Below are 1,153,433 nucleotides of genomic sequence, written 5' to 3' on the forward strand. Positions count from 1 at the left end.
ATGCCTGGTTTACTGTCATTTCACCAAGTGCACTTTGACTAATCTATCTCACAGTCATCACCATTGTATCTGAAACCCTGACAAAATTATATAAATCCAATATGTTTGGGGTTTTCTTTTGTTGTTGTTCCTTAACATCTTCTAATAAATCTAGAAAGAACGCATGCTGAAATCTTTGATCTCATATGTAAGAAAATCAAATATAAAATGGGAGCGCACAATATCATTTCTCTGTATTTACAAACTTGGGGAAACTCATCCATCTTTCAGCAAAGAAATGGATTATTGGCAAACTAAAATGGCTGAAAGTGTTTCGCTACCTTTGACCAAGCTATTTCAGGGTGATTCATTTATTGCATTAAGAGCTATTAAAACAAAATTTAAGATCCCTGACTTTCCACTTTTTTCTTTATTTCAGAATTAGAAATTTTGCTGCAGTGAGGACAATTAAATCCCATATTATTACAGAGCTGATCAAGTAAAAAGACTTTTTATTTTTCCATAACTCTTTCATGGATCTTGCAGGCAGATGATATAGAGCATTAGGAACTGGACTGACACCAGAGGTGAAAGGCTCGCTAGCCCAATCTCAATCTCTTTAGCTAAAATATTTTTAAACCCATGAAAACATGCAATAATTATGTTTTTCCACAACTTGGATTCACATGATTATTAATAGGGGCCCAATGCACCCCAGTGCTTTTAAAGGGAATCAGTTCTACAGTGCTTTGTTACCCCCAGTTACAATCACTTGCCCATAGCTCCTTATTATCCAGAGAGAAAAAGAATAAAATGTAGTGACTCCCCATACATCAATGCTTTCTTCCAACGACCTTGCTCCCTAGATATACAAAACAAGTAAGCGAAAAAAATGCAAAATAGAAGCTTTCAATCTTCTCCCATCTTTTAGGAATTCCGTACTCAAGGGCCTAGTACAATCCCTACACAAAAAAGGGGGAAATTTGAAGTGTAAAGTCCTCAGAACAGTTACCTTGCCATTTTTTTAACTCGTCTGTAAAACACCAGTGGGTTTCTGTAAATAACCAGTGCTTACATGTGTCTGGTCAAAAGAGTTTGCTGACCCGCAAATAACATTTCTACAGCTAAATTCCTAAGACACACACATTTCAACCATGCCTGGGAGGTGGGGACCCTCTCACTGGTTGCATTCCCCACCTCCCGGGATGTAAGCAGCCAATCAGATCCGCAGCAGAAAGTAGGCATAGCTCTTCTCAGGAGCAGAAAAAGCCCAGGCCATCTCTGCAATTGAGGGTGACTCTGCTCCTTCTTCTCAGTCTGTGAGCAAGTGGATAATTCTTCTGCTCTTCTCCCACCCGTTTGTCCTCCCTGCAACACCCAGCCTGGGATGAGGGAAAAGAGTCCCCATGGCAGCCCACTTCAGGCTTGAGAGAGGGGGTTGAAGAGCCCCAGGAGCTGCAGGGAGAGCAGTGTTGAGGCTGGAGGGTAGGGAGAGAAGGGCAGAAGATTGAGGGCAAAATTGATTGAGAGCTGGAGGGACAGAGCAGAGGTGGGGCAGAACTGATGTGGGAGTAAGGGGACCAGCAAATGGGATATCACTTTCCTTTCTGTAGAACATATTAGACCTCCACTTTTTTCAGACCACTGTAAGCACTGAAAATAATGATATTAAAAGAAAGGGGAAAATATTCACTGGTAAGTCCTTTAGTTGTTATCTTCTTCTCATCACCTTATATTGTTGCAAATCTTTCTTCCATTTCTTTGTTCTTTGACTTCCTACTCTAGAAATCTCTCAGGAAGGAAGTGAGAGGACTGGGTCATCATATATATGTGTGTATGGGTGTGTATCTATCTAATCCAATCTATATACACACACATTATATATATATATATATACACACACAGAGAGAGAGACAGATTTTTGCTTCCTTCCATCCTAATGGGCAGATCTATAGGGCGGTATGTCATTACATGCTCTCTCTATGTCAACACATACAAATCCTGGAGCATGTTCTCTCCTAAAGCCCATTTATTGTTCTTTGTTGAGTATAGTGATTGTCCTCAGCAGTGCACAGAATAGGGAAGACAATGCATGCCACAAGGCACTTACCAATACCATTAGACACAGAAGTACAGTCCACATGAATTAATACACAAATAAATTAAATGATATATAAGTCCCAAAGTATAAGTGAGTGTTCATGCTTTTTTCCCCCCATTGTGTTTCCCTGTGTTGGTGCAGGGTGGGGATTTTCCTTATCATCACAGGTGTAAATTCAGCCATGATCAAATTTGCTGATGATGGAAGAATTGGAGTAATAAAACAACAGAAGTGGAGAGAAGCAAACTGCAATGTGACGTGGAAAGATTTAAATAGTGGGGTAAAGGCAATGAGAAAAGTAAAGTGATACAAATAAAGACAGAAATAAAGAGAGGTAAAAATGAGGGAAGAGACATCTGGAAAGCAGCAAGTCCCAGAAAGACCTGCAGGGAATAGTAGCTGCAAACTAATTAAGAGCTCCCAATACAAGTCCGTTGTGAAATGCTGTTTATTTCTCACATCTTTATATAAGGAGATTCCATATTCATTGTTTATAAGTGCCTATTCAGAACTGGAATAGGCTGGAGTTGCAGAAAACCATAAAATAATTGCAGTGTTGTGAAGCCATTTCATTGCAACATGTCAGCATCATGTATTGATGCAGCGCCACAGTGCCAGGGTCACAAAACAGTATCAGGACATTACACCAAGTTTCTGTGTCTTTTTGCCATTGTTAGATATCCTTTTCTATTTGTGGGTGCCTCTTCTTCTCCTCCAGTTCCATCACTCAAGTAATGGGGAAGGCTCCTGATCATTTCAGTCTGTTTCTTAAGCCCCACCATATGCGGGCTTGCATGTACCAAGTGTGGGGAGTGTTCCTATGATCAGTATTGCTCACTCTGTTCATTCCAGTCAAACACTGAAGATTCTTGAACAACTGCATACACTGCCCCAAGAGATGCAAGTTGAAAAGCTTTGTCTTTAACTTCTTGAGCCTCAGACTAAGTTTTGTTGTCTTTAAGGTAATATACAGGAAGGAAATTAATTAGTCACACTCTCAGAAAATATTAGGATAAGAAGCAATGGCCAGAAACTAAGGAAGGGAAAAGTTGGGCTAGTTATTAAAGAAGGTTCCTAAATGCATAATAAGGGTTAAACACAACCCTAATATACACAGGGACAACTGTATTGTCTTCTCTGGAGTTGTCCCAACTTACAGCAGGCTGAATTGGTCTCAGAGTAATTGGTCAGCAAAAGAAACTCCCAGGAGAATGGACTGAAGCACTATCAGCACAGACATTCAGGAAAAGTTTACATAAGACCAATGACACAGAGTTGTGCTAGATCAGTTTTACCTCCCTAATAAGAATAAGATTAAGACTATAATATCAAGTGTGGAAAGAAAATGTGTGTGCCAGAGTATCAGTTTCCTAAGTATTTAGTGGTGTTGGACATCTCAGTGGTATCTGGGATAGATAAATAAATTTGCTAAATAGGCCACATGACTGATCCACTCCACCATTCTGGAGTAAGAGCTGAACCCTGGTGTTACCGCACATATAGCTGAAGTCTGCCTTTGGCTACATGTGGGAGACTTCTGCTGACATCAATAAGAGCCAAAGGCACATAGGCAAGGGCAGAACTTGGCCCACAGTAAAAGCATCTTTGGAAGCCAGTCAGTGTTGGGTGGGGGGAAACGGGAGGTTTGGAGGAAACTGACTGGAATGTAAGGGGAATAATGATTTCCTGCTCAATTAATTTACAAGATTTATCCTATTACATATCAATTAAATGTATATTTAAAACATGTAATTGAAAATGTTACTAAAATATGGAAATTGCACTTAAAGTAGGGAAATTTATTTTGTCCTACCTTGAATATCCACGGCTGTAACTTACTAAATGGGGCATGAAATGATTTAAATGTGTGGCTTCAGTTTTGCCACTTTTTATAAAACTAGCATAAAACATAAGCATCATGCTTTCGTAACAACCACAAGTCAAAGAAATGTACTGAAAAATGTTTTTTACCATACAAACAAAAGGACATATCCACTGACATATGAAATACATAATAAAGGACAATGTGTAGAGGAGAAGCAAGGAAGATTCTTTAAACTCCATAGCTATATATTAGACTATTATTTAATCATTATTTTTTATATAATGTCATAGTTATGCATGGTGTTTTGCAGAGCAAATAAAAATGGGAGATTTAATCCTCGCCCTATTGAAATAAATGGCATAACTCCAACTGATTTCAATGGGACCAGGATTTTTAGCCAGGGTCCCTACTTTAGGAGATTACAGTTTGGGGCCCTGATCATGCAAACACTTATGCACAAAACACTCAGTGATATTACTCACATTCGTAAAGTTACTTACATGAGTAAGTGTACTCAGAGTTGGCGGTCTATCTTAGACAGGACAGGACATGACATGATGTAGGAAGAAATGACATCAGGAAAGCAGAGGGAGGTTTGTACAGGTGTTAAAATGTTGTCTGATCATATCAGGAGCATATTATAATTCCCTTTTCTGGTTAAGGTTTTGTTATTTTGTTTTTATTCTGCTTTAATTAGGTTAAATTGGGAATGGGATTGTTGGAGAGACTGAGCATTTTGAAGAAGGATTACAAGAAGGGGGTTGTGTGGGATGCAGGATGATGAAGTACATGCCAGGTTCAGTGGGAAGCATAAGAGAAAGCACAGATGTATTTGTCTGAAAATCATATAATGATAGGGTTGCCAGAGAGCAGGAAGGGCTAAGAGGGAACTGAAATTAGCAGAACACTGAGCCTGAGCTGGAGAGTTGAGGGAGACAGGGGACAGGTGTAAGAGGTGCAGAGGTATGTAGAGATGTGAAGATGAGAACACCATCTTGAATGTGAAGATATGGAAACCGTGACTCTAAGAAGAAATAGACCTAGTCAGAGCAATAGGAGAGAGCAGCATTTCATAGAAGCTGGGAGCCAGATACACCAGAAGGGAGGAGGGGGAGATCTCTGAGACACTGACAAAATTGGAAGAAGTTGCAAAGGAATTTATCAACAACCTGGATGTGTGGATTAAAGGAGAGAAAAGTCAGTATTACACTGAGATTCTGGGAGTCCCATAAACATGTTGGAATTATCTACAATGATGGAGAAAGAGGGAATAGGGAGATTTTGGAGGGGACAATGAAAGATTCTGATTTTGCAATGCTGAGTTTATCAGAAAGGCTATAAACCCTTATGCTTAAGGACATAAATCACCCCTAACTAACAGAGGATAGGAAGAACTGTCCCCTATAGGCATACTATTTCATAACTGCCATTTCATTTTAATGTCCCAAGTATCTGGTTCTAACCACTGACAAGGGAACACTAGACTGGATGGACTACTGGTCAAATTTGGTATGGTGATTCTTATGCTCCAGTAAGGAAGCCATTGAAGAAGTGGTTTAAGAGGTAGGAAGAAAACCAGTCCAAAACCAGAGTCACAAACCCGAGTGAGGACAGGGTTTAAGAGGATGAATATGAGAAATCTGAAGGGACAGAATAGAAAATATTAAAGGCCTCTAGAAAATGTCAGTGTTAGTTTATTCTGAATTTGATTTTGAATGCAGAGGCCTTAGCACAAATGCAAGTATCCCCCAAAGGGAATATTAAGCATATATACACACACATATATATATGTATCTAAATGGATCTTTAAAATATTGAATATTATAAAAAGGTTTAATGAAATCACATTTTATAATTGTAGTCATGATGACTCTTAGGAATCTCTTTAGTTCCTTTTCTATCTATGAGCTCGGTTCAGCAGAACGATTCATGGTCTCTCATGGTACATGAGCATATGAAGGTCATGGATTTGGACTCCACACCTGGCTGAACTACTCAGCAGAAATGCAGCTGGGCCATGGAAACCAATTTTGCTAAATTCAGCAGGTGTCCCCAGTACAAAGCTGTGAGGGACTATGATTTCATTTAGACCAGTTTCTTTAATTCTATTCCCCCTGTACAACACTAATTCAGGTTGGCCAAGAAACAGCATTCCATAGTGGTAAAAATTTAACAAGAAAATGGATTAACGCCCTCCAAAAATCATAGATTGCTAGCTGGGTGCCCAGAACTGTTTTCAGGTTTGCTTTAAATCACATCCTCTATAATCACAAAGGGGTCCTTCACTTTCTCAGCAAGGACTCCATGACCTCAATCGACATTTTATTAATGTGTAGCATTAATCTTCCAGTTACTGCATTCAGGATTTTAGAGATGAAAGTAGTTGCCAATCAGCTTTGAATAGTTATTTCTGCTTATATGGATATCAGCCAATGTGATACCATGATCTGAGGTCATTTTCCAGATACAAGTGTATAAAAAATATATGATTCCAAATTTGGATGTTTGTGCACATGTAGAAGATTATTATTGTTAATAATAATAGTATTTCATATTTGCTTATTATGTTAGCATTATGCAATACACAAAAATCAAGAAAACCTTTCCCTTAAAGACCTTAAGAGATCAAGACAGAAATAAATTTGTTTTCTTTTCTTTTTTTAATTTACCCCCTTAAATATAATAAACTAATTTCTTAGTGTTTTTACACTATACATACACTATAAAATACAGAAGAAGTGTTTTTTAGAAGAACTTTGAATAAGTAGAGAACACTGTCCTAATGGAAACTGGAATTGGGAGAACATTTTGCAAATGGCAGCACCATGGATAAAGGAAAAAAGACAGGAATGGAAGAGGACATGAATGGGGAGTGAAAATTAGAGTAGAAATTGGGACAAATTGGTCTGGAACTAAGTTTGCTGAGCCTGCAAATCTCATATATATTTCTGCTGAACTAGCCTTCTAAGTAATAAAGTACTGCAAGTGCATGGACCAAGAACAGCAACATAATTAATTTGAAATTAAGATACACCAGCAACCACACCAATAAATTGATAAAGGGCCTTTTTTTTTTACTGGCATAAATTGGTATAGCCCCATTTAAATCAGTGGAACTGCCTCGCTTTACACCAGAACTTGGCCCATAGGATGTATCTATCAGACAGCGCCATACTGAATGTTAAGTAAGAAGGTATTAAATATGATCATTATTTTCTTTCACTGACAGTGCATGGCATCTAGAGCATAAGCAGTAGTTTGGAGAGCTATGTCACATTTTCAATTACATGGAACTTACGGATAAACCCAGTTTGCAGGTTATTGTTGATCTGGGCCTTTAGTTCTATTTCACAGGTGGAAAGATCTTCAAAGATTTACCAAAAAATCCCAAACCCAATTTAGCTTCTGATGGAATCTGAATGATAAGCTGTTGAGGTAATATCTGCTGTCATTTAAACCCGCTAGCCCCACTGCTGCTCAATTGGCTGCTCAATATATATGACCATAGAATTTGAAGCATTGTTTCTGAACTGCCTTATTATATGTATATATAAAGCCTAGTAATTATCCCAGGAGATATTTTACAGGAATAAACGTTGCTTATGCATAAATGCACATTATTTGACTCCTTCTACACTGATTCATCTTCTCCAAACCAAATGTATACAACACAGTTACATCTGGGCCAATTTTCCCAGATTGAACATTTAAATATAGTCTTGCTTCTTATCCAAATTTCCATATTATGTTTTCTTCAGGCATTTAGAAGTTATGTTACAACTATCTGCAGCAATAATTCTTGATTTCATAAAATGCAGAGTTTGACAGGCAGTCCAAAAGTCTCCATAAATTAATTGTAATGCTTGCTTCTGCAGAGGTATTGAAATCCTTTCTTGTGATCTGTTGAATCACACTTCCTTTGTTGTTGTTGTCGTTGTTATTGTTCTTCTTTGCCTTTTTAAGTTGAGGAAGTCTTGAGAAAACTGGATCTCTTTCAGAACACAGAGGAATGCACTTCCTTTCAATACAAGAGCATGTACTGAAAATACTTTTTCCATTCTAAAATGTTTCTGTGTTTTTAATAAATGTTGCTGACAACTCCTGTGAACCAACTGGAAATAGCAATGAGTCTTATTGAAAGGAAAGATTTTGTTACAGAAAATGTTGATCTTTTTTAGGGTTCATGATACATTAGCCCTAACTAGCTCAGGACCATGCAAGATGGGGTTCTGAAAGGCATTCACCATTTTACCCCTTGAAACTGCTTCTTTACTCTGCTGAAAAACAGGTAAAACAGGAGGAGTGTAAGAACCACATCTTTCTTCCATCAATACTGCTTCATGGTCAGCCATCTGGAATTATTACTGAGTGATTCTTGGATCATCACTGCAGCGAGCAGGAAGTCAAGTCCTGAAATCAGGTTGTTGGTCCTCTAACAAGTAACACTAATGACAGTACAACAAACGTTCACCAAAGGGACCTGTCTGTTAGTTTTCAGAATAATATTAATGTACAATACTAAAGTATCCACCAAAAATAATATAGATTGTGAGTTAACGATCTGATCTGAGCAACAGGCAGTGTGTTGTTGCACTGCTACTGGAGCAGACTGGGACAGAGATTGTGACTCATTAAGTCACCGTGGCCTGGAGCCACAAAAGGAGTTAGTGTCGCAGTGTCAGTGTCACAATCCCTAGCTTTTATGTGCCTAGAAAGTCACAGCTATTCACAAAAGTTGCATGTGGAGTGATAGGTGCCTAAGAATGGAATTCAAAAAAGCTAGCACATTAGTCAGGAAGCTGCCTGAACTAATGAATGGGAGATGCTGAACAGAAGGGGGAGTGCTAAGCCCCAACCCTCTCATGGAGCTAGGCACCTAATTCCAGTTTGCAGGGAGGCTCCTATCTCTGCTTGCGATTCTCAGCTGTGAACCTTCTCCTGGAGTTAGGCACTTATGCTGTGATAGCCAGAAGCTGAGGAGAAGGAGCACCTCCCTCATAACTTTTAGCACAGCAGTTAAGGTACTCACCAAGGAGCTGGGAGCCCCCCCAGCCCAAGGCCCTCCTCTGCCTGAGGGGCAGAAGGGATTAGAATAGGGGTTTGCAATCTCTCTGGTGAGTGCCCTAAACTGTGGAATACTCTGATAGGTGAAGCAGTCCTCTGTCAATCTCTCATGCTGAAGCTGTTGCGCTGTGGCTCAATAATTAAAGAGTCATTTCAGCAGAAGGACTGGACCCTGGGTCTCCCACATCCTAGGTCAGTGCTCTAATCACCAGTTTCTCATACTCTATCTCTCCCTGGTCCTAATGACTCCAAGTATTTTTTTACCAAGGCTTGTATGCTTCCCAACATACCTATGCATACACTGCCTGGCACATTATGAGAAGCAGAGTCAAGGTTCTGCACCTAAATTTTCAAATAGCAAACATTTTCAAAAATGGGTGCTTAAATTTAGGTTGCCAAATCAATATTTAGGCAAATAAATTAACTGCTTAATATTGTGGCAGTAAACAAGGTTTTTATTAATAGCTTAAAGCTTTTGACATGAAATCCCCCATACCTCCATTAACACTATAGCTCTGAAATCCATATTTAGACACCATAATAAGTGATCTAATTTTCAAAAGTGCTTAGCATCATGTAGCTATCAGTCTAGATGAGCTAACAGTTGCTCAGCACTTTGGAAAATCACACCACTTCTCTAGGTACCTAAATATAGAGTTAGGAGCTATACCATTAATGGAGTTGGGGGAGGTCTCATGCCCACATGGGTTTAAGAAGTTAATAAAACCCTTGATTACTGCCACAACATTAAGCGTTTAATTGTGGTTCAAGATGTTATATGCCCAGAGCCCTTAGGTTGCTAATTACAGTTACAACTGCACTATTAAAAAATTCCCTCAACTATTTATTAAGTATAAAGACAAATAATTAAGGCAAAATGTTAGAGCATTTGAAATTTGACAGTTGACCGGAAGGCACCACTTCACTACATTTGCCAGCTCATTCATGAATAAAGAGAAGAGGGAAAAAAACATAAATTGAGGACATAGAGGGGATTCCTTTAAAATGTTCTTTATAGTTTTAGAGATAGAAAAGTTTTCAGAGATGTTCCTTATACTTAAAATGGGGAACACAGCTAGAACTGGTAATAGGTAAAGAACTGGCAAGAACTTTGTAAGAGCACCCAGTGGATGGAGAATTCATGTCTTCTTACTGCCATCTTTCAGAGGAAAACTCTTGAAGAAATTCAGTTTTGCCATTGTGAAGGGTGGCAAATTGTTCTAGCTCTGGAGTTAACCACAGGAAAATATCCAGAATGAGGGAGGGTTCTCCTTGTATGCATTTTCCCCTGAAATGTCTGCCACAGCCTCTGGAATGTTGAACATGGAAAAGTACTTTCTACTGTAGTACAACCTCAATATTTTATGGTCAGGTTGGTCATCTCTTCAGACCTAGATCCCTTGTTCAATCAGTAATGTCTACTGACAGCAGCTGAATCGAGGTACTCTGAATTATTAGTACCCATTCGAAAGAAACTAATTTGTTTGTGTTTAATGGGGCCTCTGACAAGGAAGACCCCACTCTGTCTTTCAGGCACTTTTTTGCAGGATCTGTGGGATAGGTAAGTGTAAGAAGATGTTGGTTACAATACCATTAATTTTCTTCTCCTCCACATGAGACTGTTATTGATAAACGTTTTGTGACAAAAATCCCTGTTTCTTTTCCATTAAATAAGGGTTAACACCCTGCTAATACCTCCCATGTGCATAGGTTAAATTAAAAATGCAAGGCTGGAGAATGACGTCCCAATCATGGTGGCTAATAAACAATATAAATATCTGTTTAATAGTTACAAAGATCAAAAGTCTTTGAGAATGCAGAATCAGACATACAAGCCAAATTGTTATCTATGCCCTTGTTGGGACAGCGTGCAAGCAACCTAATATGCAGTGGGACTCTTCAGGCTGTACCAGCCTTTAGTATTCTGTAAGAAACTCTGTGGGCTAGTGTAGGGCATGTGAGGCCTTGGCCTCCCTACAGCCTTAGTTGCAGTGGACTTCTTAGTAGAACAATCTCTACAACTGCTGGGCCTACAACAGTTAGTGGCTCTTGTACAGAACAAGCAAAGGTAAGGGGAAGAGGTTCCCTGCAAACTCTCTCCCAGCCTACGTGCAAGAGCTTCTGACAGTTTGGCCTCACTTGTTATAAGGCTGTCTGTCTGCTGTTTTGTCACATTAAAGTAGGTTTGTTTCTCTTATCCCTAGAGTACTCTAAAATCTCAAGAATGAAACTGTGAGAAGGAAAACCTGTTGGTTGACTACTCCTTTTCCCTTAGTGCTTCCCAATTGGTTAAACTTTTTTTTTAATCCCTCTGATTGCTTCTGTAATAAAATTGAGATTTGGAAAGACTGGGAATAGACCAACTAGGGAGTCCAGTAGCCTACAATAACCCTTGCCAAAAATCCTTTGTGTGACAGAGAGCAGACATCACTGTTTGATAAGTTTTTGCTATGAAATTCCCCTTGGACAAGAAAATGTTTAAGGTCAAATCCATGGTATCTACACTGAATGCCAGAAAGTGTAAACTAGGAAGAGACAGAATGAATTTTTTTACTGTTAGCAACACACACACACACACACACCCCGGAGACTTATATAGAGAGATATAATGTGGAAGAAACTCTCAGCCTCAGAGGCCATTCTAACCCTATTGAAATCAAGATACAGTCTAAGGGTATGTCTACACTACGGGATTAATCCGAATTTAGATAATTCGGATTTGAAAAACAGGTTGTATAAAGTTGAAATGAATGCGGCCACACTAAGCACATTAATTCGGTGGTGTGCGTCCAAGTACCGGGGCTAGCGTCGATTTCTGCACTGTTGCACTGTGGGTAGCAATTCCATAGCTATCCCATAGTTCCCGCAGTCTCCCGCGCCCATTGGGATTGTGGGTTAAGATCCCAGTGCCTGATGGGACAAAAAACATCGTCGCAGGTGGTTCTGGGTACAGCCTCACCTCCTCCCTCCCTCCCTCCCTGCATGAAAGCAACGGACGGCAGACAACCATTTTCGCGCCTTTTTTCCTGGGTGGGTGAACACTGCAGACTCCATACCACGGCAAGCATGGAGCCCGCTGAGCTCAAGACAGAAGTCATGAATATTGTAAACACCTCGCGCGTTCTCGTGGAGTTTATGCTCAGCCAGGACCAGAAAAATGAGGCGAGGAGGCAGCGGCGGCGGCAGCGCAGCGACAAGCATGATGAGGACATGGACACGGACACGGATACAGAATTCTGTGAAACCACAGGCCCCGGTGCTTTGCAGATCATGTTGTTAATGGGGCAGATTCTATCCATGGAACGCCGATTCTGGGCAAGGGAAACAAGCACAGACTGGTGGGACCGCATAGTGTTGCAGGTCTGGGACGATTCCCAATGGCTGCGGAACTTTCGCATGCGTAAGGGCACTTTCATGGAACTTTGTGACTTGCTGTCCCCTGCCCTGAAACGCCAGAATACCAAGATGAGAGCAGCCCTCACAGTTGAGAAGTGCGTGGCGATAGCCCTGTGGAAGCTTGCAACGCCAGACAGCTACCGGTCAGTCGGGAATCAATTTGGAGTGGGCAAATCTACTGTGGTGGCTGCTGTGATGCAAGTAGCCAAAGCAATCACTCAGGTGCTGCTACGAAAGTTTGTGACTCTGGGAAATGTGCAGGCTATAGTGGATGGTTTTGCTGCAACGGGATTCCCTAACTGTGGTGGGGCAATAGACGGAACCCACATCCCTATCTTGGCACCGGAGCACCAAGCCACCGAGTACATAAACCGCAAGGGGTACTTTTCAATGGTGCTGCAAGCACTTGTGGATCACAAGGGACGTTTCACCAACATCAACGCGGGCTGGGCGGGAAGGGTTCATGACGCTCGCTTCTTCAGGAACACTACTCTGTTTAAAGGGCTGCAGCAAGGGACTTACTTTCCGGACCAGAAAATAACCGTTGGGGATGTTGAAATGCCCATAGTTATTCTTGGGGACCCAGCCTACCCCTTAATGCCATGGCTTATGAAGCCATAAACAGGCAGCCTGGACAGGAGTCAGGAGCTGTTTAACTACAGGCTGAGCAAGTGCAGAATGGTGGTAGAATGTGCATTTGGCCGTTTAAAAGGTCGCTGGAGATCATTATTGACTCGCTCTGACCTCAGCCAAAGAAATCTCCCCATTGTTATTTCTGCTTGCTGTGTGCTCCACAATCTCTGTGAAAGTAAGGGGGAGACCTTTATGGCAGGGTGGGAGGCTGAGGCAAATCGCCTGGCTGCTGATTACGCGCAGCCAGACACCAGGGCGATTAGAAGAGCACACCATGAAGCGCTGTGCATCAGAGAAGCTTTAAAAACCAGTTTCATGGCTGGCCAGGCTACAGTGTGAAATATCTGTTTGTTTCTCCTTCATGAAAACCCGCCCCCTTTATTGACTGATTTTCTGTAAGGAACCCACCCTGCCCCTTCCCCCAGCTTTCTTTCAAACCAAATAAAGTCACTATCATTTAAAAATCATTTATTTTTTATTAATAGATTAGAAAAAGAGGGAGGGAACCCGGGTGGTATTTGGGAGGAGGATTGCTGGGAAGGAAAAAGCCACAAAGAAAAGGTTAAAAAAATGACAGCCTTTTGCTTGGGCTGTCTACTGGGGTGGAATGGGAAGGTGTACGGAGCCTCCCCCCCCCCCCCCCGCGTTCTTACACGTCTGGGTGAGGAGGATACGGAACATGGGGAGGGGGGAGGGTGGAACAGGGGCTGAAGCGGCAGTCTGTTTTCCAGCAGCCGTTCCTGAACCTCCACCAGACGCCGGAGCAGCCCCAGCGTTGCATCCTTCATCCTCTGGTCTTCCTGCCGCCACCTCTCATCTCGAGCGTCTCTCCTCTCCTCTCCTCACGTTGGTCCCTCCTCTCCTCACGTTGGTCCCTCCTGTCCTCACGTTCACTGACTTCTTTCCTATACTTTGAAACTGTTTCCTTCCACTCATTCAGATGAGCTCTGTCACTGCGGCTGGATTCCATAATTTCCGAAAACATGTCGTCTCGCGTTCTCTTCTTACGACGCCTTATCTGTGATAACCTTCGGGATGGAGGAGGGAGGCTTGAGGAAATTGCAGCTGATGTAGGGAGGGGAAAAAAGAGAGAATTGTTTTAAAAGCTACATTTTGCAGAACAATGCTTATACTCTTTCACGGTGACCAACACTGTTCACATTACATAGCACATGTGATTTCTGTGCAAGGTCGCATTTTGCCTCTTAATGCTGAGTGCCTGTGGCTTTGCTGCTAGAGATCACAGGTCTGGGCAACAGAATTCGGCTTGCATGCGGCCATGGTAAGCTTCTGCGCCCTCCTTTCCCACATACCAAGCATAGCTTGTAGAGTGCTGCAGAAGCCTGGCCAATCTCAGCCAGTTGGGGGGGGGGGGGCAGTGTGGGGGAGCTTGTCTGGGCCCCTTCAGGCAAGTAGAGTGCTGCGGTTTTTCTGTTAACATTCAGCAGCACCAGAAAACAAACTAACCACCCCCCCCCCTCGCCATGAATTCTCTGGGATGATCGCTGTACCCCTCCCCCCCACCGCGTGGCTGGTATCAGGGAAGATCCCTGCAGGCACCAAACTAACCCCCCCCCCCCGCCGCCGCCCCCCTCCCGCCATGAATTCTCTGGGATGATCACGGTACCCCTCCCCCCACCGCGTGGCTGGTAACAGGGAAGATCCCTGCTAGCCAAACGCGAAAAACTCAGGGCCAATTTCCCATCTGCGCTTGGCTAACTGCAGGGAAGGATTTATTTTCCGCCACAGGCAAACAGCCCAGTAGGAACGGCCACCTCTGTCCCCTTAATTAAGTTCCCGTATTTCAACCAGGTTACCAGGAGTGATATCACTCTCCTGAGGATTACACAACAAGATAAAGAACGGATGTTGCTTGAATGCCAGCAAACACCGGGACCATACGCTGCCAGGCTTTGTCAGGCAATGATACCAGATTACTTGCTGCAAGCATGGCGTGGTCAAGTGTCCTACCATGGAGGAGGGAATAAGGATGCACTGCCCAGAAACCTTCTGGCAAGGCTTTTGGAGTACCTCCAGGAGAGCTTCATGGAGATGTCCCTGGAGGATTTCCGCTCCATCCCCAGACACGTTAACAGACTTTTCCAGTAGCTACAGACTTTTCCAGTAGCTGAACTGACCGCAAATGCAAAGTCAGGCAAAGTAATCATTAAAAACCGTTTGCTTTTAAAACAAGTTTTATATTTTAAAAGGTAAACTCACCTGAGGTCCCTTCCATGGGGTCAGAGTCTTGGGTACTGGCTTGGGAGGCTTGGGAGGGTACTTCAGTCAGGGTGATAAAAAGATCCTGGCTGTTGGGGAGAATGGAGTGCTGTGTGCTCTCTGCAAGCTCATCCTCATCCTCATCCTCCTCCTCTCCCCCATCGGCAGAATCCTCAGGCGTCGCTGATGAGACTATCCCCGACCCAGAATCCACGAACACAGGTGGGGTAGTGGTGGCAGCCCCCCCTAGAATTGCATGCAGCTCGGCGTAGAAGCGGCATGTCCGCGGCTCTGACCCGGAGCGACCGTTTGCCTCCTTTGTTTTTTGATAGGCTTGTCTGAGCTCCTTGACTTTCACGCGGCACTGCTCAGAGTCCCTATTGTGGCCTCTCTCCATCATGCCCTTGGAGATTTTTTCAAAAGTTTTTGCATTTCGTCTTTTAGAACGAAGTTCTGCAAGCACTGAATCCTCTCCCCATACAGCGATCAGATCCAGTACCTCCCTCACGGTCCATGCTGGTGCTCTTTTTCGATTATCAGCCTGCATGGTTACCTGTGCTGATGAGCTATCTGTGGTCACCTGTGCTCTCCACGCTGGGCAAACAGGAAATGAAATTCAAATGTTCGCGGGGCTTTTCCTGTCTACCTGGCCAGTGCATCCGAGTTCAGATTGCTGTCCAGAGCGGTCACAATGATGCACTGTGGGATAGCTCCCGGAGGCCAATACCATCGAATTGCGGCCACACTAACCCTAATTCGAATTGCTAAAATCGATTTTGGCACTACTCCACTCGTCGGGGTGGAGTACAGAAATCGATTTAAAGGGCCATTTACATCGAATTAAATAGCGTCGTTGTGTGGACGGTTGCAGGGTTAATTCGAATTAAAGCTGATAAATCCGAATTAAAGTCGTAGTGTAGACCAGGCCTAAGTAGATAAGCATTTTCACTTCCACGAACTATAGGAATTGGATGACAAGTGTCATAACTAGATTTGGCAGGAATTTTGCATTCAACCTTTTTCAAGAAAAAGAAAGAAAGAAAGAAAATAGCTTAAGAAAAATTGACAAAAAAGTTTTTGGTTTTTCAAAATTTTCCAATAAATTTCAAAAATGAATGTAAATAGGGAGGTTTTAGATTTGTTGTTTTCCCATTTTCTCTCCCTACCCACTTCTTTCTTTCTTTCTTACAGAGTAGCAAAATGAAAAAGGGAAAAGTGAAAAACAAAACATGGACATCATTCATTTTAGTGCATATTATGGCAAAAATCAGAAAAAGGATGGGGGGAAAGGCAGGAAATGAACGTTTGAAATTTCAAAAATTCTATTAAAAATACTTTTATAAAAAAAACTGTTCCATTTTGAGCTCTGCAAAATAGAAAAACCTTTAAAATTAATTCTGTGTGTGAGAGAGTGAAATTGTTTTTCTATTTTCAACCAGCTCTGCTGCTAATCTGGTAAATAAGTAAAACAGAAACCAAAGACTTTAACCTAATATATCATGCATTTCTACAAGAATATTATGCTTTTTAAATTTTTTGAACTTATTTTTTATTTTATTTCAGTAGCTAGCAAGCATACTGCATGAATACTATTGAAAGTTTTGCTAAGGTCTGTTTTTGCAAATTTTATATTATATATTTATTTACAGTTGTTTTAAGACTTCAAGTTTTTCAGGTTGTCTATGTGGAAGGACTGGGCATTCATTAAAGAGTTTTTGGTCTAATGCTTGCAAGTGGATGGTAACCCCACTGAAACATAAATATAGAGCTTATCCATCTCAAAGGCCTGTGACTCTCAACATTCTGATCTTCTCTATAGTAAGGAAGGCATCTCTGCCTAAGGCCTAGTCTACACTGGGGGATTGATCTAAGTTACGCAACTTCAGCTACGTGAATAACGTAGCTGAAGTCGACGTACTTAGATCTACTCACTGCTGTGTCTTCACTGTGGTGAGTCGACTTCTGCCGCTCCCCGTCAACTCTGCCTGCGCCTCTTGCGGAAGTGAAGTACCAGAGTCGACAGGAGAGCGCATGGGGATCGATTTATCGTGTCTAGACTAGATACGATAAATCGACCCCCGCTGGATTGATTGCTGCCCGCCAATCCAGCGGGTAGTATAGACATACCCTAAGTTTCTTAGTAAAGAGTGAGCTTTGAAAATGAAAAACAGATGCATCACTTCTGTCATGAATTTTAAGAAGAAAAAGTCAGTGATGAAGAGAAGAAATTATTGAACTGCCTGTATACCAATTCTAGAAACCTGGGTAACAAATAAAAGGCATTCAAATTGCTCGGTTATGAGTATAAATTCGATCTAGTTGGTATTACTGAAACATGGTAGGATGATTCACATGACTGGCACTCTGTATCAAAAATAACATTGCCAATTTCCAAGTCACTGGTAACGTGAATGAAAGTGATTTTGAATGCTTATGGATCAATGTCCTAACAGATAAAGCACAAGATGGGGTATTAGTTGGGGTGCTATACCCCACCAAATCACCATAATGAACAGGATGACTTTCTCCTTACACACTTACCTATAATGTGTAGGGTGGGGGGAAAACCCTGCACTATCATGGGGGACTTCAAACTGAGGTTTCATTCTGCCAGTACTAAAACATCCTTGCAATTTCTAATATTATTGATGACAATATACTAACTCAAGAAGTATTACAAACAACACCAGGGAATTCTTTATTAGACCTTGTCCTAACAGATAAAGAGGAACTGATCACAGAAATAAAAAATAATGGTAGTTTAGGTACAAGTGACCATTATTTGATCACATTTATAATGTGCAAAGAGAATAAAATCCAGACCAGCAATATACACAGACACTTGGTGCTTTAATGGGGCCAATTTCACAAAGCTGAAAATAATTATGAGTGAAATCATCTGGGAGGAAGAATTTAATCAAAAAATGTAAATGATAATTGTGAATCATTTAAGAAGATGTTATTAGATGCTGAAAAACCCACAATTTGACAACTGAGAAAGAAGGCCAAGCTGGTTAAAAAAAAAATTACTTAGTTTAGTGCGAAAGTGAATGCAGCTATTTTTTACACACACACACACACACACACACACACACACACACACACACACACACACACACACACACCAAATGGAAGAAAGGTGAAACTGATAGTAATGAATATAAATCAGAAAGTAGGAATTGTAGAAAATTGATAAGGGAAGCAAAGAAATGCAAGGAGAAAATTTTGGTCAGCAGAGTTAAGGACAATAAGGAGTTTTTTTTCAAATATATTAGGAAGAGAAAGAATCCAGACAAGGTATTGGTCCATTACTAGATGGAAATGGAACAATTATCAATAATAATTCATAAAAGGCAGAAATGTTCAATAAAATTTCTGTTCTGTACTGAGAAAAGTACAGGTGACATAGTCTCATCATTTGGTGATGATAATGCTCTTTTCTTTCTACTAGGATCTCTGGAGAATGTTAAACATAAGCTATTAGAGCAAGACATTTCTAAATAGCAGGTTCAGATAACTTCATCCAAGAGTTTTAAAAGAGCTGGCAGAGGAGCTCGCCGGACTGTTAATGTTGATTTTCAAAAAGTCTTGGAGCACTGGGGACGTTCCAGAAGGCTTTGAGAAAGCTAATGTTGTGTTAGTTTTGAAAGGGTAAATGATTAATTACACTGCTCTACAGCCAAAATGCTTCTGAAATAAATGTAGTTAAACTTTACTAATTCTGGGTCACTGAGAACGAAAATTAGGCTTAAAATTGTTGATTGGCTCTAGTTTTCAAGATATGCTATTGGGTCAGTATATACAACCCTTGTCTTGGTAATGGCGGAGGATAAGTGAGTTATAAAGGGAAGGGATCTCAATTTAAACCAGAAATGACTAAAATACATCTTTGACTGGATCTAGGAATAAATCTATGACTGGGTTTGGACAGTACTTGCTTTTTAGGCAAAACAATGAATGATGCAATCTGAAGCTGGTATTGCGTCATACATGATATGAATTGCATCATGTTATTCCTAGAAGTCATGGATGATGCAATCATAACGAAGCTTACATCACTCTGCTGACCAAATTGCCCTATATCAGCTCTAGAAATCATACAGTGTCGTGCTCTCTTATTTGTCAGTGTTTGATTTTGCAAAGGGACACATTTCTGTTTAGCCAAAGTGAGCAGAGATGCCTCGTACTTGTGTGAACAGTGCAGATAACTTCTGCAATGTTTGTGGTGAAGTGACTTTTGCATCACAAAAGCACAGTATAACCACTATGGTTAAGAAAGCCTATCACCTTTCTTTTGGCTGCAAAATTGGAGATCAGGACAAGAGGTGGGCCCCACACATATGCTGCAACACTTGTGCAACAAATCTTGGCCAGTGGTTGAACAGGAAAAGGAAATCTATGCCTTTTGCAGTGCCAATGATTTGGAGAGAGCCAACAGATCATACCAGCAATTGTTACTTCTGCATGGTGCCTCCAGTTGGGAAAGGTGTGTCAAAGAAGAAAAAGAGGACTGTGCGTTACCCAAACATTCCATCAGCTATACGCCCAGTACCCCACGGAGAAGGACTGCCGGTTCCTGATGCACCAGAATCATTCCCACTTGAGTCAGACGAGGAAGAGGAAGAGGATGAAACTTCTGGTCCTGAACCATCAATGTCACAGGACCCACATTTTCTCCCATCCTCCTCCTCTGAACCACGCCTCATAACACAAGGTGAACTGAATGACCTTGTCAGGGATTTGGAACTACCCAAGAGTAAGGCAGAGCTGTTGGGCTCCAGACTACAGCAGTGGAATCTCCTGGCAGGTGATGTTAGGGTTTCCATGTTCCATGACCGTCAAAAGGATCTTGTCCCATTCTTCTTCATGGAAGGTGATCTTGTAGCCTGCAACAACATGGATGGTGTGATGGCAGCCCTCAACATCCTTCACGATCCAGATGAGTGGAGACTGTTCATTGATTCATCGAAGACGAGTCTTAAAGCTGTTTTACTGCATAATGGCAATGTTTTGCCATCAATTCCAGTTGGTCATGCAGTCCATTTGAAGGAAACCTATGACAACATGAAACAACTTTTGAGGTGCATAAACTATAACCAACATCAGTGGCAGCTTTGTGGCGATTTGAAGGTTGTTGCTCTCTTGCTTGGTCTGCAGACTGGATACACAAAGTACTGCTGTTTTCTCTGCGAATGGGATAGTCGTGCAAGAGATTCCCACTACATCAAGAAAGATTGGCCACTCCCACAGTCATTGGAGCCTGGGAGGAAAAGTGTTCAGCATCCACCACTTGTTGAATCAAGGAAGATTTTGTTACCACCCTTACACATCAAGCTGGGTCTGATGAAGAACTTTCCAAGGCCATTTACAAAAGACAAGCAGCTTTCAAGTACTCCGTGGAAAATTTCCAAGGTTAAGTGAAGCTAAGATAAAGGAAGGTGTCTTTGTTGGTCCTCAAATTCGTGAACTTCTTCGAGATGATGCATTTGACCATGCACTGCGTGGCAAGGAAAAGACGGCATGGAAAGCCTTCCAGTTAGTGGCAATAAATTTTCTCGGAAACAACAAGGCAGACAACTACAGGTTGTTGGTGGAAAACCTCCTAAAGGCATACAAAAGCCTTGGTTGCAACATATCACTAAAGACACATTTTTTACACTCTCATCTAGATTTTTTTCCACCAAACTGCGGAGCAGTGAGCGACGAGCAGGGCGAGTGATTTCACCAGGACATCGCAACAATGGAGAAACGCTATCAGGGCAAATGGAGCCCATCAATGCTTGCAGACTATTGCTGGACAGTGACAAGAGATGCTCCATTTAATGAATACAAGAGACAAGCCAAGAAGCGCCGAGTAGACACTGAATAGGACTAAACTATGTACATAATAGTTTTTTGCCTTTTGTTTCATAATAAATTTTATTTATATAACCCTTTTGCTGATTTTTAAAGTGTTACATAAACAGGACAGGTGAAATATTATCATGTAAAGCAACCATAAACACATGAAAAGACCTAGGTTTACAATTTATGATTAAAACTCTACTATCTACACAATATACATAGACATAAAATGTAAAAACTTAAATATCTTAGAAACAGTAGCCAATCAGTTGTTTTAATTGTCATATTTGAATTCAGCACATCAAAATACATAATAAATAGCACATTTTATCTCTGAAGCAGACAACTTCTCAAAAAATGTAGACCAGTGTAATCAGCAGAACATGAGATTCCAAGTGATGCAGTGGCCAAAGAGCTAATGCAACCCTGGGATGCATAAACAGAGGAACCTCAAGCAAAAGTAGAGAGTATATTTTACCTCTGTATTTGGCAACGGTGCAACTGCTGCTGGAATACTGTGTCCAATTCTGGTTCCTGCAATTCAAGAAGGATGTTGATAAATTGGAGAGGGTTCAGAGAAGAATTATTAATGAGAATTATTAAAGGATTTGAAAACATGGCTTATCATGAGAGACTCAAAGGGCTCAATCTATTTAGCTTAACAAAACAGAAGGTCAAGAGATGACTTTATTACATTCTGTAAGTATCTACATGGGGAACAAATATTGAAAAGGGGGCTCTTCAATCTAGCAGAGAATCTTCCAATCTACCATGATCCAAAGGTTGGAAGAAGCTAGACAAATTCAGACTGGAAATACATTGTAAATTTTTTGACAATGAGGGTGTGACCGTTGTCATGGGGGGGGGGTGCACTCTGAGATTCCTCAATTAAGGAAAATTGCAAAAAATGGGGCAGACAATCCCCAAAACTGGTAGTTATTCCTATACTTAGATTCACCAAGTCAGCAACAAAACATATTATAAATAGCTTATGGTTACCCAGAAGTCAGAAATACAGTTCCCTGAGCTCCCACCCAGACAGCCAATGATGAGGATTACTGAAAATCTTGTTCATCATATAAAAAAATTCTACCAATCCCAAAGGATCAGACACATTTTCCAGCAGGTTAATGCATATCTCTGATCTTAACCAAATACATGCTTACAGCCAATTCTTATTAATAAAAGAAAAGAGTGAGAGTATTGATTAAAAGGTCATTATATATACAGATATTAATAGAGTTCTTCGGCCAGTTTCATAGTAGAGTTGGTGAGCTTCGAAGTTGCAAACAGTCCATAGTTCATAGGTTACAGTCCAATGTCCAATATCAGCACAATCCAGAATGGAACTAGAGATCTCAGTCTTGTGACTCAAACTTCCCCGATGAAGCTTAAGCAGATCTGAGATGATAGGATCAGGGCCCTAGAGTTCTTTTTATAATTGTCTAGCAGCCTCTTGACAGCATGCATTCCTTGGGTGAACAATAGGCAATTATCTTAGTTTTGAAGTAGAACTTCTATTTCCTAAGCATCACTGGATGCATCCGAAGAAGTGGGCTGTAGTCCATGAAAGCTTATGCTCTAATAAATTTGTTAGTCTCTACGGTGCCACAAGTACTCCTGTTCTTTTTGCGGATACAGACTAACAGGGCTGCTACTTTGAAAACTGGTAATTAGCTAAATGGATTAACATAAGGCAACTGCCCATCTTCAGCCATTTACAGGTAGTTTACTACAAACTTCAAAGAGAAATAAGAATGATATTACTACATTCACAGTTCATCTAAATGTTAACATCTTCTTTTGATCCCTGAATTAACAGAATACAGCGATAGACAGGAACTGTTTGGTTACATTGTCAACCTCTAACAATATATCTGTAAACACGGAAAAGACATAATATGTCTCTAAAGTTTTAATCTGGATCAATTAGCCTGCTAGTTGTGTAACCCTTTCTGGTCCTGTGTCACAGAGGGTAATTAAGAGACGGTTACTCACCATATGCAGTAACTGATGTTCTTCAAGATGTGTGTCCCTTGGGATGCCCCACTATAGGTGCAGCAGTGCCCCCTGCACCTGGGATTGGAGATCTTCAGTAACAGTGCCCATTGGGCCGCACATGCATTCCTCCCCATCTTGAACCATCGGCGACATATATATATGCTGTGAGCTCCGAAGCAGAGGGGAGGAGGGCAGGTAGTGAATCACCCATAGAGACACACATCTTGAAGAATGTCAGATACTGCACATGGTGAGTAACCTTCTTTTCTTCTAGGAGTAGTGTCCCTGTGGATGTGCCACTATACAACAGTGCCCCTAGATGGAAGACTGGGGCTTCAGAGTGATGTCCAATAAGGAGAAGAGGGTGGTGCTTCCTATTTGGGCATCTGATGCTCCATTATGGGTAATTGCATAGTGTTGGCTAAAAGTATCCGCAGATACCCAGGTGGCCGCTTTGCAAATGGCAATGATCAACACAGTGTTGAGAAAGGTAATGAGGTGGAGAGTGAGCGAGTGGAATGTGCTTGAGTTCCAGGTGGAGGTAGCTGGTTGTGCAGTTGATAACAAAGGTGTGTGCACTGTGAGATCCAGTTGGAAAGAAGTTGTTTGGATAGAATCGCTCCCTTCAAACATTCGGTGACTGAGAGAAATAGGTGTGGTGATTATCTGAAAGTTATAGTTCTATCAAGGTAAAAGGCTAATGTCCGCCCAATGCCCAAGGTGTGTAGTGTCGCTTAATGTTGATTGTTATGTGGCTTTGGGCAGAAGCAGGGATGGTGGATAGGCTGATTCAAATGGAAGGAGGGCACCCTGGATAGGAATTCTGGATGCGTGTATAATGTTACTTTGTCCTTAAGAAAAACTGTGTACAGTTTCACGGTGGGTATGCCATGAAAGCCCCTATTTCTCCTACTTGTCAGGCAGACGTGATGGCTATGAGAAATGCTTTAATGGAAAGATGATGTAAGAGCACGTTGCCATGGGCTCAAATGATAGTCTGGTGAGACAGCGCAAGATGAGGTTGGGATGTCATACATGAGGGTAAAGTTTCAAAAGAGTTTTAAGGAATCTCTTCATGAGCAAGTGGGTTTATATGGAATAGTGATCTATTTAGGGGTGGAATGCTGTGATGGCGGCCAAGTGCACATGAACAGAGCTTGTAGATAGGCACGATCTTTTAAGATCTAGAATATAATCTAGAATGAGTGGTAATGGGGAATTAATTGCTGAATCATGATTGACTGCACCAGAATTGGAATCTTTCCCATTTTTGGAGGTACGTACGGTGAGTCATGTCATGTCTGCTATTTAAGAGAACCTCTTTTACTGCCTCTGAACTGGTCATCTCTGAATCCCCAAACCATGAAGGAGCCATGCCTTCAGATGAAGGAGACATGAATTGGGATGGAGGATTCAGCCTGAATCCTGCAAGAGGAGGTATCGACTCAATTGCATGGTGATCGAAGAACACACCACACCAGGAAATAAGGATACCACATTTGTCATGGCCATGTTGAGGCTATGAGGATGACTCGGGGTTGTTGCACCTATATTTTCTGAAGTACCTTGAACAAGAGGGAAAAAGATGGAAAGGCATAGAATACTGGAGCATCCCATATAATAAGGAAGGCATCTCCCAGACACCCATGACCTAGACCTGCTCGTGAGCAGAAATTGAGGGCATTTGGCATTCTCTTGTGTGGCAAAAAGATGTATATGGGGAAATCCCCAGCGGATGAATATGCACTGATAGACTTTTATATCTAATTCCCACTAATGGTCTTGTGAGAATTGTCTGGTCAATGAGTCTGCCATGGTGTTCTGGAGTCCAGGCAGGTATGCGGCTGAAATGTTGATGTCACGCTGGATACATCAGTTCCACAATTTCAATGATTCTGAGGATAGGAAATAGGACCTCGCTCCGCCTTGTCTCTTGATGTAGAACGTGCAGGCAATATTGTCCGTCAATACTTTTATGGTCCAATGTCTGATCGGTGGTAGGAAATGTCGGCACATGTTGTGAACTGCTTGCAGTTCTAAAAGGTTGATGTGCATGAAGGATTCTTTGGGGGACCAACTTCCCTGCACTGTGTGGGTCTGAAGGTATGCTCCCCAACCAATTAGGGAGGCATCAATTGTTAGAATCAGGGATAGTGCTGGTTGGAGAAAAGAGACCTCCATACAGACATTTTGGGGTTGTCTCCACCAGTGTAATGAGTCCTTGATCTTGATAGGCATGGATAGAAGTTTTTGAAGACTGTGTCTGTGAGGTACATACACTGTGCGCAGCCATGCCTGGAAACAGTGCATGTGTAACCTGACATGTTTTACCATGAAGGTAGCTGCTGCCATATGGCTGAGCAGCTGGAGACATGTCCTGGCAAAGAACTGCAGGCTGGTTCTCCTGGTGGATACAAGGTCGACAATTGTAGAAAGTCTGTGAGCACGAAGGAAGGCTCTGGCCTGTATCGCATCCAGGTATGCCCCAATAAACTCCAGATGTTGTACAGTGTCGATTTTTGTATAAAGAACAGGAGTACTTGTGGCACCTTAGAGACTAACAAATTTATTTGAGCATAAGCTTTCGTGGGCTACATCCCACTTCTTCGGATGCATAGAATGGAACATATGTTGAGGAGATATATATATACACACACACACAGAGAGCATGAACAGGTGGGAGTTGTCTTACCAACTCTGAGAGGCCAATTAAGTAAGAGAAAAAAAACTTTTGAAGTGATAATCAAGATAGCCCAGTACAGACTTCTCACACTTGATAAGAAGTGTGAGAGTACTTACATGGGGAGATAGATTCAATGTTTGTAATGGCTCAGCCATTCCCAGTGTTTATTCAAACCTAAATTGATTGTGTCTAATTTGCATATCAATTCGAGTTCAGCAGTTTCTCCTTGGAGTCTGTTTTTGAAGCTTTTCTGTTGTAAAATAGCCGCCCGCAGGTCTGTCATTGAATGACCAGACAGGTTAAAGTGTTCTCCCACTGGTTTTTGAGTATTATGATTCCTGATGTCAGATTTGTGTCCATTAATTCTTTTGCGTAGATATTGTCTGGTTTGGCCAATGTACATGGCAGAGGGGCATTGCTGGCACATGATGGCATATATCACATTGGTAGATGTGCAGGTGAACGAGCCCCTGATGGTATGGCTGATGTGATTAGGTCCTATGATGATGTCACTTGAATAGATATGTGGACAGAGTTGTCATCGGGCTTTGTTGCAAGGATAGGTTCCTGGGTTAGTGTTTTTGTTCAGTGATGTGCGGTTGCTGGTGAGTATTTGCTTCAGGTTGGGGGGTTGTCTGTAAGTGAGGACAGATCTGTCTCCCAAGATCTGTGAGAGTGAGGGATCATCTTTCAGGATAGGTTGTAGATCTTTGATGATGCGCTGGAGACGTTTTAGTTGGGGGCTGAAGGAGACAGCTAGTGGTATTCTGTTATTTTCTTTGTTGGGCCTGTTTTGTAGGAGGTGACTTCTGGGTACTCGTCTGGCTCTGTCAATCTGTTTTTTCACTTCTGATCCATCTTCTTTCGTATGGCATGAACTGCGTTGGGTTCAGATGGAGCCTTGAGGAGACAGTTGTCTAAGTATGGGAATATGATGCTGTGTTTGCATAGGTAGGCTGCCACTACCGCAAGGACTTTGAAGAATACTCAGGGCGCTGTAGAGAGTCCAAAAGGTAACACCTTGTATTGGTAATGGTCAGTCTGCAGGATGAATCTGAGAAATCGTCTGTGAGCAGGGTGTATGGCGATGTGAAAATACATATCTTGGAGGTTGAGTGCTGAGAACCAGTCCCCCCTGTTCCAGTGCTGGGATACTGCTTGATAGTGTGACCATCTTTAAGCATTGCGGCTGGTCAAACTTGTTGAGGTTTCCTAAATCTAGGCTCAGTCTCCAGAAAATAGTGGGAATAAAAACTTTTCCCTCTGTGCTGGGATGGTACCAGTTCTATGACTCCCAAATGCAGAAGGTGATTCACCTCTTCTCATAGAAGGTGTTCATGAGAAGGATCACTGAAGAGGGCATGGGGTGGGAGGGACAGTAATGGAATGGAGTATGGAATCTTTGTTGATTATTTCCAGGACCCACTTGTCTGAAGTGATTTGCCACCATGATGGATAAAAAGGGGCTAAAACGGTCACCAAACTGGTGGGTTGTTAAACATGGTTGCAGCAACTGGAAGTGGGGGAAGCTTCTTGCAGCCTCGACCAAATCTTCAAAATTGTTTAGACGAAGGTGTGTGACAGGTAGACCCCCTAAGGCGGTGTTTGTCTGAACTTCAGAGGGGGTCTCTTTGCTTTGTGACTGAACAAATTTAGTCGCTTCCAATCCCTTACATAGGGGGTTGCCCTAGGCTCATGTTGAATCTGGATCAATCAGCCTGCTAGTTGTGTAACCCTTTCTAGTCCTGTGTCCCAGAGGGTAATTAAGAGAGGGTTACTCACCATGTGCAGTAACTGACGTGGGAAGAGGAGAAGTAGCATGGTGGTGTAATCTCTTTCTCCATTTCTTCCTGCTGTTCCTCCATCGTTACTGAGTTAACATCAGGTGGTTGAGAGATGGAGGAGGATGACAATTATGCATGTTTCTGGCTCTGCACTACGGATGGTTTGGGAAACTGTGCCCTGTACAAAGCCCATGGGTCACTGTAGAAATATGAAGGAATTGGTATGTGGGTTTTCACCCACAGGAGTCTGTACCAGGGCCCCGGTTTGGTTCCAGGGTCTGAATAATGCAGACAAGCAGAGGATTGTCTTTGTGGGTGTTCTGGATATGCAGGTGGAATGGAGTACTCTTCATCCTCTTCCTCGCTGGGAAAGGATGGTGCAGGTCTCAGAGGTGAAGGGGAGCAATGTTGTGACTCCATAGAAGAGGCATGAAGTATAGGGAGCTTCTTACAGTGGAGCAGAGACTCAGGCGTAGCAGAAACGACAAGGTGGAGCAGACAGGAGCATCATTGGCACCAGTGGTTGTTTGGAAAGTGAAGGAACTATTAGTGCCAAGGGTAGAGTGCATTCCCTTGAGTGGTCAGTGGATGTAGATGGCTTAGTTGGTGCCAAGAGCGTGCCCAGTGCTGAGGGTGTTGTCAGTGCCAAGGATTTGATCAGTGCCGAGTGGTCGGTGCCAAAAGACTTGTAGATACCAACATTGTTGTCGGTGCTGAAGCACCTGAGATTGTCTTGGATGAGGCACTTGGTACCGTTTTTGGATGCTCTTGCACTGTGCTTCTCAGTCCTGAGAGACAGTGTGTCTGCCTGTGGTCCTGCCCATTGAGGGTCCTTGGACTTCTGTTTAGCTCCAGTACCGGAAGTACCCTGATGGCTAAGTCTCAGCCCTGAGGATGTTGAGCCTACTGGTCTCACAGGGGATGGCTTTTACTTAGGTAGTTCCTTGGCAGGCAATGTAGTGATCCGTTTTTTTCCTGTCTGAGCAGGAAAGAGAGGATTTCCTCTTGGATGGCCATGGCGAGTGGGGATTGGCTGATTGAGCTGAGGTAGAGAGCCACCCCAGAGAGGTATCAGAGCCGGGGTACAGCTGGGCATAGAGAACTCTCCAGGAGGAGAATTTTCAGTTGGAGTTCTTTGCTCTTTTTGGCCCGGGAGGTCAAGCTGATGCAATGGGTGCACTTAGGTGTGACATGGCCCTCACCGAGGAAGCAGATGCACCATGAGTGACCATTGCTCATGGGAAAAGCCTCCTGATAAGAAAGGAACCTCTTGACCCTAGGAGATCCTGGCATACTCCCAAGGGGGAGAGCTCCCAATCGGGGAGGGTTTAAAACAGGTAAGAATAAGGTAATGGGGAGGGAAAAGTAACTAAAAGATTAATTTTTTTAGGGGGAGAAAATGTACAGAAATGGCTAATCACTACTAATGTAAGGTAAGTTAATGAGAGTACATTTATATATTCTCGTATTCTATATTCTCTATATATTCTTTTTAGGTGACCTCATCCTGTCCCATAGCTTCAGATAACTCCTTTTTCCTGAAGGTTCCCACTCCCATGTCTCCACCCATAATCTTTATACTGAAAGCTCCTTCTGATCACCACCAATGCCCTACTTCAACATTGTGTGGTGTGTACTGCAATCTGTGTCAACTCTTTTCCCTCAGTGTCCTCCCTCCCTATCCAGTCTCTAAATAAATCCTTTCCATTTTTTTCTTTATAATATAACCACAGTCCATCCTTCCCTTTCTATTGTATTAGTCACCTTGGTTAACTCCCATTTTGATTTCTTTAAACTTCTCTTTTCTGTGTACACCTATCCTCCATTCCCAATTCTTACAAAATTCCTCTGATAAAATTGTCTTCCTCCCTTGACATTACAACCTTGAAACTCATAATTTGCTTCCTTTCTTTAATCACATTACATCTCTTAATTTTGCCCCTATATAAATCTCGCCTGTCATTTACTTTTGCTCCCTATTTTCTCTTTCGTTGCAGTTTCATCTCTTGTCTCATTCTTGGTCTTCTTTACTGCTGCCCTCTCTGTTTAGAATAGTTTCCAACTTCTTTTCTACCAAATGCTCCCTGAACCTATGTCATCATTAGTGCCAAATTTGAACATCTTATTTGAGGTTAAATAATAAAAGGTGTTGTTGTTTTTTTTAAGGACCACACTTCCTATTTGCTTTCCTCTGACATTCTCCCCGCCCCTTCTGCTCTTCCCTGTTGGAAGGCCCAGCTGTCTGTTGCTCTTCATTTTGTTCTGAAGGGTCTTCACTTTCCCTCCCAATCCTTTGGCTGAGATGCCTGGCACTCTACAACAAACCCCTAAGCGGCATCCTCTGAAATTATGGATGAAGGCAAACATTAATGGGTATATCATATGGGCGAATGTGAAGAAGCTTGCACTGCAACATATACTGACCCCAACTTCTGAATACCAAGGGTATGTCTACACTTAAAACACTACAGCTGCACCGCTGACAGGAGTGGCTGTCCTGTCAGCATAGGTAATCCACCTGAGAGGCGGTATCTAGGCCAATGGAAGAATTCTGTCTTCCATCGACCTAGCATTGTCTACACTGGTGGTTAGGTCAGCATAGGTATGGATTTTTAGTGAGAGACATAGCTATGCTGATGTTAATTCCCAGTGTAGATCAGCCCTAAGAGGTCTTCATTATCCAGTCTGGTCAATCTATGATGAGAAAGGTGGATGGAGAGAAGGGGTGGGTCTCTGTGACTGCGGGACCTTTTAATAGTCTTCTGTCCATGCATAGTTCTTCTGAATCATGTCCATTGACTTTTGGACTTCTTCTTGAGGTGGTGGGCTTTCTTTGCTTAGTGTCCCCCACTGGATCCCTTTTGACCATGTGACCTGCCCCCCATGTTATGGATAAGCAACAGGAGATTAAGTGACTTGTCCAGAGTTACATAGGAAGCCTGTGCAAGAGTCAGGAACTGAATCCTAATCTTCTGCACTGCAGACCTGTACTGTAGTCACCTAGATGATGGGAGAATCAAATGAAACTATTAAAATATCTGCTATTAAAATATTAAATTATTCTATTTTATGGAGAATTAAGTGTATGAATTTCAAATTTCTATGAAAAATGTAAATAATAGCATATGAATAAAATATTAGATACATGAACAACAGGGAGAAATCAAAATATTAAAAGTAAAATAAAATCAGATAAATTTAGCTGAACAGAAATTGTACACATAGTCATCAAAAAAGATAAAGGAAGGTAAGTAAAGTGTAGCACACAGGTGATTTAAATTAATAGTGGAAATCATGTCTATAAAAAAATGTGGAAAAGTACATGAGAAACAATGAAACATGACAGGTTTCAGAGTAGCAGCCGCTACAATGAAACATGAGCAATCTTAAAAATTCCCATCACTTTGAAAGATTATAATAGTTCCAAGAGCATTCCCCATACGAAAGAAAGAGATGGGAGAATCTTTCAATTCAGTCAAACTTTTTAAGTGCAGGTATTATAGAATCATAGAATATCTGGGTTGGAAGGAACCTCAGGAGGTCATCTAGTCCAACCCCCTGCTCAAAGCAGGATCAATTCCCAATTAAATCATCCCAGCCAGGGCTTTGCCAAGCCTGACCTTAAAAACCTCAAAGGAAGGAGATTCCACCACCTCCCTAGGTAACCCATTCCAGTGCTTCACCACCCTCCTAGTGAAAAAGTTTTTCCTAATATCCAACCTAAACCTCTCCCACTGCAACTTGAGACCATTACTCATTGTTCTGTCATCTAATACCACTGAAAACAGTCTAGATCCATCCTCCTTAGAACCCCCTTTCAGGTAGTTGAAAGCAACTATCAAATCCCTCCTCATTCTTCTGTTCTGCAGACTAAACAATCCCAGTTCCTTCAGCCTCTTCTCATAAGTCATGTGTTCCAGGCGCCTAATCATTTTTGTTGCCCTCCGCTGGACTCTTTCCAATTTTTCCACATCTTTCTTGTAGTATGGGGCCCAAAACTGGACACAGTACTCCAGATGAGGCTTCAACAATGTCGAATAGAGGGGAATGATCACGTCCCTCGATCTGATGGCAATGCCCCTACCTATACAGTCAAAAATACCGTTAGCCTTCTTGGCAACAAAGGCACACTGTCGACTCATATCCAGCTTCTCGTCCACTGTAACCCCAAGGTCCTTTTCTGCAGCACTGCTGCCTAGCCATTCGGTCCCTAGTCTGTAGCAGTGCATGGGATTCTTCCGTCCTAAGTGCAGAACTCTGCACTTGTCCTTGTTGAACCTCATCAGGTTTCTTTTGGCTCAATCCTCTAATTTGTCTAGGTCCCTCTATATCCTATCCATACCTTCCAGCGTATTTACCACTCCTCCCAGTTTAGTGTCATCTGCAAACTTGCTGACAATGCAGTCCACGCCATCTTCCAGATCATTAATGAAGATATTGAACAAAACCGGCCCCAGGCCCCCTTGGGGCACTCCACTTGAAACCGGCTGCCAACTAGACATGGAGCCATTGATCGCTACCCGTTGAGCCCGACGATCTAGCCAGCTTTCTATCTACCTTACAGTCCATTCATCCAGCCCATACTTCTTTAACTTGCCGGCAAGAATACTGTGGGAGACCATATCAAAAGCTTTGCTAATGTCAAGGAATAACACATCCACTGCTTTCCCCTCATCCACAGACGCAGTTATCTCCTCATAGAAGGCAATTAGGTTAGTCAGGCATGTTTATATCTATCGATGACAGTACTTCAGTCATGTGAGTTATCCCACCAAGTCTCTGTTATTCCAATTACATCATAGTTCCTTGACTGTGCCAGGACTTCCAGTTCTCCCTGCTTGTTTCCCAGGCTTCTTCCATTTGTGTATAGGCACTTAAGATAACTCGCTGATCGTCCCGCTTTCTCAGAATGAGACAGGAGTCCTCCCCTCTTGTGCTCTCCTGCTCGTGCTTCCTCCCAGTATCCCATTTCCCCACTTACCTCAGGGCTTTGGTCTCCTTCCCCCGGTGAAGCTAGTTTAAAGCCCTCCTCACTAGGTTAGCCTACTTGCGAAGATGCTCTTCCCTCTCTTCGTTAGGTGGAGCCCATCTCTGCCTAGCACTCCTCCTTCTTGGAACACCATCCCATGATCAAAGAATCCAAAGCCGCCCCTCCGACACCACCTGCGTAGCCATTTGTTGACTTCCAGGATTCAACGGTCTCTACCCAGGCCTTTTCCTTGCACCGGGAGGATGGACGAGAACACCACTTGCGCCTCAAACTTCTTTATCCTTCTTCCCAGAGCCATGTATTCTGCAGTGATCTGATCAAGGTCATTCTTGGCAGTATCACTAGTTGCCATATGGAGAAGCAGGAAGGGGTAGTGGTCCGAGGGCTTGATGAGTCTCGGCAGTCTCTCCATCACATCGTGAATCCTAGCTCCTGGCAAGCAGAAGATCTCTCGGTTTTCCTGGTCGGGGCGGCAGATAGATGACTCAGTCCCCCTAAGGTGGGAGTCCCTGACCACCACCACCCGCCTCCTTCTCTTGGGAGCGGTGGGCGTGGAACCCCCATCCCTAGGACAGTGCATCTCATGCCTTCCAATTGGTGGAGTTTCCTTCTGCTCCCTTCCCTCAGATGTATCATCTAGTCCACTCTCCGCATTTGTCCAAGTGGAGAGAACATGAAAACGGTTGCTCTCCTGTATCTCCATTGCTGGTACATGGTCGCTCCTCCTTCTTCTTCTGGAGGTCACATGCTGCCAATTTTCTTCCCCGTCCTTCTATCCCCACTGCGCAGCCTGCTCTGATTCTTCAGAACGTTGTGCCCATAGAAGCATATCCTGACATCTATCCAGGAAATCTTCATTTTCTCTTATGCAACGCAGGGTCGATACTTGTTTCTCCAGACCTCGAACCTTCTCTTCCAATATGGAGACCAGCTTGCACTTTGTCTGTACAAAGTTGCTTCTGTCCTGTGGAAAAAAGACAAACATGGCACAACCTGTGCAGTTTACAACAGCTGAACTCTCACCCTCTATATTACTGTACTTTGCAATTGAAGTCCAGAATTAGATTTTCTGTCACAAAATAAAAATGTATTAAATGTAGTTACATTATATTTTCAATAGCAACCAATAAGACATATTTTATACTTCCACATACAGTTGTGTGTGCAAGTGTATCCCATTCTAAGAAGCATTCACAGAAAAACAACCTTTCACCAGGAAATCAGTTTACATTATCTGTCCATTTCTGATCCCATTAAATTCCATTACAAAACTCCTACTGAATACAATAGGAGCAGGATGTAGCCCAATTTGTAGTCATGAACAATTATGTATCAATTTAAACCCCATGCAATTCGATGGAGTTCCACAGGATATAAATCAGAACAGAATTTGGCTCAACATATATTTAATGCTCTGAAATGCCAGTATCATTTAATTTCAATAACCAAAATTTTAGGAAGGAAAATCAAATTAGAATAGAAATGTACCCACACTAAATTAGATAAGCCAATAGAACAGGGGAGTCTCATCTGAATGTTATCCTCTTCCTTCCTCACCTAGATGCCTTCTCATTGCAGCAGTTGGTTGTTTGCAACTTTTCTTGTTAGACAATCATGTGTTAGATGCAATATTGCTCATAATTACAGCAGTCACAATCCTATTGCTATCATTATTCCTGTAATTTGTACTTACATAAATGTAAGCTTATTGTTGAATGCAAGTGATGTCAACCCTCATAATGGATGGTCACTGTAATTATAACGGAATTATAAAAAGAAAATTGCTTTTTAGCCAGTATTATCTTGTCAAAGATTTCATCTCTAACTAGTTAACTTGACAGCTTTACTGAAACTTTGTATAATTAAATTCTTGTATCATGTAGCTGTCTTGTTTGATTTTATTTCATACTGCATTTTTAATTAATTTAATTAACTTTATAGCCTGATTAACAATTGGCATGCTTCTAATGCAGATCATTTATAAAACAGATATTAACTGGTGTTCTAATCAGTCTATCTCACTATACATTCTTTACAGGTTGCAATCCTGACCCATGACTGAAATTAGACTGAGCCACAGAAATTTAGATTCTTGCAAAATAATATAGGATCATTGTTCCTTTTCTAATTCCAATCTTTTTTGAGATATATTGGAAATGGAAAAGGCACAGAAAAGGGCAACAAAAATGATTAGGGGTATGGAATAGCTTCCACATGAGGTGAGTTTAAAAAGACTGGTACTTTTCAGAGACTACTAAGGGGGATATAATAGAGGTCTATAAAATCAGAACTGGTGTGGAGAAAGTAAATAAGGAAATGTTCTTTACTCCTTCTCATAACACAAGAAGGAGGGGTCACCAAATGAAATTAGTAGGCAGCAGGTTTAAAACAAACAAAAGGAAGTATTTCTTCACACAACACTCAGTCAACCTGTGGAAATCTTTGCCAGAGGATGTTGTGAAGGTCAAGACCATAACAGGGTTCAAAGAAGAACTAGATAAGTTCATAGAGAACAGGCCCATCAATCACTATGAGCCGGGATGGGTAGAGATGGTGTCCTGTCCCTAACCTCTGTTTACCAGAAGCTGGGAATGGGTGACAGGGGATAGATCACTTGATAATTACCTATTCTGTTCATTCCCTCTGAAGCACCTGGCTTTGACCATTGTTGGAAGACAGGATATTGGGCAAGATAGACCTTTGGTCTGACCCAGTATGGCCATTCCTATGGTAACCAGAAATAGAAAAAGGACATTGAGAGCATCAACTCACTCTCCTTGTAAAGGCAGTGGATTATGGAGTGGGAGCACGAGGGAAGTTTTGTTTTCCAGAAACAAAGGAGCACTACTTCAATTAAAATGCAAAAACAACTTTTTTGTTAGGAAATAGTTAATAGAGTGAAAAGCAGGATTGGGGCCAAATTGTATAGCTGATATTCAGGATTTTTTTATTTTATGTTTATTATTATTATTACTTTACTTATTCACAGCATACATCTCATGTTGGCAATAGAAACCTCTTGCTAATATCGAGTTGTCTGCTTATGAGGAGAGCCATAGGGTACTTCCTTTTTAATCGTTTTAACGAGTTAAGGTCCTACAGTGCCTCAGCTGCTATTGATCAATGAGTTTCTCTGAAAAACTTTGAAATCAGCACATGGTGGAAGTTAATGGAACACTGGGACAGAAAAAATGTCAAGTTAAAAAAAGGAATGAATGACAAGGGATCTGTAACAAGTAATTTACTTGTTTGTGCCGTGTGTAAATATATTTGAAAATGGGATGTGCTGCTGCTATTCATCGTCAGTGCAACTTTGCTTTGTTTGGCAATAAAGATAAGGTATGGATAAACATACATTTTATCAACTTTTATTTACTGTTACTTAGACCTTTTCATTATTTTGTAAAGCATCTTAATACAATTTGAATTCCATTAGATTAGACACAAATAACTAGAGCTAATTATTTTAACATGCATTGGTCAAAACTACATGATATTACAGCCTATGGCCTTATTTTCTATTACAGCAGTTTTACATAATATTATGTCACCTTAATTGAGCTAAACCAAAGATTCACAGCAATAATGGATGTTAGTTTTAATTTCTTTAAAGCACGTTGATTAAATTAACAGCCTTGAGGCATCCCAGCATTTTGTTGTGACAGGGTACTAGTCTTTCTGGTGTTCAGAAAGAAGAGCATATTTGATAGTACTTAAAAAAATAATGCTATGGCAACTGGCTATCATCATGCTTTTACTTTGCTTGTTTTCAAAGTATGTATAGGAGATATTGGTTTGTGAATGACATGCAGTACCACACAATATCCTCTAGATGACACTGTTTACTGCAGTTAGAAGACTTGCAAGGCTATAGAAACAAGAGCCGTGAATTAAACAGAATAAAGTGATAAACTGTCTGAGCCTAATCCTGCCCCTGTTCATGTCTAACATCAATAGCCAAAATATCAATGGCTTCAACGGGAACAGGAACAGGCCCACTATTTGCCTATTTAGTTTAGTGAACTTTTTTTTCTTTTAACAGAAAAGACTGACCTTTAAAATTGAGAAAAATAGTTCTTATCAAAACCTAAACTATGAAATGAAATGTCTCTTAGGATTTTTAACGTGCCTCCATGCCACTCCCAGTTAATTATCCTGACTGGCTTTGTTAAATAGTGACACTATAAATATTACATTTTTTTCTAACTATTCTTTGTTCTGTGGTCTACATTCATTGTAGCACAGCAAATTTACGTTAATTAGATCAATTAGCCTTATTTAGATGTATATGTCTTGAAGTAGGATTAATTATGCTAGTTTTGTGTGTGTGTATGTGTGTGTGTGTGTATGTGTGTGTGCTTGTTTGACCTTTATAGTCAGGATAATAAAGACAATCTCTGACATTTCTCTGAAAGAAAAAAGTGATAGGAACTCCATCTTGTATTTCTCCACCACCAAACACTTATTGGGTAAAATTTTGTAAAGTGTTTAAGTCACTTAAGAGCTTTGGAAAATGTTACCCATTATTTTCAAAGATCCCATACAGTATGCTTTGGAGTTATGAGGGCTACATTCTGCTGAGTTACCAGAAAAACCCCAGTTATGTCAGGGTAACTGAGAAGAGAATTTGCTCCTTTGTACTTTTAATCCCAACTATTCCTTGATTACTGCCACCTGAGCATTACCATTTGTAACTCTATCTCCATGCTGTATTAATAAAAATAACATGCACCTTTTGCCTGAATTTCTACGGGGTCTAGGGTGACCAGACAGCAAGTGTGAAAAATCGGGATGGGGGTGGGGAGTAATAGGAGCCCATATAAAAAAAAAAAGCCCCAAATATCGTGACTGTCCCTATAAAATCGGGACATCTGGTCACCCTAGCGGTGTCCGGATTATCAATATGTTATTTTCACTCCAGGACCCAGATGTTAAATGGAGACACAGGCCCTGATCCTGTACTGAGTTTTGTGTGGGTGGAATCCTGTGTTAATGTACTAGTCATCATTCCAGACTGTAGGCCTAGGACTGCAAACACTAGGCTTTCGATTCACAGAGGGGTTTAACTAAGTTCAGTCATTGTAGGTGTGTTAGAGGCTTGAGTATGCTTTACCCATACATCCAAAGAGAAATCCTTACAGCTGGCTGCTTCTATCTATCAAACCAGCTCCTCCCTCACAATAAGTTCCAGGATCTCCCTCTTCTTCCCTTAGATATTTAAGGTAAGTGCAGAGGTGAAAGTAAGCCGATACGGCCCAGTACGGCATACTGGCAAGAGCTGGTACGATGTGCTGGACTGGACCAGCTTCTCCAGCGGTGATTTAAAGGGCCTAAGGCTCCAGCCACTGTGGGGAGCCCCGGGCCCTTTAAAGCGCTGCCGGAGCCCTGTTGCCGGAGCTCTGGCGGCTCTTTAAAGGGCCTGGGGCTCCCTGCAGTGGCAGGAGCACTGGGCCCCTTAAATCCCCGCCCGAGCCCTGCCGCTCCAGAGTAGCGGCGGCAGGGCTCCGGCGGGGATTTAAAGGGCCTGGAGCTCCGCGGCGGCCGGAGCCCTGGGCCCTTTAATTTGCCCCTGAGTCCCAGGGCTCCCAGCCACCTCTGCAGCTGGTACTCTGGGGTGATTTAAAGGCCCTGGGGCTCCCAGCCACATCTGGAGCCCCAGGGCCTTTAAATCTTGAAATACCCCGCCTCTTCCAGTTGAGGCCCCGCCTCTTCTGGTTGAGGCCACGCCCCCGCTCAGAACTCCAGAGTACTGGTAAGTCCTTTAAGTTACTTTCACCTCTGGGTAAGTGCTGGGCTCACTGTTGGAGAGCAGGATATCTGTTTGTGGAGAAAGCAAGGGAGACTGACTAGAGGTGACTCTTTACGAACAACGTCGGCCCATGTCTGCTAAAGTTACTTGAGCACATGCTGAGGTTTGCAACTGAGCGTCAAACCAACTTGATAGCCAATACTTTTGTGATTTGAGTAGAATATTCTCCACTGCACTAAAAAAGACCCTACATAAGGCACACAACAAAAATAACAAGAAGCAGCAATGTGAGAGTTTTCTCTTAAACATTCATATAGTTCTCATATATGTCTACGCTACAGCAAGTGCCATTGCAATCAACATAAATTTGCACCTTTTTGACAGGCTCAGCTTAGAGGCTGTGCGTGGAATAGGCATGACAACTGAACTAGCCTCAGATCCCTAACAGTGGTCCCCCCACTCAGAGCTGAAAAAACATCTAGTGGAAAAATATGGGGACATTTGCACTGCTGAGCCCTGTGCTATACCTTTTGTAATTGAACAAAAGTCTTCAGTCCTCTGGCCTATGAAGCCGACTACTTTCATAAACACTACACTCATTTTAAATATGTATTTTAACAACTTTTCTATAATATCAATTTCAAAATTTCCTATTTCTGACAACATTCAGCAGTGTTTTAATGACCCAAACATGCCTGACCACACTCTTTTCACATCCACTACACCTTCTCCCAGGAACTTATGCCACAAGAGGAACAGTCCTACCTCTTAAGGCTCCCTGTGTTGTTACAATCAGGAATAAATAACTGAAGAGTAACCCAAGTGAGTCAAACAGTAATTGTAGGCCAAATGCTGCTCTCAGTTAAACTGATGTCAATCCAGAGTAACTCCAAAGACTTCATAGGAGTTACTCTAGATTCATTCCAGGGTAACAGTGGAAAACAATTAGCTTTGTGATTATTGCTTCCCATTAGTATGATAACATCTGGAGTGGAATGGAGAGGTAAATCTGAATTTATAATGAGTGATATACTTCAAAATGAATTACAGGTAAAAAGTCCTCCCCAATATGGGCTAGAAGAGAAGCTTAGCTATATTTTGCATATTATGCTTCTCTATTTCCTCCCCTAGCTTCAAATATATCTCATTAGGAACTTTGATCCCAGTGGGTTTGCTTTTCTATTATATGAATATTCCATCTTCAGTGATAAACAGTCTATGGAAGCTGAACACAAGGAGATACACTAAATGAGAGAACAATTTAGAGATACACATAAAATGCTAAATGAACTGTATACCTTATATAAACTTAATGTGTTGATTTCAATGGAAAAATGTCATTAGATGTACAATAAAAAAATTAAAGGATTTCCACATAAAACTAGTGACCAAAATGATCCAGTGGGAAGTAGGCTTTGTCTCTGCAGCACCTGGGTTGGGTATGAGGCGATCAGGGTTAACATTTCAGACAGAAGGCCCTCAATCTTGTCTAAAGGCTGTTTGGGCTTTAGAAGGATAAGGGGGAAATGCAGGATGTGAAGGAGAATCCAAGTACTGGGCCCTGTAAGTACATCTGAAAATAAAACCTCTTGGCATATGATAGCAAAAACAAACATTGCCAGAAAACGTAGTGGTAATTCTGGGAAATTTTGAATTTTGCTTTCCTGTAATTTAACTCTCTCATTCCCAGCATAGACCAGAGGAATCTTCTCTTACCCCAGGCTTTCAGTGGTTGGACTAGCTGCTCGGTGGCTTTAAGCTCAGTGCCTGTGAAGCTTTGCTATGAGTCAGGGAGGCCCAGTCCCACCTGTATCTAATCTATCTGTGTAGACAAGGCTTAGCAGCACCATAATTTGCTCTAGTCTGGTTCCTCTCTTTGATGTTTCTTGTGACAGCTAGAAATTTGACAAGGAAATCCATTACTGATCAGTCTGTGGTATGTTGTTGCTGTGATAATTGTGTAAGCACGACTGAGTTAGATAGGTGCTTGCTTACCTCCTAAAGCATGTTGCCCTTGGAGTAACAGATACATTGATAAGGAAGAGGGCAAAATGACGAACTTCTATTGTGTTTGTGTTGAAAAAATCTATTGTTTGTTTATATGGGAGGTAGGACCCATGATTTATTAGTAGAGATTAGGGGAAGCCACGGAAATCCACCATCAATTCCGTCCCCCAAGCTGGTTCCTGGCTCCAAATATTCAATAACTTCCCAGCAATAGAGAGTACCATCCCATCCTCTATATTTTTTTCCTGTGGTTTACATTATTGTTTGCTAAATACACCTCTACCTTGATAGAACGCTGTCCTTGGGAGCCAAAAAAATCTTACCGTGTTATAGGTGAAACCGCGTTATATCGAATTTGCTTTGATCTGCTGGAGTGAGCAGTCCCTCCCCCCCGGAGCACTGCTTTACCGCGTTATAACCGAATTTGTGTTATATCGGGTCGCGTTATATCGAGGTAGGGGTGTATATTACAACACCCTATTTACCTTGCTTGTAATCTTTGTGTAGCTTATGCCTTTCTAAAGAATTTTCTTAGTCAATCACTGGATGGGATAGTGCAAATCATGGAGCTTGGGGAAGCCAGACTCTGGAGTTAAGGCCTTTTCCATAGATTTTGAACTCTTCCCCAGACTCTAAACCCGTGTTTCTCAAACTGGGGTTGCCGCTTGTGTAGGGAAAGCCGCTGGCAGACTGGGCCGGCTTGTTTACCTGCACCATCCTCAGGTCCGGCCGGCCGATCGCGGCTCCCACTGGCCACGGTTCGCTGCTGCAGGCTGATGGGAGCTGCTGGAAGTGGACACAATAGGCCCCATGTCAAAAACCATAATATAATACATTTTCCTTAGACATGTTAATTTAATTTTTGGACCCTTGGTTTCATTCATAAGTTTAGGAAAGGCAGAAATCAGAAAACTACGATGCCAACTCATGCCCTTAAACAAAAAGAAGTCATGCATCTATCTATCCTTGAAATCAAGGGTCTCTATGTTGGATAGATGTAGTCCTCCAGCGGATGTATAGTTTAATCAGGTTGCACCATTCTGATAACCTTTTACAAATGGTGATGTGTGGGGCTGAGATAGGGATGGAGACTGAAGAACAGAAAATATTTAGCATAAAATGCAGAAGTGATATAAAGGATGGTGCAAATTTCACCTTGATAAGTGAATGTGATTGAGTGGACATTGGTCTAAATTGCATGTTATTTTAATGTGATCAGCATGAGCAAGGACAGAAAATATGGGCTTGAAGCTGGAAAAAGTTATGCAGAAGATATAACAAGGCTCTTCCTGCTTGTCTCATTTTGATCCCAGTTTTACACCTGTGTAACTCCATCGATCAGATTTGCATTATCTTGTCAGGGGAGATTATTATTACCCAGTGAAACTTTCTTCAGATGCTATTTTGTCTAAAAGTCCTTAGAGCCCCAGGTTCCTTCTGCCTTTTTCTTTTTCACACATCTGAACAATGTCCCTCAGCAAGCTATGCAAGTTATTTGCAAGTCTTGGAACATTTTCTCCTTCCACAATAACAAATTGGTTGTATTCTGCTTCTAGATTCTGATTCAAAAGCTACTTTCATCAAAATAAATGACATGAAGGTGGCAAAGAATAAAATATATTTTTTATGTGCCACATGTAATTACATCCCTTTTAAGTGGCCAAATAATTGCATTTTAAACTGTACTTGTTTATTATTCTCTTTTTGCCATTTCAAAATTGATTTCCATTGTTTTTATTAAATAGTTGCCAGAGCCCTGGGAGGGAAACATACTCCTAAGCAAACAATTCAAGTCTGTCCATTAATCTGTACCTTTAAATAAACAGCAATAATGAATGAGAGTTCAGCACCTTGTTGCATTGTACAATGACAGTGATTAAACACTGGCACTGCAAAACGCCAGTTTTCAGCTTTTGCATTTGGAGACCAGTTAGAGCCATGAACCTGACATTTGTAATCTTTGTCAGTCAAAAAATATGGCAAATTCAGTTAAATTTAGTTCTGTCATTCAAATGGAATAAAGGTTGTCACCTGCCCCTTTTGTGATTTAATTACCCAGGAATGAATTTATTTTCCTGAAGGGAGACCCATTAAAAGGGCCTGATCCTGCAAACATTAATCGCCTGACTAGTCCCATTGGCTTCAATTATTCAACATTAATTGACTTTTTATTGCTGTTTATTTAAAAGTTCAGATTAATGTACAGACTTGAATTGTTTGCTTAAGTGTTTTTCCCCTCCCAGGACTTGGACAGCCATTTAGAAAAACCAATGAAAATCAATTTTGAAATGGCAAAAAGAGAATAATAAACAAGCACTGTTTATAATGCAATTATTTGGCCTCTTAAAATGGTGTAATTACATGTGGTTAAATAATACAGAAATATATTTTTTATTGAACTCAGTGGAACTATTCATGAAAGTAAGGGCTCAAAAATCAGGCCCAAGCACTGTGGAGAGGAAGACAAGTAATTTTTTAAGGAGCTTCCCACACGAGACATGAATAAAAAAGGAATCGTAAAATCTAAACTATCATGTGGATAAAATATGAACAAAAGTAGAAGCAATATCATCTTTACAGCTATGAGGAGAAAACAACAATACAACTGTTAAGATCTCTTAAGCTATATGGTCCCTTCTGTATATGGATTTCCCTTGGTCTGCACAGAAAGTGGGGACAGCATCCTTTGTGGCATTATTTGGTGAGGTTTTGGGAAGTGGGGGTGAAGCAGGGGACTCCCTTATTCTGTGTCATTGCCCTTGTCTTAGCCTCTGGATTTGCCTGTGGAATTCCAGGAGTTTGCCATATTACTCAGCAGCAGTGGAGGGAACCAGCCAGTCATGGGATGAGAAGTAGAGGCAAGTTTGAACAAAGTGGAGGCAAGAGCCCTCTAGGTAGGATCTCCTACCTCCATGGATCAGTAGGATTCATAAGGTGGGAAGTCTTGCCCTTTGCCAACTCCACTGGACTCCAAATCCCCACTTTTGAGGGGTCAATTAAAGGAGGAACCTCATAAGGTTTTCCTGGCAACCTCCACTAGGTCTCTGCAGGACTGGCAATCTCACTCTGAGTTATTCCCTAATTATGATTGAAATTCAATTGAATTTGGTAATTTTTAATCAGTATTTCAAAAACAAAGCCTCCAAATATTTGCTAGCATACAATATTTCATTTAAGGACATGGGGAAATCTGTACTACATTTATTTCATTTTCTGCTATGTGTTAAGAAAGCAGGCACACCATAAGTACACTAGGTTAAGCTCTGATGCACATCGTGATGGCATGCAGTAGAGGAGCTCATTCACCAAAATATGAATCAGCAATCCATAAAAAATGTTAATGTTCTTATAGGACTGTCCTGGAGTCTCCAGGAATTAAAGATTATGTCATGTGATGAAACCTCCAGGAATCTGTCTAAACAAAACTGGCAACCATAATAGATGAAAAGGCATTATGCCTCCATAATAACAGACCAGGAGAGGCAATATGAGGTATAAAATGATCAAGTGACCATAGCCAGTTCAGTGAAGCATGATAGCATTTTATGCTCAACAGTCCAAGATTAAAATCTTTAGTTAGCTAAGCATAATGTGAGTCAGTTTCATGTATAATGTATTGTGTGAGCCTGTGTGATACAATGTAACCAATTCCACTTAGTGCAATTTGACTATAGCTAATACAGAATAATTGGAGTCAGTTTCTAGCATGCTCCAGTTTGAGTCAAATATGATATGGAAAAGAACTTGATACATAATAATATGAAGAGGAGAGACCATATAATGCAGTGAATGAATAGTTAATATGCTAGAATACAGAAGGCAATCTAATAGGTTATAATGTGATTAGGGGCCTAAATACTCTAATACGTAGACAAAAGCCTAATACATTATGAAAAAAATAGGAGACTATTAAAGAACAGTATAAGTAACAGTACATAGCTGAACAAATCATAACACCAAATACTATAGTTTTTCCAAAAATAAGTGTACTGGGAGGAATATTTATTAGAAGATAAAACATGGCTCTTCAAGAAAACATTAAAATAAGGACTTTTTAGAGCCATTCTTCACATTTAAAAGTCTGTATAACAATGTACTGGGCAATCCTGATTCCTGTGCCAGAATACCGACTTTTATTAATTTTCTTTCTAGAAGATTAATAAAAGTAGTTATGACAGTTCTAACCCGTTTTATACCAGGAGTCACGATTTCACAATTTATTGTACTATACTAATGCAAACAGTGTAGTCTGAAGACCTACCTTTTCCAAGAGGTTAACAAAGTCAGATTAGTTAAAGAACAGCAGCATTTTACAGCAAGTACACAAACATTAACATGACAGATTGTATTTCAAGCAAACATCACTGGCTTTTTAACATATTCAGCTTCTGAAAAGAGCAGACATGTTTTAACTTTTTTTGACTTGTGAATGTGTTACATTTAAGTCCAGTAGCCATTAGTTTAATCAAATTTGATTATTTCTCTTCCTAACCCTTCATAGGGCTAACCTTGTGTACATGTGGAGAGCTCAGTTATGAGCACAAGATAATCAGTTCTGACTACAAGTTAAAGTCATCCCTAAGCAAACAGAAAACTATTCAGTTTAGCAATAAAGTTAAATAATTATTATTAGACTATGTGATGTGACTACAATGTGACTTTGAAATGACTGTAGTGTGATTAGAATAAAAATGTTATGTGTCTGTGATGTTTCTAGAAGGAGAAAAACGTCTGTGATGCCATACCGCTGTGACATGACTCGTGTCAGAAAAAATGCGTGCATTATTAATGAATACATAGGCACAGTATTTCAGGAGCAGAATATGTTATGCAAAATGCTAGTAGTTCTAATTATCTTCTTTATTAATAGTTGTACTGCTTTGTACTGTAATATGATGAAGGAATTAAATACTTAATTCTTTCACAGAAAATTCTTTCTAAATGTTTTGGCAGTAAGGTTACTCTTTCTTGTCAATTCCTTGACTTTTGATGCTAGGGCTACAGCCATCCTTCCTGTATTACATAATGAACACTTTTCTTTATTATTAGATTAAGTTCTGTTTGCTCCCATTACTTAATGTCATCAAAACCAGAATCAATTATTTGTGTGTGTGTAATACAAACTTTTTGGACACAAATATAAAACAGAGTGACAGGAAGGTTTTATCTTTACACAGCATGTGATTATCGAGACTGCAGCGTTCATGCACGCTTATATCAGGAGTATCTGCACCAGTGTGACTACCAAGGGTGTTTATATATGTGACTGTGAGGATCAGGATGTACCCCCTACATATACAGTAAATGCCTATATTTAATTGAAAGCATTGGGTTTCTGTATTTGTACATAAATACACATATATGGAAACCTAATACACCAAGATAGAAGTCTACATATAATTGGTCAAAGATATGCAACTTAAAATGGGCACAGTATGTTTTCATGGTATGGTTTTAAGACCTGAAAATCTTATATTGATGCTATTCTTGTTTTTATATACATAGATTTGGTGGTCATAAACAATACCATAATTACTTATTGTGGCCATTTTAACCTGACTGTTAAGTTTCGTAGGTGTTAGATGATATGGTAGGTAAATTCAGGCTGAGAAAGGCTAGGGATTCAAAAAATATTCAGAATAAAGGTTTATTCATGCTGCAGATGTTGAAGAAATGCATTATGATCCTATCCTTGTGACACTTTTAAAGGTAATTAATTGCAGAGTAGGTTATCATTTTATTATAGCACTGTCTTCCAGGCTGGATGGACAAAGTAAATGCGTCACTTACAGGCTAGAAGAGATTATTGTTTTTATTATTAATTAGACAATAATGAAGAATGTCTTTCTGTTCAATATTGCAGGGGATAAAAAAAAAAGGCATTTTCTTAGAAAATTCTCCTCTGAGCCTTCAGAAAGGAAAATGAGGAAGGTATACAGGAGTCAATGGGAAGCGAGACTGAGCTGGAGTCAGAGAAATCTGAATTATAGATGAAGAGGCATGTATTAAATATAAAGTTGAAACAAGTTGAGGAGGACCAGGGAGCGATATTTTATACAGCGAGAGGAGAGATGCCGGCCGAAGAGAGCCCTCCAGCAACTCTGAGGGGGGAGTTTGACGCACAAGCAGCAGTACCCTGCACAGCACCGGCCTCCTGCGGTGTCGGAGCTAGGAGAGCGGGCAGAAGCGGTGCACGGTTGGGGGGCGGGGAAGTCTCCCCCTCCCCTGTTAAGAGCAGCTGCCCCCACCAAAGGAGACTGCTCCATGAGAACCTAAGGCAGCAGCTTTATCCGGGGGGCAGACTGGGCTTCTGCTCTCAGCCAATCCACCCCCGCTGCGGTTGCTGAAAAGGCTGCACCAGCTCACGCCATCCGGCACCCCTCATTCTCCCTCTCCGTCGCACTGGTGTGACTGGGGACCAGGGGCTCCCCGCTCCAACGCCGCGGCTAAAACGCATGAGGCCCCTCGCGTGGCTCCCCGCAGGCTAACTTGGGGCGTGCATACGCCGCTAAAGCCAGCAGAGAATACGCCGAGCGGAGGCCCCCGCCCCGGCACCCCGGGGCAGTTTAGCACCGTGCAGGGCAGTGCGGTCGACGGCCGCCCCTGTAATCTGGGGCCGCGCTCCCCTCCCTCGCATTGCAATCCAGGAGCACACAGCCACGTCCCGCCGGCAGCATGCACGGACTCCCCTGCCCACGTCTGGAAGGCAGCGGCGGCAGAAGCCTCCTCCCGCCCGACCGGCAGCGGCTCCGAGGGCTGAATCCAAAAGGTCCCGGCTCCCGCGCCATCCCCCCCGCGTCTCTCGCGCTCCAGTCAGCCGCCGCCGCTGCCCGCAAACCTATTAACCATTCCGCGCGCCTGCTGCAAGCTCCGCTCACCCTCCTCCTCCTCTTCAGCTCCGCCTCCCCGCAGCCCCGGCTGCCCGACCGACGCGCCTGGCGGCCAATGCCAGGGCAGCACCGCTCCAGCCTCCACCCCTCCCGCTGCAGGCCAATCGGGTGCCACAGGAGGGGGGGCTTAGCAATGCTCACACCCTCCCTCTGGGCTTATTGAGAGTTATATCAAGAAATTTCAGTTCACAGAGAGAGAGAGAGAAGGAGAGAAAGAAAGAGACACTAGGAGGGAGAAGGGCAGGGGAAGCGCTGTAGCTTCCTTCCATCACTAAAGCAATAACCTATTAGGATTTTCTTTGGCACCTATCACCCCAGAGATGCAAAGAAGGAGAGAGAAGCCTCAACCAGCCCAACTCTGACATTTCTAATAAGAACTTACAGACTTAACATGCCTGCCTCTCTACACTGAGGAGACAGGAATGGAAAATGTGTGCAGTGTAGAGTGGAAAATACCCCTGATCTAAAGAAGTGCACTGGGTTTTGTGCTTGCTGGTTGGTTGTGGTGGTGTATGCACGTTAAGCACCAGAAGGATCGTCGCCGGATAGAAATGAAACGTGGAGAGGATGACTAACGACAGAACTGTGAATTTGTTCTCTGGAGTTGCTAATTTCCCACCCCGAAGCAACACATTTCGCAAAGAGCAAACGTTTGGCTGCTGCTGATTTCTCCAAAACTGGTGGTTTAGCAGATGCTTTGTGCTGTATGTGTTGGATCAGATCCTTGCTGAGCCGCAGCAGATCGGCAAAGGTACACAACCAGTGTAAGTGCAAAGTTACACATGCACCGTGCCTCTGATTTTTTTTTAAATACTAAATGTATTTATCTAGGTAGAGAATCTGTGTTTCTGATTCAGTTGCTGTTCGTGGCAAAGGCTCACCTACTCGGCTGTCTCTGCATCCCTACCTGCATCACTCTGCTGGAAGTGATCACAGGCATCAGCTAGCGTGCAGCTTTAATGCAGATAAGATGTAGTGCTTAGGCGCTGACCAGTTCCACTAAAGTATGTAGATGCCTGGAGCCTTGCACCATTTAATTTGCGGTTAATAGAGCATTTCGGCAGAAGTCCTTTTTTTTTTACCTGCATTATCAGTCTGCAGTATTTATGTGTGGCAGCCGCTAATAACATCCTGAGGGGAGATCAGTGTCAGTGGTAAAAGACTGCACCTTTTCCCCTCCTCCTGTGATCAGAACATATTTTTTCCTGCATGTTCTTTGCAAACATTTAGGTTGCTTCTAAGTTGCATTTTGAATCCCCAATCCCTCTGAATTAGAATGTTTTAAAAATCAAATAAAGTTTAACGTTATTAAACATAAGGTGAAGTAGCCAACATCTGGAGATGAGACACCGAGCTTACTGTGTAAGAAACTGTGAGTCCTGTTATTGTCTTTTTAGTTAATAGGGATGTGAAGTAGCCAGTGACGACTGCTGCTGCTGCAGCATGTCCGGGTGTTTATTTCCCTGTACGATAGCAATAGTGGGGGATGCAAGGCACCAGGAGGAAAGAAAAATCTGGTTAGCAAAAAAAAAAAAAAAAAAAAAAAAAAAGCACGGAAGGAAACAACAAATTACGTTTGGCAGCTGACATTGCAGTTAGCACAGAATCCTAGAGAAGTACGGCAAGGTTTTTCACTGGCACCAAACGACTGGGTGGAGGGGGGAAAGCACATTACTGATTATTTCACCAAGTGCTAACAAACGATTTGGAAAGTACGTGTCGAAACTGTAGCTGCCTTTAGTACGGCAAGTAGTTAATTCCATTCTCGGTATGTGCAACTAACGGGATATTGGTGCATTCGTCCGGGATTGCTTGTAAAAGGGAGAAGCAGGGATATGTACAGCGTGCAAGTGTGCATTGCAAAAATGAGTAGTAGTTTTTGGTGGTTGTGGATTTGTTTTTTGTTTTTTTTGTGAAACAATAATGCTCGTCTGTGTGATTGTGTTGACAGTTGCTGTCTCCAAATAAGAAATGAGATGTAATGCATCCTGCAGTCCATGCACGCCTCCTCTTGCAAATCGTGCACCATTCCTCCGTGGAAACCTTTAAATCCTAAAATCCAGAAAAAGAGAATAAACACATTATCATGGACCTGAGGGATTTTTACCTGTTGGCTGCTCTGATTGCCTGTTTAAGGCTGGATTCAGCTATAGCTCAAGAACTTATTTACACTATTAGAGAGGAGCTGCCTGAAAATGTACCCATAGGAAACATACCAAAGGATCTGAACATTTCTCACATCAATGCTGCCACAGGGACCAGCACCAGCCTTGTCTACAGACTGGTTTCTAAAGCAGGGGATGCCCCTTTGGTCAAAGTGTCCAGCACCACCGGGGAAATCTTCACCACGTCTAATAGAATAGACAGAGAAAAACTCTGTGCTGGAGCCTCCTATGCTGAAGAAAATGAGTGTTTTTTTGAACTTGAAGTGGTGATTCTCCCCAATGACTTTTTTAGGCTGATCAAAATAAAAATCATTGTAAAAGATACCAATGACAATGCACCTATGTTTCCATCCCCTGTCATCAATATTTCCATACCTGAAAACACGTTGATCAACAGCCGCTTTCCAATTCCATCAGCAACTGATCCGGACATTGGTTTCAACGGTGTACAGCACTATGAACTGTTAAATGGGCAGAGTGTCTTTGGATTGGATATTGTTGAAACTCCGGAAGGAGAGAAATGGCCTCAACTGATCGTACAGCAAAACTTGGATAGAGAGCAGAAGGACACCTATGTGATGAAAATCAAAGTAGAGGATGGAGGAACCCCTCAGAAATCCAGCACAGCCATACTGCAAGTCACAGTAAGTGATGTCAATGATAACAGGCCAGTTTTCAAAGAGAGTCAGGTGGAGGTTCACATACCAGAGAATGCCCCAGTAGGCACCTCTGTAATTCAGCTTCATGCTACAGATGCAGATGTAGGAAGCAATGCAGAAATCAGATATATTTTTGGTGCCCAAGTTGCCCCTGCAACCAAAAGGCTCTTTGCTTTAAATAACACAACAGGGCTGATTACAGTGCAGAGGTCCTTAGATCGAGAAGAGACTGCTATTCACAAAGTGACAGTGCTGGCCAGTGACGGTAGCTCTACTCCTGCTCGGGCAACTGTTACCATCAACGTCACTGATGTAAATGATAACCCTCCTAACATAGACCTCAGGTACATTATAAGTCCCATCAATGGCACAGTATACTTATCTGAGAAAGATCCTGTCAATACAAAGATTGCCCTAATTACAGTTTCAGATAAGGACACTGATGTGAATGGCAAAGTGATCTGTTTTATTGAGAGAGAGGTCCCATTTCACTTGAAGGCAGTTTACGACAACCAGTATTTGTTAGAGACCTCTTCCTTGTTGGACTATGAGGGCACCAAAGAATTCAGCTTTAAAATTGTTGCCTCTGATTCTGGCAAGCCCAGTTTGAACCAGACTGCCCTGGTAAGAGTTAAACTGGAGGATGAAAATGACAACCCTCCAATTTTCAGCCAGCCTGTAATTGAGCTGTCAGTTTCTGAAAACAACCGTCGTGGTCTATACTTAACAACTATTAGTGCCACAGACGAAGACAGTGGGAAAAATGCAGACATTGTTTATCAGCTTGGCCCTAATGCCTCCTTTTTCGATCTGGATCGAAAGACGGGAGTTTTGACAGCCTCCAGAGTTTTTGACAGAGAAGAGCAAGAACGTTTCATTTTCACTGTAACAGCAAGGGACAACGGCACCCCTCCTCTGCAGAGTCAAGCGGCTGTAATTGTTACTGTGCTGGATGAAAATGACAACAGTCCCAAATTTACTCATAATCACTTTCAGTTTTTTGTATCTGAGAACTTACCAAAGTATAGCACTGTGGGAGTGATCACAGTGACCGATGCAGATGCAGGGGAAAATAAAGCAGTGACCCTTTCCATCCTGAATGATAATGAGAACTTTGTGCTGGATCCTTACTCTGGAGTTATAAAGTCCAATGTTTCTTTTGATCGAGAACAGCAGAGCTCGTACACCTTTGACGTCAAGGCCATTGATGGAGGACAACCTCCTCGCTCTTCTACAGCGAAAGTAACAATAAATGTCATGGACGTTAATGATAACAGCCCAGTTGTCATCTACCCACCTTCTAATACTTCTTTTAAGTTGGTGCCACTCTCAGCAATCCCAGGCTCTGTCGTAGCAGAAGTATTTGCTGTGGATATAGACACTGGAATGAATGCTGAACTTAAATATACAATTGTAAGTGGAAATAACAAAGGTTTATTTCGTATTGATCCAGTGACAGGTAATATTACTCTGGAAGAAAAACCAGCTCTTACTGATGTGGGGCTGCATCGTTTAGTGGTCAACATAAGTGACTTGGGTTATCCTAAATCCTTGCATACTCTTGTGCTTGTATTTTTGTATGTAAATGACACTGCTGGAAATGCCTCTTATATTTATGACTTGATACGTAGGACTATGGAAACACCCTTGGACCGGAACATAGGGGACAGTAGCCAACCCTATCAAAATGAGGACTATCTTACTATCATGATTGCTATAGTGGCAGGTGCTATGGTTGTGATAGTGGTGATATTTGTCACGGTTCTGGTTCGCTGTCGACATGCATCTAGGTTCAAAGCGGCACAAAGGAGCAAGCAAGGTGCTGAATGGATGTCTCCCAATCAGGAGAACAAACAGAACAAGAAAAAGAAAAGGAAGAAAAGGAAGTCTCCTAAAAGTTCTCTTTTGAACTTTGTTACCATTGAGGAGTCGAAACCTGATGATGCTGTTCATGAACCTATCAACGGGACAATAAGCCTTCCAGCTGAGCTGGAGGAGCAAAGTATAGGAAGATTTGACTGGGGCACAGCACCACCAACAACCTTTAAGCCTAACAGTCCTGATCTTGCTAAGCATTACAAATCTGCCTCTCCACAGTCTGCTTTTCATCTTAAACCTGACACTCCAGTATCAGTGAAAAAGCATCATGTGATTCAGGAACTTCCGTTGGACAACACCTTTGTTGGTGGTTGTGACACCCTTTCCAAACGCTCTTCCACTAGTTCAGATCACTTCAGTGCCTCAGAGTGCAGTTCCCAAGGAGGCTTCAAGACAAAGGGCCCCTTACACACCAGACAGGTAAATGAGCACTTTTACTGGTCTATAAGTACTGCATACAAGTGCCCAATCAACCAGTATTAAAGTGCCAGTATGTCTTTTGTTTAGGTCTACTTTTAGCTTGGTTATAATATGGAGAGAGAAAAAAACGACCACTTTACCATCTGTCTGGGGACTTGTAAAATGCCTCTGATATTTCACAGTTTTAAGAGTCACTGATTATTAAAAAGAACTACATGTGCACATATACACACGCATGCAAACACACACACACACACACACACACACACACACTCACATATCTGTGTGTGCATAAACAACAGATCAGAAATGGAAATAAATTGTTAAAAGCTAAATTGTTTTCCCAAGAGTGTCCCAGTGTAAAGGTTACTGAAGAAGAAAAACTGTGTTTTCTAATATGCCAAATTCCACTCAAAGAGAAAATTTGGCTGTTTCAGGATTAATGTGTTACTTTGGGGATATGTAAATTCACTTTTAAATTTCAAGTGAGGCTGGTTTGAGTGTCTTTTATATTTCAAACTAGTTTGGAATATTGTTAAGTTACTGTTGTTAAAGGGGTTCTTATTTTTTCACTTACAAAGATAGCAGACTTTCCAAGGAACTTCATCTGTGAAGCATATGGTTTGTTGGTAGGATATAACTAAGCCATAAGGAAGTCTTCCTTTGTTTTGATTTTTAATTATTTTGTTGTTATAAAGTAGAGGGTCTAATAGAAAGTTTTTTGCATATTTTAAAAAATGGCCAAAGTATACTTTCAAAAGGAATGCATTTGCTCTAAATACAACTTAATTATGCAGAAAAAATCAGCCCATTGTACATATTTTCTCATCTTAGTTATGCATAAGTGATCTGTCACAACTCATTTTAAACTGTGAAATATGCCATATGAAAAGGGATTAGGAGGCTGATAAACTCATATTTCAACCAAATCCAGCATTAGTTTTTCTTAGGTCTAATAATTCCTTGCTAATAAAGATTTAAATGCAGCGCTGTCTAATTTATTTCATTGATGCTTGTCTTTTGCCACTAAATTAGAATGTCAATATAGCCTGTAGATGGCACTAAGGTACTGTGTCGCTTGTGCTGGCCAGGTGCCAATCCTGCAGTAGATAGGAAATGGGGGAGGGAGGATCAAAGTAGTACTACAGCCAAAGAAACCTTTTGTTTAATCATAGTTGCACTGGAGCAACCAGTAGTTAAATTTACGGGTTTGCAAAGCAGCTTCTTAGTGCTTAGCTTTCACTGCACCAACTTTCTAAGGTTTAGCAATCAACTTCATATTACTGTAGGCATTGTAATCTTCAATATATGGTGATTTGTCTGAATTTATTAGGGGTCCACAAAGTACGAATCTTAGAGCAGCAGGCAAGGAACATTTAAACTTGTCTTTGCAAAAAAGATTTTGTCAGTAGCAAGTTTAGGACCAAGTAATTCCCTTGCTGTTGCATTAGCCTTATCTAAGATGAATGTGATGTTCCCCAAACCATGTCTTGACTTTTGGGTGTCTGTAAGGTGTCATACTAACAAGACACCTTGTTTAAAACAGCACTTACAAGGCATCTGCTGTCTAGGTAACTACTCCAAAAACCCTCAATAGACTTGAAATGAGACACGGAAGAAACACTTAGAAAACTCTCCACACAAAAATCTGTCTTTCACAAGGACTTTAAAGCACTGTAAACTCTCAGAATGTTTTATGCACTACAGTAGCACTCCTGTCAGCATTTTTTTTTTTAAAAATGCTGATTTAAAAACCTCCAGTGCAGAGCAGCTCTAGGTAATCTATGGTTGTTCAGATGAGGGAATACACTCTTCCCCCATTTTAGTTACAAATTTAAAAACCTCCTTCTTTGGTGTTCAGAGGTGCTGTTAATTTAACTTAAATTAACTTCCCATGTTCTGTTAAAAGAGTCGCTCTTAATCCCCTTCAGCCTCCCAAAGAAGTTAAAGGAAGTTAAGCTCACTAAAATGATTTACCTGATAGAATATGTCAGCACTGAACAGTGACGCTGAATGTGGGCAGAAAACCTACAGGCAACATTTTCACCTTATTTTTTGTTCTTTACATTAAACAAATGTTGCTTGAGTTTTAGTAATAATACCAGTCAGTATACTCACATTCTTGTAGTATGGACCTGATTCAAATCCTGTTGTAGGCAATGGAAAGATTCTCATTGACTTCCATGGATTTTGAATCAGTCTATAGAAGAGGTATAATGTTACATGGGACTGAAAATGCATCTATATTTTATTGTTCTTTTTATAGAAACAATTATTATAATTGAGCTTTTCCATTCATAAGCCTGATTTTTTAAAATAGATTTTCCAGTTGATCAGTGTTACAGGAACTAAGGTTTTTGACCTTATAACATTTTCTGATGGTTGAGTTCAGCCAACAGTGGCAGCATGAGTTAGCAGTCTGGTATTTCTCTATCTATGATCTCTAGAGTTAGGATGTATCTTTGCTACTGTTCCCTGTGATGATGCAGAAATTAAATATAGTTTCATAGGTATGGGTTGTTGGGTTTTTTAAAAGCCTTGTTGATATAGAGTATGTCCTTAAAGTAGAATATAACATTTTAAATAAAATCTTTCTTATAGAATGTTAGATGAAAATAATGTAAGATCTGAAATGCATTTTTTAAAGTCCTTTGTGAAAAAAGTGTTTAATTCTGTGCCATTGTACTGTTTTCTTGCATTTAGAATTGAAGATTTCTGTATTTTATGCTAAAAAGCTATAGCAAAGCGGTCACCTGCATCTTGTATAGAAAGTATTTCTTTCTGTAATTTGGAAAGGGTCCATGAAATGTTGCAGAGAATGTTGGAATAAAAAAGGGAGAAGGTTAGGGGAATACTTACTTGAGAAAAGTTATCATGATATATTTTCCGTTAAAAATGTTATTTGAGATTATTATCCATGATGAAAACACATATACATAGCATTAGGTACTGCTGATAAACTAAAATCCATGTATTCAGGCAAAACTCCCATTGACTTTAAGTCATCTGCTAGGACTGGATCCCATGATAAAATCTTTCATTTTCAGAATACTTTGTTGAGCTTTAGCTATGTGATTGCCATTAAATCCAATGGGAATTGCTTGGCTAAACTTCTGTACACCACTTTGAATTATGCTGGTTGGTGTTTCAAAAAGTGCCCAGTATAAAAAACCAAAGCCCTCCCCAAGTGCCTATGATGCAGAACACCTGGTAGCTTCTCTGAGCAGAGCACTTTTGAATACTTGAACTTGGGAGTGTCTTTTCAGAGCTAATTAACATAATTAGGAGCACGAAAAGAATGTTCCCCACTGTCAGCTCTTGTTGCTCAGATTTTGTAGTCACTAATATGGCCCATGAATAATACTGAAATCTGTGCAGGGTGTTCCATCAGTGTTCATTTCAGTATTCAACTGAATAAAAACATTATCCAAAATATTGAGCCAATGCATCAAACAACTAAGTACAAAATACAGCAGAAGACAGTATGTTGCATTCTTGTATGTGAAAGGTTTTCTTTTAGAAAAACCCTACTCAGTGCCATAATTTTAGCAATAGGATAAATGGTGAAATGATAGACAATGAAAGTCAAATCACCATGCTTTATTCCAATTTTACACTAATGTAACTCTGTTCCGACAAATTTGGAAGGAGTTACACCACTGTAAAACTGCAGTAACATAGGCCTAAAAACCTTACATTAATGTCAACGTGTAAGTTATGAGCAAAGACTTCAATTCATGAAAGCATTCCTATTCAGAATAGCACTTAAGTGTGTGCTTAACTTAAAGTGCATACATATATCCCATTGAAGTCAATGGATGTAAGCACAGGATCAGAGGTAGTCATCTGCTTAAATGTTGTCCTAAATAGGGATGGACTACAGTACACGCTTAAGTACTTTTCTGTATCTAGGCCAAAATTAAACCCTTTCGGAAATGTATACAATTCCACTGAATTCAATCAAGGTAAACAAGCACTGACTTTGGCCCTACATTTTCAAGCACTCAAAAGACAGAAAATATAAAAATGTAAGGTTCTCATAGTAACCTTAACTTACACATTACTCATATTGCATATTAAAGTATATATTTGACTGCATAACAGTAATGCAACATATTCTGTGGGGCCAATTCTTTGCTCCTTATTCAGTCAATGGGAGTTGTGCCTGAGTAAGGAGTGAATATGAAGAATGAAGGCTCAGTATTATGAGTGAAGATCACTTAAGCTTGCTCTGTCAAATGTAATTTTTGGCATTCTTTGACTTTGGTGTGTTTAAAATTTTAACCTGAAGCCTTTGTATTTAGTTTCTCTATTTTTTAAGGAAAAAAAGATTAAAACACTAATGCATCTAATGTGTTCTTCCACAGTTGCAAAGTTGAAAGTGTGTGCAACTGTGGTAATCCACAGTGAAATAGCAGTACAGAATTTTTCATACCTTGTAAAGATTACCATTACGTATTCATAGCATTCCATAGTCCCGTAAATAGTATTGTTCTTAGTGGCAATTTGTTACTGCAGATGCGCAAAGTTGCATTTTCTATCAACTATAATTTCATTGTTTCAATTATTTATGCTTATGGTTATTTTATTTTTACATGTTAACCTGGACATTAGTCCATGGTGAGGACTAGCCACTGAGAGAACTTCAACATATAAAATTCAGCTGTTTTTGAGTTATGTATGTCTTAAAAAAACTGGAAATGCTGAAAAAGTACAATATATTTTTCCACCTTTGCATAGCTCAAAAATAGGATAACAGATTTTGCTCAAATGGCTAAAGAAATTTATCTTTGAGCTGAGACTAAGCATGGAAAATTTCAGCTGAAAAGGAGAGTTTTCCAGCAAGTTAAGAGCATGTGAAAATTCATGGTTATAATGGAAATTTGAACATAACCCTAAGCTATAATACTGTTTTCAATTGTAGCACTGTAAATGCTAAGCTATAATAAGGAACATTTTGTGTATACAGCTACGTACGTTAAAAGCCTAGCAAGCCTCCTTTCTCTTTAAATCGGTTTTCCATGCAGAGAGTTTTTGTCTGAATCACTGCAGTCTGTTCTCACCTGGATGTGCAATGCCTAACTTTCATAAATGCTAATAAGAATCACATCACACACAGTAGAGAGAATAGGATCCTAAGAGTTTAATGCTATTGGAGTTTTGTGATACTGTTCTTTTGTGTTTAGGGACAAGAAGGGATCTTTCTAGTTACTATTTCAGATTTTCAATTCCAAAGAATCTATTCTTCTAGCAAAACCATATCAGCCACACTTTATTGACAGCAATTTTATTGTAGCTAGAGGCTTTACAGTAAGCTGTTTATTGCTGTTCCCTAACTCAGTTGACAGCAATTGGGGAATTAATTTTCTTGCCCCTGGTGTGCTTTCTTGGATATAAACAACAGATGTTAAAGATATGAAAACAGTGACCCATTTACATTTGACAACTCTTTAAGTACACAGTTTACCTGTGTGGATTACGCAGAAGTTCATATTGGGGCAGAAAACAAACACATACAAAATTTAATGTGAGGGAATGCTAAATAATAGGTAAAATTGCTCCATCGATGCTATACTATATATTTTCACAATAGAGTTGTTTATCCATATATCAAGCATGTAATACACTGACATGTATTTCATATATACATACACACACACACACATATATCAGTATTTCATATATACATACACACACACACATATATCAGTATATCTAGCCAAACACATACCCACACTCACAAACACACCTATATATACAGCTCTCATTTACGAAATTGCCTCCTCAGTGCAGTCTCATTGTGCCTGCTTACTGTGGGCCCCATCTGACCCATCTGGTATTCAACATACTGAATATCATGTACCAGTCAGAAAGCATTATATTCTGAAAAATCTAGTAATAGCCACAGATAATATTTGGATTTACTTAGCAAATTCCATCTAAATAGATCCTAAAATCCTTTAAAACCTTTATTTATTCATTCACCTCTGAAGTGCAGCTCTCTCTGGTACTTCCTTTAGTGCAGGTGTTGATTCAATACAAACACAGAGGGAAAAAGTGAAACTAAATCATCAACATTCCCTGCTGCAGCCTTTGTTTTTCCTTTTAATTCACAGCCTGTGGTGGAACATCTTGAGGATGATCTATAAAATCATATATGCCAGATATATCACTGTAGACAAGTTTTCTCTGATTTACATCCCACTCAATCCCATTAACAAGAAGGGTATTATCCAGGGTGTAAATCATGGAGGAATTTACCCCATATCTATAGTCATTGGCGTATTTCTATTAGAAATCAACATGAAGACATAATGGGCCAATATTTTTCTCTAGCCAGGATTCCAATCAGCAAGAAACTTAAGATTTGTCTCAATTAAAGCATATGACTAGTCCTAACAGGGCTTAAGATTGCTTAAGATTTAGCATCTTACAGAATTGTGACCTTAAGGGCTTGTCTACACTCAAAAGTTGTACTGTGTTAACTATACCATTATAGTTTGAGTGGTATAACCCTCTTAGTGTGGATGCAGTTATATCATTATAAATATGCATTAAACCAGTATAATTTCTGTATGGGAAGGGAATAAGATAAATTGGGATAAGGCACCTTTATAGTGATATAACTGTGTCCTGTACCAGTATAACTATTTTGGTAAAAAAACAAAAAACAAAAAAAAAACCCATACTTCTAACTAAAATAGATTACTGGTACAAACTGTGTGTAGACTAGGCTCACACTGCATGGATGTAAGTCAGATAAACATAAGGCCCATTATCTCTTTATGTCTACTTCATATTGTGCTCATTAAAAAAAATGCACAGGGTGTAAATCATGGAAGAATTTGGCCCATTTTGTCAATTATCTCCACATTTTTAAAGCAACCTCAGTCTAACCTCTGGTTTTGGGAGCACAATGAATTGTGAGTGAAAATACATTCAGTTGTTTGATTATCTGATTTGTAGGCATATTCAGGTAATTAGGTGTCTAAATGCTAGCAGGTTCACCTACAAAGATCGTGCCTATAATTTCCCCTTTCATTTTCTATTTCAACAGTTAGCAAGGTTAGCAAGAATGAAAAGTTATTATAAAACCTCTGTGTATCTTTATAGTGTTTCTGCTATCATACCACATGAAAAGTGAAACTTGAATTGTTCACCCTTTGTCAGGAGATTATCTAGCATTATTTCAAGTTGTCATGCAGTTGCTGTAGTTTACTGTGAAGTCTTTTTGTAGTCATGTTATATTTTGCAAAATACCACACTATATTTTGCATTAGTAAAATCTCTATGTCACTTTGTAGTATTGTTTTAATTTAGAATATGCATGCTCTGCCTACAGGAAGAACGCAACGAGCTCTCGTTTACAGACACTGTTAATAGTAAGAATTAAAAATTTGAGGCCAAATCTTCAGCTGGGGTAAATCAGCATAATACTACTGAAGTAAATGAAACTCTGCTGATTTACCCGAGCTGAAGATCTTGTCGGGTATTTTTGTTTTTACAAAAAACTAGGGTGTGGGGGAGTAGATGATGTCGATTTAAAATATCCAAACTACAAAATAGCTCTGAGTAAAATAAATGTGGGTTTGACTGAACTCCAGATTAATCCATTTTGAATTCAATCAAACACAATGCAAAAATCAATCTATTTGTCTATCACCTTTATTGACTTCAGTGGGAGCAGGTTTTGGATAGCATCTACAAACAGCAACAAAGACAAAATAAAAACAACAACAAAGAAAACAAATATTTCTGTTGACTAATGGATGGAAGGTGAGAAATACAAAATTTTTTGTGTTCATTGAAATCAATTTGTAAGTTGCTCAGATGCCAGAAATGATAGGAATGTTTCAAGATGCCCAGATTACCACTATAATAGAAGATCTGACTGTCTATCCATCTATCCATCTATCTGTCTATGCATCTATCTAGAGTTTAATACTATTGTTGTTTTAAGGTGCTAAGTGCAGTCTACTTTTGTTGAAGTCAATAAGAGTCGAAAGAAATTATTTTGTAGAAAGTGTTCCGCATCTGCCAGTGTGAGGTATTTTTATTAATATTTTTAATTGTATGATTGTTTGTGAATCAGTTCCTGAGAAGTGTATACAAATATTTTTCTATCAGTAATAATGGTTACTTTTTAGCCTTATATAGTGATATTGTCCTTAAAATACAAACAAAACCCAAACAAAAATCCTTATTTCAGTTGTGAAAGAGATTTACCATCAGCCTGACCCTGTTGTTGATTCATCCAGTTGGAGATCTGTTTATTTATTTATTTATTGACATCATTCAAACTTCTGAAAACAAAATAACTTTGGATATCTTTACTGTAGATGCCCGTCTTGGTTACGATAGCTATACATTCAGTGGCTTCATTCGAACTGTAAAGCACAGAAAGTAGGATACCTTCACATTTTGTACTGACTCCAATGTTGTGTATGAGTTTTTGGGCCTGATCCTTCAAGCCTTCTGTATATGTTAATTTCAACACTGCAGGTTCAAGCCAAAAACTCTCAGTGAAGTCAATAGTAACACTTGCAGGATCTGGCCCTCTGTTTATGAAAGTATATATATGTCCATAGTGTGTATGTATAGAAACACGCACCCAGTATACAGTAACATTTGAAAAGCTCCTCCTCTGTCGAGTCAATGGAAAGATTCCCATTGACTTGAATGGACATTGGATTCAGTCCTATGTGCAGTTAGGTCTCTTCTTGTAGTAAGTGCATTGGAATGCAAGTTATTTTGGTTTGCAGCCTTCATACCAGGGAGTGAGCTTCCTATGTTTTGTCTCACTGTAAATGATTCCTTGATACAACATTTTATGAATTTACTATCACTATAAAAAGTGTGCTATAGCTTTCTGGTATATAACTAGTAGCTACACCTCTATCCCGATATAACGTGGCCCAATATAACATGAATTCGGATATAACGCGGTAAAGCAGCGCTCTGGGGGGGACGGGGCTGCACACGCCGGCGGATCAAAGCAAGTTCGATATAATGCGGTTTCACCTATAACGCAGTAAGATTTTTTGGCTCCCGAGGACAGCATTATATCGGGGTAGAGGTGTATTAGAAAAAAATACTATTCTATTCAACTATTCAAGCCATTGTGTTAAAATATTTCCCGTATCTCTTTTTGTGCATGTGTCTGCAGCTGCCTGAATTTTCAGTCGCTTGTCAGTTTGGTTCACTTTAACCGTGTCAGAAATACAGGTCAAAATATCAGTAAAGTGTTGGTCTAGTCGGTAACAGGACTTGAAATTGCATTCAGGTTGTGACAACTGTATCCTGAAACATGCCTCACGTTGAAGTCTTCAGCATTCAGAGCAGCAGGAGGTAGACTGTGCACCAATAGTAAAGCTGTAGTCATCCCTATATTTTTAACAACTGCCAAATAAATAAATTAATTAATGAAATCTGCATCTGTCTAAGGGATAGTAGTAAACCTCACCTGTTGAAATGTAATCTCTCGTGTACAGGAGATGGACTTTTCTGTTTGAGATTTCATCAGTTTTTATTTCAGAAAGCTGTTAAATCTGTCAAACATTTCAGATGGAAAAGAATGCCTGCCTTTTTTTTATTTTTTTTTTATTTTGCCTTTGTATGCTACAAGAGCACAGGGCTGTCAATCACCAGAAATACAGAGTGAGACAGGATAGACATGTTGCCATGATTGGCATTTTATTTTTATTTTACAACTCCCTTTTTCTTCCTGAAACCAAGATTAGTTAAAAATGGCAATGCCTGATTATTACATGGCCTTCCTGTGAAAGTAGATGAGGTGGGGATATGGCCAAGGGAAGCCACTTATAATATGCTCTGGTACAGTTGTTCTTGTCTCCTGGAGGCATCCTTTTGAAAGGGGTGGTTCAGTCTAGGGGGTTTGTGCAGCTGTAGGTAAGTAGCACTGTAGAGCATTCAGAACTGGCTGTTCATTTAAGCTGTTCGTCTATCATGGATCTGTTTTTGCATCCTTAGCCATTATGTGAATGAGATGTGAACATACTTGCTGTGTTTTCTTCTTTTGGGTGTGTGTGTGTGGTATTGATGCATTAAAGTTTACCTCATGCAGTCCATCACATTTAGAGTGATGGAGTGAGATCATTTCTACATGGATTGCCTAGCAGTCATGATGCATAGTATGGCAAAGGTGCAGTCAAGGGCTTTTGGAAAGCTACTTAAATGCCATAAAAAGTAGTTTCCTTTATCCACTTCTCTTGAGCTGGCTAGTTTGGATGCCCTCTGTCATTAGAAGCATCAAATAAAAACAACAAAGTGTTGGTGTGGTCAGCTTTGTGTGACCTCATTAAAAATCAGTGCACTGGTTACTATCATGTGATTCCTCAAAGTTGTATATTGCAGACTAAGAAACTGTCAAGTTACTAATTGGTTTTCAGTAGATTTTAATAACTGCTGCACTTCTTGCTGTGATTGTATCCTTTGCTTCTTGTTGTGATGGTATCAAAGCTATCTGAACATCTCCAAATTTTACTATTACCCAACTTTGCTAATGTGTAGGCTTTGGCCTTCTTCTGTGCTTTAGCAGTTGATTAAGAAATACTTTAATCCCTTGCAGGGTACTGAGAAACTAATGGCTTGTGTAGTATTTTAGTCTTTAAGCTTCCATCGTAAATGGTATGAAAAATTGAGTCACTTGGCTGATGCTTAAATATATCTTCCCCTTTTACTAAATTATTGTCACTATCATTTCTTGTTTTTCTTTTTAATACTCAGAAAATGAAATTTGGAGATATTTATTTTTGTAGGAAGTGTGCCTGCACATATTAGAAATCTGAGATTTCCCCCCAAATGAATATTATCAGAGAAATGATACACAAATGATTTCCGTATGATCTGTTATTGCACAGTGAACTCAAAAGCATAGACTGTAGTAAGTACTTTAAAGGAACTAAGTGGCTTCTTTAAAATTTGAATAATAGAGTGCTTTTGGAGGAATATTTTTATAGAATGTTGATAACGTGAAGTAGAATGCTTTCTAATCTAGATATTTGCTTGTACATGTTCCTACATTACTGTATTTTTTTTTAAAACCCCCCATCAAATTAAATAGAGTGATTTAGGGATGCTAATGAAAATCAGAGGAAAAAGACAGAGAACCCAGCCCTGCAATACTTACTCTGGAAAAACTCCCGTTGAAGTTTGCAGAACTGGGCTGAGAGAATGAGGGAGAGGAGAGAGAAACTAAGGCCTAAAAATACTCATTATTTGTGGGTGCCTCCATTTTCAGGTGCCCAGCTTGAGATAACTTGATATTGATTTCCAGAGGTGCTAACTGGTTGCTGCTCCCCTTACTTGCATTTGGAATTGTGGGTGCTAAAAGTCAGACTTCTATGTTTCTCAAGTTGTGCATCCAAAGTTTGAGGTATTCCTAAAGTAGTGGACAGAAACTGTTGAAAATGTAGTGCTAATTAGATGAACAGAGACTGTTAGTTGTGGACAGTCGTATATGCTTATTTTAAAATTGATGAAACCTGATTCACTTGTATCCTAGATTTGATATGAACCCCATGACCTCTTCTAGGTATAATAGGCCACTAACAAGGGCAGGCTACTAGTATGATCTGGTAAGGTAACTTCCATGAATCACTTTCTTTCTGAGTATTTAGGACCTAAAATGTATGCCAGAAATGTTTGGATTTTGGAGTTTAAAATGTTGCCCTTTTTGGAGAGCTATGAAATATTTATTTTGAAGTAGCCTGCTGGAATCCATTGGCTAGTTCTGTAGCCATACTATATTTGTGATAGTTGAGGCAGGCACACAAAATATCTCATTAATGTTTTTTGGGCAGACTCTGTTGATACCACACTGGCAGAGGGCAACATCCATGTTAGGTCTGGTGTCTTGCTGAGATTTATGAAAGAGGATTGATTCAGAAAACAAAGCAGACCGTACAAATTGAGGTTCAGTAAGTGGACAGTACTTGAATTCAACAGTTTACCAGGAAGATTGGGATGAAATCTGAAAACACTTATGAAACCATACGGCTGTCATTTGGCTAAAAACTCAGTGTGTATATCTGAACTTTCAGGAAACAGAATAGGTCTATTAATAAGAAAGCAGGCAGGAAATGCCGGCCACTTCCCGGAGCCGCATGGAGCCAAGTAGGGAGTCTGCTTTAGCCCCACTGCGCTGCCGACTGTACTTTTAACAGTCCGGTCAGCAGTGCTGACTGGAGCCACCAGGGTCCCTTTTTGACTGGGAGTTCCAGTCAAAAAACAGGTGCCTGGTAACCTTAGATGATTCGGGAGCAGGAGGAAAGGGCATGTCTGGAGTACTATTTCTGCTGCTGATGACATTTGTGATCTGCCAGTTGTTACTTGTAGACATCTCTTTGGGAACCATAGCCAGTGAGCATAGTGTAAAGCAGCCTCAAGATTGCACTCCATTATGCCAGGGCTGAAAGCACAAAACCAATCTCAGAATCAGGCAGCTGTTCTGGGTACTTTGTGGTCTTCACCTGAGAATCCAGGCCAAGGTATCTAGGGCAGTTCTTTTGGAAGGCCTAAATTAATCATATTCCTTTTTAAACAATTGATATTAATTCTGTCCTAATTTTCAAAGCTGTAAGGGTTTTTTGCCTGTTGTGATTTCTTAGTGGGCTTTCATTACTTTTGCATCTATACAGTTTCACAGATAATGACAGGCCCTCAAAACCTGCAGAACATTGCATGTAACATTGCTTCTGCTACTATTTACCACTTCATTAGCTTTTTCAATAGTGAAGATAAGTTAGCATTTTGTCATGAAATTTGAATTGCCAACTTGTCTGACTGAAACGCATGAACCAAGGCATAATAACTCTCACAAAGTGCATTAACGCTTGCACAAGCAGATGCAATCCCCTAAGAAAAGAAAATTTGTGTGGGTTTTTTTTTGTGATGGTGAAGTCAATTTTTTTTGACATTTTCTCCAGCAAATTTTGCTGCTTTGCTGAATATCTGAAAATACAATGGGAGACATTTAGCGCTTGTCTAAGTGGGAGCAAATCAACTGACTGCAATAAACTTGATCAGAGCTACATTTGTCCATACAGTTCATACATTACACTTTAAACGTAATTGAACCACCGGACCAGTTTCAGTGTGGTTTTTGTCTTAAAGTTATCAGGCCAGATTCTCACTAAGGACTTCTTACATCACAGGAAAGTGTGCACAATGGTGATTGATACTCACTATAAGGCATCTTTATACTGCCAAGTGGTGGTAAAGTGGCAGTTGGCTCTGACTTTGCTACAGAAAAACGGTGTGGTTTTATACTGTGGTAGCCATCTTAAAATAAAATTGTAGTGGAGATGGGCACTGTGGTTTTTAATCTGTATGTAACCAGTTGAGGTTAACATTAGGTGTGTAGGTTTCAGAGTAGCAGCCGTGTTAGTCTGTATCCGCAAAAAGAACAGGAGTACTTGTGGCAACTTAGAAACTAACAAATTTATTAGAGCATAAGCTTTCGTGGACTACAGCCCACTTCTTCGGATGCATATAGTATAAAGTATATGCATCCGAAGAAGTGGGCTGTAGTCCACGAAAGCTTATGCTCTAATAAATTTGTTAGTTTCTAAGTTGCCACAAGTACTCCTGTTCTTTTTATTAGGTGTGTAGTACTGGGATCAGCTAGCTACATTGAGGACTTTAACCATCAGTAGCTGTCTCACATTAGATATCTCAATGTAAAAACACCCCCTTTTTTCCCCGTGAAGATAAAGCCTTAATGTAAATGAAAATCACGCCTGATACCATTAAGGCAGACTTTCACTGAATTTGGTCCCGTGGTTCATGGAGTGAAATAACATTACTTTTAGGTTATCAAATTTCTCCCCAGTGACACTAGCGACAGAATGCCTTAAAACTCCTGCCAGGCTCTCAGCACCATCTGTTACACTACTGATATGTTTCTCATATCAGCTTCAGTGTCAATGCCATACTTCTGCAAACTATTCATTGTTGCGTCAGTGATTATCGCTCCATTCAGTGAATTTAACTCATTGAACCCAAACAAATGCAGTAATCTCTAATTTCACTAACAGAGGTAACTACTCATAGCCTTTCTCTTTTACACCCATAGCCTTTCGCTTTTACACCGTCCAGAAGTTTTGCAGTTTTGACTTCTGTCAAAGTTTTTTAAAGTTTGGTGATGGTTAGAAAAATCACTGTAAAAATAGCATCATTTTTCTCAACAGATCTATTCCTTGTGTACATTGAGAGTCTGTTTTGTTTGCCTTTTCTAAAAAACAAACAGGCAAACTGTTTATTGCTTTTAATTCTGTTAGCACACCAGCACTGTAATGGCAGAGAGAAAGTTGTATCCTCTTCTGGCTCACGTATTATCAACCATATTTTTAACCAAGATACAATTGCAAAATATTTATTACTGATCATTATGCCTGAGTTAGAACAATCCCAGTTTGATTTGCAGTGTTAGCAATTAGAGAAAAAAATGTTTGCCTGTAAATAAAGCCCTTTATTGCTTTTCAGTAACTCCAGCTCCCAACACAGAACCCCATGATGCCATTCTTACCATCATTTTTTTTTTTGGAGTATCATCACACTTCAAGGTTTGCTAGGCCCAATCCTGACCTCATGCTTGAGATTCTGAGGATTAGAAGGGCCTGATCCAAAGCCTATTGATATCAGTGGGAGTCTTTCCATTAACCTAAATGGGCTTTGGATAATGGAAAGACTCCCATTGATATCAATAGGTTTTGAAACAGGCCCTTTGGAAGGGCAGAATTTGGCCCACTGAACTACTCATTTTTGTGCTGTTCAGCTTCGGTATCACTAACCAAAAGAGGGGTTGGATTTTTGCTTAGCATGAAAACATTGGGACAAGACTTTCTTCACAGTTACAGAATGAAGAAGGCAAGCAGGTCAGAATAAATGTGTTGTTTTATACCTTGTGCTTCAACTTTTTCCTTTTATCTCTCTTGTATCTCTTTGAAAAAATTCCTTTACAATATCTTATCTCTTCGCTTTTGATCTACCTCATAGCCATTTTTTAAATGTAGTTTCCACTTCTGAACATTCTTGGTAATTTGCTTGCCTCTTTATCCTCCACAGATGCTCCACCCATCTGAGGATCCTCTCCTTTATAACATCTTCGTTGCAAAACTGCCTACAAGACAGTGAATCTGGTTCACAGTCAGTACTTACTCAGCAGGAGACATTTCTCACTCACATTTGATACCTGCTGGCTGCTGCTTTCAATTATGCCCTATACTGGAGAGCAGAACTGTTGAAGTAACGGAATCAATGATGTAATCAAACTAGTTAAAATGCTAGCAGGGTAGCTACAGGGTTCTGGACATTGTCTAATTCCTGCCATAAGCAAAATAGTGACAAGTCCTGCTATTGTTTTGTTGCTTTTTTAGATGGCAAAAAAGTAGACATTTGTTCATTATATTGCGAAATCACATCCCGGGATATTGTTGAATCTGCCCTGCAGCTAATTATCAGACGATTGTAGGTAATGAAAATAACCTTTCCCTTCCACTAGGAATATAGTATTGATCAAGTAGATGCATTATTTTTGTGTGTTCCTGGTCCTGTGGTACATATGGATTTATTTGATATGAATTAATGGTACTGTTTCCCAGAATTTGGGTATTGGTGTTTTACCAGAGGAAGGGGCATTTAATACATTGCATCTTGGCACTGAGAATGACCAGAGACAGTAGGCCTATTTCACATTTACACTAAGACTATTTAACAATGCTGTGGTTGTGGAAAGGGGCCTTAAATTGGGTATAAACACAATTTACCCTGGGTCTAATTCTGGTCTCACACTGGTTTTCCATTAATGCAATTCTAGTTACATCACTGATGTTATCCTGTGTGGAAGAGTAGAATCAGACCCATAGCCTCTCTGCAGTTCTCCTCCTCCTCTTTCTCACACACCCCACAGCACACATTATATGGGAGGAAGGTTCTACGGCCCTTCTGGAGCCCTCAGAATCGCCAGCATAAATTTTTCCCCTTCGCATCTTCTTACCGCCATCCTTCTTCTACTGAGGCTGCCTGGATGGCAGTCCCTTGGGCACTCTTGAGTGGTTGCTGTTTATTAATGTGAGGTATTCTGTCTCTTTGAATAGCAAGAATGCAAGAAAAGAAGGGTAAGTCCTTCCCCCATAAGGCAATTCAGAGCATGACCAGTAGGCTGGCCAATTTATGCTATTGTAATAATATCTTCACTTCAGGGCTGTATCTAACATCTAGCTCTGTCTTCTGTGTTTTGATTGTTTTATCATGAGGTTTTCCAAGTATTATATACAGCCTTTAAAAGCTAGAGCTCAAACCCCACTTCTGAAGAAGAACGTGGTATCAGAGGACTAACAGTAATACAGATCTAAGTAGTGGTGTGATTCACTAGAGGTGATCTGCAGTATAGTGAGTAGTTGTAAAGGCATTGTAATAATCTCTGATGTTACATGCCACTTGTTGTCATGCCCTACATTTTTCCTCTTACATATCTCCTGCATGCAATTTCCAATTGGGATTCATTTTAATGTATCCTTAATATGTTCCTTAACATGTTAATGGCACTTTAACATCTTAAGAAAAGAGGGCCAGTGCCAAAACTATGGAAGACTCTTTAACCAACATACTAGTTTAAATAATTCAGCACTCATCGTTTTAAGACCCAAGTGTAGATGTAAAAATTAGATGCATGTTTGGGGAGATCACTACTGTCAGACTTCAATCTTAAGGACATAAAGAAGCTGTACACTTAACACAAACTTGTACTGTTTTGAAATATCAGAGGGGTAGCCGTGTTAGTCTGGCATGCGTCTGACGAAGTGGGCATTCACCCACGAAAGCTTATGCTCCAATACATCTGTTAGTCTATAAGGTGCCACAGGACTCTTTGTTGCTGTTTTGAAATAGATGCCATGTGTGAGAACAGAATGTCAAGTTTAGTGTAGGAGACCTGTGGTAATTTAATGTAGTGTAACAAAACAGTGACATCCATTATTTTAAATCCAAGACCATCAGAATTTCAAAGTATGCTTCTCCCGCTTACTGTGGCAATGTACTTTAGAGGAGGCTTTAGAGAAATTACTTGACTCTTAGGGCAAGTCAACACTACAGCATTACTTTGGCACAGCTGCACTGATGCAACTGCGCCAATGCAGCGCATCTGGTGAAGACGCGCTATGCCGACAGGAGAGCAGTCTCCCGTTGGCATAATTACTCCACCTCTGCGAGAGACAGAAACTATGTCAGTCGGAAAATATCTCCTGCTGACATAGTGCCGGTGTGGACACCACTGAGGTCGCTGTAACTTGTGACGCTCAGGGGGGTGTCTTTTTCACACCTCTGAGTGATGTAAGTTACATCGACTTAAGTGGTATTGTAGATCAGCCCTTAGAAAAACACTATCAAGAGGAACTTGGTTTGTCCCTTGTCTGGATTGGAGTAGCCATTTTGATATATTAACCTGAAGACAAAGGGCCAAATCATGGTGTGCTTACTCAGGTGAAACACTCATTTGCATCATTTAGAGTTTTGCTTGAGTAAGGACTGTTTTCCCATAATCACTGAGTTCCTTGGACAAACCATTTTGACTCTGATCCAGTAAAGCAGAGCAAGTTTCTTCATCTGGCACATTAAATGGAAGCTCTGCTAGAAAAGGAAATGTAGTATTTTGCCTTTGCATTTCAATTGAGTCAGAATTTATTATTTTAAGCTTATAGGGTGATAAGCATCTCCAAGCAATGTAACATCATTTACAAAGCCAGGTGACAGATCGCTTAAATACGAGGATACAATTAGGCATGTGGATTCTATTAATGACAACAAAAATAAATGAATGTCATGTGCAAGCTTCCCTGTGCAGTTCTTTCAGATTAACTCACTTCTGACTTGCAGCACTCCTGCTGTTCGAGTCTGGGATCTTTCTTTGACGCAGAAAGTCTTTTATGCAAATTTGCATGGTGGGCAAGTATCCCAGAGAAAATAGTTTAAAGTCTAAACCCACTTCCACTTTTGACCAGATTTAGATTTGAACCAGTATAGCATGTATAGCAGTGTGCAAGTAGGACCTCTCACACACAGTTTTTCTTAAACGACCCAGGTCCTGATTCTCTTCTCACCCACTGCATTGATTTCAGTGGAATTACTCATGATTTATACCAGTGTGAGAAGAGAAAGAATTAGACTCATGATTTCTAAAACAAGTAGGGGATTTTTTCCCACTTGCATTCAAGCTTGTGATAAACTCTTAGATTTGTGCCCAAAAATATGAAAAGAAGTCACCAGCTGTTCTGCAGCTCTTTAGGCAATTATCACTGAACACACACCATGGTTCAAAATGCCATGAGCACAAAGAACTGCAGAAAGCAAAATCTATGTAAATTGCAAACAAACAAGTGATGCAAACACTAATAGTACTTCTTGGTTAATACATATTGATTGTAAAATCTAAACAACATTTCAGTAATCCAATAAATGTTTCGATTTATATAATAAATGATTGGAGGGTTCATGAAAACAGAATGTTTGGAAATGAATTTCTCTCTGAGCAGTATTGAATATATTCTATTTATGGATCCATAATATTTGTTAAAGAGCTTAGTGAAACCAGTAGACACAACAGGGCGGGCATTAGGCTGAGATCATAGCAGCAGCTCCATGCTTTGGTTGCTGTGAGAGTCACAAGAAGAAATAGATCATGTTGAATAGGAAGTGAGAAATAGTGTAATCTGATGATTTGGTATTTTGGCAGAGTTCCTTTCTTACTATCAATTAAAGGAGATATTTAAGACTATACTGAAAAACTTGCCATTGTTACTGTGACATTATTTTTGCTATCATTCATGGATTTGACAATACAAAGCAAAAACGTTTGTAGATCATGGAAGCAGGAGAGGGCAGAAGGACTTGGACACTCCATTGAGTAGCTCAGTACTCTCCACCTTTAGGATGCAGTGTGATTGGCTGGAACAGTATGCCTGCACCAGGCCTCAAGTTGGAATCCGCATGTTCAGGGTGCCTAGAAGTAAAGATGATTGCTTTCCCTGATAACTTTTTGCCCTGATTTCACATTGTTCTCCTGGGTCCTCAGAGTCTAGGGGCTGGATTCTGCCATCTCTTGAAAACCAGTTTATGGGACTTTTGTGACTTTAGCACTTCTTATGCTGCAGTGAGCTTAAGCCCTCCTCCTGCTCTGGGGACTTTGGCTTCTCTGCATGTTTGCTAATGGCAGGGAGCATGACGATATTCCCCCCTCTCCTTTGGGCTACTACTCACAGTTAGTTACCTTTGTTTTATTTCACAGAAAAATAAATGCTTACAGGCAAGACTCATTAACTTTGTGAAGTAAAACAAATGGGGACATAAGTAGTTCTCTGGTATCTCCTTTGACTCGCATTGTTTCACCAGAAGATAACTACGCTAGTTGATGAGGAGGGCTGGTGTAATGTTCAGCAGAAACTTCTATCTTCTATGTTTGAACACCAGCAGGAATTCCAGGCCTGATTCTGATCTCTTTTGTGCCGGTGCAAATCAGGAGCAAATCTAGAGAAGAAAATAGGGATACACTGGTGTAAAACTGATAGATGTGAGAGGAGAATTGGGCCTTCTGCACAGAAGTGGAGGTTTTTTTAAACCTGGTGTTTTCAGTATGTTAGTTTAATTTGCATCGTTCACAGAATTTCATCTATTTCTTACACATTTGTCTTCTTCCTCAGATCCCCCTAGGGGGGAGGGACAGCTCAGTGGTTTGAGCATTGGCCTATTAAACCCAGGGTTGTGAGTTCAATCCTTGAGGGGGCCACTTAGGGATCTGGGGCAAAATCACTACGTGGTCCTGCTAATGAAGGCAGGGGTCTGGACTTGATGACCTTTCAAGGTCCCTTCCAGTTCTAGGAGATAGGATATCTCCATTAATTTTTATAGCTCCCTACTTTTGCAGGAGGAATACATATAAATGAAAGTGTGTGCTCTTTAATAAGAAGTAGAAGTCTTTACTAGGAGGGGCTGAGATTTGGCCTGACGTGATAACTGCAAGAAGTAAGCTTGAGAGAAGTGAATCCTGCTTTTTTTGTTGCCATGGTGTTGTTTGTCACTGTGGGTGTTACTACTATGTGGACTTCAGCGGGTAGGTGGCTTAGACAAAGGCTTGCTCGGTAAAAGATACAGCTATGGAGATACAGCTGTAAATTATGCTTGGACCAGCATTGTGGAATTGCTAGCACACATTGCACTTCTCTGTGGGCTGGTCCACACTAACCCCCCACTTCGAACTAAGATACGCAACTTCAGCTACGTGAATAACGTAGCTGAAGTCGAAGTATCTTAGTTCGAACTTACCGCGGGTCCACGTGCGGCAGGCAGGCTCCCCCGTCGACTCCGCATACTCCTCTCGCGGAGCAGGAGTACCGACATCGACGGCGAGCACTTCCGGGATTGATCCCAGAAGATCGATTGCTTATCACCGGACCCGGAGGTAAGTATAGACGTACCCTGTGCCTACAGGGGCTGTTGTGACCTTGGATTAAGTCCATCCCCAAGGGAGGGCATCTGCAGGACAGCACTACCCACTGCTGTGCCAATTCCCTGCTGGATATCAGGCAGAGTGGAAGATTCAGGACACTTGCCCTGCTGCAGCTCCCTTCCAGACAGATTTAGTCAGTCTGCACTAGAGCTGGGTGAATAACTATTTCCATTTGGTGGCAGTTCTGAAAAAATAATGTTAATAATAATAATAAATTGGCTTGAGTCAAAACAGATTTTTTTGGAAATTCCTCACTACTTGGTCCTATTTCACTTGCCTTGATTTCAACGGGAGCCCAGTCATCTCAATGGAGCTTGGCCCACTATGTGTTCATTTTTTCACTAATTTTCTCCTTCCTGTGCTTGCTCAAGATGCCCTCCATTCCTAGCATTTCCTCACGTTCTTTCTGTGCCTGATAAGTATGCTTGCTTTATTTGTGTTTAATAATAATACTAAAGTTTCTGTTAGGAAGAGTGACTAAATGTGAATTTTCCAGGCTGGGAAGATGCGTGTTGTGTACGCATAAGGGAGTGAGGTGGGGCACAGATTGGGGAGTGAGTGCTGGTACTATTAGGATGAAAAGAGGGAATTTATATCTTTTAAAAGTATGGGCCGAATCATATTCCTCTGTAGATGCATGGAAGATATTCTGTAAACCCAGAGAGTTGATTGTATGTATTGGGGGGAGGGGAGAGGCAGTAGAGCTGAGAAAGGAGGAGGAGGTTGAAGAAAGAGTACATTCTACCCCCACTGGATCTGCAGAAATCAAGGTGGATGGATAATACAGCTCCAGGTTATCTTTCATATAGGCCCCCTCTGCAGTGAAAATCCCCTTTTAGGGTATCCCCAGGGCAAGCGCTGGCTGCAGAAGCCCTGATACCACAGCTTCAAGAGGTACCAGGGAGTGGGAAGGAGGCATAGAACCTCTACATTGATGGCCTCCACCTTTATCAGATCCTGCAGGAAACAGGTTTGTGATGGACTTTGTCACCTTTTCCATGGGGAAAACCCCAGTTTTTGCCCTATCACATCCCCACGACATGTCTCTGTATGGAAACCTTCTTCCAAACCTGCCTGCAGGAAGTTTTGCCAAGGGAGGAGGTAATCAGGATATCTTCTTGTAAGGCTCTCTAGACATCCTGGAGCACTTTCAGCCAGTCCGGGGATGGATACTTGACCTAACCATAGTCGCTGGATAATGCCATTATTCTAGAGAAGCATTTTTTTAGTAGGATCCCTGCAGCTTTGTCTAGAATTAATATTCCCATTTGCTTCTTGTCTCAACAAATACTCTTCATACAAAGTGAAGCATCTAATGTGCTCAGATTACCTAGACAACATGATAAAATGAAATTTGGATTAATAAAGGAGAAAGATATATATTCATAGTAGTCATTTTGTAAAGATAATAAAAATACTGGAAGGTCAATGATGTCGCCTATCATGAAATAAATTGTGTTCACATTGTTTCCAGTAGACCCAGTTTAATTCAAAAATGTTTAAAAATTTGTTTTTGTATTACAGATTAAAATAACCAATTCACTGTTTAAATGGCCTAGGTAGCACAACATGCATAGTTTTTCACTGCAGATAACTACAGGATAATAACACCAATATTAAAGAAAAATAGTGCTTGGTGGATTTTTGTTTGGTTAATTCTGTGTTGTCTGTGGGTGCAGTATTTTCATGCACAGATTCTCTTAATGGAACAGTATAACAGTATTCATTGTCACACATATATAGTGCTTTAGATGGGAGGGAGACCTTGAGTGGGAAAAGGAACTATTAGTTTTGAAATCTAAAACTGCAAGTTATGAGAAGCGGAGTTGTTGTGCTTGATTCTTGTTTACATGAAGGCCAATTTACACCACTTAGGTAACATAAAGGAGCATAAAATTAGATGTACATTATATTTACACTCATATGAAGACCTATTTACATTCTCAGAGCTATGCTGAATGTCCTTAGTATAAATGAGGCCCGTCAAATATAGATAGTAAATAGTGATATATAATCTAATATTATTAGGTAGCTAGTGTCCAACATAATGAAAATAAAAATAATACACTAAATAAAAAAGAAGTATTTCACACATAGTTTTTGAAGTATTTTATGAAGAAAGGTAAGTCTCAATATCCCCATTTTACAAATGGGGAAACTGAGGCACAGTGCAGTGAGTGGCACAACGTCACAAAGCAGGTCACTTTCAGAGCCAGGACTAGAATATAGCTTTTTATTAATATGCGGAATGATGCACAATAGGTGCAATGAGCATTATGTAGAATAATTAATTGAATGAGGTGTACAATTGATGTTTTCATGAGGGAAAACTTAGCAAGGTGAGGGATGAGCATGCCAGCACTGGCAATTGCATCAGCAATTTTTTGCATAGCACTGTCAGGGACTACTATTCTAGAGACAAAGCTGTTTGATTAATCAAATCAATTTTCCACTGTAACAATGCAGAGAGGTTATGTCTGCCGGCAATCTAATTTGAAATCAAATGTTTATGGATTAATGAACACAAGACAATTGCTTCCAAGCTTCTTTTCAAACAAAAGATCTTAGGTCCTTAGAAATGTGGATAAGTAGAGAATCATTAGCCAGGGCTGGCAGTATAAATAGACCTCAGTCCCCAAACAAACTTTCTTTACAACCAAAAAAAAAAAAGTCCTTGGGTTGTTATTTATTTGGTTAAACCGTAGGGTGGCATAAATAAGGGTAACTCCATGTATTTCAGTGAATTGGGTCCCTCAAGTTTAAAGGAAATAGGAAACGAATACATGGTGTAACATTATAATTCAATAACATTGAGTTCCATGGAACTATGCCTTTTTACATCAATGGAGGATGTAAATCATAATCTCCTTCCAAAAAAGAAATCCAGGCCATGTTTTGGAATGACCCTTTTGCTAATATCTATTGGAAAATTCAGCCTCCCTTTTGTACTCTTACGTGAGGTTATTCATGACATTATCTTTAAATTCCCCAACCAATTGACTTATTATAAAAGGAAACATGTAATCCACTTGAGCATAAAAGAAACTTCTTCTGCTTTTATAAGAAACAACTCTGAATTAATTCAGGTACCATTTTGTGTTCCCTTTGGTCCCTTTCTTCCCTAAGAAGACTATTTGCTTTGGTTTGATACTAAATTGGTGGTATCTAAATGCTCCCCATTGAGTTAATTTTGCATATTGGAAAAAGAAATCTTTGCTCTGATGTTTTATGTCATCCCCATGGTGCCATAGACAAATAAGAAGCATATAGCTCTTATTGAGTCAAGAGAATAGTACAACTTCTCTGAAGAAAATTGGCTGGCTTTCACTCACTACATAAAAAATGGTCAGTTAAACACAGAAGCAGCTGGAAGTGAAAATCCTCCTGTTGTCAAAGGTGAAAATTAAACTTCTTCCTGCCTTGACTTGCTCCTTCTCTCTCTAAGATTATTTTATCTTTATACTGTAATGTTTATACAACTGGTTAAGGCGAGCCTGCTAACGTGAGCTGCTTGGACTCAGTTTTACAAGTTTTCTTCACTTTGGGTAGCACTTGCTTGATGAGTAGTTTCATTGATTTCCACGCAAAATGTACCTGAGTCTTTGAGTTTAAATTTTAAGTTTTCAAAAGTGTTCCGCACTGGCCTATGTTTGCTTCCATTGAAGTCAGTGACTCAACTATTGACTACTGACTCCAGTGACAGCAGAGAGGCCAGTGCTGAGTGCTTTGGAAAATCCCTTCCAATGACTCCTGTGAGATGACTCATGTGAGTAAGTGTCACTCAGTATAAGGGTCACTGAATCAAGTTCTATGGGTTTTGTGAAGGACTTTATCTAAAAGTAAATGAGAATAAATGAGAACATTTTAAATGGACACTTTAGTGGGGGAAGAAATAGTTGAGAAAAATTAGACAGAAAACATTATGTTTAAAATCTGTTCAACAGGTACTGCAACCTAAAATGTTGTCTGCAACTATGTAAAATATTGTTTTACAGTTTAAGTGATATGTTGCATTGGGACAAAGCTTCTTGCATTGCATTGCATTAAGCAACATTGTCTGCACATCTCAAGCAATTGTTCTTATCTTAGAACATTTCACTGACTCTATCTCAAATTATTTTCAGTGGTGGTGTAGCTGTGGGTTGGTCCCAGGATATTAGAGAGACAAGGTGGGTGAAGTAATATCTTTTATTGGGCAAACTTCTGCTGGTGAAAGAGACAAGCTTTTGACCTACACAGAGCTCCTCTTCAGATCTTCGAGCTACATTCAGCTCTTCTGGGAAGATCTGAAGGGGAGCTCTGTGTAGCTCGAAAGCTTGTCTCTTTCACCAACAGAAGCTGGTCCAATAAACATATTACCTCATCCATCTTGTTTCTCTGTATCTCACATTGTTTTTACTGCTTCTTTATAATTTCAGAAGTTATAACAAATAATATCCATGGCAAGGTGAATAGGATGATATAACAATTGTCTCACAACACTATGCATATATAGAGTAGTGTATAAGATGGAGCTAGGCTGTTCTCAGTGGTGGCAGATGACAGAACAAGGAGCAATGATCTGAAGTTGCAGTGGGGGAGGTCTAGGTTGGATATTAGGAAAAAATACAAGGCCCTGGCTGGAATGATTTAGTTGGGGTTGGTCCTGCTTTGAGCAGGGGATTGGACTAGATGACCCCCTGAGGTCTCTTTTATGATTCTATCACTATGAGACATGTAGGGAGCTTTGCATCAGGAGAGTGAGACAAAGTTATTCTACTGCACCAGGAAATATGGCTTTGTACAACTTGCCCAGAGAACATCAACATATAGGCAATATATGAATGTGTTACCACAGAGTTCGGAGTCTCTTTCAATACATTTAAGAAGACCAGCTTTCTTCTCTTTTGAGAAATCCCAAACTACTTTTCATCTTTATAATACAAAAATTGGCTAGAGGTCCTCAGCTGGTGAAAATTGTCATAGCTCACTAAAGTGTTTGGTGCTATGCTGATTTACATCAGAGGAGGATCTCTTCTTATGAGCTTTGGAAAAATGTAATTTTGTGGGATTAAAAGAAGGGTGCAGACCATTTTATGGCAATGAACTATGATATGGGCACTGTTCCACTTCCACTGAAGTTACTGGAAAAATTTCTGCTGGAGTCTTTGGATCAGATCCTAAGAGATAACAGTTTGCAATTGCTTAGGAATGTCATTAGATCAAAGGGAGATAAAAGACAAAGGGCATAACAAGTTGTGAACTTTCAACCTCTGACTGAAACAGCTTACAATATAAATTAGAAATAAAAGAGCAAGGGAGTCAGTGGATGTGATATGGAAGGATGAGGATTGTAATAGTGAGAGAGCATGCAATATGTTCATAGTCATGTCTGAATCTCATTTGCTACTGTTAGGTTTTATTATTATTATTTTATTTATTTATTTTATTTTTAGTATTTTCTTTTTGATATAATATGGTAAAATTTGGGGGCAGTGTGTGGAGGAGTTCAGGAAAGGAGCCAAATGGAACTTTCCTATCATACTACAATGGCAGATCTTTCCAAACCTTCACTCTTAAAAGCTCTGTCTACATTAATCCTGGAAATGCACTTGTCAGAAATGTGTTTCAAGACAGTGCATGGTGCTAACATTTCCCCAGTGTAGCTAGGGCTTTGGCATCCGTGTGATTTTTTTTTAAAATTGTGCTAGACTAGAGAGATCATTATCAAGAGCACAGATTTGTAGACTGGTTTACAATGATTATACCATGGCTTAGCCTTGTCTACACTGATGAGAGAAACTATCCTAGCACCTCATATTTGAATATGGCATTGGCTATCATAAGCTGCAGTGTAGACTGGGGTGATCTGTTCAGAAGGACCCACATTACTTATCTGCACTTAAATACTTCTGCTAGAATCAGCACTGGATAGAAGTTTGTCTTTTGCCTGCCATCTCTGTTCTGGTGAGCAGCATTTCTCAGTTGGATACAAACTCTCTAAATATATTTAGAAATGTATTATTTTTATACTCCCATTACCACAAGAGGCATCCTGCTGTTTTATACAGTGTTTTGAATATGCCAGCCTTATGTTGCTGGTTTCCACAATGGCACTTTTTTATATGTGCTAAAATATGGCCACCTCATGTTAAGCTTCAAATATAATCCTTGAAACTGGTCATAAATAACGTTTACAGTGTTCTTATCAGTAATGAATGTGTTAAGTATGGTTTAGGTTTGAATGGAGTAACATCAGATTTAAGTATAATTCTACATTGCAGAATTTTGTGCAGGTTAACCTCTGTGCACATTACAGAATAAAATAAACTAGCTCAGTGATCTAGAAATGGTGTACACTGTGCCCATGGGTGAATGAGATTGATTCTTGCAACAGTCTGCTAACAAACTTGTTTAGTGTGTGAAGTGCATGTAGATCATGTAATCAGATTCATGGCTGCTGTTCTTATTTAGGGCACAAGGTGTTGCAGATTTCTAGAGAATAATAAAATACAATCTTAATTTAAAATATAAAAAAAGAGAAACCATACATAGGAGCTAAAATAAATCAATTTCAGACACCTAAGATATCAGAGGAACAATGCTTTTTAGTTTTCCTGTATTTTGATCATTACTGTTTAGTTATTTTGAGGTTGATTTACTTATTTATTTTTGTTTATTTCAGAATTAAAATTCTAATGAGCTCTCATATGTGGAAGGGAAAGTTTTTACCTAATTAAAAAATGCTGTTAAACATGTCACTGAATGTGGACCTTAGTGCAGTTAATTAGCAAACAAGCTTTTATTGCAGAGTTCACTAGATGATCAATCATAGATTTTTAGATAGTTGGATTCAGCTGTTAACTCTCCCGTCACTGGAATAAAACCAAGCTTTACAAGTTTTAATTCATCAAGCCAATCAAAGAAAATAAACAGTGTTCTCTGATATGTGTATTTTTAAAAAGGGTGAATTGACTTCAGACCAAATGAGACGGGAATAGAAATACTCTGTGTGTGTGTGTGTGTATGTGTGTGTGTGAGAGAGAGAGAGACAGACAGACAGACAGGAACAGTACCATTTATGAAGAATCTCATATTTAACTAGAACAACCCTGAAAGGGAATGCTCTCGGTAATCGCTCTTTAACAGATTCAGGTGGAAGAATGCCAAGTTTTTTTTGTTACACAATAAGTGCAATCATGTGATAGAGTTTCCAGTTGGGAGTTGAAAACTGAAAACCTGACATGCATAAGTGAATGAAGCTGCCCTATGTGATGTGTTGATTTAGTATTTTTCCTCCTTAAAAATACAGCTGGAGTTCTGCCTTTGTCTGGGAACTGAACAGACAAGGCTATGTGAGACGCAAAATTAATTTCGCATTGACGTTCTGGATGTTGGTGATAATTTGTACTGACATTGTGGCTATTGGTTATTATTGTGACAAGCAGGCTTGATCCAAGTGGACATTGTAAGAGCCAAATTTAATAGACTTATCATTATAATTTTCTGCCTTGAGGACAACAGAGACTTTCCAATGTCCCTTTACCACAACAATCATGGATTACAATATAACAAGTCCACAGGATTGGGGGAGGATTGAGGGGATTAATGGTGTATGACAAAATTGCACCTAAGGGGGAAAAGTCTGTAGCAGTTTCTCTATGGTGATGTGGTAGACCAGGCAAATTGGCAATTGCTACTGATCTTTACACATGCATGTCTTCAAATAAAGTGTGTGAAAGTCAAGCGGAATGCAACTATGTGGCTAAGGCTGTCACAATCATTTATGTCATCAAATGCACAAATCACTTAATACTATCGTTTTAAGTATTTCAGTGATCAACTACATTAAGCATCAGTAGATTGTAGGCATTGCACTAAATCATTTTATGCTCTGTTATAACCTCTTATCCTGCTAAACTAAATCCTAAAAAAGATTAAAAATGTAGGGTTAGGCCAAGTCTCTTTAAGAATAATTAAGGAATATAATTCCTGTTCAGTAGGAGTGTTCTAGCCTCAGAATGTTAGAAACACTGATATTAAAATAGGTTTGTTATCTGCATTTATTTGCTGACATGCTTTTAAATAAGACCCCAGTTCCCCATCCCTTTAAAAATGTCCATCTCACAGCAGAATATATTTTAGCCCTACTTCTCATGGAATATGAGTATATTAGTAACAATATTGGCATAAGCAGGGATTGCCAGTATTGGGTCTGGTTCTCCTCTCACACGGTTGTAAAACAGGAGTCAGTCTATTGACTGCAATGCAGTTACACCTGGGTGAAAACAGAGACTAGGAGTATGACACTTGTTCTGGTTTGTGACAGGAAATCCTGACTCTTCATTTCAAGCATATTTAGATAATTAGAACTAGATGCTTTTCTCTTTTCACTGGTGAAAATTTGGAGTAATTTCTTAGACTTCAGTGGCGTGGTTTTAGATTTATGTTGGTGTAAATGCTGGCAGAACCTGGCCCTAGAACATCCTTCTTCCATGGAAATTACTGTGAGCGCTTCATTATTAATTTAAAAAAACAACAAAACAAGTGGTTAAATGTTGATCTAGCAAGAACTATACAAGAGGGACAAAATTAGCGAAAGAAGAAAAATCACAAACATTTATCAGTGGCTGAGGTCATAGCTCATGTGTTTTGAATCATTTAGGAAGTGCTTTTGCAGCAGTGCTGACTGAAGGTCATGTTGCTATTTAGGCTTTTTGCTAGTAGGCCAGCAGGCAATTCATTAATTCCATTAGCCATCCACTCCGCGGGCTGAGACGTGCAGATGTAATTGTCAACAATTCCTACAGTATATTTAAGCTGTCAAGGCTTCTGTTATCCTGTTTGGCGATATCAGTAGAGGCAGGGAGGGTTATTTCATGTCGTTTAAAAGCAGAAATAAAGAGAACTTTGTACTACAGAATCTATCCTAAAAGATTTCAACTTCACTGTTAACTTAAAGTGACATTCCAGCACAGAAACGCTGAGTAGATTTCTAACTGGCAAAGTTTCTGATTTTTTTTTTTAAATGAGTCTCGAAGCCATTACAGTGTTCTCTCTAAACCCAAACCTGTATTCTTTCTAATAGCCAGATGGACGAGTTCTCTTCTCGTTCCCAATGGCACAGTGATCTATACAGTTGCCCCAATCCTGCACACTGCTCAATGTGGGTAGATTCTAGTGCAGAGTACAGCTGAAGCCAGTGGTGCTCTGTGCAGGTTTCCTCCCGTATGGATCCAATTGCCCGATTGGGGCCTATATTTTTTTATACCAACATTTCGCCCTAAAATTTCTGGTCAATAAGTGAGAAGAAAAAGTGACAAATGACAAACATGTTTAGTATATATTCTTAATATTAACTGGTTGTTAGTTGCTTTGATGGCTTTTGTGTCTGAGTGATGGTCAGAGCCAGATGTTTAGAAATGAGAGGCAAGCAGGGCCGGCTCCAGGGTTTTGGCCGCCTCAAGCATCCACAAAAAAAAAAAAAAGCCGCGATCGTGATCTGCGGCAGCAATTCGGCAGAAGGTCCTTCGCTCCTAGCGGGAGTGAGGGACCGTCCGCTGAATTGCTGCCGAATAGCTGGACCTGCAGCCCCTGTCCGGAGTGGCTGCCCCAAGCACCAGCTTGCCAAGCTGGTGCGTGGAGCCGGCCCTGGAGGTAAGGAGATATTTCTGATTTATGAGCCCAGTCAAAAGTAGATTTTATCTGCATGTGTGTGTCTGCCCTCCAAGCGAGGCACTGTTACCAAACAGTGCCCTGCAGAGAAAAGTTTATTTTCTCACGTAGAAGAGACCATTACCTTGAAAAGATTGCAAGACTGCTTGGAGTGAAATGCCTCATATTTAACTGTGATGCGTGAGTCCTGGAGAGGTACACAAGAATTTAACTTGCTCTTCTGCTCTAGTAGCCTACATAAAAATAGCCTGCTCTCTCTTTAGATCTTAATATACCATAAAGCCTTAGTGGCATTTAAAAATCTTTAACTTTCAGTTAATATACATTTCAGCATGTTGCTTTTATTTTAACAATAATGAATATAAAGCTGTGCTGTCCTTTGCCATGCTTTGAGCTGTTCAGATAACGCACCGCAGGGTTGTTAGGCATGACTCAAATAGGCCCACTGTGCGCTATTTGAATGGAAAGTACTTCTTTTCATTCATCATTGCTTAACTAGTTTTCTGGTTATGTGTTTCCTAAACTTTCTGAATGACACCCCTATGCCCACAATTCCTAATTTGTTTAAGGTCAGTGCCAAATGCTTGACACTCTGTTAAAGCTTTTATTCCTTAAACTCTGTTTGTAAAATGGTCAGGTTGCTGCTCATTTTCTGATCTTGCAATAGAAAATGCATTTCACGTATTTCTGCAGAAATACTTTGTCACTGTGTAATAGATGATTATTCTCTGAAAGATGAAAAAATGTGGCAGAGTCTGTCTGGGAAAAGGTTCCCCCTATTGTGTGATATAATGTATGAGTAATCATAAATGTAAAACACTTGATGTGACAATTTCCTATATAATTATTATTCAGTAGTTAGTAGGCACAGTATACTATATTACTCCTGTTATATATTTATATGGTGGACGCTATGTATTCATAATATGGTTTAACATGTTGTATGCGTAGTATCTACCCATCTGAGGGATATTCTTCCCCCAGGCTGACAATTGAAAACTGGCAGTGTTCTTTTCTTTTCTTATGAGCCACTACAGGGTAGAAAAAATTTAAGGATAGCAGTGTATTTACTTCTTCTTTACAATTCCGATTGTTGAATCTCTCTCTCTCTCTATATATATATATGCAAGAAATAGCTGAAAAAATCAGGTAAAATGTTTCCATGTTTTAAAGTAGTAGTAGATGCCATTGCTATGTATTTATTACAGGCATAGTTTAGAAGAGAAGAAGATGCTGTCAATGATTCTGGAATATTTTCTTCACTGTAGTGGCCACTGAGTTGAATGGGAATTCACTGATGTGTATAGTAATGCATCTTGCAATTTATCATTTCTAATCAGTGTTGGGCAGTGAAAACCAACAAACTGTCCCTTACAAAATGGACCTTTGTGCACTCTGATTTGATTTAAGAATTGATTTCATAAAAGAAGGTATTCAAATAGTTGTACATTTAAAATGTATTAAGTTCCATTTTTCTTTTGCTATATTTTGTAAAATATTTTCAAATGTAAACAGTATGCCTCTCACACATGTCAAATCAAAGTCCTACTATTTATTCAAAAATATATTTACCTAATGTAATTGGAAGCTTATTGCACTCTCATAAATGTATATATTGTGACTTCAAAAGTATGTACTGAACTTTTGCTTAAACTACTAGTATGTGGATTTCTTTCAAATTTATTTTTAATTAATGATATTAAGGATAAGGTCCTTTACTATATGTACTTTAAAATTCACAATAAAGTTTCAGAATTTGTTTTATACAATGCTGAGGTTTTGTGTTGAATTTTATTATGGAAATCTACTTGCATTGATACCTTGGTAAGATCCATTCCTCGAGCTGCGTGTGTAAATCTGCTTCACATCATAATGATTTAAATCGGGTCTGTCATATGAGAAATGGCCATATCTCCATTCAGTGAAGAGCAGTCTTCTTTTAAATAGAGAAAGCTGCTCTGCTGAAGAAAGGAACTACTGACACCTATGTAATCTATGCTTGAGAAGGCAAAAGCCAAGAATTCGTAGTATTTCAGTGTACTGGGCTCAGTGATGAGGAAATATACAATAACTGGTGGGTCTGTTCTAGCCAGAAAAAGGTACAGAAGAAACTAGGTGGGCTAAAGGAATAAACATGGAGGAAAACATTTAGGTACATTGGGCATATACTAATGAGTATATTAATTTAAAAATTCTAAATCACCATTTTATAACTTTCTATGAATGGAAAAAATCATTCACAGATTTACAGTGTTCAAATACACTGTTCACTCGGTTTTATAGCCTTTCATTTTTACTCTTTACCTAGCCATTGTTTTTAATGCTCTTTTATTAGTTACTTAGTAGTTACTTAGGCAAAGCTTTCGTTGACAATCTGTGAGGATTTCTCCTGCGTAAAACTGTTTTGGATCAGCCTCTTAAAAGCTCCTAATTTTTTCACTTCTTTTCTCTATACCCTTTTTAAAAAATGACATTGTTTTGCTTATAAAACCTCTCAGTAGTTTTTTTCTTGACAAAATATCATCACCCATTTATAAACATCATCAACTGATTGGGACAGCTATGCTCAGGAATATAAGTTTTTTTATTTCAGCTAACTGCTGTGGCAGAGCTAGCCAAGAGCACAACATGTTATATTTTTTCCCTGGGAAACACAAAAAATTAGGGACATTAAAAAAAATTATTGACAACACATTCTTAGGGCCTGAGACTTCTCCCATTAAAGTCCACAGTAGTTTTGCCATTCATTGTAGTGGGACTGGGATCAGGTCCTTAGATTTTATAGATGGAATTTTCAAAAACACTCAGTGTCAGCCTAACAGTGCTCCCATGGATGTCAGTTTGAAAACTCCAATTGATTTCAGTGGGAGCAGAGTTAGGTGAATGCTGAGCAGTTCCCCCTATACGGAGATATATATCCCTTTACAGTGCAGTTATTCACATTTAAATTTTTAAAATCTAGGAACATGCCCATTTCAGTATTTCTTTCAGAAATCCAAATATATTTTCTAAACTCTGGTTCAGCCAACTGTTGGCTAATTCAAATGGAGATTTTGTAATAAGAACCTGGCAGAGTTATTATGTAATTGAAGGGTCAAATTCTGCCATCCTTTGTTTCCTATATGTATGGTTCCCAGTAAAATCCAGGTCAACACTGGATCCCAATGTAGAAAACACTTTGGCCAAGTCACTACTGACAAACAACTTTAATAGAGTTACACCAGTGGAGAATTTGGCCCCCTCTCTTTTTTTATAGCGTGATTCCTTTAAAAAATGTGAAAAAGAAAGTTGAATTGTCATTTGAAAAGCTGAATTTTAAATTCATGCTCTTAAAACACCTTCAGGTCATTGCAGAGATACCTAGTATCTCCATGCTTTGCTGTTTCTGCAACATTTAGTATTATTTGCATAATTAAAGCTATGCTATGGACAGCCTCTCTCAACATGCTCAGCTGAATTAAAACCCTGACACTCCAACCAAGAGAGAAGCAAACATTTTTCATCCCTAAAATGGAAAAGGATATTGAAGTAGTCTCATTCGAGGAAACACTCAGGACCAACAGGAGGTAGGCTGGATTGTCTGTATCTTGCAAGTATAGCCAGGGTCAAGGAATAACACCGGTGCTATTCTATAGCATAAATAAAGATGATTATTCATACTTTTCAAGAATTAATGTCATACCATAGTCTATTGCCCATTTTCATGCTACCCATCATCAGTTCTGTCTGTCTTATTTCCATGTCATTCATACTGTGATTGTCTTTTGATGAATGTCCTTCTGTTGCAGGCTGTTACTGGTGTTCACATTCCCTCTCCTCCTTTTTGCCATATACTCTAATATCTTATATTTTAATACAAGTGACAATGGTAAATGATTTGTGTAATTTAGATCCAGATCTCATAGTCTCGACTCAAGTTGGTGGGCACTTCTAGATCTTACGAATGGTCCTGTTGATTTCAATATCATACAGTGCTCCTGTGAGTTAGTGCTCAATAACATGTGAAATGTTGTGTGATTTGGCTCTTAATATATTGGTTCACCTATGCAGAATTTGCACTTGGTAAAGGTTACATTGCCCTTTGTTCATCATTATTCATGCTGTTAGGGGCAGAAAGAATTAAACCTGCTGTCCCTGAGCAATGGGCCCAATTTTGATAATAAAATATCAGTTTTACAATACTGTAACTTGATAGGTATAATTTCTCCTTCTATCCACATGTGTGAGATCAGAATCAGAGCTTGGTACTGTCCTCATACAAACCAGAGTGCAGGCTCAAGATCCAATTTTTCAAGTCATAGAATCATAGATTCTTAGAAATGTAGGACTAGAAGGGATCTTGTGATGTCATCTAGTCTGGCGCCCTGCACAGAGTCAGCACCAAGTAAACCTAGACTGTCCCTGCCAGATGTTTGTCTAACCTGTTCTTAAAAACCACCAGTAATGGGGATTTCACAACCTCCCTTGGAAGCCTATTCCAGTACTTAACTACCCTTATAGTTAGAACGTTTTTCCTAATAACTAACCTAAATCTCCCTTGCTGCAGAGTTAGCTGATTACTTTTTGTCCCACCTTCAGTGGACGTGGGGAACAGTTGATCACTATCCTCTTTATAACACCCTTAGTGTATTAGAAGACTATCAGGTCCACCCTCAGTCTTCTTTTCTCAAAACTCAACATGCCCAGTTTTTTTAACCATTCCTCATTGGTCAGGTTTTCTAAACCTTTCATCATTTTTGTTGATGTCCTCTGGACTCTCTCCAATTTGTCCACATCTTTCTTAAAGCATGGTGCCCCAAACTGGACACAATTCTCCAGTTAAGGCCTCACCAATGCAGAGGAAAGCAGAACAATTACCTCCTGTGCCTTACATACAGAATGATATTAGCTTTTTTTGCAGCTGCATCACATTAAAGACTTATGTAATGATTACCATGTGGGCCCAAGAAACAAGAAAAAATGGCAAATTTGTTATGTATCCAATAGGAATGTAATAAACATTCAAGTTCAGCAGCAATATTCTACAAAAGTGTTGAACTTTAAATCAGGCATTACTCTGACTGAACAAACATAACAGCATTGTCAGCTCTCAGTTGTTTGATGGTGCATACTTTTTCTACATTATGTGACATTTCTTTATCCGTCAAGTTAGATGTTAACAAAAGCAACTGAAAGTTATACTCAGGCACTTTCCTCTATATGTATGTATTTAATGGGATTTTTTTTTTAACAAAACAAAACATTTCTTTTGCCCATGAAGTGCTGCAGAAAGTGCTTGAGCGTCTTTGTCTTGCAGTTTACTTGAAAGAAGAGGCCGAGACTGGAGTGAACTTTCCAACAGCCAATGTGTGACAAAGCATGCTTAATGGGAAATGAAGTCAAATGTTTTTCTCTTTGAAAATGGCTTCCTCTAGATTTGATGGAGAGCAGATTTACTGTAGGAAATTGTTCAATTCCATTCTTGCTTGTTCACTTTGCATTTCATACAAAATGTTTTCTTGCATGCAACATGAAGCAGAATTTTGTCACTGTACTGCAGAGGGAAGAAACATAATGTGCTTTGGCGGTCCCTGACAAGATACATACATTAAAACTTTTAAATCTAAATTTATGGGGGAAATGTATGTCATGTCCCATCATAGAGCTTCACAGCTATTGCATTCATTGCCACTGGTTACTAGCAAAGCTGTTCTTTCTTGTGTTTGTAGCTTGTTTCCCCTGTAAGTGCAATACTTATACAGAGCTATATTTGGGAGATTGCTTTGTAAAGCTCTGCAAGTAAATAAAGTCTTGTTCATAAGCAATTTAACGTGTAACTGTTGGTTAACGTTTTTTTTAACTGTTTACAAAAAAGTTCAAGTCTTTTTCTCAAACTACATAATTAGATTTTTTTTCAGGTCACAACTCACTGTCTTATCAAAAGGAGTGGGTGGATTAGAATTTGGATGTATGAGAAATGCTAAATGGAAACTGTTCAATACTGCTTTGACTGTGGCCAGTCAAACTGTGGTGTCAATTAAAAACTAAGAAGAACATACTGGTAATCCTTTGCTGAATCCAAATGTCTATAACAGTTTGTAGAGCTAGTAAGTATGGGGCATGTTTTAACCAGTTATAAAGCTGTTTAGATGGATCAAAAATATATTGGAGAAAGATTATGACAAACATAGAATCCAATTCCCATGTCATATCATCCTTCCTTTTATGTTTTCCATTCTTATTTTAATGTTAAGTACTTGAAATACATCCAATATTCTGAACATGTTAATTACAAAATAATTTAAGAGCCTTAGTTCCTCTGAGAGACAGTAGCACCATATTTTCAATCTGAGAATACGCAGCAAAATGCTCTGACAATGCTGAATCCCTTTTCTTTTTCCATATTCTGTTTTACATATCCTACACAAGGATTGTACTTGGAAATTTGTCTTTCCTAAGTAGTGTCCTAACAACAAAGAGGCAAGTTTGCATCCCCTGAGCAGGATCTTGCATTTGTTATTAAAGTTGAATGACCACTGAGGCTAGTGGCAGTTTAATCTTGAATGAGGAATGCAGGATCTGCCCACTCTAGTTCTTTGCAAACAAACTGTCACAGCTCGGACCTCCTATGGTTTTGCATGTGGGATGTTTATAGAAAACAGTGGGAGTTTTCTGTGGGGATTATGGCAGGATTAGGAGATATTGCAATGTATCTAGTGCTCTGAGAATTTATCTCCATACAGGTTCTTAACCCATGTTTGTAAAATAATTATTTTTGCAGTGGTATGTTCCATATTATGGGAGTTGCTCATAGAAGTCTTAGGGCCCTGTGCAGTAATACCTGCTCACAATAGGCTTGAATTAAGAGTACTTCGGTAATGTTAACTCTGCATGCCTCTATGTGTATTTGTATTTTATTCATAAAATTATTTTGACATAGCTTTTTTGTGCTTTGCGTCTTTCTCTTTTCTACTGATCTGTAGCTCACACTGGCATGGTCCCCGTAGGCTTCCACTGACTATGTTTCATATTTTTTCTAATTAATATTCTTTCTTATGTGGTCTCTCTGGACCTGTGCTGACATTGCTTCTTTTCACGGCGACACAGTGTCATCCTGTTAGAGACAAATGTTGACATCTTTAAAACGTATACTCTTAAAAAAGGAATATGTCAGTATTTTACAGTAATGGTCAGTGTGTGGGGCCATTACAGTGAAATGCTGTAGTGTTCTTTTTTAAATATGACAAGAATGTCAAGTTAAAGTACAAGAAAATGGGAAATTAGCATCATTTAGAAGAAATAATAACTTGATCATATGCAAAAAAATAGTTGTTTGCCAAATGTATATATCTGTTGTTTCACTTGAATAACTGAAACTCTCAAGCCTAAATTAAAGGGACACTGTCAGTAAGTTTAGGTCAAAAACATAAGTTTGAAAATAGAAAAGTTTTACCAGTGCTAATAAAAATACTTTCATGCTTTAAAAACAATAATTCAATAAAGCCTTCATAGATATTCTCTGGCACTGTTGGAAACACAACATTACTTCATTGTATTAGTGCCAGAGCACTTAATGCTGAACCTGACTAAGCAGCTCTTAGTCAGTGTCTGCCTCTGTAGCTTTTCCATGCTTGATATTCCCAAGTCTGTCTGTCTACCTACTCAGTCTATAGTATTTCTCTAACGTCTATCACTGTATTCAAGTACTGAGAGTTCTGTACACAGAGTGAAATTCATTGCTCTGCAGAGGTTCCGTATCACTGTATCATTTAAATACCACTTAAGGCATAGGTTTAAGTGGGACTGAAATGGTGCATAAACTTTGCTCTGGCCCTTTGCATATTGATGAGCTTCATCAAGTGACCATGGAATGAGACCCTGATAGTCCATTATGAGTGAAATACACCAGTAAACAGTATAAGTGATAAACCTGTATTTATCTGATTCTTTCACATTAATAATTTAAAGTGCTATGTGTAATACTGGTAAAGACTTTTTTTAAAATTAGACTCATAAATACAAAGTCCCCGTAAAAACTAAAGTTTTATAATTAAATATTAGGTGCTTTTGGTTTCTGTAGCTTGTTTGAAATAGATGGAAAAAGGCTGTTCCTAGGACATTTCTAGGATCAGGCACTTAGAGGCCGTTAAAAACTGCATAACTAATTATACTTATTTTTTTTTAGTTGAAAAAAATCTATTAAACACATTTTAAATTAAATTAAATTAAATCTTGACCGACAATTAAGTTTAAACCTGATACAATAAAGCCAATTTATCCTTACAGTGTGATTCAGTTCTGGAAAGTGACTGTGTCAAAGTGTTATCCTGGTGTTCCAAGTTCATTGTCTCTCAGTCACTAGCATATGAAATGTGCCCAATTTTGCTATTCAGAAAAGATATTTTTCTAATGGCTAGCCCAGAAAACTCATCTGGCTTCTGGCCACCAGGCAAAATTCTGCTTTCAGTGTCATGGGAATGAATCCTCTGTCTTCAAATTATGCCCTTGTTATGAGGGTAAGGTGGGGTTTGCTTCCTTGTGGAAAAGGTGGGTGGTCCTGTCTAATCTGTATGGAACTGCACTGTTTCCAGAGCCCCTCCATTCCATTGCATCTTAATGGCAGCATAGAGGGGGCTCACGGCATGGAGGTAGTGTTCTCCAAAGGTACTTTATGACCTTAATGGTGAATCTCAGCTGGGTTAATATGGGGTGACAATGCATGAAAACTCATTCCTCCATCATGTCTATTTCCAGGACACTACCTCCTGAGGCATGAATCTGGATTGCTACAGAGGAAGATCCAAGCAAGGGAGAGGCAATGCTATTCATGTGGTATTCCCTCCCCTTGTACTTTGTCTCTTGGAAAACACCAAGTTTTCATACCTTCTGACCATGATGGTGGAGGAAAGGATTTGGATATATACCAAAAACAAATAAGAAGGAATGTAAAAAAGATAAGAAAAATATTTCCAAATGTAAACTCAGAAAGGAGGAGCTGTAAGCTTATGGCTATATAATTCCCGAGTCCTACAGAGGCACTGGATTCCCAGTCCAATCTTTTTTCCAGATGTTCTGCCTCTGTGGAAGCTGTGGAGTGGTTTGGAAAAGATGGGAGCAGAAAGAGTCCGGAGGCCCTTTAGGACCTCTAGCACAGTATGTAACAGCTCTCTACTTAGAGCATGCAGTAGGTGATCTTTTTCAAAACACTCTTTCATTTTCATGGTATTAAAAAGATGTACAAAAACTGACTGTGCCCATGAGGTCCAGGAGTCGGATCATTTTTCTCTTTTGTGAGTGGGCAGCTGTAACTTAAGGACTGCATGTTGAACGTTAGCTTTCTTGAGATAATAAAGTCTCGTAGAAGAGAAATATATAAAACTAGATCCATGGAAATAGTAAAAGGTCATTTCCATGGAAACCACAGGAAACTCTCAAACTATGATTTTGAAAGAGTCTGTCTTTGAAGCTGCAGAATGCTTGAACAATGAGATTTGTTTTAAATTAGAATCCAATCTCTATCTTTTAAGTGATAGACACTTAAAAGTGTTATTTCTAATTTAATGCAATCTTTTGCTAGGAAGGAGATGAATGTATATGTCAAAGCCAGCTGTATTGTTAAGTTTGGCCTTCAATAGAACTCTTTGGTATCTTTCTCTGCTTTTGCCTCCTGTTGTGAATGGCTGAGCTTTTATACTGAGCATGCTAACCTTTTAGGATTTGTGGCTGAGGTTTCCATTTGCTGTGGTTTCATCTGCTGTCTACACCTTAGGCCATAAATCTAGCCTCAACAGACTGCTGTCTAGAATACTTTATATATATATATATATATGAACTAGAATACACAGTGAAACAAGGTGAAAATAACTATGCAGCAAAAGAGCTATCTTTATGGGTAAGTTCTGTATAATGGGGTGAAAGCAATAGGGTACTAGATTTTTTTCTTAGATCTCCTTTCTAGAGAATTTTTTAAACATCCTATAATTAAACAAACAAAAAATTATTCTCTAGCGTGTTACAAAATTCTATAGAAAATGTATCATTCTCCATTTAATTCTATAGGGTTTTTTTCCTGTAAGGGTAGAGAAAATTTCTGAAATGTTCATAATAAGGAGGTAGTAGAAGGATGAAAAAAATGGTGGAAACAAGACAATTAAAGGTGGGTTTTAAGCCACTAGAACATATGTGCACTTGCTTTCAGTGCAGAGATAGAGGCAAATATGAATGTTGTTTGTCACAGCCTCAGAAGTCTGCTACATTGTCTTTTTTTATTAAATGATACTATATCAACATTTCAATACGCAAGAGCTTTCAAGCAAGGTAACACATAATGTAGGAATCCTTAACCTAGATAAAGTTAAAAGTAGTACACCTCTACCCCGATATAATGTGACCCGATATAACATGAATTTGGATATAACGCGTAAAGCAGTGCTCCGGGGGGGGGAGGAGGGGCGGGGCTGCACACTCCGGCGGATCAAAGCAAGTTCGATATAACGCGGTTTCGCCTATAACGTGGTAAGATTTTTTGGCTCCCGAGGACAGCGTTATATCGAGGTAGAGGTGTAGTAGAGTAGAACAAGCCATAATGAAAATAGGCTCAGAGATCACTTCCTCCTTTTTTCTTCATCCTCATCTTCTTCCACATAGTGTCTTTCATCCAAGGCTCTCAAAATGCTTTACCTATATTAAGCCTCTCAATCTGTAAGGTAGGTAGATATTGTTATTCTGAGTTTGTAGATGAGTCAGTTGAGACTCAGACAGATTAAGGCTAAAGTTTCAGAAGTGTTCCTTAATTTGATGTGCCTCCGGATTTGGATGCCCAGCCCGAGACAACTAGTGCCTGATATTCAGCGGTGCCGAGGACCCACAACTCGTGCTGAAGTCAATTGCTTTCCTATAGAAAGGCATCTGATAAATCACTGTAGGAGCAGAAATTCTGTTTAGGAAGTGACAAGTGGGAAAGCAGAGGTTAGTTATCCACTGGACTGCAGTTCAACCTGGATAGGCTTTATATGGCTTTCTTCCTGCCATTTAGAGTGTTGGTAATCAAAAACAGATCACAGAAGACACTATGAGCCTTGTGCAACATCACTGATGTCCAGGGCACTGAACAGGGTGGGAGTCAGCACAGTTGGCTGTAATGCTGACAAGTAGTTACTCCATTTTATTTGGAAGACGTTTTGAATATGCATGAAACATTCAAACATTATAAAAAAGTATAAACATGCAATGGTGCGCTGTGAGGGAATTACAAGTTGAGCTCCTGGCAACAAGCAACATATATGTAAAAGACTGTTTACAAATTTTTCTGAGTGTTTGGCATTATGACTAACTCAGCCCTGCTTGGTAGTGGATATTGTTGTAGTCACCCTAAGTATGTATTTCATTGCTGTGCTGTTACTTTGGTGGCATTCGTCACGATGCCTCATTTCCCTAGCTAATATCAGCTTTTGCTCCTGGTTTGATTGGACGAGGTTGTTAGAAATGACACAGTGCCCTTCTGCTCCTTTCTTTGTTTCTTAGCTTTGGCCAGCTCAAGACCCAGAGGTGGAAGGGAACAGGTTGCGCTGATATTAGACTACCAAGATGCCCATGATCCATGCAATTTTAGGCTATTTTCTAAGGGACCTGGAGGAGATAGATACGCAACTCTGCTGCACAGTGTCTAACTTCCACCAGCTCTTTGAAAATCGCAGCATTAATTAGTAAATCTACAGAATACAAATTAATTCAAATACATTGAATTATTATATGGAGAGCTCTTCTTGTCTTCAGATTAGCTGAGCTGCCATTGAAGTCATACCCCCCGTCTGACAATGTCCTATTTCCTGATTATTCTGGAAATCAAACCAAATATTGACCATAGACATCCAGACAACATATTTTATGTGAACAATTATTTCCATAAGGAATCTGCTGAATCCTTACTGGAGTCCTCTATCCCACTGCTTCTACCTCCCCAATGTAGAAGCTTTGTGTCAGAGCTCTCATTTCTCTGGTGAAGAAATACTGAACAAGATTCCTTTCAGAGGCTATGTACTTCGTCGGAGAGATTGCTGTTGAGCCGCACTCCGAGAAGCATCCTCAGCTCTCTCTCTCCCTTTATCTTGGGCCTGATCCAAAGCCATCAAAGTCAATGGAAAGAATCACAATGACTTCAAGTTTTGTCTTGCAGGGAGTAAGAGATCAAAAATGAGAATTAAATTGAGCTCTTTTAAATGGTAACAGAACCCCCTGGGGCACTTCATTATTTTTCTCCAATAGGGTCTGATTCTGTAGCTGCTCTATGTAGGAAACTTGCTTAGAAGTCAGTGGGAGATGTGGAGATGGGGTGGGTACATATCTGAATGGGTATGTCTTTGGTGTTTGCCTGAGAGTCAACCTGAAAAAATGTAGATCAGTCATTTTTATATGAATTACTTCCTATGTTGTAGGTGCTGGAAGTAGGAGTGCTGGGGGTCATATACAAGGTTTACAGTTTGGTTCAATGGCTCTCAGCACCCCCATTATACAATCAGGATCGATTGGTCTGATTTGCCCCTGCCTTACCCCACTTTTACATCCATGTAAAGGTATTGACTTCAGTGGACTTACTCCTGATTGTTCTCCATTTAAATGAGAGGGGAATCAGGTCCAGTCAGTAGGCCAAATCCTGCTGTCATTGGGAGTTTTGCCATGGGCATCAATGGGACCAGAATGTAGCCTTTTGTCTATCCATTTGTAAGGTATATTGTTGTTGTTTTTTTTTAAAGATGGCCTCTATTGGCACAGTGCTTTTTCTCTTACACTGTTATTGTCATCATTAAAACTGCCAATGCTCAAATGTGAATTTTCAAGATTAAAATAAAAGAAAATATGGTTTTAAATGTTTAAAGTAGGTCAAAGGCTTCACTTAAAATGAGGGTTGGTGGTTTGACCACACAAAAAAAAATACTAGGCAATAATTCAGTCGTAATTTTCCTGCTCTCAATGATTCTGAAAGTGGGAAGGTGGAAAAAAATCAGTTTGATTTTTTTATAGTATATTTAGCTGTTGAAAGGTCAAATGAAAGGTTATCTTTATTTGATATTTTTGAGCATTATAGGAAGGGATGGATGAAATGAAGGACTGTGGAAAGTATTTAAGGTATGAGGAAACTAGGTAAAAAAAACATCAACAGAGAAATTATCATTCATTTTGCACTTGCAGAAAAATGCACATTAAAAAGTCCAAGGGAAGATAATCATATTAGTCAAGAACTCAAATTTTCATTAAGAGAAATGAAACCATTCATCATCATTATTAGTAATTTATTAGTTACACCTCTACCCCAATATAACGCGACCCGATATAACACAAATTTGGATATAACGCGGTAAAGCAGTGCTCCAGAGGTGCGGGGCTGTGCGCTCCGGTGGACCAAGCAAGTTCAAGATAACGCAGTTTCACCTATAATGCGGTAAGTTTTTTTGGCTCCCGAGGACAGCGTTGTATCGGGGTAGAGGTGTATGTGCATTTTGTTAGTGCTTGCCATGCGGTAGGTGCTGCCAATGCACACAAGGAGGATCAATCAGTCCCTGGAAGGGCTTACCACCAAAGGCTTTCATTGTAGAAAATGGTCTGCACAGGCAGACCCCAGGTCTCATGTGGAAACCAATTGACTCCAACAGGACTCTGTATGTGCCCAGCAGTCTGTCTGTATGGAGCAGCTTGCAGGGCTGGGATGTAAGGGCTTAGCCCTAATAACACTCAAGTTTAGGGAACTAAGTTATTCATGCCCATAGGTGTTTTTAATAACAGGTCCCAATTTCAGAAGTAACTTAAGAAATGGAGGATGAGCAATTCTCAACTGTGTCAGCCAATGGACAAAAATATAAACAGAAAGGCAACCAGCAAGAAATTTTAAACTAAAAGCCTGTCCTCAGTCCATTTGTATTACATCATGTGAGTGTCACATGTGGTTTAATCTTTACTGCTCTAATTGAAGAGAAGAGCAGAAAAGATTGGTCCTGGAATGCTAAAGATTATCAATATTTTTCTATCCAAAACCACAATGAAAACAAACAAAAATATGTGGTAATCATTCCAACTGCAGTCTGATCTAGACTCGTCCAACCTAATTTAATCTGACCTATCGATCATTAAGAATATTTTCCTATTAATAATAAATAAATATGATTGAACAGAAATGTTATACATTTTATTCAATAGCAATGATAGCCAAACATTTATAATTAATGTTAAGATTTTACCAAATAGGGCCATATTGTGTTATCCAATTTGACCCCCGTGTGCCATCTAGGAAGTTAAAAAGGGCTAGAAACTGGCTCTGTCGGAGATGAACCTCCTGCTTTTGTCAGCCTACTGCTCTTTTTTTTGTCAGCTACCCTCCCTCTTCCCTGCCGGGGTGTGCTGGGAGCAGGAGTTGGATAGGTCATTGTGAAGGAGATCCATTCCACTACACCTGTGTTGCATTGGCATTGGGACTATTAAGGACTCTGGACCAGTTTCACAAGTTAAAGCTGTTTGGAAACATTTCTAAGTGTCATAATGGCTGGAGTAGACCTTGAGAGTCAGGGAGCTAGAACCGGCTTCTTTTCACCTCTCCTGAACTCAGGCTCAGGAAGGATCAAACCCATCATGATTGCTTGTTAATAAATTCAATAGCTGTATATAATTTAAAAAGAGAATATCTTGCTCAGGATTATCAGCTTGTGTACAGTCACATACCTCTTTGGTGGAGATATGGTCTTTATTTTTTGTTTAACATAATGGTGAGCTCATTGTGAGTGCTGATAAAATAAATATTAAGGTGTAATCAGAATAATAATTAGTAATAATGAAGATCCAAGATCCAGTTTTTTCTGTGATGTAAGTCAGTTGTGGATAATGGAAGTTGCACCAGGGATAAATTTGTCTGTCTAGGTCCTTGCATAATATGAGTACACTGGGTGCACAATAAGATTGTCATGGTTGCTTGAGGGTACAATTCTGCCTTCATATATACAGGTGCAGGACCGATCCATTAGAGTCAATCGGAACTCGGTGCATGAACTCAAGGACTGAATGTGGCCCTTAGCTGTGCATTTTTTGACTCCTTAAGTGTTTTAAATCTGTCCTTAATATTCCATGAATGTAGTTGTTTGTACTGAATACACTGTAGTTGCTTTTGTGCAGTATTCTATGTATCTCTGTCTCTTTTTGTCTTTCAGCCTGTCTTTTTTTTCCCTTTTTTGCCCTAAAATATTACGTTTGTTTACATGGGTTTGCACTGAGTGCATTACTTGCAAGTAGCAGAGTGAAATACAGATACTATATGAGTAATAAAAGCACTGGTTCCTAACAACTGTACATAAATATAACATTTTAAGGAAGGTTATAATGTTTGACGTATTTCACATCTCCCTAGAGATGCATTGTTGGCCAGGTAAGTGATTTTCATTTTTATTTTTGTTTGTTTCACCAAATCATTACAAGAGCTTGTGCAAAAAGAAAACATAACCATACCCCTTGCAGCTATTTTGTACGGCTGATGATTAATTGCAGTTAATTCATGCGATTAACTCAAAAAATTAATCACGATTAAAAATTAATTGCGATTAATCACAGTTTTAATTACACTGTTAAACAATAGAACACCAATTGAAATTAAATATTTTGGATGTTTTTCTACATTTTCAAATATATTGATTTCAATTACAACACAGAATACAAAGTTTACAGTGCTCGCTTTATATTATTTTCAATACAAATATTTGCACTGTAAAAATGATAAAAAGAAGAAATAATATTTTTCAATTCTCCTCATACAAGTACTGTAGTGCAATCTCTTTATCGTGAAAGCTCAACTTACAAATGTAGATTTTTTTTTGTTACCTAACTGCATTCAAAATCAGAACAATGTAAAACTTAGAGTCTACAAGTCCACTCAGTCCTACTTCTTGTTCAGCCAATTGCTAAGAGAAACAAGTTTGTTTACATTTACGGGCGAGAATGCTGCCCGCTTCTTATTTACAATGTCACCTGAAAATGAGAACAGACGTTCGCATGACACTTTTGTAGCCATAAGTGCAGGGTATTTACGTGCCAGATATGCTAAATATTCATATGTGCCTTCATGCTTTGGCCACCATTTCAGAAGATATGCTTCCATGCTGATGATGCTCGTTAAAAAAATGTGTTAATTAAATTTGTGACTGAACTCCTTGAGGGAGAATTGTATGTCTCCTGCTCTGTGTTGTACCCACATTCTACCATATATTTCATGTTATAGCAGTCTCGGATGATGACTCAGCACATGTTCCTTTTAAAAACACTTTCACTGCAGATTTGACAAAATGTAAAGAAGGTACCAATGTGAGATTTCTAAAGATTGCTACAGCACTTGACCCAAGGTTTAAGAATCTGAAGTGCCTTCCAAAACCTGAGAGGGACGAGGTGTGGAAGCTTCTTTCAGAAGTCTTAAAAGAGCAACACTTAAATATGGAAAGTACAGAACCCGAACCACCAAAAAAGAAAATCAACCTTCTGCTGGTGACATCTGACTTAGGTGATGAAAATGAATATGCATCGGTCCGCACAGCTTTGAGTAGTTATCGAGCAGAACCCATCATCAGCATGGACGCATGTCCTCTGGTTTAAGCATGAAGGGACATACGAATCTTTTGCGCATCTGGCACGTAAGTATCTTGCAATGCCAGCTACAATAGTGCCATGCGAATGCCTGATCTCACTTTCAGGTGATATTGTAAACAAGAAGTGGCTAGCATTATCTCCTGCAAATGTAAACAAAATTGTTTGTCTGAGCAATTGGCTAAACAACAAGTAGGACTGAGTGGACTAGTAGGCAATAACATTTTAAGTTTTATTTTTGAATGCAGTTATTTTTTGTACATAATTTAACATTTGTAATTTCAACTTTCATGATAAAGAGATTGCACTACAGTACTTGCATTAAGTGAATTGACAAATACTATTTCTTTTGTTTTTACAGTGCAAATATTTATAATAAAAATAAATATAACGTGAACACGGCACACTTCATATTCTGTGTTGTAATTGAAATCAATATATTTGAAAATGTGGAAAACATCCAAAAATATTTACATAAATGTTATTCTATTATTGTTTAACAGCGCGATTAATCACAATTATTTTTAAGCTTATGATTAAGCGTGATTAATTTTCTTAATCGCTTGATAGCCCTACTATTTTGTTCAATATTCATTGTCTCTATCATATGCAAGCTGAAAATGCTGATAGCATAACTTTTGCAGACTGAAACAATGTCAGTCCTGTCCTCTTGGTTATCAATAGGGATTTTGCCACTGACTTCAGTGGGAGCAGAAATGGGCCTATTTACCCATTTAAACCCTCCATAGTGAAATGTAGAATCTTCCCACAATTTCTTGGATCCAGTTCTGAACTGAGTGACACCAGTGTAATTGGTAGAAACTCATTAGAAGTCAATGGACTTGCATCCAAACAGCATCACTGTGAGGGAGAATCATGGTGAATCCTTGTATAAATGAGTGCATATACAAAGAGGAAACATGATATTTATTTATAGATATTTACTTTTGGCATGCAAATTACAATTTTACGAGTGTCTTTTCTTCCCACATGTATACATAATTCCTGTTCCCTTAAAGGGAGTTGCACACATATAGAGAGGTAAGAAAAGCTTCCCAGAAATTTGAGCTGAAAAACAATTCTAAAAATGACACTATGGAGTTCTATTTCTATTTTCTCTCAGTGACTTCCATGTCAGTCTAGTTCAGAAGCCAAAAGATGACTTTTCTAATTGGCAGGTCTGCATACACAGTCTTGGATGTGAAAATCAATGTGTGTTCCTTCTGCCTCTCACATCATCTCTACTAAAAAAAACCTCTGCAGTTCAAATTTAGATAAATCATTTTGTTGATGATGGGCGAGACAGAACAGAATTTAGGTCATTCTTCTACAGTGGTGTTGTCTATGTAGTGCAAACAGTAGTAAAAACTTGATATTTGTTGTTAAAATAAGTGAATGTGAGTTGCAAACAGTCTGAGCAGATAGGGTAAGTAGGAAGAGAAGGTATTATTATAACAGTTAATTTTCCGACTATGACCACATTTAAATGTTAATCACTAAGGGCCAGATCCAACACCCACTAAGTCAATGAAAGGACTCCATTTGGCTTTGGATTGGGGCCTAAATCATAGAACATATCACTTATCTTATTGGTTCTGTCAAGTAAATATAAATGACACTTTGGAGGCTTGTCTGTGTATAGTATCCTTCACAAGAGTTCTTCATCTAGACCAGTGGTCTCCAAACTTCTTTGATTGCGCACCCCTATCAGTAAAAAAATTTTGAGTACACACCCCCAATATATGTATATTTATTTATGTATAAATTATATACATGTACTACTATAATAATATTTTATGTATATTACAAAACATACAAAAATAGAAATTAAAAAAGGATGAGATAAAGATGAAATAAACAATATTTTTTAAATAATTTATTGTATTTTATTTATTAACAGTACAAAAAACCTTTTTGCTCTCACAAAAAATTATTATTAATAATATTTTTTAGTGAGAGCAACGTGATTGGATATACTTCATTATTTCTGAAAATCTTGGTTTAACACTTTGTGATACAGTGATTTGAAGGTCTGTTAGGGTTAGGGTGCAGGAGGGGGCTCAGAGTGGAGGTGCAAAGTCTGGGAGGGAGTTAGGGTATGGGAGGGCGCTCAGGGTGGGGGTGCGGGAAGAGGCTCAGGGTTGGGGCAGGCAGGAGGTGCAGAGCACTTACCTGGGGCAGCTCCTGTTTGGTGCAAGGGGTGTGCAGGTGGCTCAGCACAGCGCAGCACCGCCCCCATGGCCACGATTCTGGGAGCTTCCCCACTCCCCAGGCCACCCGGAATGCAGGGGCGTAGGGGCTGCAGGGTCCTGGGCTAAGGGGGCCCCGGGGCCCTGGCCTGCAGCTCTAAAGCCCCTTTCGGAATGCGACTCTGCAAGCACTGGCTGGAGGACTCAGGAGGAGCAGGGGCAGCTGCACAGCCAGTGGCCGGAGAGAAGCGCCGCTTTCCCCTTCAAAGTGCCGCTTCTCTCCAGCCGGCTTTGAAGGGGAAAGCGCCGCTTCTTCTGGCCGCTGGCTGTGCAGCTGCCCCTGCTCCTCCACGGGCTGGAGGACTCAGGGCCGCATTCTGAAAGCGGCTTTAGAGCTGCAGGCCAGTGCCCCAGGGCCCCCTTAGCCCAGGGCCCTGCAGCCCCTAAAGCCCCTGCGTTCTGGCTGGCCCTGCCTGGGGGGGCAGGGTGGGCAGCTTCCTCGCTCGCTCGTTCCCTCCGGCCGCCCTTTTTTTTTTTCCGGTGGTGCTCCTCCTGCCGCGCCCTCCAATGGATCGTCTTGCGCACCCCACTGTGGAGACTACTGATATAGACTGGACATTTGGACTTTGTTGTTAATCTTGTTAGTCTTATCTGGTGTTCTAAACCTTGTTCCTGAAAGAGCATCATTTTAGTGTTTTTGGAAACCTAGATTTGATAATTAATGTGTCATCTTTTCTTCATGCTTCAAACAGAAGAACTTTAAGAAAGCTGAGTATTTTTTTTTCTCTCACTGCCCTCTTCTAGTCAAGAGAAGATATAACAGGCAAGAATGATTCAAAATTAGTTTGATGGAATCAAATGATTCTTTGTAATACAGCACCAATATGCACCTGATCCAAGAATTTTTAATGGCTAGAGACCACAGGTGTCTTGAGACATGCCATTTCCCAGTTTTGGCAGGCTAAAAGCACTGAGACTACAGCGTAAGTCAGCTCTGTCAGAGGACATGTTTATGTAGATTTCAACACTCTGACATTGCACAGTTCCCTGAGGGCTCAGGGAGACATGAGGAAAGATGTTTATTATTGGTTTCATTTATTGAAGAAGAGAGCTCGTGTTTAGTGGGAGGATCACAGAGGCAGAGTGAAACTCAGAGAGGTCCCTAAGGTTAACCTACTAACTCTCCCAGGCTTGTTTGTTCTTTTGTTTGTCTGTCATTGTGCACAGAACAGCATGGCCGCTATGTGCCTCCTGAGTCCAGATGCCAATTGGGGATAGGTGAGAAACACAGTGCAGCAGAAGGGAGGAAATATGTTTACACAGATCTGTTCTGGTGTTGAAGTATATACAGAAAAGAGTGAGGCTGTGCTGTGTAAGTCACTTGGTAATGCTAAAAGTGATGGTTGCTTGTCATATAATGGAAACTTGCTAAACCTCCTACTAACTTTTATTTACTTCATAGAGCAAAGAACTTCCAAGCTCACTCAAGCTCATATAAAGTTTTCATTAGCTTCAGGTCAAGCTGATCAGACTGTCTCCCCCAGCTGAAACTGGTAAAGCATTGAATTAAGGCAGATCTGTGACCTAATGGGTAGTTGATAAATTTTTGTTCCTTGTGGACAGTTGTGGCTCATCTCCAGCCCGTGTAAACACTTCCCCATTCATTAGTGTCACCTAAGAATTGATTCTCTATCAGTGTTCAGACAGCTTGGAAAATGGCTTTATTTTTTATCTTCCTTCATGCTGACCCCTTTCCACTGTGTGAAAAAGACTGTTAGCTCTTTGCTTTCATTATGGGGCATGGGGTTGTTATTCTGCCAGACATGCAGAACCCTGAATTAAATATTACATTTTGGGCTAGATTTAGCACCACCTAGAGCTGCCAGATATCTGGTTTTTGACCGGACTGCCTGGTCAAAAAGGGACCCTGGTGGCTCCAGTCAGCACTGCTGACGGGGCCATTAAAAGTCCGGTTAGCGGTGCATCTGGGCTAAATCAGGCTCCCTGCCTGCTCTGGCTTCACACAGCTCCCAGAAGAGGCCAGCATATCTCTGCGGCCCCTAGGTGCAGGGGCGGCCATGGAGGCTCTGCACACTGCCCCCACCCTGAGTGCTGGCTCTGCAGCTCCCATTGGCCAGGAACCTTGGCCAACGGGAGCTGTGGGTTGGCACCTGCAGACGAGGGCAACGCACGGAGCCCCTGGCTGCCCCTGCGCCTACGGGCTGCGGGGGCATACTGTCCACTTCCGTGAGCTGCCTGAGGTAAGCACTGCCCAGAGCTCGCACCCCAACTCCATGCCCCAGCCGTGAGCCCCTGCCTGCACCCAAACTCCCTCCCACAGTCCGCAGCCACATTCCCTCCCACATGCTGAACCCCTCGGCCTCAGCCCAAAGCCCCTTCTGTACCCCAAACCCCTCATCCCGGCCCCACACCAGAGCCCGCACCCCCAGCCAGAGCCCTCCCTTCCCTGCACCCCAACATCCTGCCCCAGCCCAGAGCCCCTTCCTGCACCCAAAACCCCTCAACCCCAGCACCACCCCAGAGCCCGCTCCCCCAGCCAGAGCTCTCACCCCCTCCCACACCCTAACCCCCGCCACAGTCTGGTGAAAATGAGCAAGTGAGTGAGGGTATGGGAGAGCAAGCGACGGAGTGAGGGGGGGATGGTGTGAGCGGGGCCAGGGCCTCGGGGGTGGGGCCTCGGGGAATGGGGTGGGGCAGGGGGCGGGGCAAGGGTGTTCGGTTTTCTGCAGTCAGAAAGTTGGCAACCCTAGCCCCACCGCAGTGTGGGAGAGAATGCAGCGCTGCCATATCCCACGAGGAACTTCTATAAAGAACGTACTTCAGGAGTCACACTCCTTCCTAGAGCTGCCAGTGCATGATAGGAGCATGAACATTGCATCATCCCTTGGAAAGCCGCAGCCTGCTTCTCTTTTGGTGGCTGGCCAGCTTCATTGACTGGGGAGGGGAGACAAGTGGTCTCACCTCATCACCTTCTCCCCCATTTTGATACTCAGTGGTGTGTTGAAGGGGCAGTCTCTATGGTCCCGAAATGCAGGGACGGCAAATACCCCTGGTCCTTGCACTGTGTGTGCAAAGGATGAAAATTTGCTCCCACGCACCGGAACAAGATCCAGCTACAATGGGACTCTACTTCCCTGGACTATAAAACAATATCAGTGTAGTACACTTCAGCTTCATAGTTCTATATGATACAAATGTACAACTGTTCTATATTCATCTCTGTTAAATGTGGCACACAAAGATAAAGCATCAAATAACTGTATGAGTAGCTGCTGATTGGTCCGAGTAGTCAGGTTAGAAGGGCACAACTCATTCTTCCTTGTCCTTTTTCTCAGTTCATGTGACATCCATCCCTCTCATTGCTGACTAGCTCCGATGCGATGCCCCAACATATGTGAGGCAGTGGTGTCACAGCCACCACACAACCTCATGGGAGCATAGAGCTGTCCCATAGGAGGTTCAGTATGTGCCAGATTTTTAATATACTGCAGAGTGTTTCAGAGTTTCACGTGCATTAATTTATAGTGTTTGTAGCTATAAATTAGTACAAAAGAAATCTGTGCAATATAATTAAAATAAAAAGACACTTCAATGCCCCCTTTGTCTTCCAATTCCAATGAGTTTAACCCTTGTGGAAAATACTATCTCTGTTACAGTAATGGTCAAAATCACCTCAAATCAAATTGTCCTGTGTGTAACATGGGTGAGACCCCCAGGACTTCCCTGTAATAGAAAAGAGAGTTTTGCCTACATTTAGCAATAGCAATACTGCAGTGATCCAATCACACATTACTGGGCTAATGCTGTAACATACTGTAATATTTCTTTTAAGTCTCCTGTAGTATTTGCAGTGTAACAGCATGATTCATGCGGGACATCTCTTTGGAGACAGAGCTGGCCATCCACGACACCACTATTCACTTGAGTGAAGTTACTCCTGGGCATAGTCTTTGTGGGATTAGACCCTTAGATAATCATATGCATATTTTCCATCTTGGTGTGGCTCTTGGGGGCATTCAAAAACATTGGTACATTTTTTTAAATTTGGTACTTAACTTCTTCAATTCAATTTTCAATGACACAATTCTTAGATTCTGAAACAACTTTTATAGAGATGTCATATTGTATCTCACCAGATGTGTTGATTTTCTGGTTACAAAAAATTAATAAGTAAAAAATACATTAAAATATTTATAATCTAGAGTGACTATGCTACATTCAATTTTTTTGCTATACTGTATGCAAAATATTTGAAAACCATACCACATAAAACTTTGTTTTTACAACCCAACATGAAACTTCACTGAAACTGAATCACATTTATGTCTGTCTATATTATCTGCCTGTCTATAGATCTTATTTGTCTGTCGGTCTATCTAATTGATGTGTCGCTCTTATCTACGTATTTTATCTGCCTATACTGTCTACCTACCTACCTATTTTATCCATCCAATCTAATCTAGCTAATCTATTTTAGGCTTTTCTATCATGCTTATCACTGTGGTGCATAAGCACCATATGCCTCGATCCATTTCTGCTTTTTTTATTTAAATGAACTTGAACAACATTTTAAAAATGTTGTTAATTGGAATCAGCTACCGAGCATAATTTTAGCTCATAATTAGGCCTTTTCCTTCTAGAATCCCTTCCCAGTCTTCCTAATCGCAATGAATTTTAGCTAACTCAATAATTCTGCGGGGGGAAAAATAGCTTTAAGTGCTTTTGCAAATCCTTATTGCATAATTGTACTAAGCATTTTTGTGGAAACTAGAAAATAAGGTTCATATCCTTTTCTGACATAAATTGGAGTTAGTCCATTGAAGTCCATGGAGCTATGACAATTTTCACCAGATGAGGACTTGGCCTAAGACATTTAGCAGAGAAACATGCACAAAAGTCTTTGGATGCATTCAGAGGTTTTCATTGGTGTCAATGACCACAGAACATATTTATCTGAGGGCTGAGTTTGACCCTAACATTTCTTCCCCATTCATATTTTGATACTATTTAACATTTGTTTATTATTTCTTTACTTGTGCATCAGTCTAGACCCAGAAATAACTTGCATAGATTAGTTTAAATATCCTTTCCTTTGCAGCCTATTATCCCTGGACTTAAATAAGCCATGTAATGTTCAAGCAGATAACGATTGTTATTAGTAATGGTATGGTACGTGTGAGGTAGGTGAGCTCTTTGTGCATATGCCATAGGTTTATTTGTTTACCTGCTGTGTCCTAGGACCCTAATGAAAATGTGACATTGCATTTCATGATTTTGTCCTAGTGAGCAAGAGTTTAATACATCACCAATCCCAGTAAACAACTTACAACTTATTCAAAGTAATGCTATACCTGAGGACCATTAGCAACCATTCTCAGCTCCTAGGAGAGCAAAGGCTTCTTCACCAGTGCTTTCTTTATTAAAGTTACCTTGGATGCAACTTTGTCTCACTGGGGAAGTATGAGTTAGTGACAATGCAACGCCAAGTCTGTCTCACCCTTGATCTTACTAGTAAGGCTGAATCTACCTGTGAGTGCTTTCCCCAGAGCTTCTTTGTTGGACTTATTGTCACTGATCCACCAGTTATAAAGTAACATGAAGACGAGATAGTGCTTCATAGAGTAGTCACTATGCTACAAAAAGGGAGCCAAATATGAGCGTATTAGTTACACACCAAAATATCTTCCTGGTGTTTTTAAAAGTGGTGCAATAGCTTTTTTCAGAGATATTGTGCACTTAAGAAAGTAAATTACTCTAACATTATAACATATGTGTATAACTTTAGTGGCGGGGTAAGGGGAGAGACAGATGCTAAATTTAAGCTGCTTTAAATCTAAGTCTGCACTAAATGGTTTGAAAAATAACCCTTCTACCTTTTGTGCCATACATTCAGAACTAATTATGAGTTGAAGACAAAATAGCTTTGCTTAATTTAACAGCCATCTTTTCTTTGCATGACATTCTAATAGTTCCAGAAAAACTAGATTTATTCTCTTGCTCTCTTGCTTGCTTTCTATCTTGTATGTTGGATGTTATATACTCCAAAGATTCAATGAAAACCTGAGCATTGTTCCAATTGTAGTAGAGTTTGATGCCACTCAGTGTCTTATGAGCCAATTTAAGTATCTAACATTCTTGAAACCTCTTTGTCTCAAATAGGCCCATACGTATGCTTCTTTACTCAGGCAACATTCCAATTGCATATTAGACCTATGTAGATCTTAAATTAAATTATATTATTATAACATGGAAAATCATGTTTAGCTGGGCTAATTCAACTTTTTCAGTGAGAAGAAATATCTAGAATTAAACAAAAGTATTTGTTTCCCCGTCTACCTACTGTAACTTAATATCAAACTGATTTGGTCATATTCTACAATTAAAATTGCAATTAATATAGTTTACCCTCTTTGCACATGTTTATACTGAAGAACTCTCACTTTATAAATTATTTTGCTTACTGTCATTTAAGGTGCTGAAAAAGAACAATACAACTTAGTGAATACATGCCAGTTTGTTCTTATGATAGCCAAGAACCAACATCACAGAGTTCTCCTCACCATGATAAATATACTGGGCATGCAAACAGAACAAGACAAGCTGAAAATATTAATGCATCTTTGCCTTGAAAATACTAATTGACTTAGTCTTTCCAATCTGTTCTTTACAAAGGTGGAAGGTGGATGTTGTAGATTAAAATCAACAACAAAACACTAGCTACTGTGAATTAGCAGGACAGAACTAGGGGATATCTAGCAAAACCTAAAAACAGACTAGGAAATATAGAGCAAGAATGTAAATGGAAATATAGAGCAGACTAGGAAATATGAACAAAGACCAGAGCCCTAAGGATAACAAGGGAAATCTTAAAATCTATAAGTAAAAGTCAGTGAAAGGTACTTAAATTCTGGAGTAATCTGATGGGTTGATTTAGTGCAAGTGTCTCCTCAGGCATCTACTGTCTGTAATAATAGCAATACCATTGTGCACAGTGAAGCATCAAGGAAACCAACAGTGAACTGTAGTAGTTCATTGCTGAGATAGCAAAAGCTTACAATAGCAATATTAGCAGAAGTGGACTCAATCATGTAACATTCCTGAGGGAGATGAAAAAGCAGCTCCGCTAAAGTATTTGTATTGTCATCTACAGTCAAATAATAGTCCATTAACCCCTAATCAGAGCGGTCAAAATACAATGCACCCTAAAAGGTGGTGTTTGAGAAACTGCCTTCCCTAGGAAATACTGAGGCTCAGTCCAAAGCAGCTTTGCCCTATTGCCTATAAGTTCAAATAATGGTTAGAGATCCAACTCCAGCCTTCAGCACCAGTGGGACAGCCCAGATGTTGCAGAGACCAGGTCAGATAATAGTCATTCTTTAACTTGTGTATGTCCAGTGCTGTATATGAATTTGTGAACCTCTGATTGTTAGAAAAGAGAACACCAGAGAACATGCAGATTCTAAAGAGCACTTCTCCACAAAGGATCATCTTCGTGAGATGGCACCCTATCTTGAAGCTAGATGGTGGTGAAAGTACATTGATCAATGGCAGATGATAACATTGAAAAAAAAGAACCCAAATTTTCTCAGGAAGGTCAGCTGCCAAGGTCCCCATCTCTCCTGAAGTAAAGATGCTGAATCCTAAATAGCTGGGCCAGAAAGCAAGCTTGTATCAGAAGCTGGGCATTTGCCGTTCTTCAGGAAGGTAGCTTTTGTTCCATTTTAAGGCTGCAGCTCAGCAAAACTTTTTTTGGGGGAGGGCTGACATTGGACTGCAGCTTTGCAACTGATACCACCTCAATGGATCTCTTCTTAACACAGTGAAAGGTTGAGACAGAGCAAACATTTTTACCAAGCCCCAGAGGGGGAAGTAAGATCCCTGGAGCAAAGAACTGATTATCACAAATTCACACAGTAATCTGACATTTACGGTTCACATGAAATCTGAACTTTACACTAAAGGACACTTAGGTACTATGTAGTACATGGAATGTCTAAGCCATAGGGTATTTCTGCTTTCCTCCTTAGTTCCAGTACATATTAGGATAGGTGCTTAATTATTTTATCTAAGAACTACTAACTTTAGGTGGTTATTCTTACATAGAAGCTTGATCTAGAGGGGTGTGTTACAAATCTGCACTGGGTGTTAAGTAGTATAGCCACACTACTCCACTTCACTGAACTTGGCTCCAGTTCCATCACCTGACATTAGGAGTTCCTGTCACTTGTTCAGCTATTCTAAGTGCTGGCCATACTAATACACAAAGACAGTATTTTTTATTGGGTTTAGAGAGCAAATATTCGCAAATACATTTCATATATATAATCCTGTTAAAAATCAAAGGTTATGGATAGAAGTCCTGGCTAAACTGTGACAGACATTAGCCATGGTAGAATTAAAAAGCATCAACAGTGCAAAAAAATGTAATCTAAAATACATCTTTTACAGTTTCACACGGTTATGGATGTATGTGCATTTTAAACATGGACGATCTGACTGAGCTCTTTGCTTTATTACAAATTTAATCAGTGTTAACGAAAACCAGGCACACAATGCAGTTTTGGAGTAAGTAGGTATGTTGCTAATTCTCTGCCTTCTCTTTTCTTTATTTTCATCCAGGATATATTTCAAGGAAGCTGTTAAGCTACTGTAATTGCAGTAATTTCATGAATCTGTGTGAAGATTTTCCCTTTAAAGTTGAACACTTTGCTAGTTCAGTTTAGTAGCACAAGTCTTTGTTGTGCAAATTAAATGCAATATGTTTGCTGTGTTCTTGTTTTTTCCACAAAGATTTCTTTTAGCTCTGCCGGAACTGACTTTTTGTTTTGTTCTGTTTTTTAAAGTAAAATAATAATACCACCAAATAACTGGCAGTTCATTTAATTAAATCCACCACACCAGAAAAGTTTCTCTCTTGTATTGGACTTGAAACTCACAGTGGAAAATGTAAGCCTTTTCTCCAGCTTACTGGTGCTGGGTATATGTGCCCTACTCAGAGTGTCAGCTAACACTGGTAATTATTCTGGACAATATCTGATCTCTACCCAGTAGTGCTGGAGATTCATCAACACGGGCTGTAATCTCTTTGGAGCCCTAAGAAGAGACTTTTCCCAAATTGTCTCTAGGGTCTGTGCTCTGATTATGCTATTACTGGGTGGCCATGAGTGTATTGATGGAATCACTCCACTTCAAATACCACAACCAAAAGCCCTTTTCTATTTTGGCTTACCCCTGTTCAGCCTCAGATAGAGCTCTGCTGGCGTTAACAACCAGCTGCTCCTGCAAAAGAGCTCTACCCAATCCTTTCTCTGATGCATCACACTGGACTGCCAGTGGTTCCCGTGGTGGTAGTACTTCAGGACGGGGCATTGATTAATCATTTGTTTCTGCATGTAAAATGCTTGGTGCTGGGGACCTGCCCAGTCCTATTTAACATCCTGCCTTGTGAGCTGATACCAGGGTTTTGCTGCTGCAGCCTGGTGTGGACAGAAATTGGACAGAAAATATATGATTTCTATGAAGTGCTGTACCCCTTTCACATCCACTGGAGTTGGCTTGTCTCTGTCCACTTCAATCTTGTTGGGAACTGCTTTCACTCCCTCTGCTATGAGCAGATGTCCAGTATATGTCACCTCTTGCTGGTTGAGTCACACTTTTTCTGTGTTCCATTTTATGTCCTTGTACCTGCATCGCTGTAGAAAAGCGTATAGATTTCGGTCATGATTCTGTCAGAGCTTTGGTATGATTATTCCCTTCACCTGCAATGAGGATATCCTCTGCAATTATTTTCATCCATGGCAGTCCTTCAAGCACTTGGGTGAGTCTTCTCTGGAACACCTCTCAGACTGGGCTTATGTCCATTGGCATGTGCAGGCATTTGTAGTAACAAAATAGTGTGGTCAAAGTTGTCAGCATGTTGGACTCTTTCTCCAGGCCTATGTGCCAAAACCGTTCTTCACATGAGACCATAAAGATTCTGCTTTGGAAAGTTCTGCCAAGTTGTCCTCAACTATGGGCAGTGAATTGTGGCATCTTTTCAATGCCCAGTTCAGTGGCTTTGGGTCTATGCAGATGCATAATTTGCCAGATGGCTTCTTTATTACCATCATTCTGCTTACCCAGGCTGTACTGGCTTTTATAGACGCACACTTATAAGCTCCTTCTGTAGTGGATTACATAGTACGACTGAAATTTTCCTTCATGGTAAGCACACAGGTTTCATTGTGGGGTCTTCTTCCAGTCACAACTTTCCTCTGAAAAAAGCAACAGAGGGTCCTGTGGCACCTTTAAGACTAACAGAAGTTACTAACAGATGCAAGCATCTGAAGAAGTAAGGTTCTTACCCACAAAAGCTTATGCTCCCAATACTTCTGTTAGTCTTAAAGGTGCCACAGGACCCTCTGTTGCTTTTTACAGATTCAGACTAACACGGCTACCCCTCTGATACTTACCTTTACTCTGAGGCATCTGTTGCTTTTGAAAATATCCTCACGTACCTTTAAAATTGTCTCCATTGTCCACAGGACTCCTCCTTTTTCTTCTTGCACTGCAGTTATAAAATTCTGATTCTGCACGTTGATTAGATCCATGGCTTGTATGTATAGAGGGATCTGTGGTGCTTACCGTCCACCAAAACAAATGTCAGTTGGTAACATCTGTTCTTTTTTGTGTTAGTTACTATGAGGTCACATTTTCTGTGTGCTGCATTATGTCCTTTTTGTACATTTTTAGATTGTGCCTGCTCTTTGTAATGTGTTTGTTGGAGTCCAGTTCACCCAGAGGAATCACACTGCAGGAGGCCCCACTATCCAGCTGAAATCACACAGGGTGTTTCCCTGTAAACATTGTTAACTTCACAGAAGTTGGCATTATCCCTTGTTGCTTTCCTGTCTTGAAAGCCTGAACCTGATATGCTCTTTGACTCAAGGAGAGAATATGATCACAGCTGTCTGATGTGCCATCCCCCTCTTGTACAAGTCTGAATGAATCTTTCTGAAACCTTCCTCTGCTCTTGCACACACTGCTAAAATGGTTCAATTTGCCACATTGCTGGCAATTCTGTCCTAATGCGGGGCACTTTTTCCTTCGCCCCCTCAGGCTGTCTCCCACAGTAAATGCATTTCACTATGGGTACCCTGGCCACCTGCTTTCCTTTGCTGTTGACTTACTGCATATACTTCTGGGTGTGTTGTTCCTCCTAGGGCTTTCATCCTTTCTCTTGAGGCTTCTGCTGCACACCCCTTGTCTAAGCATCTGTCTAATGTCAGATTGCCTTGTTGCAGGAGTGCTGGAACAATCTGTGTAGTGGGGGTGCTGAAGGTCATTGAACCAAACTGTAAACCCTGTAAATGATGGAAACCACTATACCTTGTTGGTACAGCCACTCCCACAGGTGGTGATCCCAACTGCTACAGACTATCCTGTCCCAAGTTACAAGAGTGTGTCAAATACTCCAAATTGCATGTAGCAGCCAGTGTGCATAAGGCAATAACATAGGGGTTTAATCTCCCTCCCTTTCAGATTGGCCTGTAGCGAAACACCTGTGTCACTCCACAGTTTTGGTCTGCTTTGGGGAGCAAGAGTTCCCGAGGACTCCTAGGACTGATGTGAGGCTTGAGGCAGTGCTGAGCTTCAGAGTGGTGCAGACCTGTCTGCCTTGTTCCCCAATAAAGTACAACACTAGTTTTACTTTCCTATCGTCATCCTCCTGCACAGCCAGGTCTGTGTACAGCTGGAACTCCTCCTTCTACGAGCTCCTTAGTGTCTACAAAATCCAGGGCTCCCAGGGGCTTCAGACCAAGTTCTATGGCTCAGGCTGCCAGGTGCTGCACTTCAGAGAACTCACAACTCTGATGCTGCCACCATCAGGGCCGGCTCTAACCTTTTTGCCGCCGACTCACCGTAACACCCCCCCCCCAGCACCCAGCCTCCCCCACTCTCCCCCCCTGAGCGCTGCCCCCCTCCCCTGCCCAAACCCCCAAGCGCCACGCCGGGCCGCCCAAACCCCCGAGCGCTGCACTGCGCCATGCCGGGCTGCCGAAACACCCCCCGCGCTGCCCAGGCAAAACAAAAACAAAAAAAACCCCTCGAGCGCCGCCCCGCCGAACAAAAAAACAAACACCACGAGTGCCCCCCGCCACCCCAAGATTGGCCACCCCAAGGACGTGCTTGGTCAGTTGGTGCCTGGAGCTGGCCCTGGCTGCCATGTTTCCTTCACAAAGAGTGAAGCTGAATGCTGCTTACGTTGAAAAAGTGGAATTTTATTCAAACCTGAGCACTGTTCCATCCATGTGGCTGAGTTGCTTCCAGGCTAACTCTCCTCATTCCCTGTTTCACTGATGTCCTGTCCATAACAGTCCTTCTAGGGGACATTGGCCCTCTGACTCCAATTATCATGATATAAGGATGACAGGTCTAAGTGTCCTGATACCCACGTGGCTAGCCTGTCTTCTTTGACTACTCTACTCTTGGGCATCCTAACCCTTGTAAACAGATGTTTGTCAGCTTTTAATGAACAAGACTGTCAAAGACCTTGGCCTTTCTTCCTCTGACCTCCTCCCTGTAGAAAATTTCTGAGATGCCTAGTGATCGAATATGTTCATCTTCCATTAGGTCTAAGCTGCCACCTGAACTTCCATTGCAGCAGCTTCTGTGCTCCCTTCAGAAAGGGAATTTCCATCCATTTCTTTGTCAAAATGTTGTTTAAAAAGATAAGATTTATAATTGTGGGTTTGTGGTCCTAGGAAGCATTTTACCCAATTAAGATCTTCAAAGCAGCCTTCCTGAAGCTCTGAGACTGTCTATTGCCAAGTGACTTAAAAACTATTATCTACACTAACATTTTCTTTGCTTTGTCTTGTACAATATTTAGAATAAACAACTATTCCAGTTACTATACTGGCCCATGGGCCAAAAAGTTTGCCCACCCTGATCTATATGAATAGCAATCAGCTCCACTACTCTGGAGAATCACCCATAGGTCTTCATTTATTAAGAAAGAAAAATAACTTCCTTATTAAAAAAAGTTGTGGTATTATCTGGGTTTACAGAGGACAAAGTAGCTGCTATGATAGTGACATGCCAAAGACTTGAATACTGATTGACTCAAGTTTTGGTTTGCCTGAGTGATGGGTAAAAGGCTGGGGAGAATGTTCCTTCCAATGTGGCAGATCTTCTGAGTCATAGAATTAAATTTCCAGGTTAAAAATGGCCTTTACCCCAAAACTTTTCTTTTGTTGTAGTGCTTTTTATACACAAAACCAGAGCCGTTACACATTTTGTTTCCCAGGTTGTTAGCCTTTATTGGACAGATGGAAATACCGCTGGTTTGCAAATAGGCTATGAAGGAGAGAATGGTTAGACACTTAGCCACAGGAAGTGTCTGAACACTCTTCCACATTAGCTTGGCATTGGTATGATGGCATTTTGCCTTGGCCTTGACATGTACATTTCAATGGCTGGAATGTAAGCTCCAGAATAAACCATTGTTTGGATGATAAGAGAGACTTTTTATCGGATGACCTTTTTCGTGTATTTATAATAAAAAATAACCTTTCAGAAGCTGTGTTAACTTTCAGTCTGAGGGACCAAAACAAGCAGTGAAAACAAGGATTAATTCTCCAGCAACAATCTAGTGCATAAGCTCTTTCATTTCCAAATGAAAATCAAGTGCAGACAGGGGTTTCTTTTTATAGTAAAGATGTAGATGCACATGAAAATATCAGTCTTTTAAGTTTTCCTAATTAAGTTCCTCCTCCAAACATGATTATGAACAAAGAACCTCCCATGGCAAAATAATACTCAATCAAACCAGAGAATAACATTTTTAGGATGTCACAGCCTTGCCTTCCTTGTATTTTGTACTTTTATAAATAGTCTTTGACAATAGCTACCTCATTGTGTCTTTGATTTTGGTCTGCATTTTGAATATATTGCTCTTCTTGTGTGTATTGCCATCACAATGTATAAATAGTATGATTTTGGATGCCTGTTATGCATCTCTCCATACACTCTTTAGTCCTGCAGTTGCTGTTGTATCTTTTCTAATATTTACATTGCAAATTGATCTATTTCTCTGTGTTTCTGTCTGTTCTTTATTTCTTAATGCTGTGGTTATGATGATTATTCTAGATCAGCCTTCCAAATCTATGTTGCTGCACTACAGCAATGTCAGATAGTGAAATCATCCAGGAGCTTAGCAGGGAGATTATGTATTGAAATGATTACTAACTCAGATATTTTACGTTAAGAGAAATCTATGAGAATAAAGGTTTTGTCATGACTTGTCACAGATGTTGAAATGGATTGTCACATACTGGAGGATGATAAGTGAGATCCCCCAATGGTAGTCCACAACATTGTTTGGCTTATCAGTTTGCATTCTGCTCAGTTAAAGTTATATTTATCATTTTTTCTCATATGAACTTTGGTTATCTATTGCTGTATATCCAGACATTTATTTATGTTTGAAGCAGTGATCTTCTACCTGAATATATAATATTAAACCACTGAAAATTTCCCTGCTTGCCTACTTTTTTTTTTAATTTTAGTACCATTGCAAAAGTTTTATTCTTTGCTCCTTTAGATGAAGACACATTGTATTGGTTTGTACATGAAGATAAACTAGGATGAATGCCAGTTCTCTTGATTATTTTAGAGAAATTCCAGACAGTTAGAAAGTAGTAGCTCCTTAATGTATGTTTACTATTGTAAGTCTACTGATGGTGCATTAATAGCTGTCATCAGGAGTATCATACAAAAATGTTGGCGTCAGCAAGCGCTGAGCCTAATGGCACTCCTTGTGAACAGACTACAGAGAGGAGAGTGAAAAAGGATAGATGACTGTTTTAGGCTCTTGTCCTTCATCTAAGGGCAAAGAGGGGTGAGACTGTCACTTTAAATGATAGTTCTCTACTTCAAGCAATAGTTTGTTAGTTATTCTCTATTAATGTTACACCAAAGTTGATTTTTATGTACTAGAGACATTAACTGAAATACAGAGGGATGATACATATTCATAATTTTGTTCTAACGCTAAAGTGCTTTCCTTGTAAAGCCATCTAGCCAGAGATCTTGTGAGCACCAAAAGCAATTACTTCACTCCTTCAGTTTGGTCTAAAAAGGATACTATTAAACTCCTTGTTCAAAATGTATTGTTCCAATAGGGAACCAGAAGAACAGTCTGCTGGGACACAAGTACAAGGAAAAAAGTTAGGATGCTTTATTTTAATTATGTCTGACAATGTTGGGCACCTTTCTTTTTTCAATTTCTAAATTAGTAAATTTATGCACCTATCAAAAACAGTGTATAGAGCTCTCCAGTGATAATTTGTGGCAAAGAAAGTGAGACAAATTTACCAAAGGAGAGACTCTTTTTCCAATTTAAAATGCACACTTGAGATTCTTAGGAAAGAATGCTAGAGTTTCTAGGGAGTGGTCATCTGGGCTCTTTAGAAATCAGAAGATTTGTGGAAGTAGATAGAAACTATAATGTACTGTTGGATATTCAGCACTTTTGAAAATATGGGCACTTAAGTGCCTAAGTATGGATTTAGGAGTCTAATTTTAAGATCCTAATTTTTGAAATCCTTTGTCATGGATGTTGTGGATAGACAGGAAGATTGCTATCTATCTATCTACTGTACAGACCCGTTTACCCATGGATGTCGGGAATCAAGCCGTCACGACCGTGTGATAATGGACCGCTGGTTAAGAAGACCATGCTGGAATATCTTAAGATATCTATATATTCATGTATAATTATCTAGGATTGCATACGTATTTACAGGATCCCAAATACTGCAGGCCTATCTGTTAACGGTGCTTTGCAAGAATATAAATTCAAATGTGTAATCTAATAAAAAGATTATTATTACTTACACAGGGGTGAAATGAACTCAGGACACTTACCGGTACGGGGCAGGGGCGGCTCTGGCCCCTGGAAGGGGTGGGGCCTGGGGTGGAAGGGGCAGGGCTAGGGTCAGCATCCCCCTTCCAGGCCACCTGTCTGCTCCGCCCAGGGTTTCCATTGCGATTTAAAGGGCCCGGGGCTCTGGACACCGCTGCTGCGGTAGCAGCGTCCGAAGCTCCGGGCCCTTTTAAATAGCCAGCCCCGGCGCAGCTGCTCCCTTTGCCCCGCCCCCCCCCATTGGCGGCTGAGGGGGGGCAAAAGGGGCAGGGACCTTAAAGCGCTGCAGGGTCCTTTGCCGCGGCAGCGCTTTAACGTTGCTACGCCCCCCCCACCCCCGTCGGCGGTCCAGAGCTGCTGCAGCAAAGGACCGTCCTTTAAGTGCTGCCGTGGCAGTGCTTTAATGTCCCTACCCTTTTTGCCTCCCCCGTCGGCGTGTTGTACATCTTTCCTGCTGACGAGGGGGAGGGAAAGGGGAAGCAACGTTAAAGTGCTGCCGTTACTTAAAGGATGTTTAAGGACGGTCCTTTGCCGTGGCAGTGCTTTGAGGATCCTTAAAGCGCTGCCACAGCAAAGGACCGTCCTTAAAGCACTGCCACAGCAGCGCTTTAACGTTGCAGTCCCTTCCCCCCTGTCGGCAGTAAAGACGTACAACACGTTTCCGCTCTGCACTTCCTGTCAATTTCTATGTCAGTGAGTTACTGAGCAGATCTGTAGCGCTACATAGCAAGTTCCTGTATCACGTGTTAACGAGTCTCACATGTTAAATAGGTAGCAGTAGAGGCATGGCGCTACCGCGCATTAAGTGGATTTGCACGTAAACGAGTCATGCGTAAACGGGTCTGTAATCTATCTATCTATCTATCTATGTTCTATTTCTACATGGGTTGTGGGCATGTTCAAGTCATATTTTTCAATAGTAAGTTTATTTTCTAACAAATAACAAGAACAAATCTATTGCTGATTCCTTCTTTTATAATAAGCACTGACAAGCTTAGGTCAGAGTATTAAAAGAATTAGGGATATTTTCTGCAATCCTTACACATTCTCAACTTTGGCAAAACTGTCACTGAAATCAATGGCATTTTGTCTGTTTAAGGAATGGGAATAAGAAGTTGGATTTGGCTCTTGATGTCGCTTGAAGTTTTGTGTTAGTCCATCAGCTATCCCAGCCATTCATTAATTCTTAAGAAATTATCTGGACTGTAGTCATTACTTAATTAAGTGTGTACTTAGGAACTTTCATGTAATGTGTTACTTGAAGAACTGTTCTTGGCAAACCCGAGACAGGCAAGCTTTAATTTCAGTGCTTGTGATGACTTCCAGTAATGTAAGAAATTAAAAGCAACAATCTCTTCTTTTAAGCTGCTCTTAGTATAAATGAAGGCTACTTACAATGAGATATTGCAGTCATTGTCAAAAGCCCTTTAGTATAAGATTAAATCATTTCATAGTTGTATCATTTTCAGTTGGGGAATTACATATTTGTTTTATGAGAGCTTGCTAATGAAAAACTTCACTGGAACTTGAAGGAATAAAGAAATTGCTTTTGTGATGATTTAAGATTATAAGTGTTTAGGTAAACGCAGATGATAATTTTAATATAGTTGAATTGTCACCTGAGATTATACACGCACCTGGTTTATCTTTTTACTGAACAATCACAGATAACAATTTACAATATATTTTTCATATATGGTCTTGGAGATACTTCCCTTAATAAATAGAATTCTTCTATGTAACAGAAGCAGTTTTATTCCTCTGCTCTGAATAAACTTAAAATGTAAGAAACAGTAGGAGTAATCTCAGTAGAAAAAAAAATGATGTTCTTTACATCCTCATTTTGATGTAGTCAGGGCTGGTTATAATCTTTGTGTATTTATTTATACTTGATGTATTCCAATTCCCATTCATGCTCATGGAATCACTACAGTAACTAAATCTGCCAAAGCTTTTGTTTGATTTCCATTCCTCCGAATAATGGGCCCAGTTTAAAAGAGCTACTTGTTCTACAAGATGTCTACTTAATTATGGCAATTGTGTAAGCACATTTGTTGGTCTAACTGCTGAGAAAGATTAGCCAAATTCAGGAGAAAGTAGAGAAGGATGGGTGATCAGGAAAGTACAGTTTGTATGTAAATAATTTTACATAGATTTTCCCTGTTAACTTTTTCAGACGTTGATATTAAAATTTAATGGTGCATTTAACAAAGATTTTCTGTTTCACTGGTCATGAGCCATACAGCTATTTTCTCGGCTTGCAGGAGCAATTTGTTTCACAGAAAGGATCTTTTCCCCCCAAATACATTAGCACCAAAACAGTGAAGACCAAGGAATGCACAATCAGTTTTCATTTTTCTGTGATGCAGCGAATGGTGTTAAAGGCTATGTAGCGCCTTATCTTCTTCACCCACTCAGGCCTGTAGCCTCTTAGTCAAGAGTACTGAAGTGAGGCCAATTTTTATTTTCTGATGCAGACTCCTGCAGAGTAGAATCTAGGTCAAGACCTTCTGACCTTATTCTATGCACAGTCCCTTCTAGTGCTTAGTAGAAATGATATTTGATTGCTGCAATGTGGATTGGGAGTCTAACAATTGAAAAATCATGGTGCATATGCTGTTTGGCCATGTTGTGTGAGTGCTGTTGCTTTAAAGTAAACTTTTTAAAGCAGTAGTTGCTAGACATCACTAAACAAACAAACAAGCAGGCATACTTCTCTAATTCAGCAATTATATTTTGAGATTTAAGAATTTCACAGACATTTGCAACACTGTTGCCATATTATCATAGCACAGTGGCTCTCAACCTTTCCAGATTACTGTACCCCTTTCAGGAGTCTGATTTGTCTTGTGTACCCCAAGTCTCACCTCACTTAAAAACTACTTGCTTACAAAATCAGACAAAAAAACCCAAAAGTGTCACAGCACACTATTACTGAAACATTGCTTCCTTTATCATGTTTACCATATAATTATAAAATAAATCAATTGGAATATAAATATTGTACTTACATTTCAGTGTATAGTATCTAGAGTATAAACAAATACTTGTCTGAAATTTTAGTTTGTACTGATTTCGCTATTGCTTTTTATGTAGCATGTTGTAAAATTAGGCAAATATCTAGATGATTTGATATACTCCCTGGAAGACCTCTGCATACCCACAGGAGTACTTGTAACTCTGGCTGAGAACTAGGGTTACCATATTTTAATTTTAAAAAAGGAGGACACTCCACGGGTCCCGCCCCCGCCCCGCCCCAACTCCACCCCTTCCCCAAAGTCCCAGCCCCAAATCTGCCCCCTCCCCTGAACGCTCCGCCCCCTGCTCCTTCACCTTCCCTGCTTCCCGCGAATCAAATGTTCGCGGGAAGTCTGAAACAGGAAGGCAGCAGATAAGCTGGGGCTGGGCCGGGGCGGGTCCCAGTCCAGCCCCCCCCGGCCGAGTGGCTCTCTCTGGCGGCCGGACGGCCGGCCCAGGCCAAGAGGCTCTGGCCCTGGCGTCTCCCGCCCGGCTCGGCTCGGGCCCTGGGGCGCCGGGCCCTGCCCCCGGCTGAGCACCGCCAGCCCTGACCCGGCCCCGGCCCCCGGCCCCCAGCTGAGCACCACCGGCCCCGGCCCCTGACCCCGGCCCCCAGCCGAGCACCGCAGGCTCCGGCCCCCGGCCGAGCGCCATGGGCCCCTGGCCCGGCCCCCAGCTGATTACCGACAGCCCCGGGCCCCGGCCAAGCGCTGCCAGCCCCGGCCCTGCACCGCCGGCCCCTGGCCAAGCACCGCCGGCCCCGGCCCGGCCCGGCCCCGGCCCCCGGTCCTGGCCCTGCACTGCCAGCCCCGGCCCCCGGCCGAGCACCGCCGGCCCAAGCGGCCCCGGCCCCCAGCCGAGCACCGCCTGGCCCTCCCTCCCTATTTTCCCGGACATATCCGGCTTTTTGGGATTTCCTCCCGGATGGTGATTTGAGGCCCAAAAAGCTGGACATGTCAAGGAAAATCCGGACGTATGGTAACCCTATGAGAACCATATAGTGTGAATCCATTGGCTTCTTCCAAACAAAGATGACAATTTTAATATGTTTTTGTGCATTCTTCATCACAAAATCAACCTGAATAAACAATCTACTATTTAGCTATAGATAATAGCTATACATACACCTCCTTAGGGGGAGTTAACTAAAAATAATGGGATTATAGAATGAATGAAGCAAAGAACTTAGCTTGAGTATCAGATGGTGAAATAGCTTCCTTCGGGAAAATGTGGAAGCTGCATTTCTTGGACATTTGAAACTGAACTAGATGCAGTGCAAGAAAATATATTGAATGGAACAATCCGGCACCAGCAGACTGATGGACTAAGCCAAGGGTTGGCAAGCTTTCAGAAGTGGTGTGCCGAGTCTTCATTTATTCACTCTAATTTAAGGTTTCGCGTGCCAGTAATACATTTTAACATTTTTAGAAGGTCTCTTTCTATAAGTCTATAATATTTAACTAAACTATTGTTGTATGTAAAGTAAATAAGGTTTTTAAAATGTTTAAGAAGCTTCATTTAAAATTAAATTAAAATGCAGAGCCCCCCGGACCGGTGGCCAGGACCCGGGCAGTGTGAGTGCCACTGAAAATCAGCTCGCGTGCCGCCTTTGGCACCCGTGCCATAGGTTGCCTACCCCTGGACTAAGCGAATAAATAAGTCTTTTATATCTGTAATTTCTAGAGCTAGGGAAAAATAGGAAAAGTAAATGTAAATTACAATTTTATTTTTTTTTGGATAGAGTAGTTGCATACTACTCAGTTCAGTAAATGCATCAGAATCTGGCACTTAATTTTAACAAGATAAACTGTTTTCTACAGGTCCCTTTTAATTTAACTCTGTCCCGGAATTCCCACAATCTGTATAGTCTCTCCATGCACCTGTTGACATCATTAGCATGCACGTGCCTGCTGACAAACATAACAAACATGCATGTGAAACTATGGCTGTCAAGAAATGAAACACTCAAAAAGCTTCCAGACGCTTGATAGAACTGTGCCATCACATGAGCTGTATGGAGCCTTAGGCTCCTTAGCTAACTTAGGTTTTAAAGAAGAGAGAAAAAAGAGATTTAGATATTTAGAGGGAGGTAAAGTCAGAGAGTGCTGTGTCAGGTGTTTCAGTCATAGACGAGCTTAAAGCATGGAAGGAGCAATGTACCAGCAAAGCAGGCCTGCTGAATAATTCATCTCTGTCTTACACATGTCTGCTGCTGTACCATTATTTAGGTAAGAATATTATATTGTTATTGATTACACCACTTGCTGATGCATTTCATTTGCTGTGAGGTGTGTGTATTGTGAGTGTGGTTTTTACCTCTGACTCTTATACCATCAGCAAAGAAACTTATATATGAGATCTATTGAAACTTAAGAGGCTGTGTAAGTGTCCCAGCTGACCCTCCAGATGGGGAATGAAAACTTGCATGAAGTTTCAGAGAAAGAGAATAGTAAGAATTCCCATACACATTTTTTTTTCTAAATGACAACAAAAATTCTTTATGAGACTACCACAAGCTGCCCTGTTCACCATAACAACAGAGGAAAAGCGAGGGACTGCATGTCATCCTGCAATGCTGCATGAATGTTCTGAGGAGAAATGCACACATGGATTCTGTTGTGACACTAGGCCTCTGATGTAGCTGTGATCAGAACCAGTCCCACTTAAGGGCCAAGCTCTTCGCTTATGCCCCTGCAGTCGCTGATACAAATAGAACTTCAGCCTGCAGTGGGCTAAATGCCCAAAGCATTCCATGGGCATTGCAGTCAATATGTGCCTATTGAATGCCACAAACAAAACTCACTTGAAAATAAAAATAGCACTTTCTGTTTGTGGTTTTTAGATTTTTTTTTTAAATGCACCCTATGACTCAGGGTGCCTTGCACCCATTTTTCAGATGTTTTCTGAAGCCCAGAAGGAAAGAAACATTTTCCTCAGTTGTGGATGAAAAGAAAAATGCCTTGCTTTATCACTTGCGAGCAGGACAGTAAATTATCTAGGATTGTCCTGAAAGAGGACAGAATATCCAGGAGTGGAGTTGTGGGGATCTTTAGTGAGCACTATCTTGCTTTTTTCACTCCATCTAGCTTTTCTCAAAGAGATGGGCTAGTGGAACAGTCAGCCATCCCTTAAAAACCACTGGAAGATAAAGAGGAAAGAAATTGGAATACATCCTGCAGGACCTCACCTTTGTCACCCCTCACCCCCAAAAGCCAGATAATCTCTAAAAAAAACAAACGTCTCTGCAACCTCTGTTAGAGACACTGGATACTGTGCAATGGATTTGCTAGAAAAGAAATGACCTTATGTCTTCAGGCTGCTCTTCCTTTCTTGGACAATTAGAGAAATTATTGTAGGAAATCCAGTCAAATTGATTCCTGATCAAAATTAGTCAAATAAAAGAGAGAGTGTGAAATCCAGACCCCATTGAATTTACTAGGAGTTCTGCCATCAATTTCAATGGGAACTCCTAGTGAATTCAGTGGGGTCCAGATTTCACCTACAATGTCCAGTGTACACTTCAGGTTTGTCGGGGAAGAAAATGTGATTTCTCTGCTCATTAAGGCTCTGCTCGGGCTTCTATGGGTAGGGATAGGAGCTTAAAATGCCAAGGGTCGGTCCTGGGGCCGGTTTTGTTCAATATCTTCATTAATGGTCTGGAGGATGGCATGGACTGCACCCTCAGCAAGTTTGCAGATGACACTAAACTGGGAGGAGTGGTAGAAACGCTGGAGGGTAGGGATAGGATACAGCAGGACCTAGACAAATTAGAGGATTGGGCCAAAAGAAATCTGATGAGGTTCAACAAGGACAAGTGCAGAGTCCTGCACTTAGGACGGAAGAATCCCATGCACTGCTACAGACTAGGGACTGAGTGGCTAGGCAGCAGTGCTGCAGAAAAGGACCTAGCGGTTACAGTGGATGAGAAGCCCTTGTGCCCTTGTTGCCAAGAAGGCTAACGGTATTTTGGGCTGTATAAGTAGGGGCATTGCCAGCAGATCGAGGGACGTGATCATTCCCCTCTATTCAGCATTGGTGAGGTCTCATCTGGAGTACTGTGTCCAGTTTTAGGCCCCACACTACAAGAAGAATGTGGAAAAATTGGAAAGAGTCCAGCAGAGGGCAACAAAAATGATTAGGGGGCTGGAGCACATGACTTATGAGGAGAGACTGAGGGAACTAGGATTATTTCGTCTGCAGAAGAGAAGAATGAGGGGGGATTTGATAGTTGCTTTCAACTACCTGAAAGGGGGTTCCAAAGAGGATGGATCTAGACTCTTCTCAGTGGTAGCAGATGACAGAACAAGGAGTAATGGTCTCAAGTTGCAGTGGGGGAGGTTTAGGTTGGATATTAGGAAAAGCTTTTTCCCTAGGAGGGTGGTGAAGCACTGGAATGGGTTACCTAGGGAGGGGGTGGAATCTCCTTCCTCAGAGGTTTTTAAGGTCAGGCTTGACGAAGCCCTGGTTGGGATGATTTAGTTGGGGCTTGGTCCTGCTTTGAGCAGGGGGTTGGACAAGATGACCTCCTGAGGTCCCTTCCAACCCTTATATTCTATGATTCTATGATTCTATGATTGGAATATTCAGTGCCCCAGCCCATCCTTGCAACCCCTATACAAGGGTATAATAAAATGATACTTCTCCTTACATATGATGTGCTTCCTAAAACAATAGGGTCAAATTGCCATGAGGATTTTACCCACTGATTTGAGATGGGGGTGCTCAGCAGTTGCAATAGTCCATGGGGAACTTCAGGTGAGACTGGGTCTTTGGGATACACAGTCCATCCCTGAAGGGCTCCAGCCAGCAAAGGGTGCCAGTGCAGGCTGCAACATTCTTTGGAGTGGTAGAGTCTGAATCCCTAGTGTGTCCATCCCCACTCTGTGCATGGTGCTGACCTGGACAGCACCATGTCCCCACCTTCACCTGCAGTCTCCTAAGGTTGTGGCAGACAAAGGAATAACAAGATCCAGTAGCTGGCAGATGAAGTTAGATGAATTCAAAGTGAAAGTAAGACACTTTTTTACAGTGAGGGTTATTAACCATTGGAACAACTTACATGGGGACATGGTGGATTCTCCATCACTTGACGATCTAGCTCAGCCCTGATTTATAGGGTTTGAGGTTAGAATCACTGGGTGAGGTTCTTGGGGCCTGTGTTAAGCAGCAGGTCACACTAGATAAGTATAATGGTCCCTTCTGGCCTTAAATGCTGTGAATCGTCACTTGAAGAAACATGGCTTTAACAAATCAGACAATCCAGGTGTGTGTGTATGTGTGTGTGCGCGCGCACACTGGAAAACTGGCGGAGTGGAATATGTCTAACGCTGCATCTGTTGGGTGCAATGAATGCTACAGCCACCTTTTTAATCCAAGAGGCAATAGTTTTCCTGTACACTGGGCAGATGTATGAAGTTTGAAAGCTTGTATTAGTTCTACTATTCTTCCACATTATATGCAACCCACCCTGAACCAGATGGGACTCAATTCTATGTGTTGGGTTTGGGTTCGGTCATGTCTGCAAATAACCCAACTCTCTCAGGCTTGGGTTGGTTCAGGTCATCTCTGATCACGTCCTCCTGCCTATGGAGTTGCCGCCGAAGAAGTTGCTTGTCCCACTCATGGCTGCCATTGCTTCTCTGCATTGTGTGTGCTGCAGAGTGAGTTTGCTGATAAGTCACAGCACCTCTCAGTCTGAGGGGCATGCAGCCACCACTGCGCCAACCCCAGGGGCAAGAAGCAGCCAGAGATAGATTGCGGGCACGGGTTGTAAAGAACGGGAAGCCCACACCATGCTGAATGACAAGGATGAGGCAGTGGAGCTGGCCCTGCACAGGTTCAGGGGATGTGTTGGGGTCAGGTTGGGTCTGAAAACGAGATAGCATGCTTGATTGGATTCAGTTCAGCTGTGCTCTGGTCGGATTTTGTTCTGGGCTGGGCTAAGCCTGAAAGAGCTCTGTGAGGAATAACTTTCAAAAATGGTAAAGGCATTCAGAAGGGCAGGAATATTTTGTGTGTAACCACCCTAAATTAAATATTCCACTCAATTTATACCAGTGATAACTCAGCCTGTGCCTCTATAGCCACAAATCTCTATTTAGGGTTCTCCATGTTGCTCTACTGGAGCCCATGAACTCCCAGAGAGATCTCCTTGTTCCACCCAGTTTCAGGCAGATTGAATAGATCACTGTCTACAGATGTGCTTGAGGGAGGTATAGGAATTATCAACAGCATGCTTTAAAAACTTGTCTTTCCACTAACAGGAGGACATTGGTTCAGCAACATAATATGGACTTGGGAGCCTACCTTTAGACACCCATTTATGAAAAATCTTGCCCTTAAGTTTTGCCAAGGAAAATTGTGTACGAATAACTGTATGGTCACAGAACTTTGTGGATTCATACGTAGGTGAATTCAAGTGTTTGTTATGTTACATCAAAGAGTACACACAGTTCTACAATCTAGTTACTGAAGATCATTTGAAAAAAATACATATATCTGTTTAGTCAGTGTTTTCAGTTTTGGTAACTCAGAGTTAAAATGACTGGAAGGAATCCTGTCCGTCTTAACAAACAACTTGTGTACAGTAGATTCATTATTTACTTCTAGAGCTTTTTTGTAATTCTGATTCATTTTTAAGGATTGGGGTGGAAAAGGATATTAATCCAGTGTACTGTTTGCAAAATACTCTTGAAAATTTGCACTAGCACTGGGACAATTATTATAGCATCATGTTTACAATAAGTCATATAGTATTAGTTATTTTACTTCTGATGTACTATAGGAGCAAGATGTTCCTGATATGCTTCTCAGAAGTAGGACAAAATGTGCACTCCATTAGTCTGGTAAGCACACGTAATCAATCTGAACTTCATATCTTAATTTTTGCTTTCCTTCACTTACCTTCTGCAGACAGACATACCTCTCAACCTCCTAAATGCTGAAGTTGAGATTTTCAGGGAATTTAGACAAATGATTGCAGAATTTGTCTCCAGAGATGTATAGGAGACCTTCAAAATGTATAGCAAAGAGCTAACGTTGCCAGCAATCATTTTTTCCATGAATATAGGCATTTGTATCTTTTCTAGTGTGGTGACTATACATATTTTGTGATTATTGTAGTTACTGTGCTAAGTGTACCGTATCTGTAAACTTGGCTGTAGTTATTTAAGTTTAAAGTCAACTAAAAATGTAAAGATGGTGCAATGTTTTTTTCCTTCACCATAAAATGTTTGATCCTGTAAGGTTCTGAACACTGTGGCCTAGTCTGGAAAAGCACTTAAACATGTGTTTAACTTTAAACATGTGGTCCCATTAAAGCCAATGGGACTGCTCATGTGGTTAAGGCTAAGCGTGTGCTTAAGTGCTCTGCTGGATCAGAGCCAGACTGCAGTTAGTTAGTTCAAAGCTAGACTAATAGCAGTGCCTGCATCGCTATCCCATAACTGGTTGCTTACCTCCACCTATTTCCAGAATCTGTCTTTTACAGTTTCAGCTGCTTTTAGATCACGTGGAGGAGGATCTACATATGCTACTACCGATGGGCAGGAACAGGCCACAGTCATCTCTCAAGATTGATTGGTGATAAATGGATAGCATGAACATTGTGGGAAAGAGTAGAAGGAACACTTTCTGTTTTCTTGTCCAAATGTATGAGGCTCTCAAAAAGAGAAGCACTTGAATGATTTGAGGACATGTATTTGAATGCTGGTGTTTTTCATTGAGATGTGGGCAAAGCGGCGAGACAACTAGTAAACTTTGTATGGGGTTATCCGGCTGAGGGAAGATGGAAAATAATGTGAAACTGAACTAAAAAACCTTGTAATAGAATGAGAAATGGTATGATGTGGGGGTGTTTGTTGACGTGAATGAAAAGTGTTATGGCTGAGAATAAGGTAATGTCTTGCTCACTGTGAATCTGTGTGTCTAACATGTGACCCATGAATGGAGAAAACAGACACACAGTCACATGACCAACTAATGATGACTACACAGACTCCCTAACTGTCATGTGATTTGGGAACATGTTTTTGAATGTTGGTGTTTTTCAGTAAGATAAGTGTCTCTTGACCTGATAATATCTAGTACACCTCTACCCCGATATAACGCTGTCCTCAGGAGCCAAAAAATCTTACCGCGTTATAGGTGAAACTGCGTTATATCGAACTTTCTTTGATCCACCGGAGTGCACAGCCCTGCCCACCGCCCCCCACCCCCACCCCCTCACCGGAGCACTGCTTTACTGCGTTATATCTGAATCCGGGTTCTATCGGGTCGCGTTATATTGGGGTAGAGGTGTACATACCAAACTGATGCGTTTCAACTACACTAAACAATTTACACATACTTATTTTGAGGAGCCTGAGGCATTTTGAGGGAACTGACTGGCTAAGCAGCAGTTCTGCAGAAAAGGACCTGGGAATTACAGTGGAAGAGAAGCTGGATATGAGTCAGCAGTGTGCCCTTGTTGCCAAGAAGGCTAACAGCATATTGGGCTCCATTAGTAGGAGCATTGCCAGCAGATTGAGGAAAGTGATTATTCCCCTCTATTTGGCACTGGTGAGGCCACATCTGGAGTATTGCGTCCAGTTTGGGGTCCCCCACTACAGAAAGGATGTGGACAAATTGGAGAGGGTCCAGCGGAGGGCAACGAAAATGATCAGGAGGCTGGGGCACATGACTTATGAGGAGAGGCTGAGGGAACTGGGCTTGTTTAGTCTCCAGAAGAGAAGAGTGAGGAGGGATTTGATAGCAGCCTTCAACTATCTGAAGGGGGGTTCCAAAGAGGATGGGGCTCGGCTGTTCTCAGTGGTGGCAGATGACATGACAAGGAGCAATGGTCTCAAGTTGCAGTGGGAGCGGACTAGGTTGGATATTAGGAAACACTATTCCACTAGGAGGGTGGTGAAGCACTGGAATGGATTACCTAGGGAGGTGGTGGAATCTCCATCCTTAGAGGTTTTTAAGGCCCATCCTGACAAAGCCCTGGCTGGGATGATTTAGTTGGTCCTGCTTTGAGCAGGGGGTTGGACTAGATGACCTCCTGAGGTCTCTTCCAACCCTAATCTTCTATGATTCTATGATACTCATAACAAACTGGATTGGTTTACAGAAAATCCTGAAACAGTGTGGCGTCTGTAGCTGTTCTCAGTGACAGACTTTCAGTTTCATAATGAATGATAACTGACATTAGTGTGAAAAGGCTAGTGTGGGCAAAGTGTCTTTGTATGGGGTTACCAGTCTGAAAGACGTTGGAAAATAATGTGAAACTGAACTAAAAACCTTGTAACAGAATGAAAAATGATATGATGTGGGGTGTTTGTTGAAGCGAATGAAAAGTCGTATGGCAGAGAATAAAGTAATTTCGCTCACCATGAATCCATGTGTCATGTGGCAAATTCCTGAGACTTAGAAAATACGGTATGCTTTCCTTCTGCTCTTCTTTCTACTTCAAACCCTCTCATTTTCTCCCTCCACCTCCTTCCCTTTCGTCACTTGTACCTCTTTCCTTCCCTTGCTTTACAGTGAATGTTTGATTAGCAGCTACTCAAACACCGTACTATCCAAGTTCCGCTTCTTGTAGCAGTGCCCCTCTTCCTTTTCACGTCTCTCACAGTGGTTCTTTATCCTGGCAGTTTTCATCACTGCTGTGTTTTTGCAACTCTCACTCCCATCACCATTTTCCTTTCTTCTCCTCCCTATGATTCACTTCCCCTGTGCTTCTTTCACTGGTGCAAAGGGACACTGTCAAGTATTTTTGTCCAAGACAGAAACAAAATCAAATAGAACTGTTCAGTGTTAAAACAAACAAACAAAATCACCTCAGTGAAAAACAACAACAACAACCTTTTTATCTATTGAAATATTATCCTGCAGTGGTGGAAACCGAAACATCGCTTTGCTGTGCAAAGGCTTGATACACAAATCACTGAGGTCTATAGGAGACGCCTGTTGACTTAAAATGGGCTTTTATTAGAACTGGCTGGAAGATGTGAACATTTTTGTACCAGTAGGATCTGAGTGACTCAAATCTTTATTTATTTATTGTATCTATCCTACCATTGTATCTATCCTCACAATATCCTGTGAGGAAGGGATTAGCCCCATTTTACAGATGGGAAACTGAAGCACAGAGAAACTATGTGACTCAGCAAAGGTCATAGAGGAATTGTGTGCTAGAACAGGACTCAAACACAAGTCTCCTGAATCCCAAAGCTAGCACCGCAACTGTTGGGTCATCTTTCTCTGTGGTAAGCCCATTGCAAACAAGAACCAGAAAATGAAATTGGCTGTAAACCAAAAGTTAAGCTGCCTAATAGAGTGTCACTGTCTAAATTGAGCAAAAAGTAAAGAAATAGTATGAAACGTTTTCAGAAGTGCCTAAGTGTCATGGAACTTAGGGACCTAAATGATTTAGCACTTTTAAAACCATTGTCTGTAACACAGATGAGAATTTTTAATGTAAATTTTATGTTAAGAATTTGCATTACAATTTGTTATTCATAAAATGGATAAGTGTGTGTGTGTGTGTGTGTGTGTGTGTGTGTGTGTGTGTGTGTGTGTGTGTAAATGGCTGCTTCTCAGGATTTTGGAATGTTAGTGTAAATCCAGAGGTGCTAGAAGGTGGACACAGGACACAGTAGGTGGTTAACAATAATAAATTAATTTCTCACATGGCTCTACAGCTTACCACATGCATATGCATATACGTGTCCATTCATTTTACAGGTGAGTCCCATATAAGAAAATTCAGAGCCACATAAGAAGTATAATGTACTCCTTTGACTGTCACTTTGCCCATTTATTCATCTTTCTGGAACTTTAACATTCCAAACCCCAGATCAGCATCAAAAGCTGATACTTATTTTATTCTTTTTAAAAGAGAGAAATCAACCTATTGGAGAAATATTCCTCCTCCCCCCTCCATATGTGCAGATACCCTTCCCTCCTGCCCAAATTTACCTCTGCCCAAGGCCCAGCAAGGGCAATGTTCAGTCGTGGATCTTGAAACAACCTTTCCTATAAATAAAAAATGTAACAGCTTTAAATTCCAAAACCTCACAGCAAGGCTAGAAATGGGAGTTTATAGCATTGAGAAGTGGAGATACTCAGTTCCCCAATGTGGACTCAGCACTCACTTGAATATGTGGTTGCATTATACATAGTGGATTTCAAAGTCAGGAGATTTTATGTTTAGAAAAGCTGCTTGTGAGATATCAGGCTTTTGAGAATAGAGATCTGAAAAGGACTGTGACACACAGCTGAGATAAATAATGATATATGACTACTGAGGAGGCCAAGTGTGGAAACAGTAGAGAGGAAATAGTGTCACTTGTTGCTCTTCTGGTTTAAATGGTTAGATAGCAGGTTTTCTTAAGTGTTTGTAGCAATGTGGGAATCCCTTGGAACACTACTATGGAGAAAAAAAAGGAGTAGGCTCAAAAATATCCTTTGTGTTTCAACCAGGAGTTTTGTATTTTTCTCTCTATACAGAGTTTGCCTTTTCTGGAGATAAAACATGCTCAGAAATTTGCTGCCTTCCACATTGGTGCCTGTCTTTTGCACATACTGTCTTCACTCTCCTAACGATGTTTAAATTCTCCGCCACTATTTCAGCCAATGATATTTCTTTGCCAATGGCTTAACACTGTCCAGTAGTGTTTTGTAACCATTTTACCATCTCCCATCTCTTAAAGGGGAAGTTGTAGTTTTGCTCTCCTTGTTTTCTGAAAAAAAAATGACATGTCAATTCTTCCTTTATTCTTTGAATCTAGCCCCTCCTGGTAGTCTGTATACTCCCTGATTTTCAATGTGCTGAATTGCAACTTCTGGATGAATCACCCTATGTTCTAAGGATTGGCAAAGGGTGTCATACTTCAGGAAGTGCATGTTTGGAATGGTGACAGCAGGTGTGACAGCCACCATCTTGCCGGCCAACGGGATGGCGGCAGCATGCGGAGCCCCGTGGCCCACCCGCTTAGGAGCCGGATCTGCTGCTGGCCGCTTCCGGGGCGCAGCGCAGTGTCACAACCGGTAGGAGCTAACCTGCCTTACCTGGGCAGCACCATCGACAGGACATTTCACGGCCCAGTCAGTGGTGCTGACTGGAGCCGCTGCAACCCAGTGCTTTACATTCTGCAACTCAGTACTGGGTCGCGACCCGCAGTTTGAAAATCACTGAGCTATAGAACCAGGTTCTGAAGCTAAGAGCTGTAACAGACTCACCTTATGTGTGGATCGGGCACAGATGGGGATTCATAATGCACACTGACAAGTTTATATATTTCCTCTGGTTCATCCTCAGCAGCTGAAGCTTATAGCAGTTTGAATTCCAGATGAGTTCCATTTCTGTGATGGTCACCATGCTATGGATTGTGCTGGCACCTTTAATAGACTCATTCCTCTGTGACTCAGGCACACAGAGGGACATGGAACACACACTGACCCATGGGTTACGCAGGCACAATTGAGTACACTGTTGGAGGCAAAGCAGTAATACATATTATGCATGTTTGAAATGTCATGTTTGAAATGACAGTATGCTCAATGTAGGCCATCTGGTCATTTTACATGTTGTTATTCATAAAATGGATAAGTGTAAGTGTGTGTGTGTGTGTGTGTGGGTGGGTGGGTGGGTGTGGGTGCTCCTCAGGATTTTGGAATGTTAGTGTAAATAAGTGATGTGATGGACAGGTCTAACTACAAGGCTACATAAGGAGCACAAAATTCCTTTTCCTTATCTACTTTATGTATTTGCAGGTTAGTAGTTGAAATAAGTCAATTGGTTGGGTGAAAAAAAAAAAGGCTCTTTTTTGTTAAAGTGAGAAGAGAAAAATATTAAACTCTATCAGGTACTAGGCTTTGAGAGTCTCCTCTAATACTGTGGTACTCCTGTGTTGTTCTGCCAATTCTATTTTTCCGAGCCACCTTGCCTTTCTTACTTTTTCTCATCCTGCTTTGGAAACTGTACTAATATTAGTAAAAGCTATTGCTCATAATGCAGACTTGGTCAGTGTCTTTTAGGCTCCAGACCTGAAAGAGGCTCCTAAAAGATGAATGCATTTTAAAACCCTCATTAAAGTGAAGATTCTTTAGCAACATGCTCTCCTCTTTCTTTCTTTCTTTTTTTCTTTCTTTCTTTCTTTCAAATATTGCTGGCTTTTATGAGAAATACAGGGGTAAGTACCTGTATATATATTGCCATCCAGCAGGGCCATCAATCATTTTGAAGCTGAAGATATTTTCTGGAAGATGCTCAGGTCTTTTCATATTGGAGGTAGCTTGATTCAATCAGAGATATGAAAACATCCTTTGACCTTATCATTGAGATCCTGATTTTCACTGGTCTCATGTTGTCACTGTAAAATAAAAGCAGAAATATTGGAGATGCATGTTAGTGAAAGAGACATGCTGTTGTGTTTTTTTTTTTCCTATTAGTAAAGCAGAATCAGAATTCTAATGCATGCTTCTTTGTGCAGTCTGAATGGCACAGATTTGTTTCAGATACTGGCCGTAGATTGCTAATTTTATAAACTTGAATAGAATTAGATCAGGCCTGGAGTTCTGAAAGTTACTAATTCATTAGTTCACTACTTGGCAGAGAGCTGTTTTCCATCAAGAGTGAGGAGCTGCTGTTCATGCACAGACTTTTGCACCTGTGTGGAACCCATTGAATCACTGTGACTCTGCATGAGTACAGGCTTTCAGTGCAGGGGTGTTGCTTTCATTTTATTTAGAATGCATCATCCTGAAAACTAACTGAAGGTGTTTGTTCCTTTTAACTTTTTTGGTGTGCTCAAGTTTTCATGTATGTGATAGACAGAAGTGACTGGCAGCATGCATTGTGTGCTGTGCAAGCTTTATTCATTATACACATTTGTCATTAAATCCTTTAAGTCCTTACCTGCAACATCATAGTTGGCTGCTTCTGAGCAGAGACTGTCAACAATATCAGCTGTACTCTTCATCCATGCCCACAAGGGCCTGCAGAACATAGCTCTTGCCTATCACAGCACTGTGATTACCTTCTTCTTGACCAACCCAGGCCACCCAACTCAATGCTATTACACAATGCATGGAACTTCTCCCTTCACTGAATCCTCTGTGCCTTCCCCCTCTCCATATTAAATCCCCCCTTAAGAAAAAGAAAGTTGCAGGGACATTATTTATTATTGTATATTATCATAGCACCTAGGAGCCCTAATCAAGGATCAGGACCCTGTTGTGCACTGTTCAAACACAGATCAGCAAGTCGGTTCTTGCCCCAAAGAGCTTACAATCTAAGTATAAGAAAAAAGACAACAGATGGATATGGACAGATGGGGGAGTAAACAGAAACAGACAATTTTGGTCAGCATCATAGGCCGTGGTCTTTGCTTAGCATCAGTGTAACTTGTCTAGTTTTTTGTAGGTGTCACAGCAAAGCAGGCCAATGCATGTCACACATCACTGCTGCTTGTTGCATCCCTTCCCCTTTCCTAAATTAGTATGTACTGTCTGTCTAGAGTACAAGCTCCTGGAACAGGGATTGTTTCTTTTTTAGTTGTCTATAAAGATCATAGGTAATTATGTGGGCTATACAAACAATAAGTAATAATAATAACAATTTGAAATCATGCTACGCTTTTCTGGTTTAGGCAGACAGACACTACATGAGGTTGAGGCCACCACAATCATTTCATTTGTAATATAGCACAGATTTAATGAAAGCCTGATGTTGTTTGCATTGAGGCCAATGACAACATTTCAGTTGACTGCAGTGGGAACAGGATCAGGTCATACATGCAAAATTCCTGAGGTAATAAACCACTCATCTAGTGGTTTTTATTTTTTTAGCTCTTCAAAATTCAGTACAAACATGAACTAATTAGTTCTCCCAACTCCCCTCTGAGGCAGCTAAGTGCAGTAATCACCATTAAACAGAGAACTTTTACCAATAGGTTCCATCCTGTAATATTTGACTTACCATAGAATTTCTAGATGGTTAGATTAGAAAATAGGGAATTTTGCCATTGACTTAGAAGAGGGCAGGATTGTGCCCTAAATGTGGAATCTCAGGTTAGATGGTGTGGTTACCATTGGTAAATATTGACTCTTTCATGGCAACCATTAACTATTATTATCCATTTTACAAGTGAAAAAAAATCAAAGCAGAGAGGGTTAGTGGCTTGTCTCAGACCCCAGATGGAATCTGTGTGAGAGCTAAGATTAGAGCTCAGGAGCTCTGATCTGAGAGCCATTAACCCTGCCCACAGTCCTCTAGAGCACATTACCTTGCAGGTGAATTACATCTGAGCTACTCTTATATATTTCTTAACATGGTCCAAGTTTGCTTTTGATGTGCCTCAAAGGGGAACCCGTTCAACATTTCAGTCTCTTAATTAACTGCGCAATTCACTGAAAATTTATATGTGTGTGACTGGAGTCGATTATTACAATTAGGGTATTAAACTAATATTCAAACCATATATTTTGGACATGTAATACAATAACCTTTACCAGTGAGATGAAGGATGGTAAAAGGAGCAGCACATATTTATATAAGTGAATGCTAATTTTTACATCATAATTTAAGCAGTATTAAGTATTAGTCACATCCTCTAGATAGATATTGATAGTTTCTGTTAGGGTGAGCTAGTATAGCTGTTTCTTTGCTCAGCTTGCAGAGAGCTTTAGCCTTGAAGAATGAGGTTTTAGTTGCTGCAGGTACTTACTGTTAATGTATTAATGTGTGTGTCTATGTAGTTAGGGGTCTGTGTAACACACTGTATGTAGTGTTGTATGTGTGCACTGATAAAGATTACACGTGTTGCATTCCAGCACTGGGGAAGCCAACCAAGTCACTGTAGCAGCTGGCAAAGCAGGCCACAGTATAGTGAAACTGAAATAATTTTTGCTGTGTTTCCAATAAAACTGGTTCAGAACCTAGGTCTGTGAAGCGAAGTATGAACATGGGGAGAATATAAGAAAATAAGAGGAGACGGGTTTGTGTTCATGTTATCCATCCCTATAGATCCTTTAGCACAAGGATTCTCAAACTGGGGGTCGGGACCCCTCAGGGAGTCATGAGTTTATTACATCGGGGGTTGTGAGCTGTCAACCTCCACCCCAAACCCCACTTTGCCTCCAGCATGTATAATGTTGTAAAATATATTTAAAAGTGTTTTTAATTTATAAGGGGGGTCACACTCAGAGGCTTGCTGTGTGAAAGGGGCACCAGTAAAAAAGTTTGAGAGCCACTGCTTTAGCACCTTCTCCACATGTTGACTCTTTTAATATCCTACTTCTTCACACTGCTCTGCTTGGGCAGAGCCCTACATGTGCAGAACCTATTGAAATCAGTGGAGCTCTGTGTGGGCACAGGAGTCTTCTGTATGTGGTCTGTTGCAGGATTAGGGCATTAGTTTGGAGGTTTTGTGTAGTGAAGGGAATTCTCTTCATGCTTTGTCGATTTTTAGGGGGTGCCATTGGCATATCGCAGGGCAGAAGTTAGTCAAAATACTTTTTTTTGCCTCCCCCATGAACTGCGGAAGAAGGCTTTTCTTTCCACAGTAACCCATAATACACAGTTTGCACAGTTTTAAAGCTGTCACTACCTAGAGACAATTACCAAAAGGAAATGTCATGGAGAAGGAGAAAAAAAAACTCAAAACCCAACTCCCTGCTCTGAAGGATCACCTTCATGATCCTGGCTTAGATATATAAGTCAAAATCCAAAATTTGATCATTCCTCTTCTCACCAGTATCTGCCACATAAAGCTTTCATGCACTGAAAGAATGGCATGTGCCTTTTTTAGCTAAGAAATGGAGCTTCTCAAAAATAGAACTTTAAAGGTATACAGCAGTGGTTGAGAATGCTGATCCTTACATTCGCTACTCAATGAGGTTTGACAAGGTCATACCATACAGTATGCATTGTTTCACTGTCACAATGGGAAGTACAATTTCAATATGTGGATATAGAGCACCAAATGAGCCTGCCTGTCTGGTATACTGAGGGCTTGTCTACACTTACTAGGGGTTTGACGTGCGGTGATTAATGCATCGGCGGTCGTAGACCCGCTAAATCGACCGCCGATCACTCTCCTGTCAACTCCTGTACTCCATCTGAACGAGAAGCGCACGGGAAGTCGACGGGAGAGCGTTTCCAGTCGACATCGCGTAGTGTGGACCCCGCGGTAAGTAGATCTAAGTATGTCAACTTCAGCTACGTTATTCATAGCTGAAGTTGCGTAACTTAGATCGCTCTCCCCCAGTAGTGTAAAGAAGGCCTTAGTTTAGGTAGGCTGAGATTGATTTAACTAGGTTCCTTTAGACCACAAAGCACAAGAAGGAGCTGAATGAGCAGGCCAGTTGCTCTTTTAACCTTACAACATGAAACTCTTTGCACTGATCAGCTTTTCCTAAAGGCCTCCCAATGAACAAGAAAATTATTTTAGTTTAAAATGATGTAATCAGTAGGACCCACAGTGCTGGGAGGAGGAGCCTGTGAGCCCTTTGCCTAGAGAATGTCACTGTCTGGAGTTTTTGCAGGAGGAGGAGGAAAATGACTGATCTAGGAGATGGCAGGTATGCAAGGTAAATTGATATCCTTATTGATTTTGCAGTGTGCTTATTTTCTTTAATGAGAATTCTTGTTCAGTTAAAACTAAAAATTAGCCGTGGTTTTATAACAGAGTGTGAGGGTTACATGTACAGAGCTGAAAAGAAAACAAACACATTTGCTTTCTGTGTCCCACTGCACACGTGCATCATGCTTGTTACCTAGGAGAGGAAGGACTGCTCCTCAGCTGTAGAAATTCAAAGGAGGGAGGAAATTTCTCTAATTGGTCCCTAACTGGCTGGGGAAAGAGGTGTTTCACACAAAGAAAGTGACTTAAATATGTGCTATCTTGTTAGGAGGTGTTTTTGCTTCTACATAAACTGAGAAGAGGAGAAAAACAAGCACAAATTCCAGACCCTTGATTAAAATTAATTAATCTTGCAGACATCACAAATAAAGGATGGCAATATATATATTCAAAATATCTATATCTATGTAATCTCAGCACCACTGTGAACTACTGGCTTCTGAGGACTTGTGTTAAAAAGGTAGACCTGCATTTAAATGCTGATCTCAACTTTCCACTAGGGACCACTAAAAAGTCTTTCAGTAGAAAAGGCCCGGATCAGCAAAACATGAAATCATTATAGCTGCAGACTTTCTAGACCTGCTTTGTATTAGATGCTTGAAAAAAGACATTTGTTTAAGGATGTGAGGGTTTTAATCCTATCTGTAATGCTTAATCATCTGCTGTGAAGAAAAAAAAACAACCAGTGTTCTCACTGTAAGGTCACTAAACAAGGACCACATAGTACAGTTTTCCATCCTCCTTGAACCGACATTCAACAGTTCACCTGCAAACTCATCGTTAGGATTAAAGGAGACCCTGACAAGCTGGCATAAAGTACATGGAGTAACAGTTATGTATAAATGTGTGATTGCAATGTAGAGATTATGAGCCTTATTCTTCTATCACTCAAAATGGTGCAAATCAGGAGTGATTCCACTGAAGTCAATGGCATTGCACTGGTTTAAAACTGTGTTCAGTGTGATCGAAAATCAGACTTTCTGTATCTTTGGCTACATCTACACTATGAGCAAGGAGTGTGATTCCCAACTTGTGTGCACATATGCTAGCTTGATGAGTGCTTGCATGAATATAAATAGCAGTGTAACCACAGTAGAATGGGCAGTGGGAGTGATGGCATGACTTAGCTGTGTCAAGTATGTATCCATGGGGTTCAGACAGGTTTTTAGTTGGCAGGGCTAAGCCATGCTTGTGCAACCACTGCCCATGCTTCTGTGACTACACTAACATATATACTTGTGCTAGGTCTCATTGAGCTAGAGTAAGGATGTGTGGATGTAGCTTTTGTTGGAGAAGGTTTCTAGGATATCCCATTTTTTTTGCTCCTTTACGCCTTGTCACAATCTCAAAACCAAGTGTCAGGACAATGCTTTGTCCAATTAAGGAGCGTTGTCTCTCTCTCTCTGAAGCCTGCGAATGCCTTTCTGAATGTCACCCAGAATTTGGTCACATGAAAGTGATATTCAGCACATCCCTCCTCCGAGTGACTGAGCAAGCCTAAGACCTAAGTGCATATCCACACATGGTAGCACAATGTAGATGAGGCAATATTCTCCCCCAAATTTCTTTACTGGCAAAAAATAAAGTACCTCAGTTTTAGTTTAGATAATTTCAGTAGTTTTTCTATTTATTTCCACAGAGAACAGTCACTATCAGCACAAAATACAGGCTCTGTAAGGAAGTAAGACAGAGGCCAAAATTTATACTATTTACCCCAGAGTTGTATTTACATCCTGTGACACTACTATTGTTATATTGTTACCTGCACTAACTGGTTTGCTGTGTAGATATACCTTAAGTGTGCGATATGTCAAAGGAACCTAAAAGGGTCATGGAAAAGATCACATACAAAACAGAAGTAGAAAATCAACAGGTTGAAAAGTTCAGAGCTTAAGTTCAGTAGCTCAGTTCCTATCTGCATGCACTAAAAATATCAGCCCAACAGCTGATTTTTCAAGCAACTCAATGATGCATGCCATGTATCTGAGACTAGAATATGGCACCAGTGGTGTAGGAACCATTCCCATTAGGAGATATGTGTGTAACTTAGTGCTGAGTGCAATAAAGTAAATGTGTTGCTTCCCTTAAAATAATCTAACCAGCTTTGAAATCCTCCCTCCACAATAACTATTGAAATCTTGATTGCTGCTAAATATACCAGTTACAGTAGATATGTCATGCACCTGCTGACTGCTGAAAATTCCAAGTATGTCCAGGCAGAAAATGCTGTGCTGCTTGGTGAACCAACCCTATGTAGGTAAAACATACCTGCTGAGCTGCTGAATATTATGGCTATATCCAGGTATTGCTGCTTATGAATGTTAGGTGGAATGTACTCATCCAAATGAAACAATGGTCACACACTAGGTCAGGGGTCGGCAACGTTTGGCACGTGGCTCGCCAGGGTAAGCATCCTGGCGGGCTGGGCCAGTTTATTTACCTGCTGACACGGCAGGTTCGGCTGATCGCGGCCCCCACTGGCCGCGGTTCGCCGTCCCGGGCCAATGGGGACAGCGGGAAGCTGCGGCCAGCACATCCCTCACCTCTTCCCGCTGCCCCTACTGGCCCAGGACAGCGAACCGCGGCCAGTGGGGGCCGCAATCGGCCGAACCTGCTGCGTCAGCAGGTAAATAAACTGGCCCGGCCCGCCAGGGTGCTTACTCTGGCGAGCCGCATGCCAAACATTGCCGACCCCTGCACTAGGTCCACTGGAACAGCAATAACAAAGGGGCTTATCTTGCCCTTTTGTTCTTTCTCTTTAATTTTAGTTGACAATGATCTATATATAAGAATAAGACAGACTGTTCATCATAATCCTGGCAGAACTTTCCCTTTATGAAGGTGTCACAGAGCATTTTTGTTATAATTATGAAAAACATAAGTGGCTCAGCCTCAAAAGCTGAGTAACATCTGGTACATACAAATCTAACACAATAGAATCTATTTGCAACTTGACTTCACAGCAGATCACTAGCATGTTAGCAAACACCTATTTAAGTAGTTTGAGAAGTGATAATTTGCCTTTTTTTCCTTTTGGATTGTGTGACTCTCACTTGTGTATGTGCTTCCTTCCCCCCCCCCCCCCGCCCCTGTTTTAAGCAGAAAAAGCCTCTTGTCATATGCATCCGAAGAAGTGGGCTATAGTCCACGAAAGCTTATGCTCTAATAAATTTGTTAGTCTCTAAGGTGCCACAAGTCCTCCTGTTCTTCTTTTTGCGGATACAGACTAACACGGCTGCTACTCTGAAACCTCTTGTCATAGTCAGTGTGTTCTGAGCCTCAGTAGATGATGTAAAACAAAACAGCCATAACACGTGATGTGACAAAGTCTATCTGAGCTGTTTCTCATGTTTCCCAATGAGGGGGTAAAAGACAATGCATAGTACAAAGAGTCTTGAAGTGGGATTAGAAATTCAATGTGACTGAATGTGAGTAAAATGTCTAAGCAAATGCCTCACAGAAAATTGGCAAAAGGAAACTGCACATGGCTCAGACTAGTGCTTCTATAGTAAGCTGTAATTTAAAGGACCAGAATCATTATTTTTGTAAACATGGAACAGTTTAGAAGAGGGTTGAAATACATTTGGGTATAGCTGCTTTTGTTATAAAAATCATCAGTTTAACATTGAATCAGCACAGATCCTCGTGGACAGGTGTCCTGAGTGCAAAACGCACTTGGCACTCATGAGGAGGCTTATAGGCAGTCTCAAAAGAATGACTGAATGAATATTGAGACTAAATTATCTTCTCATGCCACAAGTACTTGCTTCAGGTCAAAGATAGTGTAATTATTGCTGCATCTGCCTATGTTGTGCCTGTTTCAAGGACAGCAGTTTTCGGGGACTTCAGCCTTGCACCTTTCACAAGCAATGAAAGAAGAAGACGTATGGAAGTTGTGTTTAATCTGCTGGGAAAAAGGGGGCCAGATCCTCAGATAGTATAAATTGTCATAGCTGCATTGTCTTCAATTGAGCTACAACAATTTACACAAGTTGAGGATCTGGTCCAAAGGGTGTGTGTGTGTGTGTGTGTTTGTGATAATATATATTTGTATTTAAAATGACCTTGCACAGGAAACCCTACTCCCAAGTAGTGTGAGATGTTGCAGGTAATCAAGTAAGCAGATTTATAAATGAGAAAGAAGCTTTCTGGCTAAACATGCCACACTCAGATGGTTAACTCAGTAGCTGACGATCATGTTCACATTGAAATGGCATGGTTGCAACATCACAGGGTTGAGAATAACATGCTATTGTGGTTGAAATAAAAGAGGGCATTTACCAGCCGTAATCAAATAGTGGACTCTGGGATACCAGAACTATTTCCTATTCTTAATAAAGAGGACTACAGTGGTATAGCAGATGCCATTGGTTGGTAGCAACTGGTAAATGATGGTTTTTCATGGTGCCCACTGGACAATTTGTTTTCCTGCAAGCTCCTTCATGGTGATGGACTCTTGCACCCATGTGGAACCCCACTGACATAAGTAGGGGTTCATGCAGACACAGGGATTCATCTTCACAAAGAAGTGTCATTCCATGAGGGAAAAAAAATCCACAATAATTGAACCCCCCCCCCCCAAAAAAAACCAATTTGTTGTATGTATAAATGTGAATTCCTCTTATAATTTCAAATGTGTTACAAATGAGCCATATGCAAACAGAATTGAAAAAGTTTTATCTTTATTAAATGACTTTATACAGATAAGAAATAAAAACTCAATACTCGCTCAGTAGTCCTCGGAAAGTTGTATTTCCTTCCTGTGGTAAAATGGCTTGTTGTTTGGATATCAAGCAAAAATAATAATTCATGAGTCCAGCAATAACTTTATTAAATAGTCTTTCTTACCTAACCTATGAGATACATATTCTCAACATACCAAGACATATTTGTTTGTTTGTTTATAAATAGCACATTAAATAGGCAGGAGAGAAAGAGGTTATATAGGTATTACAGAAATAAATGAAGTATAAGCAAAAAATGGGAGATAAAACCAGAAAAAATCCTCACATGAATGACCAAAGATTCAAGGCCAGATTGAACATGTGTCTCACACAGTACTTCCAGGGAAATTGGTGGGAGAGAGGGGACTTGAGTCCACATCTACCAAGTGTGAGCCCAGGGCCTAAACCATAAGGCCATACTTCCTATATAATTAAGGTCTCCATTTGAGAGATGGTGCATTTTAAGGTGGCTAAGAGAGTAGAACAATGTTCTGCTCTGAGAAACATAGGCTCATGTGTGAGGGACCTTGTGTTGAGGTATTTGTACCCATGATCCCTGAAGTACATTGTAATGGGAGACAAGGCTGAGGTAACCATTGGAAGGAGGAAATCTTGTGTGAGATAGTTAAGGCTCCATACATTTTGTCTGTTATCTGTTGGAGTGATAGGATGTGTGTTAGAAAACCAGATCTACACTTCATGCTGATTAACATAAGGTTGTTGGTAAATACAGTATCAGCTATCCATGGTTTCATACAGGATAAGGCTCTTTAGCTGTCTAGAAATGTGGAGCATTCTTTCCCAAAAGGTTTGGTGGTGCTGCTATCATGACACATCCATCCTTGATATTTCAGGTCTAGGAAGTGAGAGTCTGGGAGAGGTTTTGAATTTGGCAGTTCCATAGGACAATACAGAGAGCTACCATTAAGTCTTTGGGCAAGTCCACACAATGTAAAATAGTCCATGCTCACTAACATGAGCAAGGGTTGACAAGTATTCTGTCTTGCCATCAGCCCATAGTATTCTGGCTTACTATTCTACAGTCTGATGCATGTACATATGCAAATGTATTGGAAGGAATATAGCCAGTATTGTATTACTGCCACAAAACAGTATTGTCACGAATAGCCTAATACAGGGATTGGCAACCTTTGGCATGCAGCTCACCAGGGTAAGCACCCTGGTGGGCCGGGCCAGATTGTTTACCTGCCGCGTCCGCAGGTTCAGCCGATCGCGGCTCCCACTGGCTGCAGTTCGCCGCTCCGGGCCAATGGGGGTGGCAGGAAGTGGCGGCCAGCACATCCCTTGGCCCGCGCCGCTTCCCGCAATGGGAGCCGCGATTGGCCGAACCTGCAGATGCGGCAGGTAAACAAACTGCCCCACCCGCCAGGGTGCTTACCCTGGCGAGCCGTGTGCCAAATGTTGCCGATCCCTGGCCTAATGTTCAAATATTTGAAGCCCAATAAAAAGTTCAAAATCTTCTATAAAATTGAAAAGTAAGAATCATTGACTGTTTACCAAATAGAGTTCTGTGTCTCCTTTTAGAAACAAACAGGACTATAAATAAGTTACTAACCTGGCTCTTCTGAACATTGCTCAGTCCTTACAAGGAAACCTGTCAAGTAGAATATGTAGACTTCTAACGAAGAAAGAGGTTTTAGGCTTTCTTTTAAAAGATGATTCTCCTGTGTACCCCCGTAAGGTATGAACATTGACCAGCAAGGCAGTGTGAGTAACCTATATGTTGGGTTAGGTCAGGGAGCAGAGGAAATACTCTACAGGGTGTGGGCAGTAACTGAGTTTGGACACAGCAAGACACAGAGAGAGGTGACAAGTAGCATTTTTAGAATCTCACAAAGAGAACAATATTTTAGACTCTGTTATTAAAGGGAAATTATCCTGACTGTACATCTGTCTTGCTGCGCTTGAACTCTTACTCCCTGCACCCTGTAGTTTGTCGTCTGCTCTTACTTTTCTTTGCCAGCCTCTGTGACTAATTCTTAACCACAGTTCGGAATGAAATCTTCAAAGATCCCCAAATTGATCTTCTTCCTTCATTTCATCCAGAAAAATCTTAAGTAGCTACTGCTCTTTTTTAATTTGTATCACAATTTAATTATTATGCTTACTGTGATTGTTTAATTTATTTGTGGTAATAAAACTTCACACCTATGTAGTGCTTTACATTTTCCAAGTGCTGTGCAAACTGACTAATGTTTGTGTAGTTTAGTGAGTTGCTTTGATAAAGGTAGGGTGGGGAGTACAACACTGCTGATATTTTATTTTAATTATCAAACGGTGCAATGAATAGTTTATTTTAAAGTCTCAGGGAAATGGCTGACACTGTCTCAATGTCAGCTTGATTGAGACTGAATTTGAACCACTTCTTTGTTTCCTTTTCCAAAATATTGAGCAAAATGAGACCAGATCTGAGAACAAAGAAAAGTCAACGTTATTGCTGGTCAAATTAACCTTTAGAATATATAATCTTGTATAGTAAATATGAAATAATTTATATTAATGGTATTCAAATATTTATTATTTCTATTACAATAGCCCCTGAACACTACAGCTATGATCAGAACCCTACTGAATGAGGCAATATGCAAACACTTAGTAAGAATTTCTTATCTATCTATCTATCTATCTATCTATCTATCTATCTATCTATCGATAAATGCATTAGCATCAACTGCATTTTACGGATGGGGAAACTGAGGCAAAGAGAGATTAATTGAATTGCCCATGGTCACAGAGGAATCCTGTAGTAGATTTGGAAATGGAACCTACTTCTTCCAAGTCCTAGTCTAAGATCTTAACTGCAAGGCCATCCTCCCTCTCCAAGGCAAATCTCAAGGCAGCAGCAAGGGAATGGAGTTATTATCCCTGCGTTATTCTACTCTGATCCTTCAAGAATACTTAATATAAATATTAGGGGTGAAATTCTGGCTCAAAATACCTAGGAGCTTTGCTATTGACTTTTGCCCAAGATTTTGGTATTCTGTTATTGACCTCTAAATTAGCCAGTACTAAGAGTTTATCGTACTTATGCATATTTTCTGTTGTGCTGCAGAATGTGCAACCTATTGGCAAATTGTATTTGATGTAATACTAAAGTATGATGTTGCCTTCTTTTGTATTGCTTAGTAATTGCAACTCCTACATTAATGGTCAGGGTGTATTAATGTCTGCATAGTATACTAGAGATTTTTATTTTATCGCTAACATGACAGAAAAGTCCATCAGGTCTATGTCAAAGTCATTCAGAAGGTTACTGGTGAGATACTTGGTACTATACATATATGTGATTAATTTGCATTGGACTGTATTAGAGTCTACTCTTATTAGGGATGACAGTTTATTTCTAGCTATTAAAGTACTTTAAGTGTTTTGCCTTTATTAAAATTCTTAAGCTTTTACCATCCTAACTGATGACTAGTCAAATCCTTTATCATCCCCATAATGCATATGAACCCAGGAAAGGATGAATCATAGTTCATGATTTCTTTTTTCAAATAATTTCAAATGGAGGAAGGAAAGAGGACAATAAATAACTGTTTATGCAACTTCTGCAAGTGGCTCGTATCAGAGAATGGAGTTAAATGATCCCTGAATTTGGTGTCTTGTAGAATGCAGTCACGGCACACATGTATTTCCGAATCGATGTGAAATTTCAGCCCCCTTGATATCAGTAGCAAAACTTTCATTGGGGCCAGGATTTGATCCACTGGTATCCATAAGAAAAATTTTATAGAGCTATCAGAGTAGGGGCATGAATCATTTACCCATTTACCCTCTGAGTTTCAATGAGCTTTGTATCCATGACTGTTTCGTTCTTAGTGGTGTGATCATTGTATTTGCAAAGTGATGCTACGTTTTCCCCAATCTGTGTGGCCTGTGTTTTCCTCCTACTCTCCAAACACTCTTCACAGAATCATAGAATCATAGAATATCAGAGTTGGAAGGGACCTCAAGAGGTCATCTAGTCCAACCCCCTGCTCAAAGCAGGACCAATTCTTCATTATGAACATGCTATAAAATTTCAGGTATTGTTTAGTTTCTTTGATTTGACTGATTAACCCTGACTGTGTGTTTTAGTTAATCAGATCCTAGACTGGATTCAGCATGGTATTTATAGACTTGGGTGTCTCTATTAAAGATATGGGCAGTAGATGGGTTTCTCTTATTTTTAGGGAAAGCTCTTACTTGTATGCCAAGGACTATGGTCATTATTCAGAACTAACGTGTTCAATGCTTGCTTTTCAGTATACATTTTGGTTCTAGTTGAAGACTTTGGGCCAAATTCAGACACAGTGTAAGCAGGTAGAGCTGCACTGAAGTCAATGGAATTAAATCCTATAAATCTGAAGCTGAATTTGGCCAAATGCCCGTATACATTAACTTTCAGAGGATCTGATCCCAGAGCAGTGGACATACAGAAAGCTTTTGCCTGTCAGACTTTTTCAATTACTTTAGAATAAAATGTATGGCATATTTCTCTATTATAGTAATTATTGTTCTCAAGGGATAATCAAGACACGGAGCTTTCCTTTCAGACAATGCTTGCTGCCTCAAGGGGGAAATAGTAAGCATGCAGAGTATTCTTAGACAGCCTTTGTCACTCACAATAGCTTTTCCTAGATGCACAGTAGCTGAATGCCAGGGAATCACTTGATTCATTGTGAGGACACTTTGTTATGTATCTGTCTAACAGCCCCAAACTGGTTCGAAGATTGGAGTAGTTTATTAAACTTCCCGCTAGGTTTGTACTGATGGTCCATTGTAATGGAAAGCAGAGTGGCATAATACTTCACCCAGTGATATGATGGGGGCATTTTTAAGCAGAGCGGATTGAAAGTACATTTCAAGAGGGAGGTTATTCCAAAGTCCAAAATGTCTACAAATCTGGGGGAGTTTAGAGAGATGAACAAGGAGACTGCATGGAAAATAAAATAATGTATTCCCCTCCAGACTTTGTTTAAATATATGAGGACCTGATTTTCAGAGGTGTTGTGAACCCTCACCTCCCATTGACTGTAATCGAGTATGAGAGCTGCTTGAAAAAAAAAAATAGGTATTTTCTGTAGAGAAAGTATATTTTCTGTACACTATGATCCTCAGCTGAAGTGAACCAGCATAGCTCCATTGAGATCAGTGGAGCTATGTCGATTTACACCAGTTAGCTCCCAAATTGGAGAGCAGGAGGAAGTAGGGGGCAGAGGCCAATAAGAGCCCTTCTGTTGTGTAGCATCCACAGCCCACAGACAGAATGAGCAACCCTCTTCTCTCTCAGCTTGCGGCTACTACTTCTGTGTGACCTAGCGTCTAGAATCACTAATGGAAATGGAAGTGGGTTGTCATTTCTTGTCACCGACAACTGCTGTTCAGAAAGGAGAACAGAGGTTTTAAAGTAAAGGTAAAAATACTTTCCCTTTACAATTGCCATTTATTTAAATATCAATAACACTGTAAGGATATTTTATTCATTTCCTTTCTTTTACAAAGCTAAACTTCCACAAAATTGAGAGGAAAATGCCTGAAAGTTATATGTGAATGATCACACTGCAGCAGAACATGGAGAATGGTATTATCTGTTGTTTACCTCTGCATCCCCTTATATTTCAAACCAGAAAATGAACCTCTCTGTGATTTACAATGAAGTTACTTTACACCAAAGTGGCATTATCCAAATTTGGCACATTCGTTTTTCGTCTGTGTTTTTTTTTTTAAGTATGTAATTCTGTAAAACTGTAAATAAACAAGCAGAATTAATGCATTTATCACGACTGCCTGTGCTGGATATACTCTGAGTAATGTTGTTAGTCATTCCACTCTCAGCCAATATAGGGGCCATGTGTGTAATGGATTATGCAGCCCAGCTTTGAAGGATCAGGCTCCTGTACATAACATTACATTGATAGAGCGAAAGGTGGGAGACCTGTTGCGGTAGGAATGTAGAGTGGTTTTGATGGTCGTCACAGAGATAGGCACAGGAGATGTTTGGTGACGGAGGAGGGGAAGAGAAAAAGGCTGCCTACTCCCTCCTGAGCTGAGTAACACACATTCCTCTTGCCACCTTGCAGGTTTGTCTCTGCGTGCAGGGTCGAGCTAGTCAAAGGATGCATTCAGAGGAGATGGAGTGGGCTCCCCTGGAGGTCTCCTGGGGCCTGCAGGTGTTTATAACAAGCAAGACAAAATGCTGGGACAGGCCCTGTAAACAGGGACATTCAAGTTTTTCAGGAACATACTATCGCCCTAAACATCAAATTCTGTGGGAATTCTGGTGAAGGGGGAGCTATAGGGATTATACCCTGTATATCCAGCCCTCCAACCCAAGTTCCTGTTTACTGGACTGTGCTGTCATGCTCTATCAAGGTAGAGAGAGGAATACGCTGTGCATGTGTAAACCTAAAAATACAATGCTTTATGTAATGATACCTTGTGAAACTGATGGTGTCATAGCCTCTTGGCATGCTGATAAAAGTACAAAGTGGTTTGTTTAATCTATGTACTCAAGAGATATTCCTCCAAGTATTCCTCCTTCAGCAGCTGAGCAGGCACCCAGCCTGGTGACTTTCCAGGCTTCCATTGCTTGATTATAAAGAGTCAGGGCCGGCTCCAGGGTTTTTGCTGCCCCAAGCGGTGGGGGGGGAAAAAAGCCGCGATCGTGATTGGCTCCACCACGCCGCTTTTTTCTTCAGCGGCAATTCGGCGGCAGGTCCTTCCCTCTGAGAGGGACCAAAGGACCCGTCTCCGAATTGCCGCCAAAGAGCCCAACGTGCCGCCCCTTCCCCTTGGCTGCCCCAAGCACCTGCTTGCTGGGCTGGTGCCTGGAATCGGCCCTGTAAAGAGTTACCAGTTTCCTGACACCTAACCCCAAGATTAGTCAAGTTGACAAATACATCATTTATACATGTGGCAGGAGACCTGGCTTTGGATGTTTCCACACCTTTAGCCAGTGGAAATGGTGCATGTTACTTAGTGACATATTTTCCTCCCTAGGGCGGAGGTGGTGAAGGGTAGAAATGCGGTCTGGCTAGAACATGATTAGTGGCCAGCCACTGAAATGGAATTATTGTGACTATTTTATTCTTGAAGTCCTAGTCAGTGTGGCCTGAATTTTAGAAGTGCTGAGCATTAGCAACCCCTATCGAATTCACTGAGAGGCTCAGCCCCTTGGAAAATAGCTGTCTTTGAGTTAGGTGCCTACATATGGAGATAGGTGCCTAGCAGTAAACATCCTTGTTGGAAAGGTTTGGTTTTGGAACAAATTAAGTCCACAGCTATGCAGTTTGGGAAAGAAATATACTAGCTCCTAAAAGAAGCCTGGATGGTGCAGGGTCATTTTCTGAAACAGAAAATAAAATGTGAACAGTCTTCTTACCTGAAACCTGCTAGATGGCTTTAGTGCCAGATATTCATAATTTGTGACTGATGAGGACGGTTTTGCAGTTAATGAAAAACATAATAGCTTTTCTTCCAAGACCTCATATCCACAGTTAAAGTTGGTGCTGTAAAATAGATACCAGTGCTATAGTGCAACCTGAACCTATTAAACTCATTACCTCTCAATTGGATTGTGTAACCAGATGAACATCTCATGCTCTTTAAAGAACAAAATTGCCAATTGTCTAAAATGTTTTTTTTTAAATTGCATATGCTGGCAAAACGTGGGTAGTTCTTACTGATCTTTACATATTTTCATGTAATTCCCATTTCAAAAGATTACATCTCTAAAATAACTCTATTTCTTTTCATTTGAAGCAAGAGGAGTGAGGCTGAGATTTCACAGAGTTACATTGTTAAGTGTTTTGTAACCTCTTGTTGCACTCCAATGTGGGGGATTTGCTCTGATTGCCTCATCCTACATCTCTCTGTTTTTAAACTACTAAGCCTTGTTAATAGTCATGAGAGTCTATAAAGATGCTCACAGACAAGGACTGAAAAGTAGTCAGAACAAGAAATGAATTACTTTAATGGGGCAAATTTAATGCACATACAGTATGACAAACAATGTCAGAAGAAAAATCTGCACATCATATTTGAGACTATTGTGCTACATTTTAGCTTGCTTGACAGAAGCCACTTTGATTTACATAGAATCAAAGATGGGCAAAAAACTAAATGTACATGAAGTGTCATGAGCTGCTAGACTGTGCTCAAGGCATTATTCTGGGGCGCATGCTAGTAATTTCCTATCCCTGGCTCTGGTAACAGCAGGATCATGGTGAGATAGGCTGCTGGTGGCCTTCTCTCCCCCATAGTGACAACTCTACCTTGCATGACTTCCCTCATAGATATCCCATAACAGAAACTGCTTTTCCAGGAAACATCCATTCCCTGCATATGCTCATCTACCATTACATACTCCCCTTCACCATGCATGCTTTCCTTCTGTGCCATATGCCGCATGTGCTTTCATTCTTTGAAATGTTCACCCCATATAGAATATCCTTTGACAGTTCACATAGAGATCCATTTGTGTATGGGTCTGACTATTCAAGTTGGCTCTCTAAGAGAGGGATTTTGTATTCATTCATATTCACCTTCCCCAGGCAACAGGAGATGGCCCTTTTTGCCAAATTTTGTCAAGCCCCTAAAAGAACAACAACAAAGAAAGAAGGAAAAGCGTAATATTGCCAGCCCAAAGCATTCTAAAATCACAAGTCGAGCTCCCAAAATCAGAAGATTGACTTAAAAATTATGAGATTTTATGTTGGCCTTTTGGTTTTTGAGAATTTGGGGTCCACTTGGGTAATGTTTCAAGCTTATCTCTGCAGTTGCGGGGGCTAAAAACTTTATTTACGTATTTTAAGGAAAGCTGAAATTCACATGTATTCCTATAACTCCAGGGGTTGAGGCTACAAGGAATATTGCAAGCTTTGTGACAAAATGTTAAGCATAGGCAACACAGGAAGTGGAGGCTTTTTTACAATTCTTCCTTCCTTCAGCAATGACCATGAAGATAGGTGAGGATCCCAGTTTGATCTTTCCCCCCACACCAGAAAATAGGTGGAAGTGGGCAGCCTCTTGTGGCCTGATCATTGCTTTCCCTTGAGTAAAGAGATATAAATGGGAAGGGAAGAACTACTCCATCCCTTTCCTTCATCTAAAGGAATTTCCAGACTGGAGTTAAGGCGTACATTTTTGACAGTGAGGGTAAATGACCATTGCAACAATGTATCAAGAGTCATGGTGGATTCTCCATCAGTGACAGATGTTAAATCACGATTGGATGTTTTTTTCTAAAATTATATGCTCTAGGGATTATTTTGAAGAAGTTCAGTCACCTGTGCTATACAGAAAGTCAGACTAGATCAGTGTTTCTCAAACTGGGGTCGTCGCTTGTATAGGGAAAGCCCCTGGCGGGCCGGGCCAGTTTGTTTACCTGCCCCGTCCGCAGGTCTGGCCGATCGCGGCTCCCTCTGGCCGCGGTTTGCTGCTGCAGGCCAATGGGAGCTGCTGGAAGCGGTGCAGGCCGAGGGACGTACTGGCCACCCCTTCTAAAAAAACCGGCCCGGCCCGCCAAGGGCTTTCCCTACACAAGCGGCGACCTCAGTTTGAGAAACACTGGACTAGATGATCGCAATGGTCCCTTCTGGCCTTAGAATCTATGAATCGTGAATGAAAAACCTCTATCCAGCAAAAGGAAAGCAATTGGCAGTTTGTCATAACCAAATATCTGTTATTGGAGCAGGGAGCTGACATTGGTGGAGGAAGTATTGCTCAGTCTGATCAATCTCCTGAATGAAGGAGAAATTGAGGAGTGTTGGGGTCTCACCTGCAGCCATTGTTTATCTTCTCTGCAAGAAAAAGTCCTTGTTCATTAGAGGTCTGTGGACTTTGTTTAGAATTGAGCCCAATAATTAAAAAAAAAAAAAGTATTAGCCAATAAAGATAATGTTAGAGAAAAAGGATACAATATGTTTCTTTAATTTAAATTGGTTGGTTTTGGGTAGACGGGCTAATTTCTCTGAGGGACTGCAAGCACATTCCTAGAGAAAGGAATCCTTATTGTTACATTGTGTATATATAACCTAAGCTAAGAGGATCACAGTACCTCTGCCTCTGCCATTGCAGAGTAAAACCAAAAAATGTTAAAAGGCAAAAGGCTCTGAAATCTACTTAGATGGTGAGGAGTATGAAAGACACGTTTCATAACAGGACAGGAGTATGCAGATGTCTGTATTTGTGCAGCCCTCTAGTGTTTTAGAGATTAAATACCCATGAATGATGAGACATCCTACAGTTTTTCTGTGGCTAAGGAAGCTTGCCTGCTCTGCCATCCAATTTCCCTATTTTCATTATTAGCTGAACAGTAGAGGGGGAGCAAACCCGATTCAAGTAAATGATACACACACCAGTAGCTTACATGCATACTACTTATATGGAGAAAATGACAAATTCCAACAGCTTATCTGATGCAGGGCAGTAGCTCATTGAAAGTAGGCATACGTTCTGCAGATATTTTTTTGTAATTTAGCTTTTTTCTGTCAGTTCCATAGTTGCTAGAAGTAGTATATCTCATAAGAACTCCTGTAAACTAGAAATTCCTGCCACACATATACAAGAGTAAATGGAATTGTGCTGTAACTCTGGCTCAGTTCCATTGAAATCAGTGGAGTAGCATCTATTACTCCAGAGCTGAATTTAGCCCATTACATCAAATGTGTGCCATTCTACCACATTAACCATGTACCAGGTATGTGTGGCAAAATGTTTCTGCAGAGCTGTCCCCTGTACTGGATCTATTATGTCCCCAGGGAGCCATAGTGCATTTAAAAAAAAAAAGCGTGCCACTATATTGCTGCAGCATAAGACCTGCATAGAACTGAAGTAGTGAAGAGGTGAAGGGAACTGACAGACCTGACAGAGGATGAAGGACATTGATTTTAGGTTTCTCAGGGCAGAGACTGTCTCTCTCTACACTCGGTGTAGACTGTAGAGCATCATGCACATGTAGGGCACCATGTACCTTAAATAAAGTAAACAAATGCTCATTGTGAATTTTGAGTAATAGGGCTGTTTAGGTAGCAGCAGATTTACAAGAGATGCAAATAAGCATGTGTGTGTGTGTGTGTATATATATAGTCCCCATTTATTTAGAAAATCCTACCATAAGCAGGTTAGAATTCCCCCACCTACTTGGAAGGTTTTATACCTATAATAGCAACATGCTGGATCTGTATTCACAGTCTGTTGCTCTCTCAGACACTACACCAATGGAGGCTGGACAGAGCGATCAATAGTCTAATACATGCATGGTCATTCCCATATGCATGAGAAGCTCCTTGCATGGTCTGTTTATTAACCTGTGCTTGAAAAAGCATTTTAAAAATCATGTTCTTCATATTCTTGTGATAAAGAAGGGCAGCAGAAAATGCAAGTAAGACAAAGCTAGAGCTTAGATTTCTGTCCAAGCTAAGCTCTGAAACCAGAAACCTTTTTTGAGTTCTCTCTGGGCTTTTTGTTTGTTTTTAATCTATAGTGTTGCTAACCTATTGGCAAACATCATAAAATAATGCTAAAAAACATTGCTGGCAGAGCTTACACAGTCACCCGGAGCAACAGAAGGGATTGTTCAGGGAAAGGTGACAAAGTTTCTACTAGTGTACGTTGATATGTCACTTCACTGGGAAAGTACTATATTAATACATCCGATGCCTTCTGTGTAATAAAATTCCCCCTTCAACCTCCCCCCCCCGCAAAAAAACCTCCAAAGAAACCTAAGAATACCAACCTCACTCCCCAGAAGCCCCACCATCTCCAAAGTATCTAGATTAGGGTTACCATAATCCAGCAAGCAAAAAAGAGGACAGGAGGAGCCCCGCCCCTGTCCTGCCCTAGCCCCGCCCCATCCTGCCCTAGCCCTGCCCCTGGCCCTCCCACTTCCCCCCCTCAGAACATCCAACCCTCCCCCCACTCCTTGTCCCCTGACTGCCCCCTCCTGGGACCCCTGCCCCTAACTGCCCCCCCAAGACTCCACCCACTACCTAAGCCTCCCTGCCTCTTGTCCCCTGACTGCCCCCTCCTGAGACCCTCCCCCCATCCTAACTGGCCCCCTAGGACTCTACCCCCTACCTGTACCCTGACTGCCCCAACCCTTATCCACACCCCCACCCCCAGACAGACCCCTGGGACTCCCACGCCCCATCCAACCACTCCCCACCCCCTGACAGCTCCCCCCTGAACTCCTGACCCATCTAAACCCCTCTGCTCCCTATCCCCTGACTGCTCTGATCCCTCTCCCCACCCCTGCCCCCTGACAGCCCCCCCGCAGAACTCCCAAACACCCCCCCTCCCGCTCCTTGTCCCCTGACTGCCCCCTCCTGGGACCCCTGCTCCTAACTGCCCTCCAGAACCCCACCCCCTATTTATGTACAGGCGTGACTACCTGCCCTTTCCTGGTTACTATACGCGGCCAGTCCGCATCCACATCCAGTAGTTAAAATAAATAAATAAATAAACTAATAATTTAAATTGGAATTTCATCCATTAATAAGTATTTATTATATAGTTAAAACCATTCTATTGAAGGGCAGATATTAAATAACACTAAATATGTTAATGTTCAAAACAATATTAAAAATTTGAAAATTTAGAGCATGGAAACCAAAATAGCTAAAATTTAGTTTTGGCAAGATACACGGAATGGAAACTCCGGGATCTTTACCTGTCACTGAATATAGCCATCATACCAATAGTGGAATATAAAACAAGTCTACATATACTCTCCTTAAAATTTTTACTTCTGTCCATTCCCAATAATTGTAACAAATCATTATTACCTTCACTCCACTTGCCACGTGCCCCAAGCACAAAACCAAAGAAGTGGATATTTTTACCTCCCGTTAAGTTTTTAATTTCTTCCTCTAACTCAAGATAATAAGCCACCTTCTCACTGTGGGCTTGTTCCAAACTTCCGGCATTATCCTCCCATCGCACTGTAACATCAACCACCACTGCTGTATCTCCTTTTATAAATATAATATCCGGCTTTCTTAACTCACCCTTACTATTTCTCAAATGGGGCTCTATCATTGCCTTCCACCCTAATTTACCAACCTTATCCACAACTGCAGACACTACTCTATTATGCCTTTTTATCCTAGCATTCTTAGTCTTATAACATTGTCCTGAGATATGGGGAACAGTCTCCCGCACTTTACCGCACCATCTACAAAGAGCATTCACACCTCCTCTTCCTCTTGCTAATGTCTCCCTAGTAGGATAAATATTTGCCCTAAGCTGCAATGCTGCGATATACGCTGATGATTTAACTTTACTAGAGTTTCTAAAAATCGAATTACTAATTAAATCATTTTTAAAATATTTTATCCCTATTCCCTGACATCTCAGTTCCGACCATCTTAAAAATTCCTCTTCCCTCCATTTCCTGGGATGAGATGTTACTGCACTAAATGACAATATTTTATCCACAAGATTTTCTCCTGCATATAGATAAGATAGGTCCATCCAATCATCTCTCGAGACAATATGTCTCCTCCATTTACGAATTAACATATTTGGGATTTGCACACTAAACTTAGTGAGAGCTAAACCACCATCCCTACCTCTAGAATAAAATATCCCATCTGTGGTACACTGAGGTAAATGTAAAATCTCTTTAACTATTTTTCTAACTAACACATCAAGATCGTCTAAAAGATTAAAAGGGGGTTCTATTAAAAGAAGATTATAAAATAGCTTCGGTAAAATGTATGTCTGTAAAATTAATATTTTTTGGGCCGGTTTTAATGGGGCCTTAATTAAATTCTCACTCCAATCTTTCAATTTTTCTTTAAGTACCGGTCCCCCTACACCTATCCAGGGATCTATTCTAGCCCCTAAATATTTTTCAAAATCCCCTGGTTGAACATATTCAATCTTCTCTGACCCTATCTGCCAATTATCCTTAGGATTAACTACATAGGTTTTATGTTTAGTTAAAATATGAAAGCCTTTCGTTTTCTTCACATTAACAGAGAGATTAGTATTTTTACAAAACTCCTCTAAGATACCCAAATTTTTGATCATTCCTTTATATGAGCTACTTAAAATTGCCACATCATCGGCAAAAGCCAATGACGTGACACTATTACCCTTAACATAAAAACCACTTCCTTCTACTTCTAATCTAGTTAAAAGGGGATCCATAGCAATATTAAACAAAATTGGGGACAACGGGTCACCCTGCTTGACCCCCCTCCTAATTAAAATAGACTCAGTAGCTTCATCACCCACCCATACCCTAGTTGTGCAATTATCATAAAGGTCCCTAATAATATCTATAAAATGTTCATCTATACCAAATCTTCTCAACCCGGCTATTATATGTCCGTGTCCCACAGAATCAAATGCTTTAGCCAAATCTACGAACACTATTGCAATTTCATTCCCATTTCGTTTAGCCCCTTTAATCAAATTATCTAATATAGCAATATTTTCCTCACACCCAGGGGCGGATATAAACCCTTTTTGTCTACTACATATCTTAACTGTTTCCACCAGTCTTTTTGCTAATATTTTGGTATAGATTCTAATCCAAACTGACCCAATTGTCAATGGTCTCCAAGATGTTAACTTCTTCATTTCCTCCTCATCTTGTGTCTTTGGTATTAAAATCGTTCTATTTTTCTTAAATTCATCTGGTACCTGTCTATTTAGAAACCATATATTAAAAATTTTTGTAAGTATTAAGGAGTCTAAATTAAAAATATCCCACAAATTGCTCACTTTTACTTTATCTGGGCCAGGAGCACTATCTTTTCTTATTTCTGTTAAAGCTATTCTAATCTCATCCACAGAGATCGGACTCATTAATACATCATTATCCGCATTCTCTGTGGATGATGGCCACCCTATCATATTACCATGTCCAATTGTTCCCAAAATATTTACATAGTATTCCTCAATTTCTTTCATAGGGATAGCACACTTAGCCTTATCTGGCTCTCCCATTATAATGCGAGTCAATCTTCTTCTATCCTTATCAAATAATTGTTGATAGAATTTATACTTAGCTTTCTTTGTAGCATATCTCCTAATTGCATTAAATTGCTTCCTTCTCCCCTCCTTTCTAATCTTCCCTTTTCCTTTATTCCTCAACTCTATTTGACTTTCATTTCTAGGGTCCTGTCCCTCTACTAATGAATAACATAATTTTTCCAACATTGCCCATCCGAGAGCTTTTGTTAAATCCTCCTTTAATAATCCTTCAATTTCCCCTAAACTATTTATTATTTCTCTTCCCTCCCTACTTTGTTTTCCCCGTTTACATATTTTCTCCACTAAATCCACTTCTGGATGTCCTTTTAGTGGGAAAATCCTCTCTCTTGGGGGCGGAATTTCTAATATATTTACTCTAATGTCCTCTACCTCAGTCACTTCCTCCCTATCTCCTGTTACCACTAACTTCTTCTTTGCTAATTCTCGTCTTTTATCTGATATTTGTTTATTCGTTTTGGTCCTCATCTCGCTCTCAATACATTTATTTATATTCCTTTTCCCAATATATTTCCTTTCCAACTGTATAAGCTGCGCAACCTCATCTTTAGTCCATATACGAGATCTAGTCGATCCCTCTTTGATCTTACTTTTAGCAGCCATATCTTCTTTTCTTTGCTCATTCCTCACAGCAGGGTGTCTATGTCTACAGTGTTGGCTCAATCCAGATCTAGTATGAAAACCAAGCCCACAGACCGAGCACGTATGGCTCTTCATTGGGGTATCCGCCTTCTTGGGTATGCACTTGGGGTAGTGGCAAGCTATATTATGATATTGAGAAGATTTTCCACATTTACTACATACAACTCGTATGGCTTTACTTTTATGAACCACATTAATGTGTTTGGCCCATTTACCAAATGTTGGTAATATCTGGGGACATATTGGACAATTAAAACTATCAACGGGATACTCTAAATAAAAAAGCCCATCCTTCCACGAACTACTTTCTAATATATTTATATTACTACCAATACTGTTAAGATCCTTATTACGATCCCTATTAAAATCAGTACTTGATTCCCTAACATATGGATCATCAAATGTACTTAAATACTTAAAATCTGGATTAAAACTGTCCATAGTTAAATCATTAAAAGTGTCCCTTGTAAAAACCATCGGTAAGATAGATAAAATCTCCTCACCATGATCATCACAAACATTCTCCTCTACCTCCTCTCCATGCTCCACTGGGAGGACTTGATTCTCACTCTCATTCTCATGAGACTTCATTATAGTCCACACCATTTTATCCATTGGTCCAGCGACCCTGATCACACCCCTAATATATTTAACACTGTCAGCCGGGGCATCAAAGCCAACAGCGGGGGCGTTATTAACCCGGTCCAGCGCCAATCCGGTATAAAAATATAAATTACTTTTTTCCATAGCTAAAAGATTTACCCTTCTCAGGGGGAAACTAACCCTTTCCAGGGGGAAACTAACCCGTACCTGGGGGAAACTTACCCTTTCCAGGGGGAAACTAACCCGTGCCTGGGGGAAACTACCCTTACCAGGGGGAATCTAACCCTTACCAGGGGGAGTCAACCCGTACCTGGGGGAGGCTACCCTTACCAGGGGGGCATCCATGTGGCACCATATGGGGCTGCCCAACCCCATCCCACACCCCACTAAATGTGGGATGTGGGTTCGTCCTCCGCAATCCGCCTGGCTATCCAAGCCAGTTACCGACTCTCACCACGAGGAGGTAGCGGTTGGACTTGCAATCCAGAGGCTTTCCTCAAAGAGGGGTCCCAAACAGCATAATGTCGAGCTCTAACGGGCGTGTGAGAAAAGGCTCAGATCTTGGTAGGGGTTGCCCCTATTGACCGGGCTCACGCCCACCCCCACCTCACCGATAACCCATTCTCTCACTACCCTCAGGCAATGTTTCCGTCCAAGCCCGACAGCTGAGAGGGTCCAGAGACGCATGGAGAGCCATTAAGAGAGCCTACCTAAGCCTCCCTGTTCCTTGTCCCCTAACTGCCCCCTCCGAGGCCCCCCCCCAACTGCCCCCCCCGGGCCCTACCCCCTACCTGTACCCTGACTGCCCAAAACCTTATCCACACCCCTAGAAAGCCCCCCCCCCCGAACTCCCGACCCCCCCGTCTCTTGACTGCCCCCTCCAAAACCTCCCTGCCCCTTCTCCGACCCCCTGGCTCCCTTGTTATTGGCCTTTCTTCCCCTAATGTCTCGGTGAACTTGCTCAGGAACTGCCTGAGCCGCTGGGCAGCAGCGGGGGAGGAGCTCCAGACTGCCAGAGCCGATCTGCGATGCAGGGAGGGAGGGAGGGAGGAGTGATCTCTGCTGCGGGAGGGAGGAGGGGGAAGTGGAGGAGGGGCTCTCTCTGGCTGAGTGTTGGAGCCCCATGTAAGTGACACCGGCCGGCCGGCAGCACTGTTAGCCGCGCGTGCTCTGCATGGGGGGGAAGTCCGGACATTTACAAATTCCCCCCGGACGCTATTTTTAGCTTAAAAAGCCGGACGTGTCCGGGGGAATCCGGACGAATGGTAACCCTAATCTAGATGTGGCCTGATTTAATAACAGCTCCTCCCCATTTCCCCACTACAGAAGCCTCCAAAATCAAATTTTGTGGGACAAGGTTTTTGGGCTCTTTTTGCATAGAAAACAATGAGAAGGACACTGAAGCTTTCACATGGAAGTGTAATTTACCTCCCCAGATCAGCCTGGCACCCTGGCCCCAGTAGGCTTCAACCAGAAGAAGGGCAAGGAGTATTATCACCACCATCTACTCTTTGAGTTTCTGCCAAATTAGAGGAAGGAGAACAGCTAGGCTGTGTCTTAAACTTTATGGTGCAGGCTTTTATAGGAATATTCCCAACCAGTATATTTGCCCTGGCAACACCCCCTTCCTGATCAAATAACCTACTTCTTGAGCATTACCATCCCCTGGCATAGGGGATATTAGTTAGAGGAGGTTTTCTGTCTCCTCAACATCCTCTCACTGTTACTTGTACTTGTGTGTTTATGCTGGTGCAAGCCCAATGAGTTCAGTGGGGTTGCACATTCAGGACTGAGAGGAGAATTTGATCTATTGAATGCATTTAATAGAATCTAGCCTTCTATGCTGCTGTGTTTTAGTTTATTTTACTAAGAAGGTAATTTCTGTGTTGCTCTGTTTCAGTTAAACTTCAGTGGATACAGGCACAGCTTTTTTTTCTCTTTTCCGCAGTTTAATGATGTGTCAAGCTATTGTGGTAACAAATTAACACACATATTATCAAGAAATATTTGACATTACTGTAACAATACAGAGGGTTACAGTAATACAAAATACTCCTGTGATAGGTCTTCAGTAAAACATAACCACTATGTTCCTTCATTTTACTATCCCTCACACTTTTATGCAATCATTTTGGAGTGCTTGAAAAACAAGTGATTTTAAGCTATGTAAATTGGTACCATGACTCTTGACAATGGTACCTGTTCAAAACCAGTTTATCATTAAAAGGTAAAGCTGAGCATAGAAGAAACCATACTTTCATTATATTTTAAAGGCAAACCTCTTGCTCACTTGATCAGGAAAATATAACTAGCAGCCATTTTGCTGCATTATCACAACATCAAAAGAAATCAACAAACTGGCATAGAAGAGAACTGTTCTATCTAACACAATCCACATGCTCCTTATGTCTCTGTCCCTCTCTCGGTTACTTTTGTTCCTTTTTATATTCATTTTGGGTTAATTTTTAAAAATAAAGATTAGGGAAAACACGGATATAAAATTTTCCTTACATAGCAGGCTTTGGTTTATTGCTTGACAAAATGTGCCTTATTTCAGTGAGCGTAGATACTATTTGCTAATCATGTTGAAAGCTATAGGGCATTCTCAAAATTTAAACTCTGTTCATGCGTCCTTAATTCCAGTTTTGAGGGACAACAATATGTGTTTGGAGAGATTGGGAACAGTTTAAATCCATTCCTAGCATAAATAGTTTGTGGCAGTGGGACATGGGCAGTGTTCTTTTGAAATGTCATTTGTCCATTGGAATATCAGCCCTTCAGATGTGAGAGGCCACTAACACATGGAGGAGCATTGGAGGTGCAATCAGTGACATATACTGTGGCCAGAATTCTTCCATCAGTGACACTCATGCCCTCTGTGGTGTTACATGACTATAATTGGGGTAAGCATTTGGATTGATGCCTGGTAGAAGCAGGGGATATTTTGTGTTGAAATCTTTCTTAAATTACTGTGTGTAAAACAGATTCTCTAATCAATGATATTTCAGGAAAAATATAAATCAAGAATAGCACTGCTGTAGTACTGGTCCAGGTTTGTACTTTTTTGTTTGTAATTGGTTAGGCTTTGACAGAAAAAAAAATCAGTTAAGATGCAAGGCTTTGCATTTCAAGTGAGGGAGGCAATCATTGTCTAACACCCTTTTCCCCTCCTCCCACCAACTTTCATCAGAAGGAAGGCCAACTACTTGAATGTTTCTAATCCTCAATTTATTGGCCATAATATCAAGCCTGGTTCTGAAACCTTTATTTTCTTTGAAGAATTCTGTAATAATCATTTCCTGGCCAGACAACCCCATTTTCTAAATCACATACTTTGTCTCCTGTCCGAGTGAGCCTTGCTCCAAAAATATTCTCTCGTTTTTTTTCATCCAGAGCAGTAATAGTATTTTGGACACAATCCAAACATTTGTAGAGTGTCTAGCTTCCTAGTCAAATCTTCTCTCTCTCTCTCTCTCTCTCTCACACACACACACACACACATATATATATATATATATAAAACAGGACAGGGTATAATGGGGCAAGGACAGGAGGTGAGAGCAGAACTCACTTATAGGACTGGGGTCAGGAATAAATGCATAATAATCTCTAAAATGGCTTGTTGTTTTAAGGATGCAGGCTTTGTGGTTTAAAAAGAATACCTTGTTGTTATAAAGCACTTTTCATCAGTAGACCTCAAAGCGCCTTACAAAGGAGATCAGATATCATCATCTCTAATTTAGAGATGGGGAAACTGAGGCAAACAGAGAGATGTGACTTGCCTAAGGTCACCCCGCAGGCCAATGCAGAGTAGAACCTCAGTTTACTGAGTGGCAGTCCAATGTGCTATCCATCAGGCCTTACTAACTCCCTTTAAGCAATGTGTTTTGTTCAAATATCTATCCAGTTATCTAACTATCTCGTTCAATGAAACTTGATGAAATAAAATCACACAGACATGAAGATAGCACAGTACTTGGAGAAGAGTGTTCTAAAGGCACCGCTCACATCTTCCCACCCTGAAATCCCAACATTTAGGGGGCTAATTATTAGTGTTCTCAGATGTTTACGGTAAATAAAATATTCCAAACAAAGAACGGAATTCCTGATCTTGCCCTTTAAAAAGACAGCAGCAGATGCAATACAGGCCAATGAAGTACAGGACATATGCTCAGTGGCTGGAAATTAGTGACTCTCATAGCTGTGATACTTTGTGGAAGTGAGAGAATTTTCAGAAAGTGGAAGAAGGGGGTTCCTTGGGTACATTAGTTGTTATGCTGTTACAAGAGTGAGGGGCAACATGGAAAAAGTTACAACATGGAGAGTGGCTTATAGAGAGAGAGACAGAGTATGCAGAGAGAGGCTTGAGCACAGTGTAGGGAACATCATGGAGTGCAGGAGAAGAGAAGGGAAGAGATGTAGGTGGGAGCAGAGTTGTGGAAAGCACTTATAGGTTAGCAGAAGTTTGGACATTGGTGAAAGAAAATGCAGAAGCAGAAGAGAGATATGGTCAGTGGGAAAAAGAAGATGACCTTTGCATTTGCCTTTTGGAAAAGAGTAAGCAGTTGCATTATTTCAGCTAGGAAATAGCTAGAGCATATAGTGATGTGTTGGCTGAAGGGAGTAAAGGCACATTTTGGACAGTGTAAATAAACATGCAACAGGATTTTAAAACAGCCTGGATGAAATGGAGAATAGGAAAGAGGGGCCAGAGATGACACCCAGATTGTGAGCCTGCGGGGTAGGGAGAATGTTAATGTTGTCAACAGCAATGAAGAAGTGAGTGCAGTGGAGAGGATTTTGGTGGAAGATGCTAAACTCACATTGTGGTGATGATGAGCTGTCCAAAAGAAACAGGATGCAAATGGACAGATAATGGAGAGGTGGCCAGCTAGAGAAACTAGACTGGGCAGGTGGCTAAAAGTCAGGGATGGAGAATTAGGCTTTGTCTACATGCAGAAGTTACCCCAGTCTAATTTAAATTATTTAATCTGATTTAGTTAAACTAGTACAAAAAGTTTATACTGGTTTAAGTGTAAGTCAAACCAAACTAAACATGATTTCCCAACTGGGAAAACCGAGAAGTATGCTGCTTGCCAGGAGCTAGGATTCATGATGTGATGGAGAGACTGCTGAGATTCATCAAGCCCTCAGATCGCTACCCTTTCCTGCTTCTCCACGTGGGCACCAATGATACTGCCAAGAATGATCCTGAGCGGATCACTGCAGACTATGTGGCTCTGGGAAGAAGGATAAAGGAGTTTGAGGTGCAAGCCATGTTTTCGTCCATCCTCCCTGTGGAAGGAAAAGGCCCAGGTAGAGACCGTCAAATTGTGGAAGTCAACGAATGGCTACGCAGATGGTGTCGGAGAGAAGGCTTTGGATTCTTTGACCATGGGATGATGTTCCAAGAAGGAGGAGTGCTAGGCAGAGACGGGCTCCACCTAACAAAGAGAGGGAAGAACATTTAGGCAGGCTAGCTAACCTAGTAAGGAGGGCTTTAAACTAGGTTCACTGGGGGAAGGAGACCAAAGCCCTGAGGTAAGTGGGGAAGTGGAATACCAGAAGGAAGCACAAGTAAGAGAGCGCAAGAGGGGAGGACTCCTACTTCATACTGAGAAAGCAGGATGATCAGCGAATTATCTTAAGTGCTTATATACAAATGCAAGAAGCCTGGGAAACAAGCAGGGAGAACTGGAAGTCCTGGCATAGTCAAGGAACTATGATGTGATTGGAATAACAGAGACTTGGTGGGATAACTTACATGACTGGAGTACTGTCATGGATGGATATAAGCTGTTCAGGAAGGACAGGCAGGGCAGAAAAGGTGGGGGAGTTGCATTATATTAAGACATCAGTATGACTGCTCAGAGCTCCAGTATGAAACTGCAGAAAAACCTGAGAGTCTCTGGATTAAGTTTAGAAGTGTGAGCAACAATGGTGATGTCATGGTGGGAGTCTGCTATAGACCACCAGACCAGGGGGATGAGGTGGATGCGGCTTTCTTCAGGCAACTGACAGAAGTTACTAGATCACAGGCCCTGGTTGTCATGGGGGACTTCATTCACCTCAATATCTGCTGGGAGAGCAATACAGCAGTGCACAGACAACCCAGGAAGTTTTTGGAAGGTGTAGGGGACAATTTCCTGGTGGAAGTGCTGGAGGAACTAACTAGGGGCAGAGCTCTTCTTGACCTGCTGCTCACAAACAGGGAAGAATTAGTAGGGGAAGCAAAAATGGATGGGAACCTGGGAGGCAGTGACCATGAGATGGTCGAGTTCAGGATCTGACACAAGGAAGAAAGGCGAGCAGCAGAATATGGACCCTGGACTTCAGAAAAACAGACTTTGACTCCTTCAGGGAACTGATGGGCAGGATCCCCTGGGAGAATAACATGATGGGGAAAGGAGTCCAGGAGAGTTGGCTGTATTTTAAAGAATCCTTATTGAGGTTGCAGGAACAAACCATCCCGATGTGTAGAAAGAATAGTAAATCTGGCAGGCAACCAGCTTGGCTTAACAGTGAAATCCTTGCTGATCTTAAACACAAAAAAGAAGCTTACAAGAAGTGGAAGATTGGACAAATGACCAGGGAGGAGTATAAATAGGGGGTGGGGTCCTGGGGGGCAGTTAGGGTGGGGGGTCTTGGGAAGGAGTGGTCAGGGGACAAGGAGCAGGGGGGGGATTGATAGGTTGCGGTTTCTGAGGGGAGTCAGCGGGGGGGGGGATGTACTCACCAGGCGATCGCGATCAGCTCTACTGCTGCCCCTTTAGTCTTCGGCGGCAATTCGGCAGCGGGTCTTTCGCTCCGAGAGGGAGTGAGGGACCTGCCCCCGAATTGCCGCCAAAGAACCGGACATGCCGCCCCCCTCTCCTTTGGCTGCCCCAAGCACCTGCTTGCTGGGCTGGTGCCTGGAGCCGGCCCTGCGAACCCTACTCAAGATAGTTAACTCCATTCTTATGTTCTTAATACCACTGGGATCTTTTTTTTCTGAGTAGTTTCAGTTAATTTAGAACCCACATAAGTATAAGAGTAGTTCACATGATTTCTTCCCATGTGTATTACCTCACCCTTGTCTACACTGAATTTTATCTTCTATTGTGTTTCTTAATCACACAGCCTTGCTCAGTCTTTCTGAAGTTACTCCCAGTCCTCTAAAATCTTGATTAACCTGCATCAGTTTAAATTTGAGTTTTAAAGGTCCTATTAATAAATTTAATGGTTTTTAATTTTTTGTTTTGTTTTGAGAATAGCAAAATAGTATCAAAGGTTCATTCAAAATACAAAAGTTCAGCAGAGCTGCCATAAGCAGTTCTGTCTCTTATAGCATGTGGGAAATGAAATAAAATGAAAATACCCATTCATAACAAGAAAATGTAAAGTCAAATAGGCCCCGAGTTTTTAATATTTAATTTTCTGCATTATAAAGCAGACTCTTCTTCTCTGCCTCCCCATAAAGGCAGAAATGGATCGGATTAATTAAACATTAAACCATAATTCTTCCTAAAAGAAAAGTTCTTGCTGGTCACATTTGATATAATTTATTCCCAAGGTGATCTTTCCCACATTTGATTTTTTCCCCCATCTTTGGTTTAAAAATAATTTATAATAAGGAAATAAGCATTGTGCTATCCTATTATTCCTTTATCTTTTTCCTGGGGGAGAAGGGGTATTATTTAGTATTTTTTTCTTTAATTAAATACATGATTTGTAGGCTGATTCCATAGTGGAAATGTTTTATTAGATTCAGTTCAGCCACTGATTTGGAAATGGGTACAGACAGTCATTCTGTAGAAGTAGGTAGGTTTCTGGGTTCCTAGGCCCTAGGGAAGGAGCAGATTAGGCTCTAGATCAGTGGTTTTCAAACTGCTGGTCGCAACCCAGTACTGGGTCGTGGAATGTAAGGCACTTTATCGCAGCAGCTCTGGTCAGCACCACCGACCCGGCCATTAAAAGTCCTGTTGGCAGTGCAGCCCACTAAGGCAGGCTAGTCCCTACCTGTTCTGACACCGCGCTGCACCCCAGAAGCGGCCAGCAGCAGGTCTGGCTCCTAGGTGGGGGGGCCACAGGGCTCCGCACGCTGCCTCCACCCCAAGCACTGGCTTCCCGGCCAATGGGAGCTGGGGGGGGGGGCGGTGCCTGCGGGCGAGAGCCATGCGGAGCTGCTGGCGTGCCTCCGCCTAGGAGCCGGACCTGCTGCTGGCCGCTGACTGGGAGTCAACTGAGGTAAGCCTGCACCCTAACTCCACGCCCCAATCCCCTGCCCTGAGCTCCCCCAAACCCGGAGTCCCTTCCTGTACCCCAAACCCCTCATCCCCGGCACCACCCCACAGCCTGCACCGCTCAGCTCAGAGCCCTGAGTTCCTCCCACACCCCAACCTCCTTCCCCAGCCCTGAGCCCCTCCCACACCCCAAACCCTTCATCCCCAGCTCCGTTGGGTCGCGGGCATCAACAATTTTCTTCAACTGGGTCGCCAGAAAAAAAGTTTGAAAACCCCTGCTCTAGACTGTTTGCCTTCTAGAGAAGGGAAGGAAGCCAAAGGAAGAGCCATTTGCACTTTTAGCTAATCATATGCAGTGTCAAGAAGGTGCTACTTCCTTCAGTGGAATATTGCTATGGGCTGGCAGGATAAGAGAAAAAGAAACATGTGAAGGGAAAATGTTAAACTTGGATGGAGCAAAACTGTTGGCTAAAAAAGAAAAAAAAAAAAATATATATATATATGATCGCTGCTATATTGCAGTCTCTTGAATAGTATAAATATAAATCATAATTACTTAAATTACAGAGAATAAATTTTTGAAACTGCAAATATACTTATCGTGAACTTAATTGCAGCACTTACTGTATTCTTTTGTTCTTCAATCTCTTGCTCTGTTATTTGCTTAGTGATGACATACCATGTGTGCGCCTCAGATCTATCAAAAAAAGCTGCACCGCTATTCCAGTCCACAATATAAACATAACAGCAGAGATGATAAATAATGATTAATGCTTCCACAAATTATCCTCATAGAATTGTAAAATTAAAAAAAAAAGAAATCACTACAGTTTGTGATATGGGTATGTCCAAATAGAAAATTAGTTGCCTTCAGTCAGCTAGAAAGCAGTAGCTTGGTCAGTGTCTCTCTTAATTTTGAGAAATACATAACCATAGCAGACAGGCTGAAAATGTACTTACTTATTCTCTCTATGCCCCTTTGTGAAAGTGCAGAGGAGTTCTATAGATCACTAAGCTCAGCATTAGCCAGTCCCTTTTGAATAATAAGTAGAATCTCCAGCACATCTCATCCTCCCCACAGTGGTACATTATGTTACAACCTATGCCATGGCACCTGTGGAATCCTCAGGAAATTCAAGAGAGGAAGAGAGAGACCTACCACTGTTCAGTTATATAGAACCCCTGACTGACAACAAATATCTATAAACCATTTCCTCTTTCTAAATTGTAACCAAAAGAGGAATTGACAATAAATGATAGAGGCTCGGGATGTAAATGTTAGTGGGAGAGGTAGTGGAAAGGAGAGAGTAGCCCACTGAGTGCTATGAATAAGAAAATTCCATCTAAGGGAAATTTTGTGACTCCCAACTGCCATAATTTTGATTAACCTTGCTGTGTTTTAGCACAGGGTCACGCTATCCTGTTGACACCCTTCCTTTGAGATGTCAGTCACATTTCAATAACTTTTCAGCCTGGGCTTGTAAGGTCTCTTCATTGACTTTGAATGAGGCAGGTTGCTTATGAATGCAGCTTGAGGTGTCATTCACATATTCTTGCATTGCGTTATCTTTGATTGGCGTGTCTGGAGTTCTGGAAAAATTTCAGGATATCCAACTGCCCCTGTTTCAGCAGTGTGGTCCCTCCATTTTTTATTTTTTTTAAAGTCTTCCACTCTTATGAAGATAATGAGTTTTGATAGTGCTTCATTTCAATGTTAAAAAAGCACAGAAGAGAGTTATCTTACAGGTGTAGCTTCTCAGGTCTTCTGTTTGTTTGAAGTTTAGTTCCCCACAAGCCTGCGGGGCTACAATTCCACTAATAGAACACATTAGCTGTCACATGCCAAGTCAGTACAACAACAACCTAATTACTGTGATGAGAATTCCTATGTGATCTTCTCCTTGGCAAAAAAAATAATCGTTAAAAGGATCATATAGTATCTAGTTTGGGCTAAAAATATGATGCATTAATCATAATAGAGAAAAGCAAGTCTAAGAAAGGACCTAAACGTGACTCCCACTAATTTTAGCCTACCTGGTAGATTTTTTTCTGCCTGGAATGGTTTCATAGGGTTACGCCCAAAGCAGGTTGAATGAGGTAAACTCATTTCTAGTTTTGCAATTGTTATTATTAGCAACAGATTCCATAGTTGTTTTTGTGGAAGTTTCATTGTGCAGCAAATGTTGTGTCCCAGGACAGTGGTTGTTCTAAGGCAGTATTATTCAATAATCGGATTTATAATATAGTGTTCCAGTTGTAATTCAAGGGTTGTTCCATTAATTTTAAGCAAAATAAATATTTCTCTGACACAGCTTCTTGAGGTTTATCATCTCCTTTTCAAGAGTGTCCTAGCTCACATAAACAGACATTTCCCTTTTCCAGTGTTAGCAGAAAATACAAGGGTTTGTGGTGGAGGAGTGGGGAACTGTATAATGTAAAATACTTCATATCACTCAGAGGCAGAAAAATAAGTAAGAGGAGTTTCTGTTCTCATAACTACTGTTGTAACTTCTCTGCTCAATATGAAGGAAAGAAGGACTATGTTATTGTAAGTAGCCGAAGACTAGGAGTAAAAAAACAAACTAAAATCCCTATCACAAGCTTAGTCCTCTATAACCAGAGAAAGGAGAAGACATTATGTAGTCCATTAGGGACCTTACTTTTCTAATCTAACAAAGGTGGGAGTCTTCAGATACTGTGCTGGGGCATGCCAGTATAACCCCCTAAGAACTATACATAGATACTGTTGATGGAGTTGTTAATTTACAATGGAACTTTGAACTAATTGGTTAACTTTTGTATGCCTCAGTTTCCCCACCGATTAGATCTACCACACAGGAGTTTTGTGAGTCTTGGTTAACTATTGTTTGTGGAGGCTTTGAGATTCTGGGCTAAAAATGCACATAAGTGCAAAGTTTTCCAGTATTAGCCCAGACAAAGATTTCTCTGATTGCAAACAGTAGCTTCTTCCTCTGACACATTTTTTATTTTATTGGTGAATGCTATATTTTATTTGCAGCAGCTAATAGTATTAGAATTAACCCCAATATATTTTCTTTGTGTTTTTTGGAAAAATAAAGGGCCTATATTGAAAAAAACAAACAAACCCAAACCAGCCCTGAGTTATGCGTGCAATTGTGTATGTGCATTGGCTTGCCAGTTATCATGATTGTATATGAAGATGGAGTGGTTGCATTCATAAATGGCTAGATGCCTAGCTAGCAATTATCATACGTTATCATCTCATACAATCACAGTGATTTCATGTGAATCTGAGACCTCTTTTTTAATTAATGAAAAGGCCCAATATAGTCCTATCATCTTTACCTGAGTGTTTCTTTTAGTCAGCTTATATGTGGCTTCTGCTACTGTCTGTGTATGTGAGAAATGAATATTAAACTATAATGAAAGTTTTCTGGATAGATAATAACATTATGAGCCTCATTAGTATGAGAGTTGTTAGGAAGCTCAAGAAGTATCATTTTTTGAAATGTACTGAAAACCATTGATATATTGACCTCATTCTCCAGTCACCTGTCTTGAAAACTAACCGAGCTGTAAAAAGAAAATGTGTATTTCCCAGTGGAAAACGAAGAGTAAAAGACAGAGCTGCGACACGACTTCAAATAGTGCATTGTGAGGGTCATTGTCTGGTTGCTGAGAAACATATGAATGTCACTAGAAATGATTGTGGGAGCCCTTTTATGTAAAATCATAGGTCATATTTAACCAGCATAATATAATGTGTAATGAAAGCCTCATGAGAGAAAAAAAAGCTAGATTTACATATTGAGCTCTGGGTAGGAATTGTTAATAGCATTCTCTTAATTGTTCAGCATTCTCTCCAGAGAGAGCTATTTTTTCCCCTAGAGCCTCACACTTGGAATCATAGAATCTTGTCTGAAGAATCAGAGAAGTTAGGAACAGGTAGGAGAAAAATGGAACGAGGCATTTAGTCTTCCCCACTCCCAATGCTGTTTGTTCCGTACAGTGCTATATTTTCTAGTTCCTTGTTCAATCCTGTTTTAAATGTCCCCAGTCCTGGGGCTCCCACCACTTCTGTTGGGAGATTGTTTCACAGTCTAACAGTCCTGGCATCATTAGAAAATGTTTCATGATATTCTGCCTAAGGATTCTACTGTGGCTTTTAGAGCAGGACTTCAATAATGGGGCAGTGAAGCTGTATTGCACAGTGGCAGTGGGAAGAACCGTACTGCCTACAGGGAGCTAAAGCAGGCAGAATGCCTCCTGGGCACGGTGGGGAGCATGCTTAGGAGTAGCTCTTAAACCTCCTGTTCAGATATGAAATATGAACTGCTCCAATTATTGCTCTCTTACCTGTAACCCTAGTGTACGAGTTGGAGACCTTGACCACACCTCTGTTCCCTCCAGCCACGTCCCCTATAGGATAAGCCTCTGGCCATTCTAGCTCATTTTAATGCAAAAGCGCTATCATTCTAGCTGCCCCCTGAGCAAGGAGAGTCTGGATATGGGCTCCCTGCCCCTCTCCTCTTAGTTGAAATCATGCTGGGATAGCCAGACTCTACTGTTATCTTTTCTTAATTTTATTCCACTTTGTTTAGCTATATAAACCACACAAGTATGTACCACACAAGTATGTACCACCCTAAACAATTTATCTCCCTAAAACATTAGGCCAGACTTTTATGTTATAAAAGAGGCCTTTGCTGGGTTGTCTTAAATAAATCAGAATGCTAGGGCACTGTATCAAAAGTACATTCACTTAACATTAATACTTATGTAGCTCCTTAAATTCAAGAAACTCAAAACATTTCACAAATTTAACTGAATGTCTCCCAACTCCCATCAGATACAAAATGGAGGAGAGCACCACCACCATTATTCAACTGTGCATATGGGACAGAATGTAAAGAAGGATACCATAAATTATGGTATGGAGTTACAAAAATTACCAGAGTTTCTCAGGACTTAGTTTTAACCTTTTTCAGCTATATGGAACTCATGGAAACTTCTCTGTTGAAGGGCTTCAGCAGGGTAGATTCAAAAGGGAGGAATGCTTCCAAGACTAGAGGAATACTCCTCTTCTGGCGGGGGAGGAGGGGGAAGCTCCCTTCTATGTGCAGGTGAGCATGATCCTGATTTAATAAAAATACAAATCTGAATGTGAAAGTCTACAGTAGTAGCAGCTGGAACTGAATTTTCTTTTTTAGCGGGTTTAGGTTAGACCCTTATGTACTGAGTACCTTGTTAAGAATCTACTATTTGCAAGTCACAGAAGGATAAGGTACCTGTCCACTGGAGGTGCTTGAGACTGTAGTGTTTTAAGAAAGTCCTTAGTATTTTTATATATTTTTATAGACAAGGCAGACAATCAGTGGTTATTAAAAGTAGTTTGGTTCATAAGGCTAGCTCCCATCTGCACAATGCCTTTTGAGTCATTCACAGCCATATGAAAATAAAAACTTAAACCTCAATGCAACTGTTATAAACGGAGCCTCAGATCTGTTAACATGAATCACTGTACCATGTGGAGTATCATTGACTTCAGTGGTGTTTTGCCTAGACACGGGTGTCTGTACTTACAAATTGCAGGATTGAAGTCTAGAAGGGAACATTACAAACCTTCTCAAACTTTTGGAAATTTTGGGTCCAGATCTGAATTTCCTGGCTTTAGCCCATCTCTAAGTAGAATGTTAGAATTTCCATCTCATGACAGACATAACCACCACCTAAATCTTGTTGTTTGTAGCCAAAAAAGCACTGCTGAAAAGGGATTCTGTTTTTTCTTGATATAGTCTAAACCAGTGGTTCTCAAACGTTTTTTTTCGTAGACCACTTGAAAATGGCTGAGGGTCACCGAGGACCACTTAATGATCTTTCCAAACGTTGTTTGTACTGTTAGCTAACTATTGTAAAGTGCCTTCCACCCCCTCTTCTGACCCCACTTCCCCCTCCCACCTATCCCTTATTCCCCCCCAAGGCCACCACCTCACCTTACATGTGCGTCTTCTCCAGGGTCCAGGAACCTAATTAGTGGAGCCACACCTGCATGGCTTCACTAATTAGGAGGGTGGCCCTTCATTCTCTTGTGTGTAGCCACCCAGGTGCGCAGCTTAGAGGAACTATCCGTGGACCACCTGAATGGAGTGGTCCACGGACCATGGTTTGAGAACCTCTGGTCTAAATATTATCCTACAAAGCTTTGTGCTTAAATTCAGTGTTATAAACCACCTGCTACTGCAGAGGAACTGTTTTAAATCCCCAAGAACAACCAAATTAATAATTATATGATTCATGCCAGGTCATATTGTTCTTTCCTGACTAAATAAACTAATTTAAATATGTTGCTTGTACTACATTTGGATGCTGACCCCAGTAAATTGTGGTGACATCCAGAAAATTACATATTAGGAAAAGGTATCTGGAACAAATGAGCTGTAGTTTGAAGGAGCAAATGTGCTATAAATCTCAATTTTTATGAGTTTGATGTAATTTCCATTTTTGGTTCTGGTCCATCTTGCCTGGAACATTTCTTCTTAACAGGGTTGCTGAACAACTTGTCTATCCACATAGCAAGGGACTTTGAAGAAGTCTGCTCCCCATGGCTTTAAAGATTAAGTAAAAAAAGCACATTTTCCTCACTAAAAAGGTCTTTCTGAAACAAAAGAAGAAATGCTGAGGACCCATTTTTAATGAAAAGCTGTTAAACATAACAAAAATCCAGTGTACCATATGGCAATTATGCCAAAAGATTGAATTTATTATCAAATAAAACTGTTGGCTTGTACATTTCACAGTTTCCTCTTTTCTCAACCAGTGTGTTTTAAGAGGTTTTCTGTAGGGTTAGTTGCCCAGACTTCTGCAAAAACAACAGTTTGTCCTTGTCACAGGAGGTGTTAGGAAATCAAATCCAACTGAAACAGCGAATGAAATTACAGACTAGTTCTGTCCCAGCTGCATGACATGTGCCAAAAGCTGGTTTTCCATAAAGAAATGTAAGGCAATGGACATAAAATTCTATTTGCTCTGTTATGGGAAGGTGTTTCCCCTGTTATGGTCTTTCATAATTTTCTCTGATACTTAATCTTTCTGCAAAACCCCAGTTCATTCTCACCACAGTTAAAGGTGATTCAAGCGTCTTTCTTGAAAGGTTTTCTTATAACAATTTTAGTTGGATTACTAAATAGCTCCAGTGAAAAATGTTATGCCAGATTCTCAGATGGTAAAAATCAGCATAACTGGATCATTTTACACCAGCTGCAAATCTGGGCTGTTGTTGTGCATTTGCGGAATAATGTTCTTTTTCTAACAATATATTGTCGAATCCAGAGTAGTTTAACCATTCGTGTTACAGAATTTTCTTCAGAAATTTCCTCCAGCATCTTCTGGTCTGAGGGAGTCCCCCAGGGGACACTTGTATCTTTTTTAGTTCTCAGAATGTTTTCTAATCTTTTTTAAAAAAATGTATATTTTATATCTGACAGTTTTATGACACCTATCCCCTTTTTAATCTATGATCTTAATTAGGTCACATTAAGGAAAGTGCTTCCTCTCTTCTCCTCCCGCCCATCTCCCGGTGTAGCCATTCATCTATGAAAGTGGAAGTTGATATTATTGCCTCAGATAAAATTTGCTCTCTGAAGTTCAGAGTCTCTGAGGCAGTTAACAAGTGTAATTTCATAGCATGAATACTTAGACAACATTCATTGAGAGCTTTCAATGCAGCTTGCATTCAAACCATAAAATTATACTTTCTTATGCAGCCACTTGTCGAATGAACTTTAAATGAGTGATCAGTGATGCTTATTACATTCAAATTCTATTGCCAAAAAGTGTGTGTGGAAGATCAGAGATGAGACCCCCTCGTTTTCACTTGGGTATGAAGTGCGACTTTCACAATTAAACTGGCAAAGAGCCTTGAGGCGTGAAAGGGAATCCTTCAGTAAGGACAATGGTGCTTTTCTTTGGCAGTAGTAAAAGATGCAAGAGAACACAATTAAGCTCCCTACTCCTGCACTGAATGGTTTAATTCAGCTTTGCTCCTTCACCGGTATTTCACTCCTATGCCAGTGATTGGCATGGAGAGGAATACAGGAAAACTAGTCCACAGAAGCCCTCTTCACAAAGACAACTCACTTATCTATAACCTGTCAAATTTGTCACCGATTAGTGTCAGTATAATAAACCCTCTACAAATGTGTCCAGACACTTTGTTCTTTAGATCACTTCCATTATCACACCACATCTTTAAATTTCTCCCACTCCTTCATTCCCCTTCTAATTTGCCTTTTTTGGGCATCTAATGTAAGAGAAATAGGATACTATGAAGCTGTGAACAATGTTTTGGGCGAGTTCATGTTGATATTTTATAATAATTCATGTTGATTTCCCTGAGAGGAACATTATGGGTTTCATGCCTTGATTGCATTTCCTTGGTGCATTTATTGTTCCTTTGGGGAAAGTGTGGATGTTGGGTTCAATAGACCATAGAATTTTGAATTAACCCCTTTTTTCCCTAATTGTGAATATAATGGTTTTCACAACCTGTTCTTCCTTGCTTCTTTTGTAAGAGGGGGGAGAACAAGAGATGTTCAAGTTTTTAAGGTTCTGAGGTAGGTATGGAGAAAGAGATATATTCATAAGGAAACTTTGTTGCAAAACAATTTCTTAGGTTTCTTTTCCCATAAGAATTCCCCACGTTGTTTCAACCATAAAATATTCACTGCAGTCCCTAGGAGTGAAGGATGAAAACCATTAGTACTACATTCAGATGTGGCAGTTTCAGTTCTACATCCCTGTGTTTGGTGAACGCTTATGATGAATTTGAGAGGCTCCCCTGGATGATTTTCAAGAGTCTTATTAAACACTACCAGGAGCCCTATTTTAGGTAAATGCCTCATTTTCCTGGAAGTTCTAATTAAATAATGTAATTTACAAGATGGAGATTAAAGAGAGAGAGAGAGGGAGGGAGGGAGGGAGGTTTTCCTTGATTCCCGGTTGCTATGTTCAAGGCATATTCTGGTTGTAAGGAACAATTCAGCCAACTAGAAATTTTGCTTCGGGGATCCCCATGCATCAGACTGTTTCCAAAACTTAAAATGCTTATTCTTTGTGTGTGTGAGAGGGTGGCAGTGAGGGGGACAGGGGGAAGAGGTGGAGGAGAGAGGGAAAGGGACTGGTGGCACTTGAGTGGGAAAATAGAGGAAAACGTAATTGCAAAGGAAGTTTCTTCATCACTGCATTGGTGTCATTGTCACAGCCTGGCAGGAGAGAGCATAAGTAGTATTATAGATGGTGAACATGTACTGGGGCAATGAAGGAGTCACGTTGGGACAGGACAGGGAATTAGCAAACTTTGATTCAAAATAATAGGATTTGTATGTAACATAAGAATAATTGACACTTGTAATGTGACTTCCATCTGAGATTATCAGAGCATTTTTCTAACATTAACTATGCCTTACAAAAGCCTTGTTGATTAGGTACAGTTACACTCATATTATAGATGGGTAAACTCAGGCAGAGAGGTTAAAGAGACACTATCAGTTTAAAAATTATACATCTTTGAAAACACACAGATTTCTTTACTGACTGTTGGTATCGCTTGGTTTATTACAATTGAAAGAATTTTTAAAATTACATTTATTTTTCATTATTTAGTCTTAGCTGTGTGTTTATTCTGTCCATTTTACTCTATTAGAATAACAAAAATGAAAATGAAGAGTTTAACATTAGGTGGTTTAATTCACTGGCAGATATACACTAGCACCATGCTGCAATATTTAGGTTGAAATACTACAAGGGAGTATTTGAAACCACATGAGCTTTTAATTGAAATAAAAAAAAAAACAAATGACAAATATGTGTAATAGTTAGTCTTGTCATTTATTTTAAGCAGATCTGGGTTTAAGTTATTTGGGTGCAGGGGGAATTAATCTAATAGCAAGTCAGTGGAAAACTCTGAGTCTGCTCATCTAAGCACAAATCATGATTGTGGACATTTAATAATACTATGTTGTAATTTACAGTTTTCCAAGTGCATTGAAGGCAGTGGGTGTCTTTCCATTAACTTCAATAGGCTTTGGATTAGAACTGAAATTTGAATTAATGAAGTAAATCTTTGGGACATTCTACCTGTGTCTCTGGCTTGCACTAAATAACTTGGGCTAGATTTGTTTGCACTCGGAATTAGTTTAATTGAACTTGTGTTGTCCACAGCTTAGTTCTTAGTGAGGACAGGGATGAACCATGGTCATCACCGGTTCAGCAAAATCATTTCAACAATCAGTTGTCAATAATTTGTTTGATTTCTAGTGCAGACAAGGTTTAAGAGCAGTGCTGCTGAAATCAGAGTCTGTTCTTTCTTTGTTCAATTCACTCCAGTAAATAAATAGGACTTGCCACTTTTTTTCCCCTAAAGCTGAGTTTCTTGCTAAATTTTCCCACCATTTTTACTACTGTTTCAGCTGCATTGTTGATGGGAAGCAATAATGTAGGCAAGACTCTGGGCAGCTCCGGCATTTTAATGAGCATGGGCTTGTTTTTCTGAAATGCCCAGCACTCATAACTCTAAGTGATGTCAGTGGCAGTAGTGGGTGCTGAGCTCCGTTGAAAATCAGGCTCTATGTCGTCTAACCATATGTGCGACAGGGGTTTTGGCAAATGTTATCTCTTCCACTATTGCTACCGCCAATGGAGCTGAACCATTGATAGTGAAATTGGGAGATTTCAACAACAATTTCCTGGTATTGACAAGGCCTAAGTGATTGTACTTCCATGAGACAAAGTATGCACAGTTGTGGTATCAGAAGATCAAACAATTTGGTTAAACAAAAGCAAATAGAAGGTGCTCAGCTTGGTAACATATGGAACAAAAGTAATTACTGAGGATGAAAGGCAAAGCAAGGCAATTAGCATGCTTGTTATTTGTCAATGAGTAAGCTTCAATATCTCAAAATGGTGCAGTTCAAGTTTCATGCCAGGGTTGTGGAAATGCATCAGAAATGGTGATTTCAAAGTCTGATTATTTAAAATGTATTGCAGTGACAAATGCAATGGAAAGCTATTCATAGGCTTGCTCTATACTCAATTGCTTCTTTTAACATATTCATTTATCAGATATTTGACTAGGAGGAACACAGCCTAACGTTATATTGATGTAAATTGGTGCAGAACAAAATACATTCATTTGTTAGGATTGCACATGCAGCAAAGCAGCTGATCATTACTATATTTCATATACCAGGTATTTATTTCATAAGTATTGGCACAAGTGTGAAATTATTCTTCTTGTAAATGTATTTCTGTATTATATTACAGTGCCAATTTTTGATGATAAATGTAATGAACCTGTGATACACAGGAAAGAGCCTGCTCTTAATTTCCTGGCTTCTGTCATATAACTTGTGTCAAACTTCCAGAAGCTTATACCTCTGTCACATGGAAGGACATTAAGTTATGATGAGTTTGCTTTACAGCATATTTTCACATGTACTGTAGTTTTACTACAGCAAGTCTGATTTACTGAATACTACTTCTAGTTAAGTCATATAGTTCTTCCACTAGTTCTCCTGTCAAGAGGCTGCTGGACCACTAAGGCCTGGTCTACACTACGACTTTAATTCAGATTTAGCATCGTTAAATTGAATTAACCCTGCACCCGTCCACACAACGAAGCCATTTAATTTGAAATAAAGGGCTCTTTAAATCGATTTCTGTACTGCACCCCGATGAGCGGACTAGCGCCAAAATCGATTTTATCATTTCGAATTAGGGTTAGTGTGGCCGCAATTCAATGGTATTGGCCTCCGGGAGCTATCCCACAGTGCACCATTGTGACCACTCTGGACAGCAATCTGAACTCGGATGCACTGGCCAGGTAGACAGGAAAAGCCCTGCGAACATTTGAATTTCATTTTCTGTTTGCCCAGCATGGAGAGCACAGGTGACCACAGATAGCTCATCAGCACAGGTAACCATGCAGGCCGATAATCGAAAAAAGAGCACCAGCATGGACCGTAAGGGAGGTACTGGATCTGATCGCTATATGGGGAGAGGATTCAGTGCTAGCACAACTTTGTTCAAAAAGACGAAATGCAAAAACTTTTGAAAAAATCTCCAAGGGCCTGATGGAGAGAGGCCACAATAGGGACTCAGATCAGTGCCGCCTGAAAGTCAAGGAGCTCAGACAAGCCTATCAAAAAACAAAGGAGGCAAACGGTCGCTCCGGGTCAGAACCGCGGACATGCCGCTTCTACGACGAGCTGCATGCAGTTCTAGCGGGGGCCGACACCACTACCCCACCTCTGACCGTGGATTCCGAGGCGGGGATAATCTCATCAGCTACACCTGAGGATTCTGCAGACGGGGAAGAGGAGGAGAAGGAGGACGAGCTTGCAGAGAGCACCCAGCACTCCGTTCTCCCCAACAGCCAGGATCTTTTTCTCAGCCTGACTGAAGTACCCTCCCAACCCAGTATCCAAGACCACGACCCCATGGAAGGGACCTCAGGTGAGTTTACCTTTTAAAATATAAAACTTGTTTTAAAAGCAAGGGTTTTTAATGATTACTTTGCCCTGAGGACTTGGGATGCATTCGCAGCCAGTACAGCTACTGGAAAAGTCTGTTAACGTGTCTGGGGATGGAGCGGAAATCCTCCAGGGACATCTCCATGAAGCTCTCCTGGAGGTTCTCCAAAAGCCTTGCCACAAGGTTTCTGGGCAGTGCAGCCTTATTCTGTCCTCCATGGTAGGACACTTGACCACGCCATGCTTGCAGCAAGTAATCTGGTATCATTGCATGACAAAGCCTGGCAGCGTATGGTCCCAGTGTTTGCTGGCATTCAAGCAACATCCGTTCTTTATCTTGCTGTGTAATCCTCAGGAGAGTGATATCGCTCATGGTAACCTGGTTGAAATACGGGAATTTAATTAAGGGGACAGAGGTGGCAGTTCCTACTGGGCTGTTTGCCTGTGTCTGAAAAGAAATCCTTCCCTGCAGTTAGCCAAGCGTGGGGGGGGGGGGGGGGAGGAATTGGCCCAGAGCTTTTTGCATTTGGCTAGCAGGGATCTTCCCTGATACCAGCCACGCGGTGGGGGGAGGGGTAAAGCGATCATCCCAGAGAATTCATGGCGGGGTGGGGGGGTGTTAGTTTGGCTCCTGCAGGGATCTTCCCTGATACCAGCCATGCAGTGGGGGGAGGGATAAAGCGATCATCCAAAGAATTGGATGCGGGGGAGGGGGTAGTTTGTTTTCTGCTGCTGAATGTTAACAGGAAAACTGCAGCACTCAACGGGCTTTCCTTGGTATGTGGGAAAGGAGGGCGCAGAAGCTGAAAGACAATGGCTTACCATGGCCTCATGCAAGCCGAATTCTGTTGCCCGGACCTGCGTCTGTGATCTCTAGCAGCAAAGCCACAGGCACTCAATATTAAGAGGCAAAATGCGACCTTGCACAGAAATCACATGTGCTATGTAATGTGAATAGTGTTGGTCACCGTGAAAGAGTATAAGCATTGTTCTGCAAAATGTATCTTTTTAAAAAATTCTTTCCTTTTTTCCCTCCCTTCAGCAGCTGCAAATTCTTCAAGCCTCCCTCCTCCGTCCCGAAGGCTATCACAGATAAGGCGTCGGAAAAAGAAGACGCGAGACGAGTTGGTCGCAGAAATCATGGAATCCACCCGCAGTGACAGAGCTCATCTGAATGAGTGGAAGGACACGGTTTCAAAGTATAGGAAAGAAGCCAGTGAACGTGAGGACAGGAGGGACCAACGTGAGGACAGGAGGGACCAACGTGAGGACAGGAGAGACGCTCGAGATGAGAGGTGGCGGCAGGAAGATCAGAGGAGGCAGAATGCAATGCTGGGGCTGCTGCGTGAGCAAACAGACATGCTCCGGCGTCTGGTGGAGCTTCAGGAACGGCAGCAGGATAACAGAGTGCCGCTACAGCCCCTGTATAACCTCCCTCCTCCCTCACCATGTTCCATAGCCTCCTCACCCAGACGTTTAAGAACGCGGGGGGGGAGGCTCCGTACACCTTCCCATTCCACCCCAGTGGACAGCCCAAGCAAAAGGCTGTTATTTTTTTAACCTTTTTTTAGTGGCCTTTTCCTTCCCGTCGATCCTCCTCCCAAACCCCATCCGGGTTCCCTCCCTCTTTTTATAATCTATTAATAAAGAATAAATGATTTTTAAACGATAGTGACTTTATTTGCTTTGAAAGCAAGCTGGGGGAAGGGGGACGGTGGGTTCCTTACAGAGAATGAGTCAATAAAGGGGGCGGGTTTTCATGAGGGAGAAACAAACAGATATTTCACACTGTAGCCTGGCCAGTCATGAAACTGGTTTTCAAAGCTTCTCTGATGCACAGCGCTTCCTGGTGTGCTCTTCTAATCGCCCTGGTGTCTGGCTGCATGTAATCAGCAGCCAGGCGATTTGCCTCAGCCTCCCACGCCACCATAAAGGTCTCCCCCTTACTTTCACAGAGATTGTGGAGCACACAGCAAGCAGAAATAACAATTTGGTTTGGCTGAGGTCTGAGCGAGTCAGTAACGATCGCCAGTGACCTTTAAAATGGCCAAATGCACATTCTACCACCATTCTGCACTTGCTCAGCCTGTAGTTGAACAGCTCCTGACTCCTGTCCAGGCTGCCTGTGTATGGCTTCATGAGCCATGGCATTAAGGGTTAGGCTGGGTCCCCAAGAATAACTATTGGATTTCAACATCCCCAACGGTTATTTTCTGGTCCGGAAAGTAAGTCCCTTGCTGCAGCCCTTTAAATAGAGTAATGTTCCTGAAGACGGGAGCGTCATGAACCCTTCCCGGCCAGCCCACGTTGATGTTGGTGAAACGTCCCTTGTGATCCACAAGTGCTTGCAGCACCATTGAAAAGTACCCCTTGCGGTTTATGTACTGGGTACCCTGGTGCTCCGGTGCCAAGATAGGGATATGGGTTCCATCTATCGCCCCACCACAGTTAGGGAATCCCATTGCAGCAAAGCCATCCACTATGACCTGCACATTTCCCAGAGTCACTACCTTTCGTAGCAGCACCTGAGTGATTGCTTTGGCTACTTGCATCACAGCAGCCCCCACAGTAGATTTGCCCACTCCAAATTGATTCCCGACTGACCAGTAGCTGTCTGGCGTTGCAAGCTTCCACAGGGCTTTTGCCACTCGCTTCTCAACTGTGAGGGCTGCTCTCATCTTGGTATTCTGGCGTTTCAGGGCAGGGGACAGCAAGTCACAAAGTTCCATGACAGTGCCCTTACGCATGCGAAAGTTCCGCAGCCACTGGGAATCATCCCACACCTGCAACACTATGCGGTCCCACCAGTCTGTGCTTGTTTCCCTTGCCCAGAATTGGCGTTCCATGGATAGAATCTGCCCCATTAACAACATGATCTCCAAAGCACCGGGGCCTGCGGTTTGACAGAATACTGTGTCCGTGTCCATGTCCATGTCCATGTCCTCATCACGCTTGTCGATGCGCTGCCGCCGCCGCTGCCTCCTCGCCTCGTTTTTCCGGTCCTGGCTCAGCATAAACTCCACGAGAACGTGCGAGGTGTTTACAATGTTCATGACTGCTGTCTTGAGCTGAGCGGGCTCCATGCTTGCCGTGGTATGGAGTCTGCAGTGTTCACCCAGGAAAAAAGGCGTGAAATGGTTGTCTGCCGTCCGTTGCTTTCATGAAGGAAGGGAGGGAGGGGTGAGGCTGTACCCAGAACCACCTGCGACAATGTTTTTTGTCCCATCAGGCACTGGGATCTCAACCCAGAATTCCAATGGGCGGGGGAGACTGCGGGAACTATGGGATAGCTATGGGATAGCTACCCACAGTGCAACGCTCCAGAAATCGACGCTAGCCCCGGAACATGGACGCACACCACCGAATTAATGTGCTTAGTGTGGCCTCATACATTCGACTTTATACAATCTGTTTCCCAAATTCGAATTATATAAATTCGGATTAATCCCGTAGTGTAGACATACCCTAAGTGAGGAAACCTGGGGTGGGGGTTAGAACCTAGTAGAGATCCTTATACACCTCTACCCCGATGTAACGCAACCCTATATAACACAAATTCGGATATAATGCGGTAAAGCAGTGCTCTGGGGTGGGGGAGGGCTGCGCATTCTGGCGGATCAAAGCAAGTTCGATATAACGTGGTTTCACCTATAACACGGTAAGATTTTTTGGCTCCCGAGGACAGCGTTATATCAGGGTAGAGGCATACTGCTTCTGGAGGTGGACCAAAGTGAGAACATTTCTGGTTACTTGTTCCTCAGCTTAGCTGGTGCATGTGTAATATGTAAAGGTGTGTCTGGGACTGTCTTTTACTCTGTCAACACCCTTTTTTTTTCTTACCACAAATAAAAAAATTGTCTAAGAAGCTTGCCATGATACTTACATCAGAAATTTCAAATGTGCAGAGTTTTGGAAGCATGGAAATGTCAAGCCTGAAGTGAATTGTACAAGATGATTTTTTGAATCCTCATAATGTACAAAAAGCAAACTTGTGAGCACTCCAACACTACACAAAATGCATTGGTAAAACACGTATATTATGACTGAACTGGTTAAAAATTTCCCTAAACATGAACTCTACTTTTCTGGGGTTAATAATTCAGGAATATATTTTATAATCATTCATGAAAAAATAGCTCTCAAAAACCTGAGGGAAAAAGTAATTAACAACCCTCCCAATATATCCATATATTTATATCTATAAGGATTATTATAAAAAAAGAAGATAAAAGAGGACATATAAACTTTTATCTGAATTTGTGTTAGTTTAGACTGGGGTGATCAAACTTTTTGGCCTGAGAGCCACATCGGGGAATAGAAATTGTATGGCGGGCTATGAATGCTCACAAAATTGGGGTTGGGGTGTGGGAAGGGGTGAGGGTTCTGGTTGAGGGTGCGGGCTCTGGGGTGGGGCTGAGATGAGGAGTTTGAGGTGTAGGAGGGTGCTCTGGCCTGGGACAGAGGGGTTTGGAGGGGGATCAGGGCTGTGGCAGGGGTGCAGGAAGGGGTACAGGTTCTGGCTGGGGGTGCAGGCTCTGGGGTGGGGCTGGGAGGTTTGGGGTGCAGGAGTGTGCTCCGTGCTGGGATCAAGGGGCTTTTAGAGAGCAGGAGGGGGATCGGGGCTGCAGCATGGAGTTGGAGTGTGGGGAGAGGCTTGGGGTGCAGGCTCTGAGCGGCGCTTACCTCAAGCAGCTCCTGGAAGCAGTGGCATGTCCCTTCTCCGGCTCCTACGCATGGTGTGTCCCCTGATCTGGCTCCCCGGCTGGAGCGCCGGAGCAGGGCTGAGCCACGTAGAGATGGCCCCAACCAGGTGGCCTGGCTGGAGCTCACGAGCCGGCTTAGTTTGCCAACCCCTGGTTTAGACAGAGCCTTAATATCACTTCATGGTATTGTTTTGTTTATAATATGTTAATCTGAGTGATTTTTACTATACTAGAGAATACTTCATTCCAGATAATATACTATTTTGGAAGGTATATGTACTAGAGTGTTTCCATGTAAAAATTCACCTTATCAGTTGAATCTAGTAGGCCTGTATTCTTTCCTGTAACTTGAAATCATAAAAATTAATAATTTTTTAACATTGGCACAGGTGTCCTTTTGAGCTTAAGAATGGTTTCCATTCATATTATCTCTTATATATATTTTTCGGACGTGTGGCTCATTATCACATCATTTTCATTTGCATGCAAGTATTCAAAGCACCAGTTTTTGTAGCCTTTTCTAGTTCCAAGCTCCATTTCCTAGATTTATTTCTGAGAGCAGCATTCAAAGCAGCACTGTGAGCCTTAAAATACCATATTTCAATCGGTTTTGCTGTGAAATTCGAATCTGATTTAGTCTCCATTTTGAAAACAACTGGAATAAACACTACAATTTGAATGTGCTAAAATAATAACCAAGAATTCTAGATTTCTGTGTAAACTCTCACATACTTACTTATGGTATCATAACATTTTGGGCTTTCCATGCATATAGGTTGTAGGTTCAGCTCTAAAATCTCCAACATTCACTGCTACAAAAAAAGGTTGGATATCCCAGCTTATGGGTGTATGTGTGTGTGTGGGGGGGGGGATTGTTTTGTTTTTTTGAACCTGATTGGATCAGTGCAGAGCTGCACTTGAAGGCAGTTCTGAAGTTGGTTTGCATGGGATTAGGATCTTGTCAAAAGTCAAATTACTAACACTTCTGCAGTGTCTTATGCATGTAGTTTCATGTTATAAGAAAAGAGAGACAAGCTGGGTGAGGTAATATCTTTTATTGGACCAACTTCTGTTGGGGAGAGAGACAAGCTTTTGAGCTTACACAGAGCTCTTCTTCAGGTCCTTCTTCTGACCTGATGAAGAGCTTTGTATAATCTCGAAAGTGGCTTGCTCTTGAAATGGTTTTGACAATGTAAACAATGAGCAGGAGATTACTGTCCTAAATTCCATATGCCCAGGATGGAGGCTACCTGCAGTTGAGGAGTTAAGTATTCTCTGGGCAGTACAATATTGGAAAGGCATCTCTCTCCTTCCAGTGGAGTAAAAATATTACTAATTGGAAATGGTAAAATATAATCTTATGTTTAGTGATACCCTTGGCAAATTTCTATACAGCTTGTCAGTAGCATCCATTTGAGCTTCTCGGAAATAGGCCAGTTTCTTATAGGCTTACAAGGAGCGTTTATAAGTAGTTTATCAGGAGATGGGGAAGGGGAGAAGGAGAGTATTGGCTATGGAAAGTAGGGGAGTCTACATCTAGATTAAGACATGACATCAAATAATTAGATCACTTTCTGGGAGGAGATGGCTGTAGTTTATGGAACCGGGTCTCTTTTGGGGAGGTGAAAGGAGAAACCTGCAGTTGGGGATCTTGGGTGCATTTTGAAGTGACTACAAGAGGGGTGGCTGAGGAATTGAAATCAGTGTTTAAGGGTTAAGTGGAATCTTTTTATAGATTATGTTATTAAAGATATATACTGCAGTAGGTATATATTGTAGCGATGACATGCTAAGAGTAATTGAGTAATCAACTGCTACAGCTGAAATAGGCCATGCACAATTTTGAGTACTATTAGGTCATAAGAGATTTCAGCTTGTGTTATTGTAACTAGACAATTGCAAAGAAAAACAGGCCTTTGTTATAATATTGTTTGTCAGTAATGTGTCAGGATTGCTAGTGCACCATAAGCACTTAAGGGCTATTTTCTGAAACTGTGATAACTAAATTCCATGCCAAAGATGTCTAAATTTGGGAGATTCTAACAGCCAAAAATGTAGCCATAATCATTTCTAAGGGGTTGAAAACATCAGATTTCATTTTACATGACAGTAAATTTTGTATAAGGAGAGAACAAAACAATGTTTTTAACTCAGCAGTAACCAGAGAGCATAATGTTGCTCCTAGCAGGGTTTTTTGTTTGTTTAATCCCAAGAACTGCTTGCTCCTGCTTGGTCAGGTGATGTCAGATGCCTTCTTGCTGGAGGCAACAGGGTGAAAGGAGTGCTCTTCCAGCTTTAGTCATCTGACATTCATGCCATTTTTTAGCATACATGGGTAATTTTGAGTCTGTCTGATACTAATTTATCACAGTCCCACATTTCACAAGGATGAAATGAATCTCCCCAAGATAATACCAACAGAGTTGATTCAGTATGCAGCTACCGTATACGTGTTGTAGAGTTCATCATATCCTATTCATCAAACACTGTTTTGAATGGTGTGCAGTGTTTGCAAAACACAATAAAGGAATAAAGTAGCCTAAACAGCAAATAATAAAATAACAAATGCTTTTTAATTTAGGGCTTTTGAATCCAGAAAATATACTGGATTAACCACCCCATTGCCACTGTCAACTATGATTTTTGAAGTGCCAACGTTCAGTTGACTTAGTTAGAGTGTTCATAGTGAACTTTTAGCAAGAAGGTAGGTCCAATCACTCTCAAAACTGTAATCACTAATACAGAACAGATTCTAATTTTTCTTATAAAGTTAACAGATTGCATTTATTTATTTGGGCTGAAATTTTCCTCAGTGCAGAGAGCCAGTCCTAGTTCCTCTACACCAGTATTTCTCAAACTTTTTGATACCTGGGACCGGCTTGCTGCCTTCCTAAAGTGTGTCAGGGAGATCTGAGGGACCAGCACAGAGAAAAGATTCCACGTAACCCTTAAACATTCATTTTAGTTCCTCAGCAACCCCTCTTAGTCACTTCAAAATACACCTGAAGCCCCATGCTCTACACTACCTAAGTGTAATGTTAAGGGCTTGTTCCTTCCACCACTGAAGTCATTAGGAATTTATCCATTAACTAGAGCTTGAGCAGGAGCAAACCCTAAGAGGGCCTTAGGTGATGACAGGGTCTTCTCGCAGGCTCTGTGCACTGAGATCAGTTTCATTTCCTATTTCTAGGCTTGGCAGAATTCAATTTTTATATATATTTTTAATTTTGACGGAGAATATCAATGTTCATTTTTAAGCATTTTTCCAATGTTTATCTATTTAAATTTTCACAGTTGTGGGAAATCAGAAGGGGGCAGACAATAATTATTTACTGACAGTAGACATTGAGATTCAAGAAGTTAAAGCATTATAACTAAAAACACAAATTGTCAACATCACTTGTCAAAATGTAAATATCCTTAAATCAGTCTAATAATTTCTCAAGCAGCATTTTTCTTACTTTCCCTATCTGTAACATTTTTGTTATTATTGATGTTTACTGACATTTACCAATGAAAATTGAATGCTTCCAAGCCTATTCGTAATCTATAATTGGATACTAAGCTACATTAGAAATCAAAGCAAAGCAAAATCTAAGGCTCTGGAATTGTGGGAGAACTATTCAGGAGCGTCTATAGCCTGGCATATGTTTAAATATTATTCTTTGACTCATATAAACACACTAACTTTGATAGCCCCATTTTTCTGAAATAATGTTAATTACTCCTGCTTTTTATTAACTTGGTTTAGCATTTCAACAGTAAATACCAATTTATAATAAAGGTTATAAAACTCTGCATTCACAAATATAGTGATCACTATTAAAATTGGACAGAATCTTAAATCTTTCACTTAATAATCTCACATTTTACTCCTTTAAAAGGAGTGGTGGAAGATGTGAAGTACAAATCTCCTGAGAATTTTGGATGTACTGATGGGTTTGGATTTTCTGTAACTTGAAGTCTTTAAATCAAGAGGTAAGGACTTTAGTAACTCAGCTAGTGATTATGGGCCTATGATAGGAGTGGGTGAGCGAGGTGCTGTGGCAGGAGGTCGGACTAGTTGATCATGATGGTCCCTTCTGGCCTTAAAGTCTGAGTCTTTTAGCTGTATAAATTGACATGTTCTTGATTTGCAGTGCAAAGAGCAGTTGTCATGGCCAGGTTGTCAGAGCCTGGATTCAGCTCCCCAGGACCACAGAGGAGTAAAAGGGAATGAGTCCAGCCGCCCCCAGTCCTCTCTTTGGCCTTGCTCAGATTGTGACTCCAGCCATGGGTAAGAGAGCCTGGACTGATCAGATGCTATGAGCGTTGGATGGAGAGAATGCAGGAAGTTGGAGCCTAAACTCCACCCCCAACTTGCAGCCCATAGTATATGGCCAAGATCAGGGAGGAAGAAAGTAGTTTATCTCTCCTCCACACAAAGTCCTATCTCCCCAGATTAAGGGGTAGCAGGAGAGGAATTGTGATTGAGTCACAATTCATTCTTTGGATTGTTTGTGAGGTAGTGCAGCTATATGGGTTCCTAGGTGCAATGGTAATACAAATAAATAATAATAATTAATAATAATTAATAAATGGTGCTCCTTATTCTGAGCTACATTATAACTTTACAATCTGCCCTGTGTGAGAACTAAATCAATCTGCATTGCATACACTGATTTTGGTAGAGATTGGACAGCATGTGATAGGTACTATCATCTTAAGGACACACTATTGTCAGTGGTTAGAAACCAGTGAAATAGACTTCAACACTTGGAATATTGGAGAGAATTCTAATATATGTTACTATGATTAGTACTGGAGAAATCCTCTCTATTATTGATTTCCTTTTTCTTGGAGAAAAATAGTAATAAAAATGGATTCTAGAACAAATTTAATTGACTGTTTTTTCTGCTGTAAGAAAACTTCCATTTTAAATATTAAAGAGCAATGTGCATTTTCTTCTAACATGTATTACTTAAGCAGAAGATGGCATTGAAAAAGAAGTTCCAATTTTAGCTCTGTTATCACTACATTTACAGAGGTAAAGGGACAGCTGAATTAGAGAAGAGACTGTTTCTTTCATTCTGTGTTGATACAGGAGACTCATTAAATCTCATGTCAGGCTTGCAGCCTTACAGAAAGCCAGACTTTTCAGAGAACTTCAACCTCTGAAGAACTATAGTTTGCACACTTTGGAAGTTAATGAGCTATCCTGCAGTTATTAGTTGGTGTTTTATCAATGGGTAGGCTCTGGGATTTTATTTGACTTTCAGATTGTAACTTGCTCTCCTATGTGCTGCATGACATCAGAGCTAGAGTAACTGTGCTTTCCAGTCTGCTAATCCTCCCAAAACAGATTAGACAATAATAAATGTTGCACAATATAGTGAGTTGGCGAAAAAGTCTTATGTGATTATCAAAATACCTGAATTGCATAATTCTTCTTCCACAAAGAGATTATATCACCTTCAGATTGTGGTCTCTAAAGTCTACAATGTTGACCCTGGAATAAGTGAGAACATCTCCCCTAACACCATCCATACTGGGGATAGGCCCCCATTCCAGCTATAGATGGGAAGTGAGCAGTGTTGCTGTACCTGTGCAAACCCTTAATGTAGACAAGGTAAACCCCAAGGATAAACAACATTGCTACAAATGACTACTTACCTTGCTTGCATTAGGGTTTTGTACTGGTACATCTATACCAGTAGCAGGTCTCCAGTGGAATAAATTGAGACACTTGTCCCAGTGTATACAAAGTCTTAGGGGCAGATCCAAAGCATCGTGAATTCAATAGAATACCAGTAATGCTTAAAGTGAGGGGAGGTCACAGACCAAGCAAAAAAAAAAAAAAGAGCTGGGTCACTGAGGGGTGCACTTTAAACACTCTTTTGCCAAAGCTGCTGCTCCCAGATTATGGTCTTCAGACCACTTTAAGCACTGGATCAAATTTTGTCAGCTAAAGGTATCCCTTCAGGAAACTGCAGATAAAGCCAGGAAATGATGTCAAGTCTGGTTACCTGTTTCTGCTGTGTGCCTGATTATTGACTTTTTTCATGTCTCTTGTTTTGTTCTCTTTGCTATTAAACCAAAAATCAGTAGAACTAAATAACGTAGTGGCATGTTTTATGAAAAGGGAGATAATTTTCATGCACTTCACCTTCTCTCATAGCCTACAGAGAAGTGGAAGAACGTGGGTAAGTTAAGCAGAGATAAATTTTGCTTGAGGATTAATTTTTGGGGAGGGTCAGGACAGGAGGCTCCGGGGAGAACTGAAAAAAACATTTATTTTATACCAATCAGGCCTTCTTGTGCTGACATGCAGTATTTTTCCACTCCAGGAGACATGGTTAGACATCCTCTGACACCCTGGAGGGTTTAAATCTGGGACTGAGCTCTTTAGCCTTCTTACACTCTGGAAAAATGTACCCATTTTTTGAATGATTGTTTTTCTTTCCCAAGTGTATTCTTGCTTAAGTGCTTTCAGTTTAAAATAAAAAAAAGCTCCCCACACACATATCCTCAAAAGACAAAACAACTTTTGACTATGTCGCTTGTTAGCATCGTAGTGCACCAAGGGATTTTTACAGAGGTGCTGTATGAACAGCCTGAAGTACAGCTGTTCTGCTCCAGCTAAACAGGTTCAGAGGGAATGAAGAGCTTAGAGCAATTTGTAGGCAACCAAGCAAAAAGAGAAATGCACAAAGAAGCAGCGGATGTTAGCAGCTTTTACAATGATAAAAAGAGAAAAGGAAGAATAGGCAATCGGAACAAGAGCAGTGAGAAAAGATGACTCTGGAGGCAATTTTAATAACTATTTCTCCAAACCAAAGAGAAGCCAGAGTAGTTACTTACTTTTGTAAGTCAAATTTTATCCAGTCTTGGATTTCACTGGGATACCTGCTGAGCAATATTCTTGCTTAGAATATGCAGAAATTAAGCCAAATGTTTTCTCTCTTTTCTAGAATGTTTTCCCTCATTCCCACAGTGACTAGAACATGAGACTGGCAGCCATTTAGGTTTTATTTCTGTCACTCTCACTCACTCATGCCCAGGCTTAAAAAAGCACTTAAGCACATGGTTAAATCCCATTGATTTCAGGGATGCTTTCATGAAATGGGGCCTCAGGGTATGACTTTGGGCAAATTAATAAGTGTTGGTGCCTCTGTTCCCCATGTTTAAATGTGGGATAATAATACCTACCTCTTATAGGTGTTGTGAGGCTTAACTCTTTTTAATATTTGCAAAGCATTTTTTAAACTTTTAAACTATAGAAGTGTGATGTATTATTATCTCTCATTAACACTAATGGGAGTCCTTATATGGGCATCTTGTAAGGAGAATGAACATTCTTACTGTCACTTGTTCTTGGAGTGCTCTTAGTGGGCAAATTCTCAGCTTGTGTAAATTGTCATAACTCCATTTAACTCAATATTCAAAAGTATAATCCTTCAAGTAGAAGCTTCTCGGATCACCTCCCAGTAATGGGGTGAGGAAGGTAATGTTTGCTCAGTGGGACTGATTCTTGCTCCTGGTATACTCATTTAAACCTGTCCAAAGAGGGTGTAAAATGCTCCCAAATCAGACTAGCATAGCATTTTGTACACTTTGCACAGGGGTAAATGACTACACCAGGAGCAAGGCAGGGGAGACTCAGGTCCAGAGTGCTTACAAGATAAGGTATTTTATCTGCTATAATACAAGATAGTCTTTTAATATATGTATGGGACAGAGCTTAGAGTAAAGGTAAAAATGTATGTCAAATAGTATTATAAATATATTCACATATATGTGTAGGAGTTTATCAAGTGAGATGTTACTGAAAATTTGAATGTCACAGACATTTGATAAACCATTAAATATAATTGAAGAACAGTTATGTGAGAGAGAGCTAGAAAGAGAGGGAGAGAGAGAGGGTGTAAAAAAGTGTTGCGGCTACTGCAATTTTAAAAAAATATTTCAGTGATTTAAAATTCCCCCTAAGAGTATGTTTGATCTTCCTGAAGTATATAACAGAAGTTATGGAGTGTCATGGAGCACAGGGACCCATTATTATATTTCATTGGTACTTTTATTACCTGAGGGTAAGTGCAGGCAATAGAACAAGGTGTCAAACTTACTTTTAACCTTTGGTCTTCGAAGACGCTAGATGAAGGGTTGAAAAGGATTTTAAGTTATTATCCTTAGAATCTCCTCACTCCCTCTCCGTTTGCAACCACTGCACATGAATGTTATCCAGTTTGTAATGTCAACCCCTCCTATTGTGCTCCACTTAGACCTGTTGTTTGCTCCACAGGCAACTTCATGCCTTTGCTTCTGCTTTATGTGACATGCTATAGGTTTTGTCAGATATCTTCAATGTAATTCCTGCTTAAGAAAAAAAATAAAAAAAGAGAAATATCTCATTTTGTGTGCTGGGTAAGAAGCAGTAGCATGACATAATTGTTTAGAAACATATATGTGGGCCAGAGATCCGGTCTTTCATGCTTTGAATGATATGTGTCTTATCCTTTCGGTGCTGGAGAGTAAAAATCGGAGAAATTGACAAACGTACTTTGAAGTTAAAAACTGGACTGTGTTTGTCATTAGGGACATGTTGGTATTGGCAGCATTGTTAAAGGGCTTCTGGCTCCTGATGTTCTTAACTTTGTTCTTAAATTGAGACATAAACTGCTCACAGAGTTCAGACAGAGAGTGAGCCGGGTTAAGTAGCTTCTCTGAGTTAAAGAAGCCGCTTAGAACGTTGGGCAGGAGAGCAGGGCAGTTAGCTTTGCTGTAAATTTCAAAGGGAGCCAAAGCCACATTATTCCATTTTTTCCTGTGTATCTTCAGAGATTTACATGAACTGCCCAAGACTAGAAATTCACTTTGAAATCCAGAAAGCCTCTGAGAAAATACTCCTCCACTGACAATGCTGAATATCTACATCTTGATTTTTATGACAACATGAGGCTCTAGTCTTGGGACATTAGCATAACAGTTCTCATAAAGTAAGTGTTCTCCCTGGTACTAAGACATTTGTTTCTCTTACAATGACTGGCAAATTTATTGATTGCTTATAATAGGGGATTGCATGGAAAGTAGGGATGTAAATATTGTTTAAAAAGTTAACCATGTAAACTATTAAAATTCTATCGTTTAAATGGTTAACTTATTAAAAGGCTGGGGTTGCTCTGGCTGTTGAGGTGGGGGATGGGGCCTGTTGGCCAGCTGGCAGGATGGGGCTGGGGGCTAGGGTGCAGCTGGACTGGGGTCTTGCCTTGGTTGGGGTCCAGGGTTCAGCCAGTGTGGTCAGGCTGGGGGCCAGATGGCTCGGCTGGGGATTGGGTCCAGCTGGAGGGACATGGACAGGGGTTAACTGTTAATATTGGTTAACATTTTACATCCCTAAAGGAAAGGTGTGGAAAGAAAGAATGAAACAAACAAACAAACAAAAATTGGCAAGTCTCCCCCTCATATGCCAGCGTATGATAGTATCAAGCCACATGACAGTTTTTCTGGTTTTGAGTAAAAATGATGAACCAGACCTCCATAACTTACCCCTAGCTTTAGAAAGCACAGAAGTAAATATAGAACATTACAAAAGTAATAATAAACATTTTACTATGGAGCAGATCAAGTGAGCACTTCAAAGAAGTTAAATCTTCAGCACTCTGTAATGCAGTGTAAAATCATTTTGGTTTCTGCGGCAAAAATATATATTGAAAGAATGGCACTTGTCATATTAACCCTGATATAAAGCCATCTATTAAATGGGTTTGGGGGTGGGAATCTAACAAAAATCTAACTCCCAACAATTGTAAAAAATATCTTTCAGATTCATTGTCTGTTTTAGTTTCCTAGTCCAACAGTTTTCTTTTGTTGTGGCCTCTACCATCCAGTTGGTGCCATTTGGTGCCCTCGCCTTGCATTCTGGAGACTAAATTTTGGTTGAAGTCATGTTGAGAAAAGCCAGCTCAAAAACAGGGACGACTGGTTAAGTAAACTTCTGTGTTACAGATTTATTTCACAACTGTGGTTTGTTGATGTTTGTTAATTCTGTTTTTGGAATTTTCCTCATTTCCTAAGTGGTAGGGACCTTTGTATTGTAACCCTTCTGCCAGGTGGGTTCAATATATAGGGGTTCCTTTTTAACAATACAACACAGAACTGGCTCGAGCCCTCACTCAGAAACCTGGGAAAATTACGCACCACCTCTTGGGCACCTCTAAGAGGCAAATACTTCCCCTCTTGCAAGCACTAAGTCTGTGTGTAGAGAAGAAACTTTTAATAAAAAGAGGAAAGTAACCCGGCATTAACTTGGGAAAATGATGCAAGCATGATTCATAAGCATAAGCCACAAACATAATTAATAAGAATAAGACCATGAGCAAAACACCCACCCCAGAGTACATTGGGCAGTGTCCTTTGCCTCAGGTTCTCATCTTGTGGTGAAAAAGTCCAACAAACAAACTAAAGTTCCTTTACAGTGCCCTTCCCTTCTCCCTACACCCCACCCCACTCACAGTTGTCCTTGGTCAGTGAAAACCGAGTTCAGAGGTGCATTTGTGTGAGTTCACATCCCATCCCGGGGAAAGGGGGAAGGCACTTTGATCGCTCTGGCAATCAGGCGCTCGCTCGCCGGCTGCTCTGCCAGTGGCCAATTGGTCTGCCGGCCCTTCCGTCCACCAGCTGCTACTCGCTCGCTCACTCTGCTGGCCACTCCACTGGCCACTTACTCCACCATTGGCTGCTACACTGCCCACTTGCTACACTGTTGGCTGCTCGCCATGCCATCAGCTGCCTACTCACTCTGCCATTAACTCGCTCCACCCTCAGCTCCTCTGCTGTCGGTTGTTGGAGCCCCCAAGTCACCCGCTTGCTCCACTGCAATCTCTGGGATGTCTTGAAGTCCAACCATTTAGCACAGCTTTCAGTGAGTTCAGCTGTTAGTGGGGAAGCCTCACTGCTAGTGGAGGCTGGGCAGTCTCTTTCACCAGAGACACTGTCCTACAGCAGGTCTAATGGTTAGATCTGGTTATCAGTGATTTCAGCTCTATTCATCTACAAGAAAAGACTCTTAATTGAGTCCTAATCAGCTCTGTCATTACACAATGGAGAGTCAAATTGTGTCTAGGGCCCGTAGGCAGAGCCCATACCATCAGGTACAAACACTTATCCCTACCTGCTCTCATCTCCTCTGGGCTTTGGCACCCCTACCCCATGCCTAGCAAGAGCAGTTCAGTTGAGGGTGAGACCCTCAATCAGGGCATGCCAAGCACAGTTCTCTGCCCTTTATTCACACAACAAGCATAACCATACTTTATTACTTCTGCCCCTGCCCCAAATAACAAAGTAACTTGTGATTCAACACCAGCCAAAAGTGATCATTTGGGCAAAGCAGTTCCATCATGCTGCTCATCTAGGCTCAGTGGCCATGTCTATGCAAACAAGGTTAGTTCCTGGAGTCTTCTTTCCTAGGTCATCACTACATGTCAGGGGAGAACTCATTCAGACCATGTTTGAAGTGTTTATAACTTTTCATCAGTTCCCAAGCAGTGACTGAGACATGAATTTTTACTTTCATTATATGCTTCGATATTAAGGAATTTATCCACATGTTGCATGTGACTTGGGGAGCATGTTTTGTTTTTTTCTCTCTGTTGTTTAATTTTTTTGAATATTAATTTGTTTGCTGATATCCAGGAGAAGTATTAATCTATCGGTGTTACATAGTGGTATGTGGCTTTTGAATGAGCTCTTCTATAGTACTTTTTATCCATAGATCTCAAAGCACTTTACAAAGGAAGTCAATATTATTATCATCCCCATTTTACAGATGGGGAAACTGAAGCACAGAGAAGGAAGTGACTTCCCCAAGGTCACACAGTAAAGCAGCCACAAAGCCAGGAATTTAACCCAAGTCCTAGTTCAGTGCCCCTATGAACTAGGCTACACTGCATCCTTTAATAGACACTGTCTGCTGTTACGCTCCCATACACACAAGAAAATAAGAACTCACCAAAGATTTTTGCATTAGATTAGAAATTAATGTACAAGCTTACCCCCACCACATGGCTTTGTGTTCTCATAGCAGGGACATATTATATAGTACCATTGTATATTCCCAGGAAAATTAACTGTATTATACCGTTTGCTTTGAAAATAAAATGTACCATGCTTGTGTAGAGTCCTCCAAGATATTAATAGTCCCTCAGTTTACATTTAAATCAACGTTTCTTGAGAAAAACATATTTTTTATTCAGCAGTACATTTCCATTTTATCAAAGTGTATATAGATTGCATTAGGACCTTTGCCAAGCAAAATTTCTGAAACTGTAGCTGACATGTTTTCATAAACAGCAATTTACATTATAGAGAAACTGTTCACTCTTAAAGTAGGTAGCTAAACATACAAACATCTTTGACATGGCCATGTCTTTCGCCAATTATCTTAAATAGTCCAACCTTTATCTTTATATATATATATATATATATATAGAGAGAGAGAGAGAGAGAGAGAGAGAGAGAGAGAGAGAGAGAGAGAGAGAGACACTTAATTTAAGAGTAATCCTTACATTTGTTGGTGCCAAGAAATCTTTGTGCCTCTATTTGACATTTAGAGGTGTAATTGGAATGTACATACCAAAACAAAGTCCAGTCCAGAAAATGGAAAAGTGTTTTCTAAGGATGTACTGCAAAGGAATGAATAGACTGAGGAGGAAATCTGTCTGATGCTACTCCAGATGTTACGGCACATTCTTCCTTCAGGTGTATATATGTGCAGCTCCCACTGAAGTGAAGATAACGGGCACTACATCCAGACATTCAAGAGCAGAGTTGGGTCCCTTGTCAGCAAACATGTAAAGACTGAAGCTCTTAGCTTGTAATAAAACTCCATGCATGTTGTGCTTCTAAAAGGTGCTGGCCAGCCCTGTAGACAGCAGTCTTCTCTCCATAGAGAAGATTTCCATGCAGGCAAGTTGCAATGCTTACTTCCCCACATGTCTAGCAAGTGTAATTTAAACCTGACCTGGAAAGATCACATTTAGGAGAAGAGAAGGTAGATCAGCCTCTGTGATCATTCAGTTCTTGGCCCTGTTAATGAGATGGCCAACAAGGTGCAAGTTGTTTAGATACATGTCCACTGGGAATTGGGTAGAGACCACCAACTCATTTCACCAGGATGATTAAGCAGCCATTACTTGATAATGTTGCATGCTAATAATTTTCACTGTTGACCTTGACCAGATTAGAACAGGTGATCTACAGGTTACCCATAGTCTGATTATTTTGCTTAAAGTAAATAGACCCTAGTAATACACCCCTGATTCACTCCTGTGACATTTATATGGTTCTTTGACTATATATTTTTGAACGAGTATATATTTCTCTCAAACTTTCTTCAGCAGAGCCTTACACCAGACAGTCTGAGTGACTGGTGAACTAAGTAGAGATAAGGCCAGATTGAGTCATAAAAAAAAAGTAAAACCTATTTCTGCCATAGACCTGTCATGCTTGAATGAACATGGAAGCTTGAATGAACATAGGAGCATGGTCAAAAACAATTTTGAAGGGATCATTTCCATGAATGAGCTTTCTGAAGTTTGAAATAAAGTCTTTTGTGGGCAGGAGGAGTATACATAACAAATGATGAAGGCAGTTTTTGTGCTGATGACTTTGTTGACCATTTTGGGGGCTATAGGTCTGTTTCCTGTCTTACATTTTCCCTGCCAGTTATGCAGCGTATTGAATGATTCCAACACAGTTCATTCAGTCGTAGTGGAGTAAATCTCTTTCAAAAGAGACTTAGGACCAGCTTTCTTTGTAGCAAGAAACTGAACTTTGGACAGCAGATTATCATCCTTTATTTAAACAACTATGAGGATGATCTTGGGATATGACCTCCAGTAGATAAGCATTCTCAATGTTCTGTGATCTTCTAAGACTCACTTGAGGGAATGTTAATTTTTATTATCAGTAGAGAAGATCATGAAGAAAATAATTGCTGAAACTTCACATAAAGAGTAGTAGTGGATTTTGTGCCTGGCGTAAAAATCCAATATTTCCAACTATGACTACAAAGTCAATTTAGCTTTCAGACAATGAGACGATGTTATGTCTCCCATAGTTCTGTTGTTATTATCTACTCAGGAATTGATTTCTATATGGTATAGTTTAAAAGTTGACTTTTGTTTTTCTTCCACTGCCCAGTAGCATAAATCAGTGGGTAGTAGACTTCCAATCACTATGGGTCTCTGATAATACACAGCACCACAGGAATGATATCTCACTGTGGGGAAAATGGATTCTCTATTAATTACTTATGCCATTTATTTTTAGGGGGGGGGAGAGAAAGAAATATAGGATGTTTGTAAAACTGAACAATGTAGTGATCTGGAGCATGGAGCTTTGGCTTCTATTGCATTCTGCCTCTATGTGAAATAAACTATAATAATCTAATGAAAAAAATCATTTAATTTATCAGTATATAGTGCACTTCACCACACATTATAACTAACCGTTAAGAGAGTGCTAATATGTCTGGACAGTAAAGGCAGCATCAGCTAACAAGGAGCAGATTTCTCCCACAACATCATTCAGCAATGGAAACTTCTCTTCGGACAGGGAATACAGAGTACAAGATTAAGTAGTGAGTTACAGAAATACAGGTGGTCAGTGGACCCAAAGAAAATGTCTGAGCTTTATCCTCCTGTATGTATCCGCAGATAATTATGTTAATGTATATGTACATAAAGGAACATGCACTGTGTGTATATGTACATATGAATCTACCTTCCACACACAGTCCCTATTCAAACATACACATATATTTTTGTTTTCCTTTGTTTTCTGAGTCACAACCTTAATTTTAAAGTTAAAATGACTGTCTCTTAATTCATTAGTTTGTTTCTGCATCACAGCATTCCAGTGCTCTGAGACCCTCAAATTATTAAGGCACAAATTGGAAGGGCTAAGGGCAGAGCATCAGCCTAAAAGAACACTTGTCAAAGTTGGTAGGTATAAAAAAATAATCCTAAAGTGACAACAGTCCCACAGGAAGGTCTTACCTTCCTGATACTATCCATGTTTTTCGTGTTTCAGAACACTTGTTAAAACTGAAAAGGAAAAAAAAAACGTGTTGAACTTGGACTCCCAGTAAACATAAACCTGTCTTATCGTACTTCTCTGCCCCTCTCCTCCGCCTCCCTTCCCTGTCTCCATTTACAACTTCACTATTCTTCCTGTCTCCTGGGACCATAACCTTAGTGTAATCTTTGACTGTTCTCTCTGCTTCCCTCTGCATATCCAAGCTCTTGCTACGACAAACTGCTTCTATCTGACTTCACCAAAAAATCCATATTTCCTCACTGTTGGTACTGCCAAAAACCCTTGTCCATGTGCTTTTTACTCCAAATCTTCTTCATTCTGGCTTCACTGCTTCTCAGCTCCTGCTATCAATCCACAGTGCTGCTGCTAAAATCTCTGCAGAGACAACCACAAAGGGTGCCAATTACAAAGGTGTTTTCTTTCCCTAATGTGGGCACTGATCCATTAGGAACTGGACTGAGATCTCACAAACTTATGCCATATAATGAACAGCCATCAAATGGTGCCAACTTAATTTATTCCCAAACTGGACTGGATTTGATACAGTCATCTAGCCCAGAAAAGGCCTATAATTCATTATCTATCAATTCTCTGAACTTTAATTTGCTTGCATTTGTCAATGTATTTCACAGCTTTCATGTTACATATTTTTAGTACATTTTCCCTTTTGTCCTTCTCCCTTCTGTAGCAGGGTATATGGCCCAATAAGTAGGATACTGGATAGGAAATTCTATCCCTGCTGTAACAATAGGAAAGTCATGGACTCTCTTTTCCTTAGTTTCTCCATCTGCATATTTGCTGCTTTTATAAAGTGCATTGATGTCTACAGATGAAGAAAGCAATTTAAGAGCTAGGTATTATTGTTATTAGCCTGATTTTGACAGAAGCCTCAGTCCAGCCTCTAATTTGGCATTCACATTTTTTGTGGGTACAAATACTTACAAGTGCAAACATATAGCTCCCAGAGTATACCCATAAAAGCAAGTGCAGTAGTTATATGTCTAACTATGTCTAAGTGGCATCAGTTGTAAATACACAATTGTGACGTATTGGGAGGCCGCATCTAATAATCAAATCCTCTGTATAAACATTTCTAGCTTCTTATCAGAGTTTATGTGGACAACTCAGGAAATGAAGTTATTCATATTCTGCATTATCTTTTATTTTAATTATCTGTATTTTGAAGGGCATATTGAAAGTGGCAGATATGATATATAATCATTATGGATTGAGAGATGTAATACTATGCTATAATAAAACAAATCTTAAACTTAAATGTGGTGGCTGTTGACTTTTAGACAAGTCAGGCACAAATCTCAAAATAGTTATTTCCACCCTCTTCCAATATATAATATAATCGATATTAAAACCTTACTTTTATTAATACTTGAAGAAACAGTAGGCAGACCTGGGAACTGGAGCTGCCACCGTTATCTCCTCATGGATACACAGGGCCTGCCCTATGCAAAGAAGGTTGGGGAGGCACAAGGCACAGGCTTCATCTCATCATCTGCAAACCACCTGCAGACTAGGTTTAACTGCTACAATTCTGCCATGGCCTCACAAAGCAGTAAATACCACTGCAGCACCATTACAAAGAGCTTCTCGGCGTGCTGAGTTGTTGTGGTAACAAGGCAGCTCCATGAGGCACCAAGATTCAAACCTCAACTTTCTCTTGTTGCATTTTGCAATAGCAAGAATGAGCTGTGATATTGAAATGAAATCAGAATTTGCCCTAAAGTCTGTATGTATTTATCAGCTAAAGGAAAATAAAAAAGAATATGCAAAATGTATTTTTTAGCTTTTAGGACTTCTTGGTTAGGCTGTGACTCACTTGCCTGGGCTGACAATCCACCTCTGAAACCAATTGGGCTTGAAAGTTAACATAGCTTAACATATGGAATCCAATTATGTTTTTTTCCCAAATCCATAAGTCACATCAAAAATTCAATGGAAAACTAATGACTAATGGCTAATTTCTCAGCTGCAGCTCCATTTACAGCAGCACAGTATTTGGCCCCAATATCTAAATAATTGATAACAGAATTGTGACAATCAGGGTCCAGACATCCCAGTTTCTGAACCCCAAAGAATAAGCAATTGAATCAACTGATTGTATACAGTGTATTGTACTGTAAAAGTGCATGGAGTAAGGTCTTTTATGAAAGCCAGTGACACACTGGTCATGAATATAATTGTGCGATGTATGTGTGGTTATTGTATAAATTGTTATGTATGTGGTCCGGAAATATGTTTCTCAAATATATTCAGAGCAAGCAATCTGAGTAGAGCAGATAAACGGGTTTGTCCTAGACAAAGAAATGTGGATTCACCCTTCTGTGAGGGTCAGGTTTTGCAAGCAAAGGACAACAGAAGTACATTTGCATACAAGGTAAACAAAGTAGTCAAACTAATCAAAAAAGCAAATTGACCTGGGGGTGAATAAAAGGACTTGGTACCTGCACCCTGAAGAATGAGCAGCTGGAACAAGGAACTTTGTCTGGACTTACTTTTCAAAGAATGCAGTCCAAAGGTTTACTGGACTATAAAAAGAGGGCAAAGAAACCAGTGATTTATATCTATGAAAGATGGGTCCTCCTGCTAAAAGAGACCGGAGAATGCTGACAATTTGGGGTGATTAAGAGACTATGTTAGGCAAAAGCTCTAGCTTTCTAGAATTAAATTTTAGTCACTAGAAAGTGTGTTATTTTTGTTTTGTTTGTAACCTTTTCATATCTCTTTCTCTCTTACTTGAAATCACTTAAATCTATGGTCTTTGTTAATAAATTTATTCTTCGTTTTATGCATACCTTCTCAGTGCTGTGTATTAAGCTGGAGTGTGTAACAAGCTGAGCTAACAAGCTGTTGTGTATACTGGCTCTTTGGAGGCAGTGAACTTGATATTGCCTCTGTGAGTGTCCAGTAAGAGGGATAGGAGACATTCCTGAGAGACATGTCTAGGGAACTCGGGAATTGGAGTTCACTGGTTGTTACCTGCAAGGGAAGGTTTGGACTGGCAGAGTCCTGTCGAGTTTGCTGGCAAAGTAGATGGGCTGGTGTGCTAGGAAACTGACACACAGCTTAGTAGTGACAAAGCTCTCACTCTTGCTAAGGCAGAGTTGTAACACAGTGGCTCTCGATTTTGGGTGTCAGGATGTCACAGCCATCTACAATTTTATGAGTCTACCTAAGTAAATAGAAGAAAGGCCACGACAATGATTAAAAACAAACAAACAAACTAAACCATAAGAGACAGAAAGAGAGAGATCAATATCTGGCAAATAGAAAGGGAGACAACTATTATTTTCTAACTTCTAAGAGATTTTTGCAGTCGATAAAGAATAAAGTTCTCTTAAAACAAACTCAAACAAACAAAAAGTCCTGGGTAATTTCACGTCTATGTATGTGAGTAATAGCAGGTCTATTGTATTAAAAATCTGTTCCTTTAAGAAGATTAGGAAGTTTAAACCTTCAGCAGGCATTAGACTTAGAAAGGTTTTCTGACACACAGTATTGATATAATTGATGCTAAGGAGATTTATTTATGTAACTCGGTCATTATTTTTTATAATAATTTAAGAGAGAGGTTTCTACACTAGACAGTAAATTTTGAAAGCCCACACATAGTTCAACATGACACTCCTATTTAGAGAGTCACTCAGCTGAAGCAGATCTTTGAAAATGTACTCTCGTAGGAGTATATTCTACTACAAACACAGGAATCTGCACAGAGCGGTGCAAAGTCTAGTACATTTAATTTGTCACAAGTTACAGTGGACTGCCAAAACCGGGCTAGTGCTTTTTCTTGTTCATCAGTGCATTTTGCTATCATAGTACGGGGACCTGCATTCTCCATTTAGAGGCATCAATGCTTCATGCCCTTTTTTCTGCTGGCCGTTTTTCTTGTCAGTTTGCCTTTTCTCATTGCTGGTGAGTAGCTTATGAGAAATAAACCACTGAGGCACATCAGACCTTATAAAAATTGTAGACCAATGAGTAACTCAGTAGCAAGCTGAGTTTTTCTATTCCGCTGTCTTTCAGTTGTGTGGCTTGTATTAAAAATAAAATAAAATAAAAAAAGACTCCTGCCACATCTCACATTGATATTTAACATAACTGTAGAAACTCCTTTTACCTTAATTATGCCAGTGACATGTATTTTTGTTTATCTTTCTAATTATTTATTTATAGTTGACATGAAAATGTTTCCCACTAGACATCATTGACTGCACCTAACCCAGTAGTGAATTTCCTTTGTGAGACTTTTGTTATTATAACACAATTAAAATAGCACATTAATTATGCATCCTGCTATAAAACTGGATACAGCAGAGGAAATAAATGCATATTAATAATACATTAGTTATTAATCTGTATGCTTGTCGTTTGAATGAGATGCAAACTACTATGTCTTCAATTCATGAAGACTACCAGCAGTCTGCATGTTAAGTCCACTTACATCTCACCCCTGCAGAGGGATAAACTTTTGTTCAAGGTCATCTTGTGTTACAAAATTACTCTGTTGTTAGTTGTTATACCCAAGATAATGTACAAGCATAGTTTTGTTATTAAACCAAAATTTAAAATTGAGTATGGCATCTGATTTGATCGCATCATAAGAACATAACATGAGAAGGGCCAGACTGGATCAGACCAATGGTCCATCTAGCCCAGTATCCTGTCTCTGACAGTGGCCAGTGCCAAATATTTCTGAGGGAATGAGAACAGAGTAATTTTGAGTGATCCATCCCTGTCATCGAGTCCAAGTTCTACCCATCAAAATGTGCTAGAGTAGCTATTAAGTTTGGCATCACAGTTTTGTGCTCATAAAAAAAAGTAGTTGAAGCTCAAATCACTCACATAGACATTGTTAGAAGAGTAAGAGGGATGATATCAACAGTTTGCTCTGCAACTACCTCCCATTGTCTCATCAAAGGGACACATTTGTGCTAACTGCAGGGGATGCCAATTATAAAGCCAGTCCCACCTCTTGAGGCTATCTAGAAGGTTCTGGGAAAATCAGCACTTCATTGGATTGCTTCTGAGGGCTGTTAATAAGGTTGAGAGTGGACTAGCTTGAATGTCACAAAGCTGTGTCCCTTTTGGTTGCAACCAAGAGAGGGTAATTAATGTCTTGTGCAACAGGAAAACACCTGGCCACATCCTTCAAATTTTAGTCTAAGTAGTACAGTTGCAGAGCAAATAGGTCCAGTTCACTATTATGCCATGATTTTGTGGGAGACATTTGTTTTTGTTTTCTTCAAACAGTTTATTTAAATTATGGACTGTTTGGGCTGAAATCTTTATTGGGAGCTTGACTGTAAAGCAGAGGAGTTTAAGGGCACTTTTTATGTTCCCAATTTCAGTTCCACCGTGAAGGACATAGTGATATTTTCCTCATTGCTTAGTTCTCTGAATGTTTAAATAAGTTCTCAATATTAGGGCCGGGATGTGTGGGGTTTTTAAATATAAGGTTTTGAAGTAAGCCTTTTCCCCTTAACCTAACTAGGTATATGTCATCTCTCTCACCTTATCTTTAAATACTATATACACATTCACTAATTTCAGGTTTGAATGTTTTTGTCTCGTTGCCTCAGATTTGGCACCGAAAAATGGATGCACCCAGAATTAGTATATACTTTTTTATGACCTGATTAACTTGATGAAAAGGGTCATAAAGGTCAGCACATATAATAATAATAATACTTAGCACTTATGTAGCACTTTTCATCAATAGATCTCAAAGCTATGACAAAGAAGGTTAGTATTAAATGGAAGCACAGAGAGGGGAAGTGAGTTGCCCAAGGTCATCCAACAAGTAATTGGAAGAATCAGGAATAGAATGCAGGTCTCCTGACTCCCATGCAGTGTTCTATCCACTAAGCCAGACTGCCTCTCCTCATCTAGATCACACTATCTCTACAACAGATAGATCCAGCCATTGTTAGAGACGTAGATTTAGATTTTTCCCAGTTGACTTTGTATCCAGAGAAGCTGCCATACTTTTGATTTGTACAGCATGTAGCAGGGTGGACATGATGCCCTTAAGATTAATGAGTCTGAGCAGTCAATCATCTGTATATAAGGATAACAAGGCTTCTCACTCTCTATCTCTTTCCTTTCTGTGGCTTAATCTCTTCTTACTATTTTCTCCCAACACGTCCTTTACTGTAAACAAACATGCTGTGTTTTACTCTGAAAGTAGACGGTGTCAGGAAATGAAAAAGAGGGTGGCAGAATATCTTGTCTCAGAGAACAACAAAGAAGAGAGGTCATTTCCTCTTTCTTCACACGCTAAAAACCTTCCAGAGCTCCTACCAAAACAGTCAACATCCCCACCTACTGTTTCACCTCAAAAATGCGTTCACACTGCACCTCTTGGGACAAGCTCAGTTCATTGCAGCATCAGGTCTCTGGGGACGGAGAAACCAATAGTGAACTGCTCAAAAAGACCCCATCATTAAAAACAGGAAAGAAATCTGGAAACCCAAAATACCAATGTTTTTAATGTTTGTGTCATTAAATTGGTTTCATTTTAAAATGACATTGCAAAATTATATATTCACTGTTTACTTTGTGTTGTAAAACCCCTGAGTGTTCTCTGTGAGACTAAATGAAATGATCTGGCGGGCTGCTGAATGTTTTGGCTGCTCTAGGGTACTTAAGTAGAAGTGGTTTTGCATTATTGTTTTTTCTTTTTCTTTTTTGGTAGGATAAGTCATAAATAATTACTCTCTAAAGTCCTGGTTCTGCCGTACTTTACCTAAGGATTGGGCACTGCATTTTATTAACCCTACACAGAAACAGTACATTCATTCAGAGTGGGCCACAGTGGCATTCTGGAAGAAGTATATTTTCATAAATGCATGTAATCTTGTGGTGTAAAGGCTTAGTTATTCCTAACTGTTCTTTGTTTTGTAATCTGCAGAGCACAAATAATCATGTGGTTGTTCTGTAAGAACAAAAGAGTTACCCTTTAATTCCAGCACCATTACATTGGTGCTTTCCATATTTAAAACTAACTGTTCCTGCACTTCCCTTTCAGCTTTGGTGGTGATGTTAGTAATTACAGTACCACACCGCCTGTCTATATATGTTAGTGATTATGCTGTATTAATCTCTCAGGGCCTAAGGCTGTGGGAAAACTGTGAAGATCCTAGGAGATAAATTGGAAGTGAAGGCCATCTCCACAGAGGATTTCTGCAACTCTCCTCCATGTCCTGCCAGTAGGGCTCCAGTGGGAATATGCTTATGCACTGTGGGAGGAGGATTTCTACTGCACATTGCAAGCACTCAAATTATATAAAGCATCCAAAAATGGCTTTATAAACCTCAAACCCATCTCTAGTCCTGAGTTGAATACTACAAATCTTATAGCTAAAGCTACTGGTATTTTGGTGGGAAAATTCACTTTGGAGGGAAAGATATTTTGTGGCAGTTTTGTTTTTGTTTTTAAGCAGACAGCTGCTTAAAATGTACACAGAAGTCCAGTACAAGAACAGATAGATAGTGGGTAGGGTGCGAATGAAGTTGTCAACGGTTCTTGTGCTGGGAAGCTGGAAAAAGGTGTAGTTGGACTTCTAACATTCTCACCAATCTGATAGATGTAGTGAGACAATCCTTTGCCAATACAAGGGAATTACACGAGCCGTAGGGGTTGAGATTTGGTAGGGATGGATGCATACGGGTTATGAAGTTGTGGAGTGATATAGATTTCTTGATAAGCTGGGCGCAAGCAAACAATATATGTTTTAATCTGGGTAAATGAAAATGTATGGCCATACTTATAGGATGGGGGGACTCTATCCTGCAAAGCAATGTCTGAAAAAGATGTGGTGATTGTGGTAGATAATTAGTTGAACATGAGCCTCAAATGTGATACTGTGGCCAAAAGAGCTAATGCAATCTTGGATGAATTAACGGGGGAATCTTGAGTAGTAGAAATGTTATTTTATTTCTCTACTTGGCAGTAGTTTGACTGCTGCTGTAATACTATGTCCAGTTCTGGTGTCCACAATTAAAGAAGAATGTTGATAAACTAGAGAAGGTTCAGAGAAGATCCAAAATAATGATGAAAATATTAGAAAACATGTCTTATAGTGACAGACTCCAGGAGCTCAATCCATTTATCTTAACAAAAAGAAGGTTAACGGGTGACTTGATTACAGTCTGTAAGTAATTACATGGAGAACAAATATTTGATAATGGACTCTTCAATCTAGCAGAGAAAGGTATGATCCAATGGCTGAAAGATAAAGCTAAAAAAATGCAGACTGGAAATAAGGCATACATTTTTAACAGAGAGAGTAATTAACCATTGGAACAATTTACCAAGAGCTGTGATGGATTCTCCATTATGGACAATTTTTAAATCAAGATGGGCTGTTTTTGTAAAATATTTGCTCTAGGAATTATTGTGAGAAAGTTCTATGGCCTGTGTTATGCAGGAGATCAGACTAGATCATCACAATGGTCCCATCTGTCCTTGGAATCTATGAATATATGGAACACTTTCCATCTATGGAATGGTTATTTTTTCTTCTTTCCATCACCAGCCAACCTTCCCTCTCAATAGCATCTGTGGCGCCTTCTGGGCTTTATGAGGCTGGGAAGGTCATATATATATTTTGGCAGAGTAGGACCCAATCATTGTTTTCTCTCTCTCTTTCCGCCTAGAAACCATTGAAGAGAATATACCCAATCTGTCTAATCATAAAATAAAAACACAATGCAAGTGAAGTGCCCTGGACACCACTGCTTTGTGGTTTCTCCATACTAATGTTTTGACAATATGCCAAGGAATGACAACTGAGCCTGAGACACAAACCAAATCTGAAGTGAAAAAAAAATAATTTAATATTAAAGTGAGTAGGATGTCGGTTTTTTTGGGAATATGAGCATCTGTAAAAGGAAACAATGGAGTATTCTCCCATCCCCCATCAGCTATCACTTATTTTATTTTCATATTTGTTTGGAGATGTTTGTTTTCCTTAAGATTAAAATGTGTCTGCTAAAGGAAGCCATGATAATATCAGGTTAACAAAGCATATTTTGAAGTGATTGCTACTCTCTTTTTCTACTGCTCTCTCTCTCTCTCCCCCCACCCTCGCCCACAGAATGACAACTAATAATACTTGCAGTTAGGGCCCCGTTTGTCAAGCCATCTGTGTACAGAACTTCCATTGACCTCAATGGGAGTTCCATACCTGGAGGTTTTGCAGGATCTGACCCTTACCATATGTAGCTCTTGTCAACTTCAAAACACTGTACATACATTAAATAATCTTCACATACGAGGCATGTTTTATTACTTCCCATTTTACAGATGGGGAGGCTCGTCCTCAGGAAGCTCAGGTGACTTATTCAAGGTCGCACAGCAAGTCAGTAAAAGAGACAGTGTTCCAATTCAGAATTACTGGCTCCTCATTCTGTGCTCAGTTTATGTGAAATAATTGACACGGCAATTAAGATACAATTTTACACGTTTGAAATATCTAGTGAAAAAAACATATTTGTTCATATTCAGTACACGAGCAATACAGAAAAAGGGCTGAGCTATAGTAACTAACGTTTGAATGATATGTTAGAGCCCCGCTTCTTTCAACTTAAGTTTTAATTTTCTATCTGCTAATACCAACATTCCTTTCTTCTGACTCCTTCTCCTTTGGTCCAGTTTCCCCTGCAGCTCTTTCATCCCTCTAGCCAATATCTGCTCCCAAGTATTTTGCTTTCAAGGAGAGACTGTCTCTTTGTAGCAGATGCCAGTTCCACTCTGTGGGATTGTAAACAGAAAGTACCCATGACAACTGATTCATTCCCCCATAGAGACCACACAAGGTATCTGTGAAATGTCTGCATTTTCAAAGAGCAAATCCTGTCTCTGTCTCAGGTTCACAGAACTGAGTGCCAGAGCAGGTGCCAGGAGAATTCGTTTTGGCTTGTGGTGTGTGAATGAACTAGTGTATGTTGAAGACCTCAGTCTCCATTGATGCTGCTTTCAGCATTCTCTCTATTAAGTGCAGAGAGCAGCGTTCAGTCCACGGTATAATCATTTCCCCCACCCCTGAACTGATAATAATAATTTGTACCTGTATAGTGCCCTTCATTTGAGTAGTTCACACTCTGCAAACAATACTTAACTGAGCTTCACGATCCCTCTGTGAGGCAGGTATTATTAATCTCTTTTTTCAAAATAGATAAATTTGGGAACTGAGAAATACAGGGCTATGTTGTGTGTAGTCCTCCACAAGTGTGCAAGAGGGAGAATATAAGAAGCCTTCATCCACCCCCTTCTACATATGCATTGGGATAGACAAAGTGCCTTCCAGAACTGCAAGGACTGGAAAAAGCTGTAAGGAGTCCAGTTCTACTCCTCTTCCAAAGGTAGGGGGGCAGAGAAGGGAAGGGCCATGTACTAGGCTAATGTGGCAGGGGAATGAATGCTGCTATGTGTAAATGGGTGTAGCAAGAGTTGCGAGTTACACACACTCTCCTGTGCTCCTAGAAGACATTGAGTCTGTCACAGGAACAATGACTTGTCAGTTGGCCTCCTGCACACAGCTCTGCCTCGCTCCCTTCCCCCAAGTCTAATGCCAACTTAGAGCTATAGTCTTCCCCGGCGTGATTTGCCAAAATCATACACAGGCTTTGTGGGATATAGAGTAAGGAGTAAAACCCAGGAATACTGTCTCCCAGACTTATGCTTTATTAGAAACCAGATGGTAGATACCTCTTTCTTTTGTTCTTTTTTTCTGTTATTAATCCCATTCTTGCATATGGAGTAACTTTCCTTTTTCTGGAACAACAATACTATATTGAGCAGAATATTATCAGTAGAGACACTAAGACACTGTTACTAAGAAAGAGAAAGTAAATGGGTGTGAGTAAGAAAAGGTGTCTGCAGGACTTGGGGCTAGAAGAAAATTTAATGCTAGCTTTTAAGGGCTCAGGCGGTTTGCACTGGGATTGAACATTGGCAATGTTGAATTATTTTAAAATGACAGAATCCTTTATGCATCCATAAAAAGTGTTGCTTCTTTAAAGCTACTTTACCAAGGACAATAAAAGGTTGAAACTTAGTCTACTTGAAGAATATATATATTGGGGTTTACCCATCATTAAGTATACATTCTAATCATATACTGTGTGTATAGTCTGGCTCTTAAAGCCAGAGCCTTGTTGGGAGGAGGAGAGGAGGACATGCAGTATCAAGCAGTGTCTGCTAAAGGCATTTTGACTGCCTTGGCTAGGAGGAGGCATAATGCTTCCAGGGGTGCTGGAGAGATCTGTGTGCATTGGCAGTGCTTCCTGTTCTTTATGCTTTGTGAAAAGCTGTAGCATGCACAACCCACGGCAAAGCCCTGAAGCTGTTAATCCACAGGGAGAAGAAGACCATGGCCATGCTGCCACCCAAAGAGACACATCCCCTTTAAGACATTGAGTGCTAACTAGCAGCATCACTAAGCCCATCATTTCTCTCGTGCTCACAAAATGCCTATGTTGTTGCTGCCCTCTCCCCTTAATTTGGCCCAAAATGTGTATGACCTGATTTGTCTATTTTGCAGCATCACTAAGCCCATCATTTCTCTCGTGCTCACAAAATGCCTATGTTGTTGCTGCCCTCTCCCCTTAATTTGGCCCAAAATGTGTATGACCTGATTTGTCTATTTGATATTTCTACTAGCCAGAAACCAGACCAGGTTTAAGTCACAAAATTAGCACTGGTTTGGTAGATAGCAGTTCAGAACCCGTGAAGCACTTCTAAACACTTCATAGTTCAGGCAGGCCCAGGATAGATACACTAGGACAGCCTCAGGTGTATGAGTGTAGCTTTGTATCTATCCAGTGAGAGGGCTTGTGTTCACAACAGGGAAAAGTCGACCTAAATTATGCTACTCCAGCTACATGAATAATGTAGCTGGAGTCGACGTAGCTCATGTCGACTTACCCCAGTGTCTTCACAGCTGAGTTGATGGGAGACGCTCTCCGGTCGACTTCCCTTACTCTTCTCGGGGAGCTGGAGTACTGGGGTTGACCAGAGAACACTCTGCTGTTGATTTAGCGGGTCTTCACTAGACCCTCTAAATTGATCCCTGTAGCATCGATTGCAGCAGCTTCGATCTCCCCGGTAGTGGAGACTAGGGGTATGTCTTCCCTACCCGCCGGATCGGCAGGTAGTAATCGATCTATCGGGGATCGATTTATCGCGTCTCGTCTAGACGTGATAAATTGTTCCCCAAACACGCTCCCCGTCGATTCTGGAACTCCACCAGAGCTAGAGGCGGAAGTGGAGTCGACGGGGGAGCTGCGGCCATCGATCTCGCGCCATGAGGACGCGAGGTAAATCTATCTAAGATACAGCGACTTCAGCTATGCTATTCTCATAGCTGAAGTTGCATATCTTAGATCGATCCTCCCCCAGTGTAGACCAGCCCTAGCTCTAAGCTCTAGTTCATAAAACTACCATACCTGCCCCCCAGAGGATTTTCTGTGTATAGCATGGTACTCTGGTGCTGGAGGGTTAATGTAGTGGCACCTTCTTGCACCTGCCCTAGGGTGTATGGTTGGGGTGTAGCTCCCGATGATCTCCAGCTGCCAGAAGGATCTGTCCCTTGAGGCCATAGACAGCCAACCCATAGTAAAGCCCTGATGCTGGCCCAGTACAGATCAGCCCAGGATTGGTAGAGCACAAAGATGGTTTAGTCACATATGCACAAACCCTTCGTGAGCTGCACAATGTAATGCTTGAGGCAAGTCAAGATCTTTCCTCTGATTGGGTTCAGAAAAAAAGAACTATAATTTCTTCGGGCCATTTTTATTACTGCCTCTTTAGTAGTTGTTTGCCAAGTCAGCACTTTCTTAAGAGAGATCTTAAATTGTGTTCCTCAATTAAGAGTGGTATTCAAGGGAAGCCAATAAAGAAGAAGAAGAAGAAGAAAAAAAAAACAATTGAAGAGAGAAAGAACTCTGACTTGTCGATCTGTATATAAACATTTGAGCATTGCAGAACTCCTCCCTCAACATTAGAACTGCAACATTTACATGAGCCCTGCAATTTCTAATCTGCAGTCGTTTTATTGGGACTGTTTCACTCATCCAGAGATTCATCCATTTGAAATATGTGTTTGACACCTTGTCCTGGGAATTCCCAGTGAAATCTGTTTTATTATTTTTTTAGTTTTTGCAGATTCCAATAGCCTAATTTGTCAGTAGCACAAGCAGAAGAAAGGGGAAGGTTTGGTTTCTGTAACTCACTTCCTCCAGTGTGGACATCTTTGTTCAAATTAGTTTCCTATTGTTGTTGAGGGCCAGAGACATTAGGTTTAGATATCTTAGGATCAGATGCCATTGTTCCTCAAAGGGTAAATTTCACTGATGTAAGTATCTCCTGGCTGAACTGAGTAGTAGAAAATGAAAGGGAGAATCAGAAGGAGCCAAAAATTATACTATTGCTCTCAACCAGCTTTGAATTAGAAGCAGAGGGATAACCCTTTGGTAAGGGATCACGGTTCACTAAGGGAGACACCAGATTCATTGTAAAAAAAAAAAAATCCCATACTTATGCTGTGGAAATACAGAAAGCTGAAAATTCATTATGACATTTTAAGGGGAAATAAAAAACTGAGAGTCTAATATTCAAACCTTCAATTTATACAGAAAATCCAGGCTTGATCCTGGAGACAATCCTTTCAAGTAGTTGAATGATGGCCTGTGTGTAATTTAATAAGTGACAATTGTAATGCTTGTGACAAGTGGAGAAGCTCTCAAACACATTGGCTTTGTTTTGATTGCTCAGTGAAATCATTGTAAACAAATAAACCCAACATTACCTTAGTCACTGAAACAAATTCCAGCCTAAAGGGAAAAAGGTTATCAATATCAGGGCCACTTTCATGCATAATTCAAATGAGTTAATGTCACACAAACTTATAATTAAAAGACCATCCTTCTATAGGTGTACCGGTAGCAGAGTTACTGATTTCAAGAGTCTAATAACATATGTGAACTCCTGAATAAAGTAGAATGTTTTCAGCATGAATGCTTGCTTCTGAAGTGACGTTGTCTATTGCTAAAATTGACATGAATTACTATATGCATAGCTATATGCATAGCTGTATTTAGCACCAAGTAGAGGTTAACTATATGTTAGCTTTTTCACTTTCTATTTACAGATTCTCCTGTAAAGAGCTGGTTCTAAACAGAAAGTGAAGCATTTCTTTTTGACAGCTGAAAATCGCCATGTGTTTTGGTGGACACAAAACAAGTATCACTAAGCATTCAAACTCTGCGTTTTAGCAACTTGCCCCAACTCTCGTTTTCCCTTCATCTTTTCCCATAGACAGCAGCTGCTACCAGCGGATGCAGTGTATCAAAGAGGTTTGGTCGGTTGCTTTGTGGTTCTTGGGATGTCTGATTTTTCACGTTTTCTCCCCAGATTTCTCCTACCCTTGGTGCTATTTGGCTTTTGTGTCCTGCTTCACATCACCAGCTTTTTCCACAGGAGCCTCCCACCCCCCAGTCTTTCCCTCCTGTCAGCCCAAACACAGCAATGCCTTTAGGCTGAGAGGACAGGATAAAGCAGCCTCTTAAAGCCTGTCAACGATGCTTCTTTTTAAGCCAGTGAGCGTTGCTCTCACAGCTGCACAATGCAGTGGATTTTGGTTTATACTTCCTTCTATCCACAGGGTACCTCAAATGCTTTATAGAGTAGTGAATTAAATACTGATAAATGAAGGCAAAGGAAGACAACACCCCATGCTTAGCATAGACAGCCCTGTATATCAGAACCTTTTTTACAGAGAGGAAGGAATGTTGTCTGGTTATTCCGTACTCTTTGCAAAAAGTTTTTTAGGAGTATTTTTATCTTCAAATTTGGCTGCCACCAAGCAAGGGCAAAAGGCGAGTTGATACTTCCTTTGAATGCTTCATTGCATAAATGCTTCATAAATTAAAATGTGCTTTATTACATGGATTTGTGAAATCTTTTGAAATCTATCCTACTGGCATAGAGTTATTTCAGAATCTAGTGGTCTCACTTCCAAAATGCCCAAAGCCAGACTGTTTGTTCTTTAGTCCTAGTGTGGATTTGGACCAACGGCCCCCAGTCCCAGAAGCAATAATGCTACCACCTGAGTCATCATGATGGAATGATATTGATACAGTGTTCACTCTACCAGAGCAAGGGCACAGCCTCCACATCACTCAGCTTCAGAAATAATAGGCTATGTACTTGATTGTTCCAAAGTCAGCATATAACCATGCCCCTAACAGGTCAGCTAGCCAGCCCACAAATCAATTTGTAATTAGTAAAACCTAAATTTCACTCTAATTACAATTAAAATATTTGTTGTGTGTCTGTTGCTGTGGTTAAAAATTCCAAATTAAAATTCTGGCTTTATGTCACATATGGAAATGAGCTTGCTGGCCTATCCCAGTCCCTAGTTGTGCCTATCACAAAAAATATGCACAGTTTCATATGATTAACAGCATTTGCTCAAATGATGCTCAGGACCAGAGTAGCTGATATGTTGTTGGTCACAACTGAACTGCGTTGGCAGCTCTGTGTGGCTATCTGTATACCTGCTCACATTTTGCCTCCAAAGACCAAACTTCAAAATTGGCCCAATGACTATTCCACTGTGGATATATAGTCACTGAGACAGAAAGACTTTGTAGGCGATTGGTTAGAGCACTTATATGGGAGATCCCAGGTCCTGTCTCCCTGTTCTAATCACTCTTTCATTATTTTTCCATAGAGGAACATCTTCAACAGGACAGATTGACTATCTCATAGCTCAGGGTTGGAGCACTCACCTGAGAGGTTGCCCTGTTGAAATCCTTTCACGCTCTCTGGTGGGGACTGGGGCTCTGAACCAGTGTCTCCCACATCCCAGTTGAGTGCTCTGACCACTCCACTAAAAGTTTTAACCTGGGCACCCACAGCAGATTTTGAATGGGAACTGATGCAGTAGGCAGCCTCTGAACATGCCCACTGGACCAGGCCCTGCATGCAACTTAAGTGTCTGAATTGCTCTCGGTCTTAGACGGGAAATAGGTATCCGGATGCTCACTGTGAGGCAGCAGTGTGGATGCCCTGAGGAAACTTTTATCCTGAAAACTTAGGCGCTGAGTGAGTAGAAGTGCCTATCTGGTTTGGTGGGAGTTTTGTGGATCACAGTGGAGCCAAAACTGGACTTAGGCCCTAAACCCGAGACTTAGGCATCAAAGCAGCTTTGTGGAGCCCACCCTGAATGCCTTGTGTGCATATAAATGCTGTGAGCACTAGATTGCAAGCAGAAACGTATAGGTCAGATGAAGCATACACTGAAAATTTGGACAATAATATTTTGGGAATAAAACCATGTTTGCTATGCTTGTGATCCAAGACAGTTTTTACTGCTATAGAATCATTTTGGACTAAACCTTTACACAGAATGCTGAGCTGCTTTCAATTTTATGTTAATGCAGTGCTGTTTGTGACAGTAGAGGCCACTGACTTTAAATGGGAGAACAATTTTATAAGGAGCAACATCATTTTAGGAGATCAAAACTTTTGCTGTGTAAACAGGGTGGGAAAAACGTTGTCAAAATGATTAAAAGTCTTTGAAAATATAATTCCAGCAATCAAAAACAAATTAGCTACCAGTTAACACAATAATATGCATTAAAAAGAGGGTATTAAGTGTGAAACCAACAGCTTTATATGATGCAAGTTCATAAAAAGGAGAGACATCAAAGCATCCACCACAACTGTAAAATGTTAACAAAACATTTGGAAAATTAACTGAAGATTGTTCTGTATGTGATTAAATTTATTTGGAGATCTTTTTAAAGAGATATGATGACTAGATTTTAATGAAAACACTTACTTTGGTGACTTTAATAAATTTGGTTTAGACGGTAAGAAAACATGAAACATCAGATTCTTTGACATGATAGAAAATATCACCTTTCAAACACCAGGCAGAATTTCAGAGTAGCTATTAATCTATCCATTACCTTGCCAATGCTGGGAAACGACTGCTACATTTCCAAATGTCATCAGAACTGTTTGAGTCACAGTATAAATAAATCGAGCTGCCGGATATTATTATGGGCCTTGTCTACACAAATTAGCTCAGGGATCGGCAACCTTTGTCACGTGGCCCGTCAGGGAAATCTGCTGGCGTGCCAGGACGGTTTGTTTACCTGCGGTGTCTTCAGGTTAGGCCAATCGCAGCTCCCACTGGGTGCGGTTTGCTGTTCCAGGCCAATGGGGGTTGTGGGAAGCAGCAAGGGATCCTAAGGTTGCCAATCCGTAGTTTAACTCCTCCGGCATTAGCAGTGTTATTTAGCATTGATGACCCACAAAAATTTTAAACACTTTGTCTATCTCTGGTCTCATTAACACAGTGCTTAAAATGCTGGCAGCAGCTATTGGCTCACAACATTTCTACAACTGGTGGATCTCCACCATTGTTAACAAGAGTGGGAATTGTTTGCAACATTTGACTACTGTAAATAAGATGTCTTTCACAGGAGTGTAATGGGCTGGGACTCTTTGTTTGAAACAACCTGTTACAGATGTTGAGCTGCTGAGAAAGTGTTAACTGGGGTTTGTTCACTCACTGGTACAGCTAACTTATTGCTCACCAAGGTATAAGGGAGGTGGATCTAGTCAATAGGTTTGGTACAAACAATAGCCCTAGAAGAAATACTTAGTATTATTTGCAGTCGTATTTTTGTTAATATCTGTCCCCTAGCAGAGTGACTTTTAAAAATTATTCTGTGTTGTTTTGTTTGGAGTGGAGTGAGGACTTGCTTGTACGTGGTTCTAGAAGATTCAGTAAGAAAATATGACCCTCTTTGTTTCTAAGAAAATTTTACAACTTCAATCTCTGCATTCGTTGAACATCCTACACAGTCCATTGTAGTCATTCTTGTGTGAGCCTAAAAAGTTAGAGGCTTCTTAGTTGGTGCTTAGCGTTTATAATGCATTTGCTCAGGCAGATGTACTCATAAAATTACCAAACCATTCAAAGTTATAACATGGTGCATATAAAGCTTATTTCATCTGTATGAAAGAGACTGAATCTTTCCTCTCCAGACATCCTAGAACATGAACATCATTGCTGCAGTTTAGCAGATTCTATTGTGCTGTCGGTTGGTGTTTGCATTGTTACTGCTAGTTTTCTCTGGGTTTTTTTCTGGTATGTTTATTTATAAAGGAGTTATGAGACTGTGAGTGAAGTTAGAAAAGATGGTTCCCTTTGGCTTGAAAAGTGACTGACCCCAATCAGCAGGGCTTGTTGTCAGTGGTGTTGGAATCTCTCCATGAGTGAATGGAAAGCATTTTCCTGTCAAGTTTAGTTAGAGTTCTTTTTCCCAGTGTCGCCTGTCATCCTTGTTCAGTACACATTGAAATTGTACATTAATCCTGTACTTCCTTAAAGAAGATACATAAAAAAAATTGTCTGTTTTTTTTTAAACTGACCAATACAGCTAAATTCTGATTTGAGAAGAGATGTGATGTAGATTATTTCTCATTGATAAAGAGATGTTTCAATCAGTGGGACCTGTCAGAGTTCTTTAAGAAATGCAGCCATATGATTGAGTATCCCATTATAGCCCAGACTACTTTAACTTCTACTTCAAACCTAGTCTTGAAATCTTTTGCAGCATGTTGAACTGGGGATATACCTATCTCCTAGAACTGGAAGGGACCTTGAAAGGTAATCAAATCAAGTCAAGTCCAGTCCCCTGCCTTCACTAGGAGGATCAAGTACCAATTCTGCCCCAGATCCCTAAGTGGCCCTTTCAAGGATTGAACTCACAACCCTGGGTTTAGTAGGCTAATGCTCAAAGCACTGAGCTATCCCTCCCCAAGTTGTGAACTTATACAGATGGAAGAAAGGGGAGAGATGATTCTAATGATGCATTGGGTGGAAGGGAGACAAAAAAAATTGTTCCTTTGAAACAAGAACATCTCTCCATACTGTCGTTGACAAAGCTCCAGGAAAAGTGTAGTACCATTTTCCTGATCAGAGGTTTCTTTGTTTCCTGATGAACAAATTATGGTATGGATTATCTCTTTTGTTAGTTAATACATGGTTTTATAATGGAAGTGTAGCATAGTTCTTCTGGGGAGGAGATGATTTGATGGGGAGAAGGAGGAAGAATCCCTATAGTAAGTAGAAAGGGTGACTTTTTCTGGACCAATAGTTTATTGGCCAAAAAATGCGGTTTCGGCTGAACTGAAACTGTTCAAGAATTTGCCCAGATTACTTTTGGTTGGATTAAAAAAACAAAACAAAAAACAAAACAAAACCAAAAAAAAAAAAAAAAAAACTTTTTCCAGGCTAGCAAAGTGTCTGTGTTCCCCCTAATAGTCAGTAGACCACAATGAGGGTACTTAACTAGGATGTGGAGGCTTGAACTGCTATATTTTAGAACACAGACTTAAAATTGGATGTTGTTTAAGCATCCTAACCACCAGGGTATAGGCTGTTCTGGGGAGAAAGGGTGGAAATCTCGTCTGTTGAAGCTGTTCCACTGTTTATGAAATACTTCAATATTAATTGAAGACAGCAAGTGAGACTGACTCTATAGTCTGCGGATTAAGGTTCTCACTCAGCAAGTAGAAGATGTGGATTCAAATCTCTCTGCCTGATTCAAAGGAGGGATTTGAATCCATCTCTCCTCCCATGTGAATGCTTACTCAGCAGAGTGTAGAGTTGTTTGCTCTTTGGCCCAGTGGCTAAGTAGTTAGTCAAAGTGGAACTGCTTCTAGAGGTGCAAATGAAAGCATCCCTATAACATAGTGGTTAGTATGCTTACCTAAACATATGGAAGGCTTGAGTTCAAGTCCCTGTTTTAGAGGGGGGATTCAAGCCTAACTTTCCTGTATCCCAGGCAAATACTTTCTCCAGTGGGCTTAAAGGGAGAAATTAATGCATGTGGTTTGTTGACAAATTCCAAACATTTTTGGAAACATTTTTTCTGGTTTTTCAGTTTGCTGGTTGAACTGAAAAATTATTTATTTGCCCAGCTCCATTTATGACAGGCACAACACAGACACACCTCATTCCTAAGAATGACTTCCTAGTTCCTGCTAACTTTGGCTAAGTGAAAGTTTGCCCACTTATAGGAACTTTTTCCCCAGCATGCTCTTCTGGGGCTGGCCCGTTATATTTGGCAGAACCAAGCAACTAAAGTCCTTCTATGGCCACGTTGCAACTGGCTGCTGCTTACTACAGCTCCTTCTTTCTAGCAGGTAAGTGTTCTTAACGCCTGGTGTTTCTCCCACCATGACCCCTAGTTTTCATATATATATATATATCATGAGGAGAAAGGTATAGTTTCACAGCTATTCATTCCCGGTCAAGGAAACTGTTAGAACTTCAAAAAAAAAGAAAAAAGAAAAAAAAAGCAATTGTTAACATGTTTCAACTGTACTGTGAGCTTTGTCTCAGAGCTGTATGGTTACAGAGTCCAGTTCTGTGGGGCTATGGGGCTTATCTCTAAAGTCCTCTGACAGCTCCAGGCACATGAGCTGAAATAATAGTTTCCTACCTCACAAGATTGTTGTGAGGATTAATTAATAATGTAGAGTGCATTGAGATGCTCAGATGACAGGTGCAGTGCAGTAGAAGTGCCAACTTGTCTTAATTATTAGTATTTGTGTTTAGTTGGATGCATCCTTCATGATAGTGAGCACCAGCAAATCTAACAGTCCTGTTGTTGGGAGGTACCAGTGCTCAGCTTTTTTCAGAAATTCATTTCATTATTACTGGGAGGAGCCATGATGACATGAAAGGCAAAGTATTACTGCATGCTGGAGGATTACTTCTGTTTCAGAGAGATCTGCAAACCAGTGCTTTTTTTCCTTTCTTTTCATTTGTTTGCTACCTTTTGAGGCGCTTACAGTAAAGAGTGATTGAATATCTGATTAACATCGTGTAAGAACCCTTTTTGCCCAATTTCCTGATGAGACGCCGAACCAGTCCAAATCCCCTGAGTTTTATAGGAGAGGTAATCCCACGATCCAATGTCAGCATAATCCCCCCAAGACAGCTTAAATATTTGTAGTTCTTTCTTAAATCAAGAAATCCCTTGAGGTTTATACCAATCCCAATTTAAAAAAATCACTTGACCTGAAAACCCTGGAGGAATATTTGAATGAGGTTGTCTCGCCTCCAGCTCCTTGGCCAAGTTGCTCTAACAAGATATGAATAAGATATACAAGGTCACAATTTATAATGGGATATGAAAATTGTGCATCCAGTGAAAGGCTAGGGGAAAGAAAGAAGGGGTGGCCCTCAGGGGAGAGGCAGCATTTATTGTGATTACTAGAAGGGGGCCTCAGTGGGCTAGGATTATTGTACTTTAAGTGAAATTGATTTTGTACATGATTTGATTTTAATCTAGTTTAGATGAATCAAATTCTACAAGGAACAGATATTTAATTTAGTACATTACGATGAAAAGGACATCAGTTCAGAGAAGTTTAATGCATATGATGTGATAAAGCAGTATCTGATTATGAGAGGATTTTTTATAATAATTCCTTTTTATTTTGCTACTACTTGGGTAACTTTTTCTGCTCATTTTTTTTTTCTTGTACCGCTAACATTTTAGTCTCTTTAATGGTATTTAGTCTGATTTCCTGAGCTAAAATAATAATAATAAAAAAATGGGGGCAGGGGAGAGGTGAGGGTGAAGAAAGACAGTGCTGTAGGTGTACTACTGGGGCAAGCCAAAAGTTCTCTCTTGTAGTTGGACACTTGTCACAAGCAGGCTCCTTAGCAAAGCAAGTCATAGCTGTCTTGTTACAGACAGCAGTTGTAAACAGGGGGCCTATGAAAACCAATCTCCTGCAATTTTCCAGTCTACTGTTTTCTAATCTAGAGAAGTATGAACGCTTTTCAATTTTGAATATGCTGCTGTTGAACGAAGGATGCTACTCTAATAGTTAGGACCAGATGGAACTGTTTTCAAAGGTTAACGTTAGAGCGGGGAGAGCCATCCATGCACAGAATGGAGACAAAGAAAAGTTCAGATGGTGCATACACAGGTTGCTTTTTCTTATAGAATAATTGTATAAGTATTTTTTTCTCTCTTTTTTTCCTGAAGTCTGATTATTGGAAGAAGCAAATGCTGTTGATTCACTGGCTTCCCTACAGGTTATTATAGATGAATCAGTGTACCTGTTCCTTCTCTTTCACTGAGGAATTATTTCTGTTCTAGTGCTTAATGAACAAACCTTTTATATGCTCAAGGAAAAGATTTGCTGTGCTGGAAAGGACTTTATATTATCATCTAACATCACAATGATTTGCATGGGTCATAATGATCTGCATGAGTAAATAATAAAAAAGAAATGAGGGAGAATTCTTACATCGTAGATGCAGGGCATGAGTTGGCAGAAAAGCATTTTAATACATCAGTCTAGAGATGCTTGATTATATGTCACCTGGTTGTGCTTGTGTTGCAACGAATTACAAATGCTTTCCCCCCTTTTGTAAAATATTATTAAGCTTTCCAATTTGCTGAAATACTTTACCGTAGAAGAGGAAAAGGGGGAAAAAATGTATCTACTTAACTGCCTGTGAGTAGCACTTAGGGCCCTCCCTTTCCATGCAGAGATCCAATCATCTGTTTCAGACATTGCTGCTATTACAAGTTCAAAGATGTGTTTTTAAATCAATTTAGTTAAACTGGGGCAACGTCCCTGTGTGGACACTCATAAGATAGATCGATATAAGGCAGTGTCTGTGTGGGGGGTTGCATTGGTTTAAATCAAATTAAGAACTGATTTTAAACAAGTGCATGTTTGCGGTTTAGACAAGGGTTTGGGATTCCCCCTCATAAGTATCATTTAAGGCCATGCTGCCGAAGAGTTGTGTCTCCCTCTCACAGACTGGTGGGAATAGATAACAAGGACCTCTGGTGAATAGGGCTGCTCATGCCCCAGGAAATGTGTGGAAAGACAAGCTGAGAGTGTGGTCTGGTAATGACAGGGAGGCACTATGTCCTTTTGTGATTTGGAGGCTGGGCTCCTTTGCTAACCAGCCAAGCAATAAAAGTCCTGATGTCAGTCTTGAGCCTGATGAGGCAGCAAAATTGGACAGTGCTAAAACTATTGGTTTAGCTTGTAATATTTCACTCTGATGTTTTGCCCATGAAAGGAAACACTGTACCCGGTCATCCATAGATGTACATTTGCTGTAGATAGAGATTATCCACTCAGATTGTTCACTTTTAATATATCTTTTTAGCTATCAACTTTGTTTACTTGTCTGCATTTCACTATCTGGCGCAAATAAGGCTTATTTTACTTTTGATCACATGAGGCCTGAGTGAGGCAGTATGAGATGCAGTCAGGGTTGAAGTAACAAAGTATTAGTTTGGTCCATGCCTTATCAATAATCTGATTTCTACTATGTACAAATACTTGTGTTTCAAACCAGCTCCTTCTCTTTCCTTGAGATTCTGGAAATAATGAGAATTCCTTTGTCGTTGCCAACTGTAAATCCTGTGCTGAGATTACATCAGTTCATTTAGCTGGAGCTTTTCTGGGACACGTTGGCAGGGATTGATTTCCTTATTTTAGTCCTTTAGCTTTTTGGATTCAGACCCAAAGGCATACTTCAAGGAAGTGAATTCTGCCCTTACATCTATTTCAGACAATTACCAGAAAACATTATGCTAGATGGGGAGGAAAGCAGCTTTTCTTTTTCTACATATAAAAGTACTTCACAATTGTTGAACATTTTAAAGCATTTTGATTCACGTTACAATCTTAACTGGTCTTTCTTGAAAGTGGATGGGGTGGAATGGAGCAAAACAAAGAACCACTTAGCTCTGGACAATGACTGATAGGATAAACAGACCACCAAGAATATTGCCATTTTTATAGTGTCACATTTCCTAACCCTTTTTTCCCCTTTAAATAATCTTAAAACCTGAAGGCTACATTCAGCATCCCAGCTCTACCACAGAGAATTTGAAGGGGGTTGGCATACTTGGCAGTGTCTGCTGAGAACAGAGCTGGCACGGAGTGTTTATCGGAACAATAGAGTAGGTGGTATCTCCAGGAGAGTGGGATTAGGTAACAAAGCAGATGGAGTGGTAGCTTTAGAGGTTCAGCTAATCCTCTATAAGTATGAAGAATAAGAATTTAGGCCTGATCCTGCTGCCCTCACTCGGGCAAACTCCAGGGTATACTTTATCAGGCCCCCAGAGTCCAGTAATTTTGCCTGCTGAGCTTGTTTAAAATGTCTTAACTTATTCACTACCACAGAGTACATCATATGAGGTATGTGAGTATTGCATTAAGTAGATCCAGGAAATGGGCCTATATGAGCGAATTATATTATTTTTGTTTATTTATTTGTTATAGAAGTGTAGATAATGACACGTATGATGAATTTTGCTCAACACTTTCCATTATGAGACCCTGTCTTCAGTTGCTTGTAACTTCTCCAAACCTAAACTGTTTGGGTTGAAAATTGCCATACAGAGTGTCTACCCGAGGTTGAATTTTTTTGGAAACTAAATGGCTGCTTTTAGCTGAAACAAGAATGCGGTCGGTTAGGGAAAATGTTATTTTGCCCATGTTAAAAATAATTTAAGTTTAGCAGAGAAGCTCCAGGGACTCCATGTTTTGTATCAGGGACTTGAAATTTGGCTGTGGGGAATGTGTCTTTTGCCATTTCTGTGAAAGTTCACCCAAATGTTGTCGAGTTCTAATTATCTGAAAAAGCTCAGGAGAGACTTGTTAGAGTCTGGCAGTTAAATTGTCTGAGGACTCCATTTGTACTGAGCATGTTCCAGTACGTGCTCCTATCTCCAGCCAGATTTCTCATGCACCATCCCAAAAGAGCAACTGAGCATATTGCATCCCAGGGCTGTAAGTGCTGAGCAGGACTTCCCCTTCAATAACTCCTTCCAATTCCCAGAAGCCTCTGTGGGGGTGGGTGTCACAATTTAGGGCAACAACACCAGTATTCCCCTTTATGGTCCTGTAGGGGTATCCACTCTAGGCTTCTGGCTCATCAGCTGTTGCTTCTCGTAAATGGAGATGCGTGTCTCCCTCTCTCTCCCTTCTGACTGGTATAGTTGCTGCTCAACTCCTTGTGAGAGAGTTGTTAAGAACTCTTAAAAGGCTGCATAAAGCCCATCCAAAAATCCAAGATGAAGAGGAGAATTCTGTGCTGACTTTCATGTGGTACGTCCTCTATTGTGTCCACTGACATGCACATCTTGTAAAATCAATAGAGAATTCGTCTCAGAATATACCTACTAGGTCATTGGCCCTTTGGCCATTGCAGGATTGTTCCCAGTGAAAGCAAAAATAGACCACACTTTTCCTGCAGTACTTCTGTCATTTCAGCACACTGAACTTGCTCTGTTCCAGCAAAATATAGACAAGAGTGATTCCTCCTGTCTCTCAGGCTACACAGTTCCTTGACTACTATGAATTCCCTTGCAAAAGACAGACTGCCTACGCAGCCCACTGCTTCGCTTCTCTCCTCAGAGACCATCATAGTGTAATTGTCACAGTTAAGTTACCACATAGCCCTTTCTAAGCAAAACCTTTTATTTTTAAGGTGAAAGCATTACAGAGAAAGGATATTAAAAACAAGCAATGAACCTACATGTATGTTAATAAGCTTAGCAGAGATCACCCCAACTCCAACCTAGGGCTCTGGTTGATGACTAGCACCTCAAACCCTACAGTGTTTTTTTTCCTGTAGTCACAAGTTCATCACAGCTTCAGCTCAGAACCTGCCTTAAGTCCTGTGGATCTCAGTGGGCTGAAGACCTGCCAACTCTTTTCCTAAATTGGGCGGCCCATTGGGCCAGAGGGCCCGTCTGGTTACTGGATGAGAAAGACAGCCCCGAGTCAGTTTTAACTCAGGCTATTTAATGAAAAATCTTTTTTTTCCCTGAAGAATCCAGTTTGCCATTTGTTAGCCTCTCTTCAGGTGGTGGTAGCACGCTGGAGATGTTACAACCTGAGTGAATTTGCCTAATCACCCCCCACTGTTCTTAGTTCCTGGAGGGCTGTGCCCCTCCTCCCCCCTGGAATTAAATACAATCCCTCAATAGAACTTAAATATTTGTGTTTTTTAATACAATGAACTCCTAAAATGCGTAAACATAATTCAGTAAGGTTTGTCCCGGATATTGTTATGTCTGTCACCGTGGGACACCAGTACTGAGAGTGGGAAGAGTCTCCTGTGCTCTGGGAACTCACCCTGTTCATGCCCAAGCAGCATGTAGCTGGAGTCGGAGGCAGCAGCCTGATGGAATGAGGAGGAGTGAAGAACGGGGGAGAGAGAACAGCAGAAGCTGGCAGGGGAAAATAGCTGGGAAGGGGGAAATAGGAGCTGAAGGTTGGAGCTGCTCTGGGGATGAGTGAGGTTTGTCTAATGATGGGGCTTGTTGTCTATAGATCCCCTGCCACGTTTGTTGCATAAGTTGGAAAGTGTGTAGTAAATGTGGCAGGAAGAGACAAGATGGTCTAATGCCTAGGGCAGTTGAATGCTCCCCTGGAGAATTAGATTCTATCTCTGCCTCTGCCACGTGGCTGCTGTATTATACTAGGCAAGTCATAAACTGTGTCAAGCGATTAAAAAGATTAATCGTGCTATTAAAAAATTAATCATGATTAATCGCACTGTTAAACAATAATAGAATACCATTCATTTAAATTTTTGGATGTTTTCTACATTTTCAAATACATTGATTTCAATTACAACACAGAACACAAAGTGTACAGTGCTCACTTTATATTTATTTTGATTAGAAATATTTGCACTGTAAAAAACAAAAGATAGTATTTTTCAATTCACCTCATATAAGTACTGCAGTTCAATCTCTTTACTGTAAAAGTGTAATTTACAAATGTAGAATTATGTACAACAAATAACTGCATTCAAAAATAAAACAATGTAAAACGTAACAACAAGTCTACTCAGTCAGTCTGAGCCAATCGCTCTTAGCACTTAAATACCTTGCAACGCTGGATACAAAAGTGCTATGTGAATGCCTGTTTTCACTTTTAGGTGACATTGTAAATAAGAAGCAGTCAGCATTATCTCCTGTAAATGTAAACAAATGTGTTTGTCTTAGCAATTGGCTGAACAAGAAGCAGGCCTGAGTGGACTTGTGGGCTCTAAAGTTTTATGTTGTTTTGTTTTTGAATGCAGTTATGTAACAACAACAAAATCTACATTTGTAAGTTACACTTTCACAATAAAGAGATTGCACTGCAGTACTTATATAAGGTGAATTGAAAAATACTATTTCTTTTGTTTATCATTTTTACAGTGCAAATATTTGTAATAAAAATATAAAGTGAGCACTGTACACTGTGTTCTGTGTTGTAACAGAAATCAATATATTTGAAAATGTAGAAAAGCATCCAAAAGTATTTAATAAATTTCAATTGGTATTCTATTGTTTAACAGCGCAATTAATTTTTTTAATCTAGTTAATTTTTTTTAGTTAATCGTGTGAGTTAACGGTGATTAATCGACAGCCTTAATATAAACTACATTTTTCACAGGTCGTCACTAACTGCCTCATGTACTGGGTACGCAGTTTGGGACACTTACACTTGGGCATTTAATTTACAGAAATACTGAGCACTCACATCTGTAACCGAAATAATAGGAGCTGTGCTCTGAAGTGCTATGCGATGCTAAATACTCTGAAAAGTCAGGCCCATGACTTCTCAAATTTGACACCCCAAATTTGCTGACAATTTTGATGACAAGGAGAAAAAAAATTGAATAGCTACCCATTCAGCAGCCTGTGCAATGAAAGAAACAGGGGTCCTGTGGAAAAAATAGCATGTGATCATGTAATTAAAGACTATATGATAATACATATGCACAAGGGTGATGAATTAAGGGTGCACTGGCAACTTTAATTCAGACATTTCCAAACTTTTGGGTACTCAATTTTGCAACCTTAATATTCTTTCAACACAGGATTTTTGTCTGTAATTATTGGGGCCCACCTTTTACATCCCCCTAACATTCCGTTCATTTCAGCAGGCTTTCTGTAAAGAACTGCTACTAAAATGCATGCAACAGTGAAGGAAGTTAAGCTGCACATATCTTACACACCCATTTGTTACTCTTGAAATAGTGTTAACCTCCTACGAAACTGTAAATTTATCTTCCCTTTTAAAGCTCACAAGAATTTTCAATGATGCTCATTTGTCGTAATACCTGTTGGGGGGAAGGAAAAGCCTGTGCAATTACAAGTTCTCTTATAGCCATTGCTTATCAGCGTCTGCCTCCTAGTCAGCAGCCTGTTCCTGGCTTGAGCAGTGCAGTGAAGAATGACTTCTGTGCCAGCAGAATGGAAACTCAGAATGAGATTGAGTTTAAATCCACAGCGGGGACTTGAGCACTTGGCACAGGAGATCATGGGGTCATTGCAGTAAGACAGGGAACATTCATGCTTATTGTGTAAGAAATACACCGGCTCTCCAGTCCAGTTTTCAGCTGTTTTAACTGCAGTGCTTCACTGTATTGTATGTGTGTGTGCGCGTGGTATACACATAGCTTACCAACCTGTAGAAAAATAACTACTCCATAAAAGTCTGTCTTCTTAAGCCAAGGCATTTTATTTTTACAAACAATAAGTATTTATTTTATTATTAGACTCGTCACTTCCAACACAGCACAAAATGGTGTTTTTATTTACTTTGACAAATAGAAAATGTTTGGTATCCTGTGAAATACGGGAAGATTCCCTAGGATATCAGAACTCACATAACTGAAAGCAATTGTTTTTCCAGTTGCCACATTTAAAAAAAAAAAGTATTTTTTCCCTAAACCATTGTTGGTGAGTCATATCTTTTTTTATGTCTTGCACATACACCATGATGTGTCTGTTCTGGATTTATCAATATTATATTCAGAAATCAATATCAAGATCATTCAGTAGGACAAGGTTCTGCTAATAGATAGCTCTAGCCTTATAGCAGGTATTCTCCCCTCTACTTATTCCAGGTTAGGTGGGTTACCTTGTATAGTTCTTGATAAATATGAAAGACCAAAAGAGAAAGTGCTCCTTTGTAGAGAGTCAATGTGACCTCTGGAGCTAGAGATGCATATTAATCTTGCAGCCAATAAAGCTGCCTGAAAAATACATGAAATGTGTTTTAATAGAATTGGCAGTAATAGTTTCTTACTGTGAAGGGTAGGTGAAAGCATGACTGAAGCAGATAGAAAAGAAACATTTCTGGCTGCAAGGAGTTGGCATTCAGATTGTATTAGAAAGACAGGCAAAATTCTACAGACACAAAGATGAGGGGAGCTGCAGAAAACTGAATCTCACGAGTGGACTTTTATGGGCAGAACCTATTAACAACCGCAAAAGTTGGGTTAACTGAGATCACTGCAGGGCCATTTATGAGCTCTGATTTTCTTTCATTTTTACGGAGTACTAATCATCAAAGTATCTAGATATTGCATATCTTTTGCCATGCTCAAATGCCAGTGTTCAAAGGTACCATACAAAGAGCATGATAAATTCTTTCATGTGGCCAAATGGGATATAACTCGGAGTGATATTTAATATATGCAAAGGATAATATTGGCTGAATATCAGGGAAAATATCAAATTGTGACCTCCCAAGGAAAGTGCTGGGAGCTTAGTCACTTGCGTCATTTAAAATTAGATGGCACAAATCTCTAGAGAATACTCTAGTATATGGTATAAAGGAGGATAAACTGGATGACCTAACACCAATAGGTATTTTACATCTCTTATTTCTATGATTCTGTTATTTTTATGAGTTAGTCGTAAATAACGGTAGGCCCGAATGAAGCCATATATTTTTTTAAAAGCCAGATTCTGACTTTGATCACACTAAACAGTGACTTCAGTGAGGATATGCTGGGTTTATTCTGCACTCTGAAAAGAAGCGAAGGCTGGGAGGAATACACAGGCATAGAAACACTCCCCTTGAGAAGCTGAACAGAACTTGTAATAATACTGGAAAAAACTCCTTCTGGTGCCTCCATAACTTCCCTGGACAGGGCTCACCTTCTAGAACAGGAATATTGTAAAGCTAGCTTTAACTATAGTTCCCTTTGAACTGGGCTTCTCTGACTGCCTAGCAGTTTACTAAGTAAAGCTGAAGTCCTCTGGTCATGTTAAAGGACCAAAAACATCTCTCCAAACATTCATTTAATCTTGTGTCTTTTTCCTTTTCCTCCCCCACCCCCATCTCTGACAGCTTTTTCTTGCCCCCACTCTCCTCATGTTTTCTAGAGTGGCCGTGGTGTTCTACCAAATGGGACTCTCAATCAGTGGCACACAACCAATGGCCTAGTTTGGAACTAAGCCCATTGAACTTTCCCATTGCACAACAATGTTAATGATCATGTTTTTTTTTTAATATTCTACTATATGAATATTACTATCTTATTCATAAATAAATATGGTCTGACTCTTTTTGGCCCTACATTTACTGTGGTGTATCAGAAATTGGGGCTCTAAAGCTGTAGGCTCCTACTTTTTAACCTTTCATTCTAGTTTTCTATCTTCCACGGTGTTTTCTCTTATTCGGATTTATTTTTATTTACTTTCCCAATAGGCCTGCAGTAATGCTACCTTCCTTGTCTTCTGTGTGCAAAACACTAGCTCTTTGCAGAGATTCGTATTTTGTTTGATCCTCCGTGGGGTCTGGCTGAGAACAGTTTTAGCATGAGAGGAAACATTAGCATGATGGCTAATTCTCTTCATCATCTTAGAACGGTCTTTGAACAATATTGTATTAATAAGTGCTCAATATTTACAAAGGAACATCGCCACATAAAGGAATGCATTAATGTTCCTCTGTTACACTGTGTGTGGTTCTTGCTTTGCTTATCTGCTATGAAAAGGTTCTAATGCAAATTGTACCGAACAAACATTTTATATATATCTATTGTGACAAAGTTCCTCCTCTATCTTGGTGGGTCCTGCACTTATTGGCAGATTTTCTTGCCTCAGAGATTCACCATGTGGGTTGGGGAACAGCTCAGAGACCTTCCCTTCTGGAAGAACCCACAGTCCAGGTCAATTGGGAGGTTTGGGGGGAACCCAGGCCCACCCTCTACTCCGGGTTCCAGCCCAGGGCCCTGTGGACTGCAGCTGTCTATAGTGCCTCCTGTAACAGCTGCATGACAGCTACAACTCCTTGGGCTACTTCCCCATGGCCTCCTCCAAACACCTTCCTTATTCTTACCACAGGACCTTCCTCCTGGTGTCTGATAACGCTTGTGCTCTTCAGTCCTCCAGCAGCAGCACACCCTCTCAGCTCCTTGCGCCTCTTGCTCTCAGCTCCTCACACTCACCTCACAAACTGAAGTGAGCTCCTTTTAAAACCCAGGTGCCCTGATTAGCCTGCCTTAATTGATTCTAGCAGCTTCTTCTTAATTGGCTCCAGGTGTCCTAATTAGCCTGCCTGCCTTAACTGGTTCTAGCAGGTTCCTGATTACTCTAGTGCAGCCCCTGCTCTGGTCACTCAGGGAACAGAAAACTACTCATCCAGTGACCAGTATATTTGCCCTCTACCAGACTCCTGTACCCCACTGGTCTGGGTCTGTCACAATATATATATACACACTTCTGCACAGCTAAAGTAGTGTGTGATTACATCAGTGACATTTTAGCCATTGAATGTGGCTTCTCCCAACCTTAAATAGAAAGGCCGAGATGGCTAGATCTGTGTGGTTCCTTTTTCAGGAGGAATCATTAGTTCTGTAGGGTACATCTCAGGGAAAAAAACCTGCCCTTCAATGAGAGATGTGTGTTTGGGGTTCAGGGGGCAGGGGACACACACAGGTGCTGGATGTTCATCTGGTACAAGAGCTAGATGGCTTAGGGCTGGCAGTATTCACTGTGCTAATGTATTCCTCTTTAGAAAGGAGGAGTGTGCACGTCACTTATATTGTTCTGCTGGCCTACACATGCTCCCTACTCCCTGGGCCTCTGATATGCTATTCATTATGATGAACAAGCCTCAACCTTAGTGCTGTCTTGAGATACCCGTGCAGTTGCCAGTGGAAAGAGGTTCTTTGTACCTCTATACTTCTCTGCCAAAGTGGAACTGCAGAGCAGATGGTAGAATCTCTAGCTCTTGGAATCTTGGGGACTGCTGAGATGTTACAGAGTATACAAGGAAGGAGGTGTTACTTTGCTAAATTCCCACAAATACCTCACATACTGTTTGCTTTACCTTGAGTTATGGTTTTGCTGCAGACTCTTGAAAGAATGAGACTCAGCAAAGATTTCAATTAAAATAGGCAGCAGGGAGGTACAATAGCAGCACTTGTTATGTTGTGTCTAGGGGAAAGAAGGTGAACGTGAGGAATATGAAAATCAGAGAGCTAGAGTATGTATAGTGCTGCAAGATCTGCTGTGCAAAATACTTGCTTGCTTGTCAGTGAGACCTGATTTTTGGGAGCAAGATCATTTGCTATCTCAAAGAAGACAACTTGCCAGTTTCATTACTTATGTCTCGTCTACAAGATATAGACCCTGTTCAAATCATTAAAGTACCCATCCTAAGCTTTCATTAAGTTTGAGCCAAATGTCACCATCTCCTCGAAGTGTGCTGTAAGATTACAATATGTAGCTGCCTTCTGCTTACACATGAGTAAGCTTGTGATAACTTCACTCTAAAATGGATTTTCTCTCTCTCCTCTCACCATCCCCCCCTTTTTTACTTGCTTGCAAAGGTTTAATTTTCACAGGCTTGCCAAAAGCATAATTATACTTGATGCCTATAAATACCCAGTAGAGATCAGAGAGAGAGAAAGAGAGAGAGAGAGAGACTTGTTTTTAGAATTCTGGAGAATTTGCAAATGTAAACTGAAAGCACCAACAGTGTTGGAAGTGTGTGAGTTGGATCACTGATTTCCACTAGGGCAGGCTTTATTCAAGGGGAAAATATGGTTAAATTAGATGCAGGCAGGTATAAATTACTTTCACATCTCTAATGAGCACTTCAGATTACCTGCTCTTAGAACCTCAATGCATCTACCTAAATTTGGATGGAAAACTATATCTACAAACAGCCAGTCTCCTGCTGGGAACAATAATATATTTACATTTTAAAACCTGGGCATTTCATTACACTAGGGTTACCATATTTCAGCAAGCAAAAAAGAGGATGGGAGGAGCCCCGCCCTAGCCCCACCCCGCCCCTCCCACTTCCCACCCCCCCCTCTGAACCCCCAACCCTCCCCCAGTTCCTTGTCCCCTGACTGCCCCCTCCTGGGACCCCTGCCCCTAACTGCCCCCCAGGACTCCACCCCCTACATAAGCCTCCCTGCCTCTTGTCCCCTGACTGCCCCCTCCTGAGACCCTCCCCCCATCCTAACTGGCCCCCTAGGACCCTACCCACTACCTGTACCCTGATTGCCCCAACCCTTATCCACCCCCCCACCCCCAGACAGACCCCTGGTACTCCCACGCCCCATCCAACCACTCCCCACCCCCTGACAGCCCCCCCCAGAACTCCCGACCCATCTAAACCCCTCTGCTCCCTGCCCCCTGACAGCCCCCCCCAGAACTCCCAAACACCCCCCCCCCGCTCCTTGTCCCCTGACTGCCCCCTCCTGGGACCCCTGCTCCTAACTGCCCTCCAGAACTCCACCCCCTACCTTAGCCTCCCTGTTCCTTGTCCCCTCACTACCCCCCCCCAAATGCCGCCCAGGACCCTACCCCCTACCTGTACCCTGACTGCCCAAAATCTTCTCCACCCCTCCCAAAAAGCCCCCCCGAACTCCCGACCCCCCCTGTCTCTTGACTGCCCCCTCCAAAATCTCCCTGGCCCTTCTCCTGCCTCCTGGCCCCCTTACCCTGCCGCTCAGAACATGGTGTTGGGCTCTGTGCGGAGCCGGACATGTGGCTGCGCTCCCCAGCGCAACACACAACCCGGTCCCTGCCCCTGCACAGTGCTGCCGGAGCGGGGCGCTGGGCTGCAGGGGAGGAGGAGTGCCGAGGCCCGATGCAAATGGCAGAATGCCGGGGGGCGGGGCAGGGAGGAGGAGTTCTACAGCTGCTCCGGAGTCCAGCCCGGCAAGCTGCGGGGGAAGGGCTCTGGCTGCCAGAGCCCCTTGCGAGCGGCTGAATTTCCTGCAGCCCTCCCAGCCGCGCCTCGCTCTGCATGGGGGGGAAATCCCGGACATTTTTAGTGATTTACAAATTCCCACCCGGACGCTATTTTTAACACAAAAAGGTGGACATGTCCGGGTAAATCTGGACGAATGGTAACCCTACATTACACTGTGTCATGTTAAATGATCAATACATCTGATCAAATACATCACCTACATGTGTACGCATGACCTGGTAACAAATATTGAAAGGAAAGTGCATACTGGATGCTGCTCATTCTTCTTGTTATTGTACTGGAATTCACTGGGCCAAGTTTTACTTTCTGTTTCATCATTGTGAATGGTGCAACTCCATTGACATCTGTATAATGGAGAGCAGAGTTTGGCCTTTCTTCTGGCTAGTAAAGAGGAAGAATAAAATCTACAGTAACACAGGGCAGATCACTGTTTGCTGACCCGCCCAGTTATTTCTCAGATGCAGTACTGTGTTTCAGGACAACACTATTTTGCATGTCTTCAGGGCACATTTTTTGCCTCTTTACACAGCACTTGGCTCAAGGAGATTCCTGAAGTTTGGATAATATTGTTCTGACATATATATACAGTATAGTATTTAGATTCATGATGATCCTTTGAAACAATCTACACTCTTGTTAGCTCAACCTGTGCCATGTCAGAAAACATGAATGGGATGCGCTGTTATTCTTCTCTGTCTTCAGAATGCCATTGATGCCCTGTCTAAATGTCTTCACTACCTATCGCCTTCCCCATCAATTTGAACCTCATAGGGTATGAACCAAAGTCCACTGAAGTCAACAGAAAGAGTCTTGTTAACACCCGTTGACTTTAGATTAGGCCCATATCCACAAAGGGAGTTAGGCCCATAGAAAATGACTGGATCAGCAATGTAATCCTGTGATGGGATATACAAACCGCAAATGGACCACAAGGGGTTAAGGAGCTGCTCTGGGCTCTGCTAGATCTGCCCCTCCAGACCCGCAAGGCATTCAAAGCTGGAGCTTGAAAAAAGAGCAGAACAGTTCACTTGTTGGCAGCCCCGGGAAGAGGGCAAACTTTTAACCCTCAGCTCCTGAGGAAATGGCTGACTGAAGGCAGGAGCTTTGCAGAAAACTACTGCTCCTGAGGCATGGGAGAGACAGATTCTGATACATCTTCACGGGGATCGCTCCCCTCTATCTCTGACTAACTCAGTTTATTTGTGTTAATTCCCCTTGCTCTTTGTTCATGGACTACCCTGGAAGGGGAGAGACTTTGAAGGGACTTGGCCAGAATGCCAAGACCCAGGAAGAGGCAGGCCACCACAGAGGCAGAGGAGCCACTGGCAGGAGACACCAGTTGTAGGAGAGCTGCCACACCATGCCACCCCTTCACAGCTCCACAAACCCTGAAATAGATTCCTAGGCTTCCTATACAATGCATGGGAAGAGGGAAGTGAATAAGAATGTGAACCACAAAAGTCAGCATACTACATGGGGCGTTGCCTGAACTAGCCAATGGTAGATGCTGATGAAAGGGGTGTGTGCTGTGCCCCATCTGTCGGAGATATGTGCCTAAATCCTTGCTGTTGGGAAGCTTCTAGCTCTGCTAGTGATCCACAGCTGGGATCCCCTCTCCTGGAAGTCATTTGGCAGGCGTCTAACTCTGCACAGAATGGCAGTGGCTGGGGGAAGAAAAGGAGCTCCCTCATAAAATTTAGCCCAGTGGTTAGGGTAATCCCTTGTGATTTGGGAGACCCTGGTTCAAATCATCCCTCTGTCAGATGAAGAGAGAGGATTTGAACAGTCCCACTGGACTATGGGATATTCTGATATGGGTCTCTCCATCTCTCCTGTTGAAATTGTTCCACATGATGAAATAATTGAATAATTAAATATTAGTTATGTCAGAGAGTGAAAATCACTCCTTAATCCAGCGTTTAGGGCACTCACCTGTGAGATGACAGATATCTGTTCAGATCCCTTCTCCTCAGCTGGCAAAGGGGGAATTGAACTTCCACATCCCAACAGCGCTAAAGTGTATAACAGAGCTCCTTTCCTCCTCAAATCTACCCACTGCCATTTTGTGTGGAGTCAGGTAGCCTCTGAGCACACCTACTGAATGAGGTCCTGCAGGTGAGATAGGCGGAGCAGTGCCTATCTTCCCCTGTTTTGTGGATCATGTTGGGGCTTTGGTGGGAGATAGGCCATCTATACCTACTGTGGGGCTGCGGTGTGCATGCCTAGAGGCAGAAACTTATGTGACTGGGCAACTTTTAGTGAAAAGCATAAGCACTGAGATGAGGACCCTATAGGGTTAAGCGGCAGTCAAGTGGCGCTGTTGTCCATTGTAGTGGTGCCTAAAACTGGGATTTTGGCATCTAATCCCAGAATTAGGCATCTATATCCCTTTGTGCATCCAGGCCATATTAGTCACTGTCTACAACTCTTCCTGCTTGTATCTTTTCATGTTTCTTCCTTTCCTCTCGCTGCCTTTACTTCAGTGAACTTCTTGTCTAACTGGTCTCTTTTTAACCCTCTTATTTTGTCTTAATGCCTTCTTCTGTGCTGCATTTTATTCTAGATCTTTCCATTGACTTCAGTGGGCTCTGGGTCCTAGCCAAAATGATTGCACTCTCTTCATTCAAATACTTCCTTAAGTCATCTCTTCTATGAAGCATTTTAGAAAAAAACTCACCCTGGTGGAAGAAATTTAATTTTTTAAATAATATATTCACACAAAGCTGCAACGTTTTTAGAAGCTGCTCTTCTTAGAAAACTGCACTCTTCCAAGAGGCATGATTTTTTGGTTTCCTTCCATGCACTTCTCTACCCATTGTCCATCAAAGTCTGTTGTCATTTCGTTATGTTGACATTTTCGCTTAGATTTTATGCAGCTGATGGAAGTGACCTTGTCTTTGCACAAGGCACATTACAGGAAAATGTACACATGGTCCTTATATAATAATAAATTATAATACATACAGATGAAAAATATATCGTATACCCCAAAATATTGTGCTGTTGTGTTATGATCCGATGCTGTCACCTAGCAATTATAATTTAAAACACCCAACCAGATTCATCTTATCGGCTCCAGGTCAAAAGTTAAATAAAATGATAGTATTGTAAATGCTAGAATGTTATCTTGGCTCTTTAATCCCTTCTGGCTGTTGCACATTCAATTCATGTTGCCCCACGCAAGCACAAGGGAGGCTTTCCATTACTTTCAATGGAGATTGCCTAAGGGCACATTAAAGAGATACTGACAGGTGGATAGACATTTTTTTAACCAATCTGAATAAATGAAGGGTGCATGAGTCATGTGGGAGTGAATGGAATGGCTCTCTGGCCTCTTCTTTTGCCTGCTGGTGGTTTGTTTGTTTGTTTGTTTTTGTTTTATTTTGTTTTATTTTAAAAATATCTGACAACTTTCTCCTCCCCGTTAAGCCATGCATGTAATTTAAACAGCAATTTCTGTTTACATCTAGTATATGTATGTCTCTGGGTGTACAAAAAAGCAGGAATGTATAGGCACGAATCCTTTGGGTAACCCTGGAAAGTAAAAATGTAAAAATAAGCTATCATTTGGTGTATTTCCTCCAATATTGTGTCTTGTGTTTGAGTGTGTGTGTTTCATGGGAGACCTATTTTGATGGAGGCAAAAATTGGTATTGTCCGTCTAATGGCAAAATGAGTCAAATATGCTATGAATTTATATTTATAATTTAAATACAATATCGGAAACAGAATAATTACTCTGCTTATTAATAAATTCATCTGTATTGATTTCCAGTAAAACCAGTACAAACTCCATTAACAGTGTTGAGGTGGCACTAATCTATACTAGAGCCTGTTTCATATATTAGCCTTTAAAAATGAAATGGTTTCTTACTAACTGATAAGATGCAATCAAAGTTGAAACTAATAAATATACAAAACAAATTAAACATCAAGACATATTCTGAAATGAAAGGCTCAGTTGTTCTCCAGCTGGTGAGGAGTCAGGGCTTGTCTATACTTACCGCGCTGGTTCGGCGGCAGGCAATCGAACTTCTGGGTTCGATTTATCGCGTCTTGTCTGGACGCGATAAATCGAACTCAGAAGTGCTCCCCGTCGACTCCGGTAATCCTGCTCGCCGTGAGGAGTACGCGGAGTCGACGGGGGAGCCTGCCTGCCGGGTCTGGACCGCGGTAAGTTCGAACTAAGGTACGTCGACTTCAGCTACGTTATTCACGTAGCTGAAGTTGCGTACCTTAGTTCGATTTGGGGGTTTAGTGTAGACCAAGTCTCAGATTTAAATACAGAAGGATTACATATTAATACATTGGTTATGGATACAAAAATAATTATTATATGTACTTAGCACAACATCATATGTCAGACAACAGGAAACCTACTTTTTAAAGATGTCTTGAACATCTAGCCGGCTAATTTTTATTTTCACCTGATGTAACATGAAGCAGACATTTGTGTCTGAAGAAATAATGAAGAGTAGGGCTGTTTGGCGTAAAATAAATAGTATATGGAAGGCATTTGCATGTTGTTTACTTTAAGATCAGAAATCTTGTAGATTATGATTAGATAGTTTTCAACAGGAGGTCTCTCTGTTTTTTTCTCCTTCCTGGAGACATTTCTTTTTACTGTTGGCATCAAGCCTTCCCATTTATAAACAAGATCAAAAGTTTGGGAAAACATCAGTCTGCATCCCTTTTCCTTAGTCCAGATTTAATATTACTTACCAGGATGTTATGTGATTCTCTTTCTTATTGTCTTGCAGACATCTTCTGTAACTGGGATAGAGAATTAATATTGTTATATACACAGCAGTAGGGCGTGGTTTAGGCAGGATGAGAAGGTGTAACTTGCATGAGGTGATAATAAGGGATACAACAGAAATGGCTGCGTTCCTTAACTGTTCAAATCTCAGACTTTCATACTTTTAGTGGCCTTTTTAAAGTTGAAGGATAATTCCATAGAGATTATAATATATTTTCTGGGGGTCAAGACTCCATAGATACCCAAGGGCAGATCCCCAGCTGGTGTAAATCAGCATAGCTCCATTGACTTCATATGGGAAAAGGTTGTAGCTAGCCGCCTTGGCATAAATTAATCTATATTGATTTACATCAGCTAGAATCTGGCCCACACTTTCAACCTGAACTTTTTCATATCTTTTGTTTGTTATTATCTTTAGCTAACTAGTTATATACAGTACAATAGGAGAGATTATTTTAGGTTTTGTTTAACCTTTCCTTCTCCACATAGGGTGACCAGACATCCCGATTTTATCGGGACTGTCCCGATATTTACTTGTTTGTCCCGCGTCCCGACTGATGTTTGGTCGGGACACTGGACAAAGAAGCAATTTTTGCCCTCCGCTCCGGCTCGCGCCCCCCTCCCCGCCCCGACTCCACCCCCTCCTTCCCCGATTGGATAGCTCCCCTGGCCCCGCCTCTTCCCCACGCACACCGCTTGCGCGCTGATCAGCTGTATGGCGGCGGCGCAAGCGCTGGAGGGAGGCCGGACACCAGCGTGTGTGGCGCGGCCGCCATGAAGATTAAGAGAGTGGTGCGGTGCAGCAGCTGCGCCTGGAGGCCAGCGGAGGAGGGATGTGTGGAGGGGGGATGGAGGGAGGAGGGTCGGGCAGTTGCTCCGAGTCTGCGCCTCTCTCTTGGCGCGGCGGCTGTGGGGGGTCTGGGGTGCGGGCGCTGTAACCCGAAACCTCCCGCCCGTGAGTGGAGCGGAGGCGGCGGGGGAAGAAGGAAGCGGCTCGGCTCGGCAGTCCCACACACACCAAGGGGGGAGCGCTCCCCCCAAGCGTTTATTCACTGGAGCTTATGGCAGCTACAGGGTGGGGAAGGGGGGGTCTGTGCCTCCTTTGCGGGGCTCTCTCGGCCCCGGGTGGGTTCTCGCTGCCCCCTGCTCCTGCGGCCTTCCCGGCGCCACCCCCCGGAACTTTGCCTCCTGTACCAGCCTTTGAGTGCAGAGGCGGGACAAGCCCGTGCCGGGAGGGAGGCTGTTTTTTAGGGCAGAGGAGCAGCCGAGCGCTGCATCTCTGATGGCAGAGCCGGGGGGCAGCCAGCGGCTCCAGAGGGTTGGGGCGGGGGCGGGGCTCTGGCAGCTTTTTTTTGTTTTTGCTCCGCCCCCGCCCCCCCCCCCCCCCCGGCGTCCCGATATTTCGTCTTTGGTATCTGGTCACCCTATCTCCACATGACTCACATTTTTCCTGACCCTAGAAAGTTAACATTGACACTGTTCAAACAGGGATGCCTTAGTGCACAAGACTTTGTGACATGCTTTTAGGTGCTGTCCGTTTTTGTTAGAATAATTTGTACAGTTCATCTAACTTCTTTGAGTTCAGTAGAAGGACTTGCATTGGTTGCTGTAGCTAGCTGTACAAGTAAATGAGTTGCCACTAGTTACAACCCTTTTTTTTCTTCTTCTTATGCAGCAGTAGTCAGGGAATGAAGGGCGGGATAAAAAAATCAAAATAATTGGATGTTAGAAACCTGAAGATTCCGAGAAGCATCATTTTCACAATTAACTGTGGAAGTTGAATAAGTTAACCTTTAAAATGTTGTTTATTCTGTTATGATCAAGGGGAAAAAGTGTCACTCTTTTCTTTTGTTGATGCCATTTACAGGTTATGATTAGAGATGTGTGCTGCAGGTGCCCTATGTATAAGCAGCCTTTGTCTCAGTGAAGATCCTCACTGGGTAAAATAAATCAGCCAAAACAACTAAAGAAACTAAGGGAAGGTTTCCAATTTTTTGGCAGCAAGTGACCCTTACCCTGAATCATCCTGGGTAGTAGTAGGGTGAAGAGACTCTGAGTCACGTGAAACTGGAACTCTGGGTAGGGAAAGTCTGAAGCAAACTGAGCAGAGCTTTTGCTTCTCTCAACTTTGTCATCATATTTTTACTTTGTATGATCATCTCCTCTTACACCTACATCGTTGGTACTCTGGAATTTGCAGCCTTATAATGAGCTGGTGACATACAACATGGGTCTGATTACCTACTCTGTTACACCAGTGGACTTATTGGTGAAATGGAGTGGAAAATCATAGTTTAGAAGAAATTATTTTCATGTGCTGAAATAGCTTGAATAATTTCAGTACTTTATCCACTGTTGTTATGGTTATGTATCTTGTGCACCATTTTCTGAGTGTGCAACAATATACATGCTGGTGTTAACCATTTGGTATTGGGATCACAGATGAAATAACTCAAGACATGTGGTGAGCTTCATTAGGAAAGGGTGCTAGAAAATGTCTTTCTCTTGTCCTTATTTTACTGGAACAGAGCAAGTTCAGAGATTATCACTGTCCCTTACGTGTTTCTCTCTCTTTTTTTCTGGTGCTATGCATTGTCTGACACTAGTCACAATGGAGATAGGAAGATCTTTAACATAAAACACTTCATTCACAGACACATGCCAATAAATGTGTTGCCAGCATTGGTAGGAGAGACAAGAATGTGTTGGGTAGCTTTCTTATCAGAAAAAGCCAGCAGAACTCTGTTGAAAGGGGAGGGAAAAAATGGACCAGATCCACAATCTCAGCAGGACTCAACTCAAAGAGGACTTAAAGCTTCTTAATGTCAGCCCTATTTCAGTTGCTCCTGCTTAGCAATCCAGCAGTTCTGGCCAGCAGAGAGGCTTCTTGGGAGCTGTTGTCTACTGCACAAATTTAGAGCAGTTCTGAGGATTGGAGAGGCAAAACTGTAATATAAAGCAATCTGTGCTGTCCCTGCTCAGGTGTGCCGAGTGCTGCTCTGGCACATCTGGCCTCATCCATTTAACAGACAATGCAAATATTTCTTGATAGTTGGAATGGGGGTTTCCTGTTAACCAGATAAGCTTGTTTGTGGGATAGGCGACATTATTTATACCGAGCAAAACTTCTGCTAACAGTTGTGGGGTTATAGAAAGTGATAATATCCAGTATAATATTATTGCATTTCTCTAGTGCACTCCATAAAACAATCTCAAAATATATAATCCTTATGTGTTCCAGGGATATATCATTTCACCAGGTCCTACTGTATGCCACACCACTAGGGTTACCATATTTTGTGCCTCCTAATGGAGGACACTCCCGGGGGCCCCGGCCCCGCCCCCAGCCCCGCCCCAACCCCGCCCCCTCCCAAAGTCTCCGCCCCCTCCCCTGCTTCCCGCGAACATTTAATTCGCGGGAAGCCTGAAGCAGGTAAGGGGGTGGTGTGTGGGGGGGAGGAGGCGCGGCCCCGGCCGACCACCCCCGGCTCCCGGCTCCCCGCCCCGCGGGCCCGGCCCGGCTCCCAGCCCGGCTCCCCGAGCCCGGCCCGGCTCCCGGCCCCGCGGGCCCGGCCCGGCCCGGCTCCCGGCCCGGCTCCCAGCCCCGCGGGCCCGGCCCGGCTCCCGGCCCGGCTCCCAGCCCCGCGGGCCCGGCCCGGCTCCCCGGCCCCGCGGGACCGGCCCGGCACTGCGACCCTGGCCCGGCCTGGCCCCCGGCCCGGCACCGCGCGCCCGGCCCGGCTCCCGGCTCGGCACCATGCCCCCGGCCCCACGACCCCGGCCCCGCACAAAGAGGCCCCGGCCGAGCCTCCCGATTTTCCCGGACATGCCCGGCTTTTGGGGATTTCCCCCCGGACAGGGATTTGAGCCCCCAAAAGCCGGACATGTCCAGGAAAATCCGGACGTATGGTAACCCTACACACCACTTCAGATGGTCCATTGAAAATTTGGGGTTTGCTTTATAAATCATGGCTTGTGGCATGCCTTAGGGCATGCTACTTCTGGGGCTGCAATGATACAATAATTTACTGTGTATGTACTGTACAGCTACCCATACTTACTTCAACATAAAATGGCACATTTACACATAAGACGAGCACAAAATGGTCCATGTGGAACTAGTTGCACTTCAGGCAAAGTCTCCTTGTAGTGGTCTGAAATGTGAAGTGAATTGTATTTTAAACTGTACAAAAAAGCAGAAAGTTGATCGTATTCTCTTTTCCATTTCAGGGCAATGGGGGGTTTGGCCTTTGTTTCTTTAAGGAATGAAGCTATTTTCTTTTTTCATGTGGCCAAGCCCATTTTCAAAGTAATACAAAGTAAAATTAAAATGGTGGGAAAGAGAAAGGGAGTCTAAGCCTCTTGAGGTTGATTGGTGTGTGTGGAGAGTAAATTCATTTTATTTAGCATAACATGGAGGTTTCTACTTGGCTGAGTACAGAAAGAGAAGGAACTGATTTTATCTTGCATGTGCTGAAGTGACAGAAGTACTGCAGGAAAAGTGTGGTCTATTTTTTGCTTTCACTGTGAACAATCCTGCAATGGCCAAGGGGCTGATGACCTAGTAGGTATATTCTGAGATGAATTCTCTATTGATTTACAACATGTGCATGTCAGTGGACACAATAGAGGACGTACCACATGAAGGTCAGCACAGAATTCTCTTCATCTTGAATTTTTGGACTGGGCTTAGTATCATTATGCAGCCTTTTAGGAGTTTTTAACAACTCTCTCACAAGGAGTTGAGCAGCAACTATACTAAGAGCTGCTTTCTCACCAAATGTAGCTTTCTGAAAGATGCTCAGGAATATACACCTCGGTAAGCAGAGAAACTTGAATTACTCAGACTCGGCCATTCCAATGCAAATATCACCCGTATGCAGTGGCTGATCTGACAAAGTTGTGAATCACAGATGGCAAAAATAAGTCCAAGACCAGAATCAACTCCTCTGAGCCTCAGTCTGGTGTTGCTTATGCTGGTGTAAATCAATAGGAGTAACTTCACTGAATTAGTGGGACTACTTGTGAAAATAAGGGAGCTAAATCCAGTTCACAAGAACAAAAGTGGAAAAATACCCCACAGGTGAAAATAAGGGAGCTAAATCCAGTTCACAAGAACAAAAGTGGGAAAATACCCCACAGGTTAAAATGCCCACTGAAATTACTGGGGATATTTTTACATTGTTTATGAAATTACAGTCAGGTATCTTTCATAATCTACAAATGTTTGAATCTCACAGAGAGCTAAGGAGTGTGTAATTGGGGGACCTGTACAGTTTGCCTCTTCCTAAATATATGGGGTAATCTGGAAACCAGTCTCTCCAACATGTAGCATGGTGTGAGTTGAGCCCCCATTTTAATTTACAGTCCATAATATAGTTTCTTTGGCAGGGATTAATAAATCTCCATTTCATCGATACGACTGCTGCATGATAATGGAGCTTTCTCTGGAGCTGCCTCTATCTCCACTAAGCCTGCCTCTCAGGACACGTAAGCTTCAGCTGTAGGAATATCACCCGATGCCAGTCTTCATAGACGTGTAGCATTATTGAAAATGTGCTGGTGCCTCACATTGTTATGAGGGTCCATAGTCATTAAAATTTTATCATATAAACCCTGCTGTCTGCACCGAAGAAGAATTGAGAGCCTTGGCAGAGGATGATCACATATTTTATCAGAATCTTCCGAGAGGGAAAAATCAGCAGATTCAGAGGAGGAGGGAACCAGGACAACATTCTCTTTCATTTAAATATAATATAATGTCAAAACCCCTGAAATTGACATTTATCTACTGCAGTTCCTTTTCCCCTTTTCCCCAGAGTGGCTCATTGTCCCATGGTTGCATGACAGTTCAAGCCAGTTGCACATGGTATCATTTTCATATGTTTCTCTTGGAAGGCAGATATTAATCGAGGGATGCCAGTGAGAATTAAAGCAAAATAAAGGAATCTATTGATTATAATGTTGACTTCTCAGTGGTCAGACTGTCATGTCAGTAGATTCAGAGGCTGTCTGGCTCTGCTTAATATGAATACAGATTTAAATGAATAGAGAACTAACTACACAGAACATTCTATAGTTGAATCAGTCAAGAAGAGGTTTAAATAAAAAGAAATAAGCTAAAACCATGCTTAGACCAAAATCTTTGGATTTCCTCCTTTGCCAACCAACCATCCTTCCATGTTGTTCACAACAAATCTGATTCATTTGGGGATTTTCTCTTGATTGTGAGTACAACAGAAATACTACAGCAAGCACAAATAAGATACTTCATTTTTCTTTTTTCAAAGTATTTTATATAGCTCAACTAGTTCATAGGTATTCAGGATTGATAAGAAGTAGTAAGAATGCATTTCACACATTTGGAAATTGAAGAAAAGAACAGAAAATCTACATTTTACAAAACATCCACTAAATTTTAGGTGCCTTAATTTTAAGACAACTAGGTTCTGTTTTTAAGAAAGTATGTGCAATTCTGATTAAAATCAGTGGGAGCTGTTGGCAATCACCAGTTCTGATAATCAGGCCGTAGATGTCTCCAGAAGGGTACCCCAAAAACAATACTTAAATCAGTTGGTACTTAAATCAGTGGACACTTTTGTGTATGTAAATGCTAGTAACTTGCCAAGTGCTATAGAGGGAGTTAGGATCAGAAGTTGTGAGTTCCTGGCACCTAGTCCAGGGTTCAGATGAGGAAAGAACAAAAAAAACCTTTCTTAAAAGAATAAAAATAAAGACACTCCAGATCCGTTGACAGTATAGAATATGTCCCCTTTCTCATGTCACATAATCACATCGCTTATCACATGTTAGGCTGAATGGAATGAGTCAGATTCATGGACAGGAAGAGGCAAACCCCTAATTTCCCAGCAGCAGAATGAGGTTGGCCTCTAAAAAGTGAAAGCTGAATTTGGGCTTTTTGCTGTAAAGCTCAGGAACAGTGTCAAAGTCTTCAAAGGTAATTAAAATAAATCCATGAAAAAACACTCATGCTCCTGTAATTAAGGAACCAATATTGTTCATATTTTTTTGTTCAGAAGTAAAGTTTGCCCCTAGAACTAACAGCTCCAAGATTTGCACATAGGTTTCTTTTAGATTTTTCTCCCCGCACATTTTAATGTGGCAGATGGTGTAAATCTGGGGGCTAATTAGTAAATGGTTATTTTTATAAGTGTGCAGGCCTCTCTGTAGTTTTACTACACTTAAGACTTAGAAACTTTCTTCAACTGTTGTCTTTTCTTCTACCTTAAAAGGAGAACCTTCAGCTTTTTGCCCTTTTAACAGTGACAGGCCAGCAGTGCCAATTCTGAATGGAATTTCTTTTGATAGCAGTTTGTCCCATGCCCTATAATGACTTAAACAACTATTTTAATCAGTTGAAGTAGTGCATGATGTCCTGCTGAGGGAACCCTGGGGAATTACAGACAAACAAAGAAAGTTCAGTGCTCAAAGATCCATCTTTTTTTAATGTGTTTTCTTATCTAGTACACCCCCACTTATACTACGTGAGTGAACCTATATGTGCCAAACTTACATTTTACATCTTTGACTCTTGGAAGTGAGAGGTTGCCAGGCAGGCTCTATAAATGCAAGACCCACTTCTTCTGGTGTGGAAGCCTCCACAGCTAAGTCTCTTCCCACCCCTGCTCTCTGTAACTCATGTCCTCTATAGACCCTGGACATGTGGGAAGGTTAGTGAGAGGAGTATGAGTTCTAACCTGGAGTCAGTGTGGAGGTACAGGTCATCTTCATGGATGGCCTTTCATAGCTGGCAAATTTCAGGGGATCAGTGGGCTCATTTCACAGAGTTCAAACCTGTGAATGGCAAATAATTCAGAGACAACTCTGCACAGGGAACCTTATACAGTTTACTTCTTCCCCAACTCACCTTCTGGAGGGTTTTCCCAGGGGAATGGGTGATGTGGTGTTTGGGGATTGTAGTTGCTACGCAAATAATTAAAGGTTTTGACAAATACAAATTTCTCCCTGCCCCCATAATCTCTGAATATGATGAACCTGTAAGCAGTTCTACTTCTAAGCATCTGCTTACTTTCCATAAAATTCAGCTAGATTACATTGTTTCTGTGCTTTTGACATTTATCTCCTCTGATTAATTTCTGCTTACAGGGCTGCTGAGAAGTATTTAGGCCTAAAAGTTTGACAAAATTTAAAAGGGCACTGTCAAGGTACTATTCTAAATATGCAATAAATGTTTTTTTCTCACTTCTGTTTATATGATAACATTTTAGATACTTGAAGCTGAAATCTGGTTCCATATCAGTGTTTGATTTAAAAAAAAATCAGTTGATGCAGAGCATAAGCATGGATAATTTTAGCTTCAAACAGAAAAAAATGGTTGGCAAAATTTTAAGTAACTGAAAACAAGTACTTAAAGCATTGTGCAACCTTAACCATGGACATTGCTCTGCCTATAATATTTTATTTTAAAATTTCTTGACAGAGTCGCCTCATGTTTTTTTTAGCTCTGGGAAATATGATGAGTAAGAAGAGATTTATTATGTTTCTAAATCAATCCAAACAATACTTAGCATTTGTATAGCACTAATTTTCATTTTTTTAAATGAAAGCCCTTTTAAAAGGTGAAAGGCATGTGTTTTCTCCATATTGCTTATGGAGAAACTGAGGCAGGATGTGACTAAGTGACTTGCCTGAGGTCAAATTAGCGAGTCAGTGGCAAAATTGGGAATGCCCATGATTGGAATCTATAAAGGAAAGCACAGCTGCTCCTGAAAGTACACAATACATAACAAAGAAACAAATGACGATAACTGTAAAGCAAGGATTTTACAAAGTGAAGAGGTGGGTAACTAGTAGCCTCAGAATGAAAGGTGAAGAATCAAAAAGAATCTACAACATTATTTAACTTATCTGTTTTTTGGAGCAGAATCAGAATCTGAGATTAGAAGAAATGAGAACACTGTCAATACTTTGTATGTATGAGTATGTGCATTATTGATACGTGCGTGTATAAAAAGTATCTTACCATAAGCTTTGATTTCCCCACAACTTTATCCTTGTTCTTTGCAATGTCCTTGATTGAGAAATACTATTTAAGTTTCCTAGGTACCATGTAGTAGGCTTTTTCACTTGTCTTTCTGATTTTGGCATTCAGGCACTTGATGTGGGTGAACACAGAAGCAAAATGAGGACAGATGCATGGAATTAAGCGGCAGGCCACAACTTTTATTAAACTTTAATGCAGAAAGGAGAGCTGTAACTAGACATTTTAGCGCCTGGGACAAGCAAGCATATTTGTGCCCCCTGCCATTTTCCCCCCAGCATTTTTCTCCACCCCATTTTTCCGCCCCTGCAGCTTTGGGCTGCTGCCCTATTTGCCCGCCCTGGTTACGGTCCTGTTAATTGGTTCCTGCATTCCTGCATTGGTTCCTGCACAGTACCTCAGTTGGGTACTAAGGACGTTCCTATTCAACCCACTGTGGCTTGAAGGTGCTGCAAGGAAAACAAACAAACAAACAAAAATCCCTGGTCTTCTGCCAATTGCCCCAAGGGATCAAAAAATTCCTTACTGACCCCCAGATGGGTGACTGGCTAGAGCCACAGCATCTGTCAGGCTGGTATCCCATTCCTAGTTCAGATCGGTAGGGTTGGCTGCTGGAACAGAGCTGAGAGAGGCTCCATATGGTCCCTGCGCTGGACTAAACCCTGGGAGCTGGGGAATGCTGGCCAATCAACACTCTTCTCCCCCTGCTGGCCAATGGGTATCAGAGACTCCTGGGAGACGAGCTTCCTGTTGTCCCTTAATGAGTGTCTCCTTCCCTTGCAACTGGGACTGTTCCCCTTTCCCTGCTGGTATTCCTGGAGAAAAGAGCATGCTCCAGATGTAGGATGCTGTAGGAAAGCATCATTCAGCACTTCTGTTTTACCAGGCACAGTACTTCGTTTTTATCTCTTTCTGCCAGTACTCTAGCAGGAATTTACGGGAGGGATAGGATGATGTTCTGTGAGAGATAAGATAATATAGTTCACACACTGATTTCTAAACAGTGCATACCAGATTGATAGCACAGCAAGTAAACAACAATAACTACTTCTCTGCCATACATGTCCACAGCTATCACTAAGGGACACTGCCATGTGAAACCTTTTCTTCCATGCAGTGCTGCACAGCTGGGCATGGATACTGTGATTTACAGGCCATTGAACACAATTCCAGCCAACCTACTTTGAATCAACATTTGCTCTTAAAGGATCAGTCTGTGCTTTGTCGTTCTTTCAAAAAAAGTCAATTGAATTTTCCACCAGATTTGTAAAGTCCTAAATCTTTTTTGTTTAAATGACTAATAGTTTTCCCATTGAGCCTTTTACACGGCAGGACAGAACTATTCCCTGGCTGATTTAAAGGCAGAAGACAGAAATGGGCCACTCCGGGCTTCCTGTAAACAATTTAGATGAGAACAATGTGCTAACAGTTCCATGTAGTTTTCAGAGGCTGCTTATTTAGCTGAGTCACTGACAAGCTGTCACATCAAGAAGAAAACAATTTCTTTCAATTAGAAACTCAGACGCACGATCTCCTTTAAATATGGCTGGGATAAATGGAAATTCTATTATATTTCACTGTTGTTGGTTTTTTTTTTCCCTGCTAAGGAGCGAGCACCTCCAGAGGGAAGCTACGTATATTTTCATAAACGTCAAACTTCTTTCATTTTTCTTTTTCTTTAAATATTTCTGAACTACCTTTTCTAAATTCATTTTCCTGTTGGCTGCTTGTCACTGGTTACCATAGCAACAACCTCTAGTAGCAATGAGTCTGGGTTGCCCAGTGTGAACATCCTCACATTTAAGCCTTGCCAAGGCTAGCTATTAATCCAGGGCTCTATACTGGCTCAACATGGTAAAATTGTTCTAATTTCCTTCCTTCTGCCATGCTGCCTTCCTGAACTGGTAGCACTTTCCCCAGGTGCATTCCTGTCAGGCAACCCACCGTTAATTTTCATGCTTGTGATTCTTGGTTGGCTATGGGTATTTTCAGAAACTGTACTGTTGGTGTCTTTAAGTGCCTTCAACAAAATAGCTCAAAGAAACAATTACTTAAATCCAGTTTTTAAGGATATCTCCTCTCTCTCTCTCTCTCTCTCTCTCTCTCTCTCTCTCTCTCTCTCTCTCACACACACACACACACACACACACACACACACACACACACAAAAGAAAGAGAAACGTATTCTTTAGAAACATACTATAGGAAGTTTATAATAGAAAATTTCACTTGCCAGTAATTCTACTCTTTGATGTTTTTGAATTGCTTTACAAACCATCATGAAGAGATTACCTTTTCAATGGGTTTGGGGTGTGGTGGGAAACAGGAGACTAATGCAGAACAGGTGTGGATGATGCAGGATTTACACCCAGCACTCTAGCAGTTTTAAAAGTATTTCAAGACCTAGCACCTTCCCTTTAGTCAACCCCTGATGGCAGCTGAAAACTCTTTGTAAAGCAGAAGTAGCAAAGTGGTTAAGAGTAGTTGGATGGGAAATGAGAGCTGAAGGAGAAAACTGCAGTGTAGTGATTGGTTTGATTTGCTGAATAAATTGCTATTTTCAGATTCAATTTGTATCAATAGGCAAAGCACTGTATACCTGCAGAGCCTGTCACACTTGGTATCCAGAACTCTGACGCAGCCAGTCTTAAACAATCTTTTCACTGTTGTCAATAATTATAGCAACCCCCCCCCCCCCCCCCGGCCTCCTCCCCCAAAAAACCTTGATGGCATTGGCCTTTTATTTTAAAACATTTAATAGTAGTGTTTCTCCTGCCTGCTTCCTGGAAAGGAACAATTCACTCCACAAATACGCAGAATAATGTAGCTATTCTCAACGGGTAATTTTCAAAGTAGCCAAGAGGTGCTGCTCATTCGCCAGAAGGATTTAGCTTTATTAAATGTGACTGAAAGCTGGAAGCATAATGTGCCGTCTCCCTAATGCACTGAAAATTACACTTTGTTAATTTACAACATATGATGTAACAAAGAGTGGAACAGGTTAAGTGTGTAAGTATGTACAATCACACTCAGACAGTTAACATTTATTCTCCTTTGCAATCCATATAGTTTTTCAGGGTTGCAAATATTTGGCTTCTAGGTAGGGCTTTTTTGCAAACCCTGCTGGGTTTGTTTTGCGTGAGTTCACAATCTGAACCCTGCAGGTTTGTTTGGAGGTTGGAAGAAAATCCCTGTGGGTTTGGAGATCTGAGTTCAAACTGCTGTGATGGGGAGGGAAGGAAAAATCCAGCTGGGGCTTGCAGGGGGCATCTGTGCAACCAGCATCAGTCCACATGTGATACATTTTTGAGATCATAGGCTGAGATGTGCAAACACCAATCTTAAACATAAGGCTCTGTTCAAGAAGGTTCAGTACAAATAATTTCCAGAGTCCCACTTCGTATGTTAAAGACAGTTGGAGCTTGAGTTTTATGATTCAGTATCTTTGTTGCTGAGGGCCAAATTATGCTGGCCTTACTCATCTATATAATTCCACTGACTGTAATGGAACTGTTAAAATGAATAAGGCTTTGGCCTTATATATATATAATTATATATATATAATTACACACACATATATATAATATCTATCTATCTATCTATCTATCTATCTATGTATTTTATGTATGTATGCAATTTTATGGAATGGTCTGCATACATCTAGGTCACTGATAGAACAAATAAAATTAAGAGCATGTGTTTATACTCTAATTCCTTGAAATTTGTGAGATTAAATGTTGAGTATCAAAGCGTACATTAAAAGCTTCAAATACTAAGGTTCAGTTTAAACTATGAGCTGTTTTGTAAACATTGCAGACTCTTTGGGGTAGGGAACTTGTCTTATGTGTCCATGACATTTCATAAACACTTGTGATGCTATAGAAATGATAAATAAGTATTCATAGTATTATTTATTATGTTCAAAATGTCAAAATTCAATTTTTAAGAGAGATGAAAGAGGACAAAAAGGTAAGAGTGAAATTATGGGTCTATTAAAGTTGATAGAAAAACTCCCATTGACTTTAAATGAGTCCAGGATATTCACTGTACACGTTTTCTGGTTGTATCTGTTTTTTGCACTGCTGAAACTTTGCATAACATAATTTTTAAAAGTATGATATGATATAGATTTATTCCAAAATGTAGACTAACTTGTTAGCAAGTGCTGGTGAGAGGTGAGAAGAAAATAATTACATTTATCTTTAAAAAGTAGTATGTGTGCATGTTTAAATACTACAGCATTCTACAGCAGTTTTGTAACACTGCAATAGCATGCAAACTGTAGTGTTTTAAGGACCTGATCTTGTACCACTAAAGTTAATGGCTAGGGCGACCAGACAGCAAATGTGAAAAATTGGGGTGGGAGGGTAATAGGAGCCTATATAAGAAAAAGACCCAAAAATCGGTACTGTCCCTATAAAATCAGGACATCTGATTTTACCCTATTAATGGCAGATTTACTATTGACTTCAGTGGGAACAGAAGTGAGCTTTTATAAATGCATGATATGGGGATACCATTTTTGGAGAATGAGGGGAAATTTGAATCTCAGGAGAGTCACAGGTTTGATTTGTATAATTCTTCCTAGGGTATGTATACACGGTAATTAGACACCTGTGGCTGGCCTGTGCCAGCTGACTGAGGTTTGCGGAACTTGAGCTGTAGGGCTGTTTAACTGTGGTGTTGACAGCTCGCACCTCACAGAATACTAGAGCCAGTGGTGAAGTAGGGCAGCCTGGTCCGGTACGCAGTACCAGTATGATATTTATAGCCAGTATGCCATGCTGGAAAGACACAGCAGGAGCAGAACATGTAGCAGCTGGGTGACTCCACATCGGCAGCTCCTTCAGCGCAGCTGTACCATCCCCATCCCTTCCACGCAGCTGCGTCTCCTGAGTCCTGTTTGCGGTCTGTACAGCAGCCCCGCAGGAGGACAGGCTGGGGGCGGTACAGACGCGCCGGAGGAGCTGCGGCCCCACGTTCTGCTCCTTTCACTGCTGCGGTTCCGAGGAGCCCTGCGATTTGACACAGCGGTAGGACAGAGCCTCCCCACCAGGTAACATGGGATGGATCATGGGGAGGGTATGGGGGGAGAGCATGGGGCCCCGGTCTGGAGGCGGGGAGGAGTCATGTGAAGAGTCACATGGGGAGGTCACGTGGCCCCCTCCCTTTAGCTGGTGCAGCATACTGGTCAGAAATGAATTCTACTTGCATGACAGCCTAGAGCCCAGGCTCAGGTCCAAGCCTGGACATCTACACTGTAATTAAACAGTGTGATGAACTGGGACTGTTCTTACTGTGGTCTTTGAATGCTGACAGGGGAATGTGGCTAGGATAGTCTGCATTGGGGGATGGGAGACTGACCGACGGAGAATACCTGAGCATGTAACATGAGAACCCAGGAAGGGGTTAGAGGCCAGGTGACACTTTTGCCCGGGAAACTGAACAAAGGCTGTGGGAGGGGTCGCTGAAGGGAGAGTTTCAGGAGCTGGCTGGTGATATGGCTGGGAGGCAGAGAGGGCTCTGACCTCCCAAGGGGGCTGGGGTGCCCTGGGACCCCAAGATGGACCTAACTGAGGGGGTCCTGTTGTCTGTGCCTGCAAGACCTGTCTTGGACTGTATTCCTGTCATCTAAATAAACCTTCTGCTTTACTGGCTGGCTGAGAGTCATGGTGAATCGCAGGAAGCCGGGGGTGCAGGGCCTTGCGTCCCCCCACACTCCGTGACAACTGGTGGCAGCGGTGGGATCTACTGCACCCCGTGGATGGCGCTTCCTGCAGTAAGTGACTGGGGAGCAGTAAAATGAAGGGGGATCGACGGGGACCAGGTGGGCTGAAGAGTCAGAGAGAGACTGTTCAGGGGGCAATTAACCCCTGGGAGTGTGTGACCAGAGGGAAGGACTGTTGCAGTAACAGGGTCCCCCGGCGGATCGCAGCGAGCGGTCCCGGGGCGGAGGAGTCTGCAGCTCGACCCTGGCAGGGAGGTGGTGACCTGAAGAAGGGCTGGCACACTAGGGGTCCCCCTGGAACGGTGAAAAGCGGAGAGCACAAACCGGCGAGTGGCCAGCAGGAGGATGTATGCTAAACGCCTTAAGAGTGACCTGGTGGAGCTGTGCAGGTAGAGGGAGCTGCGCATTGGGAGGTCCACCAAAGAACAGCTAATTGCCCCAGCTGGAGGAGAGGGATCGCTTGGATGAACTGAGCCCTGTCCCTGAGGGAAGCCGACCTGCGGATGCAGTGTGGGCCTGGGGGTCTGACATGGCTGGGAGGGGTCAGACTGCTGCCGAGGACATCCCGAGACCCTGCCTACCTATACCTAGGGGAGGGGTTGGGGGAAGCCCAGCGAATACCGAGGGCGCCCTGACCCTGGCGGCCAGCAGGAGATCGTCCCGGCGGAGCTCCCCATCCCGGGAGCTGAAGCAACTGGAATATGACAGGGAGTTGAGACTGAAAGAGCTTGAGTTAAGGCAGCAAGAACTGAAGCAGGAGCGGGAAAAAAAGGAGAAACAACGTTAGCATGAGGAGAAACAATGTCAGCATGAGCAGGAAGAGAAGGAGAAACAACGTCAGCAGGAGGAGAAACAACGTCAGCATGAGCAGGAAGAGAAGGAGAAACAACGTCAGCAGGAGGAGAAACAACGTCAGCATGAGCAGGAAGAGAAGGAGAAACAACGTCAGCATGAGCGGGACCAGCATCAGCATGAGCTGGAACTGGCCAGGCTGAGGAGCAGTGGGGCCCCGGCTGCGGTGAGTGAGGGGGGACCCAAGACTGCAAAGAGCTTTGATAAGTGCTTCCTGGCCCACTAAGCACTTATCAAAGCCCAGTAAGGAGGGGGAGGACATGGATACCTTCCTGACGGCCTTTGAGAATACCTGCAAGCTGTTCCAGGTTGACCCTGCAGACAGGCTCCAGTTTCTCATCCCCTCACTGGACTCCACAGCCAGGGAGGTGTACAGCCGACTGAAAGGGGCGGAGACAGGGGACTACAAACTGTTCAAAAAGGTCCTGCTCCTTTTTGCTCGCGAGTTTGGGCTGACCCCTGAGACGTACCGGAAAAGGTTCCGGAGTCAGTGTAAAACCCGTGAGGTCACATACCTACAACTAGCCAACCGGGCGCAGGGGTATGCCCACAAGTGGACAGCTGGGGCCCAAACTATAGAGGACCTGCTTGACCTAGTCGTACTGGAGAACGTGTATGAGCAGTGCCCATCCGACCTGAGGTGATGGTTGATGGACCAAAAGCCAGAGAACCCTCAGCACGCAGGCCAGTTGGCCGACGAGTTTGTGAACAGTCGGGCAGGGGATAACAGGGAGGAGTCCCAAAGGAACAGTCCCACCACAACACCCTGGGACCTCCCAGCGAGGAAATATGGAGAACCCCCACCAAAGGGGAACATCCAGCATCAGGTCCATTCGACCCGCTCAAGGGGACCCATGGGACATGGGCTGCTATCACTGTGGCCAAAGAGGCCACATACGGGCCCAGTGCCTCAGGCTCAGGGACAGACTGAGTGAACCCAACCCACAGAGGGTTGACTGGGTAGAGACCCAGCCAGACGAGGGGAAAACGGCCCAGGCAAGGGGGGCTGACAGCTTCCCAGCGGCTCAGGAGAGAGGAGGGCCCCAGGCCAGCTCCTCTGGGGGGCTGGATGCTCCAGACTCAGAGTTTTTGGTTTATATGGTGGGCGCGGGGCTGTCCCTCTGGAGAGAGTACCTTGTTCCCCTGGAGGTGGATGGGAGGAAGGTCAGTGGATACTGGGATATGGGCGCAGAGGTGATGCTGGCCCGGCCCGAGGTGGTGGCCCCAGATCAGGTGGTGCCCAATACCTACCTGACCCTGACGGGGGTGGACGGGACCCCAGTCAAAGTGCCCGTGGCGAGGGTACACCTGAAGTGGGGGGCCAAGGAGGGCCCCAAGGACGTGGGGGTACACCCGTATTTGCCCACTGAGGTGTTGATGGGGGGGGACCTGGAGGTCTGGCCAAGCAAACCCCAGGGTGCCCTGGTTGTGACCCGTAGTCAGAGCCGGCAAGGGGCACTGCGCCCTGGCCTTGGGGAAGGTGCCTTGCCTGAGGCGCAGGACCCTAACCTGGTGGGGAGGGAGCACCCAGGGACACGGCTCAGGGAGGCTGCGGCTTCAGACCCAGCCACGAGAGAGAGCAGGTGGCCATCCCTGTCCCAGCTGCTGAGTTCCAGGCCGAGTTGCAGAAAGATCCCTCCTTGCTGAAGATAAGGGACCTGGCCGACCTCAGTGCGGTACAGACCATGGGGAGAGGTGGCTGGAAAAGGTTCCTGTGGGAGAAAGGGTTCCAGTACCGAGAATGGGCTCCTTCAGGGAAAATGGAGTCGGGGGGATCAGGAGGCAGCTGGTACCCCAGAAGTATCGCCGCCAGCTGCTGTACCGGGCCCATGACATTCCCCTCTCAGGGCACCAGGGAACCTGGCATACCCAGCAGAGGCTGCTACGGAGCTTTTACTGGCCTGGGGTCTTTGTTACTGTCCAACAGTATTGCCGATCCTGTGACCCTTGTCAGAGGGGGAGGAAGTCCCGGGACAAGGGGAAAACGGCTTTAGGACCCTTGCCCAGCATAGAGGAGCCTTTCCAGAGGGTGGCCAAGGTTCAAAGGGGGGCTCTGAACCAAGAGAGCCCGAATCACCGACCTCCAGACTGGAACGCTGGGAGAAGACCCCAGCCCAGTTGGAACCCCAGGGATATTGGGGTGGGAAAAGGGCACGGGCCACATAAACCTTCCTACATGGGAACTACGAGTGCCATCGAGCACCCCCGACCTAAGGGGGGGGTGTGAAACTGGAGGGGCCTGGTGTAATTCTCACCAAGGAATGGGAGGGATGCTGGGGCATCCACGGGAACGGGGGTAGGTTCGAACTTCCCCGGGTCACTGGCTAAAGTGACCCTGCTCAGTTCGGTCTCGAAGGAGGGAAAGATGTGACGAACTGGGACTGTTCTTACTGTGGTCTTTGAATGCTGACAGGGGAGTGTGGCTAGGATAGTCTGCATTGGGGGATGGGAGACTGACCGACGGAGAATACCTGAGCATGTAACATGAGAACCCAGGAAGGGGTTAGAGGCCAGGTGACACCTTTGCCCGGGAAACTGAACAAAGGCTGTGGGAGGGGTCGCTGAAGGGAGAGTTTCAGGAGCTGGCTGGTGATATGGCTGGGAGGCAGATGGGGCTCTGACCTCCCAAGGGGGCTGGGGTGCCCTGGGACCCCAAGATGGACCTAACTGAGGGGGTCCTGTTGTCTGTGCCTGCAAGACCTGTCTTGGACTGTATTCCTGTCGTCTAAATAAACCTTCTGCTTTACTGGCTGGCTGAGAGTCATGGTGAATCGCAGGAAGCCGGGGGTGCAGGGCCTTGTGTCCCCCCACACTCCATGACGAACAGCCCCTTAGTCTGAGCCGTGTGAGCCCAAGTAAGCTGGCACAGGCCAGGCCAGCTGTGGGTGTCTAATTGCAGTGTAGACATACCCGTAGTGTAAAAGCTTATCCAAGGCTTATCTGGACCAAACCAAATATGTTTGGTCTAAGTAGACTTTAGGGACAAACCTCTTTTCCTTTTTAAAATTAATCATGTGTTCTGACTCACATCAGTATATACTGGTATAGCGTCACTGGAGTTACTTCAGTGTTTCCAGCTATCACTGCATAAAGGGGCAATTCATTGTTCCTTCTGGTGACCAGTTGTTCTCCACACAATGATGTAACTGAGAGGAGAATCAGCCCAATATTTGATCTTAAGAGACCAGGTGTCCTGGGGGCAGGGGCAGGGGAGGAGGGGAGGGAGAGGAGAACTGTAAATGATTTATCTGTTTCTGTTGTATGGTAAGGCCTGGTTATCATCTGAGTTTTATCTCATGTTGTCCTGTGTGTTTGTATATAGTGTACCAATTGGGTAACTTTTGTCCTGACCCTGCAATTCGTTAAACTCAATTCCAGTTGAAGTCAGCACACCGTAAGAGATGTTCCTTAATGCAAATCTGCATCTATTTTGCTCAGTCCAGCAGTATGAATAAATTTTGAAATGTTATTCTTAATTACAGTTGACATTTGTGAACCTGGGGTCAAGCCAGTTGCTGAAAAATGGCTACCTGACAAATTTGGAACAGCATTTTTTGACACTGTGTCATCAAAGACCAATGGAAGACACTAGAAACTAGTTTTCAACCTGCCTTAATATTGGTTTAACACTCCAATGTTTAAACCAAATGTTTGATATTTAAATATTAAACATTACCATTTTCCTCCACACTGTTAAACCAACATTAAAGCAGTTTGAACACTGACTTTCTGTCCTTTACACTTGGACTCCTGTATTGCTCATGTCACAGTAAACATATATTTGCAGTAAGATGGGACATTCTAGAATCGCCTGATTCTGTTTCCATTGAAGTCGATGGAAAACTGGTGCCAAGTCAAGGCCGAGACTCAAAAACATCAATGGTTATTACTCATTTGAAGAAAGAAATACACTTCTGAGTTTATTCATGGTGACAAGTGTTCTTGTTACCATGCAAACTAATGGAATGTTGGGCTGGATAAAACTAATTCAGCCTTCCTTTAAAGATGTTTTCTCAACACTTCTGCCGGAACTTGAAGTTCAGGAAAAGAAAGAGATGCTTCATCTTGGCTGACTGACAGAAATAATTTAAATGTCCTCTCTAGTATTGCATAGGGCAGGGGTCTCAAACTCAAATGACCACGAGGGCCACATGAGGACTAGTACATTGGCCCGAGGGCCGCATTACTGACATCTCCCTCCCCGCCGCCCTTGGCCCCTCCCCCACTCCACTCCTTCCATGAAGCCCTGCCCCTGCCCCACCTCTTCCCACCCCTTCCCTGCCCCCATTCCAACCCCTTCCCCAAAATCCCCACCTCAACTCTGCCCCCTCCCTACCCCCAGGGGGTGCAGGAGGGGTGTGGGGTGTGGCAGGGGTTCAGGGCAGGGAGTTGGGGTGTGGGGTGCAGGAGTGATGAGGGGTGCGGCAGGGGGTCAGGGCAGGGAATCGGGGTGCAGGAGGGGTGCGGCAGGGGGCTCAGGGCAGTGGGTTGGGGTGCAGGAGAGGTGTGGGCTGCAGCAGGGGGCTCAGGGCAGGGGGTCAGGGTGCAGGGTACGGCAGGGGGTCGGGGTGCGGTAGCGGGCTCAACGCAGTGGGTTGAGGTGCAGGAGGAGTGTGGCAGGGTGCAGCAAGGGGCTCAGGGCAGGGGGGTTGACTGCAGGAGGGGTTCGGGGGGCGGGCTCTGGCCCAACGCGCACCAGGGGCAGGGCAGGCTCCCTGCCTGCCTGCCTTCCTGCCCTACCCCCGCACCACTCCAGGAAGTGGCTGGAATGTGGGGATGCAGGGGCACAGGGGTGTGTGTGTTGCTGTTGCTTCAGGCACCGCCACCAGCATCTCCCATTGGCCAGGAACGGGGAACCACGGCCAATGGGAACTGCTGGGGGCAGTGCCTGAAGCAACATCAACACACACCCCTGCGCTTCTCCTCCCCCAGGTTCTGTCCGCTTCCCGGAGTGGCGCAGGGGCAGGGCAGGCAGGCAGGGAGCCTGCCCTGCCCCCGGTGCGGGTCGGGCCAGAGCTGCACTAGGTAAACGCTGGGGGAGGGTGTGGGGGGGCCGCAAGGAGCTCGCGGGCCGCAGAAAATAACCTTGGGGGCCGCATGCGGCCCGTGGGCCGCGTGTTTGAGACCTCTGGTATAGGATGTACTGATTTCAATTATTGCTACTTTGTGGTCAAGAATACACTAGTCATATAGAACATACATTGTTCTGTATGCTTAGTTGAGCAATACAGTTCACCCAATAGTCAGTTTCTCAAGCACTTGCAAGTTGATTAAAATGAGGGCAAAGACTTCTTTCTCTAACTGTATTGTCAGTCAGGGGATATTTCTGCTTAAATGAGTCCCCAATGCAAATTCCTATCTAGTAAATACTCTTCTTTCTCAAAAAGATCGAAGATAATGCCCAGAATTCTGCTTTTACATTTGCACTCCATGGAAGTCAATATTTTAAGGGTAATATCTTGCTATACATCATTGTTTGTTGCTTATGCATCTAAAAACAAGATCAGTAAAAAGAGAGATGTCACTCATGAATTGGTAGAAGACAGACCAACATTGTATTGTTATATTGGAAGGTGTTAATGACTGACATCAATAGCACCCGGGTTAAAGCTGATGGGTGTACTAAGTACACTTTCTTCAGGCTTAATCATAGCAATGTAGGGCTAGAAGGGGCCTCAAGAGGTCATCTAATCCATCACACTGTGCTGACGCAGGACCAAGTAGACCTAGATCGTCTCTGACAGGAATCCCATACCTAAACCATCCTTTGTCTATCTTGTTTTTAATAACTTCCAATGATGAGCATTCCACAGCCTCTCTTGGTAACCTAGTCCAGTACTTAACTACCATTATAATTAGAAAGATTTCCCTAGTATATAACCTAAGTCTCCTTTGCTGCCAATGAAGTTGATTACATTTTGTCCTACTTACAGTGGACATGGAGTACAATTGCTCACTAAAAGGAGCAAAAATGCCCCTTTATGTGGTGATAGCTGGAAACACTAGAAGCCACCACCCAAGAAACTGGGCCACATGGCAAGGCCTGATTGCAGAGAAAGGAACAGAAAGTGGGAGAATCAGTGGTGACAGAACTTCTTTTGGCTCAAACTCACTGGAAAGGCAGTCTCTAATTTCTGAGCAAGGGAACTGCCTGTGTTCAGGGAAACATAACTTTGTGTGTACTCTTAATAAATAAACAAGATTGCAGAAAAGAAGTATCTGACATATTATCCCTTTCTCCTCCCAACAGGAATAACTTGGCAAGGCCCTGAATATTAGCTAAGCTGTCATATCCAGAAGGGGCAAACATATTAATTATTGTAGTATATTAAAGACTGAAGTCACAGGGTGTATGTATTGTCTTGTTCACACAGTATGAATTTTCTCATTTTGTTTTTCAATACGCCATTTTGCTTCAAATATTGTAGGAATTCATCACTTGTTATAGGTGGATTTGTCTGACTTCTTGTCAAATCAGTGTTCATTTACAGAAATCTATAAGGCACTTTACCCTGAAGGCATTTGGTTAGTCAGTGCCAGCATGAGCTGCCAGCTTTTACTGATTTTATGATGCCAGCTGCTTTCTTGGTGAACAATCTGCTCTGAATCTTCCTTTACTTTCTGAGAGCTTGGGCTCCTTTTAATCAGATTATTAACGAAGGTGAGGCAACTCCTCTTTGAAATCTTTATTGGCCCCGACCTGCTCAGTAGAAGATGACAGAGGACTGATTTATCTTTTCTTTTTTTTATTTCTAGCCCTTTTTATAATAAGACAATTAGAAGCTGGCACTGACTTACTGAATATGAGGCATCATATTTAGATAATGATGCAGACATTTAATAGTTTAAATGAAATACTGGTAAATATGATCACAAATAAAACCTGGCTATTTCTTGAATGGTTGGGCCAGGTATGAATGTTTGCTTGTGTCTGTGGATTATTTGTCATTGGTAATGGCTTTGGATTGCAAAAATTGATGAAGAACAGTCAAATCAAAGTTAGCTATACCCAAACAAATTAAACTCCTGTAATGGAATTATTGTGCTGGGTGCATGAGTATTCACTGGTGCACGCACACACACACAGTCTCCAGAGGTATGGCTCCTTGATAGATGGTGAAGAAATCATTCTGAAAGGGAGTTCAAGGGTGTGTCTGCTCTTTCTTCCTCTGTAGGAAATGAAAATGTTAAGTAACGGCAGAGCAACCCCAACAGCAGGAGGGGAGCTGCTTTTTTGTACTAATAAATAACAGTTATTTTGCTCACTGACTTCTGCCTGTATCCTAATTCCATTGATTGTTTGTGCTAGCTCAACAACAAGTAGATTGCAGAATCATATAACATGTCCATTCCGTGTCGCCTTTGGATGTGTATTGAGGTAGAAACAATAGTTGCCCCTTAGCTCAGGATGAGATGACGGGGGGGAAGGAAATGGGAACATTTTTAATCTTCTGCAAAGAGGGGAATATTTTGCATGACGTCACATTCCATTGTGCTCGCTCTTTAGAAGATGTTCTTCACAACTTGCCTGGCAAGGTGAAAATGAGTGGTAGTACAAAATGGGTGTAAAATGCTACCTGATCAAGGTAGCTCTTTACAGCCACATTGTGAAAGTGTAAATGACTAAACCGATAGGTGAAGAATTAAGCCCTTCATCACTAAGGCCATGTCTACACTACAACTTATGTTGGCAAAACTTAGTTGCTTGGGGGTATGAAAAAACCCACCCCCTGAGTGACATACGTTTCCCCAGTATAAGTGGTAGTGTGCACAGTGCTATGTCAGCTGGAGAACTTCTCCCACTGACACAGCTACCACTGCTTGTGGAAGTGGTTTTATTATGCTCGCAGGAGAGCTCTCTCCCATCAGCATGAGAGGCTATATGGGTTATCTTACAGTGGCTCTGTTGCATCGGTACAGCTGAGCCAGTGTACGCTTTCTAGCGTAAATATGACCTAATTTTCTTGAATGCTTGGAGTCAAATTATAGCACTGAGAGCGAGTGGAACTTGAGGGTGAGAGGGGCTTATGGTGACTGAGGAAAACAGTATGTTTGAATAAGGCATAATGACTCCAGGACAATGATGGAGGATATATGGATGTGTAATTTAAAGTGGCAGCTTTATACCTGTGCAAAAGACCAGTGTGCATTTTTTCCATTTCTTTTTCTTGTGGGGGTTGGTTAGCGTGTTTACAGCATTTTTTCTTTCTTTGCCTTTTAGCCTCTTAAACAGTTGTTATTACTGCTGTGCAGCACTGCAGCTGCTCATTCTCTCACACATTCAGGACCTGGTCATGCAGCCATTTCACATTAGGCATTCCCATTGACTTCACTCAGAGAGACTTGTCTGCAGCAGCACAATCATTTCAAATTCTGTGCAATGATTGGGGTTGGTTCTTATTTTATTCAAACCAGGTCTCCTTCTGCAGTATAGTTGTAAATTGGAAAAGCTTCTTAAGTGCCCCTTCTGAGTTTCCTTTTTGGGTGTGCAAGTTTCACTTGAGTCTTAAACATTTTTTTAACAAGGATTATTTTTTATATTGTGTACCTAGATGAGCAAACTGAGAAATAAATTTCACCAAAGTTCAGGGCCATTTCATCTGATTTTTCAGCTTGGTTCATTTAAATGGTAAGATCTTGCTACAAAGGTCAGATCTGTAACTAAATTCAAACTTGACTAAAGTTTGGGATGTTAGGATCCAACATTGGTTTATGCCCAACTCTATTAAGAGTTGCTATTACATTGCACCCAAAGTGCTGATATATCCAGTTCCTCAGCATTAGAAAATGTAGGGCCTGATTCATCATTGCCCTGCAGCTTGTTGTGTACTTGTTTACCCCATAAAGTGGATGCAAAACACGACTAATCTGAATGCACTCACTTTGCACTGGCGTAAAGCTATAGGGCAACCATGACTAAAACCTAGATTATTCTGGAACATTAGCACATTTCGTCTTCCTCCACTCCATTATACAGTGTCCAGCGATGTGGGGCAGAACAACAGCTTCTTTGTTACTTTTCAAGTGGAAATGTATCTGACTGGCTGTAACTCCCCATAATGGGAGACAGAGAGTGCCACTGCTGGGTGAATTGCAGGGTGACTAGGTGTCTGATTTTCGACTGGAACACCCAATGGAAAAAGGACTCTGGTGGCTCCGGTCAGCACTGCAGATGGGGCCGTTAAAAGTCCAGTCAGTGCTGTGACTCTAAGGCAGGCTAGTTCCTACCTCTCCTGGCTGTGCCCCGGAAGCAGCCAGCAGGTCCGGGTCCTAGGTGGGGGGGCCACGGGGCTCCACGCGCATCCCCCTGCCCCGAGCACTGGCTCTGCACTCACATTGGCCAGTTCCTGGCCAATGGGAGCTGTGGGGGGGGGGGCAGTGCCTGCAGGCGAGAGCAGTGCGTGGAGCTTTTTTCCCGTCCCCGACCTCCCTGCATAGGACCCGGACCTGCTGGCTGCTTCTGGGGGGTGCACAGTGCGGTGCCAGGACAGGCAGGCAGCCTGCCTACTGCTGCGCCACTGACCGTGAGCCACCGGAGGTAAGCATCAGAGGGGTAGCCGTGTTAGTCTGAATCTGTAAAAAGCAACAGAGGGTCCTGTGGCACCTTTGAGACTAACAGAAGTATTGGGAGCATAAGCTTTCGTGGGTAAGAACCTCACTTCTTCAGATGCAAGACGGCACCCCCAGCCCAGAGCCCTCACCCCTCCCTGTACCCCAACCCCCTGCCTCAACCTGCAGCCCCCTCCAGCACTCCAAATCCCTTGACCCCACTCCCCAGCCTTGAGTCTCCTCCTGCACCCCAAGCCCCTCATCCCGGCCTCACCCCAGAGCCCTCCCGCACCCCAACCCCCTGCCCCAGCCAAGTGAAAGTGAATGAGGGAGGGGGAATGTTGTGAGTGGGGGCGGGGCCTAGGGGAAGAGGCAGGGGCGGGGCCTCGGGGAGGTGTTCGGTTTTGTGAAACTAGAAAGTTAGCAATCCTAGGTGAGCGCAGAGAGCACTTGGCCTTGACTCAGCTTTTCCTGCTCCCCCACACACACCACAACCCTGCCCCCTCAGGAAAAAGGTGTTCTAATATCTGCTTGGTGAGAGCCCTATGCTTGTTCCAGAACAGAGTGGGACCATGATTGTTTTCTGTAGCTTGTTTAAATCCTTCCTAGGTTGCATGTCACTTGTTCAGCTGTCAATCTAATCTGCTCACAGGAGCAATGCCAAAGTTAAAAGCTTCAAATAGACATCTTTTAAAAAGATTTTTGCTAATTCCCACTTTCCACTAAGAGCCACTGGAACAACATTTTAATATAGGAAATAAAAAATGCTGCTGCTGCTTGGCAACCCTGCGCAAATAAATGCAGATCACGGCATAATGTCCATGATCACAGGCAAGTGGGGCAGATAGGTTTTCTTTGCCATGCATGCCCCATCTGTATGAGCAGGCAGCATGCTGAAGTGTACTGGAAGCTTGTTCTCTGAAGTGCTGGGAGAGCAGGGTTGGTTTAAATTTCAGTACACTTCTTGCGCACAAGGATAAGGCAGACAGGCACAGCAGGGAAAGCAGTGTTACCTGCAACCTTTGTGACCCAGCTTGCATTCAAAACAGTTGGTGGTAAATCAGATATTTGGCAGATATTTGGCAGTTTCAAGTGTGTAGTCCACTGATACGTGTCATTTCAAAAGATGTGTACATTTGAAAGAGATTATGCTTTTAAAAAATAAACAACTTTCCAAATCAGACAACTTTTAACATTGGATGTTAGACCATCTGAAGCATCTCATTGTATTCTGATATCGGTCCAAGGGCGATTACACATAGTTACCATATGCATCAAGGAGAGGCTAGATCTCATTTCATTTTTTTAAATAGATGCTTGTGAAAAATGTCAAATTGGAGCTAAATTCATCTTATTATTTTTAACAGACTCAGCTGAACGCAGCAATATATATGAAGTAAGAAGAGAAAGTTCATGAATCGTAATATTCTAGTCACAGTTTCTCTCATTTCACAAAGTGGAGAGCTGCTATGTTGTTTTAAGATTTAGAAGTCAATGCATTTGCCTTTCAACAATCAATAGCAGCTGTTGATCTGAGTCATTAATGAGATTTAGACTGCATCCACATTTAAACCTTGTATATTCAGCAGGAGATGGAGTATGCTTGGAAAATGGGATTTCTGTCATGGTTATAATGAAAGTTTTACATGTTTAAGCTGAGGGGACACTACAGTGAATCCTCCACCTGACACAATGGAAGCTAAACCATGCAAGCTTTTTCTCTAATGAGGAAGCATAAAAGCAGTTTCTTGTTGAGATTTCAACTAGAGCCCCTGGTTTATGAGCAAATGGCTCTTGGGTGGAAGTACTTGCAAAATGTGATTTCATAGGTGGCCTGTTCATTAGAATGCTACCCACTACCGGCATAAGAGCAGCAGGTTACCTCAAAGAGTGAGAGGCCTGTGTACATACAGTGTCAGTTGGGGGATGTTCAATATAATGCCAGGGTAATCTACACACACTGACTCTGGGTACATTGAAACTCCACCAAAATTAGAATAGAATTAGAGTAAAAGTCCCAAAATATTGTACACATTATAATTCTGATCCATAGTGAACTTTCACTTATATTTAGGTTTTTCTATGGGGAAAAATGATTGAATTGTCAGTGGGCTCCCCTGAAATACATCCTAGAATACTCAAGGAGCTGACTGGGGAGATATCTGAGCCATTAGTAAGGCTATGATTTAATGACGGGTATTTTTAGTAAGTCATGGGCAGGTCACGGGCAAGAAACAAAAAAGCACAGCCTGTGACCTGTCCACGTCTTATACCATAAATATCCCTGATTGAAGAATTTAGGGGTGGGGGCGCCAGTGGCTAGTACGGCCACCACCATGGGGGGAGCAACAGGAGGCCAGCGGCTGCTCCAGCTGCTACCAGTGTGGGGAGGGGAGCCCAGGGGGACCAGATGCTGCTCTGGCTGCCCCAGGACCACTGCCGGGAGCCACCAAGCTCCAGCTGCTCCAGCCGCCCTGGGGACTGCTGCTCAGGCATTCCCCATGGCCAGCTGCATCGGCCACTGCTCCAGTGGTCCCTGGGGCAAGCTGCCCAGGGCCGCCGGAGCAGCGGCCGGGGCCATGGCCGCTCCAGTAGTTGCTGGTGTGGCTGTCCCCAGGACTGCCCGAGTGGCTGGCTCCAGGGCCAACTGCTTGGACGGCCCTGGGGTCAGCCACACTGGCCACTGCAGAAGTCATGGAGGTCACAGGAAGTCACGGAATCCGTTACTTCCTCAACTTCTGTGACAAACACGAGCCCTAGCCATTAGCTATTATCTTCAAAAACTCACAGAAGATGGAAGAGATTCCAGAGGACTGGAAAATGGCAAATACAGTGCCAATCTATAAAAAGGGAAATAAGGGCAACATGGGGAATTACAGTCCAGTCAGCCTAACTTCAGTACCCAGAAAGGTAATGGAGCAAATAATTAAGCAATCAATGTGCAGACACCTAGATGAAAATAAGGTGATAAGTAACAGCCAGCATGGATTTGTTAAGAACAAATCATGTCAAGGCAACCTAATATCTTTCTTTGACAGGGTAACAAGCCTTCTGGATAGGAGGAAGCAGTAGATGTAGTATGTCTTGACTTTAGTAAGTCTTTTGTTACTGTCTCTCATGACCTCCTCATAAACAAACTAGGGAAATACAACCTAGATGGAGCTACTATAAGGTGGGTGCATAACTGGCTGAAAACTGTTCTCAGGGAGTAGTTATCAGTGATTCACAGTCAAGCTGGAAGGGCATATCGAGTGAGCTCCCACAGGGATCGTTCTGGCATTCCCCATTCTGGGTCTGATACAGTTCAATATCTTCATCAATGGTATAGATAATGGCATAGAGAGTACACTTATAAAGTTTGTGGACTATACCAAGCTGGGAGGGGTTGCAAGTGCTTTGGAGGATAGGATTCAAATTCAAAATGAGCTTGACAAACTGGAGAAATGGTCTGAAGTTAAAAGGATGAAATAAGGACAAATGCAAAGTATTCCCCTTAGGAAGGAGCAATCAGTGGCACACATATGAAATGGGAAATGACTGCCCTAGGAAGGAGTACTGCAGAAAAGGACCTGGAGGTCATAGTGGATCACAAGCTTAATATGAATCAACACTGTGGCCAAAAAAAAAAAAACAACCCCCCCGCCCCCCCCCCCCAGAAAACATCATTCTGTGATGTATTAGCAGAAGTGTTGTAAGCAAGACATGAGAAGTAGTTTTTCCACTCTACTCTGCGCTAATTAGGCCTCAACTGGAGTATTGGAGACATTTCAGGAAAGATGTGGACAAATTGGAGAAATTCTAGACAAGAGCAACAAAAATGATTAAAAGTCTAGAAAACATGTACTGTGAGGGAAGATTTAAAAAAAGGGTTGGTTTAGCCTGGAAAAGAGAAGACTGAGAGGGGGCATAACAATTTTCAAGTACAATAAAGGTTGCTACAAGGAGGCGGAAGAAGAATTGTTCTTCTTAACCTCTGAGGATAGGACAAGAAGCAATGAGCTTAAATCGCAGCAAAGGCTGTTCAGGTTGGACATTAGGAAAATCTTCCTACCTGTCAGGATGGTTAAGCACTGGAATAAAATGCCTAGGAAGGTTGTGGAATCTCCATCATTGGAGATTTTAAAGAGCAGGTTGGACAAACACCTTTCAGCGATGGTCTAGATATTACTTAGTCCTGCCATGAGTGTAGGGGACTGGACTAAATGACCTCTCTAGGTCCCTTCTAGTGCTAGGATTCTATGATAAATAGTTGCCAGCTCATTGTTCAACACAAACAGAAAGAAAAAAATATATTCCACTTTTTCAAGCTGAAAAAAGAGAATTTCAACAGTTTGCTTTTTTCCCCCTCTTGTGGTCTTTTTCCTGATATACGTGTTTCATTAGCCTTTTTCATGCTTTGACTTAAAAAAAATCCATCTGTTTAAGAGCCTTTGGAGGTTGCATTCCTTAATTTGTCCTCCCCAGCGTGCTAAGGGGAATTCTTTATGTAATAAACAGACATAAAACTCTTCAAGATAGCAGCTACTGAAAGTGTGGAAAATGAGGGAATAAAATACAGAAAGAGTATTCTTAAGGAAGAGCTATTGTAATTTTGCACCTAGAAGTCCAACTGAGAAATGAAAAGTTCCTCAGTAGGAAGCTTGTCTTCATCATGAAGCCAGCACTCATTTTTCTGCCACTGGCTAACTCACTCAAGAGAGGCCTGTCAACTGAAACAGCAAGGACATTGTGTGGTAGGACTGGTGTGAAGTGCATAGGCAGAGTTATTGGAAGAAGCTGAGCCTGACTGAAGACTGTAGTATGTCAAGATCAAGCCAGTAGTTCAAGTTATCACACTTTCCATGAGGATTCACTTTATCCAGCTTGCCTAAAATTTATGATAGAAAATAAGCAAAAAAAGTCAGCAAGTGTAACTCACTATCTCAGAATTACAAGATGCCAGGTGAGCACACCAGGTGTGCTATTGATCTCTGGTAGAGCAAATAATCCCAGTCTTAGTCAGCACCACTGTCCCAGAGGAGGGAGCGTAAAGCATCCAAAGTCATTGCTTAGAAGTTGCATTATGGGATTACTTAGAATTAACTCCACTGGTATTTTGCCATGTTGGATGATCTAGAAATAGACACAATTCTTATTTGGCTGGTGGAATTAAGGACAATATGGGATACAGAGTTAAGGTTTGTGAGAGAGATCATGCCCTTCTTTATCTTTCTACATCTTTTTCAACACTTGCCCATGTGTGATTTACATTACCTTTTGTACTCTGTTCCTCCTCTACAAATGTTTCTTTCCCTTAAGTGCTTGACTCATCTGTTTAAGTCACTTACCTTTTGCAGTGTCCACCATCAGCTGATATTTCAGCTTTTGTCATACTACGTTGCAATGCAGACTGAGGCAATGTTAAATCAAACCACACTGACAACACAGGAAAAAGCTAAAGAAAGATGACTTCCGAAATTTGTAGAAAATATTTATTGGTTTTACTTCAGCTGTGCACATCACATAGTGGGGGGAAACTGTCAAATACTACACAGATAGGGGCCATATAAATAGATAGGTTGGAAGCTACATTGTCAGCCAGATACAAATTCATGGTGTGTAGTTGAGGTTGGGGCATAAGTTTGTCAGTTATGGCTCCCTGATGCTAGGGACCAGTCCTGCAATAGCCTTGGCATAAGTTAGAACATCCTGGGGGCTGATCTACATCAGCTGGCTATAACTCCCAAGTGGCCATTGACCAACAGGAAGAGACAGAGTGCTCCATTCCTTTCCCCTTCTCCTTTCCTTATGTGCCCCCAAGCAGCTGGAGTGACAGGGTGAATTGGCATAGAAACCTGCTACATTAGCTCTATATCCTCTGAATACTCCCGCCGTGAGTGGAATCCTCACCATGCAAGTTCAACTTGCTTTCTGCTCCCAGAACTTTGTGGAAGGAAAGGAGGATTGGGCTAGAGAATATTGCCTAGCACATTAAACTCCAGCAATTATGGAGGTTAGGAGAAGGGAAATAAGAGTGGAGCTGTCCCTGGTACTCATGAGTTGGAAAGCAGTGTGATTCACAAACAGTTTAATTTATTTGTGGGTTTTCTGGTCATCAGTCACTGAATAGCATAAACCAGGTGAAACAATGATTCAGAATTTGCTTATCAGTGTTCATTCAGCAGGAAAAATGGTGCTGTCCCAGAGTTTGTTTTTGCTTTCCATCATCTCTCTCCGTTTCAGTGATGAATTTGGGAAAAATACTCTAAGTAATAACTTGTCTGGTTTTATAGCACAAGATGACTTTATGGAGGCTTTTAAACACGATTAACCTTTGAACATTGGTCTTCCTGCTGAAATGACTGCTGGTTTAGAGCTGTGTCATCATCTCAGGGCCTGGTCTGACCAAACCTTATTCACATTGGTGCTCCTTCTCACATGCGAGTAGTGAAACCCATGGGCCTAATGATGGTGCTAAGGGTTTTCGGATAGATTTGGACTTCCAAGACCCTTGTGTAGGGTGACCAGGTGTCCTGATTTTATAGGGACAGTCCCGATTTTGGGGTCTTTTTCTTATATAGGCTCCTATTACCCCCTGCCCCCATCCCGATTTTTCACATTTGCTGTCTGGTCACCCTACCCTTGTGTGTGAGCCCTGAATAATAGCTGAACTTGAGGCAAGAATAAGTTTTAAAACACATTAAAAATCTATTTTAGTTTATTTGAAAATGCCTACATTATTATATGGGAATGTCAGTGAGCAACTTCATTGTATTTTGGGCTGCATAAGCTCCAAAGGCCCAAGGTATTTATAATGTGGCACTCTAAGGCCCAACACCCAAGATGTGTTTCAAGAACAGGATGCATGCTCAAGTTTTTCATGCTCTTTTTTTTAATGGCACTGTGGTGGACTTAAAATGCATAAACATGAATCATAAAGTTAAACTATATATGCACAAAATTATTAATTTTTAAAGTTCATAACTTTAAAGCCATGTTTGTAGGAAAATTGTTCTAAAGTTATCAACTTCTAAAGTCTCAATGGGATCTACAAAACAACTCAGCTTGAAGTTTGTCTTCTATCTTATTTTTGGTCATACAAGCACAATGTATCTGACTGAAACCTATGAGGAAAAACAGCCCCAAAAATCCATTTGTAATAGTTCAATTTATTCCTGAGGGGATGGGGGTGGGAGGGTGGGGAGGGGTGGGTGGAGATCTTTGGCCTGAGAAAAAACATGGTAAGTTTCAGCCCCAAAATAAATTGTAGGAGACATTTATGAGCAGCTGGGGGGGCCAGGGGGGGGGGGGGAAGTGGTCAGTCTGTCTGAATACAACTTGTCTCCGATAGTGGTCATGCAGTTTCAGACTAAAAAGCTAAATTCTCTGCTGTCCCGGAGTTTGTTTGTGCTTTACCATCATCTCTTCCCCTTTCAGTGATGAATTCTTGTTGCATATGGTCATGATTTCCTCAGACTTTTACATTTGGTATTGAAGTTTTCAGTGCTTGGTTTCTATAAAGTTTGAAATGGAAATCCTCCCAAAGTTTGAGGGAAGTCCTCCCGAAGTTTTTAAATTTGAGTTATGAGAGTCTGAAAAAAATATTCCTCTCTAAATTGCCATTTTCCCCATGCAAACAATGCATAATGGTTGAATCTGAAACTTCAAATTCAGTATGTAATCCGTCCTTAGTACTTTTGTAAATTTTGGCCACAAAATTAAAAGTGACTACTGATGTTTGGATGCCAGAATTTTTGATGCCCAACTTGACATCTCAAAAAGGCAAGGTTTTTGATGCTGGGCCCCTTAAGGTGACTCGAGTTGCTCAGCCAAAAACCGAAGGTCCCAAAATCACTACTCGCTTTTGAAAATCTTGGCCGCATTTAGTTGGATAATGATAAAGAGCCAGATTATTACTGGCTGTCATGCAGGTGCTCTGTGTATGCATTGGGGTGACTGCAAGTGAATAAGGGACTATCACATGTTCACTCCCTGCACTGCATTCTCAGAATGTCTCCACATCACTGCAAAGGGGTTGAAGAGGCAGGGCTATGTAGGCAGTCTCCCAACACATTGGAGTTTTAGGGAAAGATCATAGCTTCCCTGGGGTAGAGTTCCCTCCTCCTCAGTCTCCCTATGGGGCAGTCACAGTGGCTGCTGTTGGTGAACGTGTGCTCAACATTATACATGTAAATGTCTCATTGAAACACACACTGATAAAGTCCTCCAAAAATACCACCAAGAATTTTAGTGTTTCTATGCTATTTTTTGTTGTGGTGCAGAGTATTCTACAAATTCTAAGCTTTTTAAATATTTTTAACATGCATTGCTATCCTTTTCTGTTGCCATGATACAGCCATCATAATGTAAGCAGATGTGTTGCTTCCCTGTAAATGCTACTTGCAGAAAAGTCTCCAGAAAGCAATAACAAAAGTATCCATGTATCTTTCCCGTATCCTTCTTTCATCCCAAGCATTTTAGTAAAGTGCTAAATTCTGTCCCCTCCACAGTCCATTCATTCCATGGAATGTGTGAATTCTATCCCTGTGTCTACCTTTCCCCTAAATGAAATGTGAACTTCAAAGATTAGATGGTACCATTTTAATGATAAGATTATTAACAAAGAATTTTTCCTCTCTCCTTAAAGCCACCAAATTAATAAAAATACACCAAGCAAAACACAACCTTTGTCAATGTGATTGTAAGGCTGTACAGTTAAGTCAGAACGTTAACAAATATTTACTTACTATACTAGGCATTTTGCAGAAGATATTTTTAAAAATCTTTTAATGTGTGTGTATATATATATATATATTATCTACATTTAGCTATATAACTAAATTATGTATATCACTATATATATTATTTAGCTACCAGATTAAAAGGTAAAACTCAATGAGAGACTACCTCATTTGTGCAATATGGATGAGTTAATGTGACTGTAAGAGCCTTAATTTTGCATAACTGAGTAATACAGTATATTGTGTCATATGTTAATTTTAATATACAGTTACAGGTTTTTCAAATCTGAATACTAAGCAGAAAGGGAGTGTGGAATCAATTGCAATAGTTTGCAATAATTATTTGGGTTCTTTCATGCAGCAGGGCTATTTCGACATCATTTCTTTGCTTTTTAAGATAATTGAGGGGTTTAAATTGGAAGACTGGAAAGAAGTCAAAAGATCACTTGAAACATACATGATCATTATTGTAACAGTTTATAACCAAATCTGTTCTCCTAAGCAATATTTATGCTTATACTATTATTTCATTTATTATGAATTAACAAGATAGATACTAACATAATGTAAATGATTGTCAGTAAGCATACCTTTACAAGAAAAGAGCCCAAAATATGGACCAGAATTGCTGTATTTAGCTGCAAATGTAACTTCATTATATTTTGCATTTGTATTTTATTAAATAAGAACGATGCTATATAGCTTTTTTCCCAGTAGGTGGCTTTCAGTTGAAAGATATTTCATTGTTTTTATTGTCCTGTAATATTTCCCACTAAGCCGTGATCCTGCCCACATTTAAGAAAGTGAGCAACTTAATACATGAGGAGTCTTTCGAGTTCACATCCATAGCAAAACACGAGCAGTAATTCTTCTGCTCTACTCCACGCTGAATAGGCCTCAACTGGAGTATTGTGTCAAGTTCTGCGCACCACATTTCAGGAAAGATGTGAACAAATTGGAGAAAGACCAGAGAAGAGGAACAAAAATGATTAAAGGTCTAGAAAACATGACTTATGAGGGAAGATTGAAAAAAATGGGTTTGTTTAGTCTGGAGAAGACTGAGAGGGGACATGATAACAGTTTTCAAGTACATAAAAAGTTGTTTCACGGAGGAGGGAGAAACATTGTTCTTCTTAACCTCTGAGGATAGGACAAGAAGCAATGGGCTTAAATTGCAGCAAGGGCAGTTTAGGTTGGACATTAGGAAAAACTTCCTAACTGTCAGCGTGGTTAAGCACTGGAATAAATTGCTTAGGGAGGTGGTGGAATCTCCATCATTGGGGATTTTTAAGAGCAGGTTGGACAAACACCTGTCAGGGATGGTCTAGATAATACTTAGTCCTGCCTTGAATGCAGGGGATTGGACTAGATGACCCCTTGAGGTCCATTCCAGTTCTATGATTCTATGATTTCTATGATAGGAATTTGCAAGATAGGACTTCCTTTGTCTCTGACAGTGGCCAGAATGAGAGGCCTCAAGGGAAAAGGCAAAACCCCCTTGAAGTAGGTAGAGGTGGGGTAGTCCCCCACCACCACCACACACACACACACAACACACACACACACCCAGAAATCTTATGCTAACCCATTTAGTTATATTCTGCTTTTTTGCTAGTATAAGGATCACAAGAATATCCATACCCTTTTTGAATCTTGCTAAATTCTTGGCATCATTGACATCCCGTTGGCAGTGAGCTCTACACTCTATGTGCTGTGTGGAAAAAATTACATACTTTTATCAGTTTTGAACCTGCTGCTTTTCAGTTTCATTTCATGTCCTTTTCTTCTTGAATTCTGAAACAAGACTATAGAAGCTCCTGATCTACCTCTGCTTTGCTACTTATAATTTTATATACTTTTATCATACTCGCTCTGATTTATCTTCTTTCTAAGGTAAATTACTCCAGTTTTTTCAGTCCCTCTTCATATTCATTCCCCCCTGTTTATTCTGATGACTCTTCTCTGAACGACTTCTAATTCACTAATATACTTTTTGAAATGGGGTTACCAGTACTACACACGGTATTCTAGATAAGGACAAAGTATTGGTTTTATATAATACTATTCTTTATTATTCTCCATCTAATTTTTTATGCATCCTAACAGTGTGTTGTTTTTTTGACTGCAGCTGCACATTGAACAGAGCTCTTCATTGAGTTGTCTACCATGATGCCCAGGTCCTTTTCTTGAATTTATGCTGTTAATGTAGACCCCTGTAAAGTGTATGAGTAGTTATATTCCCTGCCTCCAGCATGCACCACTTTGAATTTTATCTGCTGTCCTGTAGTCCATTCACCTAGATTGGTTAGGTCCCTCTGAAATTCCCAGTTTTCACAGGACTTGGCTAATGTAAACAATTTTATATGCAAATTTTGTCACATTGCTGCTCACTCACTTTTTCACATCACTAATATATATTAAACACCTGAGCCCTGTATGTAACCTTGGGGCACCCAGCTGTTAACTTTTGCTGTACCATTTATTCCTACTTGTGGGGAGGTGTTTTTGATCCATTAGCAGTACATTAGCTTTTTACCTTTTAACTACAGTACTGAATTCTTTTTTAGTAGCTTCTTGTGAGGGACCTTGTCACTACTACAGCTATTCAAATGAGTCCAACAAGGTTAAGTGGCTGTTTCCATTATGCCTGTATCAAGCATATATACGAGACCACTAAACTGTGTCTGTAACTGTGGGGAATAATGGCAGAAGATGGGAGATTAGTGAATTCAATTAGTGCTTTAGGCAAATATATTAAATATTGTTACATATTGAAGTGACATTTATCACAACATTTCCAAACACTGTCTTAATGAGAGCTCTGGCACTTAGGAAATTAGTCAGGACCCCACCCTTTACACTTAGGACCTAGCTTTGTGTGAATGTGATATGAGAGAACTGAAGGTAAACTCTAAGCAGCTATTTATAAAGATCTTATATCTTCCTTTCTGAACATGACTTGAACACAGATTTTTTTAAGGTTGGGATCCACATATGTAGTCAATTGTAATGCTCTTTTTTTGTTGGGGGAAAAAAAGGAAAGAAATACCTATTTTTTAGGTTTAAAATATCCTAAAAATCCCCATGCCTGCTCATCTCCTGGTATTTCTCTCTTTCTCTCATGTGCTCCCCACCCTCATACTGAGAGAATCAATGTCTGTGCCATCAATCCTAACCATCTGCAGTCCATAACAGAATCCAGGAGCTATCATGCTCCTTCAGTGAGAAGATTACTTGCATTCAGGCAGGTTTCTCAGGCAGCGTGGAACCAGACACCAGAAACAGATGCATACTACCTCCTTTCCTTCTCCTGAATTCAGTCTGTGGACACTAAAAGAAATCTAGGATGTATGAATGGAGATGCGGCTCACCACTTACAAATCACTCCCTTCCTGGCTGGCAAAGGAGTCAATGAGAATTAGGACTTCTTCTGACTAAGTCTGATAAAATGTTACTTGAAAGAGGCATTATACCTTACACATAAAAGCATGCTATAGTCCAGCCAACCCTAAAGTTATCTTCTATGGATGACATGGAGATTGCCAGCTGCTACCTGGTATCAAGTCTCTCTTTTCTGAACAAGTTTATTGAGAAAATCTGTCCAGAACTGGTGCACAAACATTCCTGGTCAAGTGTCAGATATGAAACAGAAATTTCACCAATGGACATATGTGGATTTTTCATACTCATACAAACCATATGATCACTCATCGACTTTTCTGCAGCATTTCACAGAGTCCATCACAAGATATCAAGAAGTCTAGAAAGGGATAAGTAAAATTCTCTACAGTGACTTCCTTGCCCTGTATAGCAATGCAGAACATATCAAGTGTTATTGATATTAAAACAGAACAACTTTAACAAAGATGTATAACTTTGCTCTTTTGATGGAAGACTGAAAAGAAAAATTTGCTTGATACTAGTAATCTTGTCTATTTTTGGAAGACACTAAAATACTACAGTGTGGATGCAATAGAAGAAGTTGAGTAGGATAGGATATCATAATTTGTTCAGACACTCCTCCTATTAATGAAGGTTAGGAAATCCAATCAAAGAACAGAAATACCGCCATGTGGTGTAAATGACCACCATGTTATTTATTTACAAAAGTACAAATGTCAAACACTTGATCTCACAGCAAAGAACCATCCAGTGGCAATTTTTCAATCTGATTAATAACAATTTTGCCAGCCAAACCTGAGAAACCTATTTCATATTAGGCAAACGAAGGCTCAGGTTTTCAACCACTTTGCATTTGGAATGCACGTGGGGAAGCCTTGGGAGCACCTTGGCACTCCAGGCTGGCTCAACTCAGAATATGTTATCTGCGTATGCTTGAGCGGAATATATCTTTTGAAATACTTTCATGTTAAATAGCATAAAGAATGAATATATGCTTCTTTCAAGAGTGCATTGTTTGGGGGGGAGGGAGAATGGAAATCACAGAATATGTGTTGGTATTTCCGGAGGCTGTCACTCATTAAATGGTGCTTCTAGCCCACACAATTTTAATGTAACCTACCATGATTTAATACATCAAAGAAATAAAAGGTAAAATATTGTCTGGGGCTGTTTCTCCTTAAGGAATAAACTCTGAAAATACTCCAGTACAAAATGGGAGCATTTTTCACAGGCATTTTTTTTCTTCGTTCTCCATTTCACACAGAACCTTCATCAAAACTAATGTGAACATAGAGAAGATTTATCAGAGGCTCTCAGGCAGGTTTCTTAGATCTCCCTTACACTGAGAACGGTACACATCCATCTGCCTTCCCAAGAGATTAGCAGCAAATCAGAACCCCTGACAGATATTATATTTTAAAGAAAGTGTTTTTAATAGCTTTTGCTCTTCTCTGCTGTTAGCCTCTAATAATGACTGGTAATAGTTCCCAGAAAGTGGTGTTTAAAGTTTACAGTTTTAATATATAGAAGAGTAAGTAAAATGATATAGTGTGAGTGAGTCATGAAAGGATTTAGGGTGGAGAGGACACTTTTGGTACATTTGAAAGATCCTGTTCCATATTTTAGACATATGAAAAACCCATTAGTTTCCATTTACATGAGTTTCAGTGAATCTTAGCAGCAGGTTTGGTCTCACATTTTTTGCACCCCCTTCTTATGCTTTGGCTTTCAGGTTCATACTAACACTAAACTCAAGATGAAGTCTGAAAAAGGTGACTTGTGTTTTCTATTTTGTAGCTAAGGAAACAAGTTTCATTAGGAGACTCCAGAGATGAAACTTGCTATTTACTGAAAACTTATTCATGAACTCTCTGTTAAGTTTTCTCCAGAATCCAGATCCAGCAAAATGCTTCAGGAAATGTTTCTTTAATCAACCTTGACCAGGTTCATCATCTGACCCAACAACTGTGAGAGCAAAATCTGCTCCGTGGTCTTTGATGGCCCATTATCCTTCAAATACATGGATATAATATTTTGATATCATTTTTGTACAATTCAAGTTATGCATGTCTGCATAACATAACCTGCGATCGGAGGTGAAAAAACAAACCCTTCTACTCAAAAAAATTGTATGGTGGAACTATATACAGTTCCTAGAAAGAAACTGCTGAAAATTGTAGTGCTAGATGGACAAATCCATTAATTAATGTTAGTTACAAAGTCCTTTCATATTGTTTCAGTTTGGAGAAATAGAGAGTCTATCAAATTTAGTATTTGACAGGTGATGTACAAAATATGTTACCAGTTAGCTATAATGAAAAGAAATTCCTCTTCCACCTGTCTCTGATTACAAGATACTTGCACAGTTTCATACATACAATGTCTCTGATTCAAAAAGACTGATGTTCTTGACCACTTTGTGATGTGATATTCATATTTAACCCGCAATATAGGACACTTGAAAAAAAATAGTATATAGAAAACTACACTTTGACACCAGCTTGCTCACATGATATTTTTTCTCATGGGAACTCCCTTTTGAAAACATAATGGCCAGTGTTCTTCTGTCTAATAGATATGAAACTAAGGGTTTAATCAGTGGGAAGGCTTATTCTACGTCCTTTTCTGTCAAGAAAATAAACTGCTGTCATTTCTTGCAATAAGCTCATGCCCTGTGTAGTCAAGTTATTATGAAAAAGAATAAAAGAATTTTACCTCTGCTCAAAATGCATAATTTGTTAAGTGCAAGCTGCTCCAGTCCCAAGACTAGAGTTCTTATATTTACCTATGGAGTTTGCTGAAAGGGACACTGTTGTGTAAAAGATGATACTTAATAAAATAAAAATCCTTACCTGTGTGCTTTAGTATTAATGAAACAATTATTACAAATTTAGGGCCAGATCATCAGCTGGAGTACATCAGTGAACAGTGAAATTAGACTGGTCTGTATCTAGTCAATTTCCATTTGATTTTTCCCTTATCTACAGGACTATTATGTTTGGGCAACAAACGCAAAAGAAGAAAGTTTTAAATTCTTTAAATAAATACATATTTCAATTGATATTTTCCTTTAATTACTAAAGTATTTCTATTAAATTTTAAATTTCAATTCTGTTTTCTTTCTCTCGTTATTTTATCAGAACTAAGTTGTGGCTCAAACTGCAATGTTTCTCTTTAAAATGTTGATGCGTGGGAATATTGGATTTTCAAAGTGACAGAGCTAACTAGCCAGATACATTTCCTCTCTCTAACCACAACTGTCAATAAGAGTAACACTGTCAATGTCGCAACAGATTTTATGTTGCATAACACTCATCCTTTTTTCATTCAGCGAAGCCCCTGAGACAAATATTTAATTGACAAAGCGATAAATGGTTTGAAAATGCACTATAGCCATGCCTAATCATGAAGTGAGCTTGTTTATGAAGCAGCAACAGTTAGTTTTTATTTTATCTTTGATATTCTCTGAAGCACTTTACAAAACACTTAGATTAATACGATATGTTGGGGGAACAGTCAACATGTCTTTTCTAAAGGGAAATCAGGCCTACTAATCTATTACAATTTATGGGGATCAACAAATATGTCAACAAAAGTTGATGTGGATGTAATGTACTTTGACTTTCAGAAAGCCTTTGACAAGGTCTCTTACCAAAGGCTTCTAAGTAAAGTAGACAGGCATGAGATAAGGGGGAAAGTTCTCTTCTGGATCATTAACTGGGTAAAAGCTAGGAAACAATAAATTGTCAGTAATACATTGTCAGTTTTCACAATGGAGGGAGGTAAATATCAGGATCCCCCAAGAATCTATACTGGGACCAGTGCTGTTCAACATATTCATAAATGATCTGGAAAAAGGGGTGAACAGTGAGGTGGCAAAGCTTGCAGATGATACAAAATTACTCAAGATAGTTAAGTCCAAAACTGACTGTGAAGAGTTATGAAGGGATTTCACAAAACTGGGTGACTGGGCAACAAATTGATAGGTGAAATTCAGTGTTGATAAATTCAAAGTAATGCACATTGGGAAACAATCCCAACTATACATACAAAACAATGAGGTCTAAATTAGCTTTTACCCTCTAGAAAGACATCTTGAAGTCATTGTGGATAGTTCTCTGAAAACATCTGTTCAATGTATAGAGGCAATAAAAAAAATCTAACATAATGTTAGGAACCATTTAGGAAAGGGATAGATAATAAGATAGAAAATATCATAGTGCCACTACATAAATCTGTGGTATGGCCACACATTGAATACTGTGTGCAGTTCTGGTCACCTCATTTCAAAACAGATGTATTAGAACTGGAAAAAGTTCAGAGAAGGGCAACAAAAATGATTAAGGGTATGGAGCAGCTTCTACACAAGGAGAGATTAAAAAGGCTGGAACTGTTCAGCTTGGAAGAGAGATCACTAAAGGGGGGATATGATAAAGGTCAATGAAATCATGAAAGGTGTCTAGAAAGTGAATAAGAGTTGTTTAACCCTTCAGATAACACAAGAACCAGAGCTTCTTAGTTAAAGCTGTTAATAGGCTGCAGGTTTAAAACAATCATAAGAAAGTACTTATTTACACAATGCACAGTCAGCCTGTGGAACTTGCAAGGGCATGTTGTGATGGCCAAAAGTGTAACTGGATTCAAAAAAGAATTAGGTAAGTTCATGGAGGTTAAGTCATACAATGGCTATTAGTTAAGATGTTCAGGGATGCAACTGCATGTTTTGGATATCCCTAAACCTTTGATTTCCTGGATGACTCGGGATGGATCACTTGATAAATTGCCATGTTCTGTTCATTCCATCTGAAGCATCTGGCACCGGCCACTGTAGGAAGACAGGATAATGGGCCATTGTTCTGATCCAGTATGGTCATTCTTATGTTCTTAAAACTCACATATAGTTGCCACCTATGTTGCTCCAAACTTTTTTAGGCACTAACTCAATAATATGAAATTTAAAATGGGGACAGAATGTGTGAAATAACCTTCTCACACCTGCCATAGACTAGTATACACAAGCCAGCCAACCCATATAACTTAATATTAGAAATATTTGTGATCAATTTATACAAAGATACATGCACAAACTATACAGATCTCACATCCTTTGATCTCTTGGTGAGGTTTGTTTTGGTGTTCAGAGAATTTATGCAGGTCTTTCTCTTTCCTATGATGGGAAGTAGAATGGGTTGAAAAGGGATTTTTTTTTAAGAATTCATCCCATTTATTTTCATTTAAGTTTTGAGCAATTAATTAAATCGGAAATTTCTAATTTTGGGAAAATTTGATGAGTTCTATTAGGAAGAAACTGCATACTTCCTTCAAGAGTATAACATCTGTTGTTTCCCTTTCAAACAAAGTATGTCTATGTTAGTTAAATATTTCCCTGCCTGACTTAAAAATAAGAGATTTACAAACTTAATGTCAAATTATTCCTTTGGATTCCCCAGCTGGTTTCCAACTCAAGTCAGTAGAACCTTTTCATCTGCATCTAATAAGGGCAGAATGTCACTCCATAGGTCTTGTTCTGCTTTTGATTTCGGTGGACATGGTACTCATTTAACTGTACATTCTTTTAGACTCATGTAACTAACAATTCTGGGGGGAGGGATAGCTCCATGGTTTGAGCATTGGCTTGCTAAACAGAGGGTTGAGAGTTCAATCCTTGAGGGGGCCACCTAGGGATCTGGTACAAAATCAGTACTTGGTCCTGCTAGTGAAGGCAGGGGGCTAGACTCAACTCAACTCAATGACCTTTCAGGGTCCCTTCCAGTTCTATGAGATAGGTATATCTCCATATATTATCTGAGCTATGGGCAAATGAGACAATTGTGTAAGACAGGCTCACCATTGCCACATCACCTATGACAAAACAAGATAATATTTTATAAATACATTGGTTAATCCCATCTTAATCAGATAGTTTAAAGGCTGTATAATTGTGATAGAGATGACACAAGCCATCATTTCTTGGTCTTGAATAACCATTGGTCTGACCAAGTTTAACAGAGACTTGTTGGCTTATGGCTCTTGGAGCTGGTGATGATATGTAGAAACTATCAGTTTTAAACTTAAATCATGAGTTTAAAGAACTGAATAAATTCTTAAATAATCCAGTATTGGAAAGTGGTGATAGATAGAAGCAAATTCAGTATTCCTGGAAATGACTGAAAAATATCACTAAGATGGTTGTTACAGAAAGATATTGGCATGTAATGCCTCTTAGGAACCCAATGATAAAAGAAGCTTCTGAACTTTGTCCTCTTGGTAATAACAAAGTTCCCAGAAGACCAAATCCATGCCAGCACTGCACTAATTGACACCTTTGCTAATCTCAGCAGAAAGGTCAAGACTCAGTTGGGCATGGGAGATGGAAGTACCGTCTTATCCCTAGGTAGCTGCAGAGATCACAAGGCTTTCTTGCCTTGCAATCATGTAGTTTGACCTCCTGTGATTTAAAAGTTGCCAGTGATGTGGCACCATTGGCTGAGGATTCAGATTTATTGGCAGGCTATAAGGGGCGGAGGCAGCTCTTATTTCCACTGGCAGTGTTTTAGCCAATTCTGAGATGAACAGATTGCCACTTTATTGTGTATGGTGCTTTTTTTATAAACAACATTCTATGCTAGTTTAAATGGGTACATATAGATATATAAAATAGAGGAAGAGACAAATTAAGTACGAACTAGGCTAGTGGGAAAAAATCACTTCAGATATGAAAATAGATGGTCAGTCAATGAGTCAGACTGTTCCTCTTACAGGAGGACTTACTGATAACAGGAACTGCAGAGGTTAAGTCTTTCACACAAACATTTGTTGTGAAGAAACAGAAAGGAGACAAGCGCTAGACAAGTGGAGTGAGTGAAGAGAGCAATATAGTATGCCAAAGTCTATGAAATATACTGAATAACTCCATAATGAACTTAAAAATAAATAAAAAAAATTAAAAACAGGTCCATTTTGGTCTTGGTACTGAATGAAGTGAGTTAATGAAGTTGTTTGATGCAAGTGACATGGGCATACTTGACACAGTATGTGCACGAAGATGGGAAGCATCATAATAGGCATCTGTCTCCAGACTGTTGGTATGATACCTTCACAAATACTTGTGCATGTGTGTGGACACTTTTATTATTATTTATTAACTGTTATAATAGTACCATCACCAACAGATATTGGGGCAAGTTTTAAGCACTATACAAACACATAAGAGATAGTTCCTGCTCCAAAGAGGTTATGGGCAAAATAAACAAGATAGTGGGAGGGAAAATAGAGGCCCAGAGAGATGAAGTGATGTCCCCAAAGTCACACAGTATGTTGTAATTTTTTCCTGCCATTCCATGGATGGTAATGTGGTTTGCATGAGTTAGAGAGAACTTAAAATACACACACATTTTGGCCACTCATTTATGAAAGCTTTTACTTTCAGCGATAAAACAACCATTTCTACTTACAAATGGTGGTATTATAGTAAACAGGCTCATTTTCATTCATGAGGAATCAGTGGCATTCTTAGAGAATTAGTTCTTATACACTATTTATGGCTCTTCTATTTTTAATTCATTTTGATTATTTGACACCTTTTTAAGAGAATTCAGGAATTCTGCAACCAGCTGTCTGCAAATTTATTGGGTCATTAGTCACTGTACATGTGGATGGGAAATCTCAATTTTTCATCTTCAAAACTGAAGGTTACTAAAGGACACTCCACAAACTTAATTTACAGTTAAAATCCTTTCAGATGTCTTCATAGCATATAATGGGTGGAAAGGGAATTTCTAACCAGAGCTCCTTTGTGGATGCCTAGCTATATCTAAAATAAAGAACTGTCATATTATGTTTGAATAAAATTGCTCAGGTCTAGTCTGAGCTGTCTGCCTCCTTGAAAACAGTTGTATCCTGAGAGGGCAAACGCTGAAAGTGAAATCCTCATCCCATGGAAGTCAAAAGGAGTTCTTCCATTTATTTGAATGCAGCCACCTTTTGTCTCCTCTGCCTGGGTGTGACCTTAGTCACTCGCTGCAGATCTGGAAGTATTGAGGGTTTATGAGTTAGTTCCACAGTTTTTCTGGTTGGTGAAGAGCACAAGGGAAGTATGAGGCTCATTGTTGGTTCAGGTTCAGTGTTTCCCATTGCTGGGTTAGGGAAGTCTGGAAAGTGGCCATCTTGGGATCACTCTGTATTCAACCCTCTTTTTGGGGGGGAGGAGGAGGAAACAGGACTGAATAGATTGGAGCAGGGCAGCTCTCATGTGTGGAGTCCTCAAATTTCATTGTCAAGTAAGTTAGGTTTTCATTCCTGGCATGGGACAGCAACTGCCCTAGCTATATTGGCTTCTGATACCCTCTCAGGGATGTATGAAGATAAAGCGTCCATGCTAATTAGCTCTGTCTGTAGCCTTTGATACTGTTGATCATGAAGTTTCCCTAAAATGTCTATGTTCCCTAGCAGTGTTGGATGTGCTATCTTTTTGTGTTCCTTTTTTTGGTAAGATATTTGAGGGTAGTTCAGAACAATTGATCTGCAGGGAGTTTACGTTGTCAACTGTTACTGCTCAATGAGTGCATAGCATCTTTGGGAGGGGTAATGAAGGGTCATGGACTGTGCTGCATTTAGTATCGCTGTCTGTACCACTTTCTTTACATATGTTCAAAATTTGGGATTTTTATTAGACAAAGAACTTTTTGTAGTTCAGGTAGCAACTGTAGTCAAGAGTAGGTATTTTCCTTTCTGCTCCTGATGAAGGGAGTGTAATCTTTGATTTCATATGCAGGGCTTGCTATCGTTAGGTACTATCTATTGTGATTCCTTCTGTCTCTGAAAAAAATGACCAGGTACTTGCATGTGTCCTGGGCAGGTACTTTAGTCCTTTCTAAAAACTGATATTGGGTTTGGTTCTCTACTGCTTCATACCTTTCATAGTTATGAAGCCCAATATTGATTCCCCTTCGAGAAGATGAAATTGCCTAGCCCCTGCTTGAGTTCTCACAAGGATGACCAAAGTAACTGCTATTTAAACTGAGTAAACTCCTCACTCTTCCTAGTACCAAAGAAAATCTGATTCAGTACCAAATATAATAAGAATAATCTAGTGAAAGAAAGAGGGCTACATAAGAGATGCTAATATTTTTAAGCATTTTTTCTGCTTACATAATAACAAAAGGTTAACAAATAATAATAAAGAAATAAACAGCATTTATAAGTTCATCCTTTTGTAGTCATACCCTGCATATAAAGTATCTCCTCTATCAGTTTCAAAACCTTTGGAGCAAATCCTGTTCTCAGTTGCACCACTGTAACCCTGGGATCACCCCATTGTTGCCAAAGTTATTATATACTCAGATAATAGAGGGGAACATTTTGGGCCTTTCATTTTTGCACCCAAGAAGTGAATCAGATCACCATATAGATAGAAAATTTTCATCAGAAACTACTCATTCTGAGGTTATAGTGTACTACATAAAAACTGTGGCTTTATTACCTAAATAGAGATAGTATTGAGTACAGCCTTACTCAATATGATTCTTTGATCACTTTTACTAGCAAGGAGTATATCTTTCTGTTTTGTTTTTCCACCACCGCATATTCACTGCCACCTCCCTCTGCTAATATTTTACTGTTTTAAAGGAGAAAGTACTTCTTCCTTCCTTTGAATCAGATACAGAAGTGTGCCTGGGATTGACTTGACACTCAGAATTTCATCACACTCATATGCTTTGTTTTGTTACTCACTTGTTTTTTTATTGTACACATCCTGGTAGGGTTGCCAGGTGGTCGAACATCCGGTCAAAAAGGGACCTTGGCAGCTCTGTTCAGCACAGCTGACTGGGCCGATAAAAATCCAGTTGGCCGCAGTGGCTGGCTCCGCACAGTTCCCGGAAGCGGCTAGCATGTCCGGCTCCTGAGTGCAGGGGTGGCCGGGGGGCTCCATTCACTGCTTCTTCCCCGAGCACTGGCTCTGCAGCTCCCATTGGCCAGGAACTGTGGTCAATGGGAACTGCAGGGGCGGTGCCTGCAGAGCCGCCTAGCTGCACCTCTGCCTAGGAGCCAGAGGGTCATGCTGGCAGTTTCCCAGGAGCTGCCTGAGGTAAGCGCCACCTGGAGCCGCCTGAGGTAAGCGCCACCTGGAGCCTGCACCCCTCACACCCTCCAACACCCCAACCCCCTGCCCCAGCCTGGTGAAAATGAGCGAGTGAGCGAGGGTGGGGAAGAGTGAGCGACGGAGGGAAGGGGGAGGGAGTGAGCGGGAGCAGGGCCTCGGAGAAGTGGTGGGGCGGGGCAGGGCTCGGGCAAGGGTATTCAGTTTTCTGCAATCAGAAAGTTGTCAACCCTACATCCTGGGCATTCACTTTCTTACATCCTGGATATTGCCATGTTCAAAGAAAGTTTTGGAAATATCTTTCCTTTTAAACATGCTCTTATTAGTGCAGTAGAAACACATCAGCAATACATGAACAAGAAGCACAAACTACAAGAGAAAATATTTTAGCATATCTTAAGTCAGTTTTTTTGCAAATTTGGTATTACAGCCTGTTATGTGCGGAAATGGGAGATTGATGGGCATTGAACTCTGAAATTTTTACTTTTCTAGGCAAAACAGTGCTAAGGATATTTGTTTATTCAATGGAAAAATCAAGTCCACTGCCTGTTGTAACACAGTCTGTTTTTTTGAAGGAGCAATACTGTTCCTATTGAAATAAATTAGATTAAACCCAGCAGACATATATTGAAGGATTCAGCTGTACCATGACAGCCTGGTATTGCATCAGTTGTGCTAAGCTGCAGTACCTCACAGAAGCCCAAAGAATTAAAGGCAACATTGGTCCCAGTATTCTCAGAATGTTGGGGCTGGGTTAGAAGCGGGGTGCGGGAGGGGTTGATTGAGGGACTTTCCGAAGCCAAATCATATACTGATATGGACATCAGTTCTGTAGGGGGACACAAGCCAAAGTAGCGTAGGTACGACAAAGAAGCATAGAGAAGGGAGAGAATGATGGAACAGGTCTGTCAGCCTGCCTTTTGTGCTCAAAGTAGAAAACAAAGTTTAAAAAATTAAAGACGGGAACAAAATAAATTTATTAAACATGCTTTGTGTGCTTAAAAATTCATAAACATAGTCTGAAATATAGCAGCAGCAGGGTGATAAACTTGCCCCCTTTTCCGTTTTCTCAGTAGTGGACACTTTCACGCAACAGTACTCAAGCATAGCTTCTTACGGCAGGTGTTTTTCCCATACTGGGAGTTCACTGCCCTTGTTTTGTTAGCCTCAGCATTTTGAAAGCGTCTGCTCACCCATGGTGCTTGTGAATATATCACTGTCCATGCTGCCTTTGCCTTTTGTATTTACTGGTGTCTTATGCTTCAGGGTTTCTGATGCCCTTGAGAAGTTGTGACCATTCATTACATCTTAAAGAGTGCCAACTCATTTATTAAGACAGAGTCTGTGAGGCCTGGATGAATTTATTCTATCTAACATTTAATAAAACATTTAAATTAAAAATGTGACTTATGCTGTGACATGCTCAGTATTACCCTTTCAAGGTTTAAATTTGAGAGGCATTGGGCCCTCCTGTTAAGAACATGACATGTTATCAGTCTTGCGCCTAGGTGACAAGGCCACTGATGTTTTCCTCAGGCAGTTGTTTAATAATAAATTTTTCATTGCTGGCATGTTCAATAAATGGATTGCAACATTTATACCCAGTCTGGAAGTTTTACAAATTCCTTATAAATATCAGTAATGATAATCGTTAATAATAGAATAATGAATTTATGCTCAAAGAACCCAAGATCAATCAAGGACATTAAATCTAGCCTAGGCCTCTGCTGCTACTTTTGGGCTTTTCATACCTTAAAGTGTACCCTGTGTGGATAGGCCTATCTGGTGATTTGTTGAATTTCTTAGTGTTTCACTTGTCATATTAATTTAAATCTTTAATCTGCAGACATGTCAAGTGTATCAAGTGGCATAATAAATCAATATTATATTGCAGATGACGTCTCTGAAGAGGTTGCAATTGTGTAGTGGAATGTAATAATAGGAATAATAAAAAGAAATTGCATTTTGATCTTCCCACACTTGTTATCACAATGCTGTTCACCCTTTTTTTAAAAAGAAACATACAGCTCTGCTTGTGGAGGCAACCTCTTTCATAGAGCTTTGCCACACATTCAAAATGCAAAATAACAAACAAACAAACAACAAATCCAAATGGGGAAGGCATGTCAGTTACTATTAGGAATCTAGAAAATCACATCTATGAAGAGGGATTCTGTTGCTAAACAAGCGTTAACTTGGCATTTAAAACAAATGGTTATGGTCCCATTAGAGTTCCTGATAGTCAGGGATAATATCATTAAGAGAGTTAATAAAGGAGGAAGCTACAGTGTATATCCCTTACTGTTTTCCACTGCTTTTCACCATGTGTGTGCAGGCATTTCTGCCTGTGCAAAGTAGGCATAAACCACTATCATTCCATTTTGGCAGTGATCCTCTTAACAGACTCTTTTCACAGGCATAAATGACTATGCAATGGATAGAGCACTGGTCTGGGACTTGGAAGACCTACGATCTATTTCTTGCTCTGCCACCGGTCTGCTTGTTGACCTTGGGCAAGTCACTTCTCTTCTCAGTTCTCTATGCCTCAGTTTCCCCCTTTGTAAAATGTGGATCATGATACTGACCTCCTTTGTAAAGTGCTTTGAGAGCTATTCATGAAAAGTGTTATATAAGACCTGGGTAGTAATATTACACAAGAAGAATGACAGTGAAGAATTGAGCCCTGGTTTCTAAAGTCTTCCTATAAGAGTGTTCACCATAGATGCGCTATTAAAATTTGTCTTTGACATACAATAAGTGCAAAGAAAGAATTACTGCAGTAAACCTATCAAACTATAGGTATTTAGAAGTGAATTTGAACATACAGTATCTAGTCTCTTTTCCAGAAATTGAAGGCAAATTTATTAAGTTATATCCTACTTAAAATACTAGACCGATCCAATTTTATATAAGTAAATGGGAGAGCATACAAATGCATGGTTTTCTCCTTTATTCTGTTCAAGAGTTTAATTCTAATACTACAGGCATGCAGAATGTGCCTAAGTTTGCATGACACCTGGACCTTTTAAAATTTCCACTGTCCTGCAGGAAGAGAGGAGGGACCTTTTTTAAAGAACCCCAAGTTGTTCAATATATTTTACCTTGCAGGACAGGAGGGATTTGAAAGGGCCAAGAATTGAATACAGTGTGAGTAAGAGGCTGCATTATAGAAGTTGGAATCCTAATGAAAAACATTTCATAGAAAATCCACATGGACATAGATGTGGTTTTAAACTGTGTCCTCAGTGGATTCCCACTCCCATTTCATTAACATGAATCTCATATGTACAATCAACAGCTATTCATTTACTATTCTCTCACTCTATCTCAGAGCCACTTAGTTCAATACACCCTGGTTTTCAAGGAATCTTGAAGTGACAACTAATCTCATTTCTTCCACTTTGCTGTACAAACAGATACAATTTTGAATGAGGAAAACCTTTGCTGCTACTGAATAAAAATCTTCCTTTATGGTGATCTGTCACAGTAGGGTTACCATTCGTCCGGATTCCCCCGGACATGTCCGGCTTTTTGAGCTAAAAATAGCATCCGGGGGGAATTTGTAAATGTCCGGACTTCCCACCCCCCATGCAGAGCGCGCGCGGCTAACAGGGCAGCTGGCCAGATGGTGCCACTTACATGGGGCTCTGACAGCCAGAGAGAGCCCCTCCTCCTCTCCTCTGCAGCAGAGATCACTCCCTCCCTCCCTGCATTTGCAGATCGCCTCCGGCAGTCTGGAGCTCCTCCCCCACTGCTGCCCAGCATGCGGAACGAACGGCTTAGGCCGTTCCTGAGCAAGTTCACAGAGACCTTAGGCGAAGGCCAACAACAAGGGGGCCAGCGGGTCGGAGAAGGGGCAGGGAGGTTCTGGAGGGGGCAGTTAAGAGATGGGGAGGGGGGTTGGGAGTTCGGGGGGGGGCTTTCTGGGGGTGGGGGTGTGGATAAGGTTTTGAGCAGTCAGGGTACAGGTAGGGGGTAGGGTCCTGGGGGGCATTTGGGGGGGTCTTAGGAGGGGCAGTTAGGGGACAAGGAACAGGGAGGCTTAGGTAGGGGGTGGGGTTCTGGAGGGCAGTTAGGAGCAGGGGTCCCAGGAGGGGGCAGTCAGGGGACAAGGAGCGGGGGGGGCTGTTTGGGAGTTCGGGGGGGCTGTCAGGTGGCAGGGGTGGGGAGAGGGATCGGAGCAGTCAGGGGACAGGGAGCAGAGGGGTTTAAACGGGTTAGGAGTTCGGGGGGGGGGGGCTGTCAGGGTGGAGAGTGGTTGGATGGGGCGTGGGAGTCCCAGGGGTCTGTCTGGGGGTGGGGGTGTGGATAAGGGTTGGGGCTGTCAGGGTACAGGTAGGGTCCTAGGGGGCCAGTTAGGTTGGGGAGAGGGTCTCAGGAGGGGGCAGTCAGGGGACAAGGAGCGGGGGGAGGGTTGGGGGTTCTGAGGGGGGGAAGTGGGAGGGGCAGGGGCGGGGCTAGGGCAGGATGGGGCGGGGCTAGGGCAGGACGGGGGCGGGACTAGGGTGGGGCTCCTCCCATCCTCTTTTTTGCTTGCTGCAATATGGTAACCCTGTGTCACAGTATTAAACAAACTCTCCCTCACTACTCTTGGATCCAAGCCTAAGGACGCACCCTCTCCTCATTTAGTGTCTCTACTCTTTAGGGTATGAATCTTATTTTCCCCTTAAGTACAACAGTAGCCTCTATTTAATACATCAGTTGCAGTTTAAAAATCAGCCCTTGTTAACAAACTACTATGTGAGGTCCCACAGTTATATCCTATTCTAAGTAGATGGCAAACTGCTTCTCTCAAATGTATACGACTAAGTTGTTTTTTCAATTTTAATGCTGCTCGACTGCCTGAACACGTGAAAGCCAGAACCCCATTTTTTTTTTAATTTGACTGTTTGAATTCAGCATTCAAATGCCACATTTTGGCACTCAAAAGCAAGATGTTAATGATAGCACAGTGATATCAGTTTTTTAAAAAGGGAAAATAAAGATGCACATGAAACTTTGAAATTCGGGTTTCCTTTCTGAGTTCCCAGATTTTTCAGGCTTATTATACAGGAACACAGAAATTGCCATACTGCATCAGAATAGTGTTCCACCTAATTCAGTATCCTTTCCTCTAACAGTGGAGAATGCTAGAAGCTTCAGTGGAAGGTGCAGAGAACTCCAAAATGGACAATTATGTAATATCTTTCCCACAGAAGACGTTTCTTTCTAAGCCATCAGTTAATGGTTGGCTTATCCACTGAAGAATGAGAGTTTATATCCCCCTATAGAAAAGAATGTATTGTGTCCAGTGCTACTGTGGATGTTTAATCCTTTTTTGAATCTCACTGAGCTCTTAGCTTCAATAATATCTTGTAATAAGATGATAAAATAGTTTCTGACACCAACTTTCTCTCTGTCTGGGGGTGAGTTGTTCATTCTGATGAGAACATATTCACCAGAGTCTCTCCCGGCCTTACTGGATGTGAGATACCCTTTTTTCTAGAAGTGGACAGCTTCTTGTCCCCTGGAATGGAAAAAAAATGTGCTTCATCCTCTCAACTCTATTAATAGTGTTTAGATACTAATGGATTGGTCTTGCAATATTGAGTTTGCACCTGCTGATAGTTACCAGCTCAGTCTTGATTCAGTCAGATATATCAATCATTTATGGACCGTGGACAGATTTCAGGGCAATGTCTCTTGGAAAATAAATAAGAAAGGATTATCTGAACTGTGATCCACATAAGATTTATAATAGGTGGGTTGAAGTAAAAATAATTTTAAAATAGACTGGATTACAGGAATATGCTGATTAATGAAATAATAGGCAATAGACCAGCTCCTCAGCTGATGTAAATTGGCATACCTAACCTGAAGTCAGTAGCTTAGGAATTGGCCCAGTAGCAAATCCTAAAGGAGACTTACAACTGAAAAAGTATACCAAGGTACCATTGGTTTGGATGTTCATAGGAATGTTCAGACCTGGATGCTGAAAGGGCAGGGATGAGAGTTGGTATATGAAAGCAAGTTTAAAACTGAATATGAAGGAAGGAAAATGTGCATATTCCTGCCATTTGTTACTTGAGGAAGGGAAGGTGCTGGGCTAAGAAGACTCATACTTAAAGCACAGCTCTACTCTGGAAATCGACTGGGTAAAAATGACAGTTTCGTATGCACCAGGCCGGGCCAGGTAGTTTTTATTCCTTAATGCAACTGTCAGCCCTGCAGAACCAATGCAGCTATGGGAGAGTAAATAGGACTCTTTTGTGGCTCATGCATAATCAAAAGAATTGTTAGCCAAATCCCATTTTCAAGACTGTTCAACCCACTGTCTTCAAATTAAGTCTTCAGTTACACCCATGCAACCCCACTGAAAGCAATAGGATTTCACAGGTGCAACTGAGAAGAGCATTTGGCCTGCAGAATCTGTATTGCTGGTGGTCGTGCATGAGCTAGAAAGGCAACTGCTTGGCTTTTAAATAGCATGCTGAGACTACAGTGCTGGAAGATAAGCTGAGCAAATTTTGATGGGCAGCCAATATGGAACTGCACTATGCCATTTTTACAAAGTTCCCTTACAGAGAAGGGCCATACTTGAAAGTAGTTAGATGGGCATCCTGCTTTCCAAAATACAGAGTAAACGCTGAAAACATTACATTTGATTGACATTGAAGTGTCTTTGAATTATGAAATCATCTGAAACTTTGAATCTTCCATGTTTATTATTATTTTCCTGTGAGCCTTCCACTTGTTTAGCGTGGTTACTAAAGGGCAGGGTGAGTGTGTGTGTATGTGTGCATGCATGTGTAAGGGCACTGTTGTCCCCTTACTAAAACTCAATAGGAGTGTTTTGGTTGGCTAGCTCCCAGTACCAAAAGAAAGGGGAAGGGTTGATGGGAAATCAGGACCCTGAGACTGACAGTCCCCAGAAACAAGGGGAGAGGCCAGTGCTCCAGGTCATCCTGACTGACTGGGCGGGCAGGCTAATCAGGGAGTCAGGAGGCCAGGGGGGTCCCATCCTCTGTGTGAGCTAGAATTGCCTGGGTCAGAGAGGGTTGGGCCAAGCTAAGGAGAGAGCAGGGACCCAAGCTGAGCTGGGGAGCAGACCCATGCCAGCCAGAGGGGCCAGAAAAGGAGCCCAGGAAGCAGGTCAGTCCTGGGAGCAGAGTCATAGAAGCAGCCCACAGAGCAGACCTGTGCTGGGAGGAGAGCTGCAGCAACCGGAGCCAGAGGGGCCAGAGAAGCAGCCCAGGAGCTGGAGGCAGAGCTAGGGTTAACATTCGTCCGGATTCCCCTGGACATGTCTGGCTTTTTGAGCTAAAAATAGCATCCGGGGGGAATTTGTAAATGTCTGGACTTCCCCCCCATGCAGAGCGCGCGCAGCTAACAGGGCAGCCGGCCGGATGGTGCCACTTACATGGGGCTCCGACAGCCAGAGAGAGCCTCTTCTCCTCTCCCCTGCAGCTGAAATCACACCCTCCCTCCCTGCATTCGCAGATCGCCTCCGGCAGTCTGGAGCTCCTCCCCCTCTCCTCCTCCCCTGCTGCCCAGCCTGCCGGGACGAGCGGCACAGTAAGGGGGCCAGGGGGTCGGAGAAGGGGCAGGAAGGTTCTAGAGGGGGCAGTCAAGAGACGGGGGGGGGTTCTGGATAAGGTTTTGGGCAGTCAAGGTACAGGTAGGGGGCAGTTAGGGGAAAAGGAACAGGGAGGCTTAGGTAGGGGGTGGGGTTCTGGAGGGCAGTTAGGAGCAGGGGTCCCAGGAGGGGTAGTCAGGGGACAAGGAGCGGGGGGGGTGTCTGAGAGTTCTGGGGGAGCTGTCGGGGGTGGGGACTGGTTGGATGGGGCGTGGGAATCCCAGAGGTCTGTCTGGGGGTGGGAGTGTGGATAAAGGTTGGGGCAGTCAGGGTACAGGTAGGGGGTAGAATCCTAGGGGGCCAGTTAGGATGGGGGGAGGGTCTCAGGAGGGGGCAGTCAGGGGACAAGGAGCGGGGGGAGGGTTGGGGATTCTGAGGGGCGTGGGAAGTGGGAGGGAGTGGAAGGGGTAGGGGCGAGGCTAGGGCAGGATGGGGATGGGGCTAGGGTGGGGCTCCTCCCGTCCTCTTTTTTGCTTGCTGAAATATGGTAACTCTAGGCAGAGCAGCAGCAGCAGCCGTGCCGAGGCAGAGTGAAGCTGCAGCTGAGTCAGAGTGGAGTTGGAGCTGGGTTTGGAGCAGTTGGGAGCTGGGTGCAGGGACCAGCTGAGGATTGCTGAGAAGGAGCAGAGGAGAGCGAGGAGGACCCTGGGTCGCGGGCCTAGTGCAGGGAGATGCCCCCAGCCAAGAGGCCTTGCAGGTCAGACTTGGAGGGGGATCGTAACCCTGACGGGGCGGGGGCAATGATGAGAAGAAGAGTCCTGCCACCTAATGCCTGAGGGCGTGTGGCCACCACCAGAGCAAGTGTCCAACTCACAGCATCCCTGCAGCACAGCCAGGACCTGAAAAGGAGGCCTGGGACATGTGAGGAACAGGCTGTGAACTTCCCTTACATTCCAGAGATGCTGGTTGTGATGTCCCCCTGCTACAGAGTGGGATTATGTGTTTTCCTTTAACTTTTCCCATTTTTTCCGTATTTTTTTTTAAATTGCTGTTTAATAAATTGTATTTGCTTTGAACTGTATGTAATGATGAGTGGGTCAGTGAAGCATCCAGTGAAGAGAGAGCACACTGGAGTGGGGACACCCTAGTCCCTGCCCTAAGTGACCACAACGAGGTTGGGGGTCGAGCCCTTCAGGAATCCTTGGCCCAGCCTTGTTGGGGTTGCAAGGACTCTGCCACACAGGAGAGTGGAAGGGGAACCCTTGAGGTCAGGCAGGCCTCTGGGTAAAGGAAGTGGGAGCAAGGACTCAGATCCTTTTGCTAGCCCATTTCACCAGGGTAGTGTATAAGCCAGGAAAGTTCCCTACAATAGCTTACACATGCATGTGTGTTTCTCGTAGTATATTCCAGAATACAGTGCCTGCTGTCTCACTGATAGAGAGAATTTTATGGACATAATCATTTGATGTTCGTTTCCTAAGCTTGCTTGATCTTGTTTTAAAGTATCAAGATTTTTCTATCTCAGGAGAAGAATAGAATAGAATTTGTTGGGAAATCTTCCATTATATATCTAGATTTTTTTTCCCCTGGCCAGCCTTCAAAACCTCCAGGGTCTCTTTACCAGACATTTATCAAATTCAGTTAAGGTACGATCAACTCTCTTTAACACAATATATACATAAGTTGCACTGTTGTGGCAGGCTAATAAAATATATCAACCTTTTTGCCTTCCCCCCCAATTTTTTTTTCTCCCAGGTTGAATGCAGCATGTCACGAATGAAAGTTGTTTTATTTATTTAACTTAGCTGTTTTGAAATGTAATTGCTTCCAACCTTTCTTTGAGGTATATTACTTTGGGAAGCTATGTCTATGCCTCCTAGGGAAAGCAGTGGATATCCTGCAAAGAAGTAGCTTTCAACTATTCCAACCTGCAGGCTAAAACAGTACTAACATTAATGTTTCTACTATAAACTTGTTCATCATGCCACTATTTCATTTCCTGGCTTTTTTTCCTCCTTTAATATGCTGTGAGAGTCTTAGGAAAAAGAATGTGGCAGTTGCTGGTATGTCAAGAGCTTAGCAGATTAGACACTCTGTCACATGAAGTGAGAAAATAAATTCTAACAAAAAATTAGGTATCTAAAAAAACTTACAAGTACATTGGGTTGTTAGCTCATTATTCCTAAGAAGTGTGGCTCAGCGCAGATACTTAGAGGAGAGTCTATCTGGTAAAGTGGCATTATGAATGGGACTTCATAGGGACATGGGGTAATTTCATAAAGAGCTATTTCCATTATGAGAAAGTTGTATTCATTACTTGATAAAGGTAGTTGGGGAAATAAATTGAAGACAATTTCTTAAACAGCTCACATTTGGGAAAACACCATTTAAACAATGAAAGCAGAGTGCTGGAATCTATTTACTGTACTAGCTATGGTATTTAATTCAGGGGGAAATGGTATATATTAATAAACATTCTAATATTATTTTTGGGACATTGCCCAGCACCAGGTTGACAGACACATGGTGTGGGGTCAATCTGCTGTTGGAAAGGTGCACAGTTATGGAAATCTAGGAGCTGTTTTGGTCTTCAGTCTGCTGGGGGGGGGAGTCTTCACAGCCTCTGGTTTGCATCTGCGGACTGGTTTGCACATGACCAAACAATAGCTCGGTCTGCTATGTTGAGCTTTTCACACAGTGTGTCCCCTATCTCCTCAAATGCCAGCAGTTCATTTGATACATATCCCAAAACCATGTGTGTACAGAAAGGCCTTGTCATTTGATTCAACTGCCCTTTGCTTTATTTGCAAGGACCACTCAACAGGCCAAACAACACGCACGCTGCACTGCACTAGAAATATAAAAGTGAGCAATCTGGATTGTGAGAATGGTAGAATTTGTGATGAGACAAAACCAACCATGAAACATCAAATTATGTTTAAAAAAAAAAAAAGTAGTAACAAAACCCAATCAGGAAATTCCTCCTTGACCCCACAGTGTGATAGAATCTAATCCTGTGGTCCCTGAGTTCTGAATAAGAGAGTGACTTATAACATCTTCTTATGAAGTATCAAAATTGCCCCAAAGTGACCACATCATATGATATGTAAGCATCTGGCTTAAGAACAATCAAAATGGAGGATACATAGATTAACTCAGTTTCAAAGAAGAGAAATTGGTCATATTGGACTTGTGCAAGACCCCTGTACGCAAAGATAAGCAAAATCCCAGATGGCCAGGCTACACAATTCTGGGCCTTACCACTATTTCTATGGGTGGCTGGACCTGAGTGATGGCTGTGAGGATGTTCAGAATATGAGACTTCTAACCCAGGTTTACTTGATTGGAGCCAGACATCAAGGCTAGTCACTCTTACTTCATCACCTTTAAAAGAAGCAATTTGGGCCAGGGCCCTAAAGGGAACCTTGGATAAATGATGGTCAAGGGAACATATTGAGAACTGGGAAACATTGTCGCCAATGGCAGTATTGCTAGAGATTCCATGTGTGCCAGAATCAGCTCATGCCAACGGGTAAACACTCCTTTACTTGCTACCTGACAGCAAAGAGGGGTGAGCGGTATTGAAAATACATTCCTAAAACACGATGTAGGTGTTTATGCCAGGAATTCCCAGGGATTATACTGAGATCTGTGTGGCAAACACTTCCTCCTCATTATAATGCTTCAAAAATAGACCTTTTTTTGTATTTGTATTAAAACTGAAATGAGACAATTATTCTCTCTGATTTCAAATATTTCCTCAGCAATGACCTTTTCCTTGGGCAATCTTTAAAAGACAAATACACCCCTTCACACTTAAGTTGATGACTAGTGTAAAAGGTTTATGAAACAACCTATTTGACTTCAAAGAAAGATATTTCAATCACCGTTCCAACATTTCTGCCTTACTAATAAGTGAACTAGATGCTTGTTTGATAATTGAAAGGATAGTAAGTAGGTATGTTCTGTCTATTTAAATACTTCCTATGATACTCGTCCTTCGTACATTATGAGAGGGTCAATTCCTGAATGTCATGGAACACATAGACTTGCTGTGATGAAAGTCAATCCTGAGTTGAGAACAAGAAGTTCTTTTCACTTTGGAAACACTGGCATGGGACTGGTAAATAACCATTCACTTTTAAGGTCAAACCATAATAAATGAAGGACAAATCTGATTCCTGACAATTTTTTACACAAATCCCAGTTGACTTCAATGGCTGCTCCAGTTGTACTACAATGGCAGGACATGACCTGAAATTTACTTGAGGGTTTCAAGCTTTTTTATAGGTTACACCGAATATTGATCTGGTTTTACAGCAGTAAGTAAGGGTTCTTTTTTTTTATCAGAACTTTCATTGCATACATGAAAAGAACAGGAGTACTTGTGGCATGTTAGAGACTAACAAATTTATTTGAGCATAAGCTTTCGTGGGCTACAGTCCACTTCTTCGGATGCATAGAATGGACTATTCCACGAAAGCTTATGCTCAAATAAATTTGTTAGTCTCTAAGGTGCCACAAGTACTTCTGTTCTTTTTGCGGCTACAGACTAACACGGCTGCTACTCTAAAACATTGCATACATGGGTTGTTGTTTTGTTTGTTTGTTTTAAACAATTTTCCTCTTGCAAAGATAGCTGTATTTGGATATGGAAACTCAGTAATTAGTGACAATAGAGGCTTTTATACAGATTTTTTTATTTAGTTATTTTTTAATTTGTGAAATTTGGGCCGTAGACGGAACCTTTTGTGATGACACCTCCCATAATGCATGTTCTGCTCAAGGCTGTTCACAGGTTACTGAGCCTGAGATCCATGGCTTTAAAGCCTTTTCCAGTCATTTACTGAATGATGCTCATTCACTCTGTTTAGAATTGGGTTTGATATGAGGTCAGCCGCAGAGTCACTAAGTCACTTGACCTGTTTTCAATGTTTTATTTCAATCCTGAAACCTGAACCCTTTTTATCTTGTGCAACATCAACTGAGTGCAAATCCTCTTGATATGATTAGTTGTTTTTCTACTTACTTTGTAGTGCTTTTGTTTACTCAACATTGCTTTCTCATATTCTATTTACAGACATCAGATAACTTCTACTGTGAATTATGTAACTTAATGCCTTGTAAATGTTAACAGTCTTGATATGTGAAATGTATCCTATTTATAGGTCCCAACCATGATAGCTTGACTGTTCCACAGGAAATGCTAAGATCTGTGTATAAATCTCTCTCTCTCTCTCTCTCTCTTTCTCTCTCTCTCTCTCTCTCTCTCTCACACACACACATACACACACACACACACACACAAGCTTTAGTGCATTAGGTATGCTTGTGTGTGTGTATGTAATCTTACTATATATATATATATGTATGTGTGTGATCACTGATAGAATATCCAGGGCCCAATCCTTAAACCCTCATTGTCAGGTGAATAGAATTGTGTGGCAATTAGAATTTCTGTTCCACGGAAAATTCTGCAATTTCAGGGTTTTGTGTTTTTTTTCAATTCCAAATTGGAACAAAAAGTCAGAATTGTGAATTTTACTGCAAAATGGAAATTTTGAAACATTTCAGGACCATCTGAGCAGCCCCAGAGATCCTGGCTTCCTGCCAGCCCACCCACCAACCAACTGGTTCTTTCAGGAAACCAGGCAGGCAGTTTGGTTGTCCAGCCTGCCCAATTTCCATTGAAAGTTTTGTTGGAATCAACACATTCCTAAAGAACATTTTGGTTCCATCTAATCAGCATTTTCCAATGGAAAACTGTTCTGTGGGAAAATTCTTGACCAGTCTTACATATGAATAATCATTATGGGGCACTTTCTCACATTTTACTCACATCAAGTAGCGTACCTATTCATGCAGTACGATTCTTCTCAACTTAATTAAGGGTGACAGAATATGGCCCTATATAAGCAGTTTTTTACAAGACACTACAGCACTGCTTGAGTGGGTAAGGATTACCCATGAGTGTTGCTTTTTCATTACATAAATCTATTGCAGCGCTAATGCGGGGATGGGCTGGCTGTGGCTTCCCGCCTCCCCCATTGGCCTGGAGCGACGAACCACGGCCAGTGGGACCCGCGATTGGCCGAACCTGCGGACGCGGCCGGTAAACAAACTGGCCCGGCCCTCCAGGGTGCTTACCCTGGCGAGCCACGTGCCAAAGGTTGCCGATCCCTGCCGTAGGTTATTGAGCATGGTGATTCTTTGGGCAAGTTCACAACAGAGTCACATTGGGATGAATCTGAGGTTCTCAATCTTTAAAGTAGTCAATAAACCAATTAATGTATCAACAGCAAAAGCTGTTAAGCAGCAGTGCAATAACACTACTGATCCTGCCACTGATCTCTGGATTGGTATAGAAGGAAAAGAATGCAGTATTGTTTTATTCTTTGTGCTACTGGATCAAAACTATAATAGCACTTGGCACTAGAACAATGGAAGGAAAGGACAAGTTTCTTTGAAATTATTTGTTAAATAATCACTTTTTGAATAGATGGTAATTTAAAAAACAAGACAACAGCAAAAACAAACAAAAAAATAAATTGATAGATTGTGTTAGCTTGTAAAATCATTGTTTAGAAAATGTAAATGCCTGTTCTAAAACTTGCATACTGCTATCAATGGAATTAAGTGAAGATTTTCATTCCAGTAACTGACAACCTGTGTAGCAGACTATGCCACACCTTGCATCTTGTTTCCCTCTCCTTTCTTCCTAATCTTGAAAGCCTCACGTATCATTAACAATCAAGTCAGGCTTTCTGACTGGAACAGAATCATTACAAATAAATACCTTAACACTCTGTGCACGTTAATGCAACAGAACAAATCTTAGCACCAATTTGCAGGCACTAAAACCCATTAGAGCACTGGCCCCAAAAGGGGTAATTCGTTGAAAATGCACTAATTATTACTTGGGCTCTTTGGAAGGATTTTGGGTTGATGCCAGATGTTAATAAGATTTTCAGTGACTGAGTTCTTTGGGCAGCTCCCAGAATGAAACCAGTAACCAGAGACATTTTCCTTACTAGCTTGAACCGACGCATTCTGGTTTAGTAGAATTTTTTGTGCAAAATGACCCATATTTCTCAGCTCCAGTGTGTAGCACTGGGATGTGAAATGAAACTACCACATTACGATCCCTAAGACCTCTTCATTCAGTCTGGATTTTGGATGTCCCAGTTGTATTATCATTGTCATCTTGCTGCTCTTCAGCAAGGAGCTGAAAAGTAGTCAGCGCATATTAATAAATTGGTAAATGTTTACACCAATGTCATCGCTGGTACGCAGCAGACTTTCTGTGGGGGAGCTAGTCTGTGAAAAATGGGCACTATGTGAATTTATGGCTCTGTCAGGTCAGTTTCACGGCTAAGGGAATGGGGTATAGTGGTTATCGACCAGCAGAGGATTTATGGCTAGGATTGACTATCGTTGTTTTGCACAATGGATTGTTTCTCACACATCTCATAAATAATGTGCAGCATTTCATTCAAACTGATGAATATACCAAAAAAAAGGTTCCCCCCCCCTTCTGCTTTGCACTGAAACAGTGAAAACATCTTGTCATTTATTTGTTCTGCCTTTGCAGCTACAAGGACTGAAAGAGAAGAGCGTAAACCATGCATACATTCATTCAGGTACCTATTTTTTTTCCATGAAAAAGAAGCCATATGCAATAAGCTGCACTGGTTCTTGGTCTCTCTTTATCTAATTTGAGTCAATGGTAGAACTAGATTCTTTAGTAAACTTTAACATCCTTCATGTTCGGTAGGGTGCAAATATTCATGGAAAGTAGAAGGCCAAATTCTGTACGAGATGCTCTCCATTGACTTCAATGGAGTGTCACCCATTTGAACCAGCAAAGAGTTTGGCTCACAGTCTTTAAAATACCTTAAAAGTTTCTTCAAATAAACTTTGAGAAAAAGCTTCTTCCCACATCTGTAGTTGCCCGTTCATGTGTGAGCTGATAAAAGCACCTGCCTTTTAATGTTATCCTCTTGCTTATACTACTGAACTTTATTAATTCATTATAATCCTTTTCAGTGACAACATCACTTATACTTATACCTCTCTTTCCTTTCCTACATCACTATCATTGAAGATAGTGATGGGGGGAAATCTGTTTTAAATACTCAGGATGATCTATTGCAAAAACCCTCATTGATGAGCAGTTTCCAGCCACAAGTAGTGGCGGAGCTCATGGTATTCGAATCTAGTATGTTTTGAGGAACAGCAAGAAAATCAAGTCTTAGTTCTAGGGCATCCAGCAGGGGTTGTTGTAGATACTGAAACAGGCCTTTCCATTAATTGATTTAATGTACATTCACTTGGAAATATTGTTTGCAAAGTCCTGCAGTCACACAAGATCATTGGTGGCATGGCCAGGATAGCAAACTCTTAATAGATCTGAATTAGAATAGATCTGAATTAGATTTGCACAATTTTCCCTTGATATATTAATATTTGCCTTATGTATTGAAGGCAAATTACTTTTTTTAAGGCACAGTGAGAAAAATACACATTTTTATTTTGATGAGGACATCCAAGCAGTGGTAAATCAAGAGTAAATATCATTAGTCTGTTGATTTAGGTCTTTGTTGGCAGGGTGCCCAAAGCTCAACACAATTTATATCCACAGGTCCATCTGGAGGGATGCCTCACCACAAAAGAAATGGGGGTCTAGGCCAGTGGTTCTCAAACTAGGGCCACTGCTTGTTCAGGGAAAGCCCCTGGCAGGCTGGGCCGATTTGTTTATCTGCCGCGTCCACAAGTTCAGCCGATAGTGGCTCCCACTGGCTGCGGTTCACTGCTCCAGGCCCATGAGGGATGCAAGAAGGGCGGCCAGCATGTCCCTTGGCCCTTGCCACTTCCTGCCACCCACGTTGGCCTGGAGCGGTGGACTGCGGCCAGTAGGAGCCGCGATCAGCTGAACCCGCGGATGCAGCAGGTAAACAAACTGGCCCGGCCCGCCAGGGGTTCCCTGAACAAGCGGCGGACCTAGTTTGAGAACCACTGGTCTAGGGAACATGAAGGATGATGACTCAGGCAGGGGTGATGGCTGATCCTCTTGTGCTGAAGTTCAGCTACTCATGCGTTGTTATGAAATGAGATTCAGAATCAAACACACATGCTGCTAATAGCAGGAGGTCCATGAGGGAAAAAAACTAAGGTATCTAGGACTATCAGATAATCACACGTTGACGATGTCACAGTGATGATGACCTTTCCAATTGCTTCCTTTACCTAAGGGGAGAGTAAGCCATCCCATCCCTCTGGGTACTGTGGGTGACAGTGGGTAAGCACGCATCTGCCCAGAGCACTGTGAAAGGGAAGTGCTTCCTCAGCCCAATTATGAACCCAACATAATAGTCTTATATTTAATACTTTTGTGAATCTCCGGATCCTGTCCCCCTTCTCTACTAACACCCACATCTACCGCTCCCTACAGGTGTTCACATCTTGTCTTTGAGTAAGCAATTGAGAGTCTTTGAATAGTGCTTTAGCTATATGAATATTTAATGGCAGGTTTTACTGTGGTAAAGTATCTGTATCAAGCATCTCATCTCTTGAAACATATAATTACCTGAGGTGAGCAGAAAATTTGATGCATGCTCATGATTTGTATGTAAAATCTTTTCTCATTGTCCTGATTTTTATCTGCATATTTTGTATATTGTGTATTTCTAGAAGATCATCTAGTGTATATTTTTATAATATAAATTATTAGGTGCTAAATCATGTTGTATATGATAAATAGAATGGAGTTGTTAACTATAACTCAGAAGATCTGGGTTCAATCTCTGACTCTCAGACTTCCTCAGTGATCTTGGGCAAGTCACTTAATTTCTCTGTGTCAGTTCTGCATCAATAATATTGGCATAATTATACATTTTAATCCATCCCTTGTTCATCTTGTCATTTAGACTGTAAGTTTTTGGAAGCAGGGCATGGCTTTTAACAGGTGTTTTATATAGCAACTAGATCAATTTGCCCAAAAATCTCATTGGGGGGTCTGTAGATGCTTCTCTAATAAATAAAATGTAAATATGTAAATAACTATTACCTATTACAGCCATATTTGTAAATATTAAATCGTAGCCAGTGAAACCAGCTCCTGGTGCCTGTTACACTATGTAGTGAAGCAGAAAGAGAAAATGTGCAAATGTTGTACTATATATTGTATGTGTTTATCACTGATCTAGTTAAACTCCTTCTTTTGAACTCATCAGACTGCTGTGAGGGGATCCTTGTGCTTTAAGCCTACAGTGTCTGAACAGAGTCCAAGCACTGCCCCTGGGTTGCGGTCTCTAGGCATACTTTTGGGGTGCAGATCATCTGTCTAGCATTCCGTCCTGAGAGTTGAGATGTGGTCCAGATGACTCCTCAGACTCCTACGTAGCTTAGTATCAGAGTCTGGATCTGTAAAAAGCGACAAAGAGTCCTGTGGCACCTTATAGACTAACAGACGTATTGGAGCATAAGCTTTTGTGGGTTTATACCCATTTCGTCAGACGCATGAATACCGACGAAAGCTTATGCTCCAATACATCTGTTAGTCTATAAGGGGCCACAGGACTCTTTGTCGCTTTCTATGTAGCTTAGACACCCTCTCTTCCAGAATTCCAGCTTTGTGGGTGCTCTGGGTTCATAGGTTAACTCTTCGGGGGCACACGACAGGTATAACATATAACACACATACAGACTTTGCACGTGATTCTAAAACACTATTGCTCATTCCTTAATAGCATGAGAAATAACAGGTCTATAAAAAGTAATAAACCCTACATATATTTCCCTGCCTCAGTTTCCTCACCACTCTGGAGCATTACTTGGGCTGGGGTCACTGTACTATGGGGGTCTCCTGGATCCTTCTGCTGCAACTCTTGATTTCTGGTCTATGGACCCTCTAGCTCACTCTTTCAGCTTGCTTCTTCTGATGTTGGTTGGTCCTGCAGCTAAACTGGGCCCTCCCCTGTTATGAAATCATGTCCATTTCTTGCCCAGAACTTCCTGCCTTTCTCTCTAAAGCCTTCCCCCATGAGTCCTTTTTAACCCCCTGCTCTGTCTCTTCTGTGTCTGTCTTGTTTGAGAATGTTGCACTCTCCAAAAGACAGCCCCTGGTCTATGGCCTGGAGAAAAATGGTTCACCTTGCTTTAGCCAGCCTCTTTAGTGTATCCATTGTGCAGCCACCATAGAGTGGTTAAACTTAACTACTCTCCATTGTCCCAAGTCTGATGGGTACATGATACTGGTCCTGTCTGCCCATGATGCATTCCATATTTACATGGAGATATTAAATGATAGAGCAGTTTTCATAGTAACAACTTCATAATATCAGTCAGAATTCATAAATTATACAGACAAATTCCCCAAATCATCACAGAGTAATACAAGAAGGAGTCATTTTAAAATCTGGTGTTGTATGGAGAGCCCTTTCTCTGACATCAGGAAGAGGACAAACTTACTTTGGAGGCTGGGTTCAATGAATTTTCCCAACCCCCTCTTTTCCCTTTTTTTCTCTGCCACAACCAATCACATTGCTACTGTGATCTACCTTTCCTTTGGCTAAGAAAGGGCAATATGGTCTCTAATGTTAATGTGCATCTATTATTTGGATACCACGGAGGATTGTCCAAAGAACATCCCAAATCTTACTTCCCTGTTTCCCAGTTCTCTTGGGCTTTTTGTATGGCTGTCCCTACTATGGGATTGCTGTGCCCTCTCAACCTATGTTCAGTCTATTATTAAGATCCTTTTACTCAAGCACACCCCTCTAACAGCCTAATCAAAAGGAGTGCTGCATTTTTCCATCAAACATTGATTCTATCCTTGAATCCCATGTTGCTCTTCAATTCATAATACTTTCAATATATATAAGGCACTGATTTTTATTTAGAGCTTGTCGGTTATCTTTGCCACAGATGAGTAGACATCTAGTCTTAGTAATAAGTGGGAGGAGAAACAAAGTATTTATATGCTGCCAAAAAATTGTCACTCAAGTGAAATCCTTCAGGAAAACAGGTAGTATTGGGCTAAGTGCTACAGTCTTTACTGAGAGCCTAATCACGTGAGCTCTCCATGCATTGACTTCAGTGGCAGTTCTAAAGATGGGAGTATAGAAAGATTGGTCCCTTAGTCCTTATTTGGGCTAAATGATCATTGGATTCAATGGACACTTTATTGATAATGAAGATTCTATAGCATTGTAATGCAGTTTCCAACACAAACTCTGACAGTGAATTAAGCATTATGGTCTTGAACTTGTAAGGTGTTGAAGATTCCAACACCTCACAATGGAAGTGCTCGTTACATTGCAAGACTGAAGTTTTTGAGACTAAGAAACTTCCATATGGGCAAAACTAGTTGCAATGAGTGTGTAATAAAAAAGGTCTTAGAGTTACCTATGGTATAGATTTTTTAAAAAAAATATTATTCATGGGAATTCACTGAATTTATACACACATGCTTGCTATTCTCCCTTTACTTGTAGCCACAACATACAAAAAATAATGTTTCTATTACTACAGTCCCTTCAGTCTGACAGGGTATACAATATCACTGGGGGAAAATAAATTAAAACATGTTTACAAATTTATTTTGTTTCTTTACCTATCAAGGTGCAAAACTCTTGCAGCTTCTAGAAGTTATTGCAATAAAGTAGTTAGCATTCTGATTACCAGACAGACAGACAGATATTTTATCCATCCATCCATCCATTCACATTGTTCCTTTTTTCTTTAAGATTAGTATGGCTCAAGGAACATGGATTTCTCAGCAGGACTCCAGGATTCCAGTGGTTGTGTTTTTGGAATGGATTCTAGATTGTTAAATAGTCTCTAAATATAACCTTAGAAGAGCCAAATAAGAATGCCAGGTCTAAAACTGTCAGACACATTTCACCATTTGGCTATGACACAAGGGCATTTTTTATTTTAATTTAGAAATTTTAATGCAGACATGCATAGCATTAGGGTCCAATTTTCAGACATTATAAACACTTTAGTGTCTACACTGTTACATTTAATGACCAATAGTATTATTACCAGTTAGTACTTCTAGAGTATTATTTATTTTTAGTGCTACTACTAATGTAAGTAAATGTATTTATGAACCTCTGAAATCTCCTCTCTACCTCCACTTTGATGCTCAGAGGACTGCACAGTTAAAATACAAAGTACTTAAAATAACATTTAAAAAGAAAAAAAAAAGCCAAGTATAAAGATATTGCTAAATGCATGGTTGGTCAACACTGACTGAAAATCCATTTCCCATTCCAAAACACAAAATATACATAATTATGTATCAGGTAAAATTGGCTTTGCAGGGGGAACTGCAAAGTGGTTGGGGAAGAGGAATAGAATCCAGTTGCAGGACCTCTCCAGAGTTCCTACCTCAGTTTCTGGGTTATAATGTTAGGCACCTAAATACATACTTTAGGTATCTAAATGCTGATTGTGGCACCAAAATGTCAATTTGGATTCTTCTTCTTCTTAAGTTTAGGCACCTGCGTGTGAAAATTAGACCCACATTTATCACAGAATCACTTGCTAAGCTCCCCAAGCTCCTGTTGACTTCAGCAGAAGTTTTGGGTGTTTGGAATATTTGAGAATCAGGCCCTTGTTTTTAATTAGACCAAATATTTGAATTTTCAATGTGTTAAAGATTAAACCTAACTATCGTAAAAGCTAAGAATTTTAAGAAACAAATAAGAAAAAAGCATATCTGTGATCTCTTTCCACAACTTGTAATGCTTCTTTCACTTCCTCGCCATTATACGTCTCTGTTGGCAAAATTAATTCTCAAATCTCTCTACCTTCCCAGTGATGATAACTTTGTGTGGTTAGTAGCCCTTTCTTTCTAGGCTCCTCTTAAATTTAAGTATAAATAGCGTAGGATCAATTGGATTTGCTTGAAATCTTAAAATTTGTTCAAAAGATATTTGCACAATTTTTGAAAATAGACATTTAATAAAAAAAAAAGAGTGGAGACTAACGCATGAGACCTCAAGGAATGTCAGCAAAGAGATGCTATGACATTATTCTTTATGTTGGGCAAAGCCTAGAAGAATCTGCCTGGCAATATTTCTTGCTTTCTTCTCTTTTTAAGAAGAAGGGGGAAAAAAAGATTTTCTAAGTTTGCCAGGCTCACAAGTGAATAGTAGGCAAAAAAGAGATGCTGATAAAGTTGACAGGTCAAAACACAGGATTGTGGTCAGGGAATTCTGAAGTGAAGAGAATCTTAGAAAACAGATACAGATGCAGTCACCAGATTCCACAGCCTACTTTTTTGTAGTGCCTCACAGCAGCATATACATACATACATGCAGGCTTCCCTAGTATCATTTCCTAGAAAAAAATCTTAAACTTTTCTTGACCTCTGCCTTTGTGAGAGTTATGGATCTCCTTAATGTGGAGAAGAAATAGATATTTCCCACTCTAAGGTGGGTTAGTAGGAAGATACAGGTAGACCCATCAACTCAGACCAAAGTATATGGGGATGGGTTAGCAGAGTTCCAGAAGTGGCTATTTCTCCAGAAAAAAATTCTCTCTTTAACTCCTATACTTGTAGTGACTTCCATGTATAGGATTATTGTCTCATAGTCCTTTCGCAAGAGTTAAAGGACAGCAGTCTATGGAGACTCTTATAGGGTAAAAGTGAAAAATGACACTGCTTTACTATTCTACATATTTGTTTTATATTATGTTTCCTCCTGTATAAGACTGGATGAACCAAATACAGAAGTGATGGATTTTTTTTTCTTAAAAAAAAAAAAAAAAATCAGTATACCACTTATGAGCAAGTCTACAATAACAAACCAGTGTGTAAACATATTGGATAGAAGCATAAATTAGTCAGGAAACTTGAGTGTTGATTGAAATTTCTAATTAAATAGTAAATTCAGTGGAAGCAGGATTAGGGAACTGAGAACTTTTGAAAAATCTTATTCCACATTTAAAAAAAAAGTGACTTTACAAAATATTCTTTGGCACATTATTATTCAATCTTAAGTCAGTGAAAAATAAAATCATTAAGGGCCTAATTTTGCCATGCTTGCTCACATGGAGTAGTACTTCACTCTGCAAGTAGTTAAGCCTTCTTTAGTTGAGACTATTCAGGAAGCAAGGATGGCAGAATCTGTTTTGCAGCTTTGAAAATATCCTGCTTGTGTCAGCTGTAGGATTTTGTACTGTGAGCAGCTCTAGTTCCTAGTCCATAGTTCCTTTTCACGTTCTTTGCTCTCAGAATGTTTCAAATATCTTTTTGGAAAAGGGAAGGAAGAAAGAAAAAAGAGAAAGAAAGAACAATTAAAAATTGTGCTTTGGAGGGTTAATTAATACTTCTGCCTTTGTGTCCTCCCTCCCATGCAATCTCCTGTATTCATTTTTGAAACACAGCACTTGAAAGTGTTGCTGTGAGGCTCACATCATGTAGTCGGTTCTCCTTTCTCTGTTGGAAGTCACTGGTTAGTCCTCAGGCTTGCCTCAGACATGTGCACAAAATTACCATTTGGAATAAGTATGAGCTGATCTTGCTCAGAGCACTACCTTACATTTCAGCATCTTGAGTCAGAACTGTTTTACTTTCCTGCTGACTCAGTAGGGATTTTCATGAAATAGTAAAAATTAGGGTTTGAAGAAGTCTTAGGTCACATAGCCCACCTGCATGTAGTGGTGGGCAACCTGAGGCCTACAGACCATCAGGGTAATCTACTGGCAGGCCGCAAGACTGGGTTCGCCATTCCCAGCCAATGGGAGCTGCGGGAAGCGGTGGCCAGCATGTCCCTGCAGCTGCCATTAAAAATGTCAAATGTATAATATAATATAATTATAATATAACATACTGTGAATAAAATGTCAGCTGTTTGGTACCTTTATTTTAAAATTACTATATATGTTTGAGATATTTTTATCTGATGAATGAAATGAGATAATTGGTGAGGTAATTTAGAATACAACATAATCTAATACATAGCACTCATCAAATTAAAATGGTTGATCAGGAATTATTCTGTGTATAGTAGCATAATTTTTTTGCCCTTCATATACTGGCATAAAAATGCTTCTGGAATGGAATGAGGTCTTTCCTTGAAACATATTCTCTATTTACTTTGCTTGTAATTTGTGTTATGTATCACCAATTATATCTTGGCTCTTTGCCTATCATAGTGGATATTCTGTTACAGTTGCAAAATCATCTCCTCTGGGAGATCGGGTGGCTTAGAACAGTGCATTACATTTCCCACTAAGACTGAATTTAGGAAAAAATAAGTTTTCCAGAAACTTTTACTAATGGAGGTTGGATAACTACCAGAAATGATGCTACCACAACAAAGAACTGAGGTATTCTAGATAGACCTTGTGCTCAGTTGTCATTTGAGTAGCAGCTTGCTATGTCAGTTGTCAACATATCTCTTTCTGGTGTCCTTTAATTGTATTCTGTTTAAAATAAGTACTTCAAAGAGACACCTGCTGGGGAAACCAGAGAAGAATCTCTGCAGTATTCTGGCAAACAGATGCAGTTACCCTACCCTGAGCAGTTAATTAATTTAAACTTGAAGAAGTAGTCATGCCTGTTGTTTTCAGTAAGGAGACAGGTGAAGTGACAGGGCCTCTGAAATGTATGTGTATTCATGCAACTATGAGCTGGGCATGGTCTTCTCACCCAGTTGCTTTGGCTGTCTGCTCATGTACTCAGGACTGGCTCTGGCTTTTTGGCTGCCCCAAGCCACAAAAAAAAAAAAAAAAAAAAACCACGGGGCGCCCAGAACGGCAAAGCAAAAAAAAAACCTGCGGCGCGGCCGGAGGTGGGTGCAGGGGGACCAGCTAGCGGGGGGGGGAGGGAGTGGGCGGGAGAGAGAGAGGAGGGGGCGGCCAGGGCTATAGTGGGGCGCTGCCACACGGCCCCTCCCGCCGTGCCGCCTTCTGCCGCCTGCCGGGAGGGCTCCGCTCCGCTCCGGTCAGCGGGGGGGGGTGGGCGGGGGAGAAGGACGAGGCCTGCCCTGCCGGGCTTGCTGCAGGACACTCCTGTCCTCCACGCCACTGCCCCCTACAGGGCGGCCGGAGCGGAACAAAAGAAAAGCGGCCGTGCCGCCCTAGGATTGGGCGGAATGCTGCCTCGTTCAATCTGCCGCCCCAAGCACCAGCTTGCTCAGCTCGTGCCTGGAGCCGGCCCTGCATGTACTTAAACACATGGTCTGTAACACAGGACAGAAAATGCAAATAGGCTGCTAGCTTTTTATCTCGGATTCCCCTGCCCCATATATTTTTTCACTTCCTTTGAAAATATGAGAGACATTAGAAATCTTAACTGCTGTCTGTAATTGTGAAGGGGAGAGACACATTATTACTAAAGGAAAACCCAGTGGGAAATGTAGGAATCTCAAAACTATTTTATAGAATGACAGATAAAAATGACTAAGTAATCCAAGACAAGGTCTACAGTGCACGATGACTATCTGTATTCCAAACCTAGAATCTCTACTGATAGGATGTTTTATCTGATGGAGGATAACCTACTTCTGGTGATTAGTTTAAATGGAGCCCCCAAGAAAAAGACCATTTTACTTGAAGCAAAAAGTAATCAGACACTTTTTTTTAGTCTTTCCTATTTACAGATAAAGAACTATTTGACTGTCTGAGAATAGTTAAGTGTAGCAGTCCATGGTAGTCAGGTTAAAAAAAATCTGTTGGTCAGCTCATTTGATTGAGGATAAAATGTGCAGCCTTTCATAAATTTTCAGGTTAGACACTCGGGCTTTAGGATGCAGTAACTTTACTGAAATCTCCTGGGAAACAGAGATCAGCATTCAACTCATATTTTTTCCCTTATCAGGATGATTTTTGAGCTAAACTTTTTTTTTTAAGGTGCCTATGTTGTACTCACAAAATGTGTGCGTACATGGTGAAAGCGTGCATTGGGATGCACAAAGCACATTTGCATAGCTACAAGAATGCAGCTTTGCACACAGAAAGTCCTTCCATGTCTAAATACCCCTTTATACATGCAGTTAACTTTTTAAAATGCAGATACATACTAGTGCATGTGCACACACATTTTGTGGGCACAACTAAATGTATTGAATATTTGACCCACTGAGTCAATTATTCCACATAGTAGGGATGAGGGGGCAGGGACTATTTCTAGTATATATTGTAGATTAATGTATCTCTTTTATTTGCTGATTGTGATTTACAAAAGAGACTTAAACTCATTCTATTGTTCTATGAACCTAGTGTAATTCCTTTATTTTTTTAAGGCCACAGGCCACCACTAATACACTAATATGGGGCGAGCTATTGTTAGTGTCAGATCAGAATTCATTAAACTACAATGTGGGATACAGCAGTCCATTATTAAAGCCAGGTTATGTCATAGCACTGTTGTCAATGAGAAGGTGAACAGTTCATGGAGGATTACTAGTGCAGTCACTCATAATTAGCCTACAGAATGTAGAATGTCAATTTGCAACATCTTCAGATTGTTTATGCCCACAGGGCCTGAAAGCTCAGTTTAACATATTGTAGTAGATCTTACTGTTATTTCCTTGACTTGTACTGCTCCTTGTCTCCCAGTGAAATGAGACCTACCATTCCCCCATCCACCCAGCTCCCTACGCAAAAAAAATCTCATTTACACAGAATAACAGTATCAAAATAAAATGACATTGATGCATTTTTTTCCTAAGACCGGAAATGATATTTTCCAGCTTCATGAAGGACATAAAGCATGTTCTGTGGTTACAGGGCCGGCTCCAAGTTTTTTGCTGCCCCAAGCAAAAAAATTTTCCCGCGCCCCCTGGCCCTGCCCTAACTCCGCCCCTTCCCCGCCCCATTCCATCCCCTTCCCCAAATCCCCGGCCCCGCCTCTTCCCCCAGGCGTGCCGCATTTCCCCACCTACCCCTCCCTCCCAGGCTTTCCTGGGAGGGAGTGGGGAGAAGCGGAGTGGTGGCGCACTTGGGGGAGGAGGCGGAGGTGAGCTGGGGGAACGGTTCCTCTTTCCCCCTCCTCAGGGTTACTTCCTGTGGCCCTCCCTGCGCCCCCCACTGCCGCAGCTCACCTCCGCTCCGCCTGCTCCCCTGAGTGCACCGCCGCCGCTCCGCTTCTCCCCCTCCCAGGCTTGCCGTGAAACAGCTGATTTGCGTGGCAAGCCTGGGAGGGAGGGGGGAGAAGCGGAGCGGCGGCAGCACGCTCAGGGGAGCAGGCGGAGCGGAGGTGAGCTGCGGCGGTGGGGGGAAGTTCCTCTGCCCTCCCCCTCCAGGGCTACTTCCTGCGGCCCTCCCTGCGCCCCCCACTGCCGCAGCTCACCTCCGCTCAGGGCCGCTCCTGGCTTTTTGCGCCCCAAGCAATTAAAAAAAAAAGGAGCCAGAGTGCCGCCCCTTGGAAAGAGCTGCCCCAAGCACGTGCTTGGAGCGCTGGTGCCTAGAGCCGGCCCTGTGTGGTTAGCAGGAGTGTGGATATAGCTGAGGTATAGCTAAAGTTAATGTGAGTGGAATTTGATTTGCCATGTGGGTGGAAGTTGATTTGCTTGTCTAAGTTCTCTGCATTGTTGTGTGCATCTATAGGTTTAACAATTATGCTAGTGAAGTACTCTGCTGTCGCAGCTGGGTAGCGTGAGTAAGAGGTGACAAGAAGATCACTGTTAGGGTAATTTCTGACTGATGCTGTTAAGCCTTGATTTAGGCTTCTTCTGCACAGCTTGGCCCATGCACACAAAACAAAACTGTTGGACTGTGCTGAGATTATATAGCCTGACTGAACATGTATAGTTAATGTAAAATACTCTGGCATTGAGACTGCAGATTCAACTTAGTTGCTGTGAGAACTTGAAAACAGACAGAGACTCCGCTGTTCTCTTTGCTCTTGTACATCTTGCAACTCTCAAAACCCTTAAGTTCATTTTTCTTCTGTTTTGGAGAGAACGGGAGATTACTATTCATCACAAAAATCAACTTCCGAAGAACAGATCTGAAGGATAAAAGAAGCCTCTGCTTATCCATATGTGTATTAGGTTACCAACCTCTCGTAGATTGGTTGAGACTATTAAACAGGCATCCCAGTACAAGCAACTAGCTATGCCAAAGTGTAGCAATGGCTCAGTGGCGATATAGATTGAATAATCAGAACGTGTATTTTGAAAAGGAAATTAGGTACAGACATTTGGATCTTCAATGCATTAATGTCACAACTTTGATACTATTAGATGTGTATTTAAGAACAGGAGAAAAATGTTTTAAGTGGTTATAAGAAATGATTTCTTAACTGCCAAAAGCAGCTGATAATAATTTGGAAATTTAGTGTTTAGGTTTTATTTGTGTTTATTTCCATACCAGAGACTGTTTACATAATAATTAGTGCTGTCGATTAATCGCAGTTAACTTACATAATTAACTCAAAAAATTAATTGTGATTAATCACAGTTTTAATCATACTGTTAAACAATAGAATAGCAATTGAAATTAATTAAATATTTTGGATTTTTTTCCACATTTTCATATCTATTGTATTCTGTGTTGTAATTGAAATCAAAGTGTACATTATTTTTTATTACAAATATTTGCACTGTAAAAATAATAAACAAAAGAAATAGTATTTTTAAATTCATAGAGTCATAGAATATCAGGGTTGGAAGGGACCTCGGGAGCTCATCTAGTCCAACCCCCTGCTCAAAGCAGGACCAATCCCCAACTAAATCATCCCAGCCAGGGCTTTGTCAAGCCTGACCTTAAAAACCCCTAAGGAAGGAGATTCCACCACCTCCCTAGGTAACCCATTACAGTGCTTCACCACCCTCCTTGTGAAAAAGTTTTTCCTAATATCCAACCTAAACTTCCCCCACTGCAACTTGAGACCATTACTCCTTGTTCTGTCATCTGGTACCACACAGAACAGTCTAGATCCATCCTCTTTGGAACCCCCTTTCAGGTAGTTGAAAGCAGCTATCAAATCCCCCCTCATTCTTCTCTTCTGCAGACTAAATAATCCCAGTTCCCTCAGCCTCTCCTCATAAGTCATGTGCTCCAGCCCCCTAATCATTTTTGTTGCCCGCTGCTGGACTCTTTCCAATTTTTCCACATCCTTCTTGTAGCGTGGGGCCCAAAACTGGACACAGTACTCCAGGTGAGGCCTCACCAATGCCGAATGATCATGTCCCTTGATCTGCCCCCAATGTTCCTACTTATACAGCCCAAAATGCCATTGGCCTTCTTGGCAACAAGGGCACACTGTTGACTCATATCCAGCTTCTCGTCCACTGTAACCCCTAAGTCCTTTTCTGCAGAACTGCTGCCTAGCCACTCGGTCCCTAATCTGTAGCAGTGCATAAACCTCATACAAGTACTGTAGTGCAATCTCTTTGTTGTGAAAGTGCAATTTACAAATTTAGGGTGGAGGTTGTTACATAACTGGACTCAAAAAGAAAACAATATAAAATGTCAGAGCCTACAAGTCCACTCAGTCCTATATCTTGTTCATCCAATCGCTAAGACAAACAAGTTAGTTTACATTTACAGGAGATAATGCTGCCCTTTTCTTAATTACAATGTCACAAGAAAGTGAGAACAGGCATTTGCATGGCATTTTGTAGCCGGCATTGCAAGGTATTTATGTGCCAGATATGATAAACATTCATATGCCCCTTCATGCTTCGTCCACCATTCCAGAGACTTGCTGCTAATGCTCATTAAAAAGAATGCATTAATTAAATTTGTGACTGAACTCCTTTGGGGAGAACTGTATGCCCCCTCCTCTGTTTTACCCACATTCTGCCATATATTTCATGTTATAGCAGTCTCAGATGATGACCCAGCACATTTTAAGAAAACTTTCATTGCAGATTAGACAAAACACAAAGAAGGTACCAATGTGAGATTTCTAAAGATAGCTACAGCATTCGACTCGAGGTTTAAGAATCTGAAGTGCCTTCCAAAATCTGAGAGGGATGAGGTGTGGAGCATGCTTTCAGAAGTCTTAAAAGAGCAACACTCCAATGCAGAAACTATAGAACCGGAACCACCAAAAAAGAAAATCAACCTTCTGCTGGTGGCATCTGACTCAGATAATGAAAATGAACATGCATTGGTCCGCACTGCTTTGGATTGTTATCGAGCAGAAACCGTAATCAGCATGGATGCATGTCCCCTGGAATGGTGGTTGAAGCATGAAGGAACATAAGAATCTTTAGCACACGCGGCACGTAAATATCTTGCGACACTGGCTACAACAGTGCTATTAGAATGCCTATTCGCACTTTCAGGTGACATTGTAAACAAGAAGAGGGCAGCATTATCTCCTGCAAATGTAAACTAACTTGTTTGGATGAGTAATTGGCTGAACAAGAAGTAGGACTGAGTGAACTTTCAGGCTCTAAAATTTTACATTATTTTATTTTTGTTTGTTTTTTGTGTGCATAATTCTAAATTTGTAAGTTCAACTTTCATGATAGAGATTGCACTACAGTACTTATATTAGGTGAACTGAAAAATACATTTTTACAGTGCAAATACTTGTAATCAAAAATAAATATAAAGTGAGCACTGTACTCTTTGTATTCTGTGTTATAATTGAAATTAATATATTTGAAAATGTAGAATACATCCAAAAATATTTAAATAAAAATAATAAATAGAGATGTCCCATCTCCTAGAACTGGAAGGGACCTTGAAAGGTCATTGAGTCCAGCCCCCTGCCTTCACTAGCAGGACCAAGTAGTGATTTTGCCCCAGATCCCCAAGTGGCCCACTCAAGGATTGAACTCACAACCCTGGGTTTAGCAGGCCAATGCTCAAACCACTGAGCTATCCCTCCCCCCTTATTTGAATAAGTGGTATTCTATTATTGTTTAACAGTGTGATTAATCGCATGATTAATCGCAGTTAATGTTTTTAATCGCTTGATAGCCCTAATAATGATACCACTGTTGTTTCAGATCACTCCATGATAACGACTCACACATCACAACTGTATATCCTTTTTTTACATACTCTGTTGAATTCTAGTTAAGTATTCTGTCTGATTTTTAAGAGTTCACTATATCTGAGAGAATGAAGTTGGATCGTGTCAACAAGGTTTGGATACTAAATTACTTAATTGTTGTTCAGTGAATTTCCTGAAGTTGATAATTTAGTGGGTGAAGATAGAAAAAGGCAGGGGAGTGGGGCTAACAACTTAGAAAATTGATGTATAAAGAAGAGGGTTTCAGTGTACACTTGTCTCAGTTCATATAGAGGATTACTAGTTCAATGGATTGGCAATGAGAGAAAAAGAATGGTCTTCTGGTTAAGGCATTGGACTTGGGATGCAGATGTTCTAGATTAAATTCCAATTATTTCCTCTGTGATTAATCGTGCGATTCTATAAAACTGGAATAATACTTCCTTTCCTACTTTCACAGGCATCTTGTGAGAATAAATACAGTCATATTTGGGAGGCCTATCATGATGCCAACATATAGGGTATGGTCTACACAGCATTTTGGAGCCTGGGGAGTGAGCCTCCCAGCCCGGTTGACAGACTTAGGCTAGTGGGGCTTGTGCTAGCACTCTAAAAATAGCTGTATATACATCACTTTTAAGTTGTGGCTCAGGCCGGAGCTCGGGCTCTGAAGCTACGGGTGGCATCTCTGTCTCTCTGTCTCTCTCTAGTTGACAGCTTAAAAAAAAAAATTAAGGGCAACATCTTGTTTTAATGTGGGTTTTTAAAAACAGCAATGACCTTTGGAAGTTGCATTGTCTTTTTGCTAGTTTATGACGGAATCCATACTAGCCTGATTTGTCACAAGACAGCATCAACCGCTGAGGAGAATTGTAGAACCGCTCTCTGCTTCTTATCTTGTTCTCTTTCATCTTTCTTATTTCTTTCTGCTTTTGTGTTTACCCTTTAGTTCAACCTAAAGACACCTTCAGCTTTACCCACGGGGAGGAAAAGCTAAGAAGAGGTGCAAAAACACATCTATATGAACATCAGTATGTCAGTGAGAGAGGCGTTCATATCAGAAGAGGATTAATGTCTCTTTTCTAGTGACTGGGGAGTAGGAAGAGGGGTGAGAGGGGAATGGCAGTGTGTAGAAAATGAAATGAGAGGGCTTTTGCAGGTAGTGCCATTACAGAAAAATGGTGTGTTTTAAGGGTTAGAGCAGGGGACTCAGAATTATGTTTCCTGGGACATATTTGGGATTGAACAACTGACTTCTGTGACCTTGGGTAACCTATGTGTCTGTTCATTCACTAAAATAATATATTTACTTTATGTGTGTGTTGAGACTTATTTACTTAATGTTTGCAAAGTGCTTTGAGGCCCTCCGAAGACAAATTATTATGATTAGTAATGGCCCATATTAATTGGTCCATATTCCTTTTATACCCATGTTCCACTAAGAGGTTAGGAAGAATGTCAAAACAGTAAAACTGTTAAACCTGATTCTTCCCTACTTTGCAACTTGCGGAGTCTGGAACCCTCCCACCTCACAGGATGTGAGAGCCCGGGCTCCAGTCCAAGCCCAAACATCTACACTGCAATTAAAGAGCCCTTTAGCCTGAGCCCTAGGAGCCTGAGTCAGGTAGCACTAGGGTTGCCAGTTTTGGTTGGATGTGTTCCTGGAGGCTCCAGGACAGGGGTGAAAGTAACTTAACGGACTTACCAGTATGCAGGGCAGCCAGGGTCCTGGGCAACGTGGAGTGGGGGTCGGCTCTGGGACCCTGGAAGGGGCGGGAGCTCAGGTGGAATGAGTGGGGCTGGAGACAAGCCTCCTCAGCCAGCTCTTCAGCGCTGCCTGGCCTAGCTCCGGCAGTGATTTAAAGGGCCCGGGGCTCTGGCCACTGGCACGGTAGCAGCAGCAGCTGCAGTGGCCGAGAGCCCCGGGCCCTTTAAATTGCCATTGGAACCCCAGGATCAGGGCTGGCTCCAGGCACCAGCCCACCAAGCATGTGCTTGGGGCGGCACCTGGAGGGGGGCGGCGCGGCGCTCTGGCCCGAGAGCAGGGCCGCGACTGGGCTCGCCGCCCTCCCCGCAGCACTCTGGCCGCCGGGGAGAGCGGGCCCGCGGCTGGGCTCGGCACCCTCCTGCCACGCTCTCTGCGGGGAGCGGGGGGCAGCGGGAGGCTTTTTTGCCTGGGGCGGCAAAAAAGCTAGAGCTGACCCTGCCCAGGATAGTGACGGTGGTGGCCGGGAACCCCAGGCCCTTTTAAATTGCTGGGACCCGGGGCAGCTGCCCCTTTCCCCCCCACCCCTACTCCTATCAGCGGCCCTGCCGGTATGGTCAGCTGTGTATCAGCGACCACTTTCTTACCGGAATGCTGGACTGGACCGGACTGGCTTACTTTCACCCCTCTGCAGGACAATCCTGGAGGGTTGGCAACCCCAGCTGGTATGATTTTAATGACAGGGTAGACACAGACAGAGATCTTCCTATCTAAATAAACAAGCCAACACGTGAGAAGGGAAATAGGTATGGAGCAGTGACATAGCAGTGACATTGTGGCACAACCTAGACTAGGACCCAGCTCTCCCAAGTCCCAGTCCAGAGACTTGGAACATATTACTTCTCCACAACAATCTGCTTGTTATAAATTATAGAGACTTCCCAGATACCAAGGGAAGATTATTTGGAATATTGTTCACAACTTTTCTGTCATGTTATCAATGACATCTGTGTTTTAACAAATTTTCAGACGAGTTAATTCCCAGGAAGCTTTTATAATATAAAGAATTGTTAGACAAACTATTACTGAATCTCACGTAGACAATATGTTCCTTAGGGAATGTAAGTTTCAAAGGCCTGCCAGATGTATTTCAACACAATAGTCAATATTAAGAGCAAATGTCTATTCTATAATTGTGTATATTGCTATGACAATTGGTAGAGAATAGAGGGAAATAACTGATAGATACTGTTGATCAAAGCACCAATATTTACATAGGTCTTCTCTAAAACAGACCCTTTGCAGTGAGTTACCATTCCATTAATTCACCTCTCTCTTACCTGTAAAGAACTGTCCTGGAAAGACAGTGTTTAATTCACCTGCAGACAGCATTGTTTCATGCAGTTAGTATTGGGCATTAAAAATGAATTTGCACTTAAAAAAAAAATAGAACACCAGACTCTTAGCCTGTTAGCTGGAGGAACACTGACCTGACATACTCTGGCTGTGTAAATCAGATGAACGTTGATCAAAAGAAATTTGCTTATGTCTTTGTGAAGACAGTTTTTCATGAAACATTATTAATTTTCAGTTGTATATTTAAAATCTTATTTTTGGTTTCCAGATGTTAATGAATCCTACCATTTATTAGTAGGGTCCTACCAAATTCATGGCCATGAAAAAGGCATCACGTACCATGAAATCTGGTCTCCCCTCATGAAATCTGGTCTTTTGTGTGCTTTTACCCTATACTGTACAGATTTCATGGGCGAGACCAGCATTTCTCAAATTCGGGATCCTGCCCAAAAGGAAGTTGCAGGGGAGCCATAAGGTTATTTACGGGGATTGCGGTATTGCCACGCTTACTTCTGCCCTTCCTTCAGAGCTCGGAGGCTGGAGAGCGGTGACTGTTGGCCGAGTGCCCAGCTGTGAAGGAAGCACCATGCCAGTAGCAGCACAAAAGTAAGGGGGGCAATACTATACCATGTCACTCTTACTTCTGCGCTGCTGCCTTCAGAACTGGGCGTCTGGAGAGTGGCGGCTGCTGACTGAGGGCCCAGTTCTGCAGGTAGCAGCGCAGAAGTAAGGGTGGGAATATGATACCAGGCCATTCTTACTTCTGCGCTGCTGCTGGCGGCGGCTCTGCCTTCAGAGCTGGGCTCCCAGCCATCAGCTGCCGCTCTGAAGGCTGTGCTGCCGCCAGCAGCAGCACAGAAGTAAGGTCAGCAGTACCACCACCTCCCTTACAATAACCTTGTGACACCCTCCACCCACAACACCTACAATTACAATATCATAAAATTTCAGATTTAAATAGATGAAATAATGAAATTTACTATTTTTAAATCCTATGACCATGAAATTGACCAATATGGACCATGAATTTGGTAGGGCCCTATTTATTAGGAATAAGTTACTTGGTATAATTCGTTCAAATTTTGTTGTATGTCAGCCGGTTTGTTTACCTGCCGCGTCCGCAGGTTCGGCTGATCGCGGCTCCCACTGGCCGTGGTTCGCTGCTCCAGGCCAATGGGGGCGGCGGAAGTGGCGCAGGCCACATGACAAAACTTAGCCTGGCGGGCCGCATAACAAAGGTTGCCAATCCCTGGGCTAGATGAACACAATGGTCCCGTCTGGTCTTAAATATATGAAAACCACTTTAAACCACTGTGTAGGCACTCCAATTCAGAATTAAAGTGCCTTTAATTTGGTTTAGTTTAATTCACACCCAAGTGAAATCACCTTGTGTCTTGTCTCAACACTGCGAGCCGTCTAGTTGAGAATATCAGATTAGGAAAGGGAATGATGCAAAGTGGAACGCAAAGGAAACTGTGAAAACCTATTGCAGATATTCACGTTAAAGCTTTGACTAATATTATATTTCCTCAACATCATAAAAGAAAAAAACATAAAGACAGAGTTTGAAGAGCATTAGTTTACTGTAGAACCTTTGAAAGTGTGTGCACATACATTATGTCTTGTTACAGCATATGGTTACTTTAGTATATATTGATGAGATGATCAGATTTCCATTTCACATTACAGGTGATATTTTCTGAGTCTGTTGCCAGGTACATTAAGTGACCCAGATGTTCTAATGTAGAGGAAAGTGACATCTATTTAAAACAAGCAGCATGTTAAAAGTTATAAAAAGAAACGAGGGCATCTGTTTAAAGAAGAGATGGCTATAAATAGACCTCAGTTTGAAAAGGGCTTTCTATTAAAATAGCCAAGTTGAACAAGTCTCATTAATCCTGCCTTTCTTATGCTTGCCCCCCTTATCTCCAAGTAAGTCCTAAATTTCATTTGGTTACCATAATTAGTTAAAAGATATAGCCCTTTTCTAAGCACCATGCTACATGACATGTAAATAAAATGTAGTGTGGTATAAAGGTTTTATGGTTATGATCTCATTACTCACCACAAATGGAATTTTTTGTGCATGTTTCATGACTTAAGATGACTGATTTATTCATAAATAACTACTCTGTTTCATTTGTAAAGGAGTGTCTTGTAGTTTGATTTTATGTTAATAACCCATATTGTGTAGATTGCTGAAAACTGGATTTAGGGATGTGTGAAATTTGCTTCTGCTGACTTTCTTGTTTGCAATTCTTAATAGCACTATTTGGGCATTAATAGATACATATTATATAATTGCCTTTGAACTGCAAGGTAGAGTAGTAGTGGTACGCATTCAGCGGTGAAACAAATGGGAGCTGCAGAAACGTTTCAAAGGCAGATTTTGCCTCTGTTAGTAAAACAGGAGATGGTTGTTACTTTTCCAACAAGGGTGATTCTCTTAAAGGCATGGTGTATAAAATACATTGTAAGGTAGCAGTGGTGGCTGGATATGCCTCTCTGACAAACAGGTAGACAGAGAAGATTGTAATCTGGTATCACTTCATAAATTAAATGGGACATTAGTATAGCTTTATGCAGAATTGTGCATGCATATTGCATAAAACAATGTATAATTACAATACAAATTGGATTTGCCCCAAGGTCTCAAACTTAAAAAAAAAAAAAAACTTTTGGGAAACAGAGCTTTGACTAAGTAGAGTTGCAATGTTTTGTGCTGGTGGTATGTAAAAGACCTGCAATTGTCCTAATCCAAAAATTTCAGTTAAGCAGAGGTCGGGTAATAGGGTTTGTAAGGTAGCTTTGTGCTTGGATGTGATATAAGTAAATATACAGATATCTTCTTACACAACCATAGATATAAAATATATTATATTTTAAGTGATTTTCTCCTTCCCTGTGTTACCGCTGTGAGAATGAAGAATTGGCCTCCCATCATTCACCACTTGTCTTTTTGTGAGACTCAATGATAATATGCACACTGTGTATCTTAGAATCATAAAAATGTAGGGCTGGAAGGGACCTTGAGAAATCATCAAGTTCAGTCCCCTGCACTAAGGCAGAACCAAGTAAACCTAGACCAGGGGTCGGCAACCTCTGTCATGTGGCTCGCCAGGGTAAGCACCCTGGTGGTCAGGGTCAGTTTATTTACCTGCTGACATGGTAGGTTCGGCCGATCGCGGCCCCCACTGGCCACGGTTTGCCGTTCCAGGCCAATAAGGGTGGTGGGAAGCCGCGGCCAGCACATCCCTCGCCCGCGCCGCTTCCCGCCGCCCCTATTGGCCTGGAACGGCGAACCGCAGCCAGTGGGGGCTGCGATCAGCCGAACCTACCGTGTCAGCAGGTAAATAAACTGGCCCGGCCTGACAGGGTGCGTACCCTGGCGAGCTGCATGCCAGAGGTTGCCGACCCCTAACCTAGACTATCCCTGACAGGTGTTTGTCCAACTTTTGTTCCTAAATACCTCCAGTTTCCTAAATACCTCCAGTGACAGGGATTTTTTCAATCTCCCTTGGGGGCCTGTTCCAGAACTCAACTACCCTTATAGTTAGAAAATTTTTCCTAATATCTAACCTAAATCTCTCTTGCTGCAGATTAATCTCGCTAATTTTTGTCCTACCTTCAGTGGATTTGGAGAACAATTCCTTTTCACAACCCTTGTATTTGAAGACTGCTGTCAGGTCCCCCAAGTCTTCTTTTCTCAAAACTAAACATGCCCAGTTATTTTTTAACTTTTTCTCATAGGTCTAAATCTTTTATCATTTGTGTTGCTCTCCTCTAGACTTTTTCCAGTTTATCCATATCTTTCCTAAAGTGTGGCACCCAGAACAGTACTCCAGCTGAGGCCTCACCAGTGCTCAAAACAGGACAATTACCTCCCACATTTTACATATGACACTCCTGTTAATAATACACCCCAGGATTATATTAGCCTTTATCACAACTGCACCATATTGTTGATTCATATTCAATTTGTGATGTACTCTAGCAAAAGGGGAAAAAAACAGAGGGAAAGGTTGCAGACCAAGCTGGTTAAGAAAGCATCTGAAACAAGTGATTAAGAAAAAGAAAGCCTGCAAGGAATGGAAGATGGGATGGAGCAGCAAAGAATGCTACCTCTTGCAGGTCAGAAAGTGTAGAGATAAAGTCAGAACTGCTAAAAGCCAAGCAGAGTTGGACTTGGCAAAGGGAATTAGGGGTGAGGGATAGCTCAGTGGTTTAAGCATTTATCTGCTAAACCTAGGGTTATGAGTTCAATTCTTGAGGGGGGGGGCATCTGGGGCAAAATCAGTACTTGGTCCTACTAGTGAAGGCAGGGGGTTGGACTCAATGACGTTTCAGGGTCCCTTCCAGGTTACTAGTGGAGTTTTTCAGGGACCAATCTTAATTTAACATTCTTATTACTGACCTTGGCACAAAAAGTGGGAGTGTGCTAGTTGGGAGGTGTTGCCAATACAGAAGAGGACCAGAATATCATACAAGATCTGGATGACCTTGTAAACTGGAGTAATAGAAATGGGATGAAATTTAATATTCCAAAGTCATGCATTTAGGGATTAACAACAAGAATTTTTGCCATAAATTGGGAATGCATCAGTTGGAAGTGACCGAGGAGGGAAAAGATCTGGGTGTATTGGTTGATCACAGGATGACTGAGTCACCAATGTGATGTGGCCATGAAAAAAGGCTAATGCAGTCCTAGGATGCATTCAGGCGAATCTTCCATTAGAGACAGGGAAGTGTTAGTACCATTATTCCAGTCACTGGTGAGATCTCATCTGGAATACTGAGTGCAATTCTGGTCTCCCATGTTTAAAAAGAATTAATTCAAACTGGAACTGGTGAAGAGAAGGGCTACTAGGATGATCCGAGGAATGGAAAACCTACCTTCTGAGAGGAGACTCAAAGAGCTTGGCTTGTTTATCTTAATCAAAAGAAGGCTCAGGGGAGTTATGATTGCTCTCTATAAATACATCAGTGGGATAAAAACCAGGAATGGAGAGGAGTTATTTAATTTAAGTGCCAATGTGAACACAAGAACAAATAGATATAAACTGGTCATCAACAAATTTTAAGCTTGAAATTAGCAAAGGTTTCTAACCATCAGTTAGAGGAGTGACGTTCTGGTACAGCCTTCCAAAGGGAGTAGTGGGGATAAAAAACCTAATTGGCTTCAAGACTGAGCTTGATAAGTTTATGGAGGGGATGTCATCTTGCCGATTTGTGACTGCTCGCAGCAAATGTCTCCCAACAGCCAGCGATGGGATACTAGATGAGTAGGGCTCTGAGTTACTAAAAATAATTCTTTCCCAGATGTCTGGCTGGTGGGTGTTGCCCACATGCTCAGGGTCTAACTGATCACCATATTTGGGGTTGGGAAGGAATTTTCCCTTGGGTCAGATTGGCAGAAACTCTGGGAAGTTTTCGCCTTCCTCTGCAGCCTGGGGCACGGGTCACTTGCACGTTTAAACTAGTGGAAATGGTGGAGTCTCTATTACTTGAAGTCTTTAAACCATGATTTGAAGCCTTAAGTAACTCAGCCAGAGGTTTAGGACCTATTACAGGAATGGGTGGGCCAGATTCTGTGCCTACAATGTGCAGGAGGTCAGACTAGATGCATTCCAGTCACAGGGATCATGATGGTCCCTTCCAACCTTAAAGTCTGTGAGTCTAACCCCAGATTCTTTTCAGCAGTACTATCACCTAGCCAGTTGTTCCTCATTTTGTAGTTGTGCATTTGATTTTTTTTCCTCCCTAAGTGCAGTACTTTTCTGAAATGCTGCACTTGTCTTTATTGAATTTCATGTTGTTGATTTCAGACCAATACTCTAATTTGTCAAGGTCGTTTTGAATTTTAATCCTTCCTCTAAAGCACTTGCAATTCCTCCCAGCTTGATGTCATCAACAAATGTTGTAAACATGCTCTCCCCAGCTATTATTCAAGTCATTAATGAAAATAAAGTACCGGGCCCAGGACTGAACCCTGAGCAACCCCACTAGGTGTGCCACCCTTGTTCGACAGCATGTCTTGTTTTCAATTATCAATGTGAAATGATCTCCAGATAGTGAGGCAGACAAAAAGTGTGTTCTGAATGGGCCAGAGAGAAAACGACCAGTCCAATGAATGAGAAATAGAATAAATATTCTACAGCAGTGGAATATTAAGGTGAATATATGCAGTCTTGCAACATTTTTGTTTGTTTGTTTAGGCTACCCAAATATACCTCTTCAGCAAACAGACATAATACACACTGTAAGTCATCCTCAGTAAAATATCTGATTAGAACTGGTTGTAGAGCAATAAGAAATATAGCCTAACTTATTCATTCCCACCACATTTTTTTTGTTTTTTTCCCCACTTAAATGTAAATAATGATTAATGTAGTTAGACTTTCTCTCAAACACATCATAGTGACATTATCTTTAGTAAGCATCGGAGATATTCTCTTGAATGATAATGAGCAATAGTAATACTTCACACGTTTTGAACCTTTCATTCAAAAATCTTAAAGCACTAGAGAAACATCCATTAATTACTGGAACTCTCACATCTGTAGGAATATATACAGTAGAACCCCATTCATTCAGCCCTCCATTATCCGGCTCTCCGTATTAAGCGAACAACCAGTACACACAAATCCAGAAATGGGTGATCTCTCCTGTGGTCATTAAGAGGCACTTTCCCATTCTCCAGATTATCCAGTTTTTTGATTATCCAATCTGGCCCTGTCCCAATTAGGTAAACGGGGTTCTGCTCTATATCCTTCAAGCTATTTCACATGCCACACAGTCAAAAAATCAGCCACATCTGGCACGATTCATTTATTTATTATTTATTTGTTGGTTTATTTATTTGATTTATTCAGATATCAAGGAAGGCTCAATGGCAGACAGGTAAACTTATGGTTTCACTGAAGTTTAAAGTTCAGATTCAGCTATCTATCCAACCTTCTTAGTTCTTATATTTTCATTTATCCTGATAGAAGCTAAGCACCTACATACTGGGGTATCTGAATTCATACAAATGATAGAACTCAGAATGAGAACTGTCACAGCAACTTAAAACACCTGGAGTAATTCCACATGTAATAATAGCTGTTACATTTTTTTAAAGGCTGTTAGTCCATTAAGGCAAAATCGTCACATGCTGCTTGCTCAGGCATCATGTTACTCTACCTTATTAAACATGGTGACATTTAAAAAAAGTACTTTATGGGGCTACTTATGATATTTGTCTTTTGCCATAAACCTCATATTTGCAAATTCAGGGGAGGGAAGAGAGACTAGGTTTGCTGTGATCATCCAAACTGTAAAATATTGAGCAATTATTCAAGGCTTTCTTTTAAAACAAATGAAATTATTTCCCAAAGGATGATTTAAAATAGTGTCTCTTGTTCCTTATTATGACTGACTACAACTTATCAGAGCCCTCTGCTGTATACTTTGGTTGCATTAGTGCAGGGATCCGCAACCCTTGGCACGCGGCCCACCAGGGTAAGCACCCTGGTGGGCCGGGCCGATTTGTTTACCTGCCACATCCGCAGGTTTGGCTGATCGCGGCTCCCACTGGTGGGAAGTGGCGGCCAGTACATCCCTCGGCCCTCGCTGCTTCCAAAAGGTTGCTGATGCCTACATTAGTGGGATTTCCCTAACCAGACAAGGAGAAGTTTTCTTTAAAAAGCTGGGTGCAACCCCTGCTGCACCCTTCCCTAAACCTACATTTTTGATGGATTCATTCTCAGAGTTTCGTTTCAGAGTTGGATTTTTATGTAAGATTAAACAGATTTGTATTTATAGGTTAAATGGAGATAGACCTGTCTGAAGTTGCAATTTTAAGGCTAGTCATGATGAATCCCTAACAGAAACTCAACCTGCTCCTATTTCTGTAGCACAGATGCAAAACAGAGTAACAATTCATTTGAAATAGGAGCACTAATATGATCTTTACAGATTCATATTTAACTTGGCTTGACAAAACTAGGTGCTTTCAGGGGTCACAGCAGCTGCTGTTTTCTTCATACAGAAGTAGAAATCTACATGGGATAAATAGGACCAAATGCCACAGCTTACTGTTTTATGAGCGGCAAGGTATGTCAACAATGCAGAACATTTGAATAAATAACATTTTTCTACCTTAAATATAAAAGAATTTTGAAGTATTTTGCAAAATTCAGGCCACTGAAACTCACACACAATACTGTTGATTGACCCGGAGAACCAATCACCTGCATCACCAGTAGGTGGTGAGTTTCATGTATTAAGTTTGTGGGTAAACAGATGTGTGGACAGCAAAAGTTCTAATCTGCTGTTTGGTTTAGTGAGAAAGATGCATGTGAACATGTTCTGGTCCCCATCAAGCAATGTAGATGGCATTGGATTATCTTTGAGTTCAAAGTGATTCAGTTCATTTCTTTGTCATTATGATTTAGGTTCTTTAAAGAGAATAGATTACTCTGAGAATAGATCAGCAGTCAGTAGAGATGTTTCACTACAGTATGGAATGCTAATAAAACAATGAAAAGCCTTTTCCTTTTTTTTAAGGAATTCACCATTTGGTATGAAAGGTACCCATTAAATTATTCAACAAATGTTTAAACTTGAGTGAACAGCATATGGCCTGGGATGCATGTAGCCCAGCAAAAAATATTTTCATTTCATGTTTGCCTGAGCGTGACCCTTGACATCTCAATGGTTTTTGAGGTCTCAATCGTGGAGCTTGAAGGAGGAGTAGAAGACCAAAACTCAGAGTGACATTGAAGGAAGAGGAGAACCAGCAAGAAACAGAGTTAACAGGGCATGCTAAATTCTTGATATGAATACATCCATGGCCTGTAAAGTGATGAATTATATACTGCTATGGAGTATATTGTTAGTAGCCCTACATGAGCTTGCAAGAGATAGGGAGAGAGAACAAAATGAGCCATCAAACACACACTCACTTATGGCTCTGACAGGGGATGGCCACAATCCTAGTCCAGGAAATCCCTGGATGAGGCATGAGGAGCTGCAGAATTTGCCACTAATTGATGGCAAAAGATACTCCAAAGAGTGTGGGAAGGTGAGGAAGCTGTCACCTCACTGTATACTTCATTGACTGATAGCTGAGCCAGCATGACAATGAGTTCCCACTACACCCTATATAAGGATGAAACAGCAGCCGCTGTGGTGCACATTCCCTTAGTGCAGCTAGCAGCATTGTGCCTGCCTGATGCAGAATGCTTACAGGAGATCACTTCAGAGTCCTGTGCCCCCACACCTCTTCTCTTGGCTTAAAAGCCATAACAAAGTGCCTAGAAGTTAGGGAACATGGTTTATATTAAAGGATCAATGTACAAATGAAAATGGGAATTTACACATGGCTTCACCAAATATATCTTACAGCCTAGTCTTTATACCCTAGTAGAGTATCCATAGACTGACTAAATGTATGGGGAAAGAATCTGATATTACTATATATACTTTAAAATGACTGGGCAACCATTAAAAATCTTTGAAGATTTTTTAGACTGCTACAAAAGGCTTCTCAAGAAAGACAGATTCTGGGAAGATGTTGAATACTAAAGAAACACTACAGTCCTGAATAGAGAGATGCTGTAGTGTGCAGACACCAAGAACTTTGACTCTTGTCTGTTTAATCTGAAGGTTGGTGGCCAGCAGTCTAATCACTCTGAACTGTGACTTTTGTCAGATTTTACAAGCCTAGTAGGATCATGCCTGGTCAGTGCTTGGAAAGGAGATCTTCAGTGAAAATCCTATGGGTCGGTTCTTCAGAAAGGGTCATTCTTCCTTTAGAATCTGTACTGAACATATACCCCAACTCGGCACTAGGTGCAGGGGTGCTCCTTTCATTAAAGTACCAATTACTTGTGGTTATTAAGAATGCCAGTGCACTTTCAGCAAAAGAATGGTCAGTAGTCCCAGTATGTTGAGCAAATTCCCAATACATAATGATATCAGCTTCCCTAAAGCCAAATTGGCACTTCTCTCCCTATTTTAAAGAGAGTTGTGTTTTTCGTCTGTATCCAGAATTTCTTTTTCTTCAAATGACATACAGTAAAAAGTGATGGACAATGTCAATACAAAATGATTTCATTCAGTAGAATTTTACAATACAATCGGGAAAGAGGGAGAAAGAGAATGGGCAGAAAAGCCATAAATAAATCCTTTTAAAATGAGATAGCATTCCTTATGTAGGTTTCTCTATAGTAAGGGTGGAGAAAAAGGTGTTTTGTTTCGGTGTGTAACACTTTCCACTCTGATAGTGGCTGGATGTCAGAACTAGTTATTTCTATAAATGTATAATAAGCAAGGTGGATTGAGATCCTTCAGGATGAAATTATTAATATTTTACATGCACACGCACGCATACACACAAAAGATCTTGAATTTTAGGCCCTTATCCTGCAATCAGATTCATGCAAGTGGTTCCTGTACACAAACGTACAGCTTCATTGATGTCAGTGGGGTTCCACGTGGATCTGATTGCAGGATCAGGGCCAGTATGAGTGATGTTTGAGGATGCCATTGTTACAATGTGTAGCCAGTAGTTATTTTCCCTGATCCTGCAATGACTTAATACATGTGCTTAACTATAGGCATTCTAAGTAGTCCCATTGACTCCCTGCAGTGCGTAACATTAAACACTTATGTAAGTCTTTGCAGGATTTGGGGCCTTAGGTAGGAAAGGACAAGCTGGTTTGATGGGAAATGAACTATATCTGATTGTGTTCACAGATCACCTTGGATAAGTATCTTTCCTCTCTGGTCTTAACCAATCAGGAGTCTTATTGGGTTGAGTGGTCCTCAGGCACAGAATGGTGTTAACCAGTCAGATCTCATATGCTAATAAGTGAATCCTTATTTGTTGCCATGAAGCCTAGAAAAACCTATTATTTACCTTCTGGGAGGTGAACTGTAGGAGCTTTCTGTATCGCCAACTTCATCTCTTATATAGAATGTTAGTTGTGAAGGAAAAACTGTTACACATTTGAAATTCATGACCTTAAAGGAGAGATTTCCACATTTCTGCCAAAGGTGATTAGAATGCATGCAGCAGCACATTCTGTGAACCACTATATTAATATGTCTGAATTACTAAAACTGCCCTTACATGTAGCACAATCTGTTTGAGGATATTGCTTTTAATTTGTCATTATAAATATGTTGTTACAAGGATAAAAAAATATAAATGAAAAGAAGCACCAGGTATCAGTGCTCCCAATAGATAGTCTGTAATTATTTCCCAATAAAATAGATGACTGTGCACACATTCACAGGGTTTTTTTGCCTTTTGTACTCTATGCTATGAATTCAAGTGTTGGCTCAGAAGGATTTATTGCTTGGTAGTTCAAATGGTAAACATAGGGAGGATTTGATTAAACAGTTTAAGACAATGTTTCCTAAAGCCAGTAACTTATTTAACACTTCAGCAAGGTTTTCCAAAAGGCTGTGTGTTATAGTAACAACAGATTATTTCTGACAGCAGTGCTCTTCGTATTAGAACATTGTCAAAACAGGTACATACACAAGACTGAAAAACAGCTGAAATACATCTCCTGCCAAACACATTCCTGGGCGTGCTCAATCTGGCTGTCCAATCATATAGCACAGCTCAAGGAAGGTATTCAACAAACATCATTATCTTAGGCAGTGACTCTATAAAGTAGTTTTCATGTTCCTGTTCTTCACTGAGCCTTGAGATCTATAGTCTTTTTTTGGGTAGGGGGAAGGAATTCATCTTCCTAATTTTCACTATGGTCCCATTTCAGCTTTTTGCAATCTGGTTACTACAAAATTAGTTACACTATATTAAGTGATGACCAAGAAAAACACAAAATGTGGCTTGCATTACAGTAAATTCTTAATCTGAATTAAGATCCTGCAACTTCTATTGTAGTCACCAGGTAGACCCATGCAGCATGTTTATCTGGGGAATCCCACACATCTATTGACACTGAGGACAGATTCAGTATCATAGTTCTCCTCATGTGCTGTGCTAATATTTACTCAACCTTGTTAAAGTGAGAATGTAATTTTGTTTTTGAAATTCTAGTTGTCATGAGTGAGGGGCTTGATTCAAACCCACAGATCTGCCCACTCTCTAATGTTTGGGAAGTTCACATTCAAATCAAGATCCAAACTTTGTGACTCAGGCCTCTCCTCTCTTCTTTTCACAATCCTCTGCCAGGTCACTGGATGTCTGTCACTACCATTAACTTCAACACTATAATATCTAATATGTTCTGAATTTTAACATTCCTAATATCAGGAATAGGTGCCATGTGAGGCACCATAATTCACTTTCAAAAATCCAAAGCTGATCTAGCCTGACAGAGGAAGTGGCTGAAAATGTACTAGACAAATTCAGAATAGAAATAAGTTTCACAGTGAGGGCAATTAACCACTGGAACAGTTTTAAGGATGTAGTGGATCACTTGACATTTTAAAATCAAGATGAGGAGGGCTCTGAGTTACTACAGAGAATTCTTTCCCACGTGTCTGGCTGGTGGGTCTTGCTCACATGCTCAGGGTCTAACTGACTGTTGGGGTCAGGAAGGAATTTCCCATTGGGTCAGGTTGGCAGAGGCTCTGGTGTAGAGCCCTGGTAGATACACAGTTTATATCCACGGCTACGGATAGTGATCAATAGCTCCATGTCTAGTTGGCAGCTGGTATCAAGCGGATTGCCCCCAGGGTTGGTCCTGGGGCTGGTTTTGTTCAATATCTTCATTAATGATCTGGAGGATGGTGTGGATTGCACCCTCAGCAAGTTTGCAGATGACACTAAATGGGAGGAGTGGTTGATACACTGGAGGGAGGGATAGGATACAGGGGAACCTAGACAAATTAGAGGATTGGGCCAAAAGAAATCTGATGAGGTTCAACAAGGACAAGTGCAGAATCCTGCACTTAGGACGGAATAATTCCATGCACTACTACAGACTAGGGACCGAGTGGCTAGGCAGCAATTCTGCAGAAAAGGACCTAAGGGTTACAGTGGACGAGAAGCTGGATATGAATCAACAGTGTGCTCTTGTTGCCAAGAAGGCTAACAACCTTTTGGGCTGTTTAAGTAGGAGCATTGCCAGCAGATCGAGGGACGTGATCATTCCCATCTATTCGGCATTGGTGAGGCCTTATCAGGAGTACTGTGTCCAGTTTTGGGTCACACACAACAAGAAGGATGTAGAAAAATTGGAAAGAGTCCAGCATAGGGCAACAAAAATGAATAGGGGGCTGGAGCACATGACTTATGTGGAGAGGCTGAGGGAACTGGGATTATTTAGTCTGCAGAAGAAAAGAATGAGGGGGAATTTGATAGCTGCTTTCAACTACCTGAAAGGGGGTTCCAAAGAGGATGGATCTAGACTGTTCTCTGTGGTAGCAGATGACAGAACAAGGAGTAATGGTCTCAAGTTGCAGTGGGGGAGGCTTAGGTTGGATATTAGGAAAAACTTTTTCACTAGGAGGGTGGTGAAGCACTGGAATGGGTTACCTAGGGAGGTGGTGAAATCTCTTTCCGTAGAGGTTTTTAAGGTCAGGCTTGACAAAGCTTTGGCTGGGATGATTTAGTTGGGGATTGGTCCTGCTTTGAGCAGGGGGTTGGACTAGATGACCTGCTGAGGTCCCTTCCAACCCTAATGTTCTATGATTCTATGATATCTGTGAATATAAAGCAGGTAACCATGGAGCTACAGGGCTCTAGCGACAATGAGCAAGACCAGCAGTGCCATGGCCAGTGAGTGGGACAGGAACCGCTGTGACGAAAGCAGCTACATGCTGGGCCACCGCTCACAGGAGCCAGTGACCAGCCCAGGCAACTCCTCTGGTGTGGCTGTACCACCCTCTGCCCTGCCTACTGGGGTGGGCACCAGGCTCACGGGCAGCTGTCCCTGGTCACACCAGTGTTTGCAAGCAGCTTGCATGCTCCCGGACAGGTGTTGCTGCGTGATCATGATGGTCCTTTCTGACCTTATAGTCTGAGTCTGGTGGGGATGTTTGTAAAAGATATGCTGTAGCTCAAGAGATGTTATGGGCTTGATCCAAGAAAAACTAGGTGAAATTCAGTGGCCTTCCTCCCCCCCCCCTCCCCCCCCAGCCAGTAGGTCAGATTACATGATCATAATGGGCCCTTCTAGCCTTTAAAAATAAATCCTAAGAAAATCCATATCCAATCATTGTTGAAGGGTCTGATAAAGAGCCTGATCCTGAAATCAGAAATCATTGCTAAGGCAAAATTTCCATTGATTTAATGGAGAGCCCAATCCTAAAATCCCTGTTGAAAAAGAAATTGCCTTTGAATCCAATAACTACCCTGGAAGTCCTGTGGGGAAGAAGTCAATGGCTGTATTGCTAAAAACTGAAATGAAAAGTTAAGGAATGGGCCCTCTGATTTTTTTTCTGAAAAAGAAGTGAGGAATTGGACCCCAAATGGAACGATGCTGTTGTATAGATGTTAACATGTTGTTTTGTGCTTAGAGCAGTGTAGTGGCATACAGAAATACTAACTGCTGTCCTTGGTTCTACCAATGACTCAAAATGTTTAGGGACAACTTAGCCTATTTGTGGTTCAGTTTACGTGTCCACAAGCTCAGTAATAGTTAACTCATTGGGATGTTGTGATGCCTAACTAAATAGTTCCAGATTGTGTAAAGAAAGGCATTGTTCTGCTTTGAACAGAATCTATAGACACTGGCCAAAACTGAGGCCCTTTCTTTGTTTTGGCTTAATTAGTAACTCAACAGTAACAACAAAAGTAATCCTCAATTTACTCTTGGCTGTTCCTACAGTATTTACTCAGAATCCTCTGTGTCCTAGACCCCTGTTCCTTCTGTTTAAAGGGCCACTCCCATCTCCTATCCAGGTGGAATTAATGAGCGACCTGCCACAATGAGTCACCAAGAATCTGCTCTTCCCTCCCGGATTCCAACTCCTGCCTACAGGGTGGTTCAACAGAAGAATGCTTCCCTTCAGTTACAGGCACAATGCAAATAAAAATGAATATTGCTACTTTCTTTTTATATATTTTCTTTGCGTATGAGATCATGTCAGAGTAGAAAATATCTGGTCTAACAATTTGGGCAGTGTTACTGTGGCATCAGCAGAGATAGAGAAGCTGGATTTCTGTCACTGACCATTTCCATTATATTTTACTCTGTGATAGAACGAATTAAACCCGAGCAGCTATTAGCATCCTGATATTCCATGGAGGAACAGCTAGCATGTTTAATGTTCCTCTGTAGATAATGTCAACTGTGCGAGCTGAACCCCAAAAAGCAAGGCAAATCAGATTTAAAACCTAACCTTTAAATACACCCTTTAATAAATAAGCGTGCTTGCCACATGGTCTTCCAAGAGCAGGCCTTTGTAACCATCTTGCTATAATGTAAGCAGAGTATTGGTCAATAGGCATCTATAGTAAAACGTGGTAAAAATGATTATGTGGAAGTTAAAAACAAAAAGAAAACAAAAAAAATCTCATTATTTTCAATGGTTCCCCATGAACATGTCATCTTAACTTCTTTCTATTAAAACAGAAATTCTATTTTACTTCCTATTCTCATTTACTTAATATTTTAAATTTCTTATGTATATCTATTATTTAAACATATTTCCTAATAATACGAGTACTTTCAGGTCAGAATTACTTCTGTGTTTGATTTTGAGTAATTAGATTTGTGGATTGTGGATGGGTGTTGGTTTGTATTGAATGGGGAACATGTTGCAGTGTGAATATCATGTATGGTTGTGATGTTAACTCATTTAGCTTTCTATAAAATGTCTGTAGACATTTAAAAACAAATAAACATATGTACCCATCTCATATTTACTGTATATACATATGACTTGGGCTGCTTACATCTTGTTGGCAAATGCTAATTGGCCGGTGAATTTACTGTTACTGTTTCCATCTGGGGAAAAATAAATATTAAGTAACCCAAACAAAGATGGAGCAAAACACCTCTGTCAGGATTCCTTCCCCACTCTAAACTATAGGGTACAGATGTGGAGACCCGCATGAAAGCCCCCTAAGCTTATTTCTACGAGCATAGATTAAAACCTGGTACGCTGCCACCACCAAGTGATTTAAGAAGAAACAGGGAAAGGACCACTTAGAGTTCCTCTTCCCCCAAAATATCCCCCCAAGCCCTTACACCCCCTTTCCTGGGGAGTCTTGAGAATAATATCCTAACCAATTGGTTACAAAGTGATCAAAGACCCAAACCCCTGGGTCTTTGGGCAATGGAAAAATCAGTCAGGTTTTTAAAAGAAGGATTTTATTAAAAAGAAAATGTAAAAATCATCTCTGTAAAATCAGTATGGAAAATAACTTTACAGAATAATCAGATTCAAAGAGCCCAGAAGAACCCCCTCTAGCCTTAGTTTCAAAGTTACAGCAAAACAGGGATACCTCCCTCTAGCAAAGGGAACATTCACAAGTTGAGAAAAACAAAAATAGACTAATACGCCTTGCCTGGCTATTACTTACAAGTTTGAAATATGAGAGACTTGTTCAGAAAGATTTGGAGAGCATGGATTGATGTCCGGTCCCTCTTAGTCCCAAGAGCAAATACCCACCAAAACAAAGAGCACCAACAAAAGCCTCCCCCCCTCCCATGATTTGAAAGTATCTTGTCCCCTTATTGGTCCTTTGGGTCAGATGTCAGCCAGGTTACCTGAGCTTCTTAACCTTCTTTACAGGTAAAAGGATTTTGGTGCCCCTGGCCAGGAGGGCTTTTATAGTATTGTACACAAGAGGGTTGTTACCTTCCCATTATAGTTATGACATCCTCACACTGCTTTATCGTTAAAGTTGTGTGTGCAATGTACATGTTATTCTGTATATTTATATGTACATACGGTTGTTAGTTTATAAATGTGACTTCTTCAGTTTATAGCCATAGAGCTAGTTTAGCCTTTTATTCTACTTAGCAGTAATGCTTAATCCAATGTCTTACAGCAGGGGTCAACAACCTTCGGCACACGGCCCATCAGGATAATCCGGTGGTGGGCTGCAAGACATTTTGTTTCCATTGACTGTCCGCAGGCACGGCCCCCCACAGCTCCCAGTGGCCGTGGTTTGCCGTTCCCAGCCAATGGGAGTTGCAGGAAGCCGCGGGCCGCAAGGACGTGCTGGCTGCCACTTCCCACAGCTCCCATTTTTTGGGAATGGCAAACCGCAGCCACTGAGAGTGGTGGGGGCCCATGCCTGTGGACGGTCAACATAAACAAAATGTCTCACAACCCACCAGTGGATTACCCTGATGGTCTGCATGCTGAAAGTTACCCGCCCCTGTATTACAGGATACAGGCCTGTAGGTTCTTTCGGGCCACCAGGCCAACCCATTGCAGCCTGCGGGTTGACCTGGTGGCCCATAAGTTCTAAGGGGATTGTGCAAATATTGCTTTGGTTTCAGTTCAGGTTAAAACTCAACTGAAATGATAAGGTTTTGCTTGATTTTACCCAAAATTATAAATTCTACGTTCTGCATAATCATTGTTAAGTTTCAACTAACAAGTTTGTGAATCTAGCCAAAAATTTGGATTTGCAAGAAAATTTTTGGCCACTTTTGATTGTGTTAAGACTTTTTCAACAGCTGCATATGTAAGGTTGAGATTACATACAATAGAGGAGTATTGTCTCATTTCTGGTATGTAGCTTTACTGTCTGGTTTACATGCCACACTGCTCTTAATATGACATTCACATTGTAAGATTCAACTCTGGCTCTATGATTTTTAACTTAAAATATGGATTTCCTGTTAAGAGCAGGAGTCCCAGTAACTCAGTTTGCAGTCTCTTTGTTTGATGAATTGAGCTGAGTCTAAAGGATTCTCTACATTGATGTGTGAAACCTTGAACGAATAGAAATGTGTTTTCCATCAACACATTTGGAGGAGTAATTTTAAGTCTTCACAATATGAAAGACTTGTCTGGGAATGTCATGTTCTCAGTGCTCTGCTGAGCTACTCATTAAAGTGTGTGTGGGGGGGAAATCTTGGGGAAAAAAACTGTTGCTTGGCTAGGTTATGATAACCTCCTCTCTTAAAATGAATCATAAAATCAACCCAGGGAGACTTTAAGTTGTTTTCAAAACTGCCAGCTTCTCTGTGTGAACCATATTTAGAAAAAAACAACAATTTTTTTTTTTAACTAACAGTTTGAACAAGGTAGAAAATTAAGAATAACAATCGCTCTCTTTTAATGTCAATTTAGCATTTAATGGATCAAATTAGGTGTTTTCCAAATAGTAATTTTGTATGCAAAACCGACAACCTAGTGTGTGGTTCAAGTCTAAACAGCTGAATATCTCAGAAATGTTTTTAATTAGCTATGTTGATGCTCAATTAAAAAAAACTAACTTGACCCGGGAAATACATTTGTAATGTAAAAATGTTTGAGTCTGTGTATCTTTTGTCATAGGAAGCAAAGCACTATGTATGCAAAAAACCCAACTAATTAATCAATTAATTTCCCAGTCTTTGTCTGCAGCATAGGATTATTTTCCAGACTCTTTTTTTTAAAGTGTCTGATTTGTTTCTCATTTGAATACTTGCATAAAAATTCTCTAGGCCTTTAGATCTTCTCCTTCTATTTTACATATTTCATTTTCCTCAGGTTCTGAGAAGGCTTTGTACTGAGGGAGTCAACTGGCACAGTGCCCACAATTAATGATAAGCCTTTCCTTGTCATACATTCTTTGCTTCATTGGAGAGTAAACTAAAAGAACATAACATATAAATCCAGAGGCTGAATGCAAAATCCAGCACTTCACCTTTTCTTCCTGAGAGTGGGCATGAATGATTTTATATAGTTTAAAGGTAAAATGGTGACAACAGATGTCAGTGTCTCCAAGGAGGATTTAGAAACTTGCTTTTTAGAAAAAATAACTGCTAGGAGCTATTGTTTTTGTTTATTGATTTAAAAAAAACCATCATATTTTCATATATTTAAAGCCTAACAAACTGTGTTATTGAGTGAATGCTTTTTCTCATTGCTCTGGAATTCGAGTACGGTGAATAGGATAAAACACCACATTGGTTTCAGTGCTGCAGACTGATATACACATGATGTCATAATATATTCTGATAATGCAACCCGGAGGGGAAAAAAATAATATGAGGAGGAGGTTATTAGATCTTTATAAGGAGGGAAGAATCATTTAGATGGAGCAAGGAGGGGGAATTTCCTAACTCTCCCCTTAAAAATAAAACTCCAGCTTTGAGGACTTGATCCTGCAAGGTGCTCAGCACCCTTAACTCCCATGTACTTGAGGGAGGACTGAGAGCATTCAGCGCCTTGCAGGATGGAATTATATATGAATAAAGCCTTTGAATAATGTAACAATTAGGGCTTTCTACAATGACACTTATGTTTATGTTGTCTTGTACTTGCTATTAAGGGCTTGAGCCAACCTTCCCAGAGGAAGGATTTTCCAGTGATTTCAGTGGGTTTTGGATTAGGCCCTATAAATTGAATCCCACTTCCATTAAATCAAAGCTCCCCTCCCCTCTCCTTCCCTCCCCTCCCTCCCTCCCCGCCCCCCCTCAACACAAACACTAAAAAATATATGGAGCTTAGTTACAGTGATACAGGATTGGGCTCTTAATGTGGATTTAAGAGGTACAATAAATGCCTGTTAAATAAGATTGCCTTTGTGAGCCTTAATGTGGAAAGGATAAAAAGAAAACAACCCTTTGAGACTCACAGAGCAGGGAAAATAAGTTAGTTCAGATAAGGAAAGAGAGGAGTTTAGATCTTGTTTGAGTGATACAGTATGTGTTCCGTGTGATTCATTACTAAAGTATTTCAGCAATGAACAGTAGCAGTCTTTCCTATTTGTCACAAAAGAAGTGGAATCTGATTTAAGGGGGGAGGATTCTATTTTGCTGTTCTGTCAGTAGCAGATTTACATGAGTTAGGATCAAATGTGGTTTATTTCTCCGATTTCTCTGTTCTTGCGAGGAAGGCAGGGGGGAAGAAAACAAGTACTTACAGAGATCCCATCCTTGATTGGTTTCATTGTTCTGTGGTGCTGCCTGTAGGTTTGAAAGGAGAAAATCCCTTCCAAAGGAAGATGTCAGAGAGGCACAGCCATGTGAGCTTGTGACAATGAGCCGAATTTCCCAGGCTCTTGACCAATGGTGGATCAAGGAAGTTGCAAAAGTGACAGTTTGTGTATGAACTTATTGTGCAGAGGTGCACGCAAAAGGGAGAACATAACGAGTCCAGGGAGCTGATGAGGAAATAGGGTAAATAATTTCTGAATGTCTTCTCATATTCTGGGAACTAACATTACCATTGAGCATCCCGCAGTGTGTACATTATGACTGATGCAGTTGGTGCCCTTCCCAGGAAACCAAGCACATTATTTGCATGACATGTCCAGTCTGAACAGCCCAACTAGCAGTGCTATGAGCTGCCCTTAAGGAAATGCCCTGTAGAATTTAATATAATGTAACCTTTCTCTAGCTTTTTAAAAAAACTTTCAGACTCTAACCGAGAATTATATCCCTACTATTGAAATCTAGAAGATGGTTTAAAATAAACGTATATAGATATAGATACTCAATATTCAATAAATATTCAATTCTATAGGTTTTTACGCATACCTTCTATAGAACTCTGGTTTCACCCCATTACATTCTATAGCATTTTTCCACAAAAGCGCTGCATGCCAATAAGCTGACATTTAAACTACAGATTTAATGGGATCATCAGCTAGGGTTCAGAGATAAAGAGCGAAAAAAACACTGGTTAGCCAGATATTTTACATTGTGAGAAGGGCACTCACCAGACTGGTTTTTGCTGTGTTTGGATGTTACTGAACAAGACAGGTGTGCCACATTGAAGAGCCTTTTATTATAAATGAAAAAGTTTTAATCTGTATATAATTTAATAGCTCAACATGTGTAATGTTAAATGGGACAATATAATGCATTTTCAGAACAGTTCAGTGCATTTTTCCCTTATTCCAAAAAGGTGTAGCCCTGTTAGCCTTCCTCCCTTGAGATGCCATGGCATCACAGCATAGCAGAGATCCTTCTGAGAAAGACATGCCAGAATACTGACTATTCTTATGGGACACCTTAGCACTTCAAAGGAACAGGACAGATGGTGTCCCACCTTGTGAGAGGGAGTATGACATTAGACTTCAAAGAAACCAGAAGAGCTAAGGGAGGGGTACCTGAGCCATCATGTCTTTTTGACATGTCATTTCTTCTGCTAGCTTGTTATATTACAATAATACATATGACTCTATGCCTCTATGAATACACACACACACACACACACAGACAGACTTGTAGGGCACCTAATATTTCTTATAAACAGAAAATATGAAAATTATAGCAACATAAAGAATAAAAGAGAGCAGTGAAACATTTGGTATGAAATTCAGTGGGTAAAAAATCCAATCATACACAGTATCCAGCAGATTTCATCAAAATCTTAGGTGTATTAGATCTAGACATCCATTTTTAAAACTGTTAATGTTAATATTTGCAGGCTAGGTAAGGGGGGGTTCCAAAATATTTAAGTGTTTTCCCCTGCCTGTCCTCCCCCACAGTGTTACCCTTTCCTGTCTCCCTCCATCGCCTCCCCTCCACACACTTTATCCTATCCATTCTTCTTTGTGCTCCCTCAGTCCTTTTGTACACTCCAGAATCATTTCCATATTAGAACACTCTTATCAACACATGGCCCTCCCCTCCCAGCTGCTTGGCCTTGCATAAAGTGTCCTGTCCTTGCCAGGCCTAATGCATTCCTTGGACCCCCTCCACCAATTCAGTTCTTTCTATCTATAACATAGCGTGTCTGTGTGAAAAGAGACAGGCTTTGCTAGATGGAGCTGTGGTGATGTAATTTGCTGGTTGGGGATTCACACAGTACATGGGCCATAGTAAAGGGCTGCCAGGCAAAACCAAAGAGATGGAGGAGATATCCATTCAGGGGTGTGCATGGGAATAACCGCTACCACCACTGAGCTGCTCTTGAAGATTCTAAGGCAGGAGTCGGCAACCTCTGGCACGTGGCTCTGGTAAGCACCCTGGTGGGCTGGGCCAGTTTGTTTACCTGCCGCCTCCGCAGGTTCGGCCGATCACGGCTCCCACTGGCTGCGGTTCACCACTCCAGGCCAATGGGGGCTGCGGGAAGCCGCAGCCAGCACATCCCTCGGCCCGCGCTGCTTCCCGCAGCCCCCATTGGCCTGGAGTGGCGAACCGCGGCCAGTGGGAGCCGCGATCGGCCGAACCTGCAGATGCAGCAGGTAAACAAACTGTCCCAGCCCACCAGGGTGCTTACCCTGGCGAGCCACATGCCAGAGGTTGCCGACCCCTGTTCTAAGGATATGTCTACATTGCCAGCTAAGGTGTGTCTGAAGGTTGGGGAGGCATACCTGTTGCTAGCTTTAATCATGGTTGCACAGGTAACAATATATATGAAGATGTAGTGACCTTGGCTTCCATGCTGGTAAGCAACCCAAGTACATACCCAGGGCCCCTGGTGGGATTTTATTGGGGGTGGCAAACCCGGACTGCCACATCTTCACTACTACTGTTACACGAATTAGCTAGATTAAAGCTAGCAGGGCTAGCCTCCCTGTGCTGCAATCACACCTTCACTTGCAATGTAGAGTTATTCTAAAAATCCTAGAGACTAACAAATTTATTTGAGCATAAGCTTTCGTGGGCTAAAACCCACTTCATCAGATGCATGCAGTGGAAAATACAGAAGACATGAAAAAATGGGTGTTGCCATACTAACTATAACTATTGCTTTCTTTGTTGGGTCTGTCTGGTAGTAGGTGACTTCTGGGTACTCTTCTGGCTCTGTCAATCTGTTTGGAATTAATTTGCAAACTGGACGCCATTAAATTAGGCTTGAATAAAGACTGGGAGTGGATGGGTCATTACACAAAGTAAAACCCATTTCCCTATGCTAATTCCCCCCCCCCCCAACTGTTACTTACACCTTCTTGTCAACCGTTGGAAATGGGCCATCCTAATAATCACTACAAAGGTTTTTCTCCTTCTGATTACTCTCGTTATAGTTAGTATGGCAACACCCATTTTTTCATGTCCTCTATGTATATATATCTTCCTACTGTATTTTCCACAGCATGCATCTGATGAAGTGGGTTTTAACCCATGAAAGCTTATGCTCAAATAAATTTGTTAGTCTCTAAGGTGCTACAAGTACTCCTCGTTCTTTTGGCTGATACAGACTAACACGGCTACCAATCTGAAATCTAAAAATCCTGTAGTTGAAGATATCCTACCAGTTTTCTTCCCCACCCTACTCTTGCAGAGCCATTACAGTGACTACTGCAGAGCTATGGGATAAAGTTATCGGGGCAGCACCAATTTTTCCACTTTGAAGTAAGCTGTGAAGAGCCCACATCCAGGTTCTTCAGAATCTATAACGAGATCTGTGGTATAGGACTAGTTAATTGGATGCATGTGTAAGTAGGGACCCCAAGTGTTGCATAGATAGAGTTGCCAGTAAGTGTGCATTAGGGACACATATCCAGTAAGCCAGGAAGAGAGCTGAGAAGTGAGGAATAGAAAAAGGCCCATGCTAAGCCCTGAGTGAAGTAAGTGATGCCCTTGCAGGATTCACCTGCTAGCGAAGAATTCACTATGCAGAAGCAGGGTTAAAATGATGCATTCCTTCTGAGCACTCATGCACTGCAGTGACAGGCATAAGTAGGGGAGGAGAGGAAGCCACATTAGTCTTCCTTCCATAGGTGTATAATCTCACCCAAATTGTCATCTTTAAAAATACGGAACACTTTTATTTGTTTTCTTAGAGACTTACCTCTACAGCACAACATACTATCTTTGAATTAAAAGGAACTGTGTGCACAGTTGCTTGTGAAAGGGAATGAAGCTGACTCTCTAGCTCTTCTGTCATGATGAATTCTGGAACTAGCTGTTAAGAACCCTTTTGAATGAGTAGCTTCAAATTGATCCAGTTTGCTGAAGAGCTTGGGGCCCAGTGAATTGAAAAATAGCATTGGGATTAAAAAAAAAATAGAATTGAAGTTTCTATATTATAGATTTAAGTTTTGTGCACACTGGGGTGGGGTTGTATTGCAGTGATAATTCAATAGTATGTGTTTGCTTATTTCAGCATTCTTTTTGGCTTGCATTCTTTATCTTTCTTTTCTGCAACTTCTCTAATGCTTTTAAAATATATGTATATATATTATACTTGTGTGCATATAAAATCATTCATACTTCATATTAAGATTTATTTTAGAAATTGTTTTAAAGGGCTAATAACTTATTAATAAATGTTACAATCGTGTTACCAAGATGAGTAGTATGTAATATAGTAACCAAGAAAAGACGCTGGTTATAAAAAAAAAAGTCTATTGACCAGTTGGACTCTTTAACGATCAACAATTATTCATTTATTAAAATATCTATTAGTCATTTATTGTCTCTATAAACTATTTATAAATGGAGCTATAATAAAGTGTGACCTATATATGCATGTACCATAGAATACTTTAAGTTCTAAGTTTTTCCTTTTTCTTTTTAGTGATGATGTTTTGAAGACTTCATCTATTAGTAAGATACCTAAAACCAGTATGAGCATTTGTTATAAATTGTAAATTGGACTTTTCTTAGCAGGGAAACACCCCCTCTTTGATCTATGTAGCGGTTCTCTTATGCTGAGTGTTACATATTCTGCATTTATTTTGTGTGAAAGTGGTCCAGATATGAGTTTTGCAGGTCAGAGGGCACTCTTTCTTTCTTTTTGATTTTTAATATGATTGTCATGAGTATTTCAGTGTTTATTCCATTTCTCTAAAGTTATACTGTGCCCTATTGTTTTTTATCTAATTCAAATTTCTTAGGTTCTCTGTAGCATGTATAACTAACTTATTTCCAGTGTCCTGGAAACAGTATACTGCACAAGTTAATATAAATTCAGTGAGTGAGAAGAGAACTGAATATATGTATCTATAGCCACCTCCAGGCTAGTCTGTTACAATGTGTTTTACCTGGGGCTGGCCCTCAAGGCCCACCCGTAAAGCAACATCTGCTGCACCATGCTGTAGCCCACTTGCTAATCAGGTCACCAGGTGGTGATCTCTATTCAATATAAGCTGCTAGTTCATGACTGGGTCCACATTAAGTACTAGGTACTTACTTTCAGTAACCTAAATGTATTCGATTTTGGCTATCTTAGAGATTGCTTCTCTTTGTGCACCCTGAGACAGCAGCTGGGAAACTTTGGTGACAGTATCTAATTTTGACTGGGTGTGGAGGGTTGGGCCAGGGAATTCTTAATGGAGAGCTTGAACCTGTGGAATTAATTATGTGAACAAACCTGAGTCCACTTTTAGGGTTTATGCAAGATTCGCCTCCTTGTACGAGCCTCCTAACTGAATTTTACAGCCACCACCTGAATTTGCATTCCTTTAAGAGGGATTCTGAGGAGGGAAAGGAGAAGAGGAGATTTATGTTCCCACAATAGATAATTAACATGCTTCAAAATGCTGTCAAATGAAGGGTGCACAGGTACTACGGTGACGGAATGCTTGAAATACTAGTGGGTGATCATTGTGTATGTGCATGTGTATGTCCACATCTATCTTTCCACGCTGACGCTAGAAAAATCTTCAAATCCATGTCTGCACTTCACAGCTGAACAAAACCACAAACGTCATGGACTATTGCAAGTTTGACATCAGATCCAAATTTATGCAAGGTTCAGGTGTATTTAGATTTGGGATTTTGGTGCACTTCACTATAGAGGAGGATCCAGCTAAAGAGTCTAACTACAGAGCAAACTTCACCAATGTAGGGGGAAGTTTGAATGTAGGATTTTGGTTTGGGCTCACTTGTAGTAGAAACTGTTGGCTTGGTATCTCCACCCCACTACTGTTCCCTGCCCCCCAGTGTTGACGTTTTACAAATGTTACTTCTGGTTGTTACAGTCGGAGGCAAAATGCAACATATGGCCCTGGTCCTGCATCATTAAATTGAATGGGAGCTTTACCATTTATTTCATTGACCATGGGATCAAGCCTTATATGTGAGGAAAGGGTAAACAAACCATGGACCTAACTCTCTTCTCGCTTGCACTGTTCTTATACTGGTGCAGCATAATTGACTTCAATGGAGTTATTCCTGATTTTCATTGGTTTAAGAGAGAAAGAGAGATCAAGGCTCATGCCTTTTCTGGTGCTTTCGGAAGAAATCTTTACCCTGTCTCTTCAGTAAAAGTTCACAGGGTTAGAAACACTTCTCACCATGAGTAAACTGTGAAATGTATGTGTCCCAAAGCCACCAGTCATATCCTGTTCCAAAGCCACACAGCAAGTAGTGTTAATTCTTTTTAGCACTCAGTTTATACATCCTGGATTTCCAATCACTGCTTCTTGCAAAAGCAAATTATACTTTTTAGAGCTAATGATCCAAGTTTATCATACTCAGTAATACCCTTTGGATGGTAGATTATAGTCAGGCTTTAGCTTGGATCATTATGGTCATAGCAGAGAATACAATAAATGTTAATATATTAATTATAGTATAATAGAATAGCATGACACTGTAATCTATTTACAGAAAAAAAGCGCCAAGAGTGATTAAAACAAGCATTCTTACATAATGCCACTAAAGGTGCTTGAACGAGTTGCATTATTGCAGTGAGACAGCAGAGACAACTTGAAATCTCCATCATAATGTATTGGCACAGCAGCACAGGAAAGATAATTTCAGGAACCCTATTGGTATGTGAACAAAAGCAGAAAATCCAAAGAATTTATATCTACAATTTCATAGGTTCATATATTTATAAATGCCAAGGCCAGAAGGGACCATTGTGATCCTCTTGTCTGACCTCCTTTTATAACAGTCCATAGAACTTCCCCAAAATAATTCCTAGAGCACATCGCTTAGAAAAAAAAATCCTGTATTGGTTTAAAAACTGTCAGTGAGGGAGAATTCACCATGACCCCTAGTAAACTTCCAGTGGTTTACGAGTTCACACCTTCATATCCCACAGAATCCAAAGTCAAATAGTGGTTCTGATAGTAGCATTCCCACTTGAGTTTCTCAAGTAACTCTATCTCTCCATAGTCTCCTTTGTATTCTGCCATATCTCATAATGCCATGGGAGGAAAAGAGTCCTTAGAATAGGAATTTACCAACAATCCAGTAAAAATTATGGCATAAAAATAATAATGTTAATAATAATGAACAACGTTCCTTGGATGAGTATAGCTTGACAGCGTCAAACTAGCCTAGCTTCTATAAGGGAAAATCATGCCTCGCTAACTTATTAGAGTTCTTTGAAAAGTTTGATAAAATAGCAGCTAGCAGTGACCAAATGGATACAATTTACTTGGCTTTTTACAAAGCTTTGGACAGAAGACTATTAAGGGAAATAAATAACCACAGGTTAAGAGACTAACACTTGTTGTAGATTAAAAACTCTTTAGATGATAGAAAACAAAGAGCCATAGTAAAAGGATATTCCTCAGAACAGAAAGAAGTTAATGGGGTAATGAAGAAGCCTGACCCAGGGATCAAGACTGGAACAAGGACAAACAATTTCAAGAGAGCATTGTGGAAATTTGACATCATTTATCATTTTCTGAATATAGCCTTTAGTTCATTTTATATCAATTTACTTTATCATTGCTACAGAAAGGAAATTTTTATATGACTAGTGCAAATATAATCTATATGTTTTCAGGTGCAGGGTCATCATTTTCAGTCTCATACATATATATATATATTTCTGAAAAAGTTACCTATCTTAAAATCCCAGTAACTTTCTCCACGGTGAGTAGCTATCACGTAACACAAATAACAATTTGGCATTGTCATGCTTTTACAACATTCCATAATTAACAATAACCTTGCACCTTTGGAGAATTTGGATGTTTATATGGATAGCAAGAATATCCAGTGTTATAATAATTTGTTAATAATCATAGAATCATAGAAATGCAGGCTTGAAAGGGAGCCCAAGGGGTCATCAAGTCCTGTTCCCTGTACTGAAGCAGGACCAAATACAGTAGAACCTCAGAGTTATGAACTCCTAGGGAATTGTTTGTAACTCTGAAATGTTCGTAAATCTGAACGAAATGTTATGGTTGTTCTTTCAAAAGTTTACAACTAAACTTTGACTAAATACATCTTTGAAACTTCACTACGCAGAAGAAAAATGCTGCTTCATTTTTATACTTTTTTTAGTAGTTTATATTTAACACAGTACTGTACTATATTCGGGGTTTTTGTGTGTGTGTGTGTTTCTGCTTCTGCCTAATTGTATACTTCTCGTTCCAAATGAGGTGTGTGGTTGACTGGTCAGTTCGTAACTCTGGTGTTCATAACTCTGAGGCTCTACTGTAAATCTAGACCATCCCTGGAAGGTGTTTGAGTCCATCCTAGACAGTATGGGAAGGGAGATAAAAGATCGTGTTTCAGGATTTAAACCAATCTCTGACTCCCAAGGATTATAGGGAACCGGTTACCTCACATCTGCCTAACATTTTTTTGTTCTTTGCACTGTGCTTGGAAACATCTGGCACTTGCCACTGGGAGACAGGATATTGGACTACATGGTTCACGTTACTGATCCACTATGGAAGTTCCTTTGTTTCTGTGTACATAGCTTGCTGCTTAATTCTGCATGTAGGGCTTGGTGCTAGATTTGTGCCTACCCCTATGCTGGTCCACAAATTGGGAGCTATGACATAAGAAGCCCCAGGTCAGGAGCTACTAATCCAGTCACTATGCTCTGAGTGCAAGGATTGAATGAGGCTAGTGCCCATGGCAGTGCTAACCTTTCAAAGGAAGCAGGAGGTGGAATTGGGTGGAGAGTTGGGAGTGTGATAGCTCTGCCTCCTGCAGCAGCCAAAGGAGATGGTCTATTATGAGGGAAATTGCACATTCTTTCAAAGGCTGTCGCCATAGGGTATATCTACTCTTCAATTAGACACTCATGACTGGCTTGTGCTGTTTAACTGCTGTGTAGATCTTCAGGCTTTGCCTGGAGCCCAGGCTTTAGGACCCTGTGAGGTAGCAGAGCCACAGAGCTCAGCCTGTAGCATGAGCCTGAAGGTCTCTACCATAGTTAAACAGTTCCTTAGCCTGAGCCAGCTGGCACGGGCCAGCCACTGGCTTTTAACTGTAGTGTAAACATACCCATAGTGTACTCCCTGCCATTCACAGAGGTAGTCTATCCGAGTCACTGTGTCTTGTAATCTTACACATAGTTTATTTTCAGAAAGTAAGGAAGCACAGGAATTGGCTTTCATGCTGATTGTTGGCAGTTACAAGTAAATGAAGTAATTCAGCCCTAAGGAGAAAAAGAAGCATAAACTTTTGAAAATAATCAAAATGAAAGAAGCCCTTTGCACTAAACTCATTCAGGGGCATGTCTCAGCCTTATCCTGTTTTGCTTTTTCAAACCCACATCTAGTTGCACTTTCATATTTGCTAGGTCTCTAGATTGTCAAACATCGTTGTATAATAACCAGCTTATTATAGAAAGTGGCAAATGCCATCCTGCCAATCATTTGTCTGTCATACTAACAGGTGCACTGCCATTGTCAGTGTCAGGCTGAATGCTGGGGATCAGTTAGACAGGTGGAGTAATTTGCTCGTCTTGAAGTGGCAGGAGGGGACACCTTATCAAGAAAGAAAATGGGGCTTCACTTGGTACATTTGGTATTTGGCAGTATGACCTGAGGTTTACACTATCCAGGCAGAAAGTGATGCACCGAACAGATACTGCTGTTTAGAATCATATTCCTATTACTTTCACTTATCTCGAAAATCTCTCTATTTCAGTTCCACCTCCCCACCTCTTTTTCTTTCCCTGCCAAGCCGTTACCAGTATCCTTTTGGTAATTGCTAAATGCTAAATTCTTGAAAGGCCTGATCATTTCACATAACAAAAAAGAAAACAAATAAAAAACCAACACCACACCACTCAGGGAAAGAAACTCACTTCATTACCTATCCAAACTGAGAGGCACAACTTATCTTGTCTATATGTCTGTATATCTAATCTGTCTCTATTTACTCTTATCTATCTAGGTCTTTATTTTGCATTCATCACTATTATATGATCTGGCTGAAATATTCTGAAATCAGATTGTGTATAGACAGCAGTATAGCCCTTGCATTGGACATTTAGATTACAACTTTTTTTTAATCCACTCTGTGAATCCACTTGGGGATTCATGCACCCCATTAGGAAATTAGGCTCAATCAATCTATTTTATTGTGGTTGCAGTGCTAAATCTTGAAAGGGTTTATTCAGAACGAGTGCCAACTTTTGCTGTACAATTGGGATTATGAAAGTAAATCAGCTCTGTGGTGTTAATATATACTGTTGACAATGTCATTTTAATGTTTCCTGTAGAGTTTAAAAAATTGGGGGGTTTCATCCCCATTGGATTCTGATAATCTTGTTTCTTTAAATATATGTTATTGTGATCCTTCCATTAATGATGCATAATCTTTTTTGAAAAAAACACCATTGATGCCAGAGATAAAGGGTACACATTTCCCAAGAAAATTTGACCTCTAAAGAAGAAAATTATAGGTTTCCAGGAGATCAGAAATTAGAACTTTTAGCAATAGGACATCATGCAGAAAAATCCTTGAGGTTACAAGGGTTTGTTCTCTCTCTCTCTCTAGTGTGTGTGTGTGTGTGTGTGTATAAATATATGTGTGTGTGTATTATATGAGAAGGCCTGCTTCCATGGGATAAATGGCATACGTTAAATCTTCCACTGGAAAAGTTGATTGCTCAGGGAAAAGCCACACTTTGCTTTTGGTAAGGCTCTTCTACCACAACAACTCCAAGCCATCACCTCCCTGCATAAAAGACATCAAAGACTAAGCTGTGCTAACCCACTCTTGTGAGACTTTGTGGTCTCTGCTAACCCTCATATATGTCAGTGCCACTAGGAAGGGACTGAAAAAGGCAACAGCAAAACATTTATTGAAATAATTTGAATCAGGAGACTAAACCATCCGAGGAAACAGGTTAAGAGAACCATTAAAGATGCCTGTGACTAACAGGTCATATGAGTGCAGAATGGGCCCTAGGACTGCTACTCTCTAGAGTCCTTCACTTCCAGGATGGCAGCTGAAACTCAGTTTTCATCTGGTAGGACGATGCCTGTTTGTATCTGAACAGTGTTAGACAGTTAAGATTTTATTTCACTCAGTGATGTGTGAAAGCAGCTCTTTAGGAAAGCTGAACTGTTCTACTAGACATTGCTGCTGCATTAACTGTGCTGCATAGTAACCTGTAAAAAGTTTTGCCTTTGCCATCGGATCATTTACGCATTCATATGAGCCTCCGATGCTAACTTGTTTTTTTTTTTTTTTTAAAGTATACACAATACTGGACTCAGGTGCATGCTAGCAGTTGCCACAGTCAGCAGTGGCTGCACACAGGAACATTTTTTTTAATTTTTTTTTTTTGAGAGCAGCAATGAGCAGAGATACAAAGCCCTGAGGGGGCTTCTCTTATAAAGAACAAGTTTCCTCTGCATGGGAATTTATGAGCGCAAGTCTCATTAGCATTATGGAGGAAGTCAAACACTTAAATCTCCAAGCATCCAGACAAGGATATATAAACCTCTTAAAAATCTACCTGCTTTTTTGCAGTATATAAGGCTGCAAGTTTGCATGTATGGCTAAAATTGTTACAGCATGCAAACCCCAGTGGCTAACTTTAAAATGAAACCTTGTGCTCAGCTTACATACGCGGCATTTCATTTTTCAACAAATTTTCAGCCTGCCATTTAAATATTATCACTTAAATGCACAGGGGATTTCATGTCTTTTGTTGTTAACTTCAGGTGCCATACTGGCAACTGCATGTGGAAAAATAGTTTTTGTAGTTCTCAGCTTTCTGCTCTGACAATGTGTCTGAAAAGAGATGTCTCCGCTGTAGGTATTTTTGGGATGTTTGTATCACTGCCAGCTTACTTCTTCCAGTGGGAACCATAATAGAACAAGGATTATTTTGAATAGGCATTGGCAGATTAGGTAGAGAAAAATACCCTCAAACAATCTACCCTTACAAACATGATATTGAGGAGGAGGAAATGAGATACCAAGTGAAAATGTCAGCAGTATCCAGTATATGGTTTAGTAGGTTTTTTCCCCCATTTGCTTTATCGCCCTCCAAACCACTTGATGTGAGTAAGGTGTCCTCTAAAAGCATATTTAGGATGTCAAATGCATACCAAGGAAATATGCATCACACGCCCAGTTTTTGCAGTGGTATAACACTGAATTTTTATGCTGCAGTTCTCAGTAAAATTGCTGTATGCTTTCCTTGCTGCTTTAGGAGGATTTGAACGGTAGTTGAAGATTGGGAATGGTATGTGCAAAAGCAAGCTACTTGGACTACAAGTACACTCCTTTACACCCAAGGAGCTCTTGGCTTCAATGGGAAAAAAGAAAGGCAAAGTATAGCCCCAGGTGTCTGGCGCTCCAGGGCTTCATTTAAAGGTCTCACTCACTTCTGGTCAGTCACTAAGCACTCATTGAAGTCTACTGAAGTCTTGCAATTGATGTCAGTGGACGTTGGATCTGACCTTAATAGAAGTTGACCACTGAGTTTCCAAACCAAGGAAACCTCATATGTGAATGCTCAGAGCACATGCTTTGACAGGTGTAGGGAACTGAAATCCATACTGTCTCTCATAGGACACAGGGACAGATCACTCCTCGAAGTCTATGTCCATATATATCAATCAATATAAGCACAAAGCAAAAGTAGGTGACAGTCTATTAAAAGCTATTTAAAGATTAGAGTTAAAATTCCATCTGATTTATTTAAGATGAAAGGAAAGCTACCTCTTGGAAATTAAATCTCATTAAGTTATCTTCCTATCTCACTTCATGTAATTTAATGTCCCCTGTCCTCAATCCTTGCTGTTCTACAGATCTGAGATTCAAATAGGGTGTTGCAGGTGGGTCACCCATTGAAGTCTCTTCTTTTATAAGTGTCTGGCTATTAAAAGTAAAACTATCCAAATTATTTTCTAAAGTGTAACAATATATTCATGACACAACCAAGGAGATTGGAAGCTTACCACTGTCGCTTAATTTTTTTTTCTAAATTGATCAAGCATGCATGATTTGTTTTTCTGTCATTGGCAAGCCTTTTTGGCCTACAATATGTGTTTGTGGTGGGCAACTGAAATATGTGTCATATTTTGTAAGTGTGTAGATGGCTTAAACTAAATGATGAAAATCTAGTTATTCCCCCCCATAAATTCATGCAACAGTTAAACTGTCAACCAGACATTTTCTTGTGCCTTGCCTTTATGATGGTTAACTTGCAAGCAAGCAGATTTAATATTAATTCCTCTCAAGTCAGCTACATCTACACTCTGACCTACAGGTGTGAACCCCCTGCTCATGTATACCTGCTTGCTCTAGTTCTCATTGAATTAGAATGAGCATAAATAGCAGTGTAGCCGCAGTAGCACAGGTAACAGCAGACCTGGCTAAATTGTACTGCATATCTACCCACTGGTTTCAGGTGGGTTTGTACTTTGCACAGCTGTGATGGGCCTCTGCTGCTGCTTGCCATGTTACTGTGGCTATGGTATTATATATACTAGTGTTAGTGTCTCTGAGCTAGTGCAAGTCGGTGTACATGAGCAAGAATTACACTCTTTGCTTGTAGAGTAGACGTAGCCTTTGTTGCAGGCTCCATAGATAGAGGTCATTAAAATAGCTAACATTCATTTCTATTTTGTCTGCACTGTATACTCAGTGGATTGTGCTAATTTTGATGTTGAATATAGCCGAATATGAAAGATAATCAGCATGGATGTTTGATCAAGTTCAGAAAAAATGTAAGGGAAATACTCCCAAAATCTTTGGTGTATTTAGGATTGGGCTTCTAGCTAGTCTGCCTTCAGATAGCTCCACTATATTACACAGAGACTAAATTAATATCTAAAGTGTTACAGTTCATTGTGGATGAGTGATAATGGGATTATTGCTTGTACGCCCAAAGCATGACATTTTAAATCACATCATTCTTAAAAAGCAGTTATAGTCAGAAAAGTGACTGCGTGAAGATGACAGTGTGAGGTTCCATATTTATTCTCTCTCAACAGCTTCCCTATCAAATTTGCTCAGCTTATGAGTCAAAAGATGATTTTTTCTAACTGCCAGCTGTGTAACTGAAGCTGTGATTTGAAAACTGACTCACACACCCTATCCACACAATAAAAGACTCTGGTATTGAAACGTATATGACAATTCTGCTAATGATGGATGAGGCAGAATAGAAGCTAGCTCAGTCTTCCATCTGATTATTGTATTGGCTCTTGTTGCTAACAATTGTCAAAACTTTCTTTATCAATACAGTAAACAGATGTGATTCTACAAACAAGGAGCAAATATGGTAAAGAAAAAATGTTCTTTTTTACATCATAATTTTCATCCATGGATCCCAAAGTGCTTTTTACAGGGAGATATTGTTATTCCCATTTTACAGATAGAGAGAATGAAGCACAGAGAGCTGAAGTCAAGTTACCCAAGGTCATAAATGATTTTCATAGACTATAATTTGTCATGTTAAGGCTGAGCCAGTTCTATGGATTTATTCTCAAGAATACCAGAATATTTTTTCCATTCATAGCAAGATATTGGAACTGTAAATTGAAAAGACATCTCAAATGGTGACTTGCTTTTCCTGGAATAGTATTACTAAACTCATGTTATGTACAGTATGCTCCTTTCAGTGTTTCCTCTTCCTTTCTGTTTCTGCATACCTAATCTTCCTAACAAACCCCAAATATAAAAATAAATAGAAGCAAAACCAGAAGCCAATCTCTGCTCTCCCCCCCCCCTGATTGTATATTGTAACCTCCTATACCCTTTGTCTGTCTGTCTCTTACAGTATAATGGGTCCCTGATCTCAGCTGATCTCTAGGTGTTACTGTATTTGATCAAGACAAAAATCTAACATAAAACTTTATCACTCCTCACTCCACTTTCTTCCAAACATTTTACTAGACCAAAGCTTCATTGTGCAATAAATGAGGCTTTTAGCAATAGCCAACTGCTACATATAGCAAGCTCCTGTCCCTTTATTATTTTGGGGGGAGAACAATGGAAATTTACTGTTATTGGCCACACGAACCGGAATTAAAGTCAAATAGGAAAATTGAAAGTGATTGTCAAGTTCATCATTTTTAATACAGTAGAGGCAAATTAGAGTTATCTGCAGCAGCAGAAGTAGCAGCAGATTGCATTATAAATCATATCATTGACAGACAATTACATTCAAAACTTTTCAAGCATGAGGCAGTGGCAGTGTTTATCTACCAACAAACTTGATCAAGCCAGAAACCACAGTGATTTTGGGTGCATGAAATTTCTTGAGGATCTGCTTATCCTGTGCTCTGGATGTCCCTAAGCCTCTGACTGCAAGAAGCTGGAACTGGATGACAGAGGATGGATTGCTCAATAATTGCCCTATTCTGTTCATTCCCTCTGAGGCATGGGCCACTGTCAGAAGACAGGATACTGGGCTTGGTAAACCACTGGGCTGACTGAATATGGCTGTTCTTAGGTCCTAAAGGACTTACATTTTTTTTTTACTGCACCTCTTCCTATTTGCTTGTAATTCACTCCATCTTAAGAAGGGTGTCATACCATCTGGAGTGGCTAATGATCATGAGTGTGTATTTCAGGGCAGACTGTCAGAAAACTGGGCAGATACCCCAAACTGGTGGTGTGTTCTATAATTAGATTTCACCAAGCCAGTAACAAATGTGTACTCCTGGATCACTATACCAGTCTTACCATGGAGTCACAGACGCTCCAGTCTATCTTGCCACCCAAACAAATTGGAGTTTGTGATAAAAGGTCACTTACACCAAAATCACATCACATTTAGGTTGCTTATGGTCCTAAGAGACCAGTCACTTACCCCAGATCAATTGGTACTCTAGATCTTACACCAAAGGCAATGCTGGTAGCCAGTTCTATAGTAAATTATCTAAAAGGTTTATTAGCTAAGAAAAGGAAATGAGCGTTATTGAAAGGTTAAAGCCAGTAAAATGTATGTATAGGAGAGTCACAATCAAATGATCGAAGTGATGTAATAAATTGCCAGTTTCCCAAAAGTCTTTTCAGGGTACCCAGATTGTCTCTGGGGATCTGTGCTTTGCATCTGGGACACTTCCCTGTAAGAGTCCAAACAGTCCAGAGATGAAGAATCTTTCTATTAATCCACAATTATAGCTTCTTCTCACAGAAAACAAGTTGACAGGGTCACGATCCACGTGGGCTTTTTCTTTGATGAGGGAGAGTGAGGAATGCATTTTGAGTCTTTGACTCCGATAATCACATACAATGACCACTTGCTTGAAAATTAGCACTTTTCTGTTGAAGTTTTTCATTTGCATTACACATCTGCATTTCTTGTTTGGTGGGTTATTTAGTTACAGGGCTATATACAATGTAAATGTTTGCTACTACATTATAATGGGATACGGGTAAGTGAAAACAATGCAAGTAACATCTGATTAGTTTTCATGATGTTTAAACACCAAATACAATCTTATACATTTAACAATCACTTTGAGCTAAACTAATACACAAGTAAATTGGCTTGGCTATGCATTTGTAAGCATTTAGTGAGGCCTGAGGCTTTTGTATGAGCTGGCACCTGGTCTGCCAGCATCAGAAGGGGGATGAGCTTTGTGAACACAGCAGGAGAATAATCCTTTATTTTGGGGACTGTCTGGGTCAAGGAATAGAGAAGGAGATTTAATTAAATAGCTGCTGATCTACAGGGGTGGAGGCAAGTGGTTTTAACATAGCTGGATTGGCAGAAACCTCTTGACAAAGTTTCTCCTGAAGGGTTATTGTATGAACTCTATAAAAGTGAGGACTTGATTGCCACATTTAGGCACAGCCTAAGGGCATGGCTACACTTGCAGATGTAGAGCGCTTTGAGTTAAACCAGCCTTCATAGAGCACTGTAGGGAAAGCGCTTCAGTCTGTCCACACTGACAGCTACAAGTGCATTGGCGTGGCCACATTAGCAGCTCTTGCAATGGCCACAGAGAGCAGTGTATTGTGATAGCTATCCCAGGATGCAAGGGGCTGCAACGTGCTTTTCAAATGGGGGGTGGTGGAGTATGACAGGGAGTGTGTTGCGTGTACTTGGGGGTAGAGAGAGTGGGTTTTTGGGGGGGGGGGGGCTGAGAGCATGTCAGCATGCTGTCTTGTAAATTCAGACCCTCCTCCCCCGCCTCTCTCTCTCACACACAACATTCCACAGTAATGGCTTGCTTTGTCCCTGGGCAGATAAGCATGCTGGCTGTCAGAAACGGAGCTTTGAAAGGGCATATCCACATTCCTGCAGAGATTCCAAAACAATGAGAAGAGTGACCACTTGACTTAAGGGGATTATTGGACGTTTCTGGAGGCTGATCAAAGCGCAGTAATGCAACACCTCATTCACACTGATGCCGGGGTGTTTCAGCTGAGGCGCACCAAGCGTTAATCTTCTCATGGAGGTGGATTACCAGGAGCGCTCCAGCTGCAGAGTTCAGGTGCTCTAAGTGCCTTGCCAGTGTGGACGGGTCATGAGTTAGGATGCCCGGGGCTGCTTTAATGCGTTCTAACTTGCAAGTGTAGCCATGCCCTAAGGGGCGTTTTAGAGCCACACAACCTCAAGGGGAGAATGCTTGATGGAGTTCCTGATCATGCAGAGGCCGTCCACCCAGTGCTTCTCCCCAAAGAGGTCACAACTTTATCCCCACTGTCGCACACCATGGCTATGCCTCATCACTGGACACCTGGAGGAGAATAGGGAGAGAACAACAACTGCATTCCTCTGAGCATAGGACTGTGATTCTTCTGGTCCCTTATACGGAAGGGGGTTCTTAGGACATTCCATCCACACCCATGTAAAGGCATGCAGAGCCTAATCCTGTTGTATGAAATGTCTCAGTAATTGGTTAGAAGGTAGAAAAGGGTTGGACTTGACCTACCACACATTAAGCTGTGGAGGTCATGGTCTGGCTTGTCGGAAAAAGTGTGTGGACCCTTCAAGGGCTAGATAGCCAGAAAGTGACTTGCTGCCGCAGCTTGAGATAGGTATGATCTATCTTCCCCCAGATCACTGGAAGTGGGGCAGTGCACTATTTAGGTCCATGATGGTGCAGGAAAAGCCCTCTTTTACCAGGGCCATTAAGAGTAACACCCACCCTCCCGCCTGTAGGAGTAGTTAAATACCAGATTTTGTCATGTTCTGCTGTGGGCATTATGCTAATTGCTCCTTTCTCAGAGGAATGGGAAGGAATTTCTCCTTCACCACCAGATTGGCCAACGCGAGGTGATTTTTTTTTTTGCCTTCTCCACAGTGGGTTGGGGGCTTAGTTGGTGTGAACATGAAACAGGAGTTATGCTATGATGTCTCTAGCCCATTATGTAAGCATGGGGTGGATGTCCAGTCTGGGTACTCCATAGGGAGGTGATCAGTGATCAGATAAAAATGGATTGGGAAAGGATTTAAAGGAAGTATTCTTTAAAGGAACAGAAACCAGGAGGTGGGAGAGATTCAGGGCTCTTATGAGTGGTACAGCAGGGAGCCAACCCCACTTCCTTTATAGCCCCCCTCATTTGAAAAGGGGGAGTGGTGGGATTCCCGCAGTGGGTTGGCTGGGGACAAGGATGGTTAAAGGAGGGGGAAGGCTGACAGCAACCCCTTACCAGATATATATAAATTATTATGAAATTACCCACACTGTACACTTTTATCTGCTGGGTATTCCCAGACATGTAGGAATAAAGTTGTGGCCTAATTAAACTACCTCCGGTGTCTCCTCTCCTTTTTCCAGCATAGCTGGACAATGGAGGCTTTCATTCTTCATGAATGTCAGTAAGGAGCGTTGTCTCCAGGGAATCTATTCTGGGTCCAGTTCCCCTTAGAGCTTTGTTGAAATCATTATAAAAAATGAATGTGAAAGCATTACATTTGCAGGTAATATTGAATTAGGGGGAGTAGCTGACAGAGAAATGTAGCTGTTTTGCAGGAGAGATTTTATAAGATTGAACTTTGAGGAGTATGAGATTTAGAGTCAGCCACTGTCTCCTGAAGGGATCCCTTTGTGCTCTGGATGTCATCAACGCTACATCACATTATATCCCTAAGCACCTGTCTTCTGTTATAAAGAATTGGGGGTGTGCCAGGGATCCAGCATAAGTTAGAACAGCCCTCTAATTTGGTCTCTAATGTGTCCCAGAAGCAGACCCATCCCAACAGATCAGAGGAGCATAAAGGTGGAATACCATTCTGTCACTTTCCCCTCATATCCCTACTCATGTGCAGTTTGGCTAGTCCTGAGGATTGATCTAGGGTTGCCAATTTCTGAATCGCAAAAAACCAAACACCTCTGCCCTGCCCCCTGCCCTGCCCTTTCTCTGAGGCCTCGCCTCTGCTCACTCAATCTCCCCTCCCACCATCACTTGCTCTCCCCCACCCTCACTCACTTTCACCAGGCTGGGGCAGGGGGTTGGGGTGTGGGAGGGGGTGAGGGCACTGTCTGGGGTGTGGGATCTGGGGTGGGGCTGGGGATGAGAGGTTTGGGGTGCAGGAGAGGGCTGGGGCCAAGGGGTTCAGAGTGTGGGAGGAGGTATGGGCTCCAGCTAGGGGTGTGGGCTCTGGTGCGGGACCAGGGATGAGGAGCTTGGCGTGCAGGAGGGGGCTGAGGGCTGGGGGCAGGATGTTGGGATATTGAGGGGTGTGCGGGGTCCCAGCGGTGTGGCCACCAGGTCCCTGCAGCCCCATGGCACATGGCAGCCAGGGAGGCTCTGCACGCTGCCCTTGCCCACAGGCGCTGCCACCGCAGCTCCCATTTGTCGCAGTTCCTGGCCAATGGGAGCTCTGGAGCCGGCACTAGGGGCGGACGCAGCGCATGGAGCCTCCCTGGCCGCCCATGTACCTAGGGGCCACAAGGACCTGGCGGCCACTTCCGGGAGACACATGGAACCAGGGCAGGCAGGGAGCCTGCTTTAGCCCCGGGTCCCCGCTGTGACACCAACTGGACTTTTAATGGCCTGGTTGGCGGTACTGACTGGAGCCGACGGGGCGTTCTAGCCGAAAACCAGATTGATTGCCTAGATTGATCCCCTAATATGTTTAGGTTTAAAATGATGAACATGGACAGAAATAAGATCCAAGGCAAGTATAGTTTCATGGGAATGAGTTCAAGTGGTAGAGTAGAAGGATCTATGCATAGGGTGACCAGACGTCCCAATAAAATCAGGACCGTCCCAATATCTAGACGTTTGGTTGGTTGAGACGCAATTTATCCCAATATTTCGCGGTACTCCATTTTATCCCCCTCCACCGATTTACCGCCCCCCCCCCCATGTGTCCTGATATTTTCTTCCTCTCATCTGGTCACCCTATATGCATAATGATAGAGCCAAAAATTCAAAATATCACTCAAATGTGCAGTAGTAGTAAATAAGTTTAATAGGGTCAAGTATTGTATAAAGGGACACATATTAATAGTCTGTGGATACTATAAGACTGTATCAGAGGGGTAGCCGTGTTAGTCTGAATCTGTAAAAAGCAACAGAGGGTCCTGTGGCACCTTTAAGACTAACAGAAGTATTGGAGCATAAGCTTTCGTGGGTGAATGCCCACTTCATCAGACGCAAGTAATGGAAATTTCCAGAGGCAGGTATAAATCAGTATGGAGATAACGAGGTTAGTTCAATCAGGGAGGGTGAGGTGCTCTGCTAGCAGTTGAGGTGTGAAAACCAAGGGAGGAGAAACTGCTTCTGTAGTTGGATAGCCATTCACAATCTTTGTTTAATCCTGATCTGATGGTGTCAAATTTGCAAATGAACTGGAGCTCAGCAGTTTCTCTTTGGAGTCTGGTCCTGAAGTTTTTCTGCTGTAAGATGGCTACCTTTACATCTGCTATTGTGTGGCCACGGAGGTTGAAGTGTTCTCCTACAGGTTTTTGTATATTGCCATTCCTGATATCTGATTTGTGTCCATTTATCCTCTTGTGTAGTGACTGTCCAGTTTGGCCAATGTACATAGCAGAGGGGCATTGCTGGCACATGATGGCATATATAACATTGGTGGACATGCAGGTGAATGAGCCGGTGATGTTGTAGCTGATCTGGTTAGGTCCTGAGATGGTGTTGCTTGTGTAGATATGTGGGCAGAGTTGGCATCGAGGTTTGTTGCATGGGTTGGTTCCTGAGTTAGAGTTGTTATGGTGCAGTGCGTGGTTGCTGGTGAGAATATGCTTAAGGTTGGCGGGTTGTCTGTGGGTGAGGACTGGCCTGCCTCCCAAGGTCTGTGGAAGTGAGGGATCATTGTCCAAGATGGGTTGTAGATCACTGATGATGCGTTGGAGAGGTTTAAGCTGAGGACTGTAGGTGATGGCCAGTGGAGTTCTGTTGATTTCTTTTTTGGGCCTGTCTTGTAGCAGGAGGCTTCTGGGTACACGTCTGGCTCTGTTGATTTGTTTCTTTATTTCCTTGTGTGGGTATCGTAGTTTTGAGAATGCTTGGTGAAGATCTTGTAGGTGTTGGTCTCTGTCTGAGGGGTTGGAGCAGATGTGGTTGTACCTCAGCACTTGGCTGTAGACGATGGATCGTGTGGTGTGTCTGGGGTGGAAGCTGGAGGCATGAAGGTAGGCGTAGCAGTCGGTGGGTTTTCGGTATAGGGTGGTGTTAACGTGGCCATCGCTTATTTGTACTGTGGTGTCTAGGAAGTGGACCTCCCGTGTAGATTGGTCCAGGCTGAGGTTGATGGCGGGGTGGAAGCTGTTGAAATCATGGTGGAATTCTTCTAGGGTCTCCTTCCCATGGGTCCACATGATGAAAATGTCATCAATGTAGCGTAGGTAGAGAAGGGGCGTGAGTGGACGAGAGCTGAGGAAGCATTGTTCCAGGTCAGCCATAAAAATGTTAGCATATTGTGGGGCCATGCGGGTGCCCATGGCGGTGCCACTGTTCTGGAGGTATATATTGTCACCAAATTTGAAATCATTGTGTGTGAGGATAAAGTCACAGAGTTCAGCAACAAGTTGTGCTGTGTCATCATCAGGGATACTATTCCTGACAGCTTGTATTCCATCTGTGTGTGGGATGTTTGTGTAGAAAGCCTCTACATCCATGGTGGCTAGGATGGTGTTTTCTGGGAGGTCACCAATGCATTGTAGTTTTCTCAGAAAATCAGTGGTGTCACGGAGATAGCTGGGAGTGCTGGTGGCGTAGGATCTGAGTAGGGAGTCCACATATCCAGACAGTCCTTCAGTGAGAGTGCCAATGCCCAAGATGATGGGATCCTTAAATGGGATTTTTTTTTAAATCTTAATGAACTTTTCAGAAGCCCTGGGATGAAATTGGTTTCTACCAATATTCAAAATTTAACATGTTTTTCAAATAGTTTAGTTTTGCTGTGAATATTTCACAGAACTCTGCCCATAAATTTACCATGGTCAGTAACCTTTATCTAATGTGTCTGCTAATGTCCTTTTCCTATTGTATCCAATACTGTAACATGTAAGGACTGGAAACTACATTTGTTCTGCAAACTGTGAATTTTTAGAGGATTCTGTTCTACAGCCTTCGCAAAGTCTAGGAGCGTCTTCATTTGTCTGTTTGGTTTTTGTTCTGACAGCTAGGATTTGGTAAGAAGGCTTTAACAAATGGGAGAGACTGTAAAATTAATTTGCCTTTAGCTAAGGCTAATCTCTTCTAGTAGTTTGTTCCACAAATAAGCGCCCCTTGATCAAGAATGGTTTATCTCATCTCTTACACACTTTGTTCTGGATATTGTTAGCTGCATTGTTCCAAAGGAGCATGACTTTCTTAATAACACAAGGAAACAAAGTTGTCTGTCTGCATCAAGTGATATGGTTCTGTATATAAACATATATTTAAATAACCAGTATGTAAAATAATTATATATTTGAAAGTGAAGGAAAATACCTTTGAAAATATAATAAATACAGAGACAAATCTGAGTTAGAATACTTAAGATCCAATCTAGTGATATGATCTTATTGGCATAACAAAATACTTAGTGGACAAGTTTTTGTAATCTGTTATCTAGCTCCATTAATCTCTTGGTGTCAGGTTCAACAAATTTCTTTTTAATTGTGCTCATAACATTTTTAGTGTATTCATTTTGCACTTATAAAGGGGTATATACACCTGTCTGTATTGACTGAAATCAATAGGACTAATTTTGTGCTTACAGCTATGTACAGACATTTACTTTTGGCAATGGAATCTGCCTATGCAAAACTGATTCCTTTTTATACATACCACTATGTAAAGGGCTGTTTAATATTTCCCATTAACGTCCAGGTAGGGCTTGTACAAAGCAGCTTTGTGGTATCCATCTTTAGTTCGTGTTCAAATCACAAGAGCTATCACCTGAAATCGCTTCCTTATTCAAGTATCAGAGGGGTAGTCGTGTTAGCTGGATCTGTAAAAAGCAACAAAGAGTCCTGTGGCAACTTATAGACTAACAAATGTATTGAAGCATAAGGTTTTGTGGGTGAATACCCACTTTGTCACTTTCACCCATGAAAGCTTATGCTCCAATACATTTGTTAGTCTATAATGTGCCACCAGGGCCGGCTCCAGGCACCAGCCGAGCAAGCTGGTGCTTGGGGCGGCAGATTGTTCGATGAGGCATTCCGCCCAATCCTAGGGCGGCACGGCCGTTTTTTTGTTTGTTTGTTTGTTGTGCCGCTCCAGCCACCCTGTAGGGGGCAGCGGCGTGGAGGACGGGAGCGCCCTGCAGCAAGTCCGGCAGGGCAGTCCGCGTCCTTCCCTCCCAGATGACTGGAGCGGCGCGGAGCCTCCCGGCAGGCGGCGCACCAATCGGGGCCGCGTGGTAGTGCCCCGCTGAAGCCCTGGCCGCCCCCCTTCTCTCTCTCTCCCCCCCCACTCCCTCCCCCTCCCCCCTGCAAGCCGGGGCACGTCTGCAGCACAGGGAGTCCCCCTGTACCCTGGCTCCAGCCGCGCCACAGTTTCTTTTTGCTTTGCCGTTCTAGCTGCCCCGTTTTTTTTTTTTTTTTTTTTTTTACTGTGTGCCACAGGACTCTTTGTTGCTTTTTCCTTATTCAAGGTCTGCCCTCCCAACAAATCATCAGGATTATGTTCAAAACCTAGGTATTGAAGTCATCATGTTTTTTGTTTGTTTGTTTTTAACTGATGAATGCTGCATTTGAGCCTTATGATAGGACTTCATTATAACAATATATCTGCTATCAAGCTAGAGTCCCTTGACTTCCAACTGTACTAATACCCATTATATTATCTTAGCACTCACAATTCTGGACTTCTGTGTCAAGGTTTAAAATAAGGTTAGTCTGTTTTGTAAAACAAAATACCGCTTTGCTGGGATTATCATGGGTATCTTGGTGGATTTTTGGAGGGAGCAGTTTTTCAGTTCCTAAAATTGTTTTCTATCGGGAAGTAGTTTTTTCTTTTTTTTAAAAAAAGCCCAATTTGGAAACTAGAGTGTTGTATTAGAATAGCCCCCTGCTGTAGCAGTGCATATGATCTCATAATTGTATGTTATATAGAGAGTGGAGTTGGCACTTGTACCTTTTTTCTTTTATAAATATTATCATGTGGGGGTGGGGAAATTATGGATTGTCAAATTGTGCTATATGTTTTAATTTTTGATAGAAAGAACAGATTGTATTTATAGACGGTCACTTGTAGGTATGGTTATTAATGTGAGAAGTTATTTGCTGAGGTAAACCGCCTCTGTTAGACAGTGAAATTCATCACTCAATACTTGTTTAGATACATGCAAAATACACTGTAAATGTTGTCTAAATTTCAAGGGAATTAATGCTCCCGCTAAGATCTTTTCAGACTGCCTTGACATTAGGGCTGGGGATTAATGACAACTATACGTTTGTTGCTTTTCTTTATATAGGTTTATTGACTTTCATGTTCTACCTTGCATGTTCACTCCTTTCCATAATTTATCTGGAACCTGAAACATTTCTCTGGTATCCCATTTTGTTAATATTCATCTTGCTTCTACATCTCTAATCTGTGCAGTTTAAAGGACACAAGGTCTCATTCCTACCAACTACCGACTGTTAAGAAGGTCACAGTACCCAAGTGACCTGAAGTTGCAAGCCAAGCTTCTTCAAAATAGCTATCATAGAACAGAATGCAAACTAAGTTTAGTTTTCAAATATTTTGCCCTCTAGAAAATATAGTACCTATATTTATGCTAGGCATATACTTGAATGGTCAGTGACTTATAAAGCACAAAAGGCAAACCTGAAGAAGAGATCTGCATAGCTCAAAATCTTGACTCTTTCACCAACAGCAGTTTTTCCAATAAAAGCTGTTGCCTCACTTATCTAACCTCTCTAATATTTTGGGACCAACACGTCTACAACTCTGCAAGTGACATATGAAGCATAAGGTTATTCTACAGCAGGGGTTCCCAAACATGGTTCGCAGCTTGCTCGGGGTAAGTCCTTGGCGGGCCATGAGATACTTTGTTTACTTGAGTGTCCACAAGTACGGCCGCTCACAGCTCCATGGTTCACCATTCCTGGCCAATGGGAGCTGCGGGAAGCGTTGGCCCACTAAAACAGCTGTGGATTAACAGATAAATATTAATGGTATATAACATGAGAGAAAAGCATACAGGAGTGTAGTCCAATAGTCACAATGCTGGCCTGGGACTCTGAAGACCTAGGTTCAATTCTCTATTTTCCCATAGAGTTCCTGTTGTATCCTTGGCTGAGTCAAAAATCTAGGCACCTAGTGAAATCTTTATGAGCCTAAATACCTTTAAAAATCTGGCTCTTAGTCTCTCTGTGTCTCAGTTTGCCAGCTGTAAAATGGGGATGATAACACTTTCTTACCTCAGAGGGGTGTTGAGTATTAAATACATTAAACATTATGAAGTGCTCAGAAACTACGGCTATGGGGGGAGGGGGCACATACATACACTTCTAAGAAGTCATTGTGGAAGTGACATCCTGAAGTCCTTTGTCCTAATTCTATGAGCTCAGGTTGGCTTGGAAAGTGATTTGATAGAGCTGCAAAGGAAGCAATCCACTGAATTGTTCTCTTTGGGTCTCCTGGATCATTTGGATACTATAATGGCTAATGTTTCTGGGAACTGCAATTGCATATCTCCAGTTCCATCTCTGAAGTAATGGGTAAGAGGAAACCATCTCCAGGGGTTGACAGAACCATAATCTCTTTGGAAAAGTGGCTCTGCTGGCACAAATTCTGCTCTAATGCTCACAGGAAAGGATCTGTTGTTACTAAATACTTCTCAGAAAGGAGGTTGCTACAATGTGACAGTATAAATGTTTATATTAATAACCAATAATAAATTACTTTTGCAGACATCTGTGGTTTATAAAAGAGATGGTGAGGAAGAAAGATAGATGATCTTACTTGGATATATTTTGCTTCATGCTATATTTTGATCACACTTATAAACAATAAAACTATTGCGCTTTAACTTGCTCAATTAGCTATGTGGTATTTGTGAAAGAGACACTGAAACCAAACCCTGATTACCACTGGATAATGCTTATCTCTTTCTTATCTCATTTTCATGCACTAGGAGATAAATCCTGTAGCCCTCAAACAGACAAAACTCCCACTGATGTCATTAAGAATTTTGTTTGAGGAAGGATCACAGGATTTTATGCAGGGATCATTTAGATTCTCTCTTATATAGGTTTATCATGCACGGTATTTACCAGTACTTGTCTTTTGTTTTCTTCTACACTGCATCATGATGCATCACCATCATAATAACAAATAGCCTGTCAACACATTTACTGGACTGCAGTCCTCTTGGGATAATCACTAAATTTTCATCAAGACTGCAATGATTAGTGTTTGAGTATGATAATCAAACGACTAATTAACTATCAGATTTCAGAAAAGATTTATAAAATTAAAAAAGAATGTTTCCAGAATAGTGGGAGACTGAAATTTTAGCCACTTCCATTTTCTACAGACTGCTTAGATAATAGGAGGGAATTGAAGAAATGTAATATTTCGTGGAATAATAGTGTTCTCTGTGTGTGTGTGTGTGTACCTATTCACACATTTTGTTTAGGCCATCATCATTGTAGTATCTGAGCACAACTAAGATTAATTAGAACAACGTGATGGGGTTTCTAGTGCACTTCATATCACAATACATAATACATTTTTGTTCCTGCCTGTTTTGCCCCTCTCTATTTTGAACCTTTTGATGAATTTTCAGAGGTGTCACAATCAGTCTAGACATCAAACTAGAAGTAGGAGGGGGGCCACATCTCACAGATTTACCTCACTGCAGTACTGCATAATGGTGCTGAGATGCTGTATATATCTTTTAATAGTCAATCATCTCGAGTGTATGCATGATGAAAGCTGTGTTGTTTTGGGGTCGCCATCTTGGAAAAGTGTGTGTGTTCATCCACAGGGGTTAGGGGAGGAGAGGAAGACTTAATAAACTCTCATGTCATTTGGATGCTTTAGATGCAGTTGAAGGTACCAGTTCCATAGACAGCTCCTTCTCTCTCATGGAGTTCTGTGCCACACATTTACCTTGATGTCTCACTTGTCCTTCATCCTAGTTCAGTTTATATATTTCAGAGGGAGATGGTAGCATTATGTTAATTTGTAATAGATTCCAATGTTACATTTCTCCACTTCTTTGACCATACCAGTTGCTAGGACGAATAGAGAGTAATGAACTCCCCTCTGAGAATGAGTGAACTGCTATGGCTATATGACAGGGTGGGCAAACTTTTTGGCCAGAGGGACATATCTGGGTATGGAAATTGTATGGCAGGCCATGAATGCTCACAAAATTGGGGGTTGTGGTGTGTGGGAGGGGGTATGGGTTCTGGAGTGGGGGTGTGGGTTCCAGGGTAAGGCCAGAAATGAGGGGTTCAGGGTGCAGGAGGGGGCTGTGAGCTGGGGCAGGAGACGCGGGGGAGGGAGATCGGGCTGGGGCTAAGGGGTTTGGAATGCGGGAGCGGGCTCCGGGCTGGGGCAGGGAGTTGGGTTGTGTGTGGGGGGGAGGGCTGTGGCTGGGGTGCGAGCTCTGGGGTGGGGCTGGGGATGAGGGGTTTGGGGTGCAGGAGGGTGCTCCGAACTGGGACTGAGGAGTTTGGAGGGTGGGAGGGGGATCAGGGCTGGGGCAGGGGGTTGGGTTGTGGGAGGAGGTGAAGGGTGCAGGCTCTGGGTGGCACTTACCTCAAGCAGATCCCAGAAGCAGCGGCATGTTCCTGCTCCAGCTCCTACACAGAGGTGCGGACAGGCGGCTCTGCATGCTGCCCCGTCCACAGGTACTGTTCCCGCAGCTCCAGGAAGCAGCAGCAAGTCCCCACTCTGGCTCCTACATGGAGGCATGGTGCCGGCCAGGCGGCTCTGCGTGCTGCCCCGTCTGCAGGTGCTGCCCCTGCTGCTCCATTTGGGCGCAGTTCCCGGGCAATGGGAGCTGCAGAGCCTGCGCCTGGGGCATGGGCAGCTGCCCCCTAGCTGTCTGTATGCGCAGGAGCTGGAGGGGGGAATGCTGCTGCTTCCGGGAGCTGCACGGAGCCATGTCATGCTCGGAGCAGGGCAAGCCTCTGACCCCGCTCCCCGGCGGGAGCTCAAGGGCCGGATTAAAAGATCTGATGGGCCAGATGCATCCTGCGGGCCATAGGTTGCCCACCCCTGCTATATGAGATTTAAAGAATAAAGTCTAAAGTAGTTGTGCAGATGTACTATATGTTTTGTGCCTAGAAACAAAACAGAAAAAAGGATTTCAAAGGGAAGAATTTTTAACCTGTGTGAATTTTTCACCTATTTTTCACTTAGCCCATAGCTGCTTCCTCAGAAAGTATCTCTTTCATTCAGAGATTCCTATCCAAGCTTATAAGAAGATCAGTTTTTAGTGAGTTTGAAAAGAAAGGTGGCCCACATGTATGTAGGATCTGCTTCTTAAGAGATACCAAGCTTTTATAGGGAATTAGATGGAAAGACTATCTAAGCATCATACTTTAATCTGAGTTCTTCGCTAAAGTTAGACAGTGTCTGAATCAAGATAAGGATCTTGCCTCAAAGATCACTGTAGTTTGTTTCTCTTGCAGCCTAAACATGGGAATTATTGAGCTCTTGACTATAAAAGGACTCTCAAAGCAGGCCCTGAAACCATAGAAATTCTCTGTTGCTAGAATAAAATATTGGTGAAAGCATCAAAGGCACAGTTCAACCATGCCTGCTCTCTTAAAAAGAGAAATGAGCAGGGGTCATGTGGGAGGACACTATGATAGGTAAAATTGAAGTAAGGTTTCAGTCTATCTTTGAATATACACTGGCATTAATATGATTTTTAAGAGCATAAATAAGAAACTCTACAGTCAAAGAACTGCTGCAGGAGCCTGTTTTTGGCCTTTTTAAAAATCTCCGTTACAATTACACTTTATCTCCAAAAAAGAGGTGAAGAAAGCCCAAGGACTTGATTCTGCATTCCTTACTCACACAAAACTCTCATTGAGTTTGGTGGGAGATCTGTGTTAGTAGTAACTGTTTTCAGTTATTGCCTATATTTACTCACAGTGGAAGGTGTACCTAGCAGGTAACTTTCCTAATTCTTTAGATTTCTAGGATATACAAGCTGAACCAAAGGGAAATCTTGATGCAAACAAAGATTCAATGCCCAACATTTTCATTAAAATGACTACTTACTTCAGGTGTCCTATGGTTGGTTGGTTTGTTTGGTTGGTTTTTTTGGATGCCCAACTTGAGACTCGTTAAAGGTGCCTGATTTTAAGAGGGTGGATGTTCAGCACTTTGTGAAAATCAGGCACCTTGAAAGTGTCTTAAGGTGGGAACTGAAAATCTTGGTTAACATCTTTAATTTTGGGACCAATCATTTATTCTGTTGTATCTTTTTGGTGATAATGGGATTGTTAATTGACACAGTTGAACTCATCACAGAGGTTATCTTTTCTTGACCTATCTGCAGAAAAACATGTATTTCAACCCTACCAGACCAATTTGATTCTTTCTTTAGAAGTGCATTAGCAAACATTCAGGCTGTAATAGAAGTTACTAAACATGGGAAGTAAGGATGCATTTTCTGCTGATGCAAAAAGAATATCAATTCTATGTCAGTGTTAGTATTCTCTCTTTCCTGTCTTTGAGAAAGATTTATATTTGTGTCCTCTAGGGGCCATATCTCAGCATTGGGATCTTTTACGGCTTCTGAGATGTCAGAATGTTGGGTGGATTAGTTTGTCACTAGGTTCTCTCAAGCAATTGCCTTACAAACAGGGCCGGCTCTAACTTTTTTGCCGCCACAGGCAAAAAAGAAGAGCGCCGCCCTGCCGTAACGCCCCACCCCCCCAAGTGCCGCAACGCCGACCCTCCCCCCCCCCAGTGCCGCCGAAAACCCCGCCCCCCGATTGCCACGCCGGGCCGCCCAAACTCCTGCTCCTCCGTGTGCCGGGTCACCCAAAACCCCCGGAGCGCTGGGCCGGGCCACTCAAACCCCCGGAGTGCCGCGCTGGCCAAACCCCCGCTCCCCCCAGCGCCACGCCGCGCCACCCAAACCCCTGCCCCCCCCCAGCGCCGTGCCGCCAAAGCCCCTGCCCCCCCCCCCAGTGCCACGCCGCCGAAATAAAAAAAAACCCTCGAGCACCGCCCCGCAAACAAAAACAAAAACACCGCAAGCGCCCCCAGCCACCCCAACATTGGCCGCCCCTTATAAGGTGCCGCCCCAAGCACGTGCTTGGTCGGCTGGTGCCTGGAGCCGGCCCTGCTTACAATTTGAAAATGATCTTTTATGTGGTTTTTTTAATTATACATTGGCATTACATAATTGCACAGAGTTCAAAATTCCGTCTATTGCTCTATTCTTCTCCCTTTCATTATTCAGTCCCCAGAGTTAAAGAAATGGTTCTGAATGCATGAAATCCAAGATGACCATGTCCTTATAACCATTTGGTTATATTCTATTCAGAGAATGTCTTTCATCTTAAAGGACTCCTGAGTCACTTTTTAAAATATACTGATAAATTATACCTTATGTTATAGCTGTATAACCCCATAACCTTCAGTGGGATTACACAGCGATAGCTGTGGAAGAATTTGGCCCTATTTATTTATCTGTCTGACTAATTATCCTCTCTTCTCCTGCCATCCTATCTGCTGAAATGCAGATGCTTCTGGAGTGGATCATAACAGCTGTTTTATACTCTCTCTCATCAAAACTGCACAACTATTTGGGGACAGAAAGTCAAGCTAAAACCTGAAGTCAGGGAGTAAGCATTGTAATTCCACATACCAGTAGATGTTCAGTCAGTCTTTTTACCAGATACCAGAATTATTCTGAGGTAATTCAGCTGGTTGGAAAGTACATCCACTGAAGTACAGAGCAGGTTTAATTCCCCCTCAAGATATAAAAGGGGTTAATCCTCCAGAGTATAGAAAAGAGCTCAAAATTGCCAAGTAAGAGTCAGATATCAGCTGTACTTATAACACTTGAATTCTTTAGTAGAGGCAGTCTACTTAGCAACATGCTGAATGAATTTCTTTATCTGTTAATGAATATATCTGATGTATTATTTCTTAGTCAGACTTTGGTCCAAAATGGCATTTGTATTCAGCTGGATGAGAAGTTACAAATGCCTATATTTCCTGCATCAATTTATTTAAAACATAATGTTAAGGTGCAGTCAAGAAATCACCGTGGCCTGTAATGCAGATTCGTAGAGCCAATCCAATGTGTTCTTCTTTTTTTAATTTAAAACCTTTCAGTACATTTTTCCTTTCTATGAAATGGATTTTTGGCAAGGAAATAATAGTGTGTGTGCCTGGGGGAGTAAAAGGAAGATGCAAACAAAGAAATAGAAAGTACACTTTGATATACATTTTATTTAAATGCATACCCATAGCAACTAGGTCAGAATAGGTGAATAAAAATCAAATATAACAGCACGAACCATTTAAACTTGGTCACCGTTATGTGTGCAGAACAGCTAACGTTTGTTGCCCAAACCAAAGGGGTTTTGCATTGCTTCTGCTTTGTGAGTAATGACTTGTAATTGCATCTGGCATGGATATATTAAGATGGAATGGTGGACAGTAATTGAATGTGAATGGTCTTTGCAGTTGGACTTCAGAAACAAACAATTGGTTCTTCTAAGACCAAGGCTTTGTTTCCCATTTTGCCTATACACCCCCTACTTTGCAAGGTTTCCATGGCATACTTAGTGCTTTTGTTGAATTCTAGCAAGTCTAGTCTAGCTTGTATATTACAGCACATTTAGAGAGACCCTGCTGTGTAAGTTTCACACTGGGTGCTGTTGTTCAATTCTTAATTAAATTACCAAGAATTCCATTGTAATGGTACACTTTTTAATATGTTTCTTGCAAACCTTTGCTAGATTACTTGCGGCAATAACTGAAGTCATTATTTTTCTTATAACAAGTGTGATCACATAAGTAATATACACACATCTCTTTGAATCAGGGCTAATTCTAGCACCAATTGTATCATAATTTAAGGAAGTCTTTTTCTTATTTTTATTCACCTGTTAAAGGAAGAATTTTGGAAACAAACATACTTTTACTAGCAACATGTCCTTGGGTATTTTTAAGCAATATCTTCAAACTATGTCCAAAGGACTGCAGTACTGAGTATCCTGAGTACAAAATACAAAGGGAATTAAAAAAATAAAATAAAAAAATAGCATGTAATCTCTTTATCTCCTAATCCTGATTGAACATCAGCCTTTTGGAGTTGGAGAAATTGACTAGCCCTTGTCATAACCAGTACCTGTGCTGAAAATCTGCCTCTGTTCTCATCGAACTGAGAGAAAAAATCCAATATTGTGTGTATATTTGTGATGAGATTTTTGTGTAACAACTGTCAGCAGGGCTGATTTTAGAACTAGCCATAAGCCTAAACTTTGCCCCTCCTTTGTTTTGACCTTGACTTTAGTTCTTTGAGTTTGTGTTTCTTTGGTTGGATAGGCGTGGGGTCCCGGGGGGGGGGAAAGGGGTATCAATCAGGGGGCAGGAAGTGGGAGCATTCGGATAGGGGGCGGAGGCCAGGCTGTTTGGGGGGGCACAGCCTTCCCTACCCGGCCCTCCATATAGTTTTGCAACCCCAATGTGGCCCTCGGGCCAAAAAGTTTGCCCACCCCTGTTTTAACTTGTTACTTTGAGAAGTTGTACTTCTTCATACAAAGGGATAGCCACCTTCATCATGTAGTCCATGGTTGGGACTGTTTACCCATAGCTATGATTAGGGCCCTACAAAATACAAAATTCACAGCCATGAAAAACTCATCACAGACCATGAAATCAGGTGTCTACCTGTGAAATCTGGTCTTTTGTGTGCTTTTACGCTATACTATACAGATTTCACGGGGGGAGACCAGTGTTTCTCAAACTGGGGATCCTGATGCAAGGTTATTTTAGGGGGGTTGCGGTATTGCCACCTTTACTTCTGCACTGTCTTCAGAGCTGGGTGGCTGGAGAGTGGCGGCTGTTGGTTGGGCGCCCAGCTCTGAAAACGCCCCAGCAGCAGCAGCGCAGAGGTAAGGGTGGCAATACCATACCATGTCACCCTTACTTCTGCGCTGCTGCCTTCAGAGTTGGGTGGTCAAAGAGTGGCGGCTGCTGACTGAGGGCCCAGCTCTACAGGCAGCAGTGCAGAAGTAAGGGTGGCAATACCATATCATGCCATTCTTACTTCTGCACTGCTGCTGGCAACGGCTCTACCTTCAGAGATGGGCTCCCAGCCAGCAGCCACCGCTCTCCAGCTCTGAAGGCTGCACCACCACCAGCAGCAGCGCAGAAGTAAGGGTAACAATACTGCAACCCCTCCCCCCCACAAAAAAATAACCTTGTGACCCCCACACACAACTCCTTTTTGGGTCAGGACCCCTACAATTACAACACAATGAAATTTCAATTTTAAATAGCTGAAATCATGAAATTTATGATTTTAAAACTCGTATGACTGTGAAATTGACCAAAATGGACAATGAATTTGGTAGGGCCTTAGCTATGATGGTGTTGCTTTAGCACTGGACTGTGTGATGCATCTAGTGCTGTGTGTTGCGTTCCGCTTCTCACTTCATACCCAGTTGCCAGCTAGTCTTGGTGAAAGAAAGGCAAAGTATAGAAGTCCTACTTGCTGGCACATAGCTTCTGCACAGTCAAGACTCTTGGAATGCCTCCTTGTGGCACCAGCTGGGAACTGACCACACCTTGTAGTTTCAGGCTAAAGGTGTGAGGGATCTCACAGCAGCATGGGCCCCAGAGGTGCAGTGTGCAGGACCTCCAGTGTGTGCATATGCCCTGGTGCTCACCTACCATTCTCCAGCTATAGGTAAATAGTCCCAACCATGTATTTTATATATTGAAGGGGGAATAAGAAAGATAAACAGAGCAGGATTGTATCCTAGATGCATGCCAAATAAGTTCTTTCACTTCTTTCAATCTTTTTTATTAAATAATAAACATTTCAAAATCATGGAAATGTTATTTTTTTAACAGTCCCTTTGAATCAGTAATGATTGGTAAATATTCTGAGGAAAACAAATAATATTCCAGGGGCCATATTGTGTAGTTTCTATGCAGTCCCACTGTCAATCATGGGAAATTCTACTAAGAAATATATGACCTCTTTTGTGCTTATCGTTTCTGTGCCAACTTGTGGCACAATGCACTTCAAAATGACCGACATGTTAAATCCCACTATGTGTGACAGATCCTTAAGTGTTCTGCAGTTACCAAACACTGTGATAATATATGATGCTAAAAAGAAATCACTATGTTGCAAACCTTTCTCTTCAAACAGTTATTACACTAAAATATGTTCTGTGATTTAAGGTAATTTATGCTGTTTTCCCCCCTGTTGTTCTGTTCAGTCTGTTGTGGTATCTGGTATAGTCTTTGTCTCAGTAATTGCATGCTTAATCAAATTGGTTTGGATGTGTTCCAAGCAAATTTAACATGAACCAAACTTGACCAAGCATATATCAGCCATAGTGAAAAATGTTCTGTGCCCTTCATCAAACGTAGTTATTTCAGAATAAACAAGCAAGTTCTCAGCTTGTTTATCATTGATATTTGTTTCTGGTAACACCACAATATTTCAGGCGCTGCACAAGCATAGAAGATGGCACAATCCCTGACTGAAAGCAGTTGTTGTCTAAGGCCTTGCTCCTACAAACACTTACATATGAGTCATTTTATTCATGTGAATAAGTTCGTCTTTGATGGCAGTGTGGAGTACTCACATGTATAAAGCTATGCACATCATAAGAATTTGCAGGATCGGTGCCTAAACTATATTTGGCCTGCCTTATTTAATTTGGTAGAAAATTCACACTTAATTTTTGCTTTGAGAACTTTACAGAACAAGGTTGTGTTATAGCCTTTTTTTCTTGTTTTTTTCTTTTTCTTCATTTTAAAGCTTTTCCTTCCCTCCTTAACAAGTGGGGGTGGGGGAAGAATGGCATAGACAGTTCACTCCACCTCCTTCAGAACTTGGATCTAAGAAGACAGGACATTTGACAGATATTGACAAAAGGGTTCACTCTAGCTTCTAGATGGAGTCAGGAAGTGCTACAGAAACATTTTTTAGGAGAGCAAAAGACTTGCTAAAGAAATAAAATACAAGGAGCTTCAGCACTGGATGTCTACAGCACTGAATAAGTAGTAAAGCTGAGGTAGTGCTAAATCAGTCCTGATGTTGGTTGGGATTTTAATGCAGCCTGCTGCATGAAAATAAGACTCCTGCCTCCTTAATTATAGCAAACACATTTTATAATGACTCTACTGATCTTTTGAAAACAAGGCTGATTTTGTTAGGAAGGGTAGGAGGAGTAAGTGAATAATAGCACAAACTACTATTGGATTCCGGCATGGAAATAGTATTTAAAAAGCTGCTTTAACAAAAGAAGCTACTATTTGTTACTGATGCAGAATATATTTTCAATAGTCCAAAAATAATTCAGTATCTCTCTGTTTCATGACTAGAAGTATTACCAGCTTCTGTAATTTACAGGAAATTATGTGCAAAAATCTCCATAGATAACATATAGCTGTTTTAGAATTCTAGTGAGATGAGGTAATGCAATGTAGCCACTGCAGATTGTCCCTGGCATACTGAATACAGTGTTGGGAAGGACTTTAGGCAATCATTAAAAATAGTGGCTACATATTAAAATGAAAGCAAATACTCCATAAATTGAAAGGAGACTTCTGGGGAAACAAGTAATAGATAAGAGATCCCAAAGTGATGTCTAATCGATAAAGTTACATCAACTATTTGCAGCTAATTATTCAACTAATTTTGCCATTTAGTTCTCAAATTATCAGCAAAAATGCTTTGACCGTTAAGAATTTGTTAGTTCAGAATTTGAAGATTTATACTGTTTAGGGATTATTCATTATATATTTATTTGACTATATATTTAACTATTCATCATTCATTATTTGTGGTGTGACTAGCTACCTATTGGATATGGTGTTATTTTTTGTTCAGATTAGATGATGATGGATTTTATTTGATGGCAATTTTTTTTGCAGTACCTAAGTCTAGTGCTGAGCAATTAATGTTGTAGTGATATAGTCTGTATAATTGAACTTGATTTACAGAAATCATCCAACATATTAGGTACACTTTTTGTTACTGATCTGTCATGTGTACCATAAGATCTTGAAAAATACTGCAAAATATAGATCTATATATATTTGTGATGTCTTCAGATCCAATAATGTTTCCTTGTAAGAATGGTTTGGAAGCAGATGGTGACTGCTTAATCAGTGTCAAGGCTCTGACTCTAAAGAGGACTGTAGGGAGCCAAGTCCTCTTCACTTTACTCACAAAAATAAGTCCCATTGACTTATGTGAGTGGTAATCCTGTGACTAAGATGAGCAGGATTTGTGAGAGGATATTTCATTAATAAGAGCAAAAGATCATAAAAGAAAAAAAGTCCAGCACTTGCAAACATCAAAATGCCAAATATATGCTAAATGTCATGCATCATTGTAAGCACCCGGAGGGTAAAAGGGTCAAGAACAAATCATGCCATACTAATTTAATTTCCTTCTTTGATAAGATTACTGACCTAGTGAATAGTGGGGAATCAGTAGATGTGATATATCTTGATTTCAGTAAGGCTTTTGACACAGTTCCACATGACATTCTCATAAGCAAACTAGGGAAATGTGGTCTAGATGAAATTACTATAAGGTGAGTGCACAACTGGTTGAGAGACCGTACTCAAAGAGTAGTTATCAATGGTTTGCAGTCAAATTAGGAGAGCGTATCTAGTGGGGTCCCACAGGGGTCAGTCCTGGGTCCAGTGGTAGTCAATATTTTCATTAATGACATAGATAATGGAGAGAGTAGGCTTATAAAATTTGCAGATAACACCAAGCTGGGAGGGGTTGCAAGCACTTTGGAGGACAGGTTTAAAATTAAAAATGACAGTGACAAATTGGAGAATTGGTCTGAATTCAGCAAGATGAAATTCAATAAAGACATGTGCAAACTATTCCACTTAGGAAGAAAAAATCAAATGCACAACTACAAAATGGGGAATAATTGGTAGTAGTACTGCTGGTAGTTCTAGGTGGTAGTACTGCTGAAAAGGTTCTGCAGGCTATAGGGGACCATAAACTGAATATGAATCATCAATGCGATGCAGCTGCAACAAAAAGACTAACGTGATTCTGGGGCGTATTAACAAAATTGTTGTATGTATGACACAGGAGGCAATTGTTCTGCTCTACTTGGCATTAGTGAGGTCCCAGTTGGAGTACTGTGTCCAATTCTGGGCACTACAATTTAGGAAAGATGTGGGCAAATTAGAGAGAGGCCAGAGGAAAGCAACAAAAATGATAAAATGTTTGGAAAATCTGACCGATGAGAAAAGGTTAAACTTTCTAACTATAAGGGTAGTTAAGCTCTGGAATAGGCTTCTAAGGGAGGTTTTGGTTTCCCCATCATTAGAAGTTTTTTAAAACAAATTGGACAAACGCCAGTCAGGGATGGTCTAGGTTTACTTGGTCCTGCCACAACACTGGGGTGGACTCGATGACTTCTTGAGGTTCCTTCAAGCTGTACTTTTTTGGGGGGGGGTGGGGGGGGCGAATAGCAGTGGGGAAGAACCTGTGTTGGATCTGACAAGTTATAAGCACTACTTCATGGCAATTAAAATATATATTTATTATGAATTTCAAGCTACATTATTACAATTTAACAAATATTTCAGAGAATGTAAATACTCTTCAAGAAAATAAGCAGTTACAAGAAGCAGACATATTCACTTGTACAATTGAGATCTCAGAATTAATTCTGTCTTCTCTCACAAGGTGGAAAAAAATTACCTTGCAAAAAGATAAGAAAGACATCATGCAATATTAGAAAATAGATGTTTATAGCAGTATTACAGGAATTCAGTTTGCTTGGGAGAAAGCTGAAACTAGGGGCTCTAATCAGTGGTGATTGTGCAAGATAATCTCCCATTGAAGGTAGTGGCTAGTAGCCGTCTGGGACTGTTATAGAATTTGAAGCAGTATTTGATGTAAATGGCTCAAAAATGTTAATCGCCTTGCAGATTAAGACCCAGGCCTTCATTTGACACCAGTACTGAACTGGGAACCAATGGAGAGTGTGAAGCAGTGGCATTGTGTATTCTTAGGGAGTTTTCTCACAAAAGAACTGGGCAGCTACATTTTTAACATTACTGGAGAACCTTTAAATTTAACCCCAGATATAGTGAACACAGTGATCTAGTCTGGGTGGTTTAAAAGCATGGAATTGTGTGACTGTATTCTCATCCAAGATAAAAGGGTGTATCTTACTGGGTAACTAAAGGTGGAAGTAGGTATTTCTTATCACTGTTCCTGTCACTACACTATCTAGTACAACCTGACTTTTATGATCCACAATCTGGTTCTCATAGTCGATTTAGCAAAGGAGACATTATGACTTCATCATACAATATTACAGGATTTTGTCTTTGTATTTATGCTTAAGTTTCACATATCTGCAGCCATTTGCATAGACTTGCCTTGTTTGGAGCATATTACATCTTATTTTTCCTGAAATACAGCTCATCAGTGTGATAATCACCTTGCGCTATATCTAGTTGACTAGCTTGTCATGATCATTTTGTAATGTAAGGCAGCGTAACACAACTTAGTAAGGGCGACACTATTTTTCTCACTACTTTGGAATTCCTGTGCAATAGTTTCACACGTGCTAAAGATGGGAGAAAGACATTCTGAGGTATATTTCTAAGGAGAAGGCATGTTTGTACTGATCACTTTCTCCTTGATCACTTGGAATGCTTTCTGTTATGTTATCGTTGCTTCATTATGTTGCCTTTTTAAATACTCTGCTTTTCTCATGACCTTTTATACATGTTATTCATTTATAAATACTGCTCATATAAAAACTGAACAACACCCAAAAATAAATTCCTTCTCTTTTTTTCATCGTTCTAAGGTACAAAGGTGCTCTAAGATATGCACCTAAACAAACACACAAAAACTACTCTGAGAATGAGTTCAAAGTACTGATGTTCTCTTAACCTAGACAGCCTCAATCTCAATTATCATCTTATAAACTAGGAATCTGCTAATCGTGATAATTTATCAGCAGATATGATTTAAGAATTGCCCTTGAATCCAAGAAAAACTAGAGACCTTTGTCAACTCAATTTTATTCATGTGAAGCAACATTCTGATATCATTGCGCCACTTATTTCCTATTGAAATGACTGGGACTACTCACAGAATAAGGTCATACACACTCTGAGTGACGGTGACAAAATCTGGCCACTGGTGTTTCGAATTTCTCCAGCTATCAGGAAGCCTGGCAGAACTTCTAAGGTAGTTTGGTTTTAAAGGAAGAATTTTATGCATCTGGAATAATTGCTGCATGGAAACAAGAGGCCAATTAAAGTTGTTCGGGTAAATTTAACTCTACATTTCCATACTTAGTAACAGTTTTTGTAAATAGATAACCTTGCTTTTAAGTGTCCTGTGTGTGCATATATGTGTGTATTATACACACACACACACACATAAACTGCAGCATTCAATGTACCGTATTGAGTCATATTTACCACTTTTTTTCCAGGTTAATGATTTTTTGGGGTCTGAGATTAGCATTTTGTAGAATAATACAAGAGTTCCATCCTACAGCTTGTCAGAAATAGACACAATGGTGATGTGCTATAAGAGGGGAGCCCTCAGCAACCCCTTGCTAAAATTCCACAACCAAACTGAAGGAAGAGTTGGAATAAGTTCCCTGACTTTGACTGGGTTCACCAGTCTAGAAGAGCTGTTGTATAATCTGCACCAAGCCATGGCTTATCCTTGCAACCAGGGTTCCCTAACCCTGTACTTGGGTGGCTACACACAATACTGGCTGGATCTACATTAGTTCTCTCAAAGACTATGGGTGAGTGGAGGATTATGGGCAACTGCTTCCCTGTCTCAGACAGTTGTGGGGGAGGGGAGGGCGGTGACATGATCCTGTCTTGTGCTAAGAGAATATATTTGGGGATCAGAACAATGGCTGCTGCTCTTTTAAGAAGATAGGTGATGTAATGAGGGTAGGGCAGCTTAAACACTACTATTTTTTTAGGACGGGGGCAGGGGGAAGAGGGAACAGAATGGTTCAAACACCTCTGTTGATTTCTTAGAAGGGGAGGGTGAAGCAGGATGATCTAGAATCTCTTTTAAGTCTGTGAGTGGATGACTATATATGCGTGTCTGAATGAGTGTGTGCATATAAATATAAGGCTTGGTCTACACTAAACCCCCAAATCGAAGTAAGGTACGCAACTTCAGCTACGTGAATAACGTAGCTGAAGTCAACGTACCTTAGTTCGAACTTACCGCCGTCCAGACCCGGCAGGCAGGCTCCCCCGTCGACTCCGCGTACTCCTCGCGGCGAGCAGGATTACCGGAGTCGACGGGAAGCACTTCTGAGTTCGATTTATCCATCCAGACTAGACGCGATAAATCGAACCCAGAAGTTCGATTGCCTGCCGCCGAACCAGCGCGGTAAGTATAGACAAGCCCTAAGTGAGTAGATGCCCAAGTGCGTACGTGGATACCAGTGTGCAGGTGGGTTCATGCATGCAGGCAAGAGGGTAAGTGTGAGTCATGCTGGTTCAGTCAAACTGTCATTCTGTACACAGAAGGGGGAAAAATAAGATACTGCTGGGATTAATAATAATACTTATGAAGAATAAACAGACTTCTATGTCAAAAGGACCAGATTTTCCAAAATGGCTGTTATTAAAAGAAATAAATATTCGAAATAGAGCCTCCCTACTTACCTTTCTTCAAGTCACCACCTTTCGAAATAAACAAGTGGAATGTCCAATAGAATTTAGCATAATTTAACATTTTTTTTTCTGAACAAAGTATCAACCCCTGCAGAAAAGCATAAATTTGTTTGCCCCTCCTTCATTACAGTTAGGTAAATAAATTTCTGAGTGAGCAAGCTGGGAAGGAAGAAATGCATGGATTTGGTAGGCACCTCTTTCTACCTCCCCTATGTCTTTGCAGGTACATGTACAACAGATCAGCTAAAGGAGACTATTTTCGTGGAGCCTTAGAAGCCCATCATGAACAACATGACAATTTTATTTCTCTACTTATTTATTTTGATTAATTAAAGAACCATCTTTAAGCTCTGGCAGATTTACCATTTCAAGCCAAAAATAAAATCTTATTACATACTTGGTGAATTCAATGCACTCCGTGAAATTAATAGACTGTGTGGGACAACAACATAAAAAGCTAATAATTAACAATAGTCATCAACAATTCAGCCACCTCCCTAACCCATAAATCTGATTTATTTCCAAAGCCTGTTCAAGTCAATCAAGGATGAGGTCAGGCCCAAAATGCCCCAGAGGAAAGGATGAGCTTTACAGACTTTATTTTACCATTTTAAAGTAAACAGGGAGGGGGGAATAGAAATGTTGTGTGTGTTTAATTTATTTGCTTTGTTTGCTCACTCAACCCAGTTGTGAGTTTGGATGTTCAGCAAAGAAAAGGACCTTACCTTCTACTTCAGTGCATTAACTTCCTTTTTTTCTTTTGCCAGCAGAATATCAAATAGATGGCAATATCAGGGGTACAAAAATTTCAGGTGTATTTTGCCCCTGAAAACTGAGAGCAGAAACCTAAAATAATATTGTGATAAATAAAGTGGGGGATAGCTCCCTTTGATAGACACCCAGCCAGCCATTTAGCTGTAAAATCCCTCTTGGTAGCTGTTCTCTGCTTGCTTTACCTGTAAATGGTTAACAATCCAACGCGTAAAAGAAAAGGAGTGGGCACCTGACCAAAAGAGCCAATGGGAAGGCTAAAACTTTTTTAAATGGAGAAAGGAACTTTCTCCTTGTCTGTTGTTCTCTGGGCTGCAGGGACACGGAGCAGCAATACTATAAGTAGGAATGCTGTGTAAGATTTGAATCAGGTATGAAAAAGTATCTTCCATACCTAGAAGAAATAATTTGGATAGGGAATGTTTAGTTAGAGGTGATCAGGTTTATTTCTTATTTTGGCTTGTGGATCTTCTCTGTGCTACCCCAGATGCATTTGTTTGTTTGTAACCTTAAGCTAAAGCCCCAAGAAAGCTATTTTGGGTGCTTAATTTTTGTAATTGCTTCTTTTAAGATCTAGCAAAAAGGCTAAGTTCCAGAGGTATTTTTTTCCTTTTTGTTTTTAATAAAATTTACCTTTTTTTAAGACCAGGATTGGATTTTTGGTGTCCTAAGAGGTTTGTGCGTGTTGTTTGATTAGCTGGTAGCCGCAGCTAATTTCCTTTGTTTTCTTTCTCAGCTCTTCCCTGGAGGGAGGTGAAAGGGCTTGAGGGTACCCCACAGGGGAAAATTCCCAAGTGCTCCTTCCTGGGTCTTTTGCATTTGGGTGGTGGCCGCGTTTACCAAGCCAAGGTCTGAGAAAACCTGTAACCTTGGGAGTTTAATACAAACCTGGAGTGGCAAATATTAATTTTTAGAATCCTTGCAGGCCACCACCTTCTGCACTCGGAGTGACAGAGTGGGGATTCAGCCTTGACAATATGAAAATCAAAATCTCGGTATTCCACTGCCCACAGAATGTAAATGAATTCTTGTAATATCTTACAGCTGCATGGCATGAAACTAACAATAGAAATGGGTGACATTAGAATTGCACATCAGTAAGTGTTTGTCTTAGTGGGCAATGTATAGCAAAATAAATATTTTTATTTCTGACATTCATTTCTAATATTTGTTATTTAAACTTTCAAAAAAAAAAAAAAACCAACCCAAAACATGGGAACACAATGTAATATCCCAGAAGTAAAAACAAGGGGCAGCCAAACTTCAATCCTGCCTTGCTATTCACAGAAGTACAAAAGAGCTGTTATCTTAACTGATGAATTGTTATAAGTTTTCTCTCCTCTTACATTTGTCTCTCTGTACAGAGAACACTGAAAATCTGATTTCTAAAGGAGACTGCCAGATCTGTAATATAATTTAAGTACATATAACGTAGGGTTATGGGCCTTTGTCAGGCTTAAGAGTATGCATTTCCTTACTAATTTTACTTACAACACTTGAATGCATTTGATTAAAAAAATACTTTTAAAAAATTTGTTCTGCTTGTTTAAGTTTTGCAGTTCTCTTTGCTTGGAAAATGAAAAGAAACTAATTATATTTCTGAATAGCTGTCTCTGTGCATTGTTAGTGTTCCCAGCCATTGTGGTGTCTAGATACCAGTTGTTACAGACTAGACAGTTTCACTTTTGTTTATAATCACTTTCTCATCAATTTTACTGTTTGGTACTTACACATGAGCACAGTGCTTTGGTATTTAGATTGAATGCTTGCTTTTGTTAAATTGATCGATTGTTTTAAAAGCATTGTTTCCAATGGGGTGTGTTGGTTGTTTGTTCGTTTTTTTTAGAAAACACCCCGTTGGTTGTTCCAGCAGGTGGAAAATTAGTGTAATGCGCCAAAGATCTGGGAACACAAAGAATTTGAGTGTTTCCTAGAATTGGCTAGAAAATAGGGTGGTGGGGCGAGAGATGCGATTTTGTGAATTTTGGCTCTTGTTTTTTCCATGAAATTTTCCAGAGAGCCCCTCACAACACATTGATTTTTGAAAACAGGATTTGAGTGTCAGGCTGCTTTGTATGTTGTGTCTTTGGACTTATCCTTCCGCCTCCTCTTCCACCTGCTCTTCTCCTCTTGGAACTGTTCAGTTCTCTTATCATCCTCTCTGGCTACAGCCTACACCTCCTGGTTTTTTCAATTGCGGGAACATTGTATATACATATGTCTCAAGATTGTCCCCACAATTGTAGAAATAGTGTGTGTCTATTTCTGTGTCTATACACTGCCGACCCAATCATTGATCTAAAGAAGGAATTCAATAAATAAATTGATTAGCATATTAAAGTAATGGATTATCTGTGTCTTTTAACCCACCAGAACAAATTCTGTCTTTGTTAATTTCAGGAAGGTCAGTTGGGTAACTGAGCAGAGTTTGGCTCCTCATCAATTAGGGCTTGATCCAAAGCCCAATGAAGTTAATGGGTGGGTGATTTTGTGTGTGTGTGTGTTTGTGTGTGTCCCTTATTGCACAGATGTTTGCTGTTCAACATTTAGCCATATTGTTGATAGAATCCAATTTCTAACAGAAACAAAAATAATTAACTGTTGTTTTTATGCTGTTGATATAGTTTTGAATTGTTAAAATATTTTAGAGAAGTAACAGTTGACATGCTTTCAATTTTGTCAGTGTAGATGTAGTAAGTAGTGAAAGAAGAACCTGCAACACATCTAATTAAATGTATAGTTTTGTTATAGAAAAGGGTTGTAAATCCAGAGACTTCTGTTATACAACTTGAAATAAAAGATGAAATACATAATCATGTTGCCCTCCCATCCCCACATCATGTAAATGTCCCAGACTCATCAGACACTGAATCAAATACAGGAACCAACTGTTGCCAAATTCTGGAATCTCTGCTACGATGCCTCACTGATATTAGACGTCACACGAGGCTGGATCTCAGTCTGAATAGCTGTTCCCTGTCACTGTCTTTGACGCATGACCTGAAGTAGTTTTACAAAGTGATCTGTGTGCAGTGTATGAATTTCTGTGATAAGACTTCTCTCCTTGTAGGAATGAAATCCCCAAATCAATGTCAGATTGAAATCTAAACTCTCAGAGTTTGGGGGATTAGTGGAAAGGGCTTTAATAAGTGTGAATTTTAGATTTTACCCTAGGAAATTTGGCAGATAGACCAAGTGTGAAATTCATGGGAGCAGATGGCTGATTAAGATATCTGAAGACATAGTACTAAGAAGGTTTAAATCAAAATTGGGAATAACATTTTGATGGAATGAGAAAATATTCTGTGTTTCACCTGGATTTATACCACAGACTTTGCTGGCATTGAGAATTTGAGAAAATTAAGTTCTTGCCTGCACCTTTGTGAAACTGAATGATAACAACATTCCAATATCTCTCAATAAAAAGAACATCAAATTTAATTGCTTCTATTCAAGTAGCTATTTTTTTTCTTTTTTACATTTGAATTACACACTCACGTGTGGACACACACAAAGTGGTTACAGCAATACTAACATAGCCAGCAGAGTGGATCAGTAAGGTGAAAGTCATTATATATTGTACCAAAAACATTGCAGCACAGAATAAATAAAAAAGCACAACTTAGATACAATTTATTTTTTTAAAATTGTATTCACCAGGGTAATACATACACATTCTTTGCTAGCCAGAGTTGATTTTGGCAATGATTGCCTAGAATCTCTGTGGAATTAAAAGATTGTAGTTGTTACATATATTTACTGCAGTACTATATGCATATAAAATATGCCTTTCTCTGATCACTATTGACTTATCTCATCATGCTTAACCCAGCAATTTTGGCTTTGCTAAAAAATGTTTCTTCATATAATATTTCATATTGGCATTTAAAGAGCTAACTTAAAACTATGATTGACAAATCATTCATGTGAAAATTGTGGAAAGTTATCTTAAAGGAGTTTTCTGTTTCTTGAGGTAACAGTGGAAGTATAAAATGAAAAGGGAGTAATAAAATTACTAATAGAGATGGAATTTCATTAGAAGCCTTGTCATCACAGAAGCCGGGCCCTGTGGCTACTAATGTCAAACTGGAGATCTGTCTCCACTTTCTCGTATATATTTTAAGAAAATAAGAAAAATCTATCATAGTTTTAAAAAAACAAAACAAAACAAAACAAAAAACCTAGGCTGGAAAATGACTGCACGGAACAATCTGGCTTGAAATGCAATGAATCAGTGTTTCTCAATGACCAGTCTGTGGATCGGTGCTGGTCTCATAGATTTCCCTCACACAGTTTAGGAAGGTAGCAAGCTGGTCCCTGGTATCAAAAAGGTTGAGGAACACTTCACTAAATTAAATCCTGTGGGATTGTGCCTCTGTGAGATACCCACACTACCTCCAAGCCCAGGGCTGTAGCTAAAATACTGCAACTGAGCTCAGTGACAGTTGGAGTTCCGTTGAGTAAAACTTGTTGAAATTAGACACGGTCGTCTTCAGTGATTTAATTATTAATCTGTCTTTTTTTTTTTAATTTCCCCTCTTGCTTTATGAAAAAGCTTCTGCAGTCTAACGTTCACCATTCTAGCTAGAATTTGGCTTCATCTAATTACAATTGTGTGTTCCTAACACTGCTCGGTGTACATAGAGTAAACTTTGTTTTAGAAAAGAGCACAAGAGATTCTACACTCAGGCAAGGATTATTTACTTATTAGAGATATGGTTTTGGCGGGAAAAGAAATTTAGTGAACAGGCTACAGTAATTACAAATCACTGAAACAAATGAAGTCTCACCAACTGTAATATTCTTACCTCTGATATTTATATTAATATCTTAATATATATAAGTGTACATTTCCTCTTAGCTCTGAGATACCAGTATAGGGATTTCACGGCTAACCAGAAGCTATAAAGCATTCAGATAACGAATGTATCTGTAGGAGATTTGAAATTCCCTTATTCACTGAACACTGTGGTAGAGAATGAGCATCCACTTTGCTCAATATTTTTTAAACCTGAGTTCTACCATCTTTCCTTAACCACAAAAAGAGGGTGTGCCAATTTTCTCAAATGAGGAGCCAAACATGACAGGACACTTGATGGTGTCGACATTGGTAGCAAATTGGATGGACAGCAACAAACCTTGCTGTGGCCTACCTCCCGCTAATTAGCTGTTCGAAGGAACTCTGTGCCACAGGCACAGTCTTATCAGTAAAGGACATCTTTGCCATTCACACTGACAGCTGTGATGCAGCTGTTTGTGACAAGAATGGAGTATGTAGGGGGGTGAGACTGAGGCGGAGGAGGATTTAGAACAAGTGACAGCTCCCGTGTCTTGCACCGAAGCCATCCTGAGCATATAATAAATATGCAGATTAGAGAATAGAAACGGTGGGAATCGAAATGTATAGAATCAAAATGTAGATTAGACATAAAACAAGAGTGAGAGTGAAAGTGAGAATAAGGGAAAGAAAACATGCTGCCCCACGAATACTTTGTAAGACAACTGGCGCTGTATACTCCCGTGATTAATGCAGGCCTAGGGATTTCCTTATGGATTTAACGTACAAATGTTCATGATTTTCTGTAGGTTGTGTGCATGTCCATGGATATTAATGGGGAAGCATGCCAGGAAGTACCACATTTGAGCAAGATGTAGAGAAGCATGGCTATGAATAATTTATTGAGGTGCCTTAGATCTGATGGCTTTGGAGACAGGCTGGGAGGAGGAGTTAAAAAAAAAAAGGAAGGAAGGTACTTGCTTAAGAAATGTTGGGCGATTGGGTAGGGAATTAGATGGAGAGAGAGCACCCATCTGCTTGTCAGAGAGAGCTTCCTTTCTGATGCAGTAAACCAGCGTGGTTAGAGGACACTGTTTGTTTTTGTTGTTATAATTATTTATTGGGTTGTTTTTCACTTGTACAGTGTGAACTGTGTGCTAAGTGCTTTACTGACAGGTTTGAAGACAGATCCCTGGCCCAAATTGCTTACAGTTTAAATGAACAATGTAGAAATAAAGCTAGGAGCAAAAAATCAAGAGATTGAGATGGTGGCATTTTGAATAATGTGTTTTTGTTAGTCCCATTTGATTTTTGTTTAGATGTTTTCTTAGGGTGGGAAAGATTATCCCCTCTGGATGGAGGGCTGGAGTACATTTGACTTTTGGATATACAAACCTCACAATACAATGGTAGGCTGAGACAGGGAAGGACACTAATCATGGGGGGAAAGTTCATTAATACTTGGTCAATTTATCTGTTTCCGTATTTTTTCCCCTAACAGTTGGTGTCATTAGGGATGAATGAACCAGTAGGGTAAGGGAGGAGAGAAAAACCTAGCCCAGAACACAAACTAAACAATTGTTGAAGCTTGAGGGGAACAAAATAACACTTGTTTATTCCTCAGTGCTTCCTAGAAGCAGAAATATTGACAAAGTTTCCATCCTAGACAGGGACAGGGAGTATCAGACATTTCTGGAAAGAGCTTGCTTCAGAAATTTCTGGAAAGAGCTTCTTTAAAAGTTCCCAGCATAATTGTACAAGTCTCAGAGGGTGGACTGATTTGGATAGTACCAAAAGTTGGAATGTTACTGTGAACCAAACCTTTTATGAATAACTCTTTATTACTGATTGAATGTGGGTTTCACTGCATCCAACTTCTCTCTTCTCCATTGACACATAGTTAACATAGCTGATAGTACAGTGCAGTCAGTTGCCAAAAGTGTCCCAAAGCAGATGTTTCTACCGTTATTGCAAAGAAATCACACACACACACACACACTGTCAGAGTGTAGCTGGCCCTTGTTAAATGAAGAAGATCCAGCTCCCCTGTGCCAGAGCAGGTGCTCCCATTTCACCAGTTAAGAAGGCAGGGCAGTGCTTGGAGCTATAAAGGATCAGGAAGATCCAGTAAGAGAGTGAGATCTGGGCTGCTAGAGACAGTTGGGGGGAAAAAGGCATGTGAGAGCTACTGGAGCCAGAAGGTGTTTTCTGGGGATAGACTGAAAGCAAGGAGCGCAGTAAGAGGGGTTTTCCGGGTGGCCTCCCTAATTCAGAGAGCCAGAATTAAAGAGGTGAGGGTAGGAGGAGCAGCAGAAGGGGTTGCCTGCTGGCTCTAAGCTGGAGAGCCTTTCCTGAGGGCTGGAGAGGGCTGAAGGCACTGGTGCAGTAGAGTGGCTTGTGTGCTGATGTCTCTATACCGGAGAGTTGGATCCAGGGAACAGTGAGAGGGTGAGGAGGAATGAGGGAATCTCCCTTGATAAAGATGAGCTCCAAGCAGAGGGCTGTGGGGATTCTTGCTAGGAAGAATGGGGTTCCACTCTACTTGGAAGGGCTAGGGTGGCTGTCTTGGGGCAGAAGAAGAGGACTGACAAGGAGTCTAGGTGTGGTGGAAGACACTTGAGTATGGTATGGAAGGGCTCCCAGCAGAGAGGTTGCTGCGGGTGCCTGCTGGAAAGAGCAGAGGTTTAAGAATTGCATGTGCTGGGGGTTATATGGACTGTGTTTTGGGGCTTTGTTTACAGACTATTTGCACTATGTTTGGTAATAAACTGGCTCCCGGGAGGGGTAAGCAAGAGAGCCTGGTGGAGAGTGGTTGGGTTACCTGAGGGACTGAGCCGGGCACACTGCTCATGCCATGGTCTGCTGCAGGAGGGTGCGCCAGTTGGGATTGCTTTGTGACACACCTTTACACACCTCTCTGATTTTAAGCTCTTGTTAGATTTTACTACCTAGCCAGCTTCTTCATCCTATTTTGCAGTGGAAAAACAACCTTCACTTGCCATTTTATTTATATATATATATATATATATATATATATATATATATATATATATATATATATATATATATATATATATAATAATGTCTTTGTTTACTTATAAAAAGACAACAGATAGGAAAGATGAAGTTATGCCCTGGGGACTCTTTCCCAATAAGAATAATGGGTATTCTTCCTCTGCTTTATAGTAGGACTCTTTCTATCATTTTTTATTTGTTCGTCTATTATATATCCTGTACTATATGTGGAGAGACATGTAATGCCTTCTGGTGACATTCTGTTTATTTTCTCTCATGACTTGTGGGATAATTTCTATTATCCTACTGGAAACTGTTAGGTATTCCTCATAAATATTAGATGTGGCCACATAACCTCAGGTTTATCTTTCAGGTTTCATACAAGTCTAATGATGTCTCTGAAATTCATTTTTAGGGGAAAGCAATTTTGCTCAGTACCACAACTAGTTGAACCCATTTGTTGTAAACACTTTGTCCTTTAGATTAGCCCTTCTTTCTGAACATGAATTGTCAGAGAATTGAACCTGGTTTTTAAAAATATGTTGATGTTTTATAATTGTTTGAATAGTTTTCAGAAACTATTCATGGTCAGTGCTCCATTGAATAGTTAGCATTTGATATCCAGTCTATATAAACTAATAACCTAACTCAATTATTTAAATAAGACTATTTGTGTCAGTACCACCTAATCATCGCAGTGATTTAAGTGTTCACTGTTTCTCCCTAGATTTGGAGACTGAGCATATTTCTATATCTTCCAGATGGAGAACTAAAAATGTTTTAAAGGTTTGCTTGTACTGCATTTATAGTAACATTTGTTCAGTAAACGAAGTGTGATGGTTTGTCGTGCCACTAAAATTTGATGTTCCAATATAAAGAACATCGTTTTATAAGCAGATATAGCAACATTAAGATACATTCATATGAGTTTTGCTTCTAAAGGTGTGTTTTTTTTTTTTTTGTTTGTTTTTAAACTACGGGTACGGATATATTATTGATCCATGGGAAAACAATATCCTTATATGCTATTCACATGTTCTTTTCGCAATTCAAGACTCTCTTTCTGGACTGTGCATGCATGCATAAAATCAAATCTTTGTGCAGTCTTTGCATTAACAAGAACAAAGTGTTAAAGATTTACTGCACAGTTATGCAAGAAAGTTATTTGATGGATACGCTTGGTATGAACTGTTTAGTTCTTGGCAGTGGATGGTAAAAACAGAACCATAAGGAGGCATGAAAGTTAAACTGGACTTTGGTTTGGATGGCTTGGAGGATGGGGTGTGGGGGAAGGGGAGAGTGGAAATTGGGTAGGGAGAGACAGGGAAGAAATCTTCCACCCAGGCCTTTCTGTAAAGTGGGAAGATGGGTGACGCTCAGGGGCGGCTCTATGTTTTTTGCCGCCCCAAGCACGGCAGTCAGGCAGCTTTTGCTGGCTCGCCTGCAGGCAGTCCGCTGGTCATGCGGATTCGGCAGCATACCTGCGGGAGGTCCACCAGTACCGCGCCATCAGCATCCCCACCGGTGAATTGCCGCCGAAGCTGCGGGACCGGCGGACCTCCCGCAAGCACGCCGCCGAAAGCCGCCTGCCTGCTGCCCTCATGGGGACTGGCAGGCCGCTCCCTGCAGCTTGCCACCCCAGGCACGTGCTTGCTGCGTTGGTGCCTGGAGCCGCCCCTGGTGACACTTGTAGGTCCTCCTTGTCCTATCCCCACTACACATACCATTTTGTTTAGTGAGAGCAGAAGCCTATTGTGAAGTTGAAAAAGGTAGAGATGGTCAACATTTTCCAAATGTGGAATGTTCTTCTGAAATGTAGAGGGGTTTTGATCAGCTCTAGGGAGTTGTTTAACCCCTTTCACACAAACGCCACAAGCCCTTCTTCTACCCTCCTTGTACATAGAGTAACCTCGATTTGCTCGTTGGGGCCTGATTCATACCCACTGCAGTGGCAGATTTCATAATGATTTCAATAAGAACAGGACTGAGACAAGAGTTTTCTATAGTGTGTGTGCCTTCTCATTGCTCTGTGGGGATGCTCTGCTGAGAGAAGTAGCAATAGCTTCTCTTTGCAATTTCATTCCTGAGTCGAAACCCATGGCTCCCCTGCTCCCCTATGGGCTATTCTCCTCTAGGGGATCGTGAGGCCCCTTCTTTGGTGGTGGGGAGATATGTGCACAAATTGCCTCCTGGGCCAGAGCAAAAAATGGTTGGACCTGAAGACAGGTTGTGACATTCCCCAGAGTTCCAACTGGACTGTGGAACCATTGTGCCTCGTTTAACTCTCCTGCCCAGGCTGTCTCCTACACTGCTATGCTAGTGAACAGCAAACCCCTATAGGCTCTGTTCACTCAGCTATCAGTATGCAGCAGCACACCCAGCAAAGTTACATGAAGGCTCTGACAGCCACTCATGAACTGTATACAGGGAGACACTGCAAATTTTCTTACCCCCAACCTTGCACCTCAGGAATGTACAACTTACACTGCTCAAGACCCCCTTGGTCAGAGTAAGCTCATTTAATTAGTTGGTCATACTGTCAAAGGGTACAAATATGCACCAGCCTTTGTAACCTGAGTACATTCCCCAAACTTCAATCAAAAACACACTGGCTTAGATAAAACATTAAAACAAGTTTATTAATTACCGAAAGATTTTAAGTGATCATAAGTAGTATGGGCATAGAAATTCAAAACTGGTTACAAAAGGAAATAAAAGATAAAATTGCAGTCTAATTCCTAAATTTTATCAAGCTAAGACAAGTTTGAAGTAATACAGTTTCTCTTACCCAAAAACCTACAATGGTCTGTGCTAACTGGAAACACTTTTCAGTTATGACAACTCTCCCCAGTTTAATGTGTCTTTGTCTTCCTTCAGTGTAGGTAAAGCAGGAGACGTGGAGTGATGATGTCACTTTCCCTTATTTTATACTCTCCTCCAGATGCTGGAAAGATCCTTGCTGTGTAATGAGGGTTAAGCAGCCCCATGGTGTATGTGCTCAAGCAACTGTCTTTCATGTTAATTGTAAATCTGCTTACAGTGGTTCTCAAATTTTTGTACTGTTGACCCCTTTCACAAAACAAGCCTCTGAGTGCGACCCCCCCCTTATAAATTAAAAACACTTTTTATATATTTAACACCATTATAAATGCTGGATGTAAAGCAGGGTTTGGGGCGGAGGCTGACAGCTCATGACCCCCCCCATGTAATAACCTCATGACCCCCTGAAGGATCCTGACCCCCAGTTTGAGAACCCCTGGCTTACAACTCCCCTGCTGCTGATTGGCTGGTGATGGTCACTTAACACCTGGCTGGATATTAGTCACTTCTTTGTTGCCACTGAAGAGCTACTCTGTGGGCATTTCCCAGACTCGCACTATGTTTCAGTAACCAACATATAGCAAAATCTCATATGTCATATACAATGATGATACATGCATTTCAACAGGACAGTAATGGTCTACAGATTATGCCTTTTCCAAAGATACCTTACAAAGCATACTTTGCACAAGACTTATCACAGTTTTGTAAAAGTGGTGACCATAATAGTGAAGACTGTCACACAGGTAGTGATGCTTTCCTGTTCTACTAGCCCTGCCAGCATTTTGGAGCCTGCAGGCTATATAGGGGCTGGGGCAGGATTGTACTTAGATGGCTAACTTGATCCATTGCTTGGGCTACCATGAGCTATTTTTAGCATGCTACCTCAAGTAGAGCTAGCATGTATCTGCCTACCTGTGCTTGAAGCACACTCCCAGCTTCTGTGTAGACATATCCTACAAAGGAAGAAGCAGGCTTCAACCTGGGTGGGTCTGAACATAGAGACCTAGAGGTTGGGCAGAGGCAGTGAAAAATCCTAGAGAGAAGATTTAGATCAGACTTTGTTTTACTGCTATTTGTTTATTAATTGTTCATAGTGCAGGCAGTGGCGGTGTGCGTGAATTTGGAACCTATGCAGAGGTTTTCACAGTCACTCATGTGCAGACACACTCTCACACATTTGAAGGTTCCAAATTCACTTGGGAGGGGGAAAATTGGAGGGTTTTTTTTCCAGGAGTAAAACAGTAAGTGTTAGTGTCACTAGAGCTGTGAGAGAAACTCCTTGGGGAGAAGCTTTGACACATACTCATGAGTACTCAGCATATACAACTGGGGCACCTGCTTTGCTTTTCCAGAGTGGTCTGTCTTGTTTTAAGCAAAGATCTTATATTGGAGATTTTTATGATAATCCATAACGCACTGGTGCCTTCTACAATCATGAACTTTCAGGTCTCTCCTCTCTGTGAAATTAAAATAGTGCCTCTGGCTGCTGTAGATACCATCTGTTTGTTGGCATTTCTATCTGTTTCTTGAGTTTGTAAGAGATGAACAGGAAGTGGTTGTTCAAAGGAGCACAATTTTTAATCTAATGTATCTGTTATTCTCAGTGAAACAGTTCGAATATACATAATTTTCCTGTGTAGCTAAAGAGTCCATATAGCAATGCATTTTTAGTGTCTCAGATTCTATCTCTTCTAATGAGTATTTTAAATAAACAAAAAGAAGCATTGAAATGGAAGTGTTTAGGGGAGCTTTGTTTTTTGAGCTTTCTTTCCTGAAATTAAATTAATGGTTGCTGCCTCCTTGTTTAGTCTCCCCAAGCTTCATTTTTAATCATTGATGTTTAATGATGTTCTCTCAACAACAATTTTAGGGCAAATTTTTTCATTGCTGGGACTCAGCAGATCAGAGATTAGCGAGGCAATGCACTTGGATCTCAGGTGCAGAGACCTCCTTATGAATCTTGTTAACTGGATTCACAAGAGGGTGTATTTTTTTTTTTTTAAGTTCAATCACTTTATTGAGGGGAGCTAATTTAGCAGCACCACTAGACATAGGCATCACAGCATCAATCAATCAACACAAATACTTTCCTACTGAGACTGTGACCTTGAGGAGTGTGACAAATGACTTGGAGGATGGAACAGACAGATACCTTGTGATAAACCAAAAAAAATATGTTCTGCTAGTTGACGAATAAAAAATAAAAATGAAGAGTGTGGGTAGATATATGTTTGGTTTAAACAAGGCTTGATAAGTCTGTAACTACCTTGTGCGGCTTCGGCTCTGGTTGGAGGAGTTCAGTTTCTTAGTAATCAAGACTTCTTTAATAGACCTTAGTGCAGTGTTTAGTTGGTCAGTGCTACAGTACTTTATGGTTATCTGTGCTTGATTATGGTTGGAGGTTGTAGCAGTTACTGATAATGAATCTGAAGGCAATTTATCTCATCAAATACAAGCAGAGGGAAGGTAATCTGCAAGGTGAATCTCCTAGCCTGGATTTACTTGGTTTATTCTAAAAATCTACAGAATAGCAGCTAAATGACAGGAAGCTTGATAATCAAAGATTAAATACATTAATAACAGTAATCTACAGTCTTGCTAGAGATATTGTACACAGAGGTTTTTATTTTAAAATAAAAACTTTAGTTCTTGTGAAAAGTGATGTAAAACTGCTCTCTTGCTCTTCACAGAACAGTTGTTGAATTGGTAGCAACAGTGCATGCTCTGCCACTCTCCAAGGTGGGTCTGAACAGGAGAAAACTCTGCAGGAAGAGGAGCTTCAGTCCCCATACCTATTCTGTTTTGGTGCATCATTTGATACTGCCTATTACAATGTAGACTGCTGCCACTGTACAGAGACCACCAACTCCTATCCCATCCATACACCTGCCAGCCCTCATCTAGTATATTTGCCCGTATCACTATATTATCTGAACACTTTCCAAATATGTAATTATAGATAACCCTAATCATATATCTCATGCTTTCTTCCTTTCCAGCCTATAGGAGAAAGCTTGATGGACATATATTTTTGATTGAATGATTGCTTTTGGTGTGTGAAAGAAAGAGAAACTGAGCATGGGAAAGCCAAGTCAAATCAGATGAGTTCTTTAGCTTATTCAGAAAGCAGTGAGACCTCTGGTTATTCTTACCTCTTGTAGGAGTGAAGTTAATAGGCAGCAGGTTTAAAAGAAACAAAAGGAAGTATTTCTTCACACAATGCACAGTCCACCTTTGCAACTCTTTGCCAGAGAGTATTGGGGTGATAGTCTATTACTTTTTGTACCTGAGAGTTTCAGGGTATGTGGCTTCATTCTTTATGTGAGTTAGTCAACCATCCTGATACCACACAGTCATGGGTCACTATGGCCAGACTGGGCTCACAGGGTGCCTGGCCCCAGTAAATGAAGCAAGTCCAGATCCTCTGTGCCAGAGCAGGTGCTCCTACTTGGCTAGTTAAGAGGACAGGGAAGCACTTGAGACTATACAGGTTCAGGGAGAGACCTGGTGAGAGAGAGTCCTAGTGAGTCACAACAAACTGGTTCAGTCAGGAAGGCCAGGTGAGAGCTGCTAGAGACTAAGGGATTGGGGAAGGTCCCAGAGGGGAGCAGAAGGTGTTCCCTGTGGGAAGGACTGAAGACAAGAAGAGCAGCAAGAGGGGTTTGCTGGCTGACTTCCTAAAGCCAGCGCCAGAGGGCTGGAAAGGGCAGGAGGAGCAGCAGAGGGAGTTGCCTGCAGGCTCTAAGATGGAGCCAAGGGCCAGAGAGGGCTGAAGACTGGGGAGCAGAGGGAGGAGCTTTCTCACTGAATCTCCACTGGACCCACAAGAACTGTGAGAAGGCCAGTGAGAGTGAGGGGTGCTCCCAGTAGAAAGGCTATATATACATGGTTCCTACTGAGCAGAACAGAATTGCCTTCAGTTGGAAGGCCTCAGGTGGCTGTCCTGGTCTAAGACAGCAGAGGACTGAGCGGGAGTGTGGCAGGGGATGCGGGATCAGTATGTTACATGTCTTGTTTGAACTATAATGGGGGAATTCTGGACTATGGTTGTGGGACTCTTGTTATGATTTATGTGCATAGGACTGCTGTAATAAATAAACCCCACAAGGGCTATATTTATACTAGGAAAGATGTTTTGAATAATCTTGGGGGAGAGAGGGGGTATGAAGGAGAGAAACTGAGGCAGGTGCACGTTTCATGCCACAGCCTGAGGCATGAGGGTGCTCCAGGCAGGCCTGCCCTTCTTACAATATGGCATAATCCTCTGGCCAGTTGCAGATGTTTTCTTGGTACCCCACAGGTCATTACAGATCTGAGTGACTTTCTTAGTGAAATATAGGCTGCTGCACAAACATCAGAAAGTAATAACATTTGGTCTCCATCAACATGGCTTCACTCAAACCAGTAGAAGCTAAAGGCTCAGTACCCCATTTCCAAATTGGGAGGTTGTCTTTTTCTAATGCCAGATTAGACTTGTCAATGCATGAAAAGATGTTTTGGTTCATTAAGATCCAGAGCACCACTAGTTAACCAAAGGGCAAATGAAAGTCGTGGTATAGGCAATAAAATACCATCATCCATCAATATTGAAGCCGGTCAAACTCAGTGGTAGGATGCCCAGATTTACACTCATAGTGGGCATAATCAAGTATTTGAATGTGGTGCTGAAATGGCAGTATTGCAAGTCAAAATAAAATAAATATATAAAGCATTACCTTGTGGAGTAGTTAAAATAATCTGGAGGAGTGTACGCCTGTATGGGGAGGAGGGAATGACAATCACTATAAGGCCCTGGAAAATGATTGTTGAAAGAGTTCTGCTGCAGTATCAAAAGTCCTGTGTTAAATTTACTAACAAGGGATGTGCTATCAGAGGGCAGCAGACATGCATCAGGAAAAATTCAGGTAGCTGCTTGCAACTGGGGTTTTTAATGAGGTCAGTAACCCAGTCCTGTTGAACAATTAATTTCTGCAGCACCTTGCTGAATGTGCTTCTGCTTTTGAAAGTGTTAGATTCCTTCCCCCCTTAGATTTAGCTGTGCTTTTCATTCATGTGAGGCCAAATTGGCACTATGTAACTTTGCTGCCCACTCATTCCCTCATTTGCTATAATGAGAGCTCTGAGTGGGTTTGACTATGGAAAATGACAAGCAAATGGGATTATAGGATTAGATTGAGGTTAAAAAAGATTTCAAGTCAGAGCATTTGAGATTAGAATGAGCCATGAAATGGGAATCATAATTATGACATGCTGTGTTTAATTAACAATAAATAAATAAAACTTAAAATTAAAAGCCTCAAGATTCAGCACCTTTCAGTCTGGAAGATTCTGCACAGCCCAGACATTTGCCCTGAGGGTAGTTCATATCCCATCTGAACACGTCCTATGACAATATTTTCAGAACTGTTTCTGTTCCATACTCCCCATCTTGCCCATGAGGTATGACGTCAAAGTTCCATCCATATTAAAGATCATAAAATGGTTGCATTTAATCTATGTATCTTGGGTACCTGTATGGCCTCCTTGCTATCTGAGTGCCTAACAATCTTTAGTGCTTCCCTGCCTCATGGGGGATGTACATTATTATCACCATTTCACAGATGGGGAACTGAGGTACAGAGAGGCTGTGCGACTTGCAAAAGGTCAAGGAGGTAGAACAGGGAACTGAACCCAAGTATCCAGAGTCCCAGGCTAGCACTTCAGCCATCATACCATTCATCCCACTGCCAAATCTGCTTATTAATGACTTTCCTCATAAAATAGCAACAAACTTCCATGGAAAGTTACCATCTGTTATCCTTAATACAAATTAAATCAGACTTTAGGGCCTTATCAAAACAGATTTGGTTTGTCCCAAGAAAGAAGTGGTAACCATTCCTCACTAGTTTACATCATTACTAGGGATATACACTGCCTCTGAGTTAAAATTTGCCTCCATAGTACAGAAAACGGATCCATTTGTTTTGTTTGGTTTAATATTGAATTCCAGAAATACTTAGGGACAAATTCTAGGCAGACTTACTCCTCATGCTCTTTAACTGAACCACCTTCAAATTATTACATTGTAGCTATGCAAACTTTATTTTTCCTTAGCCCTACCTGTAAAGTTCACAAGCTGTCAAATCAGGGACTGAGAGGACTCTTACTGACTTCCTGCATGATCTTGCAAAAGTAACTGAGACTAATCCTGATTTTAATACTGTCAGAGCAGAAGTAGCTCCAAAATTTTCTGTCTTGGATTGGCTAAATTAAAATTTACTTCACACACATGTTATGAGGCATAATTAATTGTTTGTGACGTGCATTGAGAATCTGGGATGAAAACAGTCTATGTATGTGCCACTTTATTTCTTTAGCTATGTTGGTCCATAAGAATTTTCAGTCATGCGTGTCATCTTGGATCAGTGGTCAAATTTAGGGTTTATTCTTTAACAAAGATGGGATGGAAAAAATGAGCCAGTAGATCCTGCTGTGGCCCTCTAACTTTGGGAAATGGTAGGAAGCCTAAGGATCTCACCATTTAAGAATGGCATGCAGGATGTTACATGAAAGGGAAGATGCCGAGCCGGGGGGGAGGGTGGGAAAGCTAAGATATTACCAAACCTCTGCATTGTTTCTAAATAAGATTATTTTTCCCCAACAAATGCTTACAAGCAATGAGGTCTATATTTAAAAAAAAAACAGAATAACCACCCCCTACTGGGATCAATGCCAATAAGATGCTAAATTCAGACCTTAGATTTTTGGTTATCTTTTTCATGCCAGATGAAGAGTATGGTTTGACAAAATTAAGTATTCTGTATAGTCTGATCTGTAAGCTCCTGAGCCCAGCCTGAAAGAGAGGGAAAAAAACCTTGAACTGTAATGAAATGAATTTTATTTTGCAGGCACAGGGCCCATGCTATTTCATTTCATTACCAGGACATGCTGAGCGGGCTGGGATCAGCAAGTACTCCAGGCAATGCAAGCAGATGATAAGCATTTCATCATGGTCCTAAACATATTAAATTTTTAGCTATAAATTTTATCAACCGCATCTATGTGACATGGTAGCACTCCCTCCGCCCACTTTCCTTCTCCGTCCCCCTCCTTCTCTCCTGCTCTGCAAGCATAACTTGCATTTGACCATTCTGAAAAGAACTTATTGGCAAATTTGCTTGTCCATTAACTATCAATCAGGTTGTTACCTGCTGTGCTTAAGGAAAATGGGGAAAACAATATTACAGCATCAGTAACTGTAACAACAGAGAAATACCATTACGCACATTCAGCTTTTTCTTTTTCTGCTTTCTAATCATCCTTCATATGGAAATTCATCTAGTTCTCCTATCCGAGCTCTTTGCCTGTTTATTATATTGGATCTTTCTTTAAGCATATAATAGATTTGATTAAGAAGGATGGTGATTTATAAGCAGTGATGATAGACAAACATCAAAAAGAACTTCAGAATTTCTGAAGCTTTTTTTTTTTTTTTTTTTTTACACACCTTTATGGACAATCTAAATAATCATGGTATAAAAATTTGGCCTGGAAGTCCTGCTAGAACAAACTTTTTTGGGTGTTGAATATACAACCTTAACTTCATTTCTTGACTTGAGCGCAAAATGACACAACCAGAGCTGATTGAAAAATATGGACAACTCTATACATTTCTGGGGAAAAGTGTTCCTATTTTTGAGCATCTCTCCTTATGAGTTTGCATGGTCTTTTAACAAAGGTGTGGGTTTCTTTTTTTGTTTTTTTTTTTTGGTTAATAGAAAAAAACAAGAAAACAAGTTTGGAAAAAAAATCATGGTGCAGCTATGTGGCTAGACGCCATGCAAGCACCCCACTCCATGCACAAATCTGCAATCAGTGGCATTTTTACAACTCACCTTAGGAAGACAATAGGAAAGAGCATCTCTCCTGCAGGTTTTAATGTAGAAGACATGTAAAGAATCTAATTCTCTAAGTTCTTATATGGCCCTGCCACCACAGTGCTTCATTCAAATAAACATAGCAATAAGGATCTCTCTCTCTCTCCCTCCTCCTTCCCTGCTGGTGAGAATGTGGCAGGGATTCCACAGCATACCTTAAAGCAGGGGTTCCCAAACTTGGTTCATGGTAAACAAAGCGTCTCACAGCCCACCAGGGGCTTACCCTGAACAAGCCGCAAACCAAGTTTAGGAACCCCTGTCTTGAAAGATGTGAAGTGAATATGAGAAGGCCTCTACCTTCACTTCAATGAACTTTGGATCTAGGCCTACATGCCTGCAAAATATTTGTCCCTGTGTAGGAAAGTTATCCAAGCACAACAAAAACAGTGTTGCCGTCTTTACGTGTGCACTTTAACCTTGATCCAGCAAAGCACTTAAGCATGTGACTAGTCCCATTGACTTCAGCCTTTTTGTGAAAAATGTACTTCATATCCAGGGAGTGCAATTTTTAGTAGATTTTTAACTCTGGTAATTCTAAACCAGTCTTCACCAGAATACTAAAGTATTTCTGCTCAGTGACGTCTAACTCCATGCCAAGCTTGAGCTTTATACTCATACACTAAGCAATCTCAGCACTAGAACAGGAAGCACACGGCAACCACAAAACACTAAAAGTCATTTTTTAATAACAGGAAAAGGTACGGGTTTGATTTTTGTTTTGTTTTTCCAACCCACTCCCATCATACTCATTAATGGCTGAACCATTTTGCTTGGTCTTAAAAAAAAAAAAAAAAAAAAAGAGGAATGAAAATAGGCAGCTTTGTGGGGAAAATGGAAAATTATGCAACTTTAACTATACCTTTTGTTGCCACTTCTGCTGTAAAGCCATATTCTAATACCCTTGCTCAAACTGAGTGGTGCCTTACTCCATGTATTCATTGATTTCAATGGGGCTCTTCTGGAATATGGTGCTACTCAGCATGCGTAAGAGTAGCAGAATGTGACCTATGATAAATAATGTCATTAATTCATAAACATGGACCTTCCCTCACTTTTTTTTTTTTTCCCCCGTGGAACTATAAAACCTGAAAGCTATGCCTGAATTTCCAGGAAAACCTCAGAATTAACAGGGAAAATAAATAAATCCTCATATGGAGAGGACACTACTCAGTAAAACTAATATTTGTTTAAAGATTAATTGAGGAATATTAAACATAGTTTATGTAATAAGGTTGGGATTAATATGTAGGTTAATCTTAAAATCACTCTAGTCTTGCATGACCTGCTCAGTCAACCTTATTTTACTCTGTCCTCACTACTTGCACTTTGGCTGATTAATGTATTGGTCTAGAACTCATTTCTCCTTTTCATGATTTCTATAACTTTCTGAAAACGTGAATTGAATGTGAATTAAATTTGCTGTGTGATCTCAACATTCCTATCATACATTCCAAGCCTCCTGTTGTCGTAAGTGATGATCTGCGGTGTGACCTTCAGAGGGCAATTATATCCAGAAGCTTTTTTAGGCAGCTGTGTTTGGTGCCCCATTCTATGTCCTGATCATCAAAGGGGTCACATGCTGAAATTTTGTTTTGAAATCTCAAGAGCCCTTAGGAGTTTCATTCTTTCAGGGAATGCAGAAAATTCTTGCTTCCTTCCTTCCTTGCCCCACAGTTTATGATAAGAGGTAGTTCATTGCTTTAAAAAAAATGCTACATTGCACTTGGGATTGCAACTAGTGCTTTATATAAACATTCTGTTTTCTTTGATTTATGCACTAGTACTTTACTAGTGCAATTCTACCCAGATTTTGTTTGACTTATTCACTGCCTCCGTGCAATGGGTTGAGAGCTTCAGAGATTTTTTTCCTGCAATAATAACTCTCAAGCCACTGTTCTATGTCTTTTATCCAGGAGCACCTTTTCAGCTTGCACATATTCCTTCTTTATCCTTTGGTTCCACAATTTATTTGCACTGTATAGTATTTTTGTCTTGAAGCCAAGCCTGTAAATTCATTTCTAGTTTAAAGATGACTTCCTTGTCATTACCTACTTTGCCTTCTAATTTTATATTACTAGTATCTTAGCATCATCATTTGAACACACACGCTCTCTCGCTCTCTCTCTCCATAGTTAGAATTTGGGGCCTTAGAACAGTTTTCATGCTCTCCCTTCCTTGTCTTTTTCTTTGGGGATATAGTTTTACTGTCATGCATGCATTTTGGTCTTGCCTTTTTTTAAGATTTTTGAGCCAGCTGGCAGGTGCCACTCACTAATTTGTATGATAATGCACATAGCTCTCTGAACAATTGCACTTGATGTGGTCCTCAGGAGGTAGTATTTCCTGAAGTGATGTCACCGTGTCAGCCAAATGACAGTCTTCTGAAGATAAAGTAAAGTAGATACTGGCTTTGGCAGCAAACCAAATCACCTGCTTACAGGCCATCAAACATCCACATGTGTTTTAAGAAGAACTTTGTCTGAAGAACTTGTTCCGGGCACATCTAGCCATTATTCACTCTCAAAAAACTTCTGGAACAAACTGTGTTTTACCAAGGACAGGCTTTATCTAAAACAGGGGTTCTCAAACTGGGGGTTGGGACCCCTCAGGGAGTTGCAAGATTATTACATGGAAGGGTCGCGAGTTGTCAACCTCCACCTGAAACCCTGCTTTGCCTCCAGCATTTATAATGGTGTTAAATATATTAAAATGTTTTTTTAATGTATAAGGCGAGGTCACACTCAGAGGCTTGCTGTGTGAAAGGGGTCACCAGTACAAAAGTTTGAGAACCACTGATCTAAAACAATGCCAGTGCAGCTGGATGATCAACAAGATGTGTCACAGAAACACAATAGTCAGCTATCCCTTTCCTGAGGTCGAGAACATCACTTGACCATAATGCATCCAACATCCACTAGGTGAGAGACATGATTTCTGAAGTTCCATTTTCTAATCTGTTCTGAGAGTCCCACCTCAGATAAGGATGCCTATACAATACTTGAGCTTGGCTCAAACACTGCCACTTGTGTTAAGTAAGTGACAAAAACAGATCCATAACAGGAACTGAAGTATATAATTCTCACAGAAAAGAATGCAAGGATTTTTTTTGGAAGGAGTGGTTGTCACTGTAACATGCTCTGTGGGGTTACTCAAGGAGCTCAGTTTAGTTAGTTTAACAAAGAAAAGGTCAAGGGTTGACTTGCTTAGTCTATAAGTACCTGCATAGGGGACAGTTATTTGATGATGGGCTCTTCAATCTAGCAGAGAAAGGTACAACCTGATCGAATGGATGGAATTTTGAATTAGACAAATTCAAACCATCAATACATTCTAACTTCTTAACAGTGAGGGTAATTATCCATTGGAACAGGTTACCAAGGGTCATGGTAGATTCTTCATCACTGGAAATTTTTAGATAAAGATTGGATGTTTTCTTCTCAAAGTTCTGCTCTAGGAATGAATTTGGAGAAATTCTATGAACTGTGTTATGCAGGAGCTCAAAATATACGATCACAATGGTCCCTTCTGACCTTGGAATCTATAGGAATGTCATTCTAGTTACAGTAGCAAACATTTATTGAACAGTGAGTGGAGATTTTTTTCAGTGCATTTGTCTAAGAGACAAATCCTCTGGGGCGAGTGTGAATGCTTCATCCCTGACTCACATGCTTCTGTCTTGGCTTTGATCTACATAGTTCGGGAGGAGTACAACTGTCTTTGTAGTTCATACACTGAAATGTGATCTCTAATGTAACTGGGGTCAAATCCATTAACTGTCTTGAAGTTTGGGACCAAGACTTTAAACTGGCAGTTGAAGCAGAGGGGTAGTCAATGAAGGGAATGGAACACAGGTTTGCCTAAACACGGAGGAGGTGATCAGATGCTTTCTATACCATCTGGAGCGTTTACACTTTATTTTCACATTCAGCTTCAGATACAATGAATTGCCAATAGTTCAGTCCGGAGGTGAGAAATGCATGTGTCACTCTGGCCAGGAGGAAGGGATGAAGTTTGCTAGAAAACAGAAGGTGCTTTTAGATACTGATAGTGCCTTGTTATCAAAGCTTAGTAGTGAGTGAAATGGGATATTGAAACTTTGACAAATGAAGACCTCGGTTCAAGGAGAGGACACATGCCCATTATAATTCTTCAGTGTGCTTTTTCCTTTCAACCGGCATCACTCTGGTCTCAAAAAGTCATTGTTTTGTGTTGGTGATAATGCAACAGCAAGCTGCTTACCTTTTCTTCAGCCCATAGGTGGGGTGAGGTAAGGGGAGATAAATGCTTTCTGTTCCAGCAAAGGAGGAAGAGTTGTCCACACCTCTCCTGTTCTGGCCCATATCTGCTTGTTCAGGAGGGTAGAGCTAATCAGAGAACCAAAGAGGAGCCCAATCACGCTGCCTGATGCAAAGCTGAGCTGTAATTGGTCAAAAGTGCAGTGGTGCCCTTGACATTGTCTAGGTTCCTCCAGTCAGTGAGGGGTTGGAGTGGAAGCGGGGTGTGTCAGTTTGGGACAAAGGGAACACCACAAAGAAGTTCAGCTTCATATGCTTAAATAAGCTGAACTCCAATGTTGGAGCAGCTACATTTTTAGTAGATATGCATATTGAAAGTAAAACATTGACTCTCAGTCTCCATGCCTGGTTGCTGCTACTGTTGGATCCTGTAGTTATCTGCTGCTTCCAATATCAACATCACTGTCTTCTTCACTGGTGCTGAGTAGCTGTAATTCCCCCACCCCCACCTCCACCCCCGGGCAATGCCTTGTTTTCTCTCTTTCTTCCTTCCCCCAAACAAAAACCCATTGACTGTGCGTGTATGTATATTCATTCTATTGTACTGTTTTTTTTCCACAGTACTAATCATGGCTTGTATTTGTTGAGCCTACAGGTGCATCCATAACACCTTATTAATGATCTCATCTCTCCATTCTTCTGGAATTGTAACAGCTGAAAGTGTGTAAATAGAAAGAGGGTCCACACTTTTAACATCACAGACTTTTTTTTTTTTTTTAATTCTGATTCTGACCCATTTCTCACTAGGCAGATGAAATCTTAGGTAGTATTATGGTATTATGGCTGGGACTCAGGAGATCTGAAACTGATTCTTGGATGTGTAATGGAAGTCCTGCGTGATGTTGGGAAAATCATTTAGTCTCACTGTCTCAGCTCCCCATCTGCAAATGGGAGATTCTACCTTTCTCCAGTCTTTGTCTGTGTTATCAATGTATTTACACTGAATTCTCCGAGGCAAGGGCTATCCCTTATTATGTGTTGCTACACTGCATAGCGCAATGGGACTTTTCAGTACTACTGAAATACAAATAACTAACAATAATAATGCTTTCCTTTCCCAAATATTGTGTACTCTTTCACCAAATCAAACTTGAAGGTGTTGTTTACTTAAAATAGTCCTGTAGATTTTAGTGTGATAATCATGCCCCCTCTCTCCTCCTTCAACACACATGATGTCCAACTGCTTGGTCTATAATGTCTAGTTCCAGTTTCATTTCCATTATTCTCTAAAGTGGTATCCAGTCTTGGTTAGTCTGAATCAGTTTGCAATGTACTTTGCCCATTACTATTAATAATTTTCTGGTACACTTGTTTAAAAATTGGGTTACATCTTCCACTTCTCAGATATCAAAGCATATGACCACACACTTTCAAAAATTGGCCTCTGTTTCTGGGTAATTCAATTTCTGGATAACTAACTTGAAGCACTTTAAAGTTTCCCAAGTTGGTCACTCAAAAATAGCCTTTTTCACTTTTGAAAACATTTCCCTAAACACACAAATTGCAAAGCTTTGCATTAGCAAATTGTAGGTTTCATTAATAGGGGCATTGCCTAACTATGGTGTTGTCTCACTTTAGAGACCCTGACCTTTTCCTAAGAGTCATTCTTTACCCTTTTATGGAAATGTGTGAATTCTATAAAGTATGAAATTCTTCCTCTTCAATGCCTCAAAAATCTAGTGTCTTATATCAGACAATGTCTCAGGATATGTCTACACTAGAAATGTAAGTCAATCTATAAGGTCTAATTACAGCCACCCCATTAATTAATTGTGGAGATGCATGTTCACACTATCCACCTTGGGTAAGTGATGCGTGTCCTCACCAGGAGTGAGCAGTGTGGGGAGCTGAGAGGGGGAGTGTGGGGAGCTGAGAGCCTGGTCTCTCAGCTCCGCTAACAGCTCTCTGCTGGTAGCCAGGCTGCCCCCCAGGGTCCCGGGCTCCGGGCAGGCTGCCCATCCCCCTGCTTCCCATTCCCCGCTGGGAGTCGAGGAGGGGAAGCCACCCGGGGCTTCTTGCCCCTGGGAAGTGGGGTCCAGCTGCTCTGGCTTCTTCCCCTCCCCTCCCCCATCAAGAGACGGGCAGCCGTGTCGGTTTCACAGCTCCCAGCAGGGAGCAGGGTTCAGCTGCCCAAGCTTCTTCCTGGGGCTCCCAGCAGCCTAGCTCTCCAGTGGAGGGGGAAGCAGGCTTTATTTTGAATTTCAGGGTCCTGACACTCCACGCAGTGTCTACACAGAACACAGCATTTACACAGCCGCTGTGTCACTCTAGCTGCCTTACGTCAACCTAACTGTGCAGTGTAGACCAGACCTCACCCTTCTCATTCGTGAAGACAGATGCACAGTAATTGTGTGTGGGTATAGGTGGTATGTACTTTTCATATTCTCACTAGCTCATGTTATAACTCTAATCTATCGTGAAAAAAGCTGAACAGGTTCTGCTCCATGGCACTGGGCTTGATTTGCTGTGGGTTGCTGTTATTACAACAACATTCAATAATTATGATTCTTTGTTTATTGCTGACAAACTCTCATCCAGCAATTTATCTTTCAGAAAACTACAAGGTTGCAAGTACAGTATATGATACAGACACCTCATGCAAAAAACAGACCTCTGGTGACTAAAAACAATATGACAGGGACTGAACATTAAAGAGTAGGATAAATTGACTATGGAAATAGGAAATCAATATGCAAGTGTACAGCAAAAGCATAGAGAAAAGCTGCTAGTAGTGCAGAATACTAGGGAAAGTGTTAGCACTGAAAAATCATCATCATTTTTCAATATATGAAATATAAGGTCTTCTTGCCAAAAATGGGAGTGTTTCCCTTCTGGCAGACACTTTGACATTTATAATTTGTTTCAGTATTGCTGGCATATTCCCAGAGAGTGGAAACTGATACATTATTGTAATAGAAAAAAATGTCCAAACCACCCACTTCCCTATGCGGAGGCTTTACATTTGTGGTTTTGTGTGCAATTAATCAAAGAATGCATTTGTATCCTCTGAACAGTTGGGGAACACTTCCATATTTTCACACTGGAGCAGAGACAACTGATACAGGATGCCAATGGAAAATTGTTCTGGGAATGATATTTTTATCTGCTAATACTGTTCATATGGGTTTTGTAACTAGAGTTTTCAATCATGGATTGTGACTTTTCAGTTGTTTGCAAGTCATGGGCTTGACATTTGTTCCCTGCACTATCAGTTTGAAAATCCCAGCATTTTATTTAAAAGCAATATTACGTCTTGTTGCCACTCCGGTTGGTGGTGTTCTAGAAAGGTGGTTAGGATCGGAGGAATAATTTGTTCATTTTACTGCAACATTAAAGCTTGATACAGATGTCTACAAATGTTTTTGAATTCGCAACCAATGGGGCCGAAATGTAAATTAACACAAAACCCTTCTGAACCCTCCGCTACAAAGCATTCCCTTAATATAAATTCAGTGACTCAAAAGACTGAATATCTGAGGGCTTAGTAACATCTAAAAATGGTGTCAGTCCCCCTGGAACAGCCTTAGAGAATAAAATCTCCTTTGAGGCATGTCATTATATATGGCAGAGATTACTGGATCTACTTCAGCAAGACGAGATCAGAACACGAAAATTTGCCATTTTATTCAGCAATGGCTGTAAGATCAGGCTTCTACTGCTCATCAAGTGATGGGCTTTAATTTAGCTCTAATCTTGCAAATGAAATCTCTGCAAGAATTTGGGGACCTTAGAGCTGCACTGCAACAAGACCTCTTTCTTCGGCTGTGCATGAGACTGGATTTAGAAACAAAATGAGAGCTAGAGTCACAAAGATGCTGCCTTATCCAGAGGTGAAAGTGATTTCAGAATGCCAAGTTTATGCATTTCTGGAGCCCTGCGAGGCACTCACTCACATGTAGGGCTTTTAAATAACAAGTTTAACTTGACAGGATGATGATGTTGCATTGTCTTCTCACTCCTACAACCTACCTTTCGAGGCAACTTAGTCTGAGAGCTGTGTATCACGTTTGTATGGGTGAGGCTGGTTTTGTTTGTTTTAGTTGAGTGGGGAAAGATCCAGGTAGTGTTTGGTCTTCCCCAAAAAATAAATATTTATATAATCTGAAGTCATTTTTTTGTTTGTTTTGGTGTTTCAGATGCAGTTACTACTTTATCTTAGTTTTATTTATTTTAATATTTATTTGTGTACTTGTTTCTAGGAGTATATTCAGCGTGATGACATGACATTAAGGAGATTCACAGTTTATTGGTATTATATTTATAGACAATATAATAGATGAAACTGAGTAGAGAAAAATGACTGACTGAAAATGAGACTGGGGCAAAGGTAGATTGGGTATCTAGCCAGGTACCTTTATGGCTCCAAGTATTGTAATGACTACGCACTTCCCAACTATTTTAAAATAGAAATAGCAAGAAAATACCTTTTCTTCCTTCCCAGCCTGTCAGAAAAACAGGTGGATTAGTTTATAAGGTTTGCTTGGGTTTGAGTGAGAGAGAGAGAGTGTGTGTGTGTGTACATATGAAGGAACCTGTGAAAGGAACGCTAAGTCAAGTTTTGCATGTAGTTGTGAAAGTAATGAGGTCTGGGGTCATTCTTAACTCTTGTTGGCTTCAGTTGAACCTAGATGTTCCAGAAGATAGTAGTGGGAGAGAGGATTTCTCGAGTAGTTTAATGTGATGAATATAGAGGCAGAAACCTTCAGATGAACTGTGTATTAAACAGAGCACCTGTGCAGAGAGCAGAGCATATGGGTGATGAGCTTGCAGTGATCTATGCTGCAAAGTAGATGGGCTGCTTCATTTTGTACCAATCAGAGTTTTTTAGGATTGTTCCTGCATATAAGGATGAGCCGAGTAATCAAGTACATAAGTCACAAATGTGCAGCTCACCATAGCCAGAGCATGATCTAATAGGATGAAGTGTAATCATGGATGGACGTTGTGCAGGTTTAAGGTTGAGGACAAAAAACAGGAGATATTACAGTGCAGGCAAATTCTTTGAAGCATTTTATTTATCCTACCACGTAAGGGAAATGCCATCTTCTTTGCCTCAGTTCAGCTATAGCCAACTTCTATTCCTCTGCATACTCATTTGCAAAGGAGATGATCATGTAACTTGTATTAGTTTGTGAAAGAAATAATCCAGAAGAGTAAGTAAGTAAGGGCTAGGTCAGTTTCAACCAATAGGTAAAAAAAAAAAATTGAAAAGGGGAATCATTAAAACTGTGACAAATTTGTTCTAAGGTTTGAGGTTGTAACGAAACCTGACGCAAGCAAATTTGCATTGTGAGCATTTTGCAGTTGTAACACAAGTGTAGGTGTGTGAGCCTGTTTGCCTCCACAGAGGATAAATAAGAGCATGCAACTTACAGTTCATCTACTTCTTTCACTCTAATGTGAGGGGCATGTGCTTTTGGTGCAGAGGGTTGAGATTCTGTCCTCAGTGATGATCTGTGGTTACAAAATGACAACCAAAATGTGTCTTGGGGCTCTGATCCTGCAATTCAGTACCTATTGGGTCACCACTGCATCCGCCTAGAGCCTCACTGAACTCACTGAGGGTCAATGAGAGTATGGCAAATTGCCGGATCAGGGCCTTAAACTCTCGTAGACCTCAAATACTTCACATAAGCCTTGTCTACTGTGGGGCAAATGCAATATATTGACTAAGCGTATGCAACCATGCCTCTCTAAGGTGGGTGGATTGCAAAGAGAATAAAAAATGTGTTAGTAACAGCAGTTCCTCATTTGGCTCATGTGGTACATGCTTGTGCTTTTAATGCTGAAGTTTGAAAAATCTATCCCTGAAGACAATGCATGGTGTGTCTCTGTGTGCAGCCACTGGTTTGTTACATGCAAGCTAGTCATTTTGGATTCTCTGTCACAGAGCCACAGGATTGATGCTATGGAACAGTTTTGGAACAGTCTCTAGGAGGAACCCCTTCAGTGTGCCAGACCCTCTCCAGGGTACCCCCCATGCGACTTCACTTCCTCCTTAGACTGAGCCATCAGCATTCCTGCCTCACACTGTGAGCTCCATTCAGTGAGTCCAACTGAGACAGACTCCAGATGGACACTTGTACTTTCTTCGGGGATTAATGCATCTCACCCAGCATTTGCAGTGACACTCACACAGCGCTGTCAGAACAATAGGATTTATTAGTCAACTGAAGATTAGAACTTAGTCCATTCTGATTAGCGCAGAGCCCAGCAAGCTGTAGTGAACCCCTTGGTTCAAACTCTCTGTCTCTCTATCTGACTTCATTTGTCACAACCGAGGTGAAAGGCCCCCTTCCATCCCCCGCCTCATACCTCTCCTATCCTTTGATAAGGAGCTGGGATATTGTTGTTCAGCTTGAGGTTCTCTAAGGAGAGGTGGGAAGTCCATGTCCCTCTGGGAAGTTGGATGCTAAGTGTCAATGTCCTGGCAATTGGATTTGCCATTGTTTTCTCAGATGGTTTCCTCAATATGGAGATTAAGGCCTAGACGCCTAGGTGTCCCCCACACCTATGTGTCTCAGCCTCCCGAGAGAGCAAAGAGTCCCCTTCCATTCACTGGGTAAACATGTAGCACATAGGGGAAACTGAGGCATAAACAGGACTCATAAAATATTACAAAATATTCTCACTTTCTCATATTATCGTTCTAGCATTTATATCAAACCATATGTATTATGAAACTGTTTGGATAAAACAAAACTTTTGTTTTTAAATAATATACAGCAACAGCAGGCTGAATTATAGAAATCGTTCTGTATATAGTGGTAACTTATGTTAGACAGATATAATGCTACCACTAATTGGCCAAGGTAAAAATTAATATTAAACAAACAACCATAACAACAATAAAAAGTTCAGTGTTTTTCTTCTCGACAGTGGACATTTCACCCTTAAGACTCATAGAGTGCTGCTTTGAGGCTATTTTGACTCTTCTTTTCTTCATGGTCTAAATGTGTGCTTTAATCTCTTACCCAGATCCTCAGAAGAGCTGGCACTTTGTTTGGTGCAATGGGAAAAGGAGGGTGTAAACTGGCTTTAACCCACTTTTGCACTTTCTTCATCCTTCGGGGATAACTGGTGCGGATTTCTTCCCCGGTGCCACTTATAGCAGCTTCCGGATGTTTCTGAATTCTATCAGCTGATAATAGCCCCAATAGCCCTTTGCGTATTGTGGGGATTGTTGGAGGATAGCACGCTCTGGTCAACCTCCTTCGTCCTCCAGAATGGCCTATATGCCAACAGATTGGCGTGTGTGGGGGGAGTTGGTGTAAAACTGGCTATGTAACCTAAGATTCTCAGCAGCTGGCTGCTTAAACCAACTTTCCATACTTGACACCCCCAGGGTAGCTCAAAGGAGCCAGAGATGTGACCTGAAAACTTTACATTTATCACATTTTCTAGCTGCCACAGATATTGAAAAGGCTGTGTAATTTTTTCACCCATTCATATCACCATTGTACCATTCGTTGAGAATAATCTTTCCTTTTGACGGTATGGGCTGCCAAAAACACAGACTGTATTCAGTGGAGTTAGTACCTTTTTCATTTCAGTGGTGACTGATAAATCTCAGTAAGTAAAAACTGCAATCCATAGCTATCACTTATCACAAAAAATTGTGCATGTCTCAATCTTTTTTCTCTTTTAAGCCAGTGTGAGTTTTGCCATTGACCTCAGTGGAAGCAGGGTATTGATTCAAAATATATGCATGTTGATTTGCATCACAGAAGAATGTAATCTAAAGAATATAGCTTTTTTTTTTTTTTTTTAAGAAAAGGAACTCAGGAGAGGTGATTTGATCAACAAAGTTTTCCGCTGTTTCATTTTACCTTATCTTTTTATATTATTTGTGAGCTATTTAGGTTTTTTTGCATTTCTGTTCAAGGGCTGTAGCAGTTTCTAAACTATTATAGGTTTCAGAGTAGCAGCCGTATTAGTCTGTATCTGCAAAAAGAACAGGAGTACTTGTGGCACCTTAGAGACTAACAAATTTATTTGAGCATTAGCTTTCGTGAGCTAAAATCAGGGCCGGCATCAGCGCAGCAAGCAGGTGTCTGGGGTGGCCAACGGAGAGTGGCGGCATGTCCGGCTCTTCGGCGGCAATTCGGCGGTGGGTCCCTCTCAGAGGGAAGGACCTGCCACCAAATTGCCGACGAAGAATTAAGCGGCGGCGGTAGAGCTGCCGCCAAAGTGTCGCTGATCGCAGCTTTTTTTTTTTTTTTTTTGCCGCTTGGGGCGGCAAAAACACTGGAGCCAGCCCTGGCTACAGCCCACTTCTTCAGATGCATAGAATGGAACATATAGTAAGGATATACATACCTACAGAACAGGAAAAGGTAGAAATAGCCGTATTGACTCCAAGAGGCTAATTAACTAAGATGAGCAATTATCAGCAGGAGGGATTAAAAAACTTTTGTAGTGATAATCAAGATGGCCCATTTCAGAGAATTGACAAGAGGTGTGAGGATACTTAATATGGAGAAATAGATTCAATCTGTGTAGTGACTCAGCCATTCCCAGTCTCTATTCAAGCCTAAATTAATGGTATCTAGTTTGCATATTAATTCAAGTTCAGCAGTTTCTCATTGGAGTCTGTTTTTGAAGCTTTTCTGTTGCAAAATTGCCACCTTTAAGTCTGTTACTGAGTGACCAGAGAGGTTGAAGTGTTCTACTGGTTTTTGAATGTTATGATTCCTGATGTCAGATTTGTGTCCATTTATTCTTTTGCGTAGAGACTGTCTGGTTTGGCCAATGTACATGGCAGATGGGTATTACTGGCACATGATGTCATATATCACATTGGTAGATGTGCAGGTGAACGAGCCCCCCGATGACGTGGCTGATGTGATTAGGTCCTATGGTGGTGTCATTTGAATAGATATGTGGACAAAATTGGCATCGGGCTTTGTTCCTGGGTTAGTATTTTTGTTGTGTGGTTGCTGGTGAGTATTTTCTTCAGGTTGGGGGGCTGTCTGTAGGCAAGGACTAGTCTGTCTCCCAAGATTTGTGAGAGTGAGGGATCATTTTTCAGGATAGGTTGTAGATCTTTGATGATGTGCTGAAGAGGTTTTAGTTGGGGGTTGAAGGTGATGGCTAGTGGCTTTCTGTTATTTTCTTTGTTGGGCCAGATCTTGGGAGACAGACTAGTTCTTGCTTACAGACAGCCCCCCAGCCTGAAGCAAATAGAGAATGGAGCTTGAATAGAGACTGGAAGGTTGTTAATGCAATAGCCTTATCATATTATTAATTTTCTTAACAGAAGCTGAGGTGAGGCGGCTGTTCTCTGGATTCTCCTTCTCTTTTTTAAAAAAATGGGCACTAGATTTGCCTTTTACCAATTGTCCGGGACTTCCCCTGATCACCATGAGTTTTTAAAGATAATGGCCAATGGCTCTGCAATCACATCAGCCACCTCCCTTAGCACCCTCAAATGCATTGCATCCAGCCCCATGGACTTGTGCATGTCTATCTTTTCTAAATAGTCCTTAACCTGTTTTTTTCACCACTGAGGGCAGCTCACCTCCTCCCCATATGGTGCTGCCCAGTGAAGCAGTCTGGGAACTGAACTTGTCTGAAGACCGAGGCAAAAAAAGCAATGAGTAATTCAGATTTTTACACATCTGTCACTAGTTTGCCTCCCTCATTCAGTAAGGGTCCTACACTTTCCCTGACCTCCTTGTTGCTAACATACCTGCAGAAACCCCTGTTGCAGGCCACAGAATATTGCTCACCCACTCCTGTACTAGACCCATAACCTCTGGCTCAGTTACTGAAGTTCTCAAATTAGGATTTAAAGACTTCAAGTTACAGAGAATCTACCCTTTACTCTAATTTAAACCAGCAAGTGATCAGTGCCCCGGACTGCAGAGGAAAGCAAAAAAAAAAAAAAAGCATCTCTGCCAGTCTAACATGGGGAAAATTCCTTCCTGACCCCAAATCATAGAATCATAAAACTGGAAGGGAACCTCGATAGGTCATCTAGTCCAGTCCCCTGCACTCAAAGCAGGACTAAGTATTATCTAGACCATCACTAACAGGTGTTTGTCCAACTTGCTCTTAAAAATCCGCAATAATGGAGATACCACAACCTCCCTAGACAATTTATTCCAGGGCTTAACTACTCTGACAGTTAGGAAGTTTTTCCTAATGTCCAACCTAAACTGCCCTTGCTGCAATTTAAGCCCATTGCTTCTTGTCCTATCCTCAGAGGCTAAGAAGAACATTTTTTTTCTCCCTCCTCCTTGTAACAACCTTTTATGTACTTGAAATATGGCAATCAATTACACCCCGAATATGTCAATGAGACCCACCAGACAGACCCCTGGGAAGTAATTCTCTGTAGTAACTGGAAGCTCCCCCCCTCTAGTGTCCCATCTCCAGTCATTGGAGATACTGGCTACAAGGTGTTGCAGATGGGTCACATGCCATTGTAGGCAAACTCATCATACAATCTCTTCCATAAACTAATCAAATTCAGTCTTGAAACCTGTGAGGTTTTTTGCCCCCACTATGCCTCTTAGAATGCTGTTTCAGACCTTCACTCCTCTGATCGTTAGAAATCTTTGTCTAATTTCAAGCCTAAACTTGTTGATGGCCAGTTTATATCTCTGTTCTTGTGCCAACATTTAAATTATATTACTCATCTGTCTCTGATGTATTTATAGAGAGCAATCATATCTCCCCTCAGCCTTCATTTGGTTAGGGTAAATAAGCCAAACTTCTTAAGTCTCCTCTCAAATAAAGGTACACCATTCCTCTGATCATTCTACTAGTCCTTCTCTGCACCTGTTCCAGTGTGAATTCATCTTTCTTAAACATAGGAGACAAGAATTACACACAGCATTCCAGATGAGGTCTCACTAGTGCCTTGTATAATAACACTATCATTAATGGAAATATCTTGCCTGATGCATCCTAGGATTGCATTAGCCTTTTTCATGGCTGCATCACACTAGTGGCTTATAGTAGTCTGTGGCTGATCAATATACCCAGGTTTTTCTTCTCCTATGTCACTTCGAACTGATATGTCCCCAGCTTCTAGCAAAAATTCTTGTTGTTAGTCCCTCAGTGCAGGACTTTGTGCTTTTCATTATTAACATTTCATTTCTATTACTCCTGTTTTTAAGGTCATCCACATCATCTTGTAGGATATTTCAGTCCTCCCTGGCATTGGGAATAACTCCAACTTTGTGTCATCCACACATTTATTAGCACCCTCCAACTTCTTGTGCCAAAGTTATTAATGAAAATGTTAAATAAGATTGGTCCCAAGACTGATCCACTAGAACTCCACTAGTAACCTTCCTCCAGCCTCACAGTTCACATTTCAGTATGATCCATTGAAGTCTCCCTTTTAGCCGGTTCCTTATCCACCTCGTATTCTTATATGAATTATCATATTAAATCCCCATCCAATTTAACGAATAATTTCCTATGTGGAACTGTATCAAGTGCCACAATGAAATCCAAATAAATTAGACCTACTGCCATAGACGCCGACTCCGTGGGTGCTCCGGGGCTGGAGTACCCCCCTCCCCAAAATAGCCGATGCTCGCACCCACTGTCAGGTCCTGCAAATTAGCTCCTTCCCCTCCCTCCCAGCACCTCCCGCCCACCAGGAATCAGCTGTTCAGCAGTGGGCAAGAGGTGCTGGTGGGAGGGGCGGAGCGAGGGGAGGGCATGTTTCGGGGAGGGGGCAGAGTAGGAAGAGGCATGGTAGGGGTGGGCCCTTGGGTGAAGGGGTGGAGTGGGGTGGGGTCTGGGATGGAGCGGGGGGTCGAGCACCCCTGAGAAAATGAGAAAGTAGGTAAATAGCATAATGGCTAAAAGGGGTCAGGATGGAGACTCTTGCCTATATGCTCAGGGTCTTACTGATCGCCATATTTGGGGTCGGGAAGGAATTTTCCTCCAGGGCAGATTGGCTGAGCCTCTGGAGGTTTTTCGCCTTCCTCCGCAGCATGGGGCAGGGATCTCTAGCAGGAGGGTCTCTGCCGATTGAAGTCACTAATAACAGGATTGGGGACTTCAGCAGCAGAGTCCAGGGAAGGGGTAGGGACGGTTTTATGGCCTGCAGCATGCAGGGGGTCAGACCAGATGATCAGAATGGTCCCTTCTGACCTTAAAGTCTATGAGTCTATGAGTCTATGAGCCTATGCCTACTGTATTTCCTTTGTCTACAAAATCAATTATCTTCTCAATCTACCTTTTGTTAAACTATGTTTTCGTTTTATCCCAATTTCTGTTCACCTCTATGTCCTTAATTATCTCTTTCAAAGAAATTTCTAAGATCTTGCATACAATTTAAGTCAAACTAACGAGCCTCTAGTTTCCTGGATCACCTTTTTTTCCCTTTCTGAAAAATAGGCACTGTATTAGCAATTCTCCATTCATAGGGCCTGACCCCTGAGTTTACAGATTCATTAAAAATTCCTGCTATTCAGCTTAAAATTTCATGTGCCAGTTCCTTTAATATTTTTGGATGGAGATGATCCAGGTGCCCCGATTTGGTCCCATTAAACTATTTGAGTTTGACTTCCACCTCAGATATTGTAATTTCTACGTTGACATCCTCATTTCCATTAGCCAACCTGCCGTTACCCTTAAGAACTTCCTTACCGTCATTAAAAACAGAGGCAAAGTAATTTAGAATTTGAGCCATGCCTAGATTATTTCTAATCTGCATCCTATTCTCAATTCCCACATTTCAAATCATATCATAATGCCACTGTATAAATCCATGGTATGCCTACACCTTGAATACTGTGTGCAGTTCTGGTCTATTAAAACTGGAAAAGGTACAGAGAAGTGCAATGAAAATGAATGGAACAGCTTCTATACAAGGAGAGTCATCTCTTTTATTAATCTAAGGGGGATATGATAGAAGTGTATAAAAATCATGAATGGTGTGGAGAAAGTCATTAGGGAAGTGCAGTTTTCCTTTTCACATAACCCTAGAACCAGGGGTCACCCAATGAAATTAATAAGCAGCAAGTTTAAAACAAACATAAGGAAGCACTTAACACCCAGTCAACATGTGGAATTCATTGCTAGGGGATGTTGTGAAAGCCAAAATTCTAACTGGATTCAATAAAGAATTAGATTAGTTCATGGAGGATGGGTTCATCAATGGCTATTAGCCAAGATGGTCAGGGACACACCACCATTCTCTGGGTGTCCCTAACCCTCCAACAGCCAGAAGCTGGGACTGGACAACAGGGGATGTATCCTGTGAAACTGTCCTGCTCTGTTCATTCCCCTTGAAGCATCTGCTACTGTCAGAAGACAAGATATTTGGCTAGATGGACCATAGGTCTGACCCCAGATGACTGTTCATATATATCTGTTATGCATCAACAGAGAAAGTACTGGCAACAGAAGAATGCAGCCTCCTGCCCAAGAATGCTTGCTTAAAGCATTATGGTTATGTAAGCCATAAAGGCTACAGAGGCATTGGACTATGTGCTGTGAGAAGTAGCTCTTGCCAAACCTTTAACCCCCATCAACAGCAACATCCAGTTGTCCCCATACTGCATCCACCAAATTGACTGAAGAAGTGAGCAGTGGGATGGGACAAAAGCAAACACCCTAAACAAACACATCTTTTTATGTCCGTATGTAGCTGCCTCTGGAGTAACAAGCCAGCCATAACTTGGCCCTTAGATTCTGAATTGTTAAGATTAGGGATGGTCTTTTTTAGATTCCTGTAAAATTATGTACAAATGTAAGCTGTTACATAAAAATAAATGTTGTTTCTTCTGCCCACACACTATGGGTCCTATCTGACCTCCTTTACTCATTACTCTCCCAAAATTCCCATTAACTTCATTGTAGTAAGTAAGTCACAAATAGAGTTGGGAGAAGACAAGGGGGAACAAAAGTTCAAAGAATAGCATTTCATATTTTAAATGAATATGCTTCAGTGTGTTCTTGTCTGGAGGGTTAGGGCACCAGAATTGTTTCTTACTATTGTTCTGTTCAGTCTCTTTGGTGCAAAAACAGAGACACTCTGGGAATTTGTTGTGCTTGTATCATCACAGCTTATCTCTTAGACAGCAGTTTAAAAGTTCATCTTTCACATGCACTGCAGAAAACAAATAAAAGTAGAAACTCTGTCTAGACATTCAAACAGCTTGAGAGCTCAGCTTTCAAGAGCTTTTCACCTGAAAATGGGTCTTAAACTTGTGAGTTCACCTGCAATTGTTGAGCCTTAAATCTACAAGTTTTTCAAAGAGCTTTGCACAACTCTTGGATTCTTATATCTCCTCCTAGAAGTTTTCTGAAATGGATGTTTCCTCACATTGATTATACACTAGAGGAGACCTACATCTGTCTTCCCAATCCGGTAGTGAACAAATAATGTAAACTTGAAGACTGCTTGACAGTAAGATCTTCATGTTCTGTTCATAATAAAATGCCATTCAAGAAAGTATGTGCTGTCATATTGGTACTGGAAATATGCATTCCTTTAGCTCTACATTATGAATCAAATGAAAATACTTGGGGGGTGTGTGGGTGTGTGTGTGTGTATGTATCAGAGAGAGAGAAAGGGAGAGAAATCTATAGTTAAGATTGCCTGACATTATAAAACTACATTTACAGTTACTTATAACTTTACCAAGCTTTCACCATTTGCGCTGAAGTTTTCCATGATGGGTGCCTGCCTCAGGCTGACATGTATTTGGGAAAAATTCATTTAAATTGTTTCAGTTGTTTCCAAGAATGGGGCTGGGGGAAAACTGTTTTGCCCATGTTAAAAATAAAATTTGTACAGCCATTTTGTTGAGAAGTTCTATTGCTTCCATGCTCTGGCATAAGGGTGGCAGTGGTGCTACCTTGGTGTCATGGTCTGCCCCAGGACTCCTGCTGCCCCTCTCCTGACTGGCTCCCTGGTAGGGGCCCTTGATTGTCAGTCTTGAGACTGTCAATAAGAATATCTTGCAGGCAGAACAGAGAGGACACGGGCTGTTGGAAGCAGGACAAGGGTGGGCAGGTTCCTGGGGGGAGGCCTGGCGCAGAAGCTGTTTGCCCCTCTCCCCACTCAAATTGTTCCCCATGGCCTCTCGGTCATGATGATGGGGGTGGTGGAGTCAAAATTGAGTGGCATAGCACCCTGGTATGCAGGGAGGGGGAGCAGTGCTGCTGAGGCTTGTCCTCATAGCCCCAGCATTGTGTTGGGTGAATGTTGGGGACAAATTAAGTAAGAGGCATTCCGACCTGGTATGCAGACCTGTGGGGCCAAATCTGAGTGAGCAGTGGGGCAGCCAGCACTGATCCTCCTCACCAATGCCAATGGGAGGTCCCAATGCTGATGCCTTGGCATGGTGCCACTCCCAAGGGTATGGACCATACTTGGCACGAGTGTGGCTGTAGGCACTACTGGTCCTTGTAAAAATCTGCCAACATTTGAACAAGGCAGAGGTTACCTCAATTTTCATACTTTCTAACTTTTGAGCACTTTTTTTTACACACTCACACACACTCACTCACTCACTCTCACACTAAGTTAAGGCTAATGGTCCCCCAAACCCGTTAACTCTGTCTACACTTGAGTCAGACTGGTGGGGGGGAATGAAAATAATTTATCTTTAAAAATCAGTTTAACCTGGGTTCACAAACACTAACATGTCTTCATCATAATAGCATAGCTACTGCACAATGGTAAAGCTAATGAGCTCCCTATACCCTCGCTGTATGCCAGATTTAGCACATAGTTTTTACATAATTGAAATGGAATAAATCTGGCTCACTGACATTTTCAATTTGTCTAGATTTGGCCAGTGAATGTCCAATGCTTTGGTGTAACAATACTTCAGGGCCTGTCCTGCAAACCCTTAGTTATGTGAGTTAATAGTCCCTTGATATTTATGTGATTATTCATGTAATGACTATTCACATGAGTTAAAGGTTGGGCCCTAAGATTCCTTTCATAAAAATATGGGTGTGATGGACAATATTTTTCAGGCATGTATATGAATGCTGATGCCGCAGGTATATGATTTTCATAGACTGTATGCTAAGGCATCCCAGAATGCTTCTAATATATAAAATGTTAGGGAACCTTAAATATAGGTGGTGTTTCCAGCTCTGCCTATAATGCAGCACTCGTAGAATTTGGAACCCTGAATTAATTACTAGGAAATATAGCAAAACCATATGAATACATTTGTTTTTCTGTTTGAGTGTTTCACATTTAGGGCCTCCTTTAAGTCCCAAGGAAATCAGTGGAAAGGCTCATGTTGACTTCAGTGGCCTTTGGATCAGACCCTTACTAGTGTGTGTATGTGTGATAACACACACACACACACACCCCTCCTGGTAAGGGCCTGATCCAAAGGTATATATACACACACAAGCACCATGGCTGAAACATGGCAGACAATAAAGAAGAGCCTGTCTCATTGAGCAGGTTGTGTGTAAATATTGTCCAAGGGAAGTTTTTGCGCCTATCAGGGGGATGAGAAATGTGTTCACTGAACAGCAGAATTTCTTTAAAGCAGAAATTCTCTGGACATAGTGACACCTATAACCCCATCCCAGTCAGCAGTAAACACAGGCTATTGAACAGATGCTTTCTTGGCTAGCAATCAAACTTCTTTAGCAGAGCTTCTTTTGTGTACACACTCCCATCTGAGCTAATGGAATACTGACAACATGTTTTCTAAAGAAAACCTATGTATGAGAAAATTGCTTAGACATGCACAATCTCTGTTCATGGGGCTGTCAAGGACTTGTATTGATGCTTGATGGTATATTATTAACATGCTTACAAAACTAATTTTAAAGGCAGTGGAGCAATGCTGTTTATACTATTTGCAGTAATATTACCATTACTAATTACATTATATTGTTATACTCACTGGTACAAATCAAATACTGGTAACGTCAGGATTAGTGTAGGATGGTAGAACTAGGTGGTTTTCACACCCTTTGATTCAGCTTGGCACTGTCTCATCTTGGTACTTGTCATCTCTTTAAAAGAACCTGAAATGATGCAAATTCAGTTTGCTTTTATTTCATGTCCTTTATTTTCACCTTAGGATAAACTTCAGTTTTATAGAGCAGAACACTGTTAAGTCGACTGAAGGCCATTTCATTTATTTAAGAGAGCAGCCATATTTATTGATGAAGTATAGTCTGGAAGGTGTTAATTTTTATTTTTCGTCTTTAAGGTCAGAAATAATGGGTGAATAATGTATAATGGGATCAACATACTTCATTTAAGGCACTTTAGTGTCCAGAGTGGAGCAGCCTGTACTGATTAAGTGGTCTGACTTTATTGACTACATTATTAAATATGAATTCTATTAAACTTAAGTACAGTCTTTTCCCCCCTTCAAATGTTAACATCAGTGCAAGTGCCAGGGTAAAACTCATGACATTTAGAAAGGAGAGAATCAGATAAGATTTACCAGAAACAGGATGTATGAATAATTGAAGAGGAACGTCTGTAACAATGCAGCTCCTTTAGATAAATCTTGACAAAATATTTTTCCATTTTGTGATGAGAAAAAGTTGCCAAGGGAGGGTTCAATCAATTGTTCCTTAGGCACTGTAATCAGAACAATTTCTGAGGTTTCTTTCTGAGATTTGATTTATCTCCCCTATATCCCAAGGGTCGTCAGTATGATTGCTTTGGCACTACTATTTATGGTGGGAAAACGAAACCTGTCACAGTAGACTCTGCATATCCTCGTTCCTGGATCAGAAGTACATCCCTACTTTATCTGATAATGAAGGGTAATTCACATACTATGACTGTCTTTCTCTCTCTGTACCATCCGTGCACACCGTCCAAGGTTGTCACTCACTTTGTAACTGGAAATGACCCTGCTACCTCTGTAAATGAGATCCAGGAAGTCTGTCTGTACATTTTTGTTCTCAGCTGGAATTCTAGCTCATGGTACAAAGTAGAGTCAATGCACTAAACTGGGATAAATTAGATCATTGAGTCATAGTGCCAGTTTTACAGCTGAATCCTGGCTTCCTTTGGGGTTCTAGCAAAATGTAGCTTTTCATGCCTGATATTCTTCCTATCACATTGCAGCCCTCTTCTGAGGTGTAAAGAAATGACCTTTCTCTTTTTCAGCATAGCAAATCGCTTCTCTGAATGCGAGAGAAAGAGAGATTGCTATTGCTTCTGAAGGGATAAGATTCTCTTGAAGAATGTGCTGCTACTACTATGGGTAAAACACCTGGGGGGAGGGAGCTATGGGGAGTGTATAGTCTCCAAGGTGTGCTCCTTTTTTCTTTTAGGGCATTTGGGTTTGTCAGTGTCTTACGGTGTCAAAAGCTTTTCCTGACTGCTGATATGCCTTCAAATAGCAGATCTGTATATAGCCTCCACTGCTTCCAATTTTAAAGGAATCTTATACTAGTGAAAGGTGATGGATTTGACAGCACTGGAGGCTGAAGTTCTTTGTTTATCCCAGGTGTAGTACAGTGCACAGCAATGCAAACTTCTCCACGCTGATGCAAGAGTGTATGTCACCCCTGATCTTGAGGGTAAGTCTCAAGGGGCTAGAGAGCAGTTTGAATCCTTCACCTCTTTTTGCCTGAGACTACCAACAAGCATGCCATTTGTGATTGTGTCTTTTGGTATCTAGAATGCATCGCTTTTGAAGCAGATTGAAAACACCAATGTATTTCACATGGTACCTCACAGTATCTCCTTGGCTGGAACACAGTTTATTTTTCTTCATAGAGGGCCAAGTCTTGCAGCCCTTCCTCAGTCCTTAAATATCATCAGACTGTCAGAATGTCACCCTTAAAACATATCTTTGTTGGGACCTGGTATGGACAAAGAAAACAGACATGTAATATGCTAAGGATGAGGTAAAACAGTTCATAATTGCTGAATTTAGGTATTCGCTGTCAGATCAAAGGCCAGTCCTGACCCATTTAAGTGAAATGGAGTTTTGCCATTGACTCAATAGCAGTATCCAAGTCCATGTGCCCAGTGTTATATTTTGTAACAGTGTGTTACTAGATAAGTGTGTTAAATCCTGTTAAATTAATATTTAAATATAATATGGAGATATACCTATCTCATAGAACTGGAAGGGACCTTGAAAGGTTATTGAGTCCAGCCCCCTGCCTTCACTAGCAGGACCAAGTACTGATTTTTGCCCCAGATCCCTAAGTGGTCCCCTCAAGGATTGAGCTCACAACCCTGGGTTTAACAGGCCAATGCTCAAACCACTGAGCTATCCCTCCCCCAAATAAATATCTGTGGCTCATCTCATCTAATGGATAGAACCAGGTTGCAAACGCAAAACAACAAAAATCCCATAATCCACAGCTAAGATGTTATTGGGTAGGTATATTTAACCTGGATCTAATTCTTTAAAGGGTAAACTAAAAATAAACAAGAAATCCTTAGTTGAGAATTACCAAGTCTGGCCCTTTGGAATTGAATGTATGTAGGTTTCTTGTGCCCCAAATAAGCTAAAGCCTCAAAATAACTTTCACATGTATTATTTATTCAGTGCCACAGGTGTGATGAAGCTTTCCACACCTAACCCCCCCCCCCCCCCCCCAAAAAAAAAAAAAAAAAAACAACCCTCATTCCAGGAGTTTAGTCTTAATTAGATATTACATAGACAATAAACAAATGTGAAAAGGGGGCATAAGAACAGAAGGGTTGCAACAGTGGAAGATCTTGAGAGAAACTTTCTACTGACAAGTTTAGGCTTGAAATTAGGCGAAGGTTTCTAACTATCAGAATAGTGAAATTCTAGAACAGCCTTCCAAGGGGAGCAATGGTAGCAAAAAAACCTAGCTTAGGGCTGCCAATTTTGGTTGGACATATTCCTGGAGACTCCAGGCCAAACCTGCAGGGTTGGCAACCCTAAACAGGCTTCAAGACTGAGCTTGATAAGTTTATGGAGGGGATAGTTTGATGAAACTGCCTACAATGGCATATGGCCGATCTGTGATTGCTAATAGCAAATATCCCCAATGGCTGGTGATGGGACGCTAGATAGGGAGAGCTCCGAGTTACTATATGTTCGGTCTTGCCAAAATGCTCAAGGTCCAAGTGACTACCATATTTGGGGTTGGGAAGTAATTTCCCCCTGAGTCAGATTAGCAGAGATCCTGGGTTTTTAGTTGGTTAGTTTGGTTTGTTTGTTTGTTTTTGCCTTCCTCTGCAGCATAGGGCAGGAGTCACTTGCAGGTTTAAAAAAATGTAAATGGTGATTTCTCTGTAACATGAAGTCTTTAAATCATGATTTAAGGACTTCAGTAACTCGGCCACATATTATGGATCTATTAGAGGAGTGGGTGTGTGAGGTTCTGTGGACTGCAACATGCAGAAGGTCAGACTAGATAATCATGATGGTCCCTTCTGGCCTTAAAGTCTGAGTCTGTGTTTACTATTACGTTTGTATTGTCTTAGTTTCTGTTTAGGTTTTAAAAGCAATTAACATGACACTTTATGGTGTCTGGAATGAAGGTTGGGTGTAGATCAGCAATGTAATTCTGAGTAACAGAAATAAACTTAAAGGAAGATTTATAGAGTGTCATGGCTAGGGTGACCAGGTATCCCGATTTTATATGGACAGTCACAATATTCAGGGCTTTGTCTTATATAGGCACTTATTACACCCCACCTCCTGTCCTGATTTTTCACACTTGCTATCTGGTCACCCTAGTCATGGCCAAATACAGAGTCACACGTAGGAGACTCATAACACACTCTGAAAGTAGAACTTGGATCATGATGCTTCTTCTGTAGTTCAGATGCTTCTCCCAGATCTCCAAAGCCGATCTCCACTTTGATATTTTCTCTTCCATAACTGCCATTCCCACCAATGTGAAACAATCCCAGGCAATTTCTTGATAGGCAATAGGTCACAGAAAAGTTTATTAGTGAAAAATGTGTTTGAGTCCCTTTGACTTGTCTTTAACACAGTGAGTGGGTGTGTTTGTCTCTTTGAAAACAAGCAACTTTGAATGAGTGGCTATCTGCTGCTCGTGATTTGTTCCAAGATAGCAGTGGTGTTCATGATAAGGCACAACTGATTTCACATTTATCTGTGGAGTTGGGTTCTTTTAATGTACAACAGTTTTGATGACTTTCCAAGTTTTTGTACACTAAAATACTGCAATTTCTATAGCCCAAACTTGGTTGTTTTTTCCCTTGCACAGTGGGGTCCATTCCTCCCTGAACAAACAAACAATAAAGGCAAGCTGCAAGCGAGAGAATGATGAAGACCGTGTAGGTCGTGCCAATTGGCATACACAGGGGCAGAATAAATTGTCCAAGGACTTATCTGATGCTCTTTCCTTGAATTAAGTGTTTATTATGGAGGTATTTTTGTGTGTATCAAAATGTCAGGGCACAACTAAATTCAGGTTCCTTGATTTATTATTTTTCCTTCTTTCTTGGATCCTTTATTTCCTTGACATAAATAAAGGGGAATATTTAACTTTCTGCTCTGTTTTTGACAAAGGTCTCCTTCCATGAAGATGATTTTACATCTGCTTATAAAGGACTAGTCCTGTGTAGGCACAGAACTACCCCCATGAGTGCATCGATTTTAACACCCATCTGAAGACACTGAAGGACTGCAATGTGGCTTAGCCGCACTGGAGTGTAGGGGTGAATGAGGAAGAGAGTCTCTGTGCACACATACCTATGAAAGGGACTGGCCATAATCTTGCCTAATGTCTCGTCTTAGACTATTGTATAAAATGCCTCTTGGTTTTACTAATTATTATATTTTAATTTTATTTCCTTTATTGTATGTGGGGCCATACCCTACAGAATTTACTGCTAGGGAAGCAGGATCTGTCTTCAGAGTGATGATATCATACTTGATGCCAGTAGATAAGTACAAAACAGACATCAGATTCCTGAAAATTCAGGGCCTGATTCTGCAAGGCTATATTCACACAGGTAGTGCTGTTGATTTCAGTGGGAATTGTTGGGATGACCAACACCTCCAAAAATCATGTCACTTATTTAGATGTCTAAAAATAGATTTTGATTTTTCATTTGAGGCTTCAGGTTGGAAAATTGTGACTTGCCTAAGAGAACACAGAAATCTCTGGCAGAACTGGGAATAAAATCCAAAGGCTTGTCTGCATCGTGCCTTAGTCTGGGATGTAAATTTTAATGTGCACCAACATGTCACACCCTGCTGCTGTGCACTGAAAGTTCTCTAGTGTATATTAACATAGCACAGTTTGAAACAGGACTACATAATATGCACTAGGGAACTTTTAGTGCATGCCAGCAGAGTCCACATGGATGGTTAGTGCGCAACACTCCAGTGCTCATTAGAAATTATACTTCATCTGTTATGCATTAAGGCACTGTGTAGACAAGCTCCAAGTCTCTTAACTCCCCTATCCTATCCATTAGCCAGACAGTGTAGTCTATCTCACCTATTTCCCTCTAAATCTGCAGAAGAGTAGAGCATGTGCTACTCCATTTGATGACAGCGAGAGATACAAATTCAGCATTTCTTACGTTTACGCCATTAGCTTCAGTGGGGGTTTGGCCTGAGTAAAGACTTACATAGACATTTAGTTTGTGGAATTGAGGCTGCTAAACTCCAAAGGCATTATGCACACCTCTCTGTATGCTCTGGCTGAAGAGACCCAGGTTAAGACTTTCAGGTCTAGGTAGCCAACAGTTTTCAGCACCGAGACCTCTGTTGTGGAACTCCTCACCAGAGGAAGGAAGATGTGACAATTTTCGGATTAAAATCCGAAACTTGTCTTTTTGATTCAGATCTTCCTAATTCAGGATTGTGATTTCTTTTTTTAATATATTAAAAAATTCAAACTCTTACACATTTCTTGGTTCCAGAGTGGGGGTAGGAGGGTGAAGGAACAGAAAACTCATATTTTGATAGATGGATGCATGGGGAAAAAAATATTTCAGACCTGATCCTGCTGTTCATACTCTAGCAACAGTTCCATTAATTTTACTGGGAACTTTGCTTGTTTATGGACCGCAAGATCAAGCTCCTTTAATAAACAAGAAAGATGCAGAATAATTAGAAATAAAGCATGGACAGGATTTTACTATGTATTGGTTTTTTTTAGCTGACAAATGCATGATTATTGTGGGAGTTTTAGGCTAATCTGCCCTTACTCTTACTTTTGTGCATAAAGTGATGACACTGTAGACAGTTTTCATTACATTTTTCAGGTCTGTGGTTCAGTCTGCTCATTTTATTAGGAAATAGAGCAGTGGGCAGAGCTCCTTGATGTTATCTCCCTTGCTGTTGGATTGCAGTACATCACCCTTGATGCTGATTTTATGTCACTTCCCCCCAAATTGATATTCAGCCAGGATATTCTCCCAACCCTTCTGTTTGTAGATGCAGAATGTTAGATTAAATGGATTGCACGACTGTATTTCAGCTGAAGGATTTTGCTAATGTCAATTTATAAAAGCCAGGCACAGTCAGAAAGAAAAAGATTAGAAAACTGGACTGTGGTCTTCAGGTACAAATCTTACATGTTTTATAGTATTTTAAATTTTGCAGGCTTTTAAACGCCTACTGGGGAAGAAACTAGATATATTCAAGATCTCCTTGAACCTCACCAGAACCTGAAAAGTGTCTGCTCTTTGACAACAACAACAACCGTTCAAGGATTCTCATTACACTGTCAGGAGGTGACTGAGTCTTCCCTGTCTTGAACTCTAGGTTATAGGTCTTATCTGTGGCTATGACAGCCATCTTTAAACTATCCTTTACCATTTTTAACACAATGTTGTTTTTTAAAACCACTCTTTTTTTAGAGGTGTTTTATTTTTCATTACAGTCAACCTCTCTAAGACTCTCCTCTCCTCTTGGGTTAGCTCTAATTTATCTGGGCAGGGAAGTAAAGTCCCTCTTACTCCCCTGTCTAGATGAAATGGGATCTTGCATCCCCAACCTTGTTGGGGCCAAATAGGTAGCACACAGAATGAAATAAGCTGCTCCACAGTGCAAAGGGAGATTAAGGGAGGAAGTGTACATTTGGGTCATAATTCATTCTCATATGCCTTCCGTTACTCAAGGCAGATTGTAAGGTTACAGTCTTTATATTTAATAAGCCCATATTATTTAACATTTGTTTCATTTTATAAATATTATTTTTAATATATTATTTGTATTGTTTTGTTTCATTATGGTTCATCATTTGTATTTTAATGATCTCTGCAGCGTCTTTACCTGGAAGGGGGAATACATTATTTTCTTATTAACATTACTGTTTTTATTATACTTCTTTACAAAATCACTTGTAGGAAACAATAATTCTGAAAGCTATCTAGAGGAGTTTTGATAGTTTAAGATAATGTACTTGATAACGTATGCCAAATTCTACCTTCAGATATATTCATATAACTCCTATCCAAGTAATTGGGAATTGCATACATTTATCTGAAGGCGGCATTTGGCCTGATTCTCCTCTCTCTGGTTTTACACCTGTGTAATTCCATTGACTTCAGCTGAGTTGCACTTGATTTATACCTGTATAAGTGGAAAGACAAACAGGCATAAAATACCAGCAAGAGAGGCAATCTTCTGAATGTGGTATGTATTTTAAGCCATTTTCAGTTGCTTTTATTTTTATTTTTATTTTTTTTTGTTAAACTATATTTATTAATCTCCATTGAGTGCACAAATACTTTTGATTCAAAGAGCATAAGAACCAAATAACAGGGTTTTTTTTTTTTTTTTTTGGTTTAAAGTGAGTTTTCTTTCAAATGAGGTGTTAGTTGGCAAAGAAAGGATCTCCCCACGTTAGTCAGAAACATCATGTCAGGTATCAGAGAAGACTGCTTTCAGTGGATATAAATAGTTAAGAAGACATGATGCTTTCAAGGCAGGGTTTTTCAAAAAGCTTTTCAGAACTGTGATATAACTCTCTAAGAACACAAGACTCACGTAAGATATCTGAGATATCTGCTGGGAGTACTTTGGAACAGACATGTGTTTTCCATTGGGGTTGACAACACTTTTTGATGTAAAGTTTTCTGATGTTCTTGCTTACCATATGATGATAAAGGAGTGGGCAAACAATTCTGAACAGAATACTAATGTCCTCCTTGAATATATTGCACAAAGATGTTTGTTTGGAATTCAGAATCATCACTCTGTAGAGAGTGGATTTGAAGTGATCCAAGTTTCCACATATGTTATTCTTAATCTAATGTTAGCTGTCTAGGAAGGCCTTCTTTTCTAATAAAATAATAATTGAATATCAGAGCAACACAATACACAGAGAGGAGAAAATAAAAGAATACACATTTCTGGCTCCCCATTTGCTTCTCAAGTAGTATACATGATTTTTTTCCTGTTTACAACTGCTTAAAATTACTCTGGCACTACTGATCTGTTGTCAAAATAAATAACCCAAAGAGTCATTTCCTAGAGTGATATGCAGCACCAAAAGATTCTGCAAACTTTTGGAACCCAGGAAACTTCTTCTCCACAGATGCTGTTTTTATCCCACACATATGGATTAATATCATTGTTGAGGTGTCCAAGTCCTACACCAAGAATGGGATTTAAACTACATAGTGCTATTTATATTCAGCAGTTAGTAACAGAGCATGAACATCCATTAATGCTCCCATATTAAACACAACTTTAATTGCAGTTTTAAAGATCTGCTGGTTTTGCTTTTTAGAGTCTCGGGGTTGATTTAATAATATCTTAATAAAAAGCTTAATAGTGCATTAAATTAAAAAATAAGTTTCTTCTTATTATGAGACAGCAATTTCAGTGGGTAGTTCACTAAACAGAAAACTAAACCTGCTCTGCTGTTTTGAAAATCTGTTGCCTGATTGCAGCAAAGTATAGCACAATGCTATAAAATCAGCCTTCAGAAAGTAAATTGTTCCTTGATGTAACGCTGCAAATGTTACCAAGCATGTACTTGGATAACCAAGATACAAGCTTTCAGGAGCATGAACACCCAAGAGAGAATTATTTCACTTCCCCTGCCAGAGATTTGCCCATATTTCTGCTTTTATATATTAGCCAACGCTGGGCCAACGGGTGGTGGGATATCTGAAAATCTGTAGTAAAAGTAACACATCTTTTTATTTAAATATTACTTGCTTTTTAGGCACTGAATTTTGGAGATATGCCGAAGTACTTGTGGGAGATTTGGGTACCTGACAAACCATGGGTGGTAAGATATCAGATCAATGAAATAAATAAACAAATATATATATATATATATTTTAACAAGTTAAATATTGTGGGCTGTGTTCCCATTGAAGTCAATGGTCATAATTCCCATAGGGCTGATGGCAACTGGATTACTGCGATTTTGCACACTCTGTTGATTTCAGTAGGGTAAAACTGAAATAAGGTAGTGGTAAACTAGGATCATGCACTTCATCAGGAGCAGAAATTGGCCATGCTGCAAATCTAAATCATGCTTTCAAATACTCTGACGCTGGACACTGCAATCTATACCCTATAAGTAGCCAAGATTTTTGATTTTGGTGAGGTGGGTGAGGTGGGTAAGATTTACTTCAGGAGTGAAAGCGTGTTATTTCTTATTTTAGTTTGAACAAAATTATTATAGGTCTATTACTATCACTCTTATACTGCCAAGCAGTTACTCACATGAGTAATCCGATGGATTTTAGTTACTATTGTGAGATCTTCTTACCAGTAAGTTTAAGGGGGTCAGAGTCTGGCTCGCTAAATAGTACCTTGTGCTACCACAAGTCTCATTATTCTCAAATGGCTGTCATCTACATGCCTGTGCTAAGTGCTTAATTTGTAATGAGAGGTGCCAGGGCTCAAACAATTTTTTTTTTTTTTTTTTACATTCACAACTGATGCAGCAAGCCCAGAGATACTGGGGCTACAAATTACCAAGCCTAAAGGTGCCGGGGCTCAGCTCTGGCACAAAGTAAGTACTGCCCATGCTGAGGCATAAAGGAGTAAGACCTTCCTTACAGCCCTGTGTGGAATACCCAGAAATTAGGCCCAGTTAGTGCTCTGCACCTGCTACCTATTCCCCCTCACCCAAGAGGAAGGAGAAGACTCTACCCCCTAAAGCACTGACCACCATATCTGAGCCAATGCAGGTAAATGGTAATTTGCTACTTATCTTAGAGTCAGGGGTAAACAAGTTCCTCTCAGAAGTATAGTTCATTCGCTGTGCAAAGCTATAGTCCTGCCCTTTGGTTTCAAAGCAAAGGTGGCAGCATCTGCTAGTTTGTGAAAAGGGGACATTATAGAATTTGTATTGATGATCCAAGCCCATTTAGATCCTTATAAATTCACAAGGTTTCAAAGGTTATCATTCTAAATAAAACCTAAATTTTGATGCAATTTATAAATCTACAAAAATTATAATTCCTTCAGCTCTTCAAGCTGCAAGCTTTCAGTGAATATTTGTTTCTACTGTGAGTTAGTTAATATTTGAAAGCTAAGCACTGTCCTGCAGCAACTTTGAGTTACATGAGGGCCAGGACAGCTTCCCAACAATCAGGAGGCAACTTTAATTCTGGCATTCTCTAACTTTTAAGTGCTTGGCTTTGCTATCTTAATGATCTTTGAATGTAGTTGTTTTTCTATATCAGTGTTTCTCAAACTGGGGTCGCCGCTTGTGTAGGGAAAGCCTCTGGCAGGCTGGGCCGGTTTGTTTATCTGCCCCATCCGCTGGTCCAGCCGATCGTGGCTCCCACAGGCTGTGGTTCGCTGCTGCAGGCCAATGGGAGCCACTGGAAGCGGTGGCCAGTATGTCCCTTGGCCCGCGCCGCTTCTACCAGCTCCCATTGGTCTGTAGCGGTGAACCGTGACTAGTGGGAGCCGCGATTGGCCGGACCTGCGGACGAGGCAGGTAAACAAACTGGGCCAGCCTGCCAGGGTGCTTACCCTGGCGGGCCGCATGCCAAAGGTTGACAATACCTGTCCTAAATTTTACAGTGATATACTCAATAGAAGTAATCTTGCCTTTATTTATGAACTGATTATATCCAAATTTAGTATGTTCAGTTTTATGCAAGAATTCCTCTAACTCATTTTGTTTACGTTGAAAGTCCAGTTTAATTGTGGTCTTGCTCCCTCTGGCGCTGCTGAGGCTGTGCTGAGACATTCAACCTTTGCATTGATTCTGCACGACACCCGAGTGCTGTACCGATTTTCCTTAAACTTGCTTTAGAAAGAAGCATCATATATTCCCTTTTGTTCCTGCTGCCAGATGCTAGCAGCAGCTCTGTGTCAGGCAGGGTAGGTCTTTGGGCCCTTGGGTCTTCGGAGTCTAATTGGAGACATTAACGAGTGCTCAAAGAAACACTAGTTCTGTATTGTGCTTGGCTTCAGAGTGACTGTGCTGAGGTGGGGGAGGGACAAGCTAATTGAAACTTCTTTCCACCATTGCTTCTGTGCAGTGTTAGCCAGTGTTACCCACAAAGGTAACACAGTCCTTTAAAATTAGTAAGAAAGGCCTGATATATACTTAAAGGAAGATAAGAGGAAAGGCAATCATTCTATAACTCAGTTGATTGTATCTCAGTTTTCAGGGACTTGAGTCAATTGGGGACCAAATTCATTGATTTACATTAGAGATTAATTTGGTCCCACCAATCATATTACAGGTTATTCAAATTAAAGCTTTAATTCCCCTGGGGGATGGGGTGGAGTTTGCATTATTCATATAACAGCCATTATTTTAAATGTCATGATAGGTACAGTAAGATGGAAAAATATCTGCAATCAAATGTATTGTACCCTCAAAATGTATGCTAAGAAGAGGCCCTCCATGTGAGGAAGTCCTCCTTGCCCTTTACTTTTGGGTTAACCCCTCACCTTCCCTCAAACCTCCAAGGGCTCCATGACTCTGGGATCTGAATGAGGATACTGGTGGGAAGTGGGCAAACTGGAGGGGATGATGCAAATTGCCTTCCATTGGCCCTAAGGAGATTTCTCTCCCGCAACTCCCGTAGTACAGTCTCAGGTTGTCTCTTCCCCATTCTCCCACAGCTGGAACTGTTTCCCATTAAACAGGGGTCCCCAAAGCGGCCACTAACTGCAGAAGCCTGTCAGTGTTGCTGGAGAGCAGTCGGGGTTGCTGGAAAGCAAGAGCCAATGTGGAAATTGATAGTCTCTTCTTCCCACTGAGCCTCCAGAATCCTTCCAGTGGGCCTGTGAGGTTTCTGGGATTGCCCCTCTACCTGCTGTTTTGGGGGAGCAAGCCCTACTTTCTCAAAAGAACAACTGGAGAGCACTCCTTGAGGAAAACCTCTCAGAGGCTGTTTCCTTTTAGTCCCTTCTCATTTGTTTCTCTGCAGGAGGGGTGAGTCTGAAGTAATGAGACCTTACATACTGTAAATAACACAAAGAGAGGCATAGCAAGTCACTATAAATAATTCTATGATATTTCCCCTCTATGGGGTGAAGAAATACAGGTCTATCAAGCATATATATTTTCATATAGGTATAGCCATTGTACTATAAACTCATATGTTAACAGTATTTTAATATTAAAATTATTCATTCAGAAAAAAGTCTCAGTTTGATGTGATGTAGGTTTGTGCTTGTATGGAAAATTGCCCTATTTATTATCCATTCAGTTTTTAATGAAGCAGAACAAAAAGGCAGTAAAATGTATTGAATATATTGAGTCTAAATATTAATGATTGCTGGGCATATTCATAATATCTGTGCATAATGCTGAAATATATATTCAGAGATACACACACGTTGTGTCTATCTGTGGGTGTTTTTACACACAATATAATGGAGTGAGGGAGGGGATACATAAAATTTCTTAGTGTACTTAGTAATTCCCTTGTGGCTAGGATTTTTTCTTCAGTGATATATATTCTATATGATCTGTTGATACTCTTATCTGAGTCTGATATTTCAAATGTCTCAAACCGTCGTATGCCATCATGGAAGTGAGAAGCAGAGATTGTTCATATGTCTGGCCAATTTGATTGCAATCTTTTCTTCTTTCTTGTAGAGAAGGAGGTGTTTATTTTGGATAGGCTGGTGTGCCACTATATACAGGGTTGCCAACTTTCTAACTGCACAAAACAGAACACCCTTGCCCCACCCCCGGCCCTTCTCTGAGCCCCACTCACTCCAGTCCCCCTCCCTCATTTCTAGCCCCATCCTGGAGCCCGCAATCTCAGCTGGAGCTCTCACCCCCTCTCGCACCCCAACCCTCTGCCCCAGCCCAGTGAAAGTGAGTGAGGGTGGGGGAGAGCAAGTGACGGAGGGAGGGGGGCTGGAGTGAGTGGGGGTGGGGACTCCGAGAAGAAGCAGGATAGGGTGGGAGCTCAGGGAAGGGGGCAAGACAGGGGCAGGGGAAGTGTGTTTGATTTTGTGCAATTAGAAAATTGGCAACCCTACCAGGCATTCCGGTTGAAAACCGGATGCCTGGCAACCCTACATATATATGTATTCAAAACATCTATGTTGAAGATCTGTTTCTTGGTATGCTGAGAAATTTTCATGTTCTGAACATTTTCTTGCAAAACCAAAGGCAAGGAAAACTTTCAACCTATATAGTGTCATCTCTGACAAAAGCGTAGCTGAACAGTGGGACCCACTATCCGAGATGACATTTGTGTTCCTCCCTCCAGCTCTTGGGAGGTTTAAAAGCTCTGTTTACATTTGAAAAATGCTAATGGCCAACGAACAGTTCCATGCACTTATAATGCCTTTTAACTACAGTGTGCATGACTTTGGTGATCCTGTGATGCATGATCGTGTGTGACTTGTGCCTCTCTAGTTACCAAATTATCTTTGTGTCACTAATGTGTGAGTGGTGAGAAATCACCAAGGCATTTGTGTAGGTTGCATCCTGTTATTTACTGTATGCCATTGTTTGTTTGTATTTTTATGAAGCTAATGAATATGGGGTAAGTGAGCCTGTGATGCCAGCTGTTAGACCATTATAACTTCACAGGTTTTCTTTGTATTTTCTCCCCTTACTAAAGGGATTTCTTGTTTCATATGTGGGGAAATGCTATATTACCAGCCAATTAAAAAAAGAGAGAGAGAGAGGAATGTTAAGTGTTCCACAGTGCATTAGCCTTTTTTAACCAATTTTGGCCAGCCCTAATGTTGAGTTTAAATTTCGTAGCTACCTGTAGTTGCTGAGAGTTGATTTATGAGTGCAGGGGACAGGATCAGTAGCCAGCAAATTTTAAAGAAAAAAGGTGTGTGTGTGGGGGGGGGGGGGAGCGGGGGGGAGAGTTTTATGCCACAAAATGCTTCATCTGTGCCAAATTAAAACAATCAATCTTTTGTCAGCCAGCTGCACTTAACACCGGTTTGTTCTGAGCTGGAGTATTTGTCACAGAGAGTAGCCTTGTTAAGAATGTACTAGCTCATGTCATCCTTTAACTCTTTGAGGACCTTTGGGCATACATGCACAGAGCATACGTGCATGAACACAACAACCATGAAGCGGTGTGGATTAGAGTGAATATGGGTGGAAAGCATTGCTGTTTTTGCAGTGTTCTCTGATGCAACAGCGTGTTGCATATCACAGGGATTTATTGCAAGCCGTTTTTAATGATCTCCACTGTACTTCGTTCATTATGCCATTCCATTGCCAAAAACTGTAAATCTATTAACATAGTCCCTGGTGGTCTGCTGTAGACTGGTCTGAAATGGGGTAAAAATAATCCTTACATTTTACCCCACTAAAACTAACCCCCCTCCTACTACTACTGTGACATAGATCCGAAGCTTTAGAAGGCTGACAGCTGCCAAGTGTGTTTGCCAACAATTCATTTGTACACTTTTCAATTTACAGAACCAGCCCTCAGTCTCAGTTTTTAATTTGGTGCTTTAGATGAAATCCTATTTGGGGAGATCAGCGAGAGGTTAACTGAAGCCAAGGCAGCTGCAGTGGTTAAAAGTCCACAGCTTTGATTTGACGCCAAACTGACATCTAGGTTTTGTTTTCTGTTTTACATTGCTCGTTTCCCCAGCCTGCAGCCACATCACATAATGCCACTGTTGTCAAGCATCGGTGAAAAACATTAGAAAGCTTATCACAGTATCATTCATTACCATACATTATAATGTTACAAACCCACAAGTATCAGAGAAGGGAGAAAAAAAACAATGGATATTTAACACGGATGAATTTCTGAAAAACTTGGCTTTCTCGCTAGGAGGCCTATTGCTCCGACACCCTCCACTACCCCCAGTTTAAATCAAGCTAGTGATTAAGTCACAGCATTGTTGGAATGTAAAAGGCCACAGATGTATTTATACACTACAAAGTGATACACACACACAAAAATGAATCACAATGTGCACAGCATAGCAAATTAACATGTGCCAGATTGTGCTTTCCACTGAACTGTCTTACCTGTCTGGGATGAAAATCCTGACTGTTGCTGAAACATTATATCCTTCAGTTCCACTGGGATATAAAATGCACACATCCTCTCTGACCCTAAAGTAAGTGGAAGGAGATCTAATAATAATAGACCTTTTGTATCTGTATATAACAGTGTTTTGCAAAAGTGAGCTAAGAATTAGTAAACTCATGTAGTAGCTGATGGCAAGTAGTTATTGACTTGACCAAAGTCCAAAGGACAACACAAATCCAGTCCCACACTCAAGTCTCTTGTGGAGCCCAAAATAGTATGGCAGTATGAGCAATGTAACAATAGCCACCACAGTCTGTTGATATTGACCATTGCCATGCCAGTTGTGTGTAATATTCTGCAGTGGGCCACAGACAAGAACTTTCAACTGAACAAATATCTGAGTTGGCTGAATGGAATTAGGACACATGTAGGATACGTATTTGATGAAAGAGTTTTACTATATCCAAGTAACATGGAGGCAGTTGTACAAATGGAAAGTATCCAAAAACTGAAGCTTTACAGAGATTCATGAACATGAACATGTTAACATAGATACTTATGTGTAATTTGTCATATTTAAGTGTGCCACTTCTAATGCTGCTTGAGGATGGTAAAGAATGGAACTGGGAAGATTGGGAACAGCCATGGGGAGTTTTTTTTTTTTTTTAAATAAGTTGTCACAGAAGCACTTGCACTGAAATATTTTGTGATTAATGAAAAACGTAATGTCTCTGTTGATGTGAGCTGACTGCGGTTATCAGCTATCCTTTAAGATGATCACCAAGTGGCATAAGCTTCTGTGCTAACAGAACTATAACCAGATATGCTGACAACTGGTTTTAATTGGAAGCAATTTTTATAAATGTTTATGGACAGTAGTCAAATGAGGCAGAAACAGAGTATAAGGTTTTGTAAGTCATATTACAGACCCTATGTAAAAGTACCAACTAGATTTCAGAAAATGACATTGAGAATCTGATTTGGTACTCACTAAAGTCAATGGAAAAAGTCCCATTGATTTCATCTTAGAGGATCAAACACAAACATACATATTAAATGTTCAATAGTGTTACACAATGGAATTTTTTAAAACAAATATGCTTTCAAGGTCACTTATCACTAGGATCCCTAGGAAGAGGTGTTTCAAGTAAATATGGCTCAAGTTACTTATTTCCAAAAAAAAAAAAAAAAAAAAAAAACCTTACCATTATTTCCCACCTTTATTCCAGTATCCACATAGTAAATTTCTTCCATCCAACAAAGTCCATGATCCTGGCCAGAATCTTTCTAGTAATTATCCCGTTAAAGTCAACGGGAGTTTTTCATGTCATGGGTGTGGAGAATCAAGATGTGGAGCTCCGGATCTTCTTATACTGTTGAGTGATTGTCATAACTATAAAGGGAAGGGTAACAGCTGTCCTGTGTACAGTACTATAAAATCCCTCCTGGCCAGAGACTCCAAAATCCTTTTCCCTGTAAAGGGTTAAGAAGCTCAGGTAACCTGGCTGGCATCTGACCAAAGGACCAATAAGAGGACAAGATACTTTCAAATCTTGGGGGGGGAGGGAAGGCTTTTGTTTGTGTTCTTTGTTGTTGTTCGTCCTCTCTTGGGACTGAGAGGGACCAGACATCAATCCAGGTTCTCCCCATCTTTGTAAACAAGTCTCTCCTATTTCAAACTTGTAAGTAAATAGCCAGGCAAGGCGTCTTAGTTTTACTTTGTTTTCTCAACTTGTAAATGTACCTTTTACTAGAGTGTTTATCTTTGTTGGCTGTACTTTGAACCTAAGACTAGAGGGGAGTCCTCTGAGCTCTTTAAGTTTGATTACCCTGTAAAGTTATTTTCCCTACTGATTTTACAGAGATGTTTTTTACCTTTTTCTTTAATTAAAAGCCTTCTTTTTAAGAACCTGATTGATTTTTCCTTGTTTTAAGATCCAAGGGGTTTGGATCTTGATTCACCAGGAGTTGGTGAAAGGAAGGAGGGGGAATGGTTCATTTCTCCTTGTTTTAGATCCCAGGGGGGTTGGAACTGTATTCACCAGGAATTGGTGGGAGGAAGAAGGGGAATGGTTAATTTCTCCTTGTTTTAAGATCCAAGGGGTTTGGATCTGTATTCACCAGGGAATTGGTGAAAGGTTTCTCAAGGCTTCCCAGGGAAGGGAAGCCTTGGGATGGTGGCAGCGGACCAGAGCTAAGCCGGTAGTAAGCTTAGAAGTTTTCATGCAGGCCCCTACATTTGTACCCTAAAGTTCAAAGTGGGGATACAGCCTTGACAGTGATATTACATTATATTTCCACGTAATAGTAATGCTCACTTTTACTTCCTTGCTGTATTTCTGCTGGTCATGGCATGTAATTACATGTAATCGGCAAAGCAGGAGGGGGAAATTCCTTTTTTTCTGTTTCTTCCCTTAAGGAAGATATAAATAAGTTTAGTATTAAGCCTAAATGTAGTCACCCATATGTGCATTTGCTACTTTAGATTTGTGAACACTGATATGGTGCGTTAAAAGAGGGACTGCTACCTTGTCTCAGTGAAGTAAATTATTGAACCCCAGAATGGTAGCATCAAATCTCTGGAAGTTTTACAGTGATTTTTGTGAAATGTCAAATTATGCCTGAAGAAAGATAGACAGCTGTAACTCATAAGCACTGAAGACACAGATGAATTGCAAGGTCAAGTTTAATTCTGGAATACAACAACTGAATTTATGATTGGTTTTTGTTGTGTTTCTTTTATCTCCACCTGAAGAAAAAATGAAATTAGGCTCACAAGATTGTGTGTGAGTGCACACAGAAGGGATAGCTCATTAGAAGGGGGAAAAAATGACATGAGCTAGGCAAGAATATTATCTGTTTTGGGGAAAATTGAAAATTGTGTGTGTGTGGGGGGGGGGGTGAAAGGAATTCATGGCCAATTTTGTTTTTTTTTTTGACATGTAAATTGAAGACTCGGGCATCTTAGATGTATGAAACTAATGTCTCTTTATGATGTAAAGCTTAAAAGAATAACCTGAGTGAATTAGTGATATCAGGATATGAGTTACACCAGGGATCAGCAACCGGCGGAAAGCACATCCCTCGGCCCACACTGCTTCCCGTAGCCCCCATTGGCCTGGGACGGTGAACCACTGCCAGTGGGCAGGCATAGATGGTAGGCAACCAGCGGCTCGGGGGCTGCACGCAGCCCCTCAGGGTAATCTGCTAGCAGGCCACGAGACAATTTGTTTACATTGACCATCCGCAGGCACGTCCACCCGCAGTGCCCAGTGGCCGTGGTTTGCCGTTCCCGTCTAATGGGAGCTGCGGGAAGCAGAGGCCAGCATGTCCCTGCAGGTTGCCCACCACTGGCACAGATGGTCCTAGGGTGTTTATAATCCAGGATGTACACTTCAAATAGGATTTAAACCACAGCCAGTGAGGGACTAGGGAGAGTGGTTACAATTATTGTGTTAACTCCCTTTAGTGTACTTAGAAAAGAACAAGACTTACATACAAAGAATGGTTAACAGACTGAGCAGGAATGGAATGAAATACAAATCCTAGAGCCTATCTGATCAGTTTCACACTGGTGCCACTTTATTGACTTCATTAGCGTCACTCCCAGGGTTTAAATTCTTATAGAGTATTTCCTGGAGACCCCATACGCTCCCACCAAACTATAAAAACTCTGGGGGGGGCGGGAGAGAGGGAGGGAATATTTACGGATATTCCACTTTGGACAGCTCCAGCTGAATTTAAGCCCTAATCACTCCTGATTTGACACTTCAGCAACTGAGATCAGAGTCTAGTCCTAAGAGTTGTGCCCACCTTTTCAAGTGGTCTCATTAATATATTAGCCACCAATGGATGTGTTCTGGGTGTCTCTGGATATTTTGGTGGCTGGAAACACTAATTGAATTATCATCAGTTTACTGTAAAATAAATTTTGTCTTTGACAAGTAAACAATCACACTTTGCTTGCACTTTAGTACAAAAGCTCCTTGGCACGCTGGCCGTGTTAATATTATAGTATAATCTGAAGCTGATTTCATATGTCAAAATTTACCCCTGTAATCTGTATGTGATTCACCTTTGCCCCTAGATGTTCAAATCAAGGAACTGTTAATGTGAATGCACCTGCTGATATCTGTTGCCACAGCTGGTACAGAGGAAGAGGAGGCCTCTTGAGTAGTGAGGGCCTCAATCAAATATGCTTTTAAAGATTAAAATAAACAACTTGAAGTACACTTGAAACCAAACAGGAGGCCAGTGCAATCTAATCTCAATAGTTGACTCCACTAAGCATAGTTCCCTCCACACATTTTGTACCACATGAAGACTGAGTGGTCTGTAAGTGTAGTCTCACATAAAGGGTATTACATTCATCCAGTCTGGGGATGACACAGGACCAGACACACATTCATTTGGAAGCAGGGCACATTTTGTGTGTGTGGGGGGGGGGGAAAAGCTTGATTTTCAAATTTAAGGGCCTGCTTCTAATACACTTTGAGATCGTAATATTTTTATTGCAAAATTATAGACAAGTCTAAATCATTAACTCCTACATTGAGTTACAATGTACAAAAGAAAAAAAAATCAAGGTTCCAATACAATCAATTTGATTTAAAAACAGAGAACTCACTAGATTATTACAATTATTGTGGACAGAAAAGTAATTTATATATTGTCCCTCTCTTTCACAACTCTTGTCATACCTGAAAATAGTAGGGAAAGAGAATAAATTTGGAGCCAGTGAATGAATCTGTCTGCCTACAGGGTGTAAGTATTTATGTATATAATGCATACACAATACATATATAAAAAGAAGTATAGAAGGACACACACCATATTTCTTGATGTTTATGGGCATCATGTTGGGATTTGTATAAGACACAAGAGCCCAAATATAACCATATTAAAACTCCAGGCTACATAGAAAACTTCACCATAGATATTGATAGGGCACAGGAACAAATCTGTACAGACACATGCCTAGAACCCCGACCAGGGGTATTCTATTTGCTACCCAAGATCCATAAACCTGGATATCCTGGACGCCCCATCATCTCAGGCATTGGCACCCTAACATCAGGCTTGTCTGATTATGTAGACTCTCTCCTCAGACCCTACGCTACCAGCACTCCCAGCTATCTTCGAGACACCACTGACTTCCTGAGGAAACTACAATCCATCGGTGATCTTCCAGAAAACACCATCCTGGCCACTATGGACGTAGAAGCCCTCTACACCAATATTCCACAAAAAGATGGACTACAAGCTATCAGGAACAGTATCCCTGATAATGTCACAGCTAACCTGGTGGCTGAACTTTGTGATTTTGTCCTCACCCACAACTATTTCACATTTGGGGACAATATATACCTTCAAGTCAGCGGCACTGCTATGGGTACCCGCATGGCCCCACAATATGCCAACATTTTTATGGCTGACTTAGAACAACGCTTCCTTAGCTCTCGTCCCCTAACGCCCCTACTCTACGTGCGCTACATTGATGACATCTTCATCATCTAGACCCATGGAAAAGAAGCCCTTGAGGAATTTCACCATGATTTCAATAATTTCCATCCCACCATCAACCTCAGCCTAGATCAATCCACACAAGCGGTCCATTTCCTGGACACTACTGTGCTAATAAGCGATGGTCACATAAATACCACCCTATACCGGAAACCTACTGACCGCTACACTTACCTACATGCCTCCAGCTTCCATCCAGGACACACCACACGATCCATTGTCTACAGCCAAGCTCTAAGATATAACCGCATTTGCTCCAATCCCTCGGATAGAGACAAGCACCTACAAGATCTCTATCAAGCATTCTTAAAACTACAATACCCACCTGCTGAAGTGAAAAACAGATTGACAGAGCCAGACGAGTACCCAGAAGTCACCTCCTACAAGACAGGCCCAACAAAGAAAATAACAGAACACCACTAGCTGTCACCTTCAGCCCTCAACTAAAACCTCTCCAGCGCATCATCAGAGATCTACAACCTATCCTGAAAGATGATCCTTTACTCTCACAGATCTTGGGAGACAGACCTGTCCTCGCTTACAGACAACCCCCCAACCTAAAGCAAATACTCACCAGCAACCACACATCACTGAACAAAACCACTAACCCAGGAACCTATCCTTGTAACAAACCCCGATGCCAACTCTGTCCACATATCTATTCAAGTGACCTCATCATAGGACCTAATCACATCAGCCATACCATCAGGGGCTCGTTCACCTGCACATCTACCAATGTGATATATGCCATCATGTGCCAGCAATGCCCCTCTGCCATGTACATTGGCCAAACCGGACAGTCTCTACGCAAAAGAATTAATGGACACAAATCTGACATCAGGAATCAAAATACTCAAAAACCAGTGGGAGAACACTTTAACCTGTCTGGTCATTCAGTGACAGACCTGCGGGTGGCTATATTACAACAGAAAAACTTCAAAAACAGACTCCAACGAGAGACTGCTGAGCTGGAATTGATATGCAAACTAGACACAATCAACTCCGGTTTGAATAAGGACTGGGAATGGCTGAGCCATTACAAACATTGAATCTATCTCCCCTTGTAAGTATTCTCACACTTCTTAACTGTCTGTACTGGGCTAGCTTGATTATCACTTCAAAAGTTTTTTTTCTCTTAATTAATTGGCCTCTCAGAGTTGGTAAGACAACTCCCACCTGTTTATGCTCTCTGTATGTGTGTATATATATCTCCTCAATATATGTTCCATTCTATATGCATCCGAAGAAGTGGGCTGTAGTCCACGAAAGCTTATGCTCTAATAAATTTGTTAGTCTCTAAGGTGCCACAAGTACTCCTGTTCTTCTTTTTGCGGATAGAGACTAACACGGCTGCTACTCTGAAACCTGTCAGAAGGCTTAGTTACATTTTTTTTTTTGTATTTCTGAACTGCATAAAACCTTAGTTCATGACAGCACTTAAGCATGAAGAACAGGAGTACTTGTGGCACCTCAGAGACTAACAAATTTATTTGACCATAAGCTTTCGTGGGCTACAGCCCACTTCTTCGGATACATAGACTGGAACGTACAGCAAGAAGATATTTATACATACAGAGAACATGAAAAGGTGGAAGTAGCCATACCAACTGTAAGAGGCCAATCAATTGAGATGAGCTATCATCAGCAGGAGAAAAAAAACTTTTGAAGTGATAATCGAGATGACCCATAGAAGGTGTGAGGATACTTAACATGGGGAAATAGATTCAATTAGTGTAATGACCCAACCATTCCCAGGCTCCGTTCAAATCTAAGTTAATTGTATCTAATTTGCATAATAATTCAAGTTCAGCAGTCTCTCTTTGGAGTCTGCTTTTGAAGTTGTTTTTTGTTGTTTGTTGCAAAATTGCCACCTTCAAGTCTGTCACTGAGTGGTTAGAGAGGTCGAAGTGTTCTCCCACTGGTTTTTGAATGTTATGATTCCTGATGTCAGATTTGTCCATTTATTCTTTTGCGTAATTCCTGTGAAGTCAATGAGACTTAATCACATGTTTTCATGAATCATTACCAAAATTTAGAAGTCGTTGAGGAGATCCTGTAACTGTATTCTTCCCAGTCCCCAGAAGCATTCTATATGTTTTAAGCTCTTTCTGTGTTAAAATTTCATTTAATTCCACCACAAGGATAATTAAAGCTGGGTTTGGGATTAAGGTGGCATTTTTTTGTCTTTTTTTAATTGCCAAGTGCATTTAAATGCTCATACATAAATTTAAGTGTGTTAATGCTGCCATGGATATTATTTTGTGGAGTATTACCATAACTGCACATAAATCCAATATTAACGTATTGAAATTGTTAGTTTCACTCCCATCTACATATGTCTGTGTGAATATATGTGACTTGCAGAGCAGTTGTGGTAATCATTTTGGGTGAAGCTTTTTACAGATAAGACACTAAATTATAAGATATTTGTGATCCAGGTGTTTAGTTGTGCATCCTTTGAACCTAGTTGCACCCTCTTAAGTGGAAGTCATTAACATCCAGTGTTTGTTGGTGGAATTTGTGTTTTGTAAAATAAATAATTCCAAACGGTTAAAAATCAACATATGATGAACTGATGCATTATTTTATCTGTTGAAGATATAGAAATGTACAGCGTTTGTTAAACTAAAAACAAACCTCTCCCCACAAAAAGTGTTTTCAGCTGTTATGTTTTTAAATTGCTCCCTAACAGTACATGCTTTGATTGCATGAGACGGGAACTTTACAGAAGGGAAGTGGATGGGGGCCTCCCAGTAATGGTATAAATCAATCATCTTCAGGAAAATTTGGCTGTCTCCTCTCCCCACTAGACCAAATATGCTGTTTCTGGCTTCTTCATTGCAACTATATATTGTAGTCCTCTCTATGGGCAGTTAATACCGGTTTGAGGTCCGTTGCAATTTCCATTATGGATTGTTTCCAGGAGAGCATATCATAGACCAGTGGTGGGCAACCTGCGGCCTGTGGGCCACATGTGACCCGTGGGCCACATGCGACCCATCAGGGTAATCTGATTGCGGGCCGCAAGACACTTGGCTGACGACTGTCCGCAGGCACCGCCCCCCCGCAGCTCCCAGTGAACGCAGTTCTCTATTCCCGGCCAATGGTAGCTGTGGGAAGCAGCGGACAGCACGTCCCTGCGGCCCCTTCGCATGCAGGTGCTGCTTCCCACAACTCCCATTGGCCAGGAACAGAGAACTGCATCCACTGGGAGCTGCGGGGGGCAGTGCCTGCAGACAGTCAACGGCAGCCAAATGTCTTGCGGCCCGCAATCAGGTTACCCGGATGGGCCGCGTGCGGCCTGCGGGCTGCAGGTTGCCCACCACTGTCATAGAGTGTGGCTACCCCAACCCTCAAAATACAAACCTCTACACCATTCCAGTCACCTATGTCCTCCCAATGTGCAGAGAGCTTCTGGCATGTGGTATTTTTGGAGTTTTGTGTTGAAGGAGATATTGAAAATGTAACTCAATATGGTTTAGGTGTTAAAATTGATGTTTTCAAGAGCATCTGTCTATAAAACATTCTAAATGTATTCTTTACTGATCTATTGGATGGCTTTAAGGGGGGGGAGGATTATTAGTTATCCATTTCCTGCTCTCGAAACAGTACAAACTTATATTTTGAAGGATTTGAAATTTTAGAGAAGTTATATTTTACACACACACACACACACACACACACACACACACACACACACACACACACACACACACACACACACAGCAATTGCCATGTCTGATTTAGTTACATCCAAACCACTTGACTAAAATGTAGGAGTCTGTGCCCATAACAACAAAGTCAAAATAGACAAGGGGTATAAAACCAGGAAGGTTTCTAAACCAGAGGAATATAGCTGGAACCTAAGAGTAATGCACAAAGTCCACAAGTTGAAATAAATGAGTCCCAGGAAAAAAACAAAATGATGATTAGCTCTGTGTGTTGGAGAAAGCAATATTTTATTATAAATTGCTATTTCAGTTATTGCCTAACGTCCCATCCGAGATCAGATTCTCCTAGTTATAGGTAGTCCGTGTCCTAAAGACCATGCAACTGTATCCAACAAAAGGTGGATGACAAAGTATTATCCTCATTTTAGTTTCTTGTCTAATTTTTGAGGTTGGATTTTTAATAATAAAATATTTGGCAAGTATTCACAAAACTGCAAGGTGTCTTAAATTAGTGTTGTGATTTTATGAGGATAGTAGGTTTTGGTGTGTTTATATTAGTGTATAGTGTATCTAAACTTACATTTACCCTTTGAATGAGAAATGTATCATTTCATTAAGTAATTAGGTATCTACCATTGCCATAGGCTGTTTCCTTTTAAAGGTGTTGACATTCTCAGGATTGGGGTTGAATAAGGAGTTAGAACAGACCTCCAACTTGGTGCCTTATCATAAAGCGCACTGTACCTATTGACTGTGGTTTCATCCCTGCTAGATGCAAAAGAATGCTGCTTAGGGTAGAAAACAGGACTGAGGATTTTTGAGGAAAGCTGGTATTTTGAAGCTCAAGTAATGATTGAAAATTGGCAGAGCTGTGCTGTAGGAAAATGTGCTCCAGCATGTCTATTCCTGCAGGATTGGCTTTGCTATTGGTTCAGCAGACAGAGAAGGGAATGAAAGCAAACATAACAACAACAAATATTTAGAGGCATAATCTTATCTCCCTTTATCCAGAACTTTTCAGTGAATTAAAATAATAAATCCTATGAAGAAATATGGTGCTTGTTATCTTGGTGAATAATGTATTCAGAAGAAGGCTGTCTGACCAGTCTTGTCCTCACAAAAATTATAGAAAAGAGCTATTCAGTCATATCCTATGCACTTTAGTAAAATATCAGATCTTCTAAACTTTGTTCCTGCATCTATAAAAGTGAAGATTGCAGAAATATTCTCCATCACCCCTATGCTCCATTTGAGAAGTTAATGAGCTATAAAATATCATTTTATTTTGGCTTCCCTACACAGTCCTTTCTTATCTGGATATTTGCTTCTAATCTTTTGGCATTATCACTTGCTTTAGGCTGCGTTTTAAATCCCAAGAATTTTTTTTTTAAAATAAGATACTCAGGAGTACAGGAATTCCTTATTTTTTTCTACTTATTTATCAGGCTTTTTCAGCATGTATAACTAAATGATATGTGGGGGACAGAGAAATGCCGAATGCATCATTAATCCATGTATTTATTTAATATTTCCAGTTTAGCTCTTTCCATTGGCTGAATTGAAAAGGCATTTTCTTGGTTCTGCTTATGGTGCATCAAAACAATGGTTCGTGATCATTCTTGACTTCCACTGTTCTCCTCAAATTTTTTGTAATACGTTTGAATAATAGGGCCAAGATTTTCAAAAGTGATTTTTGCGTGTGTGTGCATGTGTGTGTGATATATCGATATATAGTACTATATACCCTTCCTCCCTCTCTCCTCCCTGGTCTGGTAGGATACACTGTATATATTACAAACTTGGAGGTAAGTGCTGAAGGCACTCCAAGCACTCAGCTGTACAGACTCCAGCGATCCAGTGAGTTCCAACTTTTTATATTCTGTGTAGCAGATAATTATTTTACTTAGTTATTCCAGAAACTGAAATACCTTGGGCACAGTTCCTTTAAATTGCAACACAAAAGATCAAATCAGCAGTTTTCAAACCAGATCCTTAGTGTAGGTCCCTAAAAGATGAGAGTCTCAGCACCCCTCCATAATATTCTCACTGGATGCTGCTGCCCTATGTCTTCCTACTACAGCTGGTCTGGCCTGGGAGCAACAGGATGTCTCTCTGTTTGGCTCTTAGATGCTCCATTTCCAGCTCTGGGTTGTTTGCTGCCCAGTCTTGCCTCCACAGCTTACTGCCTGTGTCCCACACATAGTCTCTGACTTTGTCTTGAGCCTGGCCTCAGACTGTATTTTCTTTTCCTGTACACTGGGTATTATAGATCTCTAAACTGGCTGGATGTAGAACTGGGGGACAATGCACTGTCCAACATTTAACCATTAAGTTCATTAGAATATGATATCCTAAAAATAATTCATGGGTATTGCTGAAAAAGAATTTTAAGGTTTAAAATGTCCTCCTTTCTGTGTTAAAACAGCAGCAGCAAATTATAGTAAGTACAGCAATCCAAACTTAAAAGAAAAAGCTTCCCCAGATCCCTAAGCTGATTTAAGGAAAGTTTGTTTGACATGTTTTTATTAAAATTCATACTTTGGCATTCTCCCAAACTGGTGAGTTCTTTCCCCATAGATATGAGAAACAGTAAAACCCGTACAACTGTATTCAAAGGAGAAGTATGTATGGCCAGGGTAACTAGCTGAAAACAGACGATTTCAAACCTAGATGATGAAACTTTGTCAAGGAACGAAGACGTTATGTAGGGAAAAATGAGAATCTGCCTTAGTGTATTGTTTCTCCTACACTTTATATTCAATAACCAGGATCTACTCCAAAATTGCAAAAACTTTAATGACATATATTTTTCAATCAATAAGGACTTGATTATCTAGAATCATACCCCTGACTAAATCAAATTGACTAATACCATAAACTTTGGTGTGACACCATTTGGCAATATAAGCATACAGATTCATAAAATTGAATATAATTTACATAAGTAGAAGAGTTGACTGCCACAATGTAGGAAGACAAAGGAGGAAATCTCCATATAAATCAGGCTGCTAATAAATGCTTTTAATGTTTGATTGATGCATTGTGATGTCACATGGGGTGGGTTCAGAAAGTAGATGCTCCATCATTGTCTTCACCTTGGGTGAAATCCTCATCTCATTAACATCAATAGCAAAACTATCATTGACTTATTTGGGGGCAGAATTTCACCCCTTTCATTATCAATGACATTAACCAACACAGTGACCAAATGGGAGAGATTAAAAGAGAGCTAGAGAATTTTTCGCAAGAGTGAGTCAAAAGAACATGTTTGTTTAGCAAAACAAAAATTGCTAGTATACTTATGGAGAAGAAGGTCTGAACTTTGCAAAAGAAGAAGACATGGACTTCCCTCTGGATGAAATTGAGAACTTGGTTTATTGCCATGGTATTGGAATCTTGATAGGTATGACAGAGGAAGGAACAGAACCTGCCATGGCACTCTAAAATAGGACCCGTTGTAGGATCTCGACCGTCAAAGGACCCAGGAGTAGGTTTTAAAAGGTGTTTAGAGGGCTGGGTAGAGTATCCTGTTACTTTGGCTAAAGAGACAACCTGTCCGTGGGATTTCTCTACACCTAAAAGACTACTAGGGAACAGTCTTTTATCCCAACAGTAAGAGAAGACATAAAGGGAAACAGACTCGTTGATGATTTTGGACTTTTGTTTTGGACTTTCAATTGATGCAGAAGGAGTGGAGCTTTTGATATAGCAATGGGGGTAAACTATTCAACAAGGATAGAAAGTGTGATAGCAGTTGTATTACAATGAGGAGGAGGTAACCACTGTTGTAGTATTGTTTGAGTTTTGGAAGGTGAGAACACAATTCAGAAAATCCCAGTGTTCAAAAAAAAAAAAAAAAATAGCGCCATATTTCTATTGCTTTCCTAAGCAGGAAACTCCTACACAACTGACATGTGCATTTTAAAAATATGGTTTGTGGAGCACTGTAGAGCAGAGACATTGTCTCCACACATTACTCAAACATATAGTATGCTAGTATAGTGTTGACACTATGGGCCTGATCAACCTCTCAGTGAGGCCAATGGAAATTCTCCAATTAACTTTTCTAGGAATTGGAGTGGGCCTTAAATAAATGATGACCAGTACTGATACAGCATTAATCTGATAAAGAACATAAAGCCCTCAGCATATCTGAGCATACTCTCAAGATTTTATCATCCATATCATACTGAGATAAGTAGATCCCTACACACTTGAATATGAATTTGAGGATTGGAGGCAAAATCTTTTTTTAATAAGGCATAACATATACACGTCAATAAACACAGTATCAACAGAGAAAACAATGGCAAGTTGAATAATTGTGAAATTGGCACAATAATACAGTTTGATCATGCTCTGATAATAGTGGAGTTTAATTTGAAAATTCCACCAAAAATGACCCTCAAATTAGTTTACAAACAAGAACAATTGAAGTATAAAGTGGTAATGGATGAGGTATGTTCAATATTAAATGATTGCTTAAAAATAAATGATATGTCTGAAGCTAAGACATCCATACTATGGGACACAGCCAAAGGGCGAACTAATCTCTATCTCGGCTTGGTGTAAAAGATTGCACCTGGCATGTATGGATGAACTAAATTAATGACTAAAACCTCTAGAACCAGAACATAAAAAGTCCCCTAAGACCTAGTCAAACAAAAATTCAAAAGGTAATAGAGGAAATCGAAGTACTAAAAGTCTACAAAACATAGCAGTCGATTGGCTGTATTGGATTGTTTTGTTATGATAAAGAAACAAGTCCATTGGCACAGACATTTTAAAAAATAAAGAAAAGGTAATAAGAACTTTAACTATAATAGGTGATGTTGTTCCAGACACACTGAAATTTAAACACCAGTTTTAAAGCAGTTTTGAATCTATAATTGTGTATTTTCAACTTGTTCTAGCTTTGAAAATTTAAGAGACTATTTTTTGTGTCTCTCACTCTTTTTTTACAAATCTAGCCAATAAGAAGCATTCTACTGCAGTGGAAAAAATTATCTCTTTTCATGCAATAATTACACAATGGCCAACATTTTTAAGGATAATAGAATGTGGGGATAAGCAGGTAATTAACAGAGGTGGACATAAAAATGGCAGACACAGATGTGTGGAATACATTCAGTTGTGTCTTTTAAACCAAAAACATTGTCCCTTAAAAGTAATGAAATCTCGTTCAAAAATGGGGGATATTGTTGTGAATATGTCTCTTGTTTTCCCCTTAAAAATCAATATTTCAACTAAAATTATACTTGAAGTTTCAAAATGTAGACAACTTCAAGCAACACTAATGGCCGAAAAATATTTTTTTAACAAAAAGTCTGTTTTTTTTCCATCAAAATTTAAAATTTCAACACAAGACTTAGTCAAAATTTAGTAAATTTTGACCAACTCTAATCATAGACTCAAACAAACATACGACACTGCTGAAATAAACAAAGCATATTGTTGCCTGCTACTGCTATCATGTACCGGACTGAAGCATTCATTGAATTTTCTGTATATCTTTATATTTTCATTCTAAAAAGGAGATCATAGTTAAATTGGCCAATGTCCATGGATTGTCCCTGCTTTAAAGAACTTCCCTATTAGCTATCTGTTTTGTTTCAGTTCTTATAAACCAATACAGATTGCCCAACTGACAGATATTGAAATTAATGTCAGGATAAATGACAGCACCTGAATCTCAAGAATTGCCTACACCAAGCTTTATGAGTTGACACTTTGTCCTCCTCCTGGATTCCACTGAGCCCTCCAAGAAAAATGGCTAATGGCAGTGCTTTAACTAAAAACAAACATAATACAATTAAAGAAATTTACCACTTTTTAGTTAACTGAGTCGAGTAGCTAGCAACCAAGAGAATAATAATTAATATAAAATAACATCCAATATTGCAGACAAGTATAAACAAAACAAAAACCTTAGATCAGAACTAGTTTGAGTTCCAAATTTCATATTTCTATTTTGGGCCAACCAAAATCCAAAAAGAGATTTGGGTTTTGCATTCTAGATCCAAATCTAAACCTTCTGAAATTTCAGGGTACCTGGTTCTGACCTATTATAACGAGAAATATAACCTGCAAGTTTAGATTTAAAATCTGAATGTGAATCTGTTTTGATTTTCTTGAATTTTTTATTAAGACCAATCCCTAATAATAACTGTTCAAAATTCATGTTTTGTCCCTTACCTTGGATTTACAAAACTATTAAAAGGTCTGCCATGAAAACACAAAGTATTATGTAGGGGATTAGGAAAAGTGACTTTCTTTTTGCACCTAATCTCAGGAGTAGCAGGTTCCCAGCCTTTCTCTGTATGTTTCTCTTACTGGGGCATGAATCCTAGGACGGGTTGAGGATGGACTTGAGAAGCAAAGAAGTTCTGGAAGAGTTTCTCGGGTTTCTGACTATTCGGGTGCTGGAGATACGAAGTCTTGATGTTTGGTGACGTTAGTGTGCTGAGAGATGGTGATTCTTCTGGACAGACACAGAAGTTTGTGGCTGCCATGACAGCCATGGGACTATCTTCAGTTGGTTCTGGCTCTGTTATATCTGACTAGTCTACAAACTTCAATCCCAGCCCCAAGAAGTGAAAATTATATTCTTCTTAGATCTATAGTTTCCAAGGCCAGAAGGGACCATTGTGATCAGATAGTCTGACCTTCTTTATAGCGCAGGCCATAGAACTTCCCCAAAATAATTCCTAGAGCATATTCTTTTTGAAATATGTCCAGTCTTGATTTTAAAATGGTAAGTGATGGAGAATCAACCATGACACTTAATACATTGTTCCAATGGTTAATTAAACTTACCATTAAAAATGTATGCTTTATTTTTATTCTAAATATGTCTAGCTTCAATTCCAGTCATTGGATTGTGTTATTTTTTGTTAGATTGAAGAGCCCATTATTAAATATTTGTTTCCCTTGGAGATACCTGTAGATTGTAATCAAATCATTCCTCCTTTTGGTTAAACTACACGTATTAAGCTTTTTGAGTCTATCACTAAATCACGTTTTCGGATTCTGTAATCATTCTTGTGGCTCTTTTTGAACCCTCTCCACCTGATCAACATCCTTCTTGAATTATGAACATCTGAACATGACACAATGACACAGCAGAAGTCACATCAGTGACAAATAGTACAAAGGTAAAATAATCTCTCTGTTCCTACTCAAGATTCCACTGTTTGTGCATCCCAGGATCGCATTATCTCTTTTGGCCACAGTGTCACAATGGGAGCTGATGATCCACCATGACCCCCAAAACTTTTTTAGAGCCATTGCTTTCCAGGATAGAGTCCTCCATACTGCAAGAAAAAATGTAAGCCATATTATTCTTAGATGTGTACATTTACATTTAGCTGTATTTAAAAGCATATTGTTTGCTTGCGCCCAGTTTACCTAACGATTCAGATTGCTCTGAATCAGTGACCTGTCCTCTTCATTATTTACCACTTCCCCAATTTTTGGATCATCTGCAGTCTTTATCAGTGATGATTTTGTTTTCTTCCAAGTCATTGATAATTTTTTTTAATAGCATAGGTCCAAGTACTGATCCTATGGACCCCACTGTAAACACACCTGCTTGATGATGATTCCCTGTTTATGGTTAATTTTGACACCTATCAGTTAATTTGTAATACATTTTAATACATGAATGTGTGCTATGTTAATTTTATATCATTTTAGTTTTTTCCATCAAAATGTTGTGTATTATGAAATCAAATGCCTTGCAGAAGTCTATTATTTCAACATTATTATTTTATCAACCAAACTTATCATCTCATGGGGAAAAAAGAAGAAAGATATCCAGGTAGTTTGATAGGATCCATATTCCATAAACCCATGTTGATTTTCCTTAATTACTTTACTACTTTATTAATCAAGTCACATAAAAAGCCTCTCCATTACCTTGCCTGGGATCAATGTCCAGCTATAATTATCCAGGTCATCCCATTTACCCTTTTTAAAAAATAAACTGGCATAACATTAGCTGTCTTCTAGTCTTTTGGAACTTTAACAGTGCTCCAAGACTTATTGAACATCAACATTTAACGGTCCACTAATCTCCTGGACACCTCTTGTATTCAAGAATTTTAAGTTTATCTGGACCAGCTGATTTTAAAAGAGAGTTTGATTTTAGTAGTGTTCATTTAACGTCTTCCAGAGATACTAGTGGAATGGAAAGAGTATTATCACCACATTATAAGACTATATAGTCTGTTTTTTCCCAAATACAGAACAGAAATATTTATTGAACACTTCTACCTTTTCTGCATTATTCTTGATAATTCTATTATTTCCATCTAATAACAGACCAATACCATTTCCACGATTCATTTTGTTCCAAATATATATATTTTTAAAACTTCTTCTTATACCCGTAACTCTACTGGCCATTGATTGCTCCTTGTGTCTCCTGGCTTCCCTTAGCAATTTTCTACATTCCTAACTGCTGATTTATATTCATTACTATCAATTCTCCTTTCATTCATTGTCATGTATTATTTTTATTTTTACAGCTGCCTTCCCTTGCCCTCTAAACCAGGTAAGTTTTATCGGCATCTAGTATGGTGTTCTTAAATGATTCCCAATTATCATTCACATTTTTCTGATCAAAATATTTCTCCCAGCTTATTTGTCTCATAATTGTTTTCAGCTTTGTTAAATTAACCCTATTAAAGCACTAGGTATATCTATTACTGATTGGAACTTTATTTTGCTTGCACATTATAAATCATGTCATGAATACATGTACGTAAGCTACCATTAATTTTTGGTTCTGTGATCTGTTAGGAAAAAGGCTAATAAAGAATTCCCCTGTGTTCGGTGTAACACTTTTTGTTAAGAAATTATCATGTATAATATTTAAAAGTTCCAAGATATTTTAATACTGGCAGCATGAGACCTCCAGCATATGTCAGTCAAATTGAAGTTCCCCATGATCACACAGCTTTTGGTTCTTACACACTGTAGAAAGGTGCATAAGGAGCTAGTCATCCTGATCCTTAGTTTCAGAGTAGCAGCCGTGTTAGTCTGTATCCGCAAAAAGAAGAACAGGAGTACTTGTGGCACCTTAGAGACTAACAAATTTATTAGAGCATAAGCTTTCGTGGACTGTAGTCCACGAAAGCTTATGTACTCCTGTTCTTCTTTTTGCTGATCCTTAGTGTGATTTGGTGGTCTGTTGCAGACACCAGCTAACATCACTTCTTATGCTTTATCTGTTAGACATTGATCCATGAGCATTCAAGATCATTTTCTTCTGAGTTTAGTGACTCAGGAACAGGTAATACCATTTTTTACCTTGGGTGCCACTCCCACTACCCTTTTGCCAACTCAATCTTTCTTAAATACATTATAACGATTGATTTTTAACATTCCAGTACTGTGGATCATCCCACCTGGTTTCATAATACCAACTATATCAAATTTATATTCATAAGTGAGCAATTCCAGTTCTTCTTGTTTGTTACCCAGGCTCTTAGCACTGATGTATAGGCAATGAAAGAACTTCTTCTCTTCATGTCCATTGGTTCTTTGATTAATTTTGTCCTCAACTTCTCAATTTTTTTTGTGCTGCGTACTCATGAACTTCCTCTTTTTTTAAACCTTCTGACTGATTTCAGATGGTTGTGAAGGAGTCTATTGCCTTGCCAACACAGTATGCAATAGATGGATCTGATTAGATTGTATAAATGTTAAAGAATGGATTAAATCAGGGAAGCACAATCTATGGGGAACGGGGAAACATGGCCAATGGGAGCTTCAGGGGGTGGTACCAACAGGTGAGGGCAATGTGAGCGGAGCCGTCTGCCACACCCCCAGGAGCCACTGCTGGACAAGCTGGCCTCTTCTGTGAGTGGCGCGGGGCCTGGGCAGGTAGGGAGCCTGCCTTAGGACTGCTGCATATGCCGCTGCCACCCTGGAGCCGCTTGAGGAAAGCTGTGCCAGGCCAGAGTCTGCACCTCGAACCCCTCCTGCACCCCACGCCCCAACCCTGCCCTGAGCTCCCTAACCCCCTACCTTGAGCCCCCTGCCACACCCCTCTTGCATCCCAACCCCGCCTTGAGCCCCCTCCTGCAATCCTTATCCCCTCGTGTACCCCAACCCTATGCTCTGAGCCCCCAACCACCTGCCCTGAGCCCATGCCACACCCTGCACCCCTCCTGCACCCCACACCCCACCTACACCCCATCCCCTTGCCTGAGCCCCTTCCTGCAAATTGCACCCCATCCCACACCCCGCATTTCCTCCCGCACTCCAACCTCTTGCCCCAGACCTACAGTCATGGCCCTGCATACAATCTCTTCACCCAGATGTGGCCCTCAGGTCAAAAAGTTTGCCCACCCCTGGATTAAATACTGTTTAACTGATAGTGGGGTTTCAAGGTTCAGACTCAATTTAAAAGGATTCCTGGGTACTTCTATTTATATGCATATCGTTACCCTTCATCCTATCATTTTCAAAGAGCAAAAAAAGGTTTTTAATGGGGAGGGGCTGAGCAGTGTCTGAGTAGAAATCATCATGTAAAGCCAAATTTGTTCCATTGTCGAGACAACTGACAGCAGATTTAAATAGCTGGACTAATCTGATCATATGGCCGGGCTATAAATATTTAATCTATGTGATTTATGCTTCCCCAGATTTGATAAAAAATAAATAAGGTAATGAATTCATTTGCACAGCAGAAATCCATGAACCCTTTCCTGCACAGCCTTTAAGCTATAATACTAGACAGCAGAAGTTGGGTGTGACTGTTCTTGGGGCACCCTGGGCTGGGTGTCACCTCATTCCCTGGCCTCCAGTGAGAGGGAGCCTTTCTTGTAGCAGATGGGTGTCAGTTCCCAGACACTTCCAGCCTTTGAGCCACGCAAGCACTCTCCTTTGATTTGTTCCACTGTGATTTTCAGCTGCTGACCCTGGTTACTCTCAGAAATTTGCAGTGTACCACAGTTTACCAATTTTACCTTAAACTCTTGATCCTGTAAACCACACAGCAATTGTGAGCACTTCTAATAAAACAGCACTAAGTTTATTTATAAGAGAGTAAAGATTTAACTATTAGTGACAGAAAATGATGGAAGCAAATGGTTACCACACAAAACAAAATAATAAAATGCGAACTTAGGTCTACATTAATCAATACACCTCTACCCTGATATAATGCGACCTGATATAACACAAGTTTGGATATAACACGGTAAAGCAGTGCTCCGGGAGGGTGCGAGGCTGCGCACTCCAGCAGATCAAAGAAAGTTTGATATAACGCGGTAAGTTTTTATGGCTCCCAAGGACAGTGTTATAGCGGGGTAGAGGTGTCGTTACTTGTCCTATTTTAATAAATTAGGTTTTCCCCATAGAGTTCAATCTGTTTCAGAGCTGGGTGGTTTCACAAGAACCAGAATCCAACTATTCATGAAAGCCCCAAATTTCTTAAGGGGGTTCCTTAGTGAATGGATAGAGCGCCTTTTCCGACCTTCCATCTTTTGTCTTTATTGATAGCTATAGAGATCTCCTGCCTGCTATAATGTTCCTTTTCATCTCTAAGTGGTTTCAGTTGTTTGCAATTATCTTTGATGCTTTTCCATGGACTGTTCTGGGATATAGCAAGTGTAGATAAAAGAAACTTGCATTACCTCAGTGGCTGATGAGGAAAGGTTGAGAACTCCCTCTTGCTTGAATGGGTCATCACTGAGACACAATACTTCCTGGTGACAAATTTCTACTCCACATAAAGCCTACTTTCAAAATAAATACATTATTCCTTAAATATTACCTGTACATATAGCTGACAGTGATTGAGTCTTGACAAGTTATGAGCTTTCTGTAGATACATTAAATGTTAATCTTTATGGATAAATATCCAGATGTGTTTGGTGAAGTGAGTTTAACAGGTCTGAGGTGAGATTTATTTGCAAAGAGCATGGGATCTTTACCAAGGAGGATATCACACTGGGATATCACAGGGATATCACACGGGGATACCTTTACTCGGGGATATCAAAAAACATATTCAGTTTACTAAGTAGTCCTAAAGAAAACTGATTTGAAATTTAAAGTCTCATACCAATACTTCTACATACAGATAGGAGAGAGCCTAGAACCCTAAGCTAATAAGAAAGTTAATAGGAGCTGGTGAGTGCTCAGCACTTTTCAAAATCAAGCAGGGGCCTAAATATGGAGTTAAAAGGAGAATTTTAGGCTATTCAAAAATGTTTTTTTTTTTTTAATTTATTGTGGCCCTTCCCATTTTCAGGAGCTACACTAACTATATGGAAAGATTCAATTATTTTAGGAATATCCTTGTACACGTGTGTGTGTGTGTGTGTGTGTGTGTGTGTGCGCGTGCACACAGAGATACAAACTATAGTAGGTCTCAAAACAATTTTACAACTCTTTCAGATTTTGTAATTTCTTACTCACAAGATGATGTAGAATTTACAAGATAGATGAAATTACTCTTCTAGTACCTCTAGTTAAGATATTGGTCTACTAATCTTTACTTCATAGCTACCATTCCTTCTTACCTCCCTGCAAACCTTGTGAGGAGAGCCATTTTAACAGCCTGCTAAAATCAGGAATAATATTGCAGTTATAAAGAGTGACAAATACAGTAAGTCCTCACTTAGTCAACCTGGATAATGTTGTTACGTTGCTGATCAATTAGGGAACATGCTCGTTTAAAGTTGTGTAATGCTCCCTTCTAAGGTCATTTGGCAGCCACCTGCTTTGTCTACTGCTTGCAGGAAGAGCAACCCGTTGCAACTAGCTGGTGGGGGCTTGGAACCAGGATGGACCGGCAGGCCCCCTATCAGCTCTTTCTCCCCTAAGTTTCCTGTGCAGCAGCTAACCAGCAGGCTATCAATTGCAGCTGTCCCTCCCCGCACTGTCATGTGCTGCTCCTGCCCTCTGCCTTGGAGCTGCTCCCTGAGATTCCTGCTTGCTGTGCCGGGGGGGGGGGGGGGGGAGGAGGGAAGGAAGAGGGGGTCTAATGTCAGGGTGTCCATCTCCCCCCTGCTCCTGCACCCCGCTTACCCCATCTTTCATAGAGCAGGGGACACACACCAGGGCTCAGGACGGAGGGAACTTGCAGGAGCTGTGGTCTCAGCAAGCTGATCTAATTAACAAGGCGGTGTACTTAAAGGGAAAATGTGCATATCTCCCTCCATTACTGCTGCCTTGTAGAGTGAGAGAGTTAACCCTTGAGGGCTCAGCCAATTGCTCATTCATCATTTAGCAGTAAGGGAAATATCCCACCTTCTGTTCTGATTCCTCCACCTCAACCAAGCTTCACAATCATCATCACTGTATACCAGTATTAAATTGTTTGTTTAAAACTTATAGTGTGTGTGTGTGTGTGTGTGTGTGTATATATATATATATATATATATATATATATATATATATATATGTGTGTGTGTGTATATGTATATGTGTGTGCAAAAAAATTCCTTGGAACCTAACCCTCTCATTTACATTAATTCTTATGGTTTCGCTTAAAGTCACATTTTTAAGGAACATAACTACAACGTTAAGTGAGAAGTTACTGTATGTTCTCTGCTACCAGCAGCATGAGTTTGAAACACATTCTATGGAAATGTTTAAATATTCTGGGCCTGATTCTTATTTAAACTAAGGCCACTTTTACTCCTTTCTGTAAAGTAAATTTGTAAAATAAATTACTGTTTATACCCACTTTAAAGCCCTTTTAAAATACTAGAGTGGTATAAAGTGTAAATAGAATCAGGTCCACTATGTTTTGAAGCAACAAGAGGATGTCCAAACAATTACTCCTCTTAGCTACAAATAGTTCCTCCTGAATCTTCTCTCACTAATCTCATTGATGAGGTATTTCAAAGACTGATGCAATTATCCCATCCTACTGTAAGTGCCAAAGTGCAGCGAAATAAAAGCGTGGTACATACTAACAAGAGGTAATAACGCTTTTGCTAAAAATAATAGGTTCATACTATATGATGAGCAATCTGTAATTAAGGGAGGACATGCTGTCCATGATTTGTCACTTGACAAGCTTGTAGCCTTCAGAAATAAAGGGAAGCACAGATATTTATACAAAACAATAAACATTGGTGTGCACATAAGTACTTACTTTTCTCTCAGAGTTGCATGGGTTGTCATTAGAGGTTATGGGATGGTAACTTTAAAGCCCAGCCCTGCTGTCAGAGAGAAATGAAGGCAGATCTCCCTAATGGGGTCTCCTAGGGGCATGGAACCTAAGGCAGACACAAGACTTACAGGAACAATGTTGGGATATGTGTCGGTGCCCTAGCCTGCCTTTTACAGGATGCAACATGTACTTCCTCTCTGGGTATGTCTACACTGCATTTGGGAGTGAGCCTCCCAGCCTTGGTCCATAGATTTGTGGTAGTAGGGCTTGACTAGCACACTGGAAACAGCTGTGTTGATGTTGCTTTGACATTGTAATCCAGGCTGGAATTCAGGCTGTCAAGGCTGCTTCCCCACTCTGAACTTTAGGGTACAAATGTGGGGGCCTGCATGAAAACTTCTAAGCTTAACTACCAGCTTAGATCTGGTCCACTGCCACCATTCCCAAAAGCTAATTCCCTTCCCTGGGAAGCCTTGAGAAACCTTTCACCAATTCCCTGGTGAATACAGATCCAACCCCCTTGGATCTTAAAACAAGGAGAAATTAACCATTCCCCCATCTTCCTCCCACCAACTCCTGGTGAATACAGATCCAACCCCCTTGGATCTAAAAACAAGGAAAAATCAATCAGGTTCTTAAAAAGAAGGCTTTTAATTAAAGAAAAAAGGTAAAAATCATCTCTGTAAAATCAGTATGGAAAATAACTTTACAGGGTAATCAAACTTAAAGAGCTCCGAGGACCCCCCTCTAGTCTCAGGTTCAAAATACAGCAAACAGAGATAAACACTCCAGTTGAGAGAACAAGTTGAGAAAACAAAGTAAAACTAAGACGCCTTGCCTTGCTTTTTACTTACAAGTTTGAAATATGAGAGACTTGTTTAGAAAGATGGGGAGAACCTGGATTGATGTCTGGTCCCTCTCAGTCCCAAGAGCGAACGAACTCCCAAACAAAGAGCATAAACAAAAGCCTTCCACCCTCCACCCCCCAAGATTTGAAAGTATCTTGTCCCCTTATTGGTCCTTTCGGTCAGATGCCAGCCATGTTACCTGAGCTTCTTAATCCTTTACAGGGAAAAGGATTTTGGAGTCTCTGGCCAGGAGGGATTTTTATAGTACTGTACACAGGACAGCTGTTACCCTTCCCTTTATAGTTATGACACAGGCACTCAAGCCTGAGGGAAGAGGTAGGTTTGAGAGTCTATTTTTAGTACACTGTTGCAAGCCCTGTAGCACAATCTGTTGATCCAGGCCTGGAGGCTTGCTCCCGGACGCAATGTAGACATACCCTCTGAGGTTGCTTCTGCTGCGTTTGCCCTATAGTCCTGCCTCCATGAGGTAGGCTAATGTTGCTGTGAACATTAACCTGGACCACTCCTTGTCCTTCAGCACAGGACTGGGATTGTCTGTCTTTGGTATAAGTATTTAAAGGGAGGAAAGGTTCCTTTCATCCTCTCCCTGTCTTGCACTGCTGCAGAGGACCAGGCACAAATTGTTTTTTGTTGTTGTTTTTTATTCTTGCCGGAGGTGCCACATTTTCTGACAAGATCCAAGTTAGAGACTTTCAAAGTCAAATGATCCACTATGAATTTTTGATCATCCTTTCTGGGTCTATTAAACTCTCCCTCTACTATAACTATTGGGAGTATCCACTGGTTTCTATTACTATTTTCAGTCAATTTCAGTTGTTGCAGTATTGTGGTCACTTGCATTGTTGTTATACCATTGGAGTAAACCTGAATTCGGCAAATTTTAAAATTCGCTCCTGTGTTTCTCTCTTTCTCCGTTCTCCGCACCCCATTTATCCAGACCTCATCAACCACCTTGTAATTTTCTTAGTCCTCACATGGTTCCTCTGTACCTACTTACTATGTCCTTATTCTGTTTGTTCAATTATTTTTGTTTTAATTCCGTCTTGTTCCCTTTCCTTTGTTTATCTTTCATATGTTAAGACCAGGTAGAAACTTTTATCAAGAACACGTTTTTAACAGGTATAGGAAGTTATACTAGTCTTCCATTACACATTGTGGCTTGCTGTGAATCAGTGAGGATATTGCAGTCATTTTGCATGCCTCGCAGTCTAGAACCCAGTAGACGTATGTTTGGCTAATATATACATCTCTAGTATAACACAATATCTAGCAACGGAGAAGAAAATCAGTTGGAAGTTGTAACAGTTAATGTTTTAGTTTCAGTGTTGAATATTTTAGGTTTACAAAAAGGCAATCATCATTATTACGAAGGTTAAACAAGAATAATTCCTTTAAAAAAAAATCTCTTAATCAGTATTTTTCCAGATGATGAAAAAGAAAGCGAGAGAGATGAAATTGACAAATGTAGTATGTAATGGTCCTTCTTGGAGCAGTACTACAGGGGCCTCATTAGTAGACATTTTAGTGCAATCATTTTTACCCCTGTGGCTGTCATTTCAGACTATACAGAGAAAAGGTGGCTGTAGGAGCTAATCACAGGGATGCCTTTCTCATTTTTTTCCTTGTAAAAATGAGGCACAAGAGAGCTAGTAAGCTCTAATTGAAATAAGAATTAGCATTGCCATAGATGCATGCTATGTCTGTAGGGTACTGTTTCACCACTGGATAAATGTATGGAAAATTTCGTCCCTACATTATTTTAGAGTAATAAATTCATTTTTTAGACTTAAATGTGAAGTTCTGCTGAAATCAATATCAATACAAGTTCCACTCTGCTATTCTGAATGGAACCAGCACTGTGTGTCCCATCTTACTTAAAGAAGACTACTTGTCCATTTAATTCAGTATTCCTAATAGTGGTTGATAACGGGTATAATGCAACCCAGAGGGTTGTGTCAGCTTCAGAGCCAAAGCTGCTGCTTGAGCTACTTCCACACTACTATTTTTAGTGCGTTAGCTTGAGCTCCATTAGCACGAGTTTGTTTACCAAGGCTGGGAGGCTCACTCCCAGCTGCAAAGTAGACATACCCTAGTTGGACAGACTTTGGGAATGAACTCTCACATTTGCATTATGGTTTAAATTTGACGTCCTGCTCTGTTGGCAAGTTTTTGGGTGTTTTATTTTTAAATTAGCTATTTAAACAGATTTCTCCTAGAAGAGACTGAAGGGAGCAGTGGTTGTTTGCAATTTAAGTGCCCCCAGGCTTCAAGGACACCACAGGACTCTTTTTGCCTTTCTCCCCAAATAAGCTAAAACGGTTGTTCGGGAACAAGGGAGAGGAATTACAGTGGTATTTAGGCTTGGAAAGGTTACGTCTTTATTGGTAAATGTTGATTTCACCATACACATATAAACTGGTGAATAAATATTTGCATCTATTTCTGTTTTGATGATGATCAAAATTTAGAGATAGGCAAAGTAAGAAAAAAGCTGCTTGAAAACTTATCAGAGTTTCATGTTCTTTGTATGTTTTGACATAAGGTGATGACAATTTGTGTTTTATCAGTTTATAAAACTTTAACTTTTTGAATCTCAACATCCACTGCCATTAAACAAATATTATCTGATCCTCCATAGTTTCCCAGAGCTGAAAATTTAAATAGCTAAAAACAGGAAAAAAAAGATTAACGGTAAACATCAATATTATCCGGTGAATTTAGTTTAAAAAAAAAAAAGTCAATTCTGCGAAGCCTACTTCTATTCCAATTTAAAAAAATGCTTCTGTTTTTTTCAGGTCTAAGTAAGAATCTGGCTGTGATTAACCCATGTTTTGCAGCCAGCAGACATATTAAGAAATGAATCTCTCATACTTCTCCATAGCTTGTACTGGGGGGGGGAACTGTAATCTTTCTGCTAAAAATCACAGTTAATGGATCATGTAGTAGAAGATCCTCTGAAATTTGTCAGCTCTGTAGGCCAGCTTCTAGAAGGCAATAACACATGCATAGATACACACACATGCCCCAGTTCTGCAAGCTGAATCTATTTGGGTAGTTCTGCAAGCTGATCTATTGCTGCTCAGAGTCCCACTGAATGGTTCTTTTTGTGATGTCATCCTTCCCTCTCCACAAGGATTCGTCTAGTTAAGATAATAACCCATCAGCATTAGGTTATGTAGTGATATCTCCATACACCATGAAACTCCCCTTCCCTGTCTTCCCCTCAGAACAGGAATTTGAGTAGGGTTACCATTCGTCCGGATTCCCCCGGACATGTCCGGCTTTTAGAGTTAAAAATAGCGTCCGGGGGGAATTTGTAAATGTCCGGACTTCCCACCTGCCCCCCACCCCCATGCAGAGCGCGCGCGGCTGATAGGGCAGCCGGCCGGATGGTGCCACTTACATGGGGCTCCGACAGCCAGAGAGAGCCGCTCCTCCACTTCCCCCTCCTCTCTCCTGCAGCTGAGAGCACTCCCTCCCTCCCTCCCTCCCTGCATTCGCAGATCACCAGCCAGCCGTTCGCACCGGCAGTCTGGAGCTCCTCCCCCTGCTCCTCCTCCTCCCCAGCACGCTGGTCTGAGTGGCAGGGTAAGGGAGCCAGGGGGTCGGAGAAGGGGCAGGGAGGTTCTGGAGGGGGCAGTCAAGAGACAGGGAGTGGGGGGGGGTCGGAGTTTGGGGGGGGGCTTTCTGGGGGTGTGTGGATAAGGTTTTGGGTAGTCAGGGTACAGGTAGGGGGTAGGGTCCGGGGGGGCAGTTAGGGGACAAGGAACAGGGAGGCTTAGGTAGGGGGTGGGGTTCTGGAGGGCAGTTAGGAGCAGGGGTCCCAGGAGGGGGCAGTCAGGGGACAAGGAGCGGGGGGGGTGTTTGGGAGTTCTGGGGGGGGCTGTCAGGGGGCAGGAGTGGGGAGAGGGATCGGAGCAGTCAGGGGACAGGGAGCAGAGGGGTTTAGATGGGTCGGGAGTTCTGGGGGGGGCTGTCAGGGGGTGGGGAGTGGTTGGATGGGGCGTGGGAGTCCCAGGGCTCTGTCTGGGGGTGTGGATAAGGGTTGGGGCAGTCAAGGGACAGGTAGGGGGTAGGGTTCTAGGGGGCCAGTTAGGATGGGGGGAGGGCCTCAGGCGGGGCCAGTCAGGGGACAAGAGGCAGGGAGGCTTAGGTAGGGGGTGGAGTCCTGGGGGGCAGTTAGGGGCAGGGGTCCCAGGAGGGGTCAGTCGGGACAAGGAGCGGGGGGAGGGTTGGGGGTTCTGAGGGGGGCGGGAAGTGGGAGGGACAGGGGAGGGGCTAGGGCAGGGGGGGGCTAGGGCGGGGCTCCTCCCATCCTCTTTTTTGCTTGCTGAAATATGGTAACCCTAAATTTGAGATCAGTTCTCTGGATGGACTGCATAGCACAACTCCACAGGGAGTTACGCTTCCATGAAAGAGGCTGGTGCAGAGAGCTTTCTGCTTCTGTGCAGGGCACTCTTGGACTCTGTAATTCCCCTAAGATCTTCTAGTTCTAAGGGACTGAAGTATCTGCTTACTATACTGGGATGGGAGAAATCCTGTCCCTACCAACCGAGTGATTAGGTGGATCATCTCCTAGAAAATATTGAGAAATTTTAATAGAATTTGCCTTCTTTTGTGGGTATCTCCTTGGAAAGGGGGTATTATGACAATGAGTGAAGAACAGTGTTTAGGCCCAGAGCCTTGTTTTGCTCTTGGTGACTGAGAAGTGGTGTAACCTCTTGGTAACTGAGAATTTAGACCCTGGACTTCAGATACTTCTCTCATAAAACCTTTGAAAAGCACTTTTGTTTATGCTGTTGGATCTTTCATCTAAAGCCTGAAAATACAACTTAGAAGTAACACATTTTTATTGCATATCCATATTCCTTTGGGAGGAATTTGTTAAATGTTGTTATTACTGAACATCCCAAAGTAAACAGAAGCCACAACATTGTTCCTAAAGGCTTAGAAATCAGTAAGCCTTTCAGTAAGTTAATGAACTGTGATTTTCCGTTATAAGGAATACAAAACAACATGGCACAGCAGTTAAGTATCATTACAACTATTGAACAACAACATGTCCAAAAATGCATCTTAAAAAAAAGCAAAGTTTAACAACAACAAATGTTGATAACAGACTGATGTCAGAGAGAGATATTTTCATTGCTTACTGTATTCCTGCTTATAGTGTCTGTCAAATAGGATAAAACAACTCATAGGTAAACACTGTTGTCAGAATCATAACAAAATGTATATGTTTTGAGAAACCATCTACTTTATCCATAATTCCTTCCTCTGTGGCTGAGGAAATGAAATTGTTTTAGAGACCAATAACTGAAATAGAACGAAGAATTAGAGTGCTCTCAGTTCACCAGAATACTACCGGGGCAACATTTAGAAGATGAGTGTTTTCCATTACAGCTGCCTGTTTTCAACTATTTTTCAACCTTAACTGTAGCTGGCACTATCAGACACTTGCTATAATATTGACTTCTGTTGAAGTGATCATCAGGAGTTATTGACCCAAAAGGTAACTATTGACTGAGGTGAAATTAAGGTCAATATAAAACTAGAGAGACTATGAATTTTGATGTTCACTGAAACCCCAAGTCAATATAGATAGGTATATACTTGTTGTTTTTTTTAAATAGTTTCAACAGCGCTAGCTGGAAAACTTTTATTGTTGTGGTCATAATTTTCTAAGATTTTACAGGGCTTTTTAAAGCTAAAATCTAATTGGAAGATAGAGTTTGAATTGGAAAAACTAAGACAATGAGGATGTAACTACTTGTGTATGTAATCTAATTGATTAACATAATCCAAAACCTCAGTATAGTTCATGTATGAGAAGGTACACATCTGAAACTTCTTGATCTCTTATGTGACTGGTTTTAGCCAACCATATGACAGTTAGTTTGTTTTTCTTGTAATGAAATTGTTATAGTTATATATAAGTCTGAATAAAAGCAGTGCACTAACAGATGACATTAGCAATTCCTGACCAACATACCACTGAGGCTGCAGAGAGGGGGAAAAAAACAAAACAAAAAACACCAGTTCTCTAGCACTGAGGAAGTAAGAGGAGGGGTGGGATGGTTTTGTGTGTGTGTGTGTGTGTGTGTGTGGGTGTGTCAGAAAGAGTGAGAGAGAGAGATTTTGAAATATTTCTATTTTTTTTTAAATAAGGAATAAGCCCTGAAACTAGGGATGGAGATACTGATTATGTGAGGGAGATTACCCTGATATTTTATTTTGGAATAATGAGACAGTATTAACTAGAGATGGAGGTCAAGGAGGAAACATACTTCCCCCTTTGAAGTCAGTGAGGTTGAATAGGTAGGTATAACTAAGGGCAAAAATTGGCCCTAAAGATGTGGGTGCTTTTCTTTGGTTGGCTCGGGGAGGGGTGAGGCAAGGAGTATAGGAGGAAGAGTGGTTACTGAGCTGTGAAGACAGCTAGTAATGTATTTATATTATCACTTCACTACTGCCTCATCTACCTTGGCATAGCTTATGTATGCCTTATGTAACCAGGGTATATTTCATTGTTCTATTGTGATTTCTAAAGAGTGAAAGGAATGCTGTCCTGTAGCTGAAGTGGCGGTGTCATCAGGGAAGTATGTTAATAACAAACATATACATGTTTCTTTCATTTTTATTGGTAATATGAATGATGCCCTAATTTTCTAGGCAGTTGTATGGTCCTTGTGCCTGGATAAACTAAACAACCTTCAGACTAATCTAGTTCCTTTATCAGGCTAATCAATTGTCTGGTTCCCTCATGCAAGCAAACTAAACAGCCTTCATATTTTATCCATTTAAGATTTGAGCTATTTCTTTGTAACGTCGAGCGGTCTTCTTATCACTTTGTTTTAATATATAGCTATATTGATGAGTGATTTAGTAGGACTACTTCTAACTTAAGATAATATAATTCCCCCCCCCAAAAAATAATGTTCCTCTCCTATCCTTAAAAAGCATAAATAATAAATTGAATTTTCCCTAACTGAAAGGGGTAAAAGGGCTCACAAAATATTTTTTACAGTGAGAAACCCACCCCTAGGCTGGCATTCATGATTCAGTTACAGATGTAAGTCCTCAAAATACATATACAGAAACCTTGACATATTTGTAGTGTTATTGCTTTAAAATTATGGCAGATTGTCTCAGGGTGATTGTCCAGTGCAGCTATGATTGATATTACTGCTGCCCAGTTTGGCCTGAGGGAAGGCACCTGGCCTTGTAAAGGGAAATGAATGCATTATGGGTAGAGAGAGAGTGGAGAGCTACTGCTGAAAAGGCTCAGGAAGGTAGCAGTTGGGGAGCCTGCTGAAGGAGCAGCCTGGAGTTCAGCAGACACAGGCTCAAGGAAGGGGCCTCTGCCTACCGCCCCCGCCATCCGATCTCAGTGAGTCAGAAGAGATTTTACTTTAGATTGATTTTATGTTAATAAACCAGTCCCCAAGCAGGAGTTTTGTTATTGAGCATAGGCCTCTGTAGATTAGTCTGGACAACCTGTGGGGAAATTGACGCAGGGCGCCACAGAGTCATGGTTGGCAGCATGTCCTTAGATGCAGACCAATATATCTCATTTGCATTGCATTGTGGGAGCCATACATTCTTGCCACACAGTTGTTTCCAAAATGGCAGTAGTATCTCTTTGAACTTGACTTACTAGAATAGTTTTAAGAAGAACAGGAGTACTTGTGGCACCTTAGAGACTAACAAATTTATTAGAGCATAAGCTTTCGTGGACTACAGCCCACTTCTTCGGATGCATATAGAATGGAACATATATTGAGGAGATATATATACACACATACAGAGAGCATAAACAGGTGGGAGTTGTCTTACCAACTCTGAGAGGCCAATTAATTAAGAGAAAAAAAACTTTTGAAGTGATAATCAAGATAGCCCAGTACAGACAGTTTGATAAGAAGTGTGAGCATACTTACAAGGGGAGATAGATTCAATGTTTGTAATGGCTCAGCCATTCCCAATCCTTATTCAAACCGGAGTTGATTGTGTCTAGTTTGCATAGCAATTCCAGCTCAGCAGTCTCTCGTTGGAGTCTGTTTTTGAAGTTTTTCTGTTGTAATATAGCCACCCGCAGGTCTGTCACTGAATGACCAGACAGGTTAAAGTGTTCTCCCACTGGTTTTTGAGTATTTTGACTCCTGATGTCAGATTTGTGTCCATTAATTCTTTTGCGTAGAGACTGTCCGGTTAATGACACAAGAATGACAGTGACACTTGATTATCACTTCAAAAGTTTTTTTTCTCTTAATTAATTGGCCTCTCAGAGTTGGTAAGACAACTCCCACCTGTTTATGCTCTCTGTATGTGTGTATATATATCTCCTCAATATATGTTCCATTCTATATGCATCCGAAGAAGTGGGCTGTAGTCCACGAAAGCTTATGCTCTAATAAATTTGTTAGTCTCTAAGGTGCCACAAGTACTCCTGTTCTTCTTTTTGCGGATACAGACTAACACGGCTGCTACTCTGAAACCTAGAATAGTTTTAAAATACCATTTTTAGTTGGCGGAAAGCTTATTTGAATTTAAGGTTATAAACCCCAGTTCATGAAAATACCCTTCAGTACAACACTGAAGCATATACTTCATATACATTCTTAGATTTTGCTTACCTAAATGCTGCCCTAAAAGTGCCTACGTGTGTTCCTGAATTGGGGCTTTAATGCTCTCCTTTTCCCCTCAATGCCAATCTGTTATACACCTCTTATTGGAAGAGTTGCCATCCAGTAACTTGGGAAATGACCCTTCTCTGAGCAAGGGAATATGTTTTTTCATTTACAGACAAATCCCATTAACAAACCTTTCTTATATCCTACATCCATGAATGGCAAGTGGTGCTCCCTTGCTTATCCAAAACTCTGTTTTTCCACAATAACATAACCCTTTCCAAACCATATGGAAAAACTTTCTACTGTAAACCATGGTCTATAACATCTGTTATTAAAGATGCCCTCCTGGGGCTTCCTCTGCTGAAAGTTCTCGATTGCCTGAAGCACATTCAAGGGGGGATAAAAAGCCAGACGCTGTACTGCTAATCTGCATTCTGTTAATGCAGACATTGTAATTCATCTCTCAAGTCAATTAGCCTGCTGGTGGCTTGTGGGGAAAGCACAGACATTAATATTTCCAATAAACCTGATTGTAGTATGGTAAAATTTGAAACAATTTTCAAGCGGGAAAGGAAATTAGGTCAGGAGAAATAGCCACCACAAATTAACAAGCCTACTGATAGCTTCAGCATTAGCTTCACTATTTCCATAAACTATTTTAATGTTGTAGAATTAACCATCAAAATTTATTTATTGACCCCGAGTGGGGAGGAGAGGATGGTTTTTAACATTTTTTCTTTTTTAATGCATGTAAGTGGATGTTGCTAAAGCAAACACACAGTAGATTAGAAGTGCTAAAACTGGGCAATGGGCATTGGTATATATTTTTCTGGTTGGCCTGTGTTACTTACTACAATGTCATATTTGTCTCCATTCTGTGATTATAGTTCTGTCTCATAGCAACTCTGCCATGTACCATTGGAGACCTGTAAAGAAAGAGAGAGAGAGAGCAAGAGAGAGAGAGAAGTAGCAAGATTTGAGCATAGAAATAGATAATGAATAACATTTGCTTTGCAGACTAAGTCAGGTGTGTGATACCTATTCTTCTACACACGTGCTTTTTCTATTATTATTTGAAAAACAAACTTAGAAACAAAGCTCCCAGCAAATGTCTGGTCACAAATATGCCTTTGGATGCAAAATGACATGAATGATTTATTCCTCCTGAAATAACTCTCTCAGGTCAAGACAGAGAAAGAGTCCTGAAGCACTGTTTATGTATATGTAATACAGTCATTCTCAAACTTTTGTACTGGTGACCCCTTTCACATAACAAACCTCTGAGTTTGACCCCCCCCCCTAAATTAAAAATACTTTCATATATTTAATATCATTATATGTGCTGGAGGCAAAGCAGGGTTTAGGGTTGAGGTTGACAGCTCGTGACCCCCCCCCATGTAATAACCTCGTGACCCCCCGAGCGATCCCGAGCCCCAGTTTGAGAACCCTTGATGTAATGTTTGAATATGTGCTGGAACAATGCATACTATTTAACTGTGGCCTTTATAGCTTTCCCAGGTTAATCCTCAAAATTATTTTATACTGGCATGTGTATAGCTTTAGTTGCGTGACTGAAGCAGAGTGGTAAGCAAGTCTGGAAGTTGTAAATGGTATGCTTTTCTATGGATGTCTCACCAGATCAGCAGACCAAACAACTAAATTGGCTCTGAGCAAAATGGGAGATTTTGTAAATGTAGCAAGCTCGCTTTCTAGTGGGAGATGAGAACTTGTTCATATTGAGTGAAGCTCAGCCTGTGCAGATGGCTGGCTACAGGTCTGTGCAGCACTTAAGTTCTACTTAAATCCATTATCTTGAAGCATATAAAGTGTGTACCACTTAAATCCTACTTAAAACCCGGCTCTGCCACTAGCCTACTGGGTGACCTTGGGTAAGTCACTTCACCTCTCTTTGCCTTGGTTTCCCCATTTGTAAAATGGAGATAATGATACCTCATTTGCAGGGCCGGCACCAGGCAACCAAGCACATGCATGGGGCGGCCAATCTTGGGGCGGCAGGGGGCGGCGCGGCGCGGCATTCTGCGGGGGGGGCACTCCGGTGGTGCGGTGTTCGGTGTGGGGGCGGCGCGAGGCGCAGCGCTCAGGGAGGGGCTCCGGCGGCGCGGCGCTCCGCGGGGGGCGCGGGCTCCGGCGGCGCGGCGCTCCGCGGTGGGGCGGGCTCCGGCGGCGTGGTGCTCGGTGGGGGGGCGGCGCGGGGCGCACCGCTCAGGGGGGCGGTTCCGGCGGCGCAGTGCTCGGCGGGGGGGGCAGGCGCTGGCGGCACGGGGCGCGGCGCTCGGGGGGGGGGCGGCGGCACGGTGCTTGGCGGGGGGGGCGGGCCTACAACACCACTTATCCCTTCCCCACACAAAAATGACAACATCTTTAAAGTATTCTACTGCCTATGAGAATCTGTCTAATCATTTAGGTACAGAGTGACATGGATTTTTAATGTCATATGTTCATTTTTAATAAGAGCATGTGAGTCTGGAAGATAGACACCTTTGTTCAGTATACTTTCCTTGCCATTATTTATTCATCAGAATGAGACAAAATTGTCATTTAAAAAAATATATATATTTTCCAGTCTTGTTTGGATAAATTATATTATCAAGTTCAAGGGGATTTGAAATGGGAGGACAGTTGCAAACGGGAAGAAACTAGTACTAATAAACTGTCTACAGATATGCACCTTTGTAACAATCTGGAAAATCTGGGAAAATTTGTGCGTATACGTTAAAACTATATAAAGGCAACTTTACAGTAAATCACTTAAGAGGCAGTTAAACAGCAGATTCCTTCGGCTGTCACTGGGTTTGGGTGTAAACATCTGTCATATTTGCACAAAAATGTTCAAAGCTGTTTTCTCTACAATTTATACAATGTATTGTGCACACTCAGACTCTTCCATAGCAGACATCTAGGACTTATCTTTCCACTTCTCCAGTAGGGCTGGATGAGTGACTTACCAAAATTTGTACAACCACCTTCCCCTCTCTTACCCCTTCCTCACTCCCCCCACAAAAAAGATAGATTTGCATTTTCTCAAAATGATCAGAAAATTAAATGGTTGATTTCAAACTAACCCGATCTATTTTAGAAGCCAATTGTTCAAATCACTTTGGGCTGGGATGGAAGTAAAGGTGAAGAGTGTCCTAGAAACATGTGCAGATACGTATCTGAATGCTTTTCACCCAGCCCAGTGGTTCTCAAAATACAATCAGTGAACCACTAGTGTTACTCCTATTTTAAAGCATTTGTGTTACTCCTATTTTAAAGCATTGGTTTGCAGTGCCCAGGGGCGATTCCAGGCACCAGCGCAGCAAGCGCGTGCCTGGGGCAGCAAGCCGCAGGGAGCGCGGGCCAGTCGCTGTGAGTGCGGCAGTCAGGCTGCCTTTGGCGGCATGCCTGTGGGAGGTCCCGCAGTTTCGGCGGCAATTCGGTGGTGGGTATGCCGAAGGCGCAGAACCGGCGGACCTCCCGTAGGCATGCCACCGAAAGCCACCTGACTGCCATGCTTGGGGCGGCAAAATACATAGAGCCGCCCCCGGCAGTGCCACCTTGTCATGTTGAAGAAGCATCTTTCAAACAGTGACATTTATTGTTAGTTGTAGTCCAGCTCAAGACTCAAAATCTTGAGAGGGTTTTTCATCCAACTTAAATGAAGGAAGCCCCAAAAGGGCATTCTCTGTCCTGCTCTGCCACTGTTCTGTCTGGATTTTAACAGACATTTAACCTCTCTGTGCCTCATGTAAGAAGTGCTTAGAAGTTTAATTAATTAATACTAATAAAATGTTTTGAGATACCCACATAGAAGACTTTTTGAATAACTATTAGTGTGTCAGTAAATGTTGCTGTCAATGGTTGCTTGGAACTATAATGGAAAGATCAGATTGAAAGGTCATAGGTAACCTAGTAGAAAGTAGACATTTATCTAAATATTCCTATGGCCCCTATTGCTGTAATGTGAACTCAAATCTTAAAAAGCGCATTATCATAGCATTGCTGTATGGTAGGGAATCATTATTATTCCCATTATATAGATAGAAAGCTGAGGCACAGAGAGCTTAAAGGTAAAATCTTGGCCCCAGTTAATTCAGTGGCAAAATTTCCATAGAATGAAATCCTGCCCCTATTGACTAGCTGTGTATTGTACAGGAAGTTTCAAGCAGAAGCAGGAAATCAACTCACATCTTTCAAATCCCAGACCAGTCACTTAATTCTGTTTCCCACTCTTTGGCTATGAAGATTGTGCACACTCTTCAGCAAAGAGGTGCCTAGCGCACTTTTGGGTGACTGTGTTTGGGCATATAAGCCCCACACTGGGGAACCAAGGGATAACTAGCAACTCGGCACCCAGGAGAACCCCACCCTCTTGCATGTGTGGATAAATAGACTCCTGTTGAGACTTTGAAGGGGCAGAGGCCACAGTAGGAAGTGACCCAGGAAGCAGGCTTGATGGTATCCACCCCCAGGCCACATCCCAGCCTGCCATTCACAGGGCTATGGGTTGGAACCTGGTAGAACAGGAAGGGCCTGGATTCCCCTTCCATCAGCCCTGCAGACTCTCGCCACTGGGTCATACTTCCAGGCTCAGAAGCAGAACCTGTGGACAATGACACATACAAAAATAATAGAAGCAATGCATTTTTACTGTGGGTCCTCTACATAAGTCTGGTAACACAGAAGTTCTGGGAGTATGCATATTTTTCCCTTGGGAAATAATTACAATTTTATGGAAGGAATAAAATCAAATATTTTAACGTAGACTTGTGAATATCCAGAGAATGCCCCTTGCCCAGTCACTCAAAGATTGTATATGAGTAACAGCAGCAGAGGGTGTTGAGACAATAGTTTTTCATACTTTAGCATCTGGAGAGTCATTATGTGCGGACTGTGTTGGTAGTAACTTCTGCCAAACATTTCCCATGAAGCCAAGCATTTGTGTGTGTGTTCAGATTCTGCCTCTTGTTAGAATCCCACTGGTATGGTGTTACAGGGGAAGCCAGATGACTCACTAGAAAACCTCTCCAATCCAGATAATTCTGTTCAAAGTGCACATTCAACAGTCACTTTTCCTATATATACATATTTAAGAAAAATGGTCACTCCCCATGCCCACAGTTGAAATTTGCTGTCAGTTAAACTTGGAGGCTAGTAAACTGCTGTGCATTTTGAACATTCCTTGGCAAAAATACTAAGCACACAGCAGAACCGCCCTGCTGTGCAGAAGACCAGCTGGGAAAAAAGATACACAACGTGGATGTTAAAATAGTCAGAACAGGGCCGCTGGTTGATAACAGCAGAGTGCTACAGCCAAATACAGCTATTGCCGCAGGATTCTATTGATTTAAACTGGACAAAACTGTGGTGCTTTTATCAAACAGTTTTGTGGCTACTCAGCAGTCCGTGTCAAGCCATAGGCAGAGATTTTCAAGAAGTTCCTGGCACCCAGTGAGCCAGAGACAACTGGTTATTATACCAGGCAAATCGCTCAAATCACTTAACAGCATGCCTGCCTCAGTCAGATGGAAAGCACATTCACATTATGCGGATTATACTGCCAGCCAGCACAGCAGAAAGATTAGGCCTCACAATTTACCAGGTAGTGTTTAAAATCTATTCCCCAGCTAAAGGATATAGCTGACAGTTCACACTCTGGAGTCAAGTTAATCTGTAACATTATCCACCCATTTTGCACTGAGCAGTCCCCAAAGCAGTTTGTAATATGCATATGAACTGAACCATTGTTGTGATCAAATTTTAAATACCCTTGTGAAATGGGGAAAAAGGGAAGATAAAATAAAACCCTGCTGCTCTGGTACTGAAGATTGACAGCAAAAGGAAAAATATTGCTTCAGTGAATGCATGGCTTTGGCTACGGTGGATGCATTAAGTTGCTGGTGGGACTTTCTAGTCCCTCTTCTAATGCATGGCTAATAGCTCAGCATTAACTGTGTAGAGTTCTAGATGAAGCTTTCCCGTTCCAGAATATTATGAAATTGCGATGGTGTGAAATTAGAGTGATAGTCATTGTAAATTTGTTTTGGACAAGGACACTTGGTTAATATAACTCATAAGTGTAGCTCAGTGTCTAACAGTTGCTCACTGCTGCTGCTGTAGCCGCAGAGCAATGGCAATACATATTCCATTTTCTGCAGTTGATGGCTTTTTAAACTCACTATTTATTGTACCAGGGATCACACATTTGTATGAAAGCGAGAAGAAAAAAAGAGCACATGGAAACAATTGCCATTATGGCAAAAAGCAGAAAACAACACATGCTAGGTTTGTACCTCTGCTGGCATGATGCCCTCTTCTAGAGAGGATGACACCATAATTAATTATATCCATTTGTTTCATAGGAGTGAAATTCAGTGTTGGCTTTACTGTGTACTCAGAGTTGATCCCATTTGTAAAACTATATAATTCACTTTAATAACCTGAACACCAGAAGTGTGCCATGAGATTAGTAACAGCTTCTGTACTTTATGACTATACTGTTAAATTAAAGAGTTCTCTGTTGGTGTAGTCCCTAAACACAGAGGCGAAATAAAAAAAAAAATTAAAAATGAAATTTTATCTATGTAATTTGTATTATATACTGCTAATGTGCTAGTTTCCTCACTGCTTTCTTAACAGTTAACTTTTTCTTATCAATGCCATGGGAACCCATCTGGGGAGATTCCAACACTATGAGTGAATTAGAAGGAAAAGTAGGGTTTTTGTTTTGTGTTGTAAATTTCAGGTGGTCATGGAACAACACAAGTTTGTAATTGGGGCTGCCTTGAAAAAGAACAGAAAAACCTAGGACACTTTTTTCCCATTTCATGTGGTATATTGAAAACCTTTACTGTAAGGAATTGCATCTCTGCAGCTTGTTTGACCTGTATTTAAGAAGCATATTGAATCAGACTACTGATCCAAGCAAAGAGAAGGACAGGATTTGTATAGGAGCAAGACTGATTAACTATCATTGCCATTATTTGGCAACATGTTCTTTTTTCCCCTAGGCTGAACCAGGGGCATCCCAAGGAATGTAGTCATTCTGGCCTTGACCCTGTGAGTTACTCCACGCAGGCTTAGCAGTCTGTTTGCATAGAGCAGATCACAGGAGCCTTAGGACTGAAAAGATTTAAAAAAAAAAAAAAAAGCAGTGGACTTTGTCTGTTGATGTATTTGCAAGAATATTCTGTATATATTAAATCTGTCATGAAGTTAGCACAGATTTTTAATATAAATTTGATTTGAACAGATTCAAACAAGTTATTTAGGTCAAATTAAAACAAGCAAAAAACAAAAAAAAAACCCACATAGATTAAACTTGTAAAGAGAAAACTACAGGACTTTCCACGCCTAGATACTGCTGTTGAAGTTTCATCTTATTAGAACTAGTTTCATAATTGTTGCAAAGCCTATAAATACTGGTGCAGAATCAGAAGCCAAACCACTAATTTAACAATAGTAAGTCATGAGTTGTTTTTTTAATGGATTTGTTCACTATATTGTGGGAGTCTATTTTTTTAAATCTTCATATATTTTATACTCAACTAACTATAATTATAAATTCTGACACAAATATAATTTACATAACAATTGGTCACAAAACATAATTCATTAATATGCAATGATGTGCTAATTTGGACAGTGCCTAGAGCAATTGTAAACTTCATTTTGCTTTTAGATGGACATTTTGTTACAGAGCAAATATAACTGTGTATAATTGTATTAATCAGACTCAAACAGTGTTTGAACTTCAAATCTATAGTGTTGGTTATTTCTGATCTAGAGCTTGACAAGAGGAGTTGGTTAAGGCCAAAGAATTCAGTGCTGCCTTTTATTACATTTTCAAATATTATTATCCTCCACTCTTTATACTATTAGAAGGACCTGCACAGTTTAAGATGAGACTTCTTTGTCAATTTGCCCTTGAGTTATGAAATTTGGCATTATATTTTCTGCAAAGGTGTTACCTGGTCAATTTAAGGCACCCCTACCCTTTCCCTACTGAGGGATTGGGGTGTAAGGCACCTAACCTTTCCCACAGGGCTCAGGGAGAAACCTGGTCAATTTAAGTATCCGCCCATACCCACGAGGCTTTGGGCTCTTTGGGTCTGTGTGAACTTTTCCCAGTGAAAGAGCTTTGCACAGCTGTGCTCTAAACATCTATTTATCAGCAACACACACACACAATACATATGCCAAGCAAATCTCTTATGGTCACCACTCCCAATATACAGACAAATTTCTCCTGATGGCCAGTCAGGATCCACTCATCTGGGGGTTCCTGGCAATGCCCCTGCACATCACGGTCATGAAGAGGGGTCAGAGTTCTAGCAGCTTGATGTTGATTTGCAGTCCAGAAATGGTTCCCAAAGAGCATTGTTTTTCATTTACATTATATAGGTAAAACTAGCTCCCTCCTTCAAATTTACTAAACCTATCACATTATCCCACAGTCCTAAATAACAAAAATGTTAAAAAATTACATACTGGCACCTATGTGTTCTCCTTGCTCCCCTAGTTTACATTTTATCTTTCACTCCCAAATTGTAATTTGGTTGTGACGTTCTGTGTTTATGCTGATGATCAGCACAAAAATGCTGGTCAGAGCTTTCTGTCTCCTTCCTAATTTCCCAATGCCTGCGTGTCTCTACTTTACAAGCTTGGTGGTTATAACACTTATTAGGGACATTCCTGAAGAGGGGGTGCTTTATCAGCAGCAGAACATTCTTTTTTTCTTTTCTTCCTCCCCCGCCCCCCATTTTAGTAGTGAACTCCAAGGGGGCGGGGGTTGATCAGGTCTCAGGTCAACAGTGGTGCTCCATGCAGCACAGTGGAGATGAAATGAAGTTGTAGAAGAAAAAGCAGTAGGTCCATAGATCAAGGAGAATGGAAGCATTAAAGAAATTGGGGAAAATTCTTCTGTGTTGTTCCCATTAAATCCTCAGAATATGTGGAAATAATGGATAGCAATATTTGTCTACTTTGTCCATTTGACCACCTGAGGGACTTTGAACAGGAAACTGATTCCTTTTTGCTTTTTTATGTATATAATTTCAAACCTGGTGTAAGCAGGATTGAATTCAGTAGACCATTACCTGCTCCCATCAGGCCTGAATTTGGCCTGGGCCATATTATGGGGTGATACCTGGAAGCTCAACATTTGAGAGTTAGCTTCAGGATCATAGATTTCTCAACTTTGTGTAGTTGATCAAGGCTGCAGTGGCAAAGCTGCGGGGGGGGGGGGGGGGGAGAGAGACTATTGTAATCAATAATAAGAATAAAGCCTGATGGCCAAAAACTTCAAATTCTGCCCAGCTCATGACAACATATGGCACTGTGCACTTTGAAAGTGTAAACTGCAATGTGCTACAAATGGAAATTGTCTGGAACTGTGATGCTTTAAGGGGAGGTTATCCATATCATGTGATTATTCCCCCTCACAGCCCTTTAAAATGTTTTTGTACCATGCAGTTATTTTGTCAGGAGAGAATGAAAAAAGAAATTAAGAGCGAGCAAAGACACATGCACTGCAGAGATGCCCATACCACCAAGAAACAATTTGGGAAGTCAGCAAACAGATACCTGCAGTTCACAGCAGGTTACGGTGGAAAATTACTACCTGCTGAGGAAAGGAAAAGCTTGTCTCACCGTAGGTGGACATGGTGGAAGTAGGTCAAACATCCACAGGTGTCTGACCACTGTGGATATGTTAATACCTATACCTTGCTCATGCATTGTTTTTCAAAGTGTCTTCAGTAGTGGACTTCTTGCAGGTTGCCAACCATCTGTCATTTCTCAGAATGTATGTGATTGCAGGCTTTTTGCAGTGTGCTGACCGGTGCTCATTATTCAATCTGTGCCATTGATACCTGACCTTTTGCAGTGAAAAATACCTACAGTATTATGCATACATGAAAGGATGTGTCATGAAAGTCTCTTATGTGAAAACAAATCTTGTTTCAAGATAGAACAGGTACATGGGACCAGATTTGGTAAAACAACATTGGTAGTGAAGTCACAAAGAAGCACAATCATAGGTTATAGAGCTTTCTAATATGTAAAGTGATTCTGCAAAGCGCATCTTTTCAATATTCATTGTAATTCTACAAAACACAGTTATGTTATAGCTTGCATAAGCCTTGGCAATGAGCTAGTGATCAATAGGTGTTGTGCACTGAGAGAGAGAGAGGGATCAAAGGAAGGTATAATTTTTTGATACTGTGAATAACACAGTGAGTGAATGCATGTATCCTCGTGTTTAACATCATTGGGCTTTTGGATTGGTGTGGAAAAAACAAATTCTAATTATCTGCCTTTTATACTGTAATGCCAAAATCTTATTTCATATGGTCAGGGTATACAGACTAGAATAATGGTTTCAATATTACCTGCCTTTAATATGTGATAAGCTTTTACATTACAAAACTTGTCAGAATTCTGTAATTTTAGGCCAATATCTTGAACATCTCGTAAGATGATGGTGTTTTTAAATCTAAAACCTGCCCTTGATTCAGCCTCATATCCAAATTCTCTCCCTAGACACAGGGGTTCCCAAACTTGGTTTGTGGCTTGTTCAGGGTAAGCCCCTGGCAGCCGCAAGACGCTTTGTTTACCTGCGGTTCACCATTCCCCGGCCAATGGGAGCTGCGGGAAGCGGTGGCCCGACCCGCACTGCTTCCCGCACCTCACATTAACCGGGAACAGCAAACCGCAGCCGCTGGGAGCAGCCGTACCTGTGGACACTCAGGTAAACAAAGTGTCTTGCGGCCTGCCAGGGGCTTACTCTGAACAAGCTGCGAACCAAATTTGGGAACCCCTGCCCTAGACTAACCTTAAGGGATATGCCAGAACCAGCTCCTCTGCAAATCACTTATATGTAGAGACAGAGTCAATTTCTGTGCTGGTATAAATGGGTGAAATTCCACTGACATCATTGGAACTGCGCTAGTTTACACTGGCAGCAAATTTGGCCAACAATATTTATACCATATCAGACATGCTTGTATTTCAGCTTTTTCTTTTACCAAATCAGAGTAGAGAGTTTGTGTGTGTGTGTGTGTGTGTGTGTGTTTTCTTTTCCATGGATTTTAATTGGATTTCAAGTAAAGAAAGTCTGCTTTACACAGCTGACCTTTCAGATCTATGCTAATGTGATCCAGATGAGAAAAGGAAAGCTTCCTCTTCCAGGGTTCATTAGTTCAAACCCTGGTACTTTTTATATATTTTTCCTCTGCATAAAAAGCCATCAACAAAACAAAAATAGACCCGAGGAAATGTATCTTCAAGGTCCAAGCCAGGCTAGTGTTAGACCTTGTCTAGTGCTATGTATCCACACACCATTAGTTACATGAGATTTTTCAAACAGCAATACACCATTGTTTTCTGCTCCTGTTCCTTCACACAGCCAAAAATTGTGTCTGGTGAACACTAGCCTTCCCCAATTTACTTTCCAAATGAGAGATGCAAGCTTGACGTGGTAAAGCTGCCAGCAGCTACAGCAGGCTGGGGGCACAGCTTAACTGACTGCCACTAAATGAAGAGAGAACGCTAATGGTTACAAGTAATATTTCTGCAGTAATGAGAACGTTGCATTGACACACTCGTGTTGCTCTGTGACAGACTACCACATTTTATAGAGATGGCAGTGCATTTACTATTCTCTGCCCCCACCACCCACACAACCCAAATGTCCTAATGCAGTATACAAGCTGACTTGGCTGAGAAATTCTATGCTTCTTCCATTCCCATTCAAAATAGGAGAGAATTGGGCCTGGTGGAAAAATGCCGTCCAGCTACAGCTGAAAGCCAGGAGTGCCACTAAACTAACATAGAACAATAACTAGAAAAATGTATTTGCATGGATCATGGTAATTGCTGAGTCATGGTGATAATATATTAACATTACTGCGTTACCCATTTTTGTTTTGCTTTGGTGTGTTATTTTTTTAACATAATTTATAAAAGAGAGATGGGAGGAGATGAGAATAAAAGGTAACTATTCCAGTGGATGCAGCATATAGGGAACCTGCCGAAATAAATGCTGGACTGCAGCCACTGTCTCCCGTAGGGTAAACAAGCAGGTTTTATCCAGGAAATCCTGGGATGGAGATAAAGCAAAGAAATGTGGGGAAATACAGGGTGCAGCTGAACTCCCTGTTCAAAATGACTAAGAGATGTTGTTTAATGGCTACAGTAAATGTTCAGATATAGAACAAAATGGTCCTTACCATGTCTACTGTATAGACAGAAGTTCAATTTAGCAATATGATCATGTTCACCATTATTTTCAATTCTTAGTGACTAGCTGGCTTGGCAGGGATGCAGGCCAGCTATGGAGAAATAGGAGACAGCAGCTGTTTGCTTTCCAAGGGAAAGGAAAACACCTTGTTTGGAATAGTAGGGCAACCACAGAGCTACCTACATAACCACTGTCCACCAGATACAGATGTCTTGTCATAAATAAATGTAGAGCAATGAGGTGGGAGGGATGCAGTGTCATGAGTTGGGCCTGGAGAAAGAGGGTTGGAGAGGTCAACATTTTATGCTAAATAAAGGTAGTTTTTAATGTGTAGAGGGGTTCAAGACTATTTTTATCCTGTTTGCTTAGCATAAAGTCATTGATGATGTTTTGTTTTCTAAAAAAAAAAAAAAAAAAAAAAAATACCACTAGAAAAACCTATTGGAGATTTTCACAAGGGAATATATTGTATATATTACTTTGTTCTGTCTTATTTTTGAACCACTCAAAATATTTTTTTTCATGATAGGGCACATAGACTGTAGGTGACATTAATTGTAATATAAGTTACTCATTGGTGGACTGGCTTCAGAGTGAGTGTAAAATGGTGATATCTGCATGCCAAAGGAGTGAAAGGCTGGGATTATAGCAGATGAGGAGGTGAGATCAAGCAGACCCTCCCTGTAAGATTTTATTGCCCCATTGGTTGCTTTTCCTGCTACAACCTGGATCCTGGTTTCCCAGCCCCTTGGTATATAAGGCCCTGGCTAAGGAAACCATTTAAACATGTGCTTAAGAACTTTCCTGCATTAGGATATTCTCTTGAAATGGGGCCTAAATGACACTGGTTTAAACACTCACTCACAGCAGCATACACATCACTTGCACACAATTTATGTCATCTCTGAATTTGGCCTTGTATGTCTGTGCTAAATTCCTAGCTTTATTGGCTCCACAACACTTCCAGGGTAGTGGTGTGGAAGGGTAGAAATATTTCCTCCATCTCCTCATATTTATATTTCTAAGATGAAATAACAAACTTTATTTTTCTATGTGATATGTAACTAGTATATTTTCATAATGACTTCTTGTTGTTTACTAGCAGACACATTCAGCCTGGTTTTTCATTCCATACTTGTGGTTAATCTCATTTGCAAAATTATCTGTTTAACAATCTTGGCACTGAAATCTAATTCAGGACTAGTGGCAACATTGCCCATTATCTCTTGAAGATACCAAGCAAACAACCAGTGGTGTATATTTGGACATGGTAGGCTTTTTTAAGCAAAATTGAAAGTATAAAACGTGTAGGTATTGCCTGGATATTAATTGTTTCACCTGCTTAACAGATACTGCAGATAAATGGCAGGCCACTGTCAACACAGAATTTTAGGTGGCACAAATTATAGAGCCCATGTCCTATTTTGTGTGCAAAAAGTTAAGGTCAGAGTATACACAAAATGAGTTGGAATTGGTTGGATGCTGCTAACTATTCTTCACTGTGGATCTAAACCATAATCCATAAAGACTGTTAGAGCCTTTGAGTGGAGGTTAGGTGATAGTGGTGACTGTTATCCTAAGAAACAGATCCTAGAGTGAGTGACACCTATAAATGTGCAGGCTGTGTTGCTTCATTGACAAGATGCTAAGTCCTTCTAAAGTAGAAAGGCAGGTGTTTTTGACACAAAAAAGTAATATTGAAACTATGCCTCAAGCCATTTGTAGAGGAAGAGCCAATTTTTCAAGTAAAAGTAACTAAAAAACTAAATTGGGATATACATGTAAAAGTGCGACAGCTTCAGACCTTTCCCATCGATGTAATTTTGGTGAGTTCTAATGACTTTCTTATATCTGTAGAAGTAGCAGATCACCTTTCAGGGAAAAAATTAATTTTCAGGGCTTGAGAAGATTGGTAGCTTTGCTCTGGAAACCTTATGCTGTTCATTTCCAAGGCAAATGAAATGGCAAGCGGCATTTTTGGCTTCTTTGATAACACCCATTATATTTGAAGGTGGAATTCTTCAATTACCTTTATATCTGCCTTAAATATAGCATGAAGTTAATCAAGTGTTCACATACCACATATTATAATTGTAATTAGCAATGTCAGGTTTAGAGATTCATGTGGCCAACAGGGAAACCACCATAGTGTAAAAACCAATTTAATGAGTATACTTACTTTAAAATCCATTATCACTTCAACAGATTACTTTGTTTAAAAGGGTATTAAAGCTAATAGCATTTAATCTACTTGCTTGAATGTGGTGGTAGTTTTCAGAAACCAATGAAACTAAAGCTTCAATAATCGAGCACTTCCAGATGGTTAAATTTGCAGTGCAATTCTTTCTGAGAGAAATTGAATTCCTATCTCTTTTGCTGCTTTCAAATTATAAAAACCTATTTATTTTTATTCTGGATGGAAGTAAGTTATGAAACAATAAAAACAGCCTCATATTAGCCTCATATTATCTACATAAACAAAATCCACTGAAGCCCACCTAAACAAATGATGAAAGGAATAACCCTTAAATTCTGTGGAAGACAATACCAGGGTAAATACATTGCATATCTCTTGCACTGAAATGAGATGGTCCACTAGATTGAGTTACTTTGAATAAAACAAAATTCTTGTTTGTCAGGAATAGTGGTTTTTGAAATGAAAGAACCTGCTGGTTTATTGGTGGCTGAAGTTTCTTTTCTTTTCTTTTCGTTTCTTTTCTTTTCTTTTCAGGTCATTAGCTTATATGTACTAATGCAATAATAGAATATTTATCTTGCAAACTGTCTTCACATAAATATGACAGCTGTTTATATATCTTCTACAGTACGTCTTTTCAAAAACGTTCAGCACAGAATCTTGAAATCTACCCTAGTAATCAATGTTGGCTTATGTAAATAATGCATTTTTTTGTATCCCATCCTTCTTTGCTTCTCCTTTCTCCATCTTTCCCTCCCCTTCCATTTGCTTGGTCAGGAAGCTTGTCTTGTCAACTGGTTTCTTCTTCCACTAGGGATATGATCCTGCAGTGCACATCTTTTGGGAGAACAATTTATTACTGTGGTAGAACCCCCTCTCTCAATAATAATGCACCCTTGAAATGTGGCTACTGTGTACCATTTACCTCGTCTATTGCTGAAGTGTCCCCTGCTAGAAATAAATTTTCCTATACTATAACAGATCATCAATTAGAAGGTAGAACTAGTTCAGTATCAGTGCTGAAGAATACAGTCGGGAGGACCGGACGATCTACATCCGAGAATATTGAAGGAATTGGCGCGGGAAATAGCAGGCCCGTTAGCGATAATATTTAATGAATCTGTAAACTCGGGGGTGGTCCCGTTAGACTGGAGAATAGCTAATGTGGTTCCTATTTTCAAGAAAGGGAAAAAAAGTGATCCGGGTAACTACAGGCCTGTTAGTCTAACATCTGTAGTGTGCAAGGTGTTAGAGAAAATTCTGAAAGAGAAACTAGTTGAGGACCTGGAGGGTAGTGGCAATTGCGATAAATTACAACATGGTTTTACGAAGGGCAGATCGTGCCAAACGAATCTGATCTCCTTCTTTGAGAAAGTAACGGATTTATTAGATAAGGGAAATGCGATGGACCTAATATACCTGGATTTCAGTAAAGCGTTTGATACTGTACCCCATGAGGAATTATTGGTTAAACTGAAAAACATGGGGATCGATATGAAAATCCAGAAGTGGATAAGGAATTGGTTACTGGGGAGAATGCAGCGGGTTGTATTAAAGGGTGAACTGTCGGGTTGGAGGGAGGTTACTAGTGGAGTGCCTCAAGGTTCGGTTTTGGGACCCATTTTATTTAATCTATTTATAACTGACCTCGGAACCGATTGCAGGAGTGGGCTGATAAAATTTGCAGATGATACGAAGGTGGGAGGCGTTGTAAATTCGGAGGAAGACAGGGATATCCTGCAGGGAGACTTGAATGAGCTTGTGAATTGGAGTATCAGAAATAAGATGAAATTTAATAGTGAAAAGTGTAAGGTGATGCATTTGGGGATGACTAATAACAATTTCAGTTACAAGATGGGGACGCATTGGTTAGAAGTAACGGAAGAGGAGAAGGACCTAGGGGTTCTTGTAGACCGCAGGATGACTATGAGTCGACAATGTGACGTGGCGGTGAAAAAAGCCAATGCTGTCTTGGGATGCATTAGGCGAGGTATATCTAGTAGGGATAAGGAGGTCCTGCTTCCGTTGTACAAGGCGCTGGTGAGACCTCATTTGGAGTACTGTGTGCAGTTCTGGTCTCCCATGTTTAAAAAAGATGAACTCAAACTGGAACGGGTGCAGAGAAGGGCCACTAGGATGATCAGAGGAATGGAAAAGCTGTCGTACGAAAGGAGACTAGAGGAGCTTGGGTTGTTTAGTCTGACAAAGCGAAGGCTGAGAGGGGATATGATTGCTATCTTTAAATATATTAGAGGGATTAATACAAGGGAGGGAGAAGAATTATTCCAGCTTAGTACGAACGTGGATACCAGAACGAATGGATACAAACTGGCCGTGGGGAAGTTCAGACTTGAAATTAGACGAAGGTTTCTGACCGTCAGAGGGGTGAAATATTGGAACGGCCTACCGAGGGAAACGGTGGGGGCGACGGACCTGTCTGGTTTTAAGATAAAGTTAGATAAGTTTATGGAGGGAATGGTTTAATGGTAAAACTTAGTAGTCAAGGAAAGCCAAGCAAGGGTGGGTAAATAGTATAATGGCTAACGGGGTCGGGCTGGAGACTCTTGCCTATATGCTCGGGGTCTTACTGATCGCCACATTTGGGGTCGGGAAGGAATTTTCCTCCAGGGCAGATTGGCTGAGCCTCTGGAGGTTTTTCGCCTTCCTCCGCAGCATGGGGCAGGGATCTCTAGCAGGAGGGTCTCTGCCGATTGCAGTCACTAAAAACAGGATTGGAGACTTCAACAGCAGAGTCCAGGGAAGGGGTAGGGACGGTTTTATGGCCTGCAGCATGCAGGGGGTCAGACCAGATGATCATAATGGTCCCTTCTGACCTTAAAGTCTATGAGTCTATGTGGTGTATAGATAATGTTATTTAACTAGTTGATATCCTCTGCATGTACTATATCAGATGTCCATTCACCATACAGTGGATACCACTTACCAAAATATTTGTAAATATTTATTTAGTTACTACAGTCACAATTGTCAGTGTTAAAAAGTCAACTTTTACCAAGTTACCACATGGTGATATTGGTTACCACAGTTTACCCTCAGATTTGGAATAGGAAATACATGTTTTAACTACGGCTAAATGATACTCTTCTATGACTACACTGTGTATGCTCTGAGTTCATATGATTTGCTGCATTGTCTATGATGCCGAAGCAAGGTTATATGGAATGTGATTATATGCAAAAGGCTGATACCCATTTCTGGTGTGCAGCATACAGTCCAGAAACATCATGATTCAGTTAAAAGCAGAAAAGAGTCCTGTGGCACTTTATAGACTAAGAGACGTCTTGGAGCATAAGCTGACATGCATTTAACAAAGTGGGTATTCACCCACGAAAGCTCATGCTCCAATACCTCTGTTAGTCTATAAGGTGCCACAGGACTCTTTTGCTGCCTTTACAGATCCAGACTAACACGGCTACCCCTCTAATGATTTAATTAAGAATTCTGAAAGTGTAGAGGATCCTAATTTTTTTGAGTTCTATTAAGAGGATAGTTTGTTAATGATATTAATAAATAATAATAATTAAACTATTAAATGTATATAAAAATGACAGAAAAATGACATCAAAACGATTAACAGTAGTCTCTTAATCACAAACGATGCAGCTGTGTGTTGGATGTATTTTTTTCAGTATGCAAGGTAATTTATATTGTTTTCTCCTTAAAAAAGTGTTTTCAACTCTTCAGTTCATATACAGTGTTTCAGATGAGGGGAATTATCTTAATCAGAGTGAACTAATATATATGACCCAAAACTTTTTTCTGAGCGCTCAGTTTAGGCTCAGATGGCAGTACTCTAAACCCAGGATCAATTTTTCATAGAGTGAGCTATTCACTTGTTGTCATAACTATAAAGGGAAGGGTAACAGCTGCCCTGTGTACAGTACTATAAAATCCCTCCTGGCCAGAGACTCCAAAATCCTTTTCCCTGTAAAGGGTTAAGAAGCTCAGGTAACCTGGCTGGCATCTGACCGAAAGGACCAATAAGGGGACAAGATACTTTCAAATCTTGGGGGGGGGGGGAGGGGAGGCTTTTGTTTGTGTTCTTTGTTTGGGTTTGGTGTTCGCTCTCGGGACTGAGAGGGACCAGACATCAATCCAGGTTCTCCACATCTTTCTAAACAAGTCTCTCCTATTTCAAACTTGTAAGTAAATAGCCAGGCAAGGCGTCTTAGTTTTCCTTTGTTTTCTCAACTTGTAAATGTACCTTTTACTAAAGTGTTTATCTTTGTTTGCTGTACTTTGAACCTAAGACTAGAAGGGAGTCCTCTAAGCTCTTTAAGTTTGATTACCCTGTAAGGTTAATTTCCATACTGATTTTACAGAGATAATTTTTACCTTTTTCTTTAATTAAAAACCTTCTTTTTAAGAACCTGATTGATTTTTCCTTGTTTTAAGATCCAAGGGGTTTGGATCTTGATTCACCAGGAGTTGGTGGGAGGAAGGAGGGGAATGGTTAATTTCTCCTTGTTTTAGATCCAAGGGGGTTGGATCTGTATTCACCAGGAGTTGGTGGGAGGAAAGAGGGGAATGGTTAATTTCTCCTTGTTTTAGATCCAAGGGGTTTGGATCTGTATTCACCAGGGAATTGGTGAAGGTTTTTCAAGGCTTCCCAGGGGGGGAATCCATTGAAAATGGTGGCAGCGGACCAGGGCTAAGCTGGTAGTTAAGCTTAAAAGTTTTCATGCAGGCCCCTACATTTGTACCCTAAAGTTCAAAGTGGGGATACAGCCTTGACACTTGTGCATGTCATTCATTGTCTCCTTTTTCTGTTTTTATGATATCCACTATTTATACATCTGTGCTGGCCATCATCTTGGTTGATAGGATTGAACTGAAGACCTCCAGAGCTAAAAGCACAAGTCCCAGCAGTTTCATCTAAAAAGACAACCTCTGTACTTTGGGGTTGTCGCACACATGTCCTTTGTGGACTAGGCACAGCTGGGTACATGTAACATATTCTGATCAGTGGGTTACATATGCTTCCAGTAAATTGAATGGAACTTTTTTGCTTGGATAGTTGAATATGCTGAAGATAGAGCCTCACTAGCTTTGTATGATCTTATATTTTTTTTACTCCCTTTCCCTGGCTAGGATTTAAAAGGTATGTATGTATGTAACCTGCACCTGAATCTCTTTGTCTGGTACTGAAGTACAGATACTTGTGGGCTGAAATTCAGCAAGAAACAGTGCCCAACAACACTGTGTCACAGTGGAGAACAAGTAATGAAGTATATCTTATTTATGCAAGAATGTGTCTAGTTGAGCACTGAGTGATTTTTGTCCTTTTTTATTTTAGACAAATGATGACATATTTGCTAACATTTCTGTAGGCAGCAGCAGTGCTTCATTAATGGTGGGAAGTTTATGTAAATTATTATTAATTTTGTAAATGAATGCCTAGCTGCCACAGCGATGGGCATGCTATAAAGTAATCAATCATGCTGCACAATAAATGAAGATTTGTAACACTGGGAATATCTGAAGTAGGCCAACTTTTAATTACTCAGATTGAAGTTTGGCGAGGACAGGAGGGCTAATATATTCCCTCTGAAGCACCCGGCATTGTTCACTGTCAGAAGACAGGGTACTGGGCTAGATGGACCTTTGGTCTGACCCAGTATGGTCATTCTTATGTTCTCTACTATTATGAAAAATATCATGAGATTTTAAATAGTCACCAGTTTGTCTGTCTTTCTTCTCTGAAATCTGGCACTTCCAGCATCAGAGCAAACTTGGTCACTATGCTGAAGCTTTCTAAATTAGCTGAGCGAGAAGAGCATCTACAGTACATAGGCTTGACTGCTTTCCAGCTAAGTACTTCCCAAGTCAGACACTGTATAGTTGTTGGGATCTGATGAGCTCACAGGCCTTTGGTTAGTACATTTCCCATTTAAGGGCATGATCCTATAGCCATTGAAGTCAATAGAAAATATCCCATTGACTTCAATAGTGCAGGATCCAGACCCTAACACATTTCCCCATGAAAGTGAACCTTTAATGATGCAAACAGGAACTCTTTTTCATGTTCTTTAATCACAAACCATAGACATTTATTTTAATTTAAAACAAATTGGTAATATTCAAGTCCGTTTATCAGTTAGAAATGAATTTAATCTGACGACAAACTCAACCATTTAAAAATCATACAAATGAAATGTGATTAAAGTACTCAATATTATCACCTAAAACTATTAAGTCTATTGAATAAGGTGATGACTTCAGTTATTTTAATTCATCCAAACACACTTAAATATCATCCCATCATTGCCCCACATATAAAATTTAGACCTTTCTCAATTACATTTAATTGAAGGTCAGTCAGTTTTGTAAATAAACCTACTAATATTTTAACCAGATTATTCTATATAAAGTAAGCCCCGTACAATCAGCCAGTTAGATTTATGTGCTTAACTCATTGAGTACTCTTCTCCTCAGACTGGGCCTTCAGGGTAGACTGCTACATGAGAGATGTTGAGTGTTCTCAATTTCTATTAATGCCTCTGGTAATAGAGAGCACGCAGTACCACACAGGGGTAGATTATACATTAACACTTCTTAACAGAAACTCTGCATAAAGTTTATTGAGCCAGATCCTCTGGTATACTAGGGCATCTTTGCTCTGATTTACCTGTACAAACTGACTTAAAGATGACTTACCTGGACACTGAGATTTTGCTGTGCAAGGGATCCTTAAATAATCTAGAGCGACTGTAGCTGCTATGTGGCAATAGCTCCCCCTCCCCCATGGTGGGTGCAAGAGGGATAGCTAGGTAAGCAGGCATGGCCAAGGTATCTCTGCATCTCAGTGGACCTCATTACAACCCATTGAGACCATATGCAGTCACTGCAAATTTATAGCCAGCTGCTCTAATTTGCACCTGGGATTGGCCATGGTACAGAGCAATGCAAAGGTGGCCTAAATCAGGCTCCCTTGCATGCCCCTTTCTTCGGCTCTATATTGGAGTTGGATAAAGATCTGGGACCATCCATTCAATTTGAGTCTCGAGACACTATAGTTGGTAAAGTCCATTGAGTTGTACTGGTGTAAAATTGGTTTAAGTGAGAGGAGAATCAGGGCCTACAAATTCAAATGCAACTGTTGCTGAAAAAATGTACCTCAGCAAACATAAACCCAGCGATCCAATTCATATTATATTTTTATTTGCACTAGTGGCTTTCTCTGAGGTTGATAATCTGTAATGGCTGTAAAAAATAATATCCTGCATTCGTACATAGTGCCATAGTACAGAAGATGATGTACTAAGATATGTCATAGATTGTTTGAATTCATTACACCTTTGGTTTGGCAAATACAAACCAATTGACTGAGATATACATGTGACCTAAAATGGGTTTTCCCTTTCACCATGTAGTGACTCAGTAGATGTTTACATTATCAACCCTCACTGAAATGCAGTTAATGCCTGGATGAAACCTGAGTTGCACCATCAGCACCAGGAGAAGAATTTATAGTTTACACAACCAAAACTAGAGTGAAAATTTAGAATTAACTCATCACTGGTACAAAGCCATAGTAATAGGGATTTACACAGTAACCTAAAGCAATGTTATTAGGTATGTAATATTTCTCCAGAACCTGTAAGCACTCATGCAACTACTTTGCAGCCAGGACTTAAAATTCACAAGTCAGAATAGTGCCTGCTGCATGCTCCTTAGACTTGGTTTTGAGCTGGTGCATCTGTGTTGTTTGCAGTACCATTGGCTACACCCAGTCCCTTCCCTGGCCAACCGTAACCGCACTAATCAAAGCCTGGGTGTTGTCCCTCGTAGATTGTCTCCTCCATATAGAGGCCCTGTGATGATTTCATGGGTTTAAACCTTGCTTACTCACACAAAGGATAAGACAGCATTTCCCTGCTTGGCGAGGTCACCATTCCTAATATCCCCGGTCTTGCAAACAGTGCTGTGGAATGTGTAATGACCAGGAGTGTTCAAGACTCCTGTATGACACTATCTCTTCCAAAACATAGTACAATACCTTCATCCCCATGATGATCCATAGGCATAGTACTACACAAAAGGATGAACATTGTCACCTGTTGAGTCAGGTATATCACTTCAGTTAACTTTTTTAAAGCATCAAATCTTTGAGTTAAAGTGAAACGACTCAAAATAATGAATCAAAATAACATAATTATAGAAAATCTTACAGCAAAATGGCACAATTAAGACCACGATCCCTTCTCTAGAATTAGATCTGATACCTGCAAGTTAACCTTAGATGATCTTACCTTCTAGAAATGTTGCTTAATGTACCACAATTTGGTGTGTCGAGTGTATTAAGTTTTTGGCTTGTTTCAATGGGTATTCTAACAAGTATCATGATTTAGATATGTGTAAGGCTGCATATGTTTTTTAAGTGACACAGAACTGTTTTAATACCTAATCTAATATGGGTTTACCTTTCTCCTCCCCTCTCTTAACTGTTTTCTACACACCAATGACAAAATTCAAGATCTGAACTAATAAGCCCTTCATTATAATTTTCAATGCTGCTTTTTTTATTCATTTGAAATCTTGATAACAGTTATAACACCTTGTCAGGCATTCAGGAACTTCCATCTGTGCAGCATAGTGGGTTTGTGAAATAAACCCATCTGTACAGCTGATTAAAAATTGGATGTAGTCCACGTTTTGTCTTTGCTATGAAAGAAGCAATATTGCTGCAGTGGTTGTTGATGTAAGGGCTGGGTGTAGAGTGGAATGCACAAGGCTAATGGAACAAAATAGCTTTTAGTGTATTCATTTGTATTTAATAGTAGTTAAAAATAAAATCAGGACAAATTAAGTGCGACAAGCAAGACCAATTAGAAAGACTGCAAATTCGTATTTGCAGTTGTTTCATGCATGCAATGCTTGTTATTAGTGCCATTTCAAATGTGTGTAAAACAGCAAGGTGAATCCAGTGCTGATAGCATTTTATTCTTACTTTCTTTCTCTCAGCAGTGTTTCTAAATGTCTGACTGAAATGTAAATCTTCTTGCCTCATTTCTTCTTGTTTTGTTTGACATCTACTTTTGCTATAGGCCGTCTCTGGTAATATATTTTCAAAAAGGTTGAGGCAGAGCCTACTTTTTCATAGGTGCAAAATAAATTGTAGATGTAAATCCTAGAAATTGTGCTTCTAGTTACTTGATTTACACTCACAATCAGGCAGCTATAGAGAGACAATTCCTCAGATTTGAACCCACAAACCCTTCGGGCAGTGCTTAATATGTAATGAAAGAGGTGCTGGAGCACAAGCAATTTTTTTACTTTTGTAACTGATACAGCAAGCCCAGAGGTGCCAGGGCTACGAGCTGCCAAGCCTAGAGATACCAGGGCTCAGCCCTGGCAATCCCTGGCACAAATCAAGCACTGCCCATGGGAGTAAGTGCACATTTTGTGGGTGTAAATTGCACTTGCAACAGGGAGGCCAGTCTTTTTTTTTCTAAAAGAAATTAGCCCCAAATACACAAGCTAAAAAGGTTCAAATACTTGTCTGGTCTGAATGGGGCTTTGAGTTTTCACTCTCCTCCACAGACACTATCCTTATCACGCATTTAAACACTGGGGCCCTTGGTCCATCTGAAAGGAGAAGGCAAGTTGCTCCCTTTAACTGCAGAGTTGGGGGCTTTTCCTGCAGACTAGTAGGAAAGAGATCAGTGTCCTGGTCCCATATCCCCAAGAGGATTAGCTGTCCAAGTGAAGAAGCAGCTGACTGACCAGGTCACTGTACCTCAGCTGACTGGAAAGGGAGCAGATGTATACTCAGGGCAGTTCTGGGAAATCCCTCTTTACCCCAGATCAGGCTAGTGAAGAGGGAAGGAGGTGGTGTGTGCCTGATCCCCCTTCGCTTATATACTCTGTATAGTTTTCTTTGAATACATGTGGTCACATATCTTACTCTTAATGTGCATAAAAATGCAGACATACTTTCTTGCACAGAAATCTTCTTGCAGTTTTTGTGTGTCACAGTAGTGTTGTGGAGATCACTCATAATATTTCTAGGCTAGTAGGAGTTATCACAGTTTCTAAATAGATGGCAGAAGGTGTAATTTACTGAGAAAATATTATTTACCTTTGGAGAGCCAACCTTCTTTGAGATAATTTCATCCTACAGGGCCAAGGAGCATATATTTTAGGGTTGCTTCTGAACCTTAGCCTCCTGTCTCAAGGCACGATTACTACTTTCTGAGCAACCAAAATACATAGGTGGGGCTCTTATCCTGCAAAACGATTCACACTTATGCCTGCAGGGAGTTCCATTGACTGGGGGAAGGGAGGGTCCGTGGAGTTATTCTGGCTTTACACCAGTGTAACTGAGAGTAGAACTTGGCCTTATGTCTTTAGATGAGATTTTTGCTAAGCTGTAGATCCAAACAAAGCTGTGCAAACTGTCATAATTCATAAATTTTGAGCAGCAGAGGGTTTGGGTATAGCTGAAAAGATCCTTGCTTTTGTCAAGGCATTTACAGTAATCAGCAAAAAAACAAGACCTTAATTATAATGCAATGTAGTTGATAATTATACAGGATTGCAGTGTCATACTCCGAAAATAATATCCCATTTTAATACAGGAAGGGTCATACAGGAAGGAAGCTAGCTGCTCATGGAGAAAGAGTAGTACTTTGAATTAGATTTACTCAAAGAGACAAGATACATGTGTTTAAATGTTATAACAAACCTCCCTGGATGAATCTTTGTAAATATGAACACAGATTAAATACTGGGATGGAGGAAAAAACTATTGTAATTATACACAACAGAGTTGTGGTCCACTGAGTACTGTTTGGTTGAATATGGTTCATTTTAGTGCTTATGGTGATAATAACAATACGTCATTTGGTGTATTGTGAGTCCCCTCAAGGGATATGTAATATAACCCTGGGGTGAACTAAGCCCTAGTGTTGGTACCTGACTTAAACATGATAAATACAGCTGTTTCCTATATAAAATGAGTGTAACCAAAATATATACATAATATTTTTGAACTCATAGGCTGTGTTTGGGTTTCAACTTCAGTCTGTCCAGTTGTAGAGACTTGTTTCATTCTATTAAACATTTTTTAAATTTTGCTGATGATTTTTCTCAAGGGCAAAATGTAACAATGCATAGGAAAAAATAGCTACATCACTTCTCCACCCCACTTTCTCCCATCTGCTTAAGGTATGTCATCTTCATCTTGTCACATGCATAGACAGTGACTCACTCAGGGATAGCCTACTCATTATAAGGTGTCTTTCCACTAAGTTATGTGAATACTTGGTGATTCATATGCTGGCTGCTGTAATAGACTAATATAGAGAGAGCTTTCTCATTCCATGTGGGGTGTATGACTGAAGTACACCAGGGAAGTACTGTACAGTAGAAAATAAAAGGAATTAATGTAAGCTATGTTGTAGGTAAGAACCTGTTGCCTCTTAGTATCAAAAGGTTAATTCTAGTTCTTTTAGGGATATATCATCCTGCTGGAGTTTGTGTCAGGGCAGAGCCTAAGAGATGATATTGGTGTATACCACAGTTGTGAGAACAGCTTTTGATTTTGAATGATATTAACTTTAGTATGATGGGGACAAATTCACCCATTAGTTACACTGGTGTAACCCATTTATGTCAATAGGGTTGCACTGTGTAACTGAGAGGAGAATTTAGCCAAGCATTTCCATAGGGAAGATAAATAGGACAGTTTTATATATAGCCTAATATTTTTCAATGTAATATCTAATCAAGCTGAATGTAAAAATGTTCCAGGTATCATTATTGTAATCAACTACATTTAAAGGGCTAAAAAAATTATTCCCCCCCATATTTTATTTCAGGCAGACATTTCTTTTAGCCAACCCATTTGAACAGCTGATTCAAACTCATTAATGTAACAGTATTACAGTAAAAGTCATGCTGATAGCAATTGGTTCATTAGTAACTGCAGCCAGAAGGCATACAGAAGTAGTTAGAAGCAACTGACAATCCTGGCTTCTAATGCAATGCACTGATAAATAGTTTAACAGGGGTTTTTTGTGATTCCTCCAGTAGTGTGAGGGACATTTAGAAGCTGTGCAGTGGGGAATACGTCTTCCAAGAGAGCTAGTGAATCACTGAGCTCTTACTTACAAGGATCAAATTCTAAATCAGTTGCCATCATAATCAACCATGTTTATGCTTATCCTCCTCAAACATAGTAAACTGGAATGCTTAAAATAAATCCCCATGGGCCATAGCAGTTCATTGACTAAGTCTGATGCATGCAGTCATTACGCAGATGAGGCCTATACAGAATTTGAAATCTCAGATCCAGTAACTGAATAAGTTCATATAAGGAATTTGGTCGGAGACAATTTAAAGTGCAGTATTTGAATGAATTGAGTATGCAGTTAAAGATAGGCCCTGATTAAGCGAGAGCGTAAGTCTCATTGATGTACATGATCTTACCCATGTCCTTGAGTGCTATTCTAAATGGGAGACTTTGGGATGATTCACTATCACCCTTTAGCCCTGTTTTAATGTGGTGTAACTCTGTTGACTTCAGTGGAGCTATACTCGGGTAAACTGGAGTAACATAGTGATGAATCAGGCCCCTGTATTAAACACTTGCACATTTCAAACACCAAATATGATGAGGATAGTCTTAAGGAGGCGGTAAAGGAAACAATACTGACACTTATATTTTTCCTGCATGCAAATAAGAAAAAAAAAGAGAATATGGGCTTGAACTTTGCCTTGAAAATTAGCACTTAGCAAAGGTTATGATAGCAGAAGTGTATAGCAGCATGATTTCTCTTCCCCCTGCAGGTGCTTTTGTTGCACACAGGGGTGATTGCAACAGCAAATCTGACCAGGTTTATATACAGAGCCTACTGTATTAATAAAGCTGTCTACAGTGCTTACCAGGTGGTCTAATGGACATACAATTACAGACTACCAGCTGGATATCAAGGGCTCATAACTACTTGTATAGTACTGAATCATTTATATTTTAGATGATATAAGTGACATTAGACCACACATCAATTGTGAGAAGTGGTTATTATTTACAATAATTTACCAGGTCTCTGGATATGATTATCTTCACTTGTTTATATGAATGAGCATCCTCAGAATAGATTTCCAGCGAAAGAGTGTTAGATTTTAGTAAATACCTTTAGTGAATATTGTGAGGTTTATGAAAGGGGGGGCCTTTTCAGGCTCCCCCTTTCATACAAGTATCAGCCCATTTCAACTGTAATCACCGAGTGTAAGATGGATGGGCAAACTATGGCCCGCAGGCTGGATCCAGCCCATCAGGGCTTTGGATCTGGGCTGTTGGATTGCCACCCCCGTGGTGCCGTGGGCCCCGCGCCGCTCCCAGAAGCAGCCTGCACCACGTCCCGGCAGCCCCTGGGGGAGGGAGGGCAAAGGGCTCCGTGTGCTGCCTTCACCTGCAGGCACCGCCCCCCACATCTTCCATTAGCCAGAAACGGAGTACCGTGGCCAATGGGAGCTTCGGGGGAGGTACCCACAGGTGAAGGCAGCATGCGGAGCCCTCTGCTTCCCCTCCCCCAGAAGCTGCAGGGACGTGGTGCTGGATGCTTCCGGGAGCAGTGCGGAGCCAGGGCAGGCAGGCAAGGAGCCTGCCCTGGCCCTGGTGCATGATGCTGCCACCCTGGAGCTGCTCCAGATAAGTGGTGCCAGGCCGGAGTCCACATCCCGAACCCCTCCTATACCCCGCACTCACTTTCCTGAGCCCCCTCCTGCACCCCAACCCCCTGCTGCACCCCACACCTCTCCTGCACCCCAACCCCCTGCCCTGAGCCCCCTCCCGAACTCCTCCCTGCACCCCTGCCTAAGCCCCCTCCTACATGCCGCACCCTCTCCTGCACCCCAATCCCCTGCCCTGAGCCCTTCCTGCACCCCGCACTCCCTCCTGCACCCCAACCCCCTGCCCCAGCCCTGCATGCAATTTCCCCACCCAGATGTGGCCCTTGGGCCAAAAAGTTTGCCCACCCCGGTATAAGATGTTATTTGAACTACTAATGAACAGTATAGCCTACCTGTGGTTTATAGGTCAAGGTATAATAGCCCAAACAGGTTTTTTTGACTGGTACAAATTGTAACCACAGTTATTAACTTGGCTCCAAGAACCCTACACACTTGTGTTGAGGGACCAGGATGTAATAATGTGGCTTTTAATGATGCCAAAGTATTTCAGGAGATTGCATTACCAAATATTAATTCTTCTATACAAGTTCTACTTTCCTTATAGTGCTACTCCCAATTAAAGCATTAAGCACTTAACCTGTAGTTGTGAAAAAAGCAGTTTATGATGGGTGTAATCTTACTCCCAAAGGTCTAATTATCTCAGTTGGTTCCCAATTAATCCATGAAGTTGTTAGGGCCTCCTTTTTAATTAGAGCTGTTCCTCCTGAAGAACAATCTTATTTTTCAAATTTCACTTTATTATTTCCTTTACTGGAACCCTGCAGGGTGGGAATACTACTTTCAAATGTTCTTGTTTGTTTGATTGCTAGTTGATGCTTAATGAAGATGATGCTCTTTACCCAGAGCTTGCATTAAAGTTCAGAGTGGAGAGCAAAATGCAAGTCCTTTAAACATGAAAATTAAATGTAAATATGTGTCAAGTATGACTGTGCATACTTCTGATATTTTAAAGCCATTATTCAATATTCAACTTTTTTCTTATTACTGCACATTAATCTTTTGTCTAATCTTGCAAAATGGGAAAATCAGTGGTGAATTTGTCATTTTATGCACCCTCTGAGTTACCATTGTGGTTTATTAACTTCGTGAAGACATGAATTTATATTTAACGGAAGTTGTTATAAAATACATATGAAGGAGAAAGTTAGATCTGAAGTGATCTTTTCCTTTTTCTTAGTTCGGTGAAAGAGAAATTACTGAGTTTAAAAGAGATTTAAAGAAAGATTAATTAATTATTCCTGATAGCACAGTATATCCCATGCAGCCTCTATCAGTAATGCTCCTCTGACCCCTAGCACCTTCCTTGAAAGAAGCCACTTCTACACTAAGTAGCAATGCATTGCTTTTCTAATTAGAGAGAGTTATTCATTATTGACCAGATGCTTTGTTGTCTTTTTAGGAATGGCTGTCATAGACTATTTCCTCTATGTCTATAGCCATTAAACCAATCATGTCCTCTGTCGACGGGGACAGGAATTGGACAGCTTGGAACACAGACAAGTTCATAGAATCATAGAATATTAGGGTTGAAAGAGATCTCAGGAGGTCATCTATTCCAATCCCCTGCTTAAAGCAGGACCACCACCAACTAAAGCATCCCAGCCAAGGATTTGTCATCCGGGCCTTAAAAACCTCTAAGGATGGAGATTCCACCACCTCCCTAGTGAAATAGTGTTTCCTAATATCCAACCTAGACCTCCCCCACTGCAACTTGAGACCATTGTTTCTTGTTCTGTCATCTGCCACCACTGAGAACAGCCTAGCTCCATCCTCTTCCGATCCCCTGTGACAGATTTTTTTCACCAGTCTGCCTGAGGCATTAGGTGATTAGGCTGAGGCTGCAGGACTGTTAGTGGAGGCAATGACAGAGCACACCAAGTAATTGAGTTTTAAAGCTTTATTGATAAAATAATAAAATAACAGCAGAGAGCGTTGGGTGTTTCCTACGTCACTCAAAGGAAGGAAGAAAGCATTAGTGCCTCAAGCCCTAACCCACTTTCATACTCTCACTCGCACTACCCGAGGTTGGCCAAAGCTGGGCGTAACGTAAGAAGAAGAGGGGGAAGGGTGAATGGGAGTTCTTGTTCTGTGCACGGGTCGTCCAGGGTCCTTTGTTTATCTCCAACTTGCTTTGGCTCTCAGGAGAGTTTTTAAGTCCTGGGTTCTTTTGGGGGTGTTTCGTTCAGGGACCTCTGTTCCTGGTGCTCTTTATACCAGTCCAATCTGGCTCTCGTTGGCCTCCTTAGCTTTCCCAAAACACACTGGTTCCAGGGACATGAAAACGGTTGTTTTCCCTCCGCGCTGGCCTTCACTGTCTTGCTTGTTTTTGTGGCTCCTGCAATTTTGTTCAGCAACTTTCCTTTCTCACGGCTGGTTGGGGTGGGGTGGACTCCCCATCTTCTTTCTTGGCAGGTAGCAGAGTGTGTGCAATGGCCTTGGGCTGAAGTCCGGTTCTTACCTTCGAGTTTAGCTGGAACATCAAGTTAACCCGTTTTTTCTCCTTTCCTCCCCCTCCGGCCTTTCGTCGCCTGTAAAGAAACCTTTTGTTCCACATTCATACCTTTAACCCTTCCTGAAATGCCTTGTGATGCTTGCAACAGCTTTAGCAACATACAATGCTAATCTGCCTCCCCAGGGGACCCCCTGAAGGAGGGAGCCACTGGGCTGTAACACCCCCCTTCAGGTAGCTGAGGGCTGCTATCAAATCCCTCGTCACTCTTATCTTCTGTAGACCAAATAACCCCAGTCCCCTCAGCCTCTTCTCATAAGTCATGTGCCCCAGCCCCCTAATCATTTTTGTTGCCCTCCGCTGGACTCTCTCCAACTTGTCCACATCCATTCTGTAGTGGGGAGCCCAAACCTGGACACAATACTTCAGGTGTGGCCTCACCAGTGTCGAATAGAGGGGAATAATCACTTTCCTTGATCTGCTGGCAATGTTCCTACTAATACCGCCCAATATGCTGTTGTCCTTCTTGGCAATGAGGGCACACTGCTGACTCATATCCAGCTTCTAGTCCACCATAATCTCCAGGTCCTTTTCTGCAGAATTACTGCTTAGCCAGTCGATCCCCAGCCTGTAGCGGTGCATGGGATTCTTCCTTCCTAAGTGCAGGACTCTGCACTTGTCCTTATTGAACCTCATCAGATTTCTTTTGGCCCAATCCTCCAATTTGTCTAGGTCACCACGGAATTATCCCTACCCTCCAGCATATCTACCTCTCCCCCCAGCTTAGTGTCATCCGTGAATTTGCCCATCATCCAGATAATTAATAGATGTTGAACAAAACCGGCCCCCGGACCGACCCCTGGGGTACTCCGCTTGATATCGGCTGCCAACTAGACATCGAACTATTGATCACTACCCGTTGAGCCCGACAATTTAGCCAGCTTTCTATCCACCTTATAGTCCATTCATCCAATTCATACTTCTGTAGCTTGCTGGCAATAATACTGTGGGAGACCATATCAAAAGCCTTGCTAAAGTCAAGATATATCACGGCCACCACTCTCCCCATATCGACAGAGCCAGTTATCTCACCACAGAAGGCAATCAAACTTATGAAACATCCTAGAGTCCAGAACTTCATTTTATCCTAGGCAGCTAACACTTTCTAAAAGGCTTAAAAGCACTATAAATATGTATATTAATAATATGACCCAAAATGTTTATAGTAGTATATACCACATGTAAAAAATTACTGATTCATGTAATGATCTATTTACTGAAGGGCCAGTGGATCCTGCCTTGCTTTTGCATGTTGAGAATTACCTTACTTCAAAAATCAGTCCCACCGGGTTAGGTTGTCCACTTCAGATTCCTATGCAACAGGGACCTTCTATGCATGGACCTTTCCCCTTTTTGATTGGAATGGTGGGGAGGAAATGAGCGATCTCTGTGGCATGCCATTTCCATGGCTCCCCTTCTTTGTATATCCTGCAGAGGCACTTGTCAGTTTAGGGTCTACTGTGGGGGAGGTGGCAAAGAATGAATAATTGGGTGGGAGGGAGGGAGGGAGTGAACAGGAACAGATGACACTTTGAACTTGTCAGTAAGCACCCTGTGGCATGCAGGATCTGGCCCTTAAATCTCATTTCTTCTGTGATCATCACAGCGTGTTAGTAAAAAAATTACATCCTTAGTTTCCATTACTTTTATTAAACAAAATATGCAAACCAAAATCCTTCATAGAATCACCCAGTTTTGCATACACATTAAAACCCAAACAAAAAGTCTACTGAAATCAAGGGAGAGACTCTTTGATTTCATTTGGCTGTGGATCAAGCCCTTCCTGAGTATCTGTATAACTGTAACCACTTAGCCTTTCTCATCCATATGTTTGATTGTTTGTCACCCTTATTTGGATAAAGTGTAGATAGTAAGCTCTTTAGGGATTGTATATTTGTATGTCATCTGTTATGTACCCAGAACACCTGATGCTAAGAAAAGAGTATTTAGTCTTATTTTTATGACATGGGGTAAAAGAATAATATCTTAAGCCTAATTTTTTCAGCATTATTTTAAACTAGATTTTCTTTTCTTTTCTTTTTACTAATTCATACAGTTATTAAATAACGGATGGTCAGATTACAAATGATGCTAAGAACCTCTGCAATGCTTAAGTGACTTTTTTTTAGTCTCTTACTTTTCTGATGACTACATTTAAAAAGCAGCATTATATAATAATTAAATAATGACAAGCATTCCAAATACAAGTAGCCTTTAGACAGACTATTAGCAGAACTTTCTTGGAAATGTAGCTCTTTGTTCCCACATACATCAGCTACGCTACATATGATATAAAACTGTAATAGTTTCTCCATCAGTACTTACTCCTTTCTTGCGTTCTCAGTGATATTTCCTTGCGCTTCAGCAGAAATCAAGCTGTTTATCCACTGGAACTATGATTCTCAGAATGCTTGGGAAAGAAGTGATCAACTGTGGTCTTTTAAACTGTTGAACTTAGCCAGCAAATGACTGTGATCTACAGTCGTCATAAGGGACTTCAGTGAATAGGTTTCTCTTTTCTCCCAGTGGCACATGAGTTCCTTTTACAACTGCATCAATTTTTATATCCACTTTTTGTTTAATTTCTGTTTTATAGTTGAAACTACGGGCCAATATTGGTTGGGTAATTTAACATTTGGGGAGCAGTCAGTTCTTAGCCACCAATGCCAGATTTTTATCATGAACAAGATATACTGTACATATTATTCTTTGTGTCTAAATAGAAAAGCTTACTGATTGGAAACAATAATAAGTATAGATGATTGATGATGAAAGATTATTAATTGTCTAAATAAAATAATAAAAATCATTTGCTTATGGTGTTCAGCTCCAAAAGCACAAAGGAAGCTAATAGGATAGCCACTAGAAAGAATTACTCTACAAAGAACTGGTCTGATATAGTCTGTACAGTAACAAGCAATGGTACAAATCCATAAACAGATCGATGTTATTTTAGAGCGCAAGGCATCAGTGCAAAGAAAATTTTCATTTTGATCAAAAAATACTGGGCTATTTTGTGACCCTTGACAAATCTCTTGACCTTCTTTTGCATCATCCAGTGGGCAGGAAATCAGATAATGCATCACTCTGAGCTTCCCTAGGCAAGGAAATGATGGGCCAGATAAATCCCCTCCAGGAATTAGTAATGGAGGGAAACTCCTCTTTGTTTCTGTACACATCACCTCACTGCTCAAGCACTCCAGAGGCGCTGTGTAGATCATCTTGCAGAGGAGTGGGTGAAGACAGGTAGACTGACGGAAGGAAGAGGTGGGGCAGGGCCAGAAGACATTAGTCAAAATAGATAATATAGCTGAGCACTGAATTTTCTTTTCTGCTTTCCAGGATTATTGTGGCTGCAATGACCAGGGGGAGTCCCTAGTAGTGCAGCTCTTAGAGAGCTTTGCAGCCAAGGAGTCAGTGTGGGGGAGAAAGCATAGATCTTTGGGATTTATGTACTATGTGGGTGGATTCAAGTGCCTTTCCCGCAAAACTGGGAGAGAAGTCCCACCCTGCCCCTGATGGGCCATAGTGGGAGGTTCTCTGAGCGGCTCTCCATTGATATTTCTCTCCGAAGAGGGGGGCAATAGATATTTAAATAGACTGATTGTGTCACATCTTCTGTTTAAAATAACTTCATTATTCATTTCCCCCTCCAAACCATAGTAGTTTTTAGTTAGAATCATAGAATATCAGGGTTGGAAGGGACCTCAAGAGGTCATCTAGTCCAATCCCCTGCTCAAAGCAGGACCAATTCCCAACTAAATCATCCCAGCCAGGGCTTTTAACTGTGACTTCTGTGTGTATGTGTGTGTATGTGAACGTGGTTTTGGCATTTGAATTATTTTCTCTATAGGAAGTAAAAAGTGACTTTAATATTGGTTTGAACAACCACCACAAAGTAAAAAAAAAAAAAAAAAAAAAAAAGGTCCACTGACTATACTCTCGGCAGGTAGTTTCCTGCAAATTCAGGTATCTATCATGTGCTCTTTTACTCCATTCAAAGTGACTTTCATATAAAAATTAAGGCCTGCTTATTTTTGTTGGAAGGAGTCAGCTCATGTTAAGCTGCTTTTTTTTGTCCACCTTTCCCTCTCCCCCTCAATAGATTCAGACACCTACAAGTTTTAGCTGAACAGAAGGTCAGTAAGCAGCAGATGTGATTCTTGATTTCTTCAAAGGAGGTCAGAAAATATCCAGCACAGTTAACATATTTTTTTAATTCTATGTGACCCTAAGTCACAATTTTCCAGCTAATCGGCAGTAACAGCAGAAGCTTTGGTCATGTTAGTTTTAAAGGGTTAATTTAATAAAACCATAATATAATTCTAAAATTGGCCTCTTAGCCAGATGGAAGTGGGGTAGCAAATTGCACACATGTGTATCTATATTTGCAAGGGGGGAAAGTATGACCTTATTCTATGATTGAGAAATAGTATAGGATCATGTAACTGGAGAGTGTACTGAAATACAATCATAAAAGGCAGACTTAATTTTGCTAATTGAATCTTAACTTTATCAAATCCTGTCTTTAGAGCATACACATATGTAACCTTATTGTTACATTAGACATTGTGTTGTGATGTTATGTTTTATATATGCATCAACACTGGATGGGTAAATATACTGCTAGGCTCCCTAATTGCTCATGAAACTTGAGGAGTCAGAAGGGTCTTAGAGAATGACGTGCATTATAATTTAGCTCTCAGATATGGGACCTGACATAGGGCCTGATCCAGTGCCCATTTAAATCAATTGGAGTGTTACCATTGTCCTCAATGGACTTTGGTCAAGTTCCTGGGGGTTGCCGACTTTTTATCCTATAGTGTCCCATCATTACTTACCACAATTGCAGATCTAACTTGAAAGCACTACTGTAAAATGTTTGGTGTTTTAACAATATTGTTTATTTAACAAAATTGTTCTTAGCAGGTGTGGATGAAATGTGACCAGCTGCTGGCTCCTTGTCTGCCTTAGAGATCACTACATTGCTAGCACCAATAGAGTTGCCACAGTGGGAAATTTTGGAAAAACAAGTCTAATGTAGACAAGGCCTTACTATTTTCTAAAATGACGTATTGGTTTCCGGTTGCCAGTACATGGTATGATCCCTTCCTCTCTGCTTTACATGCTCCCAGGAAGTGAATGAAATTCAGTTAAATTCAACCCCAGAGAGGTGATCCATGAAAGTTAAGTACACTTATGGGAGAGTGTAAAAAACAGAGATTGCAAACTGTTTAGAGGTAGATTAGAGGGGAATAGAAAGAACTGTACATTTTATATAACTAGAAATATTTATACAAATTTGAAAACAAAATTAGCTCTTTTGGGTGTGTATTCCTTACATTACATTAAATGTGCAAGACTGTAGGTGGATTTTTTTCTTAAATATAAAGAGGGTTACTAATTGTAGCGCCTAACCTCTGAAATTGCTCTGTCAGACCTTTGTTCATTATGCAGTAATTAGAAAGGGAACATTAGCATCTATGTTGTGAACTTTTCAATGTAGTTCAGGACATAGGGCAGTATAACCAATTAAAACAAAAACATTTAAGTGGGTAAAAAAGCCCATTAAAGCCAATTCATTAGACCTGCATATTTTGGGGTCAGTGGAACAGAACACGCACATCAAAGCAAAAAAGCTTGAGTTGCTGATATGCCCAAAGCACTGAAGTGAGCGGCATTGCAGATTGTGAATTTGAGAGATAGGGCAGCCTTAGGGTAATGATTACATTGATGAGGATACAGTAATGACTTAAGCAGCTGTCAAGACTTATAGAGACCAAAATCCACAAGGATGTGTGGGAAGGTAGCTAGCTTTTAAATGTTTTTAGAACTGTCTGCTTCATATGTGTTGAATGGAAGCTTTGATGAGATCATTTCTGGAATGTTTATTCACAGATTAGGTTTTTCAGTTATCAAAAGTAAAATGTATTGGTATATTGGATGAGTATACAATGGCTATACCTGATTTGAAGAGTTACCAATACACTCATCTAATCAGGGAACAGAAGAAGAAGAAAATAAATAATATATGTGTCCAGTCTAAGTAGTTTGAACTTTAGTCTCTTATGACAAACTGATCACAAACTAAAGACCGAGAATTATCAAAATGTATTATTTGGTGAACAATTCTGAATAAAAAAAAGTCAATAAAACCAGAATTGGTTTGACAACAATTAGTGACCAGAATAAGAGATTAAAAGGTGTCCACTGTCTTACCCGTTAACTAATTAGCCACCCAGTTTGTCTAAAGCATATAAACATTACATTCTATTCCTACTTATTTTCAAGAACCATGTGATGCATCATTTTACAAGCAAATAATTTAAGACTTTTACAGTCAATTGTCTTTTTTGCTATCCTGGATTGCACTATTCAGACAAAGCCATGAGTACATAAGAACGGCTATAATGGGTCAGACCAACAGTCCATCTAGCTGATTATCCTGTGTTCCGACAGTGACCAATGCCAGGTGCTTCAGAGGGAATCAGGGCCGGGTCTAGGCACCAGCAAAACAAGCTGGTGCTTGGGGCGGCACATTTTTAGGGGCGGCATGGCTGGTGCCAGAATGCCGCCCCTAAAAATGTGCCCCGGCCACCCTAGCTCACCTCCGCTGCTGCTGCCTCGGTACGCGAAACAGCTGATTCACGCGCCGCTACTCGCCCTCCCTCCCAGGCTCTCAAACCTGGGAGGGAGGGGGAGATCCCGAGCGGCCGTTTCGTGTGCCGCTGCATCTCCCTCCCTCCCAGATTTGAGAGCCTGGGAGGGAGGGGGAGAAGCGGCGCCTGCGCTGCGGCCACTCGGAGTCTCCCCTTCCCTCCCAGGCTCTCAAACATGGGAGGGAGGGGGAGACTCCGAGTGGCCACGGCGCGGCGCCGCTTCTCCCCATCCCTCTTAGGCTTGAGAGCCTGGGGGGAGGAGGCAGGGCTGGGGATTTGGGGAAGGGGTGGAGTTGAAGCGGGGCCGGGGGTGGGGTAATTAAATAAGGTGGGGGGGAGGGGGGCGGCCAAAATTGTTTCTGCTTTGAGCGGCAAAAATCCTAGAGCCGGCCCTGGAGGGAATGAACAGAACAGGTAATCATCAAGTGAGTACATGGCTGCAAAGTTATCCTGACCTTGGAGGAAACCCAGGGGATATTGATGTGGTGTCTGATCTCAGTTAAATTGGTATAAATGCTAAAAAGGTCGCATATTGGGGAACACAACTTACTAGTGGTTATTATAATTCTGCAGGGATCACCATTCCACATCCTTCACCCCTGGTCCACATAACATTTCAGTTTAGTGAGCAGTTTAGCAATCTTGCCCGCACACATATATAGAACAGTGAGCTGTTGAGTACCAATCAACAATATGATTAATCACTGTTAACATAAGACCAGGGTACTATAGATGGAATGTCAGTATGCATTGTTTGATCTGAATGCATCTATTTCAGGGGTGGCAGTCTCTCTTTATGCTTTCTGAAGTAACCCTGCTGTTCCCAACAACTGCTGAAATCAGGCATGTTTCATTCCTATTAATTCAACAGGCAAAATTGTTAGCATTGTGCATGTCATTCCTGCTTGGCTGATTTCTGAGTCAAATTAGGAAGACTTATGTGTGCTGAAACAATTAAGTATTTATTGAGTAAATGGCATTGTCCTGGTCACAGTTCAGTGCTGTTGCTTTCCCTTACAAACTGAAGCAATGAAGTATCACAGCTCAAGGATAAAAGAAGAAAAATGATTGTAGTTCTACTTTGCATCATGTGTGAATAGCGCTTCATGTTAATATGCTGTTTGATAAAAACCAAGGTCCTGCTTTAGTCAAAAAAAAAAAAAACAGTTGTGCTTTCTTCCTCTAGCAATTGAAGCCAGAACATTTTTAAGGCATCTTCTTTGGGTTGGCTCCATTAGGGATGATGGGTAGTTCCTTCCCTTTGTAGTCAGTCAGCCTGTAAGTGACCAATCAGATGTGGAAGAATATTGCAGGAAGCCCATTCACTTTCAGACATTCTGTCTCCAGGATCCCTAGTATCTCTGCCTCTTGTCTGCAAAAGAAGGCACAAAATCTAATGTTACCCATTTTAGTGTTCTACATTGCTGCCCATCATGGTAATATTTGAGCACCTTCCAGGTAAAATGAATAGCAATAGCAAAGTCCATAATGCACTTCCTGGAGTTACCAGTGCTTCTTCCAAAGTTCTGCTTGAGGAACGGGTATATTTTTGGTAGGGGTTGAAAGGGTTGTCAGTGTTGCAACCATCATTCTTATGGTGGAAAGGCTTTTTTGAAGAGGAAGGTTTTACAGCATTCCCTAAAGTTGGTCACATTCTAGATTTGCCTGATCTCTGGATGTTTGTTCTGTAGCCTATTAAACTACTCATTAAGGTGATTGTACTGGCACCCATCACTATAATCTGTGTCCCTTACATGGGTGGAGAACCATTAAGACATTTCTCTCTTCTTTCTTTGTTGGCATGAGGCAACCTTTTGAAAATAAAATACAGAATATGGTTGTGTTTCTGTGTGCAAGAATATTATTACACAGGAAGTTTAGAACAAAAAGGTGGGGTACACTGGATTGTTATTTATTTCTTTATTCATATACTACTGCTCCTTTGCAATCACTTTGCATATTAGTTAGTCTACAGAATTAAACTTTGGGTTTAAAATAATTAAAACCTTTAAAGTGCTGTTATGCTATTTTGCTTGTTAAGGAAATGGATGTTGCCATTTTAAGCTGTCATATTGGTTGACGCATGCTTCTGTCAACTAAATGGAAGCCTTCATAGCTGTCACTGTGTCACCTAGGTGACCACTTTGTCCATCCCGATGCTCAGAAGAGCATCTTCAGGGTCTGAGCAACAAATTGAGCTGTTTACCCTTGCTGTTAATTTGTAGCATATGGGCGTACATTCCATGGTTTGCACCTGTCATTTCAGGCCATAAATTCTTGGCTCTGGGCTTCTGCTTTGTGTGTTTTAGCAACCTGATCAATGAAGAATCCATTAAAATGATTCAGGTGGATGCAGCCTGGTCCAACCAATTAACTATAGGATGATTGAATGGCCTTTTTTTTTTTTTTATTAAAAAGTGTGGTGGTAAACTACCTATCTGTACAGCTAATAGAAATTAGCTGTAGAAGCTGTAGAAATTTCAGTCTCCTGTTATATTTAAAGGAACATTTTGAGAATTGAAGACATCTTGAATAGCCTCAGTATATAAATGAAATGTAAATATTTACTGATGTGTGTAAAACTGAGGTTATAAAAAAGATATATATTTTGGTGTTCAATGTTATATTAAAACCCAGAGAGCCAAATCTATACTATGATAATATCTTATATTATCTCTGATATTTTCTGTGTCGTGTTTGGTACTTTAGCAGTGTAACCAAAGAAGTAATATTAATCTTAGCATCTCAACCTTTACTTTGATAACCAAACATCACCAAAAATAAATGAATCTGAGCCATTAGATTGGTAAATTTAACGGTAAAATTATTAATGCTTTCAGTTTTTCCTGAAAATAAGCAAATGGTGGATAGCAAGTTCCTTCTAAACAAAAATATCACTTATAATGGAATGTTGGCATGTTGGCCTGTTGGCAAGAAAACTTGAGCACACTCAGACTGATCCATTGCTAAAATAAATTGATTCAGAAATTGGAAGTTAGATATACTAATGACTCCTTCGGTACTATGAATGTGAAACTCATCAGCTAGCATAGCTAGGACCATTCTATTAAAGGTAGGCCAACAGTTGTTGTTAGTTTGTCAAGGCAAATAGTCTGCTATGTGGGACAGCTTAATGTGTCTTTATGAAATGTATCATGTAACATATATGTTTCATGACTCTGCCTAAAATAGGTTTATGACTCTTCCTTAATGTTAGGCTTCTAAGTCCATAGTTATGCATCTAGAATAAAATTTTCAAAAATAATTTTGGCACTTATCCAATTTAGGCTCCTAAGTGCTGAAGTCACTTTTGAAAATGGGTCTTGAACTCGTAAATCTCAGCTCTTAATGCCTACGTATGTTTTGAAAATAACACTTGGAATCCAAAGACACTTAGGTGCTTTTGAAAATTGTTCCTCTCCTGACCTGATTTTGAAAAGTGCTGACTTAAAGGGCCTGCTGGGTGCTCAGCATTTTTTAAATTTTATTTACCTGCCACAATCTGGACTTAGGAATCTAACTTTTGCCATCTGATTTTTAAAATTTGACCTTGTTGTTAGTGTTATTTTGCAAACTTTAAAATAATAATTAATAAATCGAGCAGTTGCCTTATTGTATATGTGAACTGTTTAAGAACCTCACCATGAGTTTGTGAGCTGGATCAGGGTTTATTTACATTGTTATGTGTCAGGAGGATATCCTTTGAATAGTTTTGTCTCCAGCTGTGAAAGTTTCCTCTTCTTTGTGGAAAGGAATGTTTTGTTTTGTTTCCCCCCCGCCCCTGGCAATTCTGAAAAGCTACTTTGTGGTAGCTCCTAAATGTGCTGCAGGTTAATGAGGACTGATTTCGGTCCAACAAGTTCACATGCTCTATCATAGGTACTCAGTTACATTGTAGGTTAAAAATCTGGGACACAGGATACTATTAAATCTGCACATCAGCTTGTGCTTAGTTTTGATTTGACTAATGTTACCTCTTGACATCCTGAAATTTATCAATAACTCCTTGAGTGCTGGTGTGTAGTATAGGATTAAGAGCCACAGCAGTTTAATGATGCTCCATTAATTTCAGTGGAATGCTGGGCCTGGGAGGCATATTTTCAAAATGACATATTGGTACCACTGTTCTGGGAGTACATCATGCTTTGTGAGAATTACAACATCCATAGAGTACTAAATCTTTTAAGCTGTATTCCTCTAGGCTCTGAAAAAGAGGTAAATCACCTTTTTCAGATATAACTTTTTCTAAGATCATTTAAATTAAGATCAGGTGGAGAGAGAGGGAATTAGCAGCGTTCTTTTAAAGTGCTTAAGTTGAAAGGCAAGAGAGGTACATAGGTGTAACAGATTGGTTCCAGACAGGGTTTGTGAAGAGGGTGCCTTTTGTTTGACTGTACTGGTTGAGATAATGGAAGTGGGGAGAAATATGCTGAAAGCAATCTTTCTTTCTATGAAGAAAACTGAAAAGGTGAAATAGGAAAATAAAATGGGGACTAATGTTCTCTATGTTTTAAACAATGTATTGGCTCTGCAGTCTTCTTCAAGCTGTGGGGATGGGGAAAGAAAATAGAATAAAAACCCTCCGGCCAAAATGTCCTTTTAACTCCTGGAGTGCTCCTGGTCATGAAGCTGATCTAAAGCTGCAGACATTTTAACATTTCTGCTGCTCTGTTGAAAGTAATGTGGTGTCCTAAAAAAATACTAGGCGTGCCAAGGAATGTGACACGCAAGTGATTATTCTTTCTTTTTAGATAACAATTTAATTGTTTCTTAATTTACAGTGACACAGCAGTATTTTCAGGTATTACAAAAATCAAAATTTAGAAAAAGCCAATTAGATAAGTAGGAAACATGTAACATTTATGGTTTACTTGAGACTATGCTACTCATGAATTATATGGACTTTATTCACTTGTGGGATATGCATATCTTATTCAAACTCATTAGGATTTCTCTCTCTTGCAGCATAAGAAGTTATATGCATATATACAATGAGGTTTTTTCTCTTCATACCACTAAAGATAGGGAGACCTGTTGAGTAACTGAGGCCCCCACAGGAAACAGAAATACTTGTACAGGAACTCCTCACTTAAAGTCATCCTGGTTAACGTTGTTTTGATGTTAAGTTGCTGATCAATTAGGGAACATGGTCATTTAAAGTTGTGAAATGCTCCCTTCTAATGTTGTTTGGCAGCCGCCTGTTTTGTCCGCTGCTTGCAGGAAGAGCAGCCTGTTGCAGCTAGCTGGTGGGTGGTTGGAACCAGGGTGGACCGGCAGCCCCACTATCAGCTCCCCACTCCCCTAAATTCCCTATGCAGCAGCTGTCCCTCCCCACACTGCCATGTGCTGCTCCTGCCTCTGCCTTGGAGCTGCTCCCAGAGACTCCTGCTTGCTGTGTGGGGGGAGGGGAGGGAAGAGGGGGACTAATGTCAGGGTGTCTCCCCCTCCCCCCCTGCTCCTGCACCCTGCTTGCCCCATCTTCCATAGAGCAGGGGGACACACGACGGAGGGAGGGAGGGAGCTTCTAGGCAGTAGCTGCTGTCTCAAGTCTCAGCAAGCTGATTTAATTAACAAGGCAGTGTACTTAAGCCTGGGGTCAGCTACTTAAAGGGAAAATGCAATTTTTTTTTCTCTCACACACAGGGTGTGTGTCTCTGTCTGCCCTCCCTCCTTTCCTGCTCCCTTGTAGAGTGTTGTGAGAGTTAACCCTTGAAGGCTCAGTCAATTGCTAGTTCATTTAGCAGTAAGGAATTCCCTGGGAAATATCCCACCCTCTGACTCCTCCACCTCAACCAAGCTTCACAATCATCATCACTGTGAACCAGTATTAAATTGTTTGTTTAAAACTTATGCTGTGTGTGTGTGTGTGTGTGTGTGTGTGTATATATGTGTGTGTGTGTGTATATATATAAAAATATATATATAATGTGTATATATATAGTCTTTTGTCTGGTGAAAAAAATTCCCTGGAACCTAACCCCCTCATTTACATTAATTCTTATGGGGAAATTGGATTTGCTTAACATCATTTCGCTTAAAGTCACATTTTTCAGGAACATAACTACAACGTCAAACGAGGAGTTCCTGTAGTACATGAAAGGTCTGATTCATCTTGCATGTTGATGTAAATCAAAGGAGGTATCATAGTATAAAAATGCTGTGAGAGGAGAAACAGGCCCGACATTTAAAAGGCATGAGAATGTCAGAACACAACAAACTGAAACTAGGTTTAATAAAATATACATTTACAGTCTAGTGTAACAGTTGTAGACCCTGGGAAATCGTTATATAAGAATATGGACACCTTGCCATAATTCAGTAGATTGGAGAGATTACAAGGATTGATTGATGACTACAAATTATAGACGTATTGCTACAGTGGAACCAGGTTGACCACAATTTTAGAATTTCATTATTTATTTGGAATGAATTAACCTGTGAATGTGACAGCATCCCAATTTATACATTATTTTTTGGACATTTTACTGTGGAATTTTCTTTGGCATTGTCAGAAATTCATGTTGTCTCCATTAAACTAGGTTAGTTACTGAGAAAGGGTGGCTGATACATTTGAGTGAATTGTGATATTTGAAATCAGACCTCCATGAGGTGCAGAGCTAATGCATCTGTCAAGGCTGGATCCCCACTTTGAACTTTAGGGTACAAATGTAGGGGCCTGCATGAAAACTTCTAAGCTTAACTACCAGCTTAGCTCTGGTTCTGCTGCCACCATTTCCCAATTTTTCCCTCCCTGGGAAGCCCTGAGAAACCTTTCACCAATTCCCTGGTGAGTACAGATCCAAACCCCTTGGATCTTAAAACAAGGAGAAATTAACCATCCCCCCTCCTTCCTCCCACCAACTCCTGGTGAACACAGATCTAATCCCCTTGGGATCTAAAACAAGGAGAAATTAACCATCCCCTCTCCTTCCTCCCACCAACTCCTGGTGAATCAAGATCCAAACCCCTTGGATCTTAAAAACAAGGAAAAATCAATCCGGTTCTTAAAAAGAAGGCTTTTAATTAAAGAAAAAAAGTAAAAATCATCTCTGTAAAATCAGTATGGAAATTAACCTTACAGGGTAATCAAACTTAAAGAGCTCAGAGGACTCCCCTCTAGTCTTAGGTTCAAAGTACAGCAAACAAAGATAAACACTCTAGTAAAAGTTGAGAAAACAAAGGAAAACTAACACGCCTTGCCTGGCTATTTACTTACAAGGTTGAAATAGGAGAGACTTGTTTAGAAAGATGTGGAGAACCTGGATTGATGTCTGGTCCCTCTCAGTCCCGAGAACGAACACACACCCAAACAAAGAACACAAACAACAGCCTTCCCCCACCCCCAAGATTTGAAAGTATCTTGTCCCCTTATTGGTCCTTTAGGTCAGATGCCAGCCAGGTTACCTGAGCTTTTTAACCCTTTACAGGGAAAAGGATTTTGGAGTCTCTGGCCAGGAGGGATTTTATAGTACTGTACACAGGACAGCTGTTACCCTTCCCTTTATAGTTATGACAGCATCTTCTGCAGAATAATTTGCCCGTCTAATTTGCCCGTCTTCCTCCACACTTCCTATCACATAGAAATCTTAGCTAAATATTTCTAACTGTTAACAATATAAAACAGTTCATGGCATGGCAGAGGCCTTATCAGTATCAGCAGAGACCAACGTATATACTGTGGTTCCACATTTTCTCTGAGAGACAACACTATATAATGTATATGATCTGTGTTTGTGTGGTATGTATGTATATCCACACAGAGTTAAGTAAGCTATAAGGCTATTGTCAGGGGATTTACAGTGGCTTCAGGGTAACCAATCAAGTGGTTTGTTATATCTTGAAACTTTGATTTATATTCAGAAATCTCCCTTTTGCCTTGAAACCTCCTACATATTTTCCGTTTCTGCACCTTAAACTGATTCAGAAGTTGGGATGACTACAGAAGGCAGCTCTCCATTTTGTAAACAGTATAGAAAGCATGTGATACCTATGCTCCAAAAGGGCTTGAAACTCTCCTATCTAAGAGACCAACTCTCTCCTCATGATACACTTGCTGCTGTTAAGTAAACACTGGTGCTAGACACTATTTGATATAATGGAGAGGGTGGTCCCAACAGGTCTTTGTAAAGACAATGAGAAACTTAGAGCACCCTTCCATCTTGGGTCTGAAGTAACCTGGATTTTCAAAATTTCATGGGTTGCTGGAGGGCCCACTTTTTTTCACCTGGCCTTTAAGGACAATACTGGCCCATGTGCTGGGTGCTTGTTAACTTGTATTCAGAGCTTTTGTTGGGCACAAGGAGTAAGCTGACTGAAGTCAGTGTTTGGCTTTATAATTTAAATAATTGACAAGATGCTTAGAGCCTGTTTATGGGCACCTTACTAACTTTATTTCTTCCTATTTAAACAATGAAAGTTCTGTTGCTTGTGAGGAGGAACATTATTTACATGTATGTTTTAAAAAGTAGTTTGGTTGCATGATAGTTATGGCTGTTCTTGCCTTGTGGGATTAAGATAACACTATTTGTAAACTGCAGTTTGGTTAAAATTTTCAAACAACTTGGATTTTCTTACACTTAAAAGATAATATTTTGTGACTGTAGCCTCAGCTGTGAAATTTGCACTTTTAAAAAAATTCTTACTAGGAGGTAGTGGGTTCTCGCTTCCATGCTCCCTCACCCTGCCTTCTCCTGCTACTTCCATTATATAAAGCATTTCCCCCCAGGGTGCCCAATACAAAACTCAGAAAATAAAATACTGGGTCACTTGAACTGACAAAATATATTTTGTTATATATAAAAAGTGGATGCTTCAGTTTGAAGATATGACTAAAATGTTACTGGAATTTTTTGGGAGGAACACAACACCATAAAGGACTGAGTCGTGTGTCAGGAATGTGCCTTTTGCCATTGCATGAAAATCTGCCCAAAATGGGAGTTATAAGTAAAGCTGGGCAAATTTTTTTTGTAGGAACTATTTTTTTGGCAGCCTGGGACTGAGCAGGACTTTCTGTAGAATTGAAAGTCTGGGCTGTGCCAGTTCCAGATCTGAGCACCTGAACTGAGAACAGGGAGCCTGTCTCTCCTGCATTCTCAGTAACTGCCCTACTGGGCTCAGGCAGTGGGGAGGAAGAAGCTGCCTTGTTCAAATGCAGAGGGGACAAGAGCTGGACCTGCAGAGAGTGCAAACAGAGTATGGACAGAGGGACTGGCAGGGAGAGGGAAATTGGGACTGAGTGCCAGGGGAGAAGCAGGCTAATGGGACCGGGATCTGGTGAGGACTGGGAGCTGGGGACAGAGAATGGGACTGGGAGCCAGTGGAGGTGCAAGAAGAGTGGGACTGGAATCTGAGCACACAAGGTGTACATGTGGGGGGCAGGGGGAGGCGGGGGAGGTGTAGTGGAGGAGACTGGGTGGGTCTGACAAATCAAGACACCTGGGCTTGAGAACCAGTGGAGTAGAGGGAAGGATGTGAGGGGAAGAAGAGACAGATACGATGTGAAGTAGGGATGCAGCAGGAGAATTGAGAATTGCTGGGCAAAGAGAAGGTGGTAGTGTTGGAGGGGTGACACTGAGATTGGATGAGGAGCTCAAAAGGAGATTGGACTGAGAACAGATGGGGACAGGAAGCCCATGTGTATGTAGTGTGTGTCACTGGAGGCTAGTAGTGAGGGAGACAGACAGATTGGATGAGGAGTCAGAAGTGGGAGGAACTGGGACTGGCTGAGCAAGGAGACTGAAGGGGTGCTGGAACAATTTTTATAGTGGGGGTGCTGAGAGCCATTTAACCAAACTGTAAACCCTGTATATAATGGAAACCATTTCAAACCAGGGAGTGTGGCAGCACCCCTAGTTCCAGCACCTATAAGAGACTGATGCTGGGAGTGGGGGGAGATTGGGATGGCAAGTCTGGAGGGATGAGACTAGGACTTTCTGGACAAGAAGATTGGGACTGGGATAAGAAGCTTGGGGAGTGGAGCCGGGGTGCTGGGACAAGAACAGGTTGCGGATGATGGGGCACAGAAGGTCACATTTGTAGGAAATGGACAGAGTAGTCTGTGTCCCCTAGGGTACACTTCCCTTGAATGGAATTCAAGATTCATGAGTCTCACCATTCCTCAACACTGGCAAAATGTCCCATCCCCCTTTAGTGGTGTCAGCATGGAGATGACAATCTATTACTGCTATCACTAACTGTTAGTTCAAGGAGCAGCCATCTCTATAGAAAGCTAAAAGCTCCAAGCTTGCTAATGACCCATATCATTCTCAATATAATGCTACATGATGGAATTTCTGGATTTTTTTTCCAGTTTGCTTTTTTTTATTAAAAATAAATTAGGTAATTAGACAACACACTCAAACAAAACACCTATGCTAAAAAATATTATTACATTTGCCAAGTCAATCCCTCAAATTTTTGGACATATCAGAATTAAAATTGCCTGTGCAACCTTATTTTGCCTCTCCTTTTGCAAATGTGTATGATAGTCTATAATTATATGAACACATACATTTTTTTCCTAAAGGACATTTGCCTCATTCAGTGCACCATTTGGAGCTGATCTGGGGATAAACCAGGGTTGGGTAGAGAAAGAGATTGTCTGTTTGTAGAACACCCACTTCCTTTGTTGCAGAAGTTCGAAGGTGTGTAGTGGATAAATCAGGGAATTGAAGGAAAAGAAATGATAGTTGGATTGTAAAGGTATTTGAAAGCTGCCCTGGAGAATTGGATTCTGTCACTACAACTACTATAGAGTTCCAGAAGAAGAACTGTGTGAGCTCAAAAGTTTGTCTCTTTCACCAACCAAAGTTGGTCCAATAAAAGATACTACCTCATCCACCTTGTCTCTTTAATATCCTGGGACCAACATAGTTTCAACAACACTGGAAGCATAGAGTTCCTGTTGATGCTAGACAAGTCATTTAAACCAAACTTTTCTGAGATGGTCACTAATTGTGTATTCCTCGGTGTCTGGATGCCTGACTTGAGACCCTGGGGTCTGATTTGCAGAATCAGTGTTGAGCACTCACAACTACAGCTGAAAGAAATGGGAGTTATGCTTTGAACAGGTAAAGTGCTATATAATGCTTACTCTGAAAAATCATGTTATAGGTGTTTCAAATTGGGCACCCAAAGTTAGTAGATAATGTTCACTAATAATTTATCTGTGACTCATTTCCTAATCTGCAAAATGGGGATAATACCACACCCACACCTAACAGGGGTGTTGTGAAAATAAGTTCATTAATGTCTGTGAAGCTCTCAGCTACTATAGTTATGAACACTATTGAAAATACCGTGAGGAAATTAATAAGTCTGTCTTCTGAGTTGGTTTTGAATATTGTATGGTAAGTTAGGCAGAAGGTCACATATTGAACAATGAGGAGAGAATAGAATATTGAATAGCTACGTATTCAGTGAATACTGTCCATCCTGTTCACTGAAAGAGGCAGGGTTGGTCAGGGGAGTGGAATCCTGTGGAAAGAATAGTACATCATTATGTAACTAAAAAATGTATCAAAGTGCATATTCTTGGGGGACCAAATTAAGGTTGCACAGACAACCTAAACATTAGCATGTCTCAATGTTAATTGAGCATGTTAATGTTAATTCTCAATGTTAATGGGGGGGAGAGGAGTAGCTCAGTGGTTTGAGCATTGGCCTGCTAAACCCAGGGTTGTGAGTTCAATTCTTGAGGGGGCCATTTAAGGAAGTGGGGTAAAAATCTGTCTGGGATTGGTCCTGCTTTGAGCCAGGGGTTGGACTAGATGAGGTCCCTTCCAACCCTGACATTCTATGAACTTTTGAGTGCTTGGCTTTGAAACTTTGTTATTTTAACATATTTTTTTCTGTAAAATGTGTCCGCTGGGCAAGTCCATCTTATTTGCTTTTATTGTAACTGCGACTGGTCCTACTCATCTGTCTCAAACTCTTCAGAGAAGGCAAAGAAACTACATGTTGACAGGAAAGCATGCATTGTGGTTGCTTAGTACAGGCTCATTGAAACTCTCATATTTTCTAGGAAGCTTTTGATAGAAACCTCAGCTGGAACATCCATCCGCCTCCTGACTAAACACAATTGATACTTGGAGGAAAGTATGTTTTTTCTTAAATATGTAATATAGATTAGAGTCAGAGAACCCAAGTCAGATGTGGGACAAGGTCATAATTATTTCTGATTGGTTTGGAAAGACCTGATGAGAAAGGTGTATGGCCAAATTTTCAACTGTGACTAGTGAGTTTTGGGTGCCTCACTTTTGGGATACCCAAACTGACACACCTAAAGGTCAGAAGGTTACCTTTCCAGAGTGTGAGCCCTCAGCATTTTCTGAAAATCAGGATTTTGTAAGATGTTTCAATTTGGGCAACCAAAATGATTAGTGACTTTTGAAAATCTTGTCCTAAATATTCAGCTGTGACCTCCTTTTTATTTTCTTACTATTTTCTCCCTCCCCCTCCTTTCTTGTTCTTTCATTCTATACATGCACACTTTTTAAAACAAAATGAAACCTTTCTCCCACCACAGAAATCCCTCCAAAATCAAACAAACAGCCTCCTTCCCTTTCTTTACATTTTGAAAGGATCCCGAACTGATGTTTCTAGTTATCCGCTCTCCACTACAAAACGTACCTTCTAGGCTGCTAAGTCGTCTTGTACTGTTACTCTTTGGCTACAATTTGTCCAGTTATGGAATATTCTGTATCACTGTATTGTGTTTTGTCTATTTGTTTTGATTTGTTTTTAATGGTAATCTGGTAGAGTTTTAGGCAGAGAAGTGAAATTGCTGCAATGAAATATGTTTATACTCTCTTTCATAAACTCTGTAACATAAACATTTCATAACTTGATGACTCAGTTACAGGGTTAAATAATTGCAGGGAGAGAGAGAGAGAAATCAAGAGGCACAGCTTTAGGAGAAAATAAGTTTTCAAACAGATCATATCTGAAAGGAGTGAGTGAGCTGATGAGACACTCTGTCAATATGCAGAGGAAGGCTGGCCAAAGCAGCAATATGTTCACAAAAGACACACTCACAGAACAATAGTGAGGACAGAGAAACATCTATGTAGGTGGACTGAAAATGGATAGATAGACAAGACCTGTGAGGAGAGTTGGAACCAAGTGATGGAAGATTTTCAAAAGAAAGGAATTATCCTCCAACATTTCCTTTCTTCTTTGCAAATAATGAGAAAAAAACCCTACTAATTCCTCTAATAAATGTATAATGTGCAAAGTTGTCCCCTCTGTAGGTATTAATCTTTACACTTATTTCAGTTACACTGTATTTCTCTAACTCACTGAAAAGATTGGCCTATTAATATTGGCCTTTTTAGTACATTATATTGTGTCCCAGCAGTACTTAAACAAGGAATGTTTTTTTATCCTGAATCCCGATTGTACTTCTACACCAATAATGCAAAGTTATCAGTATTAATTTTATTACAGAAATCTTGCCAGCTCCTTTTTCTAGTAGCTTTAATGATTCTCTGTGATGTAGCTTGCTTTCTTGTATTTTATCAAATCCAAATAATTCATTGTTCTGTTAACGTTATTTAACATCTTGTTTTTTTACACTTAGCCTCTGACCATTCATCATTTCAACATGAATTGGATTTTTACACACATCCCTTTTAATGTTAAATTTTTAATAGAAAATTATGCAGCATATATAAGAATTTGATGATTTTTCTGCACAATTCACCCACATCTTCATAGATATTTATGGAAGGGTTTTATAGGTCTCTAAACAGTCTGTTCTTTGCAGTCTATGATCTTCACATTTTAGCTGTCTTTTCTTTAATTTTTCCTTAACTATGCAGCTAATAGCTCTTCTACAACATTTAAGAAATTATTACTTCCTCAAGAACAGCTTTATTTTTTCCACACTATCTCTACCTTGCTACCATTGGCAAAGTCACAACACTAAACTATTAAATGACCTCAAATCAAAAACAATTTTTGTATAATATAATTACAAGTTTCATACAAAATAGCCCAGTATATCTTATACACAATGATGGCCTAGATAGGGAAATGAAGGTGAATTATGGTAGGTTACATTATAACATGCAAGGTACTCCTATACATCTACCAGATGCAAGGGCAGGGCAAAAGCTGAATGCAGTGATTACATTTAACTGAGTTCAGGGAAATGGAATGGCCTGTAGAATTTTGTGTAGAATTTGATTTTTCAAATGGGATCTAAAAATGGCTGTGGTAGTTGGTTAAGAACAGAGGCAGGCTGAAGCAATGAGGAAGAAGGAACTTCTACCACTTTTTATAGGTGGTGAGACAGAAAGAGATTTCCTATTGGGGCAGAATATAGGAAATGGGTTGGAGCATAGAAAGAGGTTGGTTTGGACAGGCAAGGCCATGGAGGACTTTTTAAAATTATAATCAATGTTTTGATAAAGATTACCACTTCTAATTCTCCAGAATTAGAAATGCTTCATACTATTCTCAGTGTGGCAGGTTGGCAAAAGGGGGAGAGAAGAAGAAGGGGAATCTTGTTAGTTTTGTTTTTGTTTTGGTCCAGATTTGCAGGGGTGGCATCAATCAACGACATCTAATACTCTGTCACAACATAGATCAGAAACCAAATTATTTTATTCAGTACTATGTTTTAAGAAATAAACACGGGGAAATTGTGTATATTTAAATCTGAGCACTGGGAAGGACCATTCAGTTACATATTATTTTGGGATGATATCTAGAAAACTGTCCTAACCTGAATCTACCCCTTCCTCCACTTCCTCACTGTGCTAAAAAAAAAAAAAGACCAAATCCTGATATTTCACTCTGTTGTTAATTAGATAACACTCCTATTGATACCAATTGGCTTTATGACTGAGTAAATACTTCAGGATTTGGATTATTAATGTTAAGCAGTGTAAAGCTCATTAAATTTCTTCAGGCACAGATCAAAGTTAAATGAAACCAAAAAAGAAATCTCATTTGTGGGACACCACTATTACTAAGGTATTGTTGTGTCACTCTACCTATTCAGTATACTGCCACTGTTAATAGTATAATGGGTTTCCCAAATTCTCGAGTCTACCTCTCTATTGATTTACATTTGTGTAACAGTTGTGGGCATTTCTAGTTTTGTACACTTATGAGATGAAGAAGCCTCAATAAAACTTCTTGTATGTAAACAAGACCACTGCCCAGTGGCATAGGAGAATGCATAGTTTGGGAATGAGGATGTGAATTTTTGGAGTTCATAGGAACCAGTCAATCTCATGGTTACTTATCCCTTCAGGTGAAATTCCTACGAAACATATTCTAATCTCCTTCCTCAAGGTAAACAGTACCTTACCCCACGAGAAACACCATCAATGGGTTAAGATGTTATTCACTATGGGTAAGGATGTCCGAATCTAGCTGCGTATATAACTACAAGAACCAACAGTTTTGTACAGTATGTGTCTCATTAACCTTTGGCAAGGTATACCAAGGTATAAAGCCAACTGAAGTCTGTTGGGGGAGACTCCAATGGGCCTTCAATGAGGTCCTAAATTTGTTTCATATTATACCTTATACCTTATATATTATGTATACTGGTACAGTTTGTTGTAGTTCAGAGCCCATTTTCACTTCATAGTGGTAGATGTTCTTTGTTGTATGAAGATAGAGAAGATAGATGTTTCATTCCTGTCTAACTTATCCTTCCTAAAAGGAATGTACCCAAGTATTACGAAAATGCCATTTTATTAAACTGTGTTTTTATATATACATAGAATATTTGGAGTTATTTCTTACTCACCAGTTAATCTCTTTCAGTCCTGGCCATGAGCCACCAGGCTCCTAACAGTCTGAAGAATGTAACTATGAACACATTGGAGTCATTACTGATTTGTACTGCAAAGAATTATTGAAATAAAATCAGCTGATGCTTCTTTAAGATTCCACTGCTTCTAGTGCAATTATAGTATCTTATTCTTTGCAGTGGTTGAGATGAGCAAATTATAACCTTGGTGATGTAAAAGAGGAATTGATTCCTATTAATCAGCAAAGTACTTTCATCAAGGGTGTTCTGTGCTAAGGAGAGTGTACTTTCATCCAGAAAACAAGCTGGATTTTTAGCAGATTTTATTCATTTTTAACTTTACCAATGCTCTGTTTTCAACTTATCTTTTATTCTATAGCCCCAGGAACCTCCCAACTAGCATTAAAAAACAAACAACTCACTTCCCCTACTTTAAAGGCTTTAGTAGCGTATGATGTCTTATAGTTCAAACCTGTTGTACTTTTTAGTCCCCTTATTTTTCTAGGGACAACCTGTATACAGTATTTACTCTTCTCTTCCTCCTAATTCTCAGTACACACACAAGATTTGAGTCCTTTCTACTCTAAAAGAGGATGTCAAATGCTTGACTGACTTTTTAGAGATCATGACAAAACAAACAAAATTGAGTCCTGACAACATAATGGAGTGGGGTATAGTGTGAGTCTATCTGCCATTGACAGATCAGGCTTGAGTGGCTGACCTTCATAAGAAGAGCTCTAAAGTAGCTGATGTCATGAAACCAACATTCTCTGTTACAGCTTTCAAATTATGATCTGTGGCATATTCCTTCCATAAATTCAGTACTTCAGTGTCTCAAACAAGGAAAATGGATCTGTTGGGTTAATATGCACTTGATCTGTGGGGTTCAGGCGGGTCATGCCATTTCAGTGTGGTTTCCCTGTACAAAAGAGAACTATCTATCTAAGATTTTGGACTTGGGGTCTTTTGTTTATTTGTTTAAACCAAGCATTTAGCTGTCCCTTGGTTGTTCTGATTTTGCATCCGAAAGTCTCCAGATGATTACAGTTGTTGCCAGTATGAAATTAATGTCTGACGTTAAAACTACCAAAGGGATGGTAATAAATCTTTCTGATCTTGTTGTGTTCAATATGGCTGTATATAGAAGCTTCTTATACCTATGTAATAAAATAGAAACTCTGGCTTAAAAACCATGGTTGAAATTGTGCTGCTGAGTGTTAAGTTTCCAGATCTCCAATTGCAGGCTCAGAGATGGGTGTAGGGGTGTAGTAGATAAAGTTTGAAACATTGTGGAAGGACCATTTGACATAGAATATTTAGGTGACCTTATCTTACAGATAATGCAACAAGTTGCTGGGTTATTATGAGCCTTCTTCAATGCTTGGTTTGGTTTGAGATCTATCTTCCTCAGCAAACTTATGGATATATGCCTTAAAGAGAGAAGCTAGCTTGAGACATAGGGGAAAAAATGTATAAAGAGATACTTTGAAATATTTCTTAACACAATAATAATTATTCCTTGAGCAGCAACAGAAACATTAGGCATTGTTCATCCCATTTTTGATGTATTTTTCCATGCATTTCTTCATGCATCGTGACAATGTGACATTTCAAGCCTTGTTAATTGTTTTTTAAGTTTGCCCTTAAAATGTATCTAGCTTGACAGTTTGATGTCATGTGATATTCCTTTGAACCTTTGAGAAAATTGCCGTTTTTGAGACAAATTCTTCTCATTTTCCACGACAACTACTTAATGAGAAGATGTAGGTGCAGCGGAAGTGCAATGATTTTCTGTTTGAGTGGTGGAGTTTTCCTTTGATTTTCCTTTGCATTATAAAGACTGAATGCATGCCCTAATGTTCAGCTCATATTGATCCATCCACTCTCTGTATCTGTTTAAAGCTACATTTATTTGTTTATCTTTGTCATAATTTATTTATGGCTACATTCCTTGATGGAATCTGATAAAGACCAGACAGAGTGGTATGTTTTTGTGTGTTTGTTAGTTACTTAGTTTGTGGTATTGTTTAAAATTCTGGATAAGAGGATAGGGAAAGAGAAGGAAGCAAACTATGAGAAATCAAATCTATATAACACCAGCCTCATTATAATACCCAGTTATCAATCCGTTTATTTATGAAGTTGGAAGTTGATTATTGAATCACATGTAGTTCAAATGTATTGTGAAATGAAATCTTATAGCTACTAAATTATTTATTCTTCTGTTTGCAAGTAAATAAATATCAAACATCTCCTTGTACTTTTTTCTCCATTTTCAGAGGAAACAAATATAATCTTCTGTCACAAAAAGACCTGTATCATTTATGAGATTGGATTTCAGTTTGATTCACTTTAAATTAAATTGTTTTAAATGTTTGGTACATGTTCTTAGGAGGCTCAGGAGGGAAAAAATTCAGTTATTCATATTTGATTGGAATGTAAACTTTACAACAGAGAAATGTGAAATTAGTGTAAGCAAGCAACAAACATTGCCATTCAGTTTTAAATTCTGAAGAACTTTTACTTGCCTGCAGTCCTCTTAGTACCACTACAAAGCTGTGCTTCTTCCACAAATAAATGTCCTGAGACCAAGTTCAGCTCTCAGTTACACCAGTGCATTGAGGATAATGAGTAATTGTAACAGAGGGCAGAAAGTGTACCAAGAAATGGGACTTAGTTAACAACTGGATTGAGGCGCAAGGGGGGAAAAAATCCATCTCCCTTCCTCTTAGCTGTGTTTGGTTTTCAGGGCCAATAGGAGTAAAGAAGCAGACACGTATTATTGTCACTAAAATCAGCATATGTAAATCTGAATACACACAGGGAGCTAATCTGCTAAGTAAAAGGTGCCCTTTTTACCCTGTCATTATTCAGAATAGAACTGCAGTTTAAAAGATGCATCTACTGCGAGGTGCTAAGCCCCTACTCACATTGTAGCGTAGTTGAGGTCAGGCAGTACTCAGCACCTTCCAGGACTGGGCCCTCAGTTTTCAATTATGGCCATCAATTCATTGCACTCCCTCATGGCACACTTGTAGTGCATTCTTCCCCTGCAGATCCCACCCAATCCTCATACTTTTAAGAACTCTGTCCAAGTGGGCCAACAACTCTATTAGCCTCTCTACCAGATACTGGTGCTTGCAGATTTTGTTTTGGGTCGGGGGCGAGGGGGTCGGGGCGGGAGGCTGATTCTCTTCTACCTTGCAATCCTCAGACTCCATGCACTGTCAGGGTTCCATTGACTTCATTGAAATTATGACGGTTTATGTCAGCTGAAGATCTGCCTCCTACCACTGTTGATTATGACCAACATTTACTTTGCAGAAGTGTAAATGATTACACTAGAATATTTCTATTTGCTATATAAAGTTGTTTTCTAACCATTTAGATTTCCTGACCATTATTTTAAATACAATTCATTTTTTTGGCAGAAGGTCACACTTCATAAAAACCTATTATTCTAAATAAGAGGAAAACCTGCATGTTGATAGCATTTTTAGGTGTGTGTGTGTGTGTATATATACACACACACAAACAAATATTCCCCATTACATGAGGCTTCAGTTTGTATTAATTAAGGATGTTCCTGTTCTTGGGTGGTCAGAGACACAAGGTGAAAATCTAGGCATGCTGTTTTTATACTACAGCCACACACCCTGGTGTTTTATTGCTAATTTTCACATTTTCACTGCTGTTCCTTATTGCTTTGGTGGACTGTGAAATTACTCTCTACTCCTATAAAATAATATAATATGCTGTAGCCTGTTAAATTGGAGATCTTTTCTGAGTTCTGATTTCAAAGATCAATCTTTATGTTTATACTTAAAATAGTTTTAATTTCCTTTTTGGCAACAAAGAAAGTGTCGAGATATGTAGCCAACAAGGGATCTGATTCTCCTTTCAATTACACCACTTTTCTTCTTAAAATGGAGTTACTCTTGATTTACACCAGTGTGAGAGAAGAGTCAGGCCCAAATTCTCAGAATCTGAACATGCAACCAACAACAACAACAAAAGTCTGGCTCATAGGTTTTTTGTTATCTATGTATTTTAGTGATGTGTAGCAATACAAAACTCTGCAGTATATGAGTTCCTTCTGCCGAAAGGAGATTGGCAGTTGTGATGTTGTGGTGGAAAAGCTTTCTCAAATGGGAAGGTTTCTCCCCACACCAAAGATGGTCAGATTGTGGGTTTATCAACCTGATGTGGATGTTCATTCCACAGCCATTTCCCCTCTATTAAGAAAGGTTTGTCTCCAACTCTCGCACACTTTTACTCTGGGCTTCAGTGTCCCACTTTTAAAAGCTTCCTTGATAAGAAATACCAGGGGGTATTTCCTGATTTCAACTACAGAGGGCAAAAACCTATATCTGATAGATCATTTTTTCCTTTCTTCTCCTTTCTTCAAGCTAAGAGCCCAACTACAGTTGACTTCAATGGAACAATGTAAGGTAGTAAGCACAATGGGATGAAATCCACCTGCATCCTATCAGCTCATGTCTCTTCCTTGATCTTTAGAATTCTCCCTGGTCTTTGCTTGCTACAGCTCCCAGTACACCTTAATGGGAGAGGGCATTTCTATCTAATGCCTCATATGACTCAGACCAGGAATGTGAGGGTTAGGCAACAGAAATTCCACACCTTTCAGCAACTCTTCATAGAGGTAGAGGTGTTCTCATCTTGTTGTCTGGCTAATCTCACACAGACAGAACAAAATCTTCTTTAAAACAAGTGTTATTAAAAATAGAGAGCAAATGATACGAAAACAAAATAAACAGTTTGTATAGCATACCTCAGCTGACTATTTTGCAGTAGGCTTTTCTTAGCTTAGTTCTGGAGAAAGGAATATCTATAGAAATCAATTCCCTCTGATCATTTTGCAGTCAGCTGTGATACAGCCTCCCATTGCTGTGCCCAGAGTAGTGCAGGTATATTCCCCACCTGACCTCTGTGTATCCCTGTACCAGGTAATAGAGATCATTATCATTTAAAGATGAGGTTGCAGTGTTTGGAACAGTGGAGTGTTTGGTCAGGAGTACTATCTGGAGGAAATACTAAATTCTTTGTCCCTTATGTAAGGACCATTGTTCCTTTGGCACCTCTGAGGAGCTCTGCCATGCTATTGCCCCCAAGTCCAGAATTTCAAAGGCCATTTTGAATTTCACTTCTGATGACTGACTTTGGATTTTTATGTCCGTCTGGGCTATAGGTGTTAGTTCATGCCCAGAGAGTATCTAATTTCTATCATAATTGATCACAGAGGTAACATGGATTTGCTTTTTTTAAGTCCCTTGTATCAACTTTTCCTTGACTTGAACATAAAGCCTGTGCCATATGGAGTTTTGAGTGTACAAATACACACCAATGAGAATGGTTTTAGTCTCAGCTTATGCTGGGATCCTTGGAAAAGAGAGACCTTTTGGTGACAAAGCTGGTGCTTGGAAGATGGATTTCTTAGAAGGAGTAGGCTGGTGTAACATAATTGATTATCTAAAGCTCTGATGCATCTGAGACTATATATGTTGAATCAATTTACTAAGGTTTCTAAGGCACTTTTAACTTTTTCTTTTACAAAAAGAACCAGCTTTGCAGAAAGTATTGTACCAGCTCTTCTTAAACCTCTTAAAATCTATTTTGCTTGTTAATTGTCTCTCAAACGAAGGAAGTGTATTTTTGTAGGACTTGGTTCATATACTACTTTTAATAATGGCAAGACAGGGAGTTGTGCCAAAGTTAGAGATGCCCATTGGGGATTATTTGTTAGCTATGTCTTTGTATTATAAGAATTGCTATAGTGGTGATATGATTCATATCTGTATTCAAAGATATATAAAGCAAAAAATGTGTCATTTGTGAGTGTCTTCAAAACCGAGAAGGGCTTGGATTACTGTTTCCTGCAGAGGTAAAGAACACCTTTTCTGGCGCAGTAGATGGCACCTTTTCTGATAACAAATAAATTGTAGAGCAACTTTGTAGCAAAGGCAAATATATTGACTAAATTTAGCCAACCTACACACTTCCTCTTATGATCTAAGCGTAGAGGTTGTTTCTGCAGAGCTCTAACGCTAACGAATTAATCCACTGCATCATTGGAACAACTGAGTTTTATTAGATTTGAAACTTTTGAAAGATATAAAATCATGCATTGCTGTGCAGTTTTTTGTTTGCTTTAACAAGCATTTTATTTTGTGTGCAATGTTTAAAATATGCTGATCACCATAAGATCTTTTCCTTGGTTGCAAAAGTAAGCATAGGAAGTAATTGTAAAATTTCAGGCACCACTGTGTGATAACTACGGGTAAGTGTTTGGTTTTGTTTTCAATAGCAGCCACTGGGTGTGTGTGTTTGTTTGGATATGTTGCTTTTTAATAAATATTACATAAAATCATATCTATATCTGACAGATATTTTCTGAAGGAAATGTCAATAGCAAGCCAGAGCACTGGACATAATAAAAAGGCCTATGTAAAAATTCAGCTGCCATTTGGTACTATGAACAGAGAGCTCAGCTAATTCCCCTGCCCTAGCCTGATTGTGCTCTGGCAATTAATTCTACCCCTCTTGATTATCACAAGGAATAGGAAAAACAAACCCTTTTCTCTTTCCACAAGAAGGGTGTTTTTCTTAATTTTATGCAATGCATCAGTTGCATATTAATCTGATATTGATAAAAGAAGCAAGCCACTCATTGTAAATTATAAATTTTAAAGGTGAAAGAAAACAAGCCCCTTTTGCACTCACATCTATAGCTGTCTGAATGCAAAGTTAAACTATACATTTGTTCATGACATAAACCGTATTGACCCCATGTATGTAGTTAACGTTCATGACAATGCATTTTAAAGATACAAATCTTTTCCCGACTGGCTGTTGTCAGGATTATAATACAGGTAATAATATAATTAGGGATAAAGTCTTAGAGAGGATTGAAGTTTTGATAGCATAGGAGACCTTTATCTAAATCTTAAAATATCTTCATGTTGCAAGGCCATACAGTGAAGGCTGTGATGATTTCATGATTCCAACACAGCCCTTGAAGGATAAATTGGATTTAAATGCTGATGATTTAGCTGGTTTAGTAGCTTATGCAAGTTCTTTCCGATGGACAGCCATATGGCTTGAAAGACAGATAGACTAAGATATGGAGGCATTTTCCTTCCCCAGCTACCCTCTATAAAATCACGCCTGATCTTCAGAAAACAAAAACTGTTCATTTCCATTACCATTTGGATAATATTGCCCATGGTATGAAGTGAAAGACACTGATTGAATTTACACAACATAGTTCAAAAATGGATTCTCAGTGGAACACTTCTGATTTCTTCTTATAGCAGCAACTCTTTTACCTACACAGTAAACATTATGCGCAAACAGACCATTAGTGTGCATCTTGAAGAAGGCACAAGTCAGCCCACTGTGCTGTATACTGGGGCAGGAGAAGGAAATTCTCCGCCTCAGTGATTCTCAGCTTTTGGAAGCAATGCCAGAGGAGAAATCAACTGGGTTTGAATTCTCCTATTAGGCACAGGTCTGTGTTGGAGACAGCTTAGCAAGCATAACAATGCCTATGTTTGGGTTGTCTTTGAGGACTGAATATGGGACCTCTGGATCTAAAAGCACAAATTTCTGCCACTTTAGTTAAAGGACGAAGCTCACTACCATGGAGGTGGTAGCAGACACACAAACCCCTATTTGAAATCTAACCATCAAGGGGACAAAAGACTAACATTGTGTTAATGTGGGTCACATAAGCACTTAATGTAATTCGTGTCTTCGAAAAAGCAGTTTGGAGAAGTGGATGACCCTTGGGTCTGTTATATTAGGGTAGGGGATTTTAGTCCCTTCTCTGCCTGAAGAGACCTTTCAGTTATCTAATTTGTAAAATGGATGAAAGATGATTGCCTTCCACTAAGGTAGAGAAAAGTGACTTTGGTTAATAAAGGTTGTGAAGTGCACAGACATATTAACAGCAGGCAGAGGATGGGTGTTCGCTCTCTCCTTCTCTTGTCAAAAATGTGTTACATTTTACCATGAATGTGTGACAGATCCGCCAAACATGGGACACTTGGCAGGTCTGCTCCAGTAAAGATTAATAAAAAACCAACAGCAGCAACAGCAGCAGCAATAACAAAATGAAATGAACCAGACCTAAATGTTGGCAAAGAGATATGTTTCTTGTATATGTTTCTATGCTCTTACTTAGACAGTTATTGGACACCATATCTAAAGCAACATTTATACTGCAAACAAATGGTAGTTACTATAACTGGCTTATTAGAGGCTTCCATGTCCCTTATAATGTCAGTTATCAGCAAAATAAAATTTCATTTGCTATTGTGGCTTGACTAATAATCTAAAACCAAGCAAAGTAATCACTTCTGGTGGATAAACACTGAGAAGGAATGAGGAATTAGCAGGACCAGGCCTGCTTAAAGTTAAAACTAGTTCTAGATTTCCACTAAGGACAGATCAAACTTTATTCCTGTTTTGATACTTCAGAACTATAATTGGCTAAACAATAAAATTGCAATTCACAAGTGAGGATATCTATTGAGGTTCTTGTTCTATATCCCATGAAGGAGATTATAATGGGGAAGAAAAGGTATTTCATGAGCTGGAAAGGGACTGTGAAATGCTATAACACTGGGAGCTGAGAAACAAACATAAAAGGGAAGTTAAAGATGCTGCTTTGTTATCTTGGATCAAATCTCAGCCATATATAGCTGTTCACAAGCAGAGGTCAAGTGCCAGTTCCAACTGCTGAAATAATCAATGGCTACAGATATTGCATTCAACTTCTGTTAATAATTCCAGGGCCACTGTGTACCAGAGACACACACACACACAATTGTAAGCTGTAAAGTTTGTTATATGTGTGCATCAATTGTAGTTGGTGTCACATATAATAGATGCATGACCAGAAGTAGTGGTTTGATTTTTTGCACACTTTTCTATACTTGTTGACAGGAGAGTTTTGTTGGCACAGTGCTTTATATTTGAGAACCCAGGTTGAGTATAATTGGGTTTTTCTGACTAACAGGTGATGCCGCTGGACATCTCTGCATAATGAATTGAGGACCTAGGGAGATTAAAGAAAGTCTCTCCATTGAGTACAGTGGAATTTAGAGAAGGTTCTGTAAGGTCTCACTGTAAATCTTGAGATTTTTCTCATCACTATCCTGCTACCATTCAAGTTGATAGAAACTCCCATTTACTCCAACAGTTAAGGATTGAGCCCTATGTTAGGCAAATCTTTCCTTATTGATTTCAAACACTTTCTCTGAGATTTCTGCACTTTCCATTTTTAACACATTTTTATATTTGTAAACCTGCTAAAGCCTGCTCTTCCTTCACTTGAAGTTATTGGCCAAAGTCCCAAACAGGAGTGAGTGAGTTTCTACAGAACTGTGTGGAAAAGATAGTAGGAATGAAATATAGGGGAAGTCTGTTTAGTTAGTTGTGTTAGGGAGCTTGAGGAAGGAGCAGAGTTGTCTGATGTGTATGGTGAATGTTCAAGTGAAGGGGTGTATGCCTGAGTGTCGGAATTAGGGGAGGTTTCACTGATAGATGCCTTTTTCATTCCTTGCTTTTTTGGTTTTGTGTTAGGTATCCTGGCCCCACTGAATTCAATGACAGAAGTCCCATTGACTTCACTGGTGCCAAGATTTCACCAATTTTGTATAGGCCAATGTTGACTTACACACAACACTATTTTTGTGCATAACCATAAATATGGTATGTTATGTTGGATTTATGTCTCCTATATGAACTAATATGAAAGTGATCTCTTCATATTTTTCAACCCACATATGTCACATAGTATTTTAATATCATACATAATAAATGTCCTTTCTGCAGATGGAGACCCCTTTCTGATGATTAAAACAAATATTTTGTTTAAAAAAAAAGTTACTTTGGGATCCACCTGTGTAGGGTCAGTATTATGCTTTGAAAAGTTCAAGACATTGATAGGGCAATGGATTGGATCCAGTTCTGGGTATTCCTGCAAACTGGGACATGTGGTCGCTAGATCAATACAATCTATGTTGTGCTTCTTTGGGACCTGATCCATTGAGATTAACAAAAAAGATTCCCATTGACTTCATTGGGCACTGGATTTAGGTTTCTAATACATAACTTCAAATTCAAGAATAATGCTAAGGGCCTGATTCTGACACCCTTATATTGCAAGTAATCCCAATTGAGTATTAAGTAGTACTCAGTGTGAGTAAGTGTGGCAGAATTGAGCTCCAAATGACTTTATCCTGATCTTCAAAACAAAATTACATTCCACCTATCTGTTTGTACATGGTAACAGATTGATTGTAAGTACCTCTTTCCCCACTCAGTAGATCAGAGATTTAGGGCCAGCAGGACATAACTGCTTTACATTCCAATCCCTCCAGCAACCCCAACTTTTTTGATTCAGTAAGAAGCAACAGAAGGAAGAGGGGAGCTAGTGTGCCTACAGTTTCGTAAGAAAACAGGGAGGGGGGTTGTATTGCCTGGGGAATCTAGGGAGAAGAGGATGAGAGTAAGAAGTATTGTGGGGGAACTTCACAGGCTGATTGTGGAACTGGCAGTGGAGACCTCATGAGTGAAGACATGGGGGAAATCTTACACGGTGTAACTGTTTTGGAGGTAACTGCTGGGGAAAGAGAACTTAGGGAAGCCTGGTAACAGAAGGAGGAAGTAGTGTGGGAGAGTCTCATGTATGGGGGAGAGATGTTGTGATGGTGGGCATATTAAATATAAAATTGAAGATGGGAGTTGACACCCATTAGTACTTCTCATACATCCTATGAAGATTTGGACAAGAAGCAGAGGTTACATTTGAACATTTTCCTCCGTTTCATACTTCTTCCAAACAGCAAATTTGTGCATTCAGGAGTATGATGGGGAAAGGGCTAGATGAGCACATGTTTCACAGCAGTTTCTTTGCCAGGTTAATTTTCCCCAAGAAACTGACACAACCTGCAATACAGAATGAAGAACACTTTGTTATTAAATCATATCAACAGAACAAATAAAGGAAGAGGCATGATTACATGGCATCAGAAAAATGTGGAGGGTAGGTTTTCATTATAAATTTTCTGATTTTTTTTTTCAATTTCACAAACATGTTAACATTTGAAATACTTGTTTTATAAATACCCCCACTCTTCCGCATAAAGATTTCAAATGCATCTGCATAATGTGTGTGTGTGTGTGTGTGTGTGTGTGTGTGAATATCTGTAAAATCTTTCTGAAGAGATTGGGGGTTTTATTTCTTTGTTGTTTGTGATATATATATATATATATATAAAATATATAATATACTCCTTCTCACCTGACCTTTCCCAACCACTGAAACTTTATTTATTGGAGAGATTGGCTAAGGGATAAACACATAATTCTTCTTTTATTGGCAACTGTTTATACTTTAGCAACAGATACTGTAAGCATCACTTTCTTATGTGCAATAAAAGCTAATCTTAAGTGACCACTCTAGTGACATCTATATATATATATATATAATATATATATATATATATATATATATATAATCAGTTGCTTGACTTGAATAGATTAAAAAGAAATGATCCAGAGTTGTACTCAATATGTTTGGTGATACTTAAGATTGGTGTCCTAAGACAGAAGGTTGGCTAATAAAGATAGTTTCTAATAGAGCTTTCACTGTAACTAGTTTGTTAAAATGTTCTGTTCTCATGGACAAATATCTTCATGTAACTGTGATTTGGGGGACTAATTGATTAAAATAGGTGTGAAGTAGAGACCCTTTATAGGAAATTAAATTCCAAATTGCTTTACTTTCATCAAAGTGAACTCCATTTTCCTGGCATTTCTCAAAGAGAGTTGCTAATTAGGAATATAGGTGAGCCAGTTGGGTTAAAATTAAAGCAGACTCCCAACCATGATCAGTTGTAACAGCACTCCAGATTTAACCACCTCTTTCTTTGTAATTGTTTAATATTGTGAGTAATACGCCAGGCATTATGAAGCATTCTGATTCATACAGATGGAAAAGATCTAATAGACCACTCTGCCCCACCCCACTGCCGTTCTCTGTATATTTTCCAGCATTTTGTCCAGTCTCGTTTTATATGTCTCAAGCAATGAACCTCCACCACTATCTTTGCCAGATTATTCCACAGCCAAATGGATTTCAGTGTCCTTATTTTTCCAGAAATGTAGCTTAAAATTTCTGTTAGAATTTTACCCTTATACTCACAGTTACTATAACATGTACTTTCATAATATTTGCTCTGCTTTTTTAGTGTTAATAGCCTTGAAATATTTGTAGATTTATGTCACTTCTCAATTCTGTTGCTCTTGGCAGAGCTTCCTTCAACTTATCAATAACTTTGTGGTTGTTCCAAGATGCCTTTGCTACTGCAGCCTGTTTGTGTTGCCCTTTCCCTGTCATACGGTACTGCTAACTCACACCTAATTTGCTTTAGACTATCATTTGAAAGTCTGTTTCAGCATTACTGCTGTTAAATTTTCTCTTTCCCATTAACTACATGTGTTTTTGAATCTCATTTTGTAGTTTTCTTTTATTTCTCATTTCCCTATGTCTGTTTCTGGTTTTTTATTCCCTCCCAATTCAGTGTCTTCTGTGAATTTCATTAAATGCTGCATTGTCCTTGTGAGCAGGTGGCATTCCCACCTGCCCTGAACAGAGGATACACACAAGGAATATATTACAAAGTTGTTCCCTTCGTGGGGTTTACCTTTATTGTTAATTTAAGTGACATCAAAGCATAAAGCTCACCCTAAGCTTTCTCCTAAATATTGGCTATTCCTAGGCATTTCCATGTAGAACTTTTTCTGTCCTGCTTCCTCCATCTCTCATCTATTCTGGCTGGAGTTAATAAGGGTCCCCTGCTGGCAGGGCCAGCTCTAGGTTTTTTGCCGCCCCAAGCAAAAAATTTTTGGCTGCCCCCCAGCCCTGGGCTCTCACCCCCCCCCCACCAGTGCCCTCCCCAACCCGGACCCCATGCCATCCCAGGCCTGGTCTCTCTCTAGGCCCCCCCCCCCGCACCCTCTGCTGCCCCAGTGCTGGGCTCTCTCACCTATCCCACCCCACCCGCACCCCCTGCCGCCCCAGCCCTGGGCTCCCCCCCACCAGTGCTGACTCTGCCCACTCCCCCCTTGCCTCCAGCCAGTCTGGCGCTGGCAGGATCGGGGTACGCAGTGGGGCTCTCGGGTCGCGCCTCAGCCCAGGGTCCCTCCAGCCAGGGATCCCACCACCAGGACCTCCTGGGAGGGCAGAGCTGGGGGACCGCCCCGGCGGGGGGTGAGGAGCTGGGACAGGGTAGCCCCAGAGGGAGTGGAGCCCCGGAGAGTGGGATGCGGGCCCCGCATGACAGCTCCCCGCCCTCTATGGCCCCGCTTCTGCTTCTGCTTCTGGCTACCCTGCTGCAGTCCCTGGGCAGTTCGGGCTGTTTCGCCCAGCCCCGGCTGCGGCATTGGGGGGTGGTCGCCCTGCGGTACCTGCAGGCGGCTCCCTGTGCCCTGCAGGGCGGCCCCCAGCCCGAGTGTCTCCTGCTCGGCCCAGCCACAAGGTACAGGCGCTGCTCCCCCACAGCGTGAACCGCAGCAGCACCAGGGCGCCCTGCGCGCACCACGCACTGCTGCTGCCAGGGCCAGCTCTAGGCTTTTGCCGCCCGAAGCAACAAAAAACAAAAACAAAAAAAGATAGCTGGAATGCCGCCCCTGAAAATGTGCCACCCCAAGCACGTGCTTGGTTTGCTGGTGCCTAGAGCCGGTCCTGCCTGCTGGCGTGACCCTTTGCATATTCTTATGCTTCCTTATATCTTTGTTTGAATGATCAGCAAAGGTCACAATCTATTACTTACATTGTAAGCATTTTGAGGCAGGTGCTGCACATTTGTAGAGTATCTATAGTGTCTTCTTTCTGTGGAAAATGTTAACCTTTTGTGGAAAAACAAAAAAACACGGGGAGTTTGGACAAATGCAGAAAACTTTCCAAGTGAAACCAAACTTTTGTTTTTTGTTTTATATTTTAAATACAGTGTTGAATTTTCAATGTTGGGGGAGAATAAAATCCACATCATTTTCTGACCAGCTCCAGTCTGGGTGCTTGCATGCATACTTGCTCCCAGACCACTAAGATTTAATTCACTATGGGATATTATGGATTTCCAATGTTTCTAAGTATAGTACTTTCTGTAAGTCTTATACCATTTTTGCAATAATGCCCTTTGCTCATTAATCCCTGTTGCTACCTCAAGAACACACAGGTTTTGTTCATGGTTTAGGGATGAAATAGTGGAGGAAGCAGACTTCAAAATGTATGCTATTGTTATTATGTCTTTAAAGAACGAAGGGCATGGGAAATGAACTCTTCTTTTCAGATGGAGAACATGTCTGTTTCACAGTGAAAGCATAATTTTGTACATGGCAAAAGGAGCATTCTTGTCATGTTGTCTCATGGGTTTTTCCCGCTTTAAAAAAAATTGAAACAAGGTCAGACATTCTTCAGAGTGTCAGGATAACACAAAGCATTCAGTTTCCTTATGTAGACAAAAATGAAATCAAAGCAGAGCTACTGCTGAACAATGATAAATTTAAAAAGCTATAAAGCATAATTAGAAAACACCACAAATAAAAGTTTTATATAGGAAAAGAAGCTTAAATTCTTGTAACAGCCTATATTAAATAATAAGTTGAACATTTGCCTTTTTAGCCAATGCCTTTTGGGTCCAAATCCTTTCCTCTATTTTCACTTGTTTCTTCGGATGTATTTAAAAGTGCCTGCCCACTGCTCTTGACACTTGCACAGACAATTAAAATAAGCCAAATGTATAGGATAAAAATCCCAAATGCAGCAACTTGCCATCCACACAGACCCTGAACTCAAAAAAAAAAATATTAGTGAAGCAGCCAATATTAAAAGGGGCAGTCTTTCTCATATTGCTCACGCCCTCCAAACTATCTTCTCAAAAGGCGTGGGAAAGATTAACAAATCCAGGCCCGGCTTGACAAGTGGGGAGTGAGTCCTAGTGTTTCCATCACAAGGAGAAATGAAGTTTTCATTTTCTTCAATGGAAGTTTCACCCATGTGAGCCAGAGAAGCATGGGCCTAGAGGGGCAAATTTTCCAATTTAGTCATGCAACTCTTTCCCCGTCACCTTCAGCAGCCTCAGCGGTGTGGAGTGATTTGTCTTGGTCAGCAGGGACAAGGCTAAGGGCCTTTTTTAAGGGTTGATCCCCTCTTCTCCACCCTTACGTGGGCACTCAGCATCTTCATGGGATTAGAGGAGGGGACTAGAAAGGGTTTTATAACCACAGAATAATGGCTGATTGAATACATTAAAAGGTGTAGTTTATCGGACCTTTTTCCTTCCTAGGACTCCATTCCATGCCTGGGAGCAACTGTTCTCTTTCCCCCTCTACTTCTGCCCCAAACTCCATTTTGGATTAGAGTAGGACTGAGATTCTTGGTGAGGTGCCAGTCATATTTTGGGCTGAGAAGAAAGTTTCCCTCCCTGCCAGACTGGCCCAAATGGTGTGGATTTTTTCTCTTTCCTCTCTGCAGATGAGGCAGGTCAGTCAGATTATTCAGGTGTTTGTTGTTCCCACTTCACAGGGGTCCAGTGGAATTGGGATCACCATTAGGTGACTGTGTGGAGGGGGGTGGGGGTGGGGGTGGGGGGGAGGGGCGGTGCAGCTCCTGGTACAGCAAAAGATCACTTGCTTTCTCCGCCTCCCATATCTTCAATCCTTGTATAAGGGGAGGGAAAGTTGTATAAGGGTCTGAGCAATGGTGCTGGGACCAAGTTAAGGGTTTGAAGGAAGGATGGTGTGTGTGTATGGGGGGTAGTAGTCTCCCAGGTGCTATGGATTACAGATGGGAGATTGACCTGTACTGAATGAGTCATTGCCAGATGTGTTAAGTTAATAAAGTTGCATTCCTGATCATATCCCAGAATTTAGAGGTTTAAGCATGAACCCATAAGGTATGACAAAGTGCTTTGCCTAACATGTTGGGGTAATGTAAGCATCTCTCTCATCCCAACCACCATAAATTTAGTTGGGGTGCAAGTCTCCCTATACAGGCCTAGTCTCACTACAGCATGTATGGTCTTGGAACAGCAGTTGGATGTCATGGATTTAGCTGCAAGGTGGAATTTCTGTGTTCAGGAGATAGTTTGCATCCATTCCACTTCTTGGATATTGTGCCCAAAGCATGAATTTAAATTTGGCTTAGTATCCTTAAGTAAAATGTATGCCCACCGGTTTAAGTAAAAAAAAAAAAAGTATTTATTTGTACTCCTTGTGCATGTGTCTATATATAGCTGCAAAAATGTCTGCCACACAGGAAATAACCTGTTTGATCTGGGCATACTAATTTCCTTCTAATCCTCTGAAGTTGAGTTGAAAAATGTTGATTCGATTTTAAATATCAGCGTTAGTCTGTAGAATTGGGCAAATAAAGTTCTAAACAAACCCAATTATGAATATTTGTTCCATTTTAAAAATATACATTGGCTGTATTCACTTTTTGTGAACATTGAATCCCTTTGATTTGTATTGGCTAAAAATATTTGACTTTCACTTTCTTGCTATACCAGATAAATGCTTCCAGAGGGAAAGAAGAAAATGAATGGGAAGGGAAAACAGAATGTGAAAGACCAGTGTCAAAATATTAATGCCATGATCTTGTGTTCTGCTGTGCAACACATCCAGTGTGAGGAGAGGAAATTCTTCTCCTGGCTCAGCAATGCTGGGATTTTAAGAGATGGCCAGTCTAAAGTCCTTATAGAAATTTGCTTCAGGCCAGTCTTGGCCCGTACTTTCTTTCGTATTTGGATGACCTGAACAATAGCTACTTCCTATCCCTTCTGCACTAGACCTGCACACAAAGTAGCAAAGACAACTAACCGTAGGAAGTCACTTTTGTTCCTCTGCCAGCTCTGATAGTTTCTCATCCCTGCGTAATTGTTCGTAGTGTTTCATGAAGAACTTGTTAATCCCTATAGGTTGTATAAAGTTATTCACTGTGGATGACCTAATTGAAGCAATTAACGTGTGTGTATTATGAGAGTTTAGTAACTGGGCCCACAGCCTCCATATATGTCCAGAGTGATGCAAGTTATTTAGGAAAAGTGATGGGCATTTCTTCTTTATAAGCATGGACAAAATTAAAGGATATTCAAGATAAACAGATAATCAGGTGGTTCAATTGGGGGTTAATTTACTATTAGAAGAGCTTTATTATCTGCTCTCTTTTTTTTTAAATTAAATTTCTGTTGAAAGACAGTTTTTGCCTTGATGGCCTCTTTGTTTTGTCAGGTAATGACAATGGCTCTGATAAAAGGTTTTGTGGAGGCTCATGAGAGAGCACAGGGAAAACTTAACTAGCATCTGAAAGGGAGGGATTCATCTGTAACATGACAAATTCATAAAAATCTGTAGCTTCAATAAAAGTCCGAACTAACTAGGTTCATGATGGTTAGACAACATATTACAGCACCAGGGTGGTGGGAGTGTATGTATGTTGTGTGAGAGGTAATGTGGTTCAGCGGATAACAAAGTTGACTGCAACTCAGGCGATCTGGGTTCTGTTTTCATTTCTGTTACTGTCCTATCATATCTTTTGTATCTCTTTCCTTTTCCACCATTTGTCTGTCTTGTTTATTTAAGCTGCAAGCTCTTTGGGGGCGGGAGGATTATCTCGCATTATGTATTTGTGCAGCACTATCCTAATAATTAATACTAATTTCACAATCTACTTCAGGACTGCATTTTCTGAAAGACAAAAATATGCATGATAGAACCAGTTGTTTTGTAGGACAGGACCCACGTCTGAAATGGGCTTAATCTCACACAACCATCAGACAGAAAACATTCTTTTTTTTTTTATCCTCAAATCATGTATTGTAGTAGCTCTATTGAAGATTTGGAACAAAATTGTACTCTCTTTCCCCAGTTTAATACAGGAATAGCTGCACTGAAATCAGTGGAAGTTTTCTGGGCTTATACTCATGTGTCTGACAGAATTTTCCCCTTGGAGCACAGATGTCTCTATAAATGAATTATTTTGCCATCTCAAAGCCACTAATACAGTAGGTGAAGATACTGGTGACGCTCTATTCTTTCCGTGCCATATTTATTTATACATATTTTTTAAAACGACAGACTTCCCATCAATTAAAATGCACAGTACAATAGCAAAGGCTCCCCATAAACATCCTCCAACCCTCAGCCCACTCTGGTCTTAAAATCCCAAGAACAAAGTTTACCATTGTCCCTACCTCCCTGTTTGCAAATTCCTGCGCCCTATTCTGTGGTTTTAAAATCACATTTTTTCTATTTTAAAAATTTGGTTTTTGTCTCCCCTATTGCTTTGTGAAAGTCCCACACAAGCAACAGGGAAGAGTGAGTGTCTGTGTACATAGTAGATTATTGTTGGGATCTGCAGCATTATATTCAGAACTGGCATTCACTTGGTTAGAGAGAAACATATACAGTTGCATTCCTTTCCTAGGTCTTTGATTTGACATTCTCAGAAGTGTGGTTAGTGGCTAGAGACAGGGCTCCTGAGTTGTATTTGTAGTTGTGCTAATGATTTGCTGTGTGGCACGGGGCAAGTCACCTATGGGGACACTTAGCAAGATCCTCATCTCTGCTCTAGCCCCATTACCCTGCATATAAGGACTGTCATGGCATAAAAGGCTCTAAAAGCACAAGAACTACTGAAGTGATAAGGCTGCCTCCTGAGGACCCTAACAGGAGCCATGACTGGGGGCAGTCCCATAGCACTTCCGAGATTCTAAGCAATGCCACAGCTCAGAGGGCAGCCCAAAGAGGCTGCTGTAATGTAGACAGGCCCTTAATGCAGTCTAAGGTATGCAGCCTGGGGTCCCCACAGCCCAGGATTGACAGAGCCCAAAGATGTCTTAAAAGCCTTCATAGCCCCTCTTCTTCTTCGCAAATCTCTCCAGCCATTTTTCTTTTGTGGTTTTAAAAATGTTTTTGTCTTTGTTACTGCTATATGAAGACCTACACAAACAGGGAGACTGACTGGATACATAGTAGAAACAGTCAAATTTGACTATGTATTAAGTGATGTCAAATGCACACAGTGGACAAACAAAAATTCTAATCTCTTAAAGTAACCGCGGCCACTGGGAGCTGCGGGTGGCCATGTCTGTGGACGGTCAATGTAAACACTGTCTCGTGGCCTGCCAGCGGATTACCCTGATGGGCTGCAGGTTGCCCACCACTGCTCCAGGTACTGGGGCTGTAGGGCATAAGGAAGAGTAACTTAGAGGTTGGTTCACTACTAATAGCAATTTCTGAGTATCTTTCCCCGACTGTGCTGTCGAAGCAGTGAGCACAGATTGTTGATGCAGATCTTTATTGCATAAACTCCTCTAAGACCGTGCATTGAAGTGCATAGAAAATGCAATAGAGATCTGCACTGCAGGTGGGAGTTTTGCAGTGTTGTCCAGACAGAGAATTTTGCCTTATTTAATATTTCAGAAGTTTCTAACAAAATATAATGGATTTCCCTTTGTATGCCAGACGTCCAAAGGGGAGACACATGCTCTTCTGTTGTAAAGCCCCTCTTCCCCATTTTTTGTCGTTTTGATGTCATTGCTGGTTCTATTGCAATCATTTTCATTTCTGTCTGTAAAAAAATAAACCGGAACTACCATTTTCAATGATTATTCACCTTAGTTTTCTTCCAAAAGCCAAAATATTGGTTTTGGTGGTTGTTGCTTCCTTTTGGGATTTTATCTGAGAAAAAGGCAAACTCTCTAGAAACTATTTATTTGAGCTGTGCAGTAAATCGTGAATCATCAGTGTGTGTCTGGTAACTTACACAAAGAAAACAACATTAAGAAATGCCTAGTCTTCTTGACCCTTATCAGTTTTGCCCAAGGCAACAATATTGCTTGTCACATACTGTGTAAGAATCAGCTTCTGCCTTAACTGCAGTGCTGATACGTTCTGTAATAGAGGGCATTACCACTTAACAAAATGGAGAGAATTATTTAATCTCTTCTTTTATGCAAAATCATACATTGTGTTCATAAGTACGTCTCTATGAATGAACTAGTCAGGATCCATTTCTGATAGGTGGATGAGGTACCCTGAGTGAACGAATATGCTCTTTTCATGAGAGAAGCTTTGAACAAATCATTTTAAATTTAAAAAATGCATAATAAACTATTTAAAATCATAATATAAAAAGCTATGTAACATTACTTGATAGCTTGGCTTCTCAAATATGTGAAGTCATATATTCTTTGCAAAAGGGAATTACAATAAAAACAACTTAGTATGGTATCCATCTTGACCAGCCAAGAAATACCAAAGCAACCAATTTACAATGGCCAACTTGCTACAGTATATTGTCATATGTCAGGCAGGACACTTATCACATCCTCTCAAATCCATTAACTTGTAAGAAACGCAGTTGGGTGTGTGCTCTGATAATCTAAGTTAGGTAATATATAAGTGATTCAATAGGTGGTGCTCTTCTAGATGAGTCAATATTGAATGAGTGTTCACTCCATAACACTGTTGGAGCGGGGACATTTTGTTGCTGGTAGTGTCAACTTTTTCATGAGATATAATTATTGTTCTAACCACTTCAGTTCATTAAAGATCATGCTGACTTTGGTATCTTGGCCAAACTCCTTTTGATTACCAAAGTTTACCCAGAAGTTTCAGATTGGAGGGAATGTTCAGCCTAATTTGTCCTTAACTACTGATGTGTCCAGCTTCAGTGTGCTGTTAAATAGATGTCAGTTACCATGAAGTGGTAGGTGAAATGTATAATTTGAAGATATTATATTGCAGAGGAAATAAAATCAGGATAAGATATTGTTTTAAACTATTAGGCTCCAACATTGCAGATTCTTTGCAAGCAAAGATCACCATTGTTAATGGTAGGCACTGTGCTTCCCGTGCTGCAAAAAGGAGCTACAAAACTTCCCAGAAGTCCTCAAAATCTCTTTGTCTTTGTGAAACTCTTGACAAAGGTCTGGAACCTTTAATCCACCTAGTATCATGTGATAGAATATAGTTGTGTATTGAATATAAGCATCTTGCTCAAAAAAGCCAGTGGCAGTAATTATCAATGAGTTTCTTGATTTCTTACCTAATTTAATCACTGACATGGGCCACAATGAGTATTGAAAGAAGTTAGTCATACTGCTAACATGACCAGAGGCAAAAAAACAAAGGAAAACTGAGAAAATGCACTGTGGAAGTACATCCAGAATAAGGCAGATGGTTTGAGTGAATGTAATATTCTTCCTTTAATCATGGAGTTCTGCTAAAGTCAAAGAACAAGAATACATCTCAAACAGTTCTTGAACAATGGCAGAATCCTGAAATTGAATTACAGCCTTCAATCAGGCATTGTGTATTCGTTGTATATACAACATTATTTTTGGAAGCCAGTTAGATGAATATACTGTAAGAGTCTATCAAGCCATAACTATACAAAGTTTACCCTGTAAGTGACATAAGACAGTGATTACATCTTGTTTATGTAGCTGGAAGTGGCTAATTAGAGCGATGCTAAATGATATACAATAACTAATATTTATGCGATTGAGGTAGAAGAAAGATTAGCGTAGTCATTATGTTGCAGTACTCATACAATATATGTTTACTGATATATGCAATAAAGGACTACTTAGCATAAGGGATGGGTTTGTTTGGGTTTTATTGCATGTGGTTTTTTAAACTGTGATTGTACAGCACCTAGCACAGTGAGGTCCTGGTCCCTGTCTGGAGATCTTAGGTGCTATGGTAATGGTAATACAATTAATAAGTAAGTATTGCATAGGCCATGTCTACATGTACAACACTGCAACGGTGCAATGTTGGTCTATGCCAACGGGAGAGAGCCCTCCCATCAGCATAAAAAACCCACCCCCATGAGTGGCATAAGTTATGTTGGCAGGAGAAGTTCTCCCACTGATATAGCGCTGTGCACGCTAGTGCTTATGTCAGTGTAATTTATGTCATTTGAGGGGATGGAATATTCACACCTCTGCACGAGATAAGTTTTGCCGACATAAGTGGTTGTGTAGACATAGCCTTGTTTTTAAATAGTGTAGCTGTCATACTTAATGAAATTAAATTGCTAGACTGGGCCAGCTAATCAGACTATGCTCTTTCCGTTATAATGGTTGTACAAAGAAAACAAGTCTGTTCAAAAACCTTATCTTCACAAATGGCTGATCTATTCCTTGTTAAAATTCATAATAATCACATTGGGCCTGATTCTCTACATTCACAATTTTTTACGCCCATGTAATACTTTTTACTTCACTGGAGTTACTCTTGATTTATCCAAGTTTAAGTAAGTGGAGAATAAGATCCAGGATTTTTAAGCTACTATATGAATTATCTTCCTTGTCCTGTTTTTGGAACTCTTCATCATTGTTCCTTGTAAGAAATTATCATGGTAGTTCTGGGAGGGAATAGGTTAAAATAACCTCTATTGAAAAGGACAAAGAGTGTTAGCCTGCTGCTGTGTTATATAGCCTGTCTGTTCTGCCAAATTATTTTTGATGAGCTTCTTAGAAGTTGCTGCTTTTATTCTGGTGTAGGATTGTCTGTAATTATGTTGTAAGTAGCATTGCAAGAGTAAGGGAAGAAGAGGGGGAAAAAGACATAGGTCTTTTATGGGACCTTTTGTAGGCTTCTGTCTCCTTATGTTAACAATCTGCTAAGAGAATGGTGTCAGATTTGGAGAGCAGACTAGATTGATTTACTTTTCAGGCCCTTCTACCCAGCCTAATTATTGCATTACAAATGGCGATTCTTTCACCCCTCTGAAGGAGCACTTTGATTAGTGTCTGCAGTGCAGGTGCCAGGGCCTGATACGGTAAGTGCATGTCAACTAGCTTCTTTCATCACATAGTCAAACTGTATAAAACAGACATTGCATTGGAGGAGATGATGAACTGTTTTACACAGCTTATAAGAGCTTAAAATTGATAAGGTTAGGACAGTTATGGGTGTTGTCATCCCCCATTTTAATGCCCACTCTTGTTGCACCAGTAAATACAGGAATGACAGGTAGATGTAACATGAAAATAAAATTGGTGTGAGCCTGTAGTCTGTTATCATTGAATTTTGTTTAAAATTCAGGTCAGATTTTTTCCCCTCTTTCATAGACAAGGTTGAATGGTTCTAATTGCAAATTGTGATGTAGTTCCAATATCACGGGCACACTTATCAGCAGATGTGTTTAGTGATTTGACTTGTGAATTGTTTTGGCATTAAACAATAGTAGAGTGATTTTTCTTTTGGGCTGGTTAAAGATTTATTTATAAACAGCATTTTTAGCAACTTCCAGTTGACTAGACAAACACAGAATCACACATCAGACTAGACAAACAGTAAGGCCAGGCTGATCCTACACTTGTGTTGAAGTATTTAGTGTAAGTTTCTTCATAAGGAAGAAAGAGTCAACAGTAAGTGCCTGATCCCAATACTACTGAAGTCAGCGTGGGGCTGCTCATTGACTTCAGGATGGTCCAAGGGAAATATCTAGGCTGATAGGATAACAATAAAGACAGCCTGAATATGTAGTGAAAATAGACAAATTTCTTCATGGCAAGATCTATTAAACTGTAGAATACTCTGCCAAGGGAAGTAGTGGCAGTCTCATTGCTTGAATCATTTAAAGTGGACTAGACAAAGAACTGGAGAATCTACTATAGGGAAATCCTGAATCTATAGGAAGGCAGAAATGGAAGAAAACTTAATAGGTCTCTTCCATTCTGACTTCTGAGATTCTATGAACACAGCAAACGCTTTATTCAGATTAATTCATGCAATCTTTCCACATACCGTGGCCCTGATCCTGCACAATCTTGCACCTTTTGTAGTCATTTACACTTGTGCCAATAAGTGCAAAATAGATGTAACATATTTCCAGATGAGAATAGTAGCATTTTACATCCAATTTGCACTCAATTTGTGTAGGTGTAAATGACTACACAAAGTGCAAGGCAGTAAAGAAATCAAGCCTTGTGTTCTGCATATATGTGAATAAACAGACGGCATAGATTTATCGTTTATTTTCTAGCGTGTAATTAACATCAAACAGCTTTTCAGGAAGCAACAATAACTGGGGTTTTGTTATCCTTGCCTTTTTTTTAAAAGTAAAATTAAATGCAGAGGGCAACCATCTTGATTAGCCAGAAAAACAGGATCAGTTCACTTGATATATAAAAAGGCTGATGTGTTACTGTGTATTATGGTTGTCACATGATCACATCTCCTTGGACTGTTCTTGTCACATCAGGATGTACCAAAGTTATGAACTGACCAGTCACACCTCATTTGGAACTGGAAGTGCACAATCAGGTAGCGGCAGAGGGCGGGGGGGGGGGGGGGGGAAGCAAATACAATACAGTACTGTGTTAAACTGTAGTTATGTTTATAGTAAAAAAAAAGGGAAAGCAAACATTTTTCTTCTGGACAGTAACGTTTTAAAGCTGTATTAAGTCAATGTTCAGCTGTAAACTTTTGAAAGAACAACCATAATGTTTTGTTCAGAGGTATGAACATTTCCGAGTTATGAACAACCTCCTTTCCTAAGGTATTCATAACCAGAGGTTCTACTGTAAGTTGTTTCAATGATCGAGTGGATGTCCTTATTCTAGAGTAAGATGGACATTTCCCTTTACAAATTTTTTGACAGGATTTTGTTAACAAAATGGAAATTTTTGAAAATAAAAGTTCGTGTGGATTCCTCCCCCAAAAATACTCCCCTGAAAACCCCCAAACTAAATGTTTTCTATTTTTCATTGTCAAAAAGCAAAAAAAAAGTTTTATTTGTGTTGTTTTTTTTTGTCATGGAAGAAGAAATCCTTTCTTGATAAGCTCTGTGGGTTTCCCACTGAGTCACTACTAACCAAATGCTGTAGACTGTTCTAAGGATGTTGTCTTTTTTGAGTAAGATACAAACCTGAGGCTCTGATTACTTGAGGTCACTACAGATACCATGGTTCTTTTCACTAGCCTATGAGTTAACTTCAGCTTCCTTGCTGAAAGCTTACTTTGAGTTCTACCTATCTAAATACCCCCTGAAGCTTCACTTTAGACTTACTCAATTATTGTCCTAGGTTGCTTTTTATTGTTGTGCATTATTAAACAGTAGGTCTTCATCTCTAATTTCTGTGATTTCGTGAATACAGCAAATACTTTGTTCAAGTTGATACATTCAGAATCTAACGAAAAGGGAGCATGCATGTCTGAATATGTGAAGATAGTAGGCACAGATCTGTTTCTCAGTTCTCTGACTTGGAATGAATGTAGTATAATTATCAGAAAACGACATTCCTGAAATCTTGAACAGTTGAATCTAGTGAATGTAGGTCCAAAGCTCATTAACTTAGAAAATTTGCTGATCGTTTCTCTTTGTCTTTTTTAGTCTTTCAATTTTAGTCTGTGAATATCCACAAAGCCTACAGGACATCGCCTGGATTAGATCTCTGACTACAAATTGTGCTCTTACAATTCTGATAACATTTTTTCAGACAGACTGCATGTTCCCTTTCATTGTAATGGGATAAATACAAAACAAAGAGACAGGGTGAAATCTTGGCTCCACTGGGACCAATAGCAAAACACCTATTGATTTCAGTGTAGACAGATTTTCACCCAGTATATTAATATGTGGGAGTTTTGCTATTGATTTCATTGGGCTCAGGATTTCATCTTTGTCTCTGTTTGTTTTTGTCCCATTAAAATAAGAGAAGGAGACTAGTTTTTTTTTTTCCCCCATATGGAGCTGATTCAGCCATTCTCTCTCACTTGGAATGAACTATTAGTCCACAATTAAAGTCATATTGAAATTAGATACAGTAGAACCACAGAGTATGAACACCAGAATTACGAACTGACTGGTCAACCACACACCTCATTTGGAACCAGAAGTATGCAATCAGGCAGCAGCAAAGACCGCCCCCACCCCTCCACCACCAACACCACAAAAAAAGGAAAGTTTAAAAAAATTGACAAGGTAGTAAAACTGTTTTGGTGCTTGTTTCGTTTAAATTAAGATGGTTAAAAGAAGCATTTTTCTTCTATATAGTAAAGTTTCAAAGCTATATTAAGTCAATATTCAGTTGTAAACTTTTGAAAGAACAATGATCACATTTTGTTCAGAGTTACAAACATTTCAGAGTTACAAACAAACTCCCTTTGTTCTACTGTACTCGTCAACGTAAGCTCGCAAGAATTTAGCTCAGAATCTAGCAATTACAGCAGTCGATTATACGATAAACATCCCTCTCCACCTATATTCAAAACTTTGCATATACTTTGTTCAGCTCTTTTGTTGATTGTAGTAATCTCTGCTCTGGTCTTTTTACTCTCAACTCTCCAAATCATAGGTGATGGAATTAAGGGTCCTGTGGGTGCTGCAGCATCCCCTGACTTGAAGTGGTTTCCATCATATACATGGTTTGCAGTTTTGTTCAATGGCTCTCAGCACCCCCAGTATACAAATTGTTCCAGCACCCCTGTTCCTGATGCCAGCCCATCCAAAATAGCTATTGAGTCCTCTTCCACTCCTTTTTGTACTCAATATCAAGAGTGTCACCAAATCATGTCGATTTTCCTAGCATTTCCATAGCATTTCCATAGCATTTTTTTAAAAATCAGTCCTTTCCCTTTGTCTCTACAGCTAAAATCTTTTTACCTGGCCTTTACTTATCTTTGACCTAATTTCTTACTCTACCCTTGCTCACTTTGCTTTGCCAACATGTGATGTCTCACCACTCCCATGACATCCTTCTCCCCATCTTGTTTCCAGACCATCTGCTGTTCTGCTGCAGCTCTGCAGGTACAACTCTGTGTACAACTCTGCAGGTACAATCGTATGTAATAGTGGCCAATTAACTTAATGTCTCTGAGCACAGTTAAAGACATGGCAGTGAGGCTTAATCCTCTGCTGTTGTAAACCAGTATGCATTCAAATCAATTCTCAGCTGTAAGGAACTTCCAGAAGAATATAAAGCATTATTATGAACAATGATTAACTTTTTTAATTATTATATTACTACTGCTATTTATAAAGTGTATACAGCATCATACAGAGTTAAGCCTTCCAAGGAGTGGACCACTCCATGCCTTTAACTGTCATTATAAACCTGTGCATAAATTATGGCCAAGATTTTCAAGAGTTACTAGTGAATTTAGGTTCCTGGTTTTTGGATACGCATTTGGCGTTGCCTTAAAAAGACCCAGAAGATAGTTGGTTAGCATATTATGAATGCTCCTTTAAAGTGTCTCAAGCTCTACACCCAAAAGCACTAAACTTTTGAAAATCGTACCCAATAAAAATAACAACAACATTGTCCGTAGGGTCTTGTAATGTGTTCGCCTTGTCCATGAGAGGCTCTCAAAGTACTAACAAACATGTAAGAATTAAGTCTCACCAGTAGATTTTAAGGAGATGGAATCCACATTTTACAATGGGAAACTGAGACACAAAGAGATTAAATCTGACCTCAGTTTTAAATATTGGCCATTTAAATGCTAACAATGCATGCAGGGGGCAGTTTCTCATCTTCCCCTTGCCCCAGGACAAAAAAATGGCATAAAGTTCCATTAATGCAATATTGGGGATACAAATGTAAATGCACAGAAATTAGGAAATAAAATTGGGTACTCTGTAGTCACAATAATCCACATATAATGTCATAAAGCTTATCTTCCATACCCCATTCCCACCATCCTTCATCATTCCCACTCATTGTGTCATGTCTACAACATATGGTGTGCACCCTTTGGGGCTGGGATTGTGATTTTCCATTGTATTTGCGAAGTGTCTAGCATGCCTTTTAACTATAAAAATTAATAACTATAAAAGCTGATGCTGTTCTGACTTACACCCCACACAGCCCCAGTGATATCACTGTTTGGCTTGCTGTGTAGATTTAGTTATGCTTTTAACGGCCTAAGTACTTTAAAAAAAAATCTTCTCTAACTAAGAGCAGAAGTTGTAATATGGGTGAGTTAATTACAAAGTAACCTTAACTTAATATCCTGACTTGTACATTTCAATGCAATCCTTAATGTTGCAGTAATCTTTATTTTTCTTCACTCATTTGTTCAAAATGGAGCATGAGGAATACTGAAGTTGTGGCAATATAATGTCATGCTCGCAACTTTAATTACCAGGTAGCTTTCTCTTTCTGTATCATGTATCACATGATGGTGTTTATGCCATCACTCTTGACTTGTATAATTGTGATCTGAAACCTTAATTTGAATTGTCCAAAGGAAGGTTGAATTAACATCCTTTGCTAGTAAATATAACAGCTGGGCTTCTCTTCATTCCCCAGGCAATAGTTATTAGAAATTTCCAGTGTAAAATAAACCGTTGTGCTTCAGCAATCAGCTGGCATAGTGGTAGGTCTACAGCTGTGGAAAGTGGCAAAGTACACAAGAGCACAGTGAAGTTCAATCCTGTTATACCTCTGCTAATCAAAGCGTTGTAAAAATTCAGGTTTTATGATGAATAACCACATACTTCATTATGTCATTTGTACACATCCCTGCAGTTAACAGAAAAGCAGTAGGAGCTGGATGCCCCCTTATAGAACCTCCTATATTAGTCAGTAGAGGGTTAATGTGTTGTAGAACTGTTGTGTGTTTCTATTTCCTTGTTAGATAATCTCTGATTTTAATCTTCATTCACTAATTAGTGTGTATAAGCATGTCTTTCTTTTGTGTCATTGGATGCTGTCATTCCAAGAATGCAGTTGAAAAGAATTTAGGACAATGCCCCTTTAAAAGAGGGGAGAGATTCTACAATGCTCAGTCCCCAGCCCAGGCTTTTCTCAAGTGACTAGAACTGTTTTGTCAACAGCTCCATCTGCAGCCCATGGGTAGCCTGTGTGCCTCACATTATCATCATGGTATATGCTCTCAGAACACAGTTGTCTGTTAAAATTAGATTTGAAAGGCAACACCTTAGAACACCTTTTTTGCGGTTGAAATTTTGGCAGTGTCAGGTTTTATATGATTTTTGAGAGTATAGCCGTAGGCTTTGTCAATGGAAACTTGCTGAGAAAGAAGGGGGGGAAATGAGGAAGAAGCTGTCACTGTTGCTGAAGGCCTGCAATCAGGCATAATAAACTCTCCAGTCAGCTGTTTAAACAAGTACACCGCAAATTAAATTCATCTGATTTTTTTTCTTTGAAAAAATTGCTTAATCTGAGTTTTTTTTTTTTAAATATTGTAGGTATTAATAACAAAGTTTCTAAGCCGTCGTGTACTTGGTACTGTCTCCTTTGTGTTTTGAGAATGAACAGTGCAGATCTGTCTGCCAAAGTTATTTGAATAATCTCTATGCCCAGCAGTAGTATTGTCAGTAGTGTTTCTCTAGCAAAAGCGTGGGTGAGGGGCAGAGATTAGTATTGCTTATATCTATTTATAGTTGGGGTCTGAGGTTTTGCAACACTAGAGGGCTGTGTAAGTCTTTTCTAGTAACCTGTAATGGAGGTAGCTTTGTTTGTTTGTGTGTTTTTAATTAAAAAAAATGTGGGAAGATGTGGGGGCTGGTGTTCTAAACTAACTGTAACCTTTGTTTTACAGAACTGAGTTCTGGTAATTTAGAGGAATGTTTCATCTGTTGTTTGTACAATACACATGTACTCCTCCATACATGCCTACATAGATGGGTTTTCTAGTATCCTCTAAAAGTCAACAAATTTGAGTCACTTTGGTTTGGCTGGGAAGTGAATTGTAAAGTCAAGAATCCCTCACACAGTAGTGCCTACCAACAGCTCCCTCTCTTTCTTATGCCAAGGGAGCTCAGGTTTAAGCGCTTCCGATGATCTCAACACATGGGGAGAGTCAGTCTCTCAGGTAGGCAAGTCTCAAGGCATTTAGGGATTTATAAGTCAAAAACAACACTTAAACTCCACCTGGAAAACTTGAGGCAGCCAATGCAGAATCTGGAGAGCAGGTGTTTTATGCTTACAAAATGATTCACAGCTTAACAAGCAGACTGCTACCTTCTAAACCAGATTGTTTCCAATTTTAGGTGTACGCCATATAAAAACACTGCAGTTGTCAAACCTTGAACTGACACAGGCATTGATGATGGCAGCGAGTGGTAAATAGTGATGACATTGCCTTGCCAGGTGACTTATAAAAGTGCACTAAAACAGAGGGGCAGTTTGTCCTGTTTAGTTTTGTGAATGGGAGTGAGAAGGGTGAAAGAAAGACCACCTCTGTAGTATAGTTTTCCATTTCTCCAGACCCCACAGAAGTCCATATAGGACATCATCATCCTGGAAACACATAGTATCAGCATGATCTTTCTCATTCCCTGTCATGGGAACTCATGGGTCACACTGTCTTACAGATCTTGGGTAGGACAGGAGGACGGTCAGAGGCACAAGACCTCCACATGGGTCTCCCTATCATTAAGCAGAGCTCTTAGGAATCTTGATGGAACTCTGAGTTTAATTTATTATTCTTTATTTTTGTGGTTTAAATACACTGCTAGATTCATATGGGGACATCACTTATACCCCTAAGGAGGGAAATCTGGTAGAAACTGTGCAAGTTCAAACTTGGGTAGTTAAGTCCTCTATATAGGGAAAATCTGCATAGGTAGCTGTATGGATAGTTATAAGTATGTTTATCATTAACTTCTGATCTCTGAATAAATTTTTCACTTTAGAATTCTGTTTTCAAATGTTTTTACAGACACTTTGCTGAAATAGATTGTTTTATTTTATTTGCCCCTAGAATTGTATGGAGTAATGCATCCGTTTGCCTAAGTTATCTGCATAGCTCACTGAAAATGTTACTGGGTGTATCCTATTTATTAATAATGACTTACATGTTATAGCACCTTTCAAATGCTTTATGAACTTAATTGGCTGAGGCATGCATTATTCGTAGAGATACTTCACGTGCTGTTGAAATGCAGCCACCTCTGGGGTAGAACGTGGCAGCTGTTTAGCAATGTGCATCAACATCACACAACAGTTTAAAGCAGGGAGTGAAGAATACTGTATTCAACTGAAAATGTTTAAGAAATGTGTTCCCTTCATCAGCTTTTTTAACCACACTCCTTATTGTGGCCATAATCAAATGGATTTCATTTTAAATTAAGGGAGAAAAGCAAGCCTTTTTCTTGTGCTTCCACTGTCAAAATATAGTGCTGGCAGGATATGTTGTGATGGATTCATTACAAGGAAAGAAAACAATGTAGTCAGTCTGGGAAGAGGGGGGGAAAAAAGCCACAAACACAGAATCAGATTCAGCAACTTCCCAACAACTCTGTTGTTTTTTCAGCTGTCAGCAATGATAACACGGAGTCCAGAGTAAACACTGTAAAATGGAACACCAACAGGAGCTTCCTTTCTAATATACTATAGAGAATAAAACAAACACAACAAAGGCAAGTGGAAAAATGTGACACAAGCTCATGCTTTTATCACAACTAAGGGGAAACAAAATAGGATGTCAAAGTAATCTGAAAAATGGCAACTTTATCTTTGGAGAATGTAGGTCATGTTTGCAATCCGCATGTGTTTTGTTCTGTAACTGCACATCATATATGATGTCATATTAGTGGAAAATGTATAGAGAACTTAGAAACATACTTTTTTTGTTTAGGTAATGACTATAAAGATTTTAGTGATAACATTTTTGCTCAGAATCCCACAGAGCAAGGCTTAACATCCTGTGAATTGACCATTCCGGATGATGTCTCTGGGCTGTTTGAAACATCAGTGCATTCCTAGCATGTCCTTAAAGTATTAAAGGAAAAAAGAAATTATGTGATACCACAGTTATTTAATTTCAATTATTGATTTAGCTGACTATATAAAAGGATTCCCAGAATTTAATACAAGTAGCATGACAAAACTGCATCCAATAGTTTCTTATTTGATTACACAAATAAAGTGAGAGTTGAACTTTCAAACTGAAAAGAAAATCACCCCAGAGGACTTCTGCACTTCACGAGAGGGATTGTGCAGGGGTTGGTCTTTGGCCCTACCTTATTTAATATTTTTATCAATGACCTGGAAGAAAATGTATAATCATTACTGATTAAGTTTGCAGATGACACAAAGATTGAGAGTATTGTAAATAATGAAGAGGACAGGTTATTGATACAGAGCAATCTAGACTGCTTGTCAGGGCCGCCCGGGGTGGGGGAGGGGGGCAATCCCTTTCCTCACCTGGCAGCGGTCCGGGTCTTCGGTATCTTGGCAGTGGGGGGCCCTTCAGTCGCTCCGGTCGGCGGTGGCATTTCGGCGGCGGGGAGCCCTTCCACAGCCAAAATGCTGCCACCGCAGACTCAGAGACTAGAGTACAAGTTCCCCCGCTTTGCCCCAGGCCTCCTGAATCCTCTGGGCGGCCCTGTTGCTTGGTAAGCAGGGTATAAGCAAAAAATGTGTTTCAACATGGTCAAATGTAAATTCATACATCTACAAAAAGAACAGGAGTACTTGTGGCACCTTAGAGACTAACAAATTTATTAGAGCATAAGCTTTCGTGGACTACAGCCCACTTCTTCGGATGCATACCAAAGAAGTGGGCTGTAGTCCACGAAAGCTTATGCTCTAATAAATTTGTTAGTCTCTAAGGTGCCACAAGTACTCCTGTTCTTTTTGCGGATACAGACTAACACAGCTGCTACTCTGAAACCATTCATACATCTAGTAACATACAGTGTGAGCCATACTTATATGGTGTGGGAATCTATTCTGGAAAGCCATGAGTCTGGAAAATGACATGGGGGGTCATGGTGGATAATCAGCTGAACATGAGTTTTCAGTGCAATGCTGTGGCTACAAGTACTAATGTGTATAAATAGGGGAATATTGAGTAGTACTATACAAGTTTATATTATCTCTGAATTAGGTACTGGTGTAACCACTGCTGGAATACTCTGGCAGTTCTCTTCACAATTCAAGTAGGAGCTTTGAAAAATTGGGGAGGATTCAGAAAATATTCATGAGTATGATTAAAGGATTAGATAACATGCCTCATAGTGAGAGACTCAAAGGCCTGGAGCATCACAGTGCCTACGTTTTAGTGACCCAGAAAATCACTGTAATTCACAAAACCTGAGTTTAGGTGCCTTGGATCCCTGTACAATGAATGGGGAGATATAGGTTCACAAAATGGTTATGCTAGGCAGGGAGGCCCTTAAGCATAGGCATGGGAACTAGTAGTGCGGGAGTGCTGCAGCACCCCCAGATTTTATGTGGGGTCCCGGCCACCACCTTGTGTCTGGGGCTCTGCACCTGGTACCCAGCTCCCAGCCCTGAGCCCGAGCGTCCACTCCCTGGCCCTGCGCTCTACTCCCTGGACCCATGCCTGGGGCTCAAATACCAGCCACCGGTCCCATGCCCCAGCCACTGGTCCCACTCCTGGGGTCTCAGTCGCTGGCCCACGCCCGGGGCTCCATTCCTGGCCCTGTGCCCACTCCCAGCTGTGGACCCAGCCTCAGTCCCCTTACCCCTTTCTGGGTTCTCCCCTCCCAGAGACACGGCCCTTCTCCTGGACCCAGCTCTGGGGGATAAGGAGAGGTGCAGACCTGGGTAAGAGGAGGGCATGAGGTAAAAAGTAAAAACTGCTTTCAGCACCCCCACTATTAAAAGTGTTCCAGCGCCACTGCACCTAAAATAACCGATGGGAGATGCTTACCAGAAGGGTGTGTGCTAAATCCCACCCCTCTCATGGAGATAGGTCCCTAAATCCGGGCTGCAGGAAGGTGTTTATATCTCCTAGTGATTTTCAGTTATGAACCATTTCCTAGAACTACGACCACCAATTTAACAAGAAGCTGAGGGCATGGGGAAGAAAAAAAAGGAGCTCCTTTGTTACTTTTCAGCCTAGCGGTTCAGGTACTTCCCTGGAATGTAGAAGATCCCAGTTCAAGTCCCCTAACCACTTGATGGGGAAACAGGATTTGTTATCTCTCTGGTGATCCTCCTGACTGCTGAGCTATGGAATATTCTGCTGTGGGCTCTCTCAGTTCTCCTCTTGAATCTGTTGCATTCTGGATAATAAATGAAAGAATGATTGAAGCAGAGTGACTGGACCCATGGTCTCCCACTGCCCAGGTTTGTGTGCTAACACACCTGGATGGTGGGAGCTAAGCAGTGGACTACAGAGTGTCTCTCTCTCTCTCTCTCTCTCCAATGACTGTTCCACTGTGAATAAATCACTTGGGCCACGGAGAATGTGAGAGAACATGAGAGCACTCACCCAGTATGTAAGAGACCCAGGATCCAGTCCCCCTATTCCAATGAGCCCCCACATCAGAATATCCTGTAATCCAATGGTTAGAGCATATCACAGGTAAGTTTCCTAACCACTGAGTTTAAAGTTATGAGGGAGGTCTTCCTCCTATCCCTCTCCTCCGCTGTTTTGTGTGAACTCACCTGTGGTACTCAATCCAATAGGTATCCTCTGAGCACACCTACCTGAGCAGCCCCTACATCTATCTTCCCCTGGTTTGTGAATTACTGTGGGGATTAGACAGGAATTAGGCATCCAGACGCCTAGAGGGACGCAGCTATCTGAATGCTCAGAGACAGAAACATAGGCATCTAGTGAACTTTTACTGGAAAGTCTTACTCACCAAATGAGTTTAGGTGCCTACATGGTTCACCAGGAGTTTTGTGAATTGCAGTGGTCCTGAAACTGGGATTTAGGCACCTAACTCCTTTTGTGCATCTGGGACTTAATCTATTTAGTTTATCAAATAGAAGGTTAATGGCTGATTTGATCTCCATCTGTAAGTAGTTTCATGAGGAACAGAAACTTGATGATAGAGGGCTCTTTAATCTAGTAGACAAAAGTATAACAAGATACAATGGCTGGAAGTTGAAACTAGACCTAATCAGACTAGAAATAAGGTGCACTTTTTAAACAGTGATGGTAATTAACCCTTAGAATTATTTACCAAGGGTTGTGGTGTATTCTCCATCCATGTTAATTTTTAAATCAAGATTGGATTTTTTGCTTAAAAAGATATGCTGTAGGTCAACCACAGCTATTGGATTTGAAGTTGGAATGAATTTAGGGAAGTCCAATTATTTGTTTTATGCACAAGGACAGATTAGATGGTCACAAGATCCTTTCTGGCTTTAAAATAGATGATTCCATGAGTGATGCCTTATGTCACACTCTCTGGAGTGGCTCATGACTGTGAGTGCCAACCTCAGGGCAGACTGTCAAGAAGCAGGCCAGAGACCCCAAACTGGTTGTATGTTCTACAGTTAGATTTCACCAACTGGGTAGCAAGTGTGAATTCCTAAAGCATTATAACAGGCTTACCATGGAGTCACAGACAGTCCCCTTGGGCATTTCAGTGTATCTTGCCACCCAGGCAAGCTGGACTTAGTGATAGTTGCTTACCATACACCAAAGATCACAAAATATTTAGGCTGCTTCCAGTCCCAAGAGACCAGCCACTTATCCAGGTCAGTCTGTACCTTAGATCTCTCCCCTAAGACAATACATAATAAACTAACTAAAGATGTATTAAATAGGAAAAAGAAATGAGAACGTTATTACAAGGTGGAAGCAGGCAGATATATATGCACAGATGAGTTGCACATCTTATGATTTGACAAGGTGACAGAGTTGTAGCAATCTGTCTGTACTGAATGTCTTTTAGGGCTAACTCAGGTTGACCCTTGCGATCTCTGCTCCCATTTCATAGCCCCGGCCCTCTGAGAGTCCAAACAGCAAAAGAGATGAAAAATTTTCCTGTGAGCTATTTTTATTTCCTTCCTCCAGAATTCAAGGTGATGGGATGAGCCCTTTCACAGGTGACCTCTTCGTGGTGAAGGGGCAGTTAACAAAATCTTTGTATTCTGATGTTACACAGTGGCCCATTTAGTTTTGATAGTGCTTATTGGTGGGCAGGAAACGATCCCTCCTGACTGGGTTCACAGTTTCAGAGCAAACATGTTTTACAGTTATAAGGCAGAAAGTTTAATATTATCTCATAGCATGTGATAAAGATATTGTAAGTGAGATTAATACATGCAGCAACTTACAAGCATTTCATCAAGCCTAAACACACAATGCCCATCTTAACCATACTAACACACAGGTGAAACATACTGTTTTCCAGCAATGAATTTGTCAATTCTCAGCTGAGGCTTAAAGCCTTGGCAAGAACTGGCACCTGGTTTGCCAATATCATACACCTCTACCCCGATATAATGCGGCCTGATATAACACAAATTCGGATATAACGCGGTAAAGCAGCAGCGCTCCAGGGGGCGGGGCTGCGTGCTCCGGCGGATCAAAGCAAGTTCAATATAACGTGGTTTCACCTATAATGCGGTAAGATTTTTTTGGCTCCCGAGGACAGCGTTTTATCGGGGTAGAGGTGTCCTATAAACATGTTGTTGTTTGTTTTTATTTGTGCTCTAAATGCAATCTAAGACATTGTGTTCTAGTTTGGAGTTCAATCCTGAAAACCTTCCAGGTGGAGAACTTCCAGTGAAATCAATAAGATTGGGGATGCAGGATCAGAAACCTTAATCTTCTTTTTTGCTTTAGCCTTCTTTGCCTTCGCCTTGTTCCATTAGTCAGGGCTGGCAGCTCTTTTTCTTCATCTCCAAGCGTTCCTGTCAAGCGCACCTTCCGAACGGACACCGACCCTCTTCATGTCTTCCTTCTGCATCTCAAAACACCTTTTTAGGGAATCTTCCTTATGGTCTCTTCCCCATAACTACTAGATACTGTATTCACGCAGGATATGTTGGTCAGACATAGTGTCACATGACACAACCACCTCAGCTTTTCCATGTTGGGGGCAACTTGCATCATGGCACATACCATTTTATTGCATAGCCTATACACATGTCTCTCACCTAGTGTCCACCTGAGCATTCTCATTTATCATTAAAGATCACGCTGTTAATATGAAATATAATTTATTTGGGTACGTTCAAGCTGTCTTCTGGTGTGATAACAAATTCATCTCACAAGGATGAGCTTTTTTTTTTTCTTTTCTTTTTTTTTTCTTCCCAGATGTACAGCACTGAACAATTGACCACGTGTGTTAAGGGGGAGGTGTGTCTTTCTCTGTAGGATTAGGTATTGTCCTGTTCCAGGGCAGAATGCTGGGTTTGATGGACCAGTTTATCAGGGCAAATTGCATATTCCAGAAACATATTCAACAAAGAGTTACTGTCTGTTGTCTACCATCTGCTGATCATCTGATGTCATTAAATTTAGTTGATGGATGCAGTCAATTCAGGTAGTAAATTATTCTGTTAAATATCATAATGGATACTTCCCCACATGAACACTGCTGCTGTCCTTACTTTTGGTTTTGAGATTTTAGTTATCTGGTAAATAAAACTGAGTAGAAAAGTCCTTATCAAGTATTTTCCCATAATTAAAAATACCAAATCAGATTCTTCGCTGCCTTGAACCTTGTGCAGTCATTTACACCTGTGGAAAGGGGGTGTAAAATGAGGTCTGAATGATTACATTTTGAATCAAGTTAGCATGTGCAAATATGCTAAGTAGTAAAGAATAAGCCCCCACCAATCACAAATGGTAATAGCACTGTGGTGTCATCATGAAATGATAATTTAGCAAGTGTAGCATCACACTGTAAGTGTGTTTAAACCAGTGGTGGGCAACCTGTGGCAAGTGGGCCGCACGTGGCCCATCAGGGCAATCCACTGGCGGGCCACCAGACAGTTTGTTTACATTTGCCCGGCCACCCACAGCTCCCAGTGGCTGCAGTTCACCATTCTGGGCCTGTAGGAGCTGCAGGAAGCAGTGCGGGCTGCAGGGATGTGCTGGCTGCCACTTTCTGCAGCTCCCATTGGCCGGGAACGGTGAACCGTGGCCACTGGGAGCTTTGGGCAGCCGGGCAAATGTAAACAAACTGTCTGGTGGCCCACCAGTAGATTACCCTGATGGGCTGCATGCGGTCCGCAGGCCGCAGGTTGCCCACCACTGGTTTAAACTGTTCTATGCTGGATAGTGGGGAGGCTGAATAGAATGTACAGCTGGAAATGTGTGTGTCTCTTGTTATAATACCTATTTAAATTTGTATCTCATGGGGATACTGAGGGAACAGTTTCATTGAGAACAGTAACTAGTGACAAGCATGACTTGTCAGTTAAGCCATGTAAATTGATAGTATGTCTGGACTAAACTGGTGTTAGTCTGATCGTTTGAATGCCCGTTGGGCTAAAAGAAAAAAAATACAAATTGGATGTGTCTGATAGGCTTGCAGCCATAATTGAAGCTTTCTTGATTGTGGACGTTACAGGCAGCCCACCTTCTGTGTCATAACAGGCTCTAACATTGTATTTCAATGACAACTGCCAATGTAGGTTGAGTTCACAAGTCTGTAGTTCTCAAAGGTACTATAAAAATGTTAACCAGCCAAACCTATAACATTTGTTCCTAAGTGCTGTGTGCACTAATAAGGAGGAAAGAGCAGGAACAGTGGGCTTGATTCTGTTGTTTTTTCACTGCAGTGACTGGAAAATAGTATTAATCATATGACGTGTTATTTTTCAAGTTGCCTACAGCCAACTTCAGTAATACTGTTGGGCCCATACTAAGCCGTTGGCAGCACCTGCAAAGTCTGCCTAACCCTAGAAGCATGAGCAGAGGATGGCAGCACTGGGAATTGTTATGTAACCCGGAGGGGTGGAGAGGGAATAGCTAAAACACAGACAGTACCAGAGTATCCCAGTATTAAGGGCTGCTCTACAGGGGGGATACCTGGGGAAATTAATCCAAATTAACTAAAAGAGTGAATTTCAAATGGATTAGTTAATCCACTTTAAATCCCTGTTTGGTGGTTGCTATTAATTAAAGTGGCCTTAGTTTGTTTTAGTTTAATGGAAGTGAATTAAGCTAAACCAAATTAAGGTGTTTTCATTTTTGAATGAGGAAGTTCACACAGGAGTTTAATCCATTTCAAATTCACACCTTTAGTTAACTCGGATTAACTTTCCTGGATATCCCTGTGTAGACAGACCCTTAACCAAATATCAGTAAATAACACTGGAGAGTTATGACTGCATCAACCCAATGCTGAATATCTCTGTCAATATTTTAATATCTTCCATAGAAAACAATCAGTCTGTTAAACTGTACTTGACTATTAGAGAGAGACAAGGTGGGTGAGATAATTTCTTTGATTGGACTACGTTGGAAGCAGATTGTGCAGTACCTGTAATTATTGTATGCTGGAATGGGACGTTAGTTCTGCATGCATGGTCACGTATTTAATGAGAGGTCAGGGCGTGGCTTCCTGTCAGCATTAGTACAGGGTTTTCTACTTCCTGTTGAGGATTACATATCCCACCATGCCTCTCTTTAGTTGGAATTGTGTTCAAATGTTACCATGGTGTTCACGTGCCAGGGTGTGTGTGTGTGTGTGTGTGTGTGTGTGTGTCTCTCTCTCTCTCTCTTTCTCTCTCATTTTTACACACACACACACACACACACACACACACACACACACACACACACCACAGCAGGGATCGACAACCTTTGGCATGTGGCCCGCCAGGATAAGGACCCTGGCTACGGGAAGTGGCGGCCAGTACATCCCTCGGCCTGCGCTGCTTCCAGCAGCCCCCATTGCCCTGGAGTGGTGAACCGCGGCCAGTGGGAGCCACGATTGGCCAAACCTGCGGACACAGCAGGTAAACAAACCGGCCTGGCCCACCAGGGTGCTTACCCTGGTGGGCCGCGTGCCAAAGGTTGTCGATCCCTGCTATAGTGTGTGTGTGTGTGTGTGTGTGTGTATATATATATATGTATATGTATGTGTGTGTGTGTGTGTGTGTGTGTAACGAGAGAGAGAGCAATAACTATTATAAGATTTATGTAAATAGTTTCTTATATATATTTTTAAAATACCCTATAATTTGTCCATTATAACCAACAATAATTAAGTTCCATGTCAACCATTTTCATGTGGTGTGGCTTCATTGCCTTGTGCTACATGGAATCTTATAAATTTATGCTAGTGTATGACTATTTCTTCTGCTATTTGCTGCTTTTGCTGATTGACACTTGCCCGGCAGAGTCTTTAACAATGTAATTAGGCTATTTGCATTGCCTGGAATTAGGTGACCTTTGCTTTTGCCAGTAATTAGAGTATCCCTGCTGTACTTGCTGGTAGGCACTAACCAGGCAGAAAAGGTGACCAAGCGCCTCATTTAGTAAGCTACAAAAGCTTTTCAAATGTCATTAAAATGAACATGAAATAATTAACTATGTGTCATTTTATGGATGTGTCTTACAGATAAAATGTAGCTAGAACAGTTACTTACATAACCAGAAACAAATTCAAATAAATGAAAATTAGCTTTGGCATAACTACTTTAACATCTAATACCAATATCCAGTTATGGTGTTGGATCTTGGCACACTTGCATTTTCCAAATTGCCAGGCAAGTGAGTTCTTTGTAGGAAGTATGTGTGTATACAAAAGGAAGGAAGTACTGTGGTTGAGATACTAGACTGGGCCCAGGAGAATCTGGATTCAGTTCCTGTCTCTACTACAAACCTCCTGTGTGACATTGGGCATGTAACTGTCTCTGTAAAATGGGGGTAAATAACACATTACTATCTCTAAGGCTGTTGTGATGATAAATTCATTTAAAGTTTCTGAGGTGCTCAAATACTTTGGTGATGGGGGTCATAAATACATAAATGGATATGTATCTACTGTAAACATTCATATACAGATCCTTTCCTGCTTTACTAGTACATAGAAAGAACAAGGTTGAACTGCATTGTCCTTGCTCGCTGAGGGGCAGTATGGATCAGGCCAATAAATTCTTTATAGTTGAGGTCATAATATTAGAACTCCTTCCTTGTGGATGTCCCTTGGATTCCTCATGTTTCTTTATTTTGGGGGGAAAATGATCATGAATGACCCAAATTGGAAGGCCCCAGGTTTAATCATACCTTGTGTTTCCATCTACCTTCATAAGCATAAGGATATGGGGGTAGTTTTTGTTAAAGGTATGTATAATTGGGCCTCTAAGCCTAATTTTAAGACTTTTAAATCTTTTCACCTTTATATATGTTTCTTAATGTTTATATTCAAATCCCTCCGTAAGGCAGAACTCATCCAGGATGTTCACAGGAACTGTCATTAAAGAAGAAGAAATAAGAATAGTGGAAAATTATGGCATACTATCTTTTGACCCCATTCATACGGACTGAACATTAAGAACCAAATTTTCAGGTACATGTATGTCTGAATGCACACACAATGTTGTGTGTTCCTGACACAGGTACATAAGCCCCCTGATGCATAAGCGTAGGTCAGGTTTGTCTATGCACATACTGTATAAACATGGGCACAAGCAACAATACTTCCAAATATACATTGAGGAATTTGTTAGTCAAGTTCACACATTAGATGTATACTGGTCTGAAATTGTGAGCCTGAGCTTTGCAATGTATTCAGGTGGATGCATAAGATTTATATATATATATTTGGTGTGAGTCCTTTCACAAGAAGTCTGAAACTCATAAAGGCAGCAACACAAGAGTGCAGCCATGTGTGTGTATATAAGAACATAAGAACGGCTGTACTGGGTCAGACCAAAGGTCCATCTAGCCCAGTATCCTGTCTACCAACAGTGGCCAATGTCAGGTGCCCCAGAGGGAATGAACCTAGCAGGTAACGATCAAGAGATCTCTCTCCTGCCATCCATCTCCACCCTCTGCCAAACAAAGTCTAGAGACACCATTCCTTACCCATCGTGGCTAATAGCCATTAATGGACTTAACCTCCATGAATTTATCCAGTTCTCTTTTAAATGCTGTTAAAGTCCTAGCCTTCAGAACCTCCTCAGGCAAGGAGTTCCACAAGTCGACTATGCGCTGTGTGAAAAATAACTTCCTTTTATTTGTTTTAAACCTGCTGCCTATTAATTTCATTTGGTGACACCTAGTTCTTGTATTATGAAAATAAGTAGATAACTTTTGCTTATTCACTTTCTCCACATCACTCATAATTTTATATACCTCTATCATATCCTGCCTTAGTCTCCTCTTTTCCAAGCTAAAGAGTCCTAGCCTCTTTAATCTCTCCTCATATGGGACTCTTTCCAAACCCCTAATCATTTTAGTTGCCCTTCTCTGAACCTTTTCTAGTGCCAGTATATCTTTTTTGAGATGACGAGACCACATCTGTATGCAGTATTCAAGATGTGGGCGTACCATCGATTTATATAAGGGCAATAATATATTCTCTGTCTTATTCTCTATCCCCTTTTTAATGATTCCTAACATCTTGTTTGCTTTTTTGACTGCCTCTGCACACTGCGTGGACATCTTCAGAGAACTATCCACAATGACTCCAAGATCTTTTTCCTGATTTTTTGTAGCTAAATTAGCCCCCATCATATTGTATGTATAGTTGGGGTTATTTTTTCCAATGTGCATTACTTTACATTTATCCACATTAAATTTCATTTGCCATTTTGTTGCCCAATCACTTAGTTTTCTGAGATCTTTATGAAGTTCTTCACAGTCTGCTTTGGTCTTAACTATCTTGAGCCGTTTAGTATCATCTGCAAACTTTGCCACCTCACTTTTTACCCCTTTCTCCAGATCATTTATGAATAAGTTGAATAGGATTGGTCCTAGGACTGACCTCTGGGGAACACCACTAGTTACCCCTCTCCATTCTGAGAATTTACCATTAATTCTTGCCCTTTGTTCCCTGTCTTTTAACCAGTTCTCAATCCATGAAAGGACCTTCCCTTTTATCCCATGACAACCTAATTTACATAAGAGCCTTTGGTGAGGGACCTTGTCAAAGGCTTTCTGGAAATCTAAGTATACTATGTCCACTGGATCCCCCTTGTCCACATGTTTGTTGACCCCCTTCAAAGAACTCTAATAGATTAGTAAGACATGATTTCCCTTTACAGAAACCATGTTGACTTTTGCCCAACAATTTATGTTCTTCTATGTGTCTGACAATTTTATTCTTTACTATTGTTTCAACTAATTTGCCCGGTACCGACGTTAGACTTACCGGTCTGTAATTGCCGGGATCACCTCTAGAGCCCTTTTTTAAATATTGGCGTTACATTTGTTATCTTCCAGTCATTGGGTACAGAAGCCAATTTAAAGGACAGGTTATAAACCCTAGTTAATAGTTCCGCAATTTCACATTTGAGTTCTTTCAGAACTCTTGGGTGAATGCCATCTGGTCCCGGTGACTTGTTAATGTTAAGTTTATCAATTAATTCCAAAACCACCTCTAGTGACACTTCAATCTGTGATAGTTCCTCAGATTTGTCACCTACAAAAGCCTGCTCAGCTTTGGGAATCTCCCTAACATCCTCAGCCGTGAAGACTGAAGCAAAGAATCCATTTAGTTTCTCCATAATAACTTTATTGTCTTTAAGCGCTCCTTTTCTATCTCGATCATTGAGGGGCCCCACTTGTTGTTTAGCAGGCTTCCTGCTTCTGATGTACTTAAAAAAACATTTTGTTATTACCTTTGGAGTTTTTGGCTAGCCGTTCTTCAAACTCCTCTTTGGCTTTTCTTATTACATTTTTACACTTAATTTGAGAGTGTTTATGCTCCTTTCTATTTACCTCACTAGGATTTGACTTCCACTTTTTAAAGGAAGTCTTTTTATCTCTCACTGCTTCTTTTACATGGTTGTTAAGCCACAGTAGCTCTTTTTTAGTTCTTTTAATTTGTTTCTTAATTTGGGGTATACATTTAAGTTGGGCCTCTTTAAAAAGTGCCCATGCAGCTTGCAGTGATTTCCCTTTAGTCACTGTACCTTTTAATTTATGTTTAACTAACCCCCTTATTTTTGCATAGTTCCCCTTTTTGAAATTAAATGCCACAGTGTTGGGCTTTTGAGATGTTCTTCCCACCACAGGGATATTGAAAAAACTTTAAAATGCACAGAATCTCGTATGGAGTTAAAAATATATAGAACCTCAAGATTACATTGAAGACTAGTGTTGTTCCTAAAATTATGGGTTCAAATTCACTAGTGAACACTGGCTGTTTTGCATCACAAGTCTGTTTGAATTGGCTAGTATAGCCAGGTCTATGATTGCTTTGTGACACTGCAGTGATGCAAAGCAGCTGGCGCATACCAGTGACCATGGCCCAGGGTCAACAGGTCACTATTAAAAAGCTGAAATTAACATACTCGACACTCTTGATACCTTACCCTATTATTGATCATAATAGGTGTTCCATTAAATGTAGAAGCCTTTATATAAATGTAGGAATACCACAAGTTCAGATAAATAGATTTTATATAGTACTTGGAACCTTTTCTAAGAATTTTACAAGCATTAGTACTTATAATGCCATTGTGAGGTCACTAAGGAAGGTGTGCGTGTGTGTGTGTGTGTGTGCGCGCGCGCACATATAAAAGTTTTCAGATTTTTTTATTCTTTCTCAGCTGGATGTACTGTTTGTATATTGTACCACTGTGTGGATTATGTCTATATTTTCTTAGACAACATATTACAAAACAGATGTCGAGAATGTGTCATTACAAATCAAATAAATGGTAACACAGCAGTAAAGTATGTGAATTTGCAATAATTTAATTTCTACTATAGATACAAGCCATTTTCCAACCTTGGTGTAACAACTGTGCTACATAGCTTCATTCGGGGAATGATTAGGAAATACAAGCAAGTTGGTTTTGGATATTAAGTTTCTTTGCTTAACCAACAGTTGTGGGCCCTAAAGCTATCCTAATGCCATAAACAGGGCCGGCCCTAGGGGGATGCGGGGCCGTGGACAAATCAGCCTGTATAGGCCCCGCTTGATATTTTTTATTCAGGTGCTGAAGTCCCTTTCCAGGTTCTCGTGCCGGGGATGCTCCAGTTCAGGGAGAGCCTGGCTCTGGGGGAGCCCAACGTGGCTGCTGGCGCTGCAACCTCTGCAGGTTTGGCATGTGACTCGGCCCTGGTCTGCAGTCGCAGAGTGACAAGCCTCGGGCTCCTTGCCCCCGCCAGCCCACCCGGTACCGTCCAGCCCATGCGTGCCGTGGCTGGCACAGACTCACTGTGATGGGGGCAGAGCAGCTGGACAGGATTGGTGCTCAGGGTTGTGGGCCCTGCTGCAGACCTAGTGCACAGTGTGATTGGGGCATCCTCTGGCTGCATCTAGGACATGCCACATTGGCCTAACCACTCCCTTGGGCTCCCCTGAGGGACCAGCTCCACTGTTGGGACTCCTCAGCCCCACAGGGATGTGCACAGCTTCGAGACGCCAGCAGAGCTCGAGGCCGAACCTGTGTTATATTCTGTAGATGTGTGTGTGTGTGTGTGTGTGTGTGTAAGTGCCGCAGCTGGGTAAAGCTAGCCAGGGGTCTGACTGGCCCACCCCATGCAGGGCCAGCACTGGACCCCCGCATCGGCTCCCCACTGAGCCCTGAATAGATCCGGGAGCAGCCCGCAGGGGCAGGCGCTGCAGAAATCTCTTCCTGCAGGTGAGTGCAGGCCTGACCCCTGCTACCGGCGCCAGGCCCCCCACTAATCCCCTGGGCCGGCCTGCCGCCCCCCCCCCCAGCTCCTAACCCCACCCCATGGGCCGGCCTGGCCCCCCCAGGATCCCCTAACGCACACTGAAGCATGGGGCCCGGAGCGTTCGTCCCAATTCTCCATACCCAAGGGACGGCTCTGGACATAAAATGTCCCAATAAAAAAGAAAAGACAGACATTGTTTGGAACAATATGCCTGACCCTATTCCCGTTAAAACCAAAATGAGAATTTCTATTGGTTTCACTGTCCCAGTGTTTTCATCTTACTTCACTCTGGGGTCCTAATCAAGCCCATTCAAGTCAGTGAAGCCTCTCCATTGAGTTGAGAGTAAAATCGGACGCTGAGTTTGTAGATATCTGTTTATACATAGGTATCATTATTACTTATCTGTATTACCACTGTATTAATACTGAAGGTGATTAAAATTTCTAGTCTATTCTTGCCATGGTGAGTAGATCCATTTGTTGTTTATTATTTATTATTTGTATTATCATAGCTCCTAGGGTTTCTAGTCCTGGACCAAACCCCGTTATTTTATGTGCTCTGCAAACATAGAACAAAAAGATAGTTCCTGCCCTAATCAGTTGACAGTATTGGTGAGCATAATAGGCAGTGACAAGTTTTGTTTTGTTTTGTTTTGTTTGTAGGCATGATAGCAAAGAATTGTTTTGAGAAGGGATTTGAAGGTGGATACTGAGTTAGATTTGCGGATGTTTACTGGGAGCACCTTCCAAATGAGGGGCAACGTAGAAAAAGCATGAAGTTTCTTCTTTTAAAACTTGATAAGTGTGTGCTGGAGGCTGGCATCATGGGTTGATCAGAGTTGAGTGTCAACAGCTGGATAGCAAATGGGAAATTATAGGGTGGGGATTGACTGTGAAGGGCCTTCTGAATGGATCAGTGTGGGGCAAGATTGTATTTGCCAAGGCCAAAAAGAAGGATGTTACAGAAATCAAGATGTGAGATACGAGCTTGGATAAGAGTTTAGCTATGAGAATGGATAAGTGAAGCTGGAGATTTATGCAGAAATAATCAGCAAGAGTTAGATGTAGCAAAGATGTGAGGATCTAGAGAGAGGTCTGAGTCAAAGATGATGCCCATGTCACGGGCCTGAGTGACCGATAATATGATGATGTCAACAGAGATTGAGGGAGGAAAAAGATAGTGGGGATGGCTTAAGAGCTCTGTTTTAGTCATGTTGAGCTTGAGCTGATGGCTAGATATCTAGAAGGAGATGTCAGATAGGCAGGCCAAGATTTTAGTTTGGACAGAATGAGAAAGGTCTGGAGGTGAGATTTGTAAATTGTCAACATAGAGGTGGCTGTTTGTGTTTATGGCTGAAATTACTCAGCGATAAGTATAGAGGGAGAAAAGAAGGGGACCAAAACCAGATCCCTGTGGAAGAAACCCTCACAGAAATTTGGAGGGCAGTTGAGGAAGATCCTCTAAAGGACACTGAATGAGCAAGGTTGGAAGAGAGTCAGGAGAGGACAGAATAATGGAAGCCAAAGGAGGGCAAGATTTCAAGAAGAAAAATGTGGCCAGTGGTTTCAAAGGTGGCAGACAGAACCAGGAGGATGAGGATGGAATACTAGTTCTGAGCTTTACCGAAGAAGAGGTCATTAGAGACTAAGGGTACGTCTATACTACCCACCGGATCGGCGGGTAGTGTTCGATGTATTGGGGATCGATTTATTGCGTCTTGTCTGGACGCGATAAATTGAGCCCCAAATCGATGCCCGTACTCCACCTTGGCAGGAGGAGTAAGCGGAGTCGACAGGGGAGTCGCGGCAGTCGACTCGCCGCCGTGAGATAGCCAGGTAAGTCGAACTAAGATATTTCACTTCAGCTACGTGAATAGCGTAGCTGAAGTTGCGTATCTTAGTTCAAAACCCCCCACTAGTGTAGCCCAGGACTTTGGCAGGAGCTGATGCAGTGGATGCAAGGGCAGAAGGCAGATGAGAGAGTGTCTAAGATGGAATTAGAGGAGAGGACCTCCAGGTCACAATTGCCAGCCTGTTCAGTGTGCTTAGAGATAAAAGGGAGATAGGACAGGAATTATGTGTTGCATACCTGCTACAGTAAACATCCAAGTCACTATTAAGTTTTCTGAACATTGAATGCATACTTAGTTTTGATAGTATCAACGGACAGGTGGCTGGCCAGAAGCATACATTAAATGCATTCTGAAATTGCATGATTTGATATTTTAACCAGAGGATTAGATTAACCGTCTACAAAACTTTTCCTTCAAGGTCAGTCTATTGGTGGCCACATATTTCACAGCTTTATCCAACAAACAATTGTTTTGATAGATGCCTTCATATTTCCTGTAAATATAAAATTCAGTCTCGTTGATGTGTCTGGATTTTTAAAAAATTGCTCAGAACTGAAACAGTTAATTCTCAGATTACCACCTATTGGTCTGCTACTGTTTAATATTTTCATTGCCATAGCTCCCAGATGCCCCAGTCAAGATCAGAGCCCTGTTGTGCTGAGTGCTGAAGAAACATATGAAAACATGGTCTCCCCCCTATAATCTAGAAGAAGGGTAAGAAACTTCCCTACTCTACTCTATAAATGTGACTCAGCCCCAGAGTCGGTTTAAGGTTAACATTTAATCAACATTTGTCTTTCATAAATTCCATAAAAGATTAATCAATATCTATCTATATCCCTTTAAAGTGCTTTTCAACAGATCACAGAGAGCTACATAAAATCTGAATTCTTATTGAATTCTTGCTCAGTCTGAATGCTGACTCACTTAGAATCAACTCCAACATCCACTGTTGGGCAAAAAGATACTATATAAATGATTTAATAAGTAAATGTTTTTGTAAGTAGTTACTGAGGAAAAACTATGTTCTTTAAAGATCAGAATATAACTCAGCTGTCCCTTATTTCAGGGGACCATCACTAATTTTAGTCCCAAAATTAATTAAGTTAATTTAGTATCCCCTCACTTTTATTGTTGAAAATAATTTCCTTCAGAATATCTGAACTGAGGTTATAGGGTTATTTTTCACAGTAAAGGAATGAGTTCCATGTCATTTTAAGTTTCCTGCATGAATAGATTTTTGTGTCTGTCATTTTGGGTTTATTGAATCCCACATTTGAGCCTTAGCAGGTTGAGAGGAATGGCTTAGATTGTACAGCTCCAGTAAAAAAATTGTTTCAAAGATTCAAGTGAAAGTACTTGGCTTGCTCATGGTTTCAGTTGTACTTACTGGAGTAGTCTGGGGAAGCTTCCATGTACGTACTGTTCTGTGGAGAAGACTTCAGTGTCTCTGACTGTTGGTTCAGCACCTTTAAAGAATATTAAGCAAGAAAGCAAAAAAAAAAAAAAAACCAAGAAAATTCCAGGAACTGAAAAAATTGTTTTATATGTGTAGCAATCGGTAATATTCATATCTAGAACTGGGCAAACTTATTTTAATCAAAAAGTTTGGGGGGTTGGCAAAAATGTCAGAGAATTTTTTTTTTTCAGAAAATATTTTATTTTGTCCAAATTTTTCATTTCTTTTACACAAATTATGAAATAAAAGAAAACTAAAATCTTTGTTAAAAAAACAAACAAACAAACCAAAACTGTCTTAGTCTCTCTTCCCCAGTCTCTCTCGATTTATACTGTAATGAAGGAAATGTAAAAAATGAGAGAAACAAAATAAATTTTTTTGGACTCAAAATTGAATTTTTGTGTCAAATATATTTTTTCAACAACATGGGGAAACAAATACTGAAAAAAATTAAACCAACAAATTCATCATCATTGGAAAAACTGCACACTCTACTCATATCCATTTGTTATTTCAGCAGCACTCTTTGGGGTACATTTTACCACCCTTACGGACTTTGAATAGTCCCTTACTCCACAATTAGATCTGTTGCCTTGTATCAATTTTGAGAAACAACTATTTATTTCACTACAAGACTGACCCTTTGGACATAGTTTTTGACACTATAAACAGGCCTAAAACAAACAGATATGGGAAACCACTATAACTATATTTAAAAACATCTTCCCAAATACAATCACTCCAATAGCCTATAAGACACGGCATTCTTCTTTGACCTCATGAGGCAGAAATCAATTGCCATTATACACATTCTAGGCAATGGTGGGAGGTAATGAAATTGCTATCATGTTTGTATCTCACAAGCAGCTGTTTAAGTTTTAATATGATAACTAGGCAGTTAAAGAAGAATACAAATTATAGTATATATGAAGAAGAACTGGTCAAAAATTTTCCATCAGGAAATGATATGTCATCAGAATTGAAACTTAGCTATCATGTCAATTTTGACAAAATTTTGTTAAGAAAAGAATTGTTTTGGCATTATTAGAGTGGAATGTTTCAATGTCTTATTCTGAAATGACCTTTTTTGGTTTTGAAATGTATTATTTGTTATTTATTATTAATTATTTTATGCTAAATCACTTAAATAACTGTAAATGGGAGATACTGTAGACAGAGAAGGCACACAACATTCCCTTCACCTTCTTCGTGCTGCAAAATTGGAGAAAGGGCTACTGTATCCAGGCTTAATATACATGCATCTAGTAGTCAAAACATTTACTTAGGGCATGTGGAAGGTAGGTTGGTGGAATGTTAGAAAATGTGTAGAATTGAGCCTTTTCTATGTACAAGCCTTGGGAAAATTAAATATAAGTATATAGTTATATTAGGAATCTGGGCTCAAAATTCCATGTGGAGAGCAACTCTTTCAAAAATATATACATTAAGTGGTATGGTAATTACAGTAGTTTGTATTGTTTAATAGCTTTTCAAATTTGGTGTTAAAAATGTTTTGAATTGGAATACTGAAAAATGTACAGAAACCTTCCCTCCCCCATCCCTTTTGTGATAAATATTCTAATACTCTAGAGGTACCAACAGAGTCTGTTGTTAGTATGTCTGGCTTTAGACAGATGGATTTGTAAATTTATGGTATGAACTGGTAAAATTAGGAATTTATAAAACACTTACTGAAACCTTATAGAGGTGTCTAACCCCTGTCCTAAATTCAGTACTAGCATAATAGGCTCCAGAGCTGTTGAGAAAAGGATTATGATTACAGTTTGACTCAGGATTAGATTTTGAAATCATGTAGTAAAATTATTTTAAAGGTTTGTGGCATGTTGGAAAAAAAAACAACCATGAAGTGTGAACTCAGAACTTTTACTATCTCCATTTTAACTTGGGCTCAAACTAGAACCCGCCCCTCTCCCCCCGCCACCCCAAGTACTTCACTGTTGTTCAGATCTAGTTTTAGATCTAAAATTTTTGGTATGGTCTACTCTATATTGATTTACATAATATTTTTTAAATGAAAAGATAAGTTCTAGATGTTAGGATTTTTTTAGCTAACTAGCTACTTTGTTTGTTTTTTAGTCTAAACTGAATTCTATTATAGCTCTGACCCAATTTTCCTGAGGGACAAGTGATAAATCTTTTAAAAAGGGGAAGGGATAGGTAGACACATTTCTTTCCCTTGAAAGTGAAATAAAAATTAATTATTTTTTTCAAAGTAAGAAACACAAGAGTTAGGAGGAGTTCTTTGGTAGTTACTAAAGCAAAATGTCATTGACATCCTAGGATGTGAAAATAGAAAGTTGTCACTGTCATTTTATCTATGCAAAAATGGCTTCAAATCTTAATACGCGGAAACAAAAATGACGGATAAACAGTGAATGGAAATAAAGTATAAAGGTGTCACTTGTCTCATGCAGCTCCAGCTGCTTCCCTTCTTAGCCTTATTCAAATTTATTGCTGATTTTTCTGGGCTATAAAATCCTGGAGTGTAACACAACCTCACATAATGCTCCCCTCAACTTTTACAGCAGAGGTATGATTTAGTATAGTAATAAAACTCTGTTTTCACGTATCTTTTAACAGCTTTTAGCATTTTTTTGTTTATGAATAAGTTGCAAAATGATATTCACATCTGAATGTCTAATTGAAGACAAAATTACATATTGTATACTTCGTTAAGAGGCAAAATGGGTTTTGGTGTGTTAGATTAACACTGAAATGACTGAAAATATCTCTCAAAGTGTCATTCATATTCTTGCTTATCCAGGAGCTTGTGAATTAAAGTAGGCAAGTGAGGCTCTACCATCCATAGGGGAAAGAGTAACCACAATAACTTAAAGTCAGACATTTGAGTCATTGTAGCTGTATTCAGAATGTGATTGTACGCAATAGTTCATTTTATGCTTTTCTGGATGAAGATATACATTTCTGAGTAACAAATGAAATCCTATTGAAAGGAAGAAATGTAAAAAACATTCTGGGGGCATAGAAAACATTTCCTTAAAGTTACAAACATAACAGTCATTAAACCTCCTCAAAATCCATTTTTCCTTCCATTCATTACTAATTAGTATAGCGATCACTTTTCCCAGCGATAGGACATGTTTATAAAAACAACAGTGTAAAATAATAAAAAAATAAAAGGGGCACTGCATAACGGCTTCATATGTGCCAGTTTTGAATCCCACATACCAGAAGCTTTGGGATCTATTAAGCGTACTGTGCCATGTGACTTCAAAATAAGATTGGTTCCTATTAAATTCAATGATTTTTCTCCTCCAACTTGCATGGTGAAGGTACTTGTAATCTCAAAACTATCAGATGCACAGTATGGGCAAGGAGATTGGAGAATGTTTTTACTTCAGAATGCTAGGATTTTTTCATGGAATTAGTCTAGGCATGAAGTGAGATGGAAGAGTTGAATTATGTGCCTTTATTGCACTGCTCATACCAAATTTACCTACTGCTTCCCTGCTGGTTTCCGTTCACAGTTAAATAGTAGGGATTGTACTTATTATTTGTCGCAGATTCCATGATAGGTTTATTGTCTTGTCAGATTTATTAGAAAGAACTTTGGAGCAGCAGAATTTTTTTTATAATACAAGCAATTGCTCATTAAGAGTACTTGTTAAGAGATCTGTGAAGAGGATGGAAATTCCATTGCATGAAATAGTTCAGATTTCAAACTTTGGCATCATTTAAAATTGGAATGAAATCCTGAAATTTTAAAATTCTTTGCAATCTAAAATTCCAAGAAAAAAAATTGGTTTGGATTGATCATAACAATTTATTTTAACTAAATTTAAGTTGAATTCCCATTTTGTTTTAATTTTAACTATATTTTATATTTTTAAAAAGTAATATTATACAACATAGAAAAAAATAAAAATGGAAAAGTCATCTTAAAACAAAAAATATAAATCTATTTTGTTCCAAAAATGTGAAAGGGGCACATTGTAGATTAAAAAAAAAAAAAGAAATCTTCAAAGCAAAGTTTTGTCAGTAATCAACACAATTTTTTATGCAGTGTTTTGATTTCGACAAAACTGTGTTTTTCAATTAAAAAGGATTCTGTCAATGTTTTCCGACCAGCTCTCCTTGTTAACTAACAGTTAAAAATAACAGGCTTATTGAAGTAACTATGCTGCTGTTTCTTAAGTGACATTTTTTAACAGTCAATAGACATGAGCAGGGCAGTAAAATAGCAGGGCCAGTTTTGATCCACATTTTTTATTATGAGAAGTTGAAGTTCCTGTTGCTGAAGCAGAAATGTGCATAACAAAACTACGCAGTCTTTGCAACAACCTGCCACCCGCATTTTTCTCTTAATGTGGTAGTTTTATTAATCCCGATAATTTCGGTAGAATGAAGGGACTATCTTATTGGTGGACTGTGAAGTTAGCAGATAAACAGGGGTATATTGCAGAACCTGGAGTTTGTGAGATTTCCTCTTTATGGCTGAGTAAAAACAAGTGAAAGACTTGAATTGATCCAGAAGCACAAAAAGGCATATAAAGCCAAAAGACTGCACTGAGCAGAACTTTCCTAGATAGCTTTGATTTAAGAAAACTCATTGTGTCATCAAGAAGGATCTCCCACAAAAATAAATAAAAATACAATAAAATACCTAAATCCTCTATAGAACTTTTAATCAACAGACCCCAAGCACTTTACAAAGGCTGTCACTATTACAGTCCCCATTTTCTAGGATTGTGAGAGCCTTACACCATTTTAGGGATGGGTAATGGTACAGTATAGATTAGGGGTCGACAACGTTGGCACGCGGCTCGCCAGGGTAAGTACCCTGGCGGGCCGGGCCAGTTTTATTTACCTGCTGACGCAGCACGTTCGGCCGATTGCGGCCCCCAGTGGCCGCGGTTCGCCGTCCCGGGCCAATGGGGGCGGCGAGAAGCGGCGTGGGCGAGCGATGTGCTGGTCACGGCTTCTCGCCGCCCCCATTGGCCCGGGACGGCGAACCGCGGCCACTGGGGGCCGCGAGCGGCTGAATATGCCGCATCAGCAGGTAAATAAAACTGGCCGGGCCCGCCAGGGTGCTTACCCTGGCGAGCCGCGTGCCAACGTTGCCGACCCCTGGTATAGATAATACCGAAAGAATACTGAGTAAATGTGAAACTGTGGCAAGCATGCTACCAAATATAAAACAGCAATCTGTAGCTCTCCATGTAATCATAATGGAGTGCTACAAATGTTTTGTTAATAAAATTACATTGCTCTAAACAGCTCTTATTTCCCAGCAACTCATTGTTATTATTTGTCATTGTCAAAAACGTAAAGAAAATGCCACACAACAAAAAAGAAAAGGAAGGAGAAAACCAGGTTTTTCACTATGCACAATTAAAAGAAAATGAGGGGCAATGCTGGTCTTTCTTGTATAGATGCACTGGAGTGATGAAGAAAGCCAGTTAGCATGTGGCAGTCCTGTCCTTCAAATAAAGGTAATTAATGCTATTGAAGGACAAGTTAAACCTGTTCCTGTTCAGCTTTAGTGATGGTAAATGAAATAATAAAGATCAGAAATCATAGACTAAGCCTTCTCCCCAAGCCTTGTATGTACTAGGATTTTCAGCAGGGCCTCTCTTGCTATGACCCTACTTTTCTTTGACCAAAGGGTCCACTACCACCTCTAACAGCATATAGTGATGGGAACAAGCCAGTCCAGCAAGAGTGAGTCAACAGAACGTATTCAGCAACTTTCTTCAGGGTTCTGTATCGCCTGATAACAGGATAGGTAACAAGAATAGTCCTGCATCCTCATGTAGGGTTGTGGATCCTTCCATTCTTTTAAAGATCCTTTACCACCTATACAGGGGCAGGGAAGGATATGCATCTGGGATGTGTGCTAGGCAGGAGAGGGCAGCAGGCTAATTATATCTAGTAATGTTCCATGGGCATGGCCTTCTGGGGTTGCCAAATTTCTACTCGCACAAAACTGAACACCCTTACCCTGCCCCTCCTCTGAGGCCCCACCCATGTCCCGCCCCTTCTCAGATGCCCCGCCCCCGTTCACTCCATTCCCCCTCCCTCTCTCACTCACTCTCTCACTCACTCCCTCATTTTCACAAGTCTGGCTCAGGGGGCTGGGGTCGGGACAGAAATGGGGAGTTCAGAGTGCAGCAGGGAGCTCCAGGCTGAGGCAGTAGGTTGGGATAGGAAAGGGGTTGAGGGCTAAGGGTGCAGACTCTGGGGTGGGGCTGTGGATGAGGGGTTTGAGGTGTAGGAGGGTGCTCTGGGTTCAGACCGAGGGGTTCAGGGGGCAGGAGGGAGATCAGGGCTGGGGCAGGAGGTTGGGGTTCAGGAGGGGGTCGGGGTGCAGGCTCTGGGTACCTCTTACCTCAGGCAGCTCCAGGAAGCAGTGGCATGTCCCCCCTCTGACTCCTATGCAGAGGTGTGGCTAGGCGGCTCTGTGCGCTGCCCCCTCCGCAGGCGCCGCCCCCGCAGCTAACATTGGCTGTGGTTTCTGGCCAATGGGAGCTGTGGGAGCGGCACTTGGGGCGGGGGCAGCATCCAGAGCCCCCTGGCTGCCACCAACGAATAGGAGCTGGACGGTAGACATGCCGGCTGCTTCCTGGGAGTTGCGCAGCATGGAGGCTAGCAGGGAGACTGTCAACCTTGCTGCATGGCGCCGCCAACTGAACAATTAATGGCCCGGTCAGTGGTGCTGACCGAAGCCACCAGGATCCCTTTTCGGCTGGGTGTTCCAGTCGAAAACCAGATACCTGGTCACCCTAGGCCAGGGATCGGCAACCTTTGGCACGCGGCCCGCCAGGGTAAGTACCCTGGCGGGCCGGGCTGGTTTGTTTACCTGCCGCATCCGCAGCTTCGGCCAATCACAGCTGCCAATGGGGGCTGCAGGAAGCGACACGGGCTGAGGGATGTGCTGGCTGCCACTTCCCACTGCACTCATTGGCCTGGCGCGGTGAACTGCAGCCAGTGGGAGTCGCGATCAGCTGAACCTGCGGACGCAGCAGGCAAACAAACCGGCCCAGCCCACCAACCATGCCGATCCCTGCCCTAGGCCCTTGTCTCTCTGTATGTGTAATGCCACCAGCAGTGGACACTTGTGGAGTGCACACTATTTCTTTAGCAGTGCTGCAGAGCACTTTGTCTTCCAGATCCCTGCACAGGAAGGGTGGCTCAGTGAGATACCATTTTACCACTTCGCTCTTCCCTGACCCAGTCCATGCACCACATTCTTATAAGGCAAGAATTGTGCCCTGAGATTTAATTAGGCTATATCTTGAAAATGTGTTCAAACAACATCATTGGATTTAGATGTGGATATTACATAAAGGCCAATCACCTTCTGCTTACAATGCGTGAGAACCCAATGTCTCTGCTGACTTTGTCAGATTTGTCTGGTGTCTCTTGGCCATATAGTGGAGATGGCACAGCTGTGGACCCTGACAAGGATAGATAGTCATTTGATTCTTGTCTTGCTGAGATGATTGAGGATAGTGTGGAGCAATTGCTTATCTGCTTCAACACCCACTTTCACAAGGATCTGTTTTGTTGCCTCTCCTGCTCAACATTTGAGATAAGGTGTTTCATCTCTGACATGTAAATGCCACTTAGCTATTGGTCTGTAGGTCCTGAATGGAGGTATTTTATGGCTATCTAGTGTCTTGCTCTGATGAGGCTTTGAGTGATGGCAAATGGTTGCGACTCGTACTGGATTTGTGTGTGGCTATGCTGGTAGATTGGGTGAAATACAATGAAGAAATAGTGGAAGTGATATTAGCCGCCCCTTCCTGCAGTCTGATGGAATTCATCTGCCTTTGATAAAATCATAGAAATGTAGACTTAGAAGGGAGCTCAAGAGGACGTCTAGTCTGTCCCTTTGTGCTGAGGCAGGGTTAAGTATACCTAAGACATCCAGGATAGATGTTTGTCTAACCTGCTTTTAAAAACCTCCAGTGATGGGATTTCCACAACATCACATTTTGGTAACATTTTGAACATGGAATCACAATTAAATTATTTCTGTTGTTGCAAGCTGGAATCCTTATTCCCTTATCCTCCATTGTGTAGATAGATTTCAGCCACAGAGAACATGAGAATAGAAGAGCCTATGCCTATAGCAAGGGGCAAAAATGCCTTGGATGCAGATCCAATTATCTTATTCTGTCTGAATGCTGGGTGTTAGGAAAGTGTACTCATTGCTCTATTATAAACATCTCCTTCAAAGGTTGATATCTTCATTTCCCCAATGTATATGTAGATAGAAAAAAGGTAGCTAAGCCTTGGCTTCTGGTGTCAGATTAGGAGTTTGTGAAAGCTTGGGTATATTTTTGCAGTTTACAATAAAGTAAAATTGTATTTACTGGTGGGTAAAATTGTTGTAATCTAATTTCACCAGTTCACTTCAAACCTTTTCATTTAAAATGACAGAAGCAAATTATGGTGCTATAGTTTGTTCATCCATGATTTCATGCTCCTGCACTTCAGGAAACAAGAGGCAAATCTTGAGGGATTTCTGTGTGGTAATGCAGTTTTAATTAGTAAATAATCATGAAGTTGCACATTCAAAACAAATCCTTACTAAGCAAGCCATATTGGCACTTCCATTCACAGTATTTTCAGCTTTCTCAATGACTGTGTGCAGAGGTTCACGTTCCACAACAGTTTTCGCTCCAAGAGGGGAGAGAGTCCTGAAGGTGGTTGCTGTCTCTTGCCAATTGGAGCAGCATACAAATTGAGCCAAGTGGAAGTGTCTCAGTTTGCAATCCATGAAATTTATACATAGAAACTACATTGTTGTAAAGAGTGAGGGAGTGTCACACAAATATACATTTAGTTTAATAAAATACATTAAAAATAATGTTTCTGGTGATGACTTATGCAGGGGGGAAAAAACAAACAAAAAACCTGGAATATGCTGCTTGGTTTCATTTTGTTTTATTTTATAAAATAAGACAGCAAATAAAATTCCTGGGCTAGAAAAGTAAGGAAATAAACCTAAACCACAATTCAAAAAGAAAAACAAAAGAACAGTGGGGGATAGGGGAGAAGAAGACTAAAAAAGTATTTAGTGCTATATATTTTGTATTCAGTGCCTATGCTTTCTTTTATCCTAGTACTATACTACATGTTCTGCTTTTTTGTGGATAGTTTGGCCTTGTTGTGAGCCAAGAAATCCTCATTTCAGAGATTAAGATCAGACATAGTCACTGAGATACCTAGGACCTGATTTTGCAGAGTGCTGCCTGAAACAGACACCAGACTCCCAACATGGATAATTTCAGCCCAAACAGAGTTTTGCAAAGTTATAAGCAACTGAAAACAGCGTCTGATAATGGGACATTCCAGGCAACCTTAATAATAGGTGCTACCAGCCTCACCTATAATAAGTATAGACTTGTTTTCTCTATTGTGATTTCAGCTACGAAGGAGTCTGACCTTTCCTTTTTCCTATTAAAGGCTTTATTTTTTTTATTATTGCTGGTATCCCAAACCCTGTTAAACTCTGAACAATGCATGGGGACTTAGACTCTAAATATTACTCTGAAAACAACAGAGCATGTCTGTTTAATCTGGCAAAAGCCATCTCAGCAGTATTACTGAGCAGCTAGGGGAATTTTCAAATGCCAGTTTCTTTGTTGTTCTTCCTTTTGGCATCCTTCCTGGATTGCTCCCAGATCAGAGAGATATGAAAGTCCCCTCTGATTAAGAGACTGTGTGTGGGTGGCCATGTGCCAGACCACTTCCTTTCATTTGTGTAAAGCCCTTCACCTACAGATGACAGACGGAGTTGCTGAGTGAGAGACCTTGTTAGAGTCAGAGGAGGCAAAGTGGACAGAGAGCTGTCATTGGAGAGTCGACAGATGCACACAAATGAGACTCTTCTTCCACACTCTTCCTAAGGTGGGAAAGCTGCTACTGTAATTGGATATCATTTCCCATAACCATTGGCATCTCGACACCTCTTTTGAAGAGATGTGTGTTTAGGGAGGGATGGTAATAAAACCTGTAGGTGCTCAGGCAATCCACTTTAATGAAAAAATACAGAGAACACTGAGAACCAAGAAGTTACTCACTGTTATTTTCCCTACCCTTCTGCTCTTGCTGGTGTTTCAGATGCTGAAACTGCTGCAGCTTTCCTATCAAGAGCAGGTTATGTTCTTGCACTTTCTTTTATCCAGGTTGTCTTTACAGAGTTTAATCTGGGCCCCAGATTTGAACATCTGAAAATATTCAATCTGAGTATCCGAAATTAGGCACCTAAGTCCATATTTGGGCAACTTGGTAAGTGTCTAATTGTCCAAGGTGCTGAACGCTCACAATGTCAATAGGAGCTATGGATGTTTAGCTTCTCTAGTGACCGGGACATTTAACTGACTAAACATAGATTTAAGTGCCTGATTTTAGGCACCATCGTTAGGAAACATTGGCTGTAATTTCTAGGTGTTATGCCCAAAGCTATCTGGGTGTCTTTATAAAAACAGTTGCTAGGAGATGTTACCAGATGAAACTTGAGCAGGAAAAACTCCATATGCAACCAAGATTTAAAAAAAACCAAAACCCACGCCTAAAAATGAAACCATTTCTGAAACCTAATCCTGAAGGATGCTGCTGCTTTGCTTTTGTGTATGTCCAGGTAGGGGACAGTATTTTACAACTGCTATCTTTCACTGGAAAAGGTTCATCTCTCCTATCCTTTTCCCAACAGTTGCAAGTATCATGCTGATTATTTAGACCCCAGTCCTGCAAGTAAATGTGCTTTGCAAATCCTTGCATCCACGTGGTGCACTATTAAAAACGTACATGTGCATCTGGTTGCAGGGGCCATAGACTTTATCAACATACTGATGTTCTGAGTGCATAGATCTTGCACTCAGATCCAAGAATCCATTACTATTGTGGTGAAAAAAATATGGAAAGTAAAAACAATACATTTTTTTTAATGACTGGAGACCAAAGTGTCTAATTGAATAATTCTAGGGAAACATCTCATGGTGTATTTTAGCTGGTGTATTTCAACTGCATTTCCTGCATATTCCTGAATATTTGCAGGCATAAAATATCCATTGCCTGCATATTTTAGCTCATGTATTTCAACTGCATGTTGACATTTCAACTCTGCTTCCTTTAATTAACTTGATTCACTAACATTCTGACTGACAACATTTCCTCATTCTGGGCTTTTGGGGGGGAGGGGAGTTTGTTTTTTATTTTGCATTTGTTTTTGTCAGAGAATCTTCACATATGTGTTCACTGCAATTGGTTTCATTCAATAACAGTCAGATTTAAGGAATGGTCTCTCCCAAAGAATTTTCCTTTGATTTCTGTGTTTTTTACCCTTTCAAACTCTTTCATTTGTTTTGCCAACATGTCTGCTTTTTTGGCACACCTGCTTTCCTCCTTAGACTGTGTTAATTCTTCTCTCAGAATCAATCGTGAGCAGCTTGCAACCAAATGCCTGATTAAAAAGTTAGCAGACCTTGAGTGCAATTACTTCAGCTCCATAGCATTCACGCATTAAACCCAGTGTTAATTGTTTCCCATTTTTGTAACGATCCTTATAATAGGATAAAAACAGAAGAGATCATTTCTTGTAGTTAAAACAGCAGAAAATAAAGACATTTGCTCTGATTAATCATTGCAATATGAAATTAAATGCAATCACGAGTAAACACACTCAGGCAGTGAGCTGGATGCCAGCAAAAATTGCCATTTGTACAGTGTGAAAAATTTATGTCGGAGGACTGGCACAGCACACACATTTGTCATGTTTGCTTTTAGTCGGAAATGATCATATGATGAAACAGTTTTATTGTTTCAGATTAGGCTATTGGTGCCCATTGTGTTCATTCAGTTTTCCACACTAACTGTTTAAAAATATAAGGGACCAAATCCCGATACTACTGAAATATAGGGAATTTTTGCCAAAAACAGAAATGCAGCTAAGATCTGGCCAATGACACAATGGCTAAGGTCACATCCTGCAATGATGTATGCATGTGCCAAACTTTAAATACGAGTAGTTCCACTGACCTCAGTAGAAGACATAACATATGTTGAGTGCACACACAAGTCTTTGCAGAACTGGAGCCTATGTTTGTAAATCTGCAAATCATTTGTGGGCTTGAAGTGAAGGTTTAATTTTGCTTGGGTACCACTAGCTCTCTCTCTCTCTTTTTTTTTTTTTAAAGAACAAAAACAAAACCTTAAAAAATCTGAAAAGCCTGAGTTCTTGACTGACATCTGGAAGTATAAAAACTAGAGACATAAAGTGAATTTTACAGCTGTAGGACCTTTTGGGATTTTGTTCAAGATGTTTCTTCAGTAATTGGAAAAGCTAAACTTTAGCTATCTTCAAAAAGTATTCCTTGTATATATTGTCGCTGTGCCTCAGTGGGTCACAGTTGAGAATACTGGATTCAGGACAAAGCTGAGAAATAGAGTAGACTCACCCCATGCTGGTTGTTATTCTACCATTAGATATATCAAACCAGTAACAAAAATAAATTTATGTCTCACCACACTGGTTAACAAGAATTCAAAAATGCAGTCTTCTTAGGCACAAAGTACATCCCAGCACTTCTTTCACCACCCAGACACTAGACTTCATGATGAGTAGTTATAGAAAACCAATTTAATCAAACAAGGAGTTCTTCTGATCTCAAGAGATCAGCGTCAGACAGGTCAATATATAACTCAGAATTTACCCAATAATCACACTGTTGCTAATCCTTTAGTAACTAAAATCTAAAGGTCTATTTATAAGAGAAAAGAGTTAAAAGTGGTTAATAAATCATGTACATAGAGTCATTGCAAAGTTCTCTTATCAGGTTTTTAGCAGTGATGTTACAGACTGCTGGACTGTAGTCTCTGTTAATTTCCGAAAGATTGGAAGGTCCTTAGTCCATAGTCAATATGCTCCTTTTAGTTGTAAATCCACAGACTAGAGAATCAGAGCAGGAAAGAGGCAACATGGAGATGTTTTAAGGGTCTTTTATACCCTCTGCCATGTGCTTGGAATTTTACTGTTCCAGAAAAAAGCTCACTGCATAGTTTGTGGAAGATAACTGGCACAAGAAGGAGTTCAGGTCACATGAGCAAGTCATATGCCCTTACATGGCTTGCTGACTCACAGGGGCAGCCAATACCCAAATTTAGGCTGGAGCATCCACAGGAAGGCTCACTGAGTGGGACAAGCTTCTTCTATGCCCCATTGTTAGAGAGAAGTATCCTTTAATGGGCCACCAAACTTGAATAGTCCATTCACAATGTGTTGGCTAGGCAGGATGTAAACTGTTACCCCAGGAACAATTTTACCACTTTGCTCTTCCCTGCCCCAGTCCATGCACCACATTCTTATAAGGCAAGAATTGTGCTCTGAGATTTAATTTATGGTAGAGATACTTTTCAGAGTGGTAGCCCTGTTAGTCTGTATCAGCAAAAACAATGAGGAGTCCTTGTGGCACCTTATAGATTAGGGGTCGGCAACCTGTGGCACACAGCTCACCAGGGTAAGCACCCTGGCGGGCCGGGCCAGTTTGTTTACCTGCCGCGTCCGCAGGTTCGGCCGATCGCAGTTCACTGCTCCGGGCCAATGGTGGCGGCTGGAAGTCACAGCCAGCATGTCCCTCGGCCCGCGCCGCTTCCTGCCGCCCCCATTGGTAAACAAACTGGCCCGGCCCGCCAGGGTGCTTACCCTGGCAAGCCGCGTGCCAGAGGTTGATGACCCCTGTTATAAACACATTTATTTGGGCTTTCATGGGCCAGAACCCATGGTTCATCGGATGCATGGAGTGGAAAATACAGGAGCAGATATAAATACACGAAAGGATGGGGGGTTGCTTTACCAAGTGTGAGGTCAGTCTAACGAGATAAATCAATTAACAGCAGGATACCAAGGGAGGAAAAATAACTTTGGAAGTGATAAGAAAGAGGCCCATATGATGATACTTGGATTTAAACAGGATAATCTCATTTAGCAAATCATAACTTTTCCATTGACATCTTTCAATTGTCTATCAGTGGTGATATCAATGATATACATGGTCATATTTCAATCATACAGTATCACACATGTATTTCAGATGACATCCTAATGCCTGACATCAGGAAAAAGGGTTGGGAATGGACAGCGACTGGGAACTGAATGGCCAGGAGAAAAAAATATATAATTTTGAAAAACCTTGAAACTGAAAATAGGCAGAGGTTAATAAAATAGCTAAGAGTTATGAAAGTGGATATTGACAAGGATCAAATAACTAACTTTTTAAACAAAGAAGCAAAAAATTGATACCCATAATGATTCGGACCTTTCAAGTTGTGCACATATAAAACTACTGTAATCGCTGTTGGCATCATCATTGCCCCCTGGCGCTCTTGTATGGTTTGCTACATTTAATCTTGAACTGGCTTGTAAGCTTTCTGGAAGAACAAGTGTTTTCCTGTATGCTTTGAACAGCGCCTAACACAGTTCTTATGGGAGGTCTTTTGCAACTACAAAAATACATGTGATAAATATCTCCCCCATCAAAATAATGATAATAATAAAATTGTTTGTGTAGTGTTTTCTATCTGAGAGTATAACATTTCTTTACAAGCATCATGGAGCTTAGTTCCCCAGCGCCTCTCTGGTGATGCTGTCACCAGTTTACAGACAGACAAAGAATGTGTGCATCTCCGTTTTACATCAGTGACAGCTGACGACGTTTGGCACCTCTCAGGAGGTACTCAACACCTGGAAGGATCAAGCCTTAAAGGTCTGATCCAAAGCCCATTGAAGTGAATTGGCTAAGTGACTTCTATTAGGTCACACAGGAAATCTGTTACAGAGCCAATAATAGAACGTAGGCCTCCTGTCTCCCGGTCCTGTACTTCAATCAGACCTCCTCTGGGTGGGAGAGACTCCTGGTATTTCCTCAAATGTTGGCTTGTCTGTCATTTTGAGTTTAACTTAGAAACTCAGTATCATGAATTGTTTAAAGTGCTGCTTGTCTGACCTGGCCCCTGATTTTCATTGTTAAAATTCAGGCTAACATTCCATATGGTCCTCTGTAGTAAAAGGATTCACAAACTGGACCTGTCTGGTGTTCTGCCGTTCCTGAGGAAAGTGACAGCTGTTGGGTGTTTACTCATTGCTGAATGCCATTTGAGACCACACCGATGGGCAAAATCATGGAGAAAATCCGGCATTATTGCTCTGGTATATATCTTCAGTCAAATATATTGCAGAAACAGTTTCATCTGTGCCTGATATTCATTTTTTGAAAAGTCAAGAAATTAGAGCACATCTGCCTTTCTTTCCCTTCCATCTGTCAACCCAGAGCGTGCACTAGATCAGATTTTTTTCTATCATGGGAAGCATTTAGCTTCTTCATTATGAAGTTAACTATATGCAGCTAGCCTCTGGATTATTATTATTATGTAATAACATTTTGCAGTTTAGATAATTGAACCATAAAGTTTCCTCTGAAATTCCTTTAAACAGATTTAACCTTTTCTAAAAACAAGGGGTCAAGACTGTACATACTTGTCTTTTGCAATATATTCCTAGCTAGGTTGGCTAATGTGTTTTGTGTGTGTGTGTGTGTGTGTGTGTGTGTGTGTGTTTTTAGGCTGCAATTTGTATTATGTACTGAATACATTTATCTCAGAAATTCAATTTTTTTCATTTAAATAATCCCGATAATAAAAACAACCAGTGACGATTGCCATTTCTTTTTAAGATTTCCATTTTGCCTTAGAAGCTCAAACGCTTGTCTCTGTCACCAGCAGAAGTTGGTCCAATAAAAGATATTACCTCACCCACCTTGTCTCTCTGACAAGCCCTAAGACGTTCAAATATGCCCTTAACTTTGCCTTGCCTATTCCACATCAGGAAATTGTTCTTTTCCAAAGGAGTGAATCAGACAGAAGAGATTGATCTAGGTAGGTGTTAAGTTGTCACCCACCCCATCATTTTGAACTGTCATTTTCCCCACCATATTTCTACTGTCCTCTGTTAATTATACTTGCTTCACTGCTCCATGATATGATGCATGCTAACCTTGCTTTGTAGGGGTGGAAGTCCCAACTATTGCTGGAATTCTAAAGTCACTCCTTATCCCAGGTGTTTCACATGATGAGCTGGAGCTCAACTATATCTTAAAGGCACAGCCCTGTGTTGGAAGAGGCGCAGAGTCACAGGGTTGTGCCCTGAGGAATTATTGGCAGGCAGGAAAGAGCTTGCCTAATGCCATATTCCTCCAGAAGGCAAAATATACTCTCCCACTGTGTGTCTTCTCAGTGCTACTATCTGATTCATTGGGAGGATGGAGCCATGGGCTCCTTGTCCCTTGCCTTTGCACCCTAGGCAGTGCACAGAGAAAGCAGTCACTATATGAAAGTTTAAGGCCTAGTGTGGCTCATTCATTAATACTTTGTGCCAGCCACCATAGTCTCATTCTCTCTCTCTCTCTCTCTCACTTTCTTTTTAATGATGGAAATGCCAGTAGAAGAATTGCCATTGAGCCAAATCTACAGTCTTTTTGGGGGCAGGATTCCCACTGACTTGAGTAATGACTTCAGGAATTGGTCTTTAATGAAACAAGACATTACTGAGTAGCACTTTGTATTGTACTGTTGATCTCACTTTTCAGTTACTATTTGACTATGGGTTTTTTGGTCAAGATATAATTCAAGTGTATTAGGCCATATTTTACATATGTGTCATTAGTTGTGCATAATGATTTGGTCTCCATTTGGAAACTGGAGAAGTACGCTATTAAAAGAGAATGTGTCTGGTTCAAGAACAACTAAACACAGAATTCAGCAAATAATATCCTATGCCATACTCAAAAGGTTATTTAGATATATTTAAAGCTTATTTAATAAGTCCTAATCAGATTGTTTATTTTTTTTTAATATAAAAATAGAAATTTATTATCACATAGTTAAAAAAAGCATATAGGGGAATACTCATTCAGGAGAGATAAGGCAACTGGCATCTCGATACAAATGATTTTATCATTGTTAATTTAGGACAGAAAGACTGTTACTAGCTACCCATAAGAATCTAAGCCTTTACTGTCTTTTATGTTAGTGAACATAGTGGTAAAGGGCCTGATCCAAAGCCCATTGAAATCAATGAGTTTTTCTATTCAGTTTGTCTCTTTTTTGGATGTTTATCTCTCCTGGTGCAAACAGGCTTTATTCCATTGAAGTCAACCAAATTCTGTCTGCTTAAGTCAGATTTGAATTTGGCTCAGTCAACTGTACACTTTCACTGATTTTCAGAAGCGTTGGGGAAGTCTCAAGTTCTCCCGCAGCGTTAAAAACTTGTGTTCATGACCATGCAAAGTTGCATCTTAGGAAAAAATGGAAGCCTATGCTTATGCTCATATGATAAAAAAGTTTCCACTTTCAAGATTTCTGTGAAGTAGGCAATGGTTAACTGCCATGTTTGATCAGTTATCACCTTACCTACAGGCCCTGTGGAAAATCGTTCAAATGTTCCTATCTGTGATCTGTCAAAGTTAAAGATCAAACCAGGAGTCTGAGCTTCATTCTGTGTGTTTTGTAACCTGTGAAGCCTGAGATAAGATGGCTTCTACAGACATTAAGCTCTGTGATGTATTCCATAGAGAGATAACACCTTAAATCCAAAACTACCATCATATTTTCTTCCATCTGTCAGGGGAGGACATGTAGTAGATCAGGATTCTTTTTGACATAAGAAACATTTAACTTCAAAATGACGAGGCCAACTTGGTGGAATTTTCTTCTAAATACATCCAGTTTATTTTAACTATCATACTAAGGTTGAACTCTAAAGTCAAAAAGAGCTTTGTCCAGTCTTCCTTAAACCAAGTAATCTCATGTATTGTAAATACTGAGCATTCCACAACTATAATGCATTTACACCAGTGGTTTTATGTATGAATATGCATTTCTGTGTTTACTCCCTCTTAAAGACCTTGAAATGTCATGGTTATGTATAGCTCTCCTCCATTTATAAGGTGCATTTTTATAGCTTTGTATGGATTTGTGTATGAAATCCTTCAGTATTTGCACCTTGATTTTTAATGCTTTAATTTAAAATATGATTGTTATAATAAAATAGAAATGTGAAATATTACATTGGGGATTTTGCTGTCTTGTCAAAGTACATAAAAAAGGGATAGCAACTACAAAAGGTAGAGATTACCATTGGTAGATGGTCAGTACAACTGGAAAGTTTTTAAAGTCAGCAATCACACTGAATATAAATAGGTGTTGTGGTTCACATACAAATAGGAGTCGATCCACTTTAAACTCTAGAATCAAAGGTTGCAGCCTCAGATGAATTGTGTGAAATAAGGCATGAAACTCTCACTAAGAACAGTTTATCTGGCTAGTACCATAGTTTAGCATGGCATTAATAAATATAGAATGAGAGTATGATGAATGACCACATCAGGAGCTGTCTGTCATAAACGTGGGCCCAAAGGCCAGAGGTGCAGAGTGCATTAAAAATGTCAGCTTTACTTTAAACAGTAGCATGTAAATTCAGGGGGGAAATGCACCCATCGGAAAATGTTTTCTGACCAAACTTGAAACCCACAGTGTCTTGCTTCCTCAGCCCCCTATGGTTGTATGTGTGCAATATGGATAATTCACAGTGTGCCAAGAACATTTAAAGCTGTATGTTCTTGAATGAATGTATCACTAGAGCAGGGGTTCCCAAACTTGGTTCATGGCTTGTACAGGGTAAGCCCCTGGCGGGCCATGAGACACTTTGTTTACCTGAGTGTCCGCGGGTATGGCCACTCTCAGTGGCCGCGGTTTGCCGTTCCCGGCCAATGGGAGCTGCAGGAAGCAGCGTGGGCCAGGACACCATTTCCCGCAGCTCCCATTGGCAAACCAAGGCCACTGGGAGCTGCGAGCAGCCATACCTGTGGATGCTCAGGTAAACAAAGTGTCTCGTGGCCCACCAGGGGCTTACCCTGTACAAGCCATGAACCAAGTTTGGGAACCCCTTCACTAGAGGAAACTAAGCAGAAGTTTTGAGAATCAGCTGAAGCAACTCTGAGACTCCACCAAGCTATTCCTATAGTGCCCCATACCTGCAAAGTCAAAGATTCACACATAAGGGTTCACCACAGAGCTGAGTAAGCACAAAATCAGCTCAGGCTCCACACTAACAGCACCAAAGCATATGAAGTGAATATCAATCCGGCCTCTCAATCTGTCTCTGTTGGAGACCCCTGTGGCTGCAGATTTGGCGGCATTTTCTAAAGCCAGCCTGCTGGTAAGAAAGCTCTTGTTTTCTCTATAACTTTAAACAGGGCAAGAGCACACCATCTGCTACATAAATGACTAAAGTGGGTCAAGTATTTGGTGGTAGTGGTGGTCCCCAGTGGTTTGTTTGCTCCTCATTTTAATTCTGTCCTAACCAAACAGAGATTATATTGGATTATGCTGCTTTACTATTGTGGTAGGAGCCCTGTTTTGTGCATGCTGCTGTACAAGTGGACCAAGGGACCTTATTTGCTTTTTTTTCCTTTATGTTCTGTTGCTAAATGAGATTCCAGATGTATTTTTTAAAAATGCAGATACAGATGTACATGCATCTTTTACAAGCTTATAAGAAATCTCTTTGCACAGAGAGGGCTGAACAGGTTACTCTTCACTTACTTTCAGATCTTGTATCAAGCATGAGCCTTTTCCACTATGTAATGATCATGGCACTGGAATAAAGCACACCCTGAGAAACCACAGTTCAACTGTTGAAAGACCTGAACTTTCTTATGGATTTAGTTTTTCAAGATTTGACATCAGGAGATATTTATATGTAGGGATCTTTCTGTGTGCACACGTGCGTACACAAGCAAATGAAGGGGATGTTTTGTAGCTGCTGCTTCCTGTCATATGTGTTGCACAGTGAAGAATCACAAGAGACCCTTTTGGATATCTTATCCAAAATCCATAACTTCTATTTAAGCAAACAATTTTTTTTTCTGACGTGCTAGATTTCAGTGCAGTGGTGTGACCAGCTTAGAAGTCTGCAGTCTCCTGAGCAGCTTTTCAGGACCACGTCCACAATGGCTAAACACAGGTGCTTGCTGAACATATGTTGCAGCATTGCATTCTTGTCAGAACTTTCTAGACAATAGGGATGCAACTGGGTCATCGGGTATTTTAACTAGCATATAATATATGCAATAGATCTGGATAATCAAGAGATTCATTTCTGCATGAAAATATTGCATATTGCACATATTTCACATTACATACTTAGTTAACCAAATTATCTTTGGCAGTCATGTCCACTTTTGGCTTTTCCATGTGGATCCATTTGTCTAACATGACAGTTATGATGTCCATTGTGTCAATAGATGTATGGCTGCTTACGAGAATCATGGCATGTAAAAGGGTTTATCCTCAAAGGGCAATCCTGCTGTTGTTGCCACTTCCCATACTTGCAGGAGAAGACATGACTGATGATTCAAAATTAAATGTAACCCAGTGAGCTGTCAGTGACAGATATCCATTACATGCACTAGTACTAGTTCAAGAGGCAATGTTCTAATGTATTATTCCCGTTAGCAGCCTTAAACTGAGATTCTACATTTTGTACTTTAAAATATCCTGAGAGCCATTGTGAGGATTAAAGTTGTTTTAGCACAGATTAGTGTTTGTTTTATCTAGGAATAATGCAGTATTTTCTGCAGTTCTGTTTATTCACAAATTGCTAAAATGTGAAGATTAATGCTTAAATTGCTGATATTTATACTGACAATTTAAGTCCTACTGATCATTTGAGATAGTGAATCAATTAAATAGTCAACTTTTTAAAAAAAGTTTCCTTTTAAAAACGTATTAACCTGAGTTACTTTAATGTCTAGTGTCACAGAGTTTCTTACTGGTTAACTGGTCTTGTATTGTTGAAGCAGCACATTGCAAAAGTTTAAAGCACATTTTTTACTCTCTTCAAGTTAACAATTTTGTAAGTCAAGTGTTCAAGACCTGAGGTTAATCATAATATATAGTGAAGGCCACATCCCTTCAGACACAAGCTTGCTACCTCTACACAAGAGCCATGGCCTGCTTGATTTCCAAGGTCATACACTGTGTTAAAGAAAGCTAACAGAACAGAATACTAAAGGGATTTTCATCAGCTCTCTTTTTCCTGAAGATCTCTGGGAAGTTTCCTGCTTTCTGGCACCACATGAATCTGCATTTGTACTTCAGTGACTGACAGTGTTGAAACCATAAACAGAGAGTGCATTTGTATAGCAGATGAATTAGCAGCTGGGCCAAGAAAATGCCACATCAAGAATAGTTATTGACGTTAGACCATGTAATATATTAGCGTACTCAATATAATTAGTAAACCTTAGTTGATGACACTGATAATTTGCAAGTGTAATTAATTAAATGGATATAACCTTAATTTATGTTAATGATATAAATATAATTACAAATATCATAACAGTTAACATTTTTACTATTTCATTTCATGGAGAGGGTGCTATAATAGATTTGTTGATATATTAATTTCCAGATTATGCACCTTCTTCAGATGGGACAAATTCTTGCTCATTATTTATTTTTCTTGCTCACATTTTAAAATGCAACGTAAAAATAAAAGGCCCAAATGATGTCCTGGCTTACACCCCATGCACTTCACAGAACCTAGTGGCGTTCCACAGGATTCAAATACGGACATGATCTGGCCTATTGAACTTGAAAAATTTCAGCAACAGCTGCTACTTTTTAACAGTCGGCTTCTTCTTCAACGCTTAGCCAAACGGTGAGCCATAGTGATCGTTCAACATTTGCTTAATTTCTGTGCAATCACAAGGGCTTGACGGACCGAAAGTCCAACATCGGAACAGATTTGATGCACCCATTTAATAGGGAGCCTGCCTCTGGAATCACTCTCCCCCTTGTTTGGTGGAATTGTATCCCTGATGTTACAAGCCACCTGGAAAAAGGCGTTTGACAGAATGTCTTGTGGCATTCTTGTAGGATGTCCTAAAAGCATAAGATGTCCTTTGTGGACAATGGCCCCAGTAGTCTGTAGACCAGAGCAACTGTAAACATCCGCATTAAAAATGAAGTCCTTCCACTTTATGCCCACTATACAGTGTTGGCATTTTGTGTGGAAAGCCTCTAGTTTTGACCAGTTTGAACGGCATGGTGTCCATGTTTCACAACTGTACAGCAGTATGGAGAGGATACAGCTTGAATAGATCCTGAACTTGGTTGGCATGCCAAGATATTGATTCCATATTTGTCGTAAATGACCCATGGCAGATTCTGCGATGCTAATCCAGTGGGAGTTGGAGAAACTGGTGAGTATAGAATCCAAATAGCAAAAGCTGGAGACTGCTTCAAACGTTTCATTATTCAATGAGATTGGGGTCACAGGTGGACCTAATCCTAGGTTTTACAGCTTTGTGTTAGACCACGAAACATGGAGGCCAACTTTAGTCGACTCCTCCTCCATTTGCTGGAGTGCCTTGTGAAACCTGTCAGGGCTCTATACTGGAAGAATAATGTCATCTGCATAGTAAAGGTCTGAGAGCGAGATATCACCAATCTTAATGCCCATTGATCTGATGGAATGCTGCATTATGAAATCCATTGCCTGACAAAAGGAGTGCAGGGGCCAACACATAGCCCTGCCTGACACCAAATACTGATTTAAAAGGTGCCAACATCCAATTCTCAAGATGTACATGGGCAGTGGTTCCATTATACAGCTTGATAATCAAGTCCAGCTGAGTGGTTAGGACACCTACGCTCTTTACGGCCTTCCATAGTGCACCTTCGTCAACTGACTCAAACTCAGCCTTAAGAGCAACATATGCCATGTGCAGAGGCTTCTTGAAATCATGGTGTTTCTCTGAAAACAAACAGAGGGCCAAAATGTCATCTAATGTGGACCTGTTCCTCATAAAGCCTGACCGTTGCGGACGATGCTTCCGATGCATGTTAGCAGATGGCGTCTGCAATATATGTATTCAAACATAGCTGGGATCTCTACCAAGTCAGGAAAGTTGCAAATCTTTAGAGGCAGGTTGCTGTCTCACATTAAATGGGCCATCTTGGCATATTAATGGCTGGTCTAATGGAAGCAAGACTGATAGATCATGGATGGCACAAGGTGGAAGATTCATTATTTCTGTATTCCAGTGGTCCTAATCACTCACATGGGGTAGCATTACTATTGCCAAGTCCTGCTTGATAACTTGGATGCCCATGTCTTCTTGTTTACTTATGGCACATCTTAAACATTGGCATGGTCACCTCCCTGACATAGTAACCCATGCGTCGACAGAGGAATCTGCTGATTTAGTCAAAAAAGATAATTTCTATGATCAATTGGAATCTCTAGTACACACCATCCCTCCACATGATAATCTTGTTATCCTGGCGACCTAACTGCAGTTACTGGCACTCCCTGCAAATTGGGCACATTCTGCACCTCCCAAAATCCATTCTTGGGTCATGGTTCAAGCGGCAACACATACACGGGATGTCTTGGATCTCTCATGATGGCGTCACTCAGAAGGAGTTGGAGCACATCGTTACATATGACAGGCCTCTCTTCACCTCCTGCAGAGTATATTGCAATGCAGAATGTGCCACAAACATGGGTCACCACATAGTGGTTGCCCGCATGACACTGATGCTTTGACGAGTAAGTAAGCCCTCTGCAATTATGTAGAATTTTGACATTGATGCACTTCTCTGTGTTCCAGGTTTAGCCAACAGGTTTTGTATCGATGTTAGCAAATGTTTCTTGGCTCTAAATGACCTACCAGAAAATGTCGAAATATCCTGATCTCTGTTCATCTGCATCCTCCACCAATCCACCAAGCAGATGATCAGCGATAGGCACCCAGCATGTCAACCATGGCTATCAGAGAAGGCCTTCCAGATAATTAAATTGAAGGCCACAGCCCGTAAGCATAGTGATAAGCGCACTCATAATCAACTGACATGAAAGTTCAATACCCTGGCACCTTGTGATCACAAGGCATATTATAACCAAGTGGTGGATGATGTTGAACTCAGCTTAGCCAGTGGAGACTAAAAGCTGGCATTCCACGTGATCCACCATCTCAGCGGTCAAGAGGTAGTTGCTATGAACGACATCCAGAACAGCAGACAAGGCTGTCAATGTAAATGGAATGACAACATCCTCTCATGCTGGCTGGAATATTATCACAGAGCCCTGAACCACCTTCCAGCTGCCACTTTCTCAAAGCTGGATGATTTGGCCACCACTGTGGTTTCAGACGCAGACACTTGTACTGATGCACCAATGTTAGATGAAGTGAAGTGAGTCATATGCAAACTGAAAAGCGGAGTCGCAGCTGGCACTGATGGCATACCCGCAGGGCTGCTAAAATGTACTATTGACCTGGTAGCGGAATCACTACTGGCCTATCTTCCCTGGAGAACTGGAATCTTGCCAACTGCTTGAAAGGACAGTATTCTATCTCACTTTATAAGGGCAAGGGACCGCTCAGTAAATATAAGAGCTACAGGCCAATCACCTTGTTTTCCATGCCAGGGAAGGTGTTTGTGCATGTTCTGCTGGTGCGTTTGGAGCCCCTGCTTCATTGGAAGCATTGCCCCCAACTTTTTAACAGACAGTATGCATTATTCATCCACATATGCTTTTTACTACTGCAAAATTTGTAAGAGTGTGGAGAGCTTATAGTAAGTGATGCAGTGCTTCTGTGGTTCTGCTCCAATTTAGGGCACTTACAGTGTGCCATCTCAGTTCTGCAGTTCTGGCAGCTAGTTACCAAAATCAAACTGAACACTTAAGTCTTTCAACCTCTAAAGAGCATATAAAATATAATTCCATTACAAACAATTAAGTTTTATCTGACTTCTTTGTGTTCTGCCTTGCAAAAACAACTATTTTAATAGACTATAGAAGAGTAACAGGATAAAGTAATGTAGAGTTAGTTTATTACATCTTTGTCATTGACATCCACCTCATTGAGGCATCCCACCTAAACAGCAAATGGCCAGAATTTTCAAACTTATTTGTTTAAAGTTATGTTGCTGAATCCATAGTAGGGTGGGTAGGCCAAGATTTTCAAACTCGAGTACCTAAAGTTTGAAGGTTACCATCAGGCTCTTAAGTTTGAAAACACTGTCCTCAGTATCTATCTATGGATTTTTGAAACTAACTTTAGACATCCAATTTGAAACTTTTATCCTATATGTTAGGTTTGACCAAACTTGCAAGCCACATGCGGCTCTTTTACAGTTAAAGTGCACCTCGTGGAGACCCCCATGCCTCCCTCATTCTCCACCTACCAGGCTGGAGGGGGGAAGCTCAGGACCTCTGCCTTGCCTTGGGGTGGTAGGGTAGGGGTTCTGCCCAGCGGGGAGGGAGGTCTCGAGGCTTCAGCCCCATGGGATGCACCTGCCAGTGCTCGGGGCTTCAGCAGGAGCATGGCTGAAGCCCTGACTCCCATCAGCCACTTCCCACAAGGCTGAAGGCCTGAAGCACAAGGCAGGTGCACCCTGGCTCTCGAATTTCTCAAGATTGTTGTATGCAGCTCGGAGGGTCAGTAAGTTTGGCCACCCTTCTATATGTCCAGAGAGAATCACTTGATAGTACTGGTGAATTACAATTTACTAGATTACAGCAGTTTGATGACCAGTATCCTACAGATTTACTAACACGTTAGCTTAGTTGCCTACCAAGGAAACCTTGTTGATGTCTCCTATTGTAGAGTGTTACCATATTCTATACAACATATAGATTTTTCCCTCCCTCCTGAATGAGATACTAATTTACCTACCCATGGGCCTAGAATTCGCTTGGTTTCCTAACCCTTAGACACATTAATTCTGTTTTTTAAAGACTAAAATAAGAAGTAGTAGTATTATTGCTAACTGACTCACACATTGAGCAAGGCAATACCATTAGTTAGGTGAGATTAAATTTTATCACTTAATTTTCTTGTTATGTCAAATTTATTTTACTTTGAGTCAAGGCAATTGTAGATAAATAATCCTTTTCCTAATAAGCACCTAATATCTATATTCTAATTGGATATTAGGAAGGCAGTACTTGAAGTGAAATAAATGACAGCATTGTGTTTATTTTCTGTAGTTAAATGTACGTCAGTCTTTCCATTGTCCAGGAAAAAGCCCTTACAAACTAGACACAAAGACGGCACATTTATTAGATAAATGACAACAATATTAACATGAGAAAAGGGGAGGGCTGAATATAGTGGAGCAAAAGGTAGCTGTAGTCACTCAGAGTGACCACGAGCCACCCTTTATTCTGACTGGTGGACTCAAAGTCAAAACCACTACCCAGCCAGCTTGGGCCACACCCTCCATTCCCAATGAGAAGGTTCAGGTCACCTCTGAAGCTGCCTTTGAGTCCCACAGTTCTGGGCGAGAGATCTCCCTCCCTCACTTTGCAGGAGATTAAATGTATGTCCATCTTCAAAGTTACAATATAACATTCCAAAATATGTGGAAACCCAAATGAGATTCTGCATTGACCTGAAAAGTAAAGAAACCGAAGGTTAGTTGGCATAACAACAGTGATGCATGTTCCAATTCAACACTAATATCATAGTCTGAGGAAAAGGGCTGAATGCTTGGCTTAAGACCCTGCCCCAGCTTGTGGGTGGGAGGGAAAACACTGCTGCAGCAGGAGGAGAGGCTGAATAGCCTTTTGCTTATCCCTTAACTCAGTCTTAAAGAAGAGGTAGGCACCACTCCCCTACTCTTACAAAAAAGAGGGCTCCATAGACAAACCTGTGCCTTGGTCCAACACAAATCTGATCCACAATTGGTTGGGAGAGGCAAGGAGCCCTTCATTCTTGGAAATTCCTAGCAAACCCTGCCCAGCGTGCCACTGTCCTACAATTCTGTTTGAAAAGGGAGTGAGGCAGTACTTCTCGATGATGACGGATCTAAATTATATAAATCTTTGTTTTGAGGACTTTTCAGTCTGCCTATAGAAGTACATTCTAGGCTTGCAGAGAAGGCCAAGGTATAGGAGTGATTCCTTTAAAGGAAATTTAAACCAAAAAAAACCTGGCCTTCTGAGTTGTAAGCTTTTTTTTTTTTTTTTTTTTTTTTTTTTTTTTACAATTGAATGTTTTTTAAAGCCAGTGAAAATCCATACATATATTTGAACTTTTGGAGACTATTAATCCTTTTGGTAAACTCATTTAGCAGAGTTACTTTATATTATTGTAGAGAACCTGCCTCTTAGAAGTATCTGGTCCAGTTCCACCCTGAGAGAAATATTATTTCAGTCTTTAAATAATTTAGATATATGTCTGTGGATTTACTGACCTTTTTTTGGCTTGAGTTAAAAGAAATAAATAGGGTGTCCCCCACCACACAACTCCATGATCAAATTAGAATTCATACTCCAAATATCTCCAGCCCTGAGAAGAATTAGGCTAGCAGAGACAAAGAAGTAACCATGTATTACCTGTGTTATGTTACACTACTAAAATTTAATGGTACTCCGGAAACCTGTCTGTCATTTCAGACTAAAACTGTCCATCTATTTTTTCTGGGTTTATGTATTATTATTATTTTATTAGTATTTATTATATTATTTCAGTACATCTGACCTTCATCTCTTCTGCTCCAGTTACAGGCTCAGTCCTGTCAAGCACATTATATGAGAGTGAACTGGGTGCTGCAATGCAATAAATGACAATATCTGATACAACCCAAAGGGGCCAATCTACAGAAAACAGCACCCACCTGGGCCTCAGTAGAAACATAGTCTTTCCACACATATATTTATTACCTAACATTTTCCTCTAACAATGTGCACATACAACTTTTTCTCTTCTCCATTTTTCCCTATCCTTCAAGCGTATATTTCCCTCTTTCTGTTGATCTAACTTTATCTGTTGTTCATGTGTGGGTTTTAGAATCAGTAGAATATGTGGCTTACAGATCTTTCCCTCATTGTTCTCATTCAGAATATATTGTTTTCATGCTGTTTTCTGAGCTTCTGTAGATTAAGCAATTCTGTCATGTCATCAGAAAAAATGTCAGATTGGCTTTGCTTTCTTTTTCTCCACCGTTGTTTCTCTTTTTTAATCTTCTCTCCTTTATTTTCACGAAGCTTGGCCGAATCCAAAACTGGGATTGCAGAGGATGGGGGTGGGGGACAGATTGTGAGGTGATGCAAATATATTCCAAATTTGACTTCAATACCTCTGACAGTTTGCATCAAATGAGGATCTATTCCCTTGTTGGATATAATAGGTGGCAATGGTTGGCCATTCTGCATTGCTTAATTCAACTTGGTTTGAACAACAAGGTCTGATGACTCTTACTTGTCTGGAGAAACAGTAATCAGGGTCCTTAACTTACAGTTGTGTTGAGAAGAAAATCAGGTCCATTGTTTAGGCTTTTGGTTTATAACTAACGAGGACAACACTGTCATTTCATACGTGGTTTTCATTCAGCATGTTAACTTTGCAACAATACAGGCTAGAGGACTTTTTTTTTCTTTTTTAATTTTAGATTATATTCTGCAGACACATTCTAAGGCAAAGGATGAATTTGTGGGCAGTTCTGTAGCTCTGGGAAGCAGAGACCCAGAACAGTAATACAAATTTTATCTTAGACACTCTATTAATAAACATAATACAGTAGTGATACAAAACATCATGGGTCAAATTTTCAAAAGAGTTCTGCACCCAAAAACTACCATTTCAGCACTTATATAAAGGGGCCAGATTTCAAAAAGTGCTTATTGAGAACAATGTTGCTGATAATTTTTTTCGAAACTGAATACTTAAATTAAACTGTCTTGACACGTCTGGCCCAGTGGAGACGGTGCTGAACACTTCTGAAAATCAGTCCCTAAAGCTTACTACATTGTTACAGGGGTTTCAAAAGTTCTTGCTCAGGCAAAATTACTCATTAAAGTCAAAATTCACTTAAAGTCAATTGTTTTGCCTCAGTAAGGGCTTTAAGATTGTTTTGTGCCATTTACTGAAGAATACTGTAGTAAATCCCAAATGTAAATCTAGTATCAACCTATATTTACAAAACCTGTCTGCTGAAAATACAGTACTTAGGCACAATACATTTAACATTCATACCAATCTACAGCATTTGGAAAGCAGCCAAAGAGCTCCAGATTTTTTACTCTACTTTTTAAAAAATTTGTGTTTGTTCATTTTTAATTACAACTCATGACATCAAGGCAACAAAAGTGTGAAAAACTGTGACAGCAGAATATATGGGGGGAAAAGATAAGCTATGACTAAAGTGTATTTTTAAATGGGTTTTAATGCTTTGAAATAAAACAAGTTTACCATGAAAATGTAATATGCTGTGGCAAACACAGCTTTATTGTTCTGTACCTGAACAATAAGATTAGGAATATTTTCAAAGAAAGGCATTTTGTTGTTGTTGCTGTTGACATTCACAAAATACTATAGCTATTATTTATATTCAGTATTTAAACAAACTGAAATTCATATTCTTGGAAAGCCACAATCAGCTCTCATTTTTTGCGATGAGCAATAGGCAACTTAATCAGTTTAACTCAAGGCTGTTTTGCTGTTGTGTACTTCAATTTTGTTTCTTGTTATGATAAAAGGCATCAGGTGGCTGGCCAACTAGTCTCAAATACCTTCCCCAGAACAAAATTGCATTCATAGTGTAACTTGAATAATCTCTATAAGTTGGAAAACACTGATGATACTTGTCATGCTGTCTAGAGTGGCTCACAGCTCTGAATACTTACCTCAGGGCAGACTGTCAGAAGACTGTCAGGACAGACACCCCAAACTGGTGGTGTGTTCTATAATAATATTTCACCAAGCCAGTAACAAAGTGAGCTCCTGGATCTCCGTACCAGTCTTACCATGGAGTCACAGACAGTCCCCTTGGACCTTCCAGTCTCTCTTGCCACCCAGACACACTGAACTTTGTGATAAAAGGTTATTAAAACCAAAAATCACACCATCAGGTTGCTTCTAGTCCCAAGGGACCACCCACTTACCCCAGATCAATTGGTACTCCAGATCTTACACCAAAGACAATGCTGGCAGCCAATTCTATAGTAAACTAACTGAGAATTTATTAACTTAGAAAAGAAATGAGTTATTGAGAGTTTAAAGCAGGTAAAATATAACAAGAGATAAATCAAAGTTAGTAACTCCAAATGGTGGTGATGATGTACTAAACTGCCAGTCTCCCAAAAGTCTTTCAGCGCTATCCATAATAACTCTGAGGATCACTGTCTTCTCATTCAGTTATTCTGTCCCGTTAGAATCCAAATAGTTCAGAAATACAGGATCTTTCCTTGAATCCATATTTATAGTATATTCCCAAAGAAAGAAGTCTCTCTACTAATGTGGGCTTTTCCTTTGATGGTGAGTGAGGGATGCACTTAGACTTTTGACCTTGACCATATACATGATGGCCAACTTCTTTGAAATTAGCATTTTCTGTTAAAGTCCTTAAGTCCTTCATTAGCATTTCACAAGATTTCTTTGAGTAATTTAGTAACAAGGCTATTTACCATACAGTGTTTGCTATTGAAGTATGACAGGAACAGATAAGCAAAAACAATACCAGTAAAGTTTCACTAGTTTTCATTAAGTTGAAACATCTGAATACACACTTATACATCTAACCCTTACCGTGATCTACACAAGTGAACTGACCTGAATACACTCTAGCATGACGTGGTCAGCCAGTGTCATAATACTATAACACAGGGATTGGCAACGGGCCGAGTGATATGCTGACCGTCGCTTCTCGCAGCCCCCATTGGCCTGGAGCAGTGAACCACAGCCAGCGGGAGCTGCGATCGGCTGAACCTGCGGATGCTGCAAGTAAATAAATGGTCCTGGCCTGCCAGCGGCTTTCCCTGATGGGCCACATGCCAAAGGTTGCTGATCCCTGATATAACAATATCAAAGGCATGAGAAATTTTCTGTGTCATTCTCATATGTGAAATAATCCTTTAGTGGGATGAGCTGTATGGAATCTCCTGCACCAGGTGACTAAAGGTGACTGTGTTTCAGTGACACTTGAAACAGCACAAAATATGTTGGGTTTGGTTAAAATTAAAACTCAGCCCAGGTTCAAAAAACAGTTGAGGGATCCTGGCCTGCTTCATAGATTTACAAGGGGGTTTCAGTTGAATTTCGATTTTTGTGTCCATCTCAAACAAATGCAGTGCAAATACATGTACATCAGAAATGAGATAAATTGAAAGGAATTCTTAAACTACGGAGTTTTGCCCAGTTCTAATGATAATCTAGGATTGAATATATGAAGAAAAGTTTAGATTTCAATAGCAGCAAAACTAATAGAATCATAGGACTGGAAGGGACCTCGAAAGGTCATCTAGTCCTGTCCCTTGCACTTGTGGCAGGACTAAGTATTATCTACACCATCTCTGACAGGTGATTGCCTAACCTGCTCTTAAAAGTCTCCAATGATGAAGATTCCACAATCTCCCTAGGCAATTTATTCCAGTACTTAACCACCCTGACAGGAAGTTTTTTCTGATGTCCAACCTAAACCGCCCTTGCTGCAATTTAAGCTCATTGCTTCTTGACCTATCCTCAGAGATTAAGGAGAACAATTTTTCACCCTCCTCCTTGTAACAACATTTTATGTACTTGAAAACTGTTACCATGTCCCCTCTCAGGTTTCTCTTCTCCAGACTAAACAATCCCATTGTTACCGAAATATCGGGTCCACCTAGCTGAGAGCCAATAACAGCCAGACAGGGATAAGGAAGAGTTGCTTTATTCTGCAGAAGAAAGGAGAGCTTTGCACCTTAGTACAAAAACTCTGTCTTACACACATTTTACAGATCCTTTATACACATTCAGACAAAGGTCCTTGCAGTGTTAACACTTGATTGGTGGTTGTCAGACCCATGCTTTTGCTATCTGGTCAGTGAAAACCGGCTTGGGACCAGCTCCAACTACCGTAAGGCCTTGAAGGGAAGACAGTTGAAAAGTTCAGGCTACTGTGTACTTGAAGTGTCTGCTTCCCCCTAATGGCCCTGGTTGACATAAAGGCTGCTCTGTTAAGGGGGGGTCACTAGTAACTTTCACAGTCCCCCCTTCGGGCCTGACAAACCCCAAATTTGTCAGGCCCGTTACGCAATTTGCGATCAAGCTGGAGGGACAGATACTGGGTTTTCTTATGGACAGCAGAGCTTTTGATCATAGCATTACACAGGCATTTGGCACATTGTATCATTGTCCAAATAACACATAGAAAGAAAAGAATCCATTTAACAATTGTTTGAAAGAGCCCCGTAAACCATGACCCAAGGTCTGGAAGGAGGTCCTCAAAACTAAAGGTGTGATCAAGAGATACAGCATGGAAAACAACAGCAGCATTCTGTTTATACATAGGTCATTCTGATATCTTGTTTTGCTCACTAAGGTAGACTCTTAGTCTACATTCCATATTATCTACACAAGGTCGCAACAACTTCTCACACAGTTCTTTCCCACTCGCCTCACACATTCCTCGCTTCTACAAATCTCGCATTATTAGGGTTACAGTTAGCCTAACTCTTGCTAACGAACTGTCATGCATTGCATCCCCTTCCTGTCAGTTCTTTCTCTGCTTCCACAACCCCCCCTTTTGTATACTAGTACAACAAACATTTTCAAATCTCTATTTGCATTAAGTCTTGGAATTCAGATTTTACTTCAGATGCTTCAACCTAAAGGGTTTTGATTGGATGTAATGACAATGCATGATGAGCATGGACATGAAAGGTATTACTATTATTACGTCTTTTACAACAATAACATAATCCTAAGCTAACTAATAACAATACAAGCAATAACATTCCCATAGCAATACTATAATGGGGTTGTTGTACAGCCTTTGTCATAAAGCACAATACATCATACTTAGTACATAAAATAGATACTCTATAAACAGTATGAAAGGCATACTTTTCAACTTGATATATATTTTGAAGCATGTGAATTTGCCCTTGTACTTCAGAGATTTTCTGAATCTCTGGTAACAGTGAAAACAAATTCTGAAATCTATCAGATATTAAACTAGTCCAATTAAAGGGTATCTGGAACTTAAGGGCTACTTGAAAAACTCTATCTGCAGGCCAGTAAATGATATGGTTGCCTGCAGTGGTAGTGAGATTAAAATGTATGTCTTGCGATATGGTGTCATTAACATACACACAGCTATCATTAGCTTGAAAAAATAAGTGTCCTGTCAGGGTAGTTCCTTGTCCCCTACCCTCCCAGCAAACGTAGTCATGAAGAGTAACAACTTCTCCTGGCTTCAGTTTACGGATACACTGAAGCTGTGGGGATTCTAATGACCAAAATGTCCATTGACTCCCTAACCCCATCCAAATGTCAGATGTAATCCCAGGAGCACTGACTAAAAATCGATTGGGAATACCAGGAGGTCTAATTTCCCAGATGTCTCGGTGAATTACCCAATCCCACATGCATCCTCCCCATGGACCCGGCAGGATTAGGTATTTTGGGAGCCCACACCCCCCCCAACCGGTCCATATGCTTGGAAGGAGCACTGAGAATGTCTGCACTTCCACCCAGAAAATCTCCAAGTATGTCTCCATGGCCACAGATCAGATGGTACTCCTGATGTGTCTGTAAGGGCAGTGGGCCAAGCCTGATGCTCTAGATCATTCCGAATGGCCATTAGCTGGTCATTCAGGAAATCCTGAATTTCTGAATATGCTAGATCCCACTGCAATGCCTTCCCAGCCTCAGTGATATTCAATACCATCTCTGTCAGCAACTTCTGGGTCATAGAACTAAGGGCGGAGATAACATGTAACTCACCAATTCCAGCCTGTACCTGGGTTAGCTGTGCTCCAGAAACAAGGCCAATGGCCTTCTCTAGTTGCCCCAATTTCTCATCATGTTCTTGGTTCTTAAAAATATTCCACACTGCTGCTGCACTATTGGCCCCATCCCACAGGGATCCGGTCAAGTCACTTTTCTTTCTAGAGGAAATAACCCAAGCCCTCTGTTGTGCTAATCTAATGGCAGCCCCCTGTGAGCAATTTGGGTATGTAGAGGTGATCTGGAAACTGAATAAGGGTAATGAAAATTTAACAGTCCCTAGTGTAGTGTTAATCACAGTTCATTGATATCCTAATACATTTCTTTTTGGTGTAGTACTATACCACATTCCCAAGCATGGGTCCCACAAGTTTCTTCCTGCCAGTGTATAATTCTTTGTTTCTTCACCAGGGTCAGTTCTTAATGTCTCTTGTAGTCAGGAATCCCTGGACTTTGGTGGTTCCAATGAAGCAAGTGTTCCTTCTTCTCTTTTCCTGAAACAGTGTGGTTTAGCATCATACAGGGGAGAGGTTACTAGCACATCACCCTGTAATGGTTTTGCTTCTTCTAGAAAAATCCAGAGGCACAGTAGGTCTGTCAGTGGACAAGGGAGAGGTTACTAGCACTTCACCTTGTCTTTTTTCCTTTTTCCTGCTGTCCAGAAGGCACAGCAGAGCTAGAAGGAGAAATAGGCTTATCAGTCGGAGAGTCCTCCCGAGGTGGAGGGGTCTTTTTACAGTGAGAAGCATGGGTCCAGGCAGGTAGTCCTTGGCACTTCACAGCGGTGTTGGTGGTTAACAGCACTTGGAAAGGGCCTTTCCAGTGGGGAGCCAAAGCAGTCTTTCGTTGATGAACTTTACATAGACTCAGTCTCCTTGTTTCAATCAATGGCAGGGCTGCTAGGGTCTTTGGGTAGCACTTCTTTTATCTGTGAGAAAAGAAGCCTAACACATTTCATTAATGCCTGGCAGTGTTTTGCAGATCTCATAGTTGCTTGGGCACATTCAGCCCCCCCTTTTCTTGGCTATCAGCCAAGTCTTAGCTGTTGGCAGTGTCCTTGGATGGGCCAGCATCTTATCTTTGGACTGAGCTTGCTGGCTATTTTTTTTCCAGTTAACTCGTTCTGTTCTTTTTCCTGCTTCCCTTCTTGGCTTCTTTTAACCTACAAAGGAAACTTCCACTCTTCACTCATACACCTTCTCCCAAAAATGAACACATACACAATTGCCATTATACAGTACATTAGTCTTATTACTCAATGTATGCCATGTACACCCTTCCAGTAAAATAACTTTATTACAGAGCTTTGGAGCAACAAACCAGGACAAGCACACCCACCTTTGAGGAGTCCACTCGGTACAACCTCTGGTGTCCAATAGCTTTCCTCCCTCCCCAGCCCTCTGGCTAGAAATCTGAGGTAGCCAGAAGGATCCCATGGGCAATATGGGGAATGGGTTAACCTTCCATGTCCTTGCTTCCAAAGACTGTTGGTATGCAAATTTTAACAACAATTTTGGCCATAGAACATAAAAATAATTCCTATTGTGCCAGTGAATGCATGGTACGTTGAATGCTATTCAGCTGGCATCCGTTTTCTCTGATGATCTGAAAGACAAAAGAACAGAGGTCTACCGCTTCTGGGCAGTCAGTCATTGCTTAAAATATTTCCTTTATATACACGTACTCTTGTTGATTTTAGGCAAAACAGAGGAATTACCCCATATTTCCTTTATTTGTTTCATAGGCAGCCCAGGTTTCAGTGGCTTCTACCTTATTAGTTAGAAAATTGCATTAATACAGATGCTTTCTGGCTTGCTTCCAGATCCAAAGCTACCCACAGCTTAAAGATTCTTACTTTAAAAAAAAAAAAAGGACACAATTAACTTTCCCAGACTTTTGATTGCCTTTTACTTCTAACTCCTGCTTTCAAACACCCAGTGATCTGAAAGAGACAACACAACCTATATTGGTAGGTTTGCATTTCTTTTACCTCTGCTACAATATACACTGCACATGTTCTGGGGAAAATGCACATCCTCTCCACAATTCAATTTCTACAACACTAGCCACATCAATTTCTACACAAGTTGTAACTATTTCTTTTTAAACACCGGGTAAAGACCATTTACTTAACATATAATCTAAAGGGCTATCTTCAGAGGGTTTTACCAGAGACCAGAGACCCACCCATCTGCCTGCTGACACTCTAACAGAGAATTACACAGAGAACAGAAGGAATTATGGCCTAATTACCAGAGACCCACCCATCTGCCTGCTGACACTCTAACAGAGAATTACACAGAGAACAGAGGGAATTATGGCCTAATAGGATCCTATTACAGGAATTTCTACTAATACTGACCGCTACAGGGGACGGGACAGAAGGATCCCAATTCGACCTCAGAGCTTCATCGCACGCGATGGCTTCCACTCTGAGGAATTACGAATGAGAGGCTCAGTTCCGTCCACACACCTAACGCCCAAATGTATAAGACAGAAATTCATTAACCGGTTAACCAGACCAGAACCAGATAGTGTCTCCTTATCCTATTAGGACTCACCTTATCGGAGCATGAACGCCAGGGGCTGCGGTGAAGCAGAGAAAAGGGGCGAAACACCCCGTTGGCGCCATTCCCAATTCGCCGCAGCCGTCCGGAGTCCAATGTCTGAGCTAGGATAGTCCCGGCGGAGTCGCCAGAAACTGTTACCGAAATATCGGGTCCACCTAGCTGAGAGCCAATAACAGCCAGACAGGGATAAGGAAGAGTTGCTTTATTCTGCAGAAGAAAGGAGAGCTTTGCACCTTAGTACAAAAACTCTGTCTTACACACATTTTACAGATCCTTTATACACATTCAGACAAAGGACCTTGCAGTGTTAACACTTGATTGGTGGTTGTCAGACCCATGCTTTTGCTATCTGGTCAGTGAAAACCGGCTTGGGACCAGCTCCAACTACCGTAAGGCCTTGAAGGGAAGACAGTTGAAAAGTTCAGGCTACTGTGTACTTGAAGTGTCTGCTTCCCCCTAATGGCCCTGGTTGACATAAAGGCTGCTCTGTTAAGGGGGGGTCACTAGTAACTTTCACACCATTTTTTTCAATCTTCTGTCATAGGTCATTTTTGTTGTTGTTGTTGTACTCTTGACTTTCTCCAATTTGTCCACATCTTTACTGAAATGTGGTGCCCAGAATTGAACACAATACTTCTGTTGAGGCCCGATCAGTGTGGAAGAATTACTTCTCTGTGTCTTGCTTACAAGACTCCTGCTAATAAATCCCAGAATGATGGGGTTGGTTTTTTTTGCAACAGTGTTACACTATTGACTCATATTTAGCTTGTGATCCACACGACCCCCCAGATCCCGTTCTGCAATACTCCTTCCTAGGCAGTCATTTCCCGTTTTGTATGTGTGCAACTGATTGTTCCTTATTAAGAGCATTTGTCCTTATTGAATTTCATCCTATTTACTTCAGATCATTTCTGGTTTGTCCAGATCATTTTGAATTTTAATCCTATTCTCCAAAGCTCTTGCCATGCCTCTCAGTTTGGTATCATCCACAAACTTTATAAGTGTACTCTGTATGCTATTATCTACATCATTGATGAAGATAGTAACAAAGGGTCCTGTGGCACCTTTAAGACTAACAGAAGTATTGGGAGCATAAGCTTTCGTGGATAAGAACTTCACTTCTTCAGATGCAAGTAATGGAAATCTCCAGAGGCAGGTATAAATCAGTATGGCGATAACGAGGTTGGTTCAATCAGGGAGGGTGAGGTGCTCTGCTAGCAGTTGAGGTGTGAACACCAAGGGAGGAGAAACTGCTTCTGTAGTTGGATAGCCATTCACAGTCTTTGTTTAATCCTGATCTGATGGTGTCAAATTTGCAAATCAACTGGAGCTCAGCAGTTTCTCTTTGGAGTCTGGTCCTGAAGTTTTTTTGCTGTAAGATGGCTACCTTTACATCTGCTATTGTGTGGCCAGGGAGGTTGAAGTGTTCTCCTACAGGTTTTTGTATATTGCCATTCCTGATATCTGACTTGTGTCCATTTATCCTCTTGCGTAGTGACTGTCCAGTTTGGCCAATGTACATAGCAGAGGGGCATTGCTGGCATATGATGGCATATATAACATTGATGGACGTGCAGGTGAATGAACCGGTGATGTTGTAGCTGATCTGGTTAGGTCCTGTGATGGTGTTGCTGGTGTAGAAATGTGGGCAGAGTTGGCATCGAGGTTTGTTGCATGGGTTGGTTCCTGAGTTAGAGTTGTTATGGTGCAGTGCGTGGTTGCTGGTGAGAATATGCTTAAGGTTGGCAGATTGTCTGTGGGCGAGGACTGGCCTGCCTCCCAAGGTCTGTGAAAGTGAGGGGTCATTGTCCAGGATGGGTTGTAGATCACTGATGATGCGTTGGAGAGGTTTAAGCTGAGGACTGTAGGTGATGGCCAGTGGAGTTCTGTTGGTTTCTTTTTTGGGCCTGTCTTGTAGCAGGAGGCTTCTGGGTACACGTCTGGCTCTGTTGATTTGTTTCTTTATTTCCTTGTGTGGGTATCGTAGTTTTGAGAATGCTTGGTGAAGATCTTGTAGGTGTTGGTCTCTGTCTGAGGGGTTGGAGCAGATGCGATTGTACCTCAACGCTTGGCTGTAGACGATGGATCGTGTGGTGTGATGGGGGTGGAAGCTGGAGGCATGAAGGTAGGCGTAGCGGTCGATGGGTTTTCGGTATAGGGTGATGTTAATGTGGCCATCGCTTATTTGTTCGGTGGTGTCTAGGAAGTGGGCCTCCCGTGTAGATTGGTCCAGGCTGAGGTTGATGGTGGGGTGGAAGCTGTTGAAATCATGGTGGAATTCTTCCAGGGTCTCCTTCCCATGGGTCCAGATGATGAAGATGTCATCAATATAGCATAGGTAGAGAAGGGGCATGAGTGGACGAGAGCTGAGGAAGCGTTGTTCCAGGTCAGCCATAAAAATGTTGGCATATTGTGGGGCCATGCGGGTGCCCATAGCGGTACCACTGGTCTGGAGGTATATATTGTCACCAAATTTGAAATAATTGTCCTTGAGGATAAAGTCACAGAGCTCAGCAATAAGTTGTGCTGTGTCATCATCAGGGATACTGTTCCTGACAGCTTGTATTCCATCTGTGTGTGGGATGTTTGTGTAGAGAGCCTCTACATCCATGGTGGCTAGGATGGTGTTTTCTGGGAGGTCACCAATGCATTGTAGTTTTCTCAGGAAATCTGTGGTGTCACGGAGATAGCTGGGAGTGCTGGTGGCGTAGGGTCTGAGTAGGGAGTCCACATATCCAGACAGTCCTTCAGTGAGAGTGCCAATGCCTGAGATGATGGGGCGTCCAGGATTTCCAGGTTTGTGGATCTTAGGTAGTAGATAGAATAACCCCGTTCGGGGCTGTAAGGGTATGTTGATTTGTTCCTGTGTTAGTGTACGGAGTGTCCTGAGTAGATGGTGCAGTTTCTTAGTGTATTCCTCAGTGGGATCTGAGGAAAGTGGCCTGTAGAATTTGGTATTGGAGAGTTGTCTGGCAGCCTCCTTCTGGTAGTCAGACCTGTTCATGATGACAACAGCACCTCCTTTATCAGCCTCTTTGATGATAATGTCAGGGTGGTTTCTGAGGCTGTGGATGGCATTGCGTTCTGCACGACTTAGGTTATGAGGCAAGCGATGTTGTTTTTCCACAATTTCTGCCTGTGCACGTCGGCGGAAGCATTCTATGTATAGGTCCAGACTGTCATTTCGACCCTCAGGAGGAGTCCATGTGGAGTTCTTCTTCCTGTGTTGTTGGTGGGAAGGTATCTGTGTATCACTGCGCTGTTCAGTGTTATCTTGAAAGTATTCTTTGAGTCGGAGGCGGCGAAAGTAGGCTTCCAGATCACCGCAGAATTGACGATATTGCTGGGTGAGTTAGGGGTACTGCTGTTGTGGCCCCAAGTGGCAGGTAGGATTTTAGACAGCTTACGGTCCTTTTTCCTTTGTAGAGAGGTGAAGTGTGTAATGTAGATCTCCTGGCTTATTTGAGTAGAGTCCATTTGTGTGGAGGGTTGGTTATTTATGAAAGTCTCCAGGTTGAAGAGCTCTTTCTTGATGTTTTTCTGTTTGCTGTATAGGATGCTGATCAGGTGGTTCCTCAGTTTCTTTGATAGTATATGGCATAATCTCTCACTGTAGTCTGTGCAGTATGTAGATAGCAATGGATTTTTCACCTTCAGTCCATTTGGTATGATGTCCATCCGTTTGCATTTGGAAAGGAAGATGATATCTGTCTGTATTTGTGCAAGTTTCTTCATGAGGTTGATAAATTTCCATTCCATACGGCTAAATGCAGTGCCTTGCATGGTGTCAAGTATCAGAGGAGTAGCCGTGTTAGTCTGAATCTGTAAAAAGTAACAGAGGATCCTGTGGCACCTTTAAGACTAACAGAAGTATTGGGAGCATAAGCTTTCGTGGGTAAGAACCTCACTTCTTCAGATTCAGACTAACACGACTACCCCTCTGATAATTGATGAAGATATTGAATAGAACCAGACCCAGAACTGATCCTACGGGACCCCACTTGTTATGCCCTTTGAGCATGACTGTGAACCACTGATAACTCAAATAAATTTGTTAGTCTCTAAGGTGCCACAAGTATTCCTGTTCTTTTTTGCAGATTAGACTAACACGGCTGCTACTCTGAAACCTGTCTCTGGGAATGGTTTTCCAACCAGTTATGTACCCTCCTTATAGTAACTCCATCTAAGTTTTATTTCCCTAAATCATGCTCAAAATATGATGTGATATAAGCAAGTTTGCATCAATGTTGTGACACAAACCGCCTCCACATTGTCATGGTGTATATTGAACCTTCACTTGCAACATTTGGATTCAGCTCAGCAGAATCTTACAGGGCAGAAAGGTTTTCAAATGGCTTGTCCAGCCTTAGTGATTTGTAGGCTCATTTGATGCCTTAATCACATGTAGATTGTTGCATGGTTGACCTCAAATGGGTCTGAAATCCATGATGTCAAGATCTAATGGATTTGTTAAATGATAGAATGTTACTCACACAATGATACATGGTTATATATTATGCAGATCTTTAAGTTTTGCTGTAGCCACTGCCAAAATTTAGTTGCTGATTAATTTCTGATACTTGTACATTCCCAACTTTCTTTCTTCTTAGACTATTTCTTACTGCTTCAAAGTGGCTATGGTATCTGCTAAGAATGTATATTTAGAATAGTTTTGGTTATTAATACAGTCTCCATGGAAAAAAGTCACTCATTTAAAAATACATATATTTTAAAAAGTGAATTTAGTGCAGAGAGGTTTTGTAATTAGAAAAGTGAAAAGTGCTAACAAGCTAGTAGAGGTATTCTGTGTGTGCATGAAATACAGCTAAAACTTGTATTGAGATCATAAGGGCTTGCCATCCATGACCAGGATGGTTTAGGTGTGCGGTACATTGATCATAAAGCTTGTTATTCAGCATAGACTGATCCCATCTGGAGGAAAAATGCATTTGAAATGCTGTAGTTAGTGGCTGTATAGATGAGATGGAACAAGGATACTGTGAGCTCCTTGACTGCCAACAGTTTGACTTAACTTAGTGAGGAAAAGAAATATGGGCAGCTTTCCTTTCAAAACAAAAGCACAGGGGTCCTCAATGTTATTCAGCAAGGAGGATTCAGTATGTTTTGGAAGGCCAACAAGGTTGACAAAGGGAGGGAAAGGCTGCTTGGGAAGGTGCTTGGAATGTTGCATGCTCACAATACTTCCTTATTTTGGGTGCCTGATGTGTTAGGATGGATCACATTTTGGGCTGTAGGGAAAGGAAAGATGTTCTGGGGTTAATGCGCCAGAATGGGACTTGGTAGATCTTGTGTTATATTCATGGCTCTACCTTAAATTTCCTGATTGACTTTTCACAGGTCATGTATGTCCGTATGCCTTGGTTCCCCATCAGTGAAATTGAGATAATGCTTGCTGACCTCAGAGTTATGAGAATAATTCCATTGATATTTGTGAGGTGCTGCAATACTACAGCTGAAACCTTTCTTCTTTCACTGGACAACTTCAAAAACTGAGCTGTCAGCTAAGGAGCTCCCACTGTCATTTTTGAGGCTGCGAAATGTAACTTCAGCTGACTAATCAGCCAGGAAAAACCTGACCCCCATATCTATCTAGGTACTCTTATGTATCCAATCCCCTTGTTATAACACCCCGATGTGACAATGGAGTAGAAGCAGCCATAATGGATTGTGTATGCCTGTTAGTATGAGGAATTATTGTTTTAACTACGATCAACTTTTTTTGCTGTATAACCCTAGAGGCCTTTGGAATGCTCTTGGAATTGCAGATGATTCTGTTTAGCTGAGTCAGACCCTATTGTTTCTTAACTATTTCATATAGTCTTGAAGAGAAGGACTTTTATTGGCTCCCTAATTTAGAGATCTGTTTTCCTCAACTGTTGATATTGCCTTATGTTGCCCTTTTACTTCACAAATATTAAAAGAAAATGCCTTTCTTGTGCTGCTGAAAGTCCTGCTAGTGTCATCATCTCTTGTTTTGGAAATACAGTACTCTGAATGTGGTTGTTTGGAGATAAATGCAGAATGTTACCAGATTTGCCTGTTACTTTGGGGTACACTCATTTATTAGGGGAACTCTTCAGGGGTGGGGTCAGTAATTCTATCAATGTGCTACTTGAGGCACTTGTGTTTTCATATGGAGCTCTACTTCTCCCTTCTGCAAGTTCCCTCCCAATGGAGCTATCCTGCAGGACCTAGGTTCCCCAGGACTGGGTTCTTCCAGCCCCAGAATCAGACGAACACTCACACACACATTAACAGAGCGCGTCTGAGAGGACAGGGTTAATCAGCACTCCCAAGCTGACCCCTTATATGTCCCTGGACTCAGTAGGCTGGGTTGAACAGCACCCAAGCTGTCACCCTCATATGCCATGGGCACTGCACCGGAAGAGAGCATGTCTGAGTAGGCTGGGTCAAGCAGCACTTTCAATCTGCCACCCTCATATGTCCCTGGACTCAGCAGACTGGGTCAAGCAGCACTTCCGAGCTGCCACCCTCATATGTCTCAGGTTCCTATCTCCACTTTCACGTTACAATTGTTCTGGTAATAACCCACTTGATGAGCAACCCCCATAGGATTTTTGGGCGCTGCAGGGATCTTTTAGCTTAGGTACGAGAAGTGCTGCTGTAGAGCGAATGGGGAAGCCAAAAACACCCACGAGCGGGGAGAGAGAGAGAAGCAACCAGCCTAACCATGAAAGTTATTTATTGCCAAGTAATCACCATACAAGGAGAGCCAAACAAACAAAACAGTTATGATATTAAATCTAACTTAAATTTGATTACAAAAGTCAGGTTTAGAAAACTATAACTGATCACACAAGTCAGCGTCAGAAGGCTATACCTAGCTAGAGAGAGAGAGAGAGCTGGGTTCTCACCACTCCGTGAAGTTTGAATCGATCAGGGTTCCCAGGTGGTGGTGGTAGCTGAGGGTCCGGAGTGCTGGAGACAGGCAGAGCCCCCAGCATGATCAGTCAGGAGAAGATGAAATCCCAATGGAACTGATGCAGATTTTGGATCCAGGCATCATAGCATTTACTTGAGCATGGGGAGGGTTTTCTGTAGGGAAAAAACAGTGGTTCAAGGGAGAACACTAGATTTGTTTGTGGGTAAACTGATGGCTCAAGGGAATATACCAAAGTTGTTTTGTTTAGCCTAGACAGTGGGAACTGACCATTCCTGGCTATGTGCAGTGTTCCTTCGAGGGAGCTCACCATGCAATTAGGCAGCTTCAATATTTTGGATACCAGTAAAGGATTTATTACTAGAATTGGTCTGATAACTACTGAGCTGGGTGTGTACAGGTGTGGGTTCATTAAGATCTGGAGCAGAGATTACCCATCATGCAGTGCTTTCCTGCTTTTCTGGTCCCAGAGTTCAGTACAGTTCTTGCCTTGGAATCTTTGTTCTCCATTCTGTATGCTAATAGAGATGCTTCCCTGTCCCATCTTTGATGCAAATGAGGCAAGGGGAGTTTCCTTAATCCTGTCACCCTTGTCCAGGGAGGTTTAGATGTGTCTCTCCCTGCCTTTTCATTGCTTTTTGTAAGTCTTTCTTCTGATCGGCTTTGGTTCAAGTGGAGGCTTGTGCGGGGAGGAGGGTCAGAGATCTTTCGTGAGTCAGACAGGCTGGGTACTGTGCCCTCGTTCCCCAAGAACACAGAGCTGATAGGTAACAAGGAAAAGATATTAAGCTATATTTGTTTACAATTGAAAGGTATTCTGTTCATCTCTAAGGGAAAAAGAATCTGCTAGCAATACTGATTACACAGTATGTTCAGAGAATCAACTATAGAGTGAAAGAAGTCATAAGATAAACTAACTGGTATAGTTTGATGTAAAAGTTGGCCTAGTCAAAAAAACACTGAGAGCTAAATCCTTAGCTGGTATAAATTGGCAAAGGTCATTGACTTGAGTGGAACTACACTACTTTGCAACAGCTGGGAAACTGGTATTACAGTGTGAGGAACGTCTTAAAAGAAAAAAAAATCAAGCTTATTTGATACTAAATTAAGCAGTAATCCAACAAAATGGGTTCAATCAAGCATCTAGGTTTGACCAAGTATGATGAATAAAAAAGGAACCCGGAGGAGGATATTGATTATCTTGCACAACTGTTTTCAAATGGCTGAAATGAGCAAACACACAATTAATAGTGTTATCTCTAGGATTTTCTTCACATCATAATGAATATGGGCCCAATGCTACTCCTATTGACTTCAGTCAGACAACGGCTAGGCGGGGCATTAGCATCTAAAAGCTTCCAAAGCTCAGCACTAAGATTCTGAATCTATCCTGGATCCCATACCATCTCACCTAACCAGATCACTCAAACTGTCCACTACTACAATTCAGATTTTGAGGGCAGATGTGCTTAGCTTAAGGTATCTCCTCTCTTGGGATGCTCTAGTTGCCTCCAGTGTCTGAGAATGTAGCGTTATCTCATGATACACTTAATATTATGATCATACTGCTTTTATGAAAAACCTCATTCTGCTCCATAGCCACTAGCTGCTAAAAGGGAGAGTTTACATCTTGCAATACTGTGTGACTCATGAGGAATTACTCGATCACTTTGTGGTCCCAATTCACAAAGTCAGCTTACTTCCTTAGTCGGGGTTGTTTAAAAATCAAGATTGTTTGTTAACCATTTCAGGTGTATCCTGTGCAAATATTTTAGTCAGATTCCCTTAGTCTTGTCCTGTAATTTGAGATAACTTCTAATCCTGGCTCTGCCTCACTCTGTTCCATTGAGCAAAGCATCTAACTTTAGACTTCTCCTCTGTAAAATTATTGTAGTAATCAGCTACTCCATGGATGTGTTCTGTGAATCCTAGTTAATCACTGTAATTTCAAAGCAATGTTTTATAAATGCTAAGTGTTAGTATCATTAAATAGAGAGACAAGGTGGGTGACGAAATATCTTTTATTGGACCAACGTCTGTTGGTGAGAGAGACAAGCTTGTGAGCCACACAGAGCTCTTCCTCAGATATTTGTAGCTAGAAAGCTTTCCTCTCTCACCAGCAGAAGTTGGTTCAGTAAATATTACCTCATCCACTTTGTCTCTCTAGTATCCTGAAACCAACATGTATACAACAACACTGCACACAACAATGGATAGTATAATTAAATAGACTTTTATCATTCTGGTCCTGGAAAGAGTGGGTAAAAGTTTTAAGATACACACACTGATTGTGTAGGTGATATGTTCACACTGTTTGCTGACTTCAATGGATGATTCAATCGTCAGTGTTCTGTTGCCTGCTTTTCTTAGCATAGTTCCCAAAGATTTCTGTTGTTCAAGACAAGATTTGTATGTCGTCCCTTTAACATGGCAAGAAACACATAAAAGCGCTTTCTGATGGGAGGCTTGCTTCAGAGATGAGCTCATGGAAACTTCTGAACCTCCACTCTCCTGCATGCCTTCTTCCCTGGGTTGCTGTACAGGATTAAAAAAAAAAGTGCCACAGGAGTCTTTTTTTTTTTTTTTTTTTTTGAGAGAGAGAGAGAACAGAAAAAAGAGCACTAATCAGCATGTCCTGTGCTCTTCTTTGTAGTCCCAGCGCCGTGTTACGTTTCACCTCCCTGATGGCTCCCAGGAAAGCTGCAGTGACAGTGGTCTAGGAGACCATGAGCCTGTGGGTAGTGGAACCCTGATCTCACACCCTCTCCCTCTGGTTCAGCCACAGGACGAATTCTACGACCAGGCCTCTCCGGACAAGAGGACTGAAGCTGATGGCAACTCTGACCCCAACTCTGGTGAGTTGACTTTCAAGGCTTTGGTAGTCTTTGATAGAGGTTTTTGTTTGTTTTGTTTTCTCTTTTCACTTTTTAAAAAACTTTTAAGCTGCAGAGATGTGGAGCATGTGCATGGATATTTAGTCACAGCAGTTCAGTGGAATTTACAGCATGTTAAATTAGTTGCCTGAAATATCATGTTGCAATGTTGATTGTAAAAAAGAAACACAAGTAAAAAAAAAATTGTGCTCATTTGGGAAACATGTATAGACAGACTACATGATGAGTGGAAAAAAACAAGAAAGAAGGAAGTTCTACAAGGTAGCTTGCTTGTCTTTGTTGTCATTTTCAATGTTGTTTAGTATTTACCTATGCACTTTCTTCTTACAATGATGCTTCTGTCTTCACTGTGGGATGGGATTTGAAATCATCCTAAATACCTATTGGAGATCAAAGGAACAATGAATTGTAGGTGATATTTTTCATTGAACTAAGTTAAAAAATGAAGCAAAATAGGGTACATATATTTTTCTGGCTAGTTTGCATATAGGTACCACCTCTTTCTAATAGCTGTCGCACTGAAAGCCCTTCTGCTTGCAAAAGTAAATGGAGATTCTCCGTTAGCTTGAGAGGGCGGGGGAACTCATGTTTGGCTCTAATGGATATGAGTTTCATCTACGATGTTTCACATGGGCAGTTTGGCTGGTACCCACTATGGCTATATATATGGGAAGCTATTTTTTCCTTTTAATTGTAATTAATTTTTACAGTATATTGGAAATATAATGCTTGCACCCTGCACTATAGATGCAGCTCAGCAAGTGATAATGGGAGAATCATACATCTGAACTGAGGACTCTACAGGTAATGTGACTAGGGCTCATTGGGAATTTTTTGACAGTGTTTTGTCATTGGAAAATGCTGATTCATCAAAACCTAAACTTCACAGAAACATATTGGTTTTGACAAAACGTTTTCTGGGAACATTTCTCAAGGGGGAGAGAGACAGAAAGACAGACAGACACTTCCTATAATAACCAATAGTTTAATGTAAAGCTGAGATTTGAAGCTGGGCCTCCCATATCGTAGGTAAGCATGCTAACCACTGTGCTATTGGCTATTCTGGGGTTTATGTAGTCTCTGTCTCTCTGTCACATACATGTTTTTGTTGTTGTTGTTTTTTCATTAAAACTGTTGAAAGGTCTTGGTCTTATTTCGCAAAAACAAATTCCCAAAGCTTGAAATTTTTCACAAAATGAAAATGTTGTTTTCTGGCCAGCCCAAACTGTGACCTTAAGTCCACAAAAACACAGGTACCAGTAGTAGTATAACAGCAAAGAGCGAAAAATGTGTATAGTATATGTAACTGATTAGTTTAAGTGGAATTATCCTGTTAATTCCTTGTCCATGCAAGAGAAGAGTGACATATTTAACTAGAGTACAGGGCTGTCTTAAGGCTTCATTCATTACCTGTAGGCACTGTAGCATGGGCTTTGCTGATACTGAGTTGTATATCTCTATATAGCACATAGCATAAAAGTCCATCAAACAAAGCTGAGCAAAGAGAAGGATCAGTAAACTCCTGTACAAAGGTCTTACATGGGAGTTTCTGCATTAGCGAATAGGTGTCAACTGCACCGTGCAATCATGTAATATTAATTACAAATGATCTAACTCACCGAAGTCAGCAGATGTGTTTAAAGCTCATATGAATATATCTGTTTTAGTGATGTCTGTAACTGATGTGATTATACACAATTTAGCCTTTGGGGACACAAAATTCAGGGCAAAACTGTGAGAAACTAATGGTCAAGCTGCATTGAAGGTTAGTGAGGCATGGGAATATAGCTTCCTATACTAATTATTTTATCAGACTGAATTAAAACATGGATTTAAATAGTGTCTTATATATCTCATCAGATCTTACAAGCTAAGCAGAGTGTAATAATTTATTTCACAGAAGTCACCCCAGGAAACATAGGTCATGAGGCACTGTGATTATGTAGATTCCACTCTTAACTCTTGAGTCCTTACTTAGTTATTGCCCAAGCAACAATGAAGTGGTCAACAATGAAGTCGCTGGAGATGCCTATTTTTTTTATTCTGAGATGTGAAATATAGGTTGTGACAGTTTATGGGCCTGAAAGATTCCACGACATCTTTACATGAGTAGAAGTTCTACCCAGCATTAGGGCAAAATTAGAATGTGAGTAATTACATTCTACCTACCTAAATTACTGATGTTGTGTCAATTGAATATGGTAATCTTTGACACTTCCTGTCTTAAGCTGTAGTGTATTATTGCTGTGCAATGTTAAAGAGTTGCTGCATTCAACCCTAGAGGTAGTTTGATTTCAGTGGTTGTTGAAGTGATTCCTACTGTAGTGTGTATGGTTTAAAAGCATTGTGAATACTTTGGGATGACAGGTGCAATTATGCGGGGGGTGGGAGGGTTCTTAGTGAGAACCCATATTGTTACATTAATGAAACATATGCATTAGATTAAATCTTTAAAAATACAGAGAAACAGTTAGACAAGCTTTGTGATTTCTTTGTAATCCTAATACTTAATTATATGTGTGTTCAAAAGAAAAAAGTGGACCCATTAAGACTTTAGGGGAGCTTTACATTCCTCTCTCATTCACCACACCCATGATTTACACTGGAACAAAATGCTCAAAAAGAGGGTGTAAAATGTTTCTAAATCAGAATGGTCACATTTATATCCATTTTACATTTATATCCAAGGAGGTGATAAATAAGGGATTTTTAAAAGAAATGTGTAACTTTGATGTTAGTCTGGAGGTGTTATATGTAATATAGTCTCTCAGAAAACAAAAAACTGTAATAATAGTTACAAGTTTGTTTTATTTTTGAGAGCCTGTTTTATATATATTTAATATATAATATAAACCTCAAAAATAATATCAAAATTCAATATTTCTTTAATAAAAAGCCTCATTCTCCATTGCCCTTTCTCTTGTGTAATCATAACAGTAAATTACACTATCATGTGTATTTATACATAATATAAAGGTGTAATAATGTTACTAATAATGATTAATGTGTAATAAGAATTGTAGGTAGGTTGGTTAGTTGTGGTTTTTTTTGTTTTTAGAGACTGCCTGAATATTCTATTTTTTCCAAAGTTCCTTATTTCTGTTACAACAAGTAATACATTCACAGAATCATGGGTAGTGATCAATGGCTCCATTTTGAAATTTGAAATTTTGAAACTCCAATTAACTTTTCTATATTTATACTGTTTGTTTGTTTATTTATCTATTTATTTATTTATTTATCTATCTTCAGGTGGTAATGAGAACAAACTAGGCAATTTCATGATTTTTTTTTTTTAGTCAGTATCTAGTATCTAATTTCATGTTAGTGTTCCCATGCACAAGTACGGCTGCAAATGTATTGTGGTAAATATTACAGAGCAAGGTTTTGTTGTGCTCTTTAAGTGTTTCAACAAAAATGAAAAGAAGCGTAGTCATGGGACTATTTGTAATGATTGTCTAATAATGTATTTGTACCAAAAATTACATGTGGGGCCAAACTTGTCCTTCACTGTCCCTTTCAAAGCTAGTTTTAATGCAAGGTGTGTTCAGTTTGTTGAAGCAGGATGCTATTTCTGCCTGGAAAGACCTGTTAAATGGTGAGAACCATTTTGGTGAATGACTTTAATGTTCTTGTGAATGGTGTGTTTTTATTGTTGCACACCATAAATGTATGTAAATAAAGATGTACCCATTGTTTCCTGGTAGTGGTATGTTGCTGCTTTAATTAAGTTTGGACAGGGGGCAAGGGCCAGGTTTGGACAGCCTGCAATGTTAAAGAATGAGTTAAATATTCTCATAGCCGAATGATCTACTGCATGAGAAACTCACTGTTACGTTTTGTAAGTGTTGCCAGCCTATGAAGAGACAAGGGAGTTACAATTACACTAGTCTAATGAAAAGGGTATACAAAGCCAGAGAAAATTCTCCCAGCTAATATTAAAGACACCAATATCTCATGAAAGTAAGAGAGATTACAAACACTAGTTTTGTTAGCTAAATATTGTCACCATGTTTACTAGGGGAGGGCAGACAGGAGAGGCAGGACAAATAGAAAATAAATCAATCAATCAGCACTTTAACCAGGATCTGCATACTCCAAGATTGGTTTAGGACACTTAACCTGTCAATTTTGTGTAGGCTCACATTGTCCAGCCATGCCAGAAGAAAAACAGAAGGCAGTGGATTTAGTTTAATTAGTTTGCAGTTTTATTCACTTAAGATATCTGGGAGTAACCAACCACAAATTGTGCAGTTCAGGTCATCATACTTTCCTTAATCATTTACCCTGCCACCCTCTCCTTGTAAGAAGGTTAAGGGGGCTAAAAAAGGAGGGGGCTTCCTTTGCTTTACGTCCTTTTTTTGATCCATTTTCTCTGATAACAGTAACCCTTCCATACTGATACCCACACTGGACATCCACCATAAGTTTTATGTACTAATTTGTGACATTATAACCTAACTTCCCTGCCTCACCCATTGGATCCCAGACCCACTATGGGGAAGGAAAAAAAATTCCACTTCACCTTGGCCGGTCTGGGAGTGAGGGGAAAAATTACTTACTCCCCAGCCCCCAAGGAAGAAAGGACAACTCGCATGATGCCCACAGCAGATCATAAAGGGACCTGATTCTTTTTTAGATTCTATGGGTTGGAGGATGGGTACTGCAAGCCCAATCTAGGCAAAAGCAGGCTTTTCTGGAACTGCACATAGTATAAATACCCCCACTCTTCCAGTCAGCAGGAAAGGCAGTGTCCCTCCCCGCCCCCTAACCTGATTAAGCTATTTTCTTATCCTCCCTACTCTGTATAGGTCAACTTTCTTCCTTTCTGTACCTCTGCTACCAGTAGTAGAGGGAGCCTTTAAAGAGGTAACAACCCCCTTTTTTCCAGCCACCTCATAAAGCTGTGGTGAATGAATATCTTATTCTTGAAGCTTTCATCTAATCCACCTATAGGTCTTTGCCATCTCAGACTTCTATCATCAGTGTTAATTGACAATTAAACAACTATAAAGTTCACCTTTCACTTGATGCACCGGTATAGCCCAAGGTTATCCTATTGTATCAGAACTCTTCTGTCAGTGAGCAATATATTGTGGGCCGAAAAACTGCATTCTTCCATACATTTTCACAAGCTCTGTGGCATTATTACATGTTAGTAACAACAACTAATTCAAATTCAAGAGTCATGACTGAAATGACTTAATTTCACAAAGAACATTAATTTGTGAAATGTTGCCATTCTTAAAAACAGTTATGAACAACCATGTAAAATGACACCATGTTGACCATGACTTTGTGGTCAGTGTAGACCAGGACAAATTGAAATCAGCATGTAATATAAGTCAATGTTTTGCAACCATCTTGAAACACAATAAAATGATGTATTATGTGTAAGCCCAAGGAGGAAGTAGAACAGGGATTTGTGATTGCTGCATTGAGAATATATAATTAAAAAGAGAAAAATAATGAAAATAAAAAGGAAACTGTAATTTTTCATAAAAGAAGAAGCAGAGCTTTGAAAGGAATTTGCCAAAGTAGAGGTTTAAAAATTAGTTGGCCACATTTTGATTTCTGTTGTATGTATTTTTGACCCAACCTGTTTCTAAATGAAGAATATTTTTGAATTTAAAAGACTATTCATTTCATTTCTCACTCTTCCTAAGAAAGCTATTAAAAGGGAAAATAGTTGCCAGATTATATCTCTCAGTATGTCAGATACGAACCTGCAAAACCACCAAATTGCCCTAAAGTCTAATAGAAATTGTATATTACCAACATGACTTTATTGCATCTCTTCTGCTTGCTTTGTCGCTTTTCAATGTGTTTATTACAAAGTGTAATGTTAACAGAAACATCCTGTTTTATGACCTGTTGACATTAAGAGAAGATTTTGATGTATTTTAATCTGGAATATTTCTTTTGTAGTTCATCAGACAGGAGCTCAGTGTTGTTTTCTTGCTAGTACAGTTTTGATTTCATCAGCATTAAACGAGCCCTTATTAGTTAAGGATCCTGCTTTCACTGCTCTTTTAGTAAAGGCTGCTAAGTACTATCATTTAAACTGGAAATGTTAACCCATCTAATGGTTACATTCAATATAGCTAACAGAATGATAGAATTGTATGTAGGAAAAATGTGCCTCCTAGTGTAAAGAAGGTGAAATGTGTACTTTCATGAACTTGCTTGATGAAATTACATTTTGATAGCTGCAAGCTGTGGATGTGATTCATTCTCCCTCAAAGAGAGAAAGAGAAATAGCATATATTTAACCGAGTGTGGGAACTGCTCTGGGGAGAAAGCCTATTATACATTTCAGATGTGCGTGTGTGGAAATAAGTAAGAAGCAGAGAGAGAAAATATTTATGTCCTTCATATGTTTGCCTAATTTCTACCCATAATTAATAAGCAATATAAATAAATGTTACATAACCCCAAATTATGCCTTCATGTAAAGAAGACTGGGCTTGGGTGAAAAACTGTAACAAATCCTTAGCATTTTAAAGGTTTCACTTCTAAACATAAAAAGAAGAAAATTGTTTTATAATGCCGGAAGGTATTCAAAATAAAAATAAAAATTTGGAAGTAATTCCATGTTCTTGGAAGCAATGGCTAAAATAGCCCAAGTCTGCCATTAATGCTATAATTACAATGTTTTTTATTTCCAGTATATTAAACAATATTTGGATCAGTGTGGCTGATAAAACACGAGACCCCGCATTTGAATAAACCTAATGCTACAGTTGTTTAGTGAAATGATTTCAGGGGAATTAAATCATAATATAATTCCACTAATAAGCAGGAATATTTCTGTGGCATGGTTTAATTATTATTACAGTTTAGAGTTATGGCAAGAGTGTCTTGTATTAAACTTGCAACAAAGAATCCTGTGGCACCTTATAGGCCTTGGCTACACTGGCGCTGTACAGCGCTGCAACTTGCTGCGCTCAGGGGTGTGAAAATGCCCCCCCGCCCGAGCGCAGTGAGTGCAGCGCTGTAAAGCGCCAGTGTAATCAGCGCCTACAGCGCTGCATGCTCGCTCGCAGCGCTGCAAGCTATTCCCCTCGGAGAGCACTGTGAATTGCCAAGTGTAGCCAAGGCCATAGACTAACAAATGTATTGGAGCATAAGCTTTCGTGGGTGAATACCCACTTGGTCAGACGCATGTATTAAATTTGGTCATATGACAGGGTGCCATGTGGAGAAGCTAATCCTTTCATGCAAAGAACTCTGGTTTACAGTGTTACTATCACAGGGGCCAGTGAGTGATGGTGTTTTAACCTTACAGTCTCTTCCCACTGTATAATCCTTGCTTTTCTTTACTGCTCCAAAGTTGCTTGTTCCACTTGGCTAGACTGAAGTTCATAGTGGAGAATTTACAGTTTAACATGTAGCCAAGGATGCTTCTATGTTAAATTTTTCTCTCCAGATAAATCACTGTCCATAGCTATTTTTGTGTTTCATAATCTGAGAACTGAAAGAAGAACATTTGCCTTTGAGACATTTCCTCCATTTCATTAAACACAAGTTCATACCTCACACAGAATCTTACACTGTCACATTTAGCTACAGGCAAATAGTAGCAAGAGGAACTGGAGTCAAGTTGGCTGAATTAGCCTACTGAACAGCTATTAAATAGACTGAAGACTGGATTCAATCTTGGCACCGTGTATTTGTTTCTTTAAAAAAAAACCCTGAGGGGCATGATATGTATCAACATTTCATTAAGATTTTTAAAGCATTCTTGGTTTAGAAAGAAGACACAGAGCCAAATTTTATCCTGCATTCCTTTCCCTTCTCCCCATGCACCAATTCAGGATGTGTGGAATGTGAGTCAGGGTTGAATCTGATCTGTGCAACTCATTACATCAGTGTGGGGCAGATATTTAGTGCAGGTACTCCATAGGGAAGGGATACAGAGACCAGATAAATTGCTTGATAAAGGACTTAAAGGAGGTGTTTGTTAAAGGAGAGGAATGAGGAGGGTAGCCTAAGGGCTTCTATAACTTGCATGGCAGGGAGCCAAGCCCTATTCCTTGATGCCCACCTTAACCCTCATTTGAGAGTGGGGATGGTAAGGTCCCAGCAATGGGTTGACTGGGGATCAGGATGGAAAGAGAGGGGGGACTGGCAGAAGCCACCAGGTAGATATTGAATGAAATGGGGTTATCTGCACTGTACACTTTTATCTGCTGCGTAGTCCCAGAAATCTAATAATAATGTTGTGGCCTGATTAAGACACATGCAATGTCTCCTGTCCTCCTGTCAGTATAGCCGGACAATGTCTGCTATACTAAAAAGCCATCTACGCTCAGAAATCTTTTCATTATATAGGTCAATAGATTCTTAAGGCCAAAAATGACCATTTTGATTATTTAATCTGGTCTCCTGCACAACACAGGCCAACAAATCTTACACGATAATTTCTGCATCAAGCCCATAATTTCTGTTATAACTACAGCAGGGGTGAACAAACTACGGCTTGCGAACTAGATCCGGCCCCTCAGGGTTTTGGATCCGGCCCGCAGGATTGACACACCCGTGGCGCTGCAGGCCCGGCGCAGCTCTCACAAGCAGCCGGCACCACGTCCCTGTGGCCCCTGATGGGGGTAGGGCAGAGGGCTCTGTGTGCTGCCCTCGCCTCCAGACACCGCCCCCCGCAGCTCCCATTGACCGGGAACGGGGAACCGCGGCCAATGGGAGCTTCGGGGGAGTTATCTGGAGGCGCGGCAAGGGCAGCACATGGAGCCCTCTGCTCCCCCTCCCCCAAGAGCCGCAAGGGCATGGTGCCGGCTGCTTCCCGGAGTGGCGCAGCGCAGGGCCAGGGTGGGCAGGCAGGGAGCCTTCCCTGGACCTGGTGTGCGCTGCTGCCACCCTAGAGCCGCTCCAGGTAAGCAGTGCTGAGCCGGAGCCCGAACCCCTCGTACACCCCAACTCCCTGCCCTGAGCCCCCTGCCGCACCCGGCATCCCTCCTGCACTCCAATCCCCTGCCCTGAGCCCCCTCCCGCACTCTGCACCCCTCCCTGCATCCCTGCCCTGAGCCCCCTCTTGCACTCCGCACCCCTCCTGCATCCTAATCCCTTTCCCTGAGTCCCCTCATACAGCCGGCACCCCTCCTCTGCCCCAACCCCTTCCCCTGAGCCCCTTCCTGCACACCGCACCCCCTCCCACATCCCGCACTCCCTACCTCACCACAACGCCCTGCCCTGGCCCTGCATGCAATTTCCCCACCCAGATGTGTCCCTCAAGTCAAAAAGTTTGCCCACCACTGAACTACAGCATATTTTCAAAAGATATCCAGACTTAAAGACTTCATTTAAAGACTTCAGGTGATGAAGAATCTATCCAACACTCAGTTACTTATAGACCGCAATCAAGTTGCTTCTTAATCTTCACTTTGATAATCTTCACTTCACTGTAAGTCAAGTTTTCTAAATGTGGACTCATATTGGTAGCTCTTTTCTGAACATTTTTCAGTTTTTCAACATCCTATTTACGTGTGGACTCCAAATCTGGACACTATATGAGAGGAAAGTAGCAAATGCTGCATGCTTAACCACTTAAGCATCCAGACCTTTTATAACAGTTTCAAGGTTAAAATGACATAACCACAATTTCAACTTAAATGCCCACAATAGGGGAAAAAACCCTCCTCATAAACCCCCTAAAACACAGGCAGTGCTTTTATTGATTTCCTTCTGTACAGATTCTTATGTTTTGATGTCAGCGGGTATTTCTTCATGCCTCAGCAGCTAAATAAAAAGTCCTTTTATATTAGGATTAAAACAGAGAAACTCAAGCCAATTTTATAGCCATCCCAGTAGCTGATACAAATTAGAGCAACAAAAGAAAATCACAGTTTCAATGTCAGTTAAGTTTCTTATGCTACATTCCATGCTGGAAAGCATTTGTAGATAAGGCTAAGATTTTGTCATGGATATTTTTAATAAAAGTCAGGACAGGTCATGGGCAATAAAGAAAAATTCATGGAAGCCGTGACCTGTCTGGGACTTTTACTAAAAATATTTGTGCCAAAATGGCGAACTTTGGGTCCCCACACCGCCTGCAGCAGGGTAGCTGCACAGCAGCTAGGAGCTCCAAGGCCCCCACTGCAGGTTGGGTGTCAGAGCTCCAGGGACCTCTTGCCACCCATGGCTGGGAGCTGTGGGGCCTCCCACCACTTGCAGCAGCTGGGGACTGTGGGGTACCCCTGCCACCTGCAGCTACAGGGGTCCTCCCACCACCTGCGGAGTCTGGGAGCTGTGGGGTGCCCCCGCAGCATCCAGGAGCTGTGGGGTACCCACACTGCCCAAAGCCCCGGGGGCCCATCGTGGATGGGAGCTGGAGCTGCAGGGTTCCCCCGCTGACTGTAGCTCCAGGATCCCCCACTGCCCACGGCAGCCAGGAGCTGTGGGGTATCCCCACTGGCCATGGTGACCAGGAGCTCAGGGGTTCCCCTGCCACCCACAGGGACCAGAAGCTGCAGGGATTCCCCTGCTGCCTGGGAGCTGGGAGTTCTGGGGGCAGCAGAGGTGGTGGGGGTACCCCGCAGCTCCCGGCCCCCCTGGGCAGCGGGGGATCCTGCAGCTCCCAGCCACCGCAGGCTGAAGTCATGGAGGTCACTGAAAGTCATGCATTTTGTGATTCCGCAACCTCCATGACTAAATTGTAGCTTTATTTATAAATAATCATGCACATTTTACAAAATGTGTAACAGTAGTAAGTTGCAATCCTGAAAACCCTTACTCATGTAAATAGTTTCCCTGACTTTGCACCACACATTTACAGGTTCTCACTGTGGAGCTACGTGCAGGCAACTAGTAGAAAAATTTAACATGAGTGGAATAAAGGCAAAGGTAGAGGGCCTGTTGCTGCACAGATCCTCTGTAATTGGCCAGTGATTTAGAATAAATACTTTTCTCTATTTACAGCAGGCTATTAAACTAAAATGAATTTCTATAAAGTTTATTGGCATCATGTAAAACTAAAATTAGTGAAGTATGATACAGAAGCTCAACTTTCCATCATACTCTAACCTGTTCTGAAACTGGATAGTTCTAGATTTTTGTGGAGGGGTGTCAAAAGAGGGGAAAAACAGATTACTGACTACGTCAAGACTTGTGTGCTTTAATTTCAATACATATTTGTGAAAGTATAGGGAAATATCTGATATTACTTATATCTCATATTACAGCTTAATCAAAATGTAAAACTTTTCCTGACGTGGCTCTCATTTAAATTACATTCATACATGTCATTATCCTTCCCCCTAGAAGCTGGTGCTCATCTCTGGAAAATTGCCAAGTGCTGTTGGTCCAGTAGTATTTTTAACTTGGAGTCTATAAACAGAAGGAATTAATATTTCCATAAACAAGATTATATGTATTATCCTCTAGTTTGTTTGAATGGATATCTTGAAAAACGTATTTCCAAAAGTCAAACACTAGGGGACAAATCCAGTGATGAGACTAAGGGAATTTAGCATTATAAGTAACATGTATCTTCAAATGATCTCTGACATGTACGTTACACTGACATACACATCCTTTAGACTCACAATCACTTACAAACATATTATTTACTACCCTTACACATCACCTCTGAATGTGGTCCACTGAATGTGAATTTTAAAAGTCTACATTGGGTGTATTTTATACACTCAGAGCTAGGCTCTGCTCTTAGTTACACTGCCCTAAATCCAGAATAGCTCTACTGACTTCAGTGATGGAAGAATCTGACTCTGAGAAGAGAGAACAACTACTAACATTGGGGTGTTTGTTAAAGCTATCTCCTACTTTAACTTACATCTTCTGACACCTTTCTTAGGCTCCTCAGCATGTAAGTTACATCAGCTTAGACTCTCTTTCACTTAACCGCAGTCAATGACCAAATAGAGAACAAATGAAAGGAAATCTAAGAGAATGTAAGGGATCAGACTTGTATCATCTTGCACATCACTAGGATTATTTGAAATATTTATATAAACATTTTTTAAAATTAAAAATGGAGGAAAATTTGCCAACTGTTTCTCATTTATTGACCAAGCTATTACACATTATACATTTATCCCCAGGGTTAAATCCAGGACTGGCGTAATCGGTTGAAAACTCTTTTGAAGTCATTGGAGTTTGCATGTGGTTCAGTGGGCTGAATTTAATCTTAGAGCTGTGTGAAAGTCAGTGGTTTCAGTTCACTGGAAGTCAGGTGATTTTTTTTCTGTTCTCTCTCCTTCTGTACATATATATGTATGTCCTGGCACCCTTTTTGTTTCTTGCTGATGTTCAAGATTGAATGAAACCAAAATATAAGGTGAAAGAAGCAAACAAGCAACCTCAGCTTGAAATGGTTATAGTTTTCCTGAATTCATGTCAAAACCACTGAATTTCATAAGATTTTCATTTGAAACCACTGAATTTCAAACTGATTTTCTTTACTAATCACTCTTATTTGAAATTTGCTTCAGTTTCATTGCAATTGCTATGAATCTCTGGGAAATGTCTGGTCCAAATGTCAATTCTGTAACCAAAAAGACCCCCAAATTTTTGGCTTCATTGTAGAAATTTTAAATTGCATGATTGTTGTTTAAAGCGGGAAGCCACTGTATTTTCAGTGGGATACTCTACCAGTTAGCATGATTTCTCCAGTTGGCAAGATTTGTCTTATTTTCCCATTTATCATTCTGTAAAAATAGAAATAAGATGAACAACTGAATAAAATCCATTTTTTCAGGCATAATTGAATGGATCTGGAGAACTGTGTGTGAATTCTGGGGTACTCCAGAAGGCAAACTAGTTCTAATCGTGTGACACAAGATCAATTAATGATAGTGGTGATTTTTACAAAATCCTAGGGCAGTGAAGCAACAATATAATATGTCACATACAGTTTGTTATTCGTTTGTTTTTGGGACTCTTTCAGGAAACTCTGGGGAAATGTAGTATTCTGGGGGTTTTGATGAATATCTAGGTTTGTTACGTTAGTAGTGAGATTGATTATCTGATTAGTCAAATTCAGTTTCTAATGCTGGGCTTGACTGTGCAATCTCTGTTTTCTTTGGTAAGCATTTGCTCATTCAATAGAACTACTCTGGTGAAAAAGGATCGCACTGCTGAGTCCTTGGAAATCTCACTTGCAACACTTGAATGGGTACAAATGACCAACTGAGTGGTAGAATTTTTGAGCACCAATTAATGCTGTTTTGACACTCCTGTTAGCTTTCCTTAGTCTTTTGCATACCTTAGACAGACTGGACATTATGCATATTTAATTCTTATTTCTGCTGCTGTAATTTTTCTTACATTTTAGTTATTTCTCCCTCAGAATATTTATTTGTGATGCTTATTATATTCATGCCCAGCTTTGTCTGATAAAGGCTGGTCACAAGATATGCCAACTCTTGAACTAAGAGAGGCAATGCTTTTTTTAGGTCTTTCACATACTGTTTTACAAGATATGGAGTTGACAACTAATATTGTTCTGTAGATGTATATATGTATATTTCCACAAACTCATTCCTGCTTCTGGTTTTGAGAAATAATGGGAATGCAACTCCAATTCCATCTGCTTAGAAAGTAATCTTGTTCCTTTAAAGAATAAACAATATTTGTTACTTTTAAATGGTATTTTTGAATGAACAAGGTTGTTGTCTAATTCCTAGTCTTATTTGTTCTATTCCATGCTAATCAGATACACTAATTAATGACATTCATTTTCAGTGTCCTGTAAAGTGTACCTCTGTTTAAAGACAACTGTTTTTGTTTTGTCCTTTTGCACTTCCTGAATAATAGTTTGTTTGATTCCTACTTCTCTAAGTACCTATGCACCACACAAGTTTTTTTTCCCCCTTTTCAGATGTACTAGCTTGTAAGCATATCTTATTGAGTGCCATGACATTGGAGGAGTAGAAGGTAATTTATCTTGGTGCTCAGAAATTCTACAGTGTTATTGAATGCTGATGACTGTACACTTGTGCTGTAAATGGAGAATCATATAGTCAGAAACTGAAATTCTTCAACAAGTAAATAGCAAAATGAGCTTTTGCCTTCCAAAATTGTGAATTGTCCTCTTCCTTAGACAATGTAGAGGTACCATATGTTAGTTTGGAAGGGCATTTTGAGACATTTGAAAAGAACTCTTAATTTCAAGTACTTTTTTTTTTTTAGTAAAGCACTGTCCTCAGATATGATCATGCAATTTCCACTGAAGTGAATTGCACTTCAACAGAAGTGGTATCCACTTACGTGAAGGCAGATATGGTTCTTCATTTGTAGAATGAAACAGAGAAAACTATATTAACTTGTTTCCATTTACTGTTTGGTTTAATGCTAAAATAATTATATATTAGGGGGAGAGGTTTTATTTTATTGCACAAGTAGGATACCAATGGGCTGATGTAACCATGCTTCCTCATGGAAGTGCCTTGTAGTAGAGAAATGCGTTATTAATTCATAACATTAAGTTGACAACAAGCCTTTATCTAACCCATAAGACTTCATACTTATTTTGTTTCTCTAATATACGGAAAATAAATATTACATGTATGTAACAGGGCGAGGACTCACTCCTGCAGCGCCTCATGTCGGTCGTCCTGGGAATTAGCTCTTTTGACCCCGAGCGCCCTCTGTAGGCTGGTGTCCTGCTTGCCGCTGGCCCCCATGTCCCTCCCAGACCCGGTGCCCCTTGTCCTCGGGCTCTGCCCCCTGGCAGTACACCCGCTCTTAGGGTTTCCCCACCCAGGGGAACCTCTACCCACTAGCCCCACCTCGCCTCAGTCTTGGGCTACTGCCAGTCACCATCTATCCCCCGCTCACTGAGGCAGACTGCAGTATATAAGCCACTCATCATAGGCAAGGGGGGTTTGGACCAGCTACCTCTGCCTACCCTGGGCTGCACCCTTGCACCCTAGTACCTTTGACAAGGCCACAGCCTGGGGCTTTTCCGGGCGGGAGCTCCCCAGCCCTATTCCCCAGCCCTACTCCCCTCACGTACTCTGTTCAGCTTCCCAGCAGCCAGGCCCTTCTCCCGCTAGAGACAGAAAGAGATTGACTCTGCTCCGGGCCCGCTGCCCTCTTATAAGGGCCAGCTGAGCCCTGATTGGGGCATGGCCACAGCTGAGCCTGCTTCCCCAATCAGCCTGGGAACTACTTGCTCCCAGCCACAGCTCTCTCCTGGGCTGTTTTAAGCCCTTTATGGCCGGAGAGGGTGACCACCCCGCTACAATGTATTTTTCCTTAAACATTTGTGTTTTCCACAAACAGAATAGAGTTGTGACTGTCAATACACAAACTTGGTCTGCTCTCCTTACCAAAAAGAGAAAAAAAAAACAAATCTAATATTTTTTTTAATACAAAGGACAACTTATTAACATTTTAAAATATGAATGAAGTCTCTAGAAGCAGGAATAATATTTTGTGGCTATGGCTTTATCTCCTCTCATATGGATTCAGAGAAATACAGGGTTGAAAAAAGTAGGTAAGCAGACTGAAAATAATCATAGAATGTTTGCAATGTTCAGACATGTACAGTACATTACACTGTGATTCCACCACCACAACAAAATACTCATTACCTCTGTCAATCATAGTGAGTAGAGATGCCTTGCTACTCAGAGGTGATAATATCTTAGTCTATTATAGTTAGCACTTATTTACCATGTGTGTGGGGAAGAGTGGAGGGGCAGAATACACACATCTTCACATTTACCACAGCCTGAGATGGATATTTTTGTTCTTCTGGAATCATAATAACAAAATCCAGTGTTTCGGCTTGTGTAGCAGGCTTGTGCATTATTCTTAAAAAGTTTTGCAGTTTTAAGAAGGGGTTGTTTCAATGTAAAAACACACGCTGAAAAGCATTTCTTGTTTTGCTGTGTCTATGCATCTTGCAGACATTCAGGCAATCAGCACCTATGGCCACAGTCAGCGGCATTCAGATACCATGGTGATAAGTGTGATATAACAACCTAAAACGATATATTCTAGACAGTACTTCCTGGAGTCACATACAAAAATGGTAGACTCTCCCTGGAGAATGTACCACAGGCAATTTTACTACAGTTGGTTCATGCAGTTAGGTTGCTTGTTATCTTCAAGGCTACCTTATTAATTTTTCCTCTGAGGAAATATCTCCTTGTTTAAAGGAAATTAACCCTCGTAGAGTATAGAAGTTGCTACTTGTATTAAAATAGGAGAAATGTTATCTTCATCTTTATACATATATAGATTTATATCTTAGATTTATATCTAGACTGATATAATCTCCCAAGTGCACATTTGTATTTCTCCAAGGGATAGCTTACCATTTAAAAGTGGATTTTCATTGCTTCTCGTCAAAAATTAAATTATACTAGTGCCTAAAAATTCATGGTATTAACAATTGAAAGCATCCCCCAAAATTCCACGACCTGACAAATCAGAAGTTTCATTTTCAAGACATGATTTGAAATGTAATTTCTCTGAGGATAACCCAATTTCTGCACAGAGAAGACTCTTCTATCATCCTGGTTATATGCCTGATTCCTCTTTGAGAGTAGCTCTCTGGTGACCTATGGATCTGAAGTCAGTGATTAAGCACTAGACAGGAACAAAAAGGGTGAACATTTTTTTTTCCTTTTGGTTTCCCAACTAATCAGGATTAAAAGTGCTGTATAGTACTTAAAGGATCTAGGTGTGCTTATGTAAAAAATGTCACTGGGATTGCTATTGGAGGGATGGTTTTGTTGGCTGTTAAACATAGCATATTAGTTATAAATTTTCCTTTAATTTAAAATGTTTCATTTTTTAAACAAAATATATAAATAAGAGCATTCTCATATCTATGATTCATTAGCATAGATTGTACACAGATAGTTATTGCCAGGCATGATTATCACATTAAATAGGTATTATTTTTTGTACATGTAAAAATATTCATGGACGGGATTATACTGCCTTGGAATAACTGACTAGTTTTGACATTTAGCTTTTGCTGAGTAATTTTTGTATCAAACAGCAGAGGTAATAAATACACTGTAGGTATCCTCTTAATTGAATTTTATTTTAAACAAATTCTTAGATAGTTGAGTCATCTAAGTTAACGCACATAATTTTTAAGAGAGCTTTATGTGCACTCATATACTTGAGTAACACCAAATAAATTTACACTGACAAACTAATGGCATAGAATAAAAGCCTCCATAGAGAAGCCAATACAATTCAAGTGTTGTTTTAAGCATATTGTTTTTGCAAAAATGCAACAAAAGAGGCTGGTTTGATCGTTACTGTTATTGCAAGGCCCTTGAAACCCAGCCACATCCCAGTCCTGAGCATGAATGTGAACTGGCAAGCAGAGCTTAGTCATTAACTAATGAATTGTAGCTGCAGTCTTTCAATAAAAGTGTGTAGGTGGCTAGTAGTGCTTTAGCATTACCAGCAATTTTAATGTCATTTGTAGGTTAGCTTGTGAAATTAAAAGTTGAAACTGATTTTTTTCTCTTGCCTTTTTTGAAAGGAGGCTTAACTGCAGATAATTAGGATCATTCAGAAAAGGAACTAAATGGTGCTACAAAGGTGTTCAAACATAACATGATGGATTAACTTTGGACGATGCAATTTCATTGATCATTTTTCCCTATGATGTACAAAACAGTCTAAGCTGAGAAATTGTGTGAGCTCAATAATTTTGATACTATTATGCCAGGAATAATCATGGGACTCTTTTGTTTGTTTCTTTTCCCAAAACTGGTGAAGCATAATTATGCATTTAAACTGTGTTTATGATTCTCTTGATGTGCATGCAGTTAAAAGCATAACTATTTGCATGCACAGTTACACAGTTTGCACACACATTCATGAAAATTATGTAGTTGTGCATACATTTTTGCACATCTAATACGTAATCTATACATAGATGAAGAAACATCAATGTGCAAGTTGCAAAATGCAAATGTATACACTGACATGTGTAGACTTAATGCCCATCCCTGAATAAAACAGAGGCTTTTAGTGTCTAAATTTTTATCAGTGATGGTATTGACCTTTAGCTATCCAGCTTCTCTTCAGCAATAATGGAGATTGCATAACTGAGACCATAAACATTTACTCGAATATGCCACCTATTTTTTTTCATAGCAGCTTATGTTAGAGGTGGACATATTTAAAAAATAATATTCTGAAGTCTCAGTTAATGTCGTCTGGGTGATACTGTGTGCAGTCCAATCAAACTGTTATGGCTGCATTTTCAAACTGGTGTCTAGGAAGCTATGCTCACAAATCCTGTTACAGAAAACTTCATTGTCTCCTGATTCTATTGTGCTTCACTGAGAGGGTTTGCTTGCATATGGGTTGGGTCCATGGTTTCTGTGCAGTTCACCTTGAGAACAATGAAGCACGGGGTCTCTGTTGGCCTTACGACACATATTTAAGTCCCATAGACATTAACTCGAGCTATTCAGTGAAAGGGACATAGATCCCCTTAGGACTCAAAAGCTCTATTCGTATCTTCCTTTCTAAAAGTCAGCCAGCACCTCAGGATACCTACATGGATAAGTGGGTGAAGAAGATGTCATGACCAAAAGGCAGGGGTGAAGGAAAAATATTAGAAATATTGGAGATTATTTTGAATTTACTCATGCCAGTTTTTGAACAGTAGCTTTGTATGTTGACTAGAAGCCATTTTTATATGGAAAACTGCCTAGTTAAGTAATGAAACTCTTTAATAAATAACAAGGGGTATTGTAACTGCCAAAGTAACGTACCATTTGGATATTTTATTTACACTTTGGCTGAAGGGTGAGCAGCTGGAGTCACAGTAACTTACATAAATAAATGAAACATCTTTATAAAAGCACAGTAGAAATTAATATTTCTAAGAGGCAGTTAAAAATACATTTTGCCCCCTTGGAGAATATTTTAGTAATGTAATACTACCTTCTGCTCCACACTTCTATCTCATTTTTGGAAGAGCATCATTTATAGCCAGTGTCCTTCTGCACTGACCCTCAAACTGAGGTCCTAGTACTTTTTTTTGCGGTGGGGAAGGCCTTTAAAATACTCGACATAATTGTGTCTCGTTACAGTACACTGAAAGTTCACAGTGGACAGTTGTGGCTCTTGAAAAACAAACAATAAAACAAAATGAAAACCCACTTGCCTTGCAAAAAGATCTTCACGTCATTTATAAACTGATATTTGTACAGTAACTCCTCACGCTTAACGTTGTTTCGAAGTTACGTCGCTGCTCCATTAGGGAACATGTGCAATGCTCCCTTATAATGTCGATTGGCTGACTTTACAAGGGAGCATTGCACAAGTTCCTCTTCTCTGGCTCCTCCCACTCCCTCCCTCCCTCCCAGTGCTTCCCCTCCGCCAAACAGCTGTTTGGCGGCACTTAGGATTTTCTGGGAGGGTAGGAGGGAGGGAGGGAGCGAGGAAGCTGCCCTCCCCCTCCCCCCGGCAGGCAGGGCCACCCGGAATGCAGGGTCTTTAGGGGCTGCAGGGCCCTGAGGCCCAGGCCTGCAGCTCTAAAGCCCCTTTTGGAATGCGGCCGCGCGAGCACAGGCCGGAGGACTCAGGAGGAGCAGGGGCAGCTGTGCAGCCAGGAGCCGGAGAGAAGCGGCGCTTTCCCCTTCAAAGCCTTTGTTGAAGGCCCTAGCCCAGGGCCCTGCAGCCCCTAAAGACCCTGCATTCTGGGTGGCTCTGCCTGCCGGGGGAGGGGGGAGCAGCTCACAGAATCGCAGCCATAGGGGCGGTGCCGCGCAGCGCAGAGCCACCTGCACACCCACGGTACCAAACAGGAGCTGCCCCAGGTAAGTGCTCTGCACCTCCTGCCTGCCCCAGCCCTGAGCCTCCTCCCGCACCCCCACCCTGAGCACCCTCCCATACCCTAACTCCCTCCCAAACCCCGCACTCCATCCTGAGCACCCTCCCGCACCCTAACTCCCTCCCAGACTCTGCACCCCCAGCCCTGAGCCCCAGGGGTAAGCCAGGGGCACCTCCCCACCACAGTACAGTACAGTACTGTACAGTATATAATGCCTTTTGTCAGTATATAATGCCCCCAAAAATTTCCTTGGAATCTAATCCCCTCATTTACATTAAATCTTATGTTTCAGAGTAGCAGCCGTGTTAGTCTGTATCCGCAAAAAGAACAGGAGTACTTGTGGCACCTTAGAGACTAACAAATTTATTAGAGCATAAGCGTGGGCTGTAGTCCACAAAAGCTTATGCTCTAATAAATTCATTAAATCTTATGGGAAAATTGGATTCGTTTAACATCGTTTCACTTAAAGTTGAATTTTTCAGGAACATAACTACAACGTTAAGTGAGGAGTTACTGAATTTCATAATAGTTATAAATTAAAATAAACTTTTCTGATCTCCCTGTGAGCATCTGTTATCTTGCTAGAATGTGACCGTCTTTGTGATGCTAACCCTGTGGAGTCTTAATATATGAACCTGGCATCCGGTCTCTATCCTGCTTTAATGTCAGAAAAGTAATTGTGTTTGGTAGTGGAAATGTATGATGTTGAAGTATGAGGTTTTTTTCAAACCTGTATTAAAGGACAGTGAAAGCTGGTTTGTAATCTGGCACTGGTTCCCACTGCTGGTGTCACAAATCTTGACACTTTTCAGTTTTAGAAAGGGTGCCAGCAGAAATCCTAGAAAGGTTGGGCCAAATTATTGGTTAGTGCATCTGTACAGCTGCATTAACACCAGCAAAGAATTTGGCCTGCTAATTTTTAAAGAAAAAAGACTTCAGTTTCAAATATGTCAGTTTTGCCAGTAAGAATTAAGGACCAGCCAGGAGATATTTGCATCTTAAGTAAATAATTTGGTTGGCATCCTACTTGATGCTCCTGTCTCTCTAGCCAACAACCAACCCTTTTCACACCCCAGGTTCTCTTCTTCTCACCTCCCATAGCACTCTTTCATTCCCCATCTCTCATCATTTCTTTTTCTCCTGCTTTAGGGATATTGTCTCCAGGATGGCCTTTCCCCACAGCTTCTGCTCACAGAGATGCCATCCAGGAGCACAGTCTTTGGCTGGATGGCTTCTGAAATGTAAAGCCCCGCAGGGCGGTGTATTCAGCCTAAGCCTTAAGCTAACTCTGAGAGAAATTTTCTAACCGTTAGATCTAGAAAACATCTAGATCTATTTAACTGTATAAAACAGTTGCACTCGTTTGTTCAATAATGAGTTGACATGCCAGACTAATCTCTTCCTGTACCAGGAAGAGATGGCAGTATATGTTCACTGGTCAAATGGAATAATTGTCTCTTGGTGTGCCTTATATTCGGATCTATATAAAAGTATTATCTTTATTCTTCCATCTATAAGGTTTTATACATGCTGAGAATCTTTTTTTTTCTTGTGTGTGTACATAACAACATAGTATCTTGCAATGTTGTTGTAGCTGTGTGGTCCCAGGATGTAAGAGAGACAGGTAAGGTAATATCTTTTATTAGACGAACTTCTGTTGTTGAAAAGTACAAGTTTTTGAGCTACACACAGCTCTTCTTCAGGTCTGGGGAAGGAAGCAGAGACACTCGAACTTGAAATGAGGTGGCAGAAGCTGATCCAGATAGGAAATGGAGGGAAGAAGAAGAGGATGTACATATGCCTCATCTCTAGTTCTCTACTGCAGGAGGAAGATGATCCTTGGAGTACATATGTGTCCAAATCTTTTCCTTTTTATTCCATTTAGAGACCAACTGTAGAGATGTGTGACATACTCAGCATACAATCTGGACTGATGAACAGCAGTGTCCCCTCAGCTCTCTAACCTGAGATACCTTTTAACTGCTTGGCTGTGAGAGCTACCACTCCTGGTCTTCTCACACATAGCCTCCAGTGTGTAAGTTACTCCCACTTATATGAGTGCTGCAGCCAGCCACTCTTGAATTACACTACAGAGTAACGAGAGCAAACTCCTAGTCCCAGACTTTCCCCAGAAATGTATGTCTTGTGCTGCCCTGCTCCCTCCAGGACAATACAAGCTCATACGAAGTCATTTTATTAATAGAAAATGGTATGCACAAATCCTGTTATCCCAAATGGAGTTTCCCAAACACTTAAATTCAAACAATAAAACATGTTTATTAACCACAAAATGATAGATTTTAAGTGAATATAATTAATGAGGTATAAAAGTCAGAATTGGTTACAAGAAAAATAAAAGTAAAACAGAACTAATGCCTAACTTTAACAAATTAGAATGAATTCAAAGCAAGGTATCTCACACCATGTTTCAGCAGTCTTACTGGTTGAACTTCTTTCACTCAGGATTCCACTCCCAGTCCAATGCTGTTTCCTTTGTTCTTCAGGTATTGTGGATGCCATGGGCAGAGAGAAAGGGAGAAATGATTTGGGGCATCTGCCCTTGCTTCTTATAGTTCTTTCCCTTCTTCGATAAGCATCTATAGCTGAGATTCCCAAGACAAAAGGTTTGTGTGGACAGGAACCTCACACTGTTTATTTTTAAGATGTAGATTTTTCACCCATATCTCTTTTCCTGCCAATGAATAGCTACTTAAACAGGTGTTGGCCCATTTGTTTTGTTTACACCTGGCTGAGGTGCCACATTTCTTTTGTCTTTGAGGAACTGGTTTGGCCATTCCACAGACTTCGAATATGTCTCAATAACACCATACAGTGGAATCTTATAACTTTATATCCAAATTTATCACACTTATTTTATCAGGGAAATATTGACCAGCGAGTTATGAATTTTCAAATGATACCTCATAGAATCATAGAATATCAGGGTTGGAGGGGACCTCAGGAGGTCATCTAGTCCAACCCCCTGCTCAAAGCAGGACCAATTCCGAACTAAATCATCCCAGCCAGGGCTTTGTCAAGCCGGGCCTTAAAAACCTCCAAGGAAGGAGATTCCACCACCTCCCTAGGTAACACATTCCAGTGCTTCACCACCCTCCTAGTGAAATAGTGTTTCCTAATATCCAACCTAGACCTCCCCCACTGCAACTTGAGACCATTGCTCCTTGTTCTGTCATCTGCCACCACTGAGAACAGCCGAGCTCCATCCTCTTTGGAACCCCCCTTCAGGTAGTTGAAAGCAACTATCAAATCCCCCCTCATTCTTCTCTTTTGGAGACTAAATAATCCCAGTTCCCTCAGCCTCTCCTCATAAGTCATGTGCTCCAGCCCCCTAATCATTTTTGTTGCCCTCCGCTGGAATCTTTCCAATTTTTCCACATCCTTCTTCTAGTGTGGGGCCCAAAACTGGACACAGTACTCCAGATGAGGCCTCACCAATGTCGAATAGAGGGGAACGATCACGTTCCTCGATCTGCTGGCAATGCCCCTACTTATACAACCCAAAATGCCGCTAGCCTTCTTGGCAACAAGAGCACACTGTTGACTCATATCCAGCTTCTCGTCCACTGTGACCCCTAGGTCCTTTTCTGCAGAACTGCTACCTAGCCATTCGGTCCCTAGTCTGTAGCAGTGCATTAGATTCTTCCTTCCTAAGTGCAGGACTCTGCACTTGTCCTTGTTGAACTTCATCAGGTTTTTTTTTGCCCAATCCTCTGATTTGTCTAGGTCCCTCTGTATTTGATCCCTACCCTCCAGCGTATCTACCACGCATCCCAGTTTAGTTTCATATGCAAACTTGCTGAGAGTGCAGTCCACACCAGATCATTAATTAAGATATTAAACAAAACCGGCCCCAGAACCGACCCTTGGGGCACTCCGCTTGAAACCGGCTGCCAACTAGACATGGAGCCATTGATCACTACCCGTTGAGCCCAATGATCTAGCCAGCTTTCTATCCACCTTACAGTCCATTCATCCAGCCCATACTTCTTTAACTTGCTTGCAAGAATACTGTGGGAGGCCGTATCAAAAGCTTTGCTAAAGTCAAAGAATAACACATCCACTGCTTTCCCGTCATCCACAGAGCCAGTTATCTCATCATAGAAGGCAATTAGGTTAGTCAGGCACGACTTCCCCTTGGTGAATCCATGCTGACTGTTCCTGATCACTTTCCTCTCCTCTAAGTGTTTCATAATTGATTCCTTGAGGACCTGCTCCATAATTTTTCCAGGGACTGAAGTGAGGCTGACTGGCCTGTAGTTCCCCGGATCCTCCTCCTTCCCTTTTTTAAAGATAGGCAGTACATTAGCCTTTTTCCAGTCATCCGGGACCTCCCCCGATCACCATGAGTTTTTAAAGATAATGGCCAATGGCTCTGCAATCACATCCGCCAACTCCTTTAGCACCATTGGCTGCAGCGCATCCCGCCCCATGGACTTGTGCTTGTCCAGTTTTTCTAAATAGTCCCAAACCACTTCTTTCTCCACAGCGGGCTGGTCACCTTCTCCCCATACTGTGCTGCCCAGTGCAGCAGTCTGGGAGCTCACCTTGTTCGTGAAGACAGAGACAAAAAATCATTGAGTACATTAGCTTTTTCCACATCCTCGGTCACTAGGTTGCCTCCCACATTCAGTAAGGGGCCCACACTTTCCTTGACTTTCTTCTTGTTGCTAACATACCTGAAGAAACCCTTCTTGTTACTCTTAACATCTCTTGCTAGCTGCAACTCCAAGTGTGCTTTGGCCTTCCTGATTTCACTCCTGCATGCCTGAGCAATATTTTTATACTCCTCCCTGGTCATTTGTCCAATCTTCCACTTCTTGTAAGCTTCTTTTTTGCATTTAAGATCAGCAAGGATTTCACTGTTTAGCCAAACTGGTCACCTGCCATATTTACTGTTCTTTCTACACATCGGGATGGTTTGTTCCTGCAACTGCAATAAGGATTCTTTAAAATACAGCCAGCTCTCCTGGACCCCTTTGCCCTTCATGTTATTCTCCCAGGGGATCCTGCCCATCTGTTCCCTGAGGGAGTCAAAGTCTGCTTTTCTGAAGTCCAGGGTCCGTATTCCGCTGCTCTCCTTTCTTCCTTGTGTCAGGATCCTGAACTCGACCATCTCATGGTCCCTGCCTCCCAGGTTCCCATCCACTTTTGCTTCCCCTACTAATTCTTCCCTGTTTGTGAGCATCAGGTCAAGAAGAGCTCTGCCCCAGTTGGTTCCTCCAGCACTTGCACCAGGAAATTGTCCCCTACACTTTCCAAAAACTTCCTGGATTGTCTGTGCACCGCTGTATTGCTCTCCCAGCAGATATCAGGGTGATTAAAGTCTCCCATGAGAACCAGGGCCTGCGATCTAGCAACTTCTGTTAGTTGCCGGAAGAAAGCCTCGTCCACCTCATCCCCCTGGTCTGGTGGTCTATAGCAGACTCCAACCACGACATCACCCTTGTTGCTCACACTTCTCAACTTTATCCAGAGACTCTCAGGTTTTTCTGCAGTTTCATACTGGAGCTCTGAGCAGTCGTACTGCTCTCTTACATACAACGCAACTCCCCCACCTTTTCTGCCCTGCCTGTCCTTCCTGAACAGTTTATATCCATCCATGACAGTACTCCAGTCATGCGAGTTATCCCACCAAGGCCTGGTCCACACTAACCCCCCACTTCGAACTAAGATACGCAACTTCAGCTACGTGAATAACGTAGCTGAAGTCGAAGTACCTTAGTTCGAACTTACCACGGGTCCAGACGCGGCAGGCAGGCTCCCCTGTCGATGCCGCGTACTCCTCTCGCCGAGCGGGAGTACCGGCGTCGACAGCGAGCACTTCCGGGATTGATTTATCGCGTCTAGACAAGACACGATAAATCGATCCCAGAAGATGGATTGCTTACCGCCGGACCCGGAGGTAAGTATAGACCTACCCATAATCTCTGTTATTCCATCGCATCATAGTTCCCTGACTGTGCCAGGACTTCCAGTTCTCCCTGCTTGTTTCCCAGGCTTCTTGCATTTGTGTATAGGCACTTAAGATAACTCATTGATCGTCTCTCTTTCTCAGTATGAGACAGGAGTCCTCCCCTCTTGCGCTCTCCTGCTCGTGCTTCCTCCCAGGATCCCATTTCCCCACTTACCTAAGGGCTTTGGTCTCCTTCCCCCAGTGAACCTAGTTTAATGCCTTCCTTACTAGGTTTTCCCGGTCGGGGCGGCAGATAGATGACTCAGTCCCCCTGAGGAGGGAGTCCCCGACCACCACCACCTTCCTCCTCCTCTTGGGAGTGGTGGTTGTGGAACCCTCATCCCTAGGACAGTGCATCTTTTGCCTTCCAATCGATGGTCTCTCCTTCTGCTCCCTTCCCTCAGATGTGTCATCTAGTCCACTCTCTGCATTAGTACCTGTAGAGAGAACATGGAAACAATTGCTCACCTGTATCTCCATTGCTGGTACATGGACGCTCCTCTTTCTCCTTCTGGAGGTCACATGCTACTAAACTTCTTCACCATCCTTCTGTCCCTGCTGCGCTTGCTCTGAATCTTCAGAACGTTGTGGCCGTAGAAGCATCTCCTGACGTCTGTCCAGGAAATCTTCATTTTCCCTTATGCAACACAGAGTCGATACTCGTTTCTTCAGATCTCAAATCTTCTCTTCCAATATGGAGACCAGCTTGCACTTTGTACAGACAAAGTCGCTTCTGTCCTATGGAAGAAAGACAAACATGGCACAACCTGTGCAGGTTACAACAGCTGATCGCTCACCTTCCATATCACCTTCCTCTTAAGAGCTTCCTCAGCTGTTGCAGTAACTACTCAGAGAAACCTGCAGATGAAAGCCTCAGTGAGCTCTCCCCAGGCAAACTTCCTCTGTTAGCCTGTGCTGTTCGCCGCTCAACTGGTTCGCTGCTGACTGCCCTTATAGACCAGTCAGGCCCACTCCAGGTTCCACCTGGAACAAAGCACTCCCAATTCACACTTTTCAAACAAACAAGCAAGCAATCAAGCACACGGTCAAACTGACAAACTGTCCCAGCAACAGACACTCAGATACTCACAAACACAGCCCCCCTAACTCACCAGGAATTACAAAAATTATCATAAAGGTGTGCAAGGGGTGACCATCACAAGAGGATCAGGTGCCAAGATGATGAGGTGGGGGGCATCTTTGTGTGGGGTGGACCGAAGAAGGTATGGACATTGCTTGGTATATTCTGGAATGAATATGGATTTTTTTGTGGGGGTTTGGAAAAGGATAAGAGGAAGACGGGGGACGGTTTTGTGTGTGTTTGTGGTACCGAATGGATAATGGTGTAGGAGTAGGGTGTGAGAGATTCTGTGCATGGGACCTGGCACCTTTCTAGGTAATTCTTGTATGTATATTGAAACACTTGAGGACAGCTCTGTGCAGGCCAGAAGGCAGACAGTTATTTTATTAATGGCTCATACGATGTCCATGAATCATTCTGCTTGCTGTATAGGCTTGAAGGGAACAGTTGTCCTCAGAAGGCTTCCGGATCCCAGAGCCTGGGCCAAAGAAGGGTTGAACTCAACGTGATTGAAAATAAGAGAGCTCAGTCAAAGGAAGGATGAGTGCCATATTTCGTATGTCAGCACCTTTCTTTTTTGGTCTTTTCAGCTGTTCACCTATCAAAAGGTGTTGTCAGCCTGTTTAATGCAGCATTCTGCTGTGTGTAATATGAATTGCATCGCCTAGGTTTGGCAGTTTGCTGACAGCTCATAGTACTACTCTGCTTTAATGTGAGAAAGTCCTCCTCTCTTCAGCTGACCAGTAAAGTCTATAAGATTAAACTGAGCTTTGGTAAATATATATTAACTATCTAGAGGGACTAAACTTTGTTGATGTGAGGCTTGATGTTAAAAGGGGCCTGGCACTCACCAGAGACACGTATTGAGGGAAATATTTGCACATTGGTGTCTTTAATAACTTTAAAAGTAGAAACTCTTATGTTTGTGAACATTATTTTTCTTATTTTATATAATATCCAAATGATACTATTCCCCATATGTGAATTCTATGCAGATTCTGTTCAATGCACCTAAAAATAATTTAGTCCATATATACCCACATTGAGTTAACTGAAGTCTCATTAACCTGCAAATTAACCTACTAAATCTGGTGGACAGAGATTTTTTTTTTTCTATTTTATTTTTATTTTTTTAATGTTATTTAATCATTATCAAGTGAATTGGTCAGTCCAGGTTAATTTAGGGAATCATCTAAATTATCTCTTCTTCTAGCATTTCAAGTCTGTAGATGGTGCAGTAGGAGATAATTGTCAAATGTGAATTTGGCTTTAGCACTGTCTATAAAGAATTCAAAGTGAATTTTGTTTTCTGCGTTTATTCCATAGTTATGATCATTTGAATCAGTCATCCACAATGGATAAGGGTCAATTCCTGTAGCTAATTGCATGTCTCTAGGTAATACTAGAGTAAAAAATCTAGGTTAAAATAAGAGCCTGGGAGTTTACCAACAAAAAAAAAAAAGTAGTTGAAAAGATTATTGAACTTCTTTATGTAGTTAAGGATCAGCTTTTCAGATAACCGGTTCTCCAGGATGTTTTTGAATTCTCTTTAAGAATGGCCCATTGATCTGTGTACTAAAGTGCTGGGCTTGAAGTGGCTTGGAAATATTGCATTTCCACCTTTTTAGTCAATTGTATCCTTCAATATAAAATGAAGATATTAGAGGGGAAAATACGTTTGTTTATTTTATTACCAAGGTGTTGTTTCTTTGTCAATACGTGAAGAAATGCTCCCCTAGTTGTCACAATGAACACATTAATTTGATGGACAGGATAAAAAATTAATTCACCTAGTATTAAAGATGCAAACCCCCAACCAAGTGTGCATGAGCATACCTCATTCTCTAACAAATGTAGCTATAGGGAAAGCCAGCATAATCTGCTAATTATCAAGTACTTTGATTACCAGTAGGTCTGCCTTGCATAGCAGTTTCATAGATATACTGTAGTAATAAAAGTAATTTCTATTCTACCATGTAAGGTGAATTATTACCTGACCAATTACTGGATCTTGTTCTCTCTCTGCTGAGGTTATGAGGAATTTATAAAACTTCTGGCAACTGTGACTTTCCCTCACCCCAAAATCTCCCTTTTAATTTATTGGGGGGACAAAGAGAAAGAGGAGAGGAAGGAGCCCTAGCAGTTTTGTCTCCATTAATATGTCATGTGCTAAACAAATATTAACAAGTACGGATTTCTGAATGTTTAGATTAATTAAATCATTAAACTAGCATTTGCTATGCTGCAAATATCCATTTCACCCTGTTGAGTTTATCTAATATCTGTGGGCACTGATTAGTAGATTTGCTCATTATCGAACTGAACTTGTTGCATAAATCAAGGCCTTAAAGCATTATTTACTGTGGTTGTTCCCTGAGCCATTTTTAACCTTTCTGTCTCAAGTACTTCAATTTAGTTTAAAAAAATAAAAGATAAATATGTACTATTTCATTTCTTAATATTAACTGTAAATCATAACAATGCATGAAAAGTTCTCTCTAACCACCAAAGAAAGCTCTCCCTATACAGTCATTAAACCAGAGTTTAAATGACTGTATGCATTATTATTTTAGGTATGTATGCATTTTTATTTTACCGCTAAATATTTAATATCTTTAAACTTGTTTATTTGATATGTCTATCCTTTCTTCTAATTTTTCTCTTGATCATTTTTTTTCCAATGGTGTGTGTACATCCCAAGAACTACTGTATATGCTTTTACATTTTAATATATATATATATTTTTTTTAGAAAATAGTTTCAGAGAAACCAATAGTCATTATCCTGAAATTCCACAGTGAGGAATGAAGGGCCCACTTGAAACAAGAAGCATAATGTTAAGGCTGTTATATAGACCATTTCTGGATTTTTTAAAACATCTTCAGTTTAAGCCATCTCTGCTTTATCCCGTTTTATATCTCTGAGGATGCCCTCAGTGGATTAATAAACACAATCATATGTAAAATACCTAGCAGAGAACTGGTGGATGTTAACTTCACAGGAGAATGTGATGAATCATGGCAGAAAATGTCACTTCACTTCTTAACCCATGTGTAAGGGGATCTGTGCAAAAAATATTTTATACATATTTTCTTCATTTCAGGAGTCCTTATGTAAGCAAATACTACTGACTTTAGTGTGGCTATTCCCATGAGTAAGAATTTGCAGGACTGGGTATATAAAGGAAGAAATGCTGTTTGCGCCAGGAGGTTTACAGTCTAATTCAAACACTTACACTTCTTTCACCAAATCACACCAAGTGCAACAACAAATCTGCTAAAAACAGGTACATTGTTTTTTTTCCCCACAGTGTAATTTTTCAGTCTGCCACTTCATTATGCCTTCCCACAAGCACTATAACCATAATGTGTAGATTAACTACTTATATCTTGTTGGGTTTTACTTTTCCTTTTTTATTAAAAAAGAAACACAAAACACTTTGTTCTGCTCTTCTCAAGTGCTCACTGCTGCTGAATTATCTTTACTGTGATGCTGCTACTACCCCTTTTCAGGATCCTATTAGAACTTTCCACATCCTTCCACACATTCCCAAAAAATTCCATTGCCATACTTACCCCCTCAGACCAGCTCCTTCTCACACTGCATAGACAGACTAACAATTCCCCCCTTTTCAAACTACCTTTGAGCAATAGCTCCCTGGTCCTCAGCTGACTCATTCAGGTACAGCCTGCAGGATCTGGTCAGAGCAGCCTCTGACAGAATATTTGGGTGCTGGTCTTTCCTCCTTGTACAGCTGAACACCTGGAGGGAGAAACCACTCTGATTTCCCATCAAAAACAACGAGAGCTTGGAGCAAAGGTCTGACGTTTACTAGAATACAATCAAGTTAGGCCTGAACACAGTTTTCTTCTTTCTGCTGTTACGCAGGGTTTTTAGAACCCAAAGCAAAGGTAACTTAACTGTTTTTCTCCAGGCGGTGTCAGGAATAAATCAATGGGGATGCAGTTCCTCTTCTGATATATGATTGATACAAACTAAAGTACTTTTACTAAAGTGTACACGCGCGCACACACACACACACACACACACACATGCTATAGCAGTATGTTCAGAGCACGTTAAACCTTTATATTTACCAAAGTTAAGATGGTTTCAAGGAATTAGCAGCCAGGCTATCCTCCTTCCCCCCTTGCTGCTGGAGAAGTTAGATGTCAGATCCATGCCAAAAGAAAATTTTGTTGGACTGCTCCAAAGCACACTTTCTAACCATTTCCCTAGCTATCGCCAATAACAATTCACTATTCGCCTTATCAGCAAAGCATTTCTAGTCAATAAAACTTACATGTCAGAAGCACCTAAAACCAAGGCTGTCCAAACATTCCTTCTATTTTCATGGAACCTTAACTCCGTGTCCCAACCTCCCATTCTGTTAGCAAAACTGCAAACATGCAGTTGCATGGCCTTTCCTCTCAGGGTCCTAAAACTATTTGTAGTTATGTGATGTTTCAGCTGGCCATGGTTGAACATAAAATATGGTTGACTGTGGTACTCTCAAATTCTGGGGTACATACAGGAATGTCAAATTCGGGGACTACACTGCAACCGAGTAGATGATTTATTACTGTATAATCCTGTGCTGAGATCCTGAGATTGTGAATGATTTTCTTCCTTATCACTAGCTTTACCACTCTTCCAGAATGATGACCTCCCAGTTGTAGGATGGGGCGTTATACTTAGATTGTAAGCTCTTTGAGGCAGGCACCATCTTTTTGTTCTGTGTTTGTACAGTGCCTAGTACAATGGGCTCCCGGTCCGTGACTGGTGTTTCCAGATGCTATGGTAATTCAACATACAATAATCATATGACATGAGAGCTCCCTCTCCACCCACTGCCTCCTCCCTTTCCTACTTATTCGTGCCTCCGTGTTAACCACAGGGAGATCATTACAATTGTAAGGCCTGTTGGAACGATTCCTTTTATTTTATGTATTTTATTTTATGTATATAAATATTACAGCTGGACACAACTTGTGATGGAACAATTTGTATGAAAAAATCCAATTTTGTTGAAATAGAAATCTTCTGCAGGAACATGTTCATTTTGACAAGTTTTGACGGGAAGACATTGAAACATTTTGTTATGACAATGCTGAAACATTTTGATTAATTTTGTTTTGACTTCTAGATTAAATATTTTAGTATTATAACTAATATTAGGTGTGTATATATATATTATAATGTTTAGTATATTTTAAAAGTCAAAACAAAAGGAATCAAAGTAATAAAGCTTAAAATGAATCAGATTTTTAGACTATTTCTTTTATAGGTAAAAAATTCAAAATTTCAGCTTTTATTCAGATTCAGATCTTTCACCCCCCCAAAATGTTGGAATCTCCCACAGAACAGAAATTCTGGATCTTGATCAGCAATAATAAATATCTTAAATTTAGATTCCTGAAAACAATTCTGACCCTTTAAGGTTAGGTGGGAGTGACGTGCACACAAGAAAGGAAGAGTTTTGCAAATCATGTGTAGCTATCTGAAACAATACAAATATGTCTTGTCATAAACCCCAATATCAGGCCAGGCGCACCAGGGTTTCTAAGCCTTTGGACTGACCATGTTTCAGGTGTCTGAAAGGGATATTTAGGAGAAAGTTAGACAAAACTCTATGGGTTTGGGCAGAATTTTTACATATTGTGTGTTTGTTCATATCTGAAACCTAAACGGTGCAACTCCCTGCAAACTGAAACAAACTACTGAGGTTAACAGGAAACCCTTGTAAAGTGAAATGTCCAGTTTTGCACAATTCTAGACTCTACCATTGCTTTAAAAGTACCCTCCACATTTTTTACATTTATTTTTCTAGGATGGATTTTTCCAGTTCTTGAAAAACAATAGGAATAAAAAATAAATAATAATCCTGCTTTGCAAACATAACATGAAATGAAAATATTAGAAGGCCAAAAACTACATGAAGTGTGTCTCGATTGGTTGATTTGTATATCATAATGGCATTCTCTTAAGTGCATAACTGCATGAGAAATCTTTCATTAACTTCAGAGGGGCAACAAATAGGTTAAAAGAATACAGTTTTATTGTGGATGGGGTGGGAGGAGGGAAGAAAGAGGCATCATAGATTCTGCCCCCCCCTCCTCATCTAAAAGAGATTGTCTGGAAACTACTTAAATTAATTCTGAATATTATGTAGTTTCCAGATAAACTCTTAAGAATGATAATTTATTTTATCATTAATAATATTCATTCTGAATATTAAGTACCGGTAGTTTATTTCTAAACCTGCAAATGCATTTCAGAAAATTCTATGGTAAGATTTAATTAAGTTATATTGGAATGCACTTTTCTAAACAAAACAATTGCTTACAATAGAATTCTAATATGTTTCCAATTGAGCATGTTTTCATTGCATACCTGTCTGAAGAAAAGGCTTGCGGGGGGAGACCTACCACACTGAAATAGAGCTCTGTTCAGTTTAAAAGGATGAGCTGCAAACAGCTGTCACTGAATAGTTTAATGTTTCACTAGGCTTGGCTTGCAATCATTTTCCCAAAGTACCATAAGAGACACTGCTTATGTGTCCTTTATAGAGAGCCTCATTCTTTGCTAAATAGTGTGTGGATCTATTGTCCCTGGTGCATTATTATTTCATCCTTTTGGAGCTGTTTTTCACTTGGTTGAATAGTCAACTATTTAACATACATTCAGATAACCTTTGAAAATGTCTTTTCCTGGTATTTATTAAGCAAGCACCATTCCCCAAATACAAACCCCAGCACCCTCAAGTTTTTTTTGTTTTTTGTTTTTGTTTTCCTTGTGTGACATAAGCCTTATTCAGAAGAATGCTCTGCTGAGGGCCAAATTTCTTATATCCTAGCATTATATGTACCTAGCATCTTGGCCCAAGAAAATCCACATGTAAGACACAATGTGTCAAATTAATCCTTCGTGTAAGTACATTAAAGTCCATGGAGTTACACTAGGAATCTTTTCAAATGGATTCTTATTTCACCTACTGAGACTGGAAGGTGCCTTCTGTGACAGACCCAGACCAGTGGGGTACAGGAGTCTGGTAGAGGGCAAATATACTGGTCACTGGATGAGTAGTTTTCTGTTCCCTGAGTGACCAGAGCAGGGGCTGCACTAGAGGAATCAGGAACCTGCTAGAACCAGTTAAGGCAGGCAGGCTAATTAGGACACCTGGAGCCAATTAAGAAGAAGCTGCTAGAATCAATTAAGGCAGGCTAATCAGGACACCTGGGTATTAAAAGGAGCTCACTTCAGTTTGTGGTGTGAGGAGCTGGGAGCAAGAGGTGCAAGGAGCTGAGAGGGAGAGGGTGTGCTGCTGGAGGACTGAGGAGCACAAGTGTTATCAGACACCAGGAGGAAGGTCCTGTGGTGAGAATAAGGAAGGTGTTTGGAGGAGGCCATGGGGAAGTAGCCCAGGGAGTTGTAGCTGTCATGCAGCTGTTACAGGAACTATAGACAGCTGCAGTCCATAGGGCCCTGAGCTGGAACCTGGAGTAGAAGGTGGGCCCGGGTTCCCTCCCAAACCTCCCAATTGACCTGGACTGTGGGTTCTTCCCCAACCCACATGGTGAATCTCTGAGGCAAGAAGATCCGCCAATAAGCACAGGACCCACCAAGATAGAGGAGGAACTTTGTCACACTTCCTACTTTCCAAAGCTTATGGAATGTATACCCTCCCTCCCCACGCATCACCTCCAAAAAGACCCTCTTGGGAATCTCTGCTTTCCAGGCTGCTTGTGAGCTCTAAGGATCTTTGTAATAGACATACCAATCTCTTTAGACACCCCTCCCACCCCAGAGTTGAAGCTTTGCATGTCTTTAAAGAACCTCTTATGCTGACTTTGGGAATTTCCTAGCCAAAGCTTAGCATAAGCCCTTCCCATATATCAGTCTGCTAAGAAGGCATGAATAGTACAAAATACAAATGTGGTTGTCATGATTTGTCATTTTTGCTAAGGATCTTTTTTAGAGGAGAGAAAAATGGGGGGAGGGAATGCATAAAGGAAAGTTAAAATAGTATTAAATCATGCCTAGAACTTAGAAATAGTTAGAGAAGTAGCCTAGCTGTGTTGATTTTTTTTATTCTTTTAAAATATCCTTTTTGTGTTTTATGTGGAAGTTCGTCATCTAGTGGCTTTTTTATTTGGTTTTGTTTCATTTTTTCTTCTAACAAATCCTTATCGTATTACAATAGTCAAATACCTGAAGTCTCAAAGCATTTAGTCAGGATTTCTTTTCTTTTTTAAATAAAACTTACAATAAAGTGTACTTAACCTTGGTTCAACCAAACAGTCTGTTTGGCTTTGGAATAGAAACAGATTTGCCTGTATAGCTGACATAAATTGAAGTGCATTGTACGTTAATTGTAAGCAGTATTCTTGAACAGATTTATTCAGACTGCTGGTCACTTGATGCACAAATAGAACAAAAGATGTCAATGTGTAATTTTTGTGGCCGTCAAAGGGAGAGAATAAATGGGGATAATGTCAGTATAAAAAGATAATCTCAAGTCTTACATGATACGGACCAGAAGAGCAACCCACATTTGGATAACTAAAAGGAGCAGTTACCTATAGAAGTAATAGAATGTTCACACAAGACTTCCAACAGAACAGCAACAACAAACAGTGTTGGGGTTTTGGGTGTTTTGTTTGTTTTTGTTTTATTTTGGTTCTTGAAGCCCTAGCAATAGTTGTATGGCTCCGATATCTGAGGCATACAACTCAATACCAATGAGCATAAATCGATGTTATATGCAGACAATGTCCTTTTGTATATATCCAAGCCCGAAACCATGATTCCAGCTAATCACTAATTCAAAAATTCTAATCAATGTCTTGGTGCAAAATAAATTTGGGAAGAACTATTGGAAATTTCCCAGTCATCGTCCAGAAGGACTTCCTCTCAGTGGAATTTTGTAGGCAAACTGATGCAAGTTAAGTACCTAGGCATAAATGTACCAAGAAATATTAACAAACTAGTGAAGGTAAGTTTAGATCATGTGCTCTCAAAAATAGTTAGTGATACAAACATCCTGGTATATCCCCCCCACCCCCCGAACCTGTGGGGAAGGATTAACTTAATAAAAATGAATATGCTGCATAGGCTCCTCTATATTCTAAGAGGTCTGTGTATGTCCCTCTGTCTTATTTTGTAAAATCTAATTGCATTATTAAAGCCTTCCATATGGGCTGTGGTCAACACCCACAAGTATGATTTAAAACTCTCCAACTCCCTATAGAAGGGAGGAGGTGTTTAGGCTCCCAGACCTACAAAATTACTATAATGCTTTTATTATGTCATAGATAACATGCTGAAACCAGTTTGACAACAGTGGATGGACAATGAATGTGTATTGTGGCACTCAATTCCCCCTGGCTGTCTCCTTGTTTCCTCCTTTTGTTTGATGGAGAAAAATAAAGTATCTACAGTTATGGATAAATGAAGGGTCTGGGCAATCCTAGTTAAGAGGTACCAATATCATCGTTGGAACAATGCACCTATATGGGGAACCCAGACTTGCAAATTGGGAACAAAAACTATTTTGCATCATACAGATTTCCCAATTAGTCCATGATGAGGGCTTTGTTCCTTTTCTAAGGCTAAAGCTACCTAGCCTAGTGGCAGTACTTACAACTAAGACACTTGCTAACAAATCAGTTTGGCCCTAATGTCCTAGGACTGCCAGAAGACCAAGAACTACTAGGAATTTTAATGCTTCATAAACTCCCCAGGCCCACGTCTACTTTGTATATTTTGTTAATGAAGAAGGAACTCTGTTGTAGTCTGGAATTATTTGTGAAAGGAGTCATAGTTTCGGGGTAACTGCAGCTGTATTCCCCACCCCATGCCTGTCATGGTTCCTTGAAGGCACCACTTAAGATTTCTCTCTTCCAGCCTTCAGCTCTCTGGGGTGGAGACCTGTGTCTCTCTCCTGCCTGACTGGGTTTTAAGGCTGCACAACTCCCTGCCTTATACTGTGATATGCTTAGAAAGTCAGTCCGCCTAAGGCCAGAGCCTGTGTGTCTGCTAACACATCTACCTTGGTCAGGCTTGGGATGATTTAGTTGGGGATTGGCCCTGCTTTGAGCAGGGGTTGGACTAGATGACTTCCTGAGGTCCCTTCCAACCCTGACATTCTATGAGTCTATGATTTTATATGAATCTTCTTTAGAAATAAACAAGATTGGGAAAAAAATCTATCATCAATTTTTTCCTCCTAACAGAAATAACCTACAATGCTCTGGATATTGGTTAACTGCTCAGGTCAAAAGGGGTAACACAAGTAAAAATGGAATACTGCATCTTTTAAATTTTTTTATGCCTTTTAAATGTTATGCTTATATTACTATTATTGAAATTGTATTATTTTTTTAAGTTATTGGTGATAAATTTAGCACTGTTCCTCAGAGTTTTGTCCAAGCTGCCACTGATTTCCATGTAAGAATAAAGGGACCATTGCATATTCAAATATGTCCTTACCATTTGATTTTTTTTCTAGAGTTCAGACTTCAGCTACTATGGAATACCAGTGAGATGGAAGGGCATTCTGGATATTACATATAAATGGACATATTTCAGTTATTTTCTCCATGATGTCAATGGGAATAATAAGTTAATGGAGATATCCTATCTCCTAGAACTGGAAGGGACCTTGAAAGTCATTGAGTCTAGCCCCCTGCCTTCACTAGCAGGACCAAATATTGGTTTTGCCTTTAGATCCCTAAATGGCCCCCTCAAGGACTGAACTCACAACCCTGGGTTTAGCAGGCCAATGCTCAAACCACTGGGCTATCCCTCCCCCTGCAGCTTCCTTACATGGATAGTCACATGGTTCAGTTTGCAGAAGTGGACAGGATTCAGTGCCACTAGGTGTAGCTGTGGAGGGACTGGTAGTCTTGCCATTCCCTCCACAGTGGGTTCTCTTTCAACCATGGTGACTTCTGCAGGAGCAGTCTGGAATATATGATTGCTTCCCTCCTATCATCTTCATGGACTTCCTCAGAACTCACCTTATTTGAGCTGCACACTGGGCGCCACATGTGGCCTCCAACAAGTAGTTTTAACTGGATTATGGTTTGTCTATACCAGGGGTCCTCAAACTGGGGGTCGGGATCCCTCAGGGGTCACGAGTTTATTACATGGGGGTCGCAAGCTGTCAACCTCCACCCCAAACTCTGCTTTGCCTCCAGCATTTATAAGGGTGTTAAATATACAAAAAAATGTTTTTTGTTTATAAGGGGGGGTCACACTCAGGGGCTTGCTGTGTGAAAGGGGTCACCAGTATAAGAGTTTGAGAACCACTGTTCTAGACCTCATATATAATCTAGACCACATAATTAAAGCTCATAATTGGAGCTCTTCAGCCTGTTGAAGTTTAGGTGAAGTTGAATATACAGTCTAGTCAAAACAATTAAAATAAAATGGAATCTGAATGTGGGAAAAGACCTTCACAAGCCATGATTGCTAAAAGTTAGTCATATAAACCATTTCTTTTATCACTTGATCTGGATGAAAATGTAGCTGAAAAGGGGGGGAAGGGGTTCCATATTAGATTTGTAGTTGGTTCAGGCAAATAAGTGTGTTTTCTCAGTTTCTCCCTCGCTACAAGCTTTTGCAAACTGCCACATTGTCTGCATTAAACCAAAAACACGCTATCAGCTGAAGATAAATGAGGGTGTCAGCTGAATAGTGTTGCATGAATTACAGATAAGAAAAGTACTTCTTTAAGCACTTACAAGCATAACGTAAAAACACAACACATGAACTAAGAAATAACATATTTGCTTTTGTGGTGAACTGTTGACGATCACAACTAGGGCACTGCAGATGAAAAAGAGAGATTGTGTCTGTGAGTACATGGTATGTAAGATGTCTGCATGGAGGATATTGTGGGGGGCATGTGTCACACATTTCCTTCAGCACAGTTTTAAGTTTGTCCTCTGGTGGTTCTCAACAGTTTGAAAAAATATATTCCTGAGGTTCTCCCCTTTGAGTGCAAAATAAAATAAAAAAGTAATAACACTGAAAAGCCGATGGGCAAAAATTGATTCATAAATGAGAAGGTGGCATTCATCTCAACGTTCTTATTGGAAACCTAAATCTCAGTAAATTTGTAGCCTAAGGATACAATGGGCTTAAAGGATTTCTGTCTCTGAAGAAAAATTAGAAGGCCTTTGAGGTAAGGTAAATGGAAAAGGTTGTTTGGGCAAACGTGGAACTCCAGCACTATTAAATGTTAAGCACCATCAGGGGGTGTCTCAGTCATTAACGAGAGTGGCATGTTGGAGATTGTTTCAAGCAGGAGAAGAATTATGGATGGCTGTGCAGAGGTGGCCCAATGCCACAGGGAAATTATGTCAAGCAAGACAAAGATTTTTTGTATCTTATTGTGGGCGGAAAGTGCTGAAATAGTGTTCTTTTCTTTATCTATTTCAGGCATTTCCCCTCTCCTCCCCAACAAAAATGACCCCTAGTGGTCCTCTAAATGCACCCAGTCTATTAATTTATCTTCACATCCACTGAGAAGATTTGTCCATGTGATGGTCAGCTTTGCCAATGTGGTACACTCACTGCTTACTAGTAATGTAGCAATGAGCACATTCACTTTAAATTCAAGTAGTTAGCACTCTTGATTGACTTGGCAGTGTTTTATAGATCCTGTGTGTTTGTTTTATATATAATTAAAAGGATCTCAGGGGTTCTGTTAGCAACCTACAAGTTAAGTTATCCTGTGTGAATGTAATATTGCTGTCTAGGGAGGGAGATATTTAGAAGCCAACCCAAGATCATCCCTGTTTCAGACCACTGGAGCCTAAGAACAGAGCAGACGTGAAGTGTTATATCTCTAGGCGATAGTTACCAACCTTCTCATTACACTAGCACATCCTTCTGGCTGCTTTGCAAAATAGCCCTGGGATTGGAAACTCTGCAGGAAGCTGTGTGTTCTCTCACAGCTGGAAATATGTTGCTGTGATGACAGCAATTGCATGTAAAATGGGTATTAAAATAGTCCTGAGTGCTGAGAATATGTTCCTTTCCCAGTGTGCCTTAAGTTATTGCCTGGAGAGAACGGCAGCTAGTGTGATCTGTTTTGTAATTCCATTTCAGAACAAATGCTATACATGCTGTTGAGAAATGCCATTTTTAGGCTTGTCTACTAGTACCCAATTCATAGCCATTTGTTAGTGGGTCGTTATGTGGTCTCATGTTTGTTTGTTTTTATCATGAGAGCCACATATTTATGTAGAGATTGTCTCATGGACTATCACCAGCCTCATTCATGATGGCATGGACCACTTCAGCTGCCATTCACTGTCTCATAATATTCCTGTTGCAGCTACTGTGAAGGAGCTGAAAGCCAGGAGGAGAGCTGGCAGCCTGTGACCTGCCAGTTCCCCATGCACTACCATTGAGAGCTCGGAGCCCACCAGTGGGCCCACAGTTTAGGAGCCACTGGTCTAATTCAGTTTGCTGTTGCTATAAGCTATTACTTTAATTGGCTTTTCATCATAATTATTTTGGGCCAAATCAAGTCATACAATCAATTTAGTCACAATCTCTGTTTAGGAATCTGCCTTGTGGTGGGGACATGTAAGCTGTAACATGGTACAGCCTATTTCTCTATTATGCCACACCTGTTCAGCAGGCTGGCATAGAGTGAGAGAAGGGCCAAGATCCAATCTCGTGACCACCCTCCTCCCTCCCTTGGGGCGAAAATGTGTGCCTCTGGTGGTACACAATTGGAACAGGCTCACTACCATTTCTAGCTACCCTTCTTCAACCCCTGCAATGGAGAAGTGGCAAGCCCTGACACAGGATATGGAGTAGGAAATGGGGAGATGAAGGCTCCTGGCCTCCCTCCTTCTCCTCTGCCGCCTATAATCTACCCCCTTAAACAACTATATCTATAGGCGTAGGGAGAGATTGTGACTCCCATTCCACCTACTCACAAAATATGGGGCAGGAATTGTCTCTCACACATGGTTTGTATAGCAGTTAGTTCAGGGTTCACAATATAAGTATTAATCACAGTCAAACAATGGGGCTGGATTGGCAGAAGTTTGAATAGCCTCATAAAGAGCACATTGGAGCAATACAGTTCTTATTGGTAGCTATATGTGGACATAGTTTGCACATTTTTGATAACTATACAAGGAACTAGAGTCCAGGGTTTTTTAAAAATAAGAATAAGGGAATAAAAAGGTAGGACCATTCCACTGATGCAGTCAATTAAATTAATTTGAATAATATTGGGGGAAGATCAATGCTTTGGGTGGAAACCATGAAAAAAATACTGATTAACCATATGCTAGTAAAATGAAGATCTTTATTGTCTCACTTTGGTAGATGTCTCCTCCAGAATTAGGATGGAAAGACCATGGAAAAATAGGACATGAAAGTTTGAACCACTTGCAGTGCAAAGGCTACTGTGTGGGGCTTCATTCTTCATTGCTGTCAGCACCTAGCACCTTTCAGAATGAATTCAGTTTGAAATAAGGAGCACATATTCTTAGAAATTGATCTCTCTCTCTCATGCACACACAATTAGATTTTGTAATGTTTTGGATTTGTTAAGCTCCTTTGTGGTCTCTACAATTCTTAACCAGGGTATTTAATGTCTTTAAAATTAAAAACTCATTATTCCATCTTCATTTTTAATACAAGCCTCAAAGTTCAAAGTCTGAAGAGCTGGGGAAGAAAGAGACCACTCTCAGACTAAGATGTAGTAGACTAATCCTGTAGGATCCATGTGCAGTTCACTTTTATACATTTTGCACTTAAACAGCCATTTGGCAAGTGGAATTAAAGATAAAGAAATGTATGTAAAACCCTGATGTGCTGGGTTCATTCCTAGACTAAAAGTTTTAGGCTTTAGATTTAAGTGCAGCTTCTGAAAATGTTAAACATCCTGCATACTAAAGATACTTAATTCAGATTTAGCAGTAGGAGTTTTGAAGGCCTGCCACAAACAAAGTAAAGCCAGAGAAGTATGCATTCCTCTTACATTAAAAGGAACCATCACTCAAAATAATATCTGCCTAATATGAAACCATAGAATGAAAGCTGAAATCCTGTAGAAGGTTTGTGCTGCTATGAAAAGTTTACATTAAAACCAGAATGAACGCTCTACCAATTATAGAATCCCATCTGTATCAACAAGAGACAGTCTTTGCCTTGTGTCTTCAAAGTTTGAGTAAAACTGTGAGATAAAACCATCTGAGGTCAAAAGCCCAGTTTTAAATTTGGTTAAGTTGCAATTACTGAATATAAAGACCAACAATATAAATACTGTATTAATAATAAAAAAGCTGTTGAACTTCAGTCTGTTTCATCCAAGCCGTATGTGTGATATCGATTAACAACTAATTTCTTTAGAACAGACTTTAAATTACAATATTTACTATATATGTTAATACATAAGTTGTGATTAATTATTTAAGGGATACATTTTCCTCTCATTTATAGTTATGCTACTCTTATTGAAATTCCTCAGAGTTATGCACATGTAACCAATGGCAAAATGTGGCCTTTAATTCTAAACTATTAATAGTATTTGTAAGGGTGTTTGATTAAATATATGCTCATTTTGACCCTTATCTTGCAAATTCTTATAAAAACACGCCCATGCCCTCTTGTGTTTACAGGTCTGAAGCCTTAGTCCTTTGCACCCTCTGACTTCAGGAAAGGGGTTACTGCTGTTAATGATTTTTATACTCTAGCACCATAAAGTTGCATGGTACTTTGTTGAAATAAATTACAAGGTCTCTTGTTGAAGATATTACTGACAATAGACAAATGTTGGAAAAGGACAAAGGAAAGCGTAAATATAAAGGAAGACTATTGAAACAAATACAAATATTGTGAGTTATAGTATAATACATATGACGCTTATAAATTCTGATATAAAATGGTGAGTGAGGTAGTAAGACAAGAAGGGAAGAATAGATAGTACAGAATGGAGATCAACTGCAAAAAGCAAAGTGAAAGAGGAGGGTTTTGAGCAGTGAACTGAAGAAAGAGGCTTTAGAAGGCAGTAATTCCAGGTATGTAGGGTGACAAGATAAAAGGCCAGAGGAGAGGGGGTGTAGATGTAGGGCAGGACAAAGTGAGTAGAGCTGGTTAGAGTGTAAGTTGTGAAAAAATGGTCCTTGTCACAAAATTTTGACACTTATATTTCACAACAATGTGAAACTCTACGCATGAGACAAAATGTGTGTTGTTGATTTTTAATTAAATAGCTTTATCTTATCAACATCCCTTAGAAAAAAGAAAATTAAATGGCCATAGATTATAATTTTTAAATTCCTGTCTGAAGTTCTTGAACCAACAGAGGCAGCATGGTCCTGTAGATAGGGCATTTGACTTAGACACAAGAAACTTGGATTCATTTCTGCTACTGACCTGAGGTGAGACATCGGGCAAGTCCTTTCATTTCTCCATGTTCTGTTTCCCATTCCATCATTTATATGTCTTGTTTATTTAGAGCTTTTGAGGCATAAACTTCGTGTCACTACATAATGCCACATGTGGGCACCATCAGCCCTGGTGACTCTGGCTGGCGCAACAGTCCTTAGTAGACTGTGTGTTTGATGATGATGACTTTCTTTCACTGTGTGTTTGTAGGCTCTAATATAATGCAATTATTATTAATAGTATTCAGTAAGCTCCTGGGTGGAGATGTCATGAAACTTGCATGTTTTTTGTAAACAGAACATGCTGAGGGAAAAATAAGCTACTTAATACTGATGACACTAATGTTACTTTAAAGTAACCACAAGCTTAATTCCACTCTCAGTTGTGATGCAATCCCACTGACTTCAGTAGACTTTACAAACAAGAGCAGATTTCTTCCCCCTGCTTGGAATAGAGTGGCTCATGGTCACTGCAGGGTAGAATTTTCCATTAGAAAAAGTTCCACCCTACCTCTCTACCTCTCCACATGCCCTTGTAATTAAGAGCTCTGCTGGAGAATTTTCTTTATGGGGACTGTTGTTACCAGCTATGGAAATCTGGAAGTTGATGGAGAAGAAAATTTTCTTAGGGTTGCATTTGCTTAATAAGAATATCTGCCCATGTCTAATAGCAGGAAAACTATTTCAACCAAGTGCCCAGTGCAATCTGATCGGGATACAGAGAAGGTTTTTGTGACTCAAAAGTCTCTGCATGAAACACATTGAGTCTTTTGTGATGGAGGTTACATTTCTAGGGACATATCATGCCCTTCTGGTTGCACAGCGAGAGGGCCCACTATGTGAGGATCTCTACCTGGCCAGATGATGGGCAGTTTGTGCTGCTTTCAAGGATGCCTACACCACACATGCCTGAATACACACAAATATACCAAATCCCACAGCGGGTGCTCCCCAGGTCTGAAATCCACATATGTGGAGGAGGTGCTTGAAGAAGGATGGAAGACATTAATCATTACCTCCCCAAACCTTCCTGCTCGAAAATCAGGCAGACAGGGAGTCCCATTGTCAGTAGAATCATAAAATATCAGGGTTGGAAGGGACCTCAGGAGGTCATCTAGTCCAACCCCCTGCTCAAAGCAGGACCAATTCTCAACTAAATCATCCCAGCCAGGGCTTTGTCAAGCCTGACCTCAAAAACTTCTAAGGAAGGAGATTCCACCACCTCCCTAGGTAACCCATTCCAGTGCTTCACCACCCTCCTAGTGAAAAAGTTTTTCCTAATATCCAACCTAAACCTCCCCCACTGCAACTTGAACCATTACTCCTTGTTCTGTCATCTGGTATCACTGAGAACAGTCTCGATCCATCCTCTTTGGAACCCCCTTTCAGGTAGTTGAAAGCAGCTATCAAATTCCCCCTCATTCTTCTCTTCTGCAGACTAAACAATCCCAGTTCCCTCAGCTTCTCCTCATAAGTCATGTGCTCCAGCCCCCTAATAATTTTTGTTGCCCTCCGCTGGACTCTTTCCAGTTTTTCCGCATCCTTCTTCTAGTGTGGGGCCCAAAACTGGACACAGTACTCCAGATGAGGCCTCACCAATCTCGAATAGAGGGGAACGATCACGTCCCTTGATCTGCTGGCATTGCCCCTACTTATACAGCCCAAAATGCCATTGGCCTTCTTGGCAACAAGGGCACACTGTTGACTCATATCCAGCTTCTCGTCCACTGTAACCCCTAGGTCCTTTTCTGCAGAACTGCTTCCTAGCCATTCGGTCCCTAGTCTAACAGTGAATGGGATTCCTCCATCCTAAGTGCAGGACTCTGCACTTGTCCTTGTTGAACCTCATCAGGTTTCTTTTGGTCCAATCCTCTAATTTGTCTAGGTCCCTCTGTATCCTATCCCTGCCCTCCAGCGTATCTACACTCCCCCCAGTTTAGTGTCACATACAAACATGCTGAGAGTGCAGTCCACGCCATCCTCCAGATCATTAATGAAGATATTGAACAAAACCAGCCCCAGGACTGACCCTTGGGGCACTCCACTTGAAACCGGCTGCCAACTAGACACGGAGCTATTGATCACTACCCGTTGAGCCTGACGATCTAGCCAGCTTTCTATCCACCTTACAGTCCATTCATCCAGCCCATACTTCTCTAACTTGCTGGCAGGAATACTGTGGGAGACCATATCAAAAGCTTTGCTAAAGTCAAGGAATAACACATCCACTGCTTTCCCCTCATCCACTGACCCAGTTATCTCCTCATAGAAGGCAATTAGGTTAGTCAGGCACGACTTCCCCTTCGTGAATCCATGCTGACTGTTCCTGATCACTTTCCTCTCCTCTAAGTGATTCAGAATTGATTCCTTGAGGACCTGCTTCATGATTTTTCCAGGGACTGAGATGAGGTTGACTGGCTTGTAGTTCCCCGGATCCTCCTCCTTCCCTTTTTTAAAGATAGGCACTACATTAGCCTTTTTCCAGTCATCCGGGACCTCCCCCGATCGCCATTAGTTTTCAAAAATAATGGCCAATAGCTCTGCAATCACATCCGCCAACTCCTTTAGCACCCTTGGATGCAGTGCATCCGGCCCCATGGATTTGTGCTCGTCCAGTTTTTCTAAGTATAGTATAGAGGCACAGCACCTACTGCACATTCCACAAAATCAATTGGGATTAACCCCAAATCCAATTTTGGGGGGGGGGGGGGGGGAGGGGGTTGATCAGCAAACTCCACCCCCATTATGGAACAATTTGATGAAGATTCCATGAGGGGAACTTTAAATCTCTCCACCCACTCAATTTTGCAGACTTCCCCTCAGGGAGAGGTAGGTTTGGCCTCTAGAAAATTTGACCAACGTGTTTGGATTATAGTGCTTTTTTAACTGTGCACTGTAAAATGGGTATAATGATTCTGACCTCTATTGTATAGCACTTTGAGCTCTACTAATGAAAAGTGCTATGTAGGAACTGGGAATCATCATCATATGTATTTTATTCTCTCCCTCTCCTACACCTTACATGTCCACTATCTCTGTCCTGTTGCAAGTAAAACTGAATTCCTAATGGTAATTTATTAGTTTAAAATATAGTTGTAATCTACTTTTCCTTTCCCCCTTTGCTCTCCCCCGCTCCCCTCAAACCTGACACCTTACTGGATTTTACCTAAGGTTACTCAACATCAGAGGCCTTCATTTACAAAGACCTATGGATCTGAAAATATTTTTTAACTAGTAACTCACCCACACTACTGTTCAACTCAAGTGGAACACCTAATCTTAGTAAAATAGGAAAGCAATCTTCTATCTCTAAAGCGGGTGAGTTCTATTTCGGTTGCTATGGAGCTGTACAAGAAATGAAAATGCAGACATGAAATATCACATATTGCACCTCATGTGTTCCAGAAAGAGACTAGGGACCCCAAATCAATAAATGCACAGGGAAGAATGCTATATTCCCTTACTCTAGAAGTCCAAAACTTCAAACAAAAAAATCAAATTGGGGTATTAGCAATTTAGTAACCTTGAATTGACATACTAGTACCAACTTAAAATTACTTATCAAATAAAGTTAATATGAGTACAGTAGAAAAAAATTATGAACAGTACAGATAGTATTTTCCTTCTTGTCAGAGAGCTCTACCTGGAAAGGGCCAAATTTTGCTCTTGGGGTTAATTGAGGCAACTGCTTAGGACCTGAAGCAGTTTCTAAAATGAAAAATAAATGACCCTAGCACATTTTGTGATTATTACCTTTGTTTTTGTATTGTTTGTGCAATTATTTGTAAGTTTGTACAGACTGTCAAAATTGTATTGTAGTTGGTTCAGTTTTGTTACCTTGGGCCTTATATTTTTTCCTTGTAAGCACTTATCGCTGTAGGTTTTGTTTTGTTTTTTTGCGGGGGAGAGACTGGGGGGATTATTTGTTTGTTATTTGCTTGTTTGTTTCAGTTTGTTGCTTTTCGTTCTTTGCTTTGACCTTGCTTCATTTGGCATTCGGGGACAGAAAGAATAATAAAAACACATCACCAGTTCTGAGCCCTGGTCTATACTACAAATGTATGTCAGTATAACTACATCCCTGAGCGATGCAGTTATATTGACCTAACGCCATAGACAGCACTATGTTGATAGGAGGGCTTCTCCCTTTGACATCACTACCGCCTTTCAGGGAGGTGGAGTATGGGGGCGTTGTCGTAGGAAGTGTCTTCACTAAGTGATACACTGGCACAGCTGCTCCGCTGCAGCACTGTAAGTGTAGACAAACCCTGACTGTTATAAATTTAAATGCTGATTGTAAGGCAGTCAATTTTTACTCCTTTGTTCGGGGACATGTTCATAAATCAGATTTAGAAAAACCTAGGTAAAACCTAGATAAAATATGGCATCAGGTGAAGCATGTATTGCCTTTAATTCTAGAAGATTGACTATCAAAAATGTGTCTGGTACTATATCCATAGTGAATCATTTTATTTTTTTCTGCTAAGGAAATACAGCTATATGTTGTTGTAATTTGAACTTGATAACAGTTATTCCATCTTATATTGGTTCATAAGTGAAAGTCTTCAGTGATATCTTTAATTTACCATACATTTTTAAAGCATTCAGTTTGATCAAATCATTGCATTATTTAGAAATATGTTTTACAAGTAATTTTGCAAGCTAATTATTTAGTGAAGTTATGCTTTTTTAAAGTGCATGAAATAAGTGATTAGAAGGTAATAAATATTCTTTAAGACAAGAAGAAACTAAACAATGCAAAATCAACATGAAGAAATAAATAGACATTTTATAGTGATAATAATGCCTTTAACTGAACATTTTCACCTATCAAACTTACTATTTTTTTTTAATTACCCATAGTAATGCTCTCTCATACCCATACTATAACACTGACTTCGGTATTTCTATAGTTCCATCTCTCTAAGGATTTCATGCCATACAAGAATGGAAAATTGAAAAGGAATGAGCTTATGGCAAAATAATTGATATCCCTTAAGGTTTTTCCCTTGAGAATATTAATTGTTTTGACCAGCCTTTCTGGGTGTTTCATAGTCCATGTTACATGCATCTCATCTGTTTTGTAAAAATCATTCAATGAGGAATTCAGGCCCTATGTCTCGCCTATCAAACAAAGTTAAAATGTTGGTGGGTTTTGAACATAGATTAAAATAGTAATAATACAAACAGTACTTTTTTTCACTATCGATGGCATTAATGGCTAGATTCTGCCACATTTATGTGGATTGCGCACATTATTTGGTGAGTAGCCCCACTGAAATTATTGCAGTTATTTATGAAGTACAGTGTTTCTCAATATGGATAAGGGTTTCAGAATCCAAGCCAAAGTGCTTCTAATAGTCTAATTAAGAATGCTACCCAAACCATTAGATTCTGCTGAATGTTGCTATGTGGGTTTTTTTTATTATGCTTGGATAGAAATATGTTTTCTCTTTATTGATATTCCATAAGCATTTTCCCCTTTTTACAGTGTATTTAAATCCCTGTTTTTTCTTCATACAAACCATCATCTTGCATTTATACAATCTAGGGCAAAGTGCTGGTGGGAGTCAGAGGGAAAAAATACATTTTTCCCTTAAAGTGTAGTCTAATAATAGGTTGGTAAGTGTAGAGAATTTTTTTTAACAAATACTTAAGTTTAATCGCTGAAATACCGTAAACACCACATTTTGCTGTGGTTGCCTTGGTAATAACTTGTTTCCTATAGAAAATCAGAACATAGAATGCAGTTGTTCAGAATCTACATAACTTGCTAGAGGTGAACGGTAGTACCTCTGGGGTGGTCATTTACATGTTCATTTCTATGCAATGTGGTGATATATTTTTCCCCCAAGTGCTTTTAAAAATATATATATTTATGCAAATTATGTTTTGTCACCATTGTTTCAATTAGTTGGCATATTCTTGCAGTTTTAAAGTTTTTGTGGTTTTGTTTGCTTGTTTGTTTATTTATATAAAAATATTTTTTGTTACAACCCAAGGCGTTATATGGGATGGGAAAGTCATTAAGAAAGAGAGGTGGAGTGTGTATATTCTATCAGCTATCACCGCCACCACACTTTGTTGATGTGGGGCCATGCTCGCCAAAATTGTGTAATATCACACTGTGACTAGTCCCACTAAAAGCAATGCAATGTTAATAATAAAATAATAATAATATACTATAATAAATAAATACAGAAATAAGTACAAGAGTCTGATATCCTTATTCGTGTTGAATAGCACCTTATTCCTTAGACAGTCCCATTGTTCTCAGTGAAGTTGGTCATGGAGTAAGGTGCTACTCAACATTAGTAAAGGTTTCAGAATCTGGGCCTAAAATATTACTTATAAAATTTTTCATTCTTAGTTCTCAAACTGCTTTATAAAGGTAGGGTATCATTTATTCAAAGAACATAACAAAGTCCTGATAGTTTGTTATACAGAAAATAGTATTAGGGCTACACCACTTTGTTATGGAAATTATTCTGCTATATAACATAACTCACTTGTGAGCAATGTTTTCTTATATTCTGCCAACATTTTCTTTTGCTCAGTTTCATCCTCTAAGCTATAATTATACTTCTCCAAGCCACTCTAAAAATTCCTCTCCCTCCTGAAGTCCAGAATGTGCTATCCCTACTGATGTTGAGTAAGTATCTTCTCTCTCAAATACACCTCTACCCCGATATAACGCTGTCCTGGGTAGCCAAAAAAATCTTACTACGTTATAGGTGAAACCGCGTTATATTGAACTTGCTTTGATCCACAGGAGCGTGCAGCCCCGCTCCCCCAGAGCGCTGCTTTACCGCGTTGTATCCGAATTTGTGTTATATCAGGTCACGTTATATCGGGGTAGAGGTGTAGTTCCTTTGACTTTACTGAAACAATTTGTAGAGTAAAGGTGTACTCTGTCCACATAAGGGTATTGGAATCTGGCCTTTGCAGCTTATACCTTTTGAGTATTTGTATTCCTTCCCCCTGATCTCCTTCATAGTCATCATTTAGACAAACTAGGCATATTTTTTCCCCCTAAACATTTAACATTCCTAAGTGAATGAGACTGCACTGCTGCAACTGGGTGACAAAATTTGGCTTCTTGAGGAGTTTTTATTTTATGGCAGAACTCTCCCTTCTGATCTACCCAGATTATCTTGACTCCATTAGTCTGCTCCTCCTTCATCTGTGGAGCTTCCATGTATGTAGACGGAACACATTATCAGAGTTGAAGTACTCATGGGTACTTGGAAAGGAGGAATTTACAATTAATCTTTTCAATGATTCAGTTTTTCAGGCCCTATTTAATTTTATTCCCCCTCTCCGAGCTTCTCTCAATATAACAATGTTCTGTTATTGAAGTATGTAGAGCAACTACTAGGTTCAGTGATTTGCTGAAAAGCAGCAGTTCAAGTGCAACTGAGATAAAACTGAAGTGATTTTGTTAGAATAGGGGAAAATTTCAAGACCTTTCTTTCCATTGATAATATCTGTTCTCTAGTTTTCAAGGAGACACTCAGGATCTTTTAGTTGTAACTGGCTTTTACCACCCATAATAGTGGCAGTGGCCAGAAATTCATTTTTCCCTTCTTTGGCTTGTGATGGTTTGCCACCCTTCTTATCAGATGTTGACCCAGCCACGCAGTTTCAGGTCTTTGTCACTTCCAAGCTACTTTACTGCACTGAGACACTGCAAAAGCTGCCTAAAAACATATGCCTGTTCACAACAATTAGGCAGTGTAGACAGAAGACACTCCATTGGCTCGCCATCCAGGATCAGATAATTTTCAAGGTCCTGATGCTAATATTTAAAGCCATAGCTAGACTAGAGCCTAGCTTTCTCAAAGACAACCTTTTTACCTGAACAACAGGGACAGTGAAGCTGAAAGAATCCAGAATGAAGCTCAAAGGAACCAAGATCAAGCTTTCTCAGTGGTAGGTCCTTGAGTGTAGAATTCCCTACCACCTGAGATCAGTATGGGCACAAGTCTCTCTGCCTGTAGGATGTGATTCAAGACTTGTTTTTTGCAGAAGCCTTCCTTCCTTAAATATAACTACAGAATGTCCAACAATGCTTTCCCTTAACAATCAAACAAGTGACAACAGCTATCCTCTTAGAAAACAGCAAAATGGAGGGATGAAAAATATGATCCTTTTGGAAGAATGTTGCTTAGTAAATATGTGTGTGCATGTGCTACCATGATATCAAGGTGATAATGCATTGCAAATGCATAAAATAAATAGATATAGTCTGGTATCTAGGTCTGAGTGAACTTGTAGGCTCTGAAGTTTTGCATTGTTTTGTTTTTGAATGCAGTTATGTAACAAAAAAACTACATTTGTAAGTTGCACTTTCACGATAAAGAGATTGCAATACAGTACTTGTATGAGGTGAATTGAAAAATACTATTTCTTTTGTTTATCATTTTTACAGTGCAAATATTTATTATAAAATAATATAAAGTGAGCACTATACACTTTGTATTCGGTGTTGCAAATTGAAATCAAATATTTGAAAATATAGAAAATCATCAAAAATATGTAATAAATTTCAATTGGTATTCTATTGTTTAACAATGCAATTAAAAAACTGTGATTGATCGTGATTAATTTTTCTAATTGTGATTAATTTTTTGAGTTGATCACATGAGTTAACTATGATTAATTGACAGCCCTGGTATTATTGTATCTTGCCTAGACTGGAATTCAAACATTCTCTGTGCAGGTAAATCACTGGGCTTTAAACATTTTGTAAATAGCCTAATGAATGCTAATGTTTAAGTTTTGGTTTTTGTGAAGAAGGAAAAACATAAAGGAGGAAACAGGCATAAGCATTACAGTAAGTAGTATTAATCATTGATTTAATCAGATATTTCATTTTCTGTGCATTTCCTGTCTTGTCACTCCTTTGATATGAAAAGCCTTATTTGTTTAAGAAATCCAGAAGTGTTTGCTGTCGTTAATTTAGTTTGGAACACTTACTGAGACTTAGCAGAGAACATCACTCCTGTCTTCTTGCTGGGGGCAGGTAGAAGAGGTGTGAGTGACAGCGTGCATACTGGTGGTGTGCGGCTGTAGCCTGTGCTCTGAAGTGACGCCCTGGAAACCCAGGGGGTACAGAAAGGGCACAAAGCAGCAAACAACTGTCAAGTAACTGTTTCTGTCAGAGTGATGTAATGGAAATGTCTTATGACTGCTGCTGCAATGAGTGCGATTTCAAAGTAATAAGCATAACTGGCAGATGTAAATGGCTAGTTTATCAGATTCTGTGACGTCTACAAGATTTTGTTGGCACTTTTTAAAAGGAAGACTGTAGAGCACTTAAGGAATGAGTTTCAGCAATAAATATTTTTCACCATAATAACGTGCCTTCTCCCCACTCACCTGACTGTCATAGAATTCTAGGATCATTTTTGTATCCGTTTTCCTATCATAAGAATATATTTGTTGTTTGAGTTTTTGATTGAAATGGGGACTGGATGTCTATGATAGCAGGGAAAACTTCAATATTTTGCATGGCTTAGATCAGTTTTTTTTTTATTGTTAGAATTTGCGTTGAGACTTTAAATTAAATAATACGAGTTTTTTTTTTTCTACTGCCTTCAGGTGTTTTCTGTACCATTGTCTTATTGAGAGATTTCTCTGTAATCCATAATACAAAATTAAAATCGACATGTAAACTGAAACAAGTGTTAAGTATTCAATTCTCCATTTACTAACAGCATTCCCCTCCCTCATCTTTTTTTAATACAAAAAGTCCTTCCTAAGTACTGCATTGAAATTATAAAACTCTTACATTGAGCCATCAGAAATACCCGTATAGTTTGTTTACAATCTAACATCCTCCATAAGTAACCACTTTACTGTTACTAAATACTGAGTGTGTGCGTTTGCACACGCGTCTAGCTCTAGAGCGTAGAAATAGGTTTCTACATCAGCAATAGAATTGTCATAGATTGATGGGCTAAAAGGGAACATTATGATCATTTAGTCTGACCTGCACAATATAGGTCATAGAATTTCACCTAATAATGTCTGCATCAAGACCACATCTCCTGTTCGTGCTAAAGCATGTCTTTTAGAATTTTATCCGATCTTGATTTAAACACTTTAAGTGATAGATTAACCATCCCATCACCATGGAAGTAGTTACAATGATTAATAACCCTTACTGTTAAAATTTTGCCTTATTTCCAGTCTTAATTTGCTTAGCTTCAGCTTCCAACTGTTGGATCTTCCTATGCCTTTTTCTGATAGATTGCAGAGCTGTGTACTGTCAAAAATCTCTCCCCCATGTCGGGTACATGTTAGACCAGAATCAAGTCACTTTTTAATCTTCTCGTGGATAAACTAAATAGATTGAGCTTCTTAAATCTGTCACTGTAAGGCAGGTTTTCCAGACCTCAAATCACTCTACTAGTTCTTTGCCAAACCCTTTCCAATCTGGCAACATCCTTTTTAAAGGGTGTACATCAAAATAGGACACAGTATTATAGTAACGGACTCAGTAGTGCTTCCAACTCCTACTTGATATTCCTCTACTTATTCATCTAAGGATTGTGTTTGCTCATTTAGCATCACACTGTGACATGACCCAAAATCCTTTTCAGTGTTGCTCCTTACCAGGATACAGTCTCCCCTCTTCTACATGTGGCCTTCCTCTTTTGTTTCTGAATGTAGGACCTTGAATTTGGCTGCATTAAAATGCATGTATGATGGATATGGACCGGCTCTGTAATATTTTCTGGATCATGTCTGTTGATCTGGTTGTTGGGATGTTTACTAGAGAAATGTGTTTGTTTAGTTTAATAGGGGGCAAGGAAAAACAAGAAGAAAAGAAAAGAATGGTTCAAAATAATCCACCCTTCTTCAAACACTTAAGAGTGTGTGAAGAGACAAACATAGGAAGGAATAAGGCAAATAGGAATCAATAGAACTATTGCAGGTTTAAAAAGAACACTCTCCCCCCAGAGAGGGGTGTTGGGAATCATTTGGGAGAACCAGACTTGGACACAGTGCCCTGCTGGGGGTGTCTGGAGAAGTAAGGCCTGCCTCGGTTATCATCGGGGAATGCTAAACCTTTAGGTAAAATAGATGAGGGTAGACTGTGGTTTTAAAATCTCTTTTCTCTAAGTGCTTTGCTCCTGTGATGGGTTGGATCACAGAAACCCCTTTGTGGCTACCAACTGATGTGCCAAGACTACTTCAGCTCCTGCTTTCCCTGCCAGCTTGGGACTCCAGCACCCCATCTTATTGAGCCAGACACAGCAGTCTGCTCCAACACAGACCCAGGGTCTGAACCACATGCCCCCAAACTGCAGACTTAACTGAAAGCAATTTAAGAAGTGTTCCTGTCTTTAACACTCAGATGCCCAACTCCCTATGGGGTACAAACCCCAAATAAATCTCTTTTACCCTGTATAAAGCTTATACAAGGTAAACTCATAAATTGTTCATCCTCTATAACACTGATAGAGAGATATGCACAGCTGTTCTCCCCCCCCCCCCCCCAGGTATTAATACATACTCTGGGTTAATTAATAAGTAAAAAATGATTTTATTAAATACAGAAAGTAGGATTTAAGTGGTTCCAAGTAATAGCAGACAGAACAAAGTGAATTACCAAGGAAAATAAAATAAAACAAAACACGCAAGTCTAAGCCTAGTACAGTAATAAAACTGAATACAGATAAAAATGTTACCTTCAGAGATGTTTCAATAAGTTTCTTTCACAGACTGGACGCCTTCCTAGTCTGAGCACAACCCTTTCCCCTGGTACAGCCCTTGTTCCAGCTTAGGTGGTAGCTAGGGGATTTCTCATGATGGCCGTCCCCTTTGTTCTCTTCCACCCACTTATATATCTTTTGCATAAGGTGGGAATCCTTTGTCCCTCTCTGGGTTCCCACACCCTCTTTCTCAATGGAAAAGCATCAGATTAAAGATGGATTCCAGTTCAGGTGACATGATCACATATCACTGTAAGACTTCATTACCCACTTGCCAGCACACAGGTATACAGGAAGACTTACAAGTAAAACAGAGCCATTTACAGACAATTGTCCTGGTTAATGGGAGCCATCAAGATTTCAAACCACCAGTAATGGCCCACACTTTGCATAATTACAATAGGCCCTCAGAGTTATATTTTATATTTCTAGTTTCAGATACAAGAGTGATGCATTTATACAAATAGGGTTACCACACTCAGTCAATTATAAGCTTTGTATTGATACCTTACAAGAGACCTTTCGCCTGAAGCATATTCCATTATATTCATACTCATTAGCATATTTTCATAAAATCATATAGAGTGCAACATCACAGTTCCTACTGCAAAATAAACAGTACTTTTGGTATGACAAAAGTTGCCTTCACCTCCCCACTTAACCAGTTTGTTTGTTTTTGTTTTTCATTTTTTAAACCAAAGTAGTTTTCTTTCACGACTGTGGATTTGTGTTTTTTCATAGCTTCTAATAAAACATTCTTAACAATTCTTATATCCCATTCATGCCTTTGTTTAAATATTAACCTCCACTCAATTTTGTTCATAATTTTTTTCAGTTTTTGGAAATTGTGCTATATTAAAGCACCAAGTACATATATATTAATGGTCAGAACCATATTCTGTTTGCAAATGAATAGCAAATGAAAGAAGATTGTGATCCTTGCACCTAGACAGCCATCAATATTTAGTTCAGTAATCAATTCATATTGAGTGAAATTGTAACATAGACCTAGGGCAAAACACCACTAATGAGCAAAGTGTTAGGTTTAATCTCACTATTGATTATTTTTAAATTTAAATAATTAATTTATGCCATACAAGCTCTCACAACGATTAGCAAGTCAAATGTTTGTGTAATACCCAATTCCTGTGTCATCCATGAGAGGTCTCATGGTGTAATAATACATTAAATGGTTGATGTCATTTAAAATGATAGGATAAATTAGGGGGTAATTGCTGCTTAATAAGAAGATCATTGTTTTATAGGGATTTTCTCCTGTTCCTCTGTTACTCCACCAAACCATCCTAACAATGTCAACTCACTAAAGAAGTTGTTGAGAATAATACAATGGATGTAATTCAATAAACAAGCCTGTAAGAGCTCATCTAATCCAGAGGGAAAGAACTGCTTGTCTTTATAATTTATTCATCCACTTTTCAGAAAAAGTTGAGTTTTGAAACGTTTTTGAACATTTTTTTAAGAAGTTGTATAAGGTTCCAAATCGTCATTTTGCTAGTCTAATACCCTACATGTTTTTTTTTTTTTAGGGGGGAGGGAACTGGGGGGGGGGAAGGAGATGTATGGCTTTTGTTCAATCTCAGTTGCTGAATATAAATAGAAGCATAATAATATGCTGAACAGAGCAAGTGTAAGAAGTACCCGTAAGGGTTTTCATTGAATTGCATGTAATTTGTATCCCATTATCTCTCAGCCTCAAATTTTAGATTAAAAACCTTCTCCTTGAAATCCACTGAAGGATGTTCTTGCTATTTTTGTATTCACTTTTTCATTCAAAAGAAGGATTGAGAATAGGGATGCAAGAGGTGCTAAAGTCCTATACAGAATATTTGCTAGCATTTCAATGCTAGTCTCTGAAAAGAGAAGCATTGCTATTTTGGGTTATTAGATGATAATTCCAAGATAATAATTGAATCCCATGTTGCTGTAAAAGTTACAATGGCTAAAAATCACTCAGTCTAGGGTACAAAAAGGAACTCTTTGGTGGAGAAATGAAACCTGATGTAGTTACCTTTATGGGAATAGGGGCTGAAGGGAGAGTGGAAAAAGTAATGGACAAATTTTTCAGTTCTACTGACAGCTCTTGGTTTTCTTCCAACTCTGGGTGCAGATTCACATTAGAGCTCTGGTGGCTGGCCCCTTTAAGTGAAGCAGGTCCAGGGCTTCCATGCTAGAACAGATGCTCCCAGTGTGCCCAATTAAGAGGGCAGGACAGCACCTGGGACTATAAAGAACTAGAGTGTCAGGAAGGGAGGAGGAGGAGGAGTTGTCCTTGTTGTCTCCTGGGAGGTGAGATAGGGGCAACCTGCTGGAGAAAAAGGGCCTTCAGGGAAAAAGCCCTGAGAGGCAGTGCTCAGTTAACAGAGCACAGAAGATTCCTGCCATAGGCCTTGCAGCAGGAGGGACTGGGAGAGGAAAAGGGGGAAATCTCTGTAGACCAGAGTGGGCTGAGGAGCTGTTTTAGTGTTTGTTTGCCTATGTTTGGGAAATCAAACTGTGCCTACAAAGAGACTCTGGGTAGGGCAGTGGGTCCTTTTCAGGCTGGGGACATGCCAGCATCGTACAAGCACCTGTTGGTGCAACTTTTAATTTTTTTTTTTTTGCCATAATATCCAAATTAGGAGCACTGGGACTATAGTACAGAGAAAATATAAAGACATTTTGTTCTGTCTTCTCTTTAGCACTGGTCAGAAAATGGAAAACACAAATGAAAGCAGTTTTTTTTAATTCTCTATGAACGTCAATTCAATGGAAATTTCCGAACTAGTTTCACTTCTCTCTAGTCCCATTTCAGCCAGACATCTCTACTGTGCAAAGTATGTTAATGCAAGATTTAAATTAAGTAAGGTAGAGGGGCTCATTGGATAGAACATTGCATGGGTACTTAGGAAGCTGGGGTTCTATTCCCAGCTCTGACATTGCCGGCTGTGGGCAAGACACTGCACCTCTCTGTATGTGAGTTTTCCTCTCTCTAAAATGGGGACAATGAGTCTCATACTTCCTTTATGAAGAGCTTTGAGATCTGTGGATGAGAAGTTCTATATAAAAGCCATTAAGGTCTATTAATCTTAATAGTACTGAAGCATGTGTTTAAGTACTTTGCTAAACGGGATTAGATTGAAGCATGTACTTAAGTGCTTTGCTTAATTGAGGCCTTGCCAATGTGTGCCTGCATAGAGTCAGATTGTCCCTTTTTAGGGAAATAAATGTTTAAAGAAATAAATGTTAATTAATAACAGAGGCCTCTGTACTCTCAAGTGTTCCAGTCTCCACCAAGCTGCACTTACTGGGCCATGTCTAAAATCTTCAGTGTCCATGGTTAATTGTAGAACTTCTCCAGAACAATGTAAGAATGGAGGGCAGTTTCAAACTGTAAAAATCACTCCTTTATAGCAGCTATGGATTCCAATGAGTCATGAGTAAGGACAGTAGTAATAATGATGGACTTATTTGTTTTGAGAGCCAGAAAAGGGTAATGATGCAGTGAACACTTTGGCAGAACTGTTCGTGAATGGGACCGAGGTTTGTTATCGCCACTGTTTCTTTGCTTTTGATTAAACTGTTTGGAGTAAACTGCTTCAGACAGTCCCATGATGGTGTTGCACTGAATATGACACTGACCTGGTAACTTTCACAATACTGATAATGCAATGTGATTGTTTATGTAATCATGGATTAACTCATGGTTACACAAAATAGGTTTTCCAAAACAATCATTTAAGTGATATGTCACCATAGTTAATTTGGGAAAAGCAATGTAAAGCAAGTTCTTATATATTATTGACAAACCCATTGTAGAAAGAATATGTATTTCCACCTTTTTCATTATGTCAGTTCTCTAATGCTAAACTCTTTAAAACATGGCATCTTTGTGAAATGTTATACATTGTTTTCTTCTATAAAAGTAATAATCTTATACTTTACCTTATTCCTCTATGATGGCATCTTGCTATCTATGAACATATAAAACCTGTGCAAGTCTTAGGCTACATCTACACTACGGGGGGGGGGTCGATTTAAGATACGCAAATTCAGCTACGCGAATAGCGTAGCTGAATTCGACGTATCGCAGCCGACTTATCCCGCTGTAGGGACGGCGGCAAAATCGACCTCTGCAGCTTCCCGTCGACGGCGCTTACTCCCACCTCCGCTGGTGGAGTAAGAGCGTCGATTCGGGGATCGATTGTCGCGTCCCGATGGGACGCGATAAATCGATCCCCGAGAGGTCAATTTCTACCCGCCGATTCAGGCGGGTAGTGTAGACCCAGCCTTAGAAGTGTTAATTAAACATTTTTAAAAATATAGGGTGAAATCCTGGATCTAGTGAAGTCAGTGTGAGTTTTGCCATTAACTTCAACTGGGCCAGGATTTACCCATTCATTTGAACATATGTGATTGAATGTAATAGCAATGGGACAGGACTGAATATAATAGCTATGAAACAGACATTCCTAGTACTTTAAGACTAGTTTGTATTAGATAAGTGTCCATTTTTGTTTTGAAATTAATTAGTCCAAAATGTTTATAATTTGCTTTAGTGCCTGAATCATAGTTACTTTGCTTATTAATTATTATTGCTATAGGTTTAGTTATACCAGAAAGTGGAAAAAATAGTTCTTTTTAACCAACGTGCACTAGTCATTTGGTCTGAAACATTGAGCTGAAGCAATTAACTATCAGAGAATGTATTTGCATTGGTAAATGTCTAGACTGTTACCATAAAAGTGTGTGTGTGTTTAAAAACTTTCAGTAAAATGTTACCTCCTTTTAAATAACCTCTTGGCATATATGCAATCTGAAAATTAATGTATGAGAGAAGCAGGGAATGACACTAAATAGAATTATGTTGTTTGCAGTCTGAAAAAGAGCTCTGTGTAAGCTAGAAAGCTTGTCTCTTTTATCAACAGAAATTGTTCCAATAAAAGATATTACCTCACTCACCTTGTCTTGCTAAATAGAAACATGTCAGTTTAGATTCACTGTCCTAGCTGAGTGCAATATGAAAGTAAATAGTAAAAAGTAACCCCATTTTAAAAATTATTTTCTGCTTTAGTAAACAAAGTCCCCAGTCCTGCTGTCAAATCTGCATAGAGAGACCCAAAGGGGTGCTTGGAGCACTGTTGAAACCAATACGGCTCTCCATGAGTGCCTCAGCTATCACTAATCCAATTGCAGGTTTGGGACATAGGTTGTTAGTAACAACTAAAGTTTGTTGACATACATATTTTTTAACTTGATGGTGTTCTTTTAGTTTACAGTATTTGTGAACAGCTATTTGATTCCCTTGAATCATCCAACATATGGAAAGGGAAGAAGCGGGCGGAGGTGGGAGGGAGATAGGGGGGTGGGTCACTTATTGCCTGAATACTCTACCTGTGGTGGATATACCATTTTTTTCATTTGTGTCAAAAGTGTATTGTTGTTGCATCAGGATAAGGCACTCGAGGGGTTGTCTAAACCTTGTCTTTATGGTGAGGAAAATAATTGCTATCGATTAGCAGTTGGTACAACATTGCTGGAAGGGTTATTAAGGCCCTAAAGTGCAGTACAAAGTGATACCGAACACATCATATACTCCCTCATATGTCCTAGAGTAACCATTCCTGTGTTGGAAATGTCCTCCTGACTTTGCTTATGATCCTCAGGAGTTTTGTTATACTCAGTGATTTGAAAGACCAAAAAACATTTAGCTAGTTAAAGGGGAGAGGGGAGGGAAGAGGAGGGAAGGGAATTGCCCAGAAGCAGAGACTGTTGGCTGTGTCCTCAAATAAAACTTCAAAGCTGTTTCATTTACAAAGTAATGATTAAAGAGTCAGATCATACAGCAATATTTATCCTTTACAGAGCTTCATCGTCTGTGATAACAAAGTGACAGCAAGGGACTGGAGAGTACATGTTCCTTTCTTTCTTTGTGTTCTCAGTCAAAGAATCCTTGCAGTGAGCTAAGAATATACTGGACTCGGCAAAAATGATATCCCCGCTAATCCATTCGTATTTGTCACTTCAGTTTCTTAACAGGAAATGATTTGTCAAGGAATGTTTCATAAACATGTACAACTTATAGAGAAAGGAGTTTGATGAAAACCTGGATTGAAATGGCAGTGAAATTTTCCTATCACAGGACTAATTCTGCTCTCACTTCACTGATACATAGACACAATTGGATTGTATGTACTGGGAAGGTACCCATCACTGTCATATTTGAGAACTTCAACAAATATTAGTGAATTTGGGTAGGGTTACCATATTTCCACAATCAAAAAAGAGGACACTGGGGGAGGGGAAGCCCCGCCCCTGCCCCGCCTCCTGCCCCGCCCCCAGCCACTCCCTCCCACTTCCAACCCCCTGACTGCCCCCCTCAGAACCCCAACCCCCCCTTCTTCTTGTCCCCTGACTGCCCCCTGCTGAGAACCCCCCACCCTAACTGCCCCCCCCTAGGATCCTACCTGTCCCCTGACTGCCCTGACCCTTATCCACTCGCATGGGTGGCAGGGTTGTAGAAATTTTGGTGGTGCCCAGAACCCACCCCACCACCTGCCTAAGGCTCTGGGACGGGGGTTGGGTGGGGAGAGGAGGTCTGGGGTGCAGGTCCTGGGCAGGGGATTAGGGTGCAGGAGGGGTGCAGGGTGCAGGCTCTGGGATAGTTTGCGTGCTGGGTACAGGCTACGGGATGGAATTTGGGGGTGGGAGGCGGTGCAAAGGGAGGGGGTGCAGGCTTTCAGAGGGAGTTTGAGGGCAGGAGGGGGTGTGTGGGAAGGGGGGAGGGGGTTTGGGAGGGAGTTTGGGGATAGGAGGGGATGCAGGAGTGAGGGCTGTGGGTCTGAGGATGAGGGGTTCATGATGCAGGAGGGGGCTCAGGGATGGAGCAGAGGATTAGGGTGTGGGGGGATGAGGGCTCAGGGCTGGGGCAGAGGATTAGGATGTGGGGTGATGAGGGCTCTGGCTGGGACTGAGAATGAGGGGTTCATGATGCAGGAGGAGGCTCAGGGCTGGGGCAGAGGATTAGGGTGCGGGGGGATGAGGGCTGGGGCTGAGGGGTTTGGGGTGTTGGAGAAGCTCAGGGCTAGGGTGGAAAGGCAGGGTAAGGGCAGCCTGTTTTCCCATTAGTGGATGGGGGATGCTAGGACCCAGGGACAGCAGTTGCTGCTGGCTCTGGCAGTACAAGCAGGCAAGGGAGAGGCAGGCAGGGAGGGAGGGTTCACGGGGGGGGGCATGCAGAGGGGGTGTGGCAGGTGGAGGCCGGGGACCCATCCAACACTCCCCCGCTCCCTGACTGCCCCCCTGGACTCCCCTTACCATTCTGGCTCTACGTGTAGGCAAAACACGCTGCCTGGTGGGTCGGTTTGTGTGTTACACAGGGCTGCAGACAGAGGGAGGGGGGAGCAGGGGAGGACTCTGGCTGCTGGAGGCCAATGGGAGCGGCTCATTCAGCCCAGCTGCCCAATCAGCAGCTGCAATCTGCATGGAAGGGAGGGAGGGAGGCGAGGGAGAAAAAAAGCCCGGACATTTTAACCTGGTTACCAGTTCCTCCCGGACGGCTATTTAGAGACGCAAAAGCCGGACATGTCCGGGGAAATACGGACGGATGGTAACCCTAATTTGGGTAAAATTTTCAAAAGGGCCTAAGCCCCATGTTGAAAAGCATTTTGGGGACTTAGGAGCCTAAGTCTCACTGAAATCAGAGTTAAATTTTAGTGGCATTCTTTATCTGAGTCATCTTGTGCCTAGGCATCATAACAGGTGATCTGACAGAAAAAGATACTCAAAGCACTGAATGATCAAACTGAATGAATTAATTAATCATTTAATAACTGAGGAGCTCCTCTTGGTACAGGAGAAACAGCCATTCTCGGAACCAGCTCCAGTTCCAATGATAGGTTATTTCCTCTCTAGGCAACTTTAAGATCCATCTTTGCAATAGAGTCCTTTAATGGGCCATAATCCAGTAGAGGATTGCCCTGGCAGAGCTCTACATTCCTTCATGTCTCTTCCTCCCTGCCCCCAGGACACCTTATACACTTGGAGGGAGGTGAGGACAGAGGCACAGTGTTCAGATCTGACCCAGATGTGCCAACAAGGAGCACCCTTTGGCCAGGTGAACTCCCTGCTAGCAATTTGTGATCAGAGTCCACCCCCTTTACACTTTCTGAGTTGTGTTAAAGGACTGGAAATCAAAAGAGTATCTGGCCCAAAGTCCTGATTTTTTTACAAGTAGATTTTTTTTATGGTGGTAAAATGTGTGCATATAATATTTATGTCCACACTTCTACTTTGCTACTATTTGCAAATAATGTATCTTTTTCTGAAGAGTGTGTAAAAACTGTTCAACTATACGATCACTGTTAATACCAGTAAGATATCTTTCCAGTTTTTTTTCTGTGGAAGAGGAAATGAAGCACCTGTAAATGCTTTATACTATGTGATTGCAGGGTTGTTGTAGCCTTGATGGTCCTAGGATATTAGAGAGAGAGAGAGAGAGACAAGGTGGGTAATATTACCTCACCCACCTTGTCTCTTTCATATTATAGGACTAGTTTTTGGTAAATGAACTATAAATAAGATTAGAACTTATAAATGTGTTATTTAGGAATTACACACTGTAGTTTTAATTTTCCCGACAATCCGATATCCTTGCATAACACAGATTACATCAGAGAATGGCTAATGTTAGGGTAGGTCTATACTTACCTCCTGGTCCAGCGGTAAGCAGTTGATCTTCTGGGATTGATCCTGGAAGTGCTCGCCATTGACACTGGTACTCCTGCTCCGCGAGAGGAGTACACGGAGTCGACGGGGGAGCCTGCCTGCCGTGTCTGGACCCGCGGTAAGTTCGAACTAAGGTACTTTGACTTCAGCTACGTTATTCACGTAGCTGAAGTTGCATATCTTAGTTCGAAGTGGGGGGTTAGTGTGGACCAGGCCTTAGTGTAAAGAAATTATTCCTTTTTTTCCAGTTGCTCAGATGTAGTTTGGAAGTCTTGACTAATTATAGCAGCACTCTCTTAGGGTATTATGATTCATCTGCAAAAATTTGCTATTGGCTGAAAAGTGTAATAGTAAATCTAAGTGCATTATTTTTAATCAGTCTGTTCAAAGGTAACAACATAGCTGGTAGTGGGAATGGACACCATATGGTACTTTTACAGCTGAAAAACAGCAAACAAAATTGTCAGGCCACTGTCTATAATATTTTAAAAGTAACAAAATAGATGAGGTAATGTTTGCAAAACAACTTTGTAAAGTGTAGTAAAAGAGGAAGAGCATACAGAGTGAAATTAGGTGTTGAACAATTCCTTGTTCACAGGTATTAAAAAGTTAACAAGGGAAGACAGATTTGCAGCTCCCCTTGGAGGCAGGACCTGTGATCTGAAATATAGAGGAGCCTGCAGAAGTTAGGGGCTCTGAGTGGTACAGATGGCATCTCTTCAGAGGTCTGGCACTCTGTATGGTGGGACTCATACACTGTCTCCGCTAGGGCATGTCTACACTGCACCTGGGAGGCGTGATTCCTAGTGTGAGCAGATAGACTCATGCTAGCTCAGTTCAAGCAAGCACTCTAAAAACCAGAGTGGCTGTTGTGGCCCCGGCAGTGGCTCAAACTACCTGACTGAGCTTCGACCCAGGGTGTCAGGCAAACTTGGACTTGGGCAACTAACCTGAGCTGCCACCTGTGCCACAATGTCCATGCTTCTATTTTTAGCATGGTAGCTCAAGCTGAGTTAGCGGGAATCTATGTACCCATGTTGGGAATCATACCTCCATGCTTCAGTGTAGACATACCCCTAGTTTTGCTATATTGACTCATGCTGCACTCACCTCCTAAATGCGGTAATATGTCCCTTCTGCAGTGTGTAAAGGATTTGTACCAATATCAACGTTTTACAATCTTTAACTCAGCCATAACTTGTCGTAAATTTAAGAGAAGCATGAATAGCCCTTTCCTCATGAATAGCCCTGCATCCAGGCTCTCTTTCTCCACTCTAGTTTCTGTAGAGAGGTGACTATGTTTTGGGGAATACTACCTCATTCATCTCTTTTCCTTTCTGAACTGGAACAAATTTGGGCCCCTTTAATACGGCTCAATGGTTGCCCTCCATAGAGTACAATTAGAGCTCAGTATTGGCTAGAGGTTTTTGAGTAGCTTAAATTGGTGGTCTCACTCTAGCTCCTAATAAACAAATCGCATTATCACCAGAACAACTGTCACATTGTTCATACTCCAGCTTCCTTTTTGGAAGATTCAGTCCTCTATCTTTGCTGCAGAATTAACTTGAGTTACCAACACTGGTGCTAACTCCTTTCAAGTAAAAAAGAGCAGTCACACTGTGAAATAACAACTGGAGCTGCACAGGTTGATTATATTAACAACACAGAGCAATTGAATTAGCTGCTGTCGAGTTATGTTAGCTCAAGTGCTAGCCAATCTCCTCTGATGGGCCAGTGTAGTAGTCTCGGCTGGGGTTCGGCCCTCAGCAGGGCTGTGGGGTATCCCACAGCTTCGCTACATGGGGGCTGAGGCAATGTCTATAGCAGCCCAGGCCCTAGGTCAGGGCGGGGCAGTAATCAAATAGTCAGTCAGTAACCCAGGTCTTAAGCAGGGGCTGGGTCAGAGTTTATAGCAGCCCAGGCCTTCTAGGCCAGGGGAAAAGGGGGAGTCTGCCACCCAAGGAGTGGGTGGCAGGGGGGACGCAGGCCCTCCCACTCCTCTGCGTCCCAGCCCGGGGCCCTAGCAGCGGCTGAAACTTGCTGCTGTCAGTGGGGATCCTGGCTGCAATACACTGACATCGGCTCTGGCAGTGCAGCAGCCAGACTGGGGTCGGCTGCCCCAGGGCTACTTCCACACTCCCCCTCGTATGGTACCTGGGCCATCCTACTGTCCTCGGTGCTCTCCACCAGCATTGGCTCCTCTGGGTAGGTGGCGAAGGGCAGGCTCGGCTCCTCCTTGGGGTAGCAGGGAAGGGGCGGGCTTGGCCAGTCCTCCTCAGAGTAGCTGGCACGGGGCAGGCTCGGCTCCTCCTCGGAGTAGCTGGCACAGGGCAGGCTCGGCTCCTCCTCGGGGTAGCTGGCACGGGGCAGGCTCGGCTCCTCCTCAGGGTAGCTGGCACGGGGCAGGCTTGGCCAGTCCTCCTCGGGGTACCGGGCGAGAGGTAGGCTCGGCAGGCCTGGTAAGTCAGCAGGCCGGTCGCAGCCTGCGGCTGTCTCCCAAGCGGAGGCTCGGCCAGAGACGTCTGCTCTCTCCGCCGGCGTGGGCTCCACTGAGCTCTGCAGGTGGGCTTTTATACTTCCAGGTCGGTGCCGTGACCTCTGAGGGGCAGACGCCGAACCCGGTGGCTCTGCCCACATTGGTATTAGAGGAGGTTCGGCCCTCAGCGGGGCTGTGGGGTATCCCACCGCCTCGCTACAGCCAGTCAACTCAAGTTGAAAGCATCACCACACTCATGTTAAGGGTAATGTGTATGGATGGGATTTGGGTCTGGAGCAACATTTGAGTTATATCTTGAATTAACTGCAGTGAAGACAAGCCCTGTCTCTGACATGGGGCCTCCAGGTCTGGAATGACGTCCCTTGGTATGCTAGCTGGGAGGGGAGAGGGTAACTGAATCACTGATATTTGCGCAGTCCTTGTTCTGAGGATAAGACAGTAGTTTTCAACAGCTTTCTCCAGCACTTTGGCACTTTTCAAATAAGCTTACTTACTTGAAAATATCTTTAAAGACTCTTTTAATGAGATAAAATTATTTTTCAAATGCTTCTCTAGATATATTGATCATCATGGATTCCTGTTCTTTAGGTGATATGATATACTGTGGCGTAAAGTATCTGTCCTGGCATTTGAAGTTATTGTTGATTGTGTGGCTTTTTCCCACATAGTGGCAAACTACTAAACCCTATGATTTCACAATTGTGACAGTAGTTTGCCTTATTCTTGTGCATTATAACACCATCTAAGGAGTGCTGTAATTGCCCTGAAATGCACTGCCTGTTGTGTCTGATGTATAATTAATGCGCATGTGGATTCTTTAGATAGATTCTATTTTATGCTATCTGCACACCCTCTCCCTGCTTCTGCCTAAGCACTTTAGTTATTGCAAATGGCCTTTCCAGCAAACTTTACGGATGAGTATCTGTATCTCAGCTTGAAAATTTGACATACCCAAACCAGTTTACTTTACAGATTTTTCTAACTGTATCTCCAGTACTAAGAAAAATGCTGCAAAATATGGAAAGAATTTAGCAATAGCTTGTAACAACAGAAGTTTCCCACTTCACATTATATGGTGACAAATTAAGCAGAGTACTATGGCAGAGTACTTGGAAAACATCTGCTAAACAAAGACATAGTTAATGATAAACTAATCAAACTCTTTTGTAGCTGATTGTCATTCAGCCTTACCTAACAATAGAAGAGCTGTCAAATAAAACTACTCATTATTAGCAGCTTGTCAGGAAAGACTTGAGAAAGAAGTTCAGTACAATCTGTTCGAAGTGTAACATATCTTTAACACTCATCTGTTCTCACCCAGATATGGGTAGATAGGCATTAAATCAGACAGGTATCAATCCTGGCTTCACCTTGTCTCATGAAACAGAGATGCACACAATATGTAAGTCTCATAGGGGGAAACTATTATTCTCAGGTGCATTGTGGGGCCATTGAAATTGATGGGATGTTGCCATTGATCTCAATGAGAGCAGAATCAGCTATGTTAGCATACATATAGAGCTATCTATGGCCTTGTCTATACTTGCGGCAGAGTATAGGGTATATGGAACGACACGCTGCAGTGAAAATCAGCCTACGTCCATGCTCATTGTGGTTTGTGGCTACAATTGGCTCCAGGAGGGGGAAGGCAGTGGGAAAAGGCTTCGGCAGTGGGGAGTTGCTGGAGCCTTTCCCTGCTGCCTTCCCCGTCCCTCCCCTCTAACCCCCCAAAAACTTTCCTTGCTGCCAGCATTTTTTACTGCAGCATGGAAAGGCTCTGGCAGCCAGGAGGTAGTGGATAGTGACATTGCTATAAATGCCAGTGTAGATAGGAGAGTCACTGCTTGGGTGTGTCAGAGAGCCCTGTAAGGTATAAACCCTAGGGTTCAGGCATGTAGGGCACTCTACTCTTCTCCACTTGCCTAAGCAGTGCCACACTGTCTACACTGCTATTTATGCCTGTGCTAGTTGGCTGTCTGTACTCTACACATCACTGTAAGTTCAGACCTACCCTATGTATATCACTGTTTCCGTTAATTTGAGGGCAACAGCATAGAGGGCTAAAATCCTGCAAGTTCCTGACTGCTGCTTAAAGACACCCAGAGAACGAAAGCACTAGCAGTCAGCAGTCAGCGTTTCCTCAGCACATCTTCAGAGAGAGATACACAAATGCCCATGCCTGCACTGAATTGAGCCTTGGACATTGTGAGGGAATATAGACATACTGGAGTTGCTGATAAAGTGTAGATACCAAAGTGAAAATTTGGAGAATAACTGCCATGTGACAGTGTGTGGCCATGTGACAGTGTGTATGGTACACCCTTGGGCCCTTTAAACATGAGAGACACAGGGCATAAGATTAAGAGCAAGCACATGTAGGAAACCAGGACTAAAGCTTTCTGCGGGGAAAGCAGAGAGAAAAGACCCAGGGTCAAAAAAAGTTCTAGTCTGGGTCTCTCCATAGTAGAACCTGCCTGGCTCTCCATATTAGCCAGGCAAGGCAAGGCTAACAAACACTAGGATATTTCCTCTCCTGATTGAAAGAAGAGGAGAAAGCCTTGGATGGTTAGTAGCTAGTATTTTGAATTGAGTTGATTGCTTTTTGTTTCAGGACATTGGTTGAGGACAGGGACTTGAAATTCCTTATACGTAGCTGGGACTTTATTTTCCCTCCTTTGCTGGTGAATCTGCACACCAGTTTACAGACCATTTTTAGGATTTTCTTTTATTAAAGCTTGGACTTGTGACTTACTGGAGTATGTTTAAGAGCTGTACTTAGAAGAAATTAATATCAGGGGCAGCCATGAGGCCAGACAATGACACAGCAATGTGTCCATAAGTTCTCAGAAAACAATATATCTCACGCTCAGCCTTTCATTGCTTCATGCTGTAATCTGGGCATCTTTTCATTTTTTTTCCCCAGCACACCAGTCTGCAGTACGCTCTCTGCTCAGGTTACTGCACTTGATTGAGTTGTAGGTAACAAAGCACTTATGCTCAGCACATCTTCTTGTATCTCTCACAACCTTCATCTGTACATGGGTCAACATATAGTGTGACTGTAACAAAAGATGATGTAAATGAATGAGATTCATTAGAGCTGGTCAGAGAAGTTTGCTAAATATGACACTTCAGTGAAAAATAGAGATGCATTTTTTTCTAAAAATTTGGGGGTGGAGGATTGTTCAGTTGTTTGTTTTTCTAAGCTTCTGGAATCTTTATCCACCAGGTAATGCTATTTGAGTGTCTGATTTTTCAGGCCTGACTCTCTCTCAACTCTCACTGACTTCAGTAAGAGTTCTGTGCCCCCTTAAATATTAGGGAAGAATATAAATTTCCAAAAATATATTAGCTCTTGGATTGGTTAAGTTAAGCCAGGCAATTAGAGAGGCAGTGTAACCTCATGAAGAGAAAACTGAATTCAGAGTTTAGCACATTGGCTTCTATTCCTGGATCTGCTGCTAACTTGCTGGCTGGCCTTGGGCATATCTCTGTGCCTCTGTTTCTCCTCTGTCTCTTTTGCTTATATTATAAACTTGCTGGGGCAGGGCTGCCTCTTACTATGTGTTTGTACAGTGCCTAGCACTATGAGACCCCAATGTCATTTGTAATATTATAATATTGTAATAACAATAATCAACAAAAACAATTAGAATAAACTTTAGCCTTCTTTTCTAATTCCATTTAGGAAGGGAAACACTGAGGTTTAAAGTGGACAAAATTCCTGATGTACCACTTACTCCAGTGGTGTTACTCCAGGGAGGAAACTGGATTATTGTGTCTTCTTTATCTTAAGCACTCAACTGGCTAAGTCTACTTTTATAATATGTCTTGTCTTCATAGATGTTATATCTTTCTCTCTCTGGCTGAACTATTCTTTTCTAACTTCGGATTTCTGCAAGATGTGAAAAGATTTGATCAGATAGATAGATAGAAAGAAGGAAAGATAGTGAAAAATTGTGATAAGCATGAAATCCAATGTAAGATGTAATTTTCCACCAATTTGGTTTCTGCCTTCAAAATATATAGTTGGATAAGAGTTGGGGTAGAAAATAATTTGTTTTGTTGTCTGTGTTGCAGGGTGATTGGGGCACAACTTGAGCAAATTATGTTTCTTGTAAAACTGTACTAAAGCAATTTCTAGAAGAAAATTGTAGAAAGAGCAAAACACTCTAAGCTATTGGGGCAGAGGACTTAGAAGTTTACAGCTCAAAATATAATGAAGTTTGCACTAACACTCTGGATGCGTCAGTCCTTCTGGACTGAGGGGTGAAATAGTATGTGATGCTCTCTTAAACAGTTGACAAGGAGAGATTTCAATAGATTTTCTTTTATCTTGAACTTTAATTTTTACTCTCTTCTTTAATGAAAAATTGCGAGATCACTGAGGCTGTACACTGCAATGCTGAGATTTTCAATAACAGGTCTGACCACCTCTTATTCATGGTAATACATGTGTCAAAAGCTGTGTGGGTCATTGCTGCATTTTTGTACTGTTTCTTTCCTCGAGGTTACTGATTTTGTATGGTGTCCAGGCTGATGTTATACTGACCACAACAAAACAGCTAAGAGACCCTGTAGGGCAGGGGTTCTCAAACTGGGGATCGGGATCCCTCATGGGGTCATTAGGTTATTATATGGGGGGTCATGAGCTGTCAGCCTCCACCCCAAACCCTGCTTTGCCTCCAGCATTTATAATGGTGTCAAATATATAAAAACGTGTTTTTAATGTATAAGGGGGCTCACACTCAGAGGCTTGCTATGTGAAAGGGGTCACCAGTACAAAAGTTTGAGAACCACTGCTGTAGGGCATGTACAAGCAAGTTATATACTTCAATGGTGAACACAAATGGGTGGTAGTGCCCCCACTTTTACTAAGAGGAAATCACATTCCCTCCTTCAATCATTTATAATTGTAGCAGCATGAACAGGATTGGAATACATTTCATCCTCTTTCTCACCCCTCTTCCTAAAAAGCCACCATTTCATATTAAAGATATGAATCTTTTAAACTAAAGACGACCTCCTGCTGTTGCTATCTCTTGCTGCTGCACTGTACGAAGTCCACTCAACCACACATCTGTTTCATTGCCCAGCAAAGTTAAATGTGAGTCACTGCATGTGGTAGAGAGAACTCTGCTCTGTAGCTGGACAGGAGGAGCCGCAATGACAGAGGGATCAGCAGGAGAGAGAGTAATATTATTGCTGTCTTCCTATTTTCATGTCTCTTTTCTGATGATTGTCTTTTGTTCTCTATAAAGAGAATGGATAAGGACAATTGAATTGGCATGACCCCAAATCTCATGTGTGCATTGGTGCTTCACTCTATATCCTATAAGCCAAAATCACCCCTGGGTTACATATACACAATTCCCATTGACTTCAGCGAGAGTGAAAGTATGTGCAAGTAAGGGCAGAATTGGGTCTTTTGTCTACTGTGCTGTTAGTATACACTATGGTGGATGATTGCAAAGGTAAACCAGAATTAGTGTGGTTCCCTTCTCCAAGCAAACACCTGTGTGAAAAAGACTGACTTAAGGAACAGAAACTTGCTGTAATGTCATTTTCAGTATGAAGTCCCAGCTTGTGTCACTGTAAAAAGAAAGGGGAGTCTAGCCAAGTTTTTGAAAATGTCAAGAATTCTCTCTGCTTTGTCAGAGTTCAGAGCGGTGTCATGGGGCTTAATTAGACATCAGGTAATAGAAAAATGCAGGGGTGCTAGTTAGTAGTGAGTGTCTTTCACAGAGATGTAAACATTCATGCTGCTACATTATTCAACATCTTTCCGGTATGCTCGTGAGTGACCTAAACTCTAACGAAAGATCATTCTACTATGAAATGTCAGCCTGGTGCTGCAGTATAAATTCTCTATTCTTTGTTTCTGAGAGATTTCCTCAAATCTATTAAAGGAAGATTGGAATTTTTAATTATTTTTTTAAATAAAATCCTGGAGGGGACTAGATGCTCAGTTATTCTTTAAGTGTTATTTTATTACTGAGAGGTTAAAGGACCACCGGGTAATTCTTACAATATTTTTCTATTCATTCTTCTTTTTCCTTTGAAAGGTTTTTAATTTAGAGGAGTTGAATGAGAAGTTTTCACAGTTCTCTTTCTGAAGCTAAATATGTGTGAGACTGTTCTGGAAACGTTAAAAGCCAGGCTGTAGTTAAATACAAAACTTTTGCTGTCCCTTGAAATTTGACATGTGGCATATCTTTTGAGGAATGCCTGCTTTAGCTGTGAGTCAGCACTGATAATTATGAGAAATAATAAACTTAACAATCAATAAATCCAAGATAAGTCCTGGCACCAGGTGTTTTAAGATCATTTCAGAATTAATTTATTTTTTCCTACCCCAATTATTAGAGCTTTAGATAAGGCCACAATACTGCATTTTAAATAATTCTTGAGGGGACACACAGAGCTAATTGTACTGGATTATTTGGGTGTTAATGAAAGGTAATAATGGATGAGCCTTTGCAAAATGCCACCTAAGATTCATGGATGTAATAACGTTGTTTCCCTGCTGTGATGCTTGAATAGATACAAAACCATGACAAAAATGTAGGAAAGATTATGAAAAGCTGCATAATAAATGGCCTGTTTATCCTTCTTAAGCAATAATAAAAATAATAAAAGAGGGATATTTTTTTCCAAAGATGGGTTTATATTTATGAAAAATATGTGTGTAAAAGTAAAAACCTCTTTTGAAATATTTGAAAACCAAAATCCTATTTCTGTTGTATCAGCTCGCAGAATAGCTCTCTCTGGTGACAAGCATGAGCTTTAAGTATTTTGTCAGTCTTCATTCAGTTTTTGAGATGCTATTTTTTTATGTGTTTTTGCTAAAAGTTGGCTAAACTTTTTGGTTAACAGGTTCAATGTACTAAAAACATCTTTTAGGTTTGTTATCATCGTGGGACTTGTGTAGTTTTTACATAGATCAGTTTTCTGAAATGTCAATCATTTCTCCCACTGTTTTCCCCACATCCTCTTATTTATATGCTGTTTCACTTTGCATTTTATATATACCTTATACAAATAAAAATGATTGGCTTGCAGAAACCTAAGATGATAAATACTTTAGAAATATTATAGATAAGGCTACTTTTTAGTCATGGATATTTTTAGTAAAAGGCACGGACAGGTCACGGACAGTAAACAAAAATTCACAGTCCGTGACCTGTCCGTGACTTTTACCAAAAATACCCGCCATGACTAAGACTTGGGCGGGGGCCCGCGGGTGCTCGGGGGGGGGGGCATTCCGGGGGCGCCGCAGGTGCTGGGGAGGTGGCCCGGAGAACCCTGCTGGTGGGAGGTGAAGGGGGACAGGCTGTGGTAAGGGACCCCTGCTGGGGATGGGAGGGCTGGCGGGGCTGGCAGGGGTTCCCTACCCAGCTCCGTGTCCCTCCAGCTCCTAGGCAGCGGAGGCGTCAGGGGGCTCGGCGCGCTGCTCCCGCCACAAGCACCGGCTTCCGCAGCTCCCATTAGCTAGGAGCCACAGTCAATGGGAGATGTGTGGGTAGGGCCTGCGGGCTCAGCATGTGGCGCAGAGCCCTCTGCCGCGCCCCTTTGTCGCCTAGGAGCTTCAGGCTCGGACAGCCCCTGAGCCAGCATCAGCGGCTGCAGAAGTCACGGAGGTCACGGAAAGTCACAGAATCCGTGACGTCTGTGACCTCTGTGACAGACTAATAGCCTTAATTAAAGATGGATGGAAGTATTGATAACAGCATAGGGTATGTCATTTTTTCTGGAGAAAAATTAAGATTTGCTCAGATTCATCTTTATTCAGAATATTTATTGTAACATCTCTTTAGTGCTGTTAGATTGGGATCTCTTTCCTCTTCTTTAGCTTTCTGTCACCCGAAATGGATCAGTTGAGCTAAGAATTCCATTTTTGGGGGGTATATACCTGGAAATCAGGAGCATCATTTCAGAAAAATTCAGGGGAAGGGAGTGTTAATTGTAGCAGTTTATAGACCATTATATATGGTCAATCATATTATATTCTGCAAAGTCTTTGGGAGGGTTCAGGGTGGGACATGGATCATATAGTCCTATGAAAAGTCTTGAGGGGCAGGCAAACCAAAGATGGGTGGGGCAACTGCCTCCTTGCCCCATAACAAATGATGCCTCTGCTGGAAACCACCGCTCCTCATGCCTCCTTGAACTAGATGACAGAGAACTGTTAACTCAACTGTTCTTATTCACGCCAGCCTCCCAGCTGGTGCAACCACCAAGATGTTGATGTTAAACCTTCAGGGAAGAGATTTTTATTAATCTAAGTTTTGATCCTTTTTTTAGCTGTTTCCAGGGGATTCTCCCACTACTTTTTCTGCTTCATCACACACACAGACAGGAACTTCCAATACACCCTCTTCTCTGAGCATCTTCTAAATGTTTCACAATAGAGAGTGCCCCACAGCTCCACTTAGTTGTATGCATATTTAGATGCAATGCTCAATAGTGTATCTAATGGCAGAAATGCAGAGAATAGAATTACAATAAAATTACCATAATACTGTGATGTCAAAATTCACTGCTACAGTAGCTCTGAAATGAAACATTGTATAGTGCAGAAACCATTTCAAAGTTTTAAAAAAATACATCCCAGGGACCTCACATTAATTTATATATTTGTTTTACTGAAATCTGAAAATATGATTGATTAATTCATTAGAAGAATATATCTATTATATTCTGTACATGTTTTTATATCACCCTTTCCATCATAGTATCAGAATAGCTTCCGGTAGAGCATTCAGCAACATGATTAACATATGTAATGTAGCTCACAGGTCTAATCACTAACAGTTTCATTCATGAATTCACTTCAGTAATTTCTGGGAGAGTGGAGGGGAATAAATAGGGATTGCTCCTCAACTCAAGAGTAAGAGTACTTAGTGCAGGAAGTGATGTATCCAACACTCCTGCTAAGTTCTCTAGGCTGAATACCTTCTAGTTTTGTCACTGGGAGGCTCCCCTTTGCTTCTTGTCATGCTGTTAGAAGGCAGTAAAGATTCCAATTCAAGTAATAACTGGAATAGTGAAAGTGGAACACACTGCCAAGCCAGTTATAAAGCAAGGGATGATGCCAAATCAATTCAGGACACTTGGCCATCATTTAGCTAACCCAACACGTACATATAACTTATCTAAATATTCTTTAATCAGTTATTTCTCTCTTTTGGATTGCATTCTTCAGCCTTCTTGACATTGTCCATTATTAGCACTCCTTCCCTGTTAAGTAGAGGATCTACACTTCCTTCATCTTTCTCTTGCTTCTGATGGATTTAAAAAACCTCTTTTCTATTGCCTTTTACATCCCTCACTAGACATAACTCATTTTGTGCCTTTATTCTTTCTGATTTTGTCCTTACGTGCTTGTGCTATTCTTTTGTACTCATCGTTAGCAATTTGTCCACATTTCTACTGTTTGAAGGAAGAATTTTTGATTTTCAGGTCATTAAAGAGCTCCTAATGGAGCCATATTGACTTCTTATTATTCTTCCTATCATTTCTTTGCATCAGGATAGTTTACTGTTGCTTCTTCAATATTGTCTGTTTGAGAAACTGCCACTCTTTTGAACTCCTCTTTCCCTTACATTTTCTTTTTGTTTTCCCCCCCCAAACTTTGGAGCATCTGTCTACAGTTATAAAACAGTAAAAGATGGAAAACTCTTCAAACATAGGCCTGGAGAAGGGCACACACAGTACCTATCTTTATAGAGGGGGGGAAAGAAGACCTGAGGAATTATAGACAAGTCAGCCTAACTTTGATACTGGAAAGATCCTGCAACAAATGATTACACAGTCAGTTTGTAAGCATCTAGTGCAGTGGTGGGCAACCTGCGACCCGTGGGCTGCATGCAGCCCATAAGGGTAAGCTGATTGCAGGCCGCGAGACATTTTGCGGATGTTGACCGTCCGCAGGCATGGCCCCCTGCAACTCCCAGTGGCCGCAGTTTGCCATTCCCGACCAATTTGGGAGCTGCAGGAGGTGGCAGGCCACAGGGATGTTCTGGCCACCACTTCCCGCAGCTCCCATTGGTTAGGAACAGCAAACCGCGGCCACTGGGAACTGTGGTGGGGTTGTGCCTGCGGACGGTCAACATCCGCAAAATGTCTTGTGGCCCGCAATTAGCTTACCCTGATGGGCCACATGCGGGCCGCATATTGCCCACCACTGATCTAGCTGATAATAAGAGTATAAGTAATAGCCAACATGGATTTGTTAAGGAAAAATCATGCCATACCTTCCTAATTCCCTCTTTTGATAGGGATACTGGCCTAGTGGAAAAGCAGTTGCTGTAGATATACACCTCTACCCCGATATAATGTGACCCGATATAACACAAATTCGGATATAATGTGGTAAAGCAGTGCTCCGGGGGGGCAGGGCTGCGCACTCTGGCGGATCAAAGCAAGTTCGATATAACGCGGTTTCACCTATAATGCGGTAAGATTTTTTGGCTCCCGAGGACAGCGTTATACAGGGGTAGAGGTGTATCTTGATTTTAGTGACACTTTTGACACAGTCCTAGATGACATTCTCATAAGCAAACAATGGACATGTGACATAAATGAAAAGATTATAAGGCGGGTACAAAACTGGTTGAAAGACCTTACTCAAAGATTAGTTATCGATGGTTTGCTGTCAAACTGGGAGGGTGTATTTAGTGGGATCCTGCGGGGGTTAGTGCGGGGTCTGGTACTAATCAATATATTCATTAATGACTTGGATAATGGAGCGGATAATATGTTTATATAATTTGTGGATGACTCCAAGCTTGAAGGGTTTGCAAGCACTTTGGAGGACGGTATTAGAATTCAAAAGAACCTTGACAAATTGGAGAATTGTTCTGAAATCAAAAAAGATTAAATTCGAGAAAAATAAGTGTGAAAGTAAAATATCAAATGCACAACTACAAAATGGTAGTACTGCTGAAAAGGATCTGGAGTTTATAGTGGATCACAAATTGAATATGAGCCAACAATACGATACAGTTGAAAAAGGGTAATATTCTGGGATGTATTAACAAGATTGTTCTATGTAAGGCATGGAAAGTAATTGTTCCACTCTACTTGGCAGTGGTGAAGTCTAGCTGGAATAATGTGTCCAGATTTGTGCATCATACTTTAAGGAAAATGTGGACAAATTGGAGAGAGACCAGGGGAGAGCAACAAAAATAATAAAAGTTTTAGAAAACCTGACCTATGAGCAAAGTTTAGAGAAACTGGTGATATTAATCTTGAGAAAAGAAGGCTGAGGGGAGATCTGTGAATAATCTTCAGGGTGTTAAGGGTTGTTACAAAGAGGATGGTGCTCAATTGCTCTCCATGTCCACTGAAGGTGTGACAAGAAATAATCAGTATAGGATATTTTTCCCTTGCTGCAGACTAACTATAAGTATAGTGAAGCACTGGAATTGGCTTCAAAGGGAGCTTGTGGACTCCCCATCTGTGGACACTTTTCAGAGTAGGTTGGACAATCACCTGTCAGGGATGGTCTAGGTAAACTTGGTCCTGCCTCAGTGCAAGAAACTGGACTAGATAATCTCTCAAAATCCCTTCCAGCCCTTCATTTGTATAATTTTGTGGGGTGCACACTACTCCTCAACTTGCACTAATACTTTTGTTGCTGATCTGAGAGCTCTTGCTGGCTCCTCAGAAGGAATGGTGATGTAGGACTCCCATCTCTAACCATTTGCACATTGTAAACTTCTGCTTTGTTGAGAAAGCCAGGGCTCTTGCCACACAGAATTCCTAAATCCTGTTGCATAGAAGTTAGAGGTGAAAAAAATGCTTATTAGCTCTTCTAGTCCATCTCCCTGCCAGTGTAAGATATTTTTCCTTCAAGGGTTAAAAGTACAAAATGAATCTGAGGCATCTTTAATAGCCACTTTCATAAAAACAAGTGTCTTTCCCCCCCCCAATTTTCCAAATAATGTACTGCATTGTAACCTGTCACATTACATTATATCCATCATGTAGCTCTGTAGTACCTGATTTGACGTAATGGGATGTGAAGGCAAGTATTAGATATGAAGAGAAGAAAAGGGTTTTATAAATGTTGAGCATGCTTTTGTGTGCCCATGTATCTCCACTTATCCTAATATTAAACCATAAAAAGCCACACTCTGCTCACATTAAGGGTTTGACTTCAATGCACAAAAGCAAAGACAATCAGAGTTAAGAATAAAGCTCTGTCCTTAACTCACCCTGGCATACTGCAACACATTATTCTCTGGGCTGAGTAGCATCACCCACTCTTTTAGATACCTGACCTATGCAAGATCTAGTGGCATTTTAGTGATTTAAAGCTGTTTAATTCTGAAAGAAATGAGTTAGGGCTTGCTTCAACTCTTCCCTTTACAAGCTGAGCAAGGAACCAGTAGGGCTGCTCACAAAGTTAGGAACTACACAATGTGTGTGGGAGGAGTAGCTGTGGGCACAAAAATCTGGCCCTTGAGGAAGATATTTGAATGTTAAACCTATTTTCCTTTTATTTTCCTTCTTGATCTTACTTGAACAGTTTGTGATTTAATTGATAGATAAGTACTTTCTCCTGCAATGTTTAAGCATCACAGTATTCACAGTTAATAGCTTTGATTTCTCATACATATTATTTAAACAGAATCCAGTTTTTTTGGTATTACAGATGCGTCCTTTCTTCCACATATGTCTTCCAGTCTATAAACTCATTAAGGTAGGGAGCATCCTTATTTTTGTTTTGTACAGATTCAGATACAGTGTTATTTGAAAGCTAATAATTAATACCTAATAACATGAATATATCAAAAATAAAATAAAAAACCCTGTGCATGTAAATTAACTTAGTGCATTGTTAAACAGCAGTGTTTTAGCTAAATCTATTTTAAAATACTCAAAACACCTGCTAATCATTGCCTAATGTTATCCAACCACAGATTAGACCAATTTAGACTTTGTTTTTTGGTGATTGTTGTTTGGAATCCCTTAACACAGGCAAGACCAAAATGATGCTAGTTAGAAGGAGCAAATGCTTCCTTTCTATTGAAGTCATATGGCCCAAGGCTCAGAGTCGTGGGGCCCTGTTTAACATCACTCTGAGCCTAGATGATAACCATGAATGCATGAGGCAACATTATACACCATATCTCCATCTGTGAACCATTAAGAAAGTTCTACTCCTCTGGAATAATGCAGATCACAAATACCAGGAAGAAGTGCATGAGGGATGGGATTTTCAATGGCACCTAAATGACTTATGAGCACAAGTCCCATTAACTTTCCCATCTGAGATCCAGCAAGAAAGCATTTTCAGTTAAGGGGATCTGATTGTGATATAGACTTCCAGAGATTAGACAAATCCAGAGACGTACCACCATTACGAAATGGTGCAAGATCCTCTTTTTGTCTGACATGACATCAGAATTACATTTATAAAAGTGCCACCAGAAATTCCACCAAACAAACAAAAGCTGTAAACAGAGCTTCCCATAACCAAGGGAGAAGAGCTGAAGTGTTCCCGATCTCCCCTTCGCTTTGCCATTGCAATACAGTACGCATTTATAGTACAGTGTTGGAAGTCAATAAAAAATGCTAAGGTGAATAGTATATTTTCTGCTTTCTGAGTAGATGATTAAAACTTTTTAAAGGGTGAATAAAGGCTGATAGATATTGAATATAAAATCAGACGCCTTCTGTTTTTGTTTTGTTTTAAATGAACTTTTGGGTTTTCTGAACACTTTAATGTATAAAGGTCATGGTATCAGTATTCATGTACAACAAAAGATTGGACCCTCTGAGTAGTGGTATATTGAATTCAAGTAATTTATTCATGAATTAGGAAATATGTTTGTTTTTTATCATTATGTGACCAACTGGATTAATTATCTAAAAATGTGTTTCAAGAAATTTTTAGTTTTTCTGCTAATGTTACTCCATTATCTCTCCCATGCTATGTCATAACTCTGTGTGTGTGTGTGTGTGTGTGTGTGTGTGTGTGTGTGTGTATATGTATATATGTTTGTGTATATATGCTCCCTTTCTTCCTAGTGATGACTCCAGTTCACTAGTTAACTCATCGGGAAATCCAGAGCAATTCTGGTGAACTTAATGAAATTACTCTGAATTTACATTGGTAGAGGTGAGCAGAATTTGCCTAAATAAATCTACATCTTTACTTACATTGCATTATTTTTATCCTCCTAGAAATTTGGCATGCTTGTAACTGAGAGAACTAAAAGGTTTCACTGCCATTCCTCATTAAAATTGTTGTGGGTTAATAATTTGTTATATAGTATTTTGACAAATTCTGATTGGCAAATTATATTTACATCTCAGTTATTTCCTACTAACTTCTAGTGATCTAGGGGAATGTGTCAGTGATTTTACAATTTAATGTGCAATTGATTTCTCCATTTCCTAATGCCACTCCCTTAGGAAAAGCATTATGCAAAATGAATGAGTGTGAATAGAAGATTTCCCCCCTCCTAGAAACTCTATATTTGGTTGGTAAAATGTCTATAACACTGTATTAAAGTGGTTGCTAAATGTAAACATGGTTCACGAAGACAGAAAGCTTTCTCTTTCCATTGTTTATGTTTAGGAACCTTCTCAGTACAAACTACCTATGCCACACACAGGACAACAGGAAAAAAAATGTAACATAACCTCCACAACCTGCAAACAGCCTTTTGGCTGCTACTTGGTTATCAATTAAAATAACATTAGAAGAAAATTGTCTCTGTTTCCAGTACTGTGCATAGGGAATTAGCCATGGAATTCCCATTATTGCTAATAGGAGCTGTGCAGCTAATTCCCAGTGCAATTTGCTGTAAATTTACCCCTACGTGCTCCTCCAGATTTCTCATGTGGAGAAAACTAAAAACAAGTCTATCTGTTGTATCATAATAGAAAACTAGAAGCAACTACTGTCAGTTATATCATCAAGATTCACTGCTGGATTTCTTTGAGAATATGGGAAGCTTAGCAAGATTTGAAACAACAGAAAGTTGATTCTGTGTAATGGCAATATTCCAACAATAATCTTCTATTTTTTCCCTAAAATAATCCTTTGATTTTGAAAACATTTTGTGCTATTAGATTAAGATTTGCCAAACAAGGTCTCAATCCTGCAAACATTGCCAGGTGTAGTGCTTACTATGGAAATAGTAATAAATACTTTGCTATTGTAGAGACATTTTCATTCTTAGATCTCAAAATGCTGTACAACTGACAGTAAGTCCAATTTTCCCCATTTATAAATACAGGAGCTGAGACAAAGAGAGGTGAAATGATTTGCTGGTCACTGGCAGGTCTCTTGACTCCCAGTCTAGCACCCTATCCACTGGACTGTGCTGTTCATTCTTCCAGCTGAAGTCAACAGGTCTACTCACAGCATTTCCAGCCACTATACCTGGACATAAGTGTTTGCAGAATGAGGTCCTAACTATTACTACTAGCAGTGTGAATTCCTTACCTCTTATTTTCCCCTCCTCCAGTCTAAAAGCCATCTTTCTCTCCAGCCCTTTTGAAGCATGCCATCTTACTTCCTGAATTACTGAGCTCACTTCCTCTCTCTTCATGAAGTTCAAACTCCTCTTTGTTCACTGCTATTTCCTATGTCTGAGCTCTTATTTCTATACGCTATCTCAATCTTTATCCTCTACTCTTTGGGTCTAATCCAAGTCCTTCAAAGTCAATGCCAATCCCTTATTCATCTTTGTGATGTATCCAAGCTTCCTTTTATTATTGGAACAGTCAATCTTTCACTTGTTGTGTCCCAAACACCCATCATCTCTTTTGTGTTCCTTCTTAAAGCCCCTCCTTTAATAAATCTTTCCTGAAGTGATTTCCCCACCATCTATGCCTCAGTTCCTTTTTTTGTTTGCATTGTTGACCCTTGTAGAATATTTGATTGAAGTGGATGGTTAGTTCTTTGGGGGCAGAGACTTTTACTGTGCTGGACCAATTGATAATTTAAAAAGTAGTAAGTTACCAGGCTCAGACGGGAAACATCCAAGAGTTCTGAAATAGCTTTAGTATGAAGTGGTTGATCACTAACAAAAAATGTTCTCTCATTAAAACCAGCCAGTGTTCCAGAGGATAGTTGGGTAGCACATTTTGTACTTGTAGTTTAAAAAGGCTCTAGGGATGAACTAGGGAATTGTAAACCAGTAAATCTTGCATCTGTATCTGGAAAATTGGTTAAAATGGTAATTTAAAAGCAGAATAACAAAACATCTGGAAGATTATGGTATGATAAGGTCTAACCAATACAGTTTCTGTAAAGGAAAATAGTGTCTCACTAATCTCTCTTAGAATTCTTTGAAAATGTCAAAATGGTGGATAAAGGGGAACTGGTTCATATAATTTATTTAGACTTCTGAAAGGCAATTCCTATGTTCCTAATGGGCTATGTCCTCTTTTTTATTGGTGTTCTATAAATACTAACCACTGGTGCAGATTTTTATGGTGGAGTTTCAAATCCTTTAAATATTTTAGTAATGGAAATTCAGCATTCAGAGTCGAAGTAAAGGTGGGAATGGACCATGGAATGAGAGAGAGGGAATCATAACAGATGAGCCCAAATCAAATACAAATAGCTGAAGTCTGATATGTGTGTTTCTCAGTAAAGAGGGGTGCAGCGCCTGATAGCCCATGTTTGTCTGCTAAGGCCAGTGCTGTCTTGGGAGCACTGACCCTACTGTTGGGGCATCTCGCCTCAATCCCATGCACCCCTTTTCAGGTGTCTGCCTCTGCAAATAGTAATTTGCTGGAGGATTCTGTCGGTACCACAAAATGTGCCCTTCCTCCTGAAGAGCAACTACCCAAGTTGGGCAGGCTCCCTAGCCTTTTGGGAATGAAAGGTGCTAGAGATTCCCCAAGTTCCCCCAACCTCTCACAGGGCTGCTTGTCTGCTACCCTTGTTCTAGGCTGGGACATATCTGCAACTGTTCCTTTCACAGAGTTTCTGGCTCAAACCTGCAACCCACCTGGGTTACGTGTATGCTCCTGTGGGGAGGCTCAGACCCCTTCATCCTTTAATCATCACTTTTCCTCAACTTAGCCTTCGTGTCTGAGTCCAGTGTTTCCTGATACAGGCACCCAGGGTCACACCCCAGCACATCAGGCAATCTGCCCCTTCTACTGCTCTTTGTAGTTCAGAGAACAGAACTCACTTTTACACCCCCTTGGCTGGAGGAATTCACCATTCCCCTCTGAAATCCTCTGAATGGGGGACATTGACTCATCATCTGGCCTTGGGATCCTGGTTCTGGTCAGCCTGCCTCCATCAGTGGAGACGCATAGACTGACTGTAAGATCAGAAAGGACCATTGTGATCATCTAATCTGATCTACTGAACGTTGCAGGCCACAGAACTTCACCCACTCCTGAAATAGACCCCTAATCTCTGGCTGAGTTATTGAAGTCCTCAAATCATTGTTTAAAGACTTCAAGTTAAAGAGAATTCACTGTTTACACAGTTTAAATCTGCAAGTGACCCGTGCCCTATGCTACAGAGGAAGGCGAACCCCTCCCCGGGGTCTCTTCCAATCTGACCTGTGGGAAAATTCCTTGCTGATCCCAAATATTGTGATCAGTTAGACTCTGAGCATATGGGCAAGCTCTGCCAGGCAAGAATTCTGGGAAAGAATTCTCTTAGTAAATCAGAGCCCTCCCCATCTAGTGTTCCATCTCCAGCCGCTGGGGATTTTTTGCTACTGGCAGTTGCCAATGATCCACATACAATCTTAGGCAGTCCCATCATACCATTGCTCAATAAACTTATCAAGCTCAGGCTTGAAACCAGTTAGGTATTTTGCCCCTACTGCTCCCCTTAGAAGGCTGTTCCTTGACTCCTCTGATGGTTAGAAACCTTCGCCTAATTTCAAGCCTAAACTTGTTTATAGCCATTTGTTCTTGTGTCCACATTGTTGCTTAACTTAAATAATTCCTCTCCCTCCCTTGTATGTATGCCTCTGAAATATATCTAGAGAGCAATCATATCTCCCCTCGGCCTTCTTTTGGTTAGGCTAAACAAGCCAAGCTCTTTGAGTGTCCTTTCATAAGGTAGGTTTTCCATTCCTCAGATCATCCTAGTAGCCCATCTCTGCACCTGTTCCAGTTTGAATTCATCTTTTTTAAATATGGGAGACCAGAGTTCTCTCCAGGCTGTGGCAGTTGTTTCTCATTTGATCCTTGCCATGCCTCAGAATGCTTCCTCACATCCACACATGTCCAGCACTCGTCACCTGGTGAGAGAGTCCTGACCCCCTTCCTTCAGCCTGTGGGTAGCGAAAGTCTGTCCCCACCCAGGGAGGTGGTCTGAAGTTTGGGATTCCTTTGCAAAGCTCAGTGAAGGAGTAAACCTCTAGAGGGGAGAGTAGCATGAAGGCAAGTCTGCCTGCCCGCTCCCCCCTGAGCCTGGACAATGGGAGGCAGCACAGCTCCTGTCTCACCAAGCATGTGTTGCCCAACTTCTCCCTCCCTTCTGGACTGTGTGTCTCTTGACTGTCAGTCCTACCAACAACCCCTGATCATTGAGGTGGTGGGGTGGTGTCATCTGCGTATGGATCCAAACATATTTGGTTTGGACTGTCTCTGGTCAGGGACAGCAGGAGAATACAGTAATTCAAAGGTTTTGCAGGAAAGACAACTAGTTCCCGGAACAATAAAATATCTTTTTAAAATTAGCTTTTAAAACACTAATTATTACTTTTTTCTCTCAGAGGACAATAACTTCTGTTTGGAAAGTTCATAGACGTCTTGTCAATGCTTCATTGCAGAATTTCATTATTAAGTTTAGCCGTGTTGTTATTATTGCTGTTGTTGTTATTTTATAATTAATCCCTTTGCTACTGGTTCCAAGTGAATACGTCATGTTAGACCTTGGTAGTTATTGGAATACAGAAACTTGATAGTACTTTGTGCCGGGTATAGTATGCAGGGCAGAGTTAGAGTATTTTGCCCCATATATCTGGCATAACAGACAGTGCTTCAGCAATTACGTCTGGAAAATTGTTGTATTCAATGTGAAATTCTACCTTTGGTTATGAGCACATAGCTCCCATTTACGTCAGTACAAGTCCCCTGTTGTTATTGTTTTTTTTCCTGAGAGCAGAATTTAAACTTACCACTATATATTTTGGCATATGGAATCTACTCTTTTCTATTCTCGAACAATCTTGTGTGGATACAGGGAAGATTTTTATCTGAACCAGGTCCAGCAGCTGAGCCTGTCACTTAATATATGCTCCACAATGTTCTGATGTCCCGGACATCTATAACCAAATACTCATTAAGCCAAGCTAATTAAATAAAAACAGTAAGCCAAATAATTAAGATGAAATTCATGACCTGTAATGATCTCAGGCACTGTCTATGACACAGAATTAATCTTTAATCACACCTAATGGCCTTTTGCATATTTAATGCATGCTACAGTTACTATCTCCCCAAAGGGAGTCCTGGGTTTCTTTCCTCCTTCCAGTCCAGTTGCTCCTCTGGGAATAGGTATTAATTGCTCTTAGAGAGAAACAAAAGTAGTCAATTTAAAGTCCACATAGGCATTTTTTGTTTGTTTGTTTGACAATTATCAACAGTGTAAGTGTACATAAACTTTTAATTGTGTCCTCGGTGTTATCTCATATAAGTTTAGCCTCAAGAGTTTTCAGAGAACTTTAAACTTTAGTTACCATGTGAGAAATGCCTAATAACTAATTTGCTGATTATATTGTTCAGGCAGCTCAAGTTATATTTAATTTGGGTGAATGGAACTGACAGTTTGACATGCGGTTCAGGTCAAATTTAATTTTTAGCTGATATTACTAAATTTGCAAAACCAGTACTACCATGTCATGTGCTGTACCCTAATCTTCCAAATATTTTTTAGCATAGTGGTGGGCCTTGTGGCATATTTTTTTATTCTTCTTCCTGTTGCTTTCTGCTGGTTCAAGAAGTGGAGACTGGGTTTGATCTTTGCAGCATGGTTTTCATGTTCTATTTGCTCTTAAATTATCTGAATGAATGTTAATTTGGTGGGAGTTTTTTGGCGGGGGGGAGTAGAAAGGATTTTTCTTGGGTGGTCAATTTTTTGTGAGGAGATGAGGCTTCAAGAGGAGTTGAGAGTTGTCGGTACCTTTTCAGGATCAGGCCTATAATGAAGTATTTTTGACCCCATAGAACAGCAAGAAGAACGGCAAGCCATCAGAAATGTGGTTTATTAGGTCCACAACTGTATTATGTAACAGATCTGGGAAGTATCCAGCAATCACTTGTTCAATGCAGGTTGCCCTTCCTTTGTCATTTGTATTACCTGGTGGAGGGCTGTTTCCAACTCCCCCACCATTAATCTGTTTCTAGCATTGTTGCTGGGACACTATCACCCTCCGCTAGTCTGAGGGGTAAGGGAAAGGGTAGGGGGTTTTCCCGCTCAATTTAAGGTACCCCACCTATACCCTATGCAGGGATCAAGGTGTGACTTGGTCAATTTAGGGCATCCCGCCTATACCCTACCGAGGGCTCAAGGCATGACCCAATCAATTTAGGTACCCCCACCCTTTCCCTTTTGAGGGCTCAGGATGTAAGGCACCTATCCTGACCGATGGGGCTCAGGAAGAAACCTGGTCAATTTAAGTATCCACCCTTTCCCTCGGGGCTCGGGGCTCTACGGAACTGCGGAATCATTTCCCAGCAAAAGAGCTTTACACAGTTGTGCTCTAAACATCTATTTATTAGCAACACACACAGAATACATATACCAAGCAAATCTCTTATGCTCACCACTCCCAATATACAGACAAATTTTGCCTGATGGCCAGTCAGGATTAATTCATCTGGGGGTTCCCGGTGATGCGTGTGCACGTCATGGTCGTGCAGAGGGGTCAGAGTTCCAGCAGCTTGATGTTGAACTGCAGTCCGGAAATGGTTCCCAAAGAGCATTGCTTTTTATTTACATTATATAGGTAAAACTAGCTCCCTCCTTCAAATTTATTAAACCTATCACATTATCCCACACTCCTAAATAACAAAAAAATAACTAATTATGCACTGTCACCTATGTGTCCTCCTTGCTGCACAAGTTCTTTACATTTTATCTTTCATGCCCAAATTGTAACTTAATTGTGACCGTCTCTATTTGTCCAGATGGTCAGCAATAAACACTGGTCAGAGCTTATCTTACTATTTGTTGAGTCTCTTTCTGTATCCTCCCTAATTTTCCAGCGTCTTTACAACCTTGGTGGTTATAACTCTCGTTAGGGATATTCCTGAGGGTGCTTTATCAGCAGCAGAACATTCCTTTTTTCAATTTTAGTGGTGAATTCTCTGAGTTTCACCCAAGGCTGGTTTAATATGGGGGTGCGGGTGGGAGGGGGTTGATGAAGTCTCAGGCCTATACTAGCATTGTTGCTGGGACACTATCACCCTCCCCTAGTCAGAGGGGTAAGGGGAAGGGTGGGGGTTTTCCTCACTGTACCATCATTAGGAGTCCCAACCCCATTCCCCACCTTCTTTAGGAGATGACATCTCCTAATCTGCTTCTAATTCCATTTTATCAGGGAACCAGTTCCGCTGCTGAATGAGCAACTGTGTTGGGCATCTGCCAGGTTGTGTCATGACAGATTTTAAATTTCTAACCTACCTACTGGGTCCGTGGGGTGCTGAGAGGAAGGCAAATATATATATATACACACACAAATTGAAACAACTACCAGGCAACTTAGGCAGTGAGGATAAACTTCTTCCTATCCCCATGATGCCCAAAGCAAAACTTGATCCTATTCTAATCCAAAGGGGGGAAAGACATCCTGGGCAGGGGGAGGACTTTATAAGACCTCCCTTGGGTGCATGAGAGCCAGTAGGCAAATCAGCTACAGAAGCCCCTTCCTCAAGCCCACAGGCAAGCTATGGGCCCAAGCGGGGTTGTGTGCAGTGTCTAAAGGCACCATGAGTTTTCTTTCCCCTGCTGGTCTAGTCAAAGCCCCTCCCCGAGCTGCTCTAAACAGCCACAGATCCACTGAACACAGTGGAGGTACACTGATTAACACTAATTGAGGAGCAGTCCCAGTGTCTATAACCAGAATGGCAAATGGTACATTGAGCTAATTTAGTAGTATTATTCTTCAGTATAAACTTGAATCTTGTTTTATGCTTAAATCCTCTATTAGGGGCTTCCACTGAATAGTATAGGGCAGGGGTCGGCAACGTTCAGCACGCGGCTCGCCAGGGTAAGCAACCTGGCGGGCTGGGCCAGTTTATTTACCTGCTGACGCAGCAGGTTCGGCCGATCGCGGCTCCCACTGGCCGTGGTCCCCCATCCGGGCCAATGGGGGCGGCGGGAAGCAGCGTGGGCCGAGGGATGTGCTGGCCGCGGCTTCGCCCCGCCCCCATTGGCCCGGGACGGCGAACCGCGGCCAGTGGGGGGCCGCGATCGGCCGAACCTGCCGCGTCAGCAGGTAAATAAACTGGCCCGGCCTGCTAGGGTGCTTACCCTGGCGAGCCGCGTGCTGAACGTTGCCGACCCCTGGCCTAGTATCTCCTGCTCATCACAAGTCACTCTTACCTTTGACTCTTGCATGTTTGTTAAAACTAGAGGCATCATGAAGATTGATAGGCTCTGGAATACCATAAAATCTCCTTCTTTAAGCTAGTGCCCTTATTTGATAAGAAGTCCTGCTGTCACATTTTTGCTTTCTTTAAATCAAATAGACCACACACACAGTTTAAGTTTGCTTGGGGATGGAAACTACAAACAGCTTGCCCTCTGATCTGAAGATATTTGCTATGGAAATATCAGTATCTTTAAGAGACAAATACTCACAGTTGTAGGACATTAAAATGTATGTGAGTTTATACTATTGTTTGCTGCTGTCTCCTTCCATTCTCTCTTTGAAGGGGGAGAGGTAAGTGAGCTAAATTAATGAAAAGCACAGGTAAAACATTTGCATTGTCTGTTCATGTGTCATTAGGATGGAAAGCTTTACTTAAGTGAACCTTTGTCTCTCACCTAGACAAGCAGAATGACTCTAATGAGTATGAGCAACCAACTCATTTCATTGCTTGTATCCCATATAAAGCCTATCTGTGCCTTTTGTCAGGCAGAAAAATAATGATAAAAAGGAAAGAAGATTAGCCCTTTGACAGTAGCAATTCACTATAAAAGACTTAACAGGTACTGATGGTGTTTAATGTAAAACTGAACTGGATAACATTTACCTTTAAGATGAAACTGAATAAAGAAACAAAAGCATTAGCCTACTGGATTTTTAGCCTAGTTGGACATGGTATGCTGCACAAATCCCAGCAGAGCTTGCTGTTCGAAGACTTCATTGGTATTCAGTTAGTTAACATGACAGTGATCAAAGATATCCAGACTAAAACACTCATTTATTTTAATTAAAATAACTGTTCCAATCTCTTATAGGTTAATCTTTACAGTATGTATATCTAGTAAGGGAATAATTGGTAACCTTAAAATGTAAGAAAGAGGCATAGTGCATTCTATTTGCAGTAGCACTGTGGTTTAAGATAGAAAGACTAGAATTTTAAGAGTAGTCTATTTCTTCTTTATCTCATTTGTGGTAAAGATAGTGGCCAGTTACTGGGTTGCTGGCCTTTGGCCAAATAGTTTGACATTGTGTTTGTTATTACAGTTGAAAATGCAAGGATGAGAAATGGCATTAAACACTGTGGTTTCTACATGCTCTGGGCTTTCCTTTTCATTAAGGAGAGGCACACACTGGCAGGCTTTATGTGATAGTCTGATTGATTAATTCCAATCAGAACCAACTCTGTGGTATATTGATTTTTTTTTGGTACATTTTAGTTGCTGTGTGTCATGTCCTGCAAATTATTTATATTTAATTTAAATTATCTGACCTTTTAAAATTGCAAAATAATTAAGTGTCTTCCTTACAATGAGATATGGGCTGACCCTGAATTACCCAGCTTGCTCAGCAATTTGAACACCACCAGAATTGCTTCAAAATAACGGGCTGAGCAGTGGACAGATTCAATTCTATTCCCTTTTTATTCAGGTTCTTATTCTACCCTAATCACACTGGTATCTGAGTGCCTTGCGGTAGCGATGTGACTAATGTCTGTCACATATAGTTCAATCTTTTGCTCATCTTCTCCCCAGGGGAAAAATTGTGTGTGCAATGTAGTGCTTTGTTTTGGTTGTGCTCTTACCCCCAGTAAATTATCTGTACACTGGGCTATATGTCTATATTAGCAAAGGCAAGGTCAATGAAGTCACTTGGATTGTAGTTTTCTGTCAGACAGATGTGTCTAACTACCTAATTTTCACTAAGCTTCCCATGTCATATGTAAACCTCTTGTAGTGCTTAGTATTTGTGCATTCATTACCTCCCTTAACGTAGTCTCCTTTAATATAATTTTATGTCTGTAGTGGATACTAAGTTTTGTTTTCTTAGAAATCTCTAAAAATACTATTAATCGTTTTCTGGTTGTAAGTGCATATTGGAAATTCCACAGCAGATACATACGTGCACCTAAGGTTGAGTGCATTGTAGATTAGAGACCAAATTGAGCCATATCATTAGCAACTCCCATTTAATTAAAGGAGAGTTGTACTGTCTTACAGCAAAGCTGAATGTAGTTCTTTGTTCTTCATTAATTGCCTGAAACACTAGTGCAGGGGTAGTCAATAGGCGGACCACAGGCCAAATCCTGACTGCCAGATGCTTTTGAATGGACCCCAAAATAATTTTATTAACTAATTATTATTATTATTGTTTTGTTTTGTTTTATTATTTTCTCTGGAATCTGGACCTTGACTATACCTTGACCAAGAAATTTGGACCTTGATCTCTCCTCCTCCGCCCCCCAAAAAGGAAATAAATTCACTGTGTAAGACCAACAGACCTTGGTTGTCAGTGGGCGGGATTGAACCTGTGACCTTTGGAGCTTAGTGCATGAGCCTCTACTGCATAAGCTAAAAGCCATATGCTTGTAGAGTCTCTCTCTCTCTCTCTCTCTTGTCTTGGTGCCACCCGCACTAATGGATTTACTATGTCACACTGTATGTGCGCTCTCTTTTCCCCATCTTTCTCTCTCCTTTATCTCTCTGTGTGTGGAATTAGTTATGGAATATTGTCCAAATTGCCCACTTCAGCTCTACTGATGGAAACCTTTCTGAAGTGGTTTAGTCCATTGTATCTTACATTTTTGACATGGCAGCAAAACAACCTAATTGAAAACTATATCAGTAACTATTAACACTATGATATAGTAATATCCATTAAAAGATTGTCGCATTCTAATAGCCTTACTCATTCTGAATACTACCTAACTCCATGAATAGTCCCACTGATGTCAATGGGACTGCTTGTGTCAAAAGATGCTACCCACAATCCAGCCCTAAATTAGTCAAATGTGTTCAGGGCAGCTAACTGACTAACTCCATCACAGAACAGAAGTGAAATATGAGCCTCTGCTACCCTGTAAAAGAGAAACTTAACATGATGCAATGGCTGCCTTATTACTGGTGTCCGGTAGCTTTTGGGGAGTGTACTTATTGATTTGTCCACAATTCACCTAAAGCAGGGCCTCGTAAACTTTATTGCAACGCAACCCCCTTCTGACAACAAAAATTACTACAAACCCCAGACAGGGGGACCGAAGTCTGAGCTTGCCCTAGCCCCGCCGCTCCGGGTGGTGGGGGTCAACGCTGAAACCCAAGGACTTCAGCCCCAGGCAGGGGGCCTGTAACCTGAGCTCCACTGCTCAGGGCTGAAGCCCTTGGACTTTGGCCCTGGACCCCAGCAAGTCTTAAGTCAGTCCTGGTGACCCCATTAAAATGGGGTCGCAACCCATATTTGAGAACCGCTGACCTAAAGTATACATACAGTAAAGAATAATCATCTCTGAATTAAACATTCATGGAAGCTGCTGGCTATTGACAGCAGCTAATACAACTGTGATTAAAGGGCAGATTGAAGGCATGTTCTCAAAGGACGATGTTCAGGACATCTAAAGCTTAAGTAAATAGCCAATTGCAAGTAAAATATTTGTCCTGTAACAAGATTTCTAAAGTCACCAGTCAATGCCAGGCAAGGTTAACAAGAAAAATACCATTCCCCTCCTCCCCCAAAAAGCCCTTAAAACCAAAACTCAGGCTTTTTAATTAGTGATCCAACTAATATTTTCTTTTTGAATCCATAGAGTAGCTTGGAGCTGATAGTTAAAATACCTGACGGAAACTCTTCCTAAAAGATTAATGAAATGAACTCTTCAGCAGTTTGCAAATGGGATTTTTACACTCATAAATTAAATAATATACACAGGTAGAGCATGCCAATTAATTGTGAAAGAATTATAATAATTGCACCAGCCTCCCACCCCAAATAACAACAACCTGGACACTACACTCCTTCTAATGAAAACTAATGTCAGCCACTAAAACAAAATAATTTGCAGACTGATTATGCAGTCCTTATTCAAGTTGTCATACCTTGTGCCATAAGTAGCTCCACTGATTTCAGTAGGACTCCTTGAGTAGAATAGTATTACTCATTGTGAGTAAGGATGGCACAATTGTGGCCCTTATTGTCTATCCAAATTACTTATATGGTTCCCATTATTGTAGTGTTTGAGTGCCTCACAATCTTTAATGTATTTATCTTCATAACACAGTCCAGTAGGGAAGTACTATTGTGCACACTTTACAGATGGGAAACTAAGGCACGGAGGAGTAAGATGCCTGGGCTCTTTTGAAATTCTGCCTCGCTGAATCTTTAGGTGACTAATACCTTTAAAAATCTGGGTTTAGGTGACTTTCCTGAGGAAGTCTGTAACAGAAAAGGGACTTGAACACAGATTTCCAGGCTAGTGTCCTAACCATTGGCTCGTCCTTCCTCTCTTCAGTATCCTGTAGTTCTGAGGCAGTCACCACTCCCATAGAACTCAATGGGAGATCAAGAGCAAAGTTACTAAAATTGGAGATAAAAGAAGGAAAAAACTGCTTAGATTTTCCTTTCCCCCCTCACTAGCTCTTCTTCAAAGAGCTGAAGAATCTACTTTTTATGGCCTGCTACAAATTACTGAATTGTGCAAAAAATAGTACAACGGACATAATTCACAACTGAAAATAATCTTTGAATAATGGTTAAATAGGAAGACAAAACTCAATTGGGTTATTGTAAGCCTCAGAAGGTTTGAACTGGTAATGCTGGTTTTTGTGATTTTATCCAAACAGGTAAATACTAACTACAATATTTGTGTAGATTCAATGAAGCAAATAGCATTGTACATGTCTACTTTAAAATTAAGTAGATCTTTTTTGTGTATGTATCAGAAGTAAAATTGTGGTCTCATTGAAGTCAATGGGAGTTCTATCTTTGATTTCAACAAGCTAAGATTTCACTGCACTGTATTTGCAGTCTAGCTAACAGGTTTTTTAAAAGTACCCTCTATGCAGCCTATTAAATATTCTTGTCATTACAGAATTCAGAAGATCCCATTTTCTAATTTGTTATGCTCTAAAGAGCAGTGTTTCACAGGAGGGGGCATTTCCCTGTTCTTAGGTACTTACCTAGTTCAAGCATGAAAAGGTCAATGGTTCAGAGCTAGTCTTCTCAGTCTCTCTGTATGCTGTATAGTGGGTAACCAAGTATAATTCTCTCTCAACTGGCAGCCTGAATTTAGTTAGTGACTGTTGACTTGCCAGCTTGGTCTATTAATGGAAGATCTTTCTTGCAGACACTTTTTAGCCAGAAATGTGTTTTAAAACAGCTGGGCTATGGGAGTGGTGGGAAGAAAATATTGTGCCACAAAAAAGAATGGAAACAATATCCAAGCATCTGTTTTTGCAACCAAAAACAAAGAAAAATGACACTAGGTGTTAATAACTATATTTTTTGTCACTTCTCACAAAAAGCCATTTTTAAATTTCTGATGTATTTCAATAACTCTGAAAACAGATTACACTGGCAATATTCATAGAAGCACCATAGGCTCTGTCAGTGCTGATGTATGCTACACTCAGTGTAACGGTGCTGTGACTGAACCTTCGCAGGCTATTTCAGTTTCACAGCACTGCCTACAGCTAAATGAAGTGCAGGGGCAAAAGAAAGATACATACAAATGACTATTTTTCTCCTCACACATTTAATAAGGAAAACATGAGGATTGGTTTCTATCAACAATTAGATTGATTGAGAGTCAAACTGGCCAACTGAATTAATGCTGAAAAATTGAGCGCCAAGTGTTTTCAAAGGAAGGAGGAATTTGAGCTACCCAGATCCTAAAATGAGTTACTGTATGCCTGTTGGTAAAAATCAGGAGCCTGACCTGTTTTAATTCACTTACTGAAGGGGTGCTATAGGCACCAACTCCATGGGTGCTCCAGGGCTGGAGCACACACACGGAAAAAATGGTGGGTGCTGAGCACCCACTGGTGGCTAGCTTCCCTCCCCGAGTGCCTCCCAGCTGCCAGCGGCCCTGCGATCAGCACCTCCCCCTTCCTCCCAGCGCCTACTGCCTATTGCCATCAGCTGTTCCATGGTGTGCAGGAGGCACTGGGGGGAGGGGGAGAAGCGGGGATGGGGCATGGTCGGGGGAGAGGGCAGAATGAGGCAGAGTGGGAATGGGGCATGCCCAAGAAGAGATGGGGTGGGGGTGGGGATATTGGGGAAGGGGTGGAGTGGGGGTGGGGAAGAGGCGGGGCAGGGTGGAGGCTTGGGGGCAGGGGTGGGGTCGGGGGCTGGGCCCTGGGCTCTTAGACCATGAGAGGTGGGAGGGTCCCAGAGCTCTGGCTCCAGTCTGAGCCTGTGCATCGACAAAGCAATGAAACAGCCCTGCAGCTCGAGCCCTGCGAACCTGAGTCAACTGGCATGGTCCAGCCATGTGTTTTTCTTTGCTGTATAAACGTATCCTAAGAGGACAAAGAAAAAAAAATAGTACAGCTACACCAGACACAGACCACACTCACTTTACCTGGAGTGCATACAACTCCTCAGAAAGAATTGCACAGGTGTACAATTTAAGAAGCACTTCACAGCCATTTAAAACTCCCTTACCTTCAGGGTATGTGTATGTTTGAACTGGGAAATGTGATTCCAAGCCAATGTACACATACCTGCACTAACTCTGCTTTAGCTAGCACACGAAAAATAGCAGTGTACCTGGGGTAGCATGGGTGGAGGCTCAAGTCCATAGTCAGGCAGTTAAAGTAAAGTGTTAGAATGCTCTCGTATTCCACCTGCTGTCAATGTCCTTTGTAATGAAAGCCCTGTGCCCTACTACTGATGTGACCTACACAATTCTGCATAGAAAGAATGCTTCATCCTGCATCCTGAAGGTACTCATGTGTCTCTTCATTTTCCTCACATACATGTGAGGGTGCAAAACATAGATCTCATCTCACAATCACTGCTCTGTCACATACATCAAAGTAATCTGTAGATCTCGCAAACATACCTCCACTAAGCAGAGCTAACGACTGCCTTCCCTGTTTAGTACAGCTATACCTGACGCTGACCACGGTTACTTTACCTAGAGTGTATGCAGATAATAAATGCTTAGACTGCACTCATATCCCAGCTCACTATTGACCGTATCCTTTGTACTAAAACCCCTATGCCGTGCTAGTTATATAACATACACAATTCTGCACTAAAATTATGCATACTGAAGGTACACATGCAGCTCTTTCCTTTGCTCACATATACAGAATCATAGGACTGGGAGGGACCTCGAGAAGTCATCTAGTCCAGTCCCCTCCACTCAAGGTAGGACTAAATATTATTTAGACCATCCCCGACAGGTGTTTGTCCCCCTTCTCTTAAAAATCTCCAATAATGGAGATTCCGCAACCTCCCTAGGCAATTTATTCCAGTGCTTAACTACCCTGACAGCTAGGAAGGTTTTTCTAATGTCGAACGTAAGCCGCCCTTGCTTCAATTTAAACCCATTGCTTCTTGTCCTATTGTTAGAGGTTAAAGAATACAATTTTTCTCCCTCCTTCTTGTTACTCCTCATACATACTTGAAAACTGTTATCATGTCCCCTCTCAGTCTTCTCTTCTCCAGACTAAACAAACCCAATTTTTTTCAATCTTCCCTCACAGGTCATGTTTTCTAGACAATTAATCATTTTTGTTGCTCTTCTCTGGACTTTCTCCTATTTGTCCACATCTTTCCTAAAGTCAAGATATACTACATCTACCTCTTTTCCCTATCCAAAAGGCTTGTTACTCTGTCAGATAAAGTTATTAGGTTGGTTTGACAAGATTTGTTCTTGACAAATCCGTGCTGACTCTTACTTATCACCTTATTGTCTAGGTGTTTGAAAATTGATTGCCTAATTATTTTCTCCATTATCTTTCTGGGAACTGAAGTTAAGCTGACTAGTCTGTAATTCCCCAGGTTGTCCTTATTTCCGTTATATTGAAGGGTGCAAAACATAGATCTCCTCATGTAATCACAGTTCTGTCACACATTTTAAACTATTCCAAACATGTCCTCATATCACAAACAGACTTTTACCAAGCAATACTTGCCTCCACCATTTAATATAGATGCACGTAACACAATCACTGTACCTGCAGTGTATGCAAATTATTCCCAAAGGCTATTGCCAGCTCCAGGTGAGTAGAGGGAAGGTGGCCTGGCAACTTTTTTCCTCCATTTTTTTTTCTGTCCTCTGTGTTACATAGAATCCTGTGGGTGAGAGTGAATGGGTTATAAAAGTTGGTGAAGAACTTGTACACTTCAGCAACAGTGGGGTTGACAGAGTAAAGCTATGTGTGAATGGGATGTATCAGGACATTGCTGAAAGAAGCAGAGTTAAGGTTGCATTGACAACATACCACCAAGCAACTTTAACTCTGTTTTAATGTAGGGTTTTTTTTGCCATTGAATTGTTATTTGTTTCAATTTTGGTAATACCTAGCAGCCCCATTCGGGGTTCAGACCCTACTTTATCAGGCACTGTAATGTTGCTATCCATTCAAGCACACCAAGAGTCAGGAGATATTGAATGGGCTCACATTTGAATATTTTAATGCAGCTGTCATTAAATTACACAGACAAAATGGTGTGAGAACATTTCCTGTGTGTTGTCTTCACTGTCATCATAATGTCCCACTCATTTGAATAGATTGGGGCATGGTGTGCAATCAAGCATGGCTGACAGTATGTTCAGATACCAGCAACTGGTAAGATGATTCACCATATAACATATAAAAAGCTAAATCTGGGGGATATTTATTATTGCCGTGTGGTGCTGATCTCATCACTAAGGGGCTAATAGAACTTCTACACAAGTCCACTTATTATCATTCATTACCAATTTAAGAAAAAATACCATTCATGCTAAGAACAATCATTTTAGCCCCAATGGGGTATTTTTAATGAAATTTTCATAAAAAATCAGTCACACACCTCTGAGTGTCTGTGAATATGAAAGAGTGTATTTCAGCCCTTATGAAATATTGAGGTACTATTTTGAGCTAAAAAAAATTAGAAAGCAGCTGCGTTTTAAAATGTCAGATTTGGGCTATATGTAGCCCAGTATGCTTTATTTTATTTAAAGAAATTTGATTTTGAAATAAGTTGTTGGTCTTGTACTATAGCATATTGACCATGCCTGTTCCATACGGTATCTTCCTAAGTTGAAGAAATACCCACACAATGTACTGATTTAAATATTGACATATATAAATATTTGCAGGATTGTATTATATTTTAGTGCTTGTTTAGTTTGTAAGATCTTTTTAGCACCTTTTCACCTTGAAAGTATTCTACAAACAAAGCCATCTAAATGTATTTGAATGTGCTAATATGTTCAGAGCCTGAAGTGATTCTCTTCAAATTTAGAAGGAACCCTTTTAAGTATCCTACAGTACCTTTATGGGTCTGATGATCCTACATAGGGATAAGGGCATCTATGCCATGCATATCAACTACAGCAAACAGCTTATGCTTCTTTTCAAGGAACCATATTGCATTGTTGCTATAGTTCTCTACTTGTTGTTCTGTTTCATGCATGGCCAATGTAGGGGCAGGGGAAATACAAGAATGCTACATCTCCCACATCAGAGGATTGGGATATAATTTCATACAGTTTATTTTTGATGTGTTGTAATTCACTGCTTACAAATATGTTAATATATAATTATAGCATGTAGGGGGAAAAGCAAAAACAAATGCCAATTTATTATTTATATTTGTATTCCAGTGGCACTGACAGTCTTAATTGAGATTGCAGCCCCATTTTGATAGGTGTTGTATAAACAGAGAATAAGAGAGTTTCTGCCATAAAGATCTTATGGTCTAAGTAGACAATAGAAATTGGGTAAGAGAAGGAGGTATTTTATCCCCATTTTACAGTTGGGAAACTCAGACAGAGAGAGATTGCTATTTTCCAAATTATAATTAATAAATTCTTTCCTCATCCTCCAAGAAACCAAAGTCAAAAGTGGGCTAAAATATCAAATACTGATATTTCAGATGCTGAAGTCCTTCCTTGGATGAATACAATATAGGTGCCACAGTACATTTCAGTTAAAGGGACACTAGCTGGATGCTTAAGATTAGATTCCTTTAGCAGTATTCACAGGGCTCATATAGTCTATATTTCTTATGCAATTGATTTATTAATTGTTATATATAACTTTCAAAATGCAGGGAAAGTTCTGATATTAAAAAGCTAAACAGGATTGATCCTGATTAATAAATATTGTGTGACCACCTTAACATACGAAGAACCGGATAGGGCCAAATAAGCAGCACCTATGTTTTCAGGGAATGCAGAGCTACACTTCTGCATTAGAAGTTCGAGGGATTTGCCTCTGCAGGGGGCAGCCATCCAGCACCTTTTGTATCCAGTTTTTGTTCAGACTCACATTCGGGGGGGGGGGGGGAGGGGAGGAGGAGTTACATAATTGTGCAGAATTGGGTAGAAAAGGACATATATGTGTTTTGTTCTTGTGATGTGCGAGATGACTTGTATGTAACCATATACATACAAAAGGTTTGGCCAGCATCCTCATTTACAACAGCTTCTTTTTACCTTGAAATTGTAAAGCATGAATACACCTGCAGAGCTTAAACAGGTCTTAGTTGCGCCACCTACTATAGTAGTTAAAATTGATTTAAATTAAGCAGCAGGATTTTCTTTTCATCCTATGGAGATAGTGTTATAGATTCTTTTTGGTACTGGTATGTTTGCTTTCAGATTTAGAGTACTGCTAACTAATTGGTAGATGTTGTCCTTCTAAGGGGATAAGGAAGGTAAAGGAATCAGATTAACAACCACCAGTCTCAGAGAGAATTCGCTGTCAGAGTACTTAAAAAAACATAAAGGTGGATTCTTGGGAGAATTTGATTTTGTGGCTTACACTGCAGTCCATTAGTTTCCCTTCTTCAGGTGTGGGATGCTGTGGTTCTCGCACACAGAAAATATAAAAAGGGGAGGAGCCCTACAGAAAGGGTGGGGAGCCTGATCCACCCTACGCTGGCTTATTGGATCCACTCCGAGGTCCTATTTCTATTCTTTACATGCCTCAGTGGAGTAGTTCCTACTTTTCTTTATCAGATATTGCCTCATTCTCGGACCCCTCACAACCACCATGACTAGGAAGGAAGCAGCCAAGAGATCCACTGATGAAAGTTTCAGGATCAAAAGGCTGAGCTTCCCCAGAGGAGGGAGAGTAACTACTTACTGTCAGAAATTAGAATGTGCTCAAGAGGTGGCAGAAATATTTTAAGTGAGCTGTGGGAAGGGAAGAAGGGGATATGAGCTTTTATGAGCCTCAACATAGCTTTGGTTTGTATTTCTTGTTTATCTGAACTGCTTCATCTAGCCCTGCTTCCTGTACAACAATTTCTACGTTCACTATCTGACACTTTAATTTGGAATCCGCTACAATTCAGAAAGTACAAGGGAGGCAGGGTGAATACCTCGTTGCTGGGCTGAGAGTTGAGTCACGTGAGTTCTATTTTCATCTCTACCACTGACTTGTGTGTCATTGGACAAGACATTTCACTGCTCCTTGCCTCAGTTTCCACACCTGTAAAATTAGGATAGTGATATTAATGGATTGAAGTGAGAAACCATTAAACAGATACATCTCCCCACTCCTCCCCCGCTTTTTCCCATGTCAGCATCTACAGGACCCACAAATCATAAGGACAACCCTGCTTGCACCATAACCTGTATTTCCAATAGTTACTGGTTTATTTACTTTGTCTGAAATGTGATGGTGTCCAGAAGATGCCTCTGGACAACAGTGGGAAGAAACAAGTGATAGCCAAGGACAATCTGTCTAATGTGATATTATACTGAACTGTCAAGAAGAATTAAATCAAATGGTTGTCTCATCTCAGAGGATACCTTTATAGCACTTTAGCTTGCTCACATGCTATTTTGTGTTACTTTTACTTTTAATCAAGTCTCTCTCTCTTTCTGCACTCTCTCAATCTTCATGGTTGTTTAGGACTGACAAATGGCCTATCAGGACTCAATATGCCATCACAGAGGATACAAGGCCAGCTAAAATTCTATTCAGAAGATGATATTAGGCTTTGTAGCTTGCTCAGCACTAGTATCTCTGCCATGTTAGATAAAAAAAAGACATATTGTCAAACCCGAACTGATGTTGCACAAGTATTAGTATTGAGGAAGGATTTTGAAACGCTAACAGTTCAATACAAACATTTGGCAGATATGTCATAATGCATTAATAAATTTGCATTAGTGCAGTAAAAATAAAAAATGCTCAGATCTAGCAAGTTGGCATACAGCTGGCATTTAAATTAATCTGTCATCATAAAAACATTTATCGTCATCAAACATAACTGACTGTGATCAATTATTGTTTCATAATTCTTGAAGGTCAAAATTTGAGTTTAGAGGAATAAATGTGTAGGTAGGCAATGCTTTTTTAAAAATGGAGGTTTTGCTGCTTAAGTGGTGGCAGCAGAGGTGCCCTCTTCAATGAGAGAGAAGCTAAGATGTCTGTCTCTACGTGGAAGGGGTTTGTTTGTGTGGATGAGCAATTTGAGTTTTGTGTGACCCTTATGTCTGCCAAGTCTTGAAGTGACAGCACTATGTCTGTTTTTCCCCCTTCATTCTGTATTCTTGGTGATGTTTCAGTCTTATTATGTACTTTGCTGATGTCCGATTGCAAACAACAATTGCTAATCGGCTTATTCTAAGCTTCCATATATAACTTTTTAAAGAGCTTATGAAGGTAACCCATTGAGATTAAGCAGGGATAAGGTCTGTTGTTTTCAGGTACCTGACAGGGAGATGGAAATACAGCCACCTCCCCTCACAATGAATGTAAAAGTAGAACAGCTTTCTATCAGCAATTCTCATTTATCCTTTGTGTGTCAGACTCAGTTCTTTATCATCCCCTGAACTCAATGCCTTATCACCACCTGAGTCTAATACCAGCAACATGCCAAGAATGTGAGGCACAAGTGGTTCAAAGGTGGAAAACTCAGTTCAAAGTGTAGCAGCATTGTTTTTTCTTCAGTGATGTAAGGTTGTCCTTTGAAAGAACTAAAGAATACCTCTGGCTTGCAAATAAGTATGCAGAAAACAAATGTGAAATGAGAAAAGAAAAAACATTGTCTCCCTTTGAGGCTGAACACAGTGCTGGGCCAAAGGGCAAGACCTCTTCTAAAAGTCAGAGAGGTTTCACATAGGTCTATACAAAGTGATTAGTGATGTATTTCAGAAGGCAGCATTTCATACTTTCCCCAGAGTGTCAACCTCTTGGGACTATGATGCAACTAAATCAGTGTTGAGATCAAGATGTGTGTTATTTAACTGGATAAAGCATACAATTTATTCATTGTCAGGCCAAAGACTGGGAAAAGAGAAGATCTGTATATAGAATAAATAAAATGCCAAAATAAACATCAAATATTTTAGTTTGGATCTGATTTTTATGGCACACTTTAGGATATACACTGATTTATGGAAATAAGTAAGTTTGTTGATTTCTAGGTCTTATTCCCAATGATATACTTGTTCCATGTCTAAAGGTGAATAAAGTTAAAAGACCTTGATGCATTTTAATTTCTTTTCTCACTTCCTTTATTATGAAATACTTTTGCCATTAGGACATTATAAATATATAGAGGGTTTAATACAAAAAATATTTTAAAATTGCACATCTGCCATTAATCACTATTCTGATTAATACATTCTTATATAGAACTGGTCAAAATGTTTTCAATTTTTTTTTTTCAAAATTTTTTTTTACTAATGTGAAAACTAATGGAAAATCTTCATTTTTCTCAAAAAAATTCAGTTTTCAACAACCACAAACATAATGATGATGAAAAACAAAAACAAAATGAAACACATTTTCTTTACAAAAGAATTAGTTGTAACAAAAAACTGAATAAGTTTTGCCAAGATCTTTTGATTTCCCCCTTCCATGATATCCTATGAAAATTAATTGGCTTCTTAAAACTAATTGTAATTAAAGTATTGGTACATCATTACTGAGCCTTAATTTTATTTATATTGTTCTAAGAAAGAGGCCACCTATTGTTTAAAAATAATGGTGTCTGAAAGACTGTTGAACAGAGGGACCAGTGTCATAGAATCATAGAATATCAGGATTCGAAGGCACCTCAGGAGGTCATTTAGTCCAACCCCCTACTCAAAGCAGGACCAATTCCCAACTAAATCATCCCAGCCAGGGCTTTGTCAAGCCTGACCTTAAAAACCTCTAAGGAAGGAGATTCCACCACCTCCCTAGGTAACCCATTCCAGTGCTTCACCACCCTCCTAGTGAAAAAGTTTTTCCTAATATCCAACCTAAACCTCCCCCACGGCAACTTGAACCATTACTCCTTGTTCTGTCATCTGCTACCACTGAGAACAGTCTCGATCCATCCTCTTTGGAACCCCCTTTCAGGTAGTTGAAAACAGCTATCAAATCTCCCCTCATTCTTCTCTTCTGCAGACTGTGTCTGTAAAACATATATTTATTTCTCACAGTATTAATAGCTATTTTTCTATTTACATAAATGGGGCCATCCCCAGGGTCTTAGGAGTCCCTAAGACTCATCAGAATAAAAGATGGGAAAGAGACACTTCCCTTGTAAGTGACAATTATAGAAGCTGATACCTAATATTGTGAAATAATATTTTTAAAGGGTTTTATCAAATGCTCCTTTGAGGAATAAGGGAAAATAATTCCCAAAGAGAAGTCAGAGATTATATTTAAACTTGACCATTTTTGTTCAATTTTTTTATGATACAACTTAGAAGAGATGAGGTAGTCTCCTTGCAGACACTAGGACACCATTCCATGCCTTCTTTAGGAAATGCCTTTCCCTAAATCCACTTCCAGGGGCCCCCTGAGGAATGAATACCTGCAGTGAGCACTTGCAAAGTGGTGTCAGAATAAATTTTGCAACCTACCCTACCCAACCAGGTCCCTGAGTTGCTGAGAAGAAGGCAAATGCATCCCACAGTGTCCATGCCAAGTAAGGAGAAAAACTCATTTCCAGCCCCAAAAGGTGATTGGCACAATGCCTATTGCAAGACCCAAAACCTGCTCTTATTCTTATCTCAGGGTGGTGGTGGAAGGGCGGGGGGAAGGCCTTATAAGATTTCCTTTGGGTGTGCAAGAGCCAATAAGCTTATGATGCACCTTCCACCCAAGCCATCAGCCAAGAAGCTCTCCTTCTCAAGGCCATGGAAAAATGTAGTGTCCACAAAGAGAGGGTATGTGTGCAATCTTTCCACTTCTGGCCCAATTCTGCAGCTTCTGGAGAGAAGTGGGCATGTGGGTGCCTCAGGTTTTGGTCTGAATAGGGTTGCCAATTTTGGTTGGACGCATTCCTGGAGGTTTTATCACATGACATAATCTTTAATTAAGGGTTAATCTTTAATTCCTGGAGACTCGAGGACAATCCTGGAGGCTTGACAACCTTAGGTTTGAAATGGTGTCTCAGATTGGGTTTCCAAAAAGCTGAAACAACTAAAATCCGTGGCCACTTTTGAAAAAAAGATAGAAACTATTTATTCTGAAAAGAGGCTGCCCTTCTTACTGTCATGTATTTGTGGTATAACATCTCTCTATAGTGAGAGAATAAATCTGTCTGTTCACCTTGTAGTATTGATTGGTGCAGGCTTGCCTTTCTGGTTTATGTCTTTGTTCTTGTAACTGTAATACTATATATAATCTATCATATTGCAGACATTTGCCATTAAAGTTTTACTATATAAAGTAGGAGAGAAGAAGCAAAGTGTTTGCTTTGCTGAATCTAGACTGATTTTAAATCAAACCATTTGGGTTAGGCGGATTTAAGGAGCCATAGAATGAAGCCGTGAAGATTTGATTTCTGAGGGCCTCAGCCAGGCCCCTGAATTTTGATTAAGTAGGATTACCATATTTTAAGCCTCCAAAAGGAGGACACTCCACGGGGCCCCGGCCCCGCCCCAGCCCCGCCCCAACCCCGCCCCTTCCCCAAAGTCCCCGCCCCAACTCCGCCCCCTCCCCTGCTTGAAGCAGGTAAGGGGGTTGTGGGGGGAGGAGACGCGGCCCAGTCTGCCCCCCCCCCCCGGCATCTCCAGCCTGGGTCAGCCCGCCCAGCACTGCCGGTCCCCGGCCGAGCACCCCCGGCCCGCCCAGCACCGCCGGCCCCCGGGCACCCGGCCGAGCACCCCCGGCCGGGCCCCGCCGACCGCCGGCCTGGCTCCCGAGCCCACGGCCCGGCCCGGCCGACTGCCGGCTTCCGAGCCCCTGGCCCGGCCCGGCCGACCGCCGGCCCCCGAGCCCCCGGCCCGGCCGGCCCCCGAGCCCCCGAGCCCCCGGCCCGGCCGGCCCCCGAGCCCCCGGCCCGGCCCAGCCGACTGCCGGCTCCCGAGCCCCCGAGCCCCCGGCCCGGCCCGCCCAGCACCGCCGGCCCCCGGGCCCCCGGCCGAGCACCCCCGGCCGGGCCCCGCCGACCGCCGGCCTGGCTCCCGAGCCCACGGCCCGGCCCGGCCGACCGCCGGCCCCCGAGCCCCCGGCCCGGTCCGGCCGACCGCCGGCTCCCGAGCCCCCGGCCCCGCCGGCCCCCGAGCCCCCGGCCCGGCACTGCCGACTGCCGTCCCCCGAGCCCCTGGCCCGGCCGACTGCCGGCTTCCGAGCCCCCGGCCCGGCCAACTGCCGGCTTCCAAGCCCCTGGCCCGGCCCGGCCGACCGCTGGCCCCCGAGCCGCCGGCCGGCCCCCGAGCCCCCGGCCCGGCCGACCGCCGGCCCCCGAGCCCCCGGCCCGGCACCGCCGGCCCCCATGTCCCGATTTTCCCGGACATGTCCGGCTTTTTGGGATTTCCCCCCGGACGGGGATTTGGAGCCCAAAAAGCCGGACATGTCCGGGAAAATCCGGACGTATGGTAACCCTAGATTAAGCCAATGTAGAAAAAAAGCATGACTCCTTTGAAGTAATGTCTTGATGTCTGACTAGTTTTCCAAGATTTGGTGCAAGGGGCACAGGTCACTTGCTGATTTGGAACAAGAGTAAATGGTGGATTCTCTGTAACTCAAAGTCTTTACATCAAGATTTGAGGACATCAGTAAGACAGCCAGAGGTTATGGGCCTATTGCAGGAGAGTGTGTGTAAGCTACTGTGGCCTTCAATATGCTGGAGGTCAGACTAGATGATCACGATGGTCTTAAAATGTGAGTCTGACACATTTTACTCCTGCAATTTTTTATTATGTAAATAACTATCTTCTTTCTTGATCTGATTAAATCAGATCAGAATCCTCAGCACACAAGAACCTTGTCTTCTTTTCATTTTGATATTTAAGTTTTTCTCTTTAAGTAAACATTATAATCAGCAAGGGAGATTTAGGTTATATATTCAGTTTTTCCCCCCTAACTATAAGGTTAGTTAAGCACTGAAAAAAGTTACCAAGGGAAGTTGTGGAATCCTCATCACTGCAGGATTTTAAGAAGAAAAACACCTCTCAGGGATGTTCTAGGTATCTTTGGTCCTACCTCAGCATGAGGGTGTGCACTAGATGACCTTTTGAAGTCCCTTCACGCCATTCATTTCTATGATTCTATGAATAGCGCTCATTGGAAAATGGATTCTTGTTCTTTTTTCTTCAATTTTGACGTAAAGTTAAAACCTTTCAGCTGAAAGCTTTTGATTCAGAAATTTTGAGCTTCTGTGGTGCCTCGTGGGAGTTGTAGTTTGGATGCCTCATGCCTCAATTCTTTCTATTAGCCAAGTTTCCTGGCTGGACTTCATCTCCCATGATGTACCACAGTCTCCCCTCTTGCTGAGTGGTTGCAGTGCCTCATGGGAATGCAGCCCATAGAGCAGAATAGGGACATAAGGCACTGAATTTTTCAAAATAAAAAATTTCAGTTTTTGGCTGAAAAGATTTTGATTTTCAGGCGTTTTTTATTCTCTAAGACAAAATTTTCAGCAGAAAGCAGGCATTCTTTCTGTAAAATTTTGTTTAGTCAAAACCCCAATTGTATGTTTAAAAAAATGGACAGAAATTTTTTGACCAGCTCTAGTATACATAAATATGATTATAAAATTTCTTATTGTCTCCAAAATGTGAAATTGTGGCCAAAAGAAAACTTTTATTCAGTAGATTATTCCTGGTGCTGATACATTATTTCCTCAAAAGTCAGTGCTGTTATTGCTGTAAAGACTACATGTATAGCTAGAATTTTTCATTTCCCTTAAGTGAGAATCAGTTTGTGTCTGAAGAAATGGTGCATTTAAAGTCCTCTTCAACCTGTCAGTATTTGAGGAGTTATTAACTTCAGCTTCCTTTTCTGCCTTTTCAAATCTGACACGGATTTGTCCCACATCTCCCAGAGGCCTCTGTGTGCAATTAGCCATTGGTTTCACTGAGTAATTACTTCATTTTTCATGTAAAATGCACTTGATTTATTACATACTTGGGAGGGGATGGCAGAGATGGGTCAACAGCAGTTAAAGGAGATTAACGGAGATATTCTCTGCTACTATGGTAGCAATCAGTCCCCAGGGAACCTGACTGAGCTGGAGCGGGAGCAGTGCCATTCAAGCCTTGGCAATGGTAAACCAGTTGACTGTGCCACTCCTCTGTGGAATTAGAATGTGTGACTGCAGGGCAGATTTTAATCCCTACCTATCTCTATGAGCCAGGAGATTGTGGAAATGATGAGCTGTTAGAAAAATGTCTTTCAGAGGAAGCAGGCTTTAATTCTCAGTAGGAGTTATGTGAGTTTTCAGAAGCTCTCATACAGGGGAAGAGTTAAAGTGCATAGGAGGAAAATATGTAGACTGTCATATTTTTTTGGACAGGCACTACTTCTACTTAGCGTTCATAATTAATATCTTACTAAATAGCAGTTTCAAAATAGTTATGTTACTTTAAATGAATGCTTATAGCAATGAGTGCTATTGTTCTCACAGTGAGAAACATTCGGTGGCTTTTTCCTAACAGATGTGAGCTGATAAAGTTATATATCTGGTACAGTAAATTCTGGTAAGTATTATCACTGGTTCTTCAGAAATCTTAGTTGTGGTGAGAAGCATGATATTTATGGACTTATATCACCTCTGTTGTCAATGGGAGGTATTTTGTGTTTTTACGAGGCTGTGGAGGAGGTTAGATGCTGGAGTCTGAAACTAGAAAAATTCAAGTTGGAAGTGAATGTGTTATATATAAACAGTGATTGTAATAAATCACTGGAATAATTTACCATGGGATGTGGTGGACTCTCCACCACTTGAAATGTTTAAATCATGATTGGGTTTCCTACTGAAAGATATGGTTTAGATAAAACAAGTTATTGGGCTGGATGTAGCAACTACTGGGTGAAGTTTTATGGCTTTGCTATTTAGGAGATTAGACTGGGTGATCACCTTAGTCCTATCTGGCCTTAAAAATCAATGGGTTTAGGTGATTTTACACTGCTGACCTGGAATGCCAGTTTTGAGACACAATCTTCTCTTGTGAAGAAACTTCCAGAGATTTGTCATTACGTAATGATGGGAGAGCTTGGTGGATCTTCCAAAGATTAAGAAGACAGTATTTCATAGAGTATATAACCTTCTTTTGGAATTTAAACCATTTTATGCTTCTAATTCTATCCAGATCCGTAGTCAATATAAAGGGAATCTTTGATATTGGAAGGCAATTGTGATATGGATCTGACTAATTATGTTGAGAGAGTTCTGTATGTGTATATTAATAAATCATCCTCTAGAAAAACTCAACTAAAGTGTAAGAAATTAGAAGTATTTTTTGTGTTAATTATAAGGATAATGTAAGAAGAAATTATTATAAAACTGAGACAGTAGAAGGGAAATTAGCCTTGAGGCACTGAGGTAGCTTTACTATTGATTTTCAAATTCAGAGGGCCACTCCACTTTCTCTCTAATAATAAGGAGCAAGCAAAAACAGAGAGGTAACAGAAACTTTTCTGCTCCACAATTGCCATTCTTTCTTTCAGTTACATGAATAAACAGGATGATCAACTAAATCCCCCACTAACACTAAAAGTACACCTTGTACAGGATTCACAGAATTAAACAACAGAAGTTTTCTGTAATCATACATTTCCCTAAGGGTTGCCAGTATAGTATAGCTATTTTGTCAGAAAAGCTTTGTTGAGGATTAGTGGGTGTCAATGCTGACACACTGTCGTGAAGTAGTCCTGTCTTGGACTGAGTAAATCCTACACATAGCCATATTCAAATGCATCTGCCATTCTTAAACCATAGATATATTTCATATATTAATCTTTCTTATCAAAGTGCTTAAAACGGGGTTGGGGCAGGAGTATTGTAAAATGGGACCCTACCCCTTAAATTAACCACCCTAAATTACCTTGGTGGAACGAGAAGCAACCCATCTCTCACCACCCCTGGTGTTATCCAGAGGGACAGGCTGGGAGTGGTTTTAATAACTCCAGGAAACTTCCTTTCCCCAGATTTATCTAGCAAGTCTACACCAGCAGGACCTTGCTTGCTGGATCCCAGAACACTGTGGGATTCGGTTTAAGGCTGCAATTTAATTACCCTACCTCTTCAGGAATGTTACAGCTGCTCGCGAGACCCTGGGCCTCAGTGTGAACACTGGAGACTATGGCGAGGGAGCTTCCAAATCACCTTGCCCTCCCGTCATGGTACCTCTTCCTCAATTGCTCCTCTTACTAACTTCAGATGTGACTGTGAGGTGAAGTGCTCCCACCTGGTTACTAGATAGATTCACAATAAGTAAAATACCCCTAACTGGGGTAGCAGCTTTATTTTGAACTAAACTGGTAAAAAGGGCAAACACACATAAAAACAAATCAAACAGATTTACCTTTGTCAGGAACAGCCTAAAAAACAGGAGAAAACTTGTTAGCAGGTTCCACACAAACTATCAGAGCAGTATCCAGACCCATCCTTTTTGTGCAAGCCCCAAATCACCGCCTACAACAGAGACCCTGGTTTGAGAGGTCACTAGGTGCTTTTTCACAGGGCTTTAGTGAATGCACTGGTTGTGCACTCACCAGGGGGAACAACCATTCACTCCCCATGGTCAAGGGTCGTCCTAAGAAGAGCGAAAAGGAAAAACCACCCTCCTCCGAGCAGTGCACTCCCCTGCCTGCTGCGAGGTGGGGCCACCATTGCCCAGGCTGACCACAGCTGACGTAGGCCTTTGCCTAAAGACCAGACAGGACAAGCCTCACAGATCTGGCTGCAGCTACCCTGCATGACTTGTCACCTTCTTACTGGCTCAGAGGCTGCTGAGAATTCCCCAAGCCAGTGGTAGTCACGGCTCCCTGTGCACAGCTTGTCTCAGGGCAGTAAGTTGGATGGTGATGAGGGGTGTTACTGGGCTGCCACACCTCCTCCTGTGTGCTCCACTCTCTCTCCTTATCTGGGGTCTCCATGACTGTCCCTAATTTCCTTTGCCATCACTGACCCCTCACCCTGTGCTCAGGCCTCCTTTATATGTGTCACTGGGTTTTTGGGCAGGGGCCGTGTGAGTCCCAGAATCCTGACACTTCTTTGGCCCTTCCCATTTCTCCTGGCATGGGGAGAGACAATTAAAAATCCATTAAGTTTTTTTAAGGAAGCAATAGGCTGTGCTGTTGACTAATATTGCATGGATAACCTTAGAGCCTAATTTTGTTTTCACATTTAAAGGGCCAGTGTAATTAACTATATTGTCAGTGTTGGGGTACTATTTGCATGTTTTTTGTATAGGAAACCAAACTCTTTAAGGCTCTTTTTTTCCCCTTATGTAATGTGCTCTAAGCCACAGGAACAATCAGACCAATAGATTCAGTGAATTTCTGCAGCCTAAAGCACGTTATGTATAAGACAGTTAAGTGCTCTCAGTACTGCTACATGAATATTGTTTCTGGCATGCTGTGTGGTGTGAAAGTCTGATTTATGTTCAGCAAACCCAGACAAGTGATTAAAGTGCAAATGTACCCTTTTCTTTTAATTTCGAAACCTTGTCAAATTTAGTTGTGCAGGGGAATGGGAATAAGAAAATTGGTTTCCTGAAATAGAGAAAGGTAGGGGAAAAGATCTTTAAGCATTGAATTTACATGTGTAAAGAACTGTTTGCTTAAGTTTTGTCATTGTCATTAAGTTTGAAAATTATGCATGTTAGAGGAAAAGGAGAGGGTGTTCCTTTAAATCATTAACCCTTATAGAGTTCAATATTAAAAAATCAACATTAGCCAGTATTTGCAACTTTATGGTGTTTCAGATTACCACAGTTTTCCCATTTGATTATAATAGAAACTAACTAGGGTATCAGGGTGATAATTCTTGGGAGATACTGACTTTTTAGAAGCTTCCTCTTTCCTTCATATTCAGTTATCTCACAGTAAGTGTAAGCTTCGTATGATAGATATTGGGAGATAAAAGAGGGAAAAAATATCCCAGGATTCAGACTAGCACAATTATTGTAGAGTTGCCTATCCATGCTACCGTAGGTCAGCTTCAACAGTATTCGTATCTGGCCTTGAAAACATGGATTTAGGTGTCTTCAAACCCACATTTAACCCCGGGCAGGATGTTTGGAATTGATGGCATTCATTTGCAGCTCTTCTGAGGGAATAGTAATTCTGCATTTTTCCCACTTTGATCTTATAACAGGAAAAGTACTTTACACACATGCTAAAGCTTTTGTAACAAAAGTCTATGTATCATTCTAGCAATTTTTGGCTTTGCCTGCTTGCAACTTCACTTCAGAAAACTCTGAAATGGCTAGTTATTTGAACCAAAGACAGCACTTGGCATATGTATCTAATATACAAATTTGCAGTTGGGCAAAACTTATTAGTCTGCTTCTGGAACAGATGAAACTAAAATATGAACAGTGTATTTCAAGGCCCCATTATGAATTCAACACCTGCTTAGGTAAACTTAGTTTCATAGACCTACACTTTTCTTTTAGCATCTATAAGGCTAATTAAAGGTGAAGAAGAAATGCTTCTCATCTTTCTACATGGAAACGTTTTTTTTCCACTGAGAGGAGCTCAGCAAAATTTCTGCATCGTGTGATTTCAGCACATTTTGGTAGTCTGGTCATATTGCCTTTACAGACTTCATGTATGACACTTTCTCTGTTGGTAGCATAGAGAGAGAGGTACTTTGAAGGGCCAGATGCTGAGCTGTCGTGGAGGAGGTTTCTGTGAATATCAGAAGGGGGCCGAGGTGTGGTTTACACTCACGTTGATCCTTGGCCTGCTCAGTGCTGGCTCGTTACCCTGGTGCAGATTAGAAAAGCATAAAAGGCCACTCTCATCTGTGTTAATTTCCATTATTGGGGCATATGGATGGCCAGTCATCATCCTATTTGTCTAGCCATGCTTCTGCCCTGGGAGCTGGGGAGAGGGTGGCATAAGAGCTGCTATGGCATATCTGAGCAATCTGAAGATTCTCATGAGCAGGGGAAATACTCAAGTAGCCAGATAAGCATCTTCAGGGCACCTTTGTGTAGCTGAAGTTCTGGTCCTGAGATTTACTTGTGTGGTTTCACTTTTTTCAGATGTTTCATCACACTGTATGGAATCAAAATATTGTTATCTGTGTGAATGATCACTGAACTCAACAATATGCTATACCTTTGACTTCTGGGAGGCAAGAATTCTGCCAAGTTGCTGCAGGCCTGATTTCTCTTTTTCTGAATCTATCTCATTGTTTCAGTCCAAGCTGTACTTTTTCAGCATTCCTCTTTTGATTTTCTAAACATAGTTTTTTAACTTTCCCCACAGCTGATGTCAAATTGATTAGACACTAATGTCTTGGTATGTCCCTAGACTATTTTTGTCCAAGCAACAGAGGTAGGATAGCCACTTTATGTTCCTCTGAGATTTCTAGCTGAAATGAGTTAATGTGAAAAAACCTGCTAAAGTGTCCCTACTTTCCATTCTCAGTCCTTTAGTTTCATCTTTACTAAGTCTTCCGAACCATTAACCTTTGATTAACCTTTCCTGTTAAGTATATATTTCCAAATTTCTCACATGCTCTCACGGGAATCCAGGTCCCCATTTAAACTAATGTTCAGATTATTTCAACTTCATATGAGAAACCTGAATTTCAACAATCTGATCCCAAACTGGAAGAAAGATGAGTGCATCCAGGGCCGGATCTGGCTTTTTTGCCGCTCCAAGCAAAAAAAAAAAAAAATCAGGCCGGCCAGAACGGCAAAGCAAAAAAAAACAGCAGGGCGGCCAGAGCCAGGGTTCAGGGGGACTCCAGCTAGTGGGGGGAGGGGGAGGGAGCAAGGGGAGAAAGAGAAGAGGGGCGGCGAGGACTTCTGCGGGGTGCTCGCCACACGGCCCCAACCACCACGCTGCCTGCCGGGAGGGCTCCGCGCCACTCCGGTCGGCGGGCAGGGAAGGACCTGGGCTGCCCTGCCGGGCTTGCTACACACCTGGCACCGGCTGGGGCAGATGGGGTGCGCAGCCCGCTCCCAGCAGGACGCTCCCCTCCTCTGTGCCGCTGCCCACTACAGGGCGGCCGTATCGGCAAACCAAAAAAAAAAAAAAAAGCGGCCGTGCCGCCCTAGGATTGGGTGGAATGCCGCCCCATAGAATCTGCCGCCCCAAGCATGAGCTTGCTCAGATGGTGTCTGGAGCCAGCCCTAAGTGCATCATATCTAAAGGTATGTCTACACAGGGACTCTCTGGAAAGTTAGTTTAAATTAACTAAAGGTCTGAATTTAAAGCATGTTAATGAATGTGCATTAAACCCTTGAGTACATTTAGCTTTAATTTTCCTGAGTGACTCCGTGTGGATATGCCCTAAAATTTCTTGGAGGGGAAGACATTGTTTACATTCCCCATATCTAAAGCAATTGCAATTGGAGGTCAACTATTCCAATGGCAGCAGTGGAATAAATATAAGGTGACCATTCCTCAAAACAACGGAAAATGTGCCCAGTGCTTCCGGTTTCCCCTGCCTCTTGCTAATGCATATGTCATCTTGTATCCTGGCAGGCCCCATTCACTTTGTTTTTGTTGTTGTTGTTTATCTGCCCCTACCACCACTCATGTAAGTTGCTTCATGATTTCATTCTACAATCTGCCTGTCTTGATTTACTTTACCTTGGTGTTATCTGTTTTTTCCTCTCCTTTTGCCATCTTCTCCATATTCCTTGTTTGTTTGTTTTAAATCTCTTCAACTAGTGGTGTCATGAAAAAGTTTTGAAAAGTTCCTCTCCTCCTTTCTTCTTTTGCTTCTCTTTCCTCTTGCACTTTTTCCTACTCTCTAGCTGTTACCCCAAATTTCCTAATTTCCCATTCCTTATCTCTGTATATCCTCTTTTCCTTACTCTTCTTTGAGTTCTTTTTCTGTCCCCTCTTCTCTTTTCCTGCCTCAGTTCTCATTTTCCTCTTTCCTTCAACAATGTCCTTGCCCCTCTTTTCTGCCCTAGTGCTCATTTACTACTACTGGAGACACCAGAGTATTGTACTGTGTGTGTGAGAGAGTGAGAGAGAGAGAGAGAGAGAGCACAAAAATGATGCTTCAGAACAGCAGTTCCCTTCCTCACACCTAATCACTCTGTGTCACAATAACCAAAGCACTGAGAGGTAGCCAGTGAGCACTAGATGGAAGGGGAAGCACAACACTTGCTGTGGGTCAGAGAGGGCACTACAGGGTAGCTGGGTAGTAAGATGAGCAGGTGACCAAATGTTTTCAGTGAGATCTTAACAAAACAATTTTTTTTGTAAAACTGTGTCTGAGGCAGTGGAACTGACCTTGCAAACTGGGGCACTGCTGGTAAACTAGGATGTCTGATTATCCAAGATCAATATGCAGAAAGAGGAACGATAAACAGTAAAATAAAAACTATAATCTGAGCCTGTCAGAAAAGGTCGTATTTGGATCCAAGGAAATTAATAACCACTGTGCAACATCAGTACTTATTAAACTCTGAAGATCTATCACAGGCAATTCAACTCTTTTCATTTTCCATTACTTTTCATTTATTTGAATTTAACAGAATAATCTCTCTAACAAGATGGTGATAAAATAACATAAGCACTTTACTTGGCAAAAACAACAAGAACTCATTTATGATATTTTCCACACTTCCCCTTTATTTTTCTTGTTTACATATCCAAGTACTGAATTATGATGACGTAAATCATTTACCAGGATCATTTTACAGTGGGAAAACTTGACCTGCCAATAACTAATACACAATGTGGAAGCAGCTCTCATATGGATTGAATTTATGGAAATAGCTCAAATTAAATCTTTCTAAAGGTGAGTACAATATTCTCCTGATATGCCTTGCTCCCCGAGAAATCGCTTAAACTACAAAGAACAGAGGGTTGGTTTTCTTCATATTGGGTTTGTGTGCAGATGTGCATGAACCCAGAAGCAGAAGGGAATTCTGGTAGCAAACCGAAATTCAAAACCCTAAAATGAGAGAAAAAGCAAGGAAAGAATAATGGTTTTACACTCAAACAATGTGCATACATGCACATACGTTATCTGTTCAATCTAATGATTAGAGGAAATTGAGAGTCTGATTGCTAGGTTTTATTCCTGCTCTGCTAGTGGCTCTCTTTGTGGCTCTGTATGAGTCACTTGGGCCCAAGTTCTCCAAAGTGGCCAGTGACTATGGATGTCTTCGTTTTGGTGCTCAGCTTGAGACATGTTAGGTGAAACCCTGGCCCCAGTGAAGTCAAAGGCAACACATGCCGCTCTAACTGAAGTGTATTGGTGTTTGTGCAAGTATATATGCAGATGTAATATATATGTGTTTAAATTTTAAATGTTCAAATATAGGAGAAAATGAAAAAGCGTTAATCAGAAAGTAATGGTCCTCCCTTCCTGGGATTTCCCATCCGGTTGTCTATTTGTCTGTTATTTATACTGTAGGCTCTTCAGGGAAGAGGCCATCTTTTTCTTTGTATTACATACAACTCAAAGCACGTAGTCAATACTAAATAATATGAGGTCATCTAGTGTATTCCCTGATGATGCAAAAGTGTTCCCTGCAATGTATTTTTCCAGTGGTTGGACAGTCTAGTTTTACATAATGCTTGAACTCTACTCTAACCACCTAAATTTCTTTGTCTAGCTGCCATTGCCCTGGTTGAACTATCATATCCCCACATAGTATAGCAGTGAATTTCTATACATAATACACAGGTTTTACCATTGAATTGCCTGCTTCTTCTTAGTCCAGATTTCCTTATTGATTTAATTTCTTTTTACTGGCAACTTTTTGTACCAAAGACAGAATTACTGCTATCCTTGTAATATATATAGAGAGAGAAAATCGTATTTAATTTTTGGTCTGTTGTTTGCTTAGTTGGCTGAGCTACTTCAGCCTCTCACATACAGCATATGCCTGCATGACAGATGTTGGAAGATCAGAAAGGAAAAGATTATCCTGGATTTCAGAGTGGCACAATTATTGGAGGGTTTGACTATTCATACTATTGTAGGGGTCAGCATCACTGGGGATACTTTATCTTCTAAACCTCCCCTTTGCACTAAATTTTCCTTAGCACTACTAATACTACGATTCTTTGCATTTTAGTTGGTCTCTGCAACATTCTTAGCAGGTGAGTAGCTTCCAACTTAGAAGAGCTAAGGAAAGAAAGACTCTGGTGTGTCTCTGCTCTTTTACACAACATTAAGAATATGAGGAAACCACATGGGCACAGTTCAATTCCAAATAACTGTGTTTAGTAACTATATATAAACATACAAGGCCCAGCTAGACATTGTTGCTCTGTTAGGTTCTGGTGGCTTCTGCAATAAGACAAGGAGACCGATTAGATGGTCCCCGACAGTTTGAAGGAATACTGACTTATTCCTAATACACTACACTCTCTCCAAGGAATGACACTGGTTCATGGTGGTGGTTGTTCTCTTGTCTGTTGTGGCTACTTTTTTATATACTTAGATATATTTCTGCAACCCTCTTGTATCTTGTAACTCCATTATCTGATTAATTTTTTCCTCCCCCTCTCTTGTTCATCATAGATAGATTTTCCCCTCACCCTATCATAGCTTGAAATGCTCATTCAGTTTTCCCCATATACCATCACATGCTAATGACCAATACACAGAACATAGACGGACACACACAGATTCTTGATATAATGTATTGTGCCCCATCAGTGCACTAGAAATTGTACAAACATAGAGGCAGGACCTTGAGCTCCTGCAGTGAGGACTTTACAATCATAAAGTTAAATTAGTAATGAGGAAAAGTATGGCATCCTTGGAGACTAAAATCCTCTGTCCACAAAAGAAGTACAGCATGGAGAGTAACAGTACCAATCCTGCCTATCTGCCCTCCAGTGTTCCTGGAAGTGAGACAAATAGTTGTAGAAATGTTGCATATTATTATTTTTATTATTGTGATTTAGCAGCATAAGAAAGAGCTATCAAAGAGTAATGATTCCCTGTAATGATGTTCACTAAGAAAAAGCTGGGTCCTGTTATCAAAAGTGTTCTCTCAATGGCTAACAACCAAAATTCTGTGTCAAAGCAGCCTATGAAAGCAGCTGTGATTCTAACAAATCCAATACTTTTGTTCCAGCTTCAAAGAATAATAGTGTACCATTCCTAGGAATGACTGACAGAAAGCTTCTGTCTATATCCTGTTGTAGAAACTGCAAACCTCATCATGGCACATTTCCTTTCCAATTGCTCAGAAAAATAAATGATGAAAAAATGTGAAGGAAATGTTTCAGAAGCAATTTTTTCACACTGCTAATAATGTTCCACAACACACAAAAAGCTCATTTTATCTGTACTAATATAACTCATATTCAGACTTGCAAAGGGCGTGGGAGGGGGAGACATTTAAACATAGGTCTTGGCTTAATTTAGAAGTGATTGCTCATTAATCTTTGGAATAGTTACCCAAGCTGTCTTCCAACTGCAGGGGAGGCAATTGGCTGCTAACATCAAACCATGCTGTGCTGTATTCAGTTTTTTTTATTTATTTAAGTACTCTATTTAGCCTTTTCCTCAATGTTTACATACACAAAATTATTGCAGAAAAATATTGCTTAATGAGCTGGTATAGTTGGATGAAGACAGTTAGACACTCAATGGCTGCAAATGTTTAGCCTACTTGAGCCACAAGGCTAGTTAGATGTAATATTTCACAGTTTGATTTGCTGAGGCAGAAACATTAGACACCATGGAAACGCTGAATATTAGGCTGAGGAACTCCTTGAGCTGCTGATTCAGACTCAATGATAAAATATGCAAAGAGCAGCTTCCAGCTGAGAAGCATTGCTCAGCTCCTTCTCCCCTCCCATTTAGCTCACCTGGTAGAACTGCTGCCCCTTGGCCACCAGGGTTCTGATTTGTCTCCACTGCAGTAATTTACAGGATAAACAAACAATATTGTGTAACAGTAGATTGGAGGATTCTAATAACTGGTTACGTCTATTCTAGTTCCTACCCTCTAGCTGGTGTATATATCAGGTGGCAACATGGACGGGATCAACTCTGGTAAGCTTCTGATAAGGCAGAAATATAAGGTATGGACAGTATGATTTCCAGCTGTGACATGTAGCATGTTGGCTTGGCCAGGTGGAAGCCTTCCTTTTGAACACTTAATGGAGAGAGGCTGACATATGAGGTATAATTAAATGAGTGGTATTTGTGTATTATTGCTTTACTAATGGAGACTCTTCTTTAGTTCAAATGAAAAAGCCTCGTGTTTTTGGAGTCCACATGATAACTTATAGGGTGCATAAAGCCCCGACAGACATATTTAGATCCAGATCATTGACTATCCATTTGGGGACTGGGCCATTAAGTGGTTGATTCCACTGTGGTCACAATTGGCAGGTACAACACTATTATTCATTAAAAAAATATAATGAAATAACTGAAGTTCATCTAATTGTATCTTTTTATTTTCTGGAACCAAAATAAAACACTAAAGAATTATATATATGGCAATAAAAATGCAATTAATGTGGGATGAAAGAATAATTCTGTAAAAATGGAGAAATGTCAATATAAACCTGTTGTCAAGAAAATCTTAACACTAATATATCCTTTGAGAAACAGAAAAGATAGATACAAACATTAAGAGCCTAAGTCAAGAATTTAGGGGACAGTTGAATAATACAGTATATCTCCAAGTAATTTCAAAAAGCCTGAGGACAAGGGTTTCCTTCTTATTGTGTTCCTGTTTTGTCAGCAAAGGACAAACTAAGTGATAGGAAACTCATGTCAGTCAAAAATGTTTTATTTAATGTAATCCCTTTTCAGGATAATGGGAAAGCATATATCTTGTTTTAATGGGACTGCCACAGATCAGTCACATAAAAAAGGTTGTGCATCTTTAAACACTAGTCATTCTGTCATGCAAAGACACTCTAATGTAGTTCATTGCTGTTCCTTAAAGTCACATTACCAAAATGTCTAATGAAGTTCACATAAATTCCAATAGGTGATATGTGATGCAGACATTCTTCTCAAATGGACTTTTAGCGGATGTGGGCTTTGCTACTGTAGCATAAAATTTTGCAAAGGAAAGATACTGCACAGTGCAAGCGTAAGTAGAACAACCTAACCATGCACTATTAGTGTGGGTGTCTAGATGTGTATGTGTTTATAGGGCTGGATACTCAGCTTGTGTAAATTTAGTATAGCTTCTATGACTTATATGGCGATACACCCATTTGTATCAGCTGTGAATCTGTCCCACAGTGTGTCATACATAAAACATGAGGTTTAGGAAAATGGATCACAGTTTTGTTGCTGTGTGTGAAATATTTCATTGGTTTATTTCTGTGTTCTTGAAATTCCACTTTTTATAAAATTTTTGAGGGCCCAACCCACTGTCCCTCTTTCTCACCCCATCCCAACACACAAACACATACATCAGCTTACGAAATCCACCTCTAGTTCAAAATGTTGTGCTATGGCAATTTTGCTCATTTATAGGGGCATCCAGAAGTACCTTGTACCATCACTAGCAGTTTTGGCTTGGGGAGAGAAGATGAGAGGTGGGGGGGGGAGGAGAAAGAGGGAATAATATGATGGTAATTACACACAGAGAATGATAAACTATACACACACACATGCTATAGACATTCTAAGTGAGTCAAGGAAAGGAGAAGCCAGGGATAATAGTCTATAGATAAAAGGGGGGTGTTGCTCCCAAGAGGAGGCACAGGCCACAGGCAGTGGCAGATGTGTTGCCAGTGGTTGGTATACCCATGGAGGTGGAAGCAGTAAACCTCGGCATCTCATATAGTGCATTTTCAGTAGTGCTGGTCCCAACTTTGGTCCTATTTCTGCTTCTGCCACATTTAACTCCTCTACACTTCATCCACCCCTACTTGTGTGGCTGCAACAGACTGCCAAACACTCACTCTGCCATGGAAGTGTGTGACTTTAATCCAAAAGTTTGGGCAGTTGAATGAAGGCAATAATAGAGGTAGTGGTTGGTTTGATTTCTAATGGTGCAGTGCAGATCACCAGATCCTTTGCTCGGAATACCCATGCTGTGCAGGAAAAGGCTACAGCAACAACGAAAGGCTTTGGCAAGGGGAAAGTCTCCCCCTGCTTCTGGAGCCTTTGCCCGATACCTTCCCCCACTGCAGAGGCCTTTCACTGACATGTGTAGCTACACACCGTAGTGTGGATGTAGCCCACTTTTCACTCCAGCCTATAGCTACACGTAGCCTAAACACCACCAGTAGTGGTGTGCAGTATAGACATAGCCAGAGAGGATGAGTCAGAATGGCTTATGCCAACTCTTCGTACTAATCAGGGTAGGCCCATTCAAACAGGGAGTGAAGAGCAATACCATGCAACTTGTATAGCCAGTTACTGCTTGACAACAGCTTGAAATTTAAAAAAGAAACAAAGATTTGTTGTACAATTCCCAGACATCCTACTACCAAAACATTTTTCAGTGAGCTTTCATCCATTTTTTTAAATGAAAAATTGGTCCAATTTTGCAAACATTCTGCAAACATCAAAACAGGCATATTTAAATGAAGAAAAATATACTATGAAAATTACTTCCTTTTCTGATCTCTGTCTGTCTTAACCATATATTAATGGGGTATGGACCTGAAGTACCTGCATTCATTTTATGAAATTAAGAACTTACCCTTAAAACCAGATCTATATTATAGACACAACTGATTGTTCATTCATGTTCTCTTGAAAATGTACAGAGTATTATGTACTCTGTATCTATATCTATTTATATTTTGTGGAAAGCAGCATCTTGTGTTTTACCTTTATGGTTTGTTCTCCTGAATCCGTGTAAATCTCTGGTTGTGGGAGTTGCTCTATGATAGTTCAGGTTTCAAAGAGTTTTTAATGAAATTCATCACTGTTGTTGCTATAATTATTTGTATTCCTGTAGTGCCTCCAACAAGCTAGACACTGTCCATGCACATTTAGGAGGATGCAGTCCTTTTCCCAAAGATTTTATGCTAGGAATGTAAAGAACTGACAGCTTTATTGAATACATTGTTATTGGATGTCTACATGGTATTAACTAAAATATGAGAAATCTTGTGCTAACACTTACTGGGTCTTCATATGTATTATTTGAGGGTGGTCTTAACTTTGGTCATTCCAAAGGTTAGGAATACAGAGGAGAGCTTTCCAGGTCCTCATAGGGTTCTCTGATATGATAGGTGTATGTTGTCTTGGTATGCGTTTGAATGAGACAACTGCAGAGTAAAGTTGCAGACTATTGTGGAGTAAATAATTATGCAATTTGGACACTAACATAATATTCCCTATGCTTTCTGTGGCTGTCTGGTTAGGAAGAAAGCTCTTTATCTCTATCTCTGCAAAATAAATAATAATAATAAAAAGAGAGAGAGGGCAGGGTTGAGGGGTGGAGTTGCACTAGGCAGTATGTCATTCTGGTGCTCCTAAACTGTGGGTTGATCCTCAGGAAAGGCCGTGGAGAATTAAAAGATGTTTCAGAAAGCACTAATTCCCTGTGCACATTCTCTTATTCCCTTATGTAGAATCAAGAGAACAGTAAGGGCAATGGATTAATGGTGATCCTGGTGCTCTCTTTTTAGTTTGGATGAGTAATCTATCACCAGCCAAAAGCTGGGATAGATAAGGGAGAGCCTTCGAAAAACTTCCTGAGATCTACCACTTTGTGACCCAGATCCACAAGGATCTCTGTCATTTGCTGCCTCTTTTAGCCTGACCCCCTATGCACTCTATATGCCTGCTGGTTCTTCATAGCATAAAGGAAAAATGTGCAGAATGTAGGTCCAGTGGGGCTGCAGAATTTGGGGATTTATTGGGCTGGCATCCAAGAGAAGATAGAGGGTGGGAGACCATGAACGGAAAAGTGAAGGTTGGAATGTAAAGATGTGTGGGGCAGAGAAGAAGGGCATTTGTAGATGAAAAATACCATCCAGAATTGGAAAAACCTGAAGAAGCACAATAAAGATCTGGCCAAAGATTTCTGGGAAACTTCATGCAGGTCAAAGTAGGGTGCTCAATACTGAAGTAAGTACCAGGGTGTATGTCTCACTATGGGGGTGGAGGGTAGGAGGAAATTTATATTGTTTGGAGATTGGTGGGAATAAGGAGACAATACTGTTGGCCCATTGACCTGAATAATTAGCCAATATTCAGGACTTTGCAATTATGAAGAGAAATTGATGATTTAGTGAGGTATTTCTTGACAGGTGCAGTCCTGTTTGTATACAAAGAATGTACACAGAGTCCTGTTTCCCTGAACACAGAGAACAAACAGCAGGCAGTTTCCTTGATGACCATTTCAAAACTTGCCTTTCCAGTGACTTCTGTGCCCCAAGGGGGCTCTGTGCCTCTGCTTCCTAAAAGGGCCACTGTCATAATTACAGATTTCAGAGTGGTAGCTGTGTTAGTCTGTATCAGCAAAAAGAACGAGGAGTACTTGTGGCACCTTAGACTAACACATTTATTTGGACATAAGCTTCCATGGGCTAAAACCCACTTCATTGGATGCATGCAGTGGAAAATACAGTAGGAAAATGTATATACACAGAGAACATGAAAAAATGGGTGTTGCCATATCAACTCTAACAAGACTAATCAATTAAGGTGGGATATTATCAGCAGGAGGAAAAAAACTTTTGTAGTGATAATCAGGATGGCCCATTTCAAACAGTTGACAAGAAGGTTGCGTAACAGTAGGGGGAAAATAGTAAGGGGAAATAGTTTTTACTTTGTGTAATGACCCATCCACTCCCAGTCTTTATTCAAGCCTAATTTAGTGGTGTGCAGTTGGCAAACTAATTTCAGTTCTGCAGTATCTCATTGGAGTCGGTTTTTGAAGTTTTTTTGTTGGAGAATTGCGACTTTTAGGTCTGTAATTGAGTGACCAGAGAGGTTGAAGTGTTCTCCGACTGGTTTTTGAATGTTATAATTCTTGACGTCTGATTTGTGTCCATTTATTCTCTTGCTTTCTGCCACAAGAGACATCCACAGTCATTGGCACATTATGCACAGTGTATACGTTGGATGTGTCAGGGCTGCTGGGGGAGAGTGCCCCAGACACCCATTTGATAGGCCCACCAAACTGAGTAACACTGCAACCCTGCTGAAGAGGTGGCTGGGCCAAACCTGAGTGGCATCATGCTAAGTTAAAGTGAGAGTGATTCAGCTGTGTGTGACATGTGAAGAATTTTTGAGGGTGCCCCTGCCCACTCATGCAGTTTGTAAGGTCCTCGCTGCTGAGAACCTAAGGTCTTTTCTCTGTTTGTACAATTTCAAGTGCACTGATGATGCACGGTGCAGAATATTGTGTGTGTCCTGGTCATTAACTGTAATTGCTTTGAAATGGTATATGGGGAAAATTGAATGAGGATTTCAAGCTGTGATAGGGTGGGAAAGAACAGGGCTGGCTCTAGGTTTTTTGCTGCCCCAAGCAAAAAAAAAATTTTGGCTGCCCCCCCACCACAGCCTTGGGCTCCCCCCCGCACTCCCCTGCCGCCCCAGCACTGGGCTCCCTTCTTTCCCCCCCACCAGTGCCCTCCTCCCACCCCCCTGCCGCCCCAGCCCTGGGCTGTCCCCCCAACCTGCACCCTCCTGCTGTCCCAGCCCTGGGTCACTGGTAACTCGCTCCCAGGGCGGGTCATTCAGCAGGAATTTTGGATGTGCACAGAACACAGACAGGATTGGTTCCCATATGGTTACAGAACTGCAGTAAACTGGAACAATTTTCAGCTTGTGTGATTGGAGGATATCTGGATGCATATTATAAGACTGTTCTACATAAATGAGGAAAAGTTGAGGTGCCTTTATTTCTTTTGTTCCACTCTTTGTTTCTATGGGGAATTTGCCAATGCAATATCACTGTCTTCCTTTTAAACAAATAAAACTTAAAAAAAAAAAGGCAATGGCTGTTGAAAATAGCAATTCCAGTCCTAAAAACCACTGGGAAGCATTTCTTGCTCAATTTTATCCTACTTTTTCTACAGCAAGTTACAGTGGATCAGTATATTTGATTTGGGAGAAATGAAGTAACAGCTGCCCGAATTGAGCTTGAGCACTCCTGAATTTTGAGGGTGTTCAAATCTGGAAGGCAGGTGCTAGATTCCCTTTCTGAATATTAGCTATATATCTGGAAAGGAAAAGTCAATTTCTGCTTCCATGGCTCAGAAGTGGAAATCCGCCTAAGTGCCTGGTACTGTATCTAAAGCTGCCCAGGTCCAGAGCCTCCCCTCCCTTACTTTTCATTTTAAATTCTAGTGGGATCCATGTACCTCCCTTGCTAGGCTTCAGATAGAGAGAGGCACTGTCCATTTAGTCCACCCAGTTCCTTCTTTGGGGGCTGCAAGGTGAGGTCACACCAGTATCCCTAATCCAGTCTGGGGAAGTCTTCTGAAGGGGATATCTGGGGCAAAGCCTTCTACTCCTTGGGCACACTTGTTCCCCATTCACAGGTTCACCCCTTGCAACTCACAGCAAGCTGCAGCATGGCTCAGCTACCTCCCTCCCTCCCGCTCCCTTTCCTGTTGATAGCTGCAAAGGGATTGCTGGGAAATGTAGTTCTTTCCCTGCTCCAGGGCTGGCTCTATTGGCAGGGAGCTAGGCAAGGAACTACAGCTCCCAGGGTCCCATGGGTTCTCAGCTCCCATACTGGATCCCCAGCTGCTCTATGGCTCCACTTCTGCAGGGTTGTGAGAGGGGAGGAAGTGAGTTTAAAAAAAAAAAAAAAAGGATGGCCTGAATGCCACCCCCTGCAAATGTGCCGCCCCAAGCACCTGCTTGTTTTGCTGGTGCCTAGAGCCGGCCCTGGGAAAGAAGCTATCAATGACAAACAAGAGAAGAGGAGGGAAAAATGAATCAGTAAATGGAATTACAAGATGCAAGTAGCAAAAATATACCTAAGTATGTAAAAAAGTAGCAAGAACAGGCAAGGGTGCAACACTTGCCATGAACCTGTGTCATTCCTTGAAGAGAGTGTAATGTATTAGGAATTGGTCAGTATCTCTTCAGATAATTGGGAACCATCCAATGGGCCTCCTTGACTTTTTGCAGAAGCCATCAGAACAGAGCAGCATTGTCTAGCTAGGTCTTGTATGTTGCATATAGTTAGTAAACAGTTTTTTGGAAGCCAACTGCATCCATGTGGTTGCCTCTGCATTAGTCACCAGTCTTAGATATGGTCTACACAGTGGGGGGGGATCGATGTAAGTTATGTAACTTCAGCTACGTAAATAACGTAGCTGAAATGGACGTATTAGATCTACTTACTGTGGTGTCTTCACTGTGGTAGGTCGACGGCTGATGCTCCCCCATTGACTCTGCCTGCGCCTCTCGCCCTGGTGGAGTAACGGAGTTGATGGGAGAGCACTCGGCAGTCGATTTATTGCGTCTAGACTAGACTAGACACGATAAATCGACCCCCGCTGAATCGATCATTGCCCGTCAATCCAGCTGGTAATGTAGACAAGCCCTTAGGCCACATGGCTTAGATCCTGACCAGGCCTTGCCAAGTGACTCATTGCCTTGGGTGTTGGTGTCTACAGTTTCCAGCTATCACTACATAAATGACATTTAATTGCTGATTCCATTTAACCTGAATGAAGGGTGTTTAGCACTCCATGTAGTTTTAACTGAGTCTGATGGTCCATAGATCAAAAGATCCCCTTGATGGCAGCCATTAACTTCTTCCAGCATAACAGTACTATGGGTGAGGGTCTTTGCCCAATGCCATCCTCAACCTCAACTTTGTGGATTTAGGGTTATAGGCCCAGGCTTAATAATGAATAATTGGTTGCTAACACCTTTTCTCTGAGAATTTTATAGTTCTTCATACACACATGACAGGCATTTAACAGATGAGTAAAACTGAGGTACATAGACCATTTCAATCTCATAAGAAGTCAGCGGTCCCACTTTGGACCTGTTCTGGTTTACTTGTAACTGAAATGGAATATGGTCCCTAATTATTAAATACATTGCTTAGCCAGTGTTCTTACTTTTCTATTAATACCTAGAGCAATGCAGTGTATAACAGCAGCTGAAGCCTGCACTTTAGGAATTATCAATAGTTTTAATCATATTAGATAAAAAATCCCTCAGCTTTGCCTCAGGATCCATTACTCTCCTAAGCAGTGCAAAGCTACTGATTTAAATGCTTCTGTCTCAGGTCTTACTACTTAATTGTAACCACTGTATACCATATGTACTCTACTGTCTCCAGCTTGGTGTTATTAATACAGAAGCACTGTATGCATTATCCATTGAGTTGAATTACTTTGGGGAAATATAAATTAAATTGAATTATTACAAACTTCCTCAGGTTAGCAATAAATGAGAAGTAGGAAAGAGAAGTAATCTCTGATGATACACTAATTCCTTTTAAAACAGTAGATTTTAAATCATGTTAGGATGACACTTCAAGAATCTTTATAATATAAAAGAACTTTACTCAATGGTAGCAGAAACCTGCAAGTCTTGTTTCTGATGTTTCCTCAATATATTTTCATTTTGTCACGTTATTCTTTGTCAGTATACTCTCTCTCCTGAGTGCAGCAAAATGGCCGTAGAAAAATGTAGATGGAATAGCTATATCTATATCTATATATCTATATCTATAAGTGGTGTGTATGTGAGTATGGATGTGTTTGCAACATCAATTAATCATCAATCAAGGATTCTTCCTTTAAGTTATACGATCTGAAATATGTGGTAGAAAAGATGACTGATGTCTGATCCTAGTAAAAGTAATTACACACAACTCTTTGGTGCTTGTGCAGGGAAATAAAAATCTTTCAAAACCTCTGATAGCTAGATCTGAAACGCACACATTGTAGGAGCCCACAGAGGTGGAATTTCAAGCTGGCTCTGCTGACCTGCTAATGTGCATTTGGCTACTTGCAGGGGGAAGGGAGGGGAGAAAAAGAAGCTCTGGGTGGGTCTCTGAGAGTAGAGTTTTCCTGTATACAACAAATCTCAAGAAATGTATGTTAGTTTATGATAATACAAGCAGGACTCCCACAATTCACAAGGTCAAGTCCTGCCGAGAATCTGCCATTCATTTGTGGAGTTAAGAGAACACATCATAAACTTGCACATTGTGTATACTTGCACATATGTATGCTTTTTTTCAAGAGTTTTCTCCAAGGACATTATTCAGGATGGGAACAATGAGTTTGAATCTTAATTATATATTTTAAAAGGTATCCCTATTTGTTAATTGTATTATGTCCTTGTCCTTAATAGAAAATTATCCATGAAATATGACATGCAGAAAAACAAAGCAAATTAACTGTAAAATATTTCACGTCAGCTGGTGTATAAGAATTAAAACAGATACTGCACTGGCCTTCTCATCTTTTTCTAAAGGTGAATAATCCTTTTAAAAATATGAAGCCTGATTTTGCCCTAACTGGCACCAGTGTAACACGAGAGAACTCAATAAGATTGTGTGGGCATTAATGGTAGTAAAATTAAGAACATTGTTTGAAAACTGCAAATCCTATTGAATATGTTATAATTATTTAAAATATTAATTATGTGGTGCTATTGGAGCGTGTGCCATTTTACAAACAAGTAAAAAAATGAAGGTCCTTGCCCATAAATTGCTTACTGTCTGTGAGACTGAGTATCTTCATTGCTTATTGATTTTAATCAGTGTTGAAGGTTCTGAACCCTCTGCATGAGGTACTGGACCCATTGCAGGATGAGACTGCAAGAGACCAGTCCTGCTGCAGTTAAATTTAATAGTTATTCTGCCACTGATTTCTGTAGGGGATTCACAACAGGTCATGGTTAGCAGCCCCACCTGCTTTGTAGCATGCACATCTATCGATGGTAAGAGTGGCCCAATCATGGGGAGAGATCAGTATTGATGTACCAAGCTAAATTTAGTAGTATTTTTTGAGGCTTTTAGCATGTTCTTTGGGCTAGATCATTTACTCCTACATACAAATCCAAAAGATTCCTCTTTTGGAGTTTCTTTGGAAGCATCTCTCAAGGTATAAGGTATTTTTGGAGGCCACAAACCTCTCAAAAGGCTACATCTCCCAGCTATTAGATCTAGGGGATCCACAAGGAAGGGCAATACTAGATCTAAGGAGACAGGTGTTGTTCTCCATGTTGATCATCTACAGGTATCCCCTTCCTTTGTCAGCATGACTCCTTTCAGGAAGATCAGTCACTTGTGGCTGCTGAAAATTAGCTACAGAGCACGTTTTTCAGGTGTTATTGATACTCCCAATGACATTTCCACATGGGAATTACAGGGCTAACCAAAGACTCTGCAGAAGATACTGATTGATGCCCTTTTCCACAACCATCTATCACGTGGAACCAGAATATCTTCCATGCATCACATATATAAAGGGGCTTCCACAGTCTTCATGGGTTTGCTTTGGACAGATTTTTTTTTCTATGTATTTCATCAAGTTTTTGGTAGTAGTTCATCTGCACTATGGATTATTCATCCAAGAAAATGGAAATATAAAGTTCATCCCCATACACAGGGTACATACAAAGAATTTAACAACACAGATTATCTTGCTTACAATTCCTAACACTGAGGCACATACAGTTGAGGAGCGGGGTTTACTTTTTATTGTGGTAGCCTTTTTCAGGATCAGTTTCAAACTGGTATGTTCAATGGCAGACTTTTAATGTATGTTTAATATTGATTTTGGCAGCTCAAGATTCATTTTAGAAATATACTGCAGAATGTCAGTGGGTCGCAGGCCCTTAACTAGTGGAGCAATGTAGATGACACATTACATGAGTTCAGCGCAATTATGTTAGGAAGCAGATTTACAATTGAAATTTAGCAAAGTTAGTAGAAAAGATATCAGTGTCTATAAATAGTAATCTCTTTCCAAAAGATTTTTTCCCCCCTCAGGTGCTTATTGCTTACTAAATAAATCACAGAAGCTCTCTGGAAATCAAATGATATGCCCCAGTATCTGAATAAATTGAATTTGTTTGCACTTGAGCTCTGAAATTGACATGCACACACACACACACAATTCCTTTATGCTTTTTGATTCCTCATTTATTTGTGACCAACTTTCAGCAGACCTTCGCAAACACTGTTGATGCTCTCATTAGTAAATGCAGATACTACAATGTGAAACTTATTGAGAAATGTTAGCTTTTCACTGGTAACCACTCATCATTTCCGGTCAGTATCATGATAATCCATTTTATCATCTATACTACATTATATTCACACAATTTATTTTGTGAAACAATTTGACTTCTTTTAAATAAGATTTTTTTTTAATCAAAAGGGTGCTGAGGACTGAATTATTTAAAAAAAAAAAAAAAGGCTACAAAACTGAATTTTTAAAGTCGCTATGTAATTCATCCAGGCAAGGTACCCTAGCGTAAAACTAGAGTAACAACAGTGAATCAGGACCTGTAATTTTCAAGCAGAAACAGATCAGTAATTTCAGATCAGTAATTGAGAAACATGTGACATTAGTCTTCATTTCATGTATTAGAGCAGAATGAAAAAAAAAAGGATTTTGTTTTTAGAGTGCCAGTGACTTGTCTATTGAAATTTAAATGCCTGATTTTATAAGTGGAGGGCTCCTGACTCAATTAAGGAACTGCAGTAATGAGGGACATTTTGGCAATTACTACTATTTGATTGGTGGGCAGTGACTCCAAGGGGTAAAGTCTCGTAGAGCACCAAGTCCTTTAAATTAAATCTGCATCTGATTAAATTAAACCCACATCTGATTACAAAAATGTATTTCATTATTGAGCTGTGAAAGGAAGTTATTCTTGGACTTTGAGGAAAAAACTCCTGACTTCACCTGACTTCAAGGTCAAAGCAAAGTATAATCTCTCCTTTCCAGCATTTCTTAAAGCAAAAAAAGGGTCACATCATTTGTATGCTGACATCTATTCTATTGTTTTCATTAAAAAAGACAAATGAGAGACTGAGAAATCTTCCAGCTGTACCTGATAAGAAATTTTTAAAGATGACCCCAACCTGTGGAAGATGATTTATGAAATCATGGTTTTCATTATTAGACTTAGTGCTGACTGTGATGTTTCTGATTGATATGCCTGGTGCTCGTAGGCTTCATCTTTTGTCTAAAACCTCAGAACAAGGGCATTGAAATTCTTACTGGAGAACAAATTTATGTAAAATGCGGCAAGATTTAGGAACAGGTAGTATGGAAGGCAGAACTACAATATAGTATTTTTTTTAATTACTAGGTAATGTATTCAATTTGTTTTAAGTGGAAACTTTAAACAAAGCATTATGACTAACATGTTTGAAACAAAGGAAAACAATATTTACTTATTTCCACAGAATAAATGAACATAAGATATTCCAAAAAATTTGGCTCCATCTGTATATCTGTCATTACAGGGGGGGAAATAATAATGAAAAGTAGGATAATGAACATGTTTACTCACATTGGCATATGTGTATTGACTTAATTGACAATGTTGTACATATCTTTTTATCAGGCTCACAAAAAGACATCTTTGCACTATAAGATATTGAAGATGTCTGAGCTGAGTTGACAGCAGAATATGTCTTGCATTAAGAGTGTAGTTTAAATTTCATAGGCAGTTCACCCATCCCATTATCAATGTCCAGATAAATGACAGTGTAATCTCTCTCTCTCTCTCTCTCTCTCTCTCTCTCTCTCTCTCAAAAGTGTAAATTGTTAGAGTAATATTTCACTTCAAAAATTTCCAGTAGTATTTGGCAGTACCTGTAGAAGACCTCTAATGGGGGGGCAACTTATGCATTATTCCTCTAAACATAATGCTTTTTATTTGTTTTAAAAGCTAAGAGAAAAAACTATGATTAAATTAGGGGAAAACATATTGATATAGAACAGTCTGGCCAAGACAAGTGCATATGTCTGATGTAGATTAGCATTCTTGACCTCTTAATCGGAGAATAGGTTTGTCCACAAAAGCTTTTGATAGATTAGCAGTTAGATCTATGGAGTGATGTAACACCTTAAAGAACAGGCTTCAGTGGCCAACAAAGAAGATCCTCTGTCATATCAAAGTCCCAAAGATATGGTGTACTTTCGGACCTTATGATCTGGTTAAGAACATCCTGGGGTTTTTCATTGCCCTGATATGATATGAGGCACACTTTTCAAACCACCCCAGCAGTTGATGCACAAAGACCCTTGGATTTTTAGAAGTCTGCCAAGTGCTATAGTAAGACAACTTGCTTAATTTATAGGAAATGCTGAGTAATCTTCAAATGCACCAATCTGTAGAAGTTAAGGAGTACATTAGGCATTTCAAATAAAAGGAAAAAGGGGTTGCGGAAGGATGAAGAATGGAAAAGAGATTCTGTTGGTGAAAGGATTCTCTTCCTGCACTTGCCTTCAGTTGTTGAAGGTATAATGTGAGCTTATGTATGCAGAGCATATGTGTTTGTTATAGAGAAATGGATACACTGAAATGATATTGAAAATAATGGACTACTGAATACAAGACCCTGGGCAATGATTCCTTTTTACCATAGCAGCTAAATATGGTCCACCTTTACGGCGTGGATGCTACTTACATATTCTCTACGCACTGATTAAATACCAGGAGCCTTTTAGATCATTAATAATGGCGTCCACCAATGCTTTTAAAGCTTGGCTGCTTTTTGTTTTTTTTTATTGATTCACTAATTTGCCACCATTTATAAAAAGCTTTGCATACGAGATTGGCTTTTATCTTTGACCAACCAAAGAACAGCATCCAGAACATCTTTTTCAGCATCTACAAGTTTTGTGCCTAGCCCTTTCTGGCCAAATCATATCCGACATTAGTTCAATGAGAGATCTCAATGGACCTCTTTAAAAAAAAGTTTTATTATACTCACTAGTGTCTCACTTGTGACACAAAACAAATTGCGGTGCTGCATACCAGCAGGGATAATAGTAGCAAAAAAGAGCTCCTCCAAAGCTAGCAGAAAGATGTTTAATGTGACAGTATAATAACACAAATATTTATTCAAAGGCTGCTATAGTAATCAACAAAACAAAAACAACCAGACACACAGATTTTCCACAACATTTCTGGAGAGTGAGGAATATTTCAAATGTTTTTAAAGCTTTCGTGGGTCCTCAAAAGATATGTTATTAAGGTCCCTTTGGATAGGAAAAATGGCTTTTCATTTGTTCAAGAAACCGTGCATGATGAGAGTTGACATAGGGTTTGACACACATGAAAGATACAGTCAGCAGTGTGTTCTGGTAAACATGACCAAATTCATGTCTGGTAAAGGTCTATATACATATATACTCATATATACATCTGGAGCAAAACCGGTTATATTGGTATATTTTATATAATCTTACTACTCGAGGCCAAATCCTTGTCTCTGTTACATCTCAAAAAGTCCCTGATTCAGGAAAATACCTAGGTATGTACTTAAGTCCATCCTTATTCAGATCAGCACTTAAGCATGTCTCTAATTTTAAGCATGACTTCAATGGGATTTAAGTACTTGTTAGGAGCTGTCCTGAATAGAAGTTCTTTCCTGAATCAGAGTCTAAATCTGAAATTGATTCCATTAGCCTTTGATTTACCGTGCTGTAACCATCCCTCACAAACCTCTATAGATTATCATAGGGATGAAACCCATATGGGTCTGTACAAATGAATAATGTTCTATAGAAATAGCGCCCAATTTAATGGGAAATGAGCTCTTTTCTGTTTATTTTTTAACCATCCTGTAGAGAAATTATATAAATCACAATGTTGATTATATAAATCACAGGGATGTGTGATGTTTTACAGATGAAGAAAAAGACAAGGTCCTTTGTCCATAGGAGTTCGCAAGCTAAGGTCCCAGGCCTGGAATCAGATCCACATGTGTGGGTACTTTTGTCTATGATGAGCCCCTTTGATTTCAATGGGACTCCACACTTAAAGTAAGGGTCTGCCCATGCGGGTGCATTAGGAGGATCAAGGCTCAGTTTGCTTCACGAACAGAATAAAATGGCAAATGACTATGGAAGGAGGTAGAGAAGTGCAGGAGGTAAGAAATAGAAAACACCAAGAGGAAAATAATGTATTTAGGGGAGCATAGGTTTTCTATGGAGTACATTGTATACATCATTCCACATTTTTAATTTTGGTTACATTTATTGTTTTTAAGCTTTAAATTTCTTTTGTTAGTGGGTACTGTGCAATCAGTATGTTAGAAGGCAGCCAATCTGTATATTTAAAATTATAGTAGTGTTCATTGATCAAGAACTAACATTAGATGAGCTGTAACATTTCCTTACAGAAAAGTTCACCTTTTTTATCTGTCTGCTCACAGATTTTTTGGCCTTTTGAAGACTATTTCATCACCACACTAAAGGAAGATGGCAGAAATCAATTTTAAACCATTTACTGTCAATATCATTTTCAACTTTCAAAGACTTACAGATGGCTTAAGTACCATCATAAACACCCTGCTACTTGAACAAATTGCTATATTATTGATTATAGCCTGTCAGATTCTAGTTTTAAATTATTGAGATCTGATAAAAATGATAAAATGAAATGGAAGAATCTATTTTCATGGATTAGGTTGCTTGTGAGGTTTGGGGTTTTTAAATATTCTTTCCCCCACTTTCCTTGAACTATGTTCAGAGGAAACCCATCTTTAAAAAAGAAAGAGTCCATACATTAAAAATTTGCTATCTCTGACTTCTTGCTGTTGGCAAATATTTCTTAAGGCCTGGGTGAAAATGTGATTTTATTAATATGCTGAGCTCCTATCTGTTACTTTTGTCTTTATTCAAGTAGCTTTTAATATATAAAAATGTCTATATAGATAAAAACACAAAAGGATAATGGAGATTAGGTAAAACAGCAGAATCCTGAACTGTTAAATCACTGTATGAACTCCATAGCAATTTCATGTACCTCTCCTCTGTTTCCAATTAGAAAAGTTAAATTGACCTAATTTCACACAAAAATATTTAATCTCTACCATTAATTTTATAAAGATGATGTTAATTTGAGCTAATTCAGCTAATTTCACTTGAAAAAGTTAGTCGACTGAGCTTTTTGCACAACAAAGGAACTTGGAATCCATTTTAAATGTCTTTTTTGTTAAATATATTAATAAAAATTCATGTAGCAAATAATAATTCTGACTCAGCCAGTAACTTATGACTCTATACCATTTCCTATAACATTGATATTATTTGACCAAAAAGATTCTGTTAGGACAGTATGTGAGTGATATAGTATGTCTTAAATTACTACCTTGATTCCCACAATGTTAGTATACTATATTTGAACAAATATGCAGGAATCCATTCATTCTTTGTCTTATTTTAAATAGTGAATCCAAAATGAAATTACAACTATCAGTTGTTGTAGCATATTCCAGTATTAATTGTCCCTCACAAAAGAATACGTTTATCTCCTATAGCCATCTCACTTTGAGACTGAAATGCACCAGTAGAATAGTACGGTTCAAATAACATTGTCTATGCATTGAGAGTAGATGAGAGGGGGATGTAATTTTTAATATACAAAGAACTGTAAGGGATTGACATATGCTTTGGGCAAACAGAAATGCAATAACTTGAAATTACATTAATAATTTTAATTGCTTGCATTTACAAGGGTACAAAGAGAGTGTGTAAACTTCCAGATATAAGTCACAGAGAAATCATCCCTACCTTTTCCTGTTCCTCACAGTAAAGGAGCTTACTGATACCTGCCAATTTTATTTTAGCATTGTTCCAGTTGGGAGAAAGATGGTTTAATTTTGGTAAAATGTTGATCAGTTGCGTGTCTTTTTTTTCTCACCAGCAGGACTGGATAAAATGTCATTTCTGGAGCTTGTAAAAGTTTTCAAATAGAAAGTGATTCAGTAGATCCAAGACAATGAGACAATTATGAAATATCATTTACAACATAATATAATGCTGTATTCAAAAACCGTAAGCCACCTTATGTTTTATGAAATTCTTATCTTCCTCTTGTAACTCTTGGGTTTTTCCCCTTGCCATGGAAAGGTTTTGATCACGTGCTGAAACTTCTCAAAGTAATTGGGCGGAATTGTAAGTGGCAGCATACTGAATGGATAATTCAGCTGCAGAGTTCCTATCACTTTGACACTTTGGGTTGAAACCCACAATGAGAGAATTAATTGTATCCTGATGCAAACCTGCCTTGAAGGTAAATGGTCTGCTAGGATTTCAGCAATGAGTTCAAGAAACACTTGCAACTGAAGGGAAGTTATGATTTGAGGCCATATATGCAGTGCTTAGCCATTATGCAGACAGAACATACGAGGCTTCAGGAGGGGTAGGATTTGTGTCTCTTTCATTATAACAAATAATAAAAATGTGTTTGACAATGAAAATGAATCATAAGGGGTTAGATTTCATATGAAGAACTGAGTTTTGTGTTATCCCATTTACCAGTGACCATATAGCACTGTGTGCCACACCAGCTTTCTTCCATCTTTAGGCCTCTGCCATATTCCACAATTATCCCAGAGGAATAAAGGAATTTAATCCCATTGTTTGTTACTTTTATCTTCTTGAGCTGATTTCCAGTTTTTGAAATAGGCATTTTGATCCATGAGAAGCCAACAGCAATTGCCTTGTTCTTGTCATTAAGAGGAATTAATGAATAAAGGGGCTCTGTAAAGATAGGCAAGTTTTACAATTACATTCTCCATGTTTACTGCATGGATTAATACATCTTTCCCAGGATGTATTCTTGGCAGATTATAGTTTTTGTCTGTACTTTTGGTAAACATGATTAAACAATAATTAAATATATCTTGCTGTGCTGTTCATCAAAAAGAAACAGAGAAAAAATGTGTGTGTTCTGCAGTTAGTGCCCTGAATTCTTTCTTACATAATTGGGATATGACATCTGCTTAGGCACAAGCCAAATTTAATCTATAAGTAACTATACTACACAGTACCATACATTCAGAAGAAAACTATTAGGTCATGACCTATGCTTTCATGTAGAAAGGAAGCCTAGGGAGAGGAATATTGTTACCAAAAAAAAAAAAAAGAAGAAGATAATAAGCATGAATTGTCCTAACTTTACATGTAGGGCTCTCTAGCGTTTTAATATCCAAGAAAAATGAAGCTTGAATAGAGAATGTGGAATGAAGACAAATCAGATCTTGAATTTCAAGGTGGTTGGAACTTCCCTAAACAGAGAGTAAGCCTGAACTGTGATGTTTTGTGTTTTAGGAATTGACTCTGTAGTCTTGGTATCTTGGAATTTCACCCATGTAGCCCAGGATGTCTTGCAAAGAAAGTTCCATTGAATTATACTGACTTCCTACAATAAAAAATGGGCACTACCCTTTCTGCAATACAGGTTAAATTTCAAGATTTTCAGACCAAAATTTTGTGCTTAGTTGGATCTGCTTAGCTGAGCAACACACAACGAAAGTGCCTGATATGATAAACCTCTCATTGCTGAAGTCAGGAAATCCCTGAACTGTGAGCCAGAATCCTCATCTGAGAGTCCACTCAGCTGTAGGCTGATTTTTTTTTTTAACTGAGATCTAGGATTTACTTAGCAGTAAAGGGACCAATTCTCACTAGTGGTAGCAGCTATTCACCACAGCCATCACTGTAGCCAGTGGATATTATTTAAATCATATAGGAGCAGAGCCCCTTGTTTCCCATTTAATTTAATGGAAGCATCAGGAAATGCAGGGGCTGCTTTAACTATTGGCAAACTAGGCAACTACCTGGGAGTGGGGCAGGTTTCTTGTCTGCCCCTCTGTCCAGGAAAAGGGGTGGCTGGGCCCAATCTGCTGCCCTAGGCCGATGAGGAGTGAGGCAGCACAGTGAAGTTTTGTGTAAGACGGCAGATTATCTTGAGCAGCCGCTGAAGGGTATATTTTCCCTTTATTGTTCTGTTAAAAGGAGGCTGGGTTTTGTTATTTCCCATCATCTGCATTTCTCTGGCCTTGTCTACACTAGCAATTTTATAAAAATCTCTCACTGATTCACTCCCACTGGCCTCACAAGTGATCGCAATGAGAAGAGTCAGGTAGGTAAGGTGCTGGCACTCATGTTCTTATGACCTGCTCGGGGTAGCATTAAGTGATATGGTGCTTAAAATGACTGAGATCTAGCTATACTAGTGCTCCCACTGATGGAGCAGCAATGGTGGTAATAGAACAGGATAGTTTAAGAAGAATGCTAGCCAATGCTCGACAAGGCTAGTGTGCTTGCCTCTTTGAGCACACTGATGAAGCCACACTCAAGACTATGGGCCTGGATTCTCTACATCAGTGTTTCTCTGTTCGCTGTTCCGGGCCCATGGGGGCTGCTGGAAGCGGTGCGGGCCGAGAGACGTATTGGCCGCTGCTTCCAGCAGCTCCCATTGACCTGCAGTGGTGAACTGCGGCCAGTAGGAGCCACGATTGGCCGGACCTGCGGATGGGACAGGTAAACAAACTGGCCCGGCCCGCCAGGGGTTTTCCCTACACAAGCGGTGACCCCATTTTGAGAAACACTGCTCTACATGGTTACGGCTATAAACTGGCTGTAAATACCCGGCAAAGAATTTCTGCATTGGTGGAAAATAATCATCTGTCTGGGCCCTGTACCTCCTATTCCTCACATTATAGATGTGTTAGGGGCATTGTAGACCGGTGCTGGTTAAGCTTCCTCTATTAAAGGTGCAATTTACAGCAGTCCAGTAGGTATATTTAATGGTGTTAGCTTCCTGACACAAAGCCCTCCAGCTCCCTCCCATGCCAAGCAGAGTCTGGTACAGAAGAAAATGTAGCCTTAAATCTTCAGTTACTGTTTTTGGGTCTCTTTTTTTATGGGCATCTGACTGTTTTTCCTTAAAGTAAGAGAGTCTGCAAATTGCTATTTTTGCTGTATCTGAAACTGCTGCTCGTAATGGCCAGATTGTGAACCTCTTACTCACAGCTGTACGCAGTTACTCATGTAAGTAGTCCCTTTAAGTTAAATGAGAACTACTACATGATTAAGGGTTGCACAGTCTAGCCCTAAATTCTTGTATCATCTTCCTTTCCATAGCATCACAGCAGCTGCCAGTTGTTGGATGCAGTACTGCAGTGCCTATCAGTAAAAACATGATCAGTCTGGAAACAGTAGTTAAGTTGGCTGAGCCAATAAAGAGTTAGTTGGAAAACGGGGAAAATAATCCACATGCTGAAGTTCAGAATAAATGGTTATTTGACTGTTTGTCCAGCCCCGATAAATAGACATCTTGAATTTTTAAAAATGAAAAAAAATCTGCTGCAATTTAAATACATTTTGCCTTAAGGAGCTTCAGTCAGTTTGAACTTGAAATGCAGCCTTTGAATGAATATTTAATTTCACTTCCCTTATAAGTGAAGTTGAATCACTTCTGCTAGTCTGTGGGTGACAGTTTCAAATTTCAACTCAGGCAGGCAATCAACAGAGAATAATATTGCAGCAGGGCAAAAAGTTGGTGATTCAGTAATGACATTTTAATATTACAGAGCAGTGGTACAGAGATCTGCAGTCCCTTGTGATGGCTTTCTGTTGACTTAATAATCAATATAATCATAACAAGGAGCATATGTAAAATCATAGCTAGAGGCACTGCCTAATAATTCGGGTGAATGCATTGCTCATGTTTTCCAAAAATCTCAGTATATGACTCCCTTTTTTTAATGATTAAGACCAGTGATATTCAATCTATAAGTCCTAGAGTCATCCATGTATTTGAAGACCCTATTTTCCATTCTCATGGAATCCCCAGATCAGAGTATCTCATTCTCCCTACTGTCACACACAATGAGCAGAGTGCCAGTCAAAGGAACATTCTGTGGGTCTCTAGGGTCCCTTACTCATCTCTCCCAGGATCCTGAAAATGGTGGGATGGCAGGGAGATAAACCCTCTCTGCTATCATCTTTCCCTGAAGGCAAATGAGGCAATGTCAAGTAGAGTTGCACCAGAGATTGCAATATAATGCCCTGGCATGGCTTTGCAATGTTTTCCTTATGATGTAGCCTTCCCAAAAGATGATACTGTGTCCTAACAATGCAGTGTCACAACATAAATACTGCACTGTCAGAACACTGTCACAATAATGTTGTGTCTCTCTGGAAATACCAATGATCTAGCATGCCCTGTACAAAGAGAGAATGTCTGTTTACCTAAATTAAATTAGTGTTTAATAAAATTATAGTAATACACTGTCAGTTTTTCAAAATGAGCAATTTTATCGGAAAGTGTGAAAAGATGATTCAGTTTGTGAGTGGACTTAATAAATTGTAAGTTATGTAGGTTTACAAATTCATCTCTGCCTGAATCTCATCAGATGCAGAATCCAACTCATTCCCTGCTTAGCTTAACTTTATTTGATAGAAAGTGTACTTGTCTATATGTATGAGTGTGTAATCTATAAAACATGTGTCTATAACATTTTCCAAGCAGAGAGATTCACAGTTTCTTCTTTAAGATTACTAATAAATGAAACAAAATGGCTTTCTGAATTTAGCTGAGGAGATGAAATGGAGACATGGAATAGTAAGAACAAAGAAGAGCATCTACAAAGGAAAGATACCTACTTAAAAAATCAGTAGGCCAAATGCTGAATTCCTTCCTCATGGTCGTATGCCTGGCTACTGTATGGGGTGAAAGGGAGCAAAATATATATGGGAAAAGGCATTTCTCTCTGTTCCACCATGTATGGGAGTGGAAAATACTTGGATTTTGCCTTCAAAACTCAGCAAAGCACTGAAGCACCTGCATAACTTTAAGCACACAAGAAGACTTACTGATGTTAGTGGTAGTACCTGAATACTTAAAGCTATGCACAGGCTTAAATACTTTGCTTTATCAGGACCTAATTTGCTTAGGAAGGGAACATATGGGGCTTGTTCTCTACAAAAGCAAACCTCTAACTGAAGTCAATGGAAAGCTTGGCTTGAGTAAAGAATGCAGGATTTGTGTCAGCATTTTAAGTTGAGATCTGTGAAATTGTCAATTAGAGAACAGGAGATTTGGAATTAGTAGAAAAAAAAGTCACTGTTTGATGGATCACACAGGGATAAGAGATCTCTGAACCTAAATCAGGTGTATCCCTGATTAAGATCCTGTATGCATACGACAGTGCCTACCCACTATCTCTTGCATGTTTCATAACTAGGGGGGGAAATGGAATCCAAAAGGAAAATAGAGAACCGACCTGGCGAATAATGCATGTATTAATTTTAATATCCCTTAATAACCTTGGGACTAGATAATCTTCTGCATATACCAGTTTTTATTTTAGAAAAGGATTCAGTATAGTTTGTTTTAATTCTAGCATAGAGCTGAATATATTATATCTAGATGGGCTTTTAAACATGATCATGAATACCATCTATAATGCCTTTTGATATTTTAGACTGAATCCCATTGGTCAATTTTTCCATGCTAATAAATGTATTGAGATTGCGTTCTATGAAGAGTGAGTGTCTCAATAAAGAAAACAAAGTAAATTATCATCTACACCTATGGGGTAGGAGAGAGGAGGGACCCCACAGTATGGTAATTATAGACTCAACTGCAGAGTGCATCTTATTAGCATTGAAGTGAAGATATTAAAATATTAGTAATGTATCCTTGAAATATGGACTGCAGGGATAAGCTGCAGTGAGAACGCTGGTGAGGAATATAATTTTGGAATCAATTAGTATATAATTATGTAGACTTTTGATCTGTATTACATTTTTACATTTTCACAGGTGATAAGGATCCGTGATAACTACGAGTACTAAATCCTATAATTGTAACCATTTTTTTGCCATCAGGAAGTTGTCATTAATGTTAGCATTTATTGGGGCTATGCTATTGCCATTGCAATTTTCCAATATTGTCATAGCCTTTATTATTATTTTAGGCAGATTAACTACTAAACCAGTAGTACTATCTGTGTGTACAACAAACATATTTCAAGTGCTATCTCTGTGCTCCAGCAATATGTTTTTCAAGCTTCCTTTGAGTTCAAATTGCAAAGTATTTGCTATTCAGCTATTTGTCTTCTGTTTTTAACTCTTTTTCTGCCTTATCTTCTTCTAATTTTAGCTACGTATCTGTGAGTTCTTGTGATTTGGCTAGAGTATGGGCAAAGAACATTTAAATCTGATGTCATTCTATCTCCTGATAATTTGTCTTCCTGAGTTCCCTGCAAATCACTCCTTGAGTTTCTGCCACATGTAGGGTTGCCAACTTTCCAAATTCTAGAACCTGGACACCCCTGCTCCACCCCTTTTCCCTTGAGGCCTAACCCCTGCTATCCCCCCTCCCCCAAGATCCCGACCTCCGCTCACTCCTTTCCTCCACACCGCGCTCAGCCTGGGGATTGCCGCACTTTCCCCACCCCATCAGTTACTTGTGTGGGGGGGGAGGGAGTGGAGACTCTCTCCTCCCACTGCACCTGCCCCGTGGCACATTCAGCCCCTGTCCCTGGCAGCTGGGCCTGGGCGGGAGGCAGCCTGCTGCCGGTGCCTCCCACAGCCAGTCTCTCTCTCAGGTGGCCCAGCTACCACGCTGGGCAGCTAGGCTCTCATGACGACCCAGAGTGGAGCAGCCAGCAGGAGAAGTGGGTGGTGCCACCCCTTCCCTCCCCGGCACATTTCCAGCTCCCTCAGCCTCTGACCCTGGCAGCCAGGACCAGGTGGAGAGAGGAAGGGGTGGGACCACCCACTTCTCACACCAGCTGCTCCGGTCTGGGTCAGCATGAGAGCCCTACAGCCACCCAGCCAGCGTGGCGGCTACCTGTGAGAGAGAGAGCCTGGCTGTGGGAGATGGCAGTGGGAAAGGACAGAGCCCCTCTCTCTCCCGCGGGCCAATCTCAGGGAATGCTTATCCCCACATGCTCCCCTAGGCATCACCCCTACTCCTGCAGGTGGCAACTGGACTTTTGGTGTCTGGTCAGTGTTTCTGACCGGACATTGTCAGGTGCCCTTTTCTATCAGACTTTCCTGTCGAAAACCGGACATCTGGCAACCCTAGCCAGGTGGCATTTGAGAATCAAATCCTAGTCACCTATCTTTCAGATAAATATACAATGTTTTGGAAGCTTTCATTTTGTTGATGAAAGGTAAACTAATGTATATGATAGCTTTAGCTTGGTGCTTATGATATTCATGCATAATAAGATACTCAGTTTGCAAGACTTCACTCATGGAATGCTGGTATATCCTTCTAAATATAGAACACTCATTTTAGGCCAAGAAATTAATGGCTATACTTATTAATAATAAAACTATGAATGGCACTAAAAATTGCCTATTTGAAAAAATCATCCATATATGGAACCTGACTGTCATTCCTCTCAGTCACATGGGAATCAGTACCACAATTCCCACTGACTTCAATGCAAACACAGTTGGGCTTTGATACTTTTTAGTGATCCATTTTCTCTCACAAGTAGAGATGGTTCTGTGCTGAAATGATCAATCTGAACTGGCATAAAAATAAACCAGAAGAGCTTCTGTAAAACTAATAGTATCTGTTAAGGCTTTGGTAAATTGTAAATATGGAATTCTTCTCATATTTAGAGTATTTTTAGTGGAATAGTTGGATTTTTATTGTTTTGCCAAATAGAAGCAAAGAGAGAGAGTGCATGTGGGCACACAAGCACAATGAGAGACAGCAACCATGCCTTATTATAAGAGAGAGGAAAAAAGATGGACTTCACACGTGGCACTGTTTAGAACTTCAGTCTTCAGATCATCCTGTATCCTCTATGTTTTCATTATTCTCTTCCATCTGTTGAACTTGGATGCCCTCCTAGCACCTACTGGGAGAGTGTCCAATTACAGGGTAAGTAGGTCATTATTAGTCTGAAGTTCAAGAAAATTACTTGGGAACATAGTGTTATTGAGGAGTCAAAGTACCTTGGAAGAAGGTACACGAAAAGAAATACATGCAGACCAGGGTGAGGACGCACGTTCCTTGAAAACTGAAGTCAGCTGAGCTGTTTGTGAAATATATTTATTCCATAATGAAGGCAGAATAAAACTCTCAAAAATAATGCACAAACAAACTGAGTCTCATATTTTTAAAATTGTATTTCCATTCTTTTGTCAGTATATGCCTTGGGGCCATAACTAGCAATGTGTACATACTGGTTGATGTTTTGTATTCCCATCTGCAGTACCCAAATTCCCCAAGGTAGACATGCCATTACATAGAATATGATCACTAACCCAGCAGGTGTACATAGATACAGCTATCAAGCAGCATGTTAATAAAAAGCCTTGATGAAAAACAATGTTGCCTCCAGGAAATACAAAAATCTACGTCATGGCATATGCTTGTCTATACCCATGGAATGTCTTAATGCCTACCAGAAATCTTTTTATTATAAATACGGAATCTATTTCCCTCCACTAAATCTGGAAGGAATAAAAGATCAATAATGCATTTTGCTAAATAATGTATTTTTACTTGCACATGCATCTGATGTCATGAAATTAGGTTAAATGCAAAATTATAGGAAGCAAATAGTGACCTCAAAGGTTAGCTAATAGTATATACTTTTGAACACGTCATGTAGCCTTCTCAAGTGGCCTCAATCCAGACTATGTGTTAATTTTGCAATCACAGCTGCTGTCTCCTGTTAGCTGCAATATATACAATATATGAAGTAAGTACTTAATAGATTTTCATTTTTCTATCGGAATGGCACTGGTTGCTTGTCATAATGAGTAAGCTGTAAAATGATAAGGCTCTGTTGAGCAGAAAATATCTGTCTTGGGAAGATGTGGATTGTGGCTACAAAGGCCATACATACAAGTTGATTGCATCTCCATCCCAACTTTAAAGCTGGATGTTGTAGATCCAGTTCAGAAGTAGAACCCTCATACAAATTTGTGCCTGCCTTTTGCAATCCACAAGGCCAAAGTCTCATTTATGTATGTAACCCATCTGCCAGGTGGTGTTGGCAGCAACAAGGACCAGGATCAATATCTAGGGGTTCGTTTTACAAAACAGAACTAGCTTGAGCCCCCACCCAGTAATCTGGTAAAACTAAACACTTCCCCTGGGTGCCTCTAAGAGGTAATATTTTGCCACTCACAAGCATTGAGTATAACAAGATAACTTTTATTAAAAGGAAAACACCATAATTACAATTTAAAAGTGTGTAACCATAAGCAAATGCCCAGCTCACAGGATGTTGGGCAGCGTCCTTTGCGTCAGTTTCCCATCTTGTGGTTTGAAAGTCTGAATAATGAATGTTCCTGTAACACACCAATCCCCTTTCTTTTTACTGCACTCCACTCACAGTAGATTGCCCTTGGTCAGCAAAGACTCAGAGTTCAGAGATGCATACACGTGGGTTCACCTGCAACCCTTGAAAAGCGGCCTGGGGGTGAGCACTGCCTCTGCTGCTGCCGCTACCTCTGCCCTCGCTCGTTGCTCACTGCCACCTCTGCTGCTATCTCTGCTGCTGCTTCCTGTCGCTGCCCATCCTGCAATGCCATGTTCTGAGGTTCCACCACTTATCCCAGCTCTTGGTGATTTCATAGGTTAGTAGGGAACCTCACGGCTAGTGCAGTCTCTGCATTGTCTTTCACTGTATACTGTCCCCACATGAGATATAAGGTTTAGCCCCTAAACCTCACCAATCACAGATTTCAGCTCTAGCAATCACGGAACAGAAAGAAGGGCTCATAATTGATTCTTATCAGCAACACTGGAGAGAGGATGGTCAAATGATGTCTCTAGCACTCTTTGAGCAAAATCCATGCCACAGGGAAGGAACATCTGTCCCCACCCCATCTAACTTTGGCTAGGATTTGGCATCCCTATTCCCTGTTTAGCAAGAGAGGTTCAGTTTAGGGCAAACTAAGTACAGTTCTGCTGCTCATACAATAAGGAAAACAATATTTCATTGTGCCTGCATTTAGGGTTAAAGTGAATTGCAACCCCAAACAAGCCAAAATGGATTACTTTGGCAAAGCAGCCCTGTCTGCTGAACACCAAGGCAGAGTCGGTGTGTCTATGCAAATACGGTCTGCTCCTGAAGTCTCTTCCCCCAGTTTGTCACCAGATGTCAAGGGAAAACTCATGCATACCCTGATTATATTTAGTTGCCCAGACAGCCCTACAGCCATGCTGGAAGTGTTAATGTGTCTGCAGTAGCTCTCATTTGCTTCATGGCTGTAGGTGATAGGAAGTGTAAAGAAAATGAGTATTTGGTGTTGTACACCCTGGGAGGTGGACAGCTCATTTGCATAATCTCTCCACCTCCCAATCGGCTCTACAGTTTTCAACCTGAGAGCTGTTTCAGTTTTGATTTTATTTTTTATTTTAAATGGGTTTATATGGGTGGCCTCCTGTGGAGTCAGAATCCACAACTTTCCAGGGTGGATGTTTTCTGCTAGATTAAGTCCTAAACATTTTAATTTTTTTTTAATTCTGACAAGCAACTGGTGACATTATTATGGAAAGTGTTTTTAAAGCTATTAAGTACTTACTGTATTTACTATGTATTCTATATTTTGCTTAACATATGACAGCCGAGTAATTGCAATGTGAACATTTAGCGTAGATTAAAGCCACTATTGACTGGAGTGGCTGTGGGTGGGGAGAATGACAGGCTTGGTGGCCTGTCTTCTGCTGTTTGATGAAATATACATAAATAAGTTTACCATCCTGACAGCCTGCATGTCTTGCCAATGTATTTTCTTGTCATTTGCTGTTACATTTTTTGGCCATTCTTGGGTCCTTTTAATGTTTGTTGTTGACTGACAGGTTAATTCTGGTGTTGATCTCTAATTTAGCAATGTGAAATATAAAAAAGTAGCCTCAGTTGCTTTCCCCTGAGTACCACAGAAAAGCAGCTTACTCAGAAGAAAACATGTTAGTCAGTAGAATTCTCCACTGCCTGGCTGATGTTTGGTTATTCAAGGAAGAACACTACCTTGCATTGTGGTTTGGTGTTTCCTGATCATACTCTGAATGAGGCACCACATCACATTCTCTTGGAAAGAGCTGGTAATGGAGGCCCTGATTCAGCAAAGCCCTTATTCATGTGTTTAACTTTGAGCACATACAGTCCCACTGAAATTAATGAGACTGTTCATGTGCTTGAAGTTACACACATGCTTAAGCTTTGCTGGATGGAGTCAATAAGTGTTTGTGAGAAATATTTGTTACAAGTTTTGATTAATTTTCATTACCTAACTATTTGAAAATTTATTCCATTATTTGACCAGCTCTCTTTTCAGGATAGTCAGTCAAGCATTCTGTGGGCACTCAAAAAGGATTTTTTTTCTCTTAGGAAAAAAGCCTCTTCAACTGCTGAGCACAGAAGACCCACAAAACTTTCATGGGTTTTCAGTCTCAAGGTTAATTTTGGTTTGAGTCCTTAATATTTTTGAGAAATGGTTCACAAATCAAATAATCTGAAATTAATGTCCATAGGTATTGGAGGATACATGATGCATAATATATCCTGCACATAGCAATGAATTTCCTTGCTTTACTAGTTTGGATCTCAACCTTAACCTTTTTTTAAAAAAAAAATATTTTTGTGTGTGAATAGTTCTGATCATTTTAATGAGATGGGATGTTTGTCTCATTAATATAATTGCACTGCTGCACTGCATTATCATCCTCTGCACCAGGCTCTTATTCCAGCAACAATTGTTGTAACAGTCATACTAATTTGTACATTTTCCCTGCCCTAATATTCCATGGAGATGCTACTTTAATTAAAACATGACCTTATTATTCATAACTAAATGTGAAGCATAACCTTTTATCCTCAAGGAATGGCATCAAAGGTTGCATCTTCGTTCTGCATCGGATCGATGACTGTCATGCAGGATGAGAGTCCTACCCTCTGTGACTGGCACCTGATGGTAATTTATAACATTACCTGCCAACTCATCTATCTTTAGAGACATGCTGCAGACATTCCCAACCTGTGTTAGATGCTTTTACTTAGCACTGCCTGCCGTCACTCACCAATCACAGTGTCAGGTGACACATTCATAAAATCAGAGTGAATTACCCATGTTTGTATGTGTCTCTGTGTGTGAAACATAGAAAGCAAGTCTCCCAAGGCTGAAATTAGTTTGTATATACTGTTCTATCAATTTATATAGTTATTGTACCCTGAGGGAAACTCCTGTTGTTTTAAAAGGTGAGCAGTTCTGATTCCGAGTTATGGGATTGTGAAGCAAAACTGAATGGTTTTCTCTTAGATGAATTGTAAATGGAACACCGTATAATAAAAACAGCTTACCTCTGGTCAGCAAAAATGCAATACCAAAGCAGTAGATAATGCCATAACAAAAATAACTAACGAAATAACAAAATGAAGTGTATTCTCATGTCAGTAAAATACATGAATTTAAAGTTCATATTGTTTTCTCCTTCTTAGTTTAAGCATAGAGCAGAATTAAGAAGAATCAGTTGGAAGTCCTTGTACTATCCTCAGTCTGCTAAAGTATATCTCATTGACATCATAACTATTTATGTCCCACAGAACAGTTGATTCCACCAAGTCGGGCACCTTCTTTATGCAAAACTATGCACTAAGCACGTCTGTTGGCTGAGCAAGCCCTCCTGCTAAATTAATTAATTTTTACTAGGGCTGTTGAATAGTCGCAGTTAACTCACGTGATTAACTCAAAAAATTAATTGTAATGAATTGCACTGTTGCTATTTGTATTAGGTGAACTGAAAAAAATACTATTTATTTTGTTTTTGTACAGTGCAAATATTTGTAATAAAAATAAATATAAAGTGAGCAGTGTACACTTTGTATTCTGTGTTGTAATTGAAATCAATATATTTCAAATGTAGAAATCCAAAAATATTTAAATAAATGGTCTTCTATTATTGTTTAACAGCACAATTAATTACAATTATTATTTTTAATTGCTTGACAGCCCTAATTTTTACATTCTTCAGGATCCCACAGGTCAGAGGCATTAGTTGAAAATAACAATAAATAAGTAAAAATTCTACAGGAAAAACACTGAGCAATGATCCAAAATGACTTGACTCACAGTTATTGGTTGATTTATTCCATGCTGCAAACGTTGTCTCCTGTTTTTGTCCCCCATCCCTCAGGGGACAGAGCATTGCACTCACATAAGAAGAAGGCCTGCTCCTTCCTAGCTCCATCAACAAAAGCAGTGGAGAAGTCATGCACAGGGGCTGCCCTACATCCACACTAACCAGCTCTGCTGGCCAGCCCCGGAGAGCGCATGCTGCATCACCTTAAGGCACAATGCCCCTCAGAGTTCTCCTTGAGGCACCGTGTCTAATGAACATGATTAATCGTTATGTGATACAGAGCAGCTTTATTGCAGTAAGTTTAATGTCAATTTTTAGCAACAAAATTAACATGATTCAGTGTGAAGTTTTCCAGACCAAACTTGTAGTTAATATCATGAATCATAGAGTGTAGATAGGGAGTTTCCTTGTAATGAGGAATTTAATACCTGGCAGATGTCACCATTTAAAGCAAGATGAAGGCTGAACATGACTTACGCTGCACTTGGAGATTTTTTAAAGATGGATCTTGCTTAGAGTTACAAATCTGTGATGCCCTTGTGAAAATACGGGCCCTTTCTAAGGCCACGTCTACACTACCCGCCGGATCAGCAGGTAGTAATCGAGCTATCGGGGATTGATTTATCGTGTCTCATCTAGACGCGATAAATTGATCCCCAAATCGACGCCCGTACTCTACCTCGGCAGGAGGAGTAAGCGGAGTCGATGGGGGAGCCGCAGCGGTCGACTTGCCGCCGTGAGAACGGCCAGGTAAGTCGAACTAAGATACTTCGACTTCAGCTATGCTATTCACGTAGCTGAAGTTGCGTATCTTAGATCGATCCCCGCCCAGTGTAGACCAGCCCTAAGAGCATGGCCAAAATCAGATGATCATTCTGTCATTGGTGACATTAACTGTGAATTTTGCTTTACTTTTCTGTCACAGCTTGCTTTACAAAATAATAGTCTGGTTTGGGGCTCAAACAGTTCAAAACTGCCATTTAATGAAATTAATATTGTTTTGCTTATAGGTTTGCTACCAATTGATTACTATTGTAACATTTAATGGAACTATGGCTAAACAAAAGGTCAGCTGACAATTACTTTTAGCCTTTGTTAGTACTTTGCTCTTTTGGAAGAACACAGGAGCTGTGCTTAGGTGTTCTAAGAATACTCTCAGTCTGTCAGGTAGTTTAAGGAGGTATTCTCCCTTTCTTGTAGTACTATACAAGAATGACTCACCAAAGTTGTTGACACTTCTTTTTTATAAATTCTAAGCAACCAAGAATTGTAGAGTAAATTTTTTTTAAAAACTCAGTTGCTGAACAGTGGAACTCACTTAAACCACATGGATACTCAATCCAAAAAATCCAATCAAAATGTTCTGAATTTTGACTTTATGATAAAAAAGTATATGAATGTTTTGTGCATCTCTCTTTACAACCAAATATCAAAAACTGAAGAAAAAAATTGACAACTTTCAAAAAGCTTTTTCCTGTCTTTCATCCATTTTGAAAGCCAAATTGGTTATCAATATTATCTGTGTTATTTAAGATATGTAGAATTTTTTTCTATTGATAGTTTTCAGCTGTTCTAATTATTCCTTCCCCCTTTGCCTTTTGCCACTTAATAGTTCTTATTCCTCAAAGTTCACCCATTTTCACTGCACTTTTTGTACAGCATCTCAGTACTGGAAAGCTCTTCATGCTGTGTATACAATTTGTTACTCTCTTGGGGAAAAAGTCATTTGGAATGGGCATCTGATTTAAAAGGACTAATTAAACATTGCTATATTACGAGGCTTTCACTTTAAAGTGAAGGGATGCTATCCTGAATTCTGTATTCAATGGGTAAAAAATCAATTTATCACTGTGAGTGATACATAAGTAAGGGTTCAAGACAGCCCAGTTTGGTGGTAGTTTTTGGTTGAGGGGGGCGTTATGTAGAATAAACCTGGCTTCTTCTGGATGTTTCAAATTTCTTATATTGAGTCTGCTTCATGTGGTATGTCAGTTCAGTTTAAATGACTTTTCCTCTGTTGTTTCCTGCTCAAAAGAGGGGATTTTTTGAAGGTTAGTTTTAGCAGTATATCAGTCTGATGGTGTTGGTCCCAACTGAAGAGAAGAAAAGATGAAATTAAAGTGTGATCTTTTTTATCTTGGAAGTGATTTCAGAAATGACATTGTTTGGTTTCTCAGTGACTCAATATGAACTTTGCTCTTTTGACAAGTAAAAAAAAAGGCTAGTTTTGTTGTATTTATTTTCTGAATCTGTTGGTTATCGTTAAGGCTTCATGTTTGTCACGCAGGTCACAGAAGTCACAGATTCTGTGACCTCCGTGACTTCTGAGCCAGTCACACTGACTGCTACTGGGGCAGTCGTCTCTTCCCCCTGCCCCCTCTCCCCCCCTGCTCTCCAACGGCAGGAGTTTTGGGGGGGGGGGAAGACTCAGGGCTGGGGATTGGGGTATGGGGCAGTGCTTACCTAGGGGGGGCTCCCCAGAAGGGCAACAGGAACTCCCCTCCCTTGGCTCCTAGCTCCGTGTGCTCCCTTTGCCTGCAGACATCGCCCATGCAGCTCCCATTGGTCATGGTTCCCAGCCAATGGGAGCTGCAGAACCATGGCTTGGGGCAGAGCGGAAGCAGCATGTGGAGCTAGGATCTGGAGGTCGCTGCTTCCCAGGAGCCAGCTAGGGAATGACCCCAGCCCCGCCAACCCCACCGCCACCCCAGCCCCTGCAGTGCTCACTATGCTGTGCCCCCACCCCCACCCAAGCACCCGTGGTACCATCCCTGGGCTGTGGCTCTTCCCCCCCCACCCAAGTATCTGCAGCACCCCCCAGGCCACCCCTCCCAGCACCTGCAACACCCCCTGGGTTGCCCCCCCAAACCACCCCCTCCAGGTTTTAGTCCGGGATATATAGTAAAAGTCATGGACAGGTCACGTGCCAAGAATTTTTTTTTACTGCCTGTGACCTGTCGATGATTTTACTAAAAATACCATGACTAAAACATAGCCCTTGTTATCGTTTATTTTTATTTTGAGCTGTAAACTCATTGGCCCGGGTACCATGTCTTTCTAGAAGTTTGTATTTAGCACACTAAGGCCCCAATGCTGATTGGGATCTTTGAGTCTACTGCATTGTGAATAATAAGTAGTAGTAATAATAATAATAATAATAATAATAATACTGTTTTTGAAGAGTGTTGTCTTTCCTTGACATTTCTATGTATTCTCACTGACTTTATTACTTTTATGTGCCTAACTTTACTTCAACATTTAATAATCTGTGTATTATGGATGCCTAAGGTTATGGTGCAAATTCTGACCATGGTGTAATTTCACTGGCTTCAAGAATATTATACCAGGGATTAATTTTGACTCATTGTTTATATTTCTATGATGTGCTTTTGAAGTTCATGGCCTTTTGCTGTTATCTATGACTAGGTGTTCAGAGGTCTTAAGGCATAAGCACATTATTATTTATTCATTTGCACAGGCAGTGGGTGATGATAATAATTATTAATAATGATACTTTGCTGTAACACCTTTGAAGTTCATAACAAATATTAAATATCCCCAGAACAACCCTGTGGGGTAAATATTCCTATCCCATTTTATAGATGGGGAAAATGAAATAGAGAGGTTAACTAACTAGCCTGAGGCCACAGAATAAGTTAATGGTCCCACAGAGATTAGAATGTAGGTGTTCATATCTTGCAGTCCAGTGCTCATTTCTCTAGACTGCACTTCCTCCTTTACATTGATTGTAGCTTTGTTTAGATAATTATTTTTACCTCTCAGGTCAATAAGTCTTGATGCTCATTGCAACTGATGTCATTGGGACAAATTCAATGCTAGGTGACACCTGTGTTAACTCCACTAAATTATTCCAGACCAGAGTTGTACTGTCTTTTACAGCTGTGTCACTGAATGCAGAATTTGGCCTGATATCTGGTGATTTATACTAGTTTTTATAAAGGCATAAACTAAAATTAGGGATATTGTGATTTAAACAGATTCATGTTATGCTTGTGACAGTATGAAGAAAAGAACTCAGGAGTTCTGGCTCCAAGATTACTATTGCATCTTAACTCTCAATTAGCTGCATTGCAGCTATGGCACAAAATGTTATAAATTTATCTCAATCTCCTTAAATATCTAGGCCCAACCATGTGTCTTAAGGAAGAAAATCCCTATATTTTGTGTGGGCTGAATTCATATTCCTTATGTCACTTAACCTCTCTGTGCCTCAGTTTCCCCATCAGTAAAATGGGGATAATGATACTTACTCCTTATAAAGCACTTTGAGATCTACTGATGAAAAGCACTGTATAAGAACTAGGTGGTGGTGTGATTAATTGTTCTGCATGTAACATGATTGTAGTGTATAATCTGCCTATTCACTTGTAGTATAAATATTTTCTGTTTTATTTGAACCATCATTGCAGGTACAGTTACAGTATTAAAGGCAGACTTGTACAAACAAATGTAGATCTTGTCTACAAAAGAAATAGAAACTAGAAAAGTGCTTTCTTTGTGGATAATGTGAAAAGTTTGCATAGAGATGCCAGGAGAAAAGCAAGGATTTTACCAATCTCCAGGGAATCTGAAAATCTGCATTTAAATAAAGATACTAATAACTGGAGCTAGGACTTCTTTTACAAGGATGTTAAGTGTTGTAAGATTTTTGTAGAACACGTGAGTGAATTCCTAATGACACTCAGAAAGATTCTGAAGGGCTCATCTTTTGTCATTTATCATATCTTATGCAGTAAATTGCAGGCTACATTGTAGTATGAAGTCTAATAAATGCATTATTCAGGAGTTATTGGTAGAATTCTAATAAAGTAATACAAGTTGAACTTCAGTATGCATCTGTTAGGAATATTCATTATAAGGTAGCATATGCTCCTTAAGAGATGAGACTAACAGAAACACATCTAATATGCAGTAAAATACCACAGTAATTAAAAATGTATTCCTTTTCAATTAAAAAGTATTTTCATAAAGTTGATGACAATGTGTAATATAATTTGGAATTATTCCTTTGGAAGGAGTCTGGGGGACCAAGAATGAGGGACATAGAGAGGAGGGTACTGGACTAGGAGGGATAAAGACTGAGATAGGGAACTGCGTGGCTCAAGATTGGGCTACCCAGTCTTGGAATGAGTGCTCTGTGGGAGGCAAGAATAGGAGGGCTATATGGAGTGGAGATAGGCTATGGCAGGGCATGGAAGAGGGATGGGGGGGAGTTTCAGAAGTTGAAGGGACATAGAGGGGGCTCAGAGAATGTGTGGGAAGAATATAAATAAGTCAAATAGGATCACAGTGAATGATGGCAGACTAGGGGGCAATGGGGAACTGGCTTGATCCCTGAACTCTTCTTTCCAACATTCTTTTATTTTTCTTTTGCTATTTTTATATGTATAGAACTTCTATAAAGAAATATAATAATGTTTTGGTGTGATAGGTGGACTCCCTAAAACACACTTTCAGTCTTACCACTCTTTATCTGATCTTGTTGTTTGTGACTGTCTCTAGGCATAGAGACCCTTGGACCACATTGTTAGATAACAATTCCTCCTTGCATCTCATAGAATGTTTTTACATACTTTAAAAGCAGCAAAGAGTCCTGTGGCACCTTATAGACTAACAGACGTATAGGAGCATGAGCTTTCGTGGGTGAATACCCACTTCTTCGGATGCATGTAGTGGAAATTTCCAGAGCAGAAATTTACAGATCCAGACTAACACTGCTACCCCTTTGATACTTTTCATACTTTATCACTGACAGTCCTGGAATTCCTCTGCCTTTCAAACCCTTTCTGCTGACTCCTTTTTCAATCACTGTGGATAATATCACCGTCCTGCCTGTCACTCAGGCCTATAATGTGGGAATCATCTCTGACTTGGACTTCTCTCTAGGTACTCATATCCAGGCTATGTCTAATTTTGCCAATTCTTTTTGTATATCATCGGTAAGATACAGCCTCTCTTATCCATCTGCACAGCTAAAACTCTGGTCCTGGCTCTCATCAGCTCACAGCTTGATTACTGCAAAATCGTTCTTTCTGGCCTTGACAAATGCAATCTTTTCCTACTCATATCCCTTCAAAACACTGCTGCAAAATTCATTTTCCTAGCTCATCATTTAGACTATGTGACCCCTCTCTTTACATCCCTCACTTGTTCTCCATTCTCTATCAGACCGAACATAAGGTGCTTGTCTTCACTTTCAAAGCCCGGCACAGTCTGTCCCCACTTTACCTAATATCTCTCATTTGTTGTTGAGATGTCAACTTTTGTCTCTGATCCGTCTTTCGTAATTCACATGTTAAACTTTTAACAAACTTCCTCTCCTGCTACCCCTTCTACTTCGGAGAAGGTGCAAAGGTACCTCGTTATCCACCTTCAAAACTTACCTCCAAATTGTCCTTTGATGCTTACAAAAAACCTGACAATGGTTACGCTACTGTTGTGTTGAGATCAGCCTGTTATGCTGACCAATATTGTCTCATTGTTTTCTTGTACTGCCCCATCTGTCTGTGTCCATCTGTTGTCTCTTTTCTTATACTATGAGCTCTTTGGGCCAGGGACCATCTTCGTTCTATGTTTTTATAGTGCTCATCACAATGGAGACCTAGTGACTAGGGCTCCTAGGCGGTACGGTAATACACATATTAAGTAATAATTTCTCTCCTCTAAAATTGTGGGTTTTTTTAAATAATCCTCTGAAATTCTCATTTTTATGTGCCCATGAGAGCTGTCCCTTCTACTTAAAGCTCTCAGAGAACTCTGGCAACCATTATAGTTGTAGCCCTTTTGGTAGGGCCCCGCATGTCTACACTGCAACTGAAAACCTGCAGCTGGCCTGTGCCTGTGGTATCAGACTCATGGGGCTTGGACTAAGGGGGGTTTAATTGTGATGTAGATGTTTGGGCTTGTGCTGGAGCCCATGAGGGGGGACTCCAGCCCAAACATCTACACTGCGATTAGACAGCCCCTTAGCCCAAGTCCGCGAGCCTGAGTGAACAGGCATAGGCCAGCTGCAGGTTTTTAACTGCACTGTAGATGTACCATTAGAGACTTAGTCTGGCACTCCAGGAGCTAGTAAACTCAGAGGAGGGGTAACACTGCTTACAACGGTTAAGCTACTTCAGTGTTTGCCAAGAGGGTGCCAGCCAGAATAATTTATTCAGCCAGTTAGTGGAATCCTCCATTCTTGTGGCTGGACTTGCTTTTATGTCTTTGGTGAACCCCATAGTCAGCAGCTTTCAGGAACATGCCCAAGTAGCACCCTTCCCAGAGAGCCAATATGGTCCCTCTCTTTGGCTCAGCCAGTAGAGATCTCTCAATTGAAGATGGCTTTTTGGACATCTTGTATCTATAGCCAGTCAATATCTCTGGGCCAAATTCTGCTCTGACTCTTGCATTCCTGTACAATCCTGTTGACTTTAATGGAACTACACAAGTTGTCAGTCTGTGCAGAATTTGGCCTTGTGTTTGTTGCCTTGGTAACCATAGCAGTCTCTAGTAGAAACAAATAGCAACCAGCAAATTCTATTCTTTAGCTATTTGCCACTATTATAATTGTGACAAAAATATGAATAAAAATACTGCCATTTAAGCAATTGAAATAATAGCTGGAAGCAGATTAGTACTTACTCATCCACGCATGAAGGGGAGGAACTGCAGAACATGTTTGAAGCTTTGTCTCTTTTAAGTTATGATCCTTCCCCTCTCTTGTGATCCAGTAAGAAAAAGAGTACAATGCCCCAGCAACCTCTTATGTGTAAAATACATAAATAAAACGAGACTGGAAAAAGATCTTTGTCATGTTTTCACTTTCTATTGTTATAGTCTCAATGCTTGTCTCTGCTTTGCTTTTTTTGTGAGACAACATAATGTGGTTTTGTCAAAGCACAATGTTTCTTTGTGCTGAAAACAGGTGTATTACTGTCCTCATTAAAACAAAATTAAACTGTCAACCTCAAGTGTATATCTAATTATTTAATTTGTCAGAATTTTCTAAGGAGATGTGGTGAATGGAAATTATTTGTGAGTCTGACTGAAATACTGCTTTCTTAGCACACTGTTCCAGGTATGTATGGATATGTGTGCTTGTTGTTGGTATTTTCTACACCTTATATCTCTTTTCTAAAATAAAGATGCTTGGGACCAGATCCTTTACTCAGATAAATTGACTGAGCTCAGTTAGCTTCAAGTTAAGGCTCTGGCTTCAGGAGTCCTTATGAAAATACAACAGGTTTTTAAAAAATGGTAAGTATGTTTTACAAAATATTTTGAATTAGTTTTCCCCTTTTGCACCTGAAAAATGGGCAAAAAAGTAAAAAAGGGTGGGAAGCAAAGAAAGAAAAAACATAATTAAACATGATTTTGAAAACTGAGCAAAAACATTTTTTGGACTTTGTTTTTCACCAAACCATGCAAAATTTGTGTGTGGGGGGAATGAAAATATTCTCAGAAAATTAAATTTTAAAAGAACATTTTGCCATAAAAAGTTTTGAACAAAAATTCCCATCAGTTCTTGTAGTAAACACAATTAAGAAAATTCCATGTGTTTGCTACAGTAAGCACAAATGGGGCAGGATCCTTTTATGGTGTAAATCAGCAAGCTGCACTGATTTTAGTGAAGCTATAGTAGCTTACATCATCTGATAATCTGGTCCTTTAACTCTTTTTTGATTTTGGTTTAACAATCAAAACAGATATAGTTTGCTATAATAATTATAACCAATTACTAGTTTGCATTAGAAATGGGCCTAGAGCAAAGTTCCACATCCAGTCTATAGATCTGAGTTAGGATCAGGCTCTTCACCTCGAGACTTTCTCACTCATGGATCAAATCAGGAAAATCTGGCACATTTTGGATCCTGCTTTGAAATCTCTATGTCCAGATCCAGAGGCTTTGATCTCTCTGTTAATGAAGCAAATATTTTTTTGAGTCCTTCTATAGTTCCCCTGGGCAGATTTTAAATTTTGCTTTGTTAGAAGAAAGGAACTGAGGTCAAAGAGCAGTTGGCTGGATCCTGCAAGGTACTGAGCTTGAGCATCTGCTTATCTTTAAGCACATTTGTAAATGTTTTGTTGAATCAAGGCCAGAGTGCTAAGAACCTTCCAGCATCAAGCCCAATACTCTGCTCCCAGATATATGATCAATTCTCAGTCACTTCAGTGGGAGTTGTATGTCTTTGTTTGAAAGCAGGGTTTGCACACAGTGATCCTATGACTTGACCTCATTGTCATGAGGAACTTTGGGTATAAGATTAAAAATCTCTCTCATTCTCTCATGCAGTTGCATAGTACCTTCCATTACATGCAAATTGCTCCTCATTACATTATTTTTATGGCTTATTTTCATCTGTTCATCCACATGTTTACTGATAAACAATTACTACATATGTTAGCAAAAACAATGATACTAAGAATGATAATCCAGCTAAACAAAGACATAATTATTTCAAGGAAGAATGTAGAAAGAGATAAAAAATGAGAAAACTGCAGGTAGTACAGTAGTGAAGAAATAACTACTTTGAATACTATGCATATGAAAGAATTAGTACCCAAACAGCTCCAAACAGGTGAAGTCAAGGCTTGAAGGAAAAGAGTACTAAATAAATATTATTACAGCAATGCATAATATTAGTGAACCGAATGAAATATTGAAACAAGTGATGCAAAGTAGAATGCCTAATTGTAATAGTCTTGCAAGGTAAGTGATGGAAACCCCTTTGCTTGAGTCATTTAAAATGGGAGAGACTGCAGGAGTGTAAGGAATGAATCTCTACTGCAATTTTTTGTAAGGCCAAATGTTACACTTCTCTTTCAAGAGCAAAGGAGAGAAAAAATAGTGAATCCAGGCCGATGATGGTGAGAAGAGAGTTAGTTCTGCTTTATGCTCTCTGCCCCCTGGCCTCTCAGGAGCACCTCTGTAGGTGCTCTGTGAGTGTTGGACTCCCTGGATATGGGTGGGGTAGCACCATATGTAGGCCCATCTGTGCAGCAGGATGTCTCCTTTGACCCACAGGGGTTATAGCAGGGATTGGCAACCTTTGGCATGCGAGGGATGTGCTGGCCGCAGCTTCCCGCTGCCCCCATTGGCCTGGGGCGGCGAACCATGGCCAGTGGGAGCTGCGATCGGCCGAACCGGTGGGTGCGGCAGGTAAACAAACCAGCCCAGCCCGCCGGACGGCTTACCCTGGCGAGCTGCGTGCCTAAGGTTGCCGATCCCTGGGTTACAGCTTCATCTTCTCAACATTAACTTATCCTGTTTCTCCAGAATGATATAAAAAAACTCCCGGTCCTATCACCACAATCCATATTTGAATTTGAGAACTGTGTGGAAGCCAGTGACCATAGCTCCTGACAATGGGTGCTGGGAGGCAGTGAAAATGTGCAAGGTCTTTGTGTGCATGGTCTGGGCCTCCAGCAAAATGTGGGGAAGGTTTCTGGGCCAGTCCCCTCTGAGTTCTTTGAGTAGATGAGAATGGGGGAAGGGGAAGGAGGGATGCCATTCTATGCCAATCAAGCTACCAGTCATAAACATTGAAGTGTTTTCATGTATTCCACCTAGAAATAATCTGCATAAGGATCATTTTGGCTCTAAGAATTTATGGGCTTGCAACATACACTTTCCCTCTCCTATTGTTTCTTAGGGAAGAGTTTTGTGTGGAATATTAATTCATTTCACAGATTCTCAAGGAGTATAATGAATAGCATTAGATGGGGCTTGCATACTCAAATATATGCTTACTTCATACAGTACTCAATTTGTATTAAATTACTAGTTTTCAAAACAATTTTGTTTCAGCTTGAACTGACATTTTCAGAGTCAAAGCAATTTAAATTTACCAACTTGACTGCACTTTTTAATTCAAGTGCACGTTTGAAAAGATTGAAAAAGCTGTTACAATAGCTTAACTCCAGCTCAACAATTTGAGAGCCAAGAGTAATGGAGAGTTAAAGACGTTGCTTTCTCACTCGAGGCTGCTCAAATAATCTGAGGATTAAATCTAACATTACAGAGGTGGAAATGTACAACAAAGGGAAAAAATGCTTTCTACCCAGCCAGCTTCTCAGACAACTGCATTTCCAGACCCATTCAGTAAAGAATAAGTCCAAGTGCCTCCAGCTGAAATCTGTGGTGGCAGGTTTTTATAACATAATCGGGAGGGCCATGGATCAGCAGGAATAGTACATGTATTTATATGCTCCCCTCTGCTGGGTTGGCTGGAGGGGACCACAACCACAGTGATCAAATGGGAACCTTATAAAGAGATATGAGAAAGGCCAAGGCAGTTAAATTAAATGCATCCCTCCTCTCCCTAGTCCAGAGGTCAGCAACCTTCGGCACGTGGCCCATCAGTGTAATCCGCCGGTGGGCTGAGACATTTTGTTTATGTTGACCGTCCACTTGCACAGCCCCCCGCAGCTCCCAGTGGCCACCAATGGGAGCTGTGGGATGTGTTGGCCGCCACTTCCCGCAGCTCCCATTGGCCGGGAACGGCGAACCGCGGCCACGGGGAGCTGCGAGCGGCCATACTTGCAGATGCTTAGGTAAACAAAGCCTCTCACAGCATGCCAGGGGCTTACTCTGAACAAGCCGCGAACCAAGTTTGACCTAGACGATCCCTGACAGGTGTTTGTCTAATCTGTTCTTAAAAATCTCCACTGATGGGGATTCTGCAACCATCCTTGGTAACCTTTTCCAGTACTTAACTGTACTTATAATTAGGAAACTTTTCCTAATATCTAACCTAAATCTCCCTTGCTGCAGATTAAGATGATTACTACTTGTCCTTCCTTCAGTGGATGTGGAGAATAATTGATCACTGTCCTCTTTATAACATTCCTTAATGATGTATCTTAATAAAAAATGCAATAAAATAGAAAACTAAGGGATGGAGAGCGCTGTCCCTTCAGCTTGTAGCTGCACAACTCTTGAAAAATAAGTGCATTCTAAGAATCAAATAGAAGAAGCTCTGTAGAAAATTTACCCGCCTGTTTATCAGAAATATACTTGAAATTGAGTATGTCTGGGAGGAATTCAGTAAATCTATTTACATTTCTTATAACTTAAAATGTATGAGAGATTTGTCATATACAAACTTTTGTGCAGTGGTGAGAGGTTGTGCAGTTTAGTAATAGATCACTTTCTTTCCCCCCCTGGGAAAATAGGGAGAGACTGAATTTGGAGTTTGTTTCTCACTGAAATGTCTACTTATATGGCTTCCTTCACTATTGTGCCTAATGAATGTATGCTCATAATACTCTTGAGAGATAGAGAAGTATTATTATCTACACTTTCACAGAGGAGGAAGAGAGATTAAGGTCCAGATCCTCATCTTGTGTAAATTAGTTTAGAGCCATTGAAGTCTTTACCCAGGAAGTCTGTGGCAAAGCAAGGAATTGACCCCAGATCTCCTGAATCCTACCTTCATGTATTAACAACAAAAGTAGACTCAATTCCCCCGAAGGAGGACAGTTATCCTTCACCGTGCCCTTCTTGACTCCTTTGGTTCTGAATTTGTTTGATGGGCACAATGTAACTGGGTAACATGACCTTTCCCATACTGTGCTGTGATGCCTAGGGAAAGGCAGCATAATGGTTAGGAGTGAACAGGTAATCTTTGGCTGTGGGAATGCCACCGGCTTTGGTTTAATAGCATATGATACACAATATTGTGTGATATAAAATCAGAACCATATCTCAGGAAATAGGTGGGAGGGCTGCAATTCCATTTGAAATTCAGTGTTAAAAGAAAATTAATGTAACAGATACTATGATCTAGCAAGTCTCTGGACACAAATCTGCCCTGAGATGAGCATCTGAGGGCCGAGAATTGACTGTTAACAAAGAGTGTGAATAAACATCTGAGAGCAGAGAGTAATACATTCACTGCCTTACTCATATTAGAATTGATGGGTTTTTTAAATGGAAGGGTGGGACAAAACCTTTTGGGAACTTTTTTGAGTTTCATTTTTCAGATACTTCTTATACTTTCAGATACTTCTTTTTAAAGGAATTCTGTATTAATTATCTGAGCTAAGGAGATGACATTAGATTTACTACAGCTGGTTCAGGGTAACATGAAGATCTTGATCATGAGGAACCTCTAGTCAGCAATGTTTTTCTAAGAGTTGTGGTTCCTATTGGACTCACTGCCACCTTGACTAGGGAATGAGAAATGTCTCTGGGTTTTTATACAAGTGGAATTTCCAAACAATCCCACATTGTTGGCTTACAGAGGCACCATTTGGAATTTTCAAACAAAGCAATTTCAGTTAAAAATGCATTTGTTGATTGAAAAATGTTGTTTTAAAGAATACTGGTCAAGTTCTTTATCTAGGGGCATCTTCTCTGTTTGTTTATTTTTATGTGAATTTAGTGCTTATACAAAGTGACCATGGATGGGTAGCCTGCGGATGCTAGTCATCTATTTACTGCAAAGGCAGTATATGTAAACTTCTCTACCAATGCTCAGCCAATGTGCAACAACCCTGATATTTAAGGGCTACTGCTATGGGTGAGAGAGTAATTCATTCTCTGCTCATTCAAAATTTGACATTTTTGCCCAGACTGACAAAAAGTATTTTAGTTGTTGCTGGTGCTTTTTGTGATTCAGAGACCTACCAACCAGGACGTAGGCACATTCATTCATCTGACAAAACTTCAAATACTGTTTGAGCTCAGGAATATTCCAGAATTCTATAAAAGTGGGATGGGGAGTATGGGAACTGTTGACCAGAATTGTGGGTTGAGGTGTAGCGCATAGACGTCAAGGTCAGAAGGGACCATTATGATCATCTTGTCTGACCTCCAGCATAACACAGTACACAGGATTTCCCTGAATTAGTTCCTGCTTTAGGTCCAATAGCTATAGTTTGACTCAGCTTATCTTTTAGAAAAACATCCAATCTTGATTTTAAAATTTCCAGTGATAGAGAATCCACCCCAATCAATTGGTAAATTGTTCCAATGTCTAATTATCCTCACTGTTATAACATTGTATCCTATTTCTAGACTGAATTTGTCTAAGATGTCAATTCTGAGATTACGGAGTCCTCTTGCCCAAGGGCAAATAACTAGTGACACAGGATGATGATAAAAAGCCTATAAAAATAGCCCCTTAGTCTAGGATTGAAGCACGAGAAAGAGAGCCCGGACCACAACTACCATAGGGTGGGATATCAATATATTAGGGTATATTTTTTTCTTTTTAACTGATGAAAAAGTGGTATCGAGATGTTGGTTTAACGCTCACAAGTGTTATACAGCTGGGGCATTTTCCCCATGGGATTCACATAGGTCAAAAATTAACAGCAGAGGTTTTGGGGAGTTATTGGCTCACCTCATAAACAGTTTTCTTGTTCCCTGTGCCGTATCCATGTATATTTAGATTTTATTTCAAAATTGCACAAGGGTTTAAAAAATTGCCTGAAAGATTTTTGATGGTCCCGGATTCTGCCACCATTACTCACATTGAGTAGTACCTTACTCCACAAGAAGCCCCTCTAGGACTGCTCAACATGTTAGAATTTGGGTTTACATGAGGGTTTAACGTAATGAGCTTACTCATATGAAAACTACACACCACCTTGTTCACACTGGATTTTACCATGTGTTAACTACCACATAGTAAAAACCCACCTTTTTGTCCTAGTGAAGACAAGGCCGGTGTGGGTGCTTGTGTGGGAGGAACTCAAACAGAGGCAAAAAAGGGCTTGTTCTTTCCAAGCCTTAAGAATGTTATGTTTCCCTTGCTTGATATTGTCCATATGATGGGTTTCATGATATTATTATTATTATTTTATTATTATTGTTACGTGAGATAACAAAATGTGTCTCAAGTTTATATCACCCTAAACCTATGTTGTTTATTAAAATCAGGTATGTACTTTGGGAAGGTTACCTGCTTACTAATTGCACGTAGAACATGACCAGGCAAGGTATTTAGTCTTAACTTGTGTGGCTGCAGCTCACTCAGCAAATTTCTCCAGATCTCACTAACATTTGAAAATACTGAAAGTGTCCTTTCATCACACAAACAAATGATTTTTGAACTTTTTTTGTGCAATGTAATTGAGCACAGAGATGTTTTTCTTTAACATTTGCCATGTTGAGCTTGTTTGTCTATCTTTTTTCCCCCCCTTAAGGTTACTTTGCAGTAGCTAATTTAGAGAGCACAATGAAATTCACCTACTTCGTCTTTTTTTTTTTCCCCTAAGAGGACATAAAATAGGAAGAAACCTTGAGTAATAACTCACTTGGTAAATAGTCCCACTGAAAACAACATTATTACTGAGGAAAATAGAAAGGAGCATACACTCTGGCAAGTCAAGTATAAAAGTATAATTAGGCAGGCCAAAAAAGAATCTGAAGAGCAACTAGACAAAGACTCAAACTCTAACAGCAATTTTTTTTTCAAGTACATCAGAAGCAGGAAGCCTGCCAGACAATCAGTGGCACCACTGGATGATTGAGGTGCTAAAGGAGCACTCGAGAAAGACGGGGCCATTGTGGAGATGGTGAATGATTTCTTTGCCTCGGTCTTCACTGCAGAGGATGTGAGGGAGGTTCCCACACCTGAGCCATTCTTTTGAGGTGTAAAATCATAGAATCATAGAATTATAGAACTGAAGGGACCTTGAAAGGGCATCTAGTCCAGTCCCATGCACTCATGGCAGGACTAAGTATTATCTAGACCAGGGATTCTCAAACTTCCTTGCACCGTGAGCCCCTTTTCACAACAAAAATTACTACATGACCCCAGGATGGGGGACGAGACCCGAGCCTGCCTGAGTCCCACCACGCTGGGTGGAGGCACCAAAGCCAGAGCCCCACCGCCCCAGGCGGGGTGGGAGGGGGAAGTCAAAGTCCAAGGGCTTCAGCCCCAGGCTGGGGAGATGGGGGGGGGGAGAGAGCTGTAACCTGAGCCATGCTACCCAGGGCTGAAGCCCTCGGGCTTCGGCTTTGGCTACTGGTGGTGAGCCTTGGGCTTTGGCCCTGGGCCCCAGCTATTCTAAGCCAACACTGGCGTCCTCATTAAAATGGGGTCACAGCCCACTTTGGGGTCCCGACCCACGGTTTGAGAACAGCTAGAGAACAACCAGGAACAGCGAACTGTGGCCACTGGGAGCTGCAGGGGGCCGAGCCTGCGGACGGTCAACGTAAGCCAAATGTCTCGTAGCCCTCAATCAGCCCATGCCCACCACTGGTTTACACCCATTTGTTATGTGAAGTTTAGTGTTACGAGTAATCAAAGTTACATATACATTCCAAAAGGTTACAACATGTGTAAATCAACAATATGCTGTGGATTATATCTCAGCTGGTATTAACTGCTATAGTCCCATTGAAACTGATGGAGCTATACTGATTCACACCTGTTAAGGATATGACCCATAGATGCACCTACTTTGGGCCAGTGCATATTTCTACTTGAAATAGTCACCCAACCCTAGTATGTATGTAGCTCACAATGACCCATAAAAATAATGTGCAGTGCACTAATTGCTTATTATTAAACACTTGTAATAATAATTCCTATCTAATGACAAGTGTAATCAAATGAAAGATGGCAGGACCTCTCCAGCTTCTATTGCTATACTGCTTTGACATGATCAGCAGAGCTGGTCCTAAACACCTGAGAACACTGCATTTACGCGTTGCACCCCTTCCCTGAGGTACCTCCTAGACAGCCTAAAAATTAGGGCTCAGAACAGTTATAATAAAATATTTGCAGTCTGAAGAATATGCCAAGGTTGAGAGTAGTGGAAGGGATACAGAATTGTAGGAGTTTCATGAGACAAAAGGGGTTTAAGAAACAGCTGTTAACCTGGGTGATTGTTGCATTTTTAAAAGATCAGATTGATGAAAATTGATGTATTTGTTTGGGAGTTTAAAAGTTAATTCCTCATTCTGAGCTCTATCTTAACTTTGGCTATTACAATTTCCTCTCCTAACTGAACTTGTTTTGCTACCACTGTTCCTCATCACTTCTGGCACCACCGTGTCAGTGTTTTAAAAGGTGCCATTGCCATTCAGTCTTTATTGGAAAACTATATATTAGACTTCTGTGACTTGCTTCTGCTAGAATTGCTGCAGGCTGATAAAACCTTTCAGCTATTCCCAGAAATTAGAAAATGCTGCACCTCTGCAATTGGCTTCTGCCATTAATTTTTACAAGTTATGGGACAGTTCACTTCTCTCTGCCTCTCTTTCTTAATCTTACCCCTAGGTCCCTTATTTAGTTTCATAGTTTAATTCAGTTTTTTTAGAGTCTAGTATTGATTCTTTGATATGTAGATCTCCCTAAAACATGCTTTTAAAAAATATGCAATGTTTATAGTTTTAAATCACTGTCTGCAGTGTATATTTCACTAAATCTCTGAAAATATAAAAATTATAGTGAAGAGATATAAAAAGTGACGTGAGTTAGATTTAAGAGTGGTAAAATATGTAATTTAATAGTACAGTTCTCTTTTGGACTAAGTAGCTTCTCTCAAAGCTGTATCATAAATGTCATTGGAGCCAGCAAACTTTAAGGTCAGTTTAAGGTCTAGTACAGATAGTGGCCACATTTAGATGAACAAATGTAGTTAGGTCATGTGATATGCACCTTCTCTCCTTCTGGTCTTGCATCATCTTTGTGTCATGCAGATTGCATAAAAGCTGTAGGTATGATATCGCACAGAGTATGTTATACTGAATTTGCTGTCAAATATGACATGCAGGTATTTACTAAATGCTACAATGTTAAATATTACCCAAGAAGCTTTATGCTTGATAATACTGTATATTATGCTGGTGAAAAAAGTCAAATTAAATGGTGATGAAACCACTGGATAATGACTCAGTAAACTGTTTTAAAAAGCAGTAATAAAATACAGAACACCACATGCTAACTATATTTCTGTAAACTTTAATCTGCTTCATCATCTTAATTGAACTAATTCCAGTCTTGCATATAAAATATAGTTGTTTGCAGTGGTGTAGTAGCCATGTTGGTCCCAAGAGATGAGAGAGACAAAGCAGGTGGGGTAATATCTTTTATTGGACCAACTTCTGTTGGTGGAAGAGACATTATTACAAGCTACACAGAGCTTGTCTTCAGAAGTTGGTCCAATATAAGTTATTATTCACCTATCTTGTCTCTCTCATAAAATATAGTAGCTGTCAAAACTTAGTGGATGGTCTGGGGAAAACTTGAATCAAGACACACCAGATTATTATTATTATTATTTAAATTAGAGCCTTTTGTCACTGCAAAGGCTTTAAAATATGTTCATCTGTGGTAACAGTGAAAATCCAGGTATTTTGTCTCCACGTCTACAGATCATCATTAATACTTTTAGTCACTCACTTGTTTTTTCCTCCTTGTACTTGTGTGCTTTCTGAAAGCTGTACTTAGTGGCATGCCATATAGCCTTCCCTAGAGCAGAGTCCTTTGAGTATGTGCATTATTGTTGTACTCAGCTGGATGGAATATATAGCTCCATGTCAACTGCTGCACACAGGCAGCCATTTAGAGGAGAATGATTCACTTCTACATGGTATACTACTGTCACCATTGTCAATTCTGAATGTAATCCTTCTGCCAGGTAGAGCTGGCAGCAACCAGGGCCAGGTTCAATGTCTAGGGGTTCCTTTTCAACAATACAACACAAAACTAGCTTGAGCCCCCACCCAATAACCTGGGAAAATTACACACCATCCTTGGACGCCTCTGAGAGGCAATACTTCTCCATTTCGCAAGCATAGAGTCTTAGTGTAAAAAAGAACTGTTAACTTTTAAAGGAGGGAAGTCACCTGACATTAATTGGGGAAAATGCCACAAGCAGGATTTATAATCTTAAAACTGTGAACAGGACACCAACCCCAGAATGCGTGGGGCAGAATCTTCTACCTCATGTTCTTGAGTTCTACAACCAACAGTTTCTTTTCTGTGCCCCTCTCCCCTCCCTCACTGTACCCCACTCACAGTGGTTGTCCTTGGTCAATGAGGACCTAGGGTTCAGAGGTGCATCTGTGTGAGTTCACCTCCCACCTGGGGAAGACGGCACTTGGCTTGCTCCACCATCTGACCACCTGTTCTGGCTGGCCGCTCCGCCAGCCATGGTTCCTCTCCAGTGGCCACCTCGCCAGCCACTGTTCCTCACCTCCTGGCCACCCCGCCAGCCCTGGTTCCTCTGTACTGGTTGCCCTGCCAGCCGCAGTTCCTCTGTACTGGCCGCCTTGCCAGCTGCTGTTCCTCTCTGCTGGCCGCCCTGCCAGCCGCTTGTTCTGCTCTGCACCTCACCAGCCGCGGTTCCACTTGCCGGTCACCTTCTGCCACTTATCTTTCTGCTGTGATCTCTGCAGTTCAGTCTCTTGAGGTGCCTCTGTAGCCTGACCCAAAGTTGGGTGTATACAATTATAACATAAAGATTAATAGGTTCTTGTCCCAAGATCAGGCCCAGTAAGATTATTGTAAATTTATCATATAATTTGGGAACCCCGATGTGCACAGATGAAACACTCATACTATAGAAACTCTTTATATATATTTATACAAATACATGATTTATTAATAATTTAGCAAAGTTATACGCACACTTGGGGTACGTCTTCACTACCCGCCGGATCGTCAGGTAGTAATCGATCTATCAGGGATCTATTTATCGTGTCTTGTCTAGACGCGATAAATCGATCCCCGAATGCGCTCTCCGTCGACTCCAGAACTCCACCAGGGTGAGAGGCAGAAGCGGAGTCGACGGGGGAGCTGTGGCCATCGATCCCACGCTGTGAGGATGCGAGGTAAGTCGATCTAAGATACGTCGACTTCAGCTAAGCTATTCTCGTAGCTGAAGTTGCGTATCTTAGATCGATCTCCTCCAGTGTAGACCAGCCCTTAAACTCAACAAGGCAGATAGAGATGATATAGAAAGTACATTTGGATAGCCATACTTACACACTTATTTTTCTTAACCTACTTAACCATTATCTTACATACTTAACTATTATCTTTCTCATCACTGTCACCGTCTCCATCCTCATCTTTCCCAGTGGCCATCATTCTGGCCCCTCTCAAGGTCTACATCTCTCCCTTTGCTATCCCTGGGATGTTACTTTTATAGTAAGTTACGCTGATGTTACCATGTCCAATGCATATTCAATAGAGGTCCTTATTTGTATTTCCTCCCCTTAAGGTGTCCGTTTTCTATAGGTTACTATATGTATGATTTTAGTCTATTAGCATACACGTCAATTTGTTGTCATGGCACCTTTGTGGTCAGACATTCTGTCCGGAACCTTCTGGATGCTAGTGTCAGCTATGTTCTGTGGGTGGCTGATGTCGGTATTCTGGACAAAATTCCCTCTCTTACATGCTACTTTCAGTTCCCTATAACATATGAGTTACTTAAATTTATCTATGCCAAAGGTTATAGGCCTCAAGCCTCACGCCATTTACTAAAGCCAAATCTTACAGGATAAAAGCCTGTAGGTTCCTTGCATTACTACTAAATATAATAAAGCAGAATAACAAAGCAATGAATATAATACAGGTAAGCTGGCCCCCTGGGCTACACCACCCAGCTCTTACTGATTTTCAGTTCTGAGGCTGGGCAGAGATGCTGTCCCACCACAGGTGATTCTCAGTTCTTTTGAGCATTTAAAATAACAAAAGGCTCCTAATGGAGCCTATTTAGCTCTATCTTTGAACAGTGGGAAGGAACGGGTTAAATCAGACCAGGGACCCTTAGGGAGAGTCCATACCTCCTGGCTGGGACACCTGTCCCTGCCCCTCTCCCCTTTCCAGGGCTCTGGCATTTGAGCCTCTGGCTTAATGAGGTCCTTTCAGCTGAGGATGACCCCCTCATTTGGGACAGGTTAAGCACAGTTCTGCTCCCCTTTACTCATACAATAAAGACAACAACATTGATAACAACATTTCACTACCCCTGCATTCGGTACTAAAGTGATTTGTAACCCAACTCCAGCCAAAGTTGATCACTTGGAGCTACACAATTCCTGTCTGTTATATACCTACACAGAGTAGGTATGTTTATGTAAATACAGCTTGCTCCTGAAGTCTCTCCCCCTCCCCAACTGGCTGTCAGGGGAGAGTTCATTCAGACCTTGCTTACATAAATGGGGAATACTGGGGAGCAAACTGATGATTTCAATAACTGGAGGTTCTACTACTAGTCCTTAATTATTTGTACCCATAACAATCAAATAGAGAGCATTGCTTTAGTTTCATACTAGGTTGTTACTCTAGTCTAAATAGAACTTAAGTTATATTTTAAGAGACAGTAAGCATTGCATAGTATCAGCAGAACATTAACGCATTGGGTGCCTGGTGGGATTTTTGTTTTTATTTAGCTACACTGTCCTTAGCACAATTTAAATTAGAGATTTCTTAATTGATCAGTTCTTTTTCATTACGATGATCTAACAAATACAGTTATTCTAGTATATGCAAGCTGTATGTAGCATCTTACAGAAGGTCATGTGTGTTGTGATCACCTACACTACAAGATAGTATCTAACTTTTTTGAATGTCACAGTTCATCTTTGATATAGCAATGCAAACTGTCTTTGATTACTTCCCAGATAAGATCAAAGCTTTGTCCTATTCTTCTGCTGATGTAGCTTTCTTGTGTTCTACTGAATTTTCAATTAAATTAAGGTAAGTGTAGAGCACTTATTCATTGTCCCTTGCCTCCTCTTTAAAGGAAGAAAGAAAGAAAGAAATGGAGGTTAAGCAATAGAAATCAGCAGATTGTCAAGAATAAATGTAGAAGCCAGAATCTTTGCAAAGGGTTTGAGGAAGACAAACAAGGAATTTGATTTGAGGATTAAACAATAATCTAGGTCAACTCACGGAGTTCTCAAGCAATGATTCCCTCCAGTTGGGAGTTCTCTGAAGGGCTTACTGGGTTGCCACAAGGAAACTAAAAAAGCTAGGCTTTCCATACAGTGTCATGTTCCTGCTCCTCTGCACCATGAAGTGAAAAGAAATTATTTGCACTAATAGGTTTACCAAACCTTGATATTGTATTAGCAGGGTAGCTTTTTTTAGTTCCTTTGTAGCAATCAAGTAGCAGCCATGGAGGTGACTCTCAGTGACACAGCATTAACGCAGGCCTGGGTTTTCACTTGGAAATCTACAGAAAGAGCAGCGCATGGTGTTGCAGAAACTGGCTGGTCCCTGGCTTCACTCCCAAAATAGCTCCAATTTCCCCTTAGATCCTCAGCAGAAAGGCTCTCACAAGGCACTGTGGGATGGGGGAGGGGAAAAAGAAGAATGCCATGGGGCTGAAGCTCCCACTTCTCTGGCTCAGGAGAAAGCTACTGGATTTCATTTCCCTCTACTAACCATACTGGAAGGGAAAGTCTTTACTCAGTAAAAACTGGAAGGCACAGTTTTTGCTCGGACCTTTCTCAATTAACGCTGTGATTGAATGTAGTGGGAATTTTGGCAGCTCTGCTTCCTTCTGTGTTGTATGAAGGGACATGGTTTGACACCCCTGGAAGCCAAATGTCATAAATTAATAGAAATTTTTCATCCCAGCAAATGTATTGAGACTAAATACACAGAAAATAATGAATTTAAAAGAAACTTGTGCAAATAACCTTCCCTCCTCTGAACAAAAGCATATTTTGAAATGCATATTTTAAAACAGGTAAAACCCAGATAGGTATGTTACCAGCTTCCTGGATCTCTGGTAGATTAACATACATTATTATTTTGAGACCCCGAGCATCATATTCAATTTTATCAAGGTCAGCTAATTGCTATAAAATATTTTTATGCTCCTTGTAATTCTACAATTACTACAACAGTGTTTTTAATATTACCCAATGAAATATAAAATTGACCAATTTTTCATAGGTAAAGAAATAAAAATGTCATTGTTCTCCATCTCTGAGAGAATCCATAAAACAAACAAATAATATCATTAAATATAGATCAGGACTGTTAAATGGTGAATAGCTGAGCATCACTACACTATTGATGGGTATCGTATCAAACAAGGCTTGCATCAGTTTGTGGATACTTGCATCAATAAGAAATGTTCACTGCTGCCTAACTACACATATCAGTTCTTGTTCATTTCAGATGCTTTTATGCATGTGCAATATGGTTCTTTTTTCCTCCCTTATCTGCACAGAGATTAAATGATGATGAGAAGTTAGTTAACATCACACTTAACTATCTTTGCAGCAGTGTGTGTTCTTTAGGACTTGTATTTGCTGACAAGGACACCAGCAAATGCTGTGAAGGTTAAGTAGTGAAATTAAACAAAAGTAATCCTCCTACATGTTCTTCCAAGGACACTTCCAGAAAATTAGCAGCAGAGTTGGGAGTCAGTCTTCCAATGGAAAAGATTTTTTCTGGTTTGTTTTTAAAAAAATATAGAAAAAATCTATTTACTCTCCCCAAATATGTCCATGTCTTTTACTGGAAGCCTGCACATTGCAATTACTTTCCATTACTGAACAATGATGGCAAATTGGTTTCTATACAAAGATCTGGTATTAATCTACATATAGGTTGGGTAGAGGCGTATCTTCCAGTGAGCACTGAACAGAAAAAAAACCCATTTTGTCACATCAATTTATGATAGTGAAATACAGAGTCATGGGATGAAAATGCCAGCGACCCATGCAGTAGTCATTCGTTCAGTCTCCAAATGTTTTAGAAGAATAAAGCAATAACTTCAACAGAAATGTAGTGGTATGAAGGCTCGATTTGAGAGTCTTCTGATCAAGTACAACATCACTGAGTATATCCTGAGGGAAATGAATAGCTGGCTTCTGTCATTTGGCCACACTTATTAAAAGGATTTAAGGGGCGAATTACAGTCTTTTAAAAAATTATGTAAAGGGAGGAAAAAGGAGTAATATGAAGGCAGCATTTGTTCATTATCATTATATACCTCATTGCTGCCTAATAGATCATGTATGTGGAACAACAGACAACTTACATGTATACCTGGTGCATTCCTATCTGGAGAATCTGGGGTCAATGGAACTTTAAAGATAACCACCATGTTCTGCTGGGATGGATTTACACTATGCCCTGCATGACTACTGGCATGGGCTTTGGTTAATTTAGAAATGAGAAAATGATTTCCACAGTCAATGCACAGTGTATAAACCCATAGGCTATTAGTAGAAATGCTTCAGCCTAAATTCAGCTGCAGCAAGACCAATTGGAAATCAGTGAGTGGAGGAAATGTTGTTTAATGTGTTATTTGTGGTTTAAATTTGAGACCTTTTCATAGCTGCTGCTTTTGCAAAATTCTACATCAATGCGTCATTCTTATTTTAAACCATTTTTTCCTGCCACTTGTCACCTGTAAGTTGCATAACTATTAGCCCAGGACTTGTGAAAAAAAATTCAGGTACACTTAAAAACAGTTTTACTTTTCTCTTTTTAAAAAAAGTTTTTAAAAAATATTGTAATGTTCATTCAAGGATAAAGATGCTTTGTAACTATTCTGCGGCCAAACATTGTTTAGGGTAAGAAAAGCGTACTCTTTCCAAGGGCTGTTATAGAATAAATACATGCATCCGATGAAGTGGGCATTCACCCACGAAAGCTTATGCTCCAATACATCTGTTAGTCTTAAAGGTGCCACAGGACTCTGTTGCTTTTTACAGATCCAGACTAACACAGCTACCCCTCTGATACATTTTCACAGGTGTTAGAATGAATTTGCTCTGCACATCTCTGATATTGAATTTAATTTGAAATAGATGCACAAGAGAATCCTATGACTGAGCTACCACACTTAGTGTATGTGGGGGATATTGGAGGAGAAACAAATGCAACAAACAACGTGTTTGTCAACGCTACTAAAAATTTACTTGGGTTTGAGGAACCTTATTAAAAAATGCAAGTAATGATGCATAAAATTTCATTTACTATAGACTTGAAGAGAAATAGAAAAAGAACAGCTGAAAGAGCAACAAAACATGATTAAAAATAGAGGTATGAGGAGATGAGAGGAGGATCACAACAACAGAGAGAGAACAAATCTACAAATGTCATCTTGAGAGACACTCATTTAAAAGCAGCTTCCCTTATTGCAGTTGCTATCTTAAAAATGCTTGCCAATGTATGGAAGATTTGCTAGTTACATTTAAATTTGTCTTTTCCACTTATGCTAGACAGGAATAAAATAATCTTCCTTAACTACTGATCCAAGGGGATCACCTAATAAGATATTAGTTAGGCCCTTTTATTTTGCTACTGATTTTACCATCAGCTAAATCATGCCTGCAGCTAATCCAGATGGATCATTGTTTGTTTGTACAAAGTAAACCACATCTCTAGCTGGTGATACCCATATGGTTATTTAAATAGGGTTATTGTGGTTTGAAATGCATTCTTGATGGCTAATCACTTCAGATACTATACCTCCAAATCTGTGTGTGTGTGTGTACACATAATGAGTTTTCTGAGTTTAATATCAGGTTGTTACTACTATCTTGTATTCCTTCCTTTTTCTTTGCAAAAAAAGAGTATTGCACATTTGTTACAGAAGAGATGTTGGTGATATTGGCATTATATATGTGTTTTATATCTGGAGGCTTTTTCCCAGGGTACCGGGAGCTGCTTCAGCTGAAGCGACAATTATGCTGGTGTGAGGGGTAGATGGAAAAGTTTGTTTGTTTTATGAATTTGGTTCTTTCATGTAACAAATATTCTGAAAATGGCCTAGATCTAAGCATTATGGAGGAATGTATTAGTCATGTTCCATATCCTTTCCAATTGTGCATCTTTTGCACAAATTCAATTTAATTTTGATGTCTTTGTGATCTTACCAGTCAGTACAGCAACTGAGCTACTCCTTTTGTTCTGAATTTATGCCTGAGCTCAGAAAGATGAGAGGTTGTGCATGTGTCCACTCCAATGCATAGCCCCTAGGAAACTTGCAGGAAAGTGGAGATGATAGAACTTTGAGTAAATCAAAAATCAGAAAACTAGATTAACCTCTTGTGACTGCTGTGCCTCAGGAGACCAGGTTGCACAAGAGGCAAACCTATTATAATTGAAGTAATGGCATTACATACTGTACAGTGTGGGCCAAATGAATGGCCGTTCATTGAAAATACACTACATTCTGGAATTCTTAAGAGGTTAAGGAGTGAGTTATCCATAGACAAAATGTTGCAGTGAATATGTGCATGTGGCAATTTGAGTCATTCAGATATAACACAAAGGATATTTCATAGTTTTCAGGAATGAATTCAGCTTGCTACATTTTACTCTGTTATGTGTGTAATAGAATGCAGATTACACCTGTTATCTTCTGAATGTCAGTACAGCAGCCAGAGATACATATACAGTTATTATGCAGTATACATCTCTGTTACCAGTCTAAAACATCTACTCTGTGTTCTGCAACAAATGGAGTCAGAGCACGCTGGGCAGGCTCATCACTGAGACACTGTCATGGTATATTTTATTTGTTTATTTATTTATTTGTATAACTTGTGTTTTAGAATTCGAACTTATCAGTTCTCTGTCAATGAGCTCAGACCCCAGGGAGCTGGAACTGCAGCTAAAACAAATCCATCTGCTTATCAGAGTTGACAAAGCTACAATGGAACTGAGGATGAATCCTCATTTTTCCCTGAGTTTTTGTCCATTGCATTAGGATCTCATGCTGAGAACATGGAAATGGGACTCACTCCTTTGCGACTACAAACAAACAAACAAACAAACAAACAAAAGAATAAAATCAGGTTTTTTTCTTTTCAAGAAACCAGTCTCTATCTAGTCTCTTCTTTTGATGCATGCCTTTAACACAAGTTAACGTAAACGGAACTTATTTTTGTGTATCATCTGGTAGGGAATCCACACTTAAATCTGATAGACTAAGTGTATCTTATTAAAGAACTCAACATTACCTGCTACCTCAACCTGTATTTATAGCCCTAACTAAAATATAAAACCATGACTTTTTTGTGCATGCATCCTCTCTCTCTCTCTCTCTCTCTCTCTCTCTCTCCTGTGTGTGTTGTTTTTAATAAGAGGGAGCATCCTCTAATTATTTCTTTAGTTTTAAAGTATCCTCTCCCCATTTCTGCCATCCTGGTTCATTCTGCCTGCTTGTGGTTCCACAGAACCTTGCAAGGCAAAATAATCACTAGATATAGGATTCTCTTCCAAATCTCATCTATGATGCTCCTGAAGGGCACACTGAAGTATGACACAACATGCTTTCTCCTTTCCTGAATTTGCACAGGTGCATATAACTGCCAAAGTTGCTAGGTAGTGATGAATCAAGCCCTTAGTTTCTACGTAAGAAAGAGTGAAATGTTGCTTCTAGTAATGTCTATCTCAGGGCTGGTCTATACATAAACTTCAACTGCAATAACTAAATTAGTGTAATGCACATATTTTGTTACTTTGCAATATTGAAATAGAAGACTTTTATTCCAAAATACAGTAACACGGTCTACATAAAAGCTTGCACAGAAGTGACAAAAGGTGTAATTAAAAACCAGACAAGGCCTGAAATGGGAGTGCAGCTTGTAAATAACTAAAATTATCAATTTCCAAAGTTGATTAACTATTTCAGTAAAAGAAAAGGTCTCCGAGCATGAACCACTGGTTAGTCCTGGACTTGGGAAATCCAGGTTCAGTTTTCTACTTTTTCACAGGCTTCTGGGGTGACTTTCGGCAAGTCACTTAGGTTCTTTATGGCATATCTCCCCCATCTATAAAGTAGTGATAGTAGCACTTCCCTACCTGACAGGGATGTTGTGAGGATAAACACATTAAAGATTGTGAGGTGCTCAGATACTGCAGTATTGGGGTTGTGTTTAAGTGAGGGGACAGGTGTTTGTTAGCGTGCATATCTAGAATGTCTGGTTATAGAAAAGGACTGGTGTTTTGTTGTGACATATCTGTCTCCCCAGTCTGAAGGAAAGCTGTAGAAAACTCAATGTGCTGACTCACAAAAGGGGTAGCTTTTCTGCGTAATATAGCTGAATGATACTGATATTGTTCTAAAAAGTGATTGTGCAGGCTACATTTTTATTGATTCACTACCCTTCAAATAATAAAAATGTTGTTTATTGAATTATTGGAAGGACTGAAGGCTGCTTCTCCATGAGCTATTTTGTAATGTATGCTCTTATTTGGCAAAAAGCAATGTTCTAGTTATAAAACGGTTGTTTAGGAAAGGGTAGAATGATAAAGTAGGGCAAATTATTTGTGCACTGAGTTTGTATGCTTTGGCTTAAGAATGGATATTAATATATGTTCATAAGAAGAAGGGACATGATTTTGTGAGAACTGAAAAGAAAAATCATTCCATTCATTATTACCAGGCAAATGTGAACTCTAATGGTTCCACTGTGTGCATAAGACCAAAAGGATACAAAATCTAGTCATTCTTTAGTTCCTGGAATTTTCTAGAAAAAATATTTCTGGTGCCGATTGTGCCAAAAGATGCTGATGGTTAATTGTGATACCCCTCTACCCCGATATAATGCAACCCGATATAACACGAATTCGGATATAAGGCGGTAAAGCAGCACTCCGGGGGGGGGGGAGGGGGGGCTGCGTGCTCCGGTGGATCAAAGCAAGTTCAATATAACACGGTTTCATCTATAATGCGGTAAGATTTTTTAGCTCTCGAGGACAGCATTATATCGAGGTAGAGGTGTATATAAATGTATCGGTGATTAAAAAAATTCCAAAGAATTAAACCCTACTGTTAGTAGATACTCCCCATATCACAACTTCAAAAAGGAAAAAAGTCCATGTTCTTGACATAGGACAGCCTCCAACTCTGTCCTGTGCTATAAATATGAAATTAACTTGGAAACTGTTGTTGTTTCATTGTGTAAATGGTAGAATCATGAAACTGCTGTTACAAGCACCTCACAATTTTCAGATTCCTTTGTGTGTTCAGGAGCATCGTAAAGCAATTATCATTGTCTACATGTTCAGTGAGATTAAAAAAATCTGATAATAGCCTTACACAAATAGCTACTGTCCCCCTTTATGCCTAAGATAAATTTTTAGGAGGCATCATTGAGAAGAACAGATGCCTCCTTCAGCCTACCCCCCATATTTCCTGCTGAACTGCATTAAGCAGGTTGTCTGCACTTTTTCATTTCTTTATATCTGGCTTTTCTCCTCTGCCATGAGGTTGAAAAGAAAAAAAATAGAAACTAAAAAGAATTAGGCCAGGATAATAGTAGACTAAAAAAAAATGTGTGGCCTTCTGTGGGAGTCTGAAAGATAAGATGCTTTCTATAGTCTTGCTAAAGAGCAGGCAGTGTTACCTTGCTGTACTTCAAGATGAAATATGTTAACCTGTTCAGCTTGGCTTGTGCAATATTTACAATGGATGACTACCTTAAAACAAAATCACATTGAAACTCATCGTTTGCTGCCTCCAAAAACAGATCCTGCTGTGTATCTACTACTTCCTTAAATAAGTCTGTATCTCTTCCTCACAGTCCTATTTCCAAATATTTATTTCCTTTTGTCTAAAATACTGTATTGTAGCTTTAAGTCTGGGTCAAGTTTATTTTTCTTTAGACCCATTTATGTCTCCTTAGCCAATTTCTTTGAAGTGGCCTTATCTATACTAAATATGAATTTGTCCGCATCACTGAGAGCCGGCTGTACGTAGGTTTTGGATGTTTTTTTTTACATTAAGGCTTTTAATGTGCCCTCATAACTCATTCTCCTTAATCTAGCGATTAACCTGCTTGCTGTTCACCACTGCAATATCTTTTTTGCTAGGTGGTGAAAAAAAGCACAGAACTTCAGCTAAGGGTTGCCCATCCAAAATGCACAAGAAAGCACATCTTCTCTTTGTAATATGCTATACTTGCAGGCAGCGGGTACACACATTTGGCGCACATACTATATAATCGTGTTAAGAAAGTGAACAGAGAAATGTGGGTCTAATCTAGCTAGAATGAACCTCCAGAGCTGCTGATCAATGAAAATTCTGTGGGGGCTCTGGCTCCCTCAGCATACTCTTGATCCCTTCTTGCAGTGTTGCCAATTCTTATGATATTTAGCACTTTTTCTTAAAGCCCCAGCTGCTGGAATCAAAAGATTACATGAGAATCTCAGCCTTCTCTTGTCTTGTTGTCTCTTCAAGGATTTTCTAGTCCACATGGTTGCAGAGAGAACCATGAAAATGTAGAGTGAGTGCACCCTACGGATTCTAGAATGCAAAGGGGAAAAACCCCACATTTATTTTCAAAAAAATCATGAGTTTTAAGCCAGTCTAATGATTTTGGGGGGTCTTGACTTATGATTTTTGAATGCTTGGAGTTTGCAGTACTTCCTAAGTAATGTAAAAAGAGGCATTCTCTAGTTACTCCCATTCTAAGCCTCAGGAGTGTAGCCTTTGCTTCTGCCCTGCCAGGAGAAGAATTTGTGAGGGACTCATCTTGAATTAATCAAGCCCTTCCCAAATACCAGCTGGGGAGATGAAGGGACAACATCCCTCAGATCAAAGGGCCAGGTTAGGTAGCTAAATACCTTTAACAAGCTGGCCAAAAGACTTACTTTCCCCTCTCCAGCTCCTGAAATCAGGGAGTGTGAACAAAAATAGGAAGAGTAATGAGCAGAAAGAATACGCACAAGGGATCTTGTACAATGGAGAGAGGTCTTCCCTGCAATCTGTTTCCTACCCCTTCCACCCACACACGGAGCCATATTTTCAAAAGAGCTCAACTTGTAGTAATTCCCATTGACACATATGGCTACATTTTTAAAAGAGCTCAGTACCAAATGTTCTGAGCTTTTTTGAAAAATCTCGATGCTGATTTTGGTGTCTAACTGGAATCATGGCTGACCGTGGCTGAAGGAGATGAACTTTTTGGAAGTTCTGATTAACAGTGTCAGTCTCTCTCTTTTTTGAGACGGGAAAGGTAAGCATGCATGTCCACTCACTCAGAGCTAGTTTTTTAAATCTGGCCCAAAGGCTGATCGGGAACTACTTACATTTTATCATCCCAGAACATACTTTTGAGTGGTAGCAATTCTCTGGGTTCTGAAGCCCAGTATAGGTGGACAGAATTATCTATATAAGAAGATTCCAGGAGTGTCACTCTTGTTTCATTCCGAAGCCTAAAATGTCTGTTGATCAGTGTGAAGTGATGGAAAACGCTGCAAACATGGTTGAGAATATATTTAATTGGTAAATTAAACAGTACTAAGTCACCAGGACCAGATCGTATTCACCTAAAAGTGCTGAAAGAATTCAAACAGACATTGCAGAACTACTAACTGTGGAATGTAATCAGCCTCTATACCAGATGACTAATCAGTAGCTAATTTAACACCAATGTTTTAAAAAAGGATTCCAGATACCTGTCAATTACAGGCCTGTAAATCCAACTTCAGTACTGGTCAAATTGGTTGAAACTACAGTAAAGTACAGAATTATCAGACACTGATAACCATGATTTTTTGGGAAGAGTCAACATGGTTTCTGTAAGGGAAATCATGCCTCACCAATCTATTAGAATTCTTTGAGAGTGTCAGCAAGTATGTGGACAATGTGATCCAGTTGATATAATGTACTTGGACTTTCAGAAAGCCTTTGACATGGTTTCTCACCCAGGGCTCTTAAGGAAAGTAGGCTGTCAAGAGATAAGAGGCAAGGTCTGGTAACCTAGTAACTGGTTTAAAGAAACAAAGGGTAGGAATGAATGGTCAGTTTTCACAGTGGAGAGAGGTAAATAGGGCGTCCCCCAAAGATCTGTACTGGGACCAGTGTTGTTCAAAACATTCATTAATGGTCTGCAAAAAGTGAGTGAACAGTAAGGTGGTAAAGTTTACAGATGATACAGAATTACTCAAGATAGTTAAACAAAAAGCTGACTGCAAAGAGTTACAAAGGGAGGCCATTGAATTGGGTGACTGTGACAAGATGAAATTCAATGGTGATAAATGCAAAATAATGCATTAAAATAACAATTATGCATACAAAATGATGGTGTCTAAGTTAGCTGTTACTGCTCAAGCAAAAAATCTTGAACTCATTGTGTAACTCGTTCTCTGAAAACATGTGCTCAGTGTTCTGGTGCAGTCAAAAAAGCTAACAGAATTGGCATTAGAAAAGGGATAGATAATAAACCAGAAAATATAATGCCACTTTATAAGTCCATGGTCCACTCATACATTGAATAATACATGCAGTTCTGTTTGCCCGCTCTCAAAAAAAAAAAGATATATTAAATTGGAAAAGGGTCAGAGAAAGGCAACAAAAATGATTAGGGGTATTGTACAGCTTTCATGAAATGAGAAATGAAAAGACTGGGACTGTTCAGCTTAGAAAAGAGACGATTAAGGGGTGATATGATAGAATGATAGAATCATGAATGGTGTGGAGAAAGTGAGTAGGGAAGTGTTATTTACCCCTTCAAGTAACACAAGAACTAGGAGTCACCCAGTGAAAATCATAGGTGGAAGGTTTAAAACAAACAAAAGAAAATACTTCTTCCCACAATGCACAATCAACCTGTAGAACTCGTTGCCAGGGGATGTTGTGAAGTCCAAAAGTATAACTGGGTTCCAAAAATAATTAGATAAATTCATGGAGGATAGGTCCATCAATAGCTATTAGCCAAGAGGGTCAGGTACGCAACCCCATGCTCTGGGTGTCTCTAAACCTCCAACTGCCAGAAGCTGGGACTGGATGACAGGGGATGAATCGTTCAAAATTGCCCTGTTCTGTTCATTCCTTCTGAAGAACCTGGCACTGTCGACTGTCAGAAGATAAGATATTGGGCTAAGTGGATCATTGATCTGACCCAGAATTGACATTCTTATGTTCTCACAAGGTTGAATCATCACTGGGTTTCACAGTCTGTTACTGTCCAGTTTTTAAATTCTCAACCATTTAGACATTATGAATTACACCTGTGCAGTGCCAAGCTACAGCAAGATATTTATTCATGCCATGCCAAGAGTCCTAGATGATTGTGATATCAGAAGCAACTCAATCACTACCCTTACTCTACAGTTAATTTGCATGCAACAAGTTCATTGGTTATATGAGGGAGACTGCTCAGATGGTTAATTACTTGACCCAATTGCCAGAGTTCTACAAAACCACCCACACAACTCAACCAGCACACACCATAACCACAAACACACATAGCCTCTCTTGGCAGCACACTCCGGTCATTCACCACCTGCACAAATCAACACAAATCTCCCAGCACAACCCCCCCCCCGACACAAATTAACATAACAACTCATACAATACAACCAGCATACATAGTAATAGCGAACACATATAGCCTTTCACTGCAGCACACGCCTCTCATTCACCACCCACACAAATCAATACAAATTTCCCAGCAAAACACAACCCACTCACAAATCAACACAACCACCCACAGAACAACAAAATAATCCCAGCACACACAATAATTCCAATCATCACTCTGAAGCCTAGAATGTCTATGTCAGCGTGAAGCAATGGAAAGCTACAAGCATGGTTGAGAGCTCTCTTTGTTCAGAATATCGCCAGGTTCAATCATAACTGGGATTCACAGGCTGTTACCATCCAATTTTTAAGTTCTCAGCCAATTATAGCTTTTTTACACACATGACTTTATGAATTACACCTGTGTGATAGCATGGGCTTTCAGCTACTAGTAAAGTAATAAAGTGCTGAAGATCTCATCCCAGTTTCTGCCATGATGGCTTTTCAACTTGTTCCTAAGAAATAATTTTCGTTTACTTACAGGGAAGGTAGGCTTTGTGTGAGAATACATTTTTATTTGGCCTAAATTCTTGTATGGCTTGGAAGCACAAGAGAATATTTGCTGCAGTAGGTCTTGCACTGCATGTATGTTTGGACATCCTTTTAGTTCTATTTGCTATTTTCTAAACACAGTATCTAAACCATCTGTTTTCTTTTTATGCTGTTTTTCCTCAGTGTTTTGGTATTTTGGAAATTTGTCAATGTTTCTTTTAAAAGGTCCAATCCTGCATAAATATAGGTTAATGGGAGTTTTGCCATTGACTTTAACAGGCACAGAATCAGGTCTTTAGGCTTCCTGTTCTAATGTGATTTTAATTGTGTTGCACTTTTGTCCTTCTTTTCTGCTTTCCCTTGCAACATTAAACTTAATTTGTTAATTACCCAACATTTGCAAATTACAAGGCAAATCTGGAACTCATTTTCTTTCTTTTGCTTATTGCTTTGTGTCCTCTCTGTTAAACAGATGTGGTGATAAGCATCTGACTATTTTTTATAAGATTTAGTAAACTTTATACACCCCTTTATGCACTCTTCAGTCTTGTGTACAGCGGTTACCCTGAAAATCCTGTCAGTTTGCCTTAGAAAATTAAATTGTTTACCTTAGTATGGTGCTCATTCAGCAAGGTATTTAAGCATGCACCTAACTTCAGACATGTCAGTAGTAGCCATTGAAGTCAATGATACTACTCAAGCTGAAAGTTTGGCATGTATTTAATTACCATGCTAAATGGGTGTGGGGGGACAACTATTTTCAGTATACCTTATTAGAAGCCTATGGAAATTTATGGAATACTGCAAATATTGAGGGAATATCCATTCATCTAATGTAAAATGGGCAAGTTTTAAAAAGTGTATACAATATATTGAAGATGATCATCAAATATAGGAACCAGTCCTACAAGGTACTGAGCATCTCCTGACTGCATTTATCTTGCACTAAAGTTGCTGATAGTGTTAGTCCCATGATTGTTTGCAGGGAGAAAATGATTAGAAAAATTATCCAAAATTCTACACTTAAAAAAAAGTCTTTATGAAAGATTACATGTTTTGAAAACCTCCTTGGGTTGTATCCGCATTCACTGTATTCATGGCCTCTTTGCTGATACTGACAACAAGACTATAGATTGTGATACAGATACCATACGATGGCAGTCATCAGATGTTAATGACGTTTGACCTGGACATACTAATGAACGAGACAAACAAATAGCCTATTATTGGTGAACAGGCAACGTATCCCTTTACCAGACCCTTATAGTTCTCCCAGTTGTTTTATTTCACTTTTCTTATTCTTGTTTTCTCTGCAGTTTTGTTTTAATTGACTTCTTGCTTAACCATGTTATAATTCATCTTATAGAGCTTCAGTTTTCAAATGACATTACACTTATAATTTGTGTACAGATTATATCAGTTGTTGTAAATCTGTACTGAACTATCAGATATGTTAGTGTATTTCTGAAAAATATTCTCAATCATCCATTTCAGTAAGGGACCTTTAGCAAACATCACATCACCCCTAGGCAAAATTAAGATTGAAAAATGGGTCTCAGGATTAAATTTTCAAAAGCACCTAAATCCCATTTTTAAAGTGACTTTCAAAGAGAGATGAGCTTCTCAGTAAAGCTGTGCAGTTTGGTGGCCAATTGCAAAACTGAAAAAATAAAAAAAAAAATTCTGAACAAATTGAAATTAAAAAATGTAAAGATATGAAAAAGTTAAAAAAAAAGAATTGTTTTGGGCTGAATTAAATATTCCATTCTAAATGGAACATTTGTTTTGTCTGTGGTTTATTAAGCAGTTTTCATTTTTAAAATTTAGCGAAATTCCAAATCAAATATCATCCCAAAATTGGAAGTCAAAATGTTTCATTTTGGAAATGCTGCTTTGACTTTTCTCATTTTCCCCACCCCCTGAAACAATTTGCTGAAATCAATCTGAATTCACAAATAATTTTAGTTGACCCAAATCTGTATATTTCAGTTAAAAAAATATATGCACGGAAAATGTTGCCAGTAGAACTGTTAAGTGCCTAAGTCACTTTAGAAAATAATATGCAGTCTCCTAAGTTACTTAAGCTTTTATGGAAGTTTTACTCTAGATCAGGGGTTCCCAAACTTGGTTTGCAGCTTGTTCAGGGTAACCCCCTGGCGGGCCAGGAGACATTTTGTTTACCTGAGAGTCCGCAGGTACGGCCGCTCGCAGTGCCATTCCCAGCCAATGGGAGCTGTGGGAAGCGGTTTCCCGGCCTGTGCCGCTTCCCACAGCTCCCATTGGCCAGGAACGGTGAACCGCAGCCACTGGGAGCTGCGAGTGGCCATACCTGCAGAAGCTCAGATAAACAAAGCGCCTTGCGGCCCACCAGGGTCTTACCCTGAACAAGCCGTGAATCAAGTTTGGGAACCCCTGCTCTAGATCCTAGTGGTCCTAATCATATAATCATCAAAATGTGGGGCTGGAAGGGATCTCGAGAGGTCCATCAAGTCCAGCTCCCTAGGCTGAGGAAGGACCAAGTAAAGCTAGACCAGCCTGACAAGTGTTTTTCCAACCTGTTTTTAAAAACCTTCAGTGATGGGGATTTCGTAGCCTCCCTTGGAAGCCTATTCCAGAGCTTAACTACTCTTGTAGTTAGAAAGTTTTTTTCCCAATATCTAACCTAAATCTCCCTTGCTGCAGCTTATTCCCATGACACGTTGTCCTACCTTCAGTGGACATGGAGAACAATTGATCACTATCCTCTTTATAACAGCCCTTAACATATTTGAATACTGTTATAAGCCTTTTCTCAAAACTAAACATGCCCAGTTTTTTTAACCACATAAGTCAGGTTTTCTAAATCTTTTTTTAATTGTATTTTTGTGGCTCACCTCTGGACTCCCTCCAATTTGTCCACATCTTTCCTTAAATGTGGCACCCAAAATTGGACACAGTACTCCAGCTGAGGCCTCACCAATGCTGAATACAGTGGGACAATTATCTCCCTTGTCTTACATACAACACTCCTGATAATATACCTTAGAATGATATTAGCCTTTTTTGCAGCTGCATCACATTATTGGCTCATATTTATTTTGTGATTAGAATGATCAGATGTCCCAATATTATCGGGATTGTCCTGATATTAGAGGCTTTGTCTTATAAAGGAAACTAATACCTTCTTCCCCTCCCACCATCTTGATTTTTCACACTTGCTATCTGGTCACCCTATTTGTGATCCACTATAAGCTCCAAATCCTTTACAGCAATACTACCACTAAGCCATTTATTCCCCATTTTGGAGAGGTGCGTTTGATTTGTCCTTCCTAGGTGAAGTACTTTGCACTTATCTCTATTGAATTTCATCTTGTTGAATTCAGACCAATTCTCTAATTTGTCAAGGTTGTTTTTGAATTCTAGTCCTATCTTTCAAAGTGCCTGAAACATTTCCCAGTTTGTTCTCATCTGCAAATTTTATAAGCCACTCTCCACTTCATTATCCTAGTAATTAATGAAAATATTGAATAGTATTGGATTGACCCCCTCCAGGCCTCCACTTGATACACCCTTCCAGTTTGACAGTGAAGCATTAATCAATACTCTGAGTATGGTCTTTCAATCAGTTGTGCACCCACCTTATAGTGATTTAATCTAGACTGCATTTACCTAGTTTGCTTATGTGGAGCTGTGCCATGAGCCTTACTAAAATCACGATATTCCACGTCTACTGCTTCCCCCAATCCATTAAGCCAGTATAATAATATAATGGCTCAGGATGTGTTTCTTCAGTGCATCATCCCTTCATTCAAATCCCTTCAAATCTTAGTAGTCTTAAAGTTTACATTATGGAATTTTAAGATTAAGTAACTACAGAGTTGCAACACACTGTGCACCTTTAGTCTTTAACGATGGCTTCCTTTAATTACCAGTAGGAGAGAGAGTTGTATTATTATTCCTTCCTGCAAATTACTAATATTCACTAACTCACTAAAAGGCTAGCTGAGAGGGTCAAAGTCTGAAAAATTATCAAATTTCCATATGCACAACTCTACCTGTGATAAAAGGACTTGCAGAAAGATGCACACACAAAAGTTGCTGGATTGAGACTGGCTAACTACTTATTCCTGTACTCTCTTTCAAAATACACATTGATTCTCTTTACCCTGCCCCAAGTCTTCTCACATGCAAAATAAACTCTACATTCCAAACTCTTGATTTCCCACCTTCTCTCTTCCCTAGCTCTGCTTGGATCCTCTTGGAATCTTTATTGAAAATTCATCACCACCCTTTGAATTAAACCATGTCTTGGTAAATGCCTATTATATCATCCTTTTCAGCTCCCTTCTTTGCAGATTTCATTTGTATTCTGAACAGGCACCAACCAACTCCTGAATTTGCCATTAAAATAAAGATTAAGTGCTGATTTGGCATGCTTATCATATGTTGGCTAGCGTTATGCTAGGGGAACCAGCTGGGCACTGGAATGAAACTCTCTTAATGGCTGTTCCCTAGGCCTTTCTTTAAAAAAAATCTAGTACAGCTGTTTACAGCACAGTTTTGAAAAACTGATTGTCCCTGCTGCTGGAATCACCTGCCCCGCACCTCCCTTGAAACTACTGGACTGTAGTTTATTTTGGCATAAAGTTACTAAAGACCTAGAGCAATTTAAAAGTTGCCACCATTAGCACACTAAATACTCACTAAAAACCTCATTGTTATAAGACTGCCATTAGCCTGGTTCGGATTCACATTCAGTCCTTTTTATAAAAATCCTCCATCTAATTGGCAATACCTTTGGCTTAAAAAAACCCAGCTTTATTAGGGGAGGGCACTCTCACTTCTTTCCTAGAGGAAGTTTTCCAACAGTTAAAGCTGTCTTTTTTGTGTGCCTCTGAGCTATAACATGTAAAAGTCAGTCCCACTAAGTTATAATTATAAGTGTAGGATAATTCTAATGATGTCTTACAACTGATGAAATCTGCTTCAACTCTGTCTACCACTTGATTACCATGGAAACCATTGCTGGACAACAGAGTAATTCTGATCAAAAGGAATTATTATTAATCTTCCCTGTCTATAGTGGATGGGGATTTGGCCAGCTTTTGTAAATTTTCTGGTTGAGGCTGAAAGGGGCAGGAAGGGTAAATATTAATTCTTAATGTGCTGGAGAGCAAGAATGGTTTATTCTCGGTGGGATACAACTGGCTTTCACAAAATCAGATATTAGCAGATTGCAGGATCAGGCTTGCACCACCCAGGGATTAGAGATAAACAAAGGTGGTTTGGTCCATGGAAAAATGCAACAAGAAAAGCTGACATACCAAAATTATCTGTCTATTTCAAGGACAGTCAAATTTCAGTTGAAGCTTTAATGCTGCAAGGAGAACGGGGGGGGGGGGGGAAATGTAATAAACGGACTTGTTTTCAAGGAGACAAATGATGACATCACAATGTGGTTACTTTGTGTTCAAGTGTCTAGGAAATGTACTTAGTGGGACCCTTTTGCTCTGTTGATATACAGGGACAATAATCTAGTCCATAATGAAATTTGAAATCTAAACAGTTTGCAGAAATTTGACTTGAAGAAGGTTGCAGAAACCTGAAGCATACTGATCCTACAAAACACAGACAAACACACAGAAACATATTCTACTTATTAAAGAGATCTGAGCTCTGTAGAACAGGCCAAAGTTTTCCAGGAATCCACCTTTTCTTTATTACCATCAAAACAAGCTGACAATAATGTTTAGAGTTTCTGAGACTTCCTAGTTTCTCACCAGTTTGTGTGCTCCATAATCTAAATTAGATGCCTATATTTGTTATTGTTTCATTCATATTGTAGTAGCTGCCAAAAGCCCCAATCTGGATCAGGGTCCTAATATAAACACAAAGAAAGGCATAATCCCTGCCCCCAAAGAGTTTATAATCTAAAAATGATAAAAACACACAGAAGGTGAAAGGAAAAGAATGTATATGCCAAGTGATCAGGGAGACAATTGGCACATGCCCTGTTTTGTTTCCCTTTATTTTTTTAAGTATGTATTTATGTATAACAGAAAATAAATTTTAGATTTTTTTTTTAAATTTTTTGTGTGCAGGTGGAGGTGGCACCCAGGATAAAGAGGGGGAGGGGAGAAAAAAGGATTGTTGGAGGTGTGGAAAAGGAAACATTGGGGGAGGGATGTAAAGAGAAGGGGAGGGGAATAGTGAAAAATACAATGGACACGGAACCTCATTGGTTTTAACAGGGGGCTGCTGGTGGGACATTCTCTGTCAGAGACCTTTGATTTGGAACTCATCCCATTATTGGTTCTAAACCTGTTGTTCTTCAGGACTTGGTGCAAAGCCTTTTGGAACAGGGGGAAATGGTTGAGGATTGGTCTCATGGGGGTTTGTTATACCTTCTAAGATTATTTTTGTTTGGCTTACTTTTGACTATGTGAATAAAGCCATGCTGCTAGATTTGATATAAATACAAAAATGAAGACAAAAACCTCTTGTTCTAGTTTAATTATTTGCATAGCATCAATAAGCACTAATATGTTAGAAGCTCAAGGCATGGAGAAACTCTGAAACTCATTGTAGAATTTTCTCCCCATCGGGAGAAAAAGTTCTTCTTTGTTGGTAGTTCACACCCTGGGTGGCCAATTAAGAAGCATCATTGGTGCCAATTGAAGAATTGGATGTTTATTGCTTTGGGCACAATGAAGAGAGAGAGGGTGTAGAACATAGTGAAAGTTTGATTTAGGCTAGAGTTCAGCATCTGTGACTGGTTTGGCACGGTGTCCATGTGTGAGGATAAGGCAAGGAAAAGTCAAGCTAGTGAAAATCTTCTAATATTGTTTCTTGGCAGTCACGATGACCTCAAATGTCAGTAAATGCATTCATCTTTTCATATATGTATAGTCAGCATCAATGGCTTGGCTTCTGTCTTACTCAGAGGGACAAGCTCGGACCTTGGCATGTCTCCACCCCCATATTTCTTGGCTCATGTATCTGTACTAACCGAAGAGAGAGAAAATCTCTTTATTAAATGGCAATGGCAAGCCAACAACAGACTTTATTATGGGAATCTACAGCAGTAAAAAAAAAAGTTTTACAGTTTTCGTGACTTTTAATTCATAAATTGTATCTTTCAAAATATTAGGAGATTCTGTTGTATTTAATAGATATGAGGATTTGAAAGTATGAGCAGACCACTAAATAAGAATCCAAAAGTTCTGTGGTGAAATATTGGAAGCTTTGCCATTAACTTCAGTGGGGTCAGAATTTTGACCCCAGCATTTTGTATTGTCCACACAACCATACATACATATATGAATAGATTCAGCATTCTGTGCAAACATACATCCACTCACCTAAATATACTGTAATTAAATAAATGAAGTAAATATTTAAATACTTGTTTCTGATCCTTTTGGTGCAGATAATCAGTGTTCTTACTATTGGCTTTGAAATATTTGAATTGGGGTTTCCCTTAGAAGCTTAGCTATGCCATTCCTTCTGTCTACCACAGACATTACTAGAGGCAAACACAAATTAGCCCCCCCTACACTAGACGTTCAGTTTGGCTGCTTCTGAACATGTGGTTTTCTATGTATGGATTGCTCTACTGAGACTAAACAAAGTACTGGCTGTTAAGAATTTCCACTGGTATATTCTTTTACTGCTATTTTTCCATAAGGATTAAAATGTATTAAAATATAGTTCTAAATGGAAAAGAGAAAAAAAAAAGAATTTATGATTAATTGTGGATAGTAAAATACCTTACATTGACGTGTCCCACTATTAATCAGGTTTTAGTCTGAAAATCTATAGCATCTTTGAGTGTCCTTTGTGGTAGGAGTATTTTTTTACTGAGAAAAGTATGTTAGGATTTAATCTGTGTAATTAGCATGGCACAGAAACTTTATTTCTCTCATTAGGAAAACAAATTTACAAAATTAACTAAACTATACATTTTCATGTTTTGTAATTTTCCTAACCATTAGCCAGACATTATTATAAATACTCAGAAGATGAAACCCCGTTAGGACCAAATCCTATTAATCTGGCTCACACGAGTAGCTCCATTTGGCCTGATTCTGATTTCACTCATGCTGTCTTTACATTAGTGAAATAACTCCACTGATTTTACAGTCTGGCCAATTGAATTTAAAGGAATTAACTATTCTTCTTCCAAAACTAAAGTCAGTGGAACTACTTGTGGTCCTGATTCTGGAAAGGAATTTAATATATGCTTAACTTTAAGTGTTTTCCTGAATAGAGATGGTTTCTTGAATCAGGGTCTCTGTGAGTAAGGAGAGCAAGATTTAGCCTTCTATTCATTTAAACTTTAGAACTGGCAGCGAATGCTAGACTTTGGTTTCAATGTTAAATATGATCATATTATAAAGATACTACTTGAACCACAGTCGATTTATACTCTTTTCTGTAGTGCCAGAATAAACCATCAAGATTAATGCTCTGTGTGTGTGTGTGTGTGTGTGTGTGTGTGTGTGTGTGTGTGTGTATTTGGGGGAGAGGGGAGAGGTGTATAAGTATGTATTCTTAGAAATAGAGCGTATACTATTATTCAAGATGAATGTTCAAAACCAAGAATATTTTATACTTCCCCAGTTTTCCATACTTATTTTCCATAAAATAACATTTATATCAGAAGGATTAAACTTTCATCCCTACCATTTATGTGTGTGTGCATGTGCGCATGCGTGCACATGGTCTACTTTCTGTAGCTGTCAAAATTGGTGAAATTTTAATGTTAGAGTATGGAGGTTTTAGAATGACACAGAGAGAGTTTTTTTTTTTTAAAGTCTGCAGATGTTGTATTTATAGGATGCAACAGCAGACTGGCAATCAGGAAGCAATATAATTGAGTAGGAAACCCATTTCCAGGTGCATTTCCCATTTAAGGCATACTGTTAAAAAAAAAAAGAACAAAAGAAGACCTTTAAAGTCAATATTAACAGAGCCAGTCTAATTTGAGAAAGGACAGATGTTATAAACTTACTTACGTTGCAGATACTGAGGACTGCTTGTAGTGCATGTCACATGAGTGTTGTGTATTTCTGCAAAGTTCTGTTTTATTCAATACGCAAATATTAGTTTTACCGAGAGAGAACCATAGATGGTTTCTCAACTATAAAGATTTATTGGTCCTATGCTAAATAACATAGGGAGGAAAATTGTATTAGGGAAGTTCTATTATACAAAGACTAGAAAAAAGAAATGATACTAATTTAGAACACATAACCTTTAATAATAGGACACTGTCCAAATATCCAAGCCTGTAGTTTGACCTATTGTGCTGTTCTTCCACATTTATTTAAAATATATTAGAAAAAATTGTTAGGGCTAAAGTGGGGCATTGACACCAGAACTAAGTGGGGCAGTGCATAGTGTGCTGTTCAGGAGCAGACCAAAGACCAGATTGTGATGTGGAAAATTACAGTCTTGTCTTGTCCTTGGTTCTTCCCCTTGTTTCAGGGGGAAGTAAGCTGTGCTAGTCCTAAACTTGCTGCAGATTACTTCTCCTTATGTGCTACCAGGGCTGCACTAGCCACCACAAAGGATGGTTGGGGTAAAAGCTCTTGTCATCCATGCACTCACCCCCATCTGCCTGGAAGCAGGAGGTAGCAGCTCCATGAGGGATAGTCCATGATGGGGCCTATGGGTGCATTTTACTCCATTTATTGCTGTAAGTAACTATGTCCTGCAGGTGACATTCTTATATTTTCCACTCCATCACTTATTTAAAAACTCCCCACCATATCTTTATATTTGGTGGTATAGGTCTTCAGATCTGGCCAAGCTTCATCTGGTGCAGGACTTTGCAGAGGGAGGAAGATGGTGAAAGTGGTTTAGTAAAATAGGAATTGACATGCTAAGTCAGAGCTGGGGCCATTTAGTCTAATAGCCTTTCACTTACTCTGGCCACAACTGGCTGCTTCAGAGATTAATGTAAGAAACCCTGCAGTGTAGGCAGTTATGGGATAATCTGTCCCCATGGCAATTTCCTCCTAACTTCCCAATAGTTAGAGGTTACTTTATGCCTTGAAATATGAGGATTTACATTCTTTCAAAAATTATTTTTAATTCTGTATATTCTTTATATCTGTGTATATGATTCCTCTCTAAAGCCATTTTTGTTCCAAATTCCTGTGGACAGGCCCTATCCCAGCTCCAACGTGCCCCTATGCCAAAGGGACTAAGTGGGTAGTGTAATGCTGGGTTCTGCGTGAGCCAAGGATTCACTTTCCCTGGGGAATAACCTTCTGGAAGTGATAGGAAAAAAAGATGAGGATCCAGTACTTGTACTTCAGTCATTGTATCCTAGAATATTGAGTTAATCCAGTAGCTGTACTGTGGAGAGAGGATAATTGGAGTGACCATGACTGTACTGTTAAATAGAACATGTTCATCTATCTGTTCCACGTATGACATGAGGGAAATATTACCATGAGGGGAAACACTTTGGTGTGGCAAAACATAAGCATGTATATTTAAAGAGTTGCTTACACAGTGACACTTTTGTGTCATATCTTCGGCCTCCCTTTTGTCTTAATGAATTTCATTTTGACTAATATGATATGAAAGGTACTTGGCTGTATATGATCTGAGAGCTTTATCATGTTAGTGAAAATGAAATAAGCTAATCTCATGAAAGTTGCTAATCAGTCTTAAAGTATTATCAACGTTTTAGCATATTATTGACTCATATGGTAGTATGGAAAGGGGAGTTGGCTAATGTGATAAGAAAGCAATTAATGTAATACATAAGAAAGTATTATGATACGACCTTTGTACTGAATTACTAGCTTTGATAAAACCACTAACAGTCTCATTCAGTAGCTTGTCCAATGTATCTATGATAGCTCATTGAGGTCCACCATGGAAGCAATTAGACATACATCACTTCTGTTCTTCCTAATCCAAATGTCTCAAATAGAACTGGGTGGGAAATGCTTTTTTCCTTCTTTTGAAAATTTTTGTGACTTCAGAATTTTTTTCTGCCCTCATTGAGGCAAACCTGAGACCTTTTAAATTTTCTCATGAAAAAAAGAGAAACGTATCCTAGAATAGCCAATAGCCCAAGTTAAGCAAAGCAGGTATTTGAATTTGGACCTCCCTCATCCCAGTTGAATGTCCAAAGCACTTGGCTGTTGGCTAATATGGGGTTGTTGACATGCATCTGCTCGCTGTCTCTCTTGGTGTGACAAGAACTTACATCAAGGCACTAAGAAACCCTCCCTGACAAATTGCCATTGAAACAAGTATGCTGCTGGAGTCCCATGCATTGCTCCTGCCTCCAGCCCTTGACTCACCTCAGCGGCAGGGGTGAAAGTAAGTCCAGTGACTTACCGGTACGCTGGGGCCAGCTCTGGCCCCCGGAAGGGGCAGGGCCTAGGGTTGAAGAGGCGTGGCTGAGGGAGTCAGAGCCAGCCCCAGCCCACCTTGTAAGGTAAGTGCCCCTCCCCACCGGGGTAGCAGCAGCAGCCCGGGACTCCGGGGGCTATTTAAAGGGCCTGGGTCTCCTCTGCTTCTACTGCCCCAGCCCTGTAAATAGCCGCGGGAGCCCTGGAGAAGAGGCAGGGCTCCAGCGGCTATTTAAAGGACCGGGGCGGCAGAGGCAGCTGGAGCCTCAGGCCCTTTAAATAGCCCCTGGAGCCCCCCTCCCGCCCCCACTACTCCTGGGCTCTGGAGGCTATTTAAAGGGCCCACAGCTCCCCTGCTTCTACTGCCCTGGCCCTTTAAATAACTGTGGGAGTCCTGGGGAAGCAGCGGGGGTTCCCGCGGCTATTTAAAGGACTGGGGCGGCAGAGACCGCTGGAGCCCCAGGTCCATTAAATAGCCCCCATAGCCCCGCAGCCCTACCTCAGGGCTCCAGCAGTGGGACTCTGGTGGCAATTTAAAGGGCCTGGGGCTACAGCCCCTGCTAGGAGTCCCAGGCCCTTTAAATTGCCCCCTGGGGAAGCCGGGCCGCCCCGGTATGGCAAACCGGCTCTTGCTAGTATGCCATACCGGGGCGTACCGGCTTATTTTCACCTCTGCTCAGCGGGCATCTGCAAAGCAGGTAGTAGTGCTGGAACTCCAGCAGGAGGGAAGGAGAAGCAGCAGGTTGCAGCTATAGGGGGAGGAGGGGCTCATCTGGCAGCCAGCCACTCTGCTGCTTCCTCCCTGTCTGGGCTGCAGGAACTCAGAGAGAGTCGCTGCCAGGGGAGCTTCTGCCTTCTCCAGCGGGGCGTCCCCGCCAGAGGCGTCCCAAGAAAGGGGGGGTGGTTACGCAAACCTTTCATTTGTGTGTGTTTAATGTGCCCCTCCAAAAGTATTCAAATTTAAATTCCTGGACATATGGAACACAAGAGGTTCAAATAGTGTAAGTATTGATAGTATGGATACGGTTTGAATAAGCAGATGAACCTGAATGCTTAATTGAACCTGACTTCCCACCATTAGAGATTAGCGTATCACTAGTTAATATTTATATTTCTTTATGCTATACTATTTATCAATCACTGAATATTTTAGGAATTCATGGAAAAAATGAAAGGAAAACAGTTTTAACTGAATTAGGTGCTTATTGAAGTTGCTGGATTGATAGCCCTTGAGGCTGAAATCTGTTAATGCAATGACATATAGCAATGTCCTACCACTCATTTACTTGAAACATTTATCTGAATGACACTAGGAATGAGGCAGAGCCAGGTGAGGTAGAACGCTGGCCAAGTCCATCCCCAGTTTAGCTCCAGAGATGAATTTGACTCATTTTATTTTAACTATTTGCAAAGAAAAGCACATTTTTATTGTATGTCAAAAACATTTTCATTTTTTTTTGTTTAAAGTTCAGAGCAACAAGAAGGCTTAGGAAACATGGGTAAACTCTCAAATGAAGAGAGATTGAAAAGATTGTTTCCCTTAGAAAGAAGGTAAATTGGAAACTTCAGAGCTCCCTTCTTATACATGAATGACAGGAGGAGGTTTTTAATTACCACTTTTTGAAACTGGTTGCCGAAATCAAATTGTTAAATACTCATTTGCTTTCTTGAAGCGTGGAATTAAAACCTCAGCCAACCCCCCAAGTGAGATGAAGCTTCCCTTTTGGCAGTAGATTCTGAACTTGATGAGCCTTAAGATAAAGACATTGTTTTGTATATATTAATTCTATTTTTAATTACATTACCTTAAATATTTTCTTTGAATTGTTCTTTTGTGATCCTCATTTTCAGTTCACTAGTTTTTTTTCTAAACATCATTGAGCTTGTAATTGTCTGAGGCGGAAATGAAAAAAAGCAAAGTTGTTGAGGCTCCCTGAAACACCAAGGAATCCAGTAGAGGCTTAATGGATTTCTATACCCCATTTCTAAAAGGCTGTTTCTAGTTCTAATTCCTTCTCTGGCAAAGTAAATTTCAGTGATGCGTAAATTCAGGGATGTAAAGGTTATGAATGTAGCACTTTGCTTTCCTGTTTATTCCTCCAGGGTCATGAAAGCTCATCCGAAGTTACTAGTGTCTTTTTAATCTTTTTGACAAAAACTGTGGGATACAGGATACAGCAAGAATGAGCTGCTCTGTCTATCCGTGACAAAGGCATTCAGTATCACTATATATTACTTTTTAAAATTCTGATAGATATTGTACTGCAGGTGGAGGTTCTTGGATAATCAGAATGTATGGTTCCTTTCATACTGAATATGAGTAAGGGGTGAAACTAACCTAAATTTACTTCTTCCTCTGGGTCTTCCAGCCCATCTTGTCTTTCCATGCATGTCTTCTACATTATATGCTTTCCTGGACAGAGACTCTCATGGTATCTGTCTTGTATAGCACCTGGCAGACAGTGCTTAATAACTACTTTTATTATTCCACAAAATGGCTGTTACCTCTGAATAAAGAAGCTGATATTTTCACAGAATACTACCAATGCATTTAGCTCTTTCCCTTCCTGGGTCAATGTCACATCATCATCTTAACTTCTACATACAGTAGTTATTGAAACTGATTTATAAAAAGTTTTCCTGTTTCTGTCCCCTCATATTAAAATGTTGCATTCTTTCTTAATTAATACATTTTCCTCTCTCCCTCTTCCTAGCTCACCACAATCACTATTTAAATCCCCAGTTACCCCTTTTACTTCATAGGAATACAGTTTCCTTCCAGTCCTTCAGTACCCTGCTTTCTTTTTCATGGTCAATTAATATAAAGTTTAAAACAATTAAATTGTCATGTAATAAACCTAGCTTTTGATTCACATTTCCTGCCTTTTGCTCCTGGAATAACTGGGGCAGAGATTGCTGTGGGGGAAATGCACACGGTCTAAAGGACTAATCTGATGGCCTCTGAAGTCAATTGAAGAATGGGATTCTTTTCATCAACTTCAGCAGGCTTTGGATAAACCCCTAAATGTAGAGCAGGCATCCTGTTTTTTCAGTAAAATCTCTGGCTAATTTAAAAATTGCTGCTGACCAGTCAAATTGTTTTTGGCCAGAAAGATGGTGGTTGTGACTAGAGGATTCAGGATTGTGTGTGGTGGAATTGGGTTAAAAAAGAGATAGGAAACCCCTCTTCTGGGGGAAAACAATGAATTTTATGCACCTCTCATCCATTGTTCCCAGGTTACCACTAACAAGTGTGTAGCAATCAACTGAAACACTTAGCACAGTAGCAGTCTTAATCACATGTGTCTGATCTAAGCCAATCAGTGTGGCAGCTGCCAGCTGAACTCATCATCCAGATTCCTAGGGGGGAAAAAAGCTCATGTTGAGTAACATTTGACTGATTGTATTTAATATCTTTACAAACTCATGACAATATCAGTGGGGATAGGTAGGAACTGCCAAAACCCATAAGACCAGTGATCCATCTTGTCCACTATCCTGCCTCTGGTAGTGCCTAATACCTTGAAATTTATAAGAAGGTGCAAAATAAAAACATAGAGAACAATTACATAGTGACCCGCCCACCAAGACAAATTTCTTCCTAACCCCAGGCTTATTTTTACATGAGTGTGTATACATATAAAGTGTGTGTGTGTAATGTATACACTTACATTAGGAAAGAGAAAGTCTGTATTCTAACTCATGATTAAACAAATCATCTTATTTTCTATCTTAGGTATTTATATGCCCCTTATCACCCTTGTATCTGACAGGGCTGGCTCTAGGTTTTTTGCCGCCCCAAGCAAAAAAAAATTTGGCTGCCCCCCGTCCCAGCCCTGGGCTCCTCGCCGCACCCCCCCTGCTGCCCCAGCCCTGGGCTCTCCCCCCCCACCCACGCCCCCTGCTGCCCCAGCTCTGGGCTCCCTCATTCCTCCTCACCATTGCCCCCCACACACACTCCTCCTGCCACCCCAGCCCTGGGCTCTCTCACCCCCCCACCTGCACCCTCCTTCCACCGCAGCCCTGGGTCACTGGTAACTCGCTCCCATGGCAGGTCATTCAGCAGGAATTTTAGGTGTGCACAGATCACAGACAGGATTGGTTCCCATATGGTTACAGAACTGTAGTAAAGTGGAACAATCTTCAGCTTGTGTGATTGGAGGATATCTGGATGCATATTATAAGACTGTCTTACATAAATGAGGAAAAGTTGAGGTGCCTTTATTATTCTTTTGTTCCACTCTTTCTTTCTATGGGGAATTTGCCAATACAATATCACTGTTTTCCTTTTAAACAAACAAACAAACAAAAAAAGGCAATGGCTGTTGAAAATAGCAATTCCAGTCCTAATAACCACTGGGAAGCATTTCTTGCTCAATTTTATCCTACTTTTTCTACAGCAAGTTACAGTGGATCAGTATATTTGATTTGGGAGAAATGAAGTAACAGCTGCCCAAACTGAGCTTGAGCACTCCTGAATTTCGAGGTGTTCAAATCTGGAAGGCAGATGCTGGGGGGGAGGGGGGAAAGGGGGCTCTGGCTCTGCGGGGGAGCATGGCAGCATGTATGCAGCAGTGTGTCTGGCACTGCGCGGAGCCAGACACGCTGGTCTGAGTGGCACAGTAAGGGGGTTGGGGGGTTGGATGGGGCGGAGGTTCAGGGGGGCAGTCAGGGGCAGGGAGAAGGGGGGGTTAGATGGGTCAGGGTTTTGGGGGGGCAGTCAGGGGACAGGCAGCGGTTGGATAGGCATGGGAGTCCTTGGGGTTTGTCAGGGGACAGATAAGGGGTGGGGTCCTAGGGCGGAAGTTGGGGGGGGTCTCAGGAGGGGGCAGTTGGGGACAAGGAGAAGGGAGGCTTAGATGGGGGTGGGGTCCCAAGGGGCAGGTGTCCCAGGAGGGGGCAATCAGGGGACAAAGAGCAGCAGCGCTTAGATAGGGGTGAGGTCCTGGGGGGCAGTTAGGGGCAGGGGTCCTGGGAGGGGGTGATCAGGGGACAGGGAGCAGGGGGGGTTGGATGGGTTGGGGTTTCTGTGGGGGGCAGTTGGAGGGAGTGGATGGTGGCAAGGTGGGGCTACCCTCCCTCCCTGTGGAGTGTCCTATTTTTTTAATGTTAAAATATGGTATCCCTACTCACAGCGCAGCTCTCCATTCACAGCAGGCTGCAGCATGAGGTCTCAGCTACCTCCCTCCCTCCCCCTCTTTCCTGTTGGTAGTGGCCAAGGGAATGCTGGGAAATGTAGTTCTTTCCCTGCTCCAGGGCTGGCTCTATAGGAAGGGAGCTAACCAAGGAACTACAGCTCCCAGGGCCCCCTGTTGGTTCTCAGCTCCCATGCTGGATCCCTGCCGCCCCTACAAATGGGCTGCCCCAAGCATGTGCTTGCTTTGCTGGTGCCTAGAGCTGCCCCTGGTATCTGAGTACATCACCGTTTTTTAATTTATTTATCTTCACAACAGCAGTCTAAGGTAGGGAATTGCTATTATCCCCATTTACAGAAAGGAAACTGAGGCACAGAGGTACTAAGTTTCTTGACCAAAAGGAAGGTCACACAGTATGTATCTAGCAGAGCAGGTTATTGAGTCCAGGCCACGAAAATCTTAGGCTATTACCCTAACAACTAGACCTTCCTTCTACTTTTGAGTGCACTGGTTGTATTCTGATTTCAACAGAATTAGTCCTGATTTACATCAGTGTGAGAGCACAATCACATGCTATTAGTTCAGCCATTGCTCAATAGTTGTAATAGCAGTGATACCCTCTTCTCCTCAGCTCCAACCAGATTTCTATAATGAAATAAAACACTTGATTTTCCTCTACTAATTTATCCACTTGGGAACCACACAGCTACTCTGGAAAAGTGAGTGTCCATTTTATTCTTTCTTAATTACATGTAATTGTTATGCAAACTTACAAAAAACAAGATAAATTGACCTATTGCTGTATAATTAAATACAAATTCAAAAAACCATAAAATTGCCCATATATTAATAAATTAAACTTGTAGTTAATGCTTATATTTAAATTGGCATTTAAAATGATTGCGATTTCAGGTTAATCTGTGTTAATTTAGTTGATAAAGTTGCAAATTTTTATTTAATAAATGTGCTAATAAAAATATACGGTGGCTTATTTTTATTTTTGTATGACAGTTATCTTCCAAAGCATTCCTTTCAGTGTATATTGAGTGTAAATAATCAATACACTGTTGCGTATTTAGTCTAAAATTGTTATAAAAGGAGAGTTAGTAAATACTAGTGTTAAGATTATATAAGCATTTCCATTCTAACCCCCTGATTTCTATTATGTACTAATCTCTGAAACTGTCACTTTTGGGCCAGAAAAGTTCTACACTTGGTCTGTGTCTGAAGGCGTTTTTGCTTTGTTTTGTTTATCTCTGCAGAATTTGAGCTCAGCTGTTTTGGAATTTAAGGAATTTTGAAAAAGTATGCTTTCCCCACTATAAAATAAGATCTGTGAACCTGTTGTTTAAATTAAAATTGAAACAGCACTGATGATGGGGGTAGGCATTTTAATTTTAGCAGAGAAACAGAAATGCCTTTGCATGTTGTGGTTTAAATCGCTTTTGATTTAACTGAATAATGAGCATTTAAAAGTATGCTTCACACGTTTGTTAGAATTGGTATATATGGTTTTTTTTAATCACAGCAAAACTAGGCTGTGGTGCACATGCAAGCATGGCTAACTTATCTCCATAGTTAAAAATGAAGTAAACATGCAGAGAACAAGGGCAGTCTCTGAAGAAACTCTTTATTAATTGTGTATTTTGTACTGTGCGCAGTGAATGGGACAAGGGCCACTTACATTTCTGGCAGTGGACATATTCAATGCTGTCTAAGCCCTGATGCTGCACAACACATACCTAAGCCTTGCCTGGATTCAGAAACTAGGCATTCCCCTGCCTATCTTGTCTGCATGCCTCTACCTCTTCTTAGACAATAGCTCAGTAGTTGGACCAGTCCCTTCTTCAGAAGCAGGCCATTTGTCTCATTTTAAGATGTACAGTCTAAGTTGTGTGCCCTATCCAAAGAGGCATGGTTTGGTCCATTATTGGATGGGGGGGGGGAAATGAAATTGTGAAGAGCGCACTGCCGCATCTTCACCGGGGAAGGGTGATGTGCTCTTGAAAATGGCGTCCCTATGCAGCATGACCTCACATGCACGTTGCATATGAAATCATGCCAGCGGGGGTGGGCCTCCACCTTCCTAGATGTATTAGAATGTCTGGTATTTGGAGATGCATGGGTGGCCAGTCTACTTCTTCAAATCCCCACTCTGCCTGATTTTGAGCAGAGACTTAAACCTAGGTCTCCCACCACGGAGGTGAGTACCCCAACCAACGGGCTCTGCATTGCACTACCTAAGTCCCCCTTGTAAATCTAACCCTAAGAAATCAAGGTGTTTAGAACCCCTATGAAAATAAAATTAGTCTAAGTAGAAAGGAATAGAAAGCAAATATTACAATATGCTACACTCTGATGCCAAAGCTTTAAAAAAATTTTATATTGTATTGTATTATTCAGATCATAGTATTTGATCATGTAATTAAAGACTATTACAGAATATGCACAAACAGGTGGGGTTAAGACTGTGAGTGCAACCTTAAATTTGTCATTTCCTCATTTTTGAGTGTTTAACATGCAATCCTAACATTCTGTTGATATTTTTTGATGGCATAATTATACAGCTTGGTTTCTGTTTTGCATTAAAGCAGATGGATTGTGTGCTGCTCCTTTATAGTGAAATGTCAATAGTCCCATTTTATATCTCAACTTCAGGGCATATACTCCACTTATAAATGTTTTTCGTGACCTCCTGTTGAGCATTAAGGTGTCAACTAAAGCACTAATTTGTATTTATAAAAGTTGGAATACATTAGTTCTGTGAGTTGGATGCAAAAATGTTTTTAAATAGTGTTTTTTTGCTAAAATGTTGTTGTTTTTTAAAGGAAAGAGATGTGGCTCACAATAAATTGCTAATATCTTATTTGCAGGCATGCTTTTTATATACATCCAATGTACAGTGACATCCAGTTATGATGTATTTATATCAACCTACATTTTGTTGCATTTCTAAAATGTGCTTAACAGTGATAGATCATAATGAATACCTCATCTGATATACTGAGCAATAGCCATATGGCTGTAACTAAGTACCTGGACTGCATGTAATATGCCTGATTTTGAGGGCATAAGTGAGATTTAAGGAATGCACATGCACTTCATTCTAAAAGGAGTCTCTAAATGGAGGTGAATTTTACCCTTTGGTTTTGGGAGATCTGGCAAGGATCACTACAGCAAGAGCCTCAGAAACAAAAGTGTTGGGTGGGGGATATGAGGAAGATATAGATGACACCACTGTGTGTTGGGTGAGGAAAAATATTATAGTTCCTATAATAAGCATTATTTGATTTAATACCTAGTAAAGTACAGGTTTTGGTGTCTGCTATTCCCCGAGTCTTGCATTAGGATCTTGTGGTTGAAATATGAATATAATGTAATATTTTTGAAGAGGACAAAGTAGCTCTTGCTACCTTTTGGACATTTTATAGTGAGAGCTGTATTAAACAAAATATTGCTTTGAAGGCAGTGTGGCACCACATGCTTAGAGGAAAGCACCCCAGAGCTCATCTATCATGTTTGCAGAAAGTCCCAGAAGCTTTCTCTTCTCATATCACCCTAGCTAGGCCTGTTATATTGCAATATTGTACTGTTCATTATTATCTGCTAGTGTCAGACTCTGCCTCTCTGGAGCCTGTAAATAAGCTTTCCTTTCAGACTAACACAACACAATTACAAAGCAAGTGATTGTATTATCAGATGTTACTTCATCGCTGCATGATAAAGGCCTTAGTATACGGTTCATATACATCTGGTTACTGTGTCCTATCGTGCCCCTGTCCTGTAATCAACAATGTAAATTTTTAGGGGGAAATAAGCCTTCCTTGCCCCTTAGAAGGAAACAACATTCAAAGGTTGTTTTGTTTTGTGGGTTTTTTTTTTTTAGATCAACTTTATTACAAGTATTCAGGAATGAATTGATTTTGATTGTTACTATGGAAAGGCAGAAAATCACAGGATTCCACTTTCACTGTCTTGTGTCTATCTAATTTTGTCAATCGACTGAATACTGTTTTTTTCCAAATGTATGTATTTATAGGGAACTAATCTCCAGGTATTTAGGCCATTTACTTCAATGGAATCAAGAATTTACCCAAAATATTGTTTCAATGAAGTCATGTTTCCTTCCCCTTTGTTTCAATCTCCTACTTGAAATATGATGCCTATAATGAAGACATATAAATGAATTATTCTTAGGACTCAAATTAAAATAAAATTAATGGTGACTCTTTAAAAGTATTATTTTTGTACATCCTTTCACCCTTCCACTCACTGGAGACATTACAAATGTAAAAAACTAAGGCTCAAAAAAGTTCCTCTTAAAATTATATTTGTGGTTAACCTGAGTCCAGCTGGTGTTTACAGATATATTTATGCAAGAGAGTTAAAATAACTTTATGTAAAATTAAAGCCTTGGCAGCAATCCAATCAAATGCTAAAACACTTAAAGGTTAAAGCTTGAAACTATCAGCAGATGAACTAGTCAAAATGTAAGCAACTTGACATTGATATTCATAATGGTTTTTTTTTTTACAAATTTAGGACTCTCTTCTGGCTTTACTCTTCTTAGGCATGTACAGACTGTGACAGCTAAGGACAACTGAACTGCATGTATGATACTATAGTCTTCATATACCAATGGTAAGGCTAAAACACATCACACTGGTATCTAGTCAGATCTTTCGCCTATTTTTCAGGAATATTTGTTACATCATTTCCCACTAATTATATCTCCTCTTTTCTTCACTATCTGCAATGATGGGACCTGGACCACCTTCCCATAAGGTGTCTATTTCACCAACCAATTGATCTTAATGTTAAGACCTTTTTCTTATTAACTGCCCCACATTTTTCCTTTTTTTTGCTTAAAGCCACTGTTCCTTGTCCTACCATCTTCCTATACTGAATGAATCCTTTCCTTCATTTGTAGTTTTACTAAAAAGGAATTTATAGACACTCATCATGTTCTGTGAGTCTTCACTTTTCTAGACATTATTAGATCATTCAGTCTATCTTCATATGATTTACTTTCCAATCCTTGTATTTCATTTTTGTTGTCCTTCACTGTATTCTCTCAATGTGTTCAGTATGGTTCATTATCTGTGTAAGAGCATTTCATATAGTGGTCAAAACTGAACCTTGGTGTAAGCAAGTGCAGCTCCATTAGCTACCGTGGAGTTTCATCAGTTTATACTGGAGCTGAATCTGGCCCATAATGCCTGGGGAGCTGGCACCAGAGCTGATTCACATGTGTGACATCCCTGCATAATGCACAAAATTTATCTCTACACAAAGAGCATGCACAAAGCCATGCACTGCTTAAGTCCCACTTTGCATATGCTTTGTGATGGCCCACTTCACAGAGATGAATTTCACCCAGTGTACGGAAAGACCCAATATGTCTAGACCACAAAGGGCAGAGAGTACTTGAAGGACAGGAAGGGAAATATTTTTCCCTTGCCTTATTCTCTGACTCCTCAGAGTCCTCACATTCCATGATATTAATTAGCTCTCAAATCCAGACTCACAGTGGTGTCAAATACTTATTTGCTCCAGATCTCCCTCTTCTTTTTCTTCTCTTTTCATCTTACCAAATTCATGTAACAACACTGGAATTAACTCTTCTAACTTCTAGTATAGTTATCTCTATGTCAGATTTTTTCTTTCTCTCTATGGTACTATAATCCCAGGAAAAGAAAAAGGGAAGTCATAAGTTTCAAGGTTGCTGGCCCAGCAATCTTCCTTCAGTGATGGGACTTGCAAGGGCTCTGTGCTGCTCTAATGTTGAATGGTGTTAGCCAGAGAAGGCCATATTCAGTGCATTCCTGCTGCAACCTACATTTTTATGGATCCAGAAGGGGGGATACATAGCTGCCCTCTCCTCATGTAACAGTGATCAGACAGCCTTTTGAAAATATAAGTATTGTTTATTTTAGCTGTAGGGTCAAAGCTCTTGGAGAAAAGGGGTCTTAAAACAGTCTACATGCATGTCTATCTTACCTAAATATTTGCCATTCCTAGATTTTAGCCTAGACATCTTTAACTTCTTCAGACATCCCCTTTGGGTGTTGGGTACCCTTTGTTCTTCTGTGTTTTACCTGTCCTGGTTCAAACCAGTTTTGAAGACTGGCTGAAGAGGAAGTAGAATCGTCAAAGCTAATAGGTCAGGCATTGTCTCTTAACAATCTTTAAGTCTTTAACAAGGGGTGGCTTACCTTGAGTCATTCTGTCCCTTCCTGCTTGCTTTTCCAGACAGCCCCATATTGAACTAAATCAATACTCATACTGTACATGTCCCTATAACGAGGTCAACATGCAGTGTTCATAAATTATTACAGAACAGTTTTAAATCTGTCACACAAGTAAGTGCAGTTGGAGCTGAGCAGAATGGCATTCTGGTGCCCCTCAGCAAAGACTGAGCTTGTGTTGAGCAAGCTTCATCCACCTGAGGCTTAGAGATAGTATGGGTGTGAGCTGTAAAATATGTGACCTCTGAGACTGCAGCCCAGTTATGTGCATTATTTTCTCTCAAGATATGTTAACTTATAACAATTAGTTTAGCTACAGAACATTAACTCTGAGGACAGATTCACTGATTGGGCCAGCTTCACTGTTATTTCTGAAAATACAGTCTCCATGTTCTGTATGTTAAATCCTGTTTAAATTTCTTTAGGTTTCTAAAATGTTAGCTTATTTTAATTTTCCTTGTCCAGAAATTGTGTGGTCTTGATAAAAATACCATTGATGTCATGCGAAATACAACCATTGACTAAATGGGTTTTACCTCAAACCCTATGTGAGGCTGTCTGTTATGCTAAGAGTTTAACAGTAACTCTCATTTTCCACCATTATAAAAATATATAGCCATAGTTGCTGTCACCGCTTGGTCGAATGAAGCAAACACAGGGTGGAGTGCTGGATATTTAACCGTAAAGTAACCAGACTTACAAGGCTGAAGAGCCTTTGCAAAAAGGTTCAAGGCAAATAGATGCTTCTGATTTATTACATATGATGACATACTGTATGGCAGTAATCGTACATCTGGGATGATGTCACAGTGCAATATATATATACACTTGTATTTACGTAAATTAGTTCTATCTATTGTATATAGTGTGTTGTGCAATAAATTTACATAGTTTTAATATAGTTCATTACTCTTTAAAATAAATGAAAATAAGAAAAATATTAGGCTAGAAACACTTCCATACTTTGTAAAAATGAAGTGTATATTGTTCCTGAAAATTCAGATAGAACACCATGCTATCTGAAGTGATTCATATTAACACCAATGTATTGTTCATATTAGTGTGGAGTTCAAAAGAAAGCATTTTAAATAAGTTCTTTCAAAGAATGGCATGTATTTCTGAAATAATAAATATACTATAATTTACCATATTTCATGCTATCACCAGTTTTCCTCTGTATAATTATATTTTTTGTATTTTAGAGGGAGAGAGCACCTACTACTTCAATGTCTGCCAAAAAGCACATGTCTTGAGGTTTTTGGCTTATCTATGGTGCTTGTCTGGTAAAGCATCTGTAGTGTGAAGATATACTAAATATGTATTTTTCATTTTTACTATAAAACAAAAGCTGGTCCAACAGCAAAGTGAATTTCATATCCTTAACACTTTTCTCTCTGTTTATTTTATATCTCAGTAAATACTCATCTCCCCAGCCCACTAAGTAAAGCAACTTTCTGTTACAGAACTTACCCTAAAAAATGCCATACATGATGGAAAAGGGAGAATAACAAGAGCAAAAACTGACCACAGCCGCTCCTATAGAAGCAATCCCACAGGCTGTGCAGATTCTACTGGTTTAGCATCTGTACCTGCGGTAAAGGGGCAGGCTACCACTTCAGCTGCTACCACTGCTCTGTCCAGTATCAGTAGGGTCCATCAGAAGAAAATTTCATAAAGAACAGCATAGTGTCAGTGTTGGCTGCCAATTTGCCAGCACTGTGCCCCCCTTGCTGCTCCCCTCTCCCCTGCCCATGATGCTAATAAAACCTAAAGCCCATTTTTATTTTTCTTGCTGTACTAATCTAGCTGGGGAAAGTGTGAGGCCTGTTTTCAAGAGTTAGTGTAGTACAGAAGTTACAGATGTTGCAGGTGGAGGCATTGGACATTTGAGTGTCTGTCTGATTGGTGTGATGCTGTGGCAAAAAAGGCCAATACTATCCTTGGTGTATAAATTGGAGAGTAGGAATAAGGAGATGAGATTTTGTCTGCCTACGGCATTGGTGAGATTGATACTAGACTACTCTGTCCAGTTCTGGTGTCCACATTTTAGAAAGGATGTAGAAAAATTGATCTGCCCTTAAAATCTATTAATCTAGCCAGATTGATTCATTACATCATTGCACAGAAAAAGGCAGATACTCATTCTATATAGAGGGTCAATTTCCATTTTTAATTGCAATTTGTGTATTGGGTATAAATTTAGGACTTGATAGAACCCTGAATCCAAAGAGAAGCTCCCAGTGATGTCAATGGAAGATTTGCATAGACAAGTGGCTTTTATGTATAAAAAGCATCCATTTTATCTTCACTATTCCTTGTTTGCTCTGTATTGTATTGTTACATTCAGCATCAATCAGTGGGAAATATATCCTCTCCTTTAGAATTATCACTAGTTCTTCTCTTTGTTTCTCTTCCCTTCCCATCCTATGTTTTCTTTCGCTCCCTTTTCTTTCTTTCTCCTCTATTCTTCCCTTTACATTCCTTTCCTTACAGAAACTCCTTGTTCCCACCTCCTGTAGGCCATACTCCCACTCTCCGGTCCTTCTCCACTAAAGCGATGGCAGTTCAATAGTTAATGCTTACACTACACTAAAGTGTCATCAACTGGCTGTAGAGTCAACATCCCATTCAGTTAATTAGCAGCAGGGAGTTCATACCTCTGAGTCATTGTTTCAGACTGTCTTTAGACACAGAATGGCATCACTGCATAGGATTGATTCCTATTTGGAAGGCTTTCCTCACAACCACGAGGACTAGAAGATTAGGATGGAACCCTAGCCCAATGGAACTCCATGATAAAACTCCCTTTGACCTCAGTGGAGCCAGGATTTTGCCCTGTCCCACTTTTTTGATGGTTTCAAGTCTGCCAAATTTGAACATGTCATGCAAACCATAAACACGTGATGCAAGCCAGGTCCACTAGTTGTGTGTTTGACACCTTTGTATTACTGTGTCCAAATTATAGCATGTACAGGCTAAGCTTCCTAAGCCATACTGAGAGAGTAGTGCTTAAACCTGGAGATAGTGGCTCAGCAGTATTTTCTGAGTATATCTCCATTACTAACTTGGAATCTCTATCCCATTATGTCTGAGGCTACGTCTTCACTACCCGCCTGAATCGGCGGGTAGAAATCGATCTCTCGAGGGTCGAATTATTGCGTCTCGTCGGGACGCGACAATCGATCCCCGAATCGACGCTTGTACTCCACCAGCTCAGGTAGGAGTAAGCGCCGTTGACGGGGGAGCCGCGGAGGTCGATTTGCCGCCATCCTCACAGCGGGGTAAGTCGGCTCGTCGAATTCAGCTACGCTATTCGCATAGCTGAATTTGCGTATCTTAAATTGACCGCCCACCCCCACCCCCCGTAGTGAGGACGTAGCCTTAGACTGAAGTAAAATTTGAGCAGATTTGCAGTAGGAGGAACACATCATTACTAAATTCTAAGAGTTGTGTTTCACATCAGTGAACTCAAAGCTGCTTAACTAGGCATTACTTTTTCATCCAAAACACAGAAAAAAGAACCTGAAGTATAAGGCAAATAGGTCTCTCTTGTTTGATATTGAAGTTTTACTATTCACTTGTAGAAGCAGGCTTTTATATGTGCTTTACAGAGAGTCTACACCTCAGATATTGTTAGATCAGACACCACTATAAGGTAAATAAAGTGATATGGTAGGGTAAAATTTAGCTCTGATGTAAGCAACTTCAATCTCCTGATGTCAGTTAAGCTACACCAGACACCTCAGGATTTAAAAAAAAACAAAGGTAAACCCTAATTACAGTACTATAGATATCCTTTAGTCACAAATAAATGAGTTAAGACCACATTTCTTTAATCAATCTTTAATGCAGCCACCTAACTACAAAAGTGCTCATCTCCCCTAGAGCTGACTAAAGGCAGCACAACAATATCCACTTCCAGTGTTCATTCCTCATTCCAGCCCTATTCACATGCAAGTCAGCTAAGAATGTGGGGGAATTGTTTAAATGGCCCCACTTACAAGTTATAGGTGAGGGGAAACAAACTTTGCCTTTTCACTTTATTTAGAATTATCTGTCTTTTTATTTTGCTTAATTTGATAACATTTGAAAAAAAAACAAAAACCCAGATGGTTGGGGAGGGCGGGGAGGTGAGGATTTATCTGCATTTCTTCCTCCTTTCCACAAACACTTGCTCCACCCTCTTTTATCACCCCACATTTTCTAATTCTTTAGTGTTTTATCATTCATTTAACATAGGTTCTGGGGCATGAAATTTAATTTATCAAATTTGTAGGCGTTGTTTGTTCTTCCTCCTGTTTTATTCCAAAGTATGGTTTGATCCTCCTTGCACAGTGAGGTGAAGGTGAACACTGAAGTGTTTTATATATTTCCTTAGGCTCTCCATGTACGTCAACTTTTTTTTAAGGAAGTGGAAAAGTAATCCTTTCAAAATGCTCTACAGTGGAATAATATTCTCTCTGTTTCTATGGAAGCAAGCCAAATTGTTGTGCATAGTGATTAATTTGAGGATTCACTGTTCTTAGTAGTAGCCAGGAGAACATATCTAGATCAATATGAAATAAAAAACATGTGGAATTGGTCAGAAGTGCAAAGGCATATATCATACATGTTATCTGAAAAGAAAGTCAAGTGTTCATATTGATATTTCTGGAGGGGAGTGGGTATCTTTGTTTACTTATTTAGTGTGTTAGAGAGAGCCTGAGGAGAAAAAAATGACGTTTCAATGGCTGGGATTCTGTATGACTGATGGATTTGAGGAATGTGCTGGGTCTCACAGATCTCCAGGAAAATTGCTGTAAGCAGATATATTAGAAACATTATGTATGATAGAAACATTGTTACAACCTCCTCAAAGTTGCATGTTCTGAATGGAACCTAGAAAACAGTGCTGATTTTAGTTGTTTTCCTATGTGAACTGTTTGTCAGGTACCATCTAATGCAGGGGTTGGCAACCTTCGGCACACGGCCCATCAGGGTAATCCACTGGTGGGCCGGGAGACATTTTGTTTATGTTGACCGTCCACAGGCACAGCGCCCCGCAGCCCCCAGTTCCTGGCCAATGGGAGCTGTGGGAACTGGCGGCCAGAACGTCCCTGTGGCCCGCCACTTCCCGCAGCTCCCATTGGCCGGGAACGGTGAATCACGGCCACGGGGAGCTGTGGGGGGCCGTGCCTGTGGACGGTCAACATAACCAAAATGTCTCACGGCCCACCAGCGAATTACTCTGATCGGCCGTGTGCCGAAGGTTGCTGACCCGTGATCTAGTGATACACAAGATCACAGCCACCCACTCTTTATACTTTGCAATGGGTGGTAAAACTTCTTTATCCCCATAAGACTTGCAGTACCTCACCATATTGCTCAGCATTATACACATGCAGTTTCTCTTCCTGGTTTCACATCCTCTCCTACCACACCTTTCCTCACATTCCTCCTCACGCTTGCTGTTCATCTCTGCCTTCCTCTGCAGTCACCCAAATATTTCAGCTCATTCCCATATTTCTTTTTTTCCTTTCCATCTCTATATTATTAGTTTAATAAGGAGGAAAAGACTGGAACTGGAAAGAACGCTACGTGTCCTAAGCTTTGCAAATAATTGGATTTTGTATGCCATACAATGCCCAGGTATGAACTGATGCATTCAGTAGATGCAACTTACAAACTAGTTAAGAGTTCATCCTTATTTGTGTTCTTTGAGAGATCCCCAATCATTCTGACTGAACTAAAAAATAGAATATAATGTTTTTCCGACTAGATAATTTTCTGTCTTCGGGATTTTCTATGCCAGTCCAGACCTCATCTCATTTCAGCTGGTGCCACTTCATACATAAATTCTCTCATATTCTCAACATTCTAAGTCTTACAAGGTTTTAGCTGACCATTGCTTATTAAACTGAGCTATGTGAGGCAGAAAGCTGCTTATATTGAAAAGGAATGTTATCACCACAAAAAAGACTCCATGTGGTGCCTTTAATTATTAGTAATGGTGTTAATTTCTTCCTATCTATGCGTATCTATATTATAGTTGGGCAACGGCAGCACTCTACTTAAGGTTGACATGAGCTTACTGTTTAACAGCCAGTTTTTCTAAATGCTCTAAAATCCACATAGGTATCTGTATTTTCTACTGCTTTCCTTGTCTTTGTGGGTTGACAAGAACCAACCTCACACTTGGCATGGAGAACTATGTCAGCATTTTATTGTTACGGGAACTTCCATAAATCAGAAACAGGTTTTTCCCCAGTAGCTTTTGGAATGTCTGCCATTATAACTATTGGATTAATGAACTGCTTGGCTATTGCTTGATGGGGTAAGTGCTCCATTTCTTGGGGTTCATTCCCCCAAATTTGTAAACAATAAAGAAAATATTTTAATTATTATAAACCCCGGGGTCTGTCTTGGGGGGGAAAAACAATATTCTCGCATTTTTCCTTCATGTCTTCACTGCACATTGGGTGCCAAAAGCATCACATGCTTCTTTGTCTTAATATCTGCAGCAGTTCCAAATCCTAGTTGTGATTTATAGCTTTTCAGTAACCAGTTTCTAGCTTCATGCTCAGCAATATCACAGTCCTCAAGGAGCTGACCTGCTCAGCAAGCAGTTTAGGTAATATTGTGGCACCTGGCTGGTTTCCAATGTCTCTGGACCTCCATTATTCTGATACATCAGAACTCATCCATTCTGTATGGCAGTTTCTGGCCCTGCCAACTGCAATAATAACTGAACTAAACAAAGTCAATTTGGCACAAACCTAAGTTAACAATGACCACTGAGGTCTGTTCACCAACACTTGTGGGGGACTGTATTTAATTATTAATTACTGTGATAATTTCACTTTCCTATCTTTAGGTTTCTTCCAAACGTTGTATAGGCAACAGCTGTGGCATGACATGAAAGCAACTTATAATGCACATGCCTCTTTTGAAAACCAGCTGATGTAATTAAAAATTTTAACAAGACAATGTTCTTAAAGGTTTGTGTAGTTATAAAATAAAGCTGTGAAGGAAAATTTGATTTTCATGTGACAGCTTAAATACTTATCAAAACGGAGAGGGGAAAAAAAGGAAGGGAAAAGACTATTGTTTAGGGATTTGCGAGGAGGGGAGGAGGGGCATTGGTTTTTTTGTTTTGGTTTTGGTTTTTTTTTTGGTTTGGGCTTCCTTCACTGTTACAGTTTATTATCAGAGATCTGAGTGGAAATCTAAAACTTATTTTCTCGGTATACTGAGTTTAGCCAACCATGTGTGGAGGGAAGGAGATGTGGTCACAAAGCCTATTCCTTATGTGTACACTTTACATTGCTTCATTACTGAACATCTCCGGTTGGATGGCTGCAGGGAGCTGCTGGCTTGAGTAGTAGCATCACACGTGGATTCCTAAAAGCTGTTAATATCAGACACAAATTTAAATAAGATATAGATGTCTCCTGGCTTTTGATACAAGCTGAACACCAACCAGATCTGTAGCTTCCACTGCTCAAGAGGAATCTCAAAGGGACTCTTTTAACAGGCAAATATGAACCAGCTATTCGTTGTTCAGGGTTGGCAATATTGTGGTGGCTCTTTGTTGCTACTTGTTATTTGATCGGTTTCTTATGCCACCGATTTATCAATGATAATTATGTATAGTCCATTGAGTATATTGGACTGCATTCACGATTAGTATAGCATTAAGAACCTGTGGCAAGCAACTGAAGGTTTAGTGCTAAACAACAATCTCTAGGCTTAGCACTGTTTCAAAGATTCTTGCATGTGGCTTTCCTTATTAGATATCAACCAATGTGTGACTAATGTGTTATTACCAGCTATTACAGCAACCTAAGAGAGACCATTCTATTATTGCAGAAATCTAGAATTAATGATCACCTCATATTAAGAAAGGTCAAACAGTTTTTAAAAGCCATTATAGTGTATAATTGGAGCCAGGAAAGCTTGCTCTAAACTATTCAGTATTTATTTCAATACAGATGATCAACATACACATGTCTTTTTTTATACATGAATAATCTGGGCTAGCTTTAACATTATGAGGAGCCTCCCTCTTTTTAATCTCTGCTTTCCTTTCACTCTTCCCTCCAGTGTTATTCCTTTTTTTCATCCAAGCCCTTTCCTCTAATTATTGTCTCTCTTTCCTTTCAAACTCTGCAGATGGCAAGTTAGTTTGTTCAAATAGCACCTGGAACAGTTAGGGGACTGTTGTGTACATTTGTCCCTTAGGAATCAGAGGCCTCCCCAAGTCACAGGATTAGCAGGTCCCTAGAGCTACCTCAGTGACCAACCCCTCATGTTAGGAAAAATTGCTGCATAAGATTACACTCCTCTGTTTCACAACTTTATTTGTCCTTAACTCTGTATTTGTTATCTGACACTACGCTTGAAAGGATAAGAAAGTTTCATCATTACGTGTTTTTCAGGGCATACAGAGACATTGCCTGCAGTGCTAGACCAAAAATTAACTGGGAGAAACTTAAACATATAAACCACGGTAGGTGGTCAGCAGAGTCAGATAAGTAAATTAAATCTTGATGGCTGATAAATGCCACTGCTTTAAACTTCTGTTTTATTTTAAATATCAGTGTGAATCTTAGTAGAGTTTCAAGCAAAACTGATTGCTTGCAGTGATTCAAGCTAAACCTTTTAGGCTGGAGATCTGCTATGACTGTAGGGAATTTACTTTATTACTTTGCAACCAGGAACAATGAAAATAAACATTTTTCTATAAAATCTGTAAGTGTCATAATCAAATGGTTAAGGCTTTGATATGTGGCGAAGCCTTGAATTATATTTTCCTTAGATTGGGATCACATGTGAAGCAGCAGCAGATTTCTCCATGGCTGTTTGCATTAGATGAATGCTGCTCAGGGGCATGGCAGTAGAATTGGCTTCCACTTCTTACAAAGTTATATAATGTATTTGGAATGAAAAAAAGATGATTCTCCATTAGTGAATCCAAATACTGTGTCCCATTTTGAACCCAGTGTATAATCTGCCAGGGAGAATGGGGTTGGGGATAGGGAGGGGGCTGAGAGGAGAGGAAGACTTGTGATGTAGTGCTTTTATACATCTTCCTAGATGTATGTGTGTGTGTGTGTGTGTGTTTTAATCTTCCTGTGCTGTGCCTGAGCATACTAATTGCTTCTTTTCTCCTGCCTTGTTAGTTCTGCAAACACTTCACACTACGTACAGTAATGCCTTACATCAGAGGTGAAAGGGTGAAGGTCATCTGGTTATATGACACTGCTTCAATGGAGAGGTTTTATCCTCTAGCATTCTTTAAGCAGAGTCTTTTCTGTTGTAAGTTAAATATGTGTCTCATTTCTGAGTTGAATGGAAGGTCTGTTTCTGAGGAGCATTATTTCTTTTATTTCTTTCGCTTGGATGCCTTTTTTCCTAACCGGTATGTGTAGGTCATATGAATCATGGCCAAAAGATTTCCTTGGGATCTTTTGCCCAAAGTTATTTGTATGATGTACCCATACAGTCTTCTCTAAGACCCTTTAGAAGGGCCTATTATTGTGATGCTGGAACAGAAGAATACATTAAAGTGAGTTTCTGAGCTGAACATTGACTGAAAAAAATGTCAGTGTGCATCTCTGTATCAGATGTGCTCACTCTACAATCAAAATGATGATTTTCTAACTGTCAGCCCTGAAAAGTCAGCCTAGACTCTGACAGTGACAGCCTAGACTCTGGCTTCTTTTTGGCTGACACATGGCTGATATTAGATAGACAAGGTGAGTGAGGTAATATCTTTTATTGGACCAGCTGCTGTTGGTGAGAGAGACAAGCTTTCAAGTCACACACATTTCTTCTTTAGAAGCTGGTCCAATAAAAGAGATTACTTCACCCACCTTTTTTCTCTAATGCTCTAGAACAGTGTTTCCCAAACTTGGGATGCCACTTTTGTAAGGAAAGCCCCTGGCAGGCCGGGCCGGTTTGTTTACCTGCCCCGTCCGCAGGTTTGGCTGATCGCGGCTTCCACTGGCTGCAGTTCGCTGCTCCAGGCCAATGAGAGCTGCTGGAAGCGGCGGCCAGCACATCTGTCAGCCCGCACCGCTTCCCGCAGCCCCCATTGGCCTGCAGCCGCGATCGGCCGAACCTGCGGACGGGGCAGGTAAACAAACCAGCCTGGCCTGCCAGGAGCTTTCCCTACACAAGTGGCATCCCAAGTTTGGGAAACACTGCTCTAGAACTAACACATCCACAACCACATTACATACATTGCTGATAGTAAAGAAGTGATGTGCCATCTGTGTTTGTCAGGCATGCATTGTGTGCCCCAGGACCATCTGTGCCTGTGGGACAGTTCTGTCCAGCCCCCAAACACACATGGAGGACGCCATTTTGTAAAACAAACCATACAAGCAAGGTCACGCTGCATAGAGGATGTCATTTTGAATTCAAGTGTACAATTGCATGCCTGACTAAAAATGTCATGGCATGCCACTGTAATAAAGAGCCTTAATTTGTCACCTAATAAAAAGTTTTGTTGCTGATATATGAATCTGAAAAGAATCCAGTGTACTCTTTTAAACGTTCAGGAGTAAAAGACTAGTAAGCTTACTTTGTCACTAAAATAAGTTGATATGACTCTGATTACATATGGGAAACAGATCTAATAATGCGTAATAAAATTCAGATTTACCCTAGTCACTTGTCTGATCTGCTCACTTAAAGGCAGTGTTCCTGCTAACGCCTTGTGAAAGTGTTCTAATTCATGCCCTACACATAAAAACTGATCATTTTTAAATATTGATGAATATCAAGTACTCACACTGACTGTATTAGGTCTGTCAGCCATAATTAATCCTTTTGTTCGGAACAGAAAAGAGCAAAGTCGCTCTTTTCTGTGGCTCCATTCTTTTCTCTTTCAGATGACCTAGAAGGTGGTGGTGGGTGATTGCTTATCTACAGGAGTAAATTCACTTTTTCTTACGTGGGTTCCCAGTTTGGGTATGTTGTTTGATTGTCAACTGCTCCTGAATCATTGCTGAGCAAATGATTGATTTTTTTGTTTGTTTGTTTTTTTGTTTCAGTGGCTGAACTGAAAAATCTGGAAAAATAAATCAGTTAATTTCTACCTGAAGCTAAATTTTTTAAAAATATTTTCTCAGCAAAATGTAAACCCAATGCATAAATAAAATAAAAATTCATTCACATGGAACAAAATTTTTGAATGTTGATTAAAAAAGGACATTTTCTTTGTTTGCATCAACATTTTGTTTCTAAAATGTTGTTTCAGAACAGAATGTCAAAATGATTTATTTTGAAATGAAACATATCCAAAGGAAAACAATTCAGTTTTTTTTGCCCAAACTCTTTGTATTATTTGCTAAAATTTCTGTGCCCTGAAAAAATCATTTTTTGCCAAATTTACTCTGTGCTGGAAATTTTTTGCCCAGGTCTATCCTGAAATTTCTGATAAAATTGTGTTTCTTTTTTACCTATACTTATCCAGAAGGTGGTTAAGTTTTCTTGCAGATGCCAACATTGCAACAGTTACCTTTACATTTCTCACCCTGACATCGGGTTACTGCAGTGTCTAGTTAGGGCTACACCTAAAAATCATTAACAAACGTCAACTGCTTCAAAATGCAGCTACCTGTCTTTAAAGGGTCCTTTTTACACGATCATGTTATACCTGAGCTCCATGATCCACATTGGCTTCTGATTAATTTCCTGGTACAATTTAAGATAGTTTTAATATATGCAATCCTAAACGGTTGAGTCCTGGTTACCTCAGTCTCCACCCCCCCATACCCCCTGTTAACAGAAATTATCTAAAAATATTGACTGAATAAGGAATGATTGGATCACAATCCATAAGAAACCTGATAGTAGAGCATTCTTTAATCTATCAGCAGACAAGATCCAAGGACTGGAAATTGAAGCTAGACAATTTCAGGACTAGAAATAAAGCACACATTTTTAACTGTAAGGTTAATTAACCATTGGAATAGCTTATCAAGTGTTGTGGTGGCCTCTTCATCAGTGGAAATTTGTAAGTTAAGGTTAGAAGATTTTTCTAAAAGATATGCCCTAGTTCAACACAGCTATTGGATTTGAATTAGGAATTAATTCAGGGAAGTTCTATGGCTTGTATTATGTAGGAGGTTAGACTAGATGATCATAAAGGTCCTTTCTGGCCTTAAAATCTGTGAAATAATCTTTAAGAAAATAAGTGTAAATATGGTATGTATAACTTCTGTGGGTGGAAATGGGAGCAACAATTATGGTAGATAGATATTCACAATCACTGAAAATACTTTTTTCATGGAGAGGATTTGTTTGCAAGAAATCCCCTGTGTGCCTTCAGTCACTGCACTTTTTGAGACTGTGTTTAAGAAAAGGGAAAACCTGGTAGACCAAAGCATTCTTGGATATTACTATTAGGAAAGAAATAAAAATATTTTGATACATTTCAGAATCAGACGTAGAGTTTTAAGTCAAAGTCCACAGGTTGCAGTTTAAGAGATTCTCTCTAAATGGTCTTCTGCTAAATTATTAATTGCTATATTATGGCTACAATGATATAGCATTATCCTTGATGAAGCAAAATCCCTTAGTTTTTGAAAGTTAATAAAAATAATGTACATTGCAGGGCCTGTCTGAACTTTATTTTTATTATTAATTTTGTTATTAGTAGAATATTAATGTTGACAATGTTTAGTTTCACAGGCTTTCTGTTACATTAAGTTTTGGTTTTCTATTACATTAAGTGCATTTCTCGTGATTAAGTTCAGAGTCAGCACGATTTTGCTTTAAACTATTGGGGAGCAAAACATTTCAGTATAGGTGAATTTAACATATTACACATCACACAGCATGTCAGTATTAATAAGAACTTTAATTTATAACAAAATTAATAGCTAAATCTTTGCTGCATCCATTAACAAGATTTAATAAATCAAAAATCCAGGTCAATCAACAACAATATTGCAAATAATTGTGACTTTCAAATACCTAAACTGGGAGGATGAATATTAATGGTTATCTTAAATTACCTTGGCATGTACATCAGCATAAGCCATGATAATAAAGCCAACATTCATTTATAAAGGCTCAAAGCCAGTGGGAATTTTTAAAAGCAAGTTTCTTGGAACGTGCTGTATAAACTAGCCAAGCTGTTGAATAACTGTTGTGACTATTATTTGTATTGAATTATTTGCTGACATTTCTGATTTCTCAGATTATATATGTTCAGCAGATTGTTGAATTTCACCATTTAGATTTGGCAATAATAAAATAAAAATCTAATTTCATATGACTCTTTGCTTACCTGTTTTCTAACTGTAATCTCAAAGCATGCAGAAATGTGCTATCATGAGAAACATGTGATGTTTTGTCCCTGTTATGCTGTACATTAGCATTTTGCTGTATATTAATGACCTGTGCTTATTTTCGTCTATCCATCTATGTGTTCCCATTTAGATAATATATCTGGTTTATTTAGTGATTTTTATTCCTGACTCAGCAAAATCTTAGTTTGTAACCTAACCTGTTTTGGATCTAGCTTATTCATATAATAGGATATTATATGACATGAATATACTCATAAATAACTTTTACATAAAAAGATGTTCCTGTCTGAAGAAATACTTGTCAAAAAGTGACAGAAATGTTGCTTATTAAATTTATACCAACACAACCACAGCTCAAATCACTCACTTCAAGTATATGCACATTTTCTAAAAAGCAATTTTTAAATCAGTAAATTTCCCTACATATATCCGTACAACATTAATTGGTTAATAATTATATTTCTTTGTGGCAGAAAATAAATCACCTTTCTGTATTACCGATTGCTTGTAGACAGTGCATCCACTTATATCTTCCTGAAGAGTTCATATACAGATTAATTGCCAATAGATGCAGGTGTATTTATATCCTATTAATGCTAGTCAATCTATTTTAGCATACATGTAGACATTTATAAAAAAAATTATCCTTATTGCCAAATTCATATAGATAAAGTCCAAGGAATGGCCCAAAAATAATTGAGATCGTCATTCTGGAACACTTCTAGTGGTACTAGAGAAGGCATACAAAGCGTGGGCAAAAAGCAGACGATTGGGAACTGAGACATTGGGAAATTAACTAACATATCAAAGGTCACACAGGAAGTTATTAGCAGAGCAGCGAATGGAACCCATATCTCCTGAGATCCAGTTAAGTGCTTTAACCACACAATTCCTACATCCACTTCCTCCCTATGTTAATAGAGTTACATCATAGTTGAATTAGGCCCAATCTGTTGTAAATGGGAAATTATTTGTGTTTTTTTAATTAAATCATCAGATCATAAGGTTTAATTCTTGTTCATAAATTTACTCTTTTGCCCTTCAATAGAATCGCCTCTGATCACTCAAAAAAAGGTATATTTTAAAACCTTGGAGAAGCGTGTCTCCTGTCCTGAAATAGAAAATGTATGTAAATCAGTAATGCATATCTTGGGACTGATGAGTATCACAGGCTGCCCACTGAGATCATAGTGAGTTAGGGAGATGCTTTGCTTCTAAGCAGAGATGCAGATTCTAAGACAATGACTGTACAGGCAAGAGAAGAGTGATCATTTGTCTAAATCAGGCCTTTGTTTAGACAGCCTGTGACAGCTGGCACCTGCTGCAGTGAGCTGAATAGGCTGGATTGTCCTGCAGTTTTACTTCAGGTCACACGGGGCTGTGGAACCACTTGAACAGTTAAAAGACAAAAAACTGTGCTAGGCTGAAACAGAGAAGGGTCTTGAAATGATCTTCCATGTTAAGCCACCTTCCCTGTAATAATAGTTTGAATTTGCATATCAAATGGATTAAATTACATAAGGGATTAAATTACATTTACATGTTCTAATATAAATTTGTTGGGGTTTTTTGATAGGCGTGTGGGCTCTTAACCATTGATTTACCATTGAAGATATTCCATATAGAATGTACAGTACTTTATGGCTCTTGCTACTTGATGGGACCACATTGTTTTGTTGCACAGGGCCATAGATTGTGTTTCTTTTATTTAAAATCACATTTAGCTATGTCTAGTGTGGAGTGGAAAGTAAGTCACTAGTATAGCGTAAAAGAGACAATTTCTTTACCCATTTAAAGCCTGATGTACACGATGCCTATTAACAAAATATTATCAACAGTTCAGCTCCACTGGTGGTAGCAATGGTAGAAGAACAAATGTAGACTGGTGGCCATCGTTCTTTCAAGCACCATGTTGCAGAGATCTTCTATGGATGGCAGTGGGGTTTTTGTGTATTTGTTTGCAAAAATCCTAATATAGACACCCTCTAATTGAAAAGCCAAGTGACTAAAAGCCAACCATTTCTCTCTACATGAAAACTTGATAAGGAATCTGGGGTATTTTGTGGAAACTAACCATTCAAATGCTATTGGCACACCTTATATTAAATGTACATTTAAACACAGTTTATAAAGAGATAATAAATGATTAATAGCTGTTTAGATAAATGCATAGTCAGTTGTTGTATAGTCCAATAGGTCCATAGGTAACTTCTGGCCATCTATAACACCTATTGATGTGCTTATAACCATCCATAGCCTATTACATCCAAGAACTACATTAAAATAATCTTAAATCTGCAAAATGAATCCTTCAGAAGTTATTAAATGCCAGAATTGGGGAGGCCCATGCATATCTAGCATAAAAATTATCTGTTTAACAAAATACTATAGAACTCTCTTTGCTGGCATATAATACAAATGTGCTAGCAAAATATGTTATGGGTTTCATGGTATTTTGCAGAAGGGTAATTTGTAGTTTATTTACGAATAGTTCTTTGATTCCACACTAATCATATAGTTATAGATACACTTACCGCTGTAATAAATGTTTATTGTAATTTTACTTTTGATTTTAATGCTGCCGTGGCTAATCTTTTTTATTGGTGGTTGTTTATTTAAAATTTCAGTTACTTTTTTTCATCAGTGTAATTATTAATTAATTAATTAATGCTTACTATTTCCTTTAAAATTAAAAATAAAAATTAAATATAATAGCTCAAACAGTTCACATGTTAAAAAGAAGAGGCAAGTGAGAAAAAGAACAGTTCTGGTATATGCTGATGTGATATATGTGAACAGTCGCATCAGGAAAGGTACTGATAAATACGGCACTATTGTCCATTTATCTGTTTGTCTATCTGTGTAGGTACTTATATAGTTCTCATCACCATAGTATCTATTCACCTAACTTAGTGCTAATTTAGTTCCCATGTATAGGTTCAGTAGGATAAGGCAAACCTATCTTGTTTGAGTTAATTTAATCATTTCCACTCTTAATCCTATTCTAGTATGGCTGTATCCATAGATAGCACATCTTTATATTGCTGAATTATTGTTTTTTCAAAACTTGGGAATTTTGAAATGTTTCTGACCAAACCAGTAAAATTGTATATTTAGTTCTCTGATTCCATAATCTTTCTTATTATTAAAAAAGAGTTGCTCGGTAATGTTTCGGGCTACTGATAATTATCATCCAACAGTAAGTGCTTGCCTACACTCCAGTTCCTCAGTGTGCATATGGCACACTGACACTGGCTTCAAGGCATTTTTAAGAGACTATTTTATATAAACTCCCTGCGTGGATCAATATTTTTTTAATAGAAACTCTCCCGAAGGCTATACTTATGTAATTAGTTTTCTCATTCATATGGAATCAAACTCAGTGCATTATTGATATGAAATGGAAATCCCCCGAGTACATAGAAATGCAGGCACCATGAAATATTTCTCTAGCCAGATTGACCGCACCACACCTTTAAGCGGGGGTGGGGAGGAATTTGTCTGGCTGGCCAAAGGAAGGGAACAGTGCTTTATGGTTGGGGTGGAAAAGTGTTGGAAAAGGAGACAAGGGGCCAGCATGGCAACACTGACTCATCCCCTGGGAACCGGATGGGCAGAAGGGTTTAAAAGGGACAACCCTGTGCGTGAAGCCCCCCTTTTACATGGAGCATGCTGAGGCAGCAGCAGGGAACAGGGGACTTCAGCATGTTTCAGCATGGCTCCACGTAGATGCAGGACAGTGAAAATGGGGTGGGTTGATTCCCCCTTCCTCTCGTGAGAGGCAGCCAGACGAGAGTAGCTCCAAAAAGGGTGGGAGAGCTGATTAGCCTTCTCCCTCCGGGTTGGTCTCATTGGACCAAGGATAGGGGAGCGGGATCTTATACTTGCACAACCACTTATCTCTTACTTGCTTTATGATTTTGTAATACTACAGTAAAAAGAGAACATAGTAGGAGAAGGAAACAGGGCATGTTGTGGAGGGAGGAATATGCGTGTGATGGGAAGAGAGAATCTGTTGGATGTATATCTGAACTGAGTCAAGGAAGCTCTATAGATTTACCCATCACTACTAAAAACATGCTTTCTGAAATGTCCAGGCTATGAGCCTGATCTTGCAAACAGTTAATCATGCATATATAGTAGGACTCCAAGGCAGAGTAGCTATGTGCTTGCAGGTAACTATTTGCAGAACTGGGCCCCTAAACTGAGTTTCACACTAGCACATGATGAATTATTCTACTAGAGAATGCTATTATTTAGAGATTGCTGTAGGCTACTTATGAAGCTGAGAGTATGATCATTCACATTTCAAATATCTCTAAATCATAGCACCAAAAAATAAGCATAGAAACCTTGATGTGCAACACTGCCTTTAGATGTCCAGCCTGAATATTAATGCAAATGCCAGGTGATCTGCAAGAAGTTTCTCTTTTATAAAAGCAATGAAACATATAACTCTACTTGATAACCCTTGTTGACACTTATGTACTAGAAAAATTTACCTGTTCACTTGAGAGAAAAGATGTGCCGTTAAGAGACATTTGTAGCTTCTTTAGAGCCGAAGCCAGGAAAACTTAAATACTTGTAGAATAATAAAAATATAAGACTGGAAGGGACCACAATAGGTCATCTAGTCCAGTCAGTTGCAGTGAAGTAGGGCTAAGTATTGTCTAGACCAGGTATCGGCAACCTTTGGCATACGGCCCATCAGGGAAATCTGCTGGCGGGCTGGGACCGTTTGTTTACTTGCAGTGTCTGCAGGTTCGGCTGATCGCAGCTCCTACTGGCTGAGGTTCACCATTCCAGGCCAATGGGGGCTGCAGGAAGTGGTGGCCAGCACATCCCTTAGCCCGCGCCGCTTCCCGCAGCCCCCATTGGCCTGGAGCAGCGAACTGCGGCCAGTGGGAGCTGCGATCGGCTGAACCTGCGGATGCTGCAGGCCCTGTCCTGGCCCACTAGCGGATTTCCCTGATGGGCTGCGTAAGAAAGGTTGCCGATCCCTGATCTAGACCATCCCTGACAAGTGTTTGTCTAACCCAGGGATCGGCAACCTCTGGCACGCGGCTCGCCAGGGTAAGCACCCTGGCAGGCCGAGCCAGTTTGTTTACCTGCCGCATCTGCAGATTCGGCCGATCGTGGCTCTCACTGGCTGTGGTTCGCCGCTCTAGGCCAATGGGGGTGGCGGGAAGCCGCAGCCAGCACATCCCTCGGCCCACGCCGCTTCCCGCTACCCCCATAGGCCTGGAGCGACGAACTGCGGCCAGTGGGAGCTGCGATTGGCCGAACCTGCAGACACTGCAGGTAAACAAACCGTCCTGGCCCGCCAGCAGATTTCTCTGATGGGCCGTGTGCCAAAAGTTGCCGATCCCTGGTCTGGACAATACTTAGTCCTACCAGTTCTTAAAGCCCTCCAATGATGGAGATTCCATAACCTTAATTTGTTCCAGTGCTTAACTACCCTTGCCATTAAGAAGTTTTTCCTAATATCTAACCTAAATCTCCCTCACTGCAATTTAAGCCCATTGCTTCTTGTCCTGTCCTCAGTGCTTAAGGAAACAATTTATCACTCTCTTCTTTATAAAATCTTTTACATACTTGAAGACTGTTATCATGTCCCCCCACAGTCTTCTATTCTCCACACTAAACAAGCCCATTTTTTCCCTTTCTTCATAGGTCATGTTTTCTACCCCCTCTGATCATTTCTTTTACTCTCCTCTGAACTTTTTCCAATTTGTATACATCTGTCCTGAAGTGTGGTGCCCAGAAGTGGACACAGTACCCCAGGTGAGGCCTTATCAGTGCTGAATAGAGTGGAATATATACTTTTTGTGCCTTGCTTACATCCCTCCCTCTCTAAGGCACCGGAGAATGATGTTTGCTTTTTTTGCAACAGTATTACATATTTGACTCATATTTAGTTTTTGATCAACTATAACTCCCAGATACTTTTCTGCAGTATTCCTTCCTGGGCAGTCATTTCCCATTTTGTATTTGTGCAATTGATTATTCCTTCCTAAGTGTGCTAGTTTGCATTTGTCCTTATTGAATTTCATCCTATTTACTTTAGACGATTTCTCCAGTTTGTCAAGATTATTTTGAATTCTAATCCTGTCCTCCAAAGTGCTTGCAGCCTCTCCCAGCTTGGTATCATCCATAATCTTTAGAAGTGTACTCCCTTTGCCATTATCCAAAACATTTATGAAGATATTAAATAGAACTAGGCTAAGCATGGATCCCTGTGAGACCCCACTCGATATGTTCTTTCATCTTAACTGTGAACCACTGATAGCTACTCTCTGAGAATGGTTTTCCAACCAGTTGTGCACCCACCTTATAGCAGTTTCATGTAGGCTATATTTCCCTAGTTTGCTTATGAGAGGTTCATGTAAGACCTTATCAGAAGCCTTACTAATGTGGAGATATATCACTTCTACTGCTTACCACTAATCCACAAACCTTGTTACCCTGTCAAAAAAGGATATTAGGTTGGTTTGATATGATTTGTTCTTGGCAAATCCATGCTGACTGTTACTTACCTTATTATCTTCTAGATACTAACAAATTATTTTTTGATGATTTCCTCTATTATCTTGCTGGGTACCAAAGTTAATCTGACTGGCCTGTAATTCCCTGGGTTGTCCTTATTCCCTTTTTTTTAATAGATAGGTACTATATTTGCCCCTTTCCAGTCCTCTCGATATCTTCCATCATCCACGAGGTCTCAAAGACAATCACTAATGGCTCAGTGATCTCTTCAGCCAGTTCCTTAAGTGTTCTATATCACATATATGACATAAGGAATTGAAATAAATTGTATGTGTTTAAGACTGTAGCCTCCAGGCTCTCTGTTATTGGGCAAGTCCATGGAGTCTTTTTTATTTTGGTGCACTTATATCTTTAAAAAAAGTGCAACAGTTTCTTTTTTCAAATGTTGTTAATATATTTGCTTCAGTGCTTAGATGCTGAATGCCATGTTTAGCCCAGAGTGAATTTTTATGGATAATAAACCCCTGAAAAGAGCAGAAATGTAGACAGCCCCTTAACTAAAGTGCTGTAAACAGCATGGTTGTAATACATGAATTTTCTCTGTTTAAACTAGGAATCCCTTTCTATCTGACTCCACTTCTGTTAGGTTGGTGAGAGATTGGGGTGTCTTGTACACAAGGGAGAAGGGAATTAATGAATTTAAAAAAGCATAGGCTTTATCTTGGGAAAGCACAGTCAACATTCTGTTGGCAATATATATGACAAACCATCATAAATGGGAGTGAGTAGCTGTTAATAGCTTGGGCTTGGATTGTAAATTAATTGTGAGTGGCCCTGTGGACCGTATTGTATAGCAAACAAACTGAACACATTGTTTTGTGTATAAACTCAGAAATGGCACATGGGAAGTGAGATTCACAACCAAAATGAGCGCTACCACTGATACCTCCTCCTATTGAGTTCAATTGTACATGTAAATTTTTCTTCTAGCCATAGACGCTGACTCTGTGGGTGCTCCAGGGCTGGAACACCCATGGGGAAAAATTGGTGGGTGTTCTGCACCCACTAGCAGCCCAACTCCCCACCCCCACCGCCCCAGCTCAGCTCACCTCCCCTCCCCTCTCCTCCGCCTCCGCCACCTCCCCGAGCGCGCCTCGTCCCTGCTTCTCCTCCTAGTACTTGCTGCAGCAAAACAGCTGTTTCATGGCATAACAAGCTCCGGGAGGGAGGGGAGAGGAGCGGGAACGTGACACGCTCAGAGGAGGCGGGGAAGAGGCGGGGCCAGGGCAGGGATTTGGGGAAGGAGTCCAATAGGGGCAGGGAAGGGGCGGGTTTGGGGTGGGGACTTTGGGGAAGGGGTTGTTATGGGGGCGGGGCAGAGGCGGGGGGGAGGGGCAGGGTGGAGTCAGGCGGGGGTGGAGGGGGGGGTCGAGCACCCACCAGCGCCAGGAGAAGTTGGCACCTATGCCTCTAGCATAATCCAAACCTGCAGCTTTTGCTGCAGATACCTTCCATCTTACACAGCAGCCCACCCCTCCATATATTATATAGGGAGACAAGGAATCCTTGCACGTGCACATTAAGGGAGGAGCCAGAAGCAAGCAAGGGGTTCATACTAGCAGCCCCTATGCTGCTCTCCCAGCAGGATCTCAGTGATTATGTGCAAATGCAGTGCTTGCAATCAGTGAGAGCTGCTAGCATGGAACTCGTGCACTTTAGTTACTCCCTTTATAAAATCCATTTGTAATAAATTATTTCAAGTTGGTTCTTTAATTATTTATAGTACCAAATGGTCATTCAACTTTCTGACTCATGGCTTGATTTACTTAGATAAGCAATGCAATGCCCTGCATCGACTTCAAGCACTGCTAAGCATTTTCATTTTACCCAAACCAGTTTTAAAACACCATGCAAATTATAGGCACAGACTAAAATTACTAAGTGGTTCTGAAAATCTAAACCATCGCTTAAGACTGCTATATTTTAGTATTGATTTTAATCAGTAATATTGTGCTAAGGGTGAATTGTTTTTAACTAGATTGATAATGTTCATGTCAAATGTACCCAGAGAGCTTGGGTGTTCCCTGTAAGTGATGTACAATAGCCTTGCCTTACTGTTGAAACTGGGCAAGAGCTACTGATCTTAAGGAAGAAAGTGAGTAAGCTGAGATGTGCAAATTGGAATGTAGGGACACTGACTGGAAGAAGTTTGGAGCTATGTGAGGTCTTAAAGAGGAGAAGAGTAAATGTGCCATGTGTACAAGAGACTAAATGGAAAGGTTGAAAAGCCAAGATGCTGGTGGAGAGTTACAAAATCTATTACTCAGAATTCAACCTCCCAAAATGGTGTTGCAGTTATTCTTGATGAAACCATGCAGACGGATGTGATGGAGGTTACTAGAAGTTCGGACCAACTGCTGAGCATTGAACTGTGTCAAGAAGAGTTAACTATCCTTAAAGCGAGTGAGTGTGCAACACAGGTAAGGAGAGAATCAAGAGGTAAGAGAGGTTTTTTATGAGTTGTTGTGCCTTATTGGAAATGTACCATCCCACAAGAAGATAATTATCAGGGCAGATCTAAATGCATATTTTGGAGCAATGAAGGCTGGATATGAAACAATGGATGGCATTGGAACCAAAAACTCTGAGCAGCAATCAGTCCTACAGACTTGTCTGAAACTGGATTTGGCAATTGCAAACATACATTTTCAGAAGAGGGAAAGAGATTTAATAATGTATGCCCATAGAGGGCACAGCCCCCAATTAATGCCTTTTTAATACACCTCTACCTCGATATAACGCTGTCATCGGGAGCCAAAAAATCTTACCGCGTTATAGGTGAAACCGCGTTATATCGAACTTGCTTTGATCCACCAGAGTGCGCAGCCTCTCCCCCCCCCCCGAGCACTGCTTTACCGTGTTATATCCGAATTCGTGTTATATCGGGTCGCGTTATATCAGGGTAGAGGTGTAATAATGAGAGAGAGATCATGAATAATGATTTGTAAGGTAGAACCTGGTGAGTGTCTTTTGAAACTGCACAGATCTCTGCTTATATACTCCAGAATATGTACAACTCAGAAGCATCTGAACTGCTGGGCACTGGAGAGGCCTAAGTGGTGGTACTTAAAGATGGGAATGAAAAAACTTTCAAACCAGGAGTAATGCACAGACTTTCAAAAAAATGGCAGGCCATAGGCTTGAATGACGATAAGATGGTGTAACTGGTGGCCAAAAAGAAGGCCTATATAATCAACGAGGATGACATGAGGGAGAGAAAACCATCTATAGACTTGCCAAGGCATGAGTTTACTTACATTAGAAATGGATATGGTATATTGCAAACAAATGGTGCATCAACAAAGTTTGGAATGATTATTCTGAAAGAATGATGAATGAGGAGAACCCAATGAAGGAATAAAGAACAAGATGAACAGGGGTTTGATAGAGTGCATACAAGAGGAAAAAGATGCAGAGGCACTTTGGAAAATGAAAAAGGAGAAAGCACCTAGGCCAGATGAAGTACCAGTAAAGTCATTGGGAAGGGAAGGCATCAAATATCTTACAAGTTTGTTCAATGATAGTCTTAAAGGGAAAATGCCAGATGATTGGCGTAAAAGCTTTATGATGCCTATTTTTAAACATAAAGGAGATATTACACTGTGTGCTATCACCCAATTATGCTGATATTGCATGCTGTGAAAGTATGGAAGAAGACTCCTGAAAAGTGTGTGAATTTTGAAGGTCAATATGGATTCTTGCTGGGAAGGAGCACAACTGATGCTATATTTCTGATATGAATCCTCATGGAGAAGTTCAGAGAAAAGACACGGAAACAAGCTTTGGGCTTTGTGAACCTGGAGAAGGTGTATGTAGAGGGACGGCTGCCCCACTCCAGTAGGTGGGGGTTAAAAGCAGCCCTGGAGAGGGCTGTGGCTGGGGAAAGCAGTGAGAACAGCTGAGTGAGTAGCTGACCACAGGTGTGGCCAGCTCAATCAGGGCCCAGCTGGCCCTGATAAGAAGGCTGTGGGCCAGGAACTGAAGCAGTCTCACTCTAGCCCTAGAGTGGGAAGGGCTAGCTGCCTGAGAGGACGGTACCTGAAGTAGAGCAATGTTGGGGAAAGGGCAAAAGTTGCTGGGGAGCTCCAGCCTGGTAAACCCCCAGGTTGCAGGCCTTGGTGAAGGCCTACAAAGGTACTGGGGCTACAGAGATTCAGCCTGGGAATAGACAGAGGCAGCTAGTTCTAACCCCTTGCTAATGATGAGTGGCCATTACAGACTGTAGTCTGCCCCAGTGAGTGGGGGCTAGATGATGACTGTCAGTAGCCACTGAGGTAAGGTGGGTTTAGAGGGTTGGGGGTTCCCCTGGGAGGGGAGACCCAGAGTGTGGGGGTAATGCTGGAGGTAGAACCCTGAGGTAAAGGGCACCGGGGTCTGGGAGGGACTCGGGGGCCAGCAGCAGGCGAGACACCAGACAGTAGAGGGCACTCTGAAGCTGGTGAAGAGCTAATTCCCAAGACAACCAGTAAGAGGCGCCGTGCCAGTGAGTCTTCACATTGCTACATTGTGCAATCATGTACCAAGAAAACTAGTTTGGTGGAGTTTGCAATGGAGAGATGTACCAGAAGGATATGTCTGTCTTCTCCAGGATATGTATGATTCTGTGACTACTGTAGTCAAAACTAATATTGGAATACAGTACACAATTTTCAGTAAATATTAGCCTATATGAGGGCCCATGCTACTTAAAAACACATTTATTTAATAGAGCGAGATTCCATATTAAGAGGAAGAAGGTAAATGAAAAGTATTTTGTGTTCAAAATATGTAACTTGTTTTATCTAAGTAACTATATTACCTTCAAGGCAGGATGAAAATAATGACTCAAAGCTTCCTGTAGGCTTCCTGTTTGTATGTGTGTTTGAGTGGCAATGCTCTAATAGACATCCATAAGATTTCTCTATCTATTCGGGGGGGGGGAGGGGGAAGGGGGAGATTGATTTCACAAGAAATATGTAGTTTCATAAGAAACCTTTTAGTTAGCCATTCATGCCAGGTACTGAGCACCCTGACTTGCCATTGATTTCACTGAGAGTTCAGGGTCCTCAGCACCTTTTGAAGCACATATTAGCTTGTATTGCAAACTCCAAATGTATAAACTTCATGAGAGTGACCCAAAAATCATGAGATTTAAAACAAAAAATATTATAGTGTGTTTTTTTGGTCAGTCTTTTCATTTTTGGACTCCCACTTCCCCTTCCCCCAATGTGAGTATGTCACTAGTACTGTCACCAACACCCACCAAATATATTGGGTATGGTGATTTTGGCCCTTTCTCCGGGAGCTTTTTCTACCACATCTACCAACCCCCTAAACCTGAAATAAATCCTTTGCCCCCAGGGACCAAATCAGTTATGCCTCAGTCCTTCCCCCAGCCTCACCTCTGCTCTCCTGCAGTTCCTGGGGTTCTTCACCCCCTCTCCTGTGGGGTGGAAGCTGCAGTGAGGTTCCTTTCTCTCACTTCCAGGCTGGGGTGGGCATTTCCAGAGGTTCTTCATCCTCCTCTGCCTATTTCTAGGCTAGATGTTGTGGAGAGGGGTAGGAGCCGAGGAGCAGTCCCATTGCTCATGGTATGGGAGGGAGTGGAGCCACCCTGAGTTTCTGGGTTATTTCTGCTGCCTCCTCCCCTCCTGTGATAACAATGTCAGTTCCTGAGGGAAAGTGAGGGAGAGAGCTTTGCCTGCCTCTGCAGCAGATGATTGGCTGCTCTTACCCAGGGGGTAGGTAAGGGAGAAGGCAGCCAACAAAAGGGATGATTTTCCACAGGCCGGGCTGACATTTGTAAGAGTGCTGAAGTTCTGGTGTGATTGCAAGACAGGCTCCAGCCTTGGCTGAAATCCCATGAATCACAAGGAAAAAAGTCAGAATTAGCAATGCTGGAACAGGGCCTTAGGGTTGAAAAGTAGAAAACATAAAAAAGCTCTAGATCCTCAGCTGCTATAAATTGGCAATGCTCTGGTGACTTTTTAATGGAACTAGACTGATTGAAACCAGCTGAGGATGTGGCCCATACAGTCTGAAAACTTCAACTTCTCTTTTTAGAACATAATCAAATCTGGTCATTGCTAAAACTGGGGATATGTGACATGTCAAATTTAAAGATGTTTTGAAAATTATATTCAGAACTGTTTTGTGGGTGTATCACCAGTGCCTCTTTTGTTCAAGGAAAAAATGTTGAAACTACTATAAATGTGCTTTTAGATATCTGCATCACAGAGCATTGTCAGTGCAAATCTACATTAATCCAGTAGACATGCAATCCAAATTCAATTCAGTGAACGTAAAATCATTATTGTATATAGACTAATTCTTCTCCCAGTGAGTAAGGAGTGGAATTTCTATGAGAGTATACACAGTCATGCATTCTCTCACTTACATAAACATAAATTACATATAGTCACTGCCATTAGAATGGAAAACTTCCATTCAGCTGGCAAGCACAATTATTTTAGAGAAATTCATCTTTATTCTGAATGGTTATAGATGTGGAGCAGAATCAAATATCAAAGAATTAGATCTATTGTTGATGTACTGCTGATAACATTAAGAGTGAGGTTGCTCTCCAGATATTTACATTACCCTTGGAAATTAGACCACAATGAGTCACCTAGCCAGCCTTCTGCAGTACCTCAGAAATCATCTAGTAAAATATTCACATATGCTGTTGCCTGTGCAAACTGTACATTAAAGAATGAACATAGAATCACATTCAAAATCAAGGCTTACTTTGGGACTATTAACATAGGTGGTACGTGTTCAGGGAGGCTCACATGCGAGCGCTGGAAGCAACCTGGAAGTGGAGGAGGCCATCGGCTTCCAGACCGTGTCTCCACCCCTGATGCCCTACCCCTGCTCCGCCTCTTCCTCTGAAGCCCTGCCCCTGCTCCTTCTCTTCCTGCCCCCTTCCCAAGGCCCTACCAGCCACTTGTTCCTCTCTGGCCTCCTCCCCCGAGGTCCTTCCACCCACTTCTTATTTCTCTCCACCTTCTCTCATGAGGCCCTGTCAGTCCGCCAGTCACTCCACTCCGCCCCCATCTGACATGGCCCCATCACTTTTTCCTGCCTGAGTGTTGAGGTGAGAAGCTGGTGGGGATGGTTACTCTATCACTCCAATTGGCCCTGAAAATTTCTGCGTTGAGAGGATGTGCCAACAGCCTGATTAACCAGGCTCAGGCCAAGCAATAGAAATGAGACTGCCTCTGCTTATATCTAAAGTAATCACCCACCCCGAACCTACTGCTAGTGTTTTGTTTTGGTGGGGTTTTTTGGGGGGAGGGGAAGCGGTGGTCTCAGCTGTATTGTGTGTAGTCCCTTGTTTGGTGGCTCAAACTGGGTCTCCTCTAGTTAATTCAAATTAGCCCAGTCCATCAAATTAATAAAAAAAAAAAAATCAGTTACCCCTTAAGCTCTAAGTTTTAAAGTCTTCCTTCTGGGTTTGTCTTCTTTACTGGTCCCAGCTGTGGATACATGGGTCCATGTCTGGCAGTTTTGGCATCTGTGCTTGGGTATAGTCAGCCTGATTGCTTGTAAACTGAGAAGGCTTTCCTCCCTTCTGCTATAGTCTCTGTAACCCATTACAGAGGGGTAAAGAAAACTAGCAAATTTAGTAGTTCATTGATCTCTAGGCAATCTCTAGTGGAGCTTTACAGTCTCCTGAGGCTTGGCCATCTTGAAGATTCCATGCTACTTAAAATAAACATCAGTCAGACCTAACTTCCCTACGCCACTACTAGTAGAATTGAGCGGTCTCTTCCAGCTCCATTATCAAATAGCCTACACCACCTTGATGACTAAACACGATCTGGCAGCTCTTCAACACACATGGCAGCCATGAGGAGCTGTGTACTGTCACCACAACTCAGTCCAGCAAAATGCTCTTCAAATTCCTCACTCCTATGCAAACTTAATCCTCATAAGGCCCTTCTTTCTACAGAAGTTTAAACATACAAGCTTTATGGTGTATTCTGAAGGTCATCAGACCGGAATTATTTTGAACCAGGAAGATGAGCAGTAAAGCTGGAAGTGGTTTTCCTGTCCTGCAAATATTTTAAAGATTTTTGGGGAAAAAAATCTTGTCCCAAATCAGGAAGATTTTATCTTTTTTCTTTCTTATTGTACAGAGCACTCCTCCCCCCCAGGTTATGCAAATCCAGATTTACGGAAAAAGTTCCGTAATCTAGAAATAGGTTTTGTGTGTGTGTGTGTGTGTGTGTGTGTGTGTGTAATGGTTGGGTATATGTTTCCAATTTACGCAAAATTCGAGTTACGCAAGGCGTTCCGGAACGGAATGCTTGCGTAAGTTAGGGAACATCTCTACTAAAATGTGCATAAATTTTAAACAGAAAGTAAAAATGAAACATTTTGCCAATTTCCAAACTTCTTTTTCCAAAATAATTGTGGGTCAAGCAATTTGTCAAAACCAACTCATTCCTGGAAAAAAAAATCAGTTTTGGTGAATTGGCATTTGCCAATGAAAAACGTTTAATCAAAAAATTCACAATCAGCTGTAGTGAGTAAAGAGTGCTCTTCCACTAGTGCTCTCTCTTATAGACGGGGAACTCCAGTTTGAATCACTCTGCTGATCAGAACTGTGGCAATACAGCACAAGGTGAGAGGCAGTGTCTCATGTAAGATATTGTGGAAAATACTGGTTACTAACTATCTTGGTTCACAAGAAAAGGCACTATTGAGAATACAATATTTTTAATTGGCTCAAGTAATAACTTGTGCTATCTAAGCTTTCGGGCTAAATAGATCATTTTCCAAGTATAGGGGGAGGCATTTAAGCTTCTGTATAATAAAGTGATTGGTCCAGAAAAAGGTTTTGCATTAACTACCTTGTCTAGCTATCAGAATTTTTTCCCTAAGAAGAAATACAGTTGTAACAGCATTCCAATTTCTTCATTACACACTTTTAAATGCCTGTCCACTAAAGACTCTTGCTTCCCATGATTCCTCACAAGAAGGTTGACATATTATTCCCCAGTGTTCTAAACCTGATGTTAGTTTCTATTAAATCCTGCTAGACAGGCAGAACAATATTTGAAACAAGACTGTTTGAACTAAAATGTAATTGGACTCATTTAAAGTCTTATTACAATGAAATCTGACTTCTTCCTTGTAATTTGACTTGTAGAAACCGTTCAAAAACCATTACCTTTTGCCACAGGCTGTAAATTTAAATTCTATCCTAGGTAAGCATAATGAGAAAAGAAAGTTCTGATGTGGCTGGAGATCATATCAGCTTCAGCCTGATTAATTATTTCCACAAGATCAATCAACACCTTATTTAGATAACCGGAGGCACTCACTAGTTAATTTGCTAGAGTAGAACAATGAGGGCAAGCATTTATCTGGCCAGTCAATAGTCAGATTAGTACTAGAAAGTCAAACACTAGATTTGAAAAGTGGTGGTGAAGAAAGGAAAAGACTGGAAAAACACACCAACTTTGCAGTTCTTAGCCCATTTTCTGATTACATTTCAGTGATTCCACATCGTGCTATCCCTGCCCAAAAGTCTTGTCTACCACATCCACCTGCTAGTTTATTAAATGTTCAAAACCTACATTTAGAAACTGTGTATTCATTTATTTATATACATTTATGACCATCTAAAAGAAATAGATGCCTCAGTTGCACTTGCAAACTGACGCATGAAATCTACAATATGTATCCCATTACCCAGTTTGTATATGCACAAGAATAATTTGCAGTCACAAGATAGACATTAGTTCTCATATATAATATTACACACTTCTGCAATGGAAATGTGCATATTAAAGCTACAAAACATTGGTAATATGAGTCAATACTAAAATCAACAGCTGCTTGTTACTCTGCCTTGTGCAGATGAATCGTCCCTTTCATAGTTAACCTACATGAACAGTGAGGTTGCCCAATCAGGAGACACGCATCTATATTCAGATCACACTCTCCAATCTCAGAGTCAGAGGATCGAGAGTGTTTTGTAAGAGGAGGGTGCAAATTCCCATGGTTTTGCAACAGGCACCTAAACACTGATAAATGCCCGAATTGGTCCTGTTGGATAATAAAGGTTTTGTTTTGTTTAGAGACAAAAAAGAAATATTAATTGTATGTAGAGTATTTCCCTGCCTCTTCTTTTCTATAAAAAGCAACAGAGGGTCCTGTGGCACCTTTGAGACTAACAGAAGTACTGGGAGCATAAGCTTTCGTGGGTAAGAACCTCACTTCTTCAGATGCAAGATCTCTTGCATCTGAAGAAGTGAGGTTCTTACCCACGAAAGCTTATGCTCCCAGTACTTCTGTTAGTCTCAAAGGTGCCACAGGACCCTCTGTTGCTTTTTACAGATTCAGACTAACACGGCTACCCCTCTGATACTTGACACCTCTTCTTTTCTAGTTACTGGGCCAAATTAAACTCCTGTATATTCCGTCAATGGAATTACAGCAGGGATAAATTCAGCCCTGTGTTTGATGGGGAAAAACATTGATACAGCCATTATTAGAGGACAACAAAACTTTCTTTCTGCCTAGTTGAATTGAAAGGAAAGGAAGGAGACCTTCCCATTCAATTCCCAGCTCTGCCCCAGAGTTACTGTGTGACTCTTGGTGAGGCGCTTAATCTCTCTGTAACAATACAGAGGTCTCTATAATAATACTTTCTTTCTCATACTCTTTGTCTGTCTGCTCCATTTGGACTGCAAGTTCTTTGAGATGGGGATCATATGTATATACAGTGTATAGAGTAGTAGAGCTGCAGTCTTGGTTGGGGCCAAGAGGTTCTGTAATACAAATAGTACATAATGATTAACATTAGTAGTAGGATTCATAGCCTTTTGCCTTTAGATCACCAATTAAAAAAACAGAAATGTTGGTCAGTAGTAACTTAGTCATTATCATCTGATGGCTTTTGATGGTCTTTGTGGAAAGGGTTAAGAGGGAAGATATCACCATCACTGAAACTACCATTACAATTGTAACTAATTGTTACCTCACACATTATTCTTAGCACAAGGTCCAGGCAGAAAACAAGAATGAAGATTGCACTGCCCCCAACACCCGTGGAGTCTGTCCATTCAGAACAGGGTTGAGGAGCATTGCTGGGAGAGTGTGGAAAAGTCTACACAGCAGCTACCTTTGCTATGCTGTTTGGTGGTTTTAGTTTCCAGTATTGTCAGACTGGGAAGGAGAACTAAAATTCCCTTAAATATAAATAATGTGCTCTATCTAAAAGTGTGGATTTAATGATGGGTATAAACAAAAGCCATTTTGACGTTGCATTTTTGTGAAAACTGGATCTGGGTACTATATACACTTTTTCAGTAAGGTTCTCCAGTCAAAGCTCTCTCAGAAGCTTAACAGACATTTGAACCATCTGCTAAAATTCCTTTCCTCTACCTCACTTTTTTACACTTTCGGCAATCCATGTCTTCACCTGTTCTTCTTAAGGGATGATATGGTTCACATATTTTATCAGTCTTGTATCCCCTTACTAACTGGATACATTAGAGCCACCAATGTGCCTAAAACTTGGTTATAAAGCAGTTTGGAAATGTCATATTTATTTTCACAGAACTTAATAATTAATGGATTTCTAGGTGACAGTTATAAGATCAATACTAGGTTTTGGGATGAAAAGGAGTGAAGGTTCAAAGTTACCTATCCTCTCCACACCCACTGCTTCTCCTGTAACAGCAAGTCTTGTAGAAATCATTGAAGTGCTAATGTATGCCCTTTACACGTGGCTCTATGCCAAGTCACAGGGTTTTGTTATAATTCTCCTCCTGTACACCTCTTATCATGTTGAATTTGTCCTTGGTATGGATGGCATCGCTATAAGTGAGGATTTAATTATAGCCATTTAGAGACAACTTAAGAACTCTTGTCTAATTTACTGCAGTTTTAAAGTGGAATCTGGATAAGAGTTCTAAAGTTTTAAAATACTGATGGATAAGCCACTTACTGAACAGTATGTGTAGTGTGAATTCATTTTCAAGGAGAAGTGAAAGAAATATGAGCCCTCAGCATAATTAAAATCACATGAATAGAACCACCTTACAATCTCTGCCTTCATCATTTCAGGCTCTTAGGATTGTTATGATTGATCAATCGGCTTTCTATTCATCAGATCAATTATTGTATTATAACATGTTGTGGCATTTGTTCCAACTTGAAATATGTGTCTGACAGATTTTCATGGAAGATTTTATTTTAAAATCCTATAATATATATATCTAACTTTATCTTATTATTTTAGACTCCATAATTTTGGTCTTTCTTTTTTGATCTCTCTACTTCTGCGCATTCGAGAATACCCAGTAGATGTCTTATTATTGTAAGTCTTGTTAGTCTATGCCAGTGATCAAGATACAGTTTACTGTACTGAGTTATTTCAGAGTATTTATTTTTAAAGTACTTATTTGTTTTGCAATGTTGTAAGGCCCTGTGGAGCAGTCGGATTTGCCCAGGGGCTTTCCAGTAATTTGAAGGTTCAGCAACTTGTATAAGATACAGTTCTTCACTTCTCTTTAGGTACATAGGAAGGGATATAGCCATAACCCAAACTACTTGCCTCTTACCTAAATATTCAAAAGACCAAATTCTGCTCTTGAGTGAGTACATGTGGGTTAATTTGATCTTAATGGCTATTCTGTTTCCTATCTGCTTTAGCAACATTTTCACTATTAGAGTGATTTCCAGCTGTAACACATAATATTGAATAAAGTCCCCATTATCTGGACGTAGAGGACCAGATTCTCAGCTGGTGTAAATCAGTGCAGCACCACAGATTTCAATGACTTACATCAGCTGATTTTCTGTGATAACCATGCTTGATTCTTCATGCTCTTATTTATTTATCTATTTCTACATTGGAAGTTGGTTCACACCATTGTTTTTTTTTTTAAGTAGTTGGTTTTAGATGAAAATTTTGATGCTGATATAGAGCTTCTTTCCTATTTCTCTTTGGAGAAGGCTCACATGGATAGGACACTCCCAACTTCATTCAGGGCGGAATGCTTCTGCGTGAGGAAATTAGAGTGGAAAACAGATATGGTCATATCTTGCAGACCATGAAAACATGTTTGTTTTTAATGAGGTGCTCCATTACTGTTAGGGTTCCCTCAGAATAAGACATGCTGTCTGCTCTTCCAGTTAGAAAGTTATAATATCTATAGAACCACTTGTTGAAAATCGAGGTCTTCAGCAAGAAAAATTATTTCACTTTTGTTTCAAAGTTTTTAGTGACTTATGAAATTCAGCAAGGACTATATTGGGCTCACAGGTGGTAATGATGCTCAGAGTAGCCCTGAAAACTTTTTTAATAATCCTGTAGTGGTTGCCATTTAAATATTAGCAGTTACCATTTTAAAATTATAACCATTACCATGAAGTTACAGTGAATGCCTGTAATGCAGAGGCAGTGCTTATAACTTCCAAATGGTAAATATCAAGAGTCAACAATCGTCTTATATTCATAACATGTTTAATTCAGAATAAGGCTTTTCCCCTTTCTCAGCAATGTATGCTATCAATAGATCTTGGCTCCATTTTATACAAATTTTATACAATTGTAAGTACCTCTTATTAAGAGATAATTAGTCTCTCTAGAAGTTAAGGTGGCAATTGGGTTTCATTACAAGACTTCTTTTAGTTCTTGAAGTTGAAATCTGTATGTTTACAGATTTTAAAATCTGCTTCTCTAGGTGAAGAATAGTCTCCATTAATGCATGTTTCTCAGTGAAACCAATAGAGAAATCTACAGACAGTTGGAGAAAATTTGTAATGACAAACCAGGGACAACTGCATAATCTTCAAGAAATGGATCATTTTCACATCCAGGTTGCTGCCCATGGCTGCTTCCATGGCAGGACTGATTCCCTGGAGAGGGTCAGGTATCCCATATCCAGGACAATGAATTATTGTGATCCTAAGGGACCCTCACTGCCATCTGACAAAAGAGTCATTGTCATGTAACAGCAACTTCTATCAGGCCCAACAAACTCTCTACGCTTAGATACATGAGATTCTTTATAGATAAATAATGTGACAGCAATGTAAGGTATCAAATACAAGTTTATAGCCATACATGGTGAGATGCATGTATGAGTGTCATGCAAGAAGTTGTATGTATGAAAAATATTGTTAGACTAAGTAACCAGGAAGAGTTGAAAAACAAGCTTTTCCCAGACAAGGGAATGTTGATTCACCTGTCTTCATAAGTCTCTGATGAAAACAAAGCAGATAAGCCAGGCATAAAGGAAGCCCCCATATGCTTATTAAGTCAACAGAAAATAAAGAGTTTGGAGGGGAGATGTGAAACCAACAGGGAAAACTCTCAACTGGGGGGGGGGGTACACTTCAAAAGAACACATGCTAAAGCTTTACTTGGCTATAAAAAGGATGCAAAGACATTTTTGTTGTCCATCACTGAGGAAGAAAATGACAGTGCTTTTTGTATCTATGAAAGTTGGATCCTGGTCCCAGGGGTTGGTGACACAGTGATGTTGTTTTAGGTGAGAAACTTAATTTACACAAAGGATTTTACCTTGCTAAAGTGATGGTTAGTCTCTTATAAGTGGATCTGGGGTGCACCAAATGTTACCAGCAAAGTAGAGTAAAGGCTGGCAGAGTCTTCAGAATTTTGTCTGGGTTAGCTAACAGACTGGGGTGACAGGGAGCAGGGAAAGGTATAATATGATCAAATGGCTGAAAGCTGAAGCTAGACAAATTCAGACTGGAAATAAGGTATAAATTTTTAACAGTGAGAGTAATTAGCCATTGCAATGGTTGTGGAGGATTTTCCATCACTGACAACTTTTATGCTCTAGAATTATTGTGGGGAAATTCTATGGCCTGTGTTATGCAGGAGATCAGACTAGATGATCACAGCTGTCATGCAAATCTCTCTCTCTGAAGCAAGGGGAAACATGGTGACCCACAGGTTTGGGTGGCTTGAGGAAGTGTCAGTCATTTCCTGGTGTTGGGCCATGCTGAAGTGCAAGAGATATCCCTAAGTAGTAGTGCCTAGCATTTATGCTTTCCTGGGTCTCTTATCTGGCATTCATTGTGCTTATTCTCTCCAAACCATTTTGGTTGTCTGGTATCTATCAAGTGCATTTCAATTGTGCTTTAATGAAGAAAACCCAGTTAATAGAGAACCAATCTATCTGAGGGACAAGTTGCTGTCCTATGTCCTTTAATGGTGGTCACAATTGGTCTGATGTCTCATGGCAGAATCTCAAGATAATAGGATTCATGGCCAACTTTGTCAAGCACAGATGATTATGGAATCCCTTCTCCCTTAAAGCACTCTAGAGTACACTTTTACATTATCCTGTGTAAAAAGAAAGGCATGGTTATCTACTTTTATTTTTATCATTTTTAAGTAAGGAATTAAGCCATAAGGAAGCAGATTTACTCTGAGTTTTTTTATGCACCATTGGTTTGGGGTTAATAAAGGATGCCAAGTGGATTTTATGATTCTTTGTAGTATCAGGTATTGTCACAGCAAGTAATGGATTCCTTCTGAAGCAGCATGTCAAAGTAATTCCCAAGTCTGAGCAGTTCAGCATTAGTAATTAAGGTAAAGGGTTTTCCTTTTTAGCTTTACTTTGTTTTTTTTGTTGAGTATTTCTGTTTGTTTTTTGGCTCTATACAGTTTTGAGTGTTTGTTTATCAGAAGATGATGTCTAGTTTTTAAAAAGAATATCTTAGTTATATTTTTGTTTGATGCATGGAATGTCATATAAATAAAAGTTTATTACTATTGTTCAATAATTGGCTAAAACTTCCAATTAATAACATACCCAACCTGTTGGACATGTTTGTGTCTATATAAATCCAGTAACACTGTTGTCAAATATTGTATTTTGAAGTTAAATTAAGCTAAATTCATCTGACAGATTTGTAGAAAATAACATCTGTATTCACGGTCCTAGCACATAGTAGCTTATTTTGAGTTTGATTTTGATATATGTTATAGTTTTCAAATATGCTTTAATTTTTGTGTTCTACGAAGAGCAACTGCTGTATAAGAAGTATAATCCCTTCAATGTTCCTATCTATCTTCTGTTTTAGGGTTTTATACCGCCCTCCCTAACCACAGTATCTGAGCACCTTCCATATAAAATCAATTACATATAGCAAAGTCCCTCGTGGACATCATAGAGTCTCTGGCTCTTCTCCTTTTTTGGGTATAAAAACTCTGCTTGGGGTAGAGTTGTTTTGTTTTGTTTTGTTTTGTTGATTTACTCATCGGTTTTGGAGGGTTTGGGGTTTTGTTTGTTTTTCAATTTTTTGGTTTTGATTTTTCAATATTTGAATCTAGCTTTGTCTGATCTCTTTTGAAAGTCTGCTCCAAGGTAGACCTCTGCAACCAAGAATGATTTGTTCTCACACACTCCATCCTGGGCTTTGTCAGCTGCATTGCCCCAGAGGAGTGCAGCAGTCTTGGCGGTTCCTGGGTCAAATATTGGTCTTTTAATGAAGCTGGGAATTGGAACCTGATGTGTTCGTGGTGGCCTAAACCATGGAGGAGGCAGTTACCTGCACCTTATGGGAGCTGAAGCTAATGCATTGTTTTCACAATCAGATACATACCTAGTACAGCACATCTAGAAAGCATTGTCCATCCCTTTGTGCGGGGTCTAGCCAGTTTAGATTTCCCATTTATTTGAATGTGTTTACTACCACTACTGAACCACGCCTTGCTGAACTATAGTGAAGGTGTTAAGAAAAGAAAAAACAAACAAAGGTTTCACATTGATCAGATCTTGAAGCTGGAGTTAGTTGTGTTGTTTCTTTGTGCCTGAAATGGTAACAAGACAAAGGGAAAATACTGTACTTGCACATTTGCAGTCTAAGAGCTAAGAACGCCAATGAACCAGAGATGGATTATTCCTTTACAAGAGTCTCTGTGCTGCGAAGCCTTTATAAAATATTATTACACCTCCAAAATGCTGAATGATAGCAATTCCAGTATTTCATGTGTTTAAATCTATTTTCATTTAAATACACAGTTTTGCACTCTGCTTCTTCCTTGAAGCTTTTCAGCAAAGTTATTTCCATAATCAGTTCTATAAAGAGGAGTTTAAAATGTAGCCCAGAAATACACTTTGCATGAATATTTCTATTTCTGTGTAATTTAGCTTTCTTAGGAAATACATTTTTAATATCTAATCATTTTTACTTATACACAACAGAACAGCGTAACATCATCCTACAGTGTCATTCGTAGGAAAGGCCACTTTCACTTTTCCTCCAGCAGCAACCAGTCTTAGGGCTACTAATACTGTGTTAAAACAACTTTCAGAAATACTGACATCTAGAGAAAGAGAGACTCTTGTATGACTTATAGTGAAAACCTACAAGGCACAGTTTGATGCATCATGCTACATTACTCCATTTTTGCCATTGAAACACCATTGTCTGAGAATTAGCATCTGAAGGAACAGAATGTGAATCAGACCCATGTTTTTATAGGTTTGGGAATTAAGTAGTGATGCAAAATCTGTTACAGTGAATTATTAACATATGCCTAACCACTTTGGACTACATTGGTTATATTTGGCATGCATTGAATTCTAGTTTCTGCTTTGAGTTCTGTTTTATTGGAGGTTCTCTCTGACATTGTATTCCATCTCATCCCAAAATACTCAGTGCCCCTCAGGCTGCTGACAGGACTTCCAGTTGTCTACTAAGTGCTCTGCTTGTTTTAGCTGTTTTTTAAATAGTGTGTACTGAAGGTTATTGGTCACCCCTTGCATATTGATTGCACTATGACCTGTACGTATAACAGACTGATGTAAAAAGCATCCTCCTTTATGTAATTTCCACATTTAAACTAAAGACTCTCAAACTCCTAATTACAGAGTTACAATTTTTTTCTCCTCAGGCCCAGTGCTAGCCATAGTTTGAGTGGCCAATGGTTTTTTTCCCCCCAGTGGATTATTATATCTATAATTGTGGTTTTACATTCCTTTGATGTACTCTCTGTGTACTCTGTGAACTAGAGAATCCATAGCAAGACCTTGAAAACACACACAGTTAAGAATAGTGAGCGCAAAGTTTTTAAGGAGGATTTGCACAGTGGAGCAACCTTGTAAGATATCATTTAGTACAAAACCTTCCCAGAGGCCCCATTGTTCTAGACACTCTACAAGCATGTAGAGTGACATGGTCTCTGCCCAGAAGTGCTTGCCATCTAATCTAAGACAAGATGCAACAACTTGATTGAGTGTGACAAATAAGATGAGGGCATTGTGGAGAGAGGATCAGGATACAGATAATAAGACCACATGGTTCATAGGGGAGTTATGAGCCCAACTTGATGGTTGGGAATCATTCAAAATATCTGTTAACAAACCCATCTGTTCCTCTAAACTAGCCATCACCAGTTAGCCCTTTCCAATAGATGTCATGGCAGAAGTTCTAGTTGAACAATATTTGTGTTTTAACAAGTACCTTATTTTTCACAACTTTTGTAACCCTGAGCTTTTGTCATCAGTTTGCAGCCATGGATATGACTTTGATAACGGAGAGACAAGTGGGGTGAGGTAATATCTTTTAATGGACCTAATTCTGTTGGTGAAAGAGACAAGCTTTCAAGCTTACACAAAGATCTTCAGGTCTGGGTAAGGCAGTCTTTCTGTCTACAAATATAGCAGCATGATTTTTTTCCCCTTGTGACAGCTGCTCTACAAACATATAAGAAGTCACATTTTGGATGCTACTAGAATACAAGCTGTCAGAGTTCAGGGCAATTTCACCTGTATTCCCCCCCTTGTGGTCCACCAAAGAGCACCACTTAAAGGTTTCCAGCTCCCAGCCATCATGTGTCTTGGGCCGAGACCCACATTTCTCTCCCTCCTCATCGAGATTTTCCAGGCTACACAGTTCCCTGTCTATGCCTTCATATTCTCAGCAAGCTAAACTGCCAAAAAGGCATGTATTCTTTGCTTTCTCTCCAGAGGCTATGACCAGTGTATTGCCTGCAATTATTTATTACCACACAGCTCTTTATAAGCAAGCACATTTGTTTATAAGGTGAAAGCATTATAGGAAAAAAATAAAAAAAATAAAACAACCAACATGCATGCTGAAAACCTTACCAGAGGTCACCCCAACTCCTTGGATTTTGGTAGGTGTCTTTCCTTCAACTGGTTTTTCCCTGTGTTTGCAAGTTCATAACTGTCTCAGATTCATAACCAGAACCCAGGCTGGGCAGAGCTGTCATTTATGTATACAGTTTAGGCCTTTGATCTTGGCTTTCATTAACAGGTAATGGGAAGACAAAGACCCTCTTCTCAGGGCATAGCTTCTAGGCTAGGTTTCTGCATAACCAGAGTTTGGGAATTCACATTAACCTTTCCCTAGGGAATTCAGCAAGAAATCCACTTCACATGTATCATTCCAAATGTCCATTCTTGTGTAGCACAGTGTCAATATAGACCTTTAAACTTTCGGGCCCCACATCACATCTTCCCCCTATAGAGGTTACATACATTCCTGGCCCACAATAATACAGAAACTTTGTATTTAATACAATAAGTTTTTTTTTTCAAGGCTACTGCAGGAAATTGTCATAGCTGTCACACAAGCAATAACAATTGATTTTTTTGTAAAATTAAATAAGCAGCGGTGGGCAGGGCTGGAACAAAATCATGTTCAAACCCACACAATGTTGGATTTTAAGACAGTTATGAAAATCTAATGAGTGGTGCTGCTATCTGGATTTATATTTGTCTGATATACTTGAGAGTTTTACCCAGTTTGAAAGTCCCCGTTTAGGAGAATAATATTGCAAAAAGTAATTGTGTAGATGTTTTCTGTATCATCTAAAAAGCTGAGTTTCATCTGGGTAATGATTTGTTATGAAGATTTTTCACAACTGCAGAACCCCCAAACTATAAGCCAGATTCCATCCTCCTTTAACTGTGGTTTAGCAAGCACGAATAAGAACTGTAATGTGTAAGTGAAATTCCAGTGTTAAAGCGGAGTGGAAACTGAGGGACAGCTGCTCACATTAGTCTCCAACATTGTTTGTGTGGCTTAAGAGCATGAGTACCCAACCTTAGGGCAGATTGTTAGGAACCAGGACACAAACCCCCAATTGGTTGTGAGTTCTAACTTAGATTTCAGCAACCAATTATCAAATGTAAACTCCTTAGGCACTGTAACAGCCTAAACATGAACTCTGACAGTCCCCCTGGGTTCTCCAATCTGTCTTGCCACACAAGAGTGCCATCCTTTGTGAAAGATGCTCCCTTACCCCAAAAATCACAGCAATATTCAGGTTGCTCCCAGTCCCAAGGGACCAGTCACTTACCTCAGGTCAATTGTACCTTAGATCTCATACCAAAGTCAACCCTTGTAGCCAATTCTATAATAAAATGTCTAAGCATTTATTAAATAAGAAAAGGAAACAAGTGTAATGCAGGTAAACATAGATATACAAGATGAGTTACAATCTTAAGTTTCAAAAGGTAAGAGACACTTCTATAATAAACATGGTCTATATGTTCTTTAGGGCTAACCTAGTCTAAGTACTGAGGTTTTCTTGCTTCTGCCTAGAAAATCTTGCCCCCAAAAGTCCATGCAGAATGGAGATACAGTTCCTTCTTGCTATGGTTTTTTTCCCTCGTGCCAAGTGCTCAGAGCTGCAAAATCAGCTGATGGGAGTAATTCACTTGCATGACTCATCTTCATGGTTGGAGAATAGCTGAACAACGAAGCCTTTTGTCCTCTTTCATGTTCCACAATAGTCCATCTGGTGTGATGTTCCATCCTTGTTGGGCAGGATGTAACACCTTTTGTTGGAGACCAGCACTTTGCATTTGTTAATGTCTCTCTCCTCTCTGGTGATGTACACAGTCACAGAGGCTTACAGTACAAATGCTTAAGTATTACCTTACAACATGTGATACAAATGATATGAGTGAGATTAATGCATGCAGCAACTCAAAAGTATTCAATAAAGTCTAAACACATTCTTATAATCCTAATGCCTATTTTAACAATACTAACATACAGGTGATCCAGACTGGTTTCAGCTATGTATTTGTTAGGGTTAAGTTAAGACATGGGGACCTTGGCTTGAGCTGGCACCTGGTCTGCCAGTATCACAGTAACCATGCTATTCAGCAAGATGAATAAAAGAGGAGAATTTGAGATAGGGAGTGGTTGCAAGAGAAGAGGAAGAAAGGAGGAAGGTGGTGAAAGTTGTTATGGGGGAGAGACTAGGAAGTGCCAGCGGTGGGGATGTACTGTGTTGAGGAGAGAAGTGGAAAACTCTAGATAGATTGATAGAATTAGCAGAAGCATTGCTGAGAAGAGGACCAGGAATGTGATCTGAGATGCAGATACCTGCAACAGCAGGACCAAAATAAGAATAGCTGGTTGTAGGTTGGTACCCAGGGGGCACAGTTCAGGGACTGAAAATGATTGGTGATTGGGAATAAATTTGCACCCTCTCTCCGCAAGTCTCATAATTCACTTCACTTTCCAGCTCCTGTCTCAGCCGGGCTGTGGAGAAGCTTTTGCATGTGTTTATTAATATGATTCAGTTTGGTTGTGGGAGCTGGTAGAGGCAGAATAGGCATGGCCACCTTTCATGCTATTAGTAGTTGGCTGAGCAGTGATTTTCTGTCAGCATCTATGCACACCTACCAGAATTTTTCCAATAGTATGTTAAAGAGTGGTGTTTAGCTCATTTGATAGGTAAGAGCCTGTTATTTAAACAGCTTATTAGCCTGAAAGCTAACAATTCAATTAAAAACTAAACTAATTAAGAGTACTTTAATCTGTTTGATCCTTTAGGCCATGTCTCCATTATGTACAGGAAGGATAAGGAAACCTTGTGAAACTCCATTGTTTCCCAGTCTGAAAATGTTGTATTCTGTGAAAGAAAATAAATAGGTGTAGATGTTCATTTCAGAATGAGGAGGAGATGCAGTGCACAGAAGTTAAATACAATAGAGGCAATTTGTTAATACTGACAATAAGTTACACTAATTCACTAGGGCTAAAGCATCTTTCTGTAAGACAGAATTCCTTAAAATACAGATTCAGTGAGGACTGTGAAAGCTTTTATGGAATGTTTAAGTCTGCAGGGGACAGGAGAAAGGACAGTTCAGTGTTTAGGGCACTAGCCTGGGACTCTGGAGACTTGGGTTCAGTGCCATGCTCCCATACAGATGCCCTACGTGCCTTAGACAAGTCAATTAGTCTCTTTGGGAAGTATCAAAGGGGTAGCCGTGTTAGTCTAGATCTGTAAAAGCAGCAAAGAGTCCTGTGGCACCTTGTAGACTAACAGATGTATAGGAGCATGAGCTTTCGTGGGTGAATACCCACTTCTTTGGATGCATCCGAAGAAGTGGGTATTCACTCACGAAAGCTCATGCTCCTATACATCTCTTTGGGAAGAATCCACAAAGCTGCGTAGGAACCAAAGTCCCCCTGTGTGATGCACAAAACTCCTGCCAAACCCTGTAGGTTCTTAAACTCACTCAACGCCTGCATCGTTCAAAGTAAAAATTCCCTAGAAGCGTATGTTCCTACCTCTTGCCATATGCACTGCTGCCTTGCTCTAGGCATCTGGATGCCTACCTACCACATAAGCCCCAGAGCAATTCACAAATGAGAGGAAGATGGACATTTAGCTGCCTAACTTGCCAAAGGGCCCAATCTGGTAGGTGCTCTCTGAGCACGCTTACCAGTTTTGTCCCTATTCAAAAGCCAGCTATTGGTACTGGTGCTACCACAACCCATCTTATAAAATTCCCCCCTCCCTGGCAGAAAGGATTTGCACAAGGGTCTCCCACCTCCCTAGGGAGTTCTGTAACTGCTGAGCTATGGGATAGGCTGATGTGGGACTCCCTCAGTCTCTCCCATTGAAGCTCTTCCACTGTGGATAAATAAATGAAGAATGATTGGACCAGGGGGACTTGACACTCTCTCTCTCTCTCTCTCTCTCTCTCTAGCCTAATTTAGAGAAAGGTGTGGGGTTGCCCAGCTTAGGTAGCTCTGTGCCTAGAGTGCTGGCTTTTGTGGTCTAAGGCACCTCTCTTTCCCTAGTCATTGTACAGGAAGCCTAATTCAGCTTTGTGGATGACAGTGTTGTTCCTGTGATTTTCTAGGCACTTAAAAGTTTAGTGCTGTGAAACTCAGTATTGCAACACTTAAGTCCCTTTGTGGCTTCTGCCTTTTGTGCCTTAATTCCTCATCTGCAAAATGTGGTTAATTGTACTACCCTACCTCACTGGAGTGTTGTGAGGGTAAATACATGAACAATTGTGAGGGGTCAGTAATGGGGGGTAGTTCTGTAGTTAGAAAGCCAGGGTGGGTTTAGGCGCATTTATAACCTGTGACTATTTGCTCAAATGTTTAGCAGGATTAGCGAATGCTGTTCATACAGCACTAGGCCTCCTTCTACCCTGCTTTTTCCAGAGCGCTCTGTATATCCCTTTCCATGCAATCACTCTCCTACTTTTACCATTATGTATCTTCAGGTGGACCCTTGCCAGCTCTTTGAGGGTTTTCCAGGGATCATGGGTGGTTGACTCTAGCAGGTTTTATGGAGGAGGCACTATGAGGCCTCCACATCAAAGTCCTTATGGAGCTTAGATTTAGTCACAATCCTCAATAGGACAGCGAGAGGTGGGGGAACAGTTTCACTCCTACTACAGCCATCACCTACATATCAGAGATAGGTACATCCCACTGTTCTTGTCTAAAAACCTGCATGCAACACACCATCTTTGTGTTCCCACCAACCCAAATCATTCTTCAACTCAGCATTCTACAAATGGTGCCTCTTGGCCTAACATGCTGGCTTGGCAATATATGTTAAAGTTTATTTACATTTAGGAATTACGTGGTCATATGGCCACTCTCTGTAGCACTGGATGTGAAAAAAATCTTGGTTTTGCAAAAAAACGTGTCTATGCAGAAAGTATCTCTGAAAACTGGACGCATAGTGCTTCACATGAGACTTTTCACTCATACTCAGTGCCTCTGGCTTACAAGTAAGTCTCATATCGCTGCAATTAAAAAGATGTCAAAAAAACTTCATGGCAAGTAGGGTAACACATGCTCTAAAGGGGGTTGTTTCAATTTTCAGTGCTTTGAGTCCTGTTGTGCTTGGGAGTCAGATCTTTATCAGCTAGTCACCCTTCCTACTCTAGATATGTCAGATGATAGGGTGCCAGTTAAAACATCTTTTGGAAATGTTGACAGGTATCTGAAGGGAGAGAGCCAACTGTTTCATATAAATGAAGATGACTGAGGAATAACAGTGGAAAGTTTTGCTCCAGTGGTAGTATATCAATGAATCTGAATGTGAATGGCAAGAGAAATTTTGCTGGGGGAGTGGAACCTGTAGTAATTCCACTTTCTGCGGTAGGATCTGCCACCAAGGCTGACACTGATGAATTGCGTAGAGGGAAGTGTGAGTGTAAAAAAGGGAAAGGTTATGCACTGGTGTTCGGCAAAGAAATAGAGAGATAATTAAGGTAATGTGTGACATCTCTCTTATTACAGAGCAAGGCTGTAGCTGCGCAAATTCAGGCAAGTTAAAAGAACAAACTGAATTAGTGAGGGAGACTCGTACTTTGTGCCTACATTCTTTTAAAATGTATTGCTGCAAAATTAGTTGGATGTGTTTACTAGAAATGGTTTGCAGAGCTATTTTCTTCTTTTAAATTTGTTAGAAAAGGGGAAGACATTTGACTCAAGTCCTCAATTCACTGTGGAACATGTACAATTATGTTCTCCCAGTTTTCAGCATAATCTTTGCATCTACTATGCAAAGGAAGTAGGGAAATCAATCTGCAAGCCACACATTTGAAGGCTATAACAGCATCTTGCCATTTGGTCTTTCTTCACATAGCTTTTTTCCTTTTTATTCTTTCTTTCTTTCTTTCTTTCTTTCTTTCTTTCTTTCTTTCTTTCTTTCTTTCTTTATTAACCCTTTACTCTTCAGTAGATGTTTACTCCCCACATTGCTCATTTCTCAGTGTACACAGGCAATTCATTTCTCTCTCTCAGAAAATTAAGCAATTTAATGCACTGGGCAGAAAAAAGCTATTTCTAATTATTTCTCTATATATCCTAAATATATTACTTCTACTATGAAGGTTAAAAGAGAGAAGAAGAATAAAAAAAAACTGCTGGTGGGTACGACTCTACTTCAGTCAGTTGTTTGAACGAAATCATTTTCTCTGCAGTAAAGGTCTTAAACATTTCCCATTTCCCATCTGTATTAAACCAGGGTGATGATAGAATCAACTAAGATTGCAATTTTGCAGTATCTGGTTAGCTGGAGGTAATCATATCAAAAATCATTCATCAGTCCAGGATTATGATAGCAGCTCTACAGTCTTGTAGCATGCACACACGTTTTAATCAAATAAATACTACAAGTGAAAGTGATAAACTGAAAAAAATGCAATGTTAACTATTTGTGCTGGTATTAAGAAAGCAATTTGTCAAATTCATTCTGTTTACGCACAGTAGAGGATCCATCTAAAGGGACACAGTTTAGTTACTGTGTTTGTTGCTCACATCTCAGTTTTATGTTTCTCTTAATTGCATTGGTCACTGAGGAAGTGACATTGAAAGTATTAGATATACAAGTTGTGCCAGCTTTATTGTATTATTTGCTTTTCCTTTGAAATGTTTTAGATTCTTTGGATGAAGTTAGTTCAAAATTCTGCAGAACAGGATGTGCTTTTTAGTTGTTTCTTCTACCATGTGAAATCAGTATTCACTCACTCGTTTTGGCTAACCCTTACGAATATCATGTCCTCGTATGGCTGCATAAGATTGTAAAGGGAAGTGAGAATACTAAAGAGAGCCAAGAACTTGTCTGAGTGAGCCTCAGAAAGGGATAGGAGAGAGCTAATTGGCCATATCTTCTTCCATACAATTCTAAAATAATTAAGTAAACTAATGAAGAATTTTGGTTTTTTTCTTTCATTTTGTACTGGGCCTGAGACTGGTTTCCCTTTTTTTAATCTGGCGTGTTTTGGAGGTTTTCTGTCGGTGATATACGGTGCATCATAGGGCATATCTAACAAGGGAGCACACACACTTTGAAAAGAAAAAACAGTCTTCTCGCAGCAGAGGTACTGGACATCTACTGGGCCCAAAAACGGGATAAAAAAAATGTGTTGGGGGAAAAGGCAACTTGGACCTTAAGGAATTTGTGAAAAGCGGTAAGTGTGACAGAAATTGCAATGTTATGCACTATTTTTGGGAGAATATATTGAACTAAGTTTATGAATGGTTTTGTATCATTGTGAGCCAGGGATTGTGTTCAATTCTGGCAGGGGGATGTTTATCATAGCACCTCTGGGAACTAAAAACAGTGGAGAATAATTAAGGTTACTCCCTGTAACTCTGAACACCTCCAAAGAGGTACCACCCCCTGGGAAGGCTTGTTTATACAGGTTCAGACTGGGTTTTTCAGAGAACAATGGACAAAAAAGAGGTTTAAATTAACACAGGGGCCTTCTTTTGTTTTAACAGACAATCAGAACAGTCTGTCCAAGAGGGGGTGGGCAAACCTTGCAGAAGGCATAGAAAGACTTTGCCTTACTACTAGGGCCCCATAAGGCTGATGGGTGACCTCTGGTAAAAAGGTTGAAAAAAGGGTTTAATAGGGTTTAAAAGAGAACTAGATACATTTATGGAGGTTAAGTCCATTAATGGCTATTAGCCAGGATGGGTAAGGAATGGTGTCCCTAGCCTCTATTTGTCAGAGGGTGGAGATGGATGGCAGGAGAGAGATCACTTGATAATTACCTGTAAATTTCACTCCCTCTGGGGCACCTGGCATTGACCATTGTTGGCAGACGGGATACTGGGCTGGATGGACCTTTGATCTGACCCAGTATGGCCATTCTTATGTTCTTATATAAACTTTTAGCATTTGTGTAGGAATGTTAAGTATTTTTATATGGTTTCCCTGTAATGCTTTTCCCTTAAGTATAAAATATATTTTGCTTTGTGAAGGCTGGTCGGTAACTGATATACACTGTTGTAGCCCCTGGAGAAAGGTTAACCATAGGCGCTGAACCCAGGTCAGACCTTCTGCGGGAATCACAGTAAGGTGCAGATGGACTGCAAGCCTAAACCTCTGGGTTGGGCGAAACAGAGCTGCCGGTCTCCACCCAAGAGAGCCTGGAGTCTTAAGCAGGTGCCCTCAAGAGACCACAGAGGGAGAATACCCCTGAAATTCTGACAGTGTTGCAGAAAGTGTTGGGTGTGGGGGGAAGAGGAAGGCTAATGATTTAGTGAGGTTGTGAAGAAGGAGAAAGACTTTTCAGAGAATGTGGTGGCATAGTGAAGCTTATGATGAGAAGAGGGAAGGATCTCTGGCCTTTTAAAATACATACTGCATTATTCTACAGTAATGGGTCAGAACATTATAGTTTATGAACCATAGTGTTAGTAGAGTGTTTCTGCATTTTGATCCAGTACTGGGGAAAATGGTGATATTGTTTTATAAGTGTGGATGCGAGGCAACAAAGCAAGGAAACAATACTTTGGAGACTCCAGCAAGCTTCAAGTCAATCTGGGGCAAGCTTTTCAACCTCCTTCCCCTGTCCCCTTTGGCTTCAATGCCCAAGATCCATTGTTTAGCTTTCTTTGCCTTCAACATGTACAGACTTCCATTTCAAACTAATTAGAGGGGTTAGTGGGCTCTGGCACTGGGTTAGGTAAAATAATGCATCCAGGACTTTTGTGTGTGTTTGTGATAGGAGTTAGGGGAACAGTAGATTCATGAATCCTGTTAAAAAGGAAGTGTGTCAGGTCCCACAGGTCTTGAATCTGGGTCTGTGGGTGTCCTGGGAGCCATCACACTCCAATCCTCCACCAGCAGCTCACAAACAATAGCTTAGACCAGGGTCCCTGAAGCCCAACTGGGGCACAACCTTTGCCCCTATCCTCTGATTGGGAGAGATCCAAGGTTCCTGATTGGGCCACAGCCACTAGTAAAGCCAGATGAGGAAACAGGAAGTTGTCCATACAGTTGGTCTCATGGTCACCTTTTCCTGCCTTCTGATCCTGAGTTTCCAGTATCCTGACTCAGCCTGACTCTTGGTTCCAGTTCCTGCCCTTTGGTTCCATCACCTGATCCTGGTATCCTGACATGCCCTGACTCTTGGTAACTGACTCTTGATTCCTGCCTTCCAGTTTGGATCTCCTGGTGTTCCTGCCTGGCCTGATTCCTGGTAACTGGCTCCTGGCCCCTAGGCCTGTGCTGAACACTAACCCCTAGGCCAGGATGCCCATACAGCCATAAAAAGTAGCATGCCCTGGCCAGAGCTATGTTAAATGGAAATATATTCTGATTTATAATGGTGCTCACGTGATTTTTGCTACAGTGTTCTTCTACTGCATGAAGTAGCTCTGACAATATCCATGTAATGCTGAAGTACAAGGGGCTGTCAATAAATGATGTAACACATTTTTAGTGATGTAACACATTGGTGGGGCCTTAATGTTGTATGTTTGGTTCAGTGTTGCAGGGGGCGAGGGGTCTTTAAAATCACCAAAAATGTGTTACATCATTTATGGACAGCCCCAAAGCAGTAAAAATTCTACCAGTATTTCAGCCTATCCTTAATCGGAAGAGAGAGAGGGTATGTCACCTGCAGCTTCAGGTATGTCAAGATTTGCTTATCCATACTGAGCTTTGGATATTAGCACTTCAATCTTTGTGTTCTTTTCTAAAATGATATTTCTGAACATCGTGAGGTGGGTCTGTGACAGAAGTGATTGCACAAAAATGTTATAAATACTATAGGAGCAGCTATGTAAGAATCCAACAACATTGATAGTAACCTGTATTTGAGAGAGACAGTATAATTTATATAGGGGCAGGAGAATGTTTAGTGAAGTCAATAAGGACTGTGGGAAGAATAAACAGGGAAGCAACATAAAGTTTTTCTGGGTCTGAATAGCTAGGTACACACTTGAAAGACAATGGTGCCCAACTACTAGCATGATAGATCCTGCATCTAGGTTCCAATGCGTTGTAAACCTTGTTTTGCAATACCTGATCAAAGGGCTACAAACAATTTAAAAGTGGTTTTGATTCCTGTGAAGGTGGAGGGCACTTGTCAGAAGCTGTCTATGGGAGACAGGCTGACACAGAGAGAGACTGGCTCTTTGAAGCAGTCTAAAGAAATTGGTCCTTCCCTGATGTAGGGAATGGTAAGCATTTGGGGAAAGCAAGCTCTGCATTTAGCCTGGTTTGTTTATTTTTGAGGTATATTTTCTCTGCTGTGCTTTTTGTTCTAAATTAACAATGCTTTACTCAAAGAAGGCTGTTTGGTCACTGATTACCATAGTCATTACCTGAGAAGTAACAAAACAGCAGGGTCTGAGCATAAGCCAGACCTGCTAAGGTGGTCACAGTTGATACACAAGGGACTGCCACCAGGCATCCAGTCTGGATATGGGAGAATAAGGTGATTCCACCCCAAGAGAGAAGTAATAGCCCAAGAGCTAGTGAGGGTGCATGCAGAGAGACCAGGAGAGGTCAGAGGCTAGGGTTGCCAGGTGTCCAGTTTTTGACCGGAAAGTCCAGTCAGAAAGGGGAGCTGGTGGAGTCTGGTCAGCAGTATCAGTTACTAAAAGTCTGGTTACCAGAGTAACTATGATCAGCCTCCCTGCCAAGAGGGCAGGAAGAGCAGCAGCTATCAGCTGCTGCTGCTGAAGGAGAGAATTGGCTGGTTCCCATACCCAGCTCCAGCATCTCTGGTGGAGAGGTAGGTACCAGTGTCACAGCTGCCGGGGGAAGGGGGGGGGATTGATCCTGTCTGCCCTCCATTACCCTGATGTGCCCAGATTTTCCCACTCCAGCAACCGACCCCCGCTTCCGCACTGCACACAGTGCATGCCCCCCTGCTGCCTGTTACTGCCTCCCCCACACACATAGCACCCCCCCGCTCACTGACCCTTACCACCTCCTCCCAACGCACTGTGCCCCCATCGCTGCTAGTTAGTGGTCCACCAACTCCAGCACCCTGTCTCTGCCAGATAGTCACCCCACACGTAGTATGCCCCATCAATTTCTGTTAGTCCTCTCTTCACAACCAACCAATGGCAGTTACTGCTCCCGCCACACCCCCAACATCCCCTAAATGACTTCTCCCTCCCAAAATCTTAGTGCCCCCCCTACAGCAATTCCCCTCAATGCCAGTTAGTGCCCCTACAATCCCAGCTCCCCTCAATGCCAGTTACTGACACTCCTCCCTCCCCCCCCCCCCACACACACATCTTTGGGGGGAAGGCTAGCTTAGTGGTTTGAGCATTGGCCTACTAAACCCAGCATTGTGAGTTCAATCCTTAGGGGGACACTTAGGGACCTGGGGCAGAAATCAGTACTTGGTCCTGCTAGTGAAGGCAGGGGGCTGGGCTTGATGACCTTTCGAGGTTTCTTCTGGCTCTATGAGATAGGTATATCTCCATATATTATATTATTATTAAGTAGAGCAAGGCTACTTTTTTGTGAGTTATAAAGAGTGTGAATTAATACATTTCTATTCAAACAATGTTCTGAGATGCTTATTTTAGTGACAATTTTTAAAATAAGTTTGGTTTAAAATACAATACTTTCTTAAACAGCCAAAAATCACTTGCCAGCTTTTCAAAGGAATATTTAGACATCAAAAAAGACTTAATTTCTGAAAAACAAATCTGTGCATAATATGCCAGAAGCCATAAAATTTGTACCGAATTTAGAGATTCTAAAACAGAAACGATGATTAGGACTATGGAAAATGGGCCGGGTAGATAGCTGCAGCCTGGCAAATGGGTTGTTGCTTTTTATAGCAGAATTAAATATGCTGCCAGGTTTGTTTGGCATGATCTTGGGATATTATGTTTTAGCAAGGCATTCTTGTTTGTGTAGCAGAAACATTCTAAGTTTGTGGAACTTCTCATTCGCCCTCACTGCAAGAAAAAAACCTCACTTTCCTGTTTCATTTGGTATCTAATAACACATAGAAAAGAAGTGGGAGGGGTTTTTAATCAAGTTATAGGAAGATTTTTAAACTTTTGTTTTTGGATATTAGTGCACTTAAACCTGTTTAACCTTCACTTAAATCCATTTGGTTTAATTTAGTAATTTACTAGTACATGCTAAACAAGGACTAAATAGGTGGAAGTATATCTACATTAAGGTGTCTCACCTATTTAATGACAGGTTCAGTATGCCAACATTTTTATGGCTGACTTAGAACAACGTTTCCTCAGCTCTCATCCCCTAACGCCCCTACTCTACTTGCGCTACACTGATGACAACTTCATCATCTGGACCGATGGAAAAGAAGCCCTTGAGGAATTCCATCATGATTTCAACAGTTTCCACCCCACCATCAACCTCAGCCTGGACCAGTCCACACAAGAGATCCACTTCCTGGACACTACAGTACTAATAAACGATGGCCATATAAACACCACCCTATACCGGAAACCTACTGACTGCTATACTTACCTACATGCCTCCAGCTTTCATCCAGATCACACCACTCGATCCATTGTCTACAGCCAAGCTCTACTATACAATCGCATTTACTCCAACCCCTCAGACAGAGACAAACACCTACAAGATCTCTATCAAGCATTCTTACAACTACAATACCCACCTGCTGAAGTGAAAAAAACAGATTGACAGAGCCAGACGAGTACCCAGAAGTCACCTACTCCAGGACAGGCCCAACAAAGAAAGTAACAGAACGCCACTAGCCATCACCTTCAGCCCCCAACTAAAACCTCTCCAGCGCATCATCAAGGATCTACAATCTATCCTGAAGGACGATCCATCACTCTCACAGATCCATCACTCTCACAGTCCTTGCTTACAGACAGCCCCCAAACCTGAAGCAAATACTCACTAGCAAACACACACACAACAAAAACACTAACACAGGAACCTATCCTTGCAACAAAGCCCGTTGCCAACTCTGTCCACATATCTATTCAGGGGATATCATCATAGGACCTAATCACATCAGCCACACTATCAGAAGCTCGTTCACCTGCACGTCTATCAATGTGATATATGCCATCATGTGCCAGCAATGCCCCTCTGCCATGTACATTGGCCAAACCAGACAGTCTCTACGTAAAAGAATAAATGGACACAAATCAGACCTCCAGAATTATAACATTCAAAAACCAGTTGGAGAACACTTCAATCTCCCTGGCCACTCGATTTCAGATCTAAAAGTCATAATATTATAACAAAAAAACTTCAAAAACAGACTCCAGTGAGAGACTGCTGAATTGGAATTAATTTGCAAATTGGACACCATCAAATTAGGCTTGAACAAAGACTGGGAGTGGATGGGCCATTACACAAAGTAAAACTATTTCCCCATGCTTATTTCTCCCCCCCCCCCCCCCCCCCCCACACACACACAGTTCCTCATATCTCCTTGTCAATTGCTGGAAATGGGCCATTTTCATTACCACTACAAACAGTTTTTTTTCTCTCCTGCTGATAAAAGCTCACCTTAACTGATCAGTCTCCTTATAGTGTGTATTGTAACACCCATTGTTTCATGTTCTCTGTGAATATATGTATATATTCCTACTGTATTTTCCACAACATGCATCCGATGAAGTAGGCTGTAGCCCACGAAAGCTTATGCTCAAATAAGTTTGTTAGTCTCTAAGGTGCCACAAGTACTCCTGTTCTTTTCACCTATTTAACTACACAGACCTCAAATTAATTTAGTTAAGTCTGTACAACTTTTCTAATATAGACAAGCCCTAAGTATTAGGACACAATTGCAAATAGTTGCACTGTTTATAATACAACACTGAATCTGCTCATTAGGTTTGCTTCATTTGAGTGTGCATTTAGTTTTCTATTTAAAAAATTAAAAAGTCCCTGATAAGGTATGTGAGTAAAACCTACCTACAGAATAGGCAAGACTATTTAATGAATGCTTGTAAGGCTAGAGTTTTTTTTTCTATGTGATTTTTCTGTGGAGAATTTTGGTATAAAAAGGAATCAAAGTATGAGGAAAAAAGTTTTCCAAAAAGCAAAGAACAAGCACTTCTTTTAAACATCTCATGCTGTTCTAAGTCTCATGAATCAGCACCATCTTGCTCAATCACAGCAGCTTCCTGGGAGGGGGAAGCAAGTGGGGTGAGGGTGCGGCCTCAGGGGGAAGAGGTGGGGCAGGGGTGTCCAGTTTTCAGCAATTAGAAACTTGGCAACTCTATCAGAGGTATATTTTCAGGAAATGATAGATTGGCAGTGTCCTTCCAGTGAAGCACCCAAAAATGCTAATAATATAATTTACAATATATTTTTTTCTGAGAAGGTGACTTTGATAAACCAAATGGAGCCTCATGATGGTTTTGAGACAACTACTTAGTTAATGTATCCGTACAGTGCCTTGAACATGTAAAGTGTGATATATAGATAGATAGATTGGTAGAAAAATAACTCTCTCTCTCTCTAAGTCCTATCTAATGTTACTCCAATGATGGAAAAATATAGCAGCCACTCTTCAATGATATCTGATTGGACCCTAGAAATTGAAATGGAAATACCCCATTTTTTATGACACAGTGAGCCTGACCCTGCAGGTCTTGATTTCATTGGAACTTCTCCCTTTTCCGATTGACTTCAGTGGAATTTCCCTATATAGAGTCCTTGCAGAACTGAGACGTAATCTAAGCTTTTGCTTGTGATTATTTTATTGTGAAAACTGAGAATACAAAACAGAACTAGCCTTGCCATGAAGCATAAGTTTGCTGTTTCTACAGAATCATTAACAGTTCTGCTGTTTTGAGATCATGTCTGAGCATTGAGGCACATCTAATAAAATAACCTTTGAAATATATATGGGTAGGATTTTCAGGTTCTAAATGAATATCTCTTCAGAACAGGTACTGTGTGTATACCATTTTTAATAACAGAAAGAAACATCACTAGTTTTTATTAGAGGAATCATTTATACAATTCTTGTCTACCTATTAAATGCAAGTAATTACATCCCAATGCAATGCAATGCATTTTATTGTATACAGAGGAAAGAGTGCTTAGAATTATACACATTTTACTCCTAACAACCAAAATTTGGAATGAATGGAGGAGTCTAGGAGTATAATTATGAGATTAGTTTACAACCCTTCATGTCAGCTGAGAAAGCCATTGTGGGGCTGCAGTTTCTGTCCCCTTAATACATTCCAGTCGTGCTTTTGTACAGATTCAATGCTCCATTGATTCAGCAGAAACACACAGTGGGTCCATGTTATTATGCAGATTATCTCATCAACCAGCCACTGCTAGACTCTATGAGATCTTAGCAGGAGTATTTGAGGAAACAAAGTGGAATCCCCATGTGAAGGAATTGTCTTCCAGCTTGCTTTCAGTGATCTGCTCTTATCAATGGGAATATATCACAGAATTATTTTAGTTGGGGGAGGGAAGGATTTTCCAGATTTCAAAGAATAAAAGCAAATGACTGAGAGAGTAGGACAATTGGCTGGAATTCTGATAGTATCTATAGTAGAATTCTGTAGTGTATATATAAATATAGATGTGCTTATATGACAGTAACTAAAGGTCCAAATAATTAACAGATTTTTCCAATTAACATTCATTCTGTTTCATCTTGAATTCTGCCTTCCTTTATGGCAGTCAATCATTGGAACTCAGTTTGTGGATTAGAGTGATTTTCGATATATTTTCAAACAACCTTATGTAAGTGTACAAACTCATTCATCGATGCTACATATTTGTGAGGGGGGTTTTTTGTTTGTTTTTTGCTGATGCTACAACTTTCAAATATATCATCAAATACACGCTCTATCAAATACAGCCACAATCAATCAGTTGTGTGATCAAAGGTACTCTACCAGGGTTTTTTATTATTAATCAAAAAAGAGAAAACTGAAATGCAAAGTTAAATGGAAAGTTAAAGAGATCTATTGTATAGCAGCCGGCATGAAGTTGATAACCCCCTATGCTCCACATTTCTGGATTAATAAACACTCTCCTGGTTCCTGCATCTGGAGTGAGAGTTCTGTTTTGCATAAAATGACCTTGGTTGAGGCAAGAAAAAGAATGTTGTTCACTTTATAACTTGCCATTAGCACCAGTTTCAATGAAATAACACACCCAGCTCTTTCCTATTTTTTTCATTTCTTGGTAGCTTTCATCTTTCAGGACATCAGTCAAGAGCACATACAAAACAGCACCCTTAATTCTGCTGCTGCTGCTGTGCGCACTAGGTTAGTTATGTGAGGGCTCACAGAGATTCTCTCTGATGATCGTTTTTTTTAAAGGACTGAATTCAGCACCCATTAAAGTCAGTGAAAAAACTGCCATTGGCTTCACTGGGTTTTGGATTGATCCCTACAGTTTAGTAACCCTGATCTCAGGTGAGAAAGACAAATCCTCACAGTTTCTGTTTTGCATCATAAGGCCAACAGAAGGTATATCTGCTGCTAATTTTCATTGTAGTCTGTTTTTTGGTTTGGTTTAGAGTTCATGTTTAGAGTTTATCATTTCAGTGGGTAAGAGAACCGTTCTGCACCACCATTACTGTTTGAAGGCCCACCAGTGTGCCACTACTATGGGTCTTCTAGATGTTTCCTCTTGTACACAATTCCTCTTCATTACTTCTGTGAGGACAGGATACAACCTGCTTACAAATTTTATAGCTAGCAATATTTTTATTGTTGCTCAGGAAAGACTCCTAAGAGACATTCTATTTTATTTTTTTTTAGAGACATTCAGAATGTTTTCACTATTATGAATGATGACCCAACTATACAAGGGAAAAAGTTTAACTGGCGTATATTTTTATGGATTGCCCTAATACTTTGATTTATTACAACAGTATCAGTCCAAACCATGCCCCGATCATCCTTCAAAAAGAATAAGGGTGATCTTTACGCTGCACATTCAATGTACCTTGCGGGGTGTTCACAGTGTCTTCAGAGGAGACACTTTCGGGTCTGTATGCAAGTGTTGTAGGAATAAACATCTTCAGTTAGATGCATATATCCTTGAAGATACTGACCCAAAATCATCCCTGATTTAAATCACATTGAAGATGATGAGATTACACTAGGGATGAAGTTGGCTCATTATATCAATGTCTTAATTGTTTTTAAAAGCCTTTCCAATTAAATAATGACTAAAATAAATAAAACACAACACAGTATGGAATTAACAGATATTTTGTGATACAACACAATGTCTGATTATTTCTCAGTGAATGTTTTCTTTTACACTCCCTGTATAGTTTGTATCCAGTATGAGCATTCTTATTCATGGCACAAATTAAAGATCTCCATCTACTGAATAGCAATACTCAAGTATTCCACATGGTACATTTAATAAAATAGCTGAATAGCACATTTCAGAACTTGGTCACATAATGTAGACTCATAGATATGGATTTTGAGACCATCTGTATTGTGAATCTAGCAACAAAGTCATTCACATCATGTACCATACAATAACATCCAGGGAGATATTTTAGGAGCATTGGGCCTTAGATTGCAGACAATCAGCAAGCAACTACAAAATGCTTATATTGACCTATGGACCCTATGAAAGTCATAGTGTCCAAATAGATTCTTGCAAATACAAAAAGGTAACGAATATGAGAGTTTGTAAAAATGAGACCTTTTTCTTGTAAGAAGGAATAACTATAATGGAACAAGCCATTGAGACATATATTGTAGTTTGGTATCCTTTTTGTGAATATTTTTGTGGGATTTTCAAGGATGATGCCTAATGCACTTAACACTAATAATGTGTTACTACAGTACACATGTACTAGAGAACATGATGTAATTACCCTTAATGTTTTCTTAGCCTTCCTAACTGCAGAAGTTGTATTTGTTAATACTGTCAGTGATTATGTTTTTATTATGATAATTCAGTTTATTTAAAGGTATTCTCTGAATTCTAAAGTCAACTTTTTGGCTTAGTCTTGTTTCTGTTGCCTTTAAAAAGAGCAAGGTCAGGCCCTGTTGCAAACTTCTTCAGTCGTATCTTCATACTGAAAAAGTACAGGCTCCAATGATATCTAACAAAGCATAGAATATAGTTCTGTGGTTGAGTGTACACGTACAGCCATAGACATACTGGACAGAATTTTGGCCTAATTTGCACCAGAGAAGCATGGAATCATTCTACTGAACTCAAGGCTTTTACTGTGGATTTGCCTTGGTGTAAATGAGAGCAGAATTTGGCCCTATATATTTCCGTAGAAATAGATTAATGTTTTCTGGTGTCATAGGGGTCTATATTTTAATGTAATGTGTGCACCGTTATAATGCAAATTATATTAAGTGTAAAGTAAGTCAACATTTTAAATATTGTATGCTGGATATTTTGAATTAAAAAAAAATAAGTATTTTAAAGTTTTCATTGAATTGAAATAGCAGTTTTTTCTTAAATCAGCAGTTTCACTGAAATGAAAGTTCTTAAATATTTCCTTCTACATTGAATACTAAAGTACTTAAAACTGAGATGCTTGTTGTCAATCTTAAATGTTAAAAGTAAATATTTATTTTTAAGCAATTTAAATACATTGCATATATTAGATTTAATGTTAATTAGAATGACACTTTAATATGTATGGCACAGAGTGTACTGCTGATTAATATTTTTGCAATAGGTATGGAACCAATGGATTTCCTCCCCCCTTCAATTATGACAATATAATTAAAGCCTCTTGAGCTTTCCAATTTAAGTATTTTATTGAAGATATATATATTATAATCGTTTTCTCTCACATCTCCTCTTTGTGTCATTTTCTGACCATTGGAGCATGCTTACTGGGCTTGATGTGTGAATCAGTAATATACTGCTGTGCAGTTTTGTTCATTTCTGGTCCATTGGACTTTTTCTTGTAAATATGCAATTTCTGGGCACTTTGTGCAGAAGGAGAACATGGTTCAATATGCAGTGTTGCCAAATCTTCCAATTGTTAGCGTTTTGTTCAAAGCTCCATCTGCTGAATTCATGCTATTGCATGAGAATTTCAGCTTTCATTTTATTTAGAAAAAGTAAATTTCTATCTCATGGTGGCAAAGAAAACTTTGCAAACATGAAGTAAAGGAGCCCTAAAGGCTGGGGGGAGGGGGATAACAAAAGGCAATGAAAAAGAACCCAACATTTATTGTTTTAGAAAAAAACTCATTTTGGAGTGGGGAGGTAGTCTCATAATTTTTGAACATTTGGAGTTAGCAATACTGCATATGTGTGTGCTTCTTTGGAGAACTTTTCCTCTGTGGTGTATGTGGACATAAAGGGTGGAGTTCTGGCCCCATTGAAGACAGTTGGAGTCTTTCAGTTTACTTCACTGGGGCCATGATTTCACGCATCGTAGGTTTTAAATACTGTTCTTCCTTTCTTGTATATAGAGGTAGATAATATGACTACCTGCTATCTATACTTCTACAGTCCCTGTACACTCGCACTTCCATTCACAACTGTATGTGTGGCAATTGCTGGATCAAGTTCTCAAAAAAGGTCCCCTTCTGAGCCAAATCTGCCACAGTCATGTAAGCCAAGAAAAAACAGTTCTGTTTATTTTCATCGTGGATGGAGTTAATGAACCAGATCCTCAGCTGGTATAAATCAGCATAGCTATTTTGCCTGAGTAATGATTGCTGTTCCACCATTACAGGGACTTATGCACACACTCACAAGCGTGCACATACGTGCACATACACCTAACATTCCACCTATTTTCAAGGTATATCCTGTGAACCTAGCCAATTTTTACATTGATCTTGCATTTCTTTTCTCATGGCAGCTAAGGGAATGTGTGGTCTTCAATGAGCGCAGAACTGAGCCCTACAAAATAACAGGGAAAGAACATGTTTTTATTCCATATATTCTCCAACATAAAATAATTAAGCAATGTAAAGCAGAAATTGTGTGATTTAGAGATGCCTCAGGCAGATTAAAATTATCTGATTATACTGCTGTGTGGTTGACAGTGGGATGAGAAAATGGGCAGTCTTCTTTAAGAATGAATTGCTATTAAACAATGTCTATAACAGACATAATTATGTATTGTGAATGATGTTCTTTGTAAATCCCCTTCAACAATAACACATCATAGCAGGTGTTCTAATGATAATAATGATTATGAGGATGCAAAAATTGTAATCAAATTTGCGATTATAGAACTGTGTATATCTCTTTCTCTTAACATACATATAATTATATTGAATCCTCATAACAAATAATAATTTTATAAATTAAATGAGCTATAACATTTCCTTAAATGATCCCAATCCTTCCCACTGATAACTGTCAGTGTCATGCCTTTGCCTTTCTTGTATCTATTCTATCTTGTCACACCATTAAATTCATTCCAGTCTATGACTGTGTGTTTATATATCTGTGTATGTGAGTCCAAGGCAGAAAGTGAAATTAGAACATTATATGATTGGGTTTTGTTTGCTAAAATGTTTATGGAAGAAGAGAGTTACAAATACTCATTTCAAATGTGTATTTACGGTGGAAGAATTTGCATAGTTGTCTTGAAATCTCTCTGTGGGTCTGGCAGACAGTCAGGGACCAGAAAATATATAATATGACATGAGACCTAATCCCATGGACCCTAATGAAAGTAGTCCGTGAACTGAAATGTGTCCACTTATACTATACATTCTCATTATAAACAATCCTGCCAAGATTTACACAGTCTCAACTTTATATGCACCGTGTGTAGTCCCATAGAACTCACAGATTAAGAATGTCCATGAGTCTTTGTCGGCTTGGGGCCTACAAAAAAAATTGTAGAAAATTCACGAAGAGAAAAAAGGGTAAAATTGTCAAATACATTGTTTCTGTAAACATTTTACTCAGATTCTAACTGAAATTTGGAATCTATATAACAAAGTGTAGCTTCCCGCTGCAGATGCTACAGTGCAATCCTTGTCTTCTACACACTGAAGCAGGGTAATGTGGGAGGAAAGAGAACACATTTTTGTGCAGGTTCTTCTTTTTTTTTTTTTTTTTTTTTTAAAGTGCTAGGTTTGACAGCTCAAGGTTTTGGAATGTTTAGGCCCAGCAGAAAAGAATTAGTGGGCAGAGGTACTCGGTATACACAATCTGTCACGCAGCTGTGAAGTTTACTGCATTTATATGGTCACCACATATTTGTGTCTGTGTTATCTCTTACACATATTTTCATGGGATGGTCTTTTATGGTTAGATATTGAAATGGGCTATCCTTCCACCATTAGCTGCAGGTAGCCATGGTTGGAGAGAAAAGCTGGAGGTATAGTACTGAAGCAAAGTGGTTTTGATGGGAGGTGCAACCTGTTGTCTGTAAGCCAGTTGCTGCTGTATTAGGGCTAGCACTATGATCATATTAAAAATGTGTAGGATTTTTAGATAATGTGGTCTCAACTCATTCCGTCAGACAGCCTCAATGTTACAGTACTTTTAATAAAAGAGGGAAGGCAGTTGCATCATGGGGTTCCCTACCTATGATCCAGCATGGGAAATATAGTCCTGCCCAGGTGCTCTCACAGAAACTATGGCAGCATATCAAAATCAAAATACTTAGTTTTCAGCCGAAATATTTTGGGGGTTTGAGCATTTGGTTTTTCAATTAAAAATGAAAATTTCCACAGAAAGCAAATATTTTTTGCAAAAAAATTCCTTTTGTTGAAAATTCAGTTTTCTGCTCAAAAAACAGTTTTATGGGAAATTTTCAACCAGCCCTATCATGTATATTATATGTTTTATCCCTGGCTGATACTCATTCAGACAATTGGTATCTCACTTCAGTTCTTGTCCAGCCTATAATAGTTTCTGGCACATATTTTGGGGAAGTGGGTGTATATACCATTGCAACAGTTGACATAAGAAGATTCTACAGCATTACAAAAGTTATGAAACCTTCTATTTCATACTATGCCTCCGTTCATGTAAAAAATAAAATCTGTTAAAAAGATTAAACTATGAAAGGACAATCAGAGAAGGTATTTCTGTTTCCCACGAAAACCACAGGCATCCCACATACCTTTTTCCAATTCTTGTTTTGCTACAGAGTTAGAAAAAATAAAAACAATCAAAAATAGCATCAATTACCTCTCACCACACCATATGACAAGTTCCAACAGATTGCATTAGCAAAAGAATAAAAACAAGAAAGGAAATTGCAAACATTAAACACCATCAAATCTATTAACTAAGACAAATATTTTGTTTCACTCTTAAACGTGAAAGTCGGTTGGATTCTAATAAGTGGATTTTCTATTTTGCCAGTTGTTTCTGTTCACAATATTTAGCTACCTAGTGCTAATTCGTGCCAAGTGGCATTTCTCCAAGAGTATGATATTTCCAGTTCTCTGTTTACTACTTTCTGGAGACAGATAGATAAAAATATAGCAGCAAGTCATTGTGCTTGCAGATAGAGGAGCATGTCTATAAGACTCAGACTAATTCAATTACAGACCAAAAATGTAATGGACAGCAACAATTTATTAGTGGTAAGCTGAAAGGTAGAGGGAAAAAATTGTTTAGTATTAGGAACCCAGAGAAAAGCTAACTTTGGAAGACAAGGTTTAGAAAGATTAAAGAGAATGGTAAATGCAAAAACTAAAATGAGAAATATATCTACACTAAAAGAAAATAAAAAATAAAATACAATAAAAATAGTAATCTCCTACAGTTTGAGAAGTGAGAAACATATAACAAGAAAAACAATTTTAATAAAAAATGGCCTTTTATTGACCTAAATGTGGCAAAAACAAGAGAGAATCAGAAAAACCAAGAGCAGCAAATGCTTCCTTTACTACACACACTTTTTGACACCTAGAAAGCAATTTTACAAATATTTGGAAAATACGTAATTTTGATGTTCTGTTTAATATTTCTATTTTATTTCAGATAAACTGTAAAAGAAGTAGTACCAGTAGAACTAGTTTCACCAATAAATCTAAGTACTGAACCTTTAGAATACTGTTACCTTAAATAGGTCTTTACATTTTTTTGATATCTGGAGAGGATTCTTATGAAGAACCTGAAAATAACAAAATAGAATTAATTAAGCCCTTCCCCTCAACATAGCTAACCATTGCCCAATATGTGGATGCTAGATGCTTAGCAAAGTTCTCTAGATTTTCAAATCCTGCTTTTTAAAATGCTATAGAAATTTAGCCATTTTTAAAATGTTATATAGATAGATAGATATTCTCTTTAGGTTTTGGCTCCAAGGTTTTATAGAAATATTGATCTTCATGTCAAAGAATCATTATGTTGTTCCAAGACCACTTGTTTTCTATTGCTATGTAAGTGCAGCCTCTGGGAAAAAATGTATTTTAAGGAAATCATACTTGAATTACAAGCAAATGAAAAGTGGGAACGGCAGAAGAAGGGATTTCATTGACTCTACAATCAATAATATTTGACCTTATCCAGTTGTTTAATTGTTGGTTCTTCAAATCTGAAAAATGGTGGATTACCCTCCCTGGTTAGAGAAGCTATTTTACAGCAACTATGTGCATTTGTATTGATCAGGGCCGTGCACCAGGTCATGATTACTATTTAATGGATAGTTTGGTTGGAAGAATTAATTTAAGTGTTTCAGAGCACTGTGACCCTGTAATAAATTGCCAAATGGAATTGATGCAAAAATAAGTTTTATTCTGGAACTGCAGCCTGCTGGAGCCACAATAGTATGAAGCAATTTATAAAATGGTGTTTCCAAACTGGAGATACTAAAGATGATCTTAAAAAAGTAGCAAGCATTCACAGGTTTGCACACATAAGTATGTATTTCCATGGACACACATGGGTATGGGGTTGTGCACAAGAGTGCATCTGTATATTTATACAAGCTTTTGTGAGGATGGCATCCATTTTCCTCTTCTAGTCCTAACCTTATTCTTACCAAGTATCTAGCTTACAATAAAGGCACTGGTTCTTAATTGCTGTCTGCTGACAGCTGATATTAAACAAAATAGTGACATTTTTGACAAGGGCATTTTCTCCCAAAGGCTCCAAGACACCTGTCACTTGTTCATTTGCGCATTTATTTCATTGTATCAAGTTTAAAGCTATCCTTGCAGCCTGTGGATAGGAAGTAATGTGATGATCTACATTACATATTGTTTGAAGTCTAGGGACTCAGAGCCAAGGTCCAATCAGACCTCTCATTGACATTAATGGGAGTTCCTCTGCTGATTGAGTCCTTAGTGAGGATTCCAGCAGCATGAAGTCAAGATAATTTGGATGATCTTTCCGGCAATACTGAAACCCTAACAAGAGTCCACTTCAATTGCAAATGCGGTTTGCAATATGTACATTCAGTACATAATTAGTTGACCCAGGCTTATCAATAATACAATAAAAAGGTATTCAGTAATATCCAAAAGGAAAATAATATGCTGAATATCTTTTTAATAAGACACTGTCCACTGTTCGTTCATATAAATTCTCAGCTGAATTTTTTTTTACTTCAAAATCCAGTGCATCCCCATTAGCCCATTCACATGAAAGAGAAAGTAATTGAGAAAATTCCTTATATTATTTATTGAGTTCACATTAGCTTAAAATTCTTCTTAGTTCAGAAATATTTTCCCTAAGTTAGAGGAGCAAACCCCTGAGCCAAATCGTCTTTATAAATTCAATTCACATTACTATTTCTCAGCCAGTGTAGCAATACTGGTTTTATACTCAGACTTTTGAGCTCCTATGTCATGGTGTATCTTTTAATGATACTTTTGCATCAATAATATTTAAGGTAGGATACACAGTTGGAGGAATTAAATTAAAATCCAGTAAAGACTATTTTCATTAGTTGCTCACTTTTTGTGGCCTATTCATCTCGACTGCCATCCATCCATCATTAACATTAGGTGTTCCATGACAAAAGGTAACAAATATTTGGTATATGTGCTAAATGTTGTCACATAGTGCCTGATCCTGTGCCATCAAAGTTAGTGGGAGATTTGCAAAAGGCTTCAGTGGATTCAGGATCAGGCCTGTCATTTAGGGATTAAAAATAAATTTATAGATTTATTAGAATAAGGATTCTGAGTTATATAAAATCAAAGATAAACTGGTCATTTAAAAAAAAGTCAAAGTGAAATTACTGCTGTTTTCAAGACTTCACTATTTATTTCACATAATATGTACCATAGATGGTGGTCTTAATGCCCAATTATTACTTCATACTGGTTAAAAGTGTGAAGTAACAAAGTTTTAGCAGATTTATTTTAAAATGTATATTGAATAAATGCAGATAAGGCTGAACTATTAAACAAATTGTTTTCCACAGCAGCTTAAATGGTGAATGCAAAGGAACACTACAGTAGGATTTCCTTTTAACTTCTGGTTATTCAAACCTATGTATCCCTTGGAGTCAGCAGCAGCCAGGGCTGGGTTCAATATCTAGGGGTTCCTTTCCATCGATCCAACACAGAACCAGCTCAAGCCCTGACCCAGTAACCTGGGAAATTTACACATCAGCCCTGGGTGCCTCTGAGAGGTAATACTTCCCCACTCCCAAGCACAGAGTCTCAGTGTAGAAAATAAATTTGTAATAAAAGGAGGGAAGTAACTTGGCATTCATTGAACTGCAAACAGGGTTCATAAACATAAACCACGAGTAAAAGACCGAGCCCAAGTAGGTTTGGCAGTGTCCTATTCCCCTCAGGTTCTTAAGTCCAGCAATCCAAAAGTCCCTTTCACTGCACCCCACTTACAGTTGCTGCCCTTGGTCAGTACAGACCCAGAGTTCAGAAGTGCTTCTGCAGAGTTCTCCTCCCACCCTAATGAACCTATTTAGCTCTATTCTTTGAATAGTGGGCCGGGGAACAGGTTAAACCAACCTAAGGAGGACCCTTGAGTGTGTGCTGGCTGGTATTCCTGCCCCTACCCCTCTTACTTTCACAGGGCTAGGAAATCCGAGCCCTTGTTTTACCAAGGTTCTTTGAACTGAAAATGATTCCCTCCTTTGGGACAGTCCTTCTTTTCTGTATTCTCACAATAATTACAAACATTGGTAACCATATTTCACTACCCCTGCATTCAGTACTAACATAATTTGTGATCCAACACCAGCCACGTTGATTACAATGAGCAAAACACCACTCCATCAGCTGAATATCTAGCAAATCTCAGCAAAGCAGGAGCAAACTGTATTTACATCGGGGCAGCTCCAGGCACCACCTCAGCAAGCGCGTGCCTGGGGGTGGCCTGCTGGTTGCTGTGAGGGCGGCAGACAGGCAGTCTTCAGCGGTATGCTTACGGGAGTTCCACCGGTCCCGTGGTTTCAGTGGCAATTCGGTGGCGGGTACACCGAAGCCGCGGGACCGGCAGATCACCTGCAGAAACGCCGCCGAATCCGTGGGACCATGGACTGCCCACAGGCGTGCCGCCGAAGGCCGCCTGACTGCTGTGCTTGGGGAGGCAAAAAACATAGAGCCGCCTCTGATTTACATAAACACACCTAGGGTCTCTTCCCCCCTCCTAGCTAGCTGTCAGGGAAGCATTCATTCAGACCCTGCTTACACCTAGAGTATAACACTTACTATACAAATTAAGTAAAATTACACTATCAGAAAGGAATAATTTGCATCCAGCCAACATCACATAGCCTTGACCTTACATTACTGCAGGGTGTCATCTATAAAACACTACAATAAACTTTCTCTCCAGATGTAATATTAGAATTTTGTGTTCTCTGCACAGTATATTGTATTTAGAATGTGTTCTATTTAATAGTCATTGCTTTATAATACTCGTATTTGCTATTTGACTTTAATTCCATTCCTCTCTATGGTGTGTTCATTAAAGACAGAGAGCTATGTCCATTTGATTTCTAAATTCACAATAATAGAGTCTAATGTGAAAAAAATCAGCTTTAAGCAAGTGGCTATGATTTTGTGGTGATGTTCCAGGATTTTTTTTAAGTGATAGGGTAGTTTTAATATTTGCACAGGACTCTTTTTTGTGCTTAAAATATATTTTAAAAGTGTGTGTGGAAAGAATACATCAATATTTTTCTTTATAATACAATAAATATCCCTCAGATTTACTTCTAAATGCAACAGTTTTGTTGAGCATGATCCTGCTCCCAATCAAGCCAGTGGCAAAATATACATTGACTTCAGGGAGACCAAGATTGGAATCTTAGTGTGCTCTCCTTGCTGAAGTATGGAGGAGCAGGCGGGAAATTTCCCTCCGCCCTGCTCAGCTACTCAAAGACAGTCACACAAAAGCAGTCCCTGGCTTTCCTGTGCTATGAGGCACACAATGACTACTTCCTCTTGCCACCTTCTGGGGAGAAAGCTGGCACCTCTCCCTCTCTGCATTGGCTGAATATTCTTGGCACACTATGGGGGGAACATTCTGTGCCAGCATAATAGTTGGTGGAACATGCGCACGTCCTTATGCTCTGAGCAGCTCTGAGGAAACTGCCTGCTGAGGCATATTTTCCCAGACACACGGAATGAAAGGCAAGATACAAGGGATGTGCTTTAATTAGGCTGCAACTTTATTTACTTAACTCATCTGGGAACTATCTGACAATGGCTTGTGCAGTACAGATCATGATTCCTTCCTTTATCATTTTCTTCTGGTGAAGGCTGCCATCAGCTCACCACAGCTGGTCCATAGCCCATTGCTGGGACCTCACCGACCTCTCCCTCATCTGAGGGTGAAGAGGCTAAGTAAAGGGGTTTTCTTCTCTCTGTACCAGACATTAGGAGCCCTAGCTCCATTCTCCTGCTTCTTTAGGACATGCCTTCTCTTAAGACCACTTCCAATTCTAGTTGATCAGGGAACTGGACCCCTATAGAATGAATGCCTGCAGTGGACACATGTCACCTGCTGAGTTTTGACACCTTGAACCGTATCTCCTGATCTACTCACAAGGTCCCTGAGATACTCTGGGGAAGGTGTGGAAATGCACCCCATTCTGACCAATCTGTCGGGGTGGAAGACATCCTTTCCAGTCCCAAAAAAATGACAAGCACAAGCCCACAAAAACCTGGCCCTCCACTAATGCCAGGAGTGGGAGGGTGGGAGCATCTAATACAAGGAGCTCAGGCTGGGGCGGGGCAGGGTTTATATACCCTCCCTCAGGTGTGCAGAGGGCACTGGTTTACCCGAGGCCCACCAGTTCAGGTGATACCTATCTCTCTCCCAGCCACCCCCTCCCAAATCCTCAGGGTCAGAGGACCCTTAAAGGAGTCACTGCCCTTTTTTATCCACCTGTCTAAACAAAGCCCTCTTGCCTTTCAAGATGAGGAGTTGCTCTTCTGATGGTGTGGTACTGCACCTAATTAAGGGAGATGGCTACATGTCACAATCTGGCCCTTAGTGTTTTCTACATCACAATCTAGCCTATAGTATTTTATACACCTAATCCAGTAAATGGATGAAAATAATAACAATGCAAAGTGAGAAGGATGTGAAGCTTCAGAAATACATGAAATTCTTTCCTATTGTAAGCAAGAATAAATAACACTGAGCAGGTCTATTTTAAGGAAATTGTTTTGTTTTTTTCCCCCCTCTATTTCTAGTTCTTTCCTGATTTTATTTTTTGGAGGGAAGAGAAGTAAAAGAGGGAAAACTGACTAAGCATTTCAAGATGAATAATTAAAGCAGTATGATTTTCAAAACCCTCAATCCACCCAAAACTCTAATTTTAAAACTCATTCTCAGATATTTTATTAATAAATTATTTGTTTGGCTTATTGATTGTTGGCCCTTAAATTCAAGGATAACAAGGTACTATACCGGAGAGATAGCAATATAAGGTAACATACTTATTGTGTATTTAAAGCAGTTCAAGTGAGTTTGTGGTTCTGATCACATTCACACTAGTGGAAATCGGAAGTAACTCCATTGACATCACAGGAGTTTGACCGGTGTGAGTTCAAAACCAAGCCCTGTGAATGAGTAGCCAGTAGCTCAACTATACATTAGTGAACTTTATCCTTTTATATCCTAGTGTTTAGCAATGTTCCCGCAGCTCGGAATTACCAGGTTGCAGGGCAACGTGGTCATGTGCCTTCTTCCCCCGATATGCCCCTTTGCTAGTAGCTGCAGGAGACCTTGTAAGAGCCACTAAGGTGGCAATACAACACCAAAGGATCCTTCTACACCTGGGGAAACCTGAAGTGTGCAGCCAGACCAGTTTTAGGGAAGCTTTGTGCCACCAGAATGACAAAAAGGGGAGAGAAGGAATCTGAGGATTGGGGTCAGCCTTTAAAGGGTGAACTTGGGCAAGTCACTTCCCCTTTTGATACCTCACTTCCTCTGCCTGTAAAATGGGGCAAATGATGCTGTCCTCCTTTGTAAAGCACTTTGAGATTTATTGATGAAAAACCTCCTATAAGAGGTAAATATTATCTGCTGGATAATTAACACTAGCAAGGGGCCATGATATTACTCTTTGAGCACCCAACATGGGAGTCATAAGTGACTTGCCGGGGGTCAAAATTAAAATTTGTGGTGGAGCAAGGAGTTAATCCTGGGTCCTAGGCTAGTGTCCTAAGCACCATGCTAACCTTTCTGTCTGGAAGGTGACGGATCTACTTCTATTTCAAATCACAAAGGAAAGGGGGGATGATGAGTAGGGGCTGGGAAGTAAAAAACTGAGGGGGCTGAGGATAATTGTTCTTTATATATAAGTATTTTTGACATTATTTTTCAATATTATGTATTTATCTAGCACCCAAAAGTGCAGTGGGCACCTAATAGATGCTTAGTATACTGAAGATATTTATCTTCATTAGCATCAGATATCTTGAAAATGACAGGACTACTTCACACCTTTGTGATTATATATTGCAGGGGTCTTGCCCTCTGTATGTCAATCTTACATACCATATTTATCATCAAGAAACTGTAAGGATGAACTTCGAGCCACAGCCATGATTTTCTGGTTTAGCAAAGTGTTTATCTTTATATATATGAATATGCTATTTTTTTCTTCACCACATCCTCGAAAACCTACTTTATTTAGCTATAACAGGACTACTATGAACATGTTCAGTGACAGAGGAAATGCTTCAGAGAACTTCTGTAAGACCACAAAAATTGTGTCAATATCAGAGCTCTATAAATCTGACCCTCATAACTATGCTATCAATAATTCAGATAGCATAAACTAACATTGGGTCTTAGCAAAAGGTATAACTGTTATTGTTATACTGTGATGGATGGATTTTTATAGTAATGTCAAAAACTGATATTGATTCATGAAGGTTTTGCTACTTTCAATATAAACAACCTTCAACTTGCCTTCAAAATTGGTAAAAAATAGTTTCACTTTTTGGGATTGGATGGATATTTTTAAAAGCACATTTGGTGATAGTTTTCATACCCACAAAATATGTGCACTGGCAGTTTGCATGATTTACAGCAGGGGGGATTCAGTCTGCATGAGAAATCATTGTCTGGAATAAATATTATAGTGGCTGTCTACACTGCATAGAAGATAATCCAAGGTGAATGATGACCAGACGTGTGTGATGTGAGTTAAATTATTTACCCTTTACATATAATTATTTTACATCCCTTTGTGGCACGTATGCAGTATGATGCATGTGGTGAGTCTTAAATACTTGTATATTTGTCCCGGCTAAAAAAAGGGAGAAATATTGTATTCTATATTAATTGGATATATTTGGCTAAGCTTTTAAATGTGACAAATGGAGACATGCCAAACTGCCTGAAAGTAATTCTGTCCATCAGTGAACCACAGTGGCTGCCAGTTTACAGATGATTTCTAGTTTTCTTGGTTCTGTCACATTTCTTTCATGCTAGCTATTTACCATCTGAATAAGGAGAAAGTACCCTGAGCCATAAATAAATGTATTCGTCTTCTAATATGAGAGTTTCAGTGAGGGGTTTGTGTTATATTGTGTTACACATCATAAACCAACCTGAGCCTCTGTAATAGCATAGATTGCAGACAGATCCTTTCAAATAAGCAACAACGAAAGTGCTGCTGGAAGCCTTAGAACACAGTTAATAAGCAGACAAACTTTCAGGCCGCCTCATCATTTCCTCATGTAGGAATGAGGTTTGTTTTAGATGAGCTAATTCTCTTCAGGACACCTGAAAGTGTATTTATGACAGTACACGCAACATATCCCTGTGGATCCAACAGGAGAAGGCTTTGTTGCTTTGTGAATGTGATCCAAAGCAGCCTTATGCTGCTTAATTTACAGGAAATCCAGGGTAAACCATTTATTTACAAACGGGAACAGTTGCCAAGAGAGAATAAAAAAGCAGCTGATTAATCAGCATGCAGCTTTCATCTTGAAGGGCCTCGCTGCCTGGACCTTTTTAACATTTGGAAGATTGGCCTTGTGTGAGAGAGATGTCATGTGGAAATGCCTTTGATAGCTCTGTGATTGAGAAAGGGACAGTAACAGGTTTAAACAACTCTGCATGACAGAACAGAGAACATGCATGGCTGGGAAAAAGTTACAGTGCTTTTGCCCTTTGGAGTAAAATGAGAGAAAAGCTTGCTCTGGTACTTCTACTGATAAAATTTGCTTTCTGGAACGTGACCAAGTCCCAACATATATCATCTGTGAGAAATAGTGCAATCAAAAGGTTGTGTTCCTAAATAGGCTTGGAATATCTTGGCAACTGCTAAGGAAATACAAATAAGGAATAGTGCCCTCCTAGCTCGACCCTTAAATTATGCAGCTGTTCATTACCAGAATTATATATCTCATGCTGCCCTTTGGAAGAAAGGCGTGGTGCATAGAGCTGGAACAATCACTGAATTATAGTACAGTAAGAAAGACCTCCTAAAGTGTCTCATGCATGTACAGGAAGATAAGAAAGGCCAGCTTAAGTTCTTGGCATTTTAAAGAAGGCAATCAAGAAACCCTTTGAATTCTTTGGTTTTCTTTCTCTGCAATTCATCTACATTTTATTGCCAGTCTGACAAAGCATCCCATTCATGTGTCAACACTCTTCTCTCTCTTGATGCCTGGGTGTTTATAACAAGCTGAATTTGCAGATGCTACTATTAGAAAACATTAATACAGCCAATTGCATGGTGTTAATATTTATATAATTATTGATGATTTTTATGGTTCACTCCTTTGTGCTTCTGAAATACAAAGGCTAGCAGTGTTTGATGCAATCCTATAAACCCAGATTATTTATCCATAACAGGCTTTGCATTTCAGACTGAAATAAACTATGTTGTGCTAATCAGTTTACTGTTAATAAATGATCTGAGTGATGTTTGTCACATTTTTTTAACATTTAGTTATGATCTGACTGAGAAAAATGGCATTGCAGCATAAAACAGATACTTTGAACATGTGTGCTTGAGAAACTTGAAATTTTTATGTTCATTCAATTGATAATTACTTGCTTTTATGTCTCCTGAGAGTTTGTCCAATACTGTATTCTGGCAAACAGTACAAAATAAATGATACAAAGTTAACATGCTACACATGAAACACTGGCTAAATGACAGCTCTCAAAATGTAATTGTAAATGGGGAATAATCTTCAAGTGGGTGTGTTTCTAGTTGGGTCCTGCATGGATCAGTTCTCAGGCCTACAGTATTTAACATTTTTTATCATTGACCTGGAAGAACACATAAAATCATCACTCGTAAAGTTTGCAGCTGACACACAGATTGGTGGAGTGGTAAATAATGAAGAGGACAAGTCACTCATACATAATTGTCTGGATTGCAAGCAAACAATATGCACTTTAATATGTTATGCATAGGGTTGCCAGGTGTCCAGTTTTCAACTGGAGTGCCCAGTCAAAAAGGGTGCCTGGCAGCTCTAGTCAGCACTGCTGACTGGGCCTTTAATAGTCCGTTTGGTGGCAAAGCGGGGCTAAGGCAGGCTCCCTACCTGCCATGGCTTCATGCGGCTCCCGGAAGCAGCTGCATGTCTGTCCTCCGGCTCTTACATGTAGGGGCACACTGCCCTCACCCCAAATGCCGGCTCTGCAGCTGTGAGGTCGGTGCCTGTGGATGGGGCAGCTCGCAGAGCCGCCTGGCCACACCTCCATGTAGGAGCTGGAGGGCAGATATGTCGCTGCTTCCAGGAGCTGCCTGAGGTAAGCGCTGCCCAGAGCCTGCCCCCCCAACCCCTCCCATGCACCAACCCCCTGACCCAGCACTAATCCCCCTCCCAGCCTCCAAATCCCTTGGTCCCAGTCCGGAGCACCCTCCTGCACCCCAAACCCCTCATCCCCAGCCAGAGCCTGCATACCTGATCTCCCCCCAGTGACTGGAAGTTGAAGCTAGACACGTTCACATTGGAAATAAAGTGTAAGCAGAGGTTTTTAACCATTGGAATAATTTACCAAGGGTATGAGGATTTTTTTATGACTGACAATTTTTTAAATCAGGCCTGGATTTTTCTTTTAAAAGATATGCTCTAATTCATACAGGTGTTATTTTAGGGAAATTCTATGGCCTGTGTTGCATAGGAGATCAGACTAGATTATTACAATGTTCCCTTCTGGCCTTAGCATATATAAATCTACTAAATGAATTATTGCCAAATTCCAGAAAAGCCTTCCTACTTTTACTAATACTCTGTATTAATTTTGATATTATTTATGTTTCATTTGGACTGTACTGAGAATGAACATGTTCATTACAGTATTGATGATACAAGAGACAAATATCATTTCCAATTAAAATATTACTTAACCAGAGTGGAAACCTGTCGATGTAGAGTTGTTAATGGCACTCGTCAGCCATACAAAAACCATGTCCTCACTAGGGAATTCTTGGAAAAAATTCTGACGAGTATTAACACTGGTTTAGCTGGTCTTAGCACTGGTGGGAGCCTGTAACTCTCTCTGGGGATACTAAGATCTATGAGTCACCATGTTACCTTAGGAAGAGTGAGCTTTGCTGGAGATTATACTGTGTGTCAGCTCCTTGCCACACTGGTCTATCGTCTTCACCAGCAAACTTCTCAAGGCTCTCCCACCCCCAACCTTGCCTAGCAGGTAACAATCAGTGAACTCCAACCTCCAAGCTCCTCAGAGATGCCCTCTGCAGTGCCTGGCACATCTTGCTGTACATTCACAGAAGATATTAAGTTTGCTGCTCTGTTAAAGAGTCAGTACATTACAGCATATTCATTTAACTGGGGGCTAAAAACACCCTCCCTTTCAAACATAGCACTGAATTGGCTTATAGTAAAAGTAAAACAAGTTTAACAAATGTAATAATTTTAAGTGATACCAAGTAGAAGGAATAAATGTAGAAAGGGTTACAAGTAAACAAAAATAAAAATATGCTTTCTAATGGCTAAGACCAAATTTAACAAGCCACAACTTTGTTCAAGGTAGTTTCCTTACCAACCTTCCCTTTTAGCGTCCCTGGTTAGCTTTCAGCTAGGATCCCCACAAAATTCAAGGTGCTAGTTTTTCTTGTCTCCTCGGGTGAAGGATAACTTGGGGGTTCTCTGCCCCTATCTTTATAATCCAGTAAACCTCTCAAAAGTATATCTTTCAAAGTTAAAAGAACAGGAGTACTTGTGGCACCTTAGAGACTAACAAATTTATTAGAGCATAAGCTTTCGTGGACTACAGCCCACTTCTTCAGTATGCATCCGAAGAAGTGGGCTGTAGTCCACGAAAGCTTATGCTCTAATAAATTTATTAGTCGCTAAGGTGCCACAAGTACTCCTGTTCTTTTTGCGGATACAGACTAACACGGCTGCTACTCTGAAACCTTTCAAAGTTAATTGATCCTGCTTCAAGAGGCAGGAAGGCTTCCTGAGGTGCTTTTTCTCCACTTGCTCTTCTGATGTCTTTGTTTACCTTTTATGTAAATATACTTTCATTATCTCTGCCTGACAGCCAGGCTGCTCAGACAAACAAATACACATTCCTTTGTCTAGGGCAGACTGGGCTCATGCATTGTTAGCCAAACACATTTTAGGAAACATAATCCTAGCACATATCCATAGCTCTTTGTACACACCCTGTAGTTACACCACACAAGTATATTAATGATCAGTGAGTTATTAGTTTTCCAGTGATACCTCGGAAGGCATATTTTGTACCAAAAATATGGAAGTAGTGTGTAGGGTGTAAATACAGGGGTGCCTAGGGCCATAGGCCCCTAATGTGGAAAAGTGTTTGGAGGCTTCTATCATGTTTAACACCATATTAGTCAGTATTACTGAGTGCTAGCACAATATTCTTTCTTAAAATTCCCTAGCACAGACCAGACCAGAGAGAGGTAATTTAAAAACGTACACAGGTTCCTTCTTGTCCTATAGACTGGGAAGAGAAAGAGAATATTGTCCGATAAGATTTATTTTGTTTGAATGTGCAAAGTTGAAAGAGTTGATTCAGGTCTGAGGAGCCAAAAAGTGTTTAAGGAAAAAGGAAATATATCTCACACGATGGTTCAGTTCCTGCAAACCTAGTTCAAAGAGTTTGTTTGAAATAGACATGAGTCAAACACTTTCTTTGTAAATCAGGAACACCTCCTATATGATTAAGGAAGGAATTCTCAAGGAAGATGCATGTTCTAAGAACAACCTCTGCAGTGTATAAATGTGCTGTGAATTAAGAGAAAGAAAATTATATCTTTTGATTGTAACAGCTAAAGATCAAAAGTGGATGTGTTTGTTTTAGGGGATTGAGCTAACAGGGTGACGTCTGGAGCTAGGGAAAGATATGTCAATTTAGAGGTAGCTCTGGCAGGCTAAGAAAACAGCTATGCTTAAGGGAACAGCCTTCCTATTATGGGAGCAGGAAGGAAGTATTATTGCTTTTATCTTCAATCCTGTGTAACTGTGTTTATGGAATAGTTTTACAAGAACTTCTAATGAATTGTGAGTGATAGTCTTAATGTCTACTGTCTTTTATATTCCATGTCTTTCTCCCTAGTGTAACCTAATCAACATTAACCTAATCAACATTAAAAGCCTATATCAGTAGAAATATCAATAAAATCTCTGTTGCACAGATTGGGCTGAAACCACTTGCCCTGTTGCTACTTTCTCAATGACCCAATGAGAGGAGGTTTGAGAAGGGGAAGGATGTAGCAATGTCAGTAATGCTTGAAGGTGGTTATTGAACAAGGACATATCCACTGCCTGTTTAAGTGTAGTTGACAAGCGTTAACAATCTATGGCAATAATGGCTCAACAGTCTCTTCTCTAGCCTTAACATTAAAGATCTGTGTCCTTCTCACAAGTGATTTGTTTCCACTTTCTAACGAGGCCCAACCCTGGGTAAGCAAAACAGGATGAAAATCAGCCACCAAAGACAGTTACACGATTCTCCACTCTTTCTGCGCTGTTCTTTGGCAGAAGAGCCACATAGGGAACCAGCTGCAGCTTCTGGATGCAGGGCCACTCAGCCCTGATGCAAATTATGACTGCACAAAGGCAGCCCTAATTTACACCACTGGCATAGCTAGGTGCACAGGTGTTTAAATCCACCAACAGCCCATACAAGAATTAATGCCTGGAGAATATTTGTCACAAACAATATTGCATGTGCCCAGGAGGAAGCTGTGGTCTGAAAATCAAGCCCAAAGAAAGCGTGAAGGCAAGTGGCTTTTGCAGATCATAAGGTGCGTGAGGGTGAATCAGAGGGGATAGAGCACAGAAGTAGGAAGGGGCAGAATCTTGAAGAACATGAAAGGTGAGGCTGAACAGATTGAGCATGATGTGTGAGATAGTATACCAGCAGGAAGGCAAATATGTGCTTGTATTGGGGTAATAAAACAACATTTTTTCAAAATTCTTATAATAGAATTCTAGAAGATAGAGATGGAAAACATCTATTTGTCCGCTAACACCCACCGTTCTCTATACTATACGTTCTAGAATTTACGTGATGTTAGCTCATTATTTCTTTAGTATAACCCATTGTCTGGTCTGCTTAGGTCAGCATAGCTCCAATGAGAGGGTTTGGTCTGAGAATTGGGTAAATATAGAAATACGAACAAGTAAATCTATATTTCAAAATGCTTCAAAGTAGTGATATATTCTACAGCATATATCCTATAACATAACCACAAAAACTCTGTAAATGTTTGAAGTCATGATCATGTTGGTCTCCCTTGCATGGTACTTTTTTTTCCAGGTTGCAATTTGTCTTTTGCAGGTTTTCACAGTTGCTTCCTCCTCCAGAAGAAAAGTCAACCTGCTGCTTTGGATAAAATAGCAGCAGAGGCCTAAAAGACAGAATGTTTTTGCATCTCAAAAGTGTAATTATTGTGAGGGGGTGGATTTCCATAATTACCTTTGAATTGAACAAGTCAGTTCCTGTATGTGTGCACCCATCAGCAAGGTCAGGATCTCATTTCTACAAAAGCCAATTTAGGTAGAGGGCAGATACAATTTATAAGGCCAGGACTACACTTAAAAGTTTTGGCATCGTAGCTGTGCCAGTTATGGGTGTGATTTATTTTTTGTAAAAACATAGTTATGCCAGCAAGAACCTTAGACGGAATTAGTGCTTTTGACACTATAGATTATTTTGGTAATCAAACCAATATGTTTACCAGCAAAAGCCATTTTTCCCCCACAGAAGCTGTGTCTATACCAGGAGAGTTTTGCCAGCACAGCTATGCTAATTCTCCCTGCAAATTAAACTTGAAAAGTGAAGCATTCACTTGCTATTGAATCAATAATGTGTCCTATGTTTTTTTGTTTTATATATTTCTCTTGTTCATTGATTTAAAACGCATTTTCACCAGTCAAGCATTTTAGCTCTAGATATTTTGTTAGATGTAATGAAAATTACAATATTTAGAATAAGGTCCAGGTTTCAGAATTGCCATGTTGGCATGTGTAAGCAGATCTATACCCAAAATTCCTTTATAGTTTTGTGGTGTTTGGAGTCAGTTCTGTTTGGGCTCCTTAAAGAGAGAGGTTTGAATAGCGAAGTTTGACAGGGCTTGATTCAGTGTTCTAATCTGAGTGTAATTCTTGTTTAACTTTTCGTTCAAGTATATATAGATTCAAGTATTTAAGTATGTAACCAGTTAAAGTTTCTCTAGATGCAGTGTTTTCTTTTATGACAGTATTCTTATGAAACTGTAACCACAATGTCATCTTTCCTCCAACACACATATAACGATGCATATGTGTGTTGGAGGAAAGATGACATTGTGGTTACAGGCAAAGACTTCCTCTGTGCAAGTCACTCAACCTTTTTTGTTGCCTCTTTGTCTTTTATCAGTAACACCGGGACAATATTTCTTGCCTGTTTCAAGGTGTGAAACTAAACTAATATTTGAATGTTAAGATCACTGACTGGAAGGCACTATAGAACTTCAGAGTATTGTTATTGGTGCTTCAATACCTAGGTGACAGGCACCAGATGCAACTATACAAAGAGAGCTTTGTGGAGTTTCACCATGACATATGTTCACCTTTCACTTGAAATAGCTTCATAACAGATAACATTTTGATTGCAAAATGGGAACAATACAAATTCAACATGGCACACAGTAAAATGATTAAAAACTGGCTAACTGATAGGTTTTCAAAATGTAATTGTAAATAGTAAATCAGGAATCAGCAACCTTTGGCACGTGGCCCATCAGGGAAATCCGTTGGCGGGCTGGGATGGTTTATTTACCTGCAGCGTCCACAGGTTCGTCCGATCGCAGCTCCCACTGGCCGCGGTTCGCCGTTCCAGGCCAATGAGGGCTGCGGAAAATTGTGTGGGCCAAGGGATGTGCTGGCCGCTGCTTCCCGCAGCCCTCATTGGCCTGAAACGGCGAACCGCAGCCAGTGGGAGCTGCGATCAGCCGAACCTGTGAATGCTGCAGGTAAACAAACCGTCCCAGCCCGCCAACGGATTTCCCTGACAGGCTGCGTGCCAAATGTTGCCAATCTCTGTGGTAAATCATCATTAAGCCGGTGCATTTTTAGTAGGGTCTCGCAGGGATCAGTTCTTGGCCCTACGGTATTTATCATTTTTATCAGTGATCTGGAAAAAAAACATCAAGTTGGAAGATGACACAAAGATTCAGGAAGTGGTAAATGCTGGAAAAGACAGGTCATTGCTACAGAGTGATCTGGATCTCCCTGTAAGCTGGACATAAGCAACCAATAAGAGTTTTAATAGGGCCAAATGTAAAGTTTTACATCTATGAACAAAGGATTTAGGCCACACTTTGTTAGAATCTAAGGTGCCACAAGTACTCCTGTTCTTTTTGCGGATACAGACTAACACGGCTGCTACTCTGAAACTTACAGGATGGGAGACTCTATTCTGGGAAGCAGTGACTCTGAAAAGACTCAGTGTAGATACTCCGCTGAATCTGAGCTCCCAGTGTGATGCTGTGGTCAAAAGGGCAAATGAGATTCTTGGATGTATAAACAGGGGAATATGAAGAAGTAGCAGCAAAGTCAGGTTACCTCTAGTTTTGGCACTGATGTAGCTTCTACTGGAATACTTTGTCCAGTTCTGGTGTCCTCGACTCAAGAAGGATCTTGATAAATTGGAGAGGATTCAGAGAAGAGCTATGAGACTAATTAAAGGATTGAAGAACATGCCTGATATGATATTCAAGAAGAGACGGTTAAAGGGTGACTTGATCACAGTCCATGAGTATCTATGTGGGAAAAATGTTATGATAATAGAGGGCTCTTCAATCTATTAGAAAAAAGTGCAAAATTTAAAAGTGAGGGTAACTAACCGTTGGAACAACTTCCTACGAGTTGTAGTGTATTCTCCATCACTGGCAATTTTAAAATCAAGATTGTATGAGGGATTTTTTTCTAAAAGATGCTCTAATTCAAACAGGAAGTAATTCAGAGAGGTTCTATGGCCTGTGCTGTACAGAAGATCAGATTAAATTATTACAATTGTCCGGCCTTCTGACCTAAACATCTGTTCCCAGATATTGAACCAAATGTTCAAACTGAAAATTTAAATTTACATTCTTTGATAATAAATTATACTGGGTTATTTTGGATCACACAGTATATGCAAGTCGGACAGATCCTCACTGACTTCATGGGGCTAGCTCACACTAGCTGAGGATCTGCCCCATATAATTAGCTACATTGACTTGTCAATACCCCTGTGAATGTTTGGTGTTGCCTAAGCTTTTTCGACTTGCAACTTTTTTGAAGGAAAAAGAAGATGTAAAACTACCTATATTTCTGGGTTCTTTGTTCCTGTGGAAATTCATTTCATATTCTCTCAAAAGTCCCTCTATTTTTCCATTACTTAAAAATAGCTGATCGTATCAATGGGGAGTCTACTTCAGGCAATAAGAAAGGGAAAAACAAAAAACAAAAGAGCATATCCCAAACAGGCAAGTTACTTTTGGCAGGAACATAGAAAACAAGGCAGCCCACAGGGCTGGCATGCCTGGGGGTTACCAGCCCATCATCTCTAGCACAGTTATCTCAGTACTTGTTTTGAGTGGCATAGAATGACTCAAATTCAGGCCTGTGAGATGCAGATAACTCTTCTTAAATACCAGGGGGAAAATATCTAGTTTGGCTTTAAATTGTGAATTGCAAACACAGTGCTGTGTTTATTCTTGTTGCAAACCACTTTCTCTGTGCCTATTTCTCTGTACTCTCCAAATTCCAGCATCAGCCATTTGTTTTAGAAGGCAAATTTTAGTATTTGTAATGGCTTTGAATACTAGCCTTGTCTTCTGCTGCTGTTACTGTAATATTAGTATCCTTGGTTTTAAATAAATAAACTGTCTGTATTTCTCTGAATCAATGCGGTTAAAAATCTTTACTCCTGGGAAATTCTGAATGTATGCCAATCTAGCCTTGGAATAAAAAAGGCAGTGTAGTGATGGAGATACTCAGCCTTTAGTTGAAATATGAACTGAAAGTATGTGGCTGATTCTAGTATCAGTCACACTGGTGGATATTGGGAGTAACTTGACTCAATTTGATGGAGTCTGGTGTAAGTAAGATCAGAATACAGCTCGCTGCCTTTGCATACATGAAACGAGCACAGAGCTTGTCAAAAGACTCAGAGTGTAAAACTGGAAGCGCATTGCAATGAGATTTTCATCCAAGATTTGAACACTGGCAAACATTTTCCTGGTGGCTGTCTTGAAAGAGGGCAAAGATAATTAAAACGGATATATCATCTATCAGTAGGCAGATTATACAGAGGAAGCTTTTGTTGTTGCAGGGATTGTTCACTTGAATTATGAAACAAATGGAGCACGTTGTGTGAAAACAGAAAATCATATTATGCACAAATTGTTTTAAGAAAGAACAAGGCTACAACCTTTTTTTTTTTTTAAGGATCACTGTGGCAGCCGTGGCTTTTCATTGAGTGTTTTGCAGCCCTTTCTCCTGGAGGAGCCCCCTTCTTCCAGGGACAGGCTTACTTATGTAGCCCAAGGTCCAGTGTGCATCAACAGCAGCCTTGGGAACTACAAGTTGTGGACTAGAAACTGCGGCATGTTGAGAGAACTTCCTGGTTCCTGCCAGGAATTACCCTCTGCCCTCCCAGCAGGAGGTCTCAGCATGGACTGAGCTGGGAGCACTTGGCAGGCAAGCAGAGAGGAGGCTGCTAGACTGGGGTAGGCAAACTTTTTGGCCTGAGGGCCACATCGAGTTTTGTAAATTGTATGGAGGGCCGGTTAGGGGAGGGGGTCGTGGCTCGACCCCCACCTTCTATTTGCCCCCCCCCCGGACTCCTGCCCCATCCACACACCGCCGCTCCCTGTCCCCTGATCTCCCCCGGACCTGCGCCACCCCATCCAACCCCGCCTGTCATTCCTGACAACCCACCCGGGACCTCTGCCCTCATTCAACCCACTGTTTCCCGCCCCCCGACCGCACCGACCCTTATCCACACCCCTGCCCCCTGATATCACCCCGAACTCCCTTGCCCTCTATTCAACATCCCCTGCTCCCTGTCCCTTTACCACGCTGCATGGAGCACCGGTGTCTGGCGGTGCTACAGCCGCGCCATCCAGCTGGAGCCGGGCCATGCTGCCGCCGCAACCAGCTAGCACAGAGACCGGGTCAGGCTGGGCTCTGCAGCTGCACTGCCCCAGGAGCTCACAGCCCCTCCGCCCAGAGCATTGCGTTGGAGCGAGCAAGCTGAGGCTGCGGTGGAGGGGGAACAGTGGGGGAGGGGCTGGGGCTAGCCTCCTGTGCCAAGAGCTCGGGGGCCGGGCAAGACAGTCCCGCGGGCCAGATGTGGCCCGTGGGCCATAGTTTGCCCACTTCTGTGCTAGACTGTAATCCTGTTCTATATTCTTTACAGAATAAAGCCTTGTTCCTGGTGGCTTGTCTGAGTGGGTCTGGTCTGAGGTGAACACACACTGACAAACAGGGCCGCCCAGAGGATTCAGGGGGCCTGGAGCAAAGCGGGGGAGCTGCGGCGCTTGTACTCACCAGGCGGCGGTCCGGGTCTTCGGCGGCATTTCAGCGGCTGGGGGCCCGTCAGTCGCTCCACGTCTTCAGCAGCACTGAAGGACCCCCACCGCCAAAATGCTGCCGGAGACCCGGACCGCCGCCGGGCCAGGGCTCGTGGGGCATTTCGGCCGCGGGGGGCCCTTCAGTCGCTTCGCGTCTTTGGCAGCACTGAAGGACCCGCCGTTGAAATGCCACCGAAGACCTGGACCGCCACCTGGCCAGGGCTCGCGGGGTCCCTGTGGGGCCTGGGGCAAATTGCCCCACTTGCCCGCCCTGCCCCCCTCTGGGCGGCCCTGCACACAACACAGAGCACACACAGGGCCCGGTTTCTCAAAGTTGTGTAAAACGTCGCAAGGCAACAAGCTTCCTCTATCTTGACCTGGGCCAGTGAACAGGATGGGGAGGGAGGTGGGGCATTACACTTCGAAAGATCAAGTGGCTCTTTCTTTGGTTTGCTGTGAGTAGAGGTGGGAGAACAACTGATTTTTCTGTTTGCTGACAGTTCCAAAAAATAAAAAAATCCTTTGTTTTAGGTCCAGTCAAATCAGAAAATTCTTTAAAATTATGATGAATCAAAGTTCCATTTGGGGTCCAATGAAATATGTCATTTGACCAACAACATTTTGTTTCTGAACACTTTTAAAGGTCTAGGTCCACAAAATGGCTGGAGAGGGAGGTAGTGATGGTGCCCACCTTATAACTTCTCTACAAGAGAGATCTTACAGCGGTGCAGCTGCATCACTACAGACATAGCCCAAGACACTTAAATGGCCGCCATTACTGTGTATCTTTGAGCCCTACAACTTGAACACTCTCACGGCACTCTTATAAGGCAGTGAAGTACTGTTATCCTCATTTTACAGACCTGAGGCACAGAGAGACTAAGGGCTCATTTACATGGGGAGATATTCCAGAATTTCTTTTCCTGATTAAATGTTCTTGTTTAACTCCATGTGTTGACACTTTAATTCAGGAATAAGAATGTCCACACCTGGAATTAATCAGGAATAGTTAATCTCCTTTAAATTCACATTCTACCTTATTCCAGGTTAACTTTCATGTGTACGGAAAACCTGAGTCTTTGGGCCATGGTCATACAGGTATTCTGTTGCACAGCAGGGAACTGAATCCTGGTCTCTGGCTAATGCCCTAGCCACTATGCCATCTTCCTCTAAGTCTGAAAATATGAATGCGCATCCCAGATATTCTCAGATATCTATCAATTGGCACATCAGATATAGTTGTAGGAACCCAGTGCCTAATTCTCCTACATGAGTTACCTAAATTTAAACAAATCTGGGGGGAAAAAAGTCAAGATTTAGTTGGGGAAAGGTGAAGGTTTGGCCACTCCTTACTTTGCCCACTCCTAATTGAACTAGCTCTCAATTTCTTTCAAAACTGAAAGTGCCTGAAAGTGTCAAGTGAGATTTTCCTAGACTCCATCCCAAGGCTCCTGTGGCGCTACATGCAGCCTGAACAAAACAGCCCAACATATTTAATACTGCAGGTTTTATAGTGTGCGTTTGACTAACTGCTTTATATTAAGAATTGTAGGTGATGACTAAAATCTATTAGGACATGATTCCTTAACATACTGCAGATATATCATATATCATATATCATACTGAACACTAATTGTAGACAGTGCTTAGTCAGTGAAAATGATACAAGTCTATAGGGAGGCTATACTTATACTATAATGAATGGGAAAAATCAGGGTGGGATTTTTTGTTTTTGTGTGTGGTTGGTTTAATGGCAATCTTTTGTGTCTGGGTTGTGTTTTAGGGTTTTTTGGGGTGGAATAGGATAGGGTAGGGTTTGTTTGTTTTTAATTTTGCTCTCAGTATCCCATACCATGAATTAAAAAAAAAAGCAATAATGGACCTAGTACAGCACCAATAAATGCCTATCCAACAGGAAATACATATAATAAAGCAAAGTACATCCAGTATTGACAGGGAGGATAAGGTGATTCTCAGGCTTGTAATGTTGTAAATGTGCAGTATATGCAAGTGTTTATGGTGGGTGCTGTGATTTGCTGGAGGACATGCTGAGGCAGGCACTTGTGTAGATCAGTGCTTCCCAGCCTATTTAATCAATTATGTCACTTGATCAGCATGAAACAGTGAGATCTCACTACCTCCATTTTTTAGTTGCAAAAATGGGACCCCAGAAGCAATTACATTGTAAATTAGCTGACAAGCAGAGAATACCTAGTGGATGCATAACTACTGGAGTAGAGAATGTTTTTACTGTTATTTCTTTTCTGAAAAGGAACATTGTGGAGGGGAAGCAGGAGTCAGCCCTGAATCGGTTTCCAAGCTGTTCATATGTCATGCCCGTTCTCTGTGAGTGGATACAATATATGAACTGACAAAGTGCAGTGCTTCTTTGCCACTCAGGCTACTGAGTGCTTACTAAGTGTTTATACCTGCAGTTGTGTGGAAATCAGATAATTAGCACAGTAAAAAAAGCCACATTTAATAAAAATAAAACTAGGCAAGCACCAGATGTTTTCTGTTATTAACACTTGAAAGTTGGGGTTGGTTTTTCGTTAGTATACTTATATGTAAATGTATTTTGAGCAGGGGTTCAATAGCAGCAGCAAATTTCCTTTCACCCCTATGAAGCGAAAAAATTTTTTCAGAAAAACTCAGCTGTCACCGTGATGTTTTACACTCCTCCACGCATCCGCCCTTAGCCCACCACATGCACCTACGTACCCCCTTTGCACTATGCCCACACTCCTTACATGCTGCGTGGGCTCAAAAGTAATGTGGGACTCAACTGCCTTTGCAATGCTCACAGACTGAAACTGGTTGAGAATTCCTTTTTTTATTTTTATTTTTGCACATGTTGAAAACAATTTTTGCAAATAATTTCTGTATTTTTTTCAAGCAGCTCCACCAGACTCTTTTTGTGTGTTCTGTGGAGACTAATCTCTCTACCTTGCAGCTATGCCCAGAATGGGTAACTTTATTCCCTTGCATGGGCTCTTAGGATGGGCCACAATCCTGCCATTCTTATTACTGGGATTATCTGTTTTAAAACTATGGGTCTGATCCACTGCTGCAATACTATTCTTCAGGCACCATCATTGTATTGAAATCAAGGATGTTACACTGATGTAAAACTGGAGTACCACGGTGGTAAATCAGGCCCCAGATGTTTTGCTTGGAGAGTCAGATTGTGGGTTTTTGATATTTGCTTGAAAGTCTATTCAGTTTCCTTGTCTCAGGGTGGTTAAAAGTCACACTGATACACTAACTTGTGGGGAGGATGTCTGCAGGCCATGTCACATTTGATGGCTGTATTCCATCCAAGCAGAAATCTATTTTCAGTTAGTGATCAACTGGAAGAAATATAAACTACTTCAGTGGCCTCAAGTGCTACAGGAGTTAACTTTGGCACTTAGAGCGTTCACCATGTGACAGCCCAATGGATATATAACTAAATCCCCATGCACAGTTTTGAAATTTTACAGCTTAAGTTATAGCCATGTAAGTGATCTCCAAACCTCTTGAGCATAAGGACACTCATATCACAACGTGTGGCAATTTCCAAATGCAGCTACTAACATTATTTTCCTCCTAAGCTATTCAAACTATGTCACCACGCCCACTTGCTACTTGAATTTCTGTAGGATCCCCATTGTCCACCACATCAAGTTTAAATGCTTATTCTTCCATTCAATGGACCTTCTTAACTCCACTTTGGCCTACGTCTCTGCACTACTGTCCTCATAATGCCCTCTGAACCAAATATATCCATCACCACTCTTCATACTTCTCTTCTGCCTATCTCCTTGCCTTTTTTCACACAGCCTACTATGTGAGGAATGCCCCCAGTGCTGGTTCAATCAGCCACCACCCTCTTCACTTTCCAGACTCACTCGTTCTGTGATGTCCATGGAAAGTGAACACACACAAACAATAAAAGCACTATAAAACTAATACTTCTTCTGAGCCCTTTCAATCTGTCCTATCCTCTTCACTTAACCTGTAAGTGGGGCATAAAATGTCCTCTTTTAGATCCTTGTACATTGTACATGAATACATTGTTGTTGTAACTGTATATTTGTTAAGTATCAACAGTGATGTGGGCGATAGAAACATTAAGAGCGTGGTCTATGTCAGAATCATAGATTTCAGGGCCTTGACTAACTCAGTACTGTGCATCAGTGGTTTTCAACCAGGGGTATGTGAGAGAGCTAGTCTGAGCAGCTGAGGGCTTGTGGGAGGGAGGGAAATAGGACTACTGGGGAATGAAGAGTGTTGGGGAGGTCTGGGAGTCAGAGCAGGGAATAGCAGGAATGTGGAACTTGGAAAAGAAGTGGATCTTGAGCTTGAGCACCTGGAAGGACAGTAAGTGGAGAGGAGCTATGCTAAAGGAACCACCTGTGGTTGGTTAGAGAAGACATCTTCTCCTCTGCTTCCTGTACCCCTAGCTCAGTTCAAATTACCTCACCTACAGTTCAAGTTACCTCATTGGCACTCATTAAATATTACATACAGATAAAGGGACGAATTCTGCTCCGAGTGAAGTCAATAGCAAAACTCCCATTGATTTCAAAGGAGACAAGGTTGGGCCCAACGAAGATGTGGAGAAGCAGTGGTCTGTCTCTTGTTCCACGGAATGAGAGAGCAGATTTTTTTCTAACAATAAAGTATTTTGACATCTCAGATAATGTCGTTGCATTCATCAGAATGTCTTTCTGCCATTGTTTCTAAATGACTCACTGACTCTGAAATTGCTACTTAATAAATTAATTCACTCAGTGCAAGGGTAATAATCTGCTTAAATGCTCATAACTACAATTTTATAATAGTTCCTCTGCTAAAGCTAAATTGTTGGTACAAAGCCAAGTATTACTGGAAAGGGTTTGGAGGGGGTGAAGCTAAAGTTTTAAACTACCAGTGATCATTTTCATCATTCTTTGCTTCATGATAGGTGTCTAACCCAAACCTAGGACAGAGCATGAGCAGGTCAAGGATTTCTAGGTGTTTTGACAAGGCATTTTATAAATGACGAGTAACATCTATGCTGTTATTCCTGTCAGGGAAGTGAAACACTGAATAAGTGAATCCTAATAAAACTTGACAACTGGAATTCTTCATTTCATTTTCATATTTCAATAAATCAGCTAAATAGATCTCTTGTGAAAAAAAATTGAATTTCATGTTATATTGATTTGTCTAATGGCTTTACAAACCTCCATAAGGTTTGTAAGGGATAAACAAAGTTGATCATATTGTCTGTTGTTTTCAGAGGCTTTGAATGTGCTAATTGTTTTTAAATATTTTTATTTAACTGAATTGTTATTATACGATAAATTAAAACAATATAATCATAAATATCAAAGCACTCCTTACCACTTATTAATGTATCAATCTCACGGGGACAAAAAAAACCCCAAAAACACTAGAGGGTCCTGTGGCACCTTTAAGACTAACAGAAGTATTGGGAGCATAAGTTTTCGTGGGTAAGAACCTCACTTCTTCAGATGCAAGTAATGGAAATTTCCAGAGGCAGGTATAAATCAGTATGGAGATAACAAGGTTAGTTCAATCAGGGAGGGTGAGGTGCTCTGCTAGCAGTTGAGGTGTGAACACCAAGGGAGGAGAAACTGCTTCTGTAGTTGGATAGCCATTCACAGTCTTTGTTTAATCCTGATCTGATGGTGTCAAATTTGCAAATCAACTGGAGCTCAGCAGTTTCTCTTTGGAGTCTGGTCCTGAAGTTTTTTTGCTGTAAGATGGCTACCTTTACATCTGCTATTGTGTGGCCAGGGAGGTTGAAGTGTTCTCCTACAGGTTTTTGTATATTGCCATTCCTGATATCTGACTTGTGTCCATTTATCCTCTTGCGTAGTGACTGTCCAGTTTGGCCAATGTACATAGCAGAGGGGCATTGCTGGCACATGATGGCATATATAACATTGATGGACGTGCAGGTGAATGAGCCGGTGATGATGTAGCTGATCTGGTTAGGTCCTGTGATGGTGTTGCTGGTGTAGATATGTGGGCAGAGTTGGCATCGAGGTTTGTTGCATGGGTTGGTTCCTGAGTTAGAGTTGTTATGGTGCGGTGTGTGGTTGCTGGTGAGAATATGCTTAAGGTTGGCGGGTTGTCTGTGGGCGAAGACTGGCCTGCCTCCCAAGGTCTGTGAAAGTGAGGGATCATTGTCCAGGATGGGTTGTAGATCACTGATGATGCGTTGCAGAGGTTTAAGTTGAGGATTGTAGGTGATGGCCAGTGGAGTTCTGTTGGTTTCTTTTTTGGGCCTGTCTTGTAGCAGGAGGTTTCTGGGTACACGTCTGGCTCAGTTGATTTGTTTCTTTATTTCCTTGTGTGGGTATCGTAGTTTTGAGAATGCTTGGTGAAGATCTTGTAGGTGTTGGTCTCTGTCTGAGGGGTTGGAGCAGATGCGGTTGTACCTCAGCGCTTGGCTGTAGACGATGGATCATGTGGTGTGTCCGGGGTGGAAGCTGGAGGCATGAAGGTAGGCGTAGCGGTCGGTGGGTTTTCGGTATAGGGTGGTGTTAACGTGGCCATCGCTTATTTGTACTGTGGTGTCTAGGAAGTGGACCTCCCGTGTAGATTGGTCCAGGCTGAGGTTGATGGTGGGGTGGAAGCTGTTGAAATCATGGTGGAATTCTTCCAGGGTCTCCTTCCCATGGGTCCAGATGATGAAGATGTCATCAATGTAGCATAGGTAGAGAAGGGGCGTGAGTGGACGAGAGCTGAAGAAGCGTTGTTCCAGGTCAGCCATAAAAATGTTGGCATATTGTGGGGCCATGCGGGTGCCCATAGCGGTGCCACTGGTCTGGAGGTATATATTTTCACCAAATTTGAAATAATTGTGCGTGAGGATAAAGTCACAGAGCTCAGCAACAAGTTGTGCTGTGTCATCATCAGGGATACTGTTCCTGACAGCTTGTATTCCAGCCAACTCTGCCCACATATCTACACCAGCAACACCATATAGTGTATAGTTCAGGCAGTATGTCTGGTAAGCCTCCAGGACCCTCTATTGCTTTTTACAGATTCAGACTAACACGGCTACCCCTCTGATACCAAAAAACACTGAAGCTATAGGTCAGGGGTCGGCAACCTCTGGCACACGGCTCGCCAGGGTAAGCACCCTGGTGGGCCGGGCCCATTTGTTTACCTGCCGCGTCCACAGGTTCGGCCGATTGCGGCTCCCACTGGTCGCGGTTTGCCGCTCCACGCCATTGGGGGCGGTGGGAAGCCTGGTGCTTACCCTGGCGAGCTGCGTGCCAGAGGTTGCCGACCCCTGCTATAGGTAATACATTAAAAACTACATCTTCGAGTAAACTTTAAAATCTTCAATGAGCTGAGGCAAGGAATAACATTTCCCAGGCAATAAATTATATTATTAAATAATACTAACCAGGAGACCATCAGGTTCTCTCTGTTCAAATAAGCAGTGCCCCAAATCTACATCTCTCTTTGTGACTTCCAGCATTATACATATAATAATGCTTTGAAAAACTACAAAATACATGTTTTTGGCTTGGTATACTGCTACTCAAATCTGAGCTGAGATTTTGTTTCAGATATGAAGCAGTGTTTTGTTTTTCTTTCTCTGGTAAATTTCTTAATAACTAGAAGTGATTTGTTGAGAATGATATTATGGATAACTTGAGAATCCGGATGCAAAAAAGCAGGGACAGTATTTAATGGAGCCCCTTATGCTTATATTTGATTCTGATCTCCATTTGCATCAGTTCTAGTATTGATTTTTAGCTTCCTGTTTCCTTTCTTTAGCGTGACAGTTTGAAGTAGAGTTGGATTGAAAATAGTTTTCCTATTTCTGAGAAAATGTTTGAGATTTCGAATGTTTCCTGTTTCACATTGGATCAAAACAGAGAGTTTTTTCCAAAATGTTTTGTGAAAAAACTAGAGGAAGATTGATTCCTCCAAGAATAACTTTCACTGAATCAGGCAGAGCAAGGACTTAAAACTGAGTTTTCTAGATTCCAGGTGAGTGCCTTAACCACCAGGCTATTGGCTATGCTGGGTGATAGACCCTGCACTGGACTAGAGTCGAGCCCTGCAGTGGGACTGGGATCCCGCCGAACCTGCTGCCATAATAATGGGAGTGGTATTAAACTATAGTCCCACACAAGGCTCTACTGGGTGGCTTTCTTGCACTCTTTCTGTCCATAAATTCCACCCTAGAAACCTTCCCAAGGAAAGTTTTGTGGAAACCAGCCCTCTTGTGTGAAAAGTTTGGGTTTATACCAATTGGCATTTTCTAATGAAAAACCATTTTATCAAAAAATTCCCAACCAGCTCTAGTTTGATATTAGCTCATTAATGGTTGTTAGCTGAAAAAAATCTCAAAAGCCTATTGGAAATAATCAAAATAATAATTTTAAACAGCTCACATTTCTATACTCTGCTGTTTCCAAAGAGACCTCAGGAACTTAGCTGCCCAACTGTTTACCATAGAAAGTCAATGGGTGTTGGATGGCTAACTCTCTTAGGCCTCTGGAAATCCCAGTTGTCATTCATTTTATTCCAAGGAATCCAAAAGTGTTTTACAAATTTAAATATTATTCAGTAATATATAATCCCATTTATCTGAATTTTGAGGAATCCCTTATACTTTTGAAAACTCTTTGGTTTGCTTAAGTGTTTCTGATGCAGAAGACAAAGCTTCAGTTTAGTTAAATGAATTTTAGACAAAGGGAGTTCTCCATTAAAATATAATTATTTTTGGTTGAAAAGTGATTTGATTTGTTTCTGTGAGAAAGCAATTTAGAAAAAAAAATTGAGTCTCCTAGGTAAGAGTTGAAAGCCCAGAAGTATAAATCTTACCAATGACTATAATATAATTATATACCTAACCAAAATTATTCTGAAAATGGGATATGCTTATATTACATTAATATTCATTTGCAGTATATTAGATTTGATTATTTAGATGTAAACATGAACAAAACATGGAGTTTTTCAAAATTCATTTAAAATAAATGTGTTTTTCACTGCTTATTTGGCCTTTGGCACATTTACTTAATGACCTTCATAGGAGTTTTACCATACATACTGTAAACCGATTTAGAAACTAATGGGAACCTCCTATAAAGAAAATTTGTGAGTTAATTTAATATTCAAGAAAGTGAAGAAATTATAGCACTTGTCTGAGTTAGGCATAATGCAGGAAAGCACTGTCCACTCTTTACCTTCAATTCCTACCTTTTCACTAATTCTGAGCTATGTGATATGTACAAATAAGAAGTAGAACGACATACAGCTGAATAGCAATTTATAACCAGAATTAGGTCATGGACTTCTCAGATCTGGAATAGTTTAATGGCAACTCTGCCATCTTATCTTATTCCGTTCTGTTTTGTTTTTAAATTGTGCTAGTAGAGGACACAAGGAGTCCCATTTAAACAAACTTGTAGACAGTGTGGGGAAGTGTTGTATTTATAGGAAGGAAAGTAAGTACAATCAGGGGAAAAAAAGAAAATCACTCCTGATCCCAAGAGAAACCAATGTCAAGGACTTAGCAATGAAAATAAACTCTTGATATGTAGTAATTTAGTAAACTATTAATTTCATTTATTATATATCTGTAATTGTGCAGGTTTTCTTACATACATTGATGCCTCAATATCGATATAAGCATAACTTTTTACATTCCTATTTTTGAAAATCTGATCCCAAAGCTTTCTGATAATATAGGTATATTGGCTTCTTCTCAGTACTGTTACGGAATAAGAGGAGCATAAAGGAATCAATCATTTTTGATTCCATAGAGCCAGCTCTATACTGGCCCTGATCATGGGATAGATTAGAGTAGCATTATTAAAGCAGCAAATTTCCAAAGACTCAAATAATAGATGAGCTATGCAAAAGACACAATAAACCGTTGTTTGCATAGAACCCCACATTTGTGCTCACCATCTTGTTTGTGCTCTTGCAAATACAAGAGTTTGGAGTGCAAGGAGTTGTTGTTTCTTTTTTGTTGTTCGTGTTCTCCATAGAACTGTCTGTTAAAATAGCAGGAACTCCAAAGGGGAAACGGCTCGGAGCATTTTTTTTACAGACTTCCAGGAATGAAGCTGGGGGAAAAAATTGCTGGACGTGCTATGAAAATACTCAAAACCACAGTATATTGTACCCATTGGAGACTTGAACTACCCCAGTATTAATAAGGTGACTGATAAAAATAAACATGGAACTTCAAAGGGATTTTTAAGTTATAGAAATAGAGAAGCCAACAATCTTGTATATACTTTTTAGCATTTTAGAATATGAGGGAAATGGAGAAGTAAAAGGGTTAAAAAACCTTAACAGAATGTTTGTATTTGTTTTCAAGAAAGCAGGTTGTAGGTAATTAAGAAATTTAGGGCTTAGGTAGTATGACACTGAGCATCAGAATGCCTAAATTTTAGTGCCTAGAAAATCACTGTGATTCATGAAGTCTGAGTGAGGCACCTAGGCTCTTATACAACGAATGGAAAGAGATAGGTGCCTTAGACTGCAATGCACAAAAGCCAGCATGCTAGACATGGAGCTGCCTAAGCTAGCTAATGGGAGAGGCTGTCCAGCAGGTATGTACTAAGCCCCACTCCTCTCGTTTGGATTAGCGAGAGAAAGAGCATTACAAGAATGACTCTGTAGCTTAGTGGTTAGAACACTCATTTGGGCGATAGGATACCCAGAATCTGCTGCAATGACTCTTTAATTATTTAGTCACACTGCAACAGCTTCAACAGGACAGACTGGGAGTGCCTTATGTCAGAATATCTAGTAGTCCATTGGTAAAGCATTCCCATGAGAGGTGGCAGCTCCCTCTTTAAATTCCTTCTCCCTCTCCATTAGAAGGGGGACTTGAACCAAGGGTCTCCCACAGCCCAGGTAAGTACTGAGCTAAAGGTTATGAGGGAGATTATTATCATCGTTCATCACCTCCACCCTCCCCTCCCCCAGCTGTTTTTATTTTAAGTCACCTGATGTGCCCGATCCAATAGGTGACCTCTGAGCACATCTACTGGCTTGGGCCCCACTTGTGACTTAGGTGGTTGGATGCCTATCATCCTCTGGTTTGTGGATTGCTCTGGATGCAGGAGATAGGTGTTTGGATACCTGGATGGAGGCAGCAATGTGTGGCTCAGAGGCAGGAACATAGGCACCGAGGGAATTTTTACTGCAGAAACTTTGCAGAGTGAGTTTAGGCACCTAGAGGGTTTGGAGGAAATGTTATGCATCACATTGGAGCCTAAAACAGGGACTTAGGCGCCTAACTCCTTTTGTGTATCCAGCCCCAAGGCTCCAATTCTGCAAACATTTGCATATTTCATTCAACTAGTAGTTGAACTACTCATATGTATAAAGTCGCTCACATGCATAAACAATTGCAGAATTGGGGCATTAGAATCCATATTACCTCTGACTTCAGTGGAGTGGCTTCCATGTTACACAGCTGAATTTAGCCCCACGGAAATACAGTGCAAGCAAGGAAGCTGAAGTCAGTCTTATATCTCAATAAAAGTTTGTTTAAAAATATACAAGTGTAGCAGAAGCCTGGTACATCTTAAAAGACATAACGATAAAGTCATATCAGACTGCACGTCCACTGGGGAATAGTGCAAGGAGTGAGATCTGAGAGTAAATAGAATGTGGACACATACAGAAAAAAGCCTCCACTGCTTAAGAAAGAACTAAAGAAAGAAAGCAAGAAAAGGAGGTTGGGAAGTATAGTCAAACCAAATTACTTTGCAGGAGAAACATAATGGGAAGGTTGCGGGTAGAATGAGTAATCTAAAGAGAGAATATGAAAGTCATTTGGTATAGGTAAAGAGAAAATGAACCTGAAAATCAGGCAGGATTGTTAACACTGCTCTACAGCCAAAATGCTTCTGAAATAAATGTAGTCAAACTTTACTAATTCTGGGTCACTGGGAACGAAAATGATGCTTAAAATTGTTGATTGGCTCTAGTTCTCAAGATATGCTATTGGGTCAGTATATGCGACCCTTGACTTGGGAATGGCGGAGGATAAGTGAGTTATAAAGGGAAGGGATCTCAATTTAAACCAGAAATGACTAAAATACATCTTTGACTGGATCTATGAATAAATCTATGACTGGGTTTGGACAGTACTTGCTTTTTAGGCAAAACAATGAATGATGCAATCTGAAGCTGGTATTGCGTCATACATGATATGAATTGCATCATGTTATTCCTAGAAGTCATGGATGATGCAATCATAACGAAGCTTACATCACTCTGCTGAACAAATTGCCCTATATCAGCTCTAGAAATCATACAGTGTCGTGCTCTCTTATTTGTCAGTGTTTGATTTTGCAAAGGAACACATTTCTGTTTAGCCAAAGTGAGCAGAGATGCCTCGTACTTGTGTGAACTGTGCAGATAACTTCGGCTATGTTTGTGGTGAAGTGACTTTTGCATCACAAAAGCGCAGTATAACCACTATGGTTAAGAAAGCCTATCACCTTTATTTTGGCTGCAAAATTGGAGATCAGGACAAGAGGTGGGCCCCACACATATGCTGCAACACTTGTGCAACAAATCTTCGCCAGTGGTTGAACAGGAAAAGAAAATCTATGCCTTTTGCAGTGCCAATGATTTGGAGAGAGCCAACAGATCATACCAGCAATTGTTACTTCTGCATGGTGCCTCCAGTTGGGAAAGGTGTGTCAAAGAAGAAAAAGTGGACTGTGCATTATCCAAACATTCCATCAGCTATACGCCCAGTACCCCACGGAGAAGGACTGCCGGTTCTTGATGCACCAGAATCATTCTCACTTGTCAGACGAGGAAGAGGAAGAGGTTGAAACTTCTGGTTCTGAACCATCAATGTCACAGGACCCACATTTTCTCCCATCCTCCTCCTCTGAACCACACCTCATAACACAAAGTGAACTGATTTGGAACTACCCAAGAGTAAGGCAGAGCTGTTGGGTTCCAGACTACAGCAGTGGAATCTCCTGGCAGGTGATGTTAGGGTTTCCATGTTCCGTGACCGTCAAAAGGATCTTGTCCCATTCTTCTTCATGGAAGATAATCTTGTAGCCTGCAACAGCATCGATGGTGTGATGGCAACCCTCAATATTGTTCACGATCCAGATGAGTGGAGACTGTTCATCGATTCATCGAAGACGAGTCTTAAAGCTGTTTTACTGCATAATGGCAATGTTTTGCCATCAATTCCAGTTGGTCATGCAGTCCATATGAAGGAAACCTATGACTTTTGAGGTGCGTAAACTATGACCAACATCAGTGGCAGCTTTGTGGCCATTTGAAAGTTGTTGCTCTCTTGCTTGGTCTGCAGACTGGATACACAAAGTACTGCTGTTTTCTCTGCAAATGGGATAGTCGTGCAAGAGATTCCCACTACATCAAGAGAGATTGGCCACTCCGACAGTCATTGGAGCCTGGGAGGAAAAGTGTTCAGCATCCACCACTTGTTGAATCAAGGAAGATTTTGTTACCACCCTTACACATCAAGCTGGGTCTGATGAAGAACTTTGTCAAGGCCATTGACAAAACACAAGCAGCTTTCAAGTACCTCCGTGGAAAATTTCCAAGGTTAAGTGAAGCTAAGATAAAGGAAGGTGTCTTTGGTGGTCCTCAGATTTGTGAACTTCTTCGAGATGATGCATTTGACCATGCACTGCGTGGCAAGGAAAAGACGGCATGGAAAGCCTTCCAGTTAGTGGCAACAAATTTTCTCGGAAACAACAAGGCAGACAACTACAGGTTGTTGGTGGAAAACGTCCTAACGGCCACACAAAAGCCTTGGTTGCAACATGTCACTAAAGATACATTTTTTGCACTGTCATCTAGATTTTTTTCCACCGAACTGCGGAGCAGTGAGCGACGAGCACGGCGAGCGATTTCACCAGGATATTGCAACAATGGAGAAACGCTATCAGGGCAAATGGACCCCATCAATGCTTGCAGACTATTGCTGGACAGTGACAAGAGATGCTCCATTTAATGAATACAAGAGATAAGCCAAGAAGCGCCGAGTAGACACTGACTAGGACTAAACTATGTACAGAATAGTTTTTTGCCTTTTGTTTCATAATAAATTTTATTTATATAACCCTTTTGCTGATTTTTAAAGTGTTACATAAACAGGACAGGTGAAATATTATCATGTAAAGCAACCATAAACACATAAAAAGAGCTAGGTTTACAATTTATGATTAAAACTCTATTATCTACACAATATACATAGACATAAAATGTAAAACTTAAATATCTTAGAAACAGTAGCCCATCAGTTTTTTTAATTGTCATATTTGAATTCAGCACATCAAAATACATAATAAATAGCACATTTTATCTCTGAAGCAGACGACTTCTCAAAAATTGCAGACCAGTGTAATAAATGAATTGGTTTCATAATACACTTTTATGTCATATGATAACTGACATTGGCTGCTGTTAAAATCATTGCTGACCAGAACAGAAAATCCATGATTTTTGAGTAGTGTCTGCTTTTCCAGTTCCGCATTTATTCCTTTAAGTGAGCTGTAGGTTTTCCTATTTCTTTCAGGAGTCATGGGAAGATGTTTACATTGGCTAATATACTGCAATGGATATAGTATTTGGGGTATATTTCAACATTATTAGAAGTATACTTAAGATAGATTTTGAACTGAAGCCATACTGATTGTTCTGGATGACAGCTTAACATTATAAATCTTGCCAAAGGTTTCAGAGCTAGGAACTTTGGACTGCTATCTAAATTAAAAAGAAAAGGTTCACATCACAGGCCACTTCTATTAGAGAGAAACAACCTGACACTCCAACCAATATCAATAAGAATTAAATGAGCCAGCTGGCTTGTGGATTTGGTTAATTCAAAGAAAGAGACAGACAGAAGGAATATGGCGAAGGATTGAAATTGAGTCATCCAGCTGGGAGCAGACCACAGGAAGTTGGAGTCCATGGAAGTTTAATAGTTGTAGGTTAGTGAAGCAAGTTGTAGGAATGGAGTGAAAGAATCTGTTTCAGAAGCATTTGCTCTGGTCACAAATTTCGCTGCTTGAACTAAAACACTAAGTTACATCTTGCTACAGTCCTTGGATGTTCCCTTTATCTTTGGCGAATGATGGCAGCAGGAGCTTTCCCCTTCATACGCTCCTGTGCTCTCTGATCTTTTTTTCTGACATGTTCTGATGGGAACTCAGCCAGCTCCCACTCTTGATGCTGTTAGAAACAATATGTTTTTGTGGGCATTTACAGGGATTTGTTATCCTTAATAAGATAATTACATTGTATCTATAAAGAACAGCAGTAAAATATTTTCCATCAGAAAACACACTGTGATGGGAGATACAAGACCTTGGTCTTAAGTTATCAATTATATTTTAGGGCAGCAGGAAAATGAGAGGGGGAGGGAGGTGGCTTTTAGTCATCATGCACACCCAGACTACAGGTAATACTGGAATACTGATTGAACCTTCAAGGATGCTGAATATAAACTAATAATTATTAAAGTGTGATGGCTGAGCCCAGATTTCAGTGGTTCTATGTGTCAACCAACATACTTAATGGTCTTTTCAATGTACAGTCAAACAGAGTGGGATAGAAACTATAAGTCTTCTGTTGTGTATTCAATTATGTTAGCGCACAGAATATCCTGGTATAGGTGCAATATAGACAGGTCAATCTCTATCAGTCAAAAATTGTATGTCATTTAGGGGCTGATTCTGCCACCCTTATGCATGTGATATTGTACCTTATGGAAAAAGATATACTCAGTAAGAGTAAGAATGGTAGCATCTGATCCTTAGAGTTTAATCACTACTCCTTTTTGTCTCCAGTTTTTATGCTGCTCCAGGCCTTTACTCCTATCACCTCTCCATTCCCCAAGCCATGAGTAGTCTCGCCTAAATTACTTACAAATACACAGCCTTCTTTCTCATGAATACAACTATCCCAGACTCATCTACCTGTTAGAAGGCTTGGAGAATCATCATTCAATGTAATCCCACGGGGATCTCTTCTTGGCCCAATGCTATTTAATAACTTTAGCATTGATCTGAAGGAAATATGAAATCGTTCTTGGTAAGATTCACAAATGACACACTGATTTGTAAATAAGAGACTGGTCAATATTTATAAGGATAGGTCAGTTATACAGAGAGATCTGGATTGCTTGGTAAATCTTGTCTCATTTCAGCAACATATCTTTTAATACATGCATCTGGGAACAAATAATGCAGCCTTAAATTTGGGGGACTATGTCCTGGGAAGCCCTGACTCTGAAAGGGACTTAAATATCAGGGTTTATGTAAACTCCCAGTTCAGTGTTGAAGCTAAGAGAGCTATTGTGATTCCTGGATATATAAGCATGGGAATGTTGAACAGAAATAGGAAGGTGGCATTGGTGAGACCATAACTGGAATACATGTCCACTGCTGCTGTCCGCAACTCAAAAAGAATGTTGAAAACCCAGAAAGGTTTCAGAAAAGACTAAGGGCTTGTCTATACTTACGCGCTGGTTCGGCGGCAGGCAATCGAACTTCTGGGTTCGATTTATCGCGTCTTGTCTGGACGCGATAAATCGAACTCAGAAGTGCTCCCCGTCGACTCCGGTAATCCTGCTCGCCGCGAGGAGTACGCGGAGTCGACGGGGGAGCCTGCCTGCCGGGTCTGGACCGCGGTAAGTTCGAACTAAGGTACGTCGACTTCAGCTACGTTATTCACGTAGCTGAAGTTGCGTACCTTAGTTCGATTTGGGGGTTTAGTGTAGACCAAGCCTTACAGAAATTATTTGAGGTCTGAAAAATCAGCCTTACAGTGCGAGATTTAGGAAGCTCAATCTATTTATATTTATCAAAGAAAAGATTCAGAGGTGAGTTGATTACAGTCTGTAAGACTGTACATGGAGAGGTTTCTGATACTAGTGGGCTCTGAGTAAATACTGAAATCCAATGTATGGGAGCTGAAGCTAGAGAAATTCAGGCAAGATTTAAAGTTCACATTTTTATCAATTAAGGTAATTAACAGTTGGAAAAACTTACCTGGAGAGGTGATGTATTATCCGTCACTTGTAGTTCTTAAATCAAGATTGGATGACTTTCTAAAATATATGCTCTAGCTTAGTCACAATATACGCTTGATTCAGGATTCACTGGGTGAGATGTTGAGGCCTGTGGTATGCATGAGGTTAGACTAGATGATGAAAGTGTTCCCTTTTAGCTTTAAAAAAATCTATGAATCTGTATAGTTCAGGCAGTATGTCGGTAAGCCTCCAGGTTTCTGCTGTATTCAAGTAAGTACTAGAATTAAACTTCATAATTTGTATAGGCAAAGGAGCCTGTTGGAATTATGGATATATTTTAGGGTTTTGTATTGCCACCCATCACAGTAGTAGCTGAGCACCTTCCATGTTAATTAAATTGGTAATGACAAAGTCTAGTGGACTTCATGGAGTCTCTGGCGCCTTCTCCCTTTCTGGAAGTTATGCAGAGAGAACATATTTGGGGTAGAGAGATTAGGGACCAGATTCTGATGCCCTTATTTGTGTTAAAGTAGCAAATTACTCCATGAGTGGACCCACTGATTTTAACAGGATTACTCAGCTCTAACTGGGCGTGGTGGCACACACCTGTAATCCCGACTATTTGGGGGGCTAAAGATGGCAAATTGCTTGAGCTCAGGGGTTCTGAACTCTGGTACATTATGTCGATCGCCTGGCCAGAAGGAATGGCTAGAACAATACGAACGTGGTGTTGTGATCGGCGCTCTCTCGGTGAGAGTTTATGGGCCAATCGATCAAGGTGACTCAGCTCCTTCTCCTCCTCCCAATGTCTGACAAAAAGGGAAGAAGATTCTTCTAAAAAAAGGGCCAACACAGGGGCTAAATTGTGAGTTTCAAGTCATGTTTTGGCTCCTGCCTGTCCTCTGGGTAGTGCAGTTACACACTGCCCCTTAGTTAGGGAAGATCACAGAGTACCAATCCTGCCCTCAGGATTTAATATGAGATGGAGGATCAGTATCTGGCTGTAATATAGAGAGACACTCAGGGAAAAATAAGTCTTCTATCCAGGTTTCTTTTAAAAAAAAACCTTAACCAGACTGAGGCTCAAGCTGACATTTATTTTAACCGACATGGTGGGGAGGCCAAACATACAGTAGCTGTAAATAAAATAAAATGAAAAAAATACATGTTACAATGGTCTACTGTAATGCTATAAATGTTGCTAACATATCTCAGTTGCTGTAGTTGTCAGCATTCAGCCAAGCTTGCTCACGCTGATTACTACCTTTCTCCACAAGCAGTCCTTTGAACTCCAGGACACTATTCGTAGAGTATGGTACCGTTCAATGTAAGTGTGTCACAATCTAGTAAAATTAAACCAATATATCTACATCTTCAATCTCAATTAAACACCAAATGGATTTGTGTTCCTGATAAAAATTCTCCAGTTAAGTAAACATTATAGAAATATATATATATATATATATATATATATATATATATATATATATATATATATAATAAAGAAATAATCGATAGAAACTTTGGAAATGAGACTTCAGGTGAGCTATTTCGACTGGCAGCAGGTTGGGGTAAATTAATAGAGAAGTAATGTAAATTTGGGGTAAATTAATAGAGAAGAAAATGTAACCGTGTCAAAACTGGTGTTGTTTCAGCATGTTGCCTGTAAATCTGTTCAACAAAGTATTTTGATCAAGTAACATAAATATTAGGTATGGGGGGAAAAGCTTGTAAATGACTGTGGCCACAGGATATTTTATAAATATGCTATTGTTATAATCTATCCCCATCTTTAGGGAATGAGGTTTTTTTGTTTTGTTTTTTAGGCAGCAGGATCTTAGCTAAATAATGAAAAAGACACATACTAAAAACCAAATTCTTGTCCAAATGCTTTAACAGTAAGTGTGTTGTGTTCTCAGTAAGTGATCCAGTGAAATTTAGAAGGTTTATTTGTATCCTTTATGGAGATCTCATTTGTTAGATTGTCCCCCAGAAATTGAATGGATTGCAGAAAAAAATGCTAATTTTGAGAAGATAGAATTAGTTGAGATAATGCCCTCCTGAGCCATAGCTTGAGCAGATGAGAAGAAGATGGATAAGGTCCATATCATGCTGAGCAAGGGTGCAGATTTATAAAGATATGCTATCTGTTATTTGTGTATTATAAAATCTGTCTAAATAACATTATCCTCCCAGGGAGAGAATTTGCTGCTTTGGCTGCCCATGTGTTGTTGTATTTGGACCGTCTCCATCTACAAATGTTGACTTTTCACCAAAATATTAAATCGGTATGAGAGACACGTAAAACATGTAATCCTTATTTATTTGTTAACAAAATATTTTGCCAAATCTTATTTGCTCCCTTTCCCTTCTGCCCCGAGGTGACTCTCTATCTGCAGCCACAATGTGACACTTAAATCAGGTTAGAGTACTTTTGTTTGTTTGTTTTAAATCACAGAATGAGTTTTAACTTTTAATCAGAAACCAGAATCACACTCTCAAATTTGGACTTGCGGCAAACACCTTCCACATTTCTAAAGCAGCTCCCCTCCCACACACCCATTTATCTAAGTTTATCAATGAAAGTTTATAAAAGTTCAAGCACTTTCTGCTAATATTTGCTGATTCATAGATTTTAAGGTCAAAATGGACCATTTGATCTTCCGGGGCTTTTCTACAGGGGGACTTGGAAGTTAATTAAGCTAAACCTAATTAAGGACACTTTAATTCTGAATCAGTGTGTCCACACAGGCTTTATTACAGGTTTCAGAGTAGCAGCCGTGTTAGTCTGTATCCGCAAAAAGAAGAACAGGAGTACTTGTGGCACCTTAGAGATTAACAAATTTATTAGAGCATAAGCTTTCGTGGACTACAGCCCACTTCTTCGGATGCATATAGAATGGAACATATATTGAGGAGATATATACACACACATACAGAGAGCATAAACAGGTGGGAGTTGTCTTACCAACTCTGAGAGGCCAATTAATTAAGAGAAAAAAAAAACTTTTGAAGTGATAATCAAGCTAGTACATCTACCAATGTGATATATGCCATCATGTGCCAGCAATGCCCCTCTGCCATGTACATTGGCCAAACTGGACAGTCTCTACGCAAAAGAATTAATGGACACAAATCTGTATAACTCCTAGAGTGATAATACTCCTCTATAACATGGGCCATGGAATTTCATCCAGTTACCCCTGTAACAAATGGATAGTAAAGAACTGAAAGCAGGTTAGCTACCCATCTGTGATAAATAACATGGGGCTATATGTTTGCTCAAACTATGTGGCCATGCAGGGAACAAAAGGATCTTGCCCCTAAGGCAGTGTTTCCCAAACTTGGGACGTCGCTTGTTTAAGGAAAGCCCCTGTCGGGCCGGGCTGGTTTGTTTACCTGCCGCGTCCACAGGTCCGGCTGATCGCGGCTCCCACTGGCCGCGGTTCGCTGTCCCAAGCCAATGGGGGCTGCTGGAAGCGGTGCGGGCTGAGGGACGTACTGGCTGCTGCTTCCAGCAGCTCCCATTGACCTGGAGCAGCGAACCGCGGCCAGTGGGAGCCGCAATCGGCCGAACCTGCAGATGCAGCAGGTAAACAAACCGGCCTGGCCTGCCAGGGGCTTTCCCTACACAAGCGGCGTCCCAAGTTTGGGAAACACTGCCCTAAGGGACTGAAGTTTACGAACCACCTCTTAATCTGAGCTGATCTAATAGCCAAAACCAGTGCCCAATGAACTCTGTTAGCAATATCTGTTGTAAAAGAACTGGAAACAAGATGGCAATGTAATTAAACACCTCCATGGCACTCTAAGATTCATTGAAGGAAAGCTATATGTGGTAGGGCATAGGGTACACTACACTTCAAGTCTGGAAAAACTTGTACAATGAAAATGACCTCATTATGGGTCAAGTTGTATCTGGCCCTTTTGCTGCCATGCAGAGGAGTGAAGGAGCAGAAGAATCCTAGGCTACCAGTTCAGGCTGTCCAGATTACCCCTTTATGCACTTAACAGTACAAGTTCCACAGTGCACTTCTTCCCATCTTCTCTCCCTCTGCCCACCCTACACACAGGTGGACTGGGAGTGGGCAGAGAAAGGCAGGTAGCATGGAAGCTGCACACTTACCAGTGCAACTAAGGCAACATGGGGGAGAAAGTAATCTACACCTGGTAAAGGGATTACTTTCTCTTAGAGTAAGGTGGGGGAACCTGGGAAATGTGACAATTACTTCTGCAGAGTGGAAGTGATGCTTTTGGATTGGCCTGCTACAGTTGCCATATACATGGTCATATTCTGCCACACTTACTCCTCTTGGTTAGTATTTTACTACATGAATAGTCAGATTCCTTTCAAAGGGACTACTCTGTATGTGTAAGGGTGGCAGCATGTGTCCCTCAGTCTAGCCCAATTAAGGACCAGTTCTGCTGCCAACCTTATTTGGGTTCAGTAATGCCAAATGGAACTAGCTGTGGAGCATGGTGTCTTTCAATGTAAGGGTGACAGAAGCTAGCTTAATTACTAATCAGAAAAAGCAAATTGTACAGCATGTGCGTGGGAGGTTTTATTTTTTTTGTTTTTTTGTTTTTGTTTTTTTTGGAACATAACCTAGGATTCAAGAAAGCACTTTCACATTAATTCTTTAATTAATTGAAGAGAAAAATATGTCGGAACTATCTTTGTGTTATAAAGCATTTTCCCTCTTTTTATCATATACAATAGGTGCAAAGCCTTCATGGAATGCAGGAAAATCAGTTCTGTAATTATAAGTGGAGGGGGCGGAAGGTTTTATAAAACTTGTAATATGTTGTCTCTTCAGGAAAGGTCATTTAACAATGCAGCGTATGAATGTGTTGCACAGTCAACAAAAGGCTTTTTATATCCAAGGTTAAATAGAGCTGAATTTTGTTAAAGGTCTGGTGTGAAAAGATGAATAAATATGATTGTATCAAATTTTAAATGCAGCTGTGGCCATTGTAGCCTCTCATTAATTGGAATGCAAAATTGCACAAGTCATTAATAACAGATTTTGTATGCAGCGGCTTCATAATATTATTATTGAGTGAGATTGGTGAATCACACAAACAGAAACATGAAGACTTACCTTAAAATCCAAATAAAACCAAGCATAAGCATAACTGTACACAAACAGATACATATTACAAAACAACTCCAAGGCTGGCATACTCGCAATCTTATGGAGACCATTAGACATTAAGATGAAGACGATAGTAAGTGGAGAGCACCATAAGTGGGCAGTGATGAGCTAGTTACCACCTTTGTGTCATCTAGGGTGACCAGATGTCCCGATTTTATAGGGACAGTCCCGATTTTTGGGTCTTTTTCTTACATGGGCTCCTATTACCCCCCACCCCCGTCCCGATTTTTCACATTTGCTGTCTGGTCACCCTAAGTGTCATCCCAATTTCCAGCTAGGGGTTAGTATGACCATCTTTTTATACCCTTTTCCTTGCATCCCCCACACAACCAGGACTATGTATGATTTAGGTCTAAGCACTCTGCCCATATTTGTCATTCTGGGGGATCATAATTAAGGTTCCAATTGCTACCATAGGCTATTTGCCTCATACATTTCCCAGCAGTTGTGATCTGTAAATGTGTTTATTCCATGGTTACATGTATTCCAAAATCCCCTAGGAATTTGGTATTTCAAGCTTAAACTGCCATTTTTTCTTTTACTTATCACAATATACATATTGCTAAATCTTATAACCCTAGGTCAAGTACTTTATCTATGCCTCATACTTTTGAAATACCTACAACAGATACTTTTACATTTGTTTTCCCTTCTTACATTACAAGTCTAATGGCCTCCATTTTATGATATTAAAACATTTTAATGTGTTTTAACACATGATATATAGTTTAATCTTGTATAATAACTTTCCCTAAGATCAGGCCAGGGGTAAAGGGTCAACACCATGTTCCCACTATACCTAACAGCAATGCATCCTGGCTAATAGATCCTAATTCACAGAGGAGGCTGAAAAGCATCTGAGTACAACTTAACTTGTGGACTTGACTCTTTCACATTTAAAGAATGAGCCTCCGGCTTTCAGCAAGAGAGTTTTGAAGGAGCCGGTTGAAAAGCAGCTGGTCAACGTGCCAGGAGCTAGTTGCTAATTGCAGCAGTTAGTTAATCAATGAAATAACAGTTCAGCTTCTGGGTATAATAAAATGAGATAAAAGACCACTCTGAATTTCCACAATTAGGGTATGGCCAACATTTGACTGGCATTTAACTGCTTGCACCTGTCTCCTTTTGAGGCAGCAAGCCATGCAGTTGCCTGACAGCTATTAACAGAATAAAATAATAAAGAAAGGCTTTTAGGGGGGCATAAGATCTGATATCAATAGTAACAAAGACAATTTAAGGGAGTGTTTGTTATGTACTTTTGTGTTTGCTTTCAAAACATTTAAATCCAGAGACAGATGGCTTGTACAGTTTTATCAGCAGTTGTGTCATTATGTATTCAAGCAGCCAAGACTGATAACCGGGCTCATGCATTACAGATTGTTCAGAGAACAAATACTTTGAAAAAACATATCAATAAAGTACTTCGGTATGGAAAAACTTGATACAGAGATTCCAGTGACATTTTTTGCAGAGAAAGGAAACAAATTAATGCAATTATGAAATGAAAGCATCAGGAATAGGTTTTTAAGTGGTGTCATTGTTTGCAGTAATGAAGCAAGTTTAGAAAACCGGGTAAAAGCTATTGTTTGGTAGTGGTGGAGGGGAAAGATAATTACCAGTAAGTCAACATTGTGCTTTCTCAATACAAAGCAGCTAACGCTAGCTACCATCCTGCATATCCCAAAAGGTTCTTTCCCCCATCACACTGTTCATGATTATTTCACTTGTGCCATTGAATACTAAGAAGACTCTTAAGAAGGAATGAACTGTCTTCACAGAGAACATAATTACACAAGGCAGGAACTGAAGAAAACCATGCTACTGTGTTTTATTTTTATTGTGCTGAGCTCATATTTTCTCCAAAATTAATTATTTTTTCTTCTAAATCACATACATCTTGCATCAGGGGTTTTGCAGAGCCTCCAAAGCATCATAATGATTATTAGTAAGATTTATTAAATGTATTGTGGTTGCATCTAAATGTCCTAATCAGAGATCATGGTGCCTATGATGATAGTCACATGTACACATTATAAATGAGACTGTCCTTCTTCCAGACTGGAATGTACTGTTATTCCATTAGTGTGGTATTAAAAGATATTGTCTATAATCTGAAATGTACCCCTGGGTGTATACATAATGTAGCATCACTTCAAACAAAAAGTAAGAGGCAGTTTTTATGTTGTGATGCTTTAAAGGCAATGTATGAAAATGTTATTTGCTGATTAACAATTATATAGAGTCCTTCAAGGCATTTTATCTAATTATTCCGTAGTTAATCCTCACAATTCTCTAGTGAGACTGGTAAACACTGTCTGCATTTTACAGACTGGGGAAACTGAGTCAGAGAGCATCAGTGACTTGCTCCAAGTCTACAGTGGGAATGAATATTACAGGAGTGCTCCTGGCTACCAGGCCTGCACTGTGAGTGCTAGAGCCAAAACTCTGCTCATATACTTGCAGGTGACACCCCACAAAGAGCAAGATTTTTCCCTCTCCAGAGAGTACTACACCCGTCAGGCTTGTCTGCATTTGAAAGAAAGTGACATTTGGCTAACCAGAAATATGGGAAATGCCCCTTCTAAAGTGATCTGAAGAAGAGCTCTGTGTAGCTCAAAAGCTTGTCTCTCTCACCAACAGAAGTTGGTCCACTAAAAGATATTACCTCACCCACCGGGTTCCTCCAAAATAGGTGATTATCTCCACAGCCCCATCCTGTCTCTGTTTATTAGACAGCCCCTTGTTCTTAGTAATAGATATTTAAATAGTACCTTTCATCCAAATATTTCAAAACTATCCACAAACTTCACCAACTTCAGAGGAAATCCATTCCGAGATTAACTGTATTATCACTCTAGGACTCATACTAAGGAAAGCTAAACACATGAAGTAAATCTCTCCAAGATTAATTTGACATGGCTTATAGGTCCACATGCATATTTTGTCCTAAGTAAAAACAGCTTATTACCCATTTAAATTCTAAACTCAAATGATTGCCATATCTCTTTGAACTTTATTTTATTTTATTTAGCTAAACAGGGCAACATAACAGATCCACTTCATGAATGTGGAGCTGAGGGTTCTCTTGTTAACCTGCTATTACATTGCAAATTGGAAGCCCAGGGTGCATGCACTGTATTTCTTGAACTGTGTCACTCTGTGGTGAAGGCTTTGCTTTGTGTATTGAAAGTTTTAATCCCTGCCAAACCTTTCCTCCTTGGGTCAGCAAGATAGCATTTTACTGTGTGATCAGGCCGGTTGGAAAGACTTTTGCCACTTCTCACTTTCTTCCTGTGAAAATGGGAAAAACCTAATTAAAATTAAATTTCTGTTGTCAGCAGAAAAAAAATCAGCTTTTAACCTATAGATAACCTTTGGAAATGTTAACAATATACTGGGATTACTTCCTTTACTTACTATAGCTTTTTTGTAGTAAGTACTTGCCTCAATTTGATTATAGCTGAATAGTGCCGATTTCAAAGAGGGGCTTTTATAGAACAAGAATCTCTCTCTTCCCGTGAATTATCACAGCTCTTATTTTAAAACCAAGATTATTGGCTCTCCTTGAAATTTGTGCTAAACTTCTGCTTTGCAGTCACTTTCTTACCCTAAATTATTGCAGAACTGATTATTTCATCTTGTATTGCCCCAATGTCATTGTGTATATATATTTCTTAAATTATTCCAATTGCTTGTACAAGGATTGCAGGAGCTTCCAGTCATGGCTCATCTAGTTAAAAAGACATAATTACTTTTGTTAGCCATAGTACCCAGAATCTACTGTTAGATACTAATATGCAAAAAGGGTTGTTCCTGCCCCATTGACCTCACAGTTTAAGAAAAGCTATTTAGAGATAAGGATAAAAGAAACAATAGTTGATGTGTTTTTTAACAAAATGCATCTAAATTAGATTTGGTAAAACTGAGTCTAAATGCAACAGATGATTAACATGTGGAACTCACTGCCACAGGATCTCATGAGGCCATCAGCCTAGGAAGATTAAAAAACATTAGGCATGTTAAAAGCAATAGCAGCTACAGTTAGACTAATTAGGATGATCTGGGGATTTGAAAATAAGCCTGCTATGCTGTGTTTGCTGCAATTGAAGAGACTGAAATCTCCATTTTTGCTGCAGCACAAAATCTTCATTTAAATCTCTTCAGTGATAATTACTGGCCCAAATTCACAATTATGGAGGCATCTTTGTGCTGACACAGCCCTGACAGACTGGTCTTTCTGTGGTCTGTATTTTTCTTCTGATTAATGCTAACCTTCATGACTTCAGCATTCATGCCTATCTGGTTAACCTCATTCTCAAAATCAATCCATAATTTCCTTCCTGTCGCTTCACTGTTTAATCAAGAAAAAAATGCTTCTTAACTCTTGGACTGCCTGGAGGTCTAGGCCGGTGATTTGCTCTGAAGTCAAGAAAAGGATTCCCTATTGAAGGTCTTCATCAAAATCATCATATATCTAGCAAGGGATCATGACAAAGCATTCGTCATTGGGTGTATATATTCTCAGATGTTGAGAAATAGGGTAAGATGTTCCAAAAGACTGATAAACTTCCACATGTCTTTGTTACCTATGTGTAAATCCAGTCTGATCAGATCAGTGACTAAGCTGCAAGTTCACTCACTTAGGGTATGTCTACACTATGGGATTAATCCGAATTTACAGAATTCGAATTTTGGAAACAGATTGTATAAAGTCGAATGTATGCGGCCACACTAAGCACATTAATTCGGCGGTGTGCGTCCATGTACTGGGGCTAGCGTCGATTTCCGGAGCGTTGCACCGTGGGTAGTTATCCCATAGCTATCCCATAGTTCCCGCAGTCTCCCCCGCCCATTGGAATTCTGGGTTGAGATCCCAGTGCCTGATGGGACAAAAAACATTGTCGCAGGTTGTTCTGGGTACAGCCTCACCCCTCCCTCCATGAAAGCAACGGCAGACAACCGTTTCGCGCCTTTTTTCCTGGGTGAACACAGCAGATGCCATACCACGGCAAGCATGGAGCCCGCTCAGCTCAAGACAGCAGTCATGAACGTTGTAAACACCTCGCGCATTATCGTACAGTTTATGCTGAACCAGGACCAGAAAAATGAGGCAAGGAGGAGGCGGCGACAGCAGCGCGGCGATGAGAGTGATGAGGACATGGACATGGACACAGACTTCTCTCAAACCGCGGGTCCTGGTGCTTTGGAGATCATGTTGTTGATGGGGCAGGTTCTATCTGTGGAACGCCGATTCTGGGCCCGGGAAACAAGCACAGACTGGTGGGACCGCATAGTGTTGCAGGTGTGGGACGATTCCCAGTGGCTGCGAAACTTTCGCATGCGTAAGGGCACTTTCATGGAACTTTGTGACTTGCTTTGCCGTGCCCTGAAGCTCCAGAATACCAAGATGAGAGGAGCCCTCACAGTTGAGAAGCGAGTGGCGATAGCCTTGTGGAAGCTTGCAACGCAAGACAGCTACCGGTCAGTTGGGAATCAATTTGCAGTGGGCAAATCTACTGTGGGGGCCGCTGTCATGCAAGTAGCCAAAGCAATCATTGAGCTGCTGCTACGAAAGGTAGTGACTCTGGGAAATGTGCAGGCCATAGTGGATGGCTTTGCTGCAATGGGATTCCCTAACTGTGGTGGGGCGATAGATGAAACCCATATCCCTATCTTGGTACCGGAGCACCAGGGTACACAGTGCATAAACAGCAAGGGTTACTTTTCAATGGTGCTGCAAGCACTGGTGGATCACAGGGGAATTTTCACCAACATCAATGTGGGCTGGCCAGGAAGGGTTCATGACGCTCGCGTCTTCAGGAACACTACTCTGTTTAAACGGCTGCAGCAAGGGACTTACTTCCCAGACCAGAAAATAACAGTTGGGGATGTTGAATGCCTATAGTTATCTTTGGGGACCCAGCCTACCCCTTGATGCCATGGTTCATGAAGCCATACACAGGCAGCCTGGACAGGAGTCAGGAGCTGTTCAACTACAGGCTGAGCAAGTGCAGAATGGTGGTGGAATGTGCATTTGGCCGTTTAAAAGGTCGCTGGCACACTTTACTGACTCGCTCAGACCTCAGCCAAACCAGTATCCCCATTGTTATTGCTGCTTGCTGTGTGCTCCACAATCTCTGTGAGAGTAAGGGGGAGACCTTTATGGTGGGGTGGGAGGCTGAAGCAAATCACCTGGCTGCTGATTACGCGCAGCCAGACACCAGGGCAATTAGAAGAGCACACCAGGAAGCGCGGCGCATCAGAGAAGCTTTGAAAACCAGTTTCATGACTGGCCAGGCTACCATGTGAAAGTTCTGTTTGTTTCTCCTTGATGAAAACCTGCCCCCTTTATTGACTCATTCTCTGTAGGCAACCCACCCTCCCCCTTCAATCACAGCTTGCTTTCAAAGGAAATAAAAGTCACTGTCATTTAAAAATCATGTATTCTTTATTAATTGATTATAAAAAGAGGGAGAGAACTGAGAAGGTAGCCCGGTAGGGTTTGGGAGGAGCATCGGAGGGAAGGAAAAGGCCACTAAAAAAAGATTAAAATAATGACAGCCTTTTGCTTGGGCTGTCCACTGGGGTGGAAGGGGAGGGTGCACGGAGCCTCCCCGCCCGCGTTCTTACACGTCTGGGTGAGGAGGCTATGGAACATGGTGAGGGGGGAGGGGGGATATACAGCGGCTGCAACGGCAGTCTGTGATCCTGCTGCCGATCCTGAAGCTCCACCAGATGCCGGAGCATGTCTGTTTGCTCATGCAGCAGCCCCAGCGTTGCATCCTGCCACCTCTGATCTTCCTGCCACCACCTCTCATCTCGAGCGTCTCTCCTCTCCTCACGTTGGTCCCTCATGTCCTCACGTTGGTCCCTCCTGTCCTCATGTTCACTGGCATCTTTCCTATACTTTGAAACCGTGTCCTTCCACTCATTCAGATGAGCTCTTTCATTGCGGGTGGATTCCAGGATTTCCACAAACATCTCATCTTGCGTCCTCTTTTTCCGACGCCTTATCTGAGATAGCCTTCGGGACGGCGGAGGGAGGCTTGAAAAATTTGCAGCTGCTGGAGGGAGGGAAAAAAGGAGAGAATTTTTTTAAAAGATACATTTTACAGAACAATGCTTATACTCTTTCACGGTGAACAACACTATTCACATTACATAGCACATGTGATTTCTGTGCAAGGTTGCATTTTGCCTCTTAATATTGAGTGCCTGTGGCTTTGCTACTAGAGAACACAGACGCAGGTCCGGGCAACAGAATTCGGCTTGCATGCGGCCATGGTAAGCGCTTGGCTTACTACAGGGAAGGATTTCTTTTCCTCATGCCACAGGCAAACAGCCCAGTAGGAAGGGCCACCTCTGTCCCCTTAATTAAATTCCTGTATTTCAACCAGGTTACCGTGAGCGATATCACTCTCCTGAGGATTACACAGCGAGATAAAGAACGGATGTTGCTTAAATGCCAGCAAACACCGGGACCATACGCTGCCAGGCTTTGTCATGCAATGATACCAGATTACTTGCTACTAGCATGGCGTGGTCAAGTGTCCTACCATGGAGGACGGAATAAGGCTGCACTGCCCAGAAACCTTCTGCAAAGGCTTTTGGAGTACCTCCAGGAGAGCTTCATGGAGATGTCCCTGGAGGATTTCCGCTCCATCCACAGACACGTTAACAGACCTTTCCAGTAGCTGTACTGGCCGCAAATGCATCCCAAGTCCTCAAGGCAAATTAATCATTAAAAAACGCTTGCTTTTAAACCATGTTTTATATTTTAAGAGGTAAACTCACCTGAGGTTCCTTCCACGGGTCATGGTCTTGTGTACTGGCTTGGGAGGCTTGGGAGGGTACTTCAGTCAGGCTGAGAAAAAGATCCTGGCTGTTGGGGAGAACGGAGTGCTGTGTGTTCTCCGCAAGCTCATACTCCTCCTCCTCTTCCCCGTCTGCAGAATCTTCAGGTGTGGCTGATGAGATTACCCCCGCCTCGGAATCCACGGTCCGAGGTGGGATAGTGGTGGCGGCCCCCCCTAGAATTGCGTGCAGCTCAGCGTAGAAGCGGCATGTCTGTGGCTCTGACCCGGAGCGACCATTTGCCTCCTTTGTTTTCTGATAGGCTTGTCTGAGCTCCTTGACTTTCACGCAGCACTGCTCTGAGTCCCTATTGTGGCCTCTCTCCATCATGCCCATGAAGATTTTTTCAAAAGTTTTGGCATTTCGTCTTTTCGAATGAAGTTCTGCTAGCACTGAATCCTCTCCCCATATAGCGATCAGATCCAGTACCTCCCGTATGGTCCATGCTGGTGCTCTTTTTCGATTATCGGCCTGCATGGTTACCTGTGTTGATGAGCTCTCTGTGGTCACCTGTGCTTTCCTGTGCTGGGCAAACAGGAAATGAAATTCAAATGTTCGCAGGGCTTTTCCTGTCTACCTGGCCAGTGCATCCGAGTTCAGATTGCTTCCAGAGCGGTCACAATGGTGCACTGTGGGATAGCTCCTGAAGGCCAATACCATCGAATTGCTGCCACACTAACCCTAATTTGAAATGACAGTATCGATTTCGGCGCTACTCCGCTCGTCGGGGAGGAGGACAGAAATCAATTTTAAGAGCCCTTTATTTTGAAAGAAATGGCTTCGTTGTGTTGACGGCTGCAGGGTTAATTCGATTTAACGCTGCTAAATTCGAATTAAAATCATATTGTAGACCAGGCCTTAGAAATATGCTAAGACTGGGGAGAAGGTCAGCACTTTCTGGAGATATCAGTGACTTGTCCACTGAGCTGATAGTCAGGCCTCTGAAGCAGGCCAGTTGAGCTCTCCGTAGTGGGTGAAAGATTAAATGGGTCTTTAATACGCATAGCATATTACAGACTGCATGGTCCATCTCCTGTGGTCTCATATTCATGCATGTAAGAAAACCATGAAAACACAAGTGAGTTTCGGAAGGTTCCCAAAGGTGTGTACCCTTTGATGTATGTAGTTTTATAGCAAATCTTTGAGATGCGTATTCATGTCCAGTGGGACTAATGTGTTTCATCTATTTAGTGTACCAAATGGGGATCTGTATGTGGCAAGTCAATTTGACAATGGTACAGATTTTCTCATCTTCTCATTCTGTTTACTTTGTACCACTCAGGTGCTGCAGAGTGGTAGGATCTAGACCAGGGATCGGCAACCTTTGGCACACGGCTCGCCAGGGTAAGCACCTTGGTGGGCCAGGCCGGTTTGTTTACCTGCTGCTTCCGCAGGTTCAACTGATTGCAGCTCCCACTGGCTGCGGTTCACCGCTCCAGGCCAATGGGGACGGCGGGAAGCGGCTGCCAGCACATCCCTTGGCCTGCGCCACTTCCCGCAGCCCCCATTGGCCTGGGAGGGCGAACCACAGCCAAAGGGAGCCGCGATCGGCCGAACCTGTGGATGCAGCAGGTAAACAAACCAGCCCGGCCCACCAGGGTGCTTACCCTGATGAGCCGCATGCCAAAGGTTGCCAATCCCTGATCTAGACCTAACTAGCCAGCTGAGAATTCCCTAGCATTTCTGCTCCTACATCCAGGGCCCCACATACCTGGAAATTGCAGGTGAGATGAGAGCATGCCTGGGCTATGCCAATTCACCCCTGGCATAAGGTCTCATAGAGAATCTGGGTCATTGTGTTTGCTCATCACTGTTTTTCGTCTGCCCAAGTGTTTACTTCCTTAATAAGGAATCCTTAAAAGTGGGATTGGAACTGATTCCTATCCAGTGTCTGAGTCTGTTGGCTAATGACTAATTTATCCATCATTCCCTTTTTGAGGAACAGGGAAGTATACAGGCAATGACATAGAAGATGTTTTGATCACACAAGTCACAGTTCACCAGTGACCTTAATAACAGTTAACCAATCTCTGTTAGCATGCAAGTATATTTTGACACTGTGACATTGACATAATGTTACTTTTTTAAGTCAGTGGCATATTTGGTTGTAGAGTTAAGAACATTGCAATTACTTTTCCCATTCTAGCAAATGTCAGGAGTACATGCAGCTTTGATAGCAATATTTTCAAAGTGAAAGTCTAACACTATTTCTTTCTCTTTTTTTTTTTTTTTGGTCTCCTTTGTTGTCTTCTGCAGATGGGCCTCTTGGTCCACGAGGATTAGCTGAAGCTACAGAGATGTGTACTCAAGAATGCCTGGTTTTGGGTCATTCCGATAACTGTTGGATGCCTCCCAGCCTGGGTCCATACCAGCAGCCAAAGTCTCCTCTCTCCACCTTTGCACCTCAGAAAGAATGGGTTAAGAAGGACAAACTAGTGAATGGACACACGTTGACAAGAACCTGGAAAGAAGATAGCAACAGAAACCAGTTCAGTGACCGAAAGCAGTATGGTTCTGGTGAGGGCCATTTCAACACTGGCAATCACATGACTGACATTCCTTTGGCTAACTTGAAGTCTTATAAACAGGCCTCAGGACCTGCTGAGAGTCCAAAGGAGCACCAGCTATAAGGAATGGCTACTTTGGATCAATGACTTTAGTCTACTTAGACTTGCTAATACTGTGTGTGTGTGTGTCAGAGCTTTATGTACTGGGTAGACCTCTAGAACTATGCTTCACATAGCAGAGATATGCATATCTTTGTGTTAGCCCAATGGAAAGTATAATGTTCTGCAACACAAAAGAGTGTTTCTACTAGTTGTGTGGTTTTGTTAAATAGACATGATTAAACTCTGCAGAGATCTCTCCAGTTTGCAAATATTCTTTTTTGTTTGTTTGTTTTTTGACCCTGGACTGCTGCTACAAACAACAGAAGATGCATTTGGAGAGTGATAGACCAAGAGAGAGAGTTCAGTGGATTATAATGATTGAAAAGCATATCCAGTTAGAAAATTGTGCTCTTGCTGTCATTGATCTGTGCTGGGACTGCTATACTTGATATCATACTGCAAACAAAACAACTAAAACTATAAACATTAAACCTATTGTGCTATTAACAACATTAGTGGACACTTGTAAGTCAATCAGTGTTCAAAATACTTGTAAATAGGAACAATTATTACTAACAAAATTTGTGTACTTATAACGTTCACCTAAAAAGGATACTGTAGCATAATTCTTTGTTTCACAGTTGCTTTTTACTTTTTTTCATTTGCTTCCTGTTGTTTTGTTTTTAATTTCAGTGATGGTGTTTCTGTGTTAGTAGTCTGTCTGACACACAAAGTTCCAAGGAACTCAAAACACTTGTGTTTAAAAAATAAACCAAACAAAAAACCTCTTGCTTCTGTTTAACAGCAGATGATGCTGGCATTCTAGCAAGAAAAACTGTTTTCAAATATTAAGAAACAAAAGGATTTACGCAAGGGCTTTAAACTTTAATAACTTTAATTTCACTTCCATTCTGTTTTGCAAAGCAGGGGAATTTAAAAAAAAAAAGAAAAAAGAAGTTAGCTATGTGGGGGGTGGCAAAGGAGCATCAGATAGCATTTATTTAGGAACCCTGATCAGTTAACTGCAGTCTCACAATTAATGAAAAGTAACATTGAGCTAATTTGGAGTAGAAGAAGGGAAATTTGGAGAAACAAAATACAAGGATCATTTTCTTTCTAATTGGGCAAGTGTGTGTCTATACCTAAGACAGTTTGTATTGCTGAAAAAGCGGCATTTGTGTTGATCCTCATCTGCGTTAATGTTGTAGTAACACAAGTGTTTTTAGACCATAGCCACAGAATATTTAATGTGTTGTGCCTTCATGATGTAACAGAGCATTCTCCTGGTAGGCTAGTTGGGGAAACTAAGGGTTAAAACTCTAATTATTGCTGTTTAACTGTTTGTTATCATAGTTGGTCAATGCCTGGCAGGTACCGGCGTCATGTCACTTCAGACAAACCAGCAGAGTGACTCCTACTATTAATAAGATCTAAGTTGCACGTAAAACAAATCCAAATCTGGACATTCTTAGGCGGTTTTTGTTAAGGCATGACAGATGATTTAAACAAATAAATAGCATGCAGAAAAAAAGAAGAAAAAAAAAAAGAAAAAAAGAAAAGAAAAAAAAGGGAAAATTATCTTATGCCACAGTTGATCAGTCTTAAAATAACAAACTTAGGTAATCTGAATTTAATTTGTTCTTACCAAAAAAAAAGGTTTTTTTGTATATAGCAGTTCACAGTTTTTTTCCTCCACAGTATAAAAGCATAAAATGGGTTAGGGGTGCATTGCTTATTGCAGTACTTATGTCAGTTTGTGAGGGGTGTTTGATGACTTTGACAGAATAAATATCTAAACAGTTATCCTTGTTACTGCTTTGCCAGTTCAACGTTATTTACAGTTATTCAGCTCTTGCAATAAATGTTCTGAATTCCTGATTGTCTTGTGTTAGTTCTTGGGCAAATGCCTAAGGGACTTTATTCCCTTTCATTTCCTTTGTTGTTGGTGGTGGTTCATTATGAATATATAAGTTATTCTTCTAAACATATCCATTTGGTTCACCTAGTCCTGGATGAGGAAGGTACATAGAGAAAATGGCAAACATTTAGGGCCTTATTCAGTGACTCTTATGGTGAGTCGGACCTCACTAAAAAAGAGTCCTGTAGAACTTCAGGAGCAAGGTACCGTTTACCAGGAGTTAAGGGTGTCAGCATCTGCCCTACTTTGTTAGGCAAACCTATGCACACAGAGTAACCAGGAGCCATTGGCAAATGGCAGTAAGGAAACTTTTCCCCATCATGATTAGTAACCTTAGTGGCCACTAAAAAAACCTGCATTTACCTCATTGCAGTTTGTTAATTTTATGTCAGAGTAGTCTGTGGTATTTTCAACTTTAAGTATAGAAGATACCAGAGTAATGTCAAAATACTGTGATGTAGTAAATGGGGATATTTTTAAAGATCAGTCACTGTGGTCATGTAATAGTTTTTTGTTGCATTATAGTAAAAGAAACACACTGGGATAAACTATTTTTTGACACTGCTGAGTTTCAAAACCTAGAGATTAAATGAATTGCACATTAAAAATAGAAAAACTGTTTGAGATCCTAAACATCTCTCAAAATGCTTTAAAATAAAAAATAAGGGCCTTTTCTAAGAAGACTATTTGAAAACTAGTTCCTATTTGCTTACCCATCAGGAACAGAGTTCCCTCTCTGGCCAGTAAGAATTGACTATAACATTTCCACAGCCAGATAGGAGCCGTATTCCTTAATCTACTGGTACTTCCATAGTTTGTGTTGTCATCAACTCTTGCAGGAAAACACAAAAATACAAGCTAGGATCCTGGCAGGTGAAATAATATATTTTTTTTTAATTTCACTCTAAACAAGTTACTCATTTGTAATTGTAAATCTTTAGTATATTCACCAGCTTTTAAATTAAAAAAAAAATCAGTTCACTATTTATATGGTAATACACTATGTCTTAGTCCCATTAAAGCAAATGGGAGTTTTGCCACTCACTTCAGTGGGCTCTGGATTTGGCCCTAAATATGTAGTCAGTGAGTACTCTTTTATTTACAACTATCTGGTTGGCTCAGTCCTTGGTACTAGCACTGTTGTGTAAATCCCATAAATTAAAAAACAAACAAAAAAAATCCCCACAATTGAAATGCTGAGGAATTCACTGATGTGCCAGACAAGGAGCTCTTCCCCCCCCCCTCCGCCCCCCCTTTCAGAGTCCTAAAATATTGATGAATGCCCAGGATTATTCAAATGTTTTCTCAGCTCTCATGGGTTGGCGCCAAGCATTACCAACAATTATTGGTGAGCAAGCTGGGCTGTATGTGGATGCCTTGCTTGTGTCAGTTCCAGACTGCTTCCCTCAGTTGGGCAATGTGGGTGCATTTTCCCTCCCCCAGATGTACACATTTAAAGAAATGTGTGGCAAGATAAACCACAGGCTGCTTTGATATTTATTTATTTTTAAGATCAGATAAGTAGGGCGGGGCAGAATCATACAGTGACTGAAAGTTTAATTCTGAAGCAGTTTGAGAGGTTGGCAGCCCTGGAGGGATTTAAAGAAGGGGATGACATGGCCAAGCATAACTCTTAGGCTGACAGTATGGAGGGGGAAAGTACTACAGTGATGCATGCCACATAAGATAACAAACAATGCTCCCATTGCCATGAGAACACTCCCATGATATACAGCATGGTCATAGGAAGGACTGATCTTTGGTAGGTCAGATTCTCTATGACCACAGAATAGTTACAATTCAGGTGATTAATTATAAAATATGGCTGTCTTCTGTGTGTGGCTGTGTTTGTGATATTGCCAAATAAATACTATCAGTGCTGTGCAACACACGCAGCCAAAACAAAAGAGCATTCATACCTTTCTCCTTACCACACTCCGTTACCTTTAGTTATTGCTGAGGTGTGAGACTCCTTGCCTTACCCAGAGACTACAGCACATATGATCAGGGCTTCACAGAATCATAGAAATGGCAAGTCCAGCCCCCTGTGCTGAGGCAAGCCCAAGTAAACCTAGACCATCCCTGTCAGCTATCTGTCCAACCTGTTCTTAAAAACCTCCAGTGAGGGGAATTGTATAATCTCCATTGGAAGCCTGGTCTAGAGTTTAACTGCCCTTAGAGTTAGAAAGTTTTTCCATTATCTAACCTAAATCTCCCTTGCTTCAGATTAAGCTGATTACTTCTTGTCCTACCTTCAATGGACATGGAGAACAATTGACCACAGTCTTCTCCTCAACAGCCCACAATACATTTGAAGACTACTATATCATCAGTAATCTGTGGTTCCATAGCTAAATAATATGCTGTGGCATATAGCCCTTTCTAACGAATGATTTTTGGGCTCCAAAACCTCAGCTTTCGTTAATGAAACATTTCTAGCCCTTTCTGCTGCGAAGAAAACCTTGAAAATGTGAAACAATGCACTGTCTTCCTTACTCTACAGACTGCCTTGGCCAATAGCTCTCAGAGAGAGGAACAAATTTAGGATGTTTTTTTAACTCTGAAAGCTAAAGACAACAATTTAACTGTTAGCATTATTCATATTTCGCTGCTGATCATTTTAGCAAATAATGTGTTTATCCCACAATCCGATAGTGCCTCTGGCTTCTTGCCTTGTCCCCCCAAGCCCTATGTGGTTTATACCCCGCTGCCAAAGCCTTCAGCTTCACTTTCCTCCAGTTTACTGACTGCATTTCCTAATTCTGCAAAATTGGCTTTCAGGAAATGTATTCCCCTAGCATAGCTGTTTACTATGCTCTATGAAGTTCTTTGGGGCAAGGACCATTCTTTGTTTTGTACTGCACTGAGGCCAGTGACAACACAGCAGAGGGCCAGTTTCTGAGTCCATTGGCTTCAATGGAAGCCCTTTAGTGGGTATTGGTGTCTGGCCCATAATTAGGGCTGGCTCCAGGCACCAGCGGAGGAAGCACATGCCTGGGGTAGCACATGCTAAGGGGCGGCATTCCATTCTTGGGGCGGCACAGTCTGAGCGGCTTTTTTTTTTTTTGCTTAGGGCAGCAAAAATGGTAGAGCCGGCCCTGCCCATAATTAGTAAAAACAACAAACTTCAAGTGCTTCAATGCCCCTAACTATCAGCTTTATAATTAACTTTAACAGGTGCATATTAGCAGCTCATTCTCTTTTTGATCTACCCACATAGTTTCCCCGGAGACAACTGGAACTTATGTGCTGACATGTGGCCTAATTCTGCAAAATGCTGAGCGGCTCCTTCAAGGAGCTGAGCACCTTCTCCTGACCTTGCAGTCAATGGAAGCTGAGAACAGTCATCACCACCTTGTAGGAGAAGCTCAGCATCTGCTAGGACTGGGCCCATGTTGTAGCATGTTGTACATTATGTTTCGAAGCATTAATGCTCTCACTAACTGTATCACTTAATGTAAAAGTCTATTTGCAGTTGTAATATTTGTACTGCTGCCTGATTGATGGACTGTAAAGTAGCTCTTTAACTACCAGACAGGCTCTCAAGTTCTGGTTGCCTTAGGACTGGCAAGAATTCAAAAGAAGGTAATGTCCCTCACTCCGAACATCATGCTCCATAGAACACAGCCACTTTGAAATCAATTTGTTGTGCCCAGGTATTGAAACACATTCTAGTAATGCATGGCATGTGAATAGATACCTTATTTATTTGTAATGATATATATTTAAATATTATCAAGCACATAATCGCTCAATATAATTTAATGGAATTTTTTAGATCTATGAATCTTGTTCAATGTACTTTAAATTGTATGAAACCGCATATTCTGAAGACTACCCTCACCTTTATTCATGAAATAAAGTTCTTTCTTTTGTGTGTTATATCCCTGTTTGTACAAACATGCGATAAAGTTAAAACAGCTAAGTACTGTACAGGAATTGTAACTGTTTCTTTTATTGTCTAAATATACACCTATGACAATTTTAAGTAGTTATCCGAGTTTTAAGAATGTGTCTTCTATGTGTTCATTGTTGTCTCGTATACAAGCACAAATTCAAAGGAAAGTTGTGCCAGGTTCATTCCTCGTGTAACGCTGAATGCCCCATTTGCTTAAAAGTGTCTAAGCTGCCCTAGTTCGATGTGACCAACACACTTGACCTAGCCATAAAACAAACACACAGTACAATGCTTATGGCTCACTTACCGCAGATGTCACAAAGGGATGCGTTTTTTTTTAGTTCTCATCCCAAGTACTGTGAAACGCCAGTGCTGCATGATCATTGATTACCAATTGTCCCTATGAGCCTGCAGTACCCAAAAGATAATATTGTGACTGGCTGACTTAATATTAGCTAAGTCAGGAAATCTGGTGCCTTGTCTTGTGTATTTCATATATTGGGCAATTTGGGGGGGATGTTCAGCCTGGCTATTAACCTGAATGGTGACCTTTTTGAGGGACTCAGGTTTTTCTCACTGGTAAGCCAGAAATATTTTGGTTGAATCCTGACTCTGTTGAAGTCAGTGGTAGTTTTGCCCTTGCCTCTGATGGGGCCAGGATGTCACCATTTGAGCCCTAACTATTTGGGATGTTAATTTCCTTCCAGGACATTTCAATTCTTCCTTCCTGTCTCTTGTCCCTTCCACTGGCCTTGAGGGGGACCCCCTTCCTTACTTTCCTTGTCTTTGGTGTTTTCTGGAGAAGGGGGAAAATACAGGGAAGAAGATGCTAGAATGTTGGCTGGAGGCAGTTAGTTGCTTGAGACCTCCTAGCTCCTTTCTGTGCTGGATGGTTTTCCTTTCCTTCGTAACTCCTCTTTGGGGATCCCAAATGGCTCCTCACCCCATCAGCCATCTTCAGAACTTCCGAGTGTATTTGTTTTCCCCTCTCCAATCCTTGGAAGGCCACCTTCACTCCTTGCATACTAAGAGTCAGGTAAAGCTCTTGTCCAGCTGTATCCATCAACAACACCTCTTTCCTGGCACTGACAGACACATTTCTCAGTAGCAATCTCCACCAAGGTGGGCACCCATGTGGTCCTGCAACCACACAGGAGCTTGGGGATATGGTATCAAATGAGTGCTGATATGAAAGAGGGCTACTAACTCCCATGGCTGTTATCAGGAAGAAATAGGAGGGCCAGCAAAGAGCAGTTGTAATGGTTCTGGGGGCACCCAAGGCTGCATGTCGCTTTGTTACCTCCTTGTCTCCAATGAGAGGGAGACTTGCTTGTACTTAACTGGACATCATCTCCCTGACACCTTCAGTCAGTTAGCCATCTAAACAATCTCTTCTGAGCTATGCCAGCCCTTACTTTGCCTTGCAGGTTAACAATAGATGTACCCCTGTCCCTGAGCCCCTTCAAAGTGCTTCCCAGCAATGTCCCGCCCCTTATCCACTGAACACTCACAGTAATACCAAGTCTACTGTCTCCAAGGGGTCTGTGTACATGCCAGCTTCTTTGATTCAACTCAGGATCAGCTCCTCATACAATACCACAGCACTGAGATACATTGTGAGAACAATCATCAGTTTTTATCAAAAATCAAGATAATGGAAGGGTTGCATATAAAACAAAATCACAACAAAATTCTGAGAGACTAGACTTAACAGGCCAACCTTCTGTCTAAATAAGTTCAACTCACCCGAAATGTTCTTTGCAGCATTTCAACAAAGTCTGTTGGATATCCTGTTTTCAAGCATGTAATTACACTGTCCTGTTGCTTCCTATGTTCAGGATAAAGAGGTGTCTTCCTTGTCTCCTACATATACCCTCACCCCACCAAAGTTCATTGTCTTTGCACATAGGCAGGCTAAACCCTATGGCTTGTTTTTTCCTGTGTGTTCCTTTCCTGTTGACTCTAAAATGGGTCTTCCATTGCATCGGCTTTAGAGTGACCAATTGTCCCAATTTTATAGGAACAGTCTCGATATTCAGGGCTTTTTCTTATATAGGCACCTATTACTCCTCATCCCCGTCCCGATTTTTTACACTTTCTATCTGGTCACCCTAGTCGGTTTATAATACTACATTTACATTTTGATAGAGAGATCTACACCTTATCGCCTGCCTGGATGAAAACCTGTTTTCCCTCTGTGGTTATTGACAAACTTTAAAACTTATTTTCAGTACATATAAACAAATCCTTAAATATAAGCTGTATATACATAAAACAATGATTGAGGATCAATATGACATATGCTTTTATAAGAGACTTCACAGGACATTCTTTGGTGAGCTAGAATGCACATGCCAGACTCAGGAGATATCTGTAACATCTATGCAAATAGGAAAAGAATCACTTGCTACAAACTGTTTGTGAACAACCCATGGGCCCTAATGAATAAGAAATTATAATTGTGATCTCTGTCCAATTTGCAATGAGATTAAAACAAAGAACCATCTACAAAGAAACAAATTGCCCATAACTAACAGTTCGATCAGCTGTAGCCAAAACCAAGATATAGTTGATGAGAATAAGGTTTTGAAGGCCCTGATAGTGGATATACTTTCATGTTATGCAAGTTAAAGAAGCTATGTGTCGAGAAGATGCTCCTTTAATCTGATATTCTAAAATGTACGACGATGATATTCTACAATATAATGATATTCTATAATATCACTATATACTATTTACTTTTCCTATTGCAAGTCATTTTCCAATTAACTAATATGTGGCTAGCACTCCATTATCTTTATTAGTACTTACAATTATTTCTGGATAATCTTTTATTTTCTTCTTCTTAAAAGAAGAGTGGATTTCCCCCCTACATTGTGGGTCTTCGTTTTTATGCTTTCCACAGCATAATTATATGTTTTTCAGTCTGTTGTTCCAGTATTTTACCTTCTTTTGGGTTTGAATGTGATTTCTGGCTTATGTGCTTTTGATTTTTTTTAAGTATTCCATATGTATTGTTTTCTGCAGTGAATGTGCAAGGCCTGTGTTTTAATGCGTGATCTTGTGTTCCTAGGACACTTAAACTATATCTTCTTTGTGAAGTTGCATCTACATTATTGATAAAGATCATGCATAATTGCTGATCACCATGTGGTGTTAAACCCCCAAGAGCAAAACGAAAAAGAACAGGAGGCAGCCACATAAAGACAATTATTTTATCTACACATGAAACCTGTACTGTGGTCTGAAAGCAAAAGGTACAACTGTCTATTCAATCAGCCAAAACTACATACTGTTGCTGACTGCAGTTCAGCAACACATTGTTTCTTCCCTGCTTCGCAAGCCACATTGAATGAAATCAGGAAGTCTGATATACATAAATTCACGAAAGAAGACACTTATTTTTAGAAATGGGCCTAAACATCTTTGGATCCAAACACTGCTGAACTTTGGGGGATGTTAGCTACAGATTTGGATATGAACTTAGTGATTTGCCCCATGTGTATATATATGTCTAAAAATGACTGTAGCCCTGGATCTTAATATCTCTGAACTATGGGAAAGTTGAGAACACAACATGTTCCAAATGTTGAGGCACAGGCCTTATTGATATGGAGATTTAAGAAACCCTGGGAGAGCATGTAAGTGGGGGGGGGGGGGGGAGGAATATAAGCCTGCAATGTGGAATCAGGTTAAACAAATATGTAATTTATTATCCTGGTATCTTCTCCATTTTTTGTTTTCTTTCCAAATATCTGCAGGATAATGTTGCTAGAGTACTTAAGCATAAGCCAACTTCACTCTATCTTTCTGTAGCTATCTCTGTACAGATAGCACTCTAGAGCCTCCATATGTGAAACCTTCATAATAGGCTCAGCCAGCCATACTTAACTAGTTTAAGGCTTAAGTATCTTAGGTCCCCAAAGCCTGGGTCACCTAATGAGTGTGCCCAGTTGGAACAATGTCTATTTTGCAAAAATGGTAGTTGAAGGAAAGTATCCTGCTAGCATGTTGTTTCATTTGACTGTCCTACTGTATATGGTTCATTTACTACTGCTGAGGCTAAGAACAATAAGATTACAAGCAGTAATTCTATACCAATATTCATTCAATTAATATATGGTTTTTGTATGGGAAGTACAAAGAAATTGAGTTTCTCTGCATTTTCAGAATATCAACTATGTGATTACTGCATATAATAAGCTTGCAGTCACAGACTGTAATTCTTTGGTCCTGAACAATTGCACAATTACTAATTCAACTACAGTAACATAGGGCGTAGACACTGATGATTTCAAAAAGGACACTGCTGACTTAATTAGGCCTCAAAATGTACCTTTTCAAAATTATAGCAATTCTTCTTGGCATACTTTGATGTCTTTGGGGTATTTGAAGCAAACAATCCAAGAAGAATATTTAAAAAAAAAATAGAACAGAAGGAGAAAGAAACACAGAGATAAAGCAGAGAAAAATTGTTTGGGTATTCAGTTACCCAAACAATGTTTTGGCTCTGTGCTCATGCTAGAATGAACACATCAATGAATATGCATCATGGGCATATACAAGCCAAGAATGCTTCTAGCTGCACTGTCCTCACTCTCTCACCTCCTCTACTTCCCATCACATTTATTCTAGTTTCAGGCAGCAAATGAACAGATCCTCAGGTTGTGAGGAAGATATTTTGCATCAAGATGAGCTGCTGCTCCCCTTGAAGGAGACTTTATAATAATATTCCACTTTGCTGTCAAAGCCGTTAATGTTGTCATTATGCCGCAAGGGCACAATTCAACTTCCTTGAAGTAAATGTAAAAACTCCCATTGATTTCAGGGGAAGATGGATTAGCCCAAGCAAAAGTTTTCAAGTCTGGTGTCATTCCATCAAGCTAGATTGAATGTGGGGGCCGCAGTGTTATGGCAGAACCTCCACGTGCATACGCACAGAATGGATCCTGGTGTATAGAAGGCAGTCATTAAGACCCAAGGCAGTGAAGGGGCAGGAAGAAGAACCTCATTTACTTTAACCAGAAGCTACTTTGCCCTATTGCAGCTTTTCAAACTTCCTTCCTCCTTTCCCATCAACCTGCAGTGTACTCAATTCTGTGGATGTTTAAAGATGTTATGGTTGACTAGACCCCTCAGCTCCCATTGCTGACAGAACTCTTCTGACTTCACACCTGCAGGCAATGTCTTCTTAGGAAATAAACTGACCTGAGCCAGAGTTGAAGGTGCCACAGGTGAAGTATGAGCTGCGCCAAGTAAATAGAGATAGCATGCATTCCAGGTTCACTCCTGTCTTCCTCTCAGATCTGCCTCCTCCTCAGACCAGCCATTTGTCCAGGAAGGGGTAAATGTGAATGCTTTGCCTTTTCAGGTGAGCAACTACTATGTCTAGGCATTGGTTTAAGACTCTTGGCAGTATCTGAATGTACTGGTAATAATTTGGTACCACAATAAACCTCAGGTACTTCATATCAGGGGGACGGCTATGTGGACTTACGTGTCCTGCAAGTTGAGAGCCTTGACCCAGTCTTGAGCCTAGAAAAGATGGAATGAGGAATGCAAGCAATACCATCCTGAATCTGAGGCAGTGTATGCATTTGTTCAGTCTCCTCAGGTCTAGGATAGGACAAAGACCCCTATTTTTCTTTGGTATAGGGAAATATTGTGAGTAGAAGCCTATTTCCCTCTACTCTCAAGGTACCTCTTCTATGGTTCATACATGAAGAAGTGAGTGTGAAACTATGTACCCCATGTTCATCACTTTTATATGCAAAAAGAAGAACAGGAGTACTTGTGGCACCTTAGAGACTAACAAATTTATATGGTTATATCTTGTACAAAGTCCGCCTTGTGAAGTATCATTTGAAAATGCATACTCTACTGAATGTCATTGTCCTGTTAAAATGTGTGTATCAACATCGTATGTGGAGCAATGAGATACTTATGATTGTTATTGAAATATATTGTAGTTCTGGGTAACACCTCAGACCATTTTCTCAAAGACAAAGGCACACTGGCATGCCAGCTAGGTGCTAAAAGTCCATTACCTCTTTAATTGGAGATTCACCAGCAGAGGAGTTATAAACAAAGTATATACAATTCACCTGACTGACAGCTTGCCGAGCATGTACACAATGAAACTGCTGACCCCATGACCCAGCAAAGACTTTTACAGTACAAAGGGTCAGAATATAAGAAGGGTGGAAAAAGGCCTCTCCTCTCCTCTCCACCTCCTATGACATCAACGAATACCTGAAGAACTCTGAACTAAGGGGAGTAGTCCCAGGCTGGAAAAAGAAGCAGCCTGTGAAATGTATTGCCGCTAATGGTGAGACAACCTATTTTGCCATCAGAGCTATTAGCCTTAGTAAAGTTTAGAACAGGGATCGGCAACCTTTGCCATGTGGCTTGCCAGGGTAAGCCCCCTGGTGGGCCAGTTTGTTTACCTGCCTTGTCCGCAGGTTCGGCTGATCGCGGCTCCCACTGGCCGCGGTTTGCTGCTCCAGGCCAATGGCGGCAGTGGGAAGCGGCGGCCAGCACATCCCTTGACCCCCGCCGCTTCCCAACATCCCCATTGGCCTGGGACAGCGAACCGCAGCCAGTGGGAGCCGCGATTGACCTGTGGATGCGGCAGGTAAACAAACTGACCCAGCCCACCAGGGGGCTTACCCTGGCGAGCCACGTGCCATAGGTTGCCAATCCCGGGTTTAGAAATTAGATTGCAGTTTTATCCTTTTATTTCTTTTCTAACTAATTCTGATTTTAATGGTTTATCACTTGTGAATCACTTAAAAATCTATCTTTCTCTAGTTAATAAACTTATTTTACTGTTTTATCTAAACCAGTGTGTTTGATTCAAGTGTTCGGGAAATCTCTACTCAGGTCAGTGGGGCTGGTGCATATTCATTACCTTTTGTTGGAACGATGAACTAATTTATGAACTTGTATGGTTCAGTGGGCTACTGAATGGTACAAAATGAACATTTCTGGGGGACAAGGCTGAGACTGAGGTGTATGCGGGTGTTGCCCTGTATCTATTCATGGATGGGTGGGCAGAGCATTCATGTACTCAGCTTGGAGTGATTTTGCATGCTAGTGGCTGTGAGTGATAAAAGCCTGGAGAGGTCTGCTCTTCTCTAGCAAAGCTGTGTAAAAGGCACCATGTGCTAGAGTGTTAGGGGGACACAGCAGTTCAGGCTGCACCATGGGGTATGTCACAGTGAGGTCACTTCTTTTTTATAATAGGCTTTTGGAGGAAGGGTCCCTGAAGGTCAAGGAAGAGAATGGGGAGGGAAAAGGGGGGTGGAAATGAGTAAGTATCCTGTAACAGAGCATGTAGTTATTTGTGGAGCTTCTATCACTATCCCCTATCCACAATCCATACTCCACTTCTGAACCTCCATCCTCCCGAATCCAGCTCCCAAACCGGCAGAACCAATAAATGTTGCTGACAGATCATTTAGAAATAAGTCAAGTATCAGAGGGGTAGCCGTGTTAGTCTGAATCTGTAAAAAGCAACAGAGGGTCCTGTGGCACCTTTAAGACTAACAGAAGTATTGGGAGCATAAGCTTTCATGGGTAAAAACCTCACTTCTTCCTGCATCTGAAGAAGTGAGGTTCTTACCAACGAAAGCTTATGCTCCCAATACTTCTGTTAGTCTTAAAGATGCCACAGGACCCTCTGTTGCTTTTTAGAAATAAGTGTTTATTCTGTATCTCTTAATGACAGAATCTGACATCTCTATTATGTGCCCATTTGAAGAGATACGGTGTGACCACTATTTACCAAGGGCTAAAAAAAGTTACTATTCTTTTCATCTTTAGAAGTTTTAGAGTCAAAATACTGATGATTTCCACACATGTTAAACCCATTCCATTATTCCATTTCATAATGAAAATGTCAAAGCCACTGATTAAACATTACATTTAAGTCCTTTGAATTTACAAATTTTATTTGAGGATCACGAGTACAATATGTTATTTTGTTAAACCAGGATGGACTACAAGGCATGTGTGCAACTATAATTTAGTTACAGGTATTTCTAAGGCATTGAAACCCATTGAAGCCAGTTAAGGCTTTCCCATTATTGTTCACTCAGGAGCCAGCACTTCAAAAAGGGGAGTGGGGAAGGACAACAGGTTGTTCCACAATGCAGTCCCTCTGATTGACTGCTCTTCCTCTGGAGATAAGGAAATGCAAGAAGGACAGGCACACAGGTGGGGGTTTTCTTTTAAGACAGGACTTTTCCCCACATACCTGTATAACGGTTGGGAAACCAGTTGTATTAGCACCTGTGGAATTTTTCAGAAAGTTTTGAACATGTGCTGCTGGACACAGCCTACTATTCTGATTTATAGGACTCAAACTGGCAAGGTGTCAGGGCCCCCTCACCTAATTGTGGTCAATGGGAGTAGAGAGCGGTTCAGAGAGCACTTACAATAGGCACTCGATACTTTGCGACATTGGAACCATAAAGCAAATGTTAATCCTCACAACAGCCCTGTGAAGTAGATTTGTTATTCTTCCCATTTTACAGATAGGAAAACTGAGGCACGGAGAGAAATTATTTATTTATTTTTGACTTGTCCAGATGGGGCAGGCAGTGGCAAAGCTGAGCTTAGTACATTTGCATGAAGGCCTGATCCAAAACCCATAGATTGAAATAGGAGTCTTTCTGTTTACTTCAATGTCCTTTAGATTAGGTCACGATCCGTTGTGTTTGTATTTGCAATAAAGTATTTAGATGAGACCATTATCTTTATCCCTATGAATTTGATTTTACATTTTCAGTCTGATTTTCTAATTATGTTGATTTATAATTCTGCATTGAAAAGCCTGATTGTGTAGACTGGTTGAGATGATGATATTTACATATTTTACAGATTTTTATATCTTTTACAGATTTTTCCTTCCTGTTTGGTGGGCGCTTTTCTTCCCATCATAACATTTTGACATTGAGAGTTGCAGAGAGAAGTTCTGATGCCATATGTGTTTAAAAACACTTGTAGTTTAGGCAATTCAAATGAGAGAAATTTCAAATGTCTTACTGAGCCTCTTTGCAAATTCTTTCATTGCCTGAAGGTGATTAAAAAAAAACAAACCCCAAAAACAAACACTGATGCATTTACGTTTAATTTTTAAGACAGTTTTTTAAAGTATGATGATAGATTGGTTGCAAATGTGAGGTTTCTGAAAGTTTAATGGTGTGATTTGTGTCTTGTTTGGTAAGAGTACTACATGTTTATGTTTATTGACAATTTGGATAATCTTATCATGCTTTCATTTTATTTCTGTTTGCTGCATATTTTCTGGGAAATGAAAGTCCCTCAAGGGCTTTTGCTGCAGTAGTTTCTTAATCTCCATCCTACTGGGATAGCACTTTTATCATTTTAGAGGTGGATTTTTTTTTCTAATAGTGAGTTACTGTTCTTTTTAACCTCTTCATTGCTGGGAATCTGTTCCCTGGGGAAAAGGAGATGCACAAAAATGAGTAAGTTATAACTGAATTGTTAAACACAAGGGTATTTCTGCTATGATTTAAAAGCTTGATTATTTTTGTGATGATCATTATGGACATTTTCCATCACCCATGCAAATAAGCTAATACAAGCAATTCCTTGTGGGGATTTAATTGACTTTTACTATGCAATTCACTCTACAATGCAGCATGTGAATGAACTGCCTGTGACCCATAAAGGTCAGAAAAACTCCTTGAACTGTACACCCAATGAGTTACATAGGACAAAATTTAGCCTTGCCCTATGGTGCCCATGCACTGGCTATGCCAATGCAAAGGAACTACTGGGAAAGCATCATGTCCTGTAGGGAATAGGAGTGGTACAAGTGACCTTTGCACCAGCTTTGAGTCAGTTGGTCAGAAACTCCCAATGCAGGGGTTGATGTGCAGGAGATGAGTAGAGAAAGATGAAGCTGTGGTCATCATGTGAACTGATATATTCTGCCTACATGGAGCTCTGCAGCAGAGGGCACAGGTTAGAAGCATCCCATTTCCCCAACGGCCTTTGAATAATGAAGATGAAAAGCCTCCCTTTTCATTCCCTGCACCAGCAATAGTACCAACCAGTCTAAGGTGGAACTGGCTGAATAAAAATTATACTGAGATGTAAGGGAAAAGTACTAGTGGGTTTATTAGGAATTTTAGACATGAGTGTGACATCACTAATGGCCAGTAAGCAAGCTTCACTTGTTCTCCAGTTCCAGAGCCATGTGATCAATGATGAGTCGTGAATGTGAATGGTAAGTAGTGTTCAGAACCAAGCCTTCTAATATCATGACCATTTGAAGAATAACTTTGTTCTGCCTCCTTGGTTAGCTTTTCTCATGAGCCAATCCAGACATCTAGATCTTTCATTTATATTTTGTTCCCATGTCCAAAAGGGAAAGCAAAGAAGAGATATCAAGAGGTGAAATCAGGTCACACAGCAGTTCAGGAGGAGTACTTAGTAGAACTGGGTGGATTTTTGGGGGGGAGAATAGTTTATTTGCTAAAAATGGAGGTTCAGTTGACCCAAAACTGTTCACAAATTTGACACAAATTCAACAGTTTCAGCCTCCAAAAGTTGTTCAGGCTTGATTCATAAGGGGTCTTTGGAACCATTCTCAAAGTGGCCAGGAGAGGAAGAAGTGCTGGTCTCTTACAATTTTTAGCTCACTGTACTCACTCCAGATGTAGTAAACATTGGTTTAATTCTCCACTCTGCCTAATACTGAGCAGGAATTAGAACTTTGGTCTCCCTCCTCCCCAGAGAGCATCCTACTGAGCTATGAGGTATCCTTGGGCAGTACTTTCTCAATTGCTCTCTAATGCTAAAATATGGTATAACTCAGTTGCATTAGGCCAGAAAGGCTATTTCTGATGGCCCAGAGTGATTATTCCTGGGAACAGAGTATCACGATACTCTCCTCTCTTTTTTTAGTGCTGCTTCGTAAGTATCATTGGTAAACATTGTTTGTGACCGAGACTGACACTCCCAGCAGGAATTGCTGTGGTAGAATAACTATCACAGTGGGATGCATGATCTGGGGGACAAAGTGCAGTTTTGTAGCACATTGAGGTAAGACAATGATAATATAGATGAAATATGGAGATCAGATTTTTAACTCCTGAGAATTCTTGTAAAGATTCTCCACCAGAAAGTAGTGACACACTGGTAGAGACAAGTGAGTCACAGTTACATCTTTTTTTTAACTAAAGCATATTAACTTTTATTTGAAATGGTACCATGGCTAGGAAGTATTTTCATCATCAGGCTGAAAGTGGTGTTGCTACATTGCAGGCATTCTGGCTGTAACTTTGTTGAGAAAAGAAACTGTACGACTGCGTCTACTGGTAATCATGCAGAGAGGCTCTGCAGGCAAACTTCTGGACTTACTCCAGTCATTACCCATTTGGAAAGAGCTTCACACAAAGGTATTTTGTGCATGAATAGTCCAGAGGAATAGGTTTCTGGACCAACTGGTGTGTAGCTAATTTTAAAAAGTCAGTTTACCATAACAATTATTTTATGGGCTGTAGAGCAGATCTCATTAAAGTGGGAAGGGAATCATAAAGTAAAGGAGAACAAAACACATTAATATGTCTAATGCTGCCTCCTTTTAACAGGAATGTTACAAATGGCAACAAATACACCAATTTATCTTAGCTTTGTAGAGGATGGATTTTCTATTTTAAAAATAATGATTCATGTTTTAACTGGAATATTTTCAAATATAAAATTCGGCTGTTTTTTTTCCCCTCTGTGTTTCTTTTCAAGAGTCTACATAATGGCTATTACTTTACTAAGAGACCCCTGTCATCCGAAGTATTTTATTAGGTTGTTTTGTTATTAGCATATGATCATCAGTTTTTCAGAAATGCTTGCATATGAGCTACCTGTAGTCTTGGCTAAGCTGGAGTTTACAGCTTTTCATTCTCATTATTATCCATTCTTTGTTATTGTATATTTTTGTTTGTTGATTTTTTTTTTCTTTCCTGAGAGACTTTCTTAAGTCTCAGAACATCCCGGCTCGTCTAGTTCTGCATGCTTCTCAACAAGTATGTGTTTGTCTCTGTACACTCACAAGCTAATTAAGCTAATTGGGCCAAAAATGCTATGAAGAAAAGACTTGGGCAGTAACACTCCTTTTCATCCACAAGATCCCAAAATGGAACCGGTATCCAAATACATTGAAACAACTTGGATCAAGTTGTGCAAATCCTGGGTTTGTTGAAATAACAACATAATGCACTATGTGAAGGATTGCAAACCACCTTCATTTGTTGCAATGTGTGGACAATATCTGAGTCATTCAGCATTAATTTTACATCCATATATATAGCTGGAATAGGTGAGTGAAGATTGATGATTGTGTTTACATTATTGGAAAGTTAACACGCATTTAAAAATGGATTTTCTTTCTTTTCCCCCTTTGGTGTTGATAGTATATATATTTTTTCAAATATTGTATGCTTTATACTGCCTCTTCTATAAAAAAAACAAAGTGGACGCATGACTCTTCTTCATCTGGTTCTTGACTATTGAAACATTACTGTTCTCATTACTTCAGCAATAAATATTCAACAACAGCAATAACAGTTAATGGGAGATTTACCATTGACTTCAACAGAACCAGATTTAGACCAAGGCTGGGGACTTTTTAAAACCTCACCCATTACTATGCAGTTCTGACACAGAATCATAGGACTGGAAGGGTCCTTGAGAGGTCATCTAGTCCAGTCCCCTGCTCTCATGGCAGAACTAAATATTATCTAGACCATTTCTGACAGATGTTTGTCTAACCTGCTCTTAAAAATCTCCAATGATGGAGATTCCACAACCTTCCAAGGTAATTTATTCCAGTGCTTAACCACCCTGACAGTTAGGAAGTTTTTCCTAATGTTCAACATAAACCTCCTTTGCTGCAATTTAAGCCCATTGCTTCTTGTCCTATCCTCAGAGTTTAAGAAGAATAATTCTTCTCCCTGCTCCTTGTAACAACCTTTAATGTACTTGAAAACTGATATCGTGTCCCCTCTCAGTTTTCTCTTTTCCTGACTAAACAAACCCAGTTTTTTTCAATCTTGCCTCATAGGTCATGTTTTGTTGCTCTTCTCTGGACTTTCTCCAGTTTGTCCACATCTTTTCTGAAATGTGGTGCCCAGAAGTGGACACAATACCCCAGTTGAGGCCTATGTGTGCAACTGATTGTTCCTTCCTAAATGGAGTACTTTGCATTTCTCCTTATTGAATTTAATCCTACTTACTTCAGACAATTTCTCCAGTTTGTCCAGATCATTTTGAACTTTAATCCTATCCTCCAAAGTACTTGCAACCCCTCCCAACTTGGTATTGTCCACAAACTTTATAAGTGTAATCCCTTTACCATTATCGAAATAATTGATGAAGATAAGAACTGATCCCTCTGGGACTCCACTCATTATGCCTTCCAGCATAACTGTGAACCACTGATAACTACTCTTTGGGAACGGTTTTCCAACCAGTTTTGCACCCACCTTATAGTAGCTGCATCTCGGTTGCATTTCCCTAGTTTGTTTATGAGAAGGTCATGCGAGACAGTATCAAAAGCTTTACTAAAGTCAAGATATACCACATCTACCGCTTCCCCCCACTTCCACAAGGCTTGTTACCCTGTCCAAGAAAGCTATCAGGTTGGTTTGACATGATTTGTTCTTGACCTAATGTCACAGTAGCACTTAGAAATCATAATTTTCCATTTAAAAAGGAATGTGCCTTTCTCCCCTCCTTTTAAGCAAATTTTCTACAGTGATCAGGGGCCAATGGCTCTTTTCCAGAATAGCGGTCTTGTGTATGTTAGGACATGGTTATTTAGAGAAATCAAGATTAAACATGTGAAGCTTGGAACATTCTAGAAGGTGGGGAGGGGAGAGGGAATTGATTCAGGCTTAGTTTGTTCTTCAGTGAAGCTGGTTCTATGATCATGGGCAAGCCACTTAGAATGCCTTGCTCATGAGTTCAGACCTGGGCTCTGACCAATGAAAGTTCTCCCCTGTATGTAGCACACATGGTAGAGAGCAGACAGACTAGTGGTCATTGAGATAGCTTGGACCATCTCCATGTTAGGCTCTTATGATAAGGACAAAGACCTTAAAGCAGACATGGAATTTGTTTGGCTGGCAAAGTGGAGCGCTTTGTGTAACACTGTGTGTACACTATCAACTAGGGGTGTGATTCCCAGCCTTCACAGACATACTTGTGCTAGCTCTCATCTGATGTAGTCTGAAAAAATAGTAGTGTAGCCACAGGAGTAAGAGCAGCGGTGGAATGGCGGCCCCAAGTACAAATCTGCTTGAACCCCATGAAATGAGAAACAAAAAGATAAATTCTCTGATAGTTGCTCATATCTGATCATAAATGTCATGTAAGTGATCAGATCGACGGAGGGAAAGATTTTTGTCTGTTTTGCTTTTGTTTTTTTGAAGATCAATTTTTTTAATGTGAAAGTTCAGGCATCAAACAATCTGGCCACTTCATTTGAAAAGCCAAATGATGCTTTGAGGAGCTTTAACAATTGGGAGTGAAGGGGGGGGGAGGGAGTGTGGAGAAAAAAGAAAGAAGCAATCTGTATGTAACAATTGAACCAATTAACTACATACGTAGTAAATTGAGGTCTAACCAAGGAGGGGCGGGGGGAAGCAACAGCTATGGCTGAACCTTATACTTCTTCCTGAGCCCGGGTGAACAACAAGATAAAAAGAAGCAATGACAGGAAATGGCAAAAAAGACACAGAGCAGTAACCATAAGAATCTTCTCATCTAGAGTCTTGTAAGAACATACAATGAAAATACTTGTTCCATAAGGCAAGAGGAGACAGCTGGCCAGGTGAAGTGGAGATATCCTTGAAGTGGTAAATTAGTTACTGATTAGTAACTACTGGCATATGTGAGCCATTTCACTGATATATTGGGGGAAATCAGTCCAAAAAAACTTCATACAAATGAACACTTCAGGAGTAAATATTTAGTTATTGTTTATTGAGGGAGCATGGATCCCAGAGAATGGTGATAGGCAACAACAACTCATCTTCAAGAGCCCTCACATGTGGGGTCCTGCAAAGGTCAGTTTTATTTTGTCTCCTTTTCAACATATACGTGAGACCCCTGGGAAAGTTCATGTGAGACTATCAACTCCACTGCCAGCATGTCCTGAGGAAACCCAGCCATATATATCCTTGTCAACTGACATCATATTGCAAGGGCCTGGATGAAAACCACTGGCTAAAGTACAACCTAGAAAAAATGGAGGTGATGCTGGTAGGAAGAAAAGACATCAATAAGCCATTTAGGACACTCTCTGCAGACTCTACAGAAAGAAACAAGTTAAGTGGCTGATCCCTGAGGGGACAAGAGCAGAATCCATTTCAAATACGTTCACTTTTCTTAATGGTGTGTGTGCTTACCTTCTGAATGAGCGACAGCGTGGTCCAATATATACGGGCATTAAACTGGGATTCAGAAGACCTACTTTCTAATCCTGGTTCTGCCACTGATGTGCTGTATGACCTTTCTGCATCCTTTTCTCCTTGCCTTATATATTTAGAGTGCAGACTCTTCAAGGCAATCTGTAGGAAATCTATGGGACCCTGATCTTGGTCAGGGCATCTAGGCATTACTATAATACTATTAATAAATGTGATTGATTGACAATAGGGACAGTAGCAGGAAGCATGATTTAGTGGTGGAGCTCATGCCCAAGCAACAAGAATTCTGCGTTCCCTCCCCAGCTTTTCTACGTGACCTTAGATAAATAATTTGGAGCCAGACTCTGATACTCTATTAGCAAAGTATGGTACTAATCAATGTGAGTAAAGGTATGAGACTCTTACTTCTATACCTCAGTTTCCTCATCTGTAAAATGGGGATGTTAATTACCTCTGAGGAGTGTCATGGGACTTAGTTACTATTGTCAAACACTTTGAGCTCCTCAGGTGAAAAGTAATGTAGAAATCAGAAATGTTATTGTCCTTTCAGGAAACGGATTACAGGTAACATGAAAAAACACTGAAGAAAAGTATTCCACCAAATGAAAATTAAATGGAAAGATACAGTGGCTCCCAATGATACCAAACCCCATCAATATTAGGATAGTAGCTGTCTTCACACTGACTTGTATAAGTGAGGTAACATTTCTGGAAAAGAAAATTAATTTGAAATGAAGCTAGACTAATCACATGTATAGCTTAAAAAAGCCTATTTAAAAGAAGCAGTAGAAGAAGAACAAACACAAACTCCTGATCACCAATAAAAAAAATCAGTTAATAATACAATTTAATTATTTTGAAAATGTATCTCAGTCCACTTCTGGCACGATCTTGTAGAGTGAGGATTTATTGTGTTATAAATGGGAAAATATGGGCTTAGTTACACAGATAAAGTCAGGTGATTAAATTCACCTCATAAAAAAATCCTCAGCTATAAGCTTATTTTGCTGTAATGCTGAGTACAAGAAGCACAATTATCATTTCAAAAATCATATATTTCTTTCCCTCCGCATTATTCATTAAGACAAATAACACTGAATAAATGTGAGCACATGTTCTGTGTCAAAAATGTCTAAATATTGGAATACATGCTTTCTTGCAAAGAAAAAAGGGCTAATAGAACATATGGAAAAGATTGTACGGGTTACAAATATTACTGTAACATGCTACTGCTTTCTTCTATAGTATTTGTTTTAATTGAAAGGAACAAATGAAGCTTGACTTCCTTCCTCAACAGGGATGTGTTTGTTGACCTCTCCTAGCAGCAGAAATACTGCTGTGTGATGCTGTCACTTCCTTCACAGTGGTATTCTGGCATTGCAGCTATTGTCCCAACAGCAGGGATTCCTTAAGTTGGTGGAAGACGATAGGATAATGCTCTGTATGCCATATTTAGAGGGAGAAACTAAAATACACTGCTGCGATTCTGGATCTTGACTGACTGGGGGAACAGAATGTAACATAACAGGGCTTCAGTCATCATTTGTTGCAGCCCAAATATCTAAAAGCCTGCCCTTGGTTCATATTCTTCTTCTTCTTCTTCTTCTTTTTTTAATGAAAAGCCTTTCCCCCCTTAGAACTTTTAAATGTCACAAGCAAATTGAATGGATTTAGTTTTTCACTCTTCTTGTCTAGTGATATGTCAATGCAGAAAATTATAACTACTGCATAAAAAGTGGCATTTCTGGTGTTTAAATTTCTAGCTTGTAACAAGATTAGCCATCCCCCTTGTGGTCAGAGGTCACTCTGCAGCTCTCTGCCTCTCTTTCCCCCTCTTCAGGACCTCTGAAAGATCTGCACACAGGCTTCTCTCTGGATTAAAACCACCTCCGTGTTCGGCTGTTTTAATAACAGCAACAGTTTAAAACAATCCTCAGAGTCTCAGAATAAAGTCCATCGCCACCACACAAAAAGTTCCTCTGGCATCTTCTGTCACAACCAGAGTTTTCCACCTGTCCCAGTATATTCTCACAGCTAGTCCTCCCAGCTCTTCCTAGCTGGAGCTCAGCCTTCTGGCTCTGGTCTTGAGGCCCAAACTCACTCAGGGTTCCCCACAGTAGCATCCTTCTCACAGGGCTGTGTCCTCCCAGTTCCCTTGATATCAGAATCTTTCCTACAAGGCCTCCGTCAGGTTGAGGACCCATGCATGCACTACACAAACGTATAATCCCTGCCCCAAAGAATGTACAGTCTACACGGTGAGATATAACAAGTGCTTGAGCCAGGAGGGGAAGAATGAAGGGATAACAAAAATAATAGGATTTTTTTATAGTAGTCTCAATGTATGGAGGAGCATCAGGCAGCGAGGTTATTTGGTGGACAATTGTTATGGTGGAGCACTGGCACACTCCCTCTCCAATCCTGCACCAGGACGGGCATCAGCAGGGAGTTCACCCGTGCTAGAGGAATTCTCTGATGGGCATTGACAGTCAGATTACAGCCTCTTTGTGCCTTCTTAGTGCAAAGGGGTGTAACCTAGCTAGAGAATCTGGTCTCATCCGTACACAATTTGTAGCCAGTCAGTAACAGATATCACAGCAATCACAACTTGTTATCCATCTGGCTGGCATCAGATAACAATAAGATGCATTTCAGCTTAAAAGGGTCCATATAAAAATTCAAACGTTAAACCAGCATTGTTAGATTGTATGACCTTTGGGATGGGTACCATCTTTTCATTATATATGTCTACAGTGCCTAGTACAATGGACTACAATCCTGCTTGTGCCTGTAGATGCTACCACAACATTAAACATTATTATTATTAATATCTACCTAACTCATGTGATATAATGATAAGGGTAAACCTCTGTCCAGGTAGGTAGTAGTGGAGGGCTTCCATGGCCCATTTTTTATAATGTAATTATAACGTAATTGCTCTTTGTATTTCTTAATAAAACCTGTCATTGGTAAATATAAAAATGAGATTCTTCAACTTTAAGAACTCAAGTCTGAAACTCAAATTGATAAAATTGATAGTGGCAGTAGGAAATATTCTAATTCCAGGTGACCCAATGAAGACAACGGTATTTCATGGATTAGGGCAATTTCCTGAGTAATACAAGATTCAAGTGGATACTATTGTAGGTCCTATAATGCATGGTTCTGGTTACAACTCAAGAAGTTCTATTTCCAGGCCAGATGACAATTTTGAACAGCAAGAGTAATTTACAACATATTTGCCACATATAAAATGTTGTTGCCAGATTTCCCAGAGAACCCAAAAGACAATGACAAATAATGGGGGGTGCAGGGCTAGCTCAGTGGTTTGAGCATTGGCCTGCTAAACCCAGGGTTGTGAGTTCAATCCTTGAGGGGGCCACTTGGGGATCTGGGGCAAAAATCAGTACTTGGTCCTGCTAGTGAAGGCAGGGGGCTGGACTCAATGATCTTTCAAGGTCCCTTCCAGTTCTAGGAGATGGGATATCTCCACTTTAAAAAAAAAAAAATGCATGGTGTCTGGGTTGAAAACCACCCACAAAATTGAATCTATAAACATTTATTAAGAAGTTAATATTCTGATAATGCTATTGGAAGCTAACTAGAAAACTTATGAAAAAATTGTTAGAGCAAAGACAATTCAGATCTAAGGGCTAGTCTAAGGCCTCAGGAATATCCCTGACTCAGCATCCATGGCCAGCTACCTATGTAGCTAAACTAGTGCTGCTGATCCTATGTGTGGACAAAGATATTCAGTGGCTTGAACCAGCTGAGTTAATTTGGGTTTGTAAAACCCCAGTTTGCTCCATTAGGGCAAACCCTGAGCTACCTTTCTATATTCTTAGCGGTTAGCTCTAGTGCAGCTTTAGCAGTTAGTGGCCATTTGTGATGATTTGAGAACTTATGAAATCTGGCTGACATTATGAAATGTTACTGTGAAAACTTCTGTATCATGAATGCTTCTCTGTATAGATCTTTACCAAGCACAAACTCCATTTTGCATGTGCAGCCTTTTGGCTTCTCTGTTGTTTGTTTGCCTCTGTGTTGGGCTGAAATGCCAAAGGCTGGTGGCCAAAGAATGACAAAAGAAAATCATTGAGGTTATGTGCTCTTCTATTGAAATGAATTGCTCTAAACAGTGCACTGGCTCCCAACCAGGAGAACAAGTTTAGCAGGGGAAATAGTTGCTTTGGCAGCCACATCACCTGGCAGGGATTTTTGGTCATCTGGGGAAGCTGACATGGGCAGGGGGGTTAAAATGATAAAAAGGGAAGAACTGGAGCAGGCTTTGCAGGAGGGGATGGGCGGGCCCACCTGGGCCCAGAGTTGCTCCTTAATCCCTTCAGTTCCAGTGTGAGGCTTATACACCCATCACAGTCACAAATGAGGACAGAAGGCACCATAGATAGATGTGCCAGTAGATTTGTTATTACTAAGCTCTGTACAATGTTGGCATGATAAAGCCCAATTCAATTCTTGTTTACACTGTTGTTCATGTACTGTAGGTCTATTCTCTTCAGTGTAGTTATGCCATATTTACATGAGTGAAAATTAAATCAGAACTTAACCCTTAGAAAAATTGATTTATTTTTAATTATTTTTGCTAATTTATTTTAACAGGGCATATCCATTTGCAGCCTGACTTGCCTAAGCCATAGAATATCTGGGAGAAGAGCATTTACCATGTTTTTTGCTTGCCTGTCACACTTCGGAATGTAATTTAAAAAGTGCAAACTGATTCCAGGAGTTATATTTAGTTTCTAAATTGGCATTTAGTTGGACCACAGTATTAACAATTGCCTTTCAATTTCCTTTTAGCCTGCCTCCTGGTGTAGATGTCCAGTGACTTTCAGATGTAACCTTTGCTACCATTGTGTTACAATGCTGTAGAAAAGATCCTTAGCTAATAAGACAATGTTCTCTACAGAACAAGCAGTGCTTTTAATTGGAATGTGTTTGTAAGTGTGTATGGAAATAATTTTTACAAGAACAAAAGTTGCATTGGATTTTCTTTCTTTCATGCCAAAAGCAAGACCATAATCACCAGGGTACTTGTTATGTGGCATTTAATTGTGATAGTGTGGTAGATGGAAATATACTAATGTACTTTTGTGCAACTAATAATTCACTTCATCGTGAGTTCAATAATGAGTCCAGAAAAATATGGTTAATAAGTAATACATGGGTCTTTTTTTTTTGCACCATTACTTTAATTATTACATACTTGATATCATAATACAGTAACTGGAGAGGGAGTTCAACAACCAATTTTCACATTTGATTCTAAAAGAGAAGGCTTGTTAAGAGCATATATTACAGTTTAAATTGACGACAGATTGCTTTTTCCAAGGCTACACTGTTTCGAAATCCAAATTGCCAAAGATCAAATCTTGTCTATGGACTGTGTAAACTGGCTGCTTTGCTAAATGAGAGTGGGTGTGGAACGGTGCATTTCCATTATAATGAATTCACTTCCACAACATAAAACAAATGCTGCAATGTAATCCCTTTTGGGCAAACAGCACAGGAAAGCAAGTGCAAGCTTTTTCTTGCTTCAGTGCTATGTTTTATTGCTGAAGTAAAACACTTCAGGGAGGTATAAAATGTGTATGCCATTCTTTTTTTCTAATTTTAGTCTGAGAAATACCCTCAGAACTGTGTTTATCCAGTATGTAGAATATGGCAGATCTGTGTCAGGGTTAAAAAACCTATGAGGAGACATCAAATTTTATGTATCTTATTCCAAATTAAATCTCTGTGTCAAGAGGGTTTTCTCATTCTAGCTTTTATAGAGGAGAATAGGTGGGCTGAGGAATGTGTTAGGTGTCTTGGGTTTAGTTGCCATTTTTACTCCGTCTCTTTTAAAACTGAAGGGAGCATTTAAAACTGCTCAATATATCAAAATGCTTTAAAATGTTACTTTCTAGTGTTTGTTTTTACAGGTTTGTGCTATTTTGCTTTTTCTTAGAGTCCTGATCAGGGATCATTTTGAAAGTCTGCATTGACAAAATTTTTATAGCCCTGCTTTTGTGAGTTTTCTTAAAGCACTTAGTTTTTTCTCATAGGGATTTCAGGCATCCATTTATGATCCAATTTTGCAAACATATTATGTTTCACTGAGACTTCACATTTTTGTGTTGGCAGGTAATTTACAACATTCAGCATCTGCACAATTATTTTTTGTAAAATGTTGTGTTGACTGTTACCCCAACCTGAAATTGTTATTTCAGTGCAGATTGACTTAAGAATAAAGGGCAAAGGACTGCATCTTAAAATGGCACCTACTTAATGTCTGTATTCAGGAAAGAACAAGAGCATATGCTTAATGTGAATCATGTACTTAAGTTCCATTGATGTCAATGGGTGTTAATATTCATGCATGTGTTTAAGCATAAGCTTATCAGAGTACTCTTTGAGGAATAAAAGTCTGACTATTAAAAGAATACATTTCATATACCAAAGGACAATATATTTACAAAAAGATTACCAACCCCTTTTGAAAATAATTGAAATAGAATGAAGCTGTAAAAAGAATATGTGTCAAGGGCCTGATTCAGTTTCCATAAGAGTCAGTGGAAAAGCTCCTATTGATTTCAGCAGGCTTTGGATCAGTCCTCTAGGCTTTCAAAGTCCTAACATAGGCAAAATTCCTGTGGAAGTCAATGGGAGTTATACTTGAGGAACGACTGCAAGATCAGGATCTGCACTTGCAGTTCACAGAATAAAATACTGAAATGGCCTGTTATAGTAATAGAATCTATTTTCTGTTTAATACATTAATATATAATCATTCACCAGGCAATCAGCATAAAATTGGAATTAAATATTTGTTATCCAAACTGACATCAAATTCATTGGGGAAAAAAACAATTCTGGTCCGTGTGTCTCTTTATGGTACATCATGTAAATCACATGAACTTGGAATATGTGACATTAACTCAGTGTGAAGCAGCATAATCTAATACGGCAGCATCACATGGGTGCATTAGAAGCACAAATAAAACATATTTTAGTGTATCTGCCACTATCAATCCACTGCTGGACAGAGGACTCCCTGCATCTTACATATTCTGCACTATCTGGTTATTCCTGCATTCCTGCTGCTCTCGATTTTTTTCCAAGTTCTCTCTCTTCATGGTGCTGTTTTTCCCCCTCTGTCGGGATTTGCAGTCCTTGGCATACATTCTAGAATTATCTTTATTAATCTGTCATCTTTTCTGTTAGTGCCACTTTTTGCAAACTGCTATTTGTTGCTCTGGATTTTCTCACTCATGCCTTACTTCATGTTCCAGCCCAATCCATTAATTCTGTTCCTTATCTGTTAACATAATTCTTATTATTACTGCTGTGTGAAGTATTCTCATGTTATTCTGTGTGAAGTAACTCATGTTTTGATTGTTTTTCAAGCTGAGAGAATAATATATCTCAGCTGTATATCACAAGAAAGACAACAATAGTACAGTGGTTGTAAACTTGCTTCTTGACGGGTGAAATTCACCCTGGTGCTGAAAGCCAGCACTGGCCCTGTGCGGTACTTACATCCCACTTAAACTCTCAAATAGGGTGGAAATAGGATTTAAAAGGAGAATCAGCCTTGTGCTGATTCTCTGCACAGGAGTGATTTGCACCCCCGGTGAAAGACTAAGGGTAAAATTTTCAAAAGTTACTGTGACACTCTGTATCTCGGGGGAACACCCTGCACCCCCATGTTCATCCTTATAATATGATTGTGTGGTATCCAATGCAAAGTTTGTCATGTGAGATGTCTTTGGAAGGCTCATGATGCACTGAGCATTGTGGTTATCGTAAGGTTATAGGTTGTAATTTCATGTATATCGTTATGAGGCTGAAAATGTATCCTCATGGCTTAAAACAAGCCCAGGCAAAACTCTCCAGGAACAGAAGGGCAGTTCACACCTCATCAGGGCATGTATGGGACCCAGCCCAGCCTCACAGGAACAAAGGACACTGGCCTAAGCAGCAACAAAGGATCTGTTGGACTTTCAAGTGAGTCACCCCCGTTCCCTTGGTCAGTCAGGGACTATTATGAGGTAATGCTCACCTGACTCTGAAGGGGGGGGGAGAAGTGGCAAAGCCAAGAGGGAAGAAAGAACATGATAAAGGGGAGAGATGTTTGCCATGCTCTTCCTCTTTCTTCCACCTCCATCTACAGATACCACCACCAAGCGACTGAAGCACTGATCAAAGGGGAGAGCCTGGTTGAAGGGCAACCAGCCATCCTGTGGTGAGAAGCCTCTAAGTTTGTAAGGGCACTGAAAGTGTTCAGATCAGCTTAGAATGTGTTTTGCTTTTATTTCATTTGACCAAATCTAACTTCTTGTGCTTTGACTTATAATCACTTAAAAGCTATCTTTTGTAGCTAATAAATTTGTTTGTTAATTCTACCGGAAGCAGCGCATTTGGTTTGAAGTGTGTCAGAGACTCCCCTGGGATAACAAGCCTGGTACATATCAATTTCTTTGTTAAATTGACAAACTCATATAAGCTTGAAGCATCCAGCGGGCATAACTGGACACTGCAAGATGGAGGTTCCTAGGGTTGTGTCTGGGACTGGAGATATTAGCTAGTGTCATTCGGTTGCACAATCCAAGCAGCAGCTGGCCAAGAGCAGCTTACATGCCAGAGGCTGTGCATGAACAGCCCGGGAGTGTGAGTTCTCACAGCGAATCAGGGTAAGGCTGGCTCCCAGAGTTGAGAATTGGAGTGACCTAACAGATCTCAAGTCCAGACAACACCAGAGGGGAACGTCAGTGACTTAGGTACTTAGGAGTCTACGTCTTATTAAAAGTCAGAGGGACCTAAATTCCTAAGGGCCATATTTTTAAAAGTATTTACATGCCTACAGATACAGATAGGCACCTAGGGGGATTTTTAAAAGAACCTCGGTGCCTAAATCCCAATTGAATTCAATGGAAGTTAGGTGCTAGTCAACATCAAACATGCATAGTCTTCTTAGGATCATTGCACCAATGAGGGTGACCATGGTTGATGGCATTGTGCCAGCATCATGTAGTGAAGTTTCCAGATCTGTCTCAATCATATGGAACTATGAATCTTCAGGGCAGCCCTGCAGGTGGGGTCAGGGTAGAGTGAGGATGTGCACTCTTTTGCACATCAATGAAGAGTTTGAATGCATGATGTGCTGGGGTGTTTTCATCCATACTGAAGTCATGTCCAAAGAGCACACAATGCTGCTTTTGAATATAATGAGGGATTGACGGAAGGTCAAATATTTGCAAGATTATGACCTTTTCTGAAAGTGAAATCATTTTATGGTCCAGATTTGACACTGACAGCACATATGGCATGCTTCTATTGAGAATTAAACTACCCACTTCATGTGGCATACATTGACATCAAAGAGGCTTTTTGATTTGGTTGACAGATAAGCATTTTAGCTTGCACTGAAAGAAGCTGGTGTTTCAGATGCTCTGCTAAATCTGGTGCTCAATATTCACACCAGTACTGGTGCAAGAATGTGCATTGGTATACAGCCTTTACTGAGTTTCTACACAGCCTCGAGTGCACAGGCAGGAATGCCTTATTACCACAGCACTATTCTGTTGAGCTATTGACTGGATATTACTATTTGCCATTCTACATGCTGCAATGGAGGTTTGTCAAGAAGCATTTACCAACAAAGGCTATATCAACAATGCTGCCTTTCTAGGTGCCTAGGTGCTTTTGAAAATCCAACAAGGCACCAATCTGCAACTTTAGGTACTTAGTTGGTTTTAAGGATCTGGCCCTAAGTGCCTAGGTCACTCTTGAAAATGGAACTTAGGGTCCACTGAAAGTTGTACACTAAACCCCTTATAATATCCTTTACCTTGGATTTTCTTTAACCTGTATTGAATCCTCACTGCAAGGGCCTGATCCTGCAAATACTTGTTTCACAAGAGTAGTTCTTATTTTATAAGTATTCTTGTTTACTTCAGTCAAACTACATATGCAAGTAAATAGTTTAAAGGAAAGAGCCCCTAGTTTGTAATTCAGTGGTATTTTGGAAAATTATAAAGAAAATACCCGTTTTAAGCTTGCTGTTCTGTTCATTCCCTCTGAAGCACCTGGCATTGGCCACTGTCGGAATAAGGATACTGGGCTAGATGGACAATTGGTCTGTCCCAGTATGGAAGTTCTTATGATCTTATGTAAAGGTACTTTGGATAAGGAAATTCAGTTAAGTGCCAAATAGCTTAGCTAACTGCAACAGATGGGCAAACAAGATATAAGCCAAATATTGCAGCTAACATGATGATACTTGGCTATTTTCACCCTTTGCTCACATTGCTTTTGTTTGTTTTGCTTTCGTGTTTTTTTTTTGTTTTGTTTTTGTTTTTAAGAATGGACTGGAAAATGGAAATCCCTACACATGATAAATGTCTTGTTTTTTAAACTTTTTCCCTCCTCAGTCAGGATGAAAAGTGAAAAAAGCTGTATTTTTTGTAGGAGAGGATTTCCAGAGAAATTTCATTTCAGGAGAACCAAAGTGGAATATTTCAGCTGGTGGGCTGCTTACCTGGAATGCTCTTTTCAATTTCACTTTTTCCTTGCACACAGAAGGTAAAATTGATAAGACCCTTCTAGGCAAGCAGTCAGGGAGAAGTCATTTTGATTTTTCATCCAGAAAACTTATATTTTCTGGCAATTTTTTTCTATAAAATTTTTAGGGGGAGGCACCAGTCATCTATATTGGCGGGAGAAGCTTGCAGAAGTGGCTTTTTTATGCTGAGGGGACAGCTCTCTCCCATCAGCATAGAGCATCTTCACCAGGTGCCAATGCAGTGCTGTACATATAGGCATACCCTTAGACTCTGAATCTTCAAAGATGTAAGCACATGCATAACTTTACGTACACAAACAACTGCACTGTCTTTAGTGTAATTACACTAAAGTGTAACTGTATATAAAGTGACTCATATGTTTAAATTTTTGCAGGCTCAGAGCCAAAGATTATAATTTTTTTGGAGCAAGGGATTTGTCTTCATAAAATTTCTGAAAAAAAAAACATAACCATAATTCAAACAGCTCTATTAGTTAGTTAATGGATGCAGAGCACATAGAACATGTTAAATGGTCTATTATTCTGTAATTCAATGGAAATCAGAGAAAGAGGTAGCAGGGTAATTTCAAACTCAGAGAAGGAAGGAAGACAACATTTTATTTTATTTTTACATTGTGGCATTCTGTAGCTATCCAAAACTGTCATTCCTTGATTATGTTATGTATTTAAAAGTTTTTGACCATTCTGTGAACTGTCAGATTCTACTGTACTCTCACACTTTGCAAAGTGTGGATCAAACATTTCTACAATTATTTGCAAAGCTGTATGTTGCAGTGTGAACAACATAGTACCATCTGGAATACACACAATGTTATTCCAAGCTGATGATTTAAGTTAGACCTAGAGCCTGATCCAGCAACCACTACTCAACTGAGTAGCTGCACTGAATTCAGTGGTGTTACCCAAGGGATGGAATTTACTCCATGTTCATTTCACAAGTCATATGTGCATTTTGAAAACTAGAGCTGGCTGAAAAAGATGAAATTATTTCCACCATTTTTTTTAAATGACACATTTTGAACAGCTACATTAGACACATTTCCAAATATGAACATACCTGACTTTCAATAAGTTAGGTTTTTAAAAATAATTGAGATGATTGGATCCTAGATTGGTAATAGGCTATAAATCCTTTCTCCTCTAACTTACTGATTTGAATATGGTGTAAGTTGGTGGTGATCCAAAGCTCTTACTATGTGAGGCCTTTGTTGTGGTTTATTCAAAAGTTATTGGTGGTCTCAGCCAGATCCTTGTGGACCAGTGTTTACAACATAAAATAAAATAAAATAAAAAATCCCCACAATAAACACTAAAAATGCTATTTTAATTGTCACTAGTTGGCACTGTTGGTTGGCAGCCCACTGCAGAAAAACCAAGGATTCGATGGGTTATAAAAAATGGATTTTCATTTTCCATGCCTGTGGAAAATGTATTATCAAACAAAGTTCTACCATAAGTACACTTTGTCTAGCTTCAATTTTGTGCCCATTTCAGAAGATGCACATGCTGTGTAAAATAAACAATTATTTCACTATGTGACCAAGTGACATAGATAACTGGTCACGGACACGTCTTCTATACAGGAGTTGCATTCAAAGAAAAGACAGAGCACCTCATGTGTATGTAACCCTCTCTTCCTTCCCAGATCACCCCTGCACAAGCAAGTCCTCACCTCTTGTCTGGATGCCTGATATCTTTTAGGATAATGGAGGTCCTGGGGAGCTGTTGTTGGATTGTTGGGCATCTTCTATCCAGCCAGTTGCAGCAGCTCTCTACTCATAGCTGTAAGTGCCGCCACCTGGATAGGCACTGTATACCTCTGTTTAGGTACTTTGATAGCTTCCAGGAACAACTCCAGCCTGAACCATGCAATAGGCCTAGTAGATAAGGGTAAATGATACTTATTGCTCTTAGTAAAGCAACTGAAGTTGAAGCCAGGAACAGTTTTACTTAGAAGTAATCTAGCAAAATAGAATGCCAATACAATAGTACCTATTGTAATGATTGTGACAAGACTGTGACATCACAACAGTTCAGCTAATGGTGGCAACTTTAAAACATTGAAGTAAACCTCACCACTACTTTCTACACTAGAGGCTTATGTAAAAACAAAACTTGAATGTACACAAGAACATTCACCCTTGATATTATATGAACTCAAACCCTCCTGGAGTAGGCACTCCCCTGTAGTTTTAAAATCCCAGACACTTTCTTGTGTTGGAGCACTTACTGAATGGGAGTTCAAGGACAGCACAACATATCCGTGAATCAGTGGAGGCAGGCCAGATAATAAAGGTGAGACACTTGTGTATAGAGTAGGTTAAAACTGACAATAGCGGCAACTGGTAATCCCAGACATAAAACAACAGCCACCAGTACTAAACAGGCAATCACTTTTCTTACAAGCTTTCTGGTCTTCATCTTGGCTATCCTGTGATGAGACTCTGTCCCTAATACAAGGACTTCCACACCAGAGCACCAAGGGGAACAACAAGGTCTCTGCAAATAAAGAGAATAGTCTCAGGGGTACTCACACTTTCCACAATTGCCTCTGGGCAGAACTCAGGATCTGCCAGTACAACCAGCGTTTTCTGGCTGCAGCTTTCAGTGGCTGGCTGTTGAGAGGGAGTAAACATGCTGGAGCTCAGTGTTCGCAGGTGTTAGCAGGCCTGCAGGTGCAGCATGGCCTTAATATAAATTGCATGGTCTCCACAGGGACATCTAGGGAAACCTCTATATTGAAACACAGACAACTGCTACTAGTTCCTACCTCCTGGACACCTAAACTTGGGAAGGTAGCACAGCTCCAGCCTGAGGCTTCCCAGGAAATTCTGGACCCTCTTTTTCAGGCACTTGATCTTTTTTGCACAGCCTCCTCTCTCCTTCAGCTTCCCTTACTCGCCAATCTCCCAACCTATCAGCGCAGTTTTGTCAGGATATGCTGACTTTTCCACTTCTGCCCAGAAGATACAAGATCACAAAGCCAAGTCCAAAGTGTCCCAGAATGCACCAAACTGCATCATGGGATTTGTAGTCTTTACAGTGCCTAGCCCCCACGAGTCAATTGAAAGAAGTTGTTCTTTGGAGCCAATACACAGTCTATAGAGGCTTAATCAAAACACACTTGGCCAGGTTTGGAAAGTCTCCATGTAAAATAAAAATGATATTTTCTTTGTATTTTATAGGTCAGAAAGAATGGGGAGAGTGAATAGATAAAGGGAATTATAGCAAATTATGAATCCGTTCACCTCTAAGTCACTGGTTGAAATGAATACAAAGTTGGTAGTGGTGGAAAGTTTTATCATCTAATGACTGTTCAGTAGTTTATTTGAAATGAGTTATTGGTCTCAGTCCAGTCTTTAGTGTGCAGAGTACAAAAAAAATAACATTGTCAGAATGTACGGCCTAGAAAATAGGAAAAGGATGGAATGGACTTGGAGACTGAACTATCCTTACCTTCTTAGAAATATTGATTTCATGCTTGGCAAGAAAGCTTGTGCTACTGCCTTGTCTGTGTATAAAAAGAAGTAATCATTTTACAGCACAGTCACTCTAGCGCTCATCATAACCATGACATTCAGCTTCACAAATGGAAAAAACCATTAGTGTGACAGGGTATAGATCACCTTTTATTTTAAAAAAATCTGTAATTCATATAAAAAGAGTTTGCAAATGAAAGCTTTCAAATTGGTATAGTACAAAGTTAACTTCTTTGTTTACAAATATAACTCTTTGGATGAGAAGTGGTCCTCAATAAAAATGCTGACTCCTAGGATACGTGAAATTAGTGAGCTGGGGCAGGGACTGTAGAACTAGCTCAGCCCCCAACTCTAGTAGCATAAATATACTTTATAAGCTTTTACATGCATGATCTGAGTTCAAAATTCCATTGTACAATATATCCTCAGCTCAGTGAAAGATGATGGCACTTAGCACCTTCCAGAATCAAGACCTTAATGAATGACTGAATTCAGGCCCACCGACAGCAATTCCGAGCCCCAGGGCAGAACCGTCAATGGGCCCCCTAAGAAAGGGATGGCTGAGGTTTACGACACTGCTTTTTATCCTATTGATAACACGTTAGAACCCACTATATGTAAGTTGTGGCATTGCTTGATGTAGTTAACTTTTTTTCCCCAGTTACAGCACCAGTATTAAACAAATTGTGAGCCTAAATATAAGATGTAGAATTTGTTATTTTGAATTGTATATTTAAATTAAATACATACATTGTGGAGTGAAATTGGAGAAAGACCAGTGGAGGGCAACGAAAATGATTAAGGGGCTGTGGCACATGACCTATGAGGAAAGGCTGAGGGAACTGGGCTTATTTAGTCTGCAGAAGAGAAGAATGAGGGGAGATTTGATAGCAGCCTTCAACTACCTGGTATGAAATTAATTCTTTATAGGATATGAAGCATCATATACAGTACATATGCTCTGGAAGAGGAAGTTAAAATAAAACATACAACACAAATTTTCTTTGCTAGGAAAAATATTGGACTTTATCTGATCTTGAGAGGAAAAGTCATTTCTATGTCCTGAATGTTGGGCTTTGTATCTTTGGACAGAGACCAGTCTTATTGATAGTGCTATACTGAACTGCCTGAAAACATCATAGCCAAAGATGCCTTCCTGAATATTGCTAGATATTTTTTTAAGATACAAATATGTGAAGTGCCTTTACTGCTATACCCCTTTGTGAAGCAGCTTTCTGAAAGCTTCTGGAGCACGCTCATCCTGATTCAGGATATTTATTGCTGCCAGGAAATTTACCACCACATAGCAGAGGTGGTCAAACTGTTTTTTTTAACCAAAAATGTTTTTTCAATCAAAATTTACATTTTTGTGGAAAAAAATTCTCCCTGACTGAAATTAAAAACAAGAAACCAAATTTTTTTGGTAAAAAATATTGGATTTTGGTGAAAGTTTTGAAAACCCAAATGTGTACCAAACATTGGCATTTTTTTATTAAAATGATTTTTGCAAATAAAAAGTGTTTCAGATTTGTTTGTTTGTTTTTGATTTTGAAAACCTGGAAACTTTTCCTCCATTAAAAAAAATATAAAGATTTTCCTCCCAAAATTTCCTGAGAAAAACAATTGGTAGTTTTTGACCAGTTCTATTGCACAGTCCTTGCTGTAGAGTCAAGGGAGTGCAAGGGTTGAATATTGCAGTCATCACTTATGATGGAGATGTTGATACTAGGATGAAGCTCACTGGAGCTTGAGACAAGACATTCTTGGTTAAAAGGTACTTGTTGTGGAAGACTCTGATACAGGCTATCAGGAGGAAGTGATAGATTAGAGGGGGCTGTCCATTCATGAAAAACCATTGTCAGATGTTGCCACTAAACAGAAGGGTTGATTAGGATTATTTTCAAGACTCTTTACAAAAGCTCAACCATGTTTGGATAGTATTTCACCATCCCTGTCAGAAATCACTCATGCCTGCAGTAATACAGTTCATTCTAAAGAATGTAATATAATGAAGGGAACTGGAACAATGGGTTCCATTTTCAAACACGAGCATATATTATTATGGATAAGAGGCTATGGGAGACAAGCGTTGGGGATGCTCCTGGGTGAGCATGGAGAGAAACAGAGCAGATGGAGCATGTAATACCGGACTTAAAACCCCAATTCCTACCACTCTGCTTGCTCATTTAATAACTTTATTGCTAAAGCATATGGTGCCATAGATTTGACTCCATGGGCTCCATACTGAAGCATGGAACATAGCCTGAAGCCCTTGGGAACCTTGGATTTTTCTGACAAGATCCTAGCCGAGGCATGGAAATGGTAAAAACAAGAGTTTGAACTGTTTTCACATGTTGACATGCCAGGGGACAAAATCAGGAAAGTAAAACTTCTATTTTATCTCATCACACAGCAGGATGGAACGGTATGTGCCACTGTGAAGCTCACCATTGATTTGACATTGGCAGGTGCCTTTGGAGCTCTAGGGACCTATTAGAATTTCCACCTAAACACTCATTTGGTGGCTATCTTACACGGCAGAATGTGGAACAGTGCCATGACAACCTATGGAACTACAGCCCAACTGTGAGTGAATCAGAGATCATTTCCTTCTATACCAATACCAACCTGGATTTGGCGTGTGAATGCCTTCTATACCAAGACCCCTAGATTTGGTGTCTGGATGCTGTACTGTGGTGCTTAGCACAATAGAAATACATAGATACAGATAAATATAGAAGTATCATGCTGTAGAAATTATACAGAATGTAATCAAAGTATTTTTGTCCCCTTTGTCAACATTTTGCTGAATTTGCTTTTAGAACCATATTATTATTATTATTTCTATAAGCTGCAAATATGCTTATTGCACATGCATATATAATAACATTTACTATTAAGATAGTATTGTAAATCTTTAAAACACTCTACAAACATTAATAATTGGCCAAATTCTAAGAGATTCTGAGCACCTGCTGATCACGGCAACTCCCAGTGAAAAGATTGGTGCTCAGAACGTCTGAGGATTTGGCCCAATGGGAGCTGCAAGGAGTTCACACAGTGCTTAGTGTCTCCAGAATTTGGCTCTTAAGATCAGATTTTGCAAGGTGCTCAGTGCTTTCAAAGAGGTGATGAGTTCCCTCATCTCCCATTAACGTGAATGGAAGTTAAATGAGAAGAGTGTCTTGATGGACTAACCCATAATGCTGTAATACTAAGGCTTGGTCTGTACTGCATACTTACTTTGGTGTAACTACATCGCTCAGGGATGTGAAAAATCCACACCCCTGAGTGACATAGTTATCTCGACCATAACCCGCTTTGTAGACAGTGCTATGTTGGCAGGAGTGCTTCTGCCAACATAGCTACTGCCTCTCATGGAGGTGGAGTTATTAAGCCAATGGGAGAGCGCTCTCCCATTGACTTAGCATATCTTCACCAAATGCACGACAGCAGTGCAGCTGCATCAGTGCAACTGCACAGGTGTAAATTTGTAATGTAGACTTGCCTTAAGTGTTTAGCATCATTCCTCCTATTGTGCTTTTCCCTCTCTTTTTGCCCCTCTTTTGATCTTCATCTTTAAAACATGTAGGTTCATTTTTCACACATTTATTGGCTTTTATGGTAGAGGTCCTCTCTCAGCTTGTGTCAGTTACAAGTATAGGAAGATGCAATGCTTGATTCAGCAGATTCAGATGAAATGTAGTCTTTACTTCTCTTAAAATTCACCTCTCCCTCTTTGTAAAAAAATGGAGAATTTCTTAGGAGCTAAATGTAACCTTCTTAATACTTCAGCTTGACCGATTTCTCATTGTGAAAGCTTTGTTCACTTAGTTAAAAGCTATCTCATAGATCTACTTTAATTATACAGTGATAAGATTCAAGTCTGTGTTCAATTCTGGGTCACTTCGTTACCAGAAATATATTGATGAATTGAAGGGAGTGTAACAACAAAAAAGATCAGGGGACTGAAGTGATTGACTTATGATAAACAAAGATTAAAAGAGCTAAATATCTGCAGCTTGGATGAGAGACAATAAAAGATGAGGCATGATAGCAGTCTGAAAGGGTGCAAACACCAAACTGGGATAAGAAGTGGTGGCACAAAAATAATTGATAGTAGGAATTAAATGTGATGAAATTAAGGAAAGAAAAATTAGGGTGAAGATCAGGATCAAATTTCCTAGTAGCAATATTCAACCTAGTAGGCCAGGGATCGGCAACCTTTGGCACACAGCCCATCAGGGAAATCCACTGGCAGGCCAGGACAGTTTGTTTACCTGAAGCATCCACAGGTTTGAATGATCGCAGCTCCCACTGGCTGCAGTTCGCTGTTCCCAGGCCAATGGGGGCTGCGGGAAGTGGCCAACAGATGTGCTGGCCGCCGCTTCCTGCAGCCCCCATTGGCCTGGAATGGCGAACCGTGGCCAGTGAGAGCTGTGATCGACCGAACCTGCAGATGCTGCAGGTAAACAAACCGTCCCGGCCCACCAGCGGATTTCCCTGATGGGCTGCATGCCAAAGGTTGCTGATCCCTGTACTAGGCTGTGGCAATGCCCAAAGGAAGAGCTGGAACAAATCTTCATCATTTGGGGCATTTAAAACTAACTGGATGGAACAAAAATAAAGGAACAATCCTGCACAGAGGGGAAGAGAGTTTCAATGACCTAATAGGTCTTTTCCATCTCTAGATTCTATGAGATTTCCATTTCTAGATTTATCATTTTTATGATGAATCAATGAAGAAATATTAGAAGCCTTTGAATTCTATTATGTTACAGGCAAAGGGGACAAAATTATTCAGGTCATGCCCATTTAATACTTATAATTTTTACTCATAACTGTAACCAGATTGGAGGAATTAAGTTAAATAATTATGCCAAAATCCTCAAATGGCAAATATGCTACAAATTTTCACAGCATTAAATGTGTCAAAATAAACTCCAAACAAGTAGCAACTTTTTGAAAAAGTAAAAGTATGTGATTCTGACATCTGATTGACAGTGTCTTCTACATGAAGAGATGAAAGACTGATGCAAATTCAGATCTGAAGTTCCCCAACACGTCACACTGCCTAAGCAGCTGTGCTTTGCTTTTCTCCTCAGAGGCTATAAACATCACCATTTCCCATAGCTATAAGTTACCACTCAGCCCTTCCTAAGCAAGCACATTTATTCTCAGGGTGAAAGCATTACAGAGAAAACATATTAAAACACTAAAAGAAGCTGCACACAGGCTGATTGCTTACCAGAGATCACAACCCCAACGCCAACAAGGGCAGTAGCAGCTGATCAGTCCTTCAAACCCCACTAAGTGTTTGTCTGTGCCACAAGTCCATAACAGCTGTTAGCTCAGCACAAGCACCCTGATGGACCCGTGATTCACTCCTTTATATGGTTTTGGTCTTTGATCTGCAGATATCATGAACAGGTAATCAGCCATCCTCAGGGCAAAGCTTCAAAAGTTTATGTCTTTGCTTAACTTGAAGTGGTCATTTACATTCACCTCCCCCAAGGTATTTCCTAGGAACCCCACTTAACTTTGTTTCTGGCACATTGTTCAAAATAGTCCTTTGAAGCTTACAGTTACCAAGGTTTGCATTGGCCATGTATCCCCCTCTCCCCCCAGCACAGAAGTTACACACAATCCCACAATACTATATACACTTTGCATACTGAATACAATGAACTCTTAAGATACTTAAACTTAATTCAATAAGGTTTGTTCAGGATATTGCAGAAAATTGCCATAGCTGTCACATTGATCTCTCTGATTTGTCAGATGTCTAAGCCTTTGCATTATTATTTAATGTTTGTATTAGCTATCCTTTTCTGAAGTTATGAGAAGCAAAGAAAATATAACTGGCTCTTTTCTGGATCCTTCAACTGAGACTATCCTTATTTCCAATATGATCATTATTGATCAGGTTAGTATCATAATAACAACTTTGACCACACTCAAATAAAAGTCTATTTATGTGCTAAACAGAACTTGATCCTGAAGTCCTGCTACACAAAAAACTTCATTTAAAGTTACACATGCAATGTCTGGAGGACTATTTTAGTGTTTTTCCAGTTCTGTTTCAAATGGACTCTCATTGTACAACAATAGAAATTAGAACTCTAGCTGGAGGATTATAAAGCAGACTTGCATCAATGTTCATATTTAAATACTATACTTTGTGTTTTTAGTGCTTGGCTGAACATTTCTTTGTCTTTGAGAATTCACCATTATCAGGCAACTGGCCTGAGAAATGTAGGGCAAAATCCTTCTCTCTGAACCAGATAAAGGTAGTCATTCCACATGTGGAACTCCAATGACATGCTGAACCAGTTAGTGGTTTCCAAACTAGTGCATAGAAATGTCTAGTGCATAGAAACTGTCATGGATGGGTATAAACTGTTCAGGAAGGACAGGCAGGGGAGGAAAGGTGGAGGAGTTGCACTGTATGTAAGAGAGCGGTATGATTGTTCAGAGCTCCAGTATGAAACTGGAGAAAAGCCTGTTGAGAGTTTTTGGGTTAAGTTTCGAAGCAAGAGCAACAAGGTTGATGTCATGGTGGGCATGTGCTATAGATCATGGGACCAGGAGAATGAGGTAGACAAGGCTTTCTTTGGACAATTAACTGAAGTTTCCAGAACAAAGGCCCTGGTTCTAATGGGGGACATCAATCACCCTGACATCTGCTGGAAGAGCAATACAGCAGTGCACAGACAATCCTGGAAGTTTTTGGAGAGTGTTGGGGACAACTTCCTGGTGCAACTACTGGATGAACCAACCAGGGGCCATTCTCCTCTTGACCTGCTGCTTACAAACAGAGAAGAATTGGTAGGGGAAGTAGAATTGGGTGGCAACCTGGGGAGCAGTGACCATGAGATGGTTGAGTTCAGGATCATCACAAAAGGAAGAAAGGAGAGTAGCAAAATATGGATCCTGGCCTATAGGAAAGCAGACTTTGATTCCCTTTGGGGGAAAGGAGTCCAGGAAAGCTGGTTGTATTTTAAAGAAGTCTGATTGAGGGCGCAGGAACAAATCAGACCGATGTGCAGAAAGAATAGCAAATATCGCAGGCAACCAGCTTGGCTTAACAGTGAAATCTTTGGTGAGCTTAAACACAAAAAGGAAGCTTACAAGAAGTGGAAACTTGGACAGATGACTAGGGAGGAGTATAAAAATGTTGCTCGACCATGCAGGGGTGTAATCAGGGAGGCCAAAACACAACTGGAGTTGCAGCTAGCAAGGGATGTGAAGGGTAGCAAGATGTTAGCAACAAGAAAAAGGTCAGGGAAAGTGTGGGATCCTTAAAGAATGGGGGAGGCAACCTAGTGACAGATGATGTGGAAAAAGCTGAAGTACTCAATGCTTTTTTTGCCTTGGTCTTCACAGACAAAGTCAGCTCCCAGACTGCTATCCTGGGCAACACAGTATGGGGAGGAGGAGAGCAGCCCTCAGTGGTGAAAGAACAGGTTAAGGACTATTTAGAAAAGCTGGACATGCACAAGTCTATTGGTCCAGATCTAATGCATCCAAGGGTGCTGAGGGAATTGGCTGATGTTATTGCAGAGCCATTGGCCATTATCTTTGAAAACTTGTGGTGATCGGGGGAGGTCCCGGACAATTGGAAAAAGGCAAATATAGTGGCCATATTTGAAAAAGGGAAGAAGGAGAACCCAGGGAACTACAGACCGGTTAGCTTCATCTCAGTCCATGGAAAAATCATGAAGCAGGTCCTCAAGGAAACCATTTTGAAGCACTTGCAAGAGAGGAAGGTGATCAGGAACAGTCAACATGGATTCACCAAGGGCAAGTCATGCCTGACCAACCTGATTGCCTTCTATGATGAGATAACTGACTCTGTGGATATGGGGAAAGCAGTGGACTGTGATATATCTTGACTTTAGCAAAGCTTTTGATATGGCCTTCCACAGTATTCTTTCCAGCAAGTTAAAAAAGTATGGATTAGATGAAGGGACTATAAGATGGATAGAAAGCAGGCTAGATTGTTGGGCTCAATGGGTAGTGATCAATGGCTCAATGTCTAGTTGGCAGCCAGTATCAAGCGGAGTACCCCAGGGGTCGGTCCTGGGGCTGGTTTTCTTCAACATCTTTATTAATGATCTGGATGATGGGATGGATTGCATCCTCAGCAAGTTCACTGATGACACTAAGCTGGTGGGAGAAGTAGATATGCTGGAGGGTAGGGATAGGGTCCAGAGTGACCTAGAGAAATTGGAGGATTGAGCCAAAAGAAATCTGATGATGTCCAACAAGGATAAGTGCAGAGTCCTGTATTTAGGACGGAAGAATCCCATGCACCACTACAGGCTGGGGACGAACTGGCTAAGCAGCGTTTCTGCAGAAAAGGACCTGGGGATTACACTGAATGAGAAGCTGGATATGAGTCAGCAGTGTGTCCTTGTTGCCAAGAAGGCTAACGGCATATTGGGCTGCATGAGTAGGAGCATTGCCAGCAGTTCGAAGGAAGTGATTATTCCCCTCTCTTCGGCACTGGTGAAGCCACATCTGGAGTATTGCGTGCAGTTTTGGGCCCCCCACTACAGAAAGGATGTGGAAAAATTGGATAGAGTCCAGCGGAGGGCAATGAAAATGATCAGGGGGGCTGGAACACATTACTTATGAGGAGAGGCTGAGGGAACTGGGCTTGTTTAGTCTGCAGAAGAGAAGAGTGAGGGGGGGATTTGATAGCAGATAAACTACCTGAATGGGGGCTCCATCCAAAGGGGCTGGAACTCAGCTGTTCTCAGTGGTGGCAGATGACAGAACAAGGAGTAATGGTCTCAGGTTGCAGTGGGGGAGGTCTAGATTGGATATTAGGAAACACTATTTCACTAGGAGGGTGGTGAAGCACAGGAATGGGTTACTTAGGGAGGTGGTGGAATCTCCATCCTTCAAGGTTTTAAGGCCTAGCTTGACAAAGCCATGGCGGGGATGATTTAGTTGGGGTTGGCCCTGCCTTGAGCACGGGGTTGGACTAGATGACCTCCTGAGGTCTCTTCCAACCCTTAAAAAAAACCACCTCTTGATGACCAATTGAGGAAATGACTGTGCATTCCCTGAAAGAGAGAAATGAAACTGTTGATCTAATATTAAATTAAGTTCTACTTTAATTACTTTTAATTTTTCATAAAAGAAATAGGCATTGACTCTAACTCTTTCACAAGTAATCTAAACAGAGAAAGTTAATTTTTTTTTTAGGGTGGTAATCGGTTTCATTCTAAATGTACCCGTTAGCCCATTTTTCTTTTAGCGCATGTAGTGGCCCGAATTCTAGAATACACAGAGCAAAAATAGAAGACTCCTCTTGACTCTAGACTACATCTTCATTTTCATACATCTGTCAGATTAATTAAATCAGCAATCTCTTCTCAGATTCAAGAATTCATATGAAAAGGAACTAAAAATTTTGTGAAACCAAAGAAGACTGCTCTGAACTGAGCATGAGTGATGTGATCTGAATGATGGTGTCTTTATGGCAAATATTCATCAATGTGTGGATGAAGATAATATTAGTTGTCACAGGTGCCTCAAATGGGTTACAGCTGAGAGAGCCAATCTCATGTCAGACTGTCAAAAAACAGGATCGATACAGCCAAACTGGTGGTATACTCTATAATTAGATTTAACCAAGCCAGCAAGCAATGTGTGCTCCTGGATAACTATACTAGTTTAACATGGAGCCACAAGCAGTCCCCGAAGGCCCTCCAAACTTGTGATAAAAGGTTATTAAAACCAAAAATCACCTCAGCCCCAAAGGGGCAGTCATTTACCCCTGGTCAGGGTATACTCCAGATCTCACCAAAGACAATACTGATAACCAATTCCTTTAGTAAACTAAACTAAAGATTTATTAGCTAAGAAAAAGAAATCAGAGTTATTGAGAGGTTAAAGCAGGTAAATACATTACAAGTGAATTAAAGTTTGTAAGTCTAATATGATAGCAGAGGTATAGTAATTTGCTGGTTTGCAATAGTCTCTATAGTTCCAGTAGTCAGGATTACCTAGAATGGCTCTAGGAATCTCGATCCAATTGCTCAGAATTCCCCTCTATCAGAATTCATCAGTCCAGAGATGATAAATCAGTCCCAGGATCCATTATTTTATAGATCTTGCTCACAGAAGACAAGCTGAAAACAGTCTGGCAGGTGTTCCTAGCCCAGCATGGGTTCTTGCTTTGTTGACCCAATGCACAGGATGTTTGCGGATCGCCCATTGTCCTACACAATGACCCATGCTTTGAAGTTAACAACCTTCTCAGTTAAACTTCTCAAGCTTCAGTCCTGGTTGATGGACCATTCAATTACAGGGACATACATAATACATTTAATAATAGGCATCCGGACCATTGGTTTTCATGAACTATGTGACAACCAGGAATAATCCTTCATTAGCTAAAATGCAGTTTACACATCAAATAAATTTACATCTAAACACTAAACATCCTTTGATCTAGGGTCAATTAAGTACAATGATAGCAATCCCAGGAAACATATAGGTGAAGACAATAATATTATGATGTCACTAGCTTTCATGCATTTAAAGCATATGAAATTACTGGCCACATGCCAAGTACAGGTAACATCCCCTTTTTGTTCTAACAAGTGAATTGGTATACTTAACATTTCCTTGAGATTGTGACCTGAGCTAGCTAGCTGTCAGCAGGACCGGCTCCAGGCACCAGCTTGCCAAGCAGGTGCTTGGGGCAGCCACTCCAAAGAGGGGCGGCAGGTCCAACTATTCGGCGGCAATTTGGCGGACGGTCCCTCACTCCCGCTCGGAGCGGAGGACCTCCCGCCGAATTGCCGCCGCAGGGCGCGATCGTGGCTTTTTTTTTTTTTTTTTTGCGCCGCTTGGGGCGGCAAAAATCCTGGAGCTGGCCCTGGCTGTCAGTGCCACACTAGCCAAGATTTTCAAAAACAAGTGTCCAAAATCAACCACTTATGTCCATATTTAGATACCTGACTGGATGGCCTGATTTTTTCAAAGACTGAGCAACCTGTAGTTCCCATTGCTTCATAGAAGCTCAGACAAAATTGCAGTGATGGAAAGGAGGGGAAGGTCATTCCAGTGACACAGTTTTGACTGGCCCCAAGCTGCTTGATTATTTTTATGGGCTCCTTTAAAGTCTCTCTTGTTTTCAAGAAAGCCACGCGTGCTTGCAAATGATGTATAATGTTTGTTATTTCTGGATGAATGCACTTAATTATCTCTAAAAACTATTTCACCAACAGATGTCTCCTCCTCCTTCCTCTGTGGTACTAATCATTCTTTGCAGTTGCAAAAGTTTTTCTGAGTCCTTGTGTTCCCTCTCTTCTTATCTCTGAAGGATTTCTCCTTCAGGGCAAAGCTCCTTCTCAAAGCCAAAATGTGCAGCAGCTTAAAGTACACTTAAAAGCTTTGCAGATAGTCTCAGTGCATATTTGAATACATCCACCAGATCTGCCCATGCAGCTGAAAAAGAAAAAAGCATATTTTTAAAAATTTTTGCAGTCTTGTGTTAACAGCTAATGCTTAACAAACTCTACCAGTACTATTAATGCTACATGACCGTTACAAGATCAAATGCACAAAGTTAAGTTTGATCTTGCGATATTAATGCCACAATTACACAGCTGCTGTATTTTCAGTGTATCTTGATAGCAAAGGGTATAATATTAAGATTTAGATTAAAAAAAGGAAAGAAATAGAAATTGTTGCATAAAATGGCTGAGTTAGTGTTGCTAGTCAACCTTAATTCTTTGAATTTCCTGACTTTGGAGAGTCTTATTTTGCAAGTTTAATATCATGACGATAACTCTCAGAAAGTATGGATCATGATGATGATGATAATAAAGTATATCAATTTTGTATATACTAAATGTGCCCAAACTCCTGACAGATAAAGTAATAATCCTGTTTCTATGCTTCTGAGAAGATGCGTTTCAGACTGCAAAACAACTGGTCAAGTCATAAAAATGACAGGAAACTTCTCATCTGTGGTTGTTTACAATAAAATAACCTTCTTTTGTTAAGAGACGATGTGAGGTAATTACTGTTGCCTCTTTGGTCAAATGAAAAGCTGAAATGATGTTTAAATTTTGATGAGAAATCAATGACACACACTCCATGGTGTAATCTGTTTTTAACCAAAATGTATGAAGGTTTATAAAAATTGCATACAGGCTGTCGAAGAAATAGAGAAGTAGCTCTTTAATTAGAGTTGGGTGAAATTCTTCAATCAAAACTTTTTTCCTGCAAAATATACAGATTTTGAGACACCAAAATATGTTGTGAACTCATGTTGGTTTCACCAAATTAATTCAATTGAGGGGAGAAAATACTAAAAAATCCCTTAAGATCCTTAAAAATATAAATATTTTGTCTTGACATTTTTAAAAGGAAATGTTTCAACTTTTGATTCAAAACAATTTTTGTTTAAAAAATGTCTTTAATTTCATTATAAGCCATACAATTATGTTAAACTGGTCAAAATAGAAACATTTTCTTCAACCCCAAATTAATTTTTTTAACTTTTTGATTTGCTGAAAAATTTGAAAAAATATTTTCTGTTTGACCCCAAATTATTTTTTTAATTGTCAGCCAAAATAAATAAATAAGGTTATTCATACAGCTCTACTTTGAATACAGCAATAGCACACAGGCTTTTGGAGAAATCCTAAGACAGAGCCCCCAACACTACTGTGGCCAAGAAACAACCGTACCTCTGCTTCTCCTTCCTTACAGTCTCTGCACCTACTTCTACTAACTCACACAGCATGGAACCAACACCTACACCCTTCATTTGCAAACTGGGATGCCCTGTTAGCTTCAGAGTAACAGCCGTGTTAGTCTGTATCCGCAAAAAGAAGAACAGGAGTACTTGTGGCACCTTAGAGACTAACAAATTTATTAGAGCATAAGCTTTCGTGGACTACAGCCCACTTCTTCGGATGCATATAGAATGGAACATATATTGAGGAGATATATATACACACATACAGAGAGCATAAACAGGTGGGAGTGACCTAGACACATGGTCTTGCTCTCTGGCTCCTGAAGTCAACCCTTTCCTTTGTGTCTAGATGATACAGCAAATGAGACTTAGTTGTGCTAATATTGGGAACAAAAGAAAATGATTTTGCACGCCCATTCATTTTAAGGTCTGTGATTGGCTTGCATCCAAAAGCCCTGAGGGTGGGCCAAAAGCAGTTTTTCAGTATTACATTAATTACATTTATCATAGTATATTATATAATTTGTCTGATAGGAAATTTTGATAGGAAGTCAACCTTATGTAAACAAAAGGAATGATTAAGTTTGAGAAATTAAATGTAGAATTAAGTTTATCTAAAGCAGGGGTGAGCAAACTACAGTTCGGGGGCCGCATGCGACCCTACAGACATTTTAATCTGGCCCTCGACCTCCCGCCAGGGAGCGGGGTCTGGGGCTTACCCTGCTCAGATCCGTGCGGCTCCTGGAAGAAGCGGCATGTCCCCCTTCTGGCTCCTATGCATAGGGGCAGCCAGGGGTCTACGCATGCTGCCCCTTCCCCAAGTGCTGTCCCCGCAGATCCTATTGGCTGGGAATCCACGGCCAATGGGAACTGCAGGGACAGTGCCTGTGGAGGGGGCAGTGTGCAGAGCTGCCTGGCCGTGCCGCCGCATAGGAGCTGGATGGGGGAACATGCCGCTGCTTCTGGGAGCTGCTTGAGGTAAGCACTGCCCGGAGCATGCACCCCTGACAGCCTCCCGTGCCCCAACCTCTTACCCCAGCCTGATTCCCCTCCTGCCCTTGAACCCCTTGATTCCAGCCCAGAGCACTTTCCTGCACCCCCAACTCCTCATCCTCAGCCCCATCGCAGAGTCTGTACCCCCAGCCGGAGCCCTCACCCCCTCCCACGCCCTAACCCCCAATTTTGAGAGCATTCATGGCTCGCCATACAATTTCCATACCCAGATGTGGTGCTCGGGCCAAAAAGTTTGCCCGCCCCAATCTAAAGTATACTGGACACAGATCCCAGGAAATGAGAAGGGTCTGCTTAAGAGGAAGTTCTGTTTCTTGGAAACTGTAATTCAAAATGCCATAATATTTTTCTGTTAATTTTAAATGGTAAATGAGTTAAGAACTGAATGAATGTTGATTAATTAACATACCTCATAGATAATGAATAAAGGTAGCTATCAACACATGGATAAAATTTTGTTTTACAGAATGAAAAGCCAACATGAATTGAAAGTCTCAAGGAAAACCCAACAAAAGGAACTAAACATGACAGCTAAGTGCTTGGTTAGATGAAGTGATTCCAGCACATAAGTCAAAAATAAATGATGGGAACTGTGCAGAATTGGAACTGCTTTGTAATAATTTGGTAATATTGCATCATGACCTGATTATTGGGATGCTGATGATATGAATATATTTGTTTTAGTTTAATAGGAGGCTGTCAGAAAAAAACAAGTAGGAAAGCAAAAGAATGGCTCAAGATGAGCCACCCCTCAGCAAACATTTGACGGCTGTGAAGGGATGATGCCCAAACTATTGACTTTGAAGATTTTACTTCCTCCCCATCCCATCTGAAAATCTATTTTTGTCCAGAAGGGCCAAAGCCCGAAGAGGCAGAAATACAGAAGGACTGTGGAAGTTTAAAAATGTTTTTTTTCTCTCTCTCTCTATGTGGAGGAATTGTTTATTGTTTGGAAGAACGAGACTTAGGGTATGTCTACACTACAAAATTAGGTCGATTTTATAGAAGTCAATTTTTAGAAATTGATTTTATACAGTCGATTGTGTATGTCCACACTAAGCGCATTAAGTCGGCGGAGTGCATCCTCACTACTGTGGCTAGCATCGACTTACAGAGTGGTGCACTGTGGGTAGCTATCCCACAGTTTCTGCAGTCTCCACTGCCCATTGGGTTAAGCTCGCAATACCTGATGGGACAAAAATATTGTCCTGGGTGGTTTTGAGTACATGTTGTCAGTCTCCCCTCCCTCTGTGAAAGCAATGGCAGACAATCGTTTCATGCCTTTTTTCCTGGGTTACCCGTGCAGACTCCATAACATGGCAAGCATGGAGCCCGCTCAGCTCACCGTCACTGATGCTGTTGTGGGCAAGTCTACTGTGGGGGCTTCTGTGATCCAAATAGCCAATGCAATCATTGATGTTCTGTTATTAAGGGTAGTGACTCTGGGAAATGTGTGGGTCTTTTTAGATTTTAGGTGCATCATATTCCTGTCCTTTGTCGCTGGTGTAGAAGTCTTGCAGCCGTACATTCCAGTCCGGTCGGCACTGTAACACCCCATAGCACTTCTGTGGTTGACACATGTAACAGCTCCAGGGCTCTTGCTCTTTTGCCTTGGCTGAGGTACCTTGCCCTACCCGGACCTTCATGCATTCAACACAGAAGTACCTGCAGCAGCTGGCATTGCTACACAGCAGCAGCTCCTTGCCTTCGCAGCAGACGGTGCAGTAGGACTGCTAACCGTCCTCGTCGGACATGTAGCTTGGCAGGGGGTTCTGGGAACGTCTTCCCTGCCCGGCCTCTAGCAACCGCCAGAGTATTGTGTACTGCTCCACCGCTTCTGCTGCAACTCTGCTCTCCTGCTTCCCAGCGACGAGCTTGGGGAATCCATTCTGGTCCTTCTGGGTGCTGCTGGCAGCAGACGGTGCAGGACTGCTAACCATCCTCGTCCACCGCTTCCACTTCAACTCTGCTCTCCTCTCCTGTTTGGGGGATCCATTCATGAAGCCTGGACAATAGTAAGGAGCAGTTCAACTATAGGCTGAGCAAGTGCAGAGTGGTGGTAGAATGTGCCTTTGGACATTTAAAAGCTCACTGGTGCTGTTGGTCAGACGTCAGCGCAACCAACATTCCCACTGTTATTGCTGCTTGCTGTGTGCTCCATAATATCTGTGAGAGTAAGGGAGAGACTTATATGGCGAGGTGTGAGGTTGAGGCAAATTGCCTGGCATCCAATTTTGAGCAGCCAGACACCAGGGTGATTAGAAGAGCACAGCAAGGTGCGCTGCGCATCAGAGAGGCTTTGAAAACCAGTTTCATGACTGGCCAGGCTTTGGTGTGACAGTTGTGTGTGTTTCTCCTTGATGCAAACCCGCCCCCTTTGTTGATTTTAATTTCCTGTAAGCCAACCACCCTCCCCCCTTCAAAATAAAGTAACTATTGTTTTGAAACCATGCATTCTTTCTTTATTAATTAAAAAAAATGAGATAACGGAGAAGGTAGCCTGGGTGGGGTGGGGGAGGTGGGAAGGCCAAGGCCACATTGCTTATTGTAGACACACTAAAAATCAAACAGTTTGAATGACAGCCTTCTGTTGCTTGGGCCATCCTCTGGAGTGGAGTGGCTGGGTGCCAAGCGCCTCTTCCCCCTCCCGCCCCCCCGCGTTCTTGGGCATCTGAGTGAAGAGGCTATGGAACATGGGGAGGAGGGTAGGTGGTTATACAGTGGATGTTTGCTCCCCCAACAGACACTTCATCATGTCCGTTTGCTCCCCCTTTAGCCTCAGCATCGTGTCCTGCCTCCGTTCTTTGCGCTCACTTAATTCTTTCCTGGCCTTTGCTACTGAATGCCTCCATGCATTAAGCTGTGCCCTATCAGTGAGAGAGGACTGCATGTGCTCGGAAAACATGTCATCGCGATTGCGTTTTTTTCACCTTCTAATCTGCGATAACCTCAGGGACGGAGATCATAGGGGGAGCATAGAAACATTCTATGCTCTACGATTCTGGGGGAACTGCATGGTCACCTGTGCTGCTGAGTTTGCCACGCTGACCAAACAGGAAATCAAATTCAAAAGTTCCCGGGGCTTTTCCTGTGTACCTGGCTAGTGCATCAGAGTTCAAAGTGCTGTCCAGAGCAGTCACAATGGAGCACTCTGGGATAGCTCCCGGAGGCCAATACCGTCGATTTGCGTCTGCACTACCCCAAATTCGACCCAGCAAAGTTGATTTTAGCGCTACTCCCCTTGTCGGGGAGGAGTACAGCAGCCGATTTTAAGAGCCCTTTAGGTCGACGGAATGGGGTTGGTTGTGTGGATGCAGTCATTTTTAAATCGATCTAACTTGGCTAAATTCGACCTAACCCTGTAATGTAGACCAGGCCTTAGACACAGGCATCCACTGTAATGTCTGAAGAAGTTAGGCCTGCTTAGGTTACCATCAAGAGATGGTAAGACTTTAGGTAGGATAGATGTGTGAAAACTTCTTTTAAAAAAATCTTTTTTTTTCTCTAAATGCTGTGTTCTTACTAGAAAATAAACATTACTTTGGTTTAAGAAGGCTGTTGGATGATGATATAGATCACTGGTCACAGACTCCCAAAGGAAAGAACTCAGTTAGGCCTGTTGGTTAAGCATGGTTGATATATAGGCTACTCTAGCCTAGTCTAAGAGTGGGGGAAATTGCATTATCTCAACCCAGGAGTGGTCAAGGTTTGAAGTACATCAAGGGGGGTGTACTCAGAGAGACCAGAAAGGGGACAGAGTGCCAGCTAGCCCTACAATTGAAACAGTAACATAACAAATTTGAAGAGACATTATAGACCATAAAACATTCAAACTTGACTTTGCAAAGAAACAGTGAAGTATCGGAAGAAACATGGAGTGTGCATAGTTAGCCAAGTGTGCATAGTTACACCACCGAATCTGAACTGTGCTTTGAGCATCACCTTATCTACTTTATGAAAAAGAAGTGCATCTCTTTTGTGTTTTTTTATTTGTAGCTGCACAATGGTACTGTGAGTTTTATTCCACAGATGTTCACATATAAATATCTCGGCAAATTCCAGTTCTGCTTTCACAATTTCAATGGTTTAAGCAACAGATGGACACCAGCTTGGGGTTTCCTTTTCTAGGATACCCAGTTTTGATCTTCATAGCACTGTGGTTTTGCACACCATCCACAGAGTGTTACGTGACTGTAAAAATGCTACCATTCTGGTTTAGTTACAATTTGCATCTACCGTGCACTCACTTTTCATAGGTGCAAATGAAACATAGGCTGCAAGACAATGGAGAATCAGCATCTGCTTTTTATATTAAGTAATGTTGTACATTCATGTTGCATAGGTAAAAAGACTGCAACTTGCAAAGCAATAGAGAGTCATGCCCATTGCGTTTAAAATGCTGGGACTGGCTTGCATAGAGCTAGTAATAATGTCATTTCTTTGCTTTCTGTTGTTAGTCTCTAAAGTGCCACAAGTACTCCTGTTCTTTTTGTTTTTTTCTGCATTGCATGGCTGTGGGAATATGGGGCGGGGGGGAGGCAGGGAAACATCTGGGCCTTTTGTGTTATTAAAGTATAAGAAAGAGAAAATTAATCTCCTACAGCAGGCAGGCTAGAAGTCAATGAAAGTGAAGTAAGTCTCATTTTGATTCAGATTTTGTACCGCCTCAGAAGAACCCGCATCCTCATCCTGTGTCTTTTGTGCTCATTTTTGGAACTGAAAGTATTATCCCTACTTGTGTGATAGAAATAATTTGTTCCTGGGTTCTTAGCCAGTCGTGTTCCAGAAACATGACTAACTACAAAGCGATTCTCCCAATGCGTTTGTCAAAACAATGTGATACATGCCCAAGTGCAATACCAGCAACAAAGCACTGATGATATTTCTAAAGCACTACTTAATTAAGTTGTTGTTCATGCAGTAAATACAACATCAGACTCCCAGGCCTAGGATACTGTGTTGAGGGACATTAGATCTACACAGCAGGCACTGGAAACAAGGACATGCTTCAGGCATAATGAAAAAACCTGAAAAAAAAAAATGTGAAAGATAATGCAGTAGGAGATAACCAGATCAAAAAGCATTTTCTACCTTTTTACATAGACAAAATTTCAAAGGAATTTTTATGCTATACAATTTAGTGGATTGAGAAATCTATATTAAGATGAAGGGAGTAAAAATACATGATTAAAAAAAAAAACAACCGACCAACCAAAAAACAACCTCCCTCCCCCCCCCAAAAAAAACAACAAAAAATGAAGCCCTCTTCAAAATGCTTCCTTGTTTCCTGTAAAGGACAGAAATGGTCCGTAGTTACAAACACTAGTTATAATTAGGAACATCCAAATAAGCTTACTGTCTTTTTGCAAACAAAAATACATTATTCCTTTTTTTTTTATGGCACTGATTAAACGGATAAGTGAAATTGAAATAGATACATATTTCAACCTCTAGATCATGTGTACGGATGTGTGATGAAGGTGATAGAGGAAAGGTCATTTGTTTAACATGCGAATGCTTAATTCTTTCTTATGTAAATTGGAAGGTAAAATAATGCTTAATGAAGGTAGTAATGAGAACTCTTAACTTGAGGATACGTTCGTCTGATAAGGATTAAGGATTTTTTAATGGAAGAAAAAGTCTGTTGCATTCGCAGATATATCACATAGCTTCCAGGCTTATCTGAGTGTAAAGAAAATAATGTTCCTTTGCTGTAACAGGGTAAAAAGCCTTGTGGATAGGGAGGTTATTTAGATGTGATATTTCTTGACTTTAGTAAGGCTTTTGATACTGTCTCGCATGAACTTATCATAAACAAACTAGGGAAATACAAGCTAGGGGAAGCTACTACAAGGTGGGTGCATAACTGGTAGGAAAACCGTCCCCAAAGAGTAGTTATCAGTGGTTTGGCATCAAGCTGGAAGAGCATATCAAGTGGGGTCCTGCAAGGATCATTATTTAGATAATGGCATATAGATGAATTTATAAAGTTTGCACATGATACCAAGCTGGGAGGCGTTGCAAGTGCTTTGGAGGATAGGATTAAAATTCAAAATGATCTGGACAAACTGGAGAAATGGACTGAAGTAGATAGGATGAAATTCAGTAAGGACAAATGCAAAGTACTCCACGTAAAAGAAACAATCAGTTGAACACATACAAAATAGGAAATGAATGCCTAGGATGAAATATGCATCAAGAGATCTGGACGTCATAGTGAATCACAAGATAAATATGAGTCAACTGTGTAACACTGTTACAAAAAAAGCAATCATTCTGGGATGTATTAGCAGGAGTGTTTTAAGTAAGACATAAGAAGTAATTCTTCTGCTCTACTCCGCAGTGATTAGGTTTCAGCTGGAGTAATGTGTCCAGTTCTGGGCACCACATTTCAGGAAAGATGTGGACAAATTGGAAAAGAGCAACAAAAATGATTAGTCTGGAGAAGAGAGAATTGAGAGGGAACATGGTAACAGTTTTCAAGTACACAAAAGGTTGTTACAAGGAGAAGGGAGAAGAATCGTTCTCCTTAACCTCTAAGGATAGGACAAGAAGCAATGGTCTTAAATTGCAGCAAGGGTGGTTTAGGTTGGAATAACTTCCTAACTCTCAGGATGGTTTAGCACTGGAATAAATTCTCTAGGGAGGTTGTAGAATCTCTATCATTGGGGATTTTTAAGAGCAGGTTAGACATACGCCTCTGAGGGATGGTCTAGATCAGTGGTTCTCAAAGCCGGTCTGCCGCTTGTTCAGGGAAAGCCCCTGGTGGGCTGGGCCGGTTTGTTTACCTGCCACGTCCACAGGTTCGGCCATCGCGGCTCCTACTGGCCGCGGTTCGCCGCTCCAGGCCAATGGGGGCTGCAGGAAGGTGGCCAGCACATACCTCGGCCCGCACCGCTTCCCGCAGCCCCCATTGGCCTGGAGTGGCAAACCACGGCCAGTTGGAGCCGTGATCGGCAGAACCTGCAGACACGGCAGGTAAACAAACCGGCCCGGCCCGCCAGAGGCTTTCCCTGAACAAGCGACGGACCGGCTTTGAGAACCACTGGTCTAGATAATACTTAGTCCTGCCATAACTGCAGGGGACTGGACTAAAAGACCTTTTGAGATCCCTTCCAGTCCTACGATTGTATGATTCTATGCCGAGTATGGGTTCAGGCAGGGTTGTACTCAGCCATTGTACTGTTGCCTGTGCTACTGCAGCTACTCTACTATTTAGTCTAGCTCTGATTGGGCTAGTGCAAATATGTATATGACAGCTGGGAATCTCGTGGTGTAGACATAGACATACTCTGCCATACTTTTACTGTTGTACTATAGACTGTTTCAATGCTGATTGATAAAAATTCTGGAACGGGCAATCAAAATCCAGCCAATCAACCTATAACATTGGTATAACCTCTTCTGCCATTTGTCTTCTCCCCTCATTTCTTTTCATTTTTCCAGCCATCTTCAAATTCTTCTTTCTAACAACTGGGGTCTTTTTATATCTGAATGGCTCCTCTTCACTCAGGCTTTGTATTGCCTCTTATTCTTTGTTTTACGTGAGCTTTGCAGGGTGATATATTTTAGTCCCAATAATAACAGTGTGAATTTTTGTAGAAGGTTGCTACATGATTTAAATTAGCTATGTCAGTATTGTGTTCATATTGGCTAGCTGTTGAGCCTTTTGTAATAGTGTATCTTCCACTGGGCTCTCATCTGCATGGTGCTAGAGTATTTGAGCCTCCTGTATAGAGTATATACCACAGGTGTGACCCCTCATGTGAATGCTGTTAACAGTTCTATCACTTCTAGTGAAATGGTATTGTTGAAAGCTTCCCATTGGCAAAGCATTGCAGATGCATGCTATATGATATATCAGTGGCCAACCTGGGCTTGTTTGGGGTGTATTGTCTGTATTGTTTAAAGAGTTTCTGAATTCACTAGCCTGGATTTAACCCTCAGGTTCCACTAGCACAAACCAACGGAATCCTGGTTATGGACTCCCAGTGGTAAAAATATCACCTGGTGGTGGTCTTGTAGCTACACAAATCATCCACAACCCATATACCATTTGGTTCTCAGACATGGCCTGCTCTGTACATGGAATTGGTAGGGCTGATCCCAGAGGGGACAGGGCAGGACTAATCGAGAAATGTTCAGATTCAGCCCTCTGATGGGAGGCTTCTGTAGAACCAGGGCTGGGGTTTAAAGCAGCTCTCCCTAATCCAGGGGTTCTCAGACTTTGGTACTGGTGACCCCTTTCACACAGCAAGCCTCTGAGTGTGACCCCTCCTTATACATTAAAAACACCTTGTTATATATTTAACACCATTATAAATGCTAGAGGTGAAGCAGGGTTTGGGGTGGAGGCTAACAGCTCACGCCCCCCCATGTAATAACCTTGTGACCCTCTGAGGGGTCCCGACCCCCAGTTTGAGAACCCCTGCCCTAAGCAGTATTGCCTGGGAAGAATGGTGGTAATATCTGGAATAAATTGCCTAGGGAGGTTGTGGAATCTCCATCTCTGGAGATATTTAAAAGTAGGTTAGATAAATGTCTATCAGGGATGGTCTAGATAGTATTTGGTCCTGCCATGCGGGCAGGGCACTGGACTCGATGACCTCTCGAGGTCCCTTCCAGTCCTAGAATCTATGAATCTATAATCATGCTTCCTCTCTTCTGGAGTGAAAGCCCCTTCTTCTGATGCAAGTATTCTTGTGAGCACATAAGGGTGTAAATGGCAGCCCCTTGTCCTGAGGCAGTGGGCCTGGCCACTCATATTGGGATGCAAGGTTAAATCCTGTGTGAAGAAAGAGGTTATATGTTGTATTGTAGATAATGGAGTTCTTTTGCCACACCTAATCCAGTGTCTGGAGTGTAGATTAGAATGAACAGGTAGATGCTTGACACAGATAAGACAGAAGTGAGGCTAGTAGGAGGAAGGGGGATGCCATTAGGCATTATAACTGATGGTGTATGTCTGATCTTTTTAACTTGTGTTCACAGTCTGGGGGTAGTGCTAGATCAATTGCTGTTAGATGATCACATAGCAGTAGTAACCAGACATGCTTTTTCTCCATCTCTCTAAATAGGAGGTTGCAATATTTGTTTCTTTGGGATGCAGACCTCCATACTGTGATACATTTTCTGTCACCTCAAAATGAGATTACTGCTACTATGGCATTACACCTGAAATCAACACAGACACTGAAGCTGCTGCAAACTGTGGCAGCCCACTAATTACGTAGTGCTTCCAACTTCCACTGCTGTGTTCCATGATCTGAAATTGCTGCAAGTCCATCTCTGGATTGAATCTGACATAACATTTTTGACCTCTAAAGCTGCAAGAGACTGGAGATTTTCATACCTCAGACAATGCCTCTGTCCCCAGGCCATACTACCACAGCTTGAACTGGACTGTCCTGGATTTAAAAGAATGGGGGGCTGGCACTGGTGTATTCTCCATGATATGTCCTGAACTTTAGAGTGTGCTCCCACATTTAGTCAAAAATATCTCAGAATGTGCTGCTAGGTGTATATGAATACTCAGGCTTTGGGGGAGATGGTTTTTGAAGTAGCTGAGGTTTGTGTGAGGATAGTGAGGCTTTGGGGCTTATTTGTGGGCTGAGTTTTGCTGGGAGCTGTTGGTTTGCAATAGATGTAAAAGCTGCTTAGAGTGCTAGAGAGGCATCTTCTTGGATACGTTTATACCATATAAATGATGGTACTTTGTAATAATTTATAGGAGTAGAGTGTTATATAATATGGACTGCTTTGCACCTTCCCTCCAAAAAAAACCCCACGTCTTCAGAACATACTGGGTCAGAACAATAGTCGGTCTAGCCCAGTATCCAATCTTCTGGCAGTGGCCAGTGCCAGATGCTTCAGAGACAGTGAACGTAACGGGGCAGTTTTGAGTGATTCATCCTTTCTTGTTCAGTCCCAGATTCTGGCAGTTGGAGGTGTAGGGACACCCTGACCATTCTGGCTAATAGCCATCAATGGCCCTATCTAATTATTTTTTGAACTCAGTTATACTTATGGCCTTCACAACATCCCATGTCAACGAGATCTACATGTTGACTGTGTGTTGTGTGAAAAAGTACTTCTTTATTTTTGTGCTAAACTTGCTGCCTATTAATGTCATCAGGGGACCACTAATACTTGTATTATAAAGGGATAAATAATTCTTCCCTATTCACTTTCTCCACACCATTCATGATTGTATACATGTCTATCATAACCCCCTTAGTCATCTGCTTTTAATCTCTCCTTGTATACAAGCTGTTCCATAACTCTAAGCATTTTTGCTGACCTTATCTGCACCTTTCCCAATTCTAATACATCTTTTTTGAAATGGGTCAACCGGAGTTGTACACACTATTCAAGGTATAGGTGTACCATGGATTTATATAATGGCATTATATTTTGTGTTTTATTGTCAATCCCTTTCCTAATGGCTCCTAGGATTCTGTTAGCTTTTCTGGCTGCTGCAGCAGATGTTTTCAGAAAAATATCCACGGTGGCTCTAAAATCTCTTTCATGAGTGGTAACAGATAATTTAAATGTCATCATTTTGTATGTACAATTGGGATTAGGTTTTCCAGTGTGCTTCACTTTGCACTTATCAGTATTGAATTTCACCTGTCCTTTTGTCACCCAGTCACCCAGTTTAGTGAGTTTCCTTTGTAACTCTTTGCAATCATGTTTGGACTTTTGTGTAATTTTATATCATCTGCAAATTTTGCTACCTTACTATTCACTCCCTTTTCCAGATAATTGATCATTTATCTAAAATGTATGATCTACAAATTATGCTGGGAAGTTCTATGGTCTTGCTATCTGGGAGGTCAGACTAATCAAATCGTCCCTTCTGGTTTTAGAATCTATTAATATGATGAACAGCAGATGTCCCAGTATAGGTCCTTGGGGGATTGGCTATTTACCTTTCTCCATTGTGAAAACTGACCATTTATTCCAACCTTTTGTTTCCTATCTTTTAACCAGTTACCATAAGAGGACCTTCCCTCTTATCTAATGATTGCTAGTTGGTTAAGAGCCTTTGGTGAGGGCCTTATCAAAGGCTTTCTGAAAGTCCAAGTACACTTTATCCACTGGATAACTCTTGTCCACATGCCTGTTAATTCCATCAAAGAATTCTAATAGATTGGTGAGGCATGATTTCCCTTTGCAAAAGCAGTGTTGACTTTTCCCTGACATAACGTGTTTATCTATATGTCTGGTCATTTTGTTCTTTATTATATTTTAAACCAATTTGCCTGGTACTGAAGTTAGGTTTATTGGCCTGTAATTGCAAGGATTGCCTCTGTAGCCTTTAAAAAAAAACCTTTGTTACATTAGCTACCCTCCACTCATCTGGTACAGAGACTGATTTAAGTGAGAGGTTACATACCACAGTTATTAGTTTTGCAATTTCATATTTGAGTTCCTTCAGAATTCTTGGGTGAATACCATCTGGTCCTTGTGACTTATTGTTTTAATTTATCAATTTGTTCCATAACCATCTCTATTGACACCTCAGTCTGGTAGAGTTCCTCAGATTTGTTACCTAAAAACAATGGCTCAGGTGTGGGGATCTCCCCCATATTCTCTGCAGTGAAGACAGATGCAAAGAATTAATTTAGCTTCTGTGAAGCGGCCTTGTCTTTCTTGAATTTGTTCCTTTAGCATCTTGATCATCGAGTGGCCCCATTAATTGTTTTGCAGACTTCCTGCTTCTGATGTTTTTGCATTCTTAGCTAGTTGCTCTTCAAATTCTTTCTTGTCCTAACTTATTATACTTTTACACTTGATTTGCCAGGACAGGACCTGCAACCTCTGGCACACGGCCCGTCAGGGAAATCTGCTGGTGGGCCGGGATGTTTTGTTTACCTGCAGCCTCTGCAGGTTCAGCCGATCGCAGCTCCCACTGGCCAAAGATTGCCAATCCCTGCATTAGAATATGACTTCCAATTTTTGTTGGCTGCCTTTTTGCCTCTAACTGTATCTTTTACTCTGTTGTTAAGCCATGGTGGAATTTTTTTGGTCCTCTTACTTTTTTTATTTGGGTATATATATAGTTTGAATCTCTATTATAGTGTTTTTAAATAGTCTCCATGCAATTTGCCAGCATTTCACCCTTGTGACTGTTCCTTTACATTTCTGTTTAACTAGTTTCCTCATTTTTGTGTAGTTCACCTTTTTGAAATGAAATACTACCGTGGTGGGTTTCTTTGGCATTTTCTCCTCTACAAGAATGTTAAATTGAATTACATTATGGTCTCTATTACTGAGCAGTTCAGCTATATTCACCTCTTGGACCATATCTTGTGCTCCACTTAGGACTAAATCAAGAATCGCCTCTCCCTTTGAGAGTTCCAGGACAAGGAGCTCCAAGAGACAGTAATTTATGGTGTCTAGAAATTTTATCCCTGCATCTCTTCCTGAAGTGACATATAGTTGAAGCCCCCATTATTATTGCATTTTCTGCCTTTTTAGCTGCTCTGATTCTTTCTGAGCATTTCATAATCATGTCACCATTCTGGTCAGGTTTTTCAGTAGTATATTCCTACTGCTATGGTCTTATTGTTCAAGCCTGGAATTTCTATCCATAGAGAATTTATGGTACAGTTTGATGCATTTAAGATTTTTACTTTATTTGACTGTATGCTTTTTTTCACATGTAGTGCCACTCCGGCACCAATGTGACCAACTCTGTTATTACTATATAATTTGTATCTTGGTATTAGTGTGTCCCATTGGTTATCCTCATTTAATGCCTGGCACTCTAATTCACCCATCTTAGTAGACTTCTAGCATTTGTACATAAGCACTTGTGCATTTTGTTAGTATTCAGTTGCATGCCTTCATGTGCTATATTTAAATCGGACTCTTTTATGTTTGACTGTTCCTGACTATCTCCTATCTGTACTTTACCAGGTTCTTTCCTACCCTCTTTTCTAGGATATAGAGTTACCTCCAAATTCATCCCTAAGGGATATTTCCACCCAAACCATGTTCTCCTCTGCACATGTTAGCTTTCCCCCAGCCCTTAGTTTTAAAAAGATACTCTACAACCTTTTGAATTTTACATTCAAGCAGTCTGGTTCCATTTCTAGTTTAGATGGAACCCATCCTTCCTGTAGAGGTTCCTTCTTTCCCAAATGGTACCCCAGTTCCTAATAAACCTAAAATCCTACATCATCATCTCATCCACACATTGAGACACTGCAGTTCTGCTTGTCTTTCTGGCCCTACATATGGAACTGGAAGCAATTCAGAGAATGCTACCATGGAAGTTCTGGGCTTTAATCTCTTACCTAGCAATCTAAATTTGGCTTCCAGGACCTCTCTCCTACCTTTCCCTATATCAGGGGTCAGCAACTTCTGGCACGCGGCTCGCCAGGGTAAGCATTCTGGTGGGCTGGGCCAGTTTGTTTACCTGCCACGTCGGCAGGTTTGGCTGATCGCGGCTCCCACTGGCCGTGGTTCGCTGTCCCAGGCCAATGGGGGCAGAGGGAAGCTGCTGCCAGCACATCCCTTGCCCGCGCCACTTCCCGCCGCCCCCATTGGCCTGGGACGGTGAACTGCAGCCAGTGGGAGCTGCGATCGCCCGAACCTGCCGACGCGGCAGGTAAACAAACTGGCCCGGCCTGTCAGGGTGCTTACCCTGGCGAGCCGTGTGCCAGAGGTTGCCGACCCCTGCCCTATATCATTAGTATCCATATGTACCATGACCTCTTGCTTCTTCCCATGACTGCAAATAAGTCTGTCTAGATGTCTTGTGAGATTTTCAACCTTTGTAACAGGCAAGTTGCTCCTCCACAACAGTATTCGTAAACAGGGAGTATTCATTCATATGACTAAGGATAGTGCTCCACATGAGCTTGGTTTTTAAATGCAAATACCATTACTGTTTATCTTCAGGGAACTGGGAGGAGTAGCTTGTGGTTGTTTTAATCTTGGTGGTGAAAATGCCTTAAGATGTGCTTTATTTAATATCTAGAACATCATGTAAGCAAATTGCTGAAAATTAATATCAGAGGAGGAGGGCAGTAGAGAAGGTCAATGGGGAGATGTGAAAGAGTGAGAGAGCAGCAATGGTAGAGATTAGAGCTGTGTAAATAACCCATTTTGGGGGTCTTTATGGCCAAACTGAACCATTGAAAAATTGTTTCTGGTCAAACAAAACATTTAATTTAATTATTGAAAGGGTTTCTTATCTTTAACATTTGTTAAGTAAAATTGAAGTATTTTTTAATGTTTTGAATTGAAAGATTGAAACATTTGAGTTTTTCATCTAAAACAATTTGGCAAGTTCAATACAAATTCATGAAATGTTTTGGTTGATCTGAATTTTTCAATGAAAAAAAAGTTTAGTCAAAAAAATACCACCCAGCTTTAGTAGAGAAGAAGGATCTCTTCCACGTAACTGACAGTCTCATGGCATTGGTGTTTCCTTGTTCTCAGCTACGTCTACAGGTTTTAGGGTCTTTATTCCAAAGAAGCCTATAGGAGAAAGAAGAAAAAAGAGACTGCTTTCTTGAAGAGTATAAACTTAAGCTACGCTCAGTCACTGTTAGCCACCAGTCTTATTGGAATTGCCAGCTGTCAGCAGATGCTCTCAGCAGTTGACAATGGGACCAGAGTTGCTAGTGGAAGTGAAATGTTCAGGAGAGAAAGGAACCAGACATATGAACAGCAGGTCCAGAGGAGAAAGGAACTGGGTGGCTGAGCAGCATGTCCAAAGATCCTGGGAAGAAGGGAACCATCTGGCAGTGAAAGATGTTCATGGGGAGAGAGAGAACGACAGAACTAATGAGAAGGAAATAAAATCAAGAGCAAAAGGAGACAGTGTGATTAATTTTTTCAAAAGGAATAAAATGTTAAAGAGTGTTAAATGCACCAAATACTTCCCTAATGTTATTTTTCTATGTTAAGGAACTTCTGTAGTCTCTTTGTACAGAGATGTTGCACCTTCATAAATTGGAAGGGAGATGTCCATGAGAGAAGTTCCTGTGTACAAAAAATATGTACAAAAAATCTGGAGAATCCCCTGCCGAATGGAGTGTAGTGTATTTCAGGAAGTGAACAGTGAACTCTAATATGTGCATTCTGTTTACTGTGTTGATAAAGCACCGAATGGACCGTGGCAAGTGTAAATATTACAGTAGTATCATACTGTATGTGAAAAAATACTTTGTAGTCTTTTAAAAAAAAGTTAAGATTAATCAGTATGGTGATCATGTAATAAATGTTAATAAATAATATTAATTATTATAATAAGTAGCATAACTGGAACTTCTGGGATGTTCATGTTCAGCAGTTTTAAATATATTAAGTTAATTGAAAATTTATTTAAAAATTGCATCACAATGTATTTATAGGTGTTTTTATTGTAATCGTAAATTAATTCTACTGCTATACAAAGATTGTAATATCATTAAATAAATGAATATATGAATACTTTATAACAAACAGCATTTCTAAACACAATGCCCATCACTTTTAAACATATGATGTTTTGTGGATATTTGCTATCACTTTTAGCAAGCTTAACCTTTTGATCTGATCTTTTGCCAACTATGACTAATTTAATCTTTTGTTGCCAATCTTAGGCTACTTCCATCTAATACTAATTTACTTTCTGAGGAACAGCAGTAAATCTGGCATCTGATATGTCATAGAGAAAGTCCAGATAAAAGCGAGATGTCTCGCTGTCACTTCTCTATAGTCCTATCTTGCATGGAAAGTCTGGCACTGCTTCACAGAGATCTCAGGAGGATGGTTTTAAAGTTCCTTTTGAGGAATTTGAAAAAAGCCTACTTTTTGCTTCATATGGGAAAATTCTCCACATTTGTACCACTTTCAGAGGAGGAGTGTAATGTGCTACAGTCACACATAATAGGGGTATTCTAAAATGAGGTAAGTTATCTTATAGCTTCATTTACAATAAAATAATATGAATCCTATCAATCTTAATCCTTCTGAATGTTTCCAGTAGTACTTGAAAAATATTTGGCTAGTAGGCTCATTCCGATTTTTTCAGAGTGCTCCCAAAAGTAAGCTCCAGGATCTGCTTTAGATTGAAACAGACTGTTGTACCATTTTATCTTTGGAATACAAAATCCAAACTCAGGATTTCAAGTGCATCAGAGTTTTCTCCAAATAATTCAGGACATCTTTTGCTTTGCCCTAATTTTCAGGATAGCGAGGACCTTGTCACTATCACTCGCCAAGATCAAGGCTTCATGTGCTCTGCATCAGGGCCACCCAGAGGATTCAGGGGGTCTGGGGTCTTCGGCGTCGAGGGCTTCTTCCGCTCCGGGTCTTCGGGGTACTTCGGCAGCGGGCCCCAAAGCGAGTGAAGGACCCGCTGCTGAACTGCCTCTGAAGACCCAGAGTGGAAGGAGCCCTCGCTGCCGAATTGCTGCCGAAGACCCGGAGCAGAAGAAGCTCCGGGTCTTCAGCAGCGGGTCCTTCACTCACTCCGGGTGTGTTTGGTGGCACTGAAGGACCTGCCGCCAAAGACCCGCTGAAAACTCTTGTGGGTGCCCCTGAAAACTCTGGTGGGGGCCCCTGCGGGGCCCACGGCCTGGGGAAAATTGCCCCACTTGCCTCCCCCCCCGGGCAGCCCTGCTCTGCATCAAATACAGTCTAAATTCTGCAGCAAGAACCTGCAGCAGGCTGGTGTTTAATTCATTGGCAGCTTCAAGTCTATTCACTAACGGACTTTTTACTGAATTAAATATTAAATCCCCAAATGGTCAGGTCCACCAAGTTTATGGCCCCTTTGTACCAGTGGAGTGGTGCAAAGGCATCCCAGAAGATTGAGAATAAAGCCTATTTGCAAAGTTTAACTCTAAATCTCATCACCTGTAGCTATTTTGTCTCAGTTTCTCCACACAACACTCCCACCTCTATAAATTCCATTAGTTAAGAAGTAAATGCCATTATAAGTTATTAAGGAATCACACAGATGCAAGATCAACTTTATAGCAAGAATGGAATTTTATATGTGAGTAGCAAATTTTGTTTGACAAAGAGTGGGAGAATTGTGTCTATTATCAATATTTCCATATTAATAAGACTTGTTTTTTGTTATTTTTGTGTAACCTCCCCCACATTGAAATTTGCAAGCTTCTGAAGCTACAGACTGAGTCTCCAAGGAGTCCTACCTTATGGACTACAACAATAATGGCTACCAGAGCACCTCTGACATCACTTTCCAGCATGCTTTGAGTCAGGGGTGGGAACAGAATGGATTAGAAACTTCTGCTGTTGAGGGCGATCTGTATCTAGTGACTAGAAGTTTGCTGAGTTAACGATGAACCAGGGTGGCTCAACCCATCAGTGGGAGGGGATAGCCTGACAGAGACAAAAAGACTAGTTTTAATTTAGTTTGATCTTTGATTATGGAGCTGAGAGCAAAGCAGAACAGATCAGGGTGTCTCTCTGATTAACGCCTACTTCCCACAGAGGGAATCTTTGAATGCTGTGGTATCTCATGCACGGGTCAGGCAATTCCAGCCCTGCAAAGACCAGTGTCCAGAGGGCAGAGATCTGATATGGTACCAGCAAACTGGGAGCCCGTTGACACCTCCACGGAACTCCAGACCATGAGAGGTAGAAGAGGACCCTGCCCCATCCAGGGGCAAAAATACAATAAGGGGACCCTTTCTGTTTAATCTGGCCAATGTTCACAGTGTTGTTGCACTCATCTCTGGACTCATTTCCAGTGTACCAGAATGTGCCAGGGAGTGAACTGGGAGCTGGGGAGGGCTGTGAGTGTTGGGAGGTGGGGAATTGGTTGATTTGCTAATGTTGAGTCCTTATTAGTTAACCCTAAATTTTCCTTCCCATATTCTATCTTCCTGCTACCCTCCAAAAAATTCCTCCTTTGTTACACCGTTTTTGGGTGTGCCATTCATTTGAATTGATGTAAGTTATTGTTTCTTGTGTACTGGATTTTATGCTCCATCAGCAGTGGTAACATTATTGATTTTCCCATTTTCCTTGTGTCTCGGGAACAGTGAGGAGTCACCTTGGGTGGAGGGGATACACTTAAAATTTGTTTTGTTGGCTAAAACATTTCATAAAGTCTTCACCACTAATAAACATGCTGGTGGTTGGAATCGTGTCCATAGATCACCCATTATTAACTGCTGGATGTTCTGTTAATTCAGAATTAGAAATGGATGGCTAGTCACATACTTAACCTACCCAACTGAGTGTTTGTATGAGGAAAACTAACCTAGCTGGAAATTCTTGGTGTTTGAGACTGACTTTTATTTTTAAAGGAGGGTTAATGTGTGTGAAAGGTTCATGATCAACAACTCTGGATATGAAAGTCTTCTAACCACAGAACAAAGGCTTCTGGATGTTACACAGTTCCATAAGTCGTGCCCTTTTAATATCTCTGTATTTATTATAAGTGAGGCTGATAGCACCACTTTTTATTAAGGTTGCCAAACACTTTCTGTTATAAGTCCTTCTTTTCATTTACTTAAAGCTTTTCCAAATTTTAATTGTTTGGGCTAAAATTTTCCATGACAGGTGTCTGCCTGAGGATGATTTTTTTTAATGTCATCCAAAATGGTTAAGCTATTTTCAAGAATGAGTCCTACAACAAATATGTTGTTTCTACCCAAGTTAAAAAAAAATCTGGTTACTTTTTTTAAAATAATCTAGAGACCAATGCCTTGAAGGAGAGACTTGAAATTTGGCACGGGCTCTTGCTCTTCCCCATGAAAATCTGCTCAAAGTTGGTGAAGTTATAAGCCTTTGAAAAAATGGAGTTTGCTCATGCTTAGCAGAGACTTAGATTTTAGCAGTTAAATTCCCTGAAGAGTCATTCCACACTGAGCATGCTCCAGCCCAGGTCTAAACTGAAATTACAGCTCTGGGCTGCTCTGTGCTTTTCCAGGTCCAGGCATCTGAACTGTGAGTCCTTGTAATTGCAGCAAAAGTCCTCTCTCTCCTGTGCTCTCAGTGACCCCCAACCCCCATGGATCCTGGCAGCATGGAGGAGGAGGATTCCTGATCTGAATGGAGATGTGACAGGAGCTGGACAAGGGAAGATGGGACAGGGTGGGCAGAAGTAGATTGGGACAAGGAGCATTGGGAGAGACTGGGACAGAGATGGGGAGTCCAGAGGGTTGAGATTAGGATTTCTGGACAACTAGAATGGGACTGGCAAAATGAGGAGAACAGAAATAGGGGTAAGAAACAGGAGCCAGAGGTACAAAAGAGACAGAATTCAGACAGGGACAAGTTGGAGGGGATGAGGCAGAGAGGGTCAAGTTTGTGGGAAATGGGCAGAAGAATCTGTGTCCACTCCCCTCCAGATCCTGGAATGGAACCCAAGATTCCTGAGTCTCACCATTCCTCTGCTGTCAGCAAAAATCTGGGCTAGTCTATAGAGGATGACAACCCACTATTGCTATCTGTTACTCCATTAGCTGAAGTGGTAGAAGACTGTGTGGTAGATCTAGGTTCCAAGCCTTCTGATACCCATGTCAATTCAATGTGATGCCATATGCTGGGATTTCTATTTTTCAGTTTGTTTTTTAAAAACCTAGGAAATTACACACAAAAGAATTATGTTAAAAGAATAACTATTAGGGTTGGAAAATCAACACAAACAATTTGGTGAAACTGACATGAATTCACAAAAAAAATTTTTGTCATTAAATCTACATTTTTCACTGAACAAAACTTTAACCCCTAATTGTATTTCTCCACTGCACTTGCATATATTCACTGAAAGGATAATCACAGAATTCTTTGGGTATGTGTTGTCCATCTTCAGATGTAAATGATATAAAAACAGAAATGTGAATTCCTGAGAGATGACTGCCATTGAAAGAGTTTGTTTTTTAAACACACTGGCAATTCCCTGCAGAATTAAGCAGGGTCTTCAAATGGAGTATGATGGATTAGTACATTTGTATGTGTCCTGTCTGCTGTCTGATTTTAGTACTTGTGACTGATATCTCCTGATCTCTAGGGCACCATTCAAACTAGGTGATAGAAACAAAACAAAAGAGCAATTTAGCACCTGAGAGAATATTTATGAGAGCAATAAAAACAGCTCTTTGAAAAGTCCTCTAAATATACAATTGTGAAAACTCTCAACAGCATTATTTAAAAGACTTTTTAAAAGAACTCCCCTCTCCAGTAATGCTCTCTTTAATGTTGATCCTTTTGTTCTGCTGTGCTCTTGTAGACTGAACAATGATCTATAGCAGAGAATAGGATTAAGCTTTGTGATCAGTATCAGGGATTAATTCAGATTCAGGCATTAATGTATGAAGACGCTAGCATCCTCCTTTTGATAATTTCCCACTTTTCAAGGAGCAGACCCTCATCAGCAACAGTTCCCAGAATGTAGGCAATCTCTGTGATGCAATAGTTTCAACATTTTAGATTTAAATGTGTCTCTTGGAAATATGTTTGGAGAGTCCTAAATCTTTACATTTTCAAAATACTTCATGGGTTATAGCCTAGTAGTTTCTTTCATTTTCTTGAGGAAAAGTTGTGATATAATCTGATGCAACAAACCAAGCGTATGATATTAGTAAGAGACTTAATTATTTTGATTTTGGGTGATGGTATAATCAATTATTATTAATTCTATTTGTCGCCATTAGAGTGCACTGTAGAGAAAACCACAGGGTCTCTGCTCTGAAGAGATTACTGAATAAGGGCTTGTACATATTGGGTTCCGGGAAGTGGGCAGGCTTTGCCCGCCCACTGCTAAAGGATCCCCCCCCAGCCTAAGGGGAGGACCCACAGGGCCTAAAACCCAAATGATTACGGGGGACAACTAATGTAAAAACAGGGACAGGAGTGCGGTCATAGGGTAAAAAGAAGGGAACCTGACAGGGACACTGAGCAGAGAACCCTGGACAGCGCCCACTGCTCCTCAAAAGTGTCAAGGGAGCCAGTGGACGCCGCCCAGAGGAACTCTGCCCGGATATGTGAACAGACAGAGGATCAGAAACAGGCCCCACAGTCACAGGAACCTCCATCGGCCAACCTCCTCTCCCTGGTTTTATAGATGGCCTGTTTAGCCAGGGCCAAGAGGAAGCTGACCAGGAGGTCCCGTGACTTTGTGGGGCCATGGATAGGGAGTGCATAAATGAGAAGCTGAGGGGAAAAGGGCAACCAAAAATGCAACATAATGTCGGTGAGGAGCCGGTGTAGGGGCTGCAACCTGGCACACTCTAAGTAAACGTGAGCCAGGGTCTCCCTCACGCCACAGAAAGGACAGGTGTCTGGGACAGGGGTAAACCGCGCCAAGTACATGCCCGTGCTCACGGCCCCATGAAGGAGCTGCCAGCTAATATCCCCGGCAGGCCTCGGGACCAGGGTGGAATATAGGGTGGCCCACCAGGGCTTCTCACCCTCAACAGGTGGCAGGAGGTCCCACCACTTCGTATCGGGGCGGGACATGAGGGTGAGGAAGTGAAGAATGTGGAACACGAGCATGTATAGATGTTTCCTTGGAGCGGTCAGGAAATGAACTGGCTGCAAGTCGTGCAGCCGGCTCACGGAGAAGGGGGGGGGGGGGCGGTTGGGTCCATGGGGCAGGGGCCCAATAAAAAGGTCCGGAGGACCAGGGGTGGAGGGTGGGTAGGGCGTGCCCTCACACAGGACCTGGTCGAGGTAGATCCGAGCAGTGGGCAGCAAAGCGGCCCTCACCTCCTGAAGTACGCGCCGGGGTGTACAAGGCCTGGAGAGTCCTATGCACCGAGCGAGCGTCAGGGGATCCAGCCAGACTCCCCGGTCGTAGTCCAGGAGGTCTCCGACCCTAGTGACACCTGCCAGGACCAACCTCTGGCGCACCGCGGGGGACTCCGCCACCTGCACACGAAGCTGGGGGTTGTGCAGCAGGGGCTCCACGAGGAGATCTGCCCCCCCCCCCAGTGGCCACCACGGACATGGTCGCTGAGAACAGTTTCCAGGTCCAGAGGAGGTCCTGGTAGAAGACCGGCAGCCCAGAGAGGTCTCGCGGAAGACCTCTCGGATCGAGATAAAAGAGCTGCCGGTCATATCGGAGCCCTCAGAAGAGGTGCAGGAAGGCGTGCGCCAGTACTCTCCATGCCGGACTACCTGCACCATAAAGGAGCCTCTGCAGGGCCTGGAGGCGGAAGACATGGACCTGAGTGCAGAGGCACTTCAGGTCCTGCCCTCCCTCCTCCAGGGGCAAATGGAGGACCCCCACAGAGACCCAGTGCAGTCCTGGCCAAAAGAACTCCAGAATCGCCCTCCGGAGGTCGGCCAGGAAGCCCGGGGCCAGGACCAGGGTGTTGAGACGGTACCAGAGCATGGACAGGACTAGTTGATTGAGTACCAGTGCCCTCCCTCAAAGGGAGAGGCACAGGAATAAGGGCTTGTAGCGGTGTGGTCACCTGCTCCTGTCATAAAGGGCTTAGAACAGCCCAGCAGAGGGCTGTGGCTGGAGGCAAGCAGTTCCCAGGCTGCTTGGGGGAAGCAGCCTCAGCTGTGGCCACACCCCAATCAGGGCCAAGCTGGCCTTTATAAGAGGGCAGTGGGCTAGGAGCAGGCAGACACTCTCTCTTGCCTTTGGGAGGGAGGGACCTGGCTGCTGGGGAGTGTACCTGAGTACCTGGAATGGAGCAAGGCTGGGGGAAGGCCAAAGGAGCTGGGGAGCTCTGGCCTGGAAACTTCCCAGGCTACAGGCCTAGTATAAGGCTGAATAGGTACCGGGGTTGCAGTTGGTAGCCCAAGGGTAGGCAGAGGCAGCAGGTCCAAACCCCCCTTGCCTGTGATGAGTGGCTTATATACTGCAGTCTGCTCCAGTGAATGGGGGTTAGATGGGGACTGGGCAGTAGCCATATACTGAGGCGAGGTGGGGATAGAGGGTGGGGGTTCCCCTGGAAGGGAGAGACCCAGAGACTGTGTGGTTACTGCCTGGGGGCAGCACTGGGGTCTGGGAGGGACACGGGGGCCCAGCAGTTGCGAGACACTGGCCGACAGAGGGCGCTCCGGAGGCTGGAAGCTAATTCCCTGAGAGACCAGCAGGAGGTGCCGCAGGGCTGAGTCAGGCATCATTACAGGGCTCAATAATCAAGAGGTACAGAGATGCATCATCCCAGTGAGAACTCCAGGAGAATTCTGGCCCATTGTAGACTACCTTCCTTTTTTAGCTGAACTGGTAGAGATTGATTCCTCCAGAACCTTTGTGGCATCCAGTGCAGGTGCACCCTTCAAGTGGGGAAGCATACTCCTTTTAATGCCTCATGCCCGCTCTGTGGGCAGATGTGGAGTGGGGCACACCCATGGCTATTCACCTCCCCTCCCTGCCCTATTTGAGGTGATGTACATTCTGGGGATGCATTGAAGGGGCAACCCACATATTCCCCAAGCACAGGAAATTTATTATGATGGGACTTTATCGAGTATACAGGGTGAAAGCTCACTGTCAATCCATATAAGGGCCAGTCACAAGCAGGGCCTAAATTAGAGAAAATATACACCGAAGTGCAGGGATATTGAGACAGGTGCCAATATTAAAGAAATAGATTTAATGTGAATAGATTGAACTTGAGAGGGAAGCTATGATATATCAGCCTATTCTCTTCTACCCTTTTTTTTAAAAAGGTCAAATTTGTCAAATAGAGTTTTACAGTGAACAAAGTTTATAATAGTAACAAATTGCCAGTTGGTTTCTCACCCAAATCTCACCCACTCTTGTTCCTGCTACTCACATTAGATGAACATGTTGTACTGAAAAAAAGAGAAAAAGAAACATATAAACCTAATAGTTTTTTTGTTTCTTGACAGACCACTAAGATACAGTTGTATATATTGTACTTCCATTCTTCTCTTTCTTCTCCTTTAAATCATGGCCAAATAAATTTAATGCTTATTATTGTTTTCCTTTCGTACAATATTAATCATAATCATTATAATATTTTAAGATAAATTTCTAAAACGGGCTTCCTAAATTGTATCCACACAATGGGGTGTGTGTGTGTGTGTGTGTGTGTGCAGTCAATGAGTGTGATGAACACATTTTTTGCATGTGAAAATAAGCATTAATAGCTGCCATTGGTCATTTAGCATGTGCAGATGTAGTGTTTGTGTGAGCCAAATTTCCAGACACAAATTTTGCAAGTACAATTTAGGCAGCTCCATTTTCTGAAATGTAAGAAGAGATTTTCAAAGGAAAGGTGCCTAACCATCATTTGTGCCTTTGAAATCTCCCTTTAGATTTTAATTTCTTCCAGGACATCTACCAGTAGGTGTAGATAGAACATAATCACTTTACGGTTTTTAGTTTCATCCACACATATTTCCTTTGCACCAAGAAGGGATGTAGGACACCCAGCATCTTGCTCTGTTTCACTGCAATCTTGTAGCTAGTAGCACTGAATTTCCTTATTATCCGGATATAAGAGATCTCTGATGCAACAGAAGAAGAAGGCCTTTGCTGCTCAGACAACACCCTTGCCAGACTGGTTTTCTGTTTTTCATTAAAACTAGGCACACATTTGTTATAGTATATGGCTTTATGTTGTACATACCATAGCACTGTTGTTATCATTTAGCAGCATACACATGACATGGACTTGGTTTTCCATGAACATCTGGAATGGCGCAGCTCACAGATTGCTCACAATGTTTTTGGTATACAAGCTCTGGGAACAAACAAGTCCTTTTTGGGCTATTTGGGATATAAAAAATCATAACTAGAGTTGGCACCATTAAAATGGGCATTTACTACACTGTGTTTGTTTATCTTTGCCATGCTATTTGCAGTAGTATTTTTTACTGGTATACTTAGTATGAGAAATAAAGTGGTACATTTAAGTACTGTGGTTTAAATACAATTTGTAAATGATGTCAAGGTCAGAGGACCAGCACAAGGCTTACGTTTAATGTAAGCCCTATTTTGAGAGCTTAACAAGGACGTAAGTGGTGCTAGTCTGGCCCCTACACAGGGGCAATTCTGACTATTTTATAAGGTACAATATTTGACCAGTGCAATATGTTTGGGAAATATTTTAAAACTTCATGTGAATTTGGTGTGTGTGAGGTTCCAGACCTGACAACCCTGAAGAGTGAAGTCCTTCATTTCTCCACAGAATAGGTAACATTAGAGCATGGTGAGCTTTGCCACCGTGCTCCACCAATTTGCCTCAAATCTGATGCAGAGAAACCATCTCTAAAGGTGAGAGGACATTTGAATCTTCAGGCTCAGTCTTGGACCTCTTTGCTGAGGTTGCCAGCTAGGGAGCCCAGGGAGTGCCAATTGTGCTGGTAATTTCTGTGCCATGGAGAAGTGTCCATTGAGAACTAACCTGAGATCTTCAAACCATCAGTCCCATTTTCATACAGCCAGCAGAGTATGAACACATGCTATACGAATAACCTGGCCAGATTATGAACTAGTGACAGAGTTAAAAGGCTCTTGGATCATTCAGTCCCCAGCAGGGCCGGCTCCAGGCACCAGCTTGGCAAGCAAGTGCTTGGGGCGGCCACTCCGGAGAGGGGCGGCAGGTCCAGCTATTCGGCGGCAATTCGGCGGACGGTCCCTCACTCCCGCTCAGAGCGAAGGACCTTCCGCCGAATTGTCGCCGCAGATCGCGATGGCGGCTTTTTTTTTTTTGGCTGATTGGGGCGGCCAAAACCCTGGAGCCGGCCCTGGTCCCCAGAGAATTATATTTCATCTAAATGATGTAGTGCTCATTCCACACAGTACCTCCAGTTTGGCACAGTAGTCCCCAGTCTGTTTCCTGATTTCTTTTATATTTCTCAGGGTTCTCTACAAAGTGTCATAGAAATCTCCATTTTACTCTTTTAAATAGCTTACCTGTTTTCTAGACATCACTTAAAGAAGAGCCCTTGCTGTCCAGCAGTGGTAACAGAGGTTGCCTCAGACTGGTGTATCAATTAGCAATTAGTGCTGATAGCACATGCAAAGTACTACAGTGTATACCAGCTATGAACAACTCCTTCACTATCACCTGTTCCCTCTTGGGATGATCAGTAAGAAGTCATTAATGCAATTTTCCACATCCTGCTGTAAAATTGTTATTCTGATAGAATAAGATGGATTTTAATAGAATGTTCATCTCAAAAGGTGAGATGCATGGGAAAAAAAACATGCAGAATAATTTATTATTTTATTCTATGTATACTATATTGCAAGGTTTCTGTGAAAAACAGAGAACCATAAAGTGTGTGTGCTTTTATAAGGCAAATATGTTATAATAAATATGCTGAGGGAATGGAGATATAATTCATGAATATGGCCAAAACATCAATGCCAGGTGGAAGGGAAAAAACATATACTTCCCAGCAGCCTGTGCCATTACCACATGCTCATATTTCATGGCTGTGAGGATTTTAACAAAGGTGATTTTGGGATAAAATTGAACTGGTCAGCCATGTTAGGAAGTGGGCCAACAAGGTGATGTTTGGATCCACTGTTGTTTAAATGAAAGATTGGGTTCAAGGCAAAATAACGACTAGAATCTGTGTGTGTCAAAATCTTACAAGCTGTTCTCACCAGGTTTTTGTCCCATCCCTCCCCTTTTCCAAATGGCAGAAATCTTACAAGATCAGCTGCTCTGGTGAAATTATTGCCATCTTGGAGTTAAAAATCTCATGAGAATGGCTATTTGCATGTGATTTTTGGCCTTATTGGAAATAGACCCAGAAAATAGGCTCTTATAGGCTTTGAATCTTACCCAGAACCAAAAATGTATGACAGTGTTGAATTGAACAATTGAAAGACAAAAATTGAAAGACAACAGAGTGATATTTTAAATAAATCTAATACAAAGATTTTTTTATTAAAATCTGTTGTGTGATTTATCAGATATATAATATATACAAGACCTGATTCTCCACTGCTGTGAACCTAATATTTTCATTTACACCTCCCAAAGCATTAAGGTAGCATTGACACCCACTTTGATGGGGTGTAAATGACTACACAAGGTGCGCAGTAGTGCAGGATCAGGTCTTATATACATATTTGTGTATCTGTGTGTATACAATATGGAATGCATGTATCAGTATTGCTGCTCAAAAGAAATTATATGTGCTGCTGTATCTCTGGCAGACTCAATGCACTGCAATGGAAATTTCAGTTCCTTGTACTACAGAAATTCCAGACAACTCTTTTTGAGCAGTTCTAATGATATATGCATAGGGTGACCATATTTTCCTATGCTGAATATAGGACACCTGGTAAATTACTCATATTCAAGTGAGTTCAATGGCAATCAATCAGAACTGTGCTGTACAAACATTCAAATTAACATCAAGTTGACTAAACCCCTGTTAAAAAGAAATACTGCATCGTTGGATTCTTTTTATTTACCTTCTTATCTTTAATGCTTTAGGGGTCACATGGGGAGAGGCGACACACACACACTCCCATACACCTCTCTCACACGGCGGGGTGATCAACTGACCCGACCCTCCCTGCCCAGCGCTTTCTGCCCTCCCTGCCTAGCTGGGTCCCCAGGACTCATCCACCTCTCCTGTTACCTGGCTCCGCATCTTCCTGAGGCAACTGGTGTGTTTGGGCGGGCATACAGGGCACTGTGTGGTAGGGAAGGGACAGGAGCTGCTTCCATCCACGGGGGAGGAGGTGGTGGGGAAGGCCTGTGTCTTTGCAGAGCTCATCTCTTCTCCCCACCCCTCCCATGTGGCTGGAAACAGCTTGCCCTTTCTGCCCGCACAGTGTTGAAAGGCAGCTAACACCTCCAGGCTGCTGCTGGCCACCCACATCACCCAGCCACCTCTGGCTACAGCGCAGGCAGGAAGGGGTTAAGCCCTAAGGATGCATTGTGTACCAGGGCCCAGAGAACTTGACTGCAGGGGCTTCAGGAAACCTGGCCAAAGAGTGGCTCAGCAGGGGAGGGTGACCAGGGTGGGGATGGGTGGGTGAAGAGTGTGCTAAGCCCCTGCCCTGGGGGCTTCTGTTGAGCCTGCAGGTTCGGGACATGAACAGGCTGGAAATTGCTTCCCCCCACACACCACTCCAGAGCTTAGATGAGAGGCAGAGAGGTTCCTACTGGCCAGCGTCTCAGTCAGAGGGCTTTCCCGGAGCGCTGGCCCAGCCAGAGGCAGTGGAGGAAGGAAGGCTGCTGGGTGAGCTGAGCGCTCCAACCATGGGCTGGTTCTCCACACAGTGCTGGGAGCGGGACGCATTCCGCCGGGGTATGGGTATGGAGGAGCAGCAGGGCTGAGGGGGCAAAGGGGAAAAGCAGTGAAAGGACAGCGAAAGGGGGATCACGTAAAGGGCTGATGGGTGGACAGCAGAGGTGATATGTAATCGGCTGCTGCCTGGCACCTGCTCGCTAGACCAGCCACCACTGCTCACAGCGCACAGCCAGTGCCAATTGGAAACAGGATGGGGGGTGGGGCCCTGCTGGCTGAGAGCCGGCATGCAGCGGGGTCTGTGCTGACAGACCAGTAGGGGGAGCAGCCAATCCTGTGCACTGCCTTTTCGCCCCGACTTTCATACCCACCCCCATGGCATACAGGGCCACTGGATCCCCGCCATGCACCACTGGTGGGTGGACACCTGGTGAGCAGGGATCCGTCCAGCAGCAGGACGCACTGGTACTGATGTGGGGGAGAAAGACAATACAGGACAATTTGCCCATTTTTAAGAAAAGGTCAAGACACCTGCGGGAGGGCTTAAATGTGGGATTGTCCCTTTAAAAACAGGACGTCTGGTCACCCTATATGCATATATAAAATCACTTTCTGTCTTGTTCAACTATGATTGGCTCACTCCACATCATGTAATTTATTCTAACAGCCTTTTTCACCTTGAAAATAGTTCGCCACTTTTCCCTCAAAGCTTGGCCTTCTGCACAAATGGATAAGAATTTAAAAGCTCTTCCTAAGAGCAGGTTAATTACTGCAGTTAATTAGTGCAGTTTTGGTGAGAAACAAAACTCTCTACTTCTTCAGATCTTCCACAAAGCTCTTCAAGAGGCTGTGAAGCACAGGTCAGAATTACAATCTCTTAGGTTAGTAATGAAGTACGTTCAGCCTCAGATAAAAGATCCACAGTATAATTCTGAGGTCTTCAGATCAAGCCTGGGTGTCTTTCTGGAAGATATGCTTAAATCAGACACAAATTACTGGAACAAAGGAGTAAATGGATGAAAATCTATGGCCTATGTCAAATAGGAGGACAGACTAGATGGCTTAGTCTCTTCTGGCCATAACATCTATGTATCAATGAACTTCCTCACATTTGAGTTTCATGTCCTGTTTCAAATATACAAATCTGGAGATGCTGCAGTGATGTCTATTTGGGGGGTTCATCCTAGTCCAGAGGAAATAGGAGACAAAACTCATTGAAAAAGCTACTAGCTTAAAGTAACCTGCCTCATTATTTGGCTGTTAGATGTATGCTTCTGTGGCAACTAGTAGCCAAGTGGTCCTTGGGCTTTTTATATATTTTAGAGAAGAGGCTGGAAACATTATTTTCCAGTAGCAGCTAGTAACTGATATCATAATGAGGTTAATGGGACTTTCATGTGAGTTTGAATTCACACTTGCAGATCTCTTTGCATGCTCAGGTCCTAAATGCTACTAGAATATGTAATATGTTGTCTTTGAAAGGTGAAAGCCAATGAAAAAAAATCTTAATGTTATTTTGCTTACTAATGTGCCTTTTTGTGAGGGTATGGAGAGCTATTATGTACATGTGATGGGTTGGATCACAGAAACCCCCTTGGGGCTGCCAACTGATGTGCCAAGACTACTTCTGCCCCTGCTTTCCCTGCCAGCTTGGGACTCTATACCCTATCTTGTTGAGACACACCAGTCTGCTCCAACACAGACCCAGGGTCTGAACCACCTGCCTCAAAGCTGCAGACTTAACTGAAAAGCAACCTAAAAAGTGTTCCTGTCTTTAACACTCAGATGCCCAACTCCCAATAGGGTCCAAACCTCAAATAAATCCGTTTTACCCTGTATAAAGCTTATACAGGGTAAACTCATAAATTGTTTGCCCTCTATAACACTGATAGAGAGATATGCACAACTATTTCCCCACCCCCCAGGTATTAATGCATACTCTGGGTTAATTAATAAGTAAAAAGTGATGTTATTAAATACAGAAAGTAGGATTTAAGTGGTTCCAAGTAGTAACAGACAAAACAAAGTGAATTACCAAGTAAAACAAAATAAAACACGCAAGTCTGAGTCTAATACAGTAAGAAAACTGAATACAGTCAAAATCTCACCCTCTGTGGTGCTCCAGTAAGCTTCCTTTTACAGACTAGTCTCCTTCTAGTCTGGGTCCAGCAATCACTCACACCCCCTGTAGTTACTGTCCTTTGTTCCAATTTGTATCCTGGGGGTGGAGAGGCTATCTCTTGAGTCAGCTGAAGACAAAAGGGAGGGGGTCTCCCAGGGGTTTAAATAGACTTTCTCTTGTGGGTAGAGACCCCCTCCTCTCTCCTTTGCAAAGTCCAGCTCCAAGATGGAGTTTTGGAGTCACATGGGCAAGTCACCTGTCCATGCATGACTCAGTTTTTACAGGCAGCGGCCATTGTTTACATGCTACCCTGAACGTCCTCAGGTAGACGTCTTATGTGGATTGGAGCTTTCCAAGATTCATTGTCCTTTAAGTGTTTCTTGACTGGGCACTTACTGGTAATTTGCACATTCCTTTCTCAAGAAGCTGACCAAATGCTCTACTAAGGCTGCTTAGAAATCAAGCAAGTACAGCCAATATTCATAACTTCGAATACAACAATGACACATGCATACAAATAGGATGAATAGATTCAGTAGATCATAACCTGTACAGAGATATGTTGCATGGCATATGTAGCGTAAAACATATTCCAGTTATGTCATATATATACATTCATAAGCATATTTTCTTGAAGCCTTATGGGGTGCAACATCACACACAACGGTCACAGTACAATAACAACAAATACCTCCTCAGTCAGCCTGATACTGATTAACATGATTTCATCATTCATTTTGTAATGGCAGTAATATCTGGCAAAATTTTAAGCTGAGAATTACACTGATATAGCTTATCCTAGGATAAGCTGCGTGTATAAACATCTGGCATGCTGCAGCCATTGATGGGGCTTTTTTATAGATAGTTTACACTGAATCCCTGAAATTTACCCTTTTCCTATAATAAAGTTGCCAACCCTGTAAAATCTAGAAAATGATGTGGCTGTATTTATACAGTATGTAGATGACTTTGCTATGTATCTACATACACTTAATAGACTTTGACTTCCTATGTGAGAATCTTAGTTCTTAAAATATGTTCAGGGTGACATGCCAAATCCATAGTTATTTTAACTACTGTGCCAAGACTACAGACCATGCTGAATAGATTTCAGGGTCAACAACTTGTCAAAACAGCAGTTAAAGCACGCGTATCTAGCTGATTGGAACCGTATTAGAACAACCCAAGGAGTCCTAGAAAAGCAGAAAGTCACTTCTGATTGAGGAAAATCACGTGGAACAAGATTGACAAGGCAATGCTTTACTGACCTTCAGCCATGGAAACCTGATTGCTAATTTGGTTACCCTTCCCTTGTCTTTGGCCACAGGAGAAGTTGGCTTGCAAACTAAAGTATCAGCACCTTAAACAAATTAACTCCCAATAAATCTGAAAACAGGTATCAGGTACAAAGTATTGTGGTGGGCTGGGGTGAACCTATTGGAAGAAATACATTTTAAGCTTACTTCAGATTGAGAATCTATCTTTAAATCTTATTTTTAATACAGGTAGCCAAAAATATAGCACCTGGGTACACTCATACAATACTAATAAGCCATAAATAAAGACTTTAACATGTACTCAAGAGGTGGTAACAAATTAATGTGTTCACAATGATATAAAGTTCACATAAATAAAATAATAGTGTAAAAGAGTACAATAACTCTTTTAACACAATGAGCCATAGGACTCCTGAGCAAGCGACGGGGAGTATCTTGGTCACAACTCTTTTCCTGTTCCCGTCTTGCTTCTGGGGGAACTAATTTAATATAGTTTTGAAAAGGAGCATCTTCCACCCTTGCTCTGGCTAAGCTCTGTTGTTTGAGAGGTCAGAGTGAATGCCCTAGGATAGGTCTGATGAAGACTAATGAGAAGAAGGTACTTAGGTTCTCTGAAAGAACCTTAGCCTCCTTCAGTGATCTCTTTACTCCTTGTATTGTGTACTGTGGTGCCTAGTGAAATCAATGGTGTTTTGGGTCTTATTCTAAAGGCTATATATAACTTGCAATTCATAAGTAGTTTAGCAGAACCATTGACTCGCCTGTTAAGTCTGATTTATTTTAACAGTTCCTAGTCATTTGTGTTTATATCTTTGGTGATTTGCTCTTCATATTTCTTAACATCCTCCTTATATTATACTTGTTTGAATACTTATTCATTTATTTTTCAATTGACCTCATTTGGGTTGAATTTTCATTTTTTGAAGGCTATTGCTATAAAATGGTAGATATTAGGAATCCTTTAAAGACACATGGCTAAGTTCTGCCTTGTTTAGCATTCCACACAGATCCATTTATTTCCATTTAAACTGTGTGGAATATGAGTCACAGCAGATCTGGGATCACAATATTCTTTCAGAGCATCTAACATTCCTGCCTTCTATGTTACATTGCATATGACAATATAAGGCCTGGCTCTCTGCTGCGCTCAATTTCTCATAAATGCAACAGAGTGGAGGGATGTCAGAAAGCTAATTACAGCTCATGATTCACTTCCCCAGTCCTGGACCTGTTGGAGGTTATGGCAGCCTGGAGACTTCCTCTAGCCTCTGCCAGCTGAAATGGTTCTTATGTAATCATGTACCATCTGGGGATAGATGGAGCACGTCATATTGGCCCCATACCTCGCCTCCTCTCCATCCTTGAGATGCTCTCTGCATTGGGTGCTGCTGGGAAGGAGGAACAGGAGCCATTCCTGGCTCCACACTCACTAGGAACTTTCACTCATTGGGGAAATTCCCAACTGAGGAGTTATGAACAGCTGCTATTGTGTTTATTAAATTACACACACACACACAGAGAAATATGTAGGGGATGGGGTGCAGGGAAAAACATTTCTGGCAGAATGCTGGGTATTAAGAGGCATGCTCTATAAATAAAAGCTTTTTATATTAAACTTTTACATATATATCTGTAACTAGTTCAGGGGTCGGCAACCTCTGGCACGCGGCTCGCCAGGGTAAGCATCCTGGCGGGCCGGGCCAGTTTGTTTACCTGCCGCATCCGCAGGTTCTGCCGATCGCGGCTCCCCTGGCCGCGGTTCGCTGCTCTAGGCCAATGGAGGCAGCGGGAAGCAGCACGGGCCGAGTGATGTGCTGGCCGCGGCTTCCCGCCGGCCCCATTGGCCTGGAGCGGCGAACCGCAGGCAGTGGGAGCCACGATCGGCCAAATCTGCGGATGCAGCAGGTAAACAAACTGGCCTGGCTGGCCAGGGTGCTTACCTTGGTGAGCCAGGTGCCAGAGGTTGCCGACCCCTGAACTAGTTAATAAAGATGGTGACAGGAAATGGCTCTCAAGAGTAGTATAATTCCTGCTTTTGTGGAACCAACAAACAAAACAAAACAAACAAACAAAAAATCTCTTGCAGTTGTTGCACACTGCAAATGGCTTCCATTGTGCAGCTCTGTACAACTGCTCCTAACACTGGGGCTCAGCCCTGGCATATTTCCAGCACCCTCTGCACACACATTTACAGTACATTCAGCAAGGTCTTTAGTGCCATTCCAGCTAATACTGTGAATACATTTTAAGAGTAGTATGCACAGATTTGGATGGGTTTTATAAACTATACTTAATAGACATTGACAGCACACACATGAACAGTTCTTCTACAGAAGTTTCTTTGTAAAATGTCAATTTAGATTAAGAATAGTATGTGTTTTGTACTATAGAGCCTACTGAAATCAATGGTAGTTGGTTTATTATCAGTGTAGTAGTTCTATAACATGCTGTGCATGCATAATACAATTTATTATGAAAAATAGTTACTGTAAATTCATAGCAGCCATTTTTAACTTCATAATTAATCTGTGATTGTTTTCTTTAAACCCACCAATACATTCTGTGTTTGAATTAAACACTCCATGTCTGGCTTTTACATGCACTACTCAAGTGTTGATTCAGTTGGAACTGTAACTGGAGTTTGGGATGTAAAGGAATGCAGTTCAATTCAATGAGACTTTATTGGTATAACAAGTTATACAATTGTTGCCAAAGTGTCAAAAGAAATAGATATCTAAAGTATCTGTCAGAGTTAGGTACAATCCACCCATATTAGGGCTACACACTGTGTTTAGGATTTGATCATATGGCCATTTGTAAGCAGTGTCTATTCCTGATCAAGTGGCAAGTTATTGTTTACCATGATGTTATCTCTTCAGGATCATCTTGTAAGAGTGATCTGTTACAAAAAGCACTTAACAGACACTAAACAGTAACTTTTAAACAGCTCTTAATAAGTTCTAATCAGATGCCTGCTAACTAAAGACTTGATCCTGCTGCCATTGAAGTTAGGTCATAAATTATTTTAATTTCTTCTCTCTAGCTTGCTAGCTACTAGTTCTTATAGAAGCATCCAACACTGAGGCATCCCAGGAAATAATAATATGAAGCCATCTGAGGTGGTCATCATCATGAAGCAAGATGCAGACTCTGAGGTATTTTGGGCTAATTCCATAAAGGGCCATGAAGATTACTCTGAAGTCTTTGAAACTGGCCTGATATTCTTTGAGGAGTCAATTGTACTGAGCAGGGCAGGGAATAGGAAGGCTGCTGCATTCTGGACTATTTGAGGCTTTTTTAATGTTGGAGTGATCATATCTAGGTACAGTGATGTCAGTCATGTTTATTACAGTATTGCCAAAGAACCAACCAAGAATGGGGCCCCATTTTGCTAGGCACTGTACAAACAGAGAATAGCAGAAGACATTGTTCCCCAAACTGTGGGGTGCGCCCCTGAAGGAGAAGTGCGGAGGAACGTTCGGAGTGGTGTGTGGCGCAACCTGGGCCAGCCCCAGGGTGGATGGGGAGGAAGTGCCACCAATCCCTGCTCCACCCCCAACCCAGCTCCAGCCCCATCTGCAGCTCCACGCTGCTCCCTGTTCCACCCCCAACTCAGCTCTGCCCTCATTCCCTCTCTGTCCCCAGGCCAGCTCTGTCTCTAGCCCCAGTTCCTCCCCCATCTCCAGTTCTTCCCCCTGATCCACCTTCAGCCCAAGCACCTCTGTGGAGCCAATTGTGCTGTAATGGAGGGGAGGCGCACACAGATTCCATTACTGGCAAGAGGAGTGCGACAGGAAAAGTTTGGACACCACCACCTCAAGAGCTCACAATCTAAATCGACAAGACAGACCCAGGGTGGGGGAAAGGGGATATAACACAAGCAGTGTGGACAATGTGACAGCAGCAAATGTTAGTTTCGAATTTATTTATTTATTTATTTATTTATTTATTTATTTTGGGTGGGTTTAGTTAGGAGGGGGTCAGCTAAATGCAAAGTAAAGTGATATGTGTGTGAGAGTGACAGGGCAAGGGAGAAGAGGGTAAGAGAGGCAGTAGTGAGTAAAGCTGAAGTGAAGAGACTGTGATGGAGGGGGAGGGTTGGAGCAAACCAATCAGCACAGGACAGAGAAGACCAGTCAAAAGTGTGGAAAGTTCTCTGATTGTCCAAAGCTCCCTGCTTTGGATGTTCCTGCTCCTACTCGCTGGAGTCTCTGGCTGACTCCTCTGTGCTGCTTTTCCCCAAAGCCACATAGCGAGGTGGAGGGGAGGCATCACTTGGGTCCTAATTTCCCCAGAGGTGGAGGAGTGGCCTTGGTTTGGCATGATTTTACTCACTCCCCCCAGTGTGGCAGTCCCTCATTTAACTGCTTCTGCAGCTGCTCCAATCGGCTGGACTCTCAGGCTGGTTCCAGTAATAATTCAGGAGGTCACAAAGGTATTGAGCATTGTGAAAGGGTCACTGTTTGAAATGATGGGGTGCAGTCTTCTGGCTAGCCATAATTGCAAGGAAGGATTTAGTTGTTCCCCCATTTGGCAGGATTGTGTGAGGGGAAATGGAAAATAGAAAACAGCTGGTACACTTGAAAGCTACAGCTTTAAAAGATGTTTTACTAACCAAATAGGATGTGATTGCTGGAGGACAATCATAGCAAAACATACAAAGGGAAGATGGTAACAATACAGCAAAAACAAACAAAAACAAAGCAGAAGGCATTTAGATTAGTTTGATGTAAAGATATTAAAACAAATAGGACTCTGAACAACCACAAATAGATGAATTTGGTATATGCTAATTAAGAACAGTGATACCTAGGTTTATGTGCACTACACTATCCACAGCACAATTTAGATCCCCACAGCTGTTTCCAAAAGTCAGTCTTAGTCCATTACTTTAATTAATCTATGCTCATTATCAGCATGGCAGTCTTCCTGTGAACAGAAAGTCAAAGGAGAAGATTTATAATTAGTGAAGTTTTTTAGATTAATTTGCAGGAAACTGAGACATTAAATATTTTCTAGCCCTAGCAATGTTCTTTGATCTGTAACAATACTGACGATATATCTAAATACACCCTTGGAATAAATACTGGAGGGCATGCAAATCTGGTGCCTAACAGAAAATGTTGTTCACACTAACCAGCTGCTGTCTCGTTTCCCAATAAATTAAAGGGTATTGCCTTGTGCATATGGCTTTATTATGATGCCAATGTTCTTCCAAGATTATGAAAAAGTATCTTTTGGTAGAAGGGAAAGAGATACTTGGTAAACTAACACTTTTATTGCCATCACATATATATAAGAATTTCTTTTGGTTATACATATGTGATTTATAAGTTGCATTTATTTGTACTCTTTATGAAAACATATATTATATACTTGAGACATAGATTACACATCATGATATAAGTATGAAAACTCCACAAACCACGACTATTTTTTAAAGCTCAAATGCCCTCTACTGTGTATGCTATTAGTTATGGTTATTTATATTCCCTCAATGAAAACAACCCTAAAATGGAGTTATAATTGAGGGTATACATGAATAGCTTAGGGTAAAACACATTACAGAAACATTGCAATTATCCTAAAAACAAATATTATAAACCCAGAAAATTCAGCATTAAGGTTAAACTTAAAAGAAATCCAAACATCTAAAGGCATGAACATTCAGTTAGGGCACACAAGCAACTTTAGCTGTACCCTGTAGTGACACCTTCAATAACCACATGATTCTGGAAATTACAAAGCAGTAATCCTTATTTCAACAGCAGGCAAAAAAAGTTAACAAATAAACAAAGAGTTATAAAACTCCAAGATAGATAATAGCCTCTGCAAAAGAAAATCATGCCTCTTCAGCCTATTACATTTCTATGAGTGACTCAAACCAATAGTGAATAAAGAAGACTCAAGAGATATATTTTATTTGGTTCCAAAAGCCTTTGATTAAGTGTCTCTGCCACCTTCTGCTCAAAACACTCTTAAAAAGCCTAGATGGTTACATGGTTACATTTATGTCATGGATAACAAAACAGATAAAAGTCAGAAAACAAAACATACAAAGGGGAAATATTTAATCAATTTTCAGTATGGAAGGAGGTTAATGATGGTTCTGTCCCAGGAATCATTCTAGGAATGGTGTTCTTTAACATATTTATGATCTGTGAGAAGGGGAAACACTGGGTTGGCAAAAATGTAGATATGTCAGGTCTAAAGTGGATAGCAATGAATTTTAGAAGGATCTAACAAGCCTATGTGACTTGGTAACACAATCAGAGAGAAAATTCAGTATAGACCAGGGGTCGGCAACGTTCGGCACGCGGCTCGCCAGGGTAAGCACCCTGGCGGGCCGGGCTAGTTTTATTTACCTGCTGACGCGGCAGGTTCGGCCGATCGCGGCTCCCACTGGCCACGGTTCGCAGTCCCGGGCCAATGGGGGCGGCGAGAAGCCGCGTCCAGCACATTGTTCGCCCCGCGCCGCTTCTCGCCGCCCCCATTGGCCCGGGACTGCAAACCGCGGCCAGTGGGAGCCGCGATCGGCCGAACCTGCCGCGTCAGCAGGTAAATAAAACTGGCCTGGCCCGCCAGGGTGCTTACCCTGGCGAGCCGTGTGCCGAACGTTGCTGACCCCTGGTATAGACAAATGCAAGATAGTGCATGTTGCAAGGAAAAATGTAAACTACTCATACACATTGATCAACTCTAAATTAACTGTAACTGCTCGGAAAAATGTCCTAGGCATCATTATGGACAGCTCAATGAAAACCTGTGTTCAATATACAGAGACAGTCAAAAATAGCAAACAAGATATTAGGCTGTATTAAAGGACAGATACTAATATTTAAACATAGTGCCACTATATATCACCTTGAAAACTGGGTCACCCCATCTCCAGGATAAAACAAAAATAGAAAATGGTCAGAGAAATGTAACAAATACAATTACTGGTATGGGAAAGGTGTGTATAGAAGGAAAGGTTAAAGAGATTAGGCTAAAAGTTTTCCGACATGACTAATAATAAGTGCCTCATTTTCTGTGTGCCCAACTTGGGACACCTTGAAAAGGCCTGATTTTCAAAAAGGTGCTGAGCACTCTTACTCTGAATAACAGGCACCTGTAAATGCTCTTAATTTAGACATCAAAAATCACCAGTTGCTTTTTTAAAATCTTGTCCCAGGATTATATAGTTTAAAGAATAAGGCACCAATCCAAAGCACGTAAGCACTCAATTTTCTGTAGGTACAGTGGCACTGAAGTTAGTGGAACTTCTCATCTGCTTAACATTTTACAGGTTCTAAGGTCAAAAGGGACCGTTATGATCATCTAGTTTGACCTCCTGACTAAACAGACTGAGTGCCTTGAGTCTGCCACTATAAGGCATATTGTCTAATCCTTTAATAATTCCTGTGACTTTCCTCTGAACCTTCTCCAACTGACCAACATCCTTCTTGAATTACGGGCACAAGAACTGGACACAGTTTTAAAGGAGCAGTTTCACCAGTGCCAAATACAGAGGTAAAATAAACTCTATTCCCACCGAAGATTCTGTTTATGTGTCCCAGGATTGCATTTGCATTTTTGGCCACAGAGTTGCACATGGAGCTCATGTTTAGCAGACTATCCACCATGACCCACAACTCTTTTTTGGAGTCACTGCTTGCCAGAATAGAATCCCCTATCCTGTAAATATGGCCTGCATTCTTTTCCTCACATATATACATTTACATTAAGCCATATTAAAATGGATATTGTTTGTTTGTGCTCAGTTTACCAAGGAGTCCATATTGCTCTGAATCAATGTCCTGTCTTCTTCATTATTTACCACTCCCCCAATTTTTGTGTCCTCTGCTGTCTTTATCAGTGATGTTTTTTTTCCATGTCATTGATACAAATGTTGAATAGCATGGGTCCAAGAACCAATCCCTTGCAGGAGCCCACTGAAAACAGCCCACTGCTAAATGATTCCCCTTTTACAGTTACATTTTGAGACCTATCAGTCAGTTTTTAATCCATTTAATGTGTGCCATGTTAATCAAAATGTTGTGCAGTACCAAGACAAATGCCTTAGAGAAATCTAAATATATTATATTAACACTATTACTTTATCAACCAAATTTGTAATCTCATCAAAAAAAGATATCAAGTTAGCTTGACAGGATCTATTTTTCATAAATGTATGCCGATTTGCATTAATTACATTATCCTCTTTTAGTTCCTTCTTAATGGAGTCCTGCATCAACTGCTCCATTATCTTGCCGGGGATTGATATTAGGGTGACACACCTATAATTACCTCGGTCCTCCCATTTATTGCTTTTAAAAATTGGCACAATAGATTTCTTTTAGTCTTAAACTTCTCCAGTACTCCAAGACTTACTGAAAATTAACATTAACGGTTGAGTAAGCTTCTCAGACAGCTTTTTTAAAACTCTTGGATGCAAGTTATCTGGACCTGCTGATTTAAAAATATCCAACTTTAGTAGATGCTGTTTAATATTCTCCAGAGATACCAGTTAAGCACAAGCTTAAGTGTTTTGCTGGTTTGGAGTTCTGAATGAATGAGGTGACATAAGTAAAATAAATAGAATAAAGACTGTTAATCGGGAGCTCCCATTTTACCTTTCATTATCCTACAGGAACAAAGGGACATTCAATGCAACTGAAGGACAGCTATTTTAAAACTGGTGGAAGGGAATGCTTTTTCACACAACATGTAATTATCCTGTTGGACTTACTGCCACAAGATATTATTATGATGAAGAACTGAATATGAGTAAAACAAGGATTAGCTATTTATATAATTAATAAGAATATTATCTGGCAGATCTATGTATATAACACCTTGCTGTTGTCAAAGATGGGGTACTAGATTAGATGTACTAGTCATAGAAGATTAAGCCCTACAAAATAAAATAGCATCAGCAGTCAGTCAGTAATACAAACTTAAAGAAGAATTACACAAAACTGTTAGTGTGAACTTTCTCTTGGTTTAGAGGTGGGGAAGCTTTGTTTGTGCCAGCAAGGGAACGAAAAACATTGGCTCCTTTAAGGATCATCCCCACCCCCCCATTCCCTCCTTGTTGGGGAGGGCTCCATGGCTGACTGGCGGAACGGAAGGGTGCAGTGCAAGCTTATTGGCCTATTGACAACAAGAGAAGAAAGGCATGTACATTAATGGAGTAATTTGGATCTGGGAAAGCAGTCATGCCACCGACTAGAGACGTGCAGGCATGTTGTCTTGCAAATGTTTGGAGGGAAGCTTGGCCTTGTCAAAATACAGCAGATTAGTCTGTTGGGCCCAAACACATTTAGGACTATGGCATGGACCAGGCATGGTAATTTGGATTGATGGCTGCAATGTGCACGGGAATGAACTGGGACCAGTCTGATATTGAAACCATGGTTAAAATGCTTGACTTTGACTCATCCAATATCCTTTGTACTGATGGTGGCTTATTGTTCCAGGGAAGTCAAAGAGGAGACATAATCTTGGCAAACAACTATGCTGGGCCCTCATTAAGGGCAAATGTTCTAGGAAATTAGGTAAATACAAATGCAGAAGTTAAAAAAGAAGAAAGATATACAAAAGGACTAACGATATCATATGAAGGGGTAGATTTAATAGAATGGTTCCAAACTTCAAAGTTCCTGAAGTATTTACCTCACATGGTAAGAGGGTAAGATTTATCGGAAAGGAAAAAAAAGTTGCAGGCCTATTCAGAATAAGAAATCTAATAAAAAAAAGTACTTGTGGAATATCAATTGAGCCACTACATTCAAATGAGGAAGTTTGTGAATGATGGGAAATACTCTTATTCTTCCTTCACCTTGCTTTAAGCATGGTGAGGGCTTTCAGTTTAAGAGCTACTCCCCTCAGCCTTTCAGCTGCTGTTTTTTAATAACAAAGATTGCAATGGCTGTATCTAAAGTATACTATAAAGTATAGTTTCAAATAGGAGCCCAGTTCGTTCTGGCTATTAGTGGGGGTGTCTGAATGCATACAGTGCTATGGAGTCCCTTCTTGGGGCTGATAATCCAGTGGTATAAATGTGCTAAACTCTTTCTGTTTATCTCTTCTGTCAAGGTCAAGAGAACAAGTTACAGGAGTTGGTGACTGGATGTGCAGTCAGAGTATTGTGCATTTGGTCCAGAGGTGGGTGACCAGTTGTCACTAGAAGTTCGCAGCTGGGCATCAGAAATGAAGTAGTTCTGAGTTGTCATAAAAGGAGAGGCATGCTCCGGGAACAGTGAGTGCCTTCTTCCATTTGTTGGCCAGGACAGGGACACATTAATGGATCAGTGTGGACCTGAGGGGAACCATCTGAAAATTAGTAAAGAGGTAGAGTTAAGCATATGGACACACAGATTATTCTAAACGTTTTTAGAAGCTATTAGAGGTGCCAAGTCCTTTTCCTGGGATAACTGCAATTTGGCCTGAGATGCCACAACAAAGAGTATGGCAAGGGAACTGCCTGGGCTGTGCAGGTGGAGAAAGCCAGGAGAGGGGCAAATCGGCTATGAGCAGATTTAGCTGGGGGCTCAGTTATGTGAGCAAGAAAGATTGGTTGTTGATCATCATGAAGATGCATATCCAACTGGGGAGACAGGATGATTTTGGCTGATATTATGAAAGGAATGGTTAGCGACCTGGGGTGGAGGGGGAATCATCCAAATAAATTGCTGGTGCCCTTTGATGGCAGGTGCCCAATGCAAGTAATCATTTAGTAGTGTTCCCTGACAAAATTGGAAGTGGATTAGGAGAAGTCATCTCTTAAAGAAGGTGGGAAATGGGGTTGGCGCGCCTAAGGACTGGTACAGTGAGGAGACGCCCTCTTTCACCATACTTAGCCCTTGTATGAGGGAAGGGTGCTAGGACCAGGTAAATGGAGTGGAGGCTGGCAGCAGCCTTCTACCTGTTGGAATGGAGGATTGGGGGGCTGATGGCAGCCCTTCATCAGGTGATAAGGATTACAATAGTAAAGATGACATGCACAGGATGAGTCATTGTCAGATAGTTCCCATAGGTGCTACATAATTAAGTTGTGGCCTAGTTAAACCACATTCCTGATGACTTATCTTCCTGTATTCCAAGGCAATAGATTATTTGGACTTTCTGAGCTATCATGTGAAAGTCGGACAAAACACTACATTCCAGCTTTGTGAAATTGGATATGACATATTTTCTTTTCAAGAATTCTGCAGTTTGACAAACCAGGTTTGGTAACAGAGAAATTTTTTAATAAAAAATACTGCTTGATATCATATAGTTTTGATGTTTAATGCTTATATGGGCTATGTGCATCACATGGATTTGCACATATGGGCTGGACATTTGGTAAATAAAAGGTTTCTTATGAGTTTTCCAACATTTGTTTCTTCCAGTTGAGCCAAAAACAACCTTAAATACAATTTTACACCTTGTAATTTAGCCCTTCCATTTGTTGTCATGGCTGGAACTCAGAAGGGCAGGGATGGATAAAAAATAAAAATATCTTTGAGGAAAACTGTTGGAATACTTTGTGTGATGGGTTTCCCCCAGAGTGCCACCTGGAAATGGAGCACCACTGAGCCCTCTGACCCAGTAGCCTGGCTCCCTCTTTCACTGTGCTGCTGTGACAAGCTGCAGACCCACTTCTGGTCCTACACTTCCACCAGCATTCACATAGGTAGGGACACACCCAGCTGCAGTTACATGCAAGCTTTCTGACCAGCCACCCCATGAACCAAGAGTAGAAAGGCTACAGCCACAGTAACTCTCAGCTCCCCAGGCACGCTCCCCCTCTGGAGCATATACCCAAAATTATACCATCTTGTGCTGCACATGGAACTGTACAGTGTAAGCTCATAGAGCTCGCCCCTCCCTCAATATGAAGAGGAAATACGAGCCTGTGAGATTTTCACAGCAAAGTGAGATTTTTCCTCAGACACTTCACTTAAAGGCACACTTTGTTTAATTTAAAACATAAAACAGGTTTATTAACTACAAAAGATAGATTTAGGTGATTATTAATGATAGCAAACAGATCAAAGCAGATTACCTAGTAAATAAACAAAACTACAAACTAAGCTTAACATACTAGATAGATTGGACATGAATTAGCAGTTTCTCATCCTGAGAGATGGTACAAGCAAGCTTGCAGATTTTTAAGGGACAAGCTGCACTTGCTTTACAGCTTGGAATCCCCAGGTCTTTCATGCACAGGCTAGAAATCCCTTTAGCCTTGGCCCAGCACTTCCCCCAGTTCAGTCTTTGTTCCTCAGTTGTTTCCAGAAGTCCTCTTGTGTGGGGAGTGAAGAACAACCAATGATGTCACTCCCTGCCTTATAAAGCGTTAGCATACGATGGGGACCCTTTGTCCCGAACCTCAGTTTGTGGAAAAACGAGGACATCCCAAGTAGTCCAGAGTCATGTGGCCAGGTCACAGGCCCTTGCATACCTTGCTGAATCATAGCAGCCATTACTTACAGGCTGTCTGGAACTTTACAGGAAGTTTCACCAGGTGATGAATAAGCTTCTCCTAAGACCTAGTGGTGCTGGAATACTTTTAATAGTGGGGGTGCTGAAAGCAGTTTTTACTTTTTACCCCCCATACCCTTGTCCATACTCCCTCCGTCCCCAGAGCTGGAGCTGGGAGCAGGGCTGTGTCTCCGGGGGTGGGGACCAAGACTGGGGTCACAGCTTGGGGTGGGCACAGGGCCAGGAGCAGAGCCCCGGCCACGGGGCCAGGAGTGGGGCCCTGGGAGTGGAGCCCCAGGAGCTGGGGGCCAACCGTGGGGCTGGGGAGCAGAGTCCTGGGTGTGAGGCCAGTGGCCAGGGAGCAGGGCATGGGGCCCGGGGCTGGGGAGTGAAGTCCTAGGTACAGGGTTCCGGGAATGGGGCCAGCGGCTGGGGAGTAGGACGCGGGGACAGCAGTCAGGACTGGAGCCCTGGACACGGGACCAGGGAGTGGAGCCTTGGGCGTGGGGACAGCAGCCAGGGCCCCGCATAAAACCTGGGGTTGTTGTAGCACCCCTCGCACTCCTATGCTGAGACCTATTGTTTTCTCTAATGGCTCATTACCCTGAATAGGCCCTTCCCCACCCACAGTCTAGACTGAAAGCATCTTGCCTAGTGGGCATTGTTAGAGGGCTTTCCCTCAACCCTCCCACTTCCCTGGTTCTTGTCACGAAGACAGCAAGCAGCAAAAGACTGGAAGTCCGAAGTGCATACAATGCAATGTTTATTGGGGTTAGTTTCCAAGCAAGCATATTCTGAAGTCCTTCACACCAGTTGGGCTTATTTCTATATGCTGATAAAATCTGTTCCCCAGTGTTCCATTCCCAGCTCTGATGCCGCAGAGCGTTTATCCCATGTCCCCCTTCTCAGCTCTGACACCGCAGAGCCTTGCCCGAGTCCCTGTTCCCCATTCCCTGTTCCCGATCCACCCCCCCCCCTTTAGCAAACATGATTCCAATTTTCCCTTCCACTTCTTCTTTGATCCCAGTTTATATAGTAATATTCCCAGCTATATCTTAACCAATCATTTTACTGAAATTTAACTAACCAATCCTAACATATTGTAACACAATTCTCTAACCAATTATATCCCACTACCCTAATTAACTTACACATAGCAAAATTAATTACACAGCAGACAGAAACAATTAGTAAACCAGACAGATTAACAATAGAAAAGTGGGTCCCATAAAGATAAAACAATACAGAAATGAGAGTTTCACAACCACAACCATTGATAAGTGATTTCTTGCCAGATAGGATGCTATCAAACTAAGTTTTCTTTAACCATCTTAAAATCAGTTTCCTTATCTGGTGGTGATGGGCACTATTAGAACAGGATCATCTTCCTAACAGCCCAATAGCCCCTTATTTCAATGTGACTGGTTTGGGATGTGAGGATGTGACCGTACGCTTCCCAGCTTATGGCTGCCCCAATGCTTAGCCAAAGGCCTTAGCCTAAGAACCAGGCCTCAGACTATCCTAGCTAGAGAAGGCCCATACACAGGCGGACTGTGATTTTGATTCTTTGTTCTATACCTCTATAACTAGCTAAGTGATAAAAATACACCTAAGTTCTTAAAGTATAGGCCTTTACAGGCAGGCCTGAATATCTATATTCTAACAGGCGTCACCCAGGTGTAACTACATTTGAAATACAGATACATAGTCAATATTCATAACTTCAGATACAAAAATGATGCATGCATACAAATAGGATAATCGTATTCATAAAATCATAACTTTTCCATTGACATTTTACATGACCCGTCTTGCATAAAATGCATGATAATTATGATGTAATCATATCAGAATAATATCAATATGAAGAAAGTGGGGTGCAGAGTCACACTTTGAACCTCAAAAAAAAAAAGGGTCACATAGTGACAAAGTTTTATTTAATCTGAACCAGCATACCAGTAGAGATGGGGTAGGATAGAAACATCCAGTGAACAATAAATATGCTACTTATGCTTAGAGAAGCTGAACTAGTCAGGCAGTCATGTTTTAACATCATACATTTCAGTGAATGGTGAGACTTTCAGAAATATCAGAACATCAGCGAGTCAGCACTATGGGTGAAAGGGGTAAAGATGTGAAACACATAAATGTATCCAATAACCAGACTGATGGTAAAAAACGCATATTCCATCAAAAGCTGTGTCTGCACTAGACCTTTTAGGGAAATCTCCTGCTTCACTTCTGCAGGCATAGCAATAGTGGGAGTGGGAGTGTTCTTTCCACTGTATTGTCTAACCCCGTTCAGAGCAGGCCTGAATGGCATTGCGGGAAACACTGGTAGACACCTGTGCTCTTTAGATCCCCAAAAGTGCTATCCCCGGTGGACCTGGACTGATAGCAGAGCAATAATGTGAGATTTGCTGTACAAGTCTAATGTAGCGAAAGCCAAAGAAACACCAAAATCACATTCCTTTATTCTCTCCTAACTAGTAAAAATTAAGGACAATTTGCAGAAAAATGTTTCTTCAGACTTGAAAGGGAAGTTAGAATCATAGAATATCAGAGTTGGAAGGGACCTCAAGAGGTCATCTAGTCAGATAGTCTGTCTTTAGAACCAGCAATATTTTAAAATAATATGGAGCTAAATTAAGGTTCCAAAAGCTTCTAATCAAAGAGGATGTCCTTTTTTGTGAGGTAAGAGAAAGCATCATTAGCTTCCACAGAAACATTTCTCAACTTTAAGTGATAGCTAGAGCACACAGTAATGTGGACTAATATACAAAACCCCCCGTTCTCAAAGGAGTGAGAAAGGCATGATTGTTATCACCATCCAGTGCTTCTTGTGATGGCTGCAGGTATGATTGGATAGATACATCTAAGATATGCTGTGTTTTGATATTTATATCCATCATTGTTCAGAACTACATTATTTGGAAACTGTTCATATTGTGAACTAGTAGTGGAAAGTCCGTGCTGTCACACAGGTGTAATGTGTAAATTCGAAAATGGCTGAGAACTTAAAATTTAGATGATAACAGACCATGAATCCCAGTGATTGAACCTCGTGAAATTCTAAACAAAAAGAGCTCTACATGCTTGTAGCTGTTTCCATCACTTACCATTGACTCAACGGACAATCTGGCATTCAGGGTGGTGTTTCGGATCATTGCGGTTTGTGTGTGCTGATTGTGTTGTCAGGTGCATGGTTGTGTTGTGCTGGGAGAGTTGCATGGATTTGTGTCGGTGACAAACAAGGTGGGTTGATGCAGTGTGTGTTTGAGATTGTTGTGTGGGTGATTGTGTTGATTTGTGTCTAGGGAGGTTGGGCTGGGAGATTTGCTGATTTGTGAAAGTGGCAGATGGCAGTTGGGCCAAGTAATCCACCATTAGACTGGCACCTGACTTTTGCTCATGCAAGATTTTAGAGTGAACATATTTTGGAAATCCCAAATAGCCATTGACACATGTAAGCAGATTTTTGCATGTGCCAGTCGGTTGGTGGATATCTAAATATTCGGTTTGTGCTTGCAAAGTTTGTTTGCCTGTGCAAATCTTAGTTCCTGAACATGCTAAATATTGCGCAGGCAAAGCTGCAGGCATAAATGTAGAGGCCAAGTGTACAGATGTCTAATTTCACTCATGAATTTAATGAGCCTGATTCTATCCAGTAACATGGTGTAAATCAGGGGAAACTCAATGTAAGTCACTCTTGGAGTGTGATTAAAATCAGGACTCATAGATCTAAGGGACAGATTATCAGCTATTGTACATTGTCACTACGCCCTTGAAGGCAATGAGTATCTGCCTCTGTCTTGCTTCCTATTGAATATACTCATGGTTTGCTGCATTATTCTTATGTGTGTTATTACTAATAACATTTAATTTGTTACATCTGTGATAGGCATTTTTGCCAGCTATTTACTCTATAATACTTGTAATTAACTGCTACATTTTCAAAGTGTATGATGCTATGACTCCGATTAAAGTCAGTGCAAACCAAATAGCTAAAAATCTTACATGCCGCTTTGAAAATTTATGAGGAAGAAACTAAAAAACAACAAAGTTCACTCCAAAGAGTCTCTGTCTTTTTGCTAAACTCACTCAGTATTCAGTAGCTCAGCTTGCTGAACTGCAGGCTGCCTGCTTCACTGGACACTGCAGCCTGATAATTGGCACTGGTAGTTACATCTAGAACCATTACCCATCAATTCATTGGTCCCGGGATAATATGCAATGGGGCTTATTGTGCACAGTTGTTTCCAAATTAGGAAGGAAAGCCTATAAGAAAAGAATGGCACATTGTTAAAAAAAAGTTCTTGCTTAAAAAAACAAACAAACATACTGGTGTTAGGGCCATTGCAGTTACTCTCTAATAGTGAGCAAATTTTAGGTTTGCCTATATATTACCATGTATAATTTTCTTGTTTGGGCTCCAAAGAATGAGAAGTAGAGGAATGATCAGGAAAAACTAAATAATATGCAAACAAATCCCATATACATCTACTCAGTCTTCTTCTTTGGGAATAATAGAGCAGAACTTTTTCAGTCAGTAGTTATAAAAAAGACAACTAGAGTTTTTTTTACTGAACTTTCAGTCCAAAAGCCATTGCAACAGTTAAGTTAGCAGCATTAGACTACAAATCACTCATTGTAAATTATTAATAATCCCAACTGTAGCATCTGGCTAGCTGCTGCTGCCCTCTTTATATTGAGAATTATAGTTATTAATCATTAAAATAATCTTTTACAAATATTTAAGTTTTCAAATAATTTTTAGTTACACAAAACACAAGTGGGTGGAGGTGAAGACAAGACTACCCCCTCCCCCTATTCTTCTAATGGTCAACTACCATTTGAGTTTAACCAGCTTATACTGAGTCAGTTTAACCAGCTTATATTGTTATTTAGCACCAAACCCCTGGTCCTGTTTTACACAACAATAAATGGCAAAATGAGTTTAGAGTAAATATATTCTTGCCTTTATAATCATCTATGGCTATATATCCTCACTTTGTTTTATAAATGTATTTACTTCTTTTCCCTATGTGTGACATAATGGAGAGTACATAAAATGCAGATAAAATAATTTCTCCCAGGTACATAGCAAGTCCCACATACAACAGTCCACCTTAACATCAAATAGTGAGGGAAAGAATAATCCTGAAAAGAGGCTTTTGCATATCCTGTGTCGTCTTCTGATTTGGATTCTTTGAGGAAGTAATCTTCTTGTTGAAGGAGAAGGGAGGAAAGATTAAATTTTAACTTAATATAGCTAATTAAGAGTATGACACTTGTGAGCATGGCTGTGCTAGGTGACAAATATGTATACACACTAACCACCTATTTATCTAAGTTATTCTTTAAGTAGAAATCACAACACAACCTTTAACTATGGAGTTGCTACCACCACCTCCATATTATTTCACTATGCATACAAGATCACCTCAGAATTCAGCAGGCACATTTATATTTATAATTTGACTAGATGTGATTAAACATGAACAGTAATGTCTTGTGCGTTTCCCTCACATTTAAAGGAAAACAATTATTTTGGCAAGTGATACCTACTTTTTCTCTGTGTCAGCAGAACCGTAAGGGAATTTGTTATGTTGACTACTTGTAAACTGGTCTATACCATGATTTCCATCAAGTTATTTATCATTGATTGAGGCACTGCAAGCGTAAAGATACAACACAGTAAAGTAACCACAATACAAATGACTGGCTTGATACCCACAGTATACCCTGAATCCTTAGTTTCACCTCATCATAGCCAGGGCGAAGGGTGAGGAATCTAAAAAAAGGGCTATTTATCTCCTCTGAGGGGCGACAGTGAGCCAGCTGGCTCCCTCTGATTCTTCCAGGCAGCCAATAAGCTGCTTTTCCTGGCGGAGGTGTGTGCGTTTGGGGGGCCCGCGGGGATTCCCTCCCTCACTATGAGGGACGTATGGGGAAGGGGAGAATGAGAATGTGGGGTGGAGATTAGTTTCCTCACTTGCACAGGAGCCTGAAGGGTGTCTTCACTCCTGCTCATCTGTCAAAGCCTCCACATATTCAGAAAGAAGGTCTGAAAAAAAAATTGATGGTCTGCCTCAGCTTGGTCAGTAGTGCACAACTGAATCATCACACACAGCCCCATTTGATTTGACAGCACTGGCACATTTGTAGTAGAAAAAGTTGAATGGGCCTAGGTATTGTGCATATTTCCATCCACTTACTCCAATAAAATGACCTAAATATTACAGGTAGGGGCATTTGCTAGATACGTTCACTATAAGACTTAGTGTTTTTGTAACTGAAGTCTATCCATTGACTTCATTTAATTTTAGATAAGACCCATAATTTCTCTATAGCTGAGCTTCAAGCATCCCACAGAAAGTAGTAAGGCATCAATATTTCTAACAGTTGGTCAGGTTTCTACTTTAGAAATAGATACAAAATTTCCTTAGAAATTAAAGGCAAAATCATAAGATAATTATATAAATGTCTCCAATCTAACATTATATATAGGATACTATTGGGAGTGTGTGATTTATGTTATGTTGTCATAAAATAATAAATTTATATTATGATTTAATAAACAAACACATAAATAAAATTTGTCCCAAAATATTAAGCTTTTTAAAATTATTCACTTTTTAATAATTTAAATCACTGGATTGGATATATACAACCCATTTTCTCTGCTTCTTATTTTCTGGAAAATGTCAACGTTCTCCCAAGGAACAAATAAAATATTGACGTGATTATAAAATACCTAAACAGATTCTCCCTCCTTCCCCTTGTACCCCCAAGACAAGGCATTGCACACTTTTAGGTCTAGTGGTATAGCTGCCACCATCATTATTTCTAATTATTCTTGACATTTAGTCTATTATACCATGAGGTTCCTCGGTGGATAGAAATAATCTTCCAGAAGTGGAGACTAGCTAATTATCTATATAGTCTGAGAAATCCAGTGGTGAAATGGATGAACCATCAATTACAGCGATTGGTGGTGTGTACTGACTGAAGAAATATCTTTTAAATTACCCCTACCAGAAATTTTGGAAATTCTCATCATCACTCCTTCCTTGCCTTCTCTAAGCCAGGGAAAGCTAATTTGCAATATAAAATAAAAATATATACTGTTTATGTGAAATATGTAGTGGGTAACTACAGTTAAATACATAAACACTACATTAGGAAGCCATCAAAACTATTGCCCTTGTTTTGGGTTGGGAATTTGTATTTAAAAATCTCATTTTAGTACATGTCTTAAGTATGCATTACAATTTTAAAGCAATGATGGTTTTATACTTTAAATATCCTGTATTGCACAGTAAGTGTAAAAAAGAGGGAAAGACTAGTGCTGATATATATAACATTGATGCATATTTCTTACTCCAAAAATTCTGAATGGTGATATACCATTAATATCTCAGTGTACAAGGTATGATAGGTTAGAAGCCTATTAAATCAAGGGTGAATTAAAATGTGCTTCCTCATTACAATGAATAGCTGAGTTAGTAAGGAGGTTGATTCTTGCTGGCATGCCATCAAGAGACAATCCTGTCCCAGATCATTTGGGAAAACAGAAGTTGGAGAGGACTTGCTGTTTGGATGGTCTGCAGATAGGAAGGGCGGATGCAAAGAAAACAGGTAAACAGAAGTAAGAAATTTAAGGACAATGAAAGTAACAGAATTAGATAGGGGCAAAGTGTCTTTGTCAGGGCATTCAAGTGAAAAGATAAAAGAAAAGGTAGGACATTTAAAAAGAACTGATTTTGATTGAATCTGAGAAAAAAGACCTGAGGAGAAAAGGAGATGACCTACATTAAATTGGAAGTGAATCTACTGAAGGAAACTTAGGTCCAAATTCTGCCATCAGGATTTGGCCCTGATTGTGTTTATTATTTTAAGCTAATCAGTAATGAAGAGGGAACAGAAACAAAAAGACTGCTGGAGGTCTATGTTCATTGTCTATTTTTTATCTGTCCTATTCATTGCTAGTATTTACTTTCTTTAATATAATCTGAAATGTGTTTTGACTGTTCTATTTGGAAAGGTTACAGGCTGGCATTCTGAAAGGAACTGAACTCTGTTCTCAAAGCAAGAAGGGAAAGGAAAAAGGGACTGTCTATGTCTTGGTCAAATGGGCAGTGAAGGCTGTAGTCTTCCTGAACAACTATACCACAGATGTATAAGCCTTTAATTTTCTCATCAATACAGCTTTTTCATACGACCTGCCTTGTTTTATGGTGATTATGGCTGACTGATGACTGTTTAGAAAATTGTCTAAACGAAATTGACAAATTTCTGCTCTCCAATGAAAATATATATATTTTTTTCATGGAAAAACCAAATTCCCCCCAAATGAAGTATTTTGGCCACATCTCCAAATATTTTGATTTTGAAATTCTCTTGCAATGCTTCATGGGACTGTAGAAAAGATGTCCATTCTCTTCTATGGGCCTGGCTCTTGGGGCAGACTCCATCTCACAGGGCGCACCGTGGCCAGGGACTCCACTTTTCCTAGAAGGGAGATTATGGCACATCATGGGAGACATAATTTGATGAGGGAGGTGGACTATACAGGAGAATGGGAGCAGCAGACACCTGATCCACAACGCTAATGAGGTACCCTGGCAATATTTCTGAATGAGAATTTTTCAATCTCCGAATTTCTGCTGAAAAATTGACATTTTCCAGGAAAACTGATGAGAATGATTTTTGACCAGCTCTAGTGGTTATGTCATCTAAATAAAAGAGTCTGTTCTCCACATAATCACTGCTGAGAGACCTAGTGGTGAAAGTGTTTTTAGCTCTTTTCTCAGTGAAGAGAAAAGCCTGTTGTGTGAGTAACTTCAGTTATCTACAGGAGAAATCCAGGTTCCTGTGAACAGTCCAAGTGAAAGGTCTGTGTATATGGGAGATCTGTGGGAAAAAGAAGGGAAAAGTCCTGCCTACCGGGGTGTGCAGAAACAGGAAAGCTACTGCAAACTGAAAGATATATGACTGCTTTCTCTTCCCCACTTCTATGGGGGAGATGTGTTTTGCTGATGGATATACGTAGTCATGGGTCCACAAGCCATGACTCTAGCCTTTCCCTGGCTAGGCCTACCCCAAAATAACCCTGAGTGATGCCACAATTGCTGACCTGTAGGATGCTCTGGACCTTAAGGACCCTGGAGTATTTGCTGTTAAGGAGTAAATCAGGTTAACACAATATTTTATTTCATTTAATTTAGTCTTTAATGCCTGCATCACGCTATGTAGTATTTAAGTAATAGGCATCATATTCACGCATTGTGCTGAGCTTCACTTTTTTTCTGCCTCAGCCACATATGAGAATTGAATTAAGCAAAAAAATCCAGGGTCTGTCATGCCTCCTTGCAGTTATAAAATTATCTTTTTAAAGTAATATTTTTACTAAGGGTTTGACCTTGCCAGGTGTTTTATACTCTGATGCAATTCAGCAATGCCCTTAAGCATGCGAATAATCATCCATTGAAGTGTGTGGAACTGTCCCCAGCAAGTTATTCACATGCTTGTATACCTTGATGAATTGGGGGTCTAAGTGGAACAAGAAGTCTTAAAATCCTTGTTAATCAGTTTCTTCATTTGTAAAATGGGATTCTACTAGTTTATGGACTCACAGTACTGTACCTGTTCTACAATCTACCATAGAAAAAATAGAGAAAACACTGAAATATAATAAAGCTATAAATGCTGGAATAGGCCATCCGAGGGGGTGGTTTGGGCAATCATGAACAGAGAAACTGAAAAGGAAACTATATGAATCATATATTACATATACAATGAAATGATCTTAAAATATAGCTCAAGGGACAGACAGACATCTTGAGCTTCAAGTACAGTCTTCTAGCAAGAAAGAAGCTGAATTGCACTCAGTTCATTTGGGGATACTTTAAGATGGTCTCCTCAGACAGGAGGTTAACTAATAAGGAATAGTCTCTTGTATGCTTACAGGTTAAGGAAATTCAGTGTATGAAGTAATGACATTGTTAGCTTCTGAAAATATGAAATAGATCAGTCTGCCCTATACATTGGAGCATTAAAGGGATAATAACACAGGTGCACTGTACAATGGAATCCCATGGACAGGTGAGAGGGAAAAAAATGAAATACTGAATGATGGGATAAGGAGGGAAGGCTCGGTTAACAAGATTGTGATTATGGATGATTTGATTTCAACCCATTTCAACCTCTCCAGTATTAATTGGGGACTCTCTGAGGTATGCTGTAGAATGGAGATAGAAAGGAAGTATATAGTATTTATTCAATGATTGCTTCCTTGAACAACTGTTAACAACCCAACAAGGAATAGTTTTTGCATAATCTAGATTGAATTCTAGCCATTGGCTAAGAAAATAACAGTAAATTATTGAAACCAATATAGTCAAATGACCATAATACAGTTATATATGCTGGCTTTTGGAAATACTAATAGATGGCTTTACATTCAGATTGTTTAAATGCTGGAATGGAAAAGGAAGAAGAGTAAATCATGGGGTTGGTAGGAAAATCAGTGTAGATTAAAGAGAAGACTGGCATTTACTGAAGAAGGAAAAAAACAAAATACAAAACAGACTAAATTATGCTCTTTAACAATCTGAAACAAATAAAAAATTAGTATGACAAAAAAAGTCTAATATACCTATAAGCCTTTAATTTAAAAGGGATGTGACATATATACAATTTTAAAATGTACTTGACATATATAAAGTCTTAAACGGTGTAGACAGTGTCAGCCCAAGTTACTGTTTTCAGTCCCCCCCCCCACTCACAGTAGTACAAGAAGGCATAAATGGAAACAAAGGGAACCGAGACAGCCCTATTATTATCCATGAAACGTCATCTGAGCCACAGTACACACAGTAAATCCATAGGGCCATACCAGTGTCCCTTTTGCAGAATCTGTCCTGTCCCAAGGTACCTAATGCAACATAATAAATTATGACATAGTCTTGTAATATGGTAATAGGTATGTATGGAGAGAGAGAGAGAGAGGTTTATATGTAAAGGTTGATCATAAAACTTTAAAACTGCTATTTCTCATGGTCTTTTGCTCAAGAAAGTAAATTCAATTCATGATCAAATACTGAAGAAGCTTTATGATCTTAACTCTGTCAGGCTGACTGATGAAAATAAAATATCTACAAAATACAAAATGAACGCTGATATTGATGAAGGCAATGGTAAGTTAAGGAAACAAATATCTTTGGTATATTTTCTGTATGGAGCTTTCTTACAGTACATACGGATATTTTGTTATTTGAGAGGAACAACCTTTTTTGTTGAAACTCAAAGCAATGACTTATTTGACGTGCAACAGTTTTTGTAGTTAAAGATTTGTTGGCATGTGTAGAGTGGCATTCATAATCATGAGAACTCTGGAGTCTTTATGTTGACAGGTGTTATAATCTGTATTGCTTAAAGAGCTGAGTTTAGATATTTGTGAGGATGAAAAGAAAAAAGAGTGACTAACTCTTACAAAGGGAGTTTTATTGCAATGCGTACTCTCACTTATGGTTAGTGCTAGGGTGCTGGATTTTACGTAGGATTGAGGTTAACATTGTAAATAATTAAGAATCTTAGTCTATATGTCTCCTGGCAGGTGAAGATGTCTTTTGAAATACACAACATTCCTTTAATAGGAAGGATGATCTTATAGTCAAGGTACCATACTGGAACTCAATAGGAGAGCCAGGTGAAATTTTTTGACCAAACTTTTGTCAGTGAAAATTGCAGATTGAGTGACTCTGAAACTTTTCACAAATTAGTGATAGTTTCACCAAATTTTTTACTTAAAAAAGACATCTAAAAATGTGGAACTTTGGGTTGATTTTGTTACTCTACCACAGACTTCCTGGGGAACCTTGGGAAGATCATATAATAATTATATACTTCAGTTCTCCTTCCATAATATGAAGATATGATGGGGCAGAAAGGCCCCACATTGGCAATGAGGTGGTTAAAGGAGGTACCCCACTGGCAAGGAAAGGGTTATGGAAAACCTGTGAACCCAGTTGATCCTGTTCCCACTACACCTGTAGCCAATGTCAGGAATGGAGAGGACAGCTAAAAGGAAGAGTCGTAGCTCAGTTCGGGGATGACCAGGAATGAGGACAGAGCTCTGCTTCTCTTGATGAGAGAGAGACCTGGTTGCAGCCCTGAGGTGGAGGTTGTTTGACAGCCAGATCAGCCATCTTGGAAGGGACGACCAGATCTTAAGGTGAAATTGGCAGAAGCATGCATTGTTTGGAAGACAAGACCAGAATAGAAGGGTGGGGCCTCACTGAACCTTTGTGAGACAATTCAGTTTCTGAGTTGGACATGTTTTGTTCCTGATTATCTTTAGAACCTAATATCCCGAAAAAGGTAGAACTGACCTCCTAGAGACAGAGACATACTAGAGGAGACCCGCAGCTAGGTGATTTGTGCCCTGAAGGATCACCAGGGACCCCACCACAGCAACATGGTTACAAAAGACAATACTATTCCCTTTTCTCCACCCTTTGTCTGTGTTGTCTATTTACACTGGTCTAAAATTTTTGAGAAGTCTTCTGCTTCAGAGATAAAATGTGCTATTTATTATGTATTTGGATGTGCTGAATTCAAATATGACAATTAAAACAACTAATTGGCTACTGTTTCTAAGATATTTAAGTTTTTACATTTTATGTCTATGTATATTGTGTAGATAGTAGAGTTTTAATCATAAATTGTAAACCTAGGTCTTTTCATGTGTTTATGGTTGCTTTACATGATAATATTTCACCTGTCCTGTTTATGTAACACTTTAAAAATCAGCAAAAGGGTTATATCAATAAAATGCATTATGAAACAAAAGGCAAAAAACTATTCTGTACATAATTTAGTCCTATTCAGTGTCTACTCGGCGCTTCTTGGCTTGTCTCTTGTATTCATTAAATGGAGCATCTCTTGTCACTGTCCAGCAATAGTCTGCAAGCATTGATGGGCTCCATTTGCCCTGATAGCGTTTCTCCATTGTTGCAATGTCCTGGTGAAATCGCTCGCCGTGCTCGTTGCTCACTGCTTCGCAGTTCGGTGGAAAAAAATCTAGATGAGAGTGCAAAAAATGTATCTTTAGTGACATGTTGCAATCAAGGCTTTTGTATGCCTTGAGGAGGTTTTCTACCAACAACCTGTAGTTGTCTGCCTTGTTGTTTCCGAGAAAATTTATTGCCACTAACTGGAAGGCTTTCCATGCCGTCTTTTCCTTGCCATGCAGTGCATGGTCAAATGCATCACCTCGAAGAAGTTCACGAATCTGAGGACCAACAAAGACACCTTCCTTTATCTTAGCTTCACTTAACCTTGGAAATTTTCCACGGAGGTACTTGAAAGCTGCTTGTGTTTTGTCAATGGCCTTGACAAAGTTCTTCATCAGACCCAGCTTGATGTGTAAGGGTGGTAACAAAATCTTCCTTGATTCAACAAGTGGTGGATGCTGAACACTTTTCCTCCCAGGCTCCAATGACTGTCGGAGTGGCCAATCTTTCTTGATGTAGTGGTAATCTCTTGCACGACTATCCCATTCGCAGAGAAAACAGCAGTACTTTGTGTATCCAGTCTGCAGACCAAGCAAGAGAGCAGCAACCTTCAAATGGCCACAAAGCTGCCACTGATGATGGTCATAGTTTATGCACCTCAAAAGTTGTTTCATGTTGTCATAGGTTTCCTTCATATGGACTGCATGACCAACTGGAATTGATGGCAAAACATTGCCATTATGCAGTAAAACAGCTTTAAGACTCGTCTTCGATGAATCAATGAACAGTCTCCACTCATCTGGATCGTGAACGATGTTGAGGGCTGCTATCACACCATCGATGTTGTTACAAGATCACCTTCCATGAAGAAGAATGGGACAAGATCCTTTTAACGGTCACAGAACATGAAAACCCTAACATCACCTGCCAGGAGATTCCACTACTGTAGTCTGGAGCCCAACAGCTCTGCCTTACTCTTGGGTAGTTCCAAATCCCTGACAAGGTCATTCAGTTCACCTTGTGTTATGAGGTGTGGTTCAGAGGAGGAGGATGGGAGAAAATGTGGGTCCTGTGACATTGATGGTTCAGGACCAGAAGTTTCATCCTCTTCCTCTTCCTCGTCTGACTCAAGTGAGAATGATTCTGGTGCATTAGGAACCGGCAGTCCTTCTCCGTGGGGTACTGGGCGTATAGCTGATGGAATGTTTGGATAATGCACAGTCCACTTTTTCTTCTTTGACACACCTTTCCCAACTGGAGGCACCATGCAGAAGTAACAATTGCTGGTATGATCTGTTGGCTCTCTCCAAATCATTGCCACTGCAAAAGGCATAGATTTCCTTTTCCTGTTCAACCACTGGCGAAGATTTGTTGCACAAGTGTTGCGGTTTATGTGTGCGGCCCACCTTTTGTCCTGATCTCCAATTTTGTAGCCAAAATAAAGGTGATAGGCTTTCTTAACCATAGTGGTTATACTGTGCTTTTGTGATGCAAAAGTCACTTCACCACAAACATAGCCGAAGTTATCTGCACTGTTCACACAAGTATGAGGCATCTCTGCTCACTTTGGCTAAATAGAAATGTGTCCCTTTGCAAAATCAAACACTGACAAATAAGAGAGCATGTATGATGCAATACCAGCTTCAGAGTGCATCATTCATTGTTTTGCCTAAAAAGCAAGTACTGTCCAAACCCAGTCATAGATTTATTCATAGATCCAGTCAAAGATGTATTTTAGTCATTTCTGGTTTAAATTGAGATCCCTTCCCGTTATAACTCACTTATCCTCCGCCATTCCCAAGTCAAGGGTCGTATATACTGACCCAATAGCATATCTTGAAAACTAGAGCCAATCAACAATTTTAAGCATCATTTTCTTTCTCGGTGATCCAAAATTAGTAAAGTTTGACTACATTTATTTCAGAAGCATTTTGGCTGTAGAGCAGTGTTATACTATAAAATCATCTGATCAGGATGTGGCCTTATCCTCTGTTTGCCTAGCACAATGAAGGCCTGATTTTTGCTGTGGCCTACTGTAGTACAAATAAATAAAATAATAATAAAATGTCTTGGACTTGCCATATCATCCCCAAAGTATTTTTGATGAACTGCTTATGTATTCCATTATCCTCTCTATGAATATGATATATTTGGCTCAGATTCTGTTGCTTATTGACATCAGTGGAACTTCTAGTAGATTCAGGTCCTAGTCTTGTAATCTCTTACACATATGGCTAATTTTAAGCACCAACCTAGTCCTACTGAAATCAATCAACAAACTGAGTAAGAGTGGAAGAATTGGGCACATTAGCAGGATAAAATAGGTCCCTTTACTAAGGATGCCCTGAATTTAAACTGGTTACGTTCTCAAAATCCCACTAAGTGCCAGTCTGCATCTTTAAGCATGCAAATACCATTGCAAATGTGAAACATACTCACTTTTGTTAGTAATACTACTGAACCTGAGTAAGGGCAGGAGAACTAGGCCCAGAATTGCAGTTTTCTGAATAAACATTTAAAATGCATAAGAAGAAATCGGTTGTTATGAAATGAATGTGTAGAACTTGCTGCTGCTAATAAGACACCAGTTTTAATAAATTATTAAAGGATTACATATGGATATAGAGAGAATAACTTCCATGTCGCACTATATAAACTTCTGCCTGCTCTGAAAGATTTAGCACTCAAAGGGTTACTTAAAAAATAAACAGAGAGTCCTGTGGCACCTTTAAGACTAACAGATTTATTGGAGCATAAGCTTTCGTGGGTGAATACCCACTTCTGTTGCTTTTTACAGATCCAGACTAACACGGCTACCCCTCTGATACTTAAAAAATAAAAAGTATCTGCAATCAGATCCTGTGTGGAACTGAGTCTTTTAATATGAAAGAATATGAGAAACTTGCCTTGTTGTTCTGACACCATTTTAGATTTACTTTAAATAATTTAATTAAAAGATGTTTGTTAACTCAACCAGAAATGTATTTAGATTCTTTTAGTCTCTGATGATAGAAAATCCAGTTAGATATTATGGAACGCTCTTACCGTTAATGTACAATTTAAAATTTAACAGTTTGATTTAGTACTTTGGTGAATGTTTTTTTAGGCCCAGCGCCACAAAGGGATTTAGGCGCCCAAAGCCCTGATTTATGCACCACTGTGATCTACAAAACCCCCATTCAGCTGCGCCTTAACTCTGTAGGCATCTAAACTCACTCAATGCCTAAATTTTTACTCTTAAAGTTCTCTAGGTGCCTGAGTGCTGCCTCTGGGCACACACACACTGCTGCCTCAGGAGGTGCTTGGAAACAGGGGGTCACATCAGATATGTTCACATTGTTATCCTTGTTTCTTTCCCATTGCAGCTAACAATGGGTGAGACCTAATCTGACAATACACACCAAGACAGCAACAGAAGACAGACACAGATTTTAACTTAACAGGCCTTTTTCAGGGTCTCAGCCTAAGATGGCACTGAAAATAGCTAGTTTCAGTATGGGCGGATTCTCTGTATTCTACCTGGCATGAAAGCAAATATCATGTGCTTGCAAGACACACAGAGAGACAACAACATTGAACATCCCAGGGAAGCATATTGCTGTGAACATCAAAAGTGACATCCATGGCAGCAAGACCTGACAAAAGACTGGTGGAAAACACTGCTGTGAAACACCCTGGCACAATGGAATTTATCCTGGTTGAACTTGATCAAATAGCAGTAATTTTTGTTTATAAGCCGCTATGTGCACAGTTTGCATAGCCAGTTGAATTTCCCCTGTCAGAAAAATTATGTCTTGTCATAGACAACTTCAGCAGTCCCATACCATCTGGTGATACCCTGATAAAGACTACAATGGGGAAGAAGCTGAGAAGTGGGCAGCAATAAGCAACTTGATCGTGCTCTGTGATAAAGAAGGATAAATGTACCTTCCAAAGTGCACAATGGAACAAAGGGCACAATCCCACCTAGCCTTTGTCACCTCTGAAAATGCAGCCAACTTCACAATGGAGGTTATGGCAGCAGTCCTAAGATCATAGCATAGATGAGATCAAATGATAATAGAGCCTGCAGTGCAACCTAGGAAAACAAAGTGCCTGTAGACTATTGGCTTTAGTGTGCGGTGCTGGATGGTGTCAGTGGCCTGTGATATACATAAGGTCAGACTGGATGATATGGTGGGCCATTCTGTCCTCAAATTCTATTACTCTAATTTCAGGAAGCCTAATGGAGAAAGGGGCTTCACCCTCTGAATTGGATAAATCTATCTCTAATATTACTCTGACACATGAGCACTATGGAAATTTTGTCTCCCTGGTGTGGAAGACTGCCCAAAAGCACATCCCTCGGGGATGTTGGATGCTATATGTACCTGGGCTTTCAGAACAGACAAGCTACCAATAAAAGAGATGTTCAGAAGTTTGTGACCTGGATTCCTTTGGTGAAGAAACTATTGGGCTTAGGGAAGTGCTTATGAGATAAATTGGAAAAGAGTGGTATGACTGCTGGAGAGAACTGATTGAAACAATAAACCTGTGCCATAATAGCAGAAAAGCATGAGCCACCATTCACAAGCTCTTCATGGGCAACAACCATAGCACATTGCCAGTCTCTGCCAACCACATCACACACCAACTCATTCTAAATGGTAAACCAGACTACAAAGCCAAATGCAAAACAAAACAAGTGCAGCAGGACCGGCATACACTGTTCAAAAACAGCAAAATCTACAATGACCAGCTCAACACTGAGGAGCTGACAATAGCCATGAAAACCCTGAAATGTGCAAATACAGCTGGACTCAATGGTATATCTGCTGAACTATTATTATGTTTTGGGATGAGAGCACAGAAGTGGCTGATTTAACTCTTACATGGAGACAAGGTAGAAACCCAGGCTATAGAGAAAGGGCAAAGTGGTTCCATTACTTAAAGCACTCAAAGATCCTAACTCCATAATGAGTTATTGCCTATTACTCTGTTCAACCTGCAAGCTAAAAGAGCAGATGATAATGGGTAGAATAGCACCAATAATGGAAGGGCAGCTGATTGATAACCAAACTGGTTTCCACCCAGGATGTTGGTAGTAGTCAACTTCCAAACCTAACTGAGAATACTCAAGATGACTTTGAAATCTGCAGAATTACAGGGTCTGCTTTTGTTGATCTGTTGGCTGCTTATGACACCATAAGCCATCATGCACTTCTACTGAAATCTGCAGTAATTCTGATGGTCCAGATCATCTCTTCCCTGCTCGAGAATCGATGTTTATTTGTCAACATGGATGGTCAGAAAAGTCTATGGTTTATTCAATGAAATGGATTTCTCCAAGGTTCAGTACTATCTTGTTGTTTAATGTCTACACAAATTACCAACCAGAATTCCCCAGTGTGTACAGATTCATTTATGCAGATTATCTTTGATCGCCAGCCATATGGAAATATTTGAAGGCATTGAACACATTCTGACTGGTTCCCTCAGTGTACTTGGAAAGAAATATCACACATGGCTCCTGCCAAACCTAGCAAGACACAAGTCTTGCCCCTTTCATCTGAAACACGAACAGGCCAAGCAAAAACTCCAGATATCATGGGATGGTACAATCTTTGACCACTATTAACATTCAGTGTAGCTAAGGGTCACATTAGACCAAAGACTGGCATTCAAAGATCATCTCAAGAAGTTGAAAAAAAAGTGAACTCCAAGAATTAGCCAACACAAAATGGGATGGGGAGATGACCCCAAAACATTCCAACCAACTACTCTTGCCGTATGTTATTCAACTGTGAGGAACTGTGCCACAGTTTGGTCATGCTCTAGCCATGTACACAAAATTGATACTGAACTCAGTCAGTTCTGTAGGATCATCATAGGGACTTTTAAACTGACTCCCACACTGTTACTATACCTCCTCATGGGGATTGCACCACCATCAGTTAGGTGGGATGAGTTCAGTAAATAATAGACATAAAACAGGTGCGCGATCCAAGACATCCTCTGCATGGACTCAGACCACCACTGAAGAAGCTGACGTACAGAAACAGCTTTGCCTCTGAAAATCCCTTACACCCAAATACCACTGTGGAAGGCTAAAGAATAACAAATTCGCTGAAAATGCCAATGATCTTGCAGAACCTGGTCCCTTCAAAACAATCCCTTCCAGTTACTGACCTCAAATGAAAACACTGCTATATTCAAAATTGAGCAAGAGCTGAGGTGACAATATGACTGAGTGGAAGCTGAGGAATGACCCCAAATATGAATGTGGAGAGCCTAGGCAAACATTTGAAAAATGCCTGATACAGTTCCCCTGACAACATTTTGCATTGTCAAGGACCTATTGGAGAGAAGTGACACCACCAGATCGTGGCTGCAGTTTTGGAGCAATAAGCTATGTTGTTGATGCCTAGACACATATCTCATGCCTAAGCCCAGTACGATCCTCAAACAAGGCAAAACTAGATGTTTCCCCTTTTATCTTACCCGTGGACCCTGATCCAGCATGTATGATCTGAGCACATCTAACTCCACACAAAGCCACAAGGGATGGTGATGAAGAGCAGGAGGGGTCCCCCTTATAATCTTTAGCAGTCTAATGGTTAAAGCACTCAAACAGGATGTTGGAGACTCCACTTCAATTCCCTCTCTTCTGGATGAAGAGAAAGTTTCCCACCTTTCAGGTAAGTGCCCTAACCACTGGTCTGATGTAGGTCTTTCTGTCCCTTCTGTGGAAGCCATTCCACTTTATATAAATAATTACATAATATGCACTGGGTCAAAGAGAGAGTGAGAATGATTAGTCCAGTGGCTTGCAAGCAGAGATAGGTGCCTTCCTCCAGCCTGGATTTATGTGCCTAAATCTATGAGACGGCCAGGGTTTAGAACATCTGCTATTGGCTTTTAGGCCACTCCCTACCTATTGTGCTGGCTTTTGTGGATCACAGTCGCAGGCTTCTATCTTTCCCCATGCCTTTGTAACCACTTTTCCTTACTGGGTTACTCAGGAGCAGGCAACTCTCACCCGTTGCCTGGCGCCTTAAGTCAGAAAGGATAATAGAGATCCTGGCGGTCCCAGCTGAGATGGGGAATTAGGTAGGAATCCTTTAGTCACCCCTCTGCAGTAGTCCTCTTACTCCTATGAATATTTATGGTTGGTGGGGCCTTCACCTGAACAGACACAGTATACATTGGTGGGTGTACCTCAGTTGCCTCCAGGAATGAAAATATAAATAATGTATCTTGTGCAGGCAATAAACACCCAAAAGAAAACCAATTCAATTTTACTTAAAAGTTATCCTAACAACGTACAATAGAAAACACAACAGATTAATATACATGAAGTTGTTATATCTATACAGTATGCAGTAAATGATGCTGCAATAACTCAGTTAATGGCTTCAGTGTTCAACAGCAAGTTGCAGCTTAAACCCTTAGCATTATATACAGAGACACCACATCTCTGAGTGCACATGCCCAATCTTATAGTCCTGGGCCCTCTCTTGCATTTGTGTGCAAGGGGAACAGGCGTTCAGGCCAGCACTTTGTAAGTCGGACAAAGGCAGTCCAGAAGAAACAAGCAGTGAGGCAATTTTATATTGTGACCAACTTAGGTTGTACAGTACCAGTTATATTAGAAAGCAATAGCCTAGGGGTAACTTGTTCTTTCCTCAATTGTCTGTAAGTCTAATTCACATCTGCTGCACAGCCAACAGTCTCCAGCTTGTGCTTTCAATGTCTAGCTGTGGAGAAGTCCATGAGCTAGGGCTCAGTACTAACAAGTTATCAACTATAGCATAGTCTTAACCCTGATCATGTGACTTCAAACTGACAACTCAACAACAGGATTCACTCACAGCTTCTCCTTGGCCCAGACCCAACAGAGAGCAGTAGCTCTCTGTTCTAACTCCCTGCCCACATGTCATATTTCTTGTCTTCATTTGGATTTTAAATACTTTTTTTTTTAATGCAGGAATAAACCTGTGGGTTTCATAATGTGTCAAACTTGTTTGGCCAAATTAAACTAGTGCTGTCAGGTGAGATGAAAAGAAGGAATTTAAACAGAATTAATTAATTATTGTGTTGCCCCTTTGGGCTGAGCAATTAGCCCATATGCAGGGCCTTGCCTTTAGGAGGACGAATGGCTGATGAGAGTTAAGTATATCTGTGGTGCAATTCTGTTTGTTTTCTAAGGGTGTGCACAGAGTCCTGTTTACCTGAACTGAAGAACAAATACCAGCAGGCAGTTTCCTTATGAAAAATTTCCAAATCTGCCCCTCCATTTAGTTCTGTTCCCCAGTGAGCTCTGTATTTCTGGTCCTTTTCAGGGCCATGACCATGAATGCTTCTCTCATTGCCTGCTGGCTTTCTTCATGGCTTTCTGCCTCTAGCATGCACACCATTTGCCAGACAAAATCCTAACCTCTGCATTTTCAATCATAGAGCCCGTCAGCCCATGCAGTTTAGCTTCTGATGAGGACTTGCCATATTACTTGTTGCTTGTGGTAGTGGGTTCTATTGTTTCCATCCATTTCACTACCTAAAAGGGGCTTAGTTGCTTCCATTTAGCCTGAAAGTAGGGTGCTTAGCACACCCCTCAGCTTTAACCAGGTCTATGTTGCCAGAGATCAGAGTCCCACTTGATGGGAACTATTAACAGCTTACAGCATAACAACATATATTGTGGCCATTATTTTTGTTTGTGTTAAATTGTGTATAACTCTGTCTCTTATTAGTACTGATTAATATTGTAACTATTCCCCCTGCCAAGAAGTATTTGGTAGTCTAAAAAGGCACATATTTCAGGCAAGTTGCATGCCCGTACCTCTCTAGATCTTGTGATTAAGTCATGAATGTAAGCCATACTTTTTTAAAGATTCAAACTTACCTTTATATTATTCATGGAAAGGTTTTCTGCATAACCTTATTGCCAAGCATCTGCTTTAATATGACAGGTGTATCCCTGTTAGCTCTTTAGTAAAAACTCTTCTTTGTACTTTTGTAAGTGTTTTGGTTTTGATGCAAGAAAAATATAGTCCCTTTACAGACTTATTAATTTAAATGATATTCTGTACAGTGTACTGCTTTTGGTGAATAATTAATTTGATAAAACTATACTTTTTTGATTGTCTCTTTTATATTCATAGTGTACCTTTTGATGCTCAAGATGACAAGATAATACAGCACCATATTGCAGGCACTCTAACCAACAGGTGAGCACTTTGCTGTTACATAGGAAATGCATCCTTTGTAGTCTTAACTTATTGTCTGTAGGTGTCAACTAAAACCTCTTTCAGATTTTTTCCCCCACACATAATTTGAATGATTCCATATCTGAAGGAAAGAAAAAAAATCCAACTAAAAATTACAGTATTTCTCACTTCTATTTGCCTTTATCCAAATATACCATGGAAGAAATGTGCCATGTTATGTCATAACATAAAATAATGAACAATAAACAAACACCTAAGAGCAATATAGGATGCCAGTCTTTTATCTGGTATTTTGGCACAAGTAGTAAAGATGTAAAATGTCTGCACTACCAAGTGGATATCTGAGGACTAGAGTGAAACCTTTTAAAAAAGGGGCTAAAAGCATAACAGGAACATTCAGAAACAAGTTCAGTTTAAACATCAGGGACCTGGGAGAACTATGAAATAATGTTCTGTGCCTTTGAGAGAGAGGATTGCTTTGCAATAAAATAGAGGACATCACTGCTTTAAGTGGTTGCTCTTTGGATGCCTAGTAACTCTAGTCTAGTTGTCACTGACTGAACTCTCCAATCCTCACCCATTGAAACGAGAAGAAAGAGGATTACTACTGTGTTTGGAGCAGAGAGAGAGAGAGAGAGAGAGAGAGAGAGAGAGATCTTTACAAACTTAGTTATGCATAGAATAACTTAAGTTCCACTAGAAGGCCTTAAGAGAACAGTCAATAAAGACATTGGAGTGGAAATCCCTAACTGTTAGTGTCTTTGTGCGTGGTTACTTTGTATTGCTTTTGCTACTAAAATACATTACTGTCAAATATATATATGCCATATGCTTAATTATGTGGTATGATGACAATATTTTGGTTTATTATCTGTTTATATCTCAACTAATAGACTGTAATGTATTGATGTGCCTCTTCTATTTCTTCTTGGGGTGTTTGGGCTTTATTTCCTTAAGTCCTAGCTAGATGGATTCTCAATTATTGCTGTTTTTAGTTTATACCGTGGTTACATCCTAAGGCCCAATCAGGATCAGGTGAGGTGCAAGCACACATGGAGTATGATCCCTACCCTAAAGACATTACTTGTTTCTTATTTTTAATTGACTTACACAGTTGGAAACCATTCTGTTAAGGTTGGTCTCCTTGCTGTATATACATTGATCTCTCCAAGTATATTTGATGTATATTCTTCTATTCTGTTACCATCATACAATTCTAGAGATAAAGTGGCTTAATATTTTATTTATATGTTGGGTCAGTCCTTTCTTACTGAATATTATGGCTAGTAATATACCTTGGTATCTGAAAAGCAAAAGTACTGTGTTTGAATGCAAAATTCAATCTGTTACCCTCAGGACATGTCTACGCGATGTGTTGGTGCCTACCAGGTGAGTGTAAATTCTACTGTGCACCAATATGTCATGCACTAACTATCTGTGTAGATCATGATGGCATGCACCTAGTTCACTTTAGTGTAGTACAATTTAAAACTGTTTGTATAATGCACACACACAGATAGTGAGATTAAAATGCTATAATATACATTTCTGAGCAGTATAGGGATTCTTATTGGGACAACTGAATCACTTGCTTACCACAGGAACATACCACTGCTACTTACAGATTTGTCATTGAAGTATCTATTCCATTTATAGAATAGAGGAGATTTTGAAAGAAAATGTGGTGGTTTAGCAGCTTGAAGCTCAGTTCAAATGAATCAGCATTGCATGTGTCATCAGATATGTCCAAAGGTCAACCTGACTTCTGCAACAATATTCTAAGTCTTTGACACATCTTGATCAATCTTGTCTAAAGCACTCCATCTGGGCCAATTAACTTCACTTTAGTTGCTGGCTTGGCTTCTTTTTATCAATGGTTTTGCACTGCTGCAGATTTTTTTTTCGTTGAGACCCTCAGTAAACTTCAGCTATCCAACACATTAATTAAAGAAGCAACCATATGAACTTCCTCTATTTGGGTAACGTGTCAAATATGCTTTCAAGTTGTTAAAAAGGAATGGCATTGTGGGTCCGATAGATAAAGTCTGAATACAGAGATTACTTTGGCATTGTAACACCGTTTAGTAGATACCAATTTAACACTAAAACATAAGAAAAAGAAAAAAATACCTTACTCACTTCTGTCACAGAGTAGCTGGCCCTTTGAGACCTGTTATTAAACACAGTAACCAACATAAAAACAAAAACATTCTAGAAAGCACAACAGAAACATAAAAAAAAAACACAAAATAGGAAGGTCAAAACAGATCACACTGATATCAGAGAACACAACCCACCCCTTCCTTCCAATGTCTGCCATTCTGTTGAAAGGCAACACTGAAAACTTGCCACATTCTTCACAGTAAAAGTCCAATTAAATCAGAAGTCAACCATGACAAATAGTCCTTGCTCAGTCCCATAACTGCTCCATCCCTTTATAGAAAGTCCATTGCATAGTGCTGAAGATTCTACTTCTGGCATCCTCAATGTCTGGACAAAAGTCCAGCCTCTCAATACACAGAAACAAATTCCTCCACAGAAGACAGAAAAAACAATCATAGCCAACAACAATAACAGAATACTAAGTCATTAAACAATACTTTAATAAGCTGTGCTGCTGACATACTGGTATCTGTGATATCTAGAATAACTGCAATGAACCATACTCTTGATCCAGCATAATTCCCCCTGCCCAAAACAACAATCTCTTTTCAGTTCCTACCATATCATGAACTAAAATACTCCCCAATATCCTCTTACTCCTTTACCCATTTGCCTCAAACATACTCCCAAAGGTTCCTGGGCCTAAAGACTGGGCTTCTCCCCGAACCTCAAAGGAGAGGGGCTGGGCACAAACCCAACCCATAGTAACATATGCCTTTTCTCTGCTTCTCCAGACAGTGCTTCCACTCTGCCGACCTCAGCCCCCCTTTCCCCACAGCTCAGCTCTTTCTGAATTATCTGCATCAACTCCTCTGGTGAAGCTCCTGTCAGAGGGCTGAAACACTTTGCGTCACGGAGAAATGTGCATAACATGACATTAATGAGACAGAGGGTCTCTCTCCTCCCCATCCAGTGCTGATATGCTGGCCTGACAAATCTCTACTGGGCCTTCTCTTGACCTAAGATGACAGGTACTTTCAACACCTGCACTAATTCTGCCTGCACCTTCTGAGCTCAAGGGCATTCCACCAGCAGATGTGTCGTAGTTCTCACTCCTCAAACATGGCTCTTGCCTGTGTCAGACCTGGTCTATTTTTGCAAAGGTTTCCAGACTTCCCTCACGGGCACTTTAACATGGCAAAGACTCTGGCCATATATTTATATTTAAAGGGAACTCTCCAGGGCTTTAGAAGCCTCAAAGCCCCCCAAATGACCAGATCATCTGGGCAACCAGCCAACTTCAAGGGCTCATATGCCAGAGCCTCCCCAGCCTGGTCTGTCTTTCCCTCACTTCCTCCTAGAATATTTCCCATTTCCATAAGTGCTGGATCATTCTGATCAGATTTTCACAGTGCTACTTCTGCCTACCCTGCACCTATTGACGCTGATGCCTCCCCCACTAGTGTTGTACTTCTCCATCTTTGCTATGGTTTCATAGGCTCCCTTCCCAGCACTCCTCCAACAGTGCCCACCTACCCCTCTGCTGATGGCACTGAATTAATGTGACACAGTTGATTGTGATGCATCATTTGCAGATAAAAATGCAAATTCAAGGTCCTAAGAAACACAGTTGGGTGTTTCATCCTCCAGCCCCTGTATTCCAGAGACAGACTGGAGACCTCTTAATAAGTGAAGGTGTCTTCTTACCCCACAAGAATGGGAAAAAAACCCAGCACTTTCACTCTCCATCAATTGCACCAAGGGCAGCATGTACTCTCTGGCCAATTGAAGGAAGGTTGGAAGCAGACACTGATGAGTCATTTGCACTCAGTGGAAGGTGTGTGCCAGCTCCTGCATCATTCCACCACCCCTCCTCCTGCTCAACGGTCTTCTTCCAATTTTCTCATGGTCACTCCTTTCAAGAACTCTGCCCCCAAGATCATCAGTACGCCTTCCTGTTTTGTACTCTGCAGCCCTTTCAAAGGAGGGAAGGCTGCACTATCACCATCCTTGTCCCCTTCATCACCCAATCATAATGTTTTACTCATCATCAAGTTTAATCTATCTCCCAACACTTATTCAAACCAGTGAAAACAAGTCCTCAGCCTGTCATTTTCCTCATGGGTCATGACTGACTGATATGTCACCCGTGAAAGTTCTAACCTGAGGGGAAATGACATGGCCCTGCCCCCTCACACTCTATCACCTGCTGCCAAGAGCCTAAGAAGAGGATCCACCAAGAACGCACATAGCAAAGGGCTCAAAGATAGCTTTGCCTCATTCCCAACCTCAGAGGGATAGCCCTCTGTCCTAGCTAGCTGTCAACTAAAGAGTTACTGACAGCCCCCTCATACAAGGTTTGCAGCCAGGCAATGAAAGTGCTCAGGATCCCATAATGCTGTAGCATGTCCCACAGATACTTGTGCTGTATCCTGTCAAAAACCTGGGTTTGATCCAGGGAATACATATACCCTTGCCCAGCTTCCATTGCTTCTGCTTCAAACACCTCCTGAAGATCACACAGTGAATCCTCTAGCAGATTACACTAGACTGCACTGGCCTAGGTTGGAGGGATCAGCATTACAGCTAACCCCTTAAGATACTTTAGGAGCATCTTTGCCAAGATCATATATTCTGTATTAAGGGTAAGGAGTGTCCCATTTTCTAACAATGAACATGTTACTTCTTTGCTTCACAGGATCAGAAACCCCTCTTTAAATTATCTCTCCAAATCCCTCCTTCCCAATGCCTGATTAAACAAGGTTGCCAACACCTGAGCATAAGCCAATAGAAAGTCTGGTACAGTTCACTTGTCAGCCCATCTCACCTGGGGAACCCCCTCTCTTTAGAGCTTAGATTGTTTCTAAAACCTCCTGACGCTGAATAGACATGCACAAACCTTCTGCCCCTTCTACTCTGACTTTGGGGACTACCCTGGAACCCAAAATATAACCTATGCTCTCCTATCTTTGTGTTCCGATGCCTGCTGTTGCTGCTCTTCTCCACCAGATAACTTGACACAATAAGCCTGAATCACAACCATCCCCTCAGGGTCTCTGGTCTACCTCCTGTCTGCATTTCTAAACCCCAGCATATCTTTAGTCTCATTCCTCTCATTTTTATAGGTGAAAATCTGGTGCCAATTAGTATTGGCTCTTAGTCTAGCAGCTGCCACTTTCCCTTTACTTTTGGTCTTATCCTCAGCATGAAAGATTCTGACATCCTCCTCCCCATTCCTGAGAGTGTTGCTCTTATCTCTGACATCAAAGTCAGGTGCTTCTACTCCTCCCCTACCATTCCTCACTCCACACCATCCTGAGTTCTTGACAGGGAAGAAGATATGGGCAAGGCCCAGTCTCTGAGGGGACCACTCTGAGATTCTGCAGCCTCTCTTGATGATACCAGAGCAACACTTCTTTAACTCTACTGGTTCCTTCTTCATCCAGTCCATCTTTTCCCTAGTCTTCTTACCTCTGCTGTGCCAAGTAGTTCAGCCTCTGCCTGTACAGGCAATGTCTCCATTTTCTGAATCTGCCTGTCCTTAGCAACACTCATGAAAAACTGCTTCAGTTCCTCCTTCCCTATTTGCCAGCCAGCCTGCCAAGAAGGGATAAACCCCAATTACTGACTCTGAGCAAGGAAGGGAAAAACCCAGGACCCTTCCACCCTTTCCACCTGGTAACTACCGCTCATTACTTCCAATATACTCAGGTTCAACTTCTAAATCCCCTTCCCAAACAGAATATCCGTATCCATAGGCAAAGTGGCCTGCACCAATAAATGATCCAATTACTCCAGTGCAATGATCCAGAAACTTACACACTTCTCTCCCTTCTCTATGTACAGTTGGTCAATTCTAGTTTTCTGTGCCACTCTAAAAGATCTATACTCATCACCCTTCTCATGTTCCTGCTTTTGAGACTCATTCTCTGAATCCTCTCCTAGAAAAATCTTTTAGTTTTTTGCACTAATGTATGTAACAATTGAGGATCTGCATCCTTGGCCTATGGATGCCCCCTCCCATCCATATCACTACTTCCACTATCCTGTACCCCAGGGATCGCCAACCTTTGGCACACGGCTTGCCAGGGTAAGCACCCTGGCAGGCTGGGCCAGTTTGTTTACCAACCGCGTCTACAGGTTTGGCCGATCGCTGCTCCCACTGGCCGTGGTTCGCCATGCCAGGCCAATAGGGACTGCGGGAAGCGGCGGCCAGCACATCCCTCAGCCCACGCCACTTCCCGCAGCCTCCATTGGCCTGGGGCAGCAAACTGAGGCCAGTGGGAGCTGCGATCGGCCGAACCTGCGGATGCGGCAGGTAAACAGACCGGCCCGGCCCGCCAGGGTCCTTACTCTGGCAAGCCACATGCCAAAGGTTGCCGATCCTTGCTGTACCCAAACATGAGAGTAAAAATTACCTTCAAAAATAATAATCTGAGATGTAAAAAGAAAAGGCGTGATGTCCTCCAACAATAATGCTCTCTCCCTCCCTGATCTTTGGCACCCATAAATATTAATGAGCCTGTACCTAGTGCCATCCTTATACTCAAAACCCACCATGAAACAATCTAGGGCCTCCATCCCCAGAGAATCCCCTTCTCACAAGCTAGGACCCCCGATACCACACCATCACTTTTCCCCCCTTCAAAGCTCCTCTGTATGAAAGGGGCCTTTGGGTGATGCCCCTCATCAAGAGCAGAAGACGGAATTACCCACCTCTGAGATGGAGAGGGAAACTCCTTTGTGGGAGTTACCAACAAGGAAAGAGCAGCTTAGAGGGAGACAGAGGAGAGGAAGTCCCTCCTTTCACATCATTCCCACCTGGCATCCAGTGCCTGCTAGAATTCCACTGTGAGATCTCTTCCCCTGGTACCCATGAAGCTCCACCCCTCTTGCTGCTGCTCCAGCATCTAACCCTCCTTCTCCTCCTCCCTACCTTTCCCTACCTCTCCATCTCCCCTTTCTTCCCCTTCACCTCTGATGATTTCCTGGGGTTTTTCTCCTCTGCTTTCCTTTTCATGTGCCCCTTCCCCAGTCCCACAGGCGACTCTTTATCCCTGATCAATACTCATGTCCTCTGCCCACTTGCAACCTCCTCTGATATGCATGAAGAATTTTCCCTCCCTACAACTTTCCCCCCTGTGATTTGCCTCCATGGCTCCACCCATTTTCTCTCTCTCTCTCTCCCCCAACAGACCACAGTCCTCCACCTTAGAGTCCTCCCCAGCCACCTCTGAAAGAGCCAATACTAACACATGGCCCTGGATGACCTCGGCTCTGAATGAGGAACCTGGCCCAGATGGGGTCCCCAAGTACACCCTTCTGCTTTGTGCCCCCAATGCCTGTATCACAAGCATTTGTCCATTCTGGGGCATGGAGCCCCTATGTAGCCATATTCCTGACATTTAAAATACTGTGTCTTAGAACAACCACATGCAAAATCTTCCTCAGACCCACACCTATAACAAGTGTGGGGCTGACCCACATGGCTAACATTGCCCATTTCCCCTGTTAACTCCACTGAACTGGACAAGTGTACTCATCTATTATCTTTCAGGCCCTTCCTCATCCAGAAAAAACATGTCCCCCTGCCCAAAGTCCCAACAGTCTGTAACTCTTTTCTCCCTTTGCCAGGGAGAAACAAAATTGTTTCTAAAAAAGAACTGTTACTTGATTTTTCTTGATGTGTGGGGCAGCTAAAGGAATGGTCACCACATATTGACAAATCTCTTTACCCTGCACCTTCCCACAGTGCTTCCAAAAGCTCTCCATCATAGTATTTTTCTGAAAGTAGTGGTTGAGCTCCCTAGACTCCGACAGCTGAATCGCTGCTACTGTCAGTGACCAGGATCCGGGCAGTCATTCCCAGTGGTCAGAGCAGGAGTTGGTGCCAAGGGTCAGAGCTGGAATCAGAGGCAAGGTGCCAGAGTCCAAGGGCCAGACCCAAGGTCTGAGCAGCTGCTGAACTGCTGCTAGGTTTAAGAGCCAGTTGGCTGACTCTTCCAGCTAATCAGGTAGCCTATCGCAGGTCAGCTATGCTTGTTAGGTTGCCCGAAGACTCACTCTGCTGCAGGCCCCACCTCCATGTGGCTCTGCTGGAGACCCTGATTCCTGACAGCTACATAGTCTGAAGGCACAAATTTCATGCTTTTCAAAATGTGATTCTCTATTAAGACATTTGTCTTTGGCATTGATGTGGTTAGGAAAATGTATCACAAACAAGTCACACGCCTGCTCCCCTATCTCCAGTTATTTGTTTCTCTACCCTCAGTTCTCGTCCCCATCCCCAAATTCCATCCCAACCGCCCCTCACAAAGTTGATCCTCTGCCCTGACTGTTGACCACTATCTCTTCCATCCAATTGCTGCAAGGTCTCTGCATAAGATGCCACCAGTCTCACATCGCCATCCTTAGTAAAAGCAAACAGTGTCTGATTGACAGCCAAGGGGCTGAAGTGTCCTTTTCTGTGCTTGGGGCCTCCACTCCTGACACTCCATGAAGTTCTTTGATCTGCTGCCGCTGTCGCTGCTGAGTCCATGCCACACTGACCTCCACATCTGTACCTCTGTCCCAAAGAACCTGAGCAGTAGAATTCCCCATCTCATCCCCAACCTTCTGAATCCTGTTTTTCAGTAATCCTCCCCTTCCTCTTGGTAGAATCTTGTTCCCCAATCAAGGAGATTTTCCTCTGTTAGTCCTAGTTGATCCTTCTTCTCCAACCCAACTCCTCCCCCCTCCTCCTCCACTTGTATGTCTTCTCTGATTCATCCTAAGCTACTCATTTTCCTTTGCTCCATGTTCACATCTGTGTCTCTCCTCAATGCAGTCCCCAAACCAAGCTCCCTATATATATATAGCAACCACCTTCACCACCAGCCCATACTGGATTCCGCTGACCACTGATGACTCTCTAGGCACCTGGGATCCTCCTTGCCACACCCCAGGCCTCTGTCATTCCTCTGACACTGCCATCTGATCTCCACTCCCATTGCCAGGCCTGCTGCTTCCTCCGCTGCTTCCTCTGTCGTCCACATCAACTGCTTGTGACTTGAACATCACCTCTGGGTGAGTTGGGGGGGAGGGGGGGAGATTGTACTCCTGTCCTCCTTCTATACACCCTGGTCCTGCCTGGCTTTGTTCTTGCTCTTCCTGCTCTATTATGGAATTCGCTGCAGACACCATGCCCAGTGCCCCAAGTCCTGTTGGTCTTACTGTGGTACAACTGTTCACCATCTCCAAGGCCTCCATCTCCAAACTTTCCAACCTACTAGCTCTCCTGAACCCCAATATGCCCTTTCACTGCTGTCAGGACCCTCTGGTTTACTGATTGTAAGAACTAAACCTGGTGGGACAGGAACCCAAGAGATGCCCTTCTTCCTGTCCCTTCTCCCCTGCCTTAAGCCTCCTGGCCTGCCACAAACTGCTGTCCATAGCCTCCTCTTTGTGTCCTTCCACTAATGCCACCTCTCCCAATGCCTATTTCCATCTTCCTCCCTTCATCCTCCTCCTCCTCCTCCTCCTCCTCCCCTCTCCTTGAATAAGAACCCTGGTTATTTCCTTTGGAAACAAGAAGTTGTCCCCAACATATTCCAAGAATTTATTGGGCAGTTTGAGATTTGCCATATCACTTTTCTAACAGATTTATGGGTAGTTAAAGTGCCCCATTAACACCAGGGTTAGTATTTTGGATATTTTAATCTGTAAATGACACATCCACTTCCTCCTCCTGCTTTTGGTGGTCCATAGGAGACCCCAACCATGATGTCGCCTGTTTTTTTCCCTGTTGTTTCAAGGCAAACACTACACTATAATTTTCCAGCTTATGATGAAATATTTACAAAGATCTTAATAGGATATGCTGTACTTGTATTTTAAAGTTTTAATAATACGAATATAAAGTTCTTATTGTTAGCATGTATCGTATTCAAATATGATTTAAATATTTACATTTCTTAATAAAACATGCCTTAAATATAAATGGGTTATGAAGCTGAAAGGCAAAGTATGGAACACGTTTAGTGATAACTGCTTAAAATATAATATTTAGGTGGATCTATTAATCATATTATGTTTGTCTACTCTCTGCAGAATTTTTTCCTATTATAATAGTATTGCACAAGCCATGATGGAAGTATTGCTTTGATGAAAGTTTATATTAGAGATGTGAAGGAACCGTAACACCTAGAATAAGTGCTCATAATTCCTACTCACATCAAATGGCAAAGAATCCCATTGGCATTGAGAGTGCAGGATTGTATATACATTGTATATGCAAGACAAAGAATTTGGATCCAGATTTCAATCTGACTCAAAAACTTCCTAATGTTCAGGGGAAATTAAAACCAATGTTCTGTTAGAGGCTGATCTCTAACTGTGCTTACTGAACAGTGACTTCTTTTGTACATAGTCCAGCTTAATATTTGATCCCTCACACCCAACAATAATTTATCACAGAGGCAGTCAGGATTGTCAACATGATGTAGAAATTATACACTACCAAAAACAGCCAAGAGATCTAATAACTGAAATGATTTTATACTTAAATTATTAGAGCCCTAGGCTATCATCATTACCTAAGACATGATTGGCATTGGTAGATGGTTAGGCAGTGGTGCAATTCATACAGTATTTAACACATAAGCATTACTATTTCTCATGACTGCCAACAATCAGAATATTTTAGTGAACCCCACATAGTTGTAGTACAGTACAGAGAAGTCCTCTTTTTTTAATGTCTCAATTTTTTATCCGTCTTTTGCCTTGTCCTCGAAATGTAAATCAAAAGGGCAGATACATAATCTGGGATTGTCCCTACCACCACTAAATATTGAGTACATATTGCATAACACACAATTTATATAGAAACCTACAATTTTCTTGGCCTCATCCTGCTCCTCATTTTCTAGTTACATGACTTCCCCTTTTATTGATAGGCCTTTATCATGTACATATTCTTTCTACTAGTGTAGATGCAGATTAAATTTGTCTTGACAGTGTACAACTGTATCCATACACATCATACTAATCTTTTTGTATTACTAATGCCTGTCCTGCTGCTTCCCTTTCACTGTGGATATTACTATGTTATTAAAACTGTTGTTTTTTGAGAACTTGTGAAAATTCTGATTCCTAAAGTGTAGAATAGTTCACCCACATATGGAATAACTATGAAACAATGGAGGAGGAAGGTAAAATGGATATAACAAGAAGCACTTTCTTTAAATAAAATCTTCCTTATGATTTTCTCTGAATTTATTAAAGGTATGGTGTTCATTTCTCCTCTGAAAGTAAAGGTCTACTCCCATTCTTCCTTATCAGGCATTTTATAGATTCAAGATTCTGTGGATGAGTTTACATTCATATCCTCTGCTTGAGTTCATAGGTGGTCTGAGAATTGTAATCACCCTCCCCCACACTCTCCACAGAATGAAAAAGAGGCCCCCAGAGATCTATCTCTACTGTGTGCATGGGGCTGTTATGCAGCTTGTAAGTCTCAGCAGGATTTGTGATTATTTTGCCAATAATTCCAATTTGTTTCCACCTCCTGCTGTCCTTTCAAGGTGCACTAGGTCTTGGTATTGACTGTGAGGCTGAGTTGGTTGTAAGCCTCAGAAAAAGTGTTGATTATTTTTTGAAGATCTTTTTCTGAGTGGGTGCACAGGGTACAGTCGTCTGCATGTTGAAGTGCAATGACTGATTTAGTGATAGTTTTTGTCTTGGATTGGAGGCAATTGAGGTTGAAGAGCTTGCTGTCCATTCTGTACTGGAAGTCAAGTCAGGAGGGGAGCTGTTCAGCGATGAGAAGGAGGATGACAACAAGGAAGATGGAGAAAAGGATTGGAGTGATGACATAGCCTTGCTTAACTTTCATCTTGACTAGGAAGATTGGACTAGGTTAGGAGGGTTGGAGGAGGTTTAAAGCATCCAGAAACAGGGGAATTGGGGAAACATGGGCTTGTGTGGTCTGAGAACTCCATAGGACCAGAGATTTGGTGAAGTAAGGAGTAATAGTGAGAAATGAGTTGTGCTGCAACTGGAGTTGTTGGTAAGAGACCAGACACCATCACTTGCATCATGTTAGCTGTAAGGTGGAACTTCAGCATTGTGATGATTCAGAAACTCACTGTTACTATTACCTGTTGTCACTGCAAAAATCAACACAGATTGGATGGAGGGAAACAAAGAAACTGGACTCTACAACCTGTATTTATGTCAGCTATTACTTCTTGTTTGGATTATCAACCACTTAGCCACCCAGCTTCTTTTCCAAATGTACTCTCTTCCCACTTGATGGTATTTACTTATAAAGTGACATTTACTTATAAAGTGACACTCTAGTCCACCCTCTAGTGACATTTCTATGGCACACTGTGCAAATGTTTGGCAAAGATTTGCTGGATTGTTTAAAAATCCACAGCACATAACAGATGTTGATATTTTCTTGTTGTCGTGTCTATTTCTTTGAAAGACTGACACTACTTAAAAAACAAAAAATTCAGATTTTCTTTGTCCTTGGCAACAGTAGTGACAAGTTTGCCCTGATACCACATGCATAATTTCACCTTCATTAAACTGTCTTTGCAGATCCCTGATGAAGGAGGCTACATGTTCTCTCTCACAAACTGCATAACTACTGAAAGCAATAAAACCTTTACAAGGTGTTCATGCATCAGTCACAGATCCAGATGTTTCAATCTCTATCTATATAACCTGGTACATTCAAGTGTCTTTTCTCCCCAGCCCAAGAGACCTCAGAACCAACTCTCCAGTTATTTCCTGTATCTCATTTTTGTTGCATCTAATTAAAAAAAAAATAGATTTAGATTAGGAGCAGGCGTTAACACTGTAATGTACTAGTTTAGGAGTGATAGTTTGCCATCTCCATTTAACAGACTGGACCAGCTCTACAAAATGGTAGATATGACAAAGAGGTCAGATGAATGGACCTGTATGATTGGTATTTGAGGTGCTCTGCCAAGAAGCATTCACCAAGCGATTCCTTAGCCTTTGTGGATTTTACTACCCATTGTAGAAACAAGAAGGAATGTAGACTTAAGGAGATCTTGATGCAGGTGGCCTTGGCTATTAAGAACCCATCTTTCATACACTCTAGTTCTTGGCACGTTTGGTTCCAAAATCTGTAGACTTGACTTTGCATGAAAAGAAGTCCAAAGATCAAAAATCCTCAAGCTGGAGTTCTCCAAAAATGTCATCAGATTTGTCTAGTACAGGGATCTGAGTACAAAGACGCCTTCATACTTTAGCTGTTTGTGTTAAAGTAGAAACAATGGATGCACAAATGCACTTGGGTGCTTGTGCTAAGGAAAAAGAACATTTATGCAAGATGATAAGTTCTGAGTTGGTAGTCTCGCTTCGTAGACTAAAACCTGTATATGAACTTGTACAATTCCTCAGGTCTAAAACAATTAGCAGTGAGGGGCAGTTCTGAGGATCTTCAATTCAAGTTGATAATGTTCCATTCAGTTTCTCCCCTACAGTATCCTCAAGGGAATTCTGCTTACTCCCCCAAATACCTTTCCATTAATAAGAAAGGACACTTTCATTAGAGAGTGGGTTGCCTGCTCGGGTCAGTTGTTACCTCAGGGCTTTTAGAAGTAAAGGACTCTAGACAGCAGGACCCTAGACAGCAGAACAATATTGTGGAACTTCACAACATGCAGCTAGTTTTCAGGAATTTTCTTCCAGGGTTGATTAATAGTTATTAGTTAATATAGCAGTGTTGTGATTATCTATTTTATGTACTTTTATCACCATTGAATCTGAGGACTTCACAGTCTTTAATGTGTTTAGCCTCACAATGTCCCTACAAGATGTAATGTTCCTAATTTACAGACAGGGAACTGAGGCACAGGGAAACTACGTGACTTGCCCAAGCACACAAAGGAAGTTTGTGTCAGTGCAGGAAATTAGGCTCTGGTCACTTGGATGCCAGACTAGTGGCCCAACCGGTGGACTATCCTTCTTCTCCTATTAGCTAACTCATCAGCAGTTTCTCAATCTCCTCTTCTATCCTAGTAAGAGCAATGAAATGCATCTAATTAAAAATGCCTTCCCAGTCTTTAGTTAGACTTCACTGAGGTAGGGTTGAATTGGGAATAGTTAGGCATCTGGGGTCTTTTATAGATGTAGGTTGGAATGTTTGGATGATCCTCAGTTGATGAGTTAAACACTATCTAGTTGCTTTACTGCTTTCCATGGGCCCATGGCTTATTAATTAGTTTCTTCAGTGTAAATAAATTAAAAATGAGGCTGCTACAAAGGTCTAGATGCCAAGGCTAACACATAATTACTACAGCAACAGAACCCCAGCAACATTAAAATCATAGTTAAAAAACGAACACAACCATTCAGCCACCCTTCTCAAACAGCATGCCCAGGAGATCATAAAATCTAGTCTGTTTCAGGACAAGCGGGCTGGGGGCAGGGAGAAGGAGTAGGGAGCAGGTTGCAAATTCTCTGAGACCTCAGAGAGAACACCCCACTAGCCTCCTCCTCTCTTTTATAACAAAGGGTATTAAGCTTGAGTGCTTTTGCTGACCCCATCTGCGACAGTATGGCCTAACGAGCAAGACAATTCCTAAGTTAGACCAGTTTCAGACCATTCAGTGGTTTAAGATCATAAACAACACATTAAACTCCACCAGGAGACAGACTGGCATTGAATGTAGATCCCAGAGCCCTGGTGTTGTATACTCCCAGTGAGATGGCCCATTCTGTAATCAAACTGCTGCATTCATGCCAGCTTCAGTCTCTGAATCATTTTAAAATACAGTCTTATGTACAGCATATTGCAGCAGCCTAGTCCTGAGGTGACAAAAGCGTGGATAACAGTGGCAAGGTCAGCATCTGAAAGCAAAATGTCTCAACCTACTTGCCTTCAGATGGCAAAAAAGGGACCTGGTTGCTCCTGTAACATGACTATCCAACAGCAGCTGGAGGTCTAGGATCATTCCTAAATTGAGAAACATAGTGACGAATGGTGGATTTACTCAAGCGTTTTTCAAAGTTAGGGCCGCGTGCATGTAAGCCAATGGGTCGCTCTGGTCAGCACTGCTGACGGGGACATTAAAAGTCCCATTGGTGGTGCTGCCCAGCTAAGGCAGGCTAATGCCTACCAGTTTCGACACTGCGCTGCGCCCCGGAAGCGGCCAGAAGTGGGTCCGGCTTCTAGGCAGGGGGGCCATGGGGCTCTGCAAACTGCCCCCACCCTTAGCACTGGATCAGCACTCCTGGCCAATGGGAACTGGGATGTGGCGGGGGGGTCGGTGCCTGTGGGTGAGAGTTGCATAAAGCTGCTTGTGCACCTCTGCCTAGAAGCCGGACCTGCTGTTGGCTGCTTCCGGGGTGCAGCATGGTCCATGGTGGCAGGCAGGCGGTCTGCTGACCGAGAGCTGTCAGAGGTAAGTCCGTGCCCCAGTCCCGTGCCCCAATCCACTGCCCCAGCCTTAGCCCACCCCCTAAACTTGGAACTTCCTCCACCCCAAACCCCTCATTTCTGACCCCACCCCAGAGCCTGCACCCCCAGCCCAAAGCCCTGACCCTCTCCCACATCCCAATCCCCTGCCCCAGCCTTGAGCCACCTCCCACACCCTGAATCGCTCATCCCCAGCTCCATTGGGTTGTTGGCATCAACAATTTTCTTCAACTGGGTCCCCAGAAAAAAAGATTGAAAACCCCTGATCTACTCTCTCAGTCAAAGGGGCTACTATTACCTCCACCATCTCCTGTGGCTACTTCCCCCAACCCACCATCATGACCTCAGTCTGGCCTGGGTTGAACTTTAGCCAGCTTGTTCTCATTCATGCCACAGTCTTGTCAAAACACTGAACCACATGAGGAAATAACCTTTCTTTTTATAATTCTTCTTGATTCTTCATATAGTGCAGTAGTATTCTGGTGCTTTGACAATCTGTTTCTCAACAAGATCTTGTTTAACACAGTTTCCTAAATTGCTTTCAGATATGATTATGGTCTTATTTCCCCTTTTCATTTTCTTCCTTTAGTCACCTGGGATGGACACCCTTTACCTTGGATTCCCTAAACCAAAATCCCTTCCTATCATGACTTTTAAAAGCCACAGCAGCATACTACTTTCATGACAAAAAGTTAAACAACAGGATCAGAAATTACAGCAGGAGCCAATACTCTGAAATTCTAGAAAGCCTGTGAGTATGCTCTCCTCACAATTATTTTTGATGTTGGATGCAAATTGATGCAGTCTGATGTACAAGTGAAAGGATGAACCATTTTCTTTATTTTATGATAACATTGAATTCTGAAATTAAGCACAGCAGGCTGGAAGATACTGAAGAGATTTCAAAGGAAATTGCTTGTCCACACAATAAAACATATTTTTAAAGCCTGGCTTCTTGTTAGCAAGCTTTGTTGTGAGCTTTAACAACAGCTGCAAACTTTACAGATCAGTATGCTGTTAAGACCAAACAAATCTCCCCAGTCTCCACAATTTTTAACGCTAAGATGTTTGAAGTATATTATTACTTTTTGGTTTTGATACTATGATAATTAGTCTTAAATTAACAATATACATTTTTTAGTAGATTTAAGGCCACATATAGGCTAAATCTATCAGATAGGTTTCCTTTGAGGAGTTGTATATGTTACAGTGAATGTTCCTCTCTCTAACTGATTCTAGCCTTTGAACAAATTCCTTAGCTGTTTTATCATTTAACACAACTGAGCTCCCAGAATTTATTATATGTGATTTTATATTTTATTTAAGGGGACAAAGTTTGTTTTTTGCTAAGAATAACTTATACCTACATTTTAAATATATTGATGGTGTTAAGAACAGATGACATTAAAGAACAGTTACAGGGAATAATTATATACTGTATAGAATATTTGTTTCTATTAACATGGAAAAGAGGCACATAAATAAAGTCTTAAAAATGAACAGCTATAGTACCAGGACAAGAACTGGATAAATAGAGAATAGAGATGCTTAAAAAGGACATTTTAAAAAATCAAACAAAAACATAAAAATAATCATAATTATTAAATAATAAAAACCCACCTCAAAACCAGCTTGCCTTAATGTTTATCTCCACAACAGAAAGTTAGGAAATTTAGACCCTATAAATAATTAATTGAAGAAACAATGTTTCCAAGGTTATATAGGAAAAATACACCTTTAAAATAATTTGTTAAAAATTTCACAGCAGGAGATGAAGAGGGGGAAAAAACTGTCATGGTTAAAACTAGAAAAGCAAATTACATCACAGGATAATTTTAACTCTAAGAGTCATTTTGTTAAAAAAAAAATGAAAAAGCTGTAGGAACACAGAGTAAATAAAGCAACCCACCTGGAAATACAAAAAAAAAGAAATACTTGTTAAAATAGCTCAAAAAAGGTGCTAGTGAAATTGGCATGGTGTTAGCAAATGTTAATAGCCGCTAATGCAATGAATTATTAGTCTTGCACCAGAATTCTGATAGAGTGCTAACTTCACTCAGATTTAATATCACTGTGCAATGGAATATTTGAGCACATGAAATGTAAGTATGATACATGGCTGTGGAATTCATCTGCACAATGCTATGGGAGCTCCAGTCCCTTCCCTCCTCTTTTATTTCTTCATCAGTTTCATCATATTTCTCTAAGCAAGTGTTAGAACTGATAATTGTTAATTGTAAAGTATTAGCTTCAACTGTGATCTGTTACCAGGCATTTACCTCGTTATGCTTTGGAGTGAAATATTCCTCCTAGGAAAAGATTTAGAGGTAATTTGCTCATTTGCCAAACAAATTCCTAGTAGAAAGGAATGGTCAAACTCAATAGATAGCTCCTAATGCCCTTTTCTACACTAGAAAATCTGATCAAGTCCAAACATGATTGAGAGCATTTGAGTTATATCATACGGTGCTGACCAGGACTTTCTTGTCAGTGTGGAGAAGGTTTCAGCACCATGTCAGCTAATTGTGGTTCAACCTTGGTCCTTTCTAGGTCCTTGGTCCTTCTAAGACAAAGGCTGTCTTAACAGATGAGCAGCATTACACAGCTATGTGGGGTTTCTGAATTTGGGGGCCAGCTCATCCCTTGCTCCTTGGGGTAAGAAGGGAATAGCTTACTTCTGTTAAGCAAGACTAATGCACTGAGTATCATTTATAGGTTCTCAGCTGGAGGAAGGGTTATTGCAAAGCAAGGTCTTAGGAGGTACTTGTGGGGAAATCAAGGGTAACAACAAGAAATGAGTGTAGTAGGACAGGACCAACAGGGAACACACATAACATATCCAGATCTATGAAAAAATGCGTAACTGACTCAAACACAGGGGCTTCAGAAGCTTGCAGAAATCTCCCCATTCAAGCATTTTTGTCATTGTAGACAATTTGTAGGCAAGAGTTCTTTTTTAAAATGTAGTGCATTCATTTTACAAAACTGCTCTTCAATGCCACATTATCAATAGCATCTTCCAGTAAAGGTTATCAGGATCAGGCACTCTATGTTAACCACATAACCTTGACAATATCCAGATTCATGGACATTTGAGTAAGTCTATCTGGGCAATATGCTAAGGGTATATTAAAGAGAGTGGCCAAATCAAGAAAACTGTTTTTGCCCAGGTGGGCTGGTAACTAAACAACGGATCATGCAATGGGGGACTTTGATCACCTGTCAAGGCTGATCAGGGAGTCACCTGACAAAGGGGACAGGAAGTTATAAAAGGAAGGGCCTCTGAGAGGTTATTTTAGGAGGAGAGCTAAAGGACACTGAGTGCAGGGCTTGAGAGTCAGAAACTGGCTAACTTGGATTCTATGAGTCAGAGGAGAAGCCATGTGCTGAGGAGGGGGATGCTAGATTCCTTAGAAGACTCTTGAGCATACTTTAGGGTTTGATCAGAGTGGTGAAGAAACTGAGGTAGCTGTAGGTGTTTATTATTTTGTATGGATCTGTATGTCTCTTGTGTTGTCTAAAGTAAAGTCTAACTGTATTAGAAACTTTTGAAAAGCTTACATCTGTGTGCTTCAACTATTACAGGTCCGTGAAGAGCAAAACCATAAACCAGTTTTGCGGCTGTGGGAAAGGGCATGCATAAGCAACTTGGGAATCTGACAGAGCTGGTACTAGTTTCAGGGTCTGGGCAGTTGGACTGTGGGGTCTCAGTGCTCAGAAGAGGATCTACACTTTGTGAGTGTGCCTAGAGATCCAGAGTGAGAGACAGTCACTGAACTCTCTTCTAAGAAGCTTAGAACACAAGGTCCAGCATGTGAGATGTAAAGACAACAGCCTGGTCAGTGTCCAGCACAGGGAGCTTGACCAGGTTGTGACATTCTGTGATGGGTTAGAGTCCCATAAACTGACAGTGTAGTACTCTGTCTATGCTGATGTATTGCTTCTCACATATGTGTAGACAAACTATGTCAATGCGTTCCCTTCCCTTACTCATAATTGTCATTAGAGGGGATCTCCTTAGGCATGGAAAAAGGTTGTTTTTATCATTTACATTATTGTTACATGATATGACTATTACACATCTCAAATCCATTCGCAAACAGAGCTTGGTGATGGTAGCAACTATCTGATCCCCTGCAGTCCAGACCCTCACCTTCCAAAATGGAGACTGGCTTTTGGTCTCTGTAGCTACACCCACATCCTCACATAAGAAGAGCAGCTGATTTACATACCATCCAATGATAGGGTACGTGCTTTGCCACACCATCTGTTGTTGGCTTCTTTGTTAGCTTTTGTGAGAGGCGTTGCTGATCTCAATCCATTTTGTTATAGACATTCTATACCTATATCCTATCACCAAGTTAATTATCACTAGCTGATAGTTTCAAACAAAGGTGAAAGATTTAACACATGGGGAGACTAAACTATTCTTTCACATTTGGGGCCTGTCTTGTCCAAAGAAAAAATGTACCAAAAATCATTGTTTCACATCCCTTGAACTTGCCTAGGTTGTACAATACCTTGCATCTGTGCTGTAGCAACTTTAGATGTTTTATTAGTTTTGCTTGTAATAGTTCATTGCAGCACCTGGAAACAACTCTTTTGGTCAGGTTTGGCTGAACCATTGTAAAAGCAATGATTTCTTGTGAGTGTGGACAAAGGCTCAATCATTGCAACTGCAGCAATTCACCTACACCTCTTAAATCAATCCCACAATGTCCTATATTTTGATAATATATGACACCTATACTCCTAGCAAGTGTGCTGTCTCTGTGGGTTAAGTGCTTCAGGAATCATATAGAGTGTTGCTGTGTAGAAGTGCTAAACTATTACAATGAGCAGCAGTGAAACAAATCATTTCATCCAGTCATTGTTCCTGGAAGATGTCCATTGACTAGAGACCATAGAGATCGTTTCACCAGGTCAGGGGTGCAGCATGGTGGGGGACCTCCCATTTGCACTTCTTCCATTTGTACTGAACCTCTGCTTTGGTAAATAGAAAACTTTAGATCCCAGAGCTGTCAATCTAGCCCCGTTTATGATCTCCAATATTATATATAGATAGATATAAAGAGAGATATATAGATATCCATCCATATCCTAAAGTGTTACATTAGAAATGACATTTGGCTCTCAAGAATTAACATTTACAAACTGTCCTTTTTCTCCGGGGAGGGGAGAATGTATTTATTATTGAACTTTTCTCTACTGATTTACATTATGAACAATTGTCAGCCTTGCCTACTCTCTGCTGCTGCTCTTGACCTGCTTGCAGTTTCTTCCTTCCTCCCTCAGGTAACTGATTTTGCATTTGTGCAGAGCAGGTCAGATAATTAATGAGTATGCCTTACTGCAACTTCAAAAACAGCTGTTTAAAAAGCAGCCCCTAAGTATGCAAGATCTGAAGGCTGTGGAGATACTGCCAGACCTTGTCAGACTTTGTGGCAATTACCAAAGGCAGCAGGTCTGCTGTGGTCATTGTAGGGACAGAATAATAATTGCAATTGAATTTAAATACTTAAATACTGTTGTGAAAATGTTCACTAACCTGAAATTTTCACATATTTTAATATGAATGAATATTCACTGGAAAATATATAACAAGTGCATTTTGTATTATTTGCTATGTGTTCAAAAAACAATCACTGAGTCAGGAATCAGAAACAGTATCTCGTTGCTTAGGTCATCATTCAAAAACCTAAGATTAGAGAATAGCAAATAGTCAAAGAAACTATTTGCAAGGAATTCTTGGACAGAAAATGGCTCATCCAAACTATGAGGCAAATCATTCAAAATCGTGAAATACATTGACAGAAATTAGGAACAAGTTGTGAACAGAAATAAGGACTAAATTTGCAAATAATAATTTTACCATCAGAACGCGACACTAATGCTCCTGTTCATTTTGACATTTTGGTCCAGTGTAGAAAAATATAATTAAATTAGTCAGGTGTACCTGTCACTAAAGGAAAATGAAAATATCCATTAAATGTATAGTACATTGGCATTGGCATGATTATTAAAAATATACTTTAGAGATAAGAGAAATTATTATATGTAGAACCTCTTCTCAGCTACACTGCTGAACCATATGGAATAACTCCATTGAGGTAAAATTATAAAGTGTATCCAGTTGGGTCTATATTAATATAATTATTTATTTGAGTTAAATTACACCCAGGATCTCCAGTCTGATCGGGGATCCATTACAGTAGGTGCAGTCTGAACAGAGTAAAAACCAATCACTGTCCAGAAGGGCTTATACTCAGATCCTCAAATATATTGAGGCACCTAGCTCCAATATGAAACCATTATGGGAGTTAGGCACCTGAATACCTTTGAGGATCTGGGTCTTATTAGCTAACTTAAAGATACATACATGACCACTGTAACAACGGAATTACTGTAATTATACAACAATGAAAAACAGGCCCTGGTTCAACAAAGCACTAAAGCATATATTTGTCATTTAGTCATAGTTAAGCATATACTTAAGCGCTTTGCTGTTTTGGGATCTTAATGTAGGTTTTTTGTGTGCGATATAGTAAAATGCTCAATGCTATTCATTTTGTGGAACACTCAGTGAGTCAATTGTCTGTCATCTTCTTATCCAAGAACATGAACAAAACTCTGTAGAGCCGCATTTAAGTGAAGGCCCATTATACCTTGTTACATTGAATAGGATGGAAAGATGAGCTAGGTTAAGGTAAGATTACCAAGTTTACTGGGATAAAAATAGGACACAGATCTTAGGTGAGGAGAGGATCTTTTCTCAGTGTTGTGCTGAGTCCTCAGGAAAATGGCCTTTCTTTTCTGCTCTTTTCTCTTGTAAAATCCTCTCAATATTCTATAGATAGAAAAATAATCAATTATATTTTTAGAATGTTTTTAAGTTAATTGCATGTACTCTGTCACAGCTATGATAACTTTCTGTCATTTCAAGAACAAGGTATTGCCTTCTGATGTCTCCCTAAGAAAACATGTGCATAGGTCTCATTTAATTCACAGTATATCAATGTTCACATCACATAGAACTTCATTTAGCTGAATTAGATGAAATCTTCAGGGATGTCAATTTGCTACTTTTTATAAGCACTAGTTATTTTTTTAAATGGCTCCCCCCCTCCCACACACAACTCCAGCATTTCTGCACAGTAACTGACGGTGAAAACAAAATGAGTGCAATAGTGACACAGGCAGACTGACAGCAGGAGTGATGGAGTTTCTCGTGTTGTAGCAGAACAGAATTGGAGCACTAAAAAAGTGTTATAAAAATGTATATTTAGGGGGGAAAAGCAGCACAGTCACAACAGGAAATCTCTTGGCTCAGGTGAGGGGACAATGGTGTCTTCACCAAAACTGGTCCATTTAATTATTTCACCTTATCAGCTTCATGTGGAATAATTACGAAGTGGCCATGTCTAGACTAAGAAAAAAGGTCATGCTTAAAAAACATTAGCCAACATGTTTTACCTACACTTTTTTAACACTAGTGTAGACTGGCTTTAACATCTTAATTCTGCCTCAATGAGGAGGGCTTTAAACTAGGTTTAAACTAGGTTCACCGGGGAAGGAGACCAAAGCCCTGAAGTAAGTGGGGAAATGGGATCCTGGGAGGAAGCACGAGCAGGAGAGCGCAAGAGGGGAGGTCTCCTGTCTCATACTGAGAAAGAGGGATGATCGATTAGTTATCTTAAGTGCCTATACACAAATGCAAGAAGCCTGAGAAACAAGCAGGGAGAACTGGAAGTCCTGGAACAGTCAGGGAACTATGATGCGATTGGAATAACAGAGACTTGCTGGGATAACTCACATGACTGGAGTACTGTCATGGATGGATATAAACTGTTCAGGAAGGACAGGCAGGGCAGAAAAGGCGGGGGAATTGCGTTGTATGTAAGAGAGGAGTATGACTGTTCAGCGCTCCGGTATGAAACTGCAGAAAAACCCGAGAGTCTCTGGATAAAGTTGAGAAGTGTGAGCAACAAGGGTGATGTCCTGGTCGGAGTCTGCTATAGATCACCAGACCAGGGGGATGAGGTGGACGAGGCTTTCTTCGGGCAACTAACAGAAGTCGCTAGATCGCAGGCCCTGGTTCTCATGAGAGACTTTAATCACCTTAATATCTGCTGGGAGAGCAATACAGTGGAGCACAGACAATCCAGGAAGTTTTTTGAAAGTGTAGGGGACAATTTCCTGGTGCAAGTGCTGGAGGAACCAACTAGGGGCAGAGCTCTTCTTGACCTGCTGCTCACAAACAGGGAAGAATTAGTAGGGGAAGCAAAAGTGGATGGGAACCTAGGAGGCAGTGACCATGAGATGGTCGAGTTCAGGATCCTGACACAAGGAAGAAAGGAGAGCAGCAGAATATGGACCCTGGACTTCAGAAAAGCAGACTTTGACTCCCTCAGGGAACAGATGGGCAGGATCCCCTGGGAGAATAACATGAAGGGCAAAGGGGTCCAGGAGAGCTGGCTGTATTTTAAAGAATCCTTATTGCGGTTGCAGGAACAAACCATCACGATGTGTAGAAAGAGTAGTAAATATGGTAGGCGACCAGCTTGGCTAAACAATGAAATCCTTGCTGATCTTAAACGCAAAAAAGAAGCTTACAAGAAGTAAAGACAAATGACTAGGGAGGAGTATAAAAATATTGCTCAGGCATGCAGGAGTGAAATCAGGAAGGCCAAATCACACTTGGAGTTTCAGCTAGCAAGAGATGTTAAGAGTAACAAGAAGGGTTTCTTCAGGTATGTTAGCAACAAGAAGAAAGTCAAGGCAAGTGTGGGTCCCTTACTAAATGAGGGAGGCAACCTAGTGACCGAGGATGTGGAAAAAGCTAATGTACTCAATGATTTTTTTGTCTCTGTCTTCACGAACAAGGTGAGCTCCCAGACTGCTGCACTGGGCAGCACAGTATGGGGAAAAGGTGACCAGCCCTCTGTAGAGAAAGAAGTGGTTCGGGACTATTTAGAAAAACTGGATGAGCACAAGTCCATAGGGCCGGATGCGCTGCATCCGAGGGTGCTAAAGGAGTTGGTGGATGTGATTGCAGCGCCATTGGCCATTATCTTTGAAAACTCATGGTGATCGGAGGAGGTCCCGGATGACTGGAAAAAGGCTAATGTAGTGCGCATCTTTAAAAAAGGGAAGAAGGAGGATCCGGGGAACTACAGGCCGGTCAGCCTCACCTCTGTCCCTGGAAAAATCATGGAGCAGGTCCTCAAGGAATCAATTATGAAACACTTAGAGGAGAGGAAAGTGATCAGGAACAGTCAGCATGGATTCACCAAGGGGAAGTCATGCCTGACTAACCTAATTGCCTTCTATGATGAGATAATTGGCTCTGTGGATGAGGGGAAAGCAGTGGATATATTATTCCTTGACTTTAGCAAAGCTTTTGATACGGTCTCCCACAGTATTCTTGCCGCCAAGTTAAAGAAGTATGGGCTGGATGAATGGACTGTAAGGTGGATAGAAAGCTGGCTAGATCGTCGGGCTCAACGGGTAGTGATCAATGGCTCCATGTCTAGTTGGCAGCCGGTTTTAAGCGGAGTGGCCTAAGGGTTGGTCCTGGGGCCGGTTTTGTTTAATATCTTTATTAATGATCTGGAGGATGGTGTGGACTGCACTCTCAGCAAGTTTGCAAATGACACTAAACTGGGAGGTGTGGTAGATACGCTGGAGGGTAGGGATCGGATACAGAGGGACCTAGACAAATTAGAGGATTGGGACAAAAAAACCTGATAAGGTTCAACAAGGAGAAGTGCAGAGTCCTGCACTTAGGAAGGAAGAATCCTATGCACTGCTACAGACTAGGGACCGAATGGCTAGGTAGCAGTTCTGCAGAATAGGACCTGTGGGTCACAGTGGATGAGAAGCTGGATATGAGTCAACAGTGTGCTCTTGTTGCCAAGAAGGCTAATGGCATTTTGGGCTGTATAAGTAGGGGCATTGCCAGCAGATCGAGGAACGTGATCATTCCCCTTTATTCGACATTGGTGATGCCTCATCTGGAGTACTGTGTCCAGTTTTGGGCCCCACACTACAAGAAGGATATAGAAAAAATGGAAAGAGTCCAGCGGAGGGCAACAAAAATGATTAGGGGTCTGGAGCACATGACTTATGAGGAGAGGCTGAGGGAACTGGGATTGTTTAGTCTCCAGAAGAGAAGAATGAGGGGGGATTTGATAGCTGCTTTCAACTACCTGAAGGGGGGTTCCAAAGAGGATGGAGCTCGACTGTTCTCAGTGGTAGCAGATGACAGAACAAGGAGCTATGGTCTCAAGTTGCAGTGGGGGAGGTCTAGGTTGGATATTAGGAAACACTATTTCACTAGGAGTGTTGTGAAGCACTGGAATGCATTACCTAGGGAGGTGGTGGAATCTCCTTCCTTGGAGGTTTTTAAGGCCCGGCTTGACAAAGCCCTGACTGGGATGATTTAGTTGGGAATTAGTCCTGCTTTGAGCAGGGCGTTGGACTCGATGACCTCCTGAGTTCCCTTCCAACCCTGATATTCTATGATTCTATGATAGTGGGATGGACTGGATGACTTCTTGAGGTCCCTTCCAGCCCTGTGTTTCTATGAATGCTAACTTCTCATGGTCAACTTTAGGCTCTTCCCACGAGTCAACCCACTAACGCATGACTGTAAATCATCACTCACCTACAAACCTTGCTGACACACCCATCACACCTTCTTCTGTTTGAAGAGCACACTGTATACAGTTCAAGGTTAAGAGCTAAGTTGTGAATCAGAACCAATGCATATTGTGACCTTCTTTGTATTCCTTTTGTTCCTGTTTTATTTTCTGTCTCTCTTCCTTGCCATATTTATTTTTGACCATAGGGCTTTCTAAGATTTCTCCTTTTTTTTTTTTTTTTTTTTTTTTTTTTACTGTTGCTTCCTTCATTTTTGAATAATGTAGACATCCTGGCATGTACCATCTTTGACAAGTCAGAATGATTATTTCTAGAGGACTGTCAGGTTAGATCAGCTCTGTTTCCTGTGTTAAAGCTTGAGCCAGAGTATTTAATTCTAGCACAACCTTTCTAAATTTGACAGCATGACACTGGGAATCTACTGATACATGGAGGAAGTGCATCTGGAATTTGAACGATTCATTGAACTTTTGGAATATGCCTCTCAATGTTTCAAAATTTATTAACCGTATGTATGTTTAATAATAGTGTAAGTTTTCATACAATTGAAACTTTTCAGAGTATATTTACATATGTGTGTGTTCTACTTCATATTGGCATAAACCACTAAAACCTATAATTGAAAGGAGGTTTTTAAGAAAGCTTTTTACATTTTGATTTTGATTTCATTTGTGATTTTATATTTATATTAATCATTATGTTTTAAGTCATTTTAAACTGTGTCTTTGTAAGACACCAAGAGCTAGAGTCATTAAATTTGAAGTGCACATAACACTTCCATGTATCCACAAGGACACTTGTCCCCCAAAAGACAGATCTGAAGCAGGGGCGAGGTGGGGAGGGGTGTAATAGATGTTGATACAGCTGACTCCCTTTGCTGAAGAAGCATATTTAACTCCGTTTACCACTTGATAGACACTTTATATGCAGGTTTCAGAGTGGTAGCCATGTTAGTCTGTATCAGCAAAAACAACGAGGAGTCCTTGTGGCACCTTAGAGACTAACAAATGTATTTGGGCATAAGCTTTTGTGGGCTAAAACCCACTTCATCAGATGCATGGAGTGGAAAATACAGTAGAGAGGTATAAATACACAGCATATGAAAAGATGGGAGTTGCCTTACCAAGTGGGGGTCAGTGCTAACGAGACAATTCAATTAAGGTGGAAATGGCAATACAATATACAGCATTCCAAAATGTTGTTTGGTTAATCTTTTGGTTAACTAGTTTTTACGGAAAAGGTTGTCTTTGTAATATCTGACAGTTTGGTCATTGAAAACCTATTTGAACCAAATAAACACATCGCTTAAGAGAAATACAATGGAGATAGCTGAAAGGTATTGTTCCCTCTCAGAGATTTGTAAATTTCATGAAGCAGTGTAAAATACATTGTAATAAAAGTTCCCATGATTTTCTGCACAATTAAACAAATATTATAGTGAAGCATAGCACTTGACTTAAATATTTTTAAAAATAATTCAACAGATTTACCACTCATTCCACATATGTTAGCACAACATGGTTTTGGGTGCTCTTCATAGCTCATTACATCTATGTGTGTAGGTCACGGATTGGCAACCAGCTCATCCCTCAGCCCGCGCCGCTTTCCGCAGCCCCCATTGGCCTGGAGTGGTGAACCACAGCCAGTGGGAGCCGCGATCGGCTGAACCTGCAGACGCGGCAGGTAAACAAACCGGCCTGGCCCGCCAGGGTACTTACCTTGGCAAGCCGCGTGCCAAAGGTTGCTGATCCCTGATGTAGGTAATAAAGGAATGAATAAGAATTTCCACAGTCCCATTGTAATTACACTCAATACACTTAAAAACAGAACAAAATACCACAGTATCCTCGATCCTAATTCCCTGGTGTGCTGCTGAGATGTCCTTTGGCAAGCTTCCAGCCACAGGTCTGCTCAAGGTATTTTTTCAGTACACTGATTTACAACTCTAATCAGCTACCTTGGTCAACTGATGCTTCAATTAACTTTAGTTATGCCTGTAGGTAGAGATGCCAGGCCTAGGAAGAAAGCACAGAATTTGTCATGTTGGATCAGACCATGTTGTAAGTCCATCAGGTCCACTGGCAACAGCCAGTACCTCATGCTTCAGAATAAAATGAAACCTTCCGCTCTCTAAAATTATAGGGGATTGTTTGGTGGATGTTATTGGTGAGGCAGAATGCTAGTGGTTTGGATGTGAGGTAGAAATTGTGATTAACACATCTTCTGTAGATAGTCCTGGAGATTCTCTATTTAGGCACTGAACTGTGGCAGCTACTTCCCTTTGATCACCACTTTAGTGTTCCTAAGGGATTGGGCATTGATTTGATAGACAGATATGGGATAAGAGGTCCTGGGATGTATGTGTTGGTTGAGAGTGATTGGGATAGACCTGTTAGGACTAATGTTGGGACAGCTGCCTCTCTTTGTGAGAGGGTGTGACTTATTGACATAAACTGGGACCATATAGATCATTGTTGCAACCAAGGTCCTGTAGTGGCACCCAAATCTTGTATAAAGGGGGTCAAATGGGGTGTCTAAGACAAGATTATGGTTTACTGGTTATGATTATGCTGTCTATATATGTGTATCAGTTTTGTAGTTGAAGTTATGAATATTGGCTCTATACTGTCTGTATGGCAAACTTATGCTATGCTTCTGGGTGACATCCCAGACAAGCTGGGATTAGCTCTGCCTAGCCTGCTTGATGGCTCATTAAGGACCATCAGCTATACAATGGACCCATTGAGAGAAGGCAAATATGCCTTGAGACTCAGCAAAGTATGCAGGGACTGGCCCATGTGACTCCAGGTTCCATTTTGCTGTAATTTCCCACAGTAAGAACAAAGAGGTGTTCTTACACCTGGAAAAGACTATATAAGGCTGATGCCTCATCTCCATTTTGTCTTTAATCCTGCTTCTTACCTCTGGAGGGACTTTGCTACAAACTGAAGCTCTGAACAAAGGACCCATCCCAGCTGGGGATGTACTCCAGAGACTTGATTTGAACCTGCAGTTTATTCCATTACTGCTACAAGCCTGAACCAAGAACTTTGCCATTACTGTATGTAATTGATTCCATTTAACCAATTCTAACTCTCATCTCTACCTTTTTCCTTTTATGAATAAACCTTTAGATTTTAGATTCTAAAGGATTGGCAACAGCATGGTTTGTGGGTAAGATCTGATTTGTATATTGACCTGGGTCTGGGCCTTGGTCCTTTAGGATCAGGAGAACCTTTTTTCTTTTATTTGGGTATTGGTTTTCATAACCGTTTGTCCCCATAATGAGTGGTACTGGTGGTGATACTGGGAAACTGGAGTATCTAAGGAAATTGCTTGTGAGACTTGTGGTTAGCCAGTAGGGTGAGACCGAAGTCCTCTTAGTCTGGCTGGTTTGATTTGCCTTAGAGGTGGAAAAACCCCAGCCTTGGGCTGTAACTGCCCTGTTTGAGCAATTTGTCCTGAGTTGACATTCTCAGTTGGGTTCCGCCAGAACCGCATCATCACAGAGGGTCATCATGAAGTGAAAGGGGGGGGGCTGTTGCTGCATGAAATACATTTAAACTCAAATGTAGATGTCCTGCATTAAGCTACATATGCTTGGCATTTGAGTCTTGCGGGAGGCATAGGCCTGGTCTACGCTACACAGTTAGGTCAATGTAAGCTGCCTTACATAGACTTAATAATGAATATATCTACACTACCGGGTCCCTTCTGCTGACATAGCTGGTAAGTTATTTCAACTTAATTACTCCACCTCCGCGAGAGGTGTAACACTTAATTTGATGCTGTTAGGTTGACATAGAGGAAGTGCAGACACTGCGTTGCTTGCGTCGTTCTAACTGGCCTCCAGGAGGTGTCCCACAATGCTCCTCTGTGACTGCTCAGGTAAATGTTTTCAACTCCACTGCACAATGGTCAGGTACACAGGAAACAGCCCCTCCCTGTTAAAGGACCGGGAACTTTTGAATTTCCATTTCCTTTTTTTTCAGTGTGGAGAGCTCACCTGCACAGCTGATCATGGCAGCTCCATACTCCAAATGCGCTCCAGCCTGGAGTACACAGGAGGTGGTGGATCTTCTTGGCACAGCTCGAATCCAACCATAGAAATGTGGACATCTATGAGCAGATTGCATGGGCATGGGGGACTACATCGGGGACACACAGCAGTGCTGTGTGAAAATTAAGGAACTGTGGCAAGCATACCAGATGCTGGGGATTCTGAAGGAACAAACAGACATATTGAGGCATCGGTTGACCTTCAGGAGAAACACCTTGAGGCTAGACTCCCTCTGCAGCCCCTGTATTGCTCTATCCCTCTTCCCCCTCTCCCAAACGTTCCAGAAGGTGAGGGGGAAATGCAATATCCCTTCCACTCAACCCCGGGTGAGTTTCCTAAGAATAAAGATGCACCTATGATAATGTGTGACAGGCAAGGCTTCTGTGCTTTTAAAGAAAAGATTAATGTGTTTTTCACCTACCAATTTTATTCCACCACATGTCCAAGGTTAAATTCTCTTTGTGATCTTTAAGTTTCAGTATGTTTGTGCAATAAATGCCCATGTCTTAAGAATGAATTCATCTTTATTTATTTAAAATGGGGGGAGAGGGAGGGATAGAGAAACTGAGGCATTGGAGGGGATGTGCTGGTGACAGACCCAGCAATCAGAGTAAGGTTCACACTACAGGAAGGCACAATACAGAGAAGCAGTGCACATTACTGTGGGTCAGTACTGAAATTGGTTTTCAAAGCCTTCCTGAGATGCAGTGCTCTATGCTGAGCTCTCCTTATAGCATTGGTATCTGGCTGCTCAAAATTAGCAGACAGCCTATCCACCTCCACAGCACACCCCTGTGGAAACTTCTCTCCCTTTCCCTCACAGATATTATGGAGCACATAGAAGGCACTGATAACAATGGGGAAATTGCTTTCACTGTGGTTTAACCTAGTGAGAAAACTGTGCCAGCGACCCTTTACACATCCAAAGGCACATTCCACCAACATTCTGCACATGCTCAGCCTATTGTTCAACTGCTCCTTGCTGCTGTCCAGGTGCCCAGTGTCTGGCTTCATGAGCCATAGGAGTAAGGGGTAGGCTGGCTTTCCCAGGATCACTACTGGCATTTCAACATCACCAATGGTTATTTTGCATTCCTGAAAGAAAGTCTCTGCTTGCAGCTTTCTGAACAGGCCTGTATTCTTAAAGATGTGCGCGTCATGCACCTTTTCTGACCATCCCACGCTGACGTCGGTAAAACAGGTCTGGTGATCCACCAGCACTTGCAATTCCATTGAAAAGTATCCCTTATGGTTTATGTGCTCTTTGGTGCCAATAGGGTGACCAGATGTCTGATTTTATAGGGACAGTCCTGATTTTTGGGTCTTTTTCTTATATAGGCCCCTCTTACCCCCCAACCTCTGTCCCAATTTTTCACACTTGCTGTCTGGTCATCCTAGGTGCCAAGATAGGGATATGTGTGCCGTCTATTGACCCACCAAAGTTAGGGAATCCCCTTGTAGCTAAGCCATCCAGTATCTCCTTCACATTGCCCAGAGTCACTACCCTTCTTGGCAAAAGGCAATTAATGGCCCTGCATACTTGGATCACATCAGCCCCCACAGTGGATTGACCAATACCAAATTGATTACCCAGTAACGGGTAACAGTCTGGCATTGCAAGCTTCCACATAGAAATCACCACTCCTTCTCCTCTGTCAGACCAGGTCTCATTTTAGTGTCACTGCATTACAGGGCTGGGGAGAGCTTGCCCACAGTTCCTGAATAATGCAGCCACTGATCATCATCCCATAAATGCATAATAATTTGATCCCATCAGTAAGTACTTTTTCCTTGGGGCCAGAAATGGTACTCCACTGTGTTCAGCTGCTGCGCGACTGCCAGCAGCAACCATGATTTTTTCATTCTATTGCTTCCAGCAGGGCTGCTTGAAGGACATTGCAAAGTTCCATGTGTCGACTCCTCTTGTGGCTCTGGAAATACTGAAGGTTAAGGCGCCTGGTGTATGTAATGCTCACAACAATAGTGCACTGCTGAGCAGGGTCCATGCTTTGAAAAAAGGCACAAAATATTATGGTTTCCAGTTGAAATCAAGGGAGGGAGAAAGAAAATTGCATCCCGGGACGTTGAAGCCATGTTCCCAGTCCCCCCCTGTGAGAATGTTTTGGTCTCATGAGGCATTGCAAGCCCTTCCCAAAACCCCTTGCAGTGAGTCGCACTTGTGGGATAGCTACCCACAGTGCACTGCTCCTATGTATCAATTCAAGAAATGCTAGTGAGCATGCACTCTTCACTGACACAAGGAGTGTAGTGTGGACATGTACTCCTGACTTAATTACTGTGGCCTCTAGATGTCAATTTAAGTTTGTAGTGTAGACAGACGTAAGATAGACTAAAATATAGGTGTATAGGGCACATTGTTGTACTAGAGAGCCTCTAGCTGGACTCACTGTCTCTTTCTGCCTTGACATTGGGCACAATGGAGACATTGATTCTCCAATGCTTCCATTCTGATTTAGTAGCATTTTGCACCTGCTTTGCACTCATGTATGCAACTCTAACTTATGCTCTCAGGCCACCCCAGCACAGAACTGGAGCAGGATCAGGAAAGCACAGAGGTGTCTTTAAGCTTCCTTTGCCCCTGTCACCTGAGTTGCTCTGATTGCTCCTCAATCACGCCAAAGAACTGGTCATTATACTGTATGTTACATATAAATAATAATACTGAATGTTATGACACTGTTACAGCTAAACTGAAGAATGAAGCTTATCTATATTGTCAAAAGGCATTTACAAAGCCAATATTTGTTGCAAAACTGTATTTCTATTTTCCTACCATAATAAAGTAATTGTGATTATTAAAGTTATTTGGAGGAAATTCAGCATTGCTACTGTTAGAATGGACAGCCTTTCTATTATAGTGAAAATTTAATGTTTGGTGAGAACTTTTTTCACAAAAAAAGCTATATTCTATTATTGCTATTATAGACCATTAGTGGAACTAATGAACATGTTTTCTAGTAAACACCTTCTCTTTATTCTAATCTCTAAGGATTTAGCTCTTACCTGTTGTGGATGTAGCTGACAGATTGTTTCTGGGGACTATGCATTAGTTTAAGTGGACAATGAACTATTAATCTTCAATATAAATAATAAATAAAGACATTAAAATGTATATTTTAAAAGTGCAGCATACATTATAAACTAATTGCATTTCTTCAGGGTATTGCTAACCACAGTTAATTATTATTGTAGAGTGTGATTTGCCATTTTACAGTATGTTCAAACCCCTTTTTAGCTTCCCTTTCTTCTCTGTAACCATCATCTGGTATTTAAAATAATTAATGATGGCATACTTTTTTTTTCATGGTGCTGAAATGCTTGAGGGGAAACCCTTTAAACCTTTATGTTGTAATTTTGAGACTTTGTCCTTTCTGATCAGTGTTGTTCAGTCTGCCCCTGTTAGGCACCTCTTTTTCATTATCTTGGCTGTGACCTTCAAAAGTCCTGAAAACAGACATTTGAGAAGACACCATTTCTGCTTTTCTTATGACTGCTTTGTGTGCATTGCTCACTTTTCTAAATGCAGGTTAGAAGAGCAGGAAGGAAATAACGTTGGTAAAGTATTTGTAACTCTTATCAGATGATTTCTTCCTCCCCCCGCCCCCCAGTCTTCATGCAATAATATGGTTTTCAAAGGACTTCCCCCCTCCCTAGTTTCTATCTCTGTGTCTATCACTCCTTGCACCTGAGTTAGATTTCAGAAGATGCTCATCAGAGAAGGAGCTTAGAAAAGAAGTTCCTCAAAAGATGGACAAACCAAAGTGAAGGGCACCAGTGACCTTTCAGGAATGATTGCCACATGCAGCTGGATTGATATCAGACACTGACAAGATGAGACTGCAGGAGGTTTTATAGGATGCTTCGGCTCATCACAACCAATGGCTATTGCATTAGCTGTGAACACTAATTAGGTAAAGCCAATACAAAAAGGAGGACAAGAGGAACGTGATTAGAATGTCAGAGGAGGACTTCCCAAAGGAAAGTCAAATGAAAAACTTTAAAAGTAAACAATTATTAGTCCTTAGTCAGGAAACTGGAGGTCTGGAAAGGAAAGAAAAATGATTCTGGAAATATAATGAGGTTACAACCAACTTCCCTTTTGTTTACTACAGGTATGAGCATTAGTGCATGTACATTCAGCAGTGTTGGTAATGTAAACTTTTCATCATTGGCCTCAGAGGTAAGCATAGGATCCACAAAGGGTTTTAGGTATTGCATGCTCAGCAAATCACAGGAATAACTCTAGCAAATCAAGAAAAATCACAGGAATATCACTGCGATCCACAAAGCCTAAGACAGGTACAGTACCTCAGCTCCCTATACAATGAATGGGGAGAAATAGGCACCTTAGAATGTGATCCACAAAAGCCAGAAAGCTAGGTGGGGAACCGCCTAAGCTAGTCAATGGGAGATGCCTACGAGAGGGGTATGTGCTCAGTCCTGGCCCTCTTTCAGAGATAGGTACCCAAGTCCGGGCTGCAGGGAGGCACCTATCTCTGCTTAGCGAGACATGGACAGGAACCCGCCTCCTGGAAATTGGCAGCTTAGATGCCAAAAGCATTTCTTGCAAGAATGAGTTAGATGCCTGCTGCGCTCTACACAAACCAAGAGGAGGTGGTGTCCGCAGTGGCACTGCCCACTGTATTATTTTAGCCCAGTGTTTAGGCCACTCACCTGGGATGTAGGAGACCCAGGTTCAATTCTCCCCTCTGCCTGATGGAACAAGAGAAGCTCTGAACAGAGGCAGAGCAGTGCTCTAACCACTGAGCTATTAGATATTCTGATGTGAAGTTTCTTTAGTCTCTCCTGTTGAAGCTATTCCACTGTGGATATATAAAGAATTATTGGAGCAGTGTCTCCCACCTCCCCTTGCCATTGTACCCCAGCAGGGTTCTCTGCCTACTGGGGTACAATTCCCAGGGGGAAATCAGTCTGATATTTCATAAATTAAACAAATTATGCCTTCTATTTAAGTGTCTTTGATCAAGCAGTGCCACAAGGTCTGAGGACCCATTTAACTAGATCTTATGCAACTTTTTCAACTTAATTGAGAAATATCTTTATCTCTGAAATCTGTAAAGCTGCTACACGGAGCTCTGTTCTCACCCTTTGCTCAGTATCACTCAGCTGCTTCTTGGCTCCTTGGAGCCCAGATCAATTGTAAGTAGTCTCTTGGCCTATCCAAGGCCATGATCAAGTGTCTTGATGTTTTTGGTCTTTGGCCTCGAGATGAAAACCTTGCTGTGTCTCTTGGACCTTGAAGTAAAAATATTATTTAAGTTATACCTGCTCTTTTGGGGGTAGCAGTTCCTAATTATGTATTCTTCATCCTTCTTTAACCAAGCAAAATTCACTGCTAGTCCAAGAATGGGGATTTGCAGAGGCAATTCTCAATGGAGATCAAAGGTTACTCACCTGGAATTCTCTAGGGATTTTAACCCTCTATACTCTATAACCTCAGATCTCTATACTTGTCCACCATCCTTCCCCTCTTTCCAGAGTCCTTAGGTGGTATTTCATATGCTGATAGTAAAAAGGAGCTGAGGGTGACTGGGTGTTCAGTACCTGGTGTAGCCTAACACAGAACAGTCAGATTTGAGACAGGCACCCAATCAGTCACTGTGTTCTAGGTGTCTGTGGGACTCCTGGTGCTGAGGTGTATGCTCTTCACTAGTACAGTTCTGCAGAGACAATATTCTAGGAGAACTCCAGCTACAGGCTAGTAACTTATACAGTACATGAATTGAGAATCTTTAAAGTATAATTATCAGCTCTACTCAACATTCACTTTTAGGCTATGTCTACACTACAGACCTTATAGGGGGGGTGTTTTTTTCACTGAGCACTATCATGAGTGTGTGACGAACTGGGCCTGTTCTCACTGTGGTCTGTGAATGCTGACAGGGGAGTGTGCTGGGATAGTCTGCATTGGAGGATGGGATCTGCCCGAGGGCGCATTCCTGAGTGTGTAACATGAGAACCCAGGAAGGGGTTGAAGGCCAGGTGACTCCTTAGCCCGGGAAACTGAACAAAGGCTGTGGGAGGGGTCACTGAAGGCAGTGTGCTGGAAGCAGGCTGGAGAGATGGCTGGGAGGCAGAGATGGCTCTGACCTCCCAAGGGGGGCTGGGCTGGGATGCCCGGGGACCCCAAGATGGACCTAACTGAGGGGGTCCCTGTTGTCAGTGCCTGCAAGACCTGTCGTGGACTGTATTCCTGTCATCCAAATAAACCTTCTGCTTTACTGGCTGGCTGAGAGTCATGGTGAATCGCAGGGAGCCAGGGGTGCAGGGCCCCGAGTTCCCCAATACTCCGTGACAACTGGTGGCAGCGGTGGGATCTACTGCACCCCGTGGACGGCGCTTCCTGCAGTAAGTGACTGGGGAGCAGTAAAACGAAGGGGGATTGACGGGGACCAGGCCTGCTGAAGAGTGGGAGAGAGACGGTTATTACCCCTGGGAGTGTGTGACCAGCGAGAAGGACTTTTGCAGTAACAGGGTCCCCCGGGGGGATCGCAGCGAGTGGTCCCAGGGGCGGAGGAGTCTGCAGCTCGACCCTGGCAGAGAGGCGGTGACCTCGAGAAGGGCTGGCACACTAGGGGGCCCCCTGGGAACTGTGGGGAGCTGTGAGCACACAGGCCGGTGAGTGGCCAGCAGGAAGATGTATGCCAAACGGCTTAAGAGCGACCTGGTGGAGCTGTGCAAGCAGAGGCGGCTGCGCATTGGGAGGCTCACCAAAGAACAGCTCATTGCCCAGCTGGAGGCGGAAGATCGCGCGAATGAACTGATCCCTGTGTCTCAGGGAAGCAGCCTGGCAAATGCAGCGCAGGTACCAGTGTCTGTCCCAGCTGGGAGTGGTCAGCCGGCTGCTGAGGGCTTCCCGAGACCCCTCCTTCCTATGCCTAGGGGAAGGGTGGGGAGGAGCCCAGCAAATACCGAAGGCGCCGTGACCCCCCCGGCCAGCAGGGGATCCCCCCGGCGAAGCCCGCCGGCCAGCAGAGGATCCTCCCGGCGACGTTCGGCATCCGTGGAGCGGAATTGGCTGGAATGGGAGAAAGAGCTAAAACTGAGAGAGCTGGAGGATCGTGAACGACAGAGACAGCATGAACGGGAGGAGAAAGAGAGACAGCATCAGCGTGAACGGGAGGAGAAAGAGAGACAGCATCAGCATGAACGGGAGGAGAATGAGAGACAGCGTCAGCATGAACTGGAACTGGCAAGATTGAAGGGCAGCGAACCCCCGGCTGCGGTGAGTGAGGGGGGACCCAGGACTGCACGGAGCTTTGATAAGTGCATCATGGCCCCATACAAGGAGGGGGAGGACATGGGTGACTTCCTGGAGGCCTTTGAGACGGCCTGCGAGCTGCACCGGGTTGATCCCGCGGACAGACTCCGGGTCCTTACCCCCTTACTGGACCCCAAAGCCATGGCATTGTACCGCCAACTGGAAGAGGCAGAGAAAGGGGACTACGAACTATTCAAAAAGGCCCTGCTACGAGAGTTTGGGCTGACGCCTGAGATGTACCGGGAAAGGTTCCGGAGTCAGGATAAAACCCCTGAGATCTCATATCTGCAACTAGCCGCCCGCATGGAAGGATACGCCAGCAAGTGGGCTGATGGGGCCCAGACGAAGGAGGACCTGGTCAAACTGCTGGTACTGGAGCAACTGTATGAGCGGTGCCCATCTGACCTGAGGCTGTGGTTGGTGGACAGAAAGCCAGAGAACCCGCGACAGGCAGGCCAGCTGGCCGATGAGTTCGTAAAGAGCCGGTCAGGAGATAAAAGGGAGGAGTCCCAAAGGAGCAATCCCACCACAACGCAGAGAGAGAGTCACCATGGGACCTCCCCGTGGGAAAATACAGAAAAACCCCATCAGAGGGGAACATCCGGCATCAGGACCATCCGACCCACTCAAGGGGTCCCATGGGACATGGGCTGCTACCACTGTGGCCAAAAGGGCCACATACGGGCCCAGTGCCCCAGGCTCAGGGACAGACTGAGCAGGCCGAACCCACAGAGGGTTGACTGGGTAGAGACCCAGCCCGGCGAGAGGCAGCATTCCCAGGGAAGGGGGGCTGGCAGAGTACCACCTGCTAAGGAGGGAGGAGAGCCCCAGGCTAGCTTCTCTGGGGGGTCAGATGCCCCGGATTCAAAGTTCTCCGTTTACAGGGTTGGCGCGGGGCTGTCCCTGCGGAGCGAGTGCCTTGTTCCCCTGGAGGTGGATGGGAAGAAAGTTTATGGTTACTGGGACACGGGCGCAGAGGTGACACTGGCCCGGCCCGAGGTGGTGGCCCCAGATCGGGTGGTGCCCAACACCTTCCTGACCCTGACCGGGGTGGGCGGGACCCCATTCAAGGTTCCCGTAGCGAGGGTACACCTGAAATGGGGGGCCAAGGAGGGCCCCAAGGACGTGGGAGTGCACCACCATTTGCCCACTGAGATGTTGATGGGGGGGGACCTAGAGGACTGGCCAAGCAGCCCCCAGACCGCCTTAGTTGTGACCCGCGGTCAGAGCCGGCGAGGGGCACTGCGCCCTGGCCTTGGGGGCGGTGCCTTGCCTGAGGTGCAGGACCCTAACCTGGTGGGGAGGGAACGCCCAAGGACGCGGCTCAGGGAGGCTGCAGCTTCGGACCCAGCAGGTGAGAAAGAGCAGGTGCCATCCCCGTCCCAGCTGCTGAGTTCCAGGCCGAGTTACAGAGAGATCCCTCCTTGCGGAAGATAAGGGACCTGGCCGACCTCAATGCGGTACAGACCATGGGACGAGGTGGCCGGAAAAGGTTCCTGTGGGAGAAGGGGTTCCTGTACCGAGAATGGGCTCCCCCAGGGAAAATGGAGTCAGGGGGGATCAGGAGGCAGCTGGTGGTACCCCAGAAGTATCGCCGCCAGCTGCTGTGCCGGGCCCATGACATTCCCCTCGCAGGGCACCAGGGAACCTGGCGTACCCAGCAGAGGCTGCTACGGAGCTTTTACTGGCCTGGGGTCTTTGTTACTGTCCGACAGTACTGCGGATCCTGTGACCCCTGTCAGAGGGGGAGGAAGGCCTGGGACAAGGGGAAGACAGCTTTAGGACCCTTGCCCAGCATAGAGGAGCCTTTTTGGAGGGTGGCCAAGGTAAAAAGGGTGGCTCTAAACCAAGAGAGCCCAAAGCACAGACCTCCAGACTGGAGCGCTGGGAGAAGACCACAGCCCAGTTGGAACCCCAGAGGTATGGGGGTGGGAAAAGGGCACAGGCCGCATAAACCTTCCCACATGCGAACTGCGAGTGCCATCAAGCAACCCCAACCTAAGGGGGGGCGTGAAACTGGAGGGGCCTGGTGTAATTCTCACCAAGGAATGGGAGGGATGCGGGGGCATCCATGGGAACGGGGGTAGGTTCGAACTTCCCCAGGTCACTGGCTAAAGTGACCCTGCTCAGTTCGGTCTCGAAGGGGGGAGAGATGTGACGAACTGGGCCTGTTCTCACTGTGGTCTGTGAATGCTGACAGGGGAGTGTGCTGGGATAGTCTGCATTGGAGGATGGGATCTGCCCGAGGGCGCATTCCTGAGTGTGTAACATGAGAACCCAGGAAGGGGTTGAAGGCCAGGTGACTCCTTAGCCCGGGAAACTGAACAAAGGCTGTGGGAGGGGTCACTGAAGGCAGTGTGCTGGAAGCAGGCTGGAGAGATGGCTGGGAGGCAGAGATGGCTCTGACCTCCCAAGGGGGGCTGGGCTGGGATGCCCGGGGACCCCAAGATGGACCTAACTGAGGGGGTCCCTGTTGTCAGTGCCTGCAAGACCTGTCGTGGACTGTATTCCTGTCATCCAAATAAACCTTCTGCTTTACTGGCTGGCTGAGAGTCATGGTGAATCGCAGGGAGCCAGGGGTGCAGGGCCCCGAGTTCCCCAATACTCCGTGACAGAGTGTAAATAGCAGTGTAGCCAAGGTAGTACAGACAGCAGCAGTGGCGGCATACTGGTTTAGCTATGCTGAGTATTCACGTGCTTGAACCCTATGAGTACATATTTGGAACAGCTACCATGATTACACTACTATTTACGGTTGCATTAATTCTCATCAGTTATGTGTACGAGAGCTGGGAATCACACCCCTAGCTCATAGTGTAAACGTAGCCTTAGATTGCATTGAAGTATAGAATTCTGGGAGCATTTCCTCTCTTTTCACCTCTGTGCCCCTTGGAGTGTGTGTGTGAGCTTGTCCATGTTTTATTTACAGCAGGACATATTCCTTCCAGTACCATATCAATGAAAAATATGCATTGTTGCAGTCCTGGCTTTAGTAAAACTGCAGTGTGCGATAATGGATACTGTGGAAGCAAAGCAGGATGTTTGGTATGTTCATACTAGTAAAGATGTTTAGCCCACAGCTATTTCATGACAATGCTAGTGTCCAAGTTCTGAGATCAAATAGAAAAGTTCTTGCTTGTGTTTTTGTTTTTTGTCATTTTTGCACTGAGAATAACAGCAGGAGGAAAGCATTAAAACACCATGTATTAAAATATTCATAGCATTACAGAGGTGATACTGACTAAGAGTAATGAATTGTCATCCATTATTGCAAGTAATGATGAGTCCCTTTAACATTCCTTTCCACCTCCATTCCTCTTTCACTTGACCTCTTTTTCTTTCCCTAGCAGTTACACAGTGGAAACCAGCTGAGCGTAAGCTCAATTGATATCTATTTCAATTGATTAACTGTCTAGCACATTTGATTTCCAGAACAGATACCCAAGAGACCACCAATTCATTAGTGGTTGTCCACATGTGATTAGAAGCTGTGGGTGGGCTAGCCTCCTCATTTAATTGATCCAATTTCATATTCCTTGTGGTCATTAAGTGTGTTAATGGCAACTTAGCACCTGCATTAAGAAACCAAACTAACAACATTCTATAAATGACTTGAAGTCAGCAGAAGCCAAATTTACAGGAAGAAATTGACATGATTGCTGTTGTAATATTACTGCAGGAGGAATGTGAAGTAATAAAATGTTGCAATTGTTTAATCCATCACAATCAAGCAGTCATCATTTGATGATAACGTGATTGTTATATTATTACTGCTCTTTGGTACTGATTGCCCCCTTTCTGCTCAAGGGCTTCATCCCTGCTTTATGTTAATAACTGTGCTTTCATAGTACTGTTTTGAAAAAAAGTGAGACTCCCCCCGCTCCTTTTTTTCATCCTAATGAATATACCATATGCAAATGACAGTCTGCATTAGTGATAGGCTGAACCAAAAAAGGCTGAGGGATTTCTATGCTCATATAAAGTATGCAGAATTTATCCAGACCTTTTTGGTTGAAAAATTTAGCTGTAAATCATCTGAAACGAAGGTCTGTCTCTAACACGCACAAGATTTCCTCTGATTTGCTTTCCAAGTCCAGCTGGTTTGGCCATACTGTCAGAACAGATTAGGATTACAAACAATCCAGAATTTTTGTGAATGTCCTGAATTCTAGGACCCTTATCCTAAACTGAAGTTGTGGTGATACCAATATGTTCCCAATTCATGGGAAGTTACTTTTCGCCCCTTAAAATATATTTTTAATGCAATATCTGTGATACTATTCATTTGTATGCTCATAGTGAAAAACAGAGGGTTTGCTTTACTGCAAAGCATGCGGCCACTGTTGTATTGATTTAGATGGAATATGTGGGCCCCAAAGAGTAAAAGGTGCTGACATGACCCACTCACTGTCCAACATTAAACAGTTTTAAACAAGGTTTAGTGTTTGGTATATAGCAGGGTTTGGCAACCTCTGGCAGGCGGCTCACCAGGGTAAGCACCCTGGTGGGCCGGGCCAGTTTGTTTACCTGCCGCGTCGGCAGGTTCGGCTGATCACGGCTCCCACTGGCCGCGGTTCGCTGTCCTAGGCCAATGGGGGCTGCAGGAAGTGGCGCGGGCTGAGGGATGTGCTGGCTGTGGCTTCCCGCCTCCCGCATTGCCCTGGAGAGGTGAACCGCGGCCAATGGGAGCTGCAATCTGCTGAACCTGCCGACGCGGCAGGTAAACAAACTGGCCTGGCCCGCCAGGGTGCTTACCCTGGCAAGCCGCATGCCAGAGGTTGCCGACCCCTGGTACACAGAGTTATAATCCTGATTAGTAGCATGACAAACACATTATTAAATATTTTAATCTTTTATTAAAGATACATAAAAGAAGGAGAAAAAAGTTAAAGCATTTGAAATTAAAGTATTAAGTAAGGTTTTCATTCTAACAAAATCCATTGTTCCCTTTTCCTTTAGCTGGGGAGAGTTTGTAGGAAGAATTCCACCCCCTCCCCATTTGAAAGTCTCCTAGATGGTATTAATATTGGTCATAACTGTCCTTTTTGGGGGAAAGAGAAAGGTTAGTTGAGATGGGCAGGAGCTGTCTTTGTTGCTGTTAAAATCTGATCCCATTTCCTAGAAGACAAAACAAGACAAATACACACAAAATGGGGGGGACCCCCCCCAGCAAAGATAGAAAATGCAGCTTCTGTCTCTAGTATTGACTCTCACTTTCAAAAGCACAGGCATAACACATGATCTTAGCAGCTACTCAAGTCCTGGCAGACTTGTACAACATTCCCTCAGCAGTGTTTTAGAGGACCTCATAAGGCATTGATGGGTAGAATATCCCATCCCCTCATTAATTTGTCCATCAATTAGGCCTAATTTCTGGTGCACCAATTTTTGGGCCATTGATTTCCGGTCCCACGCTTCTCTTGTTTACCAGGCATGATATTGACTAAGTCCTTGAAATATATCATGATGTCTTTCTATTTGATTAATTCAGTTTTTCTATCTCCCTTTTGAATCTTTTCCTATCATTGTAGGTTATGGTGACATTTTATAAACTTACTCACAGAGGGGCTGGGCTCGGAGCTGGGGGTGAGGGCTGTGGGGGGATGGGGTCAGGGGGGGTGCCGGCTCAGAGGGGCTGGGCTTGGAGCTGGGGGTCAGGGCTGTGGGGGGATGGGGTCGGGGGGGTGTCCAGCTCAGAGGGGCTGGGCTCGGAGCTGGGGATCAGGGCTGTGGGGGAGATGGGGTCAGGAGGGTGCCCGGCCCCGGCCCCTTATCATGCCGCTTACCCCCTCTCCTGGAGCCTCAGCGCGTCACGTCCAGCACTGCAGCGGCATGGTGTTTCCAGTGGGCCCTAAGCTCCCGCCGCTCGGCCGCAGCTCGCAGCCGCGCCCCCTTACCTGCCGAGATGCCGGGAGACCCTGGGGGAAGACGGAGGCGGGGGGAGCCTCCGGACATACTCGTGGGGGCCTGCCCCACTCCCCCCCCCCCCCGGGCGGCCCTGCCTTTTTAGGAGTATAAGCATCAAATCAAATTTACTAATAGAACACATTTGTAGAGAGAATGGGATATTCACTCTTAAGAGTTAATGGCGAATTAAGTGATCCAAGACTTATTATGTAAGATTTGTCTATAAAATCTTCGTATTTTATATTTGACACACGGGTATTTCTATTAGTCAGTTAGTAACAATATTTTGCACAGGAATTTCATTAAGGAAGCAGATAAGCAGGAAAATACTAATGAAAAGGCTAGGTAAATTGGGTAATTATAAATTATTTCCATCATTCAGGTATGTGCAAGTGTTACAAGAAAAGGATAACAAATTCAGCAGAAGAGATATAAAAAAAGGTATTTTGTAGAGCTTTATTTATCCATTTCCTTACACTCTTATGAAAGCTTTCAGGGCCCTGACCTGTCTATTTCACTTTTCCTCTCCCTCTTTTTACTAGACTGAAGCACAATCCCCACCTTAAGGCCTAATCACTGTAACTCAAGTTCATGATCTCATTATTCCCCTCAGATTGGTATTTGTACCTCTCACCAGAGATATGATTGCAATTCCTGGTGCTTTTGCTAAAAAGCACAGAAATAAAACATTTGGGATGCTCTAGAATGGGTTTTTACAGATTATTTCCACATTTTTCCCCTTAACATCCGTATATTGCAGTGTGCCTCACAACAGTGTTGTTCTGCTGCAGAAGGTGATCTGTCTGAGAAAGGCCAAGGAATATATAAAATTATCATAGTTTATTGTGCAGGGAAAAGAATAATAATAACATCATATTTTACTTCCTCTTAATTAGATTCTATAGTCCTCCTAATTCTCAAGAAGAAGACAGTCCAGGTTCAAGGAATTCAAGCACATAGTATGAAATGTGTTTATCTTTACAGTTGATTAATGTCAAGGAAAACAACATCTCAATCTATTTATACAACTAAAAACTTGATTATTAATGCTATGTTGAGGGGCATTCCATTTAATTGTTATTGATGGCATTATTTGAAAATTATATTGTGGTAACACCTAGAGGCCAATCAGGTTGGGTCCCCATTGTTCTAAGTGCTGTAAAAACACACAATTCAAATAACAATCCATATCACAAAGAGCTTAGTCTAAAGGAAAGCTTTAGTATTTATTTTTTGTAAGAATGTGTTCTGTCCTTGGTGTTTCTCTCCTTCCATTCCATTTCTCCATGGTAGGGCCCCTCTTTTTCTCTCTCTCCACTCCCCTCTGCCCACCTTCCTTTTTTTCCATCCCGTATCTGGGGCTCCTCTGTGTCCCCCTCCTCCCCCGTCCTGTATTTACTGTTTTTTAAATGTTAACAATAATTCCTCTCATTTATGCATTCCCTGTGTCTCTCCTCTCATCTGTTAAGTGTGGTGGGGATCCCAGTGAGACTCACTTATGCAGAGCTACTTCTTCCTCAAAGTCCTGCTCTTCCAGGATGACATCTCCCTTTCCACTTGCTGCCTTACACAAGTTCTGGAAAGGCCATGTTCTACCTTATAAATGCATAGGCATTCATCTTTCCCTCCCCATAAATGGAATAAAAGATGTTTGAAAATTAGCATATTCTAGAGCCAATCAGGGACTATCATACCTGTTGTTGGTTGCAATGAGAAGAGGTCATGGAGGGGGAGTTCAGCAAGAGAGAAGAGCTACAGAGTGGTGCAAGAATTCCAGGGCACTTATTCAGGAGTGATAGAAAAGCTCAGTTGAAGGCAGCTAAAACGATTCTGATTCCCTCAAGAGCATCAGGGAGACATGTGCTACCTCATCTGTTTGTGGTGTTTTAATAACTGGGCCTACAAATTTACCTTAATTGTGAGCTGTAAAAAGTGAGTAAGTTTATAAAATGTCACCATAACCTACAATGATAGGAAAAGATTCAAAAGGGAGAAAGTGAGCCGGACACCCCCCCGACCTCATCTCCCCACAGCCCTGAGTCCAGCCCCTGTGAGCCGGGCACCCCCCAACCCAGAGCCCAGCTCCCCACCCAGCCCTGGGCAACAGCAGCACCACCCTGAGGCAGCGATAGCCCATTGGCACCAACCATCACCATCACCCAGCAACAGCCCATTATATAATTACAAATGTATACCTACTATTAAAGCATTTAATGTTTTTAAATAATGTATTTAGTGTATTTTCAAATTATTACAAAGTAATTTTTGAATGTATTTCACTAGTTATTTTTTACTTTTCCAAATACATGTTACTATGATATTGCAACTTTTTTTAATGGAAAGGGCCCCCGAAATTGCTTTGCCCCAGTTCCCCTGAATCCTCTGGGCAACCCTGTAAAAAGGTATCAAAACAGCTATAAAAACTAAATAAAGGCTTGTGAGAATAGCTTTCTTATGAGTACAGCTCCATTGAAGTCAATTGAGAGATGCCAATTTACACTAGCTGAGGATCAGGCCCTTTATTCTTTTCAGTAGTACTTGCCTGTCTTGTTTTGGTATCCTGTTCCAAGAGTCTTTCTGTCTGCAGATGGCTACAGCCCTGGAGCACAGAAGTCCTGCTGTGGATAACTAAGCTAGGAATTCGTCACTGCAATGCAAATGGGAAATGTAGTTCACGCTTAAAGAATTCTACACAGTTCTAAATAGAACACTCACAGATAAATATTTGGGAACATACAGTGGCTTTGGATGGTAAGAGTGGGGAGAGAATTGTTCTTTTTTTAGGAACCTACGGTGATTTTTCCTCCAGAAATACATGTATACAGGAAACAAAGCCATTGAAAATTATCCTGAGAGTGCCACAGGTAAATGAGGCTCTTTTATTATATACTTATTATATATTTATAATGTTCATATATACAGTACTATATACATGCTGTGTGTGTATATAATATATCAGCATATGTGACTTCTGCACACTGCAAGATGCTTATTTCCTGAAATTCTTTGCTTAGAGGGTATATCTACATTATGGACTGTACACACATGCATCGCTAATGGAGAGGCTAATTGAACTGGTAGCCAAATGAGTGCAGGATCCACCTGCTGCTATGGCCACTAAACCACCACCATCTCCTCCTCCTCCTCTGAGTGCTGCTGTGCCAGAACATTCCATTTCTAGGACCCCCTCTCCTGCAAATAACTGGGAGGAGAACCTGGAACCTGCAGGACTCCCAGGACCTCATTTTCCATCAGCAACCAAAACCCTTCACAGGACGACACTCAGGGCCAGTGCAAGGAAGTTTCGCGCCTTAGGCGAAACTTCCACCTTGCGCCCCTGCCCCAGCCCTGCGGCAGCTCCCCGCACCCCCTCCACTCTGAGGCGCCCCGCCTGCGGCAGCTCCCCTCCCCCGCCCTGAGGCACTCCCCCCCCCCCCCCCCGTGGCAGCTCCCCATCCCCCGAGCTGGGGATCTGTGCGGCAGCTCTGACACAGGTGTTCCCCTGGGCTGCCGGCGGCGCGCTGACCCAGGGGTTCCCCTGGCCTGCCGGCAGCATGCTGACCCAGGGGAACCCCTGGGCTGCCGGCGGCGCGCTGACCCAGGGGTTCCCCTGGCCTGCCGGCAGCATGTTGACCCAGGGAACCCCTGGGCTGCCGGCGGCGGCTCAGACTCCCTCTCCCTCCCAGCGCAGCGGCCGCTGTAAAAAAAAAAAAAAAAATTGGGGGCACCGCTTTTTGGCGCCCCCAAATCTTGGTGCCCTAGGCAACTACCTAGTTGGCCTAAGTGGTAGCACCGGCCCTGACGACACTAAACCGAGTGACCAGGATGGGAATGACAAGCCATAATACTGCAAACACTTTTTTGTCTGTATTCACTTCTCCCTCCAGTTTTAGAAATATCCAAAGCCCGAAGGATGGGGAAAGTACAATTAGTATTATGTGCACACAGACAAAACTACTAGTTTTCAATGCAGCAGACGTCTAAAACACCGTGGCTTAGTGTTCACGCAGAAAACTGAAACACAATTCCAGTAACAACACAAATAGAGACAGCATCTGCCACTACCCTATGAATAAACAGCACCTCCTTCCCCCAAAAAACCTTAACCAATTTCAACCATAGCAGGGATTAGTGCTCTATAACATCTGCTAAACGCAGTTAACACCCCTGACAATGAATGGTAAAAAACAGAATGGTTGCAACCTGCCTTCCCCAAGCAACTCTTCATTGAATGCTTGTGATAAGAGATTTGTAAACATGTGTGGATAATGAAAATAAAAGCATTGCACAATGACCGCATTGCTACTCAACCACCACCCACCATAGCACTAACTCAACCCCCAGGTGATAAACCAATGGAAGATCCATGTTATATTTATTTATAATTTGTGCAATGTCATATAAGCTGTTCTTTCTTGACTCTCTGCTACAAGGGAAAAAATTCCTCACAAAGCTATGTAACCCCGCAAGTTTGTACCAATGTTCCCTTGTCCATTTCCAGTAGCCAGGTGTTCCTCAGCACAGGAAGTTGTCATTTTATGCCTCCCTGTTGTATCATGATATGTGCATATATGGCATCCCTGAATTCTGTTGCCTGCAGGAAACCAGGATCACTGTGCATGTGGGTGGGATCCGGTTGCCTGTACACACATTGTAAAATAGACTTGTCCTGAGCCCACTCTGGTTAGAGGCACTTCCCTGTAATCTCATAGACATGGAGTGTAGTGCAATGTTGGCCACATTGGTATCCAGATGGATATATAGGCAGTGCCAGTGAGCTTATAGCCTACAAACATGCACTCCATGATCATTCTGCAGCAATGAGCTTGTAATATAATTGATAACAGGGTGTGGTTTCATGACCAAGTCAGGAGTGGGTATGCGGGATGTGAGGCAAACTCACAGCCAAACCACAACTGTTTGTTCAGGTGCTGGGTGAGTCAGCGGTCAACAGAGCCTGCAGTGAGTCAGCCCTCAGGCATGCAGCACCAACCTCCTAACAAACAGAACCTGGGTCAGATGACCCCATGCTCAGGTATTTCCACAACCCCATCAGAGTTGCAGATCAGTGAGAGCAACAGCACTACCTGGCCAGGAACCCTCCTGCTGCCTTGCGGCGCACCAGACTCCAGAGACTCCTAACCTGCCCCTGCCCCTACCCTTGCCCCTCCCTTGCCCCTGCCCCCATCCCTATCCTTGCTTGACTCCTGTCCTTGCCCTGCACTAGTGTCACTGCAGCCTCGCCACCACCTTCTCATTTCCACTCCCCCAAACCCTCAGACTCTGTCTATCTGATTTTGACCTTCAGCACATAACTAGACTCTGGCTTTGGTATCAAACTGGCTTGTCTTTGGACTCTGACCACAAGCTCTGATGGCCTGCACCCGGACTCTGGCTATGGTTCTGATCCTGGTTTGTCTACGGAGTGTGATCTGAGTTCTGACCCTGGCCTGTCCCAGATCTCAATTCCAGGACTGCCCTTGGGCCAGGCCCAAACCTATGCCTAGCTGTGACAGTGCTGAATAACAGTTGGCACAGACATCCTGTAGATAACCATATCATTTCTGTGAATAAATTTATTTTTCCCTCTTCAAGTACAATCGTGATCCCCTCAGCACTCTGACGTCATTAACCTTTCTACTGTTCATAGAATCATAGAAAATTAGGGTTGGAAGAGACCTCAGGAGGTCATCTAATCAACCCGCTGCTCAAAGCAGGACCAACCCCAACTAATTCATCCCAGCCAGGGCTTTGTCAAGCCTTAAAAACCTCTAAGGATGGAGATTCCACCACCTCCCTAGGTAACCCATTCCTGTGCTTCACCACCCTCCTAGTGAAATAGTGTTTCCTAATATCCAAACTAGACCTCCCTCACTGCAACTTGAGACTGTTGCTCCTTTTTCTGTCATCTGCCACCACTGAGAACAGCCTAGCTCCATCCTTTTTGGAACCCCCATTTAGGTAGTTGAAGACTGCTATCAAATCCCCCCTCACTCTTCTCTTCTGCAGACTAAACAAGCCCAGTTCCCTCAGCCTCTCCTCGGAAGTCATGTGCCCCAGCCCCCTGATCAATTTCATTACCTTCTGCTGGACTCTCTCCAATTTGTCCGCATCCTTTCTGTAGTGGGGGCGGGGGGCAAAACTGGATGCAATACTCCAGATGTGACCTCACCAGTGCCAAATATAGGGGAATAATCACTTCCCTCGATTTGCTGGCAATGCTCCTACTACTGCAGCCCAATATGCCGTTAGCCTTCTTGGCAACAAGAGCACACTGTTGACTCATATCCATAACATGTTACCCATGTTTGTAGTCATAAATTTGCTTCTGTGGTCCACTAAGTCTTGCAGGACAAATGAATAGTAAAAATTTTGGTTCACATATTACATTGCCCCTTGTACTGGGCAAAGTACTGTGATATGGTTGCCATTGAAGTCCATGGCACAATTTGGAAACCCCATCCTCTGAAATCTAGCTATTATTTTTGGAACTTTTCTTACGGCAACTACCCAGGTGCAGATCAGTGTTAATTGCCTCACAAACCTGCACAACCATGACTCCAAGAGTATACTTTCCAACCCCAAAATGATTTGCAACAGACTTATAGCTATCTGATGTAGCCAGCTTCCATAGGATAATAATAATCCACTTCTGAACAGGTATAGCTTTCCTGAATCAAGTGTTCTGGCACTGGCGGTTTGGAACAAGTTCCTGACACGGCTCCGTGGAGATCTGTTTTCTCATATGGAAGTTCTGAAGCCACTGCTAGTCATATCAGGTTTCCAAAATGATGTGATCCCACCACACCATGCTGGTTCTCCTGCACTAAACATGATGGTTCACCCAATGTATACCATGGCAATCCTGGCACGCACATCTGTACTGTGTAAGTGGAATGAATTGTCATCGACCCTCAAGGTCAGCAGTCTTCAATGTGTCAGAATGTTCTGCCCAAATTCCATGCAGTACCTTGACAGTCACCTACTCCACAGCATAAACATTCGTACCAGAATGAGGAGCAGGAGCTGAACCAGATCACCATACCATACCTCCATGTCTTCCACCCATTTTTACAGGGAATAACACTTGAGGGGCGACCTGATCAGGAATTACCATCAGCAAGTGTTTGAAGGCGGGGGACCGTACTAGGAAAATACAGGAAAGTGGTTCCTAGAGTCTTCCCCTGTGATGCACAGAACTGTGGTATACTGCCTGTGAAAAGGTCATGCTAAAACATTGTGTAACAACAGGAGCAATGTGGACACGGGTGTACATAGCATTATACCCGTATCTAGCACAGCATATGTGAACACTAGACATGGGTATGAAAAGTGTACATAATCATATACACAGTCTAGTACTAAGATGTGCATGCCAGTAGGCATAGCCTACACTACCCTCAATACAACTTCCTAGAAACTAAAACCTTGTGGGGTATAGAAGTGACATTCACAGTAGGCTATACAGGTAGGCTTGGCCAGATTTGATTTAAATAGTAAAGTCCTTGGTAAATGTTGATTTCACCTGACACACAGAAATCAACAACAACAACAAAAATATTCATCAAATACCAGTCAGCACAGGCAGCCTCTCCTGCACCTTGTGCCTGCGGAGATCTGGTATCATTGGCCCCCTGGCCATGCAGGGAGCCCTCTAATGCCTCGCTGTCATGGTCCAGGTGACTCACTCACCAGCTGGGAATGTGGGGGCCATCCCAGGGCAGGAGTTGTTCACCAGTGGGGTGGCCTCTTTGGTGGCCAGGGGCTTGTCCTCCTTGCCATCCTAGCTGCTTTGTCCCACCAGGACTCCAGCCTTCCTTACATCTTGTGTGTGCAGGGATCAGGTGTTACTGGCCCTGCTGCTGATCAGGGAGCCCCCCTGCAGCCCCGCTGTGAAACAGTGAAAATTTAAAATAGATAAAAACCAGAAAAAGGGTTAAAATAAACATTGATATTTACCACTGAATTTTGAAAAAATAAAATTTGAATGATGCCAAACTTATATATAATAAAGCAACTCCTCTTACGTTTGTCTCAGGACAGTTTTCAATAGTTCTTCTGCTTATTCCTGTATATAGATATAGCTCTCTTTATATCTATAGCCATATATGCTCCTGCACATAAAAAAAAAACATTGTTAACTTTGAGCTGAGGCTGTACAAGCATATTTCCGTCATCCAGACATCCTAAAATTCTAGGAAATCATGACCCAACACCACAATACCCACAAACTCTGCACCTCCATAAAAAACTCTTTTTCACTTTTAACATGCAACCACCCACAATGCACATACCCATTTTTTGAAAATTGAACACAACCTTAACAAGTTCAGTATGTTTTTTTATACTCATTTACTTAAAAATTCTGCTGCTGCTATATTCAATCACCTAACATCGGAGTAAAACATAATACACCTTACAGAGTGGTAGCCGTGTTAGTCTGTATCAGCAAAAACAATGAGTACTTGTGGCACCTTAGAGACTAACAAATGTATTTGTGCCTAAGCTTTCGTGGGCTAAAACCCACTTCATCAGATGCATGGAGTGGAAAATACAGTAGGAAGTGGCACCTTGTTAGTCTATAAGGTGCCACAAGTGCTCCTCGTTGTTTTTGATAATCCACCTTAGGTCCTCCACAACTTTGTTGCCTCCGTGCAACAGAATATCAACAGTATTATGCTTATTAATGCTTACCTTGGGCCCAGTCCTGCTTTGACTGAAATCAATAAGCAGATCAAGTCTTGTCATAGACATTGTGAGAACAAAGTCTCATATTTGGTATAAAAGCAGTTGATTTGCTGTCTGGGCAGGATGATCATTCTTTATTTTAACTGTAATTTGGGTGATTACATGCTACAGTGGGATTGTATTAGGTTACATTCATGATTATTTCTTTCTTGAACTAAGATAGTAATTAAGTTTTAGATCTACTGATATAATTGCCTAATCTGGAAGACATGTAATTTCTGTCTTTACTTAGCAGGTAGCTAAGGTTTAAGTAAGGTTATTGACACATTAGTCTTGCCTGTAATTTAAAGCTTTAAAAACCTCCTTCCCCACAATACCTCCCCCCTCCCTTCACTTCAAAAGCCTCAGTACTTGCCTTTTTTGCACTGATGTAGCTGCACTATGCAGATGCAAGGAACTGATGTAAAACTGACTTGGTTTGCAATGGTGCAACAACTCTATACGAAGACTGTGTCTATGCTACGGAGACTATACAGGCATAGTTGTCAGTGTTGCTATGCCGGCATAACCCTGTAGTGTAGACACAGCCACTGACAGAAGGGTGTTCTCCATTGGTGTAGGAAAGCCACCTCCCTAAATGAAGTTAATTATGTCAGCAGAATCATTCTTCCATCGACATAGGTGAATCTATACTGGAAATTAGGTTGGCATAGCTATGTTGGTCAGTAGTGAGTTTTTTCATACCCCTGCCTGACACAGCTATGTCAACCTAACTTTTAAGTGCAAACGAAGCCTAAGGGTTTGCACCAATGTAGCTACATTAGTGCATCTACCACAGTTTAAAAAACAAACAAACAAACAAGAAACCCTCCATATATAGTCAAGGCCTAAGAGGAGAGAGGAGGATCTCTTTCTTTGGGGGTGTCTGTCCTGATCTGCTGCAATGAAAATCTGATTGACAATATAAAGCCAAATTTTCATGATATACAGAATGTCTTCAGATCTGTATGGAGTTTTCTGCAGAAAAGGCAGCCAAATTAATACTACTTCCACTTTATTAAGGGAAGTTTTTTCTCTTGACAAGAATCTTCAAAGAAATCTATCCTAACTTCCCCTATGTGGCAAATGTGCATATAAGTTTGGGACGTTTCCAACAATAAGCGTTGTTGCATAATGGAAAAGGATAAGGTAATACAAATAGAGAATCTCTCATTTTGTCTCTCAAAAGCTGTGTTATCCAATTCTTTAAGTGCAAATGCTTTTTCAGGCTTAGGACTATGCAAGAAGGTCCTTTTAGGCACACAATTTCAAGAAACTGAAAATGTAGCTGAGGAAGCTGAGACTGGAAGAGTTGTGACAGTAAAGAATTCCCATTAGAATAGCAGTCCCAGCTAAGACTCCACAGAAAAAATAGGCACATCTAAGGAGTCCATTTAAAGCAGTGTCTCCTGCTATTGACTGAAAAGAAATTTGGCAGGGAGAGGAAAGCTCCCAGGAGATTTGAATGGGATAAAAATTGATTGGGATGATGATGAGAAAACGTTTTGATAGAAAAACATGATATAAATAGTTAAGCTTGTGTGGTTATTCTGGGAGGAGTTAATGACTGCCATTGATCACAGGCTGATGGATGTGGCTCCCGCTTTTACCTCCCACTCCCATACCCAGGGTCTCCTATTCTCCCCACCATCATGCCAGAGGATCTTTGTATTCTCCCATTTCCCCCTCCTCTAAGGGCTCTGTTCCATCCCCCCATCACCCTTCCCATGCCAGGTTCTTAAATATCTGCAGTATGGACAATGTCTTTTTAAAGCTTTCCCATTTACAATAATACACACAGAGTAGAAAACAACCAATAACTGTCACTACCTTGAAAGTAAAAATGAGATTTTCGTTCGTACAGGCCCTTTAGATTTGCTGTGCTAAAGGTCGAGATTTCTCTAAGGTTCTTGTTATACCCAGTCTCCACATCTGTGGATGGAACTGTGTGGTATCATCTGGTTGCGCTCTTTATGTGGTAGTATTCTGCTTCCTTGGTTTCCTCTGCAGCCTTTTAACATCTTTCATTTTTCTGTCTTCTTAGAAATGTGCCTTCTACTTGCTGTTTAATTAAAAGTGAAAGGCACTTGTTCATTCTTTAAAAAAAAAGCCTTTCAGTGAAATCATGATGTTCCAGTAAGGGAAGAACCACCTTTTGGTTACTAACACTGCAGAATAAGCCTATGGTTAATACCTTATTTACACAAACTGAAGACTTTTACATCAATGTTTGGTGACCTTGAAACTGTATCGTGCTTAGTGCCCTTTTTATAACCTTAATTACTCGGGAATACGGAGCTTTAAAGAAAGACTAACATTTCACTTTAACATCCACAATAATCTATTATAAAGCCAGCTAAGCCAGTCCCCAAATACAGAGAAATGTTATTACATGCTCAGCTAGCTGTCAAGGGGCCATGAGTCAGTGGCTTACAGTTATCAAAAGTAACAAGGTTGTTCAGAATTTCCTCCAACAAAGCCAGCCAGCTTATGGAGGGATTAAGCTCTCTTTGATTAGAACAACTGGAACACATCCTGCCCTTTTAATTAGCATTCCCTTTTGCGTGGTTTAGGCTGGTAATTTGATACTCACACTAACCAATGCAAGACAAGACTTGGTATTTTTGGCCTACTCTTAAGCATTACAGCAACAATATATTAGTCTGCATCAGCTAAAATGTGCAAAGTCTTACAATTCATGTTCAAAGACCTGTAAAATCCCAAGGGCACTATGTCAATAGACACAGTGTAATAATATCCCAATATAAAGTGTGGCAGGAGACTCCGTGAGCCTTTAGGCACAGTATATTGCCCTGAGGCCACACTCTTTTTGCCTTACATCCAAGATAACAGAACAGTTTTATGTCAGTTTTATTGATATTTTGCAGGTTTACGTTTTAATTTAGACCTTAAGGCATGTCAGTGATAGCAGACCTCTATTGGCACTGGCGAAGAAGTGAGTGAAAAGTATGCAGGAAAAATAAAGCATCTGATAGAAAAATACATTAGAACTAACATCCTTGACATGATGAGAAAGGAAGGCGAAAAGGACATTTTTATTACAAAATCACAGGCATCTTGGATGTATATTACTACATTTTTCATTTTTTAAAAAAAATTATAACTAATAGCACCACTGGTCATGACTAATATTTGGTAGGTATAAGGAAACTGCAGAAGATGACCATTACTCCTTCTCCACACATTAGTTTAGAAATGTGAATGTTAGAATATTGATGTTCCAGGGATAGTGCTGTCTCCTCAAAAAAAGTAGGCTTCTTACATCATTTTTGTTTTGTTTTGTTTTGTTTTCATATGTGTGGTGGTGGTGGTGGTGTGGGGGGCACAGATGAGATCTTTTTCATCTGTAATTTTTTACCATTATGTGATTTAGGTCAATGAAACAGAAGCAATTTCCAAACACACATCCATCTGGGGTCAGATGGTTGCCAGTGGTCTTGTTTTCATTCTTATCCCTTCTTCATCAGCTCAGTTCACTGGTTCATACTAGGTAGTACCATTGCATGCTTCTGCTCATGATCTCGTGCCATCCATTAATATATTATCGTAGTCATCAGCACTTGAGTGTCCTTGTATTCTTTGTCTATCCTGTGCGTGAGTGCATGTCCTATTTAATTTATTGTAAAGGTCCTTTTCAGGCTTTCTCACATTTTCTATTCAAATGTTATGAACTCACAGAAAAAGAACTCTTGGGATACCCCACAATTTTAATCGTGTATTTTTTACTTTTGTGTAAGATGAAATACAGATCTCAGGAACAGCTTATGGAATCTGGCTAGTTTCCAGACACAAGAGCAGTACCTCATCCAAGATTCAGTTTTGTACAATATCTGTAAACATTTTTACCTTTGTTTTGAGCTTACTTCTCTGATAGCTCCAAACATGTGTTTCTGGCTTCTGAAATCCACAATGGACCTTCTGAAGAAATTAAGTCTTTGAGCACGTCACTTGGCAATACACTACTCAAATAAGTAAACTGACTCAATTTAGTTCAGTCCATCAATAGTGATAGTGGGCTAGGTATAGAGCTTCGAGGGGCTGCCTTATAATACTGTAGGAACATGAAGAAACTTCCTAAATCAGAGTCTAAAGAAAATTTTGCAATAGCTCTAAATGGTTGATTATTTCATATAAGACATGTACTGCAATGTAGGGAACAATCTTGCCCTGAAAGGAAGGGAAGATTGACAAAATAATGAATGATTTATTAGAACATAAAATCCATGGGGCACTGTACAGTGTTGAATACACAGCTGGTGATTAACAGAAAATAAACAATTATACAAGGTATCTTTCATCTCTAATTTCTATGGTTCTATTGATTTTATGTTCAAATCAAATAAAAAACATAATTAAAGCAGTGATGGACCAGTTTATTCCTAGTTTATTTCTGTCAAAGTGTTGTATATTGTAATGTCAGAACTTCCCTGCGGTTCACCTCCCTCCCCACCTCCCGGACACTTGTTTTCTGCTAAATTCTGTTCCAGAACTGACTAGAAATAAATACCACACTTCTCAGATATAAAACACTATGACTGAATGCTTATTTTTGTCAACAAAATAATCAACCTTTTACTGCATAATTATCTGAACTATTATCTTAAGGCCCTCCTCTTTTAGGAAGCCTCTTCATGGTCCTGTAGTTAGTGATCTCTTAATGCTTCCACAGAAATCTCTCTGACTTTCCAAGGTACAGTCTGATTCATTCTGATATGAAACCTGGAATATTTACTTAAACTCCTAGGATTGTTTTTAAGAAATTTGGAATAAAATTGAAGTAGAGATCTGTGCTTGATTATTTTTAATTAGTTTTAGTAGTTATAAAAGCACAAAAATAGCATAAACTATTGAACTTTTTTTTACTTTTTCTATAAATGTAAATGACTTCAATACAGAAAATGGAAATCAACCAGTGATTAATGCATAATCCAGCATAAATACTAGTGTTATTTTTAGAGAAAGAAAATAGCAGAGATTGTGCTGTCTGACTTCAATGGAGCTATGACAATATATATTAGTTTATATATATATATACCAGCTAAGGAGCTTCCCTTTCCATTCTATAACCAGTTCCTCATTCCTTCCCTCCTGCCAGGGCCCACCACCCTTTGTGCTGCTGTGGAAAGAACCACCCTAGAGCCATGTTCCACTGAGTGAAAAAGGGTGTGCAGATTCCTGCTGCATGGATTCTGCACAGCATGGCCTCCTCTTGTGCTGCAGAGCTGTGATTATTATACTATCTAATGACAGGAAGTAGTACAGAAGCTCTGTTGCCAGTAGTAATATGTAGTGTTAGGTCTTGATTCAGCAAGGTACTTAAGCCTGTGCCCTAACTTTAAGTGCCAGTAGTCACATCGTATCCAATTGTACCCTCAATTTTACCCCATGCAACCCCATTGATTTCACTGGGATTGCACATGATGAAAATCAAGGCACTATTTTACTTTTAAATCTTTTTTCCAGTATTTCGATATTGGGGTTGGTTTCTTCTTGACAGCTGGAGAACTGACTACTTAACTTCTAAGGTTAGCTTTAAAAAGGGATTATATGGATATAAAGAAGGAGGTTTATTTCTTTTGAACTATCCACTTCCTATTTTTGGTTGATATTTTCTTTCCACTGCATCTTAGCCTGCATCATGGGGTGATCCGCAGTTCAGGGATGGTTGGAACCTTAGGCCCTGACATTTTACACAGAAGAGCAAACCCCACAGCCTGACAGAAAAAAATTAAACCAAACTCTGGAAGTTACAACTCCTGGGTTTCCACTCCCCGATAGCACTGCTCTACAGCCAAAATGCTGCTGAAATAAATGTAGTCAAACTTTACTAATTCTGGGTCACTGAGAACGAAAATGATGCTTAAAATTGTTGATTTGCTCTAGCTTTTAAGATATGCTATTGGGTCAGTATATACGACCCTTGACTTGGGAATGGCGGAGGATAAGTGAGTTATAAAGGGAAGGGATCTCAATTTAAACCAGAAATGACTAAAATACATCTTTGACAGGATCTATGAATATATCTATGACTGGGTTTGGACAGTACTTGCTTTTTAGGCAAAACAATGAATGATGCAATCTGAAGCTGGTATTGCGTCATACATGATATGAATTGCATCATGTTATTCCTAGACGTCATGGATGATGCAATCATAATGAAGCTTACATCACTCTGCTGAACAAATTGCCCTATATCAGCTCTAGAAATCATACAGTGTCGTGCTCTCTTATTTGTCAGTGTTTGATTTTGCGAAGGGACACATTTCTGTTTAGCCAAAGTGAGCAGAGATGCCTCGTACTTGTGTGAACAGTGCAGATAACTTCAGCTATGTTTGTGGTGAGGTGACTTTTGCATCACAAAAGCGCAGTATAACCACTATGGTTAAGAAATCCTATCACCTTTATTTTGACTGCAAAATTGGAGATCAGGACAAGAGGTGGGCCCCACACATATGCTGCAACACTTGTGCAACAAATCTTGGCCAGTGGTTGAACAGGAAAAGTAAATCTATGCCTTTTGCAGTGCCAATGATTTGGAGAGAGCCAACAGACCATACCAGCAATTGTTACTTCTGCATGGTGCCTCCAGTTGGGAAAGGTGTGTCAAAGAAAAAAAAGTGGACTGTGCATTATCCAAACATTCCATCAGCCATATGCCCAGTACCCCATGGAGAAGGACTGCCGGTTCCTGATGCACCAGAATCATTCTCACTTGAGTCAGATGAGGAAGAGGAAGAGGATGAAACTTCTGGTCCTGAACCATCCGTGTCACAGGACCCACATTTTCTCCCATCCTCGTCCTCTGAACCACACCTCATAACACAAGGTGAACTGAATGACCTTGTCAGGGATTTGGAACTACCCAAGAGTAAGGCAGAGCTGTTGGGCTCCAGACTACAGCAGTGGAATCTCCTGGCAGGTGACATTAGGGTTTCCATGTTCCGTGACCGTCAAAAGGATCTTGTCCCATTCTTCTTCATGGAAGGTGATCTTGTAGCCTGCAACAACATCGATGGTGTGATGGCAGCCCACAACATCGTTCACAATCCAGATGAGTGGAGACTGTTCATTGATTCATCGAAGACGAGTCTTAAAGCTGTTTTACTGCATAATGGCAATGTTTTGCCATCAATTCCAGTTGGTCATGCCGTCCATATGAAGGAAACCTATTACAACATGAAACAACTTTTGAGGTGCATAAACTATGACCAACATCAGTGGCAACTTTGTGACGATTTGAAGGTTATTGCTCCCTTGCTTGGTCTGCAGACTGGATACACAAAGTACTGCTGTTTTCTCTGCGAATGGGATAGTCGAGCAAGAGATTCCCACTACATCAAGAAAGATTGGCCACTCCGACAGTCATTGGAGCCTGGGAGGAAAAGTGTTCAGCATCCACCACTTGTTGAATCAAGGAAGATTTTTTTACCACCCTTACACATCAAGCTGGGTCTGATGAAGAACTTTGTCAAGGCCATTGACAAAACACAAGCAGCTTTCAAGTACCTCCGTGGAAAATTTCCAAGGTTAAGTGAAGCTAAGATAAAGGAAGGTGTCTTTGTTGGTCCTCAGATTCGTGAACTTCTTCGAGGTGATGCATTTGACCATGCACTGCGTGGCAAGGAAAAGACGGCATAGAAAGCCTTCCAGTTAGTGGCAATAAATTTTCTCGGAAACAACAAGGCAGACAACTACAGGTTGTTGGTGGAAAACCTCCTCAAGGCATACAAAAGCCTTGGTTGCAACATGTCACTAAAGATACATTTTTTTACACTCTCATCTAGATTTTTTTCCACGGAACTGCGGAGCAGTGAGCGACGAGCACGGCGAGCGATTTCACCAGGACATTGCAACCATGGAGAAATGCTATCAGGGCAAATGGAGCCCATCAATGCTTGCAGACTATTGCTGGACAGTGACAAGAGATGCTCCATTTAATGAATACAAGAGACAAGCCAAGAAGCGCCGAGTAGACACTGAATAGGACTAAACTATGTACATAATAGTTTTTTGCCTTTTGTTTTATAATACATTTTATTTATATAACCCTTTTGCTGATTTTTAAAGTGTTACATAAACAGGACAGGTGAAATATTATCATGTAAAGCAACCATAAACACATGAAAAGACCTAGGTTTACAATTTATGATTAAAACTCTGCTATCTACACAATATACATAGACATAAAATGTAAAAACTTAAATATCTTAGAAACAGTAGCCAATCAGTTGTTTTAATTGTCATATTTGAATTCAGCACATCCAAATACATAATAAATAGCACATTTTACCTCTGAAGCAGACAACTTTTCAAAAATTGTAGACCAGTGTAATGGGTTGAGCCAAACTGGCATGCTTCAATAAGTCTATATTGTAAGTCTAAGATAAGAACATAAGAATGGCCCTACTGGTCAGACCAAAGGTCCATCCAGTCCAGTATCCTGTCTACTGACAGTGACCAATGTCAGGTGTCCCAGAGGGAGTGAACCTTACAGGTAATGATCAATGATCTCTCTCCTGCCATCCATCTCCACTCTCTGACAAACAGAGGCTAGGGACACCATTCCTTACTCATCCTGGCTAATAGCCATTAATGGACTTAACCTCCATGAATTTATCTAGTTCTCTTTTAAACCCTGTTATAGTTCTAGCCTTCACAACCTCCTCAGGCAAGGAATTCCACAGGTTGACTATGTGCTGTGTGAAGAAGAACTTCTTTTTATTTGTTTTAAACCTGCTGTCCATTCATTTCATTTGGTGGTCCCTAGTTCTTATATTATGGGAACAAGCAAATAACTTTTCCTTATTCACTTTCTCCACAGCACTCATAATTGTATATACCTCTGTCATGTCCCCCCTTAGTCTCCTCTTTTCCAAGCTGAAAATTCCTATCCTCTTTAATCTCTCCTCATATGGGACCTGTTCCAAACCCCTAATCATTTTAATTGCCCTTCTCTGAACCTTTTCTAAAGCCAGTATATCTTTTTTGAGATTAGGAGACCACATCTGTATACAGTATTCAAGATGCGGGTGTACCATGGATTTATATAAGAGGAATAAGATATTCTCCGTCTCATTCTCTATCCCTTTTTGAATGATTTCGAACATCCTGTTTGCTTTTTTGACTTCCGCTGCACACTGCGTGGATGTCTTCAGAGAACTATCCACGATGACTCCAAGATCTCTTTCCTGATTGGTTGTGGCTAAACTAGCCCCCATAATGTTGTATGTATAGTTGGGGTTATTTTTTCCAATGTGCATTACTTTACATTTATCCACATTAAATTTCATTTGCCATTTTATTGCCCAGTCACTTAGTTTTTGAAGTTCTTCACAGTCTGCTTTGGTCTTAACTATCTTGAGCAGTTTAGTATCATCTGCAAACTTTGCCACCTCACTATTTACCTCCTTTTCTGAGGTATCTAATCAATTTTCAAGTATAACTTTTGAAATAAAGAAAATGTTTTTCTGGAATATGCAGTGTAGTTGTAGCCGATCTCAGGGTAAATGGCCCAATAAAAGATATTACCTCAACCACCTTGTCTCTCTAATATTCTGAAATATGTTAGTGGAGATAGGAAAATCCATGCCCTTGGGACTAATTAACTTCCATGGATCTGATTAATTTACTTCCTGTTTTAGAGATGACAAGTATTTCTGAGGCTAAGTCTACATTGGGGGGGGGGTCAACCTAAGATATGCAACTTCAGCTACGCAAATAGTGGGGAGTCGACCGCTGCTGCTCCCCCATTGACTCCGCTTCCGCCTCTCACCGTGGTGGAGTTCTGGAGTCGATGGCAGAGCGATCGGGGATCGATTTTATTTTATCGCGTTTACACTAGACGCGATGAATCGATCCCCGATAGATCGATCACTACCTGCTGATCTGGCGGGTAGTGTAGACATACCCTGAGTTTGTGAAGGGGGAGTCTTGTTTCAGATTGCTAGTCAAGAGTAAGATCCAATCCAATAATGTGTGAAATATATCACAACAGTAAGATCCAATACACCACAGATATGTTTTCTCTCATCTGTAGTAATAAAGAAGAAGATCTCTTTTGTTAAAGCATTAAAGTTTAACTCATATACATCAGTGCATTCTATTTTTACCTTACTTCAGTGCATCTTTCTTTCTTTCTTTCTTTCTTTCTTTCTTTCTTTCTTTCTTTCTTTCTTTCTTTCTTTCTTTCTTTTCATTGGGAAAGCTTAGTTATCTTTTGATGTTTACCAAAGGGCTGCCTGGTACATTATTCTTTTTATTGAATGAAGGAGGATATATCACCGTGAAAATCCATCTCCTACTAATTTCTGAAATACTTTTTCCAAAAGGCAGATTTCTTGAATGAAAACTATAATGAAACTAAATGTTCTAAGAAATGTAAGGATTTTTTTTCCTTTTACTGGGGCTGTTCAGACCTTTAATGTTCCATGAAATAATATTTTTTACATTTTGACTTCATAATACATCAATAACATGGAATTAAGGTTACTTAATGGAACATATAAGGCAGACAAATTGTTTGGAAAAGATTGATATAGAAACAACCTGGAGAAGGTGTAGTAGTGAAAATAGGTGATTACAACATCTGGAAAGAGGAAAACAGAACACTTATGAAAAAATTCAAGATCCTAGAAGTGATGTTAATAAAGATCAAAAACTGCTATTTGATATGGTTGCTAAGACATTCTGATCATTTTATCTATTGGAATTTCATACAGAGAAATACTGTGAAAGATACTTTGTGACTTTTCTTTTATGTAGGCTATGAAAACCTAATAAAGGATTAATTATAAAAAAAGGAAAAGTACATTTGTCATATGCCAGTATGAATAGGAATAAACTTTGATTTCATTTGCAAAGCTGCATGTGTTAGATATAAAAGAGTGAAATATACATATAGTAAGTAAAACACCTGGGAATAATTTCTAGGACATTTGAGAGAGAGAGAGCGAGAGAGAGAGTGTTCTCATTTGGGTGACAGTATTTGAGAATTTCATCAAATATCTAGTTCAGAAGAGCTCTTCCCAACTGGACTTCAGTTATATCAGCTTCTACTTAACTGAGATGTACCAAAAAGGTATTTTATTGAGATATAAATAAGTCTTAGGGTCCCACATACAGGAGGAAAGAAAATGTCCACAGTTATCCTGTGTACCTCTAATTCAACTATCCAAACTTGCTCACTCTTCCTTAGTAGGGGAAGTAACATGAGGAGAACTTGACTAGAGTTGGGCCTGAACTGCAATGACTATACATTCAGATGTGAATCAAAACTTTCCTAAAGCTTTCTGAAATAAGCCTGAGCTGCAAAGTTAGGATCCAAATCCAAATGTTCTTGAAGATCAGGGTGCGTGGGTGAGACAGGGACAAAGAATTAAACGGCTCAGATTCATTTCTAGCCTTTACTGAATGGTAAACGCCCAATGAATAAAGAATAAACCTTTCATCACATGTAAAGAGCAGAGGGAAAAAAATACACCAGAAGTGAAATCCTGGCCCCTTTGAAGTGAATGATGAAGTTGTCATCATAAGACCATAAAAATTAACATACTAACTCAGACCAGTCGTCCATTTAGCCCAGTATCCTTTCTTCTGATAGTACCTGGTTCAGATGCTTCAGAGGGAATGAACAGAACTGGGCAATTCATTGAGTGATCCATCCCCTGTCATCTAGTGTCAGCTTCTAGCACTCAGAGGTTTAGGGACACCCAGATCATGGGGTTCCATCCCTGACCATCTTGGCTAATAGCCATTGATGAACTAATCATCCATGAATGTATCTAATTTTTTTTTAATCCAGTTATATTTTTGGCCTACACAACATCCCCCTCAATGAGTTCCATAGGTTGACTATGCATTGTATGAAGAAATACTTCTTTTTGTTTGTTTTAAACCTGCTGCCTATTAATTTCATTGGGTGACGCCTGGTTCTTGTGTTTTGTGAAGGGGTAAATAATTCTTCCTTAGTCACTTTCTCCACACCATTCATGATTTTATAGACCTCCATCATATACCCTCTTTATCGTCTCTTTTCTAAGCTGAACAGTCCCAGTCTAACTGCATTGGGGCCAGAAATTCACCCCAGAAACATAAAACCAAAAAAGAGAGATGAGTAAATAGAGATATCCACATAGCAAAGAGGATTCAGTTGTTTCTACTGAATAGGCCAGTACTGCTTTGCTCTCCACTCTCCCCCAGCAAAGTAGTTCTGATTAGTAAGGGCAGGATTGTGTGCACTTCCTAATTTAATTTATTTCATGTTTTACCTTTCTTCAATCAAGAATTTAGCTCCTAAAGTATTTAGCTCCTAATGTTCCATAGACAAGGTGGGTAAAGTAATATCTTTTATTGGGCCAGCTTTTGTTGGTGAGAGAGGCAAGTTTTTGAACTACACATAGCCCTTCTTCAAATATCTCCTAAAATTATTTTAATTCTCTCTCTTTTTTTCTCTTTAAAGGCTTATTTGTAAGCCCTTTCCTGTGGCTTTGCCAAAAGAGCAACTGTTGGTGGTGTTAGTGTTTCAGTCATTTGAGATTCTATGAAAATCCTAATAGTGAAACAAGAGATATTGGCCTGCTAGTAGATCCTGTTCCCATCAAGTCCCAGTACTTATTCATAGACTCATAGACTTTAAGGTCAGAAGGGACCATCATGATCTTCTAGTCTGACCTCTTGCACATTGCAGGCCACAGAAACTCACTCACCCACTCTTGTAATAGACCCATAACCTCCGGCTGAGTTACTGAAGTCCTCAAATCATGGTTTAAAGACTTCAAGTTACAAAGACTCCACCATTTACATTAGTTTCAAGTGACCCTTGCCCCATGCTGCAGAAGAAGGCAAACCCCCCCCCCCCAGGTCTCTGTCAATCTGACCCTGAGGGAAAAGTCCTTCCCAACCTCCAATGTGGTGATCAGTTAGACCTGAGCATGTGGGCAAAACATACCAGCCAGACACCTGGGAAAGAATTCTTTATAATAACTCAGATGCCTCCCCATCTAGTGTATCATCACTAGCCTTTGTAGATCTTTGCTGCTAGCCATCGAAGATTGGCTACGTGGTAGACAATCTCTTTATAACATTCCCTCCATAAACTTATTAAGCTCAGTCTTGAAGCCAGTTAATTTTTTTTTACACTTACTGCTCCCCTGGGAAGGCTGTTCCAGAACTTCACTCCTCTGGTGGTGAGAAGCCTTCATCTAATTTCAAGCCTAAACTTGTTGGCGGCCAGTGTATATCCATTTGCTTTTGTGTCCACATTGGTGCTTAACTGAAATAACTCCTCTCCCTCCCTAGTATTTATCCCTCTGATATATATAGAGAGAGCAATCATATCCCCCCTTAGCTTTTTTGGTTAGGCTAAACAAGCCAAGCTCTTTGTGTCTCCTCTCAAGGTAGGTTTACAATTCCTGGGATCATTCTAGTAGCCCTCTTTGCACCTGTTCTAGTTTGAATTCATCTTTCTTAAACATGAGAGACCAGAACTTCACATAGTATTCCAGATAAGATCTCACCAGTGCTTTGTATAATGATACTAACACTTCCCTGCCTCTACTGGAAATACCATAGCAGGTCTTTCTCCTCTGCTATCACTTCCAACTGATGCATCCCTAGCTTATAGAAAAAATTCTTCTTGTTACTCCAGTTGTCTCCAATGAGGCAGTGTCAGGAACTGAAGCGGGGACATTGTTTGCCAATTTCTGTTATACAGGCTCATGGATGATTACAGTGTTACAGATAATTTTTATAACTTCAGTGCAACAGGAGTGTCTAAGTGTAAGCTATTGTTGTTGTTATAAATGTTCCTATGTCAGTGGCATGTCTGATAAAGTTAGACCTCCTTTGTTCTTGGCTGCTTTTCATCCTCAGCAAGATAAGTACTTTTCCCTTGAATCAGTTAAATGATAACAACCGATTATCAAACACATATATCTACATCACTGATATGTTTGTACTCAGTATAACTATATATTATATCAGAAAAGGGTGGTATCATAGCTAGAAAAGGGGCCGTGGTAGACAGGCATAGCATGTCATCTGGTTGTTGCCACCTGGGCTCATCCATGTTTCAATTATGAGTATTTCTATCACACTTCTCTGAGTTTATCTGATATTCCTGCATTAACAAAGAGAAAGTGGTAGCTTTAAAATAATAGCTTTAGAATTAATGAAAGCATAATATTGTTTTAAATGCGTTCTTGAATACCAAATGTAGCATACTCCATTGTAGGAGCATTCTTTCATAATGTATTTTTGATCAAAAACCTGAGAAACAGAATCATATAATGGTAGTGGCAGGTACATTTTTATTCTGTTCTTTTTGTTCTTCAGAAGAAATAGTATAAATTTAAAATGTGTAGGGATTGTACCGCATGCTATTCTAAAGAACTTTTTCACTTTACAGGTAACCTGATCATGCTAATTAATTATTAAAAATGTGGGTAGGATATGGAGATGGAAAATGATTACTTTTAGTGGGAGGCTTCTTGTCTGTTTTCACTGTGCCAGTTGGGGAAACATTTGAGTAATATAGTGAAGGAAATACTGTAGAAGAGAGAGGAGTGGTTATGGGGTCAGCATATTTGTATCAATTCTCATCAGGTGGCAAAAAGACTCATGGATTTAGAGAGTCCCTTACAGTCTAATGGTGAGCTGCTCCAGGTCTCATTCCCACTCTGAAGGAAGAGAAATCAAGATATAATTGGATGAATGAGGTTGTGGGAAAACATATTATAAAAAAAGAGATGACAGTTAGTGAGAAGACCTGTATTGTATTAATATCCTACTCTCTCCTTCCATTCCTTACCTTATACTTCTCTCCTCCAGGGCCAAATTATGTCCCTCTCTTCATTTCAATCTCTCCTTAAAATATTTCTCCTGCAAACCCTTTCTCTGATGATTCCCAAAACATACTTCACAGCTTTGAAATTGGACCTTCCTGTGATGTATTTATATATGTGAACTCTATTGTGTATGTCCGATTTAGACTGGATATTCGTAAGGACAGGGATCACTTGAACAACACTGAATTAATAATAAATAATAACAACATAAGAGTAGCCAGACATAACTGGACTGGAGAGAACAGAATATGTAGATCAAGGATCGGCCACCTTTGGCCCGCGGCCAATCAGGGTAAGTCCCCTAGCGGGCTGGGCCGGTTTGTTTACCTGCTGTGTCCACAGGTTCAGCCAATCGCGGCTCCCACTGGCCACGGTTCGCCATCCCAGGCCAATGGGGGCTGCGGGAAGTGGCGCGGGCTGAGGGATGTGCTGACCGCCGCTTCCACAGTCCCCATTGGCTTGGAGCGATGAACCGCAGCCAGTGGGAGCCGTGATCGGCTGAACCTGCGGATGCGGCAGGTAAACAAATTGGCCCGACCTGCCAGGAGGCTTACCCTGGCGAGCCGCGTGCCAAAGGTTGCCAATCCCTGCTCTGGATATTCTTGTTATTTATATAAATCCTTGATCTTATTTTGAATCCTGCTAGATCTGGCCTCAGTAGTAGTAGTATATATCTAATCGAGTTACTATTTTTGATATAAGTATTTACTAACTCGCTTCACATTTTCACATGCCATTGCACTTCCTGGTTTGGTGGGGCAGGTTTCATAAATACCAAAATACTGGGAGAGGCTCTTGTCATGGTGTTCCCAGCCCAATCAGGTAACCAGTTCTTAAGAGATGTCTAGACCCAGTTTTACTGACTTATTTGAAATTTGACTTTGAAATAGTCAAATCAATTAAGCTAAGCTAATGTCAAGAAGGAAGCCTCTCAGAGGTCAATGGCACTTCACCTCTAGCTTGTTGATCGGACATCAAAGCACGGGGTTCTGTGAATATACTGGCTCAACACCTCTAGCATGTGGGACTGATATCAGTGCTATCAAATGGCAACTAGATCGCAGGCCCTGGTTCTCATGGGAGACTTTAATCACCCTGATATCTGCTGGGAGAGCAATACAGCGGTGCACAGGCAATCCAGGAAATTTTTGGAAAGCGTAGGGGACAATTTCCTGGTGCAAGTGCTGGAGGAACCAACTAGGAGCAAAGCTTTTCTTGACCTGCTGCTCACAAACAGGGAAGAACTAGTAGGGGAAGCAAAAGTGGATGGGAACCTGGGAGGCAGTGACCATGAGATGGTCGAGTTCAGGATCCTGACACAAGGAAGAAAGGAGAACAGCAGAATATGGACCCTGGACTTCAGAAAAGCAGACTTTGACTCCCTCAGGGAACAGATGGGCAGGATCCCCTGGGAGAATAACATGAAGGGCAAAGCGGTCCAGGAGAGCTGGCTGTATTTTAAAGAATCCTTATTGAGGTTGCAGGAACAAACCATCCCGATGTGTAGAAAGAATAGTAAATATGGCAGGCGACCAGCTTGGCTAAACAGTGAAATCCTTGCTGATCTTAAACGCAAAAAAGAGGCTTATAAGAAGTGGAAGATTGGACAAATGACCAGGGAGGAGTATAAAAATATTGCTCAGGCGTGCAGGAGTGAAATCAGGAAGGCCAAATCACACTTGGAGTTGCAGTTAGCAAGAGATGTTAAGAGTAACAAGAAGGGTTTCTTCAGGTATGTTAGCAACAAGAAGAAAATCAAGGAAAGTGTGGGCCCCTTACTGAATGAGGGAGGCAACCTAGTGACCGAGGATGTGGAAAAAGCTAATGTACTCAATGATTTTTTTGCCTCTGTCTTCACGCACAAGGTCAGCTCCCAGATTGCTGCACTGGGCAGTACAGCATGGGGAGAAGGTGACCAGCCCTCTGTGGAGAAAGAAGTGGTTCGGGACTATTTAGAAAAACTGGACGTGCACAAGTCCATGGGGCCGGATGCGCTGCATCCGAGGGTGCTAAAGGAGTTGGCGGGTGAGATTGCAGAGCCATTAGCCATTATTTTTGAAAACTCATGGCGATCGGGGGAGGTCCCAGATGACTGGAAAAAGGCTAATGTAGTGCCCATCTTTAAAAAAGGGAAGAAGGAGGATCCGGGGAACTACAGGCCAGTCAGCCTCACCTCAGTCCCTGGAAAAATTATGGAGCAGGTCCTCAAGGAATCAATTATGAAACATTTAGAGGAAAGGAAAGTGATCAGGAACAGTCAGCATGGATTCACGAAGGGGAAGTCGTGCCTGACTAACCTAATTGCCTTCTATGATGAGATAACTGGCTCTGTGGATGAGGGGAAAGCAGTGGATGTGTTATTTCTTGACTTTAGCAAAGCTTTTGATACTGTCTCCCACAGTATTCTTGCCACCAAGTTAAAGAAGTATGGGCTGGATGAATGGACTGTAAGGTGGATAGAAAGCTGGCTAGATCGTCGGGCTCAACGGGTAGTGATCAATGGCTCCATGTCTAGTTGGCAGCCGGTTTCAAGTGGAGTGCCCCAAGGGTCGGTCCTGGGGCCGGTTTTGTTTAATATCTTTATTAATGATCTGGAGGATGGTGTGGACTGCACTCTCAGCAAGTTTGCAGATGACACTAAACTAGGAGGCGTGGTAGATACACTAGAGGGTAGGGATCGGATACAGAGGGACCTAGACAAATTAGAGGATTGGGCAGAAAAAAACCTGATGAGGTTCAACAAGGACAAGTGCAGAGTCCTGCACTTAGGACGGAAGAATCCCATGCACTGCTACAGACTAGGGACCGAATGGCTAGGTAGCAGTTCTGCTGAAAAGGACCTAGGGGTCACAGTGGACGAGAAGCTGGATATGAGTCAACAGTGTGCTCTTGTTGCCAAGAAGGCTAACGGCATTTTGGGCTGTATAAGTAGGGGCATTGCCAGCAGATCGAGGAACGTGATCGTTCCCCTTTATTCGACATTGGTGAGGCCTCATCTGGAATACTGTGTCCAGTTTTGGGCCCCACACTACAAGAAGGATGTGGAAAAATTGGAAAGAGTCCAGCGGAGGGCAACAAAAATGATTAGGGGTCTGGAGCATATGACTTATGAGGAGAGGCTGAGAGAACTGGGATTGTTTAGTCTCCAGAAGAGAAGAATGAGGGGGGATTTGATAGCAGCCTTCAACTACCTGAAGGGGGGTTCCAAAGAGGATGGAGCTCGGCTGTTCTCAGTGGTGGCAGATGACAGAACAAGGAGCAATGGTCTCAAGTTGCGGTGGGGAAAGTCCAGGTTGGATATCAGGAAAAACTATTTCACTAGGAGGGTGGTGAAACACTGGAATGCGTTACCTAGGGAGGTGGTGGAGTCTCCTTCCTTGGAGGTTTTTAAGGCCCGGCTTGACAAAGCCCTGGCTGGGATGATTTAGCTGGGAATTGGTCCTGCTTTGAGCAGGGGGTTGGACTAGATGACCTCTTGAGGTCCCTTCCAACTCTGATATTCTATGATTCTATGATCATTTATGTTCATTTGTCCTGAACAGCAATGAAAAAAGTATAAGCAGAAAGTAAAGGTGATATTACTTCTGGAATAAGCAATATGGCTATTTCAAATGTGAGGTAAATGAGGTAACCACACTACATACTGTTATTTGCTGGGTTGGTCCAGCTTGCATTTGTTGAATGATAAAGCCATGATGAAATGAAACAAGAAAACCAAAGCTGGTGAACAAGCAGGGGTGGAAATCACACACTTCTATGTCTGAAAGTTAAAATTCAGAATGTTAACTGCCCTAATATGAATGTCTTACCATGCACCAGTGAAGGAGAGAAAGCAGCTATGCGTCTGCCCAATTCTGAACTTGAGATCTTTTGTATGTAAAGCAAAATTGCTAATCTCAGAATTGGGGGATCTTGCCACAGAGTTGGGGTCCAGTTTGTTATGGTGTACCTAATTTATTTGACAGATTGTTTTGAGATTACTGGAGTTTGATATTAACTTGAATAAACAATTGAATTGCTTAAGTAATGTTGCACCCTATTGTGTTTGCTTTAGGGTGACTAGATAACAAGTGTGAAAAATCGGGACGGGGGTGGAGGGTAATGGGAGCCCATATAAAAAAAGCCCCAAATATCGGGACTGTCCCTATAAAATCGGGACATCTGGTCACCCTAGTTTGCTTTCCATTAATATTATAGCAATGAGTTTGCTGCTTGCAATACATGTTCCAAGCAAATATTGGTGAATATTCACATATAGTGAAGTGATTGCACTAAAAGCCTGATTCAAAAGTACTGCCCATGCTCTGAGCTCCTTTAACTAATGTTAATCATTATAATACTCAATATCACTTACTCCACTTCTCTTCCTGCCCTAATAATTACTTGTTCCACAGATCAAACATAATGACATGGTTACAGCAATTCTGAAGGTTAAGAAATACAGACCCTGGCACTGGCACATTAACTGGGGAAGTGCCATCCAGAGTAAGGGGGAAAATGTCTTGCCAGAAATGTCTTCTAATTTAAATGATGGGGATTCCAGTGCAAGCATATTCCCAGATTACAAGTGTGGAAATAGGGAATAGAGTTGGGCAATCTCGCTGGAAAGCCAAGCTTTATAGATGAAAACCAATTATTTGAGTACTGCCCAGAAACTCAGAGGCAGGCACCACAGCTTGTGGAACCCTGGGGGTTATGTACTCTTGGTGTGATGCTAAATTAGCTTCAGCGTCCAAGTAATTTCAGGATATGGCTCCACAGTATTAATAACTTCTATAACTCTGCATGAAAGCAACATATTTAATGTTCCATGTTCTCCCAGATATTCAATAACTTGAGAGAATTCTTCCAGGATCCACTACCCTTATCTCCAATATCTGCCACGGGTGATCTCTGATAACACTGTCATCAAAGTTTTCTAGCACACTTGCTGTTTTTATGTGGTTCCCTAGACCATGCAGTTCTTACAATCAAGCACTCTACTATCTCCCTCCCCTTCTGTTTCACTGATCACTGCCCAAGTTAACAAACGAAACACAATTTGTTGCTGCCTCTTCCCTTTCACACCATCAGCATCATGAACTTTCACCTCATCAGAATCTCAATGTTTTATAATAAATTCAAGGCAAAAGGTGAAAGATAAAGGGTGCCAGCAATCCAATGATTTAATGGGTGATTACCACTGAAGCCTACCGTACTCTTTGTAAGCCTATTATTAATTATTTGTTAGATGTGCAATGCCATTACTGAACATGGTGCTTTACAGACAAACAAAATAAACTGCTTTACACACAAGATCCTTATAATCCCCCAAGAATCCTGTTGATTTAAGTGAAAAATGTGGTGGGTTTGTGTGTTTATTTGTTTTGGGTTTGTGTGTGTGTGTGTGTGTGTAACATTGTCATCAAAAGACCAAAGCTGCCAAATGCCAAAAAGGATTGTCTGAAAAAATTATTTTGCAACTGAAATTTTTTTAGTTTTAGGATATTTGGTTTAACAACGATATATACATATTTAGTTTTAGGATATTTGGTATATATATATACCAAATATAGGATACCAAATATCCTAAAACTAAAAATTTTAAAATATTATATATATATATATATATATATATATATATATATATATATATATATATAAAGAAAAAATAATCCAATTTTCCATCAAAAACTGACCCAGAAATATTTCAACCAGCACTATTTCAGTGGGTCTCTGTACAGAGTCCATGCTTGAACATTCATTTGCAGGTTTGGGGTCTATACTGGACTCATTATAGCAAGGAATTTCAAGAAACAAAGGATGTGGGGAAGGAGGGGAGATGGGAGGAGGACAGTTACTAAGTGAAAGATGATGAGGAATAACCAGGAAGAACTGGAAGAATTAGTACATAAGCTAAATCATAACTTAATTGGCATAACAGAGACTTAGTGAGATAAATCTCATGACTGGAACTTTTGTGTAGAGGCGTAAAGCTTGTTCAGGAAGGACAGGCAGGAAAAATGTGTGGAGGTGTAGCATGATATGTCAAAAATATATACATTTGTTCTGAGGTCTAAAAAGAAGTGAGAGCAAAACCATTTAGTCTCTGGGTGAAGATAAAAGGGGAAAGAAAAAGGTGTGATGTCATAGTAGATGTCTACTATAGATCACCAAATCAGAAACAGGAGTTGAATTCTACCCAGGGCCGGCTCCAGCATTTCTGCTGCCCCAAGCAAAAAAAAAAAAAAAAAAGCCGCCATTGGCGGTGGCAGTTCAGCGGCAGGTCCTTTGCTCCTAGAGGGAGTGAGGGATCTGCTGCCCCCGAATTGCCGCAGGTGCCGCCCCTCTCCCTTGGCTGCCCCAAGCACCTGCTTGTTAAGCTGGTGCCTGGAGCCGGCCCTGATTCTACCTCACAGGGAGCTCTTTAATGACATGAAAATCAACAGGGAATCCTACCAAAAGTGGAGACACGGACAAATTGCTAAGGATGAAAACACAAGAATAACATAAGCATGTAGGAACAAAATCAGGAAGGCTAAGGCACATAATGAATTATATCTCACAAGGGCCATAAAAGTACATTAGAAGCAAGAGAAAAGATGGATTGAGTAAGTCATCTACTTAATGGGGGAGGACAGATAATAACTGGTGACATCACGAAGGCTGAGGTGTTTAATGCCTAGTTTGCTTTGGTCTTCACTTAAAAGGTTAATGGTGACCAGATACTAAACACAATTAAAATTAAGATCAAGGGGGAAGGAACACAAGCCAAGATAGGGAAAGAACAGGCTAAAGAATATTTAGATAAGTTAGATGTATTTGAGTTAGCAGGACCTGATGGAATTAATCATTGGGTACTTAAGGAACTAGATGAAGCAATCTCAGAACCATTAACAATTTTCTTTGAGAATTTGATGTGGGTCAGATGAGGTCCCAGATGACTGGAGAAGGAAAAACATAGTACCTATCTTTAAAAGGGGGGGAAAGATGACCCAGGAAATTATAGACCAGTCAGCCTAACTTTGATATCCGTGATCTGGCAACTTCTGTTAGTTGTCCGAAGAAAGCCTCATCTAGCTCATCTTCCTGGTCAGGTGGTATATAGCAGACATCCACCATGACATCACCCTTGTTGCACTTGCCTCTAAACTTAATCAGAAGACTCTCAACAGGTTTTTCTCCAGTTTCATACTGGAGCTCAGAGCAATCATACTGATCTCTTACATACAATGCAGCTCTGCCACCTTTTCTCCCCCGTCTGTCCTTCCTGTACAGTTTATACCCATCCATGACAGTGGTCCAGTCATGTGAGTTACCCCACCAAATCTCTGTTATTCCAATCACATCATAGTTCCTTGACTGTGCCAGGACTTCCAATTCTTCCTGCTTGTTTCCCAGGCGTCTTGCCTTCGTGTACAGGCACATAAGATAACTAGCTGATTACCCTATTTTCTCAGTATGAATCAGAAGGCCTCCCCTGTTGCACCCTCTTCCTTGTGTTTCCTCCTAGTATCCCACTTCTCCATTTACCTCAAGGCTTAGGACTCTATCTCCTGGCAAACCTAATTTGAAGCCCTCCTCACTAGGTTAGCAAGCCTGCCCGCGAAGATGCTCTTCCCTCTCTTTGTTAGGTGGATCCCATCTCTTCCTAGCAATCCTTCTTCCTGGAACAACATCCCATGTTCGAAGAATCCTAAGTCCTCTCTCTGACACCACCTGAGTAGCCACACATTTACTTCCACAATTCAATGGTCCCTACCTGGGCCTTTTCCTTCAACAGGAAGGATGGATGAGAACACGACCTGCACCTCAAACTCTTTTATCCTTCTTCCCAGAACCACATAGTCTGCAGTGACCCGCTCATGGTCATTCTTGGCAGTATCATTGGTGCCCACATGGAGATGTAGGAAGGGGTAGTGGTCCGAGGACTTGACCATTCTCAGCAGACAGTCCTGATTTCTAGCTCCAGGCAAGCAGCACACTTCTCAAGTTTCCTAGTCTGGACAGCAGATGGATGACTCCATCCCCCTTAGGAGGGCATCCCCAATCACCACCACCCATCTTCTCTTGGGAGTGGTGGTCATGGAACCCCCATCCCTTAGACAATGCATCCCATGCCTTCCAGTCGATGGGGTCTCCTTCTGATCCCTTCCCTCAGATGACGTTTCCAAACCATTCTTTGTTGTAGTATTTGTGCAGAGAGCCTGAAAATGGTTTCTTATCTCTATCTGCGTTGGGGGTACATGGGTTCTCCTCTTTCTTCTTCTGGAGGTCACATGCTGCCAATTTTTTTCAATAAGGGGAACATACCTAGTGGGGTCCCACAGGGATCTTTCCTGGGGCTGGTACTAGTAAATATTTTCATTAATAACTTGAATAATGAAGGGGAGCTTATTAAATTTGAGGATGATGGTGATGGCAGGGATTGCTAGGACTTGGGAAAACAGAATTAGAATTCAAAATGACCTTGAAAAATTGGAGTATTGATCTGAAATCAACAATATAAAATTCAATAAAGACAAGTGCAAAATACAACACATAAGAAGGAACAATCAAATCACAACTACAAAATGGGGAATAACTGGTTAGGCAGTAGTACTGCAGAAAGTGATCTGGGGTCATAGTGGATCACAAATTAAATATGAACAACAATGTGATTCACTTGAAAAAAGGCTAATATTCTGGGGATGTATTAAAAGGAGTGCCATATGTAAGACATGGGAGGTACTTGTCCTGCTCTGCTTGGCACTGGTGCGGCCTCGTCTGAAGCACTGTGTCCAGTTCTGGGTGCCACATTTTAAGAAAGATGTGGAAATACTGGAAAGAGTCAAGAGAAGAGCAACAAAAAATGATGAAAGGTTTACAAAACCTTACCTATGAGTAAAGGTTAAAGAAACCTGTATATGTTTAGTCTTGAGAAAAAAAGACTGAGGGGAAGCCTGATAGTCTTCAAATATGTTAAGCGCTGTTATAACGAGGATAGTGATAAATTCTTCTCCATGTCCACTGAAGGTAGGATAAGAAATAATTGACTTAATCTGCAGCAAGGGAGATTTAGATTAGCTATTAGGAACAATTTTCTAACTCTAAGAATAGTTAAGCTCTGGAATAAGCTTCCAAGAGAAGCTGTGGAATCCCTGTCACTGGAGGTTTTTAAGAACAGGTTAGACAAACACCTGGCAGGGATGGTCTTGGTATACATAATTCTGACTTAGTGTAGGGGATGTACTAAATTACTTTCCTTCCAATGCTACATTTCTATGACTCTGTGTTCTTATGCAGATCATCTTAGTTCATTTTTTATTTTTATGAATATCAGTTAGTCTAATATAGTAAATATTATGCCAGTGAGAGTATCAGCTATGGAAGACTTAAATAACTATGCCTCCTGTGACCTTTACATGACTCATAGTGGATTGTGATCCAGGTTTGATAATACAAGACACGAGACAAAGAAAGTGAAAGAAACACATATAAACCTTGATCTCTTGCTTTTTACATCAGCATTCATGGCATATGAGACACAGCGTTTTTTTTCACTCAGCTTAGTATGCATAGAAACCAGAACAACTGCAAGTGTTTTCTGAAATGATGCCCCGAACAGTGATATCAGGTGTGGTTTACAAGAGCATAAATTTTCCACCTGCCTTATGTATAAATGGCTTTGGCTCCTCATTCATACTAAGGATAATCCCAAACTCTATTTATGAACATAGCTAAAACTGGCTATTTTGGTATGCTGGAGGAAAAAACATTCTCTTTATAAATAATTGCTATTGTAGAGTATGTAACTCTTGTGTGCGCATACATGCACACATGCTTATGGCCATTGCTGGAAGTCAAGAACCATAATAATAAAAAATAGTAAATTCAAATATCCATTTTAGGATCTATAAATAATATTTTCTGAATATTGTAGAGGCATCAATAGTAATTTCATCTATGAGCATTATTGCACTGTATATCCTCTCTTATACACTTTAATGATTGTATTTAGTCTCTAACTTTGGCATGATAACTTTGTAGAAAAACTGAATATTCGGTTTGTTTTTTTCCCCACAGCTTTTTAAAATGCTCCCTCTTACCCAGTTTTCTCAAATTTTATTTTGATTACTTTTCACATACAACTCCAGGTTTCTCTCCCCCTCTCTCTTGTCTCTCTCACACAATTGTTATTAAAGAAGATAACTTAAATACTCAGATCCATCAGCTATGTTGTTTTGTGAAGCTGCCAGCCCACTTCCTTGACTAGAGCTGGTTTGAAAAACTGTGCAAAATATTGTTTCTGGGTTTTGTAGAAATTTTGTTTGAGTTGGAATTTTCTTACCCATTCTGCTCCCTCACTCACCAGCTGTGCTCTTTGCAAACTCCTGGTGAGCCAGAGATGCAGACTGAGTAGCAAAGTGTCTGGGGACAGATGAGTCCATGAGGGACTTCGGGAAAGTGGTGGGTATGTAGGGATATCAAGGGCAAGTAAAGAACAGGACTGGGGAGACTGAGATTGAGAGGAGTTTTGGGGAGAAAGAAAGAGGGGGCTGTAATGCGGTATATAAACCTTACCCTAGAACCGAAGGGGTTAAGGAGCAGTTCTGGGCCTGGTGATCTCCCTTTCCCCGTTCTTCTTTCCCCTACAGAATCTGCCCCCGCTGGAGGAAGAAGCTTCAAAGGGAGCCACACAGTTCAGATGGGGTCAGACAGGGTAGGAGGACAGACCCACCCTGAGAGATCCTGAACATGGGCATTGCAGAAGCTTTCACTACGAGGAAGGGACTAGTCGCTGAACCTTGAAGGTTCAAACTATTTTTTTTTTTTACATTTTCTATTAGACTTTGATATGTTGGGGGGCGGTGAACCGTAGGAAGTGTCCCAGGGAAGCAGCCTTAGGTTCCTGATATGTCTCTCATAGGGCCCTGGGCTGGAGTCTATGGAGTGGGAGGGCCTGCGATTCCCTATCAACCACTCTTGTTATGGAAGGGACATAAACCTCATTCCCCAACCTTCATCTCAAGAGTGAGGAGAGGATAGAAGCACTGAGATCCGTGGGGCGAGGGGAGCCATTCACAAAGGTCTGGGAGTGGGCCAAAGACCCTTCTCATTGTGAAGACATGGTATTCTCCATACTCCTTTGGACTTTGCTATCCCATAACGGGGAGAACCAAATTGGTGATCTGGCCAGAGGGCAAAGTTAACCACCCACCAAAAGGTAGTATTGGAGGAGTTGCCAAAGGGAGACACCAGAGACATGGGAAAGTGGAATTCCAGTGAACATCTCTGATAAACCCAAATCTCCCCGACCATTCTGTCACAAGGGGATTATTAGGTAGATGCATGGTGCTTCAGACGAGGATAAACCTGGATTCTCAGCCGAGGTATTCCCAGAGCACTCAGGCAGCCATACTAAGTGAGCTTCAGCATTGCTAACTCTTGTGATTTTATTATAAATCTTAGATTTGCTGGCCTCATTTTATTATGTGAGAATTTCAGCTTTCACTTAACAACAACAACAACAAAAACAAAAAACATTCCAACCCCCCAAGTTAGAGAAAAGTTAGAAAATGTGAATCTTAAGGCTCGAAAACCAATGCAAATAAAAATTATATATATATATATATATATATAACTTTTTCAAAAGATTGCATGATAATTAACCTTATGATATTTGTGGGGCTTGACTCTTGTAATTTTTTTAATGTTTAAGGTTGGCAATACTGGCATCCTCAAATAGTTACCATTAAAAAGAGAAAAGAAAAGCCCTGTCATGACAATTTTTCTGAGTATTGCCAACTCTTGACAATTTATCAAATGTCCCACTATCCTTTGTGATTTTTAGTTTACTTTCATATTATCTCCCTATTACTGCCTTCCATCTGATTGATTTTCCTTTATTCACAATGGCCACCATCTCCTATTATTTTCAATAGAGTTGACGCCAGGAAAATTCGCTACCATTTCCATGTAATTTCAGCATGTGAAAGTGAAGTTGCCTCTTGTAAAGATGGGGTGAAGCTGGACTGCCATCAGGATTAATGGATGTTGTTCTATTGTTTAAGGAGCTATACTGTACAGTGTACACTATGCGGAGCCAGGGGAATGTGAGAGACTGAATAAAGCAGTGAGGGGGATGTGTCAGGGATATGGGGAAGAGACCACATGTGCATGCGCGCAGAAGAAAGACAGAATGGGTACAGAGGAGTGTGGGGGTGCAAGGGAAACTAAGGGGGATGCAGGAGGATGCTAGATGGGAGGGAAATGTGGTGTTTAGGAGGAAGAATGAAGAGGTGCTGGAAGAGTCAGTGGGGGTGCAGAAGATAGTAATAAGAGTTGGGGATGGAGAGGAATAGAATGACAGGTCCCCCAACCCAGAAGTTAGGAGAGGGTAATTGTAGGGTGGGTTCCCACCTAAGCAGCTAGAGGGAGGCTCACATTTTTGCATTTGCATTTAAGGTTGAGTTTTGAACCTGAAATGATCACACATACTTTGCAGGCAACTGGCTTTCTCTTAAGGGCTGAAATTCCTGAAATCAAACTTTTTAACAACTGCCCCCTCCACAAAAAAAGTATGTATATTTTTAAAATCTCATGATTTTAAACCAATCTCATAATTTTTACAGTTCAATATCTGGTAGTCATATAGGGCTTGATAGAAGAGCCTTATCCCATTCTCTGCTCTCTGTTAAGGCCCAACACTTATTTCTGGCTATGCAAGAGCAACAAGATATTGACAATTAAAATCATGACATTTTTACATATGAAGGACTTATTTTCAATTATTTTGGAATATTTTTATGGCTCCCTCTGAGCCCTGTACAGTTGGCATCCTATGGCCAGATCCTTAGCTGGTATAAATTAGTGTAGCTCCATTGGCTTCAATGAAGCTATATTGATTCATGCTAGTTGAGTATCTGACTCATGTCAATTAAGGCAGTTGGCTGTACAGGCAGAGGGATAGAAGGATTTGCACTATTTGATGTTAAAAAATGTGAAAACATTAAGACATCTTAGAATTCATGCTGGTATGAAGGTTTTAGCAGCACTCATTTGAGATAAACTGCATAATTCATTCGTGAATTTGTCTCTCAAAAGAAATGAGGCCATCCCAAATGAATGCAGATAAAGCATCCATCACGCTATTATGTGAGGAGAATGTGTGTGTATATATATCTATACATTCTGATTCCTTTTCATCTTGATTATGAGAACTGTGAAATACAGAGCAAAACTTATTTATCTGAATTGCACTAAAGGCACCTGTAGGAGAAACAATTGCAGTGTTATATAACGGTAAACTTTTGGTTAGTTCTCATGCTGTTGCTTGGACTGCGTAAAGACCACTGACTACATTATGCATCTCAGTGATGTTATGTCCTGGACCAAATCTGGTGCATTACAGGGTAGGATGCCTGCGAGGGTCAGGTGTCGGACACTGTCCCTCCATTCTGTTATAGGTCTTCTCCATCCTTCTTTCACTGGCTCTAAATCAAAGATGAATCTTGCAGGGAATTTGGTAGACCTTTGGAGCAGATGACCAGGCCACCTTAGAGAGAGTTGGGCAAACATTTGAGAGAGTGGAACCTGTTGAGTTAGAAAATGAATTACTTCATTTGACTTTAATTCATACAATTTGATGTTTTTGATCATTCAGAGTTGCTTTATCTGAATGGTGTCAGTGAGGGGCCATGTTTCCATCCCATAAGCCAGAATACTGACCACCAAACCATTATATATCCTCGCCTTTGTGTCACTACATCTCAGAGTGTTCAGTTTGTGAAAGACATTCTTGATGAGGCACCCCACTAGAGAGAGCTTTTTCAATGCAGGCTTCAAGTTCTTTCTCAGTGCTGCCCATGTTATTGCCAACAGAGCCAAGGTAGGTGACATCATGGACAGTCTCCACTGGATGGGTCACTCACTAAGATGCTAGAACCCACAGTGTGTGCAAAATTGCCAGTTGGAAGAATTTCTATTTTACTTCAGTTAGTTTTCAGGCAATTTTGCTGCTGAGCTTTCCAGGGTTTTAAGTGCCACAACTAGCTCATCCCTAGATTTGACAAGCAGCGCTGTCGTTGACAAAACTGACATAAATTGGGTTCTTATCATCAAGGAATCATCAAGGCATCTTATCTTAAAAGGCATTAACTTAGTGTCTGGTCAAGCATACAGTCTATGGAGACATTGAAGTGTTCTGGGACAGCAATGCATCCTTGTCAAACACCTGACCTAATTTGAAATAAAGCATTTTTTTTGTCCAATTACAATAATTCTGCCTGAGGGGTCCTCATACAGGATATGGAATATTCTACAGAGCTTGTCAGGGAGGCCTCCAAGTTTCAAGATCAGACAAAGCAATTCCCAGTCAACAGTCAAATGTGGCCTGATATCCACAAATGCAATGTGCCCAGGGTGCTTGAATTCTCATGCCTTCTTGATATGTGGAAGATATCTATAAATATTTGCTCCTTAAATTACCAATACCTTGGATGAACAAGACAGAAGCAAAACTTCCCCTGGGATGGATAGAAGAGGTTGAATTAACATCATTTGAATAGTTACAACAGTCTCTCTTGCTCTCTTTATGTTTCCAAAGCAGCAAAATAGTGCCTTTTTTCCAGCTGGATAAGACCAGCTCTATTCCCTGGATGATATTGAACAGTGTCTGCAGCCACAAAAGAATGGCTGGGCCAGAGCATTTTAGCAGTTCTGCAGAAATTCCATTCATTCCTGGTTCCTTATTTCCTTTAAGAGCTTTAAATCTCTGCAGATTTTGATAATGAATTCACCAGGATCATTTTGTGTGGAATGAGTCAGCTTGGCATTGGCCTTAATGTCTGGGTCCAAAGAATCTGGGAGTGCATTTATCAGTTGGTTGAAATGATCACTCCAGTGTACCATGCACTTCTTACTGTATTATTAACTGACCAGAACTAGAGTAGGCCACACCAAGTGAATGATCTTTTTTGTCATTGAGATCACATAGGTGTTTATACAAGGAAGCAACATCATTCTTGGCAGAAGCTTCCTTGAGTTGATGGATTTGGCATCCATAAAAGCTTTGCAGTCAGTGTGCATCACTTTATTATGAGTGCCATTTATCTTATGATACATGACCATATCACCTCTCAAACAAGCTGTGCAATGCTGTTCCATGATGCCTAAGGTTTTAATGCAGATCTAGGGCTTCTTGGATTTATCTGGGACCAATGAAAGTCATAGCAGCATCAATTATCTGGGATCTGAAGTTGGGACAAGTGCATTCAGCATTGGTATATTCTGGAAGGGTCTCAAATCTGTTTGAGATTTAGACTTTATAGCACTTTTGAATGCTATAGATTTTCAGGTTAGATAATTTAAATTTTGGCAACACAATTGTTGCTTTGCCTGCGCCTTTTAGTCTATGATGGAACATTAAAAAGACTAGTTTGTGTATGGTGCCAAACATGGCAGATAAATTCTGCAGTTGCTGATGGACAGTTTCCAACAATGAGAGATTATAATGTAATCAGTTATTTTCTTTGGACATCATTACTCAACCAAGTAAATTGATTAATTCACTTCCTCTGAAACCAGGATTTCCTAATGACAAGTTCATGAGAAACACAATTGTAAAAGGCATTTGCCATTGTCTTTTAAGGTATCTGGAATGACAGGTCTATGCTCCACTTGAATTCTCAATATTAGCATTAAAGTTGCCAAAAGGAGTAGTGATGTCATAATTCAAGATAGTTGAAAAAAGGTGAGCTGATTGAAGAACTCCATCTTGTTTTTATCAGAAGCTTCATTGGCTGGAGCATAGCAAGGGATAATTGTCCATCTTTCATGCTAATGCTGGAGCTGAGCTTTAAGTAGGTGACTAGCAATTGCTTCAGAGAATAAGACTGATTTGCAGATATAACATTTAAGGAAGAGTCCAACTCCTTCCTTTCTCATATTCCAAGCACCCAAATACGTAAGATGGTACTCACCTATTCTTTCCTCATCTGAACTTTAAAGTGAGTTCCAGTGGGGCCAAACCTGGACATTACTTTAATCTGGACATTTCTCTGATGTGCAGCTCCTTTGAGCCTTTCTTATTCAGGGCTAACATGTTCCATGACACAAATGAACCCTATTTATTAGATTTAGTTTAGTAGGTCACAAATCAGGTTGATCTGAGACAAAAACATTTGTGACTTTCATAGCAGTTTGGTTGGGGGTGGGGGAGGGTCGCTAACCTGTCTGACCCAATGCTTAAATATTTCAGGAAGACATGAAAACCCTGGGGTGTGCTCCACTCACTCTGGTAAGATTGGAGCTGTCCTGTACAGTTCATTTGGCACAGATGATTACGTTACCCACCAGGAAGATGTGGCAGTGCGGTTGGGGCAATATAGTAGTGTGCCTAACTTGCTACTGCAACTTGCACACTGGGTAGTTTGTTAGCTCATATCAGCAGTTTTTCCCCCTCTCAATTTTGCAATTTTCACAATCCAGTTGACATAATTTCATTCCAAAAGAATGAATTGTTTTCGTATAAACACTGGGTTACTGATGTTTACTAATACTAAAACAATACCATATTTATAAGGTTTGGAAGGAAACAAGAGAAAAAGTGGCTTTGATCTCAAAATATTTTTTAAAGAGAGAAGGTGATAAGAATTTTATCCGGAAAAATATTCAGGTACAGTGTTTAAATATACATTAAAAACCCCTACAATGGAGGAGGTGGATGACATAAAAAGAGGAATGATGGTTCATTAATCTTACAGATATATCACACAATGGAGGAATGACAAGATTTTCAATAATTCTGAAAGAAAGATCATTTTAAATGTACATTTCACTTTTTGAAGCAGACTGCACTGGGGAAAGATGTACACCTAAGCTTGTTGCTTTACATCTTGGTGTGGCTTACTGGATCTAAAAAATCATCCCTCTGGCTGTTTTGAAGGAGATACATTTTAAAGAGACAAGTTTTATTTTAATTGCTTGCATTGAGAATACTGTGAAGGTCAGTGTTAAATTTTAGTGGCATTTTGAGAAGATTTAGTTTAAAAGGAGCACTTTTGAAAAAATTACTGGCATGCCTTGCAGAGAAAAATAAAATAGGTGAATTTGTATTAGCTGGTGTTGATGGAGCTACTATACCTGCTTTCTTGTAATTGCCAGCCATACAATTCAGAATGTTTACATCATCCATCTAGCATGTAATTTCTGCAATGTTTTTTCTTCCATAACATTTTAGCCTGAGCATCTTCATATTATCAGATGAGTTCCTTTTAGTAACATTTTTCAGAAACCAGAATGGACAAAACCTTTTAGTTTATTGGACTTGTTACTCTAATCACATAGGCCTGAATACATAACAGAACTTAGACACGGTGTCTGGGCTGTAAGGCGGTGCCTATCTCTGCTTGCGATCCACAACCAGGAACCTCTGTCTTGGATTCAGGTGGCCTAGGCACCTAAGTTGTTTCTTGTGAGAATAAGTTAGATGCCTGTTTCTCTCTGTGCAAAAAGAGGGTGGGGCCCACTTATAACTTTTATCCCAGTGGTTAGAGCACTTACCTGGGATGTGGAGAGCCAGGTTTGATTCCCACTTTGCCTGATGGGGAGAAAAAGATTTGAACAAGGACCTCTAATCTCCCAGGAGGGTATTGTAACCACTGAGCTATGAATATTCTGATGGTGGGGAGGGTGCCTTCCTTGAAGCTGTTCCACCGTGTATAAATACTTAGTCATGGGGTGAGAGTGAAAAAGAGAATAATTGTGTGGTGTGATGGTTAGGACATCCACCCAGAATATAGTCCCCCTGCTCCAATCATTCTTCAATTATTTATCCAACAGGAGAGATTGAGAGAAGCATTCACATCAGAGTAGTTCCTGAGAGGTGGAAGGCCCCTGTTCAAATCCTTTCTCCCCCTCTGGCAGAGGAGTAATTGAACTTCTGCGGTGAGTACTATAACACTGGGCTCAGATTTATAAGATTACTGCCACCAGTAGCAGCAGCAGAGACTATGAACAGAACCTGATCTGGTAGGTGTGCTTAGAGTCCACCAGCTGGATTGGGCCTGCACATGACTTAGGCAGGTGAACAACTATCTTCTTCCTGTTTGTGAATTGCTCTGGGGCTTAGGCAGGAGATAGGCATCTGGATGCCTAGAGGGAGACAGCAGTGTGCATTCCCAGAGGAAGAAACATAGGCAACTATGGAACATTTACCCTGAAAACTTAGGAGTTGAGTGAGTTTAGGCACCTATTGAGTTAGTGGGAGTTTTGTGGCTTACTGGAACTTAGGTGCCGAACCCGAGACCATGGTGCTTACTGATACATTATTCATATTGACTATTAACTTACTCCAGAACTGGTCCCACTGAAATCAGTGGCACTATTCACAGAATAAGGTATTACTCAAGAGGAATAAAGGTATCAGAATGTGGCCCACGGGTAGTGGACTGAAGAACACATGGCAAAGCCACAGCCTTGTTTCTAGATATGTTTATTAGTATATTTATCTTTTCAAAAAGAACAACAATAAAATAATTAATTATTATTATCTAGGCAGGTTGTGTCTGTGGTGTGCCATTTCTGTTTTGTTCCAGAAGATAATCTGATTGCAATATTACTGTCTAAAGGAGTTTGTTGTTGACAGAGCCCTAATTTCAATAGCTCTTTGGTCACTTCAACTCCATTCTAAAAACTATTTTTTCTGTGATTTCAACAAATTGTGAGATAGTAAGAACAAAAAAAATACTAAAAACAAGCAACAAACTAAAAGAACAAAGTACTATTTCCTGTATCCCAATGGGTATGTCTACACAGCAACTAGATACCTGTGAAGGGCCAACACCAGCTGACTCAGGTTCTCAGGGCTTGGGCTGCAGGGTTGTTTCATTGCTGTGTAAACTTCCGGGCTTGGGCCAGAGCCCAGGCTCTGGGACCCTGCAGGGTGGGTGGGTCAAGAGATCTCTGACCCAAGAGATCTCTGCTACCTAGTTCTATCAGTAGGGTCTTTTAATTCTCTGTGTGATGGCCATTAGAAGGTGACATCACATATTACAGAAAGAGAGAGAGAGTACATACAATGTCTGCTACTTAAAGATTGTTTTACAAGTTTAGAATAAAATAAAAACAATGAGGAGTCCGGTGGCACCTTAAAGACCAACAGATTTATTTGGGCAAATATTTATTATGCCCAAATAAATCTGTTAGTCTTTAAGGTGCCATTGGACTCCTAGTTGTTTTTGTGGAAACAGACTAACATGGCTACCCCTCTGAGAATAAAACACGTCACTAGACATTTGTGTACTATTTAGCAATATTGAAAAAGACCTCAAACAGCCATATTCACTTTCTCTAAATGAGATCTGGGCTAAAATATTTTTTCAAGACAACGTTCTCTTTGTCACTATCCTTGCTTGTCATGTTGGTCACCAACTCATTTGTGGGTAAGCTGTATTTTCTATTCTTTTAGCTGTTAGTGTAACAATGATCAGTGTAACAATGCAATAGAAGCATACTCTGCACATAGTACTGACACCATAATTTTCAAACATGCATCTGACATAGGGAATTACATTCAGGATCTTCACAGGTACCTAACACATGAACTAAAGAAGAATCTTCACTGCCTGTGAAATGACTCTTGTATTCTCTCTTTGAAGGCCAGCCACTAGGTGGTAAGACAATCAGAAGCATTCAAGCACGCTGGGTCCACCAGTGTAGACAACAGCATACACATATACATATAAATTGGTACCTACACTAGGATGTAGTTGTATAATGCAACACAGAGACATCAGTCAGACCTAATGTTGCAGCTACAATAAAACCATCAGTCTGTTTATTTAGGTTATAGCACTGGTATATGACTGAAGCTCATTGCACTACATCCTGGGAATCTTGGGTAGGTCATCAGATGGAAGGAATCATAGAATCATAGAATCATAGAATATCAGGGTTGGAAGGGACCTCAAGAGGTCATCTAGTCAACCCCCCTGCTCAAAGCAGGACCAGAAAGTTGCAGGACATCTCATTGGAAGTCACATCTGCATGTCTAGTAAGACCAGATCTGGAGGTAGTGGAATGCCACCTAAAAAGGAGCATGAGATTCTATTTCTTTTCCTCCTCTCTCCCACACGCGAATCTTTTCCAGAGTTGCTTGCGTTTCAGCCTCATACGGTTTTTCCTATAAATATTGTATGTCCCCAATGTTTTATTTTCATTAAATTATATTATTTTATATGTATCCTCAGATCTAAGGATCTCACTCTAAAACATGATTGGCATGATTTTCAGAAGTGCTGAATACCCACAAACTCACTAAAGCTCATGGGAAATGCAGGTACTTAGCATCTTTGAAAACGAGGCTGTAATCAAATAAGTTCTGTCCTAAACTCCACTTAGATAAGGTACATATCATTTTATTTACATATTATCCAATTTACATATGGACAATATGAAGCATGGCAAGATTAAGGCCTCACCCCACTTGTGCTTGAAGTTAAGCACGAGTTGTCCCTTTGAAAAGTAGTGAGTAGAGTTAAACATATGTGTAAGTGTTTGCTGGACTTGGCATTACTGACTTCTCTAAGGTCATCAAGCCAATGACATGGCTGTGATGATAACTATGTAATTATAACCTCCTCTTTTTACCACTAGACAATTATAGACCACAGTTGGAGATTTGTCCGTTATTTTAGGATCATTCCATTCTTATCTAGGAAAATATTATTTTGTGCTTTAGAATTCAAAGCAACAATCTGATAACTGGGTTCAAGGATTGCATTTTCAAGCCACCGTATTTTAGCGTAAGCTACTGACAGGCTGAAATGTGAAAACATATGAATGAGGCTATCAGCAAAAATTGAATCCAGAGACCTTTAAAAGCAGCCTTAAACTGAGTAACTGATTGCAAGCTTAGTATATTGAAAGTGCCAGGAATTACCTCATGATAGACTTCTGTAGGCTTCACATAAATTTCCTAACACCCCAAGTAAAGCAGGCTAAATCAATTTATGCACATTTATCAGACTTGCCAAGACACCCAGATGATCTGTGAGATCATATGGATTTATGATCTGAGAAAAGTAGAAATCTAGTGACTACCAGGAAAATTCCACAAGGGAAGAGTAATAAAAAGAGAAAAGTAAGTGAGAGAGTGATTCTGGATTTCACACAGAAAGTGGGAATTGGTTTGTGATAAATGTTTTTTTGATTCAGACCTCCAGAACTGTTTCTTTTGTGGTGGGTATCTAATTAGGCCTAAAATACTTACAAGACTTATGCAGTGAGGGGCCAGCCTAGTGGCATAATGGGAGAGCAGAATTCAATATCTACCCCTGGACTCTCACTCTCAGGCTTGCAAGAGCTGAGAATGCTGTGGAAGCTACTTATGCCACCACTGAGAGTAGAAAAACAGACAGTTTCTGTGTTGTTCAAAAAGAAAAGTGCTATATAAGATGAAAAGCACTATCTAGGTGGTATTATTATTTTTTTAACTGATGGTGCCTACAATCTGAACGTCAGAGGTAGGAAGGGAAAAGAAGTTAAAAAAGGGGTAAAGGAAGGGAAAGTGGCAATGTGTTTAAGGTTCTACATGATAGCAGAGCATTCCTCAGGGGGAAAAAATGCACATTACAGCTCTCCCCAGGGAGTTTTGCTTTTCATTTGCTATGGAAGGATAATTTTGCTTGTGGATTGATGCTGCTGCTCACAAGAGCCTTATTTTTAGAGACCGTTAATAAAGAAATTTAGATGTTCATTTAAAATGTTTTTATATTTATTGAAAAGTTCTAATCTAACCAGATGCTCTGTCTGTTCTGCTAATTGGACATTGGGTTTAACAGACAACTAATGCCAATATCCCAGGTTTAAATTTATCCCACTTATTCTGTTAGTATTAATCATGTTAATTGTGGTAGTGCCTAGGCACCAACCAAATTTCTGGCCCCACTGTGCTAGACTCATAGACTTTCAGGCAAGAAAGGAACATCTAGTCTGCCCTTCTGCATATCGCTGTCCACAGAACCTCACCAACCCACTCCTGTAATAGGCCCATAGCCTCTGGCTGAGTTACTGAAGACCTCAAATCTTGATTTAAAGACTTCAGATTACTAATAGTGGATTACTTTTCATAGATTTAAAGTCAGAAGGGACCATTATGATCTAGTCTGACCTCCTGAATAATGCATTCAACTTCTTTCCTGGTTTTCTTTTGTCCATGCAGTTTGGTGTACAACCCTTGCCTAGGATTTTCCCCCTTGCTTGGGATGCAACCCTCAGATACTTTAGTCAAAGTTGCAAAAGCTACCAGTAATTCCAAGCCTCCTTCATATTCAGATCCTTGAATTCTTCATACCAGTCCAGTGTTATCTTTCCCCCAGAAGAAACTTTGTTGAACAACTGGGCTCCTAGCTCTATATATGTGGTTACGTTACATTTTGTGGCCCTGTGTCACAGATTCTAGCAAGCTCTCTTCCTAGGACTGCTGAGAGGAGAATCCAAGCCTCTGTGTTCTGGATCTCCTGGATATGTGTGTGTTAAGTTTCAGGACCCCAAATGGTGTTTTACTTTGAATAGCCCATCCTTGAGTCCTGATCAATCACCATTGTCTCTGACCTGGCAGAGAGTTGACACAACCGCGCTAACTCACGATGGAGCCACATACATATAGGCTTTTCATGAGACAGTAATTTCATGATACAATTATATAAAGTCACCCACAATTAAGAAGTGATACAGACAGAACCCCCAAACTGCCATGCCCTGATTCTTCATGTTCCTTAAGCAAATGCCAAATTTTAAATGTATGAGAAAACACATTGACTTCACATGCTTGAAGTTAAGCACACATTCAAGGACCTTCCTAAGTCTGGACCTATGAGAGGAAACTTCTTTGTGGCTGTAGGGCAATGATGATACACTGATAGTGCATAATGCATGGCAATAACAAGGGTAGCCTTTTGAATCAAAAACCTCTCACATTCTTTGGCAGAGAGGAGCGTATCCTTTAGTATAGAAAACCAACTGCAGCTTGCAATTGATTTAATGGCCTGACGCAACACTATCTTTCTTTGCAGTGTTACCCCAATATCCTGTCCCTATGAACTTGGGGCCCAGGTGCATCTGTGCTAGGCCTCAACATGGCACTTTTCCACTGAATTGTTTAACCCACTGGTGCACTGGTGCCTAGGTTTTCCCAAATCCCCATGTAAATTTAAAATAGATAGTTTTCAAAAATCACAAGGGAATAAATTATGTATTTAGGCAATGGACAAAAAGCATCTTTTCAGCCTGCAGATATATTAAAATAGCAACTTTATAACTTCAAGTAAAATATAGAACAGTTCATAAGAATTACAAGTAAAATGGATGTATAATTGAGCTGTGTCCCACAGGGAGCCATTCACTTCAAAATTAGTACTTGAACAGATGAATACTTGCTATAAAATAATTGTGATGCTGTTTACACCACTCAAGGTTGTGGCAGCCCTAGGGCTATAAAAATGTGTATAAAGCAAAGTCCATGAAATGTTTTCTGATTCATTTCATGAGCACAGAAAATATTTCCACTAATTTTGCTGTGGGGACTTGGAATTATTTAAATAAGGGTTTGTTTGTTTTTTTTCTATAAAGGGCAGCAGTCTTGACAGGCAACTTGGGTCATTATTTACATTGTTATAAGTCCATTTTTTTCAATTGTGTGCCCAATTTTCAAACTTGGGTGTCTAAATGTTTGCGTTTTCGTCCATATCTTGGCACCTAAATACTTGATATCAATGTTGTAGGACTACATTTGTACTGATTTATATTTTATTTGTATTGCAAATAATTGCCAAAGCCACCAGCCTGTACTGAGACTGCACTGTGCTAGGCAGCCTTGTGCCAACCTTTTGTTTCCCTTTTGGCCCTACGGGGTTATAGAAGTAGAAAGAGGAGTCAAGGGGACATCTCAATAGCTTCTCAGGTCCAGATGCTAGGGGTAAAAAAGAAGAAAATGAGCATGTGATTCTGGTAGGGAAGAGACAAGTTCAACAAAAATGATGAGTGCTGCTTTCCTGATTGAACACTGGAAGGGGAGAGCTTTCATTATAAAACTTTAGGCTAACCCCGGAAAGGCAAGAGCTTTTATCCAAGCTATTATTGTACCCCAGATAAAGTAAGAACATTTATTTTTCATAGGTTTAAAGTCAGAAGGGACCATTATGATCTAGTCTGACCTCCTGAATAATGCAGGTGAACCGCAGCCACTGGGAGCTGCGAGTGGCCGTACCTGCAGACGCTCAGGTAAATAAAGTGTCTCGCGGCCCACCAGGGGCTTACCCTGAACAGGCCACGAACCAAGTTTGGAAACCCCTGGTGTAGACACTCACTACCATGATGGGAGGGGTCCTCCTGTTGCTGAAGTTAATTCACCTACCCAAGAGGTAGTAGGGTGGTCAACACGGGTTAAGTTGGCTTAACTATGTCTCACAGAGGCATGAATTTTTCACATCCCTGAGCGACGCAGTTGGATTAATCTAATTTTCTAGTGTAGACCAGCCCTTAGTTTATAAACTCTTTAGGGCCAGTACAGTATCTTCTTTTATGTTTGCACTTTACCTAAAACAATGGGGACCCGATCTTTATTGAAATCTTTTGAAATTATTGGCAATATAAATAATTATTATTAAGTGTCCGTACTTTTCCCCTCCCAATGTTCAAACTATTTCAACTGCCTAAGTTTGCCCTGTATTGCAATAGTCACTATTAAAAAGCCATAATTTATTGTTGGTAGTTTAAATACTGAAGTGGTATTTGGATACTATTAGGGTAATATTACTTACTATTACTAATAAGAAGCTATTTCCTATTCTATGTATAAAAAAATACTATGGTATCTCATGTTCTAAAGTGTGGTAACTATGGGCAATGGTGGTCACTGTATTTTCTAACAGATTGACTACAAGCAGAAAGATTTGCAATGCTGCAGAGTGCATACCTATAGCATGAAAATACATCAGAGGTAATAAATACACAAGACCTCTGCTACTACTAAAATAAACTATCCTGCCTTTAGGCTAGATGTGTCTTCATCTAATGAAAAAGGAGAGGTGTATGGCTCTAATATCATTCTGGAATTCCTAATCCCAGAATATAATGTGTTTCTTAGTTATATTAAGCACTGAAGCTTCAAATGGATTGGATAGTGGAGTAAATGAAAGAACAAATGAAACAATATAGGTCATGGTTCCTCTAGCTCGCCTTCTGAATTCAAGTGCATCAGGAAGATGTCTCAAAAAGAAAAAAGAAAAAAAGCAGGTGTGTGTGGCAAAATCAGGGATAGACAATAAAAAATAAAAGTCAAAGCCCCGATGGCTTATTCTTCAAACATTTACAGATTTTGCAGTTGGCACTTTGTGAAATGAAAATCTAATATTCTCTGTTTTAATCTGTACTTTGAGGGCAATGGTCTTCTTCAGTGATTTATAAATCTAATACTTTTTTTCCCATTCTTAACTCATACTTTACACCAGTATTCCCTTTTCACAATGATGTGACTTTTTTTTTTGTCAGAAACTTTAGGACTAGAATGTTTTTAATTTTAATGAGTAACAAAAGAGAGAATCAATTTAACTGTAATGGTTACTGTCAGTTCTAGAATTTTAAGTGAATGATCACATTTAATTTAGTACATTATACAATGTCATCTGTACAGTAGAACATACTTATAGTAAACTCTGATAAGATTAAACTCCATTTATAATGAAGGAGAATGAAAATCTTAAATTGTTTCAGTTCTCTGCAATGTGAAACCTGTAGTTATAGAGAAAAAGAGTTAGAAACTGTGATGAAACCAGATGTGATTAGATATTTAGAAAAGAGGAGGGTGGTGGAATTAGAGATCAAAGAAGGTAGGTACACAGACAGACATAGTATATAGAATCATACGATCAAAAACAATGCTTAGCGTCAGAAAGAGAAAGATAAATAACTCAACCTATGTCACACAGGATTAATGATAACTAGTGAGCTCACTTCAATTGACTCTGGGCATTTCTGTGTTATCATTAAGCTGGCAAATGGACCTAGTAAGCTATTGAAGGGACAGCTCATTGCCACTCATTGGTTTTGCATTCCCATAGGCGAGGGAGTGGAGGCAGCATCAGCCCTCCCTAAAACCACTACATGTCCACTTCAAATGCTTGACTTTTTGACTCTCTGCTCTGTATGCAATCTCTGTGTTCATCTCTGCCCACATCTGGCTGCAGTGATATGCAGTCTTGTACCATTTACCTGCTCTCTTTCTTGAGCATCATTATGCCACACTGCTTTCCTCAGCCATATATCATGCTCTTGCAGTTCCTGCAAGGCAATCCTTCATATGTACACCTTGCGTTATATTAAACACTTACTAATTATCTCCCTTGTTATAGCTGAACTTCTGCAGCTTCTGTGACTCTTAATACATATACCATTTACAGTTCTCTGCATATCTGAAGGATGCATGCTCTTGACTTTGTGCTCAACATTTCCATTGTTGTTTTCTTCAGCTCATCCCTCTTATCTCTCTGCATGCTATGATGTGGCTCAGTGAATCCAAAAAGGTTCTGAGGCATAGACTGACACTGGCTTTGCTTAACTTCCCTTCAGGTTCAGTTGTTTCTTGAAAATATTGATTTATTGCAGCAGCATATACCTGAAAAAATTCTGTATGAGCTTTGACCCTGCTGAGAATATTGAGAATCTTGCTGAATGTAATGCAGAATAACTAATGAGATCTCAGTGGAAAAACAGTTTCCTAAAAAGAGAGGGAAAGGTGATAAAACAGAGCAGGTCATATTATTTATTATGAATAAATAAAGCCACTTCTATATGTCAATTGCATGCGAACATTTCAATTTTTAGGATGGTATTTGTGGAATTGTTAGATTTAAAGTTTATGCAAAGAAATTTCAGCCTAAAGTCTGTTCATGAATTGTTCCCTTTAATGTTTTGCTGTTGTATATTAGTTATGTGTGCTGTTTGATTGGTTGTGTTTTTCATATGGTATAATTTCTGCCTCCTGACTGGATGATGACTTTTGAAGCAGTAAATCATGAATAACAAACATCCTCATCCATGGATATATACCTTTGTTCAGTTGGGCATTCATTAAAGCTAAGCAAAAATTGAACATTTTTTGTGGAAAATTTTGTGAAAAAGGTATCCCTTTTCATCATAAACAAACTTCAACATTCAAAAATGTTCAGCCAGGTGTAATGTTCATGTAAAGACTGCCTTTCTCCCAAATATGTGAGAACAAAATCCTGTTTGCTTGAATCTTTATTAATAGGAAATAAAAAGAAACAGGATTATGAACAGCCATTTGGAATTCAGACACCGTTTTTTCCCCAATAATTAACCAGCTTCTTTGTTAGATCATGTTGAGCAAAGTAGGTACAAGAAAAGAGGTTGACTAGTCCTGCACTAGTGATGAATTAGATTTATTACTGATTCCTTTAAATTACCTTAATTATCTTAAATTGCTAAGTCTGTAAATTTTAGAATGTTTTGCCCCATCCGCTGTTGCTAATGAATAATATGGAAATTTTTAATAGAGCAGACTAAATGGCTGGTTTCTTACTTTCTCAAAGGGAAATAGCCTGAGTGTGGAGTAGCATAAATCTGCTGGACTGCACTGACAATTAATGTTAGCCACACCTCATTATTTACCTTTTTTGCTCTGGCATTTGCTGTATTCTCTGTAGTTTGGAAATTATGTAATCAGATGGGAAATATGTGGCACTCAGAGTGATTTTACCTAATAATCAGATATCTCACCAAGCATCTTTATGATGGTGATCTGGTGCAGGAGGGATAAGATGCTTTATTAAAAGAGGAAATCCCATTTAACTGATCTTCCAGGTTAACCAATGTATGGTTATATCCTTCCAGGATTATCATGATATTAATTACCAAGGGTGTTATCTGTGAAGCAACTTAGGTGACTAAACTCCAGAGTTAGGCACCTAAATTCCTGTGCATGGCAGCACTGCAATCCACAAAACTCCTGTGTGGCTGCCACCTAACTCTGAAGGTGCCCAAACTCGCTCAGTGCCTTAATTTCTGCTATCAAAAGTTCCTCAGGCACCTAAGTTTTAGACACTGGTGCATGTGCACTACTATCTCACTGTAGGCATCTGGACATCCATCTCCGATCTAAGCCCCAGAGATGTTCATGAACTGGGGGTATTACCCAGATTTTTCAGAACCCAACACTATGGAAACATCTATTTTCCTTTCTCCAGGGAGTTTCAGGAATAAATCAGTGGGGACACAGCTCCTCCGTCTGATAAATGAATGGCACAAACGTCAGTGCTTTCACCCCAAAAAATCCTGTTTACTAAGTCTACAGAACACAGCTAAAATAGCAGTAGTCTAGAGCAAAGCAGTTACCCATAGTCTGAGATGGTGTCGAGTGGTTAGCAGCAGGTTTCTGTTGGCCAGCCTTCCTCCTAGCTGCTGGGGACTGGGATGTCAGCCTCCACGCTCATAGAAAACTTCTCCAACTTATACACTCTTACTTATCTTTTTATAGGTTGTTCAAAACAAAGGAAAAGTGGCTCCTAGTCACAACATCAGCAAAAGCTCATAATTAGGAACACCTAGCTCCAAGGTCAGTTATCCACACTTCTGCCCATTCTCATGATTCTTCCAATTTTACTTTCTATCCTTATTGGCAAAATTGCAGCTACAGCTATTTCTTACGCTTTTGAAAATCTCAAATTATTCCTGACTACGTGGTGTTCTCAGTTCAGTTAATGGTGCACAACATGGCTGTGGTTTTTGTCAAGTCAATTTCTCTCTTAACATGGGAAGATACGTATTTGGCTGCCTACGTTGCATGCAGGGCCTGATTTGCTAGGTGGCCTCTGGGTATACCTTCCAGATCAGGTCCAGTTCAAAATCTGCCCGGAGGAGGGGTAGTAGTGCATACCTTGTACCTTTTAGCCCAGTGGTAAGACCACTTGTCTGGGATGTGGGAGTCCCAGGTTCAATTTCTCCATCTCTACCAGAGATAGAGATTGAGAGAGCGAGAGAAAGGAGTAGAACAGGGGTCTCTCCCCTCTTAGGAAAGTGCTCTAACCACTGAGCTCTGGGATACTCTGATGTGAGGATCTCTCAGTCTCTCCTGTTGAAGCTGTTCCTCTATGAAAAAATAATGAAAGCGTGATTGGAGCAGGCAGCTCCAGGGCCTCCCACCTCCCAGGTGGGTGTGCTTTAGGCACCTAAGCCACCTGATTCTCCAGGAGGTGGGTTCATATTCATGAAGTGAAAACAAAGATAGGAGCCTCCCTGCTGCCCATACTTAGGCACATATCTCTGAGAGACGAGTGGGACTAACACACAAGAAGTGGAAGATTGGACAAATGACCAGGGAGGAGTATAAGAATATTGCTCGGGTATGCAGGAGTGAAATCAGGAAGCCCAAATCACACTTGGAGTTGCAGCTAGCAAGGGATGTTAAGAGTAATAAGAAGGGTTTCTTCAGGTAAGTTAGCAACAAGAAGAAGGTCAGGGAAAATGTGGGCCCCTTACTGAATGGGGGAGGCACCCTAGTGACAGAGGATGTAGAAAAAGCTAATGAACTCAATGCTTTTTTGCCTCTGTCTTCACAAACTAGGTCAGCTTCCAGACTACTGCACTGGGCAGCACAGTATGGGGAGGAGGCGACCAACCCTCTGTGGAGAAAGAAGTGGTTCAGGACTATTTAAAAAAGCTGGACAAGCACAAGTCCATGAGGCCAGATGCACTGCATCTGAGGGTGCTAAAGGAGTTGGCATATGTGATTGCAAAGCCATTGGCCATTATCTTTGAAAATTCATGGTGTTTGGGGGAGGTCCCAGGTGACTGGAAAAAGGCTAATGTAGTGCCTATCTTTTTAAAAAGGGAAGGAGGAGGATCCGGGGAACTACCGGCCAGTCAGCCTCACCTCAGTCCCTGGAAAAATCATGGAGCAGGTCCTCAAGGAATCAATTTTGAAGCACTTAGTGTAGAGGAAAGTGATCAGGAACAGTCAGCATGGATTCACCAAGGGCAAGTCGTGCCTGACTAACCTAATTGCCTTCTATGATGAGATAACTGGCTCTGTGGATGAGGGGAAAGCAGTGGATATGTTATTCCTTGACTTTAGCAAAGCTTTTGATACAGTATCCCACAGTAATCTTGCCAGCAAGTTAAAGAAGTATGGGCTGGATGATGGACTATAAGGTGGATAGAAAGCTGGCTAGATCATTGGTCTCAACGGGTAGTGATCAATGGCTCCAAGTCTAGTTGGCAGCCGGTATCAAGTGGAGTGTACCAAGGGTCGGTCCTGGGGCCGGTTTTGTTCAATAACTTCATTAATGATCTGGAGGATGACGTGGATTGCACCTTGAGCAAGTTTGCAGATGACACTAAACTGGGAGGCATGGTAGATACGCTGGAGGGTAGGGATAGGATACAGAGGGACCTACATAAATTAGAGGATTGGGCCAAAAGAAATCTGATGAGGTTCAACAAGGACAAGTGCAGAGTCCTGCACTTAGGAGGGAAGAATGCCATACACTGCTACAGACTAGGGACCGAGTGGCTAGGCAGTAGTTCTTCAGAAAAGGACCTAGCTGGATATGACTCAACAGTGTGCCCTTGTTGGCTGTATAAGTAGGAGCATTGCCAGCAGATCGAGGGATGTGATCATTCCCCTCTATTCGTCATTGGTGTACTGTGTCCAGTTTTGGGCCCCAGACTACAAGAAGGATGTGGAAAAATTGGAAAGAGTCCAGAGGAGGGCAACAAAAATGATTAGGGGGCTGGAGCACATGACTTATAAGGAGAGGCTGAGGGAACTGGGATTGTTTAGTCTGCAGAAGAGAAGAATGAGGGGGGATTTGATAGCTGCTTTCAACTACCTGAAAGGGGGTTCCAAAGAGGATGGATCTTGACTGTTCTCAATGGTACCAGATGACAAAACAAGGAGTAATGGTCTCAAGTTGCAGTGGGGGAAGTTTAGGTTGGATATTAGGAAAAACTTTTTCACTAGGAGGGTGGTGAAGCACTGGAATGGGTTACCTAGGGAGGTGGTGGAATCTCCTTCCTTAGAGGTTTTTAATTTCAGGCTTGACAAAGCCCTGGCTGGGATGATTTAGCTGGGGATTGGTCCTGCTTTGAGCAGGGGGTTGGACTAGATCAGGGATTGGCAACCTTTGGCATGTGGCCTGCCAGGGTAAGCACCCTGGGGGGCCAGGCTAGTTTGTGTACCTGCCATGTCTGCAGGTTCAGGTGATTGCGGCTCCCACTGGCAGTGGTTTGCCACTCCAGGCCAATGGGGTCTGCAGGAAGCAGCGTGGACTGAGGGATGTGCTGGCCGCGGCTTCCCGCTGTCCCCATTGGCCTGGAGCGGCGAACCGTGGCCAGTGGGAGCCACGATCAGCCGAACCTGTGGACGTGGCAGGTAAACAAACCTCCCTGGCCTGCCAGGGTGCTTACCCTGGCGAGCTGCGTGCCAAAGGTTGCCGATCCCTGGACTACATGACCTCCTGAGGTCCCTTCCAACCCTGATATTCTATGATTCTATTATTCTATGACCACACAACACTGTCATTGGCATCTCCCTTTGGCTAGCTTAGATGTCTCCATGCCTAGCATGCTGCCTTTTCTGGATCACATTCTAAGGCATCTCTCTCTTCCTAGTCACTGTATAGGGAGCCTCAGTTCTAACTCAGCTTTGAGGATAGTAGTGTTGTTCCTGTGATTTTCTAGGTGCTAAAAGATGGGTGCCATATGCTCAGCATTGCAACACCTACGTCCCTTTGTAAATCCCACCTCAAGGTCTTAAATGGCGCTGCAAAGAAGACAAGGTGAAAGGAGAAGAGGAACATGGTACCTTGGCAGGGAAGAACAGGTTTCTGCTGAGCTCTCTGAGTCCTTATCCCACAGCTTATGTTTCGGCCATGCAAAGAAGCGTGACTGAATGCTGGTTATTTGAAGATTTCAGGTGCCTCAGGAGACCTTTGTACATTCAGAAGTGCTGACCCTGCAATAATGAAAGTAATGCTGTGTGACACCAAGTTATCCCTGCCTACAAGGGAAAGAAAGGCCTAAGACTGGAGTGTATATTTACACTACACATTAGCAAGAGCCGGATCCCAATTAAGGTGACCTTTTCTCAGACATACCCATTCTCTGCCCACATCCTCCCCTTTTTTACCTTGCTTTACTGCAATTAAAATGAGAATACAAAGGCCAGGAGACTTACTATGGTTCTGTGCAAAGCATAGCACTTAATGTTATTTGTGCCTATGCATAGTCTCCATTCACACTTACACCAGTTCCCAAAAACCTGATGTACACTGCTGGGCACTGTAAACAGATTTTAAAGGCTCAAGGCTTTAAAGTAGTATAGACTTGGTCTTGATTTTTATTTAAAGTTATCTCTGATGCCTCTTCCCAGTTCCTTAAATTTGAACTGAAAATTGTTCAGTGTATATATATATTACTTTTCAAGTCCAAAATAATTTTTCAACATTCATCCAGAATGAAAAGAAAATATATTTTAAAATAAAATTGTTTACATCAGTTTCTACTTATTTACTCACCAAGACCTGAGTTTGGACGTTTAGAGATTCCCTTGCTACAGATGATGGAATCATTTAATGCCAAAAGGACTCTTAAGGAAAGCAGCTCCTTGCCCTGTTTTAGGTACTAATTGTGTCACCAACATTTGCTAAAGAAGCACATTAACTTAAGGATCTGAGCAAAGGTCTTGGAAAGGAAGAACCTTTCATTTAACCTTTTAGTGCTCTATCTGGTTTCTGCCTTCTGCTCTGGTGAAATGTTTTCAGAGCATCTTCTTTGCTAACTGCTCCGAAATAGCTATTCTCACAAAGCTCAGCGAGATAATAGCTTTCTTAGCAAGCAAAAATAGAGAGATAAAAAAAATTTAAAAAAATTCTGTTCCACTTGAAAATATTATGAAATCTACTGCACAGATGGGCTGAAAGTTTAATTACAGCAACAGATGAGTGTCATAGACATCATTGTTCTCTCAGCAATTGGAGACACAGCAACAAAAATATCCATCAGGAAACAACTCCACAGATATGTATCAAATATGATTAAAAAACAGATGCTATTCTATTTATGTAATCAAAATTCAAAAGCTTTGTAGTTTCTTGACATGGACATTTTTAGTTCTCTAATTTAATTTGATATTTTTGAGACTTTCTTTAAATAATACTAGCCAAGCAATACAGCGTGCAGTGGTCTAATTAATGATGTAACTCATGCTTATTCAGTCTGGTTCTCTGTCTCCCTCTAGTGGCTGGGCCACACAGAGAAGTAGCTCAGTCACTAGAGATTCCTGCTCTTAGCATGAGAGGTCCAGCGTGTAATCCCCACTGCCTATGCTCCTCCCAGGGGTGTTACATTGCAATGGCATGAATGATGGCCACATAATTACAGATACTGTATCAATATAGAATAAATAGGGGATTCTTTCTTGACTGTCATACATTTCTATGGTGGACTGTGATGGATCTGGAGCTGCCTGTAATAATTTGTGAAAACTGTATTTTGACTGGGTTATTGTAATACACCCCATTTCCTGGGTGCATTTCCTGACATTCAGTTCGACATAAATGATTAATTTGCAATGCAAGAGACTTCTGATTTTAAATCCACCTCCAGCACCCTGGTGAGCATCTCAAACTGGTTTTAGCAGGCTCAGAAAATACCAGAGAACAAAGAACTTTGACTGGATTTAAAGAGAAGTCCCTGAAGGACAGGGGAGTAGGCAGAGACTGTTGGGCTCTATAGTCTAGATCAGTGGTCCCCAAAGCTTTTAGGTTGTGCCACCCCTGGAGCTGTGGTTGGGAGCCAGGGCCAGGAGTGGGACTGGAACTGTGGATGAGGCCATGGCAGGGAGCAGGACTGGGGTTGGGACCACGGCTGGGAGTGGGGCCTGGAGCCAGGGGCTGCGGTCAGGAATGGGGCTAGGCTGCAGCTAGGAGCCAGGGGCTGAGGCTGGGGTGGGAGCAGAGTTGGGGGCAGAGCAGGGTTGGGGGGTGCTTCTCTCCCTGCCCCCCATGGGGACTGACCCCATTGAGCTCCCCCTGAATATTCCTCCATGCCACCCTAGGGGGATGTGCCCCACAGTTTGGAGACCACTGGTCTATATCAGGGGAGGGAAAACTACGGCCTGCAAGCAGGATCCGGCTCATCAGGGCTTTCAATAAGGCCCACGGGATTGCCAGCCCCATGGCACGGCGGGCCTAAGGCAGGCTTTCTGCCTGCCCTGGTCCCACGCTGCTCCCAGAAGTGGCCGGCATGTCCCTGTGTCCCCTGAGGGAGGGAGGGGTGGAGAGCTCCGTGTGCTGCCCTCGCCTGCAGGCACCGCCCCCCGCAGCTCCCATTGGCCGGGAACAGGGAACCACTGCCAATGGGAGCTTTGGGGGTGGTACCCAGAGGTGAGGGCAGTGCGCGGTGGAGCTGCCTGCCCCACCCTGCCCCCAGGAGCCACTGCCAGACATGCTGGCCACTTCCTGGAGCGGCGCGGGGCCAGGGCAGGCAGGAAGCTCAAGGTAAGCAGTGGCAGGCCGGAGCCCGCACCCCGAACCCCTCCTGCACCGTGCACCCCAACCCCCTGCCCTGAGCACCTTACCCCCCTGCTGTGAGCCCCCTGCTGCACCCCTCCTTCACCCCAACCCCTTGCCCTGAGTCCCTTCCTGCACACCGCACCCCCTCCCACACCCCAACCCCCTGCCCCATCCCTACATTCATGGCCCTGCATGCAATTTCCCCACTCAGATGTGGCCCTCGGGCCAAAAAGTTTGCCCACCTCTCATCTAGATGGACACTCAGATCCCAGGAGGTTAGGGTTCTGGGGTATCATAGTCCTGGCCAGAACTATAGGTAAGGTAGCCATGGTGTGGACCTTTTAGTGTTTTAAAAATTCCATTCTCTTATGTCTTGCTCCTACTGTTAAGAATAAACAATATATTAGTTTGAGAAAGCTCTCTTTTTGGCCCGAGGGCCACATCTGAGTGGGGAAATTGCATGAAGGGCCATGAATGTAGGGATGGGGCAGGGGGTTGGGGTGTGGGAGGGGGTGCGGTGTGCAGGAAGGGGCTCAGGGCAAGGGGTTGGGGTGAAGGAGGGGTGCAGCAGGGGGCTCACAGCAGGGGGGTAATTCAGATACCTCAACCCAGTTGGACTTGGGGATAA

General features: G+C 40.9%; 1 protein-coding gene and 1 long non-coding RNA gene across 22 annotated transcripts; one reads left to right on the top strand and one right to left on the bottom strand.

The window, feature by feature from the left end:
* Positions 1–22,680: 22,680 nt before the first annotated feature.
* LOC135980852 (uncharacterized) lies at positions 22,681–47,195 on the bottom strand. The gene is made up of 3 exons (XR_010597757.1): positions 47,155–47,195; positions 40,985–41,062; positions 22,681–33,484 (listed from the first exon to the last, which is right to left on the bottom strand). It is a non-coding gene; the product is annotated as an uncharacterized LOC135980852 (long non-coding RNA).
* A 137-nt stretch (positions 47,196–47,332) lies between these two features.
* Positions 47,333–937,777, top strand: PCDH9 (protocadherin 9). Of its 21 annotated transcripts, none has more exons than XR_010597754.1 (6): positions 47,333–47,930; positions 49,118–52,288; positions 300,712–300,760; positions 617,312–617,387; positions 618,174–618,230; positions 935,549–937,777. XR_010597754.1 is itself a non-coding variant. In XM_065581140.1 (6 exons), exons 2-5 carry the CDS (start codon positions 49,253–49,255, stop codon positions 618,212–618,214), a joined length of 3,345 nt encoding a protein of 1,114 aa, XP_065437212.1. In that variant the 5' UTR covers positions 47,333–47,930; positions 49,118–49,252; the 3' UTR covers positions 618,215–618,230; positions 935,549–937,777. The 21 variants fall into 21 exon arrangements, 17 of the variants coding, with proteins under 17 accessions (XP_065437212.1, XP_042717647.2, XP_008176726.2 ...); XR_010597753.1 differs by lacking the exon at positions 618,174–618,230 and adding an exon at positions 820,346–820,444; XR_010597755.1 differs by lacking the exon at positions 300,712–300,760 and adding an exon at positions 454,151–454,176.
* The last annotated feature ends 215,656 nt before the right edge of the window (positions 937,778–1,153,433 follow it).

The sequence above is a fragment of the Chrysemys picta genome, chromosome 1 (assembly GCF_011386835.1).
Source record: "Chrysemys picta bellii isolate R12L10 chromosome 1, ASM1138683v2, whole genome shotgun sequence".
NCBI classification, from domain to species: Eukaryota; Metazoa; Chordata; order Testudines; family Emydidae; genus Chrysemys; species Chrysemys picta.

Bases quoted from the DNA above. Each gene is read 5' to 3' on its own strand.
- PCDH9 (XM_042861711.2), top strand. From the start codon at position 49,253: ATGGACCTGAGGGATTTTTACCTGTTGGCTGCTCTGATTGCCTGTTTA. The intron at 52,289-430,193 runs GTAAATGAGCAC...CTTGCTTTTTAG, and splicing joins GCCCCTTACACACCAGACAG to GCACTGAATTTTGGAGATAT. The intron at 430,260-617,185 runs GTAAGATATCAG...TCTTCTTTGTAG, and splicing joins TACCTGACAAACCATGGGTG to TCCCAGCGCCGTGTTACGTT.